General features: G+C 40.5%; 4 protein-coding genes and 1 pseudogene across 14 annotated transcripts; 3 read left to right on the top strand and 2 right to left on the bottom strand.

The window, feature by feature from the left end:
* Positions 1–35808: 35808 nt before the first annotated feature.
* Positions 35809–274200, bottom strand: RUNX2 (RUNX family transcription factor 2). 9 transcript variants are annotated; one of them, XM_027601300.1, is made up of 10 exons: positions 274063–274195; positions 273739–273862; positions 180561–180907; positions 171624–171780; positions 165664–165768; positions 114996–115169; positions 94415–94576; positions 64252–64317; positions 62539–62682; positions 58371–58571 (listed from the first exon to the last, which is right to left on the bottom strand). In XM_027601300.1, exons 2-10 carry the CDS (start codon positions 273794–273796, stop codon positions 58429–58431), a joined length of 1356 nt encoding a protein of 451 aa, XP_027457101.1. In that variant the 5' UTR covers positions 273797–273862; positions 274063–274195; the 3' UTR covers positions 58371–58428. The 9 variants fall into 9 exon arrangements, with proteins under 9 accessions (XP_027457103.1, XP_027457104.1, XP_027457101.1 ...); XM_027601296.2 differs by having other exon boundaries at positions 58378–62682; positions 274063–274200; XM_027601298.2 differs by lacking the exon at positions 274063–274195 and adding an exon at positions 268617–268650 and having other exon boundaries at positions 58378–62682.
* Positions 221623–778210, top strand: SUPT3H (SPT3 homolog, SAGA and STAGA complex component). Of its 3 annotated transcripts, XM_027601307.2 has the most exons (11): positions 221623–221882; positions 235697–235797; positions 511149–511233; positions 624026–624112; positions 627269–627359; positions 634885–635024; positions 678365–678440; positions 683472–683584; positions 684563–684670; positions 688634–688801; positions 696766–696930. In XM_027601307.2, exons 2-11 carry the CDS (start codon positions 235697–235699, stop codon positions 696928–696930), a joined length of 1134 nt encoding a protein of 377 aa, XP_027457108.2. In that variant the 5' UTR covers positions 221623–221882. The 3 variants fall into 3 exon arrangements, with proteins under 3 accessions (XP_027457108.2, XP_027457106.2, XP_027457107.2); XM_027601305.2 differs by lacking the exons at positions 221623–221882; positions 235697–235797; positions 511149–511233 and adding exons at positions 776773–776858; positions 777689–778210 and having other exon boundaries at positions 696766–696876; XM_027601306.2 differs by lacking the exons at positions 221623–221882; positions 235697–235797; positions 511149–511233 and adding exons at positions 776773–776853; positions 777689–778210 and having other exon boundaries at positions 696766–696876.
* LOC113926435 lies at positions 452153–456354 on the top strand (annotated as a pseudogene).
* On the top strand, positions 591227–591657 carry LOC113926438 (copper transport protein ATOX1-like). The gene has a single exon (XM_035728467.1). The coding sequence runs from the start codon at positions 591265–591267 to the stop codon at positions 591469–591471; it is 207 nt and encodes a 68-aa protein (XP_035584360.1). The 5' UTR covers positions 591227–591264; the 3' UTR covers positions 591472–591657.
* LOC113926437 (acyl-CoA-binding protein) lies at positions 650007–650513 on the bottom strand. The gene has a single exon (XM_027601308.1). It carries the CDS (start codon positions 650487–650489, stop codon positions 650226–650228), a length of 264 nt encoding a protein of 87 aa, XP_027457109.1. The 5' UTR covers positions 650490–650513; the 3' UTR covers positions 650007–650225.
* Positions 778211–1094782: the final 316572 nt, after the last annotated feature.

A 1094782-nucleotide genomic window follows, 5' to 3' on the forward strand; every position in this document is an offset into this window, starting at 1 on the left:
ACCCACAGTTACATGGCGGTTGCTTTCTGATGTAGGTGCAAAGGCTTTCAGGGGAGAAAGGAAACTCTGCCCAACGATTGTAGCTAGAATAATTAGATAGTCATATGCCCAAAAAAGAAACTTTATCCCTACCTTCACACCACAAACAAAAATTAATTCAACATGGATCACAGACCTAAAACCTAAAACAACCAAACTTCTGAAGAAAACATGAGGGAATGTATTTGGAACCTTGGGTTAGGCAGAGATTTCTTATGTATGACACTAAAAGTACACCCACAAACAAACAAAAATTACAGATTGGACTTCATCAAAATTAAGAACTGCTGCACTTTCAAAGGCGTCATTCAAGAAACAGAAAAGACAGGCTCCAGACTGGGAGAAAATATTTGCAAATCATATATCTCAGTAAGGACTTGTATCTACAATATATAAAGCACTCTCCAAACTTAATAGTAATAAAGGAAACGACCCAATACAAAAATGGGCAAGTGATTTAAACAGATACTTCAGCAAAAAGGATAAATAGATGAAAAGGTGGCTCAACATCATTAGTTATTAGGAAAATGCTAATTAAAACCCTAATGAGATACCACTAACCACTGCAAACCTATTAGAATGTCTAAAATATAAGGACTGACCGTAGCAGGTGTTGTCAAGAATATGGAAGGACTGGGACTCTCATGCAATGCGGATGGGAAAGCAAAATGATACAACCACTTTGGAAAACAATTTGGCCCTCTCTCAAAAAGTTAAACATACACCTACTACATAATCCATCCCACTCGTAGGCATTTACCCAAGAAAAATGAAAGTATATGTCCGTACAAAGACTTATACATGAATGTTCCTTGCAGCTTTATTTGTAATAGCCAAAAACTAAAACAACCTAAATGATCATCAACTGACTAAGGCAACAGAGGTCTAATATCCATATGATGGAATACTACTACTTAGCAATAAAAAGGAATTAACTAAATATATATAACTATATGTATATAAAACTAGATAGGTAACTGTACACCCATACACATAACCGTGTGGTTGAATCCCTGAATAATTATACTAAATTAAAGAAGCCAGACAAGAAATCGAGTACATATTTTATGATTCCATCTATATAAAATTCTAGAAAATGCTAACTAATCTATAGTGACAGAAAGCAGATCAGTGCTTGCTTGGGAATGAGGGGGATGGGGAGGGCCATGAGAAAGGAATGATAAAAGGGCACAAGGAGACCTTTTGGGGTGGTGGATATATTCATTAGCTTGATTGTGGTGATGTTTCCATCAATGTATACATATGTCAAAATTTATCAAATCATACATTAAACATGCGGTTTATTGTCAATTATATCTAAAAACAAGAAGTGGGGGTGGAGAAGGGAAGGAGAAGGAGAAGAGGAAGAATAGAAGGAGGAAGGAGGTACAAGGAATGGTGTCTGCTCTTAGGGAGCTAGCAATAGAAACCGTATCATCAAGATTCACCGTGGCTTTCCCCGTAAACCAATGGACAGACAGTGGCTCCAGAGTTTCTATAGAACAGGAGCTGAAGGATGATACCAATGGATGAAAATGGTACAGTGTACTTCCAGACACTTATCTTGAAACCGAGTCTGTATAGAAAACTGTTAGGGTTTTTTGTTTGTTTGAATGTTTTGTGGGTGCTCATGGGGATTATGGGGAGTGTTTTGTGGGTACTCATGGGAGGGAGGCTAATGGCGCTCTGCTGGGGCTGTTAACTCTGCTAAGAATCCTAACGAGTAAACAAGATGGATTCCTTTTAGGATCTGGTCCCATACCGCCCAAACCCAGGGCCAGCCCTCGGCAGCCTTCCCACCTCCATCTAACCTCCTCCTGCCCTGTCCTATCTTCACTCCCTCCTGGCTACCTTGTCTGAGTGCCCCGTGATGAGCTCTGTTCTCAGCTACTCTCACTGAGGAATTAGTGCCTGGAAAATGCATGACTTATTTCTCTCAACAGGACCTACATTTTTATAGATCTATAGAACAAAAAGACCCAAAAGGATTCATGTCTAGAGAGGAGAGTTCAGATTCTATTAGGGCTTGTGGGACATTTCTACCACATGGAGCAATCGCCTGCCATCACCTATCACCTTCTGCAATTACAAGTCAGGAGACCTCTACCCTCTGGTTATCGGGCTGCTGGTAGAAGGAAGCCGAGCTAATCTCTGACCTCCCTTCAAATTAAACACTCAAGAAAGAGCAGATGGTGGGAATGCCCTGCAGCGTTGCTGCCTGTTGGAAACCCAGTCGTGCTGGCCACCACAAAGTTCCACCTGAGATGGTGAGTTCCAGGCTGAGAAGCGGGGAACACACCCAATGTCTTATGAAGGACACATTCCAGGCAGACCATGCCTGCCAATCTTCCCCGTAGGGAATAATGCTGGGAACATGTTAGCTCTACAGGGGGCTAGAAGATGAGCCAGGACCTCAACTCAGGGCTCCCTGCATTTTGAGATGGCACAGGTAAGCCCCTCAAGACAACCCCTCTGGAGTCTGACCCAGGGCTGGCTGAGTCCCAAGTCAGAACCCGGTCAGAGACACAAAACAACGTTGTTGTCTAGAGTGATTTTACCTGTTCTTTAATTCTTTGCAAAACTTAACACAGGATTGGGTAATCTCAGCTGGAGGAACACTAAAAGTATGCTCGCCCAACTACATCCCCAACACATCAGTCTCTGCTGCAACATCCCTGAGAGGCGACTGTCTGATCTTCACCTGAATGCTCCCAGTGACAGCTTTCTTTTCAAACAAGCTCTGATTGTTAGAAAGTCCTTCCTTGTATGTGCAGCTGTGAAAAAGAATGAGGAAATTCTCTTTGTACTGATGTGGAAAAATCTCCAAGATATACTATCAAGTAAAAACAAAAAAACATAAAAAAACAAAACAAAACAAAACTGGTGCTCAACCATGTGTACAATACACTAACTTGGAGATTTTTTTAAATGAGAAAAATAAGAATTGATATTTCTGTGTGCTTGTATGTGTACGAAGAAACTCTGAAAGAACACATAAGAAACTTGTTAAAATAATGTTGTTTATTGGGGGAAACGGGAGAATGAAGCAGAAGGTAATGAGAGCTAACACGTACGTGAAGTCACCACATACCGGGAACTATTCTATGTACTTTACATGGAGGAGCTCATTGAATCCTCACAACAACCCTACACCGTTATCCTCAGTTTTTCAGATGAAGAAACTGAAGCTCAGAGAGGGTAAAGAACTTGCCTGAGGTCACACAGCTAGTAAGCAGCAGGGCTGAGATCCAAACCCAAACCGAACAGTTTCAGAGATAATGTTCTTAAGGACCATGCCACACTATGCCTACCAGAGCACAGGAGTGGAAGGGAGGCTTTTTCCTGTATTCATATTTGTGTTTATACTTTTTATTTGGTTGTTTGTTTGCTTATTTATTTACTTATTTAGTTGGTTGGTTGGTTATTTATTTAGTTAGTTAGTTGGTTATTTATTTATTTATTTAGTTGGTTGGTTGGTTGGTTGGTTGGCTGGTTTGTTTCTGAACCATGTAAATACATTACATAATAAACACAGGTTTGTCTGGTTACTGTGAGGAGACAATGTTTGAAGCAGTGGGGAAGAGGAGGCAGTTTGAGATAAAAAAGAAATGTAATTTCTTCCTGAAGCTGAGCAAAAACTCTGCTTCCCTGAAGCTTTTTTGCTTTTTGGTCCCAAGTCTCTGGGCAACTATCTATCAGGTCCTGCTAACTGGACCCTTTCCCAGAAATGGACAAAGACATTCCCCATTCTTTCTGTGGATCCCTGGCTGTCCTGGGCTTCCGTACCATTTGCCATGCTGGTCAGTCTTCCCCAAACATCTCCTAGGATATCACTGTCCTCTTCAGTGTGAGGTCCCGCACAGAACGCAGTTTTCCAGCTCTGGTCTGGCCGATATGATGATCACCTCCCTTGTTTTGAGAACTGTATTTCTACTCCTGCAGCCAATGTTTCCACTTGTCCTTTTGGAATCCTCATTTCTCCATTGCAGTTAACTAAAATGTCCAACATTTATTTCTGCCTATTCAGCTCTTCCCGATTCCTGACCAGTATAGTTGTTTTCTGAGTCCATGTCTGGGATGGTAAGTCTCTTCCTATTAAACTTTGTTTTGTTTAGTTTGTTTGACCTATCAGTCCAGCCTGCCTCAATTGGATCCTGTCTCCGTTTCCCAACATAGTCAAGATCCCTCCCAGCCTCACACATAAGACAGGTTTCCATCTGGCAGATATGGAAACTCACTCCCAGAAAGGGATCTTCCTCCCTAGGTTCTCACAAACATTGGTGCCAGGAAGATGACTGAATTAAAGGCTCTTGACCTCCCCTCAGTGCCCATTCCAGGACGGTCTGGTGTCACAGCCCAGTGCCTTCCAGAACTCCATCCTACAGGCATTACCTAGGCCCCTGGCTGGGTGCTGCCTCCCCAGTGTCCAGCTCTAGCGCCTCCCACCGGAACAGGGAAAGAACACACTTAGATAGTACCACAATCGAGTGTTGTCCTTGAGAAGAGAAGGCCGTCATGTGCACGGCACATGTTCAAAGTTTGGCTGGTGATTATAGCAGCTTAAAACATCATGTTCTAGATTAGCTGCTTGGGGTTTTCTGAAGCTTGTGCCGAAATCAGAGATGCCGTGGGGATGACATCTTCCTTATCTGTGAAGTGATGTGATGTGAAGCTATTCAACAAGCAATCCCCAGAGACCACAAACCAAGGAAGCGATCCAGGAATTCCATTCTCGCCCGCCCGCTTGCCCGCCCGCCTGCCAGATGTGCAGGTTGAAGTGTGTTTCTCGACGCTCCACATGTCTTCTCTTCAAGAGACAAGAGCAGGCAGCTATTTCAAAGATGAGTCCAAAAGTGTGTGTGTGTTGGGGGTGGGGGGTGCCTACTTAATCCTTATGCTGGTAGCATGTCTGATTTGGCGAGGTGGGTGGAAAAGTGAAAACAGGGAAATTCTCCAGGATACATTAATCTGTGGTCATGAAGACCTCAGAAAACACAGCAGAGAAGATAGAAACCACAACTGGGTGGATCCAAGTGCTCTAGGACCCCGGCCATGGGACAAGTCAGGACAGCACAAGCAGCACTGAGTGACACCTCAAGAACTAAAAATGCCTTTGCATTGGGGGGACACCAACCAGCCCTCTGTCAAGGTGGGTTTGTTTGATGTGTGGGACATCTAAGTCTTAGATGTCACCCGGAACCTGGACTTTACTGGATGCGGTAGAAGTTATAACAAAGCTCACTAATCTAGACCCCAGGATGGTGGCCTCCAACTCTGAGCAAGCCTTACTGGAGGGGCTTCTGAACATTATGTAGCCAATCTGTACCTCTGTTTCCCCATTTTGGTGGTGGCTCTCGGGGGGGCAGGAGGCAGCATAAAAGAGATGATCAATAATCTGCCCCCTGCCTGCCTGCCTGATGTCCTACAAATACAAAGATGATAACATCAGGACATTCTTCTGAATTACTTCAAGAAAGAGAATTAAGAGGAAACTTTGTTATTGCAATTATGATGAAATTTATAAAACTGCCTATGTTTTCTGAAATCCTGAAACAATATTTTTCCAACCATGTAACAGCCTTCACCTTGTCAAAACACTTAACAGAAAGTCCCCAGGAAATGTAGAGAGGCCTCTAAAATATGCCCTTCTGACCCCAAACCAGAAGCAGGTTAGTGCGGGAAGGTATCTCAGGGATGTTCAGTTGTGAACTGGGTGCAGCTGGCGTCTCTTCACGGATGACACTGGTTCCAAGAATGAGTCATACTGATTATACCCTTGGGACATCATTCCTAAATATCATCTGTCCCCAAAGACTTCCAAAACACAGGAGTCATGGCAAAACACACACACACATATACATGTAAGCAAGGTGTCTAACAATCAGGCCATTGTTCACAGCAGAAAAACCAGGCACACCCTCCATCTAAGATAAAAAGAAAATGCAAAAAGCAATCAAATGAAATCTATCTTGCCTAACCTGAAAAACAACAGTTGGATTAAAACATTGTCTATGATCCCTTTTCAGCAAGCCACCTTTCCGGGGAACATTTCAGCAAGCAGGACATCTCAGGCCAGCCATCCCTTAAGTGAGAAGAAAGTGCTCCCTGTTCTCTGACCCATGTCCCCTTTTGTGGCCATCCTCCCAGTCAGTCCATCCTCACTCAAGGAGCCCAACACCTGGTTCATTAAACGTCCTTGTCTCCTATAAAACATATCCTCAGAAAAGTAGATCTCTTTTTTTTTTCTCCCAATAAGTAATAGAACTTCAGAAATGTTCATTTCAGCATTTGGGGCACGTGCAAGCCCACAGAGACTGGGTAAGGTAGGGCAAAGGGGACATGTATATTATTATCTCCAACTCCCCAGGCAAGAGACTGCAGTCCCCCCGTTCAAGGGATTCCCTCCCACTTCCCCCTCCATTTCAGCATGGAACAGAAAGTCTCTAAAGGCCTAGCCCCACACAATGGATACTTGGTCCCCCTGTGGCATCATATCCCCCCAAAAAACTCCCCCAAGGATGCCTTTCTACAGAAAGACTTGAGAAGAGTCAGTAGGCCACACAATGTAAGGCCAGGTGCAGCATATATTAATCCTAAACTGAGCCTGCAGCATGGGGTAGAAGTTGAGAGGTTTCAGACTCGGGACTCAAACGCTTGGGGTCTTTGGTAGGCTCAGGAGCCATCTTGTGTGTGCCCTAGAGAGATGCACATAAAGCTCTGGCCCCACAGCCCCTCTGCACTCCTCCTCTCTCCACTGCATTTTAAGACCTAGGGACTAACTGGAGCCCGACCCCCTCCTATGAAAACCCACGTGTGGCCATGCCCCACGCCCTGCTAGAGCACCAATCCTAAGAGACAAATGATGCCCCCCACACTCACTCTTTAGAGGGCATTAGTCAAACAACTTCCCATTGGACACACATCTTCTAATTTGCCCACCCAGAGGTTGTCACCCCATATGACTTCTACCATTGATTCTTCATGTTCAAAACATTCTTGTAAAGAGAAAGATGGAGAAAGGGACGTGAAGAGAAAGGAGGGGAGGGGAGATGGAGGAAAAGAGGGACAGAGATAGAGGTGGAAGAAGAGGGGAAAGGAGAGAAGAAGGAAGGGAGGGCACCAGGGCTGGAAGTCACCTCCTAAAATGAGCCCGGCCAAGCCACTAATCTTTTTTTTTTTTTTTTTTTAATTTCTTCAATGGTTATAGATCTGTTCTGTTTTGTATTTATTCTGAGTGAATTTTGGTAATATGACAGGAAATTGTCCATTTAAAATTTCAAATTTTTGCCATAAAGTTATTCAAGATAGACCTATATTTATAGTTCTATCCCTTTTTTCCTGGTTTATTCGTGCCTTCTGTTCTTCTTGCTTAAATTTGCCACAGATTTGTCTTTCCAAAAGACCAGCTTTTGACTCTTAACAATCCCCTCTAGAATCTTTGTTTCTGTTTCTTGAATTCATGTGCATACTATTGTCTTCCTTCCGCTTTCTTAACATTTACTCTTGCATTACTCCCAACTTCCTAGGATGAACACTTCCTTCTCTGATGTAAAGATTTTTTTCTTTTCTAGTTGTAATGTCCACTCTCATCCAGATGATCACAGACCACATTAAGTCTCTCTTGGATCAGTTTCACTTACAAGCATATGGGGAAATACAACATGCCAGCAGGCCAGGATCAGACATGTGTCTCCTGTGTGGGTCCTCATGATAATTCAAGGCCTAGTCTTTCATTTTTTAAATGAGGGTATTTAGGCCAGAGAGAGAAGTAGTTTGATAAGGATCAACAGCAAGTCAGCAACAGTGTCAGACCTAGACCCTAGGTCCTCTGTCTCCTTGCTATGCTGCCTTAAATAGAAAACCAAGTGGCAAGTGTTTAAGCATGAACTTTACCTCCATAGTATTATTTTATCTTTGACTCTACTTTAGTTTCTTCATCTATCAACTGGAAATAAAACCCTTCTTTTGATCATCCCAGATCCCAGTCATAAGAAGAAAAGAGCCATTCATATTTAAGTTGTCTGTGTGTGCATGTGTGTGTATGTGTGTGTGTGTGTGTGTGTGTGTGTGAGAGATATTGTTGGTGATCATCATTAAAGACTATCCTTGCTCACGATGGGGTCTGACTGAGGTCAAGATGTCTTGGTTAGCCCCATCTGTGATCTCAGCATTTATTACCCAAAATGAATCCAAAGATGAGTCTCTCACTGATGAGAGACTTCTAGATCTTCAAATCATGTCAGTGGATACAGCAGGTCTCCATAGAATTTAACGGAAGAAAGAAGAAATTTTGCTAGGTTTTGATACCTTGTTGTTGGAAGGGCCAAAGGGAATGGACTCACATTTATTTGGGGCCAACTCTATGTCAGATACTTCCATGGCCTTTTTTCATAGTATATATCTTTATGGGAAGATTTTTAGTTACCAGCTTAAATTTCTTTACTTGTTATGGATTTATTCAGATTTTCTATTTCTTCTTCAGTTGGTTTTGATATGTTTCTAAGAATTTATCTATTTCATTGAAGTTGTCTAATTTGTTGGCAGAACAGTATTCATAGTATCCCCCTTAATTCTTCTAGTTTCTGTGAAGTCATTACTAATTTTGCTGATTTGTGTTTTCTCCCTTCATTCCTTGGTCAGTCTAGCTACAAGTTTGTCAATTTTATTGATCTTTTCAAAGAATCAGCTTTTGTTTCATTGAATTTCTCTATTATTTTTCTGTTTTTTATTTTGTTCATTAATATTCAGTCTTTATTATTTCTTTCCCTCTGCTTGTTTGGAGCTTAGTTGCCTCTTCATTTTCCAGTTTTTTAAAGTCTAAGCTAAGGTTAGTATTTGAGGTCTTTCTTCTTTTCAAATATAGATACTTAAAGCTATAAATTTCCCTCTGGCAGCACTATGGGTTGGTGGAGCAAGGACGTGTGAAAATCAGCTTCTCTGTAAAAGCAATAAGAACACTGGCAAAAATGCCAAAACAGATTTTTTTTTTTTTGGAATTCATTAACAATCCAAGGAATATTAATGACTTTTAGGATAAGCTTTCCCACACTTGCAAGAGAGGAAGTTAGAATTTTGATAGGGATTGCACTGAATCTGTAGATCAGATAGAGGAATATTACCATCTTAACAACATTAAGTTTTCTGATCCATGAACATAGGCTATCTTTCCATTTTTTGGATCTTCTTTAATTTCCTTCAACAATTTTTTTTTTAGTTTTCAATATATAAGTCTTGTATTTCCTGTGTTAAATTTATTCCTAAGTACTTCCTTGTCTTTGATTCTATTATAAATGGAATTATTTTCTTAGTTTCATTTTGGATTGTTCATGGCTAGTATATAGAAATACAACTGATTTTTGTATATTGATACTGTATCCTGAAATCTTGATGGATTCGTTTATTAGCTTTAAAAAGTTTTCTGTGGATTCCTTAGGATTTTCTAAATACAACAGCATGTCATCTGAAAATAGAGAGAGTTCTATTTTTTTTTTCCCAGCTGGGTGACCTTTTTTTTTTTCTTTTTTCTTTTTTCCCTTGCCTAATTGTCCTGGCTATAACCTCTGGTACAATATTGAATAGAAGTGGTGAGTACAGATAACCTTGTCTTTTTCCTTGACTTGAGGGATAAAGCTTTCAGTCTTTCACAATTAAGTTTTATTTTAACTCTGGGTTTTCCATAGATGCCCTTTATCACTGGTAAGGATGTAAAATGGTGAAGCTCCTTTGAAAACTGTTTGATAGTTCTTTAAAAAGTTAAACATAGAATTACTATATACCTCAGCAATTCCACTATTAGGTATATACCCAAAATAATTGAAAACCTGTGCCCACACAAAAACCTGAATATTCATAGCAGCCTTACTCATAATAGCCAAAAAGTGGACACCAATTTGGACATCCCAAATGTCCATCAATTGATGAATGAATAAACAAAATGTGGTGTATCCATACAACACATTATTCAGCCACAAAAAGAAATGAAATACTAACACATGGAACAACATGGATGAATCTTGAAGACACGCAAAGTGAAAGAAGACAGACATGGAAGGCCACATGTCATATGATTGCATTTCATGTGAAATGTAAAAAGCAGGCAGTTCATAGAGATGGAAATTACATCAGTGTTGTCAAGAGAATGGGGAAAGGGGACAATATGGAATAGCTGGAAATGGGTATGAGATTTCTTTCTGGAATGATGAAATGTTCTAAAATTCGTGGTGGGGTTTGCACAACTATGATATATACTAAAAACCATTGAATTGTACACTTTGAAAGGGTAAATTTCATGGTATGTGAAGTATATCTCAATAAAGCTGTTATAAACAAATTTCCTTCTAAGTACTTCAGCTGCATCATATAAATTTTAATGATGTGTTTTCATTTTCATTCAGTTAACAATATTTTCTAATTTCCCTTTTGATTTCTTGTTTGACCCATGGGTTATCTAGACATGCACTGTTTAATTTTCAAATATTTGGAGGTTACCCATACTTATTTATGTTGTTAATTTCTAATGTAACCCCATCATGTTCAGAGAAATACTTTATATTATTTAAATATTTTTTTTATCTTATTGGCACTTTGCTTTATGACCTAGCATATGGTCTGTCCTGTAGAATGTTCCACGTATGCTTGAAAAGAATGTGTATTCTTCTGATATTGAGGGGAATGTTCTATAAAATGCGCCAAGTTGGCTGGTAGTGTTATTCAAGCCTTCTGATATCCTTGCCAATTTCCTGTCTAGTTATCTATCAATTCTTGAGAGTGGGGTATTAACGCCTCCAACTATTTTTGTTAAATTTGTTTAATTATCCATTTCTCCCTTCAATTCTGTTCTGTTTGGTTTTTTCTTCATATATTTGGGATGCTGTTTTTAGGTGTGCATAAGTTCATAACTTTTATATCTCCCTGATAAACTGATCCAACTATCAGTATGAAATATTCCTCCATGTCTCTAATTTTTTTTTTTTTTGCTTTAAAGTCTATTTTGTTTTTGAGTATAGCTCTCCTATGGTTACTGTGTCTAAGTCATATATTTTTCCATCCTTTTATTTTCAACTTATTTGTGTCTTTGACTCTAAAGTGCATCTCTTGTAGATAGCAAATAGTTGGATCTTGTTTTGTATCCAACAATCTTAGCCTTTTGATTGGAGCTTTTAGCCCACTTATCTTCAGTGCAATTACTGACATGCTTAAATTTATGTCTGCCATGCTTTTTTCTATAGGTCTCGTGCTCCTTTTATCTTTTCCTCCATTACCCTATCCTTTTGTGTTGAATAGATATTTTCTAGTGTGCCATTTTAATTCATTTTTTTGGATATTTAAATTATATTTTAGTGGCTACTCTAGGGATTAGAGTTTAAATCTTAATTAGTCATGATCTACTTTGGATTAATACTAACTCAATTCCAGTACAATATTGAAAGTTTACTCCAACACAATGCCCTTACATCCTTTCTCCTTTCTGCTATTCTTGTCATATATATATTTCATCTTTATATGCTGTATGACCCCAAAGTACAACTTTATGAGTGTTGTTTCATGCAATTGTTCTTTAGATCTGATATGAGAAAAGTAAGTAATACAGTCTTTTATATTTACCTACATAACTGCCTTTCCAGTGTTCTTTATTTCTTCATTTGAGTCCCTCTTTTCATTTTTTTTTTTTCAGCCCAAAGGATTTTCATTAATGTATCTTGTGAGGCAAATCTGCTAGCAATGAGCTCTTTCAGTATTGACCTGGGAAGGTGTTTAATTCACCTTCACTTTTGAAGGACAGTTTTGTTGAATATAGTATTCTTGGTTGACTTTTTTTTTCTTCCAGTGCTTTGAATATGTGATCTATTGCTGCCTAACTTTCAATGTTTCTGATGGAAATTTCAACTTTAATCATATTGTTGTTCCTTGTATGTGATATGCTGCTGTTTTCTCTTGCTGCTTTCAAGTTTTTCACTTTGTCTCTGTCTTTCAGTAGTTGCGCCATGATGTGTCTATGTAAAACTCCCTTTCTTCTTATACTGCTTGAGTTTGTTGAGCTTCTTAGGTGTTTAAATTAGTATTTTTAAAATAATTTTTTGAACTTTACAACCATTATTTCTTTAAATGATTTTTCTGCCTTTTTTCTCTTGCTTCTTCTGGGACTCACATTACCCATATGTTGGTATGCTTAATGAGATCCCACAGATCTCTGAGGCTCTGTTCATTTTTTGTCATGCTATTTTCTTTCCATCCTTCAGATTGGATTATTTCTGTTGATCTATCTTCAAGTTTGCTGATTCTTTCTACCGTCATCTCACACCTGCTTTTGAGGGACTCTAGTAAATTTTCATCTCATGTTTTGTGCTTTTCGATTCTAGAATTTCAATTCGGTTCTTGTATATAATTTATCTCTTTATTGATATTCTCTATTTGATATGCCATCACCATAATTTTCTTTAATTCTTTAAACATGGTTGCTTTTGGTTCTTCTGAGTGTTTATAATATCTGTTTTGAAATCTTTGTCTGCCAAAATCTAGGTTTCCTCAAAGACAGCTTATTTTAGCTGTCTTTTTTTTTTTTTTTCTATGTAGGGGTCATACTTTCCTATTTCTTTTGCATCTCTTATAATTTTTTGTTGAAAACTGAACATTTCATTTAATATATTATAGCAGCTCTGAATTCTGATTTCCCCTCCCCAAGGGTTGTTGCTCCTGCATTGTTTGTTTGCTTGCTTGCTTGGTTTAGTGATTTCCTCATACTAATTCTGTGAAGTCTATCTCCCTGTAGTATGTGGCCACTGATATATCTGCTCAGGTATTTGGGTTTTTTTTTTTTTCCTTCCTTTTATAAAGTCTGGTTCCCTACACCTTATGTTCAGCCAGAGTTGTATGGATAGTTGGTCACTCCTGAGTATGTGCACAGCCTTGTATCTCTATGCAACCTTCCAGACCTCTAAGGATGTTTTCAATGCCCACCATGGCTATCTTACTCCTTGTATCTCCCTTGTTCATTTTTTGGGAAAACTGCCTGCCTATGGCTTGCCCCAGTCAGGATTGCAATCTCAGGACAGCTGCAATGTTGGCCTTCCCTACTCATTTGCCCACAAAGATGGTTACTGTTTCCATAAAGTTTGCCTGCACTCCACTCCAAAACAATTACGCCTGCTCCAGCAGCAAACCTTCTGGCTTTCGTGACACTTTTTGCCTGGAAGAGCTATTAGGCTGATGAAATTGATTGGGGAGTGGGGGATGGTAGCAGCCTCAGTCTAAAATGCCATAGGTCCCTTTGTTCTTAACCAGGGTTCAGTAGTTTGTATTGAATAAATACTTCTCAATTTTCTGTATGTTTTACTTTATTTTTCAGAGTCTTAAATGGTGTTAGTGATCATTTCCCCCCAGTTTTATCCTAGCATTTGGAGACAGTGTTTGACAAGCTTCTCATTCCACCATTCCAAAAGTTCCATGAGTCTCCATATTATAGCTTATTTCAACTCCACAATATTATCAGGTAATGTTGTTATTATTTCCAGTTTATTGATGAGGAAACTGAGTTTCAGAAAAGTTAAATAACTTGCTGAAAGTCATGACTCATATTTCTCAAAGGTAGTGCAATGTTTAGAGGGCTCTCCACCTAGATCTAAATCTTCCCTGATTGTTTAAAGACACGAGATGCCAGCAGTTTGAAGAACCTCGTACATCTTGAAAAATAAGATTAGGAGTCAGCACTATCCTCTGGATAGCTCAGGTGACATTGTCTATTTTGGTCATGATAAAGATACAAATTGTATCTCTTATGTACAACCCATGTTCCAGGAGCTAAGAAATTTTCTACCACATTTCAAATTTAATCCTAGTAGCAAGTTGGGAAGGAGAGAAGCCTAGACATGCCCATTCTGAAGATGTGGAAATGAGGCTCAGAAACATTTCAGTTTTTAAGGGGTGGAGGTAGTATTCAAAGACAGACTTCAGACTCTTAGGCCCATATCAGACACAGTGCAATGTCCTCCTTCAATGGGGATGTCACCTAGCTAAAATAAAGTGGGGAATGTGGAAAGAACCCTGAGATAATTCATAAGAATAATGAAAGATTTAGAAATATAAATAGAGAGAACTTTAATATTTGGGATTTTTTGATGTAGAAAGGAGATAAAATAACAACATTTAATATATGAAGTGATATCAGTGTTTGCTAGTAAGCACTAGACTATTATTATCACTGAAGGACAAAAGCAAAACAAAACAATAGGAAGAACATTTCTATTTCATCAGGAAAACCTTGCATCTTTCAAGGATTCATGAGATGTTAAAGTTTGTTGCCCAAAAGTTACATGATCTCATTCTGCAGTAACTAATTGTTTTTCAAGTCTCCCTTCAAGTCTCAGGGCAAGGGGTGACCTCCCAAGGCTCTTGCAGCCCTGCTTGCACCTCCCAAATTAGAAGGACAGACTCTCCATCCAACCACTCAGGTGCCTGGGTTCCATATGCTGCTTGCCTCTGGTGCTTCTACATCTCTCTCTGGTTCACGTAACTAGTTAAAGCAAGACTCTTGCATGCTACACTCTCCGGGCAGGGCCAGATCCCTATCTGGAAAAAATAGGCCACTATCATGCAAGTTCTAACACAGAAATGTGTAAAAGACGCACTTGCTCCAGCGTATCTTTCTGACCACCTGACATGAAAATCCTCCACTTGATTTAATACACTGAAGGAAGGCATAGGCTCCAAAATGTGATGGATAGGACACATGCATCATCTTGGACACATCTACTTAAATGGATGTGCACATCCGATAAGACAATCATTCCTCTAAAAGAAGGGATGACTCTGAGACATACGAACTTAAATCAGGGAGAGCTCCATTTGTGGACAAAAGCGGGGAGAGGTTGAGATTTCTGTCTTGGTGGAGAAGTGAGTCAGTGGGTGCTGAGAAAGGAAAAGCCGGTGGGGAGGGAGGGCAAGTTCACATTCAGAAAACACCGGTACAGGCCAGTGGCATGAAACATTTGTCCTTCACATTTGTCCTTCAACCCAGCCTTGACTCAGACCATCCATAATTTATTCCTTGGGGCTGAGAGCCTGGAGTGAGGACCTCACCCCTGTGCAACCCTGCCTGCCCCTCCAGCAGCCAGCTGGAACCATAAGCATATGTTTTTACGTTCACTTTTATATTAACTTCATTTTGCTAGAAATTTCATTAAAACCCACTTCCAGTGTTGATACATGCAAACATAAAATCCTCCAGATGAATTGGTTCTGTAGATGGTGACAACAGTCTTGCCACACTCCATGGATCAAATTGCTCTTTATCCACTTGACTTGGCCGGAATGTAGAGGCAAACACTAAGCAAATGCTATGAAACCAAGTGCTACAGAGTGTTGGGTTTTTGTGTTTTTTTTTTTTTTTTTTTTTTTCCTGTAGAGGCCCCAAAGGAGACTGACATGCAGATTAGACAAATCGCTTTTCATAATCCCAAGGACTGCTGCATGATGTATCCAGAGTATTAATCAAAGGCTAAGACTGGGTAAAATGTGAATTAAATTTCTTAATGGAGAGAGACATGAACTTTCTATCCTTAGATCTCTGGCTGTGGATGTCTCTAAGGCAATGAAAAATTCAGCTACCCAGTTTATAATATTCTGGGAGATATATCACCAAAGTGACACAATTTATCTTGGTTACATTTTCAGTTTAGAGAACTCAGCTTCCAATGTGGTTGAAAGCAGCTCGGCAAGCTGCTGGCAGACACTTGGACAGTAGCCCATGAAACCCAAAGTCCTGTAGGTTTGGGGTCAGTTAGAGGGTCCCTTCCACCAGTGTCTGGAGGCCTGTCCTCAGTCTCAACCAGACTCCAGGGCCTTAGCATTTTTTATTTAGTCCATGGCATTGCAATAAAGTGAAATTTTTGCTTCCTATGCCAGTAAAGCCAAGACGAGCCTAAAAAAAATTAGGTTGCAAGCAAATGAGATTTAAGACTAAAATTCAAAATAAACCCGCACGGTGGTCTTTTTTCAAAAAATTCCAACTCACAACATCTGAAATCACTGCTATGACCCTGGTGAAGGGAGGAATAAAGGACATAAAAAATGAAAACAAAAAGGAAAAGTCAGTCAAAGTGTGAAACAGAGAGATTTTTTTCTTGGTCCCTACAAAGATATTTTGGGTGACATGGCAGTGCCCAGTCAACCCAACGCAACTGTCTTCCTCAGGAGGAATGGATGCAGCGGCAGCTGGGCTTTGACTCCTCCCCATCTGGGACACTCAGGTTCCTAGGGATGGATGAGGCAACCAACACATACGGAAGTTTAATAGGACCGAGTGTTTGTGTGTGGACAACTTTCCCCCGAGGGATAAAAAGCCTTTTTATGGGCCTTATCTGACTTATCTCCCCAACTTTCTGGTAGCTGGAGGGGAGTGAGGGGAAGCAGGCAAAACAGATTGGACAATCAGGCAGAAATCCACAATGCCTGTTTGAGGCTCAAGAGAGAGCAAGCTGGTGGAAAAAGAAATCAGAGGCATTCAGCTTCCCCAAAGAGTCAGGGCTATAGGATTGCATGCCTACACACACACACACACACACACACACACACACACACACACACACACACAATCTGAGCTTCCCTCTGACTGTTTGCTTCACTCTTAAAATAGGGATTACAGTGTATACCTCACAGGATTTTAATGAGGATTCAGGGACATGTCATAAAAAAAAAAGTCCATAATAAAAGGCAATTCCCTCCCAAACCCTTCCTTTTCCCCTCCTCACTGCCGTATCCATGCAGAAAATGGGCCAGCCACAGAAGGAGGTAGAAAGTCCAAGGCAGCTAGATCGGCAGTAGGAGGGGTGAAGCTGCTAACACCCCCTCCAACAAACTGATTACAAATACTGTGTATTCTGCGCTCTACATTGCCCGTGCACGTTAAAACCCCATACCGAAATGCATTTGGCATTTTGTCAGGCTGTTAGGAGTGCACTGAAACCCTAGCTGAACCTTCAGCTGCTTCTGCCATGCCCGTCTGCTTCTCTTGACCTCTAATGGTGTTCTCGGTAATTGGGAGGAAGCACATGCAACCCACACCCCTGCCCAGCTTAGAGACCCAATGGGACTATGGGCGTAGGTGCAGTAAATCTTGAAGATCTATCCCCACTCGAACACAGGGTGCTAGAGTACACCAGGTTACGAGATGCATAATTAGAGCTCATTCGGTTGACAGATTAATGGGGGTGTAGCAGAGGCCAGATAGCAGTAAATTAGGCAGCTAAACACAGCAATCTCTGGTGTAACGTCAGCACTAAATTTGCACATCCTTTGCAGTGCCTTGGCCACTTCTCATAGCTTTTTAAAAGTGTGTCTGTTTTATGAGGTGTTTTCTTTTTAAGGAACCTCGGCATAAATACTTTGGTGGAGAGTTTAGCCTCCTGGTATTCACCACTCCACGGGCCCAACTACTTCAGAATCACCTACTTAATTATATGTCATATATCGTCATGGTCTATTATTGGATGACCAGCCAGATATATCTGTAACAGCAACGACTTTTTAGTAGGATTTAGATATACTCTCGCTAGGGGCGCCAAGGTGGTTCAGTCAGTCAGGCATCTAACTCTAGGTTTCGGCTCAGGTCATGATCTCAGGGTCGTGGGATCGAGCCCTGCATTGGGCTCCGAGCTCAGCAGGGATTCTGCTTGAGAGTCTCTCTCTCCCTCTCCCTTTCCCCCTCCCCTCTTGTGCTCTCTCTCTCTTCAAAAAAAAAAAATAATAATAAACTAATGATGTACTATATGTTGGATAATTGAAATTAAATTCAAAAAAATAATAAATACTTTTACTAACTAGCTAAAAACAAACAAAAAGCAAGCAAGCTCATGATATTTGTACATATGTTCTGATTCCCTGGTTCTCTTAAAGTAAAATTTGGTGGAAAAGAAGTGAAATTCCAGAGTGTTCTGATGGATAAGACAAATAAACCTGAGTGGTATGGGCATGTCTTTCTCTAGAAAAAAAAACAGACAGCTCGCCAAGATCACACAAATGTCAGACAAATTCATCCCCAAGCCCACGCAGCTCTATCTTCTCTCTCACGGCCTCCTAATTCTTAATACCTCTCTTTCCACCACTTCTTAGATTTCTGCAATTTTGACAGCATTTTTTTAATCCCAGGCTCCTTGTTTCGACAGATTTAGGTTATTCCACTTAAGGGAAATGTCTGCCTTAAAACCTAAATGACAAAGCAGTTCTCATTGCCAGTCTTTAACTTCATTTTTCAATTTTAATAAGTGTGTTAATATGTGTCCCTGTGGCAACTAATTCATTTCTGAATTGTCATTCAAATAAATAGTGGGTGGATAGATAATTACGGCAGATACATACATAAGTACATGGACATTTGCCATGAGTTTGTCATGGGATGAAATAGCGCTCTGTCCCCTTCCAGTATTTCTCCCCAAAGCTCTCTTTCCTCTGTTCTCCTGGGACTCTTCTTTGGGCAAAACACCTTCTCAAAGTATTTCATTACTCAGAGACCCAGAGGATATTTAGACATTGGGGCAATGCTCTACAGAGAGATTGGGGTGAGTGAGAGGATGCCTTTTATTTTAAAAGTGTTAGGGGGCAATTATAAAGGGATGAAGGGAAAGGAAAACCAGAGGTGTGTTCTCAGACTGGTGAGTTCTAGAAAAGAGGGCAGAGGAGGTCGAGAATCTGAAAATCAATGGTGTTAAAGCCATACACATCTGCATAGCCCCTCAAAAATCTCCAGGTACCCCCAGAAGGATGCAAACCACAGTGTGAAGGTGGCTGTTCATGATCGAGCACCCAAGATGGGGATCATTCTGGGGCAAGCAGAAACACCTGTTGTACCACCATCTGCCCCTGCTACTCTAGCCATCACAAGCAAGAGGTACCACCTCTATACTTATTCATTTATTCATTCAACAAGCATCTTCTTTGTGTGAGACACAGTGCTTTGTATGTCCCCTTGGCACTGTGTCCCAGGGATCCTCTTGAATAATCATCATCAACGAAATACGGAGATCCTACCAGCCCACGACTGAGATAACTTTGTATCATAACAAAACCAGGCTGTGTGTCGAGAGCAACCAGTTCCTTGGTTAGAAAAATCTGTGCCTACGGTATTTCCAGACACTCGAGCCCACTAGGTTCCAGATCCCAAATAAAATAAAATAAAATAAAATAAAATAAAATAAAATAAAATAGGTGGGGGGGCGCCTGAGGGAAGAAGTCATATTCTAAACTCATTGTTAACTTTCTGGGAAGTGTGAGTGATGAAAATGGCCAGAAAATATGATACTTCGGTGAATTGGGATCTCACTAATGTTTAATTGGGCCTCCTGTGAGACATTTAAATCTATGGCCAGCTATCAAGGGTGAGAATTCTACTCTAGTGGCCCCCAAATGATTTCACCTTCACTTTCATTTTAGTGGTGGAGGGAAGCCAGGACATTTGCCAAAATATTTGCACTGTGGGTGTGTGCGTTAGCCTGTATGTGTGTGGCAGTCACCACTGAAGAAACTCAGGGCTCCATAATCTCTTTCAGCGTGTCGCCTACCAAACACAGGGTGGCCACTCTGGAGGTCCGGTTGCCTCGGACGGGGCCCTGGGTTGCTCAGTTTCCCCTAACAGAGTTTTGTTCAAGAAGTACGGCTTAAAAATGACCATATTCAAATGTTCACCAAATTTTTTCAAACCTCCTGAAGGTTGAAACCTAGGTGTCTCCAAATAAACAAAAACCGTTTGCAAAGCACTCCTTAGTTTCTTCACCCCAAACCCATTCAAAATAAACACAAAGGTGGGCACCTGGGTGGCTCAGATGGTTAAGCGTCTGCCTTCGGCTCAGGTCATGATCCCAGGGTCCTGGGATTGGGCTCCCTGCTCCTTGGGAGCCTGCTTCTCCCTCTGCCTCTCTCTCTCTCTCTGTCTCTCGTGAATAAATAAATAAAATCTTTTTAAAAAATCAAAATAAACACAAAGGTGAAATGGGGTGCGCGCGCGCGTGCGCGCGTGCGTGCGTGCGTGTGTGTGTTTCCTTTTAAAATCCCACCTCGGCATCACAGGCATGGGGGTTGGACACAAGTGGGAAGACGTGGACCAAGGGGCAGGAGAGAGGAAGTTCCAGGCTCAGCTCTGCAGAGGGGCTCCAGGAGCCTGGGGGTCCCAGGCCCACCCTGCCTTGCCATGTGCTCTTGGCTCCCGACGGGAACTGCCCTCTGCCTTGGTTTCCTCCTCTGTAGAAGGAGGAGCCTCACGGTGGGGGGTGGGGGTCGAGGGTACAAGGAGATGGGCACAGGGTGTGTGTGGCCAAGTGCCCAGCACGGGACAGGAGATCAACCATGTTTGTAATTACTGTTGGTGGCACAGGGCAAGTCACGGAGTTTCTGTAGGGCCCCCTTGCTCTCTTCTTCTGCCAACATGGCAAAAATAAAGCACTTTTGATGGCTTTGTCTAAGGGTAAATTTTACTGAAAGGCAAATGGATCAAAGATGAAGTTCTCCCTCCATTCGACTGCAAATGTCTTGAAGTCTAGGAGCAGGATCTTGTTTTTATATTCTACCCAAGCTCCCAAGCCCCCTCGATTGCCCAACACGACCTTATACATGGTAGGCATCAATAAATGTTTATTGAGTCGAATTATCTCGAAGTTTAACTTTATGATAAGGGAGTAAATGAGAGAAGCCGTTTTTGTGGGGGTGTTAAAGAGAGCCTGGGAGAGCCTGTCTGAGGGAGAGTAGGTGTGTTCATTAGTGATTTAGAGAGGGAAGGGGGACGACTATGCCTGAGTGGAAACACTTCTGTAATTACCGAGCCTGCTTTAACTGACCCAAAGACTTCACCGGAACATAAATCCCCATCTGGCAGTTAGAGACGCCGTTATTAAAACCTAAAAATAATAAAGAGGGGCATTTTAGCCCTCAAATGAATCAGACTTTGCCAATGATCTTCCAAAGATAAGTTTGTGTGGGGAGAAAATGAGTTGCATGTTTTCCATCTTTGCCCTTTCCTGCCTTTATCAAAAATATCACCTAGAAGAGGGCTTTTTCACTTCAGAAAACAATGAACATCAGCCCTCCCCCTCCGCCAGGGGCTCCATCCATCTTCCCTGTAAATAATACCAAGTACAGAGGACGCCCTTTGAGACAAGCCTGGGTATCCAATACTCTACTTAAGAAACTTGAAATTAAAAATATATCTAAACAGTGGATATTAATTTATTTTTATTTTTAAATAAAGGAAGGGGGAAAAAAAAAAACCACCCAGCATTTCATCACCTCATATGTGCATTTGTGATGACTCACTTCAAGAAAATTCTGGAGGGGGGAAAAAACCCACCTGACTTTTACCTCTAGGAAATTCCCTTTTCATGGGAATGAAAATCTTGGCTCCCACGCCCTCAGATCTGGGGACCTTGGCGTGGGGAAGTGGGTCTGTCTTTCTGCCCCGAAGCTACAAGCCCAGGGCAAGTCAGTGCTTTCTCTCGAACCAGATCATATTTTTTGATCTGAACGATTTTATGGTGGGGGCTTAAGCAACTTCCTACATTCCCATTGTTGCTCTTAATTTCTTCTACCGGGAGTGAAACCCCTACAGGGAAGCTCTAAGGAAAATAAAACAAAGAAAGGTGGAAGAAAATGTTTCTCTTCTCTTAGGTCCCTAAACCCCCCTCATAAACATCCCACCCCATGTCACAAAATGTATGGCGAGCGTTAAGCTTTGGCAGTATTTTGACACGGAGTGCAGTCCCTTTCTCCTCCCCTATTCCTTTGAGGTTCATCTTGCAGCCCAGGGCTCTGTTCCCCTGCCAACTTGGTGGGAGTGTTTAGTGACTGGAAGGCTGTGGCCTGCTCTCCCCAGAACTTCACACTTCATTTTTCCATATCCCTGGGAGCAGCGGCAAATATCTCACCAGCCTGGTTTGCTGGCTACTGCCATAAATCAGACTTAGGCCTCAAAAAAATATCCAGGCCTGTCAAGGCATTAAGCTTTTATTTTCTGACTCGATCCAGTGGTAAATGAGAGCTTGTATTTTCCTTTAAAACTGTAAAGGGATTTTTAAGGATTGTTGCTGGATGGCTGCCAGCTCTGAAAGATACAATACAGAGGGGTAACTAGTTAGGAGAGATTTGGAAAAGTCTTAAGTATGAAAAATGGCTTTTCTTAAAGGTTTTTCAATGAAATGAGAAACGGAGCTTACATTTCATAAAGGTTTTTTTTTTTTTCTTTCTTTCTTTCTTTTTTTTTTTCCCCTGAAAGACCTGAACTATTCAGGAGAAAAGCATTAGGAAATGAAGAGTGGCTCTGCTAGAGAAATAGGCGTTCTATTTGTTGTGCATGCCCCCTGGCCTCCTCTCTCTTTCTCTATGTACACAGATACTTGGGCCGGTTCATTAGTCAGTTCCTGCCATCATTACTGACGATATGACAGCAAGAACAAACAGACTGGACAGTTTTATGTGCTGTATATTAACTGCTTCATCATTTAGGCCTGCAAACCAAGACAGTGAGGCAAGTCCATTCAAATAAAAAAGAAAGAAAGAAAGAAAGAAAGAAAGAAAGAAAGAAAGAAAGAAAGAAAGAAAGAAAGAAAGAAAGAAAGAAAGAAAGAAAGAAAGAAAGAAAGAAAGAAAGAAAGAAAGAAAGAAAAAAAACCCTGCTCAAAATTCTAAGCAAGTTTGCAAGGTGCAAATCTTGCCCATGAGATCACTTCTTAATGTCTGCCCTGGTTGAGCAACCACATCTCAAACTCCAAACGCTGAAAGCCTTCTTGCAGTTGGGAGGGCAACGAAGTGAGAGCACGCAGGTGTGGCCCCCAAACACCACGTCCAGGAAATCTGGAAAAAGGTGCAAGGAATCGGGCTGAGACTGGGCACTCCGTAGGAAAACAATCTGCTTAGATTTTGTGATGTGTCATGTTTCATTGAGGTACACATTTAATTTCAGTGAAGTGTAATGAAATGAGAATAAACATCATCTTTTCTCTGCCTGGTGCAGGTCATTGTGTACGCTCACAGCCTGGGGTCACCAGGGGCTGTGGGAAGGCAGGGGAGAAATAACCAAGGGAGGAGGGAAGCTCCATTGAGGAGGGTTGCAAAGGAACACTTAAATCAGGATGAGACTGATCAAGAAGGGAAAAAGGCCATACAGACAATGAGATCTGGTTTTATAATCAGGGAAGGTAGGAATGAGGTGGCTGGGGCAGATGGGAACCCAGGAGCGGTGGGCCTGGGATGTAGAAATGATAGGTGTGTGCCAGGGAGTGTCAGAATAAGAACAGTGAGGAAGATACACCCTGGGCTGATTTTGTAAGGATCCCACAGACCATCCGCCCTGCCTGTATAGTGATTTATGGACACCAACCCCAGGGTCGGCTAGTTGCATTAAATCTTGGGTGTTCCCAAGGTGGGGCATTGTCTTCTTGGGTGTTGCTTTTTTTCTTCTTGAGAGAGTGCAGAAAAACCTGGAAGCAGACTTTCTGGCCTCAGGCAGTTTGAGCACTGGTTCAAGTCTCCGTGGGATCCCTGAATGGGTCCTCTGCTCAAGCTCTTTCCAGCCGATCTCCCTCCACTACTTCCAAGCCTTTGGGGGCACATGGAACCCAGCCGTCCGTGGCTGAAGCTTCTGCAGCCGCATCCCTCACCTCCACTCCTGCTTGGTGATCTCTAAGAACCTCTGTCAGTTCTCGGGATTTCCTGAGTTTTCTCTTTTCCCTCTGAATACTGAGGAAGTTGTACAAAATTCAGACTTCAGGGCCCATAAATAAAGTTTTACTGGGACCCAGCCACGTTCATTTGTGTACAGATTGTCTATGGCTGTTTTCACGGTATAACAGCACCAGTGAGTAGTTGGCAAAGAGATCATATGACCCACAAATATTTGCCATCTGGGCCTTGACAGAGAAAGTTGGCTGATCTCCGCACTATTTGCCTCATCAGCCACACACACACCACGTTGGCCAGCCCCTCTTCTTCCTTCAGATCATCCTAAGGACTCATCGTTCCTTTCTTATTCACTCCGCGCTTCTCCTTGCAGAGCAAATATTTTGTACATTGAATTCATTTCTAAATGCTTTTTCATTCAAACTACAAAATGGCAAAACTATTAGATGTAAAAACTAAAAAGCCATCAGCAATCATAAAAAAAATACTCCAGTTGAAATCTGGAATAATATAACCACAATGTTCACGTTGGTTATCCCTAAGTCGTAGAACTATGGGTGAGCTTAAGATACATTTGATTATCTGCATTTTCTAAGTTTTCAAAATATAGATTTTTCTAAATTTTCTCTATAATGCACACGTTCTAAATGTTCGACAATGTATAAATGTTATTTTTCATGGAAATTTTACAAAAATGTGTATATAGCGTCTTCTACACGAAAGGCCCTGCATTAAGCACCATGGAAGATATAAAGAAATACAAGAAATAATCCTTGCCCTCCAGAATATCTGAAATTGGTGGTTTAAAAATAAGGACATGCATAATGACGGTGACAATATGCACATTTGGCCTATTTTGGTAGTGTATTCAAGAGAGGAGCTATTCTTCGCTGATGAAATGTGTTGAAGTGTTGTTGGGTAATATACATGTGTCTATGTTTGTGACCTCCTAGCTCTCTCTCTATGGGCACCCACTTATTTGCTAATAGACCTTGAATATGTCTATGTGCTTTAAAAAAAAAATGGAGTATGTGTGTTTTAGTTCACATTAAAGATATTCTGGTATCACACCACTCTTTAATTTGTATTCTTTCAAAGAGTAATTAAAATTTCCCTAAAAAGGTTTTGGGCAATCCTCTGTTAGGTTAATTCCCAGATGTGCTGTGGGCTTAGCTGCCATGGTGAATAGGATCTCGTTTTCTATTACCTTGGTTGTTGCTGGTGGATGATGAATCTTAACTATGGCAACCTGGCTGGGGAAGGGGAAAGTAAGTGAAACAATAGAGGAACGTCTTGCAGGCCACTGAGCCACCGTGCCACCAAGCATGGAGTTCACGTCTGCACCTGAGGTTGAAAAGCCTGGGGCGGGGCGGGGTGGGGCGGGCGAGGGCGGGGGGTAGCCGTCTCTCATCTGTGCCACTGATCAGTGTGTTTCATGCTCTTCATCACCAAGACCCCTGCAGGCCTGCTTCCCATGCACCTGGCATTTCCTGACCCCATACCACAGCCACATTCATGACCCAATCTCGCCACACAATCATACCTGCCAAGGAAACATTTCTTTCCTTAAAACTCGCCTGCAGAGTCTCGCTGAGGCCCTAAGCCTATGATCTCTACTATAAATCCGTTGGAAGGAGCAGTGCAGGCAGCCTCCTCTCTCTCTGTGAGTGGCATGGGTGACCTCCAGGTTATCCTGGCAGGCTGAAGATGGCCTCCAGCATACGGCCGATCCAGCTGGGTGGGGCTCATTATTTTAGGGCATACCTACTGGTTCAGTCTGGAGGGATCTGGAATGATCTGAGCACCAGAGGTTTCAGATCTTGGCGGGTCCCACTTACCACCACCACCACCAGGACCTGAGCTAAATCACATCATTGATGTTATGATCCCTCGTTCTCCCAGAGGTTTGTGGAGAGGACCGTTTATTGGTTGGAGTCAAGTGAGCTGTTTGTCCACATCCATGAAATGTAGGGAATAAGCTTTTGAGAGGCGTGTCAAAAGTCTGTAGATAATCAAACCATCCTTAGCTAACGTTTATGCAGGAATCAGCAATACTACCTCTCAGGATGGCCAGGCCCAGCTCCTCCCCCGAGACTTGACTTCTCAAGTACAGTCGTCATCTGGTTCTTTCCATCACTAGACCAGTGGCTCTCAATTACAATCACCTGGGAGCTTTTAACAAATGCCAATCCTTGGGCCCCACCCCAGAGAAACTGAATCAGAACGTCCCCATCTGCTCTGCCAAGAATACCAGGTTGGGTCTCTGAGACCAAGGAGGGCACCTCTGTATGTGAGGGGGAGGGGAAGCAGTGGGGTGGAGAGCTTGTCCTCTGCCCCACCCCTCTCCAACCACATCTAAGTCAAAACCACAAAACCGAGTAAACAGGCGAGTGAGGGTTGGTGCAGTGATTGGAAGGAAGGGGGCGTGGTGGGGTAGGGGAGGATGGATGAGGAAGAGAGGCCATGTTTTACTGACAGAGTCTTCCTCCAGGGCAGACCTCTCAGGGCCATGATGGACGGGATCCTCCGGGGCCCAGGAGAAGGACGGGCCTGCCAGCAGCCCAGCTAGAAAAGGAGCCCCCGGCTCAGGCCAGGCCTCAGTCCCTCTTCCTCCCTGCAGCTCAAGCCCGCTCCTTCATGTGCCCGGCTCACACTCACTTCATCATCGCCGCTGCCCCCGCCCTGGGCTTCTTGGGTGTTCTCCCGGCTCTGGTTGCCCTGTGAGGGAATTAATTTACTAAAATGCCACCGCCTCAGCAGGCTGTTTCGGGACCGGGAGGCAGGGACGGCCACGTGGCTCAGGAGGATGTGTAGCCAACAGCTAGGGGTGCTGAAGACGCATTCTGGGGGCGCTCGGGCGGGACCATTTGCTCAGCAGGGCTGTTTGGAAGAAAAGGAGGAAACCAGCCCTTCGAAGCCTCCTCTAACACTCCCACCAAAGTCACAAAGAAACAGAAGTAACTTTGCTTCCATCTCTGTATTCCTCTTAAAATGACCTCTTTTTCCCAGCCCAGGCCCTCTTTGCTTCCTCTCTGTAGTAATAAATACATTTTACTCCATGCTAGCTAGTGCTAAGAGCACTGTGCTGAGTACTACCTTCTGCGGTATTCCGTTCAGAGAAGAAGAAATCGGGGCCCAGGGAGATTAGGTGGCTTGCCTCAAATCTCTTGGCCTGTAGTTGGCCGAAGACAATTTGGATGCAGGCCTGTCTGAGACCAAAGTCAGCGCCTCTGACCACCACACCACACTGAGAGCTTTATAGGCCAGGGTGGTCAGTAAAGTCAGAGTTGGTGCTCAAAGGCCTGGCTATCATCCACCAAATTCACCAGAACTCAGAGCCACTTGGACAGCTCCGGTGGGAGCAGTTTCCACTCGTGTTGGAAGTCCCCACAGGCTTTGGAATCAAACAATTACTTGACTATCCAAGCTTCAGTGTCCTCATCTGTAAAATAGGACAAGAGTATGTCCTTCATAGGGTTATGGAGCAAAATCAAATAATAGAAGGGAAACATTTACTATAGGGTCAGGCATAGCATAAGAGCTCCATAACATAGCCATTTTATCATGAATAGTATTAGTATCAGAAATATAAGCACCAGACATTTACTCACTCAGTGAATATTTAGAGTGCCCTGCACCAGTCACTGAGGTACATGGGTGAACCAAACCGAGAGCACTGCTATCAGTTGACTGGCTCATTCTTTTCCCAGGTAGAAGGTCTGCTGTGGAAAGCAAGTCACCATTGGAAGGCTGCCTGAAGTTATGGCATCATCAGAGAGTAATGGCAAGTGCCTTTAAGTTGTGACAGCTTAAAGTGGTCATTTCTCTTCAAGCAGCTTTGAACACTGGAACAGAGCTTGGGACTGCCTGTCCCATGGACAGGAGAAATGGGGGAGAGAAGGGAGCAGCTTACTGAGCTCTTTCTAGGTGTCAGGCACAATGCTCCTTGCTGTCATGCAGGGCAATGTCTCCTCATGTATAAGGTGTCTCTAACTCACGATGCAGGAAACACTTTTAGACAGCACCTAAGATGTTCTTGGACATCATGAAGCCATAGCATTAAATAACACTGGCTCACCATGTCAGGGAAGAAATAGCCCTATGGTAAGAGACTCTAGTTTTAGAAACAAATCACTCTGGTTCCCATTGTGTCCATACACCCAACTAGCTGTGTGCTTTCAGCAAGTGATTTATTCTTTCTCAGCCCTAGTGCCTTTGGCTAGAAAAGGGATGTAAATAATAGGAGAACCCGTCTCATCTGATTGTGGAGGTGTTGGTGACAATACACAAAAAAGGGAACCCAATAAATTTCACCCATTACTGCTGTCCTTTGACAGTCTTCTTCATTACACCAAGAAGAAAGTCTTAGTAGGGTGTACTGGTAAATCTAATAATGGCTAGTCTGCCCTTTAGCAAAGAGAGAGAAACCTTGGGGCCAGAGAATTCCACAGGTAGTAGTACCTAGCTAGGACTTAACAACATTGTTTTGTTTTCACGGTGGGGTGTGCATGTGTGATTAACTTGTAATTGTGACACGTGATACTGGTTTTCCATTTCTGATAGTAGCAGAAAGCTTCCCTGTAAAACGAACACTTCAATAAAAAAGAAACTCAACTTCAGTGCAAATATGAGGAAATACTAAGACAGGAGGCAGGTGAATACAGCAACCATCCTGATGTGGCCTTCCAGTGACTGAAGTTTGGGAAATGATGACTGGGCAGCCCTATGTCATGGCTTCCAGGCTCCCGTGAGAGATGAGGCTCCCAAAGCCAAAGAGCAGTAGAGGCAAGTTCTGAACCTAGTTCTACCTCCCTCCAGTACCTCTGCTTTTTGCCAGTATGTGCTATCCACACCTGTTCCAACCACCCATTTTTCAGACTTCCAAGACACCACTGTGCTTCAGCCACCCTCATTCTAGCAGGTCATGCACCACTGCTGTGGTGGTGATATCTAGGCTTAGGGAGAAGTCCCAGTCCCCTGGGCAGAATCAAGCTGTTGTTTGAGTCTTCTAAAAACACAGCTACAGACCGTCTCTAGGTGTGGTCTACTTTTGCACATGGCTAACCTCACTCACAGGGCATCCGTTCCAACTACTTCCTTCCTTAGATGGCAATTGTGGCACCTTGCTGTAGCTCCTTGTGTTCCAACCACACATCCGAAACAGATGAGCATCTCATGAAGTGGGAGAGGCCAAAGCCACATGAAGGATTCTGTTTCTTCTGTGGCTCTCATTTCTGTGTCTCACATCAGAGAAAGGGGGCTCCGGGCAGACATTGTCGGATAAGCAGTATTCTTTAGCACAGCCATGGTGGTGGGTCTAAGAAGTTGGTGAACTAAGGAGCCCAGGGGATATGGGTTGGGAAGAGATGAGAATCACAGAATTTGAGGTGTAGAAGCTCCCTAAAACTACACAGCCCCACTATTCTGCTTCACACACAAGGGGAATGGAGGCTAAGAGGTTGCTTGACCTGCCCAAGGTCACATGCATCCCTGTCAGAGCACTACTGTGTTTCCTTTGGGGCTTCTGAACCCAATTTGACCTTGGGCCTCATTAAAAATTCTTGCCATGTCTTCTTTCTTCAATGGATAATTTAAAATAGAAATAATAATAAATATAACACCTCGTTGTATATGTGTAGCACCTTTCTTCGAATAAATGGTGTTCTTTCAGCTTGCCCACCCATGCTGCACAGAGCGGAAGTGTTTCCACTGTGGACTCTGACACTGGTTATTGACTGGAGCCTAGCTTCTAGCCCACACACGTACCCCTATCAAAGGTATAGCTCAGGGGACAGGGCTCAAGTCCTACAGGGAGATCTGTTATTAGCTACTTCAGGGAAGTGTTAAAGAAAAAAAAAAAAGCCCTCACACGTAATATAAATGAGAAATATGTTTAGGAAGCTAAATTTCTCACTGTTTTGAAAATCAACTATTTTTCTTTCAACCATCTAATTCTTTGATTCTCCATGGAATAACAGGCCTTTTTGTGTTTTTAATAGTAATTGTTGTTGTACCACTAGTAGTAATAGAATAGTGGCAGTAACAGTAATGACTGTCATTTATTAAACTGCTGCATAGAATATAGGCAGTTATCTATTTAATCTTCACAAAAATCTTAATGATGGAGGTATTACTACTTCACTGATGAAACAAACTAAAACTCAGGGCCTCTTCTTTCTGACAATAGGACAGACTAGATTTTCAGAGAATTCCTAAGTGCACTAAGTAAAATATAAAAACATTTTTCTAATGTATAACAGATTTGGCTAGAAAGTAAAGTAATTCCTTGGGCCCCGGAAATGACCAGAAAGCCCAAATCCAGAGGAGTCATTAAGTGTTTGAATCAGCATTTCCCACACACAAGGGACAAAACCTGAAGCCCACAGTGAATGAAAGGTCTAAGCAGGGACCCATAAGTGAAGCCAAGAATAATGAAGGGCAACACTCTCAGTGAGTGAACTAAGAAACATCTATGCCACAGAACAAGAAGATGAGATACAAACCCAGCTTTGCCTTGGCTGTGAGTGGAACAACAAAAGAAAAAGAAAAAATTACCTCCACTCCATTTCTAATTTCAGATCTGGACTTTCATGGGTTTGGAGCCTGAATATACACAACTGTTATGGCTGAAAGAAAACTCTGAAGATTTGGTTTAAATTGATTCTACTTGACAGTATCATCAGGCACCTGGCAGAAGCAAATTCCAGTCTTCTCTGGCAGAAGATATGTTTAAATGGGGACTCAAAATGAATTCTTACACATTAAGTTACAAGGAAACTTGAACTCTTTTTTTTTTAAATCACTAGACACACAAGGAAATTAGCCACCCTGAGTGAGAATCAACTGAAACAAGAAACTCTAGAATCAGATCTACAGAGACCACAGATACTAGGACTAATCAAACATAGAATATGAAATTAGTATAATTAATATGTTTTTAAAAATCAGACAAGGTTGAAAGTACATCAAAGAAGAAAAGAGACTATCATAACTGGCCAGATATGAGAAATGACTAACTAGAAACGAAAAACTACGATCAATGAAATTCGAATCTCAATGATAAGGCTAAAAGAGAAAACCGATGAACTGGGATACTGAAGCGATTACACAGACTTATAGTAGAGAAGTAAACAGCATGGAAAATGTGAAAATGCTTAAGAAACCCAAAAAATAGGATGAGAGAATTCTATAGGAAACAATAAAGAAAATGGAAGGTAGCAATATTAAAAGAAATAATGGCTGGGCATTCTCCAGAATTAAAGACACCAGTGCATGAATTAAAGAATGCCCAGGGAATCCCAAACGGAATGAGTAAAAAGGAAGCCACTCCTAAACATATCATAGTGAAACTGTAGAACAACAGAAACAAGAGGACATCTTAAAAGCAATCAGAGAGAATGAGCAGCAAGGAAAATCAAATGCATTAATATCAACCAACTACTATCAAATAACTAGCAATCTAGAATTCTAAACAAGGAAAGCTATCTTTCAAAAATGGGTGAAGGTGGTGGCAAAGTAGCAATCTCAAACCCTCACAGAGAATTTACTACTAGAACACTCTCATTGTAGGGACTCCTAAAAGGCATGTATTTTAGGAAAAAGAAAATGATTTCAGAAGGTAGGTCTGAAATGTAAGAGGATTAGTGCACAAATATTTAAAGTAAACATGATTAAATCGAAATAGAAATTGATAGTATAAATCAAAATCAAGAGAGTTTTGAAAAATCAGGATTCTTTGTGTTTTTAAAAATCAATAGAAGGGGCGCTGGGTGACACAGTCGGTTGGGCATCCAACTCTTGGTTTCAGCTCAGGTGGTGATCTTGGGGTTATGAGATCAAGTCCTGTATCAGGCTCCACACTCAGCATGGAGTCTGCTTGAGATTCTCACTCTCCCTCTGCCACTCCCCCCACCCCTGCACGTGCTCTCTCTCTCAGAAACAAATAAATAAATCTATTTAAAAAATCAAGAGAAGATTAAAACCTGGACAAGTGCATATAAAATTTGGAAGTGAATAATCAAAATTCAAGTGTTCCTTGTTTTTTTAGTATTCAGAAAGAGCTTAAATATCTTGATGAACTTTTAATTCTATTATGTTAACTATGCATATAAAAATTTCCAGGATGACCCCTAAAAGAGCTGGAATGAGAGAAAATCCTGGAATTGGGGCTGGGGGAACAGAACCAATCAATTCAAAACAAGGAAGCAAAGAAGAAAAAAAGCAAAGAAAACAGAAAAATCAGGATGAATATTACTAGAAAGTGCAAGTTAAGATGGTAAAAAAATGAATCCAAATAGTTCAGTTATTACAAATAGTGTAAATGGGTAAAACTCTGCAGTTAAAAGGTAAACTATCAGAGTAGAGCCTGACCTGGAAGGAACAGTTGGTCTGAATTGAAGAGGAGTGGAAATAAGGTTTGGAAGGTAACCCCAGCAGCACCATGTCACATAGAACTTTGAAATCTTAGCTGAGGCATTTTACTGATTTGACAGGCTGTGCTAGTGAGAAGTGTGGGGCAGGAGTCTGCTATTTTTCAATGTAAGCGTTCTATTACGATTTGAATAAATTTTTGCTTAGCATATGCATGGATTATATTGAGAAACATTTTAAAGTTAAGAAGAAACAATTTCAAAATAAATATCAATCCTCTAGTTTGAAGATAAATAGAAAAATAAATAGATAGATGGTTATTTTCTTTTATACACTCCTGTATTGTTTGAATCTGGGACCATGGGTATAATTCTTGTGATTAAAAAACTCAAAAATAGGCAATGGGGTACTGCAGAATTTTGGATCAGAAGGGACTTGAGAATAGAATATTGTTTGGAGAGTAGACTGCAAGGTGAGTTGAGGGATCAGGAGACAAAGACTAGAATCAGAGAAGTAAGTTGGAACAACTAAAATGATTGTCTGAGCCAATGTAGTAAGTGTGGGATGGAAGGAAAGGATAAACCCAAAAGGAAAGAAGTGATAGAATTTGTTGACTGTTCTTGTTCCTGCAGGTCCAGAGTAGTAAGAGCAATTGAGTGCTTAAAGATGAAGGAAGAGGCAAAAATTACTTAATGAATGGTGATGATAATGCCTGTTCTAGTCTGTTCCTGCAGGAGGATTCATTTTCAGCCTGAGTCAGCTTCAGAGAATCTCTGATTCAGAGAGAAAAAGACTCATTGGACATTCAGGAGGGTTATACAGAACAGTGACCCCTCCTTGATATCTTTCCTTGAAGTGAGTTGACAAAAGATGAAATACCACTATGGTCTTCAGAGCCTCAAAAACACAAGCCAATTTGCTTAGAATGCAAAAAATAAACAAAACCCCTCGTTTGCATGTTCTCTCAAGAGAATCCTCCCTAATCCCAGTCCACAACACTGGATGATCTGGAATGACTACAGCATTTCAAATATAATGTTGGAAGGGAGAGGGCAGTATATTGACCATACCACAGTCCCTTGCATGGGGCTGGCAGGTGCACCCTCTGTGCCCTGGACTAGGGTGCTTCAGGAGCCATGTTTCCAGTGCTTAGGGATGAGATCTGAAGCCCCAAAAGGCAAGGAACCAAGTTCCTGGAAATCGAGGCACCTTTCTCATCAATGGTTGTGCCTCCAGATGATTTCCAAGCTGGCCATTTCCCAGGCCTTCTAGAACTCCAGCTGTGTGACCTGGGCACATTAGCTCACGTCTCTGAGCCCTAGCTTCCTCATTTATAAACTGGTGATGCTAACAACAGACTTCTAAAGGGTTGTTATGAGGGCTGAATGAGATGATGATACAGAAAATTACTTGACACAGTGCTTGGCCCCATGTACGTACTTAATGCTTATTTTTTTTTAATTAATTTTTTTAAACAGAACATACAGGAAGGGAAGAAGGAAGGGAGGGAGGGAAGGAGAAAGGACAAACCATAATCATGCAAGGCAGGTGCCCTCTCCTGAGGCTGGGACAGCAGCACTGGTATGCGGAGGAGGGTGCCACTGTGACAATCCCTCACCAACATTTTAGATCCTGAGCCTTGTGCCCCTTTGCACGTTACCCCAAATCCTTTCTGAGTAGCTACCATTGCCCTTGAGCTTCATCCTCTGCTTCCTGTGAGCATTTCCTGAAGTCTGAGCCCTGGAAATGACCCAAGGGCTAGTGGTGTGCACAGAGAAACGTGGCCTTCATTGGCTTTGCTGGTCGTAGGTACAATGGCGCATCCTAGCCTGAAGCTTGGGTGTCAGCCCTCGCTTCGGCCACAAAGCCCTTCCGCTCCAGTGGTGTTAGCCTACTCACGCCCTGGCTCTCATCACTGGTAAGTAAAGTGGTTTTAGAGAACTTTGTACTTGGAGGCAAGACATGGAAGGAGTTATTTCCTTTCCCTGAAGACGGTTTGTTCTTTTGATAAACTACAGTTTTATTTTATTTTATTAATGCAATAGTGGTTTGTGTTTTCTCATGATGAAGCTTCTCCCCGCCACCCTCCCCCCCCACCGTCCCCCACTTTAGACTTTGGCTATAAATAGGAGTTTCTTTGTTCTGTCTCCTTTGGGCAATAATTGGAAACATAAACTGGGAGACACCCTCATGTCTTTCCATGTCTCTTGGTTGTTTCTCCACAAGCAGACAGTTGCACAAACAAACCGTCTGCTTTGTTTGTGTTTTCTCTGCAGTCACAGTTTCTTCCACTAAATGTTTATGCATCCCAGCATCTCAAGAACTTCAGGACCAAGATTGATGGTATGTTAATATTCGTTTGAACATGTGCACTTAATGTGCTTGGTTAATTGGAGTAATTAGTAGTCTTTTCATTCCAAGGCCGTTGCTGAAATTAAAACAGGGCGGTTATTTCTTTTAATGGACTAACTGAAGAATTTTTATTTTGAAAGTGAATCAGGATGCACAGACATGAAATTCTGCTCTGCAACAGAGGAGGAAGGGACACACATTCTGAGGACCTGGGGGTCTTTTGGGGAGAGTTCCCAGTCCCATTTAGACCCTCCGTATTTCCATCTATCAGTAATTACAATGCCCAGGGTGATACAATTTCTGACCCAGACCATGGCACTTTCAAGAATGAAATGGGGTCCCATTACTGATGTCATCAGGACAACAGTCCTAAACAGGGACTGTCCCAGGCAAACCAGGAGTATGATTACCCAACCTCACCTATGTATAGCTCTTTACATGGGACATTCACTGTTTGATTCCATCTGCTCCTCACCCTCAACCACGAGGGAACGGATCATTCCCATTGAACAGATCAAGCGACTGAGGCTGAAAAGCTAAGTGACTTGCCCCAGGCCTGCCAGGCAGTGAATAAAGCCATGTTCAACCCCAGATCTTCTCCAGAGCCATATTATTCATCCACCACACTGACCCACATTCCTCTGGTCAGCCAGGAATGACCACAGGGGTAAGTGGTAGCAAGTGAGCATGCATGGCAGCACCAGAAGATGGATGGGAACAGAAGAGTGGCAGAGGAAAGAACTGCATGAAGGAGCAGGCGGGCTGTCCTGGCCAGGAAGGCTCCCAGGCAGTGGCTTGGGTTTCTGAAAGAGGCTGACCTTCTTGAGGAGCCTCAAAGAAGGCTGCTCTGACGTTCTGGCCCGGCTTCCTGCTCCTCAGGCATGGATGTGGCTCAAACGAGCTCCAGGGCTCCCGTGTGGCCAAGGGAGCTCTAATTATAAAGGCAACGGCTGTTGTGACAGTATTTTCCAGAAGATAACTTTTGACAAATTCCTGGACTGAAAAGTGCTGGCCATACGGCAGCGTGGTCTGTGGGCTGTCACGGTCACACTGTGTGTCACTCTCATCTGTGACTCCTCTACCAAGCAGCACTGATTCTCTCCTTCCTCCCTGCTGCTTCTCTCCCCCTCCCATCACTCCTTCACCCCTCCTCGTCCTTGCTCGGTGAAGGCAAACGTACCCTGCTCTGCTTAACTAATTCCTTCGGATATTGGCATTTCTATCTTTACAATTTGGCGTCCCTGTGAAGTTTCCCTTTGTACGCACAGTTCCCTGTTCCCGTGTTCCCAATATTCAGGTATCATCACTCAATAACCATTCGACAGCAGTAATGCTTTTCATATGGAAAGAATTGGTTTTTTATTGATGGCAAATGTTGTGATGAACTTTCATGCCCACTTGGAGCCAGAGGGGCTTTTTATTGGGTGAACCACACTAAGATGTGGTTCCAAGAAATGTCTTTGGAGTGTGGACTGAGATGTACTTTTGGGAACAGGTCTTGAGGACGGGGGTGGAGGAGGGAGGGCAGAGAGCTTTTCCCTTTATCAAAATCTCATCAATCAAAACGTATAATAGCAACATTATTAATAATCCTACAGTTGCTTCGCACTTGGTATTTTTCCAAGCACTTCCCTGGAACCCTAAAATGAAGGCAAGGCAGATATTATTATTTCCATGTTACGAGTTAAGCAACATTGTAACAGGACTGACTCACTGGTCCCATGAGCAAGGAGTCAGTTGATAAACAGCTAAGTGTCCCAGGAGAAGGATGCTTTTAGCAGGTGGGAAAGCTGTCCTTGAGCGTCATAGATGCTCTCAGAGGATCAGGAGTCCTCCCCAGGCTAAGTTCTTCTCAAAGTCCTCTTTGCCTAGTCCAAATGTAAGAGCGTGGCCACCACGTCCAGGTATGGTGCTCCTCATCTCAATGCCACCTGCAATGTAGTTAAGCATCTTGACATCTAACCCAGATGTAGTGGGGAACCATGGGTTATTTGCCGTTAGCATATGATGGGGCAGACAGAATGTGAGTGCCATGTATTGACCATCCCAGGCAAGAGCCAGTCCCCACTGGACCTACCAAGAGAAGGGCAAACCTTGGAATACGGACGGTGGTGGTGATGCTAGTAGATCTGGTCCACATTAGCCAGTTGGCTACTCTGGACCACAGCCTAACCCTGCACTCCTCAGAAGCCAGCCTTGGCACTGGCCTTGATAAAATAAGAGAATTAGAGGACTAGACAGGAACTTGGAAACCATCTGGGCCTACCGCCATCGCCATTTTATTAATATGGACGCTAAAGCCTCAAGACTGAAGGGACTTGCCCCTGTTAGCACAGTTAGCCAGGGCTGAGCAGCACTAAGAACCCAGGCCCTCAGAGAGAAGGTGGCTCTTCACTTGGCCTCCCACAGTGAACCAGGGGATTTTGTGGCTCACCTTGCCTGACTTTTCCTCTTCCTCCTTAACCTGTTGGCTCTCCCTTATTACTTGTCTGCAGCTGGTGCTCAGGGACCCACCAGTCTATCTGAGTTAAGAAGAGGACATTTTTATATACATTTGGTTTCTCCACGCCCCCTTCACCCTCATGTCCACATCCTTCACTCCGAGGGAGCAAAGCTCCCTGAGCAGCAGGTTGTGCAGGGAGCATTGGAGGGGGTGCGAACAGCAGCAGGATGCTGTAGCTCAGTGGGAAGGCACATGCTCAGGGTCCAGCCAGCACTCTTTGAGGGCTGTGCTATGAGATGTGTCCTGATAGCTCAGCTTCAAGTCTGTCCCTCTCCCAGACACACTAGATTCCCGAGGACTGCATTGGGAGGAACGGTGTTTTTCTGTCTTGAGGCCACCGGCTTCCATTATTCCTGGATGTCGCTCCCCAGGTCCACAGCCTCACTGCTTGTGTTACTCATTGGCTCATAGTGCAACATTTGGATTCTGGGGAGCTCCGATCTCTTGTCCTTTATGAGCTAATGCTCTCTGGCTCATGTTTCAAGGGACGTTTTCCTGCTCACCCTTTTGTCTTTCTCTACTTCTTCGTCTGCTCCTTCTCTGTTGCTTGGCTTATGAAATGTCATATTTCTAAGCCAAATGCAACTCCTCTATCAACTCAACTTCAGTCACAGAATATCAACGAGAGGGCCTAGACCATGATTAGTGTCTATAGACTCTAAGATTGTGGGAAATTTCAGCCAATGACTCTCCAGCAAATTACTCACACCATTGGCATCGTTCTTAATTCATATTTCACTTCACAAACAAAGCAACTTAGAGGGACTTTTCTTCCCCAACTTCCCCAGCACTACTGGGGAAATCAACCACCCAGCACTACCACTGTCACTTCCATGAGGAAGCCAGAGCCACCAGTGGCTAATAAGGCCCTGGTTTCATAGCTGTTAGGGTCTCAGCTGCTGGGCTGGAGGCACAGGTCCACCCATTCCTCTGTCCTTCCATCACCTGTCACATGGGTCTTCCCCAATCCACCTTTTCTAGTCTGGATCCTCCCTAGTCCCCTCATTTCAACACCTCTCCACTATGCTCCCACGTTTTCTCAGGGAAAAGATTTCTGCAAGTTGCCTGCACCAAGCACAAGAACTTTTACCATAAGCCAGGTTTTCTCCTTTACCACTGTATTAGCTCATTCTTTTTCATCATGCTGCTAAAGCTAACAATCAGGCCTCTCCCTTCAGGAACACAGACCTCATGACCATTTGCAATGGCAACCCAGCACACGCACTTCAATGAACAGAGATAGCGTGTGGTGGAATTATCAAACGTGAAACAACAAAGCCTCCAACTCCAGCAAAATAGCCCCAAAGCACCAGCTGTTCCCAGAAGTAGCCGAGAAAAAGCATTTGTGGTTTCTACTTGCACTCATAAGCATGAGGGGATCGGGATCTCCAGAGATTCCCTAAGAAAAGTGCCCAGGCACTTTGCAGAGGTGGAAAGAAAAAGTAAGCTGGAGACAGCCCACCCCAGCCCATGAGAGCCCACTGTGGGCGCCACGTCTCAACTCTGGCTTTAGTGATGTCATATCGTTAGCTCGAAGTTGGCCATGGCGGGAGTGTTTATACCCAAACTAAAACAGTATCCCCACCTACTCCATCACTTTCTATCCCCTTTCTTTGTTTTTTTGTGTACACAAAACTCTTATCACACCTGGACTTAATGTTACCTATTTTATTTCAGGTTTGCTGGTCATCTGTCTTGGTTATTACCTCCAGCGTCTAGAATAGTGGATGGTACATATTTTAAATTCTATTTAAAAACGAGTGAAAAACGAATTGCTTTTCATATGTTAATTTGACACACATCATGCTTGACCAGGTATTGTTGGTTACCTTTTTCTTTCTTTAAAGATTTTATTTATTTTAGAGAGGGAGGGGGGCAGAGGGAAAGAATCTCAAGTGGACTCGCCACTGAGCACGGAGCCCAACAAGGGACTTGATCTCACAACCCTGAGATCATAACCTGAGCCAAAACCAAGAGTCAGATGCTCAACCGACTGAACTCCCCAGCACCCCCGTTGGTTACCTTCCTGTGTATATGTATCTTCCATTGCACCTAGTTCTGGAAAGTCACTTTTTCAAATTGATTCTCTTTTATTTACCACTTGTCTAAGTGACAGTAAACATAATCATTCTCATTATAAACTAATTTAAAAAGGTAATTTTCCAATTAATAAATATACACCAAGGTAAACTGTGTTCACAAGGTAAATTAATTATAGAAGCTGCCAACAACTCTGGAAAGAAAACAAAGGTATTTGTTAGTGGCAAGACCTAATGAAAAATCTGATGGTCTAAACAAGAAAAACTGACAAGCACAATTCTCCCCACAAGAACACTGGTAAATTACTTTTGACTTAATAATTTTGCCTAAGGATAATTTCAGGCGTCATACACACGAATTCTCCCTGTGGAAAGCACACAGTGAGAAAACCTGTGTTGAAATTTTGGCTCTACCATCTACTGTTTATAGAACCTTCGCCAAGTTGCTTGACCTTTCTGAACCTTTGTTACTTTACCTGTAACGTCATTATCTACCATGCTTCGCAAGGCTGCTGTGTTAAACGAGATGAAGGACAGGAACACAGTTTGTAAACTATAAAGTACTATAAAAACATGGCCTATTATTTTACCTCTGAGAAATATTCGGAAAAAATCAACACCTCGAGTACCACTGAAAGTATTAATAAAACTGGCGATGGTGTCAGGTATAAAAATGTGGTTCTTCCTCTACTTAGTCTCTAAAGCAGCACTGTGCAGAACTGTCCACAACAATACAAATATTCTACCCCTTTGCCATCTAATACAGAAGCCATTAGCCACCTGTGGCTGTTGAGCCTTTGAAATGTGGCTAGCGTGACCGGGGAACTGCATTTTACATTTATTTAATTGTATTAATTTTGTTTAGCTTTATTTAAACAATCATATGTGGCTGGAGGCTACTGTATTGGACAGCACAGTTCTAAAGCATTTCTTCGAATCCGTTTTGCAGAAAACTCCCTCTTGGCCCTAACCATGAAGGGATTCGGTTTTGCAAGCATTAAGGAGCCTGAGGATGGAAATCTTGTGGTTTCAAGCAAAGGAGAAAGTGTGGAATGGAGTGAAGACTGGAGGACAGGGAGAGAAGAGGGTGGCCTCCTTGCCCCATGGTCATGCTGATTTTGAAAAAGCAAACAGACCCTGCCTTTTTGGGGATTCCAGTGTCCCTTCTTATTTGCTGTGTGACCTTAGAAAAGATATTTAACTTCTCTGAGCATCAGTCTTTTAACTGTAAAACCGGAACCATAATGCCTACTTCATAGGAGTACTGTGAGGCTGAAATGAAACAGGTTCATGATCCAAAGTGCCTAACACAGTGCCAACCCAGAGCAAAGCTCTGAACTCTCCGGAGCACAAGCAAATGGGGAGGGGAGGGGGAAGGTCAGCACGCTGATTTGCGTTCCTGGCCTCAGACCACACCACTGTTGGGCTGCCCAGCCGTGAGTGGGGCATCACCGGAGCCGTGTTCAGCCTCAAGCAGCCCGGGGTTGGCGTACACCCAGCCTCCCTCCCTTCATTCAGCCCTCCTGAATGCCCGACCTCACCCGGCACTTTGCTCTGAAGATCTCTGAGGGCTTCAAAGACTCCTCTTTGGACTCAATACAAACGATGTTCCTTCTGGGTATGTACACAGGTGGGGGGAAGGCTGGAGGGTGAGGCCCAACCACCTCTCAAAGTAGGGCTACAACTCCCTCTGCTTGGCTCTGGGGGGAGATTTTCCCTGCACCCGCGTTTCCTCTGCTGTTGGTGGAAGAAAAAAAAAAAAAAAAACACCTAAGTCTAGTTCATCCCCACATGGGCCTCGGGGTGAAGGCCTCAGTGTCCGCTGGGGCAGTCCTACTCCAGCTAAAACGCAGGTGATGTGGTTCCACTTCTCCAGTGTGGCAAATGAAAAAGTTAAGCAAACTGCTTAAAAACATACTTTCCCCAGGATTAGCCAAAATAGTCCCATGTTTCATCAAGTCTCCCAGTCTCAAACTCTTAGACTGCCTCTCTCTTCTAGAAGTGGCATCAAAATCCTTTAGACGGCAGGCTGTCAGCCTTCAGAAGGCACCATCACTGGATGTGAGGGTTTAACAACATGGCTGCCGATTCTTTGACCTTCCTCCCCTGAGCAAAAGGCCCCCTCCTTGAATCTGGGTGGGCTCGTGACCTCTTTGACCAGTAGAATATGATGAAGGTGACACCATGTGACCTCTGAGGCTCTGTCACCAGAGGTCATGCAGCCTCCACCAGGTTGGCTGGGACACTTGTCCTCTGAGCCCAGCACCCATGCTAGAAGCCTAACTACCCCGAGGCCACCGCGCTAGAGACCCACACAGATGCCTCCCAGGAGACAGTCCCAGCGAAGACCATCCAGACACCCGACCTGTAAACTGAGGCACCCCCAGCCTTTCGAGTCTTCCCAGCCAAGGCCACACACCTTTGCAATGGAGACCAGCCATCCCTGCTGTGCCTGCCTCACACGATCTGTGAGCGTAATAAAATATCGCTCTCTTGCACCACCGAGTTTGGGGGTGATTTGTTGCTCAGTAACAGATGATGGGGCTCCAGTTCCATGTCTCACAGAACTCCGAGCCTCCTGATTCCCAGCTCCAGGAAACTGAACTCCACAGACTGCAATGTCCCGACTATGGGCGGACCTGTGCAGTTCTCACTGCTCCCATTGATGAGAAGGGAGGTGAAGTTGGACAGGCAAAGAAGTTGTCTGGAGTAGAACCAGTGGAGGAGGGGAGGCAGGCAGGGAGGAGAACATTTTATTTTTCACATTATTGTCATTCTGAACTCTGATCTTAACAATAACTTTTTTAAGTGGAAAAGAAATTGATAGAGGAGCAAGGACTTATTAATGTGATTTCAGGGGATGGCTTTAGTCAAAGAAATTTGCACTGAATTTGCGTGCAGTGGGTTGGGGTGTGTGTGTGTGTGTGTGTGTGTGTGTGTGTGTGTGTGTGTGTGTGTGTGTGTTTGGTCTTGTTTCGTTGTAATGTGCTGCTCGAATTTTCTTTTCTGATCACCCCCATGTTCTTCAAGGTCATGTGCACTTTACCCAAGAATAAAGGCAAACGGTGGCCATTTTTAGCTGCAATGTGGCTGTGAAGAAAAGTTCTCTATGGTCTTGCAGGGACTTAAACGTCAGTGGGACAGAAGGAAGAGCCCTGAGCCAAGAGGAGGACATAGGGACTCACAGACATGTTGCTTACACTTAGATAAATCACTTTAACATTTCCAGGCCTCAGTTGGGTCATGCACAAATGAGATTCTATGACGTCTAAGGTTGGTTTTCTAACATTTTAGAGAGAAAGAAGTTCATATTTGTTAAGTGCTTACCCTATGGCAAGCAGCATGCTAGGCCTTCTATTTATTTTTTTTAATCCTCAAAAAAATTTTTTTCCTGAGAACGAGCATCCCCATTTTGTACACGAGGAAACCATGTACATGGAGTTTTCAGGAGCTGGGATGTGGAGGGGTGCAATTCCAGAATCCACATGGCTCCCCCTCCAGAGAACGTTCACCCCCCTCTCTGCCCCCACATTGCTTCCCACACCTTGTGCCCAGAGGCTGTGAGTCTGGTTCTTCAGTCTCTAATCCTCCACAGTGAGGAGGGAGGGTCCTCACTGCATTCCTTTGTGCTGTCATCAGCTGCTTCAAGTGGCAGGAAACAATAGCGTCTTTCTCTGCTTTCCTGGAAGGGTGGCTCTTGGACCCTGCTGAGTCTCAGTGGCAACCACGGCAGCCCTCCGAGCCCAGCTGCCCCCAGGTGCCCTGGGCAAGTCTGGAGGAATCCTGCCACCCAGCTCTCTCGTGCAGATCTCGGAACTGTTGAGTGGTGTGAGCTTCTATTTTCCCCTTAACAAGAGTCCCTCAACTCCTGCGTATTTGACATACACTCGACCCATCCCAGGACTCAAGGAAGCCTATGCCAACCCCTTCTACAAAAGACTGGGGACTCATCTTTCCCTGCCAGACATGCACTTCTCCATCCCAGGATGCCTCTCACCGTTGTGTTTGGATGAAGAGGGGTCTGTCTGTATGCAGATGCCTCGTGCCCCCAGATCTCCTCTCATACACCTGTTACTGATGCCAAGGGTTGACTAAGGCCCACTGCAATGGGAACTTCAAGGGATCATCGAGAACTGTGAAATCTAAGAGGAAGGACTGCAGAGCAGATAAGATCACAAGATTCAAAGCCAGACAGGTTGCGTGTCACCTACATGTGGTCATTTGAAAACAACTGTAAGTCCTTTGCTGCTTCTCCTGTGAAGAGTTGGGGGTCTATTTCCACTCCCTTTGACTCTGGGCTGGCTCCTGTGACTGGCTTTGACCCACAGAACACAGTGGAAGCGACCCTGCCATCTCCTCTTCCAAGGTAGACCTTCAGCAACGTACAGTTTCCACTCGCGTGCCTCTTCTAAGAGCTTGGGGGAGGACTCTGACTACCCTGGGACTACCATGCTGTGAGGAAGCCCAAGCTACCCTGCAGAACTGCTCCGCTGAGCCCCACCTGCTTTCCTGACCCACAGGACCATGAGCAATAAAATAGCTGTTGTCTAAACCACCAAGCTGGGGTGTACTTCATTAGGCAGAGACAGACAGTTGAAAGAGTATGGGAGTTAGAGCACCAACCTCATGGTGCACACAGCAGATGCCACCCCAGTGCAGCTGGGTCAGGATGATGGTAAAGAAGTCTAATAAGGGAGGGGGCCCTGGGGTTTGTTAGAGACTATGGAGTTGCATGAGTGAAAGGGCATGGTGTGGGCAGAGAAAATTCTACAAGATCCAGCTACTCCACAGGCCTCTGGAAAAATGCCCTGAATGCTGACAAGACTTCTCAATTATTCTCACTATAGTTACTTGACTACAGAGAGCAAACCCTAAATTTGGCCCAGAGTAACCTACTACAAGTAGATTTCTCTGAAGTCTTGTTTTATCTTTAGAACTCCTATGAATTTTGTATTGCATTCCATAATCTATCCATCTGCATTTTGATCTCAAAAAATGGCAGCGCCGTGTGGCTCAGTCAGTTAAATGTCTGCCTTCAGCTCAGGTCATGATCCCAGGGTGCTGGGATCGAGTCCAGCATCGGGCTCCCTGCTCAGCAGGGAGTCTGCTTCTCCCTCTCTCTCTGGCCCTCCCCCTGCTTGTGCTCTCTTTCCCTCTCTCTTTTTCTCTCTCTCTCAAATAAATAAATAAAATCTTTTAAAAAAGGTTGAAATTACCAGTTAAATGACTTCACTTCACCCTACCCCAAACTCTTCAAGAAAATGAGGCCTGAGATTCTGTGTAGCCCCAGAACACACAGACACCCTGAGGGGATATCAGCCTCCCCCACCTGCTGAGGTTGAAGACTTGGGACTTTTTTTCAGGATCTAGTCACACATCTTCAGCAGGCAGATCTGGCCCCTGGGTTCCCCTCACCTATCCCTTTCTCTGCTGTGAGCTGCCTCTACGGTCCCAAGGGACCCAACTCAGGAGAGACCCCACAGACTCCTTCCAGATGCAGGCTGAAACCTTAAGTCACCTGACAATCTAGTTTTTCTGTCTCTGACCCACGCTCCGGGTCGGCCTCCCACAGTGTTTGGAAAGCCACCAGAGGCAATTCCCAACCTTGCCCAACATCCTCAAATGCTCCCCAAACTTCCTTTTATTTCTTAGACAGACAATTCACATGCACACATACACACACACACATCTATACAGCCTGTGTAGATACGTTGACACTTGGAAGCAAAATAGAGGAAAGCTTTTATTATTGTTTGCCATTTGAAAATGATTATCCCGCAGGATGATGTGGATTGAAGGAGACAGCTTGCAGTTAGCATCCCGGCGAGAGCTCCCTTTCTAGACCTGGGTGAGCCTCCACCACCTCCCGGCTTCCCGAGTGGGGACTGCCTGGTGCCAGACTTGGATGCCTACCAACACAAATTAAAGGAAGAACATGCCTCCTAGACTGAGGCGGGCTGGGGGGAGTGAGAATGCTGAGAATTTTAAAGGGATCATCACCTCAGCAGGAGACCAACACTCAGCCTCAGAGAGAGCAGCTCCCCCACCAGATGCTCCAGTTCAGCAAGTCTCTAGTTCTGGGTGACCCCGTGCTCCCAGACGCCCCGTCTCTCCTGTTCCCTGCCCCTCCCCACCAGAAACGCTCTCTGTCCTCGCCTCTCCGCAAACACAGCCAAACCTTATTTAAAACCGTGAAGCCCTAAAATGACACTCTGTGGGAACCGAGCTAACCAGCTTGTACTCAAACATGAACCCGGAGGTGGGGATCGGGAGCAAGCGCTTAATGGGTACAAGGCTTCCATCTGGGGTGATGACATGTAGCATCGTACAACACTGAAAGTGTTGTACACAAAATGCCACTGGATGGTGCCCTTTCGAATGGTTAATTTTGTGTTACGTGAATTTCACCTCAATTCAAAGGAGAAAAAAAAAGGTTTCCCGAAAAAGAGGCAACCCTTCTAGAATCCTATCAACCAACCCATGTTTGACTCTGGACCTTGGTCCCCTCATTCGCTAGCGGGAGGCTGTGGGGGAAGAAGGGGTTCTGACATGGGATGACTGTTCTAGCTCGCAGCAGGACGAGGACCTCTGATGGTCCAAGGACGGAGAGAAAGTACGATCAGCAAGCTGCCTGGTAGGTTAAGATTAACTGACCTTCCATGATCTGGATTTGGCAAGTGACTGAACTTCTCTTATGTGCCTCCTCTGTGAGCTCAAACATTGTCTTATGAGACTCCTGAGCAGAGCCTATAAAAAGTGATTCTAATACTCAGGCCAAATCCGGGGAGCCATATATTTGAATCCTATAACTTCATTTCTTTCTCAGCCACCAGCTGGCAGTCTCCAGCAAGTCCCGACGTCAGGCAATGCAGGGTTTTCCTAATAAACGATTTTAATCTTCAACAGCCCTTGCCAATTCGAAATAAAGAGAAGAGAGCATTCTGGGAGCATGTGCCCTACAAATTTCAAAAGAAAATGAAAGTGATCCCATCTTGTACTTCAACAAGTTGATTCGATACTTAGAAAATGATCCTTTGGGCCAAAAAATATTTTTACTTTGTGTGTCTCTATAAATACCCCCCCCTTTTTTTTTAATAGAAAGCACATCGCTGGTGTCTAAAACCAAACGTGGTTTTGATTGAACCAGACTTACATTTCTATCTGAAGCTCATTTGCTCACAATGGAACTGGCTTTCCCATTTGCCAACATCAATGTTGACCTGTTTTCACCTAAATTTTATAGATGTCAGAAAAAGAAACTGTTTGCTGCTCAGTGGCCTACCCTGGCCTTTTTCAGCCACACTTGCTTGCATTTTTGCAGCTCCTTTAAATTCCCCTTGTCACAAAAACTAACAACAAGGTCAAGTATTTCAGTAAGAAATATTGAATTATTATCCAACTTTGTCAAACAGCCAAGAGCCTACGAAAGCTAACCACGAACTGGAGAAGAGAGAGGCTTAACCTCAGGCCTCCCGGCCCTGCCTCCATTGCACAGGGAAGGATTTTTGGCACTGGGGGGCACCAGGAGGGCTGGGGAGGAAGGGGGGAGGGCGGACGGGTGGATTGTGATCACGTCCAATCTCCCGTCCCTCAGGAGGGTCTCGTTGCGCTTGCTTGCTGCTGCAGAGAGCCAGCTTTGATTTTTCTTGGAGAGGGCTCCAGGCACCCTAACATCTCAGCCATGCCAACACCACGAGGCTGCTGACCTCTCCTGATCCCCTGGCCATATTCCTGTCCATCAAGGCTAATTTCTATGACAACATAAACTCCACTGTGTAGCCAATAAACTCAAACCCGATGGAAGCTGATGTGGCCAGGATGGAGAATGACAAACTGGCAAGATGTCAGGGCTGAAAATAGAACTCGTTTTGCCAGCCAGGGGCTTGGGAGGGGTAGAGGTGGATTTATGTGCGTGTGCATATGTTTTATGTGTCCTAATAACCCTAATAAAGCTTCCATTAATCAATAAACTGTCTCTTGCAGAGACAGAAATAAATGCAGGGCCCCTAAAGTGAGCTTCAGGTAGAACCAGAACACTTCATTTCACTCTAACCTGTGGTGGTTGAGGGCAGGAGGAACTCTCTGTTACCTCAAAGAATCTGTCTGGGCAAGGTACTTGGCCGAGAGAGAGAGAGAGAGATTGAGAAAAGGAGGATTGGCTTTTGGCTGGTCAATGAAGAGCAGCCTACAAGAAGGCAGCAGTGCCCCCCAGGATGGGATGTGAGGGATGCAGAAAAAGCTTCCCAAGGAAGGTTCCTGCCCTTGGAGCAGAGTATGTGGCTTTGGAAGTGAGGTTTTTTGGTTCCAGAAAACCTCCCTTGAAATGCAAATACACTGACTGCTCAAAGGTGAGGGTCAGGGCAAGTTCACTTATAAAAGGGGAGGTCTACAGTACAGGGTTAGTTGGTGTGGACTTGGCGGGAGAGGCAGAGCCCAGGGCCGGCCTCCGGAGGAGACGCCTGCAGGTGTGGGTGGAGAAGACCCCAAGATCCTGCTTTAAAGTTTTATGTGGGGTCAGTCACAGGCATAGCTCTCACTTGGTTCTTTGAGTATGTGACCATCCAGAGCATAAACTTCATCCCACCCGTTTATACTTGTCACCCTTCCCTATTGAATGCCAAAGGGTCCTATGTACCAAAGTCGCCCTCACTGTCTCATCCAGACTCCAGTGCACATGGTAGTAGGTGGTGAGCAAGCAATTAGATAAAATGTACCTACACTCTGAAAGTTTGATATTTTATGCTGTCACTTCTCAACATTTTTTTAAATTTTTTTTAGTGGGGGGCAGGCAAAAGGAGAGGGAGAGAGAAAATCCCAAGCAGGCTCCATGCCCAGCATGGAGCTGACGCGGGGCTTGATCTCACGACTTTGAGATCATGACCTGCGCCGAAACCAAGAGTCGGACGCTCAACCAACTGAGCCACCCAGGCTGCCCTCTCAACATTTTTTATGGCTCATACCCCACAGAGAGGCTCTGACACTGCTTACACTTCCCCCCCACCCCACTCTAACCTCTTTGAGAATCCCTCTTGCTCATCTTACCAGCGGAAGTGTGATTTGGCGTGCTAAGGAACACCCCAGAGCCCGGGGTCACTGTCTCACTATTTGTCTTTCTGAAGAGCTGTACATAGGATCTCCATGGTGGGGTGGTCTGCCTACTCCCAGGGCCTGCACTGCAGGGCAAATGTGGGGCTGACCCCAGCTCAGCTGCAGATCCAGAATGGCCAGAGATTACTCATTCTTCTAGATCAGCTCAAGTGTCATCTTCCTGCCTTGGCCAGGCATTGCTGCCTCCTTATGGGGGGCGGAGAGAAGGTGGGGAGCCAGCCCTCGGTTCACATCTCTGCAATGGCACCGCTCCACTATATCGTCACTTAAGAGTTTATCTTTCTGTCTGCCCGAGCAGATGGTGAGCTTCTTGAGGGTAAGGATATGTCTCATTCATTTTCATTTCCATCATTTCTAGTCATTATTGCCTGAATAAAAATGCAGCCCCTCCCTGAAGATCAGACAAGAGTTGCGGATGGTGAAGAGAGGCAACAATTCTCTCACACTACCTCCCCAACAAGGGGTAGGGTGAGGCCACCAATTCTCCCTCCTTCAGCCCTCCATCTCCTTCTGCCCTGTCCATGGCTTGTGTGATCATCACCCGGTACCATACGGTTACGTCTATCATGAGTCAGGGGTCGGATGATGAACCATGTTGTAAGTTTTGTCTGCTAACACGACACCGAGGCCTGTGTGTGCCATCATTGCCCCATTAGCATGGGGTCTCCTTCTGCAGCTTGCAAAGAGAAGACACACTGGTCGTAGGGAACTCAATAAGCAAATAAAAGGTAAAATTGAGATGAACAGTGTCTCTTTATTCAAGATTAGCTGCCACGTTTTCATTTGTTTAGGGGGCTCATATACCATGTTAAAGAAGTCAAGAGTGTGGCCTCATCCCTACAGCCGGACCATGAACAGCAAATAGAAAGACCTTGACCACAACAAGGCCATGACCTCCAGCCTTCACCATGAGGGCAAGGGGGCCTCTTGTCCACTAAAGGGACAGGTCATCTTTGTCCAGGAAGGAATGGCATGGATGCTCTTAGCCTAAATGTCCCACTCACTAAGTCAGGCCCCGTATACAACTTTATCGTTTTTTTTTTTTTTAATGAAGAAATATATAACAGGTCTTTTTCAATATGGTTAGCAGGAGCATGGTATGGAATCAGTATGCTGGAAGTTCATTTACATGAGTATACGAAGTTTTTAACAGAATCAGCTTGCCTGAGTTTCTATCAAATGAAAATCGGTTCATAAACACTAGAAAAGTAATGAAGCGTCAGTGCTTCATGAAGAGAATAGGGAAGATGCTACCATTATAAAGGAAAGAAGAGTCTTCCAGAGAATGAGGATGGGAGCTGCTTGGAAGTAGATGTCCAACCCTCGGCTTTCCCTCATCAATTTCAGGGTGACCCTGCATAAGTGATCTGACCTCTCTGGGATTCCGTCTCTTCACCCTCTACAAAATGGCCATTTTTGCCAATTCTGTGAGAAACAATGGACCACATTCTCTCTCTTAATGCTAGGCAGACTCTAGCTGCACCTCTTAAAACTGCTCATAATTTCTCCGTTCTCAAAACCACTACAAATCTACAGGTAAGAGTTACTACACGGTCCCTTAACATGCCATCTAGCAGGTAATATATTATTGTCCACTATTAAGGAGGAGGTCAAGAGAGGTTAAGTGGATTGTTCAAGGTCACACATTTAGTTAGTAGGGGTTAAGGATCTGGAACCTGGATCTTTTTGCCACTCTCTCCTTCCCCCTTTCAAAACACCCTTCAACCCCTCAATGCACGGTTAGATGCACGGCTGTTACCACAGGGAAGAGAAAATGGAAGAGCTGCCCCTTCCTCTTTGTATGAAAATCACCCACTCTTTAAAAGAAACACCAAGCCTCCCATATATTGTGGTGGAAATGAAAGGCTTATACCACTAAATATAGATGCCAAGTACCTTATAAATACGTTGAGTATTTTCGGAAATGAGAAATGGCAAATGAAATTGGCTATAAGCAGAAATCAAAACTATCTAAATTCTCTCTAGAAACCCATTGCTTTTTGATCTCTGTTGCTGGCAATCTGAAGCTCTCATGAATTTGCTTAAATAAAGAACGCCCTGACAAACATCTCTTATTGGGAGGCATTAAATTAAACAGAGATGGAGAGCACCTGGGTGGCTCAGTCGGTTGGGCGTCTGCCTTCAGCTCAGGTCATGATCCCGGGGTCCTGGGATCGAGCCCCGCATCGGGCTCCCTGCTCAGCAGGAAGCCCGCTTCTCCCTCTCCCACTCCCCCTGCTTGTGTTCCCTCTCTCGCTGTCTCGCTCTGTCACATAAATAAAATCCTTTAAAAAAATTAAAAATTAAATAAATTAAACAGAGATGTCTTCCAATATGCTTTTTAGTGGCGGTAAGCCTGCCAGCCTATTGCTCTGGCCATAGTAAGGGTTTGATAAATATTGGCAAAAAGGAGGCAGAGTGGGTGAAAGGGAGAGAATTCACTTCTGTTCTCTGGGATTTCAGTAAAATGGGATATTAATTCCATATCGGGTGGACTTAAGGAAATCGTCTGTAAAATGCTTTAAGAAAGTTGGAGAGAAGCCCTACCTGTTCAGTTAAAAAGATTTAAATAATCTAGGGCCGGGAACATGGATGCCCCCTTCCGAGGCTCCTCCAGGCTAGACGTGCATGTGCAAAGCTTGGCACACACCAGTGTCCCATCTCAGGCTGCAGCTAGGTTTCCTCAAGCCTTGGGCCTCCGATCAGCTGTCTCCTCTACACAGCATTGCCTCTTAGTGATGACAGTTCAGATATAGGGACCCTGGGTGCTGCCCCTTTGTCAGGTGGTAAGATGGACCCCAAAGCCACCCCTGGAAAGGTAAGAGTTGAAGTTGACAGAAATTTCTTCGCTTGGGTCTTTCTCCCATTAGGTGAGGCCAGTGCTGCAGAATTAAGTTCAATAACACCTTTTATCAGTAGCAACATTCACCCGAAACTCAACACACCTAAATGGGAAATCTTGAAAGAGATTAGAGATTAAGGACTGAGGTGCCGGTAGGGTCAACATTTCTGTTCTGGATGTGTTGATGTATTTTATATTTATGGTTTATGTGATGTAATGTCTCTGAGTTCCTTCAGGGAAGGAGCCCATGGTAAGCCTATTGACAAACTTAGCCATGAAGTTCAGTAGAAAAAGTTTATAAAATATATATGAAAAATATTACTTTCAAAGAGTGACATTTTGGGGGTGGGGTGCCTGGGTGGCTCAGTCAGTTAAGTGTCCAACTCTTGATTTTGGCTCAGGTCATGACCTCTGGGTTGTGAGATCAAGCCCCATGTCAAGCTCCATGCTGAGTGTGGAGCCTGCTTAAGACTCTCTCTCTCTCCCCTTGCCTCCCCCACTCACACTCCCTTGTGCTCGCTCTCTCTCTTAAAAAAATTTACTCTCTCAAAGAGTGACATTTTTTTAAACTGTTAAAATAACAGTTCTTTTTAAAAGATTTTTATTTATTTATTTGAGAGAGAGAGAACATGAACCAGCAGGGGGCTGGGCAGAGGGAGAGGGAGAAGCAGACTCCCCTGCTGAGCATGGAGCCTGAGGTGGGGTCCGATCCCAGGACCCCGAGATTATGACCCAAGCCAAAGGCAGATGTGTAACCGACTGAGCCACCTAAAATAATCGTTTTTAAAAAGTTGTTCCACTTGGTGCTCTAGCTCTATTGTGATTCAAACTATTTGAAAATTTTACTTATGCTTTTTAAAATAATCGTCTTAATTATTATGAGTAATAATAATGGGTACCATCTATCTATTACATGCTAGGCATTTTCTTATCTCATTAACTCATTTAGTTCTCATTATGTGGATGATAAAGGAGATTGCATCTAAAGTTTTAGCTTAGGAACATAGACTTTGGAATTGGGCAGATTGAGGCTTGAGTCTTAATAGTTGCATAACCTTGGGCAAGTCTGATCCTCAGTTTCCTCATCAGAAACACAGGGATAAAAACAGTACTACTTTCTTCACAGGCTGCTGGGAAGTCTGACATAAGGCATGTGAAGTATCAAGCAAAGCAGCAGGCTCGTAGTCAAGTGTGCAGCGAAAAGTAAATGTTAAGTCTTACTGTTATTACTTGATCCTGCCACCAGTACCAAATAGAACTTTTCCCCCAAAAGGAAATGAAAACGATGACCTTCAGTGCCATCCTAAGGGGGAAGGAAGTAAATCATCTTCTGCCTCCACTCCTTTCTCCCCAGGGTGTTCGTCTCAGGGAGACCCGGGCCAAGTGAACCTCGAGGACAGCTAGGGAAGAAGAAAATAGTGAGGAACGGGTGGCTAGCGTGCCCTCTGTGTATGGTAGGGGAGGGCCCAGGAGGATGATGTCAAGAGGAAAGGTGAGCAAAGCGACTTTCTGGAACTACAATGAGCCTCTCCACCTGCTCCCCACAGCCCTTCCTTCTCTCTCCCTCACTCTCCCGCGGGCCTGGGAGCAAAGTCCCAGGGAGAGACGGTCAGAGGGCTCTGTGTGGACCCCTCACACAGGGCACCCCTGCTCTCGGGGAAGCCACCTCGGGGCTGCATCCTGAGGTGGCCCGAGCAGCAGCAGAGTGCGGCCTGGTCGCTGTCTGCTTTGGTCAGCGGGCTCCCCCTGCCCCGGAGCCCCCACAGCGCCTCTGGCTCTGGCAGCTCCCTGGGAGAGAAGAAAGCAGCATCTTACATGTGTGGCATATTCTAAAACAAAATAATAACCGAGAGGTTTTATAGACTCTGACAGGGGGAAGAAGGGAGTGAAAAAGATGGAACAAAGATGCCATTTTAAAGTTATTGGCTCCTGTTCAGGATTTCCCTATTTTCTATGGCAAGGAGCAAGTAAAAAATTCCTCCTATTGATGAGTATTTTTCTACAGTCACTGAAAGCCAAAGGGCTCGGGGCTTCCGACTTCCCCTCTGGGGGAACCTGCAAGCCAGTCCTCTGGCTCACTCCGGCAAGGGCTGGCTGGCGAAGGCAGGAGGCGCGGAGGCCCCCAGCGAGCGCCCCGATGAGGACCGGGTGCAGGAGGACACACTGTTTTCAGCCCGGGCTTCTGTGATCTTTCTGCCAAACAGGGGTTTACAAAGCAAAAACCTCCAGAGACTTCTCATACTTTCTGGCTTATTCTCCTGGTGTTCATCTTAACAGGAATCAGCTGTTTGCCTTCTCACTTATACAGCACGTTGCCGAGGAGAATTTAGCATCTGGTCTGGCTATTATTAAAAACAAGAACATCCTGCTCTGCTGGGAGAACAGCACCACTGGCAATAAAAGGACAGAGATCATTTGCATCCAGGATTCCAGAGATGTATCGCAGCTCAATATCTGCTCTCCCTCCTCCCCCGACGGCCTGCGTTTCCAAACCACCCCCCCCCCTCCGCCGACGCATCCATCATTTGCATCGAGGTTCTCTCCTCTTTTCTGAACCGGAGACCCAGAGCGGACTTTTTCCCTTGCCTGGGAGGCAGGGAGCCCGGGAGTCGTTCAAACACCGATCCGCTCCTGCCGTGTGATAAAATTGAACAACCAGAGGAATTTTTTTTTTTTTTACAACTGCGGAAATGAAAAAGTAAACAAGACTGGGACGGCCCTGGTATTCAGGCTCCAGCTTTTTGTTGTTGTTTTCGCCTTTTTCTTTTTTTAAGCATCGGGCTGGGAGCCTGAAGGAACCATATAATATGAAAAACCCTGGGAGGTTTTATTAGCCAATAAAAAAACTGAGTTCCTATTAACCACTTAACTCCTTGAGAAAGTTCCGCACTTGCCTCCCTCCCGGGTCCTTTTCTCTCTCGGTCTTGCGCCCACGAGGCGGGCAAGTGGGCCCAGCAGTCCTGCCCGGCGCAACCCGAGTGCACAGCGAAGGTTCCAGAAGCCATGGCGGAGGCTTACACTCAGTGATAATCTCTGCCCTTCTCATCTGTGAAACCACTAATAAGAAGATCTTGATAAGGAGTCAAACTTCCTATGCCCCCAAATCCGCAAACAAAAAGGCTCTTGAAGAACATGGCTGATGAGGAAAAAGGTCACTGTGACTTCCAAGATTTAAATATGAAATGAGTGTTAGAGAAGACAGAATTGGGCTGAGGCGTTTCCCCAGCCCACCGCCCGGGAAGATGTAAGGATGCCACAGAAGGCTCCTCCGCTTGGGGCGGGGGGTCGGGAGGGGGTGCAGAAGAATTCAGAGAAACTCAGAAACAGAAAGTGAAACTCGCCTGAGCTGTTGCTCTGTCAGAAGGGTGGATGGAATTATAAAAAAAAATAAAATAAAATAAAAATAAATGACCTCATTTAGGAAGGAAATGATGTCGAAGGAGATTTAAAACATAAAACCGTTGTATTAATTCTCCCACGATGATGCATGTCGCGCGGTTTTGTTGCCTGCTTTTTTGTTTCTTTTCAAGGAATAAATTCACACGTTTACATCAGTCCATCACCCAGCTGGGAGTTGCTGGTTACTCCTGCCTCTCAAAGCCACCAGGTCCTGTACCACCTCATTTCACGCAGCCTGCTGTGTCCTACTTCAGTTTTGCACGAGCCAGCTCGCTCTGGTACTTTGGGTTCTCCAGGAGAAACGTCTAAGGCCTACAGAGTACAGGCTGCCTGAGACCTGGTTACAATTTTGGGTTCTGGTCTCATTTAATGTTGTGCAGACAAAACTACTTCTTGCGGGGCTTGGGTGGAAGAATTTTTGCCTGCCCCCCATATTCCCACCTCGGTTTTTTCCCCCCCTTTTACCATTTTGCTGTATGGTATTGATTTCTTTTTAAGAATGACAGGTATGGGTGGGGGAGAATTCTTCCCCTTCTATTGGCTACAGAGTGGCACAGAATGACCTTGGGTGAAGAAAAAAAGAGTCATCAAGCTGTGAGCTGCGTTGGCCATGCTAAAAACAGAAAGCAGGTTTTCCAGAAAACCCCACTAAGTGGCCAGACATCATTGCAACAAAATAAGAAAACAAAATAAAATAAGTTTTAGTAAAAGTTAAGTGGGTTTCCAGAAACTTGATCTTTCTGCTTTCCAGCTAGTTGTGCGTGTCTCAACAGCAAAGCCAGTTGAGTCACAAAAAGCTCTTAAATAAAAGCTTCACAAAAATAATAACCCCTTCTTAAATGTCAGCTTCACCGTGCTCCTGACATTTCAGGGGGCATCCAGTGTCCCTGGTCCCCTCTAAATAACCTTATGAAGAAGAAGAATTACTTCTTCACCACTGTGGAATGAAGGCAGTACTCTTTTGTAGGATTTGCAAGAAAAACAAACACCTGAGACAAATGCTGTGTCAAGGAGTGTGTGTGTGTGTGTGCGTGCGTGCGCACGCGTATGTGTGTGCCCGCGCGTGTCTGTGTGCGCGCGCGTATGTGTGTGTGTGCATGCGCGAACGTGCGTGCTTCAATTTTCCCTGAATGGTTGCTCAGGCATCCCTTTCCATCCCTCTGCCTCCTCGCTCCATCCCTTTAGGCATGCACACACACACACATACAAACACACACACACACACCCCTCAGTGTGGTTCCCTTTGCCTCTGCAGTGGATCCTTTCCTTTGTTAAATTCATAACTAAATTCATAGCTTTTTAAAAACTTCACTTCCAAGGCCTCCCAATTGAATACCCGCTTCTGGGAAGTCACAGAGAAGCTTCTCAGGGTACACAGGAATGGAGACAAGGAAGGGAGAGATTCCCTTGCCTTGGCTCAGAGCTCAGAATTCAAATATAGAGCATCCGCTGTCCCTGTATTGATTCCTACCTGGCCTTGCTTAACACGTTCTGCAGGCCTGAGGGGAGAGCCAAGGAAGGGAGCGTGGAGGTGGGTAGAGAAGGAATTGGAGTAACCAGTGTACCCAGCTGTCTCACCACCTGCACGTTCTCTGCACCAACACCCGACACCTCTGGCAAGAAGGCATCCTTCCTGGCCCCTGAGGAGTTTGCCTGCGATCCCACAGGCGAGCTGGCCCGGGCTCACTAAAACTGTGGCAGGCAGTTGAGTTGTCCCAGAAAAACGTAGAGACTATAACCTGATCATCTTCTCGTAAGCCTCCTAACCTTTGTAGACGCCCCCAAACCAGTGTTTCCTAGAACTGGTCTCTAAGATAATTTCCAAATAACTGGGGCCGGGAAGCCAGCTGACTGGATTGTCCTGATGCTCACGGTAGGGTTGTTTGCTTAAATCAGTCAAGCCAGTGCCTCCATTTGTGCTGTGGCTTTTGGCTGGGACATGATTGTTACCCACCCATTTCCAGAGGGAACGAGAAATCTGCCTGTGAAGATCTGTAGGCCCTGCTCTCACTGATTGTGAACGAGGCCTTCCCCTACCTCCTCCCTTGCCTTTTCAGACTGTTTTCAAATCCCATAAATATAAACATGTGGCTCTTCAACCGCATCTGTAGATAATAACTTCAGGGGGCTTCCTGTTTACATGGCAATACCCATCTCCCAGCCAAATAAACTCTGCAACAGAGAGCTGAGGTGTTTATTGGGCCAGTGTCGGCCGGGATGAGTTAACAGGAAACACCCACTCTCAAAGCAATGCCTGATGATGAGATATTTGGGGGGCAGGGGGCACAAGGGGTCAGACACACTGGAGAAACGTCTCTCTTCCTCCGCCTGTCATTTCCAGTGAGAACAGAAGCAGCCATGATACACATGGCCAAGCCGTCCAGGCCTCACAAAGCCCCACAGCTGTGCACATTCCCTGGGACATGAGGAGGAGGAGGAGGGGATGTGCAGACGGGAAAGCCAGGAGCCCGCCTCACAACACGTCCCAACCTCAGGGTGAAAGCAGGTGAAGGGATGGAAAAGGGTGATGCACGTCTGTCTCCCGGAAGGTCCGCAGTCTTCCGCCCAGCTCTCCTCTGTTTTAATGAGCAATGTAATTCTCACAAGAAAGCCTGACCGAAGAATTTAGAGAGAGCCTCCAGCCCACTGGTGCTTGATCGGGGATGAGTTTTCCTCCCAGGGGACATTCTGGAGACATGTTTCGTTGTCATGAGTGGGACAGTGCTATTGGCATCTAGTGGGTAGAAGCCAGAGATGCTGCTAAACCTCCTACAATGTGTAGGACCGCACTCCCTACACACACACACACACACACACACACACACACACACACACACCGCACTCCCTACACACACACACACACACACACACACACACACACACACACACACACACACACACACACACCAAAGAACTATCCAGGCTGAAATGTCAACAGTGCCAAGGTACTGGCACTCCAATGCCTCTCCATTAAGCCAAAAAACTGAGACCCAGAGGAGTAAAGTCATTTGCCCCAAACCATGCTGCTGGACAAAGCTGGAGAGAGAGAAAAAGCCACTCTGCCCACCTCCCATGCAATGTCTTTGAAAGCCACACAGATGTCTAATATAAAAGGATAAATAAATATACATCTTCAAAGAGTTGCAAACAAGTTCACTGGCCTAGGTCTCACCCGTGTGCTTTCAGGATGTCTCCTAGTCTTAGAAATTAGCTGTCTCCAAGATTTCTCAGAACACAATGCCAAAGGGGTAAGAATGAGCAGATCTCAAAGGAGGCCTCTCCCTCTTAGCGTCATGTGGGCCACGGGCCGGCGCCTGAGCATCTCTGCTGCACGGTTTCTGCTCCTTCTTTTAGAACTGTGGTAAGCCAAGGCGGAGCGACAGCACAGGACATAAAGAGAGCAACCACTCTACCCCAGGCCCTCAACCTTATCGAAGGGGAGGGACTTACAAAAATACACACTGGCCCATTAAAAAAAAAAAAAAAAAAAAAAAATCTCCAGACTAGAGTTCTGCTCCCTAGTGGAATTTTTCTGAGGCTACAGCTCTCCAGGCCAAGGTCCATTTTTACTTACCCTTGAGCTTTGATTGACTTTCTTTTTAAGAACCCAAAAGAGATGTGGGAAGGAAAAATGACTACCCCCTAGGGCAGGGTTGCCTGAGATCTTCTGACCCCAGCCAGGATTCACTTGCTGGCTCCGGCTCACGTGCCCAGAGATTAGAACCCTGGGACCGCAGAGCCTGCTATCTTTGTATCGGGGCTGGTGTCTTTATCAGAATAAAGGGGCTTTACTCAAGGATGGGGTGGGCACTCTTTCCTTCGGACACAGGCTGATAAGGAAGTGAGTTCACTGCTAGATCCTTCGCCCACGCCTCTGCAGAAGTAGGACGAACCAAGAAGGCAGCGCTCAGCGGAATGTTTTAACCTCTCTCCAGTAATAGAGACCCCCTCTCTCCTCTGGCCCTGGCAAGTCCTATAGCCAAGAAGGGCCCAGGTGTAGGCAGAAGTAGGCGTCAGACTAGAGAAGAAACCGCGGCTGAGAAAAGACCCAAAGTACACACGTAACAAAACCAAAAAAGCCATTTTATTGAAAATTAAATTCAAACTTCAAATTAATATTACAATCATGAGAAAAATGCCAAATAATTCCATTTACAGTTGCAACATACAATACAAATAGTCCCTTTGAAGTTGAAAGTCAACTCATCCACAATCATGGCCTGTGGCACGAAGCAGAATTTGTACAATATGTGCAGGGAAAGCAGATCTTGGGCAACAGCAATTGGAAAAAATAAAAATGAAAAGCTTGTATTTACACAAAATGCTACAAACATTTTTGTTCCACAGAAATCTAAGAATGGTAAAGCATATCCAAAAAAAATGGAATTTTATTCAGAATACCTAAGAAATTACTGTAACTTATGGTTTTGGCTGATATATTTCAAAGTACTGCATTAAAAAGCAAACAGTTATTTGTAAACATGAAGTAAACAAACATCTAAAAAATTCTCACACAGAAAATATTTTTAAAATGCATTCTCCTTTTAAGAACAACAAATTCAAGGTTTGGAAGAGTCGTCTTTATTTTATTTATTATTGTTCTTTCGAATGTCATAGAAGTCATTATTGTCTTCACTCATGCTTTGTGTTTCCATGTATTAACCTAGACTCTGAGTCAGTCCCTTTCCTGGGAATGGAAGGAACTTTAAGCCAGCACACGCATCTCCTCCCCTCTGTGTTTGCAATGGATGATCCCTATTGGTGTGGGTTTCTCTGCTCATTTTTTTAAAAGGCCCCCCTCCGGTGGGGGGTGCGGTGAGACTGTCTGCTCTGAAGAGCAAACCATAGCTCATCGGTTGAGTCTCTTGGTTCCAGACTGGAAGTCATTTCACTCATCTAAACCCAACGCTGTGGTACCTGTTCTGGAACCCTGACACCGGTCACACTTTGTGAGACAACTAAGACAGAAAGCGGCTCTGTGGGTCATGCTGTAAACTCCAGCAACGTCTATGCTACAAAAAGAACCGTGCTCTTTGAACCTGAAGGAAATACAGAGTGTTGGCTAGTACATGGTTCCATGGTAGTAGTAGTGAGGCTTTGCTTTGGTCTTGAAATCACAGATCATATACATGACCCAGTGCAAATTAAGGGTTCAGTTAAAAAAAAGCGCGGGGGGGGGGGCAGAATATTTAACCCCCAGGCTGAAAAAGGGCAGAATTTAATCCAAGAAATGTGACTTACCCCTTTGGAGTGGTTGGAGTGAGGGTGGAAGGAAGAAGTGCTTGAATTTTTCCCAAGGAAAAAAAAAAAAAAAAACTTTTAAAGTGTTTCTGGGTTGCTGCCTGCAGCCACTATAATAACCTTTCAACACAAAAGCATCCCTAAAGTCACTTAGTATGTGTACTGTAAACTTAAAAAAGCCCTTTTAACATTAAAAAATAATGTACAAATATAGTACCTTTTCTATTAAATAGGGTACAGCTGGCACTGGCAGTAACATTTCCATGTCAATTAATTAAAATTGAAATGTGTAACCAGACACTGGCTTTTTTAAGTGCTGCTGAAACAAACACACATATTTTACATTTAACAAATAAATGGACAGTGGCGTGCTTCAAGCTACCACACACAAACAATAAATAGTATCAGTTACTACTTCCATCTTAGTTAAGGAATAGGAAAGTGGCTTATTTATCTAAGCATACTTGGTATACAACCTTTAGAAGGCAAAGTGTTTTGTTTTGTTTTTTGTTTTGCCCTCGATTTTTGTTGGGAGGAGTCAGGGTGGTTGCAAGGGAGGCCCCCGGCCAGTAGCACAGCGCCAGGTGCCCCCACGCTGTCCCGCCAGGCTTGGTGGCCTATGAAGTGGGCCTGGGAATGACTACGGGGAAAGGGTCTCGAGGAGCTGGGGGCAAATCTCTACAAAGTACTGCTCAGCGGGGGCACAGAATTGAAGCGAAGGGGCCCCGGACCTGTGAGGGAGCAGGCAGGGATTTGCCCGGTGGTGTCATGGAGTGAGCCTGGCTTGGTTTAAGGATTCACGCTCAAGAATTTGCCATGTGGTCACCAGGAGTGTTCAAAGTGCATCCTACAGGAGGGCTTCTGCTCAAATTCGTACACAGTAGTAGACACCAAACTCCACATGGCCTTGCCTTCCCTTGACCCCACAGGGTTGGATATGGGCCCCCGCAGCCTGGATGTTCCCTCAGCTCAGCTATTTGCTGGAACTCGCCTGCTCCTTCAGATGACCCGGCGCCCATTAAGACAATGACTTCACCTGCTCCTTTAAATGCAGATTCCATGGAGAGACGCCATTAGGGCCTCGGGTAAGGCAGATCTGGGTTCTCCTGACTTACTGTTTGGTAAGGCGGGTTGGTTAAGAATCCCTGGTGCAACTTGGCGTTACTGTCCTACGCGTATCATGATCCATCCTTTAGCCACATGGGTGGCTTTAAGCTATGTCTACACTATAAAGCCTGGCGATTTAGAGTTTTGCTTTAACTAGGAAACCACAGAACATTTTTCTGCAGTTCAATGATTCACTTGTGCTTGTCTTTTTAATATGACAAGAGTCATCGTTACTCAAAAGAAATTGGGAAACCACATCACTCCAGCATTTCATGCTGATAAAGGGCAACATGAGTGATACGGGGCTAAGACTTGGTTTTTAAATCCCTAATTATTGCTTTAGAAGGCAAAGCTGTGTTAGAGGCAATCCAAGGTCTGAAAGAACGAAGCATAACATTTCCTTCATACATCACAAAAACAAGCTACATCTAAGATATTTGGAGATGGACGTATTTTTTGAAAATCACATTGTGCCTGGATGAACTGAAATTGCTTAGCAATATTTCAGATATGGCTCCAGCCCACTGAAGAATTTTGTTATTTAATAAAGAGCACTTTTAGAGACCGAAGTCAGCATATCAGTACACTAAGAAATGTTTCAAGGGTCCAAATGTCATTAAATAATTATAAATATATCTTTAAAGTTATATGACCATTCACGTTAGCAAGTTACCTCAGATTTTACACATATCATAATTTAAAAAAAAAAAAGAAAACAACACACAGCCAAACGCAAACACTATCTATACCATTATGGCTATAATAAGGTATTGCCATTTTGAGTTTTTCATAAAAGGAGAAAGATGGGGAGGGTGACTGAGGGATGGGATTTCTTTTTGGTTAAATGGGAAAAGGAAACAAAAAAAGTATAAAAAAGTAAAATAAAGTCATCTATCCCGATCAGTATTTTTTGAAGTCACTTTCTTAAAGTAGGAAAGAAAAAAACAAAAACAAAAACTGAACCAAACAGTTCAAATGAGAACTTGCGGCAAGCCTGAAAGCAAAGTTTGGGACAGTTACTCGGAATGGATGGTACTGTAAAGGAAGCATCCATTCTCCCTCTTTGCCCTTTACATGCACCTCGACCGGCTTTGGAAGCTGGTCTGCAGAGTGCACTGGTCCAAACACAGCTGCTACCGCGAGGGTGTGTGGTTTCAAAGCACAGAGAGGAAGCGGCTCTGCTCTTCTTCCTCCTGAACCTGGAGTCCACCTCTCTGACTTGGCATAGGAACAGGTGATTTGTGATAACAGGCCAAACAACAACACAACAAAAAAATACCTTTTTCCTTGGTTTGTAAAAGTACATTTTAAGTAGAAAACAACCTGAAACCTAGATAGGATGGTCACTCTCGGGCCTTTTGCTTCTCAGTATCTCTACCCTCCTGTGGTTGCAAGATCATGAGTGAGTGAGTGAATGAAAAATCTTCTAAAAAATAGGCACTTTGTAGATAGCTAATTGATATACATATATATGCACTCTCTCTATATATGTATATATTGATACATTTGGGATGCGGCTCCCAGATACCGCTGGGCCACTGCTGAGGAATTTCAATATGGTCGCCAAACAGATTCATCCATTCTGCCACTAGAATTCAAAACAGTTGGGGAACTGCTGTGGCTTCCATCAGCGTCAACACCATCATTCTGGTTAGGCAAATTTGGATTTAATAGCGTGCTGCCATTCGAGGTGGTGGTGCACGGCGGAAGCATTCTGGAAGGAGACCGATCTCCCCCCGGCACCATGGGGAACTGATAGGATCCTGACGAAGTGCCATAGTAGAGATATGGCGTGCTGCTGGTCTGGAAGGGTCCACTCTGGCTTTGGGAAGAGCCGGGGTAGGGTGGTGGCAGGTAGGTGTGGTAGTGGGTGGTGGCGGACATACCGAGGGACATGCCTGAGGTGACTGGCGGGGTGTAAGTAAAGGTGGCTGGATAGTGCATTCGTGGGTTGGAGAAGCGGCTCTCAGTGAGGGATGAAATGCTTGGGAACTGCCTGGGGTCTGAAAAAGGGCCCAGTTCTGAAGCACCTAAAAATTATAACAGAAGATGGGGGGAAAAATCTGTAAATATCAATTAAAATAATGAGAGAATTTTTACATGAAAAAAAAAAAAAAAACTTTAGCTTCCCAAAAAGGAATAGCAAGCCACAAATAGACCTTCAAACGCACCGGTCACTACCCAGTCTTTTTTTTTTTTTTTTTTTTTCCACTTTACAGTCCTGAAGTTCTTCACCCGCCCCCCAAGAGAATCCCAAAGGGCTTTAAAAACCCCAGCATGTGCTAGGTCTTATGTGTAAACCAACCCAACACCGATCACATAGATTCACTCACCAGACTTTTAAGACTGAATCCTCATTGATTTTTTTTTCTTTTTCTGTTTCTCGTAGCACCTCAGATATTTGAAAGTGATGTTTTTACTAAGCAGGACATGTTTCTTTTCCTCAACCCAACATAAAGAAATCCCATAGTGATCTGTTTTGTTTTTGGTACTCTTGGCAGGGTCCCTTCATCAATGAAAGAACTTCAAAAAGATACCCTTACATGTTCCTACCACTTCTTTTCAACTCTTAAAATCATCTATAGTCTTGTTTTATTCTCCATCTTAGTAATGGATGTCAAAAAAATCCAACCAGATTTCAATGTGTTCTGGAACTATCTTACTTTTCTGGGGGCAGAGAGGGAGAGTCTAGCCCTTAGAAATTCTCCCAAGGGTCATAAACTAAATAAGTAGGTTTTAAAAGTGGGGGCGGGGGGAAGGCTTAGTACCTAGGAATTGTTGCATTTCGAGCCTCACTGGGTGACCTGGGACTCATTCAGGCCAGGTACCAACAGTAGTTTTTGTGAGAGGCTCCATGCCCGGGGGAGACAAGTAAGAGGTCGCCTCAGCATCCATTCACCAGGCCCCTGTGCCACATCCTACAGATTTAGCTTCAGGCTAATTCCAAGTGGTACCTGGAGGCAAAGCTGGTTTTGCCCTGAAATGTAAAGGCCCCTAACTTCTAAAGCTAAGAGTATGCTTCCTTAACAGCTATTTTTGGTGCTTAAACTTATAAAACCATAGTCATAAACCACTCTACGTGGAAATCAGTTTTCTGAAATGCCTAAAAGCTTAAGAATGGTGATCTTTAAAGACTGGGTTATGATTTTCTAAAATTGACAGAATTAGGACAAGAACTTTTATGATCCCAGCGTTCTTCAGATTTTGTCACATCTAAAACCTTCCAATTCTTTGCATCTCACATGTTTGCCTTTCCTACAGCTTTTATCTGTAAGGGAAAGCACTTAGTGCTTCTTCAGGCCTTAGTCAGGAGGTACTTCTTCAGCCCTGTTTTTATTTAACCCTTCTTCTTGGATGCTACAGGATTTATTAAAGGAATAATCCTAATACTTTTCCTTAAATACTCAGCTGACTGAGAGTTGTTGATTTTTGTTAAAACGCACATTCCTGGGATCTTCGTAAGGGCCATGACGTGCACGTGTCATCAAAAGCGACTCTTTAAAAGCGATACGTAGTTAACAAAAGTTTTTCTCAAAAATCGGACAGTACCAATCAGACAGCCCCGCCCCGCCCAGCCCAGCAATTGTTAAAAGTCTCACCTGCCTGGCTCTTCTTACTGAGAGGGGAAGGCCAGAGGCAGAAGTCAGAGGTGGCTGTGTCATCATCTGTAAAATGAGGGGGACGATCTCTAAGTTCCCTTCCAGCTCTAACCACTCTAGCACCTCCCTGAACTCTGAGACAGGAGGAGAAGCGACAACCTTAGGGGAAAGGGGAGGCAGAGAAGGTCCCACCCCTCACGAGCGCTTTCCCGGAATCCGCAGGCCCATAAGCCCATAAGCAGAGGGTAAAAAGCTTCGAGTACCAGAAGCAAACACTTTCAAGATGACAAACCAAAACTGACACACTCTGGGCAGTTACTCTCTGCTTTCTATAAAGTCTCCCATCTTCGACCGGCCTCTACCTCGCCCCTCCCGGCTACAAAATTCTAACCAGCTCGAATGTTCAAATGTGGAAGGAGTGATTAGGACAGATGGCAAACGGGAGCCGATGAGGCTTAAGGTCTCTCTTTGGCCTGTGCTTATTTATGCCCTCCGCCGAAGGAGCCGCACGCACGACACGCGGGCCCCACAGGTCCCTGGGCCGGCCTTTCCCTTGCAGAGCAGCTAGGTGAACTGGAGTTGGCAGAGCTAATAGCTGCAGGCAGGCCACTTCTGTACAGGTTAAGTTCAATGTGCAGATCAAGTGAGAGAAACCAGAATAATGTGAACAATTGCAAACAGAAAGAAGTCATACTAAAAACATCACCGTTTGCCGCCCTCCCCCCCCCAGAAGCACAGAGCTCACACAGATAGGTTTGTCAACGTAAAAAGAAAAAAAAAAAAAGAAAGAAAGAAATGCTTCTCATGGGTATCTGTACTTAAAATATGCTGTAGTCATAATTAACATTCCATGTGGTTTCCCTTATTTTGATGCAGAAGCCTCATTAAAACCCTTGGTGTGGGGCCCTGCCAGTAAACTCCAATATGGTTTTGAATTTATTCCTCCACCCCCATACCCTCTCTTATTTTACCTGAGACATTTTGCTGATGTTTTTATTACCCATCCCATGCCAGGGTCACTGTACCTTTTTGGTTTATAGATGCCAGCTAATGGAAATTGACATTCATTTTTCAATTAATGAGCTCTGGCTGTGGTTTATAGAAAACAATGCAACGAATTTCTGCTAGGCTTACAGAATTTTGACCAATCGCTTCTAGTCATTTGAGACTGTAATGTCTTGAGGATTAACTCCTTCCGGGCAAAGAGAGCTAATGTGGACTTTAAAGGGATTATACAGTCATTTTTATAACTAACAAAAAATAGAATTTTCTAGAATTCCCTTAATCCTTTTGTGTTACCAAGAAATGTTTCTGAAACATACTGCAATGTGTTCTGTAAGGAGACATATTAACAACTCGTTACAGTTTCACAGGAGATCCCTTATATAATAATCTAAGATGAGGAGCTGGAACTCTCAACTTAAAAAGAAAAAAAAAAGTAAAGCCCTTCCTAATCTTCAGTTTATTTATAATAATTGTTGCAGAAGCAAATGATATAATTAAATTTTCTTTCATTGAATAAGGTTGCATCTATAGTTTTAATCTCTGTTTTGTACATGAACTCACGTATCTCTGTAGATGGCCTTCTTGGGTAATCTTGACATTGTATACTAACTATGCACACCTGCATAACTAGCCACATTACAACTACAAACTTAAAAAAAAAAGACCTAGATATCATATCAACTACAGTAAAGAAAATGTATTATCTACTTAATAAAGGGTCAAGATAAAAGCCTGGAGAGTCCTAAAAGTACTATCACCTCAATCTAACTTTATAAATGTAAAAACAAAACTCAGTGACTGCCCCAGGGATGTGCCTTGTAGCACAGAGTTCCCCCGAGCCAGTTTCAAACTCCTGCCTACAACTTACTGATTAAATAAAGCCAGTACTACCAGGAGTTACTTGAAGCCCAAGATAAACATGGTGCACCTTCCCAATCGGCTGGTTTTACTCAACTTGGAGACAGGGTATATGGGACAGTAATATGATATATATGGGATAGAATACAACACTTGGGTGAATTTTTAGGTAAACAGACAAAAAGGGACTTGAACAAAATTTTGTACTTATAAAATTGTAGACTACGTCCCCCAGATTCCCTATAGCACCCATTTTCCCTCCTCTGCTGGTTGGGGTATCTGGTGGAAAGGTCCAAATTCCTCATCTACTGCTTAATCAATGCTAATCTCACCCATTAACAAATAGGGAAGCTGAGATCCCGAGAAGGGGAGCCATGTACCCTACAAAATCCGGCAGCCTGAGAGATGCAGAGCCATGACCTCTTTGCAATCTTAGTTACCCTTAAGGAATCTGGTTGACACAGTCACAGGTACATATATTTCTTGCCTTAAAAACCTAACTTTATCTAAAAGTATTTAAGTAGGCTCTCTGGTACCTACATGTTGCCCCAGTGAGAGTTACTATCTTTGGGATATACTGACAACTCTTTGAGGTCTTGTTGGATCTAATCTGCTAAATCGTGGGCAATTAGTTCAGTTGCTCATGGCATAATGTGAATGATACCTAGGTCAAGGGTTTGATTCCCTTAGGACCTGCTGGCTTCCTACAGACGTGTTTCATTCCGGATTGCTATCTGCACCTCTGGCCACAGTCAGATAGCCTGCAAAGGAATGCAACTCTCATAAAGAGAGCTGCAAGAAACTTGCTCATTAACACAGCAGCAGCAAAACCTAATATACACGGGGAGACTATATTAATAAAATGCCCAGGAAGCCCAAATAGAAATAACATCAATATTAAAAGTAAAAAAAAAAAAATCTTGCCTTTCCCCCCACCCCCCAAGGTCTACAGGGAAAAAGGAAATAGCCTTTCTTTACCCACTGGGGAGAATATATTAATAAAATGCCCAGGAAGCTCAAATAGAAATAACATCAATATTAGAAGTAAAAAAAAAAAAAAATCTTGCCTCTTCTTCACCATCCGCCACCCCCCCCCCCCACAAACAAGGTCTACAGGGAGAAAGGAAATAGCCTCTCTTTACCCACTGGGGTTTCTTGGGTCTTCAGAGCAAGCAGAAAGTGTGGTGGAAGGAGTAAAACCAAAAAGAGAAGGGGGGATAAAAGAACCCCTGATCTTCGGGTCCGAGGCCTGCAATCCCCCATCAGCATCTTTCACACACCACTTTCTAGTGCTAGTGATCTTGTGTCATTCCTGACTCCTCACAGACCCACATGACATCTCTAGACCTTTACCTAGCACTTTGACACACATCTCACTGAGTAGGCCCTCAGTAAATCGGGGTTGGCTGAGAATGGGCAAGGTGATCTCTAGAATGGAAAAAAACAGGAGTCTGGGAACAGTAACAGACTGGCGACTTGCCATTTGGGGCTATCAGCTGGGAAACCCTGGGAGCGCATCGTGCCCTCCAAACAGCGGGATTTACACACCCCAGCTGAGGCAGCAGGTCGGGCACAGGAAAGGAAGAGGGGTCCCGAAGCCAGGTGGAACAGAGCTGGTACAGGCAGTGTCCCCTGTCCTGCTCTGTAATGCGAGGGCATACATGTACAGAATGAAAAGCCATCATACTTCCCCGCAATGAGGTGTTAACTTCAAAGCTTCATTGGGGTCTTTTAAAGGGTAGGAGTTACTGCTTTGACAAATCTCAAATAAAGCCCAAGAATTTTTTATTGACCCCTTCACAGCATTGTTCCTCTGGGAACATATAATACTCAAGGTTGCCACAGAGCTGCTTTTCTCGAAGAATCTTCTTCCCCTTCCACCACATTTTTGGCTGCCTCACCCCAACTGCTCTATTCTATAATTTCTTATTTCCCTCCTGTGCCAATAGCATTTACTTTCCATCTCTCTCTTTTGGGCCCTTAAGAGTCACTACTTTACTGAGTTATTAGCTGTTTCTTAGCCTGTTTCCTCCCAACTATAAAGCTTTGGATGGTAAAGGTCATGATTTCTTTTCCTCTTACATCCCTTCTACACTCTAGGAGCTTAAGTTTTTTGGTTTTTGGTTTTTAGTGTACGTATATGGACGAATGGATAAAATGAATGAATAAGTAGTCTAGGGGTCAGGAACTCTGTACAATAGTACAGATAGTACAATACAATAGTACAAATAGTACAATACAACTCTGTACATTTTTGACACATTAAAAAAGTAGAAATAATAAGCGTTAAAGCAATGCTGACATCAAACCTAGTATGCATTCCAATACCACTCCAAACTATATACATCCTTGCAAAACTCTTTAAAGGGTGTTCAAAGCTCTTCCCAAGCATCGTTACATCACTGGACCTCCCATTTCAGACAATCTAGCACGACTAGTGAACAGATACTTCTGTTTTGCCGCCGGTGTTCCCAGTATCCTTACGGCCAGGATGTGTGTACTAGTCCACGCCATGGGCCACGCAGAGAAGAGATGAGGGAGCAAGAGGGCCAGGCCACAAACGTGTGGCCTGAGGGAGGGGGAGTGAGCACACTCGTCTCCTGCGGGATCCCAGGGCAACCGCCGCCACTAAGGCGGAGTTATTTACTTAGAGTAGGTAGTAAAGGTAACAGAGGGTAAAACTCGCGCTCTGTCTGAATTTCTGGACCAGTAGAGAGAGCAAGTACATGAGAGTCATCAAGAATCAGAGATGACCTTTACAGAAGAAGAAATGGAAGCCTGGAGACAAGGTAGATCTGAGTGACATCATGCAATTAAAACGCGGGGCTTCTGGCTCCACTGCCAGTGGGAAAACGTGGAGGATCTGCCTTGAGTTGCCTTAAATCTGCATTCTGTAGAAACGCACAGGGACAGGGAGAAATCTCCCATTTACGCACCTTCTTAGGCCCACACGTGGCTGAGCCTGAAAACCAGGGGGTGCCGCGCCCCCCAAGGCACAGGTCAGCCACCTTCCACGAGGCATGACGGAGCACCTCCACCAGGGAGGGGGGAAATGAGGAGGAGGCTACTGGCATATTTTCAGAGTCGTCTGTTCTACTTTTCCAAGGTCATGTCTCACTGCTCCTCAGTATGAGCCGTCCTCTTTGTGGCAGGACATACACTCAGGACCCTCACTGGAGCTTTGCTCATGTTCTCCCCAGACTCATGGCCCCCGCTCTTCTCTCTGCCAGATCGAGGCTGGGCAGGCACCATCTTTAAAGCTCACCCATACACAAGAACTTCCCAGATACAAAGTCTCATCATCTTTTCTTTATCATGTACCTCCTGAACATTTTTGTATGTAAATTTTGCTCCATGCATTTTAGAGAAGTATTTTCATTTTCCACCTAAGGGGAAAGCAAATTAAGGATAAGAACCATGTATCCTTTTAGATCCTACTGACATAGTACGATGCTAAGACGGGTACTTCCAAAAAATGTGCTACACAGATGAATGACTAGCATAGTCTCAAACAGGCAATAGGACAGAAGCAGAAATGCTATGTAAATATTACCCAAAAATCAATTTTAGACTACATGCAGACCAACAGTACTTTGCATTTTCCACATTGAGGTTTTAAGGGATTTTTACATCAATTTTCTTAATTTCCCTGAATTTGTCTCTTCACACTAAAATGACCAAGTACCTATCCCTAAATTAGTTTTACTTGTAATTACAATAATTGGAAATAATACAATAATAATTGGAAAAATATACCCTATGTGGAAGAAATGTAATGGCTCATACCAATGGAGAAGAAACCAGCAAAAAACAGAATGTGAAACCAAATTTTTTAAGATAATGAAAGGTCAGACTAGCAAACACCATAGTTTTGCAAAAGAGAGGAAAAGTGCCTCAACTATCCAGGATAAATATTTATTTTCCGTGTTGTAATGAATTGTACTTTTCCACTGCATGCTCACAAATTCTGAAAGACCAGCTGATCCTAAGGCTAAGAAAGTATGCTATGCTGAAGGAAAGAGAGAGAGAAGAAAAAACAAAAAACAAAAAACAAAGGAACAACAACCTGGCAGGTTCCAGAAACTTCAACCATTCCTTAAACCCACCCAAATTTTGAGGATATTGTTGGAATAATATATTTCCTCTTTTGAGGGGGGAGGAGGCCGGCGGTAGGAGATGTGGAAATGTGTGTCTATGCACATAGGGAGGGAGAGGAGGAGAGAAGGAAGGAATGGGGCTGGGGGTGGGGGGAAGACAGAGAAACGGAGGAAAAATGAGAGAGATTTTCTTGCTAGGCCTTGATTAAGAACTTTTTAAAGGCTAGGAAGGGTGGGTAGTCTTTGAAACCAGATCTGCTGCAGGAAGGAGGCCAGCACCCAGGACACCGTGTCTTTCAGAAGGGGCCACCCACGGTGCCGTGGCGGTCATATGACTGCTCTGTCACATCCTGAAGCCATTTCCAGCCCATGCACACGTCTGCGCTCCCATTTAGAGAGGATGGGATATATTGGGAACACACATATGGAAACACTTTCAGAGAATCAGTTTCCATGAAATTCATAATGAGCCAAGTGGCTTCAGATGTGGTTGCGTTCCTCCGATTAGCCAGAAAAAAAAAGGAAAAAAAAAAAAAGAGGAGAAAAAAAGGGACAACTCTACTCTTTCAAACCTTATTTCAGTTTCAGAGAAATTAAAAACCACTAATGACTTATGGCTACCAAAACATGGAGCCACAATTAAGAGAGGACACCCTAGGAAAAAGACGGAAAGAGGTTTAAAAGCAGTAGTCTTCCCCTCCTAAAAATAACAGCTTCAGTATCAGTAATCTTATCTCCAATCAGGGAGAGGCTTTCCTGTGATGGTAATCTGCCTCGAGTGGCAGGATTCGTTCTCAGCCGGGCAGAAGGCAGTGCGCGTGCGCACGTGGGGGCCCAGGAAGGAGGGGCGGAGATGCGGAGGGAGGCGGAGGCTCCAAGACCCGCTCTTATTTGATAACATATGTGGCCAATTAAGATTATTTTAAAAATTGCAACTAAGTGATAAATTGTTACTAAGTAAATCTTTAAAAAAAAAAAAGCCTGAATGCAGAGGGGACGGCCTGGTATTTTCCTGTGGCCTGTGCGAGTGGTAACTCAGACTATATTAAAAGCAGAAATTTATGAACTGGTTGAGATGTTATATATTAGACACCAAAGCCTGGCTGATAGGACGGCATGAAATACAAGAAGGGAACAAATGGGGGAGGGTTTTTTAAAGAGGGATATATAACTGACATTAGTAGGTTAAAACATGATTTTTGTATTGATACAAAAAAGCAGGCATATTATGGAGTAAAAATCACATGAATTTTAAGATAAAACAAGAAACCTGGAAATGCTCTCCTTGCAGGAGCTGGGGTTGTTTGGGGTTATGTCAACAGATTGGGGAGAGAAGGAGCCCTCAAGTTTCCTCTGCCCTTTGGGGTACTTCAGTGGAAAAATCTGAGGAGTGTTTCTCTTGAGTTTGGTAGCAAGCCTGAACCCATTGTGTAGGAATGCTCTGACTCCAGGTTGCTTGATGACGGGCTGGGAATCAGCACCGGCTGTTGCTTCACAGAGCAGTCTTAGCTCTGCTCCAACCATAGGAATCCTATAAGTGATTTAATAGTCACGGTATCCCATGCTGCTGCCAGTTTTACTTAGAGGAAGGACTGGCTAACCAGACAACTGATGGGGGATGCCTCTGACTTGCAGAGGATGTTTCCTGAAGCACTTCTGCCTGTGTGATGGCACCAAATCCTCCCCACAGCCCTGTGAGGTAGACCGTGTCACTGACCCCACACTGTGGATGACCAGCTGAAGCTCAGAGAAGTGAAGTGATTTCCTCAAAGTTACTGACTGCTAATGGGTGGCCGGGACCTGGTCCCAGACCGGTGGGGCTCAGCTGCCCCAGTCTCCTCCACGTTGCAGGGAATCAGTGTCATTTTCATACCAATTTTAACTGTGTGGCCACGCCCACCTGAAGGGCAGTGGTGGCAAGGGGCCTGATCAAAGATTAAAGACAGCCCTGGGGATGGGGATGCGGATACAGATGGGGATGGGGATGGGGATAGAGATGGGGATGGGGATGGGGATAGAGATGGGGATGGGGATGGGGATAGAGATGGGGATGGGGATGGGGATGGGGATAGAGATGGGGATGGGGATGGGGATAGAGATGGGGATGGGGATAGAGATGGGGATGGGGATGGGGATGGGGATAGAGATGGGGATGGGGATGGGGATAGAGATGGGGATGGGGATGGGGATGGGGATATAGAGATAGAGATGGGGATGGGGATGGGGATAGAGATGGGGATGGGGATGGGGATGGGGATATAGAGATAGAGATGGGGATGGGGATGGGGATAGAGATGGGGATAGAGATGGGGATGGGGATGGGGATAGAGATGGGGATGGGGATGGGGATAGAGATGGGGATGGGGATGGGGATAGAGATGGGGATGGGGATGGGGATGGGGATAGAGATGGGGATAGAGATGGGGATGGGGATAGAGATGGGGATAGAGATGGGGATGGGGATGGGGATGCAATATGAAATGGGGAGGCTGATGCATGCCATCAATTTCCCACGCTTGACTCAGCCCTGATTCTCATGTCTTTGCCACTGATGTCCTAAGACATTTTGGGCAAATCATGTTTTCTATTCGTCAAGTTCTCTCATTGGGTAAGACCGTTGTAAGTGAAACCTGGCACAAGGACAGAGCAAGTAGCAAACATCTCCATCTCGAAAGGACATTCCTTCCTACCAGTACCACTTGAACTAGTGGAGCCAGAGAAAAAGAAAGCGGAAAAGATTGGGTACAAACTAGAAAAGACATGAGTTGAGAATCATTATCCTGAAAGTCCCCATTTACCCCAACCTTAACATCCAGCTCCAGGCCTGACCAAACTCTTTTGTAAATTAAAGGACAGCAAATCACCACCACAGGGACCATTCTACCACCCCCTGAATGCACACATGGTGCTTTCAGCTTGCGCTTCAATTCTCCGTCTCCTAAAGTAGGAAGAGCTCCGCTCCCCTCGATCTACCCCAATCCAGCCTCAGACTCCGCCTCCGAGTCCAGGGCTGAGCCGAAGAGGCCCAGGGGAAGAGGAGTCAGCTCCAGGCAGAAGTACCACTCAAAACCCGAGAGGCTTGGAGCTCAGCTTTTACAAATATCATTCCTTTCTAAAGGCTTAGCACCCTGGTCTGTTCCAAGAGCCCCGAGGCCACCTTGGACCTTAAAGGCCCTGACTCAAACCACCCTATGTTTGCCATCTCTCCCTCGACAGTCAGGTGAACAGGCTGACCTGCTTCCCGGTGCAGGCCTGGGCTGCTCATGCCCTGGGATTGGTTCCTGCCCCAGGAGGAAAATACAAGGGGCCTCCTGGTCGGGACAGAAGGTTGCCTTAGAATCAAGACCCACTTTTGTGTGTGTGTCGGATCTTCTGCCCATGTGGCTGAACCACGTGGTTCCTGAATCCTTGTCTTGTCCAACTTAGTGGTTCCTCAGGATTTCCTTGCTCGTTGCTGCCTACCTGTTCTGTGACTTCACGTCACGCTTTTTACTCAAGTATGGGTACGTTTCTAGATCTCTTAGACACACGACAAACATCTGCTGCAATGACAGTCTTCTCCCAACGTACCTTTCCGGTCTTGTGTCTCACTCCACTTCTTCACCAACTCTACAATCCAGCCAAGCTGGACCCTCTTCCATTTACTGTACTCCCCACCCCCCACTATCCCCCCCCTGCTCTGGTTTACATGGTTCCCCCAGGCCTCAGCTTCCCCATCCCCCACCCTATCTCAGTTCCTTGGAATTCTAAGCAGCCTTTAAAGTCCACCTCACAATCCCCGTCTGCTTCAAAGATTCTGCTCCTGCTCTTGCTTTAGCCCACGGGGACCTCTCCTTCTGCACTCACGTCTCCATTCGTATCTCTCATAAGGCACGCACAAGCAAGGGGGGCTACCATTGCCTTATCACTGCCATTAGGCCCTAAATTCCTTGAGAACAGGCTCTGTCCACCTTATCTTTACATGCACTGTGGCTCCTCTCAGAGTGATACATAGAAAGTGTTTAAGTGTGTGTGTGTGAGGAAAAAGACATGGTGACCAGTTCTCCAACTGTGGTCTGTGTCCGGGCCTTTCTGATTTCTGCCTGTCCATCTTCAGCCAACTGCTTTTCCCGACCTACTATCCCTGTGCCTACCAGGACCTCAAGGGCTTAGGTTAGTTTCACACCCACAACTCTGCTCTGACCACCAGTTTTGGGGCGCATCTCTTGTTCTATAATCTGCTCCCTGGTTTGCTCCCTTCTCCTAAAAACAAAAACTTTTTCTCGATTTCTTCGGCCCAAGCAAAGTATCTTATGCCACATCAACACTGACTCTCAAAAATAATAATAATAAACAACGTCTCAAATTCACACATTGCTTTTAAGTTGTCCCGCTTTTATGTACATCTGGTTTTACCTTCACAAAAAGGTCCTGTGAGGTAGGCATGACGGATACCAGCTGATAATGAAGCTCAGTCAAAGAACGTATCATCTCAAGGATGTGGCCAATTAGCGGCAGAACCAAAATGAAGTTGTTGGGCTTCCTAATTTGTGTCCCTTTTCCTGAGCTTGTCTCATTAACATTTCCCACTTTTCATCCTAATAGAAATCCTGATAGGGGAAAGGATGGCATTTCTTTAACAACAGGGGAACACTTCAACTGAATTTTTTTATAAAGTGATGACAGACACGCCTCCTCACATTAGATCCAGTAACATCAGAAAACAAACCACTAACTTTTATTTAACTTATCTGATTCACTTGACAAAGAATTTCTTTTGCTTTGTTTCTAGAGTTTAGCCTAAAACCACGTCTGAGAGTCTTCATGCTATCCTGAAACAATGCTCCTCATATAACTTCCGAATCCAAATTCAGTGTTATAGTAACTCATTCCTCTGACTGTCTCAGAATTTTTCCACTCAAGCCTTGCACACGGAATTAACTCAAAACTTCTGCAAGAAAAACGTCCCTTTTAGAGTTTGATTTGGCATCAGTTTCAAAGAGCTGTTTGTATATTTTAGAATATGTAGAATTTTCCTTTGATTGAAACCTCTCTTTTAACAATGGACAAGAGATGATTTCTCTTCTGAGTGATTTAAACAAAAACAAACACATCTTAGTTACATAGAGCCTTGTTCTCAAAGTGGTTTCTTTGAGAGAAATCAAACCCTACAGATTGTTAAGCATTTGGCAAAAGCCTTCAAACAGCCAATGCCAAATAGTGATCTTTTCCTTGTTGTAGGAGATAAACAAATACTAGAGCAAATCGGAAAAAAAATAATAAAAATAGGACCTCCTTTCACTTTCTCCTGTGCTTGATAACACTCCCCTCTCAATACACATACCCACCCCTTCAGAGGGGTTTCATCCTCAATGTTTACTTCTGGTGCTATAGCAATAAACTCACCACAAATGGACATTTCCAACATCTGTTTGTGGCTGGCTCCCAGATTCCCTGTATTGCTTTAGGACATGAAGCCCTCTGTCTCCCAAGTGTAAACAGACACACCTAATTATGTATTAAGGTGTCTGAGAAGAGCTACTTGTTTTGATGACCAAAAAAAAAAAAAAAAATAGCGCACGCGAGCCTGGTCTGAGCAGTGTGCTGTGGGACAACCAGTCGTCCAGTGGGAGCTCCTCCTCAAACAGTGGAAGGTCTCTGCCTGCCACAGACAGAACCCCAGCCCTATTTTTCCCAGCCTGAGCATACAGTCTACTGAGTCTGGTCCAGATGTGGACCAAAGCAGCCGATGACTGGTCAAGAGAAGATGGTGCTGTCACAGATCCAGGGCAAAATCTATTCCGTTTCTTCATAAGGATTTAATTTTAGGGTAAAAGAGGAAAGAGCAAAGGAGGAGGAGGTAATTTGAGGGTAGCATTTTTCTTCTTCAGATAACAAGGGCCGTGTACAGCAATAACAGAAAAAATGTCAGCGCCCTATTGGAAATATAGCAGGAGAAAACAATTCTAGAGTGCTGGGCTAGCAGCCGGGGGAGTGGGTTCTGGTCACAGCGCTGTCCCTGCCACGCAGAGTCCCTTCCCCTCCCTGACCCACACGTTCCTCGTCAGTAAAATGACAGAATTTAACTTAGTTGTCCCCATGGGTTTCCAGCTCCAAAATTCTGATTGTTGCACGTGAGGCGAACTTGAGAATTCCAAAAACATCTTTAAAAATTCTATTGGAAATACTGTTCCTCTAAAAAAAGGTGCCCATTCATTAAAATATAGTATTACAGTTGTTTTTTTTTTTTTTAATGAGGTAGATGCACTTGCGTGAAATACCCAGGTTTTCTCTCCAGATATGGTTGTCAATTAGAAAATCTAGAATATTTTTCCACAAACTAAAGAAAATGTAATTAACAGTTTGCAACAGAGGCCAAAAGAAAATGGGAACACTATTACCTTGTACAAAAGCTTTTCATCATTAAATTGAGCAGTAAAGAGGGTTAAAATTAGCTTTAGGCTCACACTTTCGATAAGAAATATGATGTGAGCTATTTCTCTTTCCTCCTTGTTCTGGGTTCTTCAAGTAAATGGTATTGTTCTGAACTAGCAGAAGATAAAATAAGTAATATTTTACACCAACCTTTCCAACTTTTGCAAGATAGGATGTATTGTTATGCATCATTCAAGTAGCCTCGGTTTCCCTGTCCCACATATAAAAATATGTACTTTGAGGTTTTAAGATTTCATTGATATGTACACTTGTAATCTCTAAAATAAAATTTAGATTTACAAAAGTAGGAGGTAGATTGTTTCCACTGTTATTTCTGGCAGAAACTTGGTGACTTTTACTTATTCTGGGTACTCTGACCTTTATAAAGCATGAGCATTGGCTATTTAGCAAGGATTGCTGGTGTTCCCTCCCCCACGTGTCGCCTGGAAAGACCAGTGTGATAAAACTCCCTCTGAGGATGATACCCAGCAGGCTCTGTAGCGAAGTCTGGTTCTGATAGGGGGAGACTCCCATGACGAAAGCATAGTGAGGAAAGCACATGTGGAACCGAAGACTTGGGGTTGGGGGTTGACTCTCCTGCTCTTTCACTGTGTGACTTAGGTCAAGTCTCCGAATGTCTCCGAGCCCAAATTTCCTACTGGCAAAATAGAGGCTATCGGAATACCTATACTCCAATGAGCTGTCGCGGAGATTAAATGAGACAATGTCTGTGGAAGTGCTTTCTGTATACTTAACATTCTACCTAGTGGCACCGGGATGGCTCAGTGGCTTAAGCGTCCCACTCTTGATTTCAGCTCAGGTCATGGTCTCAGGCTTGTGGGACTGAGCCCCGCATCAGGCTCTGTGCTCAGTGGGGAGTCTGCTCGAGATTCTTTCTCTCCCTCTCCTCTGTCCCTCCCCCACTCACGCTCTCTCTCTAAAATAAATAAAACTGAAAGAAATACTACCTAAATATTATTATAATTATTAATGCTAAGTTCTTATTATCACCTCCGGACTTAGTTGCTATAATTCTCCCCATTTTCCTCAGCACCTACTTTGTCTTAGAACACAAAGTGTTATTTATCCGGAAGCTTTCATTTCTGCCATCAGAAAAGCCACTGTTATAGATGACCTAGATGTCCTGAGTCTTTTCAACTTCCTCGCTGTCTGGAGTTCCCAAATTAGAGCAGTAGAAGAATTCAAGCTTCCCCACGAGGAGGCCTCCTCCTTCCTGGTAGTGTCTTCAGTTTTCCTTCACATGCTCCGTGGCACCTGCCCGAGTCTCCACCTCTCCTGGCTGACCCAGCCTTCAGGCCAGCATCCTCTGAGACGGCAGCCTGACCTGCTGCTGGAGTCCACCTGTCCCCTAGCTGCACCGGGCCGTGGACCTCCTCACATCCAGTACGATGCTGCGGCGGGGAGGGGGGATCCACAGTCCTAACTCTCAGAGCCTATTTGTACAGATCTCTTTATTCATCCCATTTCCCTCCACACTATCCTGTTTGTTATTTGTGTTAGAGCTCACCTGCCACATCTGTGGGTCGCTGAAGAGTTTTACCTCAATGTGAAAGGCTCTGATAACCTTCTACATAACCTAAGTGGTACTGCTTACTGGATCTTTATGAACTTTTAGAAAGATCTGTTTTGAACATTTAACTACAAGTTCTACTATTTATAGTTTGAGATGTTACTTTTTTATTAAAATGTTGGCAGGCAGACCCTTGGGTGGGGTTCACTTTGGTGAAATAGTTTTTCTCTTTCAGGCACCAGGCAACATGGCAAAGGAGAGTGGGACAGACTCCGGGTTTCAAGTCCTAAGGTCCTAGTTTTATCCGGTTACCACTTCTGTGATGATTTTCAATATTATACTGCAGTGTGGGAGCGAAAAAGAACAGTACCCAAGGCTTAAGGATGAGCATGATCAAGACCACCCCTCATGTGAAGAGGAAGGAAATTAATTGCACACATTTGTATCACTGAGATTTGAAACTCCTAGCTCCTGGGGAGAAAATACCCCTCTTTCTAGTAGAGCACACTGTCCTTCAGTTTTATTCCTTTCACAAGTGGCTTCCCCCTCCCCAGTGGCTTGTTACCTATTGTTCCTCAATCTACTTTTGTCTCTTCCTTACATTGAATCTTTGACTTCTATTCTCCTTTACTGTTCTATTCTAAAGGACAAAGCCAGGGAGAAAGATTAAAAACTAGGTTTGACAGCCAAAGAAACAGCCAACCCATTATCCAGAATTCTAATCTGTAAAGTTTTTAGAGCCCTTGGAATTATTCGAGAATTCCCATCCTAGGAGAGGATGATACTCTGAATTCTATCTTATTTTGCGTCCTTTGGGCTTCTAAAATTCAAAATAGATCCATCAAATAAATTTTAAGTAGATTAGGTCACTGCTCCCAAGGCCCTGATTTTACTGCTTTCCTTCTTTTCTTTAAAAATGGTTATACCAGTTTTCAGCAAGCACACCTCTGCACCTTGGGATGCCAGGAAGAAGAGGAAGCTTCTGCCCACAGAGAGTAGGACTTTTGTTACCTTTCAAACAGGAAATGTTAAGAACTGCTCATATCTTCACAAGATCTTCAAGCTAATTTCTAGAGCCACTAATTGAAGGTTGGGGGAGGGGGACAGTGGAGGGGTTCTCTTTTTAAGGGACAGGGTATGGAAAGAATCTGAGAAATGAGTGATAGCTGACTACACACTTATACTAATCATCTCAGCTGTTTAAAGCTTCCTCCTTGACCTTAGTTTGTGCTTATGACATTCAACTTAGAACAAGCTCCTCCTCCCTTATCCCTGTAAGTTCTTTCCAATTTCAGACATGCCCCCATTTCTCAGTCCTCTGAGAAGAAGCTGTTCTGGATGGTTCCTACATTCACACGGGGGACAAGCCTCATCTAGCTTTACTTTGTTCAAATGCAAAATATTAGCGTGCAAGCCTGAGGTAACTAACCACCAGCCCCTTGCTCAGGGGTCTCCTCACCTCAGGGCTGTTGCCACACGCTTCCCGGGATGAGCACCTGCAGAACCAGCCTGCTCACACCAGTGTGGCCATGTTCATGTCATTCTGTCTTAAAAGCAGTAAAGGGAATTGGTGTGTCTCAAGGCTACAAGAGATCTAAAAGTGTGCTACCTATACTTGAAGAGGGTGAGGAGAATATACAATGCAGGTCAGTCCCCCAAATTAATCTCATCATTGTGCTTCACTGCACTGAAATCTGTCTTGGCACAGTGCCAAGGAAGGGGAGCTCCTGGAAATAATCAGATTAATGGTGTCAATGAAAACAACCAAACCAAGCACTTCAGCTCTCAAAATGGATTTCTGGCCTGAATTTTCCAGGTTGGTGGTTCTGTATTCACCCAATAAATCAAGCGATTCCTGAATTACCACTTCACTCTGGGATGTATGAACAATGTCTAACAAGGTTAACTAACATTTTATAAAACTTAATATTATTCTTTTTGAAGTAGACTAACAATTGGGGGAAAGCACTGCTAAAACATTTTGATGATGGAGGCAAAAGCCGCGCTCCAGTACCGAGTGTCTCCATCCCCATCATCCCCACCGCTTCCAGGCAAGCAGGAGTCCCCATCCTCCCAGACACACTCTTGCTTCCTCCCTCATCCTCTTACACAATTCTCCCCCAAACAGCCAGAGTGTCCTTCAGAAACTAGAAGTCCATTTATATCATGACCCTGCCTAAAATCTGCCCGTGGCTTCCCACTACACGGACCAGCAAACCCAAACTTCTGGTCCTGACCGGCAGAGGCCCCGCAGGCTCCGGAGCAGCAATGTCTCTGCCTCCAGCTCATCTTCTCCACGCTCCAGCCACCGGGCATTCTTCTTCCCACCCCAGGGCCCTTGCACCCACCTTCCCTGATGCCTGCAATGAGCTTCACAGGGCCTCCTTCTTGTAAATTTAGATCTTGGCTTCCTCATAATATCACTCCATTTTACTTTCTTCACAGTACATTCCCCTGGATAATATTTTCTCATTTTCAATTAACTGCCCTTCCCCAGTAGTTGCTAACATTTATTACCAGGCATTATTCTAAGAGTTTTACATGCTTTATCCTTTCATCCTCATCACTACCTATTGAGGTTGGTGGTATTATTATTATTATTATTAGCCCATTTCACAGATGAAGAAATTGTGGTACAGACAAGTTCAGTAATATTCTCAAGATCACACAGCAAATGAGTCAAAAAGCCCGGATTTAAACCCAGAGAGTCTGGCTCCAAAGGCTGAGTGTTTAATCACTATATCATATGCTAGTAGAAAAAGCTTCCTGAGCTTTTCTGTCTTACTCATCTCTCCCATGACTAGAACAGTCTCAGTAAATGAAAAAATTTAATGTTGACAATAATTTGTATTAATGAAGATTTTTATCACGTGGTCATAAAATACTATGATAGCAAGGAACACCTGGGTGGCCCAGTCGTTAAGCGTCTGCCTTCGGCTCAGGTCATGACCCCAGGGTCCTGGGATCGAGCCCCACATCGGGCTCCCTGCGCCCTCTCCCTCTGCCCCTCCCCCTACTTGCGCACTCACTCACTCTCTCTCTGACAAATAAATAAATAAAATCTTTTAAAATAATACTATGATAGCAATGTTTCACACTAAAAGGAACTTTGTTATAATTCTAATAATATTTTCTCTAAATATATAATCTCTTTAATATAGAGAATCTGGTCCTCTCATCCCATTTATTCTTTTATTAATAGAATTCACCTGTTCTTTTGTTTTCATAAACTTTAGCTTATAACATTCTTAATTCTCCAGTAAGATAAATTATACTTCATTATAACCATTCTCAGGTACAGAGGGTCTAAAATAGATAAGTTACATAAAACCATGCAAGGGTATGTAAAATGTCAATAAAATAAAGTTCTTTAATTTTAATGAAGCCATGGTTTCAAATCCTGTCTGCAGCCTCGGACACACATGCCCATATACAAGTCTTCACCCTGAACAGAGTCAGCTGTGGTCAAGTGTCAAGGTCTGAATGTGTAGTTCCTTGGCAGTAATTAGCCTGATCCTAGATTGCTCCTCATCAGAATCAACTGAAGCACAAGACAAAGCTTTTCTTGCATCTATAGTAGTTCTTCCTACGAATTTAGTTCATAAGTCAAATACTATACTAGCTTTTATTTTTATTATGGGTGGCAGTATTTAGATTTCTGATGTGCTGATCGTTAAATGTTTTTGAGAGGAAATCTACCCTTGCAGCCCTTATTTTAGAATCCTAGACATTGAAAATGATGGACCTTGGGGAATAGCTAGCCCAACTAACTTATTTCACACACAAGGAACCTAAGACCCATAGAAGTTAAGTGAGCTGCTCAAGAACGCAGAGGCTCATCTAAAAATAGATCTCAGGTTCCTCAATTCCCAGCCAAGTGCTGCTTTCACAAGCTGTCAATGAGGCTGAGTGTTTAATCACTGTGCTGCATGCCTTATTAGAGAAAAGGCACATTTTTCTAATAAACCAAACCAATACAATACAATTTTATTGAGCAACTGCTATTTTATCGGTGTTAGGTTCAATCCTCTTTGGTGGATGCATGTCCCAATTTAAATGCTTCAATCATTTGCTCGATTAAACGGTCATCTGAGATTTTAATAAGCTTTCAAAGGTCAATCCAACCATATTAGTTAATCCAACCATATCAATCATCACTTGAACATCAATGATCTAAATGCACCACTTAGGACAGAGACTGTTAGAATGGATCCAGAAACAAGACCCAACTGTATGTTATCTACAGGAAACCCACTTTAAATATAAATGCACACAGAGATCACATAAAGCAACAGGAACTCACATTCACTGCTGGTCGGAATGCAACATGGTACAGCCACTTTGGGAAACAGTTTGGCAGTTTCTCCCAAAAGTAAATATACTCTTACCATGTGATCCAGCAATTGCACTCCTTGGCATTTACCCAAAGAAGTTGAAAAGTTATGTCCACATAAAACGTACACACAGCTGTTCATAGGTTATAAGTTACTCACTATCCATGATGTGTTACGGTGTTATTGAAGGTAGACTTGGGAGTAGTGGTAAATATATATTGCAAACTTGGGGTCACCACTAAAAGAGGGTAGGTAGAAAGAGAAGCATAACTGATAGGCTAAGAAACAGGAGGGAAAATGGACTCATGTAAAACGCTCAGCGAAAACCATGAAAGGCAGAAAAAGAGTGGAAGACAAAAAAATAGGATCAAGAACATATAAAAAACAGTAACAAATATGGTAGATATTACTCCAACTAGATCGATAATCACTTTGAATATCAATGGTCTAAATGTACCAGCTGAAAGACAGAGATCGTCAGAGTGGACCAAAAACCAAGACCCTATGAATGCTTCAAAGGTATAGTACCTGTGACACCTACCAACTTCTAAGGTCAAAGAAAACCACGAAACCCTTAACTTTCTCTGTGAACCGTCCAGGGGGCCAGACTCTTTCCTTTTTGGGATCTTTTAGGTCAACGCACCACTGTACCTTTAAGCAACGCTGAGAATGGGGTTTTGTTCTCCTCAGGTGTAGTTGGTGAGCTTCCGGGTTTGTTTTGTTGTTGTTTTTTTTTTAATGATGAGTACACCACAACACTATTATCAGACTTTTTCCTCTTTTCCAAGCCTGTTTTTATTTCCTTGGTGGTTCTTATTTAGAAAGGGTTCTTCTTAATTAGGTACGGATTTATTGTGACCACATCAATGGGTTTATTATTGATTTATCATGAATCACTGCTCTCCTTGGCCCAGGGCGGAGTGTTTATAACCATCATTATATTTGTTATTATTATTCCATTAACTATAGCATTATTACTAATTACAACAGGGAGCTGGAAAGGTGGCCATTTTGATTAGTGAGAGAGCGGTGAACTTTGGATATAGGAACATCGGTCTTATTCCAGTCTACCATGCTGGACTACATTTCTAAGTTTATTACTTAAGGCCAAAGTCTCTCGGGAAAAGATGACACCTTCCTGCTTAAGAAATCCTCTGAGATATTTAGGGACACTGGTGCCTGAGCAGCATTTTATTTATTTATGAATTTGAGATTCGTGAATTTCTGGAGCGTCACACACAAAAAATTTAGAAGGTAGTGTAGTCAAATGGGATCCTAGATTTGCTTCAAACCAAGTCTCTTAAATTCTGACCCAATTTAATAATATAATGACTTTGAATGATTCAAATTAAAGTGCTGTCATTTGTATTTTATCGTATGGGATTTAGTTATATGGAAGCTTTTAACTTGTTTAGTTATCTCTTTCAATTATATCTTTCTGGTATTTCTACATATTAACAAATCTAAAAACAAACTTAAAATAATCATGCAGTGTCTCTTTCCCCTTTCTAGCAGCAGTGATCAATTAATATTTCCTGAGAAATCAACACTCATCGAAGTAACAAAATAATACAAAGACTTGGAGGATTTCGATGGGTCCTGTTTTTCCTGAAAAAAGTTCAAGTAGTAGCTTGGCTGATATTTACTAACATCCCAAACAATAGACCTGTCGAGAATATTTTTATGTATACTCATTCTAAATGTAATGAACAGGCAAATACAAGCATATGTGCATATATATGTAATGGCATGAGCTAACAGTGTTGCTTGACTTTAAAAGAGATACTAAAAAATTCTATCGTATAAATACATGCTAGGAATGTATTTGTGCATATGAAATGTGAAATTAAGTAAATAGCAATTGTCATTAGTCTCTATACAGCCCCACTTCTAGATGTATTAGCAACTCCTAACAATGGTTACAGCATAAGGGACCGCAAAGCAGGCAGCACTATTGGATAGACCTTTCTGCAGTGAGCAAGTACTTCCAGGAGCATCTACACACAGAGCATAAAACTAGGACTCAGAAAGAGAGAGACCGCAAAGGGTTAGTAGGCCAGGTCCTTGGCCTAAGGGAACTTTCAGTCTAGTTGGGGAAAGACAAGATTTTCTATATGTTCTTGTCCTATCTTAAGAAACATTATGTACCACACATGCCAACAAGTGGAATTTTTTTTTCCAGCTGAAGTAACTCAGAGTAAAAGTATAATCTAGCAGAATGGCATTGATTTTTTTGATTTCCTAAGGAGAAGGTTTTAAGTTGCTTGGGCAGTGGGGCAAGAGATCACCTTTCACTAAAATCCTGAGCATTTGTTGCACATTCTGGCTTCTACATGAGCCGGCATCACAGTGTCATCTTTGCACATGTCATCTCCTAAATAAGACCGAAAGCTTCCTGAAGCCTCAGACGATGTCTTTGATTTTGTTTTTTGTTTGTTGCCTGCCTAAGCACTTTATAATTAGGTACCAAGTATTTGCTGAGCTGACTTGAAATGGCTGAAATAAACTGAAGAAAGATATCCCAGGTAGGAAGGAATGCAAGAAGCTACTACTGTATTGGATGAAGTGATAAAAATCCAAAAAGTTCTTGACAGGCAGGAACTATTACCTGAATTGAATAAGATAAAAACCAAACAGGAATAACTGTAAATTATCCTACTTGGATCTGAAAAAAAACAACGGTAAAAGTAAAAAAAAAAAAAAAATATGTGGGAGCAATCCGGTTTGCCAGAAAATGGCAAGCATGAGGGGACAGAGTATAGCATTGTCCCCAAAGCACTAAGGCCACCTTAGCCTATGCTAACAGAGGCCAAGAATAAGGGGGTTTGGTCTGGGTGCCAGGCATGAAGAGGGACACTGACAAAGCACGGTGTGCCCAGAGACCACAGACCTGGACAGTGAGTGACTCAGGAGACCCCATCATACAGCAAGGGGAGAACAGGAAAAGTACCGTCTGGAGAAGGTAAGACTTCGTCAAAAATGTTGTCCAAACCAGACCTTTGCTTTGTTTTAGGGGAGTCGTTTTGTTTCAATTTACAGCTTAGTGAATATAATTTCTATTATTTTCTCAAAAAAGACTTTGACACTTTATTACATGATGGCTATAATTAATGTCAGACTCTAAATTAGAAATCAAAAATTCTATTTGATCATTTGGTTTCAAGCTGGAACTAAAGTATGTTTTGGCATTATTACCAACTGTTAGCAGCAAGTTCTGGAAACAGATGCAGTCTTGCTATGTGTTCTAAATATGAAACACATTGCAGAAAGGCTTGGAGATAAAAATATATACTGCTTATGCACACTCATACTGTGCTATTTCCTGTCCTTATCAGCAATAAAAAGTTCCTCTTGTTTTGTCCTTTCTTTGTTGTTCCAGGTGAACAAAATCTTTCATTGTTTTTTCCCTTTCTTCTTCCCTTATTTCTTCTACATGCCTACCTTCCTGTATTTTTCTATCTTCTTTCCCACTAATATTTGTTTCCTTAAAGATTTACTGAGCACATACTATGTGCTCAAAACTGTGCTCAGTTATAAGGATTCAAGGCTTCATGCACAACAGTCCCCATGCTTGAGAAGCTCACCTCCTATAGAAGGCAGAAGGCATTTAAACAAATGATGTTACTAAAGGAAGGTATGTACCACGTTAGAGGTGTGTCCAAAGCACAGAGATGAGAAATGGATGGGTGCAGACAGAGGAATAAACTCTGAGGAAAGTGGTGGTCAGGGAAGGGATTCCTTTGGGGAAAGAGGTGGCTGAGAAGGATGAACAGAGCCCCGGCCAGCCCTGCGGAGGAAAGTGGGAAACTGGCGCAGCTTACTTAAGGAATGCCAGGCATTCTTAGAGAAAAGGAGCATCCTATACCTAGGAGAGCAGTGAAGTCATCAGAGAAATGGGTTGTTAGCTGGAGCTGTCCTGTACTTGAATTGATAAGAATCATCACCTCAATGCAAATGTTTAGTAAGCGGTCTGTGGACAGAGCTAAAGAAAAATATTAAGAAATGGACCAAAGGTATGGAAAACCATAATCTGGACCATTTGGGGACAACTGCTATGACAGAGGAAGTGTTTCCCCAGGAAGGAATGCATGAGATGCTTTCTAAAAAAGAAGCACCACTGATAAAGTCAGTGACAAAAGGAAATGGGGTGGGGGTATTCCCAGGAGCAGGGAGAGCAGCCTTGATGTTTTAAAAAACAGACTAACATCCCTACAATAGAATAGTATCCAGTGGTAAAGAGAAGTGAGCTATCAAGTCATGGGAAGATAGAGAGGGACCTTAAATGCACATGGCGAAGTAAGGGAAAGAAGCCAGGCTGTATGATTCCAATTATACAACATTCTGGAAAAGGCAAAACTATTGAGACAGGTAAAAGATCACAGCCAGGGGCTGTGGGGGCAGGTGGGGAGGGACAGACAGGTGGGGCCCAGGGCGTTTTTAGGGCAATGAAATCATTCTGAAGGACTCCCTCGTGGTGGATACATGGCATTATGTATTTGACAAAACCCAGAGACGTGCACAACACTGACAGTGAACTTCCTAACATCCACTATAGACTTCAGTTAAGAATAATGTATCAGGGGCGCCTGGGTGGCTCAGTTGGTTGGGCGACTGCCTTCGGCTCAGGTCATGATCCTGGAGTCCCTGGATCGAGTCCCGAATCGGGCTCCCTGCTCGGCAGGGAGTCTGCTTCTCCCTCTGACCCTCCCCCCTCTCATGTGCGCTCTCTCTCTCTCTCTCTCTCTCTCATTCTCTCTGTCTCAAATAAATAAATAAAATCTTTGAAAAAAAAAGAATAATGTATCAATATTGGTTCATCAATTGTTACAAATACGCCACACAAATGCAAGCTGTGAAGAATAAGACAAAATGGCAGGGGGGCAGGACGGGGGTAGGGGATAGATCCCAGCTCTACTTTATGCTCAATGTTTCTATAAATCTAAAACTGCTCTAAAAAATAAAGTATCAATTTAAAAACATACTATATATAGTATGTTTCTACCATTTTGAAGCTCACAACACAACTTAGTTTCTCCATTGGCATTTATTAGGTAAGGCAAGCTTTCTTTGCTAGAAGTCCTAAGAACAACAAATCCCTGGGCAGACATCATCTCACTCCTTGCACAAAATTCTTAGACATGTGGACGGGCAGTTCTGAGTAATTTGTTCACACGGGCCCACGGAGGCACCAGGAATTGACAGACATATCTGAGAACGGCAGAAAGAATCTTCAGTGACAATGAAACCAAAACTCAGGTTCCCTCAGTCACATTACCTCCATCCTGTTCTCGGATCCCAGGGAACCACAGAAACCACCGCGTCCCTAAAAAATTAACTTTAATACTTTTAGTGAAGCAAGGTTCAATCTCCCAAGTTTTGTCCTATGAAGAGAAAGGGACTGCAGTGAATCTTTCAGTAGAATCTGCAGCCATGTCTTTGCCATCCCTACATACGCACGAGCCCCTTCATTACTACATCTTTTCTTCATGTGTGGGTAGTTTGCGCATGTACCAAAAACCAATCCTCATGAAAACAACTGACAAGTACCATGTGTGAAATCAGAGTCAGGCCACGTACACAGGTTTCATGCTGAGCTTCCGTACCTCCGTCTAACTCCAGTAATAGTAAATATCATACCACCGAGTTCCTTCAGTTCTGTGAGCCGGGCCAACTCTCCCCACTGATCTAGTCGGAATGGAAACCAGTTCTTGGGTCCTCAGCACCCCGTCACTCAGAACCCCTAGTAAACTCAGGTCTAGGGATGCCCTGAACCTGCTGCCCCCCGCCCCGCCCCACCCCCCTCCCCTGGCAATAAGATAAAAACTTCATCTGCTCGTGTCAGAAGAGAGCCTACCTTTAGAGAAAGCAAGATAATTTCAACTTCTAGAATGCAAAAAATTACCCACCCAATCGCCGTCGATAACCCAGAGAAGAATACTGAACAACATTCCACTGGTAACACAGGGCTTGCCTTTGTTTAGGGTCTATTAAATTTAATAACTTCCCCCTCTGTGGCTTTAAACAGAGAACTTCTTCAAAATAAGAGTGGCTCCTATTAAACTTAACTACTTGCCCGTGGCTGTTGTGGCAGAGGCGTGTCTACCAAACAGGTGGCTCTTAATAAAGGAATGGTTCTGTAGTAAAAAAGTAGACGTTCTAGTGTTTTATTATAGTTGCTTTAACTTTCTGGTTTATTAGTATTAATTGCTGGAGTTTTCCTTTTAACCTCTCTTAAGGCGTCACTCCCTCCTGTGAGTTAAGAGTGGCCCTGTGAAAATAAATGTCCACATATACTTGGCACATTACCGAAGAGGCTCATTTCAAAACTGGACTCAGGGGACTTGACAGAAACTCGGTTATAAGGGACATTTAAAACTGAACTGCATCAACCACCGCCCGGTTTGAAATCATATGAGACAACCCCTACCGATAGGCCTTGAATGATCAAATGGGGTTTTTCCACTGGCAATTTCTCGATTTTGTGGTAGTAATAAAATAATTTTTAGTAACTTTATTTATTAGACTAACGCCTATTCTGCTGACCTTTGGAAATACTATACTTTAGCGACTAAGAGTCATAAAACAGACATCCTGAATAGTCCTGGGCAGCTGATTAAGTGGAATGTTTTGATATTTAAATATTTTGAAAGAAGAAATTCAAGACCATTTGCTGAAACAAACAAAAAATATGTTAACCTTCAAAAAGATTGCAGTTCTTTACTGCCTCATGTAAAAAAAAAAAAAAAAATCCTACAACTGTAGAAAAAGATCGTCCACACAACCTGCATTGGCCTCTCCCCGAGTAATGGAGGTGGACATCACATATGACCCTACCCTTGTGTCTCTAATTCGCGTATCCTAACTCTCTAAGAGACCTCCCGAAAACAGAGAGGTCCATGGGCACAATGACCAAGACCACAGAAAAATGTCTGTATGAGTCCCTTCTACTTCACATATGCCGAAGAGTGGTAGACTTCGGTCAATCTGAGCTTTACTCAGCTCAGACTTACGTCCAGCTTTACTCGGACACGTGGGGCAGGGGACGCGTTATCTGCAGAGAATAAACTTACGGAGGGTCTCCTTCCTTCTGGAGACTGGCAATAGCTCACACTCTGACCCACAAGTCAAAGAAACAGTTGCATTTCTTTTCGTATTGGGTAATTACATAAAATACATTTTCAAAGTCTGTAATTATTTACTTACATAGTATTTTGTAATGACCTGCAGAAAAGTAATTATCATCTTTGTGCCAAGCCTCACAAGTGCTTTGAACATCAAAGATGCACAGGTGATAACATTATGACAATGATAAAGACACACAGTGGTCGGGGTTGTTGTCAGGCTTACTTGTCCTCACCTTGCCACACCTTGCTCTTTGATAGAATCAGTGAGAAACAATTTTGGCTACCTCTGTATAGTGAATATTCTTTTAGGATCCTATAAAATGAAATGAGATAGGGACGCCTAGGTGGCTCAGTTGGTTAGGTGGCTGCTTTCAGCTCAGGTCATGATCCCAGGGTCCTGGGATCGAGCCCCGCATCGGCCTCCCTGCTCGGTGGGGGACCTGCTTCTCCCTCTGCCTGCCACTCCCCCTGCTTGTGCTCTCTCCCTCTCTCTCTCTCTCAAATCAGTAAATAAAATCTTAAAAAAAAAAATTCCTCCCTGAAAAAAAAAAAAGATGAAATGAGATAATGTATAAAATCCCTCAGGGGTGGAGGATGCTACTTAAACACAGACTGTTCGGTGATAAGGCCGTGCTTATCGTCGTGAGTATGGGAGGGGAGGGGAACCAACCCCGCCTCCTGCTCCCTCATGTCTCCAGACCGGTTTCTGGTAAGAAGCGTTTGATTTCTCTAATTCAGCTGAACATGAATTAAACTCATTACAGTAAGGGAAGCCCTACTGATCAATTACATGACAGAAATTTATTGTTTAGTCATAAACCTATGACTGCTGCTATTGTTTTTGTTACAATATTGAAGGCTATTCCAGGTTAAGGAAATATGTCCTGAGTGTTTGTTTTGCGCCGATGAACTCCAAGACATCTGGCTTTGCATCTTTTCTGGTGGTCAAGTAGGGACTGTGGGTAACATAGGTTTATCATCTTGTTCTATCTATACCTTGCTTCCATGAGGGCCACGGCGGGGACAACACAATACAGCATCCATCACTGTCATTATTGTAATTCATTAAGGTCTAACATTTGTAGCTACACTTGAAAAATTACTCAGGGGAAGGGCGCCTGGGTGGCAGAGTTGGTTGGGCGACTGCCTTCGGCTCAGGTCATGATCCTGGAGTCCCGGGATCGAGTCCCGCATCGGGCTCCCTGCTTGGCGGGGAGTCTGCTTCTCCCTCTGACCCTCCCCCCTCTCATGCTCTCTCTATCTCATTCCCTCTCTCAAATAAATAAATAAAATCTTTAAAAAAAAAAAAAAAGAAAAATTACTCAGGGGAGATACCCAGAAAGGAAGTTGTAAAATTGGATTCTCTGAAGATCTTTAAGTATATTAAGTGATGGCCTTTCTTCGGAATGGTCTTTCAGGATGAAATGGAATTTCTTTAGGAACGGTACTTTCTGAAAGATCTTTCTGGTTGCTGTTATTCCTATGATCCCTCAGAGAAGAACATGATCCTGCTATTTTTCCAACATTATAATGAAATAGTTATTTTCTCCTAGTGTGTCATTGACCTTTTGTGAATGGCTCCCAACTGCTTTTAGCTCTATACACATTCATTCTAAATCTATACAGTAATAATGATAGCGAACATTGAGTGCTTCTATGTGCTAGGTACTGTGTGCAGTGCTTTATGAATGCCATCTGGGTATTCACTCATTTAAATATTTAAATTTTGTTTGTTTGTTTTAACTATGCTCTGTGGTGGATCCATTTTACAAAGCAAATAATCCCCTTTAAGAGTTCAGATTTTTACCCACTTGACTCATTTAAGCTAGGACTTGCCTGCAAATTATATACAGGTAAGCAATTATTACAAAACAACTTTTGCTTCGTAATATCAGCTACAATCTGTTGAGCCCATAGTGCGTATGCAGTGTGCAGACAGCACTTTACATAAAGCATTTCACTGGATCCTCATGGTAACCCTAGCAGATTAATATTATATCTTTATTTTACAAATAAGAAAGCTAAGTTTCAGAGAAGTAAGGAACTTGCCTGCTATGTGCATGAGCTGGGTGGGACTCAAACCTGAGTCTGAACCTCCAGTCCTACCCTACAAGTAAGGACTTCTTTCTCACCCATGATCCTATGAGAGTATTTTTGTGTCCCCTTCATATAAGGAGATGAGAACTGAGTTCTCTACACAAAAGCATGAACTGCTCTGGAAAGCATCACAAAAAGGGAACACAGGACTGCCTAGAGATGGAGATGAAGTTTAGTATTTTAGCTTTCCATGTTATAGAGAGAAAGCATCCTAGACCTTAGGGACAGCTTTAGATATCGGGGGGCATAAGACAGAAACTCTGCAAGGTGACACCTTGGAACCCACGAGATGGGCTCCATTCTCGGGAGGTCCCTGGGACCAGCCCCCAGGGAGGCGAAAATGGCGCTCACGCCGACTGACGTGGTCCCCAAGCCCACCGGGCAGTACTGTGGGGTGCGGGCACAGCCCTGCACCCAAGAGCAAGGTCAGGTAAATCACGGTTCCTTCAGTTTCCTGACAGTCCCTATCTAGTTCTTTCTTCCTGTTTCCCAACATGCTGACAAGAGGGATTTTCTGTTCTCCTCCCTTTAATGTTTACACAGAACCTCCCACCCTGGCACCACGTTACTTGGCCAGGAACGACTCAGAAAGATGTTTGGGGCGGGAGGAAAAAACTGGACTAAACTCAGTTTGAAACTAGTTTAGAGCAGAGGTTTGTCCCTACCCTTGGCCTCAGATCAATATGCGGCTGGATAATTCACCCGTTTCTGCCCCTACTGCCTCTTCTGTGAAATGGGCAGAGTTGTGTGGTATGGGCCTATGGAAATGTTTTAAATAGGCATCAGTGGACTCAAAGTAATCTCGCTGTTCTATAGGACACATGTAAATGACGAACCACAGCAACTACGCATTTATGCGGCGTGTTTCCAGTGTTCTTTCCAATGGTTTTCCCACTGAATCTGATGCGAATGCACCTGGGTGAGAAAACGCTCTAGAGCAGTGTCTCTAAAGCTGCAATCGCTCCCTGAGGTTTTTTCCTCTAGGTACAGCCAGAGGACAAACAGCAAAATCTGCTTCAGCCACAGAGGGTTGGACAGATGGAGGCCCCAGAGGACCCGAAACAGAAGCAAGTTTGCACAAATCTGTCCTGGCCCAGCGTCATTTTGGCCCAACGTGAAACAAAACAGCCTCGGTAGAAAATACAGAAGGAATGACCAGAACTCATTCAACACCGTCCAGCCCTGTGCCTCTGATCCCACAGCGGCCCTTGTTCTCCCCTTACTGCACCTTACTCATCCCTTCTCGTGTCTTTAACTGGCGTTTGCCTAAAGGAGGTAGTCATTCCTGTCAAGGGAAATGATAACTAAAATTCTATACTCTGCACAATTCCCCCAAGATATACCACATGATTCATAAAAATAGTAACAGCAGTCATAATGAAAAGGGGTAACATGGTTTTCCAAAGACTCTCGTGGTTCTCCCTCCGCCCCTCTTCTTACCCTACTCACCCCTCCGGGAGTCCATCTGCTGTAGAAAATGTGCAGGCACTAGGACCAGAGAGCCCTTTCCTGCCATTCGCTCGAGAAACAAAGCCTTCCCTCCTCCCAAGTGGAAAGAAATAAAGGAGTCTGAACTAATCAAAACCTGCAAGCCTGCTGGTGGAGCTTCAGCTTGTCAGTGATGCAACTCAGCGGAGTGAGTAGCGGCTTCGAGCTTTGCAGAAAATGAGAGAGGGAGAGAAACAGAGACAGAAACACAAAGAGAAAGAAAGAGAGGCATTAACCTGGCCAGGAGTCAAACAGGTGCACGGAGCGCGAACGCTGAGCAGAGTGTCTGACGCATAGAGGATCCACCTGTGTGTGCCTCAGTGGGTCTACTCCTGTATTTGGGGGGGGGGGGCGTGCTCTAGTCCGCATGTCAGGGCTGTACTGGGAGACTTTTTTTTTCTTATTCACGGGACTCATACGGTTGGCCGAGAGCCGTTAACTTTTCTCTACTTGCCAGTGTGAAGGCTGTGTACACTTTCTGGCTCTCTAGGGTGAATTCTCTCCGTGATAGTGAGAGAAGAGGCCAGAATACTCGCCTCATGCACTTCCGCCATGAGCCACACGTTTCTGCGGTGCCTCTGGAATAATGGATGTGTGAGCACCGGGCCGCCATGTCGAGAGCGACCGTGGCGTGCTAGACGGTTCGTGGAGAGGCTACCTCAGTCTGGACTTGGCCCTCAGAGGCCACACATGGCCTTTTAAGATTCTTCCAGGCCTCGCCACACTTCAAATGACTAGCTTCTGATAAGGATCTTAAGTTTGCAGGTGCTCGCTCTCAGAACGAGCCAGCTTGGACTTCTGGGGGTTAAGAGGCTCTAGAGATGGAAGGCTGTGCTACTGGTCTGTAATCTGGTTTACAGGCGGATGCTGAGAAGAGAAAGGAACGCAAGCAGAGGAAGGCCTGGCATAAGACCCTCAGGAGAAGGCCCCAGTTGAGACAGCGCCCACCAAAGGGGCCACAATTCAGCAGGACCAAAACTGGGCGGCATTCAAAGTCATCTTAAGAGAATGATGCCAGCTCTGGTGGGCTTTGAGTCTTTTAATTTAAAATGTTCAAGGACTTGATAACCGCGTCATTCAGAGGACCCGGTTTTACCAACTGTCGTACCCTTGCCCACACACCTCTAATAAAGAGTTCCTGGAGCTTCAGCCCATCCTACACCCCAGCCCCACCCCTGCACGGGAGTGGGCTTGTAGTTAAAGTGTGGTCTTTACCTGAAATGCGCCTGGGCACGTCGGTGATGGCGGGAAGCCCCGTGCCCCGCGTGGAAGACAGCGGGGTGGTGGAGTGAATGGACGGGGACGTCATCTGGCTCAGGTAGGAGGGGTAAGACTGGTCGTAGGACCACGGTGGGGAAGACTGTGCCTGCCTGGGGTCTGGGAAAAAGAAGAAAAGTCTTTAGTGCACCGGCCACTGTGGACTTCGAACAGGCACGCCCAAACTGAGAAAGGATAAAGCAAGAGAAAAATGAGACTCTATAAGGAGTGTTTATTTCCTATGACCCCACCCTTTCAGGCCCTGCATGGCACACAACTTTCTGGACTCCCAGGCTCGATGAGTGTGACAAAATGGGACCATGCCTCTTCTCTCTCACACATCAGTATTTCTATTTGGAAAGGCTAACGGCCATCTAAAAAACAATCTGCTTCAGTTATCTTTACAAAGTTGAATTCTACTTTATTTATTTTCTGTATCTTCTCATATTACTTCAAGGAAGACATATTATTCTTGTCTTTTTTTCTTAAGATAGAATTGCTTTGAACCACCAACTTGGTTAAAGAACAGGTAGACTGCTGCATTTCCGGCTATTATCTTTCAGATGTGCTCTTTGGTTTACAAAGTGTAGGATTCCACGATTTTCGCTTTCTTTCCAGGCAGGTCAATGAATGGCACTTTCTAGCTGGGGGTGGGGGAGCGTTAGGAGGTTGGGGGTAGAGAGGAGAACAGAGGGAGCAGCATGTGAGAAGAACACAAAGGAGGGCAGCCCGTTATAGGATTCTCATGCTAAAGCTACCCCAGAAAATAACCTTTAAGAAAGAGACAAACTTAATTTCAAAGTCAACTGCCATTAGAAACTGAAAAGCTTCAGGGGCACCTGGGTGGCTCAGATGGTTAAGCATCTGCCTTCGGCTCAGGTTATGATCCCAGGATGCTGGGATGGAGTCCCGCATCAGGCTCCCTGCTCCTTGGGGAGCCTGCTTCTCCCTCTGCCTCTGCCTCATTCTCTCTATCATGAATAAATAAATAAAATCCTTAAAAAAAAAAAAGAGCTGAAAAGCTTCAGGGCTCCTGGGTGGCTCAGTTGGTTAAGGGTCCGCCTCTTGATTTCAGCTCAGGTCATGATCTCAGGGTCCTGATCTCAGGGCGGTGAGATGGAGCCCTGTGTCAGGCTCTGTGCTGAGTGTGCAGTCTGCTTATGATTCTCCCTCTCCCTCTCCCTCTGCCCCTCCCCCACCCCCTCTCTCTTTAAAAAAAAACAAAACTGAAAAGCTTCAAGACCATCCAGTTTCAATGTTAAGCATAGGAGTTTCTGACAGTAAGAAAATGACCCAAAACAGAAGAGCAGAGACACGGCTTTCATCCTACTGGAATCTGTTTTAAAGATGCCACATGTTTGGAATATAGCCTAGTGTTACCTACAGTCACTGTAATAATAAAAATAATGGGCAGCCAACTTGTTAGGGTTAACTGCTGAGCATTAACAGTATCTTTTGATGTATCTCCATGGGGTTTCCGGGAGGCACAAGCTCAAGGCCAAGTACATTTATCAAAGGAGCTTCAGTCTACATAAGTAAAAAAGGTAAATTTGCTGTATATTTACAGTGTGTATTTCAAACTGTTTTGTTCTTACTGGAGGGCTAATCAAACAGATTCATAAGCAAATTTCTCTTTACTTTTTTTTTGCTAATTTTAAAATGTTTTGCTAATTTTAAAAATTCTAATACACAAGGCTGTTCACAAGACAGCACTGTGTATTAGAATATTCAGGGACTTCGGAATGTGCAGAATTAGGTTCAAGTCTGAGACTTCTACTTTCTAGCTGTGTGATCTTCGGTTAATTACTCAGCAACTCTGAGCCTCGGTTCCCTTATCTATAAAAGAGGTTGGGGGGGTAAATTATGTCTGAATCACAGGGATATGAGAATTACATGAGAAAACCACGAAGAGATGACTAGCACAAAGAGGCACTCAGTAAGTATTGATTCTTGTCTTTTTTCAAAAAGGACTCTTGGTGACACAAGGATAGTCCCACCGTTAAAACAATGTGAATTGGCACTAATACATTTGGAACAGGTTTAAAATTATTCCCCTAACACCTATCAGCCTCTGAAAATGAAAAGCTTAATTTTTTTAAAACTATTAATATGTTTGAATAGTCAATGCAAACTTATCTCTAAAACTAAAAATGAGTATAACAAGACTTGGGTATTTCTGAAATGATCCCTCTTTTAAAGCCTCTCGGTTTTTCCATACAATCAAAGCCAGTTAGTTTCAGCCACTTCTTGTTTATTTGTTCAATTCAGAAACAATTTATTTAAAGCCTGTCTAAATAGGACATACTGAGTCAAAATAATTAAATACATCTGGATATTTATCTGATGTTTACTATATCAACAGATACATAGAAAAATTTCATCCAGCTCAATTTTAGGGAACATTTACTGGAGTTCGTAATTTGGATAAAAGTATAGTACTGTAAATGGTTAACATAAACTTTTCCTTCAGAAAGTGGACTTGGTCATTAAAGTAATGAACTTTCGTGCTTTAAAAAGTTCAAGGCTGAGATTGTATAGATTGGCAACATTTCAAATCAGAGTGAGTGGTCCTTGTTATGTATCCGATACTGACATGCTTCCTTGTTTTAACCATTAATGTAATTCATTACATTTCTGAGAAATGTAAATGACCTTCAGATGGAAAAGGATGCACTCCTTACAGCACCAGAAGGCAATCCCGTAAGAGCCAGGCCTTCTCTCAGGCCACAGTTTCAACAGACGAGAGGGACAAGAGTCATGGAGATAACCGGGCTGGGCGCAGAGGACTCCGGTTTGGGTTTGAGTTCTGACCTAACTTGGCCGGGTGACTTCCGGAGCAAGTAGTTTAACCTGCACGTGATGCCGTTAGCGGAAGTACAGGGCTCCCTGCCTAAAAATGGGGGAAAATACAAAGAAATGTAAAGAATGACTAAAATGATTAACCTTTAAAACATATCACAGAGGAATCGGGGAACTTACTCTGGGCAGCCTTTCAGTTCTCCTTGCACAGAGGGGCAGCCCAGTCTATAGGGAGAACCAGTAGGCTTTCTGGCGAAAGGATAGGAGTTGGAAGCCCGACTCTGCTATTTATAAGCTGTGTGGCCTCAGCTGTGGTAGGGAATTCTCTGAATCTTAGTCTCCTCCTCTGGAAATAAGGGAGCACAACATGGTAAAGTGAATATAACAAAATGGTCCTGTGCCCTCACTGGGCAGACAAGCTCCCCACTGTGCTGGAGTGAGCCACTTAAACTTCGGGGGCCTCAACAGCTCATCTGTAAAATGGGAATAATGATGCTTCTTAGGGTTGCTGGGAGCATTCCATGAACTGGCCTTATCTGATGAGTTATCTGGCATTCCTGGTACATATGAAGTATGTCATAAATACAAGTTATTATTGTTATCTGTAAAATGAGTATCATAACAACGACTACCATATTTGTCACAAAAGTAAATGAGATAATATAAGTAAAAGCATTCGGTAACTGTCAAGTGCTATATTAAAATTATTACTATTCTCTTTAGGAGCTCACATGGTCAAGGCCCTGTTGTGTGACAAGAGTTATTATGTTTCTTAATGTTGCTGAGCTTTAATCACTTCACCTGTAAAATGGGTATGATAATACTATCTCAGAGTTGTTGTAAGGATTAAATAATATACAGGGAGTGGCAAATCATCGTTATCATTCAAAATAATTAAAAATCTGACTCTAAATGATCCAGGGGGGCTGGGTTGTCTAGTGTTATTCTTCAAGTTTTCTAAGATCAGACTCAACACAATTTGGTGTGATGCCTGGCACATAGTAAGTGCTCAATAAACAAACATTCAAGGAACCTCCCAGGGTGGCTTGAGTGAATAATGAAATTTTATAATGAAGTAGTAATTACTCATTCTCTAACTCCCCCTTAGGTAATAAAAGAAGTTGTATCAGTGAGGTTTTAGTTTCTGCATCAAGTCCCTGACTTCCAGATTATACACTAGAACAGTCTACCAAAGGATAGTTTTGGTTTTTAGTGGCGGTCCTTCCTGAAGATATCCAACATTAGGGAAAATAACTTCTCACTATCTTTAACAAGTGAGGTCTCTCTTTGGTTTTTTTGTCCCAGAGGACAGATTGCAGAACCCAGCCAATCTTTTTCAGGGTGACTATCCTAAGATTCTATGATAATGACCTACTTAAGGAGAGAGAGTTACTATAGAAAAATAAGACACAAGAACTGCCATATTGGGGTTCACTAGGTCACATAGAAATAATATAAAAAGGAGACAGTAATCTCTTAAAAAAAAGGTGGGGCGCCTGGGTGGCTCAGTCGTTAAGCGTCTGCCTTCAGCTCAGGTCATGATCCCGGGGTCCTGGGATGGAGCCCCGCATCGGGCTCCCTGCTCGGCCGGGAGCCTGCTTCTCCCTCTCTCACTCCCCCTGCTCGTGTTCCCTCTCTAGCTTTCTCTTTCTCTGTCAAATAAATAAATATTAAAAAAAAAAGGTAACAGTCTCCAACACCCCAAGGCCTTCTCTAATATGCTGTGAATGATATCATCAATCTCAGCTCCACCGTTTCTGGCCTGTGTGATCATGGACAAATCATATAATCTATCCAATCTTCAAGCATCCTAGTCAGTATAATGGGGATAAATAAGAAGACCTTCCTCCTCAGGTTGTTATGAAGGTCAAACCAGATAAAGTAGTAAAGAGTGAGCTCATGGGAAGAACCCAACAAATGTTCACCATTGTTAAAACCTCTGCCTTTCCTGAACCTTCATTCTACATTTATGTTTCCAGCCCATAATCTCTTATCCTAGCAAAGGACAATTTTTAGAAAGCTTCCTGTAGTTTTGAAGTCCACTATTTGGGGACTGTATCCATGTTGGTCACGTCAATACCCTTTATGATCATTAAACTTTAATGGTGTTCTTTCTTAGTCTTGGTTTCTCCCCGACCAAGAAATCCTAATCTGTCTAGCATATTTTTTAATATGTACACCTTAACTTTTTTCAAACCTGTAATGGAGGGCGCCTGGGTGGCTCAGTTGGTTAAGCGACTGCCTTCGGCTCAGGTCATGATTCTGGAGTCCCGGGATCGAGTCCCGCATTGAGCTCCCTGCTCAGCAGGGAGTCTGCTTCTCCCTCTGACCCTCACCCCTCTCATGTGCTCTCTCTCTCTCTCTCTCTCTCTCTCATTCTCTCTCTCAAATAAATAAACAAAATCTTTAAAAAAAAACCTGTAACGGAAAAAAGAGCTATAAAATATCTTGATTCCCTAAATGCCCCATCACCAAGAAAACATAATCCTATCATAAATACACAATTACAGCATATTTGCTTTGTTATGGACAATTATTAATGCTTACAATAGAGAAAAGTCACCTTAACCTGATCTCATAAACAGTTTTGGAACTCAACTTCCTGAAGAAACTTGAGACTTCTGGGATTCTCTGTGAACTTGGGTGAGTCAGAGCAGGTGACTGGTGGTTTTTAGGCATCACTGGTCAATTCTAAGGTTGCTACCAGGGAAAGGTGTAGGGCCTTGTTCTGAGACAAACCTACTAATTAGCCATTCACAAACAAGAAACTGTCTTCACCCTGATTTCAGGTCCCACGGGGCTGATAGAACCCACTCCTCCAGTCCACCCCACCCAGATGGTTTGTCTCTTTGACTGGAGGAACACAGAGGGAGGCACCGTGTCTTCCACTCCAACATAAATGAGAATATTCTTGATTTTCGTGTCTCAGAGGATAGAAGCAACTCTCTATAAGCAACTACTCCTAAGCACCCACGAGCTTTCAGAGGATAAGTGAACTTCCTTTCTCAGAAATTGTTCAAAAGAAATGAAAACTACTGTTGAGCTTTAAATATTTTATGGTGTTTTTAAAACTATCATTCACTATTTTTACATGACAATCCTCAGAAACAGTATCAATATTATTTTTATGACCATATTATAGAAATTCAAAGTATCGACATATGTTTTTATATAGATATGACAATTTAAAAACAAAACTTTTGGTGCTGCTTTTTTTTTTTTTATGTGCACATACTCCTTAGTGCTTGGGAAATCTGAAATCCTAAAGAGCACATGAGCATTTAAATAGGACTGTACCCTATTTCTCCCCCAAACTTCTCTGCTCTCACCTAAAATGGGGGTTTTAAAAAGGGAACTTGTGATCGAATTTGACCTGTAAGATAAACTTGAGAGAAAATCAGGTCTTCCCTCTATGAGGGGCCTGCCGTACTCACAGCCAGGAAGTGACAAGCAAGATGGTTAATGAGAGAGGGGAGAAAGCAGCAGAGGGCCTAGGGCAAGAGAGAGCTCCCAGAACCTGGTTGAAACCAGTGAGAAAATGGGCCCCAGATCGACCTGTGCAAATCTACCAAGAACCACCACCAGGCACATAAGGTCAGGCTACCCAGTAGACACCTCGGGTCTATAACTACACCCTTCCAGAAGAAATCGTGGTTTCCTCTGTGAGAACAGACCAAATCTAGCTACTTAGGGTTCAGGCTGAATAAAAAGGAACCAGTCATTTGACATAAAGAATCCTTCAGAACAGACAGAGGGGTAAACCATAGGAGACTCTTAAAGGTAGAGAACAAACTGAGGGCTGCTGGAGGGAGGGAGGTGGGGGATGGGCTACATGGGTGATGCACCTTAAGGAGGGCACTTGTTGTGATGAGCACTGGGTGTTGTATGTAGGTGATGAACCACTGAATTCTACTCTGGAAACCAATACTGCACTATATGTTAACTAACTGGAATTTAAATAAAAACTTGGGAAAAAAAAAAAAAAAAGAATCCTTCAGCATTGGTTCTAACTGAGGCAGAGTTTGTCAGAGACACCACTACTACCAACACTGTGTGGTGACACTAGGAGCCCAGAGGTCTGCGAACACTTTACAGTCTCTCTCCCAACTCACTAAGTCAAGGGCAAGACTCACATTAGCCGTCCCTTTTCCATCTGCAAAGTACAAACGGTCGTTACTGCCACCTTAACAGGGATTTTGAGGGGCAGGGGGAAAGGAGTTTTTGCATGCTGTTCTGGTGAAGCAGCAAATTATCAATTCCTATTGTGATCAACAGCTTCTGTATGCCCATGTGGCAGTGGGATGGCCTAAGGGGCAGACAGGACACAAAAGACCTTTCCTGCCTTTAAAAAGCTTAGGCAAGCAGTTAGGGAAGTTAAAACAGACAGATATAAACAATTCAAAAATGGTCAAAGCATGTACTTGTGTCTTTAAAAACTGCTCTAAAGATAGAAATGAACCATGGAGCATCAATGTCAGAGGGGATTTCATAAGTTCTCTTTCTAGAGTGCTGTTCCTTCTGCTTGGGCTACATGGAGGTTGTGCCATAAACCCCCAAAACAAAAACTACAGAAGGCAACATACCCAGGAGATGCTCCCAGATGCTAGTTGGGGAAGAGTGGTTCCCATGTCTCAAGGTGTCTTAGCATCTGGCAAAAATGGAGACAACCATTTATTTAAACCTGTGGACGTAAGAAGAGCAAGCTCTCTTCTTTGAGTTGGACCATAGCTTCTGAAGTTCAGTCACCAGTATGGGGAAAAGGAAGGAGTGGCCATTCATCTCCTACAACGGTATAGAAAGGGTCACGGCTCTGAGAGGATCCATACTGTCAAGTGACTGGAAGGTAATTCCATGTCTGCATAATTGGACTCCAAACACTTGGGGGTCAAAAAAAGAGAGGAAGGAGGCAGATCGTTAGGAAAAAGACACCCTAGGAAAATGAAGAGACTCTAGGAAAACAGGTAGAAATCTTTTCTTAAGTTTGAATAAGTTTGAGTGGGGGCGGGGAGAGAGCAGAGTGGGAGGGAGCTGTGTGAAAGCCCAGTGAGAGGTAAGCGAAACACAGTGGTTGTGCTTAGCGGGCCTCCTTTTGTAAACACTTTGGTTAAATGTGCGTGGGTGTGAAGAAGGGCCTGCTTGCCTAAGAATCACTCACAACAAGGCACACCATGCACATGGTGTTGAACTTCATGCAGAGACGGGAGCAAACAAGTTAACAGGGGCAAAGCCTGAACCAGCGCACAAAAGGCTCCTTCCTGCTTGTGGTGCCTGGAGGCTCCTGTGTAATGTGACCTGACGGGAGCCAATGGTTTCTGCCAAAGCTCCGTGTGTCTACCGGGAGCACCTGCTCTATTTGGGGAGCAGGGTACAATTAGAAAGCTCCACGTTCCCACCCCTTAGCCTCCACCCATTTTTTTTACCCTAATCAGTACTCACATCAGCCTGTGTAAACCTCAAATATTTCTTAAGAAAACTGGGGTATTTAAAATGAACTGTGTGGGGCGCCTGGGTGGCTCAGTCGTTATGCGTCTGCCTTCGGCTCAGGTCATGATCCCAGGGTCCTGGGATCGAACCCCACATCGGGCTCCCTGCTCCACGGGAAGCCTGCTTCTCCCTCTCCCACTCCCCCTGCTTGTGTTCCCTCTCTCACTATCTCTCTCTCTCGGGGTCAAATAAATAAATAAAATCTTTAAAATAAATAAATAAAATAAAATGAACTGTGTATAGAGTCTACTAGTTTACGATTTATACCCTCCCAGCTGCTACCAGGGTCAAATAAAGCCAGTCATCTCAACAGAGAGGCAGGTTTACAATTTCCTATCCTAAACTATTCCTGTCATATTACTATCATTCACAATACAAATACCCTCACATCATATGTACATTAACTCCCATTTCAAAACAATTTACACTAAATGCTAAATGTTTAAATTCTGTCTTCTCTAATAACCTTGTTGGCTAGACTGGATTTTTAGAATGAGCTCTCCCACTCACTTCTGTGTCTCTTGACTAGTAGGAAACATGGTTCTTAAAATAAACAGGCCTCTCTCTCCCAGCACAGGAAAGCCCTGGACTGGAGGCTTTGGCACCAACGGTGCAGCCATGCACCACTGATTTACCTTCTCAGAGTCTCACTGTTTGCACCTGGAAGAGGAGATGAGAACGGATGAGTTATGGCTAAGATGTTTTTTCAACTAGGAAACACCACAATTCTAACTACTCAGGAAAGCGGGCTCCCTACCCTCAGTCCCTTCTGGAGACAGGAGTTGTCACTGAAATTACTGAAGGTGTGTTGAGCAGACTTGGGCTGGCTGTGAAAGGTGGCTGAGAGCCGGCCCTCACAGCACCCCCCATTACAGAGTAGAGAAGACCCCAAGAGCTGGGTGCTGACTCCCCCTCTTGGCCCAACCCGGGGCTTCCTCAAATGGACCAAGATGGCTACCAGATTCACTTGGCAGAAGACCAACCCAACTGATTCACAAAGCTATAGACTGAAATCTGAGGAGAACAGAGCAGCACACTGTTTGAATAAAACTGGATGCTACGTAGGAACACCGGGCATGATGAGTGGTGTCACAAGCAAACAAGGGGAGAAGAGGGACTTAGTCACTCGTAGGAGACAACAGCAGGGAAGAGAACAAGAACTGATATGTACAGTCTAAGAGGTCACATGCCACAACAAAAGGTTTAAAAAAAACAGAAGGAAGTTGAATTAAGACAAGGTAATGAGCAGTGCCTTCAAAGCATCACCAACTTTTGGATGAATGGGACTCGTAACTGTCTCATAAAAAATGAGGCGATTGTCTTATTTAGAAAAAAAAAAACTGAATAGAAGAAACAAGAGTCTCTACCACATGTCACACCTAATCTGGCCTCAGCCTTGGCAGACCCTGGACCTCAATGGTAAAGCCAGCAGAAAGATGGGAATAAGCTACACACAGAACCAGAACTGGTTGAGATATAACTGGGATGTAGGGCTGGCCAGGGGAAGTGAACTTCTGTTCAAAGCCCCATACTGAATGAAGTGGGTGTAGTCAGTTCAGGTCAAATTAGGTGGATGTCAACATCCAGGGGGGTCAGCTATAGCAGCTAGGGCATTAGAGAGGGTCCCCAGACATGGTGATTCCTGCTGTCAGACGTGTGATGGTATCCGTGGGGCTAAGAATAATCTCCTGCTCATTCATTCGCCCTTCCAGCAACTCACTCATTCATTCGAAAAATATGAACTGAGTGGCCTCCTGTGGTATGGGGCTAGGCACTAGGGATATTAATGGTGAATAAAGACAGACCTAATCCCTACTCTCAAAGACTGACATGCATCAACTAATCATGTAACTGTGATAAGTACTAGAAAGGAGAGTCCTTGGCACCATGGCAACACACAGCGGGGGACCCCCCACCACACCTGGGGGGCCTATGATGTGATGTGATGCGATGTGATAATTAAGGCAAGAACTCAGTGGCAAGCAAGAGTCTGGTAGATCAGTAGGTCAGAGTAAGAGAGCTTTAGGCAAAGTGAACAGTGTGTATCAGGTTCCTGGGACAGAGGCAGTACGGTTTTTGGAGGAGGTGAGAAAGCCAGTGTGGGTGGATTACCAACAAAAGGTTCAAAATCGTATGAGAGGAAAACAGGGGAGGAGTCAGAGCAGGCAGAACCTGCTGGGCCACACTAGAGGTTTGGGGCTTTATCCTAAGTGCAATGGAAGGTCACCAAGGTGTTCTAAGTATGAGGTGACATAATCAGATATGCCTTTTTAAAATCTCCGTCTGACAGCATCATAATAGAAACAGGGCACAAGTCCAGTCTAGGACTGGGCAAACAGGGAAGGGCGTATAGGGCAAACAGCAGCTGAAATGGACAAGGGGCGGAGCCCGGGAATGCCAGCAAGCAGCCTGGGGCACTTAGCTGCTTCCACACACCATGGGCCACCACAGGGCTGAGGCTCCTGAGACGCCTGAGGCTGGATCAGATCAGCTCTGGCTGAGCAGGGGAGCCTGCGGTGACCGGCCTTGGGGCTGCCACTGTGATCTGGGCAGGCTCCGCCTCATACCTTCTGGTTCAGGGGTAAAGCCTGGGCACCTGCCCTTTTAACAAGCTCCCCAGGTGATGCCTAATATGCGCCAACGTTTGAAAACAATGGGCATAATTTTTATGCTGACAGTCAGAAAGGAAAATTACCCAATGCTATTCTGATTTAATCTTCCCTATCAAGAAGAATGATCTTCAAATAGAAGGAGCAAAACAAACATGCTTCAGAGGACACTGAGGCCCAGGGGAGGAAGAAGACAGAGGAGAGGAGAGAGACTTGTGCTTTAAACGAATTCCCAAGGTGCTGCTCCAAGATGAGTTATACTGCACAATATTGCAAGAGTTGTGGAGACTCGTAGGCAGAGGGCTTCTATTTGACAGAGCAGGGCTACAAAGTTTTATTAAGTAAAGTCTGTTTCCCCATAACTCCACTCACTACTAATCTTAGCTTTGCTCTCTGGCTTTCCTCTTCCATGGGAGAGTCATTATTTGAAGGTAATGCATCTGAAGGTAAATTATTTGAAGGTAATGCCTTTACTAGACAATCGCTAGACATTCGCTTACTCCATTCACCTTATTCTGAGAAAAGCACTACTGTTGGTCAGATCTAAATGTCAACTAGGTTTTTTGGAGCCTCTGTTGGTGATGACTTGCTTGCAGTCCACTGAAAACACTATGTCACCTTCAGCAGCCTGCAAACAACAAGCTTTTCACACCTGAGCTCCACAGTGATGACCAGAAGAAAGCAGAACAGGTTCACTAAAAACCTGTCTCCTAGGGTTACCACAGCCCTACATGAGAAGAGAGCTCACCTGTCCATTGCGCATCCTGACCTCATCAAGATATATACCTTATCTCTAATGTGATTTATAGCCAGTTAAAAGGCCTACCAGAAAGTGGTTGTTGAGATGACTCATGGTCGGCTTTGAGAGAGATGCATAGTGGCAGGTTCAAGGGCGTTATAATCCTAGTTATGTCCAGCACGTTCATGAAAGTCTTTAAAGAATTAGAAATGACCTTTCTAAGCCACAAGATGAGACAAAGTTGTGAGGAGGAGCCAACACACTGGGTGAAGCATCAGAACTACAAAATAACCCTCAAGGAGGGAAAAAAGAGGTACAAGGGTGCACAGCACTGCATTTGGTCAAGTCCAAGACAGGATGGAGGAAGGTTGCCCTAAGAGCAGAGCTTTCTTTGGACTACAAGCCACAGTGTGATGGGATGGCAAAAGTTAACACAATCTTTGGATGCATGAACAGAGTACCAGAAGACCCCTACTGCCCTGGTCACACATAGCTAGAGGACTGTGTTTTATCAAGGCAGCATCAGATGGAACCTCTAGCCATCATGTGAGGAATGGTGGAAGGAGCAGCCAAGAGCTCCCATCTACCCTCAAGCTTTCCATGGGACACTCCTACCTCCTGCCTGACCTGAAACTTGGATTTCCCCAAATAACCTTTCCACTTGGCTCATTCTCCAAGGTCACAAGATGAGCCAACTCCTCTTCAGAAGTTCTTCCACGTTTACCATGACCTATGGACCTCCAGAACGTTCCTCCTTATTGGTAATTGGCTCAACATCTTGCTTCTTGAGATGACTCATGGTCGGCTTTGACTTGTACCGAGTCCTACCAAATCCTAGGAGAGACTGTCATTCTCACTGATGATCCACCACACCAGAGCCCACCCCTATTACCAAACCACAGCCAGTGCAGGGGAGAAGCACATAACTGTGCTGGTTGGCTCTTCCAATTATCTCCATCCTTAGCCGGCTCCTCAGCGATGCTCAGCCAAAGTCATTTTCCTTTCCCATCATTCACCTTGATGACTGTTCCAAACATTTACCATTCTTCTTAACCCTTTCCCCTCTCCCCTCACCTCCTCTCTACCTAAAACTACCTTGTCAGATTTCACCTTCCTGGGACACTGATTTTAGCTCTGAGAGTTTCTGAAATCTCCTGGTGCCTAAGTTTTCTTATTCATTAAACAGACTTCACAATATGGATTCTTCAGTGATATCCATCTTTTAAAGACTGCTACCACTAACTGTTTTGAAACAGTCAAAAAGCAAGTCTTTAGCCAAATAAACAAAGCCCTAGGAAAATATCTGATGGTCTTACATGAGAGGAGGGACATACAATTTTATTCCTGGAGTATTTCTGCACATATTAAAATGAGAAAATGGAATCAAAACACTTTCTAAACTGATAACATTTGTAATATACTGTTGTTACTTTTAATACTGCACAGTACAATATACGCCAACTCTCAGTTTGAAACCCTGGTGCCCATCAATGATTAAACATCAAAATGTACCACAAGAGCATCTGCTATATCAAATTGCATGCCTGATATGCCCCTCTCCTGGGCTGGCCTTGTAGGATGAATATTTCATTCAAAGCTAGATTCCTATTCTGGTTATTTTGCCTACAGTCCATTGCAAAGGGTAAAAAGGGCCAAGAAAGTCCCCCAGGCAACTAGTGAAGAGGAAAGACATGCATATGTCCGTGTACACATACACATATGTACGTGTCTCTGTAGGTCTGTATTACATGTGCACATATACGTGTGTATGTAAAGCTAAAACCAAACAGAGAAAGAAAATGCTCTAGAAATGAATGAAAGAAAGAAATCTAGACTTCTTCTGAGCAAATACCCAAAGACAGGCTAGAAACAGTCTTGGGGAAGGATAAAGCGAGGCATTATGTAGATGGATTCTTCTTATCACAATTAGGTATTAACTATGCATCTTCTAGTCCAGATAGGAGGAAATTACAAAGGCTAGTTTTTGGAACTCAAGAAATTAATTTTTCTTGGAACATTGCCCCTCTCCATTTTTCTAAAAGCATAATAAAGCTACAGCATCTTCAGTTAATAAGGGAATTCCTACTGACAGAAGTCTAGAAATCTTTATGAAGCTGATCTAAGGACACTGCTAACAGGCTAAGAAACAGCATGACATACTGACCACCAGCTTTCCACAGAGTCTTCCTGAGCCTTATTCTTCAAAGCCAGCACAGGATGAACATGAATTCTGCTCTTCTTCATAAGGTGCCTTCCAGAGCTGAATGGATGGGCAATTACACATAATTTGTACTATTTTCTCACAAGGACGGTAACCAGTGACCTCCTCTAAAGAGATTTCCAGCTCACAGATGTGCACGGCAGCAGCAAATTTACTTGGCTATCCTGCTCAAACCATCTCAAAGGAAGAAGATGGGACAGGACTTTCTGGTAACGTCAGAAATTAAACAAGAGCACCACCAAAGTAAAAGAACGGTACTTTCAATCAGCCTTTCAACTGAATGTGGTGATTGCAGTTCTTTCAGATGCAAGATGCCTACAGGTGAGTAAGACCATGGTGGTCATAAAGCGTGAGACCTCGCTTACCTCCCCCACTCTCTGCACCCCACCACCCTCTCACGCTGATGGCACCTGTGGTCACTCTTCCTGCTAACGGTCCCCGGGCCTTGCTCTTCCTCACACTCACAGCCACTGCCCACCACCTCCCAACCCCATGCCCATGTCACCTCCCACCTTGTTTCACATTAAAAGGAAAGTATTATCCTAGTCAATGTTTCAGTGTGAGCACAGTGGACTCAGGCCTAGGACAGCCAAACATACACGGCCCAAGCTCAGCTGGCCCAATTGGCTGAGATCCTCTTTGCATTTAAATGCGCATTGTTGGCCAAGGGAATAGGGAATCAGACCAAAGTTGACTTCATTCAATATAACTGCTGATAAGATTATTCTTCTACATGATGCCTGGCCAAGCTGCTTTTTGAGATATTTCTAAAAGTGTTACCCTGAATATATACTCACATAACTGTAATTTAATCATTAAAAACAATTTTATTGCACTTTAGAGCATAATTCAGATGCTCCTAACACATCCCTTTTATGAAAATATCATTCTCTGGGGATTCTAAATACTATCCAATGGGGAGAAAGGAAAGAAATTAGTCCCTTAGGACACATATCACTGAGATTGTCAGCAATATGGCCAACTTGATAGGGATGAGGGTAACTGCCTACTAAGAATGTGGAGCTCACATTCGACTATAATGGCTGAAGAAGCTTTCAGTGAGTCGTGTCTCAAAGAATCAACTTCTTCCACCTGTAAGATATGTCCTTTTCAGAATTGTTTTAAAGCTTTAATAAGAACTTCAACCAAAACTAGTTTGTTAGTGGGGAAGAACGACATAAATGAAAGTCGGCAGGTACAGAAATGGGAGGAAACACCCATGACAGAAGCATGCTTCAGCCTCCCAAGAGTGCACAGTGGTTAAGGAGCAGGGGACCCCGAAGCAATGCACATCTGGCTTCCATTCCTGTATTCATCACTTCCTAGCTGTACATGGGACCTTGGGCAAGGTATCTAAGGCGTCTGGCCTCTCAGAACCTCAGCTTTGCTTAATAATGCCGCCTACCTCACAGAGCTGTGGTAAGGAGCATATGAACTGACCTCATTACAGCAATGCCTGGCACACAATATGCATTCAGTAAAGGGTAGCTAATAATAGTTCAATCAAATAGGTACTAGGGCAAGGATAATAATGGGTCACACTTCCTGAAGAAGTCAATGACCCATTCATTCATTCATCACCAAACCAAACTCACAAAGCAATAGGCACTGAGCAAGACAATGGAGACACAGAGGTAAATAAAACATGGCCCTAAACTTTAAAAGCTCAAAGTCTGATGAAGGAGACAGATGTGTAAACAGATAATTGTCACCAAGGGGACCAGGAATATGGGAGCCTTAGGCTCAGCGTGGGTAGGCTGGAAGAAGCCTGACAGAGAGGCTGGCATTTGATCTGAGTCATGAAGAAATAAGAGAAATGCTACCATCCTTAACTCTCTCCCAGGCTATAGCAGTAGCTTCCCAAATGATGACCCTGTTTCTACCGCTGCCCCTTACAATCCACTCTTCACACAGCAACCAAAGTGATTTTTAAAAAGCATGTAAATTAGATAATGTCATTCTCTTGCTTCACATCCTTTAAGAGCGCCCCACTGCAATCAGAACAAAACCCAAGCTCCTTACCAGGTCCTCAAAGACTCTCCGTAATCCATTCCCTGCCTGCCTTTCTGTATCATTTCCACCTACACAGACCTTCCTGCCCCCTGAGCCCACCACGGTCACTGCTTCCTGAGAGCCTTTGCATGACTTTTCCATGGCCCAAAATGCCGTTCCTCATGATCTTCCAAGTTCTTCAAAGAACACTGTCCCAACTTTCTAATCAAAATTACCTTCTTCTTTCCCTAAGTTGCTCTCTAATGCATTACTCTATTTAATTTCTCAATGCATGGTGTTATCTGAAATTATCTTGTATGTACGCTTATTTATCCATTTATAGACTGTATCTAGCACAAAAATGTAAGTTCCTTGTCAGCAGAAATTGGGTCTCTCTTTTTCACCTGAATGCCTGGCAGACAGTAAGCACCCAAATATTTTTTGAATGAATGAATAACAGAACAGCAGAATGCCCACCCCAAAGGTTAGATGAATGTTCCAATCCACCAAACCCTAGGGGCTAAGTCTGCTTTTTATCGTTTGTTTTAGGTGTAGCTCACCCACCCACAAAGTACTGAGTTTAAAATAGTGATTACCTCGAGTAATATCTCCTAACATAATATCCCTCCTCCACTGCTAACACCACATTCTGAATCCAAAGAAGTAGACATTTGTGAGACTAGGTGTTTCCTAGCACCCAGAGACAGGCACCAGATGTCTGAAAGATTAAAAAAAAAAAAAAATGTACAGAGGAAGGAAGCAACTTCCTCAGGAAGCCATAGGAGGCCCTGGACCCTCAGATAGAACATCAGCCATTCATGACTATGACAGAATGACACCATGAGACCAGCACTGCGAAGAAGTAAGCCTACTGCATGGCTGGGGCCGTTAGCCCTGCAAGAGACAATGGAGAACACGAATATGAAACACTAAATGCCTATCACTTCCTCAGTTCATGACTTCTAACTTCACGTCACCCCTTTTCTGTTGGCAAGTGGGAGAACAGCGGCGACCGTACAACCATGATCATCATCTACAGTCTTGAGGGAAGAGCTTGAGATATCAAGGGGGCCAAGCCAATGAGAGGTGACAAACATCTTTATCCAAAGGATTCCATGAACTAAAATGCTGAGGTGACATCCTGCAAAGAAGTTACAAAATCCATTATAGGTAAGGCTCGTAAGTAGAATTTAAAATTAATAATGCAATTATGTAGATCCTACACTGGAATAAAACCAAATGGTTTAACTGCGTAAGTATTATACTGAAATGTGATTTCTGCGATTATTGTTCATCAGCAGGGAATAATGGCACCCTGGGACAGGAAATTAGAAACAGTTACTGCCAATAAGGCATGACATCCCAGCCCTTCTTGTACAGATTTCTTCTCACCTAAACTTTAATTTAGGGGCACCTGGGTGGCTCAGTCAGTTAAGCATCTGCCTTCGGCTCAGGTCATGATCCCAGGGTCCTGGGATCAAGTCCCTCATTGGGCTCCCTGCTCAGTGGGGAGTCCACTTCCTTCTCTCCTTCTGCTCTTCCCCCCAACTCATGCTTTCTCTCTCATGCTCTCTCTCTTTCAAATAAATAAATAAAATCTTAAAAATATATAAAAATAAAAAAATAAACTTTCATTCACTCAACATTTCATGAGATGCTACCACTGTGCTAGGCACAAACCAAAATAAATCCCCCTGATATATCCCTCAAAGAATTTTCAGTCTAGCAGGGTAGGAAAAAATGTGGAAGCTGTAAAATAAGGCAATATCAACTAAAGCTTAGAGGATGGCTAGGCAGCCTGTAGACAGAGGTGCCAAGACTCTTTCCTAAAGAAGCTTAACAGTGACCTTGAAGGATAGATGGCACCTTTCAGCAAACAGTAACCACCAGAGGATGAACAGCCTAAGTAAGGGGGTACAGAGAGAAGAACATGTCCTCAGAGAACAACTACCTTATCATCTGGGGAGAGGATGTGGCTGTGCAAGAGCTGGGAAGGATAGCTCTGTCTTCAATTAGACTTTAACCCAAGGACAGAGCACTTTGCTTCTCCCCCCATCCCATATTACCTAAGACCCAATTCTCTACATGTGGTAGGCTCTAATTCACACTTACTAAATAAATAAGACAATTAACCCAGAGAGAAAAAAAATGAAATTGACTCAACTCACTTGGAAGTTGCTGCTGCTATGGATGTTCTTGGTTCTCTTACTCATCTGAGTCATGGTAGAACCGTGCACACTCTTGGTTACAGGTAGAACCTTGTATTACGTCACTGACAATACAGGAGCATGGAGAGAAATTCCATATGGCTGGGAGTGGGTAGGCGTGGCGTGTGTGTGTGTGCGCGCGCACGCCAACGTGCAAATCGGGAAGGCTGGAGAAAGTTGTTGGGCCCAATACCTTGTGAATGTTAGAAAAACGAGAAGACCGATCTAGAAATCAATTATACTGGTGCTGTCATCCCAAATGCAGAGCTAATTCTCTCGTGGTTTAATTCCAGAAAGCTATTGGTACCCAGAAATACAACTGTTTTATATTTTCATTTTTAGAAATACATCCAGTGAATATATAAATATTATTTGTAATTGATGACGATGGTGTTGCAGCATGGTATTGTATAAAAAAAAACATACTGTATCAGGAGTCGAGAGACCTAATTCTGCTCTGTCACTAACTTGATGTAGAACTACAGACAAGAAGCTTGACTTTCCTGAGCCTCCCTACAGGGAGGAGGATGACGAGGAGCACTGAGCCCAGTCTACGGAGGCAGTCACGACCTGACCTGCCCAAGCCCTCTCCACGTGTCCTACACCTCCTCAGAGCCTTACTCTCTGCACTTATATCGGCTGCTAAACGGGAGATCCTCTTGGCCACTCTTACCAGCCCTTTGGTCAATTGGATCTAAGATACCTTCAGTTTCTAAAATGTCCTCTGGTTCTTTTTTTATGACGTCATCTTTAGGTCTGAGGGCAAAGCCTTGAGAAAAGCATCTTCTTAAATGGATCTAGCAACACCCGGTTTTCAAAGGTCATTTTGAAAGCATTCGTCATTCGCCAAATGTAATTGGCAGTTAAGGATGAGATTATAGGAATCAAACATTTAAAGAACCCAGGGATTGCCAAATCATAGAACATGTATTTTTCTCATATATATTTTATTAGCCACCATAAGTCCCTTACAAATCATATATAAACACTTTTATATATGTATCCAAATGTTTCCATACACACATATGGTCTAAAGATTACTATAAAAGGAGAGCTATTTATGGACCTCAGTCAAAGATCTAAAGCCCACTACTTTAAATGCAGTAGCACCTTAGCTGCAAGCTTCAAATTCACAAGTTAGTGTGAATTTCAGCCCTGCATTTTTATCAAGGACATATGTCTAGTAAAGGCACTAACCTTTTGATTCCTACGTATCAACATTTAGAGACTTATTTAGACTAATACATGGCTATTCTTCACAGAGTTCTAATGTTCTTCTCTGATGCAGAACTCTGGTTCTCTTTAGTGTTTATTTTTATAATTCTGCATTATTTTTTAAATATATACTCAGGTATACCCTTATATTCAGACTAATATACATATACCTACAGAATCCTACTGTAAGTAAACATCCAAGAAGATACATACCTAATATGGGCAGGAGAGATAGAGAGGTAGGTCATTCCATTTATAAATGATTATGTTTATAAACCATTAAGGACACTCAATACCTAACCACTATTGACCAAAACCTAACCATTAGAACAGATCCACGTTGAGAGTTTACTGTGCATTTTGCTTTGAGTTGTTTTCCTTCCATTCTAGTCCACCCCTGCCAACAACAGAAACTAGATGACATGACTAGGTGACATCAGCTCTCACTACTTGTGATCGGCAAATTAAAGATCTATGATGATTGACACACTCTTCTGTCACCATTACCTAAAAGCCATCACACTAAAAGCAAGATCTGTTTTTGCACAAGTGGGGCAGAAAAGAGAGAGAGAGAGAGAGAGAGAGAGAGAGTTGGGAGTCTCACTGCACCAAATGTGAATGATTAGTTTGCAATGCAACACTGAAGTTAATTTTTAAGAAGAAAGGTAGTAAGCAGCTTACTAGAATGTAGTATCAAGAGAAATGCCGCATTGGGACCCAGAGCTAAATGTGAATCAGCAGCAAAATCTGTCTGCCTGATGAGCCGCTCATTGACCTGGCCTTATACCCACCCATCAAGGCTTCCTGTTAGCCCTGGGCAATCGTCAAGCACACTTAATGAAATGGTTATCTGTGTAAGACATTTAAGCCCAAATCTGAGACAGTAACACTAATTTCCTAATAGTGAGGGTGTGATGCTCTCCCCTGCACCACCTGGGGCACGGTCCAGAAACTTGTAACAAACATTCTCCCAGAGAGCATAGTCATTACCATCTGCCCATGTGCAGCACAACAGTGCTCCAGAGCGCAGCATCAGCAGCGACTTCCCCCAAAGTTCATCCCAAAGTTACTGCACACTGGAATTTGTTTTTTATTAAACAAAAAAAAAAAAAAAAAAGAAGAAGGTCCATAAGATCCTTCACGTCTTGATTCCTTCATAATAATAAAGCCATTTCACAGCCCAGGAGTATTGCCGTGAGTCCGTCTCACGCGGCAGCCCCTCACCCCCAGCCTGCCGGAGCATGTGCAGGTGAAACCTAGGAGTCTGTCTTACCTGTAATCTGACTCTGTCCTTGTGGATTAAAAGGACTTGGTGCAGAGTTCAGGGAGGGCCGTGGGTTCTGAGGCGGGACACCTACTCTCATACTGGGATGAGGAATGCGCCCTAAATCACTGAGGCGGTCAGAGAACAAACTAGGTTTAGAGTCATCAAGCTTCTGTCTGTGCCCTGGAAACAGCAAATCATAAAATAAAAGCATATTAATTAGCTGAACAATCGACCATACTAAATAGATATGTGAACATACATACTGGGGGGTTTGAGCCAAGGAATCATCAATACTGATATTTATACTGAAATGTCTCTATAATGCCTTCCATTTCAAGCAGCTTTATAAGCATCATCTGGCGGCAAGCGTTCCTACCCCTCGTCTACAAATGGAGAGCTGAGGGTCCCAGAGGGTGACTCAGAGTCAAGCATCAGTAGCGAGGCCAGGACGCTGGAACTCTGGAGAGACTCTCTGGGTGCCTCCTCTCTCGGTGACAGTGGGAAAGGTGGTTGTGTGCTGGGGTGTGTTTGCTTGTTTCATGAAGGAGGAAACTTCCCCATAGTTCAGAGAGTCTGTGCATGTCACACTTATTATCCCAAAATTGGGGCAGAAACAGAGACAAACACATTTGTCAAAGGGAAATTTCCAAGATGACCATAAGTGACTTTTCTTTTTTTATGTTACAACTACACCTTACTGTGGCTCTTTTCTGAAAAATTGAAACTCAAATCTAGAACCCCGTTAAGAGGAAAAAAATAGAAATATAGTCAAGGAAACTCAAATTCTCCAGGGGAATCTGGATATTTTGTGAGACCCTGAAACCTAAAAGCATGTGATAAACTATGTTAAATCAGAGCGAATGTTTTTTGATTCTGTATAAGAAATTGAAAAATACCCTTTGGGTTACCATGTGAATGTGAGAATCCATTATTTAAAAACAAAACAAAACAAAAAACAACTTTGTCTCTCTTCTAGTTTATTCAAGTCTAAAATCTAAGGACATTCTAGATATTAAAGAAATATGCAAATTAAAATATAACTAAGGTCCTAAGGCTTTTTGAAAATCATGAAAGCATTCTCAGCAAGTCTTGGTGCAAGTATAACAGAAAAACCTTTGAATCTTGGTGCTACATAAGTTAAGTGCACATCTGTGGAGTGGCACAGCGGTGGGCAAACATGATAATGCCTCATACATGAATGGAAATATACTATGGATTCCTTCTTCCATATTCTGTACCAGAATGAGGCCCTAATATGTTACCCCAACATAACGTAACTGAAACTGAAGCTTATTCAAAGAAGAGCCATTAAGGGGCAACTGGGTGGCTCAGTCGGTTAACTTCCGACTCTTGACTTCATCTCAGGTCATGATTTCAGGGTCATGAGATCAAGCCCCGCATCGGACTCCGTGCAGGGAAGGGAACCTACTTGAGATTCTCTCCCTCTCCCTCTGCCCCTCCCCCACACACATGCTCTCTCTCTCTCTCTAAAAAAAAAAAAAAGAAGAGCCATTAAGATGATGACTGGAATCAGAATTTGCCCTCTGAAGAAAAACTGAGGGAATCAGGATTATTATCCATAAAAGAAAAAAAAAAAAAGCCCAGAAGGAGGATTGTTAAGAGCCTTTGAGAATAAAGAGGTATATTCTATGGGTAGTGAGAACACTTCATCTTCCTCTTGGTACAGAACAAGAGGAATCTATGAGGAGAGGGTTAAGGTGAACATTAGAATTTCCCAGCTATAAGCTGTCTTCATAAGACAAATTCCTTATTTTATTTGCCCCAAAATGTATTTTCCTGTCTCCTTTTTCATTGCCTACCCAGCCCAAAGAAAACAGACAGGAAGCCAAGTCTTGGTAATATGAGTGTAGCTGTCTCCGCAGCCAAACATGTTCCAAATAGGCCCATTAACTGAAATGCACCCACCACCCTATTTCCTGCCAGCGTCAGTCCGGGGCATCTGCTGGAACGAGGGATGGGGAGACCAGGAGAAAAAGTGATCAGGGAAAGTCATTGTTTTTTATGCTGCTTTCCCTGTTGTTTAGGACTTCTTATCCGGATTACGAATAGATTTTAGAACTCAACAGGGCCTTTTTAGAGATGACTCCAACAGCCCCCAGACCCCCAGCAAGCAAGGTGCTCATAGACAAAGCAACTAAGTAAGGCCTGCGGAAGTCAAACAAGGAGACTGTGGTCTTCAGCCATTGGCCAGCTCAGCCCGGACGGCACACGGTTCCCGTCCTAGCTGACCAGCTTCCCACTCATCGTGTGGCACCACCAGAGCTGACGTACTCGCTCGATCTTCCCTCCCTCTCACGGCTGCCATGGAGGACTGAAAGTCTCCCAGTCGACACACAAAGACACCTAAGAGCTAAGCCCTGTGCGGTGCCAAGGCTGGTTTTCAACGCAAGCAGAAGCAGCCGTGAGGATTCGATTACAAAGTTAAAGCTCCCCCATTACCCCACACAAACTTCCATCAGCGCATCTTGCTGGATCTAACTAGTTTCACAACTGGGGAATTATATAGCACTTGTCCTAGTCAGATCCATGGATTCTGTTCCTCACACGCATACAAAAAAAAAAAAAAAAAAGTATTGGTGTGGTGTTGATATAGCTGTAAACATTAACAAGAGAGCTTATGGAATTGTCCCTGGAAGTTATTTTTTTTAATAGGCCATATTTTTGGAATGGCAGATTCCCTGAGGGCTAAGGAGAGGGCTACATGATTTTGCATGGCTCCTTTAAAAATTGGGACTTTATGTGGGCTCTGGGTCAAAAGTAAACTTCATAAAGCCTTGCCTCTGCTTTCTACAGCCTTTTCCCTGGGTTTTCCTGGAGACCGTACGAGATGTGAGCTCAGCATATGGATGGGTGAGTACGCTTTTTATTTCCTCTTAGCCCAAGGCTTCAGGGAAGCCATAGGAGGTTGTAGGCGAGAATAAAGGACCTGAAGCACCACTGCTAAGTACGAAAAATGTAAGAGCAGGTGAAATTTTAAAAGCCTCAGTGATCTTCTGGAAATTACCTTCAAACACAAGCTACCAAGTATCTACAGACACCTAGCATAATTCAAGGAATATCCGTCTGTGGCTGCGTACATACAAACAAAAGTATGCATTTTTCCTTGTAGATGTCGGCCCCTTCATAGCCACCACCACAACCACAACAATATTCTTACAGCACAAGGAAGAACAAAAGCTGAACAGGTTCTTCATCTTTCAACCATGACAAACACCGGCTACCACTAAACCACATCAGGGTTAGCATGCGAATGATGGGCTGAAAGAAGGCGTTCTTTAGTCCTCCACACTCAAGAAGGAGTCGCTTCAGAAATCGAGAGCACAGAAGACAAGGGCACATTGAGTTAAATCAAAGATAGGGGACTCTGCCACGGTACAGGGAGAACTGAACGTCAGCCGAAGGGCCGAAGAGTGTGTCTTCCAAACAGGAGGAAGGTATAAAGAATCGGAAACTTTCTCCCTTGGGCAGTGGCTCTTCCACTCCAGCTGGATAAGAAAATCCTCTGGGGAGCTTTGAAAAATATAGATGTCCAGACCCCACATAAGCTCAATTAAATCAGAATCACTGGGAAGTGGGTCCTGGGGAGTTATTTTGTACAAGCTTCGAGCATGATCTGGCGTGTAGCCAAAGCAGGGGATCACTGCCCAAGATGACCTTACAGTCCCACCTACTCGATGTCACCTGTTTGCACCAGTGACACCCTCATTTCTGAAGCTCTGACCTCTGTCCTGAATTCCAGGTCTGTAGGTCCCACGGCCTACTGGACTCTCCCCTGGGAAGTCTAAAAGATACCTTAAATGCACTATATTTAAGACACAATTCTTGACTCTTCCTGCCAAAGAACCCTATTCCTCTCTAGGACTACCCTCACCTCAGTAAGTGGCACCAGCCAAAAACTTAGACATGGAAGCCAAAACTTAGACATTTTCCTTGATTTCCCCTTATCCTTCACTCCTCACATTCAATCTATTACCAAGTCTTGTCATTTCCATCTTGAAAGTATATCTCAAAGCCATTTAGTGCTCTCACTTCTACTGGTACAACCCTAGTCCAGGACCCCCTCATCTCTCTCTGGGCATCTGACATGGTCTACTTGCAGTTTCCCATCCCAGAACCTCTCCATACTCCCAAAATGCTCTACCTCCTATTTCTCTGTAGGGCCCCCTCCTTCTCACCCCTGGAACCTCACAGTGAACACCACTTCCTATGAGAGGTCTTGCCTGCCTACTATACCCAGAGCAGGCTTCCTCCGCCTTGAACACACCCTCCCTTTATATCCTTTATGGCTATTACCACAATCTGTATTTATCTTGTATATTTGTCTCCCCTGCAGGATAGAAGCCCCATGAGGATGAGTGCTCTGTCTTGTTTAAAGTTGTACCCTTACTTAGTGCCTGCCATATAGTAGATGATCAACAAATATTTATTCAATGAATGAACGTTCTCCTCTTCTAGATAAATGTCCTGGTGGAGAGAAAATTTTCTGGCCCAGGATATCATAGTATAATGCTATCTTTCCTCCCCCCCACAAAAAAAACCCTTCTTTTATTTGGCTATCTAGTGAATCCAGTGGGCAAAGCCTTTCTTTAGAGACCAGAGCTTATTGGTGTTTGCTAAGAAATTTCCCTAAAGGACATTCATTTAAGTGAATGGTTAATTGCTTGCTTGCTTTCTGAAAAAGCCCTCACTTACAATTCTTCAGCACTGTTCAAGTCATTTGGAATCAGAGCACTGAAAGGGACAAAAGAAATCATTCTGACTCTACATTTCAGAGCACTGTACTTCTTTTATGAATAAAGACCCCGAATCCCTGAGCAGAGAAGTGACTTGCCCGAAATCACATAGTTAGTGGCAGGACTAGAACTCAGGGTTTCTGACTGCTGGTCCCAGGCTCTTTTCCCTCCCACTGTCAACCAGCTTATTTTAGAGTATAACACTACAGCACCAGGGGAAATCATGGTCAAAGTGGATTTAAAATGGGAAAAAAAAGTAATTTTCAGAAACAATTTCTTTCAAAAAGTTGAGTGTATTTGGCTGAATATGACTTTTGTTGCAATAAACTCAGGGGCAGGAGAAGAAAGCATGATCCAAAGGTCACAGCATTCACACATCCTTAGAGCAAAGACGCATGAGGAACAGTTAGGTCCCTAAGCAAAAGTGCAGCTGATTGTCCCATCCCTCCCCGCCCAGCTCTGGTAGCGCAAGGGGCCGGCACTCACAGAGGCCAGTTGGGAATGCTGCCATTAGGGTTTCTGCTTAAAAGATCATGCATCTGAAAGGGGTATGTGAAGACCTGGAAACTGTGCTGCGTAAACTGTGAAAACAAACTAGCCTCTCTGATTTTGCCCATTTTTATAAAAGTCTACTGAGAACTGCATAACAACAGTGGAAAGCAGTGTGGGCCCCTGGCCAGACTGTCATACTCTATGCCCTGTACTCACAGCGTGCAGTACATCAGCTATTTTTCCCCCAAAGGGAAAGACGGACTCCTGAAGGATGCCCAAAAGCCCCTTCAGAAGAGTGCACCTTCCAAAAACAAGGCAACTTCACCAAGAGGGCACCACCACGTCATGGCAGGCCTGCTCTCATGTGGCGCAGGAAGGTCATTTCGTGGATCACTAGGGCATGATGTATGGCAGCTCGCCTTTTTAACATCAATATTCTAAATCGATTTTAAGTGCTCCCTTCTCTTACTGGGTATCTACTTCCATCCTGGGTATCATGATAATACCATTTTCAAATAAAATAAATAAAGCAAAAAGGCAGATCTGCAAGGGACCCTCAATCAGGAACCAGTACGACGTCCACGTCCATATCGGTTAGTCCAGCTAGCGTGTGTGTGTGCAGGGCATCTGCCCACAGGCGAGTCTCCCCAGGCATAGCAAGGAGGAGGAGAGAGACATTCTTCAAGATAATGCCCTTGTCCTCCAGCTGTTCACAGTTTGAGAGGAAAGAAAGACGTGCCATTAAGTGTAACTGAAGAAGGCTGTGATGAAGGCAATGACTAAAATGCTTAGGTTTGGGGATCAATTGAGGAAATATGAATAGACTATTTTACAATATTAAGGAAGTGGTGCGTTTTGCGATTATGTAAGAATCTACCCTTATTGTTTAGAAGAGCCAACCAATATATTCGGGGATAAGTGTCATGATGTTTGGTATTTGCTTTAAAACCTTTCAGCAAAATATTAGATGAAGCAAATATGGCAAAATGTTATTAAATAAGGTGATGGGTATATGGGATTTTATTAAATATAACCTCTTTTCGTGTGTTTGAAGTTTTTCATAATAAAAGAAAAACTTAAAAAGAAAACCAATAAACTGCTCTGGGAAGAAAAGGAAAGCAACTGATATTTGACTGAAAGGAAAGAGGAAGTTCTCACTGATGAGATCATCATGTCCTAGAAGGTCGAGTAGGATTTTGATAAGCAGAGAAGAAAGGAGGAAAGCTAGCTGGAGGACAAATGACAGAAACATGATAAGAAGGGTCTTGTGAGACAAGATAAGTGTTGAGCACGTATGGGATGCGAATCTCAACACAGAAGCGCGCTATACTTCAAATCACTTGATGCCTCTAGTTTCTCAACCACACAGTAGTTCTTTTAAACTCTGAAATCAATATGGGAACCTGCCCTTTTAAGACAGATCTTTTGATCCCCTGACTAATGAAACGATCCTTTGGCAGCCCAGGAGCCTCCTCTGTCGGGCACTCAGGCTTCCCCGGAGGACGGGGTGATCTCCAGAGATAGTAGCTAATTTTGCTGTCAAGCAAGTATGCGAGAGGAGACCTGGTCCAGTACTTGAGGGCTCAAGACCCAGGATATTCAGAACATTCAGATGTTCTGACAATGATCCTTGGAGTAAAAAAGCAAGAGTTGCCATTTTTCAGAGTAAACTGGATATACAGCAACGAAGCTGCTACTCCACAGCAGGTCTGGAAAAACAACAAAAATGGAGCCTTGGTTCCAATCTCTCTACCCTGAAAGTGACACATGAAGGAGTGTTTGCAGGGAGGGGCCCAGGAACAGGCCGACGAATTTTAAAGTCCTAATTCTATTCCAAACGAAATTACTTAGAATTCTACTACTAAGGATGAGCCTTAGTTCATCTCAGAGAGTTCAGTTTAGATGGTTTGCAGCAAAAGCGACGTAACAGGGTCGAGATTACACAGACTCAAGGGAGTTCTTAGGGGAGCCACGCAAAGTTGGGACCCAAATACCTTGTAACTCTGAGGCTCCAGATGGAAAACCCTGATTTTCTGCATTCCTATGTACCGGTGAAAATGGAAATACTACTAAGAAAAGTGAAACTCCTGTCTACATTCAGATGACTACAATTCACTGGTGGTTTGTGAAAATCTAAAAAGCAAAGACCTATACTCTTGCAATGCTTGTAATGTTTAGTTAAGCCCTTTGCCTCCCCCGACACACCCACGCCCCCACTACAAACAGTCCCAACCAGCTTCTCCTCGAATTTCCTTATTTCCCTTAATATCACCATTTTCTAGTCTCCGAGGCTCAAAATCTGGCCCAGGTATACCTTTGCCACCTCCCTTTCCTGGACCCCAGCATCCAGGTAAGGCCATTCCTAATTTCTGCAGGGAGGGGCCCTGACTTTCCAGTCCCACCAGAATCACTCCTAACGGCTCACTTGTGTCTAATCCACCAGAGAAGCAGCCTGGAGTAAACGAAAGGACACCAGCGAGTTGTATGGCCAACCGCAGGAAGGGATTTAATGGAACTCTCTGGGCCTGCCGAAAATGAAGGGTTCATTTCTAAAGTCTTGTCAGTCCCTAAATCCTTACATGACTCACCTGCTCAAAACCTCTCAACTGTCTAACACCGTCTTTTGAATTAAACAGAGCTCCCTGAGCCCAGCAGGGAAAACAAAGACTTGGAAAGACCTGGAAAATAAGGTCTGAATGTACGTTGTCAACTCTCATTTTGGATGGCTACAACTGTACCGCTCCCCACCAATGCTCTACTCACACTGGACTATCCACGGTTCTTCACAGAGCCCCCGTGCCTTTGCACAAGCTGTCTTCCCCCACTTAGAGTACCCTTGCCCCATCATCTCCATTTGGCCATCACACCTTTCTGGTCTTTTCTGTCTCTAGAGCCTCCATGATCCCTCTGGTTTCCACCTCAGCAAGCTGAAAGCATCTACAACTGTTTTTTGTCTACTACATGTGGATATACTTAGGTGTAGTAGGCATTCAGTAAGCATCAACTGACTCTGAATTGATATAAAATATTTACACAAAATTTCAAACCGTATTATCTTAGATTCTCCTGGACTTGACTAGGAACCCCTTGAGGATGGGTGTCATGTCTCATGTCTAGCACCTGACTCGGAGCCTAGGTACAAAGGAGGCCCACAACAAACGTTTACTGAATTAAAAAATAAGAACACTGATAAATTTAGAATTATCTTTCCTTTTATCCAGCAAAAGAAAGGAGAAGAAAATGAAAAAAAAAAAAAAAAAAGAGCGCTAGTCATTGGGAAACATTTCCCACAGTAAAATTGATGAGTCTATAATCTTTGCTGGGAAAGGCTGCTGAGTCATCTTTTTTCCTGAGTATGCTGTCTGGTTCAGGTCAAAAACTATTTCTGGACTAGAACAGTAAAGTGGACTAAGAAATTGCCTGCATGCTTCAGAAACCTCTAGGCCCTCTGAGCCACTAGAAGTCAGCAGCCACGCAACAGGTCATGTGCACGGGGCCCCAGCGCTCACAAAAGATAGCTCATGAGAGGAGACAGCTCTAGAGCCATGTTAGTGTGTGGCTTCAGACAGAGGACCACAGATCATAAACAAATCTCCTTCCAGGAGATTCTTCTCTGATGGCATTTCAAAAATGAACTAACAGAGCTTCTCTCTAAGGGCCCTTCTTAATATATAAACCAATTTCTAAAGGAAAAAAAATCATAATCACTTCCACATAGCTTCAAGAGCCCCCTTTCAGCCCTTGAACAGAGTCAGGCATGTAGCATTCAAAGTTTATCAAGGAAGAAGAGAGGAAGAACAATTTCACCCAAGAGACGACTGAAGCCTTCCAGTCTCTTGGGTAAAAACATAATTATGGGAAGAAAAAACATAATCTACTCAAGAGACATAATTACATAGTTAAGCCATAGACTCCATAGAAATATTCTAGGAACTCCAGTTCATAGAAAAAAATGTTAAAAACTGAATTTGCTTTCTTTTAATAATGAAAGGCGCCAGTTTAGATCAGTGAGTAAAAAGTTCACTCTCCCAAACTCATTTTTTAAACGCAATTGGATGCATGAGAGAGATCACTGAAGGACAGCCTCTTCCAAAATCTAGGCTTCTAAAGACTCAAGAATTCAAGACCTTTCAATAAATATACTAATGAAAGAATTGTGAAATATTAACATACATGTATAGTAACTGCGAGTTCCTTTATAACTTTTGGATTTCAGGCTGTGGCAAATCACAACCATCAAAGACTTAAGGGGCGATCAGGCTATGCCAGTATCAGTCACACATCAGGGAATAGCTTCTAAAAAACATATGCTTAGAGTGTAATCCTTTTTCTTGAAATAATGGACTCAAAAACTTGAGACATCTAAAGAAAAAGAAACTCACGGGAGGCAAGAAGAAAATAAAAGGCTTAAAAAAAATTTAAAGAAAGACCAGATGAAAGTATAATGGAAACACACAAGGGGAGACGTAATACTTTTTGCAAGCAGGGGGAAAAAAGAGCTCCCAGAGAACCTGGCTGACTTCACCGTAGCCCCGCTCCCAGGTCCTAAAACATCCCTCATCTCCTCGGCCCCTTTACCTCCAGATTCTCTGGCCCTGAACAGCTCCAACTCTGCTATCTTTGACTTCTTCCCCCTGTCATTTCCAAGGGATGCTCTTTCCTCTTTCCTCCCATTTCAAAGCAAGATTACATGAATGAGAATTCTTCAGAGCTGGAAGAGAATAGGGATTTCCAGACCATGTTCCTCACTTTAGAAAAGTAACCGATGCCCCCCAAAAATCCTATGATTTGTTTGAAATCGTGGAGGTAGGCAGTGACACCGGAAGCCAGTCCCCTGACCTGCCTCAACCCTCCTTTTCATACAAGGAAAGAAAAGGGGAGGGGGGGAGGTGAAGGCTGAGAAATAGATGCCCAGAAAGAACAGAATAAGAAAAAGCAGAGAAGGGGCATCTGGGTGGCTCAGTCGGTTAAACGTCTGCCTTTGGTTCCGGTCATGATCCCCGGGTCCTGGGGTCAAGCCCTGCATCAGGCTTCCCTGCTCAGCGGAGAGCCTGCTTCTCCCTCTCCCTCTGCCTGCCACTCCTGCTGCTTGTGTTCCCTCTCTCGCTCGCTCTCTCTGTCGAATAAATAAATAAAAATTAAAAAAAAGAAAGAAAGAAAAAGCAGAGAAGCTTACGTCTGAGAATTCCTTACATTATACCCGGTCTTCCCAACTCCGTTTTATCACCATAGCTCTTGTCCTCCGACTAATCACAACCCAACATCCACAACCATCCTGGGCCATCCGAAACTCCATCTCTCCCTTCAGTTTCTGGGAAATAAACAAAAGATCTCTTTCTCTATGTTTATACTTACCCCCCCCAAAAAACTTAGTAAAACTTGAATGTTTTACTTCTGAAAATATTTCCTTTGCCTTCTTTTACTCTAAGATACTTCACACACCCCCGTTTTGTGCCACTACCATTTGTAGACCCCACTGAGAGATGTAAAGATTTTTTTTAATGGTAACGTTTTAAGCAATGGAAATGGTAGTTTCCATAGCCGAACAAAAAGCATCACTGTTTATTTGCCAATAATCCGGCTAAACATGGATGGCATTATTCTTCAAAGAGGCCAGTGACAACCAGCCCACAGACTGTCACGCAATTCCTGGATCCTGACGGACTGTCCTTAGCATGCGATCGTCCCTGTTTCTCTTTCATTATTATGGTTTGGGACATACGTTATGTAACCGTATGTGCGCCCGAAGCAGAGAAAGAAAACAGGACATAAAAGTAACGACAAAGTGTGAAGGGCTCCTCTCTTGACACACGCCGCGACCGAAGCAGAACATCATTTTCCATTTTCCCAGCTCCGGAACAGGAAGAAAACGTTAAAAAGTAATAACCAAGGAAAAATTCAGCCAGCTCCCGCAGCCCCATCTTGCTGTGTTGAATGGCAGTGAAGATCATAGAGGAAATAAAAAGAAAAAGACAGAAAAAGGAAAGGGCGGGGGGGAGAAATTTCTTGTTTCAACTGGACCTAGTCCAACTGGCAAGAAGAGGTGGTTTTCTTAACGCTTGCAAAACCTGATTACTTTTTTAAAGGAATGAAGGAGATGTAAACACAGCCATTAAACCAGATTTAAGGTACTTAGCTTTAATCTAGTCTAAGACTTCTCTGATCGTCTGCTGCCCTGCAGTTTTCGGCTCGCTAGACATTAATAGGGGCAAGTCAGGGTCTTCTGAGCAGCAATGGTTGGCAGCTGAGCTCTGTGGTTACCCTCTCAGGTCAGGCATGGAAGGAACAGTGGCTTAAGCAATAATGGATGGATGTCTGTTGTGTGCCGTGTCTGTCAGAAGTCTGTTTTACTACATTAAAGGGCTATTGTGTTTATATCTACACAACAGGTCTTAAACAGATTGTTTAAACATGATTAAACAGGAGATGTCTTTGAAATAAGCCCCCTAATAAAATTCAGATGGATAAGGAACTGAAAAATGCCATCGACAATATATATATTAAAAAAAAAAAGATCATTTCTCTCTAAGCTGCAAGGGTAACATGATATAAACTCCAAAATAAAACAGTTAACAAGTTAAACGCAAAGGACCCCCCTCCTACCTCAGCACCATTTTCCACTGGAATAGCGCTCGTCCACCTGTCCACCCACCCCTCCTTAAAGCTCTTGCCCCATTTACTAGAGGCTTGATAGACAGATAATTGCTTTCCTCAGTCGCGTGAAATGAAAGGAGTCTATTGTGTTAATCCCAGTATTCTTATCTGCTGTGAACTCTGAATAAGGAACTGAGAACTCTACCTCTTCATTCCAAAACTCCTGGAGTTCACTCACACTCAGGTCTGCTAAAGTGTTCTTACATTCCAGGCTGTCACGGAAGGTGCCAAGTATTTTGAGTAGGATCAAGTTATTGTTATATAAAAGGGAATCGAAAGGACTGCTAAATGGAGTCTAGAGATAGCAAGTTTTAACCTTTTTTCTCAGGGACAGATGAGAAAAATGCATTCTTTTCAATCCAAAGGAAGTGGGTTGGTGCTCGTTTTTAGGCTTTCTCGGCACCCCTACTTCAAGGGAAGAACACTTTGGAGACGCTAGCTTAATAGTCCATTTTTTTTTGAATATTCAAAAAAAAGGTGATGAAAATTAAAACTTCTGTTTTTCAAAAGCAAGTGCAGTGTTAAGTTTGAAGGATCTCTGTCTCACAGCTTCAGGCTGAATTATTTAATCAATGACAGCTTGGTGAATGTTTTTGTCCACGTGAAATATATAAAGTGTTGGCTTTTCCACATATACATGCACACAGGTATCTCTAACATATATCTCTATCTATGTACAGAGAAGGAGAGGAGCACCAGTGGGGGGTAAGGATGACTGATACGACCGAGTTCCGGGTCCCTTTCAGGTAATTGGGGATGCCATCCTCCAGAAACCCAACATGCTTTACATTCTGTTTACACCATGACACCACAACCCCTCTGACTACGGAACACATCTTTCCTTGCAACGTGGTGTTCTTATGTATCAGCCTAATTAGATGCCTTTATTGTTGGCTGTCTGTTTTGTTTTTTCAAAATGGCACACGCTCAAGAATCTATATGACACTCACTGGAAAAGAAGTAATGCAATCTGAAAAGTGGTATAACCAATAAAAGCACATCATCTTTGCTCCTTTCTCATTTGGATCCTATCTCTTTAATGGGCCTTTCACTGAGAATATTCACAGAAAGGATATCCTTTCTGCTCCCAGGATAGGCTCTTCCCAAGAGTTAATTGGCCTAATGGCTCAAAACATCCTACTGACAACCTGGGACACTGAACACCAAAACTCTGTCAAATAGAACTGATGATTGCCCAATAGGGACTAAGAAAAAATACCGCATGCCTGCGTCAGGAGATGTGGGTGCTGCCACTAATGGTTAAGCTGTGAACTTCTCAGGTACAGAATCTTCTTATCTGTAAAAGAACAGACTACCTAACTTCCAGTTCTAAGAATCAATGATGCCATGGATGCCTCACCTGTCACTATGGGCTACAAACACACACATACACACACACACACACACACACACACACAATTAGTGAACTTAATAAAAAAAAAGTTCACTAAAAGACCCAGCCACTGTGTGACTAAATAGGAGAATCCCGTTATCTAAATCTGGGCTTGACTACACAAGGAGCAGAAACCCTGCAGTCTGTTCCTAGCTTTGCTGCTAATTTGGTTGAGGAGCTGTGGGCAAATAATCTATCATCTCTGTGACTCAACTTCCTCCAATGACTCAACTTCCTCATCTGTCAAGTGAGGATCAAAGTATGTGCATCACAGGAATATCACCAGGATGACATGTAATTAATAGAGGTGAAAACATCCCATACAGGTAAAGCCACTGTGCAAATACGCTATCGATTTATCAATTAAAATTTCCTATGCACCACGAACTGGGCTAAACTAGGAGGCTCACAAGCTCACAACATCCTGGGAGAGGCATCGTATAAGCAAATCATTACAGCAACGGGATAAACACCATATTCAAAGTCTGAACAGGCAAAGGGGAACCAAAGAATAAATACTTAGCTTCCCAGGGTGGTCAGAAAGGGCTTATAGAAGAGATGGCATTTCAGGATAAGTAGAATTCAGTCAAGCAAATGCAGAAGAAAAAGACATTCCAAGCAGAAGGAACAGGAAGTGCAAAGACAAAAAGATTAAAAAAGTGTGGAGTGAAACAATTTGGCTCGGCTGGAGCTCAGCCATGGGGGCACGGGGCAGGGGAAGGCAGGTGGGCAGGTCAGATGCTGAAAGGGCTTGCCCACCAGCCCACACAATCTGAACGTCATCCTGTAAGTCACAGGGGACCCCGAGGTATTTGAAGCACGGGTGTGCCATGAGCTGATTTCCAGTTTCGGAGGACCACTCTGCTTGCAGGGAAAACAGATCTAGAAGGGAGTGCAATTAGAGGCATGAAGCCGGTGAGGAAATGACGTTGCATTATAGGCCAGGAGATGACATGGAAAGCGGGAACCAAGCAAAAGCCGGAACCAAGCAAAAGCGGTGCTAACGGGTGTGAGCACACACCCTGTGTGTGTGTGTGCTCTGTGAGACACAGAGTGTGAGACACCCTGAGAGACACACGGCAGAGACACAGGGCAGTACAACAGAACAATCAGGCGGAGAGAGGATGAGTCTCAGGTCTCTGGCTTGGACACCTGGGTGAACTGTGGGGCCCTCAAAAGGGGTAAAACCCAAGGGGGTCCCTATTTGAGTAGAGAAGGTTGGTTGAAGTGGAGATGGGGAGCCCCAGGTATTGAGTGGGACATCAGTGTGAAGTGCCCCTGGGACGTACTGAGCCCTTTCTGGGCCAAGCCCCTAGTCAGACTGTGGCTCTGTACTTACCACTTGCAGAGGTCAGAGAATAAGCAAAATTTGTTGTGGTCTAAATATTACACTGGGGATGCTCAAATCGGAGCCAACCTCAAAGATGCAGGGGAGCAGAGGAAAACAATGGATCAAGAGCAAAACTCTCTACCATTAACGGTCTTTCCCAGCATATCTTCTGGGAAAGACTCCTTCCTGATCCCCAGGGAGCAGCATATGCGAGCGCTTCTCATCGTGCCACTGGCACTCCGGAGAGGTAGGGAAACAAAATAAAATAAACGTAGTCCCTCACCTCCGCCCTCCCCCTTTCTGTGCTCACTGCCGTTGTCCATCAGAAAGTAACAAGCCCTGAAGAATCCATACAGGGATGGAAGAAAAGACTCCATCTGTTATGGATGGGGATACGGCAGGGATCCAATGCAAACAGCACGAGTGATACCATTTACAGAAGAGCAACCTGACTAATAAACACACATAAAAGGACGTTGGGGAAAAAAAAAGTCTGAGCCACCACGTTGGCCTGAAGATTTTTAGACCTTTTCCTTTACCCTCTATGAAAGGTGAACTGCAGAAGTTGCTAAAATCTAAAACAATTTAGAATTTCCCTTGAAGAAACACGGTTATCACCTCCACTGGTTTTGTAATGGGCTTCTTTTCTATTCATTCAAAAATTAGGCCCTTAGCTATTTTGTTCATTTTACGTACCAATTCACGGTATAAATTTTTATTCCTTGATCCTAATCTGAAAACAAGCTTCAATATGCATTTAAGAAGTTAATTCAATTAACCTAATCTACTTTGTTCGACTGAATTATATTCAACCGAGTATCTACCATGTGCAAAAATATTGTCACATTGGTACTAGCACAACTCCAGCAGAAGTCAACAACTACAGAACTAAAAAAACAAAATGACAGAATGGTTAGAGTACCAGAGAAAGCAGCATGGGAACTTGGCCCCTAATGCGGCATAGGCCCCAGATTAACAGAGAAGAGAGCAAACGACAGTTGAAGCTGAAGGGCCAGGCTGAAACTTCCATCAACAGACTAACAAAGGGAGCCAGGGTCAAGGTGGAGGGCTGGGAGGGTTTTTTTATGACAAAAATAAATGTAGTGTTAGTCTCCTGGAAGTGACCATCTGTCTGCCTAGAATTTAATATTCAAGAATTTCTGCCAATAAGTTGAATTACTGATACTCGAGATTCAGCTCAGGTACTTTCACTTCAATAAAATCTTCCTTCCGAACCCCCAGACAGAAGTAAAATTAGTTCTGAACTTCCATGTCACTTCGGCTCTGCCACCTTCTTATGCCCTCTCTCATTTTCTGTCACTTTCTGTCACACAGTCCCAGTCATCAATAACCACGCTTTACCCTCTTCCAAGACTGGGCCTCTCCCTGAGCCAGACACGTGACTAAGTCCTCTCTGAATTCTTACAGCCCCTTTTGAACATACATGTATGGTAGGTGCCCGGTAAGTGTTCGTGGATAAATAGATGAGTATTTCCAGAATGCGGGTCAGTGGCTGATTAACCAATACACGAGCAGCCTGTCCACCTGGTAAAAAACAGTTCTCATGATCAAAACACCTAAGGCAACCGAAAAGCCTTCTAAGCCTTCAGTCACAGCTCTCTTACTCTCTTCCTATAGAGACTGAAATGAAAAGCGAGACTGAATACCCGGGAAGTACTCGCTGGGAGTCTGGCACTCAAGGAGACATTTGAACTTCCTAGCTTTAGGCACAGCCAGAGGAAGCTTTACAGAGTCTGATAATTTTCCAGGCTTATTAAAGGATATGAACAAAATCAACTTTTGCTTGTAGTCTTTCTACAGCAAAGACTAAAACAGACCGCCCCCCCAAAAAAAGTGAAATGTGTAATGTATCATTGCAATGTACACATTGTACTGTTTACTTAAGTCCTTAAACACATAGAAATACTTAAGTATATATGTAAATATACATATTATATATAAACACAAAACTATTGTGGGTGTTATTTAATATATTTACCTAGTTTAGCTCTTCCCAAGATGTTCCCCGGCGACTGGTATGCAAACTGCATCCCCTTACTTTACCTCTCACTCTGACACAGCTAACTCTGGGACACACGAGTACCATGACAAGTAGTTAGGAAAATTTTCTAGCCACTGAATCTGCATTAAGGGCCTGGGCAGACAGAATATAATTATCCTAACCTCAAGATGGGTTTTCAGTGTTGACAAATCACATGTTTCACTGAATTAAGAGTACTTTTTCTTTTAAGAACCAAATCCCTTGGCCCAGATAATAACTCACCACGTGTATACCGGAGGTGGCCAGCCTCTTCCCAAGCACCTTGTACCTGTTGACCACGGTGGCATCCGTGAAAAAGGCAAGAAAACATCTGACTTTCATAACGACACTGGAGGAAGAAAACTTGAAATTCATTCTCAAACATATGTGACTCCTTTCAAGAACTCCTGACTCAAAATTTCAGAGGGAAGTGGCCCTGTAATAACATCTCTTCTGAGAATAGTGCCATATGGTTTTAACAGAGGTTTATTTCCTGAACCCAACGAGGGCTGCTGATTCTCAATCCAACGAAAATAATTATGCAGACAATTTCACTCTATTACTTGCAGTGAAACCCATTCTGTGTGGTCCACACATGCCCACTGACACCTTCAAAGAGACATTAAGCCATTTTTATGTACCATACCCTTAATGGGTGGAATGCAAGGTAAATTTCCTTGAAGATTAGCACCTGTCGTCATGTATAAGGCACCCCCACTTTGACTACCACATGTTAATTCTCGGAGTGGGTCAAGAGGAGAGAGATGAACAGAACTTCCACGTTGAGTAATAACTAATTACCAGCCAGATATTAGGAAACACACACACACACACACACACACACACACACACACACACACACACACACACACTAAGAACCAGAAATACTGCATCTCCCAAAGTCAACAGCACTGCTGGGAAATTATTTCAGACACAATTGGCAGGTAGAAGGACTGGGGGAGGGTAGAATTGGGGGAGGGTAATGGAGAACCACTCCCTTGTGTAAATTTTAGCAACATTCAACTGCTAACCTTAAAATAATCAAGAGAATAGGAAAATAAAATCCCTTCAGTGCAAAAGCTGAACAACACAAATGCTGTAAAAATAAAGATTTAAACCAAACAATACAACCATTAAATAGTGCTTTCAAAGAAGACCACCCTTTAAGCCTAAGAATATTCCCTAAGAACAGAATACACTGACCCACGCCAGGTTGCCCCTGAACCTGAATTTTATTACAGCAGTTGGCTATGAATTGAACTAACTCTCCCTTTTCAGACTATTAAAGATCACGGAGTTTGAAAATAAACCCACAAAAACTACTTTTTGTTTTGCCAGCGCACTTGGCGCATTGCAGAAAGATCCTTTCCCTCCCATAAGACCTGTGCCTTCCAATACCTACCCACTTCTCTTTAAATCAGTGAGAGAAACAACCCCCAAAAAGAGCCAAGCCTCTCTAGCTGTCCAGGGGAATGTCGCGAAATCGAAGTAAAATCACAAATATTCTTTAAGAGAGACAGACAGACAGACGTCAGGGAAAGCAGCGTCCAGGCCTGCAAGGTCAGGGCAGGAACCAGATACACAGCGGCACAGCATTAACCACAAGGCAGGCCCAAAGGCTGTTCCAGGACTGTTTTCTTTAGACTGCCTCAAAGTCTTGCCAAGAAACAGACGGATGCTGCTGAAAGAATCTCTTCCACAGCTGGGCATCTGGGTTCTATGACAGACAGCCCAGCTCCTGTGTGTGTGGCCCGTAGAACATATCGAAAGCTTGGGAGGGAGTACTTGGCGGAACAGGAGAAAACCCAAGGATGGTCTTTTACTTGGGTGGGGGGGGGGGAATCTAATTCCAACATCATGCACATTTGATTAAAACTTTGCCTTTGTTGCTGATACCCTGGACCTAAATTCTGTCTCTCACTTTTCCTATCTGTTTCTGAATATGTACTTACTGATTGGGCAGAGAAATTTCTCTGCTCACTTTCATTTCCAGGAATACTTTTACATCTCATTTTTGCACAGCCAACACTAAGGCATTTTTGTTTCTAACAATCCGGGGAGAATGTTTGAATAAAAAACAAACTGGAAATCTTGAAATTTCTTAAAAACAGAAACAACTGGGAACTGCTTAGCCATGCATGAGAACTATGTTGCCAAGCAGGTTCTGGTTGAACTTTGCTTAATTAAAAAATAATTCTACTTCCCATCATTTATCAGATTTATCCTCTTAAAACATTAGCAAGTACCAAAGTTTTACTTCGATAGTGTACTACTAAAACAGTAAAACAGGAACAGAGCTCTATTAAAGAAAGAAAACCAGCCTCTACTGTGTGCCGTTCAAAGTAGAAAGTCAGAGCTCAACAGAGAAAAGGAGGGCTAACCTGAAAAATTAACTGTCAACAGATCTAGCTTCCGTTCTCGACAGAATAATAGGATACCGTCTTCTCAACTATTCTATTCAATTTAAAAAGCTTTGAAGATGCCTGCAGTGAGGGGTATGAGTATTGCTTGATTTCTGCAGAGAAAAAAAAAAGGCACAAAACACAAACTCCACTTTTTAGGAATTTAAAAACAGAATAATTCCCTGATTTATATACCTAAACATCACCTGAACACTTAGCATTTTGTACCTAAGCCATCCATACCCCTTACGGTCAGGAATTCCTCTAGTGTGGACCTGCTTTTTGATGTTACAAACCTGGTGAAGCCCATGAGTGGGAATCACTCCACCAGATTTTTAGAAGTTGAGACATTTTTGCTCAAAAGAATGGGAAGACCTGGTAATCTCCTACCCCCAATCCCCACCCCACAGTGTCCCTGCATATTAACATGGCTCCTGGCTTGGTTTTCCATTATCCTTGGCTTCAACGGGCAAAACTAAATAGCTATACCATTTTAATTATTACAATACCATTATTATGGGGTGTTGGGTTAAATCTCATTTGCGGGACCTGAATTCACAAAGCCTATAAAAATTTCCCTAGGACAAGGTAGTGGAAGGAGTGAGTTAAAATGAATCTGTTTAATTTTTATGGAAACATTTTGCCTTCTCCAAAGCCGCAGTACCTGCCAGAGTCTCGGGCTAACAGAGCTGGGGTATGTCTTCAAAGAGGTATATTACAAAGGGAAACTGGCCTGGAAGTGAGACATTTTAATGCCCAGCCTCGGTGCTAGAGAAGGCACGGTTTCTGAGCCTCAAGGGAAACTCCCAGTGACCAAGAGAAGTATTCTGGGTACCAAAGAAGAAGAACAGGCTGATCAAAGGGCATTCTTGGACTGAGAAGGAGGGCCAGGGTCCATGATGATCTCATCCCCAAAACCTGCGGCCCTCTGTCAGTTATCACTCACCTGACACTTATCATATACTTCTCTGTAATCTCCTCTGGAAGGTATTTCTAACTCCCCAGCTCTAGGTAAAATCTCTGAAGGCAGAGCCCATCTTTGTACTCCATTACATGTCTCTCAGACTACAAGAAAAGCTGGTTTTTAATTGACTGATCTGTCCCAAAGTCTGGGCTTTTTTCTATCAAGTTGGGGTCTGGGCAAGGCTCAAATGCATCTGAAGAAAGAGATGGAAAGGGAATGAAAATTAATCATGTCATTTGGCCAGATCGCTTTCTTGGATCACTTTACACGATCTCCACATTCAAAGACAAATACTTCTACTTCAAAAAATACATAAACCCAGAGCCGCTAGGTGTCTCATCATCCTTAACAGTAACAATACCTTTGTTGATTAGCACCCATGGCTTGACTAATTATTGAATGCATTAAAACGTGACCATCAAAACTAGACATTGCCACCGTGCCGCAGTTGGATTGACAGAAAAAGTAATACCTACTTTTCCAGTGGCAATGGTGGTGTGCAGTAGCTTCAATGTGTTTTTCATTGTGGAAGGGGTCTGATTTCATTCATACGGATGTCGTTAGGAGGCTGAGGACTGGTGATGGAGTTAAGATGACAGAAAATGAAGCCATGGAAGAAAAGACTGCACAAATGCTTCATGCTACTCTAGTTAGAGATGAAAGTGGGTGGAGGTAGCACTGTGCTTTCCCAGCTCGTGTCACTGGGGAGAGATGCTCGCGAATGGAGTATAAAGAGTAAATGTAGCAAGTACTCAGTTCTTGGAAACCTTGCTCACTCTTTAGACTGTACGTGTTAGAAGCCAATCTTGAGGGAATTACCCATAGTGGTTTTGAGGTTTTTGAATAAAGAAGGAAAACAGGGAAATTGCACGGGCATCCTGATTGACTTCAAAAGTTGATTTTATCTCTACATTATAGAATGATAAAAAGGCACTTTAGCCACATTGATCCACATGTGCTCTACAATGTTTGAAGGCTAGCTTAATTTTGCTCCAAACTCCTGCTATGGATAGAGAATATACAGAATAAAGAGAGAGAGAAAGAGAGAGAGAGACCAAACCTAGAGACCCATAGACTTTTTATGTGCTTTTCTGATATGAATTTGTACTATTAGAAGTTTACAACTAGAAAATAAACTGTAAATGTCACTTTACAAGCTAAAATCAATCTTCCCTTTTGTTTTTCTCTATAAATATTCTTTAAGAGCTATCCATTTGTTCACAAATAAACATTCAGTGAGCACGTACTATGTGCAAGGCACTTTGCGAGAAACACTGGGGAATGTAACCTCCCGTTATATATGGTCTATATCCTCGAGGATCTTACAAGCTGATAACTAACATAAAGCAGTATGTTTTAAGCATCGTCAAGTATTGCAGCCAGAGTGCTCCAAGATTTTAGACTGGCAGACATCCCTCCTGAAGGAAAGTGTCATGGAATAAGTACCATTTGAGCTAGAGAGGTGGGTAAGATTTCAAGAGATGGAAACAGAAGACACATTTTCCAAGCCAAAGCACAGCACGAAAAGATGTATGCAATTCGGGAAAGGCAAGGCACATTCAGGGAACAGTGAGAACAGTCTGGCCAGAGCAGTGGTTCTCAAGACAGATAGTACCAGCTGCTGGGGAGGTGTCAGAAATTCACAGAGGGGGTTTTAACTGTCACGTGACTGTAGGTACAGGACTGTCACTAGGTGGGCAGAGTTGGGGATGCTAGGTGCCCTGCAATGCATGGGACAGTTCCACACAATGAAAAGTTTCTCCACATCCCTCATGACTTCTAGAAAACCCATCAGACAGTCAAGTAGATGAAAAAAAATCTGGTTATAATTACCGGAGCCTAGAACGAAAGTTCTATCTAAATATAAACATAAAGGTTTTTCTCTACAGTTTTAAAATGTTGGATCTTCTAGGAATAAAACTACCTAGAAATCAAGAGAAGAGCCTACTTTGCTCTACTAAGAATTTTACCAAGAGCTTTTCAAGAGTTCTGAAAATTTTCACCAACCCTAATAATGTCACTTTTGGTATCTGAGCCACTAATACATACCTGCATCAAGCTCAATTTATCATCACCACATTCTACACGTATCCACACAGCTGGCTAGTTCATTATGTTTTCTAGCACATTCTTCTCTGAGTATTAAGACATTAAAATGTATCAGTACAATTTTATTTTCAATTAAGTTCTTTCATTTTCCTTTACGCTACTATCATGGCATTATATTGATCTTTTGGAAGTTAAGTGGACAGATATAGAAAACCAATTATTTCACTTCAGGGTAGTAAAGGGACAATTATTGAGTATTTGTTATAAAAAGGGGGAGGGTGTTGGCTCCAATACATCTGAGAACCACTGGACTACCATGTGTGTAGGGAAGTGGTAGGAGATGTAAAGATAACATGGGGCCAAGTGACTGTGGGCTTACAGAAGCCACCTGAGGAGCCTGTAACTGATTGGGTAGCATGCGGGGATGTGGTACCCTGCAATGTGATGCCCGCATATTAACATGATCAAAGCTGAGCCTCAGGGAGACTGAATAGCAGCATTGTGCAAAGAGAACTGTAAGGAGAAAGACACTGGTGGCTGGAAGAATAGTTAGTAATCCTGGCCCGTTGCTAGTTCCCTATACTAAGGTAAGAAAGGGATAGCTTTTACAGAGATACATTATTTAAAGATCAAAGATCGAAAGGGTTTTGTGATACCAGTTTTAGGGTTAAGGAAGATGGGGAAATTGAAGATGGTTGGGATGAAAGATAAAGACCTGGGAGCTGTTCATAAAATCAGGGTGATTGTTCATGTGATGGCGCCTTATGTAAGCAAGCAAGGAAACAGAGAGAGAGGAAATCCAAGTTCAGAACCTGCGGCGATGTCCACTTGTAGGAGCTAAGTGGGAGTTTAGAAGAAAAAGCAAAAGAGAAAGAGAAGCAGTCAAATAGACAGGAGGAGATTGGACTACGATATGGTGGAAGCCAAGGGTGGAGGGAGAGGAGGTCATCAACAGGTTACTTGCTGCAGAGGGGTCGAGTCCACCCAAGGGAGACGACAAGCAAACTTCAAGACAGCAGACTCGGTCCGGCTGGGGAGCGGAAGCCAGACTGCGAGGAGCTAGGAGTGAGTGGGTGTGAGGAAGTGGAGGCGACACATCTAAGTGACTCTTTAAAGAAGTTTGGTGGTTAGAAAGAAGAGAAATAAGATATCAGCTCAAAGGAGTAGTAAAGAAAAAAGAACGTCTTAGGACGGTAAGTCTGAAAAAACAACAAAACGTGCCAGGGACTGGTGGCCAGTTTTCTTATCTGTCTAACAAATGAACAGAGCCTCAGTGGCCTCTGGGACAACTTGAAGATTCTATGATGAGCCACTTGGACGTACAAATTATACTGGTTAGGAAATAAAGCACCCTAAGGAACATCTGTTTCATGAAAACAGGCTTTATCTCTCCAGGGGACTTAATGAGGGAAAAAAATAAACTGTCCAGTCCTACTAGGGCTCCTACTATAAACTACAAAGTTTCACTCGGGGAGTGGGGGAGCTCACCAAGCCCCTCTGTGAAGAGGTGCCAGAGCCAGACCGGCCACCCTGCCTGGGGACCTAGACAGCCATGCTGCACAACCACCTGGAAGATGCTACAGACTGGCAAGAGCTGGGGCTCCCACATCAATGCCTTTTTCCTTCACATTTAAATTGAGAGCATCCCAGCACCTACATCATAGGGCTGTCATGCATATTCTATAACGTGAGGTATTATTACTGATATTCTTGGTATCTCAAGATTAGAGTTACTGCTGCAACATCAGAGCTACGGAACTGAGGCGTGGAGAGATGACATGCCTTTACTGCATTGCTACAGATACAGAAGAGAAGACAAATGTCACAGCTAACAATATTGTGACCACATCAACTAGGCCAGGCTGATTCGTTATTAACTAAGTAGTCTATACCAGCTCAGATCAAATTAGTACTGATGCTCATTATACAAGGTAAGTGTGGTTCTAAAATTGGAGTCCTTTAAGAGTAAGACTCTTGTGACCAGTACTATTTATCTGCTGCTGAATACATCATGCAAAACCTGAAATATATCATACAATTAACAACCAAAAACTAGTATTTCAGAAGAACAGATTAAACGTTGTCATGTTTCCACGCCACTGCCTCCTTCGGGTCCCTGAAGCCTTACCCACCTGACCCCCCAGACAGGCTCAGGGAGTGGGCAGAGAAGGGCATACTGGGTCTGGTGCCAGAGAGGAGCCTAACGGGCTGGCAGTGGGCCCACTGGAAGGTGTCGTGGACATTGTCCTCAGGGCTGGGGAACACTGCTGAACAGTATTTCTGAAAGATCCCCTGAGATCGTAATAGGACCTTGAAGTCTTCGGAGTATCTATGGAATGCCCACAAGAAATCGCTTGGCCAAGGCTTATACATATGTCGCAACACAGGTGACCACATCTCAGAAGCATGCTACTCTCCCCAGAGTCACTGGGTGAATTAATAGGAACTACAGTAGAGACAAAAGAAAGAGACACGAAATTCTAAAACACCGTGTCCAACGTATAAACATTTTATCTTGCACGGCACAAAAAGATGGCAAATCTTGTATACTCAGTACCAATGCCCCTCCCCTCAGAGCTCTCCTGTGTGGAAGCAATGATGCAGCCGTGTTATACACAAAGGTCCCAGATACCGAAGAGGCTGCCACGGTCCCACTGAGCAATGAGACACACTGTGATTCACACCCAACAGAGGTTTTGTCCAGACAACTTAAAAAACCGTAAACCCAACTAAGACACAGTTAGGTGCCTACAGCTATCAAAATGATGTCTTCTGATGTAACCAATGATATAAGGCTATTCATTAGGGTCAAGTGAGAGACATTAGTGATCAGGCGAGCTATCTGCTCAATCATATCCAGATTCTGAAGGAGGAAACCCTGTAGGTATTGGATCATGCTCTGACACAGGTCTCGGCTATGTTTTTCCAGCTCTGTAAAGAACAAAGTAAAAGATGCAATGATCTGGTTTGAGGCAGCGGATGCCACCCAAGCCCCAGTGGAGATACAGCTTTACAATGCTGACACTTCTCAAAATGAAACAAAGGTTCATATTTCATTTCATATTATTCTCACATCACCATCCTAGACCATGAAAGGGGGAAAATTCTATTTAGGGCACTTCTTGGATTTAGCAATCACTTAGCAGTTCATGTACTCATTCTAAGACTTGACTGGTCACTAGTACCTGACAGGTAGTATGCTGGGAACTTGAACATGAGTGGGGAAAGACATCCCTGATGGAGAACCTAGGGATGTTCATCCAGGAGCCCAGCTATATCCATTGCTGCAAACATTTTTAAAATTTTGAACACAATCCACAATGAGTCCAACTCTTTGTCTAGTTGGTCTTGTCCCACAAATTAATAAAAATAGAAACATCCCCATAAAGTGAAGACCCGGATGCAAATATTTCACTGTATTGTTTCACAGCAATATGATCTGGCTAAAGAAAACTAACAAATAAACTGAGCTACCCCATTCTTGCCAGGAGAAACTAAACTGAAGGAAAAAAGGAGCAAAACTAAGAAGAGGAAAAATTAATATTTTTTAAAAAGAGTATTACATAAACGTGAGCATCACTGTATGAATTTCTTTGGCTTACTACCATGACACTTAAGTGCTGAGGGAATCCATCAGTTTCAACTCTACTGACAAGATAAAAGGGAAAAAAATTTACCAAATGAAATAAAGAGTAATGTGGGAAAGATTTGTTTTCTCCCCAGCTAGAAAGGAAATCTCTCCACCCTTCTGGAAAAATAAGGGAATGAACAATGTCTTACTATCAGCCTATTTAGTGCACAGCCCATCCTACAGCCTTACTTTACTAGTTTATGTCTTTATCATCTCATTTTTTAATATACCTGAGGATGATATACATGCTTCCTTATACAGACTCTTCCTCTTGTTTCTCTGTGGAAAGATTTTATTTCTACTGGAAAGCAACAAAGCAACAAAACAAATTTATTTCCTCGAGAAACTATCAGCGCGCATTTTGCTTCCTGTGCTCCTAAGACTGGACAGAAAGACAACGAACCGACCCAGGAACCAAGCCATTTGGTGAAGACACCTTCGCTTTAGAAGTCACTGGTGGGTATTTGGTGAAAAGAGATTGGCTGTGGCAGGAGCCTGTTTCAGTTCAGACACAAGCTGCTGGCCCCCCTGCGAAGCTGCCTCTGCCAGTGCTGGCACCCTCATGCAGGTCCAAAAGGGGATGACTTCAGCCTCAGGTTCTGGCCAGCCAGTACACGTCTGGGCTTCAACAAGTAACGTGTTTCTTTCCTTCCATGAGCACAGAGAGACAATATACTACACGGTGGCTCTCGTGAAAAATATGCTAACTGGTGATGCTTTCCAGACATCTGCGTCAAAATTAACTTGGAGCTGGTGCCTACTTGCTGACGTTTCATTCGATTTCAAATTATCTGCTCTGCAAGGGAAATGTTTACTTTCGTACGCATCTTGGTTTCAACCTCCAAAACCATTGCTAGAAATTAATCCGAACCACGGAACATCTGCTTTAGAACTCAAACCCAAGTCCACCATTTTAATGCCATCAATTACAAATATGCTGTTTTTTACAATTCTGTTGTGACTAGTTGAATAGTCTCACTACACAAACCATTAAAACCAGAGTCCTAGTCCTGATGAATTACACAAAGCTATAGTTCAAAATTAGTTAGCACTCATGATCTCGGGCTTCAAGTTAGTTTTTAGCCAACTGGAGAGCTCATTTATCCATGCATTTGTCTACTCTCTTCACCTAAATGCCCAGCCGTGCAGTTCATTGATTCTAAACCCTTAATACACTAAACCAATTTCCTTAAGATAGTCAGAAATGAAGCCCTTTTCCCCTTTATTTTAAATCAATGTTTCTCTGTATGCTTTCTCTTATTTATCTTAGTATCTTCTATTTTGATTATTTATTTATATGAGTATCACATGAATGGCTGGGGGGGACTGATTTTGATGGTGTTCTTCTGCAGTTGGACAAGCCAAATCTGGTCATGAGTTCTAACCACAGCTGCCCTAAGAGCATTTTTAAGGCTTAATGTGTATCGACGAATCACATTTTTTTTTTTAAAACTGCAGCAACAGATTAATGCTGCTAACTCAAAAAATATTACAAATTCACCTAGCAAACTATGCAATAGGCACAAGATGATACAGAAAATGCTTTAAGATGTAAGCTCTTACAAAACAAAAAGAAAAGAAAAAGAAATGTAAGCCTAGTTTTGTCACAGTTTGGCTTCCTCCCACACATTTCCTGCCATTAAGGGTGTTGTGGTCCACGCTTAGAACAGAGCTTGAAAGAGTGCCCAGAAGAAGGCCAAGAACAGCAATGGCACATAGTAGGTACGCAATATATTAATACCTGATGACTGACTGACCTAAGACTCCTTTCATCAATGTTTACCCTCTTGAGACACTCCTTCCTTTTGCACTTTCCTTCTCCAGGATGTTAATACTGACTTTCATGTCACATAACCCCCAAACAATAAAGTTCAATTCTGATTCTCACCACACGTGGGTTGGAGAAGTACCTTTCCGGTTGGCTTCCTTGCCTTCATATTTCTCCTTCCTGTTTCTTCTTGTCTTTTATTCCTCCTGCTTCCTCCACCAAACTAAAATATCCTAGTTCACTGAAACACTGAGATCTTCTACAGACAAAGGTAGAATTTGCTCTAATTCCTATAATTCCATGCTATATAGAAATGCAACACCTTCCACTTTCAACTATCCTGCTGGAGAACCCACAGCACCCCCCCCCCCCCCGCCGTCTGCCCCAGACCCCTCTGAATGGCCTCTACAGTCCTGCCTTCGCAGCCCAGTTCTCCCGATCCAATTTGATTTTCCTCTTCTCTCCAATATTCACCTTCTGTTCCAGTACAGCTTTTCTCTGTCCTTCCCCTACACATCCTATGGTCTTCCACTTCCCAGAGCTTTTAATAAAGGTCTTCAGTTCACCCAGGCATTCATATCTATTTTTTCTGGATTCAGCTTCCTCCGAGTGATCAGATGTTTCTTTGAGAATGTCTATTACACGCTAAAGAGGATGAGATTTTTACATTGATTTTGCCGCTTACAAATGAAAAACTATTATTATACATAATCTTCTAAAATCATCATAGGTAGGTTTCATTATCCCCATTTTTCTATTGAAGACACCAAGGTCCTGAGAGACAAAGTGATTTGTCAGGGATGCTCATTCACGAAGGGTCAGCACTGTGGCCTTCAGTTTTGTGACTCAAAGTTCCAATGGTCTCCCCACTCTGCCACATCCCCTTCCAGTTACTGACCCACTTCTCTAACGCCCTTCAGAGAACACTCTAAAAGTGTGTTCACTTTCTAAATTCCTTTTCCCCACTTCCTAACCTCCATTTTCTCTTAAACTTTCACCAAATGATCTCTTGAACCTATCCTTCTACTGACGTTTCTTTTTGCCAAGATCACCGATGGCTTCTACCATGCCAAATCCAATGGCAGTTATCACAGTTGGCTCCCTAATAACCCAGTATTTCCTTCTGATTTGTCAATGTCACAACAGTGAAACGTGACCTCTAGGTAGTTTCATCAAGACTTTAGGATGCTTAACAAATACTCTGCATTGCTTTTAAGTTCACACTGTTGCCATTTTTAATTTCTTACCCAGAACGCACCATTGCATTTGTTTAGCTTCACATGATCAGAGCATCCCCATTCATCCCAGTCTATGCCAATATGCCTCCTGCCTTATTAACAGGGAAAAATGCACTTCAGAACCGCCTCGGCAAACCTGCCACAGAGCTTTTGACCTTGATAGCTGACTGAGCCTCTGATTTTTCCCCTCAGTCCCAGACCCTCCTTGGCCAAGTCACCACTGCCTTGGCTTAGTTCTTCCGCCTTGTTCTGTGGGGCAGACTCCTCCACAGAGATGCTGCTGCTTTTCTCTACTTCACTTAGCCCCTTGGACATTAGAAGTCAGACACTAGAAAAGCTGGTTTCATTTTCACAAGTTTTGAATAAAAAATAATAATATTCAAATTACATTTCCAGGTAGACTAAGTGGCTTAAAATAAAGTATCTGCCAAACAGGATGTTTCTGATCTTCCAGATATCCTTATGAATTGAGGATGTTTTACATTTAAGGATTTCCTAAGAATCTTGAATCTGTATTCTATTACCTTTCGTAATAGGTCTTTGCTAGACCTCCAGAAACTGGAAAAGCTTTTGTCTGGCATTGGATCTTCCTTCCACTTGCCCTTCACCAGACACCTTATCTCCTATAGATCAGGAGAGAATTACTCTACCCTTGATTCAGCTATCTCTGATCCACAGCCTTTTTCTGTTGGGAGAAGTGAAGCACTATTTTCCCCTTCCCTTCCCAGTAATCAGTGAGCAGCTATGTTGAAGACAATCTTTTTTTCCTACATACATTTCTTTTCTCCATTAATTGATTTAAATTGTTTTTTTTTTCTTCACTTGTACTTGATCCCTACTTACTTTTGTTTCTCTCTCTCTCTCTCTCTCTCTCTCTCTCTTTTAAGTAAGCTCTACACCCAATGTGGAGCTTGAACTCAGGACTCTGAGATCAAGAGTTGCAAGCCCTACCGACTGAGTCAACCAGGTGCCCCCACTACTTACTTTTGCAAAACAAAAAACAAACAAACAAAAAAGCACATAAATATCGGTAAGCTTCCAGTTACAGTAACCTGAAATAATTTTCGCTGCAGTAATATTTTCTGTACTTTCTTTAAATTCTCAGCTGGAACCTTTTCTCTTCTTGAATTTGGTTTGAGTCATACTAAGCCATTTTTAATACATGAAATGTTTAATAGAGATGTGTGACCCCGGGCAAGTCCCTTAACTTCTCAAGGCTTCTTTCTCACTTGTAAAACAATCTCTTCTCTGCCCACTTCACATAGTTATTGTGAAGTCAAAAGAATAACATAAACTTTGTAAACTATACAAATATAGAATATTTTCTGAAAGGTCTGAGAATCCTAAGCAAAGGCACACAGTACCACTCCAAATGAGGGAATATGGAGATGGAACCTCAAGGAGGTGTGAGGAAGAGCCACAGGAGCCCCTCAAAGCCTGATTATGGCCCCCGGCACAGTATACACTTGACCATTTCACATGCCAGACATCACATGAGCACCTGTCAAACGGAATAAAAGGAAAGGAAAAAAGAGACAAGAAGAATAGCAAGGAGGAAGATGTACAATTACTGTAAGTTATATTGTGAGGTAGGCAACTATATCAGGAAGTAAATAAGCCCATGGGCTAGAATATTCTTAAAGGAACTAGAATAAGAAATTTCAGGGCGCCTGGGTGGCTCAGTTGGTTAAGCGATTGCCTTCGGCTCAGGTCATGATCCTGGAGTCCCGGGATCGACTCCCACATCGGGCTTCCTGCTCGGCGGGGAGTCTGCTTCTCCCTCTGACCCTCTTCCCTCTCATGCTTTCTATCTCTCATTCTCTCTCTCTCTCAAATAAATAAAATCTTTAAAAAAGAAAAAAAGAAATTTCATACCAATTTTTATGAACTAATTTTCAAAATGTTTATCTTTACTTAACAGAAGATTTACCATCTAGAGATTTGCCCACTTCCTTCTAAAAATTAAAAAAAGGGGGGTGCATGGGTGGTTCAGTCTTGACTTCAGCTCAGGTCATGATCTCAGGGTTATGAGATCAAGCCCTCTGTTGGGCTCCATGCTGGGTGTGGAGTCTGCTTGAGATTTTCTCTCTCTCTGCCCCTCCCTCCCAAAAACAAATGAAATCAGCTTAGAAGATATAAGCAAAATTGTATAAAATAAAAAGGATGCGTTAATATTTATGCATACACACAAATATACACTCGAGAAAAACACTGGAAGGAAATGCATCAAAATACTAGCTAGGGTTATCTTTGGTGTTGAGTTTCAAGTGACTTTTACTTTCTTCTTTATTTATACTTTCTGAATTTTCTGAACTTTTTACAACCAATGTTTTTCTTATGTAGTAATTAAATGAAAACAAATGTTCTTGTGAATGGATAGACTGTGGTATATCTAAGCAACAGAATATTATTCAGTATTAAAAAGAAATGAGCTCGCTGTTGAATCACAATCCTGTACCTCTGAAACAAATAATACATTATATGTTAAAAAAGAAGAAGAAGAAGAAGAAGAAGATAGCAGGAGGGAAAGAATGAAGAGGGGGAAATTGGAGGGGGGACAAACCATGAGAGACTACGGTCTCTGAGAAACAAACTGAGGGTTCTAGAGGGGAGGAAGGTGGGGGTTGGGTTAGCCTGGTGATGGGTATTAAGGAGGGCATGTTCTGCATGGAGCACTGGGTGTTATATGCAAACAATGAATCATGGAACGCTACATCAAAAACTAATGATGTATGGTGATTAACATAACATAATAATTAATTAATTAATTAATTAATTTTAAAAAGGTCAAAAAAAAAAAGAAATGAGCTCTCAAACCATGAAAAGACATAGAGGAAACTTAAATGCATATTACTAAGTGAAAGAAGCCAATCTGGAAAGGCTGCATAATGATTCCAACTATACGACATTCTAGAAAAGGGAATACAATGGAGACGTGAAAAAGATCACAGGTTTTCGGGGGCTTTGTCCAGGGAGGGATAAACAGAGTTGGAATCTTTAGGGCAATGAAACTACTCCATACGATATATGTCATTATACATTTGTCCAAACCCATATTGCGTATAACAAGAGCGAACTCTAATGCAAAGTAAGGACTTGGGGTGATCATGATATGTTAATGTGCTTTCATTGGTTGTAACCAATGTACCACTGGTGGGAGCTGCTGATGAGGGGGAGGCTGTACTCATGTGGGGGCAAGGGACACGGGAGATGTCCATACCTTCCTCTCAATTATGCTGTAAACCTACAACTGCTCTAAAAAAATTACATCTTAAAAATAAATGTTACTCAAAATGTAAAAAGAAATAATGGGTAGCACTGAATGAACATCATATATGCTTTTGTTACTAGTCCCACACATGTTATATGTTCACCAACACAGTGTATTTTCCACATAATCTAAACTACCAAAAAAGAGAAGTATTACTACTTCTCGACAATGGTTGAGCACTTACACACAGTGGCATTAAAGGCTAACAGGAAAAAACAAATCCCATATAGTAGGTAAGAATTCCTTCCTTGTGACTGATAGTAATTTCAATTTCTCTAAGAAGAAAAGGTGACCTAGTAAAGATAAGCCAGAGCCAGAGGAGTCCAAAGCTGGATTGCTAATTATCACATGAGACCTTCTCTCTATGGGGCTTCCTCACCTTGTGCCCTAGTCCTTCCCACTTCCCATTGCACCAAGGACAGATAAAGAACTACAAATAGTATCTGAGACTTAACTTACTTTAGATTTGCCTTAACCTCTGAGATAAAATTCTGTAAAGTTTCTCCCCACAAATTACACGCATTCAAAGCCCCTGGCATCAAACGGCAGCAAAAGTAAGGACTTGAAGCCAAAAAACAAAGTTGGCTTTGCTATGGCAAAGGAACTGGGTTGGCAAACACAACTTCTTGAGGTCTCAGTGTCCTCATTTGTAAAAGAGGAGAAAATGGACGTAAAGCATCCAGCACAGAGCCCCACGAACCAACGGACCATTAATTTTCATGCTCCTCTCCTGCCGTGCACACACACTATTTACACTGGATGAGTTTTGTTACACTCTCCTTAGCTTTGGACACCCTTCTTCGAATCAAAAATGTACCCGGAAGCCCATTCTGTAAGGCAAAGAAGTGCCCCCCTACTCTGGGCAAAGGGAGTAGTGAGAGAGCAAGAGAGCTTGCAGGGTGCTGGTGAGGAGGGAGACCTGGTGACCGAAAGACAAAGAAGAGAAGAGAATGGTGTCATGATCATTGGAGATGAGGTGGGAGACCGTGGGACTGAATTCTCAGTAAGGGCTTAGAGCAGATGTGGCAGGGACAGGGGACGGAAAGCTGTCAGAAGATGTGGGTGTGGCCAGAGAGTGGACAACTGACAATAAAGTAGGACTGACTAGTCATAAACTTTCGTAAGTTATTAAAATAAAAGCGGAGACCCTGCCCATTTTCCCTACAAATTAAGCCCTCTGTGTCCTGATATGTTCAGCATAATACTGATTACTGAACTTGGCTTTATTCTCGATTTTGCTGTGTCTCTTCCAAGTTAGCTTCTCAAAGTTCTTTCATCAGTACCCAACATTCAGAGGCTCCGACAAAAAGCAGGCTTGCTAGAAGCGTTTGCCCAATTAATGAAGAAAGAGAGGACATAGATATCTTATTAAAACTGACTTTTCTTCCTGAGGTTAACTTACTTTAATGCAAAGAGTCACCCAGGACAAAAAGATCTAAGTATCAACATCAGAATTTTGTAGAATTGCTTACAGGTACTTTGTAAGTGTGTAAAGGTCTTGGGATTTAATATCCTAATGCATAAATAATAATCTTTTTAAAGCAATTATTTTAAATAATTTATAACCATGAGTCTTCCAACTGCCTGGCAATTGAGACCAATAGTAAGATAACAGATCAATGTGACCATATTTTCCTGATGTGAAAACTACCAAGAACTAGCCAAATAGCACCAGGGCTAGAACTAAGATTATAATTCAGCCATGGCTCAGTTTCAGGAGCTTTTTGCAGTAGCAAAAAAATAATAAAATGAAGTAAAATAATAAAAAAAATTTTTAATGGTTTTCTTCCAATAAACTTTTAGTGCAACTTATTCCAACTTTGAAAAGAATGAAAGGAGACATTTATAAATGAGCCAGAAAAGCCACCTATTCCTTCAACCACAAGGATCTTCCGTTCCCCGTGAAGTTTTTATTTACAGCGATATTTGACTCATCCTGTTCAGTTTCTAGCACAGGGGCACACAGCAAAAGCGGTAATAACCAGAGGCATCTATCTAGATCATCAGATTTCCTTCCTCTGGTCAGTTTGTGCCACAAATCTCATGCTGCAAAAGCTACATTTCATCTTTCCGTGTCAGATTTTTTCCAACTCCGTTGCAAACTTTCATTATATTTCAGTTCTCCTAACAAAAGAGGATGAAGTGGTCACTCTGCTCCCCTCAGGGCTTCTCCTGAGCTATGACTGATGATGGAAAGTCAACCTTCAGCAAAAATGGAGGACTGGTGCTATTATATCCCATCAAGTCCCTTCCTTATGAACTAACTTCTACTCCTATGCCACCGCTGGGCTAGTATTGTGACAAGTTAACTACAATCAAACCACATCCTTAGCACAGCTCCTAGACAGCCTGGATGAGAGCAAAGAAGAAAGACACCTCTCCTGCTTGGCTCTACCAAGGAAATGCTGCATCAGGTCTCACAGTATATGGAACCAATATAATAATATATTAAAGAGGGGCAAAAATATGCTCTGCAAATAATAAAAGGGGCACGTAGCCTACATTTTGGTCTACCTATGATCTCCTAATGATGGAATCCAAAAACTCCTACAGCCCCAGCCCCAGCATGCTTCCTTGCGATGTCTGATCTGTGTCGCAAATGTAGACTTCTAAAAAAAACCCAGGGGAGTCCATGTGGGAATCCCCTGAGAAGGGATCAAGGCACAGGGCCTTCCACTGGCACACTATCCGAACCATCCACTCTTGCTCCCTCTGAACCTCAAGGCCTTTATGAAAACCTCTGTCCTTCTTGATTACCCTGTAGACATTCTCACAGCCATGTGTCCAACCTTCCCTAAAGCCCTTGCTGCTGGCTGCTCTCACTGGATCCCTATCACAGTTTCTCTAAAGGAAAGGCAGGTTGGTTTTTAAGTCTTAAGTAAAGCCCTCAAGGTTAAAAAAAAAAAAAAAAGGAGCTCAGGAAGAAGAGACAACAAAACCATTTAGGGGGGTGGGGTACACTGATGGGTCTTGTGTTGCTTCAGAGAATACGCCGTCTGTTTCACAGCTAATTCCTTGGTTCACAGGACTTAGAAGGCAGACAGAAGATAAGGAATAAATACCCTTACACTGTCCACACATGGGCCATGAAGAGACGTTTCCTGTAACGAAGGCTTCAGAAGAGAGCTCCTTTTTGTAGTGGGAGTAAACCACACCTCTTTTCACTTGCTTTTCCTTCCCACTCAATCTCCTGACCTCAAGAGCAAAAAAGAGGAGCCACCAATCTCCTTCAGGCCGACTTTTGCCACAGAAAAGGTAGCTGTCGTTTTTAAGAATCCTTCGAAGGGGGTCTTAAAAATAAATTATCGGTGGGTGGGGGAGACCCAAGCGTAGAAATCACGAAAATAATGTCCCAAAGTGCCAAGGCCACAAAGAAAATATGACAGACGAGGAAGAAAGGAGGCCAGTAAGAGGAAGCGGGTGTGACTTCTGAGCCAACGGTGGGCTGCAGGGGGCTCGCCAGCAGCGATGATGCTTTGGAAAGGTCAAGTGTAGTGGCTCCAGGGCCTACTAAGTGTGCTTAATGGACCAAAGAGCCCAAGTTATTGTGGAAGGAAAGAAAAAATGTTTTCTTAGTATTTTTCCTTTCCCCTCACTTAGCACCACACCCGCTTAGCCTTCTTCCCAGTTGGGTCACCTGTTTTCAAAGTCTGCTTCTTTAGTCGCTTTGATTATTTTTTTTCCTTTAGGGAAAATTATACCCACTTAGCTCAAAACAAAGAACTCATCTGAGAATGCTACATATGTGTACTTTGTCTTTCATAGTCTCATCAGAGAGCTGTCATGAGTGCTCCGAGCAAACCATCTGCAGGCATGCTAATTTGTTATTACACAATTTGCTCAGACAGGTATTTAAGAAGCAAAAGAGTGGACTCAAGAATAAATCTAAAAATAAAAACAGACGTTTGGCTCCACTGAGCAAGGCGAACCCAGGAAACAAGGCTCTTGGCTTCCCTGCGCTCCAGCTGCAAAGTGGACGAGGGACGGCGCGTTCAGTAAGTCTTTCTCCGGTTCATTCTGCTCGGCTTTGCCACTGCTCTGCCAGCTCTTAAATGCATGAAGGTTTCTGTTTTCCAAAATAAATCCTGCCTATTTCCTCTCTCCTTCCTCCTCTATGCCGATACATTCCTCGAGGGTGACCTGCGGATCGCATCTCTCAGGCTCCAGGTCACGTGAACCTTGCTGTCACCTGGAAGTGTGACATTTCTCCCAGGAGGAAGGGACCAGAGGGAAAATAAAAGGAGCCAACTTCATAAAACCCCACCTTCTGTATCTGGCATATTCAAGTCAAATACACCTGAGTTTTTCCGAAAATAAAACCTCACTCAGTCCCCACATTCTTGATAATGCTTCTGTTCTAATTATCAATAACAATTTTTGATCACGTGGCAGATCTAGTCCTCTTATTGGTCATATTTTTCTTAATTAAAGATTCTAATGGCCATTGAAGCAAGACAAATTACCCTCATCATTTGTGTCTACAAACCTCTGCAACTCTTGAGCTTCAGAATTATAATGGGAAACAGAAATCATGCCTTTGACTTTAAAATCAGAAAGGTGTCGCTTTGTTGCACATCATAAGTAAATACACAGAAAATCGATAACATGGAAGGGATTCAAATGAAAAGCCGTCTGGTCCAACCCTCAGCCTTCCGTAACCTGTCCTCTGTCACAATTCTTATAGTCCAGAAGTTCTTCTTTAAATCTAACCTAAATCTAGCCTGCTTCAGTTAAAACTTGTTCTTTCTCTGACCGAGCCAGAAACAAAACAGCTGGTCACCATACACAACTTAATAACTCCTCATAATTTTGAAGTCTGTTATTAAGTCATTTTTCAGTCTCCTCTTCTTGAAGCTAAATAATCCCACGTCTTTCAACTTATCCTTGTAGGTTCAATTTTACAATCCTTTAATCATCATCAATGCTCTGCGCTAAACATTCTGAAGTTCTCCATGTTGCTCTTATGTTTTGAAACCCAGCTCACCTTTGGAATTGCTTCTCGCTGTCCATAAAAGCCCAAAGACTCTACTTGAATGGGTAACCTGCTGCTTGGTTTGGGTTATTTTGGGTACAAACCTGCTTCCTAGGGCTCCTTCTAGCAGAAAAACATGTTCTTCGGGACCCGTTGTTCTTACTGTGTGCCGGCCACAGAGGAGCCGTTCCCCTCCACTGACTCCCACTCAGTCTCCCTCACCAGACAGAACTCTTCCAGGTCTTTCTCAACTTACTCTCCCTAAATGGTCCTATTATAAAATGAGTATCTAGCTAATCTGATCTGATCCACTTATGTAAACCAAGTTATTAACCCAAAATGCCTTCAAATGTGTTCTCCATTGCAGATAACATCTCTGAAGGTCCTGTCCTCAAAGCCTTAACTCAAAGAAGAATCTCAGACACCTGGGCGAGAATCCCATGAGAGAGGTTCAGGTCCTGTGGGGGGAGGACACGGAGAATCCTTCTGCACTCCTCAAATTATGCTACAGAGGCCATGGGTAGAATCATAAAACAAGCAGCTCTGAGGTGTGTTGATGCTGAGCACCTCTTTTTGCAAACCCTTCCCCAACTACACTGCCATTCCCCTAGTGCTCTCTCTTCTATCAAAATTAGCCAGTAGATTTCTGACACTGATCATGTCCGAGGCCTGATGTGCCCTTTACCGTGAAGCCTCTTCCCCACCCCTCCCAGAGCTGGCTCATTCTCACCCTCAGGTTTCGGATCTAATGGTATCTCCTCCAAGAGGCCTTCCCTGCACACTCTAGAACAGGTTCCTATCCGTCCCCTGATACCCCATTACTCTTTATTGCTACATCAGTTCCCTTTACAGCACTTAGCACAATTTACAATTAGAGGTGGTTATACATATATGTTCGTTTACTCATTTCTTATCCATCTCCCCCGCAGAATGCAGGCTCCTCAAAGGTGGGGATCGTGCCTGCTTTGCTTCGTGAGCCTGGCACCTGGCTGACAGTACCCACTCAAAAATAATTTTTGAATGAATGCATGCCCCCATGGCCAGAGATATTTACATTTTAAAGCATATCTCTAATCATCATTGAAAAGGGGCTCTGTTAGCTATTATACAGGGAGCAGGTGCTTCTAGTGGTGGGATGGGTAGTGGGAGGAAGGGGTAGGGGTCCTCCTCCTCGGACCCATCCGCTCTTACTCAGTCGGGCGAGGACCGCTCACCCCGTCATAGAGACAGCTGTTGCCTCTTCCAAGACCTTAACTAGAAACTTCTGTCCGTCCCGTTGTCTCACTCCTGCTCCTTCATGCAACGGATCTCCTTTCCAGTTACTCTCTCTCTGTTCAGCTTCGGCAAAGGCATGCCACTTAACAGCATCCCATCATTGTCCTGATGCTATTTCCTCGCAGCCGTCACCTCCACGAAAGGACGAGCATTACCACAGAAAAACATGCAGGCGATTACTATCAGAACACTAGCAGTGGCAATCTTTGGAGACGTGATTATGGACACGTTTTATTCTCTTCTTTTCACTAATTTTTCCTTTCTACTCTTTCTACCATGTACTTGCCTCCATTTTCTTCTCATGCAACTTTTTTAAAGGTTTACTTATTGGAGAGAAAGGGCATGTGCACGCGCAGGCACGCGTCGGGGGAGGGGCAGAGGGAGAGACTCCTCAGGCCGACTCCCTGCTGAGCACCGAGCCCCACGCGGGGCTCAAGGCCACGACCCATGAGAGCACGACCTGAGCTGAAACCAAGAGTCCCCTGACTAACCGACTGAGCCACCCAGGCGCCCCTCATACAACTTTTTTAAAGTTAACTTTTTGGGGTCATGGGATTGAGCCCTGCATGGGGCTCCTCACTCAGCGTGGAGTGTGCTTGCCCCTCTCCCTCTGTTCCTCCCCTCCCTTCTCTCTCTCTAAAGAAAAAAAAAAAACTTAGTAATTAAATAAATAAAATCTTAAAGTTAACTTTTTGTTCAAGTGCTAACTCTATTTCACTGGTATTTGAAGTGAGATTCTATGGAGGGTTAACTCACACACCTTATTTTCATCTCACAAAATTCAGTGTTTCCAGCTCAGTTAAACTTTCATCTGAGTGAATTCGATTCATTCAACACACACACATACATATATGCCTTCTGTGTGTGAGGCCTTACACCTTGAGACTTATTTACTATAGAGCAATGCAAATACATCACCAGGCTTTCTTCTTCTTAAGTAACGCTACTTCATAACATCAACCCTAGGCCCGACACCAGGAGCTTCCACAACTTTAATGACAAAGCATCCAGGAGGCTTAGTCGTGAATAACTGAGCAGGATGGGACCAGGGTTCCATGCCCACCTCCACAAATCATCTGCTGACTTGCAGAGTGACATAGAGCAAATGAGTTTTCAAATGGCCATGCCTCAGTTTACCCACCTATAAAAGGTACAATACATCCCTCAAAGGGATGTAAAGAGAATCAAGTGAGGTAATGTCTAAGTGTTTGGAACTCCTTGGCAGAAAGGCGCTACATAATTACTATTTGGTATTTAAGTTGCCCTTCATGTGCGCCAAGTACTTTATGATCATTCCTTAGGAGTTACTCCCAACTACTCTGAAGTTGTCTTCACGCCTAGTTCTGCTTGCAGGATGAAGAAACTGAACTGGACAGAAGGTGAGTGATTTGCCGAGGGTCACTAACATGCCACTGAGGCCTCACCAGAGGAATTTCCAGGTCCTCTGCTTCTTTTAACCATAACTGAAGCCACATCTTAAATACAAACTGCCTGTACAAACTGCCGCCAACTCCCCATGAAGCTACTCTGAAATAGCCCTCACAGTATGGAAAACGTTGTAACTTGTTTTTGCAGGGTTGTGTGAAGGGTGAGAGGGTGAAACAGAAACCAAAGTTCTAGAATTAGTAACCTTGACTTCACAGTCACCCCCCCTTTTTACACATCCATGTTTCTCCTCATTTCCGGTAAGTACAACAGCCTACGTTCGGGTACCTTCCTCATCTCCTTGAAGGGCCTGTATTTTTCTACCAATAATTTCCAGGGCCCAACCTAAAGGGGCACAGAGCCCCGGTCAAATCTTCCTGAGCACTGCCCAGCCAAAACGCACGCTAGCACTTTTTACCTTTTTCATGAGTTGTAGCTCATGAAAATCAGTGTCAAGAAGGTGAAGAGGAAGAAGATGCATGTCATAAAGTGTGCGTATGTAGTCTGAGGGCTAACGGAAAGGCAGAAGGTATGAGCTTGCTTTGGTGTGAGCTGACCTCTTCCCCAGCAGCCCCTTCCTGCAGAACGCCAGTGAGAGGTGCATAGAGTGAACCCTGGAGTCACCCTGCCCACTGTGCCCAGAGAGTTCCACCCCAGGTTATGGTCTCCTGGCTCTCTTAAACCATGCGCCTCCATCCACACGCCTACTTTCCTCCCTCTGCTTCATTCAGCAATTCACTTACAGTATAAAAGGAGCCTCTTTTGGTTTAGAGACCTGTACTCTCATAAAAGGACAGGAAATGCGTGGACAACAACATCTAAAAAATGCTGCTCTGGTTTTGCAATGAGCAACAGCCAAATGGCCTCTGAGGATCATATAGAACGGCAGAGCTCTTTAACATAAATTTGGGTCGAGAGTTCCAAAGCAACTTAGGCCCTGCCCAAGCCAAAACGGTGAAGTAAGGGATTTAATTTCCTCTCCCTATATGCCTCTTTCTTTAACTTCTCCCCCTCTGCCGGAACATTCCCTCCCACCTCTCCACCATTGGCCGGGACTCTTCAGAGCTCCCCATGGTGAAAGACACTTAGGTCCATTTCCCTTCATCCATCTTCCATGAAAATCTAGTTGTACTGTACTCTAGTCTCTGAAATCCTATTGTAACAAGCCTAGTAATAATGGCCTGAAAGTCTTAGCACAAAGCAAGACTAGTACAGCAGCCGCTTATCTACAGTTTCACTTTGTGCAGTTTCAGTTACCGGTGGTCAGCCATGGTCCAGAAGCAGATGATCCTCAGAAGGTCAAGACAGCAGCCGAACGCTACGTCACCACGCCTACCTCATTCCCCTCACTTTACCTCACCACGTGGGCCTGTGATCCACTCACATCATCACGAGGAGAAGACGGGTGAGTACAGAAGAGTAAGTTTGAGAAACAGAGAGAGGATGGGACCACAGTCACGTAAGTTTTATTAGGGCATACTGTTATAATTGCTTTATTTATTATTAATTGTTGTTAATCTCTTACTGTACCTAATTTATAAATTGAACTTTATCCTAGGTATACATGTATAGGAAAAAACATTAAAAAAGAAAAACACAGTATCTGTAGGGTTCAGTACTCTCCGTGGTTTCGGGCGTGGATACGTGGATATATATTCACGAATCCGCCATGCATAAGAGCAGACAGACTTTCAGCGGGGTGCCCTGCATATCACAATAGCCAGTGTACACAACCACGGCCATTTTCAGGAACAAAAACTGAGAGTTTACCACTGACAGGTTCTCTCGAAGGAACTACAAAGGGGTCTGTATCATGAAAAAGGAAACTGAATCCAGAAGGAAGAACTGAGGTGCAGGAAGGAATGGTGAGCAGTTTAAGGAAGAACTGAGGTGCAGGAGGGAATGGTGAGCAAATAAACTGATAAATGTACAGTTTAAACACTGATAATGACTCCTCTGGGGAGGATAAAATGAGGATAAAAAATATCAGACGACCGATGAGAAGAGAGGAAGTGACAGCAGTTTAAAGAATGCTAAAGTTCTTATATTATCCAAGAGGCAGACAGAGATCATGATTAATTTTATTAAGACAAATATATGGGTTAAAACGGTGAGGATAACTACTAAAAGAAAGAAAGAAATTAAATGCTAAATTTCAAACCAGTAGAGGAGGAAAGCCAGCACATATCTAGAACAAAACTGAATAAGAAATATTCTGTAAAAAGGAAATACTTGCAAAAGGAGGAAATACGGAAATATAAAAACCAAAAATGCACACCTTAAAATTATAAAATCCTGCACTTGTTAAGAGCAGGTCAGGGCGCCTGGGTGGCTCAGTTGGTTAAGCGACTGCCTTCGGCTCAGGTCATGATCCTGGAGTCCAGGGATTGAGTCCCGCATCGGGCTCCCTGCTCAGCAGGGAGTCTGCTTCTCCCTCTGACTTTCCTCTCTCTCATGCTGTCTACCATTCTCTCTCTCTCAATAAATAAATAAAAAAAAATCTTAAAAAAAAAAAAGAGCAGGTCAGACCTGAAAAGCATCGGAAATCCACACTGCAAGTGCTGACCTGCAGCAAGTTTGCAAGGGTTCAAGTTGGCAGTGACCACCTCTGAGGCTGGCAGAGACCCTGCCTGCACCCTTGAGTCACTGTTTACTTTCTGGTGCCCAGGATTTCATTAACCCACTCTCCCTTTATCTCCCAAAACCTGCTCCCAAAACAGGATTCCAGATCACTTCTGCTGACTTAATATGAACTTAAGTCGAAGTTACCGTTTCTGGACATATTTGGATTTAAGCCTTAGTCCTGAATTTGAATAAGTGCTCTTGTCTATTAGCAGATAGAGTTTAGCCACCAGGGCACAGCAGCAGAGATACTTGGAGAGGAACAGGGAGTCCTTCCTTTGCTACTAAAGTACCACACCCCAAATACAGTCTCCTACTTGAACTGTTGCATATGTCCTTGAATTAATTTAGACCTAAATGGCTTTTATGCCCTCTCAATTTCCCAAAGTTACTTGAAAAACATGAGCAATTATTTTCCAAATCTGCTTAGATTAAAACTTTTGAGATTTTACCTTTGGACTACAGATGTGCTTTCATGGACATCATCCATGCATCCTACAAATACACTACATAGGGATGAGTATGAATCTAAAGAGCAGCAACACAATCTTTTTCCTCTGTTATCTTTAAGTATACTATTCTCCTCTGGTCCAGTCCCCCTTGAAGAAAATGTTATAGCACAAACAAAATAAAAGTAAGGTAGTTCAGTGATCTATCAGGAATTTTCTTCCTTGGGAAGGAAAAAAAAATTTTATAAATTAATAATAAATTATTCAATATAACAAAAATTTTTTTCTCTCTCTCTCATACCCCTAACACTCTTTTAAGAATGAATGATTGCTGACTTGCACCAAAACACAAACTATGGATGCATGGGATCGAGTACAGGTGTGTTTTTAGGACACACATCACTTGGAAACCTGCCAGGCTATATTTAGTTAGTAGTAAATATATCAACTGGAACATATGCATGCGGAAAACGTGCTCTTATTGTGAGAGCCACAGCTCCTTGTTAGCCCAAGTCCAAGACGATGAGAAAGCACCGTCAGAGCTGGGCAGCTGGGGAAAAGTGCAGAAGAGGGACATGAGCACGTTTTAACGGCTGTGATAATTTGCCATGAAGGATGTGAAGGCCATAGCTCCCTGCTGCAGCATGCCATGTACCGCTGAAGTCAATTCCTAGCGAAGGAATGTGTAAACAGGCCATATATCCTTGCATCAGTTCCACAGAATGTTGCACAACACAAAATGCCTCTCGATGTGTCATTTCCTTCTTGGCCACCTTCCCAGCTCCTGACAGTCAGTCAACAAAAAAAAGTACTGAAAGGGATTTAAAACTGCTCTTCTCAAGAGCACATTCCACCAACCACCAGACATGACCTCTACCAGTGCTTCTGACCGCCCCCCTGCCCCATCCTTCTTCAAGGAAGGGAAAAAGGGAACAGTTTTTTTTTTTTTTTTTACCTGTTATTATTCCCTTCAGTCAAAGATTTTCAACAATGCTTTATATACTAGTGACTGAATGATTAATACTAATGACAATCGAACCCCGGCTTATATTTGCTAACTTGTAAATATCAAAACACGGCATTTGCCCATAATTTCCATTCCTTGGGCACTCAGAGACAATGAAGAACCAGGGAAAGTCTGCAAGGCAAGAAGTAACTGGCTTTTCTACTAATGCTTTACACTAAGGACTAAAATTCAGGCCTGTGGCCATCAGGAGTAGGGTACAAAACCTATCAAGATTTTCTCAAATTATCTGCACAGACAGAAAGATTATTAATGCAAGAACTGTGTCCAGAGATGTTGGATGGCCTTAAAAAAATTCTTCTGCTAGCTCTCCATCAAACACATTTTACATTTTTCCCACCTTTCACATGTGGCCAAGCTCTACACAAGCATCCACCATCTATAAATGAGCAGAGGGCATGGGCCAACCGCCATAAAAAAAAAAAAAAACAAACAAAAAACCTATTCTTTCACCCAACTGGGATGAAGAGTAGCAGAGGAGAAAGGCGAGCTGCCACTGACACCAATGGGAATGAGGAAGAGAAAAGGCCAAGCCCTCCGTTCTCTCCACCCTCCACAGGGCTGGCAAACAGGCCTAGGTAGAACAGAATTCGAGAAAAATTAGATGATGCTGTGCCCAGACCACCCTGTTCTGTTTAAGTCCGTTACCTTAAGTTCATAAGGTAAAATGTCTGCAGCCAGAAGTGACTTAAGAACATGGAATAATAAAACGATCTCTGAAGAATTATAAATTTGTGCTGCCCAGGTGAGAACGCGCAAGCAGGAAAAGAAACCAGTTTGGCTGAGGACCTCAGCCCAACAAGCTGAGTGAGTCAGGGTGCTGAGGCAGTCCTAGGAATACAAACATTACCTTGCACTTCCAGATAGATCTTCCTCACCTAAGTGCCAGCCCCTACTCAAGTCAAAACATAGCCAAGCAGGGGTGCACCTGGGTGGCTCAGTCAGTTAAGCATCTGACTCTTGATTTTGGCTCGAGTCATGATCTCAGGGTCGCGCAATCAAGCCCCAAGTCAGGCTCCACGCTCAGTGCAGAGTCTGCTTGGGTTTCTCTCCCTTTCCCTCTGCCCCTCCCCCCGCTGATGCGTGTACTCCTATACGAGAGTGTGCTCTCTCTCTCTCCCCCTCTCTGTCTCTCTCTCAATCTCTCAAATAAATAAATAACATCTTTTTAAAAAAAAAATGCAGCCAAGCAGGGCAGTGTTGTAGGAAAGGAGTTCGGTCAACAGGAAAGAAGAGACCATGCTTCTTCCTTCTCCCACCAGGTCAGGACAGGTAGCTAGCTGGTGGACAGTGAACAGCAGCATCCCAGCAGTAAGTACACAGACGGCAGTTTTGGCCTCTCCTTAAAAGAGTAGCTATGATTTACTTCCCTAGGGCACAGCACGCAAAAATTCTTAGACACTCATGTGTGTTGGGTTATCAGGTTCACAGATGTGCTGGCAAGTGAGAACTTCCAAAGCTGGGTGATAGAAACTATAAAACCTCCAGACTCGTCCATTTGAGGGTTCATAAAATACTTCTGCTACAGACTTGCCATGTTGCCAGGAAAAGCTAATAACCTCTTTCTGTGCAAACAGCAAATGTTCTTCTTTCCTATAAGTATTGATCCAGCGCACCTTGATTTGGCCTGCTAATACCAAGCACCCCAAGGTAACACTCACCCTTAATTCATCTGATAATTACCAAATATCTTCAATTCAGAAGGAAGCTACTATAATTAAAACTTGGAGTCACCTTGCAGAATTTTTTTTTTTTAAGAAACTGGGGTGGGTGGGAAAGTAGGGTGACGCCTTTGTGATTTTGATGGTTGGGTTCTTGAATGGATTTTAGTGGGGAAGAAGGCCTCTGTGACTGTGACTTAATATAACTAGAGGGCATTGGTTGGAGACTCAGCTTTCTCCTTAAGACTCTGGTAAGAAGCTGCCAGGACTTGAACTACCTCCTCTCTTGATAATAAAGCATCACAGTACCACGGCCAAGCCTCACCCCTAGCCTCGTTTGTCCTGCCCCCTTTGAGTGTTGCACACATCCTATAAACTTTGGATAGAAAACCTTGCGGAATTTTAAATGTCCTCCAGATTAGAAAGTCGGGAGACCTTTCAGAAGAAGATACCTCAAAAATATCATTGTGTCTTGTGGCATCAATGACATTTGCCATCTAAGCACTTGTGGAAGTTGATGGTATTGGCGAGTCAATGAACCACTGTCCCCATCGCTCATGTCTTTATGGGTTTTTTCCCCTTCGATCTAGGCTGCAACTCTATCTTGCTTTAACCAGCAGTAGATGGAGGAATTTTAACCTTGCTTTAACCAGCAGTAGATGGCAGTTCTGAGCCTTAAGAAGACTTAAGAAGGCCTAAGAGCTCCCACTCTTGCACCTTTGGGAGCCCTGATGTACCATGTAAGAAGTCAGACTGTGCTGGAGAGACCGTGTGGAGAGGCCATGTGGAGGGGGAAAGGTTCTGGGACCACAGGGAGAGGGAGAAAGGCTGTCCCATCGTTCCAGCCAAGCCCAACCTTCTTGCCATCTCACCAAGGCAGCAGACATAAGAACACACCCATCACGGATGTTCCAGCACCAGCCACCAACTTCCTTGCGGCCACACGAAAGACCCCCATCCAGATGAACCCCAGGCAGCCCATCCAATCCTGAGGAATAATAAACTGGTTGTTGTTTGAAGCCATGATGTTTTGGCACAGCGTGTTATTTAGCAACAGATAACTGAAAAAAACAGCAAGAGAATTCAAAAGATCCTGACTGTGTCGGGTGATGTATTTTTTCCATCCTCTGCACGGCCAGTAATACCTTTTCCATCAGCCCTCTTCCCTAACTCAGAACCACGATTCCGACATTGCTAAGCAAGTTTTCCCCTTCCCGTAGAAATCCTTTAAATCAGATTGCAGCGGGAACCGAGGGCACACACGGAACAAAGGATCCTAATAGAAACTGATGTTGGAAAGAGCTGGGCATCCACATGCATTATTGTCGCTGCTGCTCCCCACCGACTTCTCCCGCTGGGGGGCACACGGCAATCGCTCGAGCTCACTTGCCAACAGGAGGTCAAAACGCCTTGCCTAAACACAAGACTTACAAATTTGGGATCTTAGGTATGATGTCATGTCTTAAAATGATAAGCTGGCAAAGAAAACAAATGGCATTTTGTAAAGATGTGCACCGTTTTCATGTTTACGCTACTTAAGATGAAGGTTCTAATAAGTCATCGGCTGTGTTCCTTTAAAGGGAAGTTTTATAACTGAGATGAATCACAACTGCAAAAGATCAAAGTGAAAAAACATCAATGATGCCATGGGGTACTTTTTAATCTTGTAATGAGTGATGATCATGTGCTCTTATGAAGTCCGTCCAACTGCCAACGCCAGATGTGTATATTAAGGAGAGAAGTTGTTTGTGCTGTGACAGCACCGGTTCGGCTGCCAGACAGAGAACACAGAAGGATGAAACCTCTCCGATTTTTGAGTGAAAAGCAAGTCTTGGCAGATGTGCTGATAAGCGGGGCCTCAGCATAGTGCCATAGCATCCTCTTTTGGACTCTCCTTCGCTGCAAACAAATTATGTTTATCATCACCTCTGCACAGCTGTCCCCAGGCAGCATGACTACCTGCTCAAGGCACAGTTTATAACACTTACTGGTGTCACTTACTAATGAGCAGAAATTAGTAAAACCATCCGCAAGAAAAAAAAAAAATAACAATACGCGAGGGAGCAGAGTCTAGATGGTATCTATTTCCTGGAAGCGTACTATAAGCAAAGTTCTACAGCAAACTCCTGACTCTGAAGGGAATTTATATGGTAATAGCTCACACTTAATGAGCACTTACTACATGACAGTCGCTGTGTTACATAGTTTATGTACATGACATCATTTAACAGCTTTGCAGCAACCGATGAAGAAGATACTGTTGTCACTCTCACTCTGGCAAAGGAAAGTCAGGTGACTGGCCTACCACCATACAGCTAGAACTAGTCAGTGGGGGAGCTGGGATTTCAATCCAGACAGTCTGACACCAAAGCCCACACCTTTATAATCACTATGTGAGGCTGAATGAAGACCCAACCAGTTAACCCAGAACTCGTCCTTGTCCAAATAGCCAATCTCCCAAAAGTAGCCTTTTCAATATATATTCTGATCTCTGAAGGAAGGAGTGAAATTTCATTAACGGGAATCAATGGTATAAAATCCTCAACTCCATCAAACCATTACAACGATAAACAAATGGATACTATTTCTATGACAACCAGTATTTGAAGATACATCATTTCGCTGGAGAAAAGGCTAAAAACAATTGCATTGTCTTTTTCTCTCCCGTCAGGAAAGCCTTTTTCTAAAGCCCTACTCTGTCAAGGGTTAATAACATAAGCCACTTTGAAACCTAGAGCAAGAGTTGACAAATTGCAACTTGTATGCCAGATCAGACCCACCACCTGCTCTTGTAAATAAAGATTTATTGAAACACAGCCACAACCATTCATTTATGTATTGGCTGAGGCTGCTTTCGAGCTCCATTGCCAGAGTAGAGTCCTTGTGACGGGAGAGGTATGGCACACAAAGCAGAAATTATTTCCTACTTGGCACTTCATAGAAAAAGTTTGCCAACCCACATTCTGGAGGATTCTCCATTTAACATTATATATGCACCAATCAATCCAAATCCTATAATAGTTGAAGGAAATGGAAAATCCCGGGCATTTTTCATAACTGGGATGTGAAAATTTAAAGAACAATGCTGAGAAGAGTGCTATGCCCAGGATGGCCAAGAGCAGAGCTGAAGGAAATAATCCAGTATACAGACTCAACGTTATAGGATTAAAATGTTACTGACACCATACGCATCCTTGTATCCAGGCACTGAGTTTGGCACACCACCTCATGATGTCAGAGAAATGACATCACATTGTCACACACATTTCTGGTCCTTGAAAAATGTTACTCAGTGGTCTACGACTCAAGGTCTGCATCTGCTCCCCTCCCACACTCAGCACCCAGAGCCTGAACTCAGGTCATATATACACCATCTGCCCCTCTACCCTGAACCCTCCTTGCTTTCAGAGCACCTCTCTGCCTTTATAGGGCAGCAAGCCTATCCACTGATTAATTCTGCCAATAACCTCTTGGGAATGAGGTAATGGTATCCTCACCCGAGAGCAAAGCGACCTTCCCAAAGCTACTCCGTTTCCTCACCTTCTGTCACCCCTTTCAGGACTGGGCAGCACCCACCCACCCTTCCCTGTTTCCTCTCCCAACGATCAACTTTTGAACATCAACTCTTGAGTGTATGGACACATACACAAACAGAGGCACACACACACACACACACACACACACACACAAATGGTTTTTCCAAGAAGTGAGAAAAGCTGCTGAGATCAGCAGGAAACATCTTTAAGAGATAAGTATTAGTAGTGCTAAATGTTAAAAGACTACTGTCCTGCTTTATGCATGACTGAAATGGACGTCCCTGCCTTTTCAGGAACTCAAGTGCTAATTAGATAACATGTGGCTTCCATCACAAGGCATCTTCCCCCATTCACAGCAGTCCAGGAACGTCAGCCAAAGCCCCAAACCAGACAAGACAGCCCTGTTCGGTTCTAGTCACCTGCACTGCATAACCACTGGCTCTTATGACCAGAGACTCGGGGCGACAGGAGACACTTGTGTGGCAACCGCCTAACAGAACATTCTCAACCTGAACGGAGCCAGCACTAACCCAACATTGTGAACCTAGAAGAAGCTATACACATGAAAGGAGGTGAAAAGAAAAACTTCAAAGACTGGCTTTTGAGGCAGGAAACCTCCCTAGTTCAGACAAGCAGTGCGCCTTGGCGAAAAGAGACAACGGCAAGAGGAGTTCCTGCTGCTAAAAGACATGCTACTTGGGGAGGGAAAGACTTGATCAGTCCTTTTCTCTTAGTTTTAGGGGAAGATAGGTCACTCTCTCTGTCCAGGCAGGTGTATCATTATATAACAAGTACTTCAGCCAGCTGTACCTCCACCACAAACCAAATTAAACTCTAAACTCGCCGGCTGGGACTCCGACGCATTCACTCATCAAAGGCAGAGTTCAGTATGTTTCCATTGGCACGTCAGTTTTCATGTCATACATATCAAATAATCTTTAATTCCTAAATGCAGTTAAATGCTGCTGTACCCAGTTGGATCAAATCGGTTTTGGAGGTGGGGGGTGGGAAGAAAACCTGCCTCAATTTAGATTTAGGAGGAAAATGCATATTGGCCCAAATGGATTATGTGTACTTCCTTAAACGAAAGCCCAATCAACCTTCTGGATGTCCAGACAGACAAACACACCAAGGCGGATTTAGAGCTGGTTTGACTCTATCTGTTAAAAGAAACTATCTATAACAATTACCAGAACATGACCAAACAACCGTGTTGTAACAATCAAGCAAGTTATCATTTGCAAATAAATTCTTTGTAATTAAGCAGTGTGCTCTTTATAAAGGGAATTGAGTGGGCGAGCTAAAAAGTTAAAACACATTCTTAGACCATGGGAAACACACGCAAATGCTTTTTGACTAAGCTCAAGATTTTTCAGTCTGTTGTTTTCCTCCTCAGCTCTCATGGGTCTGTTCGGCCCTGTCTATTGTGTACAGCGGATGAGCAGAATGCTTTAGCACGTACTTACAGTGACTGAATGCTTATCCACTCATGTCCCCCAAGTTAGGTAAGCCTTAGCAATTTTGTGGCAAAGTTACAAGTGTAATTTGATCGTCTACTAACTGTGAAGTTCTGCTAACTGTCCCTCGTCAAAATACATGCAGATAGCAAACCTGGCAAAGAAACCGTTTATGTGAAAGTAGCCCTAACTGCTCTGGGACCCTTTCCTCATAGGGTCTCCACACACCCCCTGTTACCATTTCCAATAGGAAGGCAAGTACTTACTTCTGGGTTCCCGGGGTCCATCCACTGTAACTTTAATAGCTCTGTGATAGGTGGCTACTTGGGGAGGATTTGTGAAGACAGTTATGGTCAAGGTGAAACTCTTGCCTGCAGATGTAAAAGGGGAAAATCCACAGTGAATATAAAAAGACAGTCCCGGGGATAACAGAGCAATACAGCTGTCCAGATGGCTCCCGAGCATCTCTGAGGAGGTAATGAAACAAACACAAGAGACGGGGCTCCTTGTTCTCAATAAGAGAGCCTCTGACGGCCACTTTACGGAGTGATTAAACTCGTTGAGCCCACAGATCATCTTCATTGCAGTGCTATACAAGAGGGCTCCAACTCCCAAAAAAAAGCCGCTGGGTAGCAACAGTGGTAATGAAAACAAAAACGCTGGTCCACTTGAGGAGGATTCTCTGCCTTCCAGTTCTCTCCAACATCAGGAACACATCCAAACACAGACAATTTTAGAAGTCTTTATTTAGGATTAGGTCGTGACCCCATGAGAGAACAATAGTAAATCACTGTTGATTGTGTTATTTACTTCACATGGCTTTAGCATTTCATTTGCTTAACTGCACTGCAATAAGAAGATGAAAGAGGAAGGTTCTTATGGGAATCATTTTAACAGGAGCCGGTGTCTCCCGTCCTGCCTTAATGTGCCCGAGGTATGATGATTTCATCATTGCTGGAACAAAGTTTTTCCCCTCCCTGCCCACCTCTGCCCTAGCATACATCCTTGCTGTCAAATCCTGAACCAACTCCCTGACAGTGACTTCTTTTTCGCTAAACGTACATGACATCTCCCAACATAAATAGGAATCGGTGCTTTTAGCCAAGGTTGCGCTTCATTGAAATACGACATCTGATGTTTCAAATTAATGAGCTGAAGGTGATGAATAGAGGTGGGGGAAAGAAGACAGGGAGAAGTTTGGGAGCAGACACGGATGTTGGCCTTCTCCAGAAGAAGATCCCAGAGTCTGTTACACAGACTCACTGACAGTTGTAATCAGTTAGATTTGCAACGGTTAGTCATGTCAGATAGTCAAAACTGCAAACTGTTACAAGACAGGAAAAGGTGGGCGTGAAACAGTGACTCAATAAAACCTTCGTGGCAATCTCAGGCCAGAGCGTGCACTTGGCCTGCTCCTATACCAGACCTTGAAACAGCTCGTTTTGTTTTGCTTTGTTTTTTTGGTCAGAAACTGTTTTTTCCCTTTACTGAAAGCTTAAGGGTATTAAATCAAAACACAAATCTTAAACAATATGTAGCAATGCAGAGTTTAATGCAATCTTTTCAAAGCTTAATGTGGAACAGGTTCTACGCAAGGCTTAATGTAGAACAGGTCTTTGGCTGTCAAATCTAGTGAATGGGTTTTCTTTTCAACCCTGATCATGTAAGTTCCTAAAATATGTTTAAGACACACATCATTTGTTACTCAGTATATACAGTTTTAAGTCTCTTTGGCTATACTTTTCCATGGCCAATATTAAAAAAAAAGAGAAGAGGAGAGGAGAGGAGAGGAAAGGGACAAAACAGAAGTGGGGGAGGGGAGCAGACAGGGAAAGATGAATATTGATTAGAAAACTACTAACTGCCAGCCACTTCATACACATTATCTCATCTAATCCTCTCCAGTTAGGTTCATCACCTGCAGTTCACAAATGAAGAAACTGAAGCCCAGAGAGGCTTAGTAATTTAACCACACAACTAATAAGAGGAAAAAATCAGGGTCTGAACCCGGGTCTTCCAGGCCTTAAAATGAGTGCTCTTCTTTTAAACTTTGTCAGAGAACATTTAAAAAAAATTAATAGATAATTTATTTCCACACGTGTCCCCATCAGCTCTGTAAGACGAAGGAAGAGTAAATATATATCCACTAATGTAGTATCTCGGCCAGGATGATGAAAGCATCTATTCTTAAAGTGTCACTGATAGATCATATTTCATCCATTATAAACTGAATGTTACATGGGTTTAAAGAAATGCAATTGTCTGGTCAGGAACCAGAGGATTTATTATAAACATTAGGGCTAACTGGAAGAAAAAGGCAGCTGACAGTGTGAACGAGTTACAGAAAACTCCAAGTGTACAGAATTGGAGAATAGAAAGCTGCATAGGAAGCCACCGGATCCAGATCAAGACCTCAAAACAATGTAGAGATCTGGAGGAGTGAATAGGCTGAGCCCCGAGACTGAAGGTTAAGTGAGATTAAACCATACAAGATGCCGTTCTGGGTCAGATCAGTGGTCTGTGCGCCAGGACTGCATTTCTCCAAGGGTGGTTCTTGCAAGGCAGCTGTCATCCATGGCACAAACCTTAATAAAGCAAGGATGTGTATGTCTTACTTGTCCTAATGAGCCTAAATAACCTGCTAACGTTATCCTGACTCATGAACTTATCTAAACCGGTTCTGAGAATACTTCTATTTGAGATTTTCACATCTGTCTTCGGATATTAAAAGTCATCAATGCTTCTCCCAAATTCAAATTTTGTTTTATAAAAACAAAAGTCAGTATAAAATTTACCCTATAAGTATAAAGCACCTGAATGTTCAAAGCAGAACCGGTAAAAATTTCTTTTTAAAAGAGGTAGGTTTGGGGGAGAGGAAATTAGTACTTAAAGCATGACTACAGTCTTCTAAAATCAAATCCTGAGGATCAAGATGTACTTTGACAACTAAAATAAAAATTAAGGAGTTTCCCTCTACCTCTTACTGCCCCTTCAGAAGGAACATGAACATATGTTCAAGAAACTTCCAGAAACTACTACCCAACTAAGTAATTGGTTTTTCACCTCATAAATAATAATACATCTCCTAAGTCAAATGTTTCTGTGAGTACTCATGATTTACTTAAATTTTTTTAAAAAACTTTTTCTAAATTCCATTGTTTATTACTTTTCATAAGTGATAAAAATGCTGGCTCCTACTGAGGGAGCTAGCTAGCACTAATGACAACTAATTACACCATCCTTGACTTCATCTAGGAACTAGTTCCAAACTATGTCCTCAAGTCATATATTCTCCCAGATAAATATAGGAACTGTCATTGAAAGACAATCCTAACCTAGCTCGAGAGGCTATCAGGAACTGTCTAATAGGGTGAGACTGCAAGCAAGGATTGTATCTTAGATTGATACAGTACCATGCTCTGTACCCTGTAGGTGCTTAAAACTGCTTGTAGACCACAAGCAGCTTGTTTGATATAAAAAATAAAGAAGCACAGCAAGGAAACTTAAGGACCAAATATTTCTGCTGAAATAGCAAGGAAATACTGTTTAAAATATAAAGGAGAAAAAAGGAAAAAACTAAAAAACTAAAAAACGTAAGCCACTCCTAACTTGATGCAAGTTTCACAGATGCTCTACTTTTAACTCAAAGCACTTTCAAAAGTCATCAGATAACCCATAATGACCAAGTAGTGAAGTGACTCCTTTATACATCTAAAATTGTTTTTCAATTTCTGAGAATTTATCTTTCTACCCCTCAAAAGAAAAAGTGTTAACATTTGAGAAACTTGGTACTCTTTATTGTTTCATGCTTCTCAAAATAGAAAATTATAAATAGCTGGGGGAAAAAAAATACTATGGTAGCGACGTGATGATCCAGACTTCATAAGAGAAATGTAGAAGTGTAAAAATCAGAGAGGAAGCTGGAAGGAGTTTTTTTGTTTTTTTTGTTTTTTTTTTTAAGAAAACAGGTCAGGTACCCAGGCAGGTTAAAGGGTTTCCTGCCCCTGAAAACCTGACCTTTTTTTTTCCCCCCAAAGAACGGCATCTCTTATCAGTGTTCTCCGTCCCTTTGTCCTCTTCATTTCAGTTTGATATTAGTTTCCTTTCATATCACGTTAATGTCATGATATAAAAATCTATTATTAGTGATAAATCAATTTTTCTTTCTCTCTCCACCCACTCCCCCCCACCCCCAATCTGAGTCTCGAAGACAAGTCTGGACCAATTTCTCCATCCTGCCTCTGGCAGCCGACTAGCATTTCAGATCCTCCACCAAGTCCCGGCTGCTTCAAAGGAAAAATCCTACTTTCTTCAGTTAAGATCATAAGAAATATAGGGGGAGGGGGTCAGCTCTGTTTGGACATAATTACACTTCATCAAAAGAAGCTTTCTTCATCTTCCATGCGTGAAAAGTCTGCAAGCAGTTAAGTCTGTCTTTTTTTTTTTAAATATAAAAATTGCTATTTGGGAAACCAGCCAAAACTCAGAAAGCCAATATAGTAAAACAGTGCACACCCTTTGTTTCTCTTTGAAGTTTCTTAAATAAATATGTTGAGGGTTTACAAAGTACACTATCACTTTGCCATAGTTTCTACTCATATTGATCAGAGAAAAGTTATGCAGCATCTACATAATACAAAAGCAAGGTAAATGGAAACACTAGCTTGACTCTGGAAGGCATAGTGTCCAGTCTTCTAAACACTGAAATTCATTACTCCAATTAAAAACAAAATAACGTTACATAAGAAGAAAAGATGCAATTCAGAGCATGCAGGTAAATCATCATGTTCAAATGTTTCTTGATTCCTACTAGAAAAAAGAGAAACTTTAGTTGTACTGTGGACCTGCACCAGTAAGAGAAAAAAAAAAAAAAAAAAGAATGCACACACTTCACACCTAATCAGTCAACAGTGAGATAGGATGTGTCTTTTTTCCTTTTAATGAAAGTAAACTAAATCTGATGCAGCGATAACCCCTTTAGTTTTGAGTCTACCAGAGGCTCTGAGCCTCATTTTATTTCAGCCTTTCAGTGACAGTATCTCATTAGCATGCATCATTTTTTTTTTTTTAAGTTAAAAAGTACAGCTTCTTGGCCCTGTTCCTAGAAAGTAAACTAAAACTACTCATCGGAAACAGCCTTGCTTGAATTTCCCTTATCAAGTTTTTACAATGGTAATAATATGACATCTGATCCAAACTAAAGAGCAATTATCGGACATAGTTTAAAAATTGATGCTTCTCATTTCCTAATTCGAACCTGGGTAGAAGTCGTTCCATAGGTCATTCTAACTTATTTCACCTCTGTCCTAAAGTGGTCTATTTTCTCTCTTCTTATCGAGACACTTAAACTGGAAATACTAGATTCAATAAATGCATAAATGAGAATACTTCTTGTGATGGACCATTAAAAGTCTCTCCACAGGAAGGTAAATAAAAGCCAAAATATTGGTTTCCTTAAAGACTATTTTTTTAAAACATTAATCCCCTTTATGAAACAGCTATGAAAACCCTAAAAGAAATTATTTTCTATTTTATGATCTTTTTAAGGACCCCCAATATGTGAATCTGGATGCAGACGGGGGAGACCCTCAAATAATGTGGAAATTATTTAGAGTCTTAATCACTCATCTGTCTAGACTACTCTAGATAGTCATTGTACATACGTAACACATCATTCACTGATTCAAATGAGAAGCCTTTTGTAAAAAACTATGACTTTTTAAAAATAGGTTCTTATTACAAAAGTAAGTTAATTCATACAGAAGTAACCTATGTGCTAAGTGAAGAACTTTGGGCTACGTATTCAGCCTTTAATCACACTGGCTGTCCTTGCTACAACTTAGAGCAAAATTGATATTATCAGGAAATTGATCCAATACATTCCTTTTTCTTTCTTCATTGTCACTCAATTTACTCCATTATTTGGCTCCTCATTATTCAGAACTTGAACCTCCAACTGTTCTCTCGACCTTATGTGCTCACACCCAGTGAAATTAGGGACTAGTTCTCCTGAAAACACTGTTTGAATTTTCAATATCATAAAACAAATGAAAAAAGCCTGAGCACTCAGAAAAACACTCAGCTTCATCTGGACATATTTAAATAAAACCTTCAGCAATTCTGTTCAGTGGAAGAAGGTGCTGATTTGTATACAGACTAGCCTACATTTCATCAGGAGATCCTGATGTGTTTATTCCACTACCAATATTAAAAACCAGAGACCTACCTCTTCCACTCCGGCCCACAAATCTCAGATCGTTGAACCTTGCTACTTGGTTTTTCATAACAGCAGAGGCATTTCGGAGCTCAGCAGAATAATTTTCATCGTTCCCCGCCATGACAGTAACCACAGTTCCATCTGGTACCTCTCCGAGGGCTACCACCTACATAAAACAGGAAACACAGCAGCAATAATGGCACATCAGAAAAGCTTAAAAACTGAGAATATATTCCCATTGCAAACGATGTGTCTTATCAGTATTTAGTGCTCTAGTCCAGTCATGGCAGATAGGAATGAAGCATCTGCATATGGGTCAGGATGCCACTTCAAACAGACCCATGTTTCAGGGTCCACCCATTGCAAAGGCAGGCAAAAGTTTCCTTCATTTGTTGTTGGACCCCTCACAGAATACATGTACATTTTTATTAAATCCCCATGTTAGGTTGTCCACAGGAATTATGCCACAGAAGGAAGGCTGATGCTCCATCTGCAGATTGCATCGTACATATTAAGGCACCGCCTGTCTGCAGCCTGGAGAGCCCCTGAGGTGTGGTCTCATCCAGATCCCAGGCTGAAAAAAAAAAAAGTCTGGTCTGCTCTACGGGAGAAGACACTGAGGTGAAATCTTAGAGTTCCTGACTATATGGAAGCTTAAATATGGTGTGGTATCCAGCACTACATTTCATCCCCTTACTTTGGGCTACATATTCAGCCTTTAATCACACTGCAAATAATTACTGAAGGCCCACCGGCGGTGGGATAGAGACAAAGCCATCAAGAAACTTCAAGTCTAGGTGCAGAATCAAGGTATATAACGGGCTGAAAATGGTCACTGACGAATGAGTAGTAGAGATAAAAAGTACGCCCTTGGCCAAACTTTAGATTCTGTCTTGTCCCATCTGCCATTTTGAAATGACACAGTTTCCTCCTTCATCTTCAACAGCTAACCTGCAGCAGATTAACTCAGTCAAGTAAGGATCCGGATAATCAGTCTCTGAGGTCCACAAATATTTTCACTGCTCCAAGGCTAGGCGGTCACACTTTTAACCAAGGGCAGCTGACCTGCAAATGGGTGCCTCTTTTTAACAAGAAGGTTGGTAAGGAAATGTTGGTGCAGAGGCTGCACTGTCACACAGACACACTATTCTTGATCCATTACCAAAACTCTGCCCCTTGATCATAGCCTTTTTCTCCACTAACTTCCAGGATCCTATATTCAGATTATTTCCTTTTCTTCCTCATTCCGCTTCCAGATGCCCTTGAGGTGACAAAGCAATGGTTCCAGCTAGAGTAGCCCACTGCTCTCTGAGAATAACGCCCACGTGCACTTGCCCATCTGGCAAATATCTCACTGATCCTTCCTCTAGGCCTGGTGCTGTTCTCTCCTTTGTCGAGATTTCCACAAGGCAAACCTGATCACCCGATTCCAGGCTCCCGGTACAATTTGTACATAATTTCTCATTAAAGCAAGTTTTTTTAGTGTGATAAAACAGACACTATAACTGTGCTTCAGGGCTGAGTTTTCCTCACTCATGAACCCCACCCCTGCCCTCCTCTACAACATACCCTCTGTTCCATGCAGGCAGAACCACCAGCCACACAAAAAACTCATCGCTTGTGGTGGTTGTTGTTGTTGTTTTTGCCCTTGCTTTTCTCTTAGGCTGTTTCTCAATGCCACGCCCGCTTTAGCACTTTGTTACTCGGCTTAAAACCCTATAGCCTTCCTTATAGAACCCACTTCCCCAGCACCCCACTGTACTCAAATGATCCTCATTTCCATGTACATATATTAGTGATCCATCTACTCCTTTTGATACACTAGTCCAAGGTCACGAGACTCACTCCTAGGAGACTAGATTATATTAGACTGGAAACTACATGAGGGAGGGGCCTTCACTGGTCTTGCTCAACACCATATGCCCAGTGCCCAAACAGTACCTAGCACATAGTAAGTGTTTGATAAATATTTTTTAAATAAATTGAGGCAAGAGCTCCATAAAGAGTGCCGCCTCCCACAGCCAGTAGTCTGTGAGTCTACAGCTAAAACTCCAAGAGAGAGAAACACTTAAAGGCTGAGTCAGCATCCCTCCGTAACAGCAACATGCTGTTGCACCAAACTAGTTTTCTGACAACTTTTTCAGTCGCAGAGAAGAGGGATTCGCCGACTATCCTACTGGTGACTCTATGCAATCTGAGAAGTCTCCCAGGCCAAGCGCAAATCCCTGGAGAACATGATTTCCTCCCTGCATGCTTGATTTGGTGCCTCGAGGGGCTACTGAATAGAGGTAATGTTGTACTCCTACTGGAGACAATATGCTTTTCAATTTTTTGAATTCACAAGGCTAAAAATGTGAACAATTGAAATAATTGACCGTGTTTGGCCAGTACACATCTGCAAGTCTGACATTTTTGTTTTTTACACTCAGCATACTGTGTTTTAGCACCTGGCGTGTGCCTTTTAATATCAAAGTAAAGATGGAACCAGTAAGCACATTAATGAAGGCAGAGAAGTTTGTACTGCTCAAAAGAAAATGAATGTACCAAAAATCAAGAGGCCCCTCTTTTTTCCCACCTTTCTTTTACATCTGCTATGATGTCACACAAGTAACTTCATCTCCAGAAACCAGGTTTCCAATATAAATTGGAAATATTTTTTGAAGTCTGTATAATGTAGAAGATACTGTACAAGTAGAGTGTAATTACAATGATGTACTTTTTGTTAGATGAGGAGGCTAGCTTCGGTTCTAAGGCTGCTGTGTGCTAAACATGGGCTTTAACTTATAAGCATCCTGAAAGGGTTCAGTTGAACATGTAATTCTTTACTTCATGTCTTGCGATGTTTTTTGGTGTTGTTGAGAGATAAAGGATGACTGCTGATGGGTTTCACTTCTGTTTGGCTAAATTAAAAAAAAATAAAGAAATCTGCCCCAATATAAAGATTTTCAAGAGCTCTGGGACATTATTATTTTACTGCATATTTTTAACATAATGGATTTTTTTTTTAGTTAGAAGAAAAGGAAAATTGATTCAATATGGGAAAATATGAAAGAAAAGATCCCTAAGAGTGAAATACACAAATCCACTTTTCTTTGCTTGAGCAGCAGAATAATGACCATGTTAAATATTGGTATGCTTTATGTATTACACTTAATAACAAAACAAATAGGTAATCACAAATTGTGTGTGAGTCTTCTAGGAGGCTTAGAACTTGGCCTAAAAATGAAATGCTCACAGAATGTGGTAACAACTTTTCCTGTTATGGCTGAACTCTATTTTAATGGCTAAATATATTGGTTTTTTTCTACTATTCACGCTACCAAATCAAATGCCTAATGTTTTTCTGAGGAAAAGAAAAGAAGGAGGGAGTACTATATTTGACTTTATATCAATCAGAAGTATAATCATATGTCAGAGGGTTTTAAAAAAGTAGATCTCTGAAGCTAAAAAGTTTCCCTTGGAGATTCTCAACTGTGTTTATCTAAAAGAAAACCAAAAGAATCAAGAAATTTTTACACATTTCATCTGTACCAAACCCAAGCAATGGAAAACATTTTAAGGGGTAGAGAGCAGTCAAAAATCATTCTTTTAACTAGTTAGGAGTAAGTACGCATTAAAAGTTGTTTCCATACTACCCAACACGAAAGTTGCATTCTGCAAAGGATAGTTTGTGATGAAACCTTAACAATTACATTTCTAGGTGTTTTTAAAATACAAAGTCTACCAATTCAAGAAATTTCAGGGAGAAGAAGGAAGTAATTTTGTGTCCTAACATTTCAGAACAGAGAAAGAAGTTCCTTTATTTAGCACACCTCACTAGAACTAGCACCTAAATCACATGATACATAGCTTGTAACAGAATAAAGTAAAAGGATACTTAACCCTACAAACTACTCAAATTTTGTATGAGATTCCTTATGACCAAATCTATGAATTACTCTAAAAGAGCAGCAATACAGAATTAGCTCAGACCCTTAAAATTGTTTTTGTGGTCTTATTGTACAGAAATTAAAATTGCCTTTGACATTTCCATGGACAGAAGTCTAATTTTAACCCATCAATTACTCTTACAGACCAATATCACTTGGCACATTGTACTTGCAGCAAAATTGAAATATAATCTTTTTCAAGATAAAATCTGATCTTTCTTTGGAATAAAAAGATGTAAGGGAGCAATTGCAAAAAGGGAAAATTGTATTCCTATGGTAATTATTTAAATAACTTCAAATAAACTATTAAAAAGTTTAACAAATGCTACAGTTAATTTTTAGAATTTATCCTCGAATTTAGGAAAACCCAACTAAATTGTAGAGAAAAAAATAAATGCAATATAAAATACCATTTCACAATTTTAAAAATATATGTCAAAGAATAATTTGATGGAAATTATTTCAATACAAGCCAGGAATTTATGTACCATGTATCAAGCTGGTTTAGATCATCTAACAATGGATGTTCTGGAATTTTGAAAGGAGACAAACAGCAATGCCAAGTGGAAGAATATAATGAAAGATATCTTAACCATGTCTTTTTCCAAATATAAGTTTTTCTTAAAATTTTTAAATATTTATTTTCTACCTAAAATTGTGTTTCAATTACCTTTTATATATTCAGCCCTAAAATTTTTAACTTTAATTTTTATTGCATTTAAAGACAACAAAAATGTATCTGTCCTCACACAACCTGAAATCTATTGTGATTTACGTAATTTTGCTTAACAATTCATAGTACGCTTAATAAGGTTTTAATAGGTTTAATAATCTGTTTTCCTTTGTTTGGGTGTAATTACATTCAAAAAGACACAAACATAAAACCTGATCATTATATACATTAGGAAAAGACATCTCACTAATGTCAAATATTTATTAGTTGCATACTTGTTTTTGAAGAGGAAAATGGCCAGTGATGTTGAAAAAATTATTTTCAAATAGAAATTGCTCCATCATTTTGAAACCCTACTTATGACAAATACTGAAAGGTATCATCAAACATACAGAATTAACTATGAGTAATAGATCATATATCTAAAAATGTGTTTTCTTTCTTTAACATTGCCAGAAAAACATATGATACTGGTAAATATATAGTCCAGTGTTCCCTAACTTAAAACAGCACAATAGCCTTGCACCACTTTTAGTTTTAAAACATACATCTGGACTTAGAATTTCTGCATAGTGTTTCAGCTTGAAGCTATTTAAAGCAACTGAGTTATAAACCCTGAACACCAGGCTTCATGGTGGAAATACTGACAGACCCTAACTATAAGGGTGCTACTGGATGCAAGGTTGACATGTTCTCTCCCTATTTCTACCAGACCATTAACTAATGAACTGGATTTGCAAACTGCTTTTTGGGTTTGTTTGTTTTGTTTTGTTTTTTGTCATGAGAATTATCTAAGACAGAAAGGGCATGGGGAATCCTCTAATAGTATCCCTTAACTATTTTAAGCTTTCAGTGAGATACACCTGAAAGAAATGTTAAAAATATTTATTTCCATTTCCTTGACACCTGGAAGGACTGAACATTACAAAACTGTAGACCTTTGTTAAAAATATAATACTAATAAACAACTTTGCATATTTTAAAACATACTAGTTGTTTTTGCATTTTTACATGCCGAGTATAAACAAATTATAAGTATTCTTGAATAATCCCTGAACAAGAGCAGATGAACAACACTAATACGTTACTTATGTCTTAATATAACACATTGTCAATATCATCTTGAAGCATTATTTTAAAATAACACATCAAAACACCATATATTAAATTCAGTTCTGATGCTCTAGAGTGCTGAGTTCAGGGTCACAGACATAAAATATGGGCTCAATAAATACTGCATTGATTTGAATCCCAGATTTCTCAACAATTAAATTCTGTGTGTTTGTGTTTTTAAATACATTTACCTATTATCTACCCAACAACCCTATAACTTACTTTGTACATGGCTTTAAACATGATAGCCAAATTGTGGTCACCACTTCTAAAACTGAGACTTCTTCATATTATTTCTTCATTGCATATGTATTTGATTATGTTACAAGGGTGTAGAAAGTCTACTGATCTCAGGCTTTTATCTCAAAAGAAAGGTAAAGAGAGATTGTTTTTACTAACATTCAGATGAAAACAATAAAAAATGTTGTCAAAATCTGAATGTTCCAAATCTCTACACATCTTTTTCAGCAGAGACAAAATTTATACACTGAGTGGATCTCAGCAATCACCATCTGTCTGAATTTTCTTAAATACAGGTATGGGGGTAGAAGGACACAGCGAATCAAGTCTTAAATTAACTCAATTTATTTTTTGATTAATATGAATTAAAATACTTAATTTAATATGGCCATGTATAATCTATGGTTTTGTTTACTGGTTAAAAGTAAAATTGCTCTGTAATTGACAATAAAGGGTGATTAATAGCAAAGAAAACAATTTATTTTCAAAATAATTTTAAAACGGTGGTAATGAGAAAACCTAAAGATTACCAAAATATCTGAGAATAGCTCAAACGAAACTGCATTCTATCTTTACGACAAAAAGATCATTTCTATCCAAAATACCAAGGCTCAAAATCAATACACCACCATAAACGTAGGAGAATATTTCAAGACAGTTATACCTTAAACATGATTAGCAGAAGAAAAAGAATGTAGAATACCAAACATCCAAATGATATCTTTTAAAACGTAGGCAACTACTCTTTTATTTTCATATATCCTGACTTGGAATGCCTAACGTGGCATTTTTTAAACAAAATACCTTCGTATTTGTATTTGCTGTTTTCATCCAGGTTTTTTGTTTGTGTTTTGAGGGGTTTTGGGTGGGGGGGAGGGAAACAAATTTCCACCCTTCGCTTAAGGCGAATTAGAATGTTCTGGGCCCAGGGACAATGACCATCGTAAAAGATATCTCGTGTGGAAATTCACATTTCTAGAATTCACATACATTCTGAGCTTTTCGTATTTCAAGGAGGAAAACCTTAACCTACAAAATCGGTGGTTTATAAAAGGAGAAATGGGACGGTTAAAACACACACACACACACACACACACACATATACACACACACACTTCTTGAACCTACTGCAAAATGAAACCTGCCCCAGAATGCAACATCCCCTTTCCTGAACAATTCATTCTGATTTCTGTTCTGATACAAGACCCAGCTAGATAACCAGCTCTAATTGACCTGGACTCCTCTTTCTTTCCACCCCACCCACACACGGAATCTGAATTGGTGTGTGGGGTGGAGGGTGATCCACAACTGGGAACTGCCAGTGGCCTGTAGGAGCTTGGCCCCAGGGTTCACAGTGGAGGAACTGGCACGATTCCTCCCTCCTCTCCCCACCTCGCCAGGCCTCGCTTACCCTGCTCTCCACAGATCCCAGAACCCAGAGGACCCAGGCCCACCTTCAGAAGTCCAGAGGCCAGACAGGGCCGGAAGCGTCTTCCCGGGAGTGCTCTTCTCCCTGTCTGGCTCACCGCCCCCTCCATCCCCGGGCGTCCAGTCCCGCGAGTAGGGACTGCCCGGGAGCCCGTTTCCCCATCAAGCCAGTGCCTGCCGGGCCCTGGGGGCTCCCCGTCTCCCCCTGGCGAGGGCCGCCCCGGGAAACCTAGACCGCTCTATGGAGACCCGCCGTGCTACTGCGAGAGGCTGCAGACCCTGCACTCTCAACCTGCCAAGCCGCTGCCTGCGGCTCCGGCTGCCGACACCCGCCCTCCAACTAACGGGCCGGCCGGGCGGGCGGGCGGAGGCCGCGGTGTGCGGGGAGCGCTCTCAGGCCTCGGGGGTCGCTCCTCCGCGCCCAGGCCACCGGCCGGAGCCTCCCACGACCTTTCAGAAGCAGGAGGCCCCTTAGTGACTCAAGTCCTTTAAAAGTACCAATAAGAGAAATCCGCAAACTTTCACCTCCTTTTTCAAGGCGAGCGAGCCAAAGACATTTCACAGGTTCCCCTTATCCCTCCCAGGTGGGGTGAGGCGGGGAGCTGGGTCCCGGCTCCCAGAGGCGTCCCGAGCCCCCGCCCCCTCCACTGGCCACCTCCCCGCACGCGAGGGTCCAGCGCCCGGGACTCCGGGGCTCCCCCGCCTCGGGGCGCGCGGCGACCCTGGCGGCCCCGCCTTCCTCGCGGTAACGGGAACTGGCGCGGGTCTGCGAGCCGAGCAGACGCCCCCGTCCTGTCTCCCCCTCACTAGCTCCCAGAGTCCCTAGGTTTGCCCGGGACCCTCTCGGACACCGGTTATGCGGCCCGCGCGCCGCAGCCGGCACCCGGCGCCCCGCCCCGGACGCTAACGCCCGGCGCCGGCACCCCACGAACACCGGCCCCCGAGCCCGGGAGGGGCCGGGACCGCCGAGGCTCAGGCGGGTTAGAGAAGGGGGCGCCAAGCCGGGCGGAGGGGCGTCCGCCTGGGAGGGGAGAGGGTAGTAGCGCGCGGGACCCCAGGGAGGGGCGGTGCCGGCAGCCCGCGCTGCAGGGCGGGTGCGTCTGCCCAGCCCGGAGAACGCGGGACTCCGGGGGGAGAAGGCCGGGGCTCCTCATCCTGGGGAAATGGGGGCAGGGTGGAATAAGGCCGGGTGGCGGCGCCCAGAGTGGGCACCGAGGGGCTCCTAGGGGGAGGGGAGACCGCTCAGAGGAGTGGGTGAGAACGCTGGCCGGGAGGCTTGAGGGGTAATGAAAGGATAAAGGGGTAAGGGGCTGAGGCGGAGGCTGCGGGCACAGGTGGGAGAGGGAAGGATCTGCGCGGGGTCACCGCGTCCCGAGCCCGCCGAGGGATCCGGAGGAAGAGGGCCAGTGGGGGGGGGGGGGCACGGGGGATCCCTCGGGTCAGAGCCACCAAGGTAGGAGGCCTCAAAGGCCGTCGGGGCCCCGGCCCCCGCGGGCATGGAGACGCCGGCGGGCAGGTCCCGCGGCGCCCGGCCGGGGGCGGGGGGCGGCCGCAGCTTCTTACCTTGAAGGCCACGGGCAGGGTCTTGTTGCAGCGCCAGTGCGAGGGCAGCACAGAGCACAGGAAGTTGGGGCTGTCGGTGCGGACGAGCTCGGCCGGGTGGTCAGCGATGATCTCCACCATGGTGCGGTTGTCGTGCGGCGGCCGCAACCGGGGCACGGCGGCCGCCGCTGCCGCCGCCGCCGCCGCCGCCGCCGCCGCCGCCTCCTGCTGCTGCTGCTGCTGCTGCTGCTGCTGTTGCTGCTGCTGTTGCTGCTGCTGTTGCGCAGCCACCACCGGGCTCACGTCGCTCATCTTGCCGGGCTGCAGGCTGCTGGAGGGAGGGCTGAAGCGCCGGCTGGTGCTCGGATCTACGGGAATACGCATCACAACAGCCACAAGTTAGCGAAGTGGCCGGGGGAGGGGGAGGAGGGTGGAAATGAGGGGCGAGGAGGAGGAAATTGGGGGGGTGGAGGCGAGACGGGGGGAAAGGGGATGGAGGTGATGGGGCCGAGGAGGTGAGAAATCAAGTTCGGTGAAGCCGACTGCCGGGAGGAGTCTGACGGGGGCCGGCGGTGACGATGCGGAGCGGTCGGGTTGGCGGGTTGGGAGACCCGGGAGGCACAGATCTGGCCGGAGCCTTTGGAACGCCCGCGGTGGCCGCTGAGAACCGGCGCGGGGATGTGTGTGGCCTGGGGAGGCAGGGGGCTTCAGTTTGCAGCTTGGAGTGGGGTCCCTTGGGGCACCGCGTCCTGGGTGCGCTGGCGCCCCCTCCCAGGTCGAGTCCAGCGATGGATCGGAGTGGGTTCAGCAGTCCAGCCCCGCGGCCAGCATAGCCGCGCGCTGCCCGCCACCACCGCGCCGCGCGCGCAGCTACCCAGCTGCCCGCGTCCGCGCCGCCGCCCGCCCTCCCGCGCTGCTGCCGCCGCCTCCTCCGCGGCGGCCTCCGCTCCCCCCGCGCCGGCGGCACGCTCAGATTGCTCCCGCGGCGGCTGCCAGCCCGGCTCCTCGGCTCCGCTCCTTCCTTTCCTTTCTCCTCTTCTGGCCTTCTCACGGCCACCTCTTCGCATCCAGTCCCTCCTGCTATTTGCAAAGCTCCCCTGACCCTCGCGCGTCGAGGTGCCAGGAGGCAAGTCGCGGGCAGCGGATCTCGAGGCAACGGATCTCGAGCCTGCGAATCGCAGCCGCTGCCGCCGCCCGCCGGCCGAGAGCAGGAGACCCCGGACGCAGCGCGCAGCTTCCGAAGCCGGAGAGGCGGCTCGGGTCAAGGGGAATCTCGCCTGATCGCGTCCTCTCGCTTCTCCCCCCGACCCAGGACAAGGAACCCCGTCTTGGTCGCACGAGGTTGAAGCTGAGACGCTAGAGAGGCGCGGGCTGAACTGACTGTCGTTATTTTTCGTTGTAACTTCAGGAGAGGAGGAAGGAAAATTCTTGAGCGTCTGTGCTGACTTCTCGGCACTCTTCACCCTTCCCCCACCCCACCCCCCCACCTCTGCCGGAGCGGCTCCCAGGGAAAAAATGACTTTGCAGGGTTTGGGTGCTTTTTTGTCTTAAGTGACACAAAAAAATGGGGTGGAGGGGACACTTGTCAAATAGTTTTTAGAAACTCAAGTGGGTGGCTGGACACTTTTTCCTTCTATATTCAAACTTGTTCCTAGAGAACAAGGATGAGCTTTTTTTTTTTTTTTAGAAACTGGAAAACTGTCAGTTGGATGATTAAAATAAGTTGCAAAAACCTTGCTGGGGAAAAACCCCAGCAGTTTTCCATGAATTTCAATCTTTTATTAAGTCTATTCTGCATCTAAAACTACGTCTAATGCCTTAACTTTCTTCCCCACCACTCCCGGGGGAAAAAAATAAAAATACAAAATAAAATAACCAAAATGCTTCATTGGCTATTTATTTATGTATTTATTTCCCAATGTGGGTTAAGAAAGCGACTTTGGATCCCCCAAAAAGTTGTGGTCGAGAGGATGAAGGAGCGCGGAAAAAAAGCGGCAGTTTTACCTAAAATGTGGTTTTTGGAGGCTGGGATTTCTAATGATTAGGTTTTTGTGGTTTATATAGACACGACTCTGGCTAAGGCGATCATTACGCTGATGAGAGTCAGAAGCACGTGGGTGTCTCTGACCAGCCTCAAACTCCGAACCTTCAAAACAAAACAATGTGCGGCGCCCGCAGAAGCCGGGAAATCCGCTTGAGGCCATTGCACCCCCAAAAGGGGGACACAGGGCCCTTTCCCCTCCTTGTTGGGTACTGCTACGTTCCTTGCTTACTGTCAAACTCCTTTAAATCTCTCAAAGCTTGAAAACGTGTTTGCAAAAACAATCAGTTGCCAAAGTCTCAAAGATTCGTAATAGGGTAGCTGACACTATAAGTGATTTTATAAAAATAAATGAAAAAATTATAACGCTTCGCCCTCGGAGTATTAAGGAATAAAGATGAGTCATCACTCATCCCCCCCCCATTTTATTTAAAACAATTCACGTGCCCATTTATTGGCATTTTTTACTGCTCACTCAGCGCAAATGCCTCTGTCACCCTGGTAGCGACCTGCCACGACCCTCCCCTGCCAGTTTTTAAAGCCTTGCTCCCAGTCGCTGAGTCTGCGCACGGGGTCTGCGCCTTTGAAGGAGCTTGGAAAGGCTTCGAGGGCGTGGGGGCGCGGAAGAGGGAACCTGGTACCAGTTACGGACTCCGGAGCCCATTTCCAGCGCACAGTGAACGTGGAGGGCTGTAGTATGTGACTGGGACAAGAGGATTGCCCTTTAAAGAGAGGCGCGGGCGACAGAGGGTCCTCCAACCGCAGGAGCGGACGTGGGGGGCCGAGGTGCTTAGGCGTGCGCCCTCGCGGGGGTCACCACGGGGCTCGGGGGGGGGGGAACACCGCTCTGTCCTTCCTCTTAGGGGCTTCATTTTTACCCTCTCTTTATCCATTCGCTACTCCCCGCCTCCCTCGTGCGTCTTACCCTTTCCCAGTTTTCGCTCCACGTTCCCGCCTCTCCCCAAAATCCCCCCACAGACGCACGCCGCCTTGCCGCGCCCCTCCCGCCTCCTCGGCCTCCGCACGGCCGCTGGCCACCCGGGGTGACCCATTCTGCAACCCCCGCGACGGTACCCGCTCCCCAGCCTACTCCTCGCCCCTGGCCTCCTGGCCTCTGGACCCGGGCGCCGAGGGTTTGCGAGAGAACCCACTTATCGCGACGAACTGGCGGCGCAGCGAGGAACTGAGCTGTCCCGTGCGCGTGCGATTTTTAATTATCTTTTCCGTCACAGGGGAGAGCTCTAACCCCGGGCACCGCCGCGCCGCCTGCGCGCACAGGGTCGAGTCTTCCCCAGCCGCAAGCGGCCGTAAGCCCTCCAAAAAAAAGAGCGAGACCACACTCCATCCATTACTCTACCTTACACACCCGCGCACACACACTCGGACACACACTCTCGCACAGCTGACACTCAGGTACACCACACACACACACACACACACACACACACACACACACACACACACACACACAGGCTTGCTTGCTTTATGTTGGTTTGGTTTGATTTGGTTTGGTTGTCTTTTCGCGGGGCGGTTCTATTTTGGGCATGGTGTACCACTGTCTAACAAAAATCTCTCACTTGTTTTGTTTGGGTTTTAAATGTGTAGGGGCTACAAAGGAGGGGAAAAGCGTCAGGAACTGGATCATTTCTGTGTTCAAAGGGAGAGAGGAGTTCAGTGACTACCATATAGTAGGTGATGTGCCACCTTCTCTGGGGCTGTCCTCCTCCTCCCAGGAAGTCCACCGAACAGGGAATTCCCAGAAAATTTGAAGACCCTAAGTCAATATTTCAAATATAGGCGACCAGATGGGCTTTCTCAAAGACGAAATTCTAGGGCACTTTGAATTTAAGTAATCATGTTGGGGAATTTTCCTTTCTTTCTCCATCTCTGTCCTGCCCTGTCTTTGTTTTCCCGGGAGGATAGTGAAATATGCAGTCCTCAGTGGTTGGGTGCCCTCACTGGGGATTTTAAGGACGGTTTAATCAATGGTGAATTCTTTATTTTAATTAATCATGTCCAGTGATTTAGCTTTTATAGACTTCCTTGGGTATCTTCCCTCCATTTTACATTTCAGTTGAACTAATATAAGCAGCTCTTGGAAGTTCCTGGTCTTGGATCCCTTAAAATATCCTACAGTTATTTATAATGTGGAAATGAAATTTTCCACTGAATACCCTAACATTGGTTCAGGTATCTGGCACAGCAGATTTTCAGTCTTTCAAAAATATCCTCTTGCTGAACATTCACACTTTCAGCTGGAACCCACTGAGCCTGGAACTGATGATGTCTTGGCTCAGAGCGTTTTACTTAAAGGAAGAAAACATTTTTACAGACCCCTAAACCAAACCTCTCCTGGTAATAGTAGGCACATAGGAAAACCATGAGATTTTTCATCTGTGTATTTTCTGCTATAGTTTGCATGATCTCACTCTTGGGTTTAGATTTTCTTCTACGCCAAAATGTTCAGAACAAATCATTCACTAGATTTCTATTCCTACTTAGAAGTATCCATCTTTTCTGTTGTATGTTATGGCATACAAAAGAACATTCCTTTTTTTTCTGAAAACATGGCTACTCTGGAAGATACAGGCATATTTTCCCCTCCATCTCTTTTAATATTTAATATAACTGTTTAGTAACAACACCTGCCAATTTCGACTTTTCAGACAAAGAAAGTGAGATGTAAAACAGTCAAGTTATTTATCTAGTCAAAGAACGGAATCCCCCAAACCAGGAACATAACCGATACTTCTTTCATTCAGGTTTCATCTTATAACCTCTATATGTTATTTTATATATACTTTTTCGTGATGAAAAGTAAAAAATCATTGTAAAATCTTAAAATGGTTTTCAATGGACCATCTAATGAAGTGAGACAAACTTTCAGATGTGTATTAGAAAATCATGGACATATTGTTGATCCACAAATTTTTAACTGTCTTGTATGGGAAAACTTTATAAACAGAACCATCTTTAGAGAGTTTTCCTTTGGACTGTGATTGAGTGAACACTCCCCAGCCCTTGAAGAAGCAGCACTGCGCTGGACCAGGAATGGGCCTTACTACAGCCCATGGGCCAAATCTGGCCAGACGCCTATTTTTGTATAACCCACAAGTTATGAACAATTTTTGCATTTTTAAATAGTTGGAAAAAAATTAAAAGAATAACAAAGTTGTATTGGAACACAGCTATATTCATCTGATTTTGTCTTTATCTGTAGCTGCCCTCACTGAAAGTAACAGAATTATGTAGTTGTGATGAAGGTTATATGGCCTGCAAAGCCTAAAATATTTAATGTCTGGTTTTTTGCAGAAAAAGTTCACCAATCCTAAAATGAAAGGGATGCAGGACCCTGGTGGGATGAAACAGCAGAAGGGGGTAGATACTAAAATAAGGCAATGGGATGGAGCATGTATAAGGCCCAGATTGGTGGTGGTTTTTTTAAGTGAAAAATGTTTCATTTCATTTATTCTTTTCTGTATAAAATATTAATCAATTAGACTATTTTTTCTACTTAATAATTTTGCATGTACCAAAACAGAGAAAAGAATGAGGAGTTAGTGCTTTTCCATGAGCTCCTTAAGAAACATTGTCGTGCACATGTCTATATACAAGAATCTTCCGTTGCTCTTCAGCGTGGGAGCCCATTAACTGAATAGATAAGAACAGAATAAAGGAACTTTCATGGAATGTGAACAGGAAAAATTAGTGAAGACTTTAATAGCTTTATGTCATCTGTTTTACAGATGATTACACAAGAAACATAAATGAGCTTACCAAGAATTTTCTGGTATATAATATTTTCACAAGTCCTATATATACTTTTAAGACAGTTAACTTAATAATTTAAGTGATCCCAAAGCTTTTGGACATATTTTTTCCATTTTAATTTTTTATAGTTAAATTCTATATGACCTCTCTTAAGCTCACTAAATTATTGCCTTTGTCAGTGGACCTCTAATAATTTGAATGGCTGTAACAACCGATGAAATGTTTGTAGTGGAGGGCTTAGCATCAGAAGCCTTTCCTGGTTGTTTTAGTTAGCCTTCCTAGAGGTCATTTTCATATATTGTCACAAAAAAATACTGGTACTTGCTACATGATCTTTCAGAAACACATTTATTGAGCATCTAATTGCTTTTCAGGAATGACACTGAGTAAAGGAGCATATATTGTGTTTGATTAAAATACCAACCTACTAAATTGCACCCTGTTTACTTGAAGAGACCAATGTAATTTCTAAAAAGTGTCTGATTTAGTACCTCAGAGTCAAGAAAAATAAGACTAATTTTCCCAAGTCGGCCCTTTGGTATTTTGGGGTTGGCGATTGTCCTGTGACAGTAGCAGAAGTAATGGAATATTATATGTGAAAGTTTACAGAGGTCTGTGATGAAACACCTAAGAACACCCTAAAATTAAAGGTTCCATAGTAATGGAGACATTCTTTTTTGGTGTGTGTGCATATTACCTTCAAGGCACCAAGAAAGTTGCTGTCTAATTTTATTCCCACTGCCCAGATTCCTAAAATTTCACTTTAGACTTTGGGTTAGTGGCCTGAACCATCTGTCCCCTCTCCATACCCTGCCATCAGGGTGAGAAATGCAAATCGTAATATTCACAGTCCATCTCACAAAGTAAAAAAATCATTTGTGCAGTGTGAGAAATTCAAATTAAAAACTAGAGAGGTACTGGGCCACATGGGTGGCTCAGTCCGTTAAGCGTCTGACTCGATTTCAGCTCAGGTCATGATCTCAGGGTCATGAGATCGAGCCCCTCATCGGGCTCTGTGCTGGGCGTGGAGCCTGCTTAAGATTCTCTCCCTCTCTCTCTCTGCCTCTCCCCCCACCCCCGCTCATGCTCTCTCCCCCTCTCTCTCTGTCTGTCTGTCTAGAAAACAAAAAACAAAAAGCAAAAAGGTAGGAAAAATAGAAGAGAAAAAAAAAAAAAAGGCAAGAGTCCAGCTCGGTTCCATTAGCTGCAGTCCTTAGGTGGGACTGGGTTTAGGTTACCATCCCAAGTGAGTTGCTCCTCAGGATTTCATATTCAAAAAGTACTTTCTTCTTACCCTCTAGCCATGACCAAGTTCTATACACAATGATTCTTTTATCTTTTTTGACTTCAAATGATTCCCCTGAATTATCTTTTTAAGGGGGTGGGATCTGTTCTTCAATCACATTCCTGTACGTCACTATTTTTCTTAAGGATCGTTTTTCTTCCCTAGATGTGCCATTATCAACTTATTGCCTCTCAGGTCCAAATTCATCCTTGTTTTACTCTCTCTGTGAAAATTGATCAGGACCTTTTAACTGTTTCTCCTTACCCCCTTCCAATTCCATTTTAGAGGAACTATCTCCAATTTTATTTAAATAAAATATGTTGCAAACTTAATGCACTTAGAGCCGTATTATCTTTTATTTCTGTAAGTATATGTCTGGTGTTAAGTTACTTAGATTCTTGTAATAAATTAAATGGATTCCATTATCAAATCTTTACAGGAGTTTTATACTACAATCTCTATCTGTGCCACTATAAAAGTAAACTTATACCGAAGTAGAAAAAAAGTAAGACCTCCCCTCCAAAGAAAACCTTCTTTGGCCAGCATTCTTTCCTCTGTTGATACAGTTCTTTTTCTGTTAATTAACATCTTTTCCCAGAGAATATATTTATTTCTACACCCTAAGTAATACCTCTATAGTTTTTGATGACCAGGTGTGAGACTTAACCATGACATGTTGATTCTTAAGTGTTCTGAAATAGGGATTTTTCACATGCCTTAAAATCAAATGCCTTAGTTGACTCTTCCTAGCAAGTCTTAATTAGGATTTTGACCTCAACATTTAGTCCAGGTTTATATGTACATGGCTATTCAACAAATCTAAAATCCTATTGGGTGACACTATTTTCATTATCATCAAATAAGAAACTGATTAAATGTTCCAGACCTTCATCTGATTTGTTTAGTTTAAAGCTTAGTCTCCTCCAAGATTGCTGAACATGTGGGTTGCATCTAGTTGTTTCATTGAATATAGACTTTTTCCCATTTTTAACTTGCAGCAAAGCAAGTTTATCCTTATTGAAGGGTATTATTATGGTGTGCCCATAACTGCAGAAATGGAAACTACTTGAGGTGTTACAACTTATTATATATCATCATTCAAGATTTAATCATGGCTTCTTTAATGCTGGTAGTATTGGTTGGTTCATACAAAAATAAATGTCTTTTCACATGAAAAGATGCTCAACATCACTCATCAGGGAAATACAAATCAAAACCACAATGAGATACCACTTCACACCTGTAGAATGGCAAAAATTAACAACACAGCAAACAACAGATGTCGGCAAGGATGTGGAGAAAGGGGAACCCTCTTGCACTGTTGGTGGGAATGCAAACTGGTGCAGCCACTCTGGAAAACAGTATGGCGCTTCCTCAAAAAGTTAAAAATAGAACTACCTTATGACCCAGCAATTGCAAAACTATGTATTTACCCAAAAGATGCAAAAATAGTGATTTGAAGGGACACGTGCACCCCAATGTTTATAGCAGCATTATCAACAATAGCCAAATTATTGAAAGAGCCCAAATGTCCATCGACTGATGAATGGATAAAGAAGATGTGGTATATACATACAATAGAATATTACTCATCCATAAAAAAGAATGAAATCTTGCCATTTGGAACAATGTGGATGGAGCTAGAGTGTATTATACTAAGTAAAATAAGTCAGAGAAAGACAAATACCATATGATTACATTCATATGTGGAATTTAAGAAACAAAACAGGTGAACATAAGGGAAAGAAAGAGAGAGAGAGAGAGAGAGTGAGAGAGGCAAACCATAAAACAGACTCTTAACTACAGAGATTAAACTGAAGGTTGCTGGAGGGGTGGTGGGGGGGGATGGGCTAAATGGGTCATGGGTATTGTATGAGCACTGGGTTTCGTATGTAAGTGCTGAATCACTAAATTCTGCTCCTGAAACTAATATTACATTATATGTTCACTGACTGGAATTTAAATAAAAACTTTAAATAAATGAATAAATAAATGCCCTTGTTCAAAAGTATCTGTGATAAAGCTTGAACTATAGAAAATATAGTAATAAGGAGAGAATTACCAGAAATATGATACATAAGAAGCACAACTCATCTTACAGTTAATCTTGAATTTTGAAAGTCTTAAGTCTTTCGATTTTTAACTTTGTTTTGCAAGCATTTACAAACTCAATCATAACAATTCCTTCCAGGCAGAGATCTAGCAAAAACATTTCAGTTCAAAGCCAAACATTCTATAGAATATTTCTTACTGTCAGTGTTGGAAATTATAAAACTGGAAGAAAAATAGTTAGAAAGTAGCTTTGCACTTATAAAAGGGGGGAGGCATATATCTGAATAAATTAAAGTCTAAACAACTCATCAGTCATAGCCATTAGACATATATGAAAAGAAAAACTAGTTTTAATTCATTCACTTTATCCTTGAAATTGTTGTATTATGTGAAAAACCTACATGGTTCTGATTGTTGTAATCAGAGGTGCTCAATTTTCTGACAAACTTTTCAGTTGGAGAGTATGCAATTTGGAGCTACCAAAAGAAAAAACTTCCAGAAGGTTTATATTGGGTTGGAGATTGGTTTCTTCCCTTTGAACTCCCTTCCAGGAGCAGAGCAACAGGACCATATTTGAACTATATTTCTTCTGGGCACATCTTAGAAGAAAGGGTAGAGCTGCAAAATGGGAAGGGCATTGGGACATCTTTTTAACTAACTCCCTATAAAACTTTGAACAAGAGCTCCAGACCAACATGTCTTATGGCCTCACAGAAATTTCCACCTGAGGATTTATTCCATAAATCCCTCACGGTCAAAATGTCCAATATACTCAGCTCATTGTTTCAAGCAGAAAAGGAGACGAAGGACAACATTTATGTTCCCCAGGCCCACAGTCCACAGCACTTATTTTTTCTCTATCTTAGGTAATAGTATCACTATACACAGGATTGTGAGTTCCGTAAATGTAGGCACTATGCTTGTAGGGTTCATGATTAATGTGGAGCCATACTACTGAAGAAGTCCAGGAAACCCCATCCCTACTATATTCCATGTGTGCACGATGTGAACAGAGTCTCCTGGAGTGGTATAGTATGGTAGCTCTAGATAGCCCCCACAGCTAGCATAAGGCCTAACATATGGTATGGGGTATATATATATATAATATATATATTATATATAATGTATATATAATATATATATATCAGTTATATATATATATAATTATATATATAATATATATATCAGTTGATTGAATGAGTGGATATTCCCCCTTGAGCAGAAACTTGGGTATTATGATAAACTAATCTTCCCCATCATTTTCCACTCTTAGGCTATCACCTCATTCTATTAATGCTACTTCCTGAATATCATCCCTACCTATTTGCTCTCCATCTCCAACACCACTGCCTTGATTCAGACCTCTACCATCTTGAAGCTCAACTGCAATAGACTTCTAACTCCTCTCCTTGCCTCCATTCATGCTCATCCCAATCCTGGTCCATCAGAGCTCTTTCTTTAGAATACGACTTCAATCGTGTCATCGCAATGCTTACAACACTTCAGTGGTTCGTATCACCTCTTATACAAGACAAACCCCTTCATGATCTGGCCTTCTCAAATTATCATCACTGAACCACAAGCACAAGGTTTAAAGGTGAAACCCAAATCTGAAAACAAACATATCTTATGAAAAAACCCAACCCACACATCTACTATCCATTGCCTCAAACTCAGCCACATTTTCCTCTTTCTCCCTCATGAGTATTATAGCAATTTTCTATAGCTATAAAACACAAAGAAAGAGATAATATTGTGGATGTTATACTGGAATAAAGAAATGAGAGACTTGTGCTTGGAGGCAAGGGAGAGTAGCTCTAGCCACCTGAACCTACACTGTGTCCTGAGTGCTCCAGGATCAAAATCTCAGTGCTTGTGCTTTAGTGGTGGTCTTCAAACCTGGTGTGATGTGGTCTGCTGTATTATTTAAGAATATTTATTCTGTTCTAGAAAATAAGAGAAACAAATAAGGATGATAAACAAAACTAAATATAGAAGCTAGTAACTTATGAGACATGTTAGACATAAAGAAGGAAAGCATGTCACAGTGCTTAACATCCATTGGAAGGAACAGAAGGATGAAGAGCATATTGGAGCATATTCATGATGCACTAAATATACATGAGGTTCTCAATATTCATTAAGTCTGAAACTGGTATCCCATAATAATGGGATTCTGGCCCATGCTTCCTCTGCCCAGTAAACTCTATGGCTGCTCTTCAATCGAATTGGCAAGCTACAACTGTAGCCAGATGTATCATAAAATAGATGGGTATTTGTTCTAGGCACCTTCCTTCTGCAGAGCACTCTTGCACAAACCTCAGCTATGGCTTATATCCACATCATCTCCAGGGCAAGTTTGATACATCAGAGAAAGAGACAAGACATATGAGCTTTGCATTATTCAGAATTTAAGTAGTATACTCCTTCAACCCTGTTTGCACTCTATCCTAAGTGTATTAATCTATACCATCTCTATTCCCTTGCTTCCTCTTCTGTTTTCAATTAATTCAATAAACTGCTTGATTCAAGAATCTCAGTGTGGTCTGTAAACCTTTTGTTCAGTGGCAAATAGCTTGTCTTAGTGTTCTTACAGGCTACTATGGCATCAAGATAATTTCCCACATAATGCTGAGTTACACGTACCCCTACAGGATATGAAAACTTTCCAAGGGTACATACAGTTTTAAGAATTTCCAAACCCTCCAAGTCATATACACTCCTTCCTAAAAGTGACCTCCCTGGGATCCCACTTCCTTTCTTCACATTTCCCTTTTCCCCTTCGCAAAAAAAAAAAAAAAAAAAAAAAAAAAAAAAGAATACCACCTAGCCACTTCCCTTTCCTATTGTCCTTTGTCCCATGGCATAAAAAAATCTGGCTGCAACACAGAACCTCCATTATCAAGAAGCCAAAAGCACCACTTCACTCAATTCCTTAAGAGATATATTTCCCCAAAAAAGTTTAACTTTCATGTTCAACAATTATTTATAAAAAATTATAATGTATTTATGTTGTTTTCAGCAAGTGTACACTATGGTGATAATATTACAATAAGTCAAACTAGAAGAAGTATTTTAACAGAAATTGTGGACCCAGAAAGCTTAACAACTTGCAATTTCAATTAATGCACCTATTTTTGCTTCTGAGAAATAGCCTAGCATGACTAATAGAAGAATTTAAAGCACAAAAATATATTACATTGAGACACTTTCTGTGGAGGGGGTGGAATAGAAGAGAAATGAATGGAGACAATGTAAAACTTTTGACTGATGAGGTCTTATTCATGTATTTTGTAATGGATGTAGGTGGTCTCAAATTATTATGGTTTTAGCTTCCACTAAATACATCAGGAAGAGTGATATATAGGTTTTATTTTTACATGCCAATAATTACAATATGCTGGAAATGGCATCTTTGGCAACTATTTAAAGATAGAATGAAAAATGTTAGACATTTATTAACCAAGTCCAATAAAAGAAAACAGAAACATTTCCAGGTATTGTTTTTTTAATAGGAGGAATTTAATAAAGGTATTTACAGATATGGAAGAGTTGAGAAGTCAACAGGGAATACTTAAGAGTCCAGAGGTTAGCAACAGGTGGAGTAGCGCTCAACCCAGGACTATGGAAATGAAAAGAGTGGGTTTTATTACCAGAACACAGAAAGCAGGACCGTTTAGGAGCCAGAAGCATGGTGGGACCACCCTGAAGATCTAGAAACCACAGAGGGAAGAGTCATTTGGTGTAATATGGAGGCACAGAGGCCATACAGCTACTGTTAAGAGTCTATGCCTGAGGCTGAAGGGGGAAAGAAATTCCATGGCTTCTCCCCTCCATCTGTCCTCTGATCCTCTACTAAGGTGTCTCCATCGACTGACCCTACCTGAGAGTCGATTGGTAAGGGAGCCTGGGAAAAACATTTCCCTGAAATATACAGCAGAATGGTGGCGGGGGAGGGGTAGAGGCGGGGAGGGAGATAGACACGTGACCACCATAAATGTGAACCTAAAATTGGGTGAGTGACATACAAAAGAATGACATTAGATCCTTCCCTCACATTATATATAAAAAGTAACTCAAAATGGATCAAAGACCCAAATGTAAAACTAAAACTATAAATTTCTTAGAAGAAAACATAGATATAAATCTTTGTGACCTTTGTGATTACAGTGGTTTCTGAGGCAGTGGTTTCTTCAATATAACACCGAAAAGACAAGCAACAAAAGAAAAAATAGATAAATTGGACTTCACCAAAATGAAAAACTTGTGCTTTGAACAATACTATCAAGAAAATGGAAAGGTAACTCACAAAATGGAAGCAAATATTTGCAAATCCTATATCTGATAAGGGTCTAGAATCCAGAATGTATAAAGAATCCTTATAACTTAAAAAAGGGCAAACAACCCGATTTAAAAATGGGCAAAGATCTGCGTAGCATTTCTCCAAAGAAGAAATGCAAATGGCCAAGAAACACGTGAAAAGATGCTCAAAGTCATTAGTCATTAGAGAAATGCAAATCAAAACTATGATTTTAATACCCACTGGGATGAATGGCTATCATTTTTAAAAATGGACAATAACAAGTGTTGGTGATGAAATGGAGAGATTGGAACTTTCATACCTTACCGGTGGGAATGTAAAATGGCATAGTCACCATGGGAAACAATTTTGCAGTTTCTTCAAAAAGTTAAACATAATACCGTAGAGCATAGTAATGACACCCAAGGGAAGAGAAAACATATGTTCACATAAAAGCCTGTATACAGATATTCCTAGCAGCATCGTTCATAATAGCCAAAATGGGAAACCACTCAAGTATCTATTGACTGGCGAGTGGATAAATAAATGTGATATATCCATTCAATGAAATATCATTCAGTCATCAAAAGGAATGAAGTACTGATACATGCTACATTGAAATACTATGCGAAGTGAAAGAAGCCAGACACAAAAGACCGTATATTATATACTTCCATTTATATGAAAGTCCGGAATATAGACAGAAAGTAGGTTAGTGGTTGCCAGGGACTGGTTGGGGGGGGGAGTGACTGCTAATGAGTATGGGTTTTCTTTTCTTTTCTTTTCTTTGTTTTTAGCCAGTCAATGCTGTGTTTTTTTTTTTTTTTATGTTCAGTTAACCAAAATGATAGTACATCATTAGTTTTTGATTAGTTCGATGATTCATTAGTTGCGTATAACACCCAGTGCTCATCACAACACATGAAGGGTTTTCTTTACAGAATAATGCAAATGTTCTGAAATTAGGTAGTGGTGATCATTCCACAATCTTGAATTGTGCACGTCACAAAAAAACCCACGGAATTGTACACTTTCAAAGGGAAAATTATATGGTATGGGAATTATATCTCAATTTTTTACAATTAATTTTTTTAAATGGATGAATGAGCCCTTTTTCTTTTTTCAGGACTCTACTTGGGGGAAAGAAGCTACAGCACTTTAGTTAGGAAATTATTCCCTAGAAAAACCTGTGCATATGTACTCTGGGAGAATTTATGAATATTCACAGCTACACTGGAAACATCAAAAGTAAAAGATAAATTATGGAATATTTATGCAATGGCATACAATCAGCAGTGAAAATGAGTTAACAGCTACACATAATATCATGGAGAAATCTCAGAAACCTAATATTGAGCTGAAACAACAAATTTCTTGAATATAAAAAGACATGTAGAATGATCATAGCAGTGTTCTTAATAACTGAAAAATAAACCACACAACAAGCATCAAGAGTAGAAAGGATAAATTACAATATACTGACACAGTGGGATACTATGAGCAACAAGAATGAATGAAGCACATTTACGTGTAACAGTAAGAATGACTGGGACACCTGGGTGGCTCAGTTGGTTAAGCATCTGCCTTTGGCTCAGGACATGATCCCAGTGTCCTGGGATCAAGCCCAGCATCAGGCTCCTTGCTCAGCGGGGAGTTTGTTTCTCCCTCTCCTTCTCCCTCTGCCTCCCTCCCCTGCTCCTGTGCACGCAGGAGCGCTCTTTCTCTCTTTCTTTCTCTCTGTCAAATAAATAAATAAAATCTTAAAAAAAAAACCCAATAAGAATGATTGTCATAAAAATATTGACTGGAAAAGCCAGAAGTGAGAGACTCTTGTTGTCTGATTCTCTTTATATAAAATTCAAAACCAGGCAAAACTAATGTACAAGGTTAGCAGTCAGGATAGTAGTTACCCCAGGAAGGAGGGTAGTGATTGTAAGGTGGTCAACAGGGGGCTTCTAGGATGCAGGTAATGCTCTGTTTCTCTATCTTGCAGGTTAAATGGATATGTTTGTCAGGCAGCACACTTAGGAAGTGTACATTTTTCCGTGTGTATGTCATGTATCAAATATAAGTTCAAAAAGAAAAAACAACCAGTTGCTAAAGAGTTAGTGAAGTATGATATCATTTATGTGAAATTCAATAACATACAAAATTAAAGAATGTATTGAAGAACCTAATAATTGATAATATTATAAAGAATGATAAACCCCAAATTCAAGCTTGTGGTTACCTCTGAGGTGCATCAGAGATGGGATCAGGGCTTTATAAGTAATGATAAATCTTCTTTCACATATGGGGTAGTGAATATACAAGTATTTATTGTATTATAATTGTTATTCTTTGCACCCACCAATATTTTACGAATATTATTTTAATATTCAATATTTAGTAAAAGCAATGTTTAAAAACTCTATGGTTTTGATACTAAAATCTATAACCTAAAACACATATATTTCCCAGTGGTGGGTTGAGCTGGAGCTTGGTCTAGAAAATCTATGTCATTATTTTTAGTATCTTTAAATACCATTAATTATTCTAGGGGTGCCTGGGTGGCTCAGTTGTTAGGCGTCTGTCTTCAGCTCAGGTCATGATCTCAGGGTCCTGGGATAGAGCACCTCATCGGGCTCTCTGCTCAGCGGGCAGCCTGCTTCTCCCTCTTCCACTCCCCCTGCTTGTGTTCCCTCTCTCACTGTCTCTCTCTCTCTGTCAAATAAATAAATAAAATCTTTAAGAAAATAATTATTATTCTATTGGTTGAGTTAAATGTTAGGGAAACAAAAGTTTCTGGTTAAATCATTTGTGAACCAGTTAACAAAGAAAAATCCATCAATCTATTAATTTTGGAGTATAAATGATTAGCAATTCAGAATTGTTTTCCTAAATTTTGTTTGCAAAAGGATTTTTGGGGTTTGGAAATACTTTTTCCCACAAGGCAATATTATAAATTTTGGTCAAATTCCCATCTGGCCCAGGAAAGCATATTAAACTGTAATATAACTAAATATAATACTGAGAGTCTTATATTCTTACACTGATTCTGTGGAAAATGAGGCCCAACTTCTACATGAGAGGTCAGGATGCCAGCACATAGCAGCTATAACTTCAGCCCCAGCCTCTCAGTCAGCAATCCTGCTGTAGTGTCTAGAGAGATTTCCTCCCACAGTCAGGTTCCCTGATCATAGAGGCAAGTGATGAGGAATCCACTGAGGCTGCAAGGATGTGTACTCCTCTGTATAGCAAAGGAATTATGGGAAATAATGTTGTATACATCAAGCATGGTCATATTGTGGACTTCCGTGAAAGCCTCACAGAGCAGTTGAGATTATGAAATAAGTAGAGGGATAATTTAATAAAAATTGAATTCTCAATTATTGAATATTTACTACACACCAAGGATTTTTCTAAGTAGTTGACATGCATAAACATATCTACTCCCCACAATGCTTTTATGAGGTAGATAATTTAATATCCATGTCTTCAGGTGAAGAAACTGTGAGGCATAGTATGTCACCAAATGTCACACAACTAGTAGATAGATGGTCAAGCCAGATATAAACCCAGTCTACTAATTTTTAGCTTCTGCCAATTTCTATGGTGTAAACATTCCCATCACAATTGACTTTAAGCTACCAACATGATGTCATCAAACACTGGGTTGGAAGAAAATATGCATGGTTGGCTCTAGCAAGCTGATAGGAGTCAACTCTAGTGCAAAACTGAACAAAGATTTATCTAGTGCTTCTTGTATACAAGAAGCACTATGCTAAAACAAAACAAAAAAATTGTCCAAGCTCCAGTTCTTGCCCTTATGATAGTGATAGTATGAGAGATAATATTTACAGTCATGAAATATTGAATAACACATATATGTAACTCTATAAGAGGAATGATAATTCACATTTAATTGCCAAGTAAATGTTATACATATTTGTTTAGAGGTGTAAAAAATAGCACTGGCCTCTATGGACAAGTAAGATTTTATGGAGAAGTAATAAGTTATGAAATCATTGAAGAATTTGCATAGGTAGAGAAGAAACAGGGGTAAGAACATGAACAAAAAGTGCTATTTACATGAGTTAACATTCTTTGAAATCAGTTCAGTTCACTAAATCAGACTACAAAGAGAAATTATAGAACCTTTCTCAATGGAAATTTTTTCAGCAACCTGGATCAGTTTCAACATTGATCTGCTAAGAGACAGGAGGGTGAAACAGATGACCTTTTAAAATCTTTTCCAAATTCTTAGTTCTTATAGTTATAACTCATAGCCTTTCTGATCTTATATCTCTATCACTGTCTTTCTAGAAATGCATTAATTGAAGAGAGCATTGAAATCTAATCTTTCAAAATGTGATGTTCAGGTTCTGGAATGCTTAGAATCTTCCTCTGGCTAGAATATGAATTTCATATCCTTTTTTTGTTAAACTGCGAGTAATCAATCAGCTGGGTCTGTTTTATTGATGTCTAATCTGTCATTGGCAGACATCCTGAGAATTGTAAATTCTGTTCAATTGCATGGATACTTTGAAGAATCAATGAATAAATGTCGATCGACCACAACACCATCAAGAAGAATCAATGAATAATTAGAGGGAGGGGAGCAGAAAGCAGTTTCCATGCAGCTTTTTCTCTAGGGAGAAGGTGGAGAAAACCACAAAGGGACATAGAGGAGGGGGTACTGGAGAGGCAGGGATTGAGGATGGAGACATCTTAGAGTGGGAGAGAGTTTCAAGAAGGTGAGTCCTTTGCACTTGCAATTTCTTGTGACTGGAACACTGTCCTCCTTCGTATCTACATGGTTCACCCCCTTATCCTTTCGTGTCACTTTCTTAGTGAGGCCTTCCCAGACTGTGTATGTGAAATAAAAACTCTTCCCCCACTGCTCCACCTGACTCCCTGATGCCCCTTACCCTGCTTTATTTTTCTCCGTTTTTCTAGCAGTTCATCATTTGGTATATATTTACTGGTTCATTTGCTTTAAGCTGTCTTTCCTCTTCCCCCAACTCACATGTATGTTAGAATGTCAGCTCCATGAGAGTTTGTCTATTTTGCTTGTGGGTAAACCCCCAGTGCCTAGAACAGTGCCTTATACACCATAGGAACTCGATAAATGCAGTTTGAATACAAAGAAATGAAGAAGAGGTGATCAAATGTAGCAGAGATGTTCTGCACCTTCAATAGACTACATCTCCAACACCGGCAGGCTACATTAAACATGCCTCTATTGATGGCAAGGAAAATCAAAATGATTACATAGGAAGAAAATAGCTTAAGCCACTGCTTAAGAAGAACAATATCCTTGCAAGTGTTTTACAGTCCTAAGAAGAAAAATGTCCCGTGAGTGTGGGTTACTTTTTAAAACTGCAAAGGTCTGCCAAAATGTTTTTCAGACATTGTGGTAAAAGTATTTTTAAAAAAATCATCTACATTCATGCCTTTCCCCAAAAGGACTATTAAATAAATATTTAAGTATTGATTGTTATGTCCAAGATTTTTAATACTTGCTTTAAATAACGGATTATTATCTTTTGGCATTTTATAAGAAGCTCTATAAAAGTTCCCAAAATATTCACTTGGAAATATATAAAATATTAATATGTATTTAATAAACTTCAGTGGAGCCATTTCAGGGCTCTTTAGAATCTTTTGTATTCTTCGGTTTAAATGTTGGCTTCAAAATATCAGGAAGACATCCTGACGTCGACTGATCTTTCATAATTCAGCTTGTGGTATATGATTTTTGCAACTCCAAGTGCAGTATGAGCCAACCTACAAAATTTGCCAGTTGCTAAGGGAACAATGACTGCTAAATTCCCGTTTATATTAGCTTCAGCTAAGGAAGTAGACAAGTTGAAAGAGGATGAGGAATGCTTAAATGGTTTTCAAGAAAGTGAAGTGGTAAAGAAACTTTAAAATGGTTAAAGAAAATTTGTGGAGAAGAAGGTGAACATTCACAGTGAGGTACTATTATATGCCTTATGAGCGTAACTAACCAACACCTCTCCCCCCTTGCATTATCTAATTTATGCTTTCTCATAGTTAACAGAATGCTGAATGGGACATTTCTTGATGCTCAAGAAGTAACTACTGAACCCAAGGCACTAGGACTCAAAGCTGAAGACAAAGAGAAGTTGAGTACCCACAATACCATAGGTTTGTTTGGTGTCAAATGGGCGTTGCGGGAAGTCGCAGTAGAGGGACCGGCCTGACAGTGGCTTATTTAAGAGGGCTGCCACTAGGGTTGGAACGGGGAGTGGAAGGACAGAGACAATTGGAGGAGGGTGAGCTTCCACATTAGGAAAATGTACTGGCTTTCGAATGCCTGTTGCTCATTAGCCAGAAAGGCAGGGACCCCCAACAGTCAATCACATAAACAGGTTTTGCCCTCTTTTCATTATCCAATTGTTCAATTACTGGTTAGAGTTTTTAAAAGCCCACATTATCCAATTTAAAACTCATGACCATCCTGTGAGGTGGGCATTTTTAAAAATTATGCCTTTTTTTCAGATTAGGAAACTTGGAAATCAACTCTGAGAAGTCATTTAGCAAGTCCAAGGTCACACAGTTACTGGGAGAGCCGGGACTTAAATCAACTTTTTCAGTTCTGTATGCCCTTATACACATATATTATTATATATATGTAATTATATTATTAATTAACTATCATGAATTATACATATACTATATAATTATATACAGTATATATATAAATTGTCTCTCTTATGGACAAGACATTGTTAAATGCATTAAGGAACATAGACATATGTATAAGGTCGTTCTTGCTCTTGAATTCCTAGGAGGTCATTGGGAGAAGATCTTAAGCAGCTTGGGTGTGAAAACAACAAAGGTATAATCAGTAGGAGATAATGCAATGAAGAAAGCTAAACTGTGCTCATAAGAAACGAACAGAAGTTTTGTCAGGGTTTCCTCACAGTACAGACGATGAAGAATCTAGGAGAGAGTAGGACGGATGGCTGAATGACTTAGCAGAGGGACTGAAGGGATTTTTTTTTGTTTTTCCCAATATTTTATTATGAAAAACTTGAAATAGCAGTTGAAATAATCTTTACAGTGAACACCCATTACCACCTAGATTCTACATGGTTATTTTATTACACTTGCTTTCTCACACATCTGTATATCTATCATCCCTCTATCTCTCCAGCAATTCATCTTTCTAAGAAATGAATTTCAAAGTAAATTGCAGGCATGAGTACCAGTGCCAGAATTTTAAAACAAGGATGTGTTGTATTCCATCTTAACTTGTTTCTGTTTGCACTGTAAATTTGCATTTCCCCTTACCTTCAGTAAACCTCACTATATATAAGGAAGCTTTGTGAGAATGGTGTTTTTAAATAATAAAAATCAAGCATGGTGGGGGTGCCTGGGTGGTTCCGTCAGTTAAGCTTCCAACTCTTGATTTGGGCTTAGGTCAAGATCTCAGGGTTGTGAGATCAAGCCCTGCATTGGACTCTGCCCTCAGCACAGAGTCTGCTTGTCCCTCCCCACTCCCAAATAAATAAATAAATAAAATTTTAAAAATAACAGAAATCAAGAAAAATGGCTGAGTTTCAAGTGTAAATAGATGGAGAAATTGAGATAAAAGAATGTATAAGACAGAGTGAAGAATCCAAACTTAATGGGATCGGGAAGTCAGAACTAGAGGTGACCACAAAACTATCAACTCCCTAGAATTTAGAGAAGTCTTGGGAAGAGCACTGGATTTCACACTAGGTGGGAGTAGGGATTTGAGCCTATCCTATCTAGATCATTTAAGGACCAGGCAAACACCAGTTGACCGGTAGATTACCACCTCTTTCTCAGTTTTCATTTATGGGAGCTAACGGTGTTCTACCCCTGGACGCAACACTTGTGATGGGAAGGAGAGGCATACAAGAGAGGAAGGAAAACCATAAGACCCAGCCATTGCCAATGGTTCCCTCTTTTCTCCAACCCGCATGCCTCTATAATTCTTCTTTCTTCCATCTTCCCTCCCTCCTTTCCTCCTGCCCTCCTTCCCTCTCTCTCCCTTCCTTCCTTCCCTTCCTTCCTTCCTTCCTTCCTTCCTTCCTTCCTTCCTTCCTTCCTTCCTTCCCTCCTTCCTTCCTCCCTCCCTCCCTTCCTTCCTTCCTCCCTCCCTTCCTTCCTTCCTCCCTCCCTTCCTCCCTCCCTTCCTCCCTCCCTCCCTCTCTCTCCTTTCCTTCATTCTTTGGAGGGTGAAAGAAAGAGAAAAACAGGAGAAGACAGGAAGAAAAAAGGAGAGATGGAAAGACGACAAAGGGAAAAGGAGAAAAGGGAGTCATTTTGGGATCTGGGCACTTCTCTCTACCTCCAATGCTAATCTTGCTAAATAAAGATATAGACAAAGAGTGGAGGAAATAAACAGTGGTGGAGGGGGTGTTGGTAGAAAAATTGGATGAAGATTTAAGGTGAGTTAGAAAAAAATGATTTATACAAGCCTGGGGATGATGCTAGAATGTGGTAAAGTAATTCTTGTTAATATTTAAAAATAAGTAATAAAGATACCATATTTTATCTAGTTGCCAATCTCTTTAAACCTTTGCTCTCTACATATCATCTTTTGAATATTTAAAATGTTATGTGTATTGCTTTCAAAAGAGAGTATACACATATAAACATATTTTGGGCAAAATTGAGGGAGAAAAGCAACTAACCTACCACTTTGTTAATCAAACCTATAGCTGAAGTCTGGCTTTTCAGACTCTAACAACCATAATAGCTAAGGGAGCTATGGAGCACTTAATAGTGATGCAGCAGAACAGATCAACGAAACTAGGAGCTGGTTCTTTGAAAGAATTAACAAGATTGATAAACCCCTGGCCAGACTGATCAAAAAGAAAAGAGAAATGACCCAAATCAACAAAATCATGAATGAAAGAGGAGAGATCACAACCAACACCAAAGAAATACAAACAATTATAAGAACATATTATGAGCAACTCTATGCCAGCAAATTAGATAACCTGGAAGAAATGGGTGCATTCCTAGAGATGTATCAACTACCAAAACTGAACCAGGAAGAAATAGAAAACCTGAACAGACCTATAACCACTAAGGAAATTGAAGCAGTCATCAAAAATCTCCCAAGAAACAAAAGCCCAGGGCCAGATGGCTTCCCAGGGGAATTCTATCAGACATTTAAAGAAGAATTAATACCTATTCTCCTGAAACTGTTCCAAAAAATAGAAATGGAAGGAAAACTTCCAAATTCATTTTATGAGGCCACCATTACCTTGATCCCAAAACCAGACAAAGATCCCATCAAAAAGGAGAATTACAGACCAATTTCCTTGATGAACATGGATGCAAAAATTCTCACCAAAATACTAGCCAATAGGATCCAACAGTACATTAAAAGGATTATTCACCACGACCAAGTGGGATTTATCCCTGGGCTGCAAGGCTGGTTCAACATCCGCAAATCAGTCAACGTGATACAATACATTAACAAAAGAAAGAACAAGAATCATATGATCCTCTCAATAGATGCAGAAAAAGCATTTGACAAAGTACAGCATCCTTTCTTGATCAAAACTCTTCAGAGTATAGGGATAGAGGGTACATACCTCAATATCGTAAAAGCCATCTACGAAAAACCTACAGCGAATATCATTCTCGATGGGGAAAAGCTGAGAGCTTTCCCCCTAAGGTCAGGAACGCGGCAGGGATGTCCACTCTCACCACTGCTATTCAACATAGTATTAGAAGTCCTAGCCACAGCAATCAGACAACAAAAAGAAATCAAAGGCATCCAAATCGGCAAAGAGGAAGTCAAACTCTCACTCTTTGCAGATGATATGATACTTTATGTGGAAAACCCAAAAGACTCCACCCCAAAACTCCTAGAACTCATACAGGAATTCAGTCAAGTAGCAGGCTATAAAATCAATGCACAGAAATCAGTGGCATTCCTATACACCAACAACAAGACAGAAGAGAGACAAATCAAGGAGTCGATCCCATTCACAATTGCACCCAAAACCATAAGATACCTAGGAATAAATTTAACCAAAGAGGCAAAGGATCTGTACTCAGAAAACTATAAAATACTCAGGAAAGAAATTGAAGAAGACACAAAGAAATGGAAAAACGTTCCATGCTCATGGATTGGGAGAACCAACATTGTGAAGATGTCAATGCTACCTAGAGCAATCTACACATTCAATGCAATCCCCATAAAAATACCATCCACTTTTTTCAAAGAAATGGAACAAATAATCCTAAAATTTGTATGGAACCAGAAGAGACCCCGAATAGCCAGAGGAATATTGAAAAAGAAAAGCAAAGCTGGCGGCATCACAATTCCGGACTTCCAGCTCTATTACAAAGCTGTTATCATCAAGACAGTATGGTACTGGCACAAAAACAGACCCATAGATCAATGGAACAGAATCGAGAGCCCAGAAATGGACCCTCAACTCTATGGTCAACTTATCTTTGACAAAGCAGGAAAGAATGTCCAATGGAAAAAAGACAGTCTCTTCAACAAATGGTGTTGGGAAAATTGGACAGCCACATGCAGAAGAATGAAACTGGACCATTTCCTTACACCACACACAAAAATAGACTCCAAATGGTTGAAAGACCTAAACGTGAGACAGGAGGCCATCCAAATCCTAAAGGAGAACACAGGTAGCAACCTCTTCGACCTCAGCCGCAGCAACTTCTTCCTAGAAACATCACCAAAGGCACAGGAAGCCAGGGCAAAAATGAACTATTGGGATTTCATCAAGATAAAAAGCTTTTGCACAGCCAAAGAAACAGTCCACAAAACCAAAAGACAACCGACAGAATGGGAGAAAATATTTGCAAATGACATATCAGATAAAGGGCTAGTATCCAAAATCTATAAAGAACTTACCAAACTCAACACCCAAAGAACAAATAATCCAATCAAGGAATGGGCAGAAGACATGAACAGACATTTTTCCAAAGAAGACATCCAAATGGCCAACAGGCACATGAAAAAGTGCTCAACATCACTCGGCATCAGGGAAATCCAAATCAAAACCTCAATGAGATACCACCTCACACCTGTCAGAATGGCTAAAATTAACAAGTCAGGGAACGACAGATGTTGGCGGGGATGTGGAGAAAGGGGAACCCTCCTACACTGTTGGTGGGAATGCAAGCTGGTGCAACCCCTCTGGAAAACAGTATGGAGGTTCCTCAAACAGTTGAAATTAGAGCTACCATTCGATCCAGCAATTGCACTACTGGGTATTTACCCCAAAGATACAAATGTAGGGACCCGAAGGGGTACGTGCACCCCAATGTTTATAGCAGCAATGTCCACAATAGCCAAACTGTGGAAAGAGCCAAGATGTCCATCAACAGATGAATGGATAAAGAAGATGTGGTATATATACACAATGGAATATTATGCAGCCATCAAAAGGAATGAGATCTTGCCATTTGCAACGATGTGGATGGAACTGGAGGGTGTTATGCTGAGTGAAATAAGTCAATCAGAGAAAGACATGTATCATATGACCTCACTGATATGAGGAATTCTTAATCTCAGGAACAAACTGAGGGTTGCTGGAGTGGTTGGGGGTGGGAGGGATGGGGTGGCTGGGTGATGGACATTGGGGAGGGTATGTGCTACGGTGAGCGCTGTGAATTGTGTAAGACTGTTGAATCACAGATCTGTACTTCTGAAACAAATAACGCAACATATTTTAAGAAAAAAAAAAAAGAAGAAGATAGCAGGAGAGGAAGAATGAAGGGGAGTAAGTCAGAGGGGGAGACGAACCAGGAGAGATGATGGACTCTGAAAAACAAACTGAGGTTTCTGGAGGGGAGGAGGGTGGGGGGATGGTTTAGCCTGGTGATGGGTATTGAGGAGGGCACATTCTGCATGGAGCACTGGGTGTTATGAACAAACAATGAATCATGGAACACTACACCAAAACAAATTATGTAATATATGGTGATTAACATAACAATAAAAAATTAAAAAAAAATAGTGACGCAGCGCCGTGCTAAGAGATGTGCATGGATAGCCTTACCTGCTCTTCACTACAATTCTGTGCAGCAAGCATAGCTAACAGATGAGGAACCTAGGACCTTGTAAAAGAGGTTAAGTAACGTTCTCAGGTGCTCACAGTTAGAAAGCAGTGAGGCTAGGCAATCTGACTCCAGTTTGCACCCTTAGCTGCTACTGACGGTGCCCGACAGGATTTTTCGACTTTAGGATGGTATGGACTCGATATGCACTCAGTAGAAACCTTACCTCAAATCTTTCCCTGGGGCTAGCACTATGCTGCATGATACTCTCTTGTGATGCTGGGCAGGGGCAGCCAGCCACAGCTCCCAGTCAGCCAAGTGATCACAAGGGTAAACAGTTGATACACTTATGGCCATTCTGTCCCCATACAACCATTCTGTCCCCATACAACCATTTTGTTTTCCACTTTCAGTACAGCACTGCATTCAATAAATTACATGAGCGATTAATAGTTTATTATAAAATAGGCTTTATGTTATAGTTTTGCCAATTGTAGGCTAATGTAAGGGTTGTTAGCATGATTAAGGTAGGCAAGGCTAAGCTAGATGTTCTGTAGGTTAAGGGTCTTAAATGCATTTTCGATTTACCATATTTTCAACTTACGATGGGTTTATTGGGATGTAACCCCATCCTAAGTAGAAGAAGACCTATACATCCATTATATGGCTGTGTGTCCCAGAGCCAAGGAGGAAGCTCAGTAGAACACCCAACAAAGTTCTAAGGAGAAAAATAACATCACACGGTATGGATTTCCAAAACTGACACCATTCGATAACAATCCATTGAACTCTCAAATGTTTTAGGCACAACATTAAATGGAGGGAATCAGGTTTCACTGTGAGATGCAGGGAATGCTAAGGTGAGATAGCGTCCCTGCCTTTGAGGGCTTCAGTAGGTCAATACTGATATTCTTTTGCTTTCTTCTTATTTTTTTAAAAGATTTTATTTATTTGAAAGAGAGATATAGAATGAGCAGGGAAGAGGGGCAGAAGGAGAGGGAGAAGCAGACTCCCCACTGAGCAGGGAGCCCCAGGCGGGGCTCAGTCTCAGGACCTTGATATCATGACCTGAGCCAAAGGCAGACACTTAACTGACTGAGCACCCAGGTGTCCCTGCTTTCTTTTTATTTAATGTTGTAAGTTTAAAGATAACTAATTGTACTACACCTATATTTAATGTATATGTGCAATTTTTGAATAAAAAAATCAGGTGACTTTCTCTGCTTGACTTATTTCACTTAGCATAATCTCCTCTAGTTCTATCCATGTTGATGCAAAAAGTTGGGTATTCATCATTTCTGATGGCTGAGTAATATTCTATTGTATATATGGACTACATCTTCTTTATCCATTCATCTATTGAAGGGCATCTTGGCTCTTTCCAGAGTTTGGTTTTTGTGGAAATTGCTACTATGAACAATGGGGTGCATGTGGCCCTTTTTTTTCACTACATCTGTATCTTTGGGGTAAATGCCCCGTAGTGCAGTTGCTAGGTCATAGGATAGCTCTATTTTAACTTTTTGAGGAATTTCCACACTGTTTTCCAAAGTGGCTGTATCAACTGTATGGTGACTAACATAACATAATAAAAAAAAAATCAGGTTGGGCGGCTGGGTGGCTCAGTTGGTTAAGCGACTGCCTTCGGCTCAGGTCATGATCCCAGAGTCCTGGGATCGAGTCCCACATCGGGCTCCTGGCTCAGCGGGGAGGCTGCTTCTCCCTCTGACCCTCTCCCCTCTCATGCTGTTTCTCTCTCTCTCTCTCAAATAAATAAATAAAATCTTTAAAAAAAAATCAGGTTGAACCTAATTGTATCTGTAATTCTTTAATTTTGATTTCTTAGACTATTATAGGACTAGCAAAATAATTGAATACACATTTCACCAAAAAAGGTATACAAATGGCTAATATGCTATTCCTGAAATGTTAACAAGTATCACAACTCTGGCATCATTAGTCATTGGGGAAATGCAAATTAAATCCACTATGAGATACCATTTCACACCTACTAGAATGGCTATAATCAGACAGACAATAACAAATGTTGGCAAGGATATGGACAAACCGGAAGCCTTAAATACTGCTGGTAGGAATTTTAAATGGTACAGCCACTTAGGAAAACAGTTTGATCATTTCTTAAAAAGTTAAATACAAATTTACTGTATGACCCAGAAATTCTACTCCTAGGTTTATCCCAGGAGAAACGAAAACATATATCTACACAAAAAAAGATGGTACACAGGTATGTGTAAGTATTATTCATAGCATCATTATTCATAATAGCCCAAAAGTGAAAATGACCCAAGTGACCATCAACTGGTGGGTGGATTAAAAAAAAATGTGATATATTCACTCAGTGGATACTGTTATTCAACAATAAAAAGGAATGAAATACTGCAACATGCTATAAGATAAATGAACCTCTGAAAACATGCTAAATGAAAAAAGTCAGATGCAAAGGCTATGTATATGATTCTATTTATATCAAATGTCCAGGATAAGCAAATCCAGAGACAGTAAATAAATTAGTGCTCATTTAGGGCTGGGAATGGAAGCAGGGATTAATAGCAAATATATATAAAGGATTTTACTGGGGTGAGAAAAATGTTCTAAAACTGGATTATGGTGATAGTTGTGCAACTCAGTAAACTTACTGAGTGATATGCAAATTATACCTCAATAAAGCTTTAAAAAAATCCTAGACAATCGTGTGACCAAAAATCCCAGATATTTTAGTTATTATTATTAATATGGAATCAATTTCTGTTCTATATAATATTTATTTTAACAAATGCACTCAGTAATATCTAATAGGGGAGTTTCTACAATAAAGCTTTATAATTACCTGTCACTAGATCATACCTACTCAGATTTAAACTGTCTTAATTTTAAAGCAATTACTCAATTGAGAAATATTTTCATAGAGCAAGGAATCTTTTTGTAATGAATATGGTGATTTAAAAATATTTTAGGTTAAATAATGCATACTCATTTGAAATGTTTACTTTCATACACCATAGTATAAGGTAAAGAACCATAGAAATTATCTCATTTTTCACTGAATTTTTGTGACACTTCTTGTCCAAGTGTTTTCTTATATATTCTTAATTTATCTCAGTAAGCCTATAATTTAGAGAGTATGGATATTACCCTCATTTTATGAATAAGTAAGCATAAGCTCAGATGGGTTGGGTGATTGAGCTAAAATAACCTAGCACCCAGGGGTTTTAACAACTAAATCTGAGCATAAAAGAGTATGTCATTCTATCATCGAACAGTAGAGTAGCCTCAACTGATAGATATTACAATTCTAATATTTATAGATTATTTTTCTATATGAAATTGAAATGGGCTTCCAGTTTTTCAGTAGGGCATGTAAAGAGCTAAAAAGTCATCACTTCCATCCTCACAAGAAAATAGCTGAATGAAATGAAAATCAACCATTCTTAAGATCTATCAGAGAATCAAGGTTACAGGGCAAACCACTGCCCCAACAGTGGAGAGACAGATGAATACAGATAATCACAGCTTACTAGGAGTGGAAGCCACTGTTGGAACCTGGTAGGAACACTTCAAAGGGAATTGATTAACTGCTGGAGACTAAGCTGGTGGGCTAGCTTGAGAGAGAAAAGTTCCTTGGGGCCCAGCCTTAAGAGGCCCCCCTACATCCCTGAGTTTTATCTCCAGGAGCTCCACTAAGTTCTCAGGATGAAGAGCAGAGGAGAATACCCTGGAACATCTCAGGAGGATGGGAAAAATAGTTATTTTGAATATGCCCAGAGTACTCTGTTCTGCTTAACTCTGTTCTGCCTTTGCCCTCAAGAAATTATTTTACCAGAGCCTAACTGACCTGGGGCAAGGTACATACCCAATCCCAACCTGCTCTAGCCTTCCACATGGGGGAAGAGAAATATCCAACTTTGGCACCCTCTAGCCTTCCAATCCAACCTAATAGAGGGTAGAGGGGAGTAGGTAGGAAAAGATGAGAAGCACTTGTGAAGGTCACAGGCCAGGGACACAGGCTCACTGAAAAGTGGAGACTTAATCATAGGATTCCCCTGGCCTATAGTTTACTACCACATCAATCAGGCAGCTGTATAATAACAATACAGCTGAAAGACCTGCAAGCCTCAGACTCCACTTAAGAAGGAATCTCAAGGGGAGACAAAAATAAGGACATCAGAGGAAATTTTCGCTTCTGGAACTATGGCTACAGCAACAGTAAACAGTCTAAACCTCTGGCCGGATACACCTAAAACCTCACACTGAAGGAAGGTTGTCTTCCTCAGTTACTTTCACCCAGTACATGATGTCCAACTTTCAACAAAAATTACAAGACACGTTAAATGGCAAAAAACACAATCCAAAGAGACAAAGCAAGCATCAGAACCAGACTTGTTAATATATGGCAGAGTTTGGGGAATGATCAGATTGGGAATTAAAATAACTGCAACTACTATGGTAAGGGTTCTAATGGAAAAAGTGGACTACAATGCAAGAAAGATGGATAATGTGAGCAGAGAGATGGAAATGCCAAGAGAGAATCCTAAAGAAATCTTAGAAATAAAAAACAGTGTAACAGAAATTAAAAATGCCTTTGAGGGGCTCATCAGTAGAAATGACACAGACAAACTTGAAAACATGTCAATAGAACCCTCAAAAGCCAAAATATAAAGAGAAAAGAAGAATGAAAGGATTAGGACAGAAAAACCAAGAACTGTGGGACAATTAGAAAAGGTGTAACACCAGGGTAATGGGAACACCAGCAGGAGGAGAAAGAGAAAGAGAGAGAGAGCGAGAGAAGGAATATTTGAAGTAATGATGGCAGAGACGTTTCCAAAATTAACAACAGAACCCAAACCACAGACCAGGAGGCTCAGAGAACACCAAACAGAATAAATACCACCAAAATCAACACCCTAAGCATATCATGGCATATCCAAAATCAGAAAATCAAGGAGCTACTGGAACATGCACCCAAAGTGTAAAGGGGTTTTTGTGTTTTGATTTTTTTTTTCCAAACTAATATTACAACTTCTTGGTCTTCCTTCTTTCTCTTCTGACTCTCCCTACCTAAAGTCTCTCCTGTCTGGGACTTAGTAGAATTGTTACAGGGGGTTGTACACCTAATTATTTCCCCTTTTAACAAGGAAAATATTATATTTTAAAGTATAAATAGCAAAAAATAAGATGTACTCTTAGCTTTATGTACCCAAATGGACTGCAAATTTCTTGAAGGCAGAGATTATATATAATATGATTCTGAATTCAGAATTCCGTCGAGTGTCTAGTACTGTTTATATTGTATAATCTAATGAAATGCAAGTTGTTTTAACTGATTGGGAGCAAGCGTAAAAAGCCTAAGTATACCAGAATTTGCAGGTTAAAACTAGTACCTGGTGAAGAGATAAGCCATCAATCAAATGGATTAAACAGTTTTAAAGTATCATTTAAATACTTTAAAAAGTTAAATTAAAAAAACACAAAATAGATATTTAAAGAAGTAAAACTCATCCCCTCTATATCCCCATAGCATGTGGTACATATATAAGACCCACAATGATTTGTTTATAGGTCCATTTTTCCTGTCAGATGGTAAGCACCTCTAGGACACAGATCACATCTTCCTTCCTCTTTTAATTGTGAGAGGCACTTAATTTATATTTGGTAAATGAAAAGTTGAGGGATACCTGATCAGAGGAAGGAGAGTCTGAAGCCCTTCTGCAGTTAACAAAGCTATGCATTTGAGAGAAGGGCCTACATGTTGTATTTCAGAGTAGGTTTTGAAGGCGTTTTCCCCATAAGAAGAGATGAACTCCTTTGCCCCACAAACCCAATCTTCTTAGGGAGGATACTCACTCAAACCCCTTCTACCCAAGGACTTGCAGTGGAAGGATCCCCACTGGATCCCCTCTACCCAAGGAGGATCCCCCCCTCAACTCAAGCCCCTTCTAACAAGGACTATTCAGTGGGAGGATCCCCACTCAACCCCCTTCTACCCAAGGACTTTCTTATCTGTTTCCATTGTTTCCTTCTCTTTTTTCCCCCTAGTGTCCTTTTCCGGTGTGAGGGGGTACTCAACAACAAAACAACTGGACCTCTTTCCAGTTACCCAACTACCCCTTCTACCTTCTGCCTCTTTCCTTCCTTCCTTTAACTGCTAAGCTTTTCAAATGTGTGATTGTTCAATACGTTCACATTTACAGCCCTGCCACACCATCAAGATGAGTTACGTTAAAGAATTTCTGACTGAATTCAAAAATCATTTCTCAGTCTCTCATCCACTTTAAGCTCCCTGTGTTTTAAAATCTCTTCATAAAGAAATGATTCTTTTATGAAGTGAATAAGCACATGCTAATTGATCTGTTTCCTGTAGTTGTTCAGAAAAAAGGCAGGTTTCCAGGTTGGGGGGCTGCCAAGGAGAGCTGTCTAAGCCTCCTCAGAGTTGGAGTTGAAGTTAGGGGTTTGGCTTCCTGATCCTCAACAGGCAACATTATCACTGTTCCAGAGCTGACTCACTCTAACTCAGAAGAGACCCAGCATAAAAACCAAAATGCTGAGTTATTGATTGGCAATGAGGAAATATAATTGTTGGGTGGAATGAACCTCCTATCAGCCTGGTCATCGTATTATTTGGGAAGCTTCATGGAAGCCAAAATATGTAAAGATTGCCCATCACAACAGAATCAGGATAATGGGACTTAGCTACCTAACTTGAATCCTTGAATGATATTAGGACACTGATAGCTTGACCCATTTATCTTTTCCCTACTCATCAACACAGCATAGGAATATACTGAGCCAATTTGTTCTAATTTTGCTATTTCTATGCTTTGTGATTAACTAACCTCTCCTCTTATTTACATGGTATTTTAACCAGGCTATAATTAAGGTTTGTTGGCTTGGATCTATATCCCTCTGTGATTCATCATTTGCTTATTGCACAATTAACTTCCAGAGGTTAGTCTTATCTGTAAATAATTGGGGAGTGTTTCATATGTGCACTTATGGATTTGTCAATATGATTTCCACATATTATGTCATATTTCTTAAAGCAAGGCACACCTGGATAAATCAACCTGATCACCCACCCACCTATCTGGCTGAAAAATAAATCTTTAAGATCCTTCTAGACCATGACTGTTGGCTTTTCCATTGTTTAGGGTATTCAAAAGAATATCCTCCAGGTCCTGAAAATAGTTCCAAATTATTTGAGCAAAGGCAACATTGTTGGAACAATGGTAGTAGAAAATATCTGTATTATTGGTGTGTGATATAAAAATCAGTCATGAACATGTGTCCAATTACAGAGAAACTATTGAACTAACCATGTCTAGCTAACTTCAAGTTTCATTAATATTCATTGACTATTTGTTCACTTATTTTGTAATCTATTAGCTTTTGTTGCAAAATAAGCAGTTGTGAGGGCCAAAGTTTCAGGAAAAATTTATTGGAGGATAACTTTTTTTTTTTAAGATTTTACTTATTTATTTGAGAGAGAGGGAGTGAGCAAGAGCTCAAGCTGCTGGAAGAGGCAGAGGGAGAGGGAGAAGCAGACCCCTGCTGAGCAGGGAGCCTGACACAGGGCTTGACCCCGGCACCCTGGGATCATGATCTGAGCTAACGGCAGATGCTTTCTTAGCCGACTGAGCCACCCAGGTGCTCCCTTATTGGAGAATAACTTAAAATGAAGAAGACTTAAGTCACTAACTTTCTTCATGTGAACTGAGAAATGACTACCATTATTTGTTTAGAATGGGATGATACTAGAGCAGGAGCATAATTTGAGAACTGCTGCTATATAGCTAGTTAGTGAATACTTTTGATGAAGTAAATTGCCATTTTATTATTTCTCTATTATAAATGTTTAAATTGAGTAGAACGGGAAAAAAGGTTTTACAGTATTTGCTTTGTAAAACTTGAAACAAAGGATTCTCTTTGTCAGACACCCATTTCCAAAGAGAAACCAGCAGAAATTTTAAATCCTTAAAGATTTTGTTCTGTATATATTTTACCGTAATACAGAAAATGACCAAAGATTACTAGAACGTGGTCAAATAGCGTAATTTTTGCCTTAATTGCTGGCTTACTGGGGGGAAGTCACAAGTTCTATAGAAGTTGTTTTCAAACATTAGAGAACCTTGAAATCACACCGGGAGGTGATTACCAGGAGGGCTTGTTAAAAAAGACTGATGTTGAACTCCACCTCCAGTTTCTGATTCTGCGGGTATGGAGTGGGACCCAAATTTGCATTTGTAACAAGAAGTAGGTACCGCAACCATGCTTTGAGGACCCTCCGCTCTGTACCTGGGGCTGTTTTCAACTTAGCAGGCCCTTGGCTGTTTCTCTCCTACTCCCCACAGCGGTTCAACAAAATTTCATCACCTCATATACCTATCTTATAGCATCATCCCCAATTTTCACCACCTCCATTTTCCTACATTACAGGGAAAATTCGGGTCATTGTGTATGAACTGCCTCAGGTTCTTATTCCTTTCTTCCATTCTATCCCTTTTCCATTTTCAGGTCTACTTCCTGGACTCTTGATCAAAAAGAAAAAGAAAAAACACCGTCCAGTCTTGTCCAGGATCGAATTTCATCTTTGCTTCCTAGAGATTTTGTAATTGGCCCTCTTCTATATCAAGTGTCCAACCTCTCCCTCTTTACCGGCTTCTTCTCCAAAGCTTGTAAACAAGCCCAAGTCCTTGATTTTTGAAAATCTATCCTGTGACCCTTAATATTTCTCTAGCCAATCTCTTTCTTCTTCATAGGACACATTCTTGGGAAGAATAACACACTTGATTTCTCAACTTCCTTATTTACTCTTCTCAAGTCACTACAACCAAGTTTCTAATCCTACCACCCTAGTGATGGTGCTTTGCCCAAGGTGACTTTGAACAGGCTAAGCACAGTTAACACCAATTCTCATTTTAGTGCCATTCATCTCCTTCTTCGAAGCTCCCTGCTCTCCTGGTTTCTGTGACACCACTACCTTCTCAGTGTTCTTTGTAGGTTCTTACTCTCCCTTTGCCATTGAATGTGGGTGTCTGGAATCCAATCTTTGACTCACTTCTCTCTTTCTATGCATGCTTTCTTGGGCATTTCATTGTCTTCCTTGGCTTCAGTTGTGCCCACGTAGATGTTTATGAAAATGTTCTTAGGCCAAATCTAGGAATAGGGCTAAATTGTACATCTGAGTGATGTGTCTGGAATGCTGTATGCTGTATGCTGCTGGTTCCCAAATCTAAAAGGCCATTTACTCTCTTGAGCTCCAGACTTTAGTCTAACTTCTATCTTTACCATTGTGTCTGAATAGTCTAGTTGACTGTTGATGGTAGCCACCTGTAACTTTATATGATCACTTTAAACTCAAAATGTTCAACCTGCCACTTAGTATGTTGAGAAAACTTGGAATCATCCTTGAGTTCCCTCTCTTTGCCTTCCTTCCATCCTCCTATGTTACCAGTCACTAAGTCCTGTAAATTCTACTCCTTTAGTATTTCTCCTACCTGTCATCTTCTATCCGCTGTCCCCACGCAAAGCTTTGTGAAAATGCTTTTGGGTGAAATCTAGGAAGAGGGCTAAGTTTTACATCTGAGTGGATGTTTGTGGAATAAGGACAGTTGGAAGCTCATCCATGGACTTCACTAATTTAGCATAAGTGGAAGTTTAGAGCAAGAGGGGATCATGAGAACATTAGCTCCCCAAAGATATGAAGAGACTCTGAGTTGGCTACTGGGCTTACAAATGAGGTGGAATCATTGCTCAATCCAGCTTTAACCTACAGCTTAAAAGTCAGGGAGATCTCAGCTAATATTTGTGTTACATATTATCACGGTGACTGTGCTCTTGTTTATACCACTTCGTCTCTCCAAAATTTATCAGTAAGAAGTCATTTTGAGGTCAGAAACTCTGTGTTATTTGTCACCATATCTCCAAGCAAGACCTAACAATGGCTGGTATACTTAAGGGTTCTCAATTAATGTTTGTTAAAAGAATAATTGTCATACTGACATATTTATTGAATTCAGAAAAAACAAAACACTAATACTTGAGATAGGATCTCCTGCTTAATTTATTCCCATGTCTAATACATCAAAAATATAAACATTACAAATATTACTCAATAGCCCATTAAAAACTGAAAAACAACAATAACTATAAATTAATGAATATTTTCAAAGTGTCAGCAACTTTTCATTTAAATCCTGATAACAACCTTACCGCATAGATATCCTTATTCCTATTTTATAGTGGAGGACACTCATTTTTTGGAAAGTTGAATAATTTGTCCAGGGCATCATGGCTTATAAGTGGCACCAAAGCCTATATATTTTGTACTACGCCTGACTGAGTTATTGAAGTTGTCTTAAATATATTCTGGAAAGAGAAAATATGGCCTAAGCTGCATCTATTTAAAAACTAAAACTAAAACAACTTAATCAAATCTGCTGGCATAGTTTCTTGATCACTAAGAACTGTTCTGAGCATTCCTTAATCAAAATAAACTTATTGCATCCAGCTTCGGAGTGTGAACCAGGAATAGCAGTTTGCATTAGCCATACTGTGGTGTATTTCAGTCATGGCACTGATTAAGTTTTGGTACTGTTTCCATGCATAATAAAAAAAGAAAAAGAAAAAGAAATGCATATGTGTAATAGCAAATGGAGGCAGTTATCCAAATAATTCACTGAAATAGATCCATTTTAAATCTAAATATTTCAATGAAAATACTTTGGGGAACTGGATGTTCTGTATTTTTGTGTCAACTAAATTCCCCACCTTGCTGTCAGGTATTGATAGAACAACAGCAAAAGAAAGGGTTTTGTTTGTTTGTTTGTTGTTTTTGGTTTTTTTTAACAAGAGGATGTTGAGCTGGCTTCACATCTTAAAACAAAAGTCAGATATTCCTTGACTTATGTCATAGAGGTCTATATGGGCCTCTGTAATGTGAGCAGGATTAGAAATTAATTAAATAATTATTAAAGAAGTTTACAGGTACAATTTTTTTCATTTCCATAAGAATTTACTTATGATGGCAAAACAATAGATAATACAAACACTGTACTTAATTACTTATTTATGCCTAAAAGTGAATTCTTGATCTCTTACACCTACCCAACATATCCATCCCCACTTTATCCTGTTTCAAGTATGGCAAATTCATTTTTCCAGTTTCCCAGAACACTTCAGTCATCCTTTACGCCTCTCTTTCTCTAGAACCCCCAATCCAATCTGTCAGGAAATCATATTGATTTTGAAATTATATCCAGAATTTAACCATGTCTTATGGAGTCTACCGTAATAACCCTAGTGCTAGCTCCCAGCACCTCTTGCCTGGGTTACTGCAATAAGACCTGTACTCCACAGACTATTTTTAACCTGGCAGCCAGAGTAATTATTTTAAAACCTAAGCTATATCATGTCAATCCTCTACTAACAGCCTCCCTGTCCTAGGCTTCTACCATCTGGACTCCTAGTCCCTCTGTGACCTCACATTATACTATTTCTTTTTTTTTCCTGGGTCATTTTTTTTTTTTTTTCAGATAAAATGGCCTCTGGCCATTCCTACAACTTATTAGGTTTGTTCCCAACTCAGGGCCTTGGTGTGGGTTATTCTCACTCTCTGGAGATATCTGCAGATACCTCTTTCTTTAGATATTTGCAGCTACCTCCTTCACCTTCATCAAGTCATGATTCAAATGTCACTTTGTCAGTGAGGCCTACCCTGCTTGCCCAATTTAAAAATGAACAATTCTCCCATTCCTCCTATGTTTTTCTCATTCCTTATCCTTCCCTGTTGTATAAATCCCCCCCCCCCCCCGGTTCTGTTACACCCATGGCTTTCTAACACATTATTTTATTTAGGTATACTTAATTTATTGCTCAACTACTCCTACTATGTTTGACAATGGCAGAGATTTTTGTCTGTTTTGTTCACTGCTATATCTGCAGCTCCTAGAATAATGTCAGGTACATGGTAGGCTTACCATAATTATTTGTTGAATGAGTGAACTAATAAGCACCCATCACTTATACTCAGTGAATAGACCTTATCTTCAAGGGGAGAAATGTAGAAGTTGCTTGTTTCCAGAACAAGGGAATTATATATCGGATTCCATGGGAATGAAAGCAGCTAAGTTTCCATGTGTCTAGAGAGTTTGGGGGCTTTATGAAACCCTGATGGTGTATGATTCCTTTCCCATTCTAAATCTCAAAACATGATCATTTTCTCAGTAGCCAAGGACTAATTTTAAAAGATCCTGGAGTGTTAAATCTGCAATGAGAGGTTCCTAAGAGAATGGATCATGATTACAGTTCTACAAACTGCTCAGAATTATTAACATTTCTTCTCTCATCACTGTAGTGCTCTTCTTAATTTGAAATCTATGAATGTAATTTGGAAGGCATGGGACGCTACTTTGATTACACCTTGAATAATTATGTGATACACCCCCCTCCTGTATTTCAATAGATTTGATTCATGTGTGTTTTTCATGTTGGTCTTCCTTTTTTAAGCACATAGTAGCAGTTGAATATCCATGTCAGCCTACAACGAGAGCCTTGAATATTCTGTACCTTTGGGTAGCACAAATACATCGAATGCTGAAATTATTTTGTACCACTTTAACCTCCCTCCTTGGTCATTCCTATCTTATTGTATTTTTAATTTTTTAATTTTTTAAGATTTTATTTATTTATTTGACAGAGGAGACACAGCGAGAGAGGGAACACAAGCAGGGGGAGTGGGAGAGGGAGAAGCAGGCTTCTCGCTAGGCAGGGAGCATGATGCGGGCTCCATCCCAGGACCCTGCCGGGATCACAACCTGAGCCAAAGGCAGATGCTTTACTGAGCCACCCAGGTGCCAGTCATTCCCATTTTAAAGGAGCATAGAATTTTAGGGCTACAAGGTTTTCGTTCATTTGGTTTGATCACCTTATTTTACAGAAAAGAAAATGGAGGCCCAACAATGCTAAGCAGCTTGCCCAGGTACCACAGAACTGAGTAATCTTTTTGGTCAGAACAACTTGTTCTAAATGTAAAGCAAGCTGGAATTGAAAAAAGCTCTTACTATCAGAAAATTAATTGAATATAGCAACAATTGCAATCTGCAGTTCTAAACAATATGCCGTTCTACCCAGTTTACTTCCATGGTGACTTTATGAGCCACTACTTAGAAATCTAAGACAGAGAAAGCAAAGAACAAAATAATTGATAAATAAGAAAAGAAAGAGCTTCCTTCAGGCATCCTAATAAATAAGAGTCATGGATCACAAAAGAAAAAGAATTTGCAGCTCACCTGCAGTGAACTTATGAGTCCACATGAGGAGAAGAGACCACTTCATCACAGAGATGTTTCCTATTAGGCATAGATTCTGCTATCTGGAGAATTAGGGTTTCTTTCATTATCTAACCTAATCATTTTTAGGATGCCAAGAGGCATGTTTACTTAGATGACTGCACTTTTTTTTTTTTGCACTAATGACTCTATAGGAAGGTTTTTATGCCAGAGGAATGTGAAAGTCTATGGTAACTATGCTTCATTTTCCTTTAACAGCTTTGTTTAAGGGACAGAGACATTTTTGTGGTGTGATGCATTCACTTGGTCTCCTGGCGTTTTCTCCACATGCTTTGGAAATCATGTATTTTTCTGAGAGATGGTAGTCGTGAATGTCTTAATTTCAGCAACAGCCTCATTGTTTTAACTTTGTTTTAATTAAGGTAACCTAGTAGCATTGATAGTTTAGGATACTTGATAATAACCGAATGGAAGATATTTTGACCCTTTGTGTACAGCAGTGCTCTCAAACTACAAACAAAATTATGGCTAAATCAAATTTTTAAAATGGATTTTAATAGATTCCAGGAGGTAGGAACACTAGGATAACTCACGTGACTTCAAAGCTAAGATCTCTGCCAACAGCACAATTCGCAATTTCCTAAGAGTGAATTTTTGAGTTCCTTCTACCAGTGCCTGGTTTAATTCAGTTTCCGTTCTCCATGCCTCACTTTCATTAACTCCTGTTGCATGTGATTATATGTAGGTTAGACACCAGTAGCCTGAGAGTAAGAAGATCTGGGTTCTATTCTGAAAAGTTAGGTCAAATCTGGCCTCCACGTGATGCAGGTAAAACTCCCATGCAAATACTATGGCAACATTAACTGAATGTAATTTTAATTGAAACGATCTGCTTTGGGTTATATTTCCTTAGATGTAATATCAATTTTTGTCTTCATTTTCTCCTAATTATTTTCTTGGTAACATACTTGAAAGGGCTTTTCAACTACTGTATAAATTGGTTTTCTTTTGTAAGAAATGACAATTGTTACTTTCCCTTCCTTATTCTTTACACTTTGCCCAGCATTGCACTAAGCCCTGATTTACACATTATGATGAGATTTTTACATCCTAAATATATTTATTATTTTGGAACTTTTAAGTATTTGTCAAATTGTGAAGTGTTGGGGAGATTAAAGAGAACTAAACACAAAATTAACAGCAGACTCAACTATGACCCAGAGGAAATATTCAAATAAGTTGCTATTTTAAAAAAACGGAAGCAATTAGGAAAAGATTTTGTCAGAACACAAATATTCATAGGCAAGAAAATAACTGAAGCTATAATGCTTTAAAAGACATGATGAAGGTTAGTAGTTGAATTTCTGTGAAATACTTTATAATATTGGACGTCACAGGAGTGGACGTAAGCATGGATGATAACTCAGTTTTCTTTCCTAAGCAGCTGAAAACAATGTTAAAAATATATATAACAAGACTTCATATACTGAAGTAATTGGCTATTGTATTAAAGAACTACATCTATAGCACTCAAATTGAGAGCACAGGACAGTCAGCTCAATAGTGGGGGTACAAGATTTAAAAATTAGGAACAGGACAAAATCCTAAGGAAAAATAAAAATAAGATCATCCAAAAACAACAACAAGCCACCCCTTGATATAGGAAAATATTTCAATTATAAAAACGCGGTCGTTAAATGCCTGAATTTGGTAAAATGAGTCTGGTGATGGGAGTGAGGGGTATTCATGGTGAACCATCATCATCTCACCGCCTCTCCAATGACTTTGCTGCAGAGGCAGGGTGGGGAGTGGTGGTGTTCGGGAGCCTGCAGAAGAGCTGGGAGTCTCACGGTCCCAGAAACACCCCCGTACTGCGGTCCCTTGGGGGAGCGGGTCTTTTTGGTCTCTCCGTTTCCCTTCCCCATCCTAAAAGCACAATCCGGTTAAGACTCCGATTCACCCCAGTTCCTAGACAGAAGCTCACACAGGACAATCTCTGCCCTGAAGCTGAAAACAAACTTCCAGTGTAGGTCACCCAACCGCTCGAAAACCCTAGCTCTGTCAGCTCCATTCTTAAAGAACGGCTTGGCCCTCGAACACCCTTCGATTCTCCGCTCAACTCCACTGCTCTCCCGGCAGGCCCCGCTTCGAGGCTAGCTGCCCGGATCAGGGTTTGCCCGCCGCAAGGAAAGAGACTGCGGGTGGCGCTCCACGACGCCCCGCCCCCGGCGAGCGTGGCGGAAGTGGCTTGCTCGGGAAAGGAGACCACGGCCACCTGGCCGAGCGCGCATGCGCCAGTGCCCGCGCAGCTAGTTGTGGGGGCATCTGCAGTGCTCCTTCCTCCGGCTCCGCAGCCTCCGCCCCACGGAGAGTCGGGCTCACGCCATTTTGTCCCCCCCCCCCGCCCCGGCCGAGCCACCTTCTCCCTTTCTACACTCTCAGCCCTCCACCCGGCCCCTTTCCAAGCGTGTCCCGGGCCGCCGCAGCAGAAACCGCACCATCTCTCCCCACATTCTCCACGCGGGACGCGCCGCCGTGCCTACAAGTGTTCTTTAAATCAGAGGTTGTAGGGGGTGCGGGGGGCGGTGCGGGGCGGGCGGGGAGAGGTCTGCGACCCGGGAGGAACGGCGCGTGGCGAGCCCCGCGTCTCTGGGCCCCGGCCCCACCCTGGCCCCTGCCCGAGGGCGGCCGCGGGGGAGGAACGGGCGTTTGCGCTCAAGGGCTAAAGGGAGGACGGTCGTATGAGGCGCTGGCCGGGCTCGGCACCCGGTCCTCCCGCCAAGCGTGGAGCTGGCTCTTGACTCCTCCCCGTCGGCGGGTGGGCGTGGGGCGAGGGGAGCTGGGCAGGCCAGCGGGAGCTGGCGTGGGGGTGTGTTAGGCACCTTTCGCGCGTCCTGTAGCTAGTGTTTTGCTGGGAAGAATCTTTACGGAAGGAAATTGCTTTTTGGGCAGGGGGGAAGAAGCGTTAGGTAGCGTTAGGAAACGTGTAGCATCCAGGAAAACGAAAAGCCCCACTCTGTTCTCTGTGGGCTATGCCCACATCTGCGACCCCTGGGGAAATTATTTAGCCTGCTTTTGGCTGGGTGTTCCGTTCTGTAAATGGGGGTAGTAATAGCCTAGTTCAGCACCAGGCACTGATCAATTACATGTTAAGTGTAATTCATTTTAGTCTCTATGTTTTAAGAAATTCAGAATGACTGTGACCCTGTTTTCTAAATTAAAAATCAAGACGCTTGAAGGTCCTGTAAGCGAGAGTAGATTTATGGGAATAGTGGAATGTGATATCTGACACTCAGAGGCGACACTGACATGTGTTGTTAATGTACACGTGGATAAATTAGCATACCTTCCTGAGGCTGATACAAACTTTAAACTGTTTCGTTTGAAAAAAATTAGTATATATTTATCTGGGTGGAAAGGACTTAGGGTTTTAGCGTATGTTAGGAGTCAGAACTTTGGAAATGGAATTGAGCGAACCGTGCAGTGATTTACTTGAAGACCAAATTGAGGACGGAACTCCTGGAATTTCTGGTGGATGTTTCAGAGAGACAGGATTTGACGGACTATGAGAACAGTTTTTTGATGGTACTTTGCAAAAAGAGAATGCACTTCATTGCACTTCATTATGGCAAATTTCTTATCTCTGGGAATATTTAAGCAAACATCTAGAGCAGCCTAAGTCTAGAGCAGCAGTGTCCGATATTGTAGAACTTACTGCCATGATGGAAATAGTCTGTAATCTGTGCTGTACTAATATGGTATGCACTGGCCTCAGGTGGCTCTTGAGCACTTGAAATATGGCTAGTGCACTGAGGAATTTAATTTTAAATTTTGTTTTAATTAATTTAAATATAAGTAACCACAAGTGCCTGGTTGCTGCCTTATTGGACAGCCTAAGCTTGGAATTTAGACTTTGAGATCCCTTCCAATTCTTGATTTGGTTGAGTTCTAAGTCAAAGAAGACAACTCTTGGAACATTTATTGCCTTAGGGAATCATAATTATATTCAAATAATGCCTTTTGCTCAAATACTATAGTTCAAAGCATGGGTCTGTTAGTACTTATTTACAGCTTGACAAATTAAAGCAGATCATTCTTTTTACTCCTTAGGTTGTACAGCTAATGCCAGATTCATCTGGAGAGCCATAGCAATACTATCTGGCATTTCCTTTAATCATTTTTGTACCGTATGGTGGCCATGGATTTTCACTATCTTTTATCATTTTGGTTAGGTTTAGTGAAAACTTTTCAACTTTTTTATTCCTGAAGTTTTTTTCCATTTGAAAGATGGTGTTTTTTTGTTTTATAACTTTTGTATAGTAAAGCAAATTGATAGTTTCTAGTAGTAACCTTTGAGCATTGGGGGCCATTTTATTTTATTTTTTAAAGATTTTACTTGAGAGAGAGCTCTAAGGGGATGGGGGAGGAGCAGAGGGACAGGGGAAGCAGTCTTCCCACTGAGCAGGGAGCCTGATGTGGGGCTTGATTCCAGGACCCTGAGATCACGACCTGAGTGGAAAGCCGACATTTAACTGAGCCTCCCAGGTGCCCCACATTGGGCCATTTTAGAAATAGTTTTGTGGTTATTGGTATTCAAAACTTTTGAAGAGATAGTCTGAAACTTGGTGATATTTGTAAGATTTCTTTCTTTGATATCTGTAGATTTTTTTTTTTAAGCAGATGTCTATAAAGTTAGGTTGGAGAATAAAACTTAAAAAAACCTTTTTTTATAGATAGCACCCTTAACTCTGGCCTGGTGTCTGTAAAATGGTGTCCTTGATCTCAAGGCTGAAGATACTCGGTAGATCTAGGCCAAAAATTTAAAGCTCATGGATTAAGCATATACAGAGAATAACCTATAACATACAAATCAAAATGGGTTGCTCTTATATAGGGTGATTGTATACCCCATCTTCTCTGCGACAGTCATTGTTTAGGGCCTGTTTGTCCTGGCATAATTATTAATAGAGCCCCTTTCTTATAAAAAATGTCCCAGTTGGTACCACATAAAAATATGATCACCCTACTTTTATTCTTGTTGAAATTTGTAATTTGTAATTTTAAGAGGATTAACCATATTGCAGTCGCACAAAAGTACTAAAGTATTGAGAGAATTATTGCTTGTGTGCTTAAATAATAGATAAGATATCTGGAATAAGGCCAGCAAGTGACATATCCATTTAAGCCACTCATAATTACAAATTTTTACTTCTCTCCGTATATTGAATGGAAATCTTGGGCAGGTTGATTTTTGTTTTTTTCTGCTTAAATGATCTTTTGGTATAGGAGGCTGCAAAGAAAGACCATGTCAATCAAATCAGAAGACTGAGTATTCTTGTTGAAAATAATACCCATTTTATTTTATGGTGAAGTTGAATAGTGAAGTCGGTCAGAAATCTGTTTATTATGCATTTAGAATGTTCAAGAAGGATTAGTTCACTTAAATAGTAAAGAAAAATACTTCAGCCAAATGCATTATTGTATTAATTTATACTGTGGTAGGTAAAATGTTTTATTGAGAGTCAAACACACTTGGTTTGAGTCCTTACTCTGCTGAGGATTAAAGGAGGTAATCCATGTGATGCATTGTGTACAGCAAAGCACATAAGTGAGTGCTCAATAAATATTAGCTGTTTTACCCTTAAGTTTATTAATTTTTTAAAAGATTTTATTTATTTATTTGAGAAAGAGAGCACAAGCAGGGGGAGCGGCAGGCAGAGGGAGGGGGAGAAGCAGGCTCCCCGCTGAGCAGGGAGCCCGATGCGGGGCTCAATCCCAGGACCCTGGGATCACGACTTGAGCCGAAGGTAGTCGCTCAACAAATTGAGCCACCCAGGCACCCCTTAAGATTATTGGATAAAGGATCTGGAAGAGATATTGATGTTCTGAGATACATTGTGGATAGGTGCAAAGAAGTACTTAAAACTAATTCTGAAAACCTCAGGTTAGTCCTTCTCTGCCATATTCTCTCTTTGTTACTTCAGTTAAAGTATTTAACCTCTCTGAGCCTTAATTTCTTCTGTAAAATGGAATTAGTATCTCAACTCATCTTAGCCTTCTCACAGGATTGTTGAAGACTTCAGAAGAGAATTACACAAATTGTCTTGCTTTACAGACATTTTATTATTTAATTAGTTTTGTCTCAGCTTGTCAGCCTACTATCTCTAGTAAAGACTGACCTTAAATCTGCAAAAATTGTTGCGTATTTTTATTTGTAAAACACTATAGAGTATTATAGGCACTACCTAAGGTTGCTCTTTTTAACAGTACTGTAAATCATGGTATTAGTGCTTTACTGATCTGGTTGCAATATATTTTCTTTTTTTTTTTCCCCAAGATTTATTTATTTTAGGGGGGGCGGGGGAGAGGGAGAGAGAATCCTAAGCAGGCTCCACAATGAGCATGTAACCTGACTCAGTCCCAGGACCCTGAGATCATGACCTGAGCTGAAACCAAGAGTGGATGCTTAACTGACTAAGCCACCCAAGTGCCTGTGATATATTTTCTGCACAAAACAACTACGTATTACTGCTAAGGGAGACCCAGCATTTTAATGGACATTTGATGTATTCCATCTACTGCGCAAAATGCTGTATCTCATTTGTTTATCCACATATGTGTCATTCCCACTTAATAGGTGATACCGATGAGGCTGTTACTTTCTGGAATGGTTATGTCAGTTTTTTGGCGTTATACTGCTGCCTCTGATAATATCTGGCTGATAGTGGATATTGAAGGTTAAATAAGGCAATGAATATGAAAATAGCATGCTATCTGGCATATGGTATGTAGTAGTTGCTGAAAAAAATGGTTGATCATTAAATTCATAGGGCAGTAAATGAAAGAATTTATGTGAGTGTACTTTATAAATGCAAAATACTATACAAATATAAATTATTTTAAAATCTTGAAGTGTACTCTTGTTTTAAATGCTATGTCTTCAGTCTTATGACTGAAGATTGTATATTTCACTTCTTTCATATTATTTGCTTCTAGATCTTTAAAGGACTACTCCTATTCATAACATTCCTTCTTTGAGAATATAGATGTTTAATGATAATACTTTGTGATATGTTTTTAAGAAACTGTAATTTTGCTTGGATTCTTCTTTCTTTTTCTTCTTCTTCATCATCATCATGATAATAAACTGAGTGCTTTCTGTGTACCAGGCACTGTCCTGAGTGCTTTATATATATATGTATATATATATATATATATATATATATATATAACCTCATGTAATCTACAAGAGGAGTGTACTTTTAACCTGCATTTTAAAGATGAGGGAATTGAGGCAGGGAGGTGATGTGATTTGCCCAAGGTCACATGGTAAGTGTTTGAGCCTGTATTTGAACTCCAGAGCCCAGCTATTTACTGCTAAACTGTGAGTTGGCATAGGCAGATACTTCACAACAAAGTTCACTATGACAAACACATTGTGGAGGTCTTGTGAGTTAATTATGATCAACTTTTATTTGTATGTTTCTTGTGGGATAGTAGAAAGAACTCTGGACCAGAAGTCAGGGGACCTCAGTTTTAGTCCCAGCTGTATCACTAAATAGTGATGTGTCCTTGGGCAGTTCAAGAAACCCCTCTGGACTTCAGTTTCCTCACCTGAAAAACGAGGGATTTGGATGAAATTAGTTTTTTTTAAACTGTAGTTCTGAACCTCAGATGTCTTTGGTCCCCCTCCCGCCAATCTGTATAGTTATAGTTTTGTCTATTATAATTGTTTATCCATCTGCCTCAGATTTACTTTTAAGCAAAGACTTCCTGAACTTTTAAAGTCATCGGTCTCTAAGATAACTTAATGACAAGTCCCCTGACTACTTACTATGTGTACAACTTCTCAGTAATTTCACATTATTTTAGTGTGTTAAAGGAGATAGGCATTGTTTACAAATGAAAAAAACTAAGGCACTAAAATGGGAGATTTGTGAATTTTTGTAAAAATACATATGTACATGGGCAGAATATTTCAGGTTATCAACTACCTGGGATCAAAGCCTGATTTTTGTTAGACTTGTGACCTTTAACCAGTTTTTACTCTCGCTTTCCTCATTGGTAGGGGCATCATAACATGCCTTGTAGGGTGAGTATGAACAAATGTGAACTAATATAGGTGAAAGTCCTTTATAAACTATGAAATGCTTATACAAATTTAGCGATTTTTTACATGGCAAAAGCAAATTTCTAATTCCTTTTTCTTTTTAATCACATGAACTGTGTTTTTAACCACATCAGATAGTTTATTGACTTGTTTATGTTTAAAAGAGACTACTCATAAGGTTAAATATTTCTAGAATGTGAATCTAGAGTGGTAGAGAATCTCGATGTTTAAGAGAGCTCCCTTTTTGACATCTTTGTCAAATACGCATGCTATTAAAAATATAATTGGCTAAAAAATTTTGCATTTATTTTATCTGAAAAGTTAACCATTAAGTCACTTAATTGTATGATATTTTATGTAAAAACAACAGTGTTTTAATATGAGAAAAGTAAGCTTGCCATTTTGTCAGGGTTTGAATGTGAGGTATTTGAGGATGATTGGTGCGCACATTTGCAGCGCTCCTCAAGACCTATTTTTGCAAAGAATAAATTTTTTTTTTGAAACTCAATATTTCCCTAAGAGAGTACTGGATATGAAAGCACTTGAAATAGAAACCTATATTAATCTGAGACTGAGGAAGAAAAACGTAATAATAAAACTGCACGGTTCTCTGAGCAGTCTGTTACTGGGCTCCTATGTCTGTAGGTTAAAAAGAGGTAGTTGCTCCTGTAGCCAACTAGGATATGTAAATGCACCATTTCTATCTGCCTATTGGGAATTTTCATAGTTTATAGATGTTTTGATATTCTTTTCAATTCAGATAGATTTTTTGGATGCCTGATATGTGGGAGCCACTGTTGTCTTTATAACACTTCTCTGAGAGAGGCAGAAATTATTCTTGACAGATGGGGAAACTGAACTTGAGAGACTAGTTGGGCCTTATTTTAAGATTCTACTGTATTGATTAATTATCCGTCTTAGCACAACCTTCAATTTTCTGCCTTACAACATCTGTCGTAAAACTCCTACAGGATTTCATATCCACTTGAATGTCTAATAGTTGTCTCAGACTCAGTAGGGCTCAAACTGAACTCCTGGTTTGTTTTTTCCTTTTCAGTTTTCCTGATCTCAGTAAATGGCACACCGTCCAACCTGTTTGTTGCTCAGGCTCCAACTTCAGCGTCAACTTCAGTCATCCTTAACTGCTTTTGTTTCATACCGCCTGTCTAATCCATCAGCAATCAGCTCTGTCTTCAAAATATATTCCAGAAGACTCATCACTTCTCACCATCTCCACTTGTTCCACTAATTCAGGCCACTGTCCTCCCTTGTCTAAACAACTTCAGTAACTTTCTCACTGGTCTCCTTGCTTGTACCTTTGCTTCTTCAGAGTATAATGTCACAGCAGTGAGAGTTAGCTTTTTAAAACCCAAAATATTTCAGGGGTGCCTGGATGGCTCAGTCAGTTGAGCCTCTGACTCTTGATTTTGGCTCAGGTCATGATCTCAGGGTATTGAGATGGAGCCCCGTGTTGGGCTCTGCACTCAGTCAAGAATCTGCTTGGGGTTCTGTCTCTGTCCCTGTGCCCCGCCCATCCCCTGTGCTTGTGCATGCACGCGCGCAAGCACTCTCGCTCGCTCTCTCGAAAATAAATAAATCTTAAAAGAAAACCTAAAATATTCCAAGTCTCTTCCTTTGTCACAATTCTCTAATAGTTTCACATTATAGTCAACTAAAATTTAATCTCCATGGCCTAGAGGGCTTTATATCATCTGCCTCTTGCTACCTACCAGACCTTATTTTCTACTGCTTATCCCCTTTGTTCTCTTCACTTGAGCCACATTGGCCTCAGGTCTTGGTACTTTGCTATTCTTTTTGCCTGGAAGTTCGTTCAGATCTTCTATTAAATGTCACCTCCTGGTTGAAAACAACTTGTTTAATTTGTTTTCAAAGTATTTGTCACTATCTGGTATTATATTTATATGCTCATCTCCAGCATTATATTTATATGCTTGTCTCCTGCATTATAACATCTTTTTGTCAACTCAGTCACGACCATATCCCAAGCTTTTACAACAGTGTTTGGCCTATAGTACGTGCCCAGTAAATAGTTAGGAATGTATAAAGCCAATGAACAGGTGGTGCATTGGCTTTAAATAAGGAGGTGACTTGAATGTCCTAGGAGGGAATCAGGAGAAGGAACAGTGGCTTTGGAGAGCTGAGTGGAGAGAGTAAATAAAGGCTTTTCATTTCTTTGTGAAGGAGGAGGTACAGATGCAGTCATCTGCCAACAGTTGGGGAAGTTTATTTTATTAATAAACTAAAATAATGTGTGTGCACTGAAATATTTAATGTTAAACAAAAGGATTAGTAAATGAAAACATTAGATGAAAGGGAAAGGAGAATTCCTGATGATCACGAGTCTGGGAAGGCTTCTTGGAGATACTGAGCTTAGGTTGGGCTTTTCTAGGCAGCTAGGATTTGGAGAGGAAACGAAAGGTATTGTAAATAGGAAGAATTACAGGCTAAAGATTCAGAAGAACCTGGGATGGTTTGGGAGATAACTGGATATTTGCTTTGACTGCTATGGGAAAGGAGACTGCAGAGGTCCTGTGGGACTGATTTTAGACAAGTTTTGTCCTCCAGGTGAAAGAGAAATTTTGGATGCTTTGAGTAGAGGAGTAACAAATATTTAGAATGAGTACTCTGGAGATGGTGTGCAGAATTAATTAGAAAGGTGGGAGATGGGTTTAAGGTGAGATTGGAAAGGAAGAGATTGCATTAGAATTGCTTTATTAAAATAAATATGCCAGGAGCAGACTGCATGGATGTCGTCAGGAAAGGAGCTGGCGAATCAAAAATGCCTTGGATTTTTTTGGACTTCTGTGACTGAGGAGTAGTGTTGCTCTTAATAGAACTGGGACTGTTGGACAGGGAAGCAGGTTTGGTGGGGAAAATATACCAGGAAATAGTATAATATATTACAGAGAAGAGTTTTTCTGTCTATGAATATGAAGCCTTTGATAATTATATTAAAAAGGTGGTTCTCTATTTATAGTATAGCTAATAACTTGCCATTTTGATCATCGGGTGTTCCTTATGAAAATTTGTAGCTTCTTATCCATACTTATTAGAATCAAACTGATTTTGGTTAGGAGGTACTTATTCCTGTTCCAGTAGTTTTTAAGAAAAATAATTGCTCAATGAATGGTAAGGAAGAATGTTTACATTCCAATCTTACTGCTTTTTATGGTGCTTCATAATTTTCAACATACTTTCACTTCTGCACTTTGATTTTATAGTAATCCAGTGGCCTATGGATAGTTCAGATGTGCTATTCACTTATCTTTTTTTTTGTTGTTGTTTAATGCAGTTAAATATGCTTTATTTTCAGATTGTAACAAGTATTAAATCTCAGGACAGTTCCCATAATAATTGACTGGGTCTTAGCTGCTCCTCTTGTCTCGTAGTATCTTGGGCATTATCTCTAAACTCATTCCATTGAATATATCTGATCTGTTAACTTCAGTAGGCTATAAGCTACTAAATGGCATAAATATGTCTTATCTTTGTATTCCTTGTTACACCATACAGTAATTTGATCATTCACGCAACATTTACTGAGAATCGGCAGTGGTAGGCAGCATATTAGGTATTAAAGTTACAGAATAAACAGTGTCCTGTCATTAAGCAGTTAGCAGTTCGATGACAAAGAAATAGTTAACACTGTAGTGTGAGAAGTGCTATGATCGATGCATGTTAGTTTAGGTTCTGAACTCATTTAATATGGGGTAAGTGAATACAAATGATTTTTAGTTATGAAAATACAATTAGCAGTTTCAGAAAAATTGCTATTCATTTTGAAACAGTTATAAATTATGTGAGTATTCTGTTCTTGGGGTTGTTCATGGTATGTTGCTTCTCTTTTAGCAGGTAATTGTATGGACTCTTGAGCTTTATACCTTCTGAAGTCCACTTGAAATGGGGCATATATAAATATATTGGAATTATCATTGTGTCATCCCAAATATTTAACATTTTGTACACTTAATTTTTTTTATTTTTTACATTCTCAGTGATTGATCATTTGGCATTATTTTTCACAGCAGGAGAAATTTACATCATGATGTAACTTGAGTTTTTGTTTTTTTTTTAAACAACAGAACCAGAATGCAGTGTATAATAGTGTTGGCTTAACCATAATTGCTTCCTGCCTTTGGAGTTCTATGAAAATGAGAATGTCTGATTGTAACAGTTTTCTCTTAATTTATATGATGTAGGATGTTCAGCTTATGAGTGATTGGAATTGGAACTGTGTATGCTCAGAATCAGTACATAGGTCTGCTGAATTAATTTTCCTCAGCAGTGATGTAATAGAAGAAATGATAAAACTGGGTGCCTGGGTGGCTCAGTCGTTAAGCGTCTGCCTTTGGCTCAGGTCATGATCCCAGAGTCCTGGGATCGAGCGCAGCATCGGACTCCCTGCTCCGCAGGAAGCCTGCTTCTCCCTCTCCCACTCCCCCAGCTTGTGTTCCCTCTCTCGCTGTGTCTCTCTGTCAAGTAAATAAACAAACAAATAAATAAATAAGTGAAATGATAAAACATTCTGCTGTCTTAATAAATGGGTAGACTGATGGATTTCACAATCCAGATATTCATGTTTTGATGGTTCTATAACTAGTAATAAAGTTTTCAACTCTTTGAGCTATTTTAAGCCAAAGGTGTTTCATGGTATTTCTTCTTTGGTCATTTAGCACCAAAAATGTGAGCTATAATTAGAAACCCAGTAGCATGTTCATTAAATTTTTGTTTAATTCACATTTGTAACGTATAACTTTACTACAATTAAAAAAATTTTTTGTTATAGTATTTTCTGAGGGAAAGGGTATATCCTTAATGCCATCATTTTAAAATAAAAGATGTCACTTTTTCTACTCTGGAATAGGATTTTACAGGTGTGACATAGTATTGGACCTTGACTTAATAATCAGGTGTAAATGTAAGTATTAATCAGAGATGAACTTACTCTTTGGGTTCACATTTAAACTGTGGCATGTTGAAATCATCTAGGCCTCCATCTGCACATCTGAATTCATTTTGTAAAATATGGCAAACAGCTGCATTTCAATTGAAAGCTAAAACAACTGCAGGACATTAACCCATTGAGAAGATTACAGTAGGTTTTCAGTTCCATGTTAACTGTATTTATTAGAGAAAATTGACTTGAGTGCTTCTGCTTTTAACTGACTTTTTTTTTTTTTAATGTCTAGGAGAAAGGAAATAGAGCATTGGGTTGATAGGACTTTGATGTGTAAAGAAGTTATGTCTAAAGAAGTTAATTATCTAAATCAAACAAAATGCGGATATGGGAAATAATTATTTTAAAGATTCTAATGAGCTATCAGCTCATCATGTCAGAAAAATGTTATTCACCTGTTTGATTTAAAAATTAACTTGACTGTGAAAGGATGATCGTGGTTATAATAAACTAGGATTGGGACCTTTTACCTCTTACCAATAAATACTCTTGATACGAAACATTTGCAGTAGGGGGACAACTGAAGAGAGCTGTGATTTTAATAAGAATTTACTTTTGGAAGTGTCTCCTCTTCAGAGCATTAAAACAGGGTAACTGGATTTGCAAAGTGAAAAAGGGACAGATTGCTCCAGCAGTGTCATGGAACATTAGGCCACAGGATCGTGCCATAGCCTGGCATGTCTTCCAGTCTGACGTGAGTCAACTTAAATCATAACTGTTTTTGGAGGCTGGGGTTAATACATAAACTTTGACTTTAACGTTTTCTCTGGGACATCATATCGTTGCCAGTGTTCTGGTGGGACAGGGAAACTGTTTCGAAGGTCCTTGAGAGAGCCAGGTTCCTTTTTTTATCACTGTCCTGATTCTGTAGGACTGTTGCTAGAAGTCACTGGGTTCCTGTCTGTCTTCCCCCAATCTTGGATTTGGTGATGTGATTTTTTTTTTTTTTTAACCTGAGTTCTAATGGTGATGTTTCTTTTCCTATATTATTTGTAGAAAAAAGTACTTATTTTAAAAGTCTGTGTAGAAGAAAACTGAGGCTTAAAAAAAGTCGATGGTCTTTCATAGCATTAGCTTCTTTATGTGTTTTAGAATTTTGGTTTTCAGGCTCAATTTGAGTAAAAGGTTTTTCCTTCTCTGCTCTTTCATTTGGCCTGGCCCTTAGGGACCTCATACTAGACCAGGGTTTATATTGGCAGATAGTTGGCCTTGCCACAGAAGGATATTGGGATATTCCAGATCTAGCCAGCCAGCTAGCATGCTGCTCATCTTAGACCTCTGTCTTGTTGCCTTCTCTCAAAAGCTTCGTATATTGCCTATCTCAGGCAGTGGTTTATAGTAGTGGTTTATAGTAGTTATAACAAATAAATAGTTTTGTTTTTTGTTTTTTCCAGTTGTCTTCATGGAGCCCAGTCCTTCCATCTCAGAGCTTGGTAAATAACCCTGGTTCAGGTTTCCTATATCAGTTTTAGCCTCCATTGCCCACAGGAGCTGTCAGGTTAGAGGATGTATTAAGAAGATAAATTTTGCAGCGAGGTGAAGAATGAACTGAGATGGAAAGAGAGAAGCTATAAGTAGTGCTTATAGAGAGGGCCATAACAGTAGAACAAGATGGGGAGGATGTAAGAACATAAAGTAGAATTTGTTTACAAATTATAGGATGCAGAAGAAGGAGTCAAAGACAGATTTTGAGCTAGGATGACTGCTAGCAGTAGTGATGTCAGTACTAAAAAGTATTTTATAAGGAAACTAAGTATTTAACATTTGTTGAAGTGCGTTAAGGTCTTTTAGTGAAAATATTCAAGTTTCTTAGACTTGTGATTGTGAAAAAAGAGTAACCTAAATTTGTCATATAAAAAAGCTTTTAGCTGATCAATAGAGGGAGAATTCTTAAGGTCTGTGTACAATAATAAAATTAACATTGTATGCTTACTGTGTGCTAAGACCTGTTCTGAATGCTTTGTACATATTAGTTCATTGAATGTTCACAACAACCCTAAGAATGTGGGATTATCATTCCCATTTTAAAGATGAAGGAACTGAAGCACAAAGAAGTTAAGCCATTTGCCCGAAGTCCCGGTAAAGTAGCAGAACTGGGATTTGAACCTAGGCAGTCTGATTCCTGACTTCTCCTACTTTTCTACAGGATACCTAAAGTTTGCAGTACTGCTTTATTGTATCATATATTCAAATCTGCAGATCATTTTAAAGGAAAATTATATTGCAAAATTTATATGGACATAGGAAATAATAGCTAACATTTATTGAGTACTTACTGAGTAACAGTTGAGGCTTTTTTCTGCTTTCATTATTTTAATGTTACTTTCACTAATTCTTGTTTATGGGACTGCCACATGCATTAAATAAAATAGCATATATTAGGATTGGCATCTACTTTTCCCCTTATGCATCAGCTTAATTGTATTGGGAAAAAAAGGTCACATTTTAAATTGATGATTTACTTAACCATGAGATTATAAAATATCACAGTGTTTACTTCTGATCTACTGATTGACTTTATTTTTATTATTTATATTTTAGGCTTTGGTTTGGTTAGATTATGCAGTGGTTTTCTAATTTTGTATCTTATAGCTGTGCAACTCTTTCTTTATATTAACTCTTACTTGGAACCCCAATACATGACGTAGAAAAATCAGAGTTGTTCTCTGATTCTGGATGGAACCGGGAGGGTATGCTTTGGGGCCACTGGGAGCTCCTCAATATATTGCCCGTGAACCTTAGGGCTCCCTGGAACACATTCTGAAAACCATGGAGTTCTAGTAAAGTATTTTAATGAGTCTTTTTCTTCTATTATTTATTAAAAATTTGTACTAAAATGTTTATCACTTAAGTGAGTACTTTTTTGATATCGTATTTGACTAAGCAGTTTTTTCCTCTTTACTGCTTCATTTTAAAGATTTATTTATTTGAGAGAGAGAGAGCGCATGTGAGTGTGGTGGGTAGGGGGAGGGGCAAAGGGAGAGGGAGAGAGAATCCCAAGTAGACCCCATGCTGAGAGCGGAGTCCTAGGCGGGGCTTAATCCCAGGACCCTGAGATCACGACTTAAGTGGAAACCAAGAGTTGGATGCTTAACTGCACCACCCAGGTGCCCCCTCTTTACTATTTCATTTTAATAAAGAACATTAAGTATGGACAAGTCAGATTTATGAACAAATTAGAAATTTAAAATTTTCTATACTTTTTGAAGTAATTTATAATTGCTTCCATTTTCCATGCATTTATTTATAGTTAAATACATTTTGTAAGCTTTATTTCTTTTTTATTTAGATGAATAATACTGCAGCCAGCCCAATGTCTACTGCTACTTCAAGTAGTGGAAGAAGTACAGGGAAGTCTATAAGCTTTGCAGCAGAGTTACAGAGTATGATGTAAGTATGTCTCTGCATTACATATTACTATTTTAGTTTATTCAGGTTGATAAAAGACAACAAAAATTATAAAATTTCTAAAACTTAACTTGGAAATGTGTAATCAAGTAAAAATGAAATAGTCTGATAATAGTTTAAATAGCCATATGCAAAAGGGGCAAAAAGGGGTTAAAAATGCTAGAATACAAAATGCAAAAGTTATTGTTGGCTACAGCTTTGTATTTGAAAAATAAATATTGGCTTATCTTTGTAAAAGAATGAACAATCACATGAATATTTTTGCTGTAGTTATTATCTGTTCAAATCTGTGTTACAGATTGTTTATTACTATTTTAGTTTTAGATTTAGAGAATTTTGAGATTGATTATATACTTAGTTCAGATGTTTTCACAGAGAGGTTCTCATTTTTTCACAAATATAATAATTCCATGAGCCTAATTTAAATTACTTTCTAGTTTTGATATAATTTGAAATCATTGTATTGCTGAACGTTGAGAAAAAATTTAGAACATTTAAAAAACACATTTATTAGCTTGATTTCTGGCTTCTTCCATTGAGTGACATGGCATATCTTGACTTGACAGGAGATAGCGCATTTATTAGAGATGTCTGCTGGCATATATTAGTTTTTCTTTATTATTGTTTCAGCAGACAGTTACCTGCATAAATGGGTCAACACATTAGAGCTCTTCTTTTCCTGTGGATACATTATTTATGACACACAGGGCAAGTTGAAAAGAATGTTTCTGTTGACGATTTAAGTATCTTCCTCTCGTGGGTGTATATTGATAGTCCTCATAGTGGATTAACTTTACTGTGTGATGATTATTTTTCAAATACATATGCTGTTCATACACGTGGTAAACATTAGATAACACTGAGAACATTTAGATCTTAGGTTCTCAAGCTTTTTGGTCTGAGGATCCTTTTACATTCTTAGTTGTTGAAGACCTTAAACAGCATTTATTTATGTAGGTTGTATCCATAAATACTTATTGCTTAAAGTTTAGAACTGAGGAAAAAAACATTAATTTATTTGAAAAATAGTAAACCTATTATATGTTAACATAAATAACATGTGCCCTATAAAAATAATTATATTCTTAAACCAAAACTCAGTAACATTTTGTTAGATAAGATGAGAATAAATTTAATATATTAATTTAGGAGTTATATGAGGGGAGCCTGTGTTTTAAATTATGGAAAATGTTAAGGGTTCATGCTGGTATACACTTTTATGTAATAAGCTTTTTCATTTTAGTTTTGTTGCTTTACATTAAGAATTTTTTATGTTGCATAATGTTAATTATGTTTCAAAATAATAAATGTGCTTTAGAAGGTTTACAGTAAAGTGAAGAAATTTATTTTCCTGTAGAGCTGGTTCATTGATTTACTTTGCATTTTTAAAAGCTTTTAATTTCAAACTCAAGAAATTACAGAGAATAGGATAATGAACTCCATGCGTCCATCATCCAACCTTAACAATAATTGTGTTTTGCTAGTCTTATTTAACCTACTCTCCACTTTTCTTTTGTAAAATATTTTAAAGCAAATCCCAGACATCATATTTCAAAGTTGGTGGTATTTATTAAAACAATATATTTGTCATAGGTAAAAAAACAAGCTCTATAACATAGGTCAGCAAACTATGGTCATGGTCCCATGGACTGGCTGCCTGTTGTTGAAAATGAGGTTTTATCGGACTCCGCCCATACTCATTTATCTGTTACCTGTCACTGCTTTCATGCTACATGACAGAGCTGAGTATTTGTGACAGAGACCATATGGCCTGTAAAGCTGAAAATATTTACTATATGGCCCTTTACAGAAAAGGTTTACCTGATCTATGGAAACAGCTCTCTATAAGAAGAAAGCTTTATTTCCTTTGGTCATTTACACTTAGGAGAGGTTCTTCTTAGTGCATTTGATAGACTGCAGGCCACTTGAGAAAACAGAAAAAAAATAAAAGCTAAATTCAGCACTTTCTTATTAAATACTTTTGCAAACATCTTCTCAACTAATATGCTTAAGCTGGATTCAGAATGCAAAAGTTATTGTTGGCTACAGCTTTGGAAGAAATGTACATTTTCCTTCTATTTCAGACCTCTTAGAGAGGCCATTCCTAATAGTTACATTCATCATTTATAGTCTGAAGTTATTTTTTTCCCCTTATGGATTGTTTCATAGAACAGGAAAAAAGGGCCCAAATTGGGGGAATCCTTTTAAATTTACCAATATTTTCTATCAGTATAAGGTTTTCAGGCTTTTGATTATATAAGAAGCAATATACATTTATTCTTGCTTATTTCAAATGTGAAGTGCAGACTTAAATCTTCATGTTTATTTTGTGTTATAGAAATTCCATTCTGTATATCCCCCCACCCCCATTTCACAGTTCTATTAACCCTGTGTATATTGTATTACTATTTTTTAATCCTCTACTGTTACTGTCTTTCCCACCCATTCACCATTAATGAGCGCTTTTTCTCTTGGCTCCCTGCCCTCTAAATAAGTAACAATAGTGTAGTGCATTTCCAGGGAATAGTTTCACTGAAAGGTGTCTAGTTGTCAAGCACAAACAAAATTGTCATGATCTGCTGTTAAATATAGAGCTGGCAGCTGCTCTGTACTAGTGTATGGTCCATTCCATCAAGGAACGTCTTTTAAGTTTGGGTTGTAAGTAGTACAGTGAAGCATTCTTTAGAAGGTGTTTCTACACATTTTAAACTAAAGGATTAGCAGACAGACAGTTGCTGGTGCGTTGGGGATGATACAGCTTTCCCTTACCTAGTGCATATAACTCAGCACATTTGCTACATGCTTCTTATCACAGCTCTTTGAATAATGTGTGCTGGGAGAGTCCAGAGGCTTTTCATTTTTAAGTTATTGAACTCAAGTCTGTAAATTACAAAGTGAAATCTCTTCATCCACTTTGCAGGTATTTTAATAAACTTCTTAAGAATTTTGGTTAATTTAAATGCATATCAAGGAGTTCTTCATTGAGCTTTCTCTTCTTTATTTTACTGTACTTTTTCACGTTTTTGGCCGGGTGATGATTCCAGGTTTTACTGCTTGGTAGAATTTAGTAATTCTCATGTGACTAAATTAAAAAATAATTTTGTGTTTACATCTTATATTTTGTAAGAATTCTTCCAAATGAAAATTTCATCCTTATTTAAAATTCACAGATTGAAAAGAAATTGTTTTAATCAGGTTTTTTTTTTAGTATACGATAAAATTCACTCTCTTAACTGTATAGTTCTGCAAGTTTTGCATTTTTAAAAATCAACATTTATTGACCCCTTATATGGCAGGACCTAGATGCCTTCAAAATAGTGTAGCGATAGAGAAGGTTTGTGGAGACACATAACTGTCATGTAGTAGGATGTGAAAAATTAATTTCATGGTAATATAAAGAGTGATGAACTTCTGAGAGTAAGCTTTGTGAGGTCTGTACTTCTGACTTCTTCCCGGAACACCTCTTAAGTATTCTGTGAGCACCTCAAACTTAGTATGTCCAAAACTGAAAATAATTTTTTCAGTGAGATTTGTTTCTTTCCTGGGAGCTTTTGGGGCACATAGCAACAACCATTCATTGCTGCATTAGATGAGGGCATAGATGTCTGTGAAATGGCATCATTTGGCTATTATTTAGCATTTTGAAGTTAGGAGCTGTGAAAGAATCATGTTCCCAGTTCTAGCCTCACGTTAATCTGACTTTAAAGAGATCTAATATGTAAACATATGTATTAGTAATCTTTATTCAACTGACACAGCGTTCCTTCAAATATCGTTTCCCTGGTGCATTTAAGTTTTTTAGGAAATTGGAGAAACATTCTTAAAAGGTAAATAGTGCAAACCACATATTACAACTTCAGAGATGCTTTAATAATGCTGATAATAGTGAATGCTTGTATAGAGCATAATGTGTACCAGGCACTACCTGAGTACTCCCATATACCATTTCATTTAACCTTCATACAACCTGGTAAGGTAGATCCCTGTTATTCCCCTTTTGTAGATTAGATGCGGAAATTGAAACACAAAAGTCAGTGACTCGCAAAAAATTGCCGTTAGAGTAAGCGGCAAAACCTATACTTAAGCCAGGAAGTCTAACTCCCTCAGAGTCCATGCTTTTGACATATTGTGCTAAATTACATTTCAGCCATTCAAACTTTGATTTTGATTTAGGAAATTTAGTTTACAAATCAATGTTTACTAATTTATGTGTGACTAGTGTACTGTAGTGAAGTAATGTGAAAGCTGAATAATTATTGTTAGTGTCATTAGCAATGAGGTCTAATTTTTATAAGTATTGGATGAAGTTGTTATTTTCATATTATCATAGCATTTATTTCCGTTTCCTATGCCTAATCACCAAATCTTTTTAAGCAAGGCCATGTCAATAACCAAGAGAAAGTATAATTTTTTGTTAAAATTGTATATTTGTTACTTATATGCTCCTTATTGGATGCTCATATTTGTGATATGTCACAATTTTGGATATAAAGATAGCTACATTGTTGAATATTTAAATGTCTACTATATTTTATCACCATTAATATTTTCCTTTGATTCATGATAAATTTACACTAAGCTATGTGGATAAACTTACCCTTGTACTTTTTGTAGAATGCATGTATTTGGAATATTTTAAGATATACATTGGTTTATAAATATAACAATGATGAGGAAGATTTTCAAATTATTTAAAGTTGGTCACAGTCTTTCCTGAAAGTGAGAAAATGTGTGAAAGCTGATTGAGAATATAAAAAGTGCTATGTAACAACATTGGTTATACTTAGTTTCCTTTCAGAAATTAAATAAGGAAATGTTTAAGTTGCTAGATCCAACTGAGTTAAGTGCTTGCACTGAAAAAATGTCATCTTATAAATGGGACAAAATACAGTTTTGAATTTGTACTGAAATATCTCTATCAGTTATCTCATGAAAAGAAAGTAACAAGGCTTTTGAGTTTAGGGTAGTATGTCTGTAATTACCAGGGAGAAAAATATGTTGCTCAGTCTTAGAAATGAATCCCTCAAATTCAGGGGGATGGTCATTTTAGTAATTCTGTAATGAAAATCCTTAGTTATGTGGGGGAAAATAGGTAATAGTTCACAGATCCGTCATTCAAAAGTGCAATGTAGTTGCAAATTATTACACTGGAGAATGGGAATACCAGTTCTGAACTAGTTTGATGGCAGAACCAGGACATAGCTGATTCACAGGTACTTACAGAATTCACTTATCTTTAGTACATACATTCAACTGTGTTTCTGAGTGCTTGCCTAGACTCTGCCTATGGGTGTTATGTAGTGTGTGGTTTCTGTTCAGTATTAACTTTCCAAAACCTGACAACTTGTGAATTCTGAAATACGTTTCTCAGATAAGGGATTGTGGACCTGCATCTACCTTATAGGGTTTATATGAAGATGAAATGAGATACTGAGTCAAAGCACATAGTTACTGTTCCCGGCACATAGTAAGCACTGTCCTGTTAGTTGTTGGCATCATCTTTTAAAAAAGGTTATTGTCAACGTCTGATTAGGAGGCTTATAAAAATGTTTCAAGTGCAGGGGGAAATGTTTGCAGTTTTATGGGAAGAATTTTTATAAATACAGAGAAAAAAATGAATTGTCTACATTGTAGCCTGCAGTCCAGTAGAACTTTCTGCACTGATGGAAATTTCTATTTCTGTGTTTCCAGTATGATAGCCACTAACGATGTGTGCTTACTGAGTACATTTAAATGAGCTAGGCAACTGAGCAACTGAATTTTACATTTATTTTAATTAAATTTAAATAGCCACATGTAGCAAGTATTTGACAACACAGAAGAAATATGGAAAATATAAATTACACATGGGCTATTTCTTTTCTGGGTTGCTTATGTTTTTATTGAAATTGGAAAAATACATTTTACGTGTTATGTCATTTTTGGGATTTAATATTTACTTTTAAGTAAATAAATGCTGTCACCAGTTTACTTTTTGCTTCCTCTTTTCTTTTGGCTGCCATTGTCCCACAGTTCTTTAAAGATTTGGGGAATATTAATTTTGGTTACTTTGGCAGGTAAGATTTGATTGGGAGGTTTAATAGTACATTCATGTTCCATTTTTTGGAAAGCACAGATAATAGTGAAGTGTGTTAGTTTCTTAAAAATGTTCCTTTGTAAATTTACATAAAATATTTATGTTTAGTCTTACTCAAAGTCCCACGGCTATAGCTTTGAGTGTATTGTATTGTACTTGATTATTCTGCCAGTGTGCGTAATTGAATATGTAACAACATTGTGAGTTTTGGGTCCTCATTTTCATTTAGCTAGTTTTGTAGAATTTCTGGTAGCTACAGAGTTAGCAATATGTTATGCAGTATTTTGTTAATTGTTATTTTTAACATGCTGAGATTTTGAAAACTTGTTATTTTTAAATGTACCAAATTCAGAATTAATCTTTAAAAACGGTAGTGGATGGGGACACCTGGCTGGCTCAGTTGGTAGCGTGTGCGACCCTTGATCTCAGGGTTGTGGGGTTTGAGCCCCATGTTGGGTATAGAGATCACTTAAAAAAAAAATCTTAAAAACAGTAGTGGACAAAAATAGATTCTTCAGTACCAAAATACATCAGAAAGTGGTTAGTCATTTTGGATAGGAAATTAAAATTTGATCTCTACCATTATATATTGATTGCCTCCTTACAGTGAATGCTATTGATAGAGAATGTAAATGACTCTTCAAATTAAAACGATGTGTAATTTTATATAAAAGAATAGTGGGTTTATGTATGTATGTATTAAAAATAATCTCTACACCCAATGTGGGGCTTGTACTCACAGCCTTGAGATCAAGAGTGCCATGCTAGCAGGAAGGGAAAAAAGAAGTGGGGGAAATCGGAGGGGGAGACGAACCATGAGAGACGATGGACTCTGAGAAAAAGCTGAGGGTTCTAGAGGGGAGGGGGTGGGGGATGGGTTAGCCTGGTGATGGGTATTAAGGAGGGCACGCACTGGGTGGAGCACTGGGTGTTATGCACAACGAATCATGGAACACTACACCAAAAACTAATGATGTACTATATGGTGATTAACATAACATAATAAAAAATAAATAAATATGTAAGTGGGAAAAAGAGTGCCATGCTTTACGGACTGAGCCAGCAGGGCACCCCAATAGTAGATTTTTAATATAGGGAATGAATCTTTTTTTTATTTTGACAGTTTGTGGGGTCCAAGCTTCATGACCATTTTTAAGTTTGCTGAAGAGAGTTCTGACTTCTGTAGGTGTGAGATTAATAGGCATTTTGTATTACATCCAAAGAAATGAGAATTGACTTACTCTGTGATGTATTTTAACATGTTAACATATATATTAATATGTGTAGATATGTTTTTAACATACTAAAATACATCACAAAAATATATATTGGTATGAGTGTGCTACCTTTTGCAAATGTATCTTTTTTGACATCTCTGCATAGATATTTTAAAAATCTTAAAATATCATATCCCTTTTAAAAAATACTGTAGTCATTAGGTTTTCTAACTGGCATAACATTTTTTCCTGGGACAGAATAAATAGAATTCACAAACCACTGTTCTAAGGAAGAGAAGATGAGAACTAATCCTTCATCTGTTATCTTTGACTGACTGCTTTCTTCCTCCCTTTTTTTCATGGATTTCTGTCTTGAAAGAACCATGTTTTTCCATGGCTGGTAGGGTGTTCCTAGCCTTTTGTGGCTTTCTCCCTTATTTCTATTTTATGTGGGTTGGTAATGTGTGTTTAATAGGGATAACAGTACACTGGTAATATATTTCTGCCAATTATGGGTTAAACTAAACTTTTTGGGCTGGCCTGACAATCAACTGATGATTATTTCTACAACAAAAATAACATTCTTTTTGTGTGGAATTACTCCCAAACAGTCAAACTTGGAGTACAACCCATTTTTGAGTCAAGTACTTTATTTTTTATTTTGCCTCTTCCAACCTAGAATTTGCGTTTAATAGTATCCTCTAATCCTTTGGAAGGATGTGAACAGAGATAATATTTGTTTTTAATATACAGTAAAACTTTAGTTCTCTGGAATTTATAATAAAATTAAATGTTTTAAAGGGTAAATTAATATAAAGGACAATAATGCCACATATGAATGATTTAGATAGCATGATACAGTGGAAAGGATTGTAGATTTGCAACCAGAAGATCTTGGTTCACTTCTGCATTGGTGAATTTTATATGTTAAGAACAAAATAATCTCCTCCCCCCCTAAGAAAACCCATAAAACCAAGGAAATGTTATGGGTAGGAGAACTGTTATATCAACATTTTATTTAAAATTAAATGTCTTTTATATTTCCTTATAGAAGCAGTTCATGTTATTTTCTGAAAAAAAAGTCAGGAGATGAAAGATCATAAAGAACACTTTAAACTCATTGACTTAAAGCAGTATTAATGCTTTGGTATTTATCTTTCTAGTTCCTTTCCAATGCAAATTAAAAAATAAATACTAAAAGCTCATATTATAACTATTGTAAAACTTGGGCTTTTACTTGTATAATACCATAAGCCCTTTTCATATTGATAAATATGGCATTATCTTTATAGCTGCGATAGTTTATATTCCATATCATGTCTTTAAGCAGTCTTGTTAAATACCCCCTGTTCTTCCTAATATTTCAGTGTTGCAGATAGGATCGTAATGAACTCCCTTTATATGTAGATCTGTTTCCTTCCTTCTTTCTTTTCTCTCCCCTCCCCCCTGCTTTCTCTCTGTCTCTACTGTGTGTGTGTGTGTATCTTTGAGCCTGTGACTGGATATTTCATTAGCACTAGTTCTTTTAAGATTTTTGTTGACCTTCCATAAAGGCTTTAGTGAACTGTAATCTCACCAATAGGGTGTGTGTGTATGTATACATATATACATTGAGTGTCAGTATTTGCCAGTATTGATTGAGTAATGTGACATGTATTATTTATTTATAAATAAATTACATGTTTTCCTTTATTTATATGTAAATATGTAATTGAAGTAAATTGACAATGTTATATTAATTTCAGGTGTACAATAGAATGATTTAACAATTCTGTGTGTTACTCAGTGCTCACCAAAATAAGTGTAGATACCATCAGTCACCGTACAACATTATTACAGTATTATTGGCTATGATTCCTATGCTGTACTAATCATCTCCCTGACTGTTTTATAACTGGAAGTTTGTACCTCTCGATCCCCTTTATCTATTTGCTCATCCCCCAGCCCACCTCCCCTCTGGCCACCACTAGTTTGTTCTCTGTATTTAAAAGTCTATTTTTTGCTTGCTCATCTGTTTTGTTTTTTAGATTCCACATATAAGTGAAATTTTATGGTCTTTGATTTATTTCACTTATCAAAATACCTTTTAGGTCCAGCCATCTTGTTGCACATGGCAAGATCTCATTCTTTTTTTGACTGAATACTCTTCCGTTGTATGTGTGTACTGTTTCTTTATCCATTCATCTGTTGGTGGACACTTGGGTTGCTTCCATTACCTTAGCCATTGTAAATAATGCTGCAGTAAACATAGGGGTGCATATATCTTTTCAAATTCGTGTTTCTGTTTTCTTTGGGTAAATACCCAGTAGTGGAATTACTGGACTGTATGATATTTCTATTTTTAAGTTTTTTGAGGAACCTCCATATTGTTTTTCACAGTGGGTGCATCAGTTTGAATTCCCACCAGCAACGCATGAGGGATCCTTTTTCTTCATATCCTAGTCAACACTTGTTTCTTGTCTTTTTGATACTAGCCATTCTGATGGGTGTGAGGTGATAGCTTGTGGTTTTGATTTGCATTTCCCTGATGCTTAGTGATGCTGAGCATCTTTTCATGTGTCTGTTGGCCATCTGTATAGATTCTTTGGAGAACCGTCTATTCAGGTCCTCTGCCCATTTTTTTAAATCAAATTTGTGTGTGTGTGTTGTAGATTATCTATCTGTCTCTGGGATATTAACCCCTTGTTGGGTATATTATTTGCAGATATCTTCTTCCATTCACTAGGTTGCCTTTTTGTTTTATTAATGGTTTCCTTTACTGTGCAAAAGTTCTTTATATCTTGTTATAGTCCTAATAGTTTATTTTTGCCTTTGTTTCCGTTGTGTGAGGAGACCTATCATAAATATGTTGCTAAGGGCAATGTCCAAGAAATGACTGCCTATGTTTTCTCACATTGAGGTTTTTAATTCATTTTGAATTTATTTTTGTATATGATGTAAGAAAGTGGTCCAATTTCATTCTTTTGCATGTAGCTGTCCACTTTTCCCTACACCATTTATTGAAAAGACTGTCTTTTTCCCATTGCATATTCTTGCCTCCTTTGTCATAGATTAATTGACCATATAGGTGTGGGTTTATTTCTGGGCTCTCTATCCTTTTGCATTGGTCTGTGTATCAGTTTTTTTTGACGGCACCATACTGTTTTGGTTACTATAGCTTTACAGTATAGCTGGAAATCTGGGACTGTGATACCTCCAGCTTTGTTCTTTCTCTATTGCTTTGGCTATTTGAGGACTTTTGTGGTTGTATTTATACATGCTCACATTTATGTATATTTTTATTCATATATATTTTAAATATATATTGTCATGAAAAAATTATTTCAGCTTAGTTTTTAATTGGTAATGCATTTACACATTTAAAGATAGTTCAGTTATTCAATGAAAAGTTCTCCTATCTCTTTTGCCTGTTTTTTTTCCCTTTGAGTGACAACTTTTATTTTTGTGTATTTCTTCCAGAGTTTAGCCACATGTAACACATGAATGTATTCTTATTTTTTCCTTTTTACACGTGGAGTACCATGTTATAGACATTCTTTTGCATTTGAGAAAAAATTTAAAAGATGCATCGGGAGATCTCTGCATAGCAACATAAATAGAAAAGAGAGAATGTGTCTAAAGTCTTTCTAGTATTCTGTATTTGAGTTACTGTTTGATGAACTCTTAATAAAAACAAGGGAGCCCCTTATTATTCAAGGAAACTGAGACAACTTCTAAATGACTTACTTAATTTGGAAGAGCCAATAAGATCTTCATACAGATAAGCAAAAAAATAAAAAATAAAAGCAATCTGTAATCCCTTACCAAGACAGAGTCTTACACTTTGTGGTGTGTGTTTTTGTGTCCAATATAATTAAGTTTTTAGTAATTTTTAGTTATTGCTGTTCTGTTTGGTACCCTTCCTTCCTCCCTGCCCCAACTTAATATATACATAAACAGTTTTCTGTTATTAGACAATTGTTTTATTGTATGGATTTCTTTTATGCTATTATTCCCTTGTTATTGAACCATTAGTTATTTCCAGTTTTTTCACTATTATTAAAAATGATGTAATGAAATCTTAATATCTATTACCTTAAGTCTTAGAAGAATTTTTAATTAAAAGCTTTTTTGATAGCAACTTCCTCATTTTTCTTCCAGGAAAGTTGGACTGACTTATATTTCTTATATTTCCATTAGCAGTTATAAGAGTATCCCCCTCCATTTCTCTCTGGTATTTAATAGTTGTGCTGTTTTACAGCTTTTTTTTTTTTTTTTTTTTTACTACTGAGTTTGAAAATATCTTGGTCATTTATATTTCTTTATTTGTGGGAATTTGTTCATATTCTTAGCACAATTTCACTAGGTTCTTGTTTTTCCCTATTGTTTACCATTAAAGCCGTTAACCCTTTGCTGATCATATATGGAAGTCTCCCACCCCACCTCCCATCTTTTGGTTTCCTTAAGGTTTGTTTACAGTGAATGATTTCATTATGCAAGTTTTCATTTTTAATGTGGTTAAATCAGTCTTTTTTTTTTTAAAGATTTTATTTATTTATTTGAGAGAGAATGAGAGCCAGAGAACACGAGAGGGAAGAGCGTCAGAGGGAGAAGCAGACTCCCTGCTGAGCAGGGAGCCCGATATGGGACTCGATCCCGGGACTCCAGGATCATGACCTGAGCCAAAGGCTGTTGCTTAACCAACTGAGCCACCCAGGCGCCCAGTCTTACACTTCTTTATTGCTTCTGCCTTTGACTGAAAGTCCTACCCTTGATTTTTGAATATATCATCTGGTATTTATATTTCAGGTTTTTAGTTTCTAATGTTTAATATTTAATCCATTATTTTGTTGTATAGTGTCAAGGAGGGTTCTAAGTTAGAACAGTTTTTAAATTGGTTTGCCAGTGGTCTAACCACCACAAATTATATAAGCCTTCCTTTTCCCTCAGAATTGAAATGCTACCTTTATCAGATAATAAATTATTATTTTTGAGTTTCCTGCTTTGTTCCATTGAATTGTCTTTTCCTTTGCCAGTACTGCATTACTTTAGTTATTATAGCTTCTTAATATGTTTTAAAATTTGGTATTATAGTTCAGGGTCATCCGCATAACTTTTCTTTTTAAAATATTTCTTGTCTCTTTTCCTATTTTCTTCCAGATGAATTTTTAGGAATCATTTTATCACGTTCCAAAACAAATTCTAAGTGCAAATTTTAAGCAGTTTCATTTTTCTTCTTTTTATGCTTTTTGCTGTATACTCAGATTTCAGACATTGGTCTTTGCAGTTCATTTTACTTTTAAAGATGACTAATGAAATAATTTTATAGTTAGAAAGTTTCTTTGAAACAACACTGGATGGAAACTAATGAATGAGTTGGTTAACTAGTGCATGATTAGAGACTCTGAAAAACTCTGTTTTCTTTAATATTTGTTTTTCTTGCTTGAATGTAGAATTGTGCTGTGCCTGCAGTATGTTAAAATCAGCCAAACTATCACCTCAGTTTTTAAATTATGCAGTTATTGTCTTATTTTTGAATGGTGAGCATGATTAGAAACAAAAGACTAGTTTAAGTTTTTATAGGTATGTAAATCTGTATTGTAATGGAATTATTTATATATAAGGGCTCTATGCAATATAAATTATAGAAAATAAAGGTATTTAATATATTCATCATATAAATATATGAGCTAATTTAAGCCATCAAATATATTTTATTTTGACCATTTTAATGAACATTTTATAGTATATCTATGCACATTTATTACTGTGTATAAACAGAATACCAGGTACAGTTTAATCTTTTTTACACTGAAATTTCATTGTTAATATCATGTGTTGCAATCCACTTGTACTGTAGTGATGCCCTAGGGCACCACAGAGGTACTTTGCTCCTATAATAAATGGTCCTACTTTGCTATGCTGTTTGATTTTATATATTTTTACAGAGTTTTATGCCCCCCCTCTTCCCCGCCCCCCCCCCCCCCCCCCGCAGCTGCTCATTTTGCTGCCATCAGTGTGCCACACTCTGGCAATGTTTCACTTCCCCCTTGTTTTGAATGCTGCTTCTGGTCTACGATAGACTAGTAGTCAAATTTATTAGATTTGTGTATAAAATAAGAGTTCATAAGCCAGGAAAGCCTGAGGCACTCTTTGGAGAAAAATCATATGACCATTGCTGCATAAACTTAATATCAATTTTGAGAGTTGAGTTTACTTACTTCTTAGTCCTGGTTTTGGCTGTATTTTTAATAGCTGAAATTGTCAGATGGCAGGTCAAAGTTTATTTGTAAGTCCTATGTTTGGGACTAAATCTGTTTTCTCAATGAAACTTTTTAGGAATTTTAGTTAGGTTGCTGGGTTAGTTCAGTACACACAACCTTTTTTATTTTTTTATCCATAAAAAATGTCTAAGGTAATCAGCTATGCCTAATTATCATTCATACCATTTTGAAGAAGTAGGCAAGGCCCCTGGCTGAGGTTGGCGAGGGCAGGAGGCAGGGAAGCTGGAGGGGAGGGGTAAAGGTTTGTAATGGTATCGGGAGTTAGGGAGTGAAAGCTAATTAGGAATATGCTTAGTCTTGCCTAAGTTGTCCCGGACTCAGCTGAGCTTAGTCAGCAATTATGGGGGCTCTAACAGTGAGGTTGTATAATTTCTGTAGCAGTGCTTAGCTGCTGGGCATAGGACTGGAAAAGAGGGATGATTGGACTGCTTTAGGGATTTGAAGGGCAGATGTAGCAGAATATTGAAATTTAAGATGTTGGAGGTTCTGATCCCTGAGCCTCAGCTGGTGGGGAGGATGGAATAGAAAGTATGAAGGAGTTGATCAATTTGTAGAAAAATGGGAGAAAAAGAAGGGGTTGGAGATTTCAGTGAAGTTTTAAAATAAGTAGATTAGAAGCAGTAGTTACGAGAGCTGAAGGTATAGAAAATGTAACAAAATAGAAGCATCCGCTTGGACATCTCATCCTCTAGGAAGACCTGCCTTGCCTGTTCGGTCTTGTTAATTGCCTTCCTGTGTGCTCTGGCCCCTCGTACTGTACTCTTAGAGAAGTCCTCATTGTAGGGCAGGGATCTTGTCTGTTGCTGTTCCCCACTGGAAGCTTCATGACTACAAAGATTGCTTTAATTTGCCTGTTTTACAGTGCCCTGGTACCTATGAGGAGCTTAGTAGGTGTTAAATAGAATAAAGAGGAAGTCGTGTTCATAGTGGGTAGTTTAGGAAGACCGTCTTCACTGGGAGTTGCTAATGTTGAGAAGAGGTCAGAAGTCTTCAAAAATAGAACAGACAGGAAATAGGGGTATGAGTACTCTATCTTCATACTCTGTGTTCATATTAGAAATTCAAATTAGTGCTTTAGTTTGGTTGTCCCCTTATTTTTTACGGTTTTGAACATTTGTATGTCATGCATCAGGTATTTATTTTGCTTCCTTACTAACTTTGGAATTGAAGTTTTACCATTCCCATTATTCTCTTAGTACATTAACTTTAGTTTCTTCTTCGTCTTTACCTCATGAAAAACATTTTTAGGTGTAACACTCTATATTTAGAAGATCTCTGATTTACTTGAAACCTCTGCTGTGTCCTTAGAAAATTGTAAGATCAATGTAGTGTTTGGTTTGTAGAAGGAAGTATGGTCTGGTGGCGTCATACAAATATGAGTGAATCCCTTTTAGTTTTCTTTTTTCTTTTTTTACATTGCTGTGAGATTTTTACTATTTATAAAATTTGCATGATAACATCCATCTCTCAGTTTTCTCCTATGAATTAGATCATGTATGTAAGCCATTTACATAGGCGATTGATAGGTGTTCAATGCAAATCTCTCTATAAGTGTCTGCCTTTTAAATTAGTTTGACTTTATAGGATTATAGTTCGCATTGAACCTCAGCATATCTTTGTAGAACCACCTGTCTGCCTTCATTCAGAAACAAAGCAATCTGGTAGTATCAATTACTTAGACTGAAGGGAAAATTTGAGAGTCTTTAGAAATTGTTTAAGGCGGTCTTTTTATTTACTGATAAAGAAGCTGAAGGGCAGAGAGATGAGGTGATTTGCCCTAGGATGTGTAGTTGGTTAGTTTTGGGTTTCAGGATCTTCTACTATTAACGGCTCTGAAAGTATAAAGACTTCATTCATTTAGATACTACTGGGATGTCTAAATTTCCTGGTTAGAACCTGACTTTTAACTGACAAAAAGAGCTTATCCTTAACATTTTTTGTTGCTTTTATGTGTGTTATAAGCTTCCTTTAAAAGATGCAGTGAAGGGGTGGCTCAGTAGGTTAAACGTCTGCCTTCTGCTCAGGTGATGATCTAGGGGGTCCTGGGCTGCTCAACGGGGAGTCTGCTTCTTCCTCTCCCTCTGCCCCTCCCCACCACTCATACTGTCTCTCAAATAAATAAAAATCTTTAAAAAAAAATACAGTGACCTAATTATGACCACATTTCAGCAGCCGGATGTTATTTTTACAAATTATTCTTTGGTTTGAAGTTAATTTTGTTTTTTTTTTCTCTATCAACTCCCAACATTTAGTTTAAAGCAGAGCTACCCAGTGTAGCCAGTATGTGAACTGTTTATCATTGGTCTTTTATGAGATAAGTAGCTTGAGCCAGATTATTACCAGTCCTCTGCTTCCTTCACTGAGATAGTTTTCCCGCGAGAAAAGCTGAGTTAAACGGTGTGCATAGGATGCAGTTGGTTCACATTTCTGGTGCAGACATTGTGGACTTGTAATAAGTCATTCTTAGACTATCACTAAAGTAAACATCTTTATTCATAAATTCCTTCAGTGATCATTTACTAAGTACCTATGGTATGCTATGCATTGTGCATACATTTGTATAAGTAAATAATTATAAATTGTGATAAGGACTGTGAAAGAAAATGTAAAAGGTACTAAGAAATAGTAGAATGTGTGAACTTAATTTAGGGAAAGCCTCTCTTAGGAAGTTCATTTAAGCTGAAACCTGAAGGATCGGTAGGCTTCACAGGAGTTATGGGAAGAGGAGGTATACCACCATCACTACATAGGCATTGTGTGCTGACATCTTTCCATATATTATTACATTTAATAGCTCTGTTAGTTGGATAATATGATTCCCAAATTTTAGATGAAGAAAACTGAGGATTGAAGAAATTCAGTAACTTTTCTCAAGTTACCCAGGTGTTAAGTGGTGGCGCTGGGATTTCATCATGTCTTTCTGACTCCACAGCCAAGGCTTTAACCACCATGTTATACTAGGGAGATTTGAGAATATTTTCTTTCTTTCTTTTTTTTTTTTTTTAAAGATTTATTTATTTATTTGACAGAGACAGCGAGAGCAGGAACACAAGCAGGGGGAGTGGGAGAGGGAGAAGCAGGCTTCCCACTGAGCAGGGAGCCCGATGTGGGACTCGATCCCAGGACCCTGGGATCATGACCTGAGCCGAAGGCAGCCGCTTAACAACTGAGCCACCCAGGGGCCCTTGAGAATATTTTCTTAATTATTAAATAACCTAAGTTATACCTTCCTATTTTACTTTTTCTCATTTTTACACCAGAGCCCTGTGTTCTGTTTCTATAATTAGAGTTAAGTAGGCCACGTAGGGGGATACACACATAAATATTAGATACACAAATGTGTACCCATGCATATGTACCTGTATATTTATGTTTATATAACTTTAGCTTTTTCTGATTTTAAAATTAACACATTTGAGAGATTTTGGAATCTCTAGAAGAACAAAAGAAGGAAATAATCTCATGATTCAGAGATAAGCACATTGACATTTTATTATGCTTCATTATTTCAGTATTTAGGTATTTATTATTTTTTAAATTGTAATCAAACTGTATATACAAAATTATTTACTGATAGACATGCAGCATTCAAATGAAATATACATCTATCTGTTTTTGGAATACTAGTAATTTTTCTAATAGTTTCATTTCTTAATATATTGATTTTGGCCTTCATATAGGTAGTGAGAAGAAAGAGGCTTCACAGTTCTTATGAAGTTAATTAAAAGACATTCTGTTACAGTCCTCTTTGGGAGTCAAATTTGGTAAATCATTCTTTAACCTTGTTGATCTGATGGAGTGATGTTTTTATAAGAGATATTTATAATCTAATTTCTGTTTTGTTTTTCTCATTTTTAAGGACTATATATAACTTCAAAGAATAAGACCTAATCTTGACTTGTAGTTTACCATTCAAGAGTATTGTGCTAATAGTGTCACTATTTTTTTTTATGCCATTACTTTTCATTAACTGATTTTCATCTAGCGCATGAAGTCAGTTTTGTGTGTACAGAAAAATAAGCCATTTGGATTTCAGCCTTCTATTTAAATGACAGTTCCACAGGATTATGTTTCTTTCATTTGAGTTTTTTAGTCTCTACCATGTGCATACTCCTTTGCTTTTGTAGACAGACCCCAAGGATGCCAGAAGAGTTTAAAAATATGTGGGATATAAGCCTTGCTGCATTTTATGTTTATCAACCAATTTTAAAAAATATTAAAGGTCAGATTTTGTTTTTATCAAACTTAACATCTTGCCTTAAATGATATATGCCTATTCCTTTTGGGTTCATTATGTGTCATAGTGATTTGTGTTGAGGTATTTCTTTTGTGCACATCTACCTCCAAAAGATTTTTAAATACAATTGCAGAACTTTACATTTGTAACTTGAGAAACAAGGAAACACGTTTTAAAAAGAAAATCAGAACGCCATTCCATAACAGTCATACATAAATCAGTGAAATAAAACTCATTTTAAAAAGCATGATAATCGTTCACTGTAGTTTAATTTACTATAACTCTTATTTCTAAGCTGGTGAATATAAATTGAGTTTAGATATTAGCCAGATATCATATTATTCACATGTAAGCCTTAAAATGGTGTGTGTAAATAATTCTTTCGTCTTAGCTTCTTTCTATGGTAGTAAATTTTTATTGAAAATGTCTCCAGTTTTTAAATATATAAAGTACAACCTTTTTTCCTTTTCTAGCCATAAAGGTTATTTTAAAGTATTTTTCCTTTTTTCTTTATGTAGTATTTCTTTAGCATGTCTCTTTTCTGTACCTGTTATCAAATCCCTTTTCTGTCCTTTTATTTTTTTGTTTAGATGATTGTTCACCTCTCAATCCAATCATTCATTAATTGGTTCAATAAATGTTTATTTAATTCCTATTATATAGGCATTTGGCTAGATGATGTGGAAATAAAGGGGAGGAAAGAAGGAATGGGAATTCCTTTGTATCTATGCTAGCAACATTATGAAGTATGACTCTTAGGTACCTTTTCTTGTGGGGTCATCACATGGAAATAGATTTTACCATTTCCATTTTACAAATGAAGATTTGGATTCAGAGAGATTTAAGGATTTGCATAGAGAACAAAGTTTATAAGTGACAGAACTATGATTTTGACTCCAAGAATATCTGATTTTGCGGTCTTGCTTGCCTTCCTACACGGGAGACAGGTAAATAAAGTATACTTCCTGGGGTGTATAGTTGAGTGTTCTCTGTGCTTTGTGAAGATGTGTAAGGGCTGCTCAGGAGAGGGTGTGAGGTTCAAGCTATCTTCTCAGTCCTCCCATGCAACCGGAGAGTCTCCTTTAAAAATCCATTTCACTTATTGGGCTTTCTCATAGCATTTCAAGTGAAAAATTGATTTTGCAGTTAAAAAGAAAAAAGCTTCAAAAGAAAAAAAGAAAGTTTCAGATTCGCTGGTCTAGAATTTTTATACATTTACATATATGTGTGAGTAGAGAGATGGTCTCATACACAGAAACTGAGACAGAATGATAGGAGATGAATATGAGGGAATGATGAAGACAAATATGTGAAAAGAGTTATAAATATACTACTGTGGGAATACAGAGGTGGGTAAGAGGATTTTCAATTTGGAGGATGAAAGCTTGTGAAAATAATGCCATTTGAGTCAGGGCTAAGGTAATATTTGGCACTGTAGAAATTTGGGGGAGGGTAGCAGGGAGGATGGGTTGGGAACACTGCAGGTAAGGGGAGCAGCATGTTCAAAGACCTAGAAGAAAAGATGAGGCATATGGGCAAATAGTTTAATGTATCTGGAGAGAAACTTGATTATAGGAAATACAGACAAAAACAGTTGATTGATATCAGAATATGGAAAGAGTTGAATGCCTGGCTAAGGAGTTTAGACTTTTCCATAGGTAGTGGCAAACCTTTAAAAGGTGTTTGGAAAGATAAAGGTATGAAATGTGTTGATACTGATTAAGAAGGATTGATTATAAGCAGCACATAAGATGGATTACCTATTGTAGCAGTCCAGGTAATGGCAGGGGAATGGAGACTAGGAACCAAGTATAAGTGGTAATGCGAAGTCTGGGTTGTTAGGTATTAGGGACTGATAGAATTAGTGAATTAGTTACCAAAGATGATTCCAAGGTTTCTGTCCTGGAAGAATGGGAAACTGATGGTGCCAACACTCAATTTTGAGTGTTGAGTTTTATCATTTGTATCTTAGGTGATTCCAAAAAGATATGAGGAGTTTATCATAAGTGTTTATAGTAGCATACAAAAGACAAATCAAGATGAAGCCTAAAAGGAGTAGGGATACAAAATTAATCCAGGAGGTAAAAATGCACAGTGATGCATATAATAAAGGTACTCTCTGGTTGCTGAGGTGGGGCAAAAGCGTAACTGTCAAGCTTCTTAGCAACTAGGAAAGCATAAGACTGTATACTGTCTCAGCAAAGCAGATTCACAGTTTGTGCATAGTTAGGAGTATAACATTTTTTGGTGATAAGGCCTGTGAGAATTTTCCTTCATAAAAGGCTGTTGGGCCACTTAATTATGTAGTCAGCGGTGTCTCTAGTAAATATAATATTGAGTATTCAGTTGAATCTTGCAAAATCTTTGACTTCAAGCTTAGGAAACAGCACTTTAGGTAAGAGCACATTTTATTTATTTATTTATTTATTTATTTAATTAATTTAATTAATTTATTATTTTTTAAAGAGACTAATGGAAAGTCTGATCTCAAGATCAGTAGTTTCAAATTGTGCTTTCTGGGGCCATAGAAGTTTCATCATGGAACTCCAGCTTCCTGTTCTCTCATTCCCATTTTAATCAGAGCAGCTCTACATTTATTTCTTTTATAGAGTGGATTTGCATTTTAAAACTTGGTGTTTGAACTGAGTTTGAACAGAGCTTTAAAAGAGTTTGAAACCATTAACTTATAGCAGTGGTCTCCAAAGTGGAGTTCAGGGAAAAATATAAAGACTTTTATTTATATATTTTTATGCCTTATAATTTCAACTTTCATAAATAATTTATAAGGCAAATAATATGTTAGAAAGGTAACAGATATATATAATTTATAAACAAATAACAGTTGTCATCAAATGTATATTTTACTGATGGGTTACATTAAAAAGTGAGCTGAGCTAGAGGAATGAAAAGACTAACTTTTGAGATAATTTTTAATGAATATTATTTCACAGAGTTTAGCCTTCAAAACTACTTGGTTTGCTGAAGATTTTAAAGTTTTATTCTCTGGTAAAAAACCTGGCTAGCTTCTATTTTGCGTTGCCATCTAAAGGCACCAAGCACATTCTTTTAGTCAAGTGAATGGAAGTTTAAACTTTGTTTTTGTAGTACTAAATTGTAATGATGTATATTGGATGTTCTTGAGATTTTTCTTAGTGTCTTGACATACTTTATCTCCTTTGAATCTCAAAACATCCTTGTGAGGCAGGGCAAGCAGGTGTGTAGTTTTTCTCTTATTTCACAGATGAGGAAAGCCATGCAGGAGAGTAAAAGGGCTCTAGAACAAAGTTCTTCCACTTTTCTGCCTTTTTCATTACCTTTTGTGCCTCTTATCACTGCCCTGTAAAAATGCCTTCTTAAAACATGGATCTAGGGCTGCAGATGCAAAGACCCGAAGTAAAAGATAGATGTCAAGGATTCAGTAGAAATAAACATGGTTAGTTGAAAGTCAGGAAGAAGACATTGAATTTTGAATGGAAATGTTAAATACTCAGGCATCAGATGGTAAAAACTTTTCTTCTTGTTCACAAATTCCTGTTGGTTGTCAGTGGCTCCCTGAAGACCTGAGCTGAGAAGAATTATGGTTATACAGAGTCTCAGTGGGAAAAAAATGCCTTCAAGTCTGCTCTGGGTGACCTTATGCTGACCAGGAAATACTATTGAAAGTAGTCTTCTACCCAGAATATAGTAAATATGGCAGAATCATAGTATTTGGAAAAGCCTTAGAGAGCATTATGTAGTTCAGTACTGGTAAGTGAAAGTCAGAAAAGTGTTTTGTCTTTTTATAACATGATAACTCTGCAAATGGATCTCAGTCTCCTGACTTGAAGCTCAGTCCTTTGAAAGTCCTTTAAAAGTCTAATATGGTGATACTCGAAAGAATTGGGGTGAGGTGGGAAGCTTGGAGAAAACCCAGCAAACTAAATGTGAAAAAATCCAGAGGAATAATTTATTAAGACTATGTTCTGTGACTAAAACTAATCTTTCTTTTTTTTCCCTCCTTCTTACCATGTAGGCAAGGATTTATTAAACAGGAAACAAACCATCAAACATCAGGAATTAAAAGGTTAACCTTAAAATTAAAAAATCCTGTTCATCAAATTTTTTTTTTAACACTCAAGAAAGAAGGTTTGATTTTTGTTTGATAAGGCAACACATTTCCCTCAGAATAATAATGTACTGAGGTCTCAATAAATGCACATTCATGTGGTACCCAGAGAACAAGGAGAAGATAAGACCGTGTTCATCTTTAGGAATTGGAATAGTGATTTGGGGATTGAACATTTTTCATAGGATTAGTCTTTCGTTTAGACTTTCTGATTTCCTGGCTATCATACTTTTTCTTTTTAATTTTGTTTCCTTCATAGAGCTACCTACTAAATACTTAGGTGCTCTGAGCAAGTAGACAGTGGTCATGAGGAATATTTTAATATTAATACAGCCCTTTTGTTCACATAAATCAGTTTGCTAGATTTTGATTTCCTTATGTGTAGTGGAGACATTCCTAAACTCATAAGAATGAAGCCTGCTTTGAAGAATAGTAGATGGCAGCTCTTAAACCACTCTTCTTATAAATAGTCCCTTATACTTAAGAGATTTAAAAATTCTGTAACTACCATTTGTTTTATTGTCTCCCTGTCCTAGTCCTGAGTCTTGGCTTATCATATTCTTTATTTTTTAAATGGCCTTCCTTTCTCCATCCACTAGGTATATTCCTCTTTTTGTCTTTAAGGCCAGTTCACCTTTCATATTCAGGTGTTTTTTTCTCCAGGTCTTTCTAGCTAAGAATAAAGTGCTGGTTCATACACAGCTTCCTTGCAGAAAAAAGTTGATATGCTTTTCTCTGTTCTTAATTTTCGATGGATTTAAAATTTGTGATAAGCTTATCTTTCTGTGGGCTCTTAATTATTATTGATGTGCCTATCATAAAGCAATTGCAGCTTAATTGATTATGTTACTGTTCTAGATGATGTTCAAATCTACAGCTGTGGGCTCTCCACTGGAAGTTTGGAATCTAAGGCAGTGCTCATATGGACACGAATGAAAAGATGGGAGTAGGGCCTGAGTGGGCAAGTAAGGGCATGTCCTTGGTATACACAGGTAAGAGGAAAGGAGGCTAAATAAATGAGGGACTTCTCAGCTGTGTAAGAACTAAGAGGAAGTTGAAAGTTCTGCAGTCTAAGAAATCCCTTCAGAGGAGATAAACTTAATTGGAGCTCTGATAATCAAACTCTTAGTATACTGTAGAATCCAGCAGATTTTTTTTCTTTGTCTTATCTACTTCATACCATCTTTTATTTCTCTAAATTAGGAAATTTGATTTATTGTTTGGTCTGACAGTTTTTCATATAGACAGTTGTCTTCTGTTTATTCAGTACAGTAATCATGGAATGGAAAAGAGACAGGACTAGGCATCTGTGATTATAAAGTACTTAGGAGTAAAAAAGTTAGTGTAAAATGTCAAAGAGGGGAATTAGTTGGAAAATCAAAGTCTGAAAGTCCTGTCTGCTTGAGGCCTCTGCTGGCTAAGATTCTAGAATGGGTTATTAAAGGCATGATTTGTGAGCCATCTAGAAGGTGAGCACCAGAGGCCGATGGTTTTACTCAGTGGTAACCATGCCTCACAAATTCTGTGCTCTGTCAGGGCTCTACCAGATCTGCATCTCAAGAACATAGGACAAATACAGTGTTTTTAAATTTCAGGAAAGCATTTGACAAGTTTGTGGTGAGACACCATTGACAACATGGATAAACAGACTGGTACCTAGTTAATACAGTTGTGCAGCTTAATAATTTACAAAATGTCTCAAATTATTGAAGACATTGTTTTATAAGAGAGAGGCACCACAGGCCCCTGTTTCTTGTTCAGAGTGGATAGACTGAGGAGTGAACATGGGAGTTCTCTTTAGTTTTGAAAAGTTGTCTTTTGGAAGTGGTAGTAGATTAGACTTTGTGTCAGCCTCTTAAAAGTGTTTCGGAATTAGGAGTAAACTACCAGCTGCTCTTCACTCAGCATCAGAAGGAACTCTGGAACAGAGATGAAGTGGACAATTTCAGGGAGCTTGTCATATATGGACAAGCCGGACATCCCCTTAATTGAATGTTGTTTTGAACAAGGTGTGTCAAACTTTGTTGGGGACCTTGTGAAAATGCAGATTCTGATTCTGAAGGTGGGGCTGGGGCCTGAGGTTCTGAATTTCTGTGCAAGCTTTCAGGTGCTGCTGGTCTGTGGACCACACTATGAGTAGTCAAATTTAGACTCTTAAGAGGATTTCAGGACTGGAAAGTTGACAATATGTATGTAGTAACTGCAGTGATTTTTTCCTGATTGGGTTGTAGACACTTTACATGTGTTTATCTTAGTTTTCACAGAAAATTTTCAAGGTAGGTGGTACATATCTTTACAGATGAAGAAATTGAGACACAGGGAGCTTAAGTAGCTTGCTCAAGGTTTTAAAATTGATGTAACTGGGATTTATTTTTTAATTTTTTATATATTTTTCACCTTTTTATTTTAATTCCACTTAGTTAACAGTGTTATATTAGTTTCAGGTGTAGCATATAGTGATTCAGCACTTCCATATATCACCTGGCCTCTCACAACAAGAATTAATGGTGTAACTGGAATTTCAGCTTAACACTAAAACCCTTGCTAGGTCTATCATATTTACGAGATTCTATGATTTTTGTAAAATTGATTTTCCCCCATAAAAATAGTTTCTAATTGTAGGAATTTGCGCTATTCAACTTGAGCATGGGGATAAAACACCGACATCATTACCCAACCAAATTTGTTGTATGGGTTTGATTAAACATTAAAACATATTGTCCAATAAATTTTTAAAATTGTAATATATATATACACATATATATATTAGTTGAAAAATACTGGCAAGTATAAAAAAGTCCTTTATAATTCTACTGTTATCCAAACGTAATGATTATTACCGTTTTGAGTTTCTCTGATAACATGCTCACCCCTCTACAACTAAACAAAAAATTGACATTGTGTTGTTTATAATTAGGATCTTTTTTTCCTCCACTGAGCGCAACTTTAATAATGACAGAGACAAAACTCTTCCTCCTTTACCCTCCCCTGATTTTCTCCTAACCACCAGCAACACTACCATCCTCTCCTAGGCTGCAATCTCCTTTTCCTGTTCCTTGCTTCTCCCAGCGACAGCTGCCAAATTCTGCGGCTGGTTTCTTCGTAACCTCTCTTCAGTTAAGTCGTGTTTTTTCATATTTGGGCCCAGCTTTTTCTTACTAAATTAATGACTAGTAAATCACTGTGTCATTCTTAAATTTATTCTCTCGGTTTCATTGGTTGATTGTTCTGGCTGCACATAAAACCTTTTGTCTTTCTCTTCTCACATCTTTTCAGTGATTTCTGATGAAATAAGCATGAACATTTGGGGAGTTTAAGCTAAAGCCAGTGAAGCATCTTCCCCTCTCAGCTTTTAACCAGATCTTTTTGTGTCTTCTTGTCCATTGCCAGATAGGGTACAAGTTTGCATACTTCCTTTTCTAAAATGTGGTATCTAGGATTTCATACCTGCATATGTACTTATTTCATTTTAATAAATGATTCTGTCTTACTCTACCTTATTAAAGTTGTTGGTGTGATCATTAAAACATTATGTACCGAATTAAAAATGATTGGAGAGGTTTGTTGACATTTGCAGATGTTTAAACAGCTTTCTCCTCTCCCCAGTTTTTTATTCTTTGAGTACATGTCTCATCTACCTACCATCATCACCTGTGGCTCCTAGCCGGGGCATCTTTTCTCGGTGGATGCATACAGACTGAGTAATATAATCTCACAACTTTATTCCTATCCTCTGCCAGAAAAAAAGGAGCTAGAACTCTTTTGTGGCTTCTCTAAGAATTTTTGTTTTTAATAATAGTGGAGAAAATGGTTGTAGATGAAATTGAATAGTAGAGGAATAGTACATGTCAAAGAGTTACTTCCTAGAATTATGTACATCATCTCTGGTAGGCAAAAAACTACCTTTATCAGTGGATCTTTGGGAACATCAAAGATTTAAGTAAGAATTTGAGCAATTATAATTAGAAATTAAGATTTAGGAATTAAGGCTGCCTTGTTCACTTAGCATGAGTGTGGGTGTATAACCCTTTTTAGGTAGGACAATGAGACCATGGTAAAGGGAATGTTATAGATTATTACAGAAACTAGGATTTGACTCCAGATCTGACTGACAAAGGCCATGACTCAAATCATTTTTGTTTTAAAAATTTTACAAATAAGGAGGATTATAAATTCCTTGTGTTTAATGTAACAGTATAATTTTTAACTCCTAAAATGGTATTTTCATGTCACATGAAGTATATGTACTGTGTGGTGTGGACATTGAAGAAGATTATTGATTATGATGACTGGCTAAGAATTATTTAATTCCTTGGAACCTTCATTTTCTGACCAAACCTATCTAAATCTTATCCCTTGGTATACTCTTCAGTTTTATTTTTTCTTAATATCTTTGGTTCTCACTGACCAGTATTACTTAAAGCTATACTTTGGGAGAATTTGGAGTCTCAGAGATTCTCTCTCTTTTTGTATTTTGTCAGTTTAATAACTTTAAATTAATGATGTTTCTGAGAATTGATACCTTTATAGATGAAATTGGGGGGTGGGAAGTAACTTCATGAAGGTTGTGTATGCCACTATATGGTGGTGATTGAGAGTGAGAAAGCTTGGGTTTGAATCTTTGCTCTTCAACTGTGTGACCTTGGGCAGGTTTTATTACCTCATTTTCAGTTTCCTCATCTGCAAATAATTATAACTCCCATTTCATATAAGGGAGTTCTGAGAATTAAAGGAAATAATGTGTATAAAGGGTTTAGCACAGTGCCTGGCACAATAAACAGTCAACAAAGAAAAGCTAACAGACAAAATACAGCTTCAGTTAAGGTGTACTCTAAAAATCTTGGGAGGTATGTTAGGCACGTATCTTTTCTTAAAATACATTAAAATGAGCTTAATTAAATATATTTAAAGTTTGAAGTATTAAGTTTTTAGAATAGATTGGTTATATACTTGAAATAGCTATTTGAACCTAAAAGAAAAATATTAATATTTTTGGCTGTATTCATCTTATTGAATTAACTATGCTTCTGACCTTCGTTTTCTTATTAGTATTGCTTGTTGGACACATCTTCATTGACTAACATCTCTACTAGAAGAAACGGAAGGAAAGAAACTGAAATTTTAGTGTTTTCTTTCTTGTGAATAGCTTTACAAATGTTTAGGGGAGAAACAATTTGGAAATGTACATATTTTGTATATACATCTTGTCTTTAGTTTATTTCTGGGTGTATTAAAAGTTGGTTCTCTATTGGCCCCCAAACTTGGCTAATTTACTTGTAGAGCTGTGTTTAAAAAAAAAAAAAGCAAACAAATTCCCAAGCCCCTCTTATCTCCCCTTCCTCCCCAAGACCTATTCCTCAGGTGATTCTGTTGATCAGTCTAATATGGATGTCCCTGGGCTGTAGCAAGTCATGTGTAGCCCTGTAAGCCCTTTAATGGAACATACTTGCTCAATCCTTTTTTTTTTTTTAAACATCATGGTCAAGTAAAATAAGACCACTGAGTTTACTTTGAAAGATATGTATGGCAAATAAAAGTCTCCTTTTAAGAAAATTTGTCAGCTATGCCATTTCTGAACTCAAATTTCTCATTATAATGTGATTGTTTTTTAAATGTTTATTTACATTTCAGTTCGAGTGGGTTCTTTTTTTTAAGAAAAATATAAATCAGATAGGGCTGTTAAACATATAAATATTCTTATTTTTAATTTTCTTCTTATATTGCCATATTTCTGTGTTTTATGATTCTTAGAATATGTCTCATGAAATAGTTGATACTAGTGTGCCTTCAGAGCAGGACCTGGGCCTGCAAAGGTGAGGCAAGCAAAGTGTCTAGGGTACAACATTTAAGGAGGCGCTCATTTTCAGGGTTGTACACAAGTGAGTACCTCCTTAAGTGTTGTGCCTTAGACGCCTGCTTGGCCTCACTCTAGTCCCAGCCCTGCTCCAGAGAGTAGGCTGCATATAAATTATTTTAATTTTGGTTTAGCATAATCACATGCATGCTTGGATGTTTTATAAAAAATTAATGACAAAATGAAAATAATGTAGCCAAACCCAAATTTATGTTACCCAGAAGAAAAGTTAGCTATTTGAAAAAGATAACATTATCATTCTATTCTTGCATGTTCAGTAATTGTCAGCTTCAGAAATTTCAGTTCAGTAGAATCTTGTCTCACTCTGAAATGTGCTTGGTTGTTTTATCTCTTGGCAGCTACCTGAAATCTATCATAAGCTTCTTCATTTGATATATAGTACATTCAGCTCTTAAACTTACGGATATCATTGAAGTAATAAGTAGTGACTCGAGTTTTACTACATTTTTATTAATAATTTTAGAATTCTTTGAGAATTTGCCTATGATTTTTCTTTTTTTTTTTTGAGTGCTACATCTGGAAATGCTCAAAAGTTGTTTGCCTTTTTAAGAGAACAGTTTGCAGTGAAAGTATAACTTCTTTAGAGGTGAGGTTCAAGTTAACGAATGATGAACCATAATATGAGGAAGCATAATATTGTGAATTATTATTTGGCAAACATAACTAATGCAGGCATTAGCTGCTGAAGCCATTAATAAAGTACCATGTGTAGAAAGCTGGAGAGATAGGTAACAGAACTTTCTCTGTAAACTCTCACAATGTAAACTAGAGTACAACTTAGTTTATTCAATAAGGACGGAATTCTTTAAGTCTGATATGTTTGTAGGTTCCATGATTAATGTGTAACTAGAATATGAAAATGAGTATTTAGGGTCCGCTGAAATTTGTAGATGTGACATCATTGTCAAGTCAGGCATTTTATTTCTTAAAGTTAGAATTTATTTAAATGCACGTTTTTTTTTCCAAAATAAATTTTTATTTCTACTTAACAGTGGTGCCAAAGTAAGTTTTCCTACATAGAATTATTTAATATTTAGGTCTGTTGATACTGTTTAAAAAAAAAAAACATAAACCCGTAACAACCAAGGGTGGAGGAGTATCTAGATTTGTTTTTAGCTTTCTTTTTCATGGTTTCTCAGAAGTGTGTCATATTATAAATACGTTCAAAATGTTTTGCTCTGAGGATATGTAGCATTCCTATAAAGGTTAAATCAATAAAAATGATTTGGACACATTCCTAAGCATGGCTAGAACAGGTAGTCCGTTGTTTTAGGTACCCTTGAGTTCCTGGAGCAGATCATTATGGCGTAGCAAAAGAACTTACTAAAAGTTGCTTTCTATGTGTAGATGCATCAGCTTAAAAAAAGTAAGATTTTCTGACCTTCTAGAAATGAATATTTTTAAAGTAGCCCTGTGTATATTGATTTATCGATGTGTTTTAAACTCAGTTAAAGTTTTGAAGACTTTTTTTTTCTTCGAATGCTGAAGATACACCATAATTGATAAGGAAGAGGTACGTACAGGAAAAATGCAATGGGCAAGCCTTTCCAGCCAGTTAGAATAAATGGTACTCTTATGATTAAAGAAAGTGTCACACATTATAATTGCAAAATTAAGAATTAGACTTTTTTTTATTTTATTTTATTTTTTTTGGTTTTGCCAGTTTAGAAGAAAATTCTGTAGTCACTGGGATGTTATCTGTTCATTTGAGCAGTTCAAAAGACGAGCATGTATTTAAAAGCATTTAACTTAAGCATGTATTTAAAACATGTATTTCTGTTGTGATTAGGGTTGGCTTTTTAGTTTGGTACTGTTGCTAGGTGGAGTTTTATTTCATCCGTGTGTTCGTTCTTGTTCATTTAATATGTTTGAGTATGTAAGTGTATTTAGGTTTATATGTAAGTTTTCAGATCACATTATTTTCACAGCTACTTTAAAAAAAATATCTGTCAGCTTATAATAGTAATATGATGATTTTTCTTAAAGTTTCCTTTAAAACAGCTTTGAGGGTATTGGATTTTTTTTGGATAATGGAAACGCAATGAATTGATCATGTATTTGGCTGATTAAGGTTTAAATCAAGGTGGCAAATTTGAGTTACATATATTAATGTAGTTTCATTATAGAAAATCTCTTCTTATCATTTTGTACATATAATATATAATTACTATGTAAATAAATACCTTATGAAAAATATTTTGTTACATTATTTGTTGGAGCACGTGATGATATTTCATAGCCAAGAAGATGGTTTGAACATGCCTTAGTAAAATTTTTTTACATATATAAATGTACAAATATAGAGTGGTTTAACCATTTAGTAATTAAATAATTTGGCAATTTAAGCCAAATATTTCACTCTTATAAAAAAAAGTTATTTGTTTCTTGATATATTCTGATATATTTTTGAAAATAAGAATATTTATGAAAATAAAAATAAGCCTAATCTGCATATGGCTCAGTTTTTTTTCTGGATCCTGTGAATGGTAATTAAAAAAAAATCTCTCTATTTCTGTGTTCCTATTGGTGCACTAAAATATTCTGCAATATGCTTATGCATATTATAAAGGAAATGCATTGTTAAATTTTTATTACTAAATCAAGAATGGTGTTCTGACAATACCAGTTGTCACTATCTAGCTTAAATAATGACATTTTTAAAACAAGGTGGATACTAGTGGTAAAATGTTTTGAAAATGTTACAAGTTTTCCTTCTAAGATAAAGGGACTGAAAGAGACAGGGAGGGAGGAATGGGGGTGTGGAGAGAGGGAGAGCAAGAACATACTGTATGTGTTTAGTTTTAACAACTTGGGGAATGTAAAGAATTCTGTGTGAACACTCAAGTTTTAATAATATGAGAAAAAAGTTTCTCTTATGGAGAGGAGGTTGAATTAATGATCAAAAGTTTGGATTACATTAACTTTTATGTTTATATTGTTTTAGAAAGGTACTGTACTACCTTGTTTTCCTGAGTACTGTCTGCTTTATGGATTATCTTCTTAAATATTTTCATTTTTGTATTGAACCATTTGAAGGAGTGGTAGCAGTTTTTTCTGCATTTTGTCAAAAGCTGAATTACTTTAAAAGCTTTACAGATTTCATGAGAGGTTAATAAAAATTAATCTTACTAGATTATCTTTTATAACCAGTTATCTTGCCTAATGTTAGTATGTTATTGTCTTCGAGGAAGTTTTCTCAGCTATTTTCTTATATTGTCCTAATATTTCAAATTGAGAGATAAAGTCCTTAGTATGAAATGCTTATATACTTTTACAGTTATGCATGTTATGGAAAACATACTGATCGATAATAATGTAGGTTATTGAAGTTTTTCTCTGCTATATATAATATAGTAATATAATATGTCTAATGTTGCAGATTTCTCTAATGTGGTAGAATTTTATGAAATTGAGATTCACTTTTCTTAAATAGGTTATCTTTGAGCTATATTTACAAAAATATCTTATAAAATTATTGATTAAAGGGAATCTGCGCCCTGTATCTATGTATGTAGATATATATGTCTATTTTCTAGGATCAAGTTACACCAATACAGTAAAACCAATGGATTAAAATATTAATTGTAAAACATAGCACTTTATTATCTTTTCAGCTTCACAGTTAATTCACTTTGCTTAGATTCACTTAAATAATTTTTAATCATTTGATAGAAATGATACCTTTTCACTTAAAGATTATCCTGGGAATTTGAAGTTTAAATTGAGAAGTTCAGTAGAGAAGTTTAAAAGTAGAATTAATTATAATGATCACTGCTAAAACAAAGTAAGTAAATTAAAAATCACAATGCCTAATTTAAATTATTATCCAGGTTATATTTTTAATGAGTAAACATAGAGAAAATACACCTGTTTACCTCCAAGCCAGACTTGTTCTTTGAGAGAATGTCTATAAATAGGTATCTGTTAACAGATTACATTCATATTTACTTTTGTGAACTAATAATTTGTTTAACTGATAATCAGTGTTTAATTATTTTAAGTTTATAACTGGTAAATAATGTCCTTAGGTCTTGCAAGCATAGTTTTTGATTATCTTTATCTTGAATTTCCCAATAGATTGGGATGTCTACTTGATGTCTGTTAATGGTTTTACAGTTTGACATTTCTTTGTTAGTATACATGCAAAAAGGAATTGGTTATCTCTCACAAAAGAACTATAAAGGATACCTCAGTTAAATAATTTACAATTGTTTTTTTCTTTGTTTACAATCTTTATCTTAAGTTCCGTAGTCACTTATGTATATGCATTTGTATGCACATGCAAATGCATAGACTATGTATTAAAATTTTGAGCGGGCTAATAGTTGAAAGAGATATAAGTTGTATTTATGTATTTTGTTTCTGTATAAAAATATGTCCATGTTCATACAAAGTTCTGTGGAATACCACAACATCATTATTCTCATTTTTCCAAAGAGACTGTGCGTATATAGGTTCTTAAAACCTTACTGATGATCGTTAATTGTGATTTGGCTAGCATTTTTCCTTTATTATTATTACTATTATTTTTTGCTTATACTAAACCACAAAATGGATTTAATTGTAAGACATCTGCCTATAAGGAATATGTAAACAATGGTTTGGCACACTCATGGTTCATTTAAATTTTAGAGGAACCTCTAAATGCATAAATTTTTGAGTTTTAAACTTAGTCATTTATGTAATTGTAGTTGATGGCATAATGATTTTAGTAGCTACTATAGATGTAAAAAAATAAAAAGCCAGTTTAAATGAAAAGTAAAAAATTTCATTTATTTGATTTTGTGGTAAAAATTACTTGCCTTGCACAGGATATTTAGCTGTACCTTGTTAAGAATGTCACTTCTCTACTGTTAACTCATGTTTTAAGGGATGGCAATAGAAATATTGCAGATAACAGCGTTTAAGCTAATTGCTACAATAATCTTAAATACATGTCTGAGAATAATGTTAATTTGGCAAATTTTCTGTCATCAATATAATAATTTTAAAATACCTTAAATACTATTAAAAGTTGCATTCACTTACTATGTCTATATGGTGCAGAATTCCTTGTGGACACCTGATTTAAAAAATGAAAAGCACTTAATCAAGATGAACCAACACTTATCCTCTTTTTAATAGAACCCAAATCACATATGATATGATTTTTGGTCCTAGAATATATATTTGATGTTTGATTTATGAATATTAACAAGAATAAAGGGTACTTATAGGAGATGTATTAATAAATGAATTTTTTTCACTGCAATATTAAATGCTTATATAGCAATTGGTCTTTAAAGGACTCTTATTTCTACACCTAATTTTATTTGGGAATTGTTTTATATATCCTGGTAAATAATGGGGTTTTTATTTTCTAGTCAAAGCATATTTATGAAAAAAATGTTTTAAAGTTAACATCCTGTTCAATAATAACAACAAGCACCTGAAATGTTTGATACGGTGTTAATTACATCCATCTAATACTGTTCCAAGCCTTGACTGAAGTTCTTAAAAAATAGTATAAAGGGGAGAAAATTCCTAAGAAGTCAACATAAGATTAAGATATTACATACATTGTAATAAAAGAAAATTTAATGTCAGTTTTTATACGGATCTTTTAAAGTTATGTGGGAATGTATAGCCTGTTTTATGTTTGCTGTTGAATGGACAAAAGCTTGTGGTCAACTGTGGTGACAATTATAAGGAAACTCCCTTTGAAATAAGGTATAGAATTTCCCCATTATTTTTTTGAATTGTAACACATTAATCAAAACACATATCCACTGAACTCATAATCTTTGAAATGGCAGTATATTGTATTAAGGTGTATATTTTCATTGTGTGAGACTTCCTTTTCTAAATATTTGTTTTAATACAGTAAACATTTTAGATTTCATGAGGAATTTCCTTATACTTGAGACAGCTTAGAATATTTTGCTCTTTAGAAAATACTGATTATTGAGGTTTATTGTTACCCTTATTATTTGAGTTCAGGGATAGATTTTTTTGGGGGGGGTAGTTTTTTTCAGTGGAATTCATTGGCATAAGAGAAAAAATAATGCATTCAGATAACCTATTGGGATGTCTCTGCCTAAATTAGCATTGGTTTTACTAGCACCCCTCTAATAAGTCTTGAATAGTAAATGACTAGAAAAAACAGTCATGCTTTGTCACATTTACAATTTTATTATTTGCAGGAAGGATTTTTTCATATTGAAAGTATTTGTCTATTTGACCATATGTGTGATGTTTTTAAAGAGACACTGTAGAAGTAGGCTGTTCCAGTGTACCCTCTGTGTTAAAGTCTTGTTAGGTAATAGCAGTTGCGATCTTAATGCTTTTGAGGAGCTTTTGCATGACTTCACTATTGACTTAGGGTTGTCACATTTTAGTCTCTTGGAACAAGGGTTAGAACAGCATGGAAGGTTGATATTTGTGTGCTTTGGACAGGAATTTGAGATGTTACCCTGTTTTGCCATCAGTTTTCAAGTAGGTACGGGTGCATCATTAATCATAGGAAATGCAAAAATAAATAATCCAGTCCCATTGGATTTTTTTATATGAATACTTACCTTTTCCCTTTTTTGTATATACAGTTGAGGTATTTAGGTAACCCCTAACCTTCAGCTTCAACAAAGAAGTACAGTATAAAAATATTACCACAGTTTTCATGTGAGCAGCTCTAGAGAGGAAAAAAAATCCCTCTAGATGGATATTTGTTGAAAAAAAAGTTGTGATACAGAATGTCTTAACTCAGCCCCAATACAGTACTTGAAGACCACCAGTGTATAAAATTGAAAGCACATGAGTTTTGAAGCACTAGAAAAGGTTTGTAATTGATTAGCGCTGCTTGAAAGTATTGAAGTACAGTGAGTTTTGATTTGTGAATGGTTCTATTCAATAAAGATTAATTCTGTGTGTTTGATAAAATCTTAGTGCCTTCAATGAGTTAGTTTTTTCCTCCCTCTGCAGTTTATTTAACCATCAAATATTTCAGTGTTCTTTTAACAAACTGGAACATTTCTATCTTACTGAAGTTAACTTTAGCATGACTGATTTAAACAAGTCAAACTATCAGTGATTAGTTTGAAGGGTGTAATTGAATAGATTAATTTTTTGTTCTTTTAAAATAACTAAAATGTACCATAATGTTATCATGTATATTTCATGCCTTCCTTGTGACTTGGAGACTATTGGGAAGTTCATACAGACTAAGAAAATATTTTTCTGTGATTTCTTTTAAATCTTTTGCATTTTAAAATATTTTTAAAATTTAAAAGTGAAATCCTTAACAGTTATTCATGTAAAATTAGGATTACTTATTAGAATTTAAAATAATTTATATTGTGAGTCTTTGGGAATTACATTGACATTTTTAACTTTTAATATATGTTGGAGTGTCCTTCTGTTTATATTCTTGACTTTTTAAATCATCTCCCTGGATTTTGGAAGTTAGGTGTTAGAAGCAAGTTATAACACCTCAACATTATTAGATCTTGAAATTATAAAGTTACTGATATGGATCGCAGCTATTATTTTGGAAATCAGTGTTTACACATCATGTTCAGTTACTATGGTCAGTTACAAAGGCTTTATTTAGAAATTTAATCAGCTTGATATATTGTCATAATTAAGTTCTTAATTGTAAGATACTCCGTGAGTCAGATCTGTCATTTTCAACAAACTTTATTTATCATAAACAATGGGTAGATTTTGAATAATGCAGATTGAAAAATTCTTGTTTAATTCAAGGTAAATGGTTTGCTGAGAGAGCAGAGACACTGAAAATCTTTCTGTCTCTGTCTCTTTGTCTCTCTCTCTCACACACACACTTTTCACTCATATTGAGGTGAGCCAATTGGTCAGTGTGTGTTTTGTCCTTCATCTAGGATAAACCTAAACTTCAAAAAAATTATTTTACAGTGTTGGTGCACATACCTTTGATTTTTCATTAGGTTGTTTTGATAATCGTTTATGAGAATTTAAGGCCTGAAGTGAGGTTTTAGACTTCAGGTAGATTATGGGCTGGGGAAACGTTTGCAGGGTGATGACAACCTATACATAATGTTCACTACGTACCTATAATTAGTTTGGTGTAGTGGGTTCATCTTAAATTGTCCTCCAGGTGCTAAAGTACTATTTGGGGGTGGGAGAGACTAAATCCCAGTTTTTAGGAGAGGAAGAATTAGTTAGGATGTCTAAAAATAGATGACATGTGATAGATGATCTTTATCTCTTTTAGCTCACTATTATGCCTTGTTTAGAAACTTGGTCAGGTTTTAGAAATTTTACTGTAGAAATAGTTATTAAGGTTGTCACAGAAATATAAGACCCCTCATAAGACAGGACAAAGAGCATTTTAACATATATTTTATATTACAAGACATTGTATTAATGTCTTTGCTTCTAATGCTGATCTGTCTTTGAAATTTGTGTTATTCTTCATCTGGTTAGAAAAATATATTGCTTTTCAAACAGTAATATTGTGAGAGAATAAGTTAACTGCTTGAGATGCCTGTTTCAAGTTATTCCTTCATATAACAATAGTTTTAACCATTTTTTTCCCTTATCTCTTATGTAGGAACTGCCAAATTACCATGTGTAAGCTGTAATTGTAATAAGGGCTCTAATGCAGCCTAGTTGTATATATGTTCAGCTTCTTTAATGCAGAAAATTTTAGAGTAATGTTTATTACCTACCATTACATTTCAAAAAAATAATCTGTGATTATTATATCATGTGTGTTGTAACTAAGGGGGCCCACTTCCAACTATGGAGGGAGTCACTACAGCAATTTTACATTTTTTTGATAAAATACAAACTGCATTTCCTTACCTTTTTAAGAGAAACCTTTTTTCTCCTTCAGGTTTAATTATTTCTCTTTGACCTAAACTAAGATTGATCCTCTGGTAGCCAGTTAAAATGTGTGAAGTAGGAGGAGTAAAGGAAACTCCAATCGTTAGTTGTAAGTTATAAAGCAAAGTTAATACAGGTATACTCAGCAAAAGGATTTATTTTAAAGGATAAAGGAAAATTTTATAAACTTGCCTTGTAGTTGGGACATGTTGGACATCATAAAGAAAATCTTGTAAGTGTTTAGATATTTTACTATGATATTGTGTCAGCTGATGAATATTGAAGTAGTTTACTTTTGTATATCAACACTAATTTGAAATTGAATATTAAGGGACTATATTATGCCTGTTTTCTTTCAAAGTTCAGCATGATTTAATAGGTATGGCTTTTTAAAATCATGCAGGGTATCCTTACGGAGTTTTATTTTTCATGAGACTAAACGGTATTCGTTTTGGTAGGTCCAAGAATATGATTAAAAGAATCCTAGACATGTCAGTGTTTGCCGTGTGTTTATAAAAAGTTTTCCATATGGATAATAGTGCGTACATGTAAAATTAAAATTACGTAGAAAAATATAATTGCGTATAAGTTTTTAAAGACTTCTGTGAACTTTATAATATCCTGGATGTCCTGGGTAACTATAAAGATCTTTTAAAAATGGCTCCTACATGCTTATAATTTTACATATGAATATATACTTCAATTATATAAAGTTGTTTAGAAACAAGCCTGTGTACTTATCTTATGATGCAGTTTAAACTTACAAATAGATTTCTTTTAGTTGAGCTGGGTAAAATGTTAACTGTACTGTAGGTTTATTTCTGCAGTAGAGCATAATGGTAGAGCATAATGTCGAGATAATTCTGTGGTCTGTTATTTTGTAAAATTGCTTCCTTTTTGAAGTTTGCTCAAATATTGGGAGCTGCCAGGGTGGATACTTCGTAATACTTTGATTAATTTAGTGTCTCATTTTATTGCAGTGAGGGTTAATGAGAATATTAAATTTTCTTTTACTGTTTTTAACTACCTCATTTCTACAGCTCTAGAAAACATTTTGACTAATGTGAGATAATGTAATTTTTTCTATTTCAAGTCATTACTCCGAGAAGTAGATAAGTTACAGATGCCAAATGCAAATATGTACAGCAATTTCATTTTTCAGTTTTTAGTGCAACAAAATAGCATTATCATCATCATATTTAGTATACTACAGCATTACCCGGAAAAGCTAGCAGTTTATCCAAGAAACATACCTTTTTGTTTAACAGGTTCATCTCTTATAGGATTTTTAAAATATGATAACACTTACCCCAGAAGAAGTTTTGCTGACATGGTGCCACTGTGCTGAAGAGGCTGTTTGATGCCATAGTCCCTCCTTTTTTTTTCAGATAGAACTTGTACCCTCTGTTGTAAATTCTGCTTGCAGCCTTAAACTGAAAATACAAACCATACCCAAACCTTGTTTTAGTTTTACAGTATGCCTGGAGTACATAGACTTTATATTTATTTTTTTCTGTCAAGAAATTATGTAGCTGGTAACATGTGAAAAGCAAGGAAACAAAACAAAAAGAGAATGAGCAAATATTTGAAGGACCTACTATTACTGCATAGACTGTGGTTAGAGAGCACTCACTGACTCTGTTGGTCTCGGTGGCTGGTAGTGACCTGCGGAGATTAACCATTTAAAAACCAGAGACTTCTTGCTGTCCTCCTGGAGAAAGTTTGCACCGCACTTGTGGTTCTGTGGTTGTTTGTGAGGCGAATGAAGCATTCACACAATCCAAAAAAGCAAAAGCTTTAAAACTCCTTTTTTTTGCAAGCACTATTACTGGAGAGACAGAATCATGTGGTTTGTGACCTCACAGTACTCAAAGTAAAGTGGGACTGCCTACCACTGTGGCTTTTCCCCCCTTGCTCTTGCTCTCTCTCTTTCACTGTCTCTCTCTCTCTCTCTCTCTCTGACAAAAGGCTTGTGGTAAGGCCCTTCCTGGCATCCAGAAGGATATAGCTTTTTAATTTTTGTGACTCATGAGGATTTGGATAGAATACAAATGCTGAAGGAGCCCAAACTCCTGTAAGGTTAAGCATTTGTAGAGCAGAACTCTGCAGTTAAGGTTTTCCTTTCTATTCCCTGACTCCCACTTTTTTTTTTTTTTTTGCCTCCTTTTATTTAGTTCATTATTGTGTCTGTGGAAAAGAACAAAATTGGCTCAAGAGGCTGTGTGAAATTCTGAACAACAGTGATGATTTACAATAATTTACATCTTTGGATTGTATCACATTCTGGGGTCTGCTTCATATTTGCTGGGTGATTGGAGTCCTTCTGTTTTTCTTTTTCTTGTCTTCTTAAACTTGTGAATCTGTAACTCATTGTAAAAAAAGTTTACCGTTCTTAAGGTCTGGTTGCAAACTGCTTGCTGGGCTTGACTGTAATTGGCTGTCATGAAAGTGTTAGTCTGGAGATTCCTTTACAAATACTAAATCATGTCTGTCTAGTTAATGTATGATCAATATTAGATTCCGGCTCCTACAATAAAGATTTAATGTAATTAGTATCTTTTGTATTATGCATACGTTTGCCTCATGACCATTTGAGGATCTTATAAAAGCGAATGGCAAGAATTTTGACATACTTTATTGATGAATCTTAGTTTTTTTTAATGCTTGTAATTTTTATTTTTCAAGGGAATGTATTCATTTTATATAATTCTTTAAATCATTTATTTGAATATTAACTTTAACAGCCTTTGATAGCAAATCTCATACATCTGTAAAGTAAAATTCTTATGTTGTAACTTAGATTGTTCGGTGTTACTGACTTTATAAGCTCAGAATGGAGTGGGTTAACAGAAGCTGTATTTTTTGTTTATAATGGAAGCTTTGAAATAAATTACAAAATGCTGTGTGTAGTAAGGAATAATGCACACAGACAGAGTATGTTAGTCGTCTCGATTTGCTAATTCTGATTCAGAAGAAAATTGGAAACATCTTTGGGAAACTATCTCCTTTTTTGCCCCTTTGGACATGTATGTATAGAACTCATTTTCTTATTAGGATGATTATATATCATAGGCAGAGAATTTCATATTTATGAATAGAGCTTCCTGTTTTCATCAGTTGGGAGCAATGGGGTATTTTTCAACAAAAATTATAAAGCTGAACAGACCAATTTTCTAGGCATTTTTTTTGCCATTTATCCACGCCACTCTGAATTTGCATGTTAGACTTCTTCCTAGTGTGATAGTAACTAGGAGTGGCGTGAAGTAAATCACTGGGAGGGTGGGTGGAGACAGTGAATTACAAAATATTATTTGGGGTGTATAACGGGTTTGGGGCTGGAAAACAATAAGAACGGTGTCACAGCCAAAGTATTCCTGCTTCTGATCTTCCTAGCAGAGTTCATTATCTGCTTTTGGTTTTTATTAGATAAAGATAAATGTACAAACACGTTCATAAGTGTCTTTACAAAAACTTCATGTGCCCAAAATATACTGGGAAGGCATGAGAATGGTTTCAATCCTTTATTATTCAAACACTCAGAACTTTTTCATAATAAACTCTTAGTGATAGAAAACCAAAAATACATTTTAGTGTTTTATTTTAAATATAGATTTATTATGCCTCATGGTGTGTGTAAACAGCTTTTACATTGGAAAGTAAAAACTTTCATTTAATGTGTAAGCTATTCAGTTATTCTCTGTCATAAATAAGGTGTACCAGTGTGATCTATATTTTGAATTAATTTCCAGAGTAAATTAAAGGAGGGATTTGTCTATATAATTTGTGGAATTTCCAGACATAGTGCCACATGCACGTACAATAGCAGAATCAGGTAATTGAAAAAATTTAGGTAGTTGTTGTAGTGTGTGTGGTAAGTAAATGCTTTTCTTCTTTTAGAACAAACTTTTAGTTTCTGCAGAAGGATTCTTTGACATCTTACAACCCCAGCTTTTTGCTAAAAATTTGCCCCTTAAATTTTTTTTTTTTATTAAGCGTACTTTGGCCCTCCAAATTGACTTATACGTATTTGAATAATTTTTAACATCTGTGTGTCTTTTAACTGCTTGTTCTCTTTTTGCAGGTAACAGTCCTGTACATAATTTTTTGGTCAGGATGATTACTCTTATTACATAAGAGTTCAATAGATATTGTTGATTATGCCCTTTCTTTCCCTGTGAGGTCCATCAAATTCTGGCAGGGGAAAGGGAAGTCATGTGCTTTAAAGTTGGTATACTTATTATCCACACATTTTTCCCCTAAATTTAAAATATATCCTCTTTAGAGCAAATATTACTTTGTGGTAAAAATTTTAAAACAACAGGGATAACTGGTATAGATTTGATAACTGACAGTTTGTTTCATTAGAAATAATACTACATGTGATGAAGAGACTGACTCAGATAAGTTACTGCAAGTAAAGCTCTTGATTATGGATTTATACCATGCTTAAAATTAGAAATGGAAACTATAGATCCTCAAAACTCCCTCCTTTTTGGGGATATGTTAGTATTTGCTATGTTGAAGTAAGTAACAAGTTTAAGTTGGCTGTATAAATTATGTACGTTAATGCCATGGAAATGAAATATAGCTTTGAACTTGAAATCTCAGTTTCAGAAAGTAAAGCAGTTATCTTGCTTCCCCATTACCTTGTATTTAATAAATTTGTCAACATAAGTTGAACTTTTTATATTATATACTGTAAAATTGTTTTAAATGCTACGTATACCCTCATTGTTACTTTTTAATTATTTTTTATTTTCTGAACTAATTATCCTATTTGAATACATTAGTTTTATTAGTATCAATCTTGTGCTCATTTCTATGTGTGTGCGGTGTTTTGGGGGGAGGGATTGTTTTAAACTTCTATTTGCTACTCTTCTATTTTTCTTTTAATTGAAAACAATAGGAGCAAATGGTTTGATGTAGGAATTTTGTAAATTGTAGAAATCCTGATTTGGCTTAAAATGTTCTCACTGATTGTGTGGTTTTAGTAAGGAACTTTCTTAATCTCTTGTTTCAGCTTGGTTTGTGATCATTTTTTTTTTGACAGTTTTTTTTGGATCTGATGTATAGCTGTTTAACTTTACATAACATTTATTGGGCCTTATGTTGATAATTTGAAAAATTTTTGTATTAGTAAGGTATGTATAATTTTACTAATGTTTTAAATTATGCTTATGAGAGATTAATTTCACTTCCTCATTTTAATGGGGTATGTGTTCGTGTATACAACTGCATGCACGTGTATGGTTTTGTGTGTTTGTACAGGGTGTTATTTTGTGGTACTTTTTGTAATAAGAGTATTTTTTCTGTTTTTTTTTCTCCTCAGTTTGTTTTAATTAAATTATGTAAAAACCCAAAGCAGCACCATGTCCATAATTGTTTGAACAACTTCATTTGGTTAGTATTAGCAGCTATCTGTCTAAATGTGAAATTATGTGGAAATTGGATGCCAAAACAGAAAATACTAAACTCCCCCCCCCACCCCCGCTTCTTTCCCCTTTCTTTCCTTCCTTGCTCCTCCAGGCTTTTTTTTTTTTTTTTTGGTTTCTCTTTCTCTGTTTTTACATTTCTATAAAGTCTCAAAGTAGATTCTTAAGGTTCTAGTAGGGGATGCTAACATTAATCTTCACTAATGAAGACCTGGTGGCTTTGAAGCCTCTAGCATTCAAGGCAGATCATTATTCTATCCTGATATAGTACACCTCATTTGTTGGATGATATTGGCTTCTGATTAGAGATTTTCTTTCTTTTAATAGTTTTTAATTCCTTCCTCTGTGTTAATTTACTTGTGACACATTGTTTCACATGACTTTAACACTTTAATTATGAGTATTCCGTTTCCCCCCCCTTGTTCTTTGAAGTACAGTGTGATCCATACTACATTTAATGTAGTTGTATAAATAATTCATATTTCTTATAATTATTAGAACAATTCATCTTCTAATGCTGTCATTTTTCTAAGAAGAAAAAAAGGTGAGAACTTGCAGAAAATATGGGAAATATGCTCGTATGACAGCTGAGGATGTGGCTAGGCTAAAGCAGGAAACTACTACCCACAATGCAATGTTACATATACTACCACTTAATAAAATTTATATCAAACATGCTACTGACAAAACCAAAGAAAAATAATATCCCAACTATACTAGTTAATGTTCTAAATATATCTAGGGAAAAGTGAAACTAATCTCTTTGGAACCTTTGTACTTGGAGAATATAGTAAATGAAACCGTGGGACATCATATAATACATTGGAGCCCTGTGGTAACTTGGCCTTTGTGCAGTGAGACTTGGTTGTAGGTGAAACTGTCTTATAATGAGAACCTTTTGAGTATTAACTTCCCTGAAAAAGGCACAAAAGGACACCCGCTTTCTTTTTCAGTTGAGTTATTGCAGTATTAAAAAGGGTTAAAGGACATTATGATCTAGTAGGAAAAATAAGTTAATTATGAGATATATTTGTCATGATTATTTAAACTTTTTACCTCACCAGGTGTATTTCTTTACATTTTGTTTTAAGTTGTTTTTTATTGCCAGGTTTGAATTGGGGCTTAGGTTGGGACTTGTCCACTGAGGAATATTTCTTTTCAAAGTAGTTGTTTTTTCTTGCTGTTTCTTTTTATGTTTGTTAACCTACCTATAGATAGCTTACCTGACCAGTCCATATGCTATACTGTAGGGAGGTTAGTTTAAAGCAAAAATGTAAACTGCTTTTATAATGTGGTTGATAAAGATATTAGGATATCTTCTTAAAAAGTCTGGCTTCAATATACTTAAGGTTTCCGTTTATAAATCTTAATCTTCTCTGCTCTGAGCTGTCAGACTTTAACAATTTTGATGGATTTAGGACCTTAGTAATTTAGATGAATTTTGATGTTTTATAAGGGAGGTTTTGCAAGATTTAAATAAGGGAACGTAATAGAGGTTTTGAATTGATAATGTATAGAAATTTTATCATAGAGATAATAGAAGAGACTGTCAAGTTAATGTTACTTATGAAAGATCTCCTCTTAGTATTCCAGTGTATGAAATTGTCTCTGTTTCATACCGGGCATGGTATTTGTCATCTCATCATTTAAACATTAATCAATTGTCTGTCTGTTTGTATCTCTATTAAGGATGATTTGCTTAATTGTTTGAAGTATTTTCTCCTTTAGAGACTGCTTATCAATAACAGCTGTAGTACTGTGGCTTTTCTCCATGGATGCATGGTGGTCTTTGGAACAACGTTCTTCAACTTTGACAGGTGAGACAGAGGCTCTCCAGTGCCACTGCTTTTGGATGAATCTAGCTGCGGTTGGAGAAAGTGCATCTTGCCAAAATATATGGGTGAGACCACACACAGTCTTTAAAATACTTATTGTAGGCTTATTTTTAGGGATACATGTCTTGACAGTTCTTTTATTTGCATGCCAATTTCATTGCTATGTATAGATTTTTCATTGGTTTCAGTAAAGGCGATTGTAGATGTAGATCTATCTTTGTTAAGCCTTGTGTGTAATTTACACTGGAAAATACTCTGCGTTCAACCATAATTAACAGTATAGAAAATATATTGAAAATGGATCATTTAGAATACTGATTTTTTTGTTTTTATAAATTTGACAGTATTCCCATTGGAAATCTCAATTTCCCAGAAAGTTTGGTAATCAAAAATTGCCCTAGTTTGAATTTAAATAAATTCCAAAAGAAAGTTAAAATATTCATATACTTTAATTACATTAATAGTAAGAAAAAATTTATGGTTCTTGTTCAGAAGTACATATTTTTATAATATTGATATAATAAGGCATTGTTCAAAATGTGTTACACTTTAGTAAGAGCTTGAAAGCATTGAAACAAATTGCTAAGAAGTCAACTTCTAAATGTATAGGCATAATATGCAAGCTTCCTAGTCTTTATGGAATGATTAAAACTTTATTCATTTTAGTAAACTATATAAAATTGACTATACATTTACAAAAGAGTATGTTTAGTCTTCTGCAGCTGGCAACAAAGTGACCAGTAAAAGCACTCTTTTAGACTTTTATAAAATATTTCTTTTTATAAAATGGTGATTTGGATAATTATTCATAATTCTTATTATTAGGGACAATATTAAAATTCTTGAGTCCTGGCAGGTAATTGGTCATAAGACTTTTAATGATCACTGAATGTTGGTTAGGTATATATATTTAAAAATTGTAACCAACTAAGATAAGATTACAGTTTCTTTCTAGATATTTTCATAGGGAAAAACAGAATCTACCAAGATAATTGGAAATTCAATTTCCTCCCCACTATTATCGCTATACCCTTTCATTGCTGAATGGTTCTGCCAAGAAAGCACTGGGGAAATTGTGTTCCTACAGCTTTTCCAGAGAACAAGTTTATAGAACCAAGAGAGAACATAGTATACACAAAAAGATTGTTTAAAGAAAAATTTGGCCCTTTCCTCTCAGAAATTGGTTATGTATGTGGATCCTGATTGGTTGCTAGATTTTAAAAAAGAGCTTTATAAATCATTTGTAGGATATTTGGGGAAACTTGAATATGGCCTGGATATTGATGATACTATGGAATATTTATTAAGTTGTGATAATGCTATTGCACATATAAAGGAAAATACCCCTATTCTTAAAAGAGGTGCATGATGAGTTATTTTCATGAAGTGAAACACAAATAATTACATGGAACAAATGTGGCAAAACATTAACAATTGGTGAATCCAGGCAAAGGGTATACAGGCATTCATTTTACTATTTTTCACCTAAAATAGTGAGTTCTGAAAGGTGAAACATTTTGTGGAAAAGATGTATAGGGATTTGAAATAGCTGGGGAAATTTTATTTATTCGTATAGTCAGTTTTAAAAAATGAGTCCGTATGAATAGCCTGGGCTATACATAGCAATTTTAGATTTTAGTTTATAGTTTTATTTTTTACGTTTAAATGCTATTCACAGTAAAACAACTAATTTTCACAAGTTTATACATGGAAAACATGAATTGGAAATGGTATTTAGGAAAGTACCGACTTTTGAAATTTCATATTGTATTACAATAATGCAAGTCTAGACTAATAAGCTAGAGATTTTTAGAGGATTAAAACAAGCATCTGTTATTACTATGTCATTTGTTTATTCTTAACTGGATGCTTCTAAAATGTATTAAAGTACCTTAAAAAATTCATTCACATTAAAAAACTATTACTGAATTGTACCACTGCTATTAACTTTTTTATACTATTAAATTATACTCTGTCAAGAAGTATTTTAATGAGCAGAAGCCTATTATCTCTATATGCAAATTATTTATCCTGAATCTGTGTTATACTAGTTAATACCCTGTCAGGGGTCTGTATGTTTTTTTCTGTAGAGGGCCAGGTAGAATATATTTTTGGCTTTGTAGGCCATAGGGTTACTGTCTATTACTCAACTCTGCCTTGTAGTCTACAAGCAGACAATAAGTAAATTAGACAACAAGTAATGAATTGGCATGGCTGTGCTCCAGTGAAACTTTGTGTACGTCAACAGGCAGCTGGCCTGCCAAAATTTGCTCACTCCTGCCACCTCTACCTTAGGTACAGAAATCTGTGGCCAGTGGAGAGCCTCTTAGGAAACAGGCAAAACAAGAGTTTGAAATAATGATTAAACTTTTAATTTACATGTCATGATGGAATTCTTTCTTAAAGTATTTATAAAAATCTGCTTTTGTGTTCTGTTTTTAGTTTTTTATGTTAAAGCTCACATGTATGGCGCTTGGGAACTGTGTTGAATTGAACAGTGCATTTTCATCTTGGTAATGTAATCATTATATATTGTTAATAGTTTTATAAGGCACCCTGAGATCTTTTTAGGGATAAGGTTGGAATCCAAATAAATCTTGATTATAGACTATTCCCACGTTATCATCAATTTCAGTATTTAATTTATCTAGTTCATTACTAATAAGATGTGAAGAAATTTTATTAGTGATTGTGCAGTCAAATGCTCTACCACTGAGCTATACCCCCTTATTAGTGATTGTGATGCGCTATTTTCCATTTTCGATTTATACTCGAATTTAAATCTGAGTAGAAAAGGGAATTATTTTTGGTATTAAACTCCAGGACATTCATTGCATCCATCATTGGACATAATATCCAAAGTAAATGAGTTTTCTGAAGAATTCATCTACCTTAGGTAGACTGAGTATTATTTATTGGTTGCTGCTGCTGATTACAACTGAACAGGAAAAGGACTTTTTTTTAAAACCGATAAAGAACAAATGAATCCATATTCTGATCTGAATTTGAGACCTGTAGTGTATTAGTGTTTTAAGTTTTAAATAAATGAGCTATATAGAAATGAGATAGCTTTAAGCAAAAGTTTATGATTCAATTATTGAGCACCTTATTTTATCCATTAGCATTTTAAGCAATTCTAGTTATTACACACGTAGCTAAGGATCAGACAGTTGAAAAATTATTATTACATAAATCTCATATAATTTCATCACAAAGGAGCAACCTTCCACCCTTCTTTCTCCTTAAAAGCTCTGAATCTGTGTTATACTAGTTCGTAAACAGGAATTCTGCCTCTTTGCCCCATTTATGATAAAGTTTTAACATGATTGCTTTTCACTTTTCCCCTTTCTCCAATAAAGAATACACACAAATCATTGTAAGTAATAAGAATAGCCTTTCTGGGAATGAAACATAAAAATCTAACATACAGAGACTCAAAAAGCATCATCCAGGGTCATTAATGTGAATTGAGACTGTCCTATTTACCTTAATAGATTTTATTTATTTATTTATTTACTTATTTATTATTATTTTTTAATAAAGCTTACCTTAATAGATTTTAAAAGGTATCACTGTGTTATAGCAATTTAATAAACTAATAGACAGGAGGAACATTTTATTAAGTATACTTTATTTAAAAAGATAAATATTTAAAATTTACATAGGTGAGATTTTCATCTAAAATTAATAAAAAATAGTTTTGGCATTTAAAATTATAATATGCATTTATTAGGAAAATTAACCTTTGAAGAATAAAACCTGGCCTAAAGATTAGTGATTAAATAAAGAGTTACTGACTATATTTTGCTATCTTTTTGTACTATTTTAAATCTCTAGGACTCTTGTTTGTTTTTTAGCTATCCATTTTTTTTCCAATTAAGTATCCTAAAGATTGCATATTTCTGAAATAACTTCTAGATTATTCAGTATAACTGATGCATGTGGCAGCATTTCTGTGTAATCATTTACTGCATGAAATCTTTATGAAGTTTAATACTGAAAAATGTCAAAAAACTATTTTTAAAAAATTAATAGGTATTTTAGAGCAGTTTTAATTTCACAGAAAAATTGAGCAGTAAGCACAGAGTTTCCATTTACCTGGTCTTCCTCCCCCAAAGCCCCGTTTCCCCTATTATCAACATTTTGCGTTGGCATCCTGTGTTTGTTACAGTTAACTGATAATGGTACATTTTTGTTAAGTAAAGTCAGTAGTTTACATTAGGGGTTATTCTTTATGTTGTGCAGTTCTGTAGGTTTTATCAATCGCAGAATTTTATGTATATTACATTATACATATTATAGTATCCTACAGAATAGTTTTCCCTAAAAATCTCCATAAAATTTTGATAAAATACCCATAACATAAAATTTAGCATGGTAGCCATTTTAGATACTGGCCTTTTTACTATCTCTGTAGTATAGTCTTTTTCAAAATATTATATAGTTGGAATCATACGAAATATAGTCTTTTCAGACAGGATTCTTTCACTTAGCAATATTTATTTAAGGTGCCATGTCTTTTTTGTGGCTTCATTGCTAATTTCTTTTTGCTGCTGAATAATACTTCATTGTATGAATGTACCACGGTTTATCCATTGAACTATAGAAGGACATCTTGGTTGCTTCCAATTTCTGTGAATTATATATGAAGCTGTTGTCAATGCGAGTACAGGTTTTTGGTTAGACATAAGTTTTCAGCTCATTTGGGTAAATACTTAGGAATGTGATTGCTGGATTGTTTGGTAAGACTTACCCAAACCAAAGGTTTAACTTTGTAAGAAATTGTCAAACTGTTGTCCAAAGTGGCTGTGTCATTTTGCATTCCTACCCGTAATGAGTGAGAGCTCCTGTTGTTCCACATTGTTGTCAGCATTTCCTATTCTCATTTTTTGGATTTTAGCCATTCTAATAAATGTATAATGCTACCTCCTTGTTGTTTTAATTTTGCAATTCCTCAATGACAAATGATGTTCAGCACCTTTTCATATACTTATTTGCATGTATATATCTTATTTGGAAGGTATCTGTTGAGATATTTGTTCTATTTTTAATTTATTATTTTGTGTTCTGTTCTTTAAGAGTTCTTTGTATATGCCACATTTTGTTTATATGGATATTTGTTGATGGACACTTGAGTTGTTAATTTCTGTTACATTTACTGGTTAGTTATTCCAGCAGTTGTTAAGCCTTTGACAAAGATCATTTGACTATATTTATGTGGGTCTTTTTCTAGGCTCTCTGTTCTGTTCCATTGACTTAGATGTCTGCTCTTTTGCCAGTACCACATGGCTTGAATAGTATAGCTTTATTATGTTACAGTGATAGAATATTGGTTCTCCATAAAGTAACTTGTTGGGATTTTCATTGGGATTCCATTGAATCTGTAGATCCAGCTGCAGAAAACTGACATCTTAACAATGTTTTCTTCTGGTTAGTGAAAACATTTATCTAGATCTTCTAGGTCTTCTTTGATTGCACTCATCAGTTTTGTGGTTTACCTCCTATGAATCTTTTATGTATTTTGTTAGATTAATACCTAAATATTCATTTTTTATGCCAATATAATTTTTTTTTTTAGTTTCAAATTCCAGTTATTGATTGCTGGTATTTAGCAAAGTAATTGGTTTTCATATATTGACCTTGTAGCCTAAACCCTACTATTAATTACCTATTATTTCTGGGAGAATTTTGTTGATTCTTTCTGATTTTCTGCATAGATGCTCATGTCATGTGTGAGCAGACTGTTTTATTTCTTTCTTTCCAATCTTCATTCCCTTTATTTTCTTTCCTTGGCTTATTGTATCAGCCAGAACTTCCAGTATGATGTTGAATAAGAATGGTCAAAGAGATATTCTTGCCTTGTTACTGATCTTACTAGGAAAGCATGTAGTTTGTCATCATTACGTATGACATTAGCCATAGGTTTTTTGCCAGTGTTCTTTATCAAGTTGAGGAAGTTCCCCTCTATTTCTAGTTTGCTGATAATTTTTATCATGAATGTTGAATTTTGTCAGATGCTTTTTCCTTACCTATTGAAAGGAACATATGCTCTTTCTTCTTTAGCCTGTTGATGTTATGGATTATATTAGTTGATTTTCAAATGTTGAATGAGCCTTTCATACCTAGAATAAATCCTATTTCATCATGGCATGTAATTCTTTTTTATACATTATTGGATTGGACTTGCTAATATTTTTCAGAGGATTGTTTTTGCATCCCTTTTCATGGAAGATACTATTTTATATTTTTCCTTACTTGTAATGTCTTTGTCTGCTTTTTGGTATTAGGGTGATGCTAGCTTCATAGAATGAGTTAGGAAGTGTTCTCTCTGGATGAGACTGTAGAGAATTATGGAGAATTGTTTGCTAGAATTTACCAGTGAAGCCGTCTTGGCCTGGTGCTTTCTGTTTTGGAAGGTTATTAGTTAATTATTCAATTCTGAAAATAGATAATAGACTTAATCAGGTTGTCTGCTTCTCTTTGTTTAAGTTTTGGTAGCTGTGTCTTTCAAAGAATTGGTCTGTTTTATCTGCATTTTCAAATTTTGGGCATGGAGTTGTTACAGTGTTCCTTTGTTATCCTTTTAAATGTCCACGGGATAAGTAGTGATGTACCCTCTTTCATTTCCCATGTAGTTTGTATCTTCTTTTGTTCTTAATCTGGCTAGAGGTTTATAAATTTATTTTTTTTCAAAAAACCAGGTTTTGGTTTCATCAGTTCTCTTGATTTCCCATTTTCAATTGCTTTAATTTTGGTTTGAAATTTTATTATTTCTTTTTCCAATTTTGAGTTTAATTTGTCCCTTACTTTCCTAAGGTGGAAGCTTAGATTATTGATTTTAGATCTTTCTTCATTTCTAATATATGTATACAATGCGATCAGTCTCTCTAAACACTTCTTTTTCTCCATCCACAAATTTTGATGGGTTTTATTTTCATCATTTTTAAACTGATTTTGAGACTTTGTCTTTGACCCATGTGTTTATTGATACAGTTGGATTAGTATTACCGTATTTATAGCTATTGTCTATTATTGCCCTCGTTTTTGTTTCTTTTGGGGGGAAGGGTTTCCCACTTTAAAATTTTTTTCCTGGTGTTAATTAAGCATTTTATATGATTACATTTTCTTTCCTCCCTTAACATATCAATTAAACTTTTCTTTCCTTTTTGTAAAAATTTTTTTTAGTGTTTACTGTAGAGTTTGGAATATGCACTTAAAACTATTCCAACTCCAATTTGAAATAACAATATATGGTTTTATACATAGTGCAAGTACCTTATAAAAGAGTATTTCCTCCTTTATAAAGGTTTGCTGTCATTCATTTCATTTATCTATAAGCTATAATCATTGAGTACATTGTTGCTGTTATTATTTTGACCAAGCTGTTACTTGTTAGATCAATTAATAATTAATAATTATTTATTCCTTGTCTGATACTGCCCCTTTCTTTATATAGATCTGTGTTTCTGACATATCATTTTCTTCCTCTTTGAAGAATTTCTTTTAACATTTTTTCAAGGCAGGTTTACTGGTAGTGAATTGCCGAGAGAGAGAGAGAGAGAGAGAGAGAGTGTGTGTGTGTGTGTGTGAGAGAGAGAGAGAGAAAGAGAGAGTTTTAGTTTGCCACTTTTGAAAAATAATTTTACTGGACACAGAATTCTAAGTTGTTTTTTTTTTTTTTCTTTCAGCACTTTAAATATTTAATTCATCTCTTTTCTTGCTTGCTTAGTTTCTGAAGAGAAGTACAGTGTGATTCTTACTTTGACCTATGGGTAAGGTTTTTGGGTTTTTTTTTGGTGTTTGTGTTTATTTTTCTGGATTCTTTCAAGATTTTCTATTTGATTTCCTATAGTGTGAATATGATATGCCTAGGTGTCAGTATTTCAGTATTTATCCTGCTTCGTGTTGTCTGAACTTCCTGGATTTGTGGTTCGGTGTCTGTCCTTAATTTTGGAAAATTCGCAACCATTTTACTTCAGCGGTTTCTTTTTTCCATTTCCTCTTTCTTCTCCTTTTGGTAGTACCTTTACATGTATGTTACTTTTTGGGTGATTTTCTCACAGTTCTTGAATGTTCTTTTCTGTCTTTTTTATTCTTTATGTTTTCACCTTTCAATTTTGGAAGTTTATTGACATATCTTCAAGCTCTGTGATTCTTCTACCATGTTCAATCTACTGGTGAGCCCATTCATTTTATTTTTTACAGTGGTGTGATTTGATTCTTTTAGCTTTCTTTTAAAATTATTTATTTATTTATTTATTTATTTAGTGTTTTCTTCTCTTTGCTTACATTACCCACATTCTCACTTGATGTCCACTTGTTCCATTATAGCCTTTAGCATACTAGTCATAATTAATGTACATTTTAGTACGATTTTTGAATTTCCACTACATCTGAGTCTAGTTCTGATTCTTGCTTTAACTCTTCAGATTGGTGTTTTGCCTAATTAGAATGTCTTGTAATCGTTTGTCAAAAGTCAGATGTGATATATTTAATAAAAGAAACAGGTAGGTAGGCCTTCAGTGTGAAGTTTCTGTGTTTATCTGGCTAGGAGTTAGGCTGTGTTTTCTGTTGCTGTAGCCATAATGTCAAAGACAAAAGTTTTCTTGAATGTCCCTGTTTTTGTTTCTCCTGTTGTTGTTGGGGTTCCCTTGAGACTCCTTCTTAAGTAGAGTCTGAGACTTTTGGGTCTTTCAGTTCTACTCTTACTGTGAAAGAAGCTGATTGATGTGGTAGTAGGGGTGGCAGAAGAGGAAGTGTAGTATAATCCTGTGCTTAGTTTTTAGTCTTTTTGGTGAGCCTGTGACTTTCATAAGTGCTTCTCTTGTTCTCCTCCCCTCTCTCCTCACCTCATGCTGGGTTAAATAGGAAGGCTAGAGGAGCAGGGGTTGAGTATTTTTGTTTCCCTATATGCAAGGGGTGCTGGAGTTGAGTGTTTTCCTTTCTCTAGGGTAGTCAGTTTTTGGTGTAATGCAAGTTGGTTAGATTTTGATAAATAGTTCCCTCTAAGGGCATTTGTTCAGCAGAACAAAGTACCCTGGAGCTTTTCAAAATGATTATTTTCCCCTTTCCCCTGCTGGAGGGGATTTTCCTTGATATTCACCATGGGAACATGGTGGGTCTCTGGAAGGTAAAACACAGGAGTGTTTACCCCCTTTCCTTCCCCCCACCCCCAACCACGGCTGGGCTACCTTGAGTTTCTGTCTTTCTTGCTAGTCCATGCTTAATCTTTAGCAGTTAATGAATACTTACCCTTTAAGTGTTCCTACCTGGTTCCAGTTATGGGTTCTGCTTCTGGGAAGCTATAACTCTTTGTATTCATTTGTCTGTCTGCTCCAGTGTTTACCACACTGGTTTGCCCTGTGACCTCAATTCTCTGATGGATTTAAGAAGAGTGGTTGATTTTCAGTTTGTTTCACTTTTTTCTTATCTTCGGGAAGGGAGTGACACCTTCCAACATGTTTCCATGTCAGACTGGAAACCAGAAGTCAGAACCTTTTATATAACAATTTTATATAGAGCATTATCTTAAAATGTGGAATTTAAAAGTTTAGTATCATTCACTCATTTGTTCATCCTATCAGCATTTATTAAACACTATGTATTAAGCTCTGTGTTAGTGCTGGGACTACAGAGTTAAATAAGGCATAGTTTGTAAGTGAAATAAGTTTATATTGAAGGAACTATTTGGAGCACACAAAGAAGTCTATGAATGTAATACTGTGTGTTGAATACTATGACAACATAAACATGAAGTATAAACATGGTACTAGGTAGTGGTGGAAAAGTCATTTCAATCAGACTGAGAGATTCAGTGAAAGTTACTCAGAATCAGTGAAAATTAGCTGAATTTGAAGGACTGTTAGGAGTTGACTCAGCATCTGTAGGTAAGAAAGGCAGGAGGAGGGAAATACAGGAAGGAACGGTAAGGACCAACACCACATGGAACAACATGCAGCATTTTGTGAGTTGCACTCAATTTTAAGATGTTGGGGCAAAAGTTGGGTGAAAGATGGCTAAAGAAGAGTCCGGAAAGGTAGAACAGAGGTTAATCAGGAAAGACCTTATTTGTTAAACTATTTAAGTTGATTGAACTTTATGTTCAAAATCAAGGGGGGGAACCATTATTAGATTTTCTTGAGAAAGGAAGTGACATTATATGGGTATACAATGATCTGATAGCAGTGTGTAGCATGTATTATTAGAGGATTAGTTGAAAGAGAGCCTGAATCAGTTAAAATGATAGGAGGAAATTGAACTCTTTGATGGAAGTTGATCGTTTATGTAGCATGCAGTTCTGTTCATAAACTAATTGACAGAGTAGACATTTTGTTAAGCATTGTGAAAATAGACTTAATCTAACTGAATTTAGGTGAATATATTTGTGAAAAGGTTTTTGTTACTCAATAAATTCAAAATATGACAAATCATATATATTTTCTGACTGTCATAGCACTAAATCATGAAGTGCAGTAAATAATGCATGGGAACATCAAATATTGCAGTTATATTGGAGCTGGTATGAAAAGACCATGATATTTTTGTTTTTTAAAAAAAGATTATTTATAAATGCAGGTGGTGAGATAAAATGAATTATGTTCCAGTAATGTGAATGCTTTTGGTTCTTATTTATAGCTAAAAGCTGGTATTTCTTACTTTAAATAATGGAGGTAGCCTTGAATCTTAGTTTGGAAATATCTATGATCCGTGATTAGCCACATTACTTTCTAGGCTTTATACTTGAAGATAAATATTGCTTCCATAATTCTTGGACTTTTTCTTGAAAAGCAAACAAACAAGCAAACACAAAAACCTGAAGAAGAAGCCTCTCAGTAGTGATTTCTGTTGAAACGTGTTGAGAGTCGAAAGATCAGGCCATGAATTTAGTAGCAATGGAGTCCACACTGCCTTTGCTCTCAGTGTTTCAGTTGGATTTTTTTAAGTGTTTCTAGGAATAAGAATTTCAGCTTGTTGACTTCCTCTGTCATTTGTGTTCTTTTAGCGCTCAAGTACATTTTAATGGTAAGTATATTATAGACTGATGACGGTTTTGTACCATTGGTTGCATTAAAAAAATAAGTAAAAGGAAAACTAGGTGTAGTGGCTTTGTTCATTCACTTTCTAAAATCTTTTTGACATTCTTACCCATTAAAATGATTTGGTTAGTAGACTCAACAACTGAAAACAAACATCTGGGAAGCTTTTCTCTTTATGTTTTTCTGCTTTCAGTTTGAATGTTGTTTCTTTTATTTTCTCACTCCTAATTGCCTTCCTCCTTGGCCTTTCTTGTTAGGAACTTTTTTTAAAAAACTTTTTGAGGTCTGTTGGTATAGCTTTGAAATAGCTCCTGCTAATTAATAGTCTTATTTAGTTTTGGGAAAATGATACTAGCCTTTTAGAGCAATGGATTACTTGCAATAGCAAATGGTATCATTAATGCCAAACATAATGATAAAATAGTGGAAAAATTGAATATAAGGTTAGTTTTTTTGGATTTAATTACATTGAAATGTTTTTCTTTTTCAGCATAATTATTGACTAATTATTGTGATAATTTATCTTTCCTTTAAATTATTTAAAATAAATAAAATTCCTCACAGTGCTAAATTGTTTTTCAAAATTAGAGCTCTTTAATTTGGATGAGTGGGTAGAGAGAAGTTACTTTTATCTGTAACATTTTCCTGTAGAAAGCAGTATTAAATGTCTTTTAATCTATTCTAAGTGAAATGTAATTATTAGATGTTGGCATTTATACATTTAAATGGATAAAAGTATGCATTATTTTTCCATTTACATAGCATCCAGTTCATGTGAGTGACTCTAGTCTGTCATTGATCCTGACCTGTGGTGTATGGGCGGTCAGTTGCCTTGTAGCAGGAGATTTATGCAACTCTTCTATGATAAATAATGAAGTCCACTGACTAAAAGGCATTTAAAATACAAAGTTAAAGAAAACTGTCTATACTTTAGGTTCCTTTTTAGTTATATTAAAACAAAGTACAGGTGTATGGGGATACTGCGGGTTTGGTTCCAGACCACTGCAACAGAGTGAATATCACAATAAAGTGGATCAAGTGATTATTTTGGTTTCCCAGTCCTTATAAAAGTTGTGTTTACATTATACTGTAGTCCGTTAAGTGTGCAGTAGCATTATGTCTAAAAATACATACCTTGGGGTGCCTGGGTGGCTCAGTCGGTTAAGCGTCTGTCTTTGGCTCAGGTCCGTGTCATGCTCCCTGCTCAGTGGGGAGCCTGCTTCTCCTTCTCACTCTCCCTCTGTGTGTGCTCTCCCTCTCTTAAATAAATAAATAAATAACATCTTTAAAAAAACTAAAAATACAGGGTGCCTGGGTGGCTCAGATGGTTAAGCGTCTGCCTTCGGCTCAGGTCATGATCCCAGGGTCCTGGGATCGAGTTCCACATCGGGCTTCCTGCTCCTTGGGAGCCTGCTTCTCTCTCTCTCTCTCTCTCTCTCTCTCTCTCTGTCTCTCATGAATAAATAGATTAAAAAAATCTAAAAAAAAATAAAAATACATACCTTAATTAAAAAATACTTGATTGCTAAAAAATGCTAACCATCATCTGAGCTTTCAGTGAGTTGTAATCATGGATCACAAATCACCATAACAAATGTAATAATAATGAGAAAGTTTGAAATCTTACAAGAATTACCAAAGTGTGACAGAGAAACACAAAGTGGGCAAATGCTTTTCTAAAAATGGCGCCGGCAGACTTGGTCAACACAGGGTTGCCACAAACATTCGAATTGTAAAGACTGTAGTGCCAAGTGCAATAAGGTGAAGCACAATAAAATGAGGTATGCCTGTAGAGTTTAATTGAACAAACTTTTATCAGCTTCTTAGCAGGTGCCATATGTCAGTAATATAAAGATGGGTAAACCCAATTGATTCTTGCTGTCAGGCACAAGATAATTTAAAAAGGTCTTGCAAACATAATTCAGAATCTAGCTCTGAACAGGGTGTTGAGGGAGACCTATTAGGAGCAAGCACTTCTACCAGGTGCTGTGATGTGAATTAGGAGTTTGCTAGGTAGGGACCAGAGCTAACGCAAAGGCTGCTTCAGCAGAGCTTAAGGCACCATCTCCTCACCCTCTCTGAGCAAAACAAAGCAGAGCACAGTGTATCAATGAAACAAAAAACTCAAAATAAGAAGAAAAACGAAGGGATAAGCAACAGACAAAATGAATTCACCATTGTGTTTTAAAGGGTTGAAATTACACAAAGCTAGATTGGAAAAGAGCATGAATTACAAGATGAAGAGAGTCAGTTCCAAGCTGCAGTTATATTTGCCATGTGATCCTAGATAAGTCACTCAAGTTTCTTAGCCTCAGTTTTCCTTCTCATAGTAGGTGCTGTTGGTGCCATACCCAGATCCTTTTACCCATTTGGGGGTTTTTGCCTATCCCATACCTGTAGACTCTTAGCAGTAAATACCTCCACAGAATTCTTCAGAGCTGCCTTACCCAGAGATGCCTGGGTTCCCCCACTTACCCAGGGCACGGGTAGGTGACCTGTAGCCAGTGACTGACACTTATGGGGTATGAGTGCCTGGTCATTTAGATTCCATGGTTCACTGTGGGATCAGGATGAGGTTATGCTTCAACTGCACCCATGGCTTTCTTGCTTTATCTACCTTCTTGAACTTTTTTTTTTTTAAGATTTTTATTTATTCATGAGAGACAGAGAGAGAGAGAGGCAGAGGCAGAGGGAGAAGTAGGCTCCCTGAAGAGCAGGGAGCCTGATGCGGGACTCAATCCCAGGGTCGAGCCAAGGCAGCCGAGCCAAAGGCAGATGCTTAACCGACTGAGCCACCCAGGCATCCTCCTTGAACTTTTTATTAAAAGCACTCCCTCAGGGAGTAAGTCAGAGGGGGAGACGAACCATGAGAGACGATGGATTCTGAAAAACAAACTGAGGGTTCTAGAGGGGAGGAGGGTGGGGGGATGGGTTAGCCTGGTGATGGGTATTCAAGGGGGCACGTTCTGCATGGAGCACTGGGTGTTATGCACAAACAATGAATCATGGAACACTACATCAAAAACTAATGATGTAATATATGGTGATTAACATAACAATAAAAAATTAAAAAAAACTAATGATGTAATATATGGTGATTAACATAACAATAAAAATTTTTTAAAAAAGCACTCCCTCAGTCCCACTTCCAAAGAATTCTCATCTTAGCCTTTGCTTCTCAGGAACTCCACTGAAGATGCTTCTTCCCCCATTTGAAAGTATGGTCAAATACACATAAGTTTTGACATTTTAACTATTCTAAAGTGTACAATTCAGTGGCATTATGTACATTCACAGTGCTATGCAGCTGTCTAGTTACTAAAAGTTCCAAAACTTTTCCATCACCCTGAAGGGCAACCCCATACTCATTAAGCAGTTGCTTCCTACTCCTCACTGCATCACCCTCCTACCCCCACAAAAACCCCCAGTCATTGGCAATACCTAGGAGTGGAATTCCTGGCTCATACTGTAATTATGGGTTTAACTTATTGAGGAACCGCCATTTGTTTTCCATAGAGGCTGCCTCATTTTTCATTCCCACCAGCAGTGTACAAAGGGTCCAATTTCTCCACCTTCTCGTCAACACTTGTTCTTTTTTTTTTTTTTTTTTATGTCCAGCCTAGTGGGTGTAGACGTTTATCTTTAAACTTGAGCTGGCATTCATCCTAAGTTACTGTGAGGATCAAATAACTTGGTACACAAAATATTTAGCATATTACAAAGCACCATAGAGATGCCTTTACTTTTCGTATCATGACTTACAGTTTGAGCTGAAATAGGATTTAAACGATAGACTTGCATAGAAAGAAAATCATAAAAAATTGTGAAATTACCCATCTGTTTTGCCAATAATAAGAGAAATAGAAGACAAGCCTAAGTCTAACATCTAGAATCTTTCTTATCTTGGGACATTATAATTTTCCAATTTGTTTGCTTGTTTCCTTTTATATCTATTTTATACTCCATCTTATTTTTATTGGAATTAGCAGTATTTTTTAAAATATGAAGTATTTCAAATACATAGCAGTGTGCAAAGAATTACATAACAGACACCCATGGCCTTATCACCTAGTTCTGTTGAAGCCCCCAGGTTGTAATATGTACTCTTAAAAAAAGGGAGTGCTTTCTGCTCAAAAAAAAAAAAAAAAAAAAAATTGTGAAAGACCATGGGGAAGGCTAATTTAAGTCTATAGAATGAAGCTTTTAGTTATCTCTTTTTATATTTAAAAGATGTTATTCTTTATACAGTTTCACTGTAAGAAAAAATGGTTGGAGCTCTTTCATTTTTAGTGCCTGTTTATTAGCAAAAGAGCCAATTTCACTAAGACTTGTCATTGTTCTGCTTTGTTATAAACCCTATTTGTATGCTCAGTTAGAAAAATGACAAATGTTGGATGATGTGAAGAACATAAAACTACTTATATTTTTCCCTAGAGATAAAAATTTTATTTTATTTTATTTTAAGATTTTATTTCTTTATTCAAGAGAGAGAGAAAGAGAGCACGAGAGGGAAGAGGGTCAGGGCGAGAAGCAGACTCCTTGCTAAGCAGGGAGCCCGATGTGGGACTCGATCCCAGGACTCTAGGATCATGACCTGAGCCAAAGGCAGTCGCTTAACCAACTGAGCCACCCAGGCGCCCTAGAGATAAAAATTTTAAATTAGTTTTTTTTTCTTTTTGTATGTATTTGAGATGTATCTATTTGTATATATGTACAGGATTTTATTTAATATTTTTATTTAACATAATGATTTGTTTCTAAATATATTAAAAATCTCTGTAAAATCATTTTTAGTGACTGTACAGTGTTCCTTTTTGTGGGTATTCTAGCCTTTTCATATGGTTGAACTTTTACTTCTCTATTTTTTGGGGGATGTATATACATTTAAAGTCTGTTTTGTATTTGGACTCTTCAGTGATTCTAAGATTTGTTTTGGAGGCTACTTATTTTAGAGCCTGTTACTGCTTTTGTTTTTGAATAGTCATCAGTTTAATATCATTGCTTCATGTATTCCTATAAAACATTTTTATTTATTTGTAAGCTTTTTAAACTTTGTCCTTCTGTGGTTTTTATGGCTTTCTGCCAGGGAAAATCAAAAGCCACAAGATCAAAATGACCCATATTTTTTAAGCATCAGTTTTAATCTCTGGTAAGTCATTTTTAATTACAAACATGGACATATTGAGATATTGAGGTAAAGTTAACAGGAAATTTAAAGATAAAACTAGAGATACCAAAATATTTGATAAATTCCAGTACTTTGGTGCAGAGGTTTGATAAGTATTGGTTTAGTTTGCAATATGTGATATTTTCAAATTTTACCATCTGGTTCATAAAATAATGATGTCGGTAACCTTCAGTCATTTATTTTTCTCATTTGAGCAGACTTAGTAGGTGCATATGTTTTATAGTGTATTGTTATGGACTTTTGAGTTGTCATTAAGCATTAAATAACATTTTAATAAATAATCTTTACACGTGTTACACACGTAAGGCTCCTTTCTGATTTTTGTAAATGATTTTTTTAATACGTTACAGGTGGATCAAGGCACAGATGTCTGGGAATTAACTGTGAAATATCTCCACTTCTCTTGATTTCCTATTTTTCTTAATTTAAGTAACCAAAAATTAAAAAGAATTATTTTTTTTCTGATTATTAACTTGTCACACACATTGCTGAAATGTAGAAAACAAAATTTCTTAATGGCATCATCTTTCTTCCAATCATCATATTGGCAGTTCTTTTGTTTTATTCCTTTATTTTAGTTGATTCTTGTCGGTTCTTTGTTTCCCTATATCCTTTCTTTATTTTTCATTTCTCTATCATGATTTATGCCCTAAACTTCACTACTCCGTGATTTATGAATTATTCTGTGTCTCAAATTTATCCATTCTAGTACTTTTTTATTTTTGCTACTGCATTAATCAGTCCAAATCTCTTATGTACCTATATCCCTTCTCTTATGTTAAATGCTTGTTTTAGGTAAAGGATACTAAACAGCATTTCCCAAACTTGTTCCTTGCTGCCTGTCTTCTGTATTTTGTTTCTGTTCATTCCTTTGGGTTAATAGTGTCCTTATTTCCACTTTCTAAAACCTGGTCATCCTTCAAGGTATCACAAGTCCTACCTTTTCATAAAACTTTTTTGTGAACTTCAGAGTGGGAACATCATGAGGCTGTAGAAAAGTAACGACTTTTGAGTTTGTCATAATTGCATTCCAGCTCTGGCTCTGCAAATAATCAACTCTCTCTAACCCAAGCTGTTCAACCTTTATGATTGTTTTGTTTCTTCATTTCTAAAATGGGAATGATAGTCATTTTATGGATATTGTAAGCATTAAATTAGATAGTATTTGTAAAGTACCTATTAGGAGCAGGGGAACAATTTATGTTGAATCATTCATTCAGTAAATACATATTAGATGTCTATTCTGTGCTGGGTTTTCTCAGGTGATGAGCTGTATACAGAAGGAAATATTGATGTTTTATTTTACATACCATTAGTAATTTGAGGCGGGGAGGAAGTATGAAAGTGAGAGGAAGTAGGCTTGTCTTTTATATTTTTAATAAGAAGAGCAAAAGTCCCTATGCTTGAGTGGCAGGAGGGCCTAATCATAGGTATCATACTGTGACTTAAGAGACTATACACAAAATATGTATGAACACTTCTTTACATCTTTTGGACTCAGGGCAGCTTTAGGATGGTGTTATATGGGTAAACCTCACACTCAGTGTCTTTATCTTTGAGATAGGATTAAGAGTATACCCTCCACCCTGGACTTTTGTAAGAATCAGATTAGATAATATATGTAAACAACTAGCACAGTGCTATCTTCTGTTGCCAGTCCTTACAGTAATACTATGTAGTACATACTTTTATTTTTCCATTAAGAGATAAGGAAATGGAGGGGCACCTGGGTGGCTCAGGCAGTTAAGCGTCTGTCTTCAGCTCAGGTCATGATCCTAGGGTCCTAGGATTGAGCCCCGCGTCAGGCTCCCTGCTTGGCGGGAAGCCTGCTTCTCCCTCTGCCCCTGCCCCCACTCATGCGCGCTCTCTCCCCCCCCAAATAAATAAGTAAAATCTTTAAAAAAAAAGAAAGAGATAAGGAAATGGAGGCACACAAAGCTTAAATGACTTGCAGTTATTAGTAATGGCAGTAAAAGCAGTTGCCACTGCCACCTACCCCTCTCACTACCTGCTGTGACTTTGTGGTTTCTGGTCTCATCAAAATTTTGACACTGTTGTTTTTAACGCACATCTTTGTCACACATGGGAATAAGCAAGGGGTGAGAATACAATGGATTTTCCTTGGCTGTTATGGTGGAGAAGTTGTGTATCAGTGATATTTGTGGATGGCCTAGAGAATCTGGAGGAATGGTACAAGTCTAGAATTGCTGTTAGATTGCAGAAAGCTCATGTGAACTGATAATTTCATTGCAGTTCAGATTAACTTCTAAGAGAATAAGTACAATTTTTGAGAACTCTATACATTTGGTAATATCATTGGTGTAAGAGTAGGATGCATTATCTTTGAATTTCGAAGAACATAATTTAAATTTTTGTTCTATCACTTAGTAACTGTGACTTTGGGTAAACCATATAACCTTGAGAATCTCTCCTGAATCATTGAAAGTGATGATAACATATCTTGAAAGATTATTGTAAGGCTAAAATGAGGTAAGTTTAATTCCCTCTATCATAATGCTTAGCTCAAAGTAGGTATGACATTCATGCATTATCTCACTTAGTCATCCACTGTTGAGGTTCTCTTTTATCTCCATTTTGCAAATGCAAAAACAGCTCAGAGAAGGGTTACTTGAATTGACTAACTTCACACAGCTAAGAAGTAGTGGACCTACGTTTTGAACCATTATCTGTCTGTCCCTCATTGCTAACTAGAATTCTGTATAGTAATGTCTTAGGTAGGGTGTAGACTGGAAAACGGTTGTTATATCACTGTTGGATGTTATCTTCTCAAGGCCAGACTTCTCACTTTCTCTGTTTTGCTTATAGTGTAATAGTTGAGTCAGACTTCGTGGGTTTGAAACTTGGCTTCACCGTTTATTTGCTGTGTGACTGGTGACAAAGTACTTTACTTTATGGCCTTCAGATTTCTCATTTGCAAAATGGAGGTAGCAAGGCAACTATCTCAACAGGACTTTGTGATGCAATACTGTGGGATGGTGTAGCCTATAGAGTAAGTCCTTGATTGGTGTTTGTTGCTGTTTTTGTATATTAGAAACAGTAGTGTGGAAAGAGTTTGGAATTGTATAGACCTGACATGTGGTCTAGGTCTTTGTACTTTTTAGCTTTGAGTGAGACTTTATTGAGCAGTTTTAACTTTCTAGAAGCTTAAGTTTTTTTTCTTATATTTAAAAAAGAGATCATAAGACCTACCTTACAGGATTTTTGTTGCTGTTTGAAGGAGAGCATATTTAAAACTGCGTGGAAGAGTGAATAGGAAATGAACGTTAGCTTTCTCTCCCATTCTATTCCCCACTCCTGCCTTTTACTTGAAATCTTCACTGTCCTCTTTTGTTTGAAGAGATTCATTTGGTCCTATGATAGTACAGTTCAGAACTCACTGCAGTGCTACAAATGTACAGCCTGTGCCTGGTAGACAATCCCAATCTCACTTCTTCCCAGGTACTTACATATTGTATTAGCTCAGTAGTTGTCTTCCTTTTGCCCACAAGTGAAAACAAGAGTTACTTCCCAAATAATTTGTAAGTTTAGATTGGATTTGCCCAAAGGAAGACAACTGTATTTTAATATTCACATAAGAAATTGTAGCTGTTAAAAAAAAATCATACTTTAGTCTTCTCTCTACTGGTGTTAACAGCTGACTGATATGATTTTTCTTTAAAATGTTTCATTCAGCAAGAATATTTAGTAACTATCTCACCCTTAGGTATGAGACTTACCACAAACGACATACTACAGGTATGACTGATGATTGATTCTTATATTTAGCTCTTTTAGGAACTGAGGAGAAGATAGGTGATTATGCCTAAGTGTTTTCCAAAAAGTCTGTTAAGTATTAGCTGACTTCTCAATAAATTACTGTTCTGCTGATACCCTTTAAATATAATACCACTGAGGATCATATAGTATTCATAGTTTACTTTCTTAAAATTTACATGATAGTTGTGAAAGCAAAATATTATACACCCCTCTTCTCCATTTTATGAGATCCTTGAGGCTCACCAAGACACCATGATTGACTTCAAGTCCCATTGTATATGTAATTCCCACATGCAAAACTGGATCTGAGATTTTGGTTGATATTTTCAGAGAAACACATTATTTATAACCTTCCTTATTCTGCAAAGAACTGAAAATAACTTAACTTAAAAGTGGAAACAGCGCTGCAAGATGTAATAAATTAAGAATGAGTAATAAAGGGCGCCTGGGTGACTCATTTGGTTAAACGACTGCCTTCGGCTCAGGTCATGATCCTGGAGTCCTGGGATCGAGTCCCGCATCGGGCTCCCTGCTCAGCAGGGAGTCTGCTTCTCCCTCTGACCCTCCCCCCTCTCATGCTCTCTCTTATCTCATTCTCTCTCTCAAATAAATAAATAACATCTTTAAAAAAAAAAGAATGAGTAATAAAAGGAGGCAAATGGAATATAAAGTTAGGAAAACAGGATGGTGTTTAGGAGTCAGGTTTGTGTGTAAATGTACTGCAGTGTTTACTACTCTCAGTAAAGCTTGGATGCAAATTTGGGTTGTCAGTTTCTAAATCCCCACCCCACCCCACCCCACCCCAAAATAATTAATATACCTGAGAAGGTCTCACATAGGACAAGGAAACTGGGCCCAAAGAAATATGCCTAAAGCATTGCAGCATTGCTTATATAAAAAATGAAAAGCAATCCAAATATCAAAGAGGGCAGTGGATAGTAGAAACAAATACATAGAATTGTTGCTATTAGGCAGGTAAAATGAAGGAAGTCAGTGTTTATGAATATGGATGGGTAAAGCAGTGACATTACTGATGGCAGATTTTTAAAAACAAAACTATAATATTTTACTTTGCATAACAAAAGTATTCCAGAACACAAATGAGAAGGATACACACCAACTATGGAATAGTGGTTATTTCTGAGAAGGGAAAGACAGAGCATGAGGGAAGTTAGTGGAAAAGGGATTTCAGCTGTATCACATAACATATTTGAAAAAAAGAAAGTGATGGTGACTTTATATTACATTCTCAGTAATGGACCAGCTTAAAGTAATTCGTAATTAAAACTACATGAGAACTTTTAACAAAAAGCAAGTAGCAATATACTGCTAAAATTGAATACCATTTTTATTTTTACAGTTCTCTTATTTATAGTAAATGATTCTGATTTTTATTTATAATAGTAATTAAAAAGATTCCCTTTAAAATTTATTTAAGTAAAACAAGGGTTGATATTGAAGAGAATATTAAGTATATAGGAGTGTGATAGTATGTTGGTATGTAAAATTTTTGAAGATGGGATATGGAAAACTAATTAGGAAGCACCAAGTTTTATTAACACATTATTTATTGAATTGACAAATTATATATGCTTAAGTCTCTTCTTAAAAAATACTGTCATTGTCTGGTCTCAGTGATAATTCTTGAAAGAGACATAGATTTCAGCTCTTCTTGGTTGCCAGTTAAGTAGTGACTTATGCTTTGAGGTTGAATTGGAATAGATTTTTTTTAAGATTTATTTATTTTAGAGAGCGAGCGAGCAGGGGGAAAGGCAGAGGGAGAAGAGAGAGATAAGCTCAAGCAGATTCCCTGATGAGTGTGGAGCCTCTCGTGGGGCTTGATCCCACAGCCCTGAGATCAAGACCTGAGCCAAAACCAAGAGTTGGACTCTTAACCAACTGAGCCACCCAGGTGCCCCTGAGTTGGAATAGATTTGACATCATATTGTGAAAGTTGAAAATCTGGAAGTGAGATGTACCAGATCGAGGAGATAAGCTCAGAAATTACCTGTATTCTCTTTAGAAAATACAAGATATTCAGTATTCTCTTTAGAAAATTTTATTAGGTAAATTCTAGTAGGAAGAGGGTATACGAGGCCCCATAATATTGTATAATAAAAGCATAGCTAGAGTCCTGTTAACCTGGAAACTTTTTAAAGCAGATGTAAATATTAGCTGTTCTCAGCCATGAAAAATGTTAAAATTTTAGGAAAGTAGTGGGCAGCATATATAACTGAATAATGTATTATTTTAGTATACAAAAGTAATGTTTAACATTTTTTAAAAAAGTTTACAAGATACACAATTAAGTGTGATAACTTGCCACAAGTAATTATTAGGAGAAATCATGTAAAGCTGCATTTGTTTCTGGAAATAAGAAAAAATTGATCTAAATTTGTTTATAAACAGAAAATTTGCCATTTTAACCATTTTTAAAGGTACGGTTCAGTGGTATAAGTACATTCACACTGTTGTCTACTAACCATCTCTACCATCCATCTTCAGAACTTCTTCATCTTCTCAAACTGAAACTTAGCAGCCATTAAATGATAACTTCCAATTCCTCCCTCTCCCTGGCCCCTGGAAACCACCATTCTGTCTCTCTCTCTCTCTCTCTCTCTCTCTCTCTCTCTCTCTCTCAGTTTGTTTTAGGTATGAGTACAATTACAAAATATTTGTCCTTTTGTGACTGGCTTATTTCACTTAGCATAATGTCTTCAGGGTCCATCCATCCATGTTGTAGTGTGTTTCCAAATTTTCCCTTCCTGTTTAAGGCTGAATTCCATTGTATGTATGTACTACCTTTTGTAGTATGTATATATTACATTTGATTCATCCTTTCTGGGGAGATTAATTAGAAAAAGACTCCCTCAGGGGCACCTGGGTGGTGCAGTCGGTTAAACTTCCAACTCTTGGTTTAGGCTCAGGTCATGATCTCAGGGTTGTGAGATCAAGCCCTGCATCATCAGGCCATGCGCTGAGTGCGGAGTTTGAGATTCTCTCTTTCCTCTCCCTCTGCTCCTAACCTCCGTTTGCATTCGTGCACGCACACACGCTCTCACTCTCTCTCTCTCAAATAAATCTTTAAAAAAAAAAAAAAAGACTCCCTCTTTGGGCTAGAACCCCTTAACTATACATGTGGTGAGAAGCTGGCACCTTTGGATTAAAAAAAGCAAAAACAGCCACTTCCTTTTTCTGGTGTACTTTGCCTTGTACCAAGATGCATCACTGGGTAGTTCAGTCTTTCCCTGCTTTCTCAGCCAGGTGCTTTTGTGCAGTGTATAAATCCCCTAACCATGCTTGATAGTCCTGCTTGTTTATATCCTGGGGTTAAAACCATGTGCCTTGGAATCACTGTATCCTGTATTTATTTTTTTCATTCATTCATGGTATTAGGTATTCTGGATTTACTGTATGTGGTGGTAATTGTGCTTAGTGCTGGGGATATAGAACGGATAAAGAACATGAGAGCATATTTATTAAGTGGTAAGTGGATGAACAAAACATAAAGATGACAGAGGACATATACCTAACTTAATCTGAGGGAATAATAGTTGGGCTCGATATGTACTTAAGCTGAATCTTAAGATAGTAGTTACAGTTAACACTTAAAGTATATCTTGTATGGGTGATACACTTTTAGGGCTTTCCATACATTAGCTCATTTACATCTCAACAACCTTATATAATAACTATGATTACTATCACAGTTTATAGATAAAGAAGCTATGGCACAGAGAGATAGGGATTTTACAAAGATGATACAGAATTTAGTTCAGTTTGGAGTAATGATTGGAATTCAGTCAGTTTGGCCCCCAAATCTATGCTTTTAACCATTTGCTCCATTATATCTCAGGACTCATGGAGTCCCATGGTTGGGATAGGAAAGAAGGTTGTGGTACAGGTGGTGGTAGTTGTGGGGACACTAAAGGAGGTAAGTTTCGGAATTCCAAAGAGATGGGACATCTTATGTAACACTGTAGATGTGTGAGAGATCATAGCCCCCTGAGGGGACTGCAGGTTTTATACTTGGCACTTGGCTGGCATATGAGAAAGATTGGTGGGCAATGAGGCTAGAAAAGTAGATGGATTTAGAGAATCAAAGATCTTGTATACCATGCTTATATTATCCCGAAATCCTCCACTGCTTTGAGGGTGATAGTTTGTGTATCAGTTTTCTTCATCTGTGTTTAAGTCAGAATTACTCTCTACTCCGTCAACCTTTGTTTACATCTCTCTGAATGAACTGAGTTGCGGTGGGGCAGGGAATGTAGTAGAAGACGGAGTCAAAGACATAGTAGGTGCTCCATCACATAAGGCGTTTTAATCATGAAAGTGATAATAAACTGGAGAAACAGAATTCCAGAAGAATTTTAATAGTGACAGTTTTTCCATTGTACTTGGGATCTGAAAGTTTTAAATTTCATGAATTTTTTGAATATTTTTTCCAGAAAGATTATTCATATATTCATGTTTCTTTTGAAAGAAACTAGTTATCAAAAATTTATATCCTACCTTCTCTATCAAATGATTTTTATATTGCTTAAAGGTCAAAGTAAGCACTTTATGTATTTATTGTCTTATTCATGAATGATGAACAGTTCTCCTAAGTATGTCTGCTTGTTGTTCAAGAATGCCACAATGAAGTGTTTTTTAAGTGTTCTGTCATTCTTTATAATCATCTTTACTGAACAAGTCACAGACTTATCATTGTGCTCTACTCAATGTAATTCTTGCTCATAAATTGTAGTACTTTGAAGAAATCATTCAGTTCTTTTGAAATGACATTTAAAATGAAATCAACTTTTAGTTGTTAGAAAAAGTAACAGCTGTGACTTTGTAAGCTACTGTTAGTGGCTTTGGAAGCTTGTTGGTTAGCTAGTTGTCATAATGAGGTCATTTTCCAAAAGAAGATGAAGTCATTTGCCATCTTGTTTTAGTCAGAGTGGGCTTTTTCTTTGGCCAAATATTTTCAAATTACACATTCTCACTCACTTATTTTCATAGTTGGTAATATTTTCATGGAATAAGATAATTATGGAACTTTTGAAAGGCAGCAGTTTATATTTAACATGGCCCATATGTGATTTGTTTTATATTATAGTTAGAAAAAGACCTCTATAGATTTGAAATATTAATTTATATTTTATAGTAAGGGAGCCAAGTAGTGTGTAGTATTTGGTGTGTAAATCTAGCATATACAGTATGGATCTTGCCGAGAGTTGTGTCTCCTGAGTCCCTATAGGTGGGTGATGTAATCAGAGCCATCTGATCTGTACCTGCTTGAATTCTTGTTGTTTCATCATATATCACTCTGTTTCTTCTGGTGCCTGGCCCACCAGATCCACTTGTGATGGAAAATTTATGGGTAGTAGAGATAAGGAGGAATTATCCCAATCATTTTTGTCTATTTTTACTGGTACCTGAATTATATTTTCCTCTGGGTTGTAGCCCATATAAACCTGTTTGTTTCTCTTTGTTTATTTGAGCCTTGGGATTCCATATGTATTAGAAGACATTGAAATGATGATCTGATCTAAGTGTCTTTTTCTTTGTAAAGGAAAAATAATTAGTATCATGTTATACAGTAATATAGAAATAGTTATATATAATTTAGGAAGGAACTTCTGATAGTAAAAACTATTTCTATGAGGCATTAGAATTTATCTTTAAAATAATTAATTTGAGGGGCACCTGGGCAGCTCACTTGGTTAAGCGTCTGCCTTCGGCTCAGGTCATGATCCCACGGTACTGGGATTGAGCCCCGCACTGGGAGAGAGCTCATGCTCTCTCTTGCTATCTCTGTCTCTCACTCCCAAATAAATAAATAAAATCTTAAAAGAAAAAGGGGGGCGCCTGGGTGGCTCAGATGGTTAAGCGTCTGCCTTCGGCTCAGGTCATGATCCCAGAGTCCTGGGATCGAGTCCCGCATCGGGCTCCCTGCTCAGTGGGGAGCCTGCTTCTCCCTCTGCCTCTCTCTCTCTCTCTCTCTCTCTCTCTATCTCTCATGATTAAATAAATAAAATCTTTAAAAAAAATTCATTTGAGGTCAGTGGGTTAAAATGGGGAGCCCCAAATTAGATTCAGTTTCACATTAAGAATTTAATGTAAGGGGGTGCCTGGGTGGCTCAGATGGTGAAGCGTCTGCCTTTGGCTCAGATCATGATCCCAGGGTCCTGGGATCAAGTCCCTCATCGGGCTCCCTGCTCCTTGGGAGCCTGCTTCTCCCTCTGCTTCTCTCTCTCTCTGTCTTTCATGAATAAATAAATAAAATCTTTAAAAAAAAAGAATTTAAGAATCACAAAACAAACATAAGCAGTTGTTAAATAATTTCACATTGGATTGAAGAATTTAATATAAAGACAAAACCATAAGAAAATCTTATGGGAAACAGAAATGTGTTCTATCTTCAGAGGTATTGTAATTAAAATATAGTTTTCTGACACCCAAAGTACTGATGTTAAAGTAGTAAATAGTTAAGTATCTTGTATAAGTTATCTGTTGCCACAATGATGCTGTATCACAGACACCCCCCCAAATTTCTGTGGTATATGACAATAAATGTTTGTTGCTCATGTGTTTAGGATGGTTACTTAAGCAGCTCTGGTGCTCTAGGATGGCCTTGGCTCTCAGTGACTCTGTTTAATTTTATTATGTCATTCAACGGGCTAGCCCTAGATGTGTTCTCATGACGATGGCAGAAGTGTAATAAAGAGCAACAAGTGCAGTGCATTATGAAGCTGATATTGTTGTGGGTTTAGCATCACTGCCATTTTAATCTATTGGCCAAAGGAATTCACAAGGGCAGCTAAGGGTCAAGAAATGGGAAATAGATGTGATCTCTTTAGGGGGAAGAACAGCAAAGTCACATGGGAAAGGGTTCAGATATGGGGAGGGGTGAACAATTGGGCCCTCATTGCAGTCTACTTCACATACCCTCAAACATCAAAAACTAAAACAAATGAACAATTGTTTCAGTGAACAGCTTTCTTCTCTCTATATTGGTTATATTATAGATGTTTTTATAGTTGTTTTTTTAACTCTATGAATTTATTTTCAGTTCTAGGAAATACATTTCTGTGTTATAATTTTGAAAAACTGCAGTTTTTTATTAGTGATCTTTGAATGTTAAATGATCCTTGCATTTCTGGAATAAACCCTCAGTTTTGCTATATCACCCTGTTTACATGTCTGGATAGTATTTTGATGTATGTTTATTCAAACTGGTTAAATTCAAGTTTTCAGCTGTTTTATATATGTAAGTTTGTTTGAATTTTTGCTATAGTGAACAGTGATGCAGCTAATGTCCACGTAGCAGAATCTTTCAGCCCAGTGTTTGCACAAATTCTGTAATGGAATTGCTATATAAAAAAGCTATTCCTGAGGAAAATAGTATGCATATTTATTCATGTATGTTTTTGATCGCATATGCATGAAAAATGTCTGAAAATAAACTGGGACTACACCAAAATGAAAAGCTTTTGCACAACAAAGCAAACCATCAATAAAATGAAAACAGTAAAATGAGTGGAAGAATATATTTGCAAATGATTTATATGATGAGTTTAATATTCAAAATATATGAAGAAGTTATATAACTCAACACCCAAAAATCCCATAAATAATCTGATTAAAAATGGGCAGAGGATCTGAACAGACATTTTTCCAAAGAAAACAGATGGCCAACAGACACCTACAAAGATACTCAGTCAGCATCACCAATCATCAGGAAAATGTAAATCAAAACTATAATGAGATACCACTAATCAGAATGGCTAGTATCAAAACGTCAAGAAATAACACGTGTTGGCGAGGATGTGAAGAAAAGGGAACCCCCACGTGCTGTTGGTGGGATTGTCAATTGATGAAACCATTGTGGGAAACAGTATGCAGGTTCCTCAAAAAATTAAAGATAGAAATAACCATATGGTCATAGTAATCCCACTTCTGGGTATTTACCCAAAGAAAACAAAAACACTAATTTGAAAAGATATATGCACCACTGTGTTTATTGCATCGTTATTTACAATAGCTAAGTTATGGAAGCAACCTAAGAGTCCACTGGTAGATGAATGGATAAAGGAGATTTGGTATGTATATACAATAGAGCATTACTTGGTCTAAAAAAGAATGAGGTCTTGCCATTCGTGACAACAGGATGGACCTGGAGGGTATTCTGCTAAGTGAAAAAAGTCAGAGAGACAAATAGCATATGATTTCACGTATATCTGGAATCTAAACAAAAAGGAACAAAGAAAAAAACAAATGGACTTAAAAACACAGAGGACGAACTGATTGTTTCCAGAGTGGGGGATGGGAGAAATGGGCAAAATAGGTGAAGGGGTTAAGAGGTATACACTTTCAGTTATAAAATATGTCATGGGGATGTACAGTATAAGGAATATAGTCAACAATATTATAATAATGTATGGTGACAGATGGTAGCTACACATGTAGTGAGTATTGGATATGGAATTGTCAAGTCACTATGTTGTACACCTGAAATTAACATTATATGTCAACTGTACTTAATGAAAAAGAAAAAAACCTCTGGAAGGATGTACAAAATACAGAGGATGTTCATTGCTTCTTGGTTAGGAAACTAGATAGATGGTAGATGATAATAGGAGGGAGATTTTTCAGTTTGTATTCCTTTTTATTTTTAACTCATTGAATAAAACTTACATAAATGTATGTAGTCACAAAATAATTTTTTGGTAACTTTTTATTTTGAAATAGCCTATCAGAAAATTAGCAGATATAGTATGATGAGTCCATATATGCTCTTCACCCACTTAACCCTAATGTAACAACTTACCTATCCATAGTACAAAGATCAAACCAGGAAATGACAGTTTTGGTGAAACTATTAACTAAACTACAAACTTTATTTAAATCCTACCAGTTTTTCCCTAATGGCCTTTTTTACTTCAGTTATCAGTCTAGTATCTCACATTGCATTTACAGGTTCTGTCTTTATTATCCTAGTCTCTTCCAATCTGTGACAGTTCTCAACTTTCTGTGCCTTTTATGATCATGATGCCTTTGATGACTCCTGGCAGCTCTTTTTTAGAATGTCATAGATAATTTCTAAAAGGATTCTTGATAACAGCAAATTTAGAAATATGTCATAATGATTTTTTTTCCTTTCTTTAAAAAATGGGTTAAATGTATATAGAAAAGAACACAAATTTTAAGTGTATAGCTTAGTGAATTTTCACAAGCTGAACCCACCCATGAAGCCAGCATGCAGATCAGGAAACTGAAGATTGCTTCATCTCAGAAGCCTCTTCCTCAGGCTTCCTTACCACTCACTGATCTCTTCAGTAACCTACATCCCACTTCATTTTATGAAGCAAGTATTGTACTGATAACAAAGGCAAAAACCACAAGAAAACTACAGACTGTTATCTCTAATGAATAAAGGCACAAAAGTCCTCAACAAAATACTAGCTTGCCGAATCCAGCAACATACAGAAAAGATTACACACCAAGACCAAGAGGGATTTATCCCAGAAATGTAAGGTTGGTTCAACATCCAAAAATCAATTAATGTAATGCACTTTATCAATAAAGGACAAAAACTACATGGTCATCTTAAACAAAAAAACCATTTGACAAAATTCAACATCTTTTCAAAATAAAAACATAATAAAGTAGGAATAGAAGGGAACTTCCTCAGCCTAAGAGCATCTACAGCAAACTCACATCTATATCATACTTGCTGAAAGACTGAAAGGTTTCTCTTTAAGATCAGGAAAAAGAATAAGATGTCTTTTCTCACCATTTCTATTGATCATTGTACTAGAGGTTCTAGCCAGGATGATGAGGCCAAAAAAACCCCCAAAAAACAAAAAAAAACATTCAGATATACAAGGCATCCAGATTAGAAAGAAGTAAAACTCTGTTTGCAGATAACATGACCTTGTATAAAGAACATTCTAAGGAGTCCACAGAACAACTATTAGGTCTATTAGACAACTGTTAGATGAATGAGTTCTGTAAGGTTTCAAGATATAAGAGTAATAGATAAAAAGAAATTGTATTTTTGTGCACTAGAAACAATCTGAAGATGAAATTAAGAAAATAATATCATTCACAATAACATCAGAAAGAATAAAATACCAAGAAATAAATTTAATGAAAGACTTGTATGTTAAAAAACCACAAAACAGTGAAAGAAGACCCAGATAAATGGAAAGACACCCTGTGCTCATAGATTGGAAGACTAGTTAAGGTAGTGTACTCTCCAACTTGATCTATAGATTCAATGCAATAGCTATCAAAATTTTGTCTGCTTTTTTATAGGAATGACAGGCTAATTTAAAAATTCTTCTATAAATGCAAGATTTTGGCATAGAAAAAATGGCCCATATTCTGGTTCATAAGGGGTCCTATTAATAGCCAAGACAGTCTCGACAAGAACAGAGTTGGGGGGCTCATCCTTACTGATTTCAGAACTTAGTGTAAAGCTATAGTAAGACAGGGTGTTAGTGGCATAAGGACAGACATTTAAGTCAGTGGAATAGAATTGAGAGTCCAGATAAAAGTCTTCACATTTATGATTGATTATTGACAAGAGTTCTGAAACAATGCCGAAAGAATATTTCAACAAACAATACTGGGACAGTATGCAAAGGGAAGAACTTAGATATCTTACTCTGACCATACACAAAAGTTATCTCAGAATGGACTATAGATATAGTAAGAGCTCAAACTGTAAAGTTCTTTGAAATCAATATAGGAGTAAATGTTCTTGACCTTGAGGCAGATGAAGCATTTGTAAACATACCAAAAGCACAAGAGACCCCCAAAATTGGATTTCATCAAAATTAAAGCATTTTGTGCTCTAACGGACCCCATCAAAAAATGGAAAGTACAACCTACAGAATGGGAGAAATTTTCTGCAAATCATATATCTGATAAAATACTTGTATCTAGAATATATAGACAACCCAACTTTGGCACTTCCTCAAAAGGTTAAACAGTCTTACCATATGATCCATCAATTTCATTCCTAGTGAAGAGAAAGGAAAATATTTGTTTACCCCATAATTTGTATATAGCATTGTTCATAATAGTAAAAAAAAAGGGGGAGAATAGCCAAAGTGTCGATAAACTGATGATAGATAAATGTGGATTATTCGTATGATGGAATAGTATTTGTCAAAAAACAGTTATCCATATATGCTAAAACGTGGGTGATCCTTGAAAACATTAAAGCTAAGTGAAAGAAGCTAATCACAAAAGACCATATATTGTTTGATCCCAATTATGGCAAATGTCTAGAATAGGCAAATTAATAGAAACAATATCTTGGTGGTTGCCTAGGGCTGTGGACAAAGGGCAGATTGGGTTGGGTTGGAGGAATAGCTATGAATAAGTATAGGGTTTGTTTTTGGGGTAATGAAAATGTTCTAAATTGAGATTGTGATGATTGTACAACACTAATACTAAAAATCATTGAGTGGTATAAAATTCAGATGTGTGAATTGTGCGGCATGTGAAGTATCCCTCTATAAAATTGTTAAGAATGATCAATAACGCTTGCCTTTTAAACATCTGTGTTTTATGGGAAACAAATGTCTAAAGCAAACAGTTGTAACATGATGGGAGGAATAAAGTGCAGATATTGCCAAGCTTGAAGGTTGGGATTTTTTGAAAGACGGAATTGTCTTTGCTAAGCATACAGGTGTGAGAGGGGACAATGCTGTGAGGGGTTGATAAAGAGTTCTCCTTAAAGTAGAAATAAAGTATGTGCATTACTCAGGATTTAGTAGAGTCTCACTCAAACTGGCTGTCATAATTACAATGGGTCTACCCTAATAACTTCAATGATTAAAATGGTATAGTCAGGGGAACTAGTTATTCCTGGATATTAGCATTTTCTGAAAGGTGGTCTGAGTCTGGCTTCAGATGCTTCTTGACAAAAAGGTGCTGAAGTTAAATAAGTTTGAGGAAAGTGGAATTTTTGGTTCTTAACAGCTAATGGGCTATATTAAAGGCTCAGGGTAGTCCCACAATAAAGAAACTGGTTTTGTGTAACCCTTGGTTTCTCAAAGCTAGTTGTCCAACGTTCTGTTGTCAGTACAGCTACTAACATGTTTTGCAGTTCATGTTCCCTGAAACACATATCTCTGCCGCTCCGATTACTGCATCTTTTTACCAGCTATTTTGATGATAGCACGATACACCTGGACTTTACTTATTTGGGTCCGTAGATGAGTGGCTTTGCAGAATGGTACCTTCAGTTACAGTGTTCACTTTTCTCTTTCGAAAAGCCCAGCAGGACACTGTCCTTTTGAAGATAGAAAAAAAGCTATATTTTCCTGACAAATTGTTGTGCCTCATTTTATGAAGACAATGAGAACCATATAACCAGTATATTGTTTTCTTTTAATTTTGGTTGACATGAGGTTCAAAACAGATCTGTGTTCAGTGAATCAACCCAGCCTAGGTTATTTGAAATAATTTTCTTTTTGAAACTGTCATAACTACCTTCTTAATTATTTAATAAACTTTTTAGTTTTGTTGGATAGTTTTGGATTTGTTTTTATCTGGGCCTTTCTTGTAGTTTAAGTCCTTTTTTGAAAGTAGGTGAACTATACATTTGTAGAATTGCTTAGAATGAGAAGAAAATTTGTGTATGTCAGTTGACTTATATAAGACTATGTTGTGGTTATGTTTGGGAGATTGTATTTAAATCACCTCCAGTTTACCTTAATCATTCACTTAAAGGTATACTAAGGATTTTCTCTTGTGCTTTCACATTGAATAAAGTGTTTTTTCTTTACTTTGGTAGGCAGATTACAAACCATGTATTTAAATGCTAAACAATGGAAAAAACATCATTTATTAAAATTTGATTGAATCTTTAATATTCTGAATGATTTACAATTATCCTCATGCTTCTCTGACTTTAATTTCTTACAGTGTACATTGAAGTTCTAAAATAGAAATTATTTGGGTCTCTGAGTCTGTCATTGGTCACAGTAGCAGGATTATGACTGCATGTAATTATGAGAAATAGAGGAAAAGTCTAATTTTTTAATGGTGTGCTTAATGGTTATATTCTTGTTTGACTATGTAAAGAGAATTATTTTTATATTGTTGATATTTCAGAATTGGTGCCAAGGAGAATAATCTACCTATAACTCATTTTGCAACTGTGACAGTGCTCCAAAACTCAGTGACAACAATTATCTATTGTTGCCTGTGGCTGGGTGGCTCTCTTTCACTTGACTTTTCTCTTCATTTTATGGGACTACCTAGGGAATGTTCTTTTTTGGTGATGGCAGAGTCTTAAGAAAGACTCTTAAGGTTTTGGTTTGTAACTGTAACAGTTTACCATTTATTGTTGGCAAAAAAACTTCCATGGCCAATTTGCAGTCAAGAGGCAGAGAAGTACAAACCACACACAGTGGGGCCATGGCAATGTCATGGATGAAGACATGGAGCCCATTATGTAACCTACCACTATTTGAGAGCTCAAAGAAGATAGATAACTACATACTTCACAGTTACATTAAATATACAGCTGATTAAATATTAAGTAAATTTCCAAATCATCATCCTCAAATATCTGTTTTTTTCAAAACTATTTTTTAATTGAAAAATATCAATTAACTACCCTGGCATACAACAAATTAATGTTAGAATTGTTTTGAAGCTTGAAATAAAAACACTGCATTTGTATGCATGTACAAGAATGTGTGCATATATATATTTATGAATGTGGTTGGAGAATTAAAAAAATACTATGTTTTCATTCTATGTACATAAAAGGAATAGATTGAAGAAATAAGGTATTAGAGATATCATTGTTCTTTAATAACCATGAATTTTAGGTCTTAAAATACATACTCTCTAGGGCTTTTATAAATTAGAATCTGAGATATGTGTGGCATAGTCGGCTTTTTCATTAATACTAAAGTATCAAATGTGTCAGCAGTTTTAGTAAAGAAGGTTTTCCGTAAAGCCGGCTTTGTTAATATTTTTCTCTCAAGCTTTTAAGTTGCTATGTATGCCTGAATACAGTGCCCCTGAATATAAAGCAAATTCCCAGGTACTGGATGAAGAGATTGAAAAGAATTTTTTACCTACATGAACATGAAAACTATGGGATATAAATGTCATAAAATGTCTATATGCACAATAGTTAACTAATTTCATACTTAAATCATTATATAAATAATATTTAGTAATCTGTTTTTCCCATTTAAATTTCATGAATCTTTCAAATTGTTCACATGAACCTTTAGTGTCTTCGTCATGTTAGAGCTGTTTTGAAGATAATCAGTTTTCTAGGGTATATGATCTTTATTCATTTTTGATTGTGTGAGTTACATCGTAATTTAATAAAATAATTAGAAAACTACCTATTTGTTATTTATGATATCTACATGATAAGTAGTTCGACTTACTGTGTTTACCTCTTACCTGCAGTTTTGCTCTCCATGGTTTTGCTTTCCATGTTTTCAGTTACCCTTGGTCAGCTTGGTCTGGAGGCAGACAACCCTCTTTCTGACCTATCAGAAGGTCTTAGTAACCAACGCTATGTCACAACGCCTATCTCATTCACCTACTTCATCTCCTGCAGGCATTTTGTCATCTCACATCCTCACAAGAAGGGTGAATACAGTACAACAAATTTTTTGAGGGAGAGAGAGTACATTCATATGACTTTTATTACAGTATATTTTTATAATTGTTCTTTAAGATTTTATTTATTTGACAGAGCATGCGCACGAGCGCACAAGCAGGGGGAGTGGGAGAGGGAGAAGCAGACTCCCCACTGAGCAGGGAGCCTGACCTGGGTTCAATCCCAGGACCCTGGGAATTCATGAGCTGAGCTGAAGGCAGATGCTTAACCGACTGAGCCACCCAGGGACCCCTAATTGTTCTATTTTATTATTAGTTATTGTTGTAAATCTCTTACTGTGCCTAATTTATAAATTTATCATAGGTTTATAAACTTTATCATAGGTATGTACGTGTAGGAAAAAACATAATATTTATAGGATTCGGTACTGTCTGGTGTCAGGCATCCACTGGGAGTGTTGGAATGTATACCCCATAGATAAGGGGGTCCTAGTGTATTTCTTTTTTAACATTAAAATTTTTTCTTACAGTAACCTCTGGCATTTTGAATTGTAAAGTAATTCCCCCAGGAATAACTCCTAAGTCTGTATTGTATATATTGTGATCATTTAAAATAAACTGATAAAGTTAGGTGTCCTGTCACAAGCTCTTCTGTATTGTATGTATTTAATTTGCTTCAACAAATATTGCATTAATCAGAAGAAATGCAAATTCTCTTGGGGAAATGTTCTGGTCTTGAAGTATTACGTATATGCCAAGAGAAACTTTAATTATAGCTGATGTCTTCTCAGTCAAACACTTCATAGGGGAAATTCAATTTAATCTAATTAATCTAATGAAGATCATTTTTTTCTTTCAATAGACAAATTTATCCTATTTACATTTATTGTTCTGATATGTTCGGTCTTCTCTCACAGTTGTTTCTCCTCCTCCTCTTCCCCCCATCCCCTCCCCATTCTTCTTTTTCTTCGTTCCTGTGTTACCTAAAGTTTTCCCTCTCTTTCTTTCCTTTTTTTAAATTTTGCCTGAAGAACATTTTTTGCAGGGTGGATCTGCTAGTGATGAATTTCCTTACTTTTTGTCTGAGAAAAGTCTTTCGTTTTTACTTTTGAAGGATAATTTCTCTGGATATAGAATCTGGTTGTGGATTTTTTTTCTTTCGACGCTTTAAATATTTCACTTTTTTCTTCTTGGTTTCTGATGAGAAAACTGTAATTCTTATCCTTGTACCTCTGTAGGTAAGGTATTTTTTCCCTCTTGCTGCTTTCATGATTTTACCTTTTTGTTTTTTGATTTTTTTTTTTAAAGGTAGGTTTTTTTAGCCATTTCCTGGACACTGTGAGGCCATACACCTTTGTTTTTTTATTTTTGTTTTCTGGTTTCAGTGTGATATGTCTTTGTGTGTGTATGCGCACATGCACGTGTGCATGTGTGTTATTTTTCTTGATATTCTCTGAGCTTTCTGGATTTATGGCTGTTGCCTGCCATTCATTTTTGAACATTTTGACTATAATTCAGTGATTTTTCCCATTGTCTCTCCACCTCTGGTGTTCAGATCATGTACATGTTCTGCCTGTTGGTATTATTTTATATTTCTTGGATGTACTGTTCTGTTCTTGTTTTCATGCTTTTTTTCCTCTGAATATCAGTTTGGGAAGGTCCTATAGACCAATGTTCAAGTTCATGGTTTCTTTCTTTTTTTTTTTTGGCTCTGCTGAATCTACTGCTGAGTCTCTCACAGGATTCTTCATTTCCTTAACAATGATTTCACTTTCCTTTTTTATCATTTCATTTAGATTCTTTCTTAGAATTTCCAGCTCTACTTACATTACCCATATATTCTTGCAAGTTATCGTTTTCCATTAGAGTCCTTAATATCAGTCATAGTTATTTTAAATTCCCTGTCTGGTAATTCCAAAATCTGTCATATACAAGTTTGTTTCTGATGATTACTTTTTTTCTTCTGTATTCGTTTTTGTCTTCTGGCATGCCTTGTAATTTGTTGACAGCCAGACATGTCATATTTGGTAATGATTACTCAGATAAATAGATGTTTACTGTAAGGATTTGTATCAGTCTGGTTGAGAGCTGGCCTTTGTTTAATTTTGCTTTATCAGTTGGTGCCAGAGACTTCAAATTCTTCTACTCTTCTTATTTTTGTATTATTTTGAATTTGGGCTTCACCAACTACTACTCCTAAAGAGTAAGTCTGTTTCTTAGAGCTCCCTCCGCTCTAATCCACTGTTGTGATACTGGTTATAGATTTGAGATCTTTCTTCTTTTTTAATGTTAAGTATTTATAGCTGTAAATTTCTTTCTGAGTACGGCTTTTGCTCCATTCCGTAAGTTTTGGTATTGAGTGTTCATTTTTGTTCATCTCAAAGCATGTTTAGACATACTATAGTTTATTCCTTTACCTATGGAAGGATTCTTGGTTGCTTCCAAGTTTTGGCAGTTAGGAATAAAGCTGCTATAAACATCTCTGTACAGGTTTTTGCATGAACATAAATTTTTAACTTCTTTGGGTACATACCAAGGTAAACAATTGCTGGATCTTATGGTAAAAAATATATTTAGTTTTGTGAGGAGCCATCAAACTGCCTTCTGAATCGTCTCTACTGTAAGAATTTTGCATTCTTACCAGCAATGAATGTGAGTTTCTGTAGCTCCATATCCTTGTCAGCATTTGGTGGTGTCACTGTTCTGGATTTGGCCATTCTAATAGGCGTGTAGCAATATTTCATTGTTTTAATTTGCATTTCTCTGGTGACATGATGTGGAACATGTTTTCAAATACTTATTTGCCATCTGTATATCTTCTTTGGTGAGGTGTCTGTTTAGATCTTTTGCCCACTTTTAAATAAGATTGTTTACTTTCTTATTGTTGAGTTTTAAGAGTTCCTTGTGTATTTTGAATACTGGTCTTTTATCAGATGTGACTTGCAAATATTTTCTCCCAGTCTGTGGCTTGTTTTTTCATTCTATTGACATCGTTTTTCCCAGAGCAGAAAATTTTAATTTTAATGAAGTCTAGTTTTCAGTTATTTCCTTTATGGATAATGCCTTCAGTGTTTCTTTCTCAAAGGACATCACTATACCCAAGGTCATCTGGGCTTTTTCTTAAATTTTCTTAATTTTTACAGTTCTCCATTTAACATTTAGGTCTGTGATCCATTTTGAGTTCATTTTTGTGAAGGATATAAGGTCTGTGTTTAGAATCATTTTTTTTCCATGTGGATGTTCAATTGTTCGAGTGCCATGTGTTCCATTGTATTGCTTTTGCTTTTTTATCAAAGATCAGTTGGGTATATTTATGTGGGTCTATTTCTGCGTTCTTGTACTGAACCATTGATCTCTTTATCTATTATTTCACAGTGCCACACTGTCTTGATTAATGTAGATTTATACTTGTCTTTATTTTTTCATTTGGGTTCCAGTTACTGCCTTGTGTTTTTTCATTTCAGCATGAAGGATGCCCTTTAGTATTTCTTGGAGGGTAGATCTACTAGCAACAAAGGTTTTGTTTTTCCTAGGAATATCTTGATTTCTCCTTCATTTTAGAGGATAATTTGCCAGATACAGAATTCTTAATTATATTTTTCTTTAAAGCATTTTTATTGTTATCCCACTGCTTTTTCTTTCTGTGGTTTCTGATGAGAAAGCTCTTTGAAGATCTTTATACATGATGATTTGACTCTGTGTTGCTCTTCTCAAGATTCTTAGTCTTGTTATAGTCTGATTAGCGTATGTGCAGGTGTGGATCTTTTTAGGTTTATCTTTCTAGAAGTTTGTTGAACTTCTTGGATGTGTAATTTTTTTCATGAAATCTGTGACCATCCATTATTTCTTGAGATATTTTTTTCTGTCTCCTTTTCTTTCTCTTTTCCTTTTGGCATTCCCATTATGTTAATGTTGGTAGTGTGATGGTGCTTCGTATGTCTCTAAGGCTCTGTTTTCTTCATTTTCTTCTGTTACTCATGCTGGGTAATCTCAATTAACCTGTTTTCAAGTGTGCTGATTTTTTCTTCTTCCCGTTCAGATATCTTTTTGAGCCCTTCTGGTGAATTTTTCACTTTAGTTCTTAAACTTTCCAACTCCCGAATTTATATTTGTTTTATATATTTTCTTTCTCTTTATTAATATTTCCTAGTTGTTGAGATATAGTTCTCATAGTTCTGTCCTTTTATTCTTTAGGTTTTTTTTTTTTTTTAAGGCTTTTGAACATGTAAAGTCTTTGTCATGTAAGTCAATTATTTGGGCTTCTTCAGGGATAGTTTCTGTTCTTTGCTTTTTTTCTTTTGCGTGGGTCTTACTTGTTTCTTTGAATTCCTCATTTTTTTTTGGATGTTTTGAAAAGTGTATATTTAAATATTATAATGTGGCAAGTATGGAAATCAGCTTATTTTTCCCTCCCTCCAGTTTACTGGTACTGTGTCTTAGTTGTTTGTTTTGTGACTTTCATGAGCTAAACAAAAGTCTCTATTTGTCATATGTGGTCACAGAATTCTCAGTTATAAGCTTAGTGATTGGACAGAGATTTTCTTAAATGCCCAGAACAAAAAAATCTCTAACGACCTTTTGCCAGAGTTGTCTGTGTGTGTTGTGATATGTATTCAACACTCAGCAAGGCAGGTTACAACTCAGCCTTAACCTTTACTTCCCATTCGTACAGACACTCAAGTTCAGCCAGAGGTGAGAGCTTTAGGCCGTAGGTTTTTCCTGAGCGTGTGCACAGCCCCTCACGTATGTATGAGTTTTTAGATTACCAGGAGTAATGGAGTTTTTTGAAGCCCCTATGGACAATCTCATTCCTCAAGTTTCCTTTCAGTCTTTTTGGTTAGTTTATGGTTTGCCCCAACTGTTACCATCTCAATAGGGGTTAAAACACTTGCTTGTAAAATATGTTTTCTACAAATACCTACTCTTCTGCTGGGAGAGGCTTTTGTTCTATATGAGTTTTGAGTCATTTGATGTAAACATAATCCTTTCAAGTGAAGAAGGTCTTCTGGAATGCTACTAGATAAGTCAAATAGTTACTAGTCCTAGGATTGAGGTTGGAATGAATTTAAGCTTTATTCTGCATCTTTCATTACTGGGAATGCCTCCTTTCATTACTGGGAACATTTCCCAATGTTACCTTTGAGTTTGGGTGAGGGACATGGTACTAGCATAAGTTCAAACACTATAAAGATCCCAATTTTTACTGAGATACAGCCATTTTTCTTGCATATATGCTCCCCCATCGCTGCATTTAGTTAATCTCTAGAATTATGAAAAAATTGACTGTGACAGTTTTTACCAGTGTTTTCTTTCATTGCTTTTATGGAAGGTCAGAATTTTGAAGATACTGTCTTTACCTTTTTCACTGATGTCACTCCAGTTTGCTAATTTTTTTTTAAGGAATTCTTTTCAATAGGTATATGGGTTTTTAATTTTCATTTCTAATGATGTCGTTCTTTGGCATCAGAGTAATAAGTCTGACCTCAGATAATGAATTCTGAAAAATATTCTTTCATTCTCTATATTCTGAGTTTGTGAAATATTATTACTTTTATAAATGTATGTTAATCAAGTTGGTTAATTTTTGTTTTTCATTGTTTCACATATTTGTCATTTTGCTAAGTGTTATGTCCATTACTGAGAATTAATTGACTTAAAATCTGCTATTGCTGTCGAATTGTGTTTTTCTCCTTTTGATCCTGTCATTTTTTTTGCCTCATCTATTTTGTATATACACTTATACTTTTATTGTATATCCTATTATCAATATAAAATGTTGCTTTTTGTTTCTAATAACATTTCTTTTTCTTAAGTCTGTTTTGTTTGGTATTAATACAGGCACTCTAGCTCCCTTGTTTTTGTTTTTTTCTTTTTAAGATTTTATTTATTTATTTGACAGAGAGAGACACAGCAAGAGAGGGAACACAAGCAGGGGGAGTACGAGAGGGAGAAGCAGACTTCCCACCGAACAGGGAGCCTGATGCGGGGCCCGATGCGGGGCTCGATCCTAGGACCCTGGGATCGTGACCTGAGCCGAAGGCAGCCACTTAACGACTGAGCCACCCAGGCGCCCCTCTAGCTCCCTTGTTACTTCTGTTTTTATATGGTATCGAATTCCGTCCTCTTACTTTCAGTGCATTTGTCTCTCAATCTGAGGTTTGTCTCTTGTTAGCAGAATATTCTTGGATCTTATTTATTTTTCTAGCTTGATGTTTCTGCATTTTGGATGGGTTGCTTATTGCATTTATATTTAATATTATTTTTAATAGTGGGTTGATTTACACATTTTTGTTTTCTATTTGTCTCATGTCTTTTTATGTCTTGTGTCTTTATGCCGTCTTTTGTGTTAACTGTTTTTACTGTTCTATTTTGAATCTTCTGTTGATTTCTCTGTTACTCTGTTTTTAATAATTGTTTTCTTAGTGGTTGTTTTAGGGATTTCAGTACATTCTAACCCACCACAGTGTACTTTAAAATGATATTTACTCAGTTCTGATAAATAGAAACTTTCCATGACTTTACCTTTACTATCCTTTGTTCTATTATTGTTAGATATGTAACATCTATTTGTTAATAAGCCCAGCAATTTATTGTTGTAATTATTGCATATCCATTCTTATGTCTTTTACAGAGGTTAGGAATTTGGGATAAGAATTTTTATAGAATTTTGAATTTATCCATATTTTTACCATATCTAGCACTTTTTTTACCCTGTGTATTTGAGTTTTTGTCTGGTATCTACTCCATTTAGATAAAACTACTTCCTTTAGTATTTCTTTCAAGATTGATCTGCTAGCAAGGAATTTTCTGTATTTTAACTTCATTTTGAATGCATGGTTTTGTTGAATATAGAATTCTTGATCAACAGTTTTTTTTGTCTTGTTCTGTTTTTTGAGCATTTTGAATATGTTATCCCACTGCCTTCTGGCCTGTGTTGGTTTTATTAATAAGTTAGCTTTTAATCTAATTGATGTTCCCATGTAATGTGAAAATTCACTTTTCTCTTAGTGATTTTAAGAGTTCCTCTCTCTTTCTATGTCTTTTTTTTTTTTTTGGCCTCCAGCACCTTGGCTATGATGTAGCCTACCTATGTGTGTCTTTTGTACGTATCTTACTTTGCATTCATTGATATTCTTGGGTTTGTTTATTGTCTTAAGAAGTTTTAGCCATTCCTTCAAATCTATTCTTCCCTTTTTTCTCTTCACTCTTATCACCTGCACTTTGTACATTTGATTTTGTTCCACAGATCTCTGGGGCTGTGTTCAGTTTTCTTTTTTCTCTTCTTCAGAGTGAGTATTCCTCATTTCCACTATCTTCAACTTCAGTAATTCTTTATTTGCCATCTCAAATCTGCTTTTGATTGCCTCTAGTGAATTTTTCATTAGTCAGGTATTTCCATTTTCCCCCTTGTATGATTTCTGTCTCTTTATTGAGATTCTGTTTTCATTGAATTATTGATATCATACCTTTCTATAACTTTAAATATGGTTTCCTTTACTTTTTTGAACATATTTATAATTGCTGCTTTGAAGTTATTTGCTGCTAAACTTAATATCTGACACTCTGAGAGATAATTTTCTATCAAATGCTTTTGTTTCCTTTTTTTTGTATTGTGAAGTCTGTTTCCTTCAAAATGTGAGAATGCTTCTATCTTTTCTCATCCTTTCTTCTTATTTTTATGTGATAGCCTAGGGGTCATCCCTTTATCTATATTGTTTATTGCTCAGTCATTGTTTTGTTAGAGGTCATGATGGGACATTTTAAGGACGTGAGGCTCATTGCTTTGGATATGTTTGTAGGCCGGCTCATTTAAAGTCTGCCCCCTTTTTACTTCTTGATTCATATCTAGTGTCTCTTCTCTGCATTTATGTAGACACTGTAAGTCATGGAGGTGTGGGTGACTTGGGTCTACTCCAGTCTCTTCTATGTATGTACACAGCCTTTGGCCAACTTGGCATATGTGAAGAGCCTGTCAGCCCCTGTTTGCCTGTCTCACCTTTAACTTTGTTATGTTCCTGGCAAGCCCCTGTGCCTATTGCTTGTTTTAAACACAGTCATAACTTGTGTGCTGAGCTTTTGGTCATCCTTGTTCTAGTGACACTTTGCCTGACAGTGCTCCCCATTAAGTGAACCCACTTTAGCAACAGCAGAAAAGCTGCTGGTTTTCACAGCCTCTTTTGCCCTGTTTGAGCTACTGTGTTCATAGGGCTTTGGTGAATGGAAGTATACCTGGGTAAAATACCACAGAATCATAATATTTCCCACCAAAGTTCTTTATTTTTCACAAATACATGCTTATCAGTTTGTTGTACCTTTCCTTTGATTTCCACAGTGCTGATATCGTTGTTTTTGACAGTTTTGTATAGTTTGTAAGAGGATTTTGTGACCTCCTCCCTCTCCTGCTGTTGTGAATTTCTGATCTCATTATCTCTTGCTTTGTTATTTTTTAAATAGATCTTCTAACTTTTCCCGCAGTTTTTATCTTTGCTGTCCCTGTGTTCTTGTACGCAAGCAGCAACCATGCCTTAAATGTTCTGAATGTTTAAATGTTTTAAAACATAGGTGAGGGCATGGAGTTTTGCTTAAAGCCCTCAGTGTCTTCATATTCTCACAGTAGAAGGTAAAAAGTGAGTGGTAGGCCTTCCATGATACTTCTCCTGTTACCTTTTCAAACTTTTCTCACCTCATGCAGCTGCTCTTATGATAGTTTCTTTGCAGTTCCTCTAAAATGCCAGGTATATTCCTATGCCAGATCCCTTGCATTTACTCTGCTTTTTCTAGAGGAATGCTTTTTCTAGAGGAATGCTTTTCCTTAGATTCTCATAGTTCACAGAAACGTTACCTTCTTAGTGAAGCTTTCCCTCACCATCTTGTAAAATCACAAATTTCCAACCAACATTTTCCTTCATGTACACCAAATGTCACTATGTAATTTTTCTCCATAGCACTTTACCATCTGTTATATGATAAATTGAGTCTCTTATTCATTGCCTGTCTACTCCACTATAATAGAAGCTTCATTAATGTAGAGATTTTGCTTATTTTGTTCTGTGTATTTCCAGGGTCAAAACTGTTTTCCACAAACACAATTTAGGCAATCATTAAATATTTATTGAATGAATGGGCACAAGGTATCTGCATTTGAGCTTTTCATTCCAGGTAGAAAGATCTGAAAGATAATGTGTAAGACCTGGCCTTTTTGTAATTTACATACAGACTCAGTGAGAGATAACTATAATGTGGCAAGTACAGTATTTGAGGTACATGCCGAATGTTGTGTTTTCAAGATGGATTTGGCATAATTTTGCATGCAGAAATCTAGAAATGTTTCATTCACGAAGAGACCTTTGATCTAGGCAAAGGAAGAGGAGAAATCTGGTGAGGGGTTAAGGGAGATAAGGTAAGAATTGTGAAAGTGTCCGTGTCCAAGAAATGTTGATTTTATTGTGGGCGTCCTTGAGTGTGATGTAGGGGGCTATAAGAAGATCTAGATGGCTGAGTAGATTGAGGTCATGGAGTTCAGGATTGTGGGTATTGTATTGAAGACCTTAGGCTTAGGTGAGCCAGTATGGGTCTTAAGCAGGTGACTGACTTTTTTATGTTTTTGGAAGGAAACTGTTTGGGCAGATGGAGGTTAAACCAGACTAAGGATAGTTGCATGGCAATGCATTTTCGAAGGCTCTTGGAGTAGTTGAAATGAGAGATGATGTCATTTTGATCTTCCACCATTAGCAATGTGCATGAAAAAGAGAGAGAAAACATTGATGAAAAAGAGAAGAAGGATACATGTTATACATGCACGTGTAAAACTGAGATGGAACCAGTAGGATTTGGAAGTTAGAAGAGTGAGTGAAAGATTTAGTTATGCAACAAAACACATATGTTTTGGGTGCTAGGTATACACTAGGAAAGGAAACCGTCATCCCTGCCCTCTTGGACCTTGTATCCTAGGAGAGACAAACCAATTAAGATTTGTAAATAATTGTAGAATATGTTGTGTTTTATTAAGTATTGTGAAGAAAAACAGAATAATAGATAAAAATGTTTTGTGGAAGGCTTTGCTAGTTGTGATAGGCTGGCCATCCCCTGCAAGGCCTCACTGATAAGGAGACATTTGCACAGAGGCCTGAAGGAGGAATGGGAGTGGACCTTGTGGAGATTGACATTTTATAATGACAGAGTAAGAAAACAAAGTAGAAAGAGAGCCAAATGAGATGATGCCTCTGTCATGGCAGAATAAAAATCTATTTGGGAAGATTCAACTGTTAAAGACATTTTCTATCCAGGAGCATCAAATGCTGGCCTTTGAAAGACAAAACGTTGGGAGTGTGCTTGAAGGTCTCAGAATTTCTGCCTTTGAAAATGGCATTAGTTATAGTGCCATTAACTGACAGGAAATCCTCAGGAAGATGCCTATTTGTGGGAAGAGAATCTTCTCAGTTATCTCATTCTTGGGTTAAAGCTTGTGTAAAGCTTGACATTGCTCACTTTTCCTTTATTTTTTTCCCCTTCACATTTTTCATAATGATGGTGACTTTATTTCTCTGTGATGTTAAACATCCAGCAGGGCTTCTTTACTGTTTCTGGCAGTTTTCAGTGCAGTGGTTGGTAATCCAAAAGTGTGATTCTGTGCCTTACTCACTCATGCAAAGTAGAAACTCCTGACAGGATTGTGTGTGTGTGTGTGTGTATGTGTATGTGTGTGTGTGTGTGTGTGTGTGGAACATGAGTGAGGATAGTAAGATAGCTGGAGTCTGCCTTGATGTTGTGAAAGACTTTGAACTTTGTGCTCCCAGTGGAGCCCAGATTGTCACCTCTTTTGCCACACTGATACTGTTATTCATTTCACTAGGGAGAATAGGATTAGTTGACAGAGGGTAATAAGTTGGTTATTTTGTTTAATCTTGAGTGTGGAAGAGCAGGAACTCCACAGGTATCCTTCTGGAGAATTACAGTTTATAATTGCAAAGTCTGTTGCAGTTCATGAACTAAGTGTTAATGTGCATGTCTAACATGATTCTTCATTTGAACCTTATCAAAACCCCATGAGACTCACATTAGATGATAATAAATACATTTTATAAAATAAACAAAATTGAAGTTCAAAAGAGATTTAGTATTTTGTCCAGTGTGTTTCTGCTGTTATGTAAGAAACCCTGAATCCACACATAGGTCTTCTGATTCTCAAGTTTAGGGGAGAACAGTTATAGTGGTTTTAGATCCAATCTCAAAAGCAAGAATGGAAAGAACAAATAAGCGATAAGTATGCTGAAAAGTACGTTTCCTTCTGGTTACTTTTCAGTGAAAAGTATTACTGATAGGTTTTATTTTAAGAAATATCTTTTAATTAAAAATTGTGCTTCTTTGAGGACAGGAAAGGATCAGAGATACAAAGATAAATACTGCATGGATCACCTTACTACCAATTACACTTTTTAACTCACTGTCTAGTTCAGGAAGCAGATATATAGGTCTATCTTTGTAATATGGCATGAGTCATGATTTAGTTGATATATAATAATACCTTATATCTGTATAAGTTACTTTTTATGATAGCTTGCAAAGCATGTTCATATTTTTCTTCCCTCATGCCCCCTTTGGCTTTATCTTCTGCTACTCCTCAGTGTATTCTTTGGTCTGGCTATCAGAGTTATTTTGCTCTTTTAAGAATTCACCTCTTCTTTACTTTCAGAACTTTAGTCAGTCATCATCTCTTTCCAGATGTCTTCCCCACCCTTAATTCTGGGGCTCTGTTGTTCTCCTTGTAATTCTATCCTTTGGTTACCGTTGTGGTTTCTGCTCTATTGTATTGTGACGATTCGAAGGTGTCTTTGTGATGTTTAGTCCTGAGTGCCTAGTTCAGTGCTTGGCAGTTGGTAGATCCTTAGTACGTTCACTGAGTGAATTGAATTATTTAACTGTTGCTTTACCATATTCCTCTGAGGTTATATCACTGTCCCTGTATTACAATAGGCAATAGCTCTGGTGTGGAGTTACTTATTCCAAGTCTCACGGTTGGTAAGAGTCCAGAGCTTGGATACCAAATGAATTTTGTGCTCTACCTGAGATGGTGGTCTCTAGAAGAGTATACAGTCAACTGGAGGTGATAGGGAGGACTTCCCCACCAGACTGTTCCAGTTTAGCCTTCCCTTTGAGTATGTTAGACTTACATAGGAGAGAAATGGAAAAAATAGAAATGTTTTGGTATCATTACAAGTTTGCAGCAGTTAGATTTAATTTTTTTCCATTTGAAATTTAGACATTTCCAGGCCCCTAATTTAGACTTAATAACATCTTAATAATTTGGGCTGCATAATAAAATTTTAGTTATTAAAAATAGCAGTACTGTAGTGGGAAAGTTTTCCAGTAAAAGGATCAGTGCAAGAATTTTGAAGGAACTGTTTAGCCCCACTTGTTACTCTTCTTTTATGATTTAATGAAATGGTAATTTATTTTTCTTTCCTCACCATATGCTTAATTTTCTTGGGAAAGCTAGCAAAGGAAAAGAAAAACGTTGGCTGGTGAACTTTTTCCTATTTTCCTTTATGACAACAATTGAAAAAAAGTATATAAGAAAACTTTTTATAGAGGCCAGCTATATAGTGATGCAGGTAATATTCTCATCTGTTGAGGTAGGGAATTTATTGCAAGGAACGGGACTAGGACCGTGACACAGCTGGATCAAGTCCTTGCCACTAATTCTCACCTTGATACTTCGATGTATGTAGCTCAGTTAAAGCTTTCATGTATTTCTTACTGCAAGACTAGGTATCTGAGTGTGGTATTTTATTTGGCTATCTAGTCACCTTGGTACAAAATTCCTCTATTGTTTAGGTGATTTTTAAATAGGTAATCCTTGTAAGGATTTTCAGGAGTTCTTGTTTTTCATAAAGTAGTGAGGATTCTGTGAACATCTTTGAATCGCTTCTCCCCAAGAAATTGGCAAAAGCTATTAAATATTCTTGGGGCACCTGGTTGTATCCAACTCCTGATTTCAGTCCAGGTCATGATCAGAGGGTTGTGAGATGGCGCACCTTGTGGGGCTCCACGCTGGGCATGTAGCCTGCTTGAGATTCTCTCTCTCCCTTCCTCTCTGCCTGTGCCCACTGTGTGCTCTCTCTCCTTTTCTCTCTCTCTCTCAAGTAAATAAATATTTTTAAAAAGCTATTAAATATTCTTATGCATGTAATGTTAATTCATTGTTTCATCGGTTCATTTAAAATGTAGGCATAAATGATAATGATCTGCATTAGGAAAGACCTAAATATAAATAAAAATGTTGACTAATCATTAAATATACTTTTATGTTTTAAAGTGATATGTTATGATTGCCACTCAATCAGTAATGCTACTAGAAAGCTGTCACTTAGCTCACTTTGCTTGATTTTTTTTTTTCTAAATCTGTTAAAAAAACTTTAAGGCACACTGATTTCTGATAGGAATAAATTGAACATGCAGTGACCGTAGCTGCTTTGGCCATGATTTTATAGGTAAACCACAACTAATTCATAAAGTGCTGCGGACCCTTTAATACCTACCCAAAATGGGCAGGCTGTCAATTTGGAAGATTCCATCTAAAACATATCCCTTCACTTAGCCCTTGAAAAACTCTACCACAGTACCCTGCATAGAAGTTAGTTTATTTACTGTGAAAAAGGAATGGTTGAGTCAACTCACAGGAGATCAGTCTGTGCTAGGTGTCATAGGGCTGATTTTTAAACCACATGCCATCTCTTTCTTTTAGTTTATTTAACTTGCTAATATGTAAATTTTATTAATGAAACCAGGAGGGCTCATTCAGAGATATTTTAGACTTGTGCTTTAATAGGAGTGCCAAATTAGTTTTGTCGTTGAATAAGCTCAGAGCTCTTAGAAAGTGAATACATTCTTTATTTAATCTGTATTAAGACATGAGGAAAGTAGCTATCCAATGTTAATTCATATTTTTAAAGATTAATTTAAATCCTCCAGTGTTACTTTTAATTGGATTAACTGATAGAAATGAACCTGTTATTTATAACATCGGTTTTTTGAACATTAACATATGCTGCCTTTGATGGAGGGGATCAGTGTATACAACATCCAAGTTTTAACCAAGGTCCAGGCTAGGCATTGGAGTTACTAGTTTTTACATGGTTTGATTAAAAAAGAGGAGGCTCCTATGCACTGAAATTTTCCTTCTAAAATGGGCACATTTCCCAGCATAAATATGATACTTCTATACTAATCAGGATGGAGTCTTATCCTGCAATGGGACTTACATTTTGGGCTTTCCACCACATCATTGCTGTTTTCTACATGGTCAAAAATAGATATAGAGTAAACCAACCCCAAAAGTCAATTATAGGGTTTATAGTGATGTACTGTGAAAAATTTGGTTGTGTTTTTCATTATACAGAGTGTTCTTTCCAAAGACATAAACAGAAAAGGCACATATGTTTGATTTTAAAAAATAACTCGCATAGCTCTTTAAAATGCTGGAGACATTTGGATGCTTTGAAATGATCAGCATTATAATTACATGATAAACCCTCTATCTAAAGTCAGGCCTGGTTTGTAATTATTTATTCAATTGCCCCCCACCTTAATATATATATATTATATATGTATATATATAATATATATTTTAAATTTAAAAAAATTTTTTATGAGAGACCAAAGTAGATACTTTGAAAGTATTTCAAATGCATGTTTGATTGATCTGGTAAACTCATCTTGTTTTCTAATCTCTTCCCAAGAAGCAAATGCTAATATGCATTATATCACTTTTGGAGCACACATGCTAATTTACAAGTAATATATTATAGAAAGTATGGAAAATTAGAACCATTTGTCCATTATGAATTATTGCTATGCTTAAAATATGGTTTGTGAAATCTAATTGCAAGTACACTTTCTAAAGTAGTATAAACTAGCACTTAGAGTGATTTTAAATTAAACTTTACATTCCTAAGGAGAGCTTATCTAAGTCCCACAAAACTTGAAGTAGATAAAAAATTTTGTTATAATGATATTATATTGAATGGTATACTTTTAAGCCTTATATCATAACTTAAATGCTGTTTTTTTAATGATTTCTTGTCATTTTCCAGCTTTAAACTCCAGTTAATTTATAGTTTGGCTGTTTGAAAATATACAAATAAGTGTTCCTTTTTAATGCTTTTCTCCTGTAGTCAAGGCTTAATTTTCCATAGCCAGATTTCAGCCTAATGCAAGTCTTGGTTTCTTTGCTTTACTGAAATGATTGCTTTCTGTAAGTTTTTACTGACTGATTGACATTATAATTACTCATTTACTCATACGGACAGCACTAGCACAGTAGTACCTGGATGATAACTCTTTTTAAACCTAGTAACTTCTCTCATTTCTGAGATGGTAGAAGCAAGAAAATCAGAAGTTTTATTTTTTTTCAAAATACACCTGTAGCAAAAATTTTTGATGTGACCAATTACGAGCCAGCCATTCTTACTTACCTTCTTTCTTTCTGTAAGAGCCCTGAATGTGCGTTGAAATCCTGCATAATATTAGCCCATTCTGGTGACCCTATTCTTCCCAGTAATTGGCTTAGGAAGAGTCATGTGACCCAAATCTAGTCTGTGAGGTATGATAAGTCCGAATGGCTTCTGGGAAGTTTCCTCACTGATAAATCAAATTACTTGGAGAAGGCTGCCCCTCTTCTGGGTGAGATGCATGGAAGTGCTGCAGCATTATAATAGAAGCTTTTGGGCCAGGTTGCATATGTTAGACTCCCAGTGCTTCCCTGTGTTAGACTCCCAGTGCTTCCCTTCCTAGCTTTGTGACCATGGCAGTTTATTTAATCGCTCTGTACCTCAGTTTTTCTGACTGTACAAAAATGGGGCTAATATACACATGGAACAGTAGTCATTTGAGAAAATGTGATAAGTATAAATCAAAGCCACTAGGCTGACTAGAATCAAAAAGTCAGATAACAAATATTGGTGAAGATTTGGAGGAATCAGTATCCTCATACACTCCTGGTGGGAACGTAAAATGGTCCAGTTGCTTTGGGAAATAGTATAGCAGTTCCTCAAATGATTAAACATAGAGTTACCCATATGACCCAGCAATTCCACTCCTAGGTGTGTGTGTGTGTGAATATATATATATCCAAGAGAACTGAAAACATACATCAGGACAAAGACTTGTACACAAATGTTTATATCTGCATTATTCATAATAGCCAAAAGATGGAAACAACTGGAATGTCCATCAGTGGATAAATAGATAAACAAAATATAATTAATCAGTATGAAGTATTATTTGGCCACAAAAAAGAATGAAGTGTACTGATACATGTCACAACATGGTGAACCTTGAAAACATCATGGTAGGTGAAAGAAGCCAGTCACAAAAGACAACATACACATATATTCTTCTACTCATATGAAGATCTAGAATAGGGAAATTTATAGACAGAAGATAGATTACTGGTTGCTTACAGTTGTGGCTGGTAGTTGCGAGGCGGATGGGGAGTGACAGCTAAAGGTTACTGTTTCTTTTTCATGTAACAAAAGTATTCTAAAATTGACTAATTATGCTCACACATATCTGTGACTATATTATAAACCATTGAATTGTGCACTTTGAATGAATTATGTGGTATGTGAGTTACATTCCAATAAAGCTGTTAAAAAATGGGGCTAATAGTATCTTCCTTATAGACTGTTGTAAGAAATTAATGAATGAGCATAAAGTTCTTAAAACAGTGCTTGGCTTAGAGCAAGCACTCAAATAATGATAAGTAGGCTAAAAATTAATTATAGCCTTGAGGGGAGCTAGTCAGGAAACAGTATACAGGAGAAGAAAGGTCCTCGCATGTGAAGGACTCCAATAGACTGCCTTGCTTTGGGACTACTGTGTGATTTGGGAGTTTGTTCCTTGCAGCTGAAGGCATCTTGCTGATAGGCATCTTTCTTCTGGGGTTTCATTTATTCTTTTTCAATGCATATAAGGTGTCCCCTTCTCCTAACTTTTGTATTCAGAGGCTCTATCACCTTTGTCCTTTGTATATATTAATGCCTATATGTTTTTTTTTAGTCTGTTATCACTGGATTAAAACTTTGAGGGCTTGGGCTATGTTTTAAATTTGAAGGCTCTTTATCTTGCTGAGCACAGAATTGTGCCTGCTAAACTTAGGTGGTTAATCATTTATTAATAAGAGGGAAAGGTTGTGACTTAGGTTTTGTTGGCAAAATTTGCTTGCTGTTTGATACTCATTTCTTCTGCTTCTGGTCTTGTTTTTCTCAATGTTTTATGATTGAAGTCTCTCTTTGCAAGTTTAATACAACCTGGGTTCCTATTTCAGTTTTGGTTGGAGTAGAAGAATGTTTAAAATGCTAGTAGCTACCTGCCTAGGCCTTCATCTCAGTTGCTGAAGAGTGGGACTCATTGTTTTTGCCTTTCTGATGATAAATGTAGTACATGCTCACTTAGAGAAAAAAAGCAGATGTCAAACATTTTTAAAAAGTACAAAATACCAGTAAACCCAACATTTCAAAAAAATTCCTGTTGTATATTGCTCTAATATTGACATAAGTATAGATATAAATGTATGTGTGTATATTTTTTGTTTTCAGTGCTTATACTTAGTTTTGATTGTGAGTTGGGGATGGCATGGGGGTAGATGGAGAAATAGATTAACTAAAATTTAAAAATTGTCCACTTATGTTGTTTTCTGGGAGTGCACTTCAAACTCCCAGTAGATCTTGATAATTAGGTCATCAGTAAATTATCTCTGAGCACAGAATATGTTGTGACTTCTAGAGCCTCACTCCTGCTTCACACAGACTAATTCTTGGTGAATTATCCATTATTTCTTACTCATTTTAAAAGATAGACATATTTGTATTTTCCTATTGAGTGATAAGAACTCTGTATATTAAGGCAAAGTCTTTAAACCTTTGTTTTTTGTATTGCGAGATTTTCTTAGTTTACTATTTGAAATAAATTTACGTATTTATCATATTATTTTCATCCAGAAGTTTTAAAATCAATATTGGCCACGTATAGCAGTCTTATTTGTGGTTTTCTAGCTTTGGTGTCATGTTTGGTAAATACTTTTGGTAGGAGTGGTATTAAATCACCCTGTCATAGCGGTAAGAAGAGCTCATTGAAGATGGCAGGCTCAGTGTTGCATTTTCGGTCTGCTTTAATGCTGAGTAGACCTTGAACCCAGTTCTCTCAGGAATAATCCATAGGATTGAGAATGTTTTCTTTTTTTGGATTGTTTCCTGTGTTCTAATTTTATTTTCTTTTTCACATCTCCAACCCCATCATGTCCATCTTCCTACTTACTACTAAGTAATATATATTATATATATATATACGAATGATAGAAAGGACTGTAGAAAATACTTTTGAATGAATAAACTTCATGAACCGGTGTAGGAGTCACCTATTCTGTTACACCTTTTGTGTGATAGTATCCCTTTCTTTTTTGCACGCTTATTTGTATTATACCTTAGAGCTCAGTCCTTTCTAATTTACGTGTTTGGGTGTTTAATCCACTGTTTTCTGGGTGTGAATTTTTTTTTTTAATTTATTTGACAGAGAGAGACACAGCGAGAGAGGGAACACAAACAGGGGGAGTGGGAGAGGGAGAAGCAGGCTTCCTGCGGAGCAGGGAGCCCGGTGCGGGGCTCCATCCCAGGACCCTGGGACCATGACCTGAGCCGAAGGCAGATGCTTAATGACAGCCACCCAGGCTGCCTGGGTGTGAATTTCTATTGAAGAGAACTATGAGCACTGGAACAGTGCTTATCATATGGTAGGAAATGAGTAAATACTGAACAAACCTGATAAGCAGATTGAGCAAAAGGACAGTATAGAGGCAATTGGTAAATACTTTTTTCCTTGAATCTACTTTTTCATTATTTTGGTAGAAATTTTATGGGCTTCACATCATGAGAAATGTATATTCAAGTTAATGTATAAAATTTCTTTTTATGATTGTGTATAAATCAGTTTTGACTAGAACAGCATCAACTACAGAATTAAATCAGGAGCTTCCTCTCCCTATTAACTGTGATCTTGGGCAAATTACTTAACCTTTCTCAGCACAATTTCCTGTTTATAAAATGGAACTAATGCTTTTTATTGATGTTGATTGAAGGAAATGTCTGTAGTACAATATATGGTAAATAGTTGAGAATCAATAAATGTTTACATGTTTTCAGTCTCTTTTTAATTTGGGACATAGAGCTAGCTTTGAGCATGCTTTTTCATTTCCCAGTCAGCTGGGTTTCCTCCTTCTTTCCACTTCCTACCCTCCCCCCCTTTATAATCGTTTATTTAAACATAATTTATAAAATAGAATATTTGATATAGTGGCCCGATTATGGTTTTTCCTAGATTATCTTTATTATCTCGGGGCCCTTTTTTTTAATATAACTTTTTTTTAATTAAGTATTAAGATTTTAATTTCTGCATAGTTAACATACAGTGTTATGTAGGTTTCAGGTGTACAATATAGTGATTCAACAATTCTATACATTACTCATTGCTTATCAAGGTAAATGTACTCTTGGGGCCCTGTTCTTTTACCTGGAAGAATACTTACTGTCCAAACCTTTGGAGACCGTATAACCTAGTTGAAAAAACATGAAAGTTTATCATCAGGACAATTCATGCAATTAGCCTGGCTTTTGTCCATGGTAAAATGAAGCCAAAATTGGCTTCATTTTAGCAGTGAACTTGCTTCATCTTACCAGTATGTGAGGTATGACCTTTTTAGAGAAATAATTAAGTTTTACAAATATGAGATAGTGATATTTTATTGAAGCATGTCCTTCTTTGAAAATTCATCTTTTCTGTCACATCTGTCTTTTCATTTTCATTTCCCAATTTTAGTTTATTCTTTATTAAAAGAGGTTTTTTTAGGACTTTAAAATTCTGTCACTAGCTTGTTCTGATTGAAACTGACAGGCCTAAGTCTCTTTATAGTGCACTGTACATGGGGATTACCCACAGCAAATTTTTAATCTTACTCTGGCTTTCTGCTGGCATTGAACATTTCTCTAGGCAGCTTTTTTTTTTTTCTTCACAGTCATTTAGTGAATGCACTTAAAGAAGAGATTATTTTCAGTGTTGGTTTTAGAAAAACATAATTTAAATTTTTATTTATTGTTGAAAGATAAACATGAATTCTAAACATAATGAATGGAATACATACACATACATTTCAGATAATTTGTATATAAATTTTTTATCATTTGACAATATATTTGTGTTGCAAATCATTTTCTCTTAACATCCTGAAGCCTTTCTCCTACCATTCTGTAGCTACCATTGTTGCTTTTGACAAGTCCTGTGCCATCTGATCAGTGAGCCTTTGTATGTGACCATTTTCCCTCCTTCCTCTTGACATTTTTAGCATCATTTATTTATCAGTTGTGTCCTCATATTTTATGATATCATGGTATGATACGGGTCTTTTTCATCTGCTGGGGACTTTTATCTTTCAGCTCTCAGCAATTTTCTTGAATTATTTCTTTGGTAATTTCTTTTCTGTCTGTCCCTCCCACTCCTATCTCCCTCTCTCTCTGTCTCTGTCTTCTTCCTTCCCTCTGTCCATTTCTATTTCTGTCTGTCCATCTCCCTTTCCCCCCTTTTCTCTTGAATTGATGTTATTCAGTTGTTATGTCTCTTGAACTGGTCCTACAACTTTCTTACCTTTGATATCCATTTCCCATTCTTTTATCCTTTCCGTCTTTTTCCTAGGAGATTATCCTTAACTTTCTCTTCCAAACTTTTCATTTTTTAGTTTCTCTAGTTGTGATTTTAATTTCCAAGAGCTTTTTTGTTGTTGTTGTTTTCTGAACGTTTCTTTTACTTATTTGTTTAAAAAAAAAAAAAAGCCCTCTTGTGTCTTTTTTGTGGATGTAATATCTCCACAAGAATATTTGTGATTATGTGAAGCTTTTTTTTTACTCCCTTTATGTTCTTTTTTTCATTTTATTTCCTTTTTATTCTCTTTGTTCTGGTTAACATCTTTTATGTTAGAGTCTTTTCTTATCATCTGGTGATTTTTGGCTGCCTAGTTATATTTAAGACCAAGGCACCAAAATGTATGTGAAGTAGAACTTTATTGTAGGGTAATTAGATGTTGGTCTGGCCATTTTGGTGGGACATCCCTCAAGAATACTATTTTTTTTCTTTAAAGATTTTATTTATTTGACAGAGAGAGACACAGCGAGAAAGGGAACACAAGCGGGGGGAGTGGGAGAGGGAGAAGCAGGCCTCCCGCGGAGCAGGGAGCCCGATGCGGGGCTCGATCCCAGGACACTGGGATCATGACCTGAGCCGAAGGCAGACGCTTAACGACTGAGCCACCCAGGCGCCCCCCTCAGAATACTATTATTAACTGTAGATTTCTATTCTCTTAGACTAAAAATTTCTCCAAGGAAGAACCTGTCAGTCCTTTGCCTAGGGTTTCTAAGCCTGGCTGTGAGGATTTTGGTAGCTCATCAGAAGAAGGAGCCTGGGGTGGGGTGGGGGTGTGTGTCTCTCATAATTGAGTATGTAGATTTTTCCTTAGTATTTCTTTTTTCAGAATGATGTATCAGACACTTCCCCCACCCTTCCTTCTTCCTCAACATGCTTGGTGTTCACAAGCACAGAATTTTTCTGGTATAATCTCCCCAAAGATGAAACTTTCATTCTTTGAAAGAGTGGTGACAGAATTGTGGCATGACTTGAATGAGGTTAGAAAAGAGATTTGGGGTTCTAATTGCTCCCTGTGGAAACTACAATACATTCTGGTTTTCAGTCCTACCGTGCATTCCTGTATTCAGTTCTCAAACTTCATCTTGGTTCTGGAGCACAAAACTGCTTGGGGCGCCTGGGTGGCTCAGATGGTAAAGCATCTGCCTTCGGCTCAGGTCATGATCCCGGGGTCCTGGGATCGAGTCCCGCATCGGGCTCCCTGCTCCTTGGGAGCCTGCTTCTTTCTCCCTCTGCTTCTCTCTCTCTCTCTCTCCCTCTGTCTCTCATGAATAAATAAATAAAATCTTAAAAAAATATATTAAAAAAAAAACTGCTTGATTTTTGCTGACTTATTCACCCTAGGCTTAGGATTCTGCTTCATTGTTTCCTTGGTAGTTTCCAAAGTGTTAGTAACATTCTGGTCTGTTGTCATCTCCTTTCCCTTTTCCATTTTGTATTACGTCAGTAAAAATACTAAGGTAAAACTAGTATTTTTACCTCTTTTGTTTTGAGGATAGAGCAGAGGTAAATCATATTTAAATAGACATATCTGGGGCACCTGGGTTGCTCAGTTCTTAAGCGTCTGCCTTTGGCTCAGGTCATGATCCCAGGGTCCTGGGATCGAGCCCCGCATCGGGCTTCCTGCTCAGTGGGAAGCCTCCCTCTCCTCCCACTCCCCCTGCTTGTGTTCCCTCTCTTGCTGTGTCTCTCTCTTTCAAATAAATAAATAAAATCTTAAAAAAATTTTTTTTAAATAGACATACCACTTCCTTCTTATGATGGAGCATGTAATATTTATATAGTTTCATATACATGGTACAGAAAAATGAAATAGGAAGAAATTTAAAAGCAAAATGAAAGAATAATGAGTAAAGATAAATATCTCTAAAGATTGAGTTAATAAAATCAGAGAATGAGGAAAGAATATTTGAATGTTAGTCTATACACCAGTTATTTAAATAAAATATCCCTACACCTGGGAAAGAATAACTACTATTGCTCAATTACTTTCTTGTTGCCATAGGTTATTAGAAAGAATAGTGTATGAATTCTAAGTGGCAAATACCTAAGAGTAGAATTGCCAGATCATATGGTAAGTGTATGCTTAGTTTTATTACAGACTGCCAAGTTGTTTTCTAGAGTGGCTGTCTGCTATTTAAATTCCCATCAACAATGTATGAGAGTTCTAGTTCCTATGCACCCTTATTAGTACTTGGCATTGCCAGCTTTTTGTTTTGTTTTAATTTTGTCATTCTCATAGATGTGAAGTGGTATCTCATTGTGATTTTACTTTGCATTTCCCTAATGATTAGTGACGTTGAGCATCTTTTCATGTACTTATTTGCTATCCATAAAAGTTATGTCTCCTCAAACTTTTCCTCATTGTTTATTGTCTTCTTATTTTTGAGTTCTTTGGGTTAATTATATATTTTGGATACCAGTCCTTCAGAAGTCTTTTGTCTGATATGTGATTTGAAATTAATGTCTCCACATGTATAACTTGTCTTTTTATTCTTTCAACAGCATCTTTTGTAGAGCAAAAATTTTTAATTTTGATGAAGTCCAATTTATCAATTTTTTTTCCTTTTGTGTATTATGCTTTTGATAGTGTATCTAAGGACCCTTTGCCTATCTGAAGGTCACAAGGATTTTTTTTCTGTTCTAAGGGTTTGATAGTTTTCTTGTTTTACAGTTAAGTCTACTTTGAATTTTATGTAAGTTGCGAAGTATAGATTAAGATACACGTTTTTTCTGTATATGTATGTCCAGTTGTTCTAATGCTGTTTGTTGACAAGTCTGTCATTTCTCCATTGAATTGTCTTTGCATGTTTGTGAACAGTCAGTTGACTGTACTTATGTGGTTCTATTTCTGGACCCATTTTTCTGTTTCATTGGTCTTTGAGTCTGGTCTTTATTACCATACTGTCTTGATTACTGTGGCTTTATAATAAGTCTGAAAATCTCTTAGAATGAGTTGTTTAACTTTTTTTTTTTTTTTTTTTTTTTTACAAAATTGCTTTGGCTATTCTAGTTCTTATCTTTCTGTGTGCAATTTAGAATTGTCTTGTTTATAAGAAATCCTGCTGAGATTTTGCTTGAATTTGTCTTAAATCTGTAGATCAATTTGAGGAGAATTAACATCTTAACTATATTGAGTCTTCCAACCCATGAAAATGGTCTTTTCATTTTTTTAGGTTTTTTTTTTTTTTGTCATCAGAATTTTGTAGTTCTCGGTGTCTTGATTGTTCACATACTTTGTTAGATTTATTCCTGTGTATTTTAGTTTTTGTGAACACATTACAGATAGTACTGTTTTAAAAATTTTAGTTTCCTATTGCTCAGTGCTACTATGTAGAAATCTGATTTATATTTGTATGGTGAACTGATCCTGTGACTTTGGTAAACTTAACATATTATTTCTAGGAGCTTTATTATAGATACTTTGGGATTTTCTTTATAGACAATTGTCTGCATATAGGAACAGTTTTAATTCTTCTTTTTCAATTGTATGCCCTTCCTCTCCCTCTCCTCCCCTCCCTTTTAGTCTTACAGCATTGGCCAGGATGTCTTGTACAGTGTTGAAAATGAGTAGTGAGAGGAACTATTTTGCCTTGTTCACGTATTATGTGGAAAGTGTTTTCTTTTGCCGTGAAATGTGATGGCAGCTATAGGTCTTTTGTAGATGTGCTTCATTGCATTGATGATTTTCCTCTTCATTTCTAGATTGCTGAGAGTTTTTATTATGAAATGGTGTTGAATTATGTTAAATTATTTTTCTCTATCAGTTGATAAAGACCATGTGATAATTGTCTTTGTAGTTAATATGCTGTATTATATCCTCTGATATATAAATATTGAACTAGCCTTGCATTCTTCGGATAAATTGTGCTTGGTTGTGATGTACTATCCTTTTTATATACTGCTGAGTTCAATTTGCTCATATTTTGTTGAGGATTTTTAATCTGTGTTTATGAGGGATATTGATTTGTGATTTTCATTTTTGTACTATCCTTTTCTGGTGTTAGTATCAGTGTAATGCTGGCCACATAAATGAATTTATTCTGTTACTTGGGATAAATTGTATAGATTTGGTGTTATGTCTTACATGTTGGGTAGAATTGCCCAGTGAAACCATTTGAATCCGGGAATTTTGTTTTTTTTTTTTCAGAAAGATTTTGAAGTACATATGTAATTTCTTTAATTGCTGTGTATTCCAGGGTTTCAGTGACCATGTACACGTTCAGTGAATTGCTAGCACTCACAGCACTCATCATATTTGTACTCATAACTATGATTTATTGTAGATCAGCAAGGGAAAATGACTTAAGGAGAGTCTGGAGGCATCCAGACTCAACCTTTAAAGTTCTCCCTTCTGAGAGCACAGGGCATAAAGAACATATTCTTCCAGCAATGAATTGCAGTGACACATAGGCTGTGTTTCTGGCCAGGGAAGGCTTCTTAAGACTCAAAATCTAGGATTTTTATTGAGAACTGGTCATGTAGCCATGCCATGTGTGGTCGTGTAGCCACAGCTTCCCAATTTTCAGACTCCAAGAAAGAAAGCAGATATTTACTCTAACTCATGATATTTGGGCAAACAGTCAGTGCAAGCTGGTACAGCAGGGCTCAATGCTCCGAGCAGGCAAAACAGCCTTGCTATAGAGAGAATATCCCCAAACCAAAAGTTTGATATGCTAACCAAACAGCAGCTCTGCATTCAGGCCCTTCTCATGATAGCAGCATCAGGCCTGCTATGTTAACTCTTTTCTGCACAATATAGGACTATTCTGTTGTCTGTTTCTATTGAGTGAGTTTGTGTATTTTAAGGAAATGGTCCATTTCTTCTAATTTGTCAAAATTGTGTTCATAGATACGATTGTAGTATTCTCTCATTATCCTTTTATTATCTATGAGTTCTATTATGATAGTTCTTCCTGCATTTCTTGTTTAAACTGGCAAGGGCATTATCAATTTCATTGATCTTTCCAAAGAAATAGTTTTTGGTTTCATTGATTTTTCTCTGTTGCTGTTTTGTTTTCAATTTCATTGATTTCTGCTCTTTATTATATCTTTCATTTTGCTTGCTTTCAGTTTACTTCTCATCTCTTCTGATGGAATCCTTAGATTATTGATTTAAGACCTTCTTTTCAAATATATGCATTTAATGCTATACATTTCCTGCTTAGCACCGCTTTAGGTATATCCCACAAATTTTGGTTTGTTGTATTTACATTTTCATTTAGTTAAAAATATTTTTTAATTCCCTTAAGACATCCTCTTTGACTCGTGGATTGTTTAGAAATTTGTTTTATTTCTCATTATTTGAGAATATTTTCTAGTTATGTTTCTTTTATTTTCTACTTACAGAGAAAATATTTTGTAAGATTTCAATATTTTGTAAAATTTGTTTAATGACCTTGACTGTGGTTTGTATATGTGATTTTCCATTTGCTCTTGAAAAAATGTGTATTTTGTTGTTGAGTATATAATAAATGTGTTATAAATGTCTTTTAGGTCAAGTTGTTTCATGGTGGTGTTCAGGTCTTACATTGATCTTACAAGCTGATTTTCTATCAACTTGTTCTATTAATTACTTGATAAAAGTGTGTTAAATTGTCCATATTTAATTCTTTCTCCTATCAGTTCAATCAGTATTTGCTTTATGTGTTTTGATGCTCTGTTGTTAGGTGCATACACATTTAAGATTGTTACATCTTCATGATGAGGTAATGTTTTTCTTTATTCCTTGTGATTTTCCTTGTGTTGATACTCATTTACTCACTCCTTCTGATTAGTGTTTGAATGTTATATCTTTGTTTCATCTGTTTACTTTTAATCTATCTATATCACTTTAGTTAAAGTGGGTTGTCTTTCTTTTTGATGCCTTTACTTAAATAGACTAGGAAGAAACTTGTATTTTTGTATTCATAATTGAAGTAAAAAGAATGTTTGGGGATTAATCAGGAATTGAGGTTGTTACTGGATTTTTATTTTAAGGTGTGGTTGTAATTGTATTGTACCACTGGACCACAGTGCCCAGGAAAGTAATAAAAAAGAATCAGAAAACTCTAAGAGAAATTACCAGGTTGTCTTTTCTGAGGCTTGGTTACAGACTTTGGGTAAAACTTCTTTTAGCACGCTCCATCCCTAGGGTTCCTAATCACAATAAGCATTGTCACTGCTCAGGTTCAGGACTGTTTTGATCACTGACAATTTGAATTGCAGGCAGAAGGCTAACAGCATTCATGGATACTATGTAGATATTTTGGGGGGTATGATTTTTTAGTAGTAAATAAAAGTCATGTGAAATCCACAACCTTTTCTTTTTCTGTTGGTGCTCTGTAACCTCTTTTATGTTACCATTAAAACAATCACATTAGGTCCAGCTCAGAGCCTGTGTCTGCCTTTATATCTTTTCTCTTTCATTTGTACTCCCATACATTCCTTACAGTTTTGCGGAACTAATTTTTCTGGCAACATGCACACAATCACAAATATTCATCTGTGTGTTTGTGGAAATGGAACTTTAGACTTTCAAATGCAAATCTCAGGCTTGTGCGCTAATTGTATAGGGAAATAATTATTCTGGTCTTTGTCTAGAATTTTTATCAAGGCTGTGTACAAAGTAAATTATCTGTAATCTTTCTTTAGATTATTTTGTCCTTTCAAATGGCTTTAAATACGATTGATACACTGAGGATAAATTTATATTTTTAGACCACACCTCTTTCCTGATTTCCAGGCTGTGATATGGGTTGGCTGCCTACTTGACATCTTCATTTGGATGTTTAGTAGTTTAAAATAACATCCATGATTCCATCTACTAAACATTCTTCTTTTCTACTTTTTTCATCTCAGTTTGTTGTCAAACTCCTTAGCATAATTCTTAATTGTTTTCTTTCCCTTATATTCTATATGTACTTTATCAGCAAGTCCTTTCACCCATATCTTCATAATATGCTTAAGTCACGGTACTGTTTTCTAACTTGAGAAGTTTCTATTTATAAATATTTACTTCTTGTAAGATTCAACAGAAGGTAGTGGTTAAGAGCATAGACAAAGTAGCCAGACTACATGGGTTAAAATTCTAGTTTTGCAGTATTCTAATTGTGTGATCTTGGTCATGTTTTTTTAACCTCTGTGTGTCTCAGTTTCCTCACCTCAAAATAGGGATGCAATACTTATCTTAAACAGTTGCCATGAGAATTAAAGAATTAATATTTATAATATTCTTAGAAGAGTGCTACCTATTTGTTAGTTAAAAATATATTTATCCCCTTCAGTCTCTTTTCTGAGGAGTAACCCTGTTTTACTTTAAAAACATAAACTAATTTTTTTTTCATTCCTATACTCAAAAACATTTTAGTGGCTTCCTATTCTACAAGTAAAAATCAAACTTCTTACAATAGCCTTCATGAGCTGGTCCTATTTACTTCTCATATCTACCTCCTGCTTCTCATATCTACCTTGCCTGCTCTCATACCATTTTAGCCACACTGTCCTTTTTACTGTTTTTAAACACAGGAATCACATTCCTATCTCAGACCATTGAAAACATTCTCCCTCCCCCTCACAACTCTTTATTCTCATACACCTTTATTTTCCTTTACAGCAGTTATCATTATATGGAATGATATTTAGCAACATACGTTTTTTGTCCTCTGATTTATTTCCTATCTTCTCCACTAATGTGTAAGCTCCCTGAGAGCAGAGACTTTGTATATGTTTGTATGTAATTCCTAGTGCTTCAAAGAGTGCTTGGCATATGCTGAAAGTTCCTTGTTTATTGCATGAGGGAGTTAATGAGTGAATGAAATAAAATTATATTGTCTACATTCATTCCCTTGGATATCTGGAAGTTTTTGCTCAGTGTCTGTTTAAAATAATCATAGATGTTTAGAGTTGGGACATTTGAGATAATCACATTTCATTACTTTTTTAAAAATTAAAGACAATGAGTAGAGGCAGAGTTAGGAAAAATATCCACATCTTATAACTGTTTGTCCTTTTTGCTATAACACATTTCCTTCCTAAACTATGTGGTGATAGTGGTGGTCCAGGCTGAGATCTAAATTCACTGTTGGGTTTCATAGCAAATAATAGCATCATATTTTCCTATTTTAAATCCACATTACTTTTGTGATGCCTGGGTGGCTCAGTTGGTTAAGTGTCTGTCTTTGGCTCTGGTCATGATCCCAGGGTCCTGGGATCTAGTCCCACATCTGGCTCCTTGGTTGGCGGGGAGCCTGCTTCTCCCTCTGTCTGCCACTCATCCTGTGCTCTTTCTCTCTCTCTCTCTCTCTTTGACAAATAAATAAATAAAATCTTGAAAAAAATAAATCCACGTTGTTTTTTATATACTGGTAGAAGTCAGTATGTTTTCTTTATTCTTAAGAGTAAATGCATTTCATAATTTGGAGAAAATTAACAGTGTAGCTGGTTAACTTAGTTGCAAGGTTACAGTCTGTTTCCTGTTCTGATCTTAGATATGTGTAAGAAAAAATATTTAGGTAATATTTTCATGTCAACTTATCAGTTTAACATATTTCCCTTTGGTGATGAAATAGTCTTTTTGAGAAAATTACTTGAAATTTGTCGAACAGAAAAGTTTACATTTTTGTTGAATGTTACATCTTGAATATCTATTTTACCCTTAGTTGTCATGCTTTATAATCAAAAGAAGTTGTGATGGGAGCACCACGCTTCCAGACCTTCCACATAGGAAGGTGATTTGGAGCCATTGTACTATATGGATTGATAGTTGATGAGCAGTGTAAATCTTGCTGTGATCTGTATTCTTGCCCAGAACTTTACTTATCTTTATTGTATTTGGAAAGGTTGGTATCTTTTTTCCAGCATGACCTCACAATGAAATACTTTATGTGATAGCAAAGTCCATTGTAATGGGGTCCCAGTTTAAATCACTTTATAGTTTAGATTAATATAATATTCGTTGGCTTGGAAGTTAATGATGCTTTCCTACTTGTGAATGATTATGTTTCAGAAGTTCATTTGTATTGATCGAAAACCTAAATGTAAGAGCTAAAATTATGTAACTCTTAGAAGAAAACATAGGAAAAAATGTTTATGACATTGAATTTGGCAGTGATTTCTTGCATATGACACCAAAAGCAGAGGAAACAAAAGAGAAAATAGATAAATTGGACTTTATCAAATTTTAAAACTTTTGCATGCCAAGGAACACTATCAAAAGAATGAGTGGAAGAAAATATTTGCAAGTCATATGATAAGGAGTTAATATCCAGACTGTATCAAGAATTCGTGCAACTCAACAACACAGAAGAAAGCAATCCATTTGAAAAATGGCCAAACGACTTGAATAGACCTTTCTCCCAAGAAGATGTACAAATGGACAATAAGAGTATGAAAAGATGCTTAACATCATTAATCATCAGAGAAATGCAAGTCAAAACCACAATTAGGTACCACTTCATACCCATTAGGATGGCTGTTATCCAAACAACAACAACAACAACAAAACAATGCCCCAAAACAGAAAATAAAAAGCCATGGCCAGGATGTGGAGAAATTGGAATGTTTGTGCATTGGTGGTAGGAATGTAAAATGGTGCAGTTGCTGTGGAAAATGGTGTGGTGGTTCCTCAAAAATTAAAAATGTATTACTGTTTCTAAGAAGTTACTCCTTTCCCCTAATAATATTTGGATTAGTATTTACAGACTTGTTTCTCAGTAATGCTACTTGAGCATTCAGGGTTTCATAAGAGAATTTATTTTGGTTTTTGGTACTTTTGGTGGAAAGGAAGACATATTTATAGAGAATGTAATACAGTTTGTTCTTTACCAATAATTTAAATTCTAAGATATTACAACTATTCATAAGTATTTTTAAACAGGAGTTTTTAGTTTTCAATTTAAGATATTGGCTCATTAAAATTCCTTTATTGACTGAGGAAAATCTGTTTCAGGCGTGTGTGTGTGTAATTTTATCCCTTTAACAGCAGTATAAAATATTTATTTGTAATTATATGTAAAGCATTTGATGATCTTCGTTACAGGCTTTTTTCCTTATCTTAATTTTAATTTCTTTCCCTTCTTTTTTTTTTTAAAGATTTTATTTATTTATTTGAGAGAATGAGGTGGAGAGAGAGAGCATGAGAGGGGGGAGGGTCCGAGGGAGAAGCAGATTCCCCACTGAGCAGGGAGCCCGATGCGGGACTCGATCCCGGGACTCCAGGAGCATGACCTGAGCCGAAGGCAGTCGCTTAACCAACTGAGCCACCCAGGCACCCTCCCTTCTCTCTTTCTTTTTTTTTTTTTTAAAGATTTTATTTATTTATTTGAGAGAGAGAGAGAAAGCACGAGAGGGAAGAGGGTCAGAGGGAGAAGCAGACCCCCCGCTGAGCAGGGAGCCCGATGCGGGACTCGATCCCGGGACTCCAGGATCACGACCTGAGCCGAAGGCAGTCGCCCAACCAACTGAGCCACCCAGGCGCCCCCCTTCTCTCTTTCTAATCTAAGATAATTTCTGTGTCCTTTTTTTAAAATCTGAAAAAAATTCCAAAGAGAGTTATTTTGGGGCAGTTAGGGCAAATTTTGCATGATGTTTGGTTTATTTGGCTGTCTTATTTTATTAAGAAAGGGTTTGTATCATATTGAAGTATTTCTAGGGGTTTTAAGAGCATGAAACTATTTAGTTCTCTACAAACCTGTTGTACCTTAAAGGAGCCTCCAATCAACAGAGATCTCTTTGGAGTACTTACTTAACTGAAGAAAATTATAAATTGGATATAAAGGTGTAGTAACTTGATATCTAGCTATAATTTGTTTACACTTTCAAAGTCTTCAAGTATAATAATTTTAAGTTGTAATGCTGTAGGAATAGTGATTAAATTAGGTAAAGAAAGAAAACCTATTGCATTTCCACCAAAGACTTGAAAAAACTCAATAATTGTTTAACTTGAAAATAAGTATTCAACCTAATAAAACATTAGAAATTGAAGTCTTCTGCTTTTCTTCAACAACATTGATGTGGCTTACCAAAGGATTAAATAATTTTAAATAACTGAACAAGTAATCATTATTTACTCATGAATGTATTTTATCCAAGAGTTGAAGATACATAGGTAACAGTTTAAAAGAAGATATTTGGGGTTTTTATAGGTTTAAAAAGAGAATACTTGTTACACCATCATAGCTGATTTAGAACTGGGTATATATGTAGTGAATATCTTCCAAGGACTGGTCAACATTTTTTTTTTTTTTAATAATAGACTGAGATTGAGTCCACTTACTTTATTTTTTTTAGGAATATGTCTGAGCCTGACACTTCAGGGAAGCTATTTTGAATGTAATTTATAGTTTTAGCCATACTATTCTAGAAGATGTACAGAAGGGTAAACCATTTTCCTGTAGGGTGGCTGTCGCTACAGTGCAGTGGGGCACGATGCGGGCTTACAGTCACTCTGGGATTCGGTGGAGGGTAAGCCACTTACTGGTTGGGTGTTCTTGGAATAGTTGAGGCCTCAGGAACTCCGTTTTCTCATATTCAAAATGTGACTTACAATTCTCTCAATGATAAAGACTGTTTGGAAGGAGTAAATGACATAATACATGCAAAAGTATTTAGAATGCCATTTCTGGATCATAGTACTCAGTACGTGTCAAATAGTATTTTTGGTGTGGTATTTTGATGTTGCAGAATGCATGGCTCGTATCTTATCCTGTGTATCACATGCTAAGGTGGCAGTATTCCCTCTCAGAATGGAAACCCAGCTAAATCAGAAAACTGCTCTGTCAGTGTAAGCTGATTTATACTTCTCCTGGGAAAAAGAATGAGTTGAAAGGCTTTTAGCTGCTGCATTGATACACAGAATCCCAAGAAGTTCATTTAAAAAAAGTTGCTTCAGTGAAAATGATTACTGCAATAATAAATAAAAGTAATAAACTGAAAACAGTAATATTTAAAAAAGCTTTTTTCTTTTAAAAATTCACAATTTATATAACAGGAGGCCATGATTTTGATTTTACAGATCATTTTTTTAAATGTTAGTATTCATCCTAGCACATTTTAGAGGATTAATTCATTAATGTAAATGCATTTGTGCAGGATTATTCTCATCACAGTGTTACAATCTCAATGAATCTATTGGTAAATTGATTATAAAGAATCTATAAGAAGTAATAGGGGCGTGTGTGTGTGTTACACACACACACACATATGGGTGAAGAGATGTAAGGAATTGACTCGTGTGATTATGGAGGTTGGCAAGTAAGGCTGGAAGCTGCTGTAGAACCAGGAACAGCTGTTTCAGTTTGAAGGCTGTCAGGCAGGAAGGGCCTATAATCTAGTCAAAGCCTCTCAGGTGGGAGAATTCTGTATTCCTTGCAAGGTCAGCCTTTTGGGCCTTCACCTGATTGCCACTGTAGAGGGCAGTCTGCTTTTTTCAGTCTACCAATTTAAATGTTATCCAACAACACCTTCAGAGAAACATCCAGAATTATATTTAACTAAGTATTTGGGCATTCCCTGGCACAGTCAAGGTGACATGTAAAATTAACCATCACGGAAGGTGAGCAGAAAATAATGAAATCAAACTCTCTTCACTTACGCTTTCACTTGAATCCAGCTTTGAGATGATTTAATTGTAGAGGTTACTCCCTCATTCATATATGCTATTGCCATCTCATTGCTGTTACTGTGTGTTTTCAAATTGTCAAAAGTTTATTATGTACTTTGAGTGTATAGATATTTTGTTTTGCTTTAGTTTTATTTATTTTTTTTATTTTTTGGAATATTGTCCTCACTCCCACCAACTCCCACCATCCCATTTGAAAATGTTAGCTGTATTACCCTCAGTGCTTTATAACTTTTCTGTGTTTTCTTTCTTTGCTGGGCAGACAAAATGTTAGATTGAAGAATAGTTAGTGTTGAGTTGCTCAGTGAAATAGCCAGTAACCATGTTTTTGTCCTTTTAAAATTTCCTACCTTTGTCTCTCATTGTTCAGAGCATAAAGCTGCCAGGTGGCTCTGGGTATCCTATCTCTCTGGAAAACCAGTGTTTGGGAATGCAGTGGGTGTGTCCAGTTCATCTATATCTTAACATATAAGTTTCACATCTGAAACATAAAATGGGAAATGAAACTGAAGTATAAATTTTTTTTTTGTGGATGGGGGTAAGCTTGAAACCTAAAACTAGCAGGAAAAGCTAATTGACAGTGCATGAATTTTATTTTTTTATGAGCATTATCTTGTTATATTATAATCATGCATTTTTAAGGCTGGGATCTAGAATTGAAATAAATAAATTAAACACAGTCATGAAGGGATAAGCACACAAACTTCATAGGGTTAAGGAATTCATCAGATTAATTAATTTATTCCAAATACTGAGTTTCTGAGAGTAGAGTTTTTTATATATGATATCTAATATAAATTTTTTTATAATTATTTTAATTCTAGAAATTCTTCTGCTATAAAGACATCATTGTTGTCCCCTTTAATTATTGAATACCTTTTTAATGTAATTACAGTATGAACCTATTTTTATGATGTAAGAACTTTGGCTTCTGGGAGTAACTCTGTGAATAGAGAAAGTTGAACTGTCCTTGGTTCTCAGATTGCTGTATTTTTAATGGTAATTTTCTTTCACTGTTTCCTTTTCAGTTAACTGGATAGGTTTGAATAGTAGTGTAAGTGGAGAGTATTTGCAGTATTCTTTCATTTCATAAACTAAAAGTCATTAAAGAAGTTACAAATCTGAAAATTTAATAAGGCTGTTTTACTAATATATTCAGTCATTATGCAGACTTAAACTTAATTTTTTCCTGTATTTGAGTAAACAAGCTTATATATGTATAAATAATACAGATTCATAGTGTGTACCCAAAGGTGGCAGAAAACTATTTAAAACCATTTAGCTGTGTTAAAATAGAAATATTTTTCTGAAACAAAACTTACAGTTGTAGTACATTCAAAGATACCCTTATTTGCTTGGATATGTTATGTCTGTTGTAAAATTGTAGAAGTAATGTGTAGGATTATTGAGAGGATAAATTTAATTAATACATGGAAGGGGCATACTCAATAAATCTAGTACTTACTTTTACACCTCTGAAGATCACCTTGGTATATTGAAGTCTTGTAGGGATGACAGTGTTTGGGTTGATTATTTTATCCGTAATGACTTTATGCCCCTTTCCCATTGTCCTAAACAATTTGCTTCATGCTAGTCACCTGTTATGTAGACTAGAAACGGTTTGGTTGTGTATTTTAGTTTTACTGATAAACCACCATGAGCATAGGAAAAGAGGGAGGGGAAGGCTGTATGTCTGCGTGTCTTTTGTGAATGTGTCTGACATACGGGTATAGTGAACTTTCCGTACATATTCAAAAGTGTGATGAGAATGAAATTTACTGAAATTGAATTCCAATGCGATTTCTGTTAAAAAGAGGATTTTTATTATGCATTCTTAATGAAGGACTTGAGACAAACATTTTCAGGTTTGAAAAAAATTACAGTAGTTAACCAACTATTCAGTGATGAGGAAGAGGGAGATAGAAGAAAGAGAGCAGTAAATTCCAACCAGCTTATTTCTCCATATGTGAAATGGATAGAAACATTTCTAAGTCTGAATTGTAATCAGTGGTAAGAAATTTAGTATAGGTCACAGCTGGGGTCAATTCTGACAGTATGATGTAATAGCTTCTATATGCTTTGGTGTTGAACCTGAACCTTGAAAATAAAGGCATATAAGAAATTCCATAAAATGTAGATTAAATGGGATTGCTATTTTCGCCGGAATGTTATTTTGGCCTTGGTAAAGGCCATAAAAATCCCATTTCACAGTGTAGATTGGTAAAAAATGTTTAATAATAAACTAAATAGTTAGGAAGTTGTATATGTTCAAAAAGGTACGTAATTACAAGAATTCTTTTGCTGTTTCCTCATTTAAAATTTATTGTTAATGTTAATAATGATGTAATAAATTCTGTTGCCTCTATTAATGTATAAAATCTGTTTGGTACAGTTTTAAATTAACTGCTGCATCCCTCTGTGTCCTTTTATCAAAAGATGATAACATATAAGAAATAATTTTTTTGAGATTAATTGGTACTAAGATGATATATAGTGTCAAGTGCCAGGACTTTTTTTCTTTTATAAATAATAAACTCAGTGTGTGGGTGGTGGCAGAACCACACAGAGAGAAACATTCTTTTAGCATGTCATAGTTTGTTCTGCTCAAACCATGAAGTACTGTAGATCCTTTAATAATCCCATTGAGAGAATTTCATGCTACTTAGGAGGAGTACTTACATATGGGTAACGACATCTTTAAGTAGACTATACAATGGAGACAGGAAGCTTCAGAAACAGTGGATGGTAAGAATGTTGTTAATTTTAAGATGACATGTTTACATATTATGGGCATACCTCGGAGATACTGGTGGTTTTGTCCCATACCACCACAATAAAGCAAATATCGCAATAAAGTGAGGCAAATGAATTTTTTTGGTTTCCCAGTGCATATAAAAGTTATGTTTACATTATACTATAGCATATTAAAGGTGCAATAGCATTATCTCTAAAAAGTACGTACCTTAATGAAAAAACACTTTATTGCTACGAACCGTATTTATTACTTTATTGCTAAAATCAGTTGAGCTTTTAGCGAGTTGTTATCATTGATCACAGATCACCATAACAAATTTAATAATAATGAAAAAGTTTGAGATATTGTTAGAATTACCGAAATGTGACACAGAGACACAAAGTGAGCAAATGCTTTAAGAAAAATGGTGCCAATAGACTTCTTGATGCAGTCTTGCAACAAATCTTCAGTTTGTGGAAAATGTGGTTATCTGTGAAGTACAGTAAAGCTATGTGCAATAAAATGAGATATGCCGGTATATGGCAGTGCATTATGTTTGATTTTGGATTCTATAAATAAATTTCTAAGGGAAAAAATACCACCTTTGCTTCTTCATGGAATTGGATTCAGTAATTTGCTTTTGCTAGATTATCAGTTATAAAACCTAAATTTAAAATGTATATATATTTCAAAAATATATATATTTCATCTCAGATACTTAGGCATATTTTATTATGATTTATGTAATTTAATTTCAGTAAGTATGTATAGGATTATAACTTGTAATTTAACATCATTTAATTAATGTTATAGTCATGTTTTTGATTAAAAATTTAAAATAAACCTGAATTTTGAGCTTAATAGTAAGTTTTTAAATAGAATTCTAACTGTGATTACATTAATATATTTGTGCAATAATTCCAATAAATGCATCCTTAAAGTTACATTTAAAATATTTGTTAGACTCCACTTATTCAGAATTTGCTGGAATTTGAGATAGCCTACAACTTAGCTTTATTTATGTTGTAAGAGGGAAAGATAAATTGAAAAGATAAATTAAGAAAAAGTTGGATTGTTATAAGTAATTTATTTAATGTAAATTATAGATTTATATGGAACACCTGGGTGGCTCAGTCAGTTAAGGTCTGCCTTCGGCTTGGGTCATGATCCCAGGGTTCTGGGATCCAGTCCCAGGTGGTGCTCCTTGCTCAGCAGGGAGCCTGCTTCTCCCTCTGCCTGCCGCTCCCGCTGCTTGTGCGTACTCTCTCTCTCTCTTTCTGACAAATAAATAAAATCTTTAAAAAAAATTAGAGCTTTATAGGGGCATGATTTATCTAATTAAGAAAAAATTAAGTACTATAATATTCTAATTCTATGATTCTGATATTCTGATTGGAATTGTTATATATGAATTCAGTGAATCATTACTTTATTAGGCCTTTATAATACTATATTGTATCATTTCTGGTTTGTTCTTTCTTTAAAAGTAAACTTTTTATTTTGGTATAATTGCAGAGTCATGTGCAGTTATAAAAAATAGTACAGAGAGATGCTGTTTATACTTTTTCTAGTTTCCTTCGGTGGCTACATCTTACAAAACTGTAGTACACAAAGAAGTGTAGTACACAGTCATGATCAGGATATTGACATTGATAAAATCCATTGATCTTGTTTAGATTTCTACAGTTTTACTTGTACACACTTGTATGCTTGTGTGTTTGTATTTTTATCACATATAGTACACTTGTGTGTGCATTTATATTACATGTAGTTCCATACACCAATTATTATAGTCAAGATATAGAACGATTCCACTACCACATGATTCCTTGTATTGCTTTTTTGTAGCCTCCTCCCATGTTGGCCACCCCATCCTTATCTCCTGGCAACAACAAATCTCTTTTTTATTTCTATAATTCTTCCATTTTAAGGAAGTTAAGTGGATTTTTACAGTTTGTAATCTTTTTGGTATTGGTTTTTTATGCAGCATAATTCCATGGAGAGTCATTCAAGTTGTTGCATATATATTAATAATTCATTGCTCCCGGGACGCCTGGGTGGCTCAGTGGGTTAAGCATCTGCCTTTGGCTCAGGTCATGGTCCCTGGGTTCTGGGCTCAAGTCCCATGTCTGGCTCCTTGCTCAGCGGGGAGCCTGCTTCTCCCTCTGCCTGCCTCTCCCTCTGCCTGCCACTCCCCCTGCTTGTGCTCTCTGTCTCTCTCTTTCTCTCTCTCTCTCTCTGGCAAATACATAAATAAAATATTTTAAAAAATATTCATTGCTCCTTATAGCAGAATAGTATTCCATGGTGTGGCTGTACCACAGTTTAATATTCACTATCAAAAGACATCTGGTTTTTTTTAGTTCTTGGCTCTTTTGAATAAAGCCTCGGTGACTGTACACAGGATTTTATGTGCATTTTAGTTTTAATTTCTTTGAAATAAATGCCCAACAGCATAATTGCTAGGTCATATGGTAATTGCTTGTTAATTTTTAAAGAAATTTGTAAACATTTTCCAGAGTTATCTATACTGTTTTAAATTGTCACCAATAAATCATGAGTGACTTATTTTCTCTGTTTTCCAAGAATTACTTTAATATGTTTTTATCCACTCTGCCAAACTGTGCTATTTTGAATTCTAATGACATTAATTATTAATGTGCTATAGCTTGTCTCCCATTTTATTTTTTGTTTTCTGTTATTTTCCTCTCATTTCTCAGTTGTTGTTTTCTTGCCTTCCTGTGGGTACTGGAACTTTTTTTTAGGAATATATCTTACTTTTTTATGGTATTTTTCAGTGTATGTTATATAACTTTGTATAATTATCATAGTGATTACTCCGAGTATTACAACATACATATGTGAGCTGTCTTAAACTACTGGTATCAGTCTTTTTTCACTTCAAGTGACGTATAAAAGGCTTATTTCTATATAGGTCCCTTTACCTTTCTCTTTTTAAAATATCATTAACTTTAGTACCAGATGATGTTATAGATTTTATTCTAATTATCAAATATGATTCATAAAACTTGGGGGAGTGATAGTCTGTTGTATGTACCCATATTTCTGCTTTTTGTTTCTTCCTTATGCTTTTAAAAAAAGTTTTTTAGTTTTTCATTATCTTGTTTTATTTTTAGAGAGCATGGGAGTGGAGGGGAGGGGCAGAATGAGAGGGAGGGAAAATCTTAAGCGGGCGGAGCCCAACATGGGGCTCGATCTCACGGCCCTGAGATGATGACCTGAGCTGAAATCAAGAGCTGGACTCTTAACTGACTGAACCACCCAGGCACCCCTTCATTACATTTATTTTTGACAAAGTTTCTTTAGCCAGTTTTCAAGGACAAATTCATTTATTCATAAGATTAAGTTTCTAAAGTAAATGTAAATGTACTATATACTAAAGACATTATATATTTTAGTGGTATAAGGAACATTAAAACATTTTCTTATACAAATGAGATATTTTGTGCTTTGTGAGAATGAATAAAAATATTTTTGGACTATAAAAAAATGTTATAAGAACATACCTGATTAGACTGTCGGTGCTTTGAAATAATAACAGTTAAGTAGAGCTGTTTGCCATACATTCCTTTAACCTTAAGGGAATATCAAAGTGTTGTAATTAATCATCAGATTAGTATATTTATCTGTGCTGATATCCATATTAGTAATAGTATCTTAATAACAATACAGACATTTTTTACTTAATCTGTAACGTCCCCCACTGATTCATATCATAAAAGAAGGAAAGTGATAGTTTCAAGTTGAGATGTCAAAAAATTGTGCTTAGATTAACTGGAGCTCTGCTACTTTGACATTATACCTGTGTAAGTTATTGGCTGTTAACTTTGTAAATAGTTACATATGCATTTTGGTACCTTGAAATAAATTGGGAATATATAAGTTGTTGATACGCAACTTTTATGTGTAAGCATTTGACTTCTGTTCAGTTTTATAAACAGATACTATTGGCTACCACTCATGTTCTTACGAATGTGTTTTTCTGTATATTCGCAAATGTCTGGAATGGCATAACATTTAACCTTTATTTTGAAATAGTGCTTATGATCCAAATTTAAACGCTTATGCAATTTTAGTGTTTTAATAATAGAGTGAACTAATCATTAGACAGAACTTTCTGTAGTTCTTTCAGCTAATGCCGATTTCCTTTCACTAGCTTTTGCTATTGTTTCTTTGAATGCTGTCAATCAAATCACTTTTCCATATGGCACAACTTATACTTTCTCTTCATTTTTATATTATTTTTTTCTGTTACTCCGCTCCTCTGTAACTACAGGGATTGGGAATGTGTGTGGTCAGATATTTGAATTTGTTTCATAAGGTGTCGTAGAAAACCCATTTCTTCCTTCTGAGCTGTTATGTACTTGGGTGGCCACCGAATCATTTGATAATGTAGCTCTGAGCTGTGCTTGTTCATTTATACATTGCTTTATTGTTTATAATCTCTTCCTGGAGTTAATTGCTTTCAGTCTATTGACCTTTTTTTTTCCTTTTTTTCTAGTTTTACAATCTTGAAAGGCTTTTGAATCCTATTGTATCGGCATAGTTGTGTACTAAATTGTCTTGAATTTTAACTTTGAGTAGTAAATTATGTAAATTTAAGTGAATTTTAGGACTTTGAAATAAATCCTCTTTAAATAGACTTTGAACTATACAGAACAAACCGATGGTTACCAGAGGGAAAGTGGGTAGGGGGATGAAAGACTGCACTTCTTATGAAGAGGGCTGGGCGTTCTGTGGAAGTGTTGAATCACTGTCTTGTACATCAGAAACTAATATTACACTGTATGTTAATTATCTGGAATTTAAATAAAAACTTAAAAAAATAATTTAGAGAATGATAATAAAATTAATATTTGAAAAAATAAAAACCAACTTGGAGCCAAACCAAACTAAAAAAAAAAAAAAAAGAACCAACTTCAGTGTTCTCCATAGTATATTGATGACTGTATGAGCATTTAAAAGATCTTAGGTTACAATGATAGGGATTTTGTACTAAAGAGTATTATCTTAATTCTGAGTTTGGAGTAATTTTTGTATGATTTATAAAAATCCTAGTGACCTGGGACGATGTTTTGCTAAAAGGATTCAGGATACTTTTTTTTTCGTTTTTAAGCTTTTCAGTATTATACACGTATTCAATATGAGTTCAGAATTCTTTTTGTAATAAGAAAGATGAATAAAACTATTTTTATTTTGAAAATAAAGGCATAAAACCTTTTTAAACCTTGTTATATGTTGTGGATATATTTCTGTGTCAGTACATTTAAGTCTCCTTCTTTTTTTAAGAGAGTGTGCCTGCGTGATGGGGGGAGAGGCAGAGGGAGAGGGAGAGAGAATCCAAGGGGGCTCCATTCCCAGTGCAGAGCCCCGCACAGGGCTCAATCTCATGACCCCGAGATCATGACCTGAGCTGAAATCAAGTGTCATTCACTCAACCATCTGAGCCACCCAAGCATCCCTCCTTTGTTATTCTTATATCAGCATATTTCTTTTATTTATTATAAATAGTCTCTATTGGTAGACATTTGGATTGTTTTCAGCTTTTAAATATTTAGCCAACTGTTAGTGTACATCTTTGTTCCTAATTTAATTTATTATCATAGGATGTATGCCTAAAAGGGAACCATTTTTTCAATGGGGTTGGTCATTTAAAGTTGTGAGTAATATTACTAAATCATTTTATGAATGTATTAGCTTATATTCTTATTAAAACAATGGGTATGAATATTTGTTTTCCAACAGTTTTACCAACACTTGTATTTGCCTGTTTGTTCATTACCAAGGTAGAATGATAGTTTATTTAATATTTACATTTATCTTAGTGAACTTAAACACTTTTTGAAAGGTTTTGGCCATTTATATTTATTGTTCTGTGAATTACAAACATTTCATTCTTTGGAGGCATTGATTTTTTTCATATTAAATTAAAAAAAATTTTTTTATTTATTCGACAGAGAGTATAAACAGGGGAAGCAGCAGGCAGAGGGAGTGGGAGAAGCAGGCTCCCTGCTGAGCAGAGAGCCGGACGCCGGGCTCCATCCAAGGATGCTGGGATCATGACCTGAGCCCAAGACTGAGCCACCCAGGCATCGCTTTCATACTAAATTTAAGTAACTTTTTATATGTTACAGATATTAACCCATTTTGTTATATATGTTGTATTCTTTATAGAGCAGTTTACTATAGATTCCAGTGAGTACCTGAATGCTTGTTTTTAGGGACCCTGTTTGAAAAATGATACTCAAAGTCTCAAATCATTAAGTGTGATGAGATTGCTCAAGCTAAATGAAACACAAGGGAACTGAGTCATACTGCAACAACAGTAGATTCATTTCTTTCTTCGGGGCATGTACTAACTGAGTTGTGTGGCAAGCAGGATTGTTTTCTCATTCTGACTCTTTGCAATACTGGGGAGAGAGTACTTGTATTAGCTAAACTGGCATACATTTGGATTGTTTTCAGCTTTTAAATAGAAAACACTGAGTGTTAACATATTTTAATCTTTTTCAGCTTTTAAATAGAAAACATTTTCAGCTTTTAAATAGAAAACATTGAGTGTAAAACCTATTTTAATCCCCCCCCTTTTTTTGCTTTGATAGAATCCACAAAGCATAAAATTCACCATCTTACTCATGTTTAAGTATATAGTTTAGTGGTACTAAATGCATTCATAATGTACAGCTATCTTCATTGTCCATTTTCATATCTCTTTAAATCTTATGAACCTAAAATTCTATACCGGTTAAATGGTAATCCCCAATTCCCCTCTCCTCCCAGCATCTGGCAACCACCATTCTTTTTTCTGTGTCTGTGATTTTGACTCTTTTCTGTGACTTCACATAAGTGAGTCATAACACTATTTGTCTTTTTATGACTGGCTTATTTCATTTAGCATGATGGCTTCAAAGTTCATTCCTGTCATAGCCTATGTCAGAATTTCCTTCCTTTTTAAGGCTGAATAATATTCCAGTGTACGTATATTCCACATTTTGCGTATCTCTATCTTTAGATGGATGCTTGAGTTGCTTCCTCATTTTAGCTGTTATGAATAATGCAGCTATGAACATCAGTGTACAGATATCTCTTTGAGACCCGCTTTCAGTTATTTTCAGTATATGCTCACAAGTGGAATTGCTGGGTCAGATGATAATTTTTTGATGAACTGTCATATACTGTTTTCCACAGCACTGTTCCATAGGCAGCTTTAGAATCTGTAAAAGGCAACTTGACCTTCTTAGAAGACTGCAGCCCTCTTGACACCTTGATCTTAGCCCAGTGAAACCAATTTTAAACTTATGTTCCCTGGAGCTATAAGCTAATACAACTGTGTTGTTTTAAGCCTCTCAGTTTGTGGTAATTTGTTGTAGTAGCAATAGAAAACTAATATAGACATTAAAACCAATACCAGCAATTACCTACCTCTCATAGGAAGGCAAACCAACCAAAACTCTTACGTATTTAAGTTTCTCTTGTTGGGTCTCTGTTAATAAACAGCCATTTACAATTCTTACCAGATAAGAGTAATTTTCCCCTTAATTTCCACTCTAGAACCGTTGATATTAGATCAGGATCATCTGATTGTAGGTTGTATTATATAACGTAGCTGTATAATTGTGTGTGTGTGTGTGTGTGTGTGTGTGTGTGTGTGTGTGTGTGTGTGTAGAGGAATGAGAGGGTTTTTTTTAACAGCCATGGGTGTATTTACAGTTACTATTTCTTTTTGATTCATTTTATTAAGTTACAGTTTTTTAGGAAACTATCCAGTTCATCTTTCAAATTTCTTGCAGTAAAGGTATTTATGTAGTATTTTCTCTCTGTGGTTATGTTGTCCTTTTCATTCCCATTTTATATCTTTCTTTCTTGATTAATCTTGGGTAAACTCTTTAAAAAGAAGTAGTTTTTAGTTTTATGATACTTTTTTTTTTTTCAATGTTTTCTATTTGTTTTTTGGCCTCAGAAGCACGGTTTCTTTTCTTTGCCTCTCTCTGGACTCATTCTACCTCTGCAACATTAAACAGCAAACACGTTGATGTTTTGTCTTCTAAAGTATGCTTTTTTTTTTTTTTCTGCTATAGCTTTAGCTGTATCCCACGTGTCTTGGTATTCTGACAGCAATTCCGATGTTTGATTTTTTTTCCCCACACTACCAAATCATATACCACAGATTAAAGGCTCAGTCCTACAAGACTTGCACCCAGCATACACAGTTCACATGCCAATGGCAAATCTAGGTCATTAACCATGGTTCTAATGGTTCCCACAGTCCCCCACCTTGGGGTCAATTACTTTGCTAGAGTAGCTCACAGAATTCAGAGAATCCTTTTACTTACTAGATTACTAGTTTATTATAGAGTTTATAACTCAGGAACAGCCAGGCACATAGGGCAAAGTATGTGGGAGGGGTGCAAGCTTCCATGACCTTTGAGTGCACCGCTTGCCCTGAATCTCTCTTTACCAGACTAGAAGCTCTCTGAACCTGGTCCTTTGAATTTTTATGGAGTCTTCACTACATAGGTATGATTGATTAAATCATTAGCTATCGGTGATCGAACTCAATCTCTAGGCTCTCTTCCTTATCCAGAGGAGGTGGGGGAATTAAGGGAGTGGGAGTGAAAGTTCTAACCCTCTAATCCTGTGGTTAGTTCCCCTGGCAAAAGCCCCTATCTTTAGGTTACCTAGGGGCTTTCCAAATGTCATCTTATTAACATAACAAATGACTTCTTTATTGCTCTAATCACTTCAGATATTCTGTGAGTTTTAGGAGTTTCTTGTTGGGAACTGGGATGAAGATCTGTGTGTGTGTGTGTGTGTGTGTGTGTGTGTGTGTGTGTGTGTTTTCAGTATCATCCAGTTCTAAATATTTTCTGATAACTCTTATGATTTCTTCTTTGAAACATTAGTTGGCATTGTATTTTTAAATTTCCCAAGATTTGAAAGTTTGGGTTTTTATTTCAAATTTAATTGCATTTTAATTGGAGAATGAGGTTGTTATGTTATCCACTTAGTCATATATGTGAACTTGTCAAATCACCTAACTTTCCTTTCCCCAGTCATAAAATAATAATTATTCCCTTTGTCTTTTAAAGTCTTGTGAGGTTTTGGGGTACCTGGGTGGCTTAGTTGGTTAAGTGTCCACCTTGGGCTCAGGTCATGATCCCACGGTCCTGGGATCCAGCCCTGCGACAGGCTCCCTGCTCAGTGGGGAGTCTGCTTCTCCCTCTGTGTCTGCCCACTCCCTTCTGTTCTCACTTCCAATCATGAGGGGCCTTGCTTGCACAGATACGGATACTATAGTTTACATGTTCAAACTCCACCCACCCCTGTATTTCCTCTTGGGCTTCCCTCAGATTAAAGGGTGCATGAACTGGCAGTATAGCCAGCACTCAGGAAGGAGGACCTGAGGAAGAAGTGAACATAGGTTCTCAACCTGGAGTTTGGACATTGGACCAGAGAATTCGAGGGTCCTGGGACCTGAACAAAGTCTTTCTAAAGAAAGGGGGATGCAGGCTTGGATCAAGCAAGTCCTCTTTGCTCCCATGGACTTCTTCCCCAGCAGGATGGGCCTGGCCAGAAGAGGGCCAGAGTGGGACTTTTACAAACACATGGTCCAGGCAGAATTCCTGGTTGCGTAGGTTTACAGGGCATTATTAGAGGTGTGAAAATTTGGTTAGGAATTTGAGATTGCAAATGGATACTTCTTGGATCTAAACATCTAGTCCCTCACCTTACCTTAGCTACTGATTACTGATTACACTCTTACCTTACTATCATCAATACCAGCAACCATTTTATAATCTCAGTTTGAAGACTCCCACTCTTTTTGATCAGCACTGTTTCTCTTTACATCATACCTCTCTACTATCCCAACAGCAAATCCATTGACTTGGCCATTTTTTTATTCTCTTGGCATTCTTGAATTCTCACCTTCTTTTACCCACCTGTAGTCTAGAATTCGTCGGTATGATCGTCACAATGCAAATACACTAAACTCTAGCTTCTTTTTCTTTCTCCTTTCTGTTTCCTCAGTTCTTTTGCTTCTCTCTCCTTCCTTCCATGGATTAACTTTCTGCCTATGCTGTGTGGCAGAGGCACAAGTCAGTGTGTCTGAAGAAACACACAGTACTGATTTTTCTAATTTAATCCATGACCACGACCTTAAAATTTTACTTCTTTGCCAACTTTTATTCTTCTGGTCCATTCACTCATTATGTTGGACAGCCATTTCATACATTCTCCTTTCTTATTAAGCCTTCAGCACCTTCTCCCTTATCTTCACTCTCAGTTGCTGACTTTGCTCCCTATATCATTTAGAGGATATAACTAGTCAGTAGAAAATTTACAGAAGTTCCCATCACCAGATACATACTTGCATCTGTCTGTGCCCACTTCTTGACTAATCCTATAGATAGATGTCTACACTCCTATCAAAGGCCAACCCATCCACACGTGCATTTGATTCCACTTCCTCTCACCTCCTCAAGGCCATTACCCCAGAATTTCTTTGTGTTTTCTATTTCTGCTGGATCAACAGCATACAGAGTTGCACAGATTTCTCCTATCATAAGCAACAAACAGCAGCAATAACCACAACTCTTGATCCCACATCACTCTCCACTTACCATTCATTACTCTGCTCCCTTTTTAGCAGAACTTCTCAAAAGAGTTGTCTGTTCTGTCTCCAGTTGTCTTTCCATTATCTCTTGAATTTACTTGATTTCAGATTTGTGCTTCCATCACTCACCCAAAGCTTTTTCTCAGGGTCACCAGTGACGTCTGTATTACTAAATCTAGTGGTCATCTTTCGGTGCTCATCTTCCTTGATCTATCAGTAGCATTCGACACAGTTGCTTACCTTCCTTCTTAAAACACTTTATTCACTTGCCTTTCCAAACCTCACTCTTCTCATTTTTCCTCTTTTCTCATCTCTTGGATATTGGTTGCTTCTCATCCCCTGGATCTCTATGAACAATGGGGTATACTCTGCCCTACAGTATCTTTCTCTAAAGACCTTATCACTTCCTAACAGTATAAGTATTTAACTTACTTATTCATTCAATAATTTATTCATTCATATATTAGCAGTTTCCTCTCCTAATGTGTATTCTTCCCAGAGATGGATATTTTAGTCAGTTTTGTTCACTGCTATATTCCCGGCACATGGTAAGCACTCAATAAATATTTGTTAAATGAACGAGTCTTAGCATTTTGTGCAGCTGGAAAGACAAGTAGCTAAAAATTAATATTATGAAGAATCACAATTTTTTTTCAAGTACACACTGTGACCTTTAACTCTAGCAGTCCCGAGTCTAGTCCTTTCTCATGATTGTTAAAATATAAGAAGTTGGAATAGAGCTGGACTATCAGAAATAGAGGAGCTGAGCTCAACTCGTAGTCTAGTTCCTGGCCTACCATTAACTTAGCTGTGTGACCTTGAACAAGGCATTTCACTTCCTCATCTATAAAATGCAGGTTGTGGGCTATATTATCTAAGGTCTTTCATAACCTCAGTTATTTAATATTGTGTAATCGTGGGAGTTGATGCCAAGACTTAATGCACTGAAGAAGGACAGAGAGTGCAGCAGATATAAAGATGGTTCTCACAGTTTAAACTTGTCAAACTGGGAACACAGAGTTCTATTTTACCATATCTGATGTGCCTCAGTAGCTTAGGCCACTCAGCTTTGGCTTTGTGGTCTGGATAGACACAGAGGAGAGGTGTAGAGCATCCTGCTTGAATGATTATGATGTAGTTTGAAGAAAACTGATCAAAGAAGGAAGCCTAATAAGCTGAATAGGTGGTTTGGGCAGCTTGTAGAAAGAGGGTTTTAAAAGCCAGAGAGGGGCGGTTGGTTTTGTTATGATATTACACTGGAATCTGCCAAAGATTTTTATTAGAGATACAAGGAAGGCACTGTATGAGAAAGAGAAGTCCAACATGGGTGTTATTAAGGAAGGGGAGATTGGAGCTAAGTAAGCCACGGAAGAAGCTGCCGTAGTAATTCCAAGAACAAAAAGGATTTGAATCTGTTTGTGCCTGGCAGCAGAGGAAATGGAGAAAAGAGGACAGAAGTGAAAAGGGAAGAATACCAGGATCTGGCAACTGATTAGATGTGGAGGAGTCAAGGAATCAGAAAATTAAGATGATTTTGGGTGTAGCAGAGTTACTAGGGTGGTTTCTATCCATATGTTAGGATGCTAGCAGGAGGAAGGGATCTTACGGGAATGGATGGACTGCCAATCAGGATTTGAAAATTATTCAGCATAGAGCTTTTCAAACCTCTTTTCCTTTTTTCAGTGAACTGTCGTGTGAAGCCCCAGTATGTAAAAACACACCAAAAAATGAAGCTGATCTGGTTGGAGCAAGGGCAGAGGTGTGTAGTAGATGGGTCCAACATCTTGCTTTCCTGGTCTGTTCTCCAAGGGCCCTGATGAATATAGTCAGAAACCACTGAACTCACAGATCATCTGTGAGTGCTCTCCTAGATTGAATATTTGGTGACCTGAGAGTCTTTTATATCCTGTGACTCTTCTGGGTGGCACCGTATTCTTGTGTCTTCTTGCCTTAGCAGTTAGCCCATATTTATTATTTCAGACTCTTGTCTAGGTTCTGGGGAATGGTTCTGGAGAATGGAATACAAAAAAGATATAGTCCTTCCTCTGTGGAACGTACAGTTTATAATAGCCATCATTTAAAAGATAATAAAAGATTGTCAAATAATCATAAGTATATATAAAAGTGCTGCCATAGAGCAGTACCTGTTTGAGTTTCTAAGACCTAGTCTCGTGTGAGGGGGTTGAGGAGAGAGGGAGGGTCAAAGGAGGACTTCCTTGGGAAAGTTGTATTTGAGCTTGCCTGGAGATGAAGAGAGAGACACAGAGAGGAGGTTGTATCCGAGGAACAGAAAGAAGTTCTTCATGGGTAGGGCAGAAGGCTCCACATGAGGTTGGAGGAGTGCAAGGTGAAACTGGAACTAAAGGTAAGGACCAAATCAATAACGTCATGTTAAAGATTCTAGGCTTTATTTTGAGAACATTGGTGATCCACTGACAAGTTTTTTAATGAGGGGTAACCTGACCTGATTTACATTTCAAACAGACCAACCTGGCAGCGAATTGGTTTCACGTTAGGCTGAGATGGAGATGGGGACGAGGGGATTCAGGGAGACTACCTATGAGACCAGAAAAGGGGTTCAGGTGAGGGGTAGTGAATCTGAATTCTGGGGGTGTTACTGAGGGAGCTGGAGATGAAACTGACTCCAGATGTGGTTAGGAGGCAGAATTAAGAGGAATTGGTGATTCTTCAGCTACAGAGTATAAAGGAGAGAACATATATCAGAAATGACACCTCAGATTTTGATCTCAATAGTTGGTAAATGTAAATGCCACTTATCAACTTCATGGCCTGTGTCTCCTTTATTTCAGTTGTTTTTATGTTACCTTTACTTGTCATTTTCTGTTCTGCCCCCTTCGTGCCTGTGTTCATCACCATCTCTTCCATGACTTAAAATAACTATCTGTTTCTGTGTTTTAAATGAAACTGAAACCTTCCTCCAAAACCATGGTACAAAACCTCCTCCCTAGAGTCTGCCATCAGTAATCTCATATTTGATAAACGTTATCTTTTATAATTTATCAGTATTTGTGTATAATCTGTATCTTAACTGTCTCGTGTTTGATGTTGCTTTGTAATTGTTCTCTAGCTATTTTTATATGCAGGTACATACATGTATAGAATGGACCCAATTTATGTTGTAATACCCTTCTATGTTTTGAATGTTTGCACGTGAAAAATCAGAGTAAAAAGTACAAGTACCCCTTTGTTGTATTAATTCATTCTTCAGTACATTAAATGGAATATTATATTTGCAAATATTGCATTCTTTTGTTGAGAACCATTGATTGCCTGTTCTAGGTAAATACTCTAAATTGAATAGCAAAGATACTTTAAAATAGGGATTTTGATGGGAAGAGTGGCGATAGTATACAAGATTTTTTGAAGTTACCTGTTAAGAGAGGCATGTGGATAAAATTATTTAGGCAGTCTTCCTGAACTGGACATTTGACTACTTTATGCAAAAGATCATTGGGAGAAACCAATCTGATTAAGTTTTCATGAACTCTATAAGTGCTTCTGAATTTATTGTTAGATAACTACTAATCTTAAATATTTTCTGTTGTAGATTTTTGCATTTTTTAGTTCATTTTTTATAAAGATTTTATTTATTCATGAGAGACAGAGAGAGAGAGAGAAGAGAGGCAGAGGGAGAGGCAGAGGGAGAAGCAGGCTCCCAAGGAGCAGGGAGCCCGATGCAGGACCCGATCCCAGGACCCTGGGATCATGACCCGAGCCGAAGGCAGACGCCCAACCATCTGAGCCACCCAGGCGCCCTAGATTTTTGCATTTTAAATGTGTTTCATCAAGAGGTACATAAGGCCTTTACTAATTTACTTTCTTCTTTTTTTCCTCTCTTTATCATTTTGCTTATAATTATTTTTAATATACCCTAGATCTGAAATTTCTTTTAACTCATCTCATAATTATATGAAATCTTAAAATTTTATAAAAGCTTCAAGGAGTATCATCGTTAAGTCAGAGATTTTTATAATTTGTCATATTAATAATTCATTTTATTTTTAATTTATTGAGTAGGTCAAAAGTAAAGTGCAGTATTGAAAATTAATAGTATTTATTTTGATGTCTGATCTTGGAAACGTTGACTATTTTGGAAGATATATTCAAAGTGAAATTAAAAATTCACATTAAAAATATGAATTCACATTAATCTTAAAATGATGAAATATTTTCTTTATTCCATTTTAATGACTTGCATGAAGGTCAGTTAAAAGTAAGTGAAGTTTCAGAAACTTTGGAAATCACTGATGTAAAATATTGATTAGGTATGCATACTATACTGTTTTCTTTAACATGTTAGCATAATTTGAAAATTTAAATGATTTTATGAGCATAACTAGTTGTAAATTAAAGTAAAACAAAATAAAACTGCAATATTTTAAAAAGTAAGCATAAGAGTTTGGTAAAGTTTAAGAACATGAATGTTTTAGTTGGAACAGATGTGAAAGACATGTGATTTTAAAGGAAAATGAAGTCCACAGCTATCTGTTTGGAAATGTCTTTCAATTACAGTGGCGTCCATGAAGGTTGGACTTGAATGAAGATTTGGCTAGAACTATTTTATATCCTATTCTGTATTTCCTTTTGAATAAGAAATAGCATGTGTGAAATACATTTACTCTAATCCATTCCATACTGCATAATAAAAATGCTGTGAAGAATGATTATGCACGGTATGAAATTATCCCGATTATATGTTCTGTTCACTTTAGGCTAGCTACTATTTTAAAGTTTATATAAATGTTATAGGGTGTGTTGGTATATTCATTTATTTTTCAAAATGGGAATATGGAATAACTTACTTTCATTATAGATAATTACATTCCATTGATGGTATAACTTTTCCTGTATTTAACCAAACATTATTCACTGGAAAAGAAATAGACTTACCTGGGTGAACAACCCAAGCAGTTAGAAGTGAGTTCTTACATTTTAAGTTGGAAAGTTGCTGAATGAGATTATTTACATTTATCAATTCTTACATTAAACTCTAGACTGGCCTTCGTTTTTTTATGTTATTTATTTATTTATTTTTTATGGAGGTGCAGTTGACATACAGTATTAGTTTCAGGTGTTCAACATAGTGATTTGGGGACTTTGGTTTTTTAAAATGAGGGTAACTAAAATTAAAGGTAACTTTTAGTTCACATTAAAAGCAAAATGAGTGACATGTTATTACTAATCTAAACTTAAATATTAAAATTTCAATAAATAAAATACAGTTTAATATGTGTTTGTTTTATTTTATAGGTTACTAATTATCAGAAAATATTTTTATGCTTCGTTTTAATATTAATTGTATTGAAATTCTCATACTGTTCCCTTAAGGAAGTAGTATTCGTGTGATTATGTGTCACTGTGCACATGTGACTGTTTAATTCACATCAAGAGTATTCAGACTTTAGGTAACCACTAATTTGATTAATTCCTTTGAATGTAGAAGATAACAAGGTAGAAACAGAACGATCATTTGTTGTAAGTACAAAAATTTTACATAAGGCTTAAGATATTTATGTATGCTCATATAATAATCTTTTACATATTTGATCCAGACATTATGTCTGTGAATGTCACATTTTTTTCAAATTTTAAAAAGTAATATTTTACTATGATGCTTATAAGGGTAGACAAGAGCGTGGACTTTAGAGCCAGATTGTTGACCACTTAATAACTGTGTGACTTTACATGAGTTACTTAACCCTCTGAGTGTCATTTTCATCATCTATAAAGTGAAAGGCATTTTGAGCATTAAGTAAGTTAAAAAAAAATAGAGTACTTACCAATAGTAGCTTTCGTGTAATAAGTGCTATTAGCATATTGTACATGTGAGATTTATTATACTTACTGCCCTTCAGTATGTGATTTTAGGATCTTGAAAGTTTGTTAAGTTAAAAAAAAACTTAAAAAATGAGTCAAAATGGGATCTGCTTTAACGATTTTACCAGACACTTTGATTGTGGGTTCATTTTTCATTAATGCATTAATTCATACTAATTTTTACATAACATTGGCAGTTTGTCATTTAATATTGGTAACTTTTAGAAATGGACAATAAAATATACATAGTAATTACACAGACAATATTTTGTACAATATGATTAGAGAACAAATTTCTAGATGCTTTTATGGAGGTTTGTGGCATCTGATTAAAATAGCACTCACTGTGTTCACATGTTGGGGTTTTATTAAATATTTGAATTGAATAGAAAACATTACATAAATGTACTGTTATATAAATGATAAATGTGTTGTTGCTTATTAATTTTTAAAATTACAAATGTTATATTTTCTCCCATCATTTTGCTTTTTGGTTTTGTCTTGTCTGTTGTGTAGAGAAATTATTCTTACAGTCTATGATTTGGTTGCTGGGGGATGTAACATTTGACTGAGTGCCTTCCCTTGCAGATGTCTATATGGATTGAAACTAGATTATGGTATTTAAGATACAAACTGACTGACTTTCCCTGGAACAGAAAAATTCTTGTTAGTTAAGCCACAGACTCACATAAATAAGGCTCTGGTCTTAAAGAAACATAATGTTTAACTGATCTTTGAAAAATCTTGAGTTCAAAGTCATGCATTGCAAAAAAGGAAAACATTTCTGAATTATGAATGCTTTTTGTACTGCAAACAGATAAAAGATATTCCTTTTTGGGTTAAAGATAGAAAAAATACCCATGGCGAAACAGAAAATGTGTTATAGGTTTAACAGTGGTTTCAAGTAATGTGAAAAATTGTGCCACTGTGAAACTACTGAAGAATCATCATCTAACTATTGAATTACCTACAAATGTCAATCTTCAGTATTTGGTGGGGTCTGTTGCCTGACCATAATGTAGAAAAAATAGTCTATTGGATTACCAAGTATTTTTGATATATACTGTGCTCCAAAACAAGGGACTTTTTTCACTGTAAGAAGCCCAGGAAATGAATTTCGTGTGGTAAAGGAATAAATGTGTAAAAAAATAATTTTTTTCATAAATTTATTTAAAATGCTGCTGGACTATGAAGATTCATGCTTTAATTCGTAACCGCTCAGATGACCAGAGTAGGTCTCAGGTTACATTATTTGTACATAACTTATGTTTGTAATGGTATGACAGAATAGTCTACAATTAAGCTGTTTTTGTTTTTAGTTTTCTGGCAAGGAAAAACAGACTTAACTCTGTATTAGAGGTATTCATGAACTGTGTACACAATTTAATCCAACATAACAGTAGCATTCAAAATAGTTCTTTTTTTAAACAGATACATCTTCTTATCTTTCGGTTAATAAATTTTAAAATATAAAATTGTATGTACTTCTAATTTTAAGGAACCTGTATCTCTGGAGATAACAGAGTAGAGATGTAATTATTTCTTAAGAGTTTAAAATGTCATAAAATTACACAAATATTTGTAAAGGAAGTAACAGTACAGGAAATGAAGTGTTATAATCGGTCTGTTTGTAGCTATTTTCTTACATTTTTCTGTACCCTTAATCACATGATTTAGTCCCATGTTATTCAGAGCTTAAAATAGCAGATATGATTAGAAGTTAATGTGTCTACTACAAAGAATAGGTAACTGTTTCTATAACTGACATTAGTGTTCCAAATGTTACAATGTCAGGTAGTGTGACTTAACCCAGAGAAACTCAAGGACTGTGTATATAGAATTAAAAAGCTATATAGCTCTCTACATGGTCAAAAACCAGTCATGGCAGCTATTATAATTAACTTAGACTCAAACTAATTTTCTTTAAAAGTTATTTCATAACAAAATGGAAATTCTTTTAAGTATGTCAGTGTTACCGTAAATGACAATATTGATTCATTGTTGTGGCGATTCCCAAATTCTGAAACTTTGTTTTCACATGTGAAAATTTCAGCAAATTATTGTAATATATTTGAGATGAATATTTTTCTTCTCCATATTTTATAGTTAATTATTTTTTAAAAAGTGTTTGAACCAGAAGCTATTTAAATTATTAGGAGGAAATGTTCTAGTTTTAAATTGCAAGCTTTGTATGTTCCCAGAACTGCTAATGTTTAATTGTTCTTTCCATCTTAGAACTTATGATTCTAGAAGACAAGATAGACATTTATACCTCTATTCTCTATTTTCCTCCTCTTGCTCAATACAGAATGCCACTTAATTTTTGCAAAAGTGATCCAAATCAGAAAACTGCATCACTAGAATATATATTCCTCATTTTAAAAGCTGTTTTAAAAATGTTACTTTGTTTCTAGCTTTCATATTGATTAGACTACCTCTTATTTTAGTAAAATATGATTCAGTATCATTTTTATAATGGGCAGTTCAAAGCAGCGGACCTTTCAAATGATACCTTGTTCAGCAAACAAGATAAAAGATGAGTTGAGAACTTTGAGAGATTTTTAGATAATTTCTAGAAATGCAGTAGTGCAGTGGTATCAAGTTTGTATTATTTAAACAGGATTCAAAGTAGGAAGAAATTAAATCTGAATGCTTTTATAAGTTCACATTCTGAATAGATGCTAACTGTAGATGAGAAAAATGTCTTTGTTTCTTAACATATGATTAAATTGGTGTTTTTTGAGATTTTGCTTAACAGGTTCGCTTTCTAGTTTGTAAATTCAAAGGAAAGCAATTATCTGGCAAAAATCAGGTGCCTGTTACAAGATATGGGAAAAGAGCACTGTTTATGTTACATAAATAGGGCATTAAAAATACAAAGCATAATAGTTTGATAGTGTTGACTCTCTTATTCTTTTCAGTAAACTAAAAAATATAACATAGCTGGGAGCTGCTGGGTGGCTCAGATGGTTGAGCATCTGCCTTTGGCTCAGGTCGTGGTGCCGGGGTCCCGGGATTGAGTCCCACATCAGGCTGCTGACTCAGCGGGGAGCCTGCTTCTCCTTCTCCCTCTGCCTTCCCCCTGCTCATGCACTTCTCTCTGTCTCAAATAAATAAATAAAATCTTAAAAAAAAATAACATAGCCAGTTAATTTTTCTGCAGGTACCACAGAACTTTTGTCTGTTTCATTTAGTTTACCTTCATTTTGTTACATTGCGTATTTGAATCTGAATCCTTCCTTATGTTATTTTTATTACTTTATAAAAGCATATGTTATAAGATTCTTACAAACTTTTCATCCAATCCAATAAGTATATATTTAGTGAATCTCTGAAAATGCTTATTAGTTAAGCATGCTTGGTAAAAATGCATGTAAAGAAGAACCACCACGAAAAGCAGGAGCCATGAAAAATTCCTCGGTAGTTTTATTCTCCTTTCAATTCATTTAAGTATTTAGGACATAATATGAATTAATAGTTCATCAATTTTTGAATCATCCAGTTAAAAAATGTCATTAAAAGCATCTGAAATGACCAAATGCCATTTTCTCCTCCATTTATCTAATCATTTATTCAGTGTTGATTCAAGAACGTTATTGATTGCACCAAAAGATTAACAAGTAATCTTTCAATCTTGCTAGCACTGGTACTTAAAAACCAGTTTAAATATATAGCAGTAGTAATTTTAATGCAGTCGTGAGAAACAGAGTGTTGAAGAATTATTCCTAATGGCAAAACTTGTTTCTCCATTGTTGAGTTTAACGGTAAAAATTATTTCAACCTCTGTGCCAGGATGTTTTTCTTTTCTTTCTCCTCCTCAGAAGCTGAGGATGTGTTATTTTAGAAAAACTGCATCAGGGAAGAGACACTAAATCCATGTTGTTCCTTTTTACATATTTTAAAAAACAGGGTTTTTTTTCTCTTTCAATTTATAGCATCACAGTAAATCAGTCTTCTCTCTGTTTCCCTGAATCACTTTTCTATTCTCATCTTTTAGCAGTAGTTTTCACAATATTTTTATGGAACCAAATGCCTAATAATTGTAACACACACGTAACCTTTTGAGAAGTTATGAAAATACAATTCTTGTGCTTAATGATATCCAGAAAGCATAATATTCTGTAAAAAGAAATTCCCCTTAGTCAATTTAAAATTAAACACTCTAATGCAAAAGGATATCTAAGGTGAAAGATGTTTGTGTAATGCTAAACATAACCAAAGAAACTGTGGTTTTAGCAAAGGTACTATTGCTCTATTTTATCAAGTGCCAGAAGTTGCATAATGAAAGTCTTTCAGTTAGTGAAAATATAAGTAAAAAAACATAAAAATACCACCCAGCTGGTAGAGATCTTCCTAATTTTTACCTGATTGTATTTCTGAAGAAATATGGCAGGGCTGTCATAAATTTTCAACATGAACTGCATTTTTGTTGCCAATTTCCATATCCTTTAAAAAGTGCTGAAGCGTGCATTTGCTATTTATGTTTGCAGTAGACTGAGTACACTTTTACTATTTGTGGTTTAGAAATTGGAAACAACCAAACAGTGGTGCTATGGTCTAAAAAAATAAATTTTAAACAGCTGCGGGACAGTATTTTTAGAATGGTAGGAGTCCTCCTAAAGCAATTTAACTATCCTCCACCCCCTTTAAAGATGGATTATGGTCACATATATAAAGTCAGGTTTCCAGTATCTTTTATCTAAGATGGATTAAATAAGTGAAATTAAAAGTATGCTTTTGTTAGACATGAGATATGCTTTTAGCCTCTTACAGTCAGCTCCCTTTGCTTATCTGCGCATGTTCCTATATACCAGGTACTGGGCTTAATCACTTTGTAGACCCTTCCATAGATCCTTATCTTACAAGTGAGGAAGTGGAGGCTTAAAGAGAAGGGAGGTAACTGACCCAGGGTCACAAAATTTCTAAGGGGGAGACCTGAGCTTCAAGTGAATACTCTTAACCCACTAATCCAGGTGTTTTTTCAGCGTTTTGCACACGTCCCATTAAAAGGGGGAAGGAATTCCTCGGAGACCCCATTTTAATGTAAAGCATTTTTTTCAAGATTTTATTTATTTATTTGAGAGAGAGAGAATGAGAGAGAGCACAAGAGGGAAGAGGGTCAGAGGGAGAAGCAGACTCCCTGCCGAGCAGGGAGCCCGATGTGGGACTCGATCGCGGGACTCCAGGATCATGACCTGAGCCGAAAGCAGTCGCTTAACCAACTGAGCCACCCAGGTGCCCTAATGTAAAGCATTTTTGTGCTAAGGTTACTGAATTATGTACAAACATAAAAATCTAGATAGCAACTTATTATTTAATCTGATGAATTTAAATCTAATGAAACTATGAAATCAAAACAGGTTTAGAAATGAAAAACAAATCCATAATACCAGTAACAATCGAATTAATGATCTTAATTTAATGTGACAGACTTTTCACTCCTGAAAATAAATGCCCTTCTTCAGTGTGACTGCTGCGGTACAAGAGTTTGTTATGTCTTTCCAGTGGTTTGCAGCCTTTTGTCACAATGGCACAAGTAAAAATGATCGTGTTCAGTAGGCCATGGGATATGAAAGCACAGAGTTGTTCCTGACAGGAGACAGCAGGCCAGGGAGATCCTGAATTCCCCCAACCATAGTCAGCCACTTCACAGGCTGAGGGGACTGAAATCTATTCACCTGTACCCACTTGGTGGCTTTTTTGACGGGACTTGGGCTGGAAAGCGCTCATCATAGCTAGTTTTTCCTTATGATAACTCAATTTCCTGTGACTTTCCTCTCTTCTAGTTATTATGAAATCTGTGTATGGCATAGTCTGGCATTATTCAGCCATTTATTTGTGTATTAAGTTAGCATCATTCCATGTTCCCTCTCCCTGACTTTCCATTATCTTGCCAACAATTAGAGAAGCTCTGGCTGCCGAGTCATTATTTTTTATTGACACAAAAATTTAAGGCAAGAAATACTACAGAAAACTTGCAAATTCCCAGGAACTAGGCCCACAGTCTTCAATTTAGAGAAACTACTCTGGTATTTACAGGTCTTTTTACAGTAGTTTAAACATTTTAATATTATATGTCTTTTATGACTTGGTATCCTGGAAACATACATTTGCTGAATGAGTAGTAAACCTCTTTTGGAGTAAAAATTGTTAAGCAGTGTGAGATTAGATGACTACTACTCAGGATGAGATTACGTTTATTTTTGGTTGATATAAGTCACTGTAGTAAAAAATCACAGCATATTCAATTTAATGAACTTTCTACTGCAACTGCATTCTTTTTGTTGCATACAACCATAGTATATTTTCTCTAGAACCAAATATGTGTTCATAATAGCTTTGATGCCAGTTTGGCGAACAGATTTTCATTGTGTATATATGTGTGTTTTTGCTCCATGTACTTAGAAAATAAACATTTCACTTTAATAATTTAGTTACACAATTATGAGTGACAATTTTACTCAGCTTTTTTTTTTTTTTTTTTTTTTGGTGGAAAACAGTTATCACCAATACAGTAAATACTTGGGTAATTTTCTTTAAAGTTATGACTTTGGGATTTCATTTTAAATAAACAATTGGTTTATTAAAACAGGATATTTACATATAAAGGTGAATAAATAATAGAGGTGTTTTCTTCCCCCATACTGCTGACAGGACTTTGAAATACCATTTGGAGTGCCGATTTTTTTTTTTTCTAGTCAAATAAGGGCCGTAAAGCATGATTCTCCTGGAGAGAAGGGATATATGTGTAGTGTATACAGTGGAAAATATGGCTAATATCAGAATGTGGTTTACTTATTTGGAAGATGGAAAAATTGTGTTTATTATATTTGTAATAAAAGCTACCAAATGTAAACTTTGACAGAATCTTTTTGGTTGTCGGGTCATGTCAGTTGTGAAATAGCAACACAGGCTGTATAAAGACCTGCGAATAATCACCAGGGATTGGTTCTTCATTCCTAATTCACGGGTGAACCGGTAAAAGGAAGGTGAAAATCCTGATGCATAACCTGGTGTTCTAAATTCCTAATGTGGAACTGTTATATGATCTTTTCAGTGTTTTTTAAACAAAGACATTTTACATATATAGATAAAATAATTAAAATTTCAAAAGCTATATGTTAGCTTAAGGAACTAAAAATTTTCTTTGATGTTTGTCAGGGTCTTTTAGTCTATCTGAGGGCTCGTGTCAAGAATTCTGTGTGATAATCCTGAATTGAAGTTCACGTACAGATTATGACCTCCTGTGACCTATTGATATAGCCTTTCTATGAAAGCTTAATAGGAATATACTGTCTTATTCAGTTTTGTTCAACAAGCAAGTATTTATTGAGCTCTTACTCTTTGCCAGGCCCTGGAAATATAAATTTGAATTTGATGCAGTGTCTTAATATTTAATCTGATATTTTAGGTCTTGTTTCTCATGACATAATCTTGAAGTATTAAGATATCTTTGATAAGAATACTAAAGGTTCTTAGTGAAAAAAATCCATCTTAAACTTTAGAACTGCATTTTAAAACATCTTTATTTAGTACTTAAGTTTTTCTGATCATGGCCTGTTTACAAACAATATATATTAAGGGCTAATGTGTGTGCGTCATGTGAATTCCAAGAATTATTTACTCAGTTAAAAAGTCTGATTTCTATTTGTTACAAAATGATGAGATTTTTATCTCATTTGCAAATCTTATAAATTGTAATTTAGACATTAACTTCTTAATGTCATTCTTGGTAAATATACTGTGTGTGTGTGTGTGTGTGTGTGTGTGTGTGTGTGTGTGTGTGTGTGTATTTAGAAAGAGGCAGAGACAGATGAGGGAGAAAACAAAGAATCTAGCAACCATGCTGTCATAGTTCTCATACTTCATTTAGCATAATGCCTTCAAGGTCCATCCATGTCATTGCAAATGGCAAGATTTTATTCTTTATTATGACTGAATAATATTCCATTGAATATATATATAGCACAAATTCTTTATCCATTCATTTATTGGTAGCTACTTAGGTTTCTTTCCATATCTTGGCTATTGTAAATAGTGCTACACAGTGAGCATGGGGGTGTGTATATATATATATATATTTTTTTTTTTTTTGGATGTAGTCTTTTCACTTTCTTCAGATAACTATCCAGAAATGGAATTGCTGGATCATATTTCTATTTTTTATTTTTTGAGGAACCTCCAAACTATCTTCCATAGTAGTTATACCAGTATACATTCCCATTAGCAGTGCACAAGGATTTTTCTCTTCTCTACATCCTTGCCATCATTTGTTATTTCTTATCTTTTTGATACTAGCCATTCTGATATCTTATTGTAGATATGATTTGCATTTACCTGATGATTAATGATGTTGAACATTTTTAATGTACTTGTTGACCATCTATCTGTATGTTTTTGAAAAAAATGTCTATTCAGATGTGTTCTTTCTCTTGGGGAGTTTTGCTACTGAGAATATAAGTTCTTTATATATTTTGGATATTAACCCTTTAAGAGATATATGATTTGCAAATATTTTCTCCCTTTTGGAAGGTTACCTTTTCATTTTGTTGATGGTTTCCTTTGCTGTGCGGAAGATTTATAGTTTGATGTAACCCCACTTGTTTATTTTTGTTTTTGTTGTTTTTACTTTTGGTGTCCTATATAGCCTACGTCAAGGAATTTACTGCCTTTGTTTTTATCTAGGAGTTTTATAATTTCAGGTCTTACATTCAGTTCTTTAATCTATTTTAAGTTAATTTTTGTGTATGGTGTAAAATAGTGGTTGAATTTCATTCTTTTGCATATAACTGTCCAGTTTTCCTAACACCATTTATTGAAGAGACTGGAATTTCCTCATTGTATATTCTGGCTCCTTTGTTTTGAGTTCATTGACCATGTATACATGGGTTTCTTTCTGGACTATTTTGTTCCACTGATCTATGTGTCTGTTTTTATGCCAATACCATACTGTGTTAATTATTTTAGCTTTATAATACAGTTAGAAATCAGGGAGCATGATGCTTCCAGCTCTGTTCTTCTTTTTCAAGATTGCTTTGGCTATTTGGAGTCTTTTTTTGCTTCCATACAAATTTCAAGATTGCTTGTTCTCTTTCTGTGAAAAATGCCATTGGAATTTTGATAGGGATTGCATTGAATCTGTAGATTGCTTTGGTAGTATGGACATTTTAACAATATTTTTCAGTCCCTGAGCATGGAATGTCTTTTCATTTATTTGTATTTTCTTCCATTTCCTTCCTTAATGTTTGCAGTTTTCAGTATATAGGTCTTTCATTTCCTTGGTTAAATTTATTTCTAGGTTTTTTTTTTATTCAATTGTAAATGAGATTGTTTTTCTTAATTTCTCTTTCTAATAGTTTGTTATTCATAGAACAAATTTTTGTGTATTGATTTTGTATTCTACAACATTACTGAATTTGTTTATTCTAATAGTGTTTTGATGGAGTCATTTTAGGGTTTTTATATATAAATCATATGCATATAGAAGTTTTACTTCCTCCTTTCCAATTTGGATGCATTTTTTTTTCTTTATTTCTGCTTGGTCTGGCTAGAATTTCCAGTACTGTGTTGAATAAAGGTGGCAAGAATGGGCATCCTTGTCTTGTTCCTGATCTTAGAGGAAAAGCTTTGAGCTTTTCACAACTGAGTATGATGTTAGTTGTGGGCTTGGCCTATGTGGCCTTTATTATGTTCAGGTAATTTCCTCCATATAGCTTTGTTGAGAGTTTTTATCGTAAGTGTTGAATTTTGTCAGATGCTTTTTGTGCATCTGTTAGGATGATCAGATGATTTTTATCCTTCATTTTATTAATGTGGTATATCACACTGATTTACTGATGTAGACCCATTCTTGTATCCCTGGAAAAAATCCCACTCAATCATGGTGTGTAATTCTTTTAATGTACTGTTGAATTAAGTTTGTTGTTGTTTGGTTGAGTTGTTTTTTGTTTTTTTTTTTTCTTTTTTTGCATCCATGTTCATCAGGGATATTGACCTGTAATTTTCCTTTTTTGTAGTGTCCTTGTCTGGCTTTGGTACTGGTAATGCTGTTTTTGTATAATGACTTTGAAAGATTTCCTTCTGTTTTTTGGAAGACTTTGTGAAAGACTGGTATTAATTCTTCTTTGAATATTTGGTAGAATTCACCAGTGAAGCCATCTGGTGGAGAGCTTTTGTGTGTTTGGAGGTTTTTGATGACCGATTTGACCTCCTTACTAATTATTTGTTTGCTTAGATTTTCCATTTCTTCCTGATTTAGACTTGGTAAGATATATATTTCTACGAATTTATTCATTTCTCTGTATTGTCCAATTTGTTGTCATATAATTGTTCATAGCAGTCTCTTACGATCCTTTGTATTTCTGATCAGTTGTAACATCTCTTTCATTTTTTATTTTATTTATTTTAGTCCTCTTTTTTTACTTGGTGGGTCTAGCTAAAGTTTTCAATATTGTTTATCTTTTCAACGAACTATCTTTTAGTTGCGTTGATCTTTCGTATTGTCTTTTTAGACTTCTAATTTCTTTCTGCTCCGAAGTTTATTTCCTTCCTCCTACTAACTTTGGCTTTGTTTGTTTGTTCTTTTTTAGATCCTTGAGTTGTAGAGTTAGCTTGTTTTTGTTTTAAGATAGATTTATTTATTTATTTATTTATTTGCCAGAGAGAAACAGTGAGAGAGGGAAACAAGCAGGGGGAGTGGGAGAGGGAGAAGCAGGCTTCCCGCCGAGCAAGGAGCCCGATGCGGGGCTCGATCCCAGGACCGTGTGATCATGACCTGAGCCGAAGGCAGACGCTTAACGACTGAGCCACCCAGGCGCCCCGAGTTAGCTTGTTTATTTGAGACTTTTCTTGTTTCTTGTAATAGGTACTTAGTGCTGTGAACTTCCTCCTTAGGACTGCTTTTGTTGAATTGCATAAATTTGATATGTTCCATTTCCATTTTCATGTCTCAAGATACTTTTTAAATTTCTCTCATAATTTCTTTTTGACCCACTGATTTTTAATCTCCACATATTTGTAAATTTTTTAGTTTTCTTCATGTAATTGATACCTAGTTTATACCATTGTGGCCAGGAATGATGTGATAATATTTCAGCCCTCTTAAATTTACTTAGCCTTGTTTTGTATCCTAATGTATGATTTATCCTGGAGAATGTTCCATGTGCAATTAAGAATATGTATTATGTTGCTTTTGGATGGAATGTTCTGTATAAATCTGTTAAGCCCTTCTGGTCTTATGTGTCATTTAAGGTTGATGTTCCCTTATTGATTTTCTTTCTGGATGATCTATCAATTAATTATGTGGAGTATTAAAGTTCTCTACTATTATTATATTGCTATCAATTTCTCCCTTGAAGCTTGTTAATATTTGTTTTATATATTTAGGTGCATAATTACTTATAAATGGTATATCCTACTGTAGGATTGACTCCTTTATCATTATGTAGTGCCCTTCTTTGTTTCTAATTACAGTCTTTGTTTTTTTTTAATTTTTTATTGTTATGTTAATCACTATACATTACATCATTAGCTCTTGATGTAGGGTTCCATGATTCATTGTTTGTGCATAACACCCAGTGCTCCACGCAGAATGTGCCCTCTTTAATACCCATCACCAGGATAACCCATCCCCCCACCCCCCTCCCCTCTAGAACCCTCAGTTGGTTTTTCAGAGTCCATCGTCTCTCATGGTTTGTCTCCCCTTCCAACTTACTCTCCTTCATTCTTCCCCTATGCTATCTTCTTTTTTTTTTTCTTAACATATATTGCATTATTTGTTTCAGAGGTACAGAGCTGTGATTCAGCAGTCTTGCACAATTCACAGCGCTCACCATAGCACATACCCTCCCCAATGTCTATCACCCAGCCACCCCCTCCCTCCCAACCCCCACCACTCCAGCAACCCTCAGTTTGTTTCCTGAGATTAAGAATTCCTCATATCATTGAGGTCATATGATACATGTCTTTCTCTGATTGACTTATTTCACTCAGCATAAGACCCTCCAGTTCCATCCATGTCGTTGCAAATGGCAAGATTTCATTCCTTTTATGGCTGCATAATATTTCATTCTGTATATATACCACATCTTCTTTATCCATTCATCTGTCGATGGACATCTTGACTCTTTCCACAGTTTGGTTATTGTGGACATTGCTGCTATAAACATCGGGGTGCACGTACCCCTTCGGATCCCTACATTTGTTATCTTTGTGGTAAATACCCAGTAGTGCAATTGCTGGATCGTGTGGTAGCTCTATTTTCAACTGTTTGAGGAACCTCCATACTGTTTTCCAGAGTGGCTGCACCAGCTTGCATTCCCACCAACAGTGTAGGAGGGTTCCCCTGTCTCCGCATACCTGCCACCATCTGTTGTTTCCTGACTTGTTAATTTTAGCCATTCTGACTGGTGTGAGGTGGTATCTCATGGAGGTTTTGATTTGGATTTCCCTGATGCCAAGCGGTGTTGAGCCCTTTTTCATGTGTCTGTTGGCCATTTGGATGTCTTCTTTGGAAAAACGTCTGTTCATGTCTTCTGCCCATTTCTTGATTGGATTATTTGTTCTTTGGGTGTTGAGTTTGATAAGTTCTTTATAGATTTTGGATACTAGCCCTTTATCTGATATGTCATTTACAAATATTTTCTCCCATTCTGTCGGTTGTCTTTTGGTTTTGTTGACTGTTTCTTTTGCTGTGCAAAAGCTTTTTATTTTGATGAAATCCCAATAATTCATTTTTGCCCTTGCTTCCCTTGCCTTTGGCGATGTTTCTAGGAAGAAGTTGCTGCGGCTGAGGTCGACGAGGTTGCTGCCTGTGTCCTCCTTTAGGATTTTGATGGACTCCTGTCTCACGTTTAGGTCTTTCAACCATTTGGAGTCTATTTTTGTGTGTGGTGTAAGGAAATGGTCCAGTTTCATTCTTCTGCATGTGGCTGTCCAATTTTCCCAACCCCATTTGTGGAAGAGACTGTCTTTTTTCCATTGGACGTTCTTTCCTGCTTTGTCAAAGATGAGTTGACCATAGAGTTGAGCGTCCCTTTCTGGGCTCTCGATTCTGTTCCGTTGATCTATGTGTCTGTTTTTGTGCCAGTACCATACTGTCTTGATGATGACAGCTTTGTAATAGAGCTGGAAGTCCGGAATTGTGATGCCGCCAGCTTTGCTTTTCTTTTTCAAGATTCCTCTGGCTATTCGGGGTCTCTTCTGGTTCCATACAAATTTTAGGATTATTTTTTCCATTTTTTTTTTTTAAATTGGATGGTATTTTGATGGGGATTGCATTGAATGTGTAGATTGCTCTAGGTACCATTGACATTTTCACAATGTTTGTTCTTCCAATCCATGAGCATGGAACGTTTTTCCATTTCTTTGTGTCTTCTTCAATTTCTTTCATGAGTATTTTATAGTTTTCTGAGTCCAGATCCTTTGCCTCTTTGGTTAAATTTATTCCTAGGTATCTTATGGTTTTGGGAGCAATTGTAAATGGGATCGACTCGTTAATTTCTTTCTTCTGTCTTGTTGGTGCATAAGAATGCCACTGATTTCTGTGCATTGATTTTATATCCTGCTACTTGACTGAATTCCTGTATAAGTTCTAGCAGTTTTGGGGTGGAGTCTTTTGGGTTTTCCACATACAGTATCATATCATCTGCAAAGAGTGAGAGTTTGACTTCCTCTTTGCCGATTTGGATGCCTTTGATTTCTTTTTGTTGTCTGATTGCTGTGGCTAGGACTTCTAATACTATGTTGAATAGCAGTGGTGAGAGTGGACATCCCTGCCGTGTTCCTGACCTTAGGGGGAAAGCTCTCAGTTTTTCCCCATTGAGAATGATAATTCGCTGTAGGTTTTTCATAGATGGCTTTTATGATATTGAGGTATGTACCCTCTGTCCCTATACTCTGAAGAGCTTTGATAAAGAAAGGATGCTATACTTTGTCAAATGCTTTTTCTGCATCTATTGAGAGGATCATATGATTCTTGTTCTTTCTTTTGTTAATGTATTGTATTATGTTGATTGATTTGTGGATGTTGAACCAACCTTGCAGCCCAGGGATAAATCCCACTCGGTCATGGTGAATAATCCTTTTAATGTACTGTTGGATCCTATTGACTAGTATTTTGGTGAGAATTTTTGCATTCATGTTCATCAAGGATATTGGTCTGTAATTCTCCTTTTTGATGGGGTCTTTCGTTTTGGGATCAAGGTAATGGTGGCCTCATAAAATGAGTTTGGAAGTTTTTCTTCCATTTCTCTTTTTTGGAACAGTTTCAGGAGAATAGGTATTAATTCTTCTTTAAATGTTTGGTAGCATTCCCCGGGAAGCCATCTGGCCCTGGGCTTTTGTTTCTTGGGAGATTTTGGATGACTGCTTCAATTTCCTTAGTGGTTATAGGTCTGTTCAGGTTTTCTATTTCTTCCTGGTTCAGTTTTGGTAGTTGATACATTTCTAGGAATGCATCCATTTCTTCCAGGTTATCTAATTTGCTGGCATAGAGTTGCCCATAATATGTTCTTATAATTGTTTGTATTTCTTTGGTGTTGGTTCTGATCTCTCCTCTTTCATTCATAACTTTGTTGCTTTGGGTCATTTCTCTTTTCTTTTTGATAAGTCTGGCCAGCGGTTTATCAATCTTGTTAATTCTTTCAAAGAACCAGCTCCTAGTTTCGTTGATCTGTTCTACTGTTCTTGTGGTTTCTATTTCATTGATTTCTGCTCTGATCTTTATGATTTCTCTTCTCCTGCTGGGTTTAGGCTTTATTTGCTGTTCTTTCTCCAGCTCCTTTAGGTGTAGGGTTAGGTTGTGCATTTGAGACCTTTCTTGTTTCTTGAGAAAGGCTTGTATTGCTATATACTTTCCTCTCAGGCCTGCCTTTGCTGTATCCCAAAGATTTTGAACAGTTGTGTTTTCATTTTCATTGGTTTCCAGGAATTTTTTTAATTCTTCTTTTATTTCCTGGTTGACCCATTCATTCTTTAGTAGGATGCTCTTTAGCCTCCATGTATTTGAGTTCTTTCCGATTTTCCTCTTGTGATTGAGTTCTAGTTTCAAAACATTGTGGTCTGAAAATATGCAGGGAATGATCCCAATCTTTTGGTACCGGTTGAGACCTGATTTGTGACCTAGGATGTAATCACTTCTGGAGAATGTTCCATGGGCACTAGAGAAGAATGTGTATTCCGTTGCTTTGGGATGGAATGTTCTGAATATGTCTGTGAAGTCCATTTGGTCCAGTGTGTCATTTAAAGTCTTTATTTCCTTGTTGATCTTTTGCTTAGATGATCTGTCCATTTCAGTGAGGGAGGTGTTAAAGTCCCCCACTATTATTGTATTGTTGTCAATGTGTTTCTTTGCTTTTGTTATTAATTTCCTTATAAAATTGGCTGCTCCCATGTTCGGGGCATAGATATTTACAATTGTTAGATCTTCTTGTTGGATAGACCCTTTAAGTAGGATATAGTGTCCTTCTTCATCTCTTATTACAGTCTTTGTTTTAAAGTCTAATTTGTCTGATACAAGGATTGCCACCCCAGCTTTCTTTTGGTGTCCATTAGCATGGTAAATGGTTTTCCACCCCCTCACTTTCAATGTGGGGGTGTCTTTGGGTCTAAAATGAGTCTCTTGCAGACAGCATATTGATGGGTCTTGTTTTTTAATCCAATCTGATAGCCTGTGTCTTTTGTTTGGGGCATTTAGCCCATTTACATTCAGGGTAACTATTGAAAGATATGAATTTAGTGCCATTGTATTGCGTGTAAGGTGACTGTTACTGTGTATTGTCTGTTTTCCTTTCTGATCTATGCTGCTTTTAGGCTCTCTCTTTGCTTAGAGGACCCCTTTCAATATTTCTTGGAGGGCTGGTTTCGTGTTTGCAAATTCCTTTAGTTTTTGTTTGTCCTGGAAGCTTTTTATCTCTCCTTCTTTTCAGTGACAGCCTAGCTGGATATAGTATTCTTGGCTCTATATTTTTCTCATTTAGTGCTCTGAAGATCTCATGCCAGTCCTTTCTGGCCTGCCAGGTCTCTGTGGATAGGTCTGTTGCCAATCTAAAGTTTCTACCATTATAGGTTACATATCTCCTCCCGAGCAGCTTTTAGGATTTTCTCTTTGTCTCTGAGACTCCTAAATTTTACTCTTAGATGTTGGGGTGTTGACCTATTTTTATTGATTTTGAGAGGGGTTCTCTGTGCCTCCTGGATTTTGATGCCTGTTTCCTTCCCCACATTAGGGAAGTTCTCTGCTATAATTTGCTCCAATATACCTTCTGCCCCTCTCTCTCTTTCTTCTTCTTCTTCTGGGATCCCAATTATTCTAATGTTGTTTCGTCTTATTGTATTGCTTATCTTTCGAATTCTGCCCTCGTGATCCTGTAGTTGTTTCTCTCTCTTTTTCTCAGCCTCTTTATTTTCCATCATTTGGTCTTCTATATTGCTGATTCTCTCTTCTGCCTCATTTATCCTAGCAGTTAGTGCCCCCATTTTTGATTGCACCTCATTAATAGCCTTTTTGATTTTGACTTGGTTAGATTTTAGTTCTTTTATTTCTCCAGGAAGGGTGTCTCTAATAACTTCCACGGTTTCTTCAAGCCCAGCTAGTATCTAAAGTCATGATTCTGAACTCTAGGTCCGACATCGTACTAATATCCGTATTGAGTAGGTCCCTGGCAGACGGTACTACCTCTTATTCTTTTTGCTGAGGTGATTTTTTTCGTCTTGTCAATTTGTCGAGAGGAGAATAGATGAATGAGAGAACAAAATGCTAACAGGTTGACAACGTCCCCAGGAAATATACTCTATACAAATCAGAAAAGACCTGAAACCAGGGGAAAAGAAGGGGAAAGAAAGAAAAAAGAAAGAGAGAGAAAAAAAAAACCCAGAACAAAACAAAACAAAAAAAAAAACAGAATATGATCAAATATGATCAGGCTAGTGCATAGATCAGTGCCACACACTAAATTTTGGGTGTATTTTGGTCTGTTAGAAAAAAGTGCGTCCTAAAATTTTAAAGGAAGAGAGACTTATATATGTACAAAATAAGGGTTGATATAATGAACGGTTGGAAGATGACTGTAAAGATGAAAATTATAAACGAATTTATAGAAGGAATTGATAAGAAGTTTGAAAAAAGTAAGAAGAAGATTAAAAGAAAGAAAAAGGAGAGAATGTGATCAGGCAGGAGACTAGAACAAAGCCATACACTTGTGATTTAGGGTATATTTTGATCTGTTAGAAGAAACTGTATCTCAAAATTTTAAAGAGAGAACAATATATGTATATGCCATAAATAAGGGTAACTACTATGAAGGGATAAAATATGACCCTAGAAATAAAAAATAAAAAATGTTTTTTTTAAAAAAGGGATTGATAAGATGTTGGTTGAAAAAGGGAAAAAAATTAAAAGAAAAAAGTTAAAAAATTAACTTTGAAAAACTAATGAATCATGGTCAAAAAGCCATGAATTCTATGTGCCTTATTCCCCTAGCGCTGGAGTTCTCCTGTTCTCCTTGATCGGTAAACTTGGTCTTGTCTTGCTGGCTGTTCGTGCTGATCTTCTGGGGGAAGGGCCTGTTGCCCTGGTTCCCAAATGTCTTTGCTGGAGGTGGAATTGCCCCGCCCTTGTCAGTCCGGGCTAAACAAGCTGCTCGGGTTTGCTCTCAGGAGCTTTTGTTCCCTGCAAGCTCTCGGTACAGCTTTGGAGGACCAGAGTGAAAATGGTGGCCTCCAAAACTCCACCTGGAGGAACCGAGAACTCGGGGCCCCGCTCCTCAGTGCGCCCCCAGAGAAACGCAGTCACTCCCATCTCCCGGTCTCCGGCCGCACTCCGTGCTCACCCGGCCTGTGACCGAGTGTTTCTCTCTCTGGCTCCCGACCCCGTGTGGAGTCTCCAAACCCAGCAGATCCTTGCAGTGCGCTCCCGCGCTGCTCCTCCTGGGGGAGGAAGGGGAGTCTCCCTGGATCTGCCACTTGTTGGGTCCCTGCTGGAGGAGCAGTGGCCCGACTGGGCCGCGGATCACAGTTTACGGCAACCCCGAGCTGAGAGCCCACGCCTCAGCTCCGTCTCTGCAGCCGGCTTCCCCACTTCAATACCTGGGAGCTCTGCTGCACTCAGGCACCCCCGGTCTTTCTTGACTCCGAGGGTCCTGAGACCACACTGTCCCACAAGGGTTCCACCCCCCGCTTAGCCACTGGAGCAACGTCCCTCAGCGGAGCCGACTTCTAAAAGTTCCGATTTTGTGCTCCGCGGCTCTATCACTTGCCAGAAGCGGCCGACGGAGGCCCCCTCCCCCGCCATCTATCCTCCCGAATATCACCTCGGATTCACTTCTCCGCAGGTCCTACCTTCCAGTAAGTGGTCGCTTCTCTGTTCAGAGAGTTGTTGCTACTCTCTTCTTCCGTCTCCTGTTGAGTTCGTAGGTGTTCAGAATGGTTTGATCCCTATTCAGCTGAATTCCTGAGACCAGACGAAATCCAGGTCTCCTACTCCTCCGCCATCTTCCTCCGCCCCCTACAGTCTTTGTTTTTAAAGTCAATTTTGTCTGATAGAAGTATAGCTTTCTTTTGGTTTCCATTTGCATGGGACATTTTTTCCATCCCTTCACTTTCAGTCTCTATGTCTTTATATATCTAAAGTAGGTCTCTTGTCAGAAGCATATAGATGAGTCTTGTTATTTTATCCATTCTGCCATATTAGGGATCAATGTAAAATATGTTTATACATAAATGTATGTTTGTGATTTTGGGGGGTGTGTGTCTCTCAATTGGCATCAGAACTTTTAAAGAGCCATACTTGTTTCTAGCTACACGTAGATTTTGATATTTCATTTTTTAAAACTGGTAATTATAGTCCCCTAGTGAATCATAATGTGCAGTGTTTGAAAACACCATCAGAGCAGGAATCCTTTCGGTATTATATTTGTCCTGGTTTCTTTCTATAGTAAGTACTCTCATCAAATCGAGAATGTTTGAGCTGGTCACAACAAAACCTTTTTATATAGTTTAAAGAATGAAAGAGTGGGATACATTTTCCTAAATACTTGCATTGCTCATATCTGCCTTTATTCTAGGATACTAAAATTCTGAGGGTTTTTTTTTTTTTAAACCTTAAGCCTTACAGAATTTTATGTTTCTGACTTACCACATATGTTGTCACTAAATTTCTGCAGTAGAGATCCAACTTATGTGATGTGATGGGTCATAACAACTTATTAAGTTAATTATACCTTTCGTTCTCAGGGCTCACCATTTTGCTCTGATTAGAAATATTAGGTCACAAAAATAATGAATGAGTTTTGCTTTTTTGTATGATAAAAACTCATAAAATGTGCAAAATATTTCTTTCCTGAGACCTAAGATTAAGAATACTTATTTAAGGAGTTTTAGTTTATTAATAAACTAAATGAGAAACTAAAAATATTACCTGATTATTCACTATTGTTAGTTTGACTTATTTGAAATATAAATATACCCCTTTAAAAAATAAAATTAAATCTCAAATTTAAAAATTATTCTTTAAGTAACCAAAGTTCATAGGAGCTCAAGTCTCCTTTCTCATTTCAAAGCACATAATTCTTATGTTTAGCCAGATTTTTGCTTTTCAGTTTTGTTTTAATGTTATATAAGTGGGAGATATTTTTATTATTTTATTTTCTATTAATTTGTTCTAAACCTTGATTTTTTTCCCACAAAGTTAGTATCAGAACCAGGATTTGTAATGCCAGAACGAGAATCTGGACTTCTCCTTTCATCAGAAGACTAATGGAATTTAAATTGGCTGAGAGTTCAAATGACTGCCTACAAACATCATTAGAAATATCTTGGGAATAGCAATTACTAAGAAATCTACAGGTATATAGAGACTGGGAGTACTGAAGTAAGAGATAAGGAATTTATTTTTGTGTCATAGCTTTCCTGTGAATTAATGCCACCCTCTTGGACACAGCAGTCTCTCCATCAGGTTATTTGGTAATAATTGAATATGAGGTAACTGCAGTAAAATATGTCAAACACATGTAGCAGGTGCCATAATATACTAGGTATATTAATATTTTTTGGTGCCATAATATACTAGGTATATTAATATTTTTTACTTTCATGACCTGAATTGTTTTCAGCCAGGGACACTTGGAAGTCCTGAGATAATAGCCCCTTCTTTTCTTCTAGAGTACATGACATAAATATTTTAATATTGGTCTCACTCTGGAATTTGTGATTCAGTAAAAACAATATATTCATAAAATTTGAATGTAGATAACTTTTCCTCTTAAGATACCTAATTTTTAAAAAGATTTTATTTATTTGAGAGAGAGAGCAAGCTTGAGCATGCACATGAGTGAGTGGAGGGGCAGAGAGTGAGGGTGGGGGTCAAACAGATTCCCTGCTGAACCTGGAGTCAGAGCCCCCCTCGGTGCTTTATCTCTGGACCCTGAGATCATGACCTGAACCAAAACCAAGAGTCAGATGCCTAACCAACTGAGCCACCCAGACGCCCCTTCCTAATTTTTAAATTAAATTCTCTTGTTTTAAAATGTATTGTGTTTAGGGGCGCCTGGGTGGCACAGTGGTTAAGCATCCGACTCTTGATTTTGTCTCAGGTCATGATCTGGGGTCCTGGGATCGAGCCCTGCATCTGGCTCTGCACTCAGCGAGGAGTCTCCTTAGGCTTCTGTCTCTTCCTCTCCCTCTGCCCCTCCTGTTGCTTGCTCTATCTGTTTCTCTAAAATAAATAAATAGATTTTTTAAAAGCATAAAATTTATAATCTTTATTTTTTTAATTTAAATTCAGTTAGCCAACATATCATCATTAGTTTTTGATGTAATGTTCAATGATTTATTAGTTGTGTATAACAGTCTTTATTTTTAAGAGCAGTTTTAGGCTTAATGAAAAGTTGAGCTGAAAGTACAGAGGGTTCTTCTGTATGCCTTCTACCACCACTCCTCCACCTTCCCGTTTCAATTACAATTGATGAGTCAATATTGACACATTATTATTAACAGTATTGTACATTGGGGGTTCACTGTTGGTGTTGTAAATTGTTTGGGTTTGGAAAAATGTGTAATGACACGTACCTACCATTTTGGTATTACAGAGTAGTTTCACTGCCCTAAAAATCTGTGCTTCTCCTATTCATACCTTCTCTCCCCCTGATCCTCTGGCAATCACTGACCTTTTTACTATTTCTATGGTTTTATCTTTTCCAAAATGTCATATAGTTGGAATTTTCCAGTAGGTAGTCTTTTCAGATTGGCTTTTTTCACCTAATAATATGCATCAAAGGTTCTTCCATGTCTTTTTATGGCTTGATAGCTCATGTGGTTTTATTGTTGAATCATATTCCACTATGTGGATATACCACAGTTTGTTTAATCACTTCTTATTGAACCTCAGTTGCTTTCAAGTTTGGGCAGTTTTGAATAAAGCTTCTATAAAGATTTGTGTGCAGCTTTTTGTGTATGTATAAGTATTCAGCTCATTGTTTTAAATAACAAGAAATGTGATTGCTAGATCATATGGTAGGAGTATGTTTAGTTTTGTGAGAAAATGGTCAAATTGTCTTCCAGAATGGCTGTTTCATTTTGCATCCCCACCAACGATGATTAAGAATTGTCATAGCTCTACATCTGCACCAGCATTTGGCATTGTCAGGTATATTGGATTTTGGCCATTCTAATGGGTGTATAGTGGTATCCTATTCTTTTAATTTGCAGTTACTTGATGAGATACAATGCGGAGCATCTTCTCATATGCTTATTTGCCATCTGAATGTCTTCTTTGGTGAGGTGTCTGTTCAGATTCTTCTGCCCGTTTTTTAATTGAGTTGTTTATTTCCTTATTGTTGAATTTTGGGAGTTCTTTGTATATTTTATTTTACTTAGCAATCCTTTATTAGGTATGTGTTTTGCAGAGATTTTCATCCAGTCTATGGCTTCTTTCTTCATTGTCTTAGAACATTCATTTAAAAAAAAAAATCTTCCCTCAAAAAAACAAAAAACAAAAACAAAAACCCTACCCTTATAGACTACAAATTTTTCAAATCTCTGTTTTCATTTTGACCTAAAGGATCTACTCTTAATATTGAGAATGACCCAAGAAAGTCTTCCACTACTTAGTAAAATGGTGGAGTATTTTTTCACAAAGTTTCAGCACAAAGAATTGGCCTGTTTAGGGAGTTTAAATATGTAAAAGCATTCATAAAAGTTTAATGTCAGGTTTGAAAGTACAGGGCTTTTGTTGTGTCTTGCTTTGCATTGAACCCATTGATTTCTGTGAGCTGATTAGATTCATTCACCCATCTTAGTTTGCACTTCTAATAGTATCTCTCAAACTATATCCATGGAATCTGAATATTTTTCAAGATGTATATAGATTTTTATGCACTAAATTTTTATTTCTTAGTCACTTAGTCACAGTAATTTGGAAATATTTCATACTTTTTCCTCATCCCTTGGAGATTTGCAATGCATATTAAAGCTTTAAAAACAAATTTTTATCGTAAAGAAACTTACATTACTTGTTTAATACAGTGGTCCCAGAAATCTTTGACAATGGAACCTTTTCTTCTGGAACATCTATTACAGGTTTTACAGTGCCATGGTGTAGAACACTAGTGAAGAAGATGATGCCCTAAAGCTGCACGCCCTGGGGAATTTCCTTGGCCTACTGCCACAGGGAAGATGCAAAGTTAAAATGTTTAATTTTCACTATGAATATAAAGGGATTTTTCTGTGATAACTTTTTTAATTTAATTTAATTTTATTATGTTAGTCACCATAAAATACATCATTAGTTTTTGATGTAGTGGTTCACGATTCATTGTTTTCGTATAACACCCAGTGCTTTTTAAATGTGTTTCCACTTAAAAAGTGGCCAATTGTGTTACCTAGAGCTTGTGACATCAAGGAACAAGGTTATTACTTAATGGCTTTCCAATCAAAATAAAACTATTTTGCTCTTGTGTATAAAAGGGGTCTCAATCTTAAGGGTTTTGATTTCTTCTTCTGGAAGGAGTATTGCTTTCGTTGGTGGTGAGGACTTCCTCTTTGAGTTTTATAAGATTTGACCAGTGGAAATGTCTTTGGGTGGTCTCTTCGCCTGGGGGATTGATACAGAAATCTTGGTTTACCTTTTCTGATAAATAGCCACTGCAGTTCTCTTATTTAAATCTCATCCAGTGATTTCCTCTGTGATCTGACCAAATGAGTAGGATTGGCATATGAACTTTTCTGAGGCTTGCTTTTTTAAAAGGGAACCATGTTTCCTTGAAATCTTGGGTTATGAGAACCTTAACATTTTTTATTAGTTGAACTGAAATGAACCTGAAATATATTCACATAAAAATTTTTGATTTTAGAGACTGATATTTCAAAGATTTTGTTTCTGATTGAAGACCCTGAACCTTTAATTTCAAGTTATGATTTATGAAATGGCAAGAAATGAGTATCTTCCTTTGTCTTATTACTATTTCTTAAAATGTTTTGAGCTTTTGAAACTTTCAGATTAAATTTCTACCTAGTGTTCTTTGCATTCCCTTAGTATACTTATTCTCTTTCTTTGAATATTTTGTTTTTGGTGTGTAAAACACATATGTGTATACACACATATATATATATAGTCCTTCATTATTTTCAAATTATAGGAGATAGTTAAGGATGGTTTGTAACTGATGGCTTTTTAAAATTGTCATTTCTTAAAATTAAAGAAAGGAGGAAATGGAGGAAACTGTTTATTTCAACCTCTTTTATAACAAAGAATGGGTATTACTGTCTAAGAGCTTTCAGTGATAGAGTAATTATCTGGAGGATTTTATTTTCCATCTCACTGCATTTAACATAGAAAATTTGCTTTTGCCTAATATAATTTTACTTGTTTAGGAAATAAGACAAATGATCCCTGACATTTATTTTTTTAAAGTCCTCTCTAAGTGCCAATAATATTAGCCACCGTAAAGAGAGCTTCATATAAAGTGAACAGTTTTCCATCAATATAACAGAATAAAAAAAGACTGCTATAGAGTGAATTCAAAATATTTGTAAGAATGAACAACATGGTTTAATGGTGCTCAGCACTGAAGTGTATAGTGCGCTACAATGAAAAGGTGTCTGAACCAGAATGCAAGAAAGTTGGATTTTAGGTGCTCAAATACATCTAGCAAACTTCCCTAAAGGACCTTTGCACTTGCTGATTCCTTCTCCTGGAATTTTCTTCCTGTCCCACTCCTTCCAGTATTTGCCTCATTTTACTCAGGTATCTCTTATTCTGAGATTCTGAGATTACTATTATCCTGGCCCCACCTTATCAAAAGTAACACTCATCTCTCTTTCTTTGCTTCTTTGCTCTTTTTATTTTACTTCACTGCCCTTATTCCTGCCTGTAATTATATCATACATCTATTTGCTTTCCACTGTTTTTGTTTTGTTTTGTTTTGTTTTCTTTGTTAGAATGTGAGCTAAGAGTACAGAGCCACTGCTTTGTTCTTTGCTTTGTTGCTAAGGCCTTAGACAGTTGTCTAGCTCATAAATAGTTCTTGAATGATTGAACAGAGGAGTTTTGATAAATCTTAGGCTGAAGTTTTCTTCTCTCTAAAATATGTGATGTCGTTCTTTTGTTTGCTTCCGTTTCATATATGAAATCTTTTGTTCTTCTCTGTTCACTAATTTGAATTTGTTAATATTATGGTACTAAGCAGTATTTTATTTTATTGTGGTTATATTTGCATGTAGTTTGCTCTGACACACTGTAAGCTGCTCTAATGTGTCTTACTCATCTTATTGTTTTCTTTGGCATCCAGTATCCAACCTTGCATATTGTGTACACATTTTGTATCTTATGGATCTGGTAAGATAAAGAAATTAAATATTCGGTTAATAAAGACTTATATATTGAATATCAAATATTCAAAGAACTGCAGTACAGTATTTTTTGCAGTACAGGACATTTTTTGTTAACCTTTAAACACACACACTTGTGCACAATATTTTTTTAAGAAAGCATTTTAGAAGGTTTGCTTTTCTTCATTATTTTGGTTTAGAATGTCAAAAGTGTTTTCTGGGTGGTTATTTCATGGATAAAGCAAGGACTTTGGTGTCAGATATACCTGGCTTAAATCTTGTTGTTTGTTGTATGACTGTGGACAAGTTGCTTTTTTCCCCTTAATCCTTAGTTTCCTCATCTATAAATTGGAGAAAATACTGAATTAAGCATGATCATTTTATTGACTTATTAATATTTCCATGTATGAAGATATATTCTAAGTACTTTATATTAATCCATTTAATTTTCATAATAATTTTATGAGGTATAGTGATATATTTCATTATGCAAATGAGAAAATTGACACATTAAGAGGGAAATGCTTTGTGCAAAGTCACATAATGCTCATAAATGATCGAACCAGATTGGTACTAAGATGTTTTAACATTTTCGCTACAGGCTTTTTATATTGATATGAAGAAGAAGAAGATATTTTTCAACTACTGAGTTTCATGATTTGCACATAATAGTATCTCAGAATATGTTGATGCCCTTTCTTCTCTTTCTTTTGTAGGGATTTTTGCTTGAATAACATTTATATGTTATCTTTTTCAGTCTAGAGGTTACCCTTTCCTTTTTGGTAGGGAATCACATGACGATGTAGCTTTCCTATTACCCAGTGCAAATTATCTAAAAATACATATGTTCAGTTATACTTCTATTTACAAAATATTTCTGTAAGTACTGTATATAGGTGGATCTGAAAATTATGGCAGTAGAGAATGGATTTTATGTTACATTTTCTTACCTTTTACTAGGGTGAAAAAGCTTGATGTAGCTGATAACACAGAAAAACAGTAGATCTGGGAATTTTTTTCTAGGTTTTTCATAATTGGGTGGTGACTTTGAAGTCTTAACTTCTGAAGTTTTTATTGCTTATTAAATAAATGGGTAGATGTACATAATTTCTAACATGATCTTATCCTGCTCCTTTTACTTTTATGTTTCATATTGTTACCTTTTCATTTATTATATGTAGGAGGCTTGCCAAAGGAAATCCATTAATTCAACTTTTTTAGAAAAATATGTTAAGTATTCTTTCTATTCTTTTCTTTTGAAGTGTATTTAATTGACAACTATAGTATAGTCTTACAGAGGGTTTTTTTCTCTTTGTTCATATATGAATTGCTGTCTATAAGTAAAAGCTATATGTCATATTAAATTAAAAAAACTCACCCTGGGAAGTAGCAAAGTTGCTGGCATTAGAATCCTGAGATTTTCCAAAAGTCTCTCATGCTCCAACAGCTGAGAGATGAGTGCCGGGTCATGCTAATGACACCTCTCCCATCATTCTACTGGGTCCTTTCTTCCCAGTTATGATTGAGAAGATAAGGAGATTTTGCAATGAGCAAATGTCTTTATATTTTTGCCTAGATATATGTGTGAATTTTTGTCAATTTTATATGGCCTACCATTTTAGGCTCATTCCATTTTATAACTTGTAATTCCCTATTTCTGAGACTGCTGTTACTACAGATTTAAATCTTTCACTTGAGAAGAAAAATTAGGACAGTGGCTACAAAAAATGGCAACACAGAAGGATACTGAAATACCTCCCTCCCACAGACTCACTGAATATACAGCTACACACAGAGCAATTACCTTTCTGAAAGAAATCCAGAAACTAGCTGCATAACTCCTACACTTTGGATGAATGAGAAAATACCCATGTTGAAATGGCACTCATCTAAAGCTGACTGTGATCATCCCCAGGGAACAAGATAGCCAGCAGAGACCTCCCCTGCCCTCTCCCTGTAGCCTTCTCTAAGTCACTGGCATGTTTCTGGAAGGATCTTGTAGACACATTTGACACTCAAGCTTTTACCAGTGATGCCAAAGGGATGTGCCTCCAGATTACCTGGATCTGATATCCAGTGGGGCATGCATTCAGGGGTCTTACAGGACTGTAGCAACAAATAATTTTTTTTAAAGATTTTATTTAGTTATTTGAGAACAAGAGAACATGAGCTGAAGGGAGGGGCAGAGGGAGAAGAAGACTCCCTGCTGCGGAAGGAGTCCAACGCAGGGCTCGATCTCAGGACCCTGTATTCATGACCTGAGCCGAAGGCAGCCAGTTAACTGAATGAGCCACCCAGGTGCCCCATAAGAAATAAATTCTTAAGAGGCTCAGGAACGCAAACTCCTCTCCTCCCCCAACAAATACACCCAATCTTGTGGCTATATACCTAGGCTCAGTACAGAGGTAAAATTGAAGACAGAGCAGTGGAAATCATCCAGTCAGAGGGGCAAAAAGGAAAAAAAGAATTGAAAGCAATAGAAATAGTTTAAGAGACTTATGGAATCCCCTGAAACAGCAGCAAATACATTATAGGGGTCCCAGGAGGAGAACAATGAGAGAAGGGGGTAGAAGTTTATTCTAAGAAATCATGGCTGAAAACCTAGCCTGCTCAAAGAAATAGACATCTAGATCCTGAAAGCATAAGGAGTACCAAAAAAGGTAAATATAAAGAGATTCACCCTGAGACATATAATTAACTTGTCAGAAGTTAAAGACAAAGAATCTTAAAACATCAAGGAAAAAACAAAAAAACTTATGTACAAATCCTCATATGATGAAGAGATTTTTTCATTAGAAAGTTTAAAGGCCCAAAGGAAGTGGTACAATATATTCCAAGTGCTAGAAGAAAAAACTGGCAACCAAGAATGATCTATCCAGCAAAGTTATCCTTCACAGTTGAAGGAGAGAGAGAGTTTTCCAGACTAGCAAAGGCTGAAGGGGTCCATCATTACTAAACTGACCTTACAAGAAATGTTATTTTTTTTTTAATTATGTTATGTTAGTCACTATACAGTACATCATTAGTTTTTGGTGTAGTTATCCATGATTCATTGTTTGCATATAACAAGAAATGTTAAAGGGAGGTCTTCTGTCTGGAATGAAAGAATGCTAATTAGTAATAGGAAAACCTATGAAACTATAAAAGTACTAATAAAGGTAAATATATAGTTTAATTCGGAATATTTTAATGTTGTAATGGTGGTGATAAAGTTCTCTATCCCTAGCGTGAAGGTTAAGATAATATAAAAAATAACCATAACTACAACAATTTATTAATGAATACACCAAGTAAATTATGACATCAAAAACATAAATTGAGATGGGGAGAATATAAAAATATAGAGATTTTGTATGCATTTGAAATTAAGTAGTTATGAGCTTAAAATAATACTGTTAGAACTATGTTTTATGTAAACCTTGTGGCAACTAGAAGCAAAAACCTATAGTAGGTTCAGAAAAGATAGAGAAATGTATCATGCATACCACAAATGTCATAAAATTACAAACAGAAAACAGGAAAATGACATGAGTAAATCCGGCTCTCTCAATAAGTACTTTAAATGTAAATGGACTAAATTCTCCAATCAAAAGCCATGGACTGGCTGAATGAATTAAGAAAACAAGACCCAACTATATGTTACCTATAACAGACACACATCAAAGGTAAGGATGCATGTAGACCTAAAGTGAAAGGATGCAGAAAGATATTCCATGCAAATAGAAATGAAAAGAAAGCTGGGTAGTTACATTAGATAAAATAGGTAGAGAAACGAAGACTGTAACAAGAGACAAAGAAGTTCATTATATAATGATAAAAGGATCAATTTATGGAAAAGGTATAACATTTTTATTTATTTATGCATCTAACATAGGATCACCTAAATATATAAGGCAAATATTACAGATCTGACCAGAGAAATAAGCAGTACAGTATAGGGGACTTTAGTACCCCATTTCAAAAATTGAACATCCAGACAGAAAATCTATAAGGAAACTTTGGATATAAAATATACATTAGACCAGATGGAATTAAACACTTACAGCATATTCCACTCAACAGCTGAATATACATTCTTCTCTTTCTCAATGGAACATTCTCCTGGATAGATCATATGTTTGGCCACAAAACATGTCTTTATAAATTTGAGAAGATTGATATTCTATCAAGTATCTTTTGACCACAGTGGTATGAGACTAGAAATCACTTACAAGAAGAATATTGGAGAATTTAAAAATATGTGGACACTGTCATCCTCCTGACCAACCAATTGGTCCAAAAAGAAATCAAAGAGAAATAAGAAAATATCTTGAGACAAAGGAAGATGGAAACACAACATACCACAATTTATGGGATGCTGCAAAAGCAGTTCTAATAGAGAAGTTTATAGTAATAAACACCTACATTAAGAAACAGCAAAGATCTTTGAAAAAATGAAACAAAGATTTTAAATAAATAACCTATGTTTACACCTCAAGGAAGTAGAAAAAGAACAAAGTAAGCCCAAAGAACAAAATTAGTAGAAGAGGGAAAATGGCAAAGATCAGAGCAGATAATATATATAAATATTGAATCACTATGATGTACACCTGAAAGTAATACAGATTTGTATTTTAGTTCTTCAAAAAATTTAGAGAAAAAAACAAATGATTAGAGACTAAAAAGATAATAGAAATGATCAGTGAAATTGAGAGCAATAGATAAACAAAATAGACATAAGAGACCTCTATGTAGACTATTCAAAAAAAATAGAATTCAAATATTAATTTAAAAGAAAATCGTATTACAATTTGTGATATCACACAAATAGAAAGGATCATAAGAGGGGCTCCTGGGTGGCTTAGTTAAGCATCTGTCTTCCGCCCAGGTCATGATCCCAGGGGCCTGAAATTGAGGTCACATAGGGCCATGCTCAGCAGGGAGTCTGCTTCTTCCTCTGCCCCTCCCCCTGCTCATGCTCCCTCTCCCTCTGTCTCTGTCTCTCTCAAATAAATAAGTGAAATCTTAAAAAAAAAAAAAAAAACAGAAAGGTTCATAAGGGATTACCCTGACAGTTTTTTGGAGCCAGCTGCACAGACTAGAAGAAGTGGATAAATTACTAGAAACATGCAATATCTCAAGACTGAATCAAGAAGAAATAGAATTCCTTAACCAATAACAAATAAGGTGATTTAGTCAATAATCAAAAACCTTTTATCAAATAAGAATCCAGTTCAGACAGCTTCATTGGTGAATTCTACCAAATATTGAAAGAAGGGTTTATACCAGTACTTCCTAAACTCTTTCAAAAAATACTCTAGAGGGAAACTCTTCTTAAACTCATTTTATGGGGCTAGCAATACCCTGAAAAGAAAACTAGACAAGGACAGTATAAGAAAAGAAAATTACAGGCCAATATCTTTGATGCAAAGAAAAAAACACAACCAGGTACTAGCAGACTGAATTCAACAGTACATTAAAAGAATCATGCACTATGATCAAGTGGGATTTATTTCAGGTATGCAAAGATGGTTGAACACCTGCAAATCAGTCAGTATGATATATCACATTAAATGAAGCCTAATTCATATGATCATCTCTCTAGATGTGGCAGAATTATTTGACCTAATTCTATGTCATCTCATGATGAAAACTCCAGGAAACTGTGTGTAGAGTAAACGTATGTCAGTATACTAATTTCCACATATGAAAAGCTCACAGCTAACATACTCAGTGGTGAAAAGCTGAATGCTTATTTTATAAGATTAGAAGAAGGTAAGGATGCCTACTCTTGCCACTTTTTTTAAAAAAGATTTATTTATTTGACAGAGAGAGACACAGCGAGAGAGGGAACACAAGCAGGGAGAGTGGGAGAGGGAGAAACAGGCTTCCCTGCTGAGCAGGGAGCCTAATGTGGGGCTTGATCCCAGGACCCTCGGACCATGACCTGAGGCAAAGGCAGACGCTTAACGACTGAGCCACCCAGGCACCCTACTCATACCACTTTTATACACAATACTGGAATTCCTAGCCAGAGCAGTTAAGCAAGAAAACAAAACAAAACAGAAATCTTCCCAACAAGAAAGGAAGAAGTAAAATTGTCTTTATTTTCGTATGATACAATATGGTATATAGAAAACCCTAAAGACTCCACCAGAAGTCTTTGAATTCAATGAATTCACTGAAGTTGCAGGATACAAAAATAATATACAAAAATCAGTTGCAGTCTGTACACTAACAACAAACAGCAACAGGAATTAAGAAAACAGTCCCATTTAGAATAGCATCACAGAGAATTAAATACTTGGGAATAAAGTTAACCTGGGAGGTAGTAGATCTGTACACTGAAAACTATAGGAAAATATTGATGAAAAAAATTGTAAAAGATATAAATGGAAAGATATTCTGTTCTCATTGATTTGGAAGAATTGATTTAAAAATTTTCCTAGTACCCAAAGCCGTCTACAGACTCAATGAAATCCCTATCAAACTTCCAGTAGCAGTTTTTACAGAAATAGAAAAGCTAAATCTTAAAATTTGAAGGAACTACAAAAGAGCCTGAATACCCAAAGCAATCTTGAGAAGGAAGAACAAAACTGGGGACATAACACTTCCTGAATTCAAATTATATTATAGAGGTATAGTAATCAAAACAGTATGATATTGGCATAAAAAACAGACACATAGATTAATGGAACAGAATAGAGACTAATTTATAAGTGGGACAAGACTATACAATGGAGAAATGCCAGTCTCTTCAGTAAATGGTGTTAGGAAAACTGGATAGTCACATGCAAAAGAATGAAACTAGACCCCTATCTTACACTGTACACAAAAAGTAACTCAAAATGGATTAAAAACATGAGATTTGAAACCATAAAACTCCTAGAAGAAAACAGGTGGTAAGCTCCTTTACATCATTCTTGGTCATGATTTTTCAGATTTGACACCAAAATTATAGGCAACAAAAGGCAAGTATAGAAGTGGAACTGCATAAAACCAAAAAGCCTGTGCACAGCAAAGGAAACAAACTGAAAAGGCAACCTGTGGAATGGGAGGAAATATTTGGCAGTGATATGTTTGATGATGGATTAATATCCAAGATATATAAAGAACTTAAGAACATAACAAATTCAATTAAAAATAGGCAGAGAAGTTGAATAGACAGCTTTTCACAGAAGACATCCTGTGGCCAGTATGAACATAAAAAGGTGCTTAGCATCAATCCCTTAAACCTGTTAAAATGGTTACCATCAAAAAGACAAGAGATAACCAGTGTTGGCAAGGATGTAGAGAAATGGGAACCCTAGTATACCATTTGTAGGAATGTGAATGGTGTAACCACAGTGAAAAACTATGGAAGTTCCTTAAATAATTAAAAATAGAACCACCATATGATCCACCATTTTTACTTCTGGGTGTATATCCAAAGGAAGTAAAAATGATCTTGAAGAGATCATTTGCACTTTCATGTTCATTGCATTATTCACAGTAGCCTTGACACTGTGAAAACCTTGGTGTCTGTCAGTAGGTGAATGGATAAAAGTGTAGTGTATATATATATATATATATATATATATATATATTTGTACATATATTATATTTATATATGTATATATAAATATGTACACTATTCTGTTGCTGCAGTGGAGTATTATACAGCCATGAGAAAAATGTTTATCCTGTTGTTTTTGACAAAATGGATTGACCTTGAGGGTATTATGCTATGTGAAATAAGTCAGACAGATAAAGATAAATACCATACATCACTTATATGTGGAATCTAAAATAGCTAAACTGAAACAGACAGAAATGGTGGTTTTCAGGGACTGGGGAGTAGGAGGATATGGGAGGTATTTGATACAGTATGTTTCCGTTTTAAGATGAATAAATTCTGGCAATGTAATATATAGCATGGTGATTATAATTAAAACTGTATTATATATTTGGAAGTTGCCATGAGAGTAAATAATAAGTGTTCTTACCACCAAAAAGAAGTGATAATTGTGTGACATGGAAGTTTTAGTTAATACAATGGTGGTAACAGTTTCGCACTTATATGTGTATCAAATCACATGTTATACAACTTAAATTTATGCAACATTTTGTGTTAGTTATATTTCAATAAAGATTGGGGTAAAAATCTTTCATTTGAAGACAGTTAAAAAAAAAAACAAAAACAAAAAACTTCAAGCCTGGGCTCAAGTGTGGACTTAAGCAGTCTGTTAAAAAAAACAAGAGAAAATACCTTAGGGCATTTATTATAACTTAGTCACTACAAATATATTCTGGAATGTACTTCAAGATCACATGTTCTACTGTTTTAAAAATATAACTTCAGAAGTATTTGTTTCATACAAAAATTTTTCCATTGGACTCTGGGTTATGATTTTTAATTTTTTCCTCTTTTTTGTTTTATTTTAACTTGAAGTATAGTTGACATATAATATTATATAGTTTCAGGTGTACGATATAGTAATTTGAAAATTACATAAATTATAAAATCCTTACCACAATAAGTATAGTTAGCATCTGTCACCATACAAAGCAATACAGTATTATTGACTATATTCCCTATGCTATAAGTACCATCTCCATGATATTTATTTTATAACTGGAAATTTGTACCTCAGAATCCCCTTCACCTGTTTTGTCCAGCCCTCTCCTCTCTGGCAACCATCAGTTTGCTCTCTGTATTTTTAAGTCTGCTTTTGTTTGTTTTGTTTTTTGATTCCATGTATAAGTAAAATCACACAATATTTATCTTTCTATGACTTATTTTACTTAGCCTAATACCCTTAGGTCTGTACATGTCACGAATGGCAAGATATCCTTTTATATTGCTGAGTAATATTTCATTGTGTATATATAACACATCGTTAAAATTTTTATTATTGAATTATAGTTGACATATAATATTAGTTTCAGATGTACAACATACTGATTCAACTATTCTATACATTACTCAATGCTTACATCAAAGTCAGTGTAGTCACCATCTATCACCATACAACATTATTAAAATGTTATTGACTATAATCCCCTATGGTATACTTTTCATCTCAGTGAGTTATTTATTTTATAACTAGAAGCTTGTGTCTCTTAATCCCCTTTATATACTTAGTTCACCCTCACCCCCACCTCTGCTTTGGTAACCACTAGATTGTTCTCTGTATTTAAAAGATTGTTTTGTTTTGTTTTTTATATTCCACATATAAGTGAAAACATATGGTATTTGTCTTTCTTTGACTTATTTCACTTAGCATAAAGCCCTCTAGGTCCGTTCAGTTTATTGAAGATGGCAAGATCATTTTCTTTTCTATACCTGAGTAATATTCCACACATCTTTATCCATTCATATATTGATTTATATTTGGGTTACTGCGTATCTTGGCTCTTGTAAACAATGTTGCAAAAAACCTAAGTGTGCATATATCTTTTCAAATTAGTGTTTTCGTTTGTTTGTTTAAGATTTCATTTATTTGACACAGAGAGAGAGTACAAGCAGCGGGGGAGACAGAGGGAGAGGGAGAGGGAGAAGCAGGCTCCCGCTGAGCAGAGAGCCCAACATGGGGCTTGATCTGACCTGAGCCGAAGGCAGACGCTTAACCGACTGAGCCACCCAGGTGCCCGAGTGTTTTTGTTTTCTTTGGGTAAATACCCAGTAGTGGAATTACTGGATCATCTGGTATTTTTATGTTTAATTTTCCACCCATTTTCCACCATGGTTGCACCAATTTATGTTCCCACCAGCAGTCACAAGGGTTCTCTTTGGTGTACATCCTTGACAACACTGGATGTTTCTTGTATCTTTTATTTTAGCCATTCTGACTGGTATGACGTGTTATCTCATTGTGGTTTTGGTTTACATTTCCCTGATGAGTAGTGATGTTATGTGTCTTTTCATTTGTTAGCCATCTGTATGCCTTCTTTGTAAAATGTCTATTCAGGTTTTCTCATTTTTGATCAGATTATTTTTTGCTGTTGAGTTACATGAGTTCTTTTTGTATTTTGGAAATTAGCCCTTTATTGGACTTATCATTTGCAAATATCTTCTCTCATTCAGTAGGCTGCCCTTTCATTTTGTTGATGGTTTTCTTCTCTGTGCAAAGCTTTTTAGTTTGATACGGTTCCAGTTGTTTATTCTTGCTTTTCTAGTCCTTGCCTGAGCAGACAGATCCAGAAAAATATTGCTAAGATTAATATCCAAGAATTTACTGCCCATGTTTTCTTTTAGGAGTTCCATGGTTTCAGATTTTATGTTTAGGTTTTTAATCTATTTTGAGTTTATTTTTGTGTATGGTTTAAGAAAATTAGTTCAGTCTCATATTTTTGTATGTGGCTCTTCAGTTTTTCCAGCATTATTTATTGAAGAGACTGTCTTTCCCATTGTATATTCTTCCCTCCTCTGTCATAGATTAATTTGACCATATAAGTGTGGGTTTATTCCTGGACTCTATTCTGTTCTGTTGATCTGTTTGTCTATTTTGTGTGTGTGTGTCAGTGCCATATTGTTTTGATTACTATAGCTTTGTAGTATAATATGGAATCTAGGATTGTGTTACATCCAATTTGTTCTTTTTTCTCGAGATTGCTTTGACTTTTCAGGATCTTTTCTGGTTGCATACAAATTTTAGGATTATTCTAGTTTTGTGAAAAATACTGCTTGTGTTTTCATAGGATCATATTGAGTCTGTAGGTTGCTTTTCATACTGTAAACATGTTAATGATATTTTTCTCCCCAGAATTCATAAGCATGGAGTATGTCTCCATTTATTTGTGTTGTCTTCAATTTCCTTGATCAGTATCTTAAAGTTTTCAGAGTACAGGCCTTTCACCTCCTTGGTTATATTTATTCCTAGTCATTTAATTAATTTATGTTGATGCATTTGTAAATAGGCTTGTTTCTTTAATTTCTTTTTCTGATAGTTGTGGTTCTACCACAACAGACTTATGCATATTGATTTTGTATCCAGCAATTTTACTGATTTAATTTATTAGTTCTAATAGTTTTTTGGTGGAGTTTTAGGGTTTTCTATATATAATATCATGCCATCTGTAAATAGTGATAGTTTTACTTCTTCCTTGCCAATTTGGATGCATTTTATTTCTCTTTCTTGACTGCTTGCTGTGACTAGGACTTCTAATGCTATGTTGAATAAATGTGGTAAGAGTGGGCATCCTTTTCTTGTTCCTGATCATAGAAGAATAAGTTCCAGCTTTTCATTATTGAGTATGATGTTAGTTATGGGTTTGTCATACATGACCTTTATGATGTTGAGATATCTTTCCTCTACACCATTTGTTGATAGTTTTTATAATGAACGGTTGTTGAATTTGTCATATGCTTTTTCTGTATCTGTTGAGTTGATCATATGGTTTTATCTTTCATTTTGTTAACGTGACATATCACACTGAACCATCCTCATATCCCTTAAATCAGTCTCACTTGTTTGTGGTGAATAATCCTTTTAATGTAGTTTTGAATTTGGTTTGCTAATATTTTGTTGAGGATTTTTGCCTCTGTGTTGATTAGGGATATCAGAATTATCCTGATATCATGTTTTGATATCAGGATAATTCTGTCATCATAGAATGAATTTGGAAGCATTTGTTCCTCTCCAATTTTTTTGGAATAGTTTGAGAAAGATAGGTATTAACTTTCTTTTTAATTTTTTGTAGAATTTACCTTTGAAGCTATCTGGTCTTGGAGTTTTGTGGTTTGGGAGTGTTTGATTTCTGACTCCATTTCGTTACTATTAATTGATCTGTTTAGATTTTCTATTTCTTCCTCATTCAGTCTTAGAAGAATGTATGTTTATAAGAATTAATCCATTTCTTCTTGATTTTACAGTTTGTTGACATAATCTTTTTTAGTAATCTCTTATAGTCCTTTCTATTTTTGAGATGTCATTGGTAATCTCTTCACTTTCATTTCTGATTTTGAGTCTTCTCCCTTTTTCTTGGTGAGTCTTGTTAAAGGTTTATCAGTGTTGTTTATCCTTTCAGAGAACCAGGTTTTAGTTTCACTAATCTTTTCTATTTTATTTTTTAGTTTGTATGTAATTTGCTTCTGCTCTACTCTTTATTTTTTCCTTCTACTAACTTTGGGCTTTGTTTGTTCTTCTTTTTCTAGTTCTTTTAAGGTTTGACTGTTTATTTGAGATTTTTTGTTTGTTTCTTAAAGTGGGCCTGTATTGCTATAAACAACTTTCTTAGACCTGCTTTTGTTGTTTTTCAAATATTTTGAACCATTGTGTTTTCATTTTCATATGTCTTTGGGTATTTTTTGATTTGCTCTTTCACTTTTTTCATTGTCCCATTGGTTTTTTAATAGCATGTTGATTAGTTTCACATGTTTGTGGGGTTTTTTTCAGTATTTTTCTTGAAATTGATGTCTAGAAATCAGAAAAGATATTTGATATGATTTCCATTTTTAAAAATTTATTAAGACTTGTTATCTAACGTGTAATTTATCCTAGAAAATGTTTCATATGCACTTGAAAGGAATGTGTATTCTACTTATTTTGGATGGAAAGTTTCAAATATATATTTATATTAATAATTATATATAAATATATAATTTTTCTGGTCTAATGTGTTGTTCAAAGCCACTTTTTTCCTTATCGCTTTTCCGTCTCGATGATCTATTTGTTGATGCTAAGTTCACTACTCTTATTGTGTTACTGTTAGTTTCTCCCTTTACGTCTATTAATATTTGCTTTACATATTTAGGTGCTCCTCTATAGGGTGGATAGTTAGTTACCATTCTTCTATCTTTTTGCTATACTGATCCCTTTGTCATTATATTATGTCCTACATTGTTTCTTTTTTTTTTTTAAAGATTTTTATTTATTTGACAGAGAGAGATACAGCGAGAGAGGGAACACAAGCAGGGGGAGTAGGAGAGGAAGAAGCAGGCTTCTTGTCGAGCAGGGAGCCCGATGTGGGACTCGATCCCAGGACCCCAGGATCATGACCTGAGCCGAAGGCAGACACTTAACGACTGAGCCACCCAGGCCCCCCTGTCTTGTTACCATCCTTTTTTAAAGTCTATTTTGTCTGATTATAAATATTGTTAACCCAGCTATTTTTTATTTCCATATTAATGGAATGTGGTTTTCCATTTCTTTTGGTCTGTATGTGTCTTTAGGTCTGAAGTGAGTCTTTTTTGGCAGCATATGGATAGCCCTTGTGTTTTTATCCATCCAGTCACTCTCTGTCTTTTGATTGGAGTATTTATTTTATTTATAGTTAAAGTAACTACTGGTAAGCATGTCATTATTGTCACTTTGTTAATTGTTTTCTAGTTGTTTTTGTACAACAAAACAAAGTTGTCTGTTTCTTCTTCTCTTGCTTTCTTCCCTTGTGATTTGATGACTTTATTTTATATCATTTTTTGATTAATTTCTTTTTGTTTTTTTGTGCATATATTCAAGGTTTTTGGTTTTGGGTTACAGTGAGGGTCATATATATCATCTAATATAGATAGCAGTTTATATTAAGTTGATGTTTGCTGAATTTCGAACATATTTGTAAAGTGCTCTATCATTACTCCCCCTTCACATTTTATGCATGTGATATATTTTACATCTTTTTATTTTATATTGTTCCTCGTATAATTATAGATATAATTTATTTTGCTCCTTTTGTTTTTTAATCCTTGTATTAGCTTTATAAGGAATTAATAAGATTTGTGGCTTTCCATACCCTGTCTTTGAAATTGCTGATCTGTTCTTCTACATCCTCTAATCTACTATTGATTTCCCCTAGCATATTTTTCCATTTGTTTATTTTTTTTTTAAATTTTTTATTGTTATGTTAATCACCATATATTACATCATTAGTTTTTGGTGCAGTGTTCCATGATTCATTGTTTGTTCATAACACCCAGTGCTCCATGCAGAACGTGCCCTCCTCAATACCCATCACCAGGCTAACCCATCCCCCTACCCCCCTCCCCTCTAGAACCCTCAGTTTGTTTTTCAGAGTCCATCATCTCTCATGGTTCGTCTCCCCCTCTGACATACTCCCCTTTTCTTCCTCTCCTGTTATCTTCTTCTTTTTCTTTTTTCTTAAAATATGTTGCGTTATTTGTTTCAGAAGTACAGAACTGTGATTCAACAGTCTTGCACAATTCACAGCGCTCACCGTAGCACATACCCTCCCCAATGTCTATCACCCCAGCCACCCCATCCCTCCCACCCCCAACCACTCCAGTAACACTCAGTTTCTTTCCTGAGATTAAGAATTCCTCATATCAGTGAGGTCATGTGATACATGTCTTTCTCTGATTGACTTATTTCACTCAGCATAACACCCTCCAGTTCCATCCACGTCGTTGCAAATGGCAAGATCTCATTCCTTTTGATGGCTGCATAATATTCCATTGTGTATATATACCACATCTTCTTTATCCATTCATCTGTCGATGGGCATCTTGGCTCTTTCCACAGTTTGGCTATGGTGGACATTGCCGCTATGAACATTGGGGTACACATACCCCTTCGGGTCCCTACATTTGTGTCTTTGTGGTAAATACCCAGTAGTGCAATTGCTGGATCGAACGGTAGCTCTAATTTCAACTGTTTGAGGAACCTCCATACTGTTTTCCAGAGGGGTTGCACCAGCTTGCATTCCCACCAACAGTGTAGGAGGGTTCCCCTTTCTCCACATCCCCGCCAACATCTGTCGTTCCCTGACTTGTTAATTTTAGCCATTCTGACGGGTGTGAGGTGGTATCTCATTGAGGTTTTGATTTGGATTTCCCTGATGCCGAGCGATGTTGAGCACTTTTTCATGTGCCTGTTGGCCATTTGGATGTCTTCTTTGGAGAAATGTCTGTTCATGTCTTCTGCCCATTTCTTGATTGGATTATTTGTTCTTTGGGTGTTGAGTTTGATAAGTTCTTTATAGATTTTGGATACTAGCCCTTTATCTGATATGTCATTTGCAAATATTTTCTCCCATTCTGTTGGTTGTCTTTTGGTTTTGTGGACTGTTTCTTTTGCTGTGCAAAAGCTTTTTATCTTGATGAAATCCCAATAGTTCATTTTTGCCCTGGCTTCCCGTGCTTTTGGCGATGTTTCTAGGAAGAAGTTGCTGCGGCTAAGGTCGAAGAGGTTGCTACCTGTGTTCTCCTTTAGGATTTTGATGGACTCCTGTCTCACGTTTAGGTCTTTCAACCATTTGGAGTCTATTTTTGTGTGTGGTGTAAGGAAATGGTCCAGTTTCATTCTTCTGCATGTGGCTGTCCAATTTTCCCAACACCACTTGTTGAAGAGACTGTCTTTTTGCCATTGGACATTCTTTCCTGCTTTGTCAAAGATAAGTTGACCATAGAGTTGAGGGTCCATTTCTGGGCTCTCGATTCTGTTCCATTGATCTATGTGTCTGTTTTTGTGCCAGTACCATACTGTCTTGATGATGACAGCTTTGTAATAGAGCTGGAAGTCCGGAATTGTGATGCCGCCAGCTTTGCTTTTCTTTTTCAGTATTCCTCTGGCTATTCTGGGTCTCTTCTGGTTCCATACAAATTTTAGGATTATTTGTTCCATTTCTTTGAAAAAAGTGGATGGTATTTTGATGGGGATTGCATTGAATGTGTAGATTGCTCTAGGTAGCATTGACATCTTCACAATGTTGATTCTCCCAATCCATGAGCATGGAACGTTTTTCCATTTCTTTGTGTCTTCTTCGATTTCTTTCATGAGTATTTTATAGTTTTCTGAGTACAGATCCTTTGCCTCTTTGGTTAGATTTATTCCTAGGTATCTAATGGTTTTGGGTGCAATTCTAAATGGGATCGACTCCTTGATTTGTCTCTCTTCTGTCTTGTTGTTGGTGTATAGGAATGCCACTGATTTCTGTGCATTGATTTTATATCCTGCTACTTTACTGAATTCCTGTATGAGTTCTAGCAGTTTTGCGGTGGAGTCTTTTGGGTTTTCCACATACAGTATCATATCATCTGCAAAGAGTGAGAGTTTGACTTCCTCTTTGCCGATTTGGATGCCTTTGATTTCTTTTTGTTGTCTGATTGCTGTGGCTAGGACTTCTAATACTATGTTGAATAGCAGTGGTGATAGTGGACATCCCTGCCGCGTTCCTGACCTTAGGGGAAAAGCTCTCAGCCTTTCCCCATTGAGAATGATATTCGCTGTAGGTTTTTCATAGATGGCTTTTATGATATTGAGGTATGTACCCTCTATCCCTATACTCTGAAGAGTTTTGATCAAGAAAGGATGTTGTACTTTGTCAAATGCTTTTTCTGCATCTATTGAGAGGATCATATGATTCTTGCTCTTTCTTTTGTTAATGTATTGTATCACGTTGATTGATTTGCGGATGTTGAACCAGCCTTGCAGCCCAGGAATAAATCCCACTTGGTCCTGGTGAATAATCCTTTTAATGTACTGTTGGATCCTATTGGCTAGTATTTTGGTGAGAATTTTTGCATCCATGTTCATCAAGGATATTGGTCTGTAATTCTCTTTTTTGATGGGGTCTTTGTCTGGTTTTGGGATCAAGGTAATGCTGGCCTCATAAAATGAGTTTGGAAGTTTCCCTTCCATTTCTATTTTTTGGAACAGTTTCAGGAGAATAGGTATTAATTCTTCTTGAAATGTCTGATAGAATTCCCCTGGGAAGCCATCTGGCCCTGGGCTTTTGTTTCTTGGGAGATTTTTGATGACTGTTTCAATTTCCTTAGTGGTTATAGGTCTGTTCAGGTTTTCTATTTCTTCCTGGTTCAATTTTGGTAGTTGATACATCTCTAGGAATGCACCCATTTCTTCCAGGTTATCTAATTTGTTGGCATAGAGTTGCTCATAATATGTTCTTATAATTGTTTGTATTTCTTTGGTGTTGGTTGTGATCTCTCCTCTTTCATTCATGATTTTGTTGATTTGGGTCATTTCTCTTTTCTTTTTGATCAGTCTGGCTAGGGGTTTATCAATCTTGTTAATTCTTTCAAAGAACCAGCTCCTAGTTTCGTTGATCTGTTCTACTGTTCTTTTGGTTTCTATTTCATTGATTTCTGCTCTGATCTTTATGATTTCTCTTCTCCTGCTGGGTTTAGGCTTTATTTGCTGTTCTTTCTCCAGCTCCTTTAGGTGTAGGGTTAGGTTGTGTATTTGAGACCTCTCTTGTTTCTTGAGAAAGGCTTGTATTGCTATATACTTTCCTCTCAGGACTGCCTTTGCTGTATCCCAAAGATTTTGAACAGTTGTGTTTTCATTTTCATTGGTTTCCAGGAATTTTTTTAATTCTTCTTTGATTTCTTGGTTGACCCATTCATTCTTTAGTAGGATGCTCTTTAGCCTCCATGTATTTGAGTTCTTTCCGACTTTCCTCTTGTGATTGAGTTCTAGTTTCAAAGCATTGTGGTCTGAAAATATGCAGGGAATGATCCCAATCTTTTGGTACCGATTGAGACCTGATTTGTGACCTAGGATGTGATCAATTCTGGAGAATGTTCCATGGGCACTAGAGAAGAATGTGTATTCCTTTGCTTTGGGATGGAATGTTCTGAATATGTCTGTGAAGTCCATTTGGTCCAGTGTGTCATTTAAAGTCTTTATTTCCTTGTTGATCTTTTGCTTAGATGATCTGTCCATTTCAGTCAGGGGGGTGTTAAAGTCCCCCACTATTATTGCATTGTTATCAATGTGTTTCTTTGCTTTTGTTATTAATTGCCTTATATAATTGGCTGCTCCCATGTTCGGGGCATAGATATTTACAATTGTTAGATCTTCTTGTTGGATAGACCCTTTAAGTAGGATATAGTGTCCTTCCTCATCTCTTATTACAGTCTTTGTTTTAAAATCTAGTTTGTCTGATATAAGGATTGCCACCCCAGCTTTCTTTTGGTGTCCATTAGCATGGTAAATGGTTTTCCACCCCCTCACTTTCAATCTGGGGGTGTCTTTGGGTCTAAAATGAGTCTCTTGCAGACAGCATATTGATGGGTCTTGTTTTTTAATCCAATCTGATAGCCTGTGTCTTTTGATTGGGGCATTTAGCCCATTTACATTCAGGGTAACTATTGAAAGGTATGAATTCAGTGTCATTGTATTACCTGTAAGGTGACTGTTGACTGTCTGTTGTCTGTGTTCGTTTCTGCTCTTTGCTGCTTTTAGGTTCTTTCTTTGCTTAGAGGACCCCTCTCAATATTTCTTGGAGGGCTGGTTTCGTGTTTGCAAATTCCTTTAGTTTTTGTTTGTTCTGGAAGCTTTTTATCTCTCCTTCTATTTTCAATGATAGCCTAGCTGGATATAGTATTCTTGGCTGCATATTTTTCTCGTTTAGTGCTCTGAAGATATCTTGCCAGTCCTTTCTGGCCTGCCAGGTCTCTGTGGATAGGTCTGTTGCCAATCTAATGTTTCTACCATTGTAGGTTACATATCTCTTCTCCCGAGCTGCTTTCAGGATCTTCTCTTTGTCTCTGAGACTCGTAAGTTTTACTATTAGATGTCGGGGTGTTGACCTATTATTATTGATTTTGGGAGGGGTTCTTTGTGCCTCCTGGATTTTAATGCCTGTTTCCTTCCTCACATTAGGGAAGTTCTCTGCTATAATTTGCTCCAATATACCTTCTGCCCCTCTCTCTCTCTCTTCTTCTTCTGGGATCCCAATTATTCTAATGTTGTTTCGTCTTATCATATCACTTATCTCTCGAATTCTGCCCTCGTGATCCTGTAGTTGTTTCTCTCTCTTTTTCTCAGCCTCTTTATTTTCCATCATTTGGTCTTCTATATCGCTGATTCTCTCTTCTGCCTCATTTATCCTAGCATTTAGTGCCCCCATTTTTGATTGCACCTCATCAATAGCCTTTTTGATTTCGATTTGGTTAGATTTTAGTTCTTTTATTTCTCCAGAAAGGGTTTCTCTAATAACTTCCACGCTTTTTTCAAGCCCAGCTAGTATCTTTAAAATCATGATTCTGAACTCTAGGTCCGACATCGTACTAATATCGGTATTGAGTAGGTCCCTGGCTGACGGTACTACCTCTTGTTCTTTTTGCTGAGGTGATTTCTTTCGTCTTGTCATTTTGTCCAGAGGAGAATAGATGAATGTGAGAACAAAATGCTAACAGGTTAACAACGTCCCCAGCAAATATACTGTATACAAATCAGAAAAGACCTGACACCAGGGGAAAAGAAAGGGAAAGAAAGAAAAAAGAAAGAGAAAAAGAAAAAAAAGATAAAAACTAAAACAAAACAATACAAAAAAGGCAGAATATGATCAAATATGATCAGGCTAGTGCATAGATCAGTGCCACACACTAGATTTTGGGCGTATTTTGGTCTGTTAGAAAAAAGTGCCTCCTAAAATTTTAAAGGAAGAAAGACATATATGTACAAAATAAGGGTTGATACAATGAAGGGATGGAAGATGACTGTAAAGATGAAAATTATAAAAGATTTTATAAAAGGACTTGGTAAGATAAGTTGTTTGAAAAAAGAAAGAAGATATAAGAAAAAAAAAAAAGGAAAAAGGGAGAGAATGTGATCAGGCAGGAGACTAGAACAAAGCCATACACTAGTGATTTAGGGTATATTTTGATCTGTTAGAAGAAACTGTACCTCAAAATTTTAAAGAGAGAACAACTTATATATATATGCCAAAAATAAGGGTAACTACTATGAAGGGATAAAATATGACTCTAAAAATAAAAAATAAATTTTTTTTTTTTTTTAAAAAGGGATTTATAAGATGTTGGTTGAAAAAGGGAAAAAGAAAAATAAAAAAAAAACAGTCAACAAAAATTAACTTTGATGAAATAATGTATCATGGTAAAAAAAAAAAAAAAAAGCCATGAATCTATGTGCAGTATTCCCCTAGCGCTGGAGTTCTCCTGTTCTCCTTGATCGATCAACTTGGTCTTGGCTTGCTGGCTGTTTGTGCTGATCTTCTGGGGGAGGGGCCTGTTGCCGTGGTTCCCAAATGTCTTTGCCGGAGGCGGAATTGCCCCGCCCTTGTCGGTCCGGGCTAAGGAAGCTGCTCCGGTTTGCTCTCAGGAGCTTTTGTTCCCTGCAAGCTCTCGGTACAGCTTTGGAGGCCCAGGGCAGAAATGGTGGCCTCCCAATCTCCACTTGAAGGAGCTGAGAACTCGGGGCCCCGCTCCTCAGTGTGCCCCCAGAGAAAAGCAGTCACTTCCGTGTCCCCGGTCTCCGGCCGCACTCCGTGCTCACCCGGCCTGTGACCGAGCGTTGCTCTCTCTGGCACCCGACCCCGCGCGGAGTCTCCAAACCCAGCAGATCCCTGCAGTGCGTTCCCGCACCGCTCCTCCCCGGGAAGGAAGGGGAGTCTCCCCGGATCTGCTGCTTGTTGGGTCCCTGCTGGGGGAGCCGTGTCCCGACTGGGCCGCAGATCACAGTTTATGGCAACCCCGAGCTGAGAACCCGCGACTCTGCTCCGTATCTGCAGCCGGTGTCCCTGCTCTGATACCTGGGAGCTCTGCTGCACTCAGGCACCCCGGTATCTCTGTGACCCCAAGGGTCCTGAGACCACACTGTCCCGGGAGGATTCCACCCCCCGCTTAGCCACTGCAGCGACTTCCCTCCGCCGAGCCGACTTCTAAAAGGTCCGATTTTGTGCTCCGCGGCTCTATCACTTGCCAGAAGCGGCCGGCGGAGGCCCCTCCCCCGCCGTCTATCCTCCCGAATATCGCCTCGGATTCACTTCTCCGCAAGCCCTACCTTCCAGTAAGTGGTCGCTTCTCTGTTCAGAGAGTTGTTGCTACTCTCCTGTTCGATTTCCTGTTGAGTTCGTAGGTGTTCAGAATGGTTTGATCCCTATTCAGCTGAATTCCTGAGACCAGACGAAATCTAGGTCTCCTACTCCTCCGCCATCTTGCTCCGCCTCCTCTCCATTTGTTTATTGCATTCTTTTACACCGACTTTTTTTTTCTTCTGTCTTTTGTTGAAGTTCTCACTGGATTCATGCCTTGTTCTCTCAAGTCTCTTGAGTACCTTTATGATCATTAATTCGAACCCTATTAGGTAGGTTGTTTATCTGCTATCTTTCTGAGGTTTTGTCTTTCATTTGGAACTTATTCCTCTGTTTCACATTATGTCTGACTCTTTGTGTTTGTTACTGTGTAATAGGCTGGTCACCTATCTCCTGGTTTTGAAAGTAGTGGCTTTATGGAGAAGACATCTTGTGGTGGCCCGTTGCTCAGTCTTTCCTGGTCACCAGGACAGGTGCTCTAGGGGTGCTACCTGTATGGGCTATGTGCCACTTCCTATTTTGGCTGGACTGTTACTGCTGCCTGCATCCTGGTGGTCAGGGATGGCCATTAACCCAACAGTCTACAATGACTGGCCGTGACTGCTGTGGACATGCTGGTGGGCAAGGGTTGTCCCTCGTGTGCTGTCTGTGAGGTGGGGCTTCAATTGCTGTGTACATGCTGGTAGGTGGGGCTGGCTGCTTTTTCTCCCCAGGGCAGAAATCAGTCTGGAGGGTACTGCTGCAGCTGCCCACTAGGTGTGGTGAAACTGGTGGTCACTCTGGAGGGACACTGGGTCCCACTGAGGATACTTGCTCGGTGTGGTCATGCAGGAGGGCTGCTTTGGAGGGCCATCTGCTAGAGCAGGCATGTTGGATGGGGCAGATCTGCAAGGGAACACTGGTGTGGTGAAAGCAGTGCTAGCAAGGCAGATGGAAGGTTTCAAAACTGGCTCCCCTAGAACTCTTGCTGACTAGGCTAAAGAGCGCAACAAAAGTGGTACCTGCTAGTACTTCCATTCCTGTAGAAAGTTTCTGAGGATCCTTGTCTCTCTGGCACATGCCCTAAAATTACTCATAAGTCTCCTTTATGTATAACCCAGGTGTTTTCAAAATGAAGCTTCTGTGCTGCATTTCTGATCAAGTGACATAGTGAGCTGGCCCGTTAAGACCAGAGACTAAGTTTCCTATATCCCTCCATCCATCCTGGAGTTAAGCCTTGCTAATTTTCAAAGTTCCTGGAGTTAAGCCCCACTGATTGTCAAAGCCACACCTCACTGGGGCTGAGCTCCCCAGTGCAGATACCTAGGGCAGGGTGCCTGGTGTGGGGCTTGATCTTCTCTCTCCTCTGAGCCTGTGATATCCATCTTTCTTGTTGTTAACCGCGGTAGGGGTTTAATTTCCTACCATGTTTCTGCTCTTCCTACCCTTCTTGATGTGGTTTTCTCATTATGTCTTCAGCTGTGGAAGATTTGTTCTTCCAGTCTTCATGTTATTTTAGAGTTGCAATACATATATCTGTTGCCTTGGTATGTCTATGGGAGGAGATGAGCTCAGGACCCTCCTAATCCACTATCTTCCTCTGCTCCCTTGAATTGATTTTTGTTTGTTTTTGGGCAGATGGCTTAACCTATTGGAGACTTCAGTTTCAAATTTGGCTGGAGTAGAGAACAGCATAGTTTTTTTCAGTCCCATGATTGTAGCATTTTGTGAAATAGCAGATGTCCTTGATTCTAATATATGTGTTTTAGCCTTTCTGAAGGTAGGATGCCTCTTAAATTGATTAAGTATATTGAAAGTTAGAGTCTCTTGTTTTTCTTGTGTGTGTGTTTTTTAAGATTTTATTTGCGAGTGAGTGAGAGAGAGAGCACAAGCAGGGGGAGCAGCAGGCAGAGGGAGAGGGGGAAGCAGACTCCCCTGCTGAGCAGGGAGCCCAACGCGGGGCTCAATCCCAGGAACTGGGATCATGACCCAACCAACTGAGCCACCCAGGAACCCCTTTCTTGTTTTTCTTAAGTAGCTTTTACTAATCTGATTTCTTGTAATCAGTAGTGTCTCAGATTAAAGGAGAAATGGCCATTATTGGGCGCCTGGGTTGCTCAGTAGGTTAAGCATCTGCCTTCGCCCTAAGTCCTGCATCAGGCTCCCTGCCCAGCGGGGAGCCTGCTTCTCCCTCTGCCTCTTCCCTCTGCTCATGCTCTCTCTCAAATAAATAATAAATAAAATCTTAAAACGAAAGGCTATTTTCTATTTCAGTGGCATGTATTAAAAGTAACAAGTCTCAGATTAAAATATAACTGGAGATTTTCACATTTTGCACACACCTAAATATTTTCTGTAATATTTATATCAAACACTTAAAAAGAAACACTTAACTATTAACAAAATATAAACTTGAAATATGTATTTCATGGAACTGTATTGCACCTGAATTATGACTTACAAATTAATGTGGTAGAAAAAAATACTAGAAATAGACTTGCTTGTAAATGTTAAATCTGATTTTAGATTTACAACTAGCTTGTTATGTTGGCTAACTTGATTAGCTTTTCTGTTAATTATTTCTTTTTTTTTTTTAAAGATTTTATTTATTTGAGAGAGAGAATGAGAGATAGAAAGCACGAGAAGGAAGAGGGTCGGAGGGAGAAGCAGACTCCCCACTGAGCAGGGAGCCCGATGCGGGACTCGATCCCGGGACTCCAGGATCATGACCTGAGCCGAAGGCAGTCGCTCAACCAACTGAGCCACCCAGGCGCCCCTCTGTTAATTATTTCTATGAGAATTAAAATATTTGCCCTTGAATTTTAAGACCCAAATATTATTATAAAGCTCTTCACAGACCATGTGTTTCAAGGCCTTGGAAAAGTTTAAAGTCTTACACAAATGCATGATTTTGGTTCCCTTTGTGACTTTTTTCCCCTTAAAAAATGTTTAAGTTTTTTGTGTTTTCTATTTTCTTAGTGAAAAAAGATAAAAAATAAGAATACTGCCATATCTGAAATGACACTGAGTTTCCTTTTTCATGAACATCTTTTAGGAAAGCTAAGGAAAGAAAATAATGAATTATTATATGTTATTGTCTTAATTATTTTCAAAGTTATATATATCAGATTTTTAAAATTAAACTTTTAATTTTGAGATAATAATAGCTTCATATCCAGTTTTAAGATATAGAGAGATCCTTTACCCATTTAGTCTTAATGGTAGTATATTGCAAAATTGTAGCTCAGTATCATAATCAGGATATTGACAAATACAATCACAGTCCAAAACATTTCTTTTACCACGAAGAACCTTCTAGCAACCATTTTATAGGCACACGCATTGTCCCTCCTCCTCCCTCATACCCCTGGCAAATATTAGTATCTTCTCCATTTCTGTAATTTTACTAACTCAAGAATTTTATATAAATAGAAGTGTACAGTATGTGACCTTTATGATGATTCTTTTTCACTCATCATCATTTTCGGGAGCTGTTGCATGTGTCAGTTTTTTCCCTTTTTAGTTTACGTAAGTTAGTTTACCTAAGTTAATTTAATCATTAATCTGTTGAAAAATATCTGGGATGTTTCCAGTTTGGGGCTATTATATATAAGTTCCTATGAAATTTTTGTACAGAATTTTTTTGTGAACATAAGTTTTCATTTTCACTTCGATAAATACTCAAAAGTGTGAATGCTGGGTCACATGCTAATTGCATGATTAGTTTTTTTTTTTGGTCTTTTTTTATTTAAAAACAATTTAACTTACTTTAATTATAGTTAATGTAGTGTTATATTAGTTTCAGGTGTACAATATAGTGATTCAGTAATTCTACATATCACCCAGTGCTCATAATGACAAGTGCATTCCTTAATCCCCATCACCTGTTTAACCTATCCTCCCACCCACCTCCCCTCTGGTAACCACCAATTTGTTCTCTATATTTAAGAGTCTATTTTTTGGCTTGTCTCTTTTTTTTCTTTGTTCATTTGTTTTGTTTCTTAAATTCTGCATATGAGTAAAATCATGGTATTTGTTTTTCTCTGACCGACTTCTTTCACTCAGCATTATACTCTCTAGATCCATCCATGTTGTTGTAAATGGCAAGATTGCATTCTTTTTTATGGCTAATAATCCACCATATATATACATATATATATATGTATATGTATATATATATGTATATATATGTATATACACACACACGCACACACACACTATACTAAACACTGTACACACCCACACACACATCTTCTTTATTCATTTATGTATCAATGGACACTTGGATTGCTTCTATAACTTGGCTATTATAAATAAAGTTGAAATAAGCATAGGGATGCATATATCCCTTTGAATTAGTGTTTTTATATTCTTTGGGCAAATAGTAGTTCAGTTGCTGGATTATATGGTAATTCTATTTTTAATTTTTGAGGAACCTCCACGCTGCCTTCCACAGTGGCAGCAACAGTTGGAATTCCCTCCAACAGTTCACAAAAGTTCCTTTTTCTCCATATCCTTGCCAATACTTGTTTCTTATGTTTTTGATTTTAGCCATTTTGACAGTGTGAGGTGACAGGGTGGTTTTGTTTTGCATTTCCCTGATGATGAGTGATGTAGAGCATCTTTTCATGTGTCTGTTGGCCATCTATATGTCTTTTTTGGAGAAAGGTCAGTTCATGTCTTCTCCCCATTTTTTAACTGGATTACTTGTTTTTTAGGTATTGAGTTGTATCAGTTTTTTATATATTTTGGATACTAACCCTTTATTGGATATGTCATTTGCAGATATCTTCTTTTATTCAGTAGGTTGCCTTTTCACTTCATTGTTTCCTTTGCTGTCCAGAAGCTTTTTATTTTGATGTAATCCCAGTAGTTTATTTTTGCTTTCATTTCCCTTACCTCAGGAGACATATCTAGAAAAATGTTTCTATGGTCAATGCCAGAGAAATAACTGCCTTTGCTCTCTTCTATGATTTTTCTGGTTTTGGATCTCACATTTATGTCCTTAATCCATTTTGAGTGTATTTTTGTGGGTGGTTTAAGAAAGTGGTTCATTTTCATTTTTTTGCATGTTGCTGTCCAGTTTTCCCAGCACCATTTTTTGAAGAGACTTTTTCCCAGTGTATATTCTTGCCTTTGTCAAAGATTAATTGGCAGTATAATTGTGGGTTTATATTTGGGATCTCTATTCAGTTGATCTACGTGTCTGTTTTTGTGCTATTATCACACTGTTTTTATTACTAGAACTTTGTAGTATATCTTGAAATATGGGATTAATTTGAAAATATTGAACCACTCTTATATCCTGAGGATAAATCACACTTGGTGGTGAATGATTTTTAATATATTGTTTGATTCTGTTTAAGTATTTTCTTGAAAATTTTTATACCTATGTTCATCAGATGGTTCTTTTTTTGTGGTGTCCTTATCTGGTTTTGGTATCAGGATAATGCTGACCTCATAGAATGAATTTGGAAGCTTTCCTTCTTCTATTTTTTGGATTAGTTTGAAAAGAATATGTACTAACTTTTCCTTTAATGTTTGGTAGAATTCACCTGTGAAGCCATCTGATCCTGGGCTTTTGTTTGTAGAGTTTTAAAATTAGTGATTTGATTTAATTTCCAGTAATGCATCTGTTCACATTTTTATTTCTTCCTGGTTCAGTTTTGGGAGGTAATATTTTCTTAGGAATTTATCCATTTTTTTCGAGGTTGTCCAGTGTGTTGGCGTATAATTTTTAATAATATTCTATTGCAATTCTTTATATTTCTGTGGTGTCAGTTGTTACTTGTCCTCTTTCATTTCTCATATTGAGTCCTCTTCCCTCCCCCCCTTTCTTTTGTTGAGTTGGACTAAAGTTTACCAATTTTGTTGATAATTTCAAAGAACCCATCTCCTGGCTTCATTTATCTCTTCTTTTTTCTTTTTTTTTTAGTTACTGTTTTGTTTATTTCTGCTTTAATCTTTATTATTTTCTTCCTTCTACTGGATTTGGGTGTTTCTTGTTCTTTTTCTAGTTCCTTTAGATGTAAGGTCAGGTTGTTTATTTGAACTATTTCTTGCTTCTTGATGTAGGCCTGTATTGCTATAAACTTCCCTCTTTTTTTTTTTAAGATTTTATTTATTTGTTTGACAGACAGACAGAGAGAGAGAGAGAACACAGTAGGCAGAGTGGCAGGCAGAGGAAGAGGGAGAAGCAGGCTGCGCTCTGAGCAGAGAGCCTGACATGGGACTCGACTGGGATCATTCCTGAGCCGAAGGCAGATCCTTAACTGAGCCACCCAGGTGCCCCTATAAACTTCCCTCTTAGAACAGCTTTTGCTGCATTGTAAAGATTTTGGTCCATTGTGTTTTCATTTTCATTTGTTCCCATGTATTTTTTGATTTTGTCTGATTTCTTGGTGGAACCATTCATTGTTTAATATCCTGTTATTTAGCTTTCATGTTTTTGTGCTCTTTCCAGATTTTTTCTTGTTTTTGATATCTAGTTGCATAGCATTGTGGTTAGAAAAGAGCATGGTTTGACTTCAGTCGTTTTGAGTTTTTTGAGACTTTTTGAGTATGTAATATATTCTGGAGAATGTTCCATGTGCACCTGAAAAGATTGTGTATTCTGCCATTTTAGGATGGGATGTTCTGAATATATCTGTTAGATACATCTGCATCTGGTTAATATGTCATTCTAAGGCACTGTTTCCTTGTTGATTTTTTTGTTTGGACCTTCAATCTATCGATGTAAGCTGGGTGTTAAAGTCTCCTACTATCATTGTATTATTACCAGTTATTTCCTTTTTGTTTGTTGTTAGCTGCTTTATATATTCAGGTGCTCCCATGTTGGGTGCATAATTATTTACAATTGTCCTATCTTCTTGTTGGATTAGTCCCTTTATGATTATATAGTGTCCTCATGTTGTAGTCTGTGTTTTAAAGTTTGTTTTGTCTGATATAAGTATTGCTAGGCTGGCTTTCTTTTCACTTCCATTTGCATGATAAATGCTTTTCCATCTCTTCACTTTTTTCTTTTTTTTTAAGCTTTTATTTTATTTATTTAACAGAAAGAAAAAGCACGAGCAGGGGACAGTGGCAGAAGGAGAGGGAGAGGCAGACTCTCTGCTGAGCAGGGAGCCCCACTTGTGACTCGATCCCAGGATGCTCAGATCATGACCTGAGGCGAAGGCAGACACTTAACCATCTGAGTCACACAGGCATCCCATTCCTTCACTTTCAATCTGCATGTGTCTTTAGGTCTGAAATGAGTCTCTTGTAGGCAGCATATAGATGGGTCTTGTTTTTTTATCTATTCTGTCACCTTATGTCTTGATTTGAATTACATTCAAAGTAATTATTGATAGGTGTGTACTTATTGTCATTTTTTAGCTTGTTTTATGGTTGTGTTTGTAGTTCTCTGTTCCTTTCTTCCCTTGCTGTCTCCTTTCATGGTTTGCTGGCTTCTTTCACGATATAGTTGAATTCCTTTCTCTTTATTTTTTGCATATCTGTTGCTGGTTTTAATTTGTGGTTACCAGTAGATTTGTATACAGTATCTTATGCATATAGCCATCTATATAAGTAGGTTGTTGCTTAAGTTTGAACTTATTCTTTACTCCTTTCCCCCATGTTTTAGGTATATGGTATCACATGTTAAATTCTTATATTTTGTGAATCCCTTGACTTCTTTTTATAGATATTCTTAATTTTACTGCTTTTGTGCCTCCTGCTTTTCTTAATCATGCTTATGGTCTGTCCTTTTCCCTGAAAGAGTCCCCTTTTCAACATTTTATGCTGTGCCGGTTTAGTGGTCATGAATTCCTTTAACTTTTGTTTTTCTGGGAAACTCTTTATCTCTCTATTCTGAATGACAGTCTTGCTGGGTAGAGTATTCTCAGCTGCAGTTCTCTTTCTTCTGGCAGTTTGAATATATCATGGCACTCCCTTCTGGCTTGTAAAATTTCTGCTGAAAAATCAGTTGATAGCGTTATGGGGTTTCCCTTGTATGTAACTGTTTTCTTTTCTCTTGGTGCTTTAACATTTTTCTCTTTCTCACTACTTCTATCATTTTAATTACTATTTGTCTTGTAGTGGACTTCCTTGAGTTGATTTTGTTGGAATATTGCTGTCCCCCCCCCGGATCTGGATTTTTGTTTTCTTCTCCACATTTGGGAAGTTTTCAGCTGCTCTTCTTCAAAGAAATTTTTTGCCCCCTTTTTGCTCTCTTCTCTCTCTGGGACCCCTATAATGCAAATGCTATGCTTGATGGTGTTGCTGAGTTCTTCAATTCTATTTTAGTTTTTTATTATTTTTCACTCCTTTTCAGCTTGTTTGCTTTCCATTATTTTGTCCTGCTTGATTGCTTTCCATTACTTTGTGCTCTTGGCTGCTTATCTTGTCTCCTGCTTTTTCTAATCTATTTATCCTATCTTCTGTGTTTTTAATTACATTTATTGTGTTCTTCATCTCTGATTGGTTCTTTTTTTATGTTTTCCATGTCTTTTTTAAAGATCTCAATGCAGTCCTCCTCTCTTTTCTCAAGTTCAGTTAGTATCTTTTTGACCATTACTTTAAGTAGGCTCCAAACACAGTGTGGAGCCCAGTGAGAGGCTTGAACTCTTGACCCTTAGATCAAGACCTGATCTGTGATGAAGAGTCGGATGCTTAACTGACTGAGCCACCTAGGTGCCCCTTGACCATTACTTTAAATTCTCTATCAGGCATATTACTTACCTCCATGTGTTTGGTTTTCTTGCTAAACAGAGCTCTGATTTTGTCCTGTTCTTTCATTTAGGACAAATTCCTCTGTCTCCTCATTTTTTTTTTTTTAAACTCTGTATCTATTTCTGTGTTGGAAAAGCTAACTACATCTTCTACTCTTGAAAGGAGTCGCCTTATGAAGAAGTCCAGTAGTGTTCTGTAATGCAGTGTCCCCTGTTCACTAGAAGCTGGCACTTCACATGTGTCTCTTATGTGTGTTGGGTGTTCCTTGTGGCTGAGTCACTTTTGCCTTTAGTCTAATTGTTTGTAATGGCTGTCTTTGCCTGTTGTGGGCAAGGTTCATCCCCTGTATCATTAATGTGCCCATATGATGCTGCTTTGGGTTTGAGTTGAGGCAGACCAGGTGTTTGCCAGAGTTGCAATAGCAGCAAACTTCAGGGTGCTTTCTCTGTGCTGTCGCCTGAGAAGCTTTTGTTGTTGGGCAGGGCCTGCTATCAGACCAGATGTGTGCCCCCAGCCCACTGCTTTGGCTGCAGTGGGACTGATTTGTTTGGTTATTTTCGCCTCTCCTCAGGAGTCACTTTGGAGTAGAGCTGTTCCCTGCCAAGGCTGCTTTCATCCTGCTGGGCTTGTGGCACTGCTTTGGAGGGTCTCCAGCCAAGGGTTTATTGGAAGGGAAAGGTCCATAGGACAATAGGGTTGGGGAACACAGTTTTAGCAAGGATTTCCCTGATGTGCTGTGGAAAGGGACCTGGAGCCAGTCCTGGCTGAAGGAGATGTGTCCACAGGAGAATGCAGGCTGGGTGTGGCTGTTAATCAAAGTAGGTAGCGATTGCTGGTGCTGGGCTGGTTCCCTCACATATCCCTGTGTACAGGCTGGAGGTGGGGCAGGGAAATGGTGCCCACTGGCTCTTCTGTTCTTGGGGAAGTCTCACAGGGATCCCTGCTCCTCTGGCACATGATCTGAGAATAGTAAATTAATCTCCGTCCCTTATACCCCAGGGTTTTTCAGACTGCTGCTTCTATGCGATATCTTTGTGAAGCTGTTTGTGTGCTGTGTCTTTAAGGGCAAGGACTCAGTTTCCTCTCATCCTCCCTGCTCTCTCAGAGCAGAGGCCACTGATTTTTAAACTTCTAGGTGTTAAGCCCCAATGATTGTAAGAACTTGCAAAATTATGTTCCTCTGGTTTTCAGAGCCAAATGTTTTGGGGATTTTTCTTATCTGTAAGGGTTACCTCTGCCTAGGGCACCTGTTGTGATGGTCTCTTTCTTTCCCTTCTTCACACCCGTGGTATCCCTCCCTTCCATGGACAGCCCCCAGGTCTGTTCAGCTCCTACCACATTCCCATCCTACTTACCATTTTTAATGTGACCTCACTCTATTTTTAGCTGTGGGAGCGTTTGTTCTTTCAGTGTTTGGGTTGTCTTCTACGTATTTACACTGGTGTGGGTGTTATCTAGGTGTATCCTTGGGAGGAGGTGAGATTAGGGTCCTCCTACTCTGCCATCTTTCCTGGAACTTAGATACATGAATAGTCTTATAAAATACTACCCAACTGTTTTCCAGAATGGCTGTACCTTTATACATTCCAATCAGCAACGTGCGAGTTATCCAGTTTCTTTGCATCCTTGCCTGCATTTGGTGCTGTCATTGTGGGCTTTTTTTCTTTTTTTGGGCATTTTGCTAGGTGTACAATGACTTTTATTTGCCTTTCACTAATGATGTAGGACATTTTTTCATGTTCTTCTTTCCCATGTATTTCCTCTTTTGTAAAATGCTTCTTCACATCTTTCGTCCATTTTGTAATCAGATTTATTGTTTTACTGTTCAGTTTTAAAGAGTTCTTTATGGAGGGCGCCTGGGTGGCTCAGTTGGTTAAGCGACTGCCTTCGGCTCAGGTCATGATCCTGGAGTCCTGGGATCGAGTCCCGCATCGGGCTCCCTGCTTGGTGAGGAGCCTGCTTCTCCCTCTGACCCTCTCCCCTCTCATGTACTCTCTCTCTCTCATTCTCGCTCTCTCAAATAAATAAATCTTAAAAAAAAAAAAAAGTTCTTTATGGATACTTGTTCTTTGTTAGATATGTGATTCACAAATATTGTTGTCAGAGTTCTATAGAGTTTTTTCATCCTCTTAATAGGGTCATTTGCAGAGAAAAGTTACGAATTTTGAATAAGGTCCAGTTTATCAATTTTTACTTTTATGGATTAATTATGCTTTTGGTGTGAAGTTTACAAATTCTCTGACTAGCCCTAGTTTCTTTTATACCTATTTTTGTAAATGTTTAATATTTTTAGTTTGACATTAAGATCCATGACCCATTTTGAGTTCATTTTTGTATAGGTTTAAAGTTTAGTTTCAAGGTGGTTTATTTGTTTGTTTTGCCGGTGGATCCCCAATTGCTCTAGCATTATTTGTTGGAAAAGCTGCTCCTCCATTGGATTGTGCTTGCAAATATGTCAAAAATTTGTTAGGCATATTTTTGTGTGTATATTCCTGGGTTTGTATTCTGTTCTGTTGATTTATACATGTATTTCTTTGCCAATATACTATTGTTTTGATTAATATAGATCTTAAGATCAGTGAAATTTATTTTTTTCCACTTTATTATTTTTTAATATTATTCTAGGCCTTATTCCTTTCTATATAAATTTGAGAATTAGTTTATATGTCTACAGATAACATTGGTGGGAGTTAGTTAGAAATTGCATTGAATCTATAGATCAGTTGGGGAGAATTGAAATCTTTACTATGCTGAGTCTTATAATCTCTGAAAATGTGGTGTTTCTCCATTTCATTTGAGTAGTCTTCAATTTCTTTTATTAACATTTTCTAATTTTAAGCATGTAGATCCTGTACAAGTTTTGTTAACTTTATAATTAAATAGTTCATTTTCTTTGTGTGATTGTAAATATATTTTGTTTTAATTTCAGTTTCTTTATGTTCCTTGTTGGTATGTAGAAATATAATTATTGTGTCTTTGTTTTGTATTCTGTGACCTTGCTGAACTGACTGAATAGTTCTAGGAGGTTTTTTTTTTTAATTTTTTGTTTTTTGGGTTTTTTTGTAGATTTGTTGGGATTTTCTATATAGAGAATCATTTATCTGCAAAAAAGGGATACTTTTATTTCTTCCTTTCTTGTTTGTGTTTCATTGCAGTGGCTAAAACTTTTAGTACCGTGTTAAGTAGGAGTGGTGAGAGTAGACCTCTTTGCCCTATTTATGATCTTAGGAGGAAAGAATTTCCTGAGAATTTTGTCATGAAATGATGTTGGATTATGTCAAATGCTTTGTCTACATCAAATTACATGATTGTATGATTTCTGTAGTTATTGATGTATTGGATTACATTTATAAATATTGAACGAGCCTTGTGTACATGGAATTAATTCTAGTGGTCATTGTGTATAATTCTGTATATTTCTGGATTTCATTTCCTAGTATCTTGTGGAAGAATTTCGCATTTAAATTTGTGAGAGATATTGGTCTGTAGTTTCCCCTTTTTTTGTACTGTACTTTTGTTATACTTTGTTCTCCTTGTACTATTCTGTGTTTTGGTATCAGAGTAACACTAGTCATAAAATCATTTGGCAAGTTTTTCCTTCTCTTCAATATGCTGGAACAGATTGTATAAAATTGGTGCTCATTTGCAGTAAATGTTTGGTAGAAATCTCCTGTGAAACCATCTGGGCCAGACAATTTCCTCTATCATTTTCACTCTACCATTGAGTTCATCTAAGTGAGTTTATTTTGGTTATTATATTTTTCAGTTATATAATTTCTATTTGGTTGTTTTTAAACTTATTAATTTGTTTTTAAAAGAATCTTTAATAGCCTATGGAAGCATGTGTGATAGATGCTTTAAAATCCTTGTGAGACAATTCTAGCATCTGATTCATCTTGGATTTGATCTTTGGTGGTTGTTTTTTCTCATGTTCTGCTTTCTTGGTTCTTGGTATGGCAGCGGTTTTTTTTATTATTATATTCTGGGTATTACGAGACTCTAGATCCTATTAAAAATTTTTTAAAATCAACCAGCCCCCACCTATTGAAGTGTAACGTGAGGCCTGGGTGAGTATGCTTGCTCAAAAACCCACTAGGTCCCCTCCCCACGTCCAGTAATACTCCAGAACAATTACAGCAAAAGGAGGACACTCACTCCTACTGCTTTGATGCATATGGGAAGGTTGGATATTCACCATCCTTTCTTGGGGATTTGAGTTGTAGTTTCAATTTCCTGCTGAGCCTGGTGCCACCAGGGGAGTGATAATGGGAAGGGAGTGACATCTAGCTCTGTATCATACCACCTCTTTTGGCCTCATTAAGGCAGAGTAGGGTTGGTACTCTGCTTCCCCCCTGGGCCCTGCTGACACCAGGGATGTGGGGAATTGGGAGTGTTGATTAGCCCTGCTTGGCACTGCTGTGTAGGTATGGAGATTCAAGTCCCCGCTTGGCCTCAGTGATGCTAAAGGAAGGGGGATAGTGGAGTGGGGACTAGTTCCCACTTCTGTTATCTTGGTCAGTCTCATTGATTTTACGTGAGTGGTGACTAGCACTGTTTCAGACTATGTTTGTTTTTTTTTTAATTCAATTTAATTAACATATATTATTAGTTTCAGAGGTAGAATTTAGTGATTCATCAGTTGCGTATAACACCCAGTGCGCATTCCATCAAGTGCCCTCCTTAATGCCCATCACCCAGTTACCCCATCCCCCCACCCACCTCCCCTCCAGCAACCCTCAGTTTGTTTCCTAGAGTTAAGAGTCTATTACGGGTTGTCTCCCTGTCTGTTTTCATGTTATTTTTCCTTTCCTTACCCTATGTTCATCTGTTTTGTCTCTTAAATTCCACATATGAGTGAAATCATACGGTATTTGTCTTTCTCTGACTGACTTATTTCACTTAGCATTACCTTCTAGTTTCATCCATGTCATTGCAGTGGCAGGATTTCATTCTTTTTGATAACTGAGTAATATTCCATTGTATATATATACCACAAGGGGCACATGCACCCCAATGTTTATAGCAGCAATGTCCACAATAGCCAAACTACGGTAAGAGCCCAGATGTCCATCAACAGATGAACAGACTGCTTAAGATTCTTAGTAAATCTTATTACTGTTGAGTAGAGGTGGTGGCTCAACTTTTTGCTATATTCTGCAGATGCTGCTTTGTGGGGGAATTGTAGCAACAAAGGAGAATGAGCAACAGAGGGGAATGTAAAATGATCTCCTCCTTTTGCCCACTGACAATAATCCCATCAGAGGAATTCTGCTAGTTGTCCCTGGTGGGGAATGGAAGGTCAGCCTGCCAAACTGCCTGGTTTGCTACCTGTGGGGGAATTAGGTTGTCTTTTTATGTGTGTGCAGGGATAAAGTAGGGTAGGGATTTGGGGGGCAGAAATGTAACTCCTCATTTGGCCTGCTTGAAGGGGAGAATGAGGTTTTTCCATGGATGATTGCCTGAGGTGGGGTGATTATTGCCAAAAATATTTTCTCTTTCACTCTTTTCCTTGCCCTTCATTAGAAGGGAACAAGGTTTTCTTGGAGCTTTTTCTACCTCTGAAACTAATAATATATGTTAATTAAATTGAATTTAAATTAAAGAAATAGTAGTCTGGGGGCACCTGGGTGGCTCAGTCGTTAAGCGTCTGCCTTCCGCTCAGGTCATGATCCCAGGGTCCTGGGATCGAGCCCCACATCAGGCTCCCTGCTCCGGGGGAAGCCTGCTTCTCCCTCTCCCTCTGCTGCTCCCCCTGCTTGTGTTCCCGCTCTCGCTGTGTCTCCTCTGTCAAATAAATAAATAAGATCTTAAAAAAAAAAAAAGTAGTCTGAAACAGTGCTAGTTACCACTCGTGCAAAATCAATGAGACTGCCCATTGGTGATTCCACAGAGAGTCTTCTGCAGTACCCTGGCTGGTGTCTATTTGGAGGCAGTAAGGAGGTCCTGGGCCCTCGCTGCCATGCTGTCCCTCAGGTTGTGTTTCCTAGGTATCCAGCCTTCTTTGTCCATCTTTCAGAAACTTCCTATGTTTCTTTGTTGTGTTATAGCTAGGGATTTTTAGTCTTGGGAGAAAAAGACCTGGGAGCTGCAGGGCTTTCTGTCTGCCAAAACCACATGTCTCTCAAGATACTGTTTTTGTTAACATGAAAGCACTTACAAATAAAATTAAATGTTCTTGCTACAATGGAATATTATTTAGTGAAAACTTTTTCCATGAAGATTTTCATTGATTTCTACATTGGATTGATTCATTATCAGCCTCTTTTGTTTCTAGAATCACAGAATTATTTTCTATAAAACAAGGAGCATCTACAACCCTTCTTATTGGAGCAAAATATATAGAAGATAAAATTTGCCATTTTAACCATTTTTAAGTATACAGTTGGGTGGTATTAATTATATTCACAGTGTTCTGTAACTATCATTTCCAAAACTTCTTTATTGTCATTGTGGGAAGTACAGAAAGTTCACATGTACCTCTTCCTTCCCTTTCTCCTTTTGTTGTCATTTTACATCACTGTTACGCTTGTTATATTGATGAGCCATATATACATTCTATGGGTTTTGACAAATAGACAACTTGAGTCCACCATTAGAGTGTTATTTGGAATAGTTCCACAGTCCTAAAAATCCCTGTGATCTACCTATTCATCTCATACTTCCTTCTTCCCTCTTTCAGAGTTCCTAGCAACCACTTACCTTTTTACTGTGCCTAATTCAGTATTTTAGAGCCTGATATTGTAAACTATTCATATGTTCTTCTTCTATTTCTCAAAGGTGCTGTTTTGATTTATAGCTCTTAAAAGTGAAAGCCAACTTAAGGAGTTATCGTTTCTCACTGTGCTGGCAGTTGATGTCCATGCTTGCTCAGTTTTCTGCTTATTTGTCTCACTTTTATGTCAAGTGATTAATCTTAAAATGCTAATGGTCTATATCTTCTTCGATTTTGAGCATACATCATAGATTAGCAAGAAAGGGGTCAGACTTTTCGAGATAATATGCTTACATACCCATATTATATAGGATGAACTAAGTTCCAGAGATGTAAAAAGTTAATTTCTTATTCTATTTGTTTAGAGAAAAGCAAAACCTAACATATATTAAACTCTACTTTGTAACTATAATATGTCCTCATATATTTTGTGTATTGATAAATCTGTGGATAGAAAAATGGGTAATCTTGCCCACAGTCACTCAGGAAGTTCGTGGCAGAATCCAGATTAAACTCTCAATCACTCTGCGGAGAAAGAGGACCCCTCCTACACTGTTGGTGGGAGTGCAAGCTGGTGGAGCCACTCTGGAAAACAGGATGGAGGTTCCTCAAAAAGTTGAAAATAAAGCTACCCTACAACCCAGCAATTGCACTACTGGGTATTTACCCCAAAGAGACAAATGTAGGGATCCTAAGGGGCACGTGCCCCCCAGTGTTTATAGCAGCAATGTCCACAATAGCCAAAATATAGAAAGAGCCTAGATGTACATCAACAAATGAATGGATAAAGAAGATGTGGCATATATACAATGGAATATTATACAGCCATGAAAAAATGAAATCTTGCCATTTGCAATGACGTGAATGAACTAGAGGGTATTATGCTAAGCGAAATAAGTCAGAGAAAGACAAGCATCATATGATCTCACTGATAAGAGGAATTTGAGAAACAAGACAGAGGATCATAGGGTAAGAGAGGAAAAAATGAAACAAGACGAAACCAGAGAGGGAGACAAACCATAAGAGACTCTTAATCTCAGGAAACAAACTGAGGGTTGCAGGAGTGGTGGGGGGTGGGAGGGATGGAGTGGCTGGGTGATGGACATTGGGTAGGGTATGTACTATGGTGAGCGCTGTGAATTGTGTAAGACTGATGAATCACAGACCTGTACCCCTGAAACAAATAATACATTAATATGTTAAATAAACAAAAAACTCAATCACTCTCCAGTACTCGAGCAAGGAAGGACTGCACCCTGAAGCTCTTCCAGACTTCTTCATTCACTTTTTGACACTGAAGCCAAGTTGCTGATCTAGAATGAAGGATCAGAATCTAATGGGCACAGTTTATCCCTTGATACAAGAATTATCCAGTCACATCCCCATTCTAACCTTTGCAGTCACAATATGTTAACATGTTCTATTATCCAGTAAATGGTATGGGTATTCGGGGCACAAAGATAAAAGAGTGGAAGGCAGCGGGAGAGGTAAAACGGTGAAACAGATAGTGGCAGGGCAGCATGATGAATGCTGTGATTGAAGTCATTTTGGGTATGTCTTCCCCCCAAAAAAAGAGTATGTCTTCCCCCCCAAAAAAGACAGCGAAGCTGAATTTTGCTCAGGGCTGTTAATGTTTCTGAAGCATCTATCTCTAGGACCTTTGAATCACATTTTTGATCCTTTTGTGCTCTATACTGATAGAGGTTTTTCCAGCCTATTAAGATTCCAAGCCCAATTGAGGGAGTATGTTTTACGGTTGTTGGAAGCCTTAAAAAGAGTAAAAATTCTACGTGGACTATAGGTAAGAGATAGCCACGATAGTGACATTTAATGAAAAATAGGTTTTTTATGGTGGTAGGAGCTCAGCTCTGAAATCAGGTAGAACTGACTCGATTGAATCTGGATCCTACAGTTCTGTGGTGATGAATAAGAGATAACTTCTGTAAAACAGGGTACTGTACTATACTGTTTCATATATTAAATGATATTGTGCTTATAAAGATTTTAGCATAGTGCCTGGGGAAGTACTGAGTACTGCATTAGCTGTTTTATTAGTTAGTGAGTCTTACCTTAGCTGTGTTTGTAATTGTAAAAATGTAATGTTAATACATCTGACTTTGTCGCTAAATTTGTGCTGAAAATAGTTGAAAAAATGTTTTATTTAAGTTTATGTAGACTTAAAATAATATTTCCCATAGTAACCATAAATTTAAACACATGTGAAAAAATGAGAATTAAGAACAGTCCTATTTTTGTAAATAGATATTAAACAATGTTTTTCCAAGAAAGCCACAAAGAATTTACCCATAGAAGTCTTCATTATGTGGCCTCAGGATGTTTTAGTATTTGTTTATGTTTACCGGAAATCTGTATGCTTTGTGTACATCTTTCTTTCATCACATCATTGGGCCAAGAAGTTTTTGATAAAGAAATTTCTTGTTTCATTAATAATTTTAGATTGCTTCTTCTATCTTTGTTGAACATTGCCAGTACATTTGCTTAACTGCTCAGTTTTTTATGCCTTCAGATTTTTTTTTTTTTTCTTTCTTGGACTATGTTGGATCCATTGTCAATCATAAGAAAGTTCTGATCCCGGGTTTCAAGGAGTTTAAAATATGAGATGAAGAAGAATGATACAAATATATACAGGGTAACTTAAAGATAATATTTTAAATATAACAAATAAGAAAATAAACCATTTCTATTAGAATCCCATCTCAACACTTTAAAAAGCAAGTGGAAGTTTTGTGAATGCCTTACACAGGAGGGGTTGATTTCAAAGAGTTGTCTACATTTTTAACAGCTAGGTATTGGTCGTACATCAGATTGTGATCTTACTTTTATCAGTCTTGAAGTGATTCACTGTTTAAGTTGGGGGCACTGGTTTGAAAGGTCCTCTTCAGTTATAAGCTGTAAAAATGCCATGGTGGTTTGGGGTTTTGATTAAAAATAGAGTGTGCTGATTTCTGTGTAGGCGTGCTTACCGTATTTGTTTACATTTATTCAATGTTGGTATTACTTTTATTTCTAGCAAATATTTCTTAAGTGTATTTTTGTCCTGTTTGTGTTATAAAACAGAAAAAGCAAAACTAAAGGTGTAAATTCATACACATTTTATAACATGTTAAATAAGGTATTCATTTTAGCAAATAACATCAGAGAAGTTGTCTTTTTTCCTTTGCCTCTTTCTGTACCTTTCTCCTAATAAATTAGAGCCCTAAGATTAATTGAAATTTGTTAGTTTTCATTATCTTAAAGCTGATATTTAAAACTAATGTAGGTACAGAAAATGAATACTTTTTTAGAAATTTAAACAGTTATTATGTGCATAAACTGTTCTGCTGGAGATCACAGTAGTCAGGATTCATAATCAGTCCATTCACATGTGAGTGGAGTGGGCTTATTTGGGTACCTTTGAGATTTGAAGCAAATCTGTAAGAGCCTATTATTGATAGTCTTTATTGGCCAGAGACAGAGGCTTTTATAGATTTACCTCGAACCATAAGTTTAAAACACCAGCAGCTAATGTGTATACAGTATTTAACTATTTATAGAGCCATGTAGGTACAGGATGTCCTCTTGATCGTACCACCAACTTGCTGAAGGGCTGTTACTATGTTGGAGAACTTCATTGACTTCCCCAAGATCCTAGCACCTAGTAAGTCACACCACCAAGATGTAAGATTCTAGATTCCATATTCTTTTCTATATTCCCCAAAGACTCTAAAATTAATCTTAATGAATATTGGACTCATGAGATCTTAGGATTATTTTATATGATCTTCCATTGCATCTTGGGGAAGAAAATTTAGCAGAAGTTAAGGCAGCATTCTTATGTTACCAGTCAGAAATGACAACTGTGGAGATGCTGTGAATTGTTAGGCCCTATGAAAATGAAAGTAATTGTAGGACCCAAGTTAAGTAAAAGAAAATTATATTCACATTCTGAATGCAGAACCAAGTGAGAAGTCCAGATCAAGTTTTAAAGAAAAATAAAATAAAAACAAATGAAAACTTACCAAAACACCAGTTTTCCTTGTAGTGATGCTGTTTAAATATACCTTTTCAAGGTAGTGATGATGTATTAAAATCTATATTAAAGATTATGATAAACTGCACACATGCACTTTAGTTTCCTTATACATAGTTTCCCTGAACTCATTTCGCCTACAAGGGATTTATGGACTTAGTCAACAGTCAGCGAACGTAAACATTTCATTTGGCTGGAAAGGGCAGAAAGGTTTTTCTGTAGAAAAGAGAAGGGAAATGCTCTACATATGGAGACTGAGGAAAATTTCATATGCTAAGATCTTGTTCTAATCCTGAAAAATTTAAGGAAACACAAAGTACTATCTAAAGTCCTCCATTGCCATTAATTCAACCAGGCTCACATTTGTACCCAGGGTAGGACTACTTCTAAAAAGTACTAGTTTCCTTCTTCCATCAATCCCAGGAACAATAATGACGTCTCTAGAGGTAACTAATACAAGTATTGCTGGTATGTCCTTTAAAAAAGTAAATTTCCTACCTAGAAGTCTACCAAGAGTTGTTTTCCAAACCATAGCCTTTCCTAAGTGAAAGTGAAGCAACTGTTAACTTCCCATGTTGAAAGATACGAGAGAGAAAGCAAGCTGCAGGGTTTGGCTTCCTATTCCCACCTCCTGGGGTTGTGCCCTATGGATCTATTTTGAGTGGCCAGACTCAAAGTCAGTAATTTCATTTTCACATCTTCTTTATATACTGGCTTGAAGTTTAACTTTGTAAATTAAAAACAAATTCCATTGCAAGCAGCTTATCCTTTTTAACTGATTTTTGTTGCTTTTCATGTACTGTGACTACAGTTCTTGATATACTGGTAAGAGTCTTCTTTCCTATAATAGGGGGAAAGAGATTTTAAATATATTCTTGTTCTGACTAGAAAATATTAAAACTACATTTCACAGAATGAGCTTGTTAGAAAGAACCTTAGACCACTGAGATCACTGATGAGGTAGCCATAGCAGAACAATCTGAAGAACTTGTCCATACATTTCCTCGGATCATTTGATTGGATGGTTTTGGGTTGGCTCCCATGCATGATGCAGTTCTAAAAAGTCGCTGATCAACATTCACAGTGAAGAACTACTGAAGCCCAACATCTTACTGTTTCAAGGAAGGTTTGCCCAGAGATTGCTGATGGTACAGCGCAGAACAGATTCTGGTCTCCCACCTCAAATTCTATGGGTTTTTCCCCCCACTTTATCTAAAGCACCGTCTAATTTGGATGTTTACACTACCAGTAGAAAACCCTCTTTTCTCATTTGTTTCAAACATGTGAGAGTGTGGTTGTGTGAAATGCTTAAAGTCTCTGGCTCCAATATTAAATTGTAAGTGATTTCAAGACAGGGACAGAACATAGTAATTTTTTTTAACCTCTGAGCCTTATTTGACATAGTTCTTTTAGTATAAGCACTCAGTAAGTGTTTATTTATTTTTAAAGATTATATTTATTTATTTGAGAGAGAGACAGCACAAGCTGGAGGAGGGGCAGAGGGACAACCCAACCCCACGCTGAACGTGGAGCCTGATGTGGGGCTCTATCCCAGGATCCTGAGATCATGACCTGTGCTGAAGTCAGACGCTTAACCAGCTGAGCCACCCAGGTGCCCCAATAAGTATTTAATGAGTAGTTCTGATTTGGAATAATGTAGCATTTAGTGCCACCTACATTTGGTTCATGGCCAATATTGTTGGTTCAACAACATTTATTGATTAAGTCAGTCTTCAGGGAATCTTTTTACAATTTTAAGTATAAATTCCATTTTCCACGTAATTTCTGCATAATTTAGAATAAATTTTATAATTTAGAATGGTTTTTATTTTTCTCGATAATCATTTTGTTTGTTTTATGTATAACAGTAGTATAATAGTTGCTTCTGGCAATAGATCATGTTTGAATAATAAGGAGTAATGGACTTAATACCTCAAATCCTGTGGGTTTTTTCCCCTACTTTATCTAAAGTAATTGTGAATTGTTAGTGATTACATCACTATCTTGGCTTAATTTTCCTCCATCTATAAATGAATGAGTCAGTCTAGATTTCAGCTCTAAAATTATGTAACTATATCCTATTCACTCTGTCTCTTTAGATGCATATAAAGATATATCTTACTGTCTCTCTGGAGAACCCTAATGCAATCTCTATATATCTCTCTTTTAAAAATGTGTAATGTAAATGAAGGTAATACTAAAGCACTTTGAAGAAACAGGAGTTGGGGGCCTGGAGAATGGTGGAAAGTGCCATTTCAAATGGAGTTGGCAGAGAAGGGTTTTCTGATTAGATGACATTTAGAACAGAGTCCCAAAGAATGTTAAGCGAGTGAGACATAGCAGCAGAGGGAAGTGTGTGTTTAAAACAGCTTCATCACAGTAACTCAAACCTGAAAATAATCTGAATGTTCATCAACTGGTAAATGAATAAACAACTTATGGCACATGTATACAGTGGAATCCTAGCCAGTAATAAATAGCAACAAATTATTGATACACACAGCAACATGAATATATCTCAAACCATTATGCCACATGACAAAATTCAGCCGTAAAAGAATGCACAGTGTAGGATTCCATTGTTATGATGGTATTCTGGAAAAGGCAAAACTGGGAATAGAAAAAAATCAGTGGCTGGCAGAGTTGGGGGCAGGAGTGTCTGTAAAGGGCTTGAAGAGTGGCGCTTGGGTGGCTTAGTCGGTTAAGCGGCTGACTCAGGTTCGGCTCAGGTTATGATCTCAGGGTTGTGGGATTGAGCCCGTGTCAGGCTCTATGCTCAGTGGGGAGTCTGCTTGAGATTCTCTCTCATTCCCTCTGCCCCTCCCCTCTGCTTATGCTCTCTCTCTCTCAAATAAATCTTTTAAAAAGGGGGGCTCAAAGAAACTTTGGGAGTGATGGAGATGATCTCTATTTTGATTGTGGTTATGTTTACACATCTGTATTCATTTGTCAAACCTCAAAACAATACATTCAAAAAGGGTGGATTTTACTGTATGAGAATTATACCTCACTAAATCTGGCTTAAAACAATTCTTTGTAAGTAACATAATATGAAGTAAACCTGATACCCATTGAAAATATGCTACTTTTATCTTATGGCTTTCTGCCATTTTTGGGGATAGAAGTACCTCTGTTGCAGTTTGAGAAACATGGGGCTAAGAAAATTTTCAGATAGTTAATTATGCTAATTGTGGTTAATTTATTAGTAATTTCAGCTGTAAAGAATTGTTCCCAGGCATAAATTATAGAAGGTTTAGAAGGCAGTAGTTTCTTGAGGAACACAAAAAAGTATTCTAATTACACACTAAAATCAAAAGATGTTAATACTGTGATCACAGATGCGGTTTCATATGATGTGAGAAGTGAACTATAACTGCCAGTATCAGAGTCAAAACCTGAGTCAGGCTACTGCCATGTTTCATCAGAAGTTCAGTAAATATTTCTCTCAGTGTTTTCATCATCTTCTTAGTTTTCCTTATTCCAGCCAGAAAGGAAAAAAATCAGCCAAAATCACCAGTTTCTTCCTTCCTCGGATTTTTAATTGAATGCCAAAATCCCTCAAGTAATAAATGTTGAGTCTAACCAAAAGATGCAAATGGGATCAAGACTTTAAAAATATAAAGCAGCTAATTTAGCACATGAGCAAAGACAGAAAAGGTCAGAAAAAATAATCCACCAAGCCTCCCCTCCACCCCTTTTATTGGCCTCAATGCTGAAACTGACCCTTAAATAGTTTCTTAACATAACTGCATCCTAATCACTTCAACGAAGTTAAAGGATTCTAGCAGCTTCACAAGAAAGACAAATCTTTAGTTATCATTTAGTAAGCTCATTGAGACCAATAGAGTGAGAGGTAAAGTTCTAAGAGAAATTCTAAGAGAGTATCAGACTTTGGAATACCTGCAGCATACACTTTTTTGTTGTCATCCCTCCTTGTTCTTTCCATAACATTAGGTTCAGGTAAAAGGAAAGTAATGACTTTGGCTAGCTAGGTTTTATATTACCTATAACTCCTAGCCATTCAAAGCTTTTAACCTTTTTGGAGAATCCTGTCCAGGAGTAATCTTAAACTACATGGTTGTATATTTTCAGGGATCCTAATGTGTTCCTGGCAATTCAAATTTAAGGCTATTTTTTAACCATTTGGTTACCTGATTGGGTAAATACCTAAGAGTGGAATTGCTTGGTCATATAGTGCACATAACTGTACAAGAAAAATTGCCCCAACATATTTTCCAAAGTGCTTATACAACTTTACTTCTCCACCAGCAATGAGTAAGTGTTCTGGTTACTCCACATCCTTGGCAGTGCTTATTATTGTGCCTTTTAAGTTTTAGCTATTCTAGTGGGTATATAACAGTACGTAAGTGTGGTTTTATTTTGTTTTTCCCTAGTCACGAATGAGGATGCACATCATTTCATGTGCTTTCAGCCATTTGATATATCCTTTGGTGAAGTATCTGTTCAAATCCTTCGCTCAGTTTTTATTACTTTTTGTTTTGGTTTTTGCTTTTTGGTCTTTTTAGCATTGAGTTATGAAATTCCTTTATATATTCAAATACAAGTCTTTAGTGGTATGTTACAAGTATTTTCCCTCAGTATGTGACTTATTTTTTCTTCTCCTTCTGGCATTCCAATTTTATATGTGTTAGGCCATATTTTTTAATTGAGGTAAAATTGGTATTTAACGTTACATTAATTTCAAGTATAAACATTATAATTATTGTATATATTATAGATATTTGTTTACACAACAAAATGATCACCTCAGTAAGTCTAGTTACCATCTGTCCAAGTGGCCCCTTTCACCTTTTTGCCCACTCCTCAATGACCTTCCCCTCTGATAACCACCAGTCTGTTCTCTGTATCTATAAGTTTTATTTTTTAGATTTCACATGTAAGTGAAATCACATGGTATTTGCCTTTCTCTGTCTGATTTATTTCACTTAGCATAATGCCCTCAAGGTCCATCCATGCTGACACAAATGGCAAGATTTCCTTTATTTTTATGGCTGAATAGTACTCTATCCATTCATCCATTGATGGACACTAAGTTGTTTCCATATCTTGGCTAGTGTAAATAATGCTACAGTTCACATAGGGGAGCATGTATCTTTTCAAATTAGTATTTTCATTTTCTTTGGATAAATATCCAGAAGTAGAATAGCTGGATCATATGGTAGATGTATTTTTAATTTTTTTTTGAAGAACCTCCATACTCTTTTCCATAGTGGCTACACCAATTTATATTCCCACCAACACTGTAATAGGGTCCACTTTCCTCCACATCCTCTCCAACACTTGTTACTTCTTGTCTTTTTGATAATAACCATTCTAACAGGTGTGAGCTGGTATGTCATTGTGATTCTGATTTGCATTTCCCTGATAATTCATGATGTTGCACATCTTTACATATACCTATTGGCCATCTTTAAGTCTTCTTCGGGAAAAATGTCTCTATTTTTTTAAAGATTTATTTATTTATTTTAGACTAAAGAGAGAGCACAAGCGGGAGAGGCAGAGAGAATCTCAAGCAGACTCTGTGCTGAGTGTGGAGCCTGATGTGGGACTTGATCTCACGACCCTGATCCCGACCTGAGTAGAAGCCAAGAGTCAGACACGTAACCAACTGCACCACCCAGGCACCCCAAAAAATACCTCTTTAGATCCTTTGCCCATATTTTAATTGGATTGCTTGGTTTTTTGCTCTTGAGTTGTTGGAGTTCTTTGTATGTTTTGGATATTAACCCCTTATCTAATATATGATTTGCAAATATTTTCTCAGTAGGTTTTTCATTAGGTTTCCTTTTTATTTTTTTGCTAGTTTCTTTTGCTATGCTGAAGCTTTTTAGTTTGATGTAGTCCCAGTTGTTTATGTTTGCTTTTGTTGTCTTTGTAACATCATAGTTGAGATTCAAACCACATACAGCTGGCCCTAGAGTAGGAACTTCTTGCACTGCATTGCTGTGCTCCCTACAGTCTTCATCTTCTGGTCACCTCTGTAGGAGAACTGAATCAAGAAGGCAGACTGTCACCCTGTTACAGCTTAGCTGGGAATTCATGTATCTCCAACTCTTATTTTTTGCCCCTCTGCACGTGTTTATGAATAATCATGAAAATGGGGCGCCTTGATGGCTCAGTTGGTTAAGCGACTGCCTTCGGCTCAGGTCATGATCCTGGAGTCCCGGGATCGAGTTCCACATCGGGCTCCCTGCTCAGCAGGGAATCTGCTTCTCCCTCTGACCCTCTCCCTCTCGTGCTCTCTATCTCTCATTCTCTCTCAAATAAATAAATAAAATCTTTAAAAAAATCATGAAAATGCTGCAAATATTGATTTTGGGATTACAAATAAATTTTAGTAGATAAATTTAGAAATGTGAAATTCATGAATTATGAGGATCAACCGTATTTACTTTTCCAATCTCCCTAGTAGTTAGAGATGGGTAGGCAATTGCATTCTAGCTAATGAAAAGTAAGTGGAAGTCTGCTATATAAGGCTTTTGCTTTTCTTGGTAAGAGTGACAAAGTGACTGGTGCTGCAACACCCTTTTCTTTGATTTGAATTTTGGTTCAGATTCAGAAAATGTGGCAATCGTCCCCTGACTGCTAGGTGATAAGCATGAGGATGAAAAGCAGCACCATGAAGGCGGAAAAATCATGTTCCTTGGTTGTGCCTGATGAGCAGCTAAACCCATCCTAACAGCCGCTTATCTATAGTCCTTTTAAGTGAGAACAATTACCCCCCACATATTTAAGCCACTGTTAGTTAAGCTTTCTGTTACTTGGAACCAAATGCATTCTTAATTGACATAGCCAATAATTCAGTTTTTATAGTTTTTATATTCAGTAGGTCTTTTTTTCTTTTTTGAAACATAGGAACTTAACATACTTCTTGGTGGTTGATTATGCTCATCACTTTATGTATATGATATTTATGTACTATATTAGATAAAAGTTTATTTTAAATGGCTCTATTCATGGCCAGGTTTAGGTAATGCATGCTAAGTCAGGTGTGGTATTTTAGTGAATGTTCTTTGATGATTACCAACAACAAAGCAATAAAGAGTGAAATGAATTATACCAACTTGAGCTTTGGCTTTGGTGACATTTTTACTTTGAATCATTAGTAATGCAGTACAGAGCTTATTGTTTTCACTTAATGTCTGTAGTTCACCCAGAAGGATTGGAAATACAGGGACTAGTGCTCAAGAGTTCTATGTTGATCACTATCTAAGATACATAATCACCTCATCTCTCCCACTTCTCCTCCAACATAATTCTGTAATTTCATAGGTCAGCAGAAGACCTTGAACATCACTTGCTCTATATTCCACTTTCAGGTAAGTATCAAAATAAGAGAGGAGTTGTCAGTTTACAACCTAAAGATCTTGAATGAAGATAGTCTTTTGAAAACACCCTACCCTTTTACTGCCTAGGTTGTCAAGTTAATCTTATGGTTAAGTGAAATCTCTTCTTATACCCACAGTTTCCCCTTATTTGATCATTATAAGCAGATCATTATTCTTGTCATAAAAATAATTTACATATCATTTACTGCTATGAACAAGTCTCCTCATTCTCAGAGAATGAGCATCCAGGGACTGGGGTTGGGGTCGGTTGCTAGATTTGTGCTTTGAACTACTTGGGCAAGTCCTCAGATAGATCCTCATGTAGTTTGTGAACACCTTCTGGTTAGGAACTGTTTCTTACTCATCTTTATATCCATAGCCTGTAGCACAGGGCTTTATAATAGGTAGCTATATCCACTTACTTTATTGAATTGTCTTTTATTTAGATATAATAATTTCATTTTAAAAAATGGGTCTCATTAAATTATAGGCAAGTCACATAATATGGAGTTATTTTGGTGGATTACATGATCATTTATAAATCTGTAGAACAAAGATCCTGCCTGTTTTTGTGTTGTTCAGAAAATGAAAAGTATCCATCCCCTTTAAAAGCAAACTATAGCATTCCGTTTGTCAGTTTCATGGTTTTTTTAAAGCAAGTTCTGGAAGGTTACATGCAGTCTATATATTTTCATGGGATATTGTGGTTGTTATACTTGAAACTAATGTAATATTGTGTGTCAACTATACTCAAATAAAATAAATAAGTAAATAAATAAATCTTTATTTAGTACTTGCTGTGTTTAAGGGGCTATCTGACATAGAAAAAAAACAAAAGACATAATCCTTAACCTTCCTGGTCTTGTAGTCTTATTGAGTGATAAAGACATTTGAATTAAATTGTTCAGAAATAGTGCTGGAATAAAGTAGTATAAAATAAAGTGTCTACTTGTGTGATGCTGAAAAAAAAAAACCCAAGAGTTTGATACTATAGTAGGCCTTCATTAATTGCTTCTTGATTGCCAACTGTGATCAAGGTACCAAGATAGGCTTTGTGTGCACTGAGAGTTAGCAGCTTTGGGGTAGAGAGGGGAGCCAGCCACAACTCTTGCCTTCATGGAGCTCTGTCAATCGGGGATAGTGGCTTTTAGCAGAAATGGTACTTCCAAATGTGCTTTAAAAAATGTGGCTGGGGAGGATCCCACCCATAGTTCATTGTAGAGAAAGAAGGGAGAAAGTAATAAGAATTCAGACAATGGAGAGATTTCTCTGCTGTCTGTCCTTTTAGAGACTTTTGTTCTTGAAAAATACTGCCTTGCATAGCGGTCAGGTATCCTGAGGTAGGAAGAGTCAACCCAGAACTTAAAACGTGGCTGTGAATTAGAGTTCCTTTTTCTGTGGCCCAAGAGTCACTTTTATAGCCAGCCCCAGGTAATGCTTCCTTCTGGCCACTATCGTTTGTCAGTTAAACATTACCCTATTTCAGAGACAGGAAAATTTGTGGATTGGTTAAAAGATTTCATAGAAGGAGCTTCTATCAAGACCTAGAATAGAATTTCTGAGTATCCAGATTTTTCCCTGTATAACAGAAGTGTTATTCTCTTACAAATTATACTTCCTTTGCTTCTATGAGTAGTTTTACTGTATTCATTATTTTTTTCATTGTACTTTTATTTCTTATTCTACTCTTCTCATTTAAACATACAAATTTTACAGATTTTTTTTGTTTCAATTCAGTATTCATTTCAGGCAGTTAGGAAACTCACCATAATTCACTTACATATAAAAAATGTTTTTACCAGCTAAAACAATATTTTTAGTTTCAGATTTTGCTATGCTTGCAGAATCTATATGTGTTGTGATTCATTTTTATGGAAAATCTTTACATCTCTAGACTGTAGACATAGTACTTATACTTTTGGTCATCTAAGTTTAGACTAATTTTCAAGAAAACATTTGGTCATGCATTTAAAATGTTTTCTCTTCTACTAAGCCCTACTGTTTTGCTACTCCTTTGAGTACTTGTCATAGACCTATCTTTTTGTAAAGCTCCTTTTAACATTCCGGAAACTTTTAACTGCTCTGTTTGGAGACTGTCTCATTCTAACAATTTTTCAAAATAAATAATATGATGCGTTTGTATCTTAATTGACAAGAACATAAATGAGTTATATCTCAGATATAAGTGATTGTTTAAGAAAAACACATTGTTGATGTGTTGATGATCTTGGTTTTAACCATTTGAGAAGTACATGCCATGCTTTATGATAGCCCTTATGATACTTGCATTTCAAATGATATTTTAAAGTTCTATTTCATTTTTCTGGTGACTATAACATAAGCTAATCATTTGGACCCAATGTAATTTTATAACCTCGAACTAATTTTTGAGATGTTGGACTAACCATCTTGGTGGTGGTGGTGGTTGCGTTGGTGGTGGTGGTCGTGCGTGTGTGTGTGTTTAAACTGTGGCTTCTAATTTCTACTTTCAAGAAAAAAGCTGAGACTAATAATTGTCTCCTGAAAATTGCTGACATAACTGAACTGACATGGCTTAATATTTTACTCTTACATTTCTGAAACAAACAAAACATGAAGTAATTCAAGACAAACCAACAAAAAATATAATAAAAACTAAGTAAATATAAATTTTACTGTTAATAGCTAAACAAATAAAAGAATTAAAATACTTTAAAATTATCAAAATTATCAAATTTTGGGGCACCTGGGTGGCTCAGTCAGTTGAGTGGTCTGACTCTTGATTTTGGCCCAGGTTGTGATCTCAGGGTCATGGGATCGGGCCCCACCTGGGCTCCATGCTCAGTGTAAAGTCTGCTTGGAATTCTCTCTCTCTAAAATAAATAAATAAAATCTTTAAAAAAATAATAAAAAATAAAAATTCTAAAATTTATGATGGAGTTGTGTAGAAACTAAAAATTTATAGTCTATTTAAAATGCAGAAGTGTTGACTGTTCAGAAACTATGTAGATAAATTGTGGGTTATGGATAAATCTGCATGTTTCTAGCTAGTCTCCATGATACTCCTTTCTGAAGAAAGTTTAGGTGAGGCTAATGATGCCAGCCAATTTAATAATGGTAACCTCTAGCACGGGGCTTTATGAGAGGTCTATTCCTTACCAGTTGGATTTGATCCCCTTTGGTCTCTCTTGTTTCTTTGATCTTGTAACCACTTTCCCAGTGAGAGAGCCCCACTCACTAGCAGGGACCATCTACCTGAGGGCATCCAGTAGTGGTAGGGTATCTGTTATTGTTTTCTCATTATCTACATATTCTTAATGCCAGGACCTGTACAATGTGTTTATATCAGGATAAGACCTGTCTCTGCGTCTTCATAATGTAAAACATGTAAGTCAGTACAATGGGAAATAGGAATATTTTTGGAAGCTATTCCTGTACCATGACAACTGGCAATAACCATATAAGGAAGTGACCGTTAACAACTAAATCTATCACATGAACCCCAAACTAAAAGTATCTCCAGCTCTTCCTTCCCTTAGCAGGATTCTGAAACAGAATGCTGGGCAGTCACTCCAAAGTTACCCAACAAGAGGGAACTGTGATGGAAGAAAGTCCATATGGAGGGAAGACAGCTTTCTTAACAGACTAATGAAAATACTTAATTTTTTTTATTTTTCTAGATTTTATTTATTCATTTGAGACACAGAGATACAGAGAGAGAGAGCATGAGCAGGGGGAGAGGCAGAGGTAGAGGGAGAAGAAGGCTCCCCGCTGAGCCAGGACCCCGATGTGGAGCTCGATTCCAGGACCCTGAGATCATGACCTGAGCCGAAGGCAGATGCTTAACCATCTGAGCCACCCAGGCACCCGAAAATATTTCTGTTGACTTTTTAAAATAGAACCATATGGCCATGTATCTTAGACCTCTCCAGGACCATGCCAAGATCTGATACAAGTGAGGAGACCTGAAGCTTAACTTCATTAACTTCATGGTAAATCCACTTGTGTGTTTGTTCAGTGTGTGTGTTGTTTAAAATAAACTTGGAAGTTATTACAGGATCAAGAAAACACAATATAAATAGACAAACAATATGAGTCTATCAATGTAGTATCGTAAAATAGTAAAAGCTGCTTCCCACTATAGATAGGCAGATAGATAGAGGATAGATAGATAGATAGATAGATATAGTTTTCTGGATAAGCTATATGTAAAGCTCTAAATTAATTTTTAATTTAAATCAAATATTTTACACCTTATCTCCATCGGGTGGGGCCCGATCCCATGACCCTGAGATCACAACCTGGGCCAAAATCAAGAGTCAGACCACTCAACTGACTGAGCCACCCAGGTGCCCCAAAATTTGATAATTTTGATAATTTTAAAGTATTTTAATTCTTTTATTTGTTTAGCTATTAACAGTAAAATTTATATTTACTTAGTTTTTATTATATTTTTTGTTGGTTTGTCTTGAATTACTTATCAGCCTTATGGGTTCTGTGGGGATTACAAATGTAATTCTTATCTTTAGGGAATTTATAAGTATTGGAATAATATACTCACATGGAATAAGAGTAATTTACAACATTATGATAATTATATCTAATAACTGTGTGCATTGTGTGTAAGAATCTTACTATCTTCACAACAACTCTGAGTTACCCAGAGAGAAGTCATTTTACAACTACAATCAGCAAGTAAATCTTGGAGCTAGGACCAGGGTCCATGTCATTTGCCTCATTATCTTTTTTATCCTTAAGTTTTTAAAGATCATTTCCCTCTTTTATAAATAATGAAACACTTTTTATAGTTTCATGAAGCATAATTATACTGTATTAGTTTCATAGGGTTGCTGGCAACAAAGTACCACAAGCCCAAGAGCTTAAAACAAATATACTGTCTTGTCTATTCTGGAGGCTAGAGGTTCTAAATCAGGGTGTCTACAGGCTTGGTTCATTCTGAGGGCGCCGAGGAAGAATCTCTTCCCTCTTTCCCTCCTAGCTTCTGGTGATTACTGGCAATCTTTGGGATTGGTGGGTTTAGATGGACCCTATCACTTCTGCTTCCATCTTTACATGGCATTCTCCCTATATCTTTGTGCCTCACATGGTCATCTTTTTATTAGGATACTGGTTACATTGGATTTGGGGTTCACCCTACTGCAGTGTGACCTTGTCTTAACTAATTACATCTACAAACCTTATTTCCAGATAAGATTACGTTCTGAGTTAGTGGGGTTTAGGACTTCATATCTTTTTGGGGAGACACATAGTTCAATCCATAACATATACTTAGGCAGATTATTATTGTTTGGTAAATCTCATTTTTCTCTTTGAAATTCTGTCAGTAGAGAGTTTAAAGGAAAACAGTTCCTAATTTGGCCACAGAAACCACATTACTTTAAGCGAGCCATTTAACCTCTTGCAATGAAGAAAAGATAATGCGGTCTTATCTATATCATAGTGTGCCTTTGAGAATCTAGTGAGGTGATACTCTAAAAATGCTACTGCTTGTTTTATTCCAGTGGAACATTAATTTCAGATAATTGCATTTTCATTGAAAATTATTGACATTGGCATTCCTTTTACTTATTAATGTTCTCTCATCAGATCAGTAGAGGTCAATATAAGTGGTGGATCTGTTAAATTTTCTACACATGTATCATGACTTTAACTAGATTATTAGAATCCCACATCCTTTTTCACTAGTACTATAAAAATTGTGGTATTAAAAAGCCCTAGAATCAACTCTTACGTTTTTTAACTAAAAATATTATAACTTATCCTTCAAGTTAGTTATTCCAAAAATCTTCATGATAAAAAGTGAAAAAAACAATATTTTATTATTCTAAAATACATGTATTTTAAGAGAAGGCCTATGTACTTTTTTATGTGACGGGTTTTTTTCTCATACTTGTTTGTAATTACTGTCATGGAATTGGAGCATTAAAAAAACTTGTTTCTTGTGCTCATAAAATTGTTCCTATTTTCTCTAGATTGACAGATGAATAGTGCAAAGCTGACATTGACTTAAACATTTTTAGAAGGAGAGATCCCAGAAACTTTTTTGAAATCATATTTAATCATGTGAGTAGCACAACAGAAAAGGGAAAGAAAAAGGAAGAAAGAATTTGAAATTTATGCCAGTCTGTGCCTTTAAATGTGGCAGCAAAAGTTATCTGAAGAAATGTTTGCACTGAACCTTTTGACCATTCTACAACTCAGGAAGGATGCAACAGTTTTGTTAGTTAAAAAACACTATACAAATGTTGAGGATGTCTGCATGATATTAGGGGATTGAAATCATTTTGTCATCCTGTGATAAGAACAAGGCCAGGTGGCTCCATTCTGTGGCTTAGGATGTGGGTTTCTTTGGTTTTGCTAGTCTCTGATGCTGAGGGAAACAAGGTATATATGCAAAATGAGCTAATTTTTTAAGGGGCATGTAGCATGATAGCATAATTATTGGCCACGGAATCTGTTCTATTGGGCATTTTGTGACATGCTGTTTTCTTTTTTGTTTGTTTTTATTTTTATTTTTTATTTATTTTTTTTACCCAGAGTTTTATGTGGGTCATGCTGAGCAATTACAAATACATTGTTTACTCTAAGATAGAAGTGTTTGGCGTTACTCTTATTGTATTTGATGGTCAGATGATTATTTGCTGTAGTATGTATTTCAGAAATGAAAATTGCCAATTTCTAGGCCGAATGGCCTATGATGCATATATAAAGGAACTTTTTTCTTCTTCAGCAGAATGCCTCATACTAGGGTCTAGCGCCGTTGCCCTAACACATGGGGTTCATTTCCTTAACACAGTCACCCTGAAATCTCAGTCTTGCCCCTTAGTCTTTTGGTTTTTCCTTACTTTGCTTTTATTCATTATAAAACAGCTTTCTCATTCACTTGTTTATATATGAGAAAACTTACGGTTCAACCTACATACCATAGGAAGTTCCAACTTAGTCAAGATTCTTATCACCCCAGTAAGTTTAGTTTCCACTCGTTTCACACTTATTTTAGTGTGCTATCCTTCTCAGACCTGCCTGCCTTCTTTCTAAGATAGTCAGGGTTACACTCTCGAAACTGCAGATCAGAAATTGCCTTCATATATTCAGCATCCTCATACAGGCATTTTGGCTTAAATTATCCTTAATCCCGATGACGGTTTTGTAAACTTTCTTTTTTATTTTTCCATTGTTTCGTCATTCCTTCAGAGGTCATCCTCCAATCTTTTTTCTTTTTTTTAATAATGGCTTCACACATACAGGAAGATGAGTTTGCACAATATAAGCTGTCAAGTAGTCACATACCTAAGATGAAATTTTGCTTGTGGTGAAAAGGTCGTCTTCACAGTTCTCATAACTTTGGAGGTCAGTTGTCACTTTGCAAATGGCAAGGTGGGAATGTGCCCAAATGCAGAAAAGAAGAACTTAAAAATCATTTTTACTGTGAGCTCATTATGATGATGTCCATGCAAGACATTGTTTCTAACAATTCCTGAATCATACCTATATATAATGGATGTAAGGTAAATCTTTGAATGAATGAATGATACAGATATCAAACTACCTGTCATTTGTAACCAAGAAGGCAACACACAAGGTGTTCACCTTGAGGATTCTTCTTCATCTGCAATTAGCTCAAAGTTAGGAAAGAAGCTGCTTCCTCAGGTTAGACTCCATCTCTCTCAGGATTTTGAGTAGGCTGTAATTCTGCTGCCGCTTGTGTCTTTACATGGCTTGCATCCCAGAAGGGACAGATTGTCAACAACATAATTATTCTGATGTAAATATAGCTATTTCAGTGATGTAAGCATTGATGATTAAGAATTTTAAAACTAATTTAGGTCTTTTGCTTTTAGACATGCTATTGAATTACTAACCATAGATCTTTTGACACATTTTGAACCAAATTATGCTGAAAAACACAGCAGTTCCCTCAACTTTTAAGCCATTTAATGGTAAACTTCAGCTTAAAGCCTTTACTTTAAAAATAAATTGAGGTAAAGTTCCTAAGGCCAGATGTGCCCAAAAATGTTAAAAGAAAAGGTTTATCTTTTTGAAAATATTTTATTTGTTTATTTGAGATGGAGAGAGAGAGAGAGAGAGCACAGAAGCAGGGGGAGCAGCAGAGGGAGAGGGAGAAGCAGGCTTCCCGCTGAGCAGGGAGCCTGATGCGGGGCTCGATCCCAGGACCCTGGGATCATGACCTGAGCCGAAGGCAAGATGCTTAACTGACAGAGCCACCCAGGCGCCCCAAAGAAAAGGTTTAAGTGAAAACATTAGACATGTGTCTAAAAACAGATCTTGGCAAGAGCAAAATGATTTGCTTTACAGTGATCACATTTGTGATTATTTGAGACAACTTTTTTCTTTTAAAATCCTGTGTAGCTCAATTAAATTTAAGTGAGTTCTTGATAAAGCTAATAAACATAATCTATAATCTTTTATGTATCCCTTTCCATTACTCATGTATTTATACATAACGTTTACCCTAATTTGATTTCTAAGTATGGTTTTGCACTTCTCTCTGTTTTGTGTTTGGGCAGAGAGGATATCACACAGAGATCTCTCATATAATACAATACGACTAGCAAACCTGGTTATGAGGTTAATTGACTTATGTTTATTTAAAACTAATTTCTTAGAACTAGAGGAGGGATGGATAACACATTAGGTATCATTTTCAAACATGTTACAGATAAAGTGATCATTTTTACAGAATGAATGCCAGGACATAATTGACAAGTACAAATGTACATAGAGAAAGAGGGATATCTTGCCACTAAAATGTATTACCATGGTGAATTTGTCTCCAGCAATGCGAAGTAAAACCTCACATTTAATTTTTCTATAAATAAGTAACCAAAAATTACTTCTCATCCCAGAAAATGGTTTTGTTCAGGAAGTAGGATTTGTTTCACAAACTGCACACAATGCTTTCATCCAATTGACTATACTAAATTTCATCTTCACTATCAACTGAAGACCATCAGCTCCTACAGTCCTATTTGAACTTCCATTCTCTTGTCTTACTGTAAAGTAGCACTTTGACTAGAAGGGAAATTTTCCTCTTTGGAGTTTCCTAGAGACAGTCATAGTAAAAGGGATGGGTATTGAAATCTTAGAGAAATAAACCGTCAAGGTTTCCAGATCCCTCCTTCTTTGCAGACCCACCATTTTTTTCTCCCCACCTCCATGCCTAAAATAAATCAATTTAAGTTTTACATAGTGGGCTTTCATGTAAGATTTTAAGGACAAAATTACAGCTGCTTAAACAAAGAAAAGAATACTAGTGTTAAATCACTGGGCTGGATAATCTTTAAAGTCTCTTTTTTCTCCCTTCTTCACTGTTTCTCAAAATAGAAAGTCTGCTTTCCTGAGATGCTTCTAAATATGAAGATGTGTAAGTGAATTTTTCTAGAAATTTAAATTATATGACAGATACACTTTTCCATATTTTGTCAACAAAGAACAAATAGATGAACTATATAAAGGATTTTTATGTTTATAAGTAATTGTATGAGTACATTTTGTATGGTGGAGGGTGATTCATGGAAATAATGGTTAGACAGGGTGGGGTTGTAGAAAAATCCCCATCTTACATTAGTAAGAAAAAACTAAACCTAATGGGGTGAGTGAACTTTTAAAATCTGTTTTAATTATGGAACTATTGACTTGGCAACTCAAACAATATAGTACTTTGTGAGTGTTGAGCAATAACTTTTGACCTGTCTTTAGTAACACAAATATGCACAGTCATTTTCCATTTAATATTTAATAATATAGTTTCTCTGTAGGTTTAGTCACCGGTTTTTTTTTTCATTGTCTCATTATTCATTTTACTTTACTATTGAAAGTTATTTAATGAACATGAGAAATATAGCCTAATGTCTGATGTCCTTACTAAGTGACTAATTCCTATTTTTTCATTAATGTTTCTGTTAAGAGCTAACGGCTACTGGGGGTGCAGTAGTGAACAAGAGGAAATTTCTGTCTTCATGAAGCTTACATTCTAATGGCAGAGGCAGACAGGAAACAAGTACATACACGATATGTCTGATAGTGGTAAGTCCTAGGATGAAAAGTAAAGTAGGTTTAGGGGACACAGTGTAATGGAAGCTGATATTTTCAATACGGTGGCCAAGGAAAGCCAATCCGACAGGTGATGCTTGAGCAGAGATTTGAGTCAAATTATGCCAGTATCTGGGAAAAGAATTTCCCATCTGAGAGAATAGTGAATGTTAAAACCTTTAGTTGGGAACATACTAGGTGTGTTCAAGGAAGAGTGCAAAGACTGTTTGTTAAGGATACAGTGAATATGGTAGTTAAGGTCAAAGAAGCCAGACCTTGCAGGCTGTGGTCAGAAGTTAGGATTTTATTTAAATATATGTATATATGTTAATTGGAGGACTTTGATAAAGAGAGGGACATGATTAGATTTAAAGGGCTTACTGTAGCTGCTGTATAGAGGAAGGACATTCCATGAGACAAAGGGTGTAAGATTTGAGCAGAAAGATCAGCATGGAGGCTACTGTAATAGCTTGCTAGGGATGATGGCAACTTGGATTAGGACAGTAGCAGTTGGAGATGTGCAAAGTGATCAAATTGTAGAAATATTTTGAAGGTAGTTGGCAAGATTTTCTAATAGACCAGATGTGGAACAAAAGAAAAAGAAAGGAATCAGAGTTGATTCTAAGGCCTTTGGGCTAAAGAATTGGGTGAATGAATATATATAGTCACACTAGTTCACGTAAAAGAGAACTGGAAGTTGAAGATGTTCAAAAAACACATTGTGTGCAAATAGTTGGGGATGAGTACATACATAAAGTTGCGAGACCCTATAACTTATTGGCTCTGAAATGAGCAAACTTGGATATCACTCCACAACTGAGCTCTGCTATTAATGAAAGCATTTGTTGCTCAAAAATAATCATGCTTTGCAAAAATACACAACGAAAACATAGGACTTATGGGAAAATGATATTCGGCATAATACTCAAAAACTTGTTAGTAACATATTTTTTTAAAAGATCATAAATGTTAAGTGGTTAACAAATAAATACTGCAATATATTTGGTACTTTAGATTTCAAAATATATTATTCCCTGGTGGAAGTGGCTATGGAAAGCGTTGCAAGATTATGAGTTTCTGTGGAGTGATGCAAGGAGGCTTACTGAAATCTGAAGGAAAATTGTAACACCAGATGTGAATGGGTGTGAGTCACACCTCACACAGTGAACCGAGGTAGCTGGTAGATGTTTGTTTTGAAGTGTGTGCTTTTCATGTATTCCTAGTTCAGCTGGGTGCAGTTTTTTGCATTCACCTTGTTTCTTGTGGAGGAAATCTCTCATAAATGAGCAAATGTGAAATTTTAGTTATACCATTATTCCCTAATTTATCGATTGCACTGGAATAAATTTACATTTTCAAAAGAAGTTGTACAGCAGAACTAACATCTAGTGACTTTGGGCACATTACTTATCCTCTTGGAGCCTTGATTACCTCATATGTAAAATAGGGTTAATAGTATTCGCCTTCTAGGGCTTGAGGGAGGGTGAAGTGAATGTAGGCATGCTTGTTGGGAAGAGAATATTTGTTAAAAATTGAAGACTTTCCTATAACCTCTCTGCTCTGCGGGAAGCCCGCTTCTCCTCTCCCACTCCCCCTGCTTGTGTTCCTTCTCTTGCTGTGTCTCTCTTTGTCAAATAAATAAGTAAAATCTTTAAAAATAAATAAATAAATTGAATAAAGAAAATCTGGCCCAATTAAGGTGTCAGTCATTGATGCAAGTTAATCAAGGCTATTTTTAGTTCACCCAGTCTTGAAGCTCTCAAGGCAAACCCTCTTTTATACTGCTCATTAGGCACTGTATTATTGCTCCCCATCCTGTACATCCCAACTGTTCAGCCAGCTATTAGAGGTGAGTAAAGGAAACAGTCAACAAAACAAAGAGGCAACCCACAGAATGGGAGAAGATATTTGCAAATGACACTACAGACAAAGCACTGATTTCCAAGATCTATAAAGAACTTCTCAAACTCAACACCCAAAAAACAAATAAGTCAAAAAATGGGCAGAAGACATGAATAGACACTTCTCCAAAGAAGACATACAAATGGCTAACAGACACATGAAAAAATGTTCATCATCATTAGCCATCAGGGAAATTCAAATCAACACCACACTGAGATACCACCTTACACCAGTTAGAATGGCAAAAATTGACAAGGCAAGAAACAGCAAATGTTGGAGAGGTTGTGGAAGGGGAACCCTCTTTGGAAAACAGTGTGGACGTGCCTCAAAAAATTAAAAATAGAGCTACCCTATGACCCAGCAATTGCACTACTGGGTATTTACCCCAAGGACACAGATGTAGTGAAAAGGAGGGCCATATGCACCCCAATGTTCATTGCAGCAATGTCCGCAATAGCCAAACTGTGGAAAGAGCTGAGATGCCCTTCGACAAATGAATGGCTAAAGAAGATGTGGTCCATATGGTCCATATTGTATATTCCATATACAATGGAATATTAGCCGTCAGAAAGGATGAATACCCAACTTTTACATCAACATGGTTGGGACTGGAGGAGATTGTGCTAAGTGAAATAAGTCAAGCAGAGAAAGTCAATTATATGGTTTCACTTATTTGTGGAACATAAGGAACAGCATGGAGGACACTAGGAGAAGGAAGGGAAAAATGAAGTGGGGGGGAATCGGAGTGGGAGACATGAACCATGAGAGACTATGGACTCTGAGAAGCAAACTGAGGATTTTGGGGGTGGGATGGGGGGATGGGGGGATGGGTTAGCCCAGTGATGAGTATTAAGGAGGGCACGTACTGCATGGAGCACTGGGTGTTATACAAAAACAATGAATTGTGGATCACTACATCAAAAACTAATGATGTAGAGCCCAGGGTGGACCTGCGACGAGCAGAGGAAGCAGCTCAAAGGGGCTGTCCCAGACATTCGGGAGGACTAGGCTAAGAACTGGAGGTGTCGTGAAAACCACCACTCAACCTAAACCAAAATGGGAAAGGAAAAGACTCATATCAACATCGTCATCATTGGACACATAGATTTGGGTAAGTCTACCACTACTGGTCATCTGATCTATAAATGTAGGGGGATTGACAAAAGAACTATCAAAAAATTTGAGAAGGAGGCTGCTGAGATGGGAAAGGGCTCCTTCAAGTATGCCTGGGTCTTGGATAAACTGAAAGCTGAACGTGAACGTAGTATCATCATATCTCCCTGTGGGAATTTGAGACCAGCAAGTATTATGTGACCATCATTGATGCAGGACGCAGAGACTTTATCAAAAACATGATTACAGGCACATCTCAGGCTGACTGTGCTGTCCTGATTGTTGCTGCTGGTGTTGGTGAATTTGAAGCCGGTTTCTCCAAGAATGGGCAGACCTGTGAGCATGCCCTTCTGGCTTACACACTGGGTGTAAAACAACTAATTGTTGGTGTTAACAAGATGGATTCCACTGAGCCACCCTACAGCCAGAAGAGATACAAGGAAATCATTAGAGAAATCAGCACCTACATTAAGAAAATCGGCTACAACCCTGACACAGTAGCATTTGTGCCAGTTTCTGGTCGGAATGGTGACAACATGCTGGAGCCAAGTGCTAACATGCCTTGGTTCAAGGGATGGAAAGTCACCCATAAAGATGGGAATGCCAGTGGAACCACAGGAATCACATCCTGCCACCAACTTGTCCAACTGACAAGCCTTGCGTCTGCCTCTCCAGGACGTCTACAAAACTGATGGTATTGGTACTGTCTCTGTGGGCCAAGTGGAGACTGGTGTTCTTAAACCTGACATGGTGGTCACCTTTACTCCAGTCAGTGTTACAACTGAAGTAAAGTCTGTTGAAATGCACCATGAAGCTTTGAGTGAGGTCCTTCCTGGGGACAAGGTGGGCTTCAATGTCAAGAACGTATCTGTCAAAGATATTCGTCGTGGCAGTGTGGCTGGTGACAGCAAAAATGACCCACCCATGGAAGCAGCTGGCCTCACGGCTCAGGTGATTATCCTGAACCATCCAGGCCAAATCAGTGCTGGATATGCACCTGTGCTGGATTGTCACACAGCTCACATTGCTTGCAAGTTTGTTGAACTGAAGGAGAAGATAGATCGTTGTTCTGGAAAAAAGCTGGAAAATGGTCCCAAGTTCTTGAAATCTGGTGATGCTGCCATTGTTGATATGGTTCCTTGGCAAGCCTGTGGGTGTTGAGAGCTTCTCTGACTCTCCTCCTCTGGGCCGTTTTGCTGTTCGTGACATGAGTCAGACGGTTGCTGTGGGCATCATCAAAGCAGTGGACAAGAAGGCCATTGGAGCTGGCAAGGTCACCTAGTCTGCCCAGAAAGCTCAGGGGGGCTAAATGAATATTATCCCCAATACCTGCCACCGCAGTCTTTTTTTTTTTTTTTTTTTTTTGACAGAGACAGCGAGAGAGGGAACACATGCAGGGGGAGTGGGAGAGGGAGAAGCCGGCCTCCAGCAGAGCAGGGAGCCCGATGCGGGGCTCGATCCCAGGACCCTGGGATCATGACCTGAGCCGAAGGCAGACGCTTAACGACTGAGCCACCCAGGCGCCCCCTTGGCACCACAGTCTTAATCAGTGGTGGAAGAACCGTCTCAGAACTGTTTGTGTCAATTGGCCATTTAAGTTTAATAGTAAAAGACTGGTTAATGATAACAATGCATCATAGAACCTTCAGAAGGAAAGGAGAATGTTTTGTGGACATTTGCTTTGTTGTGTGTGTGTGTGGCAGTTTTAAGTTACTAGTTTTTAAAATCAGTACTTTTTCATGGAAACAACTTGACCAAAATCTGTCACAGAATTTTGAGACCCATTAAAACAAAAGTTTAATGAGAAAAAAAAAACAACTAATGATGTATTGTATGGTGACTAACATAACATAATAAAATAAAATAAAATAAAATAATAAAGTTGAGTAAGAAACAAGAAAAAAATACTTTTTAGACAGAATACGACTCCATATTGTTTCACCAAAATTCTTAATACACAATAATTGGTAAATGTAAAAGAAGTTACTTTATAAAGTTAGAAAAATTTTGATTTGTATTTTTATTGCTAATTACTTACATGTTATTTCCCCAAATAATGTTTTAAATCATTAAATTTTACCTTTGATCTTTAGTTTATAATAATAATTATATAATAAAAATAGGGGCCTTCATCTTGATTGGATATGGATTTAAAAACAATCTGGTCAAAAACGGGAAGACATTTAACCAGCATTGGGTTTAAATGCTGTGGGTAGTGAGTTTTTTTCTTCTAAAATTTCAGAAGATGGTAATGATGCCCAGATATATCAATCATTAGGTGGAGTGTTACTCTCTGACACTAGAGTTGAACTTAATGTTGCAGTAAAAATACACCTGACAATATTTTTTACTTAGTTGTTAATGCTGCTTTATTGAAGTATATTTTGCATAGTGTAAAAGTCACTATTTTAAGTGTTTAGTCCTTTTTTACATAAATTTATGGGTATATATATCCATCACTATAGTTCAGTTTTAGCCATTTCCCATCCCCCCCAAACTTATTTTATCTTGTTTGCAGCCTGATTCCCAGGCTTATTGATCTCCTTTCTATCTCTGTAATTTTGCCTTTTCTTGATATTTCATGTAATTGAATCACATTCATGGAGTATTTTCCATGTGGCTGCTTTCATATAGCATGAATTTGAGGTTGATTCACATTGTAGCATGGATCAGTATTTCCTTCATTTTCATTACTAAAGAGTATTCCCCTGTATGGACATACCACATTTTTCCCCATTTACTAACTGATGCACATTTGGATTATGTTTACTTTTAAGAACAGTGCTGATATGAGCATATGCATACAGTTCTTTGAGTAGACATATGTCTTCTACTCTCCTGGATGGATTCCTTGGAGGGGAATGCTGGGTTGTATGGTAAGATCATGTTTAAATTCTTAAGAAAATGTCAAACTGTTTTTCTAAAGTGGTTGTATTGTTTTATATTCACACCAGCAATATATAAGGATTCCATTTTTTCCACATCCTTACCAACACTTGTCATTGTCTGTCTTTTTGATTATGGCTATGCTAGTAGGTATAAAGTGATATCTCCTTTTGGGTTTGTTTTGGATTTCTTTAATGACTAACTATATTGAACATCATTTCATTATCTTATTGTCCATTAATATATCTTCTTTGGAGAAATGTCTATTCAGATCCTGTGCCCATTTATTAATTGGATTGTTCATCATCTTACTCAGTTTTAAGAATACATCTTTATGTATTCTGAACTCAAGTCCATCAGATATATATTTGTAGATATTTCCCATCTGTGAATTGTCTTTTCATTTCCTTAAAATTGTCTTTTGAAGTGCAAACATTTTCCATTTTAATCAAGTCTAATTTATCCATTTTGTCTTTTATTGCTGGTGTCCTGTGAGTTGAATGTTTAATATTCGCACACTTAATGTAAGTATAGTAGTTATCGTGGGATTTACACCTTCTATTTTGCAGTTTGTTCTCTGTCTCATGTCTTTATTTCTTGCTCCATGCCTCCTTACTGTCTCCCTTCTGTGAAATATTTTTTAGTTCACCATTTTAGCTTCTTTGTTCATTTTGTAGACTATTTTTTAAAAATATTTTTTGTGGTGGTTCCAGGAACTGCAATATGCATCTTTACTTATTACCATTTATTTCAGAAATACTACCTTAATTCTAGTAAAATATAGAAACTTTATTCTAATACACAGACATACCTCATTTTATTGCACTTTGTGCTTTATACATAATGCATTTTTAACAAATTGACGGTTTGTGGCCACAGGTCTATCAGGGCCATTTTTTCCAACGTTTGCTCCCTTCATATCTCTGTGTCACATTTTGGCAATTCTCACAATATTTCAAACTTTTTCATTATTATTATATTTGTTATGATGATCTGTGATCAGTGATGACTCATTGAAAGCTCAGATGGTTAGCGTTTTTTAGCAATAAAATATTTTTAAATTAAGGTACTGACATTTTTTAAGACATAATACTATTGCACACCTACTAGACTACAGTATGGTGTAAACATAACTTTTATATGTACTGGGAAGCTAAAATATTCATTTAACTAACTTTATTGCGATATTCACTTAATTACAGTGGGCTGAAACTGAACCCACAATATCTCTGAGGTAAGTTTGTGTATCCTTTTTTCTCCCCTCCTTTGTTCTCTTGTCATATAAATTATATTGCTATAAACTTAGTGCACAGTGTTATAATTATTACTTTTTCATAATCTTATGTCTTTTAAAGAAGAGAAGAAATGAGAGCTTGTATATTTGTAGGATCTTTTGTATTTACCCACATATTTGTCATTTTTAGCACTCTTTTGCTAGATTTGAGTTACTGTCTTATGTCACTTCCCATCTTTTTTCTTCCTGTTAAATAAAATTATATCATTAAATATATTACAGTCCTTATATGTTAATATAATTATATTCTTTATAATGTATAAGTTAAAATTAAAATATATTTTTATTGAGCTATAATTAACACATAACATTGTATATGCTTAAGGCATACAATGTGTTGGTTTAATACATTTGTATATTAGAATATGATTACCACTGCAGCATTAACTAATGGAATATGATTGCCACTGTAGCGTTAACTAATGCCTTTATCACTTCACACTATTACTATTTCTTTTTTGTGGTTAGAACAATTAAAATCTAGTTTCTTAGCAGCTTTGAAGTCTATGATACAGTATTGTTGCCTACAATCACTATGCTGTGCATTTAATCTCTAGGACGTACCTTATCTACTAGTGACAAGTTTGTATTATTAAACATCTCCCCAGTTCCCATTCCCCCAAGTCCCTGGTAACCACCATTCTGCTGTTTTCACAAGTTTGGCTTTTATAGATTCCACATATTAATAGTACCATCTAGTATTTGTCTTTATGTGTCTGACTTACCTCAGCATAATGCCTTGGAGGTTCATCCATGTTGTCGCAAATGACAGAATTTCCTTCCTTCCTTATTGCTGAATAATATTCCATTGTATATATGTACCACATCTTTTTTATTCATCCATTGATGGACACTTAGTTTTTGTCCGTATCTTTGGCTATTATGAATAATGTTGCAATAAACATGGGAGTGCAGACATCTCTTCGAGACCCTGTTTTCATTTCCTTTGGTTGTATGCCTAGAAGTGGAATGGCTGGTAGTTCTATTTTTAATTTTTTGAGGAATCTGTCCACTGTTTCCCATAGTGCTGCACCAGTTTACATTCCCACCAACAGTGTACTTATGGGTTTTCTATTCTTCACACCCTCACCAACACTTCTCTTGTGTTCTTGTTAATAGTCATTACAACAGGTGTGAGGTGATACCTCATTATGCTTCTGATTTGCATTTCCTTAAGGATTACTGATATTGAGCATCTTTTTGTATGCCTGTTGGCCATTCAGATGTCCTCTTCTGAAAAATATCTATTTAGTTCCTTTGCCCATTTTTTTAATCAGATTGTTTTTATGTTATTGAGTTGTATGAGTTCTTTATATGTTTTGGATATTAACCCTTTATCTGTTTGCAAATATCTTCTCTCCTTCCATAGGTTGCCTTTTCATTGTGTTGATTGTTTCTTTTGTTGTGCAGAAGCTTTTGAATTTGACGTAGGCCCACTTGGTCATGTCACTTTCCTTTCAATCTGAAAGATTTGCTTTAGTATTTCTTATAAGGTAAGTCTGCTAGCAACATCTTCTCTCAATCTTTGTTTATCTGGGCATGTCTTTATGAAAAATGGTGTTGCTGGATATAGATTTCTTGATTGGCAATTTTTTTCCTTTAGCACTTTGAACATGGTATTCCATTGCTTCTTGCCTTTTTTTTTTTTTAATGTAAAGTTATCTTTTAGTGTTATTGTGATTCTCTATATGGCACCAGTCATTTTTCTTCTGGCAGTTTTATAATTTTCTCTTTTTGGGGGGCATATAACATGTCTAGGTATGAATGTCTTTGAGTTTATTCTACTTGGGGTTTGTAGAGATTGGATGTGTTGATTAATGTTGCTTTTTGTTTTTAAATCAAATTTGGTTTTCAGCCATAATTACTTTAAATATTGTCTTCTTCTTTCCCCTCATTTTTTCTGGGACTCTGTTTACACTTATATTGGTGTACTTGATATTATATGAGGTTCTGTTGATTTATTTTATTGTCATTGTTTTTCTTTTTTAGAATGGATAGTAGATTTAAGTTCAAATTTACTGATTCTGTATTTTGACAGGTCAGATTTGCTATTGAACCACTCTAGTGAATCATTCATTTCAGTTATTGTAGTTTTCAACTTCAGAATTTTGATTGTTTTTTAATAATATTTCTTTATGATATTCCATTCAGTAGATCATTGATGTCATGCTTGAATTCTCTGAACGTGGTGGAACATGTATATAATTAATTTATAATTGGTGCTTTGTAGTCTTTATCTGTTAAATCCCACATAAAAGGACATTCAGAAGTTGTTTCAATTGACCTCTCTTTTCCCGAGTCAGTAGGTTACACTTTTGTGTTTCTTTATGTCTCATAATTTCTTTATGTTGAACACTGGATGTTTTAGATAATATTTTATAGCAATTCTAGATTCTAATATTTTTTCCCCTGAGGGTTGTTGTTGTGGTTCTTTTTGTGTGGTTAGTAATTATTTAGACTAAACACCAAACTGTGTGGCCCCTGATGTCTCTGTTTAGTGTCTTCTGATTTGTTTCTTTAACCATCTTTATTTTTAAACCTCGCCTATTAGGTGTTTTCCTCTGTTTTCTGCTTAGCTTCATCTTTAATCAGTTATTGGTCAGAGATTATGCTCAAATAGTTGGAACCAGTATGGCTTCCTCTCTCTGGTTATAGATCTGTGCTGATTTAGGAAGGATATTCAGTGTTTAGGCTATTTTAAGTTTTTCCTGGCTCTTATTTTCCACTGTGCTCTGTTCTATCTCCTCTGTGTGTTAGCTCAGGTTCTGTTTTCTAAGAATGTATGAGTGGCTTGCACCATTCCAGTCTCTGCTACACATAAATCAACCTCAGTCAGTGCAGGATCTTTGGCGATCTCACCTGGCCCCGTGTGGCTGTCTCACCTCCCAGAATTACCTATTAAGTTTCTCACTTGCCTGCCAGGCTGTTGCTTGCCTGAAAAAGACCCAATACTTCAAACAGATGGAAACAGTGTCTTCCCCTTCTTCCATGTGCCACTAAGATCACCATTTTAACTGACAACACTTTAAATCAAGTGACCCCCTCTTTGACAGCAGCAGCTAAACTTGCAGTTATCACATTATGCCTTGCCCTAATTGAACTGCTGCACATGCAGAGCTGGGGTTCATGAGAAGCCCCAGGAAAAATCGTCACCAACTGATGCCGTTCTTACTCCAAGTTCAGTGGTTTTTATTAATAACCGTTTGTCATTTTGTTGTAAGCCTCGGGTTGATTTTCTGAGGGCTGAAATGGTTGTTTTTGACAGTTGTGTTAAGCTTTATGGTGTTTTGGGGAATGGGGAGGGACTTGTTGCCCTCCTATCATGCAGGAGTGAATCTGCATTTATGTTTAAGTATGTGGTGCTGTTTATTTTCCAAACTAAAATGGTTCAAATATGACAGATCATCAGTAATTCACGTTTTCATGGTTATCTTCTCTCCTTGTCTGAAATTCTGTATTTGAGGGGGAAAAAATCCCACTGTGGAAGAAAATGACTCCCTTAATTCATATTTCAAAACACTTTTTGAGGTTAGGACTGCAGGAGACTAAATATGTGGGTTGAATATCTGAACAAGTGGTATATAGGGTATTAGCAAGAAAAAAAGCACTTTGTGTCAAATCATTCATTGTTCAATTTCATAACTTTGATATTGCCTGCTCAAGATAAGCCTGTCCTAACCAGGCTGAGCATTTAAGTAGAATTGGGCTGAAAGTAAGCAGATGAAGATTAGAACTGTTAAGTATATGTGTTTATGTTCACTCTCAAGAGATTACTCTTCTCTCTCACTCCTTTATTATCCATGGGATGTGATGTTTGTACTGGTCAAGAGCCCCTCGGGATGTGGAGTTAGACAGACATAGATTCTAACACCACCTTTGTGTTCCTGTATAAGTTACATGACTAGTGTAAGTCTCAGTTTTCCTTTTGTAAAGAGATAAGAGTAGTATCATTTTTGTGTTTTGAACTATATCATTTCTATTATTGTTAGGGTTCTATTAATGTCTAGACCAACACTTCTCTAAGCAGCAGTGTTGAATCGTTTTTGCAAAGTAGATTTCTGTAAGAATAGAATCATGTGTCTGTTGGCCATTTGTATGTCTTCTTTGCAAAAATGTCTATTCAGGTCTTCTGCCTATTTTTTTTTTTTTTTTTTTGGTGTTGAGTTGACAAGTTCTTTTTATATTTTGGATATTAACCCCTTATCAGATATACCATTCATTAATATCTGCTCTCATTCATAGGTTGCCTTTTTGTTTTGTTGATGATTTCCTTTGTTGTGCAAAACCTTTTTGTTTTGATGTAGTCCCACTAGTTTATTTTTGCTCTTGTTTCCGTTGCCACAAGAGATCTATCTAGAAAAATGTTCAGTATCAGAGAAATTACTGCCTGTGTTCTCTTTTAGGATTGTTACAGTTTTAGGTCTCATATTTCGGCCTTTAATCCATTTTGAGCTTATTTTTGTGTGTGGTGTTAGACAGTGATCCAGTTTCATTCTTTTGCATGTAGTGTTCCCAGCACCATTTATTGAAGAGGCAATCTTTTTCCCATTGTATATTTTTGCCTTCTTTGTCATAGGTTAATTGGCCATATAAGCATGTGTTTATTTCTGGGCTCTCTCTTCCGTCCTATTGATCTGTGTCTGTTTTTGCACTAGTACCATACTGTTTTGTTTACTACAGCTTTGTGGTATATCTTGAAATCTGGGATTGTGATACCTCCAGCTTTGTTTTACTTTCTCAACACACACATAAAAAGATGGCTCAACCTCAATAATCAGGGAAATGCAAATCAACACCTCAATGAGATATCACCTTACTCCTGTCAGAGTGGCTTGTATGAAAAAGACAAGAAATTACAAGTGTTTGCGAGGATATGGAGAAAGAGGAATCCTCATGAACTATTGGCAGGAGTGTAAATTGGTGCAACCACTATGGAACCCAGTATGGAGGTTTCTCAAAGAATTAAAAATAGAAATACCATATGATCCAGTAATTCTACCACTGGATATTTATCCAAAAAAAACTTTTGAGAAGCTATATTGCAGCCCTCTGTTTATTGCAACATTATTTACAGTAGCCAAGATATGGAAACAACCCAAGTGCCTATCAGTAGATATGAGTGGATAAGAAGATGTGATACATATGTATACACACACACATATACATACATATACCACATACATACATACAAACATACATAAAGTGGAATATTACTCAGCCATAAAAAGAATGAGATCTTGCCATTTGCAATGTGGATGGACCTGGAGGGCAATATATTAAGTGAAGTAAGTCAGACTCGAAAAGACAAATACTGTATTTCACTTATATGTGGAATTAAAAAAAAAACAAATGAATAAACAAAGAAATGCAGAATCACTTCCATAAATACAGAGAACAAACTGATGGTTGCCAGAGAGGAGGGAAATGAGGGGGTAGGCAAAATGGGTGAAGGGGAATGGGAAATCAGGTCTCCAATCATGGAATAAATAAGTCATGGAAATAAAAGGCACAGCATAAGGAATATAGTCAGTAATATTACAGTAGTGTTGTATGGTGACAGTTGGTAGCTCTGCTTGTGGTGAGCATAGCACATTGTTGAATCAGTGTTTTGTACACCTGAAACTAATGTAACATGGTGTGTCAACTCTACTCACATAAACCAAGTTTTAAAAAACTAATCAATGATCATTTAAATCAGCTTGCAGTAATATATAATAATAAAATAAGGCATGTAATCATTTGAAAAATAAAATTACTTCCTATATTTACTTTTATGAATCCGGGTGGACTCTTTTACATACCACCTGAAAATTTATTTTTATGAATTCAGAGGGGTCATTTTCCATTGGGTTGTTCTAAAGCATAGCATACTGGTGTTTTTGGATTTTTTCCCCCCATGAACAATCACTTAATAAAAAATAAATGCTGATCTGCTAAATCTTTTATAGAATTATTAGTAAAAATTGCAATCAAAACTTAACACACTGTATTTCAGATAATTTAATATGTAAGATGATTGGTTTCAGGAAAGGTCCAGTAGTCAAAGAGAAATATAAGAAATGAAAAAAGAGATCTCTTTTTCTATGCTATCCTGTCATTCATTTCCTTGGCTGGGTTTTGGACTAGACTATCAGGTATTATGTAAAACATATAAAGTAGGTGAAATCTGTGACATTGTTATGCTTTTGTTTCAGTGTAATAGATTCAGACATGGAGACATTTGAAGTCTTATTTTGCAACAATCTTCAGTGGGAAAATGGAATTGAAAAAAGCTTTACTATTGTCTTTCAGTCTGTGTATCAAAGTTAATGAGAGGTTTGCAAACAATCTAAAGAGGCAAAACTTCCTACCTCTCAGTTTGGACTGCTTCCATAGAATATAGAGATCCAATTTTAGAGGATATTTGGAATTGCCAGTATCTGGGGTGGAAAATAAAGACAACATTGTTCCCACCATCCTAAAATGTCTGGTCACATAATTACAATGAAATAATACTTAACTAAAGCTATAATTTACTTGTTCTTCTCTATTTCACATTGGTTCTTGGGAATAATATTTATTCTGTATGTTTAGCTAGACTGAAGTAGTTGAAAAGTGAAGAGTTAAGAAGAATACTAGATTTTGTTCTTTTACCCATAATTTTACATTGACATTATCTTCCAACAATCTGAAGATATTTTTATATATGATGTAAGATTGGGGGCTAACATTTGTATCCCAAATTGCTCTTCAGTTTATTAGTATCAATAATGGAATAGTCCATTCTTTCCTCATTGATTTGAAAACACATGTATTATTTGTATATATAAATGATGATGTTGCTGTATTCTATTTCATTTGTTTGTTTATTCATTGAGCAAATTGGTCTTGAATACCTACTGTGTAGCTGGCATTATCTTACAAAGTAGGAATACCTTAGTAGTTGAAACGGCCACTAAATAAATGTTTTACATGTAAAATTGCTAGTATTATAAGTACCACAAAGGAGAGGTTTTTAATTCTGTGAAAACTTACTACAAAATATTTATCTTTTCTTGAATGTACTTTTTTGAGTATAGCGTAAGATAGTGCTCTCCTTGTTGTTCTATTGCAAAGTTTCTTAGCTAATTTCACACCTTTTCTTTTCCAGATTAGTTTAAACATTTTTATTAGTTCCTGTTGAATTTGTATTGAATTTTTGGGTTAACTTTCTGACAGTCAGCATCTTTGTAATAATAATGCTTTGTATCAAAAAGTATATGTTTCTCATTTCTTATATTTTCTTCTATTCTTTAAAATATTTCTTCTATTCTTTAAAATTTTTATTGTGGGGCGCCTGGGTGGCTCAGTTGGTTAAGCGACTGCCTTCGGCTGAGGTCATGATCCTGGAGTCCTGGGATCGAGTCCCACATCAGGCTCCTGGCTCAGCGGGGAGCCTGCTTCTCCCTCTGACCTTCTCCCCTCTCATGCTGTTTCTCTCTCTCTCTCTCTCTCTCAATAAATAAATAAAATCTTTAAAAAATAATTTTTATCATGGCAAAATACATATAATGTAAAACCATCTTAACATTTTTAAGTGTACAGTTTGGTAGTATTAAATACATTCCCATTGTTGCACAACCACTTCCATCATCTATCCACATAACTCTTCATTTTGTGAAAGTAAACTCTGTACCCATTAACCAATAAGTTTTCATTTTCTCCTCCCCCAGCCCCTGGCAATCACTTTTACCTTTTCTGTCATTTTGATTTTGATGACTCTAGGTTCCTCATATCAGTAGAATCATACAATATTTGTCTTTTTATGACTGGCTAGTTTCATTAGCTTAATGTCCTCAAGGTTCTTCCATGTTGTAGCATATATTGTAGAATTTCCCATCTTTTTAAAGCTGAATAATAATAATCCACTGTATGTATACAAGCACACCTCAGAGATAATGCAGGTTTGGTTCCAGACCACCATAATAAAGTGAATTTTGCAATAAAGTGAGTCAAATGAATTTTTTGGTTTCCCAGTGTATATAAAAGCTATGTTCACACCTTAATGTAGTCTGTTAAGTGTGAGTAGCATTATGTCTAAAAAACAATGTATAATATCTTAATTAAATACTTTATTGCTAAAAAATGCTAACTATCTCTGTGCTTTCAGTGAGTCAAATCACTTATCACAGATCACCATAAATATAATCATAATGAAAAAGTTTGAAATATTGTGAGAATTACCAAAATGTGATACAGAGACAGGAAGTAAGCAAATGCTGTTAGGAAACTGATAGACTTCTGGTTGACATAGAGTTGCCACAGACCTTAATTTCTTAAAAACTCAGTATCTGTGAAGCACAATGAAGCAAAGCGCAATAAAATAAAGTATGACTCTGTACCACATTTTGTTTATGCTTTCTTGCATAGATGGACACTTGGGTTCTTTCATGTTTTAGCCATTGTGAATAATGCTGTTGTAAATATGGGTGTACAAATATCTCTTTGAGACGCTCTTTCAGTTCTTTTGGGCTTATACTAAAAGTAGAGTTTGTGGATCACATAGCAATTCTCTTTTTAATTGTTGGGGAGCACAATACAATTTCCCATAGCAGCTGTATCTTTTAAAATCTTCAATAGTGCACATGGGTGCCAACTTTTTTATATCCTTTCCAACAGTTGTGTGCGTGTTTTGTTTACATTTTTTAATATTAGCTCTCCTAATGGCTATAAGATGTAATGATTAATGATATTGAGCAGTTTTTCATGGCCATTCCATCTTCTTTGGAAAAATGTCTATTCAAGTCCTTCCCCATATCTGAATCAGCTTGTTTGCTTTTGTTTTTGAGTTTTAGGAGTTCTCTGTACATTCTGGATGTTAATCCCTTTTCAAATAAATGCTTTGCAAATATTTCATTTCATTCCGTAGGTGGCTTTAGTAAAAAAAATATTGTCCTATTGATATTGTCCTCTGATGTGCAAAATTTTTGAATTTTCATGGAGTCCAATTTGTCTGTTTTTTGTTACTTGTGCTTTTCCTGGATATGTCCAAGAAATCATTGCCAAATTCAGTGTTGTGAATCTTTTGTCCCAAGTCTTCTTAAGAGTATAATTGTTAATTATGTCCTTGATCCATTTTGAGTTAATTTTTGTATAAGGATTATGGTTTGGGTCCAACTTCATGCTTTGCATGTAGATATCCCATTTTTCTAGCATCATTTGTTGAAAAGACTTTTCTTTCCCCACTGAATGGTCTTGGCATCCTTGTCAAATTAACCATATATGTGAGGATTTGTTTCCAGGCTTTCTTTAATTACTTTTAAGGAGGGATTTTTGTCATTGTGCTTTGCTTTCTAAATGTTTTACAGTTTGGGTAGGCCCTCATTTTGAGCATTATATCTCCTTTTTTTTTTTTTTAAGATTTTATTTATTTATTTTGAGAGAGAGAGAGACAGCGAGAGAGGGAACACAAGCTGGGCGGGGGGGGGGGGTTGGGTGGGAGAGGGAGAATCAGGCTTCCTGCCAAGCAGGGAGCCCAATGCAGGGCTCGATCCCAGGACCCTGGGATTATGACCTGAGCCAAAGGCAGATGCCTAACAACTGAGCCACCCAGGTGCCCTGGGCATTATACATTCTTTTGTGTTTAGTAGATTTTTTTTTTGTAGTGAAATGTATAAATTTGTGTGTATGTTCTATAGCTATTTTCTTTGTGGTTACCCTGGGAAATGCATTTAAAATCCTAAAGTAAAAACATTTGTTATTGAATTTATACCACCTTAACTTCAGTAACACACAAAAACTCTGTTCCTTTACAGCTGCACCACACCCCTTTTGGTTGTTCATGTCTTCAAATTACATTTTTATACATTGTGTGCACAAAACCATAAACTAATAATTTTTAAAAATGCATTAGTCTCTTAAGTTATATAGAATAGAATATTTTGAGTTAAAAACTAAAGTTACAGTAGTATTGAGTTTACACTGATTGTTTCTTTTTCTTTAAATTAGTGTCTTAAATCATGTAGATAACAAAAATAGATAGCTACAATAATGCCAGTTTCATGATTTCCCATGTATTAACCCTTACTGGGATTTTTCATTCCTCCATATGGCTTTGAGTTACTGTCCATTGTCCTTTCATTTAAACTTGAAGGACTCCCTTGGGCATTTCTTGCAGAGCAAGTCTTTTGGTTATGAATTCCCTCAACCTTTGTTCATCTGGGAATATATTCATTTCTTCCTTACTTTTGCAGAGAGTTAAGCAGTATAATGGTTTCCTGGTTGACAGTTTTTTTTTTTTTTCTTTTAGCATTTTGAACATATTGACCCACTCTGATTTGGCCTCCAAAGTTTTTTTTTTCTTTTTTCTTTTTTTTAATGTTCAATTAGCCAGCATACAGTACATCATTAGTTTTTGATGTAGTGTTCAACGATTCATTAGTTGTGTATAACATCCAGTGCTCAGTGCCAGTGCTCTAAAGTTTTTGATAAGACATTTGCTGATAATCTTATTGAAGATCCCTTGTATATCATGATTTGCTTTGTTAAGATTCTCTTTTTGTCTTTGAAAGTTTTATTGTAATTGTGTGGGTCTCTGAAGTCATTTTACTTTGAGTTTGTTGAGCCTATTGGATGTTTATATTCATGTCAAATTTGGGAAGTTTTCAACCATTATTTCTTCAAAAGTTCCCTCTGCTCCTTTCTTTCACTGTTCTTCTCGGACTCTCTCAATATGTATATTATTGACTTTGTTATGTCCCTTTAGTTCCTTAGTTTCTGTTCATTTTTCTTCTTGTGTCTTTTCTAAAACTTTCCTTGGGCATTCATAGTCACTTTAAAATTTCCTCTACATATAGAATTGTTTTTGCATGTTCTAGTCCTTAAAGTTTGGCTCCTGAAAGGGAAAAAAGGAAAAAATGAAGGGTTGGGGAGAAGAAAAGGACCCCAGCTCTTTAAATCCCCTGGAAGTCACTTTAGCCAGAGGATGAGGTGCTTGCAACAATGGGGAAATAAGCTTTTTTTCCTTCTTTTTTTGTAAAATATTTATTCAGTATTGTTTATCCTCAAACAATGAATGCTTCATTATGAAGAAAGAAGTTTATGTTTGTAGAACCCATTGCAGGTTACGTAGCAGTTGGAACTTTATATGAGTTCTGTAGGATAGGCAGGATGGTGTTTGGTTTATTTTTTTAAAGGAGAAATCAGGGCTGAAGTAATATTTTTATTCATTTATTAATGGAATACACCTGAAAGTAGTCATTGAAAGACCAGTATTTTTGTTTCATCTCTCATGAGGCATATTATCTTGGCTAAGTCACTCCTTAGGACTTTGTGAAATTAACATTTGTTAAGTGGAGCACAGGATTCTAGATCATGAACCATGATTCAACAACACCACAAGAGAAACTGAAATAAAGACATTGATCACAGGTCTTGGAGGAAGTATCTGGTATACCTCAAGGTCCTACATGGGCAGGTAAAGGCAGAGTGCAGAACAAAGAGAGAGTTGGGACCTAGGACTCATGCTTTTATTAGGGTCCAAGAGTAGACTGTTTTGTATTTCCTGGATTACGGCCAGATAGATCATTTCAAACCAAAAGAATGGGGTTTTGGCTACTCTCCTAGGGGTCTTACCTAAGGGGTACATAAAGCATACAGGTGCTGGGAGGCAGGGGAGACTCTTGATCACAAGGATTGTTGGGGAATTTGTATCAGGAATTTATATTTGCTTGTGACTCTGCAGCTGCTGTGTGGGGCATGTGCTTGCATGAGGGGGCTAATGTTAGTTTAAGGTTTCTGCAGTATGCACAACATGGGTGCCTAGGCAGCAACATCATGAAGTAGCTTAGTTAAACTTTGAAATCATTTATACTTTTCTGAGATTTAATGACTTCATCTGAAAAATTAAAAGATAATATATAAGTTCTCCCTCATAAAAATTATTGAGGAAAACCACCTGCAGTCACAAACTGTTTTATAAGCTTAGTACTTTCTAAGAAATGAAATATATTATGAAAAAGTAAAATGTAAAGTTAATAGACAAAAGAAATAAATATTTAAGAAACCATGGAAATAATATCTGCTGGTTACCTAATGTAGGATCAGAATAAGCAGAAACGTGATCATACTTGGTGCTTAAGGAACAGCATTTTATATTTCAATGCAATTGAAATTTAGTATATTCATTAAGGAACTGCTTTATCTTAAATTTTTTTGTGTTAAACTAATTCTTGTGACCAGTGTGTTGGTAATTTTATTACCCTATTCATTTTTTCTTGTTTTATGACTTGAATATCTAGATTGTTACTAGCTTTCAAGGATGACTTTTTGAAAAAACAAAAAGACTGAAACTTAATAGAACTATTTGTGGGTTTGGCTTATATGTATGTGGCTTATATGTATGTGTATGTATATGACTTTAATGGATTCCTTTATCAGAACTGATGTGTAGGATATTAATGTGTCTTTTTATTTTGACCATATCATTAAAAATCCACATGTATTTGAGGTGCAGTGGTTATGTATAAGCTTGAAAATGTATTAAGTTATGCTGATTTCTGGATAATAAGATATGTTATAAGAGAAAGAATAGATTCCTATTTTATTGTAGACTTTGTGCCATAAATCCGACAGAATATTGAGGGGAAAAAAACAAGTTTTTCTTTCTGTTACTTTAGTTCACTGTATCTGGAAGGATGAGACATTTAACTTTAAATCATAATACTTTAAAACATAATACAACTTTAATTATTAACTCAACAACTCTTATTCACAGATGAGGAAACTGAGATCCTTAGAGGGAGAGTGACTTAATCAGGATATGGAGCTGATAACAACAGATAGCGTTGCAAAGATAACTCAGATTCTTTGGACTCTTAGTCCACTGCTCTTTCTTGGTACTTAAACTTTTTTTTTTACCTTTCTTTGTCTCACATAATGTATATTCCCCTATTGAGTTTCTTTCAAGTTGAAAGGATATGGGGCTCCCTCAGATGACTTGAGTTTACAGTAAAAATTAAGAAGGAAGTACAGACACATAGACCCACTATCCCAGCAGCTACAGAGCAAGTCCTTTAAACTTGTACACAAATATTCATAACAACATTATTTATAATGGCCAAAATGTGGAGAAAAATGTCCATCAGGTGAGTTTTGTTATAGGTGAAATGATCCTGGGAAAATGGCAGCAGAGTAGAAGGACCCTAGGATCATTGTATTGTCCAATGAATATAACTAGATAACTTATCAAGTCATCCCAGATACCCCAGAAACTGACTTGAAGACTGTCAGAACAAACTCCACAACTAAAGGTAGAGAAGAGGACACATTGAAGAAGTTATGACATGCAGAGATGAGGTTTAGGAGTGAAACAGATTGTGGCCACTCTGGTGGAGAGGTATCTATTGTTGAAGAGAAGGGTGAGAGACAGACTAGCACACAGGGAAAACAAATCCCCATAGCATTTGGCTTGGAAAGTGAGAGGTCCCAAATTTTGTGAGTTCTTGAAATCAGCACGGCATAAAGCCTAGAGTTCTAAAAGTCAGCAGGCTTCACTTGGGGAGAGCCCAGAGGACATTGGGGCTGCTCTTGTAGAAAAGACAGGCAAACAGCTCATGGACATACAGCATGGAAAAGCGATCTGAAGAACACCTGGGGCACACAGTGTGGAGGCTAGTTGCTTCTCTTGGAATGCATCTCAGACTACATTAACAGAGAGAACTCTGGGAACAGAGGAATTGGCTGGTGCCATTTCCCTCCTCTGCCCTTCAGCATAAGCGCAGGCAGCCCACCAGAACCAGTGCAGTGCCAACATTCATTACCTAACTTGCTTACACCAACCCCACCCCCCACCCCCAGGAAGTTGGAACTACCCCTCCCATTCATGCTTCACTCAGTCCCAGCATGGTGGGCTCCCTCCCCCAAAGACTGGCCCAAACCCCTGCTCACACCCCATTCCCGATGTGGGAGTTTTGTGGAGCCTTGATTCTGGTGGTGGTGCCAACAGGTCTCATTTCACAAATAGACCAGAGCACACCTAGTTAAAATGTGCCCCTTTCAGGCCAGAGACCAAATACTGCCCACAACAGGCAAGGAGAGCTTCTGCAGATGGCTGGCCTTAAGGATAAATCGGCCAGGCTGAAATAGCAGAGCACATGCAGCACACCTTAGAGAAATTCCCAGAAGCACCAGGCCCTGGGGAACAGGGGACACTACACAGCAGGGCACTACAGGACTTCTTATTCATAAGTCTGCTACCCTCAAGAATAGGAGACACAACTGAATTTCCTTTTTTTTTTTTTTAGAAGATTTATTTTATTTATTTGAGAGAGAGAGAGAACCAAGTGGGAGGAAGGGCAGAGGGAGAGAGAGAGAATTCTTAAGCAGACTCCCTTCTGAGCATGGAGCCCAACATGGGGCTCGATCCCAGGACCCTGAGATCATCATCTGAGCCAAAATCAAGAGTGAGACTCTTAACTGACTGAGCCAACCAGGTGCCCCTGAATTTTCTAACATAGAAAAACAGGCAGAGAGACTTAGACAAAGTGAGAAGACTGAGAAATTTATCCCAAATGAAAGAATAGGACAAAGCCACAGCCAGAGATCTAAGCAAAACAGATAAAAGCAATATACCTGATAGAGAATTTAAAGTAATGGCCATAAGGATACTCACTGGACTTGAGAAAAGAGTGGAAGACATGAGTGAGACATGTAACACAGAGATAAAGAATAATATAGCAGAGATATAAAGGGCTTAGTAAACAAAATGAAAAACATTCTTGATGGAATGAACAGCAGGCCAGAAGAAGCAGAGGAATGAATTAATGATATAGAAGACAGAGTAATGGAAAGTAATCAAGCTGTACAAATGAGAGAAAAAAGAATCATGCAAAAGAAGAAAAGATTCAGGGAAGTTCTTGACTCTATCAAAAGTAATAACATTCATTTTATAGGAGTCCAAGAAAAAGAGAGAGAAAAGGGGGCAGAAAATGTATTTGAAGAAATAATAGCTGAAAACTTCCATAATCTGAGGAGGGAAACAGGTATTCAGATCCAGAATGCTCATCAAAGTGAACAAAAGCAGATCCACAGCAAGACGCTTTGTCATTAAATTGGCAAAATAGAGTGATAAAGAAAAAAATTTAAAAGCAACAAGACAAAAGAAGACAGTAACTTACAAGGGAAAACCCATAAGGCTAGAAGGGAATTTCTCAGCAGTAACTTTCCAAGCCAGAAGGAAGTGGCATGATATATTCAAAATGCTGAATGGGAAAAATCTGCAGCCAAGAATACACTATCCAGCAGGGCTGTCATTCAGAATAGGAGAGATGAAGAGTTACCCAGACAAACAAAAACCAAGGGAGTTCATGACTATTGAACCAGCCTTGCAAGAAATACTAAAGGGGACTCGTTGAGTGGAAAAGAGAGGCCAAAAGTGACAGTATAAAGGTAGTAAACACAAAAGCAGTAAAAGTGGATATTTCTGTAAAAAAAAAAAAAAAACCAGTCAAGGAACTAAAAAAATAAAAGGATATGAAATATGAGACCATAAATCTAAAATGTGGGAATAGAGGAGTAAAGAATTGGTTCAAACTTGTACAACCATCAACTTAATATAGAATGCTATATGTAGAAGAGGTTATATACAAACTCAATGGTAACCATATATCAAAAACCACTAATAAATATGCAAAGAATAAAGAGAAAGAAATCCAAATATATCACTAAAGAAAATTTAAAAAACCATGACAGAGAGAAAGACAATAAAGGATCAAAGGATATCTTCAGAAACAAACACAAAATGTCCAGAATAGGTAAATCTGTGGAGATAGAAGTTGATTAGTGGTAGCCTGGGGTAGAGTAAAGGTTAAGAGAGGAGACAGAAATGGAGAATGACTCTTAATAAATAAGGGAGGAGGTCTTTTTTAGGTGATGAAAATGTTTTAAAATTAGGTTGTGGTGATGGTTTCACAACTGCGAATATACTAAAAACCACTTAAATATACACTTTAATTAGGTGAATTTAATGGTGATGTTATTTGTATCTCAATACTGTTAAAAATAATTTTTGGAATAATCTGATGACTTAGTTGTCTTGTGATATGACACATTACTCATTACTCCAATCTTAACACTGTCAGTTTTGTGACTTAACTCCCTTCTGCTTGTTTCGCCTCATTTGTCTCCTACATTTCTCTCCATGTCTTCCTCACTTCCTCATTTAGAATTTCCCTGAAAGGGGTGATCAGACAGATTGTTTTGTTAATTGCCATCAAGAGTAGGCACCATTTCTTTCTGACATATGATATTGATTTTCCATGATGGAAATGTATTAAGTAGAAATATATATTAACTTAGAGAAAGTAATAAATGACAGCCTAACGAGAACAAAAAAACAACACAACTTGTGAAGGTGGTAGTTAAGTGGCTGACATTTGGTCCACACTGGTCAAGGACATAATAAGCTTTCAATAAGTTTTGTTTAATTTGTTTAATTTTTCCTTTAAAATAGGTATGTTTTGAAGATGAAATTAGTGCTTGAATATCTACACAGGGAAATGACGAATTTGAATTCTAGGGTCACATAAGTAGGATGTGCAGACAAGGACTTGATTCCAGATCTTCATTATCCTATACTAAGCCTTGTTTATTATTGAGTACCATTGTCCAGATGGCCAAACTAAAACTTCATTTTGCCCCAAAAAGCCTGTTTAGAACATATATCTGTAGCAAGTAATTCTGTTGTCTTTTACATAGCAGTTTTCATGACCACATGAGGAGATTGGATTTGAAGGGTTTTGCCTAGTAGAATACTAGATCACAGTGCTTGGGCAGAGGATTCCCCCATCCCAGTTTTGGGGATATACTTGACATACAGAACTGTGTTAAGTTTAAAGTGTACAGCATAATGATTTGATTTAAACTTACTGAGAAATGATGACCCTAAGAAAAGAAATTGCTGGATCATATGCTAGTTCAATGTTTAATTTTTTGAGGAACCTCCATAATGTTTGTTTTTTTTTAACTGTTCCAATTTGCAATCCCACCAACAGTGCACAATGTTCCTTCTTTCTGCATCCTCTCCAGCATTTTCATCTCTTGCCTTTTTGATGCTAGCCATCTCAGTGGGCTTGAGATGATATCTTATTATGGTTTTGATTTACATTTCCCTAATAGTTACTGGTGTTGAGCACCTTTTCATATATTTGTTGGCCATTCATATATCTTTGCCCATTTTTTAATTGGATTCTTTTTTTTTCTTTTTACTACTGAATTGTATAAGTTCTTAATATATTTTGGATATTAACCCCTTATCTAAATTATGGTTTGCAAATATTATTTCCTATCATACAGGTTGTCTTTTCATTTTGTTGATAATTTCTTTTGCTCTGCAGAAGCCTTTTAGTTTGATGTAGTCTCACTCATTTATTTTGTTGCTTGTATCCCTAAAATCCACATCCATAAAATCTGTCAAGCTTCCTTTTCTTCTAGCAGTTTTATGCTAGAAGATCTGTATGATCTTACATTTAAGCCTTTAATTCATTTCAACTTTATTTTTTTGAGTGTTGTAAGATGAAAGTCTAATTTCATTCTTCCACACGTGACTGTCCAATTTTTCCAGGACAATTTTTTTTGCCTTGGTTAGTCTAGCTAAAAATGTGTCAATTTTGTTCATCCTTTTAAAGATCCAATTCTTTGTTTTGTTCATCCTTCCAGTTGTTTTCCTGTTTTGTATTTCATTTATTTTAAGCAAAGTATAATTTAAGTTCTGCCTGTAAATATGTTTTGCTCTATAAAAGTTGATAATGCAACTTATACATGCATATATAAAAATTTTCTATCTTTTAAAAAATCTTTTGCTTACTAGGGAAGTCAGTGAAATGATAAATTGATAAGTTTGTTGTAAATCCATAGTGAAAAGTGGTGAAGAAACTTTTAATAGAAAACAATCATTAATTCTAGAGACTGGACTCATAATTTTCTAAGACTCTCATATTTTCTAAGACAGTTTATCATAGGTCACGAGATATTTTTATTTACTTATTCCTTAAGAAAGCTTATTTGATTTTCTTAAACATGGAAGGCCTAATCACAGTGATTAGTTAGGCAAGCTAATATGGCTATATAGTATCAGACAATGCAGATTTCATGATAAAAAACATGTCTAGTGATAAAAAAGGAGTATAATGATAAAAGTGTGAGTTTTTCAAGAAAAGAGAATAATCCTAAATATGTATGTACTAATAAGAAGGCTTCAAAATATACAAAACAAAACTGAAGAAACAGAAGGAATAAATAAAATTCACATAATGATAATAAACACAACATGTCAGGATTTATAAAACAGTGCCTCCAGGGAAATTTATAGCTCTAAATGGTTATATTAGAAAAGAAAAGAAGAAGATTGAACATCAATATTCTAAGCTTCTACCTTCAGGTAGAAAAAGAAGTGCACGTTGAACTGAAGTAAGTAGAAAAAGTTAATAATAAATATAAGTAGAAATCAGTAAAATAGAAAATAGACAATAGAGAAAAATCAATGAAAATAAAAGCCAGTTCTCTGCAAACATCAAGAAATTGATAAACCCCTAGCTAGGTCAAGAAAAAGAGAAACCAGAATTTACTAGCATCAGGAATGAAAGAGAAAACATCACTATAGATTCCACTATTATGAAAAGGACAGTAAAGGAATATTGATAACTTAGATGAAATGGACAAATTCCCTAAAAATACAAATTACCAAAATTTAGACAAGAAGAAATAGAAAAATCTCAGTAGTTCTATAATCAAAGACATTTAATTACTAATTAAAAATCTTTGTACCAAATAAATTCCAGTCTAGATAGCTTTATTAGACCACCATTATCCTGATACCCCAACCAAAATATTACAAGAAAACTGCAAATCACTATCTCATGAACATAAAATGCAAGAATATTTAGATAAATATCAGCAAATATAACCCAGCAGTGTATATAAAGGATAATACATAAAGACTAAGAATTTATTTGGCAATGCATATGTGTTTTAGCATTTAAAAAAAAAAACCATCAATATATTTCTCCACATTAACATATTAAAGTAAAATTCATAATCATCTGAGAGATACTATAAAAGCATGTGATGAAATTCAGTATCTGTTCATAATAAAAACTCTCAGAATACTATAAATGGAACTATGCCTAAACTGATTAAGATCACTTATGAAAACCTATATATAATATAATAATTAATGGAAAGACTGAACATTTTCCATATGAAGATCAAGAACAAGGTATGATGTTTGCTCTTACCATTTCTCTTCTGTATAGTACTTTAAGTCCTAAACAGTGCAGGAAGTCAAGCTATCACCTGGGTGGCTCAGCTGTTAAGCGTCTACCTTCGGCTCAGGTCATGATCCCCGAGTCCTGGGATCGAGCCCTGCGTCGGGCTCTCTGCTCAGCAGGAAGCCTACTTCTCCCTCTCCCACTCCCCCTGCTTGTGTTCCCTCTCTGACTGTGTCTCTCTCTGTCAAATAAATAAATAAAATCTTTAAAAATAAAATAAATTTTAAAAAAGTTAAGAAACATTCCAGTTGAAAAGGAAGAAGTAAATTGTCTTTATTCGTAAATCACAAAATTTTGTATTGAGAAAATGCCTAAAGAATGATTATAATAATAATTTTAAAACTACCAGACCTAGTAAAAGAATTTATCAAGGTCATAGGATACAAAGTTAATAAACAAATTAATTTATTTCTATAAGTCAGCAGTGAAGAATTAGTAAATGAAATTTATTATTCACTATTACCAAGTCATGGAAGCAACTTTAAATGCCCATTTATGGGTGAATGGATAAAGAAAATGTGGTATATACATACAATGATATATTTTTTTATTAAAGATTTTTTTATTTGTTTTAGAGAGAGAGAGAGAGCATGTGTGAACAAAGGGAGGGGAAGAGGGAGAGGGAGAGAAATCTCATGGAGACCGCACGGAGCCCAACGCAGGGCTTGATCTCACGACCCTGAGATCATAACCTGAGCCGAAACCAAGAGTTGGATGCTTAACCAACTGTGCCACCCAGGTGTTAGCTTTAAAAATGAAAGAAATCCTGCCATTTGTGGCAACATGAATGAACCTGGAAGACATTATCCTAAGTGAGATAAACTAGACACAGAGGAAAAATACTACATGATACCACTTATATGAGAAATCTAAAACAGTCAAATTCCTAGAAGTAGAGAGTAGAATGGTGATTGTCAGGGTCTAAGTGGAAGGAAAAACAGGGAAGTATTAGTCAAAGGGTACAGAATTTCAGTTATCCAAAATAAATAATTTTATAGAACTACTGTACAGCATAATGCCTACAGTTAATTCTGTATTACATACTTCCGAGTTTGCTCAGAGGCTAGATCTTATGTTAAGTAATTTTATCACAAAAAATAATAAAGAGGGCCGGAGGAAATGTTTGGAGGTGATGGATATGTTTATGGCACAAATTGTGGTGATGGTTTCATGGATATGGATATGTACTTATTTCCAAATTCATCGAGTTGTATGCATTAAGTATGTATAGCTTTTTGTATATCAGTCATACATCATAAAAGTAGTTTAAAAAATGAAATTGAAAATAAAACCATTTCTAATAGAATTTAAAAGCATACAATAGGAGTAAATTGAAAATATAACAAGTTTGTACAGTGAAAATTAAAAAATACTACTGAGAGAAAAACATCAAAGTAAACCGAGATATATACTACTGTAATTTATTGTAAATTCTCTCCAAATTGATTTATAACAATGCAATCCCAATAAAAATCACAGCAGTGTCTTTTAAAAATAGAAATTGACATCCTTTTCTGAAATGTGTATGTGGACAGAAAATAGAACAGTTTTTCAAAAGAATAATGTTGGAGCCTTTTATACTATCTGAATTCAAGACTTAAAAAGTAAAATGCTACATTTTTCAAAATAGTGTGGTAGTGGCAGAAGGATAGACATACTTCAGTGGAACAGAATAGAGTCTACAAATAGACCCACAAAAATGGCCAATTTATTATCTACAAAAATGCCAGGTAATTCAGTAATGAAAGGATATCCTTTTAACTATTTGTGCTGGATCTACTGAAAATTTATATTGAAGAAAATGGGTAAGCCACAGACAGAACATATTTGGTTTTTTTTTAAGATTTTATTTTATTTATTTATTTGAGAGAGAGAGAAGCAGAGGGAGAAGCAGGCTCCCAAGGAGCAGGGAGCCTGATGCGGGACTCAATCCTGGGACTCCAGGATCATGACCTGAGCCAAAGGCAGTCGCTTAACCAACTGAGCCACCCAGGCGCCCCAGACAGAACATATTTGTAGTACCTATGTCTGACAAAGGAATTGTATCCAGAATATCTATATACCTATTATGCTTTAATTATATAAAGGTATGCTTCAATTATATAAAGTTTAGCAAACTAATAAAAAATTGGCAAAACCCTGGGCATTTTACAAAGGAAGGCATATGAAATGCCAATTAGCACATGAAGACTGCTGAACATCATTAGTCTTCAGGAAAATATAAATAACTATGAGATACAATTATACTCAGTAACAACTGCCTATTCTTGAGATTCTTATCTCTTCGATTCTCCCTGTATTTTCTGTGGCTTTATTCTGTTTTACTATATTCCCGTTTTCACTGTCCTTTTTTTCTGTCTTGCAGTTTTTGATTACTTGGGCTTCTGTTGCTCCATTGCTGGAGTTTATTGTTTGCCCTCTGTGTTTCTTTACTTCTGCCTGTCCTACTTCCTATTGACTTTGTCAGTTTTGTGAGAGAATAAAGATAATCAATACTTTATTGTAGAGCAGAGCTATTATGTTGTTCCACCTCATTGTCTGCAGACTTGTCCATAAATATACCTCTTTAGGTGAAGCACTGATCCCAATTACTTATGACCAGTCTTGAGATTGTCAGCATAAGGTAAAGTGCCTCTTTCGTTCATTGCTTTATGATCAGAGCCTAGACCAATACCTGTCACAATAAATGTGTTCAGTAAATATTTGTTGAATGAATGAGCTACCTCTGAGAATGAAGTTGAATGTGGCTGCTTCACTCGTAAGGGTGCACATGTCGTGTTTAGCATAGGATCCTTACAACGATACTCTCAGGGAAACGTGATTTCTTCTTCTTTTTAAAGATCTAGATTAGACTAATACTTAAGAGCACTGACCCTGGAACCTGAATCTTGGCTTGAATCACAGTAGGCAGTTTTACTAAGTCTGTGACCTTGAGCACATTACTTCATCTCTTTAGTGTTTCATTTTCCTTACCTGTAAGTGGAAATAACATTACCAAACATATAGTATTGTTGTAGGGATTAAAAAATTTACTGATGCCAAGTTGCCAAAAGAGTAGTTGACACATAGTATGATGGGAGGGTTCATAGTTGTTACTGTTATGATTATTATTATTACTACTACTACTACTATTGTCTTTAGAGGGAAACAGCATTATTCATGTCAGGAACGCAATGGAAGTCAGAATCTTCAGAGCCCATAATGTCTTTAACAGTGTAATTGTTTTAGGCAAGCCTTTTCCCTCTTTTCTACCCCATTATTTTTTTTTACAGAAGAAACTAAATTACAGCAGTATTTAAACACTAGAAATCACTTTGGAATCTTACAAAAAGACTTTGAAGTCAGTAGAGAAAGAGATACACTATAAAGCTTTGCTCCATGTCTGTTTCATCCCAGTTTCCCTTTGTTGTAACCTCTGTGTATTTTTCGTTCTAAATTCTAGGCCCCTCCCTTAGAGGACAGGCCTGCTCAGTGCCCTTACCCCTCACATCTCTGATGCTGTCATTCATATCTTTTTTGGGGAACCTTTAATTATCAATCCCAGAACATCCTATAAATCTTCATTAGGAAATTCCTTCTGAACTTTTGCTGAAAAGTAGTTACTGTGCACTGTGTGTATAGCAGCTGTTTGCCTAAGTTAAAAAAAAGTTGACCGTTTTAATTTGCTTTAAAAATATCCACTGGCACTGGTTCTCATTACAGATGTGTGGTTGTAACATTTCATTTTTAAAATGTGTATCCATCTTTTTTCAGTTCTAAAGGAGTCCAAAGAAACCATCTAAAACCTTAAAAATAACCACTAAACCTACAGTGTTTTTGGTTTTTAAAAATTCTCAAGGGAGGACATTTTTTATCTTGGACTTAAGCTTCATACAGGGTGGCCCATTTAAAAGAGGCCCTGTACACAGCCACATTATTAAATGGGAACTGTTTTAAATGGGCCACCCTGTAAATCAGGGGTTTTTTTCCAATGGATATTTACTTCTTCGCACACTTGAGAGTTTAGTTCAAGTTTTCAGTTACTGTGCTTGATAAGCAGCCGTGAAATTTAAATTTGGGCACCCAGATGACATCGAAATGCACAAATCTGAGTTCAGAGACATTAAGAAACTTGTAGGTTCATATTTTGAGAGAGCATGTTTGGAACTCTTTGAAAATTGGGCCAACATTCTATGCGAATCTCGGTTTTCAAAACATTTTTTTAATGGATGAAATACAAATAAACTGAAAATGGAAACTTTAACATAAACAGTTGAATGCAACTTTGGACTTTCTTTTACTGGAAATCTTTAAAAACAGGAAAGATGTCCACTTTTTTTGGAGTAGGTTAGGGTCAATAGTTCTTAATATTTTTAATCCAAAAATTTCAATTGCATACTATTTTTTTCGATTACCAAAAAATAAATCTGTGCTAAAAATGAGAGAGAAATGATATGTTATTTGAATTATAATATGTCTGATTCAGGTTTTGTTCAAGCCCACCCCCAAAATTTGTAAGGCAAAGAGCAAGAACTTAAATGATGACCCATGTACCATATGTCATCATAAATATCCCTGAAATCACACATCAGAAGAAGAGAAGCAAGGAAATGGATCTTTGGCACTATTTGAAAATGGTACTTTGTAATGCAGTAATCTTGTGCATTCATGCCGTCTGAGAGGAAGATTTGGGAACCTCAGCATTTCTACCACTTAATCCTTCCAACTCCCCAGAGCAGTGTGTATTTCCCATGTCAGTAGTAACATAACCCACAAACCTTCATGGCATTCTGATGCAGTAGCCTTTTGTTTTGAGAAATGTAGAGAATTCTCCCCCTAGGGCCTGAGTGGTGTTAAGTCACAAGAATGAAAGATTTGGGTTATGTGTCAGTGATGAGTATTGATGTTGTTGTGTTTGTGACATTTAGGTTCTGAGTAGAGTTCTCTCTTACCACATCTTAAGGTAATATTGTTAAACCCAAGTATAAGTTTAATTGGTTGATTAGAGAAATCTCAACTTCTACTTTAAATATGAATAGGATCTGTGTCTCCAAATTTGTACCTAGTATGCCTCTACAATTTACTACCAAAGGGGTCTTTTAATACATTTCTCCAACTCTAAGGAATTTTTGCCCAAAGAAGTTTTTGTTATCTTAGGACATTATAGGTCATTATAATCTTGGGACTATGGTTAATGGCTTGAATTAGAACCTACCACCTTGTTTTAATTCTACACATTATAGAAAATAGTACATTGGGAAAAAAGATTAGAAAAGATTCCAGATAAAGTGTTTGTATAAATTGGAAGCCTGAGAAGGAAAAACAAAATAAGGAGTTGTAGCAGCTAAATATGGCCTAGATCAGTCAGTTTCCTCTAGGCAAATGTAAAGAAATTCAAATTAAGGGTAAGTTCTCTTTAACATTCTTACTAAACTCACATTTTCAGAGATGTTCTATTAAAACACAGAATGAAGATAACAAATATAATTTGAGGCTTTCTTTAATATCCTATATTATAGAAATTAAAATGAGTGATTGATGTATACTCAAAAAATGCAATCTAACAACTCTGTAGTAGTCTTAATGTTGATGACTTTATTTTTTCTGAGTGGCCTTCATCCAAGACAATGCCCCAGTTTTTCTTTTTTTTTTTTTTTTCCTCTAAAGAAGTGAGGCTGTGCTCACATTTTAAACCACTAATGGGCCATTTAATGAAAATGTTAGAGCATGACCTCTGTGAGAAAGAGCTCTTGGGTAAGGTACGTATGCCTTTATTTACTTTAAGAAAATATGGCTTCTTTTATTCTTTATAATTTGAAGCACCATCTTAAAAAAAAATTGACATGGAGGGCGCCTGGGTGGCTCAGTTGGTTAAGCGACTGCCTTTGGCTCAGGTCATGATCCTGGAGTTCCAGGATCGAGTCCCGCATCGGGCTCCCTGCTCAGCGGGGCGTCTGCTTCTCCCTCTGACCCTCTTTCCTCTTGTGCTCTCTGTTTCTCATTCTCTCTCTCTCAAATAAATAAATAAAGTCTTAAAAAAAAATTGACATGGATCCAAATGAATTTCCTGGATGCTTATGTTACCTCTGTTTGGAAAAAAGGTAGCCTTTAGTGATCTTTTCTTGGGTTACTCAGCAACACCTGAGGCTTAATGAGCAGAGATGTACCATATGATCGTTGAGGACACCAGGGCCCCTAATTGCAGCAAACTAATTATTAACCATCTGCTTCATTGAGGTAACTCACCTGACACCGAGAGACAGCAAGATAAATCAGTATGATTCTGTCTTTCCTTTTGCCTGTCAGCTGTCTTCCTTAGCAAAAGAACATGTACTTTGAGGTACTGAAGAAGAAAGACAAGGAATGACTTGCTTGGTAGCCATATCATGCAAAGAAAATCAATTTAATTTTAACATGACAGTTTTAGCACATGGTTTGTTTTATTTCAGACTTAATGTTTTAGTCTTAAATGATGTCATGTCATTTGCGTAATATAGCAACAGTCTTACAAAGTAAAAAAAAAATTCTTAATCTTTGTTGTTTATGTATTAGTTTCTTAGGACTTTTGTAACAAAGTATCAAACAAACACTGGGTTGCTTAAAACCACAGAAACTTATTGTTCCACAGTTCTGGAGGCAAAAAGTCCAAAACCAGGATGTCGGCAGGGCCGTGCTCTCTCTCAGGTCTCTCTGGGAGAATCCTCCCTTGTCTCTTCTAGCTTCTGGTGTTTGCAGGCAATCCTTGACATTGCTTGGTTTCTAGATGCATCACTCCATTCACATTGCTATGTTTTTCCTTCATATGGTCTTCCTTCTGTGTGTGTCTGCGTCTGTGTCCAAATTTCTCCTTTCTATGTGAATACCAGTCATATTGAATTAGGCCCTACCCTGATGACCTTGTTTTAACTTTTTTTTTTTAAGATTTTATTTGTTTATTTGCTAGAGAGAGAGTGACAGTACAAGCAGGGGGAGTGGCAGGCAGAGGGAGAAGCAGGCTCCCCACTGAGCAAGGAGCCCGATGCGGGACTCGATCCTAGGACCCTGGGATCATGACCCGAGCCGAAGGCAGACACTTAATCGACTGAGCAACCGAGGCGCCCCTTGTTTTAACTTCTTTACCCCTCTAAAGACTCGATTTCCAAATACGGTCATATTCTGAGGTATGATGAGTTAGGACTTCCACTTGTCTTTTTCCATAACGCGTGACAGGTTTTTTTTTGTTATTTTAAATGTGAATATACAATATTTCAAAAATTAGTAAGCTGTACAGTACAGCTTAAACAACAGCATGATGTTTAATTGCTCATTGTTTGCTACATGTTTCAATAAAATAGAGTTTTCTTTTTTTTTCAGATTGTAGAATAATTTTCTTGCAAGTGCTAATTAGATAGTAGCTTCGTTGACTGAGTTCTCATCATCCTTGGATCAACTCAAGCCCTGGCTCAAGTACTTCTTATTCAAAGAAGTCTTTCTTGATTATTCTAACATATTCTCCCCTCTCCTCTCTGAATACCAATAGCAATCATGGGCGGTACATACTAGAGTCACTGTCAATCCGTGTATTATTTGGGACTGATGTTTGATTATACCAGGGGTTGGCCAACTATGGCCTGAGGGTCAAATCCTGATAGCCGACTGTTTCTATACATCATGTGTAACTAAGAATGGTTTTTACATTTTTTAATGATTGGAAAAAAAGCAAAAGAATATTTTGTGACATACAACAATTATGTGAATGCCAAATTTTAATGACCACTAATAAAGTTGTACTGTCCATATTCATTCATTTATGGATTGTCGGTTACTGCTTTGGGGTCTCCATAGCAGTTGCATAATTGCAACAGAGACCTAATGGCCCACAAGGATGAAAATATTAGTAAATATTCTGACCTTTTATAGGTTTTCTGACCCTGGACCAATAGTTTATTTCCAACCTGTTAGGATACCTCACATATATATATTTTTCCAGAGGTAGATAATATAACTTTGTGTTTGACTGATAGGGACAGTTATTTATTTGTATGCTCATCTACCACTATGCTATACATTATTTTTGGCATTCTCGAGGACTTGGTGATACTCATGTTTGTGTTTCTCAGCCTTTAATAGAGGCCTTCATTTTGGTTGATGTTAAATGAATATTATTAAGCTGAATTAAATTTGTATCTAAATTAAGAGGTGTGTGGGTGGGGTAGACATTAATAACCTCCACTTAGAATATTTAGCTGTTGTAGAGATTTACCCCAGGTCCTCCAACATATTAATGGTAAAGCTGAAAATAGAACATATATAGACTCTAAATTTTCACTTCTCATCTTCAATATACTGTACAGTCCAAAATAAAAAAAAATTAGCAATTTGCAAGTGATTATTATTCATGTTAATTGGATCTGATTGTTTAGTATTCAATGTGATTTAAACTTAGAAAATACATGTGAGGAACTCCCCTTGTTTAATGTGAAAATATCTCCTGATGTGACTGACTCCTCTTCAACAATACTCCCAATTTGTTTCCTTTTCACAAAAATTAGAAACAGAACTATTTTCTGGGGGTAAGAGCAACCTTCTTTTGTGTCTTCACTGTTTTAATGATCTATGTGGCGATTTAGCCTTAAGGCTTAGCTTTGTTATGAAGACATTAGGATAAAAGTTAGTTACCAAATAAAAGTAATGATGGTCGATTTAGTACCCTTTCAAAGTCCATCGTTTTGTTTTCATAGCAAATAGATTACAAAAACATTTTAAATATCAATATTTATAAATGTTTAAAATAAAAATATAATTTTTTTAGAAATATAAGTAAATATATTTTTCTTATTCCAAAGGTGCTGCCAAATTGTTCTTAAATTAAGTCTTTTGGAGAGAAAATCTGTAAGCACTTTAACCATAAAGGTGTGTGATTTTAAAATTGAGGTAGTCATACCGAATTGAACCAGGGTTTTTCTGTTATGTGTTACTGTTAAACCGACTACTAAAAGTGCTACAGACAGTCTTGTTAGTTTTCTACTCCCTCACCACTGCCTCATCCCACCCCACCCCACCCCATGTCTGGAATAGATTGTTGTAGACTCTTACATTATAACAGTATAAGAAAGATGACACCTAAGTGAAAATATAGTAAGGGTAAACAGAGTAATTTGGCATTTTCTTTTTTAAAGTCAAAGCTTATATATATAGAAAATAGTATTTCCTCACTCTGCCACTCTTTATGTTCCTTTTTCCTTTTTGAAAATGAAATCTCTTTCTCACTTAACTTTCTTCACTTAGGGTTTTTAAGAACACGTTCATAAGTAGAAACAAGCTCTCTGCATTTAATGAAGAATAGTACAATATGAACAATTTAATTTAAAATGTTAAATATTACTTCAAGTCATACAGCTGTGAAAGGTATATTTTAACAATCACTTAAGCATAATTTCATAGCTTTTTGAATTTTTGAAGTGAGGGGAGGGGGGGAGCTCCTTAAAGCTGAGACAAATCAGGTTGTGCATCTAACACATAGTACTTAACAATACTAAGAGAGACAAATTGTTTACACTTATTTGAATATTGTAAACCTCTGGATCCCAGGTATAGAGCATCCTGCTTTCCCTTTCCCCCTCAGAGTTGCCTAGGATTCTGTCTATAAAAGCTAAGTAGGAACCTAAAGTTACAGAAATTAGAGATCCTGGATTCCTGGAGTTATATGGGGAAGCCAGATTTTTTTGAGCTGAGATTTTTCTCTGTTTGTTAAACTCTCTGTGTATGTTATAGGAATGGTATTGGTATCTTTGAGCTGCAAAGAAAATTTCATACAATATAATAATTACATACCTAATTAATCAACCTATTCTCAAGTATCAATTTTAATCTCTTTATCATATCTGTATTATATGATGAAATTAACCCTACACTTATTGTTTTGGTATTTCTGCTAAAATGTTTTAGTACTTCTCTTAAATTAAAGCATATTTTTTTTTGACAAGTTTTATCCTTGGTAATTTTAACGTTAATTAGTAGAGTGATTTTTGAACTTTGTTCCAGAACCCCAGTGATTTATGTATTTGCATATGTGATTTATGCATAAAGGTACCATGGATTTTCCCAGTTGTGCAGTTTTAATATTTACAATTAATTCTTGAGACTTAAAAGATGAATTTCTTGTGGTAAACTCAGCTATTTGAATGGCTGGAAAGGAAGCCATTTATTTCCATTTGACTTGGAAGATTATTTTCATTCATCTGGTAGAGTTTTTTTTTTTTCTGGCTAGTGATATAAAAAGCATTTGATGTTCCAATTCTCCAGATTTTTCCTCTTAATTGTGTAAACTCAACTATTGTAACCTTTTTTATAGGCTTACTTTTCTTCATATTCTGCACTTAATTGTCAGGAAGTTTGTAATTTATCTAAGCATCATCTAGTACTCTACTACAATCACTCTAGTTGGATGTATGCTTGCTTATATGATCTGAAATTTTTTATTTTATTTTTTTAACTTAGTGGAAATTGAAATAAATTACATCTGAGGTCCCTTCAGCTTCTATGAAAGACAATATTATTGAATAGTCAGGGGATTGATTTTTAGAATTGGCAGTTAGATTGGTTGAGGATTGGAATTCCACTTCTGCCACTCTTTGAATATGAGCTCTTGGAAAATAGAAGTAATAGCAGCACCTACCTCATAGGGTTGTTTTGATATTTAAATCAGTTCAGTAGGATCTAGCAAATAGTCACCCTTTAGTATGCATTAAAAATATCATCCTCTGTCATTTTCCTCATAACTATTATTATACTGATTCTAAGTCTTAGGTCCTTTCAGATTCATTGATTTTTTTTCCTTTTTTACATGTCTGCTGCTGTTAAAAAAAAAAAAACATGTCATTCATCTGGTACCTTTTTTAATAATTTTACCCAAAAGCATACCAACTATAATAAAATTTTTGAGCATTTTTTTCCTTAAGCTTGTTTCATTCAGTAAAAATCTACTGAGCTCCCACTATGTGCTGTTTCATTTCATAAAGATGAAAAAGATCAGGTCTTTACCATCCAGATACTGCCAATGCAGTATTCTTAAGCTATAAATATGCATGTATTTCCAAGACTACGATCAGTTGTTCTTGGGATAGATTGGGATAGATACTAGAGATGATTTCATGGAAGGGGAAATATTTGATCAAGACCTTAAAAGATATAGTGGTATTAAACAGGTGATAGAAGCGGGTACAGACTGAGGGAGTACAGCAGAACCTTCTAGGTAGAGGCAAGGGTACAGAAGCAGTGAAGTATGGGAAATGTATATGGGATTATAACAGAAATGGGGCCCTTTTTCTTTTGCATCTTTGAGGTCTTGCCTATTCCTCTACATACTAAAATATTAAGATTTTTAGGAATACATCCTTCATTGTCTGCCCTGATATCTACTGCATAACCTAATGCCACTCAATGTTGTTGGCCAAAGTCTTGCAATTATTGGCTCTTTCTTGCTAATACTATATTGACAAGTCCCATGAATTGTTGGTATTTTTTCCCATTCAGCAGGCAGCTGCCTACATGCCTTGAGGTTTTAATCTGTGCTACCAGTATCCACTGTGTGTGCCCACTGAAATTGTACACCATGGGAGAGACTCCTTAGAATCTGAGATCCCAGGGGAATCAGATGGGAGGTGAATCCTATCCAAATATCAGTCCTTCTTCATCACCTGTATGTTTTTCCTTAACAGTGTTTTTCTTTTTAACATGATTCTCTTTTTGACCCTTGCCTGCCTCTCTCCCACCTTTTCTCCTTCTATCTTCCCTTCTTTTTGTCCTTCCCTCCTCCCCTCCTCCTGCCCCACACTCCTCCCTTCCCTTCTTTCTTTTTTCCAAAAACATGTATTTCATGCCCACATGCAACTGGCATTGTGTTAGGTGCTGAGAATACAAATTTTAATAAGACATGCTTTCTCCTCTAAAATCCAGGGAGAGGAGAAATAAGTGAGTCACTATAAAAGTATAATGTAACATATGTGATGGTAAGTGCTATGGAAGCATCTAGGAGGGTGGATATGTTATTTATTGCCACAATAACACTGCATAACAAAAAGCCATAAAACCTCAGTAGTAAAACCTCAGCATTTATGTGTATGTGTCTAGGATAGTAGATTAGGCAGCTCCACCAGTCTTGACTGGGTTTTGTCAACTGTCTGAGTATCAGCTGATTCAACTGATCTAGGAAGCCTCAACTGGGAGAACTGAGGTGACTCAGCTCTGCTCCCTCTGTCCTTAGTTTTCCAGCAGATTAGGCTGGGCTCATTTTCATGGCAATGGCAGAGTACAAGAGCACAAGTTGAAATGCTTCTATGTTCCTTAGCTTCTGCCTGCTAACATGTGCCAACAGCTATTGGCCAAAGCATATAACATAATTGATCTCGGTTATAGTGTGAAGGCACTCAAAATGACTTGGCAGTGGGAGTGGATATAGTGTGTGGTAAAGAGTATTAGGGCTATCAATGCAATATACCACAGAGACACATCTACATTAAACTGGGGATTAGGGAACAGTTGCTAAACATGTACCCTTTGAACTAAATTTTGAAGGAATTAGTTGAATGAAAGGAAAAACAAAAGCCATATTTGTCAGAGAGAACATCACATACAAAGGCCAGAAGATGGGAAACCTGTGTCGTCAGCTAGCTAGAGGTAGTTTGATATGTCAGGCAGGAACAAAGGATGCATGGCGGGAAATAAGGCTAGAATTTAAGCCAAAAGCCAGATTTCAATGACGTTTATGCAGTAAGCAAAGGAATTTGAATGCTGTAGGAGTCTGTGATGGTTTTAAGCTTAGGTGTTAACAACTATTTAATGTTAATTATTATTAATGTGTTTTATTTGCTACCACAGCTAGTCCTTATGAAGATGATAATATACGGGCTGATAGTTGGTAGGTACATAAATTATAGGCTTATTTAGTCAGTGTTTTTATTAATATTTTTGGTACACTTCGGAGGCTGCACATGTTATTCATTGTAAGTCACTAGAAATACAGACTAAGCTTTTCATAGTATAAAGATTAACATATGAGTTTCAGCGATAGTGTGGGTAAACATCTAGAAAAGATTCTTATTTATACATGCCAAAATTTTGAAGTTGTAGAGTATAATCTAAAGTAAAACCAAAAGATCATTCATTATATCCTATATGTTTATTCTCAGTAGAATTGTTATATATAATTAAGTCTTAACATCTTTCTCATGTTGTCACTTTTTTATCCATGTTCTTGAGAACAGACTTAAAATGCATTTCTTCTGGGCCTACTAAATTCCATTTTGATTTTAGGAACATTGTGGAGACTGGAGATAAACTTTTCAGAACAAAAGTGACTGATCATTGTCCAGTTTACATATTCTAGAAAGACAATTGTCTTGTACACTTCCTGATTGAAACTGAAGCCCTTTGTGAAAAAGCAAATGGAATGTATTATGTACTACAACTGGAATATATTATGTATTTTCCTGTTGGCAGTCACGAATATTTGCACAATTAATTTCCGAGTTGCTTAATTGGTAATATAACAACTTTGTACTGTTTTCCATATTTTTTAATTTATGGGCTTATTTAGTAGTATAGTATATGAGACTAAAACTATTGTTTGGGGTGACAAATTAAATTCTGGAAATACAAGTACATTAAGAGAGAGATTATTTATAACAGTGGTATTATTACCAGGTGGTTTTTCTAGAATGCTGTTTAAGGAAGCGTAATTAAGTTATAACTTTGGCATGAGTTTGCTTCATTTAAAAAATGATGGGGGAACGGAGATTCTAGTCATTATACCCTGGTGAACTTGACATCAATCTCCACAAAAATTCTGGGATCTGTAATTAGTAGGAACTTAAATGAATTCTCAGTTTGTATCAGAGTAAAATAATTTCCCTTTCTGATAGGGTAGTGCCATGGAATAGAATACAAAATTGCAGCAAAATGTTCTTATGGATGAGATGGAGAATTGTAGTTCTGACAAAGGCAACATGGTGGTTGGTTCACCCTTTCTGAGCCCACAAGTATTGATTAGTGGATCTGTTGTCTCAAGGATATCTCTTAGCTACAGGGCTTTGTATCTGGCATATGACTTGTTCAACACTTAGGTTAGAGGTTTTCATTCCTTTTTTTTTTTTTTAATTTAAAAGTTTTAGAATCTTTCTCTTCAAATGAGATCTTGGGCAGGACCTCAATATCTAAACCAAATAAATGCTGAACTACTCTCATTCAAGTGAGGATTGAAAGTGGTGGTAATACTTGGAAAAGATCTTTCCAGGGATATGCTGTTTAAGTAGAGACCTAAATGATAAGAAGTGGGGAATTTTTAACCTTGAAGAAGACTAGAGAGGGTACATGGTTTCTTCAGGCAGATTAATGGTCCCCCTGAGCTGGGGATAGGAATGGGCATGAAGCATCTTTTTGGAATAATGTAAATGTTCCAAAACTTGACTGTGCTAATGATGGTATAACTGTTTAAATTTACTAAAAATCATTGCATTGTACACCATAAACGTGAATTTTATGGAGTATAAATAATATCCCAGTAAAATTGTTTAAAAAGTTTTTAAGCAAGATTTCTTCGTATTTTTGAAGACCTATCCTGTAAAAGGTAGATTTGATATTTCACCTAGGTCTAGGTGGCAAAACTAAGCCCAATGTGTGGGAGTTAACAGACAGAATTTCACTTACTTTAATGGAATAGCTCTCTAAGACGGGGAGGAACAGGTGTAATAATACTGGGTTATGGGGTTTCTAAGAAGTTTAAATGATATAATTCATCTAAGTACACCAGACACATGTGAGACATTCAAAAAAATGTTTGCTGTTCAAAGAAAAATAGATACAGATAAACCTACAAGTATATATATATGTATGTGTTTATATGTATATAAATTGTGTGTGTGCACATGTATAATTTTGAGAGAATGCAAATGTGCCAAAATGTTAACAGGTGGTGATTCTAAGTGAAGGATATATAGGTGTCCCTTGTACTGTTAATTTCAGTATTTCTGTTGATTTTGAAATCTTTCAAAATAAAAAGTTAAGAGGAAAACAAGACAGGAGGAGGTTCGGGCTCACAGGCTTGTGAGAGCCAACTTCCTCAGATGCTGTGTGAAAGCATAGTGAGACCATCGTTTGGTGCCTGAAATAGAGAAAATTGTGTGTTGTTTCTTACCCTAAAGGAAAGGCATATGCTGGTCAAGCACAATCTCTCAGCGGGGGGACAGCTGATCTTATATAGACTTCTCAGGAAGCAGTGGTGTTCTGGAGCTTGCCATCATCTGTAGAAGAGAGGTTACTCAGATGGGACTGTTGTGGACTGGTTGGCAATCCGAGGCAAGTTTCTTGGAGTAAGTCTCTTCTTGATTTGGCTTTCACGAGTGAGGAGCTGCCACTGTTAGATGATCCCCTGACAAGCCTTAATACTTCTGGTGGCTGCTTACCATAGCTACAGAAAAATTCTTAATTTATGGGAACTTTAGAAATTCTCAGCTCGTGTAAAATTCAGTGCCTGACATGATATAGACCCACAGTAAATATTTGGTGAGTGAGTTGTTTAAAGCTGGAAAACTTGGATGTTCTAACACTTTAGGCTGCAGCTCATTTGGAATTCCATCACTAAAGTTCTTCAATCACACTGGAGATTTTTGTTTGTTTGTTTTGCTATGTCAGTGTTTCTTGAAATGATTTTCAGTGCTGTATAACTAAGTGGGCTTAGAAAAATGATTGCGTACACAGTAAATATATGGAAAACCAAATGTTTCTTTCCTGCAGAATTTCTCAGTATTTCATATAATGTGTTGCAAATCTAGAGAAGAATAAACTATCAGGCATTTCTTAAACGCCTGTAACTACAGAATACTTCTTTTTCTGGCCAACATCAATTCGGGAAGTGCTGATACACCCTTATCTGTTTTGCCAATTTGCTAAATATATGCATAGTGCAAATTCACCTATCTCTAAGTGACTGTCTCACATCACAGCATGTAATTCTGAAGCTTACTATTTGCTAATGCCATGGGCAAATCTCTTAACTTTCTTGAATCTCTGATTCCCAGTCCATGAAATATGCTTGAAAATTTGGGTGAAATTTGTGATTATAGTGTGTCTATATCCAATGTTATAGAATGTTAATTTTTGACTGTTAAATTTCAGCAATAATGAGATAAAGTCCTTGCATTATTAAATATTTTCAGGGCCAAAAGAACTTTCTTGAAGCTATGATGTATCTCTCTAAAAGCCTTAAAAATTATTTAGTTGTACAAAGTAATTGTACCAGGTTCCCTTTATAAAATTATTTTGTTAATCTTTGATAAATGGGCATTTAAAGTTAATTTGTCTAACTTGTTACAGTTTTTGCACGTTTAACAAGGTGTTGCATAAAAAGAGTTCTGGGTGGGCGCCTGGGTGGCTCAGTTGGTTGGGCGACTGCCTTCAGCTCAGGTCATGATCCTGGAGTCCCAGGATCGAGTCCTGCATCGGGCTCCCTGCTCGGCGGGGAGTCTGCTTCTCCTTCTGACCTTTCCCCCTCTCATGTATTCTCTCTCTCAAATAAATAAATAAAATCTTTAAAAAAAAAAAAAAGAGTTCTGGGTGAAATAAAAGGCCTACCTTTTGCCTGTAAGTGGATTTGTGACCCCGAGATGGTTATTTAACCTCTCTGACCTTTATTTTCCTTCTTTTTAAAACAAGATGAATGGATTAAATAATCTTTTAGGTCCTTCCCTGACCTAACCATTCAGTGATTGGTATACTTCTTATTTACTGTCTTCCCTGTTCCTCAAGTGAGGAGTGTTTATCATCATATGCTTTATGCTGCTATTCATTAGGGTTTGAACTTGAGATATTTCCTTCTCAAGAATATAAGATATATCAGTGGAAGATACAAGCTTCCAGTTATGGAATGAATAAGGCATGGGAATAAAAGATACAGCATGGGGAATATAGTCAATGGGATTGTAATGGTGTTATATGGTGACAGATGGTAGGTACATGTGTGGGGAGCATAGCATAATGTATATAGAGATATTGAATCACTGTGTTGTACTCCTGAAACTAAAGTAACATTGTGTGTCAGGTATAGTTAGATAAAAAAATTTTAAAAATATGTAAGATATATGAGAGAAATTGCTCTATGAATTGCTAGAAGAAATTTATAGGGATATTATGCTCTTTTTGTGAACTTCTCAGATGTACATTCCATGCCTTGTGCTCTGGTAATTCTTGATTAGTTTTCCTAGGTGAGTCTTTGATTTTTACAAAGTTTTCTAACTTATCTTTTCACTTTCCCATTTCTTAAGGCCATTTCTTTCAAGTCAAAAACTAAAAATTAATAAATGTCCATTTTACTATTTCACACTGCCTTCCTTCCCTTATCCTTCACTTCCCATTTCCCGATTCTGTGTTTTCTTTTTTCCTCTGTGGTCTTTTTAATATACAAATCTTTTATTTGGTAATTTCTTATTTACATTGTTTCCTGCATTCTTTCCTCATTGGAATACAAACCCCACTAATTTTTTTAATCTCTTTCATTCATTGATGTATTCTAAGCAACTAGAACAGTGCCTGACACATAATAGGTCCTTGGTAAAAAATTGTGGATTAATTAATTCATATAGATGATTTAAATGTTTGCTTTTTCTAAGTTTTAACTCTTGTTTTACTCTAAACAAAGATAGTTAACATTCCTGTATTTTTCACATTGGGATTGTAAATTTTACATCATAAGTAATTTTATAATCTTGCTTTTCTTATATCTCAGATATTTGTAGTTATTTCATTTAGTGTTATAAAGTTCTAACAATATTCTCAAGGTTCATTTAAATGATATATGAATATATACTGTAGTAAAGGGGATGGGGAAATTGATGATGGAAATTCAAGCAAGCAATGAGAAAAATCACTGCTAGAAAAACTGTCATGGTAGGTATTTATTTGATATTTTAATTTACTTATTAGTTTGGCTTTCTCAGAGCCATTGTTAAGTGAATTCATTTCTTTCTTTGAAAAACAGGTAGATAAAATTATAGAGTTAGGAAGGTTAGAGGTATTAAAAATTGAAGAGTAAGGATAATTTGCATGTGTTTATGATTGTCTGATTGCCTTAAATGACTGCCCGTGGTCAAACATCTGCTCTCCCCCGCCCCCCGCCCTGCTTTGGACAGTGGGTAAATCAGTCTCAACAAATATTGGGTAAGAATGACCTAAACAGTATGATGTCTGTGTTTGCATGTGCTGTCTAGTGCCAGGTTAGCTGACTAGAGTGTATGTTAGGGTTGTAGCCTGCTATTCACTCTAATTCCAGTTAGGAGAAATTCCTGGGTATTATAGTAATACCTACCCTATAAAAGTATAATCAAATAAGTGGTTTGAAGGGAAAAAGGAAACTTTTTGGGGGGACAGAAAGTCACCCAGGGCCTTCTTACACCAAGCAGTAGTCACACAGTGTCCATTCCAAAGTAATGTCAATTACCTGAGTTAGAAAAACGTCCAAAAAACCAGAAGTAATAAAAAAAAAAAGTAACTAGCTCCCAAGACCACAGCAATTACTTAACCGCAGCATCCAGAATAATTTAACCACATTAGAGTTTGTAGCCAGTGGTAAGTACTGAAAGCAACTCAGCATCCAAGAAGACGCACACAGGGCAGTTAAGAAACGTCTCTTTGTCCTTTTCTTTATGTTTGGTTCTGGATACTTTATGAGCTGATCTGCTTATGGGTCTCATGTTCTCCGGCCCTGGCCAGCGGGCTCTCTGTCACAGATTTTCACCAAAATTACCTCCTTGGTTTCTTTTTCACAATCTCTTCCCCACCACCCCACCCCCAGCTTTATTGAGGCATAATTGACAAGTAAGGTTGTAAGATATTTAAAGTGAACAGTGTGATGACTTGACATACATATATACATTGTGAAAGGATCTTTTTAATTAAACAATCCCTTTAATTAAAATTTAGTCAGTCCTGCCACTCTGTTCTTAATCGGGGCTTGAAAATTTGAAAATAAATATCTTAGACTCAAAAGCGGATCTTGTTAAGTATACTGAAAAAGAATAATATAAAATCTTGTGATAATATTCTTAAATACAAAGACTACTTACTTAGGATTTTTGTCGTTGTTTTTCAATTTCTTTAGGAGGCATTGGAATGTTTCTTGGGAACTGTTACCATGTTTAGGAGCAGGAATAAGTTGTAGACTTATTGCCCTTCCTCCAGTTGGCTTCATTCTTTTAATTCATTCTATGCTACCCATTTAAAAAATGTATTTCTTCCTTCTTAATATCTAGATTTTTATCCAATTTATTCAATTTAGTAAGATTTCATTTTCTTATAAAAATTTTCTTATAAAAGTGATTTTCTTGAAACATTTTTTAATAATTCTTGAAGAAATAAGTTTGTGTGCTGTACGGGTTACAGCTGCTTTCATATACCAAAATCGAATATCTGAAAAGGCATCTTTATAATCAGTCTAATTCAGTCCCCTTCTTTCATTGTTGAGGAAGTGAGGCATCCAGAAAAGTTACTTGCCCAAGGTTATAGTACTCCTTAGTGGCAGAGTGTCAACTAGAACCAGGCCATCAGACTCCCAGGCTAATTTCTTTTCATCATAACTGACTTCCTCTTCTTTGTAGCTGATGGCCAGGACGTAGTGGGACTTCTGCAATTATTGTAATCTTCTTAGTTTGATAATGGACACATGAAGTGTGTTTTTCTGGGCTCACATCTCTGGCCCCTTACTCAGCAGACGCTGTTTCCTCTCTTGCATGTTGGCAGAGACTACAATGACATTCAGCTGGGTAGCTGTGCCTCATCCACTGTCATAAACTTTGTCCTTAACTTCATGAATGGAAAAGCATTATCTCCAAATGAAGGGATGTTTTGGGACCCGAGAACTGAAATAATTAGGGTAATTGAAAGTAAATATACAAGTTTTATTCATTATTCATTCATTCCCTTAAAAAAAGAAACTTCTGGCTTGTCCTTTTTTTTTTTTTTAATAAGAAACGTGTCATGACCTTTTAGTATTAATTAAGCTGATTTATTTGATAGAGAATAACTTGGAAAACCCCTTAGTCCTAGGCAAATCAGAAGTGTTGGTAATGCTTATAATACATATATTTTAATCGAAGCAAAAAAGTTTTCCCTTGTCAATAAATAATATTTTTAAAATACCTTTTTTTTAATTTTTACCTTCTTTGAATGTTTGTTTATACTAATGTATATATATATATATATATATATGTACTTGTATAACTTAAAAAGAGTATTTTATACTGTATGTGCTCACTCAAAAAGTTTGTTTTTCTCAGTTAAAACCCTTAAAAGAATTTGGGGTTGATTGCCTTTCACTGTTGGGGGTAAGTGTGTATATGGACCCTGGGTCTATGAGGACATCATCAAATATGTACATTTACATAGGATCTGGAGGTTAGCTAAAGATTTTAGTAAATGAATAATACTTTAGATTGTACAGAGACAGTGGAAGCATATACTTGGGAAGCTTCTTGGCATGAATTACTAACAAAAAATGTCAAGTAGAGGCTCAACCTAGAGTAAGATGGCAAATAACTGACATCTTTCTTCCCTCCTTTTGTTTTTATTTTTTATTTCTTTTTAAAACTGATGTCAAAAACTACTGACCTAGAGCATATTTTTTCCAAAACACATAGTGACTACAGTAATATTCAGTGTATAGTTTGAAAAAATGTATTTTCTGTGTTTTGGAAGTGTCTCTGCAACTAGTTCTTCTATTTTATCTTAGGTGCTTCTACTAATAGGATTTTTTTTTTTTTACTTTAATAGATGTCTATTTAAAGGATAGCCCCCAATTGTAGACTGTGTTGGGCATACACATAACAGAAACACTGAAAGGCTGAGTGTTAAGCCCTGCTTCCTTTTGGAACAGTATCCCAAGGTTTTGTTCAGCACATACCCTCCTATATCTGAATATAAGTGTACATAATAAGGAATGTAACTTTACCTCATAAATAATCTTGCTTATTTCATACTTTCAATATGCACTTGACAAGGGAATTGCAGAGCTAGCTGCGCTAGTGGTCACTGAAGCATCTGATCCTGGAATTGAATCAAACCAATCTTGTTTGGGTGAAAAGGTAGGCGGTAAGTAACTCTGCCACTGTCATTATTAGGGGGAGTCCAGCAGGATTGCTCTGGACTTAAACTGCTTGCTGTGACCATAGTTTTCAAAGTTACAGTCCTTACTAAAATGGAGGCTCGCATGTTATAGCAGTGAAGTTACTGCATGGTGACTAGGGCAGGGACAGCCTTTTTAGGACCGTTTCCTGAAAGACGTTTAGTGGAGGCTGGGCCAGCAGTACTGGCGTTATTAGAGGCATCTAGGCAGTATATGAAGGAGTGGAGTATCAGGCTCTATTTGTTGGAACTAGACCCAGGAAAGTCAGTCAAGGCATCAGTAAATAGTAAGGTAGGTCTTGAATGGAAAAAAAATCTAAAGATTTTTATGTGTCACTTACTTGGATTTTGTCCTTAAGTGACTTAAAAATATTATATACATTACAGAGGAAAAAGGAAGTGACTGTGGCTAGATATAGCGGTTTTCATTTTGTTTTCCAAAACTCACTAGGACAGTGTCTAGCTTTCTGTGTGTGGGAAAAAAATTAGCAGAAGTAATGTGAGAAAAACTGTGGAATTAAAGCTGAGGTACTAACAGTCTTGAAAATTAAAATAGTATACTCATCAAATCCCATCCTTGCTTTTAGATACTTGGCAAGTTTTAGGTAGTTTACATGTTTATGCTAATGACGATTTTAAGTAGAAAAATTTTAACTTTTTTGAGGTAAAATTTGATAATTATTCGTATGTTTTTGTACAATAATACAAGAAGTATTTTTAAAGTGTTCTTTTTATTAGAGATGTGAATTGAATTTGTTTATCTTTGAGTCAATTATTTCACTTTGATAACTTTGTACTTTTTCTCTAGTGAGATTTAAATATTTTAAATAATGGAAGGGAAACTTTGTTCAGGCATTCCAAAGAATTTAATACTGAAGTGAACATAAGATTTTTGCCATTGTGGGGCTTACTCTCTAATGTGGGCTTTTTACTCCCTTTCTGTTTTGTTGGTTTGTTTGTCCTTGTACCAGTAACACACTATCTTAATTCTGTAGCTTTATAATTAGTCTGGTAGGACATATCCTTCCACTTTAAAAGTGTCTTGATTATTCTTGGCTCTTGGTGCTACTCTCACTGTTTGGGATGCGCCCTGCCTCTGTGACAACTTGTTGTAAACCAAATAAAAAGTTTAGAACTGATTTTTATTTCTTTTTAATTGCATTTTCTGCCTTTGCTTTTTTCTGTAGCTTTATTGAGATATAATTGACATACATTACTGTGTAAGTTTGAGGGACACAACGTGTTGATTTGATACACTAATTATTGCAAAATGATTACCACCATAGCTTTAGCTAACACCTCCATTACGTCACATAATTACCATTTCTTTTTTGTGGTGAGAACATTTAAAAATTACTCTTAGCAACTTTCGAGTGTAAAATACAATATCATTAACTATAATCACCATGGTGTACATTACATCCTTAGAACTTACTCATCTTATAACTAGAAGTTTGTACCCGTTAAGCAACATCTCCCCATTCCCCTCACTTTTGACTCCTATAAACACCACTCTGCTGTCTGTTTTTATGAGTTCATTCTGCCTTTGTGTTGATGATGATATTTGTGGATTGATCTTATATTTGAAAAACATGCTAATAACTTCCTTTATTAACTCAAATAGTTTGTTTCCCAATTATTTTTGATTTTCTGTGTAGATACTCAGATTATATGTGAAGAAGAGTGGTGTTAGTTTATTCTTTTTCACTCTTTATGTAGTTTAAACCTTTTCTTGTCTTAATGTTCTGGCTACAATCTTAAGTATTATAAGTACCCCCCTGCCATCCAAAAGTAGAGTGTTCCTCTGAAAACTTTCTAAGCCAAAGTGGCATAGAGTGAGACATAATTACCATTAATTTATATGGAAAACTTTTTAAGTGTTCCCAGACCCAAAAAATAACCTCACTTAGGCTTTTCTAATACCTTTGAACACATCTTACTAATGAATACACAAAATAAGTCAAAGTAAAGCACATATGCTCGTAGACACAGTTCTAAGCTATGGCAGCCTGATGCTGAGATGCTGAGTGTAGTTCCCAGGAAAGGAGCTTCATGGTGCTACTCTCACTGTTTGGGATGCGCCCTGCCTCTGTGACAACTTGTTGTAAACCAAATGCTGAACATGAGTTTTACTTTTGTCGTAAACTCAAATATCCTCTTTGGATTTCTCTAAATTAGCAAAAACAGATACTAATATAGATCTTTTGTACAAACAAAGTGGTGTAATGTGAAATTTGAAAAGCATGTGATACCTGTATGAAAGTGGGATAGTAGGAGTCCTTGTACTGGTGTGAATTTTGAAGAGTATGAATGTGTCTGAGTATATTGTTTCCTATATGGTTTTTGGCAGATTCTCTTAATCAGATGAAAGAAAATGCCTATAAGTCAAGTTCACTAAAATTTTCATCATGAGTGATTGAGTGATTTTCCTATATCTGTTGAGATGATCATAAAATCTTTCTCTTTTCATATTTTAAGTAGTTAATTATTATCATTAATAGATATATGTTCCACTCTTGCTTTCCTGGGTATATTTTCCTGTTTCCAGAAAAATAGAACCAGTAGGGTAACTGTATGTGTGTTTACATATATGTGTATGAAAGTGATTTATTATAAGGAATTGGCGATACAATTATGGAAGCTGAGAAGTCCTAAGATCTGTAGTCAACAAAGCTGGAGACTCAGGAATGCCAATGGTATATAGTTCCAGTCCAAGTCCAAATAGCTGAGGAGCAGGACAGCTGATGATATAAGTTACAGTCTGAGTCCAAAGGCATGAGATCCAGGAAAGCAAGTGGTATAAATTTTAGTTTCAGTAGAAAGCCTGAGAAGTACAAGATTCTAGTCCAGGGTGGTGGCATAGGAGCTTCCTGAACTTACCTCCTTCCATGAACACACCAAATCTGCAACTATACGCAGAAAAATTCCCTTTGAACAAAATCCAGAAGCTAGCTGAGCAACTCCTATATACCAAGCAAATGAGAAAAAAAAAAATCTATTTTAAACAGGCAGGAATGGGTGAGACATCCTTGCCATAAACCCCATCTTGGCACTGTGACATGCAATCAGGCAGGAACTCAGAACTAGCTTCTCCCTGAGGAGCACAGGATTTGGACCCAATATCCAGTGCCCCAACTTTTAATACTTCCACCTGAGGGATGGGCTCCCACAACTAACTCTGAAAGCCAGTGGGGTTTTGTCCACAAGATGATAGCAAAAAAGGAACAGTTCATAACTGGGTTGCCAGGACTCCCCAAGGACATGCCTTGGCTCTCCGTCCAGGGCTCAACTCAGCAGCAGAAGACAGAAATGACTGTCTCCCACCCTTTCCCTGAAAGGTGCCTATTTGTATTTTTTTACGGGGGGGGGGTCCTTTTATTAAAATTTAAATTCAATTAATTAACATATAGTGTATTATTAGTTTCAGAGGTAGTGTTCAGTGATTCATCAGTTGCTTATAACACCCAGTGCTCATTACATCACGTGCCCTCCTTAATGCCCATCACCCAGTTACCCCATCCCCCTACCCCCTACCCTCCAGCAACCCTGTTTGTTTCCTATGATTAAGAGTCTCTTATGGTTTTCTCCCTCTCTGATTTCGTCTTGTTTTATTTTTCCTGGGTTTGTTTCTTTTAGGAACCAGAATCATGCTGTATGTATTGTCCTTTGATGTGCTTGTTGGAGATGTTCTCAGCCTAGCACACTCCTTTTATCCATTATATATTCCACAGACTTGGTGTCACTGTTTGGGCTGCTTCATTCTGCTGTTACAATTATGCCCACTTTTGTGCACAAACTTGAGCACAGGGGCTGGAATTTGAGGGGAAGAGTGTCAGTTTGAGTCCTTGTCAATCTGAAGTGAAGGCGTGTTGACTTGGCATTGAGCAGGTGGCAGGCCGTGCATGCTGACTTGGGCAGCAGGGGGGGGTGGACTGTGAACTTGGGACCCATCTGCCGATGGCATCGTGTGTGACAGGGACATGGCTGGTTTTGTTTTTCTGGGAAACTCTATCTCTCCTTCTATTCTGAATGAAAGCCTTGCTGGATAGAATATTCTTGGCTGTAGATTTTTTCCTTTTAGCACTTTGATTTTATCATCCTGCTGTCTTCTGGCCTGCAAAGTTTCTGCTGAAAAACCCACTGATAGCCTTATAGGGTTTTCCTTGTATGTAACTGCTTTCCTTTCTCTTGCCACTTTTAAAATTCTCTCTTTCATCACTGCTTTTGGCCATCTTATTTACGTTGTGTCTTGGTGCAGACCTCTTTGGGTTGCTTTTGTTGGGGGCTCTCTGTGCCTTCTGGATCAGGATTTCTCTTTCCTTCCCCAGATTCAGGAGGTTTTCAGCTATTATTTCTTCAGAAAAATCTTCTGCCCCCTTTTCTCACTCTTCTCCTTCTGGGATCCCTATCATATGACTGGACTGTTATGTTTGACAGTGTCGCTGAGTTCCCTGGGTCTCTTCTCATTTGGGGTATTTTTTTCCACTCGCATCTGCTCAGCTTGATTACTTTACATTACTCTGTCCTCCAGGTTGCTGATCTATTCTTCTACTTCCTCTTGTTTGCTATTTATTCCATGTGGTCTATTTTTATTACCATTTAGTGGTCCAATATCTCTAATTGGTTCTTTTTTATGTCTCCTATCTCTTGGTGGAGGGTCTCATGGAGGTCCTGCACTCCTTTCTCAATTCTAGCAAGTATTTTTATGAGCATTACTTTAAATTCGCTATCAGACATATTACTTATCTCCATTTTGTTTAGGTCTCTTGCTCTGCTTTTGTTCCACTCTTTCATTTGGGACATATTCCTCTTTCTCCTCATTTTGTCTTTTGTTGTGTCTATTTCTGAAAGTCAGCTACATCTCCCACACTTGAAAATAGTGGCTTTATGTAGAAGAGGTCCTGTAGTGCCCCACAGTGCTGTGTCTCCTTTTCACCAGAAAATGGTGCTTCAGGGGTGTCTCCTATGTATGTTGCTACAGGGGTGTCCTTCCATTGTGGTAGAGCTGTGTTTGCCTTCAGTCCAGCCTGTGATGGCTCTCTGCCTGTTGTGGGCAGAGTCTGGTGCCTGTGGTGTTAGTGAGCCAGTCCAGGGCTGCCCTGGGCCTGAGTTGTGTCAGACCAGGTATTTACCAGAGATGAAGTAGTACCAAACTGTGGCACTTTCCCTGTGTTGTCCCCTGAGAAGCTTTTGTTGGTGGGTAGGGCCTGCAGTCAGACCAGCTGCCTGCCCCCAGCCCACTGCTGGGGTCACAGTCAGATTGGTGTGTGGTTATCTTCCCCTCTCCCTGGAGCAGGACTCACTTTGGAGTGGTGCTGACCCTTGTCTGGGCTGCACGCACACTTCCAGGATTGTGGCACTACTTTGATGGGATCTTGCCAAAAGCAATTGGAGGGGGTGGATCTGCTTTTCTGTGGCGTCTTGTCTATGTTGGGCTGCGGAGAGTCTGTTCTGCTAGTTTTCGGGTTGCTTTCTGGGGTATTTATGCCAATGTAAGTGTTCTCTAGGTGGCCACACAGCAAGAGGTGAGCCCAGGGTCCTCCTACTCTGCCATCTTTCCAGCAGCCTCTCACCTATTTGCATTCTTAAAAGCTGTAGCCTGCAGCCAAGCATATATGGCCAACTACTATTTGACGAGGGAGCCAAGAATACTCAAAAAAAAGACAGTCTCCTCAATAAATTGTTCTGGGAAAATTGGATATACACATGTAAAACAATGAAACTTGACCCCTGTCTTACACCACTCACAAAAATTATGTCAAAATGGATTATGGACTTAAATGCAAGATCTGAAACTCCTAGAAGAAAACAGGAGAAGAGCTTTTTGACATGCATCTTGGTAATGATTTTTTGGAAATCACACCTAACCCAAAGACAGTTAAAGTAAAAAAATAAACAATTTGGACTATATCAAACTAAAAGGCCTCTGCACAGCAAAAGAAATGACAACCTGTGCAATGGGGAAAAAATTTTTTTTGCAAATCTTGTGTCTAATAAGGGGTTACTATCCAAAATATATAAAGAACTCATACAACTCAATATCCAGAAAACAAATATTACATTAAGTGGGCAAAGGATTTGAATAGACATTTATCTAAAGAAGATATACAGATGGCCCACAGGTGCATGAAAAGATGCTCCCAAGTCATCAGGGAAATGCAAATAAAAGCTATGAGATATCACCTCATGCCTGTTAGAATGGCTGTCATCAAAAAGACAGTGCTTGTGTGGATGTGGAGAAACATGAACCCTCATGCACTGTTGATGGGATTGCAAATTGTTACAGCCACTATGGAAAACAGTATGGATGTTCCTCAAAAAATTAAAAACAGAAATACTGTATGATTCAGCAGTTCCACTTATGGATATATATCCACAGGAAACAGAAACACTAACTTGAAAAAATATCTGCACCCCCATGTTCATAGCAGCATTATGTAAAATTGCTGAGATATGGAAACAACTGAACTGTCCATCAATGGGTGAATGAATAAAGATACACACACACACACACACACACACGTATGTATATGTATACACACAAACATAGGAATATTATTCAACCATAAAAAACAAGGAAGTCCTACCATTTCTGACAACATGAATGGACCTAGACTACATAATGCTAAGGGAAATAAGTCAGATAGAGAAAGACAAATATTATATGATCTCACTTATGTGGAATCTAAAGCAGAAACAAAAACAAACAAAAAAACCCCACCAAACTCATAGAAACTCATAGAAAAAGGGTTCAGATTTATAGGTGCCAGAGGTTGGGGAGGGGGAATTGGAGGAAGACGGTCATATGGTACAGACTTCCGGTTATAAGATAAGTACTAGGGATGTAATGTACAACATGATGACTATAGTTAACACTGCTGTGTGTTACATAAGAAAGTTGTTAAGAGAGTAGATTCTAAAAGTTCTCACCACAAAGAAATTTTTATTTATTTTCTCTTTTGTATCTATATGAGATGATGGATGTTAACTTAAACCTACTGTGGTAATCATTTCACAATACATGTAAATCAAACCATCATGCTGTACAACCTTAAACTTACACAGTGATGTATGTCAGTTATTTCTCAATAAAAATGTGGGAACAAAACCTGCAGCCTGAAGGTCAGGCTTCTCATTTATCACATGTCTGCAGTATTCCCTCTGCCCCACTGTGGTTCATCAGTATCTTCATGAAAGGAGCTTATGCACAAATCTAGTGATCCAGCTTTTGTGACTGCCATCTAGAGGACACACTGGCTGTGGTGGCCAGTGGAGCTTTCATTTCTGTGTCCCCCAAAATAAAGTTTTATTTGAATTTTCTCCCAGGGCTCAGCACAGAGATAGCAGTTAGAAATGCCCATTTCCAGTCCTTCCTGGTAAGAGGCCTTATTTGCATATCATAAAAAACTACTGATTAAGCGTCAAGTTTCTAATTTGGCACATATCTAGGGACTGATTGTGAACCTCCCCACAGACCGGGGAGGCCTGTGCATTCTCCCTCTGACCAGATCTAATTCAAGAGTATCACCCTGAAAAGAGCTTTTGCACATGTTTGGTGACCTGGATTTTGTTGGCTGCCACCCAAGGGACACATCTCTTGATCTGGTAGTGGTGGCCAACAGATCTTGAGTTGCAGATCCCATGGGAGTGTAGCAAGCAAAGAAACAGTTCTCAACCAACCATCACCCCAGGGCTCAGCACAGAGGGAACAGAGAGAAACACCCATCTACTAGTCATTCCCTCAGGGAAGCCTGTTTGAATATTTTAAAATATCCTGCCTTGGGGTCCAGCTTCCAATCAGCCTAAATCAGTGTGCTGACTGAGACCTTCTCCTTGTGGGACACTGATAGTTCTTGGCATACCTAAGTTACCTAGGAGTCTGTAAGAACAAAGAAGGTTAAATTTAGAGAGACAATCAAGAACTAGGGCTGAATGATAAGGTTCATCTCCTATATAAGACTATCAGTCCAGACTGAGGAGGTGGCCATTTTATGTAATGCACACAGGGAAATCAACACAGAGAATGAAGGGAAATGGGAAACGAGAAAGAGATGTTCTCACCAAAATTATAAGATAAAACTCAAGAAACTGAGGTAAGTGGTTTACCTGATAAATAATTCAAAGTAATGGTCATAAAGATGCTCACTGAAATCAAGAGAACAAAGCATTAATAAAGTGAGAATTTTAACAAAGAGATAGAAAATATTAAAAAATATGCCAAGCAGAGATCATAGAGTTGAAGAATATAATAACTGAACTGAAAATTTCAGTAGAGATGTTTAACAACAGACTAGATGAAGCCTAAGAAAGCATCAGTGAACTTGAAGACAGAACAGTGGAATTCATGCAATCAGAGGGGCAAAAAGAATAATAAAAAAAAAGAGTAAAGATAGTTTAAATGAAGATACCATTAATCAGACCAATATTTGCATTATAAGGGTACCAGAGAAGAAGAAGAGAGAGAAAGGGGGTAGAAAGCTTATTTGAAGAAATAATGGCTGAAAATTTTCATAACCAATGGAAAGAAACAGATTCAGGATGCCCACAGAGTTCCAAATCAGATGAATCCAGACACCCACACTGAGACACATTATAATTAAATTGTCAAAGGTTAAAGACAAGGGAAGAATCTTAAAAGCCACAAATCAACTTGTTACATATGAAGGAACCCCCACAAGACTGTTAGCAAATTTTTTCAGCAGAAACTTTGCAGGTCTAAAGAGAGTGGCATGATATAATCAAAGTGCTGAAAGGAAGCAATTGGCAACCAAGAATAGTCGACCTGGCAAAGTTGTCCTTAGCAATTGAAGGAGAATTAGAGTTTTTGAGACAAGTGAAGGAGTTCATAACCACTAGACTAGCCTTATAGGAAATGTTCAAGAGACTTCTTCAAACTGAAATGAAAGAATACTAATTAGTAACTAGAAAACATATAAAAGTACAAATCCCATCAGTTAAATTCATAGTACTCAAATGTTCAGTGGTGGTGAGTAAATCATTCATACATCTAGTATGAAGGCTAAAAGACAAAAGTAGTAAAATTACTGACAACTACAATAATTTGTTAATGATACACAAAGTAAAAAGATGTACATTGTGAAATTCAAAAACCAAAATGGAGACAGGGGAGTAAACAGTATGAAAACCTGAGAAGCAGTAGAGCTGATCGTGTAAGTCCCAGTCTGAGTTCAAAGACAGTGGAAGACTGATGTCCCAGTTTGAAGATAGGCAGAGGGAGTGTTTCTCCCTTACACTGCCTTTTGTTCTTTTCAGGCCTTCAAGAGGTTGGATGAAGCCCACACATGTTGGAGAGGGCAAGTTTGCCTCAGGCAATCTCATTGAGAATTACTTTCACAGACATGTCCAGATTAATGTTTAACCAAATATTTGGGCACCCCTAGCCCAGTCAGGTTAAGACATAAGATTAACCACTACCCCATGTCACCTTGACACCCGTATACATCTCCTTAAACTATTCTTAATCTCCAAATAAAGACAATAACAGGGTCATATTTTGCCTAACTTGATACAATTATCCAGTGTACAACTGAAAATGTGTTAACACATTTCCCAGAAGATGAGGTTAATTCTTTGAGTGATGTTTACACTTCTTAATATCCCTAAGTTAAATACTATGATGTAAACATAATTAAATATTATGCTATTGATCCAATACATCTTATGTTACATGATAAGGGAATAAGGAAGGGAAGGAAACAATATTTGCCCAATAATCACACACACACAAACATATTTATAACAAAACAAGGAGGAAATATAATGATTACAGTCCTTGTTTTTCTTACTGGTAATGTGAATAGCTGGTATTAGTAACTACCTTTTTCTACTACACATTCTGTATTCCCTTTGCCTTCAGCAAGCACCTCAGTTGGTTGTGGCTTTTTGCCTGGTGGAATGACCCAAACCTTCATTCCTGAAGGATCTGGGTCATTAATAGCCTCTCCTGGTTTGGGTGGTTGTAATTTTCCATTGGTTTTAATAACAGGGCATGGTAATACTAAGAGGTGGCCTCAGGGATCTCCTGTATTCCAGACATACTCTTCCTTACCTCCACTGTGGCGAACCAGTCCAGTCTCCACTTGGTAGTCAACATCACTCACCCCAGCTAGCACAGTAACTCCCTCTTTGCTTGTTGACTCAGAAGCATGAGGAATCCAAAGTGACTGAGCGGCAGTCTTAAAATTTCATTTCAATGGAATAATTGTTGTGTCAGTGGAGTAAATGTGAAAGCATTCCTCCCTCTGGAAAAGACTTCGAGGCCAGCAAATCATAAGGTCATGGGAACTGGAAGCAAAAATTTTGCTAGTGGGTCTTTAGGGGTAATAATGAGTGCTGCCACTACCATTCCACCCCTTGATTCCTGGATTTGTGAATCCTATTTGTGGGAGAAATGGCACCGTATACTGGATGTTAATTCACAGGTTGTGTAAGTGTTCTGGAAAACCTTGCCCCAGCTCTACAAGGTATTGCCACCTAGTTGGCACGTAACTGGATTTTCAAAAGCCATTCCCACCATTCTGTCAAATCAGCTACTTCATAATGTTGGGGAACATGTTAAGACTAGTGCTTGTGAATTCTTTGAGCATGGACCCAGTGCACCACTTCCTTTGCTATGAAGTGAGTTGTTTTTTTTTTTTTTTTTTATCACAAACAATGCTGTATGGAGTACCATGACAACCGATAAGGCATTTTGTAAGTCCACAGATGTTAGTTTTGGCAGTGACATTGCATGTGGGGACAGCAAATGCATATCCAGAGTAAATATCTATTCTAGTAAGAACCATACCCTTTCATTTTCGTGATGGGAGTGGTCTAATGTAATCAACCTCTTGCAAGGAAGATGGCTGATCACCCTGGGGAATGGTGCCAGTTTAGAAACTCAGTGTTGATCTTTGCAGCTGACAGATGGGCACTCAGCAGGGGGCTGTAACAATGATGGCATTGATTAGTGGAATTCCATGTTACTGGGCCCTGCATATCCTCCATCCCTCTCACCATGACCACTTTGTTCATGAGCCCCATTGAATGATGACAGGATGATTGGGTGAAAAAACCGATAGTATCCACTTGATTATTAAAATTCTCCTTTGCTGAGGTTGCCCCTGAGTATTCACACGGGATCCAAATATCTTCACCTTTTTTTTTCTCGTTCAGAGAAATCTGTCCACCTACCTCTTCCCCAGATTTCCTTCTCATCAATTTTGTTCCTTACCACTTTTTCAGCCAACCATTGACCATAGCCCATGAATCAGTATGTAATTGCAAATCTGACCATTTGCCCTTTCGAATAAAATAAACAACTAGATGCACTGCTAAAAGTTCTTCCCATTGGGAGGATTTTCCTTCACCACTGACTTTGAGTGATGTTCCAGAAGGGGACTGCAGTGCTCCAGCCTGTTCACTTTTGGTTGGTGCCTGCATATCATGCAGGACCATATGTAAACCAGGGCCTGAGTCTTCTCTTTTTCTGTTAGTTGATCATAGGGAGCTCCCATGAGGTCATAGGAGAAGGGTAGGAAGGAAAGTAAATTCCCCCTCATTCTACCTTTTGTTTGATTCAAGCCTTTTAATTATGGTTTTTTTTTCTGTTTATATACATGAGTAAAACTTATGTGTAATTTTACTTTCTTTCACTGTTTTTTTCTAGTTTTGAAACCCAGGTTATACTAGCCTAAATAAATGAGTTAGGGAGTATATATCTTTTTGTATTCTCTTTAAAAGTTGTATCAAATTAGAATAATCTATTCTTTGCATGTTTGATACAAAATTACAGATGAGAAACATTTGCTTGGGTTTTGTTTGGGCTTTGATTTTTTACTGCTGATTTAATTTCTTTAAAATTTATAAAACTTATTCAGGTTTTTTATTTCTTTTTGAGTCAGCTTTGGCCATTTGTTTTTTTGTTTTTTTAAGAAATTTATCCATTTCGCCACAGTACCAACATATTTGGCATAACATTGATCATGATATTTCGTTATTACCCATGATGTGTTATGGGTAATTTCCTCAGATCTGCTGTTCTGAACCCTAATTCCCTTTATAGCTGAATCTAGTCTGGTTAATTTTTTTTCATCCATATTGATTATTGTGGTATAACTTAAAATTTACCACTTACTTATTTTTAACTGTACAATTGCCTGGCATGAAATACATTCAAAATGCTGTGCTATCATCATCACTATTTATTTTAGAAGTTATTATCATCCCAGACAAACTCTCTACACATTAAGCAAAAACTTTCCAGTCCCCTTGTGTCCTTTTTTCTACTTCCTGTCTCTATGAATTTTCTTATTACGGATAACTCATAAGTGGCAACATACAATATTTGTCATTTTTGTCTGGCTTATTTTAGTTAGCATACTGTTTTTAAAATTCATTCATGTAGGGGCATGTATCAGAACTTCTTTCCTTTTTATTGCTGAATATTTAGTTATATGTATATAGTTTGTTTATTCATTCGTTAATGGAGATTTGGGTTGTTTTGACAATTCTTTTTGACAATTCTGAATGATGTAGCTATGATCATTGGTGTACACATACCTGTTTGAATCCCTGTTTTCAATTTTCATTTCTTTGGAGGTATATACCCTTGAGTGGAATTGCCAGGTCAAAAGCTCATTCTGTGTTTGACATTTTCCAGAACCACCCAACTGTTTTTCCACTGTGTCTGTACCATTTTGAATTTTCTCTAGCAATGTACAGTGTTTCCAGTTTCTCTGTATCCTAGCCAGCACTTTCCATTTGGTTGACAATAGCCATTCTTCTGGGTTTGAAGTAGCATCTCAGTGTGGTTTTGATTCGTATTTGTCTAATGACTGATGATATGAGGATCTTATCATTTGCTGTTGGCTATTTGTATATTTTCATTGGAGACATATCTATTCAAGCCTATTGCCCATTTTAAAATTGTTTTTTTTCTTTATTGTTATAAGAGTTTATAAATATATTCTGGTGATTCATCTGATATATTATTTTCAAATATTTTCCTAGTAAGTGGGTTGTCTTTTCACTGTCTTGTCCTTTGATGTATAAAGGTTTGTAATTGTGATGAATTCCAATTTATTTATTTTTTCTTTTGTTGCCTGTTATTTTGGTGTCCTAGTTAAGAAACCCTTGCCAAATCCAAGGTCATGAAGATTTCCTGGTTTTATTTTAAGAGGTTTATAGTTTTAGCTTTTTAATTTAGGTCTTTGATCTATTTTGAGTTTATTTTTTTATATGGTACAAGGTAAGAATCCAACTTCATTCTTTTGCATGTGGATATCTTGTTTCCCTGCATCAGTTGTTGAAAAAACTGTCCCTTCCAAATTGGTTGTTCCTGGTACCCTTATTGAAAATCAGTCGTACATAATGCAAAATTTTATTTCTGGGCTCTCTATTCTGTTCCATTTGTCCATCCTCATGCCAGCATTACATTTTTTGTTCTTTCACCCATAGCCTCCAGCAAGATAGCCAAAGTGCTTTCACACATACCAGATATCACTGACTTCATATTTGGTTCCTCAAACTGATCTCCTGCCTTGCTTGGGGTCCCAGCATTCTTTGCTACATCTTGAATACAATGCCAGATGAAATCCAGATTATTGGCTACTATGAATAATTAGATGCCTTCAGAATAAATTTTTGCTCCAGGGCTCTGTATCCAGTGGAACTGTATTTTCTCATCTTCTCAGCCTTCTGTTTTATCTCCTACACTGATGGTTAAAATAAACTTTAAATGTAATTTGTTAATATAGTATTGTGCATTTTCAAATGTCCTTTACCAGGAAGGGATTCTCTGCACATCTGGTCCACCATATGAAAGTTGAGAAAAGTACTTTTAAGTACTTTTAATAATCCATTCTTGACAATCTGTTGTATATAATTAGAAATGATAAATTATGGCATTTATGTAAATTTTTCTAAGCAACTTTTCATTTTAATTACATTACTTAATTACATTGCATGCTTTTATAATTTTCTAAATGGCTATTAGTATGTTACTTTATTAGTACTTTGGGTATGGTAACATGATTTTCTAGTGGCCAATATTATGAAGTAGTTGTTAATATTTTTCATTTGAAATGTAAATGCCCTTAAAAATGACTGCACAGATCAAGAAATAGCATAGCTAACACTGCATTTTCTTTGGAAGCTGTAGCTTGTGTGGGAGAGATGCAATTCTTTGTCCATAGAAAATTGTACATCCACTCTGGTTATTTGAGAGAACAATTTATACTTTATTAACAGATTATGATAATCAATAACTTTGACTCTTTGCCTTTGTTAGTTTTTAATATTGGTATGCTTAATTTTTTTTTTTTGGCAGGTTTTCTTTAGGTGATGCTAGGAGGCCTCTTCATGAAACAGCAGTTTTGGTAGAAGACGTGGTACACACACAGTTAATTAATCTGGTAAGAGCACATATAATCTTATTTGATGTTTCTCCATTCTGCTTGGGATTGTAACCCAATACTTGTTTTTAAAGATTGTATTTACATTTGAAATTCTTTATTTTGTCTGCTGGATTGAGGTGTAATTTACATAAAACAAAATTTTACCACTCAAAGTACATAATTCAGTGAGTTTTGACAACTGGATACTGTCCTGTGATTCTGAACACAATCACGGTATAGAACATTTTCATCATCCAAAAAAGTTCTCTTGTGCCTCCGGGCAGTTAGTACTTTCCCCCCTTCCCTGACCCCCTGGTAACCCTGAATTGTTTTCTATCACTATATAAGTACAATTTTTCTAAATTGCTTTTCAAAACTTTTCTGTATTTCATTTTAGACTTATAGAAGAACTGCACAAATAGTACGTAGAATTCTCAGATACCTTTCATCCTCCTCTGTTAATATCTTAAGTAACCACAGTACAATTATCAAAATCAGGAAATAACGTTGGTATAATATTTTTAATGAAATTACTGACCTTATTCAATTTCCATCAGTTTTCTTTTTAATGTTCCTTTCCTGTCCCAGTATCTAGTCTGGGGTAACAATTCATAATTAGCTATCTTGTCTTTGTAGTTGGCCCCTTTCTAGGATAATTCCTCCATCTTTCCTTGTTTCATGGCCTTGACACCTTTTTAAACATACTAGACAGTTGTTTTATAGGACGCTCTTCCTTTTTCAATCTGTCTGATGTTTTCTTATGATTAGAACGTGGCTGTGCATTTTTGCCAAGAATACCACAGAAGTAATGAGTCTTTCTCAGTGTGTTGCATCAACATGGTCATGTTCTTGATGTTTTATTTGTGATTTTAACCTTGATAAATTGATTAAGGTGGTATATACGCTGAATTTTTTCACTGTAATGAAGTTACAAGTTTCTTCATTTTGTAATAAATATCTTGGGGGAGGTATTTTGTGTCTCTGCAAATATTTTCCTTCTCTAAAAATTTGTGCCTATTTATTTTACCATTCATCAGTTGATCTTGTCTGAGACCATTATGACTGTTGGTATTTGCCTAATGGTGTTGTTCTGTTTCCTGCTTTCCTTTTATATTTTTTAATTGCAGTTATTCTTAAAGGAATATCTATCCTTTATCACCATTTATTCAATTTTTAATGTATATTTGTATGGACTAATGTATATTTAAATTTTATTCTTAAGATCACTATGCAGTAATATCATTATTTATTTTTATTGCTTACGTTGTTATAGTGTTGGCCATTAGGAACACTGTCATGTCCTTTTCCCATTTGTACATCAGGTTTTTGATCCTGTGTCCCATATATATTAGAGATATCAATCCTTTGTAGTATATGATACAAATACATTCTTTCAGTGTGTGAGTTATCTTTTGACTTTGATTTTATGACTTTTTTTAGACATACAAATATTTTAATTTCAACAGAGCCAAATATATCAACCTTTTATTGTCTTAGAATTTTGAAAGATAGTTAAGAAAGTCTTACCTTATGCTGAATTTGAAGAGGAATTCACCCATGTTGCCTTCTGAGACTTGTATGGTCTCCTTTTTAACATTTAGGTCCTTAATCCATTTGTAGCTTATTCTTGTTATCATGTGAGATGTGTATCTAATTTTATCTTTATCCAAATGACTACCCAGTTATGCCAGCATCTTTTATTAAAAAGTCCACATTTTTCCTGATGATCTGAGATGCCTCCTTTATCATATATTAAATAAGCATATTTGGGATTTATTTATGATTTTATATTTATTGCCAGTGTCTTATTTTTCTATGCATGTGATAATACATTTTAAATTATATAGGTTTTATGGTGTATTTTAAAGATTATTACAACTAGACTCCTTGTAGTTTTTCTTTGTGTGTGTTCCTGGTTATTCTTGTATGTTTATTTTTTTATCTGAATGTTAGTATCAGATTTTCCTAGCTCCATAAAATAGCTTTTTGGTGTCTTTATTGAAATTTCATGAATTTATAAATCAGTTTAGAGAGAACTGCATCTTAAGAATGTTGACTCCCATCTAAGAATAGGGAATGTCTTTACCTTTTTTGAAAACCACTTTTGTGTCTTTCATGAGTGTTTTAGCATTTTTTTTCTATAGGCTTCACATATTTATTACATTTATTCCTATGTATTTGATCTTTGTTACTACTACAAATGGAACATCTGAAACTGAAATACATAAATCTACAGATTCAAGGAGCTGAGCCAACTCCAAGCAGGGTAAACCCAAAGAAATGCATGTTAAACTGCTGAATACAAAAGACATAAATCCTAAAAGCACCCAGATTCATTACCATAAGGAAACAATGACTTGAAAGACAGCAGAATTTTCATTAGAAAACATGGAGACTAGGTCTAAAATGAGCCTCTTGTAGTCAGCATATAGATGGATTGTGTTTTTTTATCCATTCTCATACCCTATATCTTTTGATTGGCACATTTACATTCAGAGTGATTATTGAGAGATATGAATTTAGTGCCATTGTGTTACCTGTTGAGTTGGTATTTCTGGTTTTGTTTTCTGGCCCTTTCTAGTCTTTGTTGCTTTTGGTCATTTTTGTCTCCACTCACAGTCCCCATTAAAATATCTTGCAGGGCTGGTTTAGTGGTCATGAACTCCTTTAGTTTATGTTTGGTAAACTCTTTATCTCTCTTTCTATTTTGAATGACAGCCTCGCTGAATAAAGAATTCTTGACTGCATATTTTTCCCATTCAGCACCTTGAATATTTCCTTCCACTCCTGTCTGGCTTGCCAAGTCTCTGTGGACAAATCTGCTGTGAACCTGTCTTCCCCTGTAAGTTAAGGACCTTTATTCCCTTGCTGCATTGGCAAGCGAAGTCAAACTTTCACTATTTGCAGATGACATGATACTGTATGTAGAAAACCTGAAAGACTCCACCAAAAAAATTGCTAGAACTCATACGTGAATTCAGCAAAGTCACAGGATATAAAATCAAGAAATCTGTTGCATTTCTATATAACAATAAACGAAGTATCAGAAGAAGAAATCAAGGAATTGATCTCATTTGCAGTTGCACCAAAACAATAAGATACCTAGGAATAAATCTAACTAAAGAAGTAAAAGATCTGTACTCTGAAAACTACGGAACACTTACGAAAGAAATTGAAGAGGACACAAAGAAATGGAAAAGCATTCCATGCTCAACGATTGGAAGAACAAACATTGGTAAAATGGGCTACCGAAAGCAATCTACATATTTACATCAAAATACCACCAGCATTTTTCACAGAGCTAGAACGAACAATCCTAAAATTTGTCTGGAACCACAAAAGACCCCAAATAGCCAAAGCAATTCTAAAAAAGAAAAACAAAACTGGAGGCATCACGATCCTGGATTTCAAGCTATACTACAAAGCTATAGTCATCAAGACAGTATGGTACTGGCACAAAAACAGACACACAGATCAATAGACTAGACTACCAAGAAATGGACTCACAACTATATGGTCAACTAATCTTCGACAAAGCTGGAAAGAATATCCAATGGAAAAAAGACAGTCTCTTGAACAAATGGTGTTGGGAAAACTGTACAGCAACATGCAGGAAAATGAAACTGGATGACTTTCTTTCTTACACCATACACAAAAATAAACTCAAAATGGATTTAAGACCCAAATGTGAGACAGGAAACCATCAAAATCCTAGAGGAGAACACAGGCAGAAACCTCTTTGTACCTCATCCATAGGATCTTCTTATTAGGCATGTTACCCCAGGCAAGGGAAACAAAAGCAAAAATGAACTATTGGGACTTCATTAAGATAAAAAGCTTCTGCACACCAAAGGAAACAATCAACAAAACTAAAAGGCAGTCTACAGAATGGGAGAAGATATTTGCAAATGGCATAACTGATGAAGGGTTAGTATCCAAAATCTACCAAGAACTTATCAACTCAACACCCAAAAAAACCCAAATAACCCAGTTAAGAAATGGGCAGAAGACATGAATAGGCACTTTTCCAACAATGACATCCAGATGGCTAACAAACACATGAGATGGTGCTCAACATCACTCATCAGGGAAATACAAATCAAAACCATGATGAGATACCATCTTAACACTTGTCAGGATGGCTAAAAATAACACAAGAAACAACAGGTGTTGACAAGGATGCAGAGAAAGGGGAACACTCTTGCACTATTGTTGGGAATGCAAACTTGTCCAGCCACTCTGGAGAACAGCATGCAGGTTCCTCAAAATGTTAAAAATAGAACTACCCTGTGATCCAGCAATTGCACTACTAGGTATTTACCCAAAGGATACAAAAAGACAGATTCAAAGCGATACATGCACTCTGATGTATTATCAGCATTATCAACAATAGCCTAACTATGGAGAGAGCCCAAATGTCCATTGACTGATGAATGGATAAAGAAGATGTGGTGTATATATATACAATGAAATATTACTCAGCCATCAAAAATGGAAATTTTGCCTTTTGCAACGACGACATGAATGGAGCTACAATGTTTTACGCTAAGTGAAATAAGTCAGTCGAGAAAGACAAATACCATGGTAATATGATCTCTCACCCACATGTAAAATTTAAGAAAGAAAATAGATGAACATATGGGAAGGAGAAAAAGAAAAAAAGGAAAGCCATAAGAGACTCTGAACGATAGAGAAAAAAATGAGGGTTGATGGAGGCAGGTGGGTGGCAAATGGGCTAGATGGGTGATGGGTATTAAGGAGGGCACTTGTTATGAAGTGCACTGGGTGTTATATGTAAGTGAGGAATCACTGAATTCTACTTCAGAAACCAATACTGTACTGTATGTTAACTACCTGAAATTTAAATTTAAAAAATAATTTAAAAAAAAAAGAAAACATGGAGACTAGAAGGAAATACAAGTTTTAAATACTGGGTAAAGAATTTTCAGTTGGCAGTTATTTTTCTCTAACTCTATATTCACATGGCCTTCTCTCCTTTGTCCCTGTGTCTCTGTGTCCTTTTATCTTAAAAAAATGATCAGATATTTACTGTTTAGTGTATTAAATCTATACACGCTGTTATCTTCACATCACAGTGTTGTAGCTTTTCCTTTAAATGCAATTAAAATATAGTAGGAAGTATTATAATCTTTTACATTTACCCACATATTTACCATTTTCCATGCTCATCATTTGTTCTTATAGGTATAAATTGCCATTTAAATAATTTCCCTCAGCCTGCAAACACTAACATTTCTAATAGTACAGGTGTGCAGTGATGAATTATCTTTAGTTTCTACATCTGAACGTATCTATTTTCACCTTTTTTCTTGAGGTGTATCTTTTCTATATGTGGAATTCTAGTTGCTAATCTTTTCATTTTAGCTGTGCAAATGGGCCACTCCAGTGTTTCTCAGCATACATTAGTTTCTGATGACAGGTCAGCTCTTACTCATTTTTTTTTTAAAGATTTTATTTATTTATTTGAGAGAAAGAATGAGAGAGAGAGCACATGAGAGAGGGGAGGGTCAGAGGGAGAAGCAGACTCCGTGCCGAGCACGGAGCCCGATGCGGGACTCGATCCTGGGACTCTAGGATCATAACCTGAGCCGTAGGCAGTTGCTTAACCAACTGAGCCACCCAGGCGCCCCAGCTCTTACTCATTTGTTCCCATTTGTAACATGTCATTCTCTGGCTCATTTCAAGATTTTCTATTTATTGTTGGATCTTAGAAGTTTGATGTATGGAGGACTTTCTTCATGATTATCTTGCTTGCAAGTTTGCTGAACTTGTTGGATCTGGAAACTAATGTTTTCTGCCAATTTGCAGAAGTTTTTGGCCATTATTTTATGTTTATGTTTTTCATTCTTCGATTTCAATCACATGTGTGCTGAACCATTTGTTATTGTTTCACAAATCTCCGAGAGCCTCTGAATTAATTTTTTTTTCAAAAATTCTTCCTCTCTGTTTAGTTGTTACTTTGTTTGGCTTTGTAGTTTCTACTGATTTATCTTTTTTTTTAAATTTTTTTATTGTTATGTTAATCACCATATATTACATCATTAGTTCTTGATGTAGTGTTCCATGATTCATTGTTTGTGCATAATCTACTGATTTATCTTTAACTTCATGGATTCTTCTGTAATCTTTTTTTTGTGTGTGTGCCAAATCTCTAGCTGTATGGGGATTAAAAGCCCCTTTATTTGCCTTGAACCTAACAGTTTCCAAGGTACCCTCTTTTTTTTTATTTTTTTATTGTTATGTTAATCACCATACATTACATCATTAGTTCTTGATGTAGTGTTCCATGATTCATTGTTTGTGCATAACACCCAGTGCTCCACGCAGAACGTGCCCTCCTTAATACCCATCACCAGGCTAACCCATCCCCTCACCCCCCTCCCTCTAGAACCCTCAGTTTGTTTTTCAGACTCCATCATCTCTCATGGTTCCTCTCCCCCTCCGACTTACTCCCCTTCATTCTTCCCCGCCTGCTATCTTCTTCTTTTTCTTTTTTCTTAACATATCTTGTATTACTTGTTTCAGAAGTACAGATCTGTGATTCAACAGTCTTGCACAATTCACAGCGCTCACCATAGCACATACCCTACCCAAAGTCTATCACCCAGCCACCCCATCCCTCCCATGCCCCACCACTCACCAACACTCAGTTTGTTTCCTGAGATTAAGAATTCCTCATATCAGTGAGGTCATATGATACATGTCTTTCTCTGATTGACTATTTTACTCAGCATAACACCCTCCAGTTCCATCCATGTCGTTGCAAATGGCAAGATTTCATTCTTTTGATGGCTGCATAATATTCCATTGTGTATATATACCACATCCTCTTTATCCATTCATCTGTCGATGGACATCTTGGCTCTTTCCACAGTTTGGTTATTCTGGACATTGCTGCTATAAACATTGGGGTGCACGTACCCCTTCGGACCCCTACATTTGTATCTTTGTGGTAAATACCCAGTAGTGCAATTACTGGATCGTATGGTAGCTCTATTTTCAACGTTTGAGGAACCTCCATACTGTTTTCCAGAGTGGCTGCACCAGCTTGCATTCCCACCAACAGTGTAGGAGGGTTCCCCTGTCTCCGCATCCCCACCAACATCTGTCGTTTCCTGACTTGTTAATTTTAGCCATTCTGACTGGTGTGAGGTGGTATCTCATGGAGGTTTTGATTTGGATTTCCCTGATGCCGAGCGATGTTGAGCACTTTTTCATGTGTCTGTTGGCCATTTGGATGTCTTCTTTGGAAAAATGTCTGTTCATGTCTTCTGCCCATTTCTTGATTGGAGTATTTGTTCTTTGGGTTTTGACTTTGATAAGTTCTTTATAGATTTTGGATAGCCCTTTATCTGATATGTCATTTGCAAATATTTTCTCCCATTCTGCCGGTTGTCTTTTGGTTTTGTGGACTGTTTCTTTGGCTGTGCAAAAGCTTTTTATCTTGATGAAATCCCAATAGTTCATTTTTGCCCTTGCTTCCCTTGCTTTTGGCAATGTTTCTAGGAAGAAGTTGCTGCAGCTGAGGTCGAAGAGGTTGCTGCCTGTGTTCTCCTTTAGGATTTTGATGGACTCCTGTCTCACGTTTAGGTCTTTCAACCATTTGGAGTCTATTTTTGTTTGTGCTGTAAGGAAATGGTCCAGTTTCATTCTTCTGCATGTGGCTGTCCAATTTTCCCAACACCATTTGTTGAAGAGACTGTCTTTTTTCCAGTGGAGGTTCTTTCCTGCTTTGTCAAAGATGAGTTGACCATAGAGTTGAGGGTCCATTTCTGGGCTCTCGATTCTGTTCCATTGATCTATGTGTCTGTTTTTGTGCCAGTACCATACTGTCTTGATGATGACAGCTTTGTAATAGAGCTTAAAGTCCGGAATTGTGATGCCGCCCGCTTTGCTTTTCTTTTTCAATATTCCTCTGGCTATTCTAATCCTAATTTTAGGATTATTTGTTCCATTTTTTTGAAAAATTTGGATGGTATTTTGATGGGGATTGCATTGAATGTGTAGATTGCTCTAGGTAGCATTGACATCTTCACAATGTTGGTTCTCCCAATCCATGAGCATGGAACGTTTTTCCATTTCTTTGTGTCTTCTTCAATTTCTTTCATGAGTATTTTATAGTTTTCTGAGTATAGATCCTTTGCCTCTTTGGTTAAATTTATTCCTAGGTATCTTATGGTTTTGGGTCCAATTGTAAATGGGATCGACTCCTTAATTTGTCTCTCTTCTGTCTTGTTGTTGGTGTATAGGAATGCCACTGATTTCTATTCATTGATTTTATATCCTGCTACTTGACTGAATTCCTGTATGAGTTCTAGCAGTTTTGCGGTGGAGTCTTTTGGGTTTTCCACATACAGTATCATATCATCTGCAAAGAGTGAGAGTTTGACTTCCTCTTTGCCGATTTGGATGCCTTTGATTTCTTTTTGTTGTCTGATTGCTGTGGCTAGGACTTCTAATACTATGTTGAATAGCAGTGGTGAGAGTGGACATCCCTGCCGTGTTCCTGACCTTAGGGGAAAAGCTCTCAGTTTTTCCCCATTGAGAATGATATTGGCTGTAGGTTTTTCATAGATGGCTTTTATGATATTGAGGTATGTACCCTCTGTCCCTATACTCTGAAGAGTTTCGATCAAGAAAGGTTGCTGTACTTTGTCAAATGCTTTTTCGGCATCTATTGAGAGGATCATATGATTCTTGTTCTTTCTTTTGTTAATGTATTGTATCACATTGATTGATTTGTGGATGTTGAACCAGCCTTGCAGCCCAGGGATAAATCCCACTTGGTCATGGTGAATAATCCTTTTAATGTACTGTTGGACCCTATTGGCTAGTATTTTGGTGAGAATTTTTGCATCCATGTTCATCAAGGATCTTGGTCTGTAGTTCTCCTTTTTGATGGGGTCTTTGTCTGGTTTTGGGATCAAGGTAATGGTGGCCTCATAAAATGAGTTTGGAAGTTTTCCTTCCATTTCTATTTTTTGGAACAGTTTCAGGAGAATAGGTATTAATTCTTCTTTAAATGTCTGATAGAATTCCCCTGGGAAGCCATCTGGCCCTGGGCTTTTGTTGGGAGATTTTTGATGACTGCTTCAATTTCCTTAGTGGTTATAGGTCTGTTCAGGTTTTCTATTTCTTCCTGGTTCAATTTCGGTAGTTGATACATCTCTAGGAATGCACCCATTTCTTCCAGGTTATCTAATTTGCTGGCATAGTTGCTCATAATATGTTCTTATAATTGTCTTCCTTTGGTGTTGGTTCTGATCTCTCCTCTTTCATTCATAATTTTGTTGATTTGGGTCATTTCTCTTTTCTTTTGGATAAGTCTGGCCAGGGGTTTATCAATCTTGTTAATTCTTTCAAAGAACCAGCTCCTAGTTTCGTTGATCTGTTCTACTGTTCTTGTGGTTTCTATTTCATTGATTTCTGCTCTGATCTTTATTATTTCTCTTCTCCTGCTGGGTTTAGGCTTTATTTGCTGTTCTTTCTCCAGCTCCTTTAGGTGTAGGGTTAGGTTGTGTATTTGAGACCTTTCTTGTTTCTTGAGAAAGGCTTGTATTGCTATATACTTTCCTCTCAGGACTGCCTTTGCTGTATCCCAAAGATTTTGAACAGTTGTGTTTTCATTTTCATTGGTTTCCATGAATTTTTTTAATTCTTCTTTAATTTCCTGGTTGACCCATTCATTCCTTAGTAGGATGCTCTTTAGCCTCCATGGATTTGAGTTCTTTCCGACTTTCCTCTTGTGATTGAGTTCTAGTTTCAAAGCATTGTGGTCTGAAAATATGCAGGGAATGATCCCAATCTTTTGGTACCGGTTGAGACCTGATTTGTGACCTAGGATGTGATCAGTTCTGGAGAATGTTCCATGGGCACTAGAGAAGAATGTGTATTCTGTTGCTTTGGGATGGAATGTGAAGTCCATTTGGTCCAGTGTGTCATTTAAAGTCTTTATTTCCTTGTTGATATTTTGCTTAGATGATCTGTCCATTTCAGTCAGGGGGCTGTTAAAGTCCCCCACTATTATTGTATTGTTGTCAATGTGTTTCTTTGCTTTTGTTATTAATTGCCTTATATAATTGGCTGCTCCCATGTTCGGGGCATAGATATTTACAATTGTTAGATCTTCTTGTTGGATAGACCCTTTAAGTAGGATATAGTGTCCTTCCTCATCTCTTATTACAGTCTTTGGTTTAAAATGTAATTTGTCTGATATAAGGATTGCCACCCCAGCTTTCTTTTGGTGTCCATTAGCATGGTAAATGGTTTTCCAGCCCCTCACTTTCAATCTGGGGCTGTCTTTGGGTCTAAAATGAGTCTCTTGCAGACAGCATATCGATGGGTCTTGTTTTTTAATCCAGTCTGATAGCCTGTGTCTTTTGATTGGAGCATTTAGCCCATTTACAATAAGGGAAACTTTTGAAAGGTATGAATTTAGTGCCATTGTATTGCTTGTAAGGTGACTGTTACTGTATATTGTCTCTGTTCCTTTCTGATCTGCACTGCTTTTTGTCTCTCTCTTTGCTTAGAGGACCCGTTTCAATATTTCTTGGAGGGCTGGTTTTGTATTTGCAAATTCCTTTAGTTTTTGTTTGTCCTGGAAGCTTTTTATCTCTCCTTCTATTTTCAATGAGAGTCTAGCTGGATATAGTATTCTTGGCTCTATATTTTTCTCGTTTAGTGCTCTGAAGATCTCATGCCAGTCCTTTCTGGCCTGCCAGGTCTCTGTGGATAGGTCTGTTGCCAGTCTAATATTTCTACCATTGTAGGTTACATATCTCTTCTCCCGAGCTGCTTTCAGGATTTTCTCTTTGTCTCTGAGACTCGTAAGTTTTACTATTAGATGTCGGGGTGTTGACCTATTTTTATTGATTTTGAGAGGGGTTCTGTGCCTCCTGGATTCTGATGCCTGTTTCCTTCCTCACATTAGGGAAGTTCTCTGCTATTATTTGCTCCAGTATACCTTCCGCCCCTCTCTCTCTTTCTTCTTCTTCTGGGATCCCAATTATTCTAATGTTGTTTCGTCTTATCGTATCGCTTATCTCTCGAATTCTGCCCTCGTGATCCTGTAGTTGTTTCTCTCTCTTTTTCTCAGCCTCTTTATTTTCCATCATTTGGTCTTCTATATCGCTGATTCTCTCTTCTGCCTCATTTATCCTAGCAGTTAGTGCCCCCATTTTTGATTGCACCTCATTAATAGCCTTTTTGATTTCAACTTGGTTAGATTTTAGTTTTTTTATTTCTCCAGAAAGGGTTTCTCTAATAACTTCCATGCTTTTTTCAAGCCCAGCTAGTATCTTTAAAGTCATGATTCTGAACTCTAGGTCCGACATCGTACTAATGTCCGTATTGAGTAGGTCCCTGACTGACGGTACTATCTCTTGTTCTTTTTGCTGAGGTGATTTTTTTCGTCTTGTCATTTTGTCCAGAGGAGAATAGATGAATGAGAGAACAAAATACTAACAGGTTAACAACGTCCCCAGCAAATATACTCTATACAAATCAGAAAAGACCTTCCAGTAAGTGGTCGCTTCTCTGTTCAGAGAGTTGTTCTACTCTCCTTTTCGATCTCCTGTTGAGTTCATAGGTGTTCAGAAAGGTTTGATCCCTATTCAACTGAATTCCTGAGACCAGACGAAATCCAGGTCTCCTACTCCTCCGCCATCTTGCCCCGCTCTCGATTCTTCTGTAATCTTTAATCTATTTAGTCAATCTGATATATTTTTCTTTTTTTTTTAGATTTTATTTATTTATTCATGAGAGACAGAGAGACAGAGAGAGAGAGGCAGAGGTAGAAGCAGGCTCCCAAGGAGCAGGGAGCCTGATGCGGGACTCGATCCCAGCACCCTGGGATCATGACCTGAGCCGAACGCAGACACTTAACCACCTGAGCCACCCAGGCACCCAGTCTGATATATTTTTCATTGTAATAATAGTATTCTCTGTTATACTATGTGAAAATGTATCTTATTGGGCTATAATATCCCTTTTTGAATTATGGACACATTTTTTATATTGTTCTTTCATTTCAGATATAGAAGTTTCAAGTTTATAGAAGTTATTTGATGATGGTCATTGCAGTAGTATAAAGGAGAATTTGTTTGGGTCCTTCCTCATAATAAAGGAACTTCTTATTACGTATACATGTAATAATCCATGTATTATTTGGATAATAATTTTGATCTGTGTTTGTGAGGTTGACCCTGTCCAAATCTCAGTAATTGTAAAGTGGAATGAGATACCTCACTAGAGGAAGGTCTTGCTTTTTTCCCTTTGCCATATTAAGGCATGTATTAGAGTGAGTTCTTCAGATAAAAAGAATAATAGAGAAATGTTTTTAAAGTTAGTCCTTTCTTAGCATTGTATATTTGCAGGCATTACAAAATATATGTGTGTCTATGTGTGTATGTGTTTTATGCCCTGTCTTATAATTCTCTATACATTCAACTCTTAAGACTAGTTTTTTTCTTTAATTCTTTTATTTCCATGTTTTTTGAGATATAATTGACATGTAACATTGTGTAAGTTTAAGGTGTACAATAACATGATTTGCTATTTATATTGTGAAATGATTACCACATTAGGTTTAGTAAACACATTCATCACCTTACATATTTAACATTTTTTGCATGAGTGATGAAAATATTTAATATCTACACTCTTAGCAACTTTCATGTATACAATAAAGTATCATTAGCTATATTTATCATGCTGTGCATTAGGTCCTCAGAACTGATACATTGTATATTTGGAAATTTTATCCTTTGAACCACAGTGTTTCATTTCTTCCACCCCTAAGCCCCTGGCCCCCAATCTACTCTGTTTCTATGAATTTGGTGGTTTTTTTTTTTTTTTAGATTCTGCGTATAATAAGATCATACAGTAGATGTCTTTTCTTTCTGACTTATTTCACTTAGCATAATGCTCTCAAGGTTTATTTTATGTTGCAAATGGGAGGAATTGCAGGGGTTTTTTTATGTAGCCAGATAATAGTCCATTACATGTATACACGCACAGATGCATCATATTTTCTTTATCCATTCATCCATAATCCACATTTGGGTGGTTTCTGTGTCTTGGCTATTGTAAATAATGCTGCAATGTATATTGTGGTGCAGATCTTTTCAAAGATTTTATTTCTTTTGGATATACACCCAGAAGTAGGATTGGTGGGTCTTGTGTCAGGTTTTGGGGTTTTTTTGTTTTTGTTTTTGTTTTTGTCTTTTTTTGAGGAACTTTCATACTGTTTTCCATTGTGGCTATCTCAGTTTACTTTCCTGCCAACAATGTACAAGGAGTTGCTTTTCCCCACATCTTCAACAGCACCTGTAGTCTCATATCTTGTTGATAATAGTTCTTCTAGCATGGATAATATCTCGTTGTGGTTTTGATTTGCATTTCTCTGCAGACAAGTGATGTTGAACACTTTTTATATACCTTTTGGCCATTTGTTTATCTTCTTTGGAAAAATGTCTGTTCAGGTCCTTCCCCAATTTTAAATTTGCCAACATTTTCATGTTCATGTTTTATTTGATAATCATTAAATCTCAGGGGGAAAAACAGAGAGGATATTATATTTTCCAGTTTGAATGTCCATGTATAGAGAAACAACTCATCCAAGACACAAGCTTATTAATTGCTGGTGTTGGAACCAGAATTGAGGCCTCCTGACCCTCATTCTGTGCAGTTTAAAAAAAAAAAAAATTCATTTTTTGCTATGGAGTTATATGATGTCCCTGAATATTTTGGATATTAACCTCTTACCAGATATATGGTTTGCAAATATATTCTCCCATTTCATAGGATGCTTTTTCATTTTATATTGACTGTGACTTACACTCTACAACAGCTTTTTTATTGATGTACTCTCAGTTGTTTATTTTTTGCTGTGCTTTTAGTGTCCTATCCAAAATATCATTGCCCAGACCAATATCAGGGAGCTTTTTATCAAAGTTTTCTTCTAAGAGTTTTATGGTTTCAGGTCTTACATTTAAGTATTTATTCCATTTTGAGTTAACTTTTGTGAGAGGTGTCTGATAGAGGTCCAGTTTCATTCTTTCACATGTAGTATCCAGTTTTCCAATACCATTTATTAAAGAGACTGTTTTCTCCACTGAATATTCTTAGCTCCCTTATGAAATATTAGTTCATCATGTGTGCATAGGTATATTTCTGGAATCTTAATTCTATATCATTCATCTTTGTATGCATTTTTATGCCAGTACCATGCTGTTTTCAATTATGATAGCTTTGTAGTATAGTCCAAAATCAGCCTGTGATGTTTTCTTCTTTTTTCTCAAGATTGCTTCAGTTATTCAGGGTCTTTTGTGGTACCATATAAATTTTAGCATTGTCTTTTCTATTTCTGTGAAAAATGCCATTGGAACTTTGGTAGGGATTGCATTGAGTCTGTAAGATGGCTTTGAATAATATGGACATTTAAATAATACTGATTTTTCAATCCATGAGCACAAGATAGCTTTCCATTTTTTTGTGTGTGTTGTCTTTAATTGCTTTCATCAATATCATAATTTTTCAGTGTAGTGACATTTCACCTTATTGGTGAACTTTAATTTTTTTTTTTTGACACTAGTGTAAATGTGATTCTTTTCTTTATTTCTCTTTCAGGTAGCTCATTGCTAGTGTATAGAAATGTAACTGATTTTTGCATATTGACTTTGTATTTTGCAACTTTACTACATTTGTTGGTTTTAATGTTTTTTTTGTGGATTATTTATGTTTTCTACATGTAACATCATGTCATCTGCAAACAGTTTTATATCTTTCTTTCTAATTTGAATACTTTTTATTTATTTTTCTTGCCTAATTTTTCTGGGTAGGGCTTCCAATAGTATGTTGAATAAGAGTGGTGAGAAAGGACACCCTTGTCTTGTTCCTGATCTTAAAAGAAAAACTTTTAATCTTTCACTTGATACTAGCTATTGGCTTGTCATATATGGCCTTTACCATATTGAGTTATATTCCTTCTTCATGTAATCTGTTGAGAATTGTTATCATAAAAGGTGTTGAATTTTGTGAAATGTTTTTTCTGCATCTGTTACAAGGGTCATATGGTTTTTATCCTTCATTCTATTTAAGTAGCATATCACACTTATTGATTTGTATACATTGAACCAACCTTGGATCCCAGGGAGAAATTCCACTTGATTATAGTGTATGTTCTTTTTAATGTACTTTTGAATTTGCTTTGCTAGAATTTTATTGAGAATTTCAGAATCTGTATTCATCAGATATATTGGCCTGTAGTTTTCTTTTCTTGTAGTGTCCATATCTGACTTTGGTGTCAGTTTAATGCTGGCCTCACGAAATGAGTTTGGAAGTGTTCCCTCTTCTTCAGTTTTTTGGAAGAATTTGAGGATTGTCTTCTTTAAATATTTGGTAGAATTTACCAGTGAAACTGTCTGATCCTGGGCTTTTCTTTGTTGGGAGATTTTGATTACCACTTCGACTTCTTAGTCATTATTGGTCTTTTCAGATTTTCCATTTCTTCATGATTCAGTCTTGGTAGGCTGTATGTTTCTAGGGATTTATCCATTTCATCTAGGTTATACATTTTGTTTTCATTTAATTCCTCATAGCAGCCTTTTATGATATTCTGCATTTCTGGTGTACCAGTTATAATGTCTCCTACTTCTTTTATAATTTTACTTGAGTCTTCTTTTTCTTTCCTCATTAGTTTAGCTACAGATTTGTCAATCTGTTTATATTTTCAAAAAAACTCTTAGTTTCATTGATTTTTTTTTTCTATTGTGTCTCTAGTTTCTGTTTCATTTATTTTTGCTCTAATCTGTATTATTTCTTTCTGCTATCTTTGGGCTTAGTTTGCTCTTTTTTTTTTTTTTAATACTTGTGGCATAAAGTTGGGTTGTGTATTTGAGATCTTTCTTTATTCTTAATGTAGGCATTTATTGCTATAAACTTCCCTCTTAGAACTGGTTTTGCTGCATCCCAGAACAAAAAATTGTTCTGATTTTGTTTTTGTCTCAAGCTATTTTCTGTTTTCCCTTTTTATTTCTTCTTTGATCCAGTGGTTATTCAGAAGAGTGCTATTTAATTTCTGCATATTTGAGAATTTTCCAGTTTTCCTCCTGTTATTGATTTCTAGTTCCTTACCATTGGGGTCAGAAAAAAAAATCCTTGATTTGTGATTTTAGTCTGTGGACAGAAATGTTTCCTGCCTGGTTCTTGTGCCAGCAGGACTCCTTGAGACAGCAGCCAGGAGGGACTGGAGCCCACTTACAGGGCCCTTTCAGAATGTACAGAAAGACCAAGTTTGTTGGGCTTACCTGCAGGGGCTTCTGGACAATGGCTAAGGGGGTTGGAATCAGTACACAGACCATTTCAAGTTCCGCAGCTGGGACTGAGCTTCTCTACTACCTGAGGCACAGGTGGGCATGACTCCTTCCAGGTCCTTCGGTATGTGGTGCAGGTGATGGTACAGTGGCCACACAGGGCTGTAGCCTGGGTCTGTAGCCAGTACCACGTTCAGTGAATCAGTTGCAAAACAGCTCTCGTCAGCCTCGGACTGCACTGGACTTTCACAGTCTCCTACCTGGGTTCTAAAGCACACACATGGCCCTTTTGTGCATGGGTGGTGGCCACATAATTGTTGCTGAGGGTGAATGTAAGCATGGGAGTTCTTAATTGGCCATTTTCCTGACATCACTCCCCTCCTTTAATTCTTTGAATATATTTGTAATATATTCTTTAAAGTCTTTATGTTCTCAATTCAATATATGGATCACACTGGAATCCATTTCCATCAACACCTCTATTTACCGTTATCCTTTTGTTTCTTTGCACCCCTAGTAATTTTTGTTGGGAAAGTGGATATTGTAGACGATATACTCTCAGGACTCCTCTGAAAATTTTGGTTGTTTTTCTTTTAGCTGGCAGGTAACTTCCTGGACATAAAATGTAAACTCTGCCATGTTGTGAGCCAGTTCACATCTCTGCTAAATTCTTACAACTTCCTGCTACTACTTTTTGGCCTCATCTCTTTGGCATCTCCTGTGAGCTTGTGCATCTCAGCACATTTCAGCTCTTCAAAGAAAAGAAAACATAATGGGAAAAAAGTTGTTTAAATATTGATACTTCCTTAACCTAGAATACAGTGCAGCCACTACACATTGTAGTGTATTATGTTTTCTTCCTACTTTGATGTTTTGTATTTGAAGTGTATTGCTTGTATTACATATGACAAAATCCATGTTTTTTCTCTTGTTTTTTCAGCTCTATGTGTTTTGACAAATGCACAGTCTTATAACTACCACAACGGTCAAGATTCATAACTATTACGTCACTTCCCCCCAACTTCCCTTGTTTTACCCACTGATAGGGTATTCACACTCCTCTTCCTTGTCCCACCCTCCTGCCTCCTTGAGGTCTCCATTCACCTTTGTTGGAGCGGAATGATAGAGCTTCTCATAACTTTCTGTGTGTGCCTGGTAATCAGACCTAAATTTACATGGTTTTTGTGTCCAAGGTAGGAGTTATTAGTGCAAAATAAAACCCATGGAACTCACTGCCAGGTTTTTGTATTTCAGGTTCTCATTTCCTTCTCAGGTCTGCTTCCTACCATTTACTATTCAGAATTCTCAGATAGTTGTTGCATGCACTATATCCAGGGCTTTTATTGTATTCATTGTGAGAAGCAGTGTGGAGTGTGCTTACTCCAACTTAACTGGCTGGATATTTGAATTTAATCATTTTTCTAAACATTGTTGTATTACCTGATTCAATGAATCTACTTTCTTTTTATTTAAAAACTATTTATTGAGGCATAATTGACCTATACTATTATATTAGTATCAGATACATAACATAATGATTCAATATTTGTATATATTGCAAAATGATCACCACAATCATGAATTTCTCTAATTTTGTTTTTCTTTCTTCTTTTTTGCTCTCTTTGCATTAGAATCTTGGTACATTTTTATCATAGCACATTTGTTCCACAGGGTTACCTAAGAATTTCTATTTCTGATACTGAAGTAAGTAAAAGTACGTTGTTTCCAAATAGGGATTCATTTGCAATTAAGTGAAATAGTTTATCAATTTCAGATTTAAGCTTATCAATTAACGAAGAGCTTCGTTGGTTAGTTATCTTTGATGGTAGTCTCCTGATATTCTTGAAGCTTATACATCTGTTTCTCTTAGTTTTAACCTGCATGTCAGAGACTTCTTTTGATAGTTTTTAAAACAATATTTATTTATTGTTTGAAAACTACCACATTATGTTTTGATGTCACTTGGTGATATCTGGATGCAACCCAAACATGCATAGGGCTGTTATATATATAGATAAGTCTTTAGGAATTGCTATTCAGAAAGCTGTGGTGTTTTCAATGCTGCAGTGTCCTTTCAGATCCAATAGTCATAGTATCTTAAAATACTCTCTGTGTATTTACTGTTCAATATGCGGGAATCCCTATGGGACTAAATCTTTAGCCACACAATCTTAAATTATATATAAGTGGCTATCAGTTGTTCTTTGAACATGAGAGTTATATTTTTAACAATGTCCTAAAAACAAAAGTGTAAAGTAAGCCCCATTTTGTTTCTAGAGTGCTATATACTGTTTCAAACTGTTTCTTGCTTTAATAGATCATTAGGTATTCTCTATTTCATGTATTCATTTTATGTGTTCATTAATTCAGTAAACCCTTGAGTGACACTAATGTAGCTCTGATTCTACTGATACAAAGTGAACAAAAAATTGTCTTTGCCTTTGGGGAATTAACGGTTTTATAATGTATATGGACACATACAAATTAAATTTACAATCCAAAAGGAAGCGAATACACTTTTTCTCCAGTGCACATTCGACACTTTCCAAGACAGATAATATGTTAGGCCACAAAATAATTCTTACTAAATTCAAGAGGATTGAAATCCTATCAAGCATCTTTTCCAACCACAGTGGTATGAAACTAGGAATTAATTAGTTATGTGAAGAAAACTAGGAAAAATCACAAATATGTGAAGATTAAACAACATGCTATTGAACAACCAATTAATGCTAAATGCCTACCTGAAGAAATCAAAAAAGTCTCAAACAACCTAACTTTATACCTAATGGAACTAGAAAAAGAAGAACAGACAAAAACCAATGTTAATGAAAGGAAGAAAATAACAAAGATTAGAGCAGAAATAAATGAAACAGACTAAGAAGACAATAGAAAAGGTCAGTGAAACTAAGAGCTGGTTCTTTGAAAAGGTAAAATTGACAAACTTTAGACTCATAAAGAAGAAAAAGGAGGCCTCAAAATCAGAAATGAAAGAGATGTTACAACTGATACCACAGAAATATTAGGGATCATAAGAAACTACTATAAACAATTATATGCTAACAAATTGGACAACCTAGAGGAAATGGATAAATTCCTAGAAACACACAACCTTACCAAGACTGCGTCTGGGTGAAACAGAAAATCTGAACATTCCAATTACTGTTAAGGAGATTGAATCAGTAATCAAAAATCTCCCAATAAACAAAAGTCCAGGACCAGATAGCTCCACTGGTGAATTCTACCAAACATTCAAAGAAGGATTAATGGCAGTTCTTCTCTAAGTCTTCCAAAAAAAAAAAAAAAAAAAATAGAAGAGGAAGGAATTCTTCCAACTCATTTTACAAGGCCAGCATTACCCTGATACCAAACCCAGACAAGGAAGTCACAAGAAAATTCCAGGCCAATATCCCTGATTAATACAGGCACAAACATCCTCAACAAAACATTAGCAAACTAACTCAGCAATGCATAAAAAGGATCATGTACCATGATCAAGTGAGATTTATTCCAGGGATGCAAGGATGGTTCAACATGCACAAATCAATTAGTTTGATACACCACATTTACAGAAAGAAGGATAAAAATCCTATGATTACCTCAATAGATGCAGGAAGGCATTTGACAAAATTCAACATCCGTTTGTGATAAAAACTCTCAACAAAGCACATACAGAGGGACTGTACTTCAATTAAGTAGTAAGGGCCATATATGACAAACCCAAGCTAACATCATACTCAACAGTGGAAAGGGGGAAGCTTTTCCTCTAAGATCAGGAAGAATACAAGAATGCCCACTTTCACCACTTTTATTCAACATAATATTGGAACTCTTAGAGTAATCAGGCAAGAAAAAGAAATAAAAAGCATCCAGATTGGAAATGAAAAAGTAAAATTTCCATTATTTGTAAAGGAAGAAGTAAAATTTCCACTATTTATATTACATATAAAAAAACCCTAAGATTCCATGAAAAAAGTGTTATGACTAATAAACAAATTCAGTAAAGTTGCAAGTCAGCAAATTCAATAAAGGATACAAAATCAAAAAACAAAAACCTGTTGTTTTTCTATACACTAATAATGAACTATCAAAAAGAGAAGTTAAGATAAAAACAATCTCATTTATAATTTGAATCAAAAAGAGTATAATTCCTAGGAATAAATTTAACCAAGGAGATGAAACACCTGTATAGTGAATACTACAGGACATTAAAGAAAAAAAATTGAAGATGATGCAAATAAATGGAAAGATATTCCATGCTTAGAGTTTGGAAGAAGTAATATTGTTAAAATGTCCTTAATATCCAAAGCAATCTACAGATTCAAGTCAATCCATATCAAAATTCCAATGTCATTTTAGTAGAAATAAAACAATCCTAAAATTTATATGGAACTACAAAAGACCTTGAATAGCCAAAGCAGCCTTAATAAAGAAATACAAAACTGGAGGTATCACACTCTCTCATTTCAAACTATATTAAAAAGGTATAATAAATAAAACAGTATGGTATTGGAATAAAAAGACACATAGATTAATAGAATGGAATTATTGGTATTAATAGAATGGAATTAATGGTATTATTATAAGAGATCCCAAAAATAAACCCATGCATATATAGTCAATTAATTTGCAACAAAGCAGGCATGAAATACAATGGGAAAAAAAGTCTGTTCAGAAATGGTGTTGGAACAGTTGGACAGGCACATACCAAAGAATGAGACTGGACCACTGTCTTATACCATACACAAAAATTAACTCAAAATGGATTTAAATACTTGAACATAACACCTGAAACCATGTAACTCCTAGAAGAAAACATAGGTAGTAATCTTCTTGACATAGGTTTTCATCATGATTTTTTGAATCTGATACTAAAAGCAAAAGCAAAATTGTTAACAAGTGTGGGACTATATCAAACTCTACAAAGCTTCTGCACAGCAAAGGAAACCATCAACAAACTGAAAAGACAATCTATTGAATGGGAGAAAATATTTGGAAATCATATATTTGCTAAGGCATTAATATCCCAAATACATTAAGAATTCACATAGTTCATAGGGAAAAAAAAAAAAACAGTTTGATTAAAAATAGGCAGGGGCGCCTGGGTGGCTCAGTCATTAAGCATCTGCCTTCGGCTCAGGTCATGATCCCAGGATCCTGGGATCGAGCCCCGCATCAGGCTCCCTGCTCCGCGGGAAGCCTGCTTCTCCCTCTCCCACTCCCCCTGCTTGTGTTCTCTCTCTCGCTGTGTCTCTCTCTGTCAAATAAATAAATAAAATCTTTAAAAAAAAAAAGCCTGAAAATCTCAATAACGTTTTTCCAAAGAAGACATGCAGATGGCCAACAGGTATGCAAAAAGGTGTTCTACATCACTAATCATCAGGCAAATACAGATCAAAACCACAATGAGATATTAGTTCACACCTGTTAGAATGGCTGTTATCAAAAAGATGAGAACACATGTTGGCAAGGATGTGGAAAAGGGAACTCTTTTGCACTGTTAGCGGGATTACAAATCGGTACAGCCACTGTGGAAAACAGTGCGGAAATTTCTCACAAAAAAATTAAAATTAGAACTACCATATGATACAGCAATTCTACTTGGTATTATTATAAGAAAACAAAACACTAATTCAAAACGATGTATGTGCCTGTGTTCATTGCAGCACTATTTACAATAGCCAAGATATGGAAACAACAACCTGAGTGTCTGTCGATGGATGCATGGATAAACAAATTGTGCTATATATACACAATGTAATATGATTCAGCCGTAGAAAAGAATGAGATCTTGCCATTTGCAACTACATGGGTGGACCTAGAGGGTATTATGCTAGTTAAGTAACTCAGACAGAGAAAGACAAATACCATATGATCTTTCTTATGTATGGAATCTAAAAAATATAAAAGCCAGCTCATACATAGAGAGAACAGGATAGTGGTTGCCAGTAGTGTGGTGGCGGGGGGTGTACAGATGTGGAGAAACTGGTATGCTATTTTTTGTTTTTGTTTTTAGTTTAAGTAAATTGAGTAAAAAAAATAATTTTAAAACATGGTAGCTGGTAATGCTAATATGCATAAAAAGTGATGAGGGTTTTGACAAGTGGTATCCAACCTGGAGTTCTTCATGCATTTGTATATACATGTCTACATAAAAATATATGTTAAATCTTTTATAGGAAACAACATATATTTATTGTATTAAATTGAGGAAAGTAAGCATCAGAATAAACATTATAAACTGTTACCTATGCATAGATGTAGCACAGAAGCATGTTTTATTTCCCTTGGACTATATTCCTAAAGATGTGAAATTAATTGCCAACATTTAAAAATTGGACTTCTTTTACATAAAAACAGGATTTCTGGCTTCTCTTGAAACATTGAAATTGAAACCTTAAACAACATAGGCCTGAATTTAGCATGGAAATCTTTGCTCAGTGGCCGCTTCTACCTGTGGGCCGTAAACCAGACCAGCTTCATTGACTTAACCAGGAAAGTATTCAGTGTTGATGCACTTATGCAGCATATTGTACCCATATTTTCCATATTTCTCCCCAGTTTCACTTTTCAAGAAACCGAATTTTGGAAGAAAATTTTGTCATTTTGAAAGAAATTTTACTTTTCCTCAAAAGCTGTGGGAACGGTTGTTATGTATGTCGCAGAAATTTACAGACAAAGATAATAAAGAAGGTTGTTTCCTATGCAACTTACTTTTTTCTTCACCCATGCAACTTGGCTCTGTTAATGGAAGAGTGATCTATCAGAGGTAATACAAAAATTATAGAAGCAACAGGAAGGATTTGGAGTCTTGCTACTGCCTATATAGAAGAGAGGAGAGGCATCCCATCATCACAACTTCTGTGGTGCTGAATCCTGTCAGAAAGCACCTTTACCCACTAGGACAGTGAGCTAGGACTTCAGCTAAATTGTTCTTCTTTCTGCAACTGAAAGCTAAAATTTAATAAAACTTATCTAAAACTTAAAGGGAAAGAGAAACGTAGACGTCCGATACTTTTGCCAGTATCCCTTGGCTTTTTAAAATCTCTCTTCTGAACTCTTACACATAAAAGAATAGGCATGCAGCTGATATTTATTCAGGCTACCTAGCAATTCTTCAGTTACACAAACATTCTAAGTTATGATAGGGGACTATAAAAATCCAGAGTCTCCTTAAGTACAGAATCAGTGTCAGTTGTCAAGTTGTCTAAAAATTATCCACAAAACATAAGTTCAGATTATTCATCCATACTCTCCAAAGGATTCTTTTTCAGGAGGGCTTGGGTGGGGCTGAAGAATTTGTATTTTTAATAAACACCCAAGATCTTTGTAATCCAAGTAGTCCAAGAACCAGACTTGAGAAACCAGTTTATAGGCTGGTGGTTTGTAACCAGATCTGGGCAACAAAATTGCCAGTGTTTTTTAAAAAAGTAAAAACATGATCTGAACTTTCAGACAGCTTTTAGGTGAACAAGATGAGGCTACTCCTTGAAATTGTTAAGAAACAATACAGAGTCTGACTGTAGCCTAATGAATTTGTTTTTGCTTTATACCTTAATACACCTAAATGTTTTTTTCTCTTTCAAAACAGATCTTAAGATGCCATAAAATTGTTTCAGTAATGCTAGACATTACTCAAAGCATCATGTTTGTTTACCTAATTTTGGTAGATCTTGATTATTAAAGTCAATAAAACCATTCAAAAACAAGTCTAATGAATAAGGTAGTTGATTATATCATCTATCCCAAGGCATTTAGCAGTAGTTTTCAACTTGGAGTTCATATTAAAGCCATCTTCTTTAAAACAACAACAACAAAACCCCACAACTACCAGACCCTCTCCATATCTGCTCAATCAAAAATTGGGGGGGAAAAATTATTCTGGGGATGAGTGCCCCTAAAAAGAAAAAAAGCATATCCTATATGACTCTGTTGAGGAGCTCTGGGTATGAGGCACTGTATTTTAAAGTATTTGTGTATGAGTTGGCCTCTTTGATGGAGCTTCTTTTTTTTTTTTTTTCCTGCTCTCTTCTTTTTTTTTTTTTTTTAATATATAATGTATTATTTGTTTTAGAGGTACAGGTCTGTGATTCAACAGTCTTACACAATTCACAGTGTTCACCATAGCACATACCATCTCCAATGTCTATCACGCAGCACCCCATCCCTCCCACCCCCCCCACCACTCCAGCAACCCTCAGTTTGTTTCCTGAGATTAAGAATTCCTCGTATCAGTGAGGTCATATGATACCATGTATTTCTCTGATTGACTTATTTCGCTCAGCATAATACCCTCCAGTTCTGTCCACGTCATTGCAAATGGCAAGATTTTATTCCTTTTGATGGCTACATAATATTCCATTGTATATATATATACCACATCTTTATCCATTCATCTGTCGATGGACATCTTGGCTCTTTCCATAGTTAGGCTATTGTGGACATTGCTGCTATAAACATCGGGGTGCACGTACCCCTTCAGATCACTACATTTGTATCTTTGGGGTAAATACCCAGTAGTGCAATTGCTGGGTCATAGGGTAGCTCTATTTTCAGCTTTTTGAGGAACCTCCATACTGTTTTCCAGAGTGGCTGCACCAGCTTGCATTCCCACCAACAGTGTAAGAGGGTTCCCCTGTCTCCGCATCCCCGCCAACATCTGTCGTTTCCTGACTTGTTAATTTTAGCCATTCTGACTGGTGTGAGGTAGTATCTCATGGAGGTTTTGATTTGGATTTCTCTGATGCCAAGCGATGTTGAGCACTTTTTCATGTGTCTGTTGGCCATTTGGATGTCCTCTTAAAGATGTGTATTTGTAGGCATATGCCGCTTAGTGCTTAAAATGCTTGGTGACAATTAAATGGAATATAGACCTTGTATTAATAAAAGTGATTGGAATAGTTTAAATGAATAACACATGTATGTACACACATGGAATGCCATTTTCTTCATTTTAGAGACATAAGAGAAATAATAGAGGGCAATTATAGATATAAATACAATTTTAATCATCAAGTTTGTACTTAATATAAGAATATAAGCAAGAAATATTCATTTAATTCCATGTTTAATCTCTGTGAACCAAATATCTACCTCAAAATACCGACAGCTTCTTCCAATAGCCATTGCTTGTTTCAGTCAGGAATTTCTGAAATCCATCTTGGATCTGTTTGTATTTTCAGCATTTTACTCTGTGTAAAGTAATAAGATTGGCAAATCAGGAAGTTTTTCCTTAAATCTCTTCTTTTGTTGCCAGTTTCTTTGACCTGTTTTCTTAACTGAGGCCTTTACCCTCTCATCCTTTACCCCCAGTCCTACCCCTGATTTTTAGTCAGTAGTATTTCAGCCAGAAATACTACTTAGGCCCCACTTGACTATTTTTTACTGGAGTTCTGCAGGATTATAGGGTACGTTAAATAATGAAAGAAGAAAATACATAGTTTAAAATCTATATAAGGCTTTTGATGTTATTAAAGAACAAGTTATGATATTAAAATCATAGGATTTTAAAGTTGAATTACACTTCAGAAATTATTTTAAGTTATCTAGGTTTGAATCAAAATGAAATTGCCATTTTTATAGATCACGAATGATTGAATATTGGCAATTTTACATGATTCAGTCCAATACAAATTAGAAATTGTCACTAGAGAGAGAGGGTATCCAAAAGTCTTAATTTCCTTATTTTGTAAAATGACAATGCTAATAGTTACAGTGGTTATAGAGGGTCATAAAAATTAGGTAAAATGTATGTGAAGTACTTAGTGAATGAAGTTCCTGGGGCATAGCATCCTTTCTCCAAGTTATAGTAATGCTAGTACTAAGTGGTTATTGTTGTGATTAATCCTGATAAGATAACAGGACTATTTAATGGCATGATTTAGATTAGAAATGGATTGGAAAATGAATTGAAACGCTCTTTCACATCTACCAGAGAGATGCCAATGTTTTCATATCCTAAGCTTCCCTCTCCCTCAACTCCCCAGGTTGAGCTGCATCTCCTATTTGAGGGTAGGTAGAGATTTGTGCCAATTTGAAATTGTGTGACTAGTTGCTATTAAATGATGTTCTCAATAACAATTCTCAATAATAATAATACTATCCTTTCAAGATTAAAACTATTATGACTTCTTCTGGTATATAGCTGCTTTCATTCTGTTCATTCAAGGTTAATGATAAGAAGAATCTCTTCATGCGTAGAATATAATTATCATTCCCCTTCAAAATCATATTGGATTTTCACGGTATTAATCTACTAGGGAACTAGTAAGCTATTCAATCTCTTGTACTGCTTTCACATCAAAACCAGTTTACAGGGTTAGTCAAGTAATCTTTAATATGAAAATTGATTGGGGTTCCTGGGTGGCTCAGTCAGTTACACATCCGATTCTTGGTTTTGGCTCAGGTCACGATCTCATGGGTCATGAAATCGAGCCCATATCCAGCTCCACGCTCAGCAGGGAGTCTGCTTGAGATTCTCTCCCTCTGCCCCTCCCCCCCTAAAATAAATAAATCTTTAAAAAAATATGTGCAAGTTGATAAGTTCATGTGTGTGAAGAGTGATTGCTTAACTCTCTCACATGGATTAGCATGCACTGAGTCGTCCGTCTCCTCCACACCCCTCCACCTGCCTTCTTACTTCTCATGCTTTTGAATTTGACTGTTAATCTCCCTGGTAGAAGGAGCTCACGTAAGGCATTGTTTGAGCCTCATTACCATTTCTGTGAGGCTGTCACTTATACCACCTCAGTAATGGTTTATGAGTATGTTTTTAAAGAGAGAGAGGCACACCAAGAAACAGACTCTTAACTATAGAGAACAAACTGGTGGTTACTGGAAGGGAGGCAGGTAGGGGGAGGAGTTAAATAGGAGATGGGGACTAAGGAGGGCACTTGTTGTGTTGAGCACTGGGTGATGTATGGAAGTGTTGAATCACTATATCGTACACCTGAAACTAATAGTACACTGTATGTTAACTAACTGGAATTTAAATAAAAACTTAAAATAGTAATAAAGTTTGCTGTGCAGAACTTCAATTGTAAGGGGTTATCAAAATAGGAAAAACTAATATAATTTGTGATTGCATAAAATAAAGGAAGTAGAGGTACCACGGGGACCTAATGAATCACAGAATGGAAACAGTCTTCTAGCTAACTAAACATTGAGACTTTGTACTAAGTCAAAGCATGTATATGTAACTCAGCAAACTGGAACACGCTCGGTGTTTACATCAGTGGGATAAAGGAGTTCACAAATACTATCTGGGAAAAAAATCTTGGCCTGTTTTGTCTGTTCCTACTGTGGAGTAAATCAAGTACTATTTATTACAAACAGCTTAAAAACACACCTGCTTTGTGGGAGACACAAGTGCACACATATACATACAGATCAAGATACAGAACATTGTATGTCCCACTCAAAAGCGATTACTTTTTTTGACTTTTACTTATAACTTTCTTATGAATGTGCTGTGGAAAATTTACTAGTTGTTTTGAACAGCACTTGTTTCTAATTGATCTTAATATTTTCTATTTAATTAGTCTTATTTTCTCTCAGATATTACCACCTCATGCCTCAAGAAATACTATTTTAATATCCTCTTTTTAAAAAATAGTAAGTTTGGGGGCGCCTGGGTGGCTCAGTCAGTTAAATGTATGCCTTCGGCTCAGGTCATGATCCCAGGGTCCTGGGATCGAGTCCCGCATCAGGCTCCTTGCTCAGCAGGGAGCCTGCTTCTCCCTCTGCCTGCCTCTCTCTCTCTCCCTCTCTTCCTGATAAATAAATAAATAAAATCTTTGAAAAAATAGTAAGTTTGTATTACAGTTGCCAGGTACTTAATTTTTAATCTGTGACAGAAAATGGGCATATCTAGGCAGAGTACCTCTTCAGCTGCATTTTCCCCACCAGTTGTCCTGGGTAGTTTGCTACCGCCATAACCTAAAGGGCCAACCAGGGAGGAATTTCCAGGCCTTTCCCCTCCCTTAACATGTCTTTTTTTTTTTCCCTGCTGCACTACATCCCACTCAGTCAATTATTCAACTTTACAAGGTAAGACAGTCTCAGTATAAAGTGTTTACAGTTCTGGTAAGTTATAAGTAGTGTCTCGTGTTACTTGGTTTTCTTAGCATAGATGTAAAACAGCAACTCCCCACCTTTCCACGTGTGTCAAGGATTTTCCTTTAGGTTTCTTCACTTTCTTCCTGTTGGTCTGCTAGAATCCTGTCACTTGACTTAAGCTAAGCTCTACTAACAACTTGGTTCTTGTGCCAAGCTTGGATTTCTGACCTATGCTGAAAGTTTCAGTTCTGACTGAAACCTCTTAAAAATGCTTAATGCACTCTTTCCAGGAATTTCATATTTACCAAAGAGATGCAGACCTTCCATAAAATTCTCACTCTCCCGATTGAGTTGCATCACTTAATTAAAATAGGTAGAGATTTGTGTCAACTGGAAATTACATGGCTGAATTGATAATGCTGTCAATAGCCTTCTTTTGATAATATCCATTTTGAGTGAAGTTTAAAAACTATCATGATCTCTGATGCCTGTATAACTACTTTTATTTCTCTGTTCACTGAAACTTATCAAACACAACTTACCAAAACAATCTGTTTTATTATAGAATATAATTATCTATCATTCCTTTTGAAAATCATACTGGACTTTCACTATATGAATTCGTCAGGCAAGTAGAAAGCCAATCTTTTGCATTATGTTTTCATTATGTGCATGTATTTTCCGAATTATTCTAATAATCTCTAATTATGAAAATTAATAAAAAAATAAACACGCGGGGGTGCCTGGATGGCTCAGTTGGTTGGGCATCTGACTCTTGGTCTCAGCTCCGGTCTTGATCTCAGGGTTGAGTTTGGGCCCCATATTGGGCTCCACATTTGGCATGGAGCCTACATTAAAAAAATAAATAAATATATAAATAAATAAATAAATAAATAAATAAATAAATAATAAACATATGTGTAAGGAGGGATTGCCCAGTCTCCTATCTGGATTAGCAGGTGTTGGGTTCTCCCTCCCTTTCTCTTTGTTCTTACCTTTAATGCCTTTTATGTGGCATATGTCTCCCAGGTTCTCATGCATCAGATTTTGTCTTCACTGTATTTGAACCAAGAGATTGTTTTCAAACTCCTATTCTCTAGTACCTTTTCTAAAATCTCTGGCACTCTTTTATATGTGCATAACTCAGCATCTTCTTGCCCCAATGTTGCTGTTACTCTTGATTCATGTGCAGATTATGCAGAAAAGAAGAAAATAAAAGTAAATGTCTGCTATATGCTAGTCTGCTAAAGATTTTACATATATTGTCTTATTGTACATATATAGACCATTTTCCAGGTTTAAAAAAATAACTGTTATTTCTATATAGCTTTTGAATGTATAAAAATTTAACCCAGTTTAACATTGCTTTGTTTGTTTTACATACATATAATATACTTATATATATTTTGTATATGCATTATATATATAGTTAGAAGCCTTTATTTCTCAGAGCTCAGCATATATTATTCTATATTCAAAGAATATAGAATAAGTCTTTTTAAAAATGTGTTTTAGCCTTTAGGTGTCTACTTCCATCCTGTTGTTTTATTAGGGGTATTATTTTACTAATTGTGATAGCATTTGTTATGCTGATGATCTCAAATACTTCTAGTCATTTTCCTGTCTTGAATTTACAGTCACATTCTTAGTTTACCAAGTATGTGTTAACTACCCTTAAATCCTTCTCTGGAATAAGTTATTTTGAAGTTCTAAGTGATGTATATAATCTGAAATTGAAAAGTTAATATTTATGTATTTGAAGCAATGATATAAAATTGACCTCAGATTTTTAAAGAGAAAGAGATAAAAGAACCCTTAAATAAATTTGTAAATTAGAAAAGGCTTAAAAAATATCTTAAGAATGTTTTGAGACTAATTTTTAAAATGTTTTATCAGTAAAATGTTACTGACTTTGCTCTTTCAATCCAGCTAAGAATCTGGCAGAAAGCAGTAAAAGGCAGTAGGTAGTAGAAAAATCATGCTCATTACCCAGAGTGTGTTTCATCTGAAAGTTTATTTATCTGTTTTTCTTTTTTGCCGTAGAGTAGAAGCAGCAGAACAGTGAGGAGCAAGGCAGTTAGTTACAAAGGCGGGTGCTGATAAGACGCAGCATGAAGTTGTTTAAGAGTGAAGGAACCAAGAGAAAATAATTGATTATAAAAACACAAACACAAAATTATAGGTATCTAGTTGGTCTAGGGGTAAAATTTATGAAGTATGTTCCAGAAAGTGTATATTGTAATATCTAAAGTCTGTTAATAAAATTCTTTGGTTGAAGAGACCGTCACACTTACATTAACAAAAAATGAGTGATATTCACAGTGAAGGTTTAAACCAATTAGAAAAGTTGTTACATTCACGGTACTCTTTTTTAAAGATTTTATTTATTTATTTGACAGAGAGACACAGCGAGAGAGGGAACACAAGCAGGGGGAGTGGGAGAGGGAGCAGCAGGCTTCCCGCGGAGCAGGGAGCCCGACGCAGGGCTGGATCCCAGGACCCTGGGACCATGACCTGAGCCGAAGGCAGACGCTTAACGACTGAGCCCCCCAGGCGCCCCCATTCAGGGTACTCTTTAGAAGATGAAGATAGTGTGTGATACACTTAGAAAAAAGTCTCAATAATAAACTTCAATCTTTTTTATCTAGAAATTTAGTTATGCTGTGTATACAGCATTGCATACTGTATATAAAAGACCAAAAACTTTATGTTTGGGCAGATGTCCTTAAGAAAATAAAAATATTTTATTTTTCAAACTTTGAATTTGTGGACAGTGACAGAATGAGTATCTCTAATAACAATCATTTTACTTAAATATTTATAATCTAGAGAGTTAGAAGATACTGTCATTTTATAGGTTTGAAAGCTGAAGAACATAAAGATTAAGCAAGTTGCCCAAAGTCACATACCTTATAAGTAGTAATTGTGGAATTTAAGTAATTTCTCCTCTAGAGAGTGTAGGGAATCTTTAGAATGAAAAATGATGATTCACTTATGGGTATGAATGGATACTTGTCTGGCTGAATTTACTCTGTATCTTTAAGGTTCCTTCTAATTTTGAGTGTTCTGAGGTTTTCTGAAGTGAAGAGTATTATTTTCAGAATAGGATTTATATTTTATAAAGGGTTTGTGAATAAAAAGAGATATTTGAAAAAGAGAAGCCCCAAGAAAATCTTCTTTTGGTATGGAACATACAATTTCAATATCAAGTCTCTAATAAGGGCTTCCTTCAACATGAGAAATTGTCTTAACAACCAGCAAAATATTTTAGGCACAATGGGTAATTTTATAAAATTAAAATAGGCATCATTTGATAGATCTCTGGACAAAGGTAAGTACATGTAAACGAAAGAAGAGATTTAAGCATACTTGAAATCAAGGTAGGTAAAGCATGAACTTTTCTAGGAAGTTACCTTCTTGCTGCTTGCATTGGTAATAGGCTTCAAGAAGAAAAGTTCTAGTGAAGACTTTGTCATTGAGACAAGTTGCTTCTTGAAGTTTCCCCTTGAAGTCTGATTTGTTAAGATCCCTAGACTTCAAATAAGATTTGATGATAATATGGAAATTAAAATACCTCACAGTATTCCTAACAAATTTCTTGTGGTCCACATGTAATAAAAAGAGTAATAATTTTATTCAGTCTCTTCTTGTATTGACTTTTACTCCCCTCATAGAAGCCTCAGCTTTATTCTGTGCAATCATATCGTCTATGGCAAGGTGAAAGAAATCAAATATTTTTCTTTTCCTAAATTGGCATGCATTTATTTTCATTGGTAAGAATAAGATTGCTATGGGTGCTTTAGGTTTACTAGGAACTCAATATTTTTATTTTTGTTTTTCCATTTAAAAGCAAAAGTATTAGCTCTTTTTTTTTTTCAAAATAAGTTTTATATTTTCTAACATGTTGAGTATAAAATAAAGCCACTGCGTCTTCATATAAATCAGAGATCAGGTGGTGATATAGTTAATGTTTGCAAATGTCTCTCGTGGAACTAAAATACTGGAATTTAGAAGTTTTTTTTTTCTAACATATCTAATTTATTTGTTCTCTTTTTATGCTAGTCAGGAAATGAAAGTTTCTTGTAAGCAAGAAAAAAGTTATTTATCTCTGTCAGTACTAAAGACTGAATGGCTACTCTCCAAAAGAGGGAATGATAATTAATAAATTATCCTTTTATTTACACTTGAGTTCCAAAACCAATTGTTTCTGTTTTAACTAAGTCTTTATGCTTGGATAATAAGCCACTTAGTAACCATTAATAATGAAAACTATGTTTAGATTTTGGAATGGGTTTGAATGATGTTGTCAGGAGTAGAATTCCTATTTTTAAATGTCAGATAAATTACACAGAGTTTGCATTTTATGCCAAGAAACCAAATTTAGGCATTGGTTTATATGAAATCACCTCTGATCAAGACATGTGGATTTTCAATTGGAGTATAAACAACCCTTCCTAAATTTATATTACAGAAAGGGATGAAAAAGAAGCTTTGGACTGGATGTTCAAGGTCATTGAATTTCAAACTGAGGAATTTATTTGTTATTCTGTAGACTGCTGGGGTTTGGGGGGCAACTTCAGAAAGTGGTAACTCATGAAGGTGGATAGAATAACCTGGCTATTTTATATAGGATAGTGAAAGACTCAGGATGCCACTTCTATCCTTCTGTTAGAGGAAGGATACTGAAGTATTTAGGGCAAGAGATATTACCAGCTTTAAGTTAGATGGCAACAAGTTCTGAACTTTATTTGCTATGTGAATAATAGTCCATGATGGGTGTAAATTAAATCCTATATCAGCAAGAATAAATGAATTCAAAATGATATAACAATCATACCCACCATGTCAGCTTTCAGTGTTTATCTGATTGCAAAGCTGATGGAAGTACTAAGTTGTTATTAGGACATTTAGATATACCAACTTGGCATATTCTCACTTACTAATCATTGTTCAAACTGTGATGGTCCTGGTTACTTTTGCAAAACCCACAAGAGTTTTTTTAGGAAATGCCAGTACAGTAGAAGGTGTTTGCAGACAACATCCCCGGGTTTGAATCTCGGCATCATAACTTGCCAGTTAGGCAACGTGGAGCATATTTCTTCATCTCTCTGAGTCTTGGTTTACTCATCTGTAGGAATTTACCTATCTCATAGGCATTATATAAGAAAATGTATATAAATGACCTAGCTCTGATCCACACTATTTGCCAATGAAAATGTGATTTAATTAATAACAGCCAAAAATTTTAATCATTAATCTATACATTTGGAGTTACATAGTGTCAAGGGCAAAGACACTAAAGAGCCAGAAAGAAAGCTTGAAGAGACATATGCTGTATGTATTTCTGGAGCCCCTTTCCTGCCTTTGAATGTCAAATCATATATATAGTGTTATCTCAGTTTCTTTCATTTCTACTTCTCATTCCTGGTACACTAAGATATCTTAAAATTCACAGATATTAGTTTAAATAATGTATTATATGTGAATTTCCCTGTTCATTCCTTGTCTGTTACCATCTGACTTTATGTGCCTGGGAAGAAACCTACACAAAGAGTGGTCTAAATTGCCTTTGTTAATTTGCTTCAATCCTCAAGCTTGGAAAGTTTTTCCATGAACTTCATACTTTCTCATTTTATGACTAGAATTTGAATAGAACTTAACTATCAGTGAAACAAGAGTGCAACATTAACTAAAAGCATTTATTTCTCTCCAGCAAATCCTTAAATATTTTTCTAAATGCATTTTGAATCAACATTTTGTATCTTAGTGATGAATAGCGTACTTAGTTTTGTTCCGTTTCTACAAATGAATGACTTCCAGAATATTGTATGAAAAGTTTCTCAACACGCTTGAAAAACATATGGAAAGATGAAATAAGTAAATAATGATGTGGAGTTTGAAAGCTGGAACATGGAAATGGCCAATTGGGTAGGTGGGAGAGCTCAGTAGACAGAACAGAGTTCAAGTCCCCAAAATGATGCTGTGCTAAAAAGAATACAGATTTATTAAGTTAGTATTATTGGACCTAAATTAGGTATTTCTTATGAATGCACTTTGTAAAATATGGGCACTATTTTGATGTTAACTTTTGCTAATAATTATCTTTTTAAAACTAAAGCCTGTTTTAAAAGTCTTTACTCTGAAGAGTCTATAAAGAAAGCTTTTTATCTGAAATATTGATACAGTTAGTAGATGCAATTCTTAGTATTAATTTTAGCATTCATAGTTTAAAAATTACCTCTAGGCACCAAAATTTGAGGGTAGAGTCAGTCATCCTTCCCAAGTTCGTGTGTTCTTTTGTGAATTGATCCTTTAAGCATTGTAATTTCTAATACCTTCAGGCTTCGTATTTCTGTTCAGGGCAAAACTGAAAATTCAATATCCTTTATTAATCATCCAGCATTATTACTGTGAAAATAATTCTTTTCTACCAACTAAAAATATGCAACATAATACTTCCAGGCTTATACCTGTTTTTAACACCATCCTTCAAAACATCTATTCTTAAAAGTAAAATTAATTTGCTGCGTTTTATGTAGCTGAAGTTACAAAAGACTTGTAACTTCTAATAATCAGCTTAATCTGATTTTAAACTCTTGATGGTTTTGGAACAGGAATTTTTGTTTGAAAGAAAGATTGGCTTGTTAACTGAATTATGCAATTATAAGTAAATGTGGTCACAGCTGCTTTTGATTTCTTTGTTATACACCTGATTGGAAACAAATTTTTAAAAATATTTTTCCATTTCTTACACTGACACCTAGTGTTCACTATTCCTGATATCTTACATATTGAAATTTAGTTATTAATAGCTATGGAACTAGAATTTCATTGAACTTTTTTTTTTAGCGGTGTACCTGTTCACAGACCAGTTACTCCTCTTTTCAACAGCAAGTAAGCCACACTTTTTCTAGTTACATAATAACATTCACAATTCATTGTGAATCAATTGCTGAGGCTATTTTGAACACAGCAAAACTCAAAGAGGCATAGAGTTGTAGAGATGGAAGGAACTCGAGGGAGTTTTTAAAACCAAGAGTCTTAAAATCCCAGTGCCTTATTATGTATGTACATAGTTCCTTCAAGTCACAAGTCCAAGTGAATGTCTTGTTTGTGTGAGCTTGGTTCCTGGTGATAGAAGTAACAGGTCACATTTAGTCATGTAAGCATTGAAGATTTCCTATAACTAGTTGGTGGGGAATGAAGCAAGATTGAGTTCTCATTTTTTTGTTATTGAGGTATAATTGACATAAGACATTGTATTAGTTTCAGTGTATAACAGAGTGATTTGGTATTTGTATATATTGCAAAATGATCACCAGAGTAAGTCTAGTTAACATCCATCACCATATATAATTACAGATTTTTTTCATGTGATAAGGACTTTTAAGATCTACTCTCTTAACAAATTTCAAATATGCAATACAGTACTATTAACTATAGTCACCATGCTGAGAGTTTCTAATTTTTGAAAAGGGTGCCCTTATGATACTATGTTTCCTATTTCCTGTGAATTCTTAAGGATGATTTAAGTGCTCCAGTTTTTCTAGTAATAAAGTTTAAAGATCTAGATTAATAATCAGATTATCTACAATTAAGTGAAAATCTATATATAAATTGGAGAAAATTTATTTATGAAGTAAGCAGTTGTTAAACCAGAAATCCAGGTGGCCAATGCACAGAATGAAATTTAATCATTTCATTGTTTCTATCTTTCACTAAAGTGCGGAAAGATATTGTTAAGATGAAAATTTTTAACCAAGGTAGAACATTTGAGGATTTACAAAATCAATAACAAAGACTAATTTCCAAGTCTTCTCTAATAAAATTGCTGAAAACTTCAGAGTATTTGAATATCCAAATATATCTTTCAATGGAGTATGAGTTTTTTCAGACCTAAAAATCCAACATTTTAAATATAGGAGATAATCATTATTGAATTATATTTAATTTTAATAGTGGTAATGATGTTTTTAGTTAATCTGCAAACTTAGAAGGGGGAACTTTATCTCATAAGCTGTTGTTTCATAATTTATGTAATATCTTTTCCCAAGACAAGCAAAAATATTTGATCATCCTTCCTTTGACTCATTCATTATTTATTTATCATCTGTTATTTGATAAGCACTATTTTAGATGCAAAAGATAGATGTCTACTGAAGTCTTAATGCTGTTTTGGTTAACAGAAAAGATAAGACTAGAGAAATGTAGAAAAATAAGAGAATTTTGGGTTTTGTTTGTTTTTTTAAAGATTTTATTTATTTATTTGTCAGAGAGAGAGAGAGAGAGAGAGAGCACAAGCAGGGGGAGTGACAGGCAAGGGAGAAGCAGGCTCCTGGCTGAGCAAGGAGCCCGATGCGGGTCTTGATCCCAGGACCCTGAGATCATGACCTGAGCTGAAGACAGATGCTTAACTGACTGAGCCATCCAGGCATTCCTAGAGAAGAATTTTGATTACCATTTCTTCATTTTTAATTTCTAGTATATTTCTCACATGATTCTTTTTTGGGTTGGATCTCAATATATTTCTGAATTAATGTTTTCAGTATTATCAAGTTCACTCAAGAATCAACCAAGTTCTTAGAAGAGGGGTGCCCAATCTCTTTAGTTATACTCTAGCACATTTGACATAAAAGATCTGAAAAGAATTTATCAAAAATGAGTAATAAAGTAGGTAACAGTTATGGAGCACATAGTTTTTCTTTGGACTAAATGGGTTGAAACTTTTAATTTGGAACGTCAGCCAACATTTATATTCAGTAAAAATTGGAGCAGTAGTAAATGTACATAAATATTGTGATTCTGTGTGTATAGATGCTTCAGAATAATTAAATATTTAAGGCTTCCTATTACAAGACAGGACAGGAAAATTTCAGATTACATTGTTTTCTCATGCACTTAATGAAAATGCATAGATAATGCATTTTTTTATTTACAAGCTCATTTGTTTCCATTTTATTCAAATCCCTTATCTCATTTAAAGGCCCAAATAAAATTAAAGAAAAGCATCACACTTACATATAACTGAGTGAAAGTTTTCCTGTTTTATCTTTTTGTACTAGGTGTAAAAATTGGCCGAGGCAGGCAGTTACTTTAGAATAGTATCTGGTTTAATGTTTTATCAGGCCCAAGAGTGAAATATTCTACAACTACTGCAATTTTGTATTGTTACCCTTAAGGCAGAATCCTGCTAAAAATAGTATATAATTGTGTGAATTCTGATAAAAGTAAAATCCTGTGTCCTCAATTACACTGTATATACAAGAGGTAGAGTTAGGTCAGATGGGATCGTTAGCCACCCAGGGGTTCCCTCGTTCTGGTTCCATCCAGATTTACTTACACATGTGTCAAGAACTGTTTTAGGCATTGGGGATATAATGGTACATAAAGTGCCTGCCCTCGTGGAGCTTTTATTTTGGTAAATAAATGAATAATGCAAGATAAGGAAAGGGAAAGGTATAATTAGATTACTTCATAGGAGATGATATTTGAGCAAAATATTAAATAATGTGAATTGCCATTGCATAGCTCTTGGGGAAGAGCATTCCAGACTGAGGGAAAGGAAATATAAAGGCCCCCAGACTGGAATGAGCTTCAGAAACAGTGAAAAGTATCAGTGTTGGGAGTGGAATGAGTGAGGGGTCAAATGGTAGGAGATGAAGTATAAAAGTTACATGGGGCCTGGATTACGTGGGTATTGTATCTCTCTTTCTGTCACTTTCACTCTGTACAGGTAAGAAGCTTTTAAAAGGTTTGATTTACATTGACAGATAAATCATGTTAAGGAGTTGAATTTTGTTCTAAGTCTGATAGGAAATTACTAAAATATTTAATAGGGGACTGACTTGTGCTCTGATACAGGGTTTGTTTTAAATTTATCTTTTTTTACCATTCTAACTGGTGTAAGGTGGTATCTCAATGTGGTTTTGATTTGAATTTCCCTGATGGTTAATGATGATGAACATTTTTTCATGTGTCTGTTAGCCATTTGTATGTCTTCACTTTAAGATAACACCTTACACCAGTTAGAATGGCAAAAATTGACAAGGCAAGAATCAACAAATGTTGGAGAGGTCGTGGAGAAAGGGGAACTCTCTTACACTGTTGGTGGGAATGCAAGTTGGTACAGCCACTTTGGAAAACAGTGTGGAGTTTCCTCAAAAAATTAAAAATCGAGCTACCCTGTGACCCAGCAATTTCACTCCTGGGTATTTACCCCAAAGACACAGATACGGTGAAAAGAAGGGCCATATGCACCCCAATGTTCATAGCAACAATGTCCACAATAGCCAAACTATGGGAAGAGCCGAGATGCCCTTCAACAGACGAATGGATAAAGAAGATGTGGTCCATATATACAATGGAATATTACTCAGCCATCAGAAAGGGTGAATACCCAACTTTCACATCAAGACGGATGGGACTGGAGGAGATTGTGCTAAGTGAAATAAGTCAAACAGAGAAAGACAATGATCATATGGTTTCACTTATTTGTGGAACATAAGGAACAGCATGGAGGACATTAGGAGAAGGAAGGGAAAAATGAAGGGGGGGGAATCGGAGGGGGAGACGAACCATGAGAGACTATGGACTCTGAGAAACAAACTGAGGGTTTTAGAGGGGAGGGAGGTGGGGGGATGCATTAGCTCGGTGATGGGTATTGCATGGAGCACTGGGTGTTATACACAAACAATGAATCATGGAACACTACATCAAAAACTAATGATGTACTGTATGGTGACTAACATAACAATAAAAAAATAAAAATTAAAAAAATTTATCTTTTTAGAGTTTGACTTTGAGGTAAAGGCAAATGGGTTTCAGAAGTATATTTGTCCAAGCAAAGGAAAGGTACTAATTCTTTTTTTTTTAACCATTCCAACAATTTCTAAGTGTACAGTATCATGTTTTCAACTATATGCACATTACATAACAGATCCCCAGAACCCCCTGTATGATTTAAAACTTTAAAAAAATTACTCACTGCTTTGTGGTGATTAGACTGTAGGAGTTTCAGAATGTAAGCATGGAAACTAGCTAAGAGGCTTCTATCATGGTTTGTGGTAAGCTTGCACTGGTGTGGTAGTGCTGGTGGCCAGAAGCTCTGGCTTTATTTTGAAGGTGACACCAAACAGGACTTCTCATAGAGTTGATATTAGATGTGAAGGTGTGGAAGAAATCAAAGGTAACCTTTTAGAATTTTTATCTGAGCAACTTAGATGAATAGTAGTTTTATAGCAATAATAATAATAATAGCATTATTTGTGTTAAATTTGAGATGCCTGTGAGACATCTAAGTGGAGGAGTCAAGTCAGCAGTTAATATGTGACTTGAATCCATGAGAGAGGTTTGTGCTAAAGATAAAAATTTTGGAGTCATTAACATATAAATGGGATTTAAAGTCATAAGATAGTATGAGATCACTGAGGAAGAGAAAAGGAGAGTGGCCCCTGGAGGTATTCCAACGTTCACAAGTTGGAGAAAAGACACAGGCCCTTGCCATGGGTGATACTAGCAGAGTGTGGTATCCTGGTAGCCAGATAATGAATATGTTTCACATCCTGTTGGGAGGTTAAAATGGGGACAGAGAGTTGATTATTGCATTTGATAGTTTTGGCAAGAGTAGTTCCAATTCAGTGATGGGAGACAAAAATCTTTCTAGAATTAATCACAAAGAGAACTGGAGATGAGAAAGTGAAGGCAAAAATGATGTCAATCTATTAAGGAATTTTTGCTCTAAAAGTCCTGTGAACACATGTCCTAGCTTGCTCAAGAAGTCCTGGTTTATGGCCATTATCCCAGCGTAATTATTATCTGCATCTCTACGGTCAAAAATGTGAGAGAGGATGTGGCAGTAAGAGAGGATCTTACTGAACCTGATAAGTAGTGTTCTAATGAACGTAACAATATAGTTGTTATGCTTTAAATTCTGATAATATGAAGAATTCTAAAAGAACAACTGTGCCCCAATTAAGTCACTTTTGTTGTGTATTTCCCATACCTGAACATGATTTACTCATTGTACTGTTTCAAGTGTTTATTTTTACTGTAACTTTCCTAGGAAATCTATAGGTTAATAAAGATTATACTTACTTATTCTTTAGTAAACTTCTGTAGCGTAACATGAACACAGAGACCTAGAGGAGTACATAAATCATAAGTATTTGCAGCTTGATGAGTTTTCACAGAGTGAGTGCACTCATTGAATGGCATACAGCATACAGTGCATGACCAGCACCCAGGGACCTCCATCATGACTCCTTCTAGATACTACTTCCCTTTCCAACGATAACCACTTTTATGACTTCTTTTTGTTGTTTACTTTTTAATTTGAAATAACTGTAGACACAAAATGTTGCAGAAATAATGCAGAGCTTCCCAGGAACCCTTCACCCAGCTGCTTTTTATGGTAACATATTAACACAAAACTGGGAAATTGAGATTAGTACATTATCAACTAGGATTTCTCCAGTTTTTACATATATACATTCATGTGTGTATGTAGTTCTATGTTATTTTATCACATGTGAACATTTGTATAACCATCACCAAGGTCGAGATACACACTTGCTCCATCACCCCACAGAGACTCCCTCGTGCTGCTCCTTGATAATTGAGCAGCTGTTCCCCCAACCCTCTTCTTTCCTATACCCTGGCAACCAATAATCAGTTATCCGCCTGTGCAGTTTTTCAAGTTGAATCATACAGTGACTAATGTTTTGAGATTGCCTTTTAAAATCAGTTCAGCCTAAAGATTTTGAGGTCATTCCAGATTTTTGCAGGAGTCAACAGTATGGTCTTTTTGTAGCTTCATAGTATTTCCTTTTCTGGATGTACCATGGTTTTTTTAATGTATTCATCTGTTAAAGGACATTTGAATTATTTCCAGTTTTGAGCTATTACAAATAAAACTACTAACATTTGCATTCAAGTTTTTGTGTGGACATATAGTTTTCATTTCCCTAGGATAAATGCCATGGATTTGTGATTGCTGGGTTGTATGGGAAAGTTTTAGATTCAAGAGTTAAAATCATCCTGAAAAATTTTAAAAGAAACTGCCAAACTGTTCCCAGAGTAGCTCTGTCACTTTGCAATCCCATTAGCGGTGTATGAAAGATCGAGTTTTTCCTTATCCTCACCAGCATTTGATATTGCCAGTATTTCTTAGTCATTCTTATCAGTGTGTAGTAGTATCTCTTTGTGGTTTTCATCTGCACTTTCCAAGTAGCTAATGATGTTAAATATATTTTTGTCCTTTATTTACCATAAGTATATCCTGTTTGATGAAGTGTTCAAGTCTTTTACCCATTTTTAACTGAAGTGTTTGTTTTCTTACTGCTGAGTTTAGAGAGTTCCTTATTTGTTCTGGATACAAGTCCTTTGTTGGATTTGTCATCTGCAAATATTTTATCCCAGTCTGTGTCTGTTTTTTTTTTTTATTTCTTAACAGAATATTCTGACTTCTAACACCATAAATATAGTTTTGCTCACTTTGAACTTCATATAAATAAAATCTTACAGTGCATATTCTTAGTCTAGCTTCTTTGGTTCAATATCATATTTGCATGATTCATCATGTTGTTATGTGTAACAATAGTTTATCCTCATGCAAGGTAGCATTTCATTGTGTACATTCATAACAGTTGATCAGTTTTACTTTTATATACATTTGAATTATTCTGACTTAGAGCTATCATTTAATAATGCTTCCATGAATATATTCTCGAACAAGTATTTTGATTTTTGTTGGGTGTACTTAGGGGCAGAATTTCTATGTTATGTAGTATGCAAAAGTTCAGCTTTAATAAATAATGACAAACAGTTTACCAGAGTGGTTATATCAGTTTATGCTCCTGCCAACAGTGTATGAGACTTTCAATTACTTCATATCCTTGCCATCACTTGGTACTGCCTTTCTTTATTTTAGTTGTTCTGGTGGGTATGTATATTGCAATATGTTTTTTTTATTGTAGTAAAATACACGTAACACAAAATTTATCCTCTTAACTATTTTTCAATGTACAATTTAGTGTATCAATATTATTTAACTCCATTAACATTATTTAATATAGTGGGGTTTGCGTTTCTACTCTTTTAATGTGAGGTAGGTTAGTATTCTACAAAATGATTTTGAGATCATTAGGTGCCCCCTAATTCTGTTAAACAGGTGATTTCACTATAATTAAAATGTTTAAGATGCAAATGCAAAATTAAAGTTATGCCTTTTTACAATCCTATGCATATTGGAAATAATGGGTCTTCAGAGGCAGTTGGAGGTCTTACCATCTGCATGACACTCAGATCTGATCTCTCCTTTGCCAAAATAATGACTGTATTAAAATGGAAATCAATAGTTCATTTAGGTAATTGATAATTCGTTTAGAGAGAAGACTTGTTACATCAACTGTGAGGCTAAATGAAACAAAAATTCTCATGTCTTTCATGAGAATGCAGAACACTTTATGATTTTCTTTCTAAAGCCATATCTACTCCAGGACTACAATGAAGGGTGGATTTTAGAGATCCAGACTCACAGTTCTTGACATATCTGTTTAGACTCTTCAACTAGAGACTTTTTTTGGTAAACTTTGGAGGATTTAGACTTGGTATTACAATGTGGGAGGGCAATTTACCTTACAGCACATGTTATAAATAACTTCCCTGGCCTTATATTGCATAAAATCATGGATCTCTTCTACCTGTAAGGGTCTGTGACTTGGTTTCTTTTCTTCTGAGCTTAGATAAATGAAGCAGAAAACATCAATTTCTTCCCTTAGAGGTATTTTCTTTTCTTTTTCTTTTTTCTTTCCTTTTTATGTTTAATGACCTGTATTTCCACTTCAAAAGTTTATGTCAAGGTAGATTTATCTTTTGTATAATCTTAATTGAAGTATAAAAGAGAGGGAGAAATGCCAGAAGTTGGCAGAACTTAGTATCTATCTGTCATGTGTAAAATATTCAATTTATGTTTTCACCTTTCTTTAGTATACAGTATTGTTTCTAAGAATATTTTTAAAGTAGCTGCTCAGTTTATTTTATAGCTGAAATTCAATAACAATTCTTGTTCTCCTAGAAATAGAACTAATCCAAAATGGCAGGCAACTCAAAAATCATTTGTCCTTAATTTTAGAATGCGGTTTTAGATATCTGTGACAATATGAATGCATCTGATGCTTTCTGCTATTTTTCTGAGAATAAAGTTATGAAAGCATAATAAAAAGGAGTGACCCAGGAAAAGCTAAAAATCTGTTTAGTTCTGTACCTCTAGACTATAACTTCATCTAGCCAAAGTCTTTTCTGCAAATTCATGAGCTAGAACTTAAAAAACAAATGTTATGGGACAATAATCATTGTACTGAGAATCTGAAATCAAACCATTTGAATTTTATTTAATATATATTAGCCAATCAAGTTTCGAACTTAAATGTTCATTAATTTTTTCTCACTCACTTCTCTCGTTCAGTGATTTTTTTTCTCACTCTCTGTCTTCTGAACTCCCCTGGCACCTATTCTTCATTTTGTTTTTTACACATGTTCACTGTAATATAAATATAAAACTGAGGGAGAAAGGAAAAATCAATTGAATTCGAATTGGTATCCATTCTGAGATAATTATTACCAACATTTTGATCACCATCCTATTGTACTTCTCTTTTTCTACACGTACACACATAAATATGTATAATTTAAAAGAAATATATGAACAGATCGTGACCACTTTTTCCTAAACTTTTTTTTTATCTCTTCCTATCAAGTGCCTACTGCAAACGACTTGGTGTATATAGCTTTCTACACTTTCTGCATAAATATTTAGAGAAAAGTTACAACTATAGTAGTGGTCTTTTGTCATTGTTTTACAAAACTGAGATCATATTACTTAAATTGCATTTAGGTTTCTGCTTGCTTTTCATACTTACCATGTTACTCCCTCATTCCCTTTCACTGTTTTATAATATTCTTAGAGAATGGGATTGCCCCATATTTTGTTCAGCTATTTGCATTATTGATGGACATTCACGTCTATTTTAATGTTTTGCTGCTTCAAACAAACTTTCCTTCATGTTATCCTTGTAATACGTCCTTTTGTGCCATCTTCCCCAGAGTGGAATTGCTGAACAAAACGTGTGTGTTAATAGGTATTACTAGATATCTCTTCAGAAATACTCTAACAATTTATATTTGCACCAGTATTATTTGCCCTTAGGAGTCGTGCCCATGGTGTAATGTTGCCTACCTGATGATTTACAGCCCTGCCCCACTGCTACATTTGATTTGCATTTTCCTTACTACTGATGCAGCAAAAGAACATTCCACTCATCTTCATCACTTTCATTTGTTGCTCTGTGCATAGTCTCTTTGTAGCCCTCATCCATTTTTCTATTAAATGTTTTTTGTATTTTTGTTACCCATTTGAATGATGATTCATTTGCAAATGCCTTTATCACATCTCTGTTTGGGATGGTGTTCACTATAGTTTTCATTAATCAGACTTTATTATATTAAGGTAGTTTGCTTTTATTTTGATATAACTTAGAGGTTTTATTAGCAAAGACGCCTAAATTTTTATCAATTTATATGATTCTTTTCCCCCTTTAATCTTGTTATGTTTCAGACTGATAAATTTTCTGAAATTTTCTTGAAATGTTTGAAGTTTTTAATTTTGAAAATTGAGATTTTCTTGCATTCCTGGAACTACTTGATCATAGCATATAATTCTTTTGGTATATTGTCAGATTCTGTTTGTTAATAGTTTATTTAGTGTTTTTATAATTTTTTCCTACTTACTATCTTTATCAGATATTAATTTTTAAGGTTTTTCTGATTTCACAAAATGAGCCATTATTCTTCAGTCTGTTCTTTTTAAAGTTTAGATCAAAATAAGGTGTAAGGTTTTTTGACACTGGGGTCATTTAAAGGTTGATCTTTATTAAAGTTCGCAGATTCTTCTCAGATAATTGGTCTGGTTATGATTTTTACTTCTGAGGTTAAATTTCTATTTTATGTCTTGCTAGGAAACTTTTATTTTTCTTGAGGTTTTCAAATTTTTACAGTGACAGCAATTAAAAGTAGCTTAAGCACACATCCATTCTCATTTTCTTTCCTAGTAAGAACTCATGTGTTTTTGGCACAGTGCTGTCCAAACAAAAGACTCCATCTGCTAGCCAGACTTCTGGCCCATATTATTGTGGGACAAGTCTTTGAGATTTGGGGAAAAGCTACTTAATTCAGAAGTGGTGGCTGGAGCTCTAGCAGCCACCTTCTTTTCAAAATGACTTGAACACAAATTCCATGCACCAGGATGGGGGAGCAGAATGTATGTTGTAGAAGACATTGCAGAGCCATCATAGCCGCCACACTAGCCTACCTTCTTCAGGACTTTTTTTTTTTTTTTTTGCTTGATGGAAAATAATAAGCTTCCATTTTGGTGTGTGTGTGTGTTTTAAGATTTTATTTATTTGAGAGAGAGAGAGAAAATGGGCGAGAGCACGAGCAGGGAGGAGCGGAAGAAGCAGGCTCCCCAAGAGCAGGGAGCCTGATGCAGGGCTTGATCCCAAGACCCCGTGATCATGACCTGAGCCGAAGGCAGATGCTCAGCCAACTGAACCACCCGGGCACCCCCCATTTTGTTTAAAATGGTATTATTTTGGGGTGTTCTTTGATGTGCAGTTGAATCTAGTCCTGACTAATACAATAGCCACGGATTTGCATTTAGTACAAGAATATACCTTGATACCCAAATCTATTAGAAAGTTTATCCCAGTTGATTTTTTTTCTGCATTCAGATTATGAAGGTTTAAAGAAATAATTGCTTTCTTTCCGTACCTGTGGAATAGCCATTCCTTATATTGCCTGTTTATTCTTTTCCATTCGTTAATTAATCTCCAAGGGAGTTTATCAGTTTTAGCAGTTCTTCTGAAAGAATTAGCACTTAGATTGATTTGTTATGTCTACATTGTTTTTTCTATTTTCTTTTTGATTAATTTATTCTTTTATCTTTGTCCCTCTTTCTGGTTTATTATTTTTTTATTGTTCTTTGTTCCCTAATTTCTTAAAAGTTAGGACTAAGTTTACTAGTGTTTTATTTTTTTTTACCAATAACTAGATTTATGGCTATTAATTTTCTTGTAATTACAGTTTTAACTCTGACCCACAGCTTCCTGTTTTCATTTGCTATCCATGTAATTTTCAGTAAGAGGTTTGATTTATTCTTTGCTCCCTGGAGAGTGTGCCAGTTATTTGAGTACTTTAACAATCCTTTTTTATTTCTAATTTTGTTACAACATGACCAGAGAAAATATACTTTACGTTTTGTATATTTATGTTTTTTATATTTGTTCAAATTGTGTAGATATATAGCCAAATATGTGGCCATTTGTTATTTGTTTTGGGGACATAAAAAATTAAGGTTTTTTATTCAAGGGATGTAAGAACAGATGGAGGTGTGTGTGTGTGTGTACATGCACTTATATATATATATATATATATACATAAGATACACATACACACATGATTACAATATTCACTTCATCTATATCTGCTTTAGTAGATCTGGCCAAGTCTGAGAGAGATGTATTGAAAACTTAATAAAAAAAATTTTTTTCATTAAGTCTTGAATTTCTAGTATTTTATATTTTATGGTTAACTTCTATCTTATTTGAATATACAGTTTCATATATCTTTTATTTTCATAAATTGTGACATTGTTTTATAACTCTTGTATTTCCTATACTAATATTGTAACCTTTTTTAAAAAAGATTTTGTTTCTTTGTTTATTATTTAATTATTTAAGAGAGAGAGAGAGAGAGAAAGAGAGCACGAGCAGGGGGAGCGGCAGGCAGAGGGAGAGGGAGAAGCAGGCTTCCCGCTGAGCAGGGAGCCCGATGGGGGGCTCGATCCCAGGACCCTGGGATCCTGACCTGAGTGGAAGGCAGATGCTAAACCAACTGAGCCACCCAGGTGCCCTCTGCTATCTTCTTTATTCATGATTTCCTTATATTCCTTATTCATCCCTTAGTTTTCAGAATACTTGTTTTGGTTTTGGGGGGATTTTTTTTGTTTTTTTAATAGAATGTGTACACGAGCTGGAGGGGAGGGGCAGAGAGAGAAGGAGAGAGAGAATCTCAGGCATGCTCCACACTGAGCTAGATCTCATTACCCTGAGATCATGACCTGAGCCAAAATCAAGAGTCAGATGCTTAACGGACTGAACCACCCAGGCGCCCCAAGAATACTTGTTTTAAATAACATATACATTTATTTTTAAGGCAAATCTGATGATCTATTTTTTAACAAGAGGATTTACATATTTCAAAATTTTAAGCTATTTTTTCTAACATCTTATGATTATTGATTTTTCATGTTTTCTCTATGTTTCCTTATTTGTTAATTTTATCAGGTTACCATTTATCACTTTCTTTCTTCTTATTACTTTTTGGGTTTTTTTATTCTTTTACATGCCAGTAATAGTTACCTTTCCCCTCTTGTCACTCACCATTTCATTTCCTGCCATCACTTAAAAACAAAATACCCACAATTGCTCCCATTAAAATACTTTATTCCTCTACCTCTCTCCATAATCATTTTCTAAGAATGCTTTTATTTTTCTGTTCTAACTTGTCCCAAGTAACATTTAGAACACTTTTACTTCTCTATTTCTCTGAGTTCCTACATTTTACTGAAATAGTTAAGTATTTTTAATTCCACATTTTTACTGGCAGTGTGTTTCTTCCATTTCAAGAATCTATAATAGTATCTTTATCAATATCCGCTTAGCTTTAATCATATTTAATCAATTACAACAGTTCTTTTTTTAATTATTTTTTTCCTTTTTCAGTTTTATTAAGATCTAGTAAACATACATCACTGTAGAAGTTAAAGGTGTACATATATTGTGAAATGCTTACTACAATAAGTTTAGTTAACCTCCATCATCTCATAAATACAAAAAAACAGAAAGAAAAAGAAGAAAAGTATTCATAAAATCTACTTTTGAATACTTTATTATTTAGAGCAGTTTTAGGTTCATAGCAAAATTGAGCAGAAAGGACAGCTTCCCGTATACCCCTTGCCCTCACACATTTATAGACTTTCCCATTATCATCACCACCCCTCAGAGTGGTACATTTGTTGCAACTAATGAACCTATATTGACACATCATTATCATCTGGATCCAGAATTTACTTTAGGGTTCATCCCTGGTATTGTACATTCCGTGGATTTGGACCAATGTATACTGACATGTATCTACCATTTATTTTCCCCCTTGTTGGGTTCATAAATATTTACAAAAGTTATATTTTCATGTTGGATTGATCCCTTATAATTTTATAATGATCTTTTTATGTCTCAGTACATTTTGGTTTAAAGTCTATTGTCTGACATAAGTATAGCTACCCTAGCTTTCTTTTGGTTTGCATTTGCATAGAATATCTTTTCCCATCCCTTCACTTTCATTCTGTGTATGTCCTTACTTCTGAACTGAGTCTCTTGTAGACAACAATATAGTTGGGTCTTGTTTTGTTTGTTCGTTTTGTTTTAAACCCATTCAGTCCCTCTCTGTCTTTTGATTGGAGAGTTTAGTCCATGTAAATTTAAAGTAATTATTGATTGATATGAATTTACAATTGTTATTTTGTTCATCGCTTTCTGGCTGTTTTTTAGTTCGTTTGTTCCTTTGTTTTACTCTCTTCCTTTGTGATTTGATGCTTTTCTGTTGTAATATCCTTAGATTTTTTTCTGGTTATCTTTTATATATCCACTATAGGTTTTTGCTTTGTGGTTACCATGAGACTTAAATAAAATATAAAAGTTTATTGTAAGCTGATAACAACTTAAGTTCAAATGCATACTAAAGCACTACATTTCTACACTCCCCCACCAACATTTTCTATTTCTAATGTCCTAATTTACATTCTTTATTTGTATATCCATTAACAGGATAGTGTAGTAGTAGCTGTCATACTAGATTTACAAGTGATTTATCCACCACCATTAAAACATTTGAGAATTATGAATTTTTTTGAGAATTATGAATTTAACTGTATATTAACTTTGCTGGTAAAATTTATGCTTTCATATTTTTTTGTTACTAATTAGTATCCTTTTGTTTCATCTCAAAGAAGCCCCTTGAACATTTCTTACAAGGCCACTCTAGTGGTTATAAACTCATCAGGCTTTCCTTGTCTGGAAAACTGTTTATCTCTCCTTCAATTCTGAAGGACAGCTTTGCCAGGTAGACTATTCTTGGATGCCTTTTTTTTTTTCTTTCAGCACTTTGAATACATCATGCCACTGTCTTCTGACCTGTAAAGTTTCTGCTGCAAAATCTGCTGACAGTCTTATGGGGGTTCATTTGTACATAAAAAGTTGATTTTCCCTTGTTGCTTTTAAGATTCTCTCCTCTCTTTAACCTTTGACAGTTTAATTATGTGTCCCAGTGTGGGATTCATATTCTTTGAATTTGTGCATGTCCTGGATCTGGATGTCTGTTTCCCCAGGTTTTAGCCATTATTTCTACAAATAAGCTTCTGCTCCCTTTGCCTTTGTCTTCTGCTGAGACCCTTGTTATGCAAATATTGGTTCACTTGATGGCATCTCATAATGCCCCTTTTACTCTTTTTCATCCTTTTTTCTTTTTACCCCTTGTATTGAATGAATATTTCTACCTTGTCTTCAAGTTCATTAATCCTTTCTTCCATTTCATTTTGTCTGCTGGCAAATCCTTCTATTAAAACTTTCAGTTCAGTTATTGTATGCTTCAACTCTGATTTCTGGTCTTGTACTTTTTAATATTTTCTGTCTTTGTTAAAAGTCTCACTTTGTTCAAGCATTGTTCTCCAGACCTTGATGAACAGCTTTATGACTGTTAATGTGAACTCTTTATCAGGTTAATCATTTATCTGCATTTCTTTAAGGTCTGTTTCTGGAGTTTTCTTCTTGTGTTCAAAACATTATCTTCTTTTTCTTTATTTTCCTTGACTCTGTTGACTTCTATGCTTTAGATAAAAGAGCCACTTCTCCTAGTCTTGATGGAATAGTCTTTTTTTTTTATTTTATTTATTTATTTGACAGAGAGAGAGACAGTGAGAGAGGGAACACAGGCAAGGGGAGTGGGAGAGGGAGAAGCAGGCTTCCCACTGAGCAGGGAGCCCGATGCGGGGCTCGATACCAGGGCCCCGGGACCATGACACAAGCTGAAGGCAGATGCCCAATGACTGAGCCACCCAGGCGCCCCTTGATGGAATAGTCTTGTGTAAGAGATGAATTTTATCATTCAGCCTGGCCCTACATCTTGGTTGTGTCTCATACCTTTCTGATTTCCTAATCTGCCTTCTTTGTTCTTAGTGGCTCCTAGTAGTTGTGCCATTAACTTGTTTTGATAGATTTTATTTTTTTTTAAGATTTTTTTATCTACTTATTTGACAGAGAGAGACACAGCAAGAGAGGGAACACAAGCAAGGGGAGTGGGAGAGGGAGAAGCAGGCTTCCCGCAGAGCAGGGAGCCCGATATGGGGCTCGATCCCAGGACCCTGGGATCATGACCTGAGCTGAAGGCAGATGCCCAAGGACTGAGCCTCCCAGGCGCCCCATGATATATTTTATTTTTCACCCAATGTGTAGGAGTCTCTCAGCTAGTTTCTAGATTTCCTTCAGAGAGTCTTCTTCCATGTGTAGCTATAGATTCTGTGTGTTCATAGGAGGAACTGAATTCAAGAGCCTCCTGTGTTGCTATTCTGGACTAGAACTCCCTGTATATCATCTTTGGTGAGGTATCTGTTAAGATCTTTGACCCATTTTTTTACTCAGGTTGTTTGTTCTCTTACTGTTGAGTTTTAAGAGTTCTTTGTATATTTCGTATGATAGTCCTTTATGAGTTGTGTCTTTTGCAACTGTTTTCTCCCAGTCTGTGGCTTGTCTTTTAATTTTAAGTGTCTTTCACAGGACAGAAATTTTTAATTTCAGTTAAGTACAGCTTATCAATTATTTCTTTAATGGATTGTGCCTTTGGTGTTACATCTAAAAAGTTATCTCCAAACCCAGTGTCCTCTAGATTTTCTCCTGTGTTATCTTAAATGAGTTTTATAATTTTACATTAATGTCTAAGATCCATTTTGAGTTAATTTGTGAAGAGTGTAAGATCTGTGTATAAATTCACATTGTAAAAATTTTCATTTTTGAGATTATCTTTGTTCCATTTTATTACCTTTCAGATAAGTATATATTTTTTTAAGATTTTATTTATTTATTTGAGAGAGAGAGAATGAGAGACAGAGAGCACGAGAGGGAAGAGGGTCAGAGGGAGAAGCACACTCCCCACTGAGCAGGGAGCCCAACGTGGGACTCGATCCTGGGACTCCAGGATCATGACCTGAGCCGAAGGCAGTTGCTTAACCAAATGAGCCACCCAGGCGCCCTCAGATGACTATATTTTGAGTCTATTTTTTGTTTCTCTATTCTCTTCTGTTGTTCTGTCTATTCTTTTGCCAGTACTACACTATCTTGATTACTGAAGCTTTATAGTAAGTCATGAAATCAGATAGTGTCAGCTCTCTGACATGCTTTCTCAATATTACATTGACATATTCTGGGTCTTTTTCCATATTAGCTTAGGAATCAGTTTGTTTGATAACCACAAAATAACTTTCTGAGATTTTGGTTGGAATCACATTGAGTTTATAAGTCAAGTTGAAAGAACTAAAATCTTGACAATAATGATAATTCTTCCTAATCATGAATGTGGAATATTTCTCCATTTGTTTGATTCTTACATGTTTTGTTCATCAGAATTTTCTGGGTTTTCTCATATAGAAATTGTACACACTTTGTAGCTTTAGACCTGAGTGTTTTAATTTTGGGGGTGATAATGTAAATAGTATTGTGTTTTTAATTTCAGATTCCACTTGTTCATTGTTGGTGTATAGAAAAGCATAAATTAACCTTGTATCTTAAATCTTCGCTGTAATTGCTTTTTAGTTTCAGGAGACTTTTTGTTGATTCTTTGGAATTTTCTACGTTATTTCATCTGTGAACAGTAATTGTTTTATTTCTTCCTTCCTGATATCTATCCCCTTTCTTTTTCTTGTCTTATTGCATTAGCAGGATTTCCAGTAGGATGTTGACAAGCAGTGGTGAGAGGTTATATTTGTGCCTTGTTCCTGGTCTTACTGAGAAAACTTCTAGTTTCTCACCATTAGGTGTGATGTTAGCTGCATGTATTTTGTAGATATTCTTTATCAGGTTGAGGACTCTCCTGTTTCTCATTTTTAAATCATGAATGGGTGTTAGATTTTGTCAAATCCTTTTTTTATCTATTTTTTTCTTTTTTTACATCTATTGAAATAATCATGATTTTTTTTTACTTTATCTATGTGTGGATTACATTAATTGATTTTGGTTTTTTGTTTTCTGTGGGGATTTTTTTAGTGTAATTTTTTTTATTTCAAGTTTTTATTTAAGTTCTAGTTAGTTAACATACAGTGTAATATTAGTTTCAGGAGTAGAATTCAGTGATTCATTACTTACATACAACACTCAGTGCTCATCACAATAAGTGCCTTCCTTAGTACCCATCACCCATCTAAGCCATTCCCCTACCCCCCTCCTCCAGCAACCCTCAGTCTGTTCTCTATAGTTAAGAGTCTGTTTAAGGCTTGCCTCTCTCTTCCCCCTACCATGTTCATCTGCTTTGTTTCTTAAATTATAAATCAATCTTAATTTTTATATGAAATATATATCGCCTACCTTGACAAATATCTTTCTAACAACCTGGACTGCCAGGTTCAAATTTAGAAGTATCTGACTACATAGAGTTTCATACTGGAAAGTTGTGGCAGCCTGCAGTGTAACCCGCTTTCTTTTGAACCCTAGCTTCCTGATTCAGGGTCTCTCATACATGTGTATAAGTATCCCAGTGCTCATATCCAGCCACAGGCTTAGAGATGCACATATTCACAGAACTAGCTGACCTTAAGAAGACATACCCTGTGAAGAGCCCAGGCATGTCTTGGAAGTAGTCGGTGTGAAACTGAATAGGAAATTGTAAGGTTCTAGGGTGTGGGACCTAGGGTGTGAGTATACCTGTCCGCCTAGGTTCTACTCTTCATGGAATGCATCTTAACCCAGCTAATGAAAATCCTCATTCTTTTTTTCTTGGTAAGTCTCTTGTTGCTCCTCCATTAATCACCCAGATTATTGTCTCAGGGTTCCCTCTTGCTTTTTTCTCTTGAGTTTGGAGTTTCCCAGGAATTGTTCCTACCTTCTGGAAAGTCCTCTCTTTCTTCTGTTTTAGATTTTGTTTGTTCTCAACCAATCTTCCATCTCATTCTGTTGAATTTTTATGTCTTGGGAATTTCTAAACATTTTGGCCCACTAATGCCATTCTTTATTTTCCAGTGTTGTTTTTGGTGTATTCTTTTTCCCCCCACGATATACAGTTTTAAAATTTCATGAAATTGTAGGCAAAAAGAAAATTTGAAACATGCATATTTTTTATTATAATTTTTTTAACATTTGTGTCCTTTGTGTTTTTGTGGTATTAGTACATTTGATGACATAAATGATTTTTTTAAGCATCTTCCATACCACCACTGTACTTGGCCCTGCAGAAATCCAGAGTTCATTTATTTATTCTCTGAACATTTCTTACATCCCAACCATAAGCAAAATCCTACACTAGGCATCATATAGGGTGATTTCTACCTTATGAGAAAGGTTATATTTTAATGGTATATATGATAAATTCTGAAATGAATACACTGCTAGTGAAGAGATAATGCTATATGAGATATTATGGTGGTTCCTTAAGGGAAAAATTAGTTTTTCCTCAAAGAATCAAGGAAAGCACCATGAAGGAAATAATTTTTATCTGGACTAGGAAGTAGTGATGTCTGATCTCATAGAGATTGGAAATAATTTTGGAGTCAGATAGTAGAAGGTAAATATAGGAGAACAGTTTGAGAAAAACAGTTCATTTTGAGGGGAATATAGCATACATGAAGAGGAACAAAGGGTCATAAAAATTTAATAGCTACTAGACCACTTCTAATAGAAATTAAGAGTCTTGTAAAGTTTTAGGCTTATTTTGCACTTGCTGTTCTAGATAATAACCTAATATCAGTACAGTAATAGTTTGGGGCAGAGACAGTATTGCTGGGGGCCCTGCTAGGAAACTGGGCATTTTGACTCTCCCTGGGCTTACGAGTAGGTTGGATGGTTGTTGGACATAGAGTGGAAAGGGTGGCATATGTAATGGGGAGCAAACACTTTATTCTGAGCTGATTATGAACAAGAAGACATTACTATTACTCAGGATGCAGCTTAATCATTTTGATTAAAGGAGCTGATAATTTAAAATGTTGGTTTAAATTTTAAAAATGTTAGGCCATGTATGCTAAATATAACCATTTCAACTATTATGAAAGTGCAGAAGCATTTTGATGCTATAGAGTCTTTGACTTTGCTCACCCACATAAGTTGGGAAGAGTCTGTTTGTACCTCAGAAAACATCAGAATCACTGCCCAAGTTGTTTTTCTCTTCTTGCAGTATATTCTTCATGATATCAGACAGAATAACAGTAAGGACATCTCCATCTGGTAACCATTACCTGTAGCTTGTATGTGTCTTCTGGAAGTTAACTTTTAATGTTAAACAAAGGAAGCTGATCAAAACCAGCTGTAAAACCTTTGCATAGTTCATATTTTATACAGTCAGCATTAGGTTACCATTCATATAACTGCATGTCTGAAGTTTAAAAAAAAAATAAGGTAAATATTTTCCTTTTATTAAAATTAATGTAATCCTGATTTTATAGTTAACACAACTTCAAATGTTTCCCTGTTTGGCAGGAAAATTTAATGCAACTGGCATCACTATGTATGTATTTTACACACCTTGGAGAAATAATGGCTCATTTATTGACTATATGTGCCACAATCAATATATTTTGGATGCAGTCAAAATAAAAACAGTAGGTTGAAATATAATTTTCTAATTTAAAATTATGGGGTTAGTAAATGTAGAAACTTGCCAGCTAAACATGTAACAGGCCATTAAATATATTATATGAACTAATTCTATAGATATTGGAAATTACTCTAGTAATGCCCTCTTTGACACATGGCATTTGTTATAATCCTCAGTACATGCAAACATAGTAATTTTAGATAATTATTATTTATGATAAAAAATGACTCAATTTTAAATCAGGAAGACTTTTTTTTTTTCTTTCCTTAACTGAATTGAGAAGAAGTATGGAATTTGGAAGAATCAGAACATTCTGGGCAGTGTTTTGCGTACTGTTGGTACATCGTGTATGTGAAATAATAATAGTTTCTTCTGCCTGGAACTTGCAGTTGTTATATAAATAGCAATTTTGAAGTCACAAAGAAGCACGTGAATTATAAGAGCACATACTTTTGAAAGATCTATAACAACAGCATTGAGGATTTGCTATCATGAGATGGAATTTCATAATGAGAAAATGCACCAGATAATGTAATGACTCAGGCATAACAATCTAGGCAGAAGACAGTCAGCATTTCTCTCCTAAAGAAATATTTTGAAATTCAGTGGTTGTTTTGCAAGTGATTAACACTGCTGTGTTGGAAATGTTCTAGACTGGAGAAGCCTGAGTGTTGCTCAGAAAGGCCATGTAGGCGGAAAAGCCAAGGACAGTTCTGACTATCCAAGTATAGCAAAACATCAACGTGACCATGTCTGGTATTAGTGCCCACTGTTATACAGGTACTTTTCTTAGGCTTAACTACAAGCTTTAGGAAGGTAGTCTAAAATATATAAGCACATAAATGGAAATTTGTTGATAACAAACATTAATAATTTTTCAAATACCATAATTTTAGTTTTTATTTCTGCAAACAGTGACATATTCTGTTTTTAAAAACTAAGCAATACTTTGTATGCCAAAAAGGCACTGAATTATATTATCATCAGAGAATTGACAAGTTACCATTCCTTAGGAGGGAGACTAAAGAGTGTGTTTTATTTTTATTTTTTAAAGATTTAATTTATTTATTTGACAGAGAGAGAGAAAGCACAAGTAGGCAGAGAGGGAGGCAGAGGGAGAGGGAGAAGCAGACTCCCCACTGAGCAGGGAACCTGACATGGGGCTTGATCCCAGGACCCTGGGATCATGACCTGAGCCGAAGGCAGCCGCTTAACCGACTGAGCCACCCAGGCGCCCCAAGAGTGTGTTTTACTTTAATCACAATATTTGTATGGGAACATATAAGTCAATTTAAGATATGTTCACTTTTAACACAAAAACAAATAATTTAGAGCACCTAGCATATGCTAGGAACATAGTATATGTATGTTTATTAAATTACTCATTGTACAAAGAGAGCTTAATTAGATAAATTTTAATACTTCTTCTTCTACACCCAGTATGTATATGTAAGTATACATATTCATACATACAAAAGTAGCACAAGAAGTGCACAGATTTCAGTTGCTCAGTCCGGGGAGCTTTGACAATTCCACCCCAAACAAAGAATGACTTTTCTATTCCTTTAGAAAATTCCAGTCACAACCTCTCCCATGGCCCCCAAGTGATTTCTATCACCATAGATTATCTTGTCTCTTCTTGGTTTTCATATAAATGGAATCATATGGAGTGTATTCCTTTGTATCCAGCTTCCTTGGGTTTGTTAGTCTTTTTATTTTGTGCTCTTCTAGAACATACATAGTATTATCTCCCTGTATCTATGATAGCTTTTCAACAAGTTGGTATCATCATGCATTCTGGTTTTCTGTTCTCTTCTGTAGGTATGCTCACAGATGAATTACTTCTGTTTGTCAAAGTTGAGTGACCTTTGGTGAATTTGTATCTAACCTCTATCTTATACCCCTCCTCAGTATCTCACTTCATGTATTTTTCCTGGTCTTCCCAAAGCTAAAAGTAAAGACATGATCCCCAGTACTTCATAAAACAAGCCATAAGATGTTAAGTATTTTTAAAAACTATTTAGCTGGGTGTTTAGAACATGATGCCCCTACAGTGTTATAGGTGTGGTAGTGTAATGTAGTGGGTGAAGTCCAGTGGCTCTTCCACATAAGATTTCTTAGGGTTCTGTGTTCATCTTCATCTTTCGGTGTTCATATTTTAATTACCCAATCAGTGAAGTCATCCAAACATTAATTTTTAGTTTTTCAAATTAAATAATCTATTGAGTAGATAGACTTATAAACTTATAAACTGGAAAGGCCCATTTACTAATTTGTTTTTTGGATTATAAGTTGACTTTTATTTTCATTATACTTTTTAATATTTTCCAAGCTTTCCATGGTAAACATGTATGCATTGCTTTTATAACCAGGAAAGAAAAAGTAGCCACTAATGATGTCCCAGAATAGAATACATTCTCTAAACTTTTGGCAAAGCCTAATTAATTAACAGGACAAATTTAGATATCAGGGCATTTTGGTTAAGGAATTTATGGGAAAATTGAGCTTCTAGAATGTTTTCAGTTGGTGTCTTTAATTAAATTGTTTGGGTTATATAGATCTGTATATTTAATACTGCTTGTGGACTAACCACACATCTTCTGCATAGATAATGAAGACTATCTGCCAAAATATCAGCCAAAATGTTGTATATGAGTATACGTACAGGACAAAAAACAGACTATATGGGAAAAAGTAATACCTTTCAAGTTTGTGTTTTGGACAAATAAACAGTAGAGAGCATCAAGAAATTTTAGAAATGACAGGGAAACAAATGCTACCCATTGTTTTATGGAATCAAACATGATTTTTTTTTAACTTTTTAACTTTCTGAAATTTGAATGTGTTGTGACACAGCTGTTATTGCCTGAGTCCTTCTGGAAATACAGAGAAAGGGTCAGTATCCAAGAGTTTGAAAGTGCTTATCCATGTCTCAGATTAAAACCCAGGAGCTGATTGTGGAGCAGCATTGCTAACATGGAGAAACAGGAATACTGATGAAGAAATTTAGAAGAGTCAAAATTCTAAGTCATTGTTTCTTAAACTATTTGAAGTAAAGGTCCAGTTTTGGGTTTTTGTTTTGTTGTATCTCCACCACTTTTATAAAATACAATTTAAAACAGCATTATCAAAATGTCATAAAAATTTCTAAACACTAATTTTCAGTTCTTATCTTGTTGACTGACAACAGTTTGTGGTCTGGCCAACACTTTGAGCACCACTGATAAGAAAGCATTGTGTCAGTTTAATTAGCAGGTATTGGGGGTTTTTTAGTGCTAAAATAATGGTGATCTTACAGAGTCACACTGCCAGTTAACTTTGGGGGCAAGTCCCATATCCTTTGTAATCCTCAGTCTCTTCTTTTTAAGATGGAGATATATTAGTCTCTACCTCATAACATTGTTCTGATGACTGCAAAAATGCATGGAAATTGCTTGGTGTGACATAATAATAGGAATGTCATATATGTTAAAGCATATTGTCATTCTCACCCAGACTCTTTATCCTAGGAACTCAATGACAAGTCACTGTAGAGAGGTGATTAGCATGGCAGGTCTGGTTGTGGAAGGATTACCTCTCCTTATGGAGCTGGCTATCAAGGACCAATAAACTCAGGTTTAATTCAGGGAATACCTGTGTATTTCTTTTGGTAGGTCTGGGCATCAGGTATCTCTGTCAGATATAAGGAGCGATTCTGTATGGGTCGAGGTTGGTCTTTAGTAAGCAACTGATAAAAAGTCAAGGTCTTCCTCCCCAGGGAAAAGGATCTAATAAAAGCTAAGTTGGGACATGAGGACTCAGTTTGAAAAGACTGATGTTTGACAGGACTCTAGCCCCCAAAGAAAACCGGGGCACAAGCTGATAACTGGGAGAGATGCCCAGGCAGAAGGTATGGCGTACATGTCGGAATTCTGGGAAACCTCTGTCTTGGTTGACACGTAAACATGTAAGAACTTCCTGTGCACATTGGATATCAGACTAAAACTCCAGACTCTCTTTTGCCCTTTCTGGCTGCTGACTCATTCTTATTGGCTCCATGCCTAGGAAGAACTGAGTTTGCAGGTTAATCATCTTTCATGGATAAAGGGGCAAAGCAAAGACAGGAAAATAATGACGAGTGATTTGATTGGGTTGGTTCCTCACCTGTGACTTTTGCAGCTTTTTAAAAATGTTTCTGACAAATGATTTTAAAATGTAGATTTGATCTTCTTTATGTTGGCCTAGGAAATCCTTGGTTCACCATCCTATGGGATGAATAAAAATTTGGGTTTCCCAGATGTCTCTTAACCATGGCCTCATTGTTCCTATCTCTCAACAAACTTGAAACTCTTGCCAAACAGGAAATTGCCTGAAATTAAGATACATTTTTTTCTACTACTATATCCATTTTTCTTCATGTTACATTTTGCAAAGGGGGAGACAGAGACAAAATACTGAGAAACTTCTTTTTGGTTCTAGGGCTTATTATTCTTTATCATATTTATTTTCATTTAAGTAGAATGAAATATTGATTATGTTAGAACTAAATGGCAGAAGACTTACAAGGAATAGGAAATTTGTTTTGTGTCTCAGATGTTTGTCGCTTACACATCTGCTTTATTTCCTGTGATTTCATTGGTGGTTTTAAACGCAGTGATATGGGCTACTTACTATATACTCATAGGAAGAGTTGCTTCCAGTTCAGCACTCCAATTCATAAAAAGAAATTCCTTCCACTTTCAGTTGAAGGGATTTCATTTTCCCAGCTGTTGTCCATGCATGCAGCCCTCCTTTTAGCAGAAACTTGTATCTCTGAACACTGAATAAGAATAGATTGAGTTCTATAATTTATAGACTGGCTTTTGGGTGATCTGAAAAAATTGGAAATCTACTTTTCTATCTGAAAGCTCTGTACCTTCTCATAAATGTCAGTGTGTTTTAATTCCAGTCTGATTAGAGAATGTTCTTTGGATAACATGGGTTTATTGGATAGCAGGGGTCTTTTTCCCATTAAATTTCCAGATTACATGAAGGTAATAAGGATATGATACTGGAGTCACAGCCAGTTAAAATGTCCAGATTTTTTTCTATGCATTGGGAAGCTTTTTTTTGTTAGAAGCCCTTTTTGGGAACGACCGATCAATCGTGATATATTGACACGTGGCATTAATCTAATGGGTTTGCCACAGATGGCCACTTTGGTGCTGAAGTGAGCAGAGCCATTGTCCTCTCCCAGCACTTACAGATGCTACTGCCAGTGGTTCCTGGTCGTTTCCTCTCCAGGCTTAGTTACACCAGTGGAATGGAGTTAATGTGTTTTCCTTCGTGTCAGAGGAGTGACCTAAGAGCTGCAGAGGAGAAGGTACTCAAAATTACCATTCAAATATTTTTCAAAATATAAAACTTATTCAGTGACTTAAAAAAAAATAAGGGTTCCCTACAAAACATAATTTTGTTAAACGTGGATTTTTTGGTGGTTTCCTCCCACTCTGCTCATATATCTGAGATGCTTTCAGTAGTGTGCTGATGCAGTTAATCTTTAAAACTCTTAATAGGGACTTTCTAGGAAATACGGAGGCGTCTACGAATACCCTGTTTCCTTCCATTAGTTTACATATACTTCTATGAATCATACTTACATTTTTTCCCTCCAGAACTCTCTAAACCAAGCCAAATGTGCTATGCCAATTTATAGGGGCCTATAAATCTGAGTAGTATTAAGACCACATATCCATCCTTTTTTCTCACTCTCTTTCTTTAACTATAACATTAATCCATGTGGTGATATCTGGATTTCAATACTAATTCCTCCTGTCTCCTCCCCTTCTAACACATACTGTTAATATCTAAAGACAACTTTTGTCATGTCACTCCCCTCCCCCCCAACGCCAGTTCAGAATCCTAGAATGCTGTTTAACACCTCTCTGCTTTGGTTCTTCTAATACCTCTTCTTTGAACTGTCATTATGCTATTCCTATTCGCTACCCTTGTTTTACTACCTTTATAATTTTTGTGGTGACAGGATCCATATTTTTCTTTATCCCCCATCTTCTAATTCAGTGTTTTATATTTACATATTCTACAAAGGTAGACCCTCTACTGTGCCGTAGGCACTCTAAAATACATGGAGGAATCACAGATGAAAGCAATAAAATACACTCCTAAGAAGCTTGAGCTGCTTTGATGCTCCATTTAATGTTTGCTGGTTATAATGTTGCCTTGTATCTCATATTATACTGCTGAGGAATTTGTCTAAGAATTATAATCTTATCATATTTACCATCATGCTCTGATTAATGCTTTTAAAAATAGGATTTATTGGGGCACCTGGGTGACTCAGTCGGTTAAACATCCAACTCTTGGTTTTAGCTCAGGTTGTGATCTTGGGGTCATGAGATTGAGCCCTGTGTCAGGGCTGCTTGAGATTCTCTGCCTCTCTCTCTCTCTCTTTCCCTCTGCCCATCCCCTCACTCGCAAGTGTTTTCTCTCTCTCTCTGTCTCTCCTAAATAAATATTTGATGAAATAGAATTTATTACAGTACAGAATCCATAATTTTATTTTAATGTACAATGTTGTATTGTTACTTTACTTTGTATTTTGTAAGTTACTTTACAAGATATATACTTCAACTTTTCACAAACGTCTACAACCACTTTGAGTTTATCAGGAGTTGGATTGAATGATTAGCTTAAAAGAGACATTTGTATCCTTTACCCTATCAGATTCCAGTATAAATGGTAGGTAAGAGGCATATTCGTATAAAAAATTTCTTACTTTGTATTTGCAAGTAGATTGATTCTAGGTACTGTCCAAATTGTTTAAGAAAATTTGGATATGGGATAATATGTTAATTTTAACAGTGTGTGGATGGATGCCCATACAACACATTATTACCCAGTTGAATCCCCTTTAATTTAAATTTGGGTCCTTGCCAAAAAAACACCTCTTGGATAAAAAAGTTACTATACTACAATTGATTTTGGAACATAACTCTGAATTTAACAACTCAGAACATTGGTGCCTTTTTCAAAGATAGCATGGCTAAAATTCTTTTAAACATGAATACCATTTAAAATATTAGCCTAATGTTGATTTATATACTCATATATGATGAATTTTTTTAATTGCTATACACATAACATTGCAAAAGCTCAAAATAATAAAAATTATGGATCTACATTGTAATAAATTCTGGTTTTAAAAGTAGAAACAATCATTCATTTCTGAATAAGGTATGTTCCAATGTAGTATACCAAAAATTAATTCCATACTATGTAAAGAGCACTATGCTAAATGCTGAAGGGAAAGCAAGGCAAAGATGGGAAAACACAGATCCTACCCTCCTGATGTTTCCTGTCTTATATCTGTGACATGTCATCAATACAAGTAAGGTGTTTAGATGTTCAGCCAAGGGCAAAATAAGATCTACTTAAAAGATCAGAAATAGCTATAAAGCACTTGGAATTTTTGGGGTGAGTCTTGAAGGATAAACAGGATTTCAGGTTGAAGATGGATAAGCACAGAGGACAGTCATTCAGGGCCAAAAGGAACAGATAACTGTGAACATGTGCATATGGGCAACTTTACAAACTAGTAAACAGTGAATAATGAATTTGGCTAGAGCTAAGAATGTTGGGGGAAAAAAGGTAATGAAACTGGAGAGGTAGCTGAAGTCATACTATAAAACAGTGTTTCTCAACGATAGTTATGCCTTCCTTTTAGTGGAAAAAAGAGAAAATAAAGGTGTATGTATGTGTGAGGTTTCAAAAAGTCCCACAGGTACTTCTAATATAGCCTTTCTAAAATGGAAAATCACACTGTAGAGTATAATACTTTATTGCAGACACTGTACTAAGTACATTATTCTAATCCTTACAAGTTTGTGTATAGCATATTAGCGTAGAATACAGAAGAATTTCAGTAAATATTTATTGAGTGAATAAAGGAGTTTAAAAGGTGAGTGTGAATGGGGTGCCTGGGTGGTGCAGTTGGTTAAGTGTCCAACTCTTGATTTTGGCTCAGGTCATGATCTCGGGGTCCTGGGATCAAGCCCCACATCCAGCTCTGCTCCCAGCATGGAGTCTGACCGAGAGTCTCTCTCTCCTCCTCTCCCCCTCATGCTGTATGCGCGCTCTCTCTCTCTCTCTCTCTAATTTTAATTTAGATAACTAACTTAGATTACTTTCTAATTGGCATTATTTCACATAATAACTAAAATTAAGGACACATCAGGCTTTTCAGGCTATATTCAAGTGAAATATTTTTAAGAAGGAAATATCACAACGATACGTAAGTTCTATCTAGAACTGCCTCTACTATCAGTTAACTTAAACAATTTTTCCTAGATTTTTTGTTTTCTTTGTTTTGTTTTTTTTTTATTCTGCTAATTAGCTAACTGCACATTTCTTTTTTCCACCTGGCTTTCCTAGCAGTTTGGGAGTCTTTCACAAATCAGGCTTTTAAAAGTGTTAACTGTATCTCTGTTCACAGATCTAATAATTAAACTTTGTATTCTAGGCATTGCTAGCTCTTTGATATCAGTTGTCTGAACATTCTTTTTTTTTATTTCCAAATAAGAAATACATGACTATTGAAAAAACAAATGAGTTATACTGAGAAGGACAATACTGCCTCGCTCCCTCCCCTCACCTTCCCATCCCTCTCTTAACCATACCCATCTCTTCCTTCCTTCAATCCCTACTCCCTCAGGTAAAAGTTTAAAGCTTAAAGTTTTGGCATTTATTTTATTATCTTCCACTTTGGAAGGTTAGTTTTGTGGTATCACAAGACCTTTTATGATTCAATTTATTTTTTTTAAGAAAAAAATTTTGATTTTTCTAAATGAACATTCCTAAAAACTTAGCTGTATTTATTTTACTAGTTTTAAAATACGTCTAAAGAGTACATGGAAGACTAATATAAACATTGTCTTCAACTTACACAGTATGGTACAAATACCTGATCTCTAGGAGGAATTGGTCAAAGGTTGGGTCTGTAGTAAGAAGTATTTTACATGGAAAAAGCTTGTCAAAGGAAATGAATTAAACTTTGTTGTTTCTTCTCCTTATTTTCAATGCTAGGTAGCACTTTTTGGGCATTCCCATTTAATAATTTAAATAACAATATTTTGGGTGGCTCAATCGTTGGGTGTCTGCCTTTGGCTCGGGTCGTGATCCCAGGGTCCTGGGATTGAGCCCCACATTGGGCTCCCTGCTCCGAGGAGAGCCTGCTTCTCCCTGTCCTTCTGCCTGCTGCTCTGCCTACTTGTGTGTCTCTCTGTCAAATAAATAAATAAATCTTAATATAATAATATTAATATATTAATTAATTATATATAATTAATTATATTTAATTAATTAATTATATATAATTAACATATATAATCTTAATAAATAAATAAAATCTTAAATAAATAAAAAAACAAAAAAATAATAAATAACAATAGCCTTTTGAGGGCTAATTTCAGTGCTTCCCTAAGATGCCTCTTTTAAATCATTAATAAATTCTTTGGATTGTAGAGAGAGGAGAGTTCTTATTTTGGAGCTTTATAGAATACTTACAAATGCACCATTCAGTCTGTGTTATAATAGTTTATGTAAAGCTGTTTATCCTTGACTACTAAGTCCAACATCTGAGCCCCCTCAAGGACACTTTCTGTTGACTGCTTTTTTTTTTTTTAACACACTGTAGTGTGACCACACTTCCTTCTTAATGGTCAGCCAGGGATTGGTCACTTTTCTTTAAAAGCTATGAATCATTGGGGTGCCTGGGTGGCTCAGTCATTAAGCGTCTGCCTTCAGCTCGGGTCATGATCCCAGGGTCCTGGAATCAAGCCCCACATCAGGCTCTCTGCTCCACAGGAAGCCTGCTTCTCCCTCTTCCACTCCTCCTGCTTATGTTCCCTCTCTTGCTGTGTGTCTCTCTCTGTCAAATAAATAAATAAAATCTTTGGGGAAAAAAAAAAAGCTATGAATCAGTATGGCTTCCACCTTTGCTGAGAGATTTGTGTGTAGTAATGTACACATTCTAAGGTTGGATGGTTTACAAGTCCGTCTTTTCTTTCCCTTCCTAATGGGTAGCTCCAGAGACACAGGGCCTCTTGGTGTACTATGGATAAGTAGATAACTGGAATCCTTCCTGGGCTTACTAAATGTGCATGTGTAAGCCTTCCAGATCCCCAGGAATGTACATGCTTTTCAAAACCCCCTGTGGCTGTCTTGTTCTACAGATCTCCATTTTAAATTTTTGGTTGATTCTTGCTTGCCACATTTGCAGCATTAGACAGCTCTGATGCTGGGATTCCTGATTATTTGCCACCAATTACTATTGTTTTTACTGTGCCCTGGGAGCAAAGCTTTTCCACAGAGCTCCAAGTCACGTGGAGCTTAACAGCCTGCTTAACCTGCCTTGGAACTGGTGGGAGTATGGAGAAGAGAGGGCGTTGATGGTTGCAACTCAGATTAGTGTGCCACATACCCCAGTGTTCTTACCACAATTCGGTCATCTTTCTTGGATAAATGCTTTTCAGCTTCTTATATATGTCTTTGGCTATTTTCCAGAGTTCAGAAGTGTTTGTTCTCAATGATTTTGCCAGTTTTTATTTTAGGGACAGTGTGTGTCATGATTCTCACTCCATCATTCCCCAAATCCCATGGGTTGTTTCTAATATTAGGAAATACTAAGGTTCCTTAGAATGACCTTGAAAAAAAGTGTTATGAAACTTTTTAGCCCCCTAGTTTCACTTTGTATTATAAAGGCTAAATTAAGAAAACATCTTGAGTAAAATAATAGCAAGGAAGTTAATTTGCAATACAAATTCTTACCAAATATTGCAATCAGAGATAGGTGTGGGAGAATGGCAGATTATTCTTTGTGAGTTTTTTTTTTAGTGAAGCTCTCATCAAGAATGTCATTATAATCTGAAGAATAACTAGGGACACCTGGGTGGTTCAGTCAGTTAAGCATCTGCCTTCAGCTCAGGTCATGATCCCAGGCTCCTGCGCAGTGGGGTGCCTGCTTCTCTCTGCCTTCCACTCCCCGCTGCTTGTGTGCACCCGCTTACTCTCTCTCTCTCTCTCTCTGACAAATAAAATCTCAAATAAAAAAGAGGATTAACTAATAGAATTGATTGTTGCATGCTGATTGCAGGAAGAATAGCATGAAGGACATTAGGAGAAAGAAGGGAAAAATGGAGGGGGGGAATCAGTGGGGGAGACGAACCATGAGAGACTCTAGACTCTGGGAAACAAACTGAGGGTTTCAGAGGGGAGGGGGCTGGAGGGTGGGGGGGGATGGGTTAGCACGGTGATGGGTATTAAGGAGGGTACATATTGCATGGAGCACTGAGTGTAATACGCAAACAATAAATCAAGGAACTCTACATCAAAAACTAATGATGTACTGTATGGTGACTAACATAACATAATAAAATAAAAATATTTCTCAGTACTTTCTCAAGAAATGCATGAAGGGATAACAAACTACATCAGAAACTACCCTGTAGTCTGAATATATAATACATTTTCCCTCAAAGAATGAAATATATGATCTCTGAAATATTAAATAATGCACACCTAAATTTTTGAGATGCTAAGCTATGTACATATCTCTGGGTATCCAAGTGTAATATAAGAAAGGTTGCTTATTTTAATATCGATAGAGTAATTGCTATTCATTTATTTATTCACCTATCCATTCACCAAATATTTATTGAGAACCTACTATATGCCAAACACTGTTCCAGGGCTTGGGATATTTCACTGAAAACAAAACGAATAAAAATTCTCACCTTCATGGAATTTACATTCAGTGGAACAGCTAATGTTTTGAGTGCTTACTATGTGCCAGTGTTTTAGGCATTTTACATCTATTAATTCATTAATCCTCAGCATAATCCTCAGATAAATACTATCCCATTTTATAGGTGTAGAAACTGAAGGAAGGATATACCTAAATGCTTTGTTCAATGTCACACAGTTTGGGGAGTGGTAGAATTGAGATTTAAAGAACCCAGGCATGCACTGGCTTCAGCATCCATGTTTTTACTACTCTGTACATATTGTCACTCAAGGAAATTCAGATCATGAAGTAAACTCAGAAGCACATAGAATCCAGTCAGATAACTTAAATAAGTGTTGCAACAGGGGAGTGTAAAACACTGAATCGTAACGATTATGTCAAAAACTGCTATTCAGCAGCAGTGGTCTGTTGCCAGGTTAGATCTAGCATTATTTTTTGTTTTTTTAAAGAGAAGTTGGAAATATGGATCTTTATGTGCAATCTGATTTTTAAATAATTTAAAATTTCAACAACTCAAAACAGGTCAAATAAAACATATTCGGAGGCTGAGAATGCCATTTTGCATACCATGCTTGCATTTTTTTATACCATCTATATTATGGTGGGTCTGAGCCTGTCCACTTATTTTTGCCACTTATGGGCAGGCACTTCATATGTGTACATGAAACCAAACCCCTCAGCTTATCCCTCCAATTTTTGTTTTCCTGCAAATGTTTTATTTCTCATGTGGGGATACTGCCTTCTACTCAGTTAATAAAACTAAAAACCCATAAAGTCATCCTTGACTTCTTAATTTTTCTCCCACTCTCTCTCTCTCCTTCTCTTCTTCTCCCCACTCTGCCCCCACCTTACTCACTCACCCGTATACACACATACACCCTTTTCTTGCTTTCTGCCCTGCTTATGCTTTCTTCTGCCTGGAATGCTTTTTTTTCCTCTTTCATACTCTTCCCCCAACCCCTCCTTTCCTGGTCTGTCTTACCCATAAAATACAACCTTCCTAAGGGGGAGGACTTCATTTTAGTTATCTTTGCATTCCCAGCCTTTAGTGTAGTGCCCAGTACACTAGAGATCCTCTTGGGAATTTGGAGTAAGGTAAAGTCTGTGAAATTTTTTTCTCCTGTCAGCAGGACTAAGGTAATGTCTGTTAGTAATAATGGGGCATTTTCTAAGAGCTGTATTTAGGTAGATGTTTTGTTTTGCTATTGCTTTAAATTTGGTTAAATAAGAGCATCTGCACATCAAAGATGTTTAATTATACTGATAATGATGAGAAATGCAGTCTATACAAAATTCTACCATTTGTATAATTAGATTTTTTGCAAAGCTATTGAATGGCATTCATGCCATAATTTGGAAATTACATTCAGCACATTCCTAGAGAACCTTTCTAGTGAAACTTGATATGATTGTTATCTGTTGAACGATCCTTCTTAGCTCTTATCACTTCTGATAAAGAAGTCTCATGCCCTTCTTTAATATTAACTTAAATTTCAGAATGAATTAAATATGACAACAAATTGTAACAGTCTTATTTTAAATATGCTTTTTCAAACTCATAACGCCCTCATGGCATAATTCTCCCACGCCATTAACTATACCATTTCAGGAAATATGATTTAAATCTTCTATCACTCACTCACCTCAAAAAAGCTTTTTGTTCACTTCCCTGTTATAACTAAAACTATCATTCCATCAGACAATACCACCAAATACATAGGTCATTCCCTTTGATTTCTCAAAAGATCTTACTGTTTTATTGTCTTTCTGGTCATCATACTCCTGCTATAATTCTTGGTCAATTCAATAGCTACATACATGATCCTTCCAATACCCTGGTCTTTCACTTTCTTCATTTTCTCTCTTCCAATGATACTGTCCTTTAGCTTGCTTCAGCCATTAATTCCCATGGTCACACCCAAGACCTCGTTGTGAACAATAACTGCACCCCTCTAGAACTTCAATTTAAAATAGTCAATACCTCCCCTAATTATAAATTTCACGGCCAATAACTATGATCATTTCCTTGCATATGTGTTTAATTCCCTTGGCCTTTTCCCCTTTGTCTAATTCACCTGGAAAACTCAGTGCTGGTTAAATTCTGACAAGCAGTCGCCTGTATCTGCACAGCTATCAATGGAGAAAAAAATGTACTATTATGCTGATTGGTTTCACATTAAATACATAACCAGTAACTTCAAATAAGGTTTTTGCTGATGCCCTGTGAGATATTCATAATATATAATGTTATATGTATTTTTACATATATATCCTATATATGTTATATAGAAAATACGATACCTAATACATATTCCCCCATTATGTTGTCTCCCAGTCTCGTGGATGACATATTGTACCTTTATCTTTTTCTTTAAATCTCTGACAACTTCTTTCCCATCCTCATTCTCGACTTACAGCGTGCTTCTTACTTCTCTGAGAAAGTTGGAAAAAATAGATTAGGCCTTCCACATCTGCTCTTTTTCCTGCATGGCTGCCCACCTACATGCCTTCCATCCTGTTACTATGACTTGACTATCCATGCTCAGTCTAAAGCCAACCTGACCACTTGTCCAGTAGATTCCATCCCTTCTCACTCACACAAAGACACCAGCATGTCTTTCTTCTCCATCATCACTTTGCCACTCTCTATTGGATTATTCTCTTTTTTTAAAGGTTTTATTTATTTATTTGGCAGAGAGAGGCACAGCGAGAGAGGGAACACAAGCAGGGAGAGTGGGAGAGGGAGAAGCAGGTTTCCCACGGAGCAGGGAGCCCAATGTGGGGCTCGATCCCAGGATCCTGGGATCATGACCTGAGCCGAAGGCAGATGCTTAACGACTGAGCCACCCAGGCACCCCTCTACTGGATTATTCTTATCAGCATAAAAATATGTTCTTATTTCTTTGGTCTGAACCCCCCCCCCCTTTTCATTTGGACCTTCTTTCTCTAGCTGCTTTTCTTATCAGCAAAATTCCTCAAAAAAGTTGTTAATAGGGGCCATCTCTAGTTCCTGCTTCCCTGTTATCTTTTTCTAACAATCAAATTCTTGCTTTTTAGTCTCTATTTTATTTTCCTTTCTTTCATAAAAAAAAACTGGCTTATCAACAGCCTCAATATATATACTTATTTGGTCGATCCTCTAATATATAAAATATGCATAGCAGAATTGCTATACCAGGATCTCTACCAAAACAAACCCACTTAGTGTAAAGCTCAAGACCAAATGCTTTTTCCTTAAGAATGAAGCCAAGGCAAGGATGCTCTTTGTATCACATATCTTGATCATGTTGTAGTGATGGATACCCTAACCATGCCATAAAATAAGATGAAAAACAAAAAGCATAACAAATGAAAAAAATGTAAAACTCAGGTTTCGAGAATTAATAACTGAATTTAGCAAGGTCAAGGACACAATGTCAATCCACAAAAATCAGTTGTATTTTTTTACTAGCTATGAAATTAGAATTTTAAAAACACCCTTTGAAATAGCATCAAAAACAAAGTACCTAGGGATAAATTGAAAGGTATGTGTGTAAGAACAATACACCCCAAACTACAAAACATTGCTTAGTTAAAAGACCTACAATATATTAAGAGAGATAATTCGTCGGTTGGAAAAATCAGTCCTGTTGGGTTTCCTTAACCTATAGATTTATTGCAACCCCAATTAAAAGTCCAGTAGGCTATTTTAGAGACATTGACAAGCTGATTATAAAATTTATATGGAAATGCACAGGATGTAGAATAGCCAAAACACTTCTGAGAAGGAACAAACGAGATGATTTATTTTGTCTCAAGGTTACAGTGATCAAAGCCAGTGGTATTGGCACAAGGATTAGACCTATAGATCAACAGAATAGAATAAGAAATGCGGATATAGAGCCACATATATGTTCCGTTGAATTTCAGTAAGTTGACAGGGTGAGTAATTTAAGGTGGAAAGAGTAGTATTTTTAACAGATAGTGCTGAAACAACTGGATATCCACAAACAATAATGAACTTGAACCTCTCGTTCATACCTATATAAATATCATGAAAGCTAAAAGTGTAAAAATTATTAAAAAACCACCGGAAAAAAAAACCATTGGAGAAAACCTTCATAACCTCAGGGTAGATAGAAACAATACATATGTCAGACAAAGGATTTTTATTTAGAATATATAAAGTACTGATCAATCCATAATAATGTGACAAACAACCCAATGAAAAGTGGACAAAAATTTGTAAAAACACTTCATTAAAGAACGTTTGTGAATGACCAGTAAACACATGCAAAGATGCTCAACGTCATTAGTCATTAGGGAAATGCAAAATAAAACCATGATGTGATATTTCTATATTTCCATTACAATGGCTAAAAATGAAAAGGTTGAAAGTATTGCTGGTGAGGATGAGGAGCTGATGGGAAGGTAAAATAGCACGAACACTTTGAAAATGAGTTTTGCATTTACTTAGGAGCATATTCTTACCATAGGGCCCTGCAGTTCTGTGTATTTACCTAAGAGAAATGAAGAATCAAGAGAAAGGAAAATGCCTGTACAATTACTTTTACGTGATGGTTTTAAACAGCTTTATTCATCATAGTCCCGAATTGGAAATAACTCACGTATCTATCAAAAGTTCAATGGATAAATTGTGGAATAGTCATAAAATGAAATACTACTCAAGAATTTAAAAAAATGAACTAAAGATACCACAAATAACACAGATGACTCTCAACATTAGGCTGAATGAAAGACTCCAAACTAGACTATATGGTGTACGGTTCCGTTCATATGAAGCTCTAAAACAGAGAAATCTAATCCATAGTAACAGAAGACCTATCAGTGGTTGACTAGGGGCTTGGGGGTTATGGAAATGTCCTACACATCTTGGGGCATCTGGGTGGCTCAATTTGTTAAGCATTGGACTCTTGATTTTGGCTCAGATCATGACCTCAGGGTCCTGAGATCGAGCCCCATGTTGGGCTCTGAGCTGGGCATGGAGCCTGCTTAAGATTCTCTCTCTCTGTCTCCCTCTGTCCCCCCCACTCCTGTGCTCTCTCTCTCTCTCTCTTAAAAAAAAAAAAAAGAGAGAGAAAGAAACGTCCTACACATCTTGATTGTGGTGGTTAGTGCAGGAGTGTATACATTTGTCAATACTTATCAGATTTTACACTTTAAAATGGGGGTATTTTATTTATGTGTAAATTATATCTTGGTAAAGTTGATTCTTTTAAAATATATATGGGTATTTTTTCCTTCTGAATGTTGTGTTATCAATTAATATCTAGTTTGGTTCATTTCTGCCCCAACTACATACATTCTCTTTGATTCAGTGTGATTTCTTGAATGTATGAAACATTAAAATGATTCAGAAGTCAGCAATATATTAAAGATTTTCTCAGGAAAGTCCATTTCTTTTTTTTTTGTATTTATGTATATACATACATATATTCACAAACATGCATATGAATCTATATGTACATATATAATACCTATTATATAGAATGATATAGATATCTTCGCAAAGATAGTATTCTTTATATACTTTTGTATATAAAGTAAAATCCCCTTGATTTGGGGGATTTTTTTTATCCTGGATAATAAAGTCAAGCTTTTGAATTTTTGTTGGTCTTATAGGTAAGAAGTGGTATCTCAGTGCAGTTTTGTTTTTCTCTGCTCTTGAGTAAGGTTGAAATCAATGTTTTGTATCTCTTTTCATGAGCTAGCAGTATATTTTATGTATTTTTTCATTACCTTTTTCCCCCTGATTTTTGATAGTTCTCCATAAATTAGGGATATTAGCCTCTTTTTTTGTATTGCATGTTTGCCAAGTATTTTTCCCAGTTTCCCATTTCTTTTGGATTTGCTAATAGTGATTTTTGCATGCAGAGGATTTTTGTTTTTATAGAGTCAAATATAGCCATCTTTTCCTCAATTGTAGCTGCATTTTAAAATCAGTTTGGAAACATTTTTCCATACACAGGTTGTATGAAAAGCACTCTTATTTTCTTGAAGTATTATATGGTTTTATATTTTTACACTTATGTCTTGATCCATTTGGAATTTATCCTTTTATTTTAATTGAAAGGTTTATTCACAGAGTGGTTTCAATGAGGAAAGCATATAGCTATTCCCATGTTTGTACCAATAGGTTTCCAAATACTTGTATCTTCTTTTTTTTTCAGTTTTTATTTAAATTCCAATTAGTTAACATACAGTGTAATACTAGCGTCAGGTGTGCAATATAGTGATTCAACCCTTCATACGTCACCCAGTGCTCATCACCACGAGTCTCTTCAGCAAATGGTGTTGGGAAAACTGGACAGCCACCTGCAGAAGAATGAAACTGGACCACTTTCTTACACCATACACAAAAATAGATTTAAAATTGATTAAAGACCTATGTGTGAGATAGGAAACCATTAAAATCCTAGAGGAGAACACAGGCAGTAACCACTTTGACATCAGCCATAGAAAATTCTTACCAGATACGTCTCCTGAGGCAAGGGAAACAAAAGCAAAAATGAACTATTGGAATGTCATCAAAACAAAAAGCTTCTGCACAGCATAGGAGACAGTCACCAAAACTGAAAAGCAACCTACGGAATGGGAGAAGCTATTTGCAAATGACATATCTGATAAAGTATCAGTATTCAAAATCTATAAAGAATTTGTAAAATTCAACACCCAAAAATAAATCCACTTATAAAAATTGAGTTTATTCTTAGTATGAGATGAAATATTGATCCAGTTTTATCATTTTTCAAAAATGGCTGTCTGTCCCAACTCCATCTATTAAATAGAGTTTAATAATTTCTACCTTTTCCCCAGTGGTTTAAAAAATGCCATTTGAAAAAAATAACATACTGAATTCCCATATATACTTGGATCCATTTCTGGACTTTGTTTTGTTTCACCAGTTCATCTGGCTGTTTGCATGTCATTACTACACTTTTTTAGTTATAGAGACTTTATATGATATTTTAATAATATTCTTTAATAATCTAGGTAGGACAGTTTTCCTTCATTGTTCTTCCCTTTCAAAGTTGTTTTTTTTTTTTAATGTAGTGTTCCATGATTCATTGTTTGCGTATAACATCCAGTGCTCCATGCAGAACGTGCCCTCTTTAATACCCATCACCAGGCTAACCCATCCCCCCACCCCCCTCCCCTCTAGAACCCTCACTTTGTCTTTCAGAGTCCATAGTCTCTCATGGTTTGTCTCCCCCTCCTATTTCCCCCCCTTCATTCTTCCCCTCCTGCTATCTTCTTCTTCTTCTTTTTTTTTAAACATATAATGTATTATTTGTTTCAGAGGTACAGGTCTGTGACTCAGCAGTCTTGCACAATTCACAGCATTCACCATAGCACATACCCTCCCCAATGTCTATCACCCGGCCAACCCATCCCTCCCACCCCCCCACCACTCCAGCAACCCTCAGTTTGTTTCCTGAGATTAAGAATTCCTCATATCAGTGAGGTCATATGATACATGTCTTTCTCTGACTGACTTATTTCGCTCAGCATAACACCCTCCAGTTCTATCCACGTCGTTGCAAATGGCAAGATCTCATTCCTTTTGATGGCTGCATAATATTCCATTGTGTATATATTACCATATCTTCTTTATCCATTCATCTGTCAATGGACATCTTGGCTCTTTCCACAGTTTGGCTATTGTGGACATTGCTGCTATAAACATCGGGGTGCACGTACCCCTTCAAGTCCCTACATTTGTATCTTTGGGGTAAATACCAGTAGTGCAATTGCTGGATCGTATGGTAGCTCTATTTTCAATGGTTTGAGGAACCTCCATACTGTTTTCCAGAGTGGCTGCAACAGCCTGCATTCCCACCAACAGTGTAGGAGGGTTCCCCTGTCTCCGCATCTCCGCCAACATCTGTCATTTCCTGACTTGTTAATTTTAGCCATTCTGACTGGTGTGAGGTGGTATCTCATTGAGGTTTTGATTTGGATTTCCCTGATGCTGAGCGATGTTGAGCACTTTTTCATGTGTCTGTTGGCCATTTGGATGTCTTCTTTGGAAAAATGTCTGTTCATGTCTTCTGCCCATTTCTTGATTGGATCATTTGTTCTTTGGGTGTTGAGTTTAAGAAGTTCTTTTTAGATTTTGGATACTAGCCCTTTATCTGATATGTCATTTGCAAATATTTTCTCCCATTCTGTTGTCTTTTGGTTTTGTTGACTGTTTCTTTGGCTGTGCAAAAGCTTTTTATCTTGATGAAATCCCAATAGTTCATTTTTGCCCTTGCTTCCCTTGCCTTTGGCGATGTTACTAGGAAGAAGTTGCTGCAGCTGAGGTCGAAGAGGTTGCTGCCTGTGTTCTCCTTTAGGATTTTGATGGACTCCTGTCTCATATTTAGGTCTTTCAACCATTTTGAGTCTATTTTTGTGCATGGTGTAAGGAAATATCCAGTTTCATTCTTCTGCATGTGGCTATCCAATTTTCCCAACACCATTTGTTGAAGAGACTGTCTTTTTTCCATTGGACGTTCTTTCCTGCTTTGTCAAAGATGAGTTGACCATAGAGTTGAGGGTCCATTACTGGGCTCTCTATTCTGTTCCATTGATCTATGTGTCTGTTTTTGTGCAGTACCATACTGTCTTGATGATGACAGCTTTGTAATAGAGCTGGAAGTTCGGAATTGTGATGCCACCAGCTTTGCTTTTCTTTTTCAAAATTCCTCTGGCTATTCAGGGTCTTTTCTGGTTCCATACAAATTTTAGGATTATTTGTTCCATTTCTTTGAAAAAAGTGGATGGTATTTTGATGGGGAGTGCATTGAAGGTGTAGATTGCTCTAGGTAGCATTGACATCTTCACAAAATTTGTTCTTCCGATCCATGAGCATGTAAGGTTTTTCCATTTCTTTGTGTCTTCCTCAATTTCTTTCATGACTATTTTATGGTTTTCTGAGTACAGATTCTTTGCCTCTTTGGTTAGATTCATTCCTAGGTATCTTATGGTTTTGGGAGCAATTGTAAATGGGATCGACTCATTAATTTCTTTCTTCTGTCTTGTTGGTGTATAGGAATGCCACTGATTTCTGTGCATTGATTTTATATCCTACCACTTTACTGAATTCCTGTATGAGTTCTAGCAGTTTTGGGGTGGAATCTTTTGGGTTTTCCACATAAAGTATCATATCATCTGCGAACAGTGAGAGTTTGACTTCTTCTTTGCCGATTTGGATGCCTTTGATTCCTTTTTGTTGTCTGATTGCTGTGGCTAGGACTTCTAATACTATGTTGAATAGCAGTGGTGAGAGTGGACATCCTGCCGTGTTCCTGACCTTAGGGGGAAAGCTCTCAGTTTTTCCCCATTGAGAATGATAGTTGCTGTGGGTTTTTCATAGATGGCTTTTATGCTATTGAAGTATGTACCCTCTATGCCTATACTCTCAAGAGTTTTGATAAAGAAAGGATGCTGTACTTTGTCAAATGCTTTTTCTGCATCTATTGAGAGGATCATATGGTTCTTGTTCTTTCTTTTATTAATGTATTGTGTCACATAGATTGATTTGTGGATGTTGAACCAACCTTGCAGCACAGGGATAAATCCCACTTGGTCATGGTGAATAATCCTTTTAATGTACTGTTGGACCCTATTGGCTAGTATTTTGGTGAGAATTTTTGCATCCGTGTTCATCAAGGATATTGGTCTGTAATTCTTTTTGATGGGGTCTTTGTCTGGTTTTGGGATCAAGGTAATGGTGGCCTCATAAAATGAGTTTGGAAGTTTTCCTTCCATTTCTATTTTTTGGAATAGTTTCAGAAGAATAGTATTAATTCTTCTTTAAATGTTTGGTAGAATGCCCCTGGGAAGCCATCTGACCCTGGGCTTTTGTTTGTTGGGAGATTTTTGATTACTGATTCAATTTCCTTAGTGGTTATAGGTCTGTTCAGTTTTCTATTTCTTCCTGTTTCAGTTTTGGTAGTTGATACATCTCTAGTAATGCATCCATTTCTTCCAGATTATGTAATTTGCTGGCATATAGTTGCTCATAATATGTTCTTATAATTGTTTGTATTTCTTTGGTGTTGGTTGTGATCTCTCCTCTTTCATTCATGATTTTCTTGATTTGGGTCATTTCTCTTTTCTTTTTGATAAGGCTGGCCAGGGGTTTATCAATCTTGTTAATTCTTTCAAAGAACCAGCTCCTAGTTTCATTGATCTGTTCTACTGTTCTTGTGGTTTCTATTTCATTGATTTCTGCTCTGATCTTTATTATTTCTCTTCTCCTGCTGGGTTTAGGCTTTATTTGCTATTCTTTCTCCAGCTCCTTTAGGTATAGGGTTAGGTTGTGTGTTTGAGACATTTCTTGTTTCTTGAGAAAGGCTTGTATTGCTATATACTTTTCTCTTAGGACTGCCTTTGCTGTATCCCAAAGATTTTGAACAGTTGTGTTTTTATTTTCATTGGTTTCCATGAATTTTTTTAATTCTTCTTTAATTTCCTGGTTGACCCATTCATTCTTTAGTAGGATGCTCTTTAGCCTCCATGTATTTGAGTTCTTTCCGACTCTCCTCTTGTGATTGTGTTCTAGTTTCAAAGCATTGTGGTCTGAAAATATGCAGGGAATGATCCCAATCTTTTGGTACCGGTTGAGACCTGATTTGTGACCTAGGATGTGATCAATTCTGGAGAGTGTTCCATGGGCACTAGAGAAGAATGTGTATTCTGTTGCTTTGGGATGGAATGTTCTGAATATGTCTGTGAAGTCCATTTGGCCCAGTGTGTCATTTAAAGTCTTTATTTCCTTGTTGATCTTTTGCTTAGATGATCTGTCCATTTCAGTGAGGGGGGTGTTAAAGTCCCCCACTATTATTGTATTGTTGTTGTTGTGTTTCTTTGCTTTTGTTATTAATTGCCTTATATAACTGGCTGCTCCCATGTTCGGGGCATAGATATTTACCATTGTTAGATCTTCTTGTTGGATAGACCCTTTAAATAAGATATAGTGTCCTTCCTTATCTCTTATTACAGTCTTTGGTTTAAAATCTAATTTGTCTGATACAAGGATTGCCACCCCAGCTTTCTTTTGGTGTCCATTAGCATGGTAAATGGTTTTCCACCCCTTCACTTTCAATCTGGGGGTGTCTTTGGGTCTAAAATGAATCTCTTGCAGACAGCATATCAATGGGTCTTGTTTTTTTATCCAATCTGATAGCCTGTCTTTTGATTGGGGCATTTAGCCTATTTATATTCAAGGTAACTATTGAAAGATGAATTTAGTGCCATTGTATTGCCTTAAGGTGATTGTTACTGTATATTGTCTCTGTTCCTTTCTGGGCTATGTTGCTTTTAGGCTCTCTCTTTAATTAGAGGACCCCTTTCAATATTTCTTGTAGGGCTGGTTTTGTGTTTGCAAATTCCTTTAGTTTTTTTTTTATCCTGGAAGCTTTTTATCTCTCCCTCTATTTTCAATGACAGCCTAGCTAGATATAGTATTCTTGGCTGCGTATTTTTCTCATTTAGTGCTCTGAAGATATCATGCCAGTCCTTTCTGGCCTGCCAGGTCTCTGTGGATAAGTCTGTTGCCAGTCTAATGTTTCTACCATTGTAGGTTACATATCTCTTCTCCCGAGCTGCTTTCAGGATTTTCTCTTTGTCTCTGAGACTCGTAAGTTTTACTATTAGATGGTAGGATGTTCACCTATTTTTACTGATTTTGAGAGGGGTTCTCTGTGCCTCCTGGATTTTGATGCCTGTTTCTTTCCCCAAATTAGGGAAGTTCTCTGCTATAATTTGCTCCAATATACCTTATGTCCCTCTCTCTCTTCTTTTTCTGGGATCCCAATTATTCTAATGTTGTTTCATCTTATGGTATCGCTTATCTCTCGAATTCTGCCCTCGTGATCCAGTAGTTGTTTATCTCTCTTTTTCTCAGCTTCTTTATTTTCCATCATTTGGTCTTCTATATCACTATTTTTTTCTTCTGCCTCATTTATCCTAGCAGTTAGAGCCTCCATTTTTTATTGCACCTCATTAATAGCCTTTTTGATTTTGACTTGGTTAGATTTTAATTCTTTTATTTCTCCAGAAAGAGTTTCTGTCATAACTTCCATGCTCAAAGCCCAGCTAGTATCTTTAAAATCATCATTCTGAACTCTAGTTCCAACATCGTACTAATGTCCATATTGATTAGGTCCCTGGCAGTTGGTACTACCTCTTATTCTTTTTGTTGAGGTGATTTTTTTCTGTCTTGTCACTTTGTCCAGAGGAGAATAGATGAATGAGAGAACAGAATGGTAACAGGGTAACAACATCCCCAGAAAATATACACTAAACAAATCAGAAAAGACCTGAAGCCGGGGGGAAAGAAAGGGAAAGAAAGAAAAAAGAAAAAGATAAAAACAAACAAGCAAAAAAACAGAATATGATCAAATATGATCAGGCTGGTGCATAGATCAGTGCCACACACTAGATTTTGGGTGTATTTTGGTCTGTTAGAAGAAAGTGTCTCCCAAAATTTTAAAGAAAGAAAAAATTATATATGTACATAAATAAGGGTTAATACGATGAAGGGATGGAATGTGATTGTAAAGATGAAAATTATAAAAGATTTTATAAAAGGAAATGATAAGTTGGTTGAAAAAAGAAAGAAGAGGATTTAAAAAAAAGGGGAGAGAATGTGATCAGGCAGGAGACTTGAACAAAGCCATACACTAGAGATTTAGGGTATATTTTGATCTGTTAGAAGAAACTGTATCTCAAAATTTTAAAGAGAGAACAACTTACATATATATATTCCAAAAATAAGGGTAACTACTATGAAGGGATAGAATATATCTCTAAAAATGAAAAATAAAAAAGATTTTTTAAAAAAGGGATTGATACGTCGCTCCCGTAGCTGCAGCCACCACCGCCGCCGCCACCGCCGCCGCCACCACCACCAAATCCACAGTCATGCCGAAGCACAAGTTCTCCGTGGACATGACCTGTGAAGGCTGCTCAAATGCCGTCAGCCAGGTGCTGAACAAACTGGGAGGAGTTGAGTTTGACATTGACCTGCCCAACAAGAAGGTTTGCATCAACTCTGAGCACAGCGTGGACATTCTGCTGGAGACCCTGGAGAAAACAGGAAAGGCTGTTTCCTACCTTGGCCCCAAGTAGCGAGGGCCCGGACCCCTGGGCCCAAGATGGACCAAAGGGAGCAGGACACTGATCTCCTGCCTTCCCGACAGACCAGGGGCCTGGCAGTCCTGCTCAGCGATGGTAGTGACCCTCACTTGCCCTGCTTCTCCCTAGCTTCCCTGCAATAAAGTTGAGCCGCTTTTGTTGGAAAAAAAAAAAAAAAAAGGGATTGATAAGATGTTGGTTGAAAAGGGAAAAAGAAAAATTAAAAAGAAAAAAATTAACTTTGAAAGACTAAAGAATCATGGTAAAACCATGAATTCTATGTGCAGTATTCCCCTAGCGCTGCAGTTCTTCCGTTCTCATTGATCGGTCAACTTGTTCTTGTCTTGCTGATCTTCTGGGGGAGGGGACTGTTGCCCTGGTTCCCAAATGTCTTTGCCGGAGGCGGAAGTGCCCCACCCTTGCCAGGTCCAGGCCAAGTAATCTGCTTGGGTTTGCTCTCAGGAGCTTTTGTTCCCTGTAAGCTTTCCATACGGCTTTGGAGTACGAGAGTGAAAATGGCAGCCTCCCAGTCTCAGCCCTGGAGGAGCCAAGAACTTGGGGCCCCGCTCCTCAGTGAGCCCCCAGAGAAAAGCAGTCAATCGCTCCCGTCTCCCCAGTCTCCGGCCGCACTCTGTGCTCACCCGGCCTGTGACTGAGCATTTCTATCTCTGGCACATGACCCCATCTGGAGTCTCCAAACCCAGATCCCTGCGGTGCGCTCCCGTACTGCTCCTCCCCGGGGAGGAAGGGGGGGTCTTCCCAGATCTGCCACTTGTTGGGTCCCCGCTGGAGGAGCAGTGGCCCTACTGTGCCGCGGATGACGGTTTATGGCAACCCCAAGCTGAGAGCCCGCACCTTGGCTCGGTCTCTGCAGCTAGCTTCCCCGCTCCGATACCTGGGAGCTCTGCTGCACTCAGGCACCCCCGGTCTTTCTGTGACCCCGAAGGTCCTGAGCCACACTGTCTCAGCGAGGGTTCCACGCCCCGCTTAGCCACTGGAGCGATGTCACTCAGCAGAGCCTACTTCTAAAAGTTCCGATTTTGTGCTCCACGGCTCTATCACTTGCCAGAAGCTGCTGATGAAGGCCCCCTCCCCCGCCGTCTATCCTCCCGTATATCACCTCAGATTCACTTCTCCGCACGTCCTACCTTCCAGAAAGTGGTCACTTTTCTGTTCAGAGAGTTGTTGCTATTCTTTCCTTCGATCTCTTGTTGAGTTCGTAGGTGTTCAGAATGGTTTGATCCCTATCCATCTGAATTCCTGGGACCAGACGAAATCCAGGTCTCCTACTCCTCCGCCATCTTGCTCCTATTCCCCTTTCAAAGTTTTTAACTGCTACTTTTTGCATGCTATTTTTCTACCTGAGTTTTAGAATAAATTTGTCTGGCTCTAGAGAAGAATGTATTGGTGTTTTTAGAGGGATCTCCTTGACTTGATAAATTATGTAAAGTAAACTGACATCTATATGCTATTGAGTCTTCCTGTCTACAAATCAGTGATGTGTTTTTTCATATGTTCAAGTCTATAATGGTTTTCAGCAGTTTTTTTTGTTTTGTTTTGTTTTACAAATTTTCCTCATATAAGCTTTGCACATTTTTGTGATATTTATTCCTTAAGTGTTTTCCTTTTTTCACTGAAAGGGGATATTTTCTTCTAGTATCTTTTTCAGTTATTGTGTGTAGAGAAAAGATGTTGGTATTTTAATTTTATATATTTATGCTCTTATTAAATTATTGTTTGAGTCCAGTTTTCATTATACTCTTTCAGTCAGATCTCGCCCTCCCTGCTTCTCTGAAACTGCTCTTATTGAGGTACAAGAGACCTCCATGTTGCTGAGGCTGGTCGTGATTTTCAGTCTTCATCTTACTTGACTGCTCAGCAGTATTTGACAGTCACACATTCCCTCCTCTGTGAAATGTTTTCACTGGGCTTCTTGGGGCACTAAACTCTGTTATTGTCCTTTGCCTCACTTTCCTGAGCCTCCTTTGCTGGCTGTTCTTCTCAGTCTGGAGTTAATCAGACATCAGTCCCTGGCACTCTTTGGCTTTGTCTCTCCTCCTTCCTGGGATCTTTTCTAGGATCTGACTTCAAGTCCCAGATACATGCCAATAAGTCCCAAATTTATAGCTCTAACCCAGACCTCTTAACTGGCCTCCAGACCTGTATCTCCAATGTACAGTAGGCTCTCTGCTTTTGATGTGTCCTGATGTGATGAGTTTAATCTCAACAGAGCAGAATGATCATTTTAGGTGTAAGTCAGATAATGTCACTATTCTGCTCAAAACTCCTCACTGTCCTCTCATCTCACTCAGCGTCAAAGCCTGAATTTTCAGTCCCCTGCCAGACCATGCAAGATCTAGTCTTCCACCACATTTCCTCATCTGCATTTCTGCTTCATGGGCCTCCTTGCTGTGACTTGGCTCTGGGCCTTTGAGTTTGCCACTTCCTTTGCCTAGAACATTTTTTCCCTAGATACCTGCCTGTCTTGCTCCCCTACTTCCTACAGATCACCTTCTGTGACTACTCTGTTAAAAGTATCGGTGTTTTTCTTCCTTCCCACTGACAGTTCTTATGATTACCTATCATACTTCTGTCCTCCTTTCCTTATTTTTGTCCTTCTCCTTAGTAGAGTATAAATTCTAAGGTGATAAAGATGATTTTAGACTGTTTTCCTTTCCTTTCTCTTCCACTGTTGTATCCTCAGCTCCTCAAATATTTCCTGGCACAAAGACAGAGACCAATAAGTGTGTTCTTACTGCAAAGTATGAAGACTGTTCTCTTTTGTGGTTCCTAAACTGATTGAGAAGGCAGCTGCAAACTACACCAGTGATGATAGCATTATAGACCAAGACTGTAACTATCTAGACAGACTAGATCATGCTTGAAATGACACAGTGGTCTGGTTTAGTTTAGATACTAATATTAGGTATCTCTGATAATACTCATTCATTTAATGTAAAATCTTAAAGAAGAAAAACAACAAGTTCTATTTTTCCAGAATGACTGGTGGTTCCACAGTTTAAAAAAAAGAAATGAAAAAAACTAAATAAGAGCTGTGTTTATGTGTATATAGTCTATACATATATACTTACATATATGTAGAAGTTCACTGTCCACATGACTACATCCCATAAACAAGGTAGTTTGGGGTTATGACAGTGTTTTAGAAGAATTTAGAGGTCTTACTGCTTTGATTATTTTTGGCTTACAAGGGTAGTGTGTTCCCCTAGAAAAAAACAAAAACCATGAGTCCCTGAATTATTGAGGAGGAAGCCGTTTCATTTCTTATAACAGTGGTTCTCAAAGTGTGGTCCCCACAGACCACTGATGGGCTCCTAGGAGTCTCTGGGTGGTCTGCCAGCTGGTTTCTTCTAAAGTTTATAATACGACAGCGTCTGTAGTCTGTTTTACGGTGTGGATTAATAATTTACTTAATGACATTTCTAAAGTATTTTCTCAGATGCCATTTTTCCCATGAGTAATGGTGAGGTTTCTTTTCAATGGCAACTGGGTATAGGTGGAGTTGGTGGTCCCCTCATTCTTTTTCCCTCTCATGAAATAATCCACCGTGTGAAACTGAGAACTGCTACCTTAGAGATATCTGTTCATATGGCTGCGAAAGCTTTGAGAAGTCCTTCAGTGGCAATTTGAAACACTAAATTTTTTAACTGAAATCCCAGTTTGCACACTTTAAAATGACTCTTCATTTGGCCAGAGGGTGGTAGCTCGATTTTCAATACTGGAAGAGATCACATCCAGGAATCTAAGACCTGGGAACCTAGGATAATATTTTGAGTTGACAGCATAGAGTTACCTAGGCCGCAACCCAACAGGCCTGGATTTATTTCTGACTCCATCACTTGGTAATTCTGAGACCTTGATCAAGTTATTTTCCACCTCTGAAGCTGTTCCTATTGGTAAAATATTAAAGTAGTTCTTATACCTATATAATTCTTATATAGAAATATAAATTCCTAGAATAATACCCAACACATTCATTCATTTAATGGAATATATTTTCAGCATCTACTATAATGCTGGGTGCTCTGGATACATAACAAGGAAAGATGTGGTTTCTGACTTCAAATATGGTATATGGTATTTGGTATATGGTATATGGTAAAGATAGAAAAGGAAATCTGCCCTTCTGGTGCCAGGTATACCAGATGTACCAGATATATGCCAGCACTTATTCAGTAGTGCTCTGGGCACTTTGGGAACAGGGAATTAGGCCCGGTTTCCTAGAGGATATGAGGTTGAGCTGAGTTTTAAAAATTGAGTAGGAGTTAGAAACAAGGGGCACCTGGGTGGCTCAGTTGGTTAAAGGTCCGGCTCTTAATTTCGGCTCAGGTCATGATCTCAGGATCATGAGATAAAGCTCCACGCTCAGCGTAGAGTCTGCTCGAGATGCTCTCTCTCTCCCTCTCCTTCTGCCCCTCCTCGTGCTCGCTTGCTCTCTCAAAATGAATAAATAAAATCTTAAAAAAATTGAGTAGGAATTAGATAGAATTTGGAAGATTATTGCAGCCTACTAGAACAATAGATTCAAACACAATACCAGTAGGACCTAGTGTGGAGAGCTTTTAGCTGGCAGCAGTGGGGGTGGGAGATGAAGATAGAGGTTTGATTTGGACGGGGGCTTAAGCATTTAATAAATGGATATTACTGCCGCTACTACTGCCGCTACTACTACTGTTAGTATTAGAATTATCATTTTAGATGGCTAGGTGAATTGAGAGGAAACTGTAGTAGCTCTGCTTGAATAAAATAATTTAGCACACTTGGTTATAAATACAAGTGGAGTAAAACATGTCTTTCTTGACTCATAGACCTGAGATGAAGAAATTCTGTTTCTAAGTTGCATATTTCTGAGTTTCTCATTTTTTAGAAAGGGAGTGAATAGTTCTTGAAAGCCTTTCTATTTGTTTGCAGCTTCAATACATTTAGTCAGTTTTCATGAGTCAAAGCTGAATTCCCATGTCCAGCATATCCCAACAATTACAAATTTGAAATAAGTGAAAGCTGAAGTGATGCAATTTTATCCAGTAGTAGTTATGCACAGCTTTAATCAGGTCATATTTATTTATGAATTTCCATATGTTTGTTTTCAGCCTTCGAGATACATGTATGGTCTCCCATATGGGGATAGGCTCCTTAAATGCTGGGTGGGACTTTCTTTTTTTTTTATTTTTTATTGTTATGTTAATCACCATACATTACATCATTAGTTTTTGATGTAGTGTTCCATGATTCATTGTTTGTGCATAACACCCAGTGCTCCACGCAGAATGTGCCCTCTTTAATACCCATCACCAGGCTAACCCATCCCCCCACACTCCTCCCCTCTAGAACCCTCAGTTTGTTTTTCAGAGTCTGTCATCTCTCATGGTTCATCTCCTCGTCCGACTTACTCTCCTTCATTCTTCCCCTCCTGCTATCTTCTTCTTTTTCTTTTTTCTTAACATATGTTGCATTATTTGTTTCAGAAGTACAGATCCGTGATTCAACAGTCTTGCACAATTCACAGCGCTCACCATAGCACATACCCTCCCCAATGTCTATCACCCAGCCACCCCATCCCTCTCACCCCCACCACTCCAGTAACACTCAGTTTGTTCCTGAGATTAAGAATTCCTCATATCAGTGAGGTCATATGATACATGTCTTTCTCTGATTGACTTATTTCACTCAGCATAACACCCTCCAGTTCCATCCACGTCGTTGCAAATGGCAAGATCTCATTCCTTTTTATGGCTGCATAATATTCCATTGTGTATATATACCACATCTTCTTTATCCATTCATCTGTCGATGGGCATCTTGGCTCTTTCCACAGTTTGGCTATTTTGGACATTGCTGCTATAAACATTGGGGTGCACGTACCCCTTCGGATCGCTACATTTGTATCTTTGGGGTAAATACCCAGTAGTGCAATTGCTGGATCGTATGGTAGCTCTATTTTCAACTGTTTGAGGAACCTCCATACTGTTTTCCAGAGGGATTGCACCAGCTTGCATTCTGGGTGGGACTTTCTGCTCTCCATTTTTCTACTCTTCTATTCTTGTTTTATTTGCAACTCTAAACAGTACGTAATATAGTGTTCTGCACAGAGAACAGAGCAAATGTTGAGTTGTCAGAAAGGGTTTTTTAACTTACATTTAAGTCTGATTATTGTTCTGTGTGGGAATTTTGGTGAGGAGAAGGACTGGGGTAAGGAACTTACAGTATTTAAGCTCCTTATCTCTGTCTGTGTGTATGTATTGTTGCCTCTCTCCTTTATATGATTGGAGAATCAAAGCAAATTCAGTTGGAATTAATTGAGTTAAAATTTTTACATTCTCTTTGTAATCTTCCTTGCTTTTGTTTGTCTTTAGCTGTGAGGTTCCCAGAAGAGTGTGCGTTTTATGGGAGAGTCCAAATCACCAATGAGACCGAAAAGATCCTTTTTACATGGGCTGAATGCCACACTGTTTTATTAAATATTTGGAAAAGGAGGACAAGTTCTTTTTTTGAACAAAATGTTGAGAAAGGGATGATTCTTTCATAAAAGTAATTATATGTATATAACTTAGTACCAGCCATTTCATAAGCACTAAAACTAGTTTTCCCTATGAATACCATATATAGAGTGTCTGCCCTGTTCCAGGTGTACAGTGAATAGCCTTACTGTGTCCTCAGTACTTGTGTACATTTACTCCTTTAAGGGTAGATTAGACTAAATGGATTTTTAAGTTAAGTGTGACTTTTAAGAAATTTTTTTAAAAATGAAATTTAATTAAAATTTTGTATTCTATACCATAATGTATCTGTGTCTATTTCAATGTAAATACACTATTTTAATTACTATCTAATTCAGTCAATGCCTCTGGAAAATGTGCTGCATGTTTCTTCTTTAGCTTATCTTACCTTAATACACAGGTCTGCATACAGTGGTGTCTGTGTATTCTTGTAGAAGAGACCATATTCATCTTAACACTAATCCTAAGAAATTCTGACTATCTCCCATTTTACATGAGGATAGTGGGGCCCAGAAAGACAAAATCACTGCATCCTGAGAATGTACAAATATATTTGTAATGTTCTGTTGGCACAAGACAATTTTACTGGGTTAGAGGACTTGTGACTAGTGAGGAAGAAACGATTTTTTATGAGGTGATGGATATGAATGAGGGCATGTTCTCTTTGTATGTTGTGTTCTCCTGGGGAATTTCCATTTCTTAAGCAATTTTCTAATTTGGCAAATTTGACATTAACCATTCGTTAATTTTGAAAATTTTTAAAGAAATGCATGCGAGCTGAACTTTTAGACTTGTAAAATAATGAAATATTTAAAATCTATTAAAACCTTATCTGTTATTGATTATATCGGTCTGTGTAAATTAAGGAACTCTATATATCCCAGATACCTGAGTTTAACTTTACATAAGGATACCACTTTTTTTTAAATAATTGAATAAAATCAACATTTACTAGCACTTTTCATAAATGTTCATTACTTTTGATGAGTACACAAAGGATTAGTTAAAACTGTTGAAGATGGTATGCATGTATTTATGAATTTTTTAAACTTTTTTTAACTTAATTTTTTTCTTGAGAGAGAGAGAAAGAGAAGTGGAGGATCAGAAGGAGAAGGAGAGAATCTTAAGCAGGCTCCATGCTGGGCATGACCTGAGCCAAAATCAAGAGTTGGACATTCAACCAAGTGAACCACCCAGGTGCCCGTTTATGGTTCTGTAGTAGTTTGTGGAGTCAATCTTCTTCTTCTTCTTCTTTTTTTTTTTTTTTTATTTGAGTATAGTTGACACAGTGTTACATTAGTCTCAGGTCTACAGCTTAGTATCTTAAGTATTGTATAGTGAGTCAATATATCCCATACGTTACTTCATTATTAGTACTTTACTTGCCAATTTACCAATCTTATCCTTGAATAAACTTATGGATGGGTATCAAGGAGTTCTGTTGAGTCTACCTCCAAAGTATCTCAGTTCCATCTACTGCTTCCCATTACCAGTACCATCAAGCACTACTTTCTCTTTTAGAGAACCGCAATAGTAAACTCCCTGGTCTTCCTGCATCTGGTCTTGCCCTATTTCAGTCCATTCTCCTCACAACAGCAGAAGGTTCTCAGAATGCAGTTAGACCTTGCCACTCTTCTGTTTAGGTCTCCATTTACCCAGGACATTCTGGTTTAAGCCAGTTATCCAGGTGTAATTACTGATAATGCACTCTTTCACACTCACAGAGTCCTAATTTAGATAAATCATGTGGTCCACCAACTTAAAGCTCTTTAGTGGTTTTCAGTGCACTTAGAATAAATTCAGACTTCTTATGGTGGCCAACACTGCACTGTATGAACTGACTGCTGTCCTTTTCTCTGTCCTCATTTGTTCATTTTTATTTCTTTAACTCACTATTGTCATCTCTCAATATCTCATTCAAGCCAAGTTCTTTGCTGTCCAAGAGTCTTTGCACATGTTCTTCCTTCTACCTGGTATGCATCTCTCTACCCTTTATCCCCACCAGTGAGTGGACTTTGAATGACTACAGCCCTATATTCCTTGAGGTCTTAAATCTCAGCTAAAATGTCACCAGTTTGAAAGGCCTCCCTTGACACCCTGACTAATGTAGATGCCTTTTCTATTATAGGTTATTTCAGCAACTTGGGCTTTTTTTTATATATCATTTATTATGACTTGTAAAACTTTCGTTCATTGATATATTTCTTTGCTGTCATAAGATCCTTGAAGGCAGAGATCATGGCTGTTTTTTCCAATATGGTACCCTAACTCGTAGCTTCGTGCCGAGTATTTATTCAGTAAATATTTGTTGAATACATGAATGAAGACAGATTAAAAGCCAAAACTTGCTTTAGTCTTGCTTCTATAAAACAATACAAAAAATAGTGACCTGTTCTCTGTTGAGATATCTTCGCTAAAATCAATACTAACTCACTTTTGAAATGGAAGAAATTAATTGCTTTTCAAGAGTTTCAGGTCCAGTTGTTTTACCACACATATATAAAAGGGAAAAATCCCTTAAAAGAAGAGAGGGAGAGTAAGTGTAACAAGTTTAAAGTTTGGAGCTTATTAGGGGTTTGTATTCTAGATTTCCTTATCACTGTCAACATTTAATTAATTATACATCTTAAAGTTACGGGTCTTCTCTATCATTCAACAAAATTATCAGTAATCAGGATCATCTTGTTCACTATTTGAGAGTAAATGAGAACACAGTAGAAATAGAATATTTAGTGTATTATTTAAAAGTATGAATTATTTGAAAAAGTTTAGTTTTGGTTTTTGTGAGGAGCCTGTAGCCTGGTTGTAAAGCATTAGGATAAAATAGGACTTTGCAAGGATATACTTTGCAAATAAATGTCAAAAGTTCTAAATGCTATTTTAACAAAGTAGTTTATAAGGTCAGATCAAAACCTTTGAACAGCTAATATAACTAATCCTATGTTTTTCCAGCTATTCTTTAGCTACAGGTATATAATGGCTACACATTTAAACTCAAGTTTATGTAGTTTTGAGTGCTGTTTTTTTGTTTGCTTATTTGTTTTACTTTATAGCATAGCATTTTCTTCTGATACAATATAGTTTTCATATTTTCTCTACAATACTTTAGACCAAGGACTAGCAAATAATGGCCCATGGGCCAAATCTGGCCCTTTGCCTATTTTTGTAAATAGAATTTTATTGGAACACAGCCATTCTCATTCTTTGATATATTGTGTATGGCTCTTTTCACGCTACGATGGTAGAGTTGAGTAGAGGTGACAAAGTGTATGGCCTGCAATGCTGAAAATATTTACTGTTTGGCCCTTTACACAAGTTTGTTGACTTCTGCTGCAAAGCATATGAAGGCAGTGACTGTCTGATCTAATCATCAGTGTTCATCCTCTTAGTGCCCTGCTGGAGTCTGACCAACTCCAGAATCCTACTGCAGGTTTAAAAAGCTGAAAACCTTTACTCTTATTTCTATAACCATTGTACTAAATTTGGAACATCTTGTAAATTTTATTCAAGCATGGCAAAGATAAATCCTACTTGTCTAATAAAATTTTCTTAGCTGTGCATGTCAAAATTGTATGTGTGTGTGTGATGTTTAGTAGACTGATAGAAACAGATTTCGGAGCAAAAACTAAATTTGATATTACAGAAACACCCATAAATTAGTCCTAACAAACATGTTTTTTATTCCTTCAATTTTGATACTTGCCATTTTATTGTTGATTTTTATTTGAAGGCTTTTACACCTTAGCAAAGTAGATTTGAAATGTTTAGACAATGCTCATCCACATATTAAAACACTTTTCTTCCAAGAGGAAGCATAATAATTTATTCTTTTATAGCTGTTGTGACTTAAGTGCATCTTTTTCTTCCTGTTTCTTGATCCAATGTAATTAAATAATAGATTTTATTTCATAATTTTTCAAAAAGAATAAATGGGAAATTATGTTTGGCCAACTTGTTTATATTTTTCCATGGCCTTCTAAAGCTTAAATGGGATCCTTTCTCTCTGCAGTAAAGGAAAATGAAATAGCCCTTTCAAATCAATGTTCTTGGGAAATGAATGTTAATTAAAAAATACACTTTAACAGAAACATTTTTCCCCAGAAAGATCTGATAGTTAAATCTAAGTTAGATGCTCCTTGAAAATAATGCTAAAATTTTTAATAACTATTCAATCATTTAAAAACCAGTGCCATAAAATATATATACATAGCAAAGTATAATTAAACTAGTTGCCAACTTAGTCCTTATTGAATAAGTTTTAGTTTTTATACGAAGAGAACCTTTTAAAAATCATACCTTCTCTTCAAATTATATTTGTATGTCTTATATGCTATATTCATTTATCTTGTTTATGTTGAGAAATAGTTTTCTTTTAGCATTATAAAAATAACGGCAGATTGGGAATAAAGAAGTCCTGGGTGCCTCAGACAAAATAACAACTAGAGGATTCTTTCATATTTGCATAGACTGTGATAGCTATTTTGTGTATATTTAAAGCCAAAAGTAAACTCAGGCACTTCTCACGCAGCGTCATTCAGTGTTTGTAAGTACAGTGGAGTAGAAATTATTAACTGCTTTGACTGTTTTTATCCTGGCGAAATATTCATTCCTGACTATTATGCAAAGTGACATAAAAACAAAAACAAAGCAGTTTTATAATATAAAGAGCTGCTCTAATCATTGGGCATTTCATTTTCTTTAATGGTTTCTATACCTGTCTATGTATGAGCTATTGGTGGGTATTACACATTCAGCTCTTTTCATTTTGGTTTTACAACCTGTCATACATGTTTTTTAATGCTACTAAAACCTGTATATACAAGAAAGTATTTAGATTAGTGTGTGCGGGGAGGGGAGGCGAGGAAAGGTGGGGGTGGGGTGGGGCTGGTTTGAAGAATTAGTTTGAACATCTGAACAAGCCAGCTAGCAGTGTCTCTGTTAGGCCCAGGAAGACAAATTTTAGACTGTTTACACTGTAAGTAAAACTCAAGTAGTTTTGGAAAGTAACTTTTGGATATTTTTATCAGGATTTTTATATATAAATTTTTAAAAATTTTATCTTTTAGTGGTTTGTCCTGGTTGTCTTTGGGAATCTGATGAAATTGTAGATTGCCTCCCATCTAAACATTTTATATGCAGTTTTAGAAAGTTCGTAAGCCCCAGGATAAATTTCCTCAGCCACAAAATATTTACCTGATTAAACAATCCCTTACCTTTTAAAGCTAAAGACACAATTTGAATTGTGTATCTCTTTAACTGTATCAGTTTAAAAGAGATAAAGTTAATTGTAGCAAATTTGAAAAATATTGAAATAGAAACTAAATAAAAATCACTTACAACTTTATTATCTAGATGAAACTACTCAGTGTCTTCATGTATTTTCTTATTATCTCTTTCTATTAATAAAATTTTACTTCAAAAAAATTTTTATCATTACTGTACTTCTGATTTGCATTCTTCTGTTTAAATTTAACATTTTATCATTAGACTCTCTCCTGCTGGTGAATATCCATAAAAACATTTCCTATGGCAGAGTAACATGCCATTGTGAGGAAGCTATTTCTTGTCAGTAGAAGTGTATGCCCTTTCCAGGATTTTGCTGTTTTAAATAATGTGCAAAATAACATCCATGTTCATAAATTCTTGTCAATATCTGATTATTTTCTAAGATAGATACCTAGATATAAAATTATAGGGTCAGAGGGTATTATCTTCGTTAGCACACAAGCTGAAACTGCCCTCCAGAAGATTCTGTCTCTCTAGCAGTGAATTAGCTTGTTTTCTGAATTCTGTCCTGCAAAGAGCATTAGCATTTTTAAAAATCTGCTAGTTTAAGAGGTGTGAAGTAATAATTTATAGTTTTTTTAATTTGTATTTATGATCGCATTAGCCACCTGTATTCTAATGTGACTTTTTTATTCATATCATTTGCTCATTTTTACTTTAGGGTTTGAATGTTTTCCATGAGCTTTTTATGTATTTAGGATAGTAACATTTTATGAACTCCTTTAGAAATCTTTTTCCCAGGGTGCCTGGGTGGCTCAGTCATTAGGCATCTGCCTTTGGCTCGGGTCGTGGTCCCAGGGTCCTGGGATCAAGCCCCGCATCGGGCTCCCTGCTCAGCGGGAGGCCTGCTTCTCCCTCTCCCACTCCCCCTGCTTGTGTTCCCTCTCTCGCTGTGTCTCTCTCTGTCAAATAAAATCTTTAAAAAAAAGAAAAATATTTTTCCAGCATGTACCTTTTCATTAAGTCTTTTTTTTATGCCAGAAGTTTTCATTGTAGGTGTAATCCAGTTCACTGATTTTCCCCCCTTCAACAGTAACGCTTTTATGATTAGAAAGTTCTTGAGAACTGATTAATATTCCCATGCATTATCTTAAGCTACATTTATTTATTACATTTAAAATTGCACCGTTGTAATTTATTTGGATATACAGAATGAGACAAAGATTTAACTTTGTTATGTCTCAATATACAGGGATACATATAAATAATTGTAACTGAATGTGTCACTGTGTTCATATCATAAGTGCCTTTTTTAAGGGATTTTTTTTTCTATTTCGCTGGTATTTGTGCATCCCTAAATCCATGATGCCCATTTAGTTACCCTTTTTCTCCATGCCTTAATATTCGTGTATAGATATATGTGTATGTACATAGAAACATCAGCATGCATAGGGTTTTTTCACTTTGTTACCTATTTTATAAAAATGGGATTATATCATACGTACTTTTCTGCATCTTGTTTTTCTTGCTAAAAAATACATCATTGAATTTTCTTTAAGTCAATTAGTGAAACTCTGTTACGTTGTTTTTCAGAATTTCTTTTGGGGTTTTTTGTTGTTTTCTTTTTTTTAGTTTTTGACAGTTTTTAGACCTAACATTTTATTTATTTTTATTTTTTAAAGTTTTTATTTAAATTCCAGTTAGTTAACTTACAGTTAATGTAAGTTTCAGGTGGGGGCACCTGGGTGGCTTAGTCGTTAAGCGTCTGCCTTCGGCTCAGGTCATGATCTCAGGGTCGTGGGATCGAGCCCCACATCAGGGAGCCTGCTTCTCCCTCTCCCACTCCCCCTGCTTGTGTTCCCTCTCTCGCTGTGTCTCTGTCAAATAAATAAATAAAATCTTAAAAAAAAATATTAGTTTCAGGTGTACAATATGGTGATTCAGCACTTCCATACAACACCAGGTGCTCATCACAACAGGTGCACTCCTTCATCCCTGTCACCTATTTCCCCTACCTCTCACCCACCTTCCTTCTGATAACCATCAGTTTGTTCTCTATAGTTAAGAGTTTGTTTCTTGGTTTGTCTTTCTCTTTTTTTTTCCTTACTTGTTTGTTTTGTTTCTTCAATTCCACATATGAGTGAAATCATATGGTATTTGTCTTTTTCTGACTTATTTCGCTTAGCATAATACTCTAGCTCCATCCACGTCATTGCAAATGGCAAGACTTCATTCTTTTAATGGCTGAGCAATATTCCATTTTACACATATATATATATATATATATATATATATATATATATATATACACACCACCTCTTCTTTATCCATTTATCAGTCGATGGACATTTGGTGGCTGCAGAATATAATTTACCTTTTCTCTATTGATAGCATTCTTTTTTCATCATATTTGATTAATCTTAATATATGTTGTCAGATTCTTTTCCTCCTATTCCTGCTGGCAATAGAAGTTGTAGCTCCTTTCAACTTCAGTTCAAATACTGAATGTGAAGAAATATATCATTTTAATTTGCCGTCTGACTACTAGTGACTATGAGCATCTTTATGTTGGTTGACATTTGGATTTGCTCCTCTTGAATTGCCTGTTCATGCATTTTTTTAAAGATTTTTTTTTAAGATATTTATTTATTTGACAGAGAGAGACAAAGCGAGAGAAGGAACACAAGCAGGGGAGTGGGAGAGGGAGAAGCCAGCCTCCAGCAGAGCAGGGAGCCCGATGCGGGGCTCCATCCCAGGACTCTGGGATCATGACCTGAGCGGAAGGCTTAATGACTGATTAAGCCTAATTATTGATTAAGCCGAAGCCACCCAGGTGCCCCTCTTCATACATTTTTCTAATGGATTTCTTTCTTATAAATTTCTAAAAACATTAAGTCATTACATCTCTTAAAATTGCATTGCAGAATTTTTTCAAATAATCCATGAAAATGTTTTAAAATTTTACATATTCATGTGTTTTTACTTTCCTTTTTGGACTTTCAGCTTTTAATAAGGATGTCTCTCCAATACTTTATTGTATATATTGTGTCCTAGACCATCTTATAAGATTTTTATTGTTTTGTTTCTTGCCGTTTAATAAACCACCTCAAAGCATAGTGGGTTTAAAAGCAAAAATCACTTGGGGCTCCTGGGTGATTCATTTGGTTGAGTGTTCAACTCTTGATTTCAGCTCAGGTCATGATCTCAGGATTGTAAGATCGAGCCTCACTTTGGGATCCACACTTGGTGTGGAGCCTCCTTGAGATTCTCTCTCTCCCTCTCCCTCTGCCCCTCCCTCCCTCTAAAAGGATCATTTTATTATTTCTTGTAGTCCGATGATTTGGCTCAACGAGGTATTCTTTTCATCTTGCTTGTAGCCTCTCACTTAGTTGCAGTCAGATGGTACCTGGAGCCATGTCATCCGGAGTCTTGACTAGTATGCTTAGGAAGGCTGGAGCTCCCTCCTTCCCTATGTAGACTCAGTGCCTCTCCTCTCCGTCTAGTCTCTTTATATGGTCTATCCAGTAGAGTCTACTTGATGGTACCATACTCTAAAAATGTCAAAAGTGGAAGCTGCAGCAGCTTTTTATTGTCAAGGCAGGAAAGTCCTGGAACATCACCTCCTCTATGACTATTGAGGAGAACAAGTCACAGCCCAGCCTAGGTTCACTGTGGGAGAGAACTTTCTAAGGGCATGAATACAGGAGCCATTCACGGGGGTCTTCTTTAGAAATTAGCTCCCACAAGGCCTAGGTTTTCTTCACAGACTACTAGCTGTGCATGAAAAGGTCTCCTGCACCCTTGGATGTAGGCCCTGGATCTTCTTTCATGATTTGTATCATTTTGTATTTTACATTTTAAGTTTTTAATTTACCTGGAATTTATTTTGACATATGGCATAAGATGAAATCTTTTTTCTCTTTAGTTAGCTGTTTGTCAAACCATTGATTCAATAATTCTGTTTTCCCACCGAAATAAACTGACCCTTTCCGTCGAATTTTCATCTATTTCTCATTCTATTCAATTCTATCCCATGTAATCTTTCTTCCTTTTTATTCCTTAATCCTTCCTTTTCTCCCTGCACCCACCACTCCCTTTCCAGTGCAGCCACTACTGCTCCAATGTCCTAATACAGTTATATCCTAATTTTCACTTAATTCGTTAGTCACTGTTTACCTTGTTTTGACTCTGAGATCACCTGAATCCATAACCAAGCTGTACAGTATCGTATTTGCATTTTATTGTAATTTTTGTTTTATTTTCCTTGCAGCAATTGTCTTACCCCTTTGCTTAGTTCTGTATTTATCTGCCAGTAATTCATACCCAGCTCTCAATCAAGTGTGAATCTCCTTTCATTATAAATAAGAAAAGGTATTTCCTGTGATTTCATCTTTCTCGGGAATACCTTTCCTAGACCCCCTCTGTCTGCTTATTCCAGTCTGGAGAGATTGCTCTTTACCATCCTGGGTATCTACTGTCATGTCTTGGGGATTTTATTTCATGCTCTGTAGCATATTTATGTCCTACACCACTTCCTACAAGGAAGTAAACCAAGGAAAATTCTTCCTTTTTCCTTATTCTGTTATTTTGCTGGAATATCTTGTCCATTAGCTTTCTGAGAAAGAGTTCATGATTGTGTGTCAGCCATACCCAGAAATAAATAAATAAGTCAAAAATAAGAAAAAGAAAGCATCTATGGAGGTAAATTTTTACATAATTTGCATGTCTTAAATTAGCTTACTCTACCTTTAGAGATTTTTGACAGTTTGCCTATATGCAAAAACTTTTAGGTTAGAAATTATTTTACCTCAGGATTTTGAAGCCATTTCTCCGTTACTTTCTGGTGTTAAAGGTTGTTGTGGAGATGAAATTCTAATTATTTAACCTTTACATGTGAACTGTTTTTTCCTTTATTTCTGTAAGTTTCTAGTATCTACTATTTGTCCTCAGAATTCCAAAACTTCAGAGTAATATATCTAGAATGTTTTACATATCATGCACCCCACCCCACCTTGGCTGCCTTTCTGATCTTATCCATAACCACTCTTTTCTATAGCCAGATTAGCCTCCTTTCTTTTCCTCTCTCTTGTCCAAGAATGGTCTCGCCTCAGAGCCTTCATCCTTCCTATTCCCCCTGCGTGGAATGTTCTCCCAGATATCCAGGTGGCTCACCGCCTTCTTGCTGGTTTCTGCTCAGGTGTTACTTTAATGAGTACTTCCCTGATTACCCTTATAAAATAACAACCCACACGTATCTCTCCAGCACACCTAATCCTACCTACTCTTTTTTCCCCCTTCTTAAATTTTTTTTTACTCTTTTTGTGGTAGCATAGGAATTAGTATGACATGTTAAATTGTTTATTATGTGTCACCTGACCCTTAAAATATAAGCTCCATGACAGTGTGGACTTTGTCTATTTTGTTTAATGTTCTATCCCTGCCATCAAGAGTAGTGCCTGATCCCAGAGTCCTGGGATCGAGCCCCGCGTCGGGCTCCCTGCTCAGCGGGAAGCCTGCTTCTCCCTCTCCCACTCCCCCTGCTTGTGTTCCTGCTCTCGCTGTGTCTCTCTCTATCAAATACATAAATAAAATCTTTAAAAAAAAAAAGAGTAGTGCCTGGTTCTCAATAAATATTTGTGAATGAATGAGTGTATGGTGACTTGGTATGCCCTTTTTCATCCATTGTGTTGAACAATTAGTAGATACAGTCTGGAATCTTATGTTTTTCAGGGCTATGAATTTTCTTGAATTATTTCTTCAAATGTTCCTTTCCCTCCATAGTATTCTCTTCTAGAACTTCTGTTCGGGGATTTTAGACCTGGATTAATCATCCAACTTACTTTATTCTTTCTTATTTTTAATTTATTGTCTTAATTACTTGTACTACATACTAGGTTAGGTGCTTTAGAGAAGTAAAAATGCAAAGTGAGTTTTCTGCCTACAGTTATTTATGTATTTGTAGTACTTATTTACATATTCACCAATTGCCATTATCACAAAAGTAAATCATGTGGGAGAGTTTTTCCCTTCTAATCCATAGCTATGACTGTGATACTACATTACTAAATAGAGCACAGATATTGATGGGGATGGGATGACACCAGAATCTGTAAACATATGACACTTGAATAAAATTAGTTGGTGAAAATTCCCCTTCCCAAATCCACCCTTCCCTACAAGGAGGCAGAGAGGACTTCTCATCAGGCCCTGGGCTCCAACTTTTCACATGAACTCCGACACACATCCTTTGGGACAGAGAATGGTGAAGGTACAACAGGAATGAATATTTCTTGAGAATCTGTGCCAGACACTTTGCATGTATAATTTTTTTAAAGATTTTATTTATTTATTTGACAGAGAGAGACACAGCAAGAGAAGGAACACAAGCAGGGGGAGTGGGAGAGGGAAGCAGGCTTCTACTGAGCAAGGAACCCAATGTGGGGCTCGATCCCAGGACCCTGGGATCATGACCTAAGCCGAAGGCAGACGCTTAACAACTGAGCCACCCAGGCGCCCCTTGCATGTATAATTTAACATGGTCCTTGCACAATCCTGAAATGCAAGTGTCATGACATCCATATTAAAAATGGGGACTTGAAAATAAGACACATTAGTCATTTGGCACAAGATCATACACCCAGGGTTAGAGCGGAAACATTAGCTGCTAACTTTGAATTTAAACTCTTTTTTTTTTTTTTTTTAACATTTTATTTATTTATTTGAGAGAGGGAGAGAGAGCGTGCGCTTGCAAGTGCAGGAGCAGGGGGAAGAGGAAGAGGGAGAAGCAGTCTCCCCACTGAGCAGGGAGCCTGACTCAGGGCTCTGGGATCATGGACCCTGGGATCATGACCTGAACCTCAGGCAGACACTTAACCGACTGAGCCACCCAGGCACCCCTTAATTAAAGTCTTAATAGCACATTCAGACTTCTAAACTAATTGCTGTGTGTCTAAGAGTAGATCTGTTATGGACCGTATGAAAAAGATTTTTCTACTTCAAAAACCAAACTATGTTTACCCAAAAATATTTACAGAAATTTATCAGAGACTTTTAAAACTCCATGAAAACTATATTAAGCTGTTAATTCTGTCTAAATTCTGTAAAGTACTCAATGTTGATTGGTCAAGTTACTGAATTTTACATATTTAAATATTAGTTTATATGAGGGAACTATTAAATATTAGTTTACATGAAGAAAATGGAAAAGTTAGCTATCTACTAGCTATGGGATACAATGGAAACAGGAAGTTATTGTCCAACAGACTTGTTCCAATCCCATCTTAGTCATATAAATGCTCTGAGCTGCTATTCCCTTATCTATAAAAAAACTATAAAATATTAATATCCCTTAATTCATAGGATTTTTGCAAAGATTTGAAAAACTAACAATTTTAAAAATATGTCAGATATGGCAAGCATCTTTTTTTTTTTTTTTTTTTTTGACAGAGAGACACAGCAAGAGAGGGAACACAAGCAGGGGGAGTGGGAGAGGGAGAAGCAGGCCTCCCACGGAGCAGGGAGCCCGATGTAGGGCTCGATCCCAGGACCCTGGGATCATGACCTGAGCCGAAGGCAGATGCTTAACCGACTGAGCCACCCAGGCGCCCCCAGTTATGTCAAGCATCTTATAGTGTATTCGATAAATGCTAGTTTATGTTCTTGTTCTTCATATTATTGGTGCTACTCTTCCTTAAATTAAGTCTCAGAATCTAGAATTATAATTTCCATCACTGGATCACATTGTTTATTTGGAGGAGGACACTTCCCACCCATTTCTGTTTTTAAATTGTCTGAACAGAAGCATTTTTAAAAGGAAATGAAAATATTCTACTTCTGGTATTTAAGGAAGGAAGTAGCCTTAGTTAAGTCTGAAGACTCATGTGATAATGGGCATCTAATGTCCCTCCAGACTCACTTTTCACCCTTCTGCCTTTTCTGCACCCTGGGAGGCTCATCTCTTTAGATCTCTCTTGCCCTCTGACTTCTGGTTGAGTTTGGCCAGTGGGAGGCACCAGCAGGACTGCTGAGTGGGATGAATGAATGTAAGGCCGAAGGTGGCTATCTATGGCAGGGTGGACTTGTCCAGCTCCTGGGCTCAGGTGGTGGCTGCCTTCCCCTTACCCCTCTAAGCCTAGGGTTCATAATGGCCTCCTGTTGCTCAGAGAGCCAGGAGGGTGCCACACTACCCGTTGTGGTTTCCCTAAACCTTCCCCACATCTTCATAAATAGTTTCTGTTCAAACTGTCCTCCAAGTTCCGGGTTTAACTATGCCATCTTTTTTTTTTTTTTTTCCGCCCAAGCCCCTGACTGATATATTCAAGTAAATATCAGTGATCCCATATGGGTCATCCCCAAAGATACCCCAGACACACATATATTAGCTGAGAGTCAGCCAGATAAATTATATAAATTGAAGTTTTCTACAAATCCTGATTAGAGTTGGAGGCACAACTTGATTTGCCTTTAGGCTGGAAATTCATCATGGCTAGTATCTAACTGAGCTAACTCCAGATGAGTCACAATATTTTCTTTAGACATTTCAGATAATCTGTAGCAATGTCTTTGAGACTCTTTTAAGATTAATAACCTCTGTGTGGTCTGTGGAGACTACATTAATGGAGTTTGCATTCTGGAAGGGAAGCCTTCTTCTTGTAAAGAGATCTTTACACAATAGGGCGATAAGTGGTAAGCTGGCTGAAGTCCTACAATGTCCCCAGAAACACAATGGAAAGGGGGTGATTAGGTCTATGCTTGAGTTAGAGGAGACCTCAGAGAGGCTGTGGCCCCTCGCTTGCAATTTTTGAAGGATGTGGGACTCTGTCTTCTCTATGTTGTCTGCTTTCTCAGAATGTGACCGAGGGAGTGTTGTTGGACGGTTGTATCATTTTAGCTTGATGTGAAGGAATCTCTTAATATCCTGGTTTGGGTTTAAGTAACAATCCTAAAACATTTTCTCTGCTTACCAAATTATCAGTAGACCTTTTTTTTTCCCCCCTTTTCTTATACAGATTACTTTTTTCATCTTCTAACCAAGAATGAGTCATTACTAAGCAATATGTTATGCTCTTATGGTGCTTTTTAGTCCTCCAAATGCCTCTACCACATTATTTCATTTTATCTTCACAATGACCTGTTAGTGTAACAAGATCTGTACTATATCACCTTTTGAGCCCTTTTTAGTAACCTTTTTAATTCTTGAGTAGAGGATGGGCCTGACATCTGAGCTCAGGAAACCTGACTTTTCGTTTAGTTTTACATATATGTCTTCTAATTTGATAAATACTGTATACAACATTGATTGGTTTTCCTATGCAAGCAGTGTTTGAATACAAAATTTGAATAAGGGCTACTTTCTCTGACAGACTGAGGGGGAAGTATATACAAATTATCTCTGTTCATCATATGATAAAAGCAGAGAGCAGATTAGAATCAGATACAGACCAGTCTTTCTTATGCATTAGTAATTGCATTGCTTTAATCCCATTTTGCAACTGACTTTGGCTTTCAAATGTATCTGGAACTACTGGGTAGGATACTGGAATAATTAACTCTATCACCTGCTGATTTGAGTACCATGGTGAACATTATTGTAAAATAAGTCATTAATGCTAGATGACGATCCAACCTCATACTTCCTTCCACACTTACACAATTCATTGGATTGGTTGCTATTTCTACTGGTTAAACTAAGTAGTTTTTTTGTTTGTTTGTTTGTTTGTTTGGGAAAACTGACTCCCTCCTGCACCTCACCTCTTTAAACTTTTCTTTTTTATTTCTTCTCTCATTGATGCAAGCATTTAATTATGAAGCCGAAAGTAAACTATACCTAAGGTTAAAAACTAGAACCAGAAGGTAAAAGCCAAAAGCATCTTTGGAGCTCATTTGTTGTTCACCTTTCTTTAGTTCCTGTTTGAAGAACCCGAGGACCAGAAAGAGCCACTCTTCTGTTTAAAACTATAGCTTCAAGAATGTATGTACATTAAGACATGCATTATATTTCATGTTGGGGTGATTCGACATGAGAAGTGATTATGGAAGCTGTTAGTTCCCTATCAAAAGAACTCTATATAGTTTTTTCCTTTAACTTTAGATGAGAGTTGTTTTTTAAAAACTTGTTAAGAAAGGGATTTTAGTGATAGATACACTGTATGCATAGAAATATGTATATATGTATATATGTATATATATGGTATATATGTATTGTGTGTATATATGTATATGTATATATCCAAACAAATTATTTACATCCTAAATTTGTTTATGGTAAAATAAGTTGTTAGTGCTAAGCAGTAGTCCAATAATAGCCTTTAATCTTTGTGAATACTGGAAATGACAAACTGGCCCTGAAATTTAAATTTTCATTTCTGAATAAATGTAGATAGCAATTTTTCAAGGATTGCTATATGTTGCATGACAATGCCTCACGTAAACATCAAACCATAGGCATTTTTAAAAATTTTATGAAAGGGAAAACAATGGTTTTGGAAACTTTTTTAAAGTTAATGATTTTTTAAAGCTTCTTGATTAAACTGTGAATTCAGTTTATGTAGTAGTCCACATGGAGATAATCTGCTGAGTTAGACCATAAAAGGAGGTAATAATCTAATTGCTCTGGACCACTCTTCAAGATACACAGTACTGACACAGTAACCACACCTAAACTGAGTTTCATAGCAGACCCTTGCCCTCCTCATGCATCGAACGGGTTATAACACCCAGCATCAGAAGCTATAACTCTAAAATTATAAAGTTGGCACTTTCTCCATGTATTTTCTCAACAGAAGGACCAAATTATAAAATTGCTTTTGCTGAAACAAGGGTAATATTAATAGAGATAAAATTAGAAATCAGTTTTCCTTATTCCTCATGATTATTCTTTAGGATTACTTTATTCTTTCCATTTGATAATTTTTCTAATCATTACATTGGTCTTTGTGTGGTCTGTTGTAATTCACTGCTTTTAATAACCCGATCTAACCATGAAGATTTAGTACGAGACCTGTGTTTATTCCTAAACATTCTGGGGTGAAATGAAATCAGGTTATCATGTGAAAAATTAGGCAAAGTTCCAAAGAAAAGTAATTAACTCAGTCTTTTACCTGTTAGATTTTTGTCCTTTGGAGAAATAACTAATGGCCACAACTCTTTGAGTGGACACCTTTATAGAAGACTGGGAACAGAAGGAAATATGGAAGGAAGCACAGAGATGCCATGAAATAAGCAGAGAAAAAAAGAGTTATTTTTAATTGTAGACAAGAAAAGTACACATTTTGTAATCTACCAAAATGTTTATGCTTTTAAATTTTTAAATGCAAATAAAATGTACACCCTTAGATCTTTACACCATATCATTTTCAGTTATTGAGTAACTAAACGATAGCTATGTAGAATGTTGAGCAAAGTCAAGATCTACCATCTTTCTACAATTGTAATATATTTTAGTTTATTTTTGAAATTTTTATATTTAAATTCAAGTTAGTTAACATATAGTATATTATTAGTTTCAGGGATAGAATTTAGTGATTCATCAGTTGCATGTAACACCCAGTGCTCATTACATCAAGCCCTCCTTGATGCCCATCACCCAGTTACTGCATATCCCTACCCACCTCCCCTCCAGCAACCCTCAGTTTGTTCCCTATAGTTAAAAGGTTCATGGTTTGCCTCCTCTGTTTCTGTATACTGGTTGAAGCAGTTAAATAGTAGTCTAGTTTTAATGGTTAAATAGTAAATAATTAAATTTTAAATACTAACTATAGTTAGTTAATAGTATAGTATTTAAACTATAATCCAATTTAGTATGGTAGTTAAGGTATAATCCAGAATAGTGTACTATTTAAACTATAACCTAGTTTATTACTTTAACTTCAACTTAAAAAAATTTCCAACATATCCTTTTGCTTACTTGCAAACCTTGATGTGTTTAGACTTTAAAGTTGCTTATGAATAACTTCTATGCAGAATAGTTTAAAAGAAAACTTTCAAATGGTTGTTCTCCTGATTTCATTTTTAAATAAGAGTAACCAAAGAACTAGTTCCTTGTCAAGTTTGCTGTTCTTATACAATAAATGCAGTCATTGTTTATTGGATATTTTTAAAACTTTGAGGCTTATATTGAGGGTGGCTTGGTAATTCTTTAATGATTAAAGAATTAAAGGTAATATTTTATGTATATAAATAAAAATGAATTCTTTGAGTTATGAGATACTGATAATTATAGCTTTATCATATTTTTTAAAACTTGACTTAACTGTGTTTGACTTACCATTCTTAAAAGAAGAGTTAAAATGAAACTCTAAAAAGTTAGGCACATCTTTTATCAATTTATATACTTGTTTATATTTCAGATGTCTAAGATAGTGGAAGACCAATCACCAACAAAGAATAAGGAGATCATATGATAGGAAAATACGAAGTCATATATCTTACATTTATAGTGTCCTGAATGTTAACTGTATTTAGTTACAAATCCATTTCCTTTCAAACATTTGCTTAGTCCTCAGTCCTTAAGCTGTGTCTGCATGAAGCAACTGGCTTGTATGTTTTGATCCAAACCATTTTTATTTTGGCAACCATTTCATTGCCAGCAATGAAAATGTTTTGAAAGGCAAATAAATGTTTTTGTGGGTAGACTTCTCTATGCAATGTAAGGCTTGATTTAATGATCAGAACTTCCTGTATTCTGAATAAGAAATTAAACTTGGAGAGAAAGATAAATGGCTTGATGTTAAGCATTTATTATTTAGTACCAGTTTTTTGTACTTGACTATCTCTCATAGGTTTTTTTATAAGGGTTAAATGAGATAATATATAGAAGACAAGAAGCATAGGATAGTACATTCAATAAATGTTAACATTAAAAAAAAGTTAAAAAAAATTAAAAATAAATAAATAATTAAAGAGTATTAGTTTCTTTGCTTAAACATGCATGATACATGTGCTTATCTCCAACCATTCTGAAACCACACTAAAGAACAGCAAAATAATTTAAAGAGGCATAAACCTGTAAAGACAAAATGGGTAAAGATTAAATAACAGCTGAGATATGTTAAAAAAAATTATGGAAGCTTAAAGGTGGATAGAAATGCCAAAAGTTTAAAAATTCTGAGAAAAATGAAACCTTAGAACCTTGAAAAAATCAGGATTGAAGGTACCTCTGAAGAAAGAAGGATTGGATGAAAACCAGAAAAATTTGTGGAAAGTATAAAGAAGCAATTTTATCGCAGTCCCTGTCAAAACCATATAGGCAGTCAACTATCCTTTATCCATTTGGCAGAATACCATAGGTTTACTCTCTGGAGAGGTTGAATAAAACAAACTCTGCTATTAGAGATTCTAGGCACAGAGACCACCAACATTCAATTAATAGACATTCTAAAAAGAATCCAGAAAACCGAAAGAAAGAAATTTTCAGAGTGATGCAAGAATATTTACCAGACATGAAGGACAGAAATATATGGGTTACAGTATCCTTGTGAGTACCAAGAAAATATGTGAAGAAAGATGCTCACCAAGGCACAGCAGCATGAAATTTCAGAATTTCAGGTATGAAAAGAACAACACTAAAAGTTTTTCAGAGGAGGAAAAAAAGTCACATAAAGGCTTAAGAATAACAACAACTAACTTCTCAACAGCAACATTTTAAGCTGGAAGACAGTGGAGCAACGCCTTTAAAATTCTGAGGGAAATGGTTTTTAATCTCAAATTCCATACTCAGTTTACCAACTGAATATGAAGGTGGCTTAAATGAATTTTCAGAATAGATCTTTAAAATTTTATTTCCCATAAACCCCTTCTCAGGAAACTAGCAGGGGTATTTTTCAGCTACAGCCCCACCACTGGGGGAGGAAGAAAGGTGTTGCAGTTTGAGCTCATTTTAGTTTTCTAGTTTTCATTCTGCCTATTAAAAAAAAAATCAATATTCTTTAAAGGAACATAACAGAATCCAGAGTCCTTATAAGGCATCATTCACAATATCTCAGATAAAATTCCAGATTCCTTAAAATATGAAGTAACAGGCAACCATGACTTATACCCCAGAGAAAAAACAAAATGAAAGCTGACTGCAAGATGACCCAGTGTTGATATTAGCAGATAGGGGTTTTTAAAGCAGCTATTACATCTATACTCGAGAATAAAAAATCTACCAAAATAAGGACGTAAACTAAGAAAGAGCAAGAAATAGAATCAAGAAATTAAGAATCCAAAAGGAATAGTTGAAAAATTGGAGGACTCCAGATGAGATGTCTCTAAGGGAAAACAAAAACAATGAAACTGAAAGAAATCCTTACATGTTTCAAATCTCTCAAAGAGTTTGAGATCAGTGTTAGAGTCACAAAAAAACTAAATAAATAAATAAATAAGCAAAGAAACAACTCAAAGAAATTATTAACTACAAGAAAAATGTTTTTAAAAATTATAAAAAGAAATTTGTTCATAGTAGCCAAGCTGTAATAGTGTTTACACAGTCTAAAAATATAAACACTGGGTATTAATTTTTTTAAATTATATTTTATAGATAAGATCAAGAGGGGAGGAAGGAGGTGGTTAAATAAGAGGCATCTGAGAACACTAAGTCTTCTTTATCTTCTATAGTAAGAATTGACACTATTTCAAGCTGAAGAATAAAGAAAACAAACATATTATAAGCATATTTCCAATATGGAGGTAAATAACAGCAGAACAAGCTGAACAAGTTGAAAGTAGTTGCCTCTTGAAGCAGAATCACTGAAAAGAAGTGTGGTAAGGTAGTCCTGTCTGTCATTATAAAACTTAAGAGTATTGCTTGACTTTTAATGTTATATACATTTTAACTTAAATTTTAAAACTGTTTAATTGAATTCTGTATAACACACAGTACAGTGCCTGGTACAAATTAGGTACTCAATAAATGGTAGCTATTGTTACTGCTAAGATTATTAACTCTCCTAATAGTCATTAAAATCATGGGGTACCCATTTCAAATGGAAAAACTATATTTATAAACTGACAAATCTAGGGAAGTTATTGATGTATCTGATCTCACAGTTATGTGAATATGTGAGTAGTAGAGCTAGACCTGGAATCCAGATTTCTGAACTCTTTCAGTCACAACATGGAGGCTCAGAGAGGATCGATGGCTGAGAAGTACAGTTGTAAGCAGAGCTGTCCTTTCATCGTCTGACCTAGAATCTGGCCTGGTAAATAGTGAGTGATGGCCCAATGGATAGAAAGACAGACAAATAAATCTTGGGCCAGGGGACAATCTAGCTTTTCATAACATAGCTTTTCATAACATAGCTTTCAACAACTCTTGCCTTTTACTATTTATTTATTTACTATGTATCCTCAAAAGGTAAGATCTAGGGATTTAGTCAAAACCCAAAGGAAAGAGGTGCAACAGAAGTGTGGTTAAAATGGAATATTTTCAGGATGTTAATAATTGTGAAATTAATTTGCTGTACTTTTAAGACCTTTTGGAACTTTAGAGGAATCTTTCTGCTGAATTTATGTGGGTCCCAGACAAATGCAGAGTTTATTGACTTCATCTAACCCAATTCATTTATATCAAAGATGAGGAAACTGACAACTGTCAATGGGAAATGGATTGCCAACATTTGACAAACATTTATAAATTGCCTGTCGGGGAATGGTGGTCTTGGACCAAGAGATATTATTCAAAATGTAGTTGGGAAGTGAGAGTATTAAGTAACTGGTTGAGGAAGATAAAGAAGAAACTCATTGATGAGTATAATTAACATGTTGTTACCTGAGCATATGAGTTTCATACCGAGGTTAGATAACAGACACTATTGTATGAAGATAATCATAGGTCTTTTTTCTTTGATAAAATTATTTTGAAACCTATATTTTAAAGGAGAAAGTGCTGCATCCCATAAAGAATCAAGAATTTCTCATAATTTGAGTATAGTTCTATATTAGGACTCTCCAGAAAAACAGAACCAATAAGGGATCTGGGGGAAGGGGTGTGTGGGGGGGTGTGGATGGATGGATGGATAGATAGAAAGATGGTAGGTAGGTAGGTAGGTAGGTAGGTAGGTAGGCAGGCAGGCTGAGGAGTCCCAAGTTCTGTAGTTGGCAAGCTGGAGACCCAGGAGAGGTGAAATGTAATTCCAGCCTGAGTCCAGCCTGAAAAACAGGAGCTGTTTTAGTCCAAGTGAGAAGGCTAGAAAAGACCAATGTTCCATTTCAAGGTAGACAGAAAGGGTTCCATTCCCTTTTATTTGGCCTTTATGGTTTTTTTAAGTTTTTATTTAAGTTCCAGTTAGTTAACATACAGTGTAATATTAGTTTCTGGTGTACAGTATAGTGATTCAACACTTCCATACAACACCCAGTGCTCATCACAAGTGCCCTCCTTAATCCCCATCTCCTATTTCACCCATCCCCCCACTCACCTCCCTTCTGGTAACCATCAGTTTTCTTCTCTGTAGTTAAGAGTCTATTTCCTGATTTGCCTCTCTCTCTTTTTTCCCTTTGCTTGTTTGTTTTCTTTATTAAGTTCAGCATATGAGTGAAATCATGTGGTATTTGTCTTTCTCTGACTGACTCATTTTGCTTAGCATAATACTCTCTAGCTCTATCCATGTCATTGCAAATGGCAAGATTTCATTCTTATTTATGGCTGAGTAATGTTCTATTTTATATATATACCTCATCTTCTTTATCCATCAGTCGATGGATACTTGGGCTGTTTCCATAATTTGGCTATTGTAGATAATGATGCTATAAACATCGGGGTGCAGGTATCCCTTTGAATTGGTATTTTTGTATTATTTGGTTAAATACGTAGTAGTGGAATTGCTGGATCATAGAGTAGTTCTATTTTTAACTTTTTGAAGAACCTCCTTACTGTTTTCCAGAGTAACCACACCAACTTGCATTCCCACCAACAGTGCAAGAGGATTCCCCTTTCTCTACACCCTGGCCAACACCTGTTGTTTCTTGTGTTGCTGATTTTAGCTCTTCTGATAGGTGTGAGGTAATAATGTTCTATTCAGTTCTTCAGTTGATAGGTTGAGGTCCACCCACATTAGGGAGGGCAGTCTGCTTATTTTACCTATTCACATGTTAATTTCATCCAGAAATACCCTCACAGTCACACCCAGAATAACGTTTGACCAAGTGTCTGAGCACCTTGTGGCCCAATCAAGTTGACACACTAAATTAATCATTACAAATGCACGAAAGTGTGAAAATAGAATTGAAATTATTGGAGTTTAAATGTAGAATAGTATCAGAAAAAAACCAAGAAATATAATGAGAATGAGGATATAGTGAAAAATCTGTGAGCCACAGGCTTTAAAGACCACATTGAAGTTAGATAATAGTGACTTCTCATAGATCCTGGAACAAGAATTACGGGCATTGTATTTGAGCAAGATCGTTCTAGCACTTAAATCTAGATTGCATCACAATTTGGAGACACTGAAATTTTGAAACCAGTAAGCAAATAGCCCCACAAGCGTAGATTAGGATGAATTCTGTGGAAGTAGAAAGCAAATTCAACACCATGAGCCAAGTAAAACAAAACAAAATCAACAGAGGTTAGTGAAAAGGTAGTAGAGTGAGGAAAATAAAATGAGTTTGAATGTTAGTGTCATTGAGAGCAATGAGAAATTAAGAGGAGATTTATTTGCAGGATCAAAGATTAGGCATTTAAGATGACATGTAAAATTTAAAGGACGTTTATGCTCAAATTCCAAATAAAGTGTCATAAAATACTTCAAAATGCAGACATGATGGGTGTTAATATGCAAGGGGAACTTTTGTCTTTTAAACAGTTACAGGGGCGCCTGGGTGGCTCAGTCATTAAGTGTCTGCCTTCGGCTCAGGTCATGATCCCAGGGTCCTGGGATCGAGCCCTGCATTGGGTTCCCTGCTCAGCAGGAAGCTGCCTCCTCCCTCTCCCACTCCCCCTGCTTGTGTTCCTTCTCTGCTGTTCTTTTTTTTGTCAAATAAATAAATAAACAATCTTTAAACAGTTGTTACAAGTATATTATTTTTTGTTTACTTTGAAAAACAAATAATATTTATCAGAAAAAAACATGCTGTACCTGAGTTGCTATTGTGGTAAAATAATAATGTCTTGTAGCACGATATTGTACTAAGTTGCTGTTACCATACCTTTATCCATATAGTTAAGAAAATTAAGTTTGTATACTCATTCTACTAGTGATTGGTCTTAAGGTATTTTTGTGTTCCATTATTTCTTGCATATTTTATATCACAATTAAATATATACTACTTTCATTATAATAAAAAATTGTGAAATGCACCATTATTTCATGTTATTCTAATTACTACCAGAAATATTTAGCTTGCAACAGTGAGTAGTGAAGTAATTACAACTTCCATTTAGTTTCAAAGATTAAGAGATCGAGGGATTTCTTAGAATATAGAATCAATTTTTTTAACACTGAAGGTATTAGGAATATATTGTGACTTTGGTTTCCTGGCTCTAGAACTGCTTTCACGTTAAAGGCACCAATTCTGAGCTCAGCATTCTGTAGAACTGGACTGACAAGCTGCTAACCCGTTTTTTAAGCTTTTTAAGCTTTATATTGTTAAAGAGGTGTTTCTTTATTCTTTTCTGGTGGGCATGAACAAAAATTTCTAGAAGGAAGCCAATGTGTAATACACAGTTCTACTGTGTGATCACTGTAATTAGCTGATAAGATTGCTCACCTCACTTTATAGAGAAGAGGTCAGAGTTTGGGAGAGGTAATTTTGGAGCATGAGGCACATCAAGGCAGATAGGTTTGAAGTAGCACAGTGATCATGTTCAGTCCTGAGGAGTCACTTCTTGAAAGTCCGGGGCGTATTAGGAGAATTCTAGCAGCGCCCGTGCTAGTAAGGGCACAAAGTTAGGTGAAGGAAATTAGTGCATCGGATAGATGAAAACTAAAGTTAAATTTTCCTGCTAATTATGACCACATACCATGACATAAATTCCAGATCCCTACGGTAGTCATCTACTGGTTTTCAAAGGTGTTTTAAAATGTCCAAGTGTCCTATGCCTTTATTTTCCATTTTCTATTTTTTCCTGGTTAATGTGTTTGTAAACTGACATTTTGAAGAGGATTATAAAGACAGATGATTTATTGATATGTAGTATGGATAAGTGATTAATTGGGGAAACTTTTGGGATATATATACTTCTCCTGATCCTTTCTTAACATAGGTGAAATTACTTCCGTCTGTATAGTACTTTGTCAAATCCTCACCATCCTTTGTGAAAGAAAACAAAAGTTACTTGACAGGGCTGCCTCCTGGTTCCCTGTACGTTCCCTATATACGTCCACACATTTAAATGGATACTGAGCCCATATTCTTCTCCACACTGATTGTGTGTATTTTATACTGTGATAGAAATGTTTTTATTTGAAAAAAAAACATGTACACTTATTTCCCTGACACTCTGCCAGTTTTTAGAAAAATATGTTCAAATTTTTCCTGCTGAAAACTTTTGGTTTCTGAGTAGATACATCATCTTTTTAAAACCTTTCCCCCAAGATTTCTTTTTAAATGGCTCACAGTTAAATTTAAATTTCTATATTTAGGTAGAATTATGTTTATATACCAACCACCAGTATCCAGGAAATTCAGTGGTAAGGCTGACACATAGGGAGTTTATAGTCTATTTTGTAGTCTGTGTATTTAGACAAGGTTTGAAGCTTACTTAGCAAAATCGCTTAAACATTCGAGCAGAATTTCTCTAGTACAAATGCACTATTTGATTCCTTATTATTGTTAAGATAACAGTGTGTCACTTTTTAAAGATTAGTTCTCAGGAATATGTTAGATTTATTCCCTTCAAAGAAGAATGCATTTAGGAACAGCCTTTATATGTAAATATTTTTATAATATTGGATAGAGATGGTGTGGTGCAATCACCGTGGTTTGATCAAATTTGGAAGAAGTTACAGGCACATATTTGTAGTGTTTTCTCCAGCATCTTTATTTTTTTCATCTGGACATATTTTATGTTCCTTCCAACTAATCAAAATAAGAAACCGATTTTGCCTTTGCCAAAAAATAGAACTATCATTTTTCACATTCTTTTATTTTCCAGGTCATTTTCAAGTAAGATTGTGTTTCTAGGACTTCTGAACTCCAGAAAACTCTCAACTTTGTAGATATAAGGGCCCAGATGAACATTTCAGGGGGAATCTAACTTTTCATGCAGTATGTTTTGTGTTGTACATTCCAGATACAGTTAACTTTTTGTATGCATGTGATTAGTGTGGAAAGAAATTAATGCAGTCCAGTATTATGATTTATGGACTGAATCCTTTGCCCACTGAAGACTTGCCAAAACTAAAACTATTTTTTTTCCTTTGGATATTAGAAACAGCTACTGTTTTTGTTGATCTTTTAAAGTTCTGAATGGGCCTATTTCAAATCATACCAGCATGGGAGCTCAGATTAATAATATACTTATTCAACTAGTGATACTGAGTGAAACCATTGCTCACATGGATATGAGGATAAAATTTCATAAAATTATTTTCAGGTGCATTAATGCATTTCTGGAAGCTGCACATGATTTTTCTTTTGCATGAAAGAAATCAGGGATTTCTGTTTATTGTATCAGTTACAGGTGGGCTTATAAGTTAATTTAATGGCATTTTTTTACTTTAAAACATAAGACATTTCACTTTCAAAAGCAGTAATGTGATTGCCAGATTATTCCCAAAGGTTTTTAACTCTTAGAATATTTATCTCTCTTGAGACATCATGACTGTAGTATACTTAATTTAGATTATGGAGAGAAAAAAATCCTAAGTTCTCTTTGTTATTAGTTACAGCAAGCCGCTGAAGTTTCTCAGCTTCGGGGAGCAAGGGTAATCTCTGCTGAAGACCTTCTGTTTTTGATGCGCAAAGATAAGGTAATATAAAACAATTTCCTTGTATTAACATGCCATGTTTGGTGCTTAATTACACTTATATAAGGAACTGTATCATTCTTATACAGCTTTCAAATTGGAATACAACTATTAAACTGATGTTTTAGTCTTCATAGTTTGCACAAAATGGTTTATTGTAAGAGAATTGATTGTTCACCAAGGGCCAGGGCACTGATGTAGATCTAGGCTGCCAACTAATTCTCACTTATCCTTCCCTATCTCTTTCAACATTTTCATTGCTACATAATATTCACTATGTATCAATTATGTGCTTTGTTGGAATACGTGAGATAGAACTGAGTGGCATATTTATTTTTCTTCTAATTTTACACAAGATTACAGGCTTTCCCAGGGTTTGTTTCAAGGTTTATTCTGTGACACTGATTTATAGGAAAACAATCAATCAGTCAAGATGAGTCTTTCAGTGGCATCAATATAATAATGTCTAGAGTTTTTATGGTAAAGGTCTACCTTTCTTACTCTTTGAACTCTGGTAATTAAAATATTTAAGCTGGGCACCTGGGTGGCTCAGCTGGTTAAGCGACTGCCTTCAGCTCAGGTCATGATCCTGGAGTCCCGGGATCAAGTCCCACATCGGGCTCCCTGCTCAGCGGGGAGTCTGCTTCTCCCTGACCTTCTTCCCTCTTGTGCTCTCTATCTCTCACTCTCTCTCTCAAATAAATAAATAAAATCTTTAAAAAAATAAATAAATAAAATAAAATAAAATATTTAAGCTGATACTTACCTGTCTAGTTTTGTCCTATCTCCCACGAGTAGCTAGTTGAAAATATTTTATAATGTTTTACATGTTTTTAATAACGGTGTCATCTAAAAGTTACATGTACAAAAACTAGTGGAGTAACTACCATGTGTTATGTATGGTAGCTGCTATCCCCAGTGAGCAGGCAGTGTTTTGTTTCTGATGGTCCATCTTTCACTTCTTCATTGTTTTTCTGGCCTTTTCATTACACGTACCCATTCCTCTTCCACCATTTTTGTATGCTCGTGGCTGTTTTGTTTTGTTTTTTTTTTTGTAGTTTTTTGTTTGTTTGTTTGTTTGTTTTTTATCAGAAGACATTCCATTAACATTTTGGAGAACCTTGTTAACACCCTTTCCAATATCCAGTTACTTTATATCTGTGAAATCTTTTAATTCTGTTTGACTGAAGGTTGACTAAACTTAGATCAAGTATTTTCTGTCTTCCTCATAGAGTAAGATTCAGAAACCTACAAACCACACCATGACTCGTCTACCATTAAATTGTATAAATTCTTATTAACAATTTGATCTTATGAGGAATATAAAGGAAGAGAAAAGAAATGTCTTCACTATCAAGAAGCTATAATCTGGTTTAGGAAATCTGTATGATTTAGTTAAAGAAGCAGGATTTCCAAAGTTGTGTGATTAGACGAGAGGCAGAAGGATTTGTTGAAGTGGAGGTGTCTGAGACTCATGCAGTTGTACGTAGAATGGACCAAATGCAAAGGAACTAGCCAAGATGCTGGTTCAGTAATCAAGGCAAAATGTGGTGAGCATGATGGCTCTGGAAGTGGATAGGAAAGCAGATTTCAGGGAGACAGTAAAGAGTACAGGATTTGGTGACTTCATTATACTTAGAGGACCAAGAAGTAATAGACACTGGGCAGCAGTGCTGCTGTGTGGAAGGAGCTTGCCTTTGACAGAAATGAGGACCTGGAGCCAAGGTCCTTCATGAAGGCCCCTGGAGAACAGTGGAGTTAGTATTAGTACTTTACAGAATATGTCCAATCAACTTTTCTTTTTCATGACAGAGGTAAAGAGGCTAGCACAAAAAACAGTCCACATTGACACTTTCTCCTGCCTTTTGGGAAAATCAACATTTAAAATCATGGTGATACTATAGGAACATACACTAACTGACAGGGCCCCTCTAGTGCCCAGAAGGACTCTTAACCAGAATCCTTTCATCAACTGAGAACATAGCTGTAATATAGCTGCCAGAGTTCTCATCTTTCTTTTCAAAATAATAATTATATTTATCTGCTGACATGTTCCAAACAAAAGTAAAGTAGTTTACGTAGGTTTAACATAAGACAAAATAAAATCTAAAGTATTGAATACAATCAGAACAAAGAGAAAAGAAGGGGAGCAGAAGAACTATTTATAGGTGTATGTTTTTTCTCTTCCTAATTCCATTTTATATTCAAGCAGTATTTATTTACTGTCTACTATCTTGCTCTAGGTACCTTCACTCATTCTTTCGTTTATTCATCCCAGTGGTCCTATATGGTAGGCACTTTACTTAAAATTGTAAATAAAGAAACTGAAGTCCAAAGCTTATGTTCTACTTCTGGCCCTACTAACCTCTAGTTGTAACCTGTTTCCCTGTATATAAAAAGGAGATGATTATATTTGTCTGTATTTCAAGGTTGATCAAATAAGATGCGTGTAAAAGAACTTTGTGAAATGCACTATATTTCAGCCATAATTTGGAATCTTAAACCTGAAGGTCAGGAACCAAGCACACAACATATTACAAAGTATTATCAGTTAGTTACCTTTTAAGTTAAGCAGTATTATGGTCTTCTAATAAACTTAAAGAAAACCATCAAGACCCAACTATCATTCATCAGCTTTGAGTCTCATTAAAACATATTTCTCAGATTATAGAATGTTTTTCAGAAATATAAAACATAAACCAACTCTTCTAAATAAAAAAAAAAATTTTTTCCAGAGAATAAAAAACAATGAAAAGGAGAGTTGCTTGGCTTTTTAAAGCAGTTGTTACAAAATCCTTGTCTAGATGTTTATAAATCACTATAACTATCTTAGTATGGAGAGTGTGATAGAGTGTGATACTTGTGACAATCTTCAGGAAGAATTTAAGACTTTTTATAAGACCAAAAAAAAAAAAGCAACGACTGTAATTCTGGAGCATTTTGGATACTTACAAATAAAAAGTGCTTTTTAAAATGCTTGTATTTTATCTTTTATGTTTAATATGATGACATCTTTTATTCCATAGTATTAAGCTAAGAATTGCTGTATTTTTCACAGTGATCCTAGAATACAATTTTATTAAATTTAGTTATCATAGTATTCTATAATCAGTAAAGTGAATGTAATGTATAAGATTTTTTATTTCATATTTTTAACAGAAAAAGCTTAGAAGACTGCTAAAGTACATGTTTTTCCGAGACTACAAATCCAAGATTGTCAAGGGCATAGATGAGGATGACCTTCTGGAAGGTAACCTAAAAAAAAACAAAACACTAAACTGAGAGCAATGTGACATGTGCGTGCTGGGTGACACACTGATACAATGTCATTGTGGACTTTCCCATCACAGAAGAATATGTGTGCTTCTGTTAAATAATGTAGCTTAGAAATTATCCAAATATCTATTTAGTTGGCAGTTAAATCTTATGATTTTCTATTTACATGGCTTCATAGTAATCTATGTCAGTTCTTTTAATCATATGGCCTGTTTTATATCAGAATGTCGTGAAACTGAGAAAATCATGTGGATTCAAAACATAATTAATCTTAGCAAGCATAATTTTTCTGTTGTGGGTGTAGGAAGCCAGAACTGTTATTATATATCTCTGAAATTGACATATGGGTTTTTCTTAATTTATTATAAAAAGTACCTGATATGCAGTGTTATGTAAAGTCACCTCATTTTGGTGTGTTATTACTGTGCTGTTTGAAATCTTACCAACAGCCCAACACAGAGTAGAAAATTTTCTTTATCTGATTTTCCAACTCAATTCCCCATTTCAGAATATTTAGAAAAAAATATTAATGTTGCAGAATCAAGCAGTGCTAAGGTGAAAGCAGAAACATACTAAACAATACGTCAAAATAAATATGTGTGTTTTAGAATAACTCAAATATTTTGCATTGAATATAGTCACTGCATAGTGGGTATCCACTGCTAATAAAGACATTGATAAATAAACAAACTCTACTGGATTAAGAACTTCAGAAAACTGCTCAAAACCAACTGAAGAGTTAACAAATTTTAGAAGTAAATTTTGATTTACCTTCAGCAAATAAGCAAGTTTAATAACCATGCAAAAAAGAGAGAAAGAAAGAAAGAAAGAAAGAAAGAAAGAAAGAAAGAAAGAAAGAAAGAAAGAAAGAATATTCATATCAAATGTTTAATCAGTGTTGCCTATTTAATATTCCTGCAATTCTCATAGAATTTAATTTCTGAAAAATAGTTCTCCAGATGAATTTAAATGCTTCCTTTTTTGAAGAGCATAAAGAATACAGACCTGAATTCCAGTCAGTCCCAATTGTGTGCTTTCTCTCTATGTGAACTTGAGGATCAGTTTTCTCATAAGTCAAAAATTATACCACTCATGGTGGAGTTCTTATGAGAGTTTAACATAATGTATGAAAATAACCTGATACATCACAGTTCTGTACTTCTGAAACAAATAACGCAACATATTTTAAGAAAAAAGAAAAAGAAGAAGATAACAGGAGAGGAAGAAAAGGGGAGTATGTCAGAGGGGGAGACGAACCAGGAGAGATGATGGACTCTGAAAAACAAACTGAGGGTTCTAGAGGGGAGGGGAGTGGGGGGATGGGTTAGCCTGGTGATGGGTATTGAGGAGGGCACGTTCTGCATGGAGCACTGGGTGTTATGAACAAACAATGAATCATGGAACACTGCACCAAAAACTAATGATGTAATATATGGTGATTAACATAACAATAAAAAAAATTTAAAAAAAAAATAACCTGATACATCCCTGACATTGAATAAATGATAGCTTTTAATACCAAACTCAGAACACCAAGAAGCTCAGAGTGGTGAGATTAGCATTCACTTGTACAAACACTATCCTATCAGTCTGATACCTTCTCCTTATTTATTTCAGATCTCATCTCTTTATTTTCATTTAAACTATCTAGTTTTTTGTGTCATATAAAGTTTTAAAATAGTTGATATAACTTACACGATAAAGTAACCAGTAAAATATATCTAATACTGAGGTGGGACTTTGGAGAATGGCCATATGAGGATAGACTCTTTCCCTAGTGAAACACATTTTACTGGTGAAAACTTTAAAAAGTAATGGCTTAAAGTCTCTAGAAGTTCTCCTAAGCATATATAGCAAATGGAGAAGTACATATTTAAGAAAATCCAAATCTTATTAATAACAGTGAGAGTCTGTTTGATTTGAGCCATGACCTGCTCCCATTATCCTTCTTCTTCCCTCCTGGCACCTCAGCTCAGTATGGTAGAAGCTTTACTCTGGGCAAGTGTTTCCAAGAACATTGGACAGCTGATTCTTCAGCTACCAGTCCAGGGCAACAGTTTCCCCCCAGGAGGTTGGCATCTCTCATCTCCTCTGGCTCCATGTTGCAGAAGCTGTATTCCATGCAGGCACAGTTAAAAGGACTGGAGCTTCCACTCGTTCTCTGTTCACAGGAAAGCTCTACCCCAGACATGGTAGGCTAAGAATACTGGGCCCCTGATTGCCCCACCCTAGCTTGCTCATGGGGAATAAAGCTCCACACCAGAAGGGACAAGCCTAGAAGACAGTGGACTACCATCCCTGCCTGGCTATCCACTCACAGATCTAGGAGTCTTTCTAGGAAAAGCCAATTGCTATTTCTACCCCCAGCTCCAGTACAGTGATGCAGAGGTTTAGCCCAGAGGGAGAGGCAGACTTTGATAACAGAGAGTTCTGCAGCTTTCTCTGTGAGGACTGACTTTTTAGAACCGAGCATGTGGAAGTTCATACCTAAGGGTGGTATAGAAAACTGTGGAAATCCTAATGGTTAGTAATTAAGAGGAAGCTGGAAGCTATGTGATATGAGTAACAACAAACAAAATAGTGTGTCAGCTAAAGGTTTAACAGAGGAAACAAATGGAAGAGACAGCTAAGAAGAGTCTTTCTGGGGTCAGAGCAAAATGTAAAGGCCGGCAATATCTGGACTCTGCAAAGGGGCCTGACATTATTCAGACCAATCTGTGGAAAATGCCCAAGAGTATTATCAAAAACAGTAGAGCAATCAGCCAGAAGTCAGTGGAAGCTAAAAGCTGTATGTGATACCCATAGAATTAAACCAGCCAGAAACTTAGTAGAGATCAGGGAAAGTGACAGCCAAAGAGAACCTAACACCACAGTCATCCCTGGTGAATGAGGAGACCAGTTGCATGCTCACAGTTATGCTGTCTGGGGAACAACTTCTGAGGCCACATGCTGTGAGAAAAAAAGATTTTATTGAACCAGTCAAGCCAAATCACTAAACAGACAACCAAACAAGCAAACAATGACAACAGGCCCCAGGAAGAAGAGGGAATTATTATTTAGAGTTGCTATAAGATAAAATGTCCATTTTCAACAACAATAACCACTAAATACTAGACAAGCAAAAAAACAGGAATGTGTAATCCATAAAAAGGGAACAAAAAAGCAGACAACACAAACTGCCTTTGAGGGAGCCCAGATGTTGGACTTAGCACACAAAAACTTCAAAGTAGCTATCATAAATGTGTTCAAAGAACAAAGGAAACCATTTTTAAGGAACAAAAGGAAGGTGTGATTAAAGTGTCTCACAAAATAGAAAATATCAATTAAGAGAAATTAAGGCATACACTTGTCATGATGAGCACTGGGTGTTGTGTGGAAGTGTTGAATCACTATATTGTATACCTGAAACTAATATTATACTGAATGTTAACTAACTGAAATTTAAATAAAAATTTTAAAAATGATTAAAGATACAAATCATAAAAAAGAAACAAATGCAAATTCTGGAGTTGGAAAGCACAATGACTAAGATGAAAAATTCAGTAAAGAGGCTCAAAAGTAGCTTTAAAGTGAGAAGAAGGAATCAGTGAACTTGAAGACAGACTGTTAATGATTATGCAGTATGAAAAACAAAGAGAAAAAAGAATGAAGAAAAATTAACAGAGAAATTTGAGGCATCCTGATATGAGCCAACATGTACATAATGGGACTACCAGAAGGAAAGAAAAAGATAAAAAGGAGCAGAAAAAATCTTCAAACAGATCGTGATTGAAACTTCTCAACTTTGATGACAATCATTACATCCAAGCAGCTTAAGGGGCTCCAATTAGGATAATCACATAGAGATCCACATTCACATATATTCTTCTAGAAATGTAGGAAGACTAAGACAAAGAGAAACTCACAAAAGCTGCAAGGGAAAAACACCTCATCACATACAATCGAACTCCACAAGTATTAACAGCTGATTTCTCATTAACACTATAGATCAAAAAAAAAAGAAAAGAAAACCACCAATATAGGTCAGATAGCAGTGAAACAACATATTCAAATTGCTGAAAGAAAAAACTGTTAACCAAGAAACATACCCAGCAAAACTATCTTTTAAAAGTGAAGGCAAAATAAAATATATTCCCAGATAAACAAAAACTGGGTGAATTTCTTGGTAGCAAATCCACATAAAAAAATATGAAAGTAAGTTCTTCAGGCTCAAGCAAGTGGCACCAGACAATAATTTGATTACACACACACACACACACACACACACACACACACACACACACAAAAGTACCTGTAAAGGTAATTATGTAAGTAAAACATAAGAGACAATATAATTGCACATGTTTTCCTTTCTTCCTCTTAACTGATTTAAAAAAACGATGTATGAAACAATATATATAATTGTAATGTCAAGTCTATAACATGTAGATATATATATACATGTAGATATATATTACAATATATTTGACAGTAACAACATAAGTGAGGCGAGTGGTAACAAAGCTGTATTGGAGGAAGGAGTGACACAAGATGGCTGCTCAAATTACAGAAAGAAATGAAAAGAAGCAGAAATGGTAAATACAATGGTTAATATAACCAATTCTATAAATACCTACTTTATATCCTATGAAAACACAAGCTACTGAAACTGAATCTAGAAGAAACAGAAAATGTGAGTACACCTATGGCAAGTAAATTATTTGAATTAGTACTTTTAAGACTTCCCCAAGGAAAAACCCAGGCCTAATGACCTTATGATGAATTCTACCAAATGTTTAAAGAACAATTAAGACCAGTCCTTTCCCAGCTCATTTTACAAGGCCAGTATTATTCTGATATGAAAACCAGACAAAGATATCACACAAAATGAAAACTAAAGACTAATACATTGCTTTTCTCTATTCCCGATGCTGTACTTTCCATCTCCGTGACTTATTTGTTTTGTAACTGGAAGTTTCTACCTCTTAAACTCCTTTATTTATTTTACCCATTTCCTCACCCCATCTCCGCCTTGGCCACCACCTGTTTGTTCTCTGTATTTAAGAGTCTATTTTTTCATTTGTCTTTTTTTCTTTGTTTCTTAAATTCTACATATGAGTAAAATCATGAGATTGTCTTTCTCTTTCTGAAGTACTTCAGTTAGCATTATACCCTCTGGGTCTATACATTTTGTTACAAATTGCAAGATCTCATTTTTTGTGTGTATGGCTGAGTAATATTACAGTGTGTGTGTGTGTGTGTGTGTGTGTGTGTGTGTGTGTGTGTGTGGTGTGTGTGTTTACATCTTCTTTATCCAGTCATCTATTGATGGACACTTTGGTTGTTTCCATAGTTTAATTATTATAAATAATGCTGCAATAAACATACAGGTGTATTTATCTTTTTGAATTAGTGTTTTTATTTTCTTTGGGTAAATACCTAGTAGTAGAACTACTGGATCATATGGTAATTCTACTTTCAGTTTTTTGAAGAACCACCATACCATCTTCCCTAGTGGCTATATCAATTTACATTCCTACCAACAATGCATGAGGGTTATTTTTTTCTCCACATCTCACCAACACTGTTATTTCTTGCCCTTTTTTAATCTAGCCATTCTCACAGGTGTAACGTGATCTCTCATTGTGGTTTTGATTTGCATTTTCCTGATTTGTGATGTTGAGCATCTTTTCACATGTCTGTTGGCCACCTGTATATCTTCTTTGAAAAATATCTGTTCAGCTCCTTTGCCCATTTTTGATCAGATTATTTGGGGTTTTTTGTTATTGAATTGTATAAGTTCTTTGTATATTTTGGATATTAACCCCTTAGCAGATACATCATTTACAAATATCTTTTCCGATTCAGTAGGATGCTGTAATGTCTTTTTAAATATAGATGTGAAAATCCCTAACAGAATACTTAGCAAACCAAATCCAGCAACATTTAAAAAGGATTATACACCATGACCAAATGGGATTTATCCCAGAAATGGCAGATTGGTTTAAATTTAGAAAACAATTCATGTAATACATCATATGGTGGAATAAAGGTCATAAATCACATGATCATCTCAATAAATGTAGAAAAATCATTAGAAAAAAATTCAAAAGTCTTTCATGAGAGGAACACTCAAAAAACTGAGAAAGGAACTTTCTCAACTTGATTAAGTTCATTGCTATGAATGGAATGTTTGTGTCCCTCCAGAATTGATTGGTATGTTGCATTCCAATCCTCAATGTGATGGTATTTTGAGGTAGAGCCTTTGGAAAGCAATTAAGCCATGAGGGAGGGGCCTTCATGAATGGGATTAGTGCCCTTCTAAAGAAGAGACACAGAAGAGTTTGTTTTAGCTCTCGGCCATGTGAGGATAGGAGAAGACAGTCCATCTGCAAACCAGGAAGCAGTCATCAGGTACCAGGTCTGCCAGCACCTGATCTTGGACTTTCCAGCCTGTAGAACTGTGAGAAATAAATACTTGTTTTTAAGCCATCCAGTCTGTGATATATTTATATATTTATTATGGTCTATGCTATAAACAGACCAAGACAGATATCTATGGAAAACCCACAGCTAACATCATACTTAATGGTGAAAGATTGGATGCTTTCACCCTAAGATATTTGGGTTTTCTTTCTTTGGTATCTGCCCATGTATTTTATCACTTTAAAAAATAATCTAGTTCTTGGGCACCTGGGTGGCTCAGTTGGTTAAGCAACGGCCATCGGCTAAGGTCATGATCCTGGAGTCCCAGGATCGAGTCCCTCACGGGCTCCCTGCTCAGCAGGAGTCTCCTTCTCCCTCTGACCCAACCCCCCTCATGCTCTCTCTCTCTCTCTCTCTCTCTCTCCTTCTTTCTCTCAAATAAATCATTAAAGAAAATAAAAAAATAAAAAATAATCTAGTTTTTTTCTCCCTAATCCACACTGATATTAATGCATTAAACTATTAATTACCTATTGCAATATTAAACACCTTCTTGACCTTTTGCAATAACTTTTTAAAAGTTATGTTTTGCTTTTAGATAAGCATGATAGTTTTACCTCTTAAGAGAAAAAGTGTGAGATCTTGTCCCTTTACTCTTCAGATATATTCTCTTCAAATATATTGCCACAATAAAATACATAATATTCTCTCCTTTTAATATCACATCTCAATCTTGATGCTATTTATTTATGTCTTTGTTTTTATTTATTAATTAGCCTTGCTATAGCAGGATTCTTTTTCTAAATCTGAAAGGACTCTTTTTTTTTTTGTAAGGAATTTTAACAGTCCATTCAAACTTACTATGTTAATTGACAATTTGGTTTTTTATCCTCTCAACCTTACTCATGACATGAATAAATGATTTAATTCTGCATGGCTTATGCTTTTGTTTTGGATGCAAAGATTCTTCCTTTAAAGATTATTTCGAGAGAACTCCAATTCTGAATTTCATATGCAGTATTCAATACATGTAGTGATTGGTGTTGATGTAAACCTATTAAGCACATTTTTTTCTTTCCCTTATGTTCACAAAGACAAACTGAGTGGCAGCAATAATGCAAACAAAAGACAGAAAATCGCCCAAGACTTTCTCAACTCTATTGACCAAACAGGGGAACTCCTGGCAATGTTTGAAGATGATGAGATTGATGAAGTTAAACAAGAAAGAATGGAGGTACAGTACACTCTTCCCTTCTTACAGTAATAGAATACCCATTGCAGTGCTTATGCTATTGGGTTCTATTCTTATGTTCTTTAATTGTTACCCGATTTGCCCAGAACAGTGTGTTTGCATGTCTGAAAGTAGCGTGGTTCAGCGGAGTCTCCCTCTAAGGGTGTTGGACTCTGCCTTCAGACAAGACTTTGGAAGACAACTTCAGTGCTCTGTTTCTCTCTTTCCTCCTCTAAATATGAGTAGATTTCCCTAAGCTTCTTGCTAGACCTAACTTTTACTGGTATTATTTTATTCCAAACTTATTTTTTGTTCCAAACCATCCAGTTATCTTTGTGGGCAAAGGCAATATTCCCACTTTCGTGTTGGCATATAGCATGAAGAGCTATCTTTCAGGCTATGAATAGACTCGCTAGCTAAGGTAGTATCCAGGGCAATTACGTGCTTATAGCCCCGTAACACAAAGTTAGTCCTGTGTGTTTGGGTTCCCTGGATATGTTTTCACAACACATATGAAAATTGTGCTCCTTCTATTTGCCTAAGCTATCTATTCATAAAATTATTGTTTCCTTAAATACTTATTCAAAAATAAAAATGACTGATTTTATTTGAGTGCCTTCCAAAATACAAAGCATTATTCCTATCACCCTTCTTCTTATACTTCTACATGTAAAAAAAAAAAAAAATCTCCATTTTCCCCTTCTCTTTAAATTGGGCAAGAGAAGGAATTCCAAAACTCCAAAAGACCATGCTAATAATCTCTATGCATGCTAAAAATATAATTATTTCATGTTAAATTCTGGAGGAAGTCCAATAGACATACATGCTTAATAAGCTTTAACAACCTTCTTTAAAGAATTAGTATGCTTAGATCATGAACTGTGATCTGAAGGCAATGTTCTCTTTAGGTATCAATTACCTTAAAAATGTGTGGTTATCTTGGTTTGGGGCAACTGCAAATGGTTTTAGTTCAACTTCGCCGTGGGCCAAAATCATGCTCAGTTGTCCAAAGCAGATGATAAACATATATTTCTGATGTCATTTTGGCCTAAACAGGATATGATTGTTTAGTGGAATGGTTTCACTTACAATGCATTATACAGAGAGCAAATATTGTTTATGCTTTTTTAAAAAAACATTTTTATATTACACTAATGGGCATTAAGAAAGATTCACTAAGAAAGGACTCTGCGTGAAACATTAATAAAATAGAACAAGTAGCTTCTCAGTTTTGATGGGAAAATCTCTGTCAACCAAGCCCACTGCCTGGAAGGGCATTCCATAATCAAGGAGAAGAGAAGAAATGGAGCATGTTGTTAACAGTAAGCTCATAATAGCAGGCTACTGTAGGCTTGAAAAAATGTTGAGTCAATAAGGTACAAGTTAAAGTCAATAAAGTAACAGGAAAGGCAGAAGAGGAAAAGCGTGGGAACTGACGTAGTTTATCTACCTCTTCCCTGTAGTTATCTATTACATAGTGGTAACCAGGATAATAAAATATCAATAGTTGGTGAAAATGGTTACAACGCAAGTCAGCTTCATCTATGTAATAAAAATCAGATTGGCAGATCTTTAAGCTTTCTATCATAACTAAAATCTTCTCTAACCAAGATAACAAAGAGCAGTTTTGAGATTCTACTCATCCAAATAACAGAGTTTAACTGAATAAAAAGTGCTGAACTTATAGACATAACTACAGAGAGTAGAAAGTGGAACCGTTAAGAGCATCGGCCTTGCCTGCTTCTAATTTGACAGGTTATAGTTTCAAGCATAAACCACAACTGCAGCAGTCCATATGAAACCACTTTGGACTCACAGACTGCAATCTCTGCTTTTCAAGTGCAGTGAAATAATCAGTCCTGGCATCACTCTGTGATTTCATTTTTCTCTAAGCATCACTTACTGTTGCAGAAATTTTGTTTGCTACCTTCTTCCCAAGAATGTATGAAAATAGTATAGACCTACCAACAAAGCTTATTATTGTTTTGCTTTTCTTTCCTTTTTTTTTCATTTAAACATACTTTAGAAGAGAAAAAAATTTTATAGACATAAAAACCCACCTGGGATCCTAGCTTTTACTCAAGACATTGAGCGAGTATACAAAAAAAAAAAAAAAAAAATGAGTTCTTTCCTGTTGTTTTAGGTGATTTCTATGTGTGCCTGGCTTTGTGTTTCGCTCATAATTTACTTCAGCACTATTAAAGATTATATGACTTGAAATATAAAAACTCTGGATTTTTACTTCCATTTCTAATTGCTTGTCCTTCATCATGACAGTTATCTAACTCTTACCCTATTTTAGTTTTCCTCCAACACCAAGTTTTTAACACTTAGGTATATGTATAGTAGAGATCTATGATCCATTGTCTCTGAAGATCCTTACAAATTCTCAAATAAAGATTAAATAATGTTCAGAATTGCTTTCGAGGGGCTAGGAAACAGAAGCAGGGATTTGGTAAGCATAATAATACATTTGAATGCTCACAGCTCCTCTCAGCTCCTCCACTTAACCTCCACCCCAGAATGACACAGGTGTGTTTTACTGTTGATCCTGTTTCTTACGTTCTAATCTTTTGAGTGTTAATCAATTAAATGTGGTTGTGTCAACCAAAGGCCAAGAAGGTGGGCACAAAAAACTGCAAATAGCTTTGGGTTTTTTTGTTTTTTAAAGATTTTATTTATTTATTTGGTGGGGGGAGAGCATGAGCAGGGACAGAAGCAGAGGGAGAAGGAGAAGTAGACTCCCCAGTGAGCGCAGAGCCCAAAGCAGGGCTTGATCCCAGGACCCTGAGGCCATGACCCGAGCCGAAGTCAGACACTTAACCTACTGAGCCTCCCAGGCACCCCATCTTTGGGTTTTCTTAATGGAGTGATTGTGGTCACTCACAGAAGAGCCTTGCCTAAGACCCAGCTGCTCTACTGTGAAGGAACCTGAGAAGCTCAAGTTTATCATCAATCAAGTAAAATATCTGGTCTAATAAACTACTAGGTTTGGGAAAGGGATATAAACAATGAATCTTTAAAAAGTTGAGTGAACTCTACCTTCTGACTAATCTTCAAATTGATAAAAGTAAACAAGAAAGCAAAGATTAAAGCCCATCAGAGAGACCAGACTTTAATTAAGGTGCTAAAACCTCAGAGGCCTGACACTGGAATCCAGAAATAAAGCAGAGTAGAATACATAAAATTTAAGATCACTTAAAAATGTTTTTAATTGGCTTAAAATTGAATAACACTCCAGGTGGCCATCTGAATTTAACCTAAAGTGATTGGCCATAGATTTTAAAACACAAAATTTCTCATAAAATCTGAATGATCAGAGAAATCAGGTTCACCATTCAGTTATGCCCCAAGAATAATGAGGTTATGATCCCTGGGGAGGTTGAAATCCAGTGTTGTCCTTTGTGGAGCTAAGTATATTGGAAAACTCACTGAAGAAGCCAGAGAGGTGGGTTGCTATAGACGTTCTCCATCTTCTCCTGGTTTTGCAGTCTGTTCTTTCTACCATTCCCCTTCTCTATCTATTATTATTATTTTTTAATTACAATGGAAAGTGAAATAAAATGCCTATAAGACTAGGAGTTCAAAAATATCGTAGATAAGATTCATCATAAAAGAAAAAAGGCTAACCCTAGTAAGGTAAATGATATTTACAAATATGAAAAAAATTAAAAACATTAAGTTTAAAAATGAAACCCAGAAAAAAGTTTGAAATTTAAGTGTACATGAGATTAAGAAATACAGAATTGATATACTGGAAAGATATAGTTTATGTGCCTACGTACAGATGATATATATAGGAACACATATACTTTTACATACATACTGTTATGCCTGCATGTGTGTATTCTATAAGAATAGAAATATAGTTTTAGTAGATTTTTTTAATGTAAAAGTAAAAGAACAATCAAAGGTATATCAGACAAACTCAGATGCTAATAGTAGCAATTATTAGTTCAGAGAAAAGATTCCAGGGGAAAAGCTTTAAAAGAGAACAATGTCAGTAATTTTATGTTACTAAGTGATGCTACCTGTGGTGAAGAGAGTAAATACAAAATGTTAATCATCAATCATCAAATTCCAGAGAATTGAAATATACAAAAGTACAAGCTTCCAGTAATTCAGGAAGAGGTCAGAGAAATGCATTTGTTAAGACTGAAACACACTATTTCAGTCGTTAACAGATTGACTGTGGGGAAAATTTTTAATAATAAAAATTTAACTTTATCTATAGATGCATATAAAACATTTTATAAATGAGCAGCGGTTTTAAAATCTTATCCAGGTATCTCCAAGGACTCCAAGCTGCTCTTTAGGGAAGGTAAGGAGAAGTTTGGTGGTTCTCTAGCCTCTCTCCTCTCCCCACACTTTCCTCAATCAGAAGAACTTCTTTGATTTTACATAAGGGATCTGTATATCATCAGTAAAGAAGGGGTTTCATTATTTTTTTCATGGAAAAATCATTACAGAACATCACAGGAGTCTTTCTCTCACGGTCAACAGATTTCAAAAATGTACAAATTTATAGAGCACATTACCCTACCAGAGCGAAAAAAGAAAACCTGAAAATAGTAAGAGAAGTTAAACATATAAAACCCTAATCGAAAATTTAAAAAGAAGAAACCAACAACTAATAGGAGCAACTAGTGGACCCACAACAGATTAAAAATCACTACCATTGGCTAGTTGGGCAATAACAGCACTGAGAATAGTCCATGTAAAATTTACAAAATTTAGACAAAACTTTATTTAAAACACAGGCAACTTTTTAGCTTTTAAGCCTTTGTTAAATTGGGGAAAATTAAAATAAATGATTCAACTAAAATTAGAAATTTTACATCAAGGGGCACCTAGGTGGCTCAGTAACTGACTGAGTTAACTTAACACTTAACTAAGTGTCCAACTGTTGATTTCAGCTCAAATCATGATATCAGGGTCATGAGATTGAGCCCCGCATGGGGCTCCATGATGAACGTAGAGTCTGCTTAAGATTTTCTCTCTTCCTCTGCCCTTCCCCCACGACTCCTGCACATATTCTCTCTCTCTAAAAAAAAAAAAGAAATTTTACATTGAAAAGAGAAAACAGGAAAAATGAAAATATAAAAATAAACGCATAAACTTAGAAAACAAATAATTAAATTTACCAATTTAAGGAACTCTTTGCAAAAATAAGAACAAAATGGCGGAATGAATCTGTAACAAGTCTCAATAAGAAAAATGAAAAGAAAAGATAGCTGCTAAAATTATCAAGGAGTGTGGATCTAGCCATAGACTGGAGAAATCAGTTCACATATAATTCTGTTACTAACATTTGAAAAGCCTGAGGGAATGAGTATCTTCCTAAGAAAACATAAATGATTAGTTTTACTCAACGGGTCATAGAAAACTTGGATAGATCAGTAAACTTGGAAGAAATGCTAAACGTTTTTAAAGAATTATGTCCTCAAAAGCCTATGAATCCAAAATGATTTATGGAAAAGCTCTTTTAAACATTCATAAAACAGTTCATTACCATGCTATATAAGCTATCTCAGAGTAAAGAAAATAAGGAAAACGCATTAAATTTTACAAAGTATCATAATATAATCTCATTTATGAAAATGGATGCAGGAATCTTAAAATATTAGCAATTTTAATTTACCAGTATATATAATAAGAAATGTGCCATGACCGAATGAGATTATTTTCATGAATTCAAGCATGCTTAATATTAGAAAATACATTAGTGTTATATACCCAATAACTAGGTCAGAGAAAAACAATCATATGGATAAGGAGGTGATAAAAAAGACTGGACAAAATTCACTTCCTATTCCTTTTAGAAATTCTCAATGAACTAGAAATAGAAAAGTACCTCCATATCAATGTAAAGAATATCTCACTCTATTGAACAGACATCATTATAGTTTGAAAAATTTTAACAGAATTCCATTAAATTCTAGAATGCCCATATAATCATTTTTATTTGCCAGAGTTCAGGAAGCATTAACCAGTGCAATAAAGGCACAGCTATTGATAAGAGACAAAATTTATCATTATGTATAGATAATATAGTTTTTATTAGGTAATCCTTGAGAATCAATCTAAAAACTATTAGAACCAATTAAAGTCTTCATTAAATCATATAGATACTTTAAAAATCAGTAGTTTCCTCCATATTTCAGTAAGAGTTAGTAAAAATGAGGAGAAAGACAATCTCAATCAAAATAAAAGGACAAAATTTATTTGGAGGGGAACTTCATATTAACAAGAAATATAAGAGAAATATGAAAGTAATATTTTGTAATGTACTGAGATATGAGGAGTATGTAAGTGAAGAAATAATCTGGTCATGGATACAAAGATGGACTATTATAAATGTATCAGTTGTTCCCAAATTATTAGCTTAATGTAACTTTAACAAAAATCTCAGCAGAATTTTTTTTAAGACTCTCAAATGATATTAGAGGTTATTTTAAGTGATAAAAAAGATAAGCAAAGAAATTTTCATTAAAGAAGAGTAGAGGGCAGAGTTCAGTTTATCCTACCAGATACAACATTTCATAAAATTACTGTCATCAAAATAGTGTGGTACTGGTGTAGAACCCAATAAGCATACCAACAAAAAGAATATTGCCAATGACATAAGTATAGAGAGCAATTCAATCACAATAAAGGTAGCTTTGGAAATCAATCGGAGAAAGATGCCACACAGTTGAATAACATTTGGAAAGAAAAAAAAAGAGATAGTTCCCAACCTTATACTTGTATCAGAATAAATTCAGGTGGATTAAAGTACTAGGTATGAAAAGTAAAGCCATTAAAAAAAAAGTGTAAATAAACACAGGTAACTATCAATTGGGGGATGTGGAAGGACTTTCCAGGCTTTTGTTTTCTAAACAAGCATTTAAAGAACTACTCAAGATGTTAACAGGTGCACTGTTGGGGGTGGGGACGGGGGCGTGGTCTATTTTCAAATAAATTTGTGAAAATCCTAAACTAAGAAATTGAGATTTCTTTTGGGACCTTTCAGAGGCTTTTATATGCAAATATATATTGTGAATTTTTCAATAGTGGAAACAGAATCTATATTAAAGTCTTCTGAAAAGAAAGCCCAGTTTGGAGACAAAAAAAACCACAAAGGAAATGACTGTTAAATTTGATGACATAAAAATTATATAACTTGTAGATATCAGAAAAAGAAAGACAAAATTGAAAAGCAAACTCATGTAAAAACGTGACAAAATAATCTTTTAGTCAATAAGAAAACATTCCAGTAGAAAAGTAATAGACAAATCACAGACAGAGAAATAAAAATAACTAATAAGCATGCAAAATATCTGGTTGCTTTTAATAAACCAATGCCATTTTCACTTATAAAATGGTCAGTAGTAAGGTGGAATTGGGTACACATTAACTGTTGGTGTAAATGAAGTTTAATAGAAATCAGAAACTATTAAATATCATTTAGAAGCATTCATCTACTTCAACCCAGTAAACCCACATTTGGTAATTTCTCTTTAAGATGTAATCAGAAATTTTGATCATATGCACATTCTTATACTCAAGGCTGTTCATCCACTACTTCTAATAGTGGAAGTGGGACAGGAGAACATTGTTAACCAATAAAAAGGGAATGTGTATATTCCCTCACACACAGAAATGAAGACTGGAAGGTTATATACCCACATGCTAACTAACAGTGGCTGTCATCGGGTGACGAGATTGTAAGTGAATTGCGTATGTAAATGTATGCTGTTTTGATTTTATATATTTATCATTTATGTGGTTTCTTTTAATCTCCAGTTGAGATTCTACAGTTTACCCTTTCATTTTTTTCACCCATCAGAAGTATTTAGTCTATACATGGTGCTGCCAGGATATGCTTTGTGAGCAAATTAAATAGGTTCATATTATGTAATTGAGGAGTAGGAGAATATAACCACACGGTGTGACACAGACTATATTCAGAGCTATAAAAATGATCTAAGAAGTTTAAAACAGTTAACATTTTCACATGATTGCAATGAACAAAAAGACCATTTCAAATGAATTAAACAGGGAAATGGTTCAGGTAAACAACCTGAGGTAGATTTGGCTTCAAGCAAGGTTTGATATTGAGGTTCACAATATGTCACTGGATTTGTAGCTCCATTTCTCTGTAATTCTCTCTTTTCTGCCCTTTTCTGTTTTTGTTGGCCTAATCTTTTGGCTGACTGACCTCACAGGAGCACCAGTTCTCTAGGTTATGATAGAGAAAATGCCTTTGTCCAAGATTAACTCTGAAAATGCTTACATCACAAGATCTTCTGAAACCCCTAGCACCCACAGTAGCTAGTAGGATGACATGTTCTTATTGGCTTAGCCTAAGTCATGGGCTGCCATCCCTAAAGCTGAAGGTGTACTCGGCTCCTCACAAAGGCATGGATCCCTGGAGCCTTAGGAAGAAGGAATGAATTCAGAGAGGCAGCCACAACGGCCCATAAGTATAGAGTATCATACGTTATGACAGCAAGATTGATAGAGTGATGCATTACAACCTTGAGTCTCCTCGGATCTCTAGGAAGTTTTCCCTAAAAGACAGCATGTATAATGAGTAGAAATCATTTTCTTTGGATTCAAGCTGATCACCCATCCTTCCTTCCACTCTTGAACTCGTTTGGCATTTATTCTTTGAGACTCTTTTTAAGTCACTGTACTACCTACTCTGTGAGGTTATGTCTATAAAAAAGACAAATTATGGCTTCTGCCTTCACGGTCCTGTAGTAATAAGTGGCAAATCAAAAGATAACTGTATACCCTGTTAAGGGGAATACAGGCTCAATAAATGGTTGTTATTATCATTCTGTTATTTGATCTTGAATTTTGAACCTTCTTGGTGGATTATTGGTTGTGTGATGGAGCCATGTATTTTCTGTTTTGCTTGCTATTTTATTTGAAATTGAGTTTCTTCTGAGGTAAAGCACATTACTTCTTTAAGAAATTGTTATGGCTAGCCTCAGACAGGGCCATAGAATTAGCCTCAGTATGGTTTGTGAAGAGGGCACGAAACAGAACAGAACTAGGGTACATCTTAAAACATGAAACTAGAGTATGTCAGGGTTAGACTCTGACAGAGACTCATCAGGAGAACACACTCGTATGTCTGTTTGTTCTTTTGAAGGTAATTTTTGATCACATAATTGAAAAATACTCTATGAAATCATTCTGCAGGAAGTATTAATAAAAATACCTCCAAAAAAAACCTTTGGTAATTTCAACTACATGGAGCAGAATTAATGTAATTTAGTATGTGTTTTTCTGGCCTAGAAATGGCAGAACAGGGAGTATTACATGACTTCAGGAGAACCCAAAGGTTGATACAATGCGTTGTTCTGAGACTGATTTCCATTCGTGTCTTTATAGACTCTATCAGATTGTTTTGTAGCCATAGCTAGAGCTATGTTCTGAGTATGTAATGGTAAAGATCTGTATATTCATTGCCATAAAAGCTTTGCTAAACCTGAGAAAGGCATCTTCTGGAGAAGAGATTTTTTAATTAATGACATGAAAAGTTACAGATCTTATAAAAATAGAACATCCCCTACCTTACCCAGGTCCTTATCATTCTGTGGCTTAATACAGCACATTTGACTGATGGTTCTTCAAGGATTCTTCTAGGCTTTCCTTAACCACTAGTGAACTATGGGCTTCTAGCTGAGGGTAGAGGCCGACTTCTGCTCGGATGAGAGCACTCCATGTATCGGGTGTGAAACTAGAAGTGGTTGGGTTTTGCTGTTTTAATTGTGCTCTGTCATTATAGGATGCTTCATTTCTTGGCTTATACTTTGCTATAGAAAAAATTCAGAGCAAGATTAGCCAAATGATTACCGTCTTTATGATAAAAATTTTAGTATCCTTCCCATTTTGTCAGACCTATTTAGAATTTTTAACTGTTAGTCTCTGGGTGAAATTTAAAAAGATTTCTCACTAATCTTTCCCTCGACTCCTGGGGGCTAACCACACAGTGACAGCATTGAAACAATCCTCATAGTAATTCTGCTTTCCCTAATCCAAACCAAGATTTCGGATTGGATGTCCACAAGTATCTTTTATGACAGGGATAGAATATTTTAAATCAGAACTTGGTAGTAAAATATAGGAACAATGATTACCATTCACTTCCACCTTCCCCACATCAAGGAGTTTCAATTTTAGTAAACTAGAGAACCATTTTTGAGGGTAACGATACACACCGGCCCTGCAAACTAAACATTTGTGCCTACCAGTGGCAATGCATGTGTGCAGGCCTCTCTGCACTGCTGTGTCTGGTCTTGCACAAATGGATATTTGACTAACACATCTGATTATACTGTTCAGTTAGGTTTTTATGGAATCAATCAATATTTTCTTTCTCAAATAATTTGTTCTTTTTTTTAAAATGATATCCTTCGCTTTTAAAAGATACATTACAGGGGTTTTCTTAGAGATCAGTCCACCAACTTGTTTATAAAACACCTTGGCAGAGAAGAGTTTTAAAATATCATCGACTTTAAGAACACCACAAGATTTACCACTAATTTACATTTAATGTTTATAGTTCTCAAACTGTGGTTGTTGTAATAACCAAAATATTTTTGCCCTGAATATTTTGTGGATTATATTTCCCTATTCTTTCTCCTTCACCCACATTCCCCACAGTAGGTGGGCAGATTGTTGTTGCATAGTCTGGCTTTTATTTATCTGTATTGGTTTAATCTCAACAAGTTAGTAATTCTAAATATGAAAATAAATGTATTCTGTGGCAAGATTTTTGTCTTTTTAATGCTGTAGTTTATGTAGTGAAATTAACAGATCGTTGCTTGTTTGGTATAGATGATTTCCCTCTGTTCCTTTTTGCATCCATGCTGAGGAGCTGTCTTCAGTTCAGTTCTTACTGTTGCTGCCACTTCATGACATCATGCCAGTCAGGCTGTTTAATGCAGTTACTGTCCATCTGAGATCATTGCATTCCTCATTTAGACATAAATATAGCTAATTAGTGATCAATGTAATCTGCGGTGTTCGCATATCTTTGCAAACTGTGCTTTTCATAAAGGGCTGGTCGCAAAGGCAGATCGGATCTTGCCAGCCTTCTGCTTTTCATGACTCTCCATTTTCCCCAGAAGAGTCTTAACTTCTAAGCATAATATGAATACATTTTTTTTTAATCTGGCCTCAAATAGCCTTTTCATCTTCATCTCTCACCATTCCTCCACTTTTCCAATATTCCCTCCCAAAACATGCATGTGCACACACATAAAACACACACACACACACACACACACACACACACACACACACACGCTGCTTAAGGAACCCCGTTGAACTTGTAATTCCCTAAACAGGCGTTTACTTTTCTTCCCTTTACTGAGCCTTCTCCATCCAGCAATTAAATGTTGCCTTAAATGGTTCGGGTATTTTAGAATGTGATTGATTATAACTCACTGTGTTTCCTTAGTTTAACTTATTTTTTTTTTAAGATTTTATTTATTTTTTGACAGAGAGACAGCAAGAAAGGGAACACAAGCAGGGGGAGTGGGAAAAGGTGAAGCAGGCTTCCCACAGATGAGGGAGCCCCCTGCAGAGCTCGATCCCAGGACCCTGGGATCATGACCTGAGCCGAAGGCAGACATTTAACTGAGCCACGCAGGCACCCCCATGGTTTAGCTTATTAAATAAGGTCCTTGAGAGCATGGACTTATTTTACTTTCAGATCCTTTGTACCTAGTACAGTGCTTTGTACATTACAAACTTTCAGTAAATATTTGTCCAAGTAAGGTAACTAAAATAGGTGTGTTCTTGTAGACAATATATGTGAATATTATTAATATCTCCTTTGGATGATCTGAATATTTTTTTGTTTTATTTAAATAATGCAGTTTCCAGGTACATAAAGCCAGTCATTTCTTCTGACTCACATAGGATTGCAAAAAGGATATTGCAGTTAGTTATGTACCTATATGAACTTTTCGTATGAGGAGTTGTCCAGTAAATCTTTTTCAGGTACTTTTCAGTTGCTAATAGTTTTCATTGCTCAGATAACTTCCTCTTCAAATTATAATAAAAGTGGCTTTTCCAGTTTTAATTATAGAATTTCTTCCAACCCTACTGCTTCAGCGTTGACTTTTACTGTGTCCCAAATGTGTCTACAGGCTGACACCGAGCATCAGTTACAGCTTCAGTCAGCAGATTTTGTTTCAAAAGGACCAATACCATCTGTGACTATTGGTCCATTCTACCTAGTTCGTCAATTCACATTTGGTAATACATATTACATGCCTTTTCTCATATATTTGCTATTATAAGGTTTTATAATTTATCATCTTCAAATAATAACATTACTCACTTCTCTGATCCATTAAATACCTCTTTTGAAAAATCTTTTAGTTATTGACTGATGTATAGTTAGAAATTAGTTTGAATGTGCAGCTGCCTTAAGTTACTGTTGAATTTTTTGTGGCATGAAAATTTTGCCTCTCCATTCATTGTACTTCATACAGTTGGAAAGTGTTTCACTCAGTCCTTCTAACGCCAAGGAACAGTTTACCAACAAATCACCAGATTCGCAAAAGTTACTTCTGAATTTATCTGCCTCATGTACTATATTGATAAACTATGGGATTTTTGATTTAATAATTCATTAATTATTACCACCACTACTCTGGCTCTTATAGTCAGGAAAGATAATGTTTAGCCATACCCCCACAATTAATATAGCCAGGTAGTAAACTGTTTTAGCATGATATTTAATTTTTAAAATAAGTAATAAATATTAACAGTTTGGACATTTTACCTTTTTCTTTTAAAGTGTTTATTAAATCTTTTAAAAGTTCTTGAAGAAAAGACATTTCGTTTTTGTAGTTATTCTGCACCTTAAATAGAAGACAGTCATTGATAATGGGTCTATTGATCTGCTCTGAAATAATGGAAAAGCTGTAAGTACAGAAGTGACCACCTTTGGGAAAGCACACTACAGAAAAATCTAAAATCGCTGAAGTCATTCTTTGTATTTTGAAAAAGTACCTTATTATATAGAAGCTCTAGCAGAGCTTTTTTTTTAAGTTTTATATATTTTTTATTCAACATTTGTATACAAATACTTAGACTACTGGTCTAGTGAATTTATTTATTTCAGCTAACTTCTTTTTTTTATTTTAATTCAATTAGCCAACATATAATACATCGTTAGTTTCATATTAGAGTTCGGTAATTCATCAGTTGCCTTGCTCTAGCCGCGCTTTTAAATAATTTAAAATTAGACTCTATTTACCAGAATTTAGTACATACACAAATATCTCCAAAAAATACTGCTGCATTCCTTTGCTGTATCTGTGGAAATTATCCCAGTGAAGGAGAGACTGAAAGGGGGGGAGAGAGAGGGAGAGAGGTGGGGAGGGAGAGAGGTGGGGAGGGAGGGAAGAGGAAAGAGAGAAAGAGATGAGGGAAAAGGGAAAAAATGAGGAAAAACTTGCAATCTTTTTTCATAGGGAGTAGCTCTGTGTGGAGTTCCTGTTATCCATCTGGGCTTAGTGGGGAGGATATTTGAGTCTTGGAAGGCTTGTTCCTTGTGGCCATACAATGAGTTCATTACGATGAATAGAATAAAATAAAATAGCCTAATAAGGCAGGTATCACTCTCTGTTAAAACAAAAATGCTTCAAGTGAAATTTGGGGGAATTTTTCTCACTGTTTTAAGCAGTTCTTATTGATAACCCACTATATGGTTTTGAAGTAGAAAACAGTACATTATTTGTATAATTAAACATTGCTTAAACTTTTCCTGTGAATCATAGAAACTCCTGGTGAAGGTTTTTTAATTTAATTTAATTTAATTTAATTTAATTTAATTTATTGTAACCAAAGAGTGATGTTGGTTGCCTGGATATTATTTCTTTGGGATATCAGTCATCTCAAACTCATAAATTCTTGCAAAAAATTCTCTTCTTGATATTCTTTTAAATCATTCCATCCATTTGTGTTGGACTTGGGTACTTTTAAATATGATGACTGTAGGCCAGCTGGTTATATTGGGGAGTTATTCAAAGAATTGTTGATTCTCTGGGGCAAGAGACAACTAAGAGAAAATTTATAAATCATTTGTAATACATTTTAATAATATTGAATCTCATCTCCACACCTCCCCCTACTTCCACTGCCCCCCAACCCCAAGAAAAAAAACCAAACCAAAGCTACGGGGGAAAAAAATCACATTTCATTTCAGCTCGAAAATGTATTTTGTTTAAGTTGTACCAAGAATTATTCAGTATTTACTTGGTTGTGGAGAATTGACTATCTCATATATTAATAGGAACATAAATTGATACAACTTTTTGGAGAAAAGCGTGGCACTGTCAAACTCATGAAAAGAAAAAACAAACCTTTATGTTCTTTGATCCAGAAATTGCATTTCTAGGTACTATCCTAAGGAAATAATTGAACAAAGACTTTTTTAAAAACTCAGATATGTTCATTGCTATTTTTATTAGCAAAACTTTTGTCTAACAATGGAAATATTACATTTGTAATGTTTCTTAGCGTAGCTTTTGATATAGCCCATAGAGTTTAAAAATATCTATTACTTCTATTACTTAAATATTATTTGTAAATATTTAATATTAACATTTATTAATAATATATTATTGTATATTTATATAATTAATACTTGATTTTGAACTTTCAAATCACTTTTTGGCCTAATTCATATAGGAGAATATTTAAAATATATATGTTCCAAGTGGCTGGGTATTTTGTTTGTGACCCTCTTAGGTGTTTTAGTTGCTTTATTGCATAGTAGTCAGATGTATTTAGATATATTATTTTAACATTTAGTTAGATATATTGTTTTAGTCTTAGGAATTTACTAGAATTTACTTGGTATTTTAATATGTGATGACTTTTTATAAATGATCCATGGACAGGGTAGGGAGATTTTTATGTGTCTGTTATATCATCATTATTAATAATATTCACTTCCTTTTTTTTTTTAAGTAACAAATGTGCTTTTAATAGATCTATGGATAAAAACTACTCAGCGCAGGTCTGTAACCATGGCAGGCCCTACTCTGTTGGAGCCATGTCCTGTGCGGTCTTCAGGACCTAGGTTAACAGGCTATTTGCATTATTTCATGTCATCCACAGTATTAGAAAAGCAAGGCATTAGATCAGTTTAGATGAAATGCAGTGTTGGCAGCCAAATCCAGTCTGTTATATTCCATATTTTTTCTTCAGTTCTTCTACTTTGTTGACATAAGCTTTCATGGCGTCTTCCTTGGAAGTCCCTTTCAGATGGTTCCAGGCATCCCACTTGGCCTTGCCTTTGAGATCCAACAGCCCAGGCCGTTCTGTCTTTATGTCACCCACAGTTGCTTGTTTGTAGTGGCTGTAGATGAACAACATCTCATCATCTGCTGGCTTGGTCTTGAGGTGCTTAACATCCTCAGCAGCTTTGTCAAACTCAGCCTGAGACATGCTGGCGGGCTTGCGAAGATCCAGAGAACCTATTCACTTCCTTTTTATCATTAGTTTGCAAACTCTTTTTGATCACAGAACCCTGGTCAGCAAAAATTTGAGATTTAGTTAGATATATTAATAGATTATTTTAGCTCTAGGAATTTATTCATACTTGGAGCTCACACTTACACATGCCCTTAGCAAAACCCCAATCCTGGTTAAAAAAAAAAAAAAAAAAAAAAAAAACCCAATCCTGGTTAAATCCAATTCTTTGCTTATTTTATACCTACGTTATGCCTAAGTCCCAGCAGCAGAACATGAGTAGAGGGAAACCCAATCAATCTAACTAGTCTCCCTTCCAGTTTATAACTAAGAGCCTCAAATTGGCCTTAGTGCTGCCCAGCAATTTTAGAACATCCTATTCTCCCACTGCCCTTAATAACTGTTTAAACTTCTCTCTCATTGGACCTCTAGGGCTTGACTTGTCCTTGCTCAGCTGATACCTTGCTTCCTGTTTCACTGAGAAAAGAGAATCAATGAGAGGAGTACTTCCAAAGTTCCTACCACAACACTGGTACACTTTATTAATTCTTATCTGCACAGAAAAGTGCTGTAATCTCCCTGCCTTCACACAAAAACACTTGCAGTCACTCTCTCTGCTCTCCTTTAGAGTAGGACTTCTCAAAAGAGTTTGCATTTGTTCTCCTTCCATTCTCTTTAGAACCCTCATGAATCCCATTTTCATCCCCACCATCCTATAGAAATTCTCTTGTTAAGGTCACAATAACCTCCACTGTTGCAGGGTACATTGGTCAGTTGTCCATCTTTCTCCAGATGTCCACTTTCAGTGGATCTCAACTGGACAGACACATTGCCACTTGCAGACTTTGTCACGTACTCTTCTCCCACCCTCTTATTTCCCTCAGAACTCTGCTCAAACAGCACATCACCACAGAGACCTGCCCCAAAGCCCTCTAATGTGATGGTATTTGGAAATGGGGCCTTTGGGAAATAATTAGGTTTGTGAGGTCAGAGGCAAGACCCTTATGATGGGATTAGTGCACTTACCAGAAGAAGAATGGACACCAGAACTCTGTCTATCATGTGAGGACACAGGAGACAGTGGGCTGTCTGCAAGCCCGGAAGAGAGTCCTTACCAGAATGTGACCATGCTAGCATCTTGATCTAGGACTTAAAGCCTCCAGAACTGTGAGAAGTAAATTTCTGTTGTTTAAGCCACCATACATTTGTTAACACAGCCTGAGCAATTAAGACAAAAATAATGCTTCTCCTACCCAATCATTCTCTGTCCACTTTCCCCACTATATTTGGTTCATAGCACTTACCATCTTCAGTCTTTTATATGTTTGTTTATTGTCTTCCCCCACTAGAATATAAGCTCCAGAAGGTTAAGAGCTTTGTCTGATTTGTTCACTATAATATCTCCAGTGCCCACAATAGCATATAATGATAGTAGGTGCTCAATAAATGTATAAACAAAGAAATTAATAATAATGAAAATGTTTCCAAATATCTGTAAATCAGAGATATTCCATCATTTGGAACATCCAAATGAAAGCATTTATAGTATAACTACTCTTCCCTTTAAAGGGATATATAAGTTATGTTTATTTACTCTAAGTATCTATTGGTAGCATCCAATGGTCATCGGAAAAGTTCAGCAAATTTGTAACACTTGTATTCTCTTTTTTATTATTATTATTATGTTATGTTAATCACCATACATTACATCATTAGTTTTTGGTGTAGTGTTCCATGATTCATTGTTTGCGTATAACACCCAGTGCTCCATGCAGTACGTGCCGTTTTTAATACCCATCACTAGGCTAACCCATTCCCCCTACCCCTCTCCCCTCTAGAACCCTCGGTTTGTTTCTCAGAGTCTGTATCCTTTCATGGTTCATCTCCCCCTGCAATTCCCCCCCCTTCATTCTTCCCTTCCTGCTATCTTCTTCTTTTTTTTTTTTTAAACATATAATGTATTAATTGTTTCAGAGGTACAGGTCTGTGATTCAACAGTCTTACACAATTCACAGTGCTCACCATAGCACATACCCTTCCCAGTGTCTGTCACCCAGCCACCCCATCCGTCCCACCCCCCACCACAGCAGCAACCCTCAGTTTGTTTCCTGAGATTAAGAATTCCTCATATCAGTGAGGTCATATGATACATGTCTTTCTCTGATTGACTTATTACACTCAGCATAATACCCTCCAGTTCTATCCACATTGTTGCAAATGGCAAGATTTCATTCCTTTTGATGGCTGCATAATATTCCGTGTGTGTGTGTGTGTGTGTGTGTGTGTGTGTGTGTGTGTGTGTGTGTGTGTGTATACCACATCTTCTTTATCCATTCATCTGTCGATGGACATCTTGGCTCTTTCCATAGTTTGGCTATTGTGGACATTGCTGCTATAAACATCGGGGTGCACGTACCCCTTCAGATCCCTACATTTGTATCTTTGGGGTAAATACTCAGTAGTGCAATTGCTGGGTCATACGGTAGCTCTATTTTCAATTTTTTGAGGAACCTCCATACTGTTTTCCAGAGTGGCTGCACCAGCTTGCATTCCCACCAACAGTGTAGGAGGGTTCCCCTGTCTCCGCATCCCCGCCAACATCTGTCGTTTCCTGACTTGTTAATTTTAGCCATTCTGACTGGTGTGAGGTGGTATCTCATGGAGGTTTCGATTTGGATTTCCCTGATGCCAAGCGATGTTGAGCACTTTTTCATGTGTCTGTTAGCCATTGGATGCCTTCTTTGGAAAAATGTCTATTCATGTCCTCTGCCCATTTCTTGATTGGATTATTTGTTCTTTGGGTGTTGAGTTTAAGAAGTTCTTTATAGATTTTGGATACTAGCCCTTTATCTGAAATGTCATTTGCAAATATCTTCTCCCATTCTGTCAGTTGTCTTTTGGTTTTGTGGACTGTTTCTTTTGCTGTGCAAAAGCTTTTTATCTTGATGAGGTCCCAATAGTTCATTTTTGCCCTTGCTTCCCTTGCCTTTGGCGATGTTTCTAGGAAGAAGTTGCTACGGCTGGGGTCGAAGAGGTTGCTGCCTGTGTTCTCCTTTAGGATTTTGATGGACTCCTGTCTCACATTTAGGTCTTCCAACCATTTTCAGTCTATTTTTGTGTGTGGTGTAAGGAAATGATCCAGTTTCATTCTTCTGCATGTGGCTATCCAATTTTCCCAACACCATTTGTTGAGGAGACTTTTTTCCATTGGACATTCTTTCCTGCTTTGTCGAAGATGAGTTGACCATAGAGTTGAGGGTCCATTTCTGGGCTCTCAATTCTGTTCCATTGATCTATGTGTCTGTTTTTGTGCCAGTACCATACTGTCTTGATGATGACAGCTTTGTAATAGAGCTTAAAGTCCAGAATAGTGATGCCACCAGCTTTGCTTTTCTTTTTCAACATCCCTCTGGTTATTCGGGGTCTTTTCTGGTTCCATACAAATTTTAGGATTATTTGTTCCATTTCTTTGAAAAAAGTGGATGGTATTTGGATAGGGATTACATTGAATGTGTAGATTGCTCTAGGTAGCACTGACATCTTCACAAAATTTGTTCTTCCAATCCATGAGCATGGAAGGTTTTTCCATTTCTTTGTGTCTTCCTCAATTTCTTTCATGAGTATTTTATGGTTTTCTGAGTACAGATTCTTTGCCTCTTTCTTTAGATTTATTCCTAGATATCTTATGGTTTTGGGTACAATTGTAAATGGGATCAACTCCTTAATTTCTCTTTTTCTGTCTCATTGTTGGTGTATAGGAATGCCACTGATTTCTGTGCATTGATTTTATATCCTACCACTTTACTGAATTCCAGTATGAGTTCTAGCAGTTTTGGGGTGGAGTCTTTTGGGTTTTCCACATAAAGTATCATATCATCTGAAAAGAGTGAGAGTTTGATTCTTCTTTGCCGATTTGGATGCCTTTGATTTCTTTTTGTTGTCTGATTGCTGTGGCTAGGACTTCTAATACTGTGTTGAATAGCAGTGGTGATAGTGGACATCCCTGCTGTGTTCCTGACCTTAGGGGGAAAGCTCTCAGTTTTTCCCCATTGAGAATGATAGTCGCTATGGGTTTTTCATAGATGGCTTTTATGATATTGAGGTATGTACCCTCTATCCCTATACTCTGAAGAGTTTTGATCAAGAAAGGATGCTGTACTTTGTCAAATGCTTTTTCTGCATCTATTGAGAGGATCATATGGTTCTTGTTCTTTCTTTTATTAATGTATTGTATCACATTGATTGATTTGTGGTTGTTGAACCAGCCTTGCAGCCCAGGGATAAATCCCACTTGGTCGTGGTGAATAATCCTTTTAATGTACTATTGGATCCTATTGGCTAGTATTTTGGTGAGAATTTTTGCATCCGTGTTCATCAAGGATATTGGTCTGTAATTCTCCTTTTTGATGGGGTCTTTGTCTGGTTTGGGGATCAAGGTAATGGTGGCCTCATAAAATGAGTTTGGAAGTTTTCCTTCCATTTCTATTTTTTGGAATAGAATTTTTGGTATTTTGGTATTAGGTATTTTGGTGAGAATTTTTGCATCCGTGTTCATCAGGGATATTGGTCTTGTATTCTAAACAGAAAAAAACATTCATTTGTCTTCAAGTTCTTTTTTTAATTTTATTATGTTATGTTAATCACCATACATTACATCATTAGTTTTTGATGTAGTGTTCCATGATTCATTGTTTGCGTATAACACCCAATACTCCATTCAATACATGCCCTCTTTAATACCCATCACCAGGCTAACCCATCCCTTCACCCTCTCCCTTCTAAAACCCTCAATTTGTTTCTCTGAGTCCATAGTCTCTCACGGTTCATCTCCCCCTCCGATTTCCCCACCTTCAATTTTTCCCTTCCTACTATCGTCTTCTTTTCTTTTTAACATATAATGTATTATTTGTTTCAGAGGTACAGGTCTGTGATTCAACAGTCTTACACAATTCACAGCACTCACCATAGCATATACCCTCCCCAATGTCCATCACCCTGCCACCCCATACCTCCCACCCCCCACCACTCCAAATATCGCCAAAGGCAAGGGAAGCAAGGGCGAAAATGAACTACTGGGGCTTCATCAAGATAAAAAGCTTTTGCACAGCAAAAGAAACAGTCAGCAAGACCAAAAGACAACTGACAGAATGGGAGAATATATTTGCAAATGACATATCAGATAAAGGGCTAGTATCCAAAATCTATAAAGAACTTGTTTTGAAGTTCTATAACACTTTTATTTACTTTGCTCGGAATTAACCTGTGAGACTTTGGGTGATATAAAAGATTTTTATATCCATTCTGCATCTCAATTCAAAATGTTGCAGAGATCCTACTGTTGGTGGTCATATTTTTTTTTAATTAACACAATGAAGACATCCACCTATGCCAAGTAAGGTGAAACAAATTGCACTATCCTCACACTGAACAGACTCATGAGTGTGCCACAGTTAGCCCGTCCAGGTGCAAGCACTACCTACCCTCTTTCAGGATGTTTTAACCACCACATGCAATTCTTGGGCCTATGGACTGACTGAGGGTAGCAATAGCAGTCCATGTAAAATGTGTTCAATTTTTTAAAATTACAAATAAATATAAATAGGTGTTTCACTGTTTGTTTCACATCCCAGTTGGTCATTTTGGGCACCCCACATTTTTTCCCTACTTAATCAAATAGAAACCAAGAGGTATATTAAAAGTAAGTCTTTCAGTGCTGTGATAAATATGTCTTTTAACTTCCAGCTATTTTTGCTGTATACAATCCAGTTCTCCCGTATTAGGACGGAGAAGTGCAAGCGTTTTTCTTCACTGTCGATGGACCCTTCATCAGGAGAAACTGGCCCTCTTGTTTAGATTAATACCTATGGTTGTTATAGCTTTGCTGATCTTTACTTTCAATCTTTCTGAGCCAGTTGGTTTGGATGTAACTGTTACTAACAGCATATATAGTGGAATTTTGACTTTTGCCCCAAATCTTAAGATTTTTTTCTTTAATTTCTATCAATTAATGAGATTACTTAATTTTATTGACATAGCAGAGATGTTTTTATCTTATTTTATTATTCTTTCTTTTATGCTTCTCTGCCCATTTTCTTTAATTGTCTTTTATTTGTAATTTCAGAGTCTCCCTGCATTTAAATCTTTTGGTGGTAATTTTTAAATTCTGAGGAAACTTAAACCTATATGTTGCAATTTATCAACATGAAAATAATAAACCTCTATGTTGCAATTCATCAACCTTAAAATAAATTACTATTTTTTTCATTTGATAAATATGCTTTGATTACCCACTTGGTGCCTACTACTGTACTTGATCCTTGGGATATAGAGTAGTATTCATAATATGGCTATTTCCTTGACAGAATGTTTACTATAGCAGAGAAATAAACATAATAGTAATGACAGCAGACTTACTACTTGCCAGACACTGTTCTAAACCCTAACGTATGTATTAGCTCATATCACAGTCTACCCATGTGGTAGATTCTATTATTATCCCCACTCTGCAGACAAGAACCCTGAAGTACAGAGATTACACCTTGCCTAGGATCATAGTTAAAAAATGTAAGTGCTAGTGAGGAAAATGGGTGCGTGGACTGTCTGGAAAAGGAAAGTAGAAGAAAAGTAGTAATTTTTATCTGGAAGAAATTCCTTGAGTTTGATTGTATGTAGTTGCAAGCCTCCCTAATTTCAAGGCTGATTAAAGATATTTTGCTTTATTTTTGCTTTTCTTTGGCCATTTCAGGTAATTTCTGAGCAGAATGACACATTTGAAAAGATAATGGATTTATCATATTTGTTTTTCAAATGTGAATCATTGTTATCTTAAATCCACAAATTTTCAAAATAGTTGATAAGAGATTACTGTATCTTCTTTCAAAATTTTTGAAAACATATGAAGGGCCAAGGACACTTGGTTATTTATATATTGATGTGAATCACATTGCTCATCTCAATCATTAGCTGAAAGGGACTTTCTCTAAACAGTTTTGGTCAGTAAGGAGGAAGGAGGTTTTGAACCTTAGGGAAATTTAAAGAGTAAAGAACATTAAGCGATATGTTACATTGTGTGCTTGTGGAAAAGAAAATTCAAGAGGGCGATGTTAGGAAGTTGAGATTTCAGAAATGTGAGAAGGTATCAAACACCAACTTCATGTCTTCAGAATTTTGCATAGTATTGGTCCATATGGAAAGGGGACAAAATTCTCTTAATTATGTCCCTTCAGATCCCTACATAAACTGAGTATAATCCAGCTTCATATGGATTAAAGAGTTTTTTTTTTTAGATTACATGGGAAATAACCATTTAAGACAGTATTTCTATGAGAAGATATATTATTAAAGCAAACTTTTTTAAAGGGACTTTTTAAATTTTTTTTAAATTTTATTTTATTATGTTAGTCACCATCATTAGTTTTTGATGTAGTGATCCACGATTCACTGTTTTCGTATATCACCCAGCGCTCCATGCAGAACGTGCCCTCCTTAATACCCATCACTGAGCTAACCCATCCCCCCACCCCCCTCCCCTCTAAAACCCTCAGTTTGTTTCTCAGAGTCCATAATTAACATATAGCATATTAGTTTCAGAGGTAGAATTTAGTGATTCATCAGTTGCATATAATACCCAGTGCTCATTCCATCAAGTGCCCTCCTTAGTGCCCATCACCCAGTTACCCATTTCCCCATCTACCTCCCATCCAGCAACCCTCAGTTTGTTTCCTAATAGTTAAGAGTCTCTTGGTTTCTCTCCTTCTCTGTTTTCATCTAAATTTATTTTTCTAAAGGGACTTCTTTTTTTTTAAAGTTTTAAGTTATATTTATGAGTTGGAGGATTCTGTAATTTAGTTTTAAATGTGAACCTTTACATGTTCACTAATTTTCAATGATGCAGAACTGCCTGTCATCTCTAGAAATTCTCTTATCAAGCTTGTTTTCTCTGGAAACAGAAAACTACTGGTTTTAGAAATCAGTATTGAATAGAAATTTGGTACCTCCACCTGCTTTCTTGTAACGTTATTTAGGAAGATATTTCTGCCCGAGTAAAGGACTTGATTGTGTTAAGGCCTTTATGTAATGTATGTCCAAGCTACTGGCAATGTCCTAATGGTGAATTAATGATGTAGATATAATACAGTGTGCTATTGAATAAAAGAAGTGTTGGTTACAAATAGGAAAGAGGTCAGTTTTTTCAGGATGATGAAGCAAAGTTGTCATAGGGGTTATACTTCAGCTCTTCTTTCTGTGACTATACAGACAGTACAAAGATCATGAATTCATGGGGTGCCTGGGGGGCTCAGTCAGTTAAGCGTCTGCCTTTGGCTCAGGTCATGATCCCAGGGTCCTGGGATCCAGCCCTGCGTCAGGCTCCCTGCTCAGCGGCGAACCTGCTTCTCCCTCTCCCCCCTGCTCCTGCTTGCTCTCTCTCTCTCTCTCTCAAGTAAATAAAATATTTTTTAAAAAAAGATCATGGATTCATGTAGAGACTAGGGAGGACAAATTTATAAAACACTGACTTGTAATTTGTTTGATATGTTGTTTAGAAAATTAGTGAATTCTACAAATAGACAAATTTCTCATGTTGTAAAGATGTGTCTCTTCTAAGCAGCCCAAGGGTAGACATACAGTTGGGTCTCAGGAACTACAACTCAGTCACCAATGAAGTCACTTTTTTCTTCTCTCTCACTCTATGTGGTAGGTGATATACTGCCAGCAGATGCTCCCAAATTAGCTTCATCACCTGGAGAGAGACAGACCCAGTTCTCTGGGTTACCAGTTTCAGGCATCAAGGAGGTGGCCTCTGATTGACCCAGCTTCTGTTGGGTGTCCAGGCCTGGACCTGGCAATGTGGCTGGAAGGCAGGGCCATGCGGCCCCACTCTCATGAGGAGGCTTGTAGGGTTAGCCTTGCAGCAATGGGGGCAGTGAGAGTAGGCAGACAGTGCCTGAGCTGCTTCCTGCACCAGACCATTCATCCATTCATTCCCTCATGTAGAGCATGCCCACAAACACGCTGGAGTTGATCTTGAGCCCTTCAGTATTTTACTTCAAAACTTATTTTCATAATCTAAATCTAGTTTCTTTTTAAAAGCTACAGGGGATATTATACAGTTATCTAAGACTTAAAGGAAAATGGCTCATGAAAGAGTAAATGTAGAAATCCCACTGAAGCTCACAGAATGACAAAGAGAGAAAGTAAAATGTGCTTCAGTCAAGCTTTTTCTCTCAAAAATATCCTCACTAAAACTGTAAAACATTTCAACAAAAACATGTCTTCGAATATGTTATTTTAAATACTGCGTTACTTAAGCAAATATTTAAATGCTATATTAGTTTCTCTGCATACTTGACTTGAATTTAATTCTACCTGTCTGCCAAATAGGTTGAAACTCCAAATCCATTTTCATTTGCCAGGTCAAATGTTTATTTTGTTTTCCCACATAATATGCTCTTTAAAGTGTCACAAGCATACCAAATCTGATTTCTTTTTCATAGGGACATGGTAGGGGTTTTTTTCCTCTCTTCAGTTAATGGCAAAGGATGTGCTTCTCTTGAGGAATATGCAAATTTATGTTCCCATTCCTGCCTACTGAAGGTACCCCCTACCTTTGTTATTGGAAAATAGACATTAACTTTCTTAAAGGAATTTTAATATGTGTCTCCTAAATTTACCTACATTTTTGAAGCCTCACTATTATTTCCTTATAATCAGAATACCAAAGACTTTTCTTGTACTGGAGAATGTTTTGTTTTACTTAATAAGTAGATCTGTGTGTGTAGGCCAGTACAATCGTCTACAGTAGACCAGTACAATGAAAACGTATTGGGCTATGATGATTTACAAATAACTAACCTTATTCGATTATAAGGTTTCTCTTTTCTTCCGTGCATCTGTGTTTATCTGACTCAGACAATCGTTTGAAAATGTGCTCTTAATTTCAAAGAACATTTACATGCCTTTGAATATTAGTCTCTTAGATACTCTTCTCTAAAAAAAAAAAAACTGTTTGCTAATAGCTTTCAGCATATTCCTTATTCTTAAAAGAGATATTCAGCTTCCACATGAGCTGCATAGTTGTTTGTACTTTTTGCAGAGTTCATTAGTGGGTCTTACTCGGTTTCTTCTATCAGACCTAATTCCCTCCCGAAAGGAGCATGTTGAGGGGGAGGTGTTGGAAGCCACAGTGATGGTGATTTTCTTGTCCTTTAACTTCCGAGGAAAAAAAAAGTACCTGGAATTCTTTGTTCTCTCTCCCTCTGTTATGAAAGTGCAGATTCTTATGAATGCTACAGTATCTCTTCTGTTCAGTATCCCAGGGCCTCCTAATTTTCTAAATCCAGTGCCCTTCTTTGTGAGCAGTGGGAGTCAATGGGAGTCATGAGGAAAGCTCATGCAGCGGATGACATGGCCGCATCATTGCTGTGGTTAAAATGGTTCACACACGTTTTTACGGTTTTGAAATATCTGGCTGTTTCCCAGAGGTTAGGAACCTGTTGGCTTCTCCCAATGATATTTCTTCTAGATCAGAATCATTACAAACAAACTGAGACTGTTTTCCATCATTGACTTGGAACAGGTTGTCTCATCTCCTAAATCTTAGGACCCATGACTCTGAAGTATTTCTAAACATTTTAAGACCTCCCTAAGATACAGAATACACACAGAACATCAGAGCTGGATTCAAGAAGAGAGGAGTCAGCCACAGAGGAAGCAACCCAGCCTAATGGTTCCCTTCCTGTGTTAGAGGCAAAACCAAGACCTCAAGTGCAGGTCTTCCGAGTCCCAGGTCAGCATGCTCTTCGCTGGGCGCTCCAGCCTTCGTCTGATGATATAGAATGGCCCTCGGAATTATGTAAGAATATTTCACAGCTTTAGATTAGGATTAAAACTCCACTGTTACTGTTTAGCACTGTTTGAATATAGAGAGATTGAGGTGAAATTGTATTAATCCTATAATGTACCCTATCCATTCCTTTTCAGATATATCTTGAATGGCATCTCATTTGCTTTTTGCTTGTCTTTCTCACTAAAATAAAACAGTGCATCAATGTAGAACCTCTTGAAAAGCTTGCAATATTTGCACTTTTTGCAATTTTAGGTGTTTCATTAAAATATGAAAAAGTATTTTTCAGATATTGTGGCCTTCCTCTTTATTAAAATTCACCCTGCACTGATTTATATCCAGTGCTAAAGATATTCTGTTGCTTTCAAGTTCCTTGTTCTTGGGATCACTTCAGCCCTCCCCACTCCAGTCTGCTTCAATCATCTTTTCTTTCTTTGATGAAGTTTGAGATTGGTAGCTTTTCATTGGCTAGATCTAGGATTCCAGTAAAAGGTAAGAAGAGAACAGGTCAAGAGTAACATCCCCAAGCTGCCAGCCAGCATTGATGCAAAGTGCATAGACTAAAAATGGCAAGGCATTTAAGCCCCCATTGGAGTGACTTATTTGTCAAGCCCCTATTCATATGACTCACCTTCACTGAGTAGTTGTGCTCACCCTGATGATGTGTGAAGAGATTAAATACAACTAAATCAATTTCTTCCTAGACTAGAGCATCTCAATCATTTTGGAATTGGCTTAATGTTATTGGTTATTTGTTTGACTTAGTGTTGTCCTCTCCTTATCTTCTGAGAACGCTCCATGACGTTAAAAAATATATATATAATGTACTTTTTTAAAATGTTGGTGACTGATGTGATGGGAGAGAATCCTTACTCTTAAGCCTCTGCACTTATGACTGGTAAAAATCAGGTCTGGAAATCAGTATGCTAGATCACATAAATGTAATGACTCCTACCTCAACCCTATGCCAACATGATAGAGGCAGCTACTTACCGCCCAGTAGCTGCTCTCTTCTTCCTTTGTGACAAAACTGATTTGTAGCTGGTGATATTGCCATCCAGACACAATGCCAGCTTCCTTTTCTTGCCTCGCAGCTAGGTTTGATCATACTGAGATACGGCCAGTAATGTGTAAGCATGAATATTTTATCTCACTACCCTGTTAGTTTTCATGAAACAGAAGTACGTTCACTTTTTCTTCTTACCTTCCTACATTTGATTGCTTTATGCAGATGTAATATCTGGAGCTTGAGAAGCCATTCTGAATCATGAAGACAAAGCCATAGCCTACACATTGTTAGATGTCAATTATATCTCAATAAAAGGAATAACTGACTTTTAAAATGGGAAAGAAAAAAAAGCCACAGCTTAGAAAAATGTCAGAGCAGATGCTTTAGGAGACTGAGGTCCTCGTGACTTCAGCAAGTGGTTACATCAAGCCTGAACTCCTCATCTCCAGAATTCATTTGCGTGAAGAAAAATAAACTTCTATCTTTCTTAAGTAACTGTAATTCTGAATCAGATTGCATGCAGCCAAAAATTTTTTTTAATTTTTTTTTAAGATTGTATTTATTTACTTGACAGAGAGTGAGACAGCGAGAGAGGGAACACAAGCAGGGGGAGCGGGAGAGGAAGAAACAGGCATCCCGCTGAGCAGGGAGCCCCGATGTGGGGCTCAATCCCAGGACCCTGGGATCATGACCTGAGCCGAAGGCAGACTCCCTATCAACTGAGCCACCCAGGCGCCCAGCCAAAAGTATTTTAACTAGGAAAACCTGGGAATGAGCCCCCCAGGTTGATAAAATTGAGAATAAACTTTGAGAAAGTCATTAGTGTCTTAGGATAGGCCTGGTCTGGTATAAAACTTGTTTTACTTACAAGTCATAAATGGAAATCATTTGACAGTTCCAATCCATTTGGCAGCGACTGGACTCTGTTTTGCCTGATGCTAGTAGAAATTCAGGTTCTCTCAGACAGGGCCTAGTTTGTGCCAGTGAAATGAACTCATAAATTGTGAAACAAAATTTCTTTGTGCCTCATCATGAGAGCAGATAATTCTCAGCTGTCCTGTGAACTCATCACTTTTGATGTGTCAAGGAAGCTGTAAAACGGTGGCTTGTCCTGGCCCCTCTCCCACAGGCTTCTGTATGGGCTCTCACTGTCCGCTCCAAAGCTCCACTTTGGACGAAGTTAAGGTCTTTTACATAGGACATTAATTTTTTTCCTTCTTGTTAATTCTTTCTCAGATTATTGACAAATTAAGTCTAATTTATTTGCATCAAAGGAATATTTTGTCATGTGCCTGTGATGGTCAAGGAACTATCCTACTTGCAGGACAAGTGTTAATGTCTTAATGAGTTTCAGCCTAAGTCTTGTATTATTTAAAGAGTTTTGTTTATCCAGGCTTCCCAACACTGAAAGATTGAAGAAATCATTCAGGATTTATTAGGAGATTTCTTGTCTCTTAAATTCCAGAGGAAAATAGGAAAACGGCTTTGATTTTAGGTTTTGTGGTTTTTGTTGATCAAAATACCCATCCTGGGACTTAAGAAATTAAAAATCTGTGTATAGAAAATAAGTCCCATCTGGGCTGTGTCTTTTTCTATCCTCTAAAGAGTATTACGCAAAGGAGGGTCTGCAAAGTACCAGAGCATGCTTCTTTTTACTGTACTTATGGGATACCTGATGTGGTACAGTAGGAGTCTCACTTAAAAGTTGTGTACAAATCAGGTTGTAGTTTATTTCATCATATCATAAATGCACCAGGAAAGCACCACTATTAAAGAATTCTAAGGGGATGGCTTTTGAGGATGGCTTTTGCGCTATGAAGAATTTTAATTTGTTATTTTAACAAGATCACATTTTCACTGTTCATTTCAGTGTTGCCTATGTGGTGTGGTGTTTTGTTTTGTTTTGTTTTGTTTTCAATTCACCTACATGCAGGCAATCTGATTATGAAACGTGTTGCTCCAGTGACCATCAGGGTTATTGGACGGCTCTGACCAGCTCTCTTCTCCCCATTCTCACCTCACCCAGCCCTCCCTCCTTATTTCTCACTCCTTCAAAGAGGGTGACCTTCCCAGACAGATGAGACCATGCTTATGTCACAGTAATGTGCTCCCTCCTAAAAGCTACAACCTGACAACACATATGTGCGTGCATGCACATGCACACACGCGTACACACACACACACACACACACACACACACCGCATTATACATATCCTCTCAGGTGTTGAGCCAATGTCTTTTTTCTCCTGGCATCATTTTCCTAATCAAAGATGGCAGTCATCACAAAAGATGATAAACCCTTTATTCTAGAATGACAGATTATTTTTATCTTTTACCAAACTATGGTATGCCTGTCTTCTTTATGATGTTCTCTTTAGATGGCATGGTGTTCTAACCAGAGCATTGGCTTTGGGGTCAGACAAATTTCAGTGTTCAAATCACAGTTCCATCCCTTATCTTGCACCAGGGTATCCTTGTTACCCTAGACAATTAATGTTTCCGAGTCTCAGATTCTTCCACAGGAACCGTTCCTCTTAGAACGGTTGAGAAGGGGGGGTGGCGCCTGGGTGGCTCAGTCATTAAGCGTCTGCCTTCGGCTCAGGTCATGATCCCGGGGTCTTAGGATCGAGCCCCGCATCAGGCTCCCTGCTCAGCCAGGAGCCTGCTTCTCCCTCTCCCACTCACCCTGCTTGTGTTCCCTCTCTAGCTGTCTCTCTCTCTCTCTCTGTCAAATAAATAAATAAAATCTTAAAAAAAAAAAAACTGTTGGGAAGGATTTGTGGTAACAAATGTAATGTACCTAGCTCAGTGCCAAGCACCCACAAGTAGTAGCTATCTTGGACAACATCTCTGTAAAAATGTGCAATATGGCTAGATTTCCAGAGGCATACATACAAATGGAATTGAGTTTAGATACAACCTTCCTCTCATAATGACTACAACCAGAAGCAGTGAAGGAATTTATAGCATCTATGAAAGATCAAATTATTGTAGCTATCTACCTAACACTGATTGCTTTCCTCCAGTAAAATGACTGTGAAAACTTGGTGTGTTTCTTAAGTCACTATGTAAAGTAATTTTGTGACATTTGTCCACTTATATCTTATTAAATAATTTATTCATGTTAGAATGTATCTCTAGATCTTGTCAAACTGCACATAGTTCAAGTTGTAGGGTTTCAGTTCTGTAAAAACTAAACCAGTTTCTTACTAGAGCCACTAAAGAGCATTTCAGGTAGAATATTCTAGATCATTGCACACTTTGTAGGTGTGTAGAACTGTAACATACAGTAGTAATATACAGTTGTACCCTTTGGGTAATTTTACTCAGGTAAACCTTACTTGGACAATCCTGTCTATATTCAGAAAGAAAACTCCATATATTTAGATAAAGAGTTCCGTTATAGGAGTCAGTGATATAGTGAAAAGAGCACAGGTTTGGAGTAGGAATCTTAAATCTTTCTAGCAATATGTCCTGAAAAGCCACAGAAACTCTCATCCAAGTACTAAACACATAGCTCGGCTTGGCTTCTCAGATCAGAAGGGTTAAGGAGAGATTGGGGTGGTGAGGCTGGCTGAAGAGGACACAGAATTCTCTGTACTAAATTTTGCAAATTTTCTGTAAATTAAAATTATTTCAAAATAAGTTTTTTTAAAAACTCCACAGAGAGTCAGCAAGCTTTAGATTCTTTGTCTCTAAAATGGAGACGTCACTAGCAGCTGATCTTCCTATGTCTCACAGTTGTTGAGAGGACCAGCAAGTGAGACAATATATGTGAAACTCAGAAATGCTGTTCTTCTGGGCCGTGATTCTTTCTTACTTGACTTCCCGCGTTTTACCACCTCTGAGCTTCCCTTCTGCCAGCTGCCAAAGTTCCCCTTTGCTTCTTTCAGGTTTTTGTGGTTGCTTTAAGGTGAAACACTGCCTCACATCACCAAGTTACTAAAACAATTCTCCTTTCTTCATCTTTCCTCATAATCCATTCCACACCCTCTCTGTGGCATGCCTGCTGTAAGCCTTCTTACTTAAGAACTGGGCCTAATGGCCACTGACGTTTAATCAAATAACAGTTAGAATACATTTACTTATGAGTAAAGGCTGATTAAAATTTGGGCACTGACATCTGAGGATGGGAATTTCATCATCAAATATCTTAACAGAAACGATTTTGTTAAATAACCATAATTATAGGTTTTACATTTATGATTCCAGGGGATTTTGCTGTTCTGCATTCTTTGAAGCCCAAGAGGCTGTCATAGTGTTCAGGCTGCTGGAAATACCGAATCTAAGTACAACCCGGGCTTCTTCAGGAGATAAATCGCTCCAGTATTTTATCTTTCAAAGATCTTGAAAACACAATCATTTTAAAGATGATATCTGGTTTTGTTTATTTTCTAAATTCAGTAGGTAGACTTTTTAAAGCTAAGAATTGAAAATAGACATTAATTTTCTGAATGTGTAGACATTTCTGCTTTTTCCTGTTAAATATTTAGGAATTTTCATGTATTACATTGGAAACAAAAGCAATTTCGATAGCTATGATTATTACTGTTGTATTCTCATAGCTGTATTTGGTCAAGTCTATTGCTGGTTTTTTTCAGTGATTAAAACTTGGCATACTCTGGAAGTCATTTTCTTCCTTTGTTTTATGTTAACTCATGCTTTCGGCTACATCAGTCTCTGTGGCCGATTTCTATTGATGAACTTGTTCATTTCTGACTCACGAAAACAACTCAGCCAGTTATGAGAAAAGAAACTTCAGCTGTAAAATGATTAAGAGCATTCTCGGTAGGGAATAAACAATTTAATTTGGTTTGGTTTGTTGCTAATCTTAACTCAGATGGTACTCAGTTGTAAAAGCCTATTTTTTTTCCTCTATAATATGTTCCCTCGAGAATTTTCCATAGACTGGTGACTTCATTTCTTCACTGGGTCATAATGTAATAGACTTCTTTATTCATCTTTTCATCACTTCATCTTTCTTTATGAATTTTTAAAGCATGTGTGATTCAGAGTTACTGTTAAAATGTGTTTTTTTGATATCCCCGTTTATATCAAAGTTGGTCTACAGCAGCATTTTCCTTCAGTTGAAAATTCCTAAATGAATCATTTGGCCATCTTACTAAGCTCCTTTCTTAGATAGAACACTTCAGGTTTACTCTGGGAATAGCCAATTTTTTCGGTGTTGTATAAACCGAGAGGTTGCAACTATGAACATAAATTCTAGACAGTGGAGACTTTAAACTGACCATTCTGATCTGTCATCGAGCCCAGTAGTTAGGCTGCCGCTGAGCGTTTCTGGTAGCAGTAGTGTGGCTTGCGGATAGGGAGGAGGGTTCTGGTAGGACGGCGGGACAGGCTCTATTGCACTGACTCAGGAGGGTTAGAAGTAACAGCATGTGTTCCGGTCCTGATTTTAGGAGCCCTCTTTCGTATATATGCCCCACAGATAAACCTGTCATTTTGCAACAGACCATGATGTCAGAACCAAAGCGGGATTAGATTGAAGTGACACAACGTGATTACATTTTTAAAAGATCCCTCTGACTGATGCATGGAGGTTTGTTGGTCCTTCAATTTCGTGGTCATCTTGTGAATCTCATGTCTGAAATGGCCTCAGTTCTGAAACCACATATAGAAGCATAATGTTTGTTCCTTGAAGGGCAGGCAGCATAGGAGAGCACAGTGGTTTTCACATTTTGTCCTGCAAATTTTGGTGTTTCACTGACGAATACCTTTCAGAGGAAGAGGATAATTGGAGGACTCCAAGGCTGCTTCCCTCACCTCTATCAAAGGATCTCTGTTTTTAGTCATTTCATTTATGAGGGTTCGTAGTAAAAAAAAAAAAAAAAAAAAGGAAAGAGCATAGACTTTGGATAAGACAGACTCAGTTTGAGATTGCAGCAGCCTTATTTGTTTAGCAGCCTTAGACAAGCTACCTAACATCTGAGCTATAGCTTCTTCATTTTAAAAAAATAAGAACCGTATGTGCACATTGAGATTCTTAGAAGACTTAAAAGAGATAATGTAAAGGACCAACCATGGCACCTGACACATAGTAGTGAGTCAGCCAATGGTCGTACCCTTCCCCTGAGAGTAGTGGTTCTCAGTTGGGTATGCTTTTGCCCTCTAGGGGACATTTGGCAATATTTGGAGACATTTCGGTAGTGGGCAGAAGCTGTTAGCATCTGGTAGGTAAAGGATGTCCACGAATTCACTAAACATCCTACAGTGCACAGGACAGTCCCCACAACACAGATGTCGGTAGTGCCAAGGCTGAGAAACCCTGCCTTAGAGGTATTTAGCTTTCCCACATACAGAATGTAGAATGAATATAAATATGAATATATATTTAATTCCACCAATGTTTCTGAAACACCTACTATGTGTCCAGCTCTTTGGGGATTTAGCAGTGAATAAAATAGACATGGTCTCTGCCATCAAGTAGCTTTGCATTCTAGTTGGGAAGAAATGGACAATAAACAAATACGTTATTGTGGCAGATGATAGCAAGAGCTATGAAGAAAAAGGAGGCAGAGTAATAGAGAATGACCAGCAAGAAGCTACTGTTCCTTTTTTTTTTTTTTAAGATTTTATTTATTTGTTTGACAGAGAGAAAATAAGCAGGAGGAGCAACAGAGGTATAGGGAGAAGCAGGCTCCCCGTCCAAGCAGGGAGGCCTGTGCGGGGCTGGATCCCAGGACCCTGGGATCTTGACCTGAGCCGAAGGCACCCCAAGAAGCTGCTGTTTTATATAAAGTTGCTCATATACAGCTTCTCTGATAAGGTGACCTTTGAACAGAGACCTGAAGGAAGTGAGTGAGCCAGCCAGACAGTGACGGGGTGGGAAGATCGTCAGGACAGGGCTGTGCAAACGCAAAGGCTCTGGGATGGGAATGTGTTTGGCGTTTTCGAGAAACCTCAGGATAGGCCAGTGTGGCTGAAGTGGGGAGTAAGTGAGGACAGTACTAGGAAATGAGACCAAAGAGGTAACAGGGAACGAGACTATGTAGGGCTTTATGGGCCATTCTGAGAATTTTTACTTTTATGCGTGATGTGACACCATTGGAAGTTTGGATCATAAATGGCATGACCCGGTTTTCATCTTTTAAAGGATCACTCTGGCTGTCGTGTGGCGAATGGACTGGCAGGGGTCGGGGAGGAAGAGTGGAAGCAGGAAGACCCATGAGGAGATTATTGCCATAATCTAGGGAGAGATGATCATGACGGCTTGAACCAGAGTAGTAGCAGCGAAGGTAGAAGGTGATGAAAAGTGGTTTATTCCAGATATATTTTAAAGGTAGGGCTGATGAACCTTAGAGGGAATTAACTGATGAAGTAATATAAGATAAAAATTTTATTTTTACATGCAAAAATAAAATCCTTATAGGAAAAACTTAGATGTATCACATAGTAGCAACAAAGGGAGATTCCAAGCAGGCACTCTCTTGTTCTGTTAGAGAGTTCCATCGATCCTTGAAGAGGATAATGAGAGCCATGTTGCACTGACAAGCTTCCTCCTCCATAGGATTTTATTTTAAAGGTGCCAGACTTTCCCACTATGTAAGTGAAGCCAGCCTCCATTTGATATGTGTGTGAAACTGCTTGAGAATTTGATCTTGCTAAATGAAAATGGAAAGGTCTACAGCTCTAACTCAAGGTTGAAGAGAAAATATGGACTACATTTTGTGCAATAGTGGCTTTATATGCATATTTTCCAAGGCAGTTTTATAAAATTTTATCCCAAATAACTAAAATATTTAACTATATCCTTCTATATTTGCTAGACTCTAAAGCCATGTCGACTCATCTGGATATTACATAAACCAATAAGAATGTTTAGGAATGTTATTCGGAATATCTAAAGAGCTTACATGTATTAATTTAGTACGTTCACTTTTGGATATGCAGCCAAATAAAAGCCACAAAAAAGGGTTACAGCATCCTCAATCAGGAAAATAAAAAAGAGGTCAGTCTTCTTCTATTACTTTAAAGAACTGGTTTGGGCAGAAGCTCACATAGCTTTTTATATTATTTGCCAACTTAGTTATTACAGAGCATGTTTACAGTTTCAGGGAAATGTTAGTAAAAATTAGTGCTAACACTGTGCTAGGATTTACAACTAAACATGGAATTGTGTGGTTGTGTGGTACTAGATTACAAGGGAAAAAATTATACTTTTCTTAGAGAGCACACGTTTTATCCGAGGATAGGAAATAATTTATTGTGTGTAATTTTCCCCATTACTAGCTTAATAAATTCATAGTTGAAAATTTTTAATAGACATTGAACCAATTTTATTTTTCTTAAGATTTTATTTATTTATTTGACAGAGAGAGATAGTAAGAACAGGAACACAAGCAGGGGGAGCGGGAGAGGGAGAAGCAGGCTTCCCGCCAAGCAGGGGAGCCCGATGTGGGACTCGATCCCAGGACCCTGGGATCATGACCTGAGCTGAAGGCAGCTTAACAACTGAGCCACCCAGGCACCCCGACATTGAACCAATTTTAAATGTACTATTTAAGTAACAACTATATTTTTCTTAGGTAACCAATTCATGCTCTTTCTTGATAGTTGAAATATAATAGAAAAACTCCTGTAGTCACATTAATTAACATATCTAGACCCATAGAGTATAGACCCCCAAAAATTCAATATTTTGAAACAACTCTATTATGAACTACTATCACAAATATCCTTTTGTGTATTTCTCAATCACTGTTGCTTTGTACTTGCTGGGAATTACTCACTTGTTTTTAGCACAAAATTCCCTTTAAATCCCTTGAATGTTCTCCTAGAGTCTGTAACTGCTTCTTTAGGGAACTTCCTATGATTACTGTAATATATTCTTAAAACCCTGGACACATAAAATTGATGTATTTTGAAAATCATGCGGTGGAGGGGGGGGGAGAAAAATTAACATCAATGGAAAGTTTTATTTTTTAGGCTGTGAAATAGAAAATATACTGTATTTTTATTCAGTTGTATGATTCAGAGACAGTAAGGATTGCATTGGCTCCCTAAATAATGCAGTAACATTCTCTTTCCTCCCTCTCTCGCCCGCACTCTCTCACTCTGTGAGAACATATATCCAAACTTGTGCTGTTTCTCTGTGATTTTCTGCCTCTTGAATAACAGCTTTGATTATTTTTGTGTGTGTAGACATTTATTTAATGACCTCCTGTAGGTCAAGCAAAGTTAACTCAAGAGGAATTTCTTTACTTTTAAATTCTCTTTTTTTTAATTAAGATTTTATGTATTTATTTGAGAGAGAGAACTCAAGGGGAGGAGCAGGGGGAGGAGCAGACTCCCCGCTGAGTGGGGAGCCAGACACGGCTCAGCTGGATCCCAGGACCCCGAGATCATGAGACCTGAGCCGAAGGCAGCCACTTAACCAACTGAGCCACCCAGGTGCCCCTTGGTTCTCTTTATTTTTAAAAATATTTTCTCTTAATTGTAATTCACCTAAGAACAAGTTAAAACATCACTGAAACATGTAACTGAAAAACTAAAAGCTCCCTGTAATGCTAATCCCAGAGATAAATACTATTAAAATATACCCTATATGCTTCTAGACATTTGCACACAGACTCGCACACACACGTGTGTGTGTTCTAATCATAAATGAGATCAAGATACAAATATTCCAGCTCTCAACTTGCCTTTTTCAGTTAATAATACATTCTTGCAACTACAGCTTTTGAGGGGAAACAAAAGTAGAACACGTGGAAAAGTGCAGGGGTATAATCTATCAAGAAGAACAAATGTTCCAGAAGAGAAAACAGGGTGAACTGAGAGCTTCAGAGAAAACTTCCTAGAGGAGGTGGTACCTATGCTGAAGGGGAAGGAGTTCAATACGGTGTCGAAGAGGGGGAGATGGCCAGCACAGTCTTGGGGGAGGGACACGGGACAGGAACATGGCAGATGTGACAAAGGGTGTCCTGAGGAAAGCACAGGAGATGTTAGGTTTTAGTGAGAACAATGCTTACCTATAGAGAATGAGCCAGATTATGGCTGCATTTGGAAGCCAAGCATTTGAGCTTGAATTTGATGCAGTGATCAGCTGAGAGCCATTTGTTTAAGTTTATGAGGCAGAGGAATGAAAGTGGGGTGGGGATGGAGGAGACCCTGCTATGGGAAAGTCTTGCTATGTGCCACGGCCTTTTCTCTCTGTTTTTATTTAAAGTTGTTGTACCCAGATGGGTTGGGAGAGTTAAAATATTTGGAAGGAATCACCCAGGAACCAGTTGCAGGATTCCAGGCCCAAATTGATGAGCCTTACAGTTGGGTGTAAAGGCAAGGAAAATGTACCAGATGGTTTGAGGGAGACTCACTTGACTCTTGGGTAGGAGAATCCACTAAATTACAGACCAATCCGCAAGCAGAATGAGCACTCACCTGGGTACCGAGTTGACGCTGCAACAATCCAGGTAAACCCTTTAACCTTTCTGAACCTCAGCTTCTTTATCTGCAGTGAGTTGGGAATATGGTTTCTAAGTTTCTTGAGCATTCTATGGTGTTTACTGATCTATTGGTATCATTCTGCAGATGAACCACAACATACATGAACATGTATAAACATTCCATAAGTTGCATGTTTTCACATTGCTGGACACCACTGCCAGGCACTCCATCTGAGGTTTTCAACTTCAGCAACCAATTCCTGTTTAACATGAGGTAGTTGGTAGGTTACTGTTGGCATTTTGCCTTTTCCATGCAGAAAAGACTTTGCATTTCAATCATAAGACTTCTTCTAAGAGTAATCAAAGTAAGATTTTTTTAAAAATCCAAGGTGGAAGTGAGACAGATAAACTTTCATCTTGGTTTAAAAGTTATGTTCTGTGATTCGGTATTGCTGTAGAAAGATAAATGTCATGTGTCTTGAGAAGCCGCCAAGAGATATGCCAGCACATAGTTTCTCTAACCTTTACGTATGCTTCAGTGAAAGCATGTGGAGAATTTAAATGAAACTGTATGCTGCATAAGTAATCCAGCCTCATACCTCAAACTGGTAGAGACAGGGGCAAATGGTGATTGTCACTACTGAAAGTATTTTTCCAAGACACAAGCAGTTTCATGTTAATTGAAATGAAAACTTTGCACTGAACATTTAAATTAACAAATCTATACTAAGAGTCTCTTGTGTTCAAGGTACCGAACAAACAAACGAATTATACTAGGTACTGCATCTGTCGGGACATTTCCTTCCCTGTTTTCATTTAGGTAGGACCCAAAAAAATGATTTCATCTGGCATGGAATTCTGCCTTCTGAGTTTGTTTTACAATAACCAGAGAAAGCTGTAACTTCTTGGTAATGAGATGAAGAACTATTAGCATAACTATTCTCCCTTACCTTTTTAACAAGCCATTCCAATGAAATTTTGAAATATTGTTAGGTGCTTGGAAAATCTTAGGAATAATTCTTCCAAAAGTGATTTTTCCATGTACGCCCCTATATGGTAATACTTTGCTATATCATAATACTAGTACAGTTTAATTTTTTAAAAAGCCTCTGAGTATGGACCATATTTTTATGAGTTTTCAAGAGCAGTGTTAATACCTAAAGAAACCAAAGAGTGGGCAGAATCGACAGATTAAGCAGAAAACAAATTGGACTTGCAGATACAAAAGCATGACTAATCCAGAGATGACCTTTCATTCATGTGGCAGTCTGAGATCAGGAGAACATTGTGTAATTTGAGAATATCCAGTATGAATGAAGCTATGATTTAACCTGCCATGATTAATCAGTGATATACCTCAGAGTAGATCATTTAGGATCCAAGTTTTACTTATTAGTTTGGCTGCTTTATTAACTATATGTTTTTTAAAACATTTTTTTACTTCTTTTAAATCTCAGTGTCCTCAACTGTAAAATGGAGCTGTTAAAACTGTTTATGTTAAAGGTTATTGTGTTGCTCTCTGGAAAGAATAGATAAGCATTGTCACTCTGACCATGCTGCTCTGCGAGGCTTATGATTTTCCCCCTTGCGTCTTGTCCAGAGATTTCCTACAGTACTGGGAATAGAAAAGGACTGTCAGTGCGCACTTCAGTGTGGATTGGAATGGGTGGTCCGAATCGAGGCAGAAGGGAAAGTGGAATCAGGACAACACAGAAAATAGGAACCAAGCTTATTTGATAGTTGGCCAATGTCTTGACTTCTTTTTAATGGGACTTTATCTTTAAAAAGCTGCCTACTGTCTCTGGAATTTGGACAACTTGATTACAAATATAACAGTTCCTGATTTTAGATAAGACAACAAGGATTTATACGCATTTCTTTTGCCCTCTGCCCATTCAGCTAGCCAGCAACGTTTACTGGGGCCCGGGTAAACCAAGCTAAGCATTGGCCAATGCTGAGATGAGAGAAGGAAAACACAGTTACTGTCTTTAAAGAACACATAGCCTGTAACGGTTAGATATTTCCTGCCTTTCCCATTTTAAGGTGATAGTGTACAGACTGGAGATAATATAATCAGATGCTGAGTGATTTGGATCCTTTCACAAGGCCACATTTGGCCCTTTCCTTTGGTTATTTGAAATAATTCATGGAGAAAAAAGAGAAGTAAACAAATTAGCACGATGAGCATATCTGTATCATCCTCAGCACCCTTGACTGCCGGTCAGTGTCTCTGATTTCAATTTGAGCGCACTTGACCCTGCTGTGAATAGCACGTATGTGCTCTGTCATGTAATATTAAGGACATTGGTATTAGTACAACTGCTTCCCAACCTCTTTCATGTCATGGCACATATAGAAAATGGTATTTTTATGCCACACTGAGGTAAATGGACAAGGCAACTTATAGCAAGATACCAGCCCTGGAATTCTGCTGCCCCAACCTTGTGCAGCATTGAAAAGGTCGGGTAGGGTGGGAGTGGTGGGGGTTCGGGGGGACAGTATGTTTGCACACCTGTGATGTGTTTGCAGCACACCTGTGCACTGTCAGGTACATTACAGTTGGAACACTCTGCACTTAATTATCCCCAGGTTGTGCCTTCTTTGCTGACCCCCAGGGCCTTACTTAATTTTGTTTGGTCATGAACACTTTGAGCACGTTAATTATGGTGGCCATGTGATACAGTTTAGTAAGGGAATGTAGAGACTTTAGAGGATTCCAAAGAAAAATATAAAACATTACTGTAGGTCGAAGACAGCTTCTCATAATGAAAATAGGCTGGCTTGGGAATTGAGAGTCCTGGCCTTCAGTGCTAACTTGATCACCTTTAGCAAATCACTTCTCTCTGAACCTCAATTTCCTTATCTTTAAAATAAGGGGGTTTGAACAAGATGAGCTTTAAGTCTCCCTCTAGTTCTGATAGGCTGTGGTTTTTATTTTTATTTTTTTATTTTTTTAGAGCGAGCATGCACATGCACACGCAGTGGGAGGGGCAGAGGGAGAGAGAGAGAATCTTAAGTAGGCTCCACACTCAGCACAGAGCCCGACGCAGGAATCGATCGATCTCACAACCCTGAGAGCCAGACGTTCAACTGATGGAGCCACCTGGGTGCCCCAACATGCCGTGGTTTTATAGATGCTTGTGCATCTTTGCTGTTACGTCAGCTGCTCTTCCCGGAGCATTTGCTGTATGGACACTTGGTCAGTGGCTTCCTGCACGGGCCCTAGGGCCAGCTTCATGAGACTCCACTGCTTCGATGCTAGAGGAATTGAAACCAGACTACGATGCTTGATGAAGAAAAGATGATAGACATTGAATTAGGTGTCTGAAAGGAATGAAGCTAGCTATAATAATTTAAAGTCCTTCCGTGTCTTTTAAATGTGGTTCAGGATTTCCCATCTAGCTAAACGCCTTGCTTGATTAAAACTGGCAACCCTGGCAGCCTGAATCTCCTAGGATAGGTTTTCCTAACTTTCATTTCCAGACATACTTATTCAGATACATCGACTATGTAAGCATGTATACAGAGACCAAATCTCGGTTGTCCAACATGGTGGAAGAAAAATTAGTGTTAAGGATCCCATTAGGAATTTTCGTTTTCCATATTTATCGAAGTCCTTTCTGTTTCGCGTGTGTTGGGTGGGGTGAGGCTGCCTGGCTGGAGAGCAGCAGAGAAGACTTATAGGAATGCATGGATAATCAAGGACTAGCCACATCATGGTGATGATGGTCATTTGCCATGATTGTAGACTAAAATGGTAGCATTTGTTCAATCCATGGAGGTTTCACTGTTCATGTTTCATGTGTCAGAAATTCTCTAGGAGCTAGAAAATAAATCTGAGAGATTCCTTTTATATAGTCAAAGACAGACATTAATGATACAGTGTTAGCCTTAGAACTTTTTTTTAATAAACACATCAGTAACTGATTTGTTATGTTCAGAATTCTCCCTTACTTCCTACTGTCCATTAGCATATACTTACAGAGTCATGTATCAGATACACTAAAAAGAAGGACAAGACTAAATAATGCATTCACGTATCAAAAAATACTTCTAAGTAGGGGCGCCTGGGTGGTGCAGTCAGTTAAGCATCTGACTCTTGGTTTCGGCTCAGGTCATGATCTCAGGGTTCTGAGATGGAGCCCCACGTCAGGCTCCACGCTCAGCGGGGAGTCTGCTTGGGATTCTCTCTCCCTCTCCCTCTGCCCCTCCCCCCTAAAATAAATAAATAAATCTTTTTAAAAAAAATATTTCTAAGTATATAAATATTCACCCAATAATATACCCTTAAGGAAACCTAATGTTTCAGATATATGCACAAGAGGATCCTTATGCACACGTATGTATGTATGTGTGTGTCTGTTATGTAATGTACATATGTAATACATGTTCAAAAAGGATTCTTGAACCTAGAGGGTGAATGAAGAAGTCTGGGTTTATGTCTGCACATATGCATGTTTGTATGTATGGGGTGAGGGGGAGATTAGGAAGGAAAGAAGGGAGGGATGGAGTAGAAGAAGAGAAGCAAGGGTAAAAATAGTCAATGGTCTTAGAAGGAACCACAGGAGTTAGTATAACTCCCACCACCCCATCTATCTTTCCTGTATCGAGCAGCAGTTAGTATACCATTATTCATCCCATCAACAGATATATCATCAGAATTAAGTTGACTACTACCCAAATCAAACAAGATGAAGAAAGGATAATTTCAGTTTAAAAAAATATAAAAACATCCAGACGTTAGTGGTACTTGTGTACTCCAACTGTGATAAAGAAAACTTCCCAGAAGTCCTTCAAAGCAGAAAAAAAATTAACGTCTCAGGGAATTTTTTCCTTTACTGGCCAGAATCTCATTCCAAGAAGTACCATCCTGTCTCATTTCAAAATGCTTCCCTTGCCAAGGAAGCGGAAGTGGTCATATTCTTTCCCACCGAACTATGGGTGAATTATAATTATCCTACCTCTTGTGGGACAATGAAGCAGCAAACATCTGCTATACTGAATCAAAAACCCACGAATGAAACTATACCAAACTGTGAATCATACCTGGACTCAGATGAAAGGTTTTGTGTTGTGTTTACCTTTTTCTTTATTTTCTTTGCAATTTAAAATATGGATTTGTTAGCTCTGGCTCCATGTTCTAACGGAGGGAAAATATATGGGGTCCATTCATTGACTCCGATTTTAACATTGAAAATCCCCAGCTTTAGGGCAGTACATGGTCAATAACGATTAGCAGTTTTTTCTGTTTGATTTGTTATTACCCACTCACAGTTTTTCTTTAAAAGGATGGTACAATTAAGAAAATTTAGTACACAATCTAAGAAGTAAGATCCTTTAGCTTTGTCAGTATAGTGACAATAACAGAGGAGAAGAAAATGGCATTTTAAACTTCGCTTCCAAAAGACACAAGTTGCAAAACTACTGTTACTTATCATAATTTCAAGTTTCATGATATTTATGGTAGTACGAAACTGTTTACTTAAAGTCAGGGAAGGAAAATGGAATTTCAATTCTGCATTTTAGCCAAGAGGAAGACATAGATAATGGTCTCCTTGCTCTGAAACATTGTTTGTGTGTCTTTTTGTCTGTCAGAGAGCAGAAAGACAAACTCGAATTATGGATTCAGCCCAATATGCAGAATTCTGTGAAAGTCGACAATTAAGTTTCTGTAAGTAAATGTTTAATTTTGCTTCATTATATGTTTAAGAGATCATGTGTTATAGATATACGAAAGTATGACACAATCTCCATTCCTTAGAAATGGGTGAATTTAACATATGCATAGTTATAACTTAGAAACAGCCCCTGCATTGTAGGGGACTCTATAAAAGATTTTACCCCACTCTACCGTTTTGTAATTAATAGTCTAAAGAGGTTTTAAAGGGTGCTAGTAAGACACAGAGAACCATGTTAATTATTCACATACTTTTAGTCCAAAAAATTCCATTTTCTTTAACATTCTCATTTTATTTTCCAGTTTCTTCATCCTACTAACACTAGTATTGCTGATTGTACTTGACCTGTAATGGACTCTTAGTAGCACAGTCATGACATTTAAAAGCCCCCAATATTAATAAATACCAAGCTTTCCATTTATTTATGCCTACTCATATTACCACAAGGAAACGTATCAATAGTCTCTTCCATTTTTGTCTGTAACCTCTTACTGTGACAAGCATTCAGTGTTAGCCGAATTCATCAGTCTGTGCTCTTGTAACACTAATAACCTAGTGATAAAATTAGTACCGTCCCATCATTGCACACAGGCTTACTAAAAGTACATAAAGGCTCATGATAAATAGTGGGCTCAATTGTGTAGCAAACATCCTTACCGCAACAGTTCAATGATGACTAAGCCTCTCAGGGGAAAGGTCAAAGAGTAAGTGTGATGAAAAGTCCAGTTAAAAATCTGACAAGAGAAGCACATGACCCTGGTCTGAGGGATTATAGACACAATGGTGTCTTTAAACGGAAAAACTGTTCTGTGGCCATAATAACAATGTATTTGATTTGAAAACAGAAAATGAGAGCTTCATTTATAGATCATAAAGTGCAAATAAATGACACATTTCACATAGTGCCCCATGTAAATGTCAGTAAAATATAGGAAAACATGTTTTGGAAGCTTTTTTTCCTAACTAAATATACTTTGCAGTCTGACTAACAATTTGGCATCGTACATCTGTGAAGCATTAAGTAAATGACACTTCAGATCATGGCAATTTCAGCAAATGAGAGGTTTTTGTATTGTAATTTTTAGGTTTAAAAATGGCATTCAAGTCTTTTATAAGTATAAATCTCCAGTTTATAAAGTAACATTTAGTGCTATTGAACTATTTTTTAAAATCATATTTTAAATTTAATTCACTTAAAGGAACAGAAGCGCTCTTTTCACGCTAAAATGTATAGCTACTGAACGGTCCTAATACATCTTGTGTTTGAAAATCACATTTTTAACAACTCAGTTTTTTGTTTATAACTCAGTAATAAAGTATAGTAAATTACAAATTAATGCTTTCCCTTTCTATATAAAATAATTATAGTTTAAACAGTATATTATGCTTACTTTTTTTAAAAAGAAAAGGAATTTGGGCATTTAAAAATATTTCTTTGTATGATGCCCATAGGTGCTTCATTATGAAACCCTAGTGGAAGAATCTGTTTTATATGCCAAAACACTGTGGTTGGGAATGCTTAATCCAAGTGGGTCCGCAAATTCAGAACTAATACCCACAACTGGTCGGAATGTTAGGCTCTTTTCATTTCTCCCCTTCTGATAAATTACGAGGATATAGGAATTGCGATCCAGCTGTTTGTACCTTCTTAAATATTGGATCATAGCATTCACTGATTGGGACTACTGGTGCATTTTAAAAGTTACAAGTCTATGACTTTGTAGACTGAAGGTAAGTTGTAGAATTGGGATCAAATTCACCAGTCTTTTGTTTTTATATTTATGTAAGTTAGATAATCATTTCCCTGAAAGTCTTTTAAAATCTGATATTCATATTAAGTCACAAAGATTAAATTTAGTTATAAATTGGCAAATCATTTTCCAAGCCTTTTCTTTCAGCCTTTTGTTTTGTATGTGGATTTTGTAAACAAATATATAGATTTTCTTTTTAGTCAAATCTGAGAGTCTTTTTGTATTTTAATTGATAAATTTAGTTTGTGTGTGTTTAATTACTTATACATTGGGTTTATATGTGCTGTCTTTGTGTTTTAAATTTACTGTGCCTTTTTTATTTGCTTTTCCTCCTCCTTTTCATTGTTTTGTTGGATTAATTGGATTTTCTTCATTCCATTTTTTCTCAACCAGTTTGTATAGTGTATATTCTAGTTCTATTATTTTAGTTGCTATCCTTAATTTTTTACAATGCGTCCTTGACTTAAATTTTTTAAAGTTGGTAATTAGTAAACATGCCTTGTCAGCCTAATTTTGTTTTTCCCAAGGCTCTGTAAGTGCTTAAAGCACTCATTTTTGTCTTAAAAATGCTTTATTTTGCCCTCATACTTAAATGGTAGTTTAGTTGGGTAGGAAGTTGTGGGCTAGTAGTTATTTATTAAAACAGGATCCCATTTTTTTTTTTTTTTAGACTCTGTTGTTGGTAAGAAGTCTCTGTCCATTTGTCCTGTATTTTCCCTGTGGGAGAAACTAAGAGAATGAAGACATGACCCCCCACCCCTCTGGTGTATGGGGAAATGAACAGGTTGGCAGTCAATGACTGATCAATAAATATGTACAGAAGGAAAGAAATAAGGAACCTCTACTATAAAAGACTCCAGGGAAAGCGTGCCCTCTGAGAAAGGCTATTTGCAATTAATCCAAATAGCAGTCATTTTGAAGAGACTGAAGTTGTGGAAGAATTTCTTCAGAGAGGAATGAGCATTACAGAAGGGCCCTAAGGAAAGGGGAATGGAAAGACTGGTGAGAGGGATGAGGTAGAAATAGTGAGATAGTATGCAGGGATGTGAGAATGGGATATTGAGAGAAACTTAGATTTTACTAGCGGTCAGTAATGAGAAAGAAAAAAAGACTTGTATGAGGATTAACTAACCTTAAATTTCCCATATGAAGTTATTATAAAAAGTTGTTTTAATTCCAGCACAAGCTAAAAAAAACCAGATAGTGTCAGAAGGCTGATAATCTTGGGAACTTCTGACCTTTGTTAAGGATTCTGTTTAAATTGTTGATCGATGTCCACAATTACCCTTTCTCCTGATATATTGAGAAGAGCAGTAAAGGTGAAGGACTTAACAGTCACTCACCCCTCGCCAAATAGAAACAAACTGTCATGACTAGGAGTATCTGTGCCTCTTTTGCTGGAACCAGCAATACCATGGGAAGGTCTGTCTCTGAAGCAGTCCTTCTGCAGGGGACAAGGCATTATCTCAGGGAATGTTCACCTGTTGCTGGAATAGCTGTAACTCACAGTGGTTTTATGGGACCCTCTGTGCGCCTTTTCTGCTACAGAACAGAGACCCTACCCTTTTATTAAAGAAGTATCTTCCATTTGTCCATTCATTCATTTTTTTTTCTGGAAATATTTATTGTGAGACTGCTGATGCCAGGAAGTATTCTAGGTGCTGGGGATACAGTGGTGGACACAGGGTCCTCATCCCTGCATTCTTAGTACTTAACATCTAGTGAGAAAGCCACCAATTCTGTTGCTTAGGTGGACAGATCCTACGGAATACTAAGAACCATCTATCCTTTCCCTCTCTTTTAAAACAAATCGTTTAGAGCATAGTCACAAAATACCTTGTTTCTGCGTTCTTAACAGACTGTCAGAGGGAGAAGTGAACAAGGTACGTTTTATTGATCCTGCCAAATTGCCGCCTGTTAACTTTGACTTCAGAAGTATTCCACAGATGTTAAACAAGTGTTTGTGAGCTAATGCAGCTGACTAGTTAGATGGAATGTTGCATGTCAGAGAGTATGTGGAAGATTGGTTACTTTAGGGAGATAGCTTTAAGAGGATTATCATAATTCTGCCACAGTTGACAGCTTTGGACATGCACTTCCATAGCAAGACTTCAAGTCTTCTGTGATTTATTGGGGGGAAAAAAAAAAACCTCTTCTGTACTTGGAATCCATGAAGACCACATCTATAAGGATAGAAACATCATGCTTTGAGTGACTGTTAAGTGTTTTAATAGACCCATGGGACCAGATTAACCAAAAGAATAATCAGTGGATTTTTTTACAAGATTGCTATGTTATAGATATGATAAAATCTTTACCATCAATCTCCTCCCTGTAGATTACTAGTTAGATTAGTAATATCTAATAAAGGCTCTACATCAGGTTAGACTCTGCTTAGCATTGTGGCATTTTGGAGATTTGAACCGGAAGTTTCCACGTGCGCTTGGCACTATTAGGTATGCAGAGAGACATGATGCATGGTGTTTCTAATATGGTTTGAGAAATTATAAGCAGACATGAAAGGACATCTGATGATACAAGAGTTCAGGAAATGAGTAGTGTGGGGAACTACACAGTACAGGCGGGATTCATGTGAAGGAGGAAGAGAGGCGGGATGGCATTCCATGGAGGGAAAGGAGCAGGGTGAACAAAGAGAGGGCTAGACTCAAGGCCAGGTCGCATTTCAGGAGGCAATCATAGAAAGACAGGTTGAAATCAGTTTGGAGGGTTTTGAGAGTCAGGCTTAGGAATTCGGACATCTTTGTAGTCAGAAAAACGTAACTGCAGGCCTAAGTTTTTTCTACTGTATTCTAAATATGTGACTTTGAACCTATTCTGGTAATAGACACATTTGGAAATGTATCGCAAATACAATTTCTGTATGTTCTTTCTCCATCCCGGGTTCTTTCTTGCAGGAATTTCTTTCCACAAGAATAGGTTAAAGTTGCATCAAGGAACCCCTCTGACTTTTGTTAAAACATAAGCTATGGCCAATGGTAACTTATTCTGACATTGTGAGAAATGCTGAATATTAAGTCATTTAGTATACCGTGTTATGTAGCACAGGTACAAAATCAAAGACCCAAATGCATAAGGCATTTCTTGGGGCTTGAGGATCTTGACACTAATAAAACTTCAAAAACATGGTGTTTTATATGCATTATTTTTCAAATGCAATTTTCAAGAGACATATTTTTCATTTTGTGATAGCAATATGCAAGTATTAAAACACTTCAAAAACTAAATTTTCCATATTTTTTTTTTGATGCCTAGCCAAAAAGGCCTCCAAATTTCGAGACTGGTTGGACTGCAGCAGTATGGAGATAAAACCCAATGTTGTTGCAATGGAAATTTTAGCATATCTAGCATATGAAACAGTGGCACAGGTAAGAATGCTAATATCTGTCATAGCAGGCCTTACAGGATTGCTTTCTTCTTCTTTTTTTTTTTTTTTTAAGATTTTATTTATCAGAGAAGGGGAGAGGGAACACAAGCCAGGGGAGTGGCAGGCAGAGGGAGAAGCAGGCTCCCCACTGAGCAGGGAGCCCGATGAGGGACTCTATCCCAGGACCCTGGGATCATGACCTAAACCAAAGGCAGACGCTTTAACCCACTGAGCCAACCCAGGCATCCCTTTCTTCTTACCTCTGTCCATGACCAAAGTTCCTCCACCTGCTACTCTACCAGGAATGAGAACAGCCTTGAGTTTTATCCTATGACAATCTTATCATTTTCTGGAATTCAGTTCAATTATGTTTCTTTGTATCCTCAGCCCTGGCAGATGTTAGGGTAAAAGTGACTGTTGCTTGCAACTCAATCCTAACCAGAAATGGAATCCCTACATACTTTTTCTCAACATTGAATTCTCAGTACACATCTGCCCTGTTTAGAGATTATTTTTGAGCTTTGAAACATATCTTTCTGGCTATGTACAGTCTCCTGAGTGCTTGCCAAAACCTGAGTCTAGAATCACTGCTCTCTGACAGCTTCTCAAAGCATGGTCCTCTGACCACAAGCATCAGCTTCTCCTTGCTTCTTGTTGAAATGTAACCCAGAGCATACGTACCGAATTAGAATCTTGGTGTCCAGAGCACAGAAATCTGTATTTTAAAATACTTCCCTAGTGATTATTAAATAAAATTTGAGAAGTGCTCCCCTGGAAAGTCAGAATATATTGTTTATACTCATGGGTAGGTCTACTTATCAATGAAAGCATCTGCTCACGTCCACAATACAGATTTTTAAGCAGACCGTGTTATCAATAACAGGTGGAATGTATTGCTTTTAGTTTTGCCACTTCGGTGACATTGGTGACTGATTATTTCCAGCCATGTGACTTTATTTTCATTACTCTGATCTTCTAGTTAGTGGACCTGGCTCTTCTTGTGAGGCAGGACATGGTAACCAAGGCGGGAGACCCCTTCAGCCATGCCATTTCTGCAACCTTCATTCAGTATCACAACTCTCCTGAGGTAAGTAGCAAAAAATCTGTCTTTGACACCTCTTGTGGATTTTTCATGTGTCTGGTGTTTACATTACTAGTTCTTTGAAAAAGGTAATGTAGGAATGTATAGCCTTCAATCAGGAATCTTAACATATTCAACATTCAAACAAACATTCACTGAGCACGGACTGTTGTAGGCCTTAATCATCCACTTAATACAATTGTCTTTTCACCTATTTCTGACCTTATTTAGCTTCCCTAGCCCTCCAGTGAAAGAGGAATAGTTGGAGAGCACACCTCATGTCCATGGGAGGTGAACAACTGATTTGGGCAAATGAACAATGTTGAGAATAGTTCTTTATTTCTTTGTGCCTCAAAGACAAGAGAATCATTATTATTCATGTCCTAATAACTCCTGACATTTATTAATCATTTTATTTCCCAATTATTGACCCATCTCTAAACATGATTTAAAGGAGCATGGCTCCATTTATTCTCCGTGTCCACACTGGCCCTATCATGGGAGGATCACATCCTTTCTGATCGAGTTTATGTTGCCGGGACCTCCACCTAGGGGGGCGATGAAGTGGTCTTGCCAACTTTAAGGCATTGTGCAATAACTGTGTACCATGTTGTAGTATAAGAAAGACTCTCTGTGAGCGTCATGTGCTTACAAACTAGAAATGTAGTATCATCTATTGAATGCATTTGCTGATATTTGACCCTTTTTCCTGGCATATACAGCAATTTCATGTAATTCAATCTAATAACCAGAGAGAAGGCAGCAAGGAGGTTAGCTTAACATCTCCATGTGTAATTATGAAGTGAGCTTTGGACAAAGCTGGGTGAAATGTATAACCTGAAAATGTCTAAGCCCCTTCGAGAATCTGACAAAAACTATAATTTCTGTCTCCATAAGCACATTCACAAGTTTTGCATACAATTTCAGGGTGTTCAGAGACCCTCTGAAATCATTCTATGGATCTAAGTGATCTGTGATGGACCCCAAGTTTAAGTACGTCTGCTCTAGGATACTTGGAAACTACATAAAGATATAAACCAATATATTTTATTTCAAGCCAAAAGTTTGACATCTTTTTGTGCCCCTTGGAGAATCAGATTGGCTTGGAATCCAAGTAGAAATTAAAATGTTTATGCCCGTTAAAAATCCATTTTTTTCTTAGAAAAGATCATACATCATTATCAGTCATCACACTTTAAAAGTCCCTAAAGCTTACCCAGTTGATTAAACACTTTGTTTTCTTTATGTTACAAACCCAAATTACGATGTCAAAGAACACCCTTTAAAGATATCTTTGGTACATGTTCACTTTATGAATATGTGTATAAGTATGCTTTTCATTAACATCAGACAAATTTGTTGTAACATTTCTAATTGAAGAAATTTACAGTGAACATAACAAGCCTAGTTTTCCCTTAACATTCAAGGGATTGCTTGCATGGCTAGGAAAACTCTTTATTTCCCTTCTCTCTTGGTTCTCCAGGGTGGCCAAGCTGCCCTGGGCAACTGCTCAGCAACCACAGCTGCTGCTCCCAGCTACCCAGCAGTTAAGAAAAATGGCCTGTGTGTGCTGGGTTTCCCGGGCTCTCTGGGAGGCGGGAGCAGGAGTGTCGGAAAGCATCCCGCCTAAATATGTTAGCAAAGCCTCAAGCGTTTCCCTGGCCTTCCAGACACCCCTCCTCCTGTAACTAGTGGTCAAAATGAACATTCAGAGAGACTGGAAATCTTCCTGCCCTTTATTACCTGACGAAACACAGAGAATGGCCACTCTAAAGTAGGAATCTTACTCATCAACGTTACAAACCAGCAACCAACGTCAAGGGCCTGCTTTGAGGGCTTTACCAAATTGGGTACAAAAGGGGGACTCCGAAGACTGGTATGATCTGTATTCAGGGTGATAGGACTTTCTGTAAAACAAACAAGGAAATAAAGAACAAACAAAAAAGACAATTCAAGATAGCATATATGCTAATTTCCAAATGAGTGGCGTAGACCGGAAGTGCAGAGGTAAAAAGAAGCCCCGGATGCAAAGAACTTGAGAGAGGACACTGGCATTGAGGGAAGATAGGACTTTGATGAGATAGTAAAAGTGGGGAGAATGCTCTAGGCCTCAGAGGCGGCATAGGCATAACTGTACAAGGGAGAAACAAAACTCTGATTAAAATATTCAAGCAAAGGATTCATTGAGGAGCAGAAGGAGGAATCAGGTTAGAAAATTGAGCCCTAGGCTCTTAGAGTTAAGGAAGAGTTGAAGGTTTCGTGGCTGCTAAAGGTAATGAGTTCAAATGGGTGTTTTAGAAGATCCAAAGGGAGGTGCTATGTACAATGGATTGGAATCAAGCTCTCAAGGCATGATGTTAATACACAATACATTCTCTTTTAATGACTATCATTTTTGAGTGTTAAATATATGAGGAACCAAGCTAGTTAAGCTTGGGTTCTCAGATTGGCAGGTGTAATATTAATTGAAGTTAATTTTTGTTAAAGATTTATTTATTTATTTGAGAGAGAGAGTGAGAGCACGGGGGGGGGGGGGGGGTGGAGGGAAAGGGAAAGAGAGAATCCCAAGCAGACTCCACACTAGGCATGGAGCCCAGTATGGGGCTCGATCCCAGGTGTCTGAGCCAAAACCAAGAGTTGGATGCTTAACCGACTATGCCACCAAGGCACCCCAATTGAAGTTAATTTTTAAAATTTTTTTTCTAATATATGGTTTATGCACAGGAAGCAGTGATCTCTAGGAATTGTCTTGTTTTTTCTAAAAATAACTCATGCCAAATTAGGCTTATTCCTTCTTGTTTGATAAGGTTCCTAGGCAGGCAAATCAAAGAAATACTTTTTTTTTCTTTAAAAATCTTTTTATTTTAGAATAATTTTTAGATTTACAGAGCCCATTGCAAAGATAATACGGAGTTCCAGTATATTCTTTACTAGCTTCCCTTTAAACTTGCTCATTTTTAACTTTAAATAAATAATACAGTTCTCAGAACAATAGACAGATATACTTTTGAAACCAATATGTGCATTTCAGCCAAACACTTTACAAAATTTAGCGTAGTTTTTTAAATACAAATACACTATAGAGAAGTGTAGGCCAGCAGGTAGTATGGTTTAGTATAGTTGGTAGGATAAGGAAGATGTAGATTAATAATACCATATATGAAAAAGACTTATAGACTTTTATTGGCCTGTAAATTCCTTAGGAGCCAATATTGTGATGTCACTGATAAGAAAACTTTTTTTGTCTCGTTTAGTGTTGAGGCACCATCCTAGAGGATGGACCTTGACACAGTAGAGAATGTCTAAAGGAGAGTAGTGAGAGGGTGAAGGAACCTGAAAACCTGTCTCATAATAAATGGTTGAAGGAATTCGAGGCAGTTTGACCTATAAAAGAAAAGAAGCTGAGAAAGGTAATAGTCCTCAAATATTTGAAGTGCATCCACATGAAAGAAAACAGACTTGCAGTCGTAGCCGAAGAAACCAGGTCGAAATGAGGGATATTATGAAAGAAGGAAGGAACTAGAAATAAAAGGAGCCGGAAATATCCACAGTGACCCTCAGACACTGAGTTGGAGTCACTGGTAGAAGGCTGGACATACTGATAACAAATACTGTCTGTACCATCCAGTTTGGGGCGGGGGGGGTGGATTCAGAGGTGCCTTTTGAGACATGTAAGTCTGACATGCTAACAAAACTTGCAAGTAGAGATCTCTGTATCTGGCAAAATCAGCAGAAATTTTGGAGGCTGCGTCTTGAGAAATCCTGATTTCATCTAAATGGCTAGACAGATTAAAAATTAACATATTTAGACCAATAGGGACAAATGAGGCATCATTTCTGTGAACTGGATAATAAATCGTGTTTTGATATTTGTAAGCTTCAAGAAGTATTGAATTCGGGAGATATTGAACACAAATGAATGTTAGAAGTCCTGGTCACTTGATTTCAAAGGCACATCTCTTTGGGCAGGGGTCTTGCATGAAGTCCTACCCAGAGTCCCCTGAGAACACACCTCCTCCTACACCCACTGCTCCATCATCTGGATCACAGCACTCAGGGAAAACCACATCAGGATCCCTAGGGAATGGGAGTGCTGGACAAGACTCAGCTAAAACCAAGCAAAGGAAAAGAAAAAAGGTCAGTGATAAGTTTTTTTGTTTTTTTTTTTTTTCTTTTTTCCGGTGCAGAGGGGATAAAGTTGTTGAGTTTGCTTCAGAGATATGGAAAACGTGCTCTGTTTTTCTCATAATTCAAATTTTTAGAAACAGCCAATTTATGCTTAACCATACTTAATGACTTCTACTCAAACTTTTTTAATAGCTTTCTTCTGGATAAAGCAAGATATTGATTTTATTATAAAAATTTTCAAACATACAAAAATATTAAGAGAATTATAGACTTAACGCCATGCATCTGCCATCTGGATTCTACAATGAACATTATACTATGTTTGCTGTATTATCTACATACTTATGTATTTACATTTATTATATCAACGCATCTAATTATTCTTTTGTCCATCTGTCAGTCCATCTTTTTTTTTTTTTTTTTGCTGCACTGCAAAGTAAGCTACAGATATTAGTACACTTCTTGGCTTAATACTTCATTATGTATAATTTGTTTATGGTTCTTTTTTTTAAGCTAAAATTTATACACAGTAAACCATTCAGTTGTTAAATATACCATTTGATGTGTATTGACAGAGGTATAAACCTGATGTTTTCTAAACACTTCTCAAGATATAAAACATTATCATCAGTACAGAGTGTTGCTGCATGCCTCTTCCCAGTCATTTCCTGCCACCACAGAGAGGCAATCATTGTCCTGATTTTTTCATCATAGATTAGTTTTTTTCTGTCCTGGAAATGATATAAAGAAAATGTAGTACGTATGCTCTTTTGAGTGAAATTTCTTTCACTCAGGATGTTTTTGAAATTTGTTTTTCAGTATAAGTGTAATTTATTCCTCTTTACTGCTGAGTAATGTGCTGTTGTATGAATATATCAGTGTATTTATTCTCATTTTGTGGACACCCAGGCTGTTTCCAGTTTTTGAGGTATTATGAGTAAACCTGTTGTGAGCATTATTATACAAGTCTTCATGGGCAAATGCCTTTCATTTCTCTTAGGTAAATAGCTAGGAATGAAATTACTGAGTCACAGAATATATATGTGTTTAGTTTTTAAAGAAACTCCAAGACTTTTTTTCCCCCAAAAAAATGTTTGTATCATTTTATACTTCCACCTGCAGTATGTGAGAGTTCCAGTTGCTTCACATGTTCATCAGCTCTTGCTGTTATTGTTTTTATTTTTAACCATTCTAATGGATATTCAACAGTGACTCGTTATACTTTGAGTTTGCATTTCCTTGAAATTTATTGTATTTATTGACATGGTTAGATATAGTTCAACTATTTTGCTATTTGTTTTCTGCTTGTTCTATTTTTGATTCTCAGTTTTTCTTGCCTTATTTTGGGTTGTGTACTCTTTAAGAAATTCATTTTAATTCATCTACTCATTTCTTAGTGATACCTCTTTGCATCATTTTTTCAGTGGCTATGCTAAGGATTACAACATATCCTTAAATTTTCAGCGTACTTGGAGTTATTGCACTACTTACATAAAATGTGAGACTCTTATAAGACTGGTGTACTTTACTCTTACCCTTCCTTTATGCTATAGTTGTTATACATCTTATATCTTCACATGTTATAAACCATAATACTACTTATGCCTTAAACAAGCAAATGTATCTCAATGAAAAAAAGAGAAAAAATAAACTAACATTTACCATCCCCACTGTTGTTCATTTCTCTCTCTCTCTCTCTCTCTCTTTCTCTTTCTATGTCTCTCTCTTTTTTATGCTCAGACTTCCTTCTGGTATTACTTTCCTATTTTGCTCTACTAAATTTTGTTTTAGCATTTGTTACAGTGCATGTTGGCTGGTGATGGTTTCTCCTAGTTTTCATATTTCTGAAAATATCCTTTCTTTTATTTTTAGAAGATATGTTCACTGGATATAGAATTCTGAGTTAGTAGTTTTGTTTCAGTACTTTAATGATATCACTCCCCTGTTTTCTGGCATCCATTGTTTTAATCATATGTCAGGAGTTTGTATTACTGTTTCTGTGTTTGTAATGTGTTATTTTTCTCTGGGTGTTTTCAGGATTTTATCTTTATTTTTGGTTTTCAGCAGTTTGACCATGCTGTCCACAGACATGGCTTTCTTTGTATTTGTCCTGCTTAGGGTTCATTGAGGTTCTTAAATATTGGTTTATGTCTTTTGGGGGAAATTTTCAGCAATTACTTCCTCAGATATTTTTTCTGCTTCATTCACTGTCTCTCCTCCACTTCAAAGACTCCAAGGCATATTTGTTAGTTACTTTGATGTTGTTCCACAGGTACTTATTTAATTTCTCTTTCAGTCTTTTCTCTCTGTTCTTCAGGATGGATAAATTCTATTGATATTTCTTCATGTTCCAGACTCCTCTGTCAGTTCCAATCTGTTACACCCATCCAATAATTTTTTCTTTGTTATATTTTATTTTATAGTTTCATAATTTCCATTTGATTTCTTTTTAGTTTTTGTTTGTCTGGTTTTTTTATTTGTCACTTATTACAGGTTTATTTTCTTTGATCTTCTTGAGCATAGTTATAATAGCTACTTTAAAAATCCTTCTTTGATCAGTTAATATCTGGATTATTTTAGTCTCCATTGAGTATAAGTCATGCTTTCTTTGAGACTTCGTTAGGCTCAGTGGAGACCAAAATAATGCCTCCTCTCTCAGTTAGTTCTTCCCAGTCAATTTTTTATATTGTTGCATGCCTAGTAATTTTGAATTATATCTTGGACATCATGGGTAATATATGGTAGAGATTTTGTGTTCTGTTATATTTCTGTGAAGAACTGTTGGTGTTAATAGTTGTTGGGATGTGGGCATGTGTGTTAAGCAGACAGTTTACTATTCTGCACTCAGCTCTAAACATCAAACCCAAACTCCTCTTCATTGACAGCAGCTTAGAATCTCTCCTCAGTTCATTTAGCTTTAACTGGGTTTCTTGGATTCAGTACCACAGAGAAATAGATTTGGGTAAAGTTTGTATGGTGAATTGGGGCTCTCCTTCTTTGATTTTGTCCTTTCTTGGTATTTCCTTCCTCACTTTATACCTACTGTGGGTGCCCTGAACTCTGGCCTATATTTCTTAGAGTCTCTAAGGTCATGTGCCCCCTATCCTGACTGGGGCCTGCCCGTCTGCTAAAAGAGTAAAAACAGGAAACTCAAGCCACTGCCATTCTCTTCTAAATATAGGCATTCCCCTTTCCAGTTTCTGCGTGGTTTTGATCAATCTCTATCACTTTCATGTTCTTGTTTTTTAATAATTTGTCTAAAGTGATACTATTATCTAAAACTTAGTTGCTTCAATAAGAACCATTTGCCATGACAAGTAGCGGAGCCATGCCAAGGTATAATTTTATAATGATAGTAAGCAAATTTAAGTTTTAGCCTCATATCTGGTTTCCTCTTCCATTTACAAAACAACAGAGCTCAGTGTTTATTTATTAAGGGGAATTTTGAACTATAAGGAACTTCTGTACTGTAAAGTAGTTTTAAAGAATTTTAGCTATAGTGCTCCAGCTCACTCAGTAAGTAAAACTAGGGTAACAAAGTGTTACCTAAAAGACCTCTTCAGTGGACTTGCTTACTAAGTATGTAATTAACCTGATACAGTTATGCATACATACCTAAAAATTTCAAGGATTCTCAAAGACGTATAAAGAGTTATTTTTCCTCTTCAATATTTAAACATTTCTCTCCTAATCTTGTTGAACACTATTACATTAAAGTTGTTTTATAGCGAAGATTTCCTAAGTAAGTATTAGCTTAGTTCATATCTGAATTTTTGTAAATTCAAAATCAGTGACATCAGAATAACATCCCACTTTAAAGCTATTATTCCTTTATTTATTCATCCACATCTTTCTACAGACTCTTGCTGTGTTTTTATTTACTCCCTGGAAACTTCCACTATGGTGGTAACACAGTACAATTCATTCTACATAAAATAATAAAGCCTCTATATATCAACTATGTGTCCTAGAAGCCAAGAGATCTAATGTATAGCCATATTCCAATATTGTCACTGTAATCTTGGGCAAGTCCTTTGTCTTCATTTTCTCAGGGGATGGGGTTGGAACAGTTTAGAAATCTTGCATTCTTTCCAGATTTATTAATGTATGAATCCTTAAAATTTAGTGATTCTCTTGTCTTCACCTGAAGTACTTTTTCTAGTTTTAATTTCCTTAAAGAAAAGAGTTACAGAGTTTTCTAGTTATATAGAACTACAGTTGTAACAATTAACATCTCAGTTAAACTTTGAAATGAGAAAATTAACTGCTAAAATTAACTATACTGTATAGTGTAACCTTTGGCCAAAGAAGGGCCCACCTTCATCTGAAAAGACATTCTCCATAAAAAAGGAAACTCTGGGAAAGCAATGTGTACAGCAGTAAGTAGAAGGAAGACACTTGCCTTGCCAGTCAGATTATGTATCAGCCTTTGTGGTCAGTGAGTAATAGAAGTACTAGTAATAGTAGTACTAGCCCTTCATTTGCTCTAATCTGAGGTATGTGTTACTCTGTAAGAACGAATGTTTCGAGTTTAACAAAAGATCTAGTCCACCATTATGTGGAAAGAATAAGTGGCAATTATCCAATATTCCAGGTCCTTCTTAAATTTGGATTTCACTGGCAAGAGAAAGGCTGAGAAAGGATAGGACAAGTTAACTTGCCAACAATTTAAAAAAAAAAAAAAAAAGTCCGGACAGGTATGAACATTTGTAAGAGATTCAGCAGCGACAGAAGTTTCAGTATAGCTTCCCCGGACCCCAGTTTTATTTACCATCTTTCCCATTCTGAGTGTGCCTGTACTTTAGGATACTCTTTATTTTTAAATTTTCAAAAATGAAACCTACATATTTGACAAAATACTGAGTGCTGTTGTCCAAAGAGTGCTGAAATCTCTGCCGAAATAGACTATTTCCGTGAGTGAAGTACAGGCTGCCTTGTAAAGTTCTTCCTCAGATGTTAGGTCCTTTGACACCAATCTGGTGTTCTTTGACGTTCTTATGTTCATCTTTACTTATGTCTCTTCATCCAAAAGCTGGCGCTGCGTTCTGGAAGGTGAAATATCTTGTGGAATCCTCCATATTCCTAGATTTGAGCACCATGCCTCTGCTTATCCTTGCTGGCTTATACTGAATAAAATCTCTCAGCAGTTTGAACTCTCAGCTGTGGTCCAAGGAAGCTATATTGAAACTTCTGTTTAAAATGCTAGAGTCACTGCTAAATTAAAAATTCTCAACTTGGTATGAATTTTGAGTTTGAATGGCTTAAAAGTACCTTGGTGAAGGCCTGAATGTTGACAGAAGTGTGAAGAGATTGGTTGAGGTGGCAGCAACACTGGAAATACATCATTTCAGATTTAAGGGTTCCCTTCCAAAGAACTCAGTGGGCAAGTCAAGAAAGTATAGAAATGCATATGGTAACTGTATGCTGTTTGCAGTTGCTTAATTCTAGCACATAAACCTGAAGTTAGCAAAATAGAAAATCTAATAACATTTTTCACAAAATTGAGTATTTCCATATAAGTTAACTTCATCTTTTTGGCAAAGATCCCAATTCCACCATAAGTTTCTAGCTTATGCTTCCTTCAGTGTTCTGAAATCCTATTTGATTGCCATGCCAGAGGTTCTGAGAGATTTTGACCAAACGTTCTACGGTTTTGACAAAAAACAAATTTATCTGGGAAAGTAAGGAAGAGTAGAATCTTACATTGACCATGGAGGAAAGAAATGAAAAACAAACCCAAGTTGCAGAGAGAGAGGAAACGCCATAGAGGAACTTCCCACCCAATGTAATATGCAGGATATTGACCCTCTTGACGTCTCTCTTTTGTATTTCCACTTGAGTTTCCACTGGAAAACTTAACTCTAGATCCAGCTAAATATTTGTGTTCATTTCCACAAGTGGATAAAATGCTGCAACCATTAATGAGTCTCTATTAGTCATATTCATCTTTTGGGGCCAAATGGACTCAGAGAAGAGCCTTTACCCTTATCAGGTACCTGGTAATTCATTTCCAACTGACACAAAGTATTTGGAATAAGAACTGAGAAAGCACTCAAAAAAAAAAAAATCCTGTATACTTTCATATGAGTGCCAAGTGAAGGGTTAAGATAACAAGTTGTGTTGTTGTGGGCATAGCAGATCTGTTATTTAGGGTATTGTGGAATGAAATTGAGAAAGATACTCTAGAGTAACTTCCTATTTGGCTTATTTCATATCTTGTTAAAATAATAAAAATAATCAAGATCTGCTTTGTTTTATATTTTACATCTTATTTCAGGTTCAGCTTGGATAATTAACTGATGCTTTCATTTAATGGGAATTTTTAAAATTTTTTTTTACTAGTTATAGGAAAAGTATGCACAAGTATGCATGGAAAATACATTTGAAAAGTACAAAAGGATATGCAGTGAAAAATGTCTCTTCTAATCCCAGTCCTTTAGACACCCACTTAGCCTCACAGAGATAAGGACTATTACTGATTTTTGGTATACCCTTGCAAAAAATAGTCTATGCTTGAATGAGTATATAATGTTCAGGCTTTTTAAAAAATAAATGGTAACATAGTACCACCCAGTTGGACACCTTGCGTTTTTTCACACAGTACATCTTAGAGATAGTTCCATAGGAGTATGTATGGAACTCCCTTGTTCTTTTTGGTGGTTGCTGTAGTTTCTGTTTCATTACATGGATGTATCAATTTATCTTAGTGTTCCCTCACTGATGAACATTTAGCTCATCAATCCTAATAGTTCTGCAGTGAGTGTGTATATGTGTGTGTGTGTGTGCACACGCATATGATAGATATAGATGTATAGGTATATAAAATTTTGTACCTGTTTCATATATCTGTAGGATAAATTCTTAGATATGAAATTGGGTTCAAAATGGTTGTGCATTTTCATCTAATAAGATTTTGCCAAATTACTCTTCATAGAGGTCATACTAGTTATATTCCTACAAGGAATTATGTAAGTGGTAATTATAGTAATTATCAGAAAAACAAATAATCCTTATGTGACTATGACTGACTTCTAGAATACAGTTATAGTAATACACAAACTACTGTTTCTTTCTCTTGATTCTTTAATGCTAATGACTGGCATCTGGTATCCTCTGCAGTAGAAAGCAATTATAATTATTACCCCAATTTTACAGATAAGGAAACCAAAGTGCAGAGATATTACATAACTTGACAGGACTGGTAACTGATAGGATCTAGATCAGGTATTTGGGAAACCAGAGTCTGCAAATGAACCATGAGACTATCTTATTCCTATTGAACATTTTAATTTTTTTTTTAAATCATGTTACACACCTTTCTTAAGCTGGTATCCATACTCTCTTTACAAATAGTTTTTCTCTTTCTTGTGTCTTTTTGTACTTTCAAACCTGCCTTTTACACATGAGGCAGATTAAAATAGAAAGGTTTTGTTTTATTTTCTTTTTGCCCTGAGGACACCTAGAAAATTGGGAACCACGTTAAAATGATCGTCTGTGACAGCTCCGGCAGTATAAATAAATATATAGCAATTTTATATTTTTCATTTTAAAATTGATGACCCTCCAGTTATTTCAGAAATATGCTCAACAAGCTCCCAAGAAACATTTATAATAATAAATGTTTAAGTGTTTTTTTAAAAACAAATCTTCCTGTGGTTCTGTCTGCAATCCCCCACGACACTTCTCATCTGCACATGGGTGGCTGTATTCTCTTGTACCTTGACATACAGGCCTAGGTGAAATATTGTGGGCATAAAAATTGCATTTGGTAGGTCTGCTAGAAAGGGGTCACAGAAAAGTCATCTTTGATTTGTTAACGGAGTCTTTTTTTAAATGTCATGTAGGGCAGCAGGGACATGCATCCTAAAGGGGGGGAACATCCATTTTATAAAAGTTTATTTTCATATTTTATACACTGTAGTTCTGTTGTGTGTTTTTGATTTAGTAACAATTTATGTGTTTTTCTGTCGCAGAGCACTGCGGCCTGTGGTGTTGAGGCTCACAGCGATGCCATCCAGCCCTGCCACATCAGAGAGGCCGTTCGACGCTACGGCCACAAGATTGGCCCCCTTTCCCCATTCACAGTACGTAATAACAGAGTTATAAAAAGTTATATTTATAATCTGAAAGAATTTTGATTTTCAAGTGGTCAAATGAAGAAGCAGTGGAATTGTTGAAAGCAATTTGTGGTGACTGTAATTTTGTTGTATAAAAGTGGCATAATTCCCTTGGGAAATAAAAGTTAGTCATTTTTGTCTCTTTTTGGAAGGATGATTTTTTTTCTACAAAATATTATTTTCTTTCAATTACCAATGATGCGCTTTTTTTTTTTGCTGGGGCTTATATTTTCTATTTTTCAAAGCTTAGGTTTATAAAACTTTTTTGTCAAATTATATGTCTCCAAATATTGCTAGAAGCACTTTATATTTTAAAATTGGTTAGATTGGCAATACCACTTCTATCAGATGTCCTGCTCCTAAACATACTCTGAGTTGGAAGAAGAAGAAATGATTTCTTTACCGGCTTTGAAGTAGGCTGAAATGCAGATAGTCTTTCACATCTTCAGATGGTTTTAAAGCTTATAATCAGGGTTTGTTGTTGTTTTTTTTTTAATGGAGAATTAAAGACTTTATATTTCAACAGCCTAAAGAAAGTGTGTTTTAATTAAGTGCTCATCTTGTGGCCCTTTTTAAAAAATCTTCATTCATGTTAATAGAACTTTCTCCAAGTCTTTCTCTGTTTATGAGGCATTGGTTTGATTTTCAGAAAGTGAGGTTGGATTTAAGACTGAGGAACAGCAGAATTTACTGTTTAGTTTCTTCATATTCACTTGTGCTTTACTACACTAAAGCAGAGTAGATATGTATAACATCACACACATATATACATACATCAGTGCAAAAAGTTATGTGTTTTCTCCTGAGAGTGGATTTTACTGTGATCTCTTGATAGAAATCATGATTTTTCTTCTACATTAGATCATCTGTTTTTCTTTCCTGTTTTTTAGTTAAAGGGCATGCTTTCTTTCCATTCTTTATTTTCAGCAGTTAATTGTATGGATTCTCATTGTGACAGCAAGCGTGTATCAGGAGCTTTTTATATATGTCTCCAGAAGCTTTTTGTAATGATAACTATTATTCTCACTTTTGTTTAGTATTTAAAATCTGTCTTCTATATTGTGAGAACATGATTTCAATACTGCTGATGAAAACAATATATCCTTCTGCATAACTGTTTTTAGATTATTACAATTGAAAAGGCAGAATGAAATCAAGAATCTCTTGTTTTATTTTTTTCTGCATGATAGGTGAGACTACTTTTAGTGATGAGCCAAAAGAAAGATGAAATTTAGAAAAATAGGAGATGATTGGAAGAATTTAAAAACCGAAATTGAAAGAACCGTCTTCTAGCAAAGGATTAAATATATCAAGTCCATATTTAAGAGCCAACTAATGACTAAAAGGTTGAGGCAATGGACTGGAGAGGGAAGGAAAAGGAGGCAGTGTTGATAATAATCTAGAAGTAATTAAAGAGTAGCAAGGGGAAGCTGGATTTTTGAGAAAGAACCTAAAATGGTAACTAAAATAATAGATAAAATTACATAAAGGAACATGTATCTAATTTAAGGGGAAAATCTCCCAATTATAAAGTCTTTGATATTTCCTCAAAAGGAGGTGGTGGCTCCTTCATATTTCCATGTTTTTTATACTTAACTACACTGGACAGATCACTTCACCATCTTGGTCGAGGACGTTGTTTATATGTGCGTGTATGTGTATTCACACCCTCATATCTAACTGGTACTCTGCATTCATGTAAGCTTGCTTTGATAATCTAAGATTGTGGTATATGGTCAGAAAATGCACTTGAAACTAAAGTTCAGATACAATTTAAGCTAATTTTTATCTAATAAACATATAATCAATATGATTTTTTAAGATAATGATAAAATTTTTAAATGCTTAATTTAAATAGATCTGGAAAAATAGAACAAATAAACCATGACCCAGAATGTTCACTTAGCCACTACCAGAACACAGCCCATGGTAAAAAAATCATCAGAGAGGGGCACCCACATTTTTATCACTCCTCAGAAAGGACCCACCTTGACAGGTCTGCTTCATTACCTAGAGCTATACTAATTTGCCCAGCCTGCAGGACTGAATGTGCCTACTCTATTTTATATCATGATTAATATGATCAGGGAGATACAGTTTCATGGTATACATTACAATACATGAATCTGCCCCTTTTTTTTATTGAAGTATCATTGACACACATTAGTTTCAGGCATACAGCATAGTGATTCAACCTCCCTATATATCATGCTCTGCTCACCACAAGTGTAGCTCCCGTCTGTCACCGTACGACACCATGATAGTATCATTGACTATATTCCCTATGCTGTACCTTTCATAAATCTGCCTTTTAAATTAGTTAAAAATTCTTTTTAAAGTGGGAGAGATTTGCAGACTGTATATCTAACAATATGGCCATCCTTCCCTGGCTCCGATATACCTTCAACTTTCTCTAAGGAGGTGCTTCTGATGTTGGGGGATGCTGATGTCCAGTTCCCTGATACCCACTCTCGGAGATAATACTTCATGCTGCACTAGGGACTCTTTGCTACCTAGGCTTTGAGCTGCAACTTGTAAGAAGAGAGGAGGCATGTGGACTGCCTCTATAGTAACCATAGATTGAGACCTAAATTTTCATACAGAAAGGCTGAACTCAGTTACCTCCAGAATAACATTTCCTGTGTTAACTAAAATACTCATGAATGACTGGTTTATCTATATGAAACAGAGATTGTCTATGTACCTTGTCATTCCAAATGTAGAGTGCTTGTCTGGTGTAGATATAGATGTGACATCTAATTTAGAATATCCAAACTTGATTTGTATGTAGCAATTCCCAGTAACTGGAAATTGATTTGGAGAATTAAAATAACGAGTAGGTTACACAATATTGTCTGTATTACTTATCGACAATAAGCCAGTAAAAATCGGCTTTTAGTGAGTCATCCTTTTGTCTTCTACCATATTATGACTTTTGGCATAATTTTATACAAAAGCACAACTTGATCAATTTCAGAACTGCAATTCATGGCATAAAGAATTGTGAGTTCTTCACCTTGGGAATTAGTTGAAATGATAGAAGAAAAGAATGACTGAAGCCTTGTTAGGTGGAGGTGAGAAGAAGAGCACAGGCTCTTTGCACAGAGTAGCTGGGGGTACAGAGAGGAAAGGGGTGGAGAGCTGAAACATCAGCTCACTGCCTGTGAGGACGAGCGTGTGGTGGAGACACTTGTAAACCACCATCTCCACTCAACCAGTTAGAGCAGGGCTATGTTTAGCATAATGCTTTTAGTTGGTGATTGCCTTCTTTTCTGTGTTCTCATTCATTCTCAACCCTATGCAGAAGATCAGAGAAAGTATCATATCTAAAGGACTGAAGTAATTTTTCTGATGGTAAGCTATTAATTAGACTAAATGACGGAACCAAGGCTAAAACTCCCAGCTCCAGAATCTGCTCCCTAAAACACACTTTTGCAGTTGTCCCCAACCCTATATACCTGACTTTCTGTATACACATACTGAAAAACATTTTTAAAAACTAATCTTACTTTTTTGCCTATTGTTTATTTTTCCTATAATTCTGAAAATCACTTCAGAATCTGTGATTTGTAGTCATTATTTTAGAGTACATATGCATCCTCAGATGTCTTAAGTGACTTTGACACTCATCATCTTATGTTGTCCTTGCACTCAGAGTAGCTGGTATTTACAGAAGGTATATTGTGTGGTGATTGACTGTTGATCCTAGAGCTAAATGACCACGGTTTAGATCCCAACTCTGCCACCTACTAGCTAAGTAGCCTTAAGGAAGTTTCTTAACCTCTCTATGGTTCAGTTTCATCTGTAAAATGGGGGTAATAATAGAACATACCTTATGATAGAATTTAAGGTGTACTGTGAACTTGACATGTGATAAGCTCTTTTTGCTTATTTTTGTTTCAAATTTTTATTTAAAATCTAGTTAGTTAACATACTGTGTAATATTGGTTTCAGGAATAGAATTTAATGATTCATCACTTATGTATAACACCCAGTGCTCATCCCAACAAGTGCCCTCCTTAATTCCCATCACCCAGTTAACCCATTCCCCCAGCCACCACCCCTCCAGCAACCCTCAGTTTGTTCTCTATCGTTAACTCTGTTTCCTGGTTTGCCTCTCTCTCTTTTTTTTTTTTTTTTTTGTCTGTTTTGTTTCTTAAATTCTACACATGAGTGAAATTATATGATATTTGTCTTTCTCTGACTGACTTGTTTCACTTAGCATAATACACTCTGGCGCTATCCACGTTGTTGCAAATGGCAAGATTTCATTCTTTTTGATGTCTGAGTAATATTCCATTGTGTATATAGACCACATCTTCTTTATCCATTCATCAGTCCATCAACATTTGGGCTCTTTCTATAATTTAACTGTTATTGATGATGCTGCTATAAACATCGCAGTGCATGTGTCCCTTGAGAATCAGTATTTTTTTATCTTTTGGGTAAATACCTAGTAGTGCAATTGCTGGATCATAGGGTAGTTCTGTTTTTAACTCTCTGAGGAAGCTCCATGATGTTTTCCAGAGTGGCTGCACCAGCTTGCATTCCCACCATGAGTCTAAGAAGGTTCCCCTTTCTCTGCAGCCTTGCCAGCATCTGTTTCCTGTGGTGCTGATTTTAGCCATTCTGACCTGGTATCTCATTGTGGTTTTGATTTGTATTTCCCTGACGATGAGTGATGGTGAGCATCTTTTCGTGTGTCTGTTGGCCGTCTAGATATCTTCTTTGGAAAGATGTCTATTCGTGTCTTCTGCCCATTTCTTAACTGGATAATTTGTCTTTTTGGGTGACATGTGATAAGCACTTAATAAATTATACTAATAATATTGGAAGTAGTAGTAGTAGTAGTATATTTTCTAAAAGGTCTCAAATAGGAATACAAACAGACTGAAATAGAAGCCGCCGCCCACCACCCAGCCACACAGACACACACGCAAAGACACAGAGGCTTTACTTCGTAATCCCAGAAGAAACTAAAACTTGAATAACAATGTGATTTCTTATCAGACTCATGGTTTTTACCATTAACATTTAAATATCATTTAAAGATGATTGTTCCTGAGAATAAATGTGTTCATTTTTACTTTGGGGATTGGTAATGGTTGAAGAACATTAATGGATTTTTATCACGTTATCACCTTAAAAATAAGGTCTCAGTAACTGAATGTACGTAGTTGCCACTCCATGTTTGCATACTAGCTAGATTTTGCATACTAGCTCTTATGAAACAGAAATCTGAAGGGAAAAAATGGCATGGTCTCAAATTTATAACGCCTCATCAAATTCAATTTATATAAGTTTATATGTTTGTGTAAGTTATTGAAAAAATCTCAGACTGATGAGTATATCAGAGTTGGTGATAATTTTTTAAATAAATTATTGCCTCAACTTACTTTTTTTCTTGCTCACATCCTTTGAAAAATGCTTCTATCTTCATAAAGGAAGACATTGGGCAAAAGTCGCTCTCTACCTAGACTTGTTTCTCAGAGTTGAGTATCTGGTGTTTTCCTTATGCATCCACACATACATTAGAAAACAGTTCTATCTTCATGAAGAAAGATGTTGTTTGATAGAAGCTTTCTTTTTTTAACATATTATTATGTTCAGTTAGCCAACATATAAGTGCATCATTAGTTTTTTGATGTAGTGTTCAGCAGTTCATTAGTTGCATATACCACCCGGTGCTCATCACAGTACGTGTCCTCCTTAATACCCATCACATGGTTACCCCATCCCCTCACCCCTCTCCCTTTTGTAACCGTCAGTTTGTTTCCCAGAGTCCAGAGTGTCTCATGGTTTGTTTCCCTTTCTGATTTCTTCCCATTCAGTTTTCCCTCCCTTCCTCTGTGGTCCTCCATGCTATTCCTTATGTTCCACATATGAGTGAAACCATATAATTGACTTTCTCTGCTTGATTTATTTCACTTAGCATAATCTCCTCCAATCCCATCCATGTTGATGTAAAAGTTGGGTATTTGTCCTTTCTGATGGCTGAGTCATATTCCGTTGTATATATGGACCACATCTTCTTTATCCATTTATCTGTTGAAGGGCATCTCGGCTCCTTCCACAGATATGGACATTGCTACTATTGTGGACATTGCTGCTATGAACATTGGGGTGAATGTGTCCCTTCTTTTCATCTGTATCTTTGCGGTAAATACCTAGTAGTGCAGTTGCTGGGTCGTAGGATAGCTCTATTTTTAACATATTGAGGAACCTCCATACTGTTTTCCAGAATGGCTGCACCAGCTTGCATTCCCACCAACAGTGTAAGAGGGTTCCCCTGTCTCCACATCCTCACCAATACTTGTTTCCTGTCTCATTAATTTTTGCCATTCTAACTGGTGTAAGGTGGTATCTCATTGTGGTTTTGATTTGCATTTCCCTGATGGCTAGTGATGTTGAACATTTTTTTCATGTGTCAGCCATTTGTATGTCTTCTTTGAGAAGTGTCTGTTCATGCCTCAATTTTTAAATTTTTTTTCATTTTACTGACTTCTTAATTTCTTTAGTAATTTTTTCATTTACTGAAAGTGGTGCTGGTATGTTAGAAAATTAAGAAAATATAGAATAGTGAAGGGTAAATAGAACTTAATTTAAGAAGGATATCAGGGCCCCTCAATAAAAGGTATAGCAAAAGATTTAAATGAATTGTCCTATCAGAAAATTAATTGGTATTTAATTGTTTGAAGAGTATTTTCTTCTCTCAGCCTAAAAATTGAAATGCCTTGGTAATGGTTTTTTAAAAAATATTCTTAGAATTTACTTGTGCATGTTTAGAAGGAAAAAGCATTTAAAATTTTTGTGAATGAAATGTTTTTTAGGGAAAATACTCCAAAGAGTAACCCAGTGTACTGATAGTTTATCATACAGAAGAAGGTCGGACATGTGTTTTATCTAGATCCTCACTATTTACAAGCAGTGGGTGGTGCCCATGGTTACTTACTCTGAAGCTCAATCCCAGCTTTCAATGGGAAGTGCTCCAAATGGCTGATATAAAATCAGGTGTATAATTTTGAAAGCCAGAAAAAGGAAACTGTTCACTGGGTGAGATGATATAATCCAGTGTGTAATGCCTAAATCTATTTTAGTTTCTCCTGAGTGATACTCACCTAGAAAACTGTGTTAACCCCTGTGAGCTTGCATGTTATCAGGTGATTTTCTATTGAACTAGAATAGCGAGACAATAAAGTTGCTTGTTTAAACATGGTCATTAACCTATATAATACCTTCAGTGCATCCCTAGAAGCGAGTTGTGCTTCAGTATCCATTCAGCTACCTTAAATTGTCAGACAGAATCACAGTATTTTTTTTCTCTTAATACATTTTATTTTTTTTAATTTATTAATTTATTTATTTTTTGATGTAGTGTTCCATGATTCACTGTTTGCCTATAACCAGTGCTCCATTCAGTATGTGCCCTCTTTAATACCCATCACCAGGCTAACCCATCCCCACTCACCCCTCCCCTCTAAACCCCTCAGTTTGTTTCTCAGAGTCCACAGTCTCTCATGGTTCATCTCTCCCTCCGATTTCCCCCACTTCATTTTGCCCTTCCTAATATCTTCTTCTTTTTTTTTTTAACATATAATGTATTATTTGTTTCAGAGGTACAGGTCTGTGATTCATCAGTCTTACACAGTATTTTAAAGCTGGCTAAGACTTGTGAAAGCCAGTGAGTCTCAGCCTCAGAGAAACTTTGCAGTCACCCAAAGGTACCTTGTGAGTGAGCAACAGGGCTGACCCTGGAATCTAACCTCTCCCTCTCAGTTGACTGCCCCTCCACTCTGGCCACTGACTTCGATGTGGGGAGATCTCTTGTGGGTGCTAGGGATGCTCTCATATCCTTGGTTCTTGAAGACTGTTGGAAACAGACACAGAGCTATGGAAAATGTGAACCTGCCTTTAGGAATTCCTCACATTAAGCTTGGAAAAAACAAAAGCGGCATAGCAGATTTCTTTGACTATTTTGATTTAGACGTTCGTGAATAATTCTTACATCATGATTATATTAGATTTGTCGGCATTTTATTTGTTCAAACTGGAAAATGAAATGTCACAAAATACTAGAATAATTTCCAAATGTAAATATCAAGGATAAATTGGGTAAGAAGTCTTAAATATTTGTGTTTTTGACTGGAAGCAAAAGTCTTCTCAATAAATTTTTTGGAAGTTAAATCTATCCTTGGAGCCACATACCTTTTTATAGTTGTGGGCTAGTGATTCTCAGAAATAAATTAACATATTTATCATATTTATCATATAAGAATAACCTAAAAGTCCATGTTCTCTAGAATACACTGTGAAACTTCTAATGTAGTGGTTTTTAATTTTGAAATAGGGCAGGGGGATTCCAGTGACGAAATTCATTATGTCAAATTATATGAAATTACAGTTTCTCTAGGTGAAAAACAGTTGACTATCAGAAATTTTGTATGATTCAACTAACACAATGTTCAGTTTAGGATTAGTTAGGGAGAGAATGTTTGAAATGTAGGAATAAAGTCGTTGGAAGAGTTTGGCAGAGAAAATCATTAGAATCTGAAACAAGTGTTGGTTGATCAGATAATAATTTATGTACTATTTTAGAAGAAACTTTTCACTTGCTTTTCACTTGCTCAAGACACAGCAAGATGAGTGTTAATTATCCCTGCTAGATAGGAAAACTGAGATTTAGAGAAAAGTGAAGTAGCTAGCTTAAAGTTACATAGTAAGTACTAGAACTCTATCTGTGGACAGGAATATTCTGTGGTTCCTTGGGACCATGACAATGGTCTTCAGTGAATTCTCACTAATCCTACTCATTAAACTTCCTCTTTGCGGAATGGTCTCTGTTCTTAACTCCTTAAGTGGTCTTATCCTGAAAACATGAGATCATATTTTCCAAACTACATTGTGTAGAAGACAAGTGTTCCAAGAGGTATTAAAAGATGTTCCAGTAGAAAAGGGCTTCTTCATAAGATATTTCAAAAAAATCTGTATATCTAGAAGATCCACTCTTAAAATCTCATTCATTAAGTGAAGGGTGTTTCAAAAACAAAGTTACAGGGCGCCTGGGTGGCTCAGTTGGTTAGGCGACTGCCTTCGGCTCAGGTCATGATCCTGGAGTCCCGGAATCGAGGCCCGCATCGGGCTCCCTGCTCAGCAAGGAGCCTGCTTCTCCCTCTAACCCTTCCCCCCCTCTCATGTGCTCTCTCTCTCTCTCTCTCATTCTCACTCTCTCAAAATAAATAAATAAATCTTTAAAAAAAAAAAAAGTTACAGGTGACATTCTAATATTATATCCTAGCAATTTTTACTAATGTTCTACACAGGCCTGTAATAGTCTTGGCCCAAAAGAAAAATAGTTAGAATTTTTTGCTTAAAAGTTATTTCATTACATCAAAAACTAATGATGTATGGTGGCTAACATAACATAATAAAATAAAAAGTTATTTCATTAACAATACCTAACAAGTACTCACACTTTTAAATTGGTAATGTTTAAAGAAGATTAATATATGGATTTCTAAGCCAGGGTAATTCTTCACGGATTTCTGGAAAATATTTTTTAAGGTTTCTTAAAACATGATAAGCAACTCAATGTCATAAAGAAAATCTCGGTCACCTGACGACCCTTCTCTGACAAATATTTACTTGAAGTTTCAGGGTCACATTTATTTTGCTTTGCCCATTGAATCCGCATCTGGTGAACTTCATTAATGAAACTATTTCTGCTATTGTAAGCATAGCATCATAATTCTGTATTGCCAGATAGAGGTGGCACAGTCCCATTATATTGTAAAAGCTGTTCAGTTAATTTTTTTAATCATTAGGCAGAAAGGGAGGAGAAGTAAAACAAGATCTCTCATTTGAACCCCTCCATCTACAGCAATACCTTAAGTTGGGGCAGCCAGCGAATTTGTTTATAAGGACTTGTCCAGTTCCAATTTGAAAATTCTGCTGTCATTAACAACTAGTTTGTCTCTACAGTAAATAGTTATCATTCAAACACATTTTGCTTTTTTTCTGCCTTTATTTCTATGTCAGCAGTAAAGACCTTGAATTTGGTTCAGCATGCGGTATAGATTCTAAAGTGATGTACTCAAACTTGCACAGCTGTATATGGGATATTTATCTGATCTGCTTTAAATATCAAAAAATAAAACTAACAAGCCCAAATTCCAAGACATGACAAGCTAATCAACAAAGCATTTACAAGAAGTTCAAATATAAAACATGAGATGACAGAACTTTATTTTGAGTAGCACAGAAATCGTAAATGGACGTTCAAATCAAACATTATGAGGCCCCTGGAAATCCTTCAAAGAATCCTACTAGAGTTTTCAGGAACACAGCTTGAAAAGGAGAAAACCAGTATTCTCTAACGGGGGGTAGCCAGGGGGTGGGGGGCATGTTCAAAGTAGAAATGAAAGGTGAGAGCCCTAACCAGCCCTGTGTATTTTCTCCAAGTTCGTGTCCTTCAAAGACTTTTAAAAATTGAAGTAGTTCAAGAAGTTAATTCATCTCTATTTATTGTAAAAGGCAGGCTGTATCTTGGATAATAGGGGAAGAATTCAAACATGAATGCAAGAAAAGAGGAATAATTGACAGCAAAGAGAAACTCTTTGAGCAGAATATTCTAAAAGGACCAGATCTTGAGATTTGAATGTGTTATTGTAGTTTCTACGTTTTTGCAGTCTTCTGAGGGAGTGGAGAGAGAGTGGGAAAATATTTAGCGTGACTCCCAAAAGGAAATTATTCTTTCTTTTAAAAAAAAAATCACAGGATTCTTTTAACTCATAAATTCATGAAAGCAGCAAAAGGATTAGTTGGGAGGAACTAACCTCAGCTCAGATATTTCTAAACTTAAAAAATTATACTCTAAAAATGGCAAGAATCTTCTTTTAAGTCTGTGAATACATAAGAAGATTCTATATATTGAGTTAGACATACAGCTTCAGTAAATTAAGTTGTTCCTGTTCACCTAGCAAAAATGCCATTTAAATTTTCAATTAATATTTTATATCTGACTGGGTGTGAATATTAGAAAAGAGCACACTGGTTTTATTAAAATACATTGCTTATTGACCATTGCCAGAAACGTCTAACATTCATACGTGTGTTTTGTTTAAGTGAAACATTTGTGTTCTGTTTTATTGATAGTGTGACAAAAATCCCCTACCACAGCCATGATGAGAGCCTGTTGAACTGGAGATGATTTACTTTTTGATGATTTCCTAAATAGTATTACAGACTTTAGTCTCACAAATATAATCATTGAACTGTCATTTAATTTACTGATGTAGTTGCAGTGTTAATCCCACAACATAATAAGTGGATTGTTTTAAGTGGAAAATTTACACCTTCCCAAAACGAAACTGATACCTAGCTTTTATTGTACCCAACATGTATTTAAGGTAATATCCAAGGTAGAAAAAATATGCAGGAAAAAAATAATTATGCCTTGTTTTCCTAACTGGTATTTTAATTATAATTTGATTTAAACCAAATCCCCTAGGCTATGTATGCACAGATCAAATATTCCACCCCCACACACTGCCTCTGCATGACCCCAAGCTGTGAGAAGAGAAAATTCACGGCCCATATGTCAGTCAGATGTTAATGCTTGCCCTGGCACCTGGATAGGCTCTCCCACCTGATTGGAGTGCACTTGCAGTTCTGGGCATATACCCAAAATGTGGAGTAGGCTCTCCAGATCTGGAAATATTTTGGCTGATTAGTTGGCAGAGGTCATGAGGGCAGAGCCCAGTGTCAGGCTCTGGATTTGCCCAGGTGCATTCAAGGTGACAGTTGGGCAGCTGTGCCCCTGATGGAAATACCAGGGAGGGAGCATTTTGAGTTGACTCTCTGGCTCCAGAAGCTCACAGCCTGGCCTACAGGTTCCTGTCAATTCCAATTCAAACACTTGTGCAGATTTTATAGTTTCCAGTAGAGAAGTTAGAAACTACATTTTTGGCTCTGATTTAATTATTCATTCCTGATCTAACCTAAAACACCTATTCCTGTATTCTAGACTAATTAGATAAGAGCCTAATAAGTCAGTTATAGCTGACAAGCACTTCTCATCCAAGCAAGCCTTTAGTGTTTTAAAGAGAGGGAGAGGAGAAGAGAAAAGCAGCCTGGGCTCTACTGTGCTTTTCTCTGAATCACTGTCTGAAGAAGACAGGATAATAGGGGTTGATCCTCGTGTGGGTAAAATACCCTCAGTTTTCGATGGCAAGCAGTATCTTTCACTCACAACCAGCTCACAAATGGTTAAAGGTAAAAAAAAAAAAAAGAATAAGGAGGTAAGGCAAGACTCTGCACTAGTACGAGTCCATCTGTCACCCACCACTGCTGGAAAACCAATTCAAAGCACGTACCTTCCTGCTAGGGTGACAGCATACTTCACATACAAAGGACAGCACTTGCCTTCTGAGTTTGGACAAAGTAAAAAGAGTCCGTTTGGCAAAATCCATATTTGTACAATTGAACTACTCACCATTGAGAAGGAGAAGAACCAGTGTTAACATGTCCTCAGACCCCTAAAGCTCTGATAGCTCCAATTATTAATTCAGTAAATACTTCCCAAGTTTTGTGTTAGAAATCTGTTGAAGTGGGGGTATGGAACATGGAGGTAACTGGGTGTTCCAACACCGCAAAGGAGATGTGCATGTGACTGGTATTGCAACTGGAAGTTTGGAGAAAGTGCTTCAGGTACAGAGAAGGAGAGCACAATCTGCCTGAGGAAGTTAGGGAAGCTTTGTGGGGCCATTAACCTTTGAACCAAGCTTATGAAACAGAGCTAAGAGAAATTAGTAAGAATTTTGAAAAGATAATTCAGGCAGAAAAAAGAGCAGGGGGGCGCCTGGGTGGCTCGGTCAGTTAAGTGTCTGCCTTCAGCTCAGGTCATGATCTCGGGGTCCTGGGATCGAGCCCCGCATCGGGCTCCCTGCTCAGTGGGAAGCCTGCTTCTCCCTCTCCCTTGGCCACCCCCCCGCCGCTTGTGCTGTCTCTCAAATGAATAAATAAAACCTTTTTTTTTTTTTTAAGCAGGAATTAAATAGGGTATGGGGGGAGGCTAGATGTATGAAAGCAGTCTGACTGTTCAGGCAGAATTGAGGAACCGAGTCTGGAATACCTTGAAGGGAGATGAAGCCTCAAAGATGGGGTGATGACAGTTTGAGGACTTTGAAATTCCAAGCCAGTTTAGCTAGACTTTATGATATAGGCCAACACTTACCTAACCGTGCTCTGCAGAAATCCCAGATTATTGTGCAGGCATTGTGCGAGGAAGAAGGCATTTTCTCTAAGTAATACAGGTGAATTTTTATCTCTGATATACATTGGGTTCTGAGGAAGATTTTGTTTGGAAAATTTCTTTTTAACAACTGATACAGTCACCAAGGGACTATTTGAGAGTTTGGGAGCAAGGGGTTGATATGACCAGATCCATATAGTAGAAAAATAACTCAGTAGAGGAGGGACTAGGGTTGGGGGGTAGAATAGGCACAGAGGCCAACTAGGTATTGTAAGCAAGAAGCCCGAGAAGTCTCTGCTAAGGCAGAACATTAGCACCAGAGAAGATAGAATCTATTCAAGAGGTATTTGGCATCAAGAATAAATAGAACAAGACCCCAAATGAAAGAAGAATAAAAGATGGCACATTTATAACTTAGGTCAGTGCATAAAACAGACAAAAATATTCTCAGGAATAAGTGCTCAGTTGCTTACAAAGAATTTGCATTAAGTTTAAAGATTCAACAAAGAAACTAATTTCAAGGGGCTTTCTGGAGGGTGGGTGGGGCGCTCAATGCATAGATCACCTGAACTTAAAAAATAAAGTAAAATAAAAAAGACATTCTAGCTTTCTGTTTGAACTTCTGGGAGTGTTATAACCAGGAAGTCCCACACATTATTATGCCTTTTTTATGAACAAATTGACTTTCTAAGCCATTAATGAATTTGGTCATGCATTCCTGAAGGATGACTATAACCAGATTTCAAAAATGTTTTCATCATGAAAGCCATGCCTGCAATAGCTTTGTGCTAGTGTAAGTTGCAAAGCATCATTTTTCTAAACTTCGATTAGCGGTTTTCATCTCTGTGTGAACCCATCATCTCTACCACCACACACACCCCCCAAAAAAAGAAATTATAAGGAAGGAGAGCAACACTGACTCTGACACCAGATTTTTGAGGACTGATGGAGTGATACGCTGTTCGCGTGCTTTCCCTGGTTTCACAGAAATCGCGGGGCTGCTTCTCGGTGGAGGCCCGCTGTGTGCAGCCAAGCCTTGCCTACACAACTGCTCCACCTCAGCAAGCACTTCCAGGCTATAAGCAGCTCAGTCTCAATTTCAGACTTTCTGCCCTTCCACACTAAGAGCCCCTCCTCACTAAGAGCCCCTCCTTCAGATTTATGAAAGAAAACATTTCTTTCTGTGAAAGGTTTTTGTACACCGCATCTGGAAGTGTTTATTTCAGTGGCATGTAAGCTATCTGTGGATTTAGTTAGCACCAGACCCCCTTTTGTGTACTCCTGCCTTGAAAATGTTATAAATGATCTTATTGAATCTGTGCCAGTGTGCACATGGTTTGGCTGATGGCTGCATATATCCCTTACCTGCCAGTCACCTTTGATTTATGTTCCTTCTGCTAAGCTTTTACCTTCCAAAAATGGTGCCACTGCACTGTCCTCTAAATCATTCTATTGGTTAAATTACTCCAAGATGAGTTGGTATGTTTTTGGTTGCCTATGGACAGATGAATTTATATTTGTCTGCCCTTACCCACTTCGAGTAAAGCCACTTATAGAGGAGGACTGGACATGTTATGTCATCGATCTCTCTATTCCAAATGAATACCACCTGAAACACTATGCCAAGTCAAGACCAAAGTGACAAAGAAGTGTTCTTTGGCATCCACTTCTGTTATGAGTTTTTTTTTGTTTGTTTGTTTGTTTTTTTTTGCAAATAAGTCTGTGCCTTGAACTGAATCTGTGGTGGGGACTTTTCATTTCTCAGAAAAGGAGAAATAGAGTCTCAAACAAAACAGTAAACCTCATCATAAAGATAGAGACTTCGTAGGCTTTACATAGTTTTACTAATTTGTGAGGCTTATGGTGTTTTCTGGAGAAAAGCAGGTGGCTTGGTGGCTATTTAAAATGTGGGTTATTTGTGGTAGTGGTTTTGAGGGGTTTCATATTTCTAAAGAGAGATCCTAAAGAGCTAAGTTTTAAGAGTGTGGGACAAAATGATGCGTCGTTTTGAACTCATTTTCTAGGAGTTCATTGGCCATGGAACAGGCTAGCAGCTATCACCACCGAGGGTAACCTTAATACTCAGAGTGAATTTGCTAATAAGGAAGTCAGTGTTGTGCTAAGAGAGCATGACATGATTGATACAGTTTTTAAAGAAGGTTTTAAACGCTCAAATTATCTCACTTAAGCAAGCTTTGCAAAGAACTGCTCTTCTTCTGTTCTATACAGTGGTAGAGGAGTATTTTTCGATTTCATGATTGTGCTTGCAATGATGTGGAAGCATTTAAAACAACTTACGATCATACAGATCTCAGTACCGTAGTTCACAAACTATGGTAAGCAAAGGAAAGAACTTCTAAGCTGCTTGGCCGTGGTCCTCCCAAGCCTGGAGGTATGTATTCCAACAGACTCGGGCGGCTTCATTTATACTCCTAAAAATTTATTTGGAACTCCTTGTGTTCCATCAAGGTGAAAGGTGTCTCAGGAGTGTGTCAGACATATTCGCATGATTTAGTCAGTCATGGTACTGACATGCTTTTCAGGGAAGCATTACAGGTGGGACTGCTGTTAGAAAGTCAGCACCAGAGATGTGGGTGCGGTATTTGCATTAAGTTCGCACTTTATTAAAAGGAGAAAAAATACACACACACACACACACACATACAGTCTTTTAGATAGTTATAACTTATTTGTGTGTGTGCATGTATGTGCGTGTACATGCAAACACACATGTATATAGGGCCCCTTTTAAAGATTTCTAAGGGTTTTAAATGTGTATCATTACAACAACCTAGAAGGTGGTACCATTATTAGTATCCTAAATAAATAATATACAAAGATTGTCTTAAATGAACCAAAAATTTCACTGATACTCTTTGCATTATTTAACATTCTACTGTCTTTGATGGCTTCTCAAGAGTTTTGAGTCTGATGACTTGCCGGAGCCTACAGTTTAATCGCTTGTAAAAATTAGCAATTTTTAGTAAATATTTAGCAATAACACTTGAAAGCTCCTAGCACAGTGCTAAAATATAAAACATGCTCCAAAAAAAATGCAAAGAATGCTATCTTTTAAAATCATTATTATCCTAATAGAATTCAAAAGTAAAGAAGAAGGCCTGTTTACTAAGAATTGGAAAAGGGGTCTCAACCTGACCTCTGAGTATGGGATGGAGACCCAAACTCATTGATTGGCCGTCTTCATAGCCTTTAGAGAATCCCCTAATGTCTCAGTGTCCACTTCCACATGTATAAAATGTGTAACTTTATAGTTTCACAATATCTTGAGATCCATGAATGCTTGGCTCCTTTCCTGCCCCACATTTCTGCCCTTGTGTGGGCAAACAGGCCCACGCTGAGGACTGTCTTACTTCCGGTGGTGGTGGCATCACTGACCACATATGGGCAGTGAGGCTTAGATGCCGAAAGAGTATACAGTGAAAAGATGAAAAGCCACAGAAATTGTGGGTTGCAAAAGTGACTGCCAAAAGCTTTTCCAGGAACGGGAGTTTCGAGAAGTTTGAAGCTTTAGGTTGTAAGGAAAGAATGAAAGATGTAGTACATTGCAAATGGACTTTAATTATAAGTTTCCAGCTTGTGGGCCAGGGAAGGACCCTTCCCCACAGATGTTTCCTACTCCAACTTTTACTGATTCCTAAACTTCTGTTAGTGGACAGTCATTGTCCTCTTATTTTGTACGCATGAGACAATTTAATATTTCAACTACCTAGGTAAGAGGATTCATAATTCAACAAAATTGTTTGGTGATGATACTTTAAGGTAGTCAGTAGTATGATCTTTGGTCCATTCTCTTGGTCCATTTTAGCAGGATCTTTCTTAAGTTATTCAAGACAAATGAGAATTTATGGTTTCCAAAAATCTCCTAAGAATTTAACTTGACATCTCTATTCTCAGGTTATTCCAGCATCCCATAGTTACACATTTTTCTTCCAATCTAAATTGAATATTTTTCTTTATTTCTCCTTTCTTCCAACCTAAATTGAATATTTTTCTTTATTTCTCCTCAATGGAAAGAAAAATATAATGTCATATGAACAAACTTTCTGAGGTCCTTCCTAATTTTAGTAACAGTGTTTCTTACATACTTGCTTGGGAAAATTTTGTCACTGTCCCCACTTTAACCTTGAGACAGCTTTGGAGTGCCCATCCTCCTCTTAGAGGCAAAGTCTAGATGAAAAAATCCTTTCTCTAGAAAAGAAACAGGTAAATGTAGGCCCAGGGAGTTCCTGGTGATGCAGGGCACTCTGGGAGTCCAGATCCCATCTCTTTCTTATTTCCTTGACTTTTCTCAGAACTGTTTTCTCCTTTTGAGTCAAGTCCTAAACTTTGACCCACTTCCTCTAAGATACTTTGTATTTCCTAGTCTGATCCAAACCTAATGAGGACCTATCCTCAGGTAGACCAGTGACCCATGTTTTAACCATCTTAGCATCTCCCTTAGCGAAGTACAGTGTTTTTTGGCTTATTTGGAGTTCAACATAAAAGATGGAAGAATGGTTGATCAGATGGACAGAATGATGGTCTTAAGAGAGAACAAGTTTCCAGTGGACAAAGTTTCCAATTTTAATCTCCTTGATCAGCTTTAGGTCCCCTGAACTTGGTGTGCCCTGTATAAATGGACACTCCACTCCTATGATTAAACAGCTTATAGATCACTGCAGGTCAGCAAAAAAGAATGATGTGGTTGGTTCAATATTACCATCCAGCATTTATCATTGATTCCTCTATACTCTAAGGCAAAATAAGCTACGTCATGAGCAGTATCTGTTTTAAAATGGATATGTTCAGTGGGGAGTTATATACCAAACATACTGCTGAATCTTAGCATATTGAGAAATGAAGCTCAGCTCCTAGCATCATGCTGAAACCATAATTGGCGCTAACATGCACCTGTTGCCTTGATTGACCTTTGCTTACACTCAGCATTTCAGCACCGAGAACAAAGCTCCACATACTCAACCAGTAGAAGGAACTTTGCTATCGGTTGCAAGGCTCCAAAGCTGATCTCTTATCATCACTCTTCGATCATTTTGCAGAGTGGTATTTAGGAAATTAGATAATATTTATAAAACATTCAATTCACACAGTTTTATTTTATCACAGAAACCAATCTTGTTTTCATAATTCCTCTTGATAGCAAGTTATTTTTTTTGCATATGTTTTTGTTTTTGTTTTATCTGGGAGAGCAATAGCCAACTGTTGGGCTCTGGAAGTAACCTTGTAACAGAAAATTACTGTTTGTAATGGTACTTGACGAAGTCAGGTTTTAGTCAATGTGGCTATTTTATGAGCTATCAAACTGAAAACTTTAAATGAGGACTAAAGTTGATAGTTAATAGATGTTTTTAAATGACAACAGTTATAAATATGAAACCACACTATGGTAGAGGTGGCACTGAATCATCACTATCCATTCAGAAAGCTTTCGTCTGAAAGACTTTAGGCACCAGAAATAACCACTTGGACAACAAGATTTGAGGAACCCAAGATAACAGAATTATTTGGATATTAAGACATGTCTATTTGTTTAGATGCTTATGTGTTCTCCAAGACACAAAGTAGTTTTTCTGCTAGAAGTATCTTTCTTAGTGATGTGCTCCTGTGTAGTTTCAGACACATTTTTATGCATGGCCTTCAGTGAGGAAGAGTCTAGACATCTTGTTTTCCAGTTTGGAAGAACTGTTTTCTCCTTAGGTAACAACTTCATGCACTGCCATGAAATACGTCACTTCCAGTACAGATGGTAGTTGTCTGCATTCTCAGTGAGGAGCTTTTCTCTCACGTCATTAAGAAATACATTTCCCAGCATAGAGTATTTTGTGCTATATGGCCAAGTAAAATCACTGGACAGCTGCAGTTTGAAGATAGCGCTTTACATGTTTTCTAGCTGTAGGAGAATTCAAGCAGACATCACAGAGAGGCTGATTCTGCTTTCCTTTGGAAAAACAGAAGAATTCTCAGGATGGTAACAAAGGGAAATTAGTGCCCAGACATGTGTCCTGATGTACACTGTCAGCTGGAAGGATGGTGGTGACTCTGCTCCACAGGCAGATGGAAATAAGGAAAGGGAAAGAAAAAGAGAAGAAAGCCCCTGCCCCATGTATCATCAGGAAACCAGATTCTCTGAGGCCTCTCTCTTGTTCCTGAGGGTTCACTTCTTCTCACTGGCCAACGAAGTCCATTCCCCTGATGGGCAAGGAAGAACGAAGGTCATGAGCATTTCACCTATTTTTTGGGAAGAAGTCGTTCTCCAACGAATTAATCAGCAGTTATTTTGAATTCCTGGTATGTGGTTAGTGCCATGTGAGACACTGGAGAGAAGAGGAAGGAAAACCATGGCCCTTCCTGAGCCCCCCACCACCTGACCCAGTCACTGGCACCCTGAGAGCCGCTCCTTATTTCCTTCCCTGGAACCCCCAGCACAGACACCTGAAGACAGGAAGGGAGCTCGGAGTTTAATTGTGGGGAGGGCAACAGGAACTCACTGGAGATAAATGTTAAAGTTCACTGACTGCAGGTGCTTCAGGAATTCAGGGACAAAGGGAAACACAACAGCTGGAGTAATCGAGAATCTCTGGTGGCAGTACATTTCATGGGGCAGCACACTGTACAGGGAACGTCCCCTATAACAACCACCACTCAGACCCCACTTCTCCACACTGCGCCTTCAGCAAAAGTCAAGGGCTAATGAACTGATAAATAAATTGTGGTCTCTACATACAGCCATATAAAGGAATGAAGTTCTGCCCCCACGCTACAATATGGATGAACCTTGAAGACATTATGCTAAGTGATATGAGCCAGTCACAAAAGGACAAATACTGTATGGTTTCTCTTATGTGAAATATCTAGAACAGCCAAATTCATAGAGACAGCAAGTAAGAAGTTTCCAGGGGCAGGGGAGAGGGAGAATTATTGTTTAACAAGTATAGAGCATTTGTTTGAAAAGCTTAAAAATTATTTGGGAAGATAGTTGCACAATATTGTGGATGCAATTAATACCTCTGAATTATACATTTAAAAATGGTTAGAATTGCAAAATTTTGTATAAATTTTATATGTAAATTTCATATATATTCTACACTCCTCCCAACCCCCAAAGAAGGCACTTGCTGTTGAATGCTATAAAGGTCTGAGGATTATGCTGCCACCAGAGTCTTAGATGGACACTGCTTGAGTAGAAGAAAGGGGAGGGTTTGAGCTAGAGAAGCTCTTAAGTAAGACAAAGGGCAGAGTAACTCATCCAGCCCTTTTCTTCATGTACTAAGTGAAGGTTCTGGATATACTCACAAATTAATACAGTACCCACAATAGTTGCACATGGTAGCTGAAATACGAGTAGCCAACTCCTATGATTTGTCAAGTTGTATATGTATTTGTCAAGTGTAGGTCTAGATGGAAAGTGCACATCATTCTTTATATTGGCAACTAGATGGGCATTAGACATTAGAATAGTGAATATTTTTATAAAAATATTTAATAGGAGTATATTAAATTTTCAAAAAATTAAAATAAAAATTTTAGCCTTATTTAAATCATTTAAAAGTATCTCAACGGCAAAACCATCATCATAGTATTCACACAGTTGGCAAAGGAAAAGGTATACATGCTGGAATTTTGGCAAAAATTCCAGAGGTATTTTTTGTGCTTTGAGCAATGCATCATCTTTTGAGTTTGTTACCAGAAGTTGTGGTCACAACTCTGCCAATAGTGATGACATCCTTTGGAACAATTTGAAGGTTATTTATGATATTTTTCTGGATCCACCCAAAGAAAGACCATCTTGCTGAAATAGATAGCAAATTTGCCCTTGCAACCACTGTCACACACATGGTGGGAATGCTGGCTAGGCACAGTTAAAGTGATTAGATTTAATTTTGAGAAAATATAAGATGAACTAAAAAGAATAGGAACAACAGAAATTTCTCAAATAAAGAATAAACCAAGCTCATTGGAGGAAATGAAATCAATTTTAAATTGTCCTCCCTAGTTACTTGATATGAAGTATTGTTTGTTACCAATAATGTTAGCAAAAACTTACCCAAAAAATTATATCTAAGCTTGTTATTTCACCTGGGAAAGAAGTGAACACTTTTTTTTAAAATTTAAGAGAAGAAAATAGTTTTTCTAAATCATAGGAAGATTCAAACAAGAAATGAGAACTTTGCCTAATTGTGGAGAAGTTTCACAGTCTTAAAACTAATTTCTATAGAGTATATTTTCTGGTCATTCTAAATCAAGGTGTATTATTATTCTAAGAGAACTGTTTCCAAGAATCTCTTATTTTTGTTGTTGTTTCTGGAAAAGTTACTTAAATTCCATGGGATGAGTGAGGGGATATGATTTGTTTGAAAAAGTTTCCATTTTTAGCAGTATTTATTAATTTTGAAATGTAACCTAGAAGAAGTAATCCATGTCTCCCGCAGGGTATGTGGCAGAGAAGGTAGGAGAAGCTACCAGACTGAGAAGGGAGGAGTTGCATGTGGGGACTGGAAGCTGATGCAGAAGGCTGGGAAATGGGGGAGGGGGTGGGGGGAGCCTTCAGTGAGTCCTTGTCAGCCCAAGGTTCAGGGTCTAGTTGGGGGGGAGGGAGAAGGGAGGAGAAGGGAGGTGTGGACAGGCCCTCAGAAGACAGTGAGGAAATGGGCCCAGCCCAAGCAAAGGATGGACGTTCGTGAGTGGAAGGAAGCGAAGGTTTTCCAGAAATCCCAGTAGCAGTTTTCTTCTTCCTCTAAAGCACTTGAAGACCCTCAGTATGTGTTGCTCAAAATGCTTTCTAAAGGGGCTGTGCCAGTTTACCCCCCCTGCCACCCCCACCCGCCAGCAATTTGTGAGAGTTCAGATTTCACTGTATCCTTGCTGGTGTTACTGTAAGTTTTGAAATTCATTAAAAGTATAATAATTTGATAGTTTGCCAGCATCCCTGAAATGTAGCATTGTGATAAAACGAAAACCATCTTTGTTTTTAAAATATTTCTTGGACACTCACAGTGCTCTCTGCCTTTGGTATGGTGGGGAGAGCCCTGAGCTGAGTGTCCGGGCCCTTACCTCCTGGTCCCAGTCTCAAGGACACGTCCATAAGCCTCTCTCTCTCTCCATCTGAAATGTGAGAGCCCTGATAAATGTCCTGCTCAGTCCCGATGTGGTCAGGAATATTAAAGGACATGATAAAAGTGAACATTCATACATAGTAAAAATTCTAATAAATGTAAAGTTTAAGCTAATTGGTATATATTATATGAATATAGTATATGGGGAGACTGAACCTGAGTACCTACTGTGTGGGATTTGTGAAACTAAAACCAAGACACATCACTTCTGACTCCCAATTTTTTAAAAGTTGAAATTTGAGGTAGGGGTAAGGACTTAACTAGGCAATCTTTATGTTCATATAGAAAATCAAATATGTAAGAAGAGCCAGGAAAATTCTCAAAAAGTATAAACAGGGGGAGGGAGTATTAATTAGCCAGGCCAGATATTAAAACATACTACAGAGCTATAGTAATTCAAAGTTTGATGTTGGCACATAATTAGATTAATTGAACAATGTAGAAGGATCAGAATTATACCCAAATATAAATGGTGAATGTAATATATGATAAAGATGAAGTAATCTCCAAAATACATTGGTTACCAAAAGAAACAAACACTAAGAGAGAGAACAACAGAAAGTTATATTGTGTTATCATTTATATTAAGAGGGGTAATCGAGGAGACTATCAGTACCTGTATGTCTGTACACATATATGTGTATATGATTGCATGTGCTTGTATGTGCGTGGGATTATGTGGCAGGACCATAGGAGACTGGTAAAAGTCGTTGTCGATGAACTAGTTCAGCCATGAGAGGGAGGTTTACTAGTTAATATACTCTTTGCTATAGTTTGGAGTTTTTAAACCAATTTCAAGTACTTACTACCTATTTAAATATTTTTTAAAAAATATTAGCTCAGAGTAAGAGAGAACCAGGGGAAATTCAATTCACCAAATATCTGGGTGGTTGTTTTAACTTTTCACTCAGGTATGTTAGTGTCTTGGTCTCTAACATATCAGGAGTTATATAAATACACCTTTCTGCAATTCCTTGCACAGTCCTAGGCCCAGAGTTGGCTTGTCTTAAAAACTTTCTGGAGTGTGAGGTAACTTTCCTTTTCTGTAGAATGGGTCTAATTTAAGAAGCAGGATCGCATGGTTGGCAGTCCCCTTAAATACTTTCCCCCATAGTACCAGTGTGGGTAAATCAAACTTTTGGCAGCAGGCAAATTCCATGAATTCATGTGTAGCATTCCTTCTCTGTTTAGAATTGAGATCCAGTGCCCAGTGCCCTAGCTTTTAAAACTTATCTTTTTGAAAATCTTGCTACATTTTTGCACTGGTGGAAATGAAGCCTTTTGGGCCCTTGGGGAGTTGTTAAATAGCTTCCTTTGGAAAATCACTGCAGTGGATGTCAGCGGAGAGATTGGTCTCTTGCAGCTCTTTCAGATTCTCTTTATTCTTTGGGTCCTCCACAGTTCCTTTCTCCACCACAGTCAGAGCCACATCAAAATGTGCCTTTCAAAAGTAAACCAAGTGCTCACCATAGCACCCAGCCACCCCATCCCTCCCACCCCCCACCACTCCGGCAACCCTCGGTTTGTTTCCTGAGATTAAAAATTCCTCATATCAGTGAGATCATATGATACATGTCTTTCTCTGATTGACTTATTTCGCTCAGCATAATACCCTCCAGTTCCATCCACATCGTTGCAAATGGCAAGATCTCATTCCTTTTGATGGCTGCATAATATTCCATTGTGAAGGGGGGGAAATCAGAGGGGGAGGCGAACCATGAGAGACTATGGACTCTAAGAAACAAACTGAGGGTTCTAGAGGGGCGGGGGGTGGGGGGATGGGTTAGCCTGGTGATGGGTATTAAAGAGGGCACTTATTGAATGGAGCACTGGGTGTTATGCACAAACAATGAATCATGGAACACTACATCAAAAACTAATGATGTAATGTATGGTGATTAACATAACATAATAAAATTTTAAAAAAGTAAACTAAGCAAGTATTTTTTTAACTTAACATTGGAGAAATGTATTAAATATATGTTGCCAATAATTTCATCAAATCAGAAATTCTGCAAGTCCATAAAATCAGTATAATGAAATGGAGACAGCCTGGTTGTATTTATCATCAGCTTGGAAAAATCACCTCTCAGAACAACCAAGTGTAAGTCAGGATACAGTGATTTAACTGCTGGCCTTTGGGCCAACTGTGATCATTAGTAATAGTACATACTCTGTAGCAAGTGATGGAATGACGATGGTTTATGGATTATAAGAGAATCACAGTAAGCTGTTTCATGCTCTCAAGGTTGGCAGCAGTATTCTTGATCTACTGTATCATATCTGTAACAAATAACCCCAGAGCGTAGTGTCTTAAAACAACCGTAATCATTTATTATCTCAGGATTGCAGTGGGCCAGGAATTTGGGAGCAGCATGATTGAGCAGTTTGGATTTATACTTTCCCATGAGGGTTGCAGTCACGTGTCAGCCAGGTGTTCGCTGAGCCTGAACGGTGCAGTTCTAAGGTGGTTTACTACCGTGGCTGGCAGATTAGTGCGAGCCATTGGCTGGAGACCCCAGTTCTCCATGGGACTGCAGATGTATTCTCATGGCACGGCAGCTGGCTTGTTCCAGAGCAAGCCATTCAAGAGAGCAAGGTGGGAACCACAGTGCCTTCTGTGCCCCAGCCCCATAGGTCATATACTGTCACTTTCACCAACCCCAATTCAGTGTGGGAGGGAGCTGCACAGGGCATGAGTACCAGGAGGCAAGAATTATCAAGGACCAGCTTAGAAACTGGCTACCACAGCAGCTCAAGCAGGATATTGTCTTTAGGAAAAGAGCGATTTGGGCTCAGTTAAAAAACATGGTGCAAAGTCAGGAGCTTCATCTATCCTCCATAAGTACAAACGCTGAAGATTAAGCCATATTACATTCAATAACTGATGATTTTGAAGGAGGAAATTTCTGTTGAGTAAAGGACCACAGCCAAGAACTGCTGAACATAGTTCAGTCTTTTCCCGCACTAAATCTTAAGCGAACATTTTTCTAACATTAGATTTCTGTAGGATGACTAATGGACTGTAGGGTAATTCAGCCATTGTTTTTAAAAATCCATTTTGGCAAATAAACCTGAGACTCTGCTGAAAGAGTTGAGGTTAACCCCCGCTCTCTCAGAAAATATTGAGGGGCCGGTGTGTGTCCTCTTGGTAGAGAGAAGGTCTCCGTTCTCGATGTCTAGCCCAACCCCACACTAACTAATCCGCCTGGCCTTCACATTATCCTTTTAGTAGGACCTTGGGCTGACTCAACACAACTGGGATTTGGAATCTTGACTCCAGAAAGTCTGTGTTTTTTAAACCTCAGACTCAGCCATTCTCGATTTTAAAACTAATAACATTTTAAGTTATATACTCAAAGGTAGAGTTAGCATTAAATGTGATAATGTGCATAAGAATCTTTTGCAAAGGAGCATCTGGGTGGTTAAGCATCCAACTCTTGATTTCGGCTCAGGTCAGGATCTATGCGCCACACTCAGCGCGGAGTCTGCTTCAGATTCTCTCTCCCTCTGGCCCTCCCCCTGCTTGTGCATGCATGTGCACACACTCTCTCTCTTTGCTTTTCTCTCATAAATAAATAAATAAATAAAATCATGGGGGGGGGGGAAGATGCTTTGACACTGTGCTCTAAAGAGGATCAGGATGGGATGAGATGGTTTTATAGCATTCCTAATCCTGCCATCATTACCGCTGTCCTGCAATTGACCTTGACTTTCTGTCCAGCTGTACTACATGCTGACTCTGAGGTATCCTGAGTTTTCTAACCTGTTTTTTAAAAAGTAGGAAAGACCATTCTTTCCCACTTTTCTACCCTACAGGAATTTTATACATATAAGTGAAAGAATATATGAAACTTAAAGAAAAGCAGAATAGGAAAGAGGTTCTTTTAAAAGACCCCTAGAATAAGATCTAGAAGAGTTCACTGAACTCTTCAGTTAACCTGATCCTTCACAAACCCTGGATGCCTCATATTTGCAGTCAGAGTTTAAGACTAGATGATCTTAAAGATCCCTTCCATCACAAGTCATCCCATTGATTTTTGTATTTGATCTCACAACAACCCTGAGGAGTAAGCTTTATTGTTGGGCGAGTTACTTAACCTTTCTGGGATTCAGCTTCCTCGGGTAGAAAATGTGACTCATCATAGTGCCTTCTCATGGGCTTGTTAAGGATTAAATGAGTTCAAATACATAAAGCCCTTTGAACAGTGCCTGGAATATGGTAAGCACTCTGTAAGTGTTAGCAATGCGGATGATGACTTTGCAGATGAGGAGGCTGAGACTCATGAGAGCTGATCGTTTTCTGAGGTAGTAGAGCTGGAACTTGAATCCCTGTCTTCTATTAAACCACATTATTGGCACGTATACTTTTCAAACCTTGTCACTCATCTATTTTCAAAATACACAGTTGATTATCACAGCATCTAAACAGCTAGACCCCCAATCACACTCTGCCGAGGTTGTTTTACAGAAAAGGAAAGAAATGAGAAGATGGGATGTTACTTGTCCCCAGGATTCTGAAGGTCCATGGGACATATGGCAGTGCCTCCTTCAACACCAAGTCCCACCAGGGTATCACCACCTAGGAGTGTGGAAGAGAATTCTACTTAGTTCCCAAGTACTGTCATGGCTGCCGCAGTTCTGCTGGTAACCACTCATTTTACCCTGCTTTAGCCATGTCTCCATGCTTCTCTTATTTGGAGAAAGAGAACAAATTTCATTGTACCCGGCACAGCCTATTAAAGCAGTAAATAATGGTTTGGATTTAAAATAGATTCTCCGGGGGCCCCTGGGTGGCTCCATCGGTTAAGTGTCCAACTCTTCATTTGGGCTCAGGTCATGATCTCAGGGTCCTGAGATTGAGCCCTGCATCTGCCTCCGTGCTCAGCAGGGAGTCTGCTTGAGATTCTCTCTCTCTCCCTCTGCACACATTCTCTCTCTTTCTCTCCCTCTCTCTCAAATAAATAAATCTTTAAAAAATAAATAAAATAAAATAAGATAGATTCTCTGTTCTCCAATTCTCCAGTCTTTTCCACTAATTGTGATTCCGCTTTGGGTGACCACCCAAGTACAATCTCATTGTCGCCAATGCAGTTATTACATTGGGATGCTCCATGGCCACAGACAGTGCAAACATCATTGGAGCCATTTTAAAAAGCGAGGTGAAACCAGAAATCTTGATTACTTTTACTGTTCTTATTGTTTGTTTTGTTTTCAAATATAACCAGACGTTATTTCTCAGAGGTTGTGTGTTTCAAAACAAAATGTCCTTGAATGTCTGTACAATTCCCAAACAGTGCTTTACTCAAAATATTTTTAAAATTCCTCTCGAGTAATTATCTTTAGAGCTTGCAACACATTCTGTCAAAAAGCCTCAGTTGTGACAAACTGATCACATTATTTTTACTAACACACCATATAGTTGTAGATTCAAACTACTACTGACAGAAAAAGAAAAATTATGGAATAGATTGTCTTGTGACTCCTCAGCGGCTATGTATAGTGAAACTAAATTGATGCAGAAAATTGAAGAAACGTTAAAGAAAACTGTCTTAAGTATTGACTGGTAATAATAGATTATTACCATTTCTGGATGTCACTGGCACATTTCCACTGTATCAACATCATTAAGAATATTTACGTTCGTATACTCTAAGTTTACCTAGTGGAAAAGTTAAATAAAATGTTCTATAAGAACACTTTTTTAACAAAATAATGTTCAGTTATTACATTCAATTTTTATATTTTATATTATTTTTAAGTGTTATAAAAATGTATTATTTTATTGCCCTATAAAACACACAAGCTTATTAACCCGGTTTTCTTGGTCTATTTATGAGAATGTTTTATCAAAATGGATATTTTAAATGTTATAAAGATGTAATGCTGTGCTAAATTAGACTATAAATGATTAATTTGGAAAACAAATACATTTTTATTATTTTTCTAGAATGCCTTTATGTTATAATAGGCAACTATTAGGAAGAAAGATGCCTTCTGTGTGCATATATGCTATCTTTAGGCGTGCCACGCCGAAATGAATAATTGAGTTAACGCTTGTCCAAATTTAAGTGTAGGTTTTTGTGTTTATACTTACCCTTTTATATATTTACACACATTGTGTATTTGATCAGAAGACTCTGGTTTAGTTTTTATCCTGTATGGGTAAATTGATTTGTGATTTTAAAAAAAAAAAAATGAGTAGAGAGAAAAGTACAGAGTCACAAAACTGGAGCTGAATTCTTCAGAGATTTCAGTAAAGGGAAAGAAATTAGATTTTTGGCTGCTAACACTTAGCTCAAGGGGTTTGATTTAATGACGCTGCGTGGCGTGGCTTTGAAAAGAGCAGAAATCAAGAGGCTTGGGCTTAAAAGTCCTTGGACTTTGCCACTAATCTCTCTGAAGGACCTCAGACAAATCACTTGACCTCTGTGAGCTTCTGTTTGCTCATCTGTAAAGTGAGAGTTTTGACGACATGGTTGCTAAAACCCCTTCGAGCTATAACATTCCTCATCATTCTAACTCTGAATGTACTAATTCACATCTTCTTTTCCCTGTGTGTTATTTGCATGCAGACTACCCAAATACCCACAGATGTTTAACTTCCAGACTTTGTGTTAGTCAGCTTGGGCTGCCATCACGAAATACCATAGACTAGGGGGCTTAAACGACAGACATTTATTTTCTCACAGTTCTGGAGGCTGGGACGTCCAAGACCAAGGTGCTGGCCAGCTCGGTTCCTGGTGAGAGTGCTCTTCCTGGCTTGCAAATGGCCACTTTCTTGCTCTCTCCTCATGTGGTCTGTTCTCGGTGTGAGGGCATGGGGAGAGAGAGAGAGAGAGGTCTTTCTCTCCCTCTTAGAAAGTTACCAGTCCTATCACATTAGGACCTTATCCTTGTGATTTCATTTAAGCTTAATTCCCTCCTAAAAACTCTGTCTCCAAATACAGTCACATTGGGCATTAGGGCTTCAACAGATGAACTTTGGGAGAACAGAGCAGCTCTTCTAGATATTTCGCTCTAGAAATATCTAGATCCTCTCTTCATTCCAGGTGGTTTGTACTGACTTTCCTCCTTTTAGGTTAAGAAGCAAAAACCTAAAGTTTCATGAGCTTCCAAAATCAGTCAGAGAAAATACACTATCAACAAATGTGTAAAAGGAATAGGGGTAGCTTGATGAAACTTTTAAGCAATATTTTATTATGGAAACTTTGTAACATAAAGCACACAGGCATATAGAAAAGTTGGTAGGAGTTTATAACGAATACCCATATATCCGCCAACTGTATCCACACTTAATATTTTATTCTTGTTTTCTTGCACAGCTGTCCATCCTCCATTCATCCATCAACTATCTTTTTTTTATGCCTTTCAAAGTAAATTGCAGACATCAACACTTAAGCATTGAGCTAAAGTTCAGTCTTCTTTTTTTTTTTTTTAAAGATTTTATTTATTCATTTAACTGACAGGGAGAGAGAGAGACAGCGTGAGAGGGAACACAAGCAGGGGGAGTGGAAGAGGGAGAAGCAGGCCTCCGGCTGAGCAGGGAGCCCGGTGCAGGGCTCGATCCCAGGACCCCAGGATCATGACCCGAGCTGAAGGCAGTCGCCCAAGCACCTGAGCCACCCAGGCGCCCCCAGTCTTTCTTCTTTTAAGATAAAATTTTCATACAATGAAATGCCAAATCTTAAGTGTACCATTCTGATGAAATTCTTTTAGATCACCATTTTAAATCTTGCTGTGTTCTATATGCATAGTTAAGGAAAGAGTTATGAGAAAAGGACATAGTTCCATTAGTAGAAGCTATTTATAAGTTAATTCTAGTTGTTAAAATCACCATTATTTAAATCAGTAAAAAGGACAGAGCTGGGAAGTGGGAGGGAGAAATGAAGAGAAATACTGGAATCTTTAAAAAGAAGAAGAAGAAGAAGAAGAAGAAGAAGGGACGCCTGAGTGGCTCAGTTGGTTGAGCATTTGATTCTTGATTTTGCCTCAGGTCATGATATGAGGTCCTGAGATCCAGCCCTACGTCAGGCTCCACACTGCTGAGCATGGAGCCTGCTTGAGTTTCTCTCTCTCCCTCTGCCCCCACCCCCCATGCTTGCTCACTCCTCTCTCTCAAAAACATAAATAAATAAAAAAATTTTTAAAAGGCAAATTTGGCAGATGATTAGGAAAAGACTTGTGATAGGCATTTGGGTACAATGTACCTACACACATGAATGATTTGCTTTCTACCTTTGCCTTGCAAGTTTGAGGGCAGGGAAATGGGAAAAAAAAGATGTCGTTTCTGCTTTTTGCTGTCATCCCCAGAAATTCTTTCTCAGCTAACTGAAGAGAATTTTCACTTGGTTCCTGACACATGGTTTGTTACCTTGTTAAACATTCCTAGGTGAGTGAAAATGAATCACTATCCTTAGCAGTCAGAGGTCCTTTTCTAGGGACACCTTAAGTGGTGGTTATGAGATAATTATGCTAGATCTTCTAATGGGTCGTGTGCAGCTCTCTCTAAAGGAGGTAGAAGATTGCAGGCAGGTCAGAAAAGGGCTTTCTCATGCGTTGGTGTGCATAACTGGTTTAGATTTCTTTGTATATATAATATATAAAAATATCATTGTATAATACAGCTATATGTGTGTGTGTGTGTGTGTGTGTGTGTGTGTGTGTGTATTTGTATTTATTGTCTGAGTCTGTTAGGCACACTTGTCAATGTACCTCTTTTGCTAGTCCCTGAATTTGTTGTAGATTTCTCAGAACAGTTGCAATTTAAAGTCAGTCTGAATCCACTGGAGCCTTCGTTGCTCTTAGTGGTTTCCATCTCAGCCCTTTGCTCTCCGCTCAGAGTTTACCACTGTCTTCAGGAGTCCTGCCGGCATTCACAGCATCCATGGCTATTTTTCTCCAAAGTCACTTGAAGCGAACATCCAGGCATTGGAAGGTGTTGTTTGTGTAGGCAGCAGTTGGTAAAGAAGGGCTTTTTGGGTATTGCCATAGTCCTTGGGGTGTGATACGCTATCTGTCTTTCCAAGCAGGCACTCTGGGCGTCGGCGGGGGCGGGGGGCGGGGGGGGGACAAAGCAGTGTATTCTCAGTGCTGAGAGTTGCTGACTTTTGGCGTTGGGACAAGAGCTGGTGCTGCTAGAGATGGCCTGCCTTTCTCAGCACCGTTCCTGCCGTCCACAAGGACACAGAGTCTCATCGGCACTCCCATCCTCCTGCTGACCACCTCGCACGGTGGCAGTGGGTCATCAAAATGTCAGGGAGATTGGCCCCTTTTCCTCAGAGCAATCCAGAGTGACAGAGGGCAGCCAGAATCAGCAGTGGGTCCATCATCTGGGCCACCATAGGTTCCCAAGAAATCATCATCACAGAAGCGCAACCTGGAGGAAGAAGCATGAGGGTCAAAGATTGCAGCCATTGGTGTGCAGCTGTGGACCCCCGCTGGAAAGCAGCACTGGGAATCTATGACTAGGTAACCAAGAGTCCATCTTCTCTGGAGGTTGGAGCAAACACCGGGATGTGCAGGAAGTGGTTACCGGGGCAAAGTGCCGCCCCACAGGCAGCACTAAGGAGCTCCAAAGAAGGGGAGACAGGCACAAGTCAGTCAGTGGGTGTGGGACCAGCGGCGGACAGAAATGACACCTGAAAGAATCCCAGCAGTAGAGCCCTGGCGGGAATGGTGGGTAGCCCGGCAGCTGAACAGGATCTGTGGAATGACAGATGGACAGGGTAGGGGCCAAGCAGACAAAGAAAGCCTCCTCTCATGGATGATTTTCTTGTCACCCTGCAAGACAAAAGTACATGAGACGCAGCCTCATCCAGGCAGGGCGGGTGGGTGACATCATCCTTAAAGGGCTGAAGTGGATGGTTTCATGCTTAGAGTTTTTTTCTTTAAAAAGTATAATTGTGGGGGCAAGGAAAACTGTTTTAAACTTGGTTTTTAAGTTTTACTTTACATTTTCCTGGGGTTTAGTTCTATTTGCTTCCAGCACGGTCCAAATACCTACTTCAAAGCAAATATTCTAACAAGAACTTGTTAAAAGGCAGGGAAACCAGCTCCTGTGGCTTCTTGTACACCAGCTCTGGAGGCACTCACAGAACCCCGTTTGTGACTTGAGTGTAAATGAATCCGAAACCTACAAATTAGATTTCCCTTGAAATACACATGGGTTTAAAACCTTAACGGGAAAAGAACTTGGCAAATCAAATCTGACCATATTCAGTAAAACCTCACTAATTTGCACTAATGACCAAGAGACCCATTGAGAATTACTGAATTTTTGTGAATATGTTAGCATGGGAACAAATACCAAAACAGGGGTTAGGGGGTGAGGAGGTACGGAGAGAGAATGGGGGGGCTGGAATCAAAGTTCTAGCATCAAACAAACATACTTTCTGGTACAATGAAGAATGTATTTGAACGGTTACTGGAATGAAACTCTATAGCTTAATGAGTGCCTTGCTGTGGTATGCCTGACCACTGGGGAGGCAGCCATGTCATACAGCCCGCCTAAGCCAGCAGCTAATGTGCACTTAGGTAAAGAGGCCTTCGCTTTATTGAAAGCGGGGGGGGGGGGGGGGTGGTTTTTGCAGGGGTGTGAACCAATGAGATTCTACCATGTGTCATGCACGTTTGTTATGGGCTCACACATGCAGGCTGTGATTGTAAATCAGCATTTTGGGTGGGATTGCTTATTACTGCCTTAAAAAAAAAAAGGAGAACTTGCTGGAAGGGACAGCAAGGGAAGTTGGAATTCCAACTAGTTGATGAGACGTTAGCGAATCATACTTGTAGTAGAAGATCTTTAAATTATTCCGAATTGAAGACTGACGATTTAGTGGCCCTCTATTATGACATGAATTTCATTAATTAAGTTGCATCTTCCTGTATAAGCAACTATCTGAAAAGTTCTTTGAAGATTTAATGATCTATGACCCAAATTTCAGGAATTACAGTGCTTGTTTTTAGTTCATTTCATTGGAGAAATAGGATACTTTTTTCTAGTTGTTATTAATTTAACAACTGCAATTAAAGTACCGTGCTGATGCTTCCTTTCACTTTCCTCTCTGTAGTAGCTAAGAATATCTAGGGCTTGGGTATCCTTTATAATTCCAGAATGGCTCTTAACCAAATGTGCTGTTCCTCTGATTTAAGAACAGCCCCTAGTAATGATTTGTGTTTATACTGATTTTGGTCACTCCTTCTTGCTTGTCTCACTGCGAGCTACTATTTTACCAGCTGAAGAATAATTTAGAACTTCCACTCAAGCAGCCATTGAAGGCTGTGGGGAATAATAAATATGTGTAGCCAGAGCTTTCTCTAGGACATACATCGAGTGAATGGTTTCAGGTCTTAATGGTGCAGCCCCTGGACCAGAAAAGAAGTTGTCACCCTGGCTGATGCAGAAAAAGACTGAGGCTCATTTGAGTCATACGAGAGCCTTCTGCTTTCATCATTTTTAATCTCTTCATTCTTCCCAACTCCCCAGTTGAACAATAAAACACAATTCATGCAGACCTTTTTTGTCATCTCCCCTTCAAGCCAGGGAGTGGGGAAGTAAGACAGTTTGAGGGGTTTGTTCATTAGCATCCCCGTAGGAACTATAGCAAAACAGTTAACTCTTCCCGAGCCCCTAGTTACGCTCTGTGACTCTCAGCTAGACGGTCTGCTTTGCTGACAAAAAAAAAAAAAAAAAAAAATCCAAGGCCAATGTAGGCTTTCTGAATTCTTTTCTTCTCCACCTCAAAAATACCTCTTGTTTACTTCTCTCTTTCTGGGACCTGTTTCTGAAGAAGCCTTTGTGGCTTCATCAGGCAGATGTCTGCCCCCACTTCTCCCCCTCCTCTCCGTATGTGAACAGATTCCAGTCTCCCCGACCCGGGTCCTGTCCTAGACAGTTCAGCTTACTGTTACTGTTACTGCCCTTTGACAGCAGAATTCCTCAGAAGGTTGGAGAACATACTACTTCGCATGGATGACGTACTCCAAGTCTACGTCTAATGTTCTGCTTGGTCTTGCCCCTGACAACCTCTCAGAACTCATCCCTCAGCCCCCACCCTCTTGCTCATTCTGCAGTAGCCAGGCTGGCCTTTCTCCTGTGCCTCAAATACTCCCTCAGGGCCTTTCCACTTTAAGGTCTCTCTACCTTGTTTGCTTTTTTGCATCTATCTGCATGGCCTACTTCCTCATTTCCTCGAGGTCTCTCTGGTCCTGTGGTGCCTCAGCAGACAGGCCCTCCCTGACAGCTTACTTGTGCCGCAAGTTCCATCCCCTCTCCACGGTCCCCACTGCCTTCTCCCAAAGCACTTGTCACCCCTACCACACTGTGTATTTATCTGTGTGTGTGCTGTGTATTTGTGTAAGATACTGCAAGAGGGCACGAACTTTGCCTCTTTTGCTCACAGATGCGTTCCCAGCACCTCTGAGAGTGGCTGGTAAGTAGTGGGCACTTGAGGAATAATTAGTGAATGGATGAAAGATAGACTATAGATACATATAAATATACATATAAATATTCTGCAAGTGTGTACTGACCCTTTCTCTGGTTAACTTTGTTCTTTTGTTGCTTTCGGGTATTTTTTTTTTTTTTTAATCAATGATTTTTTCAGTTTTTTTTCTCTGCAGGAAAGTTTTAAAGCAGTGTTTAAATGGAGCATTGCTCTTTCTGGCTATACGTTCCTTCTGCTTCATAATAAACAGATATCAAATGATACAGGCAAATCCTTGTTGAGAAGAATCATTTCTTAATTCAGCTTAGAATTAAGATTTGCACAATAAGAGACTAAACTTCAAAGAAATAAGCTGTGCATCAAGGCCTTTTTCAGGATTTTTTTTTAAATCAATTTTTTAGGTCAAGTTTTGCTTTTTTTATTTATTGATTCCCTCTTTCAAGACATGTTTATTGAACTTTCGGGCACTAATATTTTAACAAATATGGAAGACAAAGGCACATTGCCCACAAGACACTTACCACGCCGTTGAAAGAGATAGTAGAAAACTCTATAATCTCGTTATACTGTTTAATTACTGTGGTAATCCTTCACAGGATGAAATGGGAGCAAGTGGAGGTTACTTCACCTATACTCCCGGGGTTCCTGAGGGCTTCACAGGAGAGGGACTGCCCAAGCGGAATTGTGAAGGATAAGAAGTTAGCCAAGCAGGGAAGGAAGAGATGCAGAGGGAACATGAGCAAAAGTAGAATTCCAAAGAGGAGCAGCATTGCCTGGTCAGGAGATTGCCAACAACTCGAGATTATTAAAGCATGAAGTACATGGTGCAGAATTCCTGGAGACACAAGGAAAAGGAAAGCTGGGGGCTAAGGCATGGAGAATGTCATGTTTAGGAGCTTATTCTTTGACAGGCTGTTGACTGAGGGCCTCTAAGTTGGCAAGTGAATATCAGATTTAGAAGGAATAATCCAGCACTTTCAACTTTTTGGTGGTTTTGAAACTTTACCACATAGCTTGTTCTTCACACAAAATCTTACAGGTTAGCCTGATGTCAAAGTCAAGTCAAAGCAGAGTTAAGGCTGGGGTAGAAACCCCAGTTAACCTGCCCAGTTAAGGTTGGGGTAGAAAATTCAGAACCTCCTAGCCTGGCCTCCCCCTGCTCTTCTCCTGGCCCCTTTTGTCAGCTCCTAGGACACCTTCACAGAACCTTTCAGGGTACAGACTAGGAGACTAACTCAGAAAGCTCGAGCATCCCACTGAATTAATGGCAAAGCCCAGAACAGAACCAGGCTTCTTGATTCCCAGTTTAGTGCTTTTTTTCCCCTCAGGATAACATACTGTCATTGGAGAAAAATTTGGCTATTGCACACAACAGAAATTCTTCGTTCCTATGACACGGGTACAATATGAGATGAAGAAAGAAAATGCCCAAGTTAGAGTAAATTTTTTACATTTAGTACATGCTAAATCCTTATGCAATTTTTTTAACAGATTCATTAGAATTGGATCCTAGTTCATACAGTTCTGTTTGCCTTTTCATGCTGAGAGAGTACCAAGTTATCCCTCAACTCGAATTTTTAGGAATTAGATGCAGGGTGTTTTCTGTTAAGGCCCCCTACTAATGGAATCCCTCCCCATCAAGTCTTGATAGCGCCTGAGTTTACTGACCTTGTCTAAACAGCATATCATGGCTGAAGCCTGTTATAATGGCAAAAGCAGTGGAATAAGAGTCAGGAGACCCGGTTCTACTCCCAGGCCAGCCATTAAGTGGCTGAATAACATTTGGAAAAGTCACTCAAGCTCAACTGTACAAGGAGAAGTTTGAACTAAATTACGTCAAAGGCCCATTCCAGCTCCTACAATCTGTGATTCTAATTACAGCGCATGTGGTCTCTTATCACTGAGAGTGTTGATGTTTTATAGACTGCCATCAGTTCTCAGTTCTGGTGGTCCTGACTCAAGATAGTTGGTTATATGAAGCAGTTGTTTGTGAGCCTCTCCAAAGAGAAGTGGGCATTTGCTCGTTTACTCATCGGGCCAAAGGATGTATGCTAAGAAAATGTAGCATATGAATTAGCGTACGCTAGTGAAATTTATTTGCAGCTAAACCCCCAGTCTGGGAGTTTGAATGGATTCACTGAAATTCTGGTAGTACATTACCCGTGACCTTGTCAGTGGACAGTCCGGTCTTAGACAGCCTGATTCGGGAACAGGAGGATGTTTATGAGGAGTGCTGCTTAGCTTGGTGAAAATCATGGTATATGAACTCTTCCAGGACTCTCAGAACTGGAGAAGCCCTTCAGAGTCCTTTTCTGAACTCCCCGTTCTCTACTTGATTCTCCCTTCTCCTGTTTCTGCAGAAGCCCTTCCTCACTGTGCTATTTAAAGTCCTTCACATCAAGCCCTATGACTTTAAGAATAAGTGTGATATAACAAACAATGACATTATTATATTGTAAGGACAAGAAATAGGGGGTGAGTTATAAAGCAGAACATTTGTATTTACACAGCAGTGTTTTAATAACCAGTAAAATTTTGGAAGAGAACTAGAAAAATAGTTAAAAGATAAATGGACTTATGTTTCAATGTTATGATTTTTCACATACACTAAAGTTCATTTTTACTTTTTTTTTTTTTCGTAAATCCTTGAATTTCGGACAGGACCCTAGGAGAGTTGTTGGCATCCTTTGGTCAACACATTTGTCAGGGTATTTTCTTTTTTCAATGCCCTTCTATGGTTCTAGTAAGCTATAACCTCATTAGCAACACATTCTGAGGGGTATATTATGATAGCTTTACTACAAAGGGCTTCTGTATTTCAGTTGCCAGGATATAACACTCTTATGACAGGGGAGAAAAAGAAAACTTGCTGGGAAGGGGAAGCTTAGACATTATTTACTCTAAATATTGGAGCTTTCCATCTGAAAGTTTACAGAGGCTAAAGAATTGTTGAATTTGGAGATTTCAAAATAAAAATCTCCAGCGAATGCTAAAAATGTTTCCAGCCTGCAAACAAGTCCTGTTCCCTCCTGTGAGCATTTGCCTTCCGTAGCTTTGGATGAGCCTATAAGTTATTCTCATCACAAATACCTTTCACTAAGAGACACAGTATCACCCTCTTCTGGAATGAAACAAATAGAACATTCTGATGTGGGGCTAGGCAACCTGAGAACAGACTATCAGTTGTGTTGAGTTAGGTGGACTTTTTTTTTTTTTTACCTCTTTATATCAAGTATGTTTTTTAGGCTACATCAGGTTAGAGCAGTGCAGACTTTGAAAGGCCCAATCCAAATTAACCTTGGCAATGTTCCAGAAGTGCTGGGAACTGGCAAATTTAAATCATTTTCAACTCCAAATTCTTTTTTCCTTTTACCTTTGGCTTTATGTCATCATATATGAGTTAAAACTATGGAAAAACATGTTATTACTGATTTTACCTCTTCTGGGGCCCTAGACGTGGTCTACATAGGCAGAACGCATTACAATCAATGTCATTGTTCACAAAAGTGTTATATATGGCAAAGAGATCATTAAGTCTTAGCCAACCATAGAAACAAGGCTCTGTTGACACAGTTTAAAAGAATTCTATGCATAAATGCTTTCTCTGGTCCCTATCCATGTACCTGTCACTCTTTAGCATGACAATATGTAGGAGTGTGGTATATTTTCCAGCTGTGGGCGAAGGGTAGGCAACAAGGATAAAGACTGAGCTATAGCTGAACTCAGTACACGAGGTCAAAATGGATGAAATTGCCGCATCTGTAAGTCAAGACCAATTGAATATCAGTAGTTTCATATGATTCAACCTAACAATTATTTGGATCTGTTACCAATTAGTAGTTATCCTTCAATTCACTTTAGTTCCCAGCATATAAACTAAGTTCGCCTAAATTGACAAGCCATTTTCAAAACGAAGCAACTCCAAAAAAGTACTGAAGGTTCTCTGTGCCTCAGTTTCTTTTTTTATTAAGTTTTAGTTTTATTAAGTTTATTCATTTTATTAAGTTCTTAATATATATAATTATCTTCTGTAACATGTTTTTACTTCTCAGTTCCTTCATCTATAAAATGGGGATGGTAATGGCACCTGCCTCATAGGGCTATTGTGAAGGGTAAATGCAAAGGCTTAAAACAGTGCTTGGCACACAAGCAGCACTCAGCAAATTTAGCCATCATTAACATTGTCATCATTATCAACATCTTACTGATTTGTTCAACAGACAGTTGTGGGCCTGTGACTACATGGCAGGCTAAATGCCACGTGCTCTGACCAAATTTCTGAACACGCTATGCTGTCGACCCAAAGGAGCTTACAAGCAAGTATATGGCAATTATAATGAAGTGTAGTCATTGCTGGTGTGAGGTCAACAGAGCTGTGGACACACATAGGTGAAGCCTAACTTTAGCCTAACGATAAAAGACAAGGCTTCTTGGAGGATGCATTATCTAAACTGAAACCTAAAGGGGGCACCTGGGTGGCTCAGTCGGTTAAGCATCTGCCTTTGGCGCAGGTCATGATCCCAGGGTCCTGGGATGGAGCCCCGCATCGGGCTCCCTGCTTAGCAGGGAGCTGCTTCTCCCTCTCCCTCTGTGTGCTCGCCAATCTCTCTCTCTCTCTCAAATAAATAAATAAATCTCTAAAAATAAAATAAAAAATAAATAGAAACCTAAAGGACTAGTGAAATCAGTCAAGCAGAAAGGTCCAGAAAGATCAGTCTCATCAGCATGAGTATGAAGTATAGGGGCCTGAGGAAGGGAGAGCGTGATGTGTTCCAAGACCTGCACGTAGTTAAATGTGATGGGAGTGGGGAACAAAATATGAAATCATTACTTCCCTCCTGCTCTGCACTTGTTACCCCGTAACGTTGGCAGGTTTCATCTGTTGCCACTAAAGCAGAAATGTATATGATTTCCACCAGTATGATCAAGAGAGTAATGCCAGTTGCTGATTCGGATAGCTTGACAGCTGCTGACCAAGGGGTTGTAACTATAATGTTTCTGTCCTGTACAGAAGTAGCTACTTTATAAAGGGATTTTTATATGACAGAGGTTCTAGGTAGGAAAAAATGGACTCAAAAAATCTGGACTCTGGAATAAAAAAAGGATATAAAGGAAATGTGTTCATAATGCCACACGCTGGTATCAATCGTAACATGGCTGTAGAAGCTGGATTCCCTGTATATCTGAATTTATCTTAAAAACAAAGTCAGTTAGTGCTGAGCTAACCATGAACACTAAAAATCAATCTGATTGATGAGGATTGTTTTGATCCAGAGCAGAGTAAACCAGGAAATGCAAAGGATTGCCGCACACACATTCCTTCTGGCGAGGCTGTTCCTGCAAATAGAACAACCCTTTCCTTCATCAAACCCCTGCACAGTCAGATGATATGTTTTTCTTTCTGCTTTTGTCCTCTTACCACAGTGGAATTTGTATGTCCTTTACAGTACTTTATGTTTGATAAGGGGGTTATAAGTCGTGTCTTACATTTCTATTGTATCTTCAGAATATCTGCCAAAAGAAAAACAAAAAACAGGGTAAAAGGGTAAACCTGTGAAAGAAGCAAAACATAGACAATAACCTGAAACAGAAATGAAAAAGATAATTTACCACTTACTATCCCATTCAGAATCTGCATATTTAATTAAAGGGTATATTTTCTTCGAATTTCTAAAAAGCCTGCTTACTCTTCAGCCTAAATGACTTGGGTTAGTTTATGACAGAGAAAATTGATTGGATTGAAATGTATATCTTTCTCCCATATAATAACATACCGAATTCTGTACTCATAAATGGTAAAGTCCCCACGATTTCTTTATTACAGATTTTATTCCCATTTATGAGTTCCATGTTAAACTGTTAAATCAACAGAATCATCACCTTAGCCTTAAATTAGCATAGCACATCATTAGAGAAAGCAGTACTATACATTTAATTGCTGTTTTTAAAAGTTATGTCATGTTGTCATGCCCTACCTTTGTGTTCATATGTTACCATGTTTAATTTATAAGGAGTTTGTTTAATTTACAACAAGCTTCTGGGCTGCTTCCTGTGGGTCATTCACTCCTGAAAGCCCAACTATTTGGGAATCACTGTGGCTACTGCTCTGCGAATATTTGGAATGTAGTAAAACTAAAGCGAGATCAGATAAGAGGACACATGTTAGAGAATTGGAAAGATAGAAAAACAGTGCAGCATGAAACATCAAACCACATTTTAGGGCACTTTTACTGTATTTCCATAAATACATGTGGGCATTATGTTGCAAATACTTGAAACTGTTTGTTTTCATTTTTTGGCCTGATTTTTTAGCATTGAAGAAACCATGTCTAATGATCTTGAGTCTTCTTAAAGAAAAAGAAATTATATTTTCCCTAATGGGTTGCATGTGTGAGTTCTCTCTGGCAGAAGCACTCTAATTAGTGCGTCGTGTCTCACAGAAGGAATGATCTGTCTTAAAGATGCAGGGGCCACATCTGACTGCCGGAGCTGAGTGCAGAACATTGTGATTTTTTTCAGAGATAAACACCATCTCTTTTCACTTATTCATTCCCTCTCCTTCCTGCTTCTTTGGCTCAAGCAGAAGCAGCAAAGGACAGCTGAGTACAGTTTTCTCCCTTCCTCATCCAGCAAACCATGGAGAAAGATCTTGGCTCCCTGACATTAATAACTTTGCTTCAGCTCTACTTGGAACTATTTGGATGGCTTTTCAAAAATGAGAAAGGTACAATAAAAGAGGCCCAAGCTTCCTGTTTTACTCATAAAGCAGCAGATTCAGCAAAGGCTCGCTCTCCTCTGGGAATGACCATATCCTTCCCTAGAGACCCGAGATTGTACGATATCATTTCCTTGCACAACTTTCATTGAAACTATTAAAAGATGATCAGCTTGAGTAGGCATAGTGGCAGACAATACGAAGCTTTTTGGTCTTGCTACTAAGTAAGAGTAATGGTAGTGTAAATGCTTGGCCGCCTCTGAGACAGAAATGTCCCTCTTCAGAGGAAGGGGGGAAAGCCTAACGGCTGTCCCTGAACCAAAATAGAAAAAAAAAAAAAATGTGAACACCTATCTACCAGGCGTGTATAATGCATGAGTGTATCTGTTACGTGTCTGCATTTCACACACATGCTCACAAAACCATGCACACGCCACCTCTTTCATAGTAGCCTTGGCAGTATATTAACTTTTGATTCCCTGCTGTATTCAAGAAACTGGAATTGACCAGGGGTCAAATACTGCGCATTTCATGTTGGTCCCTGTGACTGCACAGCAAGAGTAGTGTGGCAAGATAGAAACAGACCACTCTGTGAATGAAGATGACCGTTTCATTAGGAGAGCAAAATCAGAAAAACCGTGCCTTCTGATTCTGGTTTGCATTAGTTTGCATTTGTTTCTGGGTGCACTAGAGACAGGATGTCTGCTACCCCTTATCTGTTACAGTGCGGGCCAGAAAGCCAGGGAGATGAGAAACTGCTGCCTCAGTAGAAGCGTCTGCCAATCAAAGCTGGCCAGCCCGAGAGATGGATCTCACCTCCTCCTCCACGGCCGAGACCTGGGCGGAGGGGGGCAGAGTTAAGTGCGCAGTGCTCTGTGACCCTCTCTAGAAAGTGCAACGTGCTTACGTACAGTTCCGTGTGATGGAATTTCTTTCTCTCCGGAAGGATCTTGACAAGCTTTGAAATCAGAAAATGTGGTCTCCTCATTGGAGTCTGTCTGGTGTTGGAGAACCAAGAAACTGAAAATTGCAGAACTGAATGGAAAAGAATGAACTCTCCGGTGGCGTCCATTCTCACAGGGACCCCATCGAGAACATATATTGTGCTTCCTCCTTTTTGTTTTTATCTATTAGATAAGAAAATACTATGTTTTATCTCAAGGGGTTTTCTTGGAACTTCAGGCATAGAGCTAATCCTGTTTCATGAGATAGACCTTCGCGTATTTGAAGACAGCTATCGTGTTTCCAGATTCTGTTAGAAAATTTTTAGAAGGTAAAAGAATTATCTAAATGATAAGTTTCTGTTTATCTGTTATATGGATAATATTTTTATGAAGATTTTATTTATGCATCAGAGAGAGTGTCAAAGCAGGGGGATTGACCGGCAGAGGGAGGAACAGAGGGAGAAACAAGCAGGACTCGATCCCAGGACCCTGAGCTCATGACCTGAGCCAGAGGCAGACGCTTAACGACCGAGCCACCCAGGCGCCCCATGAATAATATTTTTAAATCACATTTTAGATATATTAAAAATGCTTGCATTTCTGCTTCAGTGCATTTTTGGTCACGAGCAGGGACTAGAACACAGCACCAAGAGAGTCCAGCAGAAGCTGATCAGAGCTGGGTCCACAGAGGCATAAGGAAAAGAAAGGACTATGGCTGGAGGAAGCAGCAAATGGGGACAGGGAGAGAGGAACCTCCACAGAGGGAGGCCATTCAGCAACGTTGACCCCACTAAGCTGTCCCACTCCAGAACTAAGTCCAACAGAGGAACAGACTGATTCACGGTGTCTACTGCTCAGTATTAGTTTTTCCTGATTCACTGATTGCTTCTTTTCGGAGTAGGTAAAGGATCATTCTGTCTACTGTGACAAGAATGTCTTACAAACCAGAATAGAAGTAAGACCAGTCAGGTGATTGCAAAAGTCCACAGAGAGATGATGGTGTGGTGTATTTTGCTTTGGGGAAAATTGAGTTCAGCCAGTTCTTTTTTGCCTGTTACCACCATCCCTGTATTCATTTTTATTCCACTCAGTATGGGGGGGGGCGGGGGGGGGGGCACCTCTGTTTTACATTCGTAATTTGTTCCTTTTTTTTTTTAAGATTTATTTATTTACTTGGAGAGAGAGAGAACCCAAGTGGGGAGGGGGGGTGGGGGGGCAGAAAGAGAGGGAGAGAGAGAGAGAGAATCCCCAGCAGACTCTGCACTGAGCACAGAGCCTGATGCAGGGCTCGATCTCATGACCTGAGCCCAAATCAAGAGTTGGACATTCAACTAACTGAGCCACCCAGGCGCCCCACCTTTGTAATTTGTTCTATGTGCATTTCCAAGACCCAAACATAATGCAATTATTCATTTGTCTAAAATACTGCAAGCCATTATGGTGATGTCTGTGCCTTGTTCATATTTCTGTCTCCAGTGCACAGCCCAATGTTAGGTAGCATATATTTATTACATGCATACATTTATTGAGTGCATGTTTCCTATGATGATATTAGAGCTTCCCAAGGGGATCAGTGATTCCAAGGCCAGGATGATATACAGCTTGAGAACATGGGCTCTGGAGCAACCGCCTAAGTTCACATCACGACTGCACTGCTTAGTAGTTACATGACCCTGGGCAAATTACACAGCCTTTCTAATAGCACCCACTTCATAGATTGTTGTAAGAATCGAAAGTGTTAATACACATAAAGTGTTTAGAATAGTGCCCGGCACAGACTCAATACCGTATGTTAGCCTTTATAATTATCATAAAGAAACAAAACCTTATTTCTCTTAATCTCCAGAAGAACAAGGCAGTCATTAGGCAAAATGCTTTCTACAGCCACTAGGACATCATTTAGAAATGCATTGATTTGAAAGGTTCAGTTTATAATTGTTTTGAACCAGGTGGTAGAATGGAACCTCCTGAAGACAAAGCGTGAAAGCAAATTGTTGCATCGTCAGATACTGCTTTAATACATCTTCCTTCTGCCCTCGCTGGAAGGTTAGCTCACAAAGACAAATATGTAAGAAGTAGCATTCATTTTATGCAAATTCACTGCTGATTTTATGGGGAGAACAAGACTATTCGTGTGCTGATGGTCTTTTTGTTAAAAAAAAAAAACACTAAAAGGTACAAAATACAGAGAATTTATGAAAATAGTCTGTTCTCCAAAGTGAAGAATGGGCAAATAGAGCATAAATTTTTTAGACGTTGTCACTGCCTTCTAATGCCTGTGACTACTCTTTCTTGGGGGGGGGGTGCTGGAAGGGGAGTAGGGAAAGGAAGAAGAGGCATGGGAGCAGAGATAGCTCCTTCTCCACTCAGTTTTCCAAAGGATGAAATCCTTCAATGGCCCTACAATCAGAAGTTAACTAAAAATGTAAAACTGAAGACTTACTGAAATTTGCCCTTAACCATTTTTAGGTAGGTGCCACATTAAATGTTCACAGCTCCATGGCGGAGCTTTTCAGTATAGTTAATGAAGTTTGGCAAGGTCTGAGCCTGTCACAGCCTTGCGCAGTGCATAATTAGGGGAAAAATAGAAAAGTGGAATTAGTTGAAAGGTAGAAGAAAGCAAAATGGAAAAGGTGACTAGAGTGGGGATTTTGTCTAGTGTCACCAATAATGACTTGTTCTTAGGTGCCCATTTTCCTAATTCTGGCATAAATATTTTTAAGTACTTGATTCTGAGCCTCTTCCTTCCTTACTAGAATATAATAAAAATTAGCAGCACAAGTCTTTTAAGTTTCCCAAAACTGGAAAATGGAAGATATGGTATCATTACCATGAATTGGTCTTCGAATGTCTGAGGATGCTGGATTTTCCATTTCCTTTGGCACCCAAATTGATAGGAAATACCTTTGGGGCCCCTCTTCTTTAAACAAGGAGTCAATCTTCATCCCTTTGGCAGGGTTAAGTTCCTGGGGAAGGCCTGACAAGTCAAAATGATGTGAGTCAGTTTTGGATTTTCCCATAGAAACTGTGTTAAGGAGTTTATATTTGTGACCAAGGGTTTGATGCCCCCCAGCTTTTTATAGACATAACTCCAGATACCAAGATCTCATCAATGAAATCAATAAAAGAAGGTACACTAGTGTTTCATAACTTAAGACACATTCATGTATTTTTACTGTAAGGCCATAGTTAACCCTATAGGATCGTCTTAAAAATTTTTTTCTATCACATTTTTATTTTAAGAAACTAGAAGGCAACAGTGTGTCTACATTAGTATGGAAATGTAAAAGGCTGTTTAGAGAACATTTTGACACATTTTTTCAAGGAGATGTAGGGCCACTCAGTGATGGCTCTTTGATAAAGAAACCACACTTTTTCTCGTTGCTAATTCCACTGTAGCCAACACAAGCTTTAGAGAATGAGTATTTTGGTGGATCAGTTTGAGGTTGGATTCCTTTCCTTGTAATTACCTTATAAGTCTATCTGTGCTGCCAGCCATAACTGCATTGGTCACCAACCCAAGCATGCTCATTGCTGTGGGTCACATCTGTGTCCTAACAAGACTATCTGTTTACCATTGAAAAAGAAATCTTTTGTATACCCACGTTCTGTTCATTCCACCAGTTTGGAAAACTCTTTTTATCCCTTCCATACTGGTGTGGCTTTATCCTACTCCTGTATTTAGGTAAATTTTGTATACTAATAGTTCAAGAAATATACCTAAAAAGCCTCATGGAAAGGTATTATTCAAAATTATTGAAACCATTCCAGTGAGGAAAGCTAAAAGCTATTCACTTTCTCCGGTCTCTACACATGAAAAGTTCCTCAAGTTCTTAATGCTTATATCTAGAATTCCATCCTATGGACTAAATTCAGTGTCCACGTACACCATCTCTCAGTAGTTACAGACTCATTACATCTTGAGCTCCCAGAAAAGAGAAGACTTAATCTATGAGTGTGATGCCTGCACTGGCAAATCTTGAACATAATCTAAATCTGTGCTTCTAGATGAATCAGGAGCTTCTCATAAATATAAATGTGACTATGCAGGAGGTGACTGCGAGCCATGATAAGTGGTGGTCTCAAAACATCTGTATGTGTTTTGTACATACACACAGATACACTTAGATATATACATACATATGTACATATCATATATAGAAACTATCACAAAGGAAGCCCAACTTCCCCAGACTCTGACTGACAAAGAGCCAAATAATTGAAAAAAAAAAAAAAAGAGTTCAGCATTTCAGTCATAAATTTCCAAGACTCATTTCTGTTTGAGAGTGTTTTTGTCTTGCTAACCACAGAGAACAGTTGGAGCAAGTGGATCATTTTATTTTGATTGTTTCTCCGGCACTGGCCCTGAAGGACAGACTTGATGATCTAATAGGCCTTTTCCATCCTTAATATCTATAATTTTGGCTATTCTGTGGCAGCTTCTTATTGCTTTAAATAAGCCATCTTAATTCAAAAAACATACATCTGGATTTGACCTGCCTAATATATGTCAAGAAGTGTGTGTCCCTTCAAAGCCCCCCCAGGGAATCATTAAGAGACTCGAGAACCTGAAAGGAAGCAGGAAAAAAGAGTGTGGAGACTATGAGTCCATTTTTTGTTTATTTAAGTTTTTATTTTTCAATCATGAGATCATCCCTTAGGACTCTTTAAATCTTGTTTAGTTTTGTTTCATTAAAATCTCATCTGAACATTAGTACCTTCTTTCAGTTTTTGGAACTTGTTGATTCGGTTTCTTGGAAGTCATCTTACCATTAAGTAGCATTTTTGTCTCTCAGAATTTGGTCATCGTGTCTGACCAATTCTTGGCCTCAGGACCACTTTACAGCTACGCAGACTTGAATATCTAAAGAGGAAGTGGTGTCTATGCATTGCTCCGAATGTCAGCCAGTGGTGGTCCTCACCAGGTGTGTTGGGAGCATGATTACAAATATAGAGTAACTGGCTTCTTCCCAGCTAAATACATCACCAACACTATGAATTTGCTTTTCTAAATGTATAAATTTGTAGCCTCGATAGTTAGACTTCAGGTCATACATCTGGTTCATCTGCTGGAATTGCTGTCTTTTATTTTTCCTGCACAGTGATTTTCATCTAATATGTAGGTCTTAAAAGCTGTTGTCAGTTAATATTTTCTCCTGCACACATTTAGTGACTTCCTGAGATTATTCTTCCAGACAGGAAGAATCTAGGATTGTGTTTATGTTTATGCTTATTGTCCGTCTGCCTCTGTACTCTTCCAAGAATCATTCAGCCTCAATACTGAATTTCTATTTCTGACCCTTTTTCTGGGTCCTTACCATTATAAGCAGATCAAACCAGGATGGAAATTGGGGTTCATGTGGAGTGCTAATCTCTCCAGCTCTCCTCTGTAGAAGGGTCATATACGTTGCCACAAGAATATAGGATTTTGCATATTGATTCGTTCAACAAATAATTGTTGACCACATATTATCTTCCAGGAACGTCACTGAATTGCATTAATCTGGTTCCATATAGGGTACCTAGTGCTTTAGCTAGAGTTTAGCCTTTAATATCACATTTGAATTGAAAGCGTCACAAGGTAACAAGAAAACCATCTCTCACCTCTGTTCTTCAGAGGAGAGTTGGGTAGAAAGGAGTGGAAAGTGCACTGGGTGTTAGATGTTCTGGTTCCTCATCTGGCCTCTGTCACTGAATTCTGGGAGATGTCGACAAGTCATTTAACCTCCCTGCGCCACATTTTTCTCCTCTAAAATGGGCATAGTAATCCCACCTGCTTTCCAGAACTATGGTGAGGTTCACATGAGATAGTGCTTACAGAAGTACCTTGTCAACCATAAACCGCCACCGTGCAAACATGCACACAAAATACATTGTTACTGATGTCAACCAACTGAAGCTAAATGATGAAGATAAATCAAGGGAAATGTCTCACCAGCAAGCAGTTTGGACTTCTTTAATATCTACCAGTCTCTGATAGGAAAGGTTCACATATAAGCTGGCTGACCAGAAAGCCCTGAGTCCAGTTGCAGAGACCCACACAGCACATGTACACAGAACAGAACTGTAATATGTTTCCTATCACAGGGGTGAAGGCAGTGGGGTATTAAAACTCAGAATAAACCTGAAAAACAAATGAGGGCTTGATTTTTTTCCCCTACATCAGTGCTCCTCCATTCTGACCAAACATTGGGATAGAGATGCCTAGTCCCCACTTTCAGAAATTAATTACCTGAGGGTGCCATCTGGGTCTCAGGATTTTTTAAGATTCCCAGGTACTTCTAATGGACAGTCAGCTGTTGTTGGGAAAAATCACTGTGCTAGAAAGATCAAAAAAGGGGCACCTGGGTGGCTCAAGTCAGTTAAGCATCTACCTTCAGCTCAGGTCTTGATCTTGATCAAGCCCTGCATTGGGCTCCCTGCTCAGCGGGGAGTCTGCTTCTCCCCATGCCCCTTCCCCCTGCTCATGCTCTCTCTCACTCGCATGCTCTCTCTCTCAAATAAATAAAATCTTAAAAAAAAAAAGACCTCCAAAAGTCTCTTTATAAAGATAGAATTTATGGACACAAAGAGATAACTGGCAACAGTAGAAGAATGTATGTGTGTCATGAATGTAGAGAAAATTGGTGGCACCCATAGGCCTCCAGTAGTCTTACAGTAGCTTGGGCTGACATCTCACCAGGTGAAAAAGAAAAGCAGAAGAAAAGACAGAGGGAGTTACAAAAATCTTCTTATAACTGTTAAGAGTTTACATTTGAAAATGACTTTCCACCCAGTAATCTGATAGCTGTAGAGTGAGTCAAGTGGCAATGGGTATACATAAACATGAGCATTAAGTGTTATTTTCACAATTCTTGTTCCCTGTAGTAAATATTTATGTAACAGCTAATCTGAGTTGTTATAACTAATCATGGCTGGTTCCCTTTAATGTGCAGACACTTTGATTGTGACCAGACTTGTAGTCTCAGGTCATTTACAGAAATGCCCAAAAAAAATCTTTCCGCAAGAAAGACAGTGGCATTTTTATGCTTAGCAAAATAACTGTATCAGCAACTGGAAAAGTATATAGTACTTAGCACAGTCCCAAAATAAAATGCAAGAAACGAAGTATTAACCTTTCATTGTGGTGCTCAGGGTCCAGTTGCCAGAGCATTGTCCTGATTTATGCCCAAGGGTTCAATCCGATCCTTAATGTCAGTTACCAAGAAAAAGTCACATTTATGTGTTTTCAAGTTCTGTTTTTAAACACAGGAAAAAAAAAACTGTAATGCTAAAAACTCCATTCCTGATGTGGAAAGTTATTCTTTACTCTTTAAAAAGTATTTTCAATTGAGAGAAAGACAAAAATGTTCAGAAAGGTCAGGCCTCCCATGTTCTCTCCAAAGACTCTTCTCAGTTTCCCTGCAATATACACGTCTATCTCTGTCTTACCTCCTTTCCCCACATTTTCCCTTCTAAAAGCTCTCTTTGTTTCTTTGATCGTCTGCTCCACATGGTTTAGTGAAGGGCTCTGAAGTTCCTCCACAAGGCTTTCTGGTGTCTGTACTACTGTCAAGCTTCTTGTCGCTATCTCTGTGGCTAACTTGTTGGAATATCTAGAAGGCCAGCTCTTGAAGAGATGAGTGAACCCCGCCACTTCTGTCCTTAATGAGACCTTTGCATTAAGTTGAAAAGAAGTTCATGATTGTCAAATTTTCTAAAGTTATAGTGCAGAAGAGGAGCAACGTCGGAAAGCAAGTGATGAAAGGCACCAAGGGTCAGAGATGGTCCCAGAACAATTTTCAAAGCCTGCTACTGCATGCACTCTTATCAAAGGACAGGTCTCCAGAATTAGGTTGCAGGCATTGACAGGCAAATGCCACTTCCCATCTTTTTACTGATTGCTAGTCATTTGCAGTGATGGCATATGACAGGATGGCTTGCATCCACTACATCCTGAGTCCCTGGAGATGCTGTTGCATGCCTCAGGGATCTGTCTTCCTGTCTTCCTGTGGTTCCTCGTCCAATGCCTGGCACATAGTGGGCATTCAGTACATGTCTGACGAATTGATTTTATAGATATACACACTTTTAACTTTGGTTTTAACAGAATCTTCCTAGCCATATAGTTTTTCTATTCAACTGGGTCTTTCTAATAAAAACTAGTATGCTGCCATACTAGTTCCAAGTTAGTTTCTCAACTTGAAAACTAGGTGTTGTTTTCATTTCCTAGCGCTGTTCATGTCCAAATATTCTTCCTGTCTGTGATGTACAAATCCTGACCATCCCCAGAAAAGCATAATTATTTTTTGTTTTGTTTTACTGACGTATAATTTATATACGATAAAATTCACTCTTTTTAAGTGTGTAGTTTGATGTGTTTTGACGGATATAAAGAGTCCTATAACCACCATTACAATTTAGATATAGAGCATTTCCATTACTGCAAAAAAAAAAAAAGTCTTCATGCCCCTTTATAGTTTTCTTCCCTCAGCCGCAGACCTGTCAACCACTGATCTGTTTTCTGACCTCATAGTTTTTCCTTTAGAATATCATATAACTGGAATCATACACATGTACCACTTAGAATCTGACTTCTTCTTTCAGCATAATGCATTTGAAATTCATCTGTGTTGTTACATGTATCAACAGTTCATTCTCTAGCTATGTTAATGGACATTTCGGGTTATTTCCAGTTTGGGGCAATTATGAATAAAGTTGAAGATATATAAACATTCACATATTAGTCTTTATGGGGCATGTCTTCATGAGTTTGTAACTTTGAAGAAGTCCAATTTGTCAGTTTTTTTCTTTGGGTATAAGTGTGTTAGCTCAGAAATCTTTGCTTATCATGAGGTTGCAAAGATTTTCTCCTGTTTGTTCTTATAGAAGTTTAATAGTTTCTAATGTTTCAGTCTGTGATTCATTTCTGCATGTTTGTATAAGGTGTGAGGTAAGGATCAAGGGGTTTTTCTTTTTGCATATGAATATTCAGTTGCTCCAGCTTCATCTCTCGAAAAGACTGTCTTTTCCTCCACTGAATTATCTTGGCACCTTTGCTGAAAATAAATGCACCACATACATGTGAGTCTCTTTTGGTGCTTTTGCATCTGTTCCATTGATCTCCATCTCTGTGTGTATGCTGTTACCACACTGACTTGATTACTTTAGCTTTATACTTAATTTTGAGGTCAGGTAGTATATGTCCTCCAACTTCATTCTTTTCCAAAAGTTTTTGGCTATTCAAGCCCTTTGCATTTTCATTTAGAATCTGCTTGTCTCTTTTCTATGGAAAAGCCTGGTGGGATTTAGAAAGGAATTGCAATGAATCTATAGACAAGTTTATGGAGAATATCTTAACAATATTTTCTTCTAATCCATTAACACAATATACCTGCCTATTCATTTAGGTCTTTTTAAATTTTTCTCAACATTTGGTAATCTTCATTGTACAGGTCTTGCATATATTTTGTTAAAATTGTCCCTAAGTATATCATGTTTTTTCATGTTTTTATAGTTTCTTCATTTCAGTTGCTACTTACTCATTACTAGAATATATAAATAAAATGGATTTTTATGTCATCCTCATATTCTGAAACCTTGATAAAGTCATTAGTTCTAGGAACTATTTTTAGATTTTTTTGTTGTTTTCTAGGTAGACAATTGCATTGTCTGAATTGAGGCAGCTTTATTTCAACATTTCTAATTTGTATGCCTTTTTTTTCTGTTTTCTTGACTGATTTCACTGGTATTAATGGTGAATAGAAATGGTGAGAGTGGATATCTTGCTTTATTTGTGATCATATGGGGAAAGTGTTGAGCCCTGCACAATTAAGAGTGATATTAGCTGTGGGTTTTTTATACATGTTCTTTATCAGATTGAGGAACACCATTGTTTTTAGCCTTTTTCTATGCATGTGTATGCCTCATTTTGGAATTTCTAATGCTTTCGCACGTATACCACTAGGTATACTTATAATAATTTCTGCCACCAAGAAGGTCTTTGGTTAGCACACCAAAGTATATCTGTCCTGAAACTAGACTTTTATTTCTTAAAATTTCTAAAATTTCTAGCAATATTGGAAACTTTCTTACCTAATCTACCTTGTCATCTAGGTGGCCACTGTGCCCAGTAAAAATTCCCTTCCACATAACAATACATTTCTTTTCAAATGTCAGTGGACTTGAGTCTTTTTCATCGAGCAGTGTCTCTTAGTGCCCACCAAGAGCAAGTGACATCACTGAATGTTTGATATGATTCATTCTGATGTAAGTGTTTGTTCGTCACCTTGTGCTGCTGCTGTATGGTAAAGTGATAAATGGCCCCTCCTGCCTTACAGGAAACTGGCTAAATGGCCTGGCTGTCACTACATGGCAGTCATGCTCCCTTTTTGTCGAAGCGCAGACCATCAAACTGCCCTTATCCCTGGCATTTAAAAAACTAATTTTTCTTATCCTTATATATCATCTAAGTGTTTGTTGATATGTATTTAAGAGTTCCATGAAAGCATGAAAAGCATTTGAATGATTTATGGCTGGTAATGTCTCTCCCTCTCTTTCCATTCATTCTCTTATATTGAAATAATCCCAAAGCAAGTGGGCAGCCCTGACCAGCCTCATGATCTCATGTCCGGATAGGTTTGTTATTAAACTGATACTGCTTTTTAGAGAAAGCAGAACTTTTACATTTATTTATTACTAAACCCAAGGGGCTTTAGATAGGACTTTATCCATGGCCTAGCATTCTCAGCAGCTACTAAAACCCCCAAGTGTCTCTTGAAAGAGTTGGTATTTGTGGCTGTCAATAAGTGAGCTCTCTATAGGACCTCAGAACTAAAGAAGGGGCAAGTTATGTATAATGTGTGATGTACTTTGAGATCCTCCTAAAAGTAGTGTTTGTATGCTGCAGTATTTAAGTTTGTATGCTGCTGTATTGCAAATACGTGCCCCAAATACACACCATCTCTTCCTCCCAGATGACTTCACAGTAGGGAAGGCTCAGTGCACTTTCTCCCTTTCGGCACACAGATGTTCACATGCTGTGGGGTACTGGTTGCTTTAAAGGAAACGTGTCACTAAGATCTAACCTCTGAGGAAAGATATTTTAACTGCTTGAATTGAATTTAGAGATGAAAAAAGAAAAACGAAAAATTGATTAGGAGATGATTTGTGGGTTTTTTGCAAATATTTTAGTAAAGAGCTCACACTCTGCGCTTGCCAATGAGTGGTAGAACAGACTTCTGAAAATCAGCTAATTTTCCTTTTTTGATTTGAAACTATGGCTCTGTCACTCCCATAGGACTGAGCAGTGCTGTGACCCTCATTCTTGGAAAGGTTCTTTGATAGCTTTATGTGTGCGTGTGTGTATGTGCTCTCTCTCTCACACACACACACACACACACACACACACACACACGAATACACATATACACGCAAGTAACTTCCTCCCTTTCCCTACCCCCCTGACCATTATGTAAGATTCCTAGTAACAAGAACCACAACTGTTTCACTGACTCCTCAGAGCACACTGTGTGCCTTTCACACAGGATATACAGAAGAAAATGTTGGAAGGAAGATAGGATGTTGTCAGTATTACGATGATCTTACCAGGGTTTTCCTTTAAGTGTGATTTCAGTTATGCCTCACACCCTGCTGTTAGGATTCATAGGCTGCCCACACTTAGGTGTTTGCATGGCTGTCTCCCTCACTTTATTCTGAATGTTACCTTGTCAAAGAGGCGGCACTCCCACCCCATCTCTCTTTGTCCCTTCACGCAGCCTTATTAGTTTTTATACCACTTATCACCACTGTCATATTGTAGATTGTGTGTTTATTTAGTGACTGTCTCACCCCACTAGAAAGTCAGATTCAGTGTATCCATGATGCATCCCCAGCACTTAGAACAGTGCATGGCCCATAATAAGCATTCAATAAATACTTGTGAATGAATGAATATACAATTTCAGGCCAGGGGCCATTTTCAGACCTGCAAACCTGCGTTCCCCAAGAGCCTTAGAGTTAAATGGGACATCCCCAGACCCAACGGCACATTAAGCATTGTGTGTAGAGAGGATAACTGATATATCTTGGTATGTTTTCAACACTATGTAGATACTGTTATGATTGATAAAATGCGTTTAAACACATCACCGAAGGATTAGATCATTAACATTTTCTCAGTTGGCGGCTACCAGAAATACAACTCCCATGTGAGTGTCCTTAAATTTGTTTCATATTTCCCCATACACAAATTTTTTCACCCTACTATATTTTTAATATTCCCTTATACATTATAAAAATGGGAATTACTGATCCTAAGGTTTGCTAGGCCAAAAATAAAGTAACTTGATCTTAGTTACTTAGGTTAACCTTAAAGCAAGGGACTGTGGTGTCATGGCCATTAGCAACAACTTGGCTTTTAAAATATCTCAGATTTCTTCCTTTAGAGGCCAATCCTTAATATTCTTTTTTTCTTCTACTTTACACAGTGCTTAAGAGGAAAATGCCAGTCTTGAGAATATTACCCTAAGTTTCCCACCTCCTAGATTTATCATTTAGGAAAAAGCCTTGCTTAAAAGTATACTTGGGGCCAGTCTTTGTTTCAAGTGACTTTGGCTCCCCTGGACCTGCTATAAAACCCAGAAAGAAAAAATTTCCTGGGCAGGTAGAAGCAGAACTGATCTCATTTGACCCTCTTGGCCCAGAAAATGAGTGATTACAGAAGTAGCTATTTCTACTTCCTAGACTGCTTTTGGTTTGTAAGGACGTCATCAGCGGCCTTAGTTTCCAGACTGTCTGGTTAGAGCCTGGCTTCTTCCACGCCATACAGATCTAGAGGAGAAAATAATAAAAGGAGGTGGGTTGCCAACCTTACTAGTTTCCTAAGACTGCTATAACAAAGTCCCACAAATTGGGTGGCTTAAAACAACAGAAATGTATTATCTCACAGTACTAGAGGCTAGAAGTCTGAAATTAAGGTGTCAGCAGGGCTGGGTCCCTCCGAGGGCTCTGAGCTTCTGGTGATGACCAGTAATCCTTGATGTTCTCTGGTTTGTAGATGCGTCACTCCAGTCTCTTGCTTCTGTCTTCATGTGGTTTTCTCACTGTGTGTCTCTATCTCTTCTTCAAAGAACACCAGTCATATTGGATTGGGGCCCATCTTAATGACCTCATCTTAACCTGATTATATCTGCAGAAGCCCTATTTCCAAGTAAGGTCACAGTCACAGATTCCAGGAGTTAGGACTTCAGCTTATCTTTTTGGAGGACACAATTTAACCATTAACACTGTCTAGTTGCCATTATGTCAAGATAGTAATTGTAAATAAAATCAGCTCCAGTGTTAGACCCATAGAAATGGCCTTGCTAATTTTATTGTGATGAAACAAATGATCAAAGAAAGAAAGAGAGGAACAAAAGAAATTCACCATGGTACTTTAAGGGGTAAAAAAAAAAAATTACCATCATTACCTTTCCATTATTAATAAATAAGGATTTTTAACATTTTTTAAAAATATAATTACAACCTAACTTTAGAACAACGAAGTGATAGAATACCTTCCCTCCACCTACTCATTTATAGTAGAGGTTGCTCTTTGATACCCTCCCATCTTAGCTTTCAGCACCCAGCACAGAGAGCTCTCAGGTAGCCTAGACTGAGACTCCAGACTGGAGATTTTTGTAGCTTATCACTCAGACTACTCAGTGGACCAACCCTCCCAAGTTACCTCTGCCTTTAATGCCAAGACCCTGCCATACTCTACCTGGATAGACCACCCATGCTCTGGAACAAGGCCAGTGATTCCCAGCTATTTTGAGGATGAGGACTCTATTTCATATAAATATATTTTATGGATACTCACCCCCTCCCCATGATAGTACTTCTGTAATCCTTTAAGAAAAGGTACTCTGCATTTTGTTTCCTTAGTTATAAATATATTTGAAAATAATATATGTTTGAGAAATAAAAATTATCAATTTGTGAAATAAGTTATTTTGCAAACGTAAGTATTCATCTGTATTGGTTTTCTTCCATGAGGACTAGCCAAAGTTGAATAGCCTTTGCTCATTTACCAAATATTTATTGAGCATATAATTGTAAGGCAAGGGAGCCCTAATAATGGCTGAAACAGAGTTTAAAAGGTAGAAGTTATTTATTAACTAATTAATATAATGAATTATACCAACATTTGTAAATAGAAATATGTGTTACTAGATAATTATAATCAAAGTGCTTCCAGAGTTGAGAATATGCATTTAAATGAACATACATTTGTTAATGTTAAAATTCTACAAGGATATGATTTGATTGTATATTGTTATAATTATAACTGAAGGAAACAAACTGAGGGTTGCTGGAGGAGAAGTGGGTAGGGGGATGGGGTAACTGGGTGACGGCCATTAAGGAGGGCACGTGATGTGATGCTCACTAGGTGTTACATGCAACTGATGGATTACTGAACTCCACATCTGAAACTAATGATGTACTGTATGTTGGCTAATTGAATTTAAATTTTAAAAAATACTGAATACAAATACAAACACCTTACCCTTATACATGGGTTTGCATTTTATTGAATACTTCTGTGTACATTATCAGAGCCAAAACTCAAAAATCGCTCTTCTCCAAAGTTAGACTCTAACATCGTGTTTTAAGGTACTACAACCTTACTTGACTTTCTGTCATTAATGGTTTGACTCTTTAATATCACCATATAATTATATTTACATGAAGCATTGGAAAGAAGGCAGAGTCTCCATATGTTCATTTCAGCCTGGGTGGCTACATGGCTTATAAGAGTCAGTGCATGAAAATGGCCTAGATTGAATAAATTAGCAAAATCACAAAAGGAAACCACTGTAGGAAATAGTTTTACACATGTAATTGCTGAAATCCTCTAGTGAATGTGTCAATCTGTGCTAACTAAATAAATTTGTTTATAGACATGTTCTGTATTAGCTCCTACTCTTTCACAGCCCTTTGCCAAACAAAATCCCACTAGAAGTAGGATGTTCACACCCGAGTAGGAGTTTCTTGGATAAATATTTTTACTATATGGAGACCAAAACCACTTCTACAAATTTCAGACTTTGATTGAAATACTATATTTCTTTAGCTTTTTTTTCCCCTCCCATCTTTTCTCCTGGTAGCTACTCACGCATTACGTTACCTTCTCTCACCTCCCTTGGCTGTGGGAAGCAAGAGGCTGGCTACATGCACGGGGGGGCCAGTGGCCCCTGCGGGTGATGGGACCTGCCTGCTCAAATCACTACCACCACCACATGGACGACACAGGCAGAGAGAGGTTCATTTGCAAAATGGCTTTCCTTTCTTTCTCCTAAAGCCTCGTTGAAATGATTCATTGAATTAATTTCAGTGCAGAAATTATACATCCTGAAGCTATACTTTATAGATTGCCTTGCTTGCCTTTCATTTGAGTGTTACATGAATAGCATACATAAAGGTAGAATTCATTCAGCCCTTCCTCAAGAAGTCCTGGTAGGAGTTACTGAAATATAACTGCCACATTTTTTCATAAGGATGACTCTGATCTCAACTTTGGCCAACCAGTTTGACACAATAATGTTACCTAACTTCTTAGTTCTGTAGTCCAGAATTGGTGCTGAATTTTTCACAGGCCTTCAAAAGATCTGTTTTTTTTTAATTTGGCTGGTGACTAATAAAATATTTTTTCTAAATATTTTAATAGTAATGACTTCTGTTAAGCATGAAACTAAGAACTATTTTTTTTAATTTGAGTATAGTTGCCACACAATGTTACATTGGTTTGGGGTAATAACAGATTCAGCTACTCTATGTTACTCTATGTTACTACACTCGTGAGTGTAGCTCCCGTCTGTCACCATGCAACACTGTTACAATACCATTGACCATATTCCCCATGCTGTGCCTTTTATTCTTGTGAATTCTTTTTAATGTGCTAAATCTAAACCTTCTCACTGGTTTTGAGAGACAATATAACCAGTGAACGGTAGATTCGAACAATAGTGTGTGATACGGATGATCTGGGCCAGTGCGGTATCCTAATTACCATGACCCAAATAGCCTGTCTTTTAAGCTTGATTAGAATAATATGCAATAAAACGAACACTGTCACTGCTGTATCAATAATATATCTGACTTGGGATAGTCCCATACCTTTGGGAGTTTAGTCACTTAATACGATACCTGTATTCAAATTAATCTTTCACATTGGAGAACACACTTCGGTTATTCAGGATATTTTGGAGGTAAATTTTTGAAATGACTGAGGCAGATTGCAAATGTCTGTGGCAAATTCCATTAATACAATACTGGTAGAGAGATAGAGGTGTATAATATGTACAAGGTAAAAGAATATGTCCATAGCGCCTCAAGAACACCTAATTAGGGAAAGGCATGGAGGAGGCATGCCTGTCATTGTCAGTATATGGTAGTTCAGTTTTGAAATAAATGTCAAGAGAAAGTATCCCAATTTTTAAAAATACATTCTTTTTTTAGAACAGGTTCAGTTTCACAGCAAAATTGAGCAGAAGGTACACATATACCCCTGGCTCCACTCGTGTGTAAGCCTCCCCCTTGATCCACATCCCCCACTAGGATGGAGCATGGGTTACATTTCGTGAGCCTACGGTGATGCATCATTGTCACCCAAAGTCCACAGTTTGCGCTAGGGTTCACTCTAATGTTCTAGTAGGAAAGCTTCCGTTGAACATTCTAAGGGTTTGGACAAATGTATAATGACATACGTCTATCACTGTACTGTCTCGTACAGAACAGTTTCACTACCCTAAAAATCCTGTCTTCTGCTGATTCACCCCTGTCACCTGGCAGCCACTGATCTTTTACTGTCCTCATAGTTTTGCCTTTTCCTAGATGTCATATATTTGGAATCCTACAGCATGGAGCCTTTGCAGATTGTCTTATTTCACTCAGTAGTATGTATTTAAGCTTCCTCCGTGTCTTTTTGTGGCTTAATTTCTCATTTCTTTTTGTACTGATTAATAATCCATGGTCTGAAAGTACCACAGTTTATTTATCCATTCACCTGCTGAAGAACATCTTAGTTGCTTCCAAGTTTGGGCAAGTATGAATAAAGCTGCTGTAAATATCCATGTGCAGGTTTTGTGTAGATCTAAGTTTTCAACTCCTGTAGGTAAATGCCAGGTAGTGCAATTACTGGATCATATGGTAAGAGTACGTTTAGTTCTATAAGAAACTGCCAAACTGCCTTCCAAAATGGCTGTACCATTTTGCATTCCCACCAGCAATGAATGAGAGTTCCTGTTGCTCCACATCTTCACTAGCATGTATTGTTTTCAGGGTTTGGGATTATGGCCATTCTAATGGGTGTGTAGTGATATCTCATTGCTGTTTTAATTTACATTTCCCTGAGGACATATAATGTGGCGCATCTTTTCAGAATCTTATTTGCCATCCATAGACCTTCTTTGGTAATCTGCCTCTTAAGGTCATTGGCCCCTTTTTTAGTCAGATTGTTTTCTTGCTGCTGAATTTTAAGAGTTCTTTGTATATTTTGGATAATAGTCTTAATATTTTACAAATATTTTCTCCCAGTCTGTGGCTTGTCTTCTCATTCTCTTGACAGTATCTCTTGCAGAGCAGACATTTTTAATTTCAATGAAATCCAGCTTCCTAATTTTTTCTTTCATGGTTCATGACTTTGGTGTATCTAAAGAGTCATCACCAAACCCAAAGTTGTCGAGATTTTCTCCTGCTATCTTATTGGAGTTTTCGAGTTTGGCATTCTACATTTAGGTCTATGATCCATTTTCAGTTAGTTTTTGTGAATGGCTAAAGATCTGTAACTAGATTCATTTTTTGCATGTGTATGCCTCGTTATTCCAGCACCAAGTGTTGAAATACTCTTTGTTCCATTTTATTGACTTTGCTCCTTTGTCTAGAATCAGTTGATGACTGTATTTATGTGGATCTATTTCTGAGCTCTCTATTCCATTCCATTGATCTGTCTATTCTTTTGCCAGTACCACACTGTCTTGATTATTGTAACTTCGTAAGTCTTGGGGTTGGGTAGTGTCAGTGATCCAACTTTGTTTTTCTCCTTCTATATTATACTGGCTCTTCTGAGTCTCTTGCCTCTCCATATAAACTTTAGAATCAGTTTGTTGATATCCACAAAATAACTTCCTGGGATTTTTATTGAAATTGCTTTGAAACTGTAGATCAGGTTAGAAAGAACTGACACATTGACAATATTGAGTCTTCCTATCCATGAATATGGATTATCTCTCCATTTATTTAGTTCTTGTTTGATTTCTTTCATCAGAGGTTTGTAGTTTTCCTCACATAGATCTTGTATGTGTTTTGTTAGCTTTATACCTAAGTGTTTTATTTTGGGGGGGTGCTAATGTAAATGATAGTGTGTTTTTAATAGTGTGTTTTTTATTTCAAATTCCATTTGTTCATCGCTGGCATTAAGAAAATGGTTTATGTCTATATATTAACTTTGCACCCTGCAACTCTGCTGTATTCACTGATTAGTTCCAGGAATATTTTTGTTGATTCTTTTCAAATTTTATTCATAGATGATCATGTCATCTGCAAACAAAAACAGTTTGATTTCTTCCTTCCTAATTTGTGTCACTTTTATCTCCTTTTCTTGTCTTATTGAATTAGTTAAGACTACCAGTACAATGTTGAAAAGCAGTGGTGAGAGGGAACGTTCTTGCCATGTTCCTGATCATGAGGGAAAGCTTCTAGTTTGATACTAGCTTAGGACTTCTGTAGATATTCTTGGCCAAGTTGAGGAAACTCCCCTCTATTTCTAGTTTACTGAGAGTTTTTATTATGAATCGTTTTGGGGTTTTGTCAAATGCTTTTTCTGCACCCATTGATATAATCATGTGACTTTTCTTCTTTAGCCTTTTGATGTGATAGATTACATTAATTGATTTCTAAATGTTGAACCAGCCTTGCATACCTGGTCTATATCCTACTTGATCATGGCATATAATTTTTTCTATACACTGCCAGATTCAACTTACTAATATTTTGTTGAGGATTTTTGCATCTGTGTTTTTGAGAGATATTAGCCCATAGTTTTCTTGTAATGTTTTTGTCTCTTTTTGGTATTAAGATAATGCTGACCTTATAGAATAAGTTAAGACATCACTCCCTCTGCCTGTATCTTCTGAAAGAGATTGTAGAGAACTGGTATAATTTCTTCCATAAGTGTTTGGCAGAATTCACCAGTGAACCCACCTGGACCTGGTGCTTTCTTTAGGTTTAGGTTTTTAGGTTATTAACTATTTTAAGTTAGGTTATTAACTATTAGTTCAACTTCTTTAATAGATACAGGTTTATTCAGATTTTCAATTTCTTCTTGTGTGAGTTTTTAGCAGATTGTGTCTTTCAAGGAATTGGTCCATTTCACCTAGGTTATCAGATTTCTGAGCTTAAGTTTTTCATAATATTCCTTTTTTTTTTTTCCTTTTAATGTCCATAGGATAGTGATTTCTACTCTTTCATTTCTGATATTGGTAATTTGAGTCCCCTCTGTTTTTTTCTTAGCCAGGTTAGAGGCTTACCAATCATACTGATCTTTTCAAAGAACTGGTTGTGGGGTTTTTTTTTCTAATGATTTTTCTGTTTTTAATTTCATTGATTTCTGCTCTAATTTTTATTATTTCTATTCGTCTGCTTACTTTCAACTTTAATTTGCTCTTATTTTCTAGTTTCCTCATGTGGAAGCTTAGATGAATGGTTTTGCATCTGTCTTATTTTCTAATATAGGCATTCACTGCTATGTATTTCCTTATAAATTGCTTTTGCCACATCCCACAAATTTTAATAAGTTGTGTTTTCATTCCTATTTAGTTCAAAATATTTTTTAATTTCTTTGAGATCTCTTCTTTATCCCATGTATTATTTAGAAATAGGCTGTTTTATTTACAAGTATTTTAGAGTTTTCCAACTATCTTTCCATTATCAATGTCAGTTTACCTTCCTTGCGGTCTGAGAGCAGACATTGTATAATTCCTATTCTTTCAAATTTGTTAGGATATGTTTTGTGGCCCCAAATGTGGTCTATTTTGGTGAGTGTTCCATGTGAGCATAAAAAGAATTTGTAATCTGTTGTTGGATGAAGTAATCTATAGATGCTCATTATGTCCAGTTGTTTGATGGTGTTATTGAGTTCCACCATGTGCATACTGATTTTCTGAGTGCTGAATCTGTGCATTTCTGATGGAGGGATGTTGAAGTCTCCAACTGTAATAGTGGATTCATCTCTTTCTTCTTGCAGTTCTGTAAGTTTCTGCCTCCTGTATTTTGATGCTCTGTTAGGTGTACTCCTGTTAAGGATTATTATAACTTTTCTTGCTCTAAAGTTTGCCATGTCTGAAATTGATACAGCTGCTCCTCTTTCTTTTGATTACTGTTAGCATGGTATATCTGTCTCCATCCAGTTACTTTTAGTCTATCTGTGTCTTTATATTTAAAGTGGGTTTCTTAGAGACAATGTATAGTTGGGTCTTGTTTTTTGATCCACCCTGATAATCTCTCACTTTTGATTGGTGCATTTAGACTATTGGCATTTAAAGTGACTATTGATATAGTTGGAGTAATATCTACCGTATTTGTTACTGTTTCTATTAGTTGCCCTCATTCTTTGTTCCTATTTTTGTCTTCTAATCTTTTTCTGCCTTTTGCAGTATTAACTGAGCATTTTATATGATTCCACCTTCTCTCTTTTCTTAGCGTATCAATTATATTCCTTTTTTTAAACTTGTTTTAGTTGTTGACCTAGAATTCACAATATACATTTACAGCTAATCAAAATCCACTTTCCAATAACACTACCACTTGATGGATAGTGTGAGTACCTTATAAGAACAAAATAACCTAAATTCCTCCCTCCTTTTATCATTGCTTCGTTTCATTTATACATAAGTATACATAAGCATATGTATATATACAACATAATCAATTATACTCTTGCTTTAATTTTGAACAAACTGTTAGCTATTAGATCAATTAAGCATAAAAGTAAAAGTTTTTATTTTACCTTCAGTTATTCCTTCTCCATTGTTCTTCCTTTCTTTATGTAGATCCAAGCTTCTGACCTGTATCATTTTCCTTCTCGCTAAAGAATTTTTTTGTTTCCTGCAAGGCAGAGCTACTGGCAAAAAAAAAAAAAAAAAAAAAAAAACCTCAATTTTTGTTATCTGAGAAAGTCTATATCTCCTTTACTTATAAGAGATTATATCTCACAGGGTATAGAATTCTAGCTTGGTGGTTTTATTCTCTCAACACTTTAAATATTTCTCTCCACTCTTTTCTTGATTGCATGGCTTTTGAAGAGAAGTCAAATGTAGCTCTTATCTTTGCCCCTCTCTAGGTAAGGTGTTTTTCTCCTCTGGCATCTTTAAATATTTTTTGTTTTCTATAGTTTATATATGATATGCCTAGGCTTGGGTTTTGGGGTTTTTTTGGGGGGGGTGGGTTTTTTGGAGGCATAGGTATTATCCAGCTTGGTGTTCTCTGAGCTCCCTGGATCTGTGGTTTTGTGCCTGTCTTTAATTTGGGGCAATTCTTAGTCATTATTTTTTCAGGTATTTCTTCTATTCCTTTTCTTCTTCTGGTATTCCCATTATGCATATGTTACACTATTTGTAGCTGTCCCACAGTTGGATATTCTTCTCTGTTTTTTATAGTTTTTTTAGTCATCGCTATTCAGTTTTAGAGGTTTCTAATAAGATATCCTCAAGCTCAGAGTTTCTTTAGCTGATCCTGTCTAGTAATAAGCCCATCAAAGGCATTCTTCATTTCTTTTATAGTGGTTTTTATCTCTAGCATTTCTTTTTTGATTCTTTCTTAGAATTTCCATCTCTTTGCTTACATTGCTGATCTGTTCTTACATGCTATCTACTTGTCCATTAAAGCCCTTAGCATATTAATCATTGTCACTTTAAATCCCTGGTCTCTTCATTCCAACATGTCTATCATAGATGGGTCTGGTTCTGATGCTTGTTCTGTCCCTTCATACTGTTTTTTGCCTTTCAGTATGCCTTGCCATTTTGTCTTAATAGCCAGGCATGATGTACTGGGTAAAAGGAACTATTATAAAAAGGCATTTACTAATGTGGTAGTAAGATGGGGCGCAGGGAAGCATTCTATACTAGTATGATTGGGTCTCAGTCTTTTAGCAAGTGTGTGCCTCTGGACTATGAACTTCACAAGTACGCCACAAGTATGAACTTCACAAGTATGCCTTAGTCTTCCCCTTTCCAACCACTGCCCTGTTAGGTGAACAGGATGGCCACAGTGGGCACAAGTTGGGTATTTCCCTTTTCCCAGGTCAGTTAGACTCTGATAAAATCTAAGCAGTTAGGCTGTGGTTAAATAGTTTCCCTCAGGGTAAGTCTTGTTGAGAAGAACAGAATGCTCTGGCATATTTCAAAATGTTTTTTCCTCTCTCCCTGCCCAAAACATGAGAAGATTTTTCAGTGATATCCACTGTGAGAACCTGGTAGGGCTCCAGGAGGTAAAACTCGCAAAAGTGTGGGCCCTCTTCCCTGTTCCCCCATGACTGCGTCCCCTTAGAGTGTCATCTCCCAGACTTGTCCACGTGAGCTTCTAGCAATTTCTCCATTACATACGGTTCAGGTTTCTCTACTCTGGCACCAGTTCCCATGGAGGTTTGTGATTCAGTCTGTATTCTCAGTAAGTTGTGATTCTCTGTATTCTCCTGTCTGTCTTTCTGATCTTAGGAGAAGTGGTTTGCCCTATGACCGACCACACTTCTCTTTGGATCTAAGAAGAGTTGTTGATTTTCCAGTTCGTTCAGCTTTTAGTTATTGTAGGGACAGAGTGGCAGCTTCCAAGCTTCTTACTACATGCCAGACCAGAGCTAGAAGTCCTCAGATTATTCCAATTTAATATGGCAAGTTTGTATCAGGCCCTAAAGCAGAGATTCAAAAGAATTGGTTGAATACTTATGTAACATGAGCATTTCTTACCAGAAATTTGAGAAACCCTTCAGTAGTAGGTAGTGTGGGTTGGATTTAATATTTATTGTGACAAGCCTAGCTTATAGACTGGCACTGGGAATTAAGGTAAGTCAAGCTCTCTCTCCTCTGGGTCTTACCCACCTACTACCTAACCCCTCCCATCTCCAACTCAGGTCTCAGTTGAATATCTTTTCCTTCAAGAAATCTCCTTCATCACCACCACCCACCCCTACCACCTTCTCATATGGTCCCATTACACCCTATTCTCATTCTGTAACTCCCATCGTTTCTTTCATTTCTCATTCAATATGTCTCCCCCCATTAAACTGTTCAACATGAAGGGGAGGAACCACATCTGTGATCACTGTTGTATCCACTGCACTTTGCACTCTGTATTGTTGAATAAATAAATAAATGATAGTAGATTCATACGGAAATATGCCTCCTCAGGTGGCTACCATATGTGGTTGATATTAACTACTGTATCCTGATTATTCTGTCATAATTTTATTACTCATTATCTTCAAAATATTCTTAAGAACCTTAATTATAATGTACTTACTATTCTAAATTGGTATCTTGATTATTGATAAATAGTTCTTGTCATCCTTGCTCTTACTCTTTGTGTTATATTTTTTGATGTGGCAAAGGCCATTGAGGCAGTATTTTCTTTTTATTTTTAGCTTGTATCATTGTTGAAGACTTGGAAAAAGCAATTAAGTAACATTGCCACACAACCAGGATTGTAAAGAAAAAATTATTTTATACTATCTACTATAAACTTGCTATTAATTGTAATTTTCAGTAACAGAATATTTGGACTTAAAATGTTTAGACACAGCAAAACAATTTAGCAATATTGTTTTAGATGACTTGGATTCTTTTTTTTCTGGCAAACAAGGCAGTTGGCTTCATCAGTGCAAAAGGTTTTACTCCTGGCAGATAACAATAATGAGAAGCCCAGAAATGCTCCCGTGGGTACTAAGAACTAATATCAGAATAACCATTTACTTTGCAGTATGCCTTATGGTTGAATTAGTGAGGTCACTAATTTCTTTTTTCTTAACAACTGCTGCTGATGGTTATCTTGTGAAATGATAAGTGTGTGGTTTAAGCCTAATATTTAGGAGCTGAGCATAGCCCAGCCCCTGCTCTGATGGTGAACACATGTTAACATTGCTCATTGTTGTCCAGAGGAAAGTAAGCTATTTGCTAGTCAAATGCATTCATTCAATAGATGATTCTTTATTGAGCACCTACTTATTGGCCATTCATTGGGTTATACCCTAGACATATAAAGATAAATAAAATAGCAAGTTCTCTGCCTTCCAGAGGCTATGAGTCAATCAAGAGAAATGAGAATTAAATGTTGTTAGATCTGAGAATCTGAGACCCCCCCCCCTCCATAATGGAGATTTTGGTTACTAACTCCTGCCAATGTGACACTTTACACATATTCTTATGTGTGTTTGCAACTTGGAATAATTTCAGACATCTGTGTTTTGATTGTTTGCAATATAAAGTAGGTGAAGAATAACTTATTATTGGCATTAAACTATTAACTATAGATGTATTTGAGTGCACACAGTATCATAGGAAGAATAATTTATATGTGGAAATGGTATGCTTTTAGTCTCATATAAAATTGCCAAAGATAACATTCACGAAAAACCTTTTCTCTGAAATACAATGTTGTATGTATCAGCCACTTAATTATTTTGCTCAACAACAACAAAAATTAACACATCACTCATATAATTTGATCGAGATGACTTAGACAGTTAGAAATTATAATTTTAATAACTAAATTTTAATTTAGAAATGTTTGTGTTCAGAATGGTGAGATAACTTGGTAATAAGAAGAATCTGACACACACATAGAGAAAACCATGCATAAAATGACAAGTTCCTCAAGATTTATAGGCACCCAGTTACTTGGAATAGAATGAGAGTTAATGCTATGTCTTTTTTCCCATTCTGCCAGCCAGACAAGACCTCTTATTTAAAGGGCAGGGCTCCCTCCACTGTTCTTAAATCAAGGCTCTGCTGTCTGACAAACTGCCCTCCATGATATTCACAGGATATTTATAACATTGGGAAGTACACAAAAAAAGGAAGCTGTTTAATGAAGAGCTTTGCATGTTGTAGTGCTATACATCATGTGTTTCAATTTAGATTCTCTGAAATATCAGAGTTAGAATGAAATTATCAAAAGGGGAAAAGTCACATGGCATTGGTACAAACAAGATGTGCCTATTTGTATTTATGTTTGCTAATGAAATTCAGCCATGGTTACCACTTTGATTTTAAGAGTCTTAGACCACCATTCAGTTTTATTCATTGTAATTAAATCTCTTGCCCACACGCAGACACAAGGGCAGCAAGAAAAGGGGGCCTATTTTATCTTTTAAAAAACTACTACATAGCTTTGATATGAAGTTCCAGAGCTTCAAAGCTTTGTAGCATTAAAACAAAACAGCATGTCTCTCGGGGCACAGTCACCTCCTAAGGCGAAAGGAGGGGTTGGGAGAGGGCTTGGACTCTGAATCCAGAGACCCCACAGAGGGCAGGGCTGAACTGGGGCATCTGGGGGCAGTCGAATTTGAGACAACTTGATATAGTCCCCAGTGTTGCTGCCAGAAGAGTGGTAGCAAAAGGCCAGATAGAAGCACAACTGGTTTTTACTGGTAAAACTTGGGAGTCAGGTGGGGCAGAAGGGAGGGCTAACTTAGCAGTCTTGTGAGACAGCATTTATACAAGAAATTCGGACAAGTACCTACCTTCCCACCCCAGCTCAACTGGCTATTTTAATAAAGCAAACACTTGAGTTAACTTAGTAAGTAAGGACTAAAGAAAGCCTGTTGCTTCTCTTTTGCCCCACTCCCTCCCCACGTTTTCCCTCCAGCAAAGCCAAGCTAGTGGCTGTAGGACCCCTTCCTTCTGTGCTTCTTCCTCCCTGTAGGGTGCAGGAGAACACTTGGGAAACCACCAGGCCCCTGATAACCGGGGCAGCTCCTGGGGCCCACAAATCAACTAAAATGCAAAGAGTTTCCCGTACACTTTGTTAATTGGGAGTTCGGGGGAGCTTGGGAAAGGGAGAGTATATGCTCCAAATCCTTTTATTGTCCTTTTTACTACTCGGTGTAACTCAAATTGGCCAACTCCAAACAGATCCAGGCAGGCCACCTTATTTGCTCAGCCTTAGTAAAACTTCTGTGGGAACATGTGGTATGTCACCCCCTGAAGGTCCCAAAGATGCATACTTTTGCCATAGAACCTTTCAGCCACGTTTCTCTTACTAATTTTGATATTTCATCCATTTATCAAAATTATTCTTTTGGGCACTTAGGGAAATTAAGTGATTCTCCAAGGAAGAGCTTATCATATAGCAGAAGACTCAGAAGTAGAACAAAAAGCTCATAATGGCCTGCCTTGTTCTAACTACTCAGCTGTCCTGTTTCAGACATCATTAAGCCCCACCCCCCCACACACATACTTCAGTCCCTTCACTTTTGTGCTGCTCCCAAGGGCTCTTAATCCGGAAAAACAATTTCTTTCCCTACATCTGTTTTCCCCATCAGGGTCAGAGAAGCTAAACACATAGCTTTGGGCAGAATGAGAACCATCCATAAAGAGCCCTAGACTGAGTCAGGAATCCTGGGCTGACCAGTGATGGGTCTCTCTCTTTCTCTCTCTTTCTCTCTCTCTCTCTCTATCTCTCTCTCTCGGCATTGGTTTTTTCATCTGTTAAATTAGGAATTGGAAGAGAGGAGTTCACAAGATACTTTCCCATCCCAGAATTCTATTGTTCTTTGATTCTAGATAGAAGCAAAGGGTTTTGTTCTGCTTGGTTTAGTCAGTTTTACAAACCGCATTTTCTTTATGGAATTAAACATGGTGTGGCAGTCTGAAGGACTGTGTTCCTCTACAACGGCAGCCCAGCATCAGGGAGGGTAAAACAATAATGACCCTCCAGTGAGAAACATGAGAGATAGAGGTATCGCATCTGCCGTCTAGGTAAAAGGCATGACCAGAAAACCTTAATATCTATTTCTCCTATATTAAATTATATGCCAACATTAGGATTTCCATTAAGAAACATGATTTACTGTATAATCATGACAGATTCTGAAAAGGAGCCATTTATTGACAAAACCATTTTGGGGGTCTGTTAGTGGTGTATTCATCCTCTCTCCCTCCATTTTCAGCCCTCACCATGCATCCAAACCACCTGGATTGCTCAAACTCCACTCAGGCCAGTTGACTTGAAGGAGAGCTGGAGTATCTGTTATTTTTCTAAGTTCTCCAGTGATTTGGACATACGGTGGTTTTTTTGTTTGTTTGGTTTTTGTTTCTATTTTTGTTTTTTACTATATACTGTTCTCAAAATTGGTTTGGAAAATAAGGACCAGTTGCAAATGCCTCCAAACTGAAGATGATTTAGAGTCAAGCCCCATCTCTGTCCTCTGAAGTATTATACCAGTCTGCTCTACTTTAAATTAGAATTCAAATTTTAATTTACCCTTTAAGTGATGTTGAGCAAGAATTGAGTTTGTTAGGACTAGGAGAATATGTATGTCAATAGTAATCTGGGTAGAATAAATTATGTGAGATTTCAGGGATTTTGTTTTCTTTTGCTTAGTGTAAGACAGTGTGGTATAATGAAAAGCGTACAGACCCTGGGTTTGAAATCCTAAATCTACCACTCACTAGTCATGTCACTTTAAAAGCGGGAATAATAACTTTTTTTTTTTACTAGTTGTGGTAAGACTAAATTAGATATGGGCATGAAAGTGCTTCGTAAACTATAAACCATGTATCTCAGCGTTTTTAAATCTTTGCCCCTCCCTGCTTTAAAAAAGCTACAAAACTCATGTCCTTTTAAATGTTATTTGAAATAAAATTGTGATAAAAAGCAAAAAATATAAACAAAAGGGATGTTTTGTTTTGTCCCTCCTTCCCACTCTTGAGAATGACCTCTTAGTGCATTTTACTTGATAGTTAAACCTTTAACATTAAATTAGAAGCTTGCTGAGAGCCAGGACTGTGTTACTTCTCTATGTATCCTTTGTACCACCAAGCACATAGTGGCTTACGTAAAGTAAGAACTCAATAAAGATTTGCTAAAATCAAATTATTCAAGTTTATAGGAATTCAAGCAATAGAACCAAAATTGTCTGTCTTTGGCCTTTAGAAATGAAGTATATGTGAGTGAATTTGGGACCCACTACAATGAAATTTTTTTTTCTTTTCTTCCTTTATTGAAGAATAATTGACAAATATAATCATCTATATTTAAAGTGTACAACATGGTAATTTGATATACATATACATAGTGGAGTGATTACCAAGGTCAAGATACAGTAATTAGCATACCTATCACCTCATGTAGTTAACTCTTGCTCGTGTGTGTGTAGTGACATTGCTTAAGATCTACTCTCAGCAGCTTTCAAGTACACAATACCATCTTACAACTCTAGCCATACATTAGATCCTCAGAACGCATTCCTCTGTAACTGAAAGTCTGTACCTTTTGACCTACATCTCCCTATTTCCCTCTCCCCGCAGCCCCTGGCAACCGCCATTTTACTCATTCTGTTCTGTTTCTGTGAAATCAGCATTTAGTGATACCATACAGTATTTGTCTTTTTCTGGCTGGCTTATTTCACTTAGCGTAATGCCCTTCAGGTTCATCCATGTTGGCAGACATGGCAGGATTTCCTTCTATTTTATGACTGAATAATATTCGGTTGTGTGTGTGTGTATACATACACACACACACACACACACATACATTCTTAAAAGAATATGTGATATATACATATAATATATATACATATTATATATATATATATATCCATCAGAGAACATTGAGGTTGTTTCCATAGCTTAGCTATTGTGAAGAATGCTGCAGTGAACACAGAGCTACCGATATCTCTTTAAGATACTGATTTCATTTCCCTTAGGATATATACCAGGAAGTGGAATTGCTGAGTCATTATGGTAATTTTATTTTTAATATTTTGAACAAGCGCCATACTGTTCTGTGACTATAGCAGATTACATCCCCGCCAACAGTGTGTAAGGGTTCCCTTTTCTCCACATCCTTGCCATTGGTTATCCCTTATCTTTTTGTTAATAGCCATCCTAACAGGTGTCAGGGAATATCTCATTGTGGCTTTGATTTGCATTTTTCTGATGATTAGTGATGTTGGGCACCTTTTCATGTATTCCTTGGCCATTGGTATGTCTTCCTTGAGCAAATGTCTATTCAGGTCCTTTGCCCATTTTTAATTGGATTATTTGCCTTTTTGCCATTAAATAATGAGTTCTTTTTATATTTTGGGTATTAACTCCTAATAAGATATATATTTGCAAGTATTTTCTTCCATTCTGTAGGTTTCCTTTACAATTTATTGTTTCCTTTACTATGCAAAAGCTTTTTCTTTTGATGTAGTCCACTTATTTTAGTTTTTGTTGCCTTTGCTTTTGGTGTCTGATTCAAGAAATCATTTCCAACACCAGTGTCAAGGAGCTTACTCCTTGTGTTTACTTCTAGGAGCTTTGCAGTTTCAGGTCTTACATTCAAATTTTTAATCCATGTTGAATTGATTTTTGTGTCTGATTTTGTGTATGGTGTAAAATATGGGTCTAGTTGTATTCTTTTGCATGTGGCTGTCCATTTATTTGAAAGACCGTCCTTTCCCCTAGTATATTCCTGGCTCCTTTGTCAAAAATTAATTGACCATATACATGTAGGTTTATTTCTGGGCTCTCTATTCTTTTCCATTTATCTGTGTCTGTTTTTATACCAGTACCATACTGTTCTGATTACTACAGCTTTGTAACATAGTTTGAAATCAGTAAATGTGATACATACAGTTTTGTTCTTCTGTCTCACGATTGCTTTGGCTATTCAAGGTCTTTTGTGGTTCCATATGAACCTTGGGTTTATATTTTTTATTTCTGTAAGAAAAAAAAATAACCATTGGAATTTTGACAGGATTGAATTGAATCTGTAGATTGCTTGGGGTAATATAGACATTTTAACAATATTAATTCTCCCAGCCCACAAATTCAGGTTATCTTTCCATTTCTTTGTGTCTTCTTCAATTTCTTTACCAGTGTTTTATAGTTTTAAGATCTTTCATCTCCTTGGTAATTTTTTCCCAATGACTTTATTGTGTTTGATCCTATTGTAAATGGGATTGCTTTCTTAATTTCCCTTTGAGATAGTTCATGGTTTGTGTACAGAAACACAACAGATTTTTTTATGTTGATTTTGTGTCCTGCATTAATGAATTAATTTATAGTTCTAAAACTTTTTTGCTGGCATCATTAGGGCTTTCTATGTATAAGATCATGTCATCTGCAAATAAAGATAATTTTACTTTTTCCTCTCTGAATTAGATGCCATTTATTTTTTTTTTTCTTGCCTAAATGCTATGGTTAGGACTTTCACTACTTCCACTACTGTCTTGTTCCTGATCTTAGAGGAAAGGCTTTTAACTTTTCACCATTAAGCATGATGTTAGCTTTGGGTTTGTCATATATGGCCTTTATTATGTTGAGGTACATTCTTAGTACACCTAATTTGTTGAGAGTTTTTATTACGAATGGATGTTGACTTTGGTCAAATGCTTTTTCCTGCATCTATTGAAATGATCATAAAGTTTTTACAGTTTGTTCTATTAATGTGGTGTATCATGTTTATTGCTTTGTGTATATTTCATCACCCTTGCATCCCAGAGATAATGTCACTTGATCATGGTGTATAATCCTTCTAGTGTGCTACTGAATTTGGTTTACTAGGAGTTTGTTGAGGATTTTTGCATCTGTGTTTAGCAGGGATACGGCCTGTGTGATATTGTGATTTATAATAAGAAATATACATTTGAAATTCATCCCTATTTCTGGAACAGAGCTCCTAAAGCCTTTGGAATTTCTCATGGGCTATAAAGGTGTCTCTTGTTATGTCAGTGAGGTGACTTCTGGAATGCACCTAAGGATGGAGCCTGGTTGCCAGTGGAGCCAATCATGTGATTAGAGGGTTGGAACTTTCCATCCCACCCCCCAACCTCCAGGGAGGGAAGAGGGCCTGGAGATTGAGTTCAGTCACCAATGGCCATAGATTTAATCAATCTTGTTTATGTAACAAAGTCCATTAAAAAAAAAGATGGGATTCAGAGAGCTTTCATGTTGGTGAACACATGGAGATTCAGGTTGAATGGCATACTCAGAGAAGGCATGGAAGCTCCATGCCCTAACCTCATACCTTGCCCTATGCTTGTCCTTCATCTGACTGTTCCTGAATTATATACTTTTGTAATAAACCAGTAATCTTATAAGTAAAATGTTTTTCTGAGTTCTGTGAGCCACTCTGGCAAATTAATCAAACCCTCCAGTCTACAACTGGTCATTCAGAAGCACAGGTGGTAACCTGGACTTGTGATTGACATCTACAGTGCGGGGGGCTGGGGGGGGTGGCGGGGAGGCAGCAGTTTTATAGGACTGAGTCCTTAACCTGTGGGATATGATACTCTATAGGCAGATGTGTCAGAATTAAGTTGAATTGTAGGACACTGAACTGGTGTCCAAGAATTGCTTGTTGGTATGGAAAAAAAACCCACATCAGAATTGGTGACCAAAGTCTTAGACTGTAATTTTCTTTTCTTATAGTGTCCTTGTTTGGCTTTGGTATCAAGATAAGGCTTGCCTTGTAAAGTGAGTTTTAAAATGTTTCCTTCTCTTCAATTTTTGAGAGTTGAGAAGGATTGGTATTAATTCTTCTTTAAATGTTTGGTAGAATTCATCAGTGAAGCCTTCTGGTCCTGGGATTTTATTTGTTGGAAGATTTTATATTACTGATTCAGTCTCTTCGCTCATTATTGGTCTGTCCAGATTTTCTATTCATATTTTTTTGTATTTATTTACATTCAATTAATTAACATATAATGTATTATTAGTTTCAGAGGTAGAGGTCAGTGATTCATCAGTCTTATATAATACCCAGTGCTCATTAAATCATGTACCCTCCTTAATGTCCATCACCCAGTTACCCCATCCCCCCACCTCCCTCCCCTCCAGCAATCCTCAGTTTGTTTCCTATGCTTAAGAGTCTCTTATGGTTTGTCTCCCTCTCTGATTTTGTCTTGTTTTATTTTTTCCTCTCTTCCCCTTTGATCCTCTGTTTTGTTTCTTAAGTTCCACATCTGAGTGAGATCATATGATAATTGTCTCTGATTGACTTATTTTGCTTAGGATAATACCCTCTAGTTCCATCCACGTTGTTGCAAATGGCAAGATTTCATTTTTTGATGGCTAAGTAGTATTCCATTATATATACCATATCTTCTTTATCCATTCATCTGTCGATGGATATCTAGGCTCTTTCCATAGTTTGGCTATTGTGGACATTGCTTCTATTCAATCTTGGTAAGTAGCAGGTTTCTAAGAATTTATCCATGTCTTCTAAGTTATCTGATTTGCTTGCATATTCTTGTTCATATTGGTCTCTGATGAGCCTTTGAATTGTTGTGATATCACAATGTCTCTTCTTTTATCTATAATTTTATTTATTTGAATCATCTCTCTTTTTTTTAGTCTAGCTAAAGGTCTATCAATTTTCTTTATTTTTTCAGAAAACCATCTCTTAGTTGTTGATCTTAACTACTGTCTTCCTATGCATTTATTTCTGCTATCATTTTTATTATTTCCTTCCTTCTGCTATCTTTGGGCTTAGTTTGTTCTTCTTTCCCAGAAGTATAAGGTTAGATTGTTTATTTTAAATCTTTCTTTTTTTCTTAATGCAGACATTTATTGCTATGAACTTCTCTATCAGAACTGCATTTGCTACATCCCATAAGTTTTGGTATGTTATGTTTCCTTTTTGGTTTGTCTCAAGATACTTTCTTTATTTCCCTTTTGATTTCTTCTTTGACCCATTGACTATTCAGAAATGCATTGTTTAATTTCTACATATTTGTGAATTTTCCAGATTTCCTTTTGTTACTGATTTCTGGTTTCATACCATTGTGCCCAGAAGAGATACTTGAAAAGAAGACTGAAGTTTTCTTAAGTTTTTTAAGCCTGGTTTTATAACATAACATATGGTCTATCCTGGAGAATGTTCTGTGTGCACTTGAGAATATTTTGTATTCTTCTGCTTTTGGATCGACTGTTCTATATATGTCTGTTAGATCCATTTGGTCTAAAGTGTAGGTCAAGTCCACTATTTCCTTAATGATATTAAGTCTGGATGATCTGCCCATTGTTGAAATGGGGTATTGAAGTCCATCCACTACTATTTTTGCATCAATATGTTTTTGCCTACAGATCTGTTAATCATTTAATATATTTAGGTGATATTGGGTGCATATATATTTATGATTATTACAGCCTTTTGATGAATTGACCCCTTTATCATTATATAATGATCTTTTTTATCTCTTGTTACAGCTTTTGACCTAAAGTTCATTTTTTTCTATTATAAAAATAGCTACCCCTATTGTCTTTTGCTTTCCATTTACATTTCTTTCATTTTCAGCCTATGAGTGTCTTTAAAGCTTAAGTGAGTCTCTTGTAGGCACCATATAGTTGGGTCTTTTCTTTTTTAATCCATTCAAGCACTCTGTGTCTTTTGATTGGAAAATTTAAACCATTTACATTTAAAGTAATTATTGGTAGGTAAGGACTTACTATTGCCATTTTGTTAAATGTTTTCTGATTGTTTTGTAGTTCTTTTGTTCCTTCCTTCCTCTCTCACTTTCTTTGAAAATTGATTATTTTTAAGGTGATATGCTTTGATTCTTTTCTCATCATTTGTATATTTTAATAGGGTTTTTTTTTGTGATTACCATGAGGCTTTCATAGTAAATTTTGTAACAGTCTGTTTTAAGTTGAAAACAACTCAGTATTTGAGCCCTGCAGGGTTCCTGCTGCTTCTTTGTTGTAGTCTCGAGCTTTCCCAGAGCTGTTTGGTCTGTTTATAGTTGTTTATTCATTGTTTTTGTGGGGAGACAACCTTTGGGACCTTCTAGCCAGCCATCTTGCCAATGTCAGTCCCTACAGTGAAATTTTTGTTGTATTTAATTTGAAGTTTTGAGAAAGTGGAAGAGAACCAGGAAAGCTAGTAGTGGAGAATAAGTATAAATCCAAACTGGTGGAAGGGGTAGTTTTGTCTGTAGGTAAAGCCTTACTAATCAAGTTAATGGTGCAAATAACATACATACAGTTGTTTTCGACTAGGAGCTACAGGTTATGTTTTGTAGCATATTTACCTTTTGTTTAAATATTAATCCTTTGCTTTTTAATATTAATTTATATTCCTTGAAATGTACAATTTATGATGGCCCATAAAAAAGAAGCAACAAACCCGTTTAAGATTTAAATTTTTGCTCTAGCTGGTCTATATGTAGATAAGAAAAAAATTGTACTTCAAAAGTGAAAACTTATGAGTTAATTTCTACCCATCAATGCCTAATGCAATAGGCAGAATATGTGTCAGCTCATCCAGTTAGATTGGGACTCTGGTAGTAGGCCGTAATTTGGAGCCAAATGAATATATGAATGTCAAAAATTGGGAGCTAACTTGATTCTCAATTTAAGAAAAATGAAGAGCCTATGAACTTAGGCAGTTGGTCTTCAAAAAAAAAAAAAAAAGAAGAAGTATCTTTGCTGGTAACTTGAGAGATGCTAGCATGTCTAAGGGTTTCAACAAATCCACATAGGAGCAACTAGTAGTTGAGAACAGAGCTTTATTAAATAAGAAAGTTTAAGTGGTATATAGCATGTAGAAGCTGGGTTGTTGGGTTGAAGTTGGCTGCATTATTGATTAATTTATACTTTTTAATAGTGGGAGACCCGATCAAGGCCTGGGTTTTACTGAGTAGGAGTATCTGTAAAGATATAGAAGCAGGGAGTCCTTCATAGGCTCTGACAGTAGAGAGTAAGTAGGAGACGAAGTAGTTCATGAGAATGTGGCTTCTGGAAGGCCCTCACACCAAGCAGTGTTTAAATTTAGTTTCAGCATGCACAACACAAACAGAGAGAAATTCATAGTTGACACAAAGATGAGTTGTCCTCATCCATCTTCCTTTAAAGTTGCTTTCTCTGGAAAGGATGCCAAATTTAGGATGTTCCCATAATCACCCTCCACAGACAACATACATCCTTTGTACATCAAAAGGGAAAAGCTGTGACTCAGGGTGGAGGACCCTAGGGGATCGGTTTGCTGAAATTGCTCTTCACTAATCACACATGCTTGTTTGTCCCTTCTCTATTTTAAAATTGGAGTAGGAAGAACTTATTCCAGCAATCTGGGACAGCTCTAAACTCTGGCTTTCTCATTAAATTCAGCTACTCAAAGTCTCTGCTACTGAATGTCTCTAGTCTTACAGTCATTTGCAAACAATAGTGATAAATCATCTGTGATTGTGAATTGATCTTTGAAAAGTAACCTTTTCAATACTAGACAGAACCATTTCATATTGCCCACCCTGGAAAGATGAAACTTGGTAATTTCTCAGGTGTGCTCAGCCAAGACTCCGTCTTCTCCTGAGCCAAAACTTCTTTTTCAAGCAAGACTCACTTCAACCATTTACCTTTATGAGGAATCCAGCTTTACTCCCAGGTCCATTTATCTCCATGTAAACCAGCCCCGTGCTTTAAATATTATGTTATGTTAAAGGTTGTCACTGTGGTTGTAAAATTTCAAACATCAAGGTCAAGAACCTGAAAGCATTACTTTGGCATAAGCCTCTCTAAGGCAACTGTGGTAGTAGGGGCTGTTTCAAGGCCTGAGGCTCCCCTGTCTGTGGTTGTGGGAAGACACTCTATCCATTCCTGCAAGTTATTTGCGGCTCTCTGAGGAACTCATTTAACACTATTTTCCAGGGCACGCTCTTAGGAGGTAAAGCTGGACTTTTCTAGTCCTTGTTAAAATGTTTGCTTCAATCCAAGCATCCAGTGGCACAAAAAGTCTGATGGTAAAGGGCAAGCTCCCAGAGAGAGCCCTGAGGAATGAAAGGTGGAATGTGCCACTGTTTTCTCATTCTTGAAATGCTGATCTGCAGAGCCACATAACCAATCTATGAAACTTCAGCCCGCGTCCCAAAGCCTGACAACCATAGTAAATCCTGAATAAGCTGGATATTTGGAGGAGAGGTTTTGAAGTTAATTGAATTTTATGATGAACAGAAAGTTATGCAGAAAAGCTGTTTGGTTTCACCTCACGTAGGTGGAGGTCTTTCTGAAAAGCTTGGTTCCACTTTTCTCTCTTTGGGTGTAATTATAAATGTAATCTAACCATTTCTAGATGTAAACTCTTCGGCACCTCCATAGCGTTACCTTACTCATAAAAACTTACTGTATATTTCCTGTAACATGGCTGTTGAAGGTAAATGTATTGGATTGGAAGTATACAAACTCTAGCATCAAAGTTATTAGCCTAAAGGAAAAAAAAATCCTTGATATGAGATTTTGTCATTTTTCTGTTTTTCTGAAAACAGATTGTAGAAAAAATCCATCTAATTGAGGGTTATGGATTCTCTGAGTATGACTAGTCCTGGTTTAAATAATGAAAAATGTGGTGAAAAGGGTAATTTTCTTCCTAAGTCCTGGATTTTAGTTCTGTTTCATTCTGGGTTTCATTATGAGACTCAAGACAAGTCACAAGAGGCCGTGTATAGTCCAGCTCTTGCAGTTCTGAGCTGTAGAATATATCTTGCAGGAAGAAAACTCATGCAGTTTTACTTGACTTACTGGAATACATCATATTCTTGCCATTAGTATCTATTTTCCCATTTTCTTTTATGGAATATTTTATTCCACTATGAATATTCATATGTACATCTATATGTACATGTGTATGTATGTAAAATTATGTAAGATTCGAGCTTTCTATAACATCAGTAATGTACAGAATTCCTTAGAGATCACTGTATTTTAGCAAGGAGAAAAGGCCTCTGCTAGTGTCTGTTTCCAAGCTTTTCACGGAGGCTATAAATTAGGCCTGGGAAGGCTATAACAAGTCAGTAATTTATAGGCTATTAAGATAGTTAATTAGAAGTGATTCCTGAGCATATCCAATCGAGAACACATGTTTATAAAGGACAAACAGATTCAACACAACATGTCTTTGACCTAACCAAACCCAATTAACAAAATGGGATATCTTATTTTGCATATCTCCCACTCCCCCCAAAATAGAATCACTAACCACTTGTTAACCACACTGACCTTCTAGCAGACAGAGTGGTGGCCCCAGAAATGTTCAGATGGAGCACCCTATTGGAGTGTAGGCGGCAGAGTCTACAAGACGGGAAGAAAGCCCTGCTTGCTTTTTGCCTCCTTTCCTAGTTTGACTTGATGTGATAATTCATTGCAGATTTCTTTTTCTTTGACAGAGTGCCTACCGCAGGAATGGGATGGCTTTTCTGGCCTGCTGATGGGACTGTGACTGTAACAACAGGAAAGGCACTGTTATAGTAAGGTGATTTCTGTTCCCCTCTTTGGACAAAATAAAATACAAGTTTACCTTCTCTGTATCCTCAGGAGTGGGTTGGTTTGTTGTGACTATCAGCTGGCTGACTCCAGCTCTTTTTCCAGTCCCCTCAGTGCTTCGTCTTGTTTACTGGCTGGGCCGTTTAGCTAATTAATGGCAGGATGTTTGGGATAGTGTGTAGGTGGACAAGAATGCAGATCACACAATTTTGAAATTTTAATTTGGAATGGATTTACTGCCCTCAGCTCACATATCTTAAAAGCAGTGTCTTTTCTCCTCCCCCCCCCCCCCCGCCGCCCCACAGTGTTTAGTCTATGTTTTATTTGATGCATTTTGTAATCCAGGTTTGGGACAAAGGAAACAAAATTAAAAGGACAGTCACTTCTCCCCTTGTGCTGTCCCACCAACTTCGCTGCAACATCTGCTGATTATGTATATCCTACACATCTTTTAGAGACACATACTCATTTTATAAACTCACACTAATCAGAGACCTAATTGATCTGATGAACTGGCTCTCCCCAGCTTCGCATCCCTTCCCCCCACTTACAGAGTCCATGTTATTTTTTCATGCCTTCTTCCCGAACTTCCTGCAGATCTGCCTGTCATGTGTGTTCTCCCTCTTATAGGCCCTCCTCCCCTGTCTTCATGTCTCTCTGTCCCCTGTCCCTCCTCTGGCCTGGGCCCACCACACACACACACACACACACACACACACACACACACACACACACACACACACACAGCCATTTTAGGAGCACAATAATCAGAATCAGTTGACAAAGGGGAGTTGAACGATTTGCTTTCTCCCTTCAAAGCGCGCCCACAGCTACACGGGAATTGTGGACTGGGTCATTTCTTGCTGGGAGCAGCTGAGCTACCCTTCTGGCATCTATACTTTCTCCATTAAATGAGGAACTCGAACTTTGGAGAACCAATCAAAATGTAGCAGATGTAATTGTACAGTTCCTGATTCAACTTGAATTACAAAAAAGGAAGTTATTTCTTTAATTCGGTAAGACTTCTGTGCAATTTTATTTTTATCATGGTTTTTGCACACACCGAAAGAGCCTTTGTAAAGCATTAATAAAAACAGAAATAAGAAGCATGAAAGATTTTCTGCCTGTGACCAAATCATCATGAGGCTCCGTTAATATGATTGTGCCATATTATTCACATTTGTTAACTATCATTTACCTGTTCTGTGTTAGTCCTTCCTTCTGGAAAAAATCTTCATGTCAAGAACAAAAAAACGCAGATATATAATATCAAAAAATTGCCAAGGGGTTTTGATGTTCCATCTGTGCTTGTTGAAATGTATGATTAAACTTTTCTTTTTATCATCATTCTTATTTTTCTTGGCATCCCTAATCATGGAAAATTATAAGCTTGCAGTAAACATCCTAACTTTTAAAACGACAGCATTTATTGTATTTGGTTTCGATCTGCCAGGCTTATAGATGTATAAAATTTTCAGGGCTAATTTTTCACATCAAAATTCCTTCTCTCCCACATTTTACATTTTAAACTATGCACAAGGCAAAAAATACAGGGTTTAGGTTTTTTCCCTTCATTTTATTCTACCTGATCTCCTTATAGTCCCAGAGAAGGAAGACTCAACGTACATTTCTCTCAGAAATATGACAGGTCTGTGTTTTTGTTGGTCTGGCGTATGTTTGTCTATCTTGAACAGTCTGACAGGTAATTATTTATAAAATCTGGTTTTGCCCAGTAAGTCCATATAATAACCTTTCACTTTTCATCATAAGCCAGTGAGCTGAATTTAGAATAAAACAAGGTCATTTATGTCTGTCCCAAACCAGCCTAGATGTCCCCATAATTGCTCAATATTAATATTTTTAATTCTTTTTTTTTCTTTTCTACACTTAGCTCCTTTCTCTGACTCTTTCAACAACATTGAATTTGAAGTGAAATAAAATTTTCTTAAGCAGCGGTTACAGAAAAAAAATTATAGAAGGAAAATCTCAGAAAATGCAACTTCAGTAAATTGCTCTCTCAAGATTAAAATGTGAGGTAAAATCATAAAATGTTAGAGCAGAGATGGTCTTCGAGATCACTGTAAACAACCATTCATTTTCCCAGTGCAAGTATGTAGCCTGGCGAGGGAAGTTAACTTTCCCAAGGTCACTCCGTAATGGCAGTGACAGACCAGAGACCAGATCCACGGCCCCTCATTCTCAGGCCACCATTTTGCTCCAGCATACTGGATTTGCGTAAAATACTACCAAGACACATTTGGGATTTTATGGCATGTTTATCCTAGACAATAACCTACATTTATTTTTTAAATGATACTAATCCTAAACATTCTAAAGCATACGTGTTACATTAAAATCTTCCTCAAAGGGCCCATGGTATACTTAAGTAATCTGTATTATATGTCAGTTTACATCAGTCTTAAAAAAAGAGGTCTGCAAGCAGCGGGGAGGGGACTAACACACTTTGAGCACCGACTCTGTGTCAGGAACCTCACCTCTGGGATTTCATTGATCTTCACAATGACTTCATGAGGTAGAGGCTATCAAAAACAAAAACAGCCACATCAGGCTCATTTCTAAATCAAATGTGAATACACAAAATAATCTGTATTTTTGTAGCCTTGTGTTTTGGAGCTCAAATCTGAAAAAAATAAATAAAACCTACAGATCAATAAAAATAGCCTCTCTTATGGGAAATTGACACGGCCTCATAGATCTGAGGGTAAAGGAAATAGAAATATTTCTCCCTTCACCTAAGTTTGGAATGTGATGTTCCGAACATGCCGTCTTGAGGCTATGTCATTAACCTTCCTGCCTTCACATATTGCAATAGTTAAGATTCAAAAATAATGTTCCAATTTTAGAACCAAGGGTTTTTATTTAAATACCATCAGAAGCGCAAATATTTTTTAAATAGTGTATATAATTCCTGTACCTGGGGAAAATTCTTCATTTATTACTGTTTGTCCTTTGTTTCTTATAAAATAATAAACAATCCACATTTCATGCTTTTACCACGTAGAAGACAAATAAACATAAGTGGCGATTCTTGGTCTGAAAGAAAACAAGTTTACTTGTCTAGAAATTATAAAGTTTAATTTTATGAAAAAAATGTTATATAGTTCCCAAATCAGGTATTTCTTTCCAGTTCATATAACCCCTTGTGTAAAACTGAATCACTACAGAGAAAGTATTCCCTCCTCTACCCTCCTGGAATTTAGATAGAACCTTCCCAGGTTGCATTTAAAATTCTACCTTCAGCCATGTATACATCTCATAAACTATTTTACAGTTTCCAGTATGCTCTGGCTGAACATTTCATAGTACATAAACACTTCTGCAAATAATAGGAGGGCATCAAGTTGAATGAATATGTCAAGGCAGTGGCTCCCACAGAAAGCTGATTCTCCAGCAATGTATTTTTCTTATTTTTATCTCCTTATTTGAAATCCAAGATGAAACTTTCCATGCTCTTAGAGTAAAGGGAGAGGGTGGTGGTAGGCAGGGGACTCTAGCAGTTTTCATGGAGTTGTGTTCATTAAAGCAGAGGGTTTCTGCAGAGGGCATCAAGCCAAACTTAAACAACAAAACCATGCCTGCAGGGATTGGATATGAATATGATGGTCAAATAAGGGCCAGATGCCTTTAAAAACTCAAATATTAAAAAAGTCATATCTCTTAAAGTAAGTCTCCAGTGTTGGGAGTCATACTGTAGTGCTTAAAAAAAAAAAAAAAAAAAGCCAACACGAGGAAAGAGACTTGACATTTGTTTTCTGGAACAAAATATCAGATATTCAGGCCATCATAAGTCATGGGAGTTTTGGCAATTGAAGCATATTTTAAAATAATCAATTCCTAGAAAGTCACATAAAACCTACATACAATATTTCATTGTTGGAAACCACTGTAATTCTGTATAGAGCATTATATTCACATTCCTCCTTCTGCTCATCACCACCCAATATTCCTTATTCCCATTTTTTTCCAAAGGAAAAAATAGAAAAAAAATATTGAGAAAAATCAAGAATCAAGAAGATTGCCTGTGTAATTTTACTTAAACCAGGTAACACTTTGCCTGCTTTCAAAAATGAGTCTATATTTTACCAGCATTTTAAGAATAAGTTTGACATAATAATTACAGCACTCCATGTGTCATCCTGTGTACCAAACAGTTCGTGCAAGTTGTCCCATTAGATACTCACAGCCCCTCTATGGGATGCGCCCCATTATTCCCTCCATCGCCCATACGTAGTAGAGAGGAGGCTGATGGAGCTAACTTGGTTACAAGAAAATTTCATTTTAACTGAATATTCCTTCTCTAAGGCCAAGTATTAAGTATATAATGGACTATCACATCATGTGTAATAGACTATAGTTACACATGAATGATGCCAAGTCCTCTATAATGTCTTAAACCTTAATATAAATACATATGATCAATGCACATACTCAGAGTCCCTATACAAATTGTGAGAAAAATTTCCTCAAAGATCCAAGATCCATGTTTATAAAGCCTCTCCTGTATGAAGATCACGTTTCTCCAGAAGGCTCTAATTACTTACGCTATTTTATGCTTTCATACAAGGTATGTACCTCCTGTTATAAAATAATCCCCGTCTTGTTTACATGTGTTTGCATTGGCAGATACACAGGTACCTATGACAATCCCTTGAAACTTTGTACAAATGCCCTTTTTTTAATTTTATTATATTTTGTTATGTTAATCACCTTACATTTCATCATTAGTTTCTGATGTAGTGTTCCATGGTTCATTGTTTTTGTATAACACCCAGTGCTCCATGCAGTATGTGCCCTCTTTAATACCCATCACCGGGGGATGCCTGGGTGGCTCAGTTGGTTAAGCATCTGCCTTCGGCTCAGGTCATGATCGAGGGTCCTGGGATTGAGTCCCACATCAGGCTCCTTGCTCAGTGGGGAGCCTGTTTCTCTGCCTGCCACTCTCCCTGCCTGTGCTCTCTCCCTCTCTCTCTCTCTCTCTCTGAAAAGTAAATAAACAAAATCTTAAAAAAAAAAAAAAAAACTTAAAAAATACACATCACCGGGCTAACCCATCCCCCCACCCCCTCCCATCTAGAACCCTCAGTTTGTTTCTCCGAGTCCCATGAGAAACTATGGACTCCAAATGCCCTTTTTAGATGTTTGCTCCTTAATGATGACATAGTCATTGTTTCTCCTGGCCCAGGATTTCTGTGCATGTGCTTGGGGGGAATGGCAGACAAGGAGAGAAAATAAAGTGGAAAGAAAGTTGCTGAGCGTGATATGAATCAGAAATGATGATTTTCCTCTCTCATCAGTAGTTAGCAGCTTCCCTAATTCAACCCTAGGTCTGCTCTGCCTCAGCTCAAGTCACTTGCTGACTTAGGTCCCTTCGGATTCCCAAATAGCAGCACACCAGCCTATGGCCCAGCATACCTGCAGTGTTGTTTTCTGAATCACATGGATTGACTTCTTCCAACCACTTTACTTATAAGACGTTAGTTCACCTGCCAGTGCCTTGGCCACTTCTTGTCACTTAGCCAAGTCGTCCCTAAGCAGCAGTGAGTGTGCTGTGGGTGAGTTGGCTTGCCACACTTCCATAGATCTGTCCTGTGAAGAGACAGTGCGTCCAGATGGACTTAGGCAGTTTGTTAGTTAATGCAGCAAAATAGGTGGGATCAGCATGGTGTCAACATCCTGTGTTCCGGGGCGGGGGGGCTGCGCCAGATGACAGCAGACATGAGGGGTGGGGTACTCCACCATGGAGATGCCAACCCTAAACTACAAGCAAGCAGTTCCTTAGCTTGCACTCATACCTGAAAGGAGGTGTTTCCCCTACAATATGTAGGACGTCCTGTGTTTCTGTTCCCAGCATGAAAAATAAATCTGCCTCCCCTTTCCTAGGTTTTCATGGTGGCCTCCTTCCCTAGCTCTTTCCCATAAAGGTTGCCTCAGTGCATGCTACCTTCTGCTTCCTCTGAGCTAATTATGCCCCTCTTGTTCTTTATACTTCCTATTTTGTGTCGCTAATTGTCTCTCTGTGTGCCTTGTAGCCTGCACCAGATTACGAATTTCTTGAGGGCAAGTCTTGGATGTATACCCTCTTGTAATCACCACATGCACATATTAGGTATTCAATAAACATGTTGGTTGGTTGGTGGAAAAGAAATTCTTCATTTAAACATAAGCACAGAATTTTTTTTTTTTTTGGTTGTTTGGTTAAATCTGTTTAATCTTTTATTGATGCTTGTTTGGCTGCAAATCTCATGAACTGTAGAGGATCACAGCCTTTTTCTTAAAGACAAATGCAGTGTCTCAGAGAAACCAGAGCACTCTAAGCATCAGGCTTCTTGTAGCCTTTATGAGTAGATCACTGTAACTTCAGTCTTGTTTGAAGGGGTTAGTGACCTCAGTGTCCCACCTGCATCTGTACAAACCTGAAAAAGAATTATAGACATACTTGCTATTTCTATATATAGCACCATCTTTGAAAATGTGCCAGTTCTCCTACTGGTTTATTTAAAGAGAGTGAGCCATTTTAGGTTGAGATTTCCCTAAAGGTAATGCAGTAATATGTCCACTGAACATAAAGCAAATATGAAGATCTAGTTAGCTTGAAAATAATGAGGTTTTGTGAACTGGAAGCAACAGTTTATCACCCAAGTGTAGTTTACAATTAAAATGTCTGGGTTCTTTGTCTCTGTTATTCATTCATTCATTCATTCATTCATTCATTCATTCATGTAAAAAAGAGAATAGCACCCTTGGAAGCCAAGCAATCAACATGGAGTCTACAATTCCCAAACAGTGAGTCAGGGACCTGTGTGAGAGTGGAATTCGTGAAAGGGGCCCAGGAGGCCACCTACATTAAATTACCTGTAGATTAAATAAACATGTTTTGCCCATGTAGGTGCCACTCTAGTTTTAAATATATACATATGTGCCCATGTGATTTATAAAATTCAATTCATTTAAAAGTGATCCTGAAATCCTGGTAGTTTTTGACTTTACATATGATTTTTCATTCAAGAGTTAACAAAAGTACAAGTTACAGAACGCATGGGTCCGGGTATTTCTTCATGTTAAAAAAAAAAAAAAAAGATACCTCTTGCTTTCTGTGCTCTCACAGTAACTTTCATCAGGCTCTTCTGGCTTTTGTGGTGATAGATTGTGCCTTCTGAAGATTTTTGAGCTGCTATAACTTAGATTTAAGTGTATATTTTTCCTGTGACATAAAGTATCACCTGAACTTTTTTTTATATGTCTTATTTTGGGAAAAATTTATGATCTTTTTAACATTAGGAAGTTTTGCTTTTCCTGACATTTTATTGCTTTGCGTATTTGAAACATTTCAATCCCAGACAATAAATACTATGTGATTATTGTTTTCATATGGATAGGCTATTTCCTCCTGGTTTTTCCCAACCCCTTTTCCCAGCTAATAATACTCAGAAATTTATTAATACTAAACTGTGCCATTCAGCTTTTCCAGAATTGCGTATAATGAATGTTAAAAGAGGGACAGGTCTCAAAGAGGGGGAGTGGCGCTTAAAAAGAAATTGAGGTGTGCAGTTTTCTTTCAGTTGGATTTCAAATGTTTCCTGTTCAGGCGAAATGAAGATTATATGTATTCCATAAATCATTTTTATAAACTATCATAACCAGTGATTGCATTAAATGGCATCTTTTTATATCCTTACTATGGAAACGAAACAGATCTCGGCAAAGTAGGTGGATGTGAGTCGAGTAGGCCACGAACGCTCGGTGTTGGAAAGCACCCATTTTTAGAGCTCTCCTCATGCTTCCTCCCCCTTCTTCAGGTCTTTTTTCAAACATCACTTTCCCAAGAAGGCCTTCTCTGCACACCCTTTCAGATACTGAAACCCCAGCCTCTGCCCTAGCATCTCATACCGCCCTTCCCTGGCTTCGTCACCCTAACACCTGCCTCCCATTTGTTATACTCATGTGTTTTGTTCATTCCCTCCTCCCTCTAGAATGCAGACTGTCCACTGCCGTACCCTCAGCGCTTAGACCAGGGCCCGACACCTAGCACATGCTCAGTCAGTGCTTTACTAGATGGACGAGTCATTGATCGGTCTTTAGTTTTGCAAAGTCTTGCAACGCCATACCCACGGGGTTGCACTCCAGCCTTGCACCGTTCCTTCTCACTTCTGGCCTGGCTTGTCCTTTACTCCCCACCTTCGCCCTGATTTTCCAAAGTCCTCTGAACCTCCTCAGCTGTGTTCCTCAGCACAACTTTTTAAAAAGGTTTTTATGTTTTAGGACTTCCAAACCCCTGGGCATTTTCAACAGAATGAGAAGTTTGGCCACTACAAGCAAGAGTTGAATTACTACATAGTTAGGTTTTCATTTAATGTCTTGTAAAACTTTTTGATACATTTATTTCACTACTTATTCAAATTTTCTTTTTCCCACAACTCCAGGTTAGCAAATGTCTTGGCGTATTTATTTATTACCTCATAGAGTACAATAGTTTTTTTAGACAGGACACATAGAATATATTTCTTCTAAAAAAAATTAGTTGCGGTATTGTTTACATACAGTAATAACTCCTTTTTAGATATACAGTACAATTCAGTGACTTTTAACAAATAAACACAGTCATGTAACCACCACCACAATCAAGATGCATTAATGCCGAAAAGTTTTCTCATGTTCCTTTGTAATCAATCCCCACCCATCATTCCTGGCAACCACTGATCTGATTTCTATTTTTTTTTAACTTTTCCAGAATAGCAAATAAAATGAAATAATTCTAAATGAGTTTGGATTTAAGGGTTTTTTGTGTCTGACTTCTTTCATTTCGCGTAATGCTTTTGGGATTCACCCATGTTGTCGTGTGGACCAGTAGTTCACTTCCTTTTTTGCTCGGTAATATTCCATTGTATGGATGCACCACAATTTGCTTATCTGTGTAACTGAGTGAACATTTTGATTATTTCCAAATTCCGGCTATTAAGAATAAATCTGCTATGAACATGGATGGACAGAGCTTTTTGTGGATTTACATGTTCATTTATATTGGATATAAATGGTGGATATATCCCACCTAGGAGTGGGATTACTGGATCATATGGTAAGTAAATATTTAATTTTCTAAGCAAGTGTTTTCCAAAGCAGCTGAACCAATGGGCCCTCCCACCAGAAATGTGAGATTTCTAGTTGCTCCATAATTTTGCCAGCATTTGTTATGATTCATTCCGTTGTTTGTTTGTTTGTTTGTTTTGTTTTAATTTTAGCCATTCTGATAGGTAGGTAATAATATTTCATTGTGCTTTTACTTTCTTTTCTCTGATGATTAATGATATTAAGCTTTTTTCATATGTTCATTTGCTATCTGTAGCTTTTCTTTATTAAAGTATTCAAATCTTTTGAACAATTGATTGTTTTCTCTTATTAAAATATAAGAGTTCTTTTTATAGCCTTTATACAGAAATATGTTTTCCACATATTTTCTCCTGAGTCTGGGGCTTGACTTTTCTTAAAGTATATTTGGAAGAGCTGAAATTGTTAATTTTGAAGTCCAATTTTTGGTTTTTATTCTTTTATGGCTCGTACTTTTTGTCTTATCTAATCTTGATCTAACCCAGGCATACAAAGGGTTTCTCCTATGTTTTCTTCTTCATATTTTAAATTTTAACTTTTACATTTAGTTCTTCGATTCATTTTGAGTTTGTTTTTGTATATGATGCAAAGTGAGGGTTGAAGTTCTTTTTTTTTTCTTTCTGCATATGGATGTCTGATTGTTCCAATGCTATTTTTTGAGATTTATCCTTTCTTCATTGATTTATCTTGACATATTTATCTAAAACCATATATACATGGGTCTATTTTGGATTCTCTTTTGTTCCGTTGATCTGTATGCTTATCTTCAGGCCAGTACCTGACCGTCTTGATTACTAAGTCATGAAATCAGGTCTTATGAATCCTTTAGCTTTTTCTTTTTCGAACCTTTTTTTTTTTCATTGTAGGTTCTTTGCTTTTCAGTATTTCTACAAAACATGTGCTGGGATTTTTTTTAAGGGGGGAGGGGCAAAGAGAGAGGGAGAGAGAGAATCTTAAGCAGGCTCCATGCCCAGCATGCAAACCCTATGCAGGGCTCAATCTCATGACTATGAGATCATGACTTGAGCCAAAATCAAGAGTCAGACACTCAACTGAGCCACCCAGGTTCCCCTCGTGTGCTGAGATTTTGATTGGAACTGCTTTGAATCTGGAACTCAGTTTGGGGAAAATTGACAGTGGTGTTAAGCCTTCTAATCAGCAAATATGGTATAGCTCTTCATTTATGTAGGTCTTTCCTAGTTTCCCTCATCAGTGTTTTATAATTTTCAGAATATAAATCTAGTACATATTTTGTTAGACTTATCTATGGATTTTCATGTTTGATGCTCTAAGATTTTTTTTAAATTTTAATTTCTGGTTCATTGCTAATATATAGCAATAAAATCTATTTTTGTATATGAACTTTTTATCCTGCAATATTGTTGATCTCATTTATTAACTAAAATAGGTTGTTTTGTATTGTATATTATTTGGAATTTTCTACATTGATAATCATGTTATTTACAAATAAAAAGTTTTATTTCTTTCTAATTTGTATGCTTTTTATTTCTTCTTGTCTTACTGCAGTGACTAGGATCTCAAGTACAGTGTTGTGTACAAGTGGTGAAAATAGACATCCTTGCCTTTTTCCTGATTTTATGGGGGAAACATTGAGTTTTTCACCATTAAATATGATGTTAACCTCTTTGGGAAAAACGTTGGCAGTTTCCTTTCCTTTTTCCTGATTTTATGGGTATTCGGTCTTTCACCATTAAAACATCTGTAAGATTTTCTTAGATGTTCTTTATCACATTGAGGGAAACTTCTTTCTATTCCTAGTTTGCTGAGAATAATGAATGGATGTTGAATTTTATATTATTTTTCTACATCTTTGGAGATCTTACAGTTTTTCTTTTTATGATGGTACATCATACATTACATGGATTGATTTTTGAAAGTTTCATTACTAGGATGAATGCCACTAGGTCATGATGTCTTAATCTCATTTCTTGCTGGACTTGATTTCGTAGTATTTTGTTATAAGTATTTTTCATCTGTGTTCGTGAAACATATTGATGTGGAATTTTCTTATAATGTCTTTTTTCTGGTTGTTAGATCAGATGATGCTGTCCTTATAAAATGAGTAGGGAATTACTTTCATTTTTTATTTTCTGGAAGAGTTTCTGTAGAATCAGTATCTTTTTTTCTTTTTTTTTTTTAAGTTCAGAGGAACTCAGCAGTGAGGCTATTGGGACTGAAGTTTTCTTTGTGGGCAAGTCTTTAGCTATGAGTAACCTTAGATGTAAAGCTATTGGGGTTATCCTTTTTTTTTTTTTTTTTGAGAAAATTTGGTACTTTATGTCTTTCAAGGTTCTCTTTCATCTAACTTAACAAATTTATTGGCAGAAAGTTATTTATGAAATTCCCTTATTATTCTTAAATATGTATGGAATCTGTGGTGATGCTTCTCTTTTTAATTCCTGATATTGGCAATTTGTTTCTCCTTTCTTTTCTCAACTAGTCTGAATAGAGTTATCCATTGTACTTATTTTTCAAAACAGCCTTTGGTTTCATTGATTTTTCCTCTTTTTTTTTTTTCCTGTTTTCAGTATCAGTCTTCTTTTATCTTCACTATTTTCTTCCTTCTGCTGCTTTGAATTTAATTCACACTTTTTTTTTCATTTGAGATCTTTCTTTTTTATAAGCATTTTGATGCTATCTGCTTCCCCCTAAGCACTGCTTTAGCTATATCTCAAAAGCTTTGATGTGTTTTGTTTTCATTTTCATCCAACTCAGAATATTTCCTAATTTCCTTTCTGATTTTGTCTTTGACCCATGGCTTATTCAGAAATGTGTTCGTTAGTTTCCAAATATTTGAGAATATTTCAGGTATCTTCCTGTTTTTAAATTTTAGTTTAATTTTATAATGAAGAACATACTTTATATGATTATAGTTCTTTTAGTTTTGTGTTTATTTTATGGCCCAGAATATGGACATGTGCACTTGAAAACATGTATTCTGCTCTTGTTGGGTAATGTCAATTAGGTCAAGTTGATTGATAGTGTTCAGTTTCTCTAGCTTTTTGCCTTTTAAAAAAATCAATTACTGAGAGAGGAATGTTAAGGTTGTCGACTAACATTGTGGCTTTGTCTATTTCTCTTTTAAGTCTTATTAGTTTTTGCTCTGTATATGTTGAAGTTCTGTTCTTAGTTGCATATACAGTTTGGAATGATATGTCCTGATTAATTGTTCCCTTTGGCATCATATAATGTCCTCTTTATCCCTAGCGATTTTTCATCTTCCAAAGTCTACTAGGTCTGATATTAGTAAATCTACTTCATTTTTGTTATTAGTGTTTATATGGTATATATTTTAACATCCTCTTACTTTTAATTTATCTATTTCTCTATATTTAAAATGTCTCTCTCATTGACAGTCTATAATTAGGTCTTGGTTTTTCACCCAGTTTTATAATCTTGGCCTTTTCATTGAGGTGTTTAGACTGTTTACATTTAATTATTGATATGCTTGCATTTAAATTTACAGTGTTATCCTCATCATAACTGTTGAGCTTACTAATTTGTGTTCCTTGATTTTAACTTATTTTTACCATTGGAACTCTTTAACGTGTTCTTTATAATTCTCTTTAATTACCTAAAAAATACACATTTTGCAAACAAAAACCTTAAAGACTCAGGAAAGCATAAAGAATACAATTAGAATTATCCACAGCCCTTTAACATTGAGATTAAACGTTGACATTTTAATATACCCACACACAAAATATGTTCATACAATAAATACTTCTTTGTAACCTATTATAACGCTTTCATATGCCATTTTTTTTTTACTGCTGAATATTTCATACCATGGCTGATTTACTGTTAATTGATTGTATCTTGTTATTGGATATTCTGATTTTCCCAAAGTTTTGCCATTATAGAATGTACATTATTTTCTGTATATATCCTATTTCCTTTGTCTTTTGGCTTCTGTCATTTTGTTTGTCAGCATTATTGTTGCCCCCTGTGAAAGTAATGTGTCTACTTTTCTCTGGCTACTTTTGAGATTTTATTTTATTTTCCAGCCTTTGCAGTATGACATGCTTACATGTAGCCTTCTTTGTAAGTATCTTTTTTGGAGTTCGTATAATTTGTTGAATCTGTGGCTTGATATCTTTCATCAATTTTTTAACATTCTCGGCTACTTTTCTTCAGATATTTCTTTTTGTCTTCTAGGACTTTAATTACATGTATGTCAGACTTTTCACCATGTACAGTATGTCTTCTATGGCCTTTTTTTATTTCCCATGTCTCTTTTATCTCTGCTTCAATCTGGATGTTTACTGACCCATTTTATCTTTATTAATCTTCTCTTTTGCTGCATCTGAAATTCTGTTAAACAAACAAAGACTCTTAAATACAGGGAACAAACTGGTGGTTGCCAGAAAGGAAGTGGGTGGGGAAATGAGTAGAAGAGATAAAGGGGATTAATTAAAAAGTATAGACTTCTAGTTATAAAATAAGTAAGTCATGAAGATGATAAGCCCATGTATTAAATTTTTAACTTCAGTTCTTTTTTATTTTTCCATTATATAATCACCATTTGATTCTTGAAAAGAAAAGAAAAAGTTCAAATCCCTTTTTCATTACACCAGTGTGTGGGTTGTTTATGGATCTGCTTCTGTTGTCTGGATTTTTTTACTCTTGGTTTTCAGTCATTTGGTTCTGTATCCTAGGAGTTTTTTATTGAGTGGCAGACATTGTATGTGAAAAAATACAGAAGCTCTGGATGATGATTTCTTCCAGAGAGGATTTCATTTCTGATAGGTAGAAGGGAGTGTAGTCAAATCAAGGTTGATCTATTTCTGCTTTGCCCCTATTCATGGAAAGTATCCCTAGGGCCTCCGCTGAAGGTTTGTATTGTTTACCAGACCCCTTCAACCCTGGTAAGCTCTGAAATCCAGCTTCTGGCCCCAATTACCCACAGGATGGATGAAATTTCTGCTCACCTCCTTAGCCTCCCAGCTCCTGCTCTCAACCTACACATGTGCAACTTTGGGGTTAACATATATTTCAAGGAGAAACTGCATGCAGAATTATAGGTTTACTTCTCTGAGTTTCGTCCTCTCTGAGATCTCAGTCCCTTGGCTACTGGCAACCTCATGTTCCAACCTTTGGCTCAGTGAGACTATCACAGGCCCTAGACCTCTGCTTCCTGCATGGCTTTTCTTCCTCTCACATTTAAGTGGCAGATTCCCTGAGGGGGGAGAAAAGTGAATTTTCCTCTTCTTCAGTTTCACGTCCTTTCAAATCCTGACCAGTTTCATCTTTTTCTGTTGCCACAAATAAAGTGTGGCCTCTCAAAGATATCCAGACACAAATCCCCAGAACCTGTGAATGTGTTATTATTGAATAACAAAAGGGAATTAAAGTTGGAGATAGAATTAAGATTTCTAATCAACAGACTTTAACATAGGAAAATTATCATAGGTTATCCAGGTAGGCCCAACCTAATCACATGAGCTTTTAAAAACAGAAGAGAGGGGCACCTGGGTGGTGCAGTTGGTTGAGTGTCTGATGCTTGGTTTTGGCTCAGGTTGTGATCTCAGGGTCATGAGATCAAGCCCCAAGTAGGGCTCTACACTCAGCAGGGAGTCTGCTTGGGATTTCTCCCTCCCTCTCCCTCTGCCCCTCCCACTCATGCCCTCTCTCTCTCTGTCTCTCTCTAAAATAAATAAATCTTTTAAAAAATAAATAAATAAAAATAGAAACAGAAGATGGAGGCAAAAAAGTGGGTAAGAGAGATGCAACATGAGAAAGATGACATGCAACATGACAAAGAGAGATGCAACATGACAAAGAAGGTGGAGTAAGGGTGCAATGAGCCAAGGAATGTGGTAACCTGGGAAACGCCCCTTTGTTTACAGCCAGCGGGAAAAGTGGCACCTCAGTCCTACAGCCAAGGAATTGAATACTCCAGTCAATCTGAATGAGCAGGAAACTGGTTCTCTCCTACAACGTCCAGGAAAGAGTGCAGCCTGCCAACATCTTGACTTTTTTTTTTTTAATTTATTTATTTTAGAGAGAGAGGGAGAGAGGGTGGGGGTGGGGGAGAGGCAGAGAGAGTCTAAAGCAGACTCAGCTCTGAGCATGGAGCACAATGCACCGCCTGATCCCATTACCCTGAGATCATGACCTGAGCCAAAACCAAGAGTTGGTCGCCCAACCGACTGTACCACTCAGGCACCCCAACACCTTGATTTTAATCCATGAGGCCTATACCAGACTTCTGACTTAGAGAACTGTAAGATTATACATTTGTGTTCTTTAAGCCACTAGCTTTGTGGCAATTTGTAATGACAGCATATGAGACGATTACACAGTTTGTTTTCTATTTTCTTCCTAGCTTTTATAATTGTTCTCAGGTCAAGGATTAGTCACCCATAGCTTGATGTATCCATCAGAGTTTAGTCACAGAATCAGAACTTGTGTGCATTATGGGATAAAGATTTTGTTATAGGAATCAGATGTGACATAGTTGTGGAAGTAAAAGCCAGTAAAGCTGGGAAAGTAAAAGCCTAGGAAGGAAGTTGGAGGATCAGAGAAAAAGTCACCAACCCCTCAATTTGAGAAGCAAAGCACAACCACCTGCCAAAAATGGCTGCAGAGTCATGGCTTATGGGAAGGCCTGGAGGAAGCCAGGCTTCTGTGTAACTACCACCTCTGTGGGTTCACCACCAAGTGTCTGGTAGTGACATTGGAGCCACTGTTGGTAAACAGGGTCTTCCGTCAAGAAGAAGAGCTGCATCCCAAACAGAGGAAAGGGAGAACATGCTAGAGCTATCAGCACTTCTCTGTTTGTCTGTAACTACATCTAACCACAAGGAACTTCAAAGGTTAAAAACTGCTTCACTTCTATATTCCAAATCTCACATAAAAATTTTTTTTTGTCCAACTCTAACTCAGAATCATAGAGGGAAGGGGATTCTGGAAAAGGGGTTTCAGTTTCACCAAGTTGACACAGTACTGGTGACCACAGTCTACAACTTTGTCAATTTGGCACCCATACGTATCGCTTTTAACCATATTTTAAAATCCTCCAAATAAAAACAATAGCAAAATGCTTCCACTTAACATGCTGCAGGCTAACCTTTGTGGGCTTCCTCCCCAAAACCAAGTATCTCAATCTAATTATAAGAAAAGCATCAAATAAATCTCAGTTGAAGACATTCTACAAAATACCTGACCAGTACTCCTCAAAACTGTCAAGGCCATCAAAAACAAGGAAAGTCCAAGGAACTATCAGAGCCAAGAGGAACCTAAGGAGACACGACATATATGTAATCTCCTACATGCGATTCTGAAACAGAAAAGGACATTAAGTAAAAACAAAGGAAATTTGAATAAAGTATGGGCTTAGGTGAATGGTAATGTATCAAAACTGGTTCTTTCATTATGATCAATATGCCATGCCAGTGTAAAATATTAATAATAGGAGAAACTCAGTGTGGAGTACAGCATTCTCCAGAGATGGGTTGTGTTCCAGACCACTACAATAAAGTGATTTATCACAATTAAGCAGGTCAAATGAATTTTTTGGTTTCCCAGTGCATATAAAAGTTATGAGTATACTATTCTTTAGTCTATTAAATGTGCAATAACATTATATCTAAAAAGCAATATACATACGTTAATTTAAAAATACTTTATTACTAAAAAATTCAATTAGCAAGTAGTTATGTTTTTGCTGGTGGAGGGTCTTAACTCCATGTTGTTAGCCACTGACTGATCAGGGTGGTGGTGGCTGAGGGCTGGGGTGGCTGTGGCAGTTTCTTAAAAGAAGACAATGAAGTTTGCCGCATCAAGTGACTCTTCCTTTCACGAATGCTTTCTCTGCAGCAGGCGATGCTGTTTGATAGCATTTTACCCACAGTGGAACTTCTTTCAAAATTGGAGTCAGTCCCTCCAAAACCTGCCACTGCTTTATCAACTAAGTTTATGGAATATTCTAAATCCTTTGTGTCATTTCAACCATCTTCACAGCATCTTCACCAGGAGTAGATTCTATCTCGAGGAACCACCTTCTTTGTTCCTCCATAAGAAGCAACTCTTCAGCCATTCAAGTTTGGTCATGAGATGGCAGCAATGCGGTCCCATCTTCAGGCACCATGTCTGATTCTAGTTCTCTTGCTGTTTCCACCCCATCTGCTGTTACTTCCTCCACTCAAGTCTTGATCCCCTCAAAGTCCTCCATGAGGGTTACAATCAACTTCTTCCAAACTCCTGTTCATGTTGATATTCTGACCTCTTACCCTGAATTGTGAATGTCCTTACTGGCACCTAGAAGGTTGAATTTTTTGAGAATTGTTTCCATTTACTTTGCCCAGATCCATCAGAGGAATCACTGTGTATGGCAGCTCTAGCTTTATGAAATGTGTTTCTTAAATAACAAGATTTGAAAGTCTTAATTACTCCTTGATCCATGAGCTGCAGAATGGTTGTTGTGTTAGCAGGCATGAGAACAAGGTGAATCTTGTACATCTCCATCAGAGCTCTTGGGTGCATTGGCAATGAGCAGTACTATTTTGAAAAAGAATCTTCTTCTCTGAGAAGTAGGTTGCAGCAGTGGGCTTAAAATATTCAGTAAACCAGGTTGTAAACAGATGTGCTGTCATCCAGGCTTTATTCCATTTACAGAACACAGGCAGAGTAGATTTAGCATAATTTTGAAGGGCCCTAGAATTTTCAGAATGGTAAATGAGCATTGGCTCCAGCTTAAGGTCACCAGCTGCATTAGCCCCTAATGAGAGAGTCAGCCTGTCCTTGGAAGTTTTGAAGCCAGGCACTGACTTCTCCTCTCTATCTGTGAAAGTCCTAGATGGCATCTTCTTCCAAAAGAAGGCTGTTTTGTTTACACAGAAAATCTGTTGTTTAGCATAGCCACCATCTTGGATAATTTTAGCTAGATCTTTTGGAGAACTCGTTGCAGCTTCTCCACCAGCACTGGCTACTTCCCCTTGCACTTTGATGTTATGGAGATGACTCCTCTCCCTAGACTTCACCTCTGCTAGCTTCAGACTTTTCTTCCCCAGCTTCCCCACATCTCTCAGCCTTCACGGAATTGAAGAGAATTGGGATCTTGCTCTGGATCAGGCTTTGGCTTAAGGGAATGTTGTGGCTGGTTTGATCTTCTATCCAGACCACTCAGACTTTCTCCATCTCAGCTGTTTCATTTTTTACCAGGCTTATGTTCACCGGAGCAGCACTTAATTTCCTTCACGAACTTTTCCTTTGCATTCACAGCTTGGCTAACTGGTTGGCACAAGAGGTGCAGCTTTCTGCCAATCTGAGCTTTCAACATGCCTTCCTCACTAAGTGTAATCATTTCTAACTTTTGACTTGAAGTTGACCATGCAACTCCTCCCTTTCACTTGAACACTTTGAAGCCATTGTAGGATTATTAATTGGCCTAATTTCAATATCACTGTGTCCCAGGGAACAGGAAGGCCCGAGGAAAAGGAGATAGATGGGGGAACCGGTGCTCGGTGAAGTAATCATAACATCAGAACACATGCAACATTTAAGGATTAAGTTTGTCATCTTATATGAATGGGGTTCATGATGTCCCAAAACAATTACAATAGTAACATCAAAGATCACTGATCACAGATCACCATCACCAATATAATAGTAATGAAAAAGTTTGAAATATTGTGAGAATTACCAAAATGTGACATGGAGACATGAAGTGAGCAAATGCTGTTGGAAAAGTAGCACGGATAGACTTGCTCAATGAAAAGTTGCCACAGACCTGCAATTTGTAAAATCTGCAATATCTGCAAAGCACAATAAAACGAAATGCAATCAAATGAGGTATGCCCATGTGTGGGAACTTTGTATTATCTTTGCAATTTTTCTATAAATGTAAAACTATTCTAAAATAAAACTTTATTTTAAAAATAGAATATAAAGATCTATTCATTTGGGGGTGATGTTCTTTTCTCTAAATGATAATTCCCCTTTGATATCCTGTAACTTAAATACAAAGATCCATGGCTAACCACTATTAATACCTCTTATGTTAGCTAACAGTGGAAGGGGAAGGCAGGCAGGGGGTGGAGATGAAGAAAAAGAAGTCTTTAATACCTAAATAAATATGCTGTATTCATACAAAAGATTTTTTTTATTTATTTTGAGAGGAAAGAGGGAAGGGCAGAGGCAGAGGGAGAAAATCTTTTTTTTTTTTAAGATTTTATTGTATGTATTTGTCAGAGAGAGAGAGCACAAGTAGGGGGAGCAGCAGAGGGAGAGGGAGAAGCAGGCTCCCCACTGAGCAGGGAGCCCGATGCAGGACTCAATTCCAGGACCCTGGGATTATGACCTGAGCCGAAGGCAGACATTCACTGACTAAGCCACCCAGGCGTCCCGGGAGAGAGAGAATCTTAAGCAGACTCCATGCCCAGTGCATGAGCCCGACGCAGGACTCCCATCTCATGACCCCGAGATCATGACCTGAGCTGAAATCAAGAGTCAGACGCTCAACTGACTGAGCCACCCAGGTGGCCCTGTTATTCATACTAAAGTAAGGAAGAAACACTCATAACTGTCCAGTGGTCATAGCTGGTATTTATGACTTCCTTCTTCCACAAGCCAGTCTCCATTCCTGTTGCTCTCATCAGTAAACACTTCAGCTGGGATGTTTCACCTGAGGGGGTGACCCTTCCTGTTTCTGTTTCAGTGCTCTTTTGCTGTGCAACGAACCACCCCAAAACCCAGTGGCTTAAAACAACAGTGATTTATTATTTCTGATGATTTGGGGGGCCAAGGGTTCACGCAGGTCTTCACTAGGTGGTCCTACTGCATGTGGCATCATCTAGCCATTACTCGGCCACATGCAGAGGGCCCCTGAGCTGCACCAGAAGGATCAAAAAGGCTTTGCTTGTAGATTTGGAGTTTTTTTTAATTTTATTTTATTATGTTATGTTAATCACTGTACATTACATCATTAGTTTTCGATGTAGTGTTCCATGATTCGTTGTTTGCATATAATACCCAGTGCTCCATTCAATACGTGCCCTCCTTGATACCCATCACCGGGCTAACCCATCCCCCAACCCCTCTCCCCTCTAGAACCCTCAGTTTGTTTCTCAGAGTCCCTAGTCTCTCATGGTTCATCTCCCCCTCCAATTCCCCCCCCCTTCATTTTTCCCTTCCTGCTATCTTCTTCTTCTTTGTTTTTTAACATGTAATGTATTATTTGTTTCAGAGGTACAGGTCTGTGATTCAACAGTCTTACACAATTCACAGCGCTCACCATAGCACATAATTTGGAGATTTTGAGCCTCAGTGATCTCTCCTTTCGCTTGTGACGAGCTTTGGCTTCCTCACAGCATGGTAGTTTCAGGGTAGTTGAACTTAAAAGACAACTGGCATTTAAAAGAGATGAAACAGAAACCACCAAACCTCTTAAGGCATGGCTCAGAAGTCCCACAATGCCACTTCTGCTATATTTGGCGCTCAAAGCTAGTCGCAAGGCCAGCCCAGATGAAAGGGGAAGGGAAGTACACTCTCCCTCTTGCTAAGAGGAACAGCAAAGAATGTGTGCCCATCTGCGATCCACTAAACTGGTCGTGGAAATTTCCTCTAAAGTAAATTCCCAGAATTGGCACTGTGACCTCAAGGGTGTTCATTTTAAAAAATTTGACACATGTCCAAATGGCCCTCCATTCAGTTTTACCAGTCTGCATTCTCATTAGTGGTGTTTTCCAATCAACTTCTCTGTGCCTTCACCAACACTGGGTGTCATTACCCTTTTGAGCCTTTACGAGTTTAAAGAAGGGTAAAGTCTGATTGTTGTAGGGTTTTGCTTTTTGTTTTTTTTCCACATGTGTGAATACCATTGATGCTGAACATTTTGCATGTGTTTATTGGCCATGTCTAGATGTTCTTTTTTTGAATTGCCTAATCTTGTACTTTGCCCATTCTTTTCTTCAGCTATTCTTGGTTTGAGTGTTGATGTTGGTCTGAAATCTGGGTTATTAAAGTTTAACCGACCTCAGTCAACCCTACTTGGTTTTTAAATATTATGAATTACTCTTGCCCAAAATAATCTATCTTCATTTCCATTTATTTATTCATTTCCCTGGATCATCACCTTTTTCAGTCCTTTTCTTTTCTTAGATTCACATTAGAACTGCAGATCACCTCGGTTTTCAGTTGAGGCTATTGACACAAACGAAGAAAGGGTCTTGTCCAGAGATTCTGAATGTGGGTGGGGGGGCCTCCTCAGTTTGGACCCATAGGACCAGCCTTTCAGCTTCTGGCCAAGATGACACCAACAATGCATTTAGCCCCTTTACCACAAGGTTTGTGTCCTTAGGTCTGGCACTAAGAAATTCAGTCTATCTATAACTTTTGCCTGGATCCTAAATTCTCCCTGCCTCTGACTGGCTCTACCTCTTGCTATGTGGCATTTGATAAATTAGGTTCACTTTGGGGCCTTGGATTCTCCACTTAAGCAAGAGCATTGAATTTTTCTTTTAAGTTTTTATTTATTTTGAGAGAAAGCACAAGCAGAGACAGCGGGAGAGGGAGAATCTCAAGCAGCCTCCACACCTAGCTCAGAGCCTGATGCGGGGCTCGATCTTATGACCCTGAGATCATGACCTGAGCTGAAACCAAGAGTTGGATGCTTAACCAACTGAGCCACCCAGGCGCCCCAGGAGCATTGAACTTCTGCTAGATGACCTCAGACATACTTTTTCCATTGAAGTCTTATTTAAGAGGGGCATTTACAGAGTATGCATTAGGGGAAAGCAGCATAGATGGAAGGCAAACCCTTTAAGAAATTGGCTTCAGCCTAAGAGGTCTATTTTTGAAGGGAACTTAATCAAAACTTTTTTAAAATAGTTTTTAATTATAGGTTTGAAACTTTGTGTTATTTGTAATACCTTTTTAGAAACATGAAAATAGCATCGCTCTCTGTACCAACTTTGTGCTTTTCCATTTGGTAAACACTGATTTTATTTCTCTCCGTGCCTGTAGGAGTAAACCAAGCCAACTCAGCACTTCCTGTTTACCTCCTGGTTATACGTATCATAGACAGCGACAAACCTGATTCCTGAAATAAGCTCCCTTGGTTGACTTCTGCATTTTCTGGTGAGGCAACCAGCCTGTCAATACTTGAACAATGAGTTTGGCTATCAAAGGCCTGTTCTGACATTACCCCTCCAAACTGTGGGTGGAAAGGAGAATCACTTCATGTAATGGTAGGGATAACATAATAGTACGATTTACAGTTAAATGGGGGCATCACACAGTACCTTTCACTGGAGAATATCAAAACAGTTTCAACTTTTAAGCTTGGAACGTGTGACACGAGTGAACACAAAGATAGCAAATAAGTGGGTTTCCTCTGGAAAGTCTCAGTGCTCAAAATATCTATTTTTTAAGGAAGAAAATTGAGTTTTATGTGTATTGAGTGACTAAAGTGTAAGCTTAGAAATATTTTATGTTTCCATCACAGTTCATTCTGCTTCGCATAAATCAGCAGAGCCAACCATAATTTACCATTTACTAGGGCTTTCTCCGTTGTTCTACACTCATGTCAGACACACCTTCGTACAAGTCCCTCCGGGTCAATAGTTTAGAAATTCTGCCTCTTCCATCCCCTTCTCCTCTCAACACTTATGGAAATATATGCTAATTGGAACAGAAGCAGCCTACCCAGCTAATAGGGTTAGACCACTCTTAACACAAGATTAATGAGATAGAAGTTTAAGGGAAAAATAACATTTCTCAAGCAGTAAGGGTGTAGATGCCAAGTAAAAGCCAACACCCCTTCCAGATCAGTCAGACCCCAAGCTTTGTTTTCCCTTGACTTCACTTAAAGGAGTCGAAGAGGAAATCTTGTCCATCCGGCCCTGCCGTGCCCTCTGTTGCCACCCTCTGACTCAGCATAGCTGGCTCTCCCACCTTCCCTGAGGCCTCGGCTCGGCCAGTCACCATGGTGGAAGACAAGACCACAGACTCAAGATGTAGAGTGAGACCCCACACACTGCTTACTAGGCAGACACGCCAAAAGGAATGGGGAGGCACAAACACACTGCAGGCAGTCCCCTGTATTCGTGGCAGCTTTTGCAGGTGTGTGATCGACGTGCATAAAGGAGGGCATTCAGAGACAACGGGTATTTAAAATCACAGATACTGGCAAGAAGTTCAGTTTGTAAAATATTCTACATCCTCACTGTGTGACTGAACCATGGGTCAGCAGACATTGAAAGGTATCAGGGGCTTAGAGAACAGTATTTGCTAAGAGGAAGAAAAGCCCAAGTATCTTATCAATTTGCCAAGACTGTAATTGACATAGTGTGGGATGAATCTATGTTACTGGGGACGAGGGGCTGGTTTCCTCCAGATTTCCACCTCTTTCAGGGTCCAAAGGCAGCCTGTACCCGTGGCACATGCACAGCTCTTTCTACATGCCCTAAATTCTTCCACTACTTACCAATCACACTGGAAATAAATTTTGCACATTTAAAAAGTGATGTTCTTTCACTCTAGTTTCTAAATATTCTCCACCGGCATTCAGGCTCCTTGGAGAAATAGAGGATTCAGGACTGTGGCAGGGAAAGGTGCGTGGGACATCTCTCAGCCTGGAACATCCTAATTCGACAGAAAATGAGAAATTGCTCCTGAACTATGGGAACATGTCAGAAATGGGAGCTTGAAGAGGCTCTCACTTGCCAGATCTGGGACAATTTGTCCAAATAAATAATGATAGTAAGGGGTTATCACCCATAGAATAAAATAAATATCCTTGAGTCCATACAATATAAACAAGTAAAACAAAAAATACAGGAGAAAGCAAAAGCTCTTCTGCTATAGAATGCCAACTAATAAATATAGATGGAATCATCAACAAGGGAGAAAGACTGATAAGGGGTGGATATTGACATAGTCTCAAATTATCTCCCCACAAATTACTCATTAATTACAAATGAAAGCTAATAACAAGGAAAAACCCGATGTCCTTTCAATTATTCATTGCAGATACTGGAGTTTTTTTAAAGATTTTATTTATTTATCTGACAGAGAGAGAGAGAGCACACGTGCACACACACAAGCAGGGGGAGTGGCAGAGGGAGAAGCAGGCTCCCTGACCGAGCGGAGAGCCCGATGTGGGGCTCGATCCCAGGACCCCGGGATCATGACCTGAGCTGAAGGCAGCCACTTAACTATCTGAGCCACCCAGGTGCCCAATTGCAGATATCGTTAATTAAAATATGTTTTTAGGGGCACCTGGGTGGCTCAGTCAGTTAAGGGGCTGCCTTTGGCTCAGGTCATGATCCCAGGGTCCTGGGATCAAGCCCCACGTCAGGCTCCCCACTCAGCCAGGGAGCCTGCTTCTTCTTCTGCCCCTTCCCCCTGCTCCTTCTCTCTCGCTCTCTCTCTCTCTCTCAAATAAATAATCTTTTAAAAAATATAATAAAATATGTTTCTATCGGGGCACCTGGATGGCTCAGCCGGTTGGGCATCCAACTCTTGATTTCCAATCAGGTCGTGATGTCAGGGTCCCAGGATTGAGCCCCATGTCAGGCTCCCTGCTAGGCACTGAGCCTGCTTGAAGATTCTCTCTCTCCCTCTCCCTTTGCCCCTCACCCTGCTCATGTGCGCTCTCTCACTCTCTCTAAAATAAATGAATAAATCTTAAAAAAAAAAAAGGAAAAAATATGTATTGTTTTGGTTCACAAATGGTTAAGTGCTTCTTTTGCTTTAATTCTGTCATCAGGCCACGCCATTAAATAAGAAACACAGAAATTCATTTATAACAGTTGAAAGAATATGTCCAATGATGACAAATCCTTTGATAAAACATACTTTGGGTAAATGCCTAATTCAGCTCTTTTTGTTTAGACTCAACCTGGAAACCGTTCTCCCCTCCAAAAGCCAGAAGAGGCTAACTCTGTGGCACAGCAGAGACAGGAGCAGAACTCCGAGTCCTGGGGTCAGAGGGAGTAGAGGGAGACTGGGAGCTACGGGGCAGTGGGGCAGAGGGGTCTGTTCCCAGATGGCACCTGACTTCCATCTGGTCCCTTCCCTAGTGAGGAGTCTGGCCCTCTTTATTTCCCCTTTTGTGGTCGCTGGGAGACCAGCAACGCTGTTTTCGGTTACAGTGTTGGTTAGGGATCAGCAGCAGGCGGGATGCTGGGGTCCAGAGAGGGCAGCCCGGGTAAGCAGGCCGCCTAGATAATGCTGGCTAAGCTGGGCTCCCAGCCACCTGGTTATGTGACGGACTGTACTCACATTCCAGGGGGACGGTACCGGCACCTCAGAGACTGCAGTCAGACGTTGAAATACACACCCACAAAACAGCCATCCCAGACCCCTAATCTTACTTTATGACCAAACTGTAATTACATTACAGCAATTACTTGAATATTACATTTTTATTACTGTTATGTCATTATGTCTACTAGGAAAAAAATATGCCTACTTTAACCAATAAAATTCTTAATGACTCATTTAAGCTGTGTCTACATGAAACCCCTGACTTAAACATTTTGGTCAAAATAATTTTTCAGGCCTGGGGGAAGAAGAGGGTTAATCTTCACCTCCATGATTGACCAAAAAGCAGGAAGACTTCCATTTGTAGATGTACTTCTAGAGATGGAAAAGTCCTAGCCCAGGATAGTCAGAAAGTTATGATGGTTACGCTTAAGAACTGTATTTATAAAGCCATCAATTCTTTATCATCTGTTGATCAGTTTTAACTACTGACAAAAAGTAGAGCTGAGATCTCAGGAAACATCCGCCTCTCCATCCTCAAATGCATGGAGGCACATTTGATATACTTCGAAAATGTCGAGTCGGTCCAATTGCGGAAGGATTCTTTACAGGCCGAGTAGGCCAGTTTTGCAGCCCTTTCTCTCTGGGAGCCAGTGATTTATTTAGAACTCACTCAGGACACTCCCCAAATAAAGTTACTCATGTGAGGTACATAGGTTTTTTAATCATTATAATTATATTTTACTTCATTACCTCTTTTTAGGTAGCGTCTCATTTTCTGAATGCCTTATCTTATCTTGCTTAAGATATCAGGCTGTCAAACTGAGTACATTTTCTCAGTGGGGGGGAGCCTCTGACCCAAACCGCTTCCAGCTTAACCCAAACTGTGTCCTTTCCTAAGCAGTGCAGGCCTAGACAAGCATAGCGTGCTATCTTTCTCAGAAATAATTCTACACTTTGAGAGCCAGAATTTAGACCCTTGAATTTGGAGAATTGACCATATGAGCTGACTAAGTCAAAATATCCAGATTTATCTGCTTTTGAATTTTATCCACACGTATTTTACCCCCAAATAGTCTACGTATTGAACAAACACCTTCCTTCGAGAAAATGAAGTTGGCTAACAGGTTTTGCTTCCCCTCGGTAAACCAAGCCCAAGGTTTGTTCTTTGCCTCATTTTTCTTAATCCTTTTGGCAAATATATGTCCTATATAATTCAGTGCCTAATTCTAAAGTTATGTGCATCTGCTGGACATATACACTGTTAAACATTCATGACTGCCTACAAATGTGAAAAGTATTACCAGGTCTATTTTTAACATTGTTTTGGCAAGGCTGTTGCTGTGGGGAAAAAAAAAATCCTATAGAATCTTAATGAGAAAACTGAATGAATCTTTGAAATGTGGTTGTGATTCTCTCACTTATTAAGTGGCGATGTCCCTGAAAAGCAAGAAACTGTAGCCTCCCTCATTTGCCGGCCTGCTCTAGGGCTACACCAGAAGGGAAATGAAACTGATCTTGAGTACGGTTTGTGCTGAACTGTGCCTTCTCCCACTGCTCTGGGGGCCACATACATCCCTGCACAGGACACGTCTCGCACACTTGGTCTCTCATCTCTGCGGGCATGCGTCAATGGAAGGGTGCACTGTCTGCATGTGTTTTTTTATGGAACATGATCTGCCCGCTGGCTCTTTCTCTGTTCATTACCCACATTCGTGTGAGAGAAAATAACCACCTTGTTGCAGCTGTTGGAGCAAGACAGGAGTTCCCTCCAGCTCACCTGAGTCCCCGGGGTCACTTTATTAGTGAGTGGCAAGAAGCCCAAAGAAGTCTGGCAGGAGGGGAGAATGTGAGCCTATGAAGGAGGCCTTTCCTCCTGTCCTCGCTCCCAACCCCCACCTCTCTCCAGACCTCCTTGCCACCCAACATTTGATTCCTACCTGTCCAGTCCCAAGGGGGGCATGAGACCTAGCGGAACAAGGTGTCAGGCTGTTTGGTTCTGGGCAGCAAGTGGGCTGGCTGGGGCACCAGGCCAGGGGGCCCACGGGGACACGCGCTTCTGGCTCGGGCTTCACTTGCCAAGCCTTATGTCCCTGCACTGACTTGTGTCAGCCAAGAGCAAGGTCCCCTCAGAGGGAGCATCGTTTCTCGTTTCTCTACTTTGGGGAGGCACTTCTTGTCATCCTTCTGCCCTGACAGGACACGTTTTTCTGGTTTGTATCAACTTTCTGTGTGTGCTTACAGGAGCCCTGGGACTGGTCCTGCAGGAATGATGCCACAGCACACAGAGGGGGCAGAGTTCTGCTGCTTAAATGTTGGCTGGGTCAGCAGTCCATATTAATGGTGTCATTACTTCTAGGGGAAAAGTGCTACAGAAGAAGTTATTTTGTCCCAGACAAAATGGCTCATTGCTCCAAAGCCCCAGGATCACCCCTAGCTTCAGGAGGAGGCTTTTTCATTGTTGTTCAGCCTAAAGCCTACAGAACCAGTCTCTACAGAGAGAACCATGTTCTGTTCAGATTCGAGACCAGTTTGGTTCTGGCATTAGGGGAAATGGAATGTAAGGGGTGGCCTACCTGTTCTCCATAAATCTGCCATAAAACCATGGCATCACTGGAGCTTAGAGCAGGAAGAAGCCTTGAGCCCTGTAAGGTTCAGTAGCCACTTTCCAAGATGGGCCCACAGACTTGAGGCACTGGCCCTCACTGGCCTCAGCCCCCAAGCCTGCTTCTCCCCCCACATCCATTCTTCTCCCATCCTGGTGCTCTAGCTCTTGGAGCGGGGGGAGAGGATTCTGATTCTTGGGCACGAACCCACTGGTGTTCCACTTCCTTCCGCAAGTCCTTTGGGAAAGGCTTCTCTGACATCAATAACCCAGTGATGTCTACCATTCACATAAAAGGATGTGATGGCTCAAATCCTCTCCACTGGCCATCCATGATTTCCAGAGGCTTCCAAAGGAACTAGTCCAGTCCTTGACCCAGTCCCAACCAAGCCAGCATGACACCCATTCTCACCAATGCTAGAGGACTCTGCATTTTTGCCTTGGCTTCTGGGGATCCTTTCCAGTCCACTGAGATGATAGAAGAACTCATTCTATCAGTCCTCACCCCCCACCCCACCCCCAGGACACTCTTGTTTCCACCCCCTTCACCCTCTGACTGAGATCCAGCTTCAGCTTGGTGTAAGAAGTCCCCCGGAGCCAGCCTCCTGAATGTTTCCTCTTCAGAGAGACTCCTGCTAGGTCCCACCCAGCAGCTCAGACTTGTGCACAGATACCCCAGCCCAGAGCCCTGTCTGGACAAAGATCTGGACTAGTGCCCATCTTCTGTGGAGACAGCCCTACTCTCTTTTTAGTTTTGCTAACTCCGGCACCGTGCATTTATTTATTCCTTTCTTCTGCCCTTCACCCCCACTGAAGTCCCACATGCCTCGCAGCAAAAGCTACGCTAGAGACGACACATGGCATTTGAACCCACCCGTGGAAGTCTCTTTGTCTTTGCAAGAAGGGTATTAATTTGGCAGGTTAATTTGGTAAATCTATAAATCAAGCATGGGGATTCTGACTTCAAACTATTATATTTATGATGCTGCATATTAGTTTAACAGATTCCACAGAAAGAATTCATTTGTTACAATAATGTTTTTATAAACCTCAAATAAATATTGGCTTTCCTTTTGGAGACTGCCTCTGACACACTAATATATTATTCTTATATTACAAACTCACCTAAGATCTGAACAAGACACCATTTGATGTGACATTCCGTCCTCCCGCTCAAGAGTGTGGCCAGGGAAGAGCCCCTCAGGGCTGGCCACCATATTGTTCTTCTCGGTGACCAGTTGCATATGCTTCTGCCATTGACTGAGATATCGAGCTCAGCCTTGATGATTAGTTCTACCTGATTAATTTTTGGCTAAGTAATCTACAAGCTCTGTTATCTGTTAGCTACTGTCACATAACATACACTCCCAAACTCAGCTTAATCCAGTAAAGCTCTTTTTGTTGATGAGTCCAGAGTTTGTCTACTCTCAGCTGGCTTCATCATGCATCTGTGATCTGCTGTGGGTTGGTAAGCAGCTGTGTTCTTCTTGGCTGGACACTTGGGAGTCAGGTGACTACGTCTGGCATAGGGTGGCCATGGCTGAGACAACTGGTCTCTTCTCCATGGCCTTACCCTCCAGCAGTTAGCAAGAATCCATGAGAGAGAGGAAGCTCACCAGGTCTCCTGAGTCCTAGGCTCAGAACTGGTATGGTGTCACTTCTGCCATTTTCTATTGACCAAAACAAACCAAAGACCTGCCCAGATTCAAGGGGTGGGGAAAAAAAGTTCTTCTTTAACTGCAAAGTGACCTTGCAAAGGGTGTGGACAGGGAAGAGTGACAAAGTGTGGATATTTTTTAAGTCAATCTACCAAAGCTTTGTTAGTAGCTTTTATTTTCTTAAATCTAAATGTAGGTGATTGACTGAATGTCTTTATAGTGCTAAATCTCTTTCAGTTGTATTTTTTTACATAATGTGCCAGCTAAGGAAACTAGAGGCTCTCGCAGGTTAAATTGCTTGCCGGGAGCTAGTAAGTGGCAGCACAGGACTAGAATCCAGGTTTTCCAATGGCAAGTTCAGAGCCATTTCCAATATTCCACTCAGATGACCCCCTTTGGCCTGTGGCATGCATTTGTAAAAATAGTTTCTTGCCTGGGGCGGGGAGCAGTGTGTGGCCATGTGGTGAGGTGGGGGTGAGGCTCACTGCTCCAAATCAAGCCTGACCCCATGGTCCTGGTCTCTGTACCCCCTTAGCACAGTACTGGAACCCCCAAGCCAAATAATCCCAGAAAGATACTGTACTCTAACACACCACCCTTGGACACTACATCAAAGACTGATTCTGTGACTCTTGCTCACTTGAATTCTCTTATGTCTTGCTAAAGCCGGGTCTTCCAGCTATGCCCCGCCTTAGCACTTTTGTCTCTTTCTACTGTCACGCTTCAACTTCTGGCTGCATATCCCAAGCTCAGACCCGCTGCTTGCACCCTCAACCCCCTGCCCTCCTTTTCTGGAGGTCTTCTTGGCATCTAAGGGTTATTGATTTCTTTCCCAGGACCCTGGCCCTCGTCCAGTTTCTATGGGATCAGCTGGTGACCTCACATGCTGCTCAGGTGTGCTGGAAACCATTTAAATGCAACCACTGGCCTTGGAGTTTTAATAAGAAACTTGACCTGGAACTCCGGGCTCTGTAGCAACTTGGTGGCAGCTCAGTGCCGGCTGGTGTGTTGCTTCCCCCCTGGCCCAATCCTACGGAAGGACTGTAGAAGGTCGGGGTTCTGAGGGTTTGGGCACAGGCTGTGGCACAGCAGCTCCTGGGTCCGGAGGGGACAGCTTTGCTCAAGCCAGCCTCCCTTCTTTTCCTCCCTGGCAGGTGTTTGTTCTCCTGACATCTTCACTAGGGACCGTATGCTCGAGATGCAACAGGGGAGGCCAGGTCTGGGGCAAAGAGAAAAAGGTGCGAGGCACTTAGAGGTCGCCCCGGACGCTGCCCTTCGCCTCACACAGACACCACCCGCCTGCCCGACGCTGCTCGCAAGACCAGAAGGGGTGGAGTGTCTGCTTGTAACAGCTGAGTGAAAGGGTGTCCCCTTATAGAAGGAAGAAAAAGACTCTTCAAGGTTTGCTCGAGAATGATTGAGATGTGGCAGGTCTGAAAGAATTCTTGGCCTCTCCCTCACCACTCCCAGATCTGATAGCGAAGTGGCGGTGTGTGCAAGACAAGGGGGTGAGAGAACTGCTTGCTTATTTGCAGTGTCCTTGGGGGAAAGGGGTGGATTCTCAAAAACAAACAAACAAAAACATACAAAAAAGCCTGACACTCAATAAATAGACCATTTCCAGTAACCGAAGACGACACGTTCCTGGGAGCTCCCGAGCCCCTTCTGTTTGTTGCTGTTCTCCAATTAGCCGAGAATGCCCACAGATTGTGCTAACGCAGCACTAAGCCCCCGTGCCAAACACCTTCTCAGGTTTTTTTCCCCTCTGCATTTTGCTAATCCCTGGATGAAACATAATCTCCGAGAAATGTTCAAGGTTGGATACAACGGGGAGGAACTCAGTGCTGGCTCCCACCCAGTGGAAATAATATGCCATTGGACTCGACAAGGCAGGAATAAGGATGTTGAACAAATATGCTCTCTGCAGCCCTCCTTAGCAACCACTGGTTGCTTTCCGCAGCAGCCCTAGATCCCCTCGAGTTGTGCCTTCTGCTCCCAGCTTGCAGCACCTGAGAGAGGTTTTAGAAGAGGTAAACAGGCAGGGAAGTCAACGAGCACAAAAGTCCAATCAGGAAAAGAATGGAAAGAGAACGAAGTCCTTTATTCCCCTCGAGAGCAAAATGGAAGTAATAAAAACATGTATATGTCATGAATACATCATTCTATTTAATAATTAAACTCCAGCAACATGCAGGCATAATTCTTGTTTGCTTTCTCTGGAACCAGAGGAAAACCTTTCTCCCTGTTGTGGTTTCGAGGTGGGATTTCTGAACGAGAAGTTCAGGTCTCGACTGATCCCTGTCATCTGTGTTCTGATGATGGTAAGAGAAAGGAGATCGGAGAATGGGACAGAACTTTCTGCAGTGAAGAGAGAGGAAGAGAAAGTCATCTAAGAGTACTTACGATATTACACATACCATTATCTGACATATACACACATATGCAAATGTTTATCTCTCTTTCAATCCTTACAGCAAAACAAACCCTTCTTTTTTACAGATGAGAATCTGAGGTGCAGAGGGGTTTGAGGACACACAGATTGAACCAAGGGGAGAATTGGAGATCCTCATATGATTCTAGACAGAAAACGGAGCTCCGAGCGGTTAGAGAGGCAAAACTCGAGGTTAAAAACTAATCGTAGCAAATCTGTCTACTTTCAGATAGCCAAAAGACAAGTAAATCATAAAACCTGGCCAAGGTTCTAGACCTTTTCCTGAGGGCTTAGAAACACTCAGCTGAGATCTTGCGTCTCCATCAGTTATGGTGAAGAAAACCGAGGCCTTATGATATACGTTTGCCTTAAATTTGTGCCGAAACTAAACCTAGAACGGGTCTCCCTACTCCTGTGGGTCCAGCTCTTGTGAAATCAGGGTGGATCTAAGTGGCCTCTAAGTGACTTGCTCTGGGCCTCTTCCCTTTCCTCTGAAACCATGAACTGCTCTCTGGCCCCCAGGCCACGAAGCCAAAAACGGCCACTGGCCCCAGCCCCGGCTCGTAGGGCTGCTGTGAATGTGTGCAAACCTGGCAACCGCTCCGGCTTCCTGAGGACCATCCAAGACCCTCTGAAACAGCCTTTCTTCTTCCATCCATTGAGCCTTCGACGTGCCAAGCCCAGGACCACACAGCGGCACACAGAGGATGCTACTTCTACAGTGTTTCCTCAGTCAAGCCGAGTGAAGCTCAGCTCAGGGCAGATTTCCAGTTAACTGTGGGAGTCTCTCACCCCACCACCTCATACAGTTTGCCGAACTTTCCTGGACGTGGAGGCACTATGAATTAGTAAGAACCTCCTGGGCTTTTAGTTCTGGTTCTGGTCCTGGTCCGCTGTCTGCTCTGGGGCATGACATTGACCTCTTTGGGCTTCGGTCTCTCACCCACATAAAATGGAGGTGAGAATTCCTCCCCAGCAGGATTGGAGGCAATGCCGAGAGCACAGCCAGTGAGTGGGTCCCCTTCCGACAGCACCTTCCATTGTCATCAGCATTATCTCTAACTCTCTCATGGATTCGGAGGATTTCTTTTTCCTGCCACAGTAAGCAATCACCAAAAGCCAAATGTTCCATTCACTCCCTGTCTTTCGGTTCTTTTTTGTTTTTCCTCTGATGATTTCCTCCAGAGAAGTATTTTGCCTGTCTCCTGGGTGAGTGTATTCCTGGCCAAATTTTTTTTTTGAAAACCTTTGGCAGAGGGGAGCACACTTCTGCTAAAATGCCATCAGAGAAGAGAATGGAAGGGAGAGACAATAAAACCCCTTCTATCTAGGGAAACTTTTACAGACCACAGTGCTTCTGAATCCCACAGCAACCCTGAGAAGTGATCAGAGCCCAGACTGTCAGCCCATTTTGCAAATGAGAAAACTGAGGTTCACAGAGATTGTGTGGCTTTCCTGGGGCACATAGCCAAGACATGATGAAGCCAGATCTCTAAAATAGGTCTCTGATTGCACATCAAGGCTCCTTCCACCGTAGGGAACTTCTGGGAGAGGTCCTTTTTCTTTTTCTAAACCAAAGGCAGGGGAGGTTTTCGACTATGGCCTAAGGGTGTGGGAGTTGGGTCCTAGAGTGGCCCAGGCCTGCCTCGCACCCAGCATTTGGCAAAGGGCTCTTGCTATAGCTTCCTTTCCCAGAACACAGGGAGTTAGGGCTCCTGCTTCTGAACTGGGCAGTAGGAGTACTCCAAATCTAGATTTGTTGAGTCCAGGATCTTATCTGCCAGCCCAACCTCACTCAAGTCTCCACTCGCTACTCCGTGTGAAAGTGATTATCCTGCTTGGGCCTTAGTCTCCTCATCTGGTCCCTGGGAATAATAATGCCTACTTGTCACTGTTGCAGTGATGTATTCTCATATATCAGCAATGGCCACATTATGGGCATCCTGGGCAGGTATATTATATACCAGGGATTATTCTTGGTATTGTGGGTAAGCAGTGAACAAGACAGAAGGGAACCTTCCTCTTATGGAACTTAATTGCTAACGGGGGAAGATCAATAATAAAAGAACTGACAATGAACAAGGTACGTTCCCAGCAGTAATAACTGCATTAGGGATATATAATTGAACATATAAATTAAAATTTAAAAATTATTCAAACTGAAAGAAATAATTTTAATTTTACATAAATTTGGTTGATACAGCCACACAGAAAAAGAATTCCTACAAGGTTATTTTTAAAACACAGTATTTTGATTATATATTCCTAGTAAGATACATTTTCAGGACAATGAGAACCAGAAAGAAATCTTAAACACCATTTAGTAGCCTTAGTGGTTTTTAGTTCACATTGGAAAATTGAGGAGTTCATAATTCTTTTATTTTCTTAAAAAATGACATATTTCCTAGTCCTAGCCATTGAAAAGGTTTGGTAGCAATAAGCTCCCAGTTTCACAGTCTCTAAATGTGATTTTATATCAGAAGGGACCAAAGATTTGTGAAGAAATGGTTGATTCTGTTTATACAAGATAAGCCTTGGATATCTTGTACCAGAAAGCAAGAAAACTATCAAAGACTAATTCTAATGAATCTACTCAATAGGACATAGGACTTAGGAGAGTCTAATTGAAGGGGCTCCTGTTGGCCTAAGGATAATTTGAACATCAAAAAAATTGAAACACACACACACACACATACACATATATATATAAAAGCTTAAACAATTCTAAAAGAAAAATTCCCATGTCACCATTTTGTAGGTTACTGAGCCACCAACTCATTATTCCGAAAATTGCTTTTAAAAATTGGAAGGACTCAAGCATTTGGCCCATCTCTCTGTATGAACAGTATTTTGGAGTAACCAAATTGTTGTTAGGGAAAGTTTTTCTTTGAAGAAGAATTCCAGATAATAAATGCAAGAAAGAATTATAGAAGTATAAAAATCACTGTTTTGCAACTCCTAATGCAATAATGTATCTAGCAACAATAACCAAGGTTGCCAAAATCATTGAGTAAAAAGATTGATGGGGAGCTTCCCAGTGGAAGGGTGAGGATGGCACCACCTGCACTTCAATCTTAGCACCCCCGCAGGCTGGGGGGAGCTGAACATTGTATGTTTCATGGTGTGATGGACCCCAATGAACGGTCGCCAAACAAACTTGAATCTGATCCTACCTGAGCCTGTAGCTCTAACCATCAGGGAGCAAGAAATCCAGGGGACAGAGGAAGAAATCAAGCAATACCATGAGGAAGCAATCAACCAAGTAAAAAATGTAGGATCTCCTCCAGGTCAAATACGTTGATTTCTCCACCAAATCAATGGCATTTAAAAGATATGGGGTGGTAGATGGGAGAGTTTTTATAAAGAGTAAGACTTGGGAAATATAACGACCAAATGCAATGTATAAACATGCTTGGATTTGAACAAACAAATGTAGCGAATCAGGACGACAAAATCAGAAAGCTTTGAATAGGGACTGGCTATTGCTGATTTTAAAGAATTTTAAACTTTTAAGAGATGATAATGTCATGGAGATATGCTTTAATAGTTAGAGATGCATACTGAATTATTCTGGGTAAAATTACTTTTCATTTTAATTCCAATGTAGTTAACATAGAGTGTTTTATTAATTTCAGGTGTACAATATAGTAATTCAACATTTCCATATATGACCCAGTGCTCATCACGACAAGGGCACGACAAAGGCACCCCACCTACCTCCCCTCTGGCAACCATCCATTTGTTCTCTATAATTAAAAGTCTGTTTTTTGGTTTCTCTCTCTCTCTCTCTCTCTCTCTCTCTCTCTCTGTCTCCTTCCTTTTGCTTAATTGTTTTGTTTCTAAAATTCTACATGAGTGAATTTGGTAATTTATGTGGTAATTGTCTTTCTCTGACTGACTTATTTCACTTAACATTATACTCTCTAGCTCTATCCATGTCCTTGCAAATGGCAAGATTTCATTCTTTTTATGGCTGAATAATATTCCATTGCATTTATATATCACGTGTTCTTCATCCACTCATCTATCAGTGGACACTTGGGCTGCTTCTATAATTTGGCTATGGTAAATAGTGCTGCAATAAACATAGGGGTGCATGTATCCCTTTGAATAGTGTTTTTGTATTTTAGGGGTACCCAGTAGTGTTCATAGGGTAGTTATATTTTTAATTTTTTGAGGAACCTCCATACTGTTTTCCACAGTGGCTGCACCAGCTTGCTTTCCCACCAACAGTGCAAAAGGGTTCCTTTTTCTCCACATCCTTGACAACACTTGTTGTTTCTTGTGTTTTTGATTTTGGCCAGTCTGACGTGTGTGAGATGTTATCTCATTGTGGTTTTGATTTGCATTTCCCTGATGATGAGTAACGTTGAGCATCTTTTCGTGTGTCTATTGGCCATCTGGATGTCTTCTTTGGAGAAGTGTCTGTTCATGTTTTCTGCCCATTTTTAATCAGATTATTTGCTTTTTGGGTATTGAGTTTGATAAGTTCTTTATATATTTTGGATACTAACTCTACCAGATATGTCATTTGCAAATATCCTCTCCCATTCTGTAGGTTGCTTTTTAGTTTTGTTGATCATTTCCTTCAGTGTGCAGGTTTTTATTTTGATGTAATCCCCATAGTTTATTTTTGCTTTTGTTTCCCTTGCCTCAGGAGACATATCTAGCAAGAAGTTGCTATGGCTGATGTCAGACATATCACTGCCTGCGCTCTCTTCTAGGATTTTTATGGTTTCAGTTCTCCCATTTAGGTATTTAATCCATTTTGAGTTTATTTTTGTGTATGGTGTAAGAAAGTGGTCCAGTTTCATTCTTTTGCACGTAGCTGGCCGGTTTTCCCAACACCATTTGTTGAAGAGACTGTCTTTTTCCCATTGGATATTCCTCCCTGCTTTGTCAAAGGTGAATGGACCATATAACCATGGTTTTATTTCTGGGCTTTCTATTTCATTCCATTGATCTATGTCTATTTTTGTACAGGTACCATACTGTCTTGATAACTACAGCTTTGTAATATGACTTGAAGTCTGAAATTGTGATGCCTCCAGCTTTGCTTTTCTTTTTCAAGGTTGCCTTGGCTCTTTGGGGTCTTTTGTGGTTCCATATAAATTTTAGGATTATTTGTTTTAGTTCTGTGAAAAATGCTGTTGGTATTTTGATAGGGATTGCATGAAGTCTGTAGAGTGTTTTGGGTAGTATAGACATTTTAGCAATATTTGTCCTTTGAATCCATGAACATGAAATATCTTTCCATTTTTTTTGTGTCATCTTCAATTTCTTACATCAATGTTTTATAGTTTTCAGAATACAAGTCTTTCACCTCTTTAGTTAGGTTTATTCCTAGGTATCTTATTATTTTTGGTGTAATTGTAAATGGGATTGATTTCTCTTTCTGTTGCTTCATTATTAGTGTATAGATGTGCAACAAATTTCTGCACATTGATTTTGTATCCTGTGACTTTACTGAATTCTTTATCAGTTCTAGTATCTTTCTTTTTTTTTTTTTCTGGTGGTGGAGTCTTTAGGGTTTCCTATATGTAGTATCATGTCATCCAAAAATAGAAAGTTTTACTTTTTCCTTACCAATTTGGATCCCTTTTATTTCTTTTTGTTGTCTAATTGCCATGGCTAGGACTTCCAGTACTAGATTGAATAAAAGCGGTAAGAGTGGACGTTCTTGTCTTCTTCCTGACCTTAGAGGGAAACCTCTGATTTTCTCCATTGAGGATGATGTTCACTGTGGGTTTTTCATAGATGGCCTTTATTACATGGAGGTGGATTCCCTCTAAAACTACTTTGTTGAGGGTATTGAGGGTGAAATTAAATAATATGCCTGTGTGATGGGCAAATGAGTGACACCCAAAGATGTCTACATTCTAATCCCTGGAAGCTGTGACTATGTTACTTTACATACAAAAAGGACCTTGCAGATGTGGTTAAGTTAGGATCCTCAGCTGGAGGGATAGCCTGGAATACCTGGGTGAGCCAATCTAATCACATAAGTGATAGAGGAAGGAGGCCAGACCCCAAAGAGTGTGGGCAGCCTCTTGAAGCTGGAAAAGGCAAGGAAACGGATTCTCCCCTAGAACCTCCAGAAAGGAGTCCAGCCCTGAAGACACCTAAAAAATAACCAATTTATGTTGCTTTAAGTCACTAGGTTTTGGTAATTTGTTACAACAAAAAACAGAAAACTAATACATATGGTATCTGTTTTAAAATGCTTCTGAAAAAAATGGTAGAGAATGGATGAAATATTGGGAAAATACCAGTAACTACCAAAATTGGGAGATGGGTACTTTGAGATTCATTACACTATTCTGTCAACTTTTATGTTTGAAATTTTCCACAATAAAAGCATCTTTAAAAACAACTGGGGGGAGGGTGGGGAGAAAGAGAGGGTTTGAAGGAAATGGGAGGGTGGTTTGTGTTACGGCATGACACTGGAGGTCTCAGACCAGAGACCAGCAAGAGTGACACATCACGTGGGCTAGTGAGGTGGCTCCTAGTCACCAATCAGATGCTGAATGATCTTTGTGGGGACTGAACCAGAAGTAAAGGACTCTCTCTAGAAAAACAAAACAAAAACAAAAACAAAAACAAAATCAAAATCCACTTACTGAACATTTCTTGAGCATCTACTGTGGCATTGATCACTAGCCCTAGACCCATGCTCTAAAGGCTTGACATTTATGAAAGAAACAAAAACAAAAACCAGAAAGATGGCAGGACTCAAGGCCTAGTCACTGAAATTTCTGTGAAATCCCACTCATTTAGTGGCAGAAGTGACTGTAGGGTCTGTCTTATCTCTGAGAGTGAGGATAATTTGTGTCCATCCAGCATTTGCCTCACCCCATCCCCATGAAAAGTATTTGTGTTGTCAACAGCTTCACTGAGCTCCCAGATGGGCTCCCTGGACCCTTCCCACTGCCTCAGGTGGGAAAATAATAAGCGTCCTCTCAAACTGGCTCAAGGAAAGGGGCTTTGGTATAAGGAGTCAGGGCAGTAAATGGGGCAGATCTAATAAGGGACAACAACTGGAAGCTAGCTAGCTAGAGGAAACACAGCCACTTCTCTCTCTGTTGCTTCCACTCACTAGCATTGTCTCCCTTATGCACTGGGATAACATCTTGAACAATTTGCTTTCCTTGGGCCTGATCTTATTTGGTCAGTGGCATCCATTCTTTCAGGGAATATTGGGTTGTTAATCCGAAAGGAAGGGGAACAGACTGTTGGATTCAAAAAGCCAGATTATGGAAACCCAAAAGACAAAATCCTGAAGAGCTCTAACACCCTAATCCATCGATTGATGGCATTGATGATTGCGAGAAGAAAGACACCACCGGATCCCAGAGACTGGCTATTGCACAGTATGGGAAATGGATGGGACAAACAAAGGGGATGTGACAAAGGAAGATTGGCAGGATCCAGCGCAGCAAGAGAGAAGTAGGCTCACTATCTAGAGACTGCCAAATCAGCACCCTCAGACTCCTGGGTCACCACTCACAGCCCTACCCAGAAGCCCAGTAGGGAGTCTCATGGCTAACCAACAAGTATCTCCCATTGGTAGCAGTCTGCACAGGGCCTGGTGATTGTTCTGGCATTAGTACTAAGACACTGCTCAGCCCCATCCTAAATGCATCTGTGGTAATGGCACAAAGCTCCCCAAACAGCAGTGACACACTGAAGGGGGTAGAGTATGGAGCACCTTCCTCTGTGTGGGACCGAATGGCCTAGGATCTTTCCCTAAGCAAGGAGGCTGGTGACATCCTGCCCACTTATACTTAGCTCAAAAAAAAGCCATTCCAGACCCAGAGGCACTGGTCAATCAACGGGAGTCCCTGCATCTCGAGTCCCCAGTCCAGGGACAGACAATCTAATCAGCTCAGCTTGAGGAAAGAGTCTACTCTTGTGTCCCTCATCTGTGGCCGAGGAGCTGGAATTACATGGCTTGCAGCCTCCACCCCAAAGGTTATGAGGACATGTGCTCTGATTCCTCCCCACTCAAACCTGTTCTTCTCCAAGTCTCCCCCTTTCTGGCTGAGGCCATCAGTGTGACCCCACACTGCCAAATCTGGTTGTCACCTCTCTCCTTTCTTACTGAGTCTTTCAGCAGCACTTGGCACAGATAATAACTCTCCATTTTCATCCTCTTCTCTGGACATCAGTAACACCATCCTTGCCTGGTTTCCCCTCCCTCAGTTACCATTTCTTCCTGGCCTGCTTTGCTGGCTTTTCCTCCTCCGTGGAAGATCTCATCTAGTCTTAGGACTTTGAACACCATCTCTTCGCCAGGAACTCCCATATGAATATCCCTAGCCTTGACTCCTCCAATGAGCCTCAAACTGATAGATCCAGCTGTTTACAGGACATCTTCATTTGGATATCTAATTCAAGCTCCACAATACTTAATGAATCCAGAAGCTTATATGTAGCTGGGGCCAGTCTTTCTGTTCCAAAAGAAAGTGTGGCTTAGAGGTAGAACACAAGAGTGGGTAGACCAGAGAAAATCCTTAGCCTAGGCTGGGTGTTTATGGAAGAAGAAGCAGATTTGAGGATCAGGGAGAGATGACAAAGTAACAGTGCCTTCCGTTCTATAGCACTGTCTAGGGCATTGTCTTATTTGGTCAACACAAACACCCCTCCTTAGGGAGAACAAGAGTGATCCCTCATATTTCTCATTTTTTTCACCCATGAGGGCACCAGGAGTGGGGACGTGATTTCCCAAGGTAACACAGCCAGTTAATGGGATTTGGGTCTCTGGAGTCCGGATCTCCAGACTCCCAGTTCAGTGCTCCTTCATGACCACATACTATACGCTGTCCTACTCTTGGTCTTGGGAAAGTGGAGCAGTAAACCATCTGAATGGTGACACTTCTTCCTCCATACTTGGGTCGCAACCCAGTTTGAGGACTCGGGCAGGCTAAGAAGGTGCCACCCAGCCCCCTCCCACAGGAGACCCTGTGTACTGACTTTCCTTCCTTCGATCCCACTGGATCTCATTGCATAATTACTTCTCAACTTCCTATCAGACCTTTGAGCCATGAAAGAGACGTTAGAAGTGGTGAATTCGTGGCAGAGCTGGGGTAAAACCAGGACCCCTGCAAACCGAAAAGCACAGTGAATAATATACTCACGCCCCAACACTGCTGAATTTTTACAGTTTGCAAAGATGGCCTAGTTTTCATTTCTAAATAAAACGTTATGACCAGCTGAAGGTCCCTCCCCCAATTCCATTCCCCTCTTCTTCTCCTCCCCAGAGGTTGTGCCCATCCTGACATTGGCATTCACCGTTCCCACTGGTTGCTATACTTACACAGCAGATGTACATGTCTATAAACAGTACACAGGATCAGTCTGTATGTTTTTAAACTTGACATAAACAGCATTATATGGTACAAGCCTTTCTGCAACTTGCTATTATGTTCTTGAGCTTTAACCATGATGGTAAATGCAAGGCTCGTTCATCCATTTTAGCTACTCAGATACTGTAATTTCTTTATTTATCATCATTTCTTTACATTCATCATGATGAATGTCTCGGCTCTGTCTGGGGGATGCAACTTTTCCACCATCCTGTTGAGAGACTCTTTTTGCCCGGTGTGTCACTGTCCCGGCCTGAGCTGCTGGATCTCCGAGACACGTGGCCCAGGGTTTCTCTAGGGACTTCCCTGGAGAGGGATCGCCAGGCCGCCGGACAGGCACGGCTTCAGCTTTACTAGATATTTGCCGATTTGCTCTCCAAAAGTGGTTGTACCAATTTACACCCCCACCCAGTTCAGTAATCTTTCCATTATGCCAAGCTGCTGCCTTATTCTGCTTTCAATTCCTTATAATTTATGAAAGGAAAATATAAAAGAGGTGCTATTACCTTATTAAAAAATCCAGCTTCCTTTCCCTGCAGAAAGGAGAGGAGAAAGAAGGGCAATTGCATATTGGATTAGGGCCTGGCATGCATTCATCAACTTTATAGTAGCGCCGGCTTGGAATTCAGGTCTCCTGAGGGGGGAGAGTGGGGCCACTGGAAACAAGAGACACTTTCACCACGGCCTTCTCCAGGAACGCAGATATAATTTACTCTAAGGTACAAAAACGTTTGCACTTACAGCCTCCCTGGTTCCAATCAGGACATGAAGGGAAAGTGCCAAGACACCAGAGAATAAGCCAGTTCTCATAAACTTTCCAGCCAAGCTCTGCAAACTCTAGAAGGAGGAATCAAGACTGGTAATGAACTTGAGCACTCAAGCCAGGTCAGCTCTGAGCTCTTTTGAACAGTGACTGGCAGCCCCCCTTCCCTACTCGTGGGGGGGAGCCTCACTGTCCCCCCCCCCCCCCGCTCTGCCACCCTGACGCTCTGCCCAACCTCAAGGATCTGCACTGTGTGTCTACCCCAGGCCAGCACCCTCTTGCCCTCGGACTTGCTTCAAGGGGAATACATTGCCCCCCAAAGGCCTGTGGGATTCCCAGCTTCTAGTCTCCTCTGAACCCTTCCCTCCCTAGTCAAGACTCCTCTCTCCCTCTCCTCAGCCTCCGTGACACTGTGCTTAGCACTGTCATGGTACTGGGTACTTAGTCTTGGTCTGCCTGCCTCGGTCCAGACTAGAGAGTGAATCTGTTGTCCCAAGCCTGCGGGCTCCAGAAAGCAGGGCTGAAGTCTTCTTTATCCCAGTACCCTGCCCGGTGTGCACCCCCTGGTTCGCTCTAGAAGGAGCCAAGAAAAAGAGAAACAAAGGACAATTGCTCCAGCCCTTCTTTGTGCCCCTCTGTTCCTTTCCACCATGTGCTGTCCCTCTTATCAGTGCATGTTGTGATTATCGGCCACAGTCCGTGTAGCAGAGGAGAAAAGCCAAGCGTGTGTTCTTGGCTATCTTCCCTCGAGGCTGCGGGCTCCCTGCGAGCAGGGTCCGGGCCGTGGCCCAGTGTCCAGTGGGGAGTGAACCGTGCAAGGTAGGTGTGCGCTCAAGTCTAAGGCTCACTCCCCTGTTCGGCCCAGTGTCTCCTGTCTCATTAGCCACAGGTACCTCCTTAGACTTCGGGGTAGAATGCAGAAACAAGAGCCCCTCTGTGGCCCCGGCGCCGAAGGAAGCCAGAGACAAGAGAATGCCCGAGGGGAGGAAGAGAGAGACCATTTTAATTGGAAGGCTTTTTGTATTTTCCTTTTCTTCTTGTTTTTAAGTCCCAGTCTTGGATCCTAGAAATTACAGGCTCCTTCAGCATCGCCCCTGCGGTTGGAAAAAATGCTCATTTCACTTTTAAAACAAACAATGGAAAGTTCCTTTTAAAGGAAAAATCTTATTAGCCCAAGTCCAAGCAAATCTGCCCAGAGTTTCAGTCAGCTCTGCAGGCACTGCCCACAGGGCCGAGGTGGCCCCCCAGGAGGCAACCCCGAGGGAGGCTCTGTCTGACCTCCCTACCCCAAAGGCTTCCCTTCTCAGGAGAAGCACCCACCCCTCCCTGTGGGGCCGAGGCGTGCAGAAGACCTCACAGTGAACACACACAGGAGGAAACCGCTCAGACATGAAAGGGAGGAGAATATCCTTTACCCAAATAAACAGCCAGAGGAAGATGCCGAAGGAAGCGAATCCCATCAGACAAAGCCACAAATTAAGATCACAAGAGACTGGGGTTGGGCGTCAGGCTCTGTCTTTAAAATGTCTTCCAGGAAGCTGCCCCTGGGGCCACCCTGTCCTCGTGGCGGTCCCCCTGCTCCCGCTGGGTCTCCAGCAGCCCCGCAGTGGGCACCTGGGCAAGAGCCGAGTCCTCGGTGACATGGCAGAGCAGGAGGGAGGCAGAAGGGGATGGGGGTGGGGCCGAGAGGGACCACGATTCAGGGTCACGGATGTGTAAGGGAGACCGTGAGCCCTTCACAAAACCCTGGGTGGCACCCGGAGAGGGAGAAGTGGCTTCTTGCTGGGGCTGCCTCCCCGTCCCTGACAGAGCCCTCTCCACCCACAAGCAAGGCTTTAGGCCTTCCACAAAGAATCCCATGAGGCTACACCCCGGGATTCAAAGGTTGTAACCTGGCTCTGGTTCCAGCTGTTCCTCCCTTTCCCCATCGCGTGGCCTAGCCATCCAGACCGTCGTGCGGCCCCGCCCAGGAGGAGGCCATTTCCTCTGAGACACAACGCAACTTGCGTTGTGACAGCTGCACGCAGCATTCCGATGCCACCTGAAGGCTCCCTTGGTCTTGCTTGAATGTGCCGGTGCTAGGATGTGAGGACACATGACCTGCTGGAGAGACACAAATGGGTACAGCCATCCGGGACAGCCACCTGGCAGCATTTAAGAAAACTAAGCATGTGTTTCCCCAAGTTCTAGCAATCGTTTAGTAAGGGGGTATGTACAAAGAGGTTCGTGTGGCATCACTTCAGTGCTGGAGAGGTGAGGGGAATCCTAAATGTTTATCCCTAGGGGAACGGACAAATAAAATGAGGTGGATGCCTCCGATGGACACCATGTAGATACTCTGTATCAGAAGTTGGGTGCTGTAGGCTCAGTCAGTCAAGCGTCCACTCTTCATTTAGGCTCAGGGCACGGTGTCAGAGTTGTGAGATGGAGCCCTGTGTCAGGCTCCGTGCTGGGCATGGAGTGGCGTGGAGTCGGCTTAAGGTTCTCTCTCTCTCCCTCTCCCACTCTCTGTCTCCTTCTCTAAAAAAGAGAAGAAGAAGGAGAAGAAGTGGGGAGCTGCAGCCAAAGAGCAATTAGGACATTACAGCGTTCTATGTTTACATCAGAAAATAAGAAAGCATCAAAATGAGGGAGATAGCCACGCAACTTAAGAAATTAGGACAAGAACATAATAACCCAAAGGAAGTAGAAGGAAGGAAATAATAAAGCCTAAGGCGGAAATTTATGAAACAGAAAGTAATGAAATCAGCAAAGTCAAAAGTTGTTTCTTTGAAAAGACAACCCTCTTTCAAGATTAATTAAGAAAGAAAGAGGCACACGAAAGTGCACCATTTTAGGAACGAGAAAAGGAACATGTCTACACATAGTGTAGAGATGCCACAGAAAACAAGAGGACATTATGAAGTCTAGAATCTCATCATCTCAGTCAGATCTAGGGGCAAACGAGGCTCCTCAAGTATAGCCCCTTAGGTAAGCTCCTTGAATGCAGCACCTTTCTAATATAAGAACTTCAAACAAGACAGACGAGTTAGCCCCTGACATCCAATGTTGGGACATGGCTAACTGCTATAGTCATTCCTGTTCAAAAAGAGGGAAAATGCAAGACACAAAGGAGTCACTGGTCCATAAGATTTCTGAAATTCAGCAGGGAAAATGGTGGAAGTTCAGTGATAAGGGCTCAGTCCGATTTCTGCCAGGAAATAATTCTCCATGGCTCTTAAGGCTACCTTCTGGGCTCTTCATGCTCCCCTCTGCAGCTCTTGCTTTCATCTCCTGAGTCATCCTTTACGTTTTTTTTCCTCAGTCTGCTTCCTGCCAGTCGAGTTTTGGAGGTCCAAACGTCTATTTATCTTGTACTGTCTCTGTGCCTTTCAATACAGTCTGGAGATTGTGTGTGTGTGTGTGTGTGTAATTATCTTTAACATTTTTTGGTTTTCCTTTGAATTTTATTGGGGTTTTCTCCATGAGACATAGGCCACGCACACACACATGCCCTTGAGATAAGCCTTTCTCCACCTTAGGATTCTACTGCAATGCCTACGAAAGCGCACCATTGACTTTAAGTTTCTCAGAAGCCCTACTGTTTATGAAGATCTGTGGGACACATCCTTAAGCACTTTATTTTATTTATTTATTTATGAGTGAGTGAGTGAGTGAGTGAGCACATGAAGGGAGGGACAGAGGAGAGAGACAAGCAGACTCCCCACTGAGCAGGGAGCCCGATGCGGGGCTCGATCTTACCACCCTGAGCCAAAATCAAGAGTCGGGTGCTTAACCGACTGAGCCACCCACAGGCGCCCCCATCCTTCAGCACTATAAAGCACCTTTCATTTAGCCGAATGAAAGCCTGAGGCGCCCCTATATCTTTCTGACGCCTTTAAACAAAGAATTTTGACAGCCACCATCAGCTTTATTTGGGGATCATTCTTTCCTGGCAGTGCCCTTGATTTGAACTTCAGTTGAAAGATATTTCTTAATTTTATCATTTGGTATCTGAAGTGGCTGGGAAGCTTCTAAATCAGCAAAATCTTGTTTCCCTTTTGTTTGGCAGTCTCTTCTTTACCTTATCTCCCTCCTGTTGCATTTTAGTTCAAGCAGCAAGACTTTTAGCGCTCTGGCTGGAAATATCTTTAGCTAGCTCACCCCATTCGCTGGGGACATCGCCTATGTCCATTACCTATAGGTGATGCAATTGCTAAGCTGGTTGCCACTGCACACCAGGCATTCCCCTTCATCCAGTTTCTAACAACATGCTTTTTTTCCCTTAAACCCATGCCAGCCACCTCCTCCACGTCCAGACTATTCAAAGCACTCCGGGCTTTCATTGACACTCTTGTCAATGTCCTTCGAGCTTCTGCTCACTTCCTGGTTCCAAAGCCAGATTTGTACGTATGTGCTGTGGTCGCGCCCCTCTTCCAGATACCAAAATGTATACGAGTGCTTGAGCGTTGTGTCACAAATCACTCCAAACATGTATGATTGCACAGAGCAGTTTAGATGAGAGGTTCTGGAGCAGGGCCTCTCATGTTATTATTGTCAGGACTTGGGCAGGGGTTGTCATCGTTAGAAGGCTCTCCTGGGACCGGAGAACCTGTTTCCAAGGTGGTCCCTTCCCACAGGGGTGGGTGGGAGTTCTCTGTTCCTCACCACTGGCCGCTAAGTGTCATCAGGACATGGCTGTTGAGAAAGCGATAGGAGAGGGAGTCCACCCATACGTTTTCACAAGGATTCTGGTTGCCATGTGGAGAACAGACTGCAGGAAGCCAAGGGTAGAAGTGGGAAACCTACTAAGAAGCTAATAAAATGATGCAAGCAAGAGATGACGTGGCTTGCACTAGCAAGGAAGCAGTGGAGATGGTGAGAGATGCTCAGATCCTGCATATATTTTGATATTTTGCAGGCAGAGCTAAGACTTGCTGAGAGGTTGGATAAGGAGTCTGAGAGAAGGATCAAGAAGACCATCAGAGTTTTAATCTAAGCAAACTAGAGGCGCGGAATTGTCACTCACTGAGATGACCAACTTCCATAAGATTCAGGAATCTTGATTATTCATATTTTGCAAGTGAGCAAAGTGGGGGGCACCTGGGTGGCTTAGTCAGTTAAGCGTCTGCCTTTGGCTCAGGTCATGGTCCCAGTCCTGGGATCGAGCCCCGCGTCGGGCTCCTTGCTCCGCGGGAAGCCTGCTTCTCCCTCTCCCACGCCCCCTGCTTGTGTTCCCTCTCTCACTGTGTCTCTTTCAAATAAATAAATAAAATCTTTTTTTAAAAAAAGTGAGCAAAGTGGGAATTTGAGTGTTTTAGTAACTTGAGGAGATTTCCCAACTAGTAAATGATGTAGCTGGTTCTTAACTACTGTACACTATTATCCACTGAGCCGGGAATATTACTGGATAGCATCACTCGTCAACTCACTGCACTAAAAGCAACTGTCAGATCCTGTGTTGCTTCAGACAGCTGGCTTAGTAGTGGGGCAGGTGCCTAGAGGGGGATTTACCCCAGCATTAACACACGTGAGGCCACGGAGCTCGCCGCCTGCGCCCCTGCTGTCCTGGGACCCTGGCCAGGATCTAGTGCTGCATGTGAGTCATGCTGGTGTGGAAGCTTCCAACCACACACTGAACACTCCAGGGAGAAGGCAAAGGTCAGGGGGAAACCTGTCCCCCCAGTGCCACCAGGGCTCCTGCTTTCCAGCTGGAGGATATTAATGCCACTTTAGGAATTTGCCACCAGAGCCAGCTCTGGAATGCAAACCTGCCTCTGGTATCACCCTGGATGATGCCAAGGGCGGGAGCCTGAAACATCCGGCCAGTACCCAAGGGACGGTCATTTCTGTAGCTGTCCACATCTGGACTGCCAGAGGAGGCAGAGTTCAGCATTTCCTGTAGACTGGAAACCTTTAGAGACAACTTGGCTCCATCTCCACCCTCACCTCCTAAGCTCTGTTTCACTTCCCACAGAAGAGGAAGAAAATTTTGAGTGGCTCTCCCAGGGACAAGGGGGACCGATTTCCAAACTGGTTCCCATGCATTCTGTCCTGGTTTGAGAGTCCCCTTAGAGTTTGGGGGAGCAGGAATGTTTTCCTCTTTCTTTTTTCTTTTCCTTCTTCTTTACTGCAGGAGAGCGTGTAATGGATGCTTTCTATACCTGGTGAAACTTGGGGATAAGTTCCAAAAGAAACAGTAAATGTGTTTCATCTTGTATTAAAGGGGAAAAAAATTCTCTAAGGTGAGAAAGAAAAAAAGGTTCAATAGTTTCATTTGGAGCCTAGTTGGAGAGAGTTTTCTTGGGGAGGTGTGGAGTTGGGGAGCCTTGGAGTCTCCTGCTGACCCGGGGAAGGGGTCTGGTGTCATCCCTTTTTCATTATAAATAGAAAATACAGAGATCCAAAGGGAGTTTCAAAGTGGGGGCCACAGGTCTATGGGACACTGAGGGACAAATCCAGCCTTACTCAGAATAGGAAAAAAAATGCAAATTAAAACAAGTCCCCGCTTTTCATCTATCAGATCAGTGAGAATGTTTTGAAATGATAAATCCAGCATCAGTATGTAGTAAGACAGTTGTCCCTAAGGCAGGTGGGAAGATAAATCGTCACAAACTCTTGGTGAGCAGTTTGGCAGTTTGTATCGAAAGCAGTTAAAACACCCCCACCGTTCAAGCCTACAATTCGTAAACTAGAGGTGTACCATAAAGAGATAGTCCTGGATGGGCGCGAGGCTTTGGCTAAAAGAATGCTCATGGCAGCTTTGCTTATTTAAGAAAAAAAAATTGGAAAACAGGTACAGGAAGTTAGTTAATAAATTCTGCATCCAAATGCTGACATTAAAACTGGTGTGGTAGAAGAATATTTACTGATCTAGGAAATCGGCCGTCTTGTATTGCCAAAGGAGAAGCTAAGTTATGACAAAGGGGGATATACAAGATGACAGCCTAGCAAACTGACTAAGAACTCAACCTCCGTATTCATATAACCCGGACAACCTTACTCAGTTTCCCCACCAATGACATGGGGAAAAAAAGCCCTTGCTCCCGCCGGGCGGTCAGAAGGGTGCCCTCCAGAAGCCTTCAGGCCAGCCCTGCCCCTAGCTCTAGCTCCGCTCAGCACTGAGCGGGGGGGGGGGGGGGGGGGGGGGGGTCATACCCCCTTTGTTCTTATTCTAATTCTGCAGCATCCAGGCCCAGCCCCTTCTACACAGCATTAATTCGGGCAGTGCAAGAATGCTTCCAGCCTGAGTTCCCGTGCGTAGGTGCCACGCCTGTCACTGCAGAGGTAGAGATGGGGAGTGCCCACCTGAGCCAGAAGGATCCCAACCGTGCCGGGACCACCACGTCCCTTTGTTCCGGTGGGCTCACCTGCCTGCAGTGCCGCTCTCCTTCGTTGCCTGCCCCACTGCCCTGACTCTTCTCAGCCTTCCAGGCCCCGCTCTAGCCTCGCCTCCTTCTTCAAGAGGTCTCCCTGGGCTGCCTTGGGCTCCACAGTTTCTGCCTCTGCTGTGTCCTGCAGAGCTGCCTAAGCGCAGCTGCACCCCTATCTTGAACCCTCTTCAAGGGCTCCACCTTCACCCCAATAAACAAACAGGGCTCCAGACTTACTACACTGTGCCCTGCAACAAGTGACCTGCTCCGTTTCTCCTCCGTAAAATGGGGATCGTCACCCTGAGTTGCCAGTTCTTGTAGGCATTAGAAAGAAAACCTGGCAAGTCGGTGCCACTCAAGGGTATGGTGCATGGCAGCTATCATGATTCAAAGGCAAATGCCTCACTACCCCATCTATAGCAGAGGGGGCAGGCTGTGAATGGAGGCCGGGGAGGCTCAACCTGGTAAGGAAAGAGCAAGGTCTTCGGTACAGGGACATTCTGGGACATTCGAGGATTTTCTGCTTCCTTCCTGGTTCTCAGCTGAGAGTAGCTGAGGGGTTTCCCAACTTGTTGCATGATTTAACCATTTTATGCAGGTTTCTGTTCCCCTTTGGAAAGTGCGTTTCACATCCAAGGCCGCATACCCTGAATCTGAGTAAAAACTCTCCAGTACTTTCCAGGTTTTAAAAAAAAACTGTCCTATGACAGAATTTCCCACTTTGCATGAGTCAGTTGAGGAAGTGGCATTGGCAAAGACCACCTGGATTTTGGGCACAAATAAGGATCTGGCATGGGTCTCCAGAAGGGCTCACCATGGAGACCACAGATGTGCAAACACCGTCCAAGCCACAGTCCGAGGTGGCCAGAGGTGGCTTCCAAGGTCAGGACCTGAGTGACACAAGGAGTATAGGCTTGAGCTAAGAGAATGTGCTGTGAGGGTCCCTGAAGGCCCCATGATCTCCCAAGCTGGGTTTCGCCATGTCTGAAACTACCCCACACAAGCTTCATTCCACTGGGATCCCCGCCTCCAACATGAACATTCTCTGCGTAGGGGAATCATTCAGCTAAGTGTGCTTATTGGACTAAGATGTTACCAAGAAAGACCAACAGCTCAACTGAAAAATGGCCAAAGGGTATGAACAGTGAACTCACAGAAAGAACATATAAATGGCATCTACGCACATGCAGAAATGGTCAGTTGCACTCATAATAAAAGAAATGCACGTGAAAACTCCAGTGGGATGTCATTTCTCACCTCTCAGCATGGAAAAAAGGCAAACATTTGACAACACGTCTTGCGGTGTGCCAGTTATTAAGTAATTCATTCTGAGCTCCAAACTCACTCTTCTCCCTTCTGTGCTGTGCCCCTGGGGCTGGGACTCTCCTTTACCAGGGGCTCCCTTTGAGACTCTGCCATTAGGGGGCGCTACAAGGGGCCTGCAAGGTCGGAGGCATGAGAAGGAACTGACTCCTTCCTATTTTGCCGCCTATCTGCTTCCTGCCTGTTCCCTGTTCTTGAGAGGATCACCCTGGCCCTTGACTGATAAAATGGGTGAAGTTGGTAAAAGCCCCAAAATTATGGTTCTACCTTATGTAGAACAATTTAACAATATCTAACTAAATTGCAAATTCCATTACCATTGGGCCCAGTGATCAATCCCTCTTCATTCCAATTTGGCACATGTTCCAGATGGAGATCATCTATTGCAGCATTCTTTGAAATAGTAAAAAGTGTCCATTTTCTGTAGGGGACTAGCTAAAGAAACAGCATATCCACACAATGGAAATTGCAGCAGTAAAAAAAAAAAAAAAAAGTGAGAATCTTACGTTGTTAAATAAAAAAAGGGAAGTGCATAATGATGAACATAGTGCTTTGCGTTTGTGCAACTAATCGGTAAGGTTAGAAATTGTGTGTATATCTGCTTCCAGCTGTATGTAGAAAGTCTGAGAGGTTGCCTACGAAACCAGTAGGAGTAACTAGCTACCTGCATGGTTACAGCTGGGAGGCAATTTTCTGTGCAGAGGCCTGACCTTGTTTGCTGGAGATCATCCTTCCCAGGGTGTTTTATAGCAATACCCCTAGAAGATAGAGATAGTGCGTACTCCAGAGCGGAAAACAAACTTGTTTGTTATCTGGTAAAATAAAGATAAGGTCTCCCTTCAGGGCAGAGGTTGGTCAGGTTTGTTCTCAGCCCAGTAGAGAAGATTGCGGGTTGTTAAGTTCCTGGGTCCTCCGAGGTGAGGCAACCCACCCCGCTCTGTGCATGCTCGGCACCCGCCTGGGCCAGTCCATGGTCCCCATCCCCATGGAAATCAGGGACGTGGAAAACTCATGTGAGCATCAAGCTCACGCTGCTAGCAAGCAGCCATGAATAACAAAGTCCTTTGTCTCTGCTGACAGTATCCATGACAATGTGGCCGACTTACTCCTTAGCTTGCAGGTAGGGTAAGCTCTTACTTAGACCCTTCCCAGTTTCTAATGGGGAAGACGTACATGGAGGTGGGATAGGATGAGACTTCTTGTTGTATATTTTTTCATAGTATTATGTACTCAACCATAGGATTGTTTTACCTATTCAATCATACATAATATTTCATTTGAAATAAAAATGTTACTCCTGTATGTGTGTCACAGAACTTTAGCGCTCTGGACATGGCCAGGGCATGGGAGGGCACCAGTTGTGACCCTGGACTCTTACAGAGAAGACCAAGGCTGAGGGACGTGCGGTGACTTGCCCAGCTGGTTCCTGGTGGATCACGGATGAGCTCAGACATCCTGACCTCCAGTCTGGTGTTCTTTCCAGTACCCAGGCTGGGTCAGGGGAGACCACAAGACATAAATCAGATAAGGATGTCAAAAACAGAGATGAAGACCATGATTTTGACTTCACAATTTAGCCGAGAACCAGCCCTATCGGACATTATCCTACCAGGGTCCCAAGGAGCTCTCAACATTTGTTCTTGGTCTAACATCTACTGCAGAACATACTCTTTGAGTAAACAGCCTCAAATTATGCTCAGAAGCAAAAGAAACATTTAAAAATGCATGCTGACATGCTAGTCCAACCTGAAAGACTGACCCATCCTATTCTAAGCAACTATGGAGAGAAGACCGATTCAAGGCTTCCTGGAATTGCCCTGAATTTCTAATAAATCAGTCACAGCATGAAATGGAAAAGAGAAATATGGGTTACAGGGGTTTGGGTGGTGGGGGCTCTTCCAGGAAGATGTTCAGAAGCCAAAACTGAGGTCCATCTGTTCAAGAATTACATCTGGCCCTTTGAAAGCAGGGTGGCTATAGAATGTGCCTAATAAAGGTGCATCAAAAAGATGTAAGTATTGTTATCACTCAGGCAAATTTTTAGAATCAACAATATCAGGCTTGCTAATAACTGAGAGCCAGAGAAGGACCATACCATGTCCCTATTGTTGTGAGCTTCATATGGTGTGGAGAAAGGGTACAGGATGGGCCCTGGAGGGTGCCTCTTCAATCAGACCAGCTCCACTTGACCCCATCCATCCATTCATTCTTCTCTCCATGTATCCATCCATCCATCCATCACCCATCATCTATCTATCCATCCTCTCACCAACCCCTCAAACCAGGGGCTTTGAGCTTGGCTGGAGGGCAGACATGCAGAAACTACTAGAATAGAGTCAGAAAAGTGCCAAAGAATGCAGGTATGAGGTGGAAGGGTAAAGGAAAATGTTGTTTGACTCTTGCCCTGTCTCCTTTACCAAATGGTGAGTTCCTTAAAGGCAGTGACCTGAGCTTTATTAATTTCTGTATCCTTGGGGCTCAGGCTGGCACAAAGTAAACATTTGTTCAATAAACAAATGAGTGTGCATGTTAGAGAGTACGCGTCAGAATGAACTGGATTATGCTTTGATGACCAATAAAACCAAAACCTCAGGGCCCCAGAACAAAAAAAGTTGATTCCTTGCTCATGAAACATGTCCTTCAGTTGGCCCAGAGCTCTATATTGTCGTCACTCTGGACGCAGGCTGATAGAGCAGCCAGCATCTGGAACAGTGCCTGACACAGATGGAGACTGGCAAATTGTGCACTGCCCAGAAGTACCCCACATCACCTCTATTCATGTTTCATGGACCAGAGCAAGTCAACAGGCGGCCCTATCACCTGAGAACACTCGCCCTATGTGCTCAGAAGGAGATCGGGAAATATTTGTTGTGGAATAGTGCTAATGTGCACCACAGCTATGAGCCCTGCCACTCACAAAATATTTGCTTCCTGTCCTCATCCCTAGAAAGCTCAAGGCCCCTCCTCCCCAAGGGAGACAATCAGAAAGTCCTCTGGTGGAGGTCCAGCACCACTGGCTGATGCTCTGTTGTCCATCACCGGGTCTATTTGTGGTTTTTCCTGATCTGGGCTGCCCCCACACCCTCAAAGCACAAGGGGGCACGGGGGTAGAATTGTACTCCGACTCAGTTGGAACAAAGGGACACGTGAGCAGACACCAATGTCCCACCTGAGGGGACGTCTCCTCAGAAGGGACTGTTCCTGTATAGGCCCTGATCTCACTGTCCATCATCTGTGGCTCTCTGTGACCTCTGGATCAGCCCTCGGGAATATTCTTTGTCTTTTGTTATCCTCTTTGACCAAGTCAGAAGTGAGCTATGGAGACTATGTGCCCCTTGGGTCTGAGTGGGTCTTTCTCCGAGCCTCCGCTCTCTGCTACAGTGGCCGTCAACATGGAGGCAGGAAAGCTCAGGCTTGGAAAAATCATGTGCCAGCTCTTAATGCTCCCAACCAGAAATGACACATGCCTCTTTGGCTCATGTTGTTTTGGCCAGAGCATGTCACATGGTCCTGCCTCGCTCCAAGGGGGCAGGAAAATGGAATCCTCTCACATGCCTGGAAGGAGAATGGGAAATCCCAGTGAGTGACACTTGCGTCGAGTGAGTTTCATCTGGCTCCGGAGGCCTGGCCAGCCCTCCAAAATATGGCATTTGGTTCATTTAGAGAAGGTGCAGGAGAAGGGCAGCTTTGACTAGCAGGTTGTAGGAGAAGAGAAAAGGAAGCCTGAGCACGGGGCCTGTTCCTTCAGCCCACAAGACATAAAGCTGAGGTGAGGGAGTGTGAGCCAGGATGTGCACCCACCCCCTGCGAGTCTATTCCGAAAGGTTCTGCTGGGTAAGGCTGCAGGAAGTGTGGCCCGTGGTCTTCCAGCCGAGTTGCTCCTGGAAAACCCACGCCACTTTTTAGGTGACACCTTGGAGGCCCTTGAGTCAGGAACCCACAGATGCTCAGAAGTGTCCCCGACCTCTTGAGGGTAATGTCACCACGTCTCCCAGCCCTGTTCCCCCTCACCCTGCCCCGGGCACTGGAAATCAGGGGGCACCTGGAGGGATTGGGATGGCAATTCGGATGGGCCTACTGCGTACGAGCTAACTAGAACCGTGTACGAGCTAACTAGAGCCGCGTACGAGCTAACTAGAATGGCGTACGAGCTAACTAGAGCCGCGTACGAGCTAACTAGAGCCGCGTACCAGCTAACTAGAGCCGCGTACCAGCTAACTAGAACTAAATGCAATGTATCAAAACTCTGGATTACATACTGTTCCTAAAGAAATCAAGCAATGTCTGAAGAAATACAGTTTATTCCTTCTGAGGACAGGGGATAACCTGACACAGGCTACTGGCCAGAAGAATGCTTTAGTGCTTCGGTTGGTGCAACAGTGAAGAATGGAGTGGAATTAGCACATCATTTGGTTACATGTAGTACTTAAAAGCGATTTGTTCTCTTAAGTGGCTAAAACACTCCCCTGTCCTTTATTCCCCCTACTTCTGTCTGCAGTGAGTGAAACAGGTGAGCTCCGGGCTGGCCGCAGGCCCGACTATGGCCACTGGCACCCCCCCACCCCCTCACCGCCTGTGGGTTCTCACCCTGCTAACAAGCATCACCATCTGTAGGCTGGCTTTTGCACCTTGTGCAGAACGGTCTTAAATCATGGACTCTTTCTGGTACCAGCAGCCAACACCGAAGTCTGAGGCTGCTGGTCTTGATTTTCAGAAAATTTAAAGTATCATGTCCCCTGAGAGGAAACTTCCCATCGGGAAAGATGTCAGGGAGTGGAAGGCTTTCTGGAGTGAGCAAGCACCGTTTGCAGGGGAAAATGCTGAGGGTGGAGGCTGGGGCCCCCTGGGGTTACATGTTTACAGCTTAAAGTGCTTGTCTAAGCCCTGGATTCCAGGAGCTGTGCTCCTGAAGGTCCCAGAAAAAGCCTTCTTGGGACAACACAGACTTGCCGTAACTCCCCGACCTGTGAGCCATGTGAAGTGATTTATACAGACTGGTGCGGGGAAAGTCACCGAGATATTAGCGTGTGCTGGGTTTGTCCCTCTGTTGCAGGTCGGAAGCTTCTGTGTTCTGGCACTTCGGTGGAGGCTCGTGGTGCAGGCTGCGAGTACAGGCTGCTCTGACCAATCCATCTTCCGGGCCTTTGCCTTCCCAAAGCTCGAGAAGCCAAAGGAGGTCATGCAGTGGGAGGGAGGGCCAAGACAGGGAGGCGGGACCCCATACAGAGGAGCCTGTGGGAGGGGACAGGACTTCCCAGGGAAATGGCCACCAAGGCACCTGAGTGATGGGAAGTGGGAAGCGTTACCGTAAGCCCCCATCCCAGTTTGCCCAGAACTGAAGGCGTTCCTGGGACAAAGGATTTTCAGTGCTTAGCTTAGGAAAGCCTTGGGCAAACTGGGACAAGCTGGTCACCGTAGGTGAGGCAGAGGTCCCAGCTGACCCCAGTGTGAGAGGCTCCTGCTCTGAGCCACCACCAAGAGGAGCTGAAGGTGAACCTCCCCCTGTTTTCTGCCCCATAAACTCCCTGGCTCTTGCGTTATCCCAGAAGTGGGGCCCCACAAGTGGCTATGAGAGCTCAGGGCCAGACTTAATTTGATTGAAAGCAAATAATGTGGTTTGATGTCTCTTCTATGCCAAGAGCGGTCTGCTTATCTCTTTCTGTCTCTGGGTCAAGACTTTCCTCTTTTCTCCCCTCTCCTGCATCCGCCTCCCCCCTCCCCGCCCCCCCGCACTGGGTTAGATCACATAGGAGATCTCCTGGTGGCTCAGTGGCCACCAGGATGACCAAGGACAGGCCTGAGCATCTGGCTTTCCTCTTAGCCCCAGGCCTAGAACCTGGATTTTTGTGTTAAAGAGGTGCTGCACTCCAACCTTCCTACCTCAAGGTAGAGGGGGAGACCCACACAGGCGTTAGTGGGTGGGGTGACTCGACTCACTCTCCGAAGCTGGCTTTATTCCCCTCCCCCCCGCCAAGGACCCTGCCTCACAAACCCTTGGACAGGAGGGAATTCCTTGGCAGCTTTTGCTCACTCAGATAACTGGCCAGTCGGCAGAGCGTGCCAGCACTCAGAGCAGAAATGAGCAGAAATCGCTTCCGTGTGTGCTGTTTGTTTTCTGAGGCTTGCTCTGACAGTCACAGGCTGCAGCGGGGGCACGGGCCTGTCAGAGGCCATTAAGGCACCAGCCAGGCATCACCACGCTCTGAGGAAGCTGCCCCTGCAGCTCTCCCTTGCAGAAATCACCAGAACCCCACAGTCTGGCCCAGGCCAGGTGAGGGAGACCACGATGGAGGGGTGCCTCTGCCCAGTCATAGCACCAGAAGGACCAGTCCTGGGAGGCCCAGGAAAACAGATGCACACTTAACAGGCTTGCACCCCCTCCCATGGCATGTCTAGCGCCCACCCCAAGACTTCTGGGAATTCTTGGAGATTCACATCCATTCTGGCCTCCTCTGGCCCTGCTTCTGGGCCAGATTAGCAGATAACTTCTGCTAAGTTATTCTCTTCTCTGGATTTTGTTGCTCTTTTTATGATGCCTCCCTCGCGCTGACCCAGAAGTGGGATGACCCTTTTCCCTGACTCCCCAAGCCTCTGCATACAATCAGGCATAGAAATTGGGTGTCGAGAATTCTCTGAAGACTCAGGGGCAATAGCAGGAAGCATCCATCTCACTCCACGCTGCTGAGACTGGGCTTTGAAGTTCTTAAGAGGTCCTTGGGCTGTTTCCTTCCCCTCAGCTTCGGGTCCACATTGCTCCAGCCCTCTCTCTGCTATAATCCCCCTGCCCTACGCCCACGGCCCACGGCCAACTCCCCGTCCCTTCTTATGCGGACTGGGATGGTTCTCTATTCCCCCTCTTCCTCCAGCCTCCCCCAAGGGCTCCCTCCCCCCTCCAAGTGTCCTTCCTGCATTTCCTAAACTAAGGTTCGTCCTTTCCTAAGTGAAACGGATAAGGTTGTGGTGATAATACCTTCCTTTCTCTGAAAGTACCCTTCTTTACGGATGAGAACATTTGAGCTCAGACAGGCTAAGTAACTTAGTCAAGGTCCCACAGCTAGAAGAAGCAGAGCTGAGATCCCACTCAGATCTGTCTTCAGAGCTCCATTTCCTCCTGGGTTGACTCCAGGCTTGGTTGAGACCTTGGCCTGCAGAAGGGGTCAGCCGCTGGAGGAACAGGTGGTTCTGGGAGAGGGTCTGCATGGGAGGGTATCTGGAAAGGGTGCCTCTGCCTAGTCATAGTTCTAGAAGCAACAGTGCTTGCAGTCCCAAGAAAACAGGCAATCTTGAGATCTCGAGAATTATGGTCAGTAGCTGGGCCAAGACCACCAGGCCAGGGTGTGGGGTGAGGGGCTGATACAGAAGGCAGGGCCGTGGCCCCCAAACAACAAGATGCAAGGTGGAGGGAGACAGGAGAGTGAAAAGGAGGCAGGCCTGGGAGTGTTGGGGAGACCCTAAAACAGAGCTACCAATCCTCAGGCACCGGGAGCTGTGCTAAAGCACTTATATATGTCATTCCTAATCCACACAGCAAGTCTGAGAGTAGTTATCCCCCGAACTCACAGATGGGGAAACCAAGATTCACCAAGGTAAAATGACTTGCTCAGTGCCCCAGGCAGCCGGGACTCAAATTGGGCATGGCTACCTCCAAGTTCTATGATTGTTCCTCTTCTCCACATTGCCTGAGCCAAACAAAGATGAGGGGCCCTGGGCTTCCCACCTGTCCTGGGCCCTTGGCTCCTTAGGTGGGTAAACCCAAGTTAGGTCTTGGTTACTAATTCCCAGCCTGAGGTAGGCATCTTTGGCTGACCAGTGTCCAGGGTCTGCCAAGGTGGCTCTGGGAAAATATTCAGCTGCTGGGGGTTGCTGTAAATTGGGTCTTCCATTCCCACCTGGGGACTCTGCCTTGCTCTGGAATACTCCCCCAGATTTCAACATGGCAGGCCCCATCTCATCTTTGGGATCCAGTTCAAGTGACTTTTCTACCTTGGAGAGGCTTCTCTGACCTCCCAATCCAAAGAAGCGCCCCCCCCCCCCCACCCCGCCAACCCTCTCCACTGCCTCACCCTACCATATTTTCTTCTAGGCACTTCAACCATTTATTCACTTATTATTAATCTTCTGCCCCTCCCCCAGCACGAGAGGGTGGGCCATGTCTGTCCTGTTCTTCCCAAATCCCCAGCACCCACATCACTGCTCACACATAGCAGGTGCTCACCAAACATTTGGTGAAGGATCAAATGAAGGGAGCAGACTCTGAACACCAGCAAAGGCCATCTTTGTCCATCCCAACATCCCTCTCTCTCTATAGCCACAACCACCTCAATCCCATTTCCCTGTGAAAAAGTGTTGCAGGGGAGAAATCACATCTCAAAGGGATGTCGCCCAACCGACGTCATAGACAGAGTGGGCAGCCCTACCTGGTGGGCCTCCGCGCAGGTGGACCAGGCTTGGGCCCCAGCCCTGTGAAGCCCCTCCTACTGAATCGGCCTGGAAATTCCTCCCAGCCCTGCCGCCTCCTCTTCTGTGCACCCACCTCGAGGCTTCAGGGAAACAAAAATAACTCTGCCCCATAACAACATCTTAGAAATGGTTCCACATGGCCAAACCCTGCCGTGAGACAGAAGGAAGTCATGGCCCAGCATCAGAGCCGCCCCGAGGGGTCCTGGTCCTGTGGGCAACACGCTTGCCACCGCTGGGCCACAGTTAAATTCATCTTCTATCAAACAGATCCAGCCACTCATTGCCTTGAACTGGCCGGCAGGGAAACCGGGGCAGCAATGAAATATGAAACCAGAAGCAGGCTGTGCTTCTCAGACAAGAAGCGTCACGGTCAGAGAGAGATTCTCGGCCATCTTGCTCACCCATTAAGGTCACATGGCTTTGTCTGGGAGATTTTTATGTGGGTGTGAGGTGTAGGGTTTGAAGAAAAAAACGGCTCGTTTCATAGAGCTATTATGGGATTTTCTCTGTAGAAGCAGACAGTCTCCGCACAGCCCTGAAATGTTTTGATAGCTCAGGAAAAATCCTCAGGAAAACCCGAGGCCAGGGCATGCCAAGGAGATGCTTATCGCTCCCCACACCCCCACCGGTCGTCCTGGGAGCTTCCCGTGCTGGCTTCTCAGCAGGCCCAGCCACCACCCTGCCCGTGGGGACCAGCCACACATGGTCCAGTTATGAATCAAGCTTGTCCTCCTAGTTGATGCGGGAAAATGGGATGATGAATTCATTTCCATCACCACAATGCCCATAAGTCACGGCTTGAAGGGCCTTTTTTTTTTTTTTCCCCTTTTGGAGTTTCCAATGACAAAGATTTCATTATCCGAAGCAATAATTTTTACCCAGAGCAATGCAAGATTTCACTCTACCTGAATTAGGCCCATATGTGAGAGTGAAGCCCGGAGAACGTCAGTGTCTGGAGGGGGAGGGAGAGGGGGAGGCCTCCTTCTGGGTTCCCCCCCCCATCGCCCCCCCAACCTTTTCCTTTTTCTCCCCATGTGGGTATTCACTTTTCTTTGTTCTCAGTCTCCCTCCTCTTGAGCCCACCCATCTCCTGTGCTCTGCACCCTCATGGTCTTCTCCCCCGCCCACCCCGGTGCCTGACTGATAGCCGCCAGGCCTGGGCTGAGAGTCTCTGTCCCTTCTGCCTGCCTATTCTCCCCGCTCCTGCCGCAAACCCCCTTTGCCCCAACATTGGAGCCAAAGAGGGGCAGAGTTGCCTATCTTAACCCTTCTCCTGATGAGATGAATCCTCAACATTATTCAAATGGAAACAAAGACTTTCCTTCTAAATAGAGAAACCATTTCAAAACCACTGCAAGAGACAAGATACCCAGGGGATTGTTTTATTTGATTGGTCTGGATATGCCATCTTCTGCCAGGCCCCACATGCCTCCCTGCTTGTTTTCATGCTGGGGCCTTATTTCTGTAAACCCAAAGCCTTAAAGTCATGAGACAGATAAGTAAGAATCTGAAGAGAGAAACCAGGGGACCTGCCACAGCAGCTCAGGAGAAGCCAGGACAGGACCCTCTACCCTCAGCCCTCCTGGAAAACAGTATTTTTCTTCCAGGGTTTCTTTTGGGAGCAGGCCTGGCCTGGAAGACTGGGAGCCCTGCCCAGAAGGGCTTATCCCGAGCTAGGATTGGGGTGCCTCTGGCATCCCCCCACTGTCCACATCCCTCACCCCCAGAGCCTCCCTGCTCCACCTTCTTTGTCATCACAGCCCTGCAGGCAAATGCTTTCCTGCTGAAGACACTGCCTCCATCAGTCCCGGGGCAGGCCCAGGTCAGATCACCCATCTGACAAGCCCAAGGGGAAGCCATTGTGTTAGATTGGAGGGAGCTTTGCAACAATCTATATTCAAATGGCAACTGTTATTTATGAAATACTGACCAAGCACAAAAGATAAAATAAGTGCAGAGGATGCCATTAATTTTATCAAAGGGCAAAGGCAAAGTATGGCTGATACTGGAGTTTTGGAACTACCAAAAAGGCTGTTCCATGGGATCGACCTGCATCCATCCCCAGGTACAGTGAATACAAAGTAAGAGGCCCAGACGGCTACTTCAGGAGTTTGGGGAGGGGGTGTCCCCGGAGGCCAGAGTCGTGGGGTGGTCTTCCAGGAAGATGTGGTGCTCCATAAAGGAGAGCAGAGGAAAGGACCCTGCTTGGGGTGGGGGGGGGCATAGGGTGTGGAGGTAAGAGTAGCTCTGGAGAGAGGGGGCGTCAAGAGTGACTCACAAAGGGCTGGAAGTGATGCTAGGGGGTTATGGGGCCAAGCCTCACAACAGTCCCCAGTGAGCCACAAAGGATTCTCAGCCGTCACTGTCACACATTGTGAATCCTCCCTTGGCCTGCAGTCACTTCATGCCTGGGGACCAGGAGAGAGAAGAGAGTCTGGAAGGTGAGGTGCCTGCCCTGGGTGGCCTCTAGTGCAGCCCCAGCTAAGAGCCGGTCCTTGTGGCCCCAGCCCCAGCCCCACAACAAGCCAATCCCAAATTTCCTGCCTTGACAACCTCACTAACCACCTCATGTCCTGAATCTGGAGTTCTGGGCGAGCAGTTGCAGGTATGAACACCTTATGTGTGTGCTAGGGCACTTGTGAGATTTGTAGGCAGTGGGGAAAAGATTTTATTAAAAAGTTTTTTATTTTAATTTTTAAATTTTGAATTTTTTAAATTAAAAAAAAGTTTAAAGGTATGATTCACATAACACAAACTTAACCATTTGGAAGTATACAGTTCAGTGTCATTTACTATGTTACTACGTTCACAGTGTTACGCATCTACAGCTCCTAGCCAGTTCCAAAACACTTCTATCACCCCAGAATGAAACCCTGTACTCATTAAGCAGGCCCCCCTCACTTCCCCTGCCCCCAGCAATCACTGATACACTTTCTGTCTCTATAGATTTACCTATTCTGGACATTTCATATAAATGTCATACATTTAGTGCCTGGCCTCCTTCACTTAGCACGTTTTCAAGGTTCACCCATGCGGTAGCATCTAGTGGTACTTCATTCATTTTTATGACTGAATAATATCCCAGTGTATGGTTATTTGTTTATCCATTCCTCTGTTGATGGACACTTTTCTCTGGCTATTGTAAATAACGCTGCTATGAACATGTGTATATGAGTATTTGTTGAGTCCCTGCTTTCAATTCTTGTACACGTAGGAGTGGAATTACTGGGCCAGATAATAGTTATTTGTTTAACTTTTTGAAGACCCACAACTGTTTTCCACAGGGGCTGTGTCCTTTCCATTCCTGCCAGTTGAAAGGTTCTGGGAATCCTCAAACAGCAAGTGGTAGAGGATTCATCTGGGGGCTTTGTGTGATGTGCAGGAGGCCAAGAAGAGGGCTCCTACGTGGGGCTCCTGCCCAACCCCCAGCCCAGAACGGTGTGGTTTCAGACAAGACCCTAAGAGGCTGGGGTGTTGAGGAAGCGGGGAGGGAGGGAGGACTAGCAAGGGCTTCATGACAAAGGTTCTGGGATGCAGAGTTTGGAGATGTGACAGAACCACGGTGAAAATCAAGGCCAAGTGGCTGGGACTGGGCCGGCTTCCCCACTCGGGCCCCTCCTCCGGGCAGCCGTGTGGGGAGCCACCGCCTCTGCAGATCCCATTACTGGAGATTGGGCTGCAACATGAAAAGATGAGAATGTAACACAGGAGGGAACATGCTATAAATCACTTATTGGCAGCCACACACCTCCCCGCCACACCCAATCCAAGCACGGCAAAGCTGCAGCCACTGAGGCTTTCCCCGCAGCCTGGACCGGGCTTTCCCCTCAGGCGCCAAGATCCTGACCTGAGAACCGAAACCATGTGAGGAAAACACCTCAGGGCCTGACTCATCCTGTCCTCCAGCCGGGAGCCTCGCCGGGAGTCTCCTACTGGCTTGGCACCTGCAGCCCCAGGCCTTGAGAAACCCCCTCCCCCGAGAGCCTGCATTCCCGCTTTGTGCAATGATGACTCCTGGGCTGGGCTAGCCTTCCAGGCTCTCCTGCATATTCCAGATGTATCTCTGAGTCATAGAATTGCCCACAGTCTTGGCTCTCCTCACTTGGTCCCAGGGAGGAAATTGGGAAGCAAAGAAAGAAGTGACCTCCTTTTAGGCCAGGTGGGGGAACGGGACACCTTGGAATCCTTTCCAAGGACAGTTGTCGTTCCCTCTAGTGTGCAAGGCATGCTATGGCTCCCTGCAAGCAGCACCCAGAAAAAAATCACAAAAGACAGCAAAATGATGGGCTGTCTGCTTCCTAAAAGGACTCACTTCAGAACATCTTTCAAGGATTTGTTTTAAGCAGGATGGTCTCTCCACACATGTGCAATTTCATGTGTTTTGTCTGAAAGTGGAGGTTAATGTGTCTAGCTTTGCTTCAGCTGGGTAGACTTTCTCAGGCCCTGTTTGAAGCTGTCCCCTGCAGCCTAGCTCGGCTTGGCCACCAAAGCCAGATCTGGGTGGGGGTGGGATGGCACATGGGGAGCTGGGCAGGAAGAGGGAGCACACACGGGAGCTGGGTAGCTGAGCTCTGGTTAGCAGGAAGGCCAGTGATGGAGGAGTTAAGACATCCTGTGTGCCCTCCAGTGAGCCTTTCCCATTTCTGGGCCTCAGTTTCCTCCTGTCTACAGTGAGGACATTGGGTCAGGTGATGCCCGAGTCTCTCCAGCTCTGATGGTATAGGCTGTGGGTCTTTCTGCATGTCCCTGAAGCTCTGGGCAGGTCAGTCGCAGGCAGAGCTCAGAAGAAGCACAAACATATCCCCCCGGGCCCCCTAAAGAGCCGTGATGGACCCATGGTCCACATACAAATGAGCATACCACTCAATTCCCCATCTCATCTCTCCTCTTTGTTCCCAGGGCCCATGCAAATGGTTCACGGAGAATCATTTGATCTGCCAACACAGGGATCCAGAGGAATCAAAAGACTATTTTATAATGAAGTAAAAGGTCAATGTAGCCCATCCCTGTTTACCAAATAGATCAGCTACAACAACTTCCCTGTTGGTGAACCAGTGGTGAAATCAGCTGTCCTTCCTCATCGTGCAGCAAGTTTAGCTGGGGATGCTTCTTCAGTCTTACTGCATCTAACAGTCTCATCTCCCCAGGTTCAGGATTCTTAATCAGAGTCCTTTCATTATTAGCCCCATAGTGCTGGGCACATAGTGGGTGCTCAATAAAGCTGTGTGGATTTGTTTCCAAGAGCCGTCCAGAACAGGAAGATCAGTATTTTAGTTATCTATGGCTGCAAAACAAACCACGCACAACTTAGTGGCTTAAAACAACAACTATGTATTCTTTCTCCTGAATCTGTGGGTTGAGTGGTCTCAGCTGGGAGGTTGGCTGGACTCACTCAACAGATGCATTCGCCTGGGAGCTTGGTTGGGGCTGGAATGTCCAAGATGGCCTCTTCCCCTCAGAGCCACGGCCTCATATTACTCAGTGATCTAGCCTGGACTTCCTTACAGCATGGTGGCTGGGCTCCAAGAGAGACATCCTGAGAAGATAAGCCTGATGTGCAAACAATTACGAAGCCTTTGCTTGCTTCACACTTGCTAATGTACTTTCGGCCAAAGCAGGCCACTCAGCTAACCCCAGAACCAATGTGGGAGGAACCCATGAAGTGTGAAATTCTGGGCGGTCCACTGGAGACCACCAAGGCAATAGCTGGTGAACCCCCATGGTGGGGACAGAGCCATGAAGCCCTAAGCCACCTTCCATTCTCCCAGGACGCTGGCAGACAGGGCAGGTTTCTCAGCAATCGGAGACATTTCCTAGACGAAGTGAGGAAGACAAGTTACCCACTCTCAGGCTGGGGCGGGACGGTTCCTCCAGTCCCGTCATGGTCATGCTCAAATCTAGCAAAAAGCATGTGAGGATTTATTTTCAGATCCTGGAGGATAAGTGGGGCCTGTCATTTGCATGTGTGCATTCATTCTTTATTTCATTCATTCATTCACTGAACACAGTGCCTGAGCGTTGCCATTACAGGGCACTTGACGACCCTTGCTACCAACAGCAGCACATGCATGTCCTCCACATCCCTGTGGGCATTGGCGACCACCTCTGTCTCACGGGGGAGTGATAGTGTCAGGCAGTGGTTAAGAGCATGAACCCTGCTGCCTGATGGCTTGGCCTCAGGTCCCAGCTCTGCCACACACCAGCTCTGTGAGCCTGGGCAACTATCCTGGTCTTCCTGAACCACTGTTCCCTCACCTGAATCCTCCTGGGAGTTCAATTTTGTAATCCCTGCAAAGTACTCAGAACAGTGCCTGGCATGAAATAAGTACCAGGCAAGCTTTTGTTTATATTACTTTTTTCAAAAAGATTTTATTTATTTGAGAAAGAGTGAGCACGAGTGGGGAGGAGGGGCAGAGAGAGAAGCAGACTCCCTGCTGAGCAAGGAGCCCAACGTGGGGCTTGATCCCAGGACCCTGGGATCATGACCTGAGCTAAAGACGGATGCTTAACTGACTGAGCCACCACTCAGTGGCTTAGTCACTTAGGCCTAGGCTTAACCTAGGCACCCTGCTAATATTACTTATGATGAATCCTTACAGTAAGAACTTTTTTCAAAAATACAAAAAATATATATATACTCCATGTAAACAGAAACAAAACAATCTTGCAATATCTGAGAAAGAGAGAACTCACCCCCACAATCTCCCCATCCAAAGAGAAGCCTACGAACTACAAGGCATGGGTGCTGAAATATGTATATGTGTCCATTCTTTATAAGAAATTGTCTTGAGCTAGTCATACTGTTCATAGCCTGACCACTTAAAATTTAACAATATGTCAAAATTGTTGGTTATAAATATTATTCGAAAATTTGATCTTATTGGCTACATGTATTTCATTGTCTTTGATCCCTTATGGTGAGACATTTATGATTTGTGATTTTTTTACAAATAAAAATAATGCCGTGATGCACATCCTCATGCATGTCCCTGATTATGTCCTCAGAATCAATTCCTAAAAGAGAAAATGCTGGGCCCAAGAAGCATGCTCCATTTTAGGGTTATTTGATTCTGATACTGCTGGACTGGTCTAGAAAGAATGAGTCCCTCTAGAAGGCACAAAGGCAGAGGGACATGTGTGCGCCCTCCCATGTCCTTGTTGGTCATGGGGAAACCTTTTTCTCAATGGAGAACAATAGTGTCAACCTCAAGAGCCATGACCCTCTGAGCGGTGACAGCCCGCTCTGGTGTGGCCTCTGCTCAGCAGCAAGCAAGTCCAGACCCACTGTCAGTGCCCTGGGAGCTCCTGCCTGCCATAAACCACTACTGTGTTCCAGCTTTTCACCTGACCCTCCAGCACCCTTCTCTACACACCAGAGCTCCCTGGCTTTAATATCTACCCTCCAGGACATGACCCCCAAATCCACATGCCCCCCCACACACACACGTATGCCCATCTCCTGCCTGACAGTCCCGTGGGGTCTTCACACTCACCTGACCTACACCTGTTCTTGCCTTTCCCATGACCTGCTGCTGCAAGCTGTTTGAGCAGGTGTACAACGTCGGGGGGCAGGGGGCCGGTGGTCAGGCAGCCTGGGTCTGACTCCCAGCTCTGCCATTTCCCAGCCAGGCAACTGTGGGAAAGTGGCTTGCAGTGTTCCTCAGCTGCAGAATAGAGATGGTAGTCCTGGCCTCTCAGAGCTAGAAGGATTCAGTGGGGTGACTTCAGATCCTGGCACAGAATAAATGCTTAACAAATAGTAGCAAGAGCGATGCTTATTATTATTTTTATTGTTACTACCCAGTGCTCCAACTGGAAACCTTCTAGTCACTCACCCTCCTCCCAGAGTCTCTGCTCCTCAACAAACCCAGGAAGTAAACCTCAGAAATGGCCCTAAAAGCCCTCCCTGCCACCTGCTTCGTGCAGCACGCACCGCGTAGGCTCCCTGCTCCGCCAGCCAGCACACGGCAGATGCCTGAGAGCCATTTGAGTGAAAGTACCCTGGTCCCCTGCTCTAATGAGCTGTGTGACCCGGCATCACTTCCTCCACTTTCTCTCTCTGGACCCTGCTTCCACATCTGGAAAGCGATCTCCAAGGGCCCTCCAGCAGCAGGGAAACGCCTACCCCAGAGAAACGCCCACCCCAGGGAACTCAGGAGGCTGGCCGCGTCACTCAGGTGGGCACATTCTGAGCAGCATGACAGCTGCAAAGGTAACTCCTCTTTTTATCTTCTAAACCATCAAAGCCTCCCCGAGATTTCTGGAAGACTGTCCCTTGGCTGGCTCAGAAATTTATTAGCTCTACCAATATTTTCTTTCGTCGTTCCGTAAAGCAAGCTCGAACTCTGTGAGCACTGCCTATGCAAAGACCTTAAACCACATGTTTATTTTCCTAAGCTATAAAAAGTTTATAGGGGGAGCCGGACTCCTTGTCCAACACCACGCTCAGGATTTGCTACTGCATTCCACGGGAAGACAGAGGGCTCTGTGTCAGCCCAGGGGGGCAGGCGGGAAGTAGGTGGAGTAAGGCTGTCCAGCCCCCAGCGGAAAGGGCACAGGGCATAAGATGGGACAAGGGAGTTGCAAGCTCATGAGGTAGAGAGGACAGCAGGGAGGAAGGATGGGGGTGAGGATGGAATGTGGTAGCAGCGTACAGCAAGCAACTGGGTCAAAATGCAGAAGGCGGGTTTTATCCCAGCGTTCTGTTCTTCCCGTCTCTCTTTGTCGAGGCAGCTTTGAGGACACTCAGCAGAAACACGGGCTAGCTCTGGCTAAAGCACACCTTCTGACAGTCCCTTTATCCTAGAACATGGAGCCATAGACCCTGGGCTCCTGAATAAACTACCAAGAGTAGGCATCTTCGCCCAGGTGCTCTCGAGTTTCATGCTGACCACGGCGCATCTCTTTATTGATTTCCAACTAGCCCCGTGCTTCATGACAATCAGATGCCCACAGTGTCATTCAGAACTCCAACGCCGGGACATGTTCTGAGAGGCAGTGTGTTTGTTTACTAGCTTGGTGGATCCCAGATTTCCGGGATCCCTGATACAGACTGATCCTTTGCGAGTAGAGTATTTCTACTTGGAATGCACTGTTTTCCCACTATTTTCCCACTGAGCTAGTGCCCAGAGCTTTAAGTGGACTTTTGAAGTGGCTCTTGGACCCCAGCATCTACAACGCCTCATGCCAAGACCCATAAGTCTCACTGAGTCTGGGTCCTTCATCCTCCAGGCCCATCTCCTGCTCTGCCCCACCCCGGGACTCTACAGGGGTCACACCACAGAAGGAAGAAAGCAGGCAGAGGTGTGTGAAGGCCCTGAGTCCTCACTCCAACTGCACGGATTTGAGCACTGGATGGAGGCAGGGGTGGGACTGGGTGACCTTCAAGGTCTCTTCAAACCCTGAAATACTATGATTCTTAGCAAAAGAAGGAAACTGCTATTTGCTCAGAGCAGGGATTCTCAACCTTCTCAAATGCAGCGCCTCCTCTCTATTTCAAATATTTCATCATGCTCCTTTACTATTCTGAAATGAAAGGAAAAGGTACTATGCATGTACACACAAAATTTTTTTAAAGGTCGACAACTTAACTCCAACAAAAAGGAAGTCATTGATGATCATTTAGTAGGTATTGTCATATGCAAATACCCAGGCGTGACTATCCTGAAAACCCTGATGAAGCAGAGCTGCACCTGTGAATGGACCCCTGTGCTAGTTACATCAGTAAGGAAGAGGGATGCAGGTGGGTGGTACTGGGATTCCAAAGCCACCCGCAGCATTTCTAGTGGGGACAAATTTTAACTAAATCATGAACCTTGTTGAAGTACCATCTTAATTTATGTATTGGTTGCATTCTTGGGAAAATTTAATGTACTATAAAACCATGCAAAAATAATTTTATTGGGTTCTAATAAAAGCAGGATTTTCACCTCCAGGAATGACTGTAGAAGCTGGACATTTGACAATTGTGCACGCTGTGGGACAACTCATTTTATAAGACCATCTCCTACAATCTAATGCAGAATGTCAGGGTGCCAGGCACCCTTTGGCTCACTTACTAAGTGCCAGTTGTAGTCCTCCACACACCCCCACAGCACCCTGTTCAGAATGGCTGAATTGGAGTCTCCTCCCTGCCCAGGGCTCCGGGAGGCAGGAGGTGGGGGATATTGGGCATCACAGGGTCAAGGACACCACTGCAGAATTTGCTGGGACATCACTCAGGTTTGCTGAAGCAGACATAGTGGTACCTTTGTGGGGCCACGAAGGACTTCCTCTGACCATGCCCCTGACCCCCAGCCTCATCTCTCACAGGGTCCTTGGCCTCCATACCAGCCCCAACATTTCAGGTCTTGTTTAGCTTTAGACCCATTTATCAGCGATGCTTTTGGAAGAACCTGAACACCCTCACTTTTGAACCAGACACTGTCTATGGGTGATTTTCACAGCTGTTGTTCTTTTACAACCTACCCCCATCCAACCACAGAGGCTCTTATAATCAGGAGCCTGAACAGGAAAAAAGAAATCCGGTAACCTGGATAAGTAGCTTAACCTTTCCATGCCTCAGTTTCTACATCAGTAAATGGGAATAATACTATAGGGATAATACTAGCCCCATAAGGTTGCTGTGAGAAGTAATACTGATGAAAAGGCCTTTCAAACTTGAAAGCACAAATGCAGGGTGTTACACTCTTATTCTGCACTATTAATAACATGAGGTCACTGAGCCTGTCTGAGAAACATCCAACATGGGTAAACCACAGCCCATCCTTTGACCTCGGTGGAAGAGGAGCCTGAGCCTCCCACTTCATGGACTGGTGCGCTGTACGAGTTGCTCCCCACCTGTGGGGAACCTGGGGGGACCGCCAATCGAAGGTCCAAGGCAGTCAATGAAGCCACTGTGGGGAACTGGCTGTTCTGGCTCATGACAGGCTCCCCAGAAGGTGGCATGGTGGAAATGGCAACCAAACACCAAACGACAACAATGGCTTTTACACAGCTTTGCAGGGCACAAAGACCTGGATTCTATTCCCTCTTTCAATTCTCACTACCACAAGGCAGATATAAAATCAGACCCATTTTCCTGGGCAGGAAACTGAGGAGTTAAAGATCCATGACAGCCCAGGAAGGGGCAAAGCCAGGAGAGAACCAAGACCTGGACTCCCTGTCCAGGGCGCTCTCTCCCCTGAAGCACAATACTTTCCTAGAGGAATTCTAGACTGCTGCCATGGCTGAAGAAAGCAGCTGACTGCAAAGTGGGAATCCCAGCGGGTGCTGCCGATGACCAGGCAGCTATTCCCAGTTGCCAAGGTCGCTTAGCCCTGTCCAGAGGGCAGGACCAGGCTCGGGGCATTCATTCCAGGGTACACCGGATGGGTCTGTCCCAGTCCAAGGGAAAGGTCTACGGCTGAGAGTATGATGGGGGAACAGTGAGAAACGAGAAGACACGAGCTGGGACCATATAATGCAGGCCTTGAGAGGCGAGGAGACTAAGCTCTTCCATTTGCTCTACTGTCCTCCAGTGCTCCTACCCGGCCCAATTCCCCGGCCTGACCCAACCACTGCCCCAGGCACGCAGCTGCCTCAAGACCTGCTCAGGCTGCTGGTTTCCTTTCCACCATCCGAACCTTCCTCCTGAGACCTGTCAAAAATATCCCGGGGCCTCCCGCCTCTCCCGGGTCCCCGACCCCCCCCCATCTCCCGGGCAAGCCTCCTGGAAAGCCAGGAGTACGCAGGAGAGCCTACCCCATGCCTGTCCCCTGCGTGCCTGTGCCTAGCACCGGCGGGCCTCGCGTATGCACCGCATGTGTCCCCTGCGTGCCTGTGCGTACTCCCTGCGTCCCTCGGGCATGCGCCGTGCATGTCTCATGCGTGTCCCTGCCTGCCTGTGCGGCCCCTTGTGTGCCTTGCGCATGCGCTGTGTGTGCCTCATACGCGCCAGGCGGGAAACAGGCAGGACCACGCCTGCGCGCTTTTCTGGGCCTCTGTGGCAGCCTCCCCTTTGGCCTTGTGTCGCCGCCGGTTTAGGGTGCTGAGATCCCGGCGTGCTGGTGGAAGCCAGGGGATTGCTGGCCTCCCGAGGTGCCGATGGGGTGACCCAGGCTCAGCTCAGCAACCTTTGCACGGGCTCGCCGGCCTGTTGTCAGCCCGCTCAGATTTGTGGGCCAAGTGGAAGCATTTGAGGCAGCTAGAAAAGACTGAAGACGCCCAGGCACAGAGTGAGAAAGAGGAGAAGGGCTGCTTCGCCTAAGCCTCTCTCCTAGATCCGTCCCTCCGGACAGGGCTGAGGTGCAGGAGGTAGGATGAAAATTGGGGCCTGGGGCCACGAAATCCCTAGGAGAGTGGGTCCACAGGCTGAAAAGAACTTGGATGCCCTTTTCTGAAACTCGATTGTATGGAGCCCCTTGTAGGGACCGGGTGTTTTATATACGTGGTGAGGTAGATACTGCTGTTTCGGTTTTACAGGTAGGGAAACGCAGACCCAGGGGCAGAGTATTGTGTCCTGAGTCACACAGCTAATAAGTGGCAGAGCTCAGATTTGAACCCAAGTTTACCTCCTGTGAAAAGTTTTATTCTTTCAACCACTCTGTGCATCTTCCCAAATTTAAAGGCACCTGAGCCAAAGAGGGACCTGAGGTATTCCTCCTCCACATTACTCAACTGGCATGTTCAGGCTATAGTGGGGCCAACTTCTGGCCAGCACCTCTCAAATTTTCAAAGGACATATCTGTCCCTAACACGGGGGAAGACACTGTCAATCCCGGAATTGCTGAAGTCCTATTCAAACAACCAGCCACATATACACAAAATGTATTCAACATTTCATGTTTTAGCCCAAAAATTCCTGGAAAGTTTGCTTTCTACTCCCTAACACATCCATATTTCGCTTTGTATAAAAATGTTTGAAAAGTGTGACCCTTGAGTCCTGATTCTGCAGGGGCCGTCCTTATTTATCTAGGAACTGGTGCTGTGTCCTCAAGCAAGTTTGTTGTTGTTGTGTTTTGGGGTTTGGTTTGGTTTGGTTTTTTGATAGGAGCCATCCTTATGTTTATGAGGTATGCTATGATATAGTTTTATATGTGCTTCTTTAAGACCTTAAATAACAAGTTTTAGTAGTAGGTATGACTGCCATAATACTGAACTAGTGATGCGCTTAAGTAATATTTTCTTATGTATGCAACTATAATATGAAAATATCTGATTTCCTGGGGGATCTGGGTGGCTCAGTAGGTAAAGCACTTGAAAAGTGCTTCGGTTCAGGTCATGATCCCAGGGTTCTGGGATCCAGCCCAGCGTCCAGCTCCCTGCTCAGCAGGGAGCCTGCTTCTCCCTCTCCCTCTGTTTGCGGCCCCCTCCCATGCTAACTCTCTCTCTCTCAAATAAATAATTTTTTTAAAAAGTATGTGATTTCTGCTGATGATAAAGCTTTTGTTTAAAGGGGAAGGAGGGGTGGGTGAAACAGGTGAAGGTGGTCAAAAGGTACAAACCTCCAGTTGTAAAATAAATAAGTCACAGGAATGTAATGTACAGCATGGTCACTATAGTTGTTAATATGCTGTATTGTTCACTGAAAGTTACTAAAAGAGTAGATCCTAAAAGTTCTTATCATTAGAGGGGCATCTGGGTGGCTCAGTCGGTTAAGCATCTGACTTGGTTTCGGCTCACGTCATGATCTCAGGGTCATGGGACCAAGCCCCACATGGGGCTCTACGCTCAGCAGGGAGTATGCTGGAGATTCTCTCTCCCTGTCCCTCTCCCTCTGCCCCTCCCCCCACCTCCTACCCTGCTTGTGCACGCTGTCTCTCTAAAATAACTAAGTAGACAAACCACGAGAGACGATGGACTCTGAAAAACAAACTGAGGGTTCTAGAGGGGAGGGGGGAGGGGGATGGGTTAGCCTGGTGATGGGTATTAAAGAGGGCACATTCTGCGTGGAGTACTGGGTGTTATGCACAAACAATGAATCATGGAACACTACATCAAAAACTAATGATGTAATGTATGGTGATTAACATAGCAATAAAAAAATTTTTTAAATGGAAAAAAATAAATAAAATAAAATAACTAAGTAAATCTTTAAATCAAAATTCTTATCATAAGAAAAAGATTTTGTAAACTGTGGTAATGGATATTAGCTAGACTCATTGTGGCAATCATTTCACCATATGTACAAATAGGAAATTATGAGGCCCCTGGGTGGCTCAGTTGTTAAGTGTCTGCCTTCCGCTGGGGTCATGATCCCAGGGTCCTGGGATCGAGCCCCTCATTGGGCTCCCTGCTCAGCGGCGAGTCTGCTTCTCCCTCTCCCACTCCCCCTGCTTGTGTTCCCTCTCTCTGTGTGTCTCTCTCTGTCAAATAAATAAATCTCTAAAAAAAATAAGAAATTATGTTGTACACCTGAAACTGGTATGTTAAGTGCCAGTTATATCTCAATAAAAAACGAATGCTAGATTTCAATTTGAGGTGAATAAAAATAAAAATGTACCTTTTTTTCCTCACCCTAACTCATGGAGAGACTGAAATATCACTCTAGGTTAAGAAAACCCATGCTAGAGCAACATGCCTGATGGAAGAATCCTAGAAACCTGGCAAGTTGAAGCTAAAGGAAAAGGTCTGACAGATCTGCAGGCCTAGCTTCCAACCATCTCAGTGATGTGGCAGAGTGACCTGGTGGGTGAACTTTCTTCCCTTCACCCCAAGTCCAGCCTTGGTCATTGGATGAACTCAAGCCATGATGAGAGTCACTGAACAGGATTCGCAAAACTACCGTGTTCGCACACCCTGGCTTCTGCAGTCCCTTACTGCCCATCCCCACCTCTCTGAGCCTTGACCTCCAAATGCTCCAAAGAACATCACTCTCTGGGTCACATGGTCTCCTCTGGGAACCCCTTGTTGCAGAGGAGGTGAGGAGTCCCTCTGTCTGGAGCACTGACTGTTGGTACACTCCACCATGAGGCTGAGACCAGGAAGGGCCTTTCAAAGCCCAGAAGTCATCCACCCAGCCCTCCCAGCCACATCTTGAAGCATTTTTACTATCAAGAAGGATCTGCATGCAAATTTCAGAATCTGTCCACCGGCTCTCTTTGCAAAGAGTGTTGGAACCGTGGCATGAAAGGAAATCCAGAGAGACAGGGTAATGGGTGTGGACGACTGTTAATGGGACCCTCAAGTCCCTGGGCTGTCAGGCCTGTCTCCCTTAAGCACACGTTTGGAGTTCAAGTTCAGCGAGGTGGAGGTGTATTCCGATTTGTTGATTTTGGGGGGTGGGAACGGAAGAAACCCAAATCTCTCACCTTTTGGAGCCTTTGTTTAAAAAAAGAAATCAATATTTTAACCATTCATATATTCAATGAAGGCAAGAGCATATTTTCAAGCACTAGGTTGTGGGAATGTTATGAACAATTTTCCTCTTATGCTAAAAATTACTTCTTGGTGTTCTCTACACACAATATGTATTTGGAAGGAAAGACTGACACTGAGTATGAATGGGAGGGTATTTCTTCTGTTACTGTTTTTTTTTTCCCAACAATTTTTCCTCCTCAAAATTTCAAGATGGAAAATTAAGCAGGAAATTATAATAGTAATACACCTGGGGTGTCAGTCTTTACAGTTTGGGAGTCAAAATATAACCCCTCCCTCATTATTATCTCAGAGGATGATGCTTGAGGCCCCACCTTCCCTTCACCTCCCCTTCCCTAGGTGTCGAGGAAACTCCAGTATGTAAGTCTGGCTGTTCTCAGTGGAAACTAGCTATGTAGAGGATTAGAGTCTCTCTCTGCCTCTGGCTACTGTCTTAGTACAGGAAGCACTGTGGCCACTAATGAGTGTGCTGAGCTCTGATCACTGCCACTCTACCGGTTTTATTTCAGAAGGCTGTTGTACTCTCATGTTACTGGATTATAGTCTGGGCTTTAGATCCATTCTGACTAATGTCCACAACCTGAAATCTCTGGGAAGAGAGAATGAAGTTTTATTCTATTTTCTCCCTTAATTTAGTGGCTTAAAACAAGAACCATCTACTTGCTCATGATTCTACAGTCTGGAGGCTACACTGAGGCTGGATGGCCCTTCAGTTGCTCTTGCTGGAATAGCCCAGAGCCGATGGAACCTTCCTCTCTGGAGGAGCGTCTGACTTACGTGGGGTAGCTGATGAGTCTCAGGATAGCAGAAGCTTCAAGCTATCTTAATGCCTGAGCTCAGAAGTTCTAGACTGTCACTTCCACAAAGTCCACCCCGATTCAAGGGGTGGAAGAATAGATTCTACCTTCAGTGCCTCTAAGGGGTGTGAAAAACTGTTACTGGTTGAATTTGCAGACAACCTACCCTGGTTAGAATAAATCTTGTCCCTGGAACTTTCCAGAAATGACAGTTGCACTCCAAGCTGGCAGGTTCAGATGGTGTGAGAGCGGGTGTCGAGGACTTGCTCCCAGGGGTTTATGAGGACAGGACCCAGGGGCAACTGTCGGACAAGGTGAAGGACAGGGGAGGATACCACTATTGCTCTGAAAGCAGGGTCCCTGGAACCCTGTTAAGCCAGCTCAGGCATTGGCTTTAGAAAGCCTGAGCAAAACTAGAACTAAAAACAAGAAAAAACCCTCAAAGGCTGTGGAAACTGTTTCATGCAGTGTGAATTATTGTCAACATTATAAGTAGTTAATAGAAACACGATTTTGGTTAGTAGGTAATTCAGCCTGATCAAAGGCAGGAGTGGGCCACAGGTCCTCCGACCCCTTCCAAATAAGGACTGCAGTGAAGTGGGAGACACCAGCAAACAGGTTATGTGGCCAACTGATTTTTGGCAAATCAGTCTGTTATCTGCAGAGCACTTATACTTTACAGTGTGCTTTCTCATTACTTATTTAACGTGGCTGATTTAACTCCATCTCATAAACTGATAAGTTCATGATATCTTCGTTTACCCACAGCCACTATTTATCTTAATCAAGACAAGCAGAGGAGGCCTCAGTTGGAATTTGCACTCCTTGGGGTGTGTTTGGGAAGCTTGTGGGCAGGGTCTCCAGAAACATATACAACCAGAGGGGCAAGGAACACCTGGAAGAACACAACTCCATAGACAAGGCAGCCCCATGGGACCAGCTTGGCCCAGTTTGGGGAGGGGGTACCCCATCGGGGTCAGAGGGAAGCCCTGGTTCTGAAGAGGGTTTGAGCTTGAAATCTGTGACTCTGATTTCAGGTGCCTCTGAAACCCACAAGGATTCATATGTGGGACCTAAGAAGAGAGAAGGCTGAAGGCAAACAGAAGATGGCTTGCTAACAAAATCTCGAAGCAGCACAGCAGTAAGAGGCTTTTATAGCTCCAACAAGAGGGAGCTCTTTCTCCACACTCCATGGGCTGTGTCTCTGGGGATGACCCCCACAAATCCTTGGGGGACCAAGATCCTCCCTGAACAAACAGAAGCAAGAGCCACCGAGTTGTGGGTTCTTACTGTTAATGGGCCTCCCTCTGTACTTAGAGCTTGTGGAAACTTGGATCCCAGGGGAAAATAATTATCCCTGAAGAGGCTATGTAAATAAAATCATAGCACATTCATTTACGAGTTGTTGTTCTGTGTTACAGACCTGAATCTCTGTTCAGTTCTTGAGATACCCAAAGGAAAATGAGAAAACACACTATTCACTTGAGTGATGGATTACTATGGACTTATCAGAGAACCAAAGGATCCCATTCAGATACATAGGCACCCTCTTAAAGATAAGGAAATTCTGGAGGCTAAAGCAGGACACCCGATGTCAGGAGTCTCGCTGGTATTTCTTGTGCCCTCATGTGCTGTCAGGTGACTTGGAAATTCACTTCATCTCTCTGGTTCAGGGTAGTTGGGAAAATAGATCTAAAAGAAATTTTTCAGTGGATGACTTCAACATTTTCTACAAATTCAGTGATGCTCGAATGGTGTGAGGCCGGAAGTTAGAATTCATTGGTGGACCTGAACTTTGAGCAAAATCTGCTGAACTTTCAGGTTGAGACCTGGTTCTGCTGCAGACCCTTCCAAGTGCCTGTGGGTTTTTTGGGTAAAGCTCTTACAGTGCTTATTAAACAGAAACAGAACTGTCTCTGTGAGGGTCCTGCAATGTGAGGTGCATGGTTCTAAGACCTCTAAAACTGTCACATTGCAAAATGCTTGTGAGCCACTCTTTTCAAGGAACTTTTTGATGCAGAGCTAAAGGCACAGCAGCTTGCAGGATGGGCAGACGTGCTGATCCTTAGGGCACTGCAGGTCTCCCTGGCGCAGGCCCCGGTGAGCAACAGAGAATCAGAATTCCAGGGGCAGCCTTTGAACTGAGCCAAACTGTGCACCCAAATCAGCCCAAGCTGCTCTCTCCAACTAAAAGCCAAACCAAACCCAAATGCTAGTTTTCAAAGTTTGTCACTAACCAAACCAGAGATTTTCCCAAAGAGCATCAAAAAAGCCCAAGTTTGAAAAAAATAATTGGACCTGTATGAGTTTTTTAAAATGAAAATAAAAACCCTGAAATGGAATAAAAATTAGGTCATAGTCTATGTTACACTGTCGAATTCAGCCAGAGAAACCCCTGCATCTTATAATAATAGTATCTTCCAGCATATGTGACTTAGGCTATAATCCATTCAGTCTTCCCAGTACCTCTGAGACAGGTTCCACTTTTGTCCCCATCTTACAGAGAAGGACTCGAGGGCCCAGGAAGGTGAGGAATTTGCCCTAGGCTGCAGACTATGGAGCTATGCAGGTGGGACCATCACAGAGCAAGAGGCTCCTTAGCAAGTACAGTGGCACGGAGGAAGTTTTCATCATACGTGGAATATGAAATGACATTTTTATGACCCAGTCATTGATGTGGGTTTGTTTTTTTTTTTTTAATTAGGAAGCTCGGGAAATAGCTCCTTATAATTTTGTAGCACATATTTAAACAGATTTGGCCCTTAGGCCCCCATGGGCAGGGCCATAGTCCCTACTCTCGAGCTCCTGGACGTTCAAGATGTGCTGCTTCACCTCTGCGCCACCCTGCTCCCTCTGCCTGCTGTCTCTGGCTGTTGTTGCCTCTCCAAAAAGAGGCTTGAGGAGAACTGTCTTTTGGTTATCCTTGCATTTGCCTTAGGCAATGCCCTTCAGAACATCCTAGCTCCATCTAGCTGCCTCTGGGTTCTACCTGAGCCCAGGGAGCCCCTCCCAGAGGACAGCTCAGGTGAGGTGCCTCAACCATTTGGCCAGGTGGAGCCTTTGATAGTACCTAGCCCTGAGGAATTCAGAGCATGTCCCCAACTGTGAACTCTAAGGCCACACCCCTGGGGAGCCAATAACTATTACACTGTACTCACCTTGGAAAAGGAGAGAGGATTCCTTGGTGAGGCAGGTAGATAGCGGTGAGCAGAACTTTTCTGTGCACACATGAGCCCAGGACCTCCAGAAATACCTGGGTGAGGGGGATGAGGTCCTACACTCATACTATTAGGGACTTGGAACAAAGTTGGATATTAATATCGGTGGGGCTGTATTTGCACCCTGTATTTGTGGGTGTGGAGTAAACTGTTGTAACAAATAGACCCAATACAAGTTTATTTCTTACATAAATAATTCTGGGAAGCTGTTCAGAAAGGCAGGGTGATTCTCTTCCATGTCATTTGGGGACCCAGGCTCCTTCTATCTCATGGCTCTGTCATCCTCGAAAGCATGTTCACCCAGTTGCTGGAAGGACAAAACTATGGTGGATCATACATGGGAGACCATGACCTGGCCTGGAAGTAGGATGCCTCACTTCATCTCACATTCCAATGGCTAAAACTTAATCATGTGACACAGCTTCCCAACAAGGGAAACCGGGAAATGGATTCGGTTGTCTGCCTAGGAAGATGAGAGAAAAGATTTTGCTGAGCAGCTATCCCACTTACAGATTGGTGAGAACTCCTACAACCATTTGAAGTTGCTTTACAAAGAATCGGAGGGAAAACAAAAGGAGATCAAGAGAGAAAAATTTAAAAATTATTACTGACCACAATGAACTAAATTAAAGTTATAAGTTAAAGTAACTAGCCCATCTTAAAGAATCCATCTAAACCTGAGAAAGTTGTCCTAAATCTTTCATACAAAATTGTGAACTACTGCTTTGTGTATAATAATTGACTATTACAGATAAATTCCCACTCATAGGGGAAAGACAAACTGAATCTTGGGTATATCCGTTCCTCTAATAACAATATTCTCAGTGAGTAGGTAATAACCTGAAAATGCTTAAATTAAATGGAAAAAGCAGGACAGAAAGTTATAAATACAGTATGATGACTACTGTGTAACAGTACACCGCCACCAACAACAAAAACCTGCACAAAGAAAAGACCAGAATAAATGCATCAAAACAGCAGTAGTTTGGGCATCTGGGTGCTAAGTCAGTTGAGTGTCCAACTCTTGACTTCGGCCCAGGTCATAACCTCAGGGTCATGAGATCAAGCCCTGCCTCAGGCTCCGTGCTCAGTGGGGAGGCTGCTCGAGATTCTCTCTCTCCCTCTGCCCCTCCCCTGCTCATGTGCGTGCGCACTCTCTCTCTAAAATAAATAAATCTTTTTAAAAAAATAGCAATAGTTGTCTTTACATTAGGGAACTCTAGGAGATTTGTTCTTCCTAGATCTAAATTTTCTATAATGTTTAAAAGTTTCCAGGAGAGCAGGCATTGTTGTGTAATGGGGATAGCTTATGGAAGAGAGACTCAAATGCCTTAAGAGTCCCGCTCCGCCCTCCTGTGTCCTAAATCAGACCTTCCTCTTCTTTTACTCCTCTTCATGCTCCAGAGGATCAGTCTGGATTAGATATCACTGTGCTGTCTGCCGGGTGCAATGGAATGTTCATGCTCACCAGTTTACTTACCACCAGCCCGGTAGGTGTCCCAGGATCCTCATCTTCCTGCCAAGAAAGAGGGGAGAGGCCCTTGCTCACAGGACCACCCTGGCAGGGTTTCCTGGGCTAGGAGGGTCCAGAGTTATAGTTGGTTTTTTCATTGTGAGGATTTGTGCATGAGCTCCAGCCTTGCTCCTATCAGCCCCTCTTCACCAGCAAAGTCCTTGCCAGGATCAGGTGTTAACTCGTGTTGTGTGTTAATGTATGTGTGTACACATAGTCTTTATCCTTGTGTTAACAAGGGTCAAAGACTGAACATCAGAGCTATGGCCAGAAAACTTTTCTATTTTCTGCTCTAATTGATGGCTGACTTACATTAAGCTCTTGGGGTTTTGGATCATTATCTATGAATCAAATAGGAGAAGACATTTAAGCTGCAAGATTCAAAGGCAGCAGGAGAAGGGACCAGTGGTGTGTGTCTGTGAAGGGCTTGAAATGGGTGCAGGTATCTGGGAGGAGGAGGAGGCGTAGCTGGACTCCAGGGAAGATGGAGTGGAGTGCAGAGGGGAAAATGAGAGGGAGCTGAGGGAAGCAAGAGTTGGCTTGTGCAGGGTCTTAAAGGTCACAGTGAGAAGTTGGGATTTAATTTTAATAACAGTGGGAAGCCACTAATTTTTATGCAGAGTAAAGTACATAAAATGCATCATGATCTGAATTCCATTTTGAGAATAAAAATAGTCCCTGGGGCAGCTGTGTGGAGGATGGATCGGTGGAAGCACTGGAAGAACAGTGGGTGGAAATCACCTCCATCTTGGAGGTAATTAAGGTTGTCCACACAGAAGATGCTGGTGGCCTGGAGGGGGACATTGACAGTATATGGATTCTACTTAAACTTCCAGGGCTTCCGTTGGACCAGATCCAAGGAATGAGCAAGAAGGAATGATCAAGGAGGAACCTGAGATTTCCAGCTTGAATAGATGCCATGCCCCTGGCCGAACTAAGGATATCAAGATGGAAACAAAAACAGAGTCTCATTTCAGAAGTGTTAAGCATGAACTAATAAGTTAATTAATGCTTTTGATTTTCTGGGAAGGACCATAGTTGGGTTCTGTGATCGAATTATCTAAAATTTTTGGTTGAACATTAAATTCAGGAGTCTGATCCCCAGTCACTTTTCATGTTGGTGTCATTTTTAGAACACCATGTCCTAAAACTGGAAAGCACGTTCCTCCTTTGAACGATGAAGATAGCTACGTGGCAGTGGTACTCACAGGCTCAGATCGGTTATGGAAAGACTAACAACCCCACAGGGCAGACTGGAGAACAAGGGACAGCAACTTCTCTTGAGAATCCTGCAAAGCCAGCCTGCAGATGTGCGACTAGCATGGCCATGTGTGTGGGAAGGGTGAGGACTGGCCCCGGGGGCAACTGCTGGGACCAGTAGTTGTCTCCAGCTCTGCTCCCATTTTTGAGCTCAGCAAAACCCCAAATGCATTTGGTCCCCAAATTGCATGGAAGTCCCAACATATTTTAGGGAAATCTGTAACTGATTTGTGAACAATCTGCTACCCTGGAGCAACTTTGTCACAAAATATAGTATTTTCGCATTCTTGTTGAAACCACCGATGTGTGCCCCTGCCCCACTCCCCCTACCGCCCCACTCAGCACACTCCCACCCCACCAATCAGGGCCTCTTTCCACACATGTAACTGTTGCAGAATGGATGCCAAACCCAGCAACTGGTTATCTCCAAAGTAATTTCCATCTTCCATGGGGCCATGTGCTCCAGGGGAGTAGTTAGGAGAAGGTATACTGTAAATTAGAACAGCTTATTTTCGGAAGCCACGTTTTAGAAACCTGATAGCAGCTCTGTGTTCTTGATAACCATGCTCCTTGGAGGGCTGCACACACGTCTCTGTTGATGGCTGGACTGGATGCTCCCAGATTAGCTAGTTGGATCAGTCAAATGGCTCAAGCCCCATTCCTTGTATTTTGGGATCATGGAAACCCCAAAGGCTACCCCCCCACCCCTTCCCTCTGGGTTGAAATTCTGTGTATTGCAGATAAATTTTATCCATCTGTTTCTAATTCATTTAACCTAACTCATCATGATATTTGTTTTGCAAGAGATACTCAGCAACGAAGTTATTTTCAAATTCTTCATAGAGAAAGGCTTATGTCTTCTCATGTACGAATAGAATGTCTGCTCTTGTAAAAAAAAAAAAAAAAAAATACCAGAGTCCTTCAAATATAGTCAGTAGAGAAGCCAAGGTGGTGAGAATAGAGGTTCAGAATCTAGCTACATGTCCCGCCCCCATTTTTGCTAAATTCTAGTTGTCGAATCAGGAGGGGACCCACTCATATGGCATTCTGGGTGGGGGAGGGGGAAGGCGAGGGAAGACGCTTCCCGAGCGATCACCCCGGAGTCACATGCTAAGGGAAGCAGAGAGGCAGAGGTGCTGAAGTGGCAGCGCGGGGTGAAGGGGCTCCTGCCGGCTGAGACAGCAATGCCAGCCGAGGGCGGTCCATGGAGACCCCATCCCCAACCCCACAGAAACAAAGATGCCACGAGTTGGTTGCTGTAACTGTGACAAACACCCTGCCTCATTTCAGAAAGGGTTGGAGACTGCTCACAAGAGCTGTTCCCCATGCCACAGTACTGGCGGGGCATCGGAAGGGCCAACTCTCCCACGGTAGGAGACACTCTCTGCCCAGCCGGGCCTTCTCCTCGGTGGCGGGACCTTAAGAGAAAGGACGCCCACCAGTCCCTCAGGCCGGACGCAGGCACCGGCTCTGGCGGCATGTCATTTCCACGGTGGCAACGAGGTTTCTGTGACCCTGACTTTCTATTGCCCGTCTGCATCTGGCTGCAGCCACAGCCGGGGGACAAGTGTCCAGCTCCCACTACCACCAGCACGTCTGGCAGGCCTGGACTGAGGCACGGGGAAACACTGAAGCCGGGGCAGAGGCAGGCGCCATCTGGGACCAATTAGAGGCCGACTTCTATCCTGAGGCCTCTATAAACCATCCATCAGGGAGGCAAAGAGAAAAAAGCACAACCTTCTTTCCCTTTTTATTTATTTATTCTCTGCTTTGTTTATAGTGACAGTGGTCAGTTTCCCTGAAAGGAAATCACTGAAAATTACAGGGTGTTTGGCTGGGCTTTTTAAAAATTAATTTCCTCTATTTTTGTATGAATTTGATTTGCTCTCATTCCCTTCCACTAACTCATGCTTAGTGAAAAATCTCTTTTGATTTGTTCTTAATGTGGAAAATGTTGGCAGTTCCACATGGCAATTGGAAACAATCCGAGGAGCACAAACCAGGTAGAGCTTTCCGCTGGCTTCCCAGAGTGAAGAGATAGTCTCTCAGAGGGGAGGCCATGGACAGAGCCCTTCACCCGGCCTTTGCCCCAGGGCCAGGAAGCCTCCTCTAGCTCCTCCTCAAGCCTCTCCAGCGCACCCCCCCCCCGCCCCACCCCACTACGCCAGTCAACACCTTGCCCAGAGGCTTGCTCTGGTTCTCCCCCTCGCAGCTCCCTTCTCTTTCTAGTAAAATTATCCTTTCTGAGGAATATCTCCCATTAACCCAATTCTCTTGCAAGGTGTCCTACTGTTGTCCCTCAACTGGAAATTCACTTTTCTGAAACTACGTCAAGATGCCGCCTCCTGAGCTGGGATGAGTTCTACAGGCTAAAGGTGAAAGGTCTTCAGGATTCCAAACAGGTCCTTGCATCTTACTTCCTCGCAAAAACTAAGCTCTCAGTCTGCGCTGGACATGAAAGGAGATAGGGGCTTCCAAGGCAGGTGGCAGCTGGGCAAGATCTCCTAAGGGAGATTCAGAAAACCTGGTTCAAGACCCAGTTCTGCCATTTACTGGCCGAGGGTGACCTTGGACAGGTTACTTTACCTCCCAAATCTTCAGTTTCCTTAAGGACCACGATCATCGTTGTTATTGTACCCTCTATGTACAGAGGCTGTCCTGTGCCAAGTTGGTGCTAAGCTCTTTACTCACCTTGCCTTACTTCATCCTCATAACAAGCTCAAGGGGGTAAGCATTTTTATCCCCATTCGACAGATGAGGAAACTGAGGCACTGGGAAATTAGTTTTTGTGTTTGTTTTTTTTTTTTGAGAATTAAAAGCTGGGATTCAAATGCAGACTGCCTGACTCTAAATCAAGAGCTCATAACCACCATTGCTTTATTCTGCCCATCTCCCAATAATAAGAGCTGTTAGTTCTGGAGCATGTGCATGTTTTTATGTGTTTTATGGGGCTTATATCCTGTATCCCTCACAAAGCCCTTTGAGACAGTCTACCGGGGGCGGGGGGGGGACCAGGATTTGAGTGTGGTCAGTGAGCCCAGAGTGCCAAGTGGTGAGGTGTGAATGAAAATGTTTCACTCAGAGTGTTACTTGTAAACCAAGGGTGGTCAACCCTGAGCAGCACCCAAGGAGCCCAGAGTTCAATTCTGGAGGCACCAGTGGCCCTTGTTGAAGGCTCTTCTGCAATGGGTACTTTAAACAAACCGTGTCTTTGGCGCCCATGCCTCAAAGCATGTCTGAGCAATGCCCTCATGTACCTTGCTCATTTGCTCATGCTGCTTTGGCAGTAGTTGAGTTCCTATGGAAATGAGGGGAGATCCACAGCTGTGCTTCCAGGCCCCGGGAGATGCTCAGGGTAGTGGTCACTACCCCCTCTCCAGGTGGGCAACCTGCTCCGGGACTCCAGCCAAACCGATGGTCTCATTGCTGGGCTGGCTGCTGCCGGTCACAGGGCACACCCCCTGCCCACTGAATTTTACATTCATCTGGACATCTCTCTCGTCCCGTTTCTCACACAGAGCATTCCAGTCTGGTATGAGCACTTCTGTCCAGTTTTTCTGCTGTTTCATTGCGGTGGCTCAGCCCACGCTTGTTCTCAAAGCCAAACATGGTCAGTTACCAGGGACATGATACAGATAACCCCAATAAAATCTGGGACCTGGAACAAGACCCCCTCCTAGGCTGGGGCAATGCTGGGGCAATGCCCCATTTGTGAGTGCTGGAGTCTGCTCTGGCCTCAGTGAGCATGATAACGTTTGGGCAGAGGGAACCAGAGGTACCGTGCCCGTCACTGCAGAGGAGGAGGGATGCACACAGGCCTTAGCCACTAAGAGTGCCAGGCCATATCCGCTCACTGTGTGGCCTTGGGCAAGGTACTGAGCCTCTTTAGGCCTTGGTTTCCTCACTTGTAACATGGGACTAATAAGAACTAACTCCTGTTGGGGCGCCTGGGTGGGTCAGACATTAAGCATCTGCCTTCAGCCCAGGTCATGATCCCAGGGTCCTGGGATCGAGCCCCGCATCAGGCTCCCTGCTTGGCGGGAAGCCTACTTCTCCCTCTCCCACTCCCCCTGCTTGTGTTCCCTCTCTCGCTGTCTCTCTCTCTGTCAAATAAATAAATAAATAAAATCTTTAAAAAAATAAAAAAGAACTAACTCTTGTTTAACCAACACTTAAGTTGTGCTTGCTTTGTGCGAGGCACCATTCTATGAGCTGTACATATAATAACTCATTTAGCCACATGTCAACACTAGAAGTTAGGTGCTATTGTTAGCCCCATTTACAGCTGAGAACATTAAGGTCCAAGAGGTTCAGTAACTTGCCCAAAGATGTCTAGCATGAGGATGATTCACAGATGCTCGGGAAGTGGTAGTTCTTGCCACGTGAAGATATGGTCTGGACACAGCCGGACACAGCAGGCAGCCTGTGGCAAGGCAGGGGCAGGTCTTGTTCCCAGAGCTGAGCAGGAGGCAGGGACAAGCTCAAAGTTCTGGGACTGGGAAAGGTCCCAGAAAGAGCAAGGCAGAGCCAGAGCTAGGATGCAGATGGGCGGGGCGATGAGAGCCACAGCCCCAGCTCAGGGAGCCAACAGAGGCTAGAGCTGAGTTGGCAGCCAGGGCCCAGAGGAGGAGGGCTGCGGAGGTGGGAGCAGCCAGGCAGAGGGCAGAGTTCAGGGCTCTACCTGCTCTGTGACTCTTTCCACCTGCTGAGTAACACCAAACAAAGGCTGGGTTAGCAAATCTCCAGCAAGGAAAACTGTCCATTTCCTCCTTGTTTCTCCCATAGACTTAGGACTAAAAGAGAAAAGTATTTATTTTTAAATTGTACAACTTGGGCGCCTGGGTGGCTCAGTTGGTTAAGCAACTGCCTTCGGCTCAGGTCATGATCCTGGAGTCCCGGGATCGAGTCCCGCATCGGGCTCCCTGCTCGGCAGGGAGTCTGCTTCTCCCTCTGACCCTCTTCCCTCTCGTGCTCTCTATCTCTCATTCTCTCTCTCTCAAATAAATAAATAAAATCTTTAAAAAAAATAAAAATAAAATGTACAACTTGTCCTCCACACTGAAGTGAAGACTGCAGCAAGAACCCTTCTTCGTCCTCTCTCCCTTTCTTGGGGACAAGTGATGAGGAGTCCTTGGTTTTCCTGGTTATACATTTATTTCTGCCTTTTAAAAAGCTACCCTAACCTACAAACCACACATCCTGACCTAACCAAGTCTGAAGTTAATCAGTATCCCTTCCCTCCTTCCTAACAAAACAAGGGCCTTGAAAGGCTTTAACTCTGATTACCACCCCCATCTTCTTCGTTACTATTTTTTTAGCATGTTTTTGTTTTTAATTCCCCCTACTTCAAATCAGTTGTTATTATTGCTGTTTTAAAAATCAATCCTTATTAAGAATTAATCAATATTTACCAGTTTCCCTGTGTACCATTTTTTCTTGCATCTCCTCCTCTCCTTAATAGACTCAGTTTCCGGCTTCCTGGAGTCTGTCCTTTAGATCTTTGAGTGAGGGTCTGTGAGTTTTAAATGCTCTTAGTCTCTGCGTTCATGGAAAAATCTGTGTTTTACTTCCTTTAAAAAATGGTAATTTATGCATAGAGTTTTAGGTGTAGTTATTTCCCTTCAACACAGGATATTATTGCATCTTTTCTGGCCTTCATTGTTGCTCATGAGACGTCTACCATGAATCCGTTACTCCTTTAAAGGTGTTTTACTTTTCCTTTCCAGTTGCTTTTGTTATATTAGCTTTGTCTTTGGTGTCTTGGAGAGTGGATTTATTTTTATCTAGCTAACTTGGACATGCATATCTTTAATATATTCTAGAAATAATTTGGCAGTTCCCTCCAAATATTTTCCCCAATCCTCTGAGTTGACTTCTCTGCAGCTCCTATGTGTAGCATCTAGCTTCCATGACCCTTTACCTCTTTTTCATATTTTCCATCTCCATGTGTCTCTGGACTCCAATCTGAGTAATTTCTTCAACCTGTTTCCCAGTGCACCAATTCTTTCTTCAACTATATCTAATCTGCTGTTTAACCAGTCATTGAAGTTTTTGGATTTTTGGTTCTTTTTTTTTTTTTAATGACTTTTTTATATCTAGAAGTTCCACTTGGATCAACACTGAGGATGACTTTTTCTTAGTTACTGTTTTATTTTATTTGATAAAGTCTATTTTATTTGATATGTTGCTAGCAGGTGATAATAGATGATGATGGTTATACAGGATTCAGGCAGGGAGTACATTCTTGAGTTAGTCAGAAGCTAGTTCATTGACTTTCTTACTTTTAGTGGCATGACCTTAGAGTTTCAAATAAAATTATGCCTGTGCTGGACTCACCCTCCATAACACAACTTTCTAGTGTGTGTCCCATACTACAAACTCTGGGAGACTAAAAACTACACTTCCGAGATTCCCTTTCAGGCAGAGTTTTAGATGACAGTTAAGCTCTGCCAATTGGGTACAGAAATGAGACAGAAGCCTCCGTCCAGATGCTTTTGGCTGTTTTCTGCTAGTAAGCAAGGTTATGAAGATACAGGGTCCAATTCCATTTACGTGGCTTTGGAAAATCAGTTGAAGAACTGTACCAGCTAAAGACAGCTTTCCAGTGTCCAATAACCAGATTCTTGGGTGTTTACAAGGAACATTGGTGATGATAACAGCTTCCTGGTCTGGTTTCCTGATTTCTGGTTCAGTTATTGAGGTGGTTTCTGATCTCCCGATTTACCTTTTCCCATCTTCCTGATTGGCAGGTCATTTCTACAGTGTTCTGGGAGTCCCTTCTGGTGGTCCAGCTGAGAGCCTGCCACTTCAACTCTTACAAAGATTTCCTAAGCAACAACTTCATGGTATTAAATCCGATTCCACTTAAAAATACAGAGTAGTTTCTGTTTTCCTGCACTGAACCCTGCATGCCATACTATAATGTCAAAAGTAAGTCTCTTTACAAGCATAGTTAAGTACACATACTTTTTAGGATATAGCATTGGAAAGAGCTAGCCACGTCTGGGTTGAATCCTTCTCTATTTTCTGCCTTCATGGCTTAGGGAAAGTAACTGAACCTCTCTGTGCTTCAGGTTTTTTCTTCTGTAAAGTTGGACCCAAGCTGAAGGGTTGTTAGAGAATGAAATGAATTAGTGTATGGATCATTCCTTGTACAGAAAAGGAACTTAACAAGATGTAGAAAGAAATGTTGAGATAATATTTCTCCAGGGCAAAATTTTATGATCAGTAAAACTTTAACAATATAAATTTCCATCAGTCCTAACCTCATATCTCTCATTATTGTTCTTTTATCATTTTTTTCCTTTACAGCAGTCTTTCAAGTGAGGCCTTCTACTTCTTTCTCCAATTCACCTGTTTGGTGTTAACACCTCCCAAAATGACCAACGTTTGCTATAAATTTTATGCCTAACAAAGCACTGTTTTCCAACTACCAACTCTCAAACTACCTTAGGCCTCAGTTCTTTCTAAAACATAATGGAAACAGGCAAGATGCTGGAGACATAGTTAATCATAGCCAGAATCTGTCAAATCTAATGTGCCAAATCCTACTAGACTCACTAACATCTCTTTGGGAGAATAAATCACTCCAAATTTTCATCTGTACAATGTCAAAATAGATGCCAAGCTTAGAACTTTCTTTTAAATGCAGTGAATTCTCTTACTCTTACACCTTTATATGGACCACAAATGCAGAGCATGATGCCTCACTCAAAGCACTCAGTCATTGGTCAGTCTGCAGTGTCTAGCCCTTGTTCCATGGATTCCCCACTTCTTGCCGCCATTCCTCTCTCTGCATTGGCAACCACTCTCATGTGTTTCATGTATATCCTTGAATTTGCATACATACTTCTAAGTACTCGTGTGATATTTAAGGATGCAAATATTTACTTTGTATGAATGATATGGTCCTATGAACCTCATTCTGTTTCTTATTCCACCCCCTCCCCCCACTAAACACCATGTTCTTAAGCTATATCCACATCACACCATGCTTCTCAGCTACACAGTACTCCGCAGTGAGCTTTTACCCCATTGTCTATACAGGGGTTTCCTCTACCTCCCACAAACAATGTGTGGTGAGCATGCTCCTACATACGCCCATATGGACCCAGAGGATGAATTCCTGGGCTATAGGTGGAGGAGGGGGACAGCTGAGACATAGGGCATAAACACACTTCATTGACTGAGTATTACCAAGTAGCTTTTGCGCGTGGGTGCACCTATCTGTACTTCCCCCAAATTTCCTATTTCCCCAGATCTATGCCACTTTGGCATTATCCAACTCTTCAATGTTAGCATCCCAGTGTGTGTGAAGTGATACATTACTGTTGATTTGATTTGAATTTCTCTGGTTTCTGTTGAATTTGAGCATCTTTCCACATGGACAGATGGCTTCTTCAGCCGTTTGGGTCCCCTCTTCTGTAAATTGCCCATTCACATCCTTTGCCCATTTTTTTCTATCCGGGTTTCAAGTTTATTAATGTATATTAATGTTTGGTAAGACAGATCTCTCCTTTTTGCTCATGTTGTGTTGACATAATTATTTGTTGACCTCTATGTTTCCATAAAAATTTTTAAATAAATATATTGAGTTTCTCAAAATATGCAGTGGATTTTTATATTAGGATTGTATTGAATTCACAGATTATTTAGAGAAGATATTTCAATCTTATAATGTTACACAATCCCATCTAAATGTATGGACTATCTTTCCCAGTTATTTAGATTTTCTGTGGCATCTCTTAAAAGAACTTTAATTTTCTTCCATGGTGTATTCTTTATTTTTTTTTAATTTTTTAAAGATTTTATTTATTTGAGAGAGAGAGATTGAGAGAACGAGTGGGAGGAGGGGCAGAGGGAGAAGCAGACTCCCTGCTGAGCAGGGAGCCTGATTCCAAACTTGATCCCAGGACCCTGGGATCATGACCCAAGCTGAAGGCAAATGCTTAACCAACTGAGCCACCCAGGCACTGGCTTTTTTTTTTTTCTTTTTAAGATTTTATTTATTTATTTTGAGAGAGCACGCACGAGGAGGGGAAAGGGCAGAGATAATCCCAAGCAGACTCTGGTGCTGAGCATGGAGTCCTACTCGAGGCTCAATCTCACTACCCTGAGATCATGACCTGACCCAAAATCAAGAGTCAGAAGCTTAACTGACTGAGCCACCCAGGCACCTCTTTCATGGTGTATTTTTTAAATTAAATTCTGGATACTTCAGTTTTTCTGTTATTAACAATAATGTTTTTTCTTATATCCCTAGTTGCCTATTGCCAGCCTAGAAAGAATGCCATTAGTTGATATATTTATAAGTTAAACTTTGTATTTAGCCACCTTACTAAATTTCCTTATCAGTTCTATGAGTTTGCTGATTTGTTTTTCCTTATTTGCAGGTAAGGACAGCTATTTCTTCTCCGCTAATTTTCATGCCTTTTCTTATTGTTGTCTTGTTCCATTGTGGATTTTGGGGGGTGGGGGGAGGAGAGGGTACTTAGAGTTTTTGCCAGGACCAATACTTCACTAAGTAATAGCAACAATAATGAGATCCTTGTTTTGTTCCAGTATTAAAGGGGATCCCTAAAGTTTAAACATGATGTTTACTCTTGCTTTTTGATGTATTTGACCTTTATTGAGTGGAGGAAATACCCATCTAATTCTGGTTTGTAAAGAGGTTGTCTTAGTTCTTTTAGGCTGTTCTAACAAATGACCATTGACTGGGTGGCTTATAAACAACAAAAATTTCTTTCTTATAGTTTTGGAGAGTGGTAGTCCAAGATCAGGATGCCAGCGTGGTCAGGTTCTGGTGAAAGCCTTCTTCAGATTGCAGACTACCAACTTCTCACTTTCTCCTCTAGTGGTGAAAGAGGCAAGGAATGATTCTGGAGCCTTTCTATAAAGGCATTAATCCCATTAATGAGGATGGAGCCCTGTGGCCTAATCACCTCCCAAAGGCCCCGCCCCCTAATACCATCCCCTTGGGGGTTAGGATTTCCAACATATGAATTTGGGGCTTGAGGGAGTGGACTCAATTCAGCCTATAGCATAGGTTTTATTTTCTGAACACATGTAAGTGTTGACATTTAGAAAGTGCTTCTTTTGCAACTAGGATGAAGTGATAATGTGATTCCTTTTGTCCTTTATCCATGAATATGAGGAATTATATTGATGGATTTTCTGGTTTTGAACCATCCTTTTCTTCATGAATAACTTCTACATAATTAGGATTATGTGATGTTATTTTTAAAGTAAGATGGTGATTTGGGTTGGCTGATATTTAGAATTTTAAAAATTTAACCTCTATGCTGAACATATTCTTTGAAAGAATCTATACCAGAAGTAGAGTTTCAAGTCACAGAACTGCACATCATGGTTCTTGTTCATCTTTAAGAAATCATAGATGAGGATCTGGCAGAGAATTAAGACTAATAAAGGACATAAGCATTATAGTAAAATAAAGACGTTTGCTGTATTACCTGGACTTAATGTTCTCTTTGAAAGAGAAACCCTGCTGTGGTCTGAATGTTTATGGCCCCCCTCTACTCCAGATTCACACGTTGAAATCTTAATCGCCCGAGGGGATGGTATTAGAAGGTGGGGCCTTTGGGAGTGATTAGGTCATGAGGGTAGAGCCCTCATAAATGAGATTAGTGCTCTTATAAAAGAGGCCCAAGAGATATGAGGTTAGAGCAAAAAGATGACTATGTGTGACCCAGGAAGTAGGGCCTCACCAGACAACCAATCTGCTAGTGCCTTGGGCTTGGACTTCCCACCCTCCAGAACTCTGAGAAACAAATATTTGGTGTTTATAAGGCACCCAAACTATGGTATTTGTTATAGCAGACTGAATGGACTAAGACAAAGTTAATGAGAGAAAAAGAGAGAAAAATCTTTGAAGTCATCAAATTTTCTTTTTTCCAACTCTGACTCTAAATCAGTCTCATGATTTTCTGTCAGTTCTCATTTCTTTTCATGTGGTGCTTCATTTTTTTTTTAATCTTCCTCAAAGATGTCTGTGGCAAAATTGCCACAAAGTTCCAACTTTTCCCACGTATCCTAGAAGGCAGGTTTCTGCTTGGGCAAAGGGATAAACTCTTCATTCCCAACATCTCCAGGTCAGTGGAAAAGGATGGAGCAAGCAAGGGTTGAGCCTGTCCTTTCTTCTCTCACGAAAGCAACACGTTTCCCTGGAGGAAGGAAGAAAGACCTGGCTGGCCCTTGCTGGATGCTCGGTGCAGCATCTCCTCAGGGTGGGTGGTAGAGACACATGAACCACTTTTTTGTTGAGCACATTGTCTTGCACTATCACTCTATTCTAAAGAAAAGGGAGAACCATAATTTAAAGTTCTTCTTTTCACTGGACTATAAGACCTTTATAATCTCTTGATGGAAAAGAACAGATCTCTTTCTCCTGAATTTCTCTGATCCCCTTATGTCCCCAGCTTTCTCAGGACTGTGTCCCACTAACCCTGGGGAGACCACTTCTCAGAAATGCCAGGAAGCACTTAGGAAGCTGGAGGGGCTCACTGCATGAAAATCAGCTTCCAGTGCAGCTCCTCCCAGGTGGAGAATCTGCAGGATCTCCCTCAGTGAAAGGAGCCACGCGTTAATTAGGAACAGGTCCATCGAGCAGTGTCAAGGGGACACTTACAAAGTGCCGGGCACTGTGCTGAGACCGTTAAATAATGCTCTCATTTAATTAATTGACCGATCTGATAGGCTGGCCTTATGATCCCTACTTTACAGAGAGCGCAGCTACAGCTCACCCCAGGTCATACTGCTATGTGTCAGAAAGTAGGGAAAGGGGAGCTGGATTGAAACCTGGCCTGAAGCCTGTTTTAGTGCCTCCTTTAAGCTTAAGCAACACGATGGAGTTGTACAGACATCTCAGAAGTCAGAGCACCAGGAAGGAAGTCTGGACACCCAGAGTCTCATCCCATCTCTGCCTCTCTGGCCAAGGGACTCTCTGAACTGCAGTTTCTTCATCTGTTCAGCAAGCAGGCCAACTAGATGACTTTTCAAGGCCCTTCTAGCCACGCTTTTAGGGCCAAGAAAACATCACATGCTTTTTCACACTAAATCCCACCAAATTTCTCACCCCTAGAACCAAGTGGCCTACATGGAAGAGCCTCCAATTAACAGCTTTGCAGGTCCGGGGTGTAGATGAGCCACTTCACAGGGCAAACAAGCCAAAACCATCCCCACAAGCAAAGCCCACCAACGTGCTCTCCAAACCTGTGTTCTGAGTGGCTGGCCCTGATGGAAATCTGCAATTAGCTGTTTTAATCCCTAAAATAGTTTTGCTACTGTTGTATACAGTCACATAGGAAAAGAAAAAACCAGGGGCCACCACAGTAAGGTCAGGGAGGAGTTGGAGACTCGGGGTTCCCAGTGCCAACCTTCTATTTGAGTTGTGTGTGGTTGCAGATAATGTTCTGATTTCCAGAGAGCTGACAGCTGGGATGAACGGCTGTTTAACGTGATTAGATATGCCCCAGCCACAGACTCTGGGGCCACAGACAACTGCTTATTTGAAATGCATGCCACTGGCACCCGACTGAAAGAATAAAGGCCAGCCTCAAACAGACAACACATTCTTGGATGCAAACCTTATGGTTTCTACACAGCAAGAAAAGGTTTATAACCGCCTGGGGTTCCTTTTCACAGAATATTCTTTGTTGAAGAGTGTTTAGAACAACTTGTAACTTTAGCACTTTACTGTAATTGCAGCTTGTCATTTGGAACCAAGTGGTATGTGAGGAACCTGGCGGGGGCGGGTGGTGGGGGGACCCCAGAGCTACTGAGTTCCTGTGTTCAATCCACTCTGTGCTGCCGAGATCCTGGGGTTAGCTCCCCACCGTTCCCATCAGGATCCCCACGTAGCCAAGAAGCCCTGCTGTCTTCCTGCTGGCTGTGAGGACTATACAGCCTCTATTTTACCACGGAAGGGGGTGTCCTCGCGCAGGCACCGGGCCCTCTGCTCTGCTGCAGTTTGAGCCGCAGTTCTCAGTAGCACAAGGCCTCACGAGGCATCTCTAGGAGCTGTGTCAGCACTGGAGCACGACCCGGCCCCTCGGGAGGATGGTAGGAGGGCTCAGAAGGACTTCTCTCAGTATTTTTATCGTGCATTTAAATGTCAGTACAAAATATTATGGTATGAGCACACACTATTGGCCTGGTATTGAGAACAACGCCTCTTTAGTGTTCCCTCCTAGAAGGACAAGCTTTTCCTCTCTGCCCATCTCTCAAAGGAAGCACTGTGGCCCATGGTCCATTGGTGAAATGGAGGTAGACGTCCAACTCATAGGAACAGCAGGGAATCCATTCTTTCACAAGCCACACATCAGAGCCGAGTACACTTACTGAGGCATAACAGTTACCCTTCTACACTATGAAATTTTTTTCAAAAATTAGAACCTACTCAAATACTAACCTATATACCATGAATCCTGAATCTTCCTGTTTGCTTCTGTCCAAATGATAGAATTTTGCAAATGTCTATTTTTTCTTTTTTTTTTTTATTTATTTATTAGAGAGCGAGTGAGAGAGAAACAGCATGAGAGGGGAGAGAGTCAGAGGAGAAGCAGGCTCCCCACTGAGCTGGGAGCCCGATGTGGGACTCGATCCCAGGACTCCGGGATCATGACCTGAGCCGAAGGCAGTCGCCCAACCAACTGAGCCACCCAGGCGCCCGCAAATGTCTATTAAGAGACCTCCCTGCCTCCCCTGTCAGCATAGGGGTAAAGAGCGTGGATGGGAGACTCTAACTTGGATATATAGAATATGGTGTATCTAATTTGGATGTACGGAATACGGCAGAATCTAACGGGTTTGAACCCTGTTCAGTCTTAGCCTCCCTTCCCTTATCTCCTCACAGGATTGTTATGGGATTAAATGAGATTAAATGTGTGTAAAGCACCTAGCAGAGGACCTGACTCATACTCCAGACTGAGTGAATCTGAACCATCTTTATTATCAATAATCTATCCTCCACCCTTTCATCAGCTTTAACTTTGCTTGAACCTCTCTTTGATCACTTTACTGGTTTAAGTTTCCCCCGTGGAAGCATTATTCTGCCTTGTACTGTAATTGTTGGGGTACTTGTCTTATTCCCTTTATTAGAGTCATGGGTTCCTTGATGGCAGGAATTGGGTCTGACTCATCTGTGCATTCCATGCAGTGCCTCTCACATAGAATGTGCTAGTTATGTGTCACCTCCTGCTCAAAAACCATCCAGGATGCTCCAGAGCCCTCTGATTGAGGTCCAGGCTCCTATCTTGATGTCTGAGGGTCTTCACTTAGAGCCCGAACTGTGTCTTCAGTTCCTACCACCTCACACACTGCTCATGCTGTTGATGTTGCTTAGAACCCCCCACCTCTACCTCTTGAACTCTTATTCATCCCTCAAAGCTCAGCTTAAATCACAAGTTCTCAGTGACATCCCAGAAGATAACAGTCAGGTGAGCTCCTTCCTGCCTCTCATCTCCTATAAAATTTGACTTTAGTTCAGGAGTCAGTAAAATTTTTCTATAAAGGGTCGGATGGTAAACATCTTTGGCTTTGTAGGCCATAAGATCTATGTCACAATTACACAACTCTGCAAAAGCAGAAAGAAGTAATACATTAGTAAATGGCATGCTGTGTTTCAATAAAACTTTATAAAAACAGGTATTTGCCCAGATTTGGGCTGTGCGCTATAGCTTTCCAACCTCTGCTCTAGTCTTCTATGGTATTCATCACAGGCTGCCTTTATATATAGTTATGTGAGGTCAGATCTCATCTCAACTTCTAGAATAAAAATGCCTTAAAGGCAGGGACAGCATTTTTCTGTTGCCATCATTTATAACAGGCACATAGAAATTACATATTAGATGTTTGGAGAAAGACTAAAAGAATGGGGTGGGTGAGAGGGCTTGGGGTGATGGTGGGAGGCAGATACCCAGACAGGGACTTGGGATGCACAGAGGAACCATGAATACAGAGGGTCAGAAAGACAAAGAGATACAGAGGTGGAAGCAAAGACAGACTGAGCTAAAAAAAAAAAAAACAAGAGAATCTTCCCAGGGCAAAGGTAGAGAAAGCTTGAGAACAGTTTTATGGGCTAAACTGTGCCCGCACCCCCCCACCCAATCCTAGGTTGAAGTCCTACCTCCCAGTGCCTCAGAATGGGACTATATTTGGGGCCTTTAGAGAAGTAATTAAGTTAAAGTAGGGTGGGCGCCAGTCCAATCTGACCGGTGTCATTATGAGGAGAGGAGATTTGGGCACACAGAGGAATACCTGGGATGTGTACGCCCAGAAAGGCGACCATGTGTAGACACAGAAGGCGGCCATCCACAAGCCAAGGAGAGAGGCCTCGGGAGAAACGAGGCCTGCCAACACCTTGATCTTGGACTTCCAGCCTCCAGAATTGTGAGGAAATAAATTTCTGTTGTTTCAGCCACCCAGTCGGTCATATTTTGTTATGACAGCCCGAGCAAACTACACAGAGAAAAGCCAATTAGAAAAGCAGAAGGAAGGCCCCAGTAAATGTTAATGATTTCAAATATTTTGCCTGTTATTTCTCCACAACTATAGCTTTTAGAAGACATTAAGGTTTTATTCTGTTGGGAAGTTAACATGGGGGGGGAGTTAAGTATGGATTCAGTTTCCAAGTCCCGGGTTTCAAGTTTGTAGCTCCAGGCTTGCATTTCTAATACTGTCAAATCCTGATGATTCTGACAAGTGCTGCCCCGGCCAGTTGCCCCACAGTGTTCCAGAAACATTTCTTGCATGTCCACTCAAAGTTAATCACCTAAATACCTGCCATTTCTCATGGACTTTTGAAGGGTTTTGTTTGCTTTGTAGAGTTTAAGGAAAGTATTTGATTTTTTTCCCCCCTTGTAAAAACTCCAGTTGGAAGAAATACTTTTATTTTCCCCTCTAGGTTTATTTTGTTTAGCAAAAGCCATTAGAACTAGCTTTAGTCTTACATTTTTCTTGTCTGCTCGCAAAGTGTGTTGACATGGTGCTTGGATTTCAATGGTTTGTTTTGAATGACTCCTGGTGTTTTTGTTCCCCATTCCTCAAATACTGGTTGTTATCTAGGTGACCAGGTGAATGAGTTTATTAATAGGTATTTTCACTAAGTTGAAGTATAATTTTGTGTACTGACGTTGAAAACCTGATGTTCCCACAGATACAAGACAGCTGTGTACCTAGAGACCCAGAGGCTCCCATTTCCTCTGTGCCGCGGTTGACTCTGAGACCTCATGAGCCCAAGTCTTTGGGGTACATCTGTGGCCTCCATCCCTGGAGAACATGTCCTCTGCTAGGTGGTAACCAAAACCACCTGGAGGGATCTAACAGCAGAGTTGCACTTGCCTAGATCCCATCTTCTGGCAAACAGCACAGTGGGGAGCTTTCACATGACTAGTATAATTTGGAGGTGCTCATACAGATGTCTGGACTTCATTACATTTTCTTAACAATCCTCTGGAGTCAGGTGCTGTTTTTATCATCACTCCCGTTATTTATACAGATAAGAAACTGAGGCTCGAAGAGGTTGTCAAAAGCTGCCTCACGTCAAGTTCTTTTTTGTGCCTCCACCTTGCCAGTCAGGAGTTTGCTGGTAGAGTCACTGGGGGCAGGACCTGTGTTCTCTCACTTCTCGATGTTTCCTCTTGATACCTTGTCATATTGGAAACAGCATTATGCATTGTGACTCTCAACAGTACTTGTAATTTAACAAGATGTTTACTAAAATTAGCAACTTCCTCAGCTGAGGGATTTCAGGGATCGGTGACAGAAAGGCAGTATGGGAGAAATGTTTTGACCTCAGACTTTCCCAAAAGCACTCCTAAAATCACACTGTGATGGTGGCAGCTAATCCTGCCCCTGCGCATAAACCCGTTCCTCTGTCAGGCAAACATGCCCTGAGGTGCCCTCACTTCCCCCATAAAACTCTGAGATGGAAGAGGAGGGAGAGCTCCCCAGGGGAGGCCCTCCTCCCCACAGAGAGACGCTCTCCATGACCAAATTGGGAAAGCCTGGCACGGTGGCACTGGTGGGGTCATGTGGCGTGCTCCGGCTGCTGAGGAGGGCTGTGTCCTGCAGTTGGTGTGCAGGAAACAGCAGTTAGGATGGATCCCTAAGAGGAAGATCAGTTTTGAGGGACAAGAGTCAGGACCAGGAGAGGGACAAGTTCCCGAACCACCAGGAGATTCTCCCCCTTTTGCCAGTTTTGGGCTATCTGGAGCTTAATTTTGTTGAGGAAACCAAGCATTTATACACACACGTCAAATGAAGAGAACAGCCTCTGACTTCTTGCCATGAAAAGAGACTTCTGCCTTAAGCATTCATTCTGAATTGGCACTGTTCCCTTATCAACTTGGAAAGCTGCCCTATCCTGACAAGGTCCCTCAACCAACAGAGCTCCAGTCCTCTGGCCCAGATTATAGCCCCCACCCCCAGCGGCCTTCACACCTGCAGCTCCCTGATTAAATGAGGGCTGTCAGGGATTATCAAGTCATGAACTCGCTTGCATCCGCCAGACTCTCATGAATGGGGCATTTTGTTCAGCTACCTCTCACTTCGTGTTTCTTGGAGCCAACACAGAGGGAAAAGGCGGTAAGTGAGCAGCTATTTGGGGCCAGGGTCTAATATTCGAATACTGCATGATGAAATTGTAGGCCTATCAAGTCCATTGTTTTGTAACTTTCTTGTCTCTCCCTCTGCCCCGCCACCTCAGCTCACCTCCCCACCCCCACCCCCCAGCCTGGCCTTCTAAGCCCTGTGGTGCCCTAGCTGGTGGGCTTGTAACTGTGCAGCGGGTGACTCACAGCTCCAGAACTGAGACGGGAAATTGCTGGGGCTGCAAATCCCCTGACGGGCAGTCACCGGAAGCCGGACCTGTGAAGGAGGGGCAGGGGGCCAACATTTGAGCTCCCTGAGCCGGGCAGATTTAGAGGCCGACCCACACTGAATCCTTCTTGATCCAAGTTAATTTTCTGAGGGAAATCCAATGAGAAAAGGCTTATAATTTAGTGTTTTGAGGCCTAAAAAACTGGTCAGTAACAGAAGGAGAAAATGGTAGTTTGGACATTCAGTTGCTTTCAGCTGACAACATTTTGATCACAAGGAGTCAGAAAGTTTCATTGCGAAGTCCTCCTTCCAGGAGAAGGCTGAGAGGACCTTTCGCCTGCAGACAGGATTCTTTCCATTACAGCAATAATAATTGCCATTATTAACAAGAGTTATAAGACATTTTTCGTTGCCTATTTTCTAGCTGTCACCCCAGAGAAACCCAGAGCCCTTGGCTGCTGCTGGAGGAGAGAACACGGTGGTCATTTGTATTTCCCTTCAACAGCCTCCTCAGAGCCGACCTGAGCAAGCCTGCAGTGGGGCTTCACAGTTCACAGGCTTTGTCATGTGGATACTGGGCAGAAGAAAATCCTGTCTTGGTATAAAGTATTTCTCCAGCATTGACATTATTTATCTATCTACACCATGAGGAAGTATTTCCTTCTTCAAATACACCAGCATCCGAGCCCCTGAAAGAAGGCTGTAGACTGAAAGACACATGGAAGACAGCAAGCAAAAGATAATTCTGCCAGGAGGCTCATAGGTGAGGGGTTCAGAGGGGAAGGAGAGAGACCATGGTCAAGTTGGTGACCACTGAAACAGGGTCAGAGCAAGACGGCTCTCCACACGGTAGCTCTCTGTGGCTGTAAAGAACTATTCTGAACTAGGTCCACCACAAACCGCAGGAACATTCAACTTAGAGGCCCTTCAAAGGATTCAAACATGAACCCTGAACTTGGGTGCCCTCTTCCAATGGGCCAGAGGCTGTTGGCCACGACGTGCATCACATCACATCTGATCCTTGGACAGCCAGAGGGAGCTGCCCCCTCGCCGTCCAGCGTAGGCCTTGGCATTTGACTCTGGAGTTGGGGCCCATGTGTCTGGGGTACGGATGAGTGTGGCCGTGCACAGCTGCGCATTGTGGCTTAGACTTCTTGTGATTGCTGTGGACGGAGCTGAGTTTACTGTGGTGTCCTGTAACCAGGATTGGTAGGCAATTCCGGAAATCTGAGGGTAAAAATAGCTGCAGAGCCGCCAACCCCTGGCCAGTGCCACCACGGTGGAGAGGAATGGCGAGCTGGAAAGTGCTGAGTTTCATGATCTTTTCTTCCTTCCGGTGGTGGGAGGTTCTCAGAATAAGATCTGGGCTTTGGATTTCCCCCAGAGGGTTTCTCGGTGCTTCCCGGGCCTGCTGAGTCAGTGTAGTCGGACTTGGGTGAGTTTTCAAGGAGGGCTGTTGGTTTTTGAGAGAGGGGGCGTGTGATCGAGCCAACTTGGGCTCTGCAGCCAGGGGAGGTAACCACTGAGGGCGCCCACTGTTTGTTGTCGACCTCCCATGGCTCCGACGTCCTGCCAGGGAGGGTCACAGCCTCCCAAGCACCTTCCAGAGCAGACCGCTCAGGCCCAAAGCCTCCCGCTTCATTGTTCTTGCCTCTTGCCAGTTCTGCCTCTGAACGTTGCCATTTCTTAACTAACACCTTCCCCGCATTCTTCCTCTCCCGTCTCTCCAAGAAATCTGCTTAAATGCCAAGTCTGTGGTCCAGGTCCCATCCCCTTGGTACCATCCTATGTGCTTTCCATTTGCTCTTGGCCCTGAGTCCCACCCTGCCATATTCTCCACATTTTTCTGGAAAATGCTCATTGCAAAAATACTCTGAGGCCCCCTGAGAAATGGAAAACACAATCTGCTCACACACGGCCCACTGGACCAAGAAACTGGACTGAGAGGAACATGCATTTGAACTAAATGTACAACTAAATTACAGAATATCTCTAGAAGGGGAGAGATTTTATTATTTGAAAACTCATTCAGTAGTTTCAATTAGGCTAACCAAAGTTTGAGGTGGGATCAGCCCTTTGATATCCTGCTTTAACAACTCGATGGGAATAACTCTAATTACTAAATTAATCTTTCCAATTAAAGGTTATTTCTAAAGGGGAGAGAGTTTCCAAAATAGTTGATTAGGTCTTAAGCTTTCTTCGACCTTGCCAAACCCAATTCCTCCCTCTTTGTGCTCATGCAGAACCTTATTTTTTTTTAATTTTTAATTTTTAAATTTTATTGTTTGTTGTATAAGCACTTAGATGCTTCCTTCTAGGCTGGCCTATGAGCTCCCTTTGAAAAGGAAAGATTCATTCGGTTTTGTATCTTCAACACCCTTATGAAATGTTTATTGAATTAGACAGGATTACATGGATTGAAGAGTCTTCTGGGAAATCTTGTTTACATTATTAATTTGCTTGGTGAGTTCTTTCTTCCTAGATAGCAATGAGACACAATCATTGCCAGTTCTTGTTCTACCTCGGGGCGCCTGGGGGGCTCAGTCAGTTAAGCATCCGACTCCTGATTTCGGCTCAGGTCATGATCTCAGCGTCGTGAGATCAAGCCCCATGTTGGGCTCGTGCTCAGTGGGGAGTCTGCTTGGGATTCTCTCTCTCCCTCTCCCCCCCCCCCGCCCTGCCACTCGCATGTGTGTGCACACTCTATCAAATAAATAAATCTTTTAATTAAAATAAAATTCTGCCTCAGTGAGTTTCCATTATCTTTCTGTGAGTCTGTGGCTGGATATCTCCAATCAGAACTTTATTTCTTCCACAAGTTTTCCCTGGGAGGGGAGCTCCAGCCTGCAGTCTGGCTTCATTGGCTCGAGTGTGATGCCCATGTGGCCAGAATCAAGTGTTTGACCTACTGTGTACACTCAAACCCATAGCCCCCTTCCTGCTCACGTGGTCCAGGTCAGCCACATCAGAGGACAAGGTGAAGTTGGAAGGGCCCATCTGATACCCATGGCAGGGATAGTGTTTCGTGGGCTTTCGCACCAGACCCAACTGGTACAATACTGGCTCCAGCACTTTCTAAGTGTGTGACCTTGGTCAATTATTACTCTCCCAGAGACTCAGTCTTTTCTGTAAATGAAGAAAACCATGCCTTACCTGTAAGAATGCTGAAAGAATTGGGAATGAGTATGCAAAATGGGTATTGTGGTGCCTGGTAGCTGTTGGTTGGCGGAAAATCTTTTAAGGGTGTGCTTTTCTCACCATGGGTGAGTCAAACCGTCTTTACCCAGGTCAACCCTTTGTGCTTCAGAGTCTGAGGCCAAGGAGATACTGAAGAATTCAGAGGTCAAGTCTAGTTTGCAGCAGGGAGGTCCTGGCCCAAGAAGTCAGAAAATAATAGTAGTAGCAGTAAATACGAAATGCACACTCACTTTGAACCCAGCGCTATGCAAAGCATTTTACATGGAACATTTGATTTAGCCTTCACAGCTCCCTTTTTGGTTCAGGTTTATTGAGGTTTAATTGACAAATAACATTGTAAGATATTTATAATGTACATCATGGTACTTAATGTATGTATACTTTGTGAAAGGGTTCCTCCCATCTTGTTAATTAGCACATCCATCACCTTACATATTTGTGTGTGTGTGTGTGTGTGTGTGTATCTACACATATTTTGTGAGAATATTTAGGTTCTACTCTCTCAGCAGATTTCAAGTATACAGTGCAGCGTTATCAACTATCATCACCATGTTATTCATTAGATCCTCAGACCTTATTCATCTTACAGCTGGAAGTTTGTCCCTTTTTACCAACCTTTCTCTATCTCCCCCAGCCCTTGCCCATGGTGACCACTTATTTACTATTTCTGTGAGTTTGGCCTCTTCTTTTTTAATATTCTACATGTAAGTGAAACCATGTAGTATTTGTCTTTGTCTGGTTTATCTACCTAGCACCATGTCTGCCACAACTCCCATTTGACAGATTAAAAAACTAAAGCTCAGAGAAGCTCAGTAACATGTCCAAGTTCATCCAGCTAACTGAAGCCAGATCAGCTCCAGATAAGTGGACTTCTTTTCAGCTTCATGACCTCAGCAGGAACCTTGGCCTTTTGAGGTCTCCCCTTCCCCGGACCCCATGGCTGGGGCCCAGCACAAGGGATGGGCACACAGGTAAAGGGAAGAACAGGCTGACAGAGGTGGTGAGAGGTGCATGGAACCACACCTCCAGTGAGGAGACAGAGGCCTAGAGAGGTTAAAAGAAGCTTTGTCCCTTCATGTGACCCGTTAGGGCAGAGCTAGGGCCGACCCAGCCCTTCCGAGTGGGGATCCACTAAATTGGAGGGAACCAGCCACTTCCCTAGGTACTCAGCCTCCTCTTCCTGACTCATGCCTAACAAGCCTGCAGGGCAGGGAAAGGAGGAGGAAAACTGACAAAACCAGTGATAGAAAAAACCCAGATTGGAACATTTAGCTTCATTCAGGACCAACTATAAACCGCACCTCTGCCTGCCAAGCCCTAATCGTCATCCCATGGCGGAGTCCCTTCTTAGTCACTGTCTGCCCCTCCAGAGGGGCTTGTAAGACAATTACAAGAATTCAGCGATAATCTCTCCCTATTTACATCTTTCAGTTTTTATTTCCCGGGTTTTCCAGAATTTGCTCTCATTAAACATCCAACCCAAAGCCAGCCGAAAAGGCTTTGCAGCATAGGCTGTTGTCTCTCCCTCTGCCTGATTCTGTTACTCCGCTCAAAGTCCTATTGCAGTCCTGGGGTTTTGTGTCAGCTTCAGAGAGATCAAAAGAGACAAAGACAAGGCCCTTGGAAGTGAACAGCCATGAGCAACTGTGAGTGAGATGAGCTGCTAGCTCCATGGCATTTTCTGTAGTCAGAGATGGAAGGCCTAGGCTGAGAAGGGGCTGCTTGCTGGGCTGGGGGATCTGTACCCCACAGGGAATAAGCCAGCGATGGCTGTACCCTAGGGTCTAGGGAAAAGGCCAAGCCTGCCATGACAGTCACCATCCATCCCAGTTGGACACTTGGCACAACACACAGGATGGAAGTTAGAGCATGTTTTCCAGATGGGGGCCTTATTTAAATTCTCACTCCCAACCCTCTCTAGCCCTCACAGAACACATGCATGCACATGCGTGCACGTGCACACACACACACGCACACACACACACACACACACACACACACACACACACTCCACATAAAAAGGGGAAAGGTTAGAAGTTCTTGGTCAGACGGGAGGCCTGAGATGATGAGGACTAGGACTGCTTTTTTGAAAGGCTGCTCTTACCCTTCTGAAGTCAAAACTTGGTTTGGACTGAGGAGGAGTGGTCAGAGCTATGGGGTAGGGAAGATAGCCTTGGTGTCTTGCCTCAACATCTCTAAGAACCTCTCCCTTTTCTGCTGCTGTCTCACCACATTGGTCCCTTCTACACCTGTCCTTGAAAAGGTGAGAGGATTCTCATACATACAACATGCTGACCTTGGACCTTTTATAGTTTTAGCAAAATACACCCTCTGCAAAAAGTGATTATAATTGAGGAGTAAATCCCAGACTGGTGTAGTGGTTAGGATGTAGGCTGTATAAGCAGTGGAATGGAGACCCCAAGCAGGCTGACGGATATTTCTCTGTCCCGTGATAGCCTGGAGGTAAGTGTCCCCAAGCAACAGGGAAGTTCTCCACTCGGTCCCTTGGCACCTGGGATCCTTCCATCTTGTTTCTCTGTTGGCCCTCTAGAGAGTTGTCCTCTCTAGAGACCTGGGTCACTACCGTATGAGCATCCCTACTCATAGGGAGCAAAGGTAGAGGAGAAATGGAGGGCAATCTATTTTCATGTATTGTTTGTAAGTGATGCAGAAGTTCCAGACTTTGGCTCTGCTTATGTTCCATCAGTGAGAACTTAATTACATAGCCAAACCCAGCTGCTATGGGCGCTGAGCAATGTGGTTATTAGCAAGGTGAATGTCTGCCACCACAGGAATTAAGTTTTTTTGTATGAAAATATAAATGTGGGGGGTTCCTGGGTGGCTCAGTTGGTTAGCTTAAGTGTCCCACTCTTGATCTTAGCTCAGGTCTTGATCTCAGGGTTGTGAGTTCAAGCCCATGTTGGGCTCCACGCTGGGCATGGACCCTATTTAAAAAAAAAAGATATAGAGAGAGAGATAAAGGTGTATAGGCTATCCACCCAGAGAACTGTACGATGAGATTTCATTCTTCATAAGATTACTCTGAGACATTCCTAGATCCCTATCTATCGATCTATCCATCCATCCATCCATCCATCTACCTTCACTGAGAATATGGTAGAGGGTTGGCAGGAAGACAGACTCAAGATTAAAACATTAAGTAAACTGACCATTTGTTCATTTATTCAACAAACATTTATCAAGTTCTTATTATGAGCTAAAGGTTGTGCTGGGCCCTGAGGTACACAGATGTGGAAGCCATGTTCCGTGACACTGACTAACCTTGTCTGTGGTTTCTAAACTTGCTAATGCACCCTAACTCCCAGAAAGAGAGAGGCAGGTGAGCTTGTTTTTAAACAGACCTCAAGTGATGTTTCTTAGCCATCTCTGTTTAATTAAAGTGTTTCCCAAAGATTGCAAGCTAATTAAAAAGGATTACCATTTGCAGCTATTTATCTTCTTAATGACCCACAATAACAAATGCAGAAATAAATTGCCGATGTTAATGTGATTATAACTGTCACCCCTAATTCTGAATTTTCAATTTTGAGGTCCATCTAAACGCATCACTGTGCACTATTATTGGCTCTATTGTAAGACAATGTTTTAAAACTGAACTTTAAAAAGCACCACTTTGGGTGATTTCATTTTCTCTTGACAAAACTACTCGAAAGATTTGAGGACAGTGGTAACAAATTTCTCTAGATTCTTCCAATACAGAGGCTCTGTGGCTCCCAAATTCTTCCCTTATCGGGTTGGAATATTATGTGGGACTACTGAGAGGAGAGGCAAAACAGCACAAAACAGTGGGGAGAGGTCTGAAAGATGTGCTCGGCTTGGCAGTGTGTCAAGAGCCCCGATCGAGGACTGCCGGGCCTGGGAGTGGGCGAATCCAAAGGTTGCCCTCCCTGCGTATGGGATAGAAGTACACTAGGTGGGAGTCAGAAGTCTGACGGGGCTTGGAAAACCCCAGGGTCAGGGATCCACACCTCCTACAGCTGCCCAATTTACTATTGAGGGAAAATTATTTTCCTCTCAAATATGTGCTCACAACCCCACAGCTGCCTTACACGTGGGCTGTGGCGATGGCCTGGGCCGCCCCGTACTGCTCCCCAGACACCCCCCAGGATGACCGCCAAGAGAGTCTGGCCTCAAGCAGCCAACTAGTGCATTGTCAACAGATGGTCACTCTCCAAAGCACGGAGAGCTGGAGGGGGGCTGCTACTTTTCAAAGTCATTAGTGTCTGTTCATAGTATTCAACCTTCAAATCCTGGAGGGATATAACAGATGACCTCACCCAGACTCTGGGTGTGCTGAGTGGGCAATGAGATGCTCAAGGTCACACAGCGAGTTAGTAGCTAAGTCCAAATTTAAAACCTAAATTCCAACAATCCCATCAACTGTTCTTTCCAACATGACAGTAATTTCACTTAACACAATTGTATATGTGGTTTAACGAGCAATAACAGTGATAGCCCCTATTGCCAAATTTCTGTTCATCCTCCATATCATTTTAATCATGCCTATCTGAGGCTCTAGTCCCTGCCAGCAACCTTACAGAGTAAATGGGGCAGGGATGAGCCACATGACTTTGGAGGAGGCAGGGTTGAACATTGAGAGCGTTAAAAGCCTTAGCACCAGCACACATGTGGTTCATGACATATCTGTGATTTGAACCAGATCTCTTGGCCCCATCCAGCATGCTCCCCCACTCCACTGCTCAGCTTTCCTATTGGCAAGGTGCCACCTCTTGCATCTTCATTCGTTCATTTGCTAACAAAAGAGAAAAAAATAAAATGAAACGGTAGTGATAGTGTCTCCAAGACAACTACAGCCATAAGGCTTGTAACCAGAGCTGAAGGGCACAGCTGGATTGTCCAGTACAAGGCACATGGATGATTCTCCTGTCCCAGCTTACCCCCAGACAGCATGTGGAGTCTCTCACCCAATCTCTCCGGAGTGATCACTGTGTGCTAGGTGCTACTGGGCATTTGGGGAAGCACCAAGCAAGACTTCTACCTTCGAGGAAGGGAAGGAGAACTAAGAAGAGTTAAGGTACTTGCTACTGTGCTCAGCACCTTACATTTAATTCTGGCTATTGCAGTCCAAGGCATGTGGGATTGTCCCCCTTTTACAAGATCTGAGGCTCAGGAAGGTTAAGTGACACCTGAGGTCATACAACTAATAAGTGGCCAAACTGGAATCTGGACCTACCTCTTTCTGAATTCATGAGATTTCCAGGGTTAGCACTGGGTGTGGTATATAGTGGATGCTCATAAATGTGTTGAGTAAATAGAATGGGCAGAGTGAGATTGGACCAGGCAGTGGAGAAAAACATGAATTGGTGGTTCATAGTGCAATGGGTGGAAATTGTGGTCATCACTAAGATGGCGGCTTATACTGTGGGAAAGGATACGATGGTCCTGGGGAGAACATACAGATGACTTATCACAGCCACCAAGAGGAAGGCCAGCCTTCCTGGCTGGGGAGGACACAGCTAGAGAAGGTGTTTCTATTTCTCTGCTCCGGGCTTGTCCTCTACACCCACTAGACAAGGCACCTGTGTTCATTTTCATGGCGTCCCTCAGAAGTGGAGGTGGCTGCCTGCCTTGTCCACCCCCCAACTCCCTTCCCCTGAGCAAGTGGAGGCCTGGTGGGGCCAGCAGAACACGCCCAGGAGCCTGCCCCATGCACCGCCCTGTTCGGCTGCCTGTGCCTGTCTCTCTTTCCAGAGATGGCGGCGTAAGGATTAGCAACCTGAGAAGAGCCTCCCAAGTGGCCCCGGTCCCACCTTCGAGGCGGTTTGATGCTCAGGGCTGGGTGCCGACAGCTGGCTTAGCTGAGACACATCTCCAAACCGCGGGCTTCAGCCGCCACGGTGTGAACTGTCTCTGAGCCTCCTCTTGGGGCAGCCGCAGCCTGACACTGTGGTTCCTAAATGGCTGACAGATTCTTCTGTGCACTTTGGAGAGTCACAGGAGGATTATAACTGTCTGCCCCATCCCATTACCCCCTCCAGCTGCCTCTGCCTCTGGAGAATCCCTTTCCAGTGTGTAAGGATGCCATCATCACAGCCACACTAAAAAAAAAAAATGTGTGACATTCTCAAAACTGGAGCGTGACTGGTGTGTGTGTGTGTGTGTGTGTGTCTGTGTGTGTGTGTGTGTGTGTGTGTGTGACTCTAAGCCAAGAATATATCAAATATATCCCTCCTGCCTCCCAGGATGGGTTTCCGGGGGAGAGGGAGAAAGGGTTGAAGCAATGAATGAAATCTCCTTGAGGGTCCTACCCACTTCTTGGGCCTGGCCCGGGTGCACTTTTTCTCTCTCGAAATCGCCTGTCCCTGGTCCCCCAGCATGAAAGGAATCCATAGTCCAAGAGAGACCATTAGAAAGGGCACATCTGGAGACCAGCCTCGCAGGCCCACCATGGCCTGAAGGCCAGCACAGCTGGGACAAGCTGGCAGGGCTGTGCCCACCTCCCCTCCTGTCCGGCAGGCCCCAGAATCCACTTTTCCTGCCCCGGTGTCTCTCCCCCGCCGCCCCCAGCGCACTCCTCCCAGGCGGGACATGTGTCAGAAGCCTCCACGTGTCAGAAGCCCTCTCTCGCTCAGGAACTGCCTTAGCCCCGGCAGGGCTAGCTGAGCCTCGTGAGCTCACCGCAGACTAGTGTGCACCGTCCCCAGGGAGGCTGGTGCAGACCCGCCTCCATGTTGGTCTCACTCCAGGCCAGCGGGGGCCCCCCGCCCGTGAGTCTGGCGGGGCTGCCATCCAGAGCTCGGGAGCTGCAGAGAAATCGCTGTCTCAAGAGAGCCGGCCACCTCTCCACGGCTGGGTGCCGGCCTGCCCCCAACTGCGCACAGCCCCCATCCCTGGAGACAGAACCCCCCAGGAAGAGCCTGCACCCCCCGCCCCAAGACCAGCAGCCTGGGTCTCTCGGGAGCAGTGAGGTGGGGAAGCGGTTAATACTGACTGCGGAGCGGTTTTCTTTCCCAGAGGCCCGGGGAGCAGGCTGCAAGCGCCTTCCCCGGGTCCTCTCTCTCGGGGCCATCCAGTGACGCCTGCCGTCGTCACTAGGGCGCGCACAGCCCTCTGGGAGGGACGGCCGGGCCTGCCCCGTTCCCAGCCGAGGTGTGGGGCCCGTTTCTGTCTCCTCTCGCCTCTGCCCAGGGAAGCTGGCAAGAAACCACGGGTCCTATTCCTTTGACTGTTTTCTAAGTTTTATGAAAAACTGTGGTTATGATTCAACCTCTAACAATGACCAAAAGAAATCGCAGTATCTTTGTTAATAATAATAATAAAGTCTGGATTGTGTTATTTTAAGTTCTCCTTAGTTAAATTGGTTTCCACCATCTATTGTTCATTATTCACGTTAGTAGCGCCCTCTGTTATGCTAGATGTCACGGCCACCTTTAAAAATACACAACTATTCATTATTACAAATTAAAATACTGCCTTTTATATATCCCACATCTCCATTATTGAAGGAGTCATACAAAATCATTTATAGGAATGTCACATTTAATTAATTGGCCCGATTTTATTTTGTTTACCTTTAACCCAAATGTCGTTTAGTCACACTGAAGGACTCAATAGATTGAAAGAACATAAACATTTATTATATTTTTCATTTATGCGTTGTCAAACAATAAACATTTTTCTTCTTTTTTTTTTTTTTTTTAGCTAGTAGGGTTTTGTTTTTTTTCCCCCTTGGAGTAGATCCTATTTTTTGTTCTTTCAAATGGTATATGAATCAGTCAAGGTCTCAGCAGGAAACAGATGGACACTCAAACTGGGTAATTTGAGGAGAGGAAAGATGGCCAGGGACAGCGCAGCACCCAAGGGCTGGGAGCAGTAGGGAGTCCTCGCTCAGCCCAGGCTGAGAAGAAGCGAATTCTACCAAGTCTGCAGAGAGAACTGCGGGCAAGGCAGCCGGGCAGGCCCTGGGTCAGGACGCAGATGGAGGTGGGCAGCAACTCCCAGCAGGGAATTATAGCCTGGCTATAATCACCTTGACCTCAGAGTCCCTCCCTTCTGGGACCTCTTGCTGATGCTCCAAGTTGCCAAAACCACTTGGCAGACCAAGTACACGGGAGCACTGTGATGAGCCCACACAGGCCAGCCTCGACAGGACAGACAGCAGAACAGAGAAGAGGAGAGAGGGTCCACAGGGGCAAACAGAAGACGCATCCTATTTCTTTGTCTCTATAACATCTCCTGCTTCTCTTCCATCGTTTCCCAGATCTAGTCTTATACGTCGCCCCCCAAATTAACTCCCATAGAATGTTTTTTCTTACAAGAAAAAAATTGATATTTTTGTTGGGACATCATTTATTAAAGCCGAATCTCTAAAAAAAGTTATTTTTCAAAATGTTCAACTATTACTATTCATCATTTCTGTTAAAACAAATATCCAAATCTTGACACAATTTCCAGCCTGCTTTTGTAGCTCTCTCACTGCAGGCTGCCTCCTGAGGTCTCAATATTCTTCCAGTTTTTATTATTTAAATTCTAATCTCTTCAACTTATTATTTAATCCCTAAGAGTGTTTTATTTGAAGAACGGTGGTAAATATAAAATTGATGGAAGAAAGATTTAAAGTGATTTTCTTTGTTTACATTTCCCATTGCATCTTTCAAAGACAACTGAACATAGTGACTTAGACTATATCAAATTAAAACAGCTGGAGGATTTTCTAAAATTTTGGTTGAAATCTCAGATATTGTCCATAGCATTATCCTGGTACTCTGTACAATGAGATTTTCATGTAAATGTTCCTCAGTGAAAAATTATTTGTCTTAGGCATTGATGATAAACTAAAATATATTACATCAAATGTTACTACTTCCACAAGGCAAACAGAAATCTATTAAACTATCTTCAAAGTCTTGAATTTTACATATAAGTAAATTATTAACAACACTTCAATGTGAAACAGTTGAAGCTTTGTTATTAATGGTTCACATTTTATTGCCCAGATGTATAAGTTTTCCAAAAAGCAGTTTTCACGTTGTAGTAAATAAATGTCTTATAACAAAATCTAGACTATAATAATATGCCCATATTGAAATTATTGTTTTTTTGAAGTTTATTAAGTATCTCATATCTGAAAATACTGTTATTTTTAACTAACCACTTGATATTGTTACAAAGTCTAATAGTACTTTCTGTTTTTTAATTTCTTTACTGACATTAATAAACTATATTTTCAGAAATTCCGATGATTTCAAATGCTGGTTTATATATAAAGTTAACTCATGGTAATCTTTTAGTCACTGATGATGGCAAACTTTCTTTCTTTGGACCATGTGCTTCACCAAAACAGGCTCGCCGTTCGGATAACGTATTTAAGTATTTAGCCTTTCAACTCTCAATGACAGAGTTTTTGAGCACTGTTGGCATCCCACACGTCCATTACTAGCAAAATAAGCTGGTCATGTTTTTGTTGAAATGGTCAATCTATAAATTGTTTCTCGTTCCAGAAATAGACATTTGGGGCTTTATTTTGTACCAATACTTCTACCGAATCATAAGACATTCTGTTTGGGTTTGTTGCATATGGTGTCGGAAGATGTTGCAGGCTACCGTTGATGATTAATATCATATCTCTTTGTTTTCCTGCAAAGTCAGAAGATTAACATTCATGATATTTTAAAAGGAACATTAAGAAACTGATCTCAACAACGATGTTCTTTTCATTCTGAGTGTTCAGGGCTTTGTTTTTAAGTGAGCACGTATCATTAGTGGAAGGAGCATCATGGTAAGACTGATTCAAAGAAACCTGGAATGAGCCAACTATACTGATTAAATAAATGGCAAACTATTTATAGGATTGTTAATTTAGATACAGAATCGGTTAATATCCCACAGAGCAAAAACACTGTAACCTTTGGAGTTATCTTTCCTACTAGACAAACGTAGTTGACCCTTGAACAACACGGGTTTGAATGGCACAGATCCACTTAGACGCGGACGTCTTTCAATAAATCCAGGAGAGTACTGTGAAAGTATTCTTTATGATTTTCTTACTATTTTCTTTTCTCTGGCCTACTTTATTGTAAGAATACAATATATAATACATATAACATGCAAAATATATATATATATATATATATATATATATACACACACACTGTTTATGTTATCAGTGAGGCTTCCCATCAACAGTAGGCTATTAGTAGTTAAGTTTTGGGGGAGTCACAAGTTATATGCAGATTTTCAACTATGTAGCGTGGGGGTGGGGAGGTCAGCACCCCAAACCCCCTTGTTCAAGGGTCAGCTGTAGTTATATCTCCTCTGAACAAAATGCATTTACATTGTTACTGGACAGAAGCCATTACTGTTTCCTACTAGTTATGCCTATCTTTATAGATCTATAAAATATCTTAAATTAATAATCTTTTTCCTGCTGTCTTGCTCTATACCCCTTTTCTGAGTATAAGCCTTGGCTGCAATTACAACCTGCTTTAGGTTTTGTTGCAAACTCAAAGATGGTCTCGAGACCCCGGAAACAACTCTCTTACAGAACCTCAGCCTTTCTAAAAGTAAGAAAGTTTTGTAGTTTTCTATGTTAAAAAAGATGGCACAAAGCACAGAAAGACATTCTGAGGGGTGCCTGGGTGCCTCAGTCGTTAAGCATCTGCCTTCAGCTCAGGTCATGATCCCAGGGTCCTGGGATCGAGCCCCACATCGGGCTCCCTGCTCAGCGGGAAGCCTGCTTCTCCCTCTCCCAGCCCCCTGCTTGTGTTCCCTCTCTCACTGTCTCTCTCTCTCTGTGTCAAATAAATAAATAAAATCTTTAAAAAAGAAAAAAGAAAGGAAGGAAGACATTCTGAAATATAGAATCTCTGCTATCTAGTAAAAAAAATCTTTTACTACCACTTGTTAAGAGCAGACTGAATAATTTGTCCCTTCGGTAGAGAGAAAACAAACTTCTGACTTTTGCATTAACATAGTATTTGGCAGTAAATGTTAAATAAGTTTCTTTTTTAAGAATCTTATTAATAAACCCATAAAACCTTAGCCAGGTTTGGCAAAATTTTACATTTGACATTCCACTGCCTTTTTTAAGACTCATTATTTATGAGTATTATAATTCAAGGCAAATAAATTTCTCTTTCCACAAAGCTTCTACTGCTTCCTATCTTCATAGAGGTTTTAGCCCTCACCATCTTCTTTCAAAATCTGAAACAATCAAACTCTTTATTTTAGGACAGAATCACTTTTTTTCCCTTAATAAGCAAAAACACCACCCACTAACTTCACATAAGCAGACGTCCTTCTCTGTCACTGTTACTCCTGGCATGGCCTCAGTCACTTACAACTTTTTCCAAAGTAGGCCAGTTGTGAGATCTGAGAGGTTCTTTTTTGTTTGTTTGTTTTTAAGAGGGAAGGTGGGGGGGTGCCTGGGTGGCTCAGATGGTTAAGTGTCTGCCTTAGGCTCAGGTCATGATCCCAGGGTCCTCGGATCAAGTCCCGCATCGGGGTCCCTGCTCCTTGGGGAGCCTGCTTCTCCCTCTGCCTCTTTCTCTCTGTCTCTTATGAATAAATAAATAAAGTCTTTCAAAAAAAAAAAAAAAACAGAGGAGGGAGACTGTGTGAAGCTGTAACCCTCATTTACATATAACATTGTGATTGCTAGGGAGGCTTTATAGAGATGAGAGAGATAATTTATGTTTTAGAACTGAGTTTGTTTGATTAAGAGATTCTAGATAAATTCCATACATGCTTGAATGCTGGAAGGTTTGCCTAAGATGTTGAAATCTTGTGGATGCAGACATGCCTGGACAGGTTTGGGAGCTATTGAAGCAGCTGGAGTGGGCTATATTCTCATGAGAGGCCAAGGAGCCTCTGGAAGGAATCCTCCATGCAGAAGTCTACAACCAGTTTTCTATCTTAACGCACCTGAAGTAATGTGGCTCGGTACGACAGAGATCCCCAAAGAGGTGAGATAGATGGGCACCTATACTGAATTAGGTAGGACTGCTCTGGGCTAAAAATAACATAAATCATGTCCAAACAGTACTTAACACAAATTAAGGAGAATTTTTTTCCCTCATAAAGCAAGAAGTCCAGGAGAGGCAGTTCCTACTATTACTTCAGGGGTTTAAGAATTCCAAGGCCGAGATCTCTGCAATTTCCTTGGCCTTTCCCTCATGGTCACAATATGGCTGCTTCATTTCCATCCACTTAATTCCAAATTCCAGCCAGAAAGTAGAAGAGAGGAATAAAGAGCAAGGAAGAAGGGGCAATGCTGGTATCAGAAAAGCAAAACGTTTCCTCCAAGTCCCTGGTAGACGTTTGCTGTGGTTTATCAGTCACAGTGACAACATCTGGACATTTTAGCTGGGCCAATGGCCAGCCTACTGAAACCAAGATCCTCTTCATAAGGAAGAAAGAATGAAGGATATTCAACGTGTGTATCTGTCAGAAAAACAGAACCCGATTCATGTAGTTTCAGTAGGAAGGGGGTTGGAAGCGGAACTTGAGTCTTCACTTTAGTGCTGTAGGAAGCACTAAAAGAGGGAACGGAAGGGAAGGCTGGTGCCAGCTCTGAGAAACACTGCTAGATTTCAGGGCATCGGGAACTTACTACCGCAGGAAACCACCACTAATTCTAGAGCCCCTAGCTCCTAGTACTACCTAACTACCTATAGTGCTGAGGCAGGTTACTCACAGAGGAAAAACCAGAGGTGGCTGCGAAATCCCACATCTGCCAAAACCAACGTGTTTCCTCCATGGCTGGAGGAAAGATATGGCCTGTGGTTCTCTTCTTCCTCCCGGTTCTCACTGCAGAGTCTAAACCAGAGCCTGCTGGCAATGGATTCTGGGAAATGTAGTTGTGTGAAGTTGTAACCCTCATTTACATATAACATTGTGATTTACATATAACAATGTAGTTCCCGGGGTTTCAGCCCCTGCATTACGGAAGGGATGGGGGCCTCAATCGGGAGGAAGGGGGTAGCTACCATCAATATGGCACAGTGGGCAACCAGCACTGTTTACTACACCCATGCAGTGTGGAGGTGTCAGAATCTGTGTGTGTGTGTGTGTGTGTGTGTGTGTGTGTGTGTGTGTGTAGAGGGGTTGGAAACCCCCCAGGTGCTCCTACTACCTGACACCTTTGAGAGCCACTTCTTGAAGGAAAGAGAGGTTGCAAATGCATCTACTTGATATAAGGACAATGGGTTATCTCCAGAAGAGCAGGGGACTTCTCCAAATAACTTGAATGTGTGCAACACAGATCATCTTCTCCTTTTGCATTCTCCTTTAGCCAAAGCACTCTGACACAGGTTACCTGGGCCTGGGCTAGAGTTCCAAAGAAAGGAGACTGGGAGTGAAAGATGATTGTGTCACAGGATCAAGACTGATCACCTTGGGGCTGTCAAAAGGGGTTGGTAAGGATGTTCACTTGCTCTGGGCCATGAGCACTCAGAGACAGGGTTGAGAGTGTGCTGGAAACTGAGGCAATCTGGGAGCGACTGGCCAATGTCAGGAGGAGAAGCCTTAGTGAAAGAGCCACTGAGTCACCACTGTCTAGATCTGGAGCAGCAGCTTGGAGAGACCCACACGGCCAAGACCCCAGAAGATGTCGCAGCGTATCCGGGATGACTGTAATGCAGGAGCTAGGGGAGGGATCTAGGGCAGGGTTGTCCCAGTTCTGAGCTACAGGAATACTGTTTTGTTCCTATTCCGGTGGCCTTACCAGGCCCCTCCCCAAAGACAAGGATCAAACCTCAGTATCCAAGAACCCCATGGCGTGAAACTTATTACTTAAGGAGTGATGAGCTGCTCCTGGCTAAAAACCAGGTCCCGCTGCCAGGAGGGATGTAAGTGGCAGGGTGTGGGTTCTGCCTCTTTCCTCCTGACGTGGCCCGACAGCAGCCGAACGCCACCGTTGCTTTCTTATGTTTTGAAAATATGAACATGTTTAAAGGGGATTTGAGAAACACTCTGTCGGGGGCTGCAGGGATTTCTGCAGAAGGGCTCCAAGGAGCCAAAAGCATCACAGGCCCCTGTCCTTTCCCTCAGAACAGTGGGATGGTCATTACCCGAACCCCTGTTGATCTCAGCGGCTGGGGAGCTCTGCGGAGCATGAGTGGCTCCTCTTAGGTAGGACGGAGTAAGAAAGACCAGTGGCTTTGGAGCCAAACCCTAACGTGGATATGAACCTGTCAAAGGAGCCAAGGAGCGGTTTTTAGAACAAAGGTGATGTCAAACTGCCCTCAGCTACACAGTCATCAGGTCCCCACTCTGAGGTATGGCTGGAGGACAGCCTTGAAGCCTAGGGGAACGAAGGAGCGAGGGAGGGCAGGAGAGAGAGGGGCAAGGAGCAACAAGCAAGCAAAGGAGGTGTAGGGAGTGACACACGGGAGCCTGGGTGGAGCCTGGGATTGGTGCCCTGGCTTCTCTCCCTGGGGCCAGCTGTGTCTGGGCTTAGAGGGGTAACAACTGTCCTGTGGAAAGGGAAGCCGAGATCCACAGTGAATCCTGCGGCTGGGGGTGGGAGGTCACTGGCTTCTGGCCAAGGAGCTCCTGGCAGGCATATCCTCAGGGCGGACAGAGCAGCACTCACCACCCAGGATGTTGCCACAGAGTTTGTGAGGAAGGGGTCCCCCTCTGCTGATGGCCCCCCTTTCCCTTCTGGGGAAACGAGGAGGTGTGGGGGACCTCAAATGGATCCAAGTCTACTGGCCCGCCCCAATCTGGATACCGGCTGATACACACCTGAGCTGAAGCAAAAAATAAAAGGAGAAGGGGGGTGCTTTTGACCCTACATGCCTATGAGTCTGTCTGAGGGCTGAGGGGGAGCCCCAGCTGGAGGAAGGAGCCAGAGCTCTGAGTGGGATCCACCGGCCACTGTCTTCATGAGCCCCCTCAGCTGATGGTGTTTGGATTCCACTTGAGAAAATGTGGAGTTGTCCAGGGTTGACCTTCAGCAACCACAGAGCTGGGGTTAAAGAGCAGGGTCAGAGGATTGGCATAGACTTAGAAGAGCCTGTAGCAGTGGGGGTTGCACAAGGAGTCAGTGGGGTTGGGGTCTCTCGGCTAGTGGGGAGACAGAGCAAACCGGCAGGAGCAGGACGGATGATGGGACCCAGCCGGATAGGCTACCGCAGGCAGAGGGAGGGAGTGGGGGAAGCTACAGGAAAACCTCCCCATACGTGTGAAAACAAACGCATCCCTGACAGTTGCTGTGGAAACACCACAACTGGTCTTTCTATTCAACAGACATTACGTGCAAACCCGTGCAGAGCCTGGTCTAGAGTCTGGGAAAATAACAATAAGCAAAACAGATGGAAGTCCAAGAATAAACAATATAGCATCCTACGGGTTCAAGGAAACAGACCCCTTCTGACCCATCTGTCAGGGCCAAAGTCACAGCCAGTTGGCCGCGCTGTGTGCCCCGCCATGTGCAGCTCCCGAGTGCTTTCTGATTTAACTGTCGCACCCCGCCCAGAGGTGGGTGTGTTGTCCTCGGTTTGGGGATGAAGAAAGCAAGGCTCGGAGGGAGACCGGAATAATGCGCCCAAGGTCACACAGCTGTCACTGGAGGCGCTGGGAAGCCTGTGCTTGACCTCAGTTTAACAGCCCTGTCCCGAGTGTCCTGTCTCACTCTGGACTAGAAGGTAAAAAGCAGGCTTGCACCACCCATCATTGCACCTCCTTTTTAGAACTCACTGTTACATCTTTACAGTAATTGACCAGCAAGTTGGGCCATTTCTCCAAGTGCCCAGCCTCCTTTTAGCTTTTTTTAGGGTTACAAATAATAATAATAATAACAGTAACCCTGAGACTTACTCTCTGACCTTGAGGAGTTTATTCTCTATTGGCAAGGCTGATGGCACATCTGCGAATTAACCTGAAGCTGGTTACAAAGCAACCAACCCCACAGATGGAAAATGAAAGCGCAGCGGCTAAGGCACACCAAACAATAGGGCATCAAGATGGAGTTGGGGCAATCAAGGAAGGTTTCCTGGAGGAAGTGGTTTTTCAAGGGAATGTTAGAGGATGCAATATACCCAGTTATCAGAGACGTGAGAAGCCTATATTCTGAGAAGACGTGAACTAGTCACAAAAGGAGGAAGGACCCGGGGAGCAGGGGAACAGGAGTGGGGATGAGGGTCGAGTAGGGAAGGAATTGGGTTTGCTTTACTTTGAGCAGATGGTCTAAAGAAGAGAATGTCCTGGGATATGCTTGGAGAGACTGTGGTTGCATTCAGGTTAATTCACAGATGTGCCATCAGACTTGCCAATAGAGAATAAACTCCTCAAGGTCAGAGAGTAGGCCTCAGGGTTACTGTTATTATTATTTGTAACCCTAAAAAAGGCTAAAAAGAGGCTGGGCACTTGGAGAAATGGCCCAACCTGCTGGTCAATTACTGTAAAGATGTAACAGTGAGTTCTAGAAAGGAGGTGCAAGGGCGGGTGGTGCAAGCCTGCTTTTTACCTTCTCAATCACTAGGCCACTACACCCTGGGACTGCCTATCTGGGCTTCTTGTTCTGTAAGATAACTAAGTGTCTTTGTGGGTTAAGCTTTTTTAAATTCAGATTTACTATAATATATAGCCAAGATCATTCATAACCGACAGATCCCATTACGCGGAATCAAATGACTCCATCACTTAAGAGAGGCTTCCCCTTGATGCCTGGTTTGCATCGAGGGCCACTCTGGATAGGCAGGGGCTGGAATTGGATGCTTCACCTCTGCTTAGGGGGATGGAGGCAAAAGGAGAAGCCTGGGGGAAGCTGGGCACAAGGCAGCTCCGCCAGCTCACAGGACACTGCTGGCATCTGTCTTACCCCTTCTCTCTGAAATCTGAAACAGTGATTCATGTGTGGTGCAGAGCAGGGGTGGCTGGCCCAGTGAAGAAATGGACAGGAAAGAAGAGATGGGAGTGGAGATCTTGGTGATCTCTATCTCTTGCAGAAATAGATGGCATCCGGCCCCCACTTTGGATGTGGAGACATGGCCAGGCACACAGGGGAGGAGGGGACAGCGCAGCTCCCATGAGACGCCTGCCAGGGAAAGGTGCTTGTAAAGAGGGTTGCTGGAGCCCCGGACAGCCACCAGGAACAGGTGCACGCCACTGAGAGACCCTGCAGCAGTCCAGAGGGACTCGAGGGTGCGCCTCAGTTCTCTGGGCGGGGGGTGGGGGTGGGGGGCAAACACCTTCTTCGGACTCCTGCTCTGCTCCTCCTTGAGGGCTTCTGTCTGTGTCTCTGCCACATGTGGAGTCGGCCCCTCAGGAGCAAAGACATAGTCACAGTTACTGCATTGATGAAGGCATGCTCTTTTGTCACCATTCGGGGGACCGTTACACCACTGGACTGCTGTTACTTGGGATGGTAACCATGGCAACTATGCAGCTTGTGTTCTATTCCAGGAATAGTGCCACGTAGGCCCCTAGCGTACGCACGTGTCTGAGTGCACGTGTGTATAGATTTGTGCCTGAGCACGTGTGTGCATATGTGTACAAAAATGTATGTGTATTTGCGTATTTGTGCATGCATGTGTGTATGTAGGATAGGGAATGATGCTATGATCAGTTACTACCTCTTCTCTATCTTTTATCTTTGGGGATCTTTTTTTAGCCAATGCATGGAATTCCAGCTGTCGGTCAACAAATACGATCAAAAAAACGAAAAAAAAAAAAAAAAACTAAATGCTTGCCATTGGTTACATGAAAATACACTGATACTTTATATTTTCCAGTGGGGCAGTCATTTGTGTGAGCCTATGTGTGGGTAAACCAATATATTGGCCCTGCCACATATATTATTTGAGGTGGAAATGACAATGCATTTGAGCAACGTCAATTGACAAAAGGGAACCACGTGTTTACGGCACGTAACATCCCCAGTCTGGATTGGGACACTCGGCAGGGCAGGCCCCGGGGCCAGCTGTGAAGCAGGTCGGGCTTTATTTAGATGGAAGGCAGGGCGATTTGAAGCAGGAAAGACACTTGACCCACTTTCGCCGCTGGAAGGTGGAGGGGCACAGTGATGCAGAATGTGAGTGGCTTTAAGAAGCTGAGAGAGACTCCTTGGCTAACGTCCAGCGAGGAACTGGATTCTGCCAGTTCTGCCAATTCTGCCAATTCTGCCAACCTGAACGACCTTGGAGGGGAACCTTCCCCAGAGCGTCCTGATAAGAAACTAGACCGCTGGACACCTCAACTTCGGCCTTGTGAGGTCCAAGCTGAGCCACGCTGGGCCAAACTTCTGACCTCCAGAACTGGAGATAATGAACAGAGTTGTTTCAGGCCACAGAGTCAGCCGTGGTTTGTTACAGCAGCAACAGGAACTGATACATCCTCCCACCTCGCTTTGCAGGGCCCTGCGTGGCTGCCAGTGTCCTGGCTGGTTCCTTATGCTCTCCCCCTTAGGAAAAAAAATGCTATCTGATCTCCGTTCTATTCCCCTTGGTCCTTGGCTTGGGAACCTAGAAACTAATTCCTGCTCATCTGTGAGTGGCAGTGACGGGAATGTCTTCTAGCTGAGGTCCTGGAGAGGACTGAAGAGGAGACTCCAGACATTCACAGGATCTTGGGGTGACAGTGCAGGCCAGGCCAAGAGACCTGACTCCTGTCCCTTACTCTGCCTCCGCTTGCACCTTTCACACCTGACATCACTTCTGAGGGACCCAGTCCCAGGAAACTGCCAGCAGGCTGAGCGAGGAACCCCTTTGGGCTGACTCAGCCAGGGCTTTATGGGATTTGAACCTAAGGCTCCAGGGTGTGTAGCACAGGGACAGGAGACCACAAACCAGCATCTCTACCCCATCCAGCCTGGGCCTCCCTGCCAGAAAGCCCTCCTTCTGCTAGGTTTTGATTGCTTTTGTTTCCTGGAAGTCGTCCCATCAGAGCCTCTAACCTCCTCCCCTCCTCCTCCTCTGGGGAGACCACCACCCTGAAAGACAGAGCTCCACTCGGCCAGCCCACCTCTGCCAGCTTGTAGACACAGCTGCTCACCATCCATCCGAGTCACCCACAAAAACGCTCAACAGGACGAGCTCGAGGGCAGCCTTGTCAGAACGTTTGATTCCAACATTCTGCGAATGTGGTTCTCTAGAAAGCACCCTCCTGGATAACACCCACCCAGCCCGTCAGTGCACCCCTGGGATACAGCTGTGCAACCAGCCACTCTCCCGCCCAACTGTGTCGGCACGTGGGCAGAGTCCTCAGTTTCCCCTGACTTTCCCTCATGTGCTCGTCCTGGAACCCAGTCAAGGCAACATGGACGGACCGACGTCCTTGCTCCTGGTGACTCAGGCTCCTCTCCAGGACGCGCTCTGTGAAAAGGTGTGTGGTGCGGGGGTAGGGCCCGGGCTCTGGAGCTGGGCCCTCAGGTACTGCTGGCCATGTGGCCCTCACTAGGCAAACTGCTTACCTGCTGCTCTCTGTCTCAATACCCTCATCTGTAGGGTAGAAATAATCATGGTGCCCATTTCGTGAGATGGTTATGATGACTGAAGGAACAAGTAAAGCTCAACTGCTGGCTCTTTTTATTACTACTTGCTTCTCCAGGTATTGGCAAAGCCCTCACCTTAAGAATCCTTCTAGAATCCTGGCCACGAGGGCTTGAGTTCATGGTTGTTATCTTCTTTGCCTGGTATCATGAGAATATCCATGTTCCCGCTGGGTGGCTGTCATCATACTCTGGGGCTGTACTGGTTATTTAAAACATAGAAATGCAACTTTTCTCATGGGTGGGAACAGCGTTAGGCATATCCAGACAGCAGGCACACGTTCTCAGACCTTGAGCAGAGAGGAGCTGCTTGGTTCCAGCATACTAGAACATAAACTCCCTGTGGGTGGCTATCCTGCTCTCTTAGATACCCCCCACCCCCCCCACCCCATCCAGTACACTGCCTGGCACATACTTGGTGCCCAGTTCACACTTTCTGAATGAATGCACTGCAAAACTACACACAATGAAAGACAAGTGCTTTGCAATCTTTCAATGGAAAGCTTACATCTTTACTGTCATTCTTTTTGAGAGCTCGAACTTTGTAAAACTTGGCTTTGACCTGTTGGAGCTGTTTTTGACTTGTTTTTCCAGATGATATTTCCTTTTAGAAATATCATCCTTTGGGTTATCTAACCCCCAGCGGGTACCCCACCACTGAGCACAACCTCTTAGCCCTGGGTCTGGGTCGTCATAATCAAGCTTTGGAAAGACAGGGTCTCTGAGGCCCGGCAGTCCTCCAGAAGAAGGTGGCCCATCCGCCTGGGTCCAGGGCAGTGGTCAGCGTCAAACCTTGTGGTGGAGAAGCAGAACCGTTGGGGCTGTGTGGGACCTTTGCCTGAGGAGGCACCAAGGAAACCCTGGTAATTTCTGCACAGCAGGACTACAGTTGGGAGCCAGGAGACATGGGTGACTAATGGCTCCAGTGGGAAGAGGGGGAAGGAGATGTGCATACAGGTAGGGTGCACCTCTGTGGGTTGGATTAAGGCAGTTGAGAAGTCAAATAATAGGTGTTCCAACAGGTACACTTCTGAGGGCTGGTTCAATCTGTCCAGACTCCCGGTGCCTGGACTTGACTCATCTTTCCAGTGTCTCTGGCAGGTTTCCATAAATGCTCCTTCCTTTGGGGAATTCAGATGCTGGGTTCGCTCTCCCCTGCGGGTGAGGATCGCTGCTCTGTTTGAGGCTCCCAGCACAGCTCACGACAAAGGCATGGCTCTGATCTCACTGAGATCATAGCAGCTTTCTGAGCAGGACTGTTGAGCTGGGGTTCTGCGCCCGAACCTCTTTCTCCACCTCACCTTGTCTGCTTGCCCTTTAGAGCTCAACTCTTGCGCTGCTGCGGAAACTCTACAAGTCCAAATGCATGGAGATAGAAGGACCACCGTAAAGACCTTCACAGATTTCATTACGAAGTCTGAGCAAACATGAGCTTTCTCCCCTCAGAAAACTCACAAGCGGCCATTTTGACCTTCCTCTCTCCACTCCAGCACGTGTTAACTCTTGAATTTGTTCCTTCTTTGGTTTTTCCTGCCACCCTCGTCCAAGCCATGACCATTCCTTTCCCATAAAAGCCGCAAGGAGGATGCCCTACTTCCACACTGGCCCTTGTAATCTATTCTCTACAGAGTAGCCAGAGGATATATTTTAAAAATGCAAATCTGATCGTGTTGCTCCCCTTTGAAAGTCCTCCAATGGTTTCGCATTGCTTCAAGAATAAAAACCCAAATCTTCAGCCCAGCCAATAAGGTCCTGTATGGTTTGGCTCTTGCCCCAGCCTCTCCTTTGATTAAAAAAAAAAACAAAAACAAAAACTCACCATACTACTTTCTACATCACACAAATCCAAGTTTTCAATTATATAATGGTGGAATGGTTTGAGTGGAGAGCAGGTAGAGCACTTTGTGTGGTCATGCAGGATGTGTGCCATATAATTCCAGGGCAGGGGGGTCATTTTCATAGGTTAGGATGTTACAGGACACCTGGAATTGTGCAGTGCACAACCTATACAATCACACACCACAGCCCATTTGCAGCTCCTGGCACTTGGGAGGTGCTCAGTAAATATTGGTTGAATTATGTTGATGCAACTTTAACTAAAAGGATAACATGAGCATCCTATTAATCTTAGTGAACCCCTGGGGCACTCAAAAGATCCTAGAATATTAGAAATGAAATAAAAAGAGATTCTTCAAATACAAATGTTTTGTTGGCATTTGATCATAATAACAGTAACATTTGTTGATAAGCTTCTACTCCCTGACACAGTCTTAGGTGGAGTACACGCTTTATTATACAATAAACCCTTGAAGTCAGTCCCATTATCATTTTCTTATTACAAATGAGGAAATCATTCCTCAGAGGGGCAAACCGCACAGCTCCTAAGTGGGAGCACTCCAAACCAGAGCTGCCTGACTCCAAAGCCCATCTCATCCCCTGAAGCTCCACACCGATGTCCAGGGTCAAGACTGTTGTATTTCTTCCCAGAATCTTGCTTGGTACTCAGGAGGCAAATAAGAAGGTTTCAAAGCCTGGTGCCTGCCAGTCCTGAATATGTCATCCGGAACAATCTTTCCCAGGATGCCCTGGGGCAGTGGATGAAGTAATGAGCTGCATCTCCATGGACCCTGACTCACCTACTGCCAGAGAGTCTGGGAAGAGGCCCATCGGGTCACCTGAGACCTTTGTATTGGCCTCTGGCTCAGATGCAACACAAAGGGCTTCTCCCTCCCAGTAGGGGGCACTGGTGAGTGGGCGGGGGACAAACAGCCTGCTCCTGCGCTGGGGATTTAAAACTTCTCACATCATAGTTATTGCTGCCATCTATCAGTTGCCTGGGGTGTCCAGGCATCATGCAGACTCTTCTGCATATATTACTCCTCTGGAAGGCAGGTAGAATTATGCTCATTTTACAGCTGAGAAAACTAAGGCTCATTGAGGTTAAGTAATTTGTTCAAGCTTCCATAACTTGAGAGTGGCAGACCACGGGTCCAAATTGGGTCTGTCAGGACCTGAAGCCCATCCTCTTACTAGGATGCCCCATGGCTCAGACTGTATCCAAGACCAAAGACTAGCTCCCTGGGGAGGTGGACAACGTGGCAGCCTCCCAGGTCCCCTTCCAGTCCTGTCCCACAGTGGGGCACCAATGTTGGTTTAGGGAAATTAATCCCTCCCCCAGATCCACAAACCAATCAGCACAGTCTCATCCTCCTCACCGCCGTGATTTGCTCTGGGACGGGAAGGAACCTGGCCAGCCAATCAGTGAGCAACCTTCTCCTGGCCGTGGTGATTGGCTCAGGCTAGCCCAATCAGAGTGAAGTGGAGAGCTCCTGTAGAACACGGCGCCTGTGGCACTGGGTAGTGAGGCCGGAGAGCTCCCTCTCTTGCTCTCAGTGCTGTGGTATGTGGATGTGAGGCCCAAAACTGCTGCTGCTGTGTCTGGGAATTGGGGCTGCAATGAAGCTAAGCCACCAACCCAAACCGCCAGAGCTGAGAGCAGCACAAAGAACTGAAGACATAGCCCTGATCAAACCACTCCTGACGGTTGAAGCAGTCCTAGAATTTCAATTCCATGTCCTAACGTATTACTTCTTTACTGTCCAAGTCATTTTTGAGCTGGATTTTCTATGAGTGGCCCTAGAAATTATCACACCCGGAATCTCCCACGAAGTTGGCCTGGGTTTGTTTCCTCCAAACCCAGCTGCTTCTAATAGAAGATTGTAGCTGGAGTAAAGAAGTAGCTGGAAGGGGGGGGGGGGGGGGGCAGGGGCAGGGTAGCATAGGGAGCAGGCTGTGAGCAGGTGAAGAGTGAGGGGTGAGGGGGGTGAGGGGGTGAAGTGTCCAAAGAATAAGGAGATGGGAGACATGAAGAGAGTAGGATGGGGGAGGGGCAGAGGACAAAAGAAGGGTAAAGCAATGAGGAAGGGGATGAGAGAGTGCAGGGTTAGGGAGGTGAAGGGGCAAGGGAGTGAAGGGGCTGAGGAACCGAAACAGGTAAGGAAGTGAGGGAGCTGAGGAATGAGGGAGGCGGCCTCCAAAGGGCTGTCCCAGACCAGCTGGCTGCCAGAAGCGCCCCTCTGGCTGCTGGCCAACCCTTGCCTGCTCTGGGGTGAGGGTCCCAGGGTGAGAACACTGCTCCTGTTGACGTAAATCTTTGCCTTCCATGTTTTCACTTCCTTGTCGGTTAATTAGAGGAAGCAAGCCCTGGGTTTTCTAGATCCTGGTTCCAGAAAACTACACCGAAGAATTCACCTGCTTCAAGGAAAGGGAAAGTTGGGGGATTAAAATGCTCCCACTCCTCTTGAATGAGGCTTTTGTCCAAAAGAGTGCGGGGAAGAGCTTGGGTGAGACTCCAGGGGAGGGACGCGACCCCACCTTCCCTAGACTCCGTCTATAAAAATCTGGAATTCCCAACAGTGGGGGAACGGTGCAATTGCAAAAGGCATTCTCCTGTGACAAAAAGAAGCTCCAAACCAGGTGTCAGTTTACAGGACTCTGGTCCCCATTTTACAGAAGCCATCACTGCTGGAAAGCAAGGCACAGCAAGGACAGGGCACACTCAGGATTCCTCGGGAGAACGAACTGAATCAGCCTGTCTCCGGTGCCTCGCTCAGCGCCTCGGCATCGAATCCTTCTAAACTGCCACCATCAGAGCTCTGGCTGCCGGGGGTCAGCCCTCAGGAAAGGTGGCCAGGGCATGTGTTTAGTGAGCCAGCCAGCAGGGTCGGCATCCAGGTCCAGAGAAAGAGTATCGCCATTAGCTACAGCATCTGTCTCTGCCATACTCCTTCATCTGCTCCAAAGGCTGCCCAACCTACTCGTTCAGCTGGCCCTTCCCCTGTCTTCCAAACAGCCCAGTGACTGGCTTCTACCTCCTGAAATACTGTGGGACACAGGAGGACCCAGGTGCACAATGCCTTGACTTCAAGTCCCAACTCTGTTAAAGAATGACAGAGACACCATGATTTTCTCCCGGGCTTTAAAGTCTTCCTCTACAATCTGGTGGTCATCATCATGCCTGCCCTGTTGGGAGACTCCAAAGACAGAACAGGTGGGAGAAGCACTTGGGAGAGTGTAGGTTGTTCGTTATCATCGGTCCGAGCTTTCCTGTCCTTCAAGGCTCCGCTCAACACTGACCTCACCCACCAACGCTGCCTGGATCTCAAGTCTTTGTTATTGCTCCCAGAGCCTGCTCAGCATTCTTGGAAATGTTCTTCGAAGGTTGCTAGTTCTCATCATTTACGGGTTGATCTGATACGTAGAAGCATTTGAAAGCCATTTGAGGCCAACCCCAAGGAATTAGGTGAGTAATCAAACTGGGTAATCGGATTTTTCGGTCAATAACGAGGTGGGGTGGAGTGGTTTATTTTTTTTCCATGTGGCCCACACAAATGGACTCTGAAGGCAATTCCAAAAGAGTTGCCACAAGGTACTTGAGCAATGGCAGCTTCCCTGGAATAGGATGGAGCTTTCCAGTGGAATGTCTTTGGAGTCCTAGTCTGTTTGCTGAAAAAACACAGTCATTATTTTATAATCACATTTTTTGCATAAACATCAGCTTTTCTCTCCTGGCTCTGAAACTAGCATATATAAACAGTGTTCCCTCAATTTATTTTGAGCAAATGACCATACTCAACAAGCAAAAACCTATAAAAACAGAACATATGTATGTAGAATTTTAGCGTTGTAATTAAATCAAACTTACAGGGAAGTGAATCTGATACATATTTAATCATTTATATAGTTGTTGCCATGTGGCTTGGTAACAAGGCACGTGTGTTCCTCACCTAATTTTGGCACGACAACTTCAAACATGTTGGACATCGGCTAGGATAGGGAGAGAGGGAGGAATGGGTGAGGGTTTGGGGCCCCATTCCTCCCCCCTGACGTCCCTCCCCAACAGGTCTGGGCACAGGAGGCTGCCTGGCCGTAAGCTAAGATGCACTCCCAATGCCAAGCCGGGGATCTGAGGACAGTGGGCTGTGGATGCTGCCAGTTCCATCGTCTGGCAGGAGAAAAATGAGTCCGAGCTTGGAAAGATGCTTCTGAGGCCCCGGCAGGCAGGTGGCTCCTGCGTAGAGGCTGACGAGTCCAGGTGTGGACCCCGCCTGGGACCTTGGGCCGATTATTAACCTCTGCCAGTCTCAGCAGCCTCCGTGAGGCAGCCACAGGGTCTGTGGGGCAGAGAGATGTACCGCTCCAGGCGCGCTGTAGGTGCTCCGTAAGACAAGTCTGTGGTCCCCCGGGAAGCTGAGAAGCCATCAAAGCCCATAAGCAAGGTCAGGGGCACCAGACAGGATGGCAGGTCCAGGCTGTCATTTCTCCACCGGAGAGCAGTAACTGCCCAGGGCTTTGGGGAAGCTCCACTGGAGTGTCCTCTATGGAGTAGTTCAAGTGCAGGCCCTCCTCCTTCTCCTCCTTCCCGTCCTTCTGCTACCAGAGTAATTCCTAATAACAGCATTAAAGGAAGAGGTGTTTTTTCGGGGGTAGAAGAAAGAAAGTGTTCCCTCAAGAGATATTATGGAATGTGGGCCACTTCTGAAATTCCTGGTGGCGAGGTGATGATGCCTGCGAGCCAGGAGTCAGGCTTGGAAAGGGGACTGGATGGTGAGTCCAGATGGGGTGGGTCATCAAATATTGGAGGGAAGGCACCAGAAGGAAAATGGGGGTCTTCTGTGCTTTCTAGAAGCTAAAGGATTATTCTTTAACCCTCTGCTGGTTGGGCTAGCTCTCCTCACCCCGAGGATGGGCCGTAGGCTGGGAGCTGACCCAAGGCAGACACTGCTGGGGTCTGCACCTGAGGCAAGAAGACAGAGCCCCGACAAGACCTGCTCCAGGCAGGTGTGGGGTCGGGCCGGCCTCCCAGGTCCAGTACCGCGTGAAGGTCCGGGGCAACTGGCCTGCATATCCCCCTAATTGGGCTGGATTTTATTCAAGGTGGGCAGCCTCTGCCTTCTGGTGGGAGGAGGGAGGAAGGAGGAAGGGGACTCAAGCTGTGGTCCTTATTGATACGAAAGAGCCTTTCTCTGGAGACAGAAAGAGGAAGAGAAAAACAGCAACAAGTCTGAACAGTCCAAAGAGCCAGAGAAAATGAGATTGTCAGATTCCCCAACCCTCCCTGACTCCCCTTCTGGAGCATTTTTACAGGCCTAAAGACGACCGTGACTCATTCATTAATGTGAAGAGAAAACAGGGGACGAAAACAACAGAATCGTCCAGACATGAGCATTCTTCTAATGCCTTCCATTCCCCAAACACATTTTCAACCAGATTCCTTTGGCTTCCCAGAATGTCTTAATTTTATGCTTTCATGAGTCATTAGAGAGGAGAATTCTGACCCCTATGGAAGGGGCAGCAGGTCAACACAGCTATTGATACTTGGGGGCCGAGACAAGAGGCCTGCCCAGGAGGATACCAGCAGGGCCCTGAGCTCCGACGGCCAGAGCCTTGAGTGAGGAGCCCTGCCCCACACTTGCCTTCCCCTTCCTCCTTTGTCTTCCCCTCCCCGCCCTCCCTCCCTACACTCCCCTCCCATCTTTTCTTGTCACTTCTGCTCTCCCCCTGGGTCTCCCTTAAGGGACAGGTCACTTAGGGTCACCAGACACAGCCCCTTCGCTCACCCCACCAAGCTCTGTTCCCCAAAATCCAGCCTATGCCAAGAACGGCCTCTGCCCAGGCTCCTTTGCAATGCAGAACAGACTTACCTGGCTTGACGCACGGGTTTTTAACCAATTATTTGAAAATGAAACAGCCAACTTGGAACACCATGTGAAAGAACTTTTCTTACTGCTTCTGCTTTTGCCTTTTTTTTAACCAGCATCTTCTTCTCCCTCGCCCCTTCTGGACCTCTCCTCCCCGCCAAATGCTTACTTTGGCTCGGGGGAGAGGTTTTCGATATCTGACACCTCTTGAAAGTGTAGTTTGGCACAGGAGAATTGAAATCCACTCCAGCAGGCCAGGCCCCGCACGAGGGGCTGCAGAAAAACACCTGGGTATCTCTCCATGCCGGACAAAAACCAGGCCTCCTGTCTACAAAAACAACACCCCGGTCTTTCTACCGTTCCCTGCCCTGCTCCCTGCTCCGCTGCCCCCTGATCCGTGGAAACTGAAATGAATTGAAAGTCCTGGTACTCAAAACAGGTGGTAGAAGCAGGCAGGAGCAGGCCTGGGCAGACTGCGGGCATCTTGCAACAGGGAGCTTTGCAGGTTGGGGCTCTGGGCCTTGTTCCCCACCCCTGTCTCTCCTCGCCCCCTCCCTCACCTCTGACAGGCTCCCCTGGACTCCGCCTGGATCGTCCTCAGAGCCCTGCAGATGTTCAATCTGATGTAAGATGTTCCTGGAAATGACGGGGGTGGGGGGGCCTGTCCGTAAAGGTGTCTTTAGCAGGCCTCACCGAGAGCCTCCTTTTTCCTCCAGCCGCAGGGAGAGCTGTTGCAGTTGGACCACCTTCCTCTCCCCGGGAACCGAAATTATTTTCCGAGGTCTAGACGTGGGCTGGTGTCCATTGCCCCGAATAGAACAGCAAACACCCTGTCTAAAGAAAGCAGTTGTGAGGTTCGGCAGAGCATTACGGCGGTGAGAGCCCTGTGCGCATGTGCAAACCACAATGGGGCAGATGGAGCAACGCGCTCCCAGAGTGACTGTGGAACCAACAGAGCGGTTAGCACGTTGTTGTGCTGCGCCGGAGAGGGACCCCTGCCCCAGAGCTGGTCCCCATCACACTCCCGTGTGCAAACACACGCGCATACACACACGAGCGCACACCCGCATGTGCACCCCCACACTGGCGACAAAGGAATTTTGCATCACGTAATCTGTACTTTGATTGCACACAGTATAGACCCCAAATTTTAAAAGTGCTTATTTCCCCCCTCAAGGTGTAAACTATTAGGGAAAAAGAGAAAATGAATTCCTTTTTCTCTTCTAAAACTGTATTCTCAGGGAAGAGTTCTGTGGCCGAAGATCCTTTCCTTCACCAGCCTGGTTATGAGGGCAGCGCTGGCCCTTTGGAGGGCCCTGTGCTGGGCCACAGTGCCTGGGTTCTGTCTTAACTTCCCTGTAAGCCACCCTTAGCAAGTCCCTTCTCCCTGGGCCTCAGTTTCCCGCTCTGCTGTCAAGTGGACCTGTAAAGCCCTTTCAGTGTTGGCCAGTGGTTTAGAACCATAAAATGCAAGCTTCAGTTCTTTGGTCATTTCCACTTTTGCCCCCTTGTCCTCCCCAGCCCAGCCTCCTGCCTTTGCTTATGAGGCTTGAAGCAGTTGCATTTGGGCCAACTTGTGAACATTCCTCCAGAGAACGCCATCCTAGCTGATTGGGGCAGGAGCAGGAGCAGGGTGGCTGCGCACACCCCAGGGGCTGCGGTCAGGCCTGGACACCTGGCAGAGCCCCTCGGTGTCCCCTGGCTCACTGGGCAGGCACAGACCCTAGATGGGCACGGTCCCAGCGCCATACCGTCCATCTGGACAGCTTCAAAGCAGGACCATCTAGTCTGTACCTGGGATTTCTTATTTATCTAACTCAAGGATCTACACACACACAGGGCTAGGGGGAAAAGAATCTGTGAGCTCAGTCCCTCTCTGGCTAAGTGCTTAACTTTTCTTTGGCTCCAGATGCATGTTCCAAATATGAGGGTTTACATATAGACATATCTATTTGCAGATAATTTGTCTGAGCCCTTATTATCCTGTAATTGGGTTAAATACTGCTGGGTAGGCAGCAGCATACCAGAGCCATGGTCGAATCCTTGCAGGCCATCAGAACTGCATTCCCCCCGCCCCCTGCACCACCACCCCCCATTTCCTTCTGCAGGCTTATTGGAAGAAAAAGGTAGAAACATAAATTAAGGCAAGGAGAACATATTTCTTCCTTGGAATGAGCTATTTAAAGAACAAGCCAGATGGTACAAATAGACTTTTTTCCCCTTGCTCTTTACATTTTAAAAGATTGTGTGTGAGAGTGCAAGCAAGCAAAAGGGGGAGGGGGGACTGAAATATTCCATTCTTCTCTTCCCCTGTAGACCATAGGTGGGTCTGATGTGAGTAGGTGCCCTTTGCCCAAGGGAACAGGTCCTGGGTCTGTGCTCTCCACAAAGGCCACCCACACTGTCCTCGATCAAAGTCTCTTCAACTTTCCATGAGTCTCTAAGTCAGCCATGGGCCTTGTGGGGGCCAATCCACCACCCTGGTGTCCCCCGGGAAGGAAGGGGCCTCTCTGGGAGCCCATGGTCCCAGTGGCTGACACTGGGCTTTTTACAGTCCCCACTTAGCATAGGAACACCGGCTTCTTGAGTTACTAGGTTCTCCCCAGACAATGCACTCTTCGATGTTATAACTGTTTTATGGAAATCCTTCCAAAACATACTGGGCTTTCCCGCCCTATTTCCTGCATATTGTGTTGAACATCATTTAACTGAAAGACAGAAACAGAAGGATGACGCTGGTGGCCTGGAACAGGCTCTGAGTTGGAAGTCAGAGCGGGGTTCAAATCCAGACGGCATTACTTACTATGACCTTGACAGTGCCAGGAGTCGGCCTCGTCACAAAGAGAGATGATTCTGACCTCCGGGGGTGCGGGGAGGATTAAATGAGGTAATCCTGTCCCCCCTTACTGTCTCCACTGCCTTCATGCACATGCTCCCTTGCTTGCCTGGGTTACTGCCAACCACTAAGGAAACCTGGTTTTGCCCCCTCTCTTTTCCTCTCCCTGACACTTTCGGCCAGAATAACCTTTCCAAAATGTCCATCACACTATGTCTCTCCCCGGCTTGCTCTGAGAACAATTGTGAACGCACAGAGCATCTCGGCCGGCCCTGCCTCCCCCGCGCACCCCTGATCTGCCCTGGGTTCCCTCATTCGTGGAATCCACCTCACCCCACCCGAACCCTGTCTGTGTGTCCCCGTGAACCTCTGGAGCTCCAGGTACCTTCTCCCTCTTGCTCCCCAGCACCCAGAGAAGCTGCCAATGAGCAGTCAGCCCCTCATCACAGAGGCTCCATCTTCCTTCCTTTCTTGATATTATGCCTTCGCGTCCTCAAGACTGAGGATGGCGGTGGTAATTACAACCCTAGGGCTACATGAGTAAAGCTATTTATCTCCACCCTAAATAGGCCCAGACCATTGGGGGTTCTTAATAGTCCTTCTGTTTGTTCTTCTGTTGTCAATTCTCACCTCTCGCTGTTGACTGCGCATCTCACTTTACGCACAATTATTGGGCAAGGGCTCATCCGTCTTACAGATTAAATTGCAGAGCCCTGAGCTGTTTTCCTCACCACGCAGGAGTCCTGTTCCTTACCTTTGTCTGTGGCTTTGTCTTGAACCATGGGGGAGGCAGGAATCTGGCTTTCGGACAAGTGAGGGGGGACACTGCATGGGGTGTGTGTGAACTACCTCGTGCAGATTTGGGAATGTGGACGGACCACATACCAGCTGCTAGGAACCAGAGCTTCCGGATCCTTTCAAGGGCTAATTTAATTAAGAATAACTTTAATTCCTGGAACCTGCTTTGAAAGCTTGCATCTGTGTAAATGTCAAGTTTCTTCGTGTCAACTTCAAAACCACAGAAAGATAGATGCTTTGCTTAAGCTGGAGGATGACTAGCCCTCTTGGGAGAAGGTGGCCCAGGGAGGCCAAATGGGGCCACCAGAAGAGTCCATGCCCTCCAGAAATGCCTCTTCTGTGACAGTAGGGCTCACGCTGCATTTCCCGCAGGCATGCACTGTCTATGGGGGAGGTCGACCAGCGAGCGACACAAGGACCTGGCTAAAGGCAGAGGGCGTGCCCACTGAGCAAAATGCCCGTGCGCGCGGGACGCCCAGGCACAGGAGAGACCTTGAGGAAATGTGGGCAGATGGAACCGCCAAATTGCAGGCAGTTCAGTACGCAGAGGGCCGCATTGAATGCACCATAAAGGTACAAAGAGCGCGGTCCAGAGCAGGGGACCTCTGTGGCGCCGTCGAAACTCTGGTTGCTTCAACATAGAACCTGCAAGAAAAACAGAGAGAGGTGGCACCTCTAGGTCTTGGTTTCTCAATGTCAATCTTCTTTTTTTTTTTTTTTTATTTACTTTTGAGAGAGAGAGAGAGAATGACAGAGAGCATGAGAGAGGGGAGGGTCAGAGGGAGAAGCAGACTCCCCGCTGAGCAGGGAGCCCGATGCGGGACTCGATCCTGGGACTCCGGGATCATGACCTGAGCCGAAGGCAGTTGCTTAGCCAACTGAGCCACCCAGGCGCCCCTCAATGTCAATCTTCTTGATATTAAGGCTGGATTAGTCTTTGTCGTGGGGACAGTCCTGAGCACTGTGGGATGTTTAGCAGCATCCCTGGCCTCTGTCTGCTCCCTCGACACCAGCAGCACCCGCCCCCACATTGCAACAACCGCAAAAATGTCTCCAGACGTTGCCAAGTGCTCCTGGGAACAAGATTGTCCCTAGATAAGAACTACCACTATAAATTCAAAGAGGCTTCAGAAGCATAGTGACCAGGCACAATGCATGGACTTTATTTGGATACTGAATCAGACAAGTAAATTTTTAACTGTTCAAAAACAGAAAAGGAACATTCATGAGACAATCACAGAGCTGTATATTGGATGTTATTAAGGAGTTGTTCATTTTTAGACGTATAATGGCATTATGAGTATCTTTTGAAAAATTCCTTATCTTTGGGCTGAAAGATATTCATATGTTTCATTCATATGTTGAGACATATGAATGAAACGATACAATTCTGGGCTTCACTTCAAAATAATCCAGCATCAGGGACAGGGAGTAAACAAAGATGGAACAAGACGGGGCCTGAGTTAAAGATAATCGATGTGTGATGGGGTCACAGATTTCATTATGCCCTTCTGCCTCTGTTTGAAATTTTTCACATAAAAAAAATATGTAAAAGGAAAGATAAAGAATAAAAGAAGGGAGATAGTAGGTAAGATTCTGAAGCTGGAGATATTTTTATCTCCTCGGGGGACTGCTGTCAGCTTCTCCCCAGCTCTCCCAAGCCTGCCCTTTAATCAGACCCCTCTGGAACCCTGTGTCAGTGTGTTCACCACCCTAGAAGCCATCAAGCCACGCAAAGAAAAGTCACATTGGGATGGGTCCTTGTTCCATGAGTTTTAATAGTCAAGACTGCATGACCCGGCTTGCCTAAGCAGTTCCTTCCGTAATGAGTTCCGGAAAGACACATGGTTTTCATGTGTGGGCATACAAGAATGAATGAACTAGTGAGTGGGCAGAGTTCAAGGTAGTCTGCTAGGCTGGAGGGGGGTGGGGTGCATGGTGATATTAAGTCATTGTCCCTGCCCTTGAGAAGTTCACACTGTCTACGGGGGTTAGAGACATTAAACAACTGACGGGAAACTAATCCAGAATGAAGTCAATGCTAAGTCTACTCTAAGCAACGCGACAGGGCATGGCCAATTTCAAGGAATGAAGAGAGCAAAGTCCCAGCTGAAACCTTGGGGCTTGATCTCAGAAAAAGCAGCACAAATTCTTATGACATCCAGTTGCTTTTTCCAACTCTCTTAGTCGTGAAGTCATAAAAGCCACCATACTCTAACAGATTCACCAGGGGGGACTTGGCTGGCTACAGAGGGGAAAGTCTGTTTACATTAAAAGAAAAAAAAAAATCAGTTCAACTACTGTAAGAAACCGAAAATCAGAAAAAGCTGTCGATGGCTTAATATGCTCTTTAGTGGCTTCAGAAGATCTGACTCATGCCTTTCCCTAATATGTCTTCCCGTGTCAAAATCCACCACCTCAAAGGAAGCGGAAGATGGTCTTATGGAGACCGTGTTCAAGACAACCGCATGCGAGCGGTGCCAATGCGTTAGCTCATCGCCTGGAGCGCAGAGTCCTTTTAGGAAATTGATTTTCCTTGGATAAAGTCACTTCCCCTCTCCGCACCTCAGTCTCCTCCACCGTAAGATGAAGCAGTTGGATGAGATCAGGCGTGGCAAATTTGTGGCACACTTGCTACTCCTTGCCTCTCTCTGCCCACAGCAGACATTGCTAATTGATCCGAGCACCCTTCCACACCGAGCCCAGCCGCCCTTGGTACACTCCACAGGGGATTCCGGGCACCCCCAGTCCATCAGAGGGAGCCGATGCTCGTCTCAGATCTGCTTATCATCTCTCACTTTCAATTTCCTGGAATTCTGAGTTAAAGCCCCAGAATACAACAGAATTCTGTTGAGAATACAACAGAGAAAAATGCCAGGTACACAAGCACTTCATACCGCTGTTATTAGCGTCCGAACATGCTGGAGATCCTGCCACTTGCTGAGTGCTGGTGGGAGCTGGGGTAGAGGCAGAAGGTGTGGGCCACACCACCCTCTCTTCCCACGGCGTAAGGGGCTGGTGGTTTGGGAGGGAGGAAGGACGGACCACAGTGCCACACCTGGGCCAGGTCGGTGTCAACAGACAGCTGGGCTGCAGGAGCTGGAGAAGGAGGGGACAGAGAGGGAGGGGGCAGGTCGGGACAGGTTTCCTCAGCAAGGGGAGGCTTGAGTTGAACCTTGAAGGATGAGCAGAGTAGACAAAGCAGCAAGAAGAGCCAAAGGCACCCAGAAATCAGGGCCCCGTTCTGGACTCTCTCTCTGCTCACAGAGGTGATAAGTGAGCCCCTTTCTCCCTCTCCATCGCTTTCTTTGCCAAGACCCGCCCCCCCCACCGCCATTCCTAAACCAGCTCCCCGGTGATGGAAGGTCCACAGGGAGGTTAGGCAATGAGGATTCTCACAGCATCCACGAGGGGAAAGGAAATGAAGCTGGAGAAATCTACATTCGACGTCATCTTTTCTCCCTGCACAGGGGATATCTGGAAGTTTCCTGGTGGGGGAGCGTTTCATCCATTTCCCCACACAGGTTGTACGTAACACAGAGGATGGAAACGAAAGCATCGGGAATGCCCTGAGCTTAACTGCATAAAAACAAAGAGTAAGATGGTAAGTAAGATCTGGATGTCTGCATGATTGCATTTCTTTTACGTGGATATTTTGTTTTCGAAGTAGCCGCCCCAGATTTTCATTTCGGAAATGTATGGGGCCAGCCAAGGCCAAATCTATGGATGACGAAGCCTGCTTCAGCTTTGTGGAGAGGGGTATAGACAGTGTAGCAGGAATTCAACATATGGAAAGGGAAATACATTTTAATGTGTTACTGATTTTTAAGAGGGGTAATTGGAGAATTTGCCTCAGCCAAACTGTAAAGCTGTGTATTGGAGGTTTCCTATGTCTTTCTCCTCCGTCTGGCCAAGGTCAACTGGACACCAGCCTCAAGGCATGTGGTCTCTCTGGAGTGGCCATGTTGTGGGGCAAGCTGGAGCTTACCAGGTTCCAGGACTGTGAGCCCTGGGTGAGCCTAGATTCCTAACGAACCGGCTGGGGCAGCCCCCAGGCAGCCGATTCTCCAGACAGAACTTCTCCCTTTGCACAACACAGATTATGGAGGAAGGGACAGTCAGGTTGGCCTTGAGGCATGTCCTTGTGGGCAGAGGAAGCAGCTGTCCATTTGGGGTCCAACATTGGGGACAAAGGACAGGTGACTCTGGATCTTAGAAACTGTCCGGGGCTTTTCTGAGTCCATGAACCTTTTCCCAGGAAGGTCCCCAGTTTATTCAGGAAGAGTATACTCAGAGATGCTTAGCTTTCCGTCTGCCCTGCCTTCCGTCACCGTGCCTCAAGTCATAGCACAGCAGTGTCTGAGCCATGAAAACCTCCAGGGCCATTCAGTCCAACCCCTTCACCCAATAGGACCCATTTCTTCTATTTTCATACTTTTAATCTACTATTGTCTGAGAAATCCACAGAATACATTTGTTGGACTTGAGTGTCAATTAAAAATACATAGCTCAGAAGCTGGCAACTTTTCAAATGTCCCTCGACAGTCGAATGGACACATAAATTGTGGTAGTCACACAAGGGAATAGTACACAGCAGTGAAGATGGACAAACTACAACCACACACGACAGGATGAAAACAAGTAAAAGGAATCCACTACACAGAAGTCAGAAGAGTGGCTCTCTCTGAGCAGCAGGATTGGGAGGTAGCATGAGGGGCTTCTGGAAGCTAACCACGTTCTGTGGCTTGATTTGGGTGGTGGTTACTTGGGTGTGGTCTGTTTATGAAAACTTGTCAGGCCCTACAGTTCAAATTGGTACACTGTATGCATATGGATATCAATGAAAGGTTTTAAAGTCTCTGTCTTACATAAAGAGCTGCTTAGCATAGGACTCCATTTGTATGAAACACCAAGAATAGGTAAATCCAAAGAGACAGAAAGTAGACTGGAAATTGCCAGGAACTGGGGGCGGTGGGGCGGGGCTGGTGGAAGGCAGAGAGTGACCACTTAATGGGAAAGAAGTCTCCTTTCTGGGTGAGGAACAAGTTTCAGAACTAGACAGAGGTGGTGGTTGCCCAACATTGTGGATGTGCTAAATGCCTCTGAATCGTACACTTTAAAATGGTTAATGGAAAAAAAAATTTTTTTAATTAAAAAAAAATGGTTAATGGTTCGTTTTATGCTATGTGAACTTTACCTCGAAAAGAGCTCCTGAGAACTGAGGGTTTCAGAGAACTTGAGGCCAGTCAGCGGTTACAACGAAGGGGTTCACGGGACTTAAATGTCCACAGCACCTTGCGGGGGACCTCGCAGAGGGCCAGGCCCTGCCCCACTGCCTCGTCTGAGCCATTCCAGAGCTTGCCACTTCCCGGGCCTCTGGCTGCATCCGCGCCCTGGGCAGAGCTGGGTCTGGGGGAGACTCACATGCGGTGGTGTGTGAGCCGGGGCTGGAGACCCATGGCTGCTTGCTCTGCTATCCCTTTCTTAGCAATAATGTTTCGGTTCGGGAAAGAGTTCCAAGATATATACAATTCCTCATGCTGAGTCAGGGCCCCAGCCCTGACTCTGCCACTGCTCAGGCTACTGCTCTCTCCAGGAATGTTATTACACCAGCCGCTGGCCCGGCTCTGAGGATGGGGGTCTCTCAATGTCCTCATTATGTACTCCGTATTTTTCAGGTCATGTAATTCAGCTGTAAAAATTTGCCCCTGGCTGCACCTGGCACAAGAGTGGCACAGAGGGGTATGTTTATTTTTTTAAGGTGCTGTTAAAAATAAATTTAATAAGAGAAAGAGAGAGAGCAAGAGACTGAGACTGTGTTTAATTTGAACTATGGAGGAAACGACACGAACAGAAGGTCTGAGATCTTGGTGCTTTGGGTGTGTGTGTGTGCGTGTGCATGTGCGTGTGTCTGTGGGCATAGGCGAATGTACGTTTCTCCTGAGTAACTCAAAGCCAGCTTTGTTTATTACACCAAAATTTTCCAGATCGTTAGGTTGTGATGTGGCTTGGTTTATACTGCGCAACATCCCATTTTAAAACACAGCACAGGTACATAAGTGCAAACCAACTGAGCTACTTCAATTAGTGAGACTATGGGCAGCAATTAACTTTGAATGAACAATTTTTGTCAGCTTTTTCTTCCTTTCCTTCCCTTGGCATGTAATTAATGAATTGCTGAGTGAGCTCAGTCTCTATGAAACTAGCAGATTTTGGCTCCGGAACCAACACACAGATGGAGAGGAGTGCAAGGGTCTCCACGCTGGAAGCAGACTCCCTGCTGAGCAGGGAGCCCGAAGCAGGGCTCGATCTCAGGACCCTGGGATCATGACCTGAGTCGAAGGCAGATGCCTAACCGACTGAGCCACCCAGGTGCCCCAGAAGGGCCTCACTTCTGAGGGACAGCCACTGCATCAGAGAGTCTTCTTCCCTCTCTCAACGGCGATTAGAAGCTTGGGGTTTGAGGAGGACTCCTCCGATGTAACTAGGGACTTCAGCTGGTGTCCACCCAGGGTACCCACGGAGGGCCTCCCAGAGCTGGGGAGGGGCTGGGGATGCCTCTTTAAAGGGACACTGGGAAGAGAACCTCTCAGATAAACAGAAGGAGTCCTCCCACCCACATCTTCCAAGTTCTGTCCCTCCAGCCTTCCTGGCGGGCCCTGCGGCCACAGCCTCTGCCCATCACTCTGCCTGGACCACAGCAGGAGCTCGGCCACAGTGGCTCACTACTGAGACGGGGCGTCCTCATATAGTCTCTCACCAGAATGCCACCCTACCAGAGCCGGAGCCGGGACACCTCTCTTTCTCTGGCAGTCCCCTTTACACACTCTATCTGACAGTTTGTGGACGCTGTTCCCCTCGGAAATGGGCCCAGCCCGACACTCCCCATTTGGCCTTACTCGGGCGCCACCTGGTGTCCGAGAGGGTCACTGCCGGTGGATTCTGGCCCAATTTTTCGCTTTTGACTTTGTTTTCCCTGCTCTTTTTTGGGCCCAGAAAGGCTCTGTGGTGAAAGGTGGGGTCTGTCTCCATTACAGCAGCTGAGCGGGCACAAGCGAACTTGGGACATTTCCTGGTCTGAAGGACATGCTGTGTTCTGGGCTGGTTTTCACATGTCACAAGGAGCACTCAGTTGGTATTTTGGTTTTAATACCTATATATAGATAGAGAAAGAGAGGAGATTTGGGGATAATGGGTAGGTTAGGAGTCTTAGCTACTTACTAGCTGTGTGATCACGGGCAAGTTACTTTCATTTCTCTGAACCTCAGTTTCTTTATCTGTAAAAGAGAGAACAATACCCACCTCAGAGGGTGATGTGAGATTGGCAAAGAGAGACGTCCTGCCACCATCTTGACAACTCAAGGTGTTCAATACCTGTTAGTGCCTTGTTTTCTTAGCAGACTAGGGAGATGTAGATAATGATACGGGAAGTAATTAAGGTGTAATGACACAGTGAAAATGGCATTTGTTTTTCCTGGTGTGTGTAGGGATGGGCAGAGCAGCTGAGGGGGTGGAAGGACCTTCCTTGTTCTCACTTTCCTCCCAACCCCTCCAGAGTCTTTGCGTGACTGGGAGGAGGAGCCCGGGGGTGACCACTACTTTGTGCAGAGACCCTGATCACACCACCGTTGAAGAGACCAGTGGCACACTTCCATCCAAACTTTCCGTGAAACTGGTTCATAAGCAATAAGGAAAAGTCACTGTTGACTGAAGTTCGTTTGGAAGGTTCTCCAGAGCCCAGCGTGCCCCCAAACAGATCTGTTTACATGCCGTGATCTCTATCCCCGTTTACCGAGTACCTCTCCAGAGGAGGTACAGCCAGGTAGGTGACAAATGTTGCTTCATGTACTCTTGAAACAACCCTTTGAGGTCAGTATTACTATCCCCATTGCATAGATGAGGAAATTGGGGTTCAGGGGGATCAAGTCACTTGCCTAAGGTCATGCATCTAGAAAGTGGTCAGGTCCACACAGTCCTAGATCCACTTTGTCTTCTTCCTGCTTCTCCCAACTGCCCCTCACAGCCTAGCTGGCCTCTTAGGGCTCGTGGGGAGCGACAGCCCATCCCCGAACCAATCAGAAGTGGTTTTCTCCGCCAGCCCCAGTCCCCGGCATAAATCAAGTCTCAGTTCCTGCCCATGGGTCATTGGTTGGGCTCCCAGCTGTCTTCCTCGTAGTTCCTGGCGTGTGGCTATATTAAGAATGTGAACCATAACATTAACACTTTAAAAAAAAAAAATCCCAAAAAGAAAGGAAGAAAGAAAGAAATACCCCTAAAGAGTCTAAAGTCAGGTCCAGCCAAGGGTCATAAATCAACGTCGGTAAATTTATAAACAGTTCATAAATGTAAGTGCTTTTTACAGGGCTGTTTGTTATTGTGTCGGCTGAGATGGGGGCGGGGCGGGGGGCAGAGAGGAGCTCTGCATCCATCTGTCTTCTGTCGGGAGCTGCTCAGATGGCTCCAGCAGCCACAGCAACACAAGGAACAAGGAGAGGACATTTTAGTCAACACGGCCCCGGTACTGATATGCAGGTGGTCTGGCACGCTGGAACCTCGCGGGAGGGTAGGAGAACCAGGCTGGAAGACAAGTGAACCGAGCCCTGGACCTGCACTGAGGCTTGAGGACACTTAGAGCAGCAACATCACAAGGATGGATTTCTTTCCTGGTTCTCTACTTTGCTTTTCTCAGTGTTCTGCTCTTGGGGCCTCTTCTGTGCTGGGCTGAGGTCAGTGGCCAAAAGGGAATACTAGAAAGCCAAGAACCGAACTCTGCAAGCACAGCGCCCCTCACACACTCTACTGACACACCACCCCCTCAACTCGGCCCCTTCCAGGACCTCAAACCCCGAGGCTGAGGGTCAAGACAGGCTCTGCTGTACACATACCCTTTACAATGGCAGGAAGGTGACTCTGGCTAGAAGAAATGAAAGGGGAGAACGGCCGACCCTGCCCCTACCCCCCTGTCCCTGTGTTGAAAAGCAGCAGTGCTTGGACCCTGGAAGCTCCCAGAACAGGTCTTGAACAGAGCTTCTCAGCTTCTCTCCATCAAGACGAAGAAACACACATCATCCCCTCCATTATCTTGTTTTTCTCTCCACTTGGATACCCCTTGACTTGTACACATGTCACTTTCCCCATCAGCCCCCAACCAAGAGACCTTATGCCAATGAACTCTTGCCAAGGGGTCCTTGGGGTGGGGGTAGGGGGTGGGGTTGCCTCGCTCTTCTCCCCAGAAGCTCCAGTTTCTGGAGCGCCAGGGCAGGCCCAGCCCAGATACCCTGTGGTGTGTCTGTCTTGGCAGCTGTTGGCCAGGCAGCCAGTTGGTAAGGGCAGAGTGTAGGTGGGTGTTGACATCTAGCCTCAGCTGCCCACTTCCCAGTCCCCTGAGCTAAGTCACTGATGGTCAGCTCAGAGCATTTGTGAGCACCTAAAGGATCAGTCAAAACTGGATCAACTTGTCACTCCACTATCACGCTTTACAAACTCAGAACCCATGAACCTCTCTGGAATGGCACACAATAAAGGTAGGTACATAGATATCGTGCCTTCTGGAAGCTTCTCTCACCCCAATTCTGAGGCATACATTTCTAAGTGTAAGTGTTTGTAATTCTGACATAAAGCAGCTCTTCTTTTAGAGAGACTTGTAAAAAACACATTTGCCTATTTCTTATAAATGTTGTTTCATTATTCGATTACTTTGTCCCCCAATTTCTGGGAGACTCGGGGCACTGCACACTCTTCAAGAGGCTGCTGGGTCTGACGGAACCACCTCGTACAGACAGAACTGCCCGTGAAAAATCCCTTAACCAGCTGCACCTTTCCCAGCCAGCACTAAACAGGGATTTCATTTATTTGAAAAGTAGGTATTAAATATGTCAGATATAGGAAGTTAAATGTAATGGGCCCGATTCCACACTCGGTTCCATATGCGTAAATCCCACTGATGGAGAACAGAGTGCAGCTAGAACAGCAAAAAGCGAGGTCCCGGTCTGCGGGAGGAAATTGCACTCTTGATGGGTCTTAGCTGACATTCTAATGGACGTTGAGTCCGGACTGTTAAAACTGGAAGAGGCCCTGAAGCTCCTGGTGGAGTTGCTTTGGGTTTGGGTTGGACTTTTGTTGTTGTTGTTGTTGCTGTTGTTGCTGTTGTTGCTGTTGTTGCTACTGTTGTTTTGTTGTTGCTGCTGCTGTTGTTTTGTTGCTGCTGCTGTTGTTTTGTTGTTGTTGCTGCTGCTGTTGTTACTGTTGTTGCTGTTGTTGCTGTTTTTGTTGTTGCTGTTGCTGCTGTTGTTGTGTGTTGTTGTTGCTGTTGCTGTTTTGTTGTTTTGTTGCTGTTGCTGTTGTTGTTACCGTTGCTGCTGTTGTTTTGTTGTTGTTGTTGTTGTTGTAAGCTTTAGGAGTTGTCACAGTCCTGCTTTATTCCTTGGTTTTATTTTCTAACCCCCAATAAACATCTGCCATTTCTCTTCAGAGCTTTTGTTTCTGTTCAACTGGGCTTGAGGTGAGTTTTCCAAGAGGGTGACTGGGTGACTGGCCAAGGAACAAGCAAAGGTTTCAGAACCTAAGTTTGGGGGGCAGCCTGAAGACCCCTAGCCGCTGAAACTACATGCAAAGCCTCGCTACTCAAAGTGTGGTCCCTGGATTAGCGGCATCAGCATCCCCTGGGAACTAGAAATGCAGGGTCTTAGGCCCTACCCCAGACCTTCCAAATCCAAGGCGGCACTTAACACGATCCCAGGTGATTCATGTGCACAAAACAATTTGCAAAGCCCTGGATCAGAGAACAGAAACTTGATGAGACCCCTTCTTTGACACGAATTTATCACCAGGCGTTATCTCAAGAACTGCAAGAATCCGGGTCAGATGTTGGTGATAAGTCCGCAGTGGTCATTCACCAGCCCAGGAGCCCTCCCCCTAGGCTGTACATTAGAATCCCTGAGAAAACTTTTCAAAAATGCGGATGTGGAGGGGACCATCCCAAGACACTGTGATTCAGCTGGTATCGGGGAAGGGGCTGGACATTTGTATTGACTTAGAGCTCCCAGGTAATTCTACCTTGTCGTCGGGGCTGGGAGGCCGTGGGATGAAATATCACCTTGAAGAGTTAGACTTCTTTAGGAACGGGAGAGACATAACTGTCTGATTCTCCCTTCCACACAATGAGCACTGGGCCCCGTGGATGATACAGAAGTGGACCCCATCACTGCTCTGTCAGAGCTGGCAATTCTGTTGAGGAAAAAGTGAGGTGCCTCGCGAAAGCTGCCATGCAGAGTGGCTTTGAGAAGTGCCCACATTCTGTGAGGAGAGCTGAGAGGTGAGCCCATGCAGAAAGGGACAGTCCAGGCCCAAGCAGAGAGAGCTGGGAAGTGCTGGACCTGACAGTAGTCCCTCCATGGGAGCTAGGGGAGCTGTAGGATCTTCTGGTTTTGCCACAGAATATCATACAGCTGGGTTTTTCAACCTCAGCACCATTGATATTTGGGGCCAGATAGTTCTGGACCAGAAGAATAATAATTTTGGGCTGTCTTACATATTGCAGGATGTTTAACGGCATCCCTGGCCTCTACCCACCATCTGCCAGGAGCACCCACAGCCATTTGCAACAACTTAAAAATGTCAGCTGACTTTGCCAGATGCCCCCCAGGGGCAAAATTGCCCCCAGTTGAAAACCACCAGAGCAGAGCAATTAGGGAAGGTGGTGATGGGCCTGAAACTGACATGGAAGGCACACTGAAGCTGTTTAGGATAAAAAGTAAGTTGCTGACAACATGGGTGTTAGTCCCAACAAGAGGGGTGCTTGTGTGCGTACGTACGCACATGTGCATACAAGGGTTGTGTGCACATAGTGGGAGTGGCGTCTCCCCTCTAAGTGGCTCCAGGGTGGATGCTGGCACTTGCTTCCCTGGCTCTAACCCCTCTCACCTACCCTGGCCCAACATCTTTCATCACCATGTGCCTCAGTTTCTCTGTCTTTCAAGCGGGACTAGCAGGGCCTACCTCAATGGATCATTATGAAGATTAAGTTCAATGGCTCGGTAAAGACAGAGCGTTGCGGGCAGGGCCTGGCCCCGGGTGAACAGTTCCCAGGTTTGAGCCCTCACTGACACCATGGGCTGAGAGCAGGTGATCGAAGGCAGCAATATGGACCAGAACGGAGGCTTTCAGGTTTTGTTCTGTAAGCTTCTGCCTGAAAGAATTCTGTATAATGAGATTGCATTTATATATTAATTGTGAATTAAAGCACAGATGTACAAAGAAAGAAGCCTCTAGTTTTGCCCACCTCATCTTTTTAAAGAAGCTTTTTATTTTGGAATAGTTTTAGATTTACCCAAAAAAGTTAAAAAACAGTAGAGTGTTTTCTTATACCTCCTGCCCAGTGCATTTTTCCTAATGTTATCATCTTACATTTCCATGGGACGATGGTCAAGACCAAGAAACACCAGTACCTTCGGATTAACTAAACTCCAGACTTCGCTGAGATTTCACCAGATTTTTTTTTCCTGATGTCCTTTTTTCCGTTCCAAGATCCCAGCCGAGATACCATAGCACATTTACTTAGTCGTTCTTTCTCCGTAGGCTCCTCCTGGCTGTGACAGTCCCTTAGCCCTTTGTCCTTCATGACCATCACATTTGTGAAGGGTGCTGGCCAGGTATTTTATAGAATGCCCCTTAATATGGGTCTGTCTGACGTTTTTCCATGACTAGACTGGGGCTCTGGGTTTGGAAGAAAACCACAGAGGTCAAGTCCTCCGTGCACCATGCCAGGGGCACTTGCTGCCACCACAACCCATTACTGGTGGCCGACCTCGATCACCTGGCCAAGGTTTCTCTGGGGTAAAGTGCTCCCCCCTTCCACGCCCCACTCCCTGGAAGCAAGTCACTGTGCGCAGTCCCTACCCCCAGAGGGGAGAGATTGAGCTCCTCTTCCTGGAGGACGGAGTTCCTACATATAATTTGGAGTCTTTTCTGTAGGAAGATTTGTCTCTTCTCCCTCATGGATTTATTTATTTCTTCAGTCATTTATTTATACAAGTATGGACTCCTGGATATTTATTTTAGAGTTTGGTTTATAATCCAATACCATGTTATTTATTTTGTTGCTCAAATACTCTGTTCATTTTCATCAGTGGAGACGCCCTGGAATGGGGAGTTGGGGGCTGCTAATTGTGGATCAGGGGCGCCAACAGGGAGATGGACCATGAGTTACACATCCAGCTTAGGGTCTTTGGTTTCGGTTGGTCTCTGCAAAGGCCATGGCCCATGGGAAGCAGAAAGAACAGAGGCTGTGTGATTGTGTCAGGGGCTGCTGCCTGTGTGGAAGCTGGGCGTTGGGGGAGGACTTCTAGGGTGAAGGAGGCAGACAAGGAGACCTAGATGCATGTAAAATCTTAGGGAGACCAAAGCTGTGATGTGGTTGAGAAAGTGATGCTGTGGAGACCCAGGACTTTCTCAAGGGTCTTTGAACAAAGACTGTCAGGGCTGTAGATTTTGTGTAATTGGCGGGGAGAGGGACACAGGCATGTTGAAACCCCCCATGTAGGGGGTAGAGAATAAAATGTGGTATGAGAAAAATATACTCACAGGCTCTGACGTAAAGTAGGGGTGTATCAGCCTTGTTCCTGTTAGTCAAGCTTGAACAGGGAGTCCCAAAATGTACCCAAGTCTTGACTTCAAGGTTGAGCCTTATCTGCTTTCTCAGAAGTCCACTGGGCTGTGGAAGACCTTCTTTTCTCCGTCTGCAGCTTCCTGCTGCCTTTAGCCTTTAGCTCCCTCACCCAGGGTCCTGCCTCTTCCTTCTCTTGGCCTCCTCGCAGGATCTCAGGTCCTCCTCTGCTCATTCGGGCCCCATGAGTCCCAGAACGGGAGAGGGAAAAGGAGGCTAGCAGGCTCAGAGCCTATGAGCCAACATCCTGGGACAGCTAGGTCTTTCACAGCCAAGCTGGCCTCTCCCAGCATAGCTCCTGAGAGCATAAGCTTCTGGGGCTCTTCTCTGCATGGACTCACATCTCCCAGGGCCCTTTCCATTCCCCTGGCCTCCTTCTGCGTATTTCTCCAGGAAGCTGGGCCCAGGGTAGGGGGGGCACCTGTCCTTTCACCCGTACTTGTTAGACATCCTATTGGAAGAATGAAAGATTCTCTATTGTTTTCACAAATTAAAAGACAGAAAGACCAGCTCTCCAAAATCTTGGCTAGTGGGCCTGTGCCTAGATAGACTTTATCTACAGAATTAAATGAAGCAATGTATGTAAAATAAGTATCATTCTTAAGTGAAGCCATTCAGAGTATCCTTTGATGGCAGAAGTCATGGGATTTCAATACTTATCAGAAGGCAAAATGGTTTACAAATCCAGTGTGGAAGCTGAGACCTGGTCCAACCCTCAGGTTTGGGCAGGTGAGGGGACAGGCCTGGTATGGAGGGAGTCTTGACCAAGGTCACATCCAAGTTCTCTTGAGGAGTCATTCCAGCCAAATGGAAGCTGTGGGCTTCTCCAGAACTTCTAACCATGTGGTCTGGCTGGTCAAGGCAAGAATAACTCACAATGGAAGAAGAGGTGAGTCAAAGAGAAACAGCCTCCAGGAAGAGGGAGTGCAGACAGCCTGACCACAGTCAGGCCCCCTGGATCAGCTTCCGACTCCCACATGCTATGGGAGAGCCTTCCTGGAAGCCAGAACCCTCCAGCCAGGAAAGTTCTTTTTTTTTAAATACCAAAATGAACCATATGTGGATCCTGGGACTCAGACCATCAAAGAGGAAGACGAAGAGGGATGAGCAAGGCCAAGAAGAGGCTGTGATACACGCTGTCCACACATCAGCTCCTGGAAACCACCAAGGTGGTGACATGTAAAGGGAAGATGCTCCTGAGCACAGGAGGGGCCTTAGCTTGACTCAGCCAGGCATGGCTCCCTCTCCTGAGCAGTGCACCTCAGGAGGGAACCCGACCTGGCCACCCCCAGCCAAAGGGGCTTCCTCTGCCCAGCAGCGTTATTGTGAGAAGGAGCAGAAGGAACCTTGGGCTTCTGTGAATGTGGGAGGAGCTGAACTCGTCCTCTCTTGGCAGGATGCCATGAGCAGGCTCATAGGAAACATCCGTGGCTGATTCTGTTTCCAACACGAGGTTGAGCCAGGGTTGCACAGGACACGGGAGACAGTCTCTGCCCTCAAGGAGCTGGCCATCTTTTTGAAGAGACAAGTCTGGCCTGGGTAGAGCACAGTCGAGGGGTCCATCAATGTGGATTGGAGCCCCAACTAGTCTGTTAATGGGGTGTGTGTTAGCATCTGCATAGGGGTCGTCTTCCTCCTGTTACAGATTAAGCAACAGACCAAGGGACAGGCAAAAGATGTATCAGGAGGATAACTGAGGGTCTTAGAGATTGGAGGGACATGAGGGATGGAAAGAGGACAATGACAACCCCATGAATAACCTTCTCAATGGGCTTCCGAGGGCCAGCCCAAAACTGACACCAATCTAATTGTGATGGGAGAATCCTTCTGCAGACATTGCTCCCTTGGGACACACCCCACTAGTCCCTTCAGGCTCAGGGCAGGTGTCCTGGTGTTCACGCTCACCTCTACTTTTCAGGCTATCATCACCCTAAGGACACTTCCGGTCAGCGTCTGGGTGGGAGACCTGCTTGCCGGGGAAGCGGGCAGGCCCTGCCATTCCTCAGGAAGTTGCCCTACAGCTCAGTCTGTCAGCAGGCCTAGAGCAGGGGCTCTGCTGTGTCTCTTTCCTTCTGTCATGTCCCAGGGAAGAACAGGGAAGACCCTGTTCAGGGTCTGCAGCTCCTGCCCAGCTTCTCATGCATCCTCTCCTGACCCTTAGAAGCCTGGCTTGGAAGACCCAAGGTGACTCTGGGATGGGCCCACAGTCCCCAGACTCAGACCAGGGATTCCTGCAGTGTCTTTGAAACAGGAGCAATGCCAGAACCTTGGAGGCCCCAGGAGGAGCCAGAAGCAGCAGGTGTGGGCAGAAATGGCTGCACCAATACTTCCCAGTGGGGTTTGATTTGATGTTGCTGCACCAGTTCTGGAACCCACAAAGGCCCTCAAGACAGACACACAGGACAATCTATGACTGACACCTGAGGAGACCATATCCCATGTTTCTGCCCGATTCCATCCATCTTTTGCTCCTTCAGTCTTAATTTTTTGGCTCTGGGCCTGGTGGTGGTTTGGGTAGAATTCTCTAACAATGGTAACCACATCAATGATCATGGCTACTACTTATTAAGGAACTATACATAGTTCCTTAGGAACCTGCCTATAGGAACCGACTCCGGGTCTAAGTGCTTTGCAGGCATTATTTCTAATCCATATAAGAACCAGGAAAAGTAGGTGGTATTTCCACTTTACAGATGTGAAAAGTGAAGTCAAAAAGGCAAAATAACTTGTTGAAGCTCACACAGTAAGTCAGTGGCTGAGCAGGAATACGAACCTCAATTTATCTGACCCTGAATCCTTGATTTTTTTCACTAAATCACACTGCCAATTCCCACCAAATCCTATGGTACAGATATTCCACTTCAGGATCTCCCTCCCCTCTCCTTTCCCACATTATGGCAAACATGGGAAGTATCATGTTCCTATGGCCCAGGCAGCAGACAGATGAGGCTGCTTGTCAGGGTGGGAACATGCCTGGCGGCCTTGGCTGCCCCACACCTGGGCAGCAAGGAGGAATGAGTGGACCAAGACCCCTGCACTGTGTGACCCAGCCTCAGAACCCCTTTTTTGGAAATTCCATCTTAAATTATTCATTGAATCAGTAGTTTCCAACTTTGGCTAGTCATTAGAATCACCTGGGAGCTTTAAAAAAAAAAAAAAGACAAACATGGGGCACCTGAGTGGCTCAGTCAGTTAAGTGTCTGCCTTCCACTCAGGTCATGGTCCCAGGGTCCTGGGATTGACTCCCACATTGGGCTCCATGCTCTGCGGGAATCTGTTTCTCTCTTTCCCTCTGCCTGCTGCTCTCCCTGCTTGTGCTCTCTCTCTCTGTCAAATAAATAAATAAAGTAAAAAAAAAAAAAAACCTCTGCCCAGGCCATCCATCCTGTCTGGGAGTGGGCCTGGGGGTAGAAAGCATTAGCTGCCTACCGTTCTTGCTGATGACTCATCCACAGTACGCTCCAGCCCACCGCCCACCAGCCTACATCCAGCCTCATGTTCCAACCCCCATGAGCTGCGTGCCCTATAAATGGGAAGACCCTGCAAAGACCACTGGACGCTGTGCCTCGCAGAGGGTCTGGCATATAGGAACTGCATGATGGATTTTTTTTTAATAAATACTTGTTGAATATCTTGGAAAGATCTCAGGCAAGTCTTATACTTTCCTAATCAAATGGCAACTTTTTACATAGACAGTGATTCATGTCTCATAGACTGATATTTGTCGAATTAACTTTTCTTTCTTTGCATTTACAACTTGAAACATCAGTTGTACTTTAACACAGAGGTCTCCACACTATGTGTTATAATCATGTGAGTATCTAAATATACTATCCCAGACTGACTGTTTCCTACAGTTCAGAAAAATGAGCTTTCCTCTCCTCAGATTCATGAGAAAGTATTTCATTGAGACCCAAATAGAGTAGAGGGTGACAGTCATTGTGTTGTTCACTTCCTTAGGAGGAGAGGAAACAGGGAGAAACCACAGGGGCAGGGAATTGTAAAATACAGTGCACGAGGGGGAGAGGGAGAGCGAGAGGCCTGCCATACCGTTCAACTGGTCAGTTCTGAGTCTCCAATGGGATAGAGAGTAAAAAAAACCCAGGCTCCAATGGGCTCCCAGCTGTTGAGGAGGAGTCTGCTGTTTCCAATGGCAAGTGACTAACTTGGTTACATTGTGTTGAGGCTTTGAGGAGGAAGAAGTTCTGTCTGCTGAAGAGGCTGCGGAAATGGTAGGATTCAAACTGAGGTGTCTACCTCTAGCAATGTGGTAGATTAGATGTCCACACTCGCCAGCCTGCTTAAAACAACCAGAAGTGCAGGGAAAATATTTTTATTATCTTTAAATGTCTCCATGAGTTAGCAAGAAAGTAAGGAAAATACCAGCCAAAGAAATAAATGAAAGCAGAACTCTAGTGAGGAGAGCACTCAAGCCGGCATGTGAAGGAATTCCCTGAAGGAATTTTCGGGATCTTGTGCACCTGAGAATGGATGTGTTTGGAGCCTTATGAGGGTTTGTGGGCAGCAGACCAAACTCAGGTCTGCCCAAGGTGCACAGTCCCACAGGAGAGGTCCCATAAAATTAGAACCTCCAAGGGTCACACCCTAAGTGTAAGGAAGGACTGAAAATAAAGCCAACCTCCTTCCCAGATTTGGGGAGCCAGTAACACTTGCAAGAAAAATTGCTTATTTTGAATCTTGGCACTGGGGAAGAGAGGGGAATATCTCTCCTGAGAACTATAAGCCAGACTTCTTGTGTGTTTATAGCCTAAATTCACTCTACGTGGGTCATCTGAAAAACCAGGCAGGAACCTTAAAGTGATCCCAGACTAGAGGACTAACAGGCACCCCAAGATGCAAACAGAAATCTTCTCTGAAGGAATTCACCTTTCCCAAGGCCTTGAAGAATTTCCAGCAATTTCTAAGAAAGATGAGAAGCTCACAGCTAAAAATCACCACAAATATAAGGAAACAAGTCACTAAGAGCAAGAGCCTGCCGAAATGACAGCAGAATCAACGAATGGAAGGGTATCTTTAAAATATGAGTAAAGGACAAGCAGATTTGTAAAAGAATAAAACAGAACCTCTAGAAAATAAGGAAATAAAATAGAAATTAAAAAACTCAATGGATACATTTGACAGAGACCATACACCACGCCAAGAGAGACTTTGGGAACTGAAGGAAAGAACTGGAGAAATTACCCAGGATGTAGCCCAGAGAGATAAAAAGGTAGAAAATACAAAAGAGATTAAAAGCCATACAGGATAGAGTGAAAGGGTCAAAGAGCTATCTAATCTGAGTTTCAAAAGCTGAGGAAAGAGGAAATGGGGCAGAAGTATCATAGCTGAGACTATCCCAGAACTTGTGACTGACACCAAGCCACGGATTCAGAATTTGAGCTGAGTCGTGATCGTAGAAAGGATGGAATTTGCCTGCTCAGAGATGAGGCATATGAGAAGCACCGAGCTGTGCCCATCCTCCTGGTCAAGGTCAATGGGAACACATGGGATCGGAGGTCTTACTGTTGACCGAGGTCGGGGGGGCCGGTATCTCTGGGTAACTGACACGGACACTCTGGTTCACTGGGGGTTTGGCGCATCAGCCTCAGCGATGGCTGGAGTCACTGGCATCACATCAGCCCTGATGAGCCTTTCAAAAGTAAAAGCAAACCACAAAAGGACAATGCTGTGCAACAGCCTCTCCTGGGCCTGAAGGCCTTCCCCTCGAGCACGGTCCTAATTACCCACGACCGTCTATACCTGATGACTTAGACCCCGCTGATGCAGTGTCGTGACAGCTGTGTGAGTGGCACGCACACGAGCAGATCCGGCCTAGCCGTGGTCGTCCCTGGGAGCTGCAAATGGGTCTGACACATAATGTTCCATGTGTGATGAGGAACAGTAGATAGAAGCTCCTTGGTGCCAAATTGGGGGTGTGTGTGTGTCCGGTTCTCAGGCCCTCCACCTCTGCCTTCTCCCCAGTCATTCCAAGATGAGTTCGTTTGGAGAGTGGAAGGCAGTGTCGGAAGTGGGTACGCGCTCCAGCTCATCTGAACTGCGATTCCAGGCCTGTGACGGACACAAGTTAATTAAAGTCTCTATGCCTCCGTTTTCTCGCCCGTACGATGGGCTCTGTGCCACCTCGTGGACTGCAAGGAGATGGCCTCTGTGTGGGTGCATTTATCAATAACTGGTGAATATTACTATCAGACTTATTTCTGGCATTCCCAGATTATGACTGAATTAAACAGCCAGAGGATTCTATTTGCCTGTAATTAGACATGGTTGCTTTCAGCTTAAGGCTTTGAAAAAAGACTTCGGAAATTGTAGAAATTTCAAATTCAAGTAGCAAGAATGTCGTAAGAAAGAGTAAAAATGCCTAAGGGGGAAAAGAAGGCGGGTTAGAGTTTCACTTTCTTTAGATTCCTATTTCCCAGGGATCCTCAGCTGGGGCACGCTAACCTTTTTCTGGGTCTCAAAGATACTTTTCCTATTTTGCCACATCCTGGATTTTCTTGCTTCACTGTGCTAAATTTGACTCAGGAGGTTGCGCGCAGAGATGCTGGGACCCTGGCACAAAGAGGTGATGCTTGTATGTGTACATAATAGAGAATCAACAGTGTGGTTAGCCAGGCGGCTAGACCCACAGTGTGTCTGAATCTAAGGGATGGGACGCCGGTACCACAGCCGTGACTGCTGACAATTCAAAAATGTGTCATAGAGCAAATAATGATGGGAAATTCCAGTCCACACGTTTGAAGAGCAGGCACAGTGGGTGGTCCAAAGGGATCCAGCAAGAACATGACAGTAGGAAAACAAGGGAAGGAAAAATTAGATCCAATAAAAGGGGAAAAATTCCAAATGGTGAATTCGTTCTATTTGGCTGCAGTATCCCCCCTCCAGGGAACATGGTGGAACTTGAGTCATTTAAGCCTTGGCTGGGAAAAGTCGTGGAGGATGTACAATAGACAAAGCTGGAGTTTGGATTAGTCTGGTGGTGGGAGTAGGAGGCCCAATGGGCGATTTCAATCAGCATTGCTCTGATCCACCGGACATGCCCCCCGCTGTCCGAGCCTGCTGAGGGCCTGTGCTCGGACATAGTGAATGGCCGTGTGTGTGTGTGTGTGTGTGTGTGTGTGTGTGTGTGTGTGTGTGTGCGCGCGCGCGCGTGTGCGTGCGCGTGTCTGCGTGTTGTGTGTGTGTGAAGGAAGGCGTCTTCCGAGTCATCGTTGCCTTGTTTCCTCGGACTGACTGGGATGTTTGGAAAGCGAGCGTGTTCCCTCTCATAATAAATTTCACATTGCTCGCAGAGAGCTTGTTTTATGGAAAAAAAAATAGAAGCAGGGGAAGGATATTCCATCTGAGTTTGCAGGAAATAATCTTTTTAATTAGAAGGCCGCCACACATTTCAGATTTTCCAATAGTGCTTAAGTTCTCTGCCGTCATATGTATGTGTGTGTGTTTTATAAAACGCACTACTATTAATTATTTGTTTTTCCTAGAAAGTACTGGTTAGGGCGTGATTTCTGTGAAGTCAGACCGTTTTGTGTCATCTAGGTGATCGATATTTGATTAAATGGTAAGTTCTGTGCGGGTTTGGTTCATAAAGTTATTTGATGCCAGGGACCACTACCGTAAACTTGGTATACACCGAGATTTTACACTGAGTGTCATTGATACCTAGCATAATGCTGGGTAAACAGAGTCTTCAATAATTGCACGTTGACTGATTTGGTAAGCTGGGTATCTGCAAGGAGCACCCCAATGGGGAAATAAGCCCAGGCAACTTTTTCAAAACCCATTTGCTTTTCATTTCAGAAACACACAGGAACCCAAGGTGGGGGGAAAAAACAAACTAGATTTTACATTAAGAGACCTGGATGTGAATGGCAGCCTTCTCACGACTGATTAAAGGACTTAAGCAATATTCCACCCACGCGCCCGTCTTAGTTTCTGGGTCTGTGAGATTGGGGACTACCTCCAGCGCCTTCTGCACCTTTGCTAACCATGCAAAGCCTTGCCCTGCCCAGCAAAAGCCAGAGCCATGCTGCCCCTCTGTTAGCCTTCCCGCAGCAGTCCACGAGTCAATGATGGGTACCGTCCCTGCTATTCTGAGGAAAGGCGAAATGAAAATATTCTCATCAAGTAGTAGACAGGTTATCCAGGGAGTTCTGCCAATGCAGCAGAGCAAAGAGAAAACAAGAACACCTGAGTTCTGCTTCTGCTTCTGCTTCTGCTTCTGCTTCTGATCTGACTTGTTATCTGACCTTCGACAAGTCATTCAATGTGGATCTGGACCAAGTGTTATGCAAACATAAGAGAGGCATTATGAATTGTTACTAGTAGTGATTCAGTAAGGGTGTGTTTGTCTGTCTGCTTGTTTGTTTGTTTAGCTACTCTCGGGTATCTTTTTCCCCAAAGGATTCACAGCAGCTTAAAAATGAGGTAGCACCCTGAAGAAAGCCTCCCAAATCAGACCGCCTAATCTGGCTCTTCCTCAATATTTGAACACTGGTCATTAAGAAGACAATGAGCTGCTAGATCTCTTCTTCCAATCCTGGTCCTTCTAACCCATTAGCCAGGTAAGTTGGGGTGGTTTTAAAATATGTGCACAAATTCTTTACACTCTTCCCATAAAGAGATGATGCCTAGTTCCCCTCCCTTTGAATACAGCCAGCTCAACAACCCACTTCTAACTCACTGAAACACAAAGTGTGGTGGAGGTGATGTTGCATGACTTCTGAGGCTAAGCCTGGTGCTCTCTCTTAGGACATGCATTTTGGGAGCCCCGAACCACCCTGAAGCCACCTTGCTGGAGAGACCACATAGAAACAGAGAGAGAGAGAGATGCCTGGGGGCCCCAGTCATTCCAGTTTCCCAGCCCAGTAGCAGACAGGTTAGTGAAGGAGCCTTCAGGAGGACCCTGGTCACAGACATCCCATGATTGCAACCTCATGAGGGGCACTGAGCTACAACTGCCCAGCTGAGCCACTCCCAAATTCCTGATGCACAGAAACTGTGAGAGGTAATAAATGACCGGTGTCACTTTAAGCCACTACAATTTCGGACAAAATGTTAAGAGCAATAGATACCTAATACAGGGACCTTCCAGCCCCTCCTCTCCAAGGAGCCCCTGAAGACTCAGCATCAGTCAGGGGGCAGCCCCAAATGCATTTTGGGAAGTGTTTCCATTACCGGAACCCACGTGCTATGGTTTTCCCGAAAACAGACTTCGGAATCCAAGAAGCTAGGGGCTCCTAATTTTGATACTGATCCTGGACAAATGACTTGATTTCCTTGGGACCTCGATTTTGCCTCCTTGGGACCTTGGTTTTACCTCCTGTAAATAGAATAGCCTTTCTCCTATCTGTGGACTTCTCAGGAGTATAAATTATACAAGCTGGAGGTTGGTGAAGCCTTTTGAACTCCTCAGAAGGCTCTGTTTAAATCCTACTGTCACAATGCATCTTCCACATAAACAAACCCACGTGGCGGGAGTGATGTGGTTCTGCACCTGCCCCCTCCGGTGCTTGGCCAATCACCTGACCGGTCATTGACATGAGGACCACCTTGTGCAGAAAATGGGTGGATTGGCCAACATGCTCCCAATCCTTTTCCAGCTATGGGATGCTGCAAGCAAGACAAAAAGAAGAAAAGGTAGGTTCACTGCTTGCAGATGTTTCCAACCCAGTGAGAAAGCAGACCCCACCACTGCCAAAGCTAGAGGACAACAGGCAATTCAGTGTTAAAGGGGTGGTGCACTTAAAGACAGGCACATCTACAGAATCTAAGGGCCGAGAGAGGATGGTAGAGAAGTCATTTCTTCAGCTGCTCTTGCAGGACAGTGCTATGAATGGAATGCTTGTGTCCACCCCACCCAAAGTCTTGTATTGAAGCCTAATCCCCAGTGTGATGGTGTTAGGAGTTGGGGCCTCTGATTATGCCATGAAGATAGAACCATCATGAATGGGACTGGTGCCCTGGTAAGAAGAGAGATGATCTCTCTGTCCAACATGGGAGGCTATATGAAGAAGATGGCCATCTGCAAACCGGGAGGAGGGTGCTTCCCAAGACTGGACGTGCCAGCACCCTGCTCTTGGACTGCAGCCTCCAGAACTGAGAAGTAAGGGCCTGTTGGTTAAGCCACCAGCTGATGGTATCCTCTTACAGCAGCCCCAGATGACTAAGACAGGTAGTGTGATAGTCGCAATTCTTTTTGTTTTTAATTTAAATTCAATTAGCCAACATACAGTGGTACATCATTAGTTTTTGATGTACTGTTCAATGATTCATCAGTTGCATATAACACCCAGTGCTCAGTGCTCATCACATCACGTGCCCTCCTTAATGCCCATCACTCAGTTGCAATTCTTAGTTGCAAACAACAGAACCCATTCTTGTTCACTTAAGAGGGGAGGGAGGGAGTTTAGTCAAGACTATTAGAGAGTACACAAATGTCCAGGACAGCCACATTCTGACGCCATTAGCCATAAAGGGCCCAACCACACAAAGGAGTTTCTTAGAGAAGACCCCACAGCCACTTGGCACATAAGACCCTCTGCACTGGAAACCAGAAGCTCAATCCCTTCTATAACCTCAGGAACCAAGTCTCTGTTACTCCCTTTTTGGTCCCCTGATGGTGGTGCTGCCTCCAACCAAGTCTCATGTGGACACCTCACATACAGAACAGGGCACAGGAGGCTAGAGATGCGAGTTTCCTAGCTTCTCCCTTCATGATGCAGAATTTTTAATTCGGGAGTTACCCTGGATGTGCGGAGATGTGCCCCGAGGTGACAATTGCCCCCCAAAGATGGGAAGAGTGTGAATAAGCAGAAGATGGAGGAGGGAGCAGTCTGAGGGAGGTTACTGAGGCCAGAAAGAATGTGGGCATGGGACGCATCCCCGCTGGTGCAGAAAAGCCGGCTGAGTGGCCCAGGGCACTGCTCGGGGGAGCCAGGCTGACGAGCCGTGAGCCCTGCCTCTCCAGATGCCTGTCGCCTGGCTGTCTGCGCCCCTTCCCCCTCGCTTGCTCCAGTCCTGCTCAGTTGTTTGGAAGCCGTGGTTCTTCCCCGAGCTGACGTTTCGCAGTTGGCAAGGAGCACCTGCTTTCTCTCAACGGCCGTCCGTCTTCTTGTCTTCCCCTTTCCAACAGGGTGAATACATTTCTCTTCTGCTGTGCGTGCCAACATACCTCGAATTTGCTGGCAGCAGGGGCTTCTCTTGTGTTGGTTTTGGCACCTTTCGCAGTTGTCCTATTTCTCTTCCATCTGGGCTAGAAACATGCCAACCAGGATTTCTCCAGATTTTTTTAACCCTGGGCTGTGACCCAAGGGAGTAGGCACCCAGATCCCCTGGGTCTCAAACCCCATCACCGCCTCATGCTTGCCTCCCCCCCAACACACACACACACACACACACCTCTCACTGGGCAGCACTGGTCCCTGAGGCGTAGTCCCAACTTGTAGTGACCCCTCAAACTTAGTGCTCAGAGGCCAGGTTATTACAAAAGGACGTTTGAGCTTCCACTGAAAAATTGGTAATATACATTCTTGGCAGCAGTAAGGACAGGCTGTGAAAATTCTTTCAGTTGGACTTCATTTAAGAAGTGTTCAGATTTAGCACACTCACAGATGACAGAAGTCGGGGGGCACTGTGAAATAGTGGCTGGAGCTGGAGATGTGTGAGGGTGGCAGGTGGAACCCATAGCCATGCGTCCGGAGGACATCCTTGACCAGTGCCAGGTAGGTGCTCAGGGATTATCTGCTGCATAGGTGACTGGACAAAATGTAGGAGCAAGCAATACCTAGTACCATTCCACTTCACTCTCTTAGAGGGAGTCATCAGCAAGTGTGAATCCTGAGTCCCACTGAGTCTACCCCCCCTTAGCCACCCCCTCCACCTGCCACAGCTGGAATTCCTGACCTCATCACCTCCCACCAGGCTCCCTCAGATCTCCTGGTCTCCAGACCCCGCCTCTCCAGTCCACTCTGCATACCACAGCCACAGTCTAGCTTTCTAAACACAAACCTGCTAAATGTGGGATCCCAGATAGAACCTGGGACACAGAAAGGACATGAGTAGAAAACCTGCAGAAATCCAAAGAGGCTGAAATCCAGTGAATGGTAATGTATCAATGTTAATCTCACAGTGTCGACAAATGTTACCATATGTATGTAAAATGTTCACAACAGGGGAAGCTGGGTGAGGGTTATACTGAACTCACTCCACTATCTTGGCAATTTTTCTCTGAATCTAAAAATATTCTTACAACAAAAAAGATACAAATATTTTTCAAAGCAAATCTGACCATATCACTCTCCTGCTCAAAATTAGAGTGACCAGTTATCCCAGTCTGCCCAGGATGGGAGCAGTTTCTGGAATGCAGGATTTCACTGTTGTGAGAAAGACCCCGGGCAGACTGGGACTGCTGGTCCCCCTGAACCCTCTAGTGGCTCCTCATTAGGTAAAGATAAACTCCACATCCCCTAGGCTGGCTAAACAAGGCCTTCCATGGCCTGCAGCCCACCTGCACCTTTAACCACAGAGTTCACTTTGACCCTGTACCCCGCCGGCCACCCTGCACTCCGCTGTGTGCGCTCCAAATGGGCGCCCAGCTGCCTCTCCAACTGTGCCTTGGCTCACACCATCTCCTTGGCCTGGAGGGCTTTCCCATCCCCCTCATCCCACCGGACCAACCCACAGTGCTCCTGTTTCAGGTGCAGCTGCCGATAAAACCTTTCTTTATCCAAAGGATTTGAACACTTAACGTCCACATAAAAACCACGCAAAAAAAAAAAAAAAAACTGTTTATAGCAGCTTTATTCTTAATTGCCAGGACTTGGAAGCAACCAAGATGTCCTCCAATATGTGAATGAATAAATAAATAGTGATACATCCAGACAGTGGAATATTACTCAGTACTTTATTTTTTTTTTAAGATTTTATTTATTTATTTGACAAAGAGAGACACAGCGAGAGAGGGAACACAAGCAGGGGGAGTGGGAGAGGGAGAAGCAGGCCTCCTGCTGAGCAGGAAGCCCGATGAGGGGCTCGATGCGGGGCTCGATGCGGGGCTCCATGCCGGGCTCAATGCGGGGCTCCATCCCAGGACCCTGGAATCATGACCCAAGCCGAAGGCAGACGCTTAACGACTGAGCCACCCAGGCACCCCTATTACTCAGTACTTTAAAAATGAACTATCAAGGGGTGCCTGGATGGCTCAGTGGGGTAAGTGTCTGCTTTTGGCTCAATTCATGATCCTAGGGTCCTGGGATTGAGCCCCGTGTCCTTCGGGCTCCCTGCTCAGTAGGGAGTCTGCTTCTCCTTCTCCCTCAGCCCCTTAACCCCACTCGTGCTCTCTCTCTCTCTCTTAAATAAATAAAATCTTTGGAAAAAAAAAAACCGGATCTGCTCAGTCATCCCTAGAGCCCTGACAGAGGGTCCCAAAGCCAGCATGTGAATCCTGCATTGGGCTCCTTGCTCAGTGGGGAGTCTGCTTCTCCCTCTGCCTGCTCGTGCTCTCTCACTCTCGTTCTCTCAAATAAATACATAATCTTTAAAAAAAATAAAATAAATAAATTAAAAATGAGCTATCAAGCCATGAAAAGATTGGGAGGAAACTTAATTGCATGTTACCAAGTGAAAGAAACCAATCTGGAAAAGGCTACAGACTATAGGATTCCAACTATTATGACATTCTGGCAAAGGCAAAACTGTGGAGCCAGTAAAAAGATCAGTGGTTGTCAGGGATTGGAGGGAGGAGAGGGATGAATAGATGGAGCACAGAGGATTTTCAGGGCACTGAAGCTATTGTGTATGGCAAACTAAAGGCGGAAACGTGTCATTATACCTTTGTCAAAACCCATAGAATATACAACACCGAGAATGACCTCTCATGTGAACTTTGGACTTCGGGAGATACTGATGTATCAGTGTAGCTTCATCCATTGTAACCACTGTGCCCTTCTGTGCAGGAAGATAGAAGAGGCTGTGCATACATAGGGCTGGTGATCTATGCAAAATCTCTGTATCTTCCCCTCAATTTTGCTGTGAAGTAAACCGGTCTAGAAAATAGCCTATTTAAAAAAAAAAAAAAAGAACAAAAACAACAAACCTTTCCCCACACATCTGTCCCACTTCCTCCCAGAGAACTGGCCCTGCCCTTGTCTGCTTCCCCTGCCCCTACACTCTTCTGTGGAGCCTCTGGTTCCTGTGTCCGGCTGCCCCCACTCCACGAGAAGCCCAGACACTGGGGATCACATCATATTCAATCCTACATTCCCAGAGCCCAGCACACTCTTTGGCTCCTGGTACCTTCATGTGTTTGTTGGATGAGTCAGTGTTATCGACGATCTCCCTCCTGGATATTTATATTCTCCAGCTCTGGTGCTTTGTTCCTTCAGCCCATACACAAGTTAAAAGAGATCTCTTGCTCTGGTGTCCTACGTCGTTATTGCTGTATTTCCTTGCCATTACACAGGTGATGTTCTCACGGGGATGCCCCTATATTCGGTGTGCTTTCTCTCATGGCCCATTCATGAGTGTCTGCCTTCCGGCTTGTGTTCATCTGCAGCCCTGTTGGGCATGGCTTACACCGTCCTGCCTTGGTTCCTGGCCTCGGTCCTGACTTCCTAGTTTACTTCCCATCTCCTCGGCTTCGCTGGCTGAGCTGTCTTGCCACTTAGGGCCTCACCTTACCCTTGAACCTGGGCAAGAATTCCTTTTTTTTTTTTTTAAGATTTTATTTATTTGACACAGAGAGACACAGCAAGAGAGGGAACACAAGCAGGGGGAGTGGGAGAGGGAGAAGCAGACCTCCCGCTGAGCAGGGAGCCCGATGCAGGGCTCGATCCCAGAACGCCGGGACCATGACCTGAGCCGAAGGTAGACGCTTAACGACTGAGCCACCCAGGCTGGGCAAGAATTCCTGATGCAGGTCTCTCCTTTTCTCCCTGATCACAGCACAGTCCTCCTCTGCCTTCCACTGCCCTGCAGTAAACACCCACCCACCCCCCTGGGAGGCTGACAGTTGGTGAGGCCTCGGACGCAGGCTCCCTGAGAGCGGCCCCGTGGCTTCTCCCACCAAGGACTCCTCAGATCCTACTTTAGCAAAGCAGGCCCATTTCCAGGCTTCTTACTCATCTCCACAGGATTAGACGCTGTGGTCGCTCTTCTGGCCTGGCTCTGTGATGAGGGAACCATGGATCTGTATGTGAAAGGGACTTCTTGGAGTGGTACTTAGGAGTCTCTGGGACACAGCAAGGACCACTTTCTTCTCACAAGGCAGCCCAGCTCTATGGACAGAAAGCAGACTGAGAAAAAAGGCCCCAGCCTGCCCCAGAAATCCTCCCTCATTATTCATTTGCCTTCTCAGAACACATCAACATTCAAAGTGCTTATAGCCTTGAGCCCTTTCACCCAGCAATTCCAATTCTAGAATTCTACTCCCTAGAAATACTCATACACATGCCTCAAGATGTATATACAAGGATATTCTGTGATATAGGTAATATTATTATATTGGAAATAATCTACAAGTCCACCAATAAAGAAATAGTTTTATAAGTTGAGGTAAATTCACGCAATAGAATACTGAGCGGCCATTAAAACAATGAGGTCGATCTACATGTATTAACAGGAAGAGCTCTCCAACATATAATCTATGTCAGGCTTTGGCAAACTGAATCCCGTAAGCCAAAAACAACCTCCTGCCTGTGTTTGTCATGCCCCCAAGCTAAGAATGGCTTTTACATTTTTAAATGGTTGAAATAAAAACAAAAGAAGAGTAATATTTTGGGATGCATGAAAATTATAGGAAATTTAAATTTCAGTGTTTATAAATAAAGTTTTATTGGAACACAGCCACACCCACTCATTTACATATTGCCCATGGCTTATTTCTTGATACAATGGTCACAGAGACCATATGGTTCACAGAGCCAAAACTATTATCTGGCCTTTGACAGACAAAGTTTGCTGACCCTGGGCAAGAGGAGCAGGACTAGAGAAGGGGGGATGGATAAAGAGAGATTATATGTTTTATTACATATATTCTTGTTATTTGCAGCAGTTTTGTTCTATAAAGTCTATAAAGTCACCACAAACACTGAATTAGTGACCACTGTACCATTGCTTCTAGGGGGAAACACAAGGTTAGGTTCCTGTGAGCCTTTGGTCACATTTTCATCAAGCCAGCAATACCTAGCCTCGGTTTATGCGTCTTTCTGTTTAAAGACATCTCATTTAATATGTATCGTTGATTTGTAACATTGGCCTCACAGCCAACAGCCCTACAACTCGTACTGGAATGAAGCTCATGTAACACATGTACTTTCTCTGCAAGGCATAGCGCAGCCTCCTTTTGGCTTAGGAACACTACACATTTTTTCAGCACTACCCCTGGGGGACATTTTAAACAACAAAATCACCAACAACAACAACAAAAAAAGCAAAACACATGGTGCTAAATAGATTGGGATAAGGATATTTGTTTATAGTCCAAGAGCTGAAACAAGCATCACCTTGGTTGACCTCAGTAGGGAATGTGCCCATTGGGTGATCCCAAATTTTTGTCACTCTGCCCATGTCCACAAATGGCTGTGAAAGCACCAAGTGTGTTGATTTGCGGGTTACAAATAAATGTTCGTGAGTAGGCAAATTCACAAAGATGGAATTGGGGGGCGCCTGGGTGGCTCAGTCAGTTGGGCGTCTGCCTTCGGCTCAGGTCATCTAAGATCGAGCACCGCATCGGGCTCCCTACTCAGTGCTTCTCCCTTCCCTCTGCTCCTCCCCCCCGCTGCTCGTGCTCGCGCACTCTCTCTCTCAAAAATAATTAATTAATTAATTAAAAAAACAAATATGGAATTGGTGAATAATGAGGATCAAAGATATATACACAAATGTATTGTTTTTGTACTTAATAAAAAATATGTTTGCCCTTGATCACAGAGTTGCCCCCAAGGCTATCTTTCAGGCAGCAAGCAGAGGGTCTCGAATCATGCCTCTGATGGGTAGAGATGCTCATTTTTACATCAGTAAACCAAGCTTTCTCCAGGATCCCCAACTGAGCAGAGGCAGCACAAAACAGAGAATAAGTTTGCTGTTTCATAGCTATTTCCTTTTGCTGAAGGACTGACTCCTTAGGGATCCACAAACAGCTTTCTGGGGACCATTAGGCCATCTGTGAGGCTCAGGAACACTGGCAACACACAGAAAGGCTGCCAGAGGCCTGTGGTGAAGAGTTTGCCTCTTCTCACCTTGACTTCCATTTTGCCACTCACTCATTTATTTACCCCATTCATTAATTCACCCCATTCATGCATGCAGTCGACACATCCCTGCCCTCGCAGCATTCACTCCGTACACCTTTATCCAGGGCAGAGCTGAACAGCACAACTTCTTGTCCTGTTTTGTTCTTTCCTCCCTGGGCAACCCAGCCTTCCAGGGCTGAGTTGGGGTGTGAATAACCACTATTTGACCAGCATGCCAGGAATGAGTGCCTCCACAGACATCTCGGTTGGCCACCTCATGAGAGTCCCCTAGTAGTGAAGGGAGTATGATCAGGATCCTGGGTGGTGTGTTGTGAGCCCCCACTCTCCCATACCAGCCTCCCAACCTCCTCCCAGAGCCACCACCCCAGTGGGCCCACTGCAGCCAGACACAGCCCAATAGGAAGGAGCACTTAAGGAGTGCAGAGGCAAAAGGAAGCCTGGGGACACTACTGGAAAGAGGGTGCATGATTCAAACATTATGGCTTCCAGATGGAAGAGCCACTTGAAACTCCTCTCCTAGAATGAAAAATGTAAATTCAGCCCCACATATGGCACTAAATTACGCATATTTGCCTAGTGTCTAATGGGTTTTCAGTCTTTGACTAGTCTTCCCACTAGTCTTCTTAGAGTCCTGTGAGTAGAATTGAGTCCTGCCAGCCACACCGCCACAGAGCTTATAGAAGAGCTGAAAGGGACAGGGGATCAGAACGCGTCAAAGGATGCCGGCCAGAATGGAGTTCAAGGCCATAAAACAGGAAGGCTCACATTAAACGAACTCTCAGCCTGACCTGAAGATATCAAAGGAATACTCAGACCATCCGGGTTAGAGATGAGAGGTCCAGTCCTCAGAGAATGCTGGACACCACCCCAACGCTGGGGCTGGCATAAAGCTCTGTTGCCATCTTGTGGTGAACAGAGGTGGACCTTGGAGGCCTCCCTGACATCTCCAGACTTTTCTCAACTTACAAGCTCCCGGGGGAGCTTACACATGTTTCTGGAAATGCAGTCCCTCTTTCGGGCTTCAGCTGCCCAACACGTCCTGCAGAGCACGGGCCCTGGACCAGGCTCCACTGGAGACCAGCAGTGTGGCTGGAGGAAGCTCCTCTCTGAGGCCCGAGATCCCCCTCTGTAAAACCTCGGAGTGTCCTGGATCACAAGCCCCTGTGATGCCACTTAGGCAGTCACTGTTTGTGCAAGGCACTGTGGGAAACCCGGAAAGCTGCAGGAGCGGCTTCTCCCCTCAGAGCACCTCCTGAGGGTTGCTGAAACTTCACCCCACATGGGCATGGGGTGGTCATGGCCTGCTGCTCTTCCTTTGAGACGTTCCCATAGGCAGTGTCTCTCGGTAAGGAAGGAAGAGGTCTTTCCTGTGATTGCCCTCCATGTCCAAAGATGGAATACAATCTCTTGATGTGTGGTGGCCAAAGGTACAGAACAGACAAGACCTGAGAGGACCTGGAGGGAGTGTGTGCATTCATGCATGCATGTCTGTGTGTGCAAGCGTGCATATCTGTGCGTGTCTGTGTGCGCATGCCTGCGTGTCTGTGCATGCCCGTGTGCGCATGCCTGCGTGTCTGTGCGTGTCTGCGCATGCGTGCATGTCTGTGTGCGCATGCGTGCATATCTGTGCGTGTCTGTGTACGCATGCCAGCGTGTCTGCGTGTTTGTGTGTGTGTGCATGCCTGCGTGTCTGTGCGTGTCTGTGTGCACATGTGTGCATGTCTGTGCGTGTCTGCGCATGCATGCATGTCTGTGTTTGCATGCGTGTCTGCGTGCACATGCCTGCCTGTCTACGTATGCGTGTGATACATGTTTCAGTGTCTGTCCCCATGTGAGAAGACAAGACCTGGAGGAAGAGGGAGGGGCGCAGAGGAGCATCCCGATCTGCTGCCATCTGGGGGAAGAGAAATGCTGGCTTCTGTTCCATGAAAATCAAGGCTGGGCCGGCAGAGAGGATGAAATCCTACTTGCCAGGGGCTGCCCCAAGAGTAGAAGCCACAACCTTCCCATCCATGACTTCAGCTCTGGGTGAGACTTGAACTGCCTATGACAACAGTGGCAGAGTGTCCTGCTCTGGGCGTGGAAGACCACCTGTGTCTTCGGGTGCCTCACAGCAGACCCCACTCCTCACTCCCACCCTGGAATAGCCCTCTTTGTTCCCTGTCGCCAGTGTGGCTGTGTGTGTGTGTGTGTGTGTGCGTGCGTGTGGGACCCAGCCAGCAGGTTCCATTCCCTGTCCCTGTCCACACCGACAGGCTCACAGCCAGGCTTAATCCCCGGGACTGGCTCTGACCAGCCATGCCTGGGTTCCTAGAAAGAGGTGGGCTCCCACTTGCGATCCAATACCATCATGCTTTCTATCCAGGAGGGCCAGCCCCCAATTGGGTAAGCAGGACAGTGACTGACAGTTCTGGGGAAATTTCTTTTTTATGCTTTCCAGACAGAATGTTGCCAAGACCAGCCAGGGCTGGGGTAACGGGGAGAGACTACCAGGGACTGGGTTGTCACCATTCCACTATGGGGGAAATCAAGCCCCAATCTGGGCCACCAAGCAGGTCTCTAAGAACACTGGAATTAATACTTGTAACTTCTGTACCCTTTGCAAAGGATGATAAGGCAGTATTACTGTATCCGTTTTATAGGAGAGAAAACTGAGCTAGAAGGTTGTTCATCTGTGAGGTAGCCATCTGTGGCTCGAGTAGGAATAGCACTCATATACATATGTTTTATACTTTACATTATAGTTATACTTTTTATATCTGTTTCATGATTTTACTTTCCCATTATCTTTCTTGATCCCCAAAGACTCTGTGAAGCAGAAAAGCCAGACTGACAGTCTCTCAGCCCACAGTAGAGCTCTGCCAAAACAGGGCTTCTGCGCTTCTGGCCGTGAACACTCTTGGTTGCTGAACTGCTTTCATATCTAACCCATTCTCATTCTCCCCCTGTCTCCCCGCTGCCTTCCTTGCAAAGTCTGCCCCCCCACTCAGCAATACCTGTGTCTCAGGGGAACCTGATCGCAGGAGTTAGGGTGACTCAAATCTCTTTGCTTGTGTTGAGTTCAGAAATCTGGGTCAGGCCAATCAGCCCAGGATGTCAGCCTCGTGGGTCCTATTAATCCAGGTGGTGGCTTAAATTGACCAGTTCAGACGGAAGGGGGAAAGGTCCCCTCTCTTTCTCCCTGGACATGACCAAAGAAGCAAGTGCCAGAGCTGCTACTGGCAGCCATCTTTTAGCCACAAGGAAGTCAGCCTAAGGAAAAGAATTAGAAGAGGGCAGAGCAGGCAGGATTACAGGAAAACGGTTATCGCCCTGATCATACCCTACCTGAATCCCCTGACTCTGGGCTACTTGTTAGCTCATAAAGTAAACTCTTTATTGTTTTAGTCAGTTTGCATTGCCTTTTCTCTTCTTTATATCCAAAAGCATCCTCATGGGCATGTCTGGACAGACACACTTTCCCCCACTTTAGCCGTTAGATTTCTCCTTGCCTTCCTCTGGTCCCTGTCAGAGCCAAGTCAGCACACATTGAAAGGGCCAGGGCAGACTAAATGCATCTTCTGGACACCACAAATGTCTTTGTGGTATCTTAAGACTCTAAAAACTGTGCAGGGAGCTGTGGCCTAGCTCAGTCCTGCTTCCCATTAGGATAAACACATCCCTCAGTGTAGCAACTCATGCACAGCTCCAGAAATAGCCTGCCCACCAGAGAAAATGCACTTTATTTGACAGACTTCCACAGCCATATCATTATCACATAATCTCTTTTATCCACCCCTTTCCCCTGCCTGGAACTCAAATTGCATCTTTAAAATGTCTAAACAGCAGTTTGGTGATCTTCAGTGATGGCTATACTTGATACTGAGCTGGGAAAATCAATGTCAAAAGCCCAACTTCAGAGAAGTCTGGGTGAAGGGTGGGAGGGATGTTTTATATTCAATTATCTTCGTGTCGAAAAAGATGGATTTTTAAAAAATTGACAATAGACTAAAATTTCAATGTCTGGAAGTCCAGTTTTCTGCTTCCACATCAATGACATCAACCCCCACAGACCTCCCCTGAATACCTGTGTGTGACTCTCCCCCTCATTCCTGGGTGGTGACTCTTACTGCTGGCTTCCTTCTCACAGGGCTGGTACAATGGTGCATGGGTGTGGATGCTCCAGGGGCTCCAGGAGAACTCAGGCAAGGAGCAAAGACACCCCAGCAACAAACAATGACCCCGTCTAAAAAATGCCAACTGGTGGGGTGCCTGGGTGGCGCACTTGGTTAAGCATCTGACTTTTGGTTTCAGCTCAGGCCATGATCTCAGGGTCGTAGGATCGAACCCCACGTCAGGCTCCATACTAAGTGCGGAGTCTGCTTGAGATTCTCTCTGCCCCCTGTGCTCTCTCTCTCTCTCTCTCAAAATAAATAAATAAGTCTTAAAAAAAAAAAAAGCCAACTGGTAAAGGACAGCATCAGAACTGTTCCCATGGGGGCTGCTCAGGGCGGTCAAAGATAGTCTCAGACTAAACCGGACAAATTCTTTCCAGAAGAATGTGAAGACATCTGGGCCAGCTGTTTTGGAGACAGGCAAGAGTTTGTCTCCCATGCCAGGCCCGCCTCCTCCTGTCTCAATGCCCCGCCTGGATGGAGCTATCGCTCTTCCCTCTTCCCCTTCCTGAAAACCTTCTCCAGATCCTTCCAGGACCTGAGTGACGGGCTCCAGCTCCAAGTGCTGAGGGGAAGGCCAGGGAGGCAGCCAGGGTGTAGGAGAGTGGGGCAGCTTCCTAAAAGGGGGTACAGCCTTCCTTCCACCAAGTCCATTACAACAGCAGCCTGGAAGACTTGGTAGGAGAGGGGAGCATGGGCCTCTCAGCCTTGAGCACCTACTTCAGGCCAGCCACTGCTCTCACACGATCTCACAGCCTCACAAGAATTGCACATCATGGAGATCATTGGCCCCCATGTATAGATGTGGAAACTGAGGCTGAGAGAGGTCAAGGAATGGTCCCAGGATCACATTGCTCCTGAAGTGGCCAGTGGGATTTAAGTCTAGGTCTTCTTGCCACTCAAGGCCTGGTTGTTCCCTACCCTGCTCGGCTGTTTAGGTAAGGTGGGCTCTGAACTCCTTTACTGCTCTGAACTCTGAACTGACTCGGGAAAGCACAAAACCACTCCCTTTGTTGGAGCGCACACTCCACAGGCTTGGGCAGGGGCTGGTAGTTGTAGGACTAAACATCAATCTTTTCTCTTGTTGCACGTTGCTCCCAATCAATGCTGGACAGCATTGGCCATCCCAGGAGAAAGGGCAAGGTGGAACTTTCAGGAAGTCCACAAAGTGGTCAGTTCGCAGGCCATGCCAGATTTTCACATTTCCCTCGTGTCATTGCTCCTTCAAGTGCGGTAACCAGTAATTCCTCACGCCTTCTGTCAGACTCGCCATATTTCTCCTTGTCTCTGCAGAGCTCTTCCCACCCTCTTCTTCCTGGACCCCCACCCTCCCAAGACAGACATATGCACACACACACACACACACATACACACACACACACACACACACACACAACAACCCCTTCTCTCAAGATCAAAAAATATGAGCTTATATAATCATATTATCTTCTAGATTTCTGGAGTACTGAAAAAGGTGGGGGCACCTGGGGGGCTCAGTCAGTTAAGTGTCCACTCTTGGTTTCAGCTCAGGTCATGATCTCAGGGCCATGAGATCGAGCCCTAGCCTCTGCGCCCAGCAGGGAGTCTGTTTGGGATTCTCTCTCTCTCTCTCTCTCTCCCGCTGCCCACCACCCCCACTCTCTCTCTCTCAAATAAATAAATAATCTTTTAAAAAAAAAAAAAAGGGTCATTATCCCTACACTTTTAGTTGAGAAAAATTTTAATTATCAAGATGAAGCAACAGAAAGAGGGCAGATCTGGTTTGGAGAAAGGCAGCTTTTGCACGGGCAAGTGTGTGTCAGGGTGGTTTCCGTCTGTGTGTGCGGTGGGCAGGCTGCAGTCCTGCTTGAGCGTGTGCCCTCATGCAGCTCTGTGTGCCTGAGCGTGTGTGCCAAGAGATCCAGAAGGACGGAGACCCTTGGCCGGTCAGATTCAGGCCGCAGAAAATCTGCATTTAATTGCAAATGTTGTAAAAATAATCACATAGAAGAGCAGGCCAGCATTGCAACGATGTGCCCTTGACTTAGAGCCTGAGTGTGGGACATCTTTCTACCGAAAGCTTATAAACTTGTAAACTAGAAATCAAAATGTCTTCAAGAACATGTCTTCTCTCGTTAAGATGATTTTTTGTTTCTGAGGGTGTTCCCAGGCTTTTCCGGGAAAAGGAGATGGTGGGGGTGAACATGGGGGATTTGTAGGGTGAAGGAGCCGGCCAGGGAGGCCAACTTAGATCTGCCTTAAAGATGTCTTTGTTTTTAATTATGCGTGTCTTGGGCTGCAGCGAAATCAACTTCTCTCCTTCTCTCTACCTCCCAGACGGTGGCCTTTCCTCATTTGAAGATTATTTATTGCTTCTCAACCACGTTTCATGCTGTTAAATGATTCTCCATGCTCCGTGAGGAAAACAGCCCAGCAGGATTTTATTTTATGTCCCTGAATGCCGACCTGTCCTCCTACCTCCTCCCAGAGAGCATTTTGGGCTGGATGTCTGCACTGCCCTCTCCTCTCCTGGGACGGCTCCATGTTCTCAGCCTGGCCGGGGACAGGCCCCCAAGTCCACTAGTCACAGGGCTGCCTCTGGGCCTACGCAGCTGTATTTTCAAAAGATGGAAGAAAGCAAACTGCTTCTAGAAGCTTGCTGAGAAGGAGCTCAGTCTGAAATGCTTCTCGTCCAACTCCTCCACCCCCCAGGATATCCAGTATATGGGCACCTCTCCTGGACTCTAAAACACAGATTTAGCCTAAGTGGGTTGATGCCAACCCCCCTGGCTCCCCACCTGGGTCCAAAATAAATTCACACCTCCTCATTTCTGTCCTATTAATCAGTCAGTCTGAGGGAAAACAAGCCAGCCAAACTCAGCCAGTTGGACAAGCCACAGAATACATGTTTTCAGATATTTTTAAATTAATTTTATTTCCTGCTCATATTTTTAATTTCACTTCCGTTACCAGAATGCAACTGTGTTGTAGCCCTTGTAAGGAAAACTGCAGACTCTATAGTTAGACTCTCCCCCCTCCCCCCAGACTCCAGGCTCTATCTGCAGACTCTGCACTGCCCTCCCTCCGGCGCTGTGACCCTGGGGAGGGCAAGACCCCAGTCCCTTTCCTCCTTTAGGTTCTAATTTTCAGCTCCTGACCCCTCCCTTGCTGGGCCCCTCGCACTTCCTGGCCCAGTTCGGGCAATGCCCTGGGGGCCCTGAGACCAGGGCCCACTCCCCAGCCTTAGAGGCAGAGGCACCCAGGTGTCAGCCTCTGCACCCTGCACCCCGGGTCTCCTCCTCCTTGCTCTTCCTCACTCCAGGCCTTGCCCTCCCATCTGCCTCCTCTTTCCACCCCTGAGCCTCTTTAAAAAACAAAAAGTCTCCCCGCTTAAGTGAAATCACATGGTATTTGTCTTTGTCGAACTCATTTCACTTAGCATAATACCCTCTAGGTCCATCCATGTTATGGCAAATGGCAAGAGCTCCTTCTTTTTTGTGGCTGTGTAATATTCCGTAGTGTATGTGTATCACATCTTCTTTATCCATTCATCACGAACAAACAAACAAAAACAGACTCTTACATATGTAGAGCAAACTGGTGGTCGCCAGAGGGGAGGTGGGGGAGGGGGGACGGATGAAACAGAAGAAAGGGACAAACTTCCGGTTATAAAGTAAATAAATCACAAAGATGGGAAGTGCAACATAAGGCATATAGTCGGTAATAGTGTGGTAACATTGTATGGTGGCAGGTGGTAACTACATCGTGATGAACACTGAGTAACGTGTAGAATTGTCAAATTAGTATGTTGTATTCCCGAAACTAATCTAACATTTTATGTTGTGCTTCAGTTGAAAAAAAAAAGCCTAGGGCGCCTGGGTGGCTCAGTCGGTTAAGCGTCTGCCTTCGGCTCAGATCACGATCCCAGGGTCCTGGGACCGAGTCCCACATCGGGCTCCCTGCTCGGCGGGGAGTCTGCTTCTCCCTCTCCCACTGCCATTCCCCCGGCTTGGGCTCTCTGGCTTTCTCTATCTCTCTGTCAAATAGATAAATAAAAAATCTAAAAAAAAAAAAAAAAAAAGCCTAAAGAGCAGTCAAAATGTTTGAGAAATTTTAAAATGCTCTGTACATACGTAGACCACAACAGCAAACACTCACTAGAGCTTACAAAATGCCAGCCGCTGTCCTGAGTCCCTTACGTGGATTCACTCATTTACTGTTCGCAACAACCCCGTGAGGCGGGGACCATCGTCATCCCATTATGTGGGAGACTGAAGCACAGAGAGGCTGCCTGATGTTACCCAGCCAGGATGGGGGAGGGCTGGGATTTAGACACAGGCAGCTCCTAACAAGTACATTATTCTACCTCTTTAATATGAAATTGTCTCCAATGGGAGAAGAGTAGATTTTATCATTTCTACTAGTACATTAGTATTTCATTTATAAAAAGGTCAGGGGGCACCTGGGTGGCTCAGTCAGTTAAGTGTCCAACTCTTGATTTTGGCTCAGGTCATGATCTCAGGGTCCTGGGATCAAGCCCAGCATCAGGCTCCAGGCTCAGCAAAGAGCCTACTTAAGATTCTCTCTCTCTCCCTCTCTTTCTGCCTCTCCCACCCACACACATGCACTCTCCCTCTCTCTCAAAAAAAAAAAAATAATAATAATAATAATAAATAAAAATAGAAAGGTCAATTATTTGACAATCTCAACCATTGGGGCCTCAATCAAGAACTGAAAATGTAAGTAAAGGAAGTCTTTGAGAGACTAAAGAATATGTTACAAAATTCAAACCCAAAGGCTCCTGAGGAAAGCCCCTCAGGCCCTCCCATAAGATCACAAGACCAAGTAACTTCTACTTTCCTCACAGTTCTAACAGGCTTGGTGGGTGGTTTCCCAGCCACGGTGTATTAGGAACAATAAATTGGAAAGAAGGGAATATCAACCCTATAAGGAGCATCCCATACAACCGTATTACCGCAACCAGTGTAGATGAGGTTTGCGATGAATTTTAAATTAACATCGGGAAATGCTTGTTATAATTACAGCTAAAAATAAGCAAGGCGCAAAATTCTATCTACAGTATGACTTCCACATGTAAAACAAGCAAAGGAAACTCAAAACTATGAAAAAAGAGAGAGAGAGAGAGAGAAAGTAGGAATAGACCAAAACGCGGTTTTCTCTGATGCCAGGGGACATGTTCTTTCTTTCTACATTTGTGGTGTTTCTTGCTTTTTTCCAATTTTTCTCTAACGAGAGTGCAGTCCTTCTGAACTTTAAGAGAGAGAAACAAGGGAAGAGGAAGGGGGAGAGAAAGAAAAGGAAGGCTGGGGGGTGGGGAGAGAAGGCGCCCCCAGGCAGGTGCAAGCCCCTCAACTGGAAATGAGGGAGAGGAAGAGAAACGATTTCATTCACATCCAAGAATTCAAAGCGCCAGGACAGTTTAAGAGCCACTTCCTAGAGGGGCAAACTGCTCTACAGAAATCGCTTGCCTTGACTCTATCATCACCTAATCATTGGCCGCTAGAATAATAGTTACTGTGAACTAAAGCACTTACCTGTCTCCCGGCAAGCCCTTTACTTACAAACTCACTGGGCCTCACATGGGCCGTGGGAGGGAGGTATGTTTTGCTCAATGTCCTGTGAAAATCCACGGGAGGTCAATGGATATCCATTAGAATGAAGGTTTGACTGTGTTCATGACACCCAGCTAGAAAGGCCAAAAAGCAAGAAACTAAAAGCAGACATATTGCCATGGAGTATCTAACACGAATGAGAGCCTTTGACTATTTAAAGGTGAGTTTCAGGTGTGGCAAAGGGTGACATGGACACCTTGTAACGCTGGGTGGTGGAGACATGAGGAACTCTGTGCTCAGTTTGCTAGGAGACCCATGAGCACCCCGAAGAGGTGCATTCCCGTCCGCGTGGATGGTGCCCCGAATTACCCCAACACAGTGCTTGGTGCAAAGGAAGCACTCCACACCAGGTCTACCACAAGGCAAGAAGGGGCGAGGCAGAGAGGGAGGGCCTGTGACCTGTGGGCCCCCAGGACTGCTACACAGCCCCAGCTACCGAGGGAGCCTCACATGACGACATCCAAGGCCCCTGTGAACATGTAAATGGTGTCAGGAAGGCTGCTTAAGCTATTCGATGAGCTCTCCCACGAGCACAGCATTAAGGAAGTGGGACCTGGGAGGGTACACGGTGATGGAGGCAGAAGTGGGCGAGCCACAGAGGAAGGGACACGTCATGTCTTTTCCTTTGAGACAAAGTTAATTTAAAATAAAGGTGATGGATATTAAGGAGGGCACGCGTTGCATGGAGCACTGGGTGTTATATGCAAACAATGAATTACGGAACACTACGTCAAAAACTAATGATGTACTGTATGGTAACTAACATAATGTAATAAAACAAAAATAAAAATAAAATAAAATTAAGGTGTTTTTACAGCAGTGGTGTTTGTGGTGTTTCTTGCTTTTTTCCAATTTTTCTGTAACAAGAGTGCAGTCCTTCAATAATGAAATAACATTTCATTTGAGCTTTGAGAGGTACTTTAACCCTCATCTAGTTTCTAGTCCAACTTCCTTATTTTACCCATTAGGAGAGCGAGTCCCAGAGAGGGGAATGGACTGACCTGGGCTCACATTGCCAGTTCGTGCCCAAGCCCGAACCAGAAATCACTTTCCTAACTTCTTGCTACGGCAGACGCGTTCTGACGGCGGGAACTTAAAGCTTCTCTTCAAAGCCCACACGCAGAGGGCAATATGCTGTGTTCTCCTCAGAGCAGTTCGAGAACCCTCTCTGTGAAGTGGGTTCCAGGGCCACAGGCCCCAGCCCTCTCCAGCTGGGACAGCTTGAGTTAAGAGTCTCGCAAACGACCACCCCACAAAACCCCAACCGGAGCGAGCCTCAGCACTGGCCCAGCCCTAACCTGCACCCAACCCAAATACCAGTCTTTTCACTGAACTTTAAAAGGAACTGAAGTCTTGCAGAAAAATTCCTAGTGAAGCATTATGAACCAGAACCAAATGGATACGCTTTCAAGGCAGCTGAAGCAGAACAGAACCTGGCATCTCAGAATGTTCTCTGACCTCAAGAAGCTTCAGCTCTTGGCCATTAGTGTGAAGTGGATAACGAAGAGAGGGAGTACGGGTAGAAAGAAATTCTCTCCTGGTAAAGAGAAAGTGGAAGTTAGCCATCAATTACCCCTGGATGTGCCCTTCCCTCTTGGAAGCCCCATCAGGGCATCTGAGACCCATGTGTATGGGGCGGGACAGAAACCTGAGCCATGTCCTCCCCAGCCTCAACGACAGTGACCCCTTGAGGGCCAGAGACCCCGTGACAAAGGTGAAGATTGAAAACAGGCAGAATGTCCATGTCTTGTGTGTTTTGTACAAGTGGCAAAGTGGGCTTTGTGTTATGGAGGTGATAGTGAGTTAGGAAGACCATATCTGAAGAGCACAACATGAATTCTTATGTGGCTTCTTAACAGAGGGGCAGCGCTTTAGGAATCAACCCACCGGCTCCATTCAGGTGAAGGCAAACACCCACAGACTGACATCTCTGCACTTGTGTGGACTGACGGGGAGGGCCCCTTGACCAACCAACATATAACATGAAGCCAGATTTCCATTCATCTTTCATTTTCCAACTCCCGTGTCCTGCCTTCCACTGAACCACTGGATTGTTCTGCACTCCCCCAGAGTGGAAACAATATCCCTCCTCTGAACTCTCACGTAAGTACTGCTGCATTTCTCCTATAAGATTGAGTCATTTCTGCTTCTGATTATGGTTCTCCATGCCTGTGAGCAACTTGGGGCAGGGTCTCCCATCTTACTTTCCCTTACTCCCTGGCCCCCTCTTGCAGGACCCAGAGTGTGGCAGCCACACAATCAGTGTCTATGAATGAACAGATGACTTTCTGAGGTTGCTCCCTCTTATGGGAAGATTCTCAGCCTCCTGATGGGCTGGAGAGGAGCCATATACCATCTGAAATCACAAGCAGATCTGTGCAGATAGTCCATGTACACGTGCTGTGTGGGGCAGAGAGTGCCCAGCTTTAATCAGAGTCTCAGAGGGATCCAGGTCCCAAAAGAGTTAAGAACCACAGTTCTAAGATTGTTGTGAGGACAAATCAGATGAGGGGGTGTCTGCTACAGGGCTTGGGAATCCACCTGGGGGAATGTCTTATGTTGAGCTCCTGGAAACTGGGGTCCATCCTTCTACTCTCTCTCCTCACAAAAGTAATAACGTTAATTGCCACCACCATTTTTCCAGGACCTACTGGACACCAGGCTCTGCTCCAGGGTTTGCTGCATAACAGATGAACCCAAGGCTCAAAGAGGAAGAGGTCACTGAGATCACAGAGCTGGTTCAGTACAGGGCTGGGCTCTGAACCTAGGCCTTACTCCTCTGAGGTAGCTCATAGGACACATGCAAATAGGACTCCAAGTATCACCCCTGGCATGGCAGGGACCTTCATTATAAAATCCCAAAGTCCCAGCTGTATAAAGTGTGTGTGTATGTGTGTGTGTGTGAACAATGGATGGACGGATCACTTTATGGAGACCGAGAGGAAGAAACCCATCCCTAGCTTCTTCCAGATGTTTATCATCCAAACTCATAAGTGTGGCACAGACTGAATCAAATTGGTAAACCCAGATTTCGAGAACAATCAATTCAAACAGGAAGAATATGTTCTCTGTTATGAGTTAAATTGTGTCCCCTGCCCCCCAACAACAAAAAATCATATGTGAAGTCCAAACTTCCAGTACCTCAGAATGCTGCCTTATTTGGAAATAGGGTTGCTGCAGATATGATAAGTGAAAACAAGGTCATCTATTCCTCAGAGCAGGTTGGGCCCTTAATCTAATGACTGGTGTCCTTATACAAAGGGGAAATTTGGACAAAGACACACATACGGGGAGAACACCATGTGAGGATGAAGGCAGAGCTGGTTAAGACAGGAAACACCAAAGACGACAGAGCACCAGAGGCTAGGAGAGAGGCCTGGGATGGTTTTCCCCTCACAGCCTTCAGAAGAACCAATACCGTCAACACCTTGATCAAACTTCTGGCCTCCGGAACTGGGAGACAATACATTTCTGTGGTTGAAGCCACCCAGTTTGTGGTATTTTGTTGGCAGCCCTTGGAAACCAATAACGCCTCTTTCTGCAAAAAGAAGAGAGAAGGTGTGAAAAGATGCATGTGATCTGAACTCTAGTTCTGCCCCATGTGCCAAATTCTAACATTTTACTCCTTTACTCCCCCAACAAAATGGAGACAGACAAGTCTGGGAGTAGCCACATGGCAGGAGTGAGGGAAAGCTATTCACAATGGATTGAATTTTGCCACGTAGCATGGCTTGGTTTTCACCAAACTTTTCTGTAATTGTGCAAACTTCTGAATTCAAACCACTATTCTCCAGAGGCATGCACTGCTTATTTACTTGTTCACTTTCAACGAATAATTAACCAAATCAGAAAGCCAAGGTTCTGGAAATCTGGTTGGAACTCACCTTCTCCCGGTTTCTATCTTTACGACTGAGCAGCCCTCAAGCCTCAAATGGGACTGGCGACAGGCTGGACCCTGTGCAAATTTCACTGAGGGGGAAGGAAAGAGGCCTGAGCACAGCCCCAGGCCACAAGGGGTCTACAGTCTGACCAAGGAGACAAGACCACGCCAAGATGTGCAGTACATGTCTGAGTCATGGTGACGGACAACAGTGCAGGAAAAGCCAGGGCCTGCAATGGCCAAAGGAAAGATATGACCACCAGATGAGTTGGGAAAAGGGAGGAAGTTTGTGGAAATCAACATGAGAACGGATGAATTCAAATGTGCAGTAGTTTGAAATTCAGGCTTTGGCCCAAGTCAAGGGGAACTTGAAACTCAAGTTTCCAGATCACATCTAAATTTAAAGCTGGAGTTTTCAGTGGGTTTGAAACCTGGCCAAATTGCCTATCTTTCAGGTTCAATTCTCTTGATGTATCTGAAGCCACAAACATGGCATTTCTAAACTGAGGAACCAAAATTCAAGGGAAGTCAGCTGGGTTGGGTCCCTTAATTATGGTTGGTGTCCCCAAGTCCCGAAGGAACAAGTCCTAGCCCTGTTATAAGTGCAAGACAGGCCTATTGTGCTTCACATGTTCTCACCGCCCTGGACTGGGGGTTTTGAGCACTTACTGTGTGCCTGGCACAATCAGGAGAGCTGCCTGCCAGGCCTGCGCTGGTAACCTGCCCCAGCCTCCGCACTGGTGACTTAGCCCAGGGACTCGATAATGCACAGGTGCAAAGTAAAGGAGCCCACCCTGCGGGGCAGAGCGACAGGTAGGTCACATGGATACAGCAACAGAAGGGGCCAAAGGCAACAATTTCCACACATTGTCTTCATTCCTGTCGACTTACCCCCAAAATGCTTAAAACTTCAGCAGTTAAAAGTGAAATCCCAGCAATGGAGGACATGCTCTTTGAAGGGTTCTCTACCTCTGACATTCTAATTCTCAGTCCTGGTGAGGTTGACGTGTCATCGAGGAACCCACAGGCACGCCAACTAAATTGCGGTGCTGGTGTGAGGAAGGGAGGAACATGATTACAGCCCTGGCTCTGGGGAGATCATTCAGACATTTCAGAGGGTGGCTGTGCCTGTGTGTGCTTGTGTGAGGTGGGTGAAGTCTTCCACCAGGCCCTCCCTGACCCACAGAAGGGATGTCTCTGCAATATGAGATCTGGGCGGGGTCCTCCAGAAAATCCACCTAGGTGGGCCTGGGTCTCAGCTTCTCTCACGCCAGCATCCTTATGGGAAGCACACCAAACATTCAAGGGAAATAAAACAGAGAAACTGGAAGATCAGACATAATGGAGCCAAACGGATTAAGGACCATGACCCGTTCCTCCTGGTGTGTTGCAAGCTACTTCCTGGGGAAACCCCAAGCTTAGCTTAGGGTGCAGGCTGGGTCACACCTCAATTTTGTGGGACACTCAGGGGCACACAGAACCTGGGGAATCAAGGCATAATCACTAACTTACAGGAGGGATAAAAGAGAATACCATGTGCCCTTTAGATGGCAGGGTAACTGGTATAGTCATCTCTTCCCAGGAGGAATGTTCACTCTAGAAATTAAACCCCCAATTCTCTGAGTGAGCAGAGGGTAAAGAAGAGTAAATGGATTGCCTCAACTCTCTGAATCCTGATTTCCTCATCTGTAAAGGGGTTGGATTTGATGGCTTCTAGAGTCTTTTCCATCCCCAAATTCCTATTCTAAGAAAACTAGTGCCTTTCTCTAGAACCAGGTACCTGTTCTTGGGTACCACAGCTGCCTTAACAGCTCCTCATCTTCTGTCAGGAAGGAGAGCCATATAAAATAAAGTAACAGACTTACAAAATGGGCCAACACTGTCAGGGTACCAACAGGCAAGGGCTCCATTCTTGTCACCACTATTGCCTTCAATCGCAGGCTCTTGGGTCTGACTTCTCCAAGACTGGATGACAGCTTTTCTTGTCCCCTTTAGCAAGTGTAACAGTCTCCTTTTCTTTTGGTTTCATTGAAGAATAATTGACATACAATATTGTATTCATTTCAGGTGAACAATATCATCAATTGCTATTTATATACATTATGAAATGGTCACCACAATGTTTAGTTACCATCTGTCACCATACAAAGTTGTTACGTGCTTGACCACATTCCCTACTTTATTTTACATTCCCATGTCTTATTTATTTTAGAATGGGAAGTTTGTGCCTCTTCATCCCCTTTACCTATTTTGTCCATCCCTCCACCCCCTCGGTCTCCTTTGAAAATGACTCAATTGAAATTGTTAGGAAGTCCAGTGCAATCTAAATCAAAGTTTCAGTGTCTTGTTAGTTCAAACTTCCATTCCTCCCCTCTGCTGTAATGTCCCAGCAGAAACTCAGACAACAGGGACAGCACCATCTAGCACCCTCTTGCATGTAAAGAAAGCACAGTTGGTTTAAGATTATGTTTTGTCACTTTTCACTAAGTTATGTGTAGTTGAAACAACCCCAAATCTCAGTGGCTTAAAGCAACAAGTGTTACTTCTCTCACATTTTATGTACCTGCCGGTGTAGCTCTGCGCCACATGTCTTTATCCTGGGCCCAGACTGAAGGGGAACCCCCCCATCCGGAACATGCCATTCTTGTGGCAGAAGGAAAGTCACAATGGCTTTTAAAGCTTCCAAGCAGATATGGTATACACTACTTCCTAACCACGTTCCATTGACCAAAGCAAGTCGCCTGGCCATGCCCAGCAGGAGCCAGGAAGTATATTCTTGGGGGCACTGTGAATCCCATGGCAAAAGGCAGGGATATATGGTCCTCTTTCAGGCAAGCAGCAGATAACAGAAAATGATAAGATCATCTATCACAAGTAATTTTTCATAATTTCCAAAAAAGTCATCATTTCATTTGAGCCTATTTAATATGAGATCAATTATAGTTTATCTTATAATAATCATATTTTAGATTGTGTTTTCCTTCACGATTTGAAGGTTGTCCCAATCCTCAGTTTACATCTATGGTAGGCTGTTCTCAAGATAGACAATTGCATACATTTTATTGTAGTTTCTATTTCCACCAAAAGATACATTTTCTCATGTATCAAAAGATACATTTCTCTACAGATCTCTCCAAATTCTTGGACCTCAACTCTGACCGACATTAGTTTAGGAAGGAAGAAGGGGTTAAAAGTCAGTGCCTTACTCATGCCTGGCACATAGCATGTTCTCAACTAGTTGTTGAGTGAGTGAATGAGCAAATGAATGGGCTATGGTGATTATTGACCATGTCCTTGGAGGGTCTGATGATTTCGGCAGGAAGAAAGGGTGTTCAGTATTTGAACAAACTTCCTGGTTTGAAGGGGTTTAGGAGCTATGGCAGTGTCCTATGTGCTTCTGGCTTCCTGGTGTTCATGTCCTTGTGTGAGCCACAGTCCCTGAGCTTGAGACCTGCGACTTGTTTCTAACCAGTAGAATATGAAAAATGTGACAGATCGTGTGAAATTACATGTATGTGATAATATGATTTTATATGATCATAACACCTATCTTGGTGGAATATCTCACTTCCTTGCTGGGTTGGAAGAAGCAAGCTGCCATGTCATGGGCTGCCTTTGTTGGAAGGCCCATGTGGCAACGAACTGACAGTAGTCCCTAGGAGTCAATGATGGACTCCAGGAAGAAAGTGAAGCCTTCTGTCCTCCAGCTGCAAGGACCTGAATTCTGCTAACAAAAATGATCCTTCCTCAGACGAACCTCTCATGAGACTGAGCCCCAGCTGACACCTTCCTTGTAACCTTGTGAGACCCTAAGCAGAGGACCCAGCTAAGACATACCCCAACTCCTGACCCACAGAAACGGAGATAAGGAAAAGATTTTTCTAAGCCACTGAGTGTGGGGTGATTTGTTATGCAGTAATAGAAAACTATTAAACTATTAAACTTTAGCTCTATGAGATCCTCCCCAGAGTTGTGAGGAAGATGCTGTCCACATTGTACACCAGAAAACTGGGCTCGTGAGGCAGAATGACTTGCCCAAACTTAAGACCACTGTAAGGAGTTCTTTCCCTGGGATGGTGTGGGTCCATTTCTTTGCTAAGGATTCTGGGATTTTCTGATCAAGGACGGGTCATCCCACAGGCAAAGAATCTTAGCTGTAGTGTTTAGTTGACCATGCTCTAGAAGAGAAGACTCCACCTAACTACCTCTGTCCAAAGCCCTGCTCCTCTCAGGCCCAGAAGAATAAGTGGAAAACTACTAACTAACCATTCCCCAGAGCACGGGCTAATTGCCTAGTAGCGCTTAATAGCCAGTACCAAGGAGCTTTGCTCTCCCACAATCTTCTTAATCACCCCAACAGGTAAACCACAAATCACTCTGGATGACACAATCACTTCATTCAAAGCTCCCTTCTAGAAAATTGTGAGTTGGTGTTCATATCAAAAGGGCTTATGGAAGCATCTGATAAAAGGCACATGCCACAGAGCAAAGTACCCAGGATAACCAGAACAACTTTTCTGAACAGCTACTGGCCATGGGGGGAGAGGTGAATTTACATGACTCCCTTTCAAGTAGGAGGGCCCCTTTTTAATGTAGAAGTTTTGATGGGAGTGATTTCTTCTACATCTGTGATAGAGAACATTCCTAAAGATAAAAATCTACTAAAAATTCAGTAACATTTTTCAACTGATTTGCATTCGTTGCCTTTACAACATGACCTACGTCTGTTGTGTGCATATGTACAATATCAATATTTTTCTCGGGCGCCTGGGTGGCTCAGTCGTTAAGCGTCTGCCTTCGGCTCAGGTCATGATCCCAGGGTCCTGGGATCGAGTCCCACTTCGGGCTCCCTGCTCCGCGGGAAGCCTGCTTCTCCCTCTCCCACTCCCCCTGCTTGTGTTCCTGCTCTCGCTATCTCTCTCTCTGTCAAATAAATAAAGTCTTTAAAAAAAAAAATCAATAGTTTTCTCACCTAGATCAAGACATTGGCTTGCTTACTACATGGACTCATTTGATGAGCTCGCAGGAACAGCTTTATAGCTTTTGTCACCTTGAAGTTTGGTTGAAACAACAAGTTTCTACTTTAAACCTGGTCATACATCCAGCTTATTTCAGAATTTAAATTTTGGTGCCATGATGTTCAAAACCAGGGCATCACTTTACAATGGGAAGCCCAGCAGAAGCTTGGAAATGCCCAAATGGTATAGAACAAGTGAGGTATCTCATTGCAGATAAAAGTCATAATTTCATTTCCAAAAACTAGAAAGGGAATTGTTTTCCTATCAGGCACAAATGAAGTACTAACAATAAAATATAACACCAAATCTGTTATTTATGCTTGTCAGTTGGAAAGCAGTAGTGGTTAAAAATTCAGATTTGGAGATAGACCTTAGTTTGATTACCAGCTCTGCCCCTTATTAGCTTTTTGACCTTGGCAGTTTTCTTACATTTTCTGAGGTTCAGTCTCTCACATTAAGATGTATTTGTTTTATTGCTGCCTAAACAAACACAGGTCTTAAACGAACCCAGTCATTGTCTCACGGTTTCTGTAGGTCAGACTCTAGGCAGGGTCTTCTGTTTAGGGATTCCCAAGGTGTCCGCCAGTCTGTCTTCTCATCTGGAGGCTCTGAGGAAGATTCTGCTTCCAAGCTCATTCAAGTGTTGGCAGAATTCAGCTCCTAGCAGCTGTATGACTGAGGTCCCCATTTTTTGCTGGCTGTTGGACAGGACTGCTCTTGGCTCCTAGAGGCTGCCCTCGGCTCCTTGCCATGTGGCCCCCTCCATTGGCAGTTCAACACATGGCAGCTGACTTCGTCAAGGCCAACAGGAGAATCTCTCTCCCTGTCTGCTACAATGAAGTCTTATATAACTTAATCATGTGATTAATGATTTCATAATCTTTGCCATATTATGTAACTTTATCATAGGAGTGACATTCATCATATTCACAGGTCCTGCCCACACTCATGAGGAGGGGATTATTTAGGATGTGCCTACCAGGGCCAGAACTCTTAGGAGCTATCTTAGAATTTTGCCACCAAAATTTAATATGGGGTTAAATAAGACACTGTCTATAAAGTACGAACTTTAGCGCCTGGCCCACAGGAAGCATCAATCAGTGGTAGTCAGAGTTCCCACCATCGATATGTGTGGTACACAGAATAATGGCTCCCTGAAGAAGTCTCTGGAATCTCTGAATATGTTATGGTACCTGGCAAAAAGAATGAAGACTGAAGGTGGAATCAAAGTTGTTAATCAGCTGACCTTATAACAGGGAAATTATCCTGGATTAGCTCCTTATGTAATCACGAGTGTCCTTCAAGGTGGAGGAGGAAGGCAGAAGAGTCAGAACCAGAAAGATGGCAGCAGGAAAAGACTTGGCCCCACACTGATGGCCTTTGAAGATGGAAGAAGAGGACCATGAGCCAAGGAATGTGGACAGCAAGGAATGTGGGCAAGCCGGAAGGGGCAAGGAATAGATTTACCCCCAGAGCCTCCAGAAGGGAACACAGCCCTGTGTCACCTTGCTTTTAGCCCATTGAGACCCATTCCAAACTTTAGACCTCCAGAACTTTAAGATAATAAATGTGTGTTCTTTTAAATTTGTGTTTGTAGCAATTTGTTACAGCATCCACAAAAAACTAATACAATAAATTGCATAATTCACTGGGGCTAAATAAAAAGATTAAAATGACAGCATTCAGGGTGCATATTGATTCACTGGCCATTTATAAAAGCTGGCTGAGAAATTGTGGCGTGGAGAATCTAAAATGGAGTAGAAGACAGTCTTTCTGTATCCACCTGCTTGGCCTGAGCCTTTATGGTGTGAGGTGTTTTGGATGCAAACAGGACACTTTCAAAGGACACTGACATGTCCCACAGAGAACAGGGTAGAAACTAGAGCTGAAAAGATAGTGGTGATGTGGAGATTGGATGGGGTTGGGGGAAATATTTGATGGACTGTCTTTTGGACGAGACCTCAGAAGTGTTGTGTACAGTCCCAAGGGCAAATCTACTTAGTGGAAGCTGCTGGAACTCAGCTCAGTATGAGTAATTGCTTCCTGGAAGTTGGTGACTATATCAGTTAGGAATAACAGAGACCAAAACAGTGGCTTAAATAAGAGAGAAGTACCTGGCCTTTCTCAGATCACTTCTCAAACCTTTCATGGTCTGTCCAAAACTTTCCTTTCCCCTTTGATCACTTAGAGGGAGTTTCTGTTGCTTGCAGCCTACGACCCCTCACAGATACACCCTTCCCTGAGTCTTCCAGCAGAAGTTTGCAACATCTTGGCAGAACCAAAAGCAATAATATTATAGGGCAATACAAGCTTTGGTATTGCATCAGAGAGTCAGAAAGCAAAACATCCACTGAATTAAATGATTTACACAAAGATTTATACTACCATCGCTAAGACATTTGGGGATGAGCACTCCAGAGTTGGTACAGGACACACCAATCTCATTAAGCAGGGGTTGTCAAGCTTCTTCTGAAAAAGCCAGATCAAAAATAGTTTAGGCTTTGAGGGACACATAGTCTCTGTCACAACTACTCCATTCTTCCACTGTAGTATGAAAACAGCCACAGACAATACATAAAGGAATGGACATGATTGTGTTCCAATAAAACTTTATTGGCAAAAATAGATAGACTGCATTTAACCTACGGTTCCCACTTTGCTGACTGTGCCATTAAGGACTTAATTCCTTCTCTCTCTTCCTGCTCTGCTCTATCCAGTGTGTGACTTTTGCCATCATGCTTGCCCCATCACTGTCATGGGTGGCTACTCCACATCTAACATCATCTCCTTTTAAATAATCTGTTAGGTCCCACCAGTGACTCTCACCTACACCTCATTGGCTCAGATCATATCACATGACCACCTCTTATCAGCCAAAAGAAAAAATAATCGGGACACAGTATTTTTTAGAGGGACACTTTGCCATCCTGAATAAGTCAGGGTTCATCATGGAAGGAAGGGAGGGAGGGAGGGAAGGAAAGGAAACAGATTGGATGAAGAGCCGACAACGAGCAGTTCTAACCCAGGCTGGGCCTACAACTTGTTCACCCTGGTGTCCCCACATCTAGCACATTACCAGGCACGTGGGGAGGAGGAGCAGGAGGATGGTGACCACCATTGAGCCACTGCTGGACTAATCAACTCCATTCGTTTGTTTGTTTCACTCTAAAAACAACGCTGTGGCATAGGTGCCATTATTCTTCCAGGTTTACAAACTAGAGATTGAAGTTAAGCTTCTTGCCCAAGGTCACAATGAGGAAGTGGCACAGCCAGGATTCAAACCTGCATCTATCTGACTTTGAGCCAACACTCAACACTGCCAGGCCATGTTTAGGGAAAGACTGAGGCTGAACCAGACAACCTTGACGCTGAGGGCCCCTCCACCCTGATAGGCTATGATAGCTACTGTTGCTTAAGCAAACTGAAATGGAGCCTCTCTGTGGCTTCCACCTCATGCCCAGGACCAGGCTCCAATTACTGTTCTTTCCAATGTCTCTCTCCCCACTTATGCTGACCATATTTTCTGAAACAAAAATCAGGACACATTCATCTGGCATTGGCCTGACATGTGGTCTCCTAACATGGCAGGCTAATGGAAATCAAGACTTTCTTAGAAATTCTGGGACACAGAACCCCAGGGTCTCTTTGAATTGGGAGCACAGGCCTCATCCAACTGAGATACAAGGACCAGGGTCGCAGCCTCTGACTCTCATGTCCACTCAAGACTGGGAAGATAGAGGGTGGCTGTGGACATTTTGGAAAGTGTGGAACCTATAGATTTTTCTGCCTCAGAGCAGAGGATTGGCAATCAGAAATCTGGAAAATTCGGGTCTGTGAACCACAATTCTAGAGTATGGGACTGACCCTGCTTCACTAAGGCAAAGATTCTCAGAGAATCGGAAGGTAAGAGCGTCACCATGACTACACAGGTTCTCACTAGAGAGCCAGGTAGGAAACCCACAGAGAGAAGTTCAAACAGAAGCTGAGTGGGATGAACTGGCTGGTTTGGATTCACTCAGTGTGTTGACCCAGGAACAGAAGTGAGGAGGGCACTGTGACCACCCCATTTTCTCTGTCAGTGTTCTACTCCTCCCCTCGGAAACAAACCTTCTTCTGCCCCGGCGTGTCTCCGGGAGCCTCCGTGTTGCCCCAAGGAAGCCCAGCCTCCTCCCTCCCAAGAAGCCTCTTCCCATGACCTCAGCTGCCCTTCTCACCAAGCAGAGGGACATCCACCCTTGCACCTACACCTATTTGATAGCCGAGGACACAGCATCACTTGAGGTCGAGAGATCCCACTGTAGGCCACAGGAGGGGCTGGAAAACAAGGCCTAGAGTCCCCCATCACCACTCATGGGACTGCTGGTCTCCCCGAGCCTTCTCTCAATGCAGACCCAGAGGTAAATGGGAAGGTTTTGTAATCAGGGCAGATGCGTGAGGTACGACTGGGAGGGTGGTGTGAGGACTAATGGGTCACTACAGCCCTCAAGGCTCAGGCTGAGCAAAGAGCACAGTTCGGGCCTTGTCTCCCCACTGATCCGCCTCTTACCATGCACCAGCCACGTAGACATGTGCCGACTCCCCAAAGGGCCATGGTGCCTCAGCACTCACCCTGCTCCCTTACCTGGAACATTCCGCCTGGAAAACAGGACCCTTGAGGAAGGGAGAGCCATGTTGGTTGAGCCAAGGAGCACCATTTCCCATCTATAAATTGGGAGTTTCATCGAGCTTCCAGAGGATTTGATGAGAAGATGTAATCAGAGTGCCTCAAACCATACCAGCCACACAAAAGCCTAGTGGTGGAAACATGGGAAAGTTGAAGGGCTCTGAGTACCTGGGCCATCACAAAAGGGAAGGGACAGCCCAGGGAGAGAGGACAGGGACTCCATGCGAACTGTGTCAATGTCACAAGTTTTACTGGGGCAAGGAAGGATAGGGTTTCTCTCTGGGCTTGATATGGACCAAGGCAGTAGAACAAGCCTGAACTCTGAAACCTGCCTGCCTGGGTTCAAATCCCAGCTCTACCACACTAGCCAGAGATCAAACCTCTGTGTGCCCTGGTGGGTATGTCATTTCTTCACCTAGGAAGTAGGCTGAAGGGATGCATGGGCTGTGGTGTGCAAACTGCTTAGTGGGACTCTTGACACTCAGTGGTACTGGGTAAGAACTTACTTCCATTATGCACGCAGACCAGCACTAACAGCCATCATTTCTTTTCTTTTCTTTTCTTTTTTTTTTAATAGCCATCATTTCTTGAGCACAAATGACGTGGCTGGCACAGAGCCCCATACATACGTCATTTTCGATCTTCACACAGCTCATCATGCTGAGAAGAACAAGGCTCAGGGAAGTGGGGCCATCCAGGTAAAAAGTGACTGGACTGAGACTGGACTGTTGATTATCTGGCTCAAGAGCAGAAGCCAGGCCACAAGACTTTAGGGCCACTTTTGGGGAGCAGGTTTCAGGGAACTGAAATCCCTCTATCCAAGTTCATCTGTTTTCACACTCTGTTTCTTGCCTCCCCATCTGAGAAACGATATAGTGCAAATAGAAACAACTCCCAGGGTGCTTTGAGAGCAATCCATTTTTTAAAAGTTGATCGAAACTTCAGAACTGGTTCTCAGATTCTCCCTCTTGCCCCACCACATCATGCCTCCCTGGGGCTCCCCGAGAGCTGTGTGCACACGGCCGGCTGGGGAGAACTCTCGTGTTCTGGACACATCTCTGCCATCAGCAGGAGTCTGGGCCTGCCACCAGGCACCTTTGTGCTGTCCCGTGCCTGCTCTCTGCCCTGCTCCATCCCTATCTGGTGAACCCTGACACCTTGGGCAGAAGGCTGGGGACGAAGAAGCCACTTTATCAAATTCCACTTGTCCTTATATGAGGAACCTCCCTTTATTCATGTCCCCAAGACCTTTCATGGGATTAGATATGCTTATCTTTATCTCCCCTTCTTTCTTCTTTTACTATCCCTGCCCCAGCTAACTAATCAGTGACCCCTGCCAGTCATGAAGTTAACCTTCTGCAACCAAGCCTCAGAAGGCCAGGTAGGAGGCCATGTCTGGGGACCTACACTCCCTGACCTCTTCCCTCCGGGCTGCCCTTGGCCCTGCTGGAGAGGTCCACGGTGGGGACATTTTAAATAGGTGATGGTGGCCTTCAGTGACCATTACAGCCATTCCCTGCCCCCTTCCTGCTCCCAGCCACCCCTTCTCCTGATCAGAGACCAGACCCCTCTCCTCTCATCAACAGCTTCCAGAATTGTAACCTGCCCCCAGCAGAAGGCCCTTAGCCCTGGATTTATTCTCTATACCAGAGTCAGCACCTCTGATGGGAACCCAGCAAATGGGCATCATAAAACCACAGGCTGTGAGAGTCACCCAATGTGGAACTGGCCTTTTAGGAGATTCTGCCCTCCCATCACCACACAGACTCAAGATCCAAGAGAGGAGAGTCCAGAAATTCTAATCCCAACCCCACAACAGAACCCCACACATATCAGGCCCCACCACCAAGATGTCAATGCCATACCCTTGTGAAGGGCTCAGGCGCACGAGTCATCTTAGTGCTGAAGATCACTGTGTCAGACCATCTTCATGAGGGTCTTTGAGGAGCTTTTGTTAGGGGTTGATGGCTAAAGCTAACTCTGTTCAGCCCACATGTTCGGAGAACCGCTCTGTTGCACATATTTGTACCAAGGCATGTGAAGATGAACAAAGCCTGACCATTGCTCTTAGGGTGCTGGCAGGCTTCCAGACAAGAGTGAATAACTGGAATAAGACAATAATCCCTCAGCCCTTTCCAAACCCAAGACCCACGGAGCTGTGACACACAACTGTAAGGGGAACCCTTCACATTGTAGACCTTAGGGATGTCTCCAGAATGTGCTACCGACATGGGATGGGTGCATTGATGCCCCACAGCCATGCCACCTGGAGCTACTACAAGAACCGAAATAGCAAATGGAAGTGAACTGTGGGGCTCACTTTTGACCATGCATGGACTCCCATAAGCTGCTCCAGCCTTATCTCATGCCACTCATTCCGAAAACGTGAGCTGCTTAATTTTTCTAACTCAATTGGGAGCTCCCTGGGAGCATTTTTATACTGAAGATAAATACCGAATGTATTGTCCAAAGTAGGACCCTCCTGAGATTAAAAAGGGAGCTGATAAGAATTACATCAGAACGAGCCAGGACTGCCCCAGGAAACAGGAAGTGTGGTCCCCCAAGTTACATTCCTGCTGTCTCCCCCTCAGTAGCTAGCACAGAACTTGGCACATCAGAAATATTAAGAACATTAAATATTTTATTTGTTTGATGGATTTACTTCCCTCTTATTAGAGCTGAACCAAGTACAGAAACAAGCCTCATTTTTAGAGTGTCCTACTTTATAGCACCTAAATTTCTTTGGGCTCTTTGCATTGAGTTCATTTTCCTGGTAGACAGAGCAAAACCAGGTTGCAAGTTCCTTCATCAACCACAGAGCATAACAAAATGGCATGCATCTGACTCACCCCCACCCCTTAAGGGGCATTCAAGTAGCAAAGCCACGGCCCTGCCCTCCAACTTGGAGGCTCCTAGAAGATTGTTAGGGCTTTCCCTGATGTTTGGGTTGAATTGGGGTAGGTAGGAGTAGGGTCTTCACTTCCCTTGTAAAACATAGTAGAATAAGAGGTGAGCACTGGCAGATTCATAAATGAACTGTTAGTTCCATGAACTTTTGGACCCAGTGCATGGCCCTGAATCGGCCAAGTCGGCCAAGACAGTGAAGTCAGTAAAATCAGAGCTGATGGCCTCTGTTTTTCTCACAATAATTTCCCTAGATGCCAGGTCCCCAAGCTGCTCTGCTCCTTCCACTAGAGACTTCCTCCCCTGGCAACAGATATTTTCTGGCACCTGCCTCCCTATCAAAAGTGCCTATCCTATGTTACATGCCCTTTACCATGGACCCTCCCTCTCCAAAAAAAACAGAAACCTGCTCTAGTATTGATGCATGCTAATGGGTAAAGCAGGCTGCCCCTCTCGGATTAACTACTTCTTTTTTGACAGGAGCGTTTTTGACCTGAAGGCATGCTCCTAGGAGGAGCATTTCTATTTCAGGCCAAAGGGTAGTTGGGCATCTTGGAGCTCTTAAAATTACATCCTATGTAAGTGGACACTTCTCGACTTACCCACAGAAACAGGGAGGACAGAGGCCAAACCCATCAGGAACTGAAAAGTGGTGCTCTGGGGCGATGGGTTGTGTTCTTTGGTTTTGTCTGTGACTTGCTCACAGCCCAGTCTCTTGAAAATAGACCCTCTGGCATCCCTGTGGCTCATATCTGTGTGACTGGTCCTGCCACAGAGCCCAACTGAAATGACAGACACCCATGCAGAGACAGAGGGCCAGCCCTAATCAGGAAACTGGGCAGTTTCTTTGCGGGTCAGGGGATCGAAGCATACGCCCGTTGGCAGATATCATGTTCCCTGTAAAGTCTAAAAGAGAAGGCGGAGAGGAAAAGCAATTGAAATGGCCAAGTGTGTCCCAAAGCTGGAGAGCTGAAAGGCAAGGATGAGGGCTCTTGTCTTTTTCATTGGCTTTCTTCACAGCTGTTTTTATTTTGCCAAATGTACTGGAATTAAAATGCTGATTAGAATTAGAGTCTCAGTTTGAGGCTTCAAGCAGGACTCTCTCTCTAATTATGGGACTGCATCTCATCAGCTGCTCAGCAAGGAACACATGGTTTCCACTTGCAGGGACAGAGGTGCCCCTCATCCACTACAAATGTACCCAGGGCTTCCACCTCTCCGTCCAAAGGGGATGCTTCCAGGGACCAGGCAATAACCCAACAGCCCTAACTCCCTGACATTGGAGATCACCCTGCCGCTCCTGGCACAAGACATCCTTAGCCCCTCTTTCAGCACCATATGCCCACTTCAGTGCCCTTCCTTCACATGCCAAGGACCCTCCTGGACACTGTCCCCTGGACATTGCCCTCTCCCTCAGAACTTTAAGGGGAAGGAGCAGTTGTTGAGCATCCAGATGTCCCAGGTACTGCACTAAGTACCTGGCATCGCCATTCCATTTCCTCTCCGTGGCCCAAAGGCAACAAGAGAGGTAACTTTCTGGTCACCCGGATGTTCCTGGTCAGAGCACAAATTGGAAATTTTCTCTATAGCTCCAAAGCCCATGCTCATCTTAAGTCCCTTCTTTCCTACTCTGCCCAACTCAAAACTTAGCTGTCAGCCTTTCCAAACCTTTTGAGTCTACCTCTCAAATAACTAAAAAGCCTATAAACTAATAAGTGCTCAGTTGTCCATATTGCTAAGAGTTTTAAATGGTTTAAATGCCCACCCCTTTCTATCTTTGTCCAAGACTGCTGACTTTCAGTTCTGGATATCCAGATGGTGGTATACCCAGCTCCAGCGTCTCCTCCCTTGTCTCTCTTTCTATCTGTTGGTGGCAGATCCTCCCCTCTCCCCCCAAACCCCAGCCCGAACACCAGGGCAAGGGCAGGGTGAGTGAGCTTTGGCCCAGAGGGAGATGTATGGAGACCAAGCTGTCTCCGTAGCTGTCTTTGTTGTTGCTGTCATTATTCAAACACTTTCCATCTGTAAACAGGAGTCTAACCTGTGGGCTACAGGCCCTGGTGTCCTCAGAGCTATTGCAAACAGTTTGTGAATCCATATGTGTGTCAGGCAATGTTAGGATAGTGCACAGATGGATATAGATAGCGTCACATACTGTTTCTCAAATGTATATAGATTAATAAAGTACAAATTCATTTTCAAGGACAAATTCAAAACACTTCATACTTTCCAAGTCTGGCAATCATCATATACGTCTTCATGAAATGTTTTGAGCTTAAAAGAGGACTTCCCACTGAAAAAGTCTGGGAATCCTAGATTAAAATATTATATAGCCCCCCACCCCCATCTTAACATCCTGGGGTTATAGACGTTCAGTTCATTCAACAGTTGTGTGCTGGGTGTCCACTGTAAGCCAGACACTTTTCTAGGCAGTGGGGTTGTATTCCTGAACATAACAGACAAAAACCTCTGCCCTCCTGGAGCATACATCCTGGTAGAAGGAGACAGAAAATAATAAAAAGTGTATTATAGGGGCGGCTGGGTGGCTCAGTGGGTTAAGTGGCTGCCTTCAGCCCAGGTCATAATCCTGGGGTCCTGGGATCGAGCCCCACATCGGGCTCCCTGCTCAGCAGAGAGCCTGCTTCTCCCTCTCCCTCCCTCTCTGCCTACTTGTGCTCTCTATCTCTCTGTCAAATGAATAAATAAAATCTTTAAAAAAAAGTGTATTATATGTTAGGTCAAAAGTGCCATAAAAATAAAATACTGCAGGATAAGGGGAACTGGAAGGTTCTGGAGGTGGGAATGTGATTTTAAAGACGGTGGTCAAACAGAACAGAGAACCCAGAAATGGACCCACAACTATATGGTCAACTCATCTTCAACAAAGCAGGAAAGAATATCCAATGGAGAAAAGACAGTCTCTTCAACAAATGGTGTTGGCAAAACTGGAAGCAAATCGTAGAATAATGAAACTGGACCACTTTCTTACATCATACACAAAAATAAATTCAAAATGGATGAAAGACCTAAATGTGTGACAGGAATCCATCAAAATCCTAGAGGAGAATAGAGGCAGCAACCTCTTTGAACTTGGCTGTAGCAGCTTCTTACTAGACACATTGCCAAAGGCAAGGGAAACAAAAGCAAAAATTAACTATTGGGACTTCATCAAGATAAAAACTTCTGCACAGCAAAGGAAACAATCAGCAAAACTAAAAGGCACCCTACGGAATGGGAGAAGATATTTGCAAATGGCTTAACTGATAAAGGGTTAATATCTAAAATCTGCAAAGAACTTATCAAATGCAACACCCAAAAAACAAATAATCCAGTTAAGAAATGGACAGAAGACATGAATAGACACTTTTCCAAAGAAGACATCCAGATGGATAACAGACACATGAAAAGATGCTCAACATCACTCATCGTCAGGGAAATACAAATCAAAACCACAATAAGATACCCCCTCACACCTGTTGGAATGCCTAAAATTAACAACACAGGAAATGACAGATGTTGGCGAGGATGTAGAGAAAGGGGAACCCTCCTACACTGTTGGTGGGAATGCAAACTGGTGCAGCCACTCTGGAAAACAGTATGGAAGTTCCTCAAAAAGTTAAAAACAGAGCTACCCTACAACCCAGCAATCGCACTACTAGGTATTTGCCCCAAGGACACAAAAATACAGATTTGAAGGGGTACATGCACCCCGATGTTTATAGCAGCATTATCGACAATAGCCAAACTATAGAGAGAGCCCTGATGTCCATTGACTGATTGAATGGATAAAGAAGATGTGGTGTATATAAACAATGGAATATTACTGAGCCATCAAAGAGAATGAATGATACTTTGCCATCTGCTCTGATGTGGATGGAGCTAGAGTCAGCCAGAGAAAGACATATACCATTTGATTTCACTCATATGCGGAATTTAAGAAAGGAAACAGATGGGGGGGTGGTAAGGAGAGAGGGAATAAACGATAAGACAGTCTTAACAACAGAGAACAAACAGTGTTGATGGAGGGAAGTGAGTGGGGGGATGGGCTAGATGAGCATTAAGGAGGGCACTTGTGATGAACACTTGTATTATATGTAAATGATGAATCACTGAATTCTACTCCAGAAACCAATATTGCACTGTATGTTAACTAACTAGAATTTAAATTAAAAATGAATGAATAAATAAATAAATAAATAAATAAAGTTGGTCAAGATGGACCTCACTGAGGTATGCTTTGAACATGGGAATGATCTGTTATGGGCTTTCTAGCAACATTCTCAAGCCAAAGACTTCCCTTTGGGTAGGCATTTCCAGATCTTAAAAGGGCAAGGGGGACATGTTAAGGGGCTTCAGGGGTCCCACAAAGATTCCTCATAGGCCCTCTCTGCCCATGGTGCCTCGCCTTATGGAAACGTGAAGGAACTGAATGACTTTGATCCTTCCCTTTCCTAAAAATACACAACAGAGTTGCTTCCTAAATGCCCATGTGTGGAGAGCATAGGCCCCTGTCTTGTCCTTCCAGGTCTCTTTAGGCCAAGAGGCCAGATCCCTCAGCATGGAGCCAGCCACACACAAGCAGACGGCCCACCCCAAGCACACACTTATTCCAGAACTATCTGCCCTGCCCCACTTCACACGCAGCATCCTCAGTCATCTGTCTGTGTTACAGTGACCTTTGACCTGGCCTGGCACACTTCCAAGTTCATTCTCCCCTATGACAGAAACTAAGGTGGGCCATGCCCTTTTTGCTCCTGACTAGTCCCAGATAACCTTGACTTTTAAGAGTTGCCCAAATACTCCAACTCCAAAAAGCAAAAGAGTCTTTATAGGCCCAAGACATTAAGAATCCTGAGTTTTCTGGGGCACCTGGGTGGCTCAGTCATTAGGCATCTGCCTTCAGCTCAGGTCATGATCCCAGGGTCCTGGGATCAAGCCCCACGTCGGGCTCCGTGCTCCACGGGAAACCTGCTTCTCCCTCTGCCGCTCCCCCTGCTTGTTTTCCCTCTCTCACTGTGTCTCTCTCTGTCAAATAAATAAATAAAATCTTAAAAAAAAAAAAGAATCCTGAGTTTTCTGAATCTATTTTTCCACTCTAAGAAAATCACCTTTTATTTATTTTTTTTAAAGATTTTATTTATTTATTTGAGAGAGAGAGAGAATGAGAGATAGAGAGCACGAGAGGGAAGAGGGTCAGAGAGAGAAGCAGACTCCCTACTGAGCAAGGAGCCTGATGTGGGACTCGATCCCGGGACTCCAGGATCATGACCTGAGCCGAAGGCAGTCGCTTAACCAACTGAGCCACCCAGGCGCCCAGAAAATCATCTTTTAGATCACCAGGAACTTTTTCTTGTGAAGGTCTCTTGGCACCAAGAAACAAAGTCCTGAGATGCACCCTTGATGGGTGAAGGGGGTGCTGGCTGCTCATGTGACACATGTCCCCATGACTCAGGTCTCAGCAACTTGCCTGATTACCTCTCAAGGATGAATCAAACCTCAAAACTACAGTTGCTAGATCCACAAACACCAAGGGCCGGCCACATGGAGGCTTCTTGCCCATGCCCTTCTTGGTAGACAATTTGCAGAAAGCCCTACTCACGGTGTTCTCCTCAGAAATGAGGTGGACTGTCTGGGCCCACGGCACCACCTATTGGCCCAGGGTGGGACCCATGTATGGGGAGCAATCAGACTTCTTCCTTTGAGGAAGGGAGCTAGGCATGGGAAGCAGGAACTGAAAAATGTTTTGGTATAGAAAGAAGGGTTCTCTTGGGCCTTGGACAAGAGGAGAAAGTACCCTGAGAAAGCAAGGTGGGGGGTGGGGAGAAGAAGCCAAGAGAAGCATGGAAGAGGGAGACCAGTAGCCCACAGAGAGTTCAAGAAATCAACATTCTTCATTTCCCCAATGGAGTCTTTGGACAAGCTGGCCTCAGTGCTGGGAGGTGCCCAAGCTCCCCCTTGCTTACTTGGGCTAGTTGAAGTCAGGTTCTGCTCCTTAAAACCAAGATAATCTTGGGGCTCAGTCAGATAAGCATACAATTCTTGATTTTGGCTCAGGTCATGGTCTCAGGGTGGTGGGATCGAGCTCTGCGTCTGGCTCAGTGCAGAGTCAGCTTGAGATTCTCTCTCTCCCTCTCTCTCTCTGCCCCTCCCCTCCACTCTCTCTCTCAAATAAATAAGTAAACAAAAAAAAATTTTTAAAGTAAAATAACCTTGCACTATACCACTCCCCAGGCCCTGAATGTATGTGCACTTAGCCGCTGCCCCAGCTATTGGGCCAGCCGGAGCAGCATGCTTTGAGCCAGGCAGCCAGGGGGCCATGCAGATGCCGAGGGTCCACATCCCCATGGAGTAGTGGCCTTGCTCCCAAACCTCTGCTCCAGGGCTGCACCTTCATCTCAGTTTCCTGATTTGTTCTTTAGGTTTCTCTCCTTAGCCTGGGTTCCAATCTCCTTTCTAGAGCATTTCAGCCCTGGTCTTGAATTTGTCAACATTTTTTTCTTTATTATAATAACCATTGTCTTCTGATCATAAACTATCAGGATGATAGTTAGGTCTAGGAGGCACATGATGGGGAGCTTCTGGAGTGCTGATAACCATTCTGTTTCTTGACATGGTGGTGGCTGAAAGGGAGTTGACTTCATAGCCATTCAGTAAGCTGGGAACATATGTTTTATACACTTTTATATGTAAGTTATTTATTACATATTTAAAAAGATGTTGACACTGAAGACATTGTCCCAGCCCTTGAAGAGGTTGCAATCTCTTTAGAGCCTCACTGGAACTGGGCTCCACCCAGATGCCTCCCCCGCCCCCCGCCCTCCTGCCCTCACCTCCTCTTCCCTTCCTCCCACTCCTCCTTCTCCTCCCCCTCCTCCTCCCCCACCCTTTGTTCTTGCCCACCCTCTGGTTTCTCTTCCTCCCCACCTTCCTGCAGACCTACCGGTAACCCGCAGTCCTCCACCCCTGCCCTTTCTATCTTTGTCCAAGATTGCTGACTTTCAGTTCTGGATACCCAGATGGTGTCTCCCCCCCCGCACCCAGTTCCAACGCCCCCTCTCTTGTCTTTCTTTCTATCTGTTGGTGGCAGATCCTCCCTTCTTTCCCCAAATCCCAACCCAAACAGCAGGGTGAGGGCAGGGCGAGTGAGCTTTGGCCCAGAAGGAGATGCAAGGAGACCAAGCAGGGCCCTAAGTTGTTGATGTATTATGGACAGCTAATGCTTGTGGATTTGGAAGTGTTTGCATCTCCCCAAGGTCTTCCATCTGGAAAAAGGACTAGAACTGATGGAGAGGCAAAAAGACTCAAACAAATGAAAGTTGCACCACAGTCTTGGATAAGAAGACTCAATGTCCAAGGAGACCGTCAATCATTCTTCAGTTACTGTTTTGATTCAATGAAATTCCAGTAAAAATACTAACATGTATTTTTTAACCAGATTATATTATTTTAAATTTCATATGGAAAAGACAACCAACCAAACAAAAAATAGCCCAGATAACTCTGAAAAAGAAGAGAAATGAGAAGGTCATATCCTACCCGATATAAAACATGTTGAATATTTTTAAAAATGGTAACATTGGCACATACATAGACAAACCAATGGAACATAATAGAAAGACCAGAAATGAGCCTAAATAATATAGGATTTTGTTATGATAAAGGTATCATTTCACATCATTGGTGAAAAAATTGATTGTTGAATAAGCAGTATTGGAGTATCTTGCTGATAAGATAGATAAAAGTAAACTTGGACTCAACTAGAAAATTCAAAATTGGAGCACCTGGGTGGCTCAGTCGGTTAAGCTTCTGAGTCTTGATTTCAGCTCACATCATGATCTCAGGGTCGTAAGATCGAGCCCCCCTTCAGTCTCCACACTGAGTGTAGAGCCTGCTTAAGATTCTCTCTCTCTCCCTCTCCATCTGCTTCCCCATCACCTCACTGCCCCTCCCCCCACACACACTCACGCGTGCACTCTCTCTCTCTTTAAAAAAAAAAAAAGAAAACTCAAAATTGATCAAAGACTTAGACAAGAGGTAAATAAAACTATAAAAGTGCTAGAAAAATACTTGGAAGAATTCCCTAAAGACCTGCGGTAGAGAAGGGTTGCCTAACTATAACAGATTATCCATATTATATAAGCAGAGGCTGATTTGATTACATGAAAATCAAAAACTTCTGCATGGTGGAACAGAAAAAACAACAAACACCCTAAGCAAAAAAAAAAAAAAAAAAAATTTTAGAAGTCAAACTAGGAAGAAACATTTGCAACCTATTCTCAGTAAGAAAGGGTTGATCTCTACAATAAATGAAGAACTCCTACAAATTAATACAAAAAAGATCAACAACACAGCACAGAAATAGGCCAGGGATAGGAACAGATAATTTCTAAAAAAAGAGCTACAAATATCTCTTAAGCACTTGAAAATACATACAACCTCACTCATGATAATATAATACAAAACTATTCCTCTTTTCTCATCAAAATGATAAAATTCTGAAAGTTTGAACACACATTCTGCTAGTGAAATTGTTCAGAAAATGGCACTCTCATACCTTGCTGAGAGGAATAAAAATTGGCACGACCAACCCCCACAGAGGGCAGTTTGGCATCTATCAAAATGCAAAATACACCTTAACCTTTGACCCAGCAGTTCCACTTCTAGGAACTCATCCTTCAGGTAAACTGGGATATATGCAAAATGACATACGTGAAGGATGTTGTTGCATTATTGTTTGTAATAGCAATGGGGGAACTGGTCAAATCATTCACAGTACCTCCTGTAATGGAATACTACATATGTATTGAAAAGACAGAGGATTCTTTATGCTCTTTATTATGGTATGGAAATACTTCCAGGATGTATTAAGTGAGAAAAGCAAAATGCACTAAAATGTGACACCATTCATGAGAAAAGCAAGGATCAAAATAATACAATTATTGGGGCACCTGGGTGGCTCAAAGGGTCAAGCATCTGCCTTCGGCTCAGGTCATGATCCCAGGGTCTTGGGATCGAGCCCTACATTGGGCTCCCTGCTCAACGGGGAGTCTGCTTCTCCCTCTCCCACTGCCCCTCCCCCTCCTCTCTCTCTCCTCTCTGTCTCAAATAAAAAAAAAAATCTTAAAAATTAAAAAAATACAATTATCTTGCAAATTTACAAAACAAAATCTGAATGGAATAATGAGCCAGCAACAGTGTCTACCCGTCAGATGGGCTAGGAACTGAGGATAGAGAGGACAAACGTGGGTGTGCATCTTTTTACTCTAGGCCTTTAAACGTTGCTAAGTATTGGAACCCTGTATACGTTATCTATTCAAAAAATAAATTTAAAATGATCCAGAAAGAGAAAAACAGAACCAGCACTTCAGTGGCTTAGTTATAAAGGATGTGGCTAGCAAACAGGCACACCCCAAAGAGGGGCCCCAAAGCACATTGAGCAATGACAGCCCGGTCAGAACGAGGGGTGGCTTTGAGGCAGAGCGCTCATTGGACATCTCCGTCCCGCTCGTTTCGTTCTTGCCAAGTCTCTGTGGTCTCATTGCCGCTGGTGCTCCCATCCAGAGCACACCTGCATCCAGGCACTGGAGTCCCCAGAGACACATTTTCACGGTTCTGCCTCCCTGGTGCTGGGGGCCTCACACAGGGCACCCCCTTGCCTGCAACTGCGCCAGCCATGAGGCTAAGGGGGTGCATTCTCCTGGAAGCTTTCCCTTTTTCCTTCCTTCTACCCTCTTCTCGGCCTGGCCTCCTACCTGGCTCTGTAAACCAAGAAAGGGGTAGCCTCTTCCTTTCACTCTGACTGCCCCCTCTGTGCTTTGCTTCACTCCCAACTGTCCCATCGGCTTCTTTTCTAGCTGCGTGACCTTGGGCAAGTCAGTGCTCCAGTTTGCTCATAAGGCGAGACACTGTTTCCTAGGGAAAGCTTGTGATATATGACTGAAGGGGCTATGTTGATGTAAGGGGTTGTATTCATCAAAGTAATTAATGCGAGCAGTCCCACAGTCAGCCCCCAAAATGCAGTGGCTTAGCACACTAGAAGCTTATTTCCCACTCCGGAAGATTCCAGGGCAGGTTGGGCAGCTTTGCTCCATCCAACAGTTGAGGCCTCGGGACCACGTGGTCTCCAGGGTTGCTGCAACAAGGGAAGCGGGTGGTAGAAGAGGTACACCAGCTTTAGCCGCCTCGGCCTAGAAGTGACCCCCATCATTCTGCGCATCGTCCCCTGGCCAGAAAGAGTCCCCGGACTCCACCTCAGCCGCACAAGAGGTTGGGAGGCATGCACAGGAGCACCTGGAATATTTGGGGAGCATGTGTCTGCCCTACGTTTTCACCACCACCTCATCGCCTCACCCCGCCCCCCGCCCCCCAGGCCTTGTGCTTTGCCACCTTTTCTGTCCTGAGCCCCAGGCGGCAGTCATGAGAAAATGCAATGCTAATAATGGAGAAATCCAAAGAAATCTCCTATTTGCCCCGTTCGCAAACCCTTCACACATGAACTCCTCGCCTCCAGCCAGGGCAGCCTTGCTGAGGTAGGGGCGCAAGGGGCAGCAGCAGAGATTCACACCTTAGTGTGGGGCCCGGACGAGCCCCTTAATTTGGCCCAGTTGGGGGAAGGTCCCGCCAGGGAGGAACACTGTGTGGAGGTGCGTGGCACCAAGAACCAGCTCCGCAGGGACAACACCGTGGGGACCAGAGTGAGAAGAGGCAGCTGGGTCTCTCTGACCTTTGACTTCTGATTACCTCAGCCCCAGCCCACGCTAGCTGGCTGGGTGCCTGCCCCGTGCGTCCAGCTGTTGGAGGTGCCTCGACACTTGGCATTTGTATAGGACCATGTGTTCCGCAAGGGGCTCATACATCTCGCCTCATTTTCTCTTCCCCACAAAATTCCAAGGGACTCTCATGAGGGACGGCCTCTTGCAGCCTTCGGTGAGCACCCAGCCAGAAGAGCCAGGAGAGGTTTGGGAGGAGGCATTTCTTTGCCCCGGGGGGGGTGGTGGTCCCTGCCCTGCTCTGTGAAGGTCACTTTTCCATGTTGAGGCTACCATGGCAGTGAGGGTGAAAAACAGGAAAACAGCAAGTCAGAGAGCTGCAGAAGAGAAAACCAAGGCAAATTCTGCCCTCCCGACTCCAGTCCTCACGTCCCTTCCCTCCCAGAATAGCACAGGGGAGGAAGAAAGATGGGTGAAGAAAGGCATCCTCCTGTCCTCCCTGGGGCTCCCTGCAGCTGCTCCCCGCCCTCAGCATGGCCAGCTGTGAGGGACTGCTTCCTCTCCTGTGGGCACATCTTCCCCATGCTTCCCAGGGCGGGGGGTGCCTTCTGTTAGCCATGGGGGCAGACAGGCCCTCCCTCCATGTCCCGGGGACCCTCTCCAGCCTCCTGGAGTGCACACCACCCCCGGGCCTCCTCTAACAGCCAAGTGAAGTGGTTCCAGACTCATCCCCCACAAACGTGGGGAAGCAGCTTTGACCCCAAGATCCAGAGACTCCTGGGACATGTCTATCCTCTAGGTCTCTGCTCCTGTGGCTGTTGTCCTCTTTCCCCACTCCTATGTGACCCCATGGCTCCTCCTCCCTTCCCCAAGCTTCCATGAATCCACACCTGCTATGTGTGGTAGATGAAGGGAAGACAACCTAACCCAGGAACCCACACAACATCTCACTGCTCCAGAGGACCTTGGCACCCATCCAGCCACCACACACACACACACACACACACACACACACACACACACACACACATACACACAAAGAGTCTTGTGGGCTGTCTTCCTTCTATCTGACTACATCTGTTCTCCTACTTGTCAGAGCCCTGTCTCATTGGCCACACCTTATCTTCTCCTTTTAAACATCGTTTACCCACCTTCCCCCTTCCTGCCACGGAAGGGTTCCAAATTCCTGGTGTCTTGAGCTGTGAGGGTGATGTCTCTCTCAAATATCACAAAGAGGCAGAATAACATGACAGGAGTACACACAGCCCTGAGCCAGACCGCTGGGGTTCATATCCCAGCTCTGCCACTTACTGGCCTTGACTTTGAGCAAGCTACTCAACCTCTCTGAGCCTCAGTTTCTTCATCTATAAAGCCAGGGTAATGATATTGCCTACCTCACAGGGTAACCACTCTTTGAGAATGAAATGACATAAAGCATGGTTTGAATGCTGGCCCCCAAAAAGATATGTCCATGCACTAATCTCCAGAATCTGTGAACATGAGTTTATTTGGAAAATGGGTCTTTGCAGATGAAATTAAGTGAAGGGTCTCCAGATGAGATCATCCTGGACTACCTGAGTGGACCGTAAATTTAATGACAGTTGTCTTTATAAGAGACACGCAGAGGAGAAGCCCAGGGGAAGATAGAGGCAGAGACTGGAATGAGGTAGCCATAGTCCAAGGAACACCTGGAGCCATAGAACCTGGAAGAAGCAGAAGAGGATTCTCCCCTAAAGCCGTAGGAGGAAGTGGGGCCCTGCAAACACCTCGAGTTTGGATTTCTAGCCTCCAGAACTATGACAGAATAAATTTCTCTTGTTTTAAGCCACTCACTTGGTGGTACTTGCTACGGTAGACCTAGGAAATTAACACAACTACTCAAACAGTGCCTGGCACATGGAAAATGTTCTATAAATATTAGCAACCAATATTATTGGATCTAACTATCATTGGACATAATTATTATTGAACCTAATCATTAAAAGTAATGATTATAGGGGAAAACCCACCCACCTGTTTTGCTAAACCAGATGGATGTCTTCCCAGTTTTCACCCTTAGCAGAGAGATGCCTTCTAAAGCTCTGATCTGGGTTCCCGTCCCACACCCACAAGGGATTGAGTGGAATCTTCTTCCCGTCACACTCCAGAACCTTCCAGTACATTCTCTTGGTGGTCTAGAGGCTGGACTCTTGGTCTGGGCACTTTCTGATCAATTCTATTTTCCCCAATCCTTTGCTCCTGCCAAATGAGAAGACTTACTATCTCTCTTGCATTAGCCATGACTTCCCATCTCCCTGCCTATACCCAAATGGTGTTACTGGAGCCTGATATTGCCCTCTGCTATTTCCATGTTCCCCAGTCTTACCCACCTGTCCAGACTCAACACGGACATTGCCATTCTGTGAGCCCTCTCTGACAGGGAGAATATGAAGTCTCTTGCCTCCTTGTGCCTCTCTTTGGGCACTTATCCATAATGCCAGGCTTCCATGTCCGACCCCATTTCTACATTCTGTGCTGATACCAGTGACTCTGGTCAAAGAGTCACTGGTATCACAGGCAAAGTGACTCTGCCTGCAAAACAGGGCTAATCAGACCCTCTGGTTTTGAGAAGGGCATGAGAAAAAGCCAATGCATGCCTAGATCGTACTTGTAAAGGGACATCAGCAACTTCCACACAGTTATAAACTAATAAAGTTCTCATAATTGCAACACAGTTTAACATTATTTCTGAAAGTTTTCTTATATCCACAATCTCATCTGGATACTCAGTGACCCTATGAAGAAGGCAGGCAGAGATTACTATCCCTCTTTTACTGATAAGAAAACTAAATCTTAGAGGGATTCCAATTTAGCTAATATTTTATTATTGAGCACATTCTATGTGACAAACATTGAATTTGGTACACAAAAAAAAATTTGGTACACAATCACATTATATTTGCTCAGAAATCTTTTGAAGTGGGTACTATTTCCCCCTATTTTATAAATGAGTACAGTAAGTGGCTTAGAGGAAAGAAAGTAGCTTGCCCAAGGTCACTCAGCTAGCTAGCACCAACCGCAGGACTTGAACCCAGTCGCCTGACTCTCAAAGCAAGGATCTTTTCATGAACTATGTTTCTACGAGGAGAGTCACGTGGCATAATATGTGGGTGATTTAGAGTGACAAGCGAGCAACTCTACTTCTGGGTCAAGTTTTCTGTGACTCCATTTCTCCATCTGTGAAGTGAGAGAGCTTGTAGAAATACCCAGGGAATACCAGCTTCCATGGTGATGAGCAACATCCTGGTTAATTGCCACGGTTGGCACTGGGGTTTCTGGACCAAATAAGGCAGAGGATATGAAAGTACTTTGTAGAATGGAGAGAGTTCAGTGACTGAAAGCTCTAGTTTCACTGCTAAATAACAGTTGACCCTTGAACAATACAGGGGTTAGGGGCGCCAACCCCCTGCACAGTTGAAAATTCATATATAACTTGTGATTCCCCCCAAATTTAGCTAATACCTACTGTTGACTGGAAGCCTTACTGATAACATCAAAGTGGATTAACACATATATTGGATGTTATATGTATTATATGCTGTATTCTTACAATAAAGTAAGCTAGAGAATAAGAAATGTTATTAAGAAACTCATAAGGAAGAGGGTACCATACAGTAAAAAATCCACATGTAAGTAGACCCACACTGTTCAAACACATGTGGTTCAAGGGTCAACTGTAATTCCTCTAGTTAAGAGAAACACCAAATATAGATTTCCACTTTTTAAAAGAATCAGAATCCATAACACTAAATCCATTTTGAGTGTGGAACAAAATTCACAAAACCCAGGTTTGAAAATGCACCCCTGTGTGTAGGTTCATGGGTAAGTGGGTCTTAGTGTTCTCACTGATGAAAGAGAAGCTGGCTTCTGTAACAGGTATTTTTTTTTTTTTTAACTGCTGGCAAGCCCCTGGGGTCCTGGGATCCTGGGATCATTTCTGATGTGTGGTGGTGCTGTCACTAGCCCAGCCCCGCACAGTCCTGGGAGAATAATGGAAGCCTGAGCTGTCATTCTATATCAGCCATTTAAAAGCCCCATGACTTGGAGCAAGTCTCAGTTTTCTCATTTATAAGATGGGAATTTGGTCTCTCCTATTCATCTCACAGAGCACTGGGTGGTTGAGAAGAAATGACCCATGTCTGTAACAATGACTTATTAAGAAGAAGGAGGAGGAGGAGGAAGAAGAAGAAGATGACAAGGGACATCCACTGTAGTGACATCCCTCTATCTTGCTGCCACAAGAGTGTCCAAGGATGAAGTTGCTTCTTACAAAGGTTTCAAGATTCCAGGGTCCCCGGGTCCCAGAGAGGGCAGGAACCGGCATGCAGAGCTGGAGGGAGGTCACAGGGTGGAGTGTGAGGCTCACATGTGGCTTTGATTTCCAGCGGTTTGCAACAGAGAAGAGGATCCTTGCAAAGCAGTGGCCTCTCCAAAGCCTTGTGGGGCAGGATGCTGGAATGCGATGGGATTCAGCATTCTTGAAGTTCTGAAGCCTGACACTTTTTACGTTTTAAATCCTCTCCCTTATTTCCTGTTACCGTCTCCTTCCTGGCTGTAATCTTACCTATTAACTCGGGAGCAACGTGATTTAAAGGGGACACAGGGTTTCAAATAGGTTCAAGATGCTCAGAGTTTTAAATAAACCACTCAATTCCCTCTTTAAATTATTTTTTATTTTGCAGTCCAGAAAAAAATCTGGGTTTTTTTTTTTTTCCTTTCAGCACTTTCTCATTGAAGTCAGATCGGTAAAGTTTTTTTTTAATAATCTTTTAAAAGACAGAATAATATAGTTTAACTTCATTTTTCCAAAACTAATACATAGATTTTTTCTGTTTCCTGTCTAATGGTCATAGCCATCATTTAACATTGTTTTGCAGACAATAACTACGCCAACATTTGGAAAGCACTTTCACATTCATTATCTCAAATTTTTTTACCACATCATTCCCATTTTATAGGTAAATAAACTAAGGCTCAGAGTGTAGGGCCACACAGCCAGTGGAGGCAGATTTCAAACTCTAAATTGCTGTTTAGAAGTAGCACTCATTCCCAGATATTTTCAAGGTCTGCCCCTGAAACTGTATTTCTAGACTGTGGGTAACTGACAAACAGGGATGGCATGAAAAGACCAGATAGAGAAGAAAGACAAATGAGTTCCAATGATGCAGGTGAGTCCCCTGGGCTGAAGGAGGTAAAAGGTACTATCCAAGGAAGTCAGCTGAGGCCAGTGGAACAAAGCACTACACCCTGCAAGGGCTTATAGAGGAAGAATGGGTGTGCCCTGGTCCAGGGCACTCATCAGGCTCCTAAGAGGTCATATGTGTAATCTTCAGGGTAGGATGTAGTTTGGGAGCATGAAATAATGGGCCTGTATGATGAAATATTTATTGAGCACTTACTACGTCAGGCACTGAGCCAAGTGTCATGGGACTACAAGTAGCACATGAAACAGGTGCACTCTCCTCAAGGGGCTTCCAGTCTAGTTAGGGAGACAGAACTAAAACAAGGAATGGCAGAAGAAACAATGTCTGCATTCAATGTCATAGCATAAACTAGAGGTATAGGAGTGTAGAGCAGAGGAAGACCAATGGGGACCAGAGGCATTTAGAGATGTGGAAGATAGAATGAGAAGCGCTAACATTTCTAATCAGACTTCCGGAAGGAAAGAGAAAAGGAGATGGAGAAGAGGCAATTCTCAAAGAAAAAGTGGCTTCTCTTTCTTAGAACTGGTGAAAAATCAGGTAGAAGCACAAAATGTATCAGAAGTATTTAAACACACACACACACACATATACACCTGGATATATGATAGTAAACTAAAGGACACCAACAATAAAGGAAAGATATTAAAGCAGCCTGAGAAAAGACCAACCATCAAAAAAAGGGCATAAAAATTAAAAAACATAATTCTCAAGGGCAAATACGGAAATCATCTTCAAATGCTTGGAGCAAATCTTTGTCTACCTACATTTGTGTACCTGGAAAAATTTATCTTTTAGAACTTGGGTGAAATAAAGACATTTTCTAAAATAAAAATAAAGAGCATCCAAACAAGCCAGTAGTAAAAAAATAATAATAATGATAACTTCAAGAGAACGTACTTGAAGAAGAAAAATGATCCCAGATAGAAGGTCTAAGATGCAAATGGATTGATGATTTTTATTGTTATGTTAATCACCATATATTACATCATTTGTTTTGGTGTACTGTTCCATGATTCATTGTTTGTTCATAACACCCAGTGCTCCATGCAGAATGTGCCCTCTTTAATACCCATCACCAGGCTAACCCATCCCCCTACCCTCCTCCCCTCCAGAACCCTCAGTTTGTTTTTCAGAGTCCATCATCTCTCCTGGTTCGTCTCCCCCTCTGACTTACTCCCCTTCATTCTTCCTCTCCTGCTATCTTCTTCTTTTTCTTTTTTCTTAAAATATGTTGCGTTATTTGTTTCAGAAGTACAGATCTGTGATTCAACAGTCTTGCACAATTCACAGCGCTCACCGTAGCACATACCCTCCCCAATGTCTATCACCCAGCCACCCAATCCCTCCCACCCCCGACCACTCCAGTAACACTCAGTTTGTTCCTGAGATTAAGAATTCTTCATATCAGTGAGGTCATATGCAAATGGATTGATGAATAAAGAGATTAGTAAGTATTTATGTAAATCTAACCAAACATTTTATATACATAAATTATGATAATATCTATTTTGGGGTTAAAAAAAAGATAAAACTGAAAACCAAACATAAAAACATATTAGTCTAGAAGGTGTGCACATAAAGTTAATGTCTTGCAAGTTTCTTGTATTATCTGGGAAGAAGGTTAAAATATTAATTTAGAATTGTTTAATTCCATATAAATTTTAGGATTGTTTGTTCCAGCACTTTGAAAAATGTCATTAGAATTTTGATTGGGATGGCATTGAAGATATAGATTGCTCTGGGTAGCATAGACATTTTAACAATGTTTATTCTTCTGATCCATGAGCATGGAATATTTTTCCATCTTTTTGTGTCTTCTTCAATTTCTTTCCTGAGTGTTCTGTAGTTCCTAGAGTATAGGTCCTTTACCTCTTTGGTTAGGTTTATGCCGAGGTATCTTATGGTTTTTGGTGCTATTGTAAATGGAATCGTTTTTCTAATTTCTCTTTCTACAGTTGCGTTGTTAGTGTATAAGAAAGCAACTGATTTCTGTGCATTGATTTTGTATCCTGCCACATTACTGAATTGCTGTATGAGTTCTAGTAATTGGCGGGTGGAGTCTTTTGGGTTTTCCACATAAAGTATCATGTCGTCTGTGAAAAGAGAGAGTTTGACTTCTTCTTTGCCAATTTGAATACATTTTATTTCTTTTTATTGTCTGATTGCTGTTGCTAGGACTTCTAGTACTATGTTGAACAAGAGTTGCAAGAGTGGGCATCCTTGACGTGTTCCTGATCTTAAGGGAAAGGCTCTCAACTTTTCCCCATTGAGGATGATAATCGCTGTGGGTTTTTCATAGACGGATTTTATGAACTTGAGGAATGTTCTCTCTATCCCTATACTCTGAAGAGTTTTAATCAGGAAAGGATGTTGTATTTTGTCAAATGCTTTTTCTGCATCAATTGAGAGGACCATATGGTTCTTCTCCCTCCTCACATTAATGTGTTCTATCACATTGATTGATTTGCAAATGTTGAACCACCCTTGCATCCCAGGGATAAATCCCACTTGGTCGTGGTAGATGATCCTTTTAATGTATTGTTGGATCCTATTAGCTAGGATTTTGTTGAGGATTTTGGAATCCATATTCATCAGGGATATTGGTCTGAAATTCTCCTTTTTGATGGGGTCTTTGCCTGGTTTGGGGATTAAGGTAATGCTGGCCTCATAGAATGAGTTTGGAAGTTTTCTTTCTGTTTCTATTTTTTTAAACAGCTTCAGTAGAATAGGTATTATTTCTTCTTTGAATGTTTGGTAGAATTCCCCAGGGAATCCATCAGGTCCTGGACTCTTGTTTTTTGGGAGGTTTTTGATCACTGCTTCAATCTCGTTACTGGTTATTGGCCTATTCAGGTTGTCAATTTCTTCCTGTTTCAGTCTTGGCAGCTTATAGGTTTCCAGGAAGGCATCCATTTCATCCAGATTGCTCAGTTTATTGGCATATAGTTATTGATAATAATTTCTAATAATTGTTTCTATTTCCTTGGTGTTAGTCGTGATCTCTCCCCTTTCATTCAATAAATGATGCTGGGAAAATTGGACAGCCACATGCAGAAGAATGAAACTCGACCATTCTCTAACACCATACACAAAGATAAATTCAAAATGGATGAAAGACCTCAATGTGAGACAGGAATCCATCAAAATCCTAGAGGAGAACATAGGCAGTAACCTCTTTGACATCGGCCACAGCAACTTCGTTCAAGATACATCTCCAAAAGCTAGTGAAACAAAAGCAAAAATGAACTTTTGGGGCTTCATCAAGATAAAAACCTTCTGCACAGCAAAGGAAACAGTCAATAAAACAAAGAGGCCACCCACAGAATGGGAGAAGATATTTGCAAATGACACTACAGATAAAGGGCTGGTATCCAAGATCTATAAAGAACTTCTCAAACTCAACACCCAAAACACAAATAATCAAGTCAAAAAAATGGGCAGAAGATGTGAAAAGACACTTCTCTGAAGAAGACATACAAATGGCTAACAGACACATGAAAAAATGTCCATCATCATTAGCCATCAGGGAAATTCAAATCAAAACCACATTGAGATACCACCTTACACCAGTTAGAATGGCAAAAATGGACAGGGAAAGAAACAACAAATGTTGGAGAGGTTGTGGAGAAAGAGAAACCCTCTTACACTGTTGGTGGGAATGCAAGTTGGTACAGCCACTTTGGAAAACAGTGTGGAGATTCCTCAAAAATTTAAAAATAGAGTTACCCTATGACCCAACAATTGCACTCCTGGGTATTTACCCCAAAGACACAGAGGTAGTGAAATGAAGGGCCATATGCACCCCAATGTTCATAGCAGCAATGTCTTCAATAACCAAACTGTGGAAAGAGCCGAGATGCCCTTCAACAGATGAATGGATAAAGAAGATGTGGTCCATATAGACAATGGAATCAGAAAGGAATGGAATCTCAGCCATCAGAAAGGATGAATACCCAACTTTTACATCAACATGGATGGGACTGGAGGAGATTGTGCTAAGTGAAATAAGTCAAGCAGTGAAAGTCAATTATATGGTTTCACTTATTTGTGGAACATGAGGAACAGCATGGAGGACATCAGGAGAAGGAAGGGAAAAATGAAGGGGGTGGAAATCGGAGGGGGAGACGGACCATGAGAGACTATGGACTCAGAAACAAACCGGGTTTTAGAGGGGAGGGGGGAGTGGGGATTGGTTAGCCTGGTGATGGGTATTAAGGAGGGCACGTACTGCATGGAGCACTGGGTGTTATACAAAAACAATGGATCGTGGATCACTACATCAAAAACTAATGATGTATTGTATGGTGACTAACATAACATAATAAAAAAATTTTTAATTAAAAAAAAGAATTTGTTTAATATGCATCATGAAATTTTAATGAAAGAATAGACGGCATGTATCACATACAAATTAGTGAGAAGATGGGGAGAATAAAATAAGAAAACAAACTTAATCCAAAAAGGAAGAGTAAGAAAGGAGAAAAAAGAAAAAGCAAGACAAACAGAAGGACAGAGTAAAATGACAGAAATAAGCCCAAATATGTCTGCAATCACAATAAGTGTAAAAAAACTAAACTCATCATTTAAAAAACAGGGATATCAGATAAGAATTTTTAAAATGTCAACTATAGGCTGCTTATAAAAGATACATCTAAAATATGAGGGCACAGAAAGGTTGAAAGTAAAAAAAGGGTAGAAAAAAACTACATCAGTCAAATACTAACCGGAAGAATCTGGAAGTGCAAACAGTATCAGACAAAATAGACATAAGGAGCTGAGAAGTCCCGGAAAGCTCCATAGTGGAGCCTTACTATTATTTATGTTCTGCTTAGTATTCAGATGAACAGAGAGGAGGTCAGTCTGGATGGGAAGAACTCAACAGGTCTGTGTAGTGGGAAGACATCTGGAAGGGGGGTGGCTCATTAGATGTCCTCCAGCTATATATGACCATGCAAGGTGGCCCTCTCCTCCCAAAACAGCACAGCAAATTAATGTACCATGTTCCACAAAACACATGGAGCTGAGCTTGCACACATGAGGCCATCTCCCCTCTGCCTGGTGGAGAAATGAAAGCCTAGCTTTGTTTATGTCTGGTCCTGGGGCAACAAGCTCCCCCTGATTCATGACAGTGCTGTAACTAGGGCCTAGATGGCCTTGAGTGAGATGTGAGGACCACTCTCTATTTGATTTTTCTAAAGGAAGTTCTTTTCAGTGGGTATTTGGGCTTCAGATAGACAGTGTAGTATATTCAGCTGGCATATTGCAAAATGCAACATCCCCCAAGGCAACCAAGAGTAGGCTGTCAGCAGAGGGCCATGCCCAAGGAGTCTGAGATTGTCAAGCCATCTCTACTGCTGGTCTTAGTCATGTCTATACCAGCTTGTGCCTATGCATCTAGCTCTACAACAACCCACTCCAAATTCTCTCCTCCCCCACCCATTCCAACACTTCAATATAGCAAAACCACAGGAACTCGAGATCATACAATGTCCACACTCTCAGAGAGAAATCTGCACTTTCTTTAAAAGCTCAGCTTCCAGAATAAACCCTAGGATCAGCTTGCATTCAGCCCAGATTCAACAATTCCTTTAAGTGATTATTTATGTTCATAATTCTATCTCTGAGTAACTCTTATTAAACAAAGAATTGATTGTGCTCACTATCAGAGGCCACACCTTCTGCAAAGTGAACAAGGCAAGTGGGTGAGCGGAGCCTCCCCCACCCCCCAAAACTCCAACCTCCGTAAACCCAGTCCCAGGTCTCCCAGAATGGGGACGGGGACCACCCAGCCATCACACCCAGCATCTTCCACATCATTCACAAAGGGTGGTTTGCATGGACCATACCGTGTAGATATCCTTCACATTTTTGTCTTCTCTCAAGGAGATATGTTGTGTTTGGGGGAAAGTCCAAGCGCAGAATCTATTGAACCAGATATTTTTTTGGCTATTTGAGGAGAAAAATGAAAAACTTCTCTATACTCTGGAAAAGATCAACTAAACACAACTCTGCTTCCCCTCTGGAGCCGTTGCCCCACAATGCACCGTCTTGAATGTGTGAAGACGACTGTCTGACATGACATCGGGTCACCGCCAGATTTCAGCAAATCGGGATTCAGCTGAGTCCTGCCCTTGGCTCTTCACACGCAGGGACAGTTGCTCCTCTGTTAGACAGCCATGGAAACAGATCTAGAACAAAGCTAGAGCCACAGCAGGTGCAGCATTTTAGAAGCAGCGTAGAGCCACCGAGAGAGAGAGAACTCCTCATGGCTAGTCACTCATATGGTAATAAAGTTCTACCTTCTACAAAAAAGTCAAGAAGTCGTAGAGAAGATGACAGAGGCAGAGTTGGATCAGATTATAAAGAAAATAGACAAAAGATGAATTTCAGAGTGAGCCAATGGCTTTATACTTGACTTCTGACTTGCTGCTTCCGGAGCTGCCTCCCTTCATAGGGACAAGGGCTGATATCTTCTAGCGGGATTTTCATCCCTAAAAATTTCAAATAAAAATGTTGCCTTGTAAGTCAGTGAGCTATTCAGAAGATTCAATCAAACAAGGAATGCAGCAAAATCACTTCGGGGCCCTGCCCCTATGTGTTCATTAGCAAGCTTTAAATAACAACAATAATAATAACAACAAGACTTTTGGGTCAAAGTCTGATGTTCACAGTCTAGACAACAATGCTATTGTTTCCTTAAAGAGGCTGTCATCAAATCAGAATGTATGATTTAATGAGTTTGAGCTTCAAGGACCAGAAAGTGGATTTGGGTTTTGGTATTGCTGGCAGGAGAAAATGCAGTCTTGTGCCCCACTGCTCTGCCTTGTCCAAAGACTACCACTCCAACTTCTTATCCCACCATAAAAATGACCAGTCCTCTGTCTCATTCCCTCAGAATCCTGCTTTCACAGGTGACATGTATGAATGGGCTTGTATCCATTGGACCACTGCACGTTAACATGTTCTTCTTCCTAGGAAACATGTATAAGGGAATCTCTCTTCAAGCAAATTCTGTTTGTTCCACTTTAAGCCTGTTTTCCTTCCATAGTACCACACAGAGGGATGAGAAGAGCAAATGTGGAGAGAGAGAGTAGAGGCCACACAAATCATGGTGCTGGATGGCCCACAGTGACCTTCTATGGTCATGCCTGTGCACCCCATCAGCTTCTTCAGAGGACCTGCATTTCCTTTCTCTCCCTTCATATCTGTGGGACTCCATGACCCTGGACATGGTTGTTTGTCAAACTCAGTCAATCAACTGTCAATCACAGTTGGCTGGATTCTATGATTGGTCCAAAGGTGGATCACATGACCAAAGACCTTTCCTGAGATTTTATAAGCTAGGGCTTAAGAGAGAAGCCCTTTCCTTTTCAGTGATAAATCTGGGAAATGTGAGTCAAGAGCAGCCAGCAGCCATGGCCCCACTGTGTGGAGAAATCCCATCTGAGGTAGGAGAAAGTAGAGAAAAGCCACAGAGAGACTGTGCCTGACTCCAAGTCCCAACCCACCATTGCATTTCCAGAGTACATGAACAATTAAAGTTCCTTTTGGCCAAGGTTGGTTTCAGTTGAGTTTCTGTCACTTACAGCCTGAAGTCCTGACTAAAACAGGAAGTGCACGGTCAAGGGTTCTCACCTTGTGTTAGTGGTTGGGCCAAAATAAGAATCCAAAGGCCCTGATTTTACTTCCTCAGGTCACAAGGGGCTTCGGCTGGATCTCAGATGAGCCACAGCCCCACTCTGGGCTATATATGGGGTTGGACTCCACGATCTCAAAGGTTTCTCAAAAAATAAGTGTGATTTTGTTTGGTTTTAAAGCAATGAAGAAGAAGACAGAAAAACAAAGAGTGAGAAATAGAAGACCTGGGGGGAGGCAGGGGGAGAGAGAGGCTGCTTGGAAAGAAAAAAAAAAAGAAAGCCCAAATGGCACAATTAATCCTTGCTCCCTACTAGAGGCTAGAAAAAGTAAGAAGGTTATTAGGAGTTCTGAGACAGACTGACATCAATCAGTTGTACAGAAAAATAGATTTTTTTTTTTTTTTGGTCAGAGAATGTGCCACCCCAAACTAAGCTTGTGTAGAATCAGATGACCCAGCATGAAAACAGAAAACAGTGTAGCTCAAGTTTGTGTGGCTAGAAACAGCAGGGGGTCTCTAGCCCTTTCTTGCTCAGTGAGCAGAATAAATGGGTCACCAAGCAAGTACCAGAAACTCCAGTGGCTCAGGGATTTCCATTCTTCCCGGTATGAGTCATGGCAGACGTGGAGTGATTCCAGGTCATCTGTGAGGGAAGCAGCTTCCAGACAGGGTTAGTTCTGCAGCGTGGTCAGGGAGTGTTCTTGGAACCTCAGTCCTGAGTGTGTTTCTGCAACTCTTCCAACAAGTCTGGGAGTTCATCACTATATCTTAATACAATCCTTTTCTGCTTCAACTAGCCAGAGTAGATTCTGTTGCTTGCAACTGAGAACCATAGTATGTAGGTGTCCTTATGGTAGAATGGAGCGTGGTAAAGGGAGTAGCTACCATGTGCCAGGACCTGTAAATAGTGCAAGCATAACATTATGTATTATTTCCTGTGAAGCCTGTGAGATAGGTACTGCTGCCTTCATTGAGAGAAACCCAAGTCAGACAAGTTAGATAGCCTGCCCCCAGTCACCCAGCAATCATCAGAGCCCAGATTCAAATTCAAGTCTGAATCTAAAGGCTACACTCTGTTCTCTGCTCCAGATATTTCTCATGTATGCTCAATAATTCACTTCATGAAAAAGCTAATTTTCATTGTGTTTAAAAATAACTTAAGAATTCAATCTGATAGATTTGAGAAATGTCATGGGTTACCCCAAATCTACATGGCCTCCTTCAACCATGTCTCTCTGTGTGCTGCTTCTCTCAAGACTATGGATGAACAAATTGACCTCTCAAGTCATCTAGACCCTGCATAACTGGATCCCTGCCTACCTTTCCTGTCTTGTCCTACGTCATTCTCCCCCCTCACTTACCTTGCTCCTTGCCGTGACTTGAATGTTGGTGTCCCCCCAAATTCATATGTTGAAGTCCTAATGCCCAAAGTGATGGTATTTGGACATGGGGCCTTTGGAGGTGCTTGGGTCATCATGAGGGTGAGCCCTCAGGAATGGGATTAGTGCTCTTACCAAAGAGACCCCACAGAGCTCCCTAGCTTTTCCACCATGTGAGGATACAACAAGAAGTCTGTGACCCAAAAGAGGGCCCTGATCCAATCATGCTGACACCCTGATCTTGGACTTCAGCCTCTACAATTCTCAGAAATAAATGTTGTCTATAAGCCACCCAGTCTGTGGTATTTCATTATAGCAGCCTGAATGAGTGGACCAAATCACTCCTCACACTGGCCTTCTTTCATCTCCTAGAACATTCTAAGCTCTTTCCTCTCTGTTGGTTCAGCACTGTATCTCCAGAGCTAGTGCCAAAACTGACCCTTAGTAAGTGCTCAATAAATATTTGTTGAATGAATGCATACATGATTCTTCAAGGGGTTTGCTGTGTTGAGTCTTATAATATGGCAGGAAATCCTTGGAATAATTCAAGTTCTACTCTGGGCCATTTCTCCTTGGGAATGGGGGGAAGCAAAGATCATCTGGGACTTTTCTAAAGGATCTCAATGCTGCCTTTCCCATCTCCAGTGATCTCACACTGGGAGCATATTTGGAGAATTTGGAATGGATGGGGAAGGGATCCCAAGACATCTGCACTGGAGTTCATTAGAATACCACTCAACTCCACCCAACAATTACTTACACACATGTGTACATGTGCATATATGTAAGTGTATATGTTGAGTAGTTGATTCACAAACCTCATGAATAGATGACAAATCTTCAGAAAAGGGGGGAAAGATGAACAGGTGAAGAACTTAACTGCTAGAAAGATGAGTAAAAGCTGCATAGCATTTCCCGTGGGGGACTCTGATGGAGTCTTGTCCTCAACCAGCAAACATTTATGTCTAGTCGCAGCAACATAGTTTGGGTTCCAGGGATGGCCTCTCTGGATCCAGCTTCATGCCTTTTCCCCTCCTGTGCTCTCTGGTGGTAGTGATGTAAGTCAAGCATCATTATAACTGTATAACCTATCATGGTTCTTTTGTGGTTGTTTCACCTAAAAATCACAAATTCTTTGGAGATTAGTGAATGATGTATCTGCATTCTTCTCAAGTAATAGAACAAATCAGTCTAAAATTCACAAAATACCTCAGAGACCACCAACTGTGGTCCCTCCTTATTCTAAAGGGTGGGGAAATTGTATCCCGGAGAAAGGAAAGAGCTTGCCCTGAGTCACACTGCAGGCAGAAACAAGCCCCAAGCCCCCAGTCTCCCAACACCCAAGATCCAACACCAGGCTAGGTCTCTTGTCACAGCACCACATATCCAGCCACCCAGCACCACAGGCTTGATTTACATCACAACACGTGGGCTCTTGCAGCCTCCAGCCGGGGCTCCCCACCATGCCGTGGGGCTCTGGATGTGCCCCTTACCTCACACGTTGACTTCAGCAACGCCACCCGATTGGTTGCTCTGCCATGGAGCCAAGTCTCCCATTGTTAATCATCTTTTAAAAGAGTTTAACATCTGCTGCAGGGAAATTTACTGGCCTCAGGTTACCAGCTATAATTTTGGTCATTTGGGGGAAATAATGATGCTATAGTCGTCACTTTCCAAATGTTGCAGGAACCTGACCCAAATCAAGAAACCTCTCAATAAATCAGCCTCAAAAACGGCATCAATTTCTAGCCTTACCATTTAGAATGTTGCAGCTCTGAATCAGTGTCTGGGCTAGAGAAAGCATCCAACTCAAAGTCTCTAGATTTTAATAATAGCTGCCATTGTTCAAAGAGGGATTCATAACTCTCAATGGACTCAGGCCAAAAATCTTGAGCCAGACTCTATATTTATGTATGTTTGGATGTACTAAGTGCTCTGCAAGTTTTGTGAGTGCTTCTTTCAATGTGGGAGCTACCCAGTTCTCCAAGCCATGGTCCTGCTTGTGGACATCACCCCAGACCCTCCCTGCTGAGAAGCCTTCTTTGGTCCTTGATTTAGGTATGGATGGCTGAATCATTGTACATAATGACATAGGTCACCAATAATTTTTTTTTAAAGGTAACTCTTATGGAGTCCTTGCTCTGTGCCAGAAGCCATTCCTAATTCATGTAATCCTCACAACACCATGAGACTACAATTATCTTCATTTTACACATGGGGAAACTGAGGCACAGAGTGGGTAAATGACTAGCCTAAGATCATGCATGTAACCAGAAGAGCTGGGGTTTGAACTCAGTCTGGATCCAGAGACTGACCTCCTTCTATTTTTTAAACAGCTTTATTGAGGGACACCTGGGTGGCTCAGATGGTTGAGCATCTGCCTTCGGCTCCAGTCATGATCCCAGGGTCCTGGGATCGAGCCCAACATCAGGCTCCTGTCTCAGGAGGGAGCCTACTTCTCCTTCTCCCTCTGCTTCTCCCCCTGCTCATGCTCTCTCTCCCTCTCTGTATCTCTGTGTCTCAAATAAATAAAATCCTTTTTAAAAATTAAAAAAAAATAAATTAATTTTAAAAAATAAAATAAAATAAACAGCTTTATTGAAATATAATTCTCATACCATACAACTAACTCTCTTAAAGCATATATAGTTCAATGAGTTTTTAGTGTATTCACTAAAAGTTGTGCAATTATCATCACTAATTCCAAAACATTTTAATCACCTCAAAAAGAAGCCCTATAGGGAAGCCCGGGTGGGAGAAGAATGCCTCTGTGTGTGTGTTATAAAAAGCAGCTGAAGCTAACCGAAGCAGTGACCCACAATGCCAGCCTCTGGTGAACTTAAGTCATCAGGTGTCTGAAGGTCTAAAGAGTAACAATGATGAAATAAGACCAAGGCCAGAATATCTACCTGATCTCCAAAGGCTGAAAAACCATTGGAAAGGAGATGGAATCTTAATAAAGGTTGAGAAACAAAAGTCTCCCAAGGAAGAAGGAAGGAAGAAAACTCCATGAGGAGAAAATGCTGCCTAAACTAGCAGACATTCTCTGGTCACCTCTTAGATGAGATCTAGTGTTCTCTGCCCAAGACACATCTGGATGAACGTATAGAGTCAGATGGAGTCAGCTGATGTCGAGATTGAAGTTTCAGATCTGTGATGATTTCTATCAGTCCTTCCTCTGAAATCTTAGGGTTATTCCTTTCTTTGCACAACTGTTAATACAATAGCTTCTTCCCATTATTTGGGCCAGATTCTGCCCCACTGGTGACTCAGGGTCCCCATCTTCTTGCTGCTCCTAGAGTGGAGAGGCCATGATTTCATTGCCTGCCCTTTGCACAAACATCTCTTCAACCTCAAAAGGAGCTCTGGCACTACCCAATTAGTGATTCATTACCTCTTCTCCAAAAACAGCACCCCACACACAAGGGGTACTCAGGTAACTCGGATAGCCACAACTTTCAGAAATAATTCCTTTGGGTTAGAGGTGATACCACGTTGAGTAAGGCATCATACTACATGGAACTTACTTAGAAGTGATCAAGTTCCAATTATTTTGCCTTAATTTCTTCAGGGTTTGCTTTCCTTTCCTCTGCTTTCATCATGAGCCACTTCCTCACTCTCCAAAGGGTTTGTATAAGCCAGGGCAAATAACACTAGTTGCTATATCAACCCCCTAAATTAAAACAGTTTAATTCAATAAAAATTCATTACTGTCTCCCACAAAGTCCAACACACATGTTCCAATCCAGTGGGCAGACTCCCATGTGGTCTTTCAGTGCCCTAGGGTTTTTCCATCTTGTGTGTCTGCCATACTCTTAACACTCTAAGTCCTCTGCTGGACCCTATCCATCCAGCCTCAAGATGGGAGAGAAAGGATATGGAATCACTCAGTGTTTGTTAATGGGCTAGGCCTGAGTGATATATTTAGCTACATTCCATTGGCCAGAACTCAGTCACATGGACACATCTTACTCAGAAGAGGGGACAAAAGCCTCCTGTGGCTAGGAGACAAAGGAAATGTTTTTGGTGAACAACTTGGCAGTCTCTTCAGCAACTATGAAGATGCAGAATTCAGGTTCCATGACAAAATCTTTATGATGCTTCCAAGCTGTCCTGTTGTCATCCTTCCTCCGAGCTCAGAAAGGTCTTCCTGGCCATTTATTACAACTATATCTGTATGAAAAGGGCCCATGGGCAGATGTGAAAGCCAAGCAGTGAGATGAGTCTGAGTAGGAACCTTCCTTTCCATAACAGCTCAAGGTGGTCACACAAGAATTCTGCAAATACCCATATTTGGTAAAAAATCAAGAAGATGTTCTGAGAGCCTGAGCTGGGTACAGGAGACTGAGGCTGATGTGTAGGCTGAAAGGATAGGACCCAGGGAAATCAGAAAAACAGTCATGTCTCTCCAGAGATCGGACCACAGAGGCAAAGCAAGATGCAAGGCATTGAAGCAGAGACTGGAGATATCAGAACAAAACATGGATTAATTAATCAATCTAGGCATTGGGGATCAACAGCTACTAACATCACAAAAGAAGAGACAATCAGACCTTATGTTGCTCCTGATGAATCAGCACACTACTACCTATCACCTAGGGAGAAAAATCAAACCTGAATGTGATCAAGCCTCAAGGTCTAACTATTAATTTATTAAAAATGCACAGGGTGGAAGAACATGCTAAACAACACCATGAGGATGCAATCAGCAAGATCCAGTCTGTGTGAAGCCATATAGGTCAAATGACCCTGGTTCTTCAACAAATACATGGCAAGGAACAAAAAGGGGATGGGAAAGGAAAGTTTATATAAAAAGAGACTTAAAAAGATATGTCAAAGATGTGGGCAACACTAAAGTGCAGTGCTTAGGAATGCATGCTTATAAACTATAAAAAAAAAAAATGTCTGCCACAAAAGTCAGCCATCTTCACATAGGAGGACAGCCCTGGTGTCCCAGGTAGCTAACGAAATGACATGAACTCAAGAGAGTTGGGTTCAGTTTCCTGTCCTGTTTCTGGTTTTCAAAATGAATTTAGGCAAGCTTCTGCCTCTCTCTGGACCTCACCTCTTCAGTGGCAAAAATAAGGGCAACTATACCAATTCTGCCAAACTTCTAGGATTCTCCTGGGAATCACATGAGCTTGTGCCTGTGCCACCCACCTTACTCCTTGTCCCCCTGATGAGCTCATCACCTTCTGTATTGAACCTCACCTGATCCAAGAGATGCAAACCCTCCCTTCCTGCTTACCCCACAGTCATGAACACAACACTATGATGTTCCAGCTAGTTTCTTATGACACTTTCTCAAGCTGCAGTGTTGCCAGTACCCAGTAAGGAATGTGGGCACAATAGGTAAAGTCTGTTGTAGACATTCAATAAAGTCTACTGAATGAATAATATGTAGAAAAATCTATAATGATTAAGGTGTGCTCATGAGTGTAAATTATTATAATTATTTGTTATCTTCACTGAGCTATAGGATTAGGACACGGGGGGAAAATGTCATCTTTATTAAGACTGGATGATTTGACAATCTGTTGCCTTTTGGGTAGAGGGGACATTTTGATCAAAGAAGGGGAAACAAAGTCCATAATCTGGTCCATTGCTTTGTCTTGGTAGGGTAGGCAGATGGTAGCACCAGAGAAGGCAGCCAGAGGAAGTGGTAAAAAGAGGAGAATGGAGGGGATGTCTAAAGCCAAACCTATATACAACTTTAATTTTGCTAGGGTCTGAGTGGATGGTAGAAACACTCCTCCACCTGAAAACAGCTTGGAGCAGAGGCTTAACTGCCCAGACTCCAGGGCTCTGCTGCTGGCCCTAATAGTGAGCCCAAACTATCCTGTGCTCTCCTCAAAGTCCAGGGGGCCTCACTGGGAGGCCATGTGGGCATGAATGAAAATGTCACAGGGCCCTGGACCGAATGATTTCTAGAAGCTTATCCTCCAGACCTGTGTTTCCCAGTAGACTATATGTGCCAGGCTTCATATACCAGGGAATGGTTTTCAGGAAAGGCTGCTCTGAACAGATGCTAGAGGGGAGACTGGAAATGTCACTGAGCCTTAACTATGGTCTTGGAGGGATAAACTACATGCAATTATAAAACTGATATTCACATGAGCTACCGGCTTTTTTCTCTGAGGCTGGTGTCCATTCACCCTCACTTCCCTGACCAGTGCCTTGGATAGGAGAGGCTGGAGAATCTGCACTCTCAGTTCTGGCTTTACCTCCAGGTGCCAGAGGAAGGCTCTTTAAAGGACAGGTTTCAGGACATCAGTTATTGCCTCTTCCTAAATAAGGAACAGGAGTATACACATAACTCAGAGACTCCCAAACAGCCACTCAGTGTAGTTAGGCCTGCCTACTCCAAGGCCAGAACTCAGGGGTATCTCAGACCAGCTTGGTGCAAAGGTTTATCATCCCATACACGTGGCAGAAGTCACAGTTCAGGAGTTCTGAGAACAGTTTTGTATAATTTCTCAACAAGCCAATGTCCTGTCTTTCCAAAAACCAGAAGGCACAAATAACATTAGTAACATGTCAAATGCATCCCAAGCAGCAATGTCTCTTGTCTGTGATGTAGGCTGTCTACAGAAGGGTCTACAAGATGGTATCACAATTTTCTACCTGAGAATTCTCTGCTATGTCCCTATGGCTTAAGAATAACATCCTGGCCCTCTTTCTGTGACAAGCTTTGGAAAAACTGAACTGAGACTGGGCTGGAAGAAGGTCCATGAGCCACGTCCCAAGTCCAGGTCTGTGAGGAAGTGAGAGAGAGAACAGCCAGTACCAGCTTTTCTTCCTCCTGCTGCTGCTGCTGGGCTCCTGTTTTCTCAGCCACCTCCATCAGCTCCTCCTTTCGGCGGCAGCTCAGATGAGAACTATGGAATTGCTATTATTACCCCAGCCCAGTGTCCAGGGCTTGATGGCTGCTACCCTGGCAGCTCCTGCCTATGGGGGAGCCAACTACAGTGACAATAAAACAAAGTCCTTGGCAGCTGAAGGCTTCTCCTCTGTGTGCTGGGGCTGACGAACGGGATGTGAAGCCAGCCCTGACTCCAGCTCCTTGGGAAGTCTTGGAGCTGGCCCATTGCCTCCCTGGCATCTGATTCCAAAGGCATTTTTCAGCCCAGCTGGGAAGGCCGTGTCAGTCTCAACAAGGCTCATTCTATCAACCTCAAGAAATGAGAGTCTCCAAGCCTGGGCTATCTGTCCAGGGCCTCTTCTAGAAGAGAAGGAGATTGGTTTGCCCTAATGTGGTTGGCCTTCTCAAGCAACCAAACAAACAAATAGCACTTAGAGAGCACCACTGCCTACAAGGGCATTACTCAAGATTCATGCATCTAACACATCTTTCTGTAGCACCTACTTTGTGTCAGGCATTGTGTTAGGTGCTGAGGATATATCCATGGACGGGGCAGGCAGGGGGAGGGGGTGGGAAGCCCTGTTCTTCTAGAAGCCATATTCTGTTGTCAGGAGAATGATGAGAAAAAAGAATAAATAAGTAATTTAGTGAATTAGAAAGTAATAGATGCTATGGGGGGATTTGAGCAGTCAGAGAGATTGGGTGTGGAGGAAGCAAGAATGAGGTTTCAATGGGTGGTCAGGGAAGGCCTCACTAAGAACGTGATACCTGAACAAGACTTGAAGGAGATAAAGGGTCAAAACCTAAACCCCACACTGATCGCCTTCCAGGAGTTTGCCAGGCCTGTTTACAGACGTCTGTGACAGCAGATGTCTCATGAAGTGCCAGACTGGAGGGTGGTGGGGATTCAGAAGAGGAAGCCAGTGCAGCCCACTGTGGCCCAGCAGGAGAGCACGCCATCTTGGAACTGTTCCCAGAGAGCGCTTTATTACCTGAAACTTGGGCAAGACACCGAAGGCAGGTCAGGTTTCAGCTGAGGTGTGACCAGAAATATGAGGAAATGGTGTGACTGGGGCTCAGGGGAGCAGTGTAGGGACCATGCAGGGAATAAGGCAGAGCCAAAGGCCCATTCTGAGGTGGGGGCAGTCCAGGGAATAGAAATACCTGTGGAGTTCTCACAGGCTGAGCTAATGGGAAATCCCCCTTCTTCCGAGTTGGATACTTCCAGATCTGAGTGTTCTCCTAAGACCAAGCCCACTAGACCAGAGGGGCTCAAACCTGGGCCAATCAGTGTCACTTGGTTTTTAATAATACAGCTTCCTGGGTCCTGTTTGGGACGCATAAATCAGAGTCTGTGTTTTTTAAAAGCTCTCTAGATGGTTCCACAGATCCATCAGGTTTGGGGTCCACTGTTCTGGCCTTACATTGTCACATTTTTACTACCTCAATCATTTTAGAGGCAGCTCATGTGGTAGGAAATTCATATTAGGGGCTCTGTTAAATGTCAGTCCATGATGAGCCTGTGAGCCCCTTGAGGACAGGAACTATATCTTACTTTTCCATATGAAAACTTGGGCATTTTCTTTTTTTTTTTTTAAAGATTTTATTTATTTGAGAGAGAGAGAATACATGAGAGGGGTAGGGTCAGAGGGCAAAGCAGACTCCCTGCTGAGCAGGGAGCCTGATGCGGGACTCGATCCAGGGACTCCAGGATCATGACCTGAGCCGAAGGCAGTCGCTTAACCAACTGAGCCACCCAGGCGCCAAAACTTGGGCATTTTCTGTATGAAACATAACAGGCATTGATAAATATGTTCTGAACTGAACCAAACCAGGGACTAGCCATCCAGCTGTGGTCATGATACTTAGCATCCCTAAGCCTCAGTCTGCCTCTATAAAATGGGTACAATAATTGCCGCCCTTCTTGTCTCACGAGATTTGTGAGAGGCCCAAAGTGAGGTCACTCAGATACTTGCAGGAACAGTTGAATAGGTTTTTTTAGGAATTCCCAATGGAGAGGAAGCTAGACACAAATGATCCAAAACAGATCATCTTACAGATCTTTTAACCTTGGAATCCATCCTGTGAGTAAGCCTACCTTCCTGAATTTTTTCTTTTGCTTTAACTAAAAAATCACTCATTCATACTGAACAAAGAGTTAAGTATCTACTATGTGCTATATACCATATTTGGCAATAAGAACCCAAAAATGAATAAGACACAGTCCTGTCCCAGAGCATAGATATGAACATGGACTACAATAGCTGGCATAAGCAAGTTGTGGGGAGGGATTATGGCCAAAGGTGTTACTTCTGGGGCTGAAATAATGAGAAGGAAAAAAATCTCTAAAAGTTCAAGGCAAAAAGTGCACAGTGGCCAAAGGCAATGACACAGAAAACAGAGAAAAACAGATTATCTCTTTCAGGACCAGCAAGTCAGGTGACATGATCAGAGTGAGGGGTGGGTACAGAAGAAGCAGGAAAGGGGCTAGGAGTAGTAAGCAACCTTGAACATGGCAGCCAAAGATCCCTGCCTCCTGGCATTCCTGCCTTTGTATAAATCCCTCCCTTTAAGTGTGGACTGGACCTAGCAACCCACTTCTAACAAGGAGAGTACGGCAAAGTGATGAGATGTCACTTCCAAAATCAGTTACAAGAAAGACTACAGCTGGGGCGCCTGGGTGGCTCAGTCAGTTAAGCATCTGCCTTCAGCTCAGGTCATGATCCCAGTGTCATGAGATCAAGTCCCACACTGGACTCCCTGCTCAGCAGGGAGCCTGATTCTCCCTCTGCCTGCCACTCCCCTGCTTGTGCTCTCTCTCTCTCTCTCTCTCTCTGACCAATAAATAAATAAAATCTGGAAAGGAAGGAAGGAAGGAAGGGAGAAAGAAAGAAAGAAGAAAGAAAGAAAGAAGAAAGAAAGAAAGAAAGAAAGAAAGAAAGAAAGAAAGAAAGAAAGAAAGAAAGAAAGAAAGAAAGAAAGAAAGAAAGAAAGAAAGAAAGAAAGAAAGAAAGAAAGAAAGAAAAAGAAAGAAAGAAAGAAAAGAAGGAAGGAAGGAAAGAAAGAGACTACAGCTTCCTTCTTGGATTCCCTCTCTTGCTCTCTCACTGGCTCTCTCTGAGGAAGCCAGTGCCATGTTGGGAGCTGCCCTGGGGAGAGATCCATATGTCAAGAAATTGATGTCTCTGGCCAACAGCCAGCAAGGAGCTGACATACTCAATCCAGCTGCCTATGAGGAACAGAATCCTGCCAACAGGCACATGAGTGAGCTCAGAAGTGTGTCCTCCTCCAGCTGAACCTTCAGATGAGACCACAGCCTGGCTGCTATCCTGACTGGCTTGTTGTGACCCTAAGGAGGACCCAGTTAAGATGCACCCAGATTCCTGCGAGACAATAAATGTTGTTTGAAGCTGCCAGGCAACTTGTTACACAGTAACAGATCCAGGTGGCCCTCAGAGTTTTCAGGCATGAAAGTGAAATAATTAAACCTGATCAACAATTGTGTTGATTGGCAGTGAGGGGCCTCTGTAGGAAGCCCTGTGAGGAGTGATGGGAGTTTGAATGAGGCAGCAGGAGAGGGAACAGAAAGGAATGAACAAGAGATCCTGCAAGGTACAGTGGGTGGGACGTGGCTTCCAAGAGGCCAGACTGCCCATTCTTCTGGTTACTCAGACCAACAGCCTTGAAGTTGTCATTGATTGCTCCTTTACTCACACCCACACTCAGTCCACCAGTAAATTCCATCTTCACCTTTCTCTCCCTCCCAGATCATGCCACTTCCCTGCTCAAAACCCACCAATGACTTCTAACTGCCCTTACAACTAAATCCCAAGTCCTCCCTATGGTCTGCAAGATCCGATGCACCCTGGCCTCTGGCCATTCTCTGAGCGGTCTCCCTGCCTGCCCTGCTCACGTAATCCAGCCAAACTCCCTTACTAGCCCCTCTGTCTGGAATTCTCTTCCTGCGGAGGCTGTTTGCTCCACTTGACCCTTTAGTCTTTTCAGAAAAGGATTCTGATTCAGAAAAGGATGAGGAAGCATTTAAGCTGAGGTCCTGAAGAAAACCCACGGAACTCGCCGTCTTGGATGGCTTAGGGAAAATGGCCTCATTCGTTCACACTCACATCACCTGCAGCATGATCAGTAGTATTAGGTGGGGTGATTCCCAGATGATGCCAGGAATGTGGGGTCTGGGACCCAATGACCAGAGAGAATGGGGGACATTCTTCTTTGGGGTTATTGCACATGACAGCCCCTCCCACCTGTCACGGCCACTGTACCTGTCCCCTCCGCCAGTGGGCTTGATCCCGCAGTGAGGCAACAGATGCTGTTTTCACCACTGCCTGTGCAGTCCAATGACAGAGGCACAGGGAGGTGGAGAGATTTGTCCCAGGCTTTCTTGTTCCCAGTTCAAATGCACCTCATCATCCTTGGGTCTTCAAAACAATGAGCACTGGACAAGAAAAACTAAATAAATCCTAATAAGAAAATAAGTGACATGTAAAAGGTCCTTTGTCTATTGTGTAACTATTTTAGCTTAATGTGGTGTGGGTGTGAAGCAGTCAGTCATTAAGTTGACCTTAACTGGCTACCTACCAGCCATGCGGTCAGGCGCCATACTAAGCAGCAGCTGCTCGCTCTTTGTGCCCTGTACATGCCAGGATGGGGCATGGAGCTCAGTCTGCAGGGCCAGGTGTAGTGGGCCGGGGGAAGGAGGGCTGGGGAGAGCCACAGCCCCCAGGGGGCTCTCTGTCATCTGCCTGATGAAGGGTCTTCACAGCCCTTGGCCAAGTGGCTATCCCCCTTCCACTCACTCGGGGCTCCCGGGAGGCCTCCCAGTGGCCCTGGCAGCAAGCCCACCACAAGCATGGTGATGGTCTCTTGGCAGTGAGCAGGGCCATGATGGTGTGAATTGGCTCCATGGGGTGACCGGTGAGTCAACAGTGCACTCCTCCCCCCAGCCCTCTACCTCATCGTCCCCCTTATAGACCACCCACAATGTCCTAGAAATGCCAGCTCTCCTATTTTCACTTTTTCCTTAAAGACAGAAGAAAAAAAGACAAGGAGTCGAAAAAGAAAGGGGCCAGGTAGTGAGCAGGGAGGTGCCTTTGAGAGGAGTCAGACAAGGTGGGAGCAGAGAGTTTCAAGGACAGGGGACCTTCAGTTTGTGAGGGCAATGGGCCCCACTCCAGTGGTGGCAGGAGTCCCTGGGACCCTGGGCAGACCCGGAAGGGGCTCTAAACACCGTCTCACTCAACCTTGGTTTCAAGTCAACTGATGTTCAAAGAGGTTAGATGCATTGCCCGAGTTCGTAAGTAAGCCAGATTTGTTCTGGCCTTAGAGAATGGAAGAGAATGTTGGAAAAATAGTTACCTTGGACAGAAAGACTGCGTTTTAAGGTGCTCAACCACATAATGACACCTAATCATTTACCTACAATGGGTCTCTGCCTGGTTTCCTCTAAGCTAGCCTAAGCTCCTCAAGGGCGGGTGTTTCTGAGAGTCTCTTGTGTCATGGACACCCAGGAAGTTCTGGCTGAAATTGACACACAGGAAAAAACAACAGCAGGTGAGACCGAAGTAATGAACGGAATAAATGATGAGCAAAGAGATAACCTCTAAGTTGCCCACAGCTCACTCCTGCTGAGAAGTTGAAGCCAAAATTCAAAGGCAGCGCGGTCCAGCGGACAAGTACAGCATCATAAATAATTATAGGCACATTATTGATGATAGCAAGAATGTACGGTGCATGGCACTCTATTTTGTCACAGAGCCTTGTCACCGTGGTCAAGGACTGCTGGCTGGGGCAGGTCAAGGCCACACTTACAGTACCCAATCCTGAAAACCTCACAGTGAGAGGAGTTGCGAAGAGAGGAGTGTTCTTTCTTACCTCAAACCCGGGCAGTGCCCGATAAATTCAATTTCCACACCTGCCTGGAATGAAAAATGGCATATTTCAGTGCCTGCCTCGTGTTTATCAGACTCTCCAGGGGTCCTGAGAAGTTTGGGAAAAAAGCATGCTCTAAAACTATCATTGATTTTTCTAAAGTCACTATTTCATTTATTTTGAAATTTCAAAAAGCATCAAGAGAGGGCACGAGATTTTTTAATGCTCATCAGAAGGCGGTCCAGGTTTGAAAGACTGAGAAACCCCAGATGTGTCTGCCTCTGCCGGGGGCACCCTCCCCACTCCCATGTGTCCTCACAAAGACCACAGAGGGGGGTGAGTCGGGCTCTCCCGGGTCCTCACCATTCTCCTTCTGACGGAGACAAATAGCCCTCCAGCTGTGTGCGGGAATCACTTTCATCCTCCCCAGTTTATCTAACTGGGCTAGGGTGTAACATCTCTGTGAGCCGGGCAGGAGCCTAACTCAATGCAACAAATACTCATTGAAGCCTGCAGCGAGCGAGGCCCAGTGCTCCACGGTCGAGGACACTGGCCCTTCAGGCTTCAACGACCCCTAACCGAGGGCCTGGAAGCGGAGCTAGAGAGGCCCAGAGAGGAAAAGGAGTTGCTCTCTGTCCCCCAGTCAATGTTAGAGTCAGGACTCGAACCTAGGCCCGCCAAATCTTCACAATCCAGTGTTCCATCACCACAGCACATAGCCCCTTCGGTTGTCCCCTGCCCTAGAGAAGGAGAGACAAGGGACGGTACTGACACAGATCAGGCACATGGGTCTGCCCACAGCGTGCTAGGCCACTTAGTGGGGACGGTTTATAACCGTGGTCTTCAGCACTTCTTTACTTGGCGCTGCACTTCCCTGTCTGTGTCATTTCACACCCACCGTCCAAGCACTGTGAGTCTCCGAGGCCCTCAGTGTCTGGCTCGTTCATCTGTAAACGGCCATAAGCACACGAACTGCCCAGGGGTGCGGTGAGGATCGGGGACAGCGGGGTCGTACCACGCCCACCTCCCCGTATACATTGCAGGATGGCTCCCTGCCCTTATTTTGCATCCAAATCACAGAGATGTGATGAACCACTGCTGGCCTGTGACATCCACTCCCAACTGATGGCCCTTCCCCAGTCCTGCTATGGAACCAGCCTGCAATGTTTTTTTGAGAGTGAATTGGAATGTTTGATTTTCTGAGTGACACTGGGGGCTGTGAATGACATTCAGCCTATTCTGAGCTCTGCTTAAAGTATAACCCGTCCTCCATGGCAATTGTGGGTCAGAACTTAAAGGGACATTCACAGTAATCCCCCGGTTACAAACGAGGTAGCTGAAGCAAACACCACCAACAACAACAACAGGGACCGAGAGACAACCCAGGGCGGTGAAAGACTGCAGTTCACACCCAGATCTACTTTTCCCCAAATCCATCGCGTCCAAATTCAGATTTTATCCATGAGGTTTGCTTAACCATGAGGTCTGTCTCAGGCACTAGGCGATTGCCTTTAGGGTTGGGAGTTCCAACGGGGTCACCAGAATCATCTCATGATTGAGTCTCTGATGGACACGGCCGTTTAGGCTCTGACGCCAAGCTGACCGCTCTCAGGCCATTTCTCCCCTGTGCACCAGCGTCTGCCTGTTCCGGACGCTCACACAGGGTGTCCTATTCCAGGCAATCATGCCACAGCTGCAAGTCTCCGTGGGAAAATTGGTAAACTCTATATGGGAAGTTTCTACACATGGGAAATGTCTAGTCACTAAAATGTCAATCTTTAACTTTCAAAACTCATTCACCACCCCACTGATATCAGAACATTCCCCAGCCTGTGGGTTTGGAGTTCCTATCCTTTCCTTAACCAACCTTCCTCATGATTCCTTCCAGGTCCGTTGGGTGGGTCTTCAGCATAGTTCACTGCTAACAGGAAGTTTCCAGACATCAGAAAAGTGTTCTCACTTCACTGTCTTCTCAGAATATGCACGAGGGAGATCAGATGGCCAAAGGCCTGCTGGCAGGACAGTGGCAAGAGCTCTGGCCACGGGGTCCAGCCGTAAGGCTCTAGTCCCAGCCTTGCCACCTTGCTGTGTGACCTTGGGTAAGTTACTTCTCCTCTCTGGGCCTCAGGGTCCTAGTTTGTAGAATAATCTGCTTCTTGGGGATGAAGTCTAGGGGGCCTGCCTGCTTGGCGCTCATGATTCCAGGGGTCCCTGAGAGCCTGGACTCAGGAACCAGAAAGATCTTGGGCAAGCCACTCAACCCTAAGGAACACAGAAGTGGTAATAATAAAATGCATACGTGTTTTGGTTTTGTGAGGAGTAAATGAACTGATACATACATGTAAAGGGCTTGGAACAGTGCCTGGTACACCGTAAGCACTCACTAAGTACTAGCTCCGACTTCTGTTACCTCCACAAGGGTTGTATCTATCCATCTTTGTGTCCCCGGCCACCACCACTACCCCCCTCCCCACCTCCCCACCATGTGGGACCTGGCAGGCTCTGGCTGAACGGAAGATTGAATTAAAATAATGAGTGAAGAAATATCCAAACCGAATGTATGAGAGGGAAGGGGAGGCTCAAGGGGGTAGGGACAAATATTTCTTCTGTCCTAGCCCTTTGAAGTGTCTGTGTTGCCACGGGGTGGAGGTGGGATGTGAATACCTTCAGCCCCTCCCAGCCCCCCTCACCCCTCCCCCGCCCCATTTCTGGAGCCGGAGGAAACCCTGCCCCCCCATTCCTGGTCTGTGATGACCCTGCACAACCCCACCCCCAACTCATCCCATCTCAATTGCCCCTCCGTCTTCTTTCATCCCATAGTTCATCTTCCAACTCAAGGGAAACAGTAGTCAAAAAAGAAACAGCCCTCTGCCGCCCCTCAGCCCCTGGCCAGTAATCTGAGCTGCAGAAGGAAAGGGGCAATTATGGTTTGGGGTTTCTCCTCCTCCTTTTCCAGCTCCTTGACTCACTTTTCATCTTTCTCCTGCCTTTTGAGAGCTCGGCATTCTAGAGGTGGCTGGAGGTGGGGGGCGCAGCCAAGCCCCCATTTCCTTCGGAGCAAGATTGGGGCGAATAGCAGCCCTTGGGGGGGCCCTGGTGCCCCTCTGCTAATCCACAGCCCGATGACTGCCAAGTGCCTAGCAGGCTCACCCCTCTCCCAGAAGGAAATTTATTAGCAGAGGCTTCGGGGAGGGCTGGGGTTACTGAGACTTCATTACTCTTACAAAATACACTATGGGACGTTTACTAGTGTCCCGTGAAGTGTGGCCATAAATCAGGGGCTCTGCAGCGCTTGTCAGAAGAAATGAGGAAAGTGCGTTTGCTCGCACCCACCGTGGCCTTGCTATTGACCCCAACCCCAAAGCAAGGCCACGGGGCTTGATAAAGCTGCACCACTAGCGGCCCTTGGGGCACCCTCCCCGCCCCACGGCTGGGCACAGGTTTGTCCCAGCTTGCACGGTCAGAACGAAAATGCCGTCCAGTTTCAAATCCACACATATCACGCCTTGAATCTCTCCTGGAAATAATATTTCCTCTGCCAATTTTATTCTCCTGGCCCCAGGGACCTACAAAACTTCTGTGCAGCATGATCCTGTTTCTAATATATATATACGTATATATATGTATATATATGAAGGAAATACATTCAAAAGTTAACAACGATTCTCTCTGGGCACAACAATTATGGGTGATTTTTATTAACTTCTTCATACTTTCCCAGATTTTCCACACTTTAAAAAAAATAAATATGGATGATGTTTATAATCAGAAAAATGTTAACTTTTAAAAAAGAAAGAAATTCAAGACTCGGTCCCAGGGGAAATATGCCGATGTTCCTGTTATTTATAAAAATGTAAAACTATAAACAACCTCAATATATAATAATTATTCCACATTCCAGGACAGAATATCACACAGCCACTTAAAATACTGGCTTTGAAGAGGTGGGGGGAAATGCTTATGATTTAATGCTTAGAGGGAAAAAAAAGGGGGGGTAAAAAACCCAGGTCATTTTATATGCATATGCTGACTTGTAGTATATAAAAAATTATACATACCAAAAATGCCTAGAAGAAATATTATTATTGTATTAAGTTGTGGGCTTCTGGAATATTTTCTTTTGCTCTTCTCTGTTTTCCAAATCTTGGGTAGTGCGGTTATAGTTCTTTTGTAAGTTTTAAGTGTTTGAAAGGAGAAAAAAATGCAAGCCGGGCTGGGGGTTCCAGCTCCCTCCCCTCCCCGCCGTGACCCAGTACCACACACGTGTTCTCGCCCCACATTAAAACATGAAGCCTGGGGTGCTGTGGTGGGTTCAGTTCCGTTGGGACAATCTGGAACAATCAGCTCCACCAATGAACTTTTTATGGAGTTTCTGACTTTGAAGTGAAGTAATGAGACTTGGCCCCTGACCAGGCCTTGAAATGTTCAAAGTAGCCCCCCCCCCACAACCCATCAATTAGCTAATCCAAGGCATCCGAAGTAGGTAGACGGGCAGGCGGGCATCGAGGCCCTGGTTTCTAGAAGAGAGCCGGAGAGGTAGGTGCCCCTGTCTGAGGCCAGCTGGGAGTGTGAGGGACCCCTCTAGCCTCCGGCCAGACCCAGGGGGTGGGGATCCTTCTGGAGAAACACCCTCCCCCAGCTCAGCAGCCTGAGCGCACAGGTCCCTTCCTTCTTTACATTGAGGGGCACTCCAGAAAGAGAGATTGGGTGGAGGGCTCTAAGCTGATCTCTGTGGGGCAGAGGAATGCTTCATCTGGAAATGAGAGGTCTGTTTGAACTAAACAGGCTGGTCTCGAGCACCCCCTGGCTGACCAGGATGTCCACTGCTACAAACCACCACCCCACACCTCAGCACAGGCAAGAAGTACCGCTGGTCTCTCTTCAACAAAAAGTCCCTGGGAATTTTCTAGATGCTGGGTAAAAAGGTACGATCCCTCACTCCCTCTGTCCCTCCATTTATTTATTTTAAAAATAAATCCCAATCAAGGGACCCCTCAATCCCAGGAGAGGGGTGTGTCTTGCGAGGTTTGGCTTGGGTTGGGGGTTGGGGGGGCAGTTGGCAGGCTCCCTGCCCTGCCTTTATTTTTGATAAGAAGTCACTCTCTCCTGATGTGGTGGGGTGGGGGCAGGCGCACCTCTGGCCTACCTCGGATCATCACCCATCACTCCACATTTTGAATGGGTCTCACAGCATTTGGAATTTCAGTGGTCTTTGGTTTTGATTTTTAAAAAGGGTTGGGGGGGGCAGGACCTTTGCCTTAAAGCAGTGAGTTCTCTTGGCAGCTCTAGGGAGCCTGGCAATGTTGAGACCTTTCCTGGCAGGGCTAAGAAGATGAGCTGGTTGGTTGTGGTGTGTTTAGAAGTTTAAAACAGCAAAAAGAGAGATGGTTTGTGGGAGGGGGACTTGGGCCTGGAAAGTGAAGGGGGCGGGGGGGGGACAAGACCTCCAGATCTGCTCTCCTCTCTACTGTAAATTACAAGCCTGCTTTTTTAAATTTCCTTTCCCAGAACAATGTTATTCATTCAATTCCAAAGTAAACATTGGGCTTAGATACTCAACAGTTTGGGAGAACAAACTGTCCTCGTTGTTAGGGTCTTTACCTGTCAGGGGCCTGATTAAACCCATATATCTTCATGGCAGCCATCAGCAGCCATAGTGGGCTGTGAGGAAGAACCAGGCACCAGCCCCCCTGTCCCCACACAGGTTAGGGCAACCCCCCCACCCCGGTGCCAGCCCTGGGCTTGGGGCTTTCCCCTCTCTCCCCGGGTTGGTTATCCTAGGGTGTCTGATCGGGACTCCAGCCTGACCCCAAGACCCCAGACCTTTACTCTGAGGCAAGGGGGCAGAGGAGAGGAAATGCTGAGGCCTGGAGGGTACCAGGGAAGGGGGAGGGGAAGGTGACGCTTGAACCGCCTTCAAAGTGATAGATGTTTGTAGTACAGAGGAGTTGATTTGGGGAGAAGCACAAGCCGTGGGTAGTAAATCATGCAATCTGATGTTGGTGCTAAGAATATGGAAGCCCATTTCCTTTCTCCTAGGGGAAGGCCGCTTAATTAAGAGATCTCTGGGTACTCAACTTTCCTCATAAATTTTAGAGAGCTGTAAAACTCAGCGTGTGTGTGTGTGTGTGTGTGTGTGTGTGTCTATGTGCACCCGCAGGGTGGGCAAAGAAGAGCACATTCGGAGCTCTGTTCAGAGCGGCACTCACACTTCAGCTCTTTTGTTCTTTGGGCTCCTGCTCAATCTTTTGTGCCTCAGTTTCCCCACATAGGGAATGGCAGTAACAGGTTGCTGCTCGTATCCCTGCTTAAAGTGAACATCAAGAAACTGAAATTGGAAAGCACGAGATGCAATGTTGAGTGAGCAGAGGGGGGCCGGGGTTCCCACAGGGGGAGGTGGGAAGAGGGGTTGGGGCCCGTCGCCTGTGTTGGGTGGGGGTGGACGCCAAGCCCAGCCCCCGGCCCCAGATGACAGTTGCAGATGTGGGGAGCAACGCTTCTCAGCCCTCACCCCGGGGATGGCGCAGTCGTTCTGCTGAGCCGTCCTCAGAAACCCGTGGCTGGAATCTTAAGTTTCCGGTGCTCCTCTAAGGAATATTTAATTTCCAAAGTGCAGTCTGTTTCTCTTCCCGAAGAACTCGTTTCCCCTCCTGGCTTATCTGATTGTGGGTATCTCAGGGAGCAACCTGTCACCTATCATTTTCCGCAAAGTGAACATTAGCAGTTGGGGGGCCGCGATGGGGGCCCCTGAGGAGCCAGAGATGCTGGACCGGGGCAGGAAGAAACACAAGCAAGATACAGAAGGCCAAGGACGGAGAGAAAAAGCCATCTACCCTAGAATGGCCCGAGCTAAGTCAAATTTTCACTGTGAGGTTGTGAGGTTGTGAGGCTGTGAGGAAGAACCAGGCACCAGCCCCCCTGTCCCCACACAGGTTAGGGCAGCCCCCTCACCCTGGTGCCAGCCCTGGGCTTGGGGCTTTCCCCTCTCTCCCAGGGCTGGTTATCCTAGGGTGTCTGATCGGGACTCCAGCCTGACCCTAAGACCCCAGACCCTTACTCTGAGGTAAGGGGGCAGAGGAGAGGAAATGCTGAGGCCTGGAGGGTACCAGAGAAGGAAAGAAAATGCTCTCGCATGCTGTTCTCCCTCCATAGCTCACTTCATCTCTCATTACCTTGGGTCGCACTGTGTCCCAGAGAATGGACAGGTAAGGCCAGGGGCCTGCCCCGAGTTGCTGAAGGAGAGCTCAGCTGAGGAGAGGAAAAGTGGCCCGTGGTAGGTCACACTGCCGGAAATGGGTAAATCCAGTTCCCCAACCCACTTCTGCCAGGCTTTCATCACATGCTGGGTCAGCTGGTGTTGGTACAGCACGTAGAGTTAAGCTTACAAGGTTTAGGTGATGAGGTTTTTTGTTGTTGTTGTTTGTTTTTTGTTTTTCATTTCAGGGCTGCTTGTTAATGGTACTACAAGACAGCAGGGGACAAATGTATGGAACTTGCTCTGAGCCCTGTGGCTCGATGCCCTTGACGTAGGACAGATCCAAGGTGGTGTCTGGGATGGCTTGGGCACACTCCCGACTCACAGCCAACCTGCTTGAGTTCTTTTACGCCCCCGATTCCATTGGGTGGGCAGTGCTGGTGAGGACCGAATCAGGCGATGACCCGTGAGCATGCCAGCCATGAAGGGGTCTCCCATGACACATTAGTTACACTCTTCCAGAAAACAGGAACATGCGTTTGAGCTAAAGAGCTGGCATTTGGCAACCCTACACTGAGCTGTGCTTGAGGAAACAAGATTAAATGCTGGGAACTGGTTTGTTCATGGGGCTCCCTCCTTCAAAGATGATGATGCCAAGGACCAGGGAATGGGGATCAGAACACAGAAGTGAGGTCTGATGCTACAGGAAGAGAGCTGAGAGCTCCAGAACATTCCAGCTCTGCTTAGCTCCATGGTTCCATGACATCCTTGTTGAAATGTTCTCTCTCTCTCTCTTTTTTTTTTTTTGCTTATTTTTTCTACAGCAAATATTCATCACTTGTATAATGCATGAAATAATAAAATGTTTTTAAAAGAAGATCCACATATAGGACACATAAGACACCTATTTCTCTTCCTTTCCTTGCTGTCAGGTACATTATAAGGTAGGTTGAAGTTATGAACATGTCATTAAGACAATCCTTTTGGAAGCATCACTGTCACATGGTTCAGCTAACAAACATGTGGCGTGCTGACCAGCTCGAAGGTGTCAGGCACCACGCCATCTCGTGGTGACACAGATGATGAAATCACTCTCTCCGACCAACACCACACAGCTGAAAACAGAGCCACATATATTCTCACACCCTCTACCTGTAGAATGTGTGGAAGACCCAGAGACCCACCAAGCCACAGACTCGAGGCCTCCGGGCCAGACAGGACATGAAGCAAGTCCCTGGCCCTAGCCATGTAGGGTGGGGCAAGAAGGCCCAGAGACCCAGGCAAGTCCAGGGCATCCTTCCTAAAGGGAGCCGCCTCTACTCAGCTCCAGACAGTCGTTCCGCCTGGGAATGTGGACATAAGGTTGGCATGGCTTCCGCTTGTTTGTGAAAAGCTGAATATCTGTCTTTTTTATGTGAAATCCCCAGATTTTCGAAAACAGCATTTCAATTTGAAACTCTTGGTAGAGAGGGACCCGAAAATAACTCAGTAACTAAATATCCACTCACACAATCTTGCAAAATGCATAATATGGCTACCCCAATTCTATGCTGCGGAAATTGAGGCTCAGAAAGAGTAAATAATGGGCCTAAGGCGACAGAGTTAGAAGTGGGTCGGGGGGGAGGGAGCCTGGCACAGGAGGACTAAAGGGAGGGACTATAGGCCCCTGTGTTGAATCAAAGGAGACAGGGCCCATTTTTCTACCATAACAGTAAATTGGCCCCAAATTAAGCCAATACCCAGTTCTTATTGCTTCTGCAAGGAATTAATAAACCATGACATCTTCTGAAAGGGGGGAAGGTCAGCTGCTCAGAGAGATGTCAGAAAGCCCTTTACAGGGCTGGAGTGGTTCTGCCTTAGTGAGTAAAATGATTATGCCACAAACACACAGAGAGGGAAAAGCAGCAGGGATTGCCAATGCCCGTGCCCGCTCCTGGCTCGGCTCCGATGTGTGCCCACCACTGGGAGACAAGGCCCTGCAGTAGCCGGCTCTCAGGCAGCAATGGCTGTGGCCTCTCAGAGAACACTCTGGAATATTTTAGGTTTATATTTTGCAGATGGCATGCCAAGTCATTCCCTCTTTCTGCCTATTAGATGGTTAGTTTCCTTTTCCTAAAGGATTAACTAGAATTATCAGTAATCATGAGCTCCCCCCAAGGACAGGTCAAAGGAAATTAATGGAAACTGCAGCAACAGGGACATGGGTTAGCTCCGCAAGAGGAATTCCTGACTGGGAGAATTACCCTGGCGTGGGTAACTAGAGAGTGGAATTAGAACCCATCATGGAATCCAGGCAAAGCTGGAAATCCCTTCAGGCTCTGGCTCAGAGAGGAGGTTACAGGCAAACAAGAAGGAGAGGGAAGGCTGGTTAAATACTTTACCGTGGAAAGTTCTAGAAACTCAAAGCTGAAGGGGGACCTTTGAAAGATTCCGGCCTGACCCTTTAATTTACAGAGGAGAAAACTGGTCCAGAGTTGGACAGGGACTTGGTAAGGATCACACACAGCTAAGTAACAGCAAAGCTGGAGCTCAAGGCCCCAGTCTGGCCACCACTTCCCCCCTTTGAGCTCATGAGGTTCACTAGAGATGAGACCGCAGACTTCTCAGGTTATCAGTTTGTCACTCTCTAAAATGGAGCATTATACTTAGCATGTCATCATGCAATATCTGTGTACATGTCTATGCCCTCTCTAGACTCTGGGTGAATGCCTCAAGGCTGGGGACCATGACTTCCTCATCTAAAAAGATGAGGTCACTGTGTGCCCTCCACATGGCCTTACACAGGGTGGGCCCTCAGTAACTGGGGCGGAACTGGGTGAACAGTCAACTTGGAGGGTCCTGAGGCTTAGTTCCTATGTGTGCAATCTCTGTGAAGTACTGGACAAGATGTCCTTGTGCAAGACTGTGTCATTATTGCAATTGGAGCAGATAAGAGACCTGGCTTCCTGGGAACTACATCAAATATGGTAAATGCTATTCATTAAATCTAGGTGATGTGCATAGAGGCATTCATTACACTATTCATTATGTTCAAAAGTATTCATTACACTGTTCTGATAGTTGGACCATTTTCATAAAAAAAAAACAGTCAAAAAAATTTAATAGCAATCAAAAGCTTATTCCTTGAAGATACGTGCTCATGAAGCTCGATTCTAGAAAATAGTCATGCCATTCATTCAGCAGATGTCTATTGTTGCTAATGGAATGTTCCAGATTCTTTGATGGCACAGAAGTCAAATAGACCTAGCTCCTGTCCTCAAGGAACCTGAGGGGAAATGAGACTTGGGTGACAGTGCCACAAAACAAGGTGGATGTGACGGCAGGAGAGACGTGTAGAGAGCTAGCTCAGCCAATGTACAGCCATTGAGCCCACCTCCTGACCAGCAGAGCCAACATTAACCCACTGCATACCCACAGTCACACCCCAGGCACAGCTGGAGGCAACCAAAGGCTGGCTAATGACCAAGGTCCCCCCTGAGGAGAGCTTGGGACACCTCACCTCCAGCCCTCCTCATTTCCTGCTATGGAATATTTGCATACAGGACCCATGAGGTTTAATTGAAACAGAGAGGAAAATGGGGCCCTGAAAGGGCAGCCTGGGGCATGTCTGCACGAAAGGGAGAGTTCAGGGTCACTGCTGTGGGGGCTTGTTTTGGAATGGGGAGGGGGCAGTGTTTATGGGCTGAGGATATGGTTAAGAATGCCACTGCGAGCAGCAAGGCATCCCAAGTCCAGGGTCATGGCTGATGGGCATAGTTGTAAGCTCTAGGCTACAGCATGAGAGCTTGGGAAAGGACCATATTTAGAGTCAGATAGCACTGGATTCAAATGTGAGTACCACTTAGTGACAGTGTCCAGCAAGTTGCTTGGCCTCACTTTTCCCATCTGTAAAATGGGATCAAATGAGTATCTACCTCACAGGGCTCGGGCATACGGCAGCCTAACACAGCCTGGCATACAGTGGGTGCTCAGTAAACGCTTCCTTACCACCCACTCCCGCCCCCTTGCAAGACAAGGTCATCTACACAAAGGAGTGTGGGCATATGCCCAGTTTCTTATGGCTCAGAGTAGATACACAAATCATCTTCTATAGGTTTTCACTTTGAGTCCTGTGTGTTAACAACCATTTCTCCTGTGGAGGCACAGTCTTGGGCAAACACTCAGGGAGGCCGGTGGGTGATGATAACTCCTGAGTTAGTTTGGGTTCCTTAAGAGGCTGACCCAGAGCAAGGTTCAAGTGTGAAGAGTTTATTTGGAAGGTGATCCCAGTAAACACTGGTAAGGGAGTGAGGAAGAGAGACAGAAGGGAATAAAGCCAATGAAGAGAGTGTGAATGTACATGTTACTACAGGGGGCAACTGGTAACAACTTTCAATCCCACAAGGAAATTTGAGGAGGCTGTAGAACACACCTCGATCACCCACCTTAGGAGGGAGGGAGCTGGGGTATCTATCCTATCATTGGCTAAGGGATGTTCCTGGGCATGTGACCTCCTAGGAATTTCCCATCTGCTGTGCAGGCAGGCTAAGAAAAAGCCTTCAGGCCCTCAGGAGCTGATGCTTTGTAGAAGAAAGTGGTAGCATATTCTTGGTGCTGATTGAAGTGACAACCAAAGGGTATGAATGGGGTACTGCTAGCACAGTATATCCCCTCACATGGGATTCTTTCTCATCACAGTATAGCGTGGGTTTCTGATGGCTTTGGGTCTCTATTTACATGAAGTTCCTACCTACATTTCCTCGTAGCCTTCTAAAATCTTCCAGCTTCCAATAAGTATGTAGTATAACCTACTGAGACATCCATAATATATATTTAGATGGCAAAATCTCTTAGGGCAGTCATTATATTTACTTATATTTCTTTTACTGTGACTTCTAGCTAGTGATGTGCCCTCTCTGGCCTTGGCTTCTTTATCTATAATATCAAGAGGGTTGTTACGACAGCCTCCGAGTTCCCTACTCGGATTTTTATGCTGTCCACTACCATCCCAAGCCCCTGGAGCCATGTAGAGCACATGGCAGGCATTTCCAAAAGTTGGTGTACTAAACAGACACAAGCTGCTCCGAGTCAGAGGCTCCATCCACTCCTCCAACCGGTGGAGTAAGAGACTCAGCCCTCCTGCCGAGAGCTGGCGAGGACCAGCGGGCAAGAGGGCAGCCAGCAGAAGCTGAACAGAGGAGAACTGAATTCTGGGAAAGGAAGCTGACAGCAGAAATGGCAAAGTCCAATCTGTGTGAACAGAACCCCCAGAGGTCACAAAATCTACCCCACTTAAGACTGCAGATGACGACACAGGCTACTTTGAAAGAACTGGGCAACCCCCGGCCCTCCCACAATAAACCACGAACCATGCTGTCCTGAAAAGTCAGAGACAGAGACACAGGGAAAGCAAGTAATTGTTCTATAGTTTCAAGCCCAAATATCCAAGCCCCAATAGCTGGGCACTCAGGTGACACAGGGAATAAATAGGTTTCGGCCCCGACCCTCCAGGAACTAACTTCTGCCCTCCCTGCGCTGGGCCAGAAGTTGCCCAGAGCCCCAACCACTCAGTCTCCTTCTTCTGGCTCCAGGCTCACTGGACATGGTGAACAGCTGTTTGCTATTCTGAGTGGAAGAGCCTTTTATATACTTGATGACATATTAAATCATATCTTAATGATGACGGGGAAAGACTTCTTGTTACAGCTACTGCATGGATAAAAAGTGATGGACCATACGGTACTGGTGTTAATTTCATCTGGGTTATGGCCGGGCAGGCGCACAGAAGAAACTGGACGAGTAGAATAGTTGTAGTTTAACACTTCGCCTTCAGGCAGAAAGACCGTTAAAAAGTACATTGCTTTAAAAGAGTAAAACACTAGCAGCAGTCTAGTTCTCGGTGGTGGGAAGATGTGTGGGTTTTATGTCTACGTATTTTCTAGATTATCTACCAGGAACATGAATAACTTTTATAACCAGGAAAAAAAATAAAGGAGGTATGTTTCAAACATATGTGGGGTTTTTTTTAAGCATGTTGTAAGTGTGTACCCTCGGAGACTTTAATTCAGGGCTGTTTTTGAGATGGTGGTGGGGCAGAAGTAGCAGAGGCTAAGAGAGAGAAGGTAACAGATTTCCCCAGCCAGTGCCTAACACATAGTAGGCAGGCAACAATGAATTGGGGGAAACGCTATTACTAGTCCAGTGTGTCTTAATCTCAAACAGCTTCCCTTTACCTCGAGAAAAGAGCAGTTGGCAGATAGGCACAGCATCTCCTAAGGAAACTTTAGACAAAGTAGTGTGTGTTTGAGCTCTAATTATTCTTACCACTGAGTTAAAGACTATCTTTGGCTTTTGGAGTGTGATTGGGGTCTAAAAGGGATACCCGCATTTGCATGGGATAGAAGGAACTCCCCAAACACGCATGTACTCACCAAAACACACGAATTCTGGAGAAATGTCGATAATAAACTATTAAATGAAAAAGCAAGCTATAAAATACTACATACACTACAACCACATCTATGAAAACACTATGCATAGATATAAGAGCTGGAAAAAAATCAAAATAGTTGTGTTGGGGTAGCTTTTTACAAAGTTCTTAATGTAACTGTTGACCATTCAGAGTTTTTAGCCAACATTTTATTATGAAAATTTTCGAACAGTACAGCAAATTGAGAGAATTTCAGGGTAACCCCCTATTTACTCACTACACTGATTCTGCCTTTAATGCTGCTGAGTTTCTAAACTATTTTAGAGTGTTTTAAACTTTTCTATTATGTCATATTTTGCATCTGCATTAACATGTATAAATTATAAAGTTTAATTATAAAATGCACACCGGTGAACCCCTCACCCAACTTACACACTAGAACATCACTTTCACATGTGCATCTCCCTGTGTGCTCTATCCCGTTCCCAACCCATTCGCTCCCTCCAGAAGCAGCCACATCCTGAACTGTGTGTTGATCATTATCCCCCTCACCTATCACACGGCTTTCATGTGCGTCTGCACGCGCCAGGGCCGGCTAAGTCACACTGCAGTAACAAAGCAGCCTAAAATCTCAGCTGCTTAGCACGTCATCGGAGGTTTGCTTCCTGCTCAGGCAAAACCTACTGCAGGTCCCACTGGCTCTCCAGGACACCTGTCCTGCGTGTGGCAACTCCAGTCCAAGATGCTTTGACTTTTGGGGGTAGCACAATCGAGATATGAGGTCTCCCCCAAATCACCTCCCCAGCAATGAAATGCTTCAGCCCAAGAGTGGCACACACCCATTTCAGTCCTCTGCAGCCTGCTTTCTTCATTCACTGCCATGTCTCTACGATTTCTCCACACTGTTACAGGCAACTGGGTTTTCATTCGTTTTTCACGATTGTGTAATCCTCCATCATGTGAATGGTATAGCTCAATGTTTTGTCCATTTTCCTCCTGAGCGACACTGGCATTTCCAGTCTTGTGATTACTAACAGTACCACCAGGTACGGGCTTCCCAGGCCACATGCTCAGGAGTTACTCTGGAGCACAGGTTGTTGCGGGGGCGGGGGAGGTTCTTACAGCTAAATTTTTTAAGAAGAGGGAAAAGAAAAAAAAGGAGCAGAAGGTAGAAGGTGTTAGGTTGGCATTTTTCCATTTTGCAAAGGAAGGTTGGGGACACAGGATTTTTTCTAAGATTATTTATTTATGGGGGGAAGAGCAGAGGAAGAGGGACAAGCAGACTCCCCACTGAGTGCAGAGCCTGATGCGGGGCTCCATCTCAGGACCCTGAGATCATAATCTGAGCCAAAACCAAAAATCAGACGCTTAACCGACTGAGCCACCCAGGCACCCTGGGGACACAGGATTAAAAAAAAAAAAAAAAAGGAAAGCAAGCAGATGGCAGGGCGGCAGAAAGATCACACCTTTTTATGCTCATCTTCAGTAAGACACAGGTTGGACTGAGGAAGAAAAAGAGATTAAATCAACGTTTTGCACAAAACTGCAAATTTATGAAGAAGAAACAAATGATGAACCTAAGCAGCTGTTTCTCTCACATAATTTGGAGTTTCTAAAGTGGTGCTTCTCAATGTCAAGATGTCATCCTTTCAAGAGACAACCTGACATCTCAGGAGATTCCAGTGCAAAGTTAATTTTCATTTGCTTCCTTTTTAAAAATAAATGACACACTGTGATCTTTTTTCCTTTTTTGCTGGAGGGACGCATGCCTTGGAATCAAAGAAATAATGACAAGGTATTTCAACTCCCCAAAGATTGGTAATCACCAGCACATGGCCCTGGAAGGAAATAAATGGAACAGGGGAAGCAAGGCTATTCATGACAGATTTTGACATGAGCTAACCAGGAATAACGGTAATCACATAACTTACCCTACTGGCTTCCTAGGAGGGCCTATCATGTTAGCTTTGACCATAAGCAAGGAACTATGGCTTTGATGAAATTCATTTATTTTACGTTCAATTTGGGGGGATAATAGAGGGAATCTGGTAACCCACGTCTTGATAGATCAAGAAAGAAATTGAGAGGTAGACCTAAACAGCTTTGGAGTAGATGGCACATGAGCAAAAATGGATAAAGCCATGGGAGAAGTCTGAGACCTGTCCCCCTTGGTTTTGTTGATAAGAAGAACGAGCTGGATCTTAGCTCTGACCTTAGAGGACCAGGACACATTGTTAGCCTCTGACCAACGGCAGAGGAAGAGCATTGAGGGAACAGGGCTCCTTTCCATGGGAAGGTACAGATGACCATCTGCCCATGAATTAATAGGAGCCACAGCTTGTAATTCAGTGATTAAAGGATGGGGCTCTATCAAGTTGAAACAAAAGTAGATGCACTGTTTATTCTTGCTGTCACTAACAAGGCATTTCCAAGTGCCATCTACTATGTCTTGTCTCCTTATTTCTCAGCAAGCCAGTAAGATGGGTAGAGTTATCACTCAGGCTTCTAGGTGGCCAGTGACAGAAACAAACTAGGGCGATTTCATCAGAAAAAGAGTTTACCAAGAGGATATTGGGCATCTCGGAGAATTATAGGGAATGTTCAGAAAACGGGCAAGGGAAGCCAGGACCTGAGTTCAATCACGACCAGCTAATGTCATCACGGAATGGACTACCGCAGCTATATCTGCTAAATCAACCTCCACCATCTCTTATCTCTGTGTCTCTGCATCACGTGTCCCAGATTCAAACTCCTGGAGGGACAGGTGAGCTTAGTTGAGCCTGAGCCAGCGTGTGCCAGTGTCCTGGGCCAGCAGGTGGAGGTGGAGATTGGCAGCCCAACAAGGAGAGGCAAGAGTCTGTCCTAATTTAGGCTTTCTTACTTTGAAACAGCCCTACTTCCCACCAAGGCCCATATGGGACAAAATTCCCCAGTTGTAGGAAGGACTTTCAGAGGCTGGTCAAAGGCAAAAAAAAAACTGGCGGGTGTCCCCTAAAGCAGGAGTTACTATGGTCCCCATCTACGGATGAAGTGTTCTGATACGTCTTGTCCTGGTGCATCATGACTGGTGGTGACTCCTCACTATCCATACCTGTATTAGGCAGACTCTGACAAAGAAAGCGCTAAGATTCCCCGCAGTTAAAATGAGGCATTGTGCACAATGTAACAGCTAACATTTTATGGTGCTTTACAAAGTGCATTGACCCATTTGTTTCACTTAATCTTTACCCAGAAACTTACACCGGCCCTGACAGGTGCAGAGGGCAGGAGGGTATTCTCGTCATCCCATCTGGCACATCGAAACTGAGGCCAGGTCAACTCAATGGCTTCTCTGTGAGCAGAGGTTAAAAGGAGATATTCTGGCCACAGTCTTCGTGCTGTATCATGTGACTATTTAAGTATTTGGTTGATTTTTGTTTGGTATAATGGGCCATTTAATGTTTTTAAGGGTTATTAAAGCAGGACTTTTTGAATGCTAATGGGCACAGGAATCACCTGGGGATCTTTTTAAAATGCAGATTCTAAGGGGCGACTGGGTGGCTCAGTCAGTTGGGCAACAGACTCTTGATTTCATGATCTCAGGATCCTGGGATGGAGCCCTGTGTCAGGCTCCATGATCAGTGGAGAGTCTGTTTCGAGATTCCCTCGCTCTCTCCCTCCCTCTGCCCCTCCCCCCACTCACATGTTCTCTCTCTCTCAAATAAATAAATTTTTTAAAAAAAAAATCAAATTCTGGTTCAGTAAGTCTGGAGCGTGAGGCTGGAATCCTCACTTCTAACCAGCTCCCAGGAGATGCTGATGCGGCTGGTCCAGGAACCACATTGTGAAAGCAAAGATTTAGAGGGTTAGTAATCAATCAGTTTTAAGAGCAATACATGTTTTTAATCTGTATTACACAACTGCAATATTTTAATCACTTGGTGAAAAATTGTTTGTGACACAATTGAGAATTTTTATTGCTTCCATGTTCTGATCATTTGTAGTATCCCTTTATTAAGTTCAAAGGAAGAGTTTTGGGGGCACCTGGCTGGCTTAGTTGGTAGAACATGTGACTCTTGATCTCAGAGTTGTGGGTTTGAGCCCCACATTAGGCGTAGAGATTACTTAAAAATAAAAAAAAAAATCTTAAAAAAAAAGGAGGAGGTTTGAGGGAGTAATGTGTTGCACAGATGAAGTAGTTGTTGAATTTGCTTTCTGCTCCAGAAGGTGACCCAACAGGGCAAGGAGGGAGAGAAAATGCAGCCCTACTGCTCATGGGAGCAGGCCTTTCAAGACAGTCTTATCTCAGCCTGCGGCCCCAGAAATTCAGAAGCAACCCTCTCATTTCAAAAGTAAGCTCTCCTGAGAAGTTTATATCCTGCATGGAGAAACACAAATAGAAAAGAGGAAAAACAACACAAAAGAAATGAAAAACCTCCCCCTTTGAGAAATGGCAGCCACATATCTCTGAGGGCCTGAGTCAAGCTTGAAGCAGCAGCTGGCCCTGTTGGGAGCAGGTCATGGAGAGCCCAGCGGAATGAAGGTAAGCGAGAGGCAGAGGACAGCTGAAACAGAACAAAAAACAATTGCGGGGGGGCGGGCAGGAAGGGGGTCATAAAAACTACCATCTCCTCCTAAAAGCAAACAAAGACAAAGGGGGAGAAAGAAGCAAAGAGAAACCAGATGCAAGGCTGGCCTGAAAGCCCAGCATCAGAGGCAGAGCCAGGGCGGCGTGGGGATGGTGGAGCAGATGAGGGGTTCAGAGGAGCAGAGTTGGGGAGCAAACACAGCACCTGTAGGGAAGGGTGGTCAGCGGGGCAGGTGGGCAGGAGCCAGCGCCAGAGTGGTCATTAGCAAGTGAAGGGGAGCGGGCGCCAACCAGCCCTCAACGGTGTTTAGGGACAATGATTAGAAAGAAGGTTATTTGGGGGTTTCCTTGGTCTCCCTGAACCACCAGCTGAAGCTGCGCACATGCTCATCTGTTCTGGAACCTGAGACAGCAATACTGGTTTCACTAAAACCCTTGCTTGGGCTTTGAAAAATAAGGAAAGAAAAGGGGTACCTGCCTGGCTCAGTCGGTAGAGCATCCAACTCTTGATTCCAGGGTCCCATGTTGGGTGTGGGACTTACTTTAAAAATAAAAATAAAGAAGAAAAGAAAACACCCTTTGAAAGCTTCCACAAGTTGTTGCAGTTCTTTTTCAAAGTCCGTATTTCTTTTCAAAAGGATGTTACTCAGCAGTTTGGTTTATGTTTTTCCTCTCTCCAACTAGATCACTTCGTGTTCACACATCAAAGTGAGAAAACATTGGTGGGAGTATTTTTAAGTCTCTAAATTGTAGCCTTGGAGGGTGGGGAGCATGTGGGCTCTCCCTGGCCCCTACATTTCAGAAAGGTTCTCCTTCCCCTGCAAACTCCAGCCTCCTCCCCTAACCCCTTCCCTCCCTGTGAGCTACCTGCTCCCTGTACCCCCTGGAGTGTGGACCAGGCTCTCTGGATGGCCTAGAACTCAGTCCTAAAGAATCACCACCCTCCCTCTCTCCCTGGGCCTCTCTTCCTTTCTGCTCCCTATGCCCATACCGGTCACCACTCATACCCATGCTCGGGGTCACCCTTAGTAGGCAGTGCTCTCGGCCCACCATCATGGCCCAGGTTCTCCAAGAAACTGCCCACCACCCCCCACGTAGGTGAGTCCCAGGAGCCTCTGACTTTGGGACAGTCCAGATCTCACTTCACATGAGTCACATGAGACTCACAAGTGTACCTGGACCCTGTGGTCTCAACGCTCTGCTTTGAAGAGTCTCACATCTATACTACTTGAATTGTTTTCTATAAGCTTCTATGTGCCTAGACCTACCATGGGCTCTCCAGGTAGGAGGCAGACCTTGGTGGGGCATCTTTCTATGTGTGGCCCTCTGATATTTGGGCTTTTCATGACTGATCACTGAGGACTGGGGAGTGGGCACTGCAGAATTGGTTTAATCTACAAGGATACTGTCAGGTGTGCCCTTGATACGCATTCTAACTTTCCCTTTCCACAATCACATCAGAAAATAGAAGGGCACGGTCTTTAAAGGTGCACATGCAGAAATGTGGCTGACTCATGTCCTCTCTATCTATCCAGCACCCACATCCTCCAGGAATCCTCTCATGACCCCGGTCCCTACGGATGTCTCCTTTCTATAAACCTCCAGAGCAGTGGCCAGGAAACTAAAGCTCATAGACCAAACCTGGACTGCCATCTGTTCTTTTAAATAAAGTTTTATTGTAACACAGCCATGCTCATTCATATACTTCCTGTTTATGCTGCTTTTATGCTACAATGGTGGACTTGAGTAGCCACAGTAGAGACCATCTGGTCTGCAAAGACCACGGCGTGTTCTATCTGGCCCCTTACGGGAAGGATTGCCCAAATCCTGCCATAGAGTATCTTTCTTTAAAATTTTACACTTCTTACTTTGTGCTTTTCCTCTCTTCAATCAACATTTGAGAACTCTGAGGAACAGGAACTGTGGACAAATGCTTTCCCTTTCAGGTAACAGAAATTCTCTCCCAGCTTTGCTTGAACAATCATGGCTTCTATTGTTTCACAGAACAGGAAGTCCAGAGGTAGGGCAGGGCTCAGCCACAGAACCCATGTTCTGCACTTTTCTGCTCTGTCAGCAGCTGTGCTGGCTTCATCCTAATACCATTCCCCCACCGCCCATGGTCTTACAATGGCTGCCAACAGCACTCGGAGCCACATCCTGCCTTGTTCACAGCCAGAAAGGTGGGAGGAGAACTAGCTGCTCTTTCCCAAAAGCTCTGAGCAGGGCCCCCCCCCCCACCTTGAATCTCATTGGCCCAAATTGGCTCACACCTGCCGGGGGCTGAGCCAATCCCTGGCAAGTGGCATGGGAATAGCATGACTAACTTATGCTGCTTAACCATCTGGGGTGTAATGGGTGCTGGGGAGTCAACCACAGCATCCCTACAACCAAAACTTTAAAAAATAATTTTGTCACAGGGCACCTGGGTGGCTTAGTCGGTTGAGCGTCCAACTCTTGATTTTGACTCAGGTCATGATCTTGGGTTTATGGGATCGAGCCCTGTGTCCTTGCTCAGCTGAGAGTCTGCTTGTCCCTCTTCCCTCCTCCCACTCGCTTTCTCTCTCTCTCATAAATAAATAAAATCTTAAAAAACAATCATCTTGTCATATCTTCACTTCTCAGCATACTATGCTTTGAAATATTTCAAAGCAAAAGCCAAATTGGAATTCAATCCCTCAGAATGGTAGTGTATTTTGTGAGTCACCTGTTCCTCATGGCATCATTGAAACCATAGTGAGCATCCCTTTAGTGCTGCAATCCCAAATATACACAAGCTCTGCCCTCCAAAAGTACACCCAAAATGACCCAAAAATATATTCTCCGTATATATTTATATTCTAAACCAAAAATATCTAATTCCAACGTGTTCTAGAACTTTTAATTACTAAACCACAGACATTCCCCCCACCCAAAGACCTTCATTTCTAGAACGCCGAAACAGGAGCCTTCGTCACCAACCCCCATGCCCCAGCTAATTGGAATTCCAACCATTTAAGATCATAGGAAAATACCTGATATCTCTACAAATGAGATGTTCAGTCTGCTTTAACACTGTGCTAACCAGCTCAGATTTCTTTTCCCAGAGGTTGCTGAAATGCTATTTCGTTCCTAGAGGAAAAAAAGAAAAGAAACAAAAATAAATAAATAAAATAAAATAAAACCAAAAATTCCTTCCAGCAAAGAGCCAAAAGGGCAACCCCACTGTCACTTTGCCCATTGTATAATGACGTGAAGAAACAAGGGGAAATGGCTTTCATTGAACAGGTGCCAGGACTTGGACACATGCCAGGAAAATTGTGGACAGCTATGAGAACTCTGCCCACCCAAAGGTGGGCAAGGCCTTGACCAAGTGCTCCCCTCCAGGAACAGCAAGGACCCACAGATAGCAAGCCTGAGGTAAATCAATGGGCAGCCCTTGCCAGAATGTGTTACATGGGTGCAAAACATCTACCTCCAGGCAGCCATGACCCATCTCATCACCTTTAAGGTGGGGGGCCACCCTGACACAGGCCCAGGCAGAGCCGTATTTCCTCCTTAAAATCAGGGGGAATGGGCATGTGGAGGAAGAGGGGAGCAGATGTGCTCTCATTACATAGAGTAACACCATGTCAGTGGCCGGGCTGGGTAAGTTATAGGCTGGGGACCCGACAGTGGTCTTCTCACAGGGAAAGGGCATGGGCCTGCCTCTGAGTCATTCCCCCTTCTCCCAGGGAAGCTATATGTCTACCATCCCCAGTGAGGCCCCACTCCAGTGAGGGAGAAGTGTGCTATTAAATGTCACTTTGATATAAGGGCCTCTGTCTAGAAATTCAGTGTTGAATCATGGTGTGCTTGGCTTGAACAATATTGAGGGGGGCCGCCTGTGTCCCCTGGGCAGGTCAGCCCAGGTCTAGACCCCGATGCAATGATGACATTGCTGCTGACGTGAATCATAAGTGTGATTTATTTGTTCAAGCTCCATATTCCAGGCAGGAGTGGTTTGTGGGGCTGACAACTGCAAATTGCAAAGCGGAAAGTTTACGAGGCTGATTTATGGACAAAGTGAAGGGCCACTTCTCTACACAGAAGACAACCAAATGCCTCCTGAAGCAAGGTCTTATTCTCATCAGGCTGGGTGGCATCTCACAAAGTCTGACCTGCCCATAAAGAAAGGAGGCAAGAGGACACAGAGTCACTTAGACTCTTACTGGTGCACAGTGCTACCATGATTCCCCCAACACTCACCAATACCACAGCTCAGAGTGTCCTCATCACTGCCTCCATAGCCTACTGTAGCCCTACCGTCATGGCCTCTGTCATGCCCATTACCATTCTCATCACCACCAGGATGGTCCTCACCTTCACCATGACCTCACCACCACATTATCATTCTTACCGTCAGCCCACCATTGTCAATAACCCCACTGCCCTGGTCAAAAACTCCTGTAGCCACTTCACAGCTGCCTTCATGATTCCCTCAGCTCTCCTGGGGGGTCATAAGTCATCTTGTAGTCTCCAGTAAGACTGAGCTACAAATGGTCCATTCCAAAGAGACAAAGCCTACAAGGAGCAAACACACTTTTTTCAGCATCATCACTTAGTGGGGTCATAAACCTTCACAGGTTTCCCCACCCACTCACCATGCTAAGAATCCTGTGGTCACACAAATCATATTCTTTTTATTTCATTCATGTCAACAGAGGTTCCAGGAAACAAAGGTGTACACCCTCAGTGGGCTTCCCATGTTGCTAAGTGCTTTATTAGCTCTGGGCCCTTTGACTCCCCCTGGGTTACACATTCCTGGTCTTCTGGGGGCACCATCTCCTTGCTACTAGCCTGGATCATTAACTCCGTAAAGCCTAATAGTGTCATCAATACATAGAAAGTCTGAGTTGGGAGTTCCTTCTCCTTAGGGGATTACTAAAGTTACACCAAGTTACCTGCGTTCATTACCAACATTCTTAACATAAATGTCACCACCAGAACCATGACCACTAACCTCATCTTTACCATTGTCAGCATCGTTGACATCACCTGACCACTAGCATCAGGAGGCCAGGTTAAGTATGAAGTTGTGCAACACATTCTGCTAGCTACTGAATAGAGAAATTCAGAATCCTAGTTTCTAGAAGAACAGTCCCCAAGGAGTACTCTTCAGAAAATAGTCTCAGGGAATACACCGTGTATAAGAGGAAGAACGTTCCACTGCCAGTTGAAATTGGGAAATGCTGCATGCTAACAATGCCCAATGTCCTTTAGCATATTGAAGGCCCTGAGATGACCTGCAGGAGAGCAATCTGTGTAAGGTTGTGGGACCCAATGTTTCTCAGGAATATTTTACCACTAAATCATTGTTCCCCCCCAACCTCTATTAACATCACAATGAACCCAAGTTCCATAGAACACACTCTGAGAAGCACAGCTCTAAAAGCCTAAAATTGCAAAGGCAACAATGACATCAACAGAGATGCACTGGTGGGCCACCAGTTTGAATGCTTCTCAGGCGCACACACTTTAGCACCCAATCACAAAGACAAAATGGTAACCTTCCCTGGGCCCTGGAAGACAGGGTGGCCATTGTCTCAGCCTGTACAATATTCACTGTGTCCTCTGAGTATCCTATGAAGACAAGCATTATTCATGCTGTCCTCAGTACCTCCAGTTTCCCCCTCCCAGGTCTGGGGACATCCCATAGCTTTGGATGTGCATTTTCCAAGCCATTAAGTAACTAAGGAACATTTTACGGACACCTGAGCCTCCAGACAGCCATCCCTAAGGGCAGATCACCCAGCCTCAGAGGCAGGAGGGACCAACCCCCAAGGACACGGAGGCCGGAGGAGGGGAGGGGGACCCCCCGAGGCCACAGTGGCTGCCAGCCTGACCCATTTCCTCCACACAGCAGAAGCCCACAAGCATCAGTCCAGGATGGGAGCTAGTCTAAGTCCTAACACTGGTCCAAGATGAAGGGAAAGAACTATATCCTCAGAGTAGATTTTGCATAAAGCTAAATGCATTCAACTCAGAGGGTATCCTGAAATTGTCAGTTCTGCTCTGGGAGTTAGAATATCCTAAACATGGGTGATATTAGATGGTGGGTGTGTTTGTTTCCTGGGGTGGCCATAACGAAGGACCACAGACTGTGTGGCTTAAAACCACAGAAATTGACCGTCTCACAGTTCTGGAGGCTCAGGGTCTAAAATCAAGGCACCCGCAGGGCTCCACTCCCTCTGAGACTCTGCATAGAACACTTCCTCGCCTCTTCCCAGCTTCCAGTGGGGGCTGGCAATCCTTGGCCTTCCTTGGCTTAAAGCTGCCTCTCTGCCCCTGCCTTCACATGTCCTTCCCCCCATGTCTTTGCCTTCACCTTTCCTCTGGGTCCAAATTTCATCTTTTTATAAGAGCACCAGTCATATTGGATTAGGGGCCGATTCTACTCTGGGCCGACCTCATCTTAACCAATTCAATCTGCAACAACCCTATTTCCAAATAAGGTCATGTTCACAAGTACCAGCGAATAAGACTTCAACATATTTTTTCAGGAGACACAGTTCAATTCCTAACACTGGTTTTTCTCCTGGTGTCCTCACTGGGCAACAGACAAAGCTGGCAACCCTTAAGTTGAATCAAGACGTTGTTTGTTTTTTGTCTATTTGGGGGGTTTTTTGTTGTTGTTTTACAGGTGAGCAAAATCCCACCAACCTGGAAGCCATAGGTAAGGGCATTTCCCACAGTACCCACAGTACCCACTCTCCCACCTCCTGACCCCACCTTGGCCGGCCCCCTCCCCACCAGGCCTCACCCTGAGGGCACCTTGCAGGAGGGAGGGCTGGTTTCAGCCTCACCATTGTCCTCCTGGGGGACCTGAAGGGCATTAGTGGCCCCTCAACCTCCCCAGGCAGGTAAAGAGTGTAGAGCAGGCCTCCTCCCTCATCTCCTGCCAGGACCCCTCACCCGAAGGAGAATGCTCGGCGGCCTGGCCCAACCCCAGGGCAAGGGGGTACCCTCGAGCAGGGCTGACCTCCTCATCCTTCCTGCAACGGGCCCGCAGTCAGGACACGTCCACTGCTGGCTTGGCCTCCTGGCTCCAGTTGCAAAACACAGAAGACAGGCTGATGCTTGAGGCCTTGTCAGCCAGGCAAGGGGGAGGGCCCTCTTGTTCACTCTGAGCATGTCTGGCCTGACAGTTGCTTTGGCATATCATCGGTACTCAAGAGAAGCCTGTGGAATGGAAGAGAATCAGCTGAATTTCATATTCTCCATTTCCATTTCATTTACTTGGCTCCTTCTGTTCCCCTCAAACCCAGCCAATTGGCTCACTTTCCCTATACAGGCCCTGTCAATTCCGACTTCCATCTCCTATATCCCACTATACCTGCTCCCTAGAGTACCTTTCCCTCTCCTCTATTTAGACAAATTTCAAGCACGTTTCAAAGATCAGCAGAGTCCCTACTCCTCCGTGACCATGCCAGCCTCCAGAATCACGAACCTCTGTGCCAGGCATTTGGGGTCCAGACATTGTCTAGTGCTGCATGTTATCTGCTTATCAAAAACACATTTTCTCTCCCTAGTTGCATAGGAAATACGTCAATGAGCCACTCTAGCAACAAATGTTATACATCACTATACTCTCCTAACTCGCAGCTCAACATCTTCCTACACACATCCTGCCTCCTCCCCATCCCCCTTCCCAAGGTATTCACCCCTAATAAACATCTTGTGCCCCAAACTCCATCTCAGCATCTGCTCCTGACAAACCAACCCGTTACAGAGATGGTGACAATTTTAACTTATGATCTAAAAGAACTCGGCATCATGCATGACACATAGTAGGCACTCAGGGACATCGCTTCCATCCCTGCTCCCCAGTGAGGCATAAATGGAAGGCGGTGTGCAGGCAGGTGTGAGTTAAATCCCTCCAAGCGGGTAGGAGAGCCTCAAAAACACCACACGCCAAGTTCCTGGAAAGGCCAGGCAGGAGGGCCCAAAGACTCACAGCGACCTGTGATTAAAGAGACAGAAGTGGATTCAGATGGCCAGGAAATATCGAGACTCAGCACGGCGAGCAGTAGCGAGGGATGGGTGGAAATCTATATGCAGAGGTAATGTTTTCCAGCTCCTCGGGCACCGCTGCCCTGCAGACTTCTGCTGTCTGCCCAGGAGTGGAGGCTGCTCAGCTTTGAGTTTTTCCTATAAAAAGAGCCCCCTGGCTATTATTCTTTGCAGTGTGAAGTGGAAAATTACCTGGATGAGGTTTCACATGAAGCAGCAAGTTGTTGGAAACGGCTGGAGGGACTTCTGAGCTGAGAACAAGCTATGAAACTAGTTCTGGGGGGGCGGTGACAGACTAACGGGAAGAGGAAAGGGAAGGGAAGGGAAGGGAAGGGAAGGAAAGGGGAGAGGGGTCTGTCCTCAGGGGCCTGGTGCCCAAGTACCTTGGCGTGAGAAACTGAGGTTTGATCAGTAACAAGACCCTCTGCCTACCTTTTAATACCCCTTCAATCTTCCTCACACCAACTCCCCAACCTCAGCAACCTGGAGGGCACTTTCTGCTAAGTCTTTAGAACCAGGCAGCTCCAACTCGGCCTCAGCTCTGCCACTTTGCAGCTGTGTGACTTTAGGCAAGTTATGTAGCCTCTCTGGGCCTCATTTAGCTATTGTCTCTATGATCATGCTCTTCTTGCCATCAAGAGTTACAGTCGTTGGAGGAACAGAAGAACACGCCTTGAAACAAAAGCAAATTGTGTGTTCCTCCTTGCTGGAGTTCCCCAGAACCAGTACCAGCAGGGCTTGAGCTTCTAGGTGGACTTCATGCATTTGAGAGGGGCCTTGAAGGACAGACTTTGGATGGGCCTGGGAAAGAGAGAGGAACAGGGAGCATAAAATATTGAGATGAAACCGCGAAGGCAGGAATGGGCATGGGGTGCTTGTGGGACAGAGAGGAGCCTAGGGCACCCCATGGATGCAGCATCTGCTTGCTGGTGCTGAGGATAACAAGGTGAGGGACACACAGTCTGGAGGGGGCAAGAGAAGTGAACATTCCAGGTAAATCAGGGTCTGGTCAGGGAAAGAGAGACCCACAGAGGATAGTAAGGCATCCCAGTTAGCAACAGCCAGGAACCCGACCCAGCCCGTGGGGGCTGAGGCCATGGAGGCACGGTGGACCCTGCCAAAGTCTCCATCAGAAGAAGCTAAGAAATAACCCCTCTGCTCCCACCCTCCTGCCATTGCTTCCCGGCGATGGGACTTAACCGGAAGCCATTACTGGCAAAGAACCTGGGAAACATGGTTTACAGCCGTCAGCACCCATCCCTACCCCGCAGGAGGAGGCAGAGCAGACAAAGGCTCGCAGTTAGCAGTGACCGTGACAGAAACACTCACAGATGCCACAAGAGGCCTTGGCAGGATGACTACCTGGGGCTGGGGGTCAGTGAGGGCTTCCCCAGAGGAGCCGACACCTGAGCTGAAGCCGGAGGAGGGGTTAACAAGGAGAAGGGAGGAAGGCTCTGTGCTGAGCCAGGGAGCAGCAAGCGGAGATCCTGGAGGTGAGGGGGCACGGTGCCATTGCACCCAACAGGACAGGCGGGTGTAGCCCACAGGAGGCACGGAGCGCGTGGAGGCCAGAGGGCAGAGAATCTTCCCGTGGCATCTGGGCCCAACCCTGAAACCGCCTGGGAGCCCTGGAAGGTCTTGAAGCGAGAGTGGCCCAGCGGTACCTGTGTGAGCATCCCACTCTGGCCGCATGGAGAGTTCTGGATTTGAAGGGGGCAGACTGAAGTCTGGGGGCCCGGGGCTGCCCGTAGCTGCTGCAGTGGGAATGGAAAGGGAGTTTGCAGAGACAGTGCCAAGGTGGGGGTAACAGCGTTTGGGGAGCTGTAGTGGGAGGGGGGAGGAGGGAGCCCAGCCCAGGGGCCACCCAGGGTGACAGCCAGGTTTCTGACTTGAGCATCCAGAAGCTGTGCCTCTTCAAACAGCATCTCATTTGGCCTTCACATAAGTCTGAGTTGGTCAGTGTAGCCATCCCCACATTACGGGTGAGAAAACAAGGCTCTGAAAGGTGACTTATACCTGTTCAGTCCCCAGCCAGTAACAAGCGCACGAGGGACTAGGCAGAGGCTCGTAAGCTGGGCTCAGCGTGTGGCCAGAAGCACGCTTCCTCCTCCCCCACCTCTGCCTGAAGTCTAGCATTTCTTTCCATTGCGAATGTGGGCCCCCAGCACTGCGGCCAGCCCCCGGGACTCTGTGTGCTGCAGCAAAATTTCCACGGGAGCCTTCTGAACTGTTCCCTCAAAATACTGTCCACACTCCTCACGTCTGCAAAATGGCATCACCAGGACCGGCTGCTCAATCTCCCGGCCTAATGAGTGAGGAACGGCACACACATACTGCTCCAGCACGGTGTTTATAACTAAGTCAGTGTCATTGGTTTACTTGGTAATCCTTGAGTTGTTTTTTTTTTTATCTTAGGCTTTTGAAAACATTGTTCTGAAAAGGGTCCGTAGGCTCCAGCTCGCCCAGAAAAATCAAAGATCTAAGAAAGAATTCTCCTCCCCCACCCCCCACGCCACAGTTCTTAGCTCACTTGGCCCATCCATGTCCCTGGGGGGCTTAATGAACTGGGGGTTGGGGGGGAAGGCGTCCTAATGCCTGGAAGACTCTCAGGAAAGAATGGAGGACTTCATGTTTTTCCTCAATTAACACCACATGGATACGTCAGCTTCAGCCCCTGATTTTTCAGCATGGCTCCTCATTAAATCGTATTTGTCTCTGTCAGGCCGTGGGTCCCAGACTGGGGCTCAGACACCACAGCTACAGAACACAGGAACCCCTCGAGTGCATGACTAACCCTTGCACAGCCAGGTGGGCAGGGAAGGCGGAGGAAACGGAAGGCTGGAGAGGCTCTGAGGCTTGGGCCGGGGACTCCCACCCCACCCAGGGCTTAGCTGGGATGTGAGGAGCACTCAGTCTGGGCTCCTTTGACCTGGGGCACGCCTGGCACCACCCAGTGCTTCCACAGCTTCCCCCACAAGGACCAGTGTCTCTCTGGACGCCGGCCCTGAGAGACCCGCACTGCCATGGCTCTTGCTGTGCCTTCTCAGGACTAAATGCATTCCACATGGTCTCCAGCCCCAGCTCTCCCCTGGAGGAGGCCAAGGGACCCTCTGCCTTGCATCTGACCCCCTGCCAACCCCAGCCAAAACCATACATCTTTGTCTGCAGCATATTCCCTGCAGAGGGAAACTCTGATGACGGCCAAGCCTCCCACCCCCTCACTACCAGTCCAGCCCCCTGTCATCTGGGGCCAACCAGCCCGAGTGCACGTAGCAACCCCTCCATCCCCTTCTTTATATCATCCCTGGAACCCAGGAGGGGTTCCCTGGGATCCAAGACCCAGCAGAAGAGCTCAGAAAGGATGATAACCTTGAAATTGCAGCGTTCGTGGCTAAAACAAAGGCAGGCAAAATGTGAGTGCCCCAAGGGCTGAGTGGGGAGTGGCCCACCTGGCACTGGGCAGGCCTGGGGAAGGAGCTGGGCTCGCGGATAGAAGGATGCAGCTCAGGGGCTTCAGGAGGGCAGGTGCTCTGCACACACTGCAGGGCTGAAGGCACCTGGATAAACCATGCATGCACCTATTGACCCTCTTCTGGGCTCGGTGAAGAAGATACTCCTATCACCGTGTCCTCACGCTCTCTGTCCTAGTGATGGCTGGTGGGCCCAACACCCCATGCGGTAGACGCTTTAATTCAAGCATATACAGAGTATGGAGGAACAGAGGAGAGATAGTTCATGCCCCTGGGGGTGCTGGGGTCCCTCTGTGGGTGGACACTGTCAGGCACCATCCCGATCCCCCTTCAAGGAAGGACTTGCTTCTGCAGCTGCTAGGGCTGCAGCAGTTAGCTGTTAGCCCCTCATGCTTCAGCTGCAGAGGGCTGCCTTGCTCAGGGTCTGTCGTCTCCCAGCCACCCACCTCCAGGACCAATCTATCAGTCTCGGGTACTGGGAAGACCGACCTCAGCCCATGCCAGGTGGATTCTGACTAGGCCACACTTGCTGCAGAGCCTCCCGTAGGGTCCTCCAAGGCTGTCATGGGGCCTGCATGGCAGCTTGCCCTCTCCCTCTGCCCACGCCTGCTCCCTCACCCCCCCCCCAACCCCCGGTGCCCTCCCCACTAAACATCCTGTGCACAAACCCCTTCTCGGAGTCTGCTCTCCAGGGAGCCCAAGCTGCAACCACGTCCCTCAAAGGAAGTGGCAGCATTTTCCAGGGTCCGAGGCAGAAAGCACACGCCGTGGCGGCTGAACCAGACATAGTCTCGCTTCCACAGAGCTGTGTCTGGTGGGCGGGCGGTGTATACCAGGCAGCCACAGATCTGCTCTGGGGGGCCCCAGGGGAGGTCTTTGCCTGAAGGAGTGAGGGGTGGCTTCCACAGGAGCTGATGTGGTGCTCGGCGTTGAAGGAGAAGAAAGAGTCCACAGGCAGAGGAGAGAGAGGTATGGGGTGGGGGCCCTCACCCCGGTATCTGCATCCTCACAGATGCACGGAGAAAGGAGGCCTGTTGGAAGCCTGTAGAGGGGATCATGAGGTGACTGGGGAGACGTTTCCAGGAAGGCAGGCAGGGGGCCAGACCACGAGGGCCTTCTCTGGACTTCAGTTCTCGAACAATAGAGAGGCTTTAAGGGATTTTCAGCAGAGGAACATCCACATGGGGGTGTTTTCTGGGGAAGTAACTCAGGTGGCAGAGAAAGATGAGGGGGAGTGGAGTGGGCATGGGGGCTGCCACTGCCTATCACCAAGTCCGGGAGTCAAGGAATTCGAGGGATCCAGGATGAGAAAGAACAGGGGGACATTAGAGGCAAAATGTGAAGTTAATAAAAATACTTTATTCAATCAAACCCTGAAAGCAGCTGCACCCCTGCAATGGCGGCCCAAGCTGGCTTTCTGATTTTTCACTTTGGTTAATTATCTAATGGCTTGCAGGGCTCCCTGCTGCTTGATGACTTGCACATTTTTCGGTTTCTTCTCTCACCCACCCTGCCTTCCCGCGCAACTCTGGTCTTCCTTCTCTGGAGTCTGCCTCCCCTCGAAATCAGCTTCACCCCGTTTCCTCTTTGTCAAGAGGGCGCTGAGTCACAGACAGGAATTTTCTGGACCTTCATCTGCCCTGATTGAGCAGGTGCTTCCAGGAAGCACAAAGAATTAGGGATCTGGACCCCTGTCTCTCAAAAATTGATGGTCAAGGCAAGGAAAATATTTTTGCATTCACACACCCGGTACAGGGTGAGTGGGGGCCAGGACTAATTATCAGGCTGGAGGCCAGAGCAAAAAGATTTTTAGCCAGTTTGCCCTTTTGCAAAAGGACCCAAACTCTCAGGCTGGAATTGAGATGTGGTAGGCAAAGGATTTGGGTTTTGATCCTATAGGCAATGAGAAAAAGATATTCCTTGGGCTGGATTCTCCTACAAACAGAGCCTGAGACAAGGATTTTGTCCAAGTGGTTTACTTGGGAGGTGATCCCAGGAAGCATCGGCAAGAGAATAGGGAAGGGAGACAGGGAAGAGAAGGGGGCCCATCTGGGGTGTAGTAATGAGCAGGTTACCACGAGGGTATCTGGGGCTAAATGCCCCTGGGACCTCTGAGAGTCTGAGTAGGATATGCCTCAAAGTTGTCCCACCAGAGGAGCAAGGGAGCTGGGGAATTTATACCCCACTGGCATCAATGGAGGATTGCTCCTTGGAGTGTAAATGCCCCAGTGTTTCTAGCCAAACTGTCAGGCACAAGCCACAGGGCCTGCATCAGGTCACCACCAGTATATAAGAATGGTCAGTGCCAGGGGCTGTGGGCAAGACATCAGCCAAATCCCCTACGGGTGCGACCGAATGGAAATTCCGCTCTCCTTACTTCCTCAGAGACCCATGGGTCCGGTGAGCACTGATGTGAGAGGGGCAGGGGTGGGGGGGTGGGAATCTGAGCTGATTAGAGAAATGTGTAGAATTCGGAGATGCAGGAAAAAAATAGGAAATTCTAGACAAGAGTGAAAGCCATTTCAAAAAAGGACCTGGACCAGTGGGGGAAGGTGCAAGATTGTCATGGAAAAGACCATCATCCATACTCCATTCAAGGAGCCTGGTAAGAGCACAATGAGAGTAGAGGTGGGTGAGCAGGCTGCGGCTAAGATGCACTCAGGCTCTGCCCTGTAGACCGAGAGCCAGGCTCAGACCCCAAGACTCTCTCTTTCATGGAGAGCCCAGCCCTGCCCACTCTGGGTTGCCTTCAGAACCAACAGCCCGAGGATAAGGGGCTTTCTCTCTCCCACCCTGCCAGGCCCTTCAGTGAGGCCTGTACTCGATATAATGCCTATACAAGCCTTAAATTAAGATGGTCCAGGGGCACCTGGGTGGCTCAATCGTTGGGTGTCTGCCTTCGGCTCAGGTCATGATCTCAGGGTCCTGGGATCGAGTCCCACATCGGGCTCCCTGCTCAGCAGGGATTCTGCTTCTCCCTCTCCCTCTGAGCTTTCCCCCTGCTTGAGCTTTCCCCCTGCTTGTGCTCTCTCTCTCTCAAATAAATAAATAAAACCTTTAAAAAAAAAATTAAGATGGTCCAAGGAACAAAATCTGACCATAGTTGCTTAAATTATAGGATTCGTAATCTCTGCTAACAAAAAGTCTAGAGGTGGGTGGCTCCTGTCTGGGTTCTTTCAGCCCCCCAGTGATGTCAAGGCTTTTCTATGTAAGTCCCTTGGCTCTTCTCGGTGGTCACAGATGGTCATCACGATCCAAACATTACACCTTCACATGATGACGTGTGAGGCAGGTGGAGGGAGGAAGGAATTTTCTCCTCTCTTATCAGGGAGAAATGGGGTGTGAGCCCAGCCAGAGCTATCTTACACACCCACACGCATTCTTGAGTAAAATGGGGTTCTGTAGTAGGAAGGGAAGATGGCTGCTGGGTGTGACTCAACAGTCTGCCAATCTCTGACTTCAGAATCCCCTCCCCCTGTGGTTTGAGTGTGTGGACCCAGTCAAGGCCAGTTAGGGGTACGAGGAAAGCTCTCCAAATACCTGTCTTCCTGGGCTGCCCAGTTTCCCCACATTGTCCGCATATTGTCCTGAGGGCGCGCGCGCGCGCGCGCGCGCGCACACACACACACACACACACACACACACACACACACACACACTTCCCCTATCAAAACCTTCTCTTGAAGGTACCTGGGTGGCTCAATCATTTGAGTGTCAGACTCTTGATTTCAGCTCAGGTCCTGAGCTCAGGGTCGTTAGGTCAAGCCGCATGTCGGACTCCGTGTTCAGTGGGGAGTCTGCTTGAGATTCTCTGCTTCTGCCCCTCCCCCTGCTATCTCTCTCTCTCTCTCTCTCTCTCTCTCCCTCAAAATAAATAAATAAATCTTTAAACACACACACACACACACACACACACACACGCAAAACCTGCTCTTGGTAAGACCCGAGAAACCCATTCACTAAGGTGCAGGTAAGAACCGTTACTCCAACCAGGGGATTTGCATTGTAACAGAAAACAAGGAACTTTACACCAGACATTTCCAAGTGAGCTTTCAGGAAGGCAATGAGGGGGCCCTTCATTTCATTATTTCTGGAACCCTGAAGACAGCCCGTGTTTTTCTGTGATGAAGTCAGGGAAACTGAAAGCGTGGAGCTCCTCTCCCCTAGCTGTGAGTGTATCCCAGCGGCTCGGGTCAGCTCGTCCGGTCAGAAGCTCTAAGGGGCAGCTACGTGGGCCTCAGAATGATAAAGATCGGAAAATAAATTAGTGAATAAATGCAGTTCGTTTGGCAGATAAAATATTCCCAAACCTACAGTCTATGGAGGAGAAAATTTAATAATGACACTTTCTGTCGTGGCCATGACACGTGGCCATGGGAACTGTTGCTTACATACTCTAGTGATGGGACATACAGTGGAAAAACAGAACCACAGTGTGGGGGGGCCAAGAGACCCCTCAGAGTTCCCCGAAACTTCATCGTATACTTGGTCTCTTTCTCCCACCACTCCAAGGCCAGACCTGCTGTTCCCCTTCCCATTTCCTCTCAGTGGATAAATTCAGATTCCCCCTTCTATGCACCAGGCATCATGGGGAGGACAGAGATGCCGGTCCTGCCCTCCAGGATGCAGACTAGGAGAGGAGACAGGAGGAGCCGCAAGCAGGGCAGGCACCAAGAAGCTTCCGGCAGTGTGGCCTTAGCTCCTTCTTGGCTGGGAGGGTGGCCACTCAGACAGCGGGAGCAGTGGGAAGGACAGCCTGGGGCGAGGGTGCGGCCACACTGAGGGGTCTGCGGGGCGGGAAGGGGGGGTAATGGAGGCGGGAGGAAGCTGACAAAGTAGATTGGGACCAGATTGCAAAGGGTCTGGAATTCGAAACTGAGAGGTGTGCGTTTAATTCATCAGAAAACAGGGAGATGGTGAGGGCCTATTTCTGGGGGTTTTCTTTAAATAGAGGAGAAACAGGCTCTGAGCCATGGATCTGTGCTGTTGTTGTGAAAGACACCTTAGAGTTCAAGATCTCAAATGGCTTCACCTTCAACTCATTAATCCGTGTGAGTTAGGACGCATGAGGCACTCCGTGACCCTGTCGTTTCATTTCCCGTAGAAGTTGGGCCAGGGCAGGGAAGGAAGGGTCGAGCCAAGCTGCAGATGGCCACACTCTGGGGCTACAGGCCAGGGTGGGGGGGTGTCAGCCCATGGGGGAAGGTGGGAGAGGACACAGTGGTGCCAATGGAGATGGGGGTGGCATCCGGGGGGAGAGCTCATCATGCCCACGGAGTAAGGAAGTCAAAGCGTGCAAGACCCAGCCAGGGTCGCCAGACTCGGGGGGAAGGATGGATCAAACCATCTGTGAGAGATGAGTGAGTGGCACCCGCCCCCCATCTCTGGAGGGAACCATTTCTCCAGATACAGCCAAGAGCCCAAGTAACAGCCCCTTGCAGCCTCTCCCCACCATGCATCTTTGGGCAGAGCCTGTCCCAGGGGCCCTGGCTGGGCCAACAGCCAGGCTCCAACCAACACATCAAAAACCCACCAGAGATGATTAGAATCTCGATTTCAGATGACATTCCTCCCCTTTTACTCCTTCAGGTAACCCTAAACCTTATGATGTCTAAATTATTATGCTGAAAGCGAAATCGAGTCTTTTCTAGCAGCAGGCGGAGGCTTCCCAGAGAGTGCGTAACCCCGCGAGCCGAGGTAATGGTTACCAGATGCAGATACAAACCCCGGGCCTGCGCAGGTCGGGGCATCCGGGGTCTTTGGGCTCTGATGTCCACCTGCACTCACACGGGGGCTCTGAACTCCCACGAGGACAGCAGGGGGCCTGAGGAGCACCCCAATTAAGACATGGTGAAGTCGTGTAGTTCTTGCCACTGTCCTCGAGGCCCCGACATGGTCAGAGAATCCACAAATGTGAGCGCTGGAAGAACTTTGAAGTATATAGTCTCCTCCACTGGTTTAAAGAAACTTGTTTTTTAAAAAAGGAAAGAAAAAGAAAGAAATGTTATTTGCAGACCCCGGGGTATCCGACAGAAGGGAAAGCCTGTGGAAGAGGGGTAAGGGAGGGCCCCAGGCCCACTCAGCAGGTGGGTGGCCGCACCAGGAAGAGGGCGAAGCTGCTCTTGCACAGGCCGGGGGGGCGAGGGGGGGCGGTGCAAGGAGCTGTCTGTGTCCGCACAGCCGGCTACCAGCGCCTCCGGAACACGGACCCAGGACTCAGCTCTCCTACGGCCAGATTCCGCTGGTCCCACCACCCGGCCCTCACACACCAGGCTGCTGAAAAGTCAAAGGCATTTGGTTTTGTTCCTTGGGATCTGCAGGGACGACAGAGCATCTGGAGAGAACTGGCTGTGGATGTAGATGATGTGACAAATGGCACGTGCGAGAAGGAGACGCACACCATGCCTCCAAAGTCAGAAGTGATGATCATTTCTTAACCATGCCGGTAACTGATATTTTGTTTTGATAGTTTGTTTTTTTCTTTCTCTCTTCCCTTTTAACAGTAGGAAAATTCATTAATCCTCCTCAGTCTTTCACGGAAACAACCTTATCTCAAAGCTGAGGTAACCCCACTAACTCTCACTTTCTTTCACCTCTTGTATCCAGTTGGCCACCAAGTCCAGACAGATCTTTAAAAGAACTCTCATCCTCCCCACCCCCACCCCCCGTGGCTACCCCAGTTCAGCTCCTCATCTTCCCTAGGGACTAGCTCCTGCCTCCTCCCTGGCTCCCCACCCCACCTGCCCTGTACCCAAGCTCAGTGGCTGTCCCTTGAGGCCTAAGGCAGCATCGAAGTACCAAGGGGAATTGAATGTATATACTTCCCTCCCTCCTGCTGTGGGCAGGACTCCTAAGAACCCACTGTGCTCTCTAGGAGAGCTAAGGATTCCATCCGCTGAGGGAAGGAGTGTCTCCTCCAGGATGTTAAAGCTCAAAAGGTGGGGGCGCCTGGGTGGCTCAGTCGTTAAGCGTCTGCCTTCAGCTTGGGTTGTTATCCCAGGGTCCTGGGATCGAGCCCCTCATCGGGCTCCCTGCTTGGCGGGGAGCCTACTTCTCCCTCTCCCTCTACTGTTCCCCCTGTTTGTGCAGTCTCGCTCTCTCTGTCAGATAAATAAATAAAACCTTTAAAAAAAAAAAAAAGGCTCAAAAGTCGTGCCTGCCCCAGCTCTCCTGTTCATGGTTACCTCAGCCAAGCCTTCTTAGAACTATCTCTGCTTCCAGCCTAAACCTCTTGTCAAGGTAGTAAATTCTCAACACTGGCCTTCACACCCGTGTTTCAGTGGTTCCAAACCCACCTCCTCTGAGGTTTAGACAATGCAGGGTTTGGATGGGGCTGGAGGGCCTTACCTCCAGTGAACAAGCACATAGCCCAGATCCATTCCCTTCACCATTGTTTCCTCATCTGTAAAATGGAGATAAACAGGAGCCACCATGGGGCTAAAGGAGATTATGTGTTCTAGGGACCAGGGATATTGTCTGGCTCAGAGTAAGGGCTCCATAAACATTAGCTTTAAAAAAATAGTACCCTACCTGCCTGTAAGGCCAAAAAGGAAAGAAAAGAATATTTCTTGAGCTCCCCTACTGGCAAGGCCTGGTGCCAGGTGTTCTCCTAAATTCTGTCAGTTAATCCGCGTGGCTAGCCCTGCAGCTATACTATATATTTTATCCCAGTTTTTACCATTTTCTAATTCAGGAAGCTGAGGAATTGTGATGTCACTTGCCCAGGATTCCTAAATGAGTCATCCCTCTTTTGGTTGCAAATGATTAAAGCCAACTTGGCCAATCTTACCAAGAAGAGACTCCGGGGTTCCCAAGATGCAGCAGTGTTTAAGAAGTATGCGTGGGAAAGGCGAGAAGCAGCCAGGCCTCAGAGGAACCAGCGGCCGGGGCTCGGATCCCACCAGATCTCTCGTCCCACCTCCACTGGCACTAAGGACTGACCACGGGGACGTCATCCACAGCCTTCCCCCAGCAGAGAAGGACCGTCGCCATTCCTCAGTTCCAGTTTCAGAAATCCCAGGGAAAGACTCTGATTGGCTCAGCTTGGGCTAGACACCCACCCCTTAACCAATCAACTGTGGGCAGGGGTCGGGATCGTGTGAGTTATGCCACTTCCCACAGAACCACGTGGAGAGAGCAGGGATATGGGCAGAAAGTGAGTGTGCATCTCCCAAAAGACAGGGCTGTGGGCGGGCCACAAAATAGTAGCACACTCTAGTTTCATCGCCAGTAAGTGGAAGAAGCTGGATTGGTGCCCGGGGCTGTTGGGCTCCAAAGCCCACATTCATGCTCTGAAGCATACTGCCTCTCTGAGGCTCTAAGTGTCTACTCCTGCATTCGGAAATCAGTTGGTCAGTCAGCCTCTCCAGAAAGTTCAAACAAATTGACTGCCTTAGGCAACATAATATCCATGGATACTTCTGGCGTCCAAAGCCAGATGAAACACATCACTGGCTGGAGGCCACATCTTTCATCTTCTATTCCATGGTCATTGTCATCACTGCCTCTATCACTCCCTGCATTTTTTTAATCTTTTTTTTATCTTTTTTTTTTTTTTTTTTTTTTTTTACCAAACTCTGTCCCCAGCCTGGCTGGAAAGTAGGGTTTTCTGGCGAATTGAAAATTTCTTTAAGTGTGATATTATTTCTCAGTATGGAGATCATAGATTGTTAGAGCTACAAAGGGATCTCCAAACTATTAAATAGCTCCTTCTTTCTCATTTTGCAGATGAGGAAATGCTGAGCAGGGAGGGAAAGCAATGTTCCCATGGGACCATCCACGGCTCCCCATTCCTGGTCCAGTGGCCCTCCCCCACTGAGTCTTTTCTGGATCACACTGCAACACAATGTCGTATTGCATTATGATATACCACACATAATTCTGGTACAAAATTTTTTTTCAAAAAAAATTTTTTAATGATGCAATAAGCACTTCTGTTTTCACTGGGTAGGAAGAAATGCTGTAAATTCCTGACTTCCTCAAAGAAGTTCATAACATCCTTCACCTCCTAGCCTTAGCTATAATCCTGCCAGCCACTGAGAACTCTTCTTTGGAATCCTCTTAAGTAAAAACCATTCATCCTCACACCCAGTGGATCTGGAGCTTGAAAGTGTTGACAGTTCTCCAAGGGTCTTTCACATTTCAGTATATGTTGCCAGCAGATGCATTGACTACTTTCATTCTGGACTTTCCTTTCAAAGTATTTGTAGAGTGACCAGGCTTGGACAATAGAGATGGTGTCTCTCTCCAGAGCAGAGGGCAGGCCACCTTACTGTCCATTATAAAAGATTCAGAGTCTCTAAACTCAGGATTCCTGTCTTGAAACATAACCTACCTCATGTACATATATCACTGGAACCTCTTTGCATCACTCTGGAGGAATTGAGGCTCAAAGAATCCACGCAAGTGATGTGAGTAATAAACTGTCCCTTGTCTCTGACTCAGGACTTTCTTCTGCCAGCATGCATGAGACTGTGTCAGGCTGACTTATTAGAAATTACCAGACCCTGCACGGTTCTTTTTTTTTTTTAAGATTTTATTAATTTTTGACAGAGAGAGAGAGACAGCGAGAGAGGGAACACAAGCAGGGGGAGTGGGAGAGGAAGAAGCAGGCTCCCCGCTGAGCAGAAAGCCCGATGCAGGGCTCCATCCCGGGATGCTGGGATCATGACCTGAGAAGAAGGCAGATGCTTAACGACTGAGCCACCCAGGCGCCCCCCTGCACAGTTCTTGAAAGAGAGGTGAACTCCATCTCTGCAGTCCTCAGTGCCACTTCCAGATCACTTCTTCTAACTCCTGTTAGAATCCCTTGTGCCATGATGCTTTGATCTCATCTGGCAAGACCACTCTAACTCTCTTCATCTCTGTCATCTACTAACCTTCTTCTTATCCAGTAATACCTTTGGCACTTAGCCTCCCCCACCCCAAGTCCTGCCATAATTTTGGATGACTTTGCAGGTCACATGAATGACCCACCCAACCCCCTCCTTCTCAGGTCCTCCATCATGTCAACTCCTCTGAAGAACTCCTCCCCTCTCCTCAGCCACAGGCTCCTCATGGCCAGACTCTAGACAATGTCAACACAAGTAATTGCTCTACCTCAGAAGGTAGAACATTCTCTATTTTGATTATTATATTTTTCAGTTTTAGGAATTCTGTTTGATTTTCCAACCTCTGTCATTGTTTATAGTTTCCTATTCCCTGCAGATATTTTTAAGCTAATTTGTATTTCTTTGAACAGAATAAACATAGTGTTTTCATAATCTGTATCTGATAATAAAAGTATCTGAAGTCAATGGGTCTGTTACACCTACAAGTTACTCATGTTCTCTTATTTCCATGCTATAGTTATCTTTGACACTGTACTAGTCATCATACTTGAAAAATTATTGTCTGGTAACCTTAGTCTAGAACCCACCTTTAATCCAAAATTGAGGTTTGAGTTTTCCTGAATCACCCAGATGATACAAATCAGCTATAAGACCATGTAACAGTTGGTTTAATTTAGCTCATCCTGGGGCACCTGGGTGATTGGTTAAGCGTCTGACTTCAGCTCAGGTCATGATCCCAGGGTTCTGGAATCAAGCCCCACAGCAGGGAGCCTGCTCCTCCCTCTCCCTCTGCCTGCCACTCCCCCTGCTTGTGCTCTCTCTGTGTGTCAAATAAACAAATAAAATCTTTAAAAAATATAATAATTTAGCTCATCTTGCTTTAAGGCTTCTTAGGAAGCCCAACTTATAGTGAGGAAAGCTTCCTATTAGACATTACACTTTGTGCTGGTCTTTGACTTCGATTTTGGTAGACAAAAGTTCAAATTCACTAAAATGTGAAATTCCCTCAAAACAAAAACAGATCCTGTGCTCACCTACCTCTCTGACTTCTTTTTTCCCTTAAATGCTGGCCTAATAATTCCTTACAATCTTGTCAGCTCTTGTCAATTTTAAGATTTTTTTGGTATTTTATCCAGAATTTTTGGTTGTTTTCAGCATGCAGGATAGCCTAATTAACCTAACTCACCATTACCTGGAAGCAAAGTTCTCATAGTCCATTCTCTATCAACAATCACCTGTATCTTCCAACATTTTTCCTCCACTAATCTCACAGCATCCAGTTTTAAACTTTTGAGACCCCCCCCCAGACCTTTGGCTTCTTCATTTCTCACAATGTATTAACCCCTTCTGTCTCCACTCCCTTCTTTATGCCCCATGATCAATTATTTCAGCCTGTCTTACAAAAATTCTTAATCCTTTTGCCCTATTTTCCTTCCCCTCGATCTACCTGGGGAAAAAGAAAAAAAAAAAAAAGAAACTAATCCTAGACTGGGCCCTGCCTTCTCTGCTCCTATATTCATAATGCTGAGTACTTCTGGGGAAATTTACCCAACCACTCATTTTGGTACTAATCTTCCCCCATGGTCCTTGACAACTGCTGGGCCCCCACCACCACCCATTAGACATCCTCTACAACACAGTAGGCCACGATGCTGTTCTGCCAAGCAGCTTTGTTAAACTTCCCCCTCTCATGAAGCCCTTTACCTTCCCACCAACCCCCACGTACTCATAAGATGCTTATACCTCCTGGTTCAGCCAAAGCAGCTGCATCTTCCTATTTCCCCACCGCTAGTCTCTTGTCTGCTCACCTACATCTGTGCCCACCCTTGTCTCTTCCTCATCTGCTTCACAAGGAGGATTCTCCTTCCTCCTAAGGCTCATCCTCCCGCCTGGCTCCATCCCCTTCCACCTTCTTAGGAACCTCGGGCCAATAACTGAACTCAATCCTTTCTCTTTCTAGTGGCTCCTTCTCATCATCTTGTAAACACACTCAAGTTCTTTGTATTTTACAAAGGAGCTCTTTCCTTCAACTCTCCAGTCCATCCAAGGAAGTGTTCCTGGCTCTGTTCCCTCAATACAGAGTAGTTATTCCTTCTACAAGTTCCCATTGCACCCCAAGATTATAGTCTGTTTCCTTGTACTGCAATTCCTCCCAAAAAAACAACGAGTTTCTTGAGGGCTGAAACTTTGTCTTAATCACTATTGAATCCCCAACATCTAGCATAGAATTTGCAAGAGGAATGAAAGAGTAAGGCCTGGGGTCATTGTTAGGCTCAGCAGCCCCCATTAATCTCTGTGTACTGGTTACCAAGGAATTCTGCTTTGATGGGAGGCCAATTGGCAGAGTGCTAACTTTACAGTATTACTGATGCTATGCAATTCTTTTCAGTCTATGGAAATTCTGGCTCTATTTAGTTAGTATCTAATTTGCGGGTTAATAAGTCTTTGTCTGAAGGTCTTGGTGCACAGTGCAGGGCTAGGATCACCTTTCTCAGACTCCCCTGGGGCTTGGGGTGGGGAGATGAGTGTGTTTTGAGCCACTGGCTCTTTGTACAGCTTACAGGATCTCAGACTGGGCGTATTACTCATTAGGGTTTATTTACCTTTTGTGGTGGCCAAGAAAAAGCCAAGCTTAATGAAGTGGTTACCAAAAGTCTTTAACATCATATTTTCCACAGAGTTCATAAAAATTTTGACCGTGGACGTTACTGCCACATTGCATCTTTCAAGGAGATGAACAAAAATGATATTAAGTATATTGATTTGGTTTTTTATAAAGCCTTCCCAGCAAGAAGCCCGATGTGTTCTCATTCTCCATGGTAACAATAGGACCTTCCAATGGTTAATGAGTAAGTTGACCACATGGCCTTGGGCATGCCAATATCCTTCCCTGGGTCTTGGTTTCAACACCATAAAACAAGAAGCTTGGATGAAATGAGCTTTAAGGTTGTGTCTGTTTCTGAATAGAATGATGCTATTCTTTCTAAATTCACTCCCAGGACAATCCACTGCCTTTGCTTTAAAGGAAAGAACAAGGAATATTATTTTTCTCCCAAAGACATGATAGAAACCTGGGGGTGATAATAATAACATTGATCTCATAGAGCAGTGGTAAAAATTAACTGAGATATGGGTACAAATGACACACAGCAAGTATGCAATATGCATTCTCGGGTCACCCAAGCAGGTGCTAAGGGCCTGTGTTAGGGCAGAAAGATGCCGTCCCTACCATGTCCCACTCACCCCATGTATATATACTGTCTGTCGGTGAAGTCTGAAATCCCAGGACGGCACATGCAGCAGGGCCAGAAGGGAAGGAAGAAGAACATGCTGGGCTCCTTTTCTACCACCAGCCATGGTCCCCTGCCTGGCCCCTGGACCCCCTCTCATGTATACACACACACCCACAAACACATGCACACATCTCTGGAATAACACTGGACTAGCTTGGGGATTAATATTCAAAGGAAATTGGAGTCCTTGAATGCCACCCAAGGGTCAAGCCCTGCCTCATGGGTTTCTGATCCTGAACACCTTTCTCATTTCCCTCAATAAAGCATACATGCTGGACTAGGCCTGGTGGGGTCTACCCACCATCCATCCCCCACTTCTTCCAGCTAACAGAACCAATTTTATTCTGGTGGCAGCATATTTAGTCCTCAGAGATGAAAACTGGTTCAACTGAAACCAGCCATTCATGGCCACCCCATTTCCCTTTGCCAGGGTTGGTGTGGGGATGCCATGAGACCCTGCTCTGGTTAATGAGATGCAAAAGGAACTCTCCAGGTGCTTCTGGAAGAGACTTTCCTCCCTGGTAACAGGTGAGGGTAGCACGAGAGAAAGTACTTGTGTCCCCTGGCCCCAGCTTCCTGCTCTAGAAGCTGTTGTATAATGGAGAAAAGCACAGAGCCATAGTAACCACGACAGGACACCCAAGGGAATCACAGAGACACTGACTCAGCACGCTGATGTCCCTGAGCTCCTGCATAATACAGACTGCTACCTCAAGACCTGCCAGGACAAAGCAGCAGAAAAATGTCAACCCCGGGGCCACACCAACTGAGAAACAGTTGGTATATATACAGAAACAGAGTCCTAGCTCTATCACTCACTTGAACTTGGGCAAGGTGGCTCGGTTTTCTCACATGTGGCATTTCCCTCCTAGGAAGGATATTAGGACTAAGTATATGAAGAAAGCACATGGAACAAAGGCTGACAGTCATAAGGGTTCGCTATGATGATGTCAGATCATTAAGTATCTTTATTATTTAAACCACCAAAAGTTAAGACTTCTATTACTTGCAGCTAAATGTATCCTAATCAATCTACATATCTAACAGCTATGACTTTTTACTGCATTTCCTAGTGGTTAGCTGGGCAGAAGCAGATGATTCTTGCTTGGAAACAGAGTTCTTTTAATTAATCAATCAATAACTCTTTATTAAGATGACAGCAGAGGCAGGAGACTTGGAGGGGCATAAAGCCATATCAAACCTGGTCACTGCCTCCAAGGACCTCAGGGATCAGTTCAGGTGATTGCTCCTGTAAAAGGAGCAATCTCAGATGAGTGGCCCCAAGAAAGCTGACCAAGCAGGCAGGATTTCACTCATTGATCAACCAGCTCTGACCCAGAGCCCATGGAGCTCTGCCCTGCAGATACCATGGTGAATATGCTGGTAAGATCCTGCCCTTGGTCAAGTATACCCAGAAATAGGCACAATAATGGCAAACTGTGTTGAGTGCTATGGAAGACTCAAACAGGATGGTGTGGTACGTACTTAAAGGAGGGGTCTCATTTGGAAAAGTTAAGGTGGTCACTGTGAAGAAGTCACATATAAACCAAGACGTGGAAGGTAAAAAGGAATTGTCCAATGACCAAGTGGGGAGCATGTTCCAGGCACAAGGGACAGCATGTGTGAAGGTTCTGAAGCAGAAAAAAAGATTTACTTATTTAAGGAATCCAAAGAAAGCCAGTGTGCCTGGAATAAAGGGAGGAAGGGAGAAGGCTGAGGGCAGAGCTGGCTGGGCCCTGTGAGCCATGGTGAGAAGTTTAGCTTTTATCCCAAGAGAAGCAGGGATCTACTAATGGGCTTATGCGGTGGTGATAGTCCCCTGGGTAGAAAGGAGAAGAAGTAGCCTTTCAGGAGAAGTCAAAGATGTCATGGAAGAAAATAAAGGCTGAAAGCTAACCAAAGAATTATCCATAAAGTGCTTAAACCTTCCAAAGTGCACAGAAACTATAACGATGGGCTATTTTAAAGTTTTCTCTCTCTCTGTTCTGAAAAATCCTTGAGAATTTTAAGCACTAATTTTTTAAAAAGGATGCGGAGGAATTTTAGGAGATTTTAAACAGCTTGCACAATTAAAAACCACCCTCAGATCCAACACCCACAGGCCTCCTGATAAATGTCAGCTGGAAAGCATTTCACATTGAAGCCATACAGGGTAGGAATGGGAAGGGTCAGTTTAGCTTGGGATGGCCATCCACAGACATCTCAACATGGCAAGTGACAGGGGCTGGCCGCCTGGAGAGTATTCCAGGAAGGCAAATGCCTCTCCCCATCAAACAAGAACACAAAATCCTCCACCCCATTGCACATGAAAAGTTCAGTGAGAGTTTGAAGATATTAGGCCAGGATTTCTGGAAGCCGAGTAAAAACGACCTTGAAAATAAACCACATACTGCTGCTAATTAATCTTAGTTCCTAGTTCTTTCCAATCAGACCCCGAACTATAATCCATCTTCATTACACTTCTTTTAAAGCGAAAATGGTGCATTTCCGCAAGTCTAATTAAGGAAGGAACATTATAAGGCCTTGGGTCATAACTCTCTTTCTGTCACATACATGTGCATAAGTCTGCTACACACACACACACACACACACACACACACACAGAAACAAATTATTTTTAAAACCGTCCATGGCCTATTTACTTGTAACTACAGGCGGGTCACTCAAGAGCCCAAATATAGATGAGATGGCCAAGCTGGGTGCCATCAGAGTTATGTCAGACAGTGGTTCTCCTCACTCCAGTGTCCCCACCTCGCACACATCTACCCACTACATTGCTGTACACACACCTAGTAGGCAGCCATGGGCTCAGAGAAGGGCTGCCCCCCGCAACCCCCAGCCCCAGGGGATGAATCAGGATTAGTCTGAACAGGTAGTGGCAATTGAATGGCTCTTTGACAGTGATTGAATTTAGGGTGACATTTGACCCACTTCTTCTGACCAATTAGACAAAAGGAAAATTCTGCTGGGGACTTCTGGGAAAGATTCTCTTCCATGATAAAAGCGATGAGCCTTGAATGTGATTGGGTGTATGAGAGTGAGATGCTTGTCTCCTCAGCAGCCAACTTTTTCCACAGTGGAAAAACTAGTGACCCCAGAGAGGAAAATTACCTACCAGTGTGGACCTGCCAAAGACGTGACTTTGGGAGTTTGGGAGAACTTGGGAAGAAAGTATTGGGATCAAGCTATGTTATCTCTGAGGGCTTGTCTGGTCATAATTGTCTAACTCCAAGATTTTGACTTGGGGTCCCAAGAAAAGGTTGGAATGGTTCAGGACCCATCTTTGAGTCGGACTCCATGTTGTGGGTGGAGACCAAGTTGGGGTTTGAGGGGTCTGGTGATAGGTGTTCCCCAGCTGTGGATGGATCCTTTCCATTGGCACATTCCTCGCTCCCATTTCCATCACCACCCCCACAACCCTGGATGAACCATAAAGTTGATTTGAGTTTTCCCAATTGTTGAAGATTGGAGGGTTCCTACAGGCTTGTCAAAGATTATTCATCAAAGTTCAAGAACCTATTAACCCTTAAGTGACCTCTGAGACTTACTGAAGTCTCTCTCTCTCTCTACCCACAGCCTCTACCCCAAACCCACTTACCTCTTCCCATCCCCCACTGATTGTTGCACTTTCTATCAGTCAAGCCCTGGATGAACTTCCAATTCCAGTTCTAGCCTAAATTATACCAACAATTACAGATTGTAAAGAGAGATACATGAGCCCTTAAATTTCTTGCTTGGAAAATTTAACAATCCATCCAGGTGATTCCCCCTTGTCACATGATCATTTCAACCCAGAGCTGATCCATTCTCATTAAGAGACTATACACCAGTGTAGTTTAGAAAGTACGTAAGTACAAAGGTGTGGGTGATACCCTCTTAGAGACCGAATTCACACACATAGATTTGTACATAATCACATGTGCACTGTGAACCCCAACCAGAGAATCTCCAACAGCAGGGCAGAAGAAGAGGGGTGCTGAGTGGTATAGCCAACAGGTTGTATTAGAACTTGAAGGGACAAACCCCTCACTATACAGATGAAAAGCTAAATCCCAAGAAGGAAAGGGTATTGGCCTAAGTCCCAAAGCTCCAAGCTTAAAATAAGTGAAAACAAGTGAGTTAATAGTGCTATTAAGGATGCTGGTTTCCTGCATAGTAAAATGGTAGGAATGACTTTGTACACTATTCAAGGTCAAGCCCTGCTAGCATGGCAGAATTTCACAGAATACCATAGACACCTCTTACGTAGCCCCCCTGGAACTCCCCCTTCAGTGGTGGACAGAGCCAGGTATTTCAAGGTGGGCCCCAAAGGCCATGTCTATGCTACCTGATCCTGGCCACTGGCCACAGCTGACTGATCAAGGACGCATGACACAAAGGGGGTCAGAGACGTTCTGCTTCCCAGGATTTTGACGTCCATATCAGCACACATGGACTGGAAATCTTTGGGGCTGGATTGTGTCAATGGGAAACAATCGAGAAGAGGATCTGGGCTATAAGCCATCAGGGGCTGCCCCATTTTGTTCCAAATCTTAGTTGTTTGGGGCTTCCTTTGATTTGTGAGGCACCCCATAGTCTCTCTAACAAATTAACTTTTTTCTTTGCCTAAGCTAGTCAGTGAGGTTTCTGTTGCATGCAACTAAAAAACAAAACAAACAAAAAAGCTTAAGAGAACCGCAAGTCTGGTGTTCACGGGTGCCCCAGTTTGCTGTTTCATGGACAGCATGTCTCAGAGATCCATGAAGCTAACTAAATAAAACTGTATGGCTTTAAATTCCCTAACACTGTTCACTGGGGCAAAACAAATTAAATGAAGAAGGCTGTACAAAGCATCAGCAACCCAATGTTTTAAAGGGCATGTTGAGTTTTATTGAGAATATTTGACACTGTCCATAAACATTGTCCCAAACGGATGACATTTTTGTTTAGACAATGACCAAGCTCAGGGGGCAGAGTCTGGACAAGGGATCACCCATGCAGAGACCTTGGACCAGATGTCTGGACTCCAAATGTAAGGTTCCTTCACTGTCCCAAGCAGTGCAGATCCAGGAGTTAAGAGCTTGGGTCTTTCATCTTTATCTAGCCGCAAATTCACCCTCTAGCCTGGAACAGGCCATTTTGCCTCTCTGGAAATAATTTCCTCCTCTGTAAAATGGGAGTATAGAAATACATCACTTCTAAGTTCCCTCTTAACTACAAAATCCCCGAATCCTAGTCAGCTAGTCATCAGAAATCTTTCTGTTTATTCATATTTAGGCACTGATTCCAAAACTGGTCCTTCTAAGGCTCATTGAAAGGGTTATGTCTCAAAGAGATCACTGTAAAGAACTTAGCCTAAGCCTCTGTGGTCACCAGCCTCCAGGATGGCCCACAGTGGTCTTTGCCTCCTACTCTGCACCCCATTCTGTAATCCCCCTTCACTGAATCAGGGTGATTCATGTGAGTACAGCATACCATGGAGGGGATGGTGTGTGCCTTCTGAAGCTAGGTTATAAAAGGCATCGTGGTTTTCTTTTTGTCCTCTTGGGCGACTCACTCTGAAGAAAGCCAGCTGCCACCTTATGAAGGTGCTTAAGTAGCTCTAGGGAAAGGCTTGTGTGCAGAATTAAGACCTACTGCCAACAGCCAGCACCGGCTTGTCAACTACGTGAGTGGGCCATCTAGAAGCAGATTTTTCATTTGACCGTAGCCCTCATTGCATCCTAAGAGCATCCTCATGAGAGACTCCAAATCAGAGCCACCCAGCCCAGCCACTCCTGGGTTCCTGACCCACAGAAAGTCTGAGAGATAATAAATGTTTATGGTCAATTTAAGCCACTTAGCTCTGAGGTAACTTGTGGCACAGTAAAAATAGGTAATTCCACCTTTAAAATTTTATAGCTGATTCATTTGATATAAAAATTAAAAATTCTGATAAAGGTAACAATAATGATTGGATCATTATGGTATTTTTTTTCTTCCAAAGGTCCAAAATGCTTCCAAATATCTGTCAGAATTTTCCCTGAGAGACTGTGTGAGGTAAGTAGGGAACTGTGAGGGACTTACCCCTCTTCTTGATGCCTGAGAAATTTGTATACTGTTTTTAAATTATAGTAGGTTTGGCCAAACGTTGATAAGCTAATGGGTCCCTGGAGGTCCATTAAGCGATTCTCTTTACTTTTGTGTACACTGGAAGAACGCTATGCTCAAAAAGATTGTAATTTTTAAAGCTTCACTAAAGCGAGCAGGAGAGGGAGAATACCTTGGCAGTAGGCCTTGCCTGCGTCTCCATCTTTATCTGCTACCCTCTCTCCTCCCATCTCACTACTTTAGCCACACGGCCTTCCTTGCTGTTCCCCAAATACACCAAACTCACTCCCTGATCAGAGCCTTTGCACTTGCTGCTTCCCCTGCCTCTGGCAGAGACCACTGGCCATCCCTCAAAATCCATCTTCTCCTGGTTCCTGAGCACATGACTGGACTACATTTCCCAGGCTTCTTTGCAGTGGAGATGACTACGTGACCAGCTTTGCTTTTGTGGTAATGAGCCTAAGTAATGTTGGTCCCATTCAGACTGACCCTAGAAAACTCCCAACACACTTCCCTAAGCTCTTTGACCTTCTATCCAAGTGGGATGGTGATGCCAGGAAGACCTTGGAAGTCAAAATTTGAAGACAATAGAGCAGTCATTAGCCTTAGTCCCCAGATGACTGTATAAAGGAACACCATCCCATCAGCCTGAACACCAACACTGAAGGATTATGTGAAAAACAAAGAAATGTCTTACTCTTTAAATTGTTTGATTTTGAAAGTCTATTTGCTATGCCAGCTCAGCTTATAACTAACATTATATAATTATAAATATACAGTTACAATTATAACATTATATAACTAACTTTATAACTGTCCATATTGCTTACCCCCTCATATCATTCAGACCTGCTCAAACGGCGCTTGCTCAGAGAAGCCTTCCCTCTCAGCCAATCTAGATCAGCTTGTCCCCACCCTCTACCGTATTACCCTGTTTTCTTCGGCTTCATAGCAGGTACTCCTACCTGAAATTATACGTGAATGTGTTTAGCTGTTCTTTGTCTGTCTCCCATACTAGAAGGTGAGCTCCATGATAGTGCCCAGCATATAATAGGAACGTGCTCAGTAAATACTTGTTGAATAAATATAGCGGGCCAGGCCATGTTGGGAACCCAGGCTAGGAGGTCCTGAAGCATACATAAACTTAACCAATCAGTGTCCAAATCTTGGGACCATGTCACCTTGGGGAGCTTATTAAATGCACAGTTTCTGGATCTCAGGCCCAGAAATTCTAACCTGTCAGGTTTCGGCATGGGATAGGAACCAAACCTCTGTGTGTTCATGCATGACCAGGTTTGAGAGTCACTGCTCTGACTCTGCTCAGGATCTGGACATGCCCCTCAGATACAAACTCAGAGTGTCCACACAGTGAAAAGGAGGAAGCCTTCATTTAACCTCCAAAGGCTTGGGGAGATTGAAGAAGACTGGCTCCCAGGGAAAGACAGTGCTCCTCGTGGGCAAGTGGACCTATTACTTAGGATATAGACTTGGCTGCAATGGACAGAGACCTCACCTAGCAGTGGCCTAAACATCAAGGTAGATATCTGTTTCTCTCTGAAGTAGAAGATTGAGCTGGGATGGCAGCTGTGCTCACCAGGGCCCAGCCCCTCCCATCCACTGTTTTGCCATCTATAGAGTGTGGCCACCAATCATATGGTCAAGAAGGCTCCCCATCATTTCCATGATGCAGCCAGCAAGGAGGAGGAGGGCATGCCCTCCATTCCCTCCAAGGGAATGATACTAATGAGCCCACAGGGCATACAAATCCCTACCAATTGCCACGGAGTGCCAGCTCCAGCACTTTCCAGAAAGACCTCCTGCTTGCTCCAGGGTGGGCAAGGGCGCAGCCCCCTGAATGACTCATAACCACCCTGTTGCACTCCATTACCAAGTTTTATGGCAAGCCAGGGAACAGGCCTTCCACGTGTATGCTCTCCCCTCTGAGTAATAAAAAATGCCCAAACATAAGAGTCAGATGTGCTGTATGTTAGGAGTTTTCTGTCCTCCCTCGGCTTCTGAGTGTCTGCCAAGTCCCATAAATTAGGCAAACGTCTCCAGGCTCTGGAGCCGCAGGAGAATGACCAGCAGCCAGAGCAGCAAATCCAGAGAACAGGAAGAATAGATCAACAGGGGGAGGGAAGTGGCTCATCCCTGACTTTCCCAAGCAGCCCTCAAGAGAGTTTTGTGCCACTTTGCAATTCCCTAGGGTGGTGATTCTCAAAGTGTGGTCCCTGGACCAGCAGCCTCAGTGTCACCTGGGAACTTGCTAGAAATGCAAATTCTGGGGCCTCACTACAGACCTCCTGCATCAGTAATTCTGGGGCTCAGACTGGCAAAAAAGCCCCTTTCACCAACCTTCCGGGTGGCTTGAGTGCTCACTGAAGTTTGAGCACTCCTGCATTAGAGGCTTCTTGTCTACCCCAGACCAGCCACACATCAGCTGGACAGATCGGGGGGGGGGGGGGGCGCCAGAGGGACACAACGTGTAAGGAGGTGCTCCTTTTTCAGGCTGTGTCCTTGCATGACCCTGAGAGTGAGCACCTCATAGTCCCAGCCCTGTGTGGCAATGATATATGAATGGTGAAGTGTTGTAGGGGGTGGTAGCTGGAGCCAAGGTGGGGCGTTTGGGGCCTGGGAGAAGTGGTGATCTACAGGAACCAAATTCCACGGAGGCCGCCCTGGGGGAGGGCAGGGACCGGACAGGGTCTGGACTTGTCACTGGTGAGTGCCCACGGTGGATTATGCCTGGGCCAGGTACTTTGTGCCCACTCTCCCACCTGATACCTGGACCAGTGGGGAGGAAGGTACCATGGCCCCATTTAGCCAAGAAGGAATCTGAGGCCCTCAGGGCCCATCATTTACTCAAACTCATCTGGCAAGTGAGTGGTGGTGGTGGCTTGGGGAAGGGAAGTGGGGACAATGCCCGTGCAGGGCAAAAAGGAGGTGAAGGAAGGAAAGAGAGAGCTTCTCTACTTGTCATTCAGGACTTCCCCTTGAGAATTTTCAAGAACCTTTCCTTCTCTCCTCAAAGTTCTGCCAGCAAATCTCTAGTTATGGCTTTTACAACTATTATTTTTGGAAGTCAGCAGCCTGAACAACAAATATTTCCTTCCCTTTGTTCAATCAGTCTTCATCCCCATGAGGCAACATGGACCCCCTGACACACAAAGGGATGGTCCAGAGCCAGTCAGCGGGAGGAAGCACAGACCAAGATGTCAGGAAATCCACTCGCTAGATCTGTTCTAAAACACAGAATTTTAGAGCTGGAATGAACCTCAGAGATGATCCTGTCTGACCCCATCATTTTATACACAAGGCACAGAGAGGGAAAGTGGCACTCTCAGGGTCACCGAGCAGATTGGTGGTTGAGCTAGGACTATAGTCCAGACTGAGCGCTGTCCAGCTATGAGAAACACATCTGACCTAGCCTTGCTGCCCAGGGCTACTCTGTGGACTGGGTGGGGTCCATCACTCCTGCCTCCACGTTTTCATTTTTCTGTCATCCCATAATTCTATCACATTACTAGAAACGTCTTTCTCTCTTCTTCTAAAACATGAGCTATGTATCAGTTGATGTGGCTTATTCTGTGGTACCAAGCAGCCCCACAATCTAAGCCTTAACACATACAAGGTTGTTCCTCCCTTCTACGTCCCTCCTCACTGGGAAGTGAGTCTTCCATGAGGAGATGAACTGGCTATATTTGGTACTAGCAATGTTGCCATAATCAGTGACTGAGCCTGCGTGTGACACATAGCAATCACCCACTAGCTCCTAGAAAGTGTGAATGGATGAACAAATGAGACAAAACAAGGAAGGAACAGAGAGGACAAGGGAAAGATGGGCCTGGCTGTCCTCTGCCTATCTGATGGCATTCAATCCCCAGGCAACAGGGGAAAGTAGAAAGAGCCAAAGACAAGGGGTCAGGAGGGCTGCAGCAAAGTCCTAGCTCTGCCACCAGTCTGGCTGTGTGGCTTTGCGCAGGTGTGCAATCGTAGCAAAAATATAACTGTTCTCTCCCCACAGTTCCTGGCACAGAGCTCCTAAAACCCTTGTGATTCCCCGAGTGATAGGACCATCTTTTGTTCTTGGTAGGCTCCTGGGTAGGGGGCTGGTCACAAGAAAGACCAAACCATGATCCAAAGGCTGAAACTTCCAGACCTGCTCCTCATTCTCTGGGGTGCAGAGAGGGTCTAGAAACGGAGTCAATTATCCATCATGCCTGTGTGATGAAACCTCCATAAACATCCCAAAAGAACAGGGTTCAAAATGCTTCCGGGTTGCTGTACGCATGGAGGTCCTGGGAGGGTGGCACACCCAGAGAGGGCACAGGAGCTCTGCACCCCCTCGCCAGAGCTCACACTTTGTGTCTCTTCATCTGGCTGTTCCTCTGGATCCTTTATCACATCCTTTATTACATAATAAACTGACAAACAGAAGTGTTTCCCTGAGTTCCATGAGCTGTTGTGGCAAATTACTGAACCCAAGGAGGGGGTCATGGGATCCCTGATTTACAGCTGGTCTACCAGAAGCACAGCTGACAGCCTGGGACTCGTGATAGGCGTCTGCAGTGGGGTCAGTTTGTGGGACAGAGCCCTTGTGGGACCTGATGCTGACACCAGGTAAACAGCATCAGAACTGACTAGAATTGTCGCACACCCAAGCGGGTGTCCGAGAATCGATGGGTGTGGGGAAACATCCACACATGGGGTGACCGGCAGTGTGAGTGTGGTAAGTAGTTTTTCCTGACAGCAGGTCACTTCCTTGCTCTGGGCTCTGGTTTTCTTACAAGGAGAATGACACCATTGGGCTATCAGGAAATCAGCTCTAAGGTCTCTGTTGGCAACAATATTCTGTCAGCCTACAACTGCGCACGACCGGGACAGCACCACAGAAGGGGTCCTGAGGCATGCGTGTGTAGCTGGAGTTTAGTGGGCCAAGTATAAGGATATGCTCAGGGAAAAAATGACCCAAACTCTATGCATTGTAGACTGAATTAATCATCAGTTATGACTCAGGAATTCCTAAAGATAACGGCAAATGTGTTCTTTGCCCCAAAGGGTGGATGTTATCTGAAGGAGTACTGGAGATTGTATCTCTCCTGGGCAGGCCCCTGGACAGCCAGGCCCACAACAGTGAGTACAAGGAAGGACTTGGACTTGGAGACAGCTGCAGAAAGAACAGAGGGAAGTGCCTGGGCCTTCCTTTATTGCAACCCATCCATCCTCCACCCTTCTCTCTGCTCTAGGCCCCAGGGAACCAAACATGGGCTACATCAGTGATCTACTTGTCCTCTGGATTCAAACAATGAGGAGCCTGGCAGGAGCCAGAGGAGAGGAGAGAGTGAGGCTTGGGTGCCCATGCACCTCTTTCCCTCCCTTGCGTCTCCACCTCGGGCTGGTTGCATCCCTCTGCTTCTCTAGATGGCTCTCCTTCCAAGTACCAGTAACCACCCCACCTGGCTCCCTTGGGCCTAAGAGTGGTAACAGCTCGGCCTATACCAGCCCCGGGCAAGGCACAATCCCTTATGGCTCCCCTACACCCACACCTTTGCCCATAAACCCTCCTTTAAATGCCCCGCTGTTAGTGAGCCACCAGTCTCCAGGAGGAATGTAGGGAAAGGCCTCTAATGGGAAAGGCAGACCAAAGAGATGAACTTCCCAGACTGGAGGGAGAAGGCGGAAGGAGACAGGACGTGGCCTACAAAAGGCAGATCTTGGGGGACACAGACTTGCTCCCAGACCTTAGAATATGAGATCAGGGGACATGCCCCCATCAGCAGGACCCAGGCCTGTGACAATTATAGGAAAGTGGGGTGTAGATGACACATCGTAAGGTATCTGCCCCACCCAAGCCCTCTTCTCTGGGTACTGCCCCCGCCCATAACATTTGCTGAAGGTGGGCCTAAGTGGGACCAGCTGTGCGTGTAACCCTGCTTTCCCACCCCTCGCTACCCCTGATTGGACCAGGCTCAGACAACTGACACAAGCTGGACCAATCATATTTGCTCTACCCAGAACCGCAAACAAGAGACCCAGCCACTGAGTCAATGACTGACAGATCCCAGAGAACACAATCTATCACATAGTTACTAACTTATAGAAGGGATCACTCTAGAAGGTGGTAAAGACTAAAAACATAATGCAAGACGAAACAAGCTAAATATATCCACGGACCATTTACTATAAATAGATTTGGATTTTCCCCATACCTTTTTATATATATAATATAGATCTTAAATATATTTTAGTATATTAATATTTTACAAATTAATATATTTTTATTAATGTATACAAGTTTACACACATGTAATTTCTTCCCAGCCTTTCTAGAATAGAATCTTAAAGCAGCTGGTTATTGGGAGTAAGTAGGAATGTGGGAAAAAGGACCTGAGGTTTACTGAGCACTGTTCTGCACCAGGCTCAATGCCATGCACCACTGTGCTTAAACCTCACTTGTCCTCAATACCCTTTAAAGCGCCTGTAATTTTCCTCATTTTGGAGTTAAGCTCAGGCTCAGAAAAGTTTGGCTCATGCATTGGGCAAATGGTTTTCAAGCTCCTACGATGTGCCCAGCAGGGTTCTAGGCTCTAAGGAATGTCTGTGAACAAAACAGACCAAAGATCTGCCCCCATGGGGTAACGTCTCACATCCCATGGAGAAGAGAGACAAGAACTGAACAGCTTGGGGGCACCTGGGTGGCTCAATAGGTTAAGCGACTGCCTTCGGCTCAGGTCATGATCCTGGAGTCCCGGGATCGAGTCCCACATCGGGCTCCCTGCTCAGCGGGGGGTCTGCTTCTCCCTCTGACCCTCTTCCCTCTCGTGCTCTCTGTCTCTCATTCTCTCTCTCTCAAATAAATAAATAAAATCTTTAAAAAAAAAAAAGAACTGAACAGCTGGAGTGTGCAGCCATCAGTTGACAAATGTCATAGAGAAAAGAGCAGCAGGGAAGGGGCAGCGGAGGGTATATGGAGGGATAGGGGGACAGAGAAGGGGATCCCTAAGTGCCAGCTGGTGTGGGATTTTATAGAGGTGGCAGCATGAGCCACACAGCCATCTGGACTAGAGTATTCCAGTAAAAAAGAGCAGCAAATGCAGGCTTGAGGCTAGACAGAGGGGCAACAAGGAGGCCAGTGCTTCTGGAACAGAGTGAGCAATGGGGAGGGAAATAGGAAATGTTGGTAGAGAGGTAGCCAGAGGGAGCAGGGCCCAAGTGCAGTGGGAGGCTTTGAGGGATCCTGAGCAGAGGAGGGACATGGTCTAAGTTCAGCTTCACGGGCTCCTTCCAGGCTGCGGTGCAGAGAGGAGACTGAAGAGGGGTGACAGGAGGCTGCTGTAATCATCCAGGGGGGAAACGAGGTGACAGCTTGGCCTGGAGACACAGCAAAGGAGTCATGAAAAGTGGTCAGATTCTGGGTATAGACTGAAGATAAATCCCACAGAATTTGCATCCAGGTGGGATGTGTGTCTGAGAGAGAGAGAGAGGTCAAGAATGGCTCTGGGAAGTTTTGGGTCTGGTGACTGGGAAGATGGTGTTTCAGCTACCCACTGCTGTGGAACAAACCTCCCCAGAACTTAGTGGTTTGAAGAAACCATCTGTTTTGCCCATGTTTTTGTGGGTCAAAACTTAGGAAAACCTGGCTGGGGAGTTTGTTTCTGTTCCATGTGGTAGCAGTTGGGGAGACCAGGGTAGCAGGTCTACCCCCAAGGTGGCGGCTGCAGCAACTTCTTCTTCATCTTTTTCTTCTTCTTTCTTCTTTCTTCTTTCTTTCTTCTTTCTTCTTTCTTCTTTCTTCTTTCTTCTTTCTTCTTTCTTCTTTCTTCTTTCTTTCTTCTTTCTTCTTTCTTCTTTCTTCTTCTTCTTCTTCTTCTTCTTCTTCTTCTTCTTCTTCTTCTTCTTCTTCTTTTCTCTCTCTCTCTCTCTCTCTCTCTCTCTCTCTCTCTCCTTCTCTTCTCACAGCATGGTGGTCCCTGGGCAGCTGCACCTCTTACATGATGGCGGGAGGCAGGAAGAAGAAGCTGCCAGACTACTTAAGGGCTATGCCCCAAACTGGGGCAGCGTCACTTCTACCATATTCTATTAGTCAAAACAGCTGCAGAACCTCACCTATTTCAAGGGGGTGGAAAGTGAACTTTACCTCTCAATGAAGGAGCAGCAATGTCTTATCACAGAAAAGCATGGCAGGGGCATCAGGTACATTTTCAAAGCCATCTTTGGCAAATGCAATCTGGCCCAGAGGAAGGGAGCATTTTCGAAGATGGGGAGGACAGCATGGGTTGGGGGGAGATCAGAACTCGGTTTCAGGTATGTTAAGTTTGAGCTACCCATTGATCATCTAGGCAGAGATGGAGGATAAGACCCCAAATCTGCCTTCATCCATCCATCCACCCACCTATCCATCTGCCTGGCCTTTATGGAATAAGCAGGACCTCTGTGGTTGGCCTTTTAGTGTCTGAAGCGTTTCAGAGACCTTTTATAGCTTTCTGCTGGGGAGGACAGGAGAGTGGAGATAAGATGAAAGCTCAACACAGCCTCTTCCCAGGCAATGTCAGGCCATTTGTAGTTATAATAAACCCTTCTGCTGGCTCCATCCAAGGCCCCAGCACTAAGGTGTTGTAAAAAAGGCTGTGAGTCAATGAGAGGCAGCTGGTTGAAGCATTTCCCAGTTTTTCATATGACTCATAAATTTGTTACACGGTGAGGAAATTCCCTGAAAGCTTTTTGGCAGTCTCATCCAGTCTGACCAGTAGCTAAGAAACACATAACCTTCCAGTTAAGAAAAGGAAAGAAAACACACAAGGCTTTGACTCCAGGCTTAAATGGAGGGTCACTTTGAAAGCTTTCCTTACATGAAGTTCACAACAGCTTTCCGGGAGAAATCAGACATTTATCAGGAAGGTTTGCAGTTGAAAGCGGACTTCACGCTATAGATAGATCACCAGGAAATGTGTGTGTGTGTGTGTGTGTGACCCCATGCACATGCCTAAAAGACAAGCCCCTGGATGTGATAGAGAAAAAGTGAGTTGCTCCCCTGACAGGCCCTTCTCGGATTGCTAGAAATGCATGGCCTTCTCCCTAGACACACAGATGCCTGCACCTCCACCCAGCAAAGTCAGGGCCAGGACAGAGCAGAACTGTGGGTCAGGCCTAGCCCTCCTATCACTGCCCCTGTGGGAATGTTGTGCACTTCAGGGGCTCATGTTATGGGTAGTAGAAAGACACTGGTCCCTTCACTCAGGGAGTAACCAGGCAAACAGCTTCACCTGTGCATTAGAAGCCACATGATGGCTATCTTTGGGAAGGAGAGCAGGGTTCGAGGAAGGGGGAACATTTCTGGGGCGCTGGTGGTGTTCTATGTCTTGTTCTGGGTGGTGGTCAATGGATGTGTTCACTTTGTGCTAAGCTGTCAAGGTGTTCAATCACCAGACCTAATTATTCTTTTTTTTTTTTTTTAGGCAAGTTACCTGCTACTTGACATCTTGGAGGCATATGATTCTTCAACAAATCTCTTCTCTCATGACAGCTTTCTCTGTAGAAGATGTGTGTACTCCTCCATATGTATATTTCCATAAAAAAGTTTATTTTCCAAAATTACCTTGTCAGATCATTATGCTGTACCCCTTAAGTTTATGCAGTGCTGTACGTCAATTACATCTCAGTAAAACGGTGGGGAATTACCTTTCCTGGCTGAACCTTAACTTCTTCATGTGTAACATGGTGATAGTAAGCAACACCTCACACCTCCAGGGGGTGTGGTAAGGATTAGTGATATTGACTCGAAGTGCTCAGCAAGACACCATCACAAGGTAAATGTTAGACACCTGCTGAAGCTACACGTGACAAAATGTTTTTACATGTGGATATCCTGTGATATGACATGATTCTCATGATAGACCATGGCTTCTATTTCCCATCCTTCTCATCTACTCCCAGCCATCCACCTCAAGGTGTCTGTTGGTTGTTTGGCACTGGTATTATTTCCATAGGTTAGATTTTCAGAATTAAAATACTAGGCCAAAGGATAAAGAAAAAAATTAAGAGTTGGAATATATTGGTAACCTCACTTATATTTAAAAACAGGACCCTTTGAAGACCTAACAGATGTTGCTAATGCTGAATAAAAACCACTAAGGGCATGCTAGTGGAAGGAATTTCTTGAGAAAGGCTTGGAGGTATGGAGGTAAGGAAGGGCCTGGAATGCACCCAGATAGTAGGAGGACGTTAGTAAGAGCAGAAGGTAGATAATGGACATGAGAGCAGACCAAGAGAGGGAACCTTCCATTTCCTAGTGCAGATTTGGATTTTATCCTGAAGGCAGAAGGGGAGACGCTGGGTTTTAAAGTAAGTGTCAGGGCTGGAGCCACATCTCAGGAAGAAAGCAGCATGGAAAGTAGGGATTGAGAAGAGGGGCAGACCAGAAGATGCTTAAATCACTTTTTTAAATTATGGTAAAATATATACATATAAAGTTTACCATCTTAACCATTTTCAAGTGTACAGTTCAGTAGAATTAAGCGTATTCACATAGTTTCGTAAGCCATCTCCAGAACTTTTTCATCTTGCAAAACTAAAACGCTGTACTCATTGAACAACTCCCACCCCCCACTCAGATCACTTTTATAGGGCTTATTGACCTATTGGATGTGGAGTTGAGGAAGATGGAGGTGACAGGATGACCCCCAGGTTTTGAGGCTAGAAGGCTGGTTAGGTGGCAGTGCCACTAACCAATCTGGGCGATATGGGATACTACACTTATCTATTGCTCATAACACACCCCAAAACTTAGGAACTTAAAACAACAAAGATTTATGGTTGCTTGTGGTTTGGGGGTTAGCTGGACGCCTCCTCTGCCAGCTTTGTCTGAGCTCACTCATTCAGCGGTACTGAGCTGGAAGATGTGCTAGGTTGGAAAGTCCAAGCTGGCCTCACTCCTGAGCCTGGCGGTTGGCACTGGCTGTCAGCTGGGGCACTTTGATTCTCCCCCACCTCTCACCCTCCATCAGGCTAGACTGGCTTCCTCACATGGCAGCTGGCTTTTCCCAGGCCTAGGCTTCAGACTCTCACAGAGTCACAGGGCCAGCCCAGATTCAAGGGGAGGAGAAGTAGATTTCACTTCTTGATAGGAGGGGCTACAAAGAAGGTGCGGCCATATTTGATCTGCCACAGAAGAGGAGGACCAAGTTTAGCAGGGAAAACGAGTTTATGGCCACAGAGATAGAAGAGGAAGTTGACATCAACTCAAAGGAAGAGACTTCCCAACCCAAAGGGAACATAACACTATGAGGAATATAAAAGATAGGGGAAGAGATGGGCCCAGAGAGACCGAGATGAGGTGGCCAGAGGCATAGGAAGAACCAGGAGAAAACTCATCGAGAAGCTGAGAGGAGAGTGGTTGACAGAAGCATATGTTGCCAGCACACAATTTCTCTAAAAAAGAGAAAAAAGAATCGCTATGTGTGATAATGATCATGGTGAGGGAATTTTGGTAGAATGCTAAGAATGGACGCGAAACTACTCCAGATAAGTCTGAGGGTGCTGAATTTTTCCCGGTATACCCAGGACACATCACCCCCATAAATGGAGGTGCTTGTGGTAGCCCTCCCTCCTGAGAGGAAGTCTTCCTCCCCACTCCCCTGACTTCAGGCTTGGTCACATGACCTGCTTTGGCCAATAGGAGGCAAACAGAAGTCACGTATGCCATATCTGAGCATAAGTATTAAGAGCCACCCAAGTTTGCTCTCTTTTTCCCTCTTGGTGCTGCTCCTTCAGCCTGGATCCCAGAATGAACCACTGAGAAGTTGGGGTTATTGGTTGACACAGAATAACCTAGCAAAAGCTGACTCATCTGGTACTCAGTAAACGTTCATGTAGTTCCATCAACTAAAGACAAAATGGTAAGAGCCCAGAATTGGAAGAGCTCAATTGTGACTGAGGTGACAGTCAGAGAGGGACCCCAGAGAAGGGAACATTTGTGCTAGACCTTGAAATCTGGCCAGGACTTAAAGAGGAAGCAACTGGAGAAGTGGTACATTGGTGTCCCAATAACCAAGACCACGTATGCTCTTGGGAGATTTTTTATGTTATAAATTCTGTAGAAAAACTTTCTAGTTCCTATGAATTACTCATTTAAGAGTATGCTTTGGTTCTCTTTTGAAATATGCTTCAAAAACCTGTAACAGCAAACAGGGGCTGCATATTAATGGCTTGGCCCAGCTTATGCATAGGAAGGAGGTCCAAATAAAATTGGAGCTACAGAGTAGAGAAAATAAAGAAGGATCTGAAAAGAGCCCCAGATTCTTGCCTGGAAAAAAATTACTCTCCTTTTAAGAGACAGACATCTGACACCCAGGAGAAGCTCACCCAGAGAAACCGAGCCCCTTTCAGAATGTGGGCAGTTGGGGCCTTGCTGTAATGATATGGCCCCACTAATTCTCCCCTCTCCCTCCTCGGAGCCTCGCTGTCTTCAAACTGTAGCAGGAGAAGGCAAGCTGTGAACAGGTTGGGAGTGGGAAGCCTCTGGAATTCAGAGGCTGTACCTACCCTGTTCCAAGGCTCTGGGTGAGCATCTCTAACTGGGGAGACTCTGTGAGTGTGTGTATGTGTGTGTGTGAGCATGTGTGTGTGCACTTGTGCACGTTCAATTTAGCAGAGGAAGTCAAGGCAAATAGTTTAATCACAACCATCCCTCGAGGCAATCTGGAATAATTTTCTCATTAGAGAATGTAACGTGCAGCATGACTAATGTTCAATCAGACAGTAGCTTGCAGTCCCCGTGCTCACCGCCATTACACGGGCCTCAGCTCTGATTAATGGGGGAGGGCGTCTGTCCTACCTTTCTGGGCCTGGGATGGTGGCTGGAGTCTGGTGATGGGGAGGAGAAAGGCAGGGGAGGGAAAATCTCTTTTCAAATATAAACATGAGAAATAAAATAATGGGACCCCTCAGTGCTTCGAGCTGCTGTGATTAGATCTGAAGGCGGTGTCACCCCCCAGGGGACCAGGAGGTTGGGGCAGCACACTCCACCACTGAAGGAGGCAGAACTGGGACCCTCCACTTCTCCCCATGCCCCCTGCCATTTCCCTCCGCTCTCCATCTGTGCTCTCGGAAGCTGTCCTCCTTCCCTGTGTCTCCCTGTCTCTGTCTGTGCCCGAGTCTCTCCTCCTCTGTTCTTACTATGCTCTGCATCCCTCGCCTTGTCTGCTCCCAGCCACATGGTGTCCACTGCCCAGTTTTCCATCCTTTCTGCCTTTGTCTCTCTGCTCCTGTGATGTGTGTGTGTGACGTCTGGGTCCAGTGCTGTGTGCTTGAGAAACCTCTGAAATGGGAGGACCCCAGCTCTGCTTGCCCACTTCAAAACCGTAGTTCGGGATATTCACGTGGAAAGGACTCTTGGGGCGCCCGGGTGGCTCAGTCGGTTAAGAATCAAGCATCTGACTCTTGATTTTGGTTCAGGTCATGATCTCGGTGTCATGAGATAGAGTCCCAAGTCAAGCCTGCTTGAGATTTTCCTCTCCCTCTGCCCCTCGCTGCCTAAAAAAAAAAAAAGAAGAAGAAGAAGAAGAAAGAAAGAAAGGACTCTTGGCGACTTTCTAGAGCTTTGTCATTCCAAGCATAGCCTGTGGAGCAGCAGGATCAGCTTCACTTGGCACTGGTTAGAAATGCTCTCAAGGGGCGCCTGGGTGGCTCAGTTGGTTGAGCGACTGCCTTCGGCTCAGGTCATGATCCTGGAGTTCCAGGATCAAGTCCCGCATCGGGCTCCCTGCTCAGCAGGGAGTCTGCTTCTCCCTCTGACCCTCCCTCCTCTCATGTGCTCTCTCTCTCTCATTCTCTCTCTCAAACAAATAAATAAAATCTTTAAAAAAAAAAAAAAAGAAATGCTCTCAAGCCCCTCAGATCTACTGAACCAGAGCCTGCATTTCCTCAAGATCCCCAGGGAATTGATGTGCACAGTAAAATCTGGGAAGTGCGGGCTTCCTTGCCTCACTTCCGAGGACATGCTGGCCCCGAGGCCCAGAGTGACACAACTCACCCTGAGTTACAGATTGTCGCAGCCCCAAACCCAGGACCCCTGCCTCACCATAGTCCATACCCCGCCTGTAATGATAAGAAGCCCTGTTATTGTCAAGCTGCCTCTCATTTTAGGATGTCCCGTTGTCAAGTGTTTCCTTCAGAGATCACTGTACAGAAGGTTTAGCCCCAAATACAAAAACGATCCCTCTCTTTGCAGGGGAACCATCCCCATCCCTTTTCTCCTAGTGCATTAAGTTATGGGCATTCAGGAAACCTAATAACACACACATGTTTTAGACGCACATCTGGGGTACAGCAAACGCACCCATTGTCAGGCCATGATGAGGAGCTATAGAAAACTCAGAGCTCAGTTCTTGCCTCCAAGAAACCTTCATTCCCAAGGATTCCCACCTGCCCCAAGATACATCAATAGCTCAAGTCCTCAGGTGCCATACACACTTGTATACTAATTATGCCCATGTCAACACACACACGCACATGCACATACAGGTTAAATAAATCAAATAACTGAGCCAGCACAGAATGACTGAGGCCAGATACACAGTTATCAGGCAACACTACTCCCCTGAAGCTAGAACTTCTTGCAACCCTCCTGAAAGTAGCTTTGGGGCAAACCACCTCCTCCCACACCCCAGTTTTCCCTGTGTGAAAAAGCAACAGCACCGGGGCAACAGGAGGGAGTCACCCATGGTTAATATCCTCTTTTCTCCTTCTCAGGAGTCCAAGGTTCAGTGAAGCCAGAAACGGAGAGACAGGAGCGGATGCAGAACCAGAGGACCCCAACTCCACATTTCCCTTCCCCCATCCCCGGCCTAGGGACAATGAGCATCGGGCTACAGAATCTCAACATACACCAAACAGGAAGCTGCCAAGGCCAGGCATGTCACAGTGAGCACATTCCCCCATGATCTAGCCTAAATGCTAGAAATCTGACCGACATGGAAGAAGCATCAGCTGCAAGTCAGGCAGACCTTCGCAATCCCCAGCTGCCTCTTGCAGTCGTGTGGCCCACCCATGGCCCTCAGCCTCCCTCAGCCTTGCCTTCCTCGTTGTGAAACAGGAGTATCCAATGAGGGGCGATACGTGAGGGCCTTAGAACGTGGCTTGTGAGCAGATGGCAGAAGGTGCTCCCAGGGGTGCTGGCAAAGTGTAAATATTGAAGAGACCCTCGGCAACTCCAGACCCCTAAGGCACAAGGACAGAGGCCTGGGGCAAACACTGGGATCTGCTGAGTGTTGGTTTTCATTACAGGGCCCATGAGAACTCAAAGGTCTGCCAGGCCTCCCCTGACCCCGAGCCCCACTTAGCAGCTCACGGAGTCGGGGGCACAGGAGCACAGCTGGAACCCATCAGCACCACAGGTGGGGACCCCTCTCAGCACCACCCCCAGCTTCCAGAGGCTGGAGTGGGAGGTGGGGTGTCAACACCAACGAAACCACTTCTCCCCCGACCGCCTCCCACTGAAACCACTGGACAAGCCCCCACCTGCAAGCCTGAATGCAGAGGAGGTGCGGAGTGCCTATGAGGAGAGCAGGACTTGCTCTGGGGGCCCCCCATTCTCTCCACCTCACCCACATCTTTGAGGCAGGCACCAGCCACTGCCAACACCTCACACCCACCATTTAAGCAGCTGCCCTCCCCTCAGCATGCCCAGCCAGCATCTTCACGCCCCCAGTTGCCCAGACATCCATGTGAACCTTAATGGGGCATTCAGTAGCCCACCCCCAAAACCCTCGGTTACTTTACTGGAGTAGCCACTTAGTGAGGGGCTGATCTTTAACCTGACTCATTCAAGGTTATTAACCCAAAGTCATGACGTTAAAAAAGCAATTTAACTCTAAATTGAGAGGAGGAGGTGCAGAAGGATACCAGCCAGAAGAGGCACGCAGGGCAACCAGGGTCTGACCTTCAGGTTCCACGGCTGGAAGAACTGGACAGGGACGGGGCAGGGAGAAGTGGACCTGCCTCAGCTCTGCCCTGGATGCAGCATGACTGTGGGCAAATATCTTCCCCAGTCCCACTTGCCCAGGGAGGGACAGACAGATCTCTACGTTCCCAGAATCCTCCTCCCATGTTGAACCTGAACCCTCTGCAGGAGCTTTGACATCAGCTGTCTTGTCCCCTCATCCCTCCTCCCCCCGAGGGCCCCCATCACTTAGGGCCTTCAGCAACTCCCCACACAGAACCAGCCCCCAGGAGGTGTTGGGGGTATGACCACTGGTGGCATGTGGCTTGACTCAGCCACCCTCTCTCGCAAGGACCCAAACTCTGATTTTAAAGACTAAATGAGATGGAGGATGTGAGTATGATTTGGAAACTGGGACAGTGAGAGCAATGTTCTTAGAGTTATTTGTATCTTGACTTCTCTCCCTCGTCTTGAGGGCAAGGACCTGATTCATTCACCTTTGAATATCCCTATGGCATATAGGGCCATTCCTGGCTCATGGTAGGAAAGCGAAAGACATTTTGGATAGATGGATAGATGGCTGGTTCCATGGTCAGGAGGGTGCAGCCAGCATGCTGGCAGACAGGGGATGAAGGAGTGTTGACTGCCAAACCCAGGAAATGGCCAGCCCTCCCGTGAACAGGCCCAGAAGTTGGGCACAGTCATAAGCATTTAGACAGCATTCTAGTGTTCAGCGATCAATATGGAATATTTGTCATTAAATTCAAATCAGTCTTTAAAAAAAAAAAAGCCCAGGGGAGTACCTCTCTGCATAGAAGGGCCATGCCCAACACCTTCACTGTCTAAACCATCTTCCCTGGTCAATTCTCCAAACCGAGCTTTGCCATGATGGCGAGACATAGGGAGAGGGAACTCAGACAGGGGATGCGTGCTGGGATCCAGCAGCCACCAGCTGCCAGTAGCCCGTCCCCGGCATCCCCAGGTGGAAAAGACCCACGTGATCCAGAGTCCTGGCCTCTGGCTCAGCCCTGGCTCCCCGACCCCAACCTCAGTCTTCTGAACTAGCTGGTCTCCTGGGTGCTTCTGGCTCTAACATCATGTGTGCAGTGGGTACTTCTGATCTCTGGCACTTACAGTGATTGTGGTCCAAGTGCCCACCAGACTGGAGGTCAGCCAAGCCCCCCACACTGCAAACGTCTTCTAGACACTAGTGATACTACCTACAGGAAAACCTAGTCGCTCCAAGTGTGGTCCAGACCGGTAGCGCGAGCACCACGTGGGAGCTTAGGGGAAGGGTGCCCTCCCCGGACCGGCTAGATCAGAATGCGCATTGTCACACCATCCCCAGGGCACGCGTGTGCACACTGAAGCGTGAGAAGCGGGTTCCAAGCAAGAGGGCCTGGGGCCGGGGACCCAAATGCCAGCAGACTGTGCCTTACTGGCTTCGAAGCCACACGACTTTGGCGCATCTGTGCTCTGGCTTTCCGTCGGTAAAGAAGAGGGATGATGCTTGACCTACGCCCATCAGATTCCAGACGGGGATGAGTTTCTGTAGGTCGGCTCATGACCAGTTAGGTGCCGGCCAACACAGGGGTATTCGCAGCTGGTGCCCAACAGCAGCAGAGCTGGGCGCACCCTCAGTGTCAGGCGGGAGGGGAAGGCTGCCGGAACAAAGCTTCGGCCACACGGGGCGGGACAGACCACGGGCAAGGATAAAAGAGGACTGTGGGCTCACCGTCTATTTGCTAAGCGAGGAAAGCGGGATCAGGATATGGGTAGTGTGAGGCCAGCCAGGTCCAAAACAAAACACTCACACAGACATACTTATGCACAGATGGAAAGGTCTAGATTATAACCCACACTGCTCAGCGTGGACAACTGAGAAATAGAGGGAACGGAACTGGGGGCAGAAAAGAGGCTTCTGCTTTCTCAATGTTGTTTCAAATATTAAAATGATCAAAAAAGGGCGCCGGGGTGGCTCCGTCGGTTAAGCGCCTGCCTTCGGCTCAGGTCATGTTCCCGGGGTCCTGGGATCGAGACCCGCATCGGGCTCCCTGCTCCACGGGAAGCCTGCTTCTCCCTCGCTCTCCCTTCTTCTCCCTCCCTCCCTCTCTCTCTCAAATAAATGAATAAAATCTTTAAAAATAAATAAATGAAACGGATCAGAAAAAAATACCATGCTGTATAAATCTGAGGTATCATTACCATCCTTACTGATGGGACAGAAGTAATGCAGTGACTTTATTTATCCAGGAGAGAGAACACATCCAAAGAGTTGTGCTTCACTCATTGGCATTACTAACCTCCATGGGATGGAGACACTGAGGCCACAGGGACAGTGTGAGTCTCCAGGACGTTCTCGGACTCAGTTCCTGGAATCAGGTGTGTTGCCCTTGAGTGAAATAACTCTCGAAGGGTAGAACGTTTCCAAATGTAAGTGTTCCCCTCCCTGTGCAGTTGTTTCTACTAAAATACCCTCAGGGGGCGCCTGGGTGGCTCAGTTAGTTAAGCGTCTGCCTTCGGCTCAGGTCATGATCCCAGGGTCCCGGAATTGAGCCCCGCATCGGGCTCCCTGCTCCGCGGGAAGCCTGCTTTTCCCTCTCCCACTCCCCCTGCTTGTGTTCCCTCTCTCACTGTGTCTCTCTCTGTCAAATAAATAAATTTTTTTAAAAATAAATAAAATAAAATACCCTCGGTCTATAATAGTATACAGGTTAAAATGGCATCCAATTTAGAGCAGAGTTATATCATACTCAGTCATTCTGACTTGAATGTATCTGTATCTCATGGGGTTGCACAAAGTCCTGAGCCCTGCAGCTGTGGCTAGCAGGTGGGGGAGGTCTGTGGGGTGTTCGGGGGATGCCAGGAGGGCTACTGAGGGGTCAGAAGGCACTGCAGGAGAGTGCCATGCCCCGGCAGCCTGGGAGGGGGCCCCAGGAGAGGAAGGGTGCAGACCCCTGCCTCTGCCCAGAGATGCCCAGGAAAATCAGCCCTCTGTGAGTCACCCAAGAAGGAAAGATAAAGATTGGGGTCCAGGGGCTTCTCAAATGGCAGCCCCAGTGCCGTCCACTCACACCTGCATAAAAGACTGAGCCTTGGTGGGATCCGAGGAGCCCCAGGGGAGGCTAGATAGGTAGGGACTTTGGGGAAAACCACTCCTGACCCAGGGCCTACCTGAAGACAAGTATAGAAAGCCAACGGCTGAAGCCCCAGAATTATTTTCACATATACTGCCTGACGAGGCAAGAATTGCACACGGGTGCTGAGAGGTGAGGTCTGGGAGGGCAAGGGAGTCAGGAGCAGGGTTAGCACCTACAAGCAGGGGGTAAACATGGAGACTGGAGTGTTTACCACCTGCCGGGCTCACAGTAGGTGCTCAGTAAACAGCAGTGCACTCTCCCTGCCCCTGCTGCTCCAGGGCCTCTGCCCTCCTCCACTTGTCAAGGATGGATGAGCCCTGATCTCCCTGAGAGAAAGGAGCCCTCTCTACCCAAAGGGACAGGGCCAGCTGGGGCCCTGAGAAATCATCCTGCCAGGGCCCATCTCCAACTCACTTCCACGTGCTCCATCCCAGGTAGGGTTGCCAGAGAAAATAAAATGAAATACTGCATGGGACATATCTATACTGAATAATTACTCACGGTTTATTTGAAATTCAAATGTAACTAGAAATCTTGTTTGGTTTTATGTTGTTTTGTTGTTTTGTTTGCTTGTTTGCCTGCTCAATGGGGCTAAATCCAATCCCAGAACAGCCTTTGGGCAGGCAGGCCTCAAGGATGTCATCATCCCTACACTGCAAAGGAGGTGAGGTCCAGGATTTCTCACCATGCTCGCATTCCCAGGGCTGGTTGGTGAGTGGTGGGGCCGGGACAGAACCTCAGATTTCGGATTCCCAGCCTACTCTGTCCCCCGCAATATCTCCCCATCTTTCCATGCCGCAGAACCAGCTGAGGAACTTAGTAACACTAAAAATGAGAGGTGCATCCCTAACGCAGGGGTCCTCAGGGGGACGTGCTCAGCAGGGGAAACCCAAGGACTGGCTGTTTTGTTTCACACACCTTCACACTGTTTGACTGGTTCTCCTTGAGCATGAGCTTTTTTGTCATTTTAAAACTAAGAAAATAAATGAGCAAATGCTCCCCATTGGAAGGGGCAGGAGGTGGGTGTATTAGGGGAGTGGAACCCAGCACAAGGGAATGCGCAAAGCTAAGTATTTCGAAGTCTACTCTAGAACTTTGTCACACACCCGAGAACCCAGCCCACGGAAGTAATCAGACTTGCAGACAAAGATTCCCTTATGTGTGGCCTGCACAAAACATGCCTTCAGAAAATACTGAATGTCACGGGAAAATACTCATGATGCGCAAAAGGAAAAAGACACCAAAGTGGGCGTGTGGAACTTCTCCAGATATAAAGGTATGGACAATAATAAAGACTGGAAAGTTTGCAAAAATGCTCAATGTGACTGTTGGAGGGGCGGAAACGTTTTGGTTTATACTTTCTTAATTCTCTGAAGGTTTGAAATGAACACGGACACTTAAATAAAAATGCTTGAGTCCCGCACGAGGTAGACTAAACCAGAATCTCTAAAGGCTGTGAATCCTAGAAATCCGTACTTGTTGAGTGTTTGGGACCCTGTACCTAAGTCGCCACTAGGAACCAAAGGCCAGAAGAGGGCTCGCCTGTGCAAGTCTCTGCCCGCCCCCCCCCATTCATTCTGCCCCACCAGGGGGTTCTAGGGAAGGAATGGCTTTACGGTAGAGGGGGGCCCATCAGGGAGGAAGGGCACCTCCCAGGCAAATGCTCACCAGCCTGTGACTTCCTCTAACTTGAAGAAAATAGAGCTCTGTGGCTCTATGGAAATCACTTTGCAAACAAAATGGAAAACAGGGCCTTTGAGACAGCCAGCCCCAGAGCACACACCCAGAGTCCCTCCCTTGGAAACACAGTTATCACCAGACAGGAGGCACCACCCAGTGTAACTCAGTCAGAGTCTTACCTATGAGCTAAGTAACAAAAATGTTTCACACATCACTCTCCCATGGGAGCCGCCATTTTGGCCTTTGGAGTCCAGGAGGCCCTTGGGCTTCACAAGAAGAAATCTCACACAACCAGACCAAGTCAATGAGTAGGTGGTCTGAAATCATCTTAGCCAGGGGTCTGGTGGCGCCTGGACAGAATGGAAGACAGAACAGGCCAGCTTGGATAGCTGAGAATAGGTGGACCCCTGAGGTCTACCCCCTACCCTTGGCATCTCTTCCCCCCCCGGCCACATACCAAAGTGCCCAAAATGCCCTCCCACAGGTGCCACCACCTGGGCCCCCCTACAGGTCTGTTTAGCCAAAATTCCTTCTCTCTCAATCCATTCTTTCTCCCAAACTTCTAGCCCCTCAATGGGCAGGGATTGACTATGTATTAAGCAGAAAGAAAAATGATCCAATTAATTCACATGAAGGTGTGATGGACCCGCAAACGGACCCCTGTGAGCCACAGGAAATGGGCAAGCCGTGAAGAACACCTTGATTCCCGCCCCACTCTGGGCTCGGGGCCTCTGCACCCCCTGAGAGGCTCGGAATAGAGGTTCTTTTAGATAACTGCCACCATCTAGAAAGGAAGCTTCTTCCTGGGCCGCCTCAGTGACCATCAGCAAGCCTGGAGCCCTGAGGAGAGACTCACGGGGCAATTACATCAGCACAGGACGCCTTTGTTTTGAGCTGAGGCTGGTTTTCCCACAAGCGACTGAAATAAATTAGAGCATTTTCAACGAGGGCGGTTGAAAGCAGCACTCTTGGAAAAATCTCAGCAGCTGCTCTTTATTGGATTATAACTAGGAGCAAAACACCCCAAACCACACAATCGCCTGCAAAGGGGGGAGAAAAATCAAATCAAATGCAACATTGTTGTAGGCTCTGGAAAATGTTTCCCCAGGAAAACCAGCCTGGGAACCTGGTCAATGTTCTCTAGCTCGACTGCTTGAGGAGACAGACACTGCTCCTCGGGGGTCAGATACAGTTTGTCTACACACAGGCAGCCAGAGACACCGACAGACAGCCACACACAGGCAGGCTGGAGACAGGGAACAGGCACCCCAGTGCAGGCCACCACCACAGGGGTGTGCAGAGGCCCCGCGAGTAGGTCCTATCTGCAGGGGCAGCCCAGCGCCGGACCAAGACAGGCAGGGCCCTCTTTGCCAAGAGATCTTTAAAAATAGGTGAAACCACTGTTTGTGAGGCAAGCAAGTCCCACTGTGCCCTGAAAGCCAGAGGTGGGCTACATTCCCTAGGAAGCCCACGGAGGTACTAAAGCCGCTTCTCCGTCCAGCAGCTGGCTGGAAATGGAAAGAGGGGGCACTTAGCTGGGAAACCGGAAAACTGGGTCATTCGAACTCTTGCCACCACCTAGCTCCGTGAGCTCAAGCACGACGTCTGCATTTCTCTGAGCCTCAGTTCTCTTATCCATAAAATGGGCATTATTTTATTTGTTTTTCCTCTTTCCAGGGTGGTGGGGGCGGCGGGTAGGTGTTTCTAAGCCTCAAATGAAAAGCAGAAGGAGACAGAAATGAGAACAGTGGTTGTTTGTTGGGGGTGGGATGGAGCGGGACGGGGCAAACTCTCCGGGCTGACGCAAACGCTCTAGATCTCGACCGGGTACCAGGTCCTCGAGGATACACATCTGTCAGGGCCAATCAGGCTGCACATTTAAGATCTGTGCGTTCCACTATATTTAAAGACGAGGAGGAAGGTCAAAATGCTGAACAAATGAGAGTTACTCCTGCCATAAGTGAAACTCTGCCAGCCTGCTGGGAATAGGACACTCTCAAGCAAATAAAGTCTCACTTCGCCCTCGGATAGGAGATTATTTGGAAGTTCAGGTTCAATAGTTTCAGAAAACACATATGTTTGTGTCTAGTTCAAACTGGCTTGGTAGGTATTTAGGAAAAAAAACAGTTCAATTCAGAGTTCAGTCGAAAAATAATAATATTTGGATTCGGTTTTGGGTTCAGTGAATCAGGGCAGTGTTTTCCAATTTGGGGGTCATGGTTCGGTTCAGTTCAAGTTCTTGTTAGAGCAGCCCAGCGTGGGGCTCAGCCCCTGGGACACAGCCAGCCTGGCCTACCAACCATTGTCTGCACACTTTCAGCCCTTCCAGATCAGCTTCACTCAAGGGGGCCCTTTCCAGCCTCTTTCCTGTGCCTTCCAAAAGAGAAACCGGAACACAAGAGAAAAAAGAAAATTGCTAAATTCTCTGGCTACGGAAAGCCAAACCTGGGCCCACACTGGTACGCACATGGGTGAGAGGCAGGACCACTCCTCGAGATGTGGCCACCCACCAGGAGGAGGGTAAATAATCATGACATCCCGGCAACTAATGCCTTGGCCATGGGGTGAGTGGGAGCTGCTGGGCCCTTCTGCAGGTTGCCGGGGGGGGGAACCCGGTGCCCTCGTCAGGGGTGGACACAGTGCCCACAGCCAGGTCTACGCAAGCAGGAGGCAGGTGTGAGGAGTATCTTTCAGACCAGCCCAAGCACAGGGCTGGCTCCTTCCAAGCACCGCCCCCCACCCCTCAGTCTCTGTCCCCCATTACTCCCAGCAGACACACAGGTGGCATCAGACCTCTCTTCCTCAGATGCGGCATTTCTGTTGAGAGTCAGGTTCCCAAGTTTTAGTCCCAAGACTCCCAGCAGGGGCAGGCACGATGGGCAGGAGACAGAGCTCAGAGCTACGGAGGAAGGTCTCTGGGCAGAGCATTCATGTGGGATGGGACTAAATATGAAGGGAGCCTACAAAAAGAAGTGTTTCCTCCCCACCGTGCCTCCCCCACCTTACTACCCCTTTCTCTCCAGGCCGGCTCATCCCATCCTCAACTACAGAGCAACGCACAGACGCCCGGGCCTCCGCCCTCCGGCCTCTGCTCATCTCGTCCCCACCATCCCCATCTTGCACCCCACCCTCCAGATGGCCTAGAGATTTCATGCCTCTGTGCCTCCCCGCATGTTATTCCTTTTGCCCAAGAGGCCCCTACTCCTCCTTGTCTTCCTGAATAACTTCTCCTGGGTGCTTCCCAGGCAGAGTTGACCATTCTGAGCACACTCCAGCTTCACTCCTGAACACACTCCTGTCTGTCACTCTCCTCCCTCCTGACAGATTCTCTCCCAAAGGGCTTCTCAGTCCCTGACACAAACAGGCTTCCGTCCACAGGACCGCCATGCACAGCTGTGCAGTTTATGCACTGCACAAAGGCACCCAGCTGAGGGGGCTTTCGGGGTCTGAACTTGCAAAGCTGTGCTGCCGAAAGCTGTGCACATCTGGGGGGGGGGGTGGTATTTTCCTTCATTGTCACCTGTGAAGGCTAGTAGCAACCCTGCTCGGCAGACGCATGCAGATCCCAGGAGGGGACAGTTGCCTTAATAAGCTTGTCACTCATCCTGGTCTCAGTGCCTTGCTGGGGAGTCTGTCAGCAGCTGGACTGGGAGCTCTTGCAGGCAGAGATAGGAAAGCTGGGACTGCGCTCTGTAACCCCGGTCCTGAGCACAGCACTCAGCCTGGGTTGACAAGAGTTGCTTTTACAGGACGGATCCAGGACCCTGTGGATCATTTCATTTGGGTTTTCATGCGAGCTCAAGCGTGTTCCCAGCTTCTCTGCCAGAACCTGACATCATTTCATGACAAGCGGTCATGATCCTTCAGGATCTGCTTCTTCCTGCCCACCCGGTCCTGCCCGGCTCAGCATACATGAGTCCTGAGCCCACCAGGCTTAGGCTTTTGTTCTTGTACTAAAGGATATTTCCAAAAACTGTCCTGACTACTGAGGAAGTAGATGAAGTTATCAGGGCCTTCTTGGTGGTATGGTCTGCCTCCTCTCCAGCTGACATAACCTGGTGTTATCTCCCCCCAAGCCCAGGCAGCCCCAGCAGTGCCCCCTTGGCCTGGCCCACTGCACACCTTTCTGCCGCCTGCACACTCGCTGACACGTCCCCATCTGCCCCCACTTTCCAGCACGCTGCTTCCCTCACAACTCCAAGCCCTTGAGGAGCTCCTGGGTTGCTGCCCCAGCTCAGGCAACCACCGCAGCGCACGTTATAATTATCTATGCCCACGACCCACAGCTGCCTACTGTTTGGGCCTCCCAGATTTGCCTTTGAAAGTCACTTCTCAACTCCCAACTTCAGAGGCATCCAGGAGACCATGGAGTGCCATGGAAAGACCACCAGTTAAGGGGACTTTCATTCAAATGTCAGCTCTTCCCTCCCCATTCTGAGACTTTGGGCAGCTTGTTGAGCCTCTCTGACCCTCAGTGACTTCTTCTGAACAATGGAGATGACAGTGCTACCACCGATGTGAATTAAATGAGATAAAGCCTGAACAGTGGCTGGTACCCGGTTAGGATGACCCAAGGTGTTCCCGGCTGCCCTGTGCTCTCCAGGGTTTAGCACCAAAGTCGTGCATCCCAGCAACTGCTCAAGTGCTGAGGGAACGGGACCCTCGGTCACCCTCTAACCCCATTCGGGTGAGCTACTTCCTTTTCTCCTATTATTCAGAGGAATAAGTGAAAACCTAGAACAGGACCCTTAGTACAGCCTCTGGGGTAAAGAAAAACCGGCTGGGAAGGAGATGGACCCGGCTTGCCAGACCCAGGCCGGGCCCCTCTTTGTTACACTTGCAAATTCCCCTCCAAGTTGTCCCATCCCCCTGCTGGATTCTGCGGTCCATAACGGCCCTTCATCCCAGCACAGAGCACCCCGACTGCTCCAGCGGCGCCCTGGGGCCCCGCGTGCTGAGCCACGCCGCCTGCCCTGGCCTGGGGGCGAGGGAGGACACAGCACGGCCACCCTGCATGGAATTCTCTTCCGACAGCACCTTCCCAGCCTCCTCGGAGGAGGAGGAAGAGGGCTGTCGCTCCTTTTCTTAGGCAGCAGTAGGGGCGTAGGGGAGAACAGGTTTCTGACCCGGTGATTGCGGACCGTAGACCCTGCGGGGCGGGAACCGAGCTGTCGGGGCGTGTGCGCGGCCGTCCGCTGGGGCAGCAGCGACACCTGCTGGTCGGGGCCGCGGGGGCCGCGCTCGGCTGGGGTCCGGGGCCGCCTTTCGCCGCGGCCGCGGGCCTCCCCGCGCCCTCATCCGCCGCCAGGCCCCTGGGGTGGGCAGGCGCGGCCTCCCCCAGCCTGGAAGGACAGGGACCGCGGGCCTGGAAAGAGCCGCGGGGCCTTGCAGCCGCCCACGCCCCCTCTCCGATGGCCCCATCGCCCCTCGGAGCTTCCCAGATACCCCAGGAACACATTGTTTCTCCCGTAACACTTCTGAATTGTAATAAGAATCATCCCGTTCTCTTATCATCTTCATTTTGTCTCTGTTTCAGTTCTAGAGCTAATAGCTTGTTCTCACTTCAAGGCTTCTTCCAGAAATTAATATTTTCGCAGTGAATGAGCATGATGGGGAGCAGCTACCGCCTGCCCTTCAGCCTCACAACAGCAGCGATGCAAAGATGCAGCCTCCGCAAGATCTCCGGCCATCACCTGCCTCCAGGGTCAATGATCCATACAGTAGGCTGTCCCCATTGGACAGATGGGGAAACCGAGGCTCAGAGAAATGGAGTGCCTTACCCAGGCTCTCCCAGGTACCCCTCCACTGCTCTATGTCACGCTTTAGGCTCTTGGAAGAAGTCATATACATATTTGGGGATGTCATGATACCAAAGAGAGAAACTGAACACAACCCTAAATGTTTATCAGTAGAGGGACTGATGATGTAAACAGTGCCCATCCACTCAATGGAATACTGTGGAATACTATGCTCACCTTAAAAAGCAGGAGAGCTACATACACATACACATATACACACTGCTATGTTTGCCCCCCACATCCATATACATCTGTATATGCAGACTACAAAACAATAAATAGCCTTACTGTCAGTCAAGGTCCTACAAAACCTGCAGTGGGGTGATCTGAGGAGAGTTTAATAAAAAGGGTTCTTTAGGGCGTCTGGGTGGCTCAGTCGGTTAAGCGTCTGCCTTCGGCTCAGGTCATGATCCCAGGGTCTTGGGATCGAGCACCGCATGGGGCTCCCTGCTTGACGGGAAGCCTGCTTCTCACTCTGCCACTCCCCCTGCTTGTGTTCCCTCTCTCGCTGTCTCTCTCTGTCAAATAAATAAATAAAATCTTTTAAAAAAATAAAATAAAATAAAAAGGGTTCTTTATAGTGCTGAGGGAATCGGCAAGGCATAATGAAGCACCCAGGGGTGAGCGCATGCACATGCGCGCGCACGCGCACACACACACACACACACACACACACACACACACACACACACACACACACACACACACACACACACACACACACACAGGCGTGCATGTTCTAAGGTAAAGGGAAGAGGCGGTTGTGGGAATGCAGAGAGTTCGGGAAGCCGCCGACAGGAGCTGTGAGCCAGGACAGAGACACCTGGCAGAAAGGTAGCTAGCCAGGGAGTGAATACCACTCACGGTGCCCTGCAGGGGCAGAGAGAGGCAGAGCAGCGTGGAGGATCGGGACACACCTGGAGGAGTGTCCAAGGAAAAGACCATGCGGGTTGCATACAGATGAAAACGTCCAAAAGGATACACAGCAACGTGCTGAAGTGTTGAGAATGTTCATCTTGGGGGCAGGGGACCAGAACTGCAGGCACTAGGGGAAATGACACTTTGCCCTTTTACTTCCTATGCCTCTGCATTTGAGTTGATAGCAACTAGCATATATGAAATGTACAATCGCCGACAAGAACGAAAATATTCAATTTTGGAACAGTCCTAGACTTCAGTGAGCTCTGATGGAAAGAGCCCTGCGGGGGAAGGAAGGTCACCTCCTACAAGAGGTTCTGCCAGTCTTCCCACTCCAACCACCCTCAGCCCCCCCTTCTCAGAACACCACGTGGGCTCCCGCTCACCTGGGGCTGCTCTGAACTGTTCCACTTAAATGAGGCGTGTGTATCCACGGCTCGACAGCAGCCACCTCACCGTCCTTGCCAGCCGCCCAGCTCGGGGCATAGAGGAGGTGGCCGGTAAACAGGTGGTCATGACAGACTGACGGAAGGCGCAGGGTGACCTGCATGGTGAGTCATGAACGCGGTGGCCTCATCTCTCAAGTGCAGAGAAAGATGGAGGCCTTGCTCATTTCCCGAGCTGCTGTGAATGGGAAGCATTCCAGAGAGGCAAAAGCACACGCAAACCCAGTGTGTCAGGAGTAACACGCTTGGATTCATGCACCTTTGCAAATGCTTTTCTTTTCATTCTTCTTTTTTTTTTTTTTTTTAAGTGTGTATAAGAAGAGTGATCACTTCTCTTCATTTCCGGCCCTCTCCCCTTCACGGGGGCAAGAGACATTTCATTCAGGGTCACAGATTCTGTTTCCGTCTGGGGGAGGCGGGCCTCCGGGGAATGGCCCCCTTTAGGAATTCATACCGGCTGGGAAATATAATCCAGTGTTTTCCAGCCATCATTTAGCAGAGAGTTGTCATCAGAGTGGTTTCCTCCCGCCCAATGCTGCCTCCCACCGGACCCCCTCCCGGCCCCCGAAGGACCGACTCGGTGACTCTCTTCGTAGTTATGAACAAGCAAATCTGCGAAAACTTAGGAGGCCTCGGCTGAACTGAAACGTTTTTCAAAGAAACACTTTCCAGCCCAAGAAAGGTAATATCCTGGAGGGCTGCCCGCCTTCCTGCAATTAACTAGAATACCACCCAACGGCGCTTTTGTTGGCTACCATTTCCCGTGGAAATACCTCAAATGCTTTTCCTCCTGGTTGCTCAGCAGCTAGAGACATGGAAACAGACAGCAGCCCTCAAATGGGACCTTTGTCTCTTTCCTGTTCAGGCCGCAGATGGGCAGCCGGGACCAGCGAGCCCTTCCTCTGCCGCTCGCCGCAGCCCGGGCACGGTGGGCAAGGGACGAGGGGCCTGGCTCCCAGGTGGGCTCTGGAGGCCAGGGCCCAAGGGAGGGAGGGGTTGGGAGGGGAGAGGAAGGGGCACAGTCTTGAGGACGGGCCAGGAGTTGAGACTCTAGCAGTGCCGCTAGAGAGTCACCAGCTCTGTGCCCTTGACCGAGTAACTGTACCTTCTCAAGCCCCCAAACCTCCACTTCCCTATCTGTTAAATGGGGAAGTAAACCTGTCTGTTGTGGCGATGAAATGAGGTGATGCTTGTGCCCCCAACACCCAGTAGGTGCTCATTACACCCTAGTCCTCATTGTGTTCTTTGGGTTGGAGCATTGTCCTCTCCAGGTGCCCCGCTGTCTCCTTTGATAATATAAATACTCCAGGAAGGGATCACGTTGGAGGGTCCCAGGAGCCTATCAGGAAGAGGAAAGGAGTGTTGGCATCAGGTCAAGGGGGCCAAAGCAGGCAGTCAGAGGGGCCAAACCACAGAGCAGCCGGTCTAGGAGGTAAAATGAAGAGTGAAAGGAAAAAAAGAGGTGGGAGAAAGGGAGATTTGCTGTGTGATTCACAGGCAGCATGGAGACAGAGAGGAGAAATCATTTTATTTGTGACTCTAGCTTGCCTTTTATTTTGCTCACTGAATCCTCTGATCAGTTTTGGACTCGAGCAATGTATAAATTAGTTATTTCATGTAAGTTGGATGTAGTCAATTTCAACAAACAATTTGGTCAGAAAATAACAAATACGCTCCTTGAATTTCATTTTTTACTTCTTGGTGTGTTAAAAACAGGGCTACAAGCTGCTGATCCTTTACAAGGTAGCGTGTTGACTTTTGTCAATTTCTGAAAAGCCATTAAATTCATATTAAAAGAAGAAATCTTTGCTATTACAGAGCAAAACTTTGGGTATTTGTGTCCTTCAGACATCTTCAAGGAAAATTATTCCTTCAAGGAACAATTCAAAGCAAAAATAAAAGAGCCAAAGCCTGGGTGTAAGAGGAAGAGATGGAGGGGCGCCTGGTGGCTCAGTCGGTTGAGTGTCTGCCTTCGGCTCAGGTCATGGTCCCAGCGTCCCGGAATCGAGCCCCGCATCGGGCTCCCTGCTCTGCGGGAAGCCTGCTTCTCCCTCTCCCACTCCCCCTGCTTGTGTTCCCTCTCTTGCTGTGTCTCTCTCCAGCAAATAAATAAAATCTTTAAAAAAAAAAAAAAAGAGGAACAGATGGAGCACACCCGTCGATCACCTGCCATGTTGTACAGAAGGACAAGGGTGGTCAAGTGTGGACCGTGGGGAGCAGAAGCGGCCACAGGGACAGTGGTAACAGGGGCAGGAAACTGGAATGAGGAATTTCAAAGATAAAATTTACCTAATTTGCAATTTTACTTAAAAATGCCAATGGTGCCAAATAACCCCTTAGCAGATGTATTTGGTTTTGCTGACAGTTTTTTAAAAAGATGTCACACAATTGAATCTTCCAGAAGTGTTTTAGACGATCTTTTTCTGAGAACTTTTTTCACTGAATACAAAAGATTATAGAGAACAATACCAAGCACTCATATTCACACCACACTGAAATGCGTTGTTCATTTTCTAGGGAACCATAACCACAAGGTATGAACCACGATGATCATGCCTGTTTGGCTTTTCTTAGAGATTTGTGTGACCAGGGATCTGTATTTGGGTAGTGCCCAGCCGTACTGGTTGGCAAAAAGTTGAAGTTCTTGTATAGTGGTTGGCAAATATCCCTCGCCCTGGGCCCTTCCCCGGGACTCCTGCACCTGTCCACAACCCAGCGCCTGAAGAGTCAGCACTTGGCCAAAGCCAGGGCCCTGGGAATCGAGGTTCCTGCCCCACCAGCCCTCTGGAGCTCCCCAGTGCACGATGCCATACCTGCTTCCTCGACCACAGCAGCCTGAACTCCATGTCAGTGGGGCACACGTTTCCAGTCCCCAGCCCCACTCCCAGAGGCTGTGGCTGCCCTTGCCTGCGGCCACCGATCTGGAGTTGCCCTCCCATGGCCCACATGGAGGAACTGCAGGCTCTGAGGGACCGACAGTGAGAGGCAGGAGAAGTGGGCACCCATGTGAAAGGAGGAGATGATATAGGGCGGCCCAGATCTGTGGGGTGTAGGTCCCTCCTTCCATAGTCTCTGCTGAATTTCACCTCCCTTGAATGGAACACACACTACAACTCCTTAAGCCCCAGCCCATCACCGGCATGAATAATCTTAATTTAATTACTAGAAAGGAGAGTTGACATTTAGCAATCTGGCAACAGAGCCCACACGCTCAGCCAAGCGTGCTGCCCTACCTCTCACCTGCCTGAAACATTCGACTTGACCTAACTAAACATGACATTCCCAGGAACAATTTTCAATAATGTTGTCAATAATTAGAGATACGGAATATATAGAAAGCTCAGATAATTTCATAAGGCCTAGAAAATGGTTAATTGCTGTTAGGTTAGCAGAATCTGAGAAGAGATCAGCATCATTTATAATATCATCAACATTCAGAAAGATTTTCCACTTATGGAAGCTGCAAGTTACCTAATTTAGGGAATTTAATAGGGAAATTGCTGGAAGAGCTTGATACTATTTCCTGCATCAAATCATGGCCCGGACAGGGGCATCACTTCAAGAGGGTCAGCCACATCAAACCAGAGCCTGCGCCAACAGTTCCTAAACGTGAACAACTAATTTGGAAACTCTCAGGTGTGTTTGATGAACCATTTGTGCTACAACAGGGAGAATAAAAGAGAGTATATGTTTTAATTTATTCTGTCATTCTGAAGAATGACAGACTTAAAGTAACTCAAGTTCTGCTTCTTCGCCTTTATAATCATTGCGCCGTCATTGTCCATTTCAAGTCTATTGTTTAAAAGCAGGAGGACTCACCCAAGGGTTGGAGACATGAATTGCTCACCAAGCCTGAATGATTTTGGGTAGTTGTGAACTTCTTCTCCAAATGAATGTAGACACGGAGTCCCCATGGGTTGGGGGCCAACCTTAGAACTGGGTGCTCTCAAAGTAACTTCCAGGTAGAATGTAATATTCATTTCTTAAAGGATAAGAAATTAGGGCACCTGAGTGGCCCAGTCGGTTGGCATCTGCCTTGGACTCAGGTCATGATCCAGGGGTCCTGGGATGGAGCCCCATATTGGGCTCCCTGCTCAGCGGGGAGTCTGCTTCCCCCTCTGCCCCTCATGCTGGCTCTCTCTCTCTCTCTCAAATAAATAAATAAAATCTTTAAAAAAATAAAGGATAAGAAATTAAAACAAGCTAATTTGACGTTTACATGTATGTTACAACAGTAACCTAGCGATTGTTTATGACTTAAGCCAACAAAACATTTTGTCAAGGAGTATGTTATCACTGCCATGGTTCGGAATTGATTATTGCTGATGCACAGTGATCGTGAAAAGTCTGTTTTTATTCGGTTTTGTTGTTGCTGTTGACACCTCATACCTGAGTCAGTGTACCCCCTTGCCGACTGTGCTCACCACCCACCACTGCCCTGCTCAGAAGTGTTCCAGCTTAGATGATACTTTATTTGGCCAATAATTTATTTGCATCTTTGTTTTTGCTTAGATAGGGACTGGGGGGAAAGGAAATGGCCCTCAGGTACCAGCGGGAGAGGAGGGAAGCATGGAGCTGCACGGAGAACCACCAAAGGCCCAGAACCCTTGAGGCACAGCCCTGCGCCTTTGGTCATCTGTCTCCATGGAACTGCCACCCTGGCCCTGCTTCTCGCCCTTGAGATCATGGGGGAGAAAATTAAGCCTCTTTCACGTGACAACCCTCCAAGTATTAGAAGAGGGCTTGTTATGGGTTGAATTGTATCCCCCCTCCAAGAAAAGATGCTGAAATCTTAACCCCCAGTACCTGTGAGTATCTTATTTGGGAATAGGGTCTTAGCAGATGAGCAAGTAAAATGAGGTCATTGTGGAGTGGGCCCTAATTTAATATGACCGTGTCCTCATCAAGGGGGGCGATTAGGACATAGTGAGAACACCATGTGAAGATAAAAACACAGAGAGGTCTGATGTGTCTACAAGCCAAGGAAGGCCGAAGATCGCCAGTAGATCACCAGAGGCGAGGAGAGAGGCACAGAAGAAGGAGCCAAACCTACCAACACCTTGATCTTGGCTTTCTAGCCTCCGGAACCGTGCAACAGTACATTTCCATTGCGCCAGAAGTTGGCTATGGCAGCCCTAGGAAACTAACACAGGGCTCTTGCCTCATTTCCCCCTATCCAATCAGCTCTTTCCTCAAGCCTCACCTGGCCCTCCCATCTCCCTGTGTTTGAGTCTCTTCCGGCTGATGGCCAGTTGCCCCCAAATTTACAACTCAACACAATTCCCGCAGTGGGAATTATACTGAGGCCATTGGTGTCTGGGCCCCACATCAGGTGAATTCTACCGTCCAGCCTCATCTCGTGGACCATATTGTTACACTCGGCCCATAAGGCTGGCGTATTTCCTCTTCCTGTTTCTCTCGCTCATCCACAGCTGACCCACCCTCACTAGGCGCTGAAGCCTGGTTACCCCGACTGAAGTCTCCAGTAGGGAATTGGAAGAAACCATCAGCCTCTTTAGGGATATTTTTGCATGTTCAGGAAGTCCAGAGATGGTCAAGCTGGGGCTAGCGTAGCCTTCCTTGGTGCCGGGGACCTAGGAACCTCTTACAGAGAGAACAATAGTTCTCTCCCAGCCAGGCTGCCCTGCTCAGCATCACCCGGTGGTACAGCGGCGACTGTGTCCTGTCCTCACTTCCTGGCACAAGGCTCCTAATACCTCTTAGGACTTCCTGAGTGGTAGGGGTGATGGGAGCGTCTCTTGTTATTCATAACAAGCCCCTTTAGACCATACATGAGTCTACGCTAATGAGGTGACTCTTGGTGGCCCCCTAGATAGCTTCGGGATGGACAGCTAGCTGCCAGAGGAACCAGCCATGTGATTAGAGGAGTGGACCTTTCTGCCCCCCCCACCACTCCAGCGAGGGGCAGGGGCTGGAGGTGGAGTGCAGTCACCAGTTGATTATGATTTAATCAATCATGCCAACGTAATGGAATGTCCATTAAAAGTCCTCAATGACAGGATTCGGAGTGCTTCCAGATCGTGGGCACATCCACATGCTGGGAGGGTGGGATGCCCCGACGTCTTGGAGGCAGAAGCTCCTGGGCTTGGGACCCTTCCAAATTTCACCCTGTGTACCTCTTCTCCTGGCCATCCACTAGTACCCCTTATCATACCCTTTATAATAAACCAGTAACAGTAAGTGAAGTGCTTTCTTGAGTTCTGTGAGCCATTCTAGCAAATTGCCAAAACCGAGGGGGTCATGGGAACCCCCGATTTGTAGCCAGTTGGTCAGAAGCGCAGGTGACAGCCTGGGACTTGTGACTGGCATCTGAGGTGGGGGCAGCCTTGTGGGACGGAGCCCTTACCCCGTGGGATCTGACACCGACCCCAGGTCAGTAACGTCAGAGCTGAACTGAATTGCAGGACACCCAGTTGGTGTCCAGAGAACCAGAGAATTGGTTGGTGTGGGAAACCAAACCCATACGTTTGGTGTCATAAGTGCTGTGAGTAAAAACAGTGCAGAAAGTGGGAAGAGGGGCACACAGCGTCTTTTTAAGAACACATCTCTCACCTCCATTTCTGCTTGCGTCCCACCGGCCCAAACCGAGACAGATAGCTCTTTTATTCGTGGATTTGAAAACTTACCACTGGAAATGTTAACTGAGAAAGTGGGAATTATTTTGGAAAAATACAAAACAGGCTTAAAGGCTAGGCCGTGTGGAGGCAGTCTGGGGCTTGTAACTTTGGATGCCTCTCCTAAGAGATGTGGGGAATTTATTTGTAAAGTAAGTGTATTAGTCAGGATTAAGTTCCACTGTAACAGAAAACCCCAAAGTAACAGTGGTTTGGTCCTGTTTCCCATTTCTGGGCGTATTAAGTAACAGTAATACTACCGTGGACTGGAGGCCTGCTGCGTGCCGGGTGGGGGCCTCGACACTTTACATTTCCTCTTCACAAGACCCTGTAAAGGAGGCCCCCACTTTACAAGAGAAGGGACTCAAGCCCAGAGAAGGTAGGTCACTTGCCCAAGGTCACACAGCTCCTTCGTGGTAGTGGCTGCATGAATCCAAAGCTCTCCCCACTCTGCTGCCTGCCCTTCGGGGGACAGATGCCACCCTCACTGCTCCCCCATCAGCATAAGGGAGGAAGGTCATCACCCAGCTAACTGTACAGTTGACAGAAGCATGTTTTTACAGAGTGGCTTTCAGAACATATGTGTTAAGGGTTGAAAACTCAAACTGAAATGCGTTTCCACACTCATCCCCCACACTGCTCTTCCTGTTAATTTGTTTAAATCCCACAAAGGAACATATTTTGGTTGTGCTTTTGGTTCACCAAGTACAACTAATCAGCACATCCACTCACTCAGATACAAATCAATGCCAAGGACTTCTGAGTCAAGACACTGTGGAATGATGAGTCTGCAGGCCCTCCCGGCCTCCCCCACGCAGTCGATGTTTTGGCTCTGAACCTGGCACAAGGCTTTCTCTAGTATCTTTCTTTCTCCATGAACTATGGTCAAGAAGTCGTGAAGAGCATGGGTGATAAGGAAGCTTTGCAGGTGTGGGCGCTCAGCAGCTCACAAACACACTAACCCGACTCTCATGACAATCCATGAGAGCAGACAGCTGCCTACCACACAGAGAAGTTCAGAGACATCAAGTCATTTGCCCCACGTCACACAGCCCGACAACTAACAGAGGTAGGACTCAAACCCAGGACTTGTGACTCTAAGGACAGAGCTTGTTCTCATCGCCAGGAAAGTTCTCCTCAATGACTCCCTCTTCCCATTCCCTTCTGTCCAGCGCAGCAGAAGTCCTCGTTTGGGGACTTCCAGATTTAAGGCTCATCTGCGGGCGTGGGCGTCAGGAGCGGGGGCTGACAAGGAGATCTGGTGTCAGTGGGCTAGAGGTGCCAGGAGACAAGAGAGAGAAGGGGAAGAGACCCACAGAGACAGAGAAACAGAGTCGGATCCAGACAAAGAGTGAGCAAGATAACGGAGATACACAAGACTCCTTCTGGGGACATCCTTGAGAAGACGTGATTCAAAGAAGCTCATGATCCAGCTAAGAAGCTAAGATAAGACACGGGAAGAAATGAGGTCTAGGATACACGAAACCAAATGTGTGTCAGCCCCACGGGTGACAGAGGAGGACTGACTGGGGGAGGGTGGGCTGAAGCTGGCCTTGCTGGACTTGAACGGGGCCCAGTGGGAGGACAAAGAAAAGACCAGCCTGAGGCAGGGGTGAGGCCCCGTGCTCCCCCAGCCCTGGGGCAGAAGCCTGCAGAGTGCTCCAGGGCGTGGGTGTTGCCGTGATGAATGTAACCCGTTTGTGGACATTTCCGGCGGTCCAGGGACATAGCGCCGCACTCCATCTCCCTCGTGCTGCTGTAGCCGTAGGCGGATACCCCTAGTTTGCAGGCATTCTTATACCATGCCGTATTGCAGGATGGGATTTTTTTTTCCCCTGCCACTGTGCTAAGACAGCCCCAGAACTGCCCTCCTGCTTCTTTCCTGCTCCGTGATGTGGAAATTTGTGCCCTGATCGTGTAGTTGAGGAAACGTAGGGAAATTAAGGTTTAGAAGCTTATTCTGACCTTTTCAAATGTACTAGGGGGACTAGACAGGTCTGCACACCCCACAATGACTCTCAAATACAGTGAGTAATCTCTCTTTTATGTGCTGTGGGGAACCATCCGGGTTTCGGATGGACTGGTATTTGCCGGGCGGAGGACAGTGACCTCTGGCAGTGACCTCCATGTCCCCCCGGCCCGAGATGGCCAAGCAGACATGAGACTGAGAAGTGGACTGAGCCATGAAGGCCCCCTAACCCTTGACCTCATCCTAACCTCGTCCTCAGCTGTGGACCTTGACTTGGGCATTCCTTCCCTCTTGACCACTTCAGTGTTGCTTAGCAAGTTTGCACCTGTGATCACAGTGTCCACGTAATCTCAACGGAGCTTGAAATACATTGAAATAGGCTATCAAAGACCCACCCATGCACAGAGAATGAATTCTGAGACGCCGTTGTACTTGTGTACGAGGAGAACCAATCAACAGTGCCGACTAAACAAGTCAAAAGGAGAAAGCTCCTTATCGACAGAGGAGAAAACTGCAAAGACAAGGTGCTTTGAATTTTAGGCAGGAAATGTACAGACACATTTTATATAAAATGTTGAGCTATAGAAGAATGCGAATACCTTTGTGTTTGAAAATACCATTTTGCGGAGCTGCCAGACAGCCTGTGACGTAAATCAGCCTGCAGTCAGGGTTAGTTTCGAAACTGTTCAAACTGAATCTCAAAAGCAAAACTAAACTTGGACAGCTTCATATTCTAATACGGTTTAAAGAGCTCACTTCTGGGGGCGCCTGGGATGCTCAGTTGGCTAGGTATCAGACTCTTGATTTAAGCTCAGGTCATGATCTCAAGGTGGTGAGATCGAGCCCCGCGTTGGGCTCCGTGCTCAGCGTGGCGTCCGCTTATCCCTCCTCCACCCCCTCCTTGAATGCTCTCAAATAAATAAATAAATAGTTCACTTCTGACTTGCTCACCATGCCAGTTTTCTTCTAGAGAGAATAATATGCATGTTCTTGGAAGTGCAGGGCGACAAGAGTGTACCTTCTGTTACTGCTGTCGTTGGCTTTTGTTGTTGTTGCTGCATCTACTGCATGAGTGTTCATCTTCTAAGCCCCGTGTGTAATTCAGAACCACACCACCTCTCTCTCCCTCTCTCTGGAGCCCAAGCACACTTCCCAGTCAGTGACACACACTGTCCTTACGTAATGAGACCACTAGCATTCCCTACTGTGTGTGTGACACACAGCGTGACACAGGACATTGAAACCGGGTCACCGGCTTTGGGCTCAGTACATGACCCACAGCTCCTTATCACTTCAACAAAACGAGCACAGTTGCCCTTGTTTTGTCTTCAAAGCATTACAGAGCTGAAAGGCATACTTACCCCACCACGCCTCGGGAAGACCAGGCAGATCTTCGGACCTCCTCTCGTACAGTCAGTTTTGAGTTAGAAATACATTACTGCTGGGGCACCTGGGTGGCTCAGTTGGTTAAGTGTCTGACTTCGCCTCAGGTCATGATCCCAGGGTCCTGGGATCAAGCCCCGCATCGGGCTCCCTGCTCACACTCAGTGGGGAGTCTGCTTGACCCTGTCTCTCTGCCTCTGCCCCTCCCCCTGCTTGTGTTCTCTCTCTCTCAAATAAATAAAATCTTAAAAAAATAAACATTACTACTACATGCTAGCAGCTAATATGTCAACTTTATATGACTTTCTAGAATAGCATTGCCCAAAAGAACTTTCTTGATGGTGGAAATGTGGCTATTGAGCACTTGAAATGTGGCTAGGATGACTGAACATAATTTTATTAAATTTAATTAAAATCTTCATTTTAGGGGCGCCTGGGTGGCTCAGTTGGTTAAGCATCTGCCTTCGGCTCAGGTCATGATCCCGGGGTCCTGGGATCGAGCCCCGCGTCGGGCTCCCTGCTCCGCGGGGAGCCTGCTGCTCCCTCTCCCTCTGCCTGCCGCTCCCCCTGCTTGTGCTGCCAAATAAATAAATAAAATCTTTTTTTTAAAGGTTCATTTTAATAGCTATATGTAGCTGATGTCCATATCGGACGGCATAGTTCCAGAACCAGCACCTTTCTGAACCTTTATTTTTCCTTGGATTTCTCTGCCTCTTCGTTAAAAGTACAAAAATGGCACCTTGTGGATACAGCAAGAGTCCTTGTTCTCCCCATCCTCACCCCGACCCCCTGCCCTTTCTACCATTCCCCCTTCCACCCAAGTTCTCTAGAGTTTTCTAGGACCAAATATTATTTCTAATAACAGAGTTTTCTCACTCCAGTTATAATCACAAATCCCTCTGGGGAAAAAGTCTTATACTGAAACAAACGGCCTATCCAAAGGTTTCAGAAAATTGCTTTTTAAAAACTCTTTGGAGTGGACTATGCAGGGAAATGAAATAAGTATCAGGTTGGTTTGAGTAAGTTATCACATAAGCCCCATGAGCTTCAGGGCATGTTTTGAGAAGGCTTTTTTCACGCTCCCAAATAACAGACAAATTGTTGATATAATGAGTGATCGAAGGAGGGGGGTGGTCGGCAGCCTTCAGAGCAGGAAGGCCTCTGCAGGGAGGAGAATATTAATCAAGGCTTCCCGAGAGTGGGGAGCAAGCAGGAGAAAAACAAGCTTCTCCTTCATGGATAAGGCAGCACCTGGGTACGGTTCCAGCAGTTTCCCAAGCTTTAATGTGCATGCACGCCATCTGGGGAATCATGTTAAAATGCAGATTCCCGTTCAGTGGGACCAGTGATGCTGAAGCCACTGGTGCAGAGACCACACTTGGTGTAGTGAGGTTTAAGGCCACAGTGCTCCTGAAGTCCACGGAGACAGTCCATTGAGCACAACCAGCAGGCCGTTCCAGGGCCCTGACCCCCCGCCCACGCCTGCCTGCTGAGGGCTAGTTTCTCTTGCAATCCTCATCTTGAAGCCTGTCTTCTAGGAAACCAGCCCTGCTTTATAAACGGACCTGCTGCCATCGGCAATCAACAGAACTTTGTGAAGTTGCCAGAACCCGTCCAAGCACAGAGGACCAAAGCCCTGAGAGACCAGCGTCTCTCAGAGAGGCAGCAGTCTTGAGTGGATGCTTCTGCTCCACAAACTCACCCTGGCTCACAAGGGGGCTGTGCTGAGTGGGGAAGTACTAGAAAGCTACTGTAAGCACAGATCTAAGCCCCATCTTCCAGTCTTGTTTCATCAGGAATAATGTTGATATTTTCATTTGTTTCTTCTTGTTTCCTACTCTCTCTCACTTAATTCCGTCTTAACTGGGGATGAAATGGGTATAACTTGCCCTCTGAAACCACTTTACGTCCATCTATGAAACGAGGACATGAGCGCGCCCACACTCCTCGGTTGTGTGAGGATTAAGTTACTGCGCAGGGGTTTCGCACTGTCCCTCACAGTGGTGAGGAGTCCGTGGTCTCTCATGGTTCGTCTCCCCCTCCGATGTCCCCCCCTTCATTTTTCCCTTCCTACTATCTTCTTTTTTTTTTAACATATAATGTATTATTTGTTTCAGAGGTACCGGTCTGTGATTCAACAGTCTTACACGATTCACAGCGCTCACCTACAAGTTTTTAACATCCATGGAAGTGTCCAGTGTCTGCCCTCCAAAGTTCAGAACTGGTTCATAAAATCTGGTAGAGGAAGAGGAGGGTGGCAGCCATGTTTTAATTTGGTATTTGGTTATAGGAACTGAGGCCTGGCAGCCTTAGTGCTTACTAAATGCAAGCTGTTATTACAGGTACTTTACAGCGTTTGTCTCATGAATAAGTACAGTCTCCAGTGATGACAATCCTCTTGACCTCCAGACCCAAGGCCTGCTTGATAGTTCCACTAGAAGCAAACATTTCACCTTTTCTCCAAAATCAGTTCCCCTCACCACCTTCTGTCAGAGACCACCAACCCAGAGCTGTTTTTCTGCCTCCATATCCAGGTCCGATCACTTTTCAGTTCTGAGTTCACAAAACCTCCTGAATTCTTGTCCTCATTGCCCCCACCCTCGTCACCTTGGGGTGACCCCACCTTGAGCTCCTCCTGCAAGAACTTCTCACCAGTCTTCCTGCCCCCATCTGTCTCCTTCCCAACCCCATTACAGAAACGGCCTCCACGGCAGTCTTTCCTAAGCACCACTGAAGAAATTCTAAACAATTCCAATAAGCAGTTCCAAAGGCTTTTTTTTTTAAGCAGGGGAGCACTATTGGGAGGAAGTGCATGGCTTCCCAAAGGACTCCTTGGGAAAAGTCCACCCACAATGCACCCTGACATTTAAGAAATTGCTCCACCATCAATCATGGTACTTTAGAGCCACATCATAGGTACCATGGGAGAGAGATGCAGACAGACCTTCGTTGCCTCGTCCACACTCAGGGA

The sequence above is a fragment of the Zalophus californianus genome, chromosome 7 (assembly GCF_009762305.2).
Source record: "Zalophus californianus isolate mZalCal1 chromosome 7, mZalCal1.pri.v2, whole genome shotgun sequence".
Classification (NCBI taxonomy): domain Eukaryota; kingdom Metazoa; phylum Chordata; class Mammalia; order Carnivora; family Otariidae; genus Zalophus; species Zalophus californianus.

Coding starts and splice junctions, on each gene's coding strand:
- LOC113926437 (XM_027601308.1), bottom strand. CDS start 650,489: ATGTCTCAGGCTGAGTTTGACAAAGCTGCTGAGGATGTTAAGCACCTC.
- RUNX2 (XM_027601296.2), bottom strand. CDS start 274,200: ATGCTTCATTCGCCTCACAAACAACCACAGAACCACAAGTGCGGTGCA. Junction 273,863..274,062: donor CACCGAGACCAACAGAGTCA/GTGAGTGCTCTC, acceptor TTGTATTTTCAG/TTTAAGGCTGCAAGCAGAAT. Junction 171,781..180,560: donor CCCTGCCCGTGGCCTTCAAG/GTAAGAAGCTGC, acceptor TGTTTTATGTAG/GTGGTAGCCCTCGGAGAGGT.
- SUPT3H (XM_027601307.2), top strand. CDS start 235,697: ATGAATAATACTGCAGCCAGCCCAATGTCTACTGCTACTTCAAGTAGT. Junction 235,798..511,148: donor GCAGAGTTACAGAGTATGAT/GTAAGTATGTCT, acceptor TTTTTTTGGCAG/GTTTTCTTTAGGTGATGCTA. Junction 678,441..683,471: donor AAGTCGACAATTAAGTTTCT/GTAAGTAAATGT, acceptor TTTGATGCCTAG/CCAAAAAGGCCTCCAAATTT.
- LOC113926438 (XM_035728467.1), top strand. CDS start 591,265: ATGCCGAAGCACAAGTTCTCCGTGGACATGACCTGTGAAGGCTGCTCA.